Genomic DNA, 1,005,272 nt, shown 5'->3' on the forward strand with positions numbered 1-1,005,272 from the left:
AAAGAATTCTGGCACATGCAGAAATTAGGTGTTGCTACTTGGAACTGTGAGAAACAATTATCCAGGGGGATGCTTTTTATATTTTTGACTGTCTCTAAACGGCGTTTGCTAAAGGCGTTAGTTATGATTAGAACCAAAAAGCCCTGAGCGACCTGTATGAACACACTCAGGGTTGGGGTAACTCTCCTGGCCCAGTAGGACAGTAGCCCCGGTGCAACAGTGACTGAGCCCCAGCTCCTCACCATCCTGGCTGGGCAACAACTCCCTCCCCAGTTCTTTAGCACTGGCACCATCTTCAGATGACTCAGGTTTCACCATGACTACACCATAAAAGCAGAGAACTGCCAAAAACTGTTGGAAAACAGGCACATTCAGTCCTTGACAACTTAAAGTTTCTAATTCATGGAGAAAAGTTTTAGATGGTGACTTTTTAGTGCGGGGCAAAATGCAGGAGGAAAAGAGGTCAGCAAAGGGATGTCACATGACAGCTATGTGCTAAATAAAGGAGAAAGTAGCACCTAGACAAACTGTGGTTTTTGGAATCCAGGAACTTGCTTTCCTCCCTTTCCTGTTCCACCCTTTTTCACCCTGTTGAACTGCTTGCCGAGGTCCCTTCTGTCCCTATGTCTCCTACAGGCAGCCTATCTTTAGTGGCCAGCTTCCTGTGCAGGCAGGGTTGGAGGACAGTGAAAAAAGTGTCCAAGTGGATCCTTGGGTACGGATCCTGTCCCTGATGCAGCTATCACTACTGATCTGATCTCCTTACCTCTGCTGTTCAGAGAGTAGGACCAGGGTCATGTGTGAGCTCAGCCTGGAGGGCTACACCAGTGCTTCTCAAACTAAGGGGTATGAGAAGCACGTTAGGGTACAAACGCTATTTCTGGGATGGGGACCAAGATTCTACTTTACTTCAGTATACAGTGGGTCACAGAAGGTCTACAAGTTGAGACAATTTGGGGCACTTTGATTTAAAAGGGAAATTGGGAACATGGAGAAAATTCTTTTCAAGCTTCACATAGTGGATCAATAAATTCAGGCTTACTCTAGAAGCAAGCAAATGGAAACAGGACTTCAAATGTTACATTCCAAGAAGACCTATATAAAAGTTTAGGATCACCTAGTTATCTTATAAAATTAATGCTGTGCAGGTCTTAAATTAATATACCTCTCTGTTTCTTTCTTCTCACAATACACACTTACTGAAAAGCTTAACCATACAGAAATTTAGCCATGTAGTTTTGCACAGAGATGAAGCTACATGCCTACATTGAGTACATTATACTCAATAAAAATGTATTAAAAGGATTAGTAAAATATTTTGACTGACTTTCTCAATCTGTACTTTTTCCCATGTCATAGATCATGTTTTAATCCCTGGAATAGCTCCATACAGCACGGCCATACAAAAGTTCTTCAAGATCATTGTCAGCTATTATCTTCTCTGCTTTCTTCTCCTCCACCCACCACTGAAGGACTCACTGATGGAGTTAGGCTACTTCTTGGATGCAGATATTTGAAACAAGCTGTTAGTGGTGAAACATTGCTTAAAATCTACTAAAAACACTGCAATTGTAAATGCCAACATTTAATTGTACCCTCTACCGTCTCATAAATGAAGGTAAAATTTTAAAAAATTTTTTTAAAAGGATTAGTAAAAATGTTCAACTCAAAGGCTTTTATTTAAGGTTGTTTTGGTTTTTTTTTAATTTGTTTAAGTGATCTCTACACCCAACATGGGCTCGAACTTAGGATCACAAATTAAGAGTCAGATGCTCTATCAACTGAGCCAGCCAGGTACCCCTCAGAGTCTTTTTTTAATTAATTAAGAAAAATTGAAAGTAGTCTGAGATTAACAATAAAATTTGGTTAAATAAATTATGTATATCCATGCAACAGAATACTATAAAGTAATTAAAAATTATGTGAATCAGAGAATCTAATTATCTAGAAATAAATATTCATGATATGCTGTTGGGGGAGTAGATCATCTGTTTTATAAAATAAAATTTAAAAATTATTCTATGTTTATAAAAATAAAGTGTGTTTAAATGTACATATACAGGGGATCCCTGGGTGGCGCAGTGGTTTGGCACCTGCCTTTGGCCCAGGGTGTGATCCTGGAGACCTGGGATCGAATCCCACGTCGGGCTCCCGGTGCATGGAGCCTGCTTCTCCCTCTGCCTGTGTCTCTGCCTCTCTCTCTTTCTGTGTGACTATCATAAATAAATAAACATTTTTAAAAATAATAATAATAAAATAAATGTACATATACATTGTAGATATATGCATCGAAGAAATTGAAGGATGCTTACCAAAATGTTGTCTGTATCCTGGTGATTACTTATGTCTGCCAAGTTTTCTATAATAAATAAAAATATCATTTTCATTTAAAAAGAAAACAATGAAATGGTACTGTTCTACTAAGAGGTTTTTAAGGCAGCATCTTAGAAACTAACTATTTAAATAAAGTTCGTGAATTTTAATACTAAAAAAAATTATGTGTGTTCCTTCTATGAAAACTGAATGGCCCTTTGCATAAGAACTCCCCACAGTTCCTGTGTAACTCCTGACCTATCTTTAGGGTGTGGTTCAACGAGAAATTAGAACCAATATGAGACTGATCCTACCCAATCATGGCAACCAGTGGAGCAGCCATTGCCTCTGCATCTAGTGTTGAACCTAAATTCACTCCAGGTCAGCCAAGGAGAGTATAACTAAATGTGTACAAGAACAAGAAAACAGGGCAGGCTGGGTTGCTTAGTGGTTTTGCACCACCTTCAGCCCAGGACGTGATCCTGGAGACCCAGATCGAGTCCCACATTGGGCTCCCTGCCTGGAGCCTGCTTCTCCCTCTGCCTGTGTCTCTGCCTGTGTCTCTGCCTCTCTCTCTCTCTCTCTCTCTCTCAATCATGAATAAATAAATAACATCTTTAAAAAAAGAACAAGGAAACATGAGGGAGAACTGGAACCCATGTCTCTCTTACCACCTCCAACTTTGATGTCATGGGTAATCTGCAAGAGAAGCTAATAGCTTTCACCAAGGGCTGCATATGCACCTGGCCCAGAATTCAGAAAAGTTCAAGGAGGAGATCTTCTAAGAACTGGGGGAGCATGGGCCCCACTGTCACCCCACATCCACAAAGTGGGCTAGCAGATCAGTAACAATGAGGGCAAGTGGCTCACCTGCCTGGCATCTTACACTGATCTTCAGAGTAAACAATATGGCTTCTGCTTCACTGCTGGCTTCCCAGTTCACACAAAATGTCCCTTGTGACCAACACCAACTCAGAACCATACAAAGATGAGACTTCTGAGAAATTTAGCTCCATCTTAAATAAGTTGCCACAGTACAAAGCTACCAAAGGCTGTGCCTTATCAACTTGACATTTGTATATACCTGTTTTAACCATATTTAACTCCGGAAAAAAGCAATAGAAAAATCATGTTTTCACCTACATGATGCAACATTCCCTCATACAACCAAACACAACTTAACCCTCTCCCTAAAAGGGGATACAAAGTTCCTTTAACCATCTTCATACTTGGTTCATGCCTCTTCTAGCTGAATCACATTCTCCCTTTGAGATCCTATAACTTCAATACCAAGGTATAGGGATCCCTGGGTGGCACAGTGGTTTAGCACCTGCCTTTGGCCCAGGGCGCGATCCTGGAGACCCAGGATCGAATCCCATGTCGGGCTCCCTGCATGGAGCCTGCTTCTCCCTCTGCCTCTCTCTCTCTCTCTCTCTGTGACTATCATGAATAAATAAATAAAATCTTAAAAAAAAAAAAAACAAGGTATAGGTTAACTATTATTAACACATATGGTAAAGGAATGACAGGGAGAAAAAAATATTGGTTAATAATGTACACAAATGTATTTATATCAAGACAACAGGAAATGCAAATAACTGGTACAGTCCTCATTCCTACTGCTAGTCACATAGAGGTATATGGTATTTATAACTACCTTCTTCCATTACCTGTTTCTCTGCCCTCAGTTCTTTGCATGGTTCTTTGTATGATGAGGTGACCCAAATATTCATTCCTAAAGGACTTGGGCCATTAACAGTTCTCCCTATATTGTACTGTTTTCTATCAACTTTGATAAAGGAACCTGGGAGAACTAAGGGATAGATGCCCTAGGATATCTTCTGCATTCCAGAAATACTCCTTACTTTCACTATGTCGTGGCAACTCCTTGATAATCAGGATCATTCACTCACTCCTGCCAAAAGAGTGACCTTTTCTTTGGCTCTTGATTCACCGGCATGAGGAGCCCCAAGTAACCAAGGGGTAATCAATCTCAACTACCAATTTAGTGGAAGCATTGCAGTGTCCCCTACTGGAAGTACTGTTGTCTTGGAAACTGAGATGTCTGCACCAACAGAGCCCAATGCTGCTCTGGAATGGGAAGCAAAAATTTCAGTAGTGTGGATCACTAGAGGTAACAAAGGAACTGCTCTTATTCCACCCCTTTATTCTCTGACTAGTGAAGCTGGCTTTGGGATAAAACATGAGTTGATGATTTAGAGCATATACCATATCCAGAGTATGTTGTTCAATTTTTACACATTCAAGTTTGTAACATTTCAGAAATATTATATATATATGATTAATGTCAACTTAAATTCATCATCTATTTAAGAACTATTTTGATAGACTCCTGCACAGAACACCAGAATATTCCCTGAAAACCTTTTTTAATCCAAGATCAGGAGAAAGTCCCTGTCCACTGGAAAATAAGGAAGGATATTGAAATTAACAAGGAATAATAATAATGAGATTTATCCTTAACTTTCTATACAACAGTCCAGAATTTAAAATTAGAGTTCTATGTCTAAGCAAACATCAAACAAGAATGAAGATAGAATATAAATCTTTTCAGAAATGGAATGGTTCAGGAACTTTGTCTTCCGCAAACTCTTTTTAGGAAGTTACTTTAGGAGGACATATTTAGCAAACCAATGGGGAAAAAAGTCAAGACAAAAGAAGATGTAAGAATCAGGAAAAAGTATATATAACCCCAGAGAGCAATGAAGAAAAAAGTTTCAACAGGAAGAAGACTTCCAAGAATAAGGCCTCAAGGGGGAAAAGGGATCTTAATAGAATAGATAAACATGATGGAAAACTGGGGTTGGGGTTAGAAAATAGAGACTACAACAATGTAAAATAGTGCAAGTATAGAGAAGGGGAATTAGATGCTCAGGGAAAAAGAAAGCTGTACAAAAAAGTATAGCCGTAAAAGAAAAAAAAAAAAAAAAGTATAGCCGTAACTCATTAGTTGGCTCTGTAGTAAACAATAATTACATAATTATGTTGATGTAGGAGTCGTTTATTGATTTATAACTTGAAGAATCAAACTCATTAAAGAGAAAAAATTAAGCTTTATCCTGCTTTTCCTGTATGAACCATACCACAGGGTAACGAAATAGTACATATGAAAAAAATTCTCCTTGTAGAAGTTCTCCAGCTAATAAATGTAAAACGAGTGTCAGCATTAGAATAGCACCATATCACAGCCCTTAATGAATTAATAGATCTAGACCAGCATTGCCCAAGAGAACTTTCCGTGATGTTAGAAACGCTTTATATCTGCCCTAACACAGTAACCATGCAACATGAGGCTACAAACATTTGACTCATGGCTAGTGCAACTGGAAAACTGAATTTTTAATTTTGTTTAATTTGAATTAATTTAAATGTAAATAGTGGCATGTGACTAATAGCGACCACAATGGATCATGCAGACCTAAACAATCATCATAAATGACTACTAGTATCACAAAAGGAGATATCCAGATACCATGCCTCCCAGTAGAAGGACCCGGACCAGCTAAGAAGTCATCTTGCCTAAAAATTGAAAATGAATCAGATCATGCTTCTAGATTCAACTACCAATCTGCAAAGAAACATAGAGGGACATATTAAACACCACAAGGATGTATTAACAAAATCCAGATGACAGGAAACTATCAAACAATCTAATTTCTTCAACAAATAAATTGCAAGGAAAAATGAAAGAATGGAAAGAAACTATGGATTTGAGGATCCCTGGGTGGCACAGCAGTTTAGCACCTGCCTTTGGCCGAGGGCGCTATCCTGGAGACCCGGGATCGAGTCCCACATCAGGCTCCCGGTGCATGGAGCCTGCTTCTCCCTCTGCCTGTGTCTCTGCCCCTCTCTCTCTCTCTCTGTGACTATCATAAATAAGTAAAATTTTTTTAAAAAGCTTTAAAAAAAAAAAAACTATGGATTTAAAGGGACATACAAGTCAATTAATACCAATGTATAAGTATAATTTGTCTCCAGTTCCAAACCAAAAACCTAAAAAGAAATTATTACATTTCTTACCAATGTATAAGTATAATTTGTCTCCAGTTCCAAACCAAAAACCTAAAAAGAAATTATTGCATTTCTGAAATAGTTACTGACTGGATATTTGATGATCTTAAAGGATTTTTAGGGGCACCTTGGTGGCTCAGTCAGCTAAGCATCTCACTCTTGATTTCAGCTCAAGTCATGATCTCAGGGTGGTGAAATGGAGGCTCACACTGGGCTCTGCACTGGGCATGGAGCCTGTTTAAGATTCTCTCACTCCCTCTCCCTTTGCCCCCCCCTTCCCCCACCTCTCTCAAATAAATAAATCTTTTATAAAAAAGGATTTTTATCTATTGTTTACATTGGAATTCTATTTTCTGAAAGGGTCTTCATCTTGGAAATACATACTGAAATATTTATGGGTGAAATATTACATCTGGTATTTGCTTCAAAAATAAAACAGGAACCAATTCAGACCCCTTAGGATGACTATTGTAAAAAACAAAACCAAAATAAAACAGAAAATAACAAGTATTACAAAGGGGTGAAGAAACTTTTGTTGAAACCCTTGTACATTGCTGGTAGGCATGTTAAATGGTGCAGCCACTGTGGAACACAGTAAGGTAGTTCCTAAAAAAAATAAACACTGGGACTGGGCAGCCCAGGTGGCTCAGCAGTTTAGTGCCACCTTCAGCCCAGGGCGTGATCCTGGAGAACCGGGATCCAGTCCCACGTTAGGCTCCCTGCATGGAGCCTGCTTCTTCCTCTGCCTGTCTCTGCCTCTCTCTCTCTCTCCTTTCTGTGTATTCTCATGAATAAATAAATAAAATCTTTAAAAAAAATAAACACAGAATTACCATATGATCTAACAGTCCATTTCTGAGCATATGCCCAAAAGAGTTGAAAGCAAGGACTCAAAAGATATTTGTACATTCATTCATAGAATAATTTGCAATACCCAAAAGGTGAAAGCAACCCAAGATCCATTGGTGAATGGATAATAAAACATGGTGTACCCTTACAATGGAAAATTCATGCTACATATTGGGACCCTGAAAACATCATGCTAACCCAGGAAAGTAAGCAAATCACAAAAGAATGAATGTTGCATGATTCCATTTATACAAGGTACCTAGAGTAGTCAAGCTTATAGAGATAGAAAATACATTTCATTGGTGGTTGCCAAGGGCTGATGAGGAGGAGGAATGGAGAGTTATTGTTTAATGAGTAGGGAGATTCAGTGTGAGAAGATGAGAAAGTTCTAAAGATGGATGGTGGTGATGGTTGCACAATGTGAATGTACTTAATGACAAAGAACTTAACACTTCAAAATGGTTAAAATGGCAAATTTAATGTCATGTGTATTTTACTATGAAAAATGATTATACAGAAAGGACCAGGAAGGTGGGGAAAGGTGGAATTACATAGCTTGAGTTGATGACTATTGAAGCTAGATAATTGGGTACATGAGGATTCGTTATACTCTTCTCTCTACTTCTCTGTATGTTTGAAATTTTCCATAATGGAAATATTTTTTGTACCAAAACAATATATACAAAGAAATAAAAAATCAGTTTAAAAGAAAAAACTAAAACATAAAAATGCCTAATAAAACTCACCAGAAAAATATTATAACAGAAAAAATTAAAATTGTGACCAAAAATTGTGTCCCAAATTACCACAGCCTAAGGAAGATACTTAGGTAAGACTTCACTGAAGAGATAGCCAATGGAAAGAAAATTTGAGCTAGAATGCAAAGAAAGAAAATTCTTGGTTTAAAATAACTTTCTCTGGAAATAGTTGTAGGGGAAGGGGACTGCTGGTTTTTCTTTTCTTTTTATATTGTCTTATATTTTTTTTAATTTATTTTTTATTGGTGTTCAATTTACTAACATACAGAATAACCCCCAGTGCCCGTCACCCATTCACCCCCACCCCCCGCCCTCCTCCCCTTCTACCACCCCTAGTTCGTTTCCCAGAGTTAGCAGTCTTTACGTTCTGTCTCCCTTTCTGATATTTCCCACACATTTCTTCCCCCTTCCCTTATATTCCCTTTCACTATTATTTATATTCCCCAAATGAATGAGAACATATAATGTTTGTCCTTCTCCGACTGGCTTACTTCACTCAGCATAATACCCTCCAGTTCCATCCACGTTGAAGCAAATGGTGGGTATTTGTCATTTCTAATAGCTGAGTAATATTCCATTGTATACATAAACCACATCTTCTTTATCCATTCATCTTTCGATGGACACCGAGGCTCCTTCCACAGTTTGGCTATCGTGGCCATTGCTGCTATAAACATCGGGGTGCAGGTGTCCCGGCGTTTCATTGCATCTGTATCTTTGGGGTAAATCCCCAACAGTGCAATTGCTGGGTCGTAGGGCAGGTCTATTTTTAACTGTTTGAGGAACCTCCACACAGTTTTCCAGAGTGGCTGCACCAGTTCACATTCCCACCAACAGTGTAAGAGGGTTCCCTTTTCTCCGCATCCTCTCCAACATTTGTCGTTTCCTGCCTTGTTAATTTTCCCCATTCTCACTGGTGTGAGGTGGTATCTCATTGTGGTTTTGATTTGTATTTCCCTGATGGCAAGTGATGCAGAGCATTTTCTCATGTGCATGTTGGCCATGTCTATGTCTTCCTCTGTGAGATTTCTGTTCATGTCTTTTGCCCATTTCATGATTGGATTGTTTGTTTCTTTGGTGTTGAGTTTAATAAGTTCTTTATAGATCTTGGAAACTAGCCCTTGATCTGATATGTCATTTGCAAATATCTTCTCCCATTCTGTAGGTTGTCTTTTAGTTTTGTTGACTGTTTCTTTTGCTGTGCAGAAGCTTTTGATCTTGATGAAGTCCCAATTCATTTTTGCTTTTGTTTCTTTTGCCTTCGTGGATGTATCTTGCAAGAAGTTACTATGGCCGAGTTCAAAAAGGGTGTTGCCTGTGTTCTTCTCTAGGATTTTGATGGAATCTTGTCTCACATTTAGATCTTTCATCCATTTTGAGTTTATCTTTGTGTATGGTGAAAGAGAGTGGTCTAGTTTCATTCTTCTGCATGTGGATGTCCAATTTTCCCAGCACCATTTATTGAAGAGACTGTCTTTCTTCCAATGGATAGTCTTTCCTCCTTTATCGAATATTAGTTGCCCATAAAGTTCAGGGTCCACTTCTGGATTCTCTATTCTGTTCCACTGATCTATGTGTCTGTTTTTGTGCCAGTACCACACTGTCTTGAGGACCACAGCTTTGTAGTACAACCTGAAATCTGGGATTGTGATGCCCCCGGATATGGTTTTCTTTTTTAATATTCCCCTGGCTATTCAGGGTCTTTTCTGATTCCACAAAAATCTTCAAATAATCTGTTCCAACTCTCTGAAGAAAGTCCATGGTATTTTGATAGGGATTGCATTAAACGTGTAAATTGCCCTGGGTAACATTGACATTTTCAGAATATTAATTCTGCCAATCCATGAGCATGGAATATTTTTCCATCTCTTTGTGTCTTCCTCCATTTCTTTCAGAAGTGTTCTGTAGTTTTTAGGGTATAGATCCTTTACCTCTTTGGTTAGGTTTATTCCTAGGTATTTTATGCTTTTGGGTGCAATTGTAAATGGGATTGGATCCTTAATTTCTCTTTCTTCAGTCTCATTGTTAGTGTATAGAAATGCCACTGACTTCTGGGCATTGATTTTGTATCCTGCCACGCTACCGAATTGCTATATGAGTTCTAGCAATCTTGGGGTGGAGACTTTTGGGTTTTCTATGTAGAGTATCATGTCATCGGCGAAGAAGGAGAGTTTGACTTCTTCTTTGCCAATTTGAATGCCTTTAATGTCTTATAGAATTATTTGAACCTTTAAACTATGTGCATATGAAACTGTTAACACTGTGTCAGATTTTTAAACCTCGCCAATATATACACACCAAAGGTTAATTGTCACGTTGACCTATTACATCTGCTTTATTCTGTTATCAACATTTTAACTTCTTGGCTTCTCCTTCCTTTCCATCTTCATTGTTCACTTTTGGGTTTTGGATCTCTCCTGTGTAACCTTAGAAATGAACACTATAGATTGGCTACCAAAAAGTAATCCAATGCCTCCCTCTGTCATATATTCCTTTGTCCAAGTAGCTGCAAAAATAAAATATGCCTTTCTAGGTTCAATCCAGCTGTATGTGGCCATGTGACATAATTCTGCACAATGGGGATCCCTGGGTGGAGCAGCGGTTTGGCACCTGCCTTTGGCCCAGGGCGCGATCCTGGAGACCTGGGATCGAATCCCACGTCGGGCTCCCGGTGCATGGAGCCTGCTTCTCCCTCTGCCTGTGTCTCTGCCTCTCTCTCTCTCTCTCTCTCTGTGACTATCATAAATAAATAAATAAATAAATAAATAAATAAATAAATAAATTTTAAAAAATTCTGCACAATGGTGCGTAAAAAGAAGACTGCAGAGAATGCATTCTCTCCCTGAATAAAACCTCAGCTCAAAAAAAAAAAAAAAAAAAAAAAACCTCGGCTCATCCGCTTCCATCTTGCCCAGAACAGAGGCATCAGACCTTGCTACTCAGAGGTTGAAAGCCACCCGAGGAGAAGAAAAGAAAGGTAGAAGGCACCTGGATCTCAGAGTGCAATAGTAAGCAACTGTAGCAGCCCTGGACTACTCTAAATGCCTCCTTCCCCATCAGTTCATCTCCTTGTGGGAGGGAACTCCTGAGTCAGTGCCAGGCTGTCAAGCCTTTCCCTCCTGGGAGTCTCCCCTTGGGCAAGCTTGGCAAGCTATATGGCAAGCCTATTGTTGCCTCAAAGCTCTCACTGCCCTTTCCCTCTCATTGCCTTTTCAGAACTTTAAAAGTGATCGTTTGTATCCTGTCCTGCCCACACAAAACCAACACACCCTTGAGGTCAATGATTTTCACCAAGGTTAAGCCTTCTTGGAACAGAAGGCAAGTTCTCCACCCATTCTTCAATATTTTTTCTTTTGAGTATGCCATACCTTCCACTGTCTTATTTTAATCATAAGTTTCATCCAATCAAGCTTCAGGGGCTTTATAAGAGTATATTTACCTCCACGTGCTAGAATGTGTCTGCCTGTTGATCTTCTATCAAATCATAGATTTTTGCAAAAAGGAATTATATAACAGAAAGAGAATCAAAACTATATAAATAGTATTACATAAATCTGTTCCTAATATATTTAGAATATAAACCAAGTAGTCAATGTACAAAAATAAAAATGACTTGAAATGGAAACAAACAAAACAGAAATGACTCATGATTCCACCCATATCCTTGGGTTTGTGGTGCCCAGTTTTGCTCTCTTTGCTGATCTGCCACCAAATCTTAGACTCAATTCATCCATCATAGCTGGATTTGCTAGCCTCAAGACTCACCCTAAGCCTGTGTGCATTCATGCGTATTTAGCTCCTTATGCCTTCTGCTCCCAAGGTCAGCTTGCCCCAGGGCCGCACAGTTGCTTTCCTCAGTTCCTTGCTTTCACAGGCACCAAATACACACTGTGGTTCCTGGAGGGCCTGTCACCCCACCATCACCAAACTAGTCTTACATGTGGCCTCTCACAAAAGGATGATATTTTCATTTTCAATGTGTTAAGAAATCAGATATTAAGGAGGACTTCATTTCAGATGAATCTTTCAGTTACTGAAATAATTTATTGTGGCACAGTCTCTTTTTTTCTTTTTAATATTTTCCTTTTCTTTTTAAATTAGCTAGGCACAACCCATGGGTCAGGACCATTGGATACTTCATCAAGAATTCTTGGGCTTTAGCTGGGAGGACAGCCTGCTAAGAGAGAGAAAATACATTGACTCAGATATCCTAAATACCCAACAGGAGTCAGAGCTTAGCAGAAGTTTATTGAAGATGACAAGGAAAATGGCATGTTCTCCTTCTGCAGGATTATGGAATGAGCAGGGGTCTTCTTTAAAAGTCAAGATAGGATTCTCGCATTTCCCTTCATAGAGATATGGCAACGAAAAGAACTAAAGCTACAAGATGTTCGCACCAAGGATGGGCCACCCTCCTCAGCCATGACCTTGTAAAGGACCAGGACAAATGCAGGGAGGACTGTCCCTTCTACTCTGTTGTGCCGCACAGGGACCAATGGATAAGCAGACCTCAGCAGAGTAGGCAAGAGTAAGCAAAATAAAGTTAACAAAAACCCAACTGAGAGGGCTTGGTGATTTGACTTTGTTCCTTTCTTCTTTTTTTATCCTAAAGACTAGGAATTATGCCACAATGCCTGACAAGTTCAATCCCTCTTTGTTCTCCCCTCCATCCTTTTCCTCTCCCTCACTAGATATTTGACATTGTCCAGAAGCAACCATCATTGTCATTTAGAAAACATCCTCACTCAATACTTGTACTAGCAAGGCTAAGCACATTTTCACATGTTCATTGCCATTCTGTTTTCATCTTCTATAAATTGCTTCTGAGGTCTTTTGTCCAGTTTTTATTAGGTTGTCTTTCTCTCACAAATTTGTGGGAACTTTATATGTTCTAAATTGTAAAATGTTATCCCAACACATAAGTTACAAATATCTTCCTCAGTCTTTAGTTTTTGTTTGTTTATTCTCTCTTCGTGGTACAGAAGTTTTTAATCATGGTATGGGCAAATTTGTCAGACTTTTATTTCATGGGTTGTGCTTTCTGTTAAAAAAAAAATATCTTTCTATAGTGAAGTCAAAAAGATGTTCTATATTTTCTCCAAGTCATCTTAAAGTTTTTTCACATTTAGATTTTTAATCCACATAAATTTTTTCTTTATGTACAGTGTGAGCAAGATTTTACTTTTCCATATAAACCCACTGTCCCAATAAATGTGTTAAATAATGAATCTTTCTTCAACTTATTCCTATTGCTACCTGAGCAGAAACTTCTAGTTCTTCAACATTTTTTCTCCATTTCCTTCTCTAGTAACAAGAATTTTAACTGGAAACCTGGGCCCTCATAATTAACTACATCTCCCAGCTTTACTTGCAACAGAATATGGCCATGTTCTAGCTAATGAGTTGTTAGAGGAAGTAGTGTATGTAACGTCCCCAAGGGAAGGAGACATACCTTTTTCCTTCCTTAACCTCTTTCCTTCTAGTGGAATACAGACAAGTTGGCTGGAGCTAGAGAAGCCACCCGGAGCCATTAGTTGAATTGAACAATGGTATAAAAAGTTAGAAGGGAGCGCCTGGGTGCTTCCGTCGGTTAAGACTCCTATTCTTGATTTCTTTCCGCTTGGGTCATGATTTCAGGATCGTGAGATGAAGCCCTGAGTGGAACTCTGGGCTGAGCATGGATCCTGCTTGATATTCTCTCTCTCCTTCTCCTTTCCCCTCTACCCCTCCCCTGTTCATGTGTGCTCGCTCTCTCTCTAAAAAAAAAAAAGAAGAAGAAGAAGAAATCTAGGTCCCTGACTTGCTCTGCACTAACAGGTGAGAGAGAAATACACATCTATCCTGTCTAAGCCATTGCCATTTTGACCACTCTGTCACTCATAGAAAGGAATTCTAATGTATTTATATCAATTTGCCATAAATGTTTCAATCTATTTCTAAGTTCTCATTTCTTATATTGATTTATTTAACTATCATTGGACCAGATACCACATGCTTTAATAAATATAATTTTATATTAAGTTTTGATGTCTAATAAGTAAATCGCCTCTCCTAGCTCCTTTCTAGAATTGCTTTTGGCAGTTCTTTGATTATTCTTCCATATTAGCTTTAGAATCTGTCTAGTTCCATAGGAGAAAGTGTGATGGCATTTTTATTTGAATTTCCTTTAGCTTATAGATAAGGAGCATCAACACCTTTATGAAATTGAATATGAAAATTGAATATGAAATTGAATTGGCTTTCACACATTGCCATAGTATAGCTCGAAATTTATGTTTTTATGTTTTACAATAACATTTTTTACTTTTTTTCCATAAAGTTTTGCATATCTTTTGTCAGATTGATAGTCCTTGATATTATTGTAATGGTATTTTTATTGCATTACCTAATGAGTTACTGATAAAAGATACCATTAATTTTCATATGTCAATCTTATATTCAGCAACCCTGCCAAACTCTTATTTGTTCTAAAAATTTGTCTACAGAGTCTCTTGCATTTTCTATTAATCAGCTTCCATCAAGCAACCATGAGGAAGTGGGAAAGGTAGAGTTGAATGGACTCAATGGTGACAGCATCAAGAGTCTTCAAATAGAAGAGTAATATAGGGGCAGACCGGGTGGCTCAGTGGTTTAGCACTGCCTTCATCCCTCGGTGTGATCCCGGGGTCCTGGGATCGTGTCCCACATCAGGCTCCCTGCATAGAGCCTGCTTCTCCCTCTGCCTGTGTCTCTGCCTCTCTGACTCTCTGTGTCTCTCATGAATAAATAAATAAAATCTTAAAAAAAAAAAGAAGAAGAAGAAGAGTAGCATAGGCAAGAAGTTTGGACAAAGGCAGAGTTGGAATTCTGAGCAAAGATACAAGCAGCACACTTCAGGAGGATATGCTAGCAGTGGAGCCTGAGATAGGGTCGTGAAACACCAGAGCTGAGGGAGAAGAGAAGATTCAAGCATTAGAGGCAGTAACTGAAACAAACAAAAATCACTACCATGGAGATCATTTAAGGCACATCAGTTGGGGCCAATACGGACTTTGTCTAAACTGAGAAACATGGGAGCAAAAGTTGCTTTGTCTTAATTGAGGTACTGAATGCCCCTAGCAGAGTAAGCATCATTGCGATGCAAGAAGGAGTGTAGGGAGTGTGGTAAAAGAAAGAACTCGATTCCAACAAGAGATGGACCACTGGAAGCCACTTTAGACTGAAACCTTTTGACTTCTCATAAACACTGAAAAGAAAGGTAATTTTGTCAGAGCTGCAGTGTCTCTCCAGGGATTGTACTTAATAAACCCTTCCTTACAATACTCATCACTACTTCTGAATTCTGTGGTGTTTTTATATTTTCATTACAGGGTTATATGAGTTTTAATTAAAAATTCAGAATGTTACAACTGCAACCCATCTGAATTCTCGATGTCTATCTAAGGGACCCTGAAATCACATTAAGATAGTTAGGAAATAGGGGCAGTCGGTGGCTCAGTGATTGAGCGTCTGCCTTCGGCTCAGGTCATGGTCCTGCTATCCTGGGATGGAGTCCCACATCAGGGTACCCGCGGAGAGCTTGTTTCTCCCCCTGCCTATGTCTTTGTCTCTGTGTGTGTGTCTTTCATGAATAAATTAATAAAATCTTTAAAAAAAAAAAAAAGATAGTTAGGAAATAGCTCTATTCCCTGGAATAGGACTCTTAAATATCTAAAAGCAGAAATCAGGAAGAATGGTAATTGGGACTATAGGTCCATAAAGTGGCAGATGCCCGAATTCGTCTGATTTGCATTCTGAATCTAGGAAAAGCCTGCTGCAAATGTTCATCAATTATCATGCAAGCGGCCAGAAAAGTAGCCAGATTTTTAACCGTGTCCAGTTACCCAGGGTACCGCCATTCTGTACCAGCCTGCCACCTAGTGGTCATAGCAGTTAATGCAACATATTACTAGAGTCCTCTCGTGATCCTCATCCTTTTCCATGCCTCTGAGTCCATGCTTACTGGGCCCAAACATTCCTGTTACAATGTGACAAGGTAATGCAGTTAGTGATAAAATTATTACAAAAATATATTTCCAATAACAAAGAAATGTAATTCTTACATTTGTTATACAATTTGGAGTTTCCCTAAAACAATTGTTTCAATGTCACTCACTTAAACATCAATGAAATGGACCATCAATATCCTCAGCTTATGCCAGTTAGATGATTGGCTCAGCCATGTAGAATGCTGGAATGCATGAAAATGAAACCACAGGGATTTCAGGATTACCACCCTGATTTTGAGTGGCCTTGTATTCATCATTGTAGACATCACATAGACAAAAGAATTTCAATTTCCCTGGATAAAAATTGAAGATAACCTCAACTTAATGCCAAGCTCAATCTTAGGACAGATGCCATCTATCCTAAAAAATACTTTTCACTTGAACTTCTTGGAGAACGGTTTCTCCAGGACCTGAAAGTAAGACTAGCTATTTGTTCTAAAATATTTTCCACTGTATTTAGAACTTTGCTGTGAAAAGAGGTTACTCTGAACCAACACAAGGACTCTCCGGGTAGACTTGAATGATCTCCCAACTTCAAGTATCTGCAGAAATAGCAGCTGTGGAGGACAGCAAACCACCAGGCAGACTCTGGAGTAGAGCTGAGTAGCAATTTTAGGCCCAGGCCTAAATTTGGAGCCCTGTTCACACAAAGTCATCTATGGTAGGGACCATTCACAGCCCATTCATAGTTCTACCTCTAGTTTATATGCATTCAAAAGCATCATCAACCCAAAACTCCATGATGATGCTAATCTCAAATTTGGAATTAATCAGTACTATCCTCTCATATGTTGGGGTTTTATTTATTTTTACTTTTTGTTTTGGTTTTAGACCATTAAAATTTTTCACGTCTTGGTGACGAAATCATTTATTAAAATAAGCCCACTTTAGGATAATGCTCAGTAACAAACTGATCTTACATGTTTAAGTGCAAAAAAAGGGAGGCAAGGCGGCACCTGGGTGGCTCAGTGGTTGAACGTCTACTTTTGGCTGGGGTCATGATCCTGGGGTCCTGGGATCGAGTCCTGCTTCGGGCTCCCCATGGGGAGCCTGCTTCTTACTCTGCATATGTCTTTGCCTCTCTCTCTCTCTCTCTGACTCTTATGAATAAATAAGTTTTACTTTTATTTTTTTTTTTTTTATTGGTGTTCAATTTACTAACATACAGAATAACACCCAGTGCCCGTCACCCATTCACTCCCACCCCCCGCCCTCCTCCCCTTCTACCACCCCTAGTTCGTTTCCCAGAGTTAGCAGTCTTTATGTTCTGTCTCCCTTTCTGATATTTCCCACACATTTCTTCTCCCTTCCCTTATTTTCCCTTTCACTATTATTTATATTCCCCAAATGAATGAGAACATATAATGTTTGTCCTTCTCCGACTGACTTACTTCACTCAGCATAATACCCTCCAGTTCCATCCACGTTGAAGCAAATGGTGGGTATTTGTCATTTCTAATAGCTGAGTAATACTTTTAAAAGGAGGAGAGGCAAGGAAAATACACATGAAGAGGGCATCCCTCTGTATGATTTAGGGGGATAGGAAAGGAAACAAATCAGCATTCATGGGACACCACCCTGCTCCAAATATTTTGCCGTCTTGTATATTACTTAAGCCTTCAGACAAATTTATGAACTTGAGAGGATGGTACCTAGATTAAGATCCTTCCTCTACCACTTACCATCTGTGTCCATGAGGAAATTGTTTACCATCTTCAGGCTTCAAGGGCCTTGTCTGTCATATAGAAATAATACCTCAGAAGAGCCATAAAAGTTATATGAGAACCTAGCACAGAACAATCACATAACAAACTGTAGAAGCCATTAAACCGAAGCCAGGTATCAATTCCATTTTATGAATGATAAAAACGTCAATTCTTAATTGTTTTAAACTCACTGCAACTTAAAAAAAAAAAGAGGACTATCAAGAATCTACAACTAGAGCTGTATCTAGAAACCATAGAACTATGGTTCCACGGATTACTACAGAAAATCAAAAGAAATGCTAGTGCATTTCTTTCTTTCTACACAGATCTACTTATTTATTTTTTATTATCCATATACACAAGATTGGGCTTGAACTAACAACCCTGAGATCAGGAGTCACACATTCTCCCAACTGAACCAACAGTTCTAAAATCTACTTTCAGGAGACGCACATTTGTTTGTTGTTTTACACATACTGGGTTTATAATGAACTATCAGAAAGGAAAATATTTCTCTTTTCTCTACTTTTCCCCAGAGCCTGTCAGAAAGTTTTAAAGATTCCTAAAGTTTGAGGAAATAATTGCTAGTGCAATTTTGTTTCCTCAAGATAACTAAAACTATCTCTAGCAATTCCATTCATTCCCAAGGATCCAATTACAGGAATGCAGGATTTCCTTAGGCAACACTGAAGTCCCAAGTACATTTCTGTGAGATGCTTTGGTACTGCCTTTTTAATCCCTTTCAAACTTACACTGGGTCCAAATTATTACATTGTTCATTAATTAATTAATGTACATCAACCCTGGTCAGGAGGTAGCAGAACTAGTTCTATCACTTGCAGTGGGGTAAAGAATTAAAAGACCCCTTATGGGGATCCCTGGGTGGCGCAGCGGTTTGGCGCCTGCCTTTGGCCCAGGGCGCGATCCTGGAGACCCAGGATCGAATCCCACGTCGGGCTCCCGGTGCATGGAGCCTGCTTCTCCCTCTGCCTGTGTCTCTGCCTCTCTCTCTCTCTGTAACTATCATAAATAAATAAAAATTAAAAAAAAAATTTAAAAAAAAAAAAAAAAAAAAGACCCCTTATGTGTAGGAATTGATCTGAATGGCACCAGCAGGTTTGCCTAGACTGAGGGACAGTTTCCATAGTAATACCAGGCATCTTGGTAAAAATTTTCCAATCCCCAAAAATATGTATGACACGGGAAGTTTGGTGATAAAAATATGCATTAGATTTTATGGTTTTCACTAAATGAAATCTTTTCTAAAAGTAATTTGTTTCTTCCAAAAAAATTAAATGTGTACTGTTTAAAGCAGAGAAAGTTTGCTTCTTCATAATTTGTCAATCTATTAGGTGCATCAGGCCATAGATCACCAACAACACTGACAATTCTTGCACTGAGGGGGGCCCTGGACAGGATGAGCACTAGGTGTTATACTATATGTTGGCAAATCGAACTCCAATAAAAAAATATCCAAAAAAACCCACTGACAATTCTTTCCACATTGCCATTTAAAACACAGGAATTAAGAGGGTGATAAGCCATGGAGGAGGAGGAGATACTTTACTTAAAAAGGCTGTGCTGATCAAGAGAAATTATTGCCTCAAAGGACAGAAGCATCATGGCCAGGACATGAACCATAAACCAATAGGTAAAACACTCTAAGAGAACACCCTTAAATCTATTCTAAATCAGATATTTCACTTGAGTTCTCATTATTTCTGAACAGAGCTAGAACATAGCTTCTCCAAAACATATAATTAGCCTAAAGCAATTTTAGAAAATTATATTTTCAAAATGTTTGTTGTTGTACACTAAAAGTCCTAGAAATAGACATCATTGAGTAGAATTGAAAAGCATTAGCTCTGCATTGGCCAGGGATTTTTTTTATCCCATTAGTTAACATAAAATCAGACAGGTTCCACAAGAGGAAACCTATCACCTGAAATATGTGAGAGATCCCAAAGGATATTATGCCTGTCCATCTTACATAGGCAAAATATTTTAAAATATTAAATTTAAGTGTTATTATGTAAAATATAGTAGAATCTCAAGGTCTTTCTATCAAATAGGATTTTTTATGTGTGTTCTCTTTCAAACATGAAGATGATGGTACTAAACCTCTATCCAAAAGTCAGGTACCAGGGTACCTGGGTGGCTCAGTGGGTTAAGCATCTAGATGCCTTTGGCTCAGATCATGATCCCAGAGTCCTGGGATCTAGCCCCTTGTCAGGCTCCCTGTTCAGTGGGGAGCTTGCTTTTCCCTATCCCTCTCCCTTTACCTCTCCCACTTGTGCTTTCTCTCAAATAAATAAATAAAATCTTAAAAAAAAAAAAGGCAGGTGCCTTACAATCACAATTCTTTCAGAATGTGGAAAATTCTACAAAATAAATGGCTGGTTTCCTTAACAAAAAAATATCATGACAAGAGAAGAAAAGTATAAAACTATAGAGGAAAAAAAAAAAAAGAGAGAGACTTAGAATGCTCAACGTTACATGCCATTGAGGAATTGCAAATTTAAAAAACAGTGAGACAGCACTATAGACCTATTAGAATGGCTAAACTCCAAAACAGCAGCAATACCAAATGCTAGTGAAGATGTGGAGCAAAGAAATTTTCATTCTTTGCTGGTGGGAATGCAAAATGGTACAGCCACTTTAGAAGGAAATTCAGTGGAAACTAAACATACTCTTACTATGTGATCCAACAACGATTCTCTCAGGTATTTATCCAAATGAGCTGAAAACCTATGTCCACAGAAAAACCTCCTGGTGTGGGGTCGGGAACAAACATCAAGAAAGAATTCTTGAGACATTTTATAGCGCAACTTAGTAAATTTATTCAAGCAGCATGGAGACTGGACCTATGGGCAGAAAGAGCTGTCCTTATGCTATATGAAGCTCATGGTTTTATGCTTAGTGCACTAAGGGGAGAGGAGGTGGAGGAAGTATTAGATGATAAATGTGTTCTTCAAATTTCTACTTGTAAAACTACTTCTGCAAGATTTATCTGGTGCTTATCATTCAGCTCAATATTAACTTACAGTGAGATATACAAGCAGTCATAAGACCCTTTAAGAATGTAGCTGCCAGCACCTAATTGCTCATTATCAAAACTATGCAGAGTCAGCCTTCTGGGTAAAGGTGAAAATTTTTCTGCTTCTACCTGTCATCACTACAACACATATATATAACAACTTTATTCATAACTGCCAAAACTTGGAAGCAAACAGGATATCCTTCAATAGGTGAATAAACAAATTATGATACAACCAATACAATGGATTAGTATTCAACAATAAAAAGAAGTGTGTTATCAAGCCAAGAAAAGATCTAAAGGAATCTTAAGTACTTACTGCTAAGTAAAGGAAGCCTGCCTGAAAAGGCTTCTATATGACTCCAACTATATGTCATAGTCCAATGATGGTTTAGAGGAAGAGGGGATCAGAGAGATACAACTTGGGAGATGGGAAATAGATAAAACAAATTTGGCAAAATATTGATAATCATCAGAGTCATATAAATAGTCAATAGAGGTTTATTCTATTCTCTCGACTTCTGTGCGTGTTTGAAGTTTTTCGTAATGAATGATGCTTTTTGGCATGTACTTTGAAATGTTTTTAAGGATTGTGCTGATCTGTTTCCATCATAACTAAACGTCATGGAAGACTAGACTAGAATACAGTCTACGTTTTTAAATAGGACCATTTTCTGCACAGGGATGAAGGGGTCAGTATGGTGTGACTGAATGGTAACTGGAATTCCTACTGGAACTAGGTAGTTACTGGAATTCCTTTTCTTTCTTTTTTTTTAAAGATTTTATTTATTTATTTGACAGGGAGAGAGAGAGAAAAAACACAAGCAAGGGGGAGGGGCAACAGAAGAAGGAGAAGCAGATTCCCCATTGCTCAGGGACACCACCCCCCCCCCATGCCAGGCTTGATCCCAGGACCCTGGGCAGATATTTAACCAACTGAGCGACCCAGGCACCCCTGGAATTTCTTTTCAAATTTAATGTTTTACTTGCAATCTAATCCAAACGTAGGGGAATTTCCTTAAACCTGCATCATAGCATTCAATTTATTCATTCCTGTGCCTTAAGTAATCAGAAAATGTCGACAATAAAAACAATGACTCTGAGACACAATGAAAGCTATCGGAAGTAATGAGGCCAACAGACAGCAGCCTACCCCAGTCCAAACCTGTACAACCTTTGGACAATCCTCTATGCATAGACTGAGACTTTGTTTTTAAAAATATCTTTTACAGGCCAGTTGGTACTTTTTAGGACAAAGTTTCTTCAACACCTCAACAGTCCTTTTATCCTTGTTCTTTTCATATTTGTGTCTATCTGCCTTCTAACCCTCTGGCTGTTTCCAACCCTTGGACTTAGTAGAAATCTGGCCTCCTTAGCTCTAAGGCTGTGCTGTCTCTATCATAACAATAACCTCATTCTCAGATCCTTCTCTTTGGTGATAGGTTCAAAAGATGGGCCAACAAACTGCCCAACACCTAAGCCAGGCAAATTTTAGCACTCTGCAAATAAGGAGTTACATAGATGACCCATTGGCAGACCACATGGGATCTGGAGTAGGATGAACACACATTCTAATCCTGTGCTTAAGTAAGTTACTCTCTTGGAGTTCAGGTTTCCTTAGCTAAAATAGAATACTGATATCAAGACCTACAAATAGGTCTTGATAATTAAATAATATATGTATTACCATGGTGTCTGACACGCAACAGGTACTGAATATTAATTTCTTCTATTTCCTATCACATTAGACCATAGCGGTGGTGGGTTTATTTTTACCACAAGTTCTAGCTTGCAAGCACTGTTGGCACAGTTATTTTAAGAAGTTAATAACCTCGGGGTGACTGACTGGCTCAGTCACAAGAGCATGCAACTCTTGATCTCAGAGTCGTGAGTTCAAGCTCTACATTGGATGTAGAGTTTACTTAAAAATAAAATAAAATTTAACTTAATTTAATCTAAAAAGAAATTAATAACCTTAGTATTCTGGCTTTACCATCTCTTCTCCTTCAGGTAAAAGTTCCTCCCACAGTTCCACCTTGTAGTCCTCACAAAAAATATGTTTTTCTGTATCAATCACTGATGCCCTTCTCCATGAAAAGTGTCATATGGGGGGTCTGTCTCTGCTGACATCATTTTAGCTAAACTGACAGCTTGGTTACATGACAGGCAATATGTGACAGTAAAGCAAGAGACGATCGAGATTTTTCTTTTCAAATAAACACACATTAATGTAAAAGGAAAAATAAATTTTAGCAGATTAAAAATCTTTAAAAAAATCTTTTCTCCAGTTTTTCTATCCCTCAAAATACTTCTGGAACTTTCCCCCTAAAACTATAGTAAGAGCCTATTCTTAAATCTTTCTCCTTTGCACAATCTCATTATTTCATAGCCACATTTTGTAAGTTAAACTGAGACCTGGTGTAAGTGCTTTCTTCTATGTGTAAGGATGGCACTACATAGCTCATTTATTATATATCTTAGTGTTGCCTTTTATTTGGGGTTGGAGGAGTAAATCGATCACATTCTGTAGATATAGTTTTCTTTTTGCTGTTGGATTTCTATTCTTTGCTGTTTGTTTCCACAAAAAGGGTCTACTGATGGTATTGTAATCATCTCACCAATTCTAACAGAATTTTTTTTAAATAGGAAGGATTGAATGTTAGTATTCTGATTTATTAGCATTACTACTGATTTGCTGATTGCAATTTTTACTCCTGAGGAACTCAATTAGATAATTTAAATGTAACTGCTTTCCCCCTCCCCCACTTAAATTACTGGAAGAGAAAAAGCAGTTTAAGTGTGCCTTATTAGTAGAGTACATAAAAAATAAAAATTCAGCTATCCCTCAATGAAAGGATTCATCACTGTTTCCCTAAAAATAGCAAACTTACACTGGTCATCTTAAATATGGTTGACTTTCTATAAAATTTTAGAAACACATCCATTGAAAAAATAAGATATTGCTGTACTAATCAGCAGGTTATCATGATGCCCTAGCACTTTCCAGTATCAAGATTCCATTGATGTTAAAATTTCTTTTCTGTTATAAAACAAGTTATTGTTTAAGCCAGCATATCTTCCCTAGTCAGAAAATATGAATGTATGTGTGGACAGAATTCTGACCAAAAGGGTTACCAGGAAGGGCTGACTCAACAGAGCTGTGGTTTCACATTTAGTTAGAAGAACAGATTTGCACCTTAATCTTCTAATCCGACTGAGTCATTCGATTTTAAGTTGCTTTGCATGCAGTTTTAGCTTATTTCTGAAGGTCATTCTGTTTCTTGTGTTTCTTGTGTGTTTAGCCAGCTGATCTACTATCTGCTCCACTGGTATTTCACAACATTTGCAAAACTTGTTTTAATTTCCCTTAAGTTAAAGAGATAAAACTATGACATACCTTCATTTCCATGTGTTTAAATTTTTTTTTTTTTTTTTTTTTTTTTTTTTTTTTTTTTCATGTGTTTAAATTTTATCTATCAGCTTTTTCCAGGCTTTTCACAGAGGCAACATTACTTGTATCTTTTTTTAATAGGAAAAAAAAGCTCCCCTACAGCAAATAAATGAAAGAAGGTTGATAAAGAAAATGTCATATAATTTGTAATCAGCAGTTGACAACTTCACATATTATATACTTATCACTGAAATGACTTCTCAAGTAAGTGAAACTACTTAAAAGTTTTAAGATCCAAAGTTAACATATATGGTGTAGAAAATTAAGGAAAGTATGGAGATACACCATCCTAAGATTTAAATACCTGAAAAAGGAATAAATCAGAATTATAATAGTAAATCAATATTTCACTTATCATGAACAAATCACTTCTTCAGTTGCTATTCATTATTTCCTCTCTTTAAAAATGACTATAGGGGCAGCCTGGGTGGCTCGGCGGTTTCGGGCCACCTTCGGCCAGGGGCGCGATCCAGGGGTCCCGGAATCGGGGCCCACGTTGGGCTCCCTGCATGGGGCCTGCTTCTCCCTCTGCCTGTGTCTCTGCCTCTCTCTCTGTGTCTCTCATGAACAAATAAATAAAAAATATTTTATAAATAAATAAATAAATAAATAAATAAATAAATAAATAAATAAAATGACTATACTAATACCCACGTCTTTGTGGATATGTTCCAAGAATTACCCAGTTATTAGGTTATAAAGCACTATGGAAATTTTAACTCTGCTGTGAAAACAATTGAGTACATGTTGTGATATAAAGAGAAAGCTACACATCTACCTTTCTTACTTTGTTTATGTCTTGACCAAAGACATCTGACAGTACAGCTGCATAAAGTTAACAGGATATGGGAAAGTATGTCCAGACTATTCATTTTTTAAATTCTTTCCTAAAAATATTATTACTCTTCCTTTGGAATATATTAATCATATACCACTTGCTCTCTAGAAAATATAAATAAAAACTATGTCCTCTAACTTTCATAATGACTAGAGAAATATTTATACTTGTCTTGGAGGATAATTAAGAAATGTTTCCTTCTAGGTACATTCTACTTATTAACTCCTTGAAGGCAGAAACCATGTTTATACATCTTGTATACCCCCATAGCACCCAGGACAGGGCCTCTCACATAATATGAAGCTCCATAAATATTTTTTCCGTAAGTATTTCTTAGCCTGTTCTCTCTCCTTAGGTCTGGGAATGAAAAATAAATAAGTCAAGTTTCCTGTTTTCAAGAAATGACACACTCTATTAAACTTCTTAGATAACTCTAGGATGATTTACTATAATAAAAAATGGAAAAGGAAGAAATTGTCAAGAAATCTTTAAAGATGACATTTTAGTCTAAAGACAAATGAAAACTCATTATACACAAAAGAAGCAAACAGGTCAAGAGAACAACACAAGGAAAACATTTTATGCATAAGGTTCACTGAATAGCTCAACATGTAAAGCACAGAGCAGATGGTAGCAAGTGGTAGAAAATGAAACCAGAAACAGGAGCCAGTTTGTAAGGGTCTCATGTTCTATACCAAAGAATTTGGATTTTATCCTAGAGACAAATGGTCTCCAAAGTGCGGTGCACTCGCCCAAGAGCATATGCAAAATTATTCCAGGAAAATTTAGAACATCTATTTATATTTACCTTTTCTCATCCTTTAACATTTTGAGTGTTTGATGAGTGTAGTATGTGTGTGTGTCTGTGTGTGTGTGTGATTTATAAAGAAAAATACAGGTGTTCTTGGGTGGCTCAGTCAGTTAAGCGTCTAACTTTGGCTCAGGTCATGATCTCAGGGTCCTGGGATTGAGCCCCTTGTTGGACTCCCTGCTCAGTGAAGAGTCTGCTTCTCCCTCTCCCTCAGCCCTTCCCCACCCCATGCTTTCTCTCTCAAATAAATAAATAAATAAATAAATAAATAAATAAATAAATAAATAAAATCTTTTTTAAAAAGAAAAGAAAATGAAAAATACACATGTGGGGTGCATATTCACAATTTTTATTGATGGAGTACACAACCAAAAAATGTGAAGACCTAGGCAATAAGCTGCCATCGGAAGGGTTTTTTTAAAGGTAACAGTATCAGACCTATATTTTAGAGAGTTAACATTGAGGTACATACAGATGATACAGGGAAAAGGAGAAATCTTTTCAGCATTATTGAGATATTGACATATATGTAAGTTTAAGGTATTCAATTTTGATGATTTGATACATGTATATACTGTAAAATGAATACCACAGTACAGTTAGTTAACAGTTCTATCCCCTCACATAATTAACATTTGTATGCGTGTGTAGTGATAACATTTAAGATCTACTCTTAACAGCTTCTAATTATATAATACAGTATTGTTAACGATAGTCACCATGCTATACATCAGATCCCCAGGACTTATTCATCTTATAACTGGGAGTTTGTACCCTTTCACTGACATGTCCTCTGTTTTCCTTACTGCCCCAGCCCCTGGCAACCACCATTCTACTATTTCTAGGAGTTCAGCTTTTTTAGATCCTGCTTATATGTGAAACATACAGTATTTGTGTTTCTCTGTTTATTTCATTTAGCATAATGCTCTCAACATCTATCCATGTTGTTACAAAAGGCAGACTTCCCTTCTTTTCACAGCTAAATAATACTCCATATTCATCCATATTAATTTCCATATTCCATTATAAATAGTGTATCACATTTTCTTTATCCATTCATCAACAGATGATGTTTGATCATCAAACACTGATGTTTGATGTTAGGTTGTTTCTAGATCTTGGCTGTTGGGAATCACACTGCAAAAAAAAAAAAAAAAAGCTGCAATGAGCAATGAACATGAAGGTGCAGATATCTCTTTGAGATAATGTTTTCAGGGGCACCTGGATGGCTCAGTGGTTGAACGTCTGCCTTTGGCTCAGGTCATGATCCCAGGGTCCTGGGATTGAGTCCCACATCAGGATCCCTATAGGTAGCCTGCTTCTCCCTCTGCCTATGTCTCTACCTCTCTCTATGTGTCTCTCATGAATAAATAAAATATTTTTTAAAAAGAGAGAGATATAGTGTTTTCACTTCCTTCAGTTATATACCCAGCAGTGGTAAATTTGTTTTTAACTCTTTTTTAAAAGATTTTATTTTTATTTATTCATGAGAGACAGAGAGAGAGAGAGAGAAAGAGAGAGAGAGAGAGAGGCAGAGACACAGGCAGAGGGAGAAGCAGGCTCCATGCAGGGAGCCCAATGTGGGACTCAATCCCAGTCCCGGGACTCCAGGATCAGGCCCTAGGCTGAAGACGGCGCTAAACCGCTGAGCCACCCGGGCTGCCCTGTTTTTAACTTTTTAAGGAGTCCCCATACTGTTTTCCACAGTGGCTGTACCAGTTCACATTCCCACCACCAATGGTGCATGAGAGTTCCTTTTATCTCCAAACCTCACCAACACTATCTCTTCTCGATAATAACCATTCTGATAGATGTGAGGTGATGTCTAGTCGTAGTTTTGATTTAGATTTCCCTGATGATCAGTGATGTTGAGCATCTTTCATGTACTTGTTGGCAATTTACATGTCTTCTTTGGAAAATGTCTACTCCAGTCCTTTGTCCATTTTTTAATCCTATTGTTTGGTTTTAGTTTTGCTATTAAGTTGTGTAAGTTCCTTAAATATTTGGATATTCACCCCTTACCAGATAGTTGGCTTGCAAATATTCTCTCCAGTTTCAGAGGTTGCCTTTCTATTTTGTTGAGTGTTTCATTTGCTGTGCAGAGCTTTTTAGTTTGATATAGATCCACTTATTTAATTTTTTATTTTGTTGTTAAAATCTTTATTCCATGGTCCAAGTGTTCTATAAACTTCCTATTCAGAATTTGATCACCTGGACGCTTCTTAGCAATACAGAATCTCAGGCCCACCCCAGATGTATTGGTCAGGATTCTCCAGAGAAACAGCACCAGGGCAGCCCGGGTGGCTCAGCGGTTTAGCGCCGCCTTCAGCCCAGGGCGTGATCCTGGAGACCCGGGATCGAGTCACACGTGGGCTCCCTGCGTGGGGCCTGCTTCTCCCTCAGCCTGTGTCTCTGCCTCTCTCTCTCTCTCTCTCTCTGTGTGTGTGTCTCTCATGAATAAATAAAATCTTTAAAAAAAAAAAAAAAACAGCACCAATAGAAAGGGAGAGGGACAGAGAGTGTGTGTAAAAAGTTGTAAAAGAAATTGGCTCATGCAATTATGATGGCTGGAAAGTCAAATCCGCAGCGTGAGGCAGCAGTCTAGAGACCCCGAGGAGCCTGTGGTGCAAATAAAATCTAGTCTGCTGGACAACTCCCCCTTGGTTGGGGAGCGGGGTCTCGTGCTCTGTTCAGGCCTTAGTTTAAATAAACTTAATCCACATTATAGAGAACAATCTGATTTAGCCAGAGTTCACGGATTTAAATGTTAACCTCATCCGAAAAACCCCTTCAGGTAGACTCACAAAATTAACTGTCACACCAGACCTGATAGTTCTGAATCTGCATTTTAAAAAGATCTCCTGGGTCATTTTACACATATTCAAGTTAGAGTGCCACTGCTGTAGAAGATTCCTAAAGAGGGCCAGAATCCCCCCTTAAAGAGCTTAAAATATACATGGTAATTTCACAGGACTTGATTTGTTGTTGTTTTAACTTGACAACCTTCCTAGCATTTACTGATCCGGAAGTGGGGGGGGGATTCCTTCAGAAATCCCCACTCTGCGCCGGGTGAGGGTAACCCTCCCATTTTTCCCACGTGGACCTCACCGGGCTTCTGTCCTGGCTTTTTAAATTAACATCCTGTGTCTTCCCGACTACAGCGAGTTCCCCAAGGGCATCTAACATCTTATTTCCCCTCTCTCCGGGACTCTATTAGGATAGCAACCCAACCGAAGCCCAGGTCGGGACTGCAGGGCCACCCCCATCCCACGCCCACGGCCCATCCCCCAACACCCCCGCCCCCAAGGCCGACTGGTCCATTTTCCTCTTTCAGTCAGCAAATGTCAGAAGTTATTATTATTCGAACTAGACCTAGGGAGACGCTGCACACAGAGACATCACACAGATGAGAGGGCTCTGCAGGTGGAAGCATATGTAATTGACGGTATTGCCATTTTTGCCCCACAAAATCGGCGATTCCATAGGACTGAACAAGGTTTCCATGTGGTGATTTTCCTCCGCAAAAAACGACTTTAGGGACAATATGCTGTCACGGGTAGATGGTACCAGGGTTGCTAATATTCATGTCAACTTGCGACTGATAACGTCAAATACCATCCAGTTCCCCCATTTCGACGTAAGTCCTCCCCTCAATTATGCGCCGTTCCAGTCCTCGCGGCTGCCTCCAGGGGCCCCGGGCCCCGGAGGGTCAGCCCCTACGCTTTACCAGGGAGCCGCAAGAGGGGAGAGCGTCGCCCGGGGACCAACGGCGACCCGGCACGCCCAGAGCCCCAGGGGCGAGATGACCCCACCGCCACCGCGCCACCCGCCCGCGTGGCCCGCGTCGCCCGCACCCAAGATGGCGGCGGGGGCGGAGCCGGCGTCGGCGCGGCCGCCTGGGGGCGGGGCCGCGGTGACAGCGCGCGGCTGAGGGGCGGGGCCAGGCCCGGGGCGGAGCCAGCGCCGCCGCCCCGCCCCGCCAGCGCGGCCCCGGCCTTCTGCGGTCCGGTCCCGGATCTCCTTTCCGCCGGGATAGCGCTCCTGCTTCTCGGGGGGGCGTTATGAGGTCCCCGACTCGGGGCCTGGCCTCGAGCGATGGCGAGGAGGGCTCAGATAGGACGCCCCTCCTGCAGAGCACCCCGCGGGTGGAAGCCGGTGAGCAGCGGACCTGTCCCGGGGCGGGGGGGCCAGGATACTCCGCGCCCTTGGCCGAGGGGACCAGAGCTGCTTAGGTGTCAGGGGTCTTGAGGAAGGGAAGCCGAGGCGCGAGGGAACTGGGGGGGGGGCCGGCCGGGCCCCGCTTAGCCCCCGCCCACCTGGGTGCCCAGAAGCCGTTCTGGGGGTCGGGCGGGGACCGTGAGGCCGGGCCGGGCTGCAGGCTTGGGTGGGGCCTCGGCAGGTGCAGCCCCGCGGGGTCTGGGCGGGAGCTGCCGGGCGCCGCCGGTGCTGGGCTCCGGGCAGTTGTCGGTCATACCGAGCAGGGGACCCCATGGAGGAATGTATTGTAGGAGAACCTGTAAATCAGTGAGCAAAGGGCCGGGCGGAAGAGCCGGAGTAGAAGCGAGCCGGGAAAGAAAGCTGCACAGCGGTGGGCAAAGGGTTGGCCCGAGCTGGCCGCTCTTCCTCCCTGTCACCGCCAGGTTTCCGCAGCTGCTGTCAGCCGGCGGGCAATCTGGTAGCGCCCGGGGCGAGCAGCGAGACCCAGAAAGAGGACTGAGGTTCACATTTGCGTGCTTGTGGAGGAAAACTATTGCATAACCCAGCGAATATCTTGACTTTGTTTCCATATGGTAGTTTACGATTACATCGCAGCCCTCTATGATTTAAGTGAGGAAACAGCTTAGTTATCCTCAAGATCGAATACCTTTAAAACTCTGCTATAATTTGCCTGTGGTCTTGCAGCAAATAGAAAAGAAGGACTTCATAACATGTATCTTCCCTCGATTTGGGGAAATTACAATATATTGCTCTTTAATACGGATACCTACATTTACAAACATAAATGTAACTTCTTTAAAAGTAATTAAAACTAAGGAATAAATCCGTTTGCATGCATTCTGTAGTCTCAAAGATGTGTGCATGAGAAACAGAGTTGAATTAGAAATTTGACTTTTCCTGACCAGAAACAGGATCATCCTGTGGTATCTTTTTAAATTTGATTTTAATGTCACCAGATGGTGGCAGTAGATGTGGCAACGTAAGAGCTCCATCCACGGGTTGGAGCTTATTTTTGAGGACACTCAGTGTAAATACTGTACCAATGATGTTTTACCTGGGAGTGGACTTAGTTCCATAAACTGAGCTTTTTCTGTGGCATACACGGTTTCATTTCTATAATCTTCTGTAAAATAGTCTAGCATGGAAATACAGAAATATTCAAGATATTCCCTGGAGGCTACTATATTGTGTTGCAGTTGAGAAAATATACATAGCTGTACCTTATCTATGCCTAAGTGTATAGTTTTGATTTTCAGGAGAGAAAGGCTGATAAAATATACATCATAATTATTTTACAGTAATAAAAAGACCTTAGAAACTAACCACCATCTGGTGATGCATCATTTTATACATAGAGAACCAAGGGCCACAGAGGTTACATTCCCAAAAGTTGGATGTAGCCACTTGTGTTATATTTGAGAAATTCCTGTTTGAAAAATCCTTAATCATTTTTACTTGATCCATCACAAATTTGAGAGTTCCCCCCACTCCACCGTGTATATGTTGACGTGGTTTTAAATTATACATAGTGTTTCTTTATTAAGAAAGCTAAAATTAAGATATGTTTCTTGAGTGTTAAAAATTAATGCCCCTCAAGTTGATGTAATATGATGGATTCTTAATAACCCCACTATTATTTGCCCCTCAAGCATTTGCTTTTACTCAGCCTGGTGGATTTCAGACATGCACACTAAAATGATGGGGGGAGGCTGGCTCAACACTGAGAAACCAGAGGAAGTCTATAGATTTTTCTGCTAAATTTAGGTAGGAGGAAGGGAGGGAACTAAGCAAGGAAGAGCAAAGCTTCCCCTCCCACACATGAAAATTCTTCATTTCTCACACTTTATACCAGTTGGAGTTTTACTTTTTTATGAATGACATATGTCTTACATTTGATTAAGTGAATTTTCAAGATACTGTTGCACCAAAAATGTGCTCATTAGTCTTAGGGAAAATCAATTTTAGGGCTTCTAAGACATTTCTTTGTGTTTAAAGACAGAGCAGAGGGCACCTTGGGTGGCTCAGTGGTTGAGTGTCTGCCTTTGGCTCAGGTCCTGATCCCAGGATCCTGGGATTGAGTCCCTCACAGGGCTCCCCGCAGGGAGCCTGCTTCTCCCTCTATGTTTCTGTCTCTCTCTCTCTCTGTCTTTCATGAATAAATAAATAAAACCTTTAAATATGTTTTAAAAAGACAGAGCATAGATCTGGAGTCAGAATCCCTAACTGCCAAACCTAGCTCTGCTAACTAGCTGTGTGAGCTTTAGCAATTACCTAAACTCTCTATGCTTTCCTTATCAATAAATCAGGGAAAATACTATACCTAACTTATAGGGTTATTATGAGGAATAAATGAGTTAATAGGAAATTCTTAGAAGAGTTTGGTACATACTGAATATTAGTTACTATTATTATTATTATCAATAAAGACCGTTTAGATTTTGCATTCCTCAGAGAAGTTGGGCACAGCAAAATGAGGTCCCCATTCTTCATGGTATTGCTATATTGGAACTTGTGATTTCTAGCTTGTAATAGTTCATTCTGTGCCCAGAATTTTGTTTTCATTGATGGGAGAGGGATGTTTTATTTGTTTGGATTTCTGCCTCTACTATTCTGTTGAGGGGGTTACATTCAGGGTTCAGTTACACCAGCATTGAGTTTCACAAATATACTTCCTGTGTGAATACAGTCTTAAATATAAGATATGGAATGCTGGTAGAGAGCAACCATGTTACAGAATGAAGGCAAATGCCCTTGAGTCATTGGACCATTGGGTCATGATGTGATAACCAATAGTAACTGAATCCATTTTAATGAAATTTGGCATTTTCACATAAATGGGTATTAATATGGAAGCTAAGAATACATAAGGATTTAGCAGGAATTAATTACCCATAAGGCAGAATAAAACAGTTGAATATTACCCTTTTTAAACACAAAACATATTGTATTCATGTTAGATAGGAAATCTTTTTTCTTTTTAAGGTTTTTTTTACTTAATTAATTTATTTATTAAAGATTTTATTTATTTATTCATGAGAGACACACAGAGAGAGGCAGAGACCCAGGCAGAGGGAGAAGCAGGCTCCATGCAGGGAGCCTGATGTAGGACCCGATCCTAAGACTCCAGGATCACGCCCGGGACGAAGGCAGGAGCTAAACCGCTGAGCCATCTAGGGATCAGGAAATCTTTTTTAATGCAATTCCTGGGCCATGAGGGCTCATAATGTCCAGTGCCCACCTTCTTCTAGGAAAAATCATCATCTGTGTGGGCCAATACTCCTAACCATGGAGTTTCCACCTCAGTCTCAGCCCCTCACAATCAGTACCCTTGCTCGTCCCCACTGCCAAACCCTTGCACAAAAACTAAATGCCTGGTATTCTCAGGTATTCACCAGCCTTCACTCCACCCACATCCTTGCTTCAACAGAGACCTGGCCTTCTGGGCATATCATTCTCACTCCTCACTGCTGCCTCAAGGGGTTATTATTTTCTTTTGCCATGTACTAATTGATGGGATTGACTCTACCTTATTCCACATGGATGATGCTTCCAGACAATTACCCCTCCACTCTCAATGCCTCAAAGACTAAGTATAAATGTTCTTTCTCCAAGAGGCCTTCCCTGACACACCACACATGCACACACATGCGCACACATATGTGCGCTCAAGCAATTTAATGTGACTCCTTGGCCACTTGTTACACGCATATATTTTAGCGCTTAATCTTATTGGTATAACTTTCTTCAGGGTGAATAAGAAAGGAACTCACTTTTGCTGGGTGCTTATCATAACTGCTCTAGAGTATTTAATTTAATCCACACACAACCCAGTGAAATGGATGGTGGTTACCTCACTTTAAAGTCAAGAAACCTGAGAATGAAAACTTTTTTTTTTATTTATTTCATTTATTTGAGAGAGAAAGAGTGCAAGAGGTGGAGGAGCAGGGCTGGGGAGGGGGAGATCAGAGGGAGAGGAGAGAGAAGAACAAGCCGACTATCTGCACTGAACACCAAGCCCAATGCGGGGCTCAATCCCAGGACCCTGAGATCTTGACCTGAGCCAAAACCAAGAGTCAGATGTTCAACCAACTGAGCCACAAGAATGAAAACTATTAAGTAACTTCTTCCAAAGACACACAGCCAGTGAGATTCAGGACTGACATTCATTCTCAGATTTCCTTCTCTCTAAATTAGCCTGTGTTCTTTATTACACCCACTCCACGTTCCTAAATTTAAACCATATTTTAGAAGCTGATGTTTGTTTTGATGGGTGCTCTGTTCGTTATGCAAGCATGATTTTGCTTTGAACTTGATTTCAATGTGACGAATGCTTGATGGATGTTCTCTCTCTTCATGATACAAGCATTCTTTTGTTGGACCAATTTCAAACATTATCCAAATTCACAGGCACATTTTTTCTTGTCACCATGCTTTCTTGAAATAAAATTTTTCTGACTGATTTGTAAGCAACAGCCATTTTTATAAAGCCATTTTTATTTTTTAAAAAGATATATTTTTAATATCTCTTACAACCACATAGCCATAAACTTTATGACATTTGTGTTGGCTGTTTATTTTCTGATTATTGATTGTGCCCCCAAAAGTTAAAATTGCCTGATCCATAACTTCTAGACCAGTTTCTCAAGTAATATCAAGTTGCTAGCCCAACATCTTCATAGGATATTATAATCATAGTCCAAATCAAGCATCACATGGGGAGAAACTGATTACAATAAAATAAGGTAACTGCAAATAGGATAGAGAGGTGTAGTAACATTACGAGTCAGAGTGGCATAAAACAAAGTTGTCTAGACTAATTAGTAAATTGAATTACTAGTAACTTCATCCCTCCCTTTCACTTACTTCCACATCTAATACATAGGCATGGTTTGTCAGTTCTGCTTTTAAATTTATCTCACATCTGCCCATTTCTCTCCATTGCCTCTGCTTTATTCTAGTTTATGCCACCTTCATCTCTTCCCTAGAAAACTACCATTTTCTGTAAGTAAACTTAAGAGATCTTTTGAGTCTACATCTTCCACCGCCATTCATACTCCTCCCCCATTGTAATCTCCACACAACAACCAGAGAAGCTCTTGAAACCATAAATTACCTGCTGTCATTCCTCTGCTGAAAAACGAAATGAGCTTTGTAAATAGTACCTTGGCAAAGCAGATAGTACATATACCTGGAGTTTTCTTCCTCCAGATTACTTCAAGTAACATGCTTTGCTTGTCCAAAGCTGGCAAGATTATGAGTCCCCCCTCCAGACCTCTGTGTAGTACTGTCCAACACAGGAGGAAGACAAAACATGCCTTACACTCTCCAAAGTCTCTTAACTAGACAGCAGCCTGTTTGGTTGCAACAGAGAGCACGTGTGTCTGGATTCAGGTAAGAGAGACAGCATGAACAGAGCCTTAGAACTGCCAACGCAATTCTCACAGGTCAGGATCTATGGCAGTAGTGCCATAATTATAATAGCTATATTCCTGTATAGAGTCAAGAATGCCAAATGAAAAATGCTCTGGTCAATGATGTAATTCCTGAACAGAGGAAAAATCGATTGCAGTGGTTAAGTGTGTGAGGGCTTACAGAAAAGTGAGATGGATCATGATACATTAATATAACCCTAAGTAGAATTATGTCATATTCATGAATACTTCAGCCTGAATCAGCACTAAAACCTTTGTACTCTGAAAAAGGTAGTTGTTTGAGGTTGAGTCAGTGAAAGCACTAGGATTCCTGAGTAGGGGAAAAGACACATACAGGTACAGTGTTAATATGTCATTACCAAATAAAAGCATATGTATATTCATGTATATGTATTTAACTTTAGATTGTCATTACCACGTAAAATAGATGTTTATATATTCTGACAGCTATTTATCAAACACTCGGTATCTACCAAACTTAAAGGTGTACAATCCTGGATTAGCCACTCTCTGTCACTAAGGGATCAATCAACCTTAACTTCCTAAATTCCTGTCTCCTCTCCAGTTCGCAACTCAGCAAAAGAAGAAAAAGACCAAATAATGTGCATACGCCTGTAATTAAAGTAAAAAATAGATCAAAACTCCTCCTCTCACATGATCTTTCATTGGTTCCGCCGACCAATTCCACCTTCCTTTTTTTTTTTTTTTTTCCAATCCTTGCGGCACATTCACTTGCTTCCTTTTTTAATGTGGGCCCTTTAAGCACTTTCAACTGAGCAACTGTCACAGATGCTGCAACTGTCATAGATTCTGCAAGTTTGCTTCTGGATTCTTACATACATTTAGTTTAGGAGGGCCTTAAGTATTAATCATGGCTTCTGATTCAAACCCAGCCTCTGAGGATACTTTTCAAGGTAAGAAATTTATCAAGAGGGGTTTCATGCCCTAGCCTAGGCAGGAAACTTTTTGTGCCATGCTACAATTACAATGAGATGGCTACTAATCCATAAGTCCATAATATCAGTGCTTTGCTGTATTGAGTATTCTAGTACTGATTGGCCAGGTTTTACATTGTTTCTTAGAAATAATGATGCCATTAAAACCCTTATCTGTTTTTCTTGCATCTTTATCAACTGACCGGGATAGGGATTTAGGTTTGACTGTATAATTGAGATTTTTCTCTTTTTTTTAGAGAGAGCAAGAGAGCATGCATGCAAGGGGGGGTAGGGTGTGGGATGATGGGAGGGAGAGGGACAGAGGGAGAGGGAGAAAGAATCTAAAGCAGGCTCTGCACCCAGTGGAGAGCCGACCTGGGGCTCTATCTCACAATCCTGAGATCATGACCTGAGCCAAAATCAAGAGTCAACTGACTAAGCCACCCAGGCACTCCTGTAATAGACATTTTTCTGAGCAAAGCTGATAAAGCTATATTGCCTTCATGTCTTAAGAAACTATCTGATAGTCCAGGCTCTCATGTGTTAAATATTTATCAAAACTACAGCTACCGAAAACAAATTCTCTTTGATAAATGTTTTGAGATATGCTTAACCTGAAAATATTCTCAGAAAAATATTCATGATTTATTAATTTGTGTACTTCTAAAAAGTAACCTTTTTAGTAATTTAGACAATATCACCTCAGTTATTCCTCTAGTGAAAGTTGTCTCCCAATATTTATTTCAGCTCCAGTGTGCTGCTCTGCTCGTTACAACTTAGCAGTTTTGGCTTTTTTTGGTTTCTTCGTTCTCTATGCATTACGTGTGAATCTGAGTGTTGCATTAGTGGATATGGTAGATTCAAATACAACTTTAGCAGATAATAGAACTTCTAAGGAATGTGCAGAGCATTCTGCTCCCATAAAAGTTCTTCATAATCAAACGGTAAGTGCTACTTTTTTAAACAAGCAATCTTAATCCTAAAATATGTCCAAGTAAAAATACTGAAAGGTCTTTCTTCATCCTATAGAAACTGCAAACACTTTATTCCTGTAAGCTCTGAGTCTTTTTCTTTTGTGTTTTTTCAGGAACTGGTTGAATAGTAACGTAACTACAGCTACTGCTGCTTGGTGTAATGCACTTTGATCTGTTTGAAAAGTAGTTTCTCAGTTTCCTCTATAAACATACCAACCATCCTTGAAGATAATTTGGAAAACCTGTTTAGCATACCAGAAACTTTGGTTGTTTTTGATGTCACTATATGGTTTTTATGGGACTATTATTCAATAGCTGTTTTACTTAAAAGGCTATGGTTAAAAAAAAAAAGGCTATGGTTGCAGGAGAGTTTAGGTCATCTACAGGATGAAAAATAAGAACAGGTCAATTTCTTACGACATTCTTCTCCAAAATTATACATGCCTAACCTAAACTGCTTAAATCACTTTGCCTGCTTCATGTTATAGTGGAATTGATGTGTATGCTCACCATTTGTTCAGAACTGAATTTTGCATACTTAAAACATTTTATTTTGCTTATCACACGGGGAGATAGAAAAGGAAAAAAGGCTGGTGTCCTTTTTTATGAGTATATCTTCATCCCTTTTCAGTGCCCACAAAGGAGCTGGATCACACTTAGGTTAGTCTCCTGTGCCATTTACAAACAGGAGCATCCAAGCATGGAAGAGGGTTTCTGCCCAAACAAGCAAACATACAAAATAATGACTTACCAAAAAAATTTTAATTGATTATTAAAAAACTTTAATAATATTGCTGGATACATGTTTGAATACACATCACCCACTTTCCCTACCTCAACCTGTGACTTCTATAACTTCTGGATAGTTCATAAAATCCAAGAATTCTATAGATAAGTTACAAATTCATACTTCAAAAAAGGATACTTAGAGGGGTGCTTTGTATCTTTCCTTTTGGCAAATGCTTTTGTTGATCTAGCTAGTGATCTTCATCTGCTTTATATCGGCAGTAAAAAGAAATCCTGAAATGGTTCTTGACACATTGACTCAGTGATACAACTGTGAATTAATGATGTCAGATATTCAGATCTGTCACTGACTCTTCATTATGACCTTACTGTGTGCTGCTACTAATTAAAAGACATTTCCTACCCAGATGAAGTCTATGGCTTGGTTTAAATTCTTAACTCTTTTGTCTTGTTTCGTATGACTTCAAGTGCTTGTTCTGAATCAGGGAAATATTAATGATCTATATCTGTGCAGTTTGTACATACTAATAACCAACGGTAAGTGAACACTTAGTATGTGTGAGGCCTTTTTCATTTAATCTTCTGGATCACAAATCCAATAAGGAATAGAGTTAGGCTTGAACCCAGCCCTGGCTCCAAAGCCTAGCTCAGCCACCAGGGTAGAATTTCTGGATTAAATCTGTGCCTCTTTTTTGAGCCTTCTTGGTTATGGTCATTATAAAACCTCTACAACTGATCCTATAGTCTAGTTTCATAAAACAGCAGGCCTTCTTCAACTTTATGGCTTTCAATTATTGTCCATTCACTTCTAGAAATTGCATGCCTGTATTGTGTGACTCACCTACCTGGTAGAAAGTTTGCAAGTTCTTCAGTCTGAAACAGTGGTTCAAAATTACATTTATATGTACTAACATGCCAATTAGACAAAGAAGCTATTTAGTCAAGGTCTTAAGAAGTTGTTTTTTACCTCCTACTCTTTATAGGGTAAAAGGTACCAATGGGATGCAGAAACTCAAGGATGGATTCTCGGTTCTTTTTTTTACGGCTACATCATCACCCAGATTCCTGGAGGATATATTGCCAGCAAAGTCGGGGGGAAACTGCTGCTAGGATTTGGGATCCTTGGCACTGCTGTCTTTACCCTGTTCACTCCCATTGCTGCAGATTTTGGAGTTGGAGCCCTCATTGTACTCAGGGCACTAGAAGGATTAGGAGAGGTAATTTTTTTCTCTCTTTTGTTTTTCTTCTTACCCTGTATCACTTTCTTTTCTTCTTAAAGGTGTCATTCTTTGATATGAATATAAACCAAAAATTAACATCTGAAGATAATAGGGAGATAATAGGGATTTATTTTTTAATTAGAAAAATGATTAACTAGGGCACCTAGGTGGCTCACTGTTTGAGTGTCTGCCTTTGGCTCTGGTCGTGATTCCAGGGCCCTAGGATCGAGTCCCACATTGGGCTGCCTGTGGGGAGCCTGCTTCTCCCTCTTTCTATATCTCTGTCTCTCCCTCTGTGTCTCTCATGAGTAAATAAATAAAATCTTGAAGAAGAAGAAGGAGGAGGAGGAGGGCAGGGGAGGGGAGGAGAGAGGAGAGGAGAGGAGAAGAGAAGAGAGGGGAGGGGAGGGGAGGGGAGAGGAGAGGAGAGGAGAGGAGAGGAGAGGAGAGGAGAGGAGAGGGGAGGGGAGGGGAGGGGAGGGGAGGGGAGGGGAGGGGAGGAGAGGAGAGGAGAAGAGAAGAAAGAGAAAAATGATTAACTAGAAAATAACCTGAATAGATTTCATATCAGTGAGCTCAAAGAGTTCTCAAATGGAAGCATATGGAAAATGGAAGGTTTGCTAAAAGATCAGAGAAGATACTTTCCAGGGGATACCTCATAGCTCCTACTCACTGCTACTTCAGGAGAAAAGTATTATCTTAATATAAACCACTATTAAAACGGTTAAGATAGACAAACCATCCTTACCTTTTGAACTTTGGCCACAGATTATCTCTGCCTTATCATTGATTGCCCGGATCTAAAATACATTTTACACAATGAATTGTCAAATTGCCTTGTTTAATTTTAGGTGTGCTGTTATTCAAAGAGCTTCCTCTTTGTTCTTTTAGTTGTTGTTGTTCCCTAACTTAGATACAAATAATTTATCATTCATATATTTATCATTAGTTTTGTGATTCTTCTGACCTTTTTGCTGCTTTGAGAATTTTCAGTTTTTATCTCTTTTTTCTCTTCTAAGATTTTTACCATTTTTGAAAATTGTAATGCCTTATCTTTCTTTTCCTTTCCACTTCTTTTTTGCATTTCATAATACGTACTTCTATATGTATGTATATATGTATCTTACAGAGGAAAAGAAAGGGAGGCAGGGAGGAGGGATAGAGGGAAAGGGAGAGAGATTATCATTAAGTATGCTCCATGCCCAGCACAAAGCCCAACACGAGGCTTGATCTCATGATCCTGAGATCACGACCTGAGCAGAAATCAAGAGTCGGACATTTGGGATAGCCCGGGTGGCTCAGCAGCTTAAGTGCCTGCCTTCGGCCCAGGTTGTGATCCTGGAGACCCGGGATTGAGTCCCATGTCGGGCTCCCTGCGTGGAGCCTGCTTCTTCCTCTGCCTGTGTCTCTGTCTGTCTCTGTCTCTCTCTCTCTCTCTCTCTATCATGAATAAATAAATAAAATCTTGAAAAAAAAAAAAAGAGTCGGACATTTAACTGATTGAGGCACCCAGGCACCCCTGTACTTCTTTCTTTAAATAATAATCTCTTTTTGTTTCTAACTTTGAGCTTCTACCTGTGAAACTGAGGCATAGGTTTATTTTTCTCTTAACATTTCTTTAACCCAAGCGAAATAGTGTCCTCTGGGTTTGGTGTATAGCATAAAGCTTATGTTATGTTACATAGTGATGTATCGTGCTGTGTTGGAAAAACACTAGCTGGAGTCATAAGACCAGAGTTTGAATAATAACTCCACTGTATCTAATGGTGAAACCTTAGGTAAGTCTTAATCTGTAGACCTCAGTTCCATCATTTTTTAAATTTGGGACTAAAATACCTGCCCCATCCTCAATCATAGCTCAGATTAATAATGATTACTAGAATACTTTGGAAATTGCAAAGTACTTTTTAAATTAAAGCTTTGATCACTCATCTTTGCATTCTTATTTTGTCCTTATCAAATAAAGTTGTACTAAATAAACTCTTTTGACTATAAAATAAAAATCACCCCCTTATTTCCAGGTTCTTCTACTTACATAAGTAAAATATACATAATTGTAGGATATTTTCTCTGACCCAGATATTGAATCTCCTTGCTGAATGTATTTCCGTATCTTAGCTTCTTGTCTGTGGTGCCGCTAATTTAGCATCATAGTGTATTGATTATATTACGACTGCTTCTCAGGACTGTGTTACTTCTGAATAAAGTTAAGTTGTGTTTATTCTTCTTTTGTCTTTCTCTCCTCCTCCAGTATGTATCACATGTGTATTGCCTCATCCATAAGCTTAGGTCAGCATCTTTCATCTCCAGCATCTGATTCACCATAAATATACCTATATTGTCCTTAGTGTTTTATAAAAAAATTTTCCACAGCATAACCTCTGTGGATGTTTCCTGACACCTTATTCTTTACTCTGTAATGACTCATCCTGCAGATGCCCCATGATACAGATTCTAAATCATTTTTTAAGATTTTTTTTATTTGAGAGAGAGAAAGAGAGCATGAGCAGGAGGAGCAGAGAGAGAGGGAGAGAGAGAAAGAAAGAGAGAATCTCCAGCAGACTCCACACTGATCATGGTGCCCCATGCAGGGCTCCATCTCATGACCCTGAGATCAAGACCTGAGCCAAAATCAAGAGTCAGCCGCTTAACCAACTGGGCTACCCAGACTCCCCTGTCTAAATCATTTTTGCCCTCCTTTGGGATTTTTCTTTCTTTCTTTCTTTTTTTCTTTCTTTTTTTCTTTCTTTCTTTCTTTCTTTCTTTTTTTCTTTCTTTCTTTTTTTCTTTCTTTCTTTCTTTCTTTTTTTCTTTCTTTCTTTCTTTCTTTCTTTCTTTCAGAAAATCAGCAGAAAGTACAAAGTGTTAAAGCATTTATTCTTGTCTCCATTAATAATAGCACTAGCTACCCTTTAGTTTTATAACAGTCATGCAAGACAGGGACTATTATCTTTGATTTATATAGATAAACTGAAGTTCAAGGAGGTTAACTAATCTTTGTGAGGCTACAGTTAGTGAGTGGCCAAAGACAGCTGTGAATCCACTGCTTAGAATCTACCAAAATGTATTCCCTCCCATTCTCCCCCAGCATCTCCTCCTCTCCCAAGTCTCTGTGACCCTCCTCCCTCCTCTGTTCCATTGCCTCTTCATATCAGTAACTGGCATTTACTAGGCTAGTTATCACCAAGAAAGAAAAAAAAAAAAAAAAGACTATAAACACTCTAATTAAATTCATCAGGGTTTTCTGTAGGACAATTTTTCTTATTAATTAAGGTCAGTGTTCTTTGAATTTTCTTTTTACTCTAGTATCCCAAAGTATTAGCTCACCATTTTTAAAAGTTTTATGTTGGTAGTAATATTCCTGTTTTATTCAGGCCATTAATAAAGTCAATGAGTAAAATTGATCTTGAGAGGGATTCCTTTATGTCATCATGCAGTTTATTCTTTTAGATTTATTGTAACCCTTGTCTTATAATCCTCAAACCAGTTGACAGAATCCATAAATCTTTGTTCAGATTTTGGAAGTACTTCACTATTAGGTACTTTCACTCAACATTGTGAAAAAATTTCACTTCACAGAACCCAATTCTAGTTTAGTTCGTATCCAGAAATTTCTCTTACAACAAAAGACTCAACTGATTTAAAACATTAACCAAACCACCTTGTATTTCAGCCAAAATATCTTTTTCCCCTCTTCAGGGTGTTACATTTCCAGCTATGCATGCCATGTGGTCTTCATGGGCTCCCCCTCTTGAAAGGAGCAAGCTTCTTAGCATTTCATATGCAGGTGAGGTAACTATTCTTATAAAAATATTGCTAGAATTTGTTATGTGTTTATCAGCCTTGGGTTAAAAAAAAAACTCCTGCATACCAAAATGATGTCAGATGCCACCTTTGGGTAAAAATAAAGTTTTAGAGGTATAATTTTATTAATTTTTCTCTTTGGCTCAACAACACAACAATATGGCTTATTTGACAAATGTCATTTTCTCCATCTGCAACCATTTATTTCAAGACATGTTGCTCATTCAGATGTTTATATAGAGAATGCCATGGCTTTTTTTTTTTAAGGTCCAACAGCTGGAAAGTTGAACACTTTTGTCCTTAAGTTGTGATTTCTAATCTGATTGTCTAATAAGTGTATCATGACTCTCAGCCCCTGTCTTCATACATCTTTTTTCTCTGCATTTATTTGCCATCATTTTAAACTACAGGTGAGGTAGCATGAGCTTTTATATGTGAATTATAATTTTACCAGCTCACGCACCAAATGAAAACTTTTGGACCTGACTGCTTTTAAATACAGTGGTTGAGAAAGACCTCTCTGTGGTGATCTGTAAGCTAAAATCTGCAGGATGAGAATGAACCAGTCATGCAAAGAACAGAAGGAGGAGCATTCCAACCAACCAGAACAGCATGTACACGGGCTCTCAGGCAGGAAATAACATAAGAGTTCAAAGAAATGAAAAACCACTGTGGGTGGCTAGAACTTATTGAATAAAGGGGTTAATGGCATAAGATGAGAAATAGACAAGAACCCGATTATATCACCCTTATGGGCCACAGGAAGAAATGTAGTTATTATATGTTTTTTTTTCCTCCACAATACAATGAGACATCAGACATGTTTAATAAAGAGAGAGACATCACCCAATTTATATTTTAAGAAGATGATTCTTAAGCCATGTAGAGATTAACATAAGAAATCTGATGATAAGTTCATGAGCAAGTACTACCTATGATTCCTATTTATCTATGGAGTAAAGTCTGAGCTCAAACTGGAGGGTCAAGATTCTTTACAGTCTTTGCCACTTCATTTCAGCTAGGCTAGTCCCTGGCACATAGTGCCTGCAGTGGAGTAGATATTCAATAACTATCCAACCTATTTTCCTGCCTTCGTCTTCTGTTCCTTTCCTTCACCCTAAGAGAAGTTCCCAAGCCCACTCTGCTTCCCTACTTCCATTCCTTTGCTCATCCTATTACATCTGCCTCTATATCTTCTTTCTTACCTTGTTTCTATGGTACAAAAATCTTACTCATCATTCAAAGTCTACTGCTGCTTCATATATCTTTTCCTAACCTATGGAAGTCAGAGATAATCTGTCCTGTATTTGAACTTCCACATTGCTCTGTGACACTTAACACTAACTAACATGTAATAATTTTTGTTTATTTTTATCTCCTCTAAAACCTGACACTAGAAACAATATCTGATTATTTTAACTGCCACTATACCTACTAAATTGTCTTCTATTTGGTGATTAAAATGAATTTCATTATTTATTGATCTGAAACAATTGCTTGTAATATATTTTGGGCAAATTAGCTTACTAAAAGGTTCATTCTTTCTTCATCAAGTGTACTGCAATACGTTATGTTTATCAGCCTTAGAGACTATCTTAGAACCTTTCCCCAAGCACATTTCTAACACATTTACTAATAATATGGCATTTACTAGCTCATGTTACAATAAGTCCTATATTGATGATGTGTTCTAATTCATCAATAGCTACATAGTTGTAACTAATGTAATTACAAATTAATGTGTATGTTTCACATATTGTGGGTTTTCTAGTAAATGATTCCTTGAGAGAATCTGTTACCCATCTTCTGTAAGCAGTAGACCTGTCCCCTCCTAGTTTATCTGTCTACAAAGCTTACAAAGTCTTTGTTGTTGTTCTAGGAGCACAGCTTGGAACAGTAATTTCTCTTCCCCTTTCTGGAATAATTTGTTTCTATATGAACTGGACTTACGTCTTCTACCTTTTTGGTAAGTTTACTCAAAAATTTAACTTAAATCATAATGTAATAAATCCAAAATGTAATAGTCTAATAATTGGTTAAATATATATATTCCAACTAACTGAAGTTACCAACCCCTAAACCACAAAATTCCAAAATACTTACTGATAATCCGTTTTTTAACTTTTTTTGGGTAAAATGATCTAGTTGAGTTATGATGTGATGTTAATTTTGGAATACTTCTCAATAGAAACTGCTGTTGATTCCAAGACTTTAATGCTATACTCACTATCAAAAATTACAGGGTTGGTTATTATAAAAATTTTTATTTTGAAAAGATTTTTTTCTCAAGAAAAGTAGGGTGCCCTCACTTGGTAGCTTTAATCTTTTTCTCTTTTTATCCAGTCCCAGGGTCTTTCATTTCTCAATCTCATAAGCAGGATGATACATGTTTCTAATAAATTAGATTGCCACATAGACATTTCATCCAGAAATACATCTGTAATCTAAACAAAAAATAATGGGAATCCCTGGGTGGCTCAGCAGTTTAGTGCCTGCCTTCGGTCCAGAGAGTGATTGATTCTGGAGTCCCAGGATCAAGTTCCAGGATCGAGTCCCAGGATCAAGTCCCACATCGGGTTCCCTGCATTGCATGGAGCCTGCTTCTCCCTCTGCCTCTGTCTCTGCCTTTCTCTCTCTCCTTCTTTGTCTCTCATGAATAAATAAATAAAATATTTTTTAAAAATAAACCAAAAACAGATATCTGTGGAAATAATAGATTGTGGGGATTTATTTTTTTAAAATATTTGTCTGGTAAAAAAAAAAATATTTGTCTGGTAGACTCTGATAGAAAGAGTCATGTAGTTAAAGTTGTTCTATTCAAAACTTACAGGAAATAATACAGATAGCAAGTATCCTATTAGGAAAGTATGAGTGGAACTTGAAATCAACACTAAGCTGAAACCAATTTTACACTGAGTTTATAATTACATAATTTTTTCAAGACATGTAAAAATTGTTGTTGGTGCATTCTAATTTTATTTAATTTATTTTTCTATTTTAAGGTATAGTTGGCATCATTTGGTTTATTTTATGGATCTTTTTAGTTAGTGAAACTCCAGAGACTCACAAGACAATCTCCCGCCAGGAAAAAGAATATATTCTTTCATCATTAAAAAATCAGGTATGGACTTTGGCACATTTTTAAAGCAATTTCAGAATTTTTTTTTTCCTACAGAATTGAAATACCAGTTTTTTAAACAGATATCTCTATTTTGTATGCTCTGGGCAAAGCAGAGAGCAAGCAAATGAAATAAATGAAGTATTGATTTGTTTAATCTGAGAAATTCAACCCTTATGTCAACCTCTGAATTTGATTATAAAACTATTCTCTATTTTATTTTATATATGGAGAATTTAATAGTGCAGGTGAATTCTGACATTCATAAGTAATGTTTAGGGTTGGCATTATAGCTGTAAGATTACATTTCTATTTTTTCTTTTAACCCAAATCATGGACTCTTCTATTGCTGTTTAAGATTTTGAAAGAGTTGGTTTAAAACTCTGGAATTTATGGGGGCACTGGGTGACTCAGTTGGTTAAGTATCCAGCTTTGATTTCAGCCCAGATCATGATCTCAGGGTCATGAGATCCAGTCCTGCACTGGGCTCTGTGCTCAGCAGGGAGTCTTCTTCTCCTCTTCTCTTTCTCTCCTTCTTCCGTTGCTTGTGTTCTTTCTCTCTCTCTCTCTCTTAAGTAAATAAATAAGTCTTTACAAAAAAAAAATCTCTGGAATTTACTAATCAAGGCTGATAATGTGTTCTAGATTTTCTTTTATTTAAATGTTCTTTTTTTTAAAGATTTTATCTACTTATTCATCAGAGACACACAGAGAGAGACAGAGACATATAGGCAGAAGGAGAAGTAGGCTCCCTGTGGGGAGCCCATTGGAGGACTCTATTACAGGACCCCAGGATCATGACCTGAGCCAAAGACAGGCATCCAACCTCTGAGCCACCCAGGCATCCCGCATTTTATTTTACTTAAAGATTTCATGTATTTATTTGAGAAAGGGTGAAAGAGAGAGAGCACAAGATGGGGAGGGACAGAAGGGCAGCAAACTGCACCCCCCCCCCCCAGTGGGGAGCCCAATACAGGGCTTCATCCTGGTACTCCAGGATCATGACCTGAGCCAAAAGCAAGACACTTAACCCACTGATCCACCCAGGCTCCCCTCTGGATGGAGTTTCTGCTGAGCAGGTTTAGGTATAAACACAGCATATACTAATTGTGCCTGTTATCTTTTTCAGCTTTCATCACAGAAGTCAGTGCCATGGATACCCATGCTAAAATCACTGCCGCTTTGGGCTATTGTAGTAGCACATTTTTCTTACAACTGGACTTTTTACACTTTATTGACGTTATTGCCTACTTACATGAAGGAGATCCTAAGGTTCAATGTTCAAGAGGTAAGAAAAAATGATCATCTCCTTTTTATTTTTTTTAAAGATTTTATTTATTTATTCATGAGAGACACAGAGAGAGGCAGAGACACAGGCAGAGGGAGAAGCAGGCTCCATGCAGGGAGCCCGATGTGGGACTCGATCCCAAGACTCCAGGATCACGCCCTGGGCCGAAGGCAGGCGCTAAACCGCTGAGCCACCCAGGGATCCCCTCATCTCCTTTTTATATGAAGAGTACGTTTCTAAACTACACACAAAATTTGTTTTTATCTGTTAAAATTAATTTATTTTGGATCTTCCATTTTCCATTCATTTACCGAATTCTAGAGACTGCTCTTTTTGCCTCACAGTTTTTCCTCCTTTTTTTTTTCAGTGTATACTTGATTCAAGGTATCTTTTGGCTGGCATCCCCCTTAACCATAAAGGTCTTAGTAGTCCCCAGTAACATGCCAGGATGGCAGATGATGATATTCACTTCTCAAAGGGCTGGTTGCAGGACAATGCTGGCAGATGAGAGGGGGCTGTGCAGAGGACATGCTCTGCAGCATTATTTAGACACTGGCAGAGCTACCATTGCAGAGCTGCATGAGAAAGGCCTTCCTGAAACTGCCAATTCTTTTGAACCCACAGAATTGAGTCAGTTTCTATCACAATATCTGCGCTGATGGTTTTTGTCTTTAAAGAGATTGAGGAAAAGTCTGAGGTGAAAGAGGCAGTTTGTAAGGAAAATTAGTGGGGTTTTTGCCTTCAAAATAAAAGATCAAAGACCTAAATGTAAAGCTAAAACTATAAAACACTTAGAAGGTAGACATCACTGTGACCTTGGCAACAGTTTCTTATATATAACACCAAAAGCATAAGTGACTAAAGAAAAAATACATAAATTAGATCTTATCAAAATTAAAAACTTATGTGCCTCAAAGGATGCTATCAAGAATGAAAATACACACACACACACACACACACACAAGAATGAAAATCCACTAAATGGGAGAAAATTTTGCAAATCAGAACCAGAATCATTTATCTTGCATTTTTATACAAAAAGATGTTTTCTGGGGATCCCTGGGTGGTGCAGCGGTTTGGCGCCTGCCTTTGGCCCAGGGCACGATCCTGGCGGGATCGAATCCCACGTTGGGCTCCCGGTGCATGGAGCCTGCTTCTCCCTCTGCCTATGTCTCTGCCTCTCTCTCTCTCTCTCTGTGACTATCATAAATAAATAAAAATTTAAAAAAAAATGTTTTCTTTGAAAATTCCAAGAAATGTGAATGAAATGTAAAAGTAATTCTCTAGTTGTATAGAAGCCTCTTTTGAAAATGAATTCCTTTTTGACTTTTGTCCCAAATAAAGCTTGCTTGGCATATGATCTCATTAATTTAAAATTTTTTACATTTTTTTAAAGATTTTATTTATTTATTCATGAGAGACACAGAGACATAGGCAGAGGGAGAAGCAGGCTCCGTGCAGGAAGCCGGATGCGGGACTCAATCCCAGGACTCGATCCCGGGACTCCGGAATCATGCCTTGAGCCAAAGGCAGACATTCAACTGCTCTGCTCTACCACCCAGGTGTCCCCCATTAACTTAAAATTTTAAAGCTCTTGATCCTTTGTTATAACTTTGCTTTTTTCATAGAGGTTTAACTTCATTAATTATCCTCACTTTTCTTTTTTCCTAATTTTTCCCAATTCCAGTGTCCCTGTTTCTTATAGCTCAGTGAGAGTTGGGGCAAAATCCATTTTGGATATTAATATTTTAGGATCAATTTTTAAAATAAATGAGTACAAGAAATCATATCCTTGAACAGAAAACTTAACAACTGTGGAAGATGCCCACGGTTATGTGAATTTTGAAGATTTATAGTAGTTTGCAGAAGGTAGTTTTAGGTTGTTAGGAGAGTTTTTAACATTTGAACTTTAAGTGAAGAAATTCAATAACTGATGAATTACCAGTCTTATCGCAGCAGAGAACAAGACGAAGATCAGAAAATTCATTTCTCTATTTGCTTGGGTTTATTTGTGTGTAGGGTTCTGCCACAAATAATGATAGAAATGATCCTGCTCTGTAGAAATCTAAATAGAATAAAATTTAAAGAAGAAATTACTCAGTTTACTACAAGAAAGAAACAAAAATCTTAGCTACAGAAGTAGAACTGGAAGCATACAGCATCTGAATATAGAGGACCACAAACTATGATGAAAAAAACCAAACCTTTTCTTAAGCATAAATTTAAAATAGCAATAGATTTTTTTGGTTTGTACCATTCGTGATGCTTAATTGGAATTATTACCAGATTAAATATCACTGATAAAATATCTTTCTACCTTTTTTGTAAAACACTACATTAATTGTAAATACTAAAAGGTGTCCCCATTTTTCTCAAACTATAAAAACATTTGTTCTTATCAGACTTAGGCCATTTAATTTTGGCACCCCAGGTTTATGCTGGGGAAAAATGAATAGAGGAAAGAAATTTCTTTTCTTTCCCTGCTATGTTTTCTTCATTTTACAGAATTTGTGATTTCCTAAAAAACCAAATGTCAAATCATTTTGTACAAAGCAAATAGCACATTTCCATGATAAATTCTGTTTCATATCTCCTGCTGCTTTTATTTTTTTAGGTGGCAACTTAAAGGAAAAAAAAGAGGGAAAAATAGAGGTCTATCACCTCATTTACCTTTGTCCTCTGCTCAGAGCAATGTGGTAGTGCACTGGACAACTGACCTAGATGGTGTGCTTTAGAATAATCCATTAAACTATACATTTGACTTAGGTGGTTTTCTGTATCTATATATTATTTTATAATAAAAATATTTGTATAAAATTTTATATATATCACTATTTTACATAATAATTTATAAATATATTTTAATATTTTCTATCTTTCTATTTATATAAATATCTACATTTATATGAAACATAAATTATATCATTTAAAATATAAATAATATGAAGTTTAAAACATAATGATTTGTGTATGAATAGAAATATTTATAGTAATTTTACATATTATAATTTTGTATATAACTTAAGATATAAGTATATAACATATGTAATATACAATATGTGTTGTGTAAATGTAAATATAAATAAAGAAGTAAAAATTGACCAAAAACTGTTCCATAGGGAGAATCTATAGCTAATAGAGTTGTCTTCTTTTACTGAACCTGCACCCCAAGTCCGAAAATAACATGTAATATTACCTTGAGTAGACTGGACTGTGTAAATATCAACAGTATATTGCTATGAATTTCCTTTTTGAGTGGTGGTGGATGGGTGGAAGTAGATGTTGTTTTGGTTCTTTCTCTCCCCCATAATTAATTCTCTATCTTCTTATTCCTCCCAGAATGGGCTTCTATCTGCACTGCCTTACTTTGGCTGTTGGTTATGTATGATCTTGTCTGGTCAAGCTGCTGACAATTTAAGGGCAAAATGGAATTTTTCAACAATATGTGTCCGAAGAGTTTTTAGCCTAATAGGTAAGTGAAGTGAACCGGGGTTTGTTTTGGTTTAAAGTATTTACTGTAAAAAAATATATATATATTTACTGTGTATATAGTGCTAGGCAAAACAAAAATGATATTAGTCATTTATTTTGTTCACATATTAAAACACTATATTTTAATGCATGTAGTGCATTTCTGTACAAGATGATTTGTTCTTTATGAACCATGCATTTGAGGGTTAATATTAATAATGTCCTATTATCACCATCATAGTCTTATAACTATAAAAATATGGCTTGCTTTGCTAAATATCATTTCCAGAATTTTATAAATCACTGTTTTCCACTCTAAGTTTGCAGTGAAAATAATATATTTAAGGGGTGCCTGGGGGGCTCAGTCGGTTAAACATTTGCCTTTGGCTCAGGTCATGATCCTAGGGCCCTAGGATAGACCCCTGCATCTGCTGTTTCTCCCTCTCCCTCTCTGCTTGCCCTGCTTGTGCTCTCTCTCTCTCAGCCAAATAAATAAAATCTTTAATTAATAATAATAATATATTTAAGCCTGCATCCCTTTTCTAAGTGGGTACATTTTCAACTTCAAAAACAGTTACTGACATCATTACATTAAATGAGGAGCTATAAATCAAAGAACTCAAAGGAACCATAAATAATCATGTTTCAGACTGCTCTCATAAAGGTAAATTTTAAAACTATCTAGGACAATTATTTCATTTTTCTTTAAAGATCTTAAGTAAGTATAGACCCTAGAAGTCACTGATGGCTATACTTAGGAAATTATATTGTAACAGGGCCCTATTCAGGATGATCCTACAAACACCTGCTGTGCAGCTGCTGCTGGCCGATGCTGTCCTATTCTATTGCTTGCTTACCTCAACTCTCAAGAAATTTTCCACACCTGCAAATGAAACAGACCCCTTTAGATTCGATCCAATCTTCTCTTTTTTGGCTTCCTGTTCACCTGCTCCGTCCAATATGGTAGCCACTATCCATGTATGGCTTTTTGCACTTAATTGAAACTTAAAAATAAGTTCTTCAGCTGCGGTATATACAACATTTCCATCATCACAGAGAGTTATTGGATAGCACTTCTGTAGAACAGAGAAAAAATGGCAACCCACTCATGAAGTCCCTTACTGTTACTTGCATTTTGTGCTTCACTGCCTGTAATAAAATATGTATATTGTTATCAGTTGCTAAAACTGAGATGAATTGTTTTCTAATTTTATTCAATAGAGTTTATTTAATCTTCTTTGGTTATATGAATTTTACTTTATTTTTTTAAAGATTTTATTTATTCATGAGAGACACACACAGAAGCAGAGAGACATAGAGGGAAAAGTAGGCTCCATGCAGGGAGCGCGATGTGGGACTCAATCCCTGAACCCCAGGATCACGCTCTGAGCCAAAAGCAGAGCTCAAACACTGAGCCGTCCAGGCATCCTGGTTATATGAATTTTAAATCTCATTCTGAAAAAAAAAAAATAAATAAATAAATAAATAAATAAATCTCATTCTGTATCAACTACTGATTCTCTCTGGAACTGTATTTTTCAGTCATTCTCTTCTTGCTCTTTGTAGAACTTTGGCTGAGTCTTGGTCACAAGAATATTTAATAATATTGCATAATGATATTTTCCTTCTACTTTTAGATTAGTTGCATTATGTGTTTTCCAGCAGTTTTTGTTTTGTCATGAAAATGAGTCTTCTATGCAGTACAGTGTTTCTACAGTAGGTGGCAGTAATATCAAATCTCAGATTTATACTTTATTAAGGTAGCCCAACCAAACAGTAACACTGGGGCTTCTTTTTCTGTTCATAACTTTTTAACTCCAGGAATGATTGGACCTGCGGTATTCCTGGTAGCCGCTGGATTTATAGGTTGTGACTATTCATTGGCCGTTGTGTTCTTAACCATATCCACAACACTGGGAGGCTTTTGCTCTTCTGGATTTAGCATCAACCATCTGGATATTGCTCCTTCGTGAGTACTAATATAAAGATTGGCTATGATTGACTTTAAATGCATTGCTTTAAATTGTGACAAAATATATGTAACATGAAATATGCCATTTTAACCATTTTTAAGACACGTTAAATTTTAGATATTTGTGAATACATCTAGAAAATAGTAGTTATAGGCAGTTTGATTTATGGATCTGGAACTCAGAAGAGCATTCTGATTGTAAATGAAAATTAGGGAATAATAATAATACACATTTTGGGGACACCTGGATGGCTCAGTTATTTAAGCGTCTGCTTTTGGCTCAGGTCATGATCTCAGGGTCCTGGAATCAAACCCTGTGTCCAGGTCCCTGCTCCGTGGGGAGTCTGCCTCTCCCTCTGCCCCTAACCCCCACTCATTCTCTCTCTCTCTCTCTCTCTCTCTCTCTCTCAAATAAATAAAATCTTTTTTAAAAAATCCGCATTTTGAAGTTTTTAAAGATAAGGATTGCCTTGAGAGAGAGTGACAAGCAATCCCAGAACTGGGTCTTGGCAAACACTTAGCACCCAGAACGAGGGGAATAACCAAAACAGGAAACTAAAAAGGTGCAACAAAAGAAATAGAAGGAAAACTCAAGAATCTGATATCAAGGAAGTGAAGATTATCCAATCTCCAATTCAAAAATAGGTTCTGGAAAAGAGATAAAAATTTAGGAATCATCAACATATGAGTAGTGGAATTGGCCATGGAATTGGATAAAATTACTCAGAAAACAATGATGAAATGGGAATTCATCAAGAGAAGAATGTGATGCAAGTATAATTGAAAAGAAGCAGCACAAAAAGGAAAATAAGTAGAGATTGGGATCCCCAAAGGGAGAGATTGAATAACAATGTCAGATGCCACAGAGAAGTCATGTAAAGCAAGAATGAAAATGTTCCTCTCCAGATGGAAAAGTTCATTAAACATCTTGGTAAAAATGCTTCCGTAGAACAAGAAGGATGATAGGCTGCAGTGACTTAAAGAATGAATGGAAAGATAAGGAAGTGAAGATTGGTGACATAAAGCAGGGATTTCAAAAGTGTGATCCTTAGCCCGTCCACATCAAAATCATCAGGAGCACTTGTTAAAAATAAAGCAGAACAACTGGTCACACGGCTGGGGAAGGAATCTGTATTTTGTTGCTCCTTCAAGTTGTTTTCACAGATATTAAAATTTGAGAACCACTGCCAATAAACATCGATTTCAAAACTATAGACTATGAAGAGAGAAGAAGAAAAAGGTAAAGATGGACACATAGTGATGGAAGATGATTTGGGGCTTTTTTTTTAAGGCAAAAGAGACCCAGGTTGTTAATATACTGAGAAAAGTCCAATAAACAAGGGAAGGGTATAAGCTGAAAGAAAAGGGGATTCCTGGGTGGCTCAGCAGTTTGGTGCCTGCCTTCAGCCCAGGGCATGATCCTGGAGTCCCGGGATCGAGTCCCACATCAGGTTCCCTGCACGAAGCCTGCTTCTCCCTCTGCCTGTGTCTCTGCCTCTCTCTCTCTCTGTATCTCTTATGAATAAATAAATAAAATCTTAAAAAAAAAAAAAAGCTGAAAGAAAAAAGTGACAATTACTGATTGGTAGAGGTCACAAAGGAATGAGATTCAGAGCCCATATGGAGGGATTGGTTTTCAAATGAGAAGAAATGGAAGGTAGTGAAGTGGGCTCAGTTAAAGAAAAGTTTTGAAGTGAGTGAGATGAGAACTTGAGAACTGTAGTGGTTCATAATATATCCACAAATTCTTCAACTCTTCTCCCTTTGGAAGATGGAGCCTATTTCCCCCTTCCCTTGAGTGTGGGCTGGATTTAATTGATTTGTTTCTAATGAATATGGCAAAAGTAATGATATCTGACTAGGTCATAAAAGGCATCACAGCAGCTTCCTTGCTGTCTGTCTCAGATGACTCAACTGCCATGTAGGGAGGACACCTAGCAGCCTGGTGGCAAGGCCCACATGGAGGGAGCTGAGACCACTGTCAGCAGCCACACAAGTGAGCTTAGAAGCGAGGAGTCTTCTTCTTCTCCCCGTCTCCCTACTCATGTTTGCTCACTCCTGTGCTTTCTCTCTCTGAAGGAAGGAAGGAAGGAAGGAAGGAAGGAAGGAAGGAAGGAAATAAATAAATAAATAAATAAATAAATAAATTAAATCCTTCTTAGAATTTAAAAAGAATTTTAAAAACCTAAGTAGATACAAGAAGTAAAAATTGTAAGGAACATAAAATTGGCTCGCTAGCCAGCTAGCCAGAAAGAAGGTTTAATGGAGCTGAAATGTAGTTCAGGATTCATCAGATGCCTTCAGTCCTTCAGAAGCCCTGGAATCTAGCAAAAGCTTCTGGGAAGGGAAAAAAACAAATATACATGGTACCTGCCTCATAAGATTGTTGTGAGGATTAAATAGAACACTCATACAAAAAAAAAAAAAAAAAAAGAACACACATACACTTGCATATATACTTAGCTGATAATGTAATGCCTTTGCACATAATGCAATAAAGTATTTTTTTCTGGCAACTTTGAGCCAGGTGCCATGACCAGGGTTATTAATGAATCCAAGTAAAATATTAAAGGGATGATTGATGAACTCTTAGAAAAGAAAATACTGATTACTAAGGAGCAACCATTGGATCACTAGCAGCCAAAATAGCAAAGTGGTCTAATTTCTTAACATTTTTAGCCTTGTTCATAGAGGGAACACTGTATATTTGGCATATCAGGATTTCAACTAGATCTCCTATGATAATCCTTTTAGATAAGATGAAAAAGACGAATTGGATGTATAATTAGATGGATGTATAATTACTAAATTTCAGTGTCCTAGCATGTTGATTAATGGATCTAGTCATTTAACAAACACTGCCAGGCACTGTACCAAATGTTGAAGACACATGAAAGTAACATGGCCCCTGATTAGTATCTGTACAAGCTTCTGGTGGCTTGGAGGGGTTATAAGGTCATGTCCTGAAGCATATACTTGGATGATGTACAGGTAGGATCCTGGAACTGAGCTTCAAGCATCAGCTGAGTGGTTGAGCTTCACATCCTAAAGGCTCTGTTCTAGCCATAGTATTTTGTAAGTCATGAGTCAAAAAAGACATTTATTGGGGGATCCCTGGGTGGCGCAGCGGTTTGGCGCCTGCCTTTGGCCCAGGGTGCGATCCTGGAGACCCGGGATCAAATCCCACGTTGGGCTCCTGGTGCATGGAGCCTGCTTCTCCCTCTGCCTATGTCTCTGCCTCTCTCTCTCTCTCTGTGTGTGACTATCATAAATAAATAAAAATTTTAAAAAAGACATTTATCTAGATATGGCATGAAACTAAACAGTTTAATAACATAAATGATACCAAAAAATAATTTTAGAAGTTGGGAGAATGGTAAGTACACGTATGCACCAGATTTGTGATTGCAATTACCATATGCATGTATGTGAACAACTTTTCACAGTAACTTTTAAAAGTATATAGCTGTGGAGGATCCCTGGGTGGCTCAGCGGTTTGGCGCCTGCCTTTGGCCCAGGGCGCCATCCCGGAGACCCGGGATCGAGTCCCACGTCAGGCTCCCGACATGGAGCCTGCTTCTCCCACCTCCTGTGTCTCTGCCTCTCTCTCTCTGTCTATCATAAATAAATAAATAAATAAATAAATAAATAAATAAATAAATAAATAAATAAATAAATAATCTTTTTTAAAAAGTATATAGCTGTGCAAATGTAAGGTAAGCTCATCAAAGTGAAAATTATTTCCCTCCCTTATATTTTGATTCACCCTTTCAGATGAGCTTTCAGCTTTTATTATCCAGCTAAAATTTCTTGGTTCAAAGGATACTAGTTGTTTCTAGTTCTCGGTGTTTTGTTTACCTGGGAGATTACATATCTTATGACCATGTGGTTGTTCAGTTGCTTTTTGTTTGGTAACAACTGAGTGCCCGTACACTGGGTAACGCCCTGATAGTCAGAACAAGAACATTTGAGGACCACAGACTTTTAAGCATTCAGCACTGGAGCTTATGGGGAAAAAATAAGCTCAAGAAAACTGGTATTTCCTACAGATTGAGTTCAATGATAGCTATATTATTAATAAGGAAGCATTATAGATGATAACCTTGTAATATTAAATACTGATTTGGAATTATCAGACAAATTGGGTAACATTTTACAGTCTTTCTTCATTTTATAGTATGGGGATACCAATCCCTACCTCATGGAGTAGATTTTACTATTAAAATGGGATATATATGAAATACTTAGAGCCATGCTGACATAAGGTTTTTCAGTAAACAATCAGGATTCCTGTTAACATTATAGATGTGTTCATGGTATTTTCTAAGCCTTTTCTTCTCTAGATTAAACTAGAGAGTTTCTGTGGATAATTGTGTTGCCCTAATACAGGGGAATTGGAGAGATTTTTAACTATTAATCCCACAGCATTCTAGTACTCCACTGGCACAACATGCAGACTGACTGTACAACATGTTTTTTTCCAAGCAGTCATCCATCTCTCATGGCCCTTCCTGGCCATTGTAATATAAATACTTGAATGAATTTCTCGGTGCTGACATTTAGGATTTCACAGCATTCATCTGCACTTAATATCTGTCACTTAAAAGGCCTGGCAACATTGCATTGATTCCTCCTACTGCCAAGGTGTTAATGGTTTAAAAAAAAAAAAAGGTTCTGCCAAGCTTGGCTAATTTAAGATAAACTCCCTAAAGAGTATAAGGCAAAAAGACCTGTGCCATATTCTTTTGTTATTATATCCAATATGAATGAGTTTTGAACATAAAAATTTGTGATGTTTATAGATCATTGAATTAGGTTCAGCAGGATGTTTTATTTAGGCACTGTATTAGTAAACTCAGGCTGTACTCAAAATACCATAGACTGGGTAGCTTAAGAAAATAGTTTATTTTCTCACAGTTCTGGAAGCTGAAAGTCTGAGATCAGGGTATCAGTATGGTCAGGTACTGGTGATAGTTATTTTCCTTATTTACAGACAGCCTCCTTCTCCCTGTGTCCTCACATAGCCTTTCTTTGGTAAATATAGAAATAGAGCCATTTCTCTCTTTCCCTCTCCTTATAAAGCCACCAGTCCTATTGGGTTAAGACCCTACACTTATTTAACCTTAATTACCTCCTTAAAGCTGTATTTCCAAAAGCAGTCACAGTGAGGGTTAGGGCTTCAACATATGAATTTTGGGAGGACATAGTTCAGTCCACATTAGGCACTTGTCCATATCCAAAATAGGGAGAGAAACTTCAGATTAGTCATCTGCAACCATGATAATGAGGATCCTAAATACTAATAGAAAGAGTAATATCCCACAATATGACTGTATGGACTAATAAATATCAAGCTTTTTAAATTTGGACCAGAATTTTATTTTATTTTATGATAATACTGATAATTTTGTGAAAATTAAAAGTTTTTGGGACAGCTGGGTGGCTCAGTCAGTTAAGCCTCCAACTCTTGATTCTGGCTCAGGTCATAAGGGTCATGAGATCAAACCCCAAGGTAGGCTCTATGCTAGGTGTGGAGTCTGCTTAAGACCAGCTCTCTCTCTTGCTACTCCACCCTCCACCCTACCCACCCACCACCCCCTCACTGCTTACACTCGCTCACTCTCTCTCAAAAAAAGTTCCAATTGGACTTTATATATACCTAGATGATTTTTATGAAAAATAAATTATATGTGCCATTTACTTAACCAATTTTTAACTGCATCACTACCTTAAAATTTTCTTGCTAAAAATATCAGAGCTAAATCTAATGCACCCTTTGTGCATTTTTTGGTTACACACACACACACATACACATGCACACACAATGTATACCAAACTCATCTACTTTTGGGAAGTGTGTGAGGAGTTAGCTATAAGCACATACATAAGTAGAACATATAAGTTGTGAAATGGTTATGTTCAGTATTATCTCATTTGCATAATAATATTAGAAATATATACATATAAACAAAAATAGGATATTTACCAAAGTGTTAATCTTGATTATTTCTATATGGGAGGACTATGGGTAATTTTATTTTCTTTTTTTTTTTAATTTTTGGTAATTTTATTTTCTTCTTAGTTTTTTTGTTTGTTTTTTAGTTTTCAACAATGAAAAAGATTTTCTAATCAGGAAATAAATTCTTTTTTTTTTTTTTTTTTTTACTGAAAAACTGTAAGATACACCAAACTTCCTATCTAATACAGTCATATATGAAAATCAATCTCAATACTTTCTAAATCACTGTAAAAAGGATTTTCATTTCAGAGGCTATGTTCCCCTATATAATGATAGAATGCTAATTATTGAAATGGAAATTTTTCACTAGCTAAATATAATCTATCTTAGTAAGACATTTCATTTAGACATGAAATGTCATACAAATACAGAGTATTCTAGAAGTAGTATAGCTGTCTGTTGAAAGAAGCTACTTAAATGTGTAACACAATCATAAACGTCTATGAAAATGTTTCTGCAGGTATGCTGGTATCCTCCTGGGCATCACAAATACATTTGCCACTATTCCAGGAATGGTTGGGCCTGTCATTGCTAAAAGTCTGACCCCTGATGTAAGTAGATAATTTGCTTATGAATTGCAAAGGTCTATGCAGTTCACTTGAACTTGCACATCTATGTCAAAATTTAATATATTTTAATTAAGAGTAAAATTCTGAATGTTTATACTTATGCAATTCTTTATATCAACAAAAAACTAAATGCCATAATGGACAGGAAGGTATATTTTCAAAGAACACTCTTTGGTTTTTAGACAGAACAATAGAACTCAGTTCAGTGAAGTTCCATGTCATAGCTGACACCACACAAGTACTTAAAAGTGGTGCTATTATACAAGAGAAATAATTTATGTATTTGATTTCAACAAAGACAAACTGGCGATGTAAAGCTATTCAAGAATTAGATCCACAAAGGTGAGGTATCAGGAAATCATATGGCAAAGAATACAGAACAGGGGAAATGATCAACACTGAGAGGAGCAGAAGACTTGTAAAGACATGGTAGATGTCTTCACATATTGAAGGGCAACTACATGAAAGATGGTGACTTATCTTGGCAGTTCCATGAAGAGAAATAATGAGAACATAATGGGAAATTTTTCTGTTTCAAGCTGTCTACTATATGGAATGGGCTGCTTTATGAGTTAGTGAGCCCTGAAATAGTCAAACATTCTAGGGCATATCATGAGTGATTATTAATATGCCAGATACTGAGGATCCAAAGGCAAAATAACAAGCTTCTACACTCAAGAAACTCATCATTTAGAGATTGCATGTGATCAAATAAAGTACAGTATGATGAATGCTGCAGAAAATAATGTCTGCAGAGTGCTGTGGGCACAGGGGAGGGAACACACAATTTGTGGGGAAGGATCCCTGGAGGAGTGAGCAGGGTGTGGGAAGGGCACTGAACCTCCAAAATACCATGTGCCTAGGGTTGGTTCTGCCTCAAGCTGGAAGGTGGCATGGTGCCACATCAGTAAGCAGAGACTCAGTACTGTCAAAGTTGCCCACAATGTGTAGGAAATAAAAATAAATAACCTCCAACTCCAATTTCTACTGTTTAAAAAAATCTAAAGCTTGGTGAAATATATTTTTCAAGAAGCTGACTTAAACCTCTAAAAGAGACTTAATTTTCTTTTTGTCTCTGTGATCAAATTAACACCATCTAATCCTTAGGATTTCAGGATACGCTTACAAACTTTCTTATTACCAAATATACTGATTTCAGGCATATGTGTTCACCACAGTGAATGTTCTATTTCCTCTCTGTTCCCATCGTTTTTTATTTTTGAGATTTATTTATTTAAAAGAGAGATTGTGCACACAGGGGGAGGGGGAGAGGGAAACAAGCAAACTCCACACTGAGCAGGGAGCCTGACCAGGGCCTCGATCCCAGCACCGTGAGATCGTGACCTAAGCTGAAGTCAAGAGTCGGATGCTTAACTGACTCAGCCACCGAGGCACCCCTGCTCCCATTTTTTCTAATTCCTTACTTGAACAACCCCATGTCTTCTTGTTACTGTTTTCTCTGACTTAATAGAAAGGGATGTTGGGAAAGTTGTGTGTTGTTTTTTGTTTTCCCTAAAATTCTGTGTCTCAACATGGTCACATCAGAAATGTTTAACCCTATCTTTGTGAAGTGTTGTGGCCACATAGTAACCTAAGTCAACGTACTACCATGTATTAATTTCACTCATTATGGATAATTGTATTATTTCTGCAAGGGATATCTGGATTCCTCAGAGTCTTGAATGTTTGTCAAGTGGGAACTGAACTGGATTTTGGATTTGCTATCATAGCATTTGTTTAATGTTATTAAAAGACTATTATTTTTTAAATTGAAAAATGGGCACCTGAGTGGCTGAGTCAGCTGAGCATCAGACTCTTGATTTAGGCTCAAGTCATGATCTCCGGGGTAATGAGATAGAACCCTACATCTGGCTCTGCACTCAGTGTGGGGTCTGCTTGTGACTCTCCCCTCTGCCTCTGCCCCTACCGCTGCTCACACATGCACACACATTCTCTCTCTCAAATTAATTAAATCTTAAAAAAAAAAAGGAAAAGCACATATTTGTCTTTACAATTTTAACTGCTGACAATTAAAAATTACTTCACTGCCTCAAAAACTTTGTGGAATGAGCCTAGTACAAGTAAGTTATATTGTTAGCTTGTCTAAATAGTTACTAAAATTTAAGATGGATTTCTAAGATTTTTTTTTCACCAGAATACATGCATCTCAGATAAGCATAACATAACAACAGAGTGCTTACTTTCCCCATGATTTTCCTTTTTCCCTATGTGAATGACCTCATGCTAGCCTCCTAGTGCCTTTCCTTTTTCTTCCTCATTACCAATTCCCCTGCTTGTTTTTCTTTTCTAAATGCTGCAAATGTAGCATTCTAGTTAAATTGACATTGCAAAATGGGCAGCCCCGGTGGCGCAGCGGTTTAGCGCCACCTGCAGCCGGGGCGTGATCCTGGGGACCTAAGATCGAGTCTTGCGTCGGGCTCGCAGCATGGAACCTGCTTGTCCCTCTGCCTGTGTCTCTGCCTCTGTGTCTCTGCCTCTGTGTGTGTGTGTGTGTGTGTGTGTGTGTGTGTGTGTGTGTGTGTGTGTCTCTCAATAAATAAATAAAATCTTTAAAAAAAATCCAAAAAATGGTTGTTAGTCACATGACCCAGAAATTAGCTAACTGCCTGATGTTTTTATACCACTGTGTTATATGCTGAACAATTGTGTTCTGTTGATCTCCTAACTGGCAAATCCCATACACGTCCTGTTTTGTGAACCACTCGAGTTCTGTGTGCCAGGACTGAAAGTGGAAATTTCAAGTCCATCTTAACTCATCCTTACTTGATCTATCACTTTTATCTCCTATCTAAGAACTTGGAAGGTGATGGACAGCATATTACTTTCCTAGTAACACATGATTGAAAAACACGTGTTTTATTTTTAGTAAACTTGAGTAAACTGAGTAAATAGTATTTACTGCTGTAAAGCAGCCCCGGTGGCGCAGTGGTTTAGCGCCACCTGCAGCCCGGGGTGTGATCATGAGAGACCTGGGATCGAGTCCCATTGTAGGGCTCCCAGCATGGAGCCTGCTTCTCCCTCTGCCTGTGTCTCTGCCTCTCTCTCTCTCTCTCTCTAAATACATAAATAAATAATCTTTTTAAAAAATAAATAGTATTGTAAAAATACACAAATCCTAAGTATATGGCTGGATGAGTTTTCACAAAGTCAATACACTTGTGTAACCAACACCCAATCAAGAAACAGAATGTTACCTCTCTTGTAAAGCCTCTGGGTACTCCTTGCTCCCATTGCCCTTGCACCCCTGCCAAGAGGAACGTTTTAATGAAACTTTTAACACCATGGATTAGTTTTGTGTGGTTTTGAGCTCTTATATAATGGAATTTTCTATAATGCAGTCATTCAATACATACTCTTTTTGTCTGGCTTCTTCTGCTTAGCATTTTGTTTGTGAGATGCATCCATATTGTTGTAGCTAATTCATTTTAGTTACTATATAGTATTCAATTGAACAAATACACCACGATTTCACGGTTGATAGACATTTCGGTTGTTTTCACCATGAGGCCTTTATGTATAATGCTTCTGTTTTAACAGTCTTGTCGACCCCACCTTTTCCACAAAGTGAACTATAAACAAAACTTATTCTCATGTGCATGTTTTTCTTTCTTCCTATAGAACACTATTAGAGAATGGCAAACAGTTTTCTATATTGCTGCTGCTATAAATGTGTTTGGTGCCATTTTCTTCTCGCTATTCGCCAAAGGTGAAGTGCAAAACTGGGCTCTCGATGATCGACATGGACACAGAAACTGAAGGAACCAATAAATAATCCTGTCTCTATTAATGTATTTTTTGTTTATCATGTAACCTAAAAGTGCCTTTGATATTTTAAATGTATATGCAGTCTATGTATAAGAAAAAAAATTGTATGAAATTTTTAAGGCTTGTAATCATGAAATGTCACAAGTTGCCAGATTGGTAAAATGAGCTGTTTTTAATTATAATAACATGTATCCTGGAACTTACCCTTGAGGGTCACATATCTGGCTGTAAATCAGGCAATAGAAAGTATGGGAGTTCTATTTATTTTTAAGGACCATACTTGAAGGAATGAGCTGAAGTGAACACCTCTATACCTTTGCTTAATTAAACTAGATAATAATTCTCAGGTCTTGACAAACACCTGTTTTTGACCACTTTCCTCATAAAAATTATTTGTTGGCAGAAATCTGTAACACTTAGGTCTCAAACTGTACCCTCTCCACGGAGCTGCCAGCCACTGTATAATTTGGCCTGGCAGCCACACCAAGGGAAGCATGCCCAGGCAGCTGCCAAGCATTCCCTCCCTGACTTCAGGGACAGTGCCCAGCATTTACCAGAGCCGCATCCAAGACCAGGGTCAGTGCCAAGTCTTCAGATGGCGTTCTTCCTCTGGGGGCTGTTAATGTGTCGATAAGCCCTGAGGAGGCCCAGGCAGCAAGATCCACTGCCGTGGCTTCGATGCATCCTCACACCTTAACCTTGCCAGCACGCTGGAATATTGATGGGCATGTGACCTGCAAGACAACAGTGTGATGCCCAGTTAACCACAAATAATATCATCCTTGAGTTAAACTACTTTCATGTGGATAAGAATATAAATTTCCAAGTCCTGTGTTCAATGAGCTTCACCAGAGTAAGTAAAAAAATTTTTTTACAATTCTCACATTTTTTCCCATTTATCTACATGGAAGCTTCTAGTTGCAGTTTAAAGTTGAAGTGGCTTTCATTTGGCCACATCACCTACAACCAGTGGTGTAATCATCCTTACTTCCGGTTCTTGACATCATCTTTTCCAGTTTTTCCCTGAACCATCTTCCAGTGGTTTTTGAGCATGCTTCGAGGGCATCTATGTGATTTAGTACTCAATTTATGTTTTGTTATGTTTGTTTAACACCACTTGTAACATTTTAAGTAAAACTGATTAATGTAATATGATGTGGATACATTTCTGTAAATTTATTTTTAAACTTGTAAATAGCCTTAAGTTGCTAAGGTGATATTTCTTTTATAAATCATCAAAATAAACATTTTTGGATGGATTTTTGGATCTGACAGCCCTATGGGATTCTCTAGTGTCCTGAGTGGCTATTTTACGTCCCTGCCATCCTCGAGTCACCAGGCTACCTCCACGTGCCCCTGTGCCACCCCCAGCCCAAGGAGACTTAGGGCATCTAAGTGATAGAGCATTAGGAATCTCTGGCCAGGGGCACCTGGGTGGCTCAGTGGTTAAGCATCTGCTTTCGGCCCAGCATAATCCTGGGGTCCTGAGATCATATCCCACAGCGGGCTCCTCTCAGGAGGCCTGCTTCTCCCTCTCTCTATGTCTCTGCCTCTCTCTGTGTGTCTCTCATGAATAAATAAATAAAATGTTAAAAAAAAAAAAAAAAAAAAGAATCTCTGGCCATCAGCCTACCCTTCCTGGCTCTGCAAAGGGCCCACTCTTCTCCCTGAAGCATTTGACTACACCACAGATGATACCGTCTCTGACCTCCTCTAATTCCTTGCTTTCATAATTCCTCTATTTGCTTCTTCAATTTCTACCTCTCTTGTTCTTTTCCTTCTGTCCCAAAGACACTCAAGTCTTCTCTAGTCTTAAAAAACAAAAATACAAAACAAACAAACAAACAAACAAAATACAAAATTCTTCTGGGGACATTACACCCACAGGTACATAAAGACTATGTCTACAATGATATTCAAGAAACCAGAAACAGTGGTTACCTCTGGAGAGAATGAAAATAGGCAACCAGGAGTAGGAAAGAGAATTAACTTTCATCTTACCAAATGTGGCAGTGTAACCATTTAACTTAAAGAATCATTTAAAAAAAAAAAAAAAAAAAAAAAAAAACACCTGTTGCTCAAGCTACTGTGTAATCACCACCAGGTTTTCAGCTGCCAGTTGGACATCCCAACTGGCTATCTTCTCTGCGCTTGGGATTTCTTTAAGCCCAACCTCTCTCCCTCACCCCCACCCCACTAAAACCCTCTCTTCCCACCACTTTCCTTATGCTTGTTAGGAGCTCCATTTCCCTGGTCACCTCAGCTTGGGCTGGGAACCACTTTTTTATTCCCCCCCATCCTCCTCTGCCCCACCCCTAACATGGTGTATAATTATTAACCACCTGTCTTTTCCATTCCAGTTTTTCAAGTCTCTGGAACTTTTTCTTTCTGGTTTTTTTTTTTTTTTTTTTTTTGAACTTTTTTTTAAATCCCTCTCCCATCTTCTAAATAAGATCTGTGTGACTTTTGTTTCCACCTGGAATAGGAGTTAAATGTCATCACTGCCTTGAGTCTGATCTGTCCAACTGCCACACGTACTGCGTTATTGGTCCCAACACACCTCATCTCGCTGAATAGGATGCTCCCCCAAGCTGAACCCTACCCCCACTTCCCTTTACCCAGTAAACTACCCAGCAGCCTACCCTCCTCACTCCTAGGCCTCCTATCCCATCCTCATCTCCCACCACACTTGGTCGCAGTGACATCTGGCTACTTAACTCTTCCCCCACCTGCTTGCCATTGTCCCTCACCTCCACACCTTCACCAAATTCATTCTTTGGACCTGCAAAAGTCACTCTTCACCCCCACCTATTTCATGACCGTTGACTTTCTCCAACTCCTAGAGGTGGTCTCTTCTTCCCATCCACTGAAATATCATATTACTTATTTTCAGTTTTTTCTTTTTTTTAAATTCAAGGACTCAGTGTCAGGAAAAGATCATTCATTCATTCATTCAACAAACCAGAATATCTACTCTCTGCTAGGCACTAAGGATACAGATATGCATTTGACACAGTCCTTTCACTGTAGGCCTTCCTGGAGTTCAGTCAGACACCCAGGTCTCCTTGCTTTTCCATGGCCTTTTCCTTGTAACAGGTATGAATTTGTTTGTGTAATCTCCCTGTTAGATTCATTGAAAGCACCTCGAAGGCAAAGTACATTTAGTTCATCTCAGCACTGTCTCCCTCATAACAATATATGCTTTGTCTCAATATTTTACTTTCCTAAAAAATATTTTGCAAATCAACCTTTGGTTAAATGGACTATATCTTGAATTTTTCATCTCCTGTATTGTTCTTCTCAATATTTTTTTCCCATAAAAAAAATAAATAAATGTACCGACTGACATCTTTTAACGAAGAAATGACATGCTAGCCTTGAAATGGAGTATAAGTGGCAGTCATGGTAAATGGTTTTGAATATATTTAAGAATAGCTTAGTTCTAGATAAGCAAAATGCTGCTCCCAGTTATGCAACAAATATTTATTGAGCATTCATTACGAACCAGGCTTTGTTCTTTGCACCCAGGGTACAACAGTGAAGAAAAGCAAATCTCTTCTTTCATCGAGCTCACGTTCTAGTTTATTCCCCTTCATAGGCTCCAGTTTGAAACGTTCCATGTAAAAACATTATTATCCACCCAACAATCAAAGGCAGCGGGAGTGAGTATGCCGGCTGAACTTGAGAATCAGAGGTAGGAAAGAAATGGAGGCAAAGGCTGAAGTCAGCAGTCTGTATTAACCATCGCAATGTCCCTCTTGCCCTAGCCTATGTTTCATTTTCAAGAAATCAGAAATAGAGACGTTTGAATTTGGACCCTGGTGCAAAGTAAAGAATCTCCTCTCTAGGGGTAGTGTGTCACTGTTCTAAATAAAATTCCCTCAACAGGGAAATATCAATAAGAGTATTTAGAAGGCAGGAAGAGCACCAGAGGAAGTGGCCTGGTTCCCCTCTGGAAAAGCATGGGTTAGTGCCTCAGACAAATAGACCTGGGGTAAATGTCTAATTTCAGTTAAAGAATAAATTATCTCTTTCATAGAAATGTAAATTAAGATGGATCACAAAGACTTTTCAGATGCCTTTGCCTTTTAGAGTAACCCTAAGCAGAAAAGCCAAATATAAAAGTTGTGCTCTGAGTAATAAAGAAAGCACTTTCTAGAAGCTCCTGCGAGGGAAAGCTCTGAGTACACCCAATATTGAAAACAAATGACATGTAACAAATTTTCTGCCACCCTTTTTCATGTGCTCTGATGGGGAAAAACACTAGTAAATTTCCAAGCGCCTGTTTACTTTCACTTTATCTTGATGCGGGAGGAGGAGGAAACTTAGAAGTTCCCCGTCACTGGCGATCCTGTGCTGGTAAAGTGAGAAGCCACTAGTGCAACGGCTGAAAAGTCTTTCAACCACCACCTGTTTCCCTGCACAGGCCTTCACCCGCGAGAGGCCGCACTTTGGCCAGGGGGAGCCCTACCATCCTAAATAGCACATTAAGTCTCTTCTTCAAGTGCTCTTTTTGGCAGAAGCAACTGAAATGTGCCAGCCTTTCAAAAAAGGCACAGCCTCTCAGCATCCAGCGTGGATATTGACCCCTGCCTCCCGGTACAGCACCACCAGCAGCCCGTTCTCGGCCTCTTAACCACTTCACACACTCCACAGCCTGAAACTTGAGCTTGCCACGGAGTTTGGTTGAGATTGAAGGTGATCTGGATAGGATACAGTCTGGTCTTTCTAATGCTCAAGAACTGTTCAGTGTGAAGGATCCGGATGCTGTTGCAGGAAATTCAAGTGTGCATATCTGATAAATTACCTACATAAAATGTTATAGTGCACTTTTTTTTTTTTAACATCAATAAGCTATTTCAGATGCCTGCAGTGCTTTGGATTGTTCGATCATCAGTAGTAGGAAGTTGATCCCCAGGCATTCACAGGATTCTCTTTGTGATCACCTCCAGCTAGAGAGAAGCACAGAGAGACAAGAGCATTTGTGCAGCGCCCTCAATACAATCACCTTGCAAATCCAGGGCCAAGACTTATTTCAAGCTGGGATCAGAGATACATTCTCTGACTGTTAATGAAGAGAGATCTCTGGCTCGGCAGGGCCTCAGCCTTCCAAATGCCAACTAAAACCAAATAAGCCCAATGGCTTTACTTATTACATTAGGCCGAAGAAAAATTCTTCAATATCTATCTCTAGCACAGAACCAAATTATTATTTGAAGAACAAAATTGTTTCCTTTTTTTCTTTTAGAGAGTGAGAGCACAAGTGGAGGAGAGCAGAGGGAGAGAGAAGCCTAAGCAGGCTCCATGCTCAGCACAGAGCCCAACTTGGGGCTCCCTCTCACAACCCCGAGATCATGACCTGAACAGAAATCAAGAGTTAGTTGCCTCATAGATTGACCCATCCGGGTGCCCCCAAAATTGTTTCTTATTAGTTGAAAAGATGCCTACAAGAAAGAAGACTTGTGCATAAGGGCACACTGAAGATTTTTACCTTCTCCCTAGTTGTAAAATTAGCCCTGCTTCAGAATGACCCCAGCTGGGACTCCCTTGTATCATTGTCTCATGCATGAAATTAGGGAATATTTCATTTTCCCTAATAATAATAATAAATTATTCTATATTTGTTCTACAGGACTATGAATTTTTAAAATGTTTCCTATAAACCTAAGCATGCCAGGACATAATTCAGTTGCTTCTGTGAAAACTCCGAACTCATTATTTCTACTGACATACTAGGTTGAAACCTTCCATGATTGGGACACTGGTGTGGCGCAACAGACCAACCCTCCCACTCGGTGCCGTTACTGAGGAATAGATTCCCAGGAGAAGAGCTGTTGATATTCCAGTCTTAGTTCCATGAACCTTGTTACTTCAAATTATGGGATGGGAAGCAAGAATTTGGAAGGGGGCGGATCTTGGCTCCCGCTGGGAAGTGAAAGTTCAGAATGCAGGAGAGAAAAATACCTCACCTTGTGTTTTCTATACCTTCTTTCCTACATCTCTTCCTGACTCTGTGACAGGCTCCCCTCCCTGCCATGGCCTCTGTTCTTTCTGGGAGGGTCTCTCAGACACCAGACCTTCTTTTTGCCCTTGCATTTTGACCCACACAATAAAACAGAACTTAACTAGGCTGATGAAGAACAGTGGTGATTTTTGCTCACCAGGGTTAGACTGGCCAGAGGAGCAGGCAGGCATGAGGTGCACATTATTAAATCTTCTGAGTCCCCTTCTGCCACTGTAAGTCTGAAGAGATTGGAAAGAAGAAGGGGATGGAACATAAAAAATTACAACATTTTTGTAAAGTAATTTTTAAGCCAATATTAAAAAAATATATTCATTGAACTGGAGAGTCTATGTAGGGTAATCTAACCTAAAAAAAAATACTTGAACAAGCACTAAACATTTTTTAATACTATCAATTTTCCATCAATAAGTAAATTATTAAATAAGTTATGGTACATTCATAAAAGAGAATACTATGCAGCCATTGAAAAGTGAGAGTGATCTGAATATAAATATAGAAGAAAGTCCATACATTTTGTTAGAGGATGAAAAAGAGTTACCTAACAATATGCATTGTTTTATCCTATTACTTTTTTTTTTTTTTTTTTATGATAGTCACAGAGAGAGAGAGAGAGAGAGAGGCAGAGACATAGGCAGAGGGAGAAGCAGGCCCCATGCATCAGGAGCCCGACGTGGGATTCGATCCCGGGTCTCCAGGATCGCGCCCTGGGCCAAAGGCAGGCGCCAAACCGCTGCGCCACCCAGGGATCCCTCCTATTACTTTTATCCAAACAAATTGTGTGTGTGTTGATAAATACACAGAAAAAGATCTGTTAATAGCAGTAATGTAAATTAGGAGCTAAACAGAAAAAAATTTTGGAAAATATCTTCAGAGACTAGAAATAGGGACAAAATTAGATGGATTTCACAATATTAAGTATCTTCAGCAGAAGATACCAAAGTAAATGGATGACAGACCAGAGGAGAGATTGCAACATCTTGTCAGTACAAGAGATTCATATCTAGAATATTCAAAGAGCTCCTGCAGGTCAACCAGAAAAGGTCAGAAAACCCAAGAGAAAAATGAGCAAACTATGAATAGATGATTCACTTAACAGAGGACTAGATGTCAAACAAGTACATGGAGAGATGATCCAATTCCCTAGTAATTATAGAAACAAATAGAAATGTAAACTAAAACTATAATGAGATATCACTTTAGATCCACCAGATTGGCAAAAATTAGAAAGTTTGATGCTACCAGGTGTTAGCAAAGGATGGGGGGAGATGAAAATTCTTGTCCATAAGGAGAGCAGAGGGAATATAAACTGGCATATCTGTTCCAGAAAGTGCAATGTAGGTACTTACATAAGAATATGTCCTTTGGGGGATCCCTGGGTGGCTCAGCGGTTTAGCGCCTGCCTTCAGCAAGGGCGCCATCCTGGAGTCCCCGGATCGAGTCCCACGTCGGGCTCCCTGCATGGAGCCTGCTTCTCCCTCTGCCTGTGTCTCTGCCTCTCTCTCTCTCTCTCTCTCTCTCCCTCTCTCTCCCTATGTCTATCATAAATAAATAAATAAGTAAATCTTAAAAAAAAAAAAAAGAATATGTCCTTTGACCCTCTCAAAGAATGCCCCCCCACCTGGGTATAGTTGAAGAGTGATATTCGCTTAAGTACTTAAGGAAGTACACACATCACACTGTTTATTGTGACAAGAGTTGGAGGCAACCTAGGTGTCCCTCATTAGAGAAACGTTAAGTTAAATGTGGCAGACGTCTACTATGAAATAATATCACTCAGGAACATGCCAAGACCTCAAAAAGTGTTAAGAAGACTTACAGCACAATGCCGCTTCCAAACATTAAAAACCTATACCAAAAAATGTGATATTTTGCAAGAATATTTGCATAATTAAGAACATACAATAAATAATATTAGAGTGGGTGACGATGCAGGGAAGGAGTATGAGAGTAGAGATGGGGAAAGGAGAAAATTAAAAATAAAACAAGACAGTGGGCTTGCCCTGAACATAAACATCTATGAACAGAAGAGAATGAGACAAAAGTAATTTTTTTAAAAGAAAAAATTTATTTTTTATTTTATTTTTTTCTAAAAAACTAAATTTTTATTTATTTATTCGTGAGAGACACACAGAGAGAAACACAGACACAGGCAGAGGGAGAAGCAGGCTCCATGAAGGATCTCGATTCTGGGTCTCCAGATAATGCCCTGGGCTGAAGGCAGCGCTAAACTGCTGAGCCACCAGGGTTGCCCCAACAAAAGTAATTTTTAAGCAGTACTCCCAAAGTGTTGAAGCTGGGACAGAGGAAGAAATACGTCACTTTCTAATGCCCACTTTTCTGAATAATTCTTTTTTTTTTTTTTTTTTTACAATGAATGTGCATCACTTTGGTAATTAAAAATGTCAGGGGCACCTGGCTGGCTCAGTGAGAAGAGCGTGCAACTCTTGATCTCCGGGTTGTAAGTGTGAGCTCCACAATGGGTGTAGAGTTTACCCCCCCCCCCAAAAAGTCACAGAAGAGTAGTTATTGGGAATATTAGAGAAATATTCATAATATATTACCAGGTACAGCACAATTACATTTTATGTTAATTTTCAGGACTTTATTGACATAAAATCTGCCCTTTTTTTTTTAAAGATTTTATTTATTTATTCATTTATCAGAGACAGAGACAGAGGGAGGCCGAGACACAGGCAGAGGGAGAAGCAGGCTCCTCACAGGAAGCCCGACGTGGGACTTGATCCCAGGTCTCCAGGATCACACCCTGGGCCGAAGGTGGTGCCAAATCGCTGAGCCACCCGGGCTGCCCAAAATCCACCTTTTAAAAAGTGTACAATTCAGTTGTTCTTAGTGTATTCGCAGAGTTGTGCAACTGTTCCATATCCAATTCCAGAACATTTCATCACCTCACAATGAAACTCCATATACACACCAGCTGTCACTCTCCATTTCCCCTACCTTCCAACCCCTGCCAACCACTAACCTACTATCTATCTCTACAAATATGCCTGTTCTGGATATTTTATATAAATGGAATCACATAAATGTGGTCTGTGCACCTGGCTTCTTTCCATGTCCTAGTGTGTATCAGCACTTTATTCTTTTTATTCCCAAATAATATTCTATTAAATGGATATACCACTTCCGGTTTATCCACTCATCAGTTGATGAACATATTTTGGATCATTGCCATATTTTGGCAATTAGGAATAATGCTACTATGAACAGTCATATACAGGTGTTTTTATGTGGGCATATGTTTTCAATTCTCTTGAATATAGCGATTCCATTTTTGTTTAAATAAAATATGCACAGGAAAAGAAAAAAAAAAAACCTGAATACATACACCACAATGTTAACAGTAATTATTTCTGGATAGTGGGATAAGAGGTAACTTAAATTTCTTTTCTCTTTAGAGCTTTTTTATGTAAGTTTTTGAAAATAAAAAAAAAATTTTAAGTCAGAAAAAAAAACCTCACGTTGTTTAAACACACACACACACACACACAAAGAAACAAACCGAAAAACCACTCAGGAGTCAGCCTGAAATTGACAGTTGCCTTGGCTTTTCAACACCAAACCCAGGGTCTCTGGCACTGGCTGGAGTGCCCTGTCCCCAGCTTCATCACCCTTCAAACTTCACACCTCAGCCTGGGCATAAAGTGACTTCGGTGGCCTACAAAGTGGCCCTTGTTGATATGCACGGCGGGCCACGGGCCAAGCCAAATGACCCACATTTACTTGCCAAAAAACCAGCCGCTGTGGACAATCCCACTTAGTTCTGCTATGTTCTCCCTCCTTTACTCCAGGATAATGTCCACCATTTTCGGCATGAGGATTTTATATTTGGGTTTTTTTTGTTTTTTTGTTTTTAGGATTTTGTATTTTGAAGAAATACTTTTCAAAGACCCGATGATCAAAGTACACCTACCAGGGGCACCTGGACGGCTCAGCCGCCTAAGCGCCTGCCCCAGGTCACAATCCTGGGCTCCCGCTCGGCCTCCCTCCACCTGCTCCTGCTCTCGCGCTCTAATAATAAATACATGAAATCTTTTAAGAAAAAGTACACACACACTCATACTCCTTCAAAGGCCCGGAATCCATTGCAATTTCACTGGCCAGTCACAGCGCGAGGATCGAGGACCCTGACCCGGGTCGCCGGGGAAATCCTCCGGATTGGAGCCCCTCGGCGGCGAAACGGAGCGGCGGGCACCTCCCGGAGGGCGGGGCGGGGCGGGGCGGGTATTTATAGCGCTCAGGAAACTTGGGTTTGACTCCTATTTTAGCTGACTCGTGAATCAGAATTATCAAAGACTAGATTTCTTTTGTCTGAGCAAAGAAGATGACAATTAGAGCAACCATCTGCGCGCTCACGGAGAGAAAACACAAAGAGAAGAATTTACAATGACTCAGCCCCGGGCGCGCGGCGGGCGCGGGCCTCGCGAACAATGGAAAGTCCCCGCGGGGCCCCTCCCGGGTCCCCAGCGGGCGTCTACACCCGCGGCTGCCCGGGCTCGCGGCAGCGGGGACGCAAAAAAAAAAAAAAAAAAAAAAAAGTGATTGTTTCCTAACCCTCTTCAATTGCTTTTTAACCTAAAATGCAGAACTCGCACTTAAGATCACAGTATCAAGACGACGATTTTGTAAAATCCGCAGAAGCTCCGGGACCTGAAAGCAAAGGCTCTCCGGCTTCATTCCAGCGGGAGGGTCACTGCAGTGGCAAAGGGCAGACGCCAGGAGACCCCTAATGGGCAGTGCCCAGAACCTGGCACACCTTTTCTTAACTCGTCTGCAAAAAAGAAAAGACACGAGGGAAAAAAAAAAAAAAAAAAAGACACGTGGCGCCCCCGCAGAGCAGACTTGGCTTCCAGACCCGGAGAGAAGGGGTCGCCCGAGCTGGGGGAGGCCGCGTGCATCTCCCAAGACACAGATTGGCCCTTGCAGCGGGGAGCAGGGTCTGGCCGAAGAAGCTGGTCCGAGGCCTGTGGGGTAGGAGTTCATTCCTGAAAAATGCAGTTGTCCACTACAGGATGTGTGGAGTTTGGGGTTTCTTGTCCGAGACTCGGTTGCCCTCAAGGACTATAGCAGCTGCAGCCAAGACTAGAAAATCAACAGAATGCTCTGAATGCCGCAGTTTTTGGTGTCAAAGTGTTTGTCGGTGCGGGGGATGCGGCATGGTCCGGGCTGGGGCCGCCGGCCCTGATCATCCCCCCCTCCCAGGCCCCCCAGTACCCCCGGGACAGGCCAGAGCCTAGCCGCCGGCCTTCCCCGCAGTCCTGCGGCTGCAGGGCTCCGAGTGTGCGCTGCTGGATGAGGGAGTCGTCGTCTGGGTTGGGACCCACGCTGTTGGGCGCCCAGACCCCAGGGCCACCCTGCGCCCTGTCCAAGAGAGATTCCTGGCGGCCTGGAGGCCCAGGATGCTATCCAAACTCAAAAGCTGCGCGTCTAGGCCTCCCTCTCTGCCCCTCAGTAACCCTAAGCCCCATCCACGAATACTCTCAGTCCCAGATATACTAATACCTGCAAGTCTTCTTTTCCTATAGATGGGAGGACAGGGCAGTTTACCATCCCAAACAAGACTTTTGAGAGGGAAAGAGTGATTGCACCCAGACAACAGAGAAAGAAGAAAAAACACCTCTCTGAGGCAAACCGGATACCTTGGCATATAGTGGGGGTATAGTAGTAGTAGGCATATAGGGTCACCTTGGGGGATTTGAGCAATTTATCTAAATTTATCCAAATTCTGGAAACACTCTGCACCCCTTACACTTTCCTAGTGAAAGGGAAGGAGAGACAGTGAAGCACATGGAGGTGCAATTTTAAAAGAAAATAAAGCTCAATTCAGCACTGCATTTTGAAAAATATCTTATTTTGTTAAGAACACTCAGACCTCGTTAGTGTATTTCGCACTGCTTTTGTTTAATACTTGAAAATTTATTTGTAAACGCTGCAACAATTTCTGTGGACATCAGCAAAGCAGAGTTGCAGGGGATGTGGAACTAGCCTCACTGTGCCAGACTGACCTGGCAATGGTATTTCTTCCCACAGGATCCGCTCTGTACATTATCTTTATGGATACATATGCATAGTTCATATCTTCATATATATCTATATAGTTATGGTTATTACTTACATATATGCAGATTTTGAAAATAGATTTTTTCCCCTAGCAGTTGCATTCTTCTAGCTGCCTAGCTATGTGTGGCCAGCAATAGCCAACCAATTTTTTTAAACAAACTTTTAAAGCACATACTTTGTGCATGCACCATGTGTTCTAAGAACTTTACATATATTAACACATTTAATCCTCACAACAACCCTATGAAGTAAGTATATTGTTATCATCCCCATCCTACAGATAGAGAACCTGAGGCAGAAAGGTTAAGTAAATTGCCTAAAATAACCACCTCTAATAAATTGCACAGATGGGATAGGGACTCCTGGGTAGCTCAGTGGTTGAGCGGCTGCCTTTGGCTCAGGGCATGATCCCAAGGTCCTGGGATGGAATCCCGCATTGGGCTCCCCACAAGGAGCCTGCTTCTCTCTTTGCCTCTCTCTGTGTGTCTCTCATGAATAAATAAATAAAATCTTAAAATAATATAAAAATAATAAACCCCAGGACAGCATTAATGCACCCAAGCACTAAACTATCCTGAGCTGACCTGTGAATGCTTCATAGGGGCCATAGGAGAGAAGTGGACTGGATTAATTAAGCTTATTTGCTATGTTACTTAAGGATGTGTTTTATTCTTGCCCATACCTCTGTAATAAATGTTTATACCAGGCATCCCAGAATAAAGCTGCTGCTAGGATTTGCCCCAGTGGTGTAAGACTCTTAGCAGTGTGACTCTGTCTTCTTTTTCCCTAACCTTCGGCTTCAGCTAAACTAGAAAACCCTATGTATACTTTCCTGCCTCAACATTTTCTCTGTGCTTCTCCCTTTACCTAGAATGCCTCTTGAGCCAACTCTCATCACTTGACTCGTCTTATTAACACCCCACCTACCTTCAAGGTTCAGATCAAACTGGCATTCCATTGTCCCACAAGACAGAAACTCTCTCTCCAAAGCCTGAAATCCTACAGCCTTTATTATCTGCACCACTCACATGCCTACATATCTTATCTCCCCTACTCAGTCAGCAATTTCTTTCCCCCACAACACTGAGCACAGCACATTTTCACATAAATAGTTCTCAGCGAATGTATAGCCTCACATTGTTTGCCCTTCATCCATCCTCTCTGTTAAATATCTGCAAAGAAAAAATGATGTATTATTTCAGAAAGAAAAGACTTCTTCCTTCTATAAAAGAACCGTGATTTTATTCAGATATCTATCTGTCCCTTTCTAGTTCTAGAAGATGTAGACCCTGATCTGTCTGAGCCAGTGCTACTCAATAGAAATAGAAGACAAGTGGCATGTGTAATTTTAAAGCTTCTAGTGGCCAAATTTAAAAAGTAAAAATAAACAGGTAGATATAGACTTGTTGAATCACTATATTTATACCTGAAACTAATCTAACATTGTACATTAACTAGACTGGAATTAAATTTTTTTTAATTTAGTCAATGCAGTCCCACATTTAAATCAATCAATAGATAGATAGATAATAAGTGGAGTTAATTTCAATAATTTTTTAATTTTTTTAAAAGATTGTTTTTATTTATTTATTCATAGAGACACAGAGAGAGAGGCAGAGACATAGACAGAGGGAGAAGCGGGCTCCCTACAGCTCAACCACTGAGCCACCCAGGCATCCCGATTTCAATAAATTTTTTAACCAAGTATACCCAAAATGTTATTTCACTATGTAATCAATATAAAAAACATTAAAGAGGCATTTTACTTGTGAGAGAGACAGACACAGAACTTTTTGGAATCTCATGAGAATTTTACACTTAAAGCATATCTTAATTCAGACTAGACACATGTCCTTTTTTTGTTGTTGTTAAGATTTTACTCATTTACTTAACAGAGAGAGAACATAAGAAGGCGGAGTAGGAGGCTCCCTGCTGAGCAAGGAGCCTGATGTGGGGCTCTATCCCAGAACTCTGGGATCATGACCTGAACCAAAGGCAGATGCTTAACTAACTGAGACACCCAGGAGCCCCCAGACTAGACACATTTCAAGTGCCCAGTATCCACATGTTGCCAGTAGCTTCTATACTGGACAAGGCAGATCTGAGCCCATCAACATATCATTCCAATGGCAATAATATTGGTCCAGGAGTAGAAGGCTGGAGACCTCAGCTGAGTCTGAAGGCTGCGGCCATCAGACTGAAGCAGATTTACAGTTCCTGTTTGGGAGAATTGTCTGCCTGCTGGTAGTGACCAGGGAAGACTGTAGCTCTGACTCCCTGGCAGCTTTAGTGGGAATCATGTCAGAACCATGAAAGGGAAGTAATAGAATTGGTGTTAGGATGACACCAACATTGAAGATGTCAGGAATGGACAGACAGAAAAAATCCTGTCCTTAATGACATCAATGAGCCGCTGGTCACACAGGGCCTAGAGCCCACCCTACTTCTGGTTATGAAAAATAATAAATTTCTCTTTTGCTTAAGCCAGACCCAGTCAGTTTTCTGTAGTATCCAAGAACATCACAACATCAGAGCCAACCTTTGAATCCAGATCTGCAGGCTCTTCTAGGTCCAGGTTTCACTACCAAGATGCTCCTCAAGAAAGATTTGCAGCTGATTCTTTTGGCTCTTAGATCTTCCAGGCTCAGGGGTGGCAACTGCCAATGGGTTAGAGGTAAAGATCCCCAAAGACGCTGGTGCTTGTGCAAGGCCTCACTCACCAGGTGGATGAGTTCAGCGGCAGTCCTCATCTGGGGCACAGAAATCCCTTGTCAGGGCAGCTGCCACCGGCCTGCGCTCTCCCACCAGCCAGTGTTTGCTCCATCCGCCAGGCCAGGCATTTGTCACAGCCTTTCATCACCTCTCCTGGATCCCATAGACCCTGGGTCCGGCCCAAAGCTGGACAAGCAGGAGCCTTTTGCCAGGAGGCAGCTCTAGGAGCCACACTTTCCAGCACGATATGGCAGCTTTTTCTGGCAGGGTGCTGAGGACAGGATCAGGTGTCCTGGGTCCACTGCTAGTGCGAGGAATTTGGAGGAAAGGTCAGAGAGATTGACAGGAGCACTAACTACAAGGCCATAGGCCTAAGAGGATCGCCAATGAGGAAAATGGGCTGAAAACTGGCACCCCAGAAGGCTGACACGCTCATTAACTCAGATCACCACGTGTTGCGATCGGCAGCGGGGTGTGAATGAGCCTCCCTGAGGTCGACTTCACAGTTCCCTCCCAGGGCACGCGACCTACGGCCCCAAAACTGGAAGGGAAGCCTGAGCCACGCTTAGCAAGTCTCCTTCCCATCTGCCTTGGAAAATATACGTTGTGCACCAGGGGGTGAAAAAGTAAGGACACGGAATAGTGAGGAGGATGTAGCTTCAGGACCAGGTGCTGGCAGCAGTAGGCAAGCCACCAGGCCTCTGCAGGGCTCCGTTTCTCCAAAGTGACCCTTTGAAGGCTTACATTCTAAACTGCATGGGAAACCCCATGTGAGCTGTTAAGTGTTGTAAATGTTCACCATTACGATTTATTTTACTTAAAAAAAAAAAAACAAACCTGGTAATTTTTCATACCCAGAAGCTACTACGTACTCCTTAACGTTGCATCTGAAGAATAAATGACAAACAGAAGCATTTTAAATAAGTTACAGGTTCTTAGAGCACTTACGCTTATCATTTACTTTCTCTCTGTGCCTCTCATTCCTGACTGAGAAAATGAGACCTCAAATACTTGTCTTGCACACTGCTAGGGACTGTGGTGAAGGCCAAATGAGGTTACAGACCGAAAGGGCTTACTAAGATGTAAAGCTTATACATCAGGGGTGTTACCCCCAAGACATTAATAGCATCTAATTGCAAAGAGCTTGTCAGAGTGGAGGGCTGAACTCCTGTTTTATAAAACATTTCAAATATCGAAAAATGAAGAAAATAAGTTGGTAATCATATTACCATCTGTTAAATCTGGCTCATAATCATATGTGTGTCATTTCTATACTTTTCAACATTTGAAATATTTCATGAAACAACCTTTTTTGAAGATTTTATTTATTTATTCATGAAGACACACAGAGAGAGGTAGAGACATAGGCAGAGGGAGAAGCAGGATCCCTGGGGGGAGCCTGATGTGGGACTCAATCCCAGGACCCCAGGATCATGATCTGAGCCAAAGGCAGATGCTCAGCCACTGAGCCACTCAGGTGCCCCAAACATTTTTTTAAGTGATAATTTTTTAAAAGCTCTAGGTCATGTATCAACACCTCTTGGATGCACCTTTTGCCTCCAAACCCTCCATCCACTCCACCCCCAACATTGAATTAGATGTTCTTTCTCTGTGTCTCTGGGACACTCTGAGGTGACTTCTGCTAAATTATTTATTGCACTTCATTGTAACTTCTTGTTACCCTAGGTTTTGAGATCTCTGAGAGAAGGAGCCAAATCCTTATGTCTGCCTCCTCATCAAGCCTCATACCTGGCTTGTTGTGAGGCTTAATAAATGTTTCATAAATGTTCACTGTTAAATAAATTAATACGAACAAAAGACTGGTTTCTCTCTAAGCCTTCACCAGCAACCAGAACCTCCTCTCCTCTCCAAGACTGGTTCTTGTCACTCTTTCTCTTTTGTAATAGACAATAACTTTCTCTGAATGTTCCAATTCTACGTATGTAAGAAAAATCTGATAGCCACAGATCAGAGAAGAACTTTGCTTTGGTACATATTGCTATAGACTGAATGGTTGTGTTCCCCCCAAAATACACATGTGATGACACTTAGAGGGGGGCCCCTTGGAGGCTATTAGGTGTGAGGGAAGAGCCTAGGAATAATACTAGTGCCCTGATAAAAGAGATCCCAGAGTGCTCCTTTGCCCCTCTGCCATGTGAAGACATAACATGACATGAACCAGGAAGAGGACTCTCACCAGACACCAAATCTGCCAGCACCTGGATCTTGGACTTCCCAGCCTCCAGAACTGTGAGAAATAAATGTTTATAAGCCATCCAGTCTACGGTATTCTATTATATATAGCAACGCAAGGAGGCTAAAACACATATACTAAAAATGCAAAAGGCAAACAATCAGAACATCACTCTTTCTCTATATAATCAAGACTATATATACAAATTTGAAAAATATGGGAACTTTCTAATATTGATAATCCAGTGAATCAGTCCCATGGCGTGGTTCCTGTGCTGAGAGGACAAAGGTCAGCAGACTCAGGATTTATATTGTCTGGGCCATGAGAATAAACTCCTTTTGTTAAGATCCTTGTCTTTTTTCTTATTATGGTTATAACATCCATCCCAGTATGACTGAAATAAGATAGGAGAGTCTGTCCACGACCCTCCTACAGAATATTGAGCTTTCTTGATCCTCAAAACGGCCTTTCCTGATACCCATTTAGCTGAATAACTTGTTCTCAGTTTCATCACAAAGGCAATTGTTTTAAGATTAAAATTAATGTAAAAAACTCCACAATTAGTTTCTTCACACTTCCTGAAATTTCCTTGCTTTTATTTAACCAATCTATTCCAGATCACACTCTCCAGGACAGAAGCTAGTCCATCTGGTTATGGGTGCAACTGCTCTCTCAGAAGGCTTTGCTTACCTTCCCGGTCCCGCTGGCTCACTGCTGCTCCCTAGCCACACCCTGCAGGGCAGGCATGCCAAGTAAGTCATTCTCTTTCTGATCTTGTCTTTACATGTATTGTTCCCTTGGCCCAGATTAGAATGTCTCCACTCATCCCCCAAGACTCAGGTCCATTGTCACCTCCTCTGGGGGACTTCTCTGAGCACTCCTTACTCCATCAGCCATTGCACCTCCTTCCATTTCAATACTCACGTTTTGGGGGGAGCCTGGGTGGCTCAGTCAGTTGAGCAGGTAAGTGTCTGACTCTTGATTTCAACTCAGGTCCTGATCTCATGGTGCTGTCTAGCTCCATGCTGGGCATGGAGCCTGCTTAAGATTCTCTCTCTTCCTCTCCCTCTGCCCCTCTCTTCCCATCTCTTTCCCTCTCAAAAAAAAAAAAAAGAAAGAAAGAAAGAAAGACTCAATCTTCAGAATTACTGCTTCCGTGTCTTGTCTTCTCTAGCACCCTGAAAGCCCCTAGTGATCTAAAACTATAATGTACTCATCTTTGTGATTCTAATGCTGAGTTCAGCACCTTGACACTAAATCAGGTTTACCAAAGGAGTAGCTGAGACTGAACAAATGAATGAATGAATGTATATGACAGTACAAGGCTGTGTTTTGAGTCATTGCTCATGTGCCACTAGGAACTTACCGCCAAATGGTTGAGTAAAGTGCAAACACTCCAAGGAGAAGCACTTAAGCAAGTATCCATTTTGTTCAACAGGGAGACTACTGGTTATGTCTGCCCAACAGAGGTGGGCTGATGCGCTGGGGTTCTTGGTCCTCCTGGGTCCCTGGATTTGTGTGCTTCTAGAAGTTGGAGCAAGCTCAGTGCAGAGGTAGTAATTTTACAACAATGAAGGACTTTCTTTCTTAAAGATCTTGCTTATTTGACAGAAAGAGAGCCCACAAGCAGGGGGAGCAGCAGGCAGTGGGAGAGGGGAAAGCAGGCTCCCGGCTGAGCAGGGAGCCCAATGTGGAGCTCTATCCAGGACCCTGGGATCATAACCGGAGCCGAAGGCAGACACTTAACCAACTGAGCCACCCAGGCGCCCTGATGACGGACTTTCTTGATTGAAAGCCTGCTTGCTCATCGTACCTTGTTTGAATCCTGCTGTTCTGTTCCCACAAGCTTTCCAGCTACTGGAAGCCAGTATGTATATTAAATTGAGCCAAGGGGAAAACAGCAACACCCCAGAAAATAGTAGGTTACATAATGAGGAGGTATCAGCAAGATTAGTTACACCTGGAATTCTACTGGAGCCCGCAGGATTCAACCACCTGCTTTCAGACAGTAGTCCAATTAGGAGAACGGTCTAATATTCCACTTTATAAATATGAATTCCTTGAAATTATCCTACAATCTATGTAGTAGTATTCTTGGCTTATAAAGACATGATTATATCTAAAAACATACTTACTCATCGATTGCATTAAACATGCACATAAACTAAGTGGGAGACTTGTAATAGTACAGGATGACTGGGAAATAACCTCTTGTCAATGATTTTTTTTTTAAGAGCTCTAGACTTTTTCATTTCTTTTTTTTTTTTAATTTTTATTTATTTATGATAGTCACACAGAGAGAGAGAGAGAGAGGCAGAGACACAGGCAGAGGGAGAAGCAGGCTCCATGCACCGGGAGCCCGACGTGGGACTCGATCGCGGGTCTCCAGGATCGCGCCCTGGACCAAAGACAGGTGCTAAACCGCTGCGCCTCCCAGGGATCCCTTGTCAATGATTTTTTAAACCTGGCAGGATTCAGGGCAGGGAGAGGTTTGGGAGTCTATAGAACTGGCCCTGGAACATGCTGTGTGACTATTGGCAAGCTGCTAGGTTTCTAGGTCTGATCTCTCAGACAGATGATTTATTAAGAAAGTCATCAGGGCAGCCCCGGTGGTCCGAAGGTGGTTTAGTGCCACCTTCGGCCTGGGGTGTGATTCTGGAGTCCCGGGATCGAGTCCCATGTCAGACTTCCTGCATGGAGCCTGCTTCTCCCTCTGCCTGTGTCTCTGCCTTTCTTTCTCTCTCTGTGTCTCTCATGAATAAATAAATAAAATCTTTAAAAAAACAAAAGTCATCATATTCAGGCTGTGCCTGACTGGCTCAGTTGGTGGAGCATGTGACTCTTGATCTTGAGATTGTGAGTTCAAGCCCCATGTTGGGTGTAGAGATTACTTAAATTAATAAAACTTAAAAAAAGAAAAAAGAAAGTCATCATATTTAGGCAATGGTTCTCAAAGGGACCAATAGAATCAAAATCACTTGGAAACTCATAAAAATGCAAATTATCAAGCCCCACTGAGACCTACTGAATCTGAAACTCTGGGCCCCAGGATTCTGTGTTTTGACCTGGCCTCCAGGTAATGTGGACGCATCCTCAGGTATGAAAACTTCCATTCTGAAGTGCTGGGAAAGGGTGCCTAGCTGTCTCAGTTGGTAGAGCGAGCAATTCTTGATCTAGAGGTTGAGTTCAAGCCCCACGTTCAAGCCCCAAATTATCAAGCCCCACAGAGTAGAGATTACTTAAAGTACTGGAAGCTCCTATAGGAACTCCAAAATAAAAACCCTAAGCCTTTGGAACAAGGCATCCCCAGTTGGCCTGTTGCAAGAATCCACTTTTTACTTCAGTGCATGACTGTTGACGGTCTAAATGCTGCTGGCCCCACCACTTTTCCCCTCTGCTTGGCTTCCTCTCACTCATCTTCCAACTTATCCACACACCACCACCCTCTAAGCAATTTTTCCAGATATGTGTAATAGACCAAATAAATGCAAACTGAAGCATTACATGTGCACTTTGTACCCTTCTCTCTTACACAAACTCAGGTTGCCACAAAACTGGCTGAGCTCAGGAAGCCTGACTCCACCAACTGAGCCAGTCAGGCACAGCCTGAATATGATTACTTTTTTTTTTTTAAAGATTTTATTTATTTATTCATGAGAGACGCAGAGAGAGAGAGAAAGGCAGAGACACAGGCAGAGGGAGAAGCAGGCTCCATGCAGGGAGCCTGACATGGGACTCGATCCCGGGACTCCAGAATCACACCCCAGGCCAAAGGTGGCACTAAACCACTAGAAACTGGCCTGAAGCACTGCTGTAGGGAAGTTTCAAGTGATAGTAGCTCAGATATTACCCTGAGGTTAATGCTATGAAACCAGTTTTTAAAAATCAGAAAGTATGGGGCACCTGGGTGGGTCAGTGGTTGAATGGCTCCCTTTGGCTCAGGTCATGATCCCAGAGTCCTGGGATGGAGCCCCACATTGGGCTCTCTGCTCAGCAGGGAATCTGCTTGTCCCTCTCCCCTTGCCACTCTGCTTGTAGTCCCTCTGTCAAATAAATAAAATCTTCTTTAAAAAATTATATCTGAGGGGAGGAGGAAAAATGGTATCTATATAACTATCCTTTAGGTGAAAAGAAAATAGTTGTATCTGATGGATGCGTGCAAGGGAAGTAGGGGATGGGGAAAACTTATCCTCCCATTCTTTCTCCTTTTGCATGTTGAACTTTTCCATAATAAAAAGTTAAAAGTATAGATAGATACTTGAAAATAAAAAAGTTTCTCAAGTAAGTTTTCTGTATCTTTCTCAGCATTTCCATTCAGTCACTTGTTCCATTCTCTGTGCTGGTCCAAAATGTTGTTCTGTTATTTATTATTTGACTTGCCTGTCTTCCCTTTTGACTGCCAACTTCTTAAATTCAAACACTTTTGTTCTGTCTTATTTATCTACATATCTTGGGGTGTTGCACATTCTTCATTAGTTGAGCAAATGCAAAATTGTCCTTAAGTATATAGTTTGCTAATTTCTAGAAGTAAATTGGGACTGTAGTCTCAGAGATGGAAATATTGTGATGTTTAATGGCATGTAATAACAGGGTAGAGCTGTAAACTTCAGTGTGGTTTCAAATTAGAGAGCATTAAACTCTTTGAATTTAATCATTAAAAAGCCAATTAGAAAGTGGTCAGATACACATTTCCTTGCAGAGTATCTTTGAGGGGAGATTGCAGGCTGTACCAACTTCTTCCCTATTCTAGCATTTGCAAAAATGCTTTAGCAAAATATCTGAGCTACAGCAGTGCTTCAGGCCAGTTCCTAGTGGAATAGGCATGCCTGCTTGTCAGAAAGCCCTTTTTCCATCTGCAAATTACAAATGGAAACTGGAGATGGAAAGTTAGATTCTGGCTAATTCGATATCCCCCTGTTCAGCTTTTTGAAAATGCCATAGCAATACAGGCCTTATAATAAGTGTGCAGATTTGTATGTTAACTTGCATATGGCTTTCTATTCTCTGCATATTTATATGCAGGAATCCCAAAGGCCTGGGGCAGGAATGTGCAGCTGCCTGTGCACAGTGAAATGGCAAACATTCCTGAAGTGTCTGTGGACCCTGTCCCTTTCCCCTCTGTCTCCAAATCTCAAACCACTCACTGTCCTAGTTGCTATATTGCCCTTCTCCAGCCCTTCAGCAGAAATAGCACACTCGTATCACAATGCTTTTTATACTTGAATGTGCATACAAATCATTTGAATCTTGCTAAAATGCAGATTTAGATTCAGCAGGTTTGGGGTGGAACCTGAGACCGCCCTTTTAACAAACTCCCAGATAATATTCCTCGCTCCTGGTCTACAGACCATATTATGAGCAGCAAAGCTCTACAATAAGAGTCATCAGATTTCCTGCAAAGGGCCCAAGAATAAAATTTTAGGCTCTGTGGGTAATAGAGTCTCTGCTCAACTACTGGATTCTGCTCTTGTAGCATGAAATCAGACTAACAATGTGTAAATGTGTAGATGTGGCTATGTTCCAATAAAACTTTATTTAGGCCCTGAAATGTGAATTTCATAGAATGTTCATGTTAGGAAATTTCTTTTTTTTCCTTTTTTTCCCCTACTCTTTAAAAATATAAAAACCATTCTTACCTTGAGGGCTGTATAAAAATAAGCCATGGGCTGGATTTGGTTGGTGCACCATAGTTTTCAATCCCTGCTCTAAAGAGCAAATTTTGGAGGCACATGCCCCCAAGTGTAAGTACCAGTTCAGCCTTTTACTAACTTTCACTCAACTGCTCAACCAGTCACCTGACCTCTCAAAGTCTCATTTTACAATGCTGTTAAATGGGAGTGATAACTTTTTCTCTTAGGCAGTTAGCTAGGTGCCTAGCACACATCAGGCCCTCAATTAAGAAGGAAATCAATATTATTACTCGCATTTCCAGGCTAACTTCCTTATACATAATTTTCCTCAGGTTATTCACCTTATAAAATCATCAATGCCTCCCAGTTTGCTACTAGAACAAGTTTATACTTCTGTGTTTATACTTCCATGATCAGAGCCCACTCCCTTCCGCATTTTATTTCCTGAGATTTCCTACTCCTGGCTTAATCAAGCAGATCTCCCATTGATTCCGGCCTAATGTGACATTTCCCCTTCCCTGAAATAGTTTTGCTTCTCCACTTTGTTTATTATAACTAAGCATCTAGGACTCAGTTCAGTTCGGTCTCCTCCAAAAAATTGACCTGGGATTATTTTTATTTTCCACAGTCCATTTCCTGCACAGTCTCCCGTGCCATAACTTATGAACTTGTTGGCTAACAATTATTTGAATCGTATTTGCCTGGTCAAGGCAGCAAAGTATGTCTATGTTGGTACTTTTTAGAAGAATTATAAGATAGCTGTTAGTCATATTTGTCCATTGTAACTTGGGGACCAACCTTATCTCCAAAAAAGATCACCCATAAGAATATTGATTCATTTATTCAACAAGTATCTATTTTACATTTATTGTACAAATATATATTTGTTATTTAAGAGCATCCTTTAAGAATCAAACACTATTGGGGATTGTTGTGCCCAAGATTGTGAATCTGAGAAACTACCAAGGAGCCCACACTGATGCAAGCGCCCGAGGGTTTATTAGCAAGCTCGAGCTTGGGTCTAAGTGCAACCGACACAGCGGAGCAGGGACTTGGACCCCAAGGTGGGTTACAGCTGGCTTTTTTATAGGCTGGTCTAGGGGATTTTTCGGAAGGGGTGGAGGAATTTCTCAAGTTCTGTTTACATTCTGATGTGGGGTTTAAGGGCGTTGAGTTCTGTTCTCATTCTAATATGGGACTTTCTACCATGGTTGTGGGCTCTGTTGTCCTTCTGATATGGGATTCTCTGCCCGGGGCAATTCTGAGCTCTGTTGTCTTTCTGATATGGGATTACCTGCGAGGACCTTGAGGACATTCTGCAGTTTTTCCCATAAAGTTCAGCTCTTATTCACAGGGGCCTAAGATGGCTGTACTTGTGCTAATGCTAAACTTTAGGTGGGATGGCCTTAATTTTTCTCGGCCTCCACAGGGATCCCTGGGTGGCTCGGCGGTTTAGCTCCTGCCTTCCGCCCAGGGCATGATCCTGGAGTCCCAGGATGGAGTCCCACGTCGGACTCCCTGCAGAGGGAGCCTGCTTCTTTCTCCCTCTGCCTGTGTCTCTTCCTCTCTCTCTCTCTCTCTCTCTCTCTCTCTCTCTCTCTCTGTCTCTGTCTCTCATGAATAAATAAATAAAATCTTAAAACAAAACAAAACAAAAACCAAATGGATTAGGTTAACATAGGCTCCAAGAACTAGTGAATCAGTATCTTCAGGGTGGGGCCCCAAATCTACATTTCAATCAAATACCCCAGGGGGGTTTGATACCAAGATTTGAGATAATTACATCTACTCAGTAAATAAAGTGGATTTGATGTTAGTTATGCTTTGTCAAAAACTATCAGTTTTTAAATTATTTAAGTGATTTTCAACAAAGAAACTGCTTTGAAATTTGTCACATAATAGGTTTTTTTATTTTTATTATTTTATTTTATTTTTTAAGATTTATTTATTTATTTATTCATGAGAGACACACAAAGAGAGAGAGAGGCAGAGACACAGGCAGAGGGAGAAGCAGGCTCCACGCAGGGAGCCTGAGATAGGATTCCATCCCAGGTCTCCAGGATCAGGCCCCAGGCTGAAGGCGGCGCTAAACTGCTGAGCACCCAGGCTGCCCCATAATAGGTTTAAAAAAAAAAAAAAAAACAACACCTTTGTGTCCTAAGTGCCTAGAATAGTGGGGGGTTTGTTTGTTTGTTTTTAATTTTATTTATTTATTCATGAGAGACACACACAGGATCATGCCCTGAGCCAAAGGCATATGCTCAATCAGTGCATCACCCTGGTGTCCCAACCTAAACCTTTGGATGGGTCACAGAAGTAGAAACACTGAAAAATATTTTGCCCCTTTTAAAGGAAGAAGAAAGATGGTTTTACCTGTAATGATTGATTCAAACTCAGGATCTGAATCACACATTCTAAATGTCTGGTGGCACTTTTCTGTCTAATTTTTTTTTTTTTTTTTTAACACAAAAGCTCTAGGCCCAATATAGGGCTTGAATTCATGACACAAATCAAGAGTTGCACATTCTACCCACTGAGCCAGCCAGGCACCCCTCTATAGGCCTAATTTTGATACGACTCACTTTCTAACTTTAGGGGGGCATCTTCCCTTCTACTCTTACCATACTCAGATAATCATTGACATCAGTGAGTTTGACTATAAATCTTGACAAGATTTATAATGAATTATTAAAAGGGATAGATTGTAGGCACATAGAAAAAAAATAGTGATTACTTGGCCCTAGGAACTCAATAAAACATACTGCATTTCCTTCTGTGACTGGTTTGTCAATCAGGAAAACGCAAAGAGAGTGTATATCTAAAATTTGGTGATGTATGAGTGATGTATTTGTGGAAAGGAAAGTGATCATTTTCATGGTGAAGAATAATTTTATTTGTTGTAAAAAATCTTCCAAATACTGAATCAATGTTCTTGAAAAATGGGATGGAGTCCTCCAAGAGGGAATGGATTTCCTGTTAATGGATACATTCTAAAACCAGATGAACAATAATTTGTTCAGGATGTTGGAGGTGGGTGAATAGTATTAAAAAGGAAACAACAGATCCAAGATGGAGTCACTTGTGCTCAAACCCACATCAGCAAACCAAGACTTAACATCTAACCTAATTGTAGTTTCAGCCTCTCCTCCAGAATGTGACCTTTAACTAGTCAGCCTGGAATTACCTGGTTTGTACTAGTGAAGTAATCTGCCTGATAGAACCTCTGCCTTCCCCTAAAGGAAAGTGACCTTGCCTGAAACAATCCACTCTTTGCTAGAAACTCCCATTTTCTGCCCCACTTCTTCCTATAAAAGCTTTCTATTTTGTGCAGCTCCTCAGAGTTCCTTTCTATCTGCTAAGATGGAATGCTGCCTGACTTATAAAGCATTAAATAAAGCCAGTTAGATCTAATTTATTCAGGTGAATTTTGTTTATTAACAATAGTATTGGTTTAACTGAATAAGCTTATGTTCCCAATTGAGATTTGCTCATTCCATTCTTTGATAGTCATGCTCTGTGGACAAATAAAATATGAAAATACCTGATAATGTTTACATAATTATAAATATTAAATTCCCAAAACGATAGTGTGCAGAAGCAGGAATCTAAGTTCTTGCATTATAAATCTTCTCAAAAAAAAAAAAAAATCCTAGTGGGAATGAGATCATGCCCATTCTGTCTGGGGAAGTCACTAGGCCATAGCAGGGGACCAGGATTGAATCTCTGCTTGCCCATTCCCTACTCACCTTCTGATAAGATCACTTAAGTTACTGCCCTTGGAGTGTTCTTCAGGAGGCCCAAGTCGTTTCCTGGTAATACCAGGTATTTATGCACTATTAGATAAACTCAATCCCTCCAAAAATATTCAGTGACGGGTGACCAACATTGTGGACATGATTATTTTCTGAGTACCAATGATAATTTTACAATTACAAAGGGACATTTGTCAAATGTCTGGTGTCAATGGTTAAAATGTTAAAGACTGGGACACCTGGGTGGCTCAGCAGTTAAAGTGTCTGCCTTCAGCCCAGGGCGTGATCCTGGAGTCCTGGGATCAAGTCCCACGTCGGGCTCCCTGCATGGATCCTGCTTCTCCCTCTGCCTATGTCTCTGCCTCTCTCTCTCTGTTCTCTCATGAATAAATAAATAAAATCTCAAAAAAATAAATAAAAATAAATAAAATGTTAAAGGCTTCCATAATTTAGAAAATTCTAAACTTTAGAGAAAAACTTGAGCTATTAGCATCAACATTTAGTTGTTGTTCCCTCTGAAGTGCAACAAACAAGTATCATGAAGATTAAGGTAATGGAGTGATGGGATTAGGGTGTTTCCTGAGATTTTGATCCTTAGCTATTTGAAGTTGACTTTTTGTTTACTCTAAGCCATTTTTAATTTTGCACAGAAAATTATAGAACTATAATTATCATCTATCAAATTTGCCTCTGCCCATTCAAATGACAGAAAGAGGATTAGAAACTGGGTGACAGGAAGGAGGGCTACTCAATGATATGTATCCCAGGAACTGGATTTGAGAGGGAAATTTGAAGAATAAAGGCAAGGGTTTTTGGATTTTGCTTTTTTTTTTTTTTTTTAGTAACATCTCTCATTTCTATTATGGTTATAAGCAGTGATGATTAGCAATTCTTGAAGGAGAAAGGGTAGAAAATTCTGGAAATTGCTCACTCTCTCATTTCACCTTTGGGTGCCTGATTCTCTCTATCTGCTGATAAAGCACAAAGCACATTCTCACCTGAAATAGCCACTGAGTTTTCTTGTTAAAGAAAAATCTATCTGTCCCTAAGCCCTGCATTTGGGTGCTTAGATACAGACGTCACTCAATGAATGTAAGTATTCTCCCTCTTGAGGACAGGACGGTATGAAAACACAAAACAAAGGAAGGCAGGAAGTTGATTAATTCAAAGTTTAAGTAATTTAAGAAGAAAAGGAAACACAATTTTTGTCATGTGTACTGTTTGTTGAAAAACTTAGTGGTAAAAAAAAAAAAAAAAAAAAAAACCTTAGTGGTGACGGTGATGTGGGAATAGTCCAGGACTAATCATCAAAGACCTACATCGATTCTTGGTTCTGGTACTTTGGGTTGTGTAAATCTTAGACAATCACCCCAATCCTCTGGTCCTTATTTCCCTGGTATTTAAAATGAGGAACAACAGCACCTCCCTCATGGGATGTTTTAGGCCTCTTACCATGTAATGTTTTTAAAAGATTCTTCAAAGTTCAAATGATTCTTGGGGCAGCCTGGGTGGTTCAGCGGTTTAGTGCTGCCTTTGGCCCAGGGTGTGGTCCTGGAGACGCCGGCTCGAGTCCCACAGCAGGCTCCCTGCATGGAATAGAGCCTGCTTCTCCCTCTGCCTGTGTCTATGCCTCTCTCTCTCTCATGAATAAATTAAATCTTAAAAAAAAAAAAAAAGTTTGAATGATTCTTGTGGGCTTTTCCTGGATTTCTGTGATGATGGCACAGATCCTAGATCAATGGAATGAGTTTCTGTTCATTTCTTTAATGCCAGGAATCAACACGGAGAAAAATCAGGTTCCAGGTAAAGTCAGTAACAATTTTGAAAAGGATTTTGAAAAGAAAGAGAATTGAAAAAGATAGAATGTGGAAGCCTTGCCTTGTATTTTTCTGATCACAGAAAAACAAGACCAAGTGTAACCCTAGACTCTAGCGCCTTACAAACCAAGCCAATCACCTGCGGCACACTCCAGTTCAGGACTTAAGGCTTTGCACATGTATGTTTTTGTTTAGTGAGAAGATAGGAAGCAGTGAGGAGGGGAATGAGGATGGAAAAAAGAACAGCACTGTGTTCTGCAGAAGTCAAAATTAGTGAAGGAAAAAAAAAAAAAGAGAATAAATCAGCTCTTGTCTTCTGTGGAGGTGATTCCCGTGGCCCCCAGGGGCTGCTCTGTCTCCCCAGGGGGTTGTGGCTTTTCTTCCTGCACAGTGCCACTCTGCTGGGCAGAGCAAGATAATTGGGGGTTGACATCAGTCTAGGATGGATCCTAGACCCCGCATGACATCTCTTCCCTCAGCTGCCCAGAAATCACCTGCTTTGAGAAATGAAGAGGTAGTGAGCCTGTAATACCATCTTAAAATATTTAGCACTTCATACTCATCTCTTTCTGTGTCCTCAACGCACGACCACCAGCCCTCCAGAAAGTGAAGGACCTGTTCTTTGTATTCCTGAATTGCTAATGCTAAGGACACTGCTTGGGGATGTACTGCATGGATTCACGTGGGTGAATGACATCAGTAGTCATTCAAGTGTGTTAAAGTCCAAAAAATTCAACTGAGTAAATTTGAAGATCTAATTGGCTTTATTATTATTTTTTAATATCTTATTTAAATTCAATTTGCTGGGGTGACTCAGTGGTTGAGTGTCATCTACCCTTGGCTCAGGTCATACCAGGGTCCTAGAATGGAGTTCCCCATCAAGCTCTTGACAGGGAGCCTGCTTCTCCCTCTGCCTCTCTTTCTGTGTGTCTCATGAATAAATAAAATCTTTTTAAAAATAAATAAATAAATAAATAAATAAATAAATAAATAATAAATTCAATTTGCCAACATATAGTATAACATCCAGTTCTCATCAAGTACCCTCTTTGGTGTCTAATTGGCTTTATTAAACAACTTGTGAACTGGGCAACATCTCATCTAACAAGCAGAGGGACCTCTGAGGAGTAGTACAAAATGGAAGGTTTTTATAAGAAGGAGGGTGGGACAAGAATATTATTAGTGAAAGAAAAGAAAGAAATGTTCCAGGCAAGGTCACTTTCCCTTAAGGGAAAGGTCAGGGTGGGCATCTTATTAGGTGAATTCCCTCATCCTCCACTGAAGGATGCAGAAGGCCCATGGAACAGATTACTTTATTGGCACTGATCAGAAAATTCCTGACTGACTAGTTAAGACTACATTTCTGAGGAAGGTTGAAGCTGCAATTAGGTTAGGTGTTAAGCCCCAGTTTAGTGACTTGGCTTAAGTGACGCCATTTGGGGCTGTGGTTTTCTTTTTAAGAGTTGGAATACTGGAGTAGTCACTAGGCTACTTTTTTAGTTCTTTTTTTTTTTTTTTAAGATTTATTTATTTATTTGAGAGAGGGAAAGCACACAGGAGAGAAAGGTAGAGAGAAGCAGACTCCTTGCTGAGCAGGGAGCACCATAGGAGACTTGATCCAAGAACCCTGGGATCATGACCTGAGCCAAAGGCAGATGCTTAACCCACTGAGCCACCCAGGTGCCTCCTCTTTTTCTTTTATTTTTTTAAGTTGTTGTTGTTGTTCTTGTTTAGTTCTTTTAACTGGAAAAAGTCAGCATACAAGTTACTATTAATGAGAGCATGTGGTCTCAAATAGGTTTTTTCTTATGTATAAATGTAGTAAACAGCCAGGTTTCAAATCTATCTACTTTTGGTTTATAAGTATACTGGACAATTCTACTTAAAATATTCCTATCAACCTAAAACCCAGATTAAAATCAAAACTTATTTTCTGGGCCAGCCCGGGTGGTTCAGTGGTTAGCACCGCCTTCAGCCCAGGGCGTGATGGTGGAGCCCGGGATCGAGTCCCACGTCCGGCTCCCTGCATGGAGCCTGCTTCTCCCTCTGCCTGTGTCTCTGCCTCTCTCTGTGTGTGTGTGTGTGTGTGTGTGTGTGTCTCATGAATAAATAAAATCTTAAAAAAAAAAAAAACTTGTTTTCTGTGTTTTACTGAAATTTCTCACCAGCCTGCACTTAGCCTCTAACGTAAAAGAGTAACCCCAATTCAAAAGAAAGTTGAGAACAAGTGTGGTTAAAGTCTACCCTTAGTGGCTTGAGAGAGGGCAAGCCCTTTATAAACTGATAACAACTATAATGTAAATGTACCGCCCCAGCTGTGAGACGTAGTGAAAATGCCTAAAAGGATTTTCCCATTTTTCTGAAGAGAAAAATGCTGTTAGTGCTAGTTTAAATATTTCAGTGAGGTTTTCACACTTCTAAGAAAAATCTAGACTTGAGATAGCTGAAAGAATCCCCATATACTCAAAAATGAGCACTGCCTTTTGAGTTCAAATTCATTTCCCTATTAGAGAGAAAGGCACAGCCACGGCAGCTGCGGTGGTTTCAGTTCTTGGGTGTTAATTTTCTGCTCTCAAGAGCAGCTCAAGGGCAGCGGGAGCAGTCCTGGAAGCAGTCGTGGCAACCAGGCCAGCCCGGCCACCTCCTCCGGGGGCTGACTTAGCTTCTCCCTCTGCGCCCAGCAGACAATTAGAGCCCGGTTTCAAGTACTGACTGAAAAATTAACAGTCTCTAGAGTAATGAGGGAAATTATCCAGGCCACTTGGCCCGGGGATTGAGGATTGAGAGCCTGGAGTGCCTGGGCCTGCAGGGTTTTTTTTTTTTTTTTTGCCTCTGCCAGAAGTATTCCACTGTTCCTGCTCCGGGGCTTGCTTCATTCATACTCAGAGGATGAAGATGATTATAAGACCTTTCCCCCAAAACAAATCAATATACACGTATTTTCCTGCTTTTCCCAAGGCCTATTTCATAGCTAAGAGGTCTGGATTCTCTGGGAGTATAGAAAGAAATTATCTAAGACCACTTTCTAAACTGTCCACAGATGATATGTGTTATATGATGCAGGGGAAACCAGAGATTTAGAAAACTTGTGACTGGCTCAAAGATGCAGGGACTGGCTTTCTCCTTACCCTGTAGGGATGTTAAAAATAGCAGTGGAATTATAAAGAGGAATCTCAATCTTCCAGGAGAAAGAGGCTATACATAAATGCGGTGTGGTTTATACTTACAGAACAAGGCCAGACAGTGGGTCTTTCATTCTAGCAAAGTGTCATCCAGCTGCTTCCCTAACACAGAATGCACAGTTGGAAGGGGAGAAGATAGGACCAGCAAGAAAAAAAAGAGAAAAATAGGGCAGGAGAGGAAGAACTAAAGAAAGAGTTCTAATTTTTCTTTGAGGTTTAAAAAAAACAAAAAACAAAAAACACCTAACAGGTGAAGAAACATGAAGATATAACGTAGTTTTGCCCTGCTCTCCTTCTATTTTAAGTTAGTCAGTGATTCAGGGGTTCCTTCCACAGATATCTCCATTCTCATACACATGTGTTTAGTTTTGTTAAGATTTTATTTGAAAGAGAGAGAGTACACATGCATGTGCATGGGGTGGGGAGCAAAGGGAGAGGGACAAGCAGACTCCATGCTGAGCATGGAGCCCCCCCACACTGGGCTTGATCTCACAACCCTAAGATCATGCCCTCAGCAGAAACCAAGAGTCAGACACTTAACCAACTGAGCTACCCAGGGTGCCCTGTCATACACGGGTGTTTAAATTTACTGACTCAAAATTGGCAAACCTGAAAGTAGAAAGTAGGGAAAAAAGAAAGAAAATCCCCTATTCACAGCTCTATTAACTGGAGACAACCAATGTTAACATTTAGTGTATCACTCTCTGGGACTTTTATCCTAGAGAGGAAAAAGAGACCCGAAAGAGGGGGGAAAAAATGAAGGCAGATGAAAGGGGAAGGAGAGATGGAAAACATTTAAATCATGGATAGCATTAGTAAGTGTTGAAAGCTTCTTGCCTATCTAAGAAGACCAAATACATTCATCTATCCCAGCAGCCAACTGAAACAGTGGGAGGTAGAAGCTAAGGAACTGTGTCGGTTTGCATTTAAGAGTGATCTGTAATTCCTAACTCCTGTGACTGATATTTGCATTTCTAAACTGGAAACTCTTGCTTCCCTAACAACCTGGAGTTCAAGGCTGCCCACAAAATTCCACCAAAGTGAAGTGATCGATGGTGAGAGTTTTTGGCAATAGAGGAAGGAGAGCACGAGTTTACAAGTGTTGATGGAACATTGAAAAATACCAACTGTTTTTTCATGCTTGAATGTATATAGAATTACTCAGGGGAGCTAGTTGAATGGGCACATTTCCAGGCTCCTTCCCAGAGATTGTTATCCAATGCATATGAAGTTGGGCAGGGCCCCAAATTTTGCAATGGTAGCCTATATCCTGGTTAATATTAATGCATGTCAGTAATGGACCTCACTTTGAGAAATACTGCATGGCACTAAAATTTAGCAATCACTCAAGTGGGAGGAAGAATTTTTTTTAAGTAAACCTGAGCTCAATAGATTTTTGACTACAGGAATTTTCAGAGCCTTTACTAAGCTAATATCCACTACCAATATCCTAGTAGGGATAGGATGCCGAATTTCTCAAACTTATTTCACCAAGAAAGACTTTCTTTCCTCCCCCAAGGAACATCTTTGCATTAAGTTTCTGTGGGACATACTTAGCATTGCCAGTTTATTTGAGAATTACTTTCTTCCTGTTTTCTGTCTTATGTAACTGCTGGTTTGTTTGTTTTCTTTTTTTCTTCTTGGATACTCCAGTAATAAAATGTAAGAAGGATCAATAACTTTTTATTTAATTTTTTTCCATAAATATACCATTTTCTAACCTATCCAAAAAGTGCAGCATGGTACCAATACCAGTATATGGGAATCCCAATGTAGACATTGTAGGAAGAATATATTTTAGATAAAAGGGGGACAGGGTGTTATATTTCTGGCTAAACCTTCTAGGGTGGTGGCAAAAGGGTTTGGAATCCGTCAGGCTGGAGATCCAAACTTGTTACTAGTTGCAGATCTATAAAAGGTTAATGTCTCTGAATCCTTGTTCCCTTACAGCAAACTGGAAATAATAATACCTATCACACTGTCAGGCCCTTTTGTGAAGATGAAATGAGACAGCATTTGTTAAACGCTTGGGTCTTAGTAAATAAATGTTCATTTACCCTTAACAAAGGTTTATCTCTCTGTAAATCATTTACTGGAAAGAGTTGGATACTCTGTAAAGGCTTTAGTGACTAAGCTTTCATTTCTGTTAGGTTTGGATCTCAAAAGAAAAATCAGATGAGAGGATATACTTGGGTTTTACATATGTAAGTCATTAGAATATGGGGATAGAACCCCTATCCCTTTCCTTATAATTATTATCATAATGATTAAGTTGTTTAAAAATGTAAATAATGGAATTTTTAATAGTTTATATTTTACAAATAAGCTAGAAAAAGTTTACTACACTAACAATGTAGATAAAATTAAAACTAAAATTCATTCCCAAGTGAGAACAAATATTGATTATTTATGTATACACATAGGGTCATTTACTTTTTTAAGAATATTTTATTTATTTGACAGAGAGAGAGAGTACACAAGCAGAGGGAGGGACAGGCAGAGGCAGAGGGAGAGGGAGATGCAGCCTTCCCACTGAGCAGGGAGCTCCACCTGGAGCTTGACCTCAGCACCCACCCCTGCCCTCCCCACCCGCCTCCACCCCCATCATGACCTGAGCCAAAGGCAGACACTTAACTGAGGCTTAAACAACTGAGCCACCCAGGCACCCCAGGTGGTTTACTTCGGGGGTATTTTCCAGGTGTTTTTACTTCTAATGATACAAGGCTTACTAAAACAATTGTTGGGGCTCCTGGGTGGCTCAGTTGGTTGAGCCTCTGCCTTTGGCTCAGGTCATGATCTCATGGTCCTAGGATGGAGTCCCACATCGAGCTCCCTGCTGAGCAGGGAGCCTGCTTCTCTCTCTGACTCTACCCCTGGTTCATGCTCTCTCTCTCAAATAAATAAATAAAATATTTAAAAAAAAAACAATATTGTTGAGGAAGGGGGTTGCACCTCCCCCACCAAACAAAGTGAGAAGATGTCATTAAAAGATTTTTTTTAATTGCATTTTGGAATAATTTTAAATTTACAGAAAATTTGTCAAGATAGCTCAGAGTTTCCATATACTCTCACTCAGTAGAAGACTCATTTAAAAAAATAACCTAAGTACAGGGGCACCTAGCTGGCTCAGTCAGAAGAGCATGTGACTCTTGATCTCAGGGTCATGAGCTCAAGCCTCACATTAGGAGTAGAGATTACTAAAATAAACTTAAAAGAAAAATAACCTAAGTACTTCATTACATGTGAATATAAGTCACAACATTGTAGTAACATAATCTTGATGAGTGTTGTTTTGCTGGTCACCCTACGCTGGGTTCTCTTACTCTTTGCTCTATACCTAAGTTATTATTTTCTAACCTCACTATTTCTCTGGACAAACGTCTTCAGGGGATGGTCATCCTCTGTACCCTTCATTCTAGCTCCTAGAAGTTTGGGTATGTAGCATAGTACTAAGCAAGCTGGTTGAATACTTTGATGGCAGCTCGGCCGTGACCTATAGATGACACTATCAGTACTGACCAGCATGGACCTCAATGGAAGAGCCAACACTTTAAAAAAATCTAAGCGGGAGACATTCTGGTTTCTTTCCATTCTTCCGTAAACAAAACTTAGAGGCCTTTTGTCATGTCTTCTGGGAACTAATTTATATGATCTTTGCAAACATGACAGACATCAAATCACATGTCTACCTGCCTTCACGGATTCCAGCACTGTAGCCTTATTTTAAAATTGTAATTAAATTTAGATTAAAACATTTTAATCTAAGCTTATTTAAATTTATTTGTATTTATTTATTGAAATAATTTCTACACCTAAGATAGGGCTTAAACTCAGAACCCTGAGACCAAGAGTCGCATACTCTTCCAACTGAGCCAGTCAGCCAGGCAGCACTAGATAAAATGCTTTTAATTTTAATGTAAATATGTTTAGCTGTATATAGAATACATTCTTGTAGGTCAGGTTGCCTGGTATGAACTTCTTACATTAGAATGACCTTTTTTGCCTGAACTCATTATTCTCACTGAAACGAATCTAGCAATAGCCATTGTTCATAGATCGTTGAATGAGGAAATAAATAAGTTATTTTTCCCATGTTAACTCTTTTTTTCCTTAATGTAGTAGATTGGACTAGATAATCTGAATGGTGAAGGGGGAAAAGAATTTGCTTTGGAGTCAAGCAGTCACTTGTGAGTTGCCATTTTGAGTAATTTTTTAAATTTCTCTTTTTTTTATGTGTTCTCTGTGTCCTCACCTGTGAAATGGTTACAATATCTCATTTAATAGTTGCAAGTGACAGGGTTCAAAACATAGTAGCCCAAAACATGGCACCTTAGCATATTGAATATTTCAAATTGAAGAAGTTCCAGAAACAGCAGGTATAAGAAGGACTTTCTGACCAACCCTTTCTTCCCTGAAGCAAGTCACAAGACCCTCTAGTGAGAGGCACCCTCTCTGAACTTGAAGGAAAGGAATATCTTTATCTTCAAAGGCAGAGGAATGTGGAGAGGAATCTGAATGAACAGGCCTTGCTATGGTTTACCTTTAGCTCACGCTCTTTTGTCCTATGACCATTTTCCCACAACTTTCCACTCTTCATCAGATCTAGTATGAAAATGCTTCGATTTCACTGTTTCTTCAGGTCTTTCTTTATTTCCTTATGAGGGCTCCTGTGTCCCCTACAAATTAAGTTACATAAATCTGCCTACTTTCCTCCTATTGATCTGCCTTTTGTCAGTTCAATTTACTGGGCTCAAGCCTGAGAACCTAGGAGGGTAGTAGGAAAAAGAAATTAACCCCCTTCTACTTTAGGACCAAATGATATGATATATAATGCAGTTACTTGGCATATGGGAGTTCTCAATGAATTAATAATGAATTCATTACTGTTTCTTGTCCATTCATCTTGTCTTTCCCACTGAACTGTCAGCTCCCCAAAGGTACAGTTCTTTTCTGTCTCCACTGAGCCTAGGAAAGCACTCAACAGGGAGTGAACTTCAATGGACTATATACTTGTATTCTTATTCTCCAAATTACCAGCTGGTTTGAATTTTAATGAAAGCCACTCATGAGATGATATTGACTCACCAAACAGTTGCAACATAAACTACACAAATTGAGTAATGTTTCAGATTAAACACACACACACACACACACACACACACACCAACAAAAACCCTACCTATTTAAAAAGATTATTACAAAACTATCTTTCCTACACTGGAATAGTTCAATACTGATGAAAATAAAGTTAAAAAGTGTTTAAGTGGGTCAAAGTGTGAATGAATTTGGAGGGTACAGAGGATGAGATCATGCCGAATGTCTGACCAGCAGTGTGAGTAACTTCCAAAAGAGCTATTGGAAAAGTGTAATTAGTAAGGCTGTTCATTAAAGTACAGTGTATAGCTCTTTCTTAAAGAACAAAAACTTGAGTAAGATCCTGTTTTTTGATCAGTACTTTCACTGTTGAAACATGAGTGGGACTCAACATCCTAAAGAAATGTTAAGATGTTTCATCAATTGTGAAACTCAGTGGGTCTAAATAATCTATACAGATGTCAATGCCAAACAATGTATTAATAAAGAGCAGAGGTAGGGAAACTCTTGGGGCCCTCAGGCCATATCTGACTGCCTGTTTCATTGGGCCTACGAGATAAGAAAGATTTTAACATTTTTTTTAGATTTTATTTATTTATTTATTTATTTATTTATTTATTTATTTTTTATTTATGATAGTCACACACACAGAGAGAGAGAGAGGCAGAGACACAGGCAGAGGGAGAAGCAGGCTCCATGCACCGGGAGCCTGACGTGGGATTCGATCCCGGGTCTCCAGGATCGTGCCCTGGGCCAAAGGCAGGCGCTAAACCGCTGCACCACCCAGGGATCCCTATTTATTTATTTATTTTAAAGATTTTATTTATTTACTCATGAGAGACACAGAGAGAGAGAGAGAGGCAGAGACACAGGCAGAGGGAGAAGCAGGCTCCATGCAGGGAGCCTGACATGGGACTCGATCCCGGGCCTCTAGGATCACGCCCTGGGCTGAAGGCGGCAATAAACCACTGAGCCATCCGGGCTGCCCAAGATTCTATTTATTTGAGAGAGAGAGAAAGAGAGAGAGAGAGCGCGTGCACATGTGCAAGCATGGGTGAGAGGGAAAGAGAATCTGAAGCAGACTGCACTGAGCACAGAGCTCAAGGTGGGGCTTGATCCCACCAACTGCAAGATCAAAACCTGAGCTGAAACCAAGAGTCAGACATTTAACCCACTGAACCACCCAGGTGCCCCAGATTTAACATTTTGAAGTAGTTTAAAATGAATCAAAAGAAGAATAACTTTTTATGACATGAAAATTATATGAAATTTTACTTTCAGTGCCCTTAAGTAAACCCCTATTGGGACATGGCCATGCTCATCATTTAGGTATTGTCCTTGGCTGCTAGGGAACTACAGTGGCATGGTTGTGACGTTATAACAGAGGCCACATGGCCAGAAGAGCCAAAAATACCCTTTTGCCAAGTCTTGGTAGAGGTTACAAAAGAGGTTTAAACTGAGCTCAATAAATGCTTTAAGTAAAATATATTATTCTTTTTTTGTATGTGTGAGTAAAGTGATAGAAGTATATTAAGCAAAGATACAGAGAAATCTCTCAGAAGTGAGAGGGGACCCAAATATATATACAGGGTTGCCCAAAATATATTATTCTTAATATATTTGTTGTTAATATAATTGAATTTCATTAAATAAAATAAGATTCTGCTTTTTTCCGTGTGGCACCAAAGACGGGAAGGGCCTGTGGCTCATCCCTGGGCTCGTGGAGGTGTGATGGAGCCTGTGAGTTTTGAAGATATATGAAAGTTGTCATGAGGGCAGCCCTGGTGGCGCAGGGGTTTAGCACTGCCTGCAGCCCAGGGTGTGATCCTGGAGACCAGGGATCGAGTCCCACATCGGGCTCCCTGCATGGAGCCTGCTTCTCCCTCTGCCTGTGTCTCTGCCTCTCTCTCTCCTCTCTGGGTATTCTCATGAATAAATAAATAAAATCTTAAAAAAAAAAAAAAGAAAGAAAGAAAAAGAAAGTTGTCATGATAAAAGTTCCAAAAATTTCTCACAGAGGATGGCTGTGAAAAAATCGCTAGGAGCACAACTACATGGCACAAGCAGATGAACAGCAGATGAACGTTCAAGTCCTCAGCTGCTCTGGTTAAACATTCCTCATCACTTTACATGTGGCCTGCAACACGTTAGAAGGAAAATGAAGAACTGGTCAAGATGATATGAACAGAAGCAAATGATGAAAATTAGTATTTTACTTGGCATTGATCACCTCACAATAAATTATATAGGGAAAAAAGGATTCTATATAATATGTTGTTTGTTGTTTTCATGTTATTTGATGTCTAAGAACAAACTTCCAATTCTTCTCACTCTCATACTACATTTCCTTCACTCTGACACCAGATGTAGAGGTTCTCTCAACGCCAGCTGAGTGTCCTACAATTCAATTCAGTTCAATTCAGACACTAACTACCTGGAGTTAGCATCAGATCCCACAAGTTAAGTGCTCAGTCCCACAAGATGGCCCCCAACATCAGAGGCCAACCAGCCAGAGGGTTCCCATAACCACCTCCTTGTGTTTGATCATTTGTTAAAATGGTTCACAGAGGGGGCACCTGGGTGGCTCAGTCAGTTAAGCGTCTGCCTTCGGCTCAGGTCATGACCTCAGGGTCCTGGGAATGGAGCCTCATGTTGGGCTCCCTGCTCACTGAGGAGTCTGCTTCTCCCTCTCCTCCTGCCCTTCCCCCCCACTCATGTTCTTTCTCTTAAATAAATAATTTTTGGGATCCCTGGGTGGCGCAGCGGTTTAGCACCTGCCTTTGGCCCGGGGCGTGATCCTGGAGACCCGGGATCGAATCCCACGTTGGGCTCCCGGTGCATGGAGCCTGCTTCTCCCTCTGCCTATGTCTCTGCTTCTCTCTCTCTCTCTCTCTGTAACTATCATAAATAAATAATTTTTTTAAGAAAATGGCTCACAGAACTCAGAGAAACACTTAAGTCCACTGGTTTATTATAAAGGCTATGATAAAAAATACAGATGAACAGCCGATAGATTCATAGAGCAAGGTTTGGCAAAAGGGAGAGGAGCATCCATATCCTCTCCAGGTGTGCCATCCTCCCAGCACTTCCAATTGTTCAGCAGTCCAGAAGCTCTCCAAACCTCTTACTTTTTGGATTTTTATGAAGGCTTCATCATGACAATCAATGATCATTAACTCAATCTCCAGCCTCTCTCCCCTTCCCAGGTGGGGGTGGGGCTGAAAGTACCACCTACTAATCATGGTTTGGTTTTTCTGGTGACCAGACCCATCCTGGAGCTATCCAGGAGCCCACCACCTGTTGCCTCATTAGAACAGAAGACAGGGGACGCCTGGATGGCTCAGGGATGCCTGGGTGGCTCAGCAGTTGAGCATTTGCCTTCAGCTCAGGGCATTATCCCAGGGTCTGGGATTGAGTCTCATATCGGGCTCTTTGCAGGGAGCCTGCTTCTCCCTCTATGTCTCTCTCTTTCTTTCTCTCTCTCTCTCTCTCATGAATAAATAAATAAAATCTTAAAAAAAGAAAAAAAGAACAGAAGACAGTCCTATCACCCAGGAAATCCCAAGAGATTTAGGAGCTGTGTCAGGAACCAGGATTGAAGACCAAAGGCCAACTGCAGTATGTATGTCATGCACAGCCATTTTGCCAGTTCTGAGATCAGAATAAGGCTAGGTAAGTGTCAGATGTATCCCTAAGGATACGGCACATAAAAATGCTTTCCTGAACAGCTTTAAAACTTAAAATTTAAGAATCTAGTATTTAAGGGTCACCTGGCTGGCTCAGTTAGAGAAGCATGGGAGTCTTGATCTCAGGGTTAGTGGAAAGATTCTGGGCTCTTATGTAGAGACTCTAGTTGAAGATGCACCTTAGCCCCTTATCAGACATACTGCATTGTCATATAACTTTACCTCTCAGGGCTTTTTTGTCTCCCTTTGAAAAAGACAATGAATAAGTCATGGGGATAAAAGGCACAGCATAAAGAATGCAGTCAATGATATTGTAATAGCAATGTTTCAGGATAGATGGTAGTTACACTTGTGGTGACATAGCATAATGTGTAAACTTGTCAAATCACTAAGTTGTACACCTGGAACCAATGTAATATTATACGTCAACTATACTCAAATAAAAAAAAAAAAAAGAGAATGATTGGTTTTACCAAATGGGAATATTCTGAGAATCAAGAAAATGGATGAAAGAAACTCTTCATACAAATGTTGTGGCTTAGTTGTTGATGTTGTACAATTCTACGTAAAAACAAACATTTCATTAATCTTTTTAGAAGACATTTTATTTATTTGAGAGAGAGAGAGAGAGAGAGAGAAATAGCACCAGCAGAAGGAGAGGGAGAAGCAGACTCCCTAATCAGGGAGCTCAATGTAGGGCTCATTCCAGGAACTTGGGATCATGACCTGAGCTGAAGGCAGATGTTTAATTGACTGAGCCACCCAGGCGCCCCTCATTCATTCATCTTTCAAAACAAAATTAAGTGCCGACTATGCCTCATAGAATATGGGGCACAGAGGATACAGAAACAACTGTAATTAAGACTATATGTGTGCAAAATCACACTATCTAAACATATGGCCCCAGCTTTTGTAGATTTTATAATCATGGGGCACAGGAAAGTAAACTATTTTAAGGCATAAATAACTCTTTATTAACATTCAATTAAAGGGGCTCCATATAGTATTCAAAATATGAAATTCAGTAAGTTGCTGTACTAGTCAGGTCAGGCTGCTGTAACAGCATATCATAATTGGGTGACTTGTAAAAAAAAAAAAGAAATTGATTTCTCACAGGTCGTGAGGCTGGCAGTCCAAGATCAAAGTGCCAGTGGATTTGGTGTCTTGGAAGAGCTTGCTCCCTGGCTCATGGATGGCCATCTTCACATTACATCCTCACATGGCAGAAGGTGTGAGAAACTTTTTGGAGTCCACAGTAATTGTCAAACAATTCAGGCTTTCCTTGCCATGCATTTATCAATCTACAAGAAGAAATAAGTATGAATTGTATCACAGTGTGCCAAAAGTCATCATTATTACTGTAGAGAGCCATACCTTACATTTGCCTAACACTTTCAACACAGACCATGTCATTCCTCTGCTCAAAATCCTATCCTGTTTCTTTGCTTCATTTGGGATAAAAATCAAAGCCCTTACATTAGCCATCTGGCCTATATGATCTTCTTTTCCTCCCCTCCCTACTCCCCATCCGAGCCACCACAGCCCCCTTGCAATTTCTCAAAAACTCCAAGGGGCTCCCACTTTCGTTTGTCTGAGAGGAATGCTTTTGCTCTTCCCCACATAGCTTGTTTCTATAGGTCTCTGTTTATATGTCATTGTATCAAAGAAGACTTCACTGAACATCCTCTATGATCTACCCCAGTGGTTCTCAAAGTATAGTTCTCAGACCCACAGCATCAGCATTACCTGGGAACTTGTTAGTAATACAAATTTAAAAAAAAAAAAGAAAAGAAATACAAATTTTCATGCCCCCACCTGAGGCCTACTGAATCAGAAACTCTGGGATAGTGTACATCAATCTGTTTTGTTTTGAATCACTTTCTATTTTAACAAGTGTGTAATTCCCAGGTGATTCTGATATAAGTCACATCTGAGAGCCCCTCACCCTTTACCCCATTGCCACACTCCCCTATTCTCCACTGCCTTTGTCTGCATCTCCCAGACTCTACCTTAACTTCTTTATTGTTGGTATCCCCTCCACTGGAATGCCATCTTCAGGAGGACAGGGACTTGGTTTGGTTGCCTGCTGTATGCCTGGCACCTAGGACAGCACCTACCCACACACATGGTAAGCACTCAATAAATTTGTCAAATGAATGAGTGAACTTGTTTGTGGGAGACACTCCCAGGCCCCAGCTCTTTTTATTAGATTAAGATGTTTTATTTGTAAAAAACATGACTCCTGATCCCAGCAAGAATAAGGATTTTGCTGCAGTACTCATGAAGGCTTTGGACTTTGCCAAGGAGGGAGGCAGTGGTAGGAGAGAGATGAAAGATGTAAACTGGCAAGTGCATAGATTGTCAGCAGTGTGTGGAAAGTACTTTATCATTCCAAGTTTGTTTTTCTGAATTAATCAGCATCAGTCCTTCCTTTCAGGAAACAAAGACCAGCTGCAAAAGAACAGAAAACACAAAATCAATCTAGGTTAGCAGTTTGTTTTTGCTGTGTGTTACACTTAGGGCTCCCTGACCTTCAGAAAACATATAAGAAATGACCCAAACACATTCTCTCTTCCTTTTTTTTTTTTTTTCTTTTTCTTCACAGTCTCTCTTCCTGATCAAGAGTGAGTTACTCGGTATTGACTCTGAGAAGAAGCCTGTTTTCTTTGAATGGGGTGAAAACGATTTTTATTCTTCAGACCTCTAAATTGTGAGGCTCACATGAGAGAATCCTTCCCCTACCACCTTCCAAAGTCCTGTAGTTCTTCATGTCTGACTTGCTCATTTGGGTTTTCAGTCAAATTTTATATTTGTACTTTGTTTTCCCAGATTAATCCAGTGTCAACCCTTCGTCTCTGGGAACACACTGATAATTCAAAAGAACATAAAACTTGCCTTTCAATTTATAATCCTTCCAGCCTGTGTTTGTTTAGGATGGTAACACTAGGAGAATTTTATTAGAAACCATGGTACCAATCTCAAAAAGACTGAGCAAAACACATGGACCTTAGTTCATCCGGTCTAATGTCTTCATTTTACAGACAAGAGACAAGATACATAGGAGTGTGACAACTGCTTCCAGCCAGTCAGAGCACCCTATAACCTAACTCTTCAGATGACGGTTTCTCTCCTGATGCTACCTGCAGTGGTCCTGATAACCTGTGTCTCCATCATCAGGAATTTATCTAAATTCTTCTTAAGGTGCGCCTGCAAATGAGCCTTGTGCTTTCAGCTGATTGTGATCTAAGGGTCCTGGGATCAAGGCCCTCCCCCGCTCTGTGCTCAGCAGGGAGTCTGCTTCTCCTCTCCTTCTGCACACATGCTCTCTCTCTCTCTCTCTCAAATAAAAAAATTAAATCTTTCAAAAAAAATAAATAAAATAAATAAACTCTTCTCAAATGCATTCATAGTTTCACATCTTGGCCATGCTGCACTATCAGGATGTATATTTACAACTATGGCAAAAAAAAAAACTATCATTAGCCAAAATGGCACCAATGCTTTGTATATGACATGCATAAACTTTTTTTTAAATTTTAAAATGGAAATAACTTTATATTCTTATAGTTATGTGATAAAAAGTTGGTTACCATATGGTTGTATTTTTAAAAATCTTATTCCTGAAATGCCTGGCTGACTCAGCTAGTAGAGCATGTGACTCAAACTCAGAGTTGTGAGTTCAAGCCCCACTTTGGGCATAGAGCCTACTTTTAACAAAAATAAAAATTAAAAAATATTGAAAATCTAGGGAGTGCCTGGCTGGCTTAGTCAGTGTAATATGCAAATATTGATCTCAGGGTTGTAAGTTTGAGCCCCACATTGGGTATAGATGTTACTTTAGGGCAGCCCAGTGGCTCAGCGGTTTAGCGCCGCCTTTAGCCCAGGGCCTGATCCTGGAGACTAGGGATCAAGTCCCACGTCGGGCTCCCTGCGTGGAGCCTGCTTCTCCCTCTGCCTGTGTCTCTGCCTCTCTCTCTGTGTGTCTCTCATGAATAAATAAATAAAATCTTAAAAAAAAAAAAAAAGATGTTACTTTAAAGTAAAATCTTTTAAAAAATCTTATTCCTACTAATCATTGTTAAAATATTAGGGTATATCCTTCCAGACATTTTGAAGTACAAAAAGTGACACATGTTCTTTTCCCCCAAATTTAAACATTACAAATATGTATAAAGCACAAAATGAAAATACTCCTCCTTTTACCCCCACCCCTATGGAGGGCAAAATTCTTAGATGGCCCCAAGATTTCTTGGTGTACGCATGTTCCTGATATACAGGAATGGTAAATAGGAGGGATTTTATTCTCATAATAGTCAACCTCAACATAGATTATCTGAGTTGGACCTAATAACATGAGTCCTGTAAAATCAAAGTTTTCTCTGGCTGGTGGCAGAAGAAGAAATTAGAAGGATGAGGATTGGGCACACTTGAGGGAGGGACCACCTGACAAAGAACACAAGCAGCTCTCACTGACTGGCACTGAGGAAATGGAACCTCAGTTTTACAACTACAGGGAATGGAATTCTGCCAATAATGATTCTGGTTGCCAATTCCCATGGAGGAATGGGGTAGGGTGTAGTTTCCCCACATCACCAAGCAATTCTCAGACACCAGCTGGGGATCTGTCCTACAATTCACTTTTTTTATTCCTAAAATTTTAATTTTTTTTAGGTAATCTCTGCACCCAACAAGGAGCTTGGACACACAATCCTGAGATCAAGAGTCACATGCTATGGGGCACCTCAGTGGCTCAGCTGGTTAAGTGTCTGACTTTTGGTTTTGGCTCAGATGATGATCTTGAGGTAAGATCAGGCCCGTATTGGGCTCTGGGCTCAGTGTGGAGTCCGCTTCAGATCCTCTCTCCTTCTCCCTCTTACTCACTCTTCCTCTCAAAAAAAAAAAAAAAAAAAATGTCCAGTGTTCCACTAACTCAGCCAGCCAGGTGCCCCACCTACTTTTTTTTAATGTAAGCTCTACACCCAGTGTGGGGCTTGAATTCATAATCCTGAGATCAAGAGTTTTATGCTCTGCAGACTGAGCCACCCAAGCACCTCTCAACTCAATTCTAACACTATATATATATATATAGTATATATACTATACCCTAAGTAGCATCAGATTCCACAGGTTAGGGGCTCATTCCTCCAAGACTCTCCCCCTACCCCCTCCTTACCCCGCAACTTGAGATGCCAGTCCCAAGCCCAGGTTACCACCTCTGCTTCTGACCCACGGTTGTAGATTGGAGGGTCCAACAACCCCCACTCCCTCTTTGGGTTCGATCAATTTGCTAAAGTGGCTCACAAAACTCAGAGAAACATATTAAAGTATTGCCACTTTATTATAAAAGGATATAACACAGGAGGAAGAGTTAGACGAAAGAGATGCCCAGGGCAAGATATAAGGAAAAGGTGTGAAGCTTCCATATTTTCTCCAGGTGCACCCCTCTACCCAAATTTACATGAACTGGAAAACTCTGAAACGTGTCCTACATTTTACAGAGGCCTCATTACACAGGCACAACAGATTAAATCCTTGGCTATCAGTGATTGAATCAACCTCCAGCCCCTGTCCCTTCTCTGAAGGTCAGGGAGGTGGGAACAAAACTCAGGGCATCTGGGTGGCTCAGTCAGTTAAGCATCTGCTTTTGGCTCAGGTCACAATCCCAGGGTCCTGGTATCTAGTCGGGAGTGAGGTTCTCTGCTTACTGGGGAACCTGCTTCTCCCTCTCCCTCTGCCTGCCACTCTGCCTGCTGTGTGCTTGCTCTCTCTCTCTGTTAAAACAATAAACAAATCTTTGAAATATATATAAATAAATAAACAAATAAAAGTCCCAACCCTCAAAACACTTGGTAGGTTCTGTTGGCAACCAGCCCCCACCCAGAGGTGAGGTCCGAAAGTTACCTAATTAACATAACAAAAGACATTCTTACCACTCTCCACACTTAGGAAATTCCAAGGGTTTTAGGAACCCTGTGATAGACATGGTGATGGAGACCAAATATACATATGTTACTATAAATCATAGTATTGCAGACAGCTTGAATGAGCTTGGAAATGGATTCCACGTGAGAACTCTACCTGGCTGACTATTTGATTTCGGCCTTGTGATTCCCTGCCAGAGAACCAAGGCACCCTGTGCCTGACTTCTAACCTATTGAAACCATAAAATAAAATACTAGGTGTCAGTTTAAATCCCTGAATTTGGTAATTTGTTTCACAGTAATAGAAAACTAGTAAAACCCCAATCCCTCTTAGCAGGAGGTAATCACTTAACACATTTTGGAGAAACTTTTCCAGATATATTAATTTTATACTAGTCTATAAAGGGATCACTGCTATTATTTGCTAGTTGTTTTCTTCATTTAATATATTGTCAGCATCTTTCCATGTAGCACTTGTGTGTGTGTTTTTTTTTTAAGATTTTATTTATTTATTCATAAGAGACATGGGAGGTGGGGAGAGAGAGACACACAGGCTCCATGCAGGAGTCCGACAGGAGAAGCAGGCTCCATGCAGGGAGTCCGACACGGGACTCGATCCCGGACTCCAGGATCATGCCCTGGGCCGAAGGCAGGCACCCAACCCCTAAGCCACCCAGAGATCCCCTATTTTTTATAGGACAAATCTGTAGTAGCTTCGTCAAAGGGTATGGTACTTAAAATTTTAGAAAAGTCTTCCAAATTGCCTTCAAAAAAAGACTGCCTTGATTCCCAGTCCCACCAAAAGTATGAGTCTCTACTTCCCCATATTATCTCCATTACCATATATTCTGACTTTTAATAACTTTCCTTGCCCATTGGTATTTCCTTTCCTTTCCTTTTTTTTTTTTTTTTTTGGTATTTCTTTTATATTCAACAGATTTAGATTGAAGTAACAGCCTTCACCACTGCAGTCTCCTTTTGTTTATTAAGTATTATCAAAACAGTCTAGGAATGTAACTTAATACTGATCTTTGTACTTAAGTGCACACAAACGAGGGCAAAATTACTGAAGTTGGCTTACTTGCTGATTAAGCAAGTATTGTTTCTAGATTTAAATATCTATTTTGGAAGAGTCTCAAAATTCTCCTGAGTTTGGCAGAATATCTTTTCAAATCCACTTGTATTAACTTTTATTTTTTACCTTAGAGACTCAATTTTTTTTTTTAATCTCTAATGTTTCTTACTTGAATTACTTATTTTTTAGTTCAAAAAGTATGGTTAGCCAACACTTGGAAGCAACTAAGATGTCCTTCAGACAGTGAATGTATAAATAAACCATGTTACATCCAGACAATGAAATATAATTTGCCTAAAAAGAAATGAACTATCAAGCCATGAAAGAACACAGAAGAAACTTAAATTCATATTATTGAGTGAAAGAAACCAATCTGAAAAGACTACATACCGTATGATTCTAAACTATATGACATTCTGGAAAAGGCAAAACTATAGAGGCCGTTAAAAAAATCATAGCTTGCCAGAGGTTGAGAGGAAGGAAGAATAAATAAGCAAAGCATCTGAGAGGATTTTTAGGACAGGGAAACTATTCTGTATGATAGCATCACGGTAGATATATGTCATTATACATTTGTCCAAACCCATGGAATGTGTAACACCAAGAATGAACCCTAATTAAACTGTGAGCTTTGAGTGATAATGATATGTTGATGTAAGTTCATCAGTTGCAACAAATGTACCACTCTGGTGGGGGATGCTGATATTGGGGGAAGCTGTGCATGGGAAGGGATCATATGTGGGAAATCTCTGTAGCTTCTGCTCAATCTTACTGTTAACCTAAAAAACAAAGAAACAAAAACAACAATAACAGCTGCTCAAAAAAAAAAAAAAAAAAAAAGAAAAAGTCCTTAGAAATAAACATTTGGGGATCCCTGGGTGGCTCAGCAATTCAGGGCCTGCCTTTGGCCCAGGGCGTGATCCTGGAGACCTGGGATCGAGTCCTACATCGGGCTCCCAGCATGGAGCCTGCTTCTCCCTCTGCCTGTCTTTGCCTCTCCCTCTCTCTATGTCTATCATGAATAAATAAGTAAAATCTTTAAAAAGAAAAAAAAGAAATAAACATAGTCATATCACCAATGGAAGATGACACATATGTTGTGATGAACTGGGTGGGAACTTTGATGTAATCCAGGAGGGAGTCCAAATTAGTAAACCCTGTATTGTAGGACATAGCCCTTCTGGGCCTGTTGGTCAATGCTGGGTGAGTCAAGGACAGAGAGCATTCATAAAAAAAGCAAATCCTTTTATAATAGGAGAGCCTAGCTCTAAAAATAGCCACCTGTATAACTAATTATAGTATGTGTAGAGTAAAAGAAACCCAGGGTCCCTGAGGATGATGTGAGTGCTTTCCCATTCTCTGGAGGCTCTGCCTTCTTCTAGTCTCGGTAGACGATCACCATGCTGATTTGCTTTCAGCAGTAAAGCAGTCTTCTGTAGAAAAAATACTGTTTTGAGGGATCCCTGGGTGGCGCAGCGGTTTAGCGCCTGCCTTTGGCCCAGGGAGCGATCCTGGAGACCCGGGATCGAATCCCACGTCGGGCTCCCGGTGCATGGAGCCTGCTTCTCCCTCTGCCTATGTCTCTACCTCTCTCTCTCTCTGTGACTATCATAAATTAAAAAAGAAAAAAAAGAAAAAATATTGTTTCGAAAAAAAAATTGTTTCAATCTGTGCAGTGTCAAATGCTTTCATTTGCTCTCACTGAAATCTTTAAACAGTATTCAGGGTCCTTTATAAATCCCAAAGAGAACATGGGAGTAATCATAAGCCAGAACAAAGCAACCCATTATGCTGAGATCAGTTGTTTCATACATTCACATTTCAATAATCTTCATTTTACATAGTAAAGCTGTGCATTCTACCTGATGGAAATTCTTGTGATAAGACGGTGTTTGGATTCTCTACCAAACAGCTGTGTATGCTATCTAATGGAAATGTTTCCCCTTACTTCTAGTTGGGCATTATGGAAGAAGAAACTCTGTAGCTTTAAGACTTTAACCTTGGACTTCAAAAAATATTTTGAACAAATTAAGGCAAAAATTACCTTTATGTGGAAATTAGTGACTATAATTTAGTAGTGTTTTACAATCTCTAATCCTGTCCATTAGAAACTGGTGACAGGACCATAGTATGATACCCTACTTTTGTACCATGTTTGTGACTTTCAGCTTTGTATACTTTCCTACACTACTGTATGTATATTTTAGTTGTTTTTCAATTCAGTTATCTGTCCTTTTCTAAATTAGGGGTTTTTTTTTATTTTAAAGATTTAATTTATTTGAGAGAGAAAGAGTGAACAAGAAAAGGAGCAGGGGGAGAGGGAGAGGCAGAAGTAGAATTCCTCATTGACTGGGGATCTCAACGCGGGGCTTAATTCCGGGACTCTAGGATCATAACATAGGGGAAAGCAGACGCTTAACCAACTGAGCTAGGTGCCCTGCAAAAACTAAGAACAGTTAAATGTGCAAAGACTTGTGGGGGTTTGGGAGTTTTGGTTTGGGGGGTTGCTTTTTTAGAGAGACTGAGAGAGAGCAACCAGTCAGATTTAACTAGAAACAAGGGGTTCACCCAGGCAGGCCCTATTGGGAACAGGGGACTTCCCCAGATACTGTTGCCCTGAAGGAATTTATAATCTAAGGATGAGACGGTCATATCAAAAGTACTTTCAATGTGGTAAATGCTATGCAAGCATTGTAAAAGGTGATGGAGAAACACAGAGGAGGGCCCTTGGCCCAGTCTGGGGAACTCAGGAAAGACTGCTAGAGGCTTTGTTACTCTCCACGGGTCTAAAAACTCATGCTTGTGCACCCTGTCCACGATCACAGAGCTCAGGAGGAGTAGAGACCTGATTCAATCCCAAATCTCTCCAGACCCAATACCATACTCTTCACACTCCTCTAGCCTCCTCTCTGCAGCACAGCACTTTGCTCATTTTTCTTGTTTAGCACTGACTTTGTCCTAACATGTGTTATATGCAACACTTCCTCTAGTCCTAGGACAGTAGATGTAATTTTGCTTAAATATTGTTTCATCATGATGACATGTCAAAAATGATTTAGAAAATTATCATCTTTTTGTAACATTATCTGTGTGATTCTAAAAAGATTGTCCACTCCTTCTTAAAGACCATTGGGCAATAATGCTTGAGAAATGGTTATCAGTTTACTTATTTATAAACTGGGTATAATAACAGCATAAACCCTTAGGGTAACCATAAAGATTAATTTAGTTAACATGAATAAAACATTTAGAACAGTTTCTTTTTTTTTAATTTTTATTTACTTATGATAGTCATCACAGAGAGAGAGAGAGAGAGAGACGCAGAGACACAGGCAGAGAGAGAAGCAGGCTCCATGCACTGGGAGACGATGTGGGATTCGATCCCGGGTCTCCAGGATCGCGCCCTGGGCCAAAGGCAGGCGCCAAACCGCTGGGCCACCCAGGGATTCCCTAGAACAGTTTCTTATATAGATCTGAGCTTAGTAAATGCTATGATTGCTGAATGAAGGGATGATTGATGAATGGATTGGGTGGATAGATGAAGAAATAGGGACATTTTGTTTTCCAGGAGCTCCCTCAGCCCTTACTATCTCTACTTGTTTCTAAGCCAATCTCAGTTATGGGTGCAATCAACTCCTTTTTTTTTTTTTAGGTCACATGAAAATGACATTCTCTATTTGCCAAAGGGATATCAGGACAGCAATGTGTAAGGATATTCCCTGCCCTCACCAGGGCTGGGGTCAGCCTGTCACTCTGAGGCAAACCTAAAAAAATTAAGAAGAGGGGTACTTGGCTTTGTTGTGTCCAAGATGGCTAATCAGAGAAACCACGAAGGAGCCGACACCGATGCAAGCCCACGAGGGTTTATTAGCAAGCTCCAGCTTGGGTCCAAGTATACTCGACACAGCGGAGCAGGGATTTGAACCCCGAGACTAAGAGGCGTAGCAGCTTTACAGGGGCCAGTGGCCAATGGGATTGTAACATATGCAGAAAGTTGCAGTCATGTTGGTCCACGCAGGTGGCTGATTGAATTACATTTTACCCTATAGTATCCATTTGAACTGGCCTATTACTTTGGTCAGAATTGGCGCTCAGTTTTGGCAGGCACAAGGAGGGGTTACATAGTTATGAGCCGATTTCTGATTAGGGTGTGCCCAGCGGCTTGACTAGGGTGGGGGAGCGCCTTAAGCAATAAGCAGGTCATGTGGGGGTCATACAGGAGGTGGTGGGTGCAGCACAAAATGGAGTTAGTCCTGCTCTGCTTGTCCAGGGGTAGGGGATTTTTGTTAAATTTCCTGGGTCCCACAGCTTGTTCAATCTGTGGAGCATGTGACTCTTGATCTCAGGGTTGTGAGTTCAAGTCCTATGATGGTGTGGAGCCTATTTAAAAAAAAAATCAAGCAAGAAAACAGTGCAAGTCTGAGCTCAAGAAAGAAAAAGATCAAGGCACATTAGGTGGACTCCTGGAAAACACAAGAATTTTGGAATGATTGTAATAGGAAAAAAAAGTTTTTATGGGGCAGCCCGGGTGGCTCCGCAGTTTAGTGCCACCTTCAGCCTAGGGCGTGATCCTGGAGACCTGGGATGGAGTCCCACCTCAGGCTCCCTGCATGGAGCCTGCTTCTCCCCCTGCCTGTGTCTCTGCCCCACCCTGTGTCTCTCATAAATAAATAAAATATTAAGAAAAAAAAAGGAAAAGTTTTTATGGTTGAGTGGTTAATTCTCAAACTGGATATGACATACATTTGTCAGTGGAAGAGATTTACTTGAGGGGAAGCAGATTGCAGTCTCAGATTTCCTCTTCATTGATTCATTCATTCAACAAATGTTTATTGATCATCTACTAATGTGTCAGGCACCAGATACCATGGTAAAAAAAAAAAAATCAGACAAGACTCTTGTTCTCATGAAATTTACATTTTAGTAGAGGAGACAAGGCTGAAATAGTAGCCAAATGAATAGGATAATTACATGTTGTAATAAGCTCTGAGAAGGAAACAAAGAAGGGGTTATAACAGGGAACTTTTTTAGATATGATGGAGAGGATCCCTCTGAGAATGCAGTATATCAAATGACATCTGAGAAAGGAGGTGAGCCAGCTGTGCTGGAGTTCTCTCCTTTACTCATGAACTCCAATGGCCATTTGTGCCATACAAAAAGTTGTGTGAGCAAAATATTCCTGTACTATTACTTCATTTTATGATGATTAACCAAGACAAAATGTATTTTTTCCAGTTTCCTATAATCCTGTCTTCTAATTCCAGTTAAGCATTCTGACCCCGAAGACTTCCAGGTTCCATTCTGCACCTCCATGCTTTTTTATATTCTTCCACAACCTGTCACACAGTGGACGTGTGCACATCTAATGAGGGTTTCTGCAGATAACTTTTGCTTCAGGTTAGGAGTCTAATAATAGATTCCTTCTGCTGGCTTGTTCTCATTTGCTTCATTTGACTGCTTAAGTTTAGTGTCAGAATAAAATATTTTCAACCATAGAAGATGTAGAAGCCAACTTAATTTTGTAGGAAACATTACTCTTTTTCTTTGTTGACCATTTAAAGACTTAAGGGATTGTTATATAGTGAGGTATATTTTGCTTCCTTTGCATTATTGTAGAGTTTTTTTGCATTTATATCATTAAAATAATGAATGTTAATGTTAATGTTAATAATGAATCTGTTGAAAGTAGCAACAGAAGTAAAACTTTAAAAAATATTTTCTCAGGATCCCTGGGTGGCGGAGCGGTTTGGCGCCTGCCTTTGGCCCAGGGCGTGATCCTGGAGACCCAGGATCGAATCCCACATCAGGCTCCCGGTGCATGGAGCCTGCTTCTCCCTCTGCCTGTGTCTCTGCCTCTCTCTCTCTCTGTGACTATCATAAATAAATAAAAATTAAAAAAAATATTAAAAAATAAGTAAAAAAATAAATAAAAAATATTTTCTCAACAGTTTTTTATACAGTGTTTTGGGTTTGTTATTTGTTTTTTTTTTAAGAGGGACAGAAGGAGAGGGACAGAGAGACTCTCAAGCAGACTCTCACTGAGCACAGAGCTTGATCCCACAACCCTGGGATCACAAACTGAGCTGAGATCAAGAGTCAGAGGCTTAATTGACTGAGCCACCCAGGTGCCCCTATGATGTTTTTAAGAAGGTTTGTGAATTTACTCTTATCATCATCGATGATGATGATGATGATAATGATAACTATTGAGTTTTCACTATGTGCCAGACTCTGTGCTAAGCATTTCACATAATATTATTTTACTTAATCCATGAAGTACTATCTTAATGAACTGAAAGATGAAGGATGAAAGAACTGAAGCTCAATAATAAAATTAAGAAATTTGCCTGAGGACACCTAGTAAATGTCAAAGCCAAGAGCAATTCAGGGATATTTGACTCCAAAACCATGATTTCAATTATTCCCTACAGTAAAAATATATTATAAAACAGGAGTAAAGAAAATGTTTACATTTAACATTGGTGAGTTTGTTTCAAGTGGAACAACAGAATGTAGTAAAATATATAAACATTAAGTAATTATTATAAAGAAATGATAATGCCACCAAACAATATTTGCAAAGTCCATAATAACCATTTAATTATTTGTAACCACTACAATCTTGGACAGTATAATTATTCCTGTTTTATAGATATAGTGATTGGAACACACAAAGTTTAAGAGCCATTTCCAATGTGCCAAAATACATTAATTCTATTTGCATAATTTAAGTTTTTTTTTTTTTTTTAATATTCAAAATGTGTCTCTGGGTGCCTGGGTAGCCCAGTCAGTTAAGCATCTGCCTTGGGCTCAGGTAGGAATCCTGGAGTCCTGGGATCAAGTCCCATGTCAGGCTCCCTGCTCAGTGAGGAGTCTGTTTCTCCCCCTCTCTATATCCCTCCCACTTCCCATTCTCTCTCTTTCTCTCACTCACTCTCTCAAATAAATAAATAAATAAAATATTTAAAAAAAATATATAGGGCAGCCCTGGTGGCACAGTGGTTTAGTGCCGCCTGCAGCCTAGGGGTGATCCTGGAGACCCTGGATCGAGTCCCACATCAGGCTCTCTGCATGGTGCCTGCTTCTCCCTCCATCTGTGTCTCTGCCTCTCTCTCTCTCTCTATGAATAATAAATAAAAAATCTTTAATATATATATATATAAAATAAAATGTGTCTCTTGTCAACAGGATATAGTTAGGTCTTTTTTTTTTAATCAATTCTGACAAACTGCTTATTAATTGGAATAGTTAGTCCATTAACATTTATTGTGATTATAGAAAAAGTTGGATTTAGGTACATCATTTTACCATTTGTTTTCTTTTTTTCATCTGCTTTTTGTTCCTCTTCTTTTGGATTATTTAAAAATTATTTAAGAATTTCTCTTTATCTAATGGCTTTTTAGCACTATCTCTTTGCATTAAGTTTTTAATGTTTGTTATAAGGGTGACACACAGAATTAATATCAGCTTTTTGTACAGTGTAGAAGCTTTGCAACACCATAGGCCCAATCACCACTATAAGCTATAATTTTTACATGCACTCAATCACATACATTATGAACCTTGTAAGGCAATGTTAAAATTTTTGCTTTAAGTACTTTTATGCATTTTAAAGAAATTAGGAGAAAAGACAGTCTTTTATATGAATCATTTCCCTTTTATTTCTTTCTGAAGATCTGAGTTTCCATTTGGTATTATTTCTCTTCAGCCTGAAGAATATCCTATAACATTTCTCATAGTGCAAATCTGCTGGCAACAAATTCTCTTAGTTTTTATATATATTAGAATATATATTTACACACAAACATCCAAAAACATATCTCTTTTGTTTTCATTCTTTTTTTCTCTATTTTTTTCTGATTTTATTGAGGTATGATTGTCATCTGATAAATTGCATATATTTGAAGCATTCAATTTGATAACTTCACATATGTATATACCCATGAAGCCATCATCATAATCAAGAAAACAAATATATTCATCACCCCCTAAGGTTTCCTCACACCTCTTTGTAATCTCTCTTCTCTGTCCTTTGTCTCTGTTCCTATCCCCTAGCAACTATTAATGTGTTTTCTGTTGCTACAGATTAATTTGTATGTTCTAGAGTTTTATATCAATGAAGAATGATTCAGCATGTATTCTTTTTTGTATTGCTCCTTCAATCAGCACCATTATTTTGAATGTCATTCATGTTGTTTCATATATCAAGAGTTCAGGGATCCCTGGGTGGCGCAGCGGTTTAGCGCCTGCCTTTGGCCCAGAGCACGATCCTGGAGACCCGGGATCGAATCCCACGTTGGGCTTCCGGTGCATGGAGCCTGCTTCTCCCTCTGCCTGTGTTTCTGCCTCTCTCTCTCTCTCTCTCTCTCTCTCTGAGTGTGACTATCATAAATAAAAAAAAAAAAAAATTCATTCTTCTTTACTGCTAAGTAGTTTTCTATTGTATGGATTTATCATAATTTGTTTATTCAAATTGTGGATGGATATTTGGCTTGTTTTCAGTTTTTAGTAGTTATAAATGAAGCTGCTATGAGTGTCTGGCCCCAAGTGTGTGTATGGACATGTGCCTTCATTTCTCTTGGGTAAACACCTAGTTGTAGAAAGGACAGTCATATGATAAATACGTGTTTAACTTTTTAAGAGTTAAAAACAATTGCCAAACTGTTTTCCTAAGAGAATGTATACCATTTCACATGCTCATCAGCTGTGTGTGAGTCCCAAATGCCTGCCAAAAGTTGGTATTTTCAGTCTTTTAAATTTTAGCCATTTTGGTAGGTATGTAGTGGTGTCTCATTATGATTTTGTCACCTTCATTCATAAAGGATATTTTCACTAGATATAGAACTCTAGTTTGACAGCTTTGATTATTTTTTCTTTTCTTTTTAAGATTTTATTTATTAATGAGAGACACACAAAGAGAGACAGAGACCCAGGCAAATGAGAAGCAGGGTCCTTGCAGGGAGCCTGATGTGGGACTCCATCCCTGGACCCCGGGATGATGACCTGGGCCAGACAGATGCTCAACCACTGAGTCACCCAGGTGCCCCTGATTATTTTTTCTTTCAGAACTTTAAGATGGTGTTCCTCTACTTCCTTGCCTCCACCTTTCTGATGAGATGTCCACCATCATTCCAGTAGTTGCTCCCCCATATGTGTTCCCCTATCTTTCTCTGAGACATTCAGTGTTTGCGGTTTTTTTTTTTTCAAGATCTACTCATTTATTTATTTTGATGGGGGAGGGGCAGAAGGAGACAGCTATAGAATCACATGGAAACTCCCTGCTGAGCATGGCACTGAACTTGCAACTCAATCTCAGGCTCCAGAGATCATGACCTGAGCCGGAATCAAGAGTCAGAGGCCTAACCAACTGAGCTGCCCAGGTGCCCCTGTTTGTTTGCTTTTAATCTTTGGTCTCCAGCAGTTTGACTATGATGCATCTAAGAAAGGTGTTTTTTGTTTTTAAGGTATTTATTTATTTATTTATTTATTTAGGTTTTTATTTTTTAAGTAATCTTTATACACAACATCAGGCTTGAATTTACAACCCCGAGATCAAGAATTGTATGCTCCACTGACTGAGCCAGCCAGGCGTTCCTGAGAAAGGTCTTATTATCTTGCTCGGGTTTTACTGAGTGGATTGATCTGTCCTTCACCAAAATATTCACTCATTATTTCTCCATAACATACTAATTAATGTAGACAAAAATTTTTGTTAAGTAGTTCTACCTACAGGGACCTGCAGGGAGCCTGCTTCTCCCTCTGCCTATGTCTCTGCCTCTCTCTGTGTGTCTCTCATGAATAAATAAATAACATCTTTTTTAAAAAAAGTAGTTCTACCTACAGCTTTCACTTGCCTTCTGTAACTAAAATTAATCTGTTGATGCCTGACAGTGAAAACCATCCTTCCACAAAAATATTTTTAAAAACCTTTTTGAGTCAATTAATCAATGATAGCACATAGTGCATCATTCATTTTTTCTTGAAACAACAAATTTTATAAGAAACTTAAAAAGGACCAGAGTGAATATGTATTCACATATTCATTTAATAAATAAATAAGTAAATATTTATTTATTTATATATAGTGCAAAAAGGTTATTTTATTAAAGCACAAGAACAGGACCCATGGTCAGAAAGAGCTGCTGCCTTAAATATTTATTGTACAGATACCATTTTAGATTCTAAGGATAGAATAATGAACAAAACAGACAAAATAATAATAGAGAATTTAAGAAACATTAAAAATATAACTTAACTTTTTTATCTTTATAACAACTCTTTAAATAATATTTTTTCCATTATACAGATGAGGAAATTGAAACTCAAAGAGGTTGAGTAATAGGTCTAAGGTCACATTGCTAGTAAATATAAGAGCTAAGCTTTAAACCTAGCTAGTCTGGCCCTAGGATGTGCACTTTTAATTCCTACTACTTTTCCCCTGAAGGCAAAAAACAGGCCCATAGGATGGACAGCCTTTGTCTTTAGCCATAGGAGCACTGAACAAACCACTCAGTTATTTTGATACTTTTCATCATCTGTAAAATTTTTGGGACTCACTAGATGAAGACTAAACTCTCTTCCTAAATAAATAAATAAATAAATAAATAAATAAATAAATAAATAAATAAACTCTCTTCCAGCTTGGAGTGTTTATTATTGTAGATGTTTTTAGTAAAGACTGGTACAAGTTAACTGGAGTTGATGGAAATAATACAGTACTATTAAAAAAAAAAAAAAGAACTGTAGTAGTTATTCTGCAGTGGCAGATATACAATTCTTTGAGAGAATTGTCAGTAGTTTTTATTCACCTGATGGCTTCCACATTCTTTTTTCATTTTGAGTTAGTGTGTTTTAAAACAATAAAAAAAAGATAATCTAATCTCTTACTATCGTGGTTCCCCAGTGATTGAAACTGGTTTCTCTTTTCACTGATGATTGTGTAACTTGCTGTTTCTGTAATAATCAAGACATATTAAGTAGCTAAGTGTTTTTATTTTTTATTTTTTTAAGATTTTATTTATTTGACAGGAAGAGAGAGCATAAGCAGGGGAAGCGGCAGACAGGAGAGGGAGAAGCAGACTCCCCACTAAACAGGGAGCCCAAAGCCTGATGCGAGGCTCAATCCCAGGATTCCGGGATCATGACCTGAGCCGAAGGCAGACACTTAACCAACTGAGCCACCCAGGTGCCCAATAGTTAGGTGTTTTTTAAAAACAGGTCTGCAGGGACACCTGGGTGGCTCAGCATTTGAGCCTCTGCCTTTGGATCAGGACTTGATCCCAGGAGTCCAGGATTGAGTCATGCATTGGGCTCCCTGCAGGGAGCCTGCTTCTCCCTCTGCTTATGTCTCTGCCTCTGTGTGTGTGTGTGTGTCTCTCATGAATAAATACATAAAATATTTTTAAAAATAAATAAAATATAGGTCTGCAAAGTTCTTGCAGCAAAAGATATACCAAAAGCAGATGGTACTAAATTGATGCAGCCACTGTGAAAAACAGTATGGAGTTTCCTCAAAAAAGTGAAAATAGAACTACCCTATGATTTAGTAATTGTACTACTGGGTATTTACCTCCCCCCAAAAAAAACCCAAAGCACTAATTCAAAGGGATACAAGCACTTCTATGTTTATTGAAGTATTATTTACAATAGCCAAACTATGGAAGCAGCCCAAGTGTCCATCAATAGATGAATGGATAAAGAAGATGTGGTATATATATACAATTATATACAATGGAATATTACTCAGCCATAAAAAGAATGAAATATTGCCATTTGCAACAACATGGATGAAGCTAGAAAGTATGATGCTAAGTGAAGTAACTCAGTCAGAAAAAGACAAATACCACATGATCTCACTCATATATGGAATTTAAGAAACAAAACAAATGAGCAAAGGAAAGAAAGAGAGAGAGAAACCAAGAAACTGACTCTTAACTATTGACAACAAACTGATGGTTTCTAGAGGGGAGGTAGGTGAAGGGATGGGGGAAATAGGGGATGGGGATCAAAAGGGTACACTTAACATGATGCAAAAAATAAAATGATTAAAAAAATTTTTAAAGATTTGTATTTATTCATTTGAGAGAAGAGAGTGAGCAAGAGCACAAGCAAGGGGGAGGGTCAGAGAAAGAGGGAGAAGCACACTCCCTGCCAAGCAGGAAGCCTTACAACAGGCTTGATCCCAGAATTCTGGGATCATGACCTGGACCCTGGGATGATGACCCAAGCCAAAGGCAGATGTCTTAACCAACTGAGCCACCCAGGCACTCCTAAAGAAATTTTTTTTAAAGCAACAACACCAACCACAAAAAGCAGATGGTATTAGAAAAACAGAGATAACATAGCAATAATTTAAAAGACACTATAAAATTTTTTTAAAGCAGGCAGGACATTTAATCTTAGAAAGTATAAGGATGTGACAGGGCTTTAGAATTAGGTGATGATTTATGCTGCCTTTAGTTTTTAAAAAATCCTAAAGAAAAACTGTTTTCTTCAACATTTCTAATTTCCCAATTATTTAAAACATGGCATCTTTAAGATTCTGAAAAAAGGGCCTATGAGAAAAATTAATAAGCAAACCTAAAATGCAGGGATATTAAACACAGAGCTGAAAGCAAGGTAATTGTGGCATTTTCTTGGAAAAGAAACTTTATCCTATGACAAGATTCCAGTTAGCAAAGACTCTCAAATAAGAAAAAATAAAATAACAAGCAACAATTAAGATTTATTGAATGCTTACCAGGTGCCGAGGCACTGGGATAAGGAGTTTTACATTGATTGACTTATTTAATCTTCACCACAATCCTCTGGGGCAGATATTATTTATTATTGTCTGCACTTTATAGATATGAAATTTGAGGCTTAGAGAGGTTAGATCACTTGCCAAACATCCGCTTGCTAGCCATGGGAGAGCCAACAGGGATTTGAGTGAAGGCTTTCTGACTTCAGAGCTACCTCACTGAAAGTGCTATGCATTATAGACGATGGGTAAAAATGAACAAAAAGGAAAAAAACAAATAATTCCCTGACAATCACTGTTCTAACTTGGTGAAAAACAAACAAACAAACATTTTCTTATCTCATTTACATAGCAGTCTTATGGGGTGAGTGTTATCATCTTTATTTTTTTATGGATGAGAAAGACGAAACTTAAAGAATCCGAATAACTTGCCCAGAGCCACACATTCAGTTAGGATATATGCCAGACTGGAACTCACATCTTTCTGTTTCTGAAGCCCCAATTTTCTACACAGGTTCCTCAGGTGCCTCAGTGAATGCCGAATAGTTTTATCTTGCTCTCTGCTCCCATCTGTAGAGAAGCAAACTCTTTCTCCCACCTTGTTTTCTAAGGCAATCACCCAAAACACCCCTCTCCCCGAATAGCTTCTTCCTTCACTGGCTGATTCCTAACCAACCAGGGTGAGCAAGTTTTCCTGCTGATGCCTTCTTCTCCTCCCCAAGTCTGAGTCCCTCAGGAGTGCTCTAAAGCGCCTTAGGTTTTCCTGGTTCCAGCATTCATGCTTCCCTGGAGTCAACAGTGTTAGTCTTCCCTCTCCCTTCCTGTCCAGGGCTCTATCACACACATTATCCAAGCCCTATTGTTTTTATCTTCTTAGTGTCTAGCTAAGTGCCTGGCACACAGTTTACACTCAGTGAATGCTTGATGGATGGATGAATGAATAAAATCTGACCTCTGAAGTCCTCTAGAATTCCCAGCATATAAGGAATGCCATAATTCAAAAGTCCCTGCCACTTACAGAATATACATGGTGTGTGACATATGTAATTGGTGAATCTATATAGTTCTAATAATTCAATGAAATGGACCAAGTAGTACTCATTTTTTTTTTTAATTTTTATTTATTTATGATAGTCACACAGAGAGAGAGAGGGAGGCAGAGACACAGGCAGAGGGAGAAGCAGGCTCCATGCACCGGGAGCCTGATGTGGGATTCGATCCCGGGTCTCCAGGATCGCGCCCTGGGCCAAAGGCAGGCGCCAAACCGCTGCGCCACCCAGGGATCCCCCAAGTAGTACTCATTAAGATGAATAATGACACAGTTAAATTTCTCTACATTTTGAACAGATTTTTCTTGTTTTTTTTTTTTTGAAAGCGTTAAAGATTATTTTCTAATTATAATGAGCATTAACATTTGTAAAAGTAGTCTGCATCTTCAGATACATTATCTCATTTAATCCTTATAATCAGGGAAGCCTGAGTGGCTTAGCGGTTGAGCGCCTGCCTTCAGGCCAGGGCGTGATTCTGGGGTCGTGGGATAGAGTCCCACATCGGGCTCTCTGGGTGGAGCCTGCTTCTCCCTCTGCCTGTGTGTCTCTGCCTCTCTCTCTCTCTGTGTCTCTCATGAATAAATAAATAAAATCTTAAAAAAAAATCCTTACGATCCGTTCTGTGAAATAGGTATTCTTAGATATTTATAATCATAGCATAATGAGCCCAAGAGTGATGTGGTCAAGATCATACAACTAATAAATAAAATTGCTAGGAATAGACTCCAGCTCTTTAGTCCAGTGTTCTTGGCACTATGTTACCTATGAAGACAGAAGTCCTGAAAGTGAACATTGCCTATAAAATGCAGATTCATAAAAAATAGTGAGGGAGGGAAAATTATTCTTTCTTTTCTACTGAATAAGAGAGCATTTATTCTGTCAGGCACTGGTCTTAGAATCATGACAGGAGTTGTAGAAATATCTTTAGTTAATTTCCTGGCACAATCTTCACTTTCTTTAAACTGATTTAAAAAAAAGTAACATTTCTCTGCATAACATCTGTATAATGTCTCACTATGTACATGTATTAGCTATTTCAAAATTCTTACAAATAAAAATACTCTAATAAGTTTATTTTCTTTATGGAGTCAAGTTAGTCTCATAACGCATACGAACTGAGGGCAGGTATTCTCCAAAAAGCCTCTAGAAACACCATCTTTACTAGATAATTGAGTGCCCCCTTATCTTTTCACATTGTCGCATATTAGAATTGTGAGACAAGTACTAAATATAATGAACAGACTCATGGAGCACATGCACTGAGAAACCAAAAATTGCTGGCTATCACTCATCTGTAAGCAGCAGATCAAAGACTGAGTCCATCCTGGATTTTCTGAATCCAACGCTACTGCTATTTTCATTTTCCAGATTGCCTAGACCTGCCAGTGTAAAAGTTACTACCAGCACTCTAGTCAGATTACCTGGCGTCCAGTGTTGCTTTGGTGGGCCCTAAAGCACTCATAAAATCTCCAAGATGTACTAAGTGAAAGAAGCAATGTGATATATTGTATTTTATAATTTTGTGCAAAATGTTGAAACTTTTTTAAAAAGATTTTTATTTATGTACTTGAAAGAGAGGGCTAGAGTAAGAGAGAGAGGGCATGAGCAGGAGGGGGAAGGGTAGACGAAGAAGCAAATGCCCGGCTGAGCAGGGAGCCTAACGCAGGACTCCATCCCAGGACCCTGGGATCACCACCTGAGCTGAAGGCAGGCACTTAACTTACTGAGCCATCCAGGTGCCTAAGAAGTGAAACTTTTAAAAAGAATATATGTCTGCATTTGCTTATTATGCATCAACTATCAGCTGCCTACAGGTTCCCCATCTGTAAAATGTTGGTGATGGGATTTCGTTACATATTGCAAATACCAGAACACTGCCTGGCATACTGAAGAGCCATTTTACTTGGATTCTCAATCCAAATAATTCTTGACTTCATCATATTCTAAAATCCCTCTTTAAAGATCATTTTCAACGGTCATAGGCAAGATGAAAATGCGGCAGGCCACAGCAAAATGTAATTACCTAAAGCTGCTTGAAATTAGGCCCAATAGCAGAGTGATTAGCCAATACTGAAAGATGTTTGGTGAAACGCAATAATGGATACTAAAGAACCATTGCAGTTCACCCTTTTACTAATAACTAAAAACCTTTTTTTCCCCCTAAAAGGGGTCATGCAGATGTTTCCTACCATGTATTTTAACAGTTTGCTACTCTAAATAGTATGAACAACTTTAAGGAAAATCTTAAAATACGACCTTAGATTACAACCCAAAAATGCATCTACAAGTCTCAACAATGTTACTGTTAAAACCATTTTAAGTTACTAAAAGGCATGCCATATCTCCTAGAAAACCGTGGTGGGGGAAACTGCTGTAGGATTATGTTCAAAACACAGGTGGCTAGGGAATAGGGCTTTTTAAAAACAGAGTATTTCCTTCAGCGCCCTCTGAAAAGAGGCCACGCCGAGGTGACGACAGCAGACCCCCACCCTGAGCCACGTGGGGTTTTCCGTCTCCTACGCGCTTTCTTCCGCAGTCCGAGGACCCAAGAAAGTGACCTCAAGTTGGGGGCGTGTTCGGGGGCGGGCCGGGGTGGCCTCGGTGCCGCGGAGACGGAACCCGCGGGTCCCGGCCCGCCTACAGGTGTCCCCGCGCACCGGCCGCGCGGGGCGCCCGGTCCGGGAGCAGGCGCGGGCCCCGGGCCGCCCGGTGTCCGCCTCGCCGCCGGGGGCCCCGGAGAACCCGCAGCGCCGCCCGCGACCCCGCCTCCGAACCTGGGCGTGCCCGAGCCGCGCGACTCCCCGGGCCCGCATCCGCGTCGCGCCGGCCCGACCGGGACAAGAAGGGGACTTCTGCCCCGAGCCGAGGCTTGTGGCTAGGGCCTAAACTTAATTAACAGTATGACTCGAGATACCCCCACCCCTCAAAAGTCTGGGCCATTATCACGACACGAATAAGAGCACCTAGTCAGTGGGGCCAAGGAGGTTACTTATAGATCAAGGAGTTAGGTATAATTTTGCTTTTCCTTAATTTCTTTTTTTTTTCTTTTGTTAAGATTGTATATATTCATGAGGGGCACAGAGAGGCAAAGAAATAGGCAGAAGGAGAAGCAGGCTCCTTTCGGGGAGCCAGATGCGGGACTCGATCTGGGGACCCCTGGATCACGATCTGAGCCAAAGGCAGATGCTCAACCAATGAGCCACCCAGGCCTCCCAGTTTAGGTTCTATTTTTAAAAAGGATTCTCTATAAGATATTTATAAAGTGTATACTCACCTGCAATCCCAGACGTTGGGGAAAACTTGCTTACAGTCTGGGATGGCTTTGGAGGCACACTTCTTTAATTTTCCTTTCTTTCTTGGGCATAATAATGAAAGTCCCGCTGTCTTTATCTGCTCCTGGAACACTCTTGGACCATTCTGTTACTTTATGTGGAATGCTGGATTATTTTTTTCACCATTCAAAAGAGCTGTAAGGAGGAAGTACTAGAAAAATTAAAAGGTGAGATTTGAATCAGGAATTGTAGTTTTTATAAGCTCTGGAAATGTTTGTGCATATCTATTAAAGAATCCGAGTGTGCAACATAAAACATATCTATAAAAATTACTGTTAGAATTATATAGATCTATTTTCAAATAGAATAATTCAACTGAAAGTACACATTTCAATTATTGCAATTTTAGGATTGTATAAAAGTACATAAGTTTGCAATGTCACATTTTAATGAATTGTGCAGATTTCACAGAGGTTACTTTTTCCCTTTGATTTTATTAAATGGAAATCATCTTTGATACTTTTACTCTTACCAACAAACACTTTCATTTTGACTCTTCTTAGATTAGATATGAACTACAATTTTGGATGCCATGTAAAGCTTTCAAGTACTCAACTTTCAGTCTTAAGTCTTTGCTTCCTTCCCTCATGTCACTATTTCTTCACATTTTCAAAAATTTCCTATTCCTGTTGAAATATTTATATGACCTAGTATTATCTCCAATAATGTTCAAACCTAAACCATTTGAGATTTGCTTAAGAAAGTATGGAAAAAGGATGCCTTGGTGGCTCAGCAGTTGTTGAGTGTCTGCCTTTGGTTTGGGGCGTAATTCTAGAGTCCAGGGATGGAGTTCCTTTCTCCGGCTTCCTTCATGGAACCTGCTTCTCCCTCTGCCTCTGTCTCTGCCTCTCTTTCTCTGTCTTTTATGAATAAATAAAATCTTAAAAAGAAAAAAAGGTATGGAAAGTAATAAATCTAGTATGGCATCCTAATCTTAGTCTGACATAGCACACCATGCAGTTCATATTACTATGATTACAAATATGACAGACTATGGGAATCTAGTTCCAAGAGAATAGTCATTAATATCTCCAAGGAAATAAAAAAGAGCAGAGGTATCTGCATTGTTCTATTGGTAGTGAACAATCTTAATTGGTATTTCTCACATTTTTATTTTATTACAAATATTGACAAGCATATCAAGATGATTTTATTCCACACATATATGATTGGGTAAGGGCACTAGGAAAATACAACGTGAAAAAATAATTTATGAAAGGAAAGAAGCTAGAAAAATAGACATAGAGAATGCTTTTTTGCTGGAAAAAGATATATTAATTTCTAGGGAAACTTTATATGGCCTAAGTTCTTTCATGAAAACTCTCAAAATTAGAAAGAGAAGGCTAGAAACCTACTAATGAAGAAATTAAAAAACCTTATTTTTAGAAGCTTATATCTACAAAGAGTGGTAAAACAAGAAGATATAGGAAGGCTCGTTCAGAAGACTTTTTTTTAAAATGCTTTTTTTTTTTAAGATTTTATTTATTTATTCATGAGAGACAGAGAGAGAGGCCGAGACAGGCAGAGGGAGAAGCAGGCTCCATGCAGGGAGCCTGATGTGGGACTCGATCCTAGGTCCCCAGGATCACGCCCTGGGCTGAAGGCAGGGCTAAACCACTGAGCCACCCGGGCTGCCCAGAAGACTTATTTCATTTACAAAGTAAAAAAGGGATTTGGGGTTGTGAGAAGTAACTGAAAGCTAGGACTAGAACTATATTCTACAATGAAATAAAAAGTAAGCACCATACAAGTTTGCCTTTAACTGCTTCCCAGTTGTTTTATATATTAGTTTTCCCCTTCCAATTTGATCGTGGGTTCCTCTCCAAAGGAGAATTTATTTTGCACATGCCACAGAACTCGCTTAGCACTGGACACATAGTAGGTTTCAAGCATTTGTTAACAGATTGGCTGGAGGAGTTGCAGTGATGTTCCACACATGGAAGAGACATACTGATATAGTAACTAGCTCATTAAAAATAAAAGTTCCTTCTTGAAAGTATTTCTCAGTCTGCCCTGATTGCCAACCAAAAAGGCCTCATCCGGTTTCGCCCTAAATTTATGCTCAAATGGAGTTAAAATCCATTTAACAGAAAATGAACTAATTTATTTAAATGGGCTAGGCCACCTTTAAGAAGCAGTGATTCGCAGCAAGTGTTGGGGATAGGAAATTGGGTGGATAAGCTTGCTGAAGCCGTAGATCTTAGTTTCTACTTGAGATCATGCGGAAAGACTGAATTTGAAAAATTCTTTTTAGGTTGCTCATGCTAGCAATCAAATGAGTGTACACTGTAGAAAAAATGTACCACGAGAGTAGACACACATAGGGTCTTTCTATAACGTAATGAAACTAGAGTTAAAAGGCAGACTGGGATTGAAATCTATTCTGAACTGAAGAACTAGACGTCTGGAGTACCATATGGGGTGAACGTGTGACTCGGGCTTCGGTAAAAGCAGCGGGCTCGGACTGGAACAAGCCAAAAGGCTAGCCCAAGAGCACATTCGTCCGGGTCACGGCCACCGAGTTGAAACCCTTGCGGATTCTCCGGCTGTGAAGGCGGCCCCTCGGGTCCCTCGCTGCCCTGGGAGCCCGGGCCTTGTACTCTCCAGCCCCGAGAGGAAGAGAAGGCAGGGGCGAGGGAGGAGCCAGCCCAGGGCGGACCTGCGACGAGCGGAGGAAGCGGCTCAAAGGGGCAGTCCTGGACCTTGGAGAGGACCAGGTTAAGAACTGGAGGTATACTGCGGAGGGAAGGCGTACTCCAATCGCCACACCATCTTTGCAGTTAAACCAGGAACCGTAGAGGGCAGATTCAGTACTTCCCCGCAGGGCCGCCTCCTCGCCCCCCCGCCCGCCCCTTCAGCTGGAGCTGAGAGTAATTCATACAAAGGAGGACTCGCTTCAGCCTCGGGGAATCCCAGGGACCGTCGTTAAACTCTAACATAGAACGAGCGGAAAGCTCGTCCCCGCCTCCCCACCCACTCACTCTCGCCGTCATCGGGGTCAAGAGGAGCATGCGCGAGGAGATGTGCGCTCTTTAGTGGGCTGAGCGCACATCGCCCACGGTCCCCGAGCAGTAGGGGGAGGGGATGGCGACCGAACCGGTGCCTGATGGAGTTGGCGCGGGGTAAACTGGGAAAGTGGTGTCGTGTGCTGGCTCCGCCCTCTTCCCCGAGGGTGGGGGAGGACCGTATATAAGTGCCGTAGCCGCCTTGAACGTTCTTTTTCGCAACGGGTTTGCCGCCAGAACACAGGTGAGTGCCGGGTGTGGCTCCCGCGGGCCTGGCCTCTTTGAGCTGCCAGCGGCCCTCGCGTGCCTTTTACAACGGCCGCGCCACCGAGCCACTTTACGATGTTCTTGACCCCGAATTTCGGATTGTGAGTGGGTGGGAAGGTTCCAGGCCTTGCGCCTTTTTTTAGGACCCCTTTTGCCTCGTGGTTGGTTTGAGGCCTGGCTTGGGTGTTGTGGCGGCCGCGTGCGAATTCCGCCGCACCTTCTTGCCTGCCCTCGTACAGTGGTTTAAGTCTCCAGACGTTTGACCTACCAAAAGAAGGCCGCTATGGTTTTCTCCGTCGAGATGGTTGAGCGGAGGTTGGTCAGGACTTGAACGGGGTGGGCTTTTCCGCGGTCGTCGCGTTCTTGGGGTGTGGGGCCGCCGCGAGGCGCGGAGGGCGGCGACGAGGCCCGCTCGTCCCGGCGCACATGTCCGACGAGGCGGGGAAGGCCCACGAGCCGTGGGCGCCGCGTCGGACGCGGGAGAGTCCCGTGGAGTGGGCCGGGCGGCTCTGGTGCCGGGCCTCGCGCCGCGATGTACCGTCCTACGCCGGGCGGAGAGGCCGGCCCGCTCGGCACCAGTTGCGTGCGCGGAAAGATGGCCGCTCTCCGGCCCTGCTGCAGGCAGCTCAAAATGGAGGACGCGGCGGCCCGGGAGAGCGGGCGGGTGAGTCACCCACACAAAGGAAAAGGGCCTTTCCCTGTTAGGCCGCTGCTTCCTGTGACCCTACGGTGTACCGAACGCCGTCTTGGCACCTCCATTCCGCCTCAACGCCTTACAAGCAGGCCTTCCCCGGAGGGGGGAGGGGATTTTATGCGGTGGAGTTAACCCCACGCTTGGTGGGTGGAGACGAGAGTTGGGCCAGCTTGGCCCTGGTTGTAATTCTTGGAATTTGGTCTCTGCGAGTTTGGTCGTGGCTTATTTTCAAGCCTCCGGGACAGTAGTTAAAAGGGTTTGTTCCTACCCTAAAATTTAGGTGTCGTGAAAACCACCGCTAAACCTAAACCAAAATGGGAAAGGAGAAGACTCACATCAACATCGTCGTCATTGGACACGTAGATTCGGGCAAGTCTACCACTACTGGCCATCTGATCTACAAATGTGGTGGGATCGACAAAAGAACTATCGAAAAATTTGAGAAGGAGGCTGCTGAGGTTGGTATACTAACTTAATGAGAGATCGTTAAAAAAAAGTCGGCCAGTGTCAACTTCCCCAAAACTAGTTACTAGTCTATCAGAATCTGCTGCTTGTGGTAGATTGTTTGTGCTTGCTGAAGAGTTTTTTATCTATGTAACTTTGGGAGATAGAACTACCTAACTGTAAAGTGGAATCCGCATTTCTGCTTAAGCAGGAGTTAGGGATTTCAAGTTGGAAGTTTGTGTTTAAGTTACCAAGTAACCATTCTTAATCCTTACAGATGGGAAAAGGCTCCTTCAAGTATGCCTGGGTCTTGGATAAACTGAAAGCTGAACGTGAACGTGGTATCACCATTGATATCTCCCTGTGGAAATTCGAGACCAGCAAGTATTACGTGACCATCATTGATGCCCCAGGACACAGAGACTTTATCAAAAACATGATTACAGGCACATCTCAGGTTTGTAGGATTACTTGAAAATAACTGTAGGCTTGGGTTTTGTATGGGAAAAAAGGGGGAGTTCATCTTTTTGAGGAACATTTATTTAACAGGATGTCTTTTTGTCTTTTAAAGGCTGACTGTGCTGTCCTGATTGTTGCTGCTGGTGTTGGTGAATTTGAAGCAGGTATCTCCAAGAATGGGCAGACCCGTGAGCATGCCCTTCTGGCTTACACACTGGGTGTAAAACAACTAATTGTTGGTGTTAACAAAATGGATTCCACTGAACCACCCTACAGCCAGAAGAGATACGAGGAAATCGTTAAAGAAGTCAGCACCTACATTAAGAAAATTGGCTACAACCCCGACACAGTAGCATTTGTGCCAATTTCTGGTTGGAATGGTGACAACATGCTGGAGCCAAGTGCTAACGTAAGTGACTTCAAGGCTTTGAGGAAGTGATAGAAGAGGCATATGTTGACACTAAATGACAACAGTTTGGGGAATGCTAATGGACAATCTTGTTTTTTTAGATGCCTTGGTTCAAGGGATGGAAAGTCACCCGTAAAGATGGGAATGCCAGCGGAACCACACTGCTTGAAGCCCTGGATTGCATTCTGCCACCAACTCGTCCAACTGATAAGCCCTTGCGTCTGCCTCTCCAAGACGTCTACAAAATTGGTGGTAAGTTGAACATTGCCATTTAAAAATACGATTTATGGATTGTTCTTCACAGAAGGTATCTGACACGATGCTTCTAAATATTTTAGGTATTGGTACTGTCCCAGTGGGTCGAGTGGAGACTGGTGTTCTTAAGCCTGGTATGGTGGTCACCTTTGCTCCAGTCAATGTTACAACTGAAGTAAAGTCTGTTGAAATGCACCATGAAGCTTTGAGTGAGGCTCTTCCTGGGGACAATGTGGGCTTCAATGTCAAGAACGTATCTGTCAAAGATGTTCGTCGTGGCAATGTGGCTGGTGACAGCAAAAATGACCCACCAATGGAAGCAGCTGGCTTCACAGCTCAGGTAACACACTTAAGAGTGGCAATGTTCTCTTTGCTAGATCCTGTTTGAAATGTATTAAATGCAATTTTTTCCTCCAAGGTGATTATCCTGAACCATCCAGGCCAAATCAGTGCTGGATATGCACCTGTGCTGGATTGTCACACAGCTCACATTGCCTGCAAGTTTGCTGAGCTGAAGGAAAAGATAGATCGTCGTTCTGGAAAGAAGCTGGAAGATGGTCCCAAGTTCTTGAAATCTGGGGATGCTGCCATTGTTGATATGGTTCCTGGCAAACCTATGTGTGTTGAGAGCTTCTCTGACTATCCTCCTCTGGGTAAGAATGATTTAAGCATAATTAGAAAACTTACTGAAGCACTAGGACGTGCTATTTGTGTATAGTTTCTGATACAGTTTCTGATAGTGATCTAAAATTTGTTTTAATAGGCCGTTTTGCTGTTCGTGACATGAGACAGACGGTTGCTGTGGGTGTCATCAAAGCAGTGGACAAGAAGGCAGCTGGAGCTGGCAAAGTCACCAAGTCTGCCCAGAAAGCTCAGAAGGCTAAATGAATATTATCCCTAATACCTGCCACCCCAGTCTTAATCAGTGGTGGAAGAACGGTCTCAGAACTGTTTGTGTCAATTGGCCATTTAAGTTTAATAGTAAAAGACTGGTTAATGATAACAATGCATCGTAAAACCTTCAGAAGGAAAGGAGAATGTTTTGTGGACCATTTGTTTTTTTTTTTTTTTTTGTGCGTGTGTGGCAGTTTTAAGTTATTAGTTTTTAAAATCAGTACTTTTTAATGGAAACAACTTGACCAAAAATCTGTCACAGAATTTTGAGACCCATTAAAACAAAAGTTTAATGAGAAACCTGTGTCTTGTTTTGGTCAACACTGTAGCCTTTATAGTATTCAGGTAAAAGATTGGAGTTGCACAGAACCTTATTTCTAGTGTTTAAACTGAAATTTGGGTTAACTTTTCCTGGATAGGAAACTTGGAAGTTTTTTCATCTTGTTTAAGGGCAAGAAAGTTAAAATACATAGTAAAAACAAAGTAAAAGCAATGCTATAGGAAAAGGGTCTGTTGGCGCAACACACTTTCTCTTAGATAAGCAAAGTAACACCATATGATAGTTTATAGAAACAGGTTAAGTTCTGTAATACCAAAGTCCATGTGTTGCATATAAAATTTGTATTCTATCACTATGAAGTAAACTTGTTAATGGCATGTTTTTGTTTCCTTAGTTACTGGAATGCATTGTCATATAAATGTTGAAGCACCCTAAAATGTGAGGCATTTGATAGCATTTTACTTCATAGTGGGGTTAATTGTATCTAGATAGTAGAAAAACAGCTGGAGTTCAGTCACTTAAGAACTTAACAAATTCAAGGTTGGGTGAAGAGGGCACAAACCCAGTTTGAAGAGGTGCAGTGGGAAATGTAAGGAAGGACTCCTTTGGATTGGAGTGTAGGGTAAGCTTTATAATCTGAAAATGTCTTGGAGGTTTTGCTGTCATTCCAGTAACATCACCTAATGAAGGGAATACTAAAAGATGACAGTTTGAAGTTTATGATAAGATGAAAAACAAACCGCTCTTGAGAAGAGTGGTAACCTACAACAAATTGTGAATTTTAACAGTATTTGGGTGACAACTATCAAATTCTTGGCTTTGGAAAGCTGGCGAATGCTTCTTAATACTGGTATATTTGAGATACTGCTATGTGGATTTTGACCATTTGAGCATTCTTTAAAGACCCTATTTGATCCTAAAACTTATGCTTTATGAAAGGGAAGTCATTTCTTTAAGCTGCTTTGAAGTGTGGCAGAAAGCATACAGGACACTTTGTAATTAATGACAATGCTAAGTGGAATGTCTTACCAACTTCTGTAGAAAGTGACTGCAATGGAAAAATCTCCATTTAGTTCTAAACTAGGTAAAATGGTCTCAACAGTACCACCAGGGGCACTGATGAGGCCTATAAATTAGAAACTAATAAAAGAATTTCACAACTTAAAAGGAATTATTTTTCCTTTATTTGTATAAATACACTGCTTAATGTTGGTTAAAGTTAACACCTTGGTGTAGGGTTTTTAAAAACTGATCATTGAATGATAGCTGACCAAATTGGAACTGTAATGTTTACTGGAAGGGATTTGTTTCGCCCTCTAGAACTGAAACTTCGGAGAAAATCACGGAAGGATAGGAAGGACAATCGGCTAGTGTACAAAAAAGCTTCAGTTTGGCTAGCTGGGATGCTTAACTCTAGAACCCAGTATGGATATGCCATTGGTTTGAGCACCACCTACTGGTAGTAGCTACAAATTAGTTTTGAAGCCTGAATTTATAGGATCTAGCAATTTAGCTCCACTGAGTATTCTATACTAGCTGCATTTTCTTGTGTTTAAAATGGAGTGGATTTCGATTAGAACTTCCTCATACTGGTGCTTGACCTTCAACTATGTTTTAAATTGGTTACCTGTTGGAATTCCCCGTGGTTGTACAGAATCTCAGCAGTTTGAAATTTGTCCCAGGAATTCTGGTGTGCTCTCAAGAATATGAAACAGGAAAGTTCAGGAGTTAGATCAATAAGATCTGATTTCTTAAAAATTACTTTGGTGCCCAGGATAGGCAGTCCGAAATAAGTTCCCAGCCGGATGAGAGCTCAATTTTATACCATTTTTAATTAACTGGTCCTGTACCTCCCAGAGAATTCATCTGGTTACTTGGGTTCTGGCCAATAATGGCTATACAAATGGTGCAGAGCCCCTGATTTTTTTTTTTTTTCTTCAAATGATCTATTCATAGGGACAGGCAGAGAAGCAGGCATCATACAGATAGCCTGACTTGGGACTCGATTCAGGGTCTCCAGGATCATGCCCTGGGCTGCAGGCGGTGCTAAACCGCTGCGCTACCGAGGCTGCCCAGAGCCCTTGATTTTAAGTAGTTTATAGTAGGGGGTGTAAAAACTTCGAGTATTATTTTAATGTAATTTGTTGATTTACATTGATAACCTCTGCTGAATTGGAATACTGAGCTCAACCCAAAACCAGCTTCTTGGCTACAGTATTCACAGTAACTGAAATGGGTAACTTGAAGGGTGACCACTCATCTTGTGTTAATGTGGCTTTAGATTGGTAGTCCAATGTTGAATTCAGTCCACTGAGTTAGGGTTTCACCCTGGAGTTAGGACCTGTACCCCTGAGGGAGTGAACAATGAGTTCTAGTCCTACCAGGGAAGAGTTGTATGATGCTTTGGATGAGAGGAGGACTAAGACCTGTTCCCTTTTGTTTACCGTGACCTTTTCTGATCTGTTTTCTCAGGTCTTTTTTCACTCCCAAACACATAGGTTGTTTTTCATCCAGGTGCTATTAAAGTCCCCTCTCATTTCCAAGTCTGAGAGTTCCTTGTTTAAAAACCAGAATTGAAGCCCAACAGATATATTAAGTGATTTTTAGAAGAGGGAAAAAATTGAAACTGCCACTTGGCTCCTGAAAGGTAGTTAACCTCTGATCCAATGGAAATCTTTTGAGAGAACCCATATAATTTTGACCTTTTGTTTTCTAAATATGATCTAAGTAGGATGTCCATTAGTCACTAGCAGAAATAAGTGAAATTATGAAAAATGGTAGAGAACTCAGAGCTGTAGTTTCTGTAGGAGAGACTTCATGATAAAGATAATGCTAGGTTAGGGCAGCCCTGGTGGCGCAGCGGTTTGGCGCCGCCTGCAGCTTGGGGTGTGATCCTGGAGATCCGGATCGAGTCCCACATCGGGCTCCCTGCATGAGCCTGCTTCTCCCTCTGCCTGTGTCTGCCTCTCTCTGTGTCTATGAATAAATAAATAAAATCTTAAAAAAAAAAAAAAAGATAATACTAGGTTAATGTTACTTCCCAGGTAAGCAAAAAATATTAGAAAACTTATTAAGCAACTTAAAGGTTTTTCCTTTTTTAATGTATTTACAGTTAAGATACACCCTCTAAGATTTTTTTTTTTTTTTTTTGTAAGTTCTTTTGGTAAGATTTTGTTTGAGAGAGCATGGGCAGGGGGATAAGTAGACCTCCCCACTGAATGGGGAGCCCTGACCCAACATGGAGCTTGATCCCAGACCTGAAATCATGAACTGAGCCAAAATCAGATGCTTAACGGACAGCCACCCAGCGCCCTTAATTTTTAAGTGTTGACAGATGTATGGTTTACTGCAATCAAGGTATAGAATAGTTCCACCATCTCCCTCTTCTATCAGACCCCCACCAAAATTCACTGGTGCATTGTAGGTAAATGGACTCGAACTGTCTTTTACCTCCTAAGCCTTGGTAACCACTGATATATTTTCTGTCCCTTTTGTTTTGGCAGTAACGTCCTACCTGGGTCTGTAAAGTACATAGGCCTTTTGAATATGGGTTTTTTTCTTTTCCCACTTAGAGTGATGCATTTGATTCCCCTGTTTCATACTTTTTTTTTTTTTTTTTTGATTAAAGATTTGAGGGGTGACTGGGTAGGCTCAGTCAGGTTAAGTGTCTGCCTTCTGCTTTGGTTATGATCTCTGGGTCCTGGGATGGAACTCGCATCAAGCTCTGCTCTGCAGAGAGTCTGCTTCTCCCTCTCCCTCTGTGTGTACGCTCTTCCAAATAAAATCTTTAGAAACAAACTATTTGAGAGAGCCAGTGCGAGCGAGTTGGGGGAGGGGCAGAGAGAAAATCCCAAGCAGATTCCCCAGTGAGTGCTGACCCTCAGGACTCTACAAACTGAAATCAAGAGTTGGACACTTAACTGACCCACCCAGGTACCCTTGCGATCTGTTTAGTGGGACCATTTATCCATTCCCAGCTGAGGGAGATTTGGTGGTTTCCAGTTTGGGAAGGTTATGATTTAAGGCATGATAAACGGGTTCATGTGTGACTAGATTTTCATCTTGTGTAGATACCTAGCAGTGGGGTCACTGGATTGTATGGCAAATGTATGCTTTTTACAGGAAACTGCCAGACTTTTCCATTAGTGCATTGTAAACAATTTTCCAAATGAAGTTTTTAATTTCTTTTGCTGTGGCTAATTTTTTTTTAAGAAAAAGTGCTAGGTTCTATAAATCAGTGAATGATTTATTAAATTGTGCTTACTAAATCACACTATTCTAGGCACTGGGCATAGAACTGTGAACAAAATGGACAGGTCTTGCCCTTTTGAGTTTATAATCCATCAGGGTAGAGGTTAGCATAAATTAGGTAATTCTGAGTTGTGATGATGCTATGAAAGGATACTGTGAGGAAGAGTAAAAGCACACTATTTGGATTGGCTAAGGAAGGTACTTGTTCAGGAATAATGGAGATCTGAAGGACAAGTAGGAGTTACTGGAGAATATGAAAACATTACCTCCTAGACATTTCAATATTTGTCTTAGCCTCATAACAATTATATAGAATCAGAAAAATCTAAATCTAAAAGCCTTTTTAATCTATTCAAGTCAACTGAAGAATATTCATTGAAATCTTTGATTACCTCGTCAACTTGTGTGTTAACAATATTGGAGGGCAGAGACCTCACAACAGCTGTCTTAGGAGGGCAGGTATTACACATACCCTCATTACAGATGGCAGACAGGTATATAGAGTGGCTCCTAAGCCATCCTATTGCTGGTGATTTTTTTCTCAATTCATTATATTTCCTTAGTAGTAACTTTTAGTATATTTAGGCTCTTCTCTAGGATAATTGAACTATTTCATTCTATTTACAAGAATCACTAATTTAAGATGCCCTTTATAAAAATTTTTTTAAATCTCTACACCCAGTATGGGGCTCAAACTCAACGACCTTGAGATCAAAATTCATATGCTCCTCCAACTGAGCCAGCCAGGTGCCCCCCCCAACTTAGTCATATCTGAGCTAAACACTTCAGTTAACAGCTGTTGAACCTTAACAGCTGTCACATGGTTTCTAGATTCTTTCCATGCCATTCTCCTTTCTACTTTAAAGCTTTTTTTCTTCTTTTCCAGTTTATAGCTTTTAAAGTGCTTTCCCCAAAATTAAATTTGTTATAGCTGTGGATATAGATGTAATATAGTGTGCTTTTATTTGCCCAAGAGATAAGTCATCTTATTTGGACTGTAGTTTCCTAAATTGATGTATTTGGACTAGATGATCAGAATAGTTAAGTGGGGAAAAGCTGTGCCTTTCATCATCTGTCTAATGGGCATAATACTGCCCATCTCTTAGGATTGTTGCAAAGATGAAATGAGTTAGTGAGAATAGACTCTATACCCAGAGCCTGGCCTATTGTAAACAGCCAATAATAAAAGGTAACAAAGTGTAAATTATACTTCAGATCTCCTTTAAACTATGTGCATTATCAAGCACCTTTTTTTTTTTTTTTTTTTTTTTTTAAATAGCCTTTTGAGGGCACCTGGGTGGCTCAGTTGGTTAAAGGTCTGCCTTTGGCCCAAGTCACGATCCCACGATTCTGGGAGGGATGGAGTCCCCTTTTGGGCTCCCTGCTCAGTGAGAACCTGCTTCTCCCTCTCCCCCTGCTCATGCTCTCTCTCAAATAAATAAAAATAAAACAAGAAACAACACAAAAAACAACCTTGTGGGGCATCTGGATGGCTCAGTTGGTGGTCTGCCTTCCATTCAAGTATTGATCCGAGAGTCCTGGGACCGAGAGTCCTGGATCCGAGAGTCCTGGACCGAGTCCTGGATCCGAGAGTCCTGGGACCCTCATTGGGCTCCCTCTGCCTGTGCATTCGTGTTTGCTTGTTCTCTTTCTCTTTCTCTCTCTCTCTCAAATCTTTAAAAAAAATATTTTTCGAGCAATTAGACTTATAGAAAAATTGCAAAGATAGGATAGAGGTCTTGTAAACCTCTCACCTAGTTTGTTTCCCCTAATGTTATCTTGCACTACCATAGTACATTTGTCAAAACTAAGAAACCAACATTGATATGTTACTATTAATTTCCAGGCTTTATTCAGATTTCATCAATTTTTCTTTTTTTTTTTAAGATTTTATTTATTTATTCATGAGAATGCACAGAGAGGAGAGAGAGAGAGAGAGGCAGAGACGCAGGCAGAGGGAGAAGCAGGCTCCATGCACCGGGAGCCCGACATGGGATTTGATCCCGGGTCTCCAGGATCGCGCCCTGGGCCAAAGGCAGGAGCCAAACTGCTGCGCCACCCAGGGATCCCTCAATTTTTCAATTAATGGCCTTTTTCTGTTCCAGAGTCCAATCCCAGGCACCACTGTTTTGGTTACTTTTAAAAACTCATGTTGGGAGTTTACATTTATCTCTGCTGTATCTCCTCTTAAGCGAATTTTGAATCTGGAGCCTGCTATCTAGCATGTCAAATAAAAATGTGGACTTTGTGATATATACATCTGATATTTATAATTTTTACATTTCTGTAGTTACAAACTAGGTCCAGAAATAGACCTGAGGTTTTGCACTTAGACAACTGTTCTTTGATTATGATGATCCAGCCAATTGCAAATTCACCTAATATTTAATAATCCAGGTCCTGTTTCACCATTTTGATCACAAGATAATCACGGTGACAATTTTGGCAAATATTTGGTAAAAGCAAGGTAAAGTAGATAATGGCTTTAAACTTACTTTTCCCAAATAAATAAATAAATAAACTTACTTTTCCCTTTTTCAGCAGACAAAAATAATTTACTGTGCCACTTGCAGTTGGTTAATGTGGAAGTAAAATCTGTAATACGAATTTTTTTTTTTTTTAAGATTTTATTTATTCATGAGAGACACAGGCAGAGGGAGAAGCAGGCTCCATGCAGGGAGCCCGATGCAGTACTTGAACTCAGAACTCCAGGGTCACTCCCTGAGCCAAAGGCAGACGCTCAACTACCGAGCCACCTAAGTGTCCCATGTACTAGGATTTCAAATTTTGGTCTTAACCAATCATGATTTACCTAAATAAGTTAGAGTTCTAGCTTCTTTCAAAATTTATATCCAGAAGTAATCAAAATAGCAACATACGCAGTTTGGGTATTCCCTTTAACACAATCTCTCTTAAGACACTAAGATGTAGGTTATTGCTTGCATAAAGCAGAATAGATTTGAAAATGACATAAATCAAAAGTAGGTAGTTTCATTTATTCTAAAGAGAGTAATTGGCAGCAAAGATAAGACCGTGTGGTATGATCCTGCAAATGTTTCTAGAGGTTAAGTGATTTGGTTAAATTTTCAGTAAAATCATGTGATTAGGGGAATATTCTAGTTGGTTGTGTGATAAACTGTAGATTTGCCACGTAAGCAACTTGAGTTTTGAGTTCCAGGGCTGTCTGAGCCACCCAAACTGAGGAAGTGGTTCTCAGCCTTTTGACTAGGACACCTGCAACATTGTAAGCATTTAAGTGTAAGGGGTGCAGCTGTTTCATTGCAACAAAGGAAGGGTCTGACCCAGCCTTGACCTAAAGCCTTTCTCTTTATTGTCAATCCTTGATTGACCCTCTGGACATCTCTCTTGAGCTTCCTATGAGATTCCGTGTAGAGCTGGCAGCTCAGTAAACATGTAACAAATTTCAATAGGGTAGAGGTAACATTTTCTTGTAGCTAATTTTTTTTTTTTTAAGATTTTATTTATTTGGGCAGCCCCGGTGTTGCAGCGGTTTAGCGCCGCCTGCAGCCCAGGGCGTGATCCTGGAGACCTGGGATCGAGTCCCACGTCGGGCTCCCTGCATGGAGCCCGCTTCTCCCTCTGCCTGTGTCTCTGCCTCTCTCTCTCTCTGTCTATAAATAAATAAATAAAATCTTTTTTTAAAAGAGGAAAAAAGAGGGAAGGGAGGGGAGGAACAGAGGGGGAGAGAGAGAGCATCTCTAGCAGACTCCCTGCTGAGCCCAGAGCCTATGACCCTGAGATACTGACCTCAGCTAAAACCAAGAGCCAGACTCAACTGAATGAGCCACCCAGGGCCCCTGTAGCTAAATCTTTGTATTGAGGTTAGGGAATGCATCTCTTGGAACTCAATTTCTCATATTTTATATAACTGTGAATGTTTTCCTTCAAATCTCTGATGTCTGTCTCTGAAGTTTATTAAACTGCCCTCCTTCCCATCTTTAGATTGTTTTGTGTGAAGTTGGAAATATAGGAAAATTCAGTAAGTTTCCTTTTCATTGCTTGAAACATGGCATGAGTGCTGGTCTTGTATTACATACAATTAGAATGTTTCCTTTTAAATTTAGATAGTCGGGGCGCCTGGGTGGCTCCGTTAAGCATCTGATTCCTGGTTTCAGTTCAGATCATTGTTGGGTCAGCGGGATCAAGGGGGATCGGACCCTCTACCTTGTTGCCCTCACCTCAGAACTTTCCCACCACCAGGAGACCATCCTGAGGACCTGTCATTGGGGAGACAGGACCTATACAGGAAACCTGACCCGTACTTTACCCAGACCCCATATAAGGGCATGCACAGTTATCGCCCCATACCGATTCCACCAGTAATAAGCCCTAATACCTATCATTCCGTAGGACACACAGTCCCTTACCCCTCCCCCCTAAAAAGCCCGCTTGCCCTCCCCTGCGCGCCACTTCCCCCGCCCATGACTTCCCCGCTCTCTCCCTCCCCTGCGGGCCTCTGAACCTCGCCCCAGAGCCCAGAGCCCGTCCTATTAAAAGCCTGTTTCGACCAACTTTTGCCCGGCCTATTTCATTTCACTACCGGATTAAACCTGACAATCATGATCTTGGGGTTGTGAAATCGAGCTCTTCACGGGGCTCTGCACTGGGCGAAGAGCCTGCTGGAGATTCTGTCTTTCCTTCTCCGTCTGCGCCTCCCTTCTGCCTCTCTCTCCTTTGATAAATAAATGATAGATAGATAGATGATAGATAGATATAGATATAGTCCATTTTTTATGTTTTTAATTTTGATTGCCATATTCTAAATAGTGTAGATCAACTCTGAAAGAGAATTCAAAGCGCAACCAACATAACTAAATTTGAATTATGAGGCACTGGATTTGAAAAATAGCCTACCAAACATGAGAAAAGTATTATTGTCTTCAATATATGAAGAGCATTTTAAATCTGCAGAGAATGCTGTTCAAAGTGAAAATCACATTCTAAATTCCCCTTTAGCCTCTCAACTTAGATAACACTGAGATTGAGTGCTCTAATGGTTCATTAAGCATAGCAACTCCATAAATGCTTAGCATGAAATAGGCTACAAAGGGTGGGAGTGGGAGGGAATTGAAGGTTAAGCTGAGAGAAAGATTGTTTAGCAGAGCCAGAGAAAGTTTTCATCCAGTGGAGGACTTCTGGTTCTTAGGAGGAAAAAAAAATCACTGAAAGTGGCAGAAAGGTACTGTGAAATCAGAATACCTGAGATCTATGCTCAACAGCAATTTGCTATTATATTTTAGTCACATCACCTAACCAGGCTACAGCATAGGGAGAGATCGGTAAATTTTCCATACTTTGAGAAATTCACACGTTAATCCTAATGTATTGGGGTTTTCCCATTAGGGAGTAGTGCTATTCAAACAGATTTTTTTTTTTTTTCAAACTTTTGTGACTAGGATCCACAGTAAGAAATTTATTTTCTATTGCAACACAGTATAACAGTATTTTTAAAAAACATTCTTTTGATCTTTTATTTATTCATGAAAGACACAGAAAGAGGCAGAGACATAAGCAGAAGGAGAAGCAGGCTCCCTGAAAGGAGCCCGATGTGGAACTGGATCTCAGGACCCTGGATCACGACCTGAGTCAAAGGCAGACACTCAACCACTGAGTCACCCAGGTGTCCCATAACACAGTATTTGATTGCATCTAAGATGTTTTCAGCTGGAAGTCACAATTGCTGTCAGTCAGTTTTTTTTAGAAACTACTGATTATGGAACATACAATTTAGAGGTGATAGAAGGAAAAAATAAGTTAAAATTGGTGAAATATAATTTGTATATGAAGTACTGAAACAAAAGTGTCAGAGAATAGTACTTTCATTACCTAAGACAAAAATTTTCATGACTTGCTAATGAATTGCAGCCAGCAGTTTGAGAAGATTTAGATAGGGGTCAGTGACAGTCAAAATGAGGTTCTAGATCAAAATAAATGCATCCTTTCCCTAGGGCATAAGAGCATAGGCTGTCAACCTATACTTATCCAGAGATCCAGACATTCAAGGATGCCCAAAGCTTTTGCTTTTTTTTAAAAAAAGATTTTATTTTACTTATTTATTTACTTTTTTTGAGAAAGAGCCAGCACAGGCAGGCAGAACAGCAGGCTCCCCATTGAGCAGGAAGCCTCAATCATGCAGGCAGGACCCTGCATCATGACCTGAGCCAAAGGCAGACACTTAACTGACTGAGCCACCCAGGTGCCCCTCAAAGTTTACATTTGAAAAAAATGTGGTCTTGACCACAAATATAACCCACCATCCATTAGAAGGTGGAATGGCTTTCCTTTAGACTTGAATTTTTAAATAGAGCACAGGTTCAGTTTTCGGCACAACTGAACCACTCTAGTATTTAAATCAACAGTACAGGGGGATCCCTGGGTGGCTCAGTGGTTTAGCCCCTGCCTTCAGCTCAGGGCGTGATCCTGGAGACCCAGGATCGAGTCCCACCTTGGGCTCCCTGCATGGATCCTGCTTCTCCCTCTGCCTGTGTCTCTGCCTCTCTCTTTCTCTCTCTGTGTCTCTCATGAATGAATAAATAAAATCTTTAAAAAACAAGTTTAAAAAAATAAATCAACAGTACATATTATTTATATTCTACATCCTTGAGCTGGCACACACTGTAAAACTAATTGCAATCTAGTTTCTGCCAAAAGTGGCTAAGATGATATTTATGGAGGCAACCCAGTGGTTCCCATAGTTGGCTGGGCATTGGAATAACCTATAAAGCTTGTTAAACATAGATATCAAGACCAATTGAATCAGAATTGCTTATGTTATGGCTTGGCCTCCTACTTTTACAAGCTCTGTTGTGAATTTTTATTTTTAAGGTTTTACTTATTAGCGAGAGAGTGTGCCCAAGTGGGGGGAGGGGCAGAGGAAGAGGGGAAGCAGACTCCTCCCTGAGTAAAGGACCCCAACTTGGGGCTCCATTCCAGGACCCTAGGATCATGACCTGAGCTGACGGCACTTAATTGACTGAGTCACCCAGGTGCCCTCTGTTGCAAATTCTGATTATCAACCAGGTTTAAGAATCCTTGCTCAAAGGTTTGCCAATCATGTACTCCTTTAGAGGTTTTTATTTTTTAGTAACAGCTTTACGATACAAGTCATATATTATAAAATTCATCCTTTTAAAGTATACAACTCAGTGGTTCAGTGGTCTTTAGTATCTTCATAGAATTGTGCAACCATCATCACAGTCTAATTTCAGAACATTTACATCACCTTATAAAAGAGGTACCCTTTTTAAGGGCAAAGAAATCACCCCAGGAGATTCCTTTTACAATTTGTTGAGTCAATGTGCACACAAGTCTCAGGCCTACACCAAGCACTGGGGGAACTGCAATGACCAAGACTGGCTTAAATTAATGAAAATTTAGCTCCTGGGACTGTGAAGGAAAGAGTGAACAAAATCATGGTTCTTTTGGCAAGGGCAATGGACAAGACAGGGTTTTAGGAAGACGGTCCGGCAGTGTTTATCAAGGCAAATCAGTTAATATCTCCAAGTCTTGTGTCCTTTGTGTCCAGAACAGGGACAACTTTATCACGGGTTAAGGGCAACAAAGCACTCCCTATCTGACACATAGTAAACATTATTAGGTACTAGCTCCTTTTATTTTTTTATAAAATCACTAGCAAAAGCATTCTTTCTCTAAGGGATCATGCGACACTTTTAGATTTTTTTTTTTTTTTTTAATTCCTTAGAGAGAGAGAGAGAGAGAGAGAGAGATTGAGAGGCAGAGACACAGGCAGAGAGAGAAGCAGCTTCCATGTAGGAAGCCTGACGTGGGACTTGATCCTGCTGGCTCTCCAGGATCATGCCCTAGGCTGAAGGTGGCACTAAACCGCTGAGCCACCTGGGCTGCCCCTACTTTTAGATCTTAGTAATAGGAAAACGTTTTCTCTTGGTCCCTTTGATGAGACAGAACTATGCCACTAACAGGTAGCTCAGAGTTGGAATTTAGCATTTAAGTGTGATCTGCTTTTTCCTCAGCTGATCATTAATTTTCTTCTCTTTGAAATGTCTCAAGTATATTTTTAGAAATAAGAAGATAAATTATCAGTAAGTTTTAGAGCTGATATACATACACAAATTCATTTAGCTTTTTACAAACATTGTAAAATATACACCACAAAAATTCATGATCTTAACCATTAAGTATACAGTGGCATTAAGTACATTCACATTGTTGTGCAACCATTACCATCCTCCTCCAGAACTCCATCTTGAAAAAACAAGCTTTGTACTCATTGAAGAATAACTCCACATTCCTCCCTCCCCCCAACCACCATTATCCTTTGTCTCTAGGATAATGTGACCACCCTAGGCACCACAAAAAAATGGAATCCTAGAATACTGTGCCTTTTTGAATGTCCTCTAAGTTCATCTGTGTCAGAATTTCTTTTTAAGGCTGAAAAGTATTATACTGTATTTATTTTTTTTAATTTTTTATTTATTTATGATAGTCACAGAGAGAGAGAGAGAGAGAGAGAGGCAGAGACACAGGCAGAGGGAGAAGCAGTCTCCATGCACCAGGAGCCCGATGTGGGGCTCGATCCCGGGTCTCCAGGATCGCGCCCTAGGCCAAAGGCAGGCGCCAAACCGCTGCGCCACCCAGGGATCCCTATACTGTATTTACATATTCATTTTATCTATCCCATGCATCTGTTGATGGACACTTAGGTTGCTTCCACCTTTTAGCTACTGTGAATAATGCTACTATGAACATGACCCTTGAATAGGGTCTTTAAGGCTCTGCTTTCAGTTCTTCTGGGTATATACCTAGGAGTGGAATTGCTGGATCATACAGTAATTCTTTTAATTTTGGTGGAGGTAGTTGTCATACTGTCCCAGTTTCTCCACAGGTTTGCCAACACTAGTTTTGTTTATCTGATAATATCCATCCTGATAGGTGTGAGATGGCATCTCATTGTGGTTTTGATTGGCATTTTTTTGAAGGACTAGTAATGCTAAGCATCTTTTCATGTAGGTATTGGCCAGTTATATATCTTATGAGAGAAATATCTATTCAAGCCCTTTGACATTTTTAATTGGGTTGTTTGGGGCTTTTTGTTGATGCTGTTGTTGAGTTGTAGGAGTCTTTTATCTATTCTAGATATTAACCTGTTATTAGATACATGATTTTTTTCTTCCTTCCTGTGGGTTGCCTTTTCACTCTGTTGTGTCCTTCACCTAGCTCTTACATTAGGAAATACTAAAAATCTGTTTCATAAATAAAGCCCCAGGTGGCTCAGTGGTTTAGCGCCAGCCACCTTCAGCCCAGGGTGTGACCCTGGAGACTTGGGATCGAGTCCCACGTCAGGCTCCCTGCATGGAGCCTGCTTCTCCCGCTGCCTGTGTTTCTGCCTCTCTCTGTGTGTCTCTTGTGAATAAGTAAATAAAATCTTAAAAAAAAAATAAAGTGAATATCATAAAAATAAACCTCAATTTCATATTAGGATCAGGAAAAACAGATAGTACAGGAAGATAGGAAGTGAGGCTGAAGAGAATATGAAGACAGAAGAGTTATGGAGACAATGGCAAGCACAAAAGTATATAGTTCTTAATATTTGTCATACTTTTATCACATTTAATTATTCACTTAAGTTCTAGTTTTGTCATTTGTTGCCTTTAGTAATATTAATTCATTCAAAAAGCATGTCCCGAGTGTCTACAACTATGGCACTGCAAGCATTCAAGAGGTTTATATTTTTTTAAGAGGTTATGGTAAGACAAATATTAAAAACTAAGGTGAAAAAAAAAAGGTGGAATAAAGTGCAATAATAGAAGTATTGTAAAGAGGGAGCCTAAGAGGAACAGGTTATTTTTATTGTGCGCCCTCCAGTATCAGCAGCATTGCCAGATCAGAATGATCTAGTCTCTACTGGTGACTTCCTAGTATTGCACACCACTTCTGGACAGGGCATTCTTCTAGGAGTTCAAATTTCTGAGTGAAAAAGCCATGGCTATTCCGATCTAGGTTAAAATTGAAAGATGACCAAATATTTTTAAAAACAATAAAATTCAAACTCTGGCTATAGGAGGTAACTTCACAATTCAGGGTCATAATGGCTTAATTTAGCATAGATTCCTATCTTCATTCTCCCTCCTTCTCTCCCTTGAACCAATGATTTTACAAATGCTTCCTGTTACTTAGAGTTTCCTCTTTTTTATTTTGGTTTTCCTGTTGAAATGAATTTTAGTTCCTAGCTTTTCTATCACGCAGTGTGGTCTGTGATGGGTAGAGGAAATCACAAGTGTGGCCAACTTCTCTTGGAGGCTGACTATTGTCATTGTTGGTGAGATTTCTAGCAAGTACATTTTTAGCTGATTTTTCCCTAGATCATTGTGGTCTATAGCATTTCTGGCCAACAGCACCAGTAGATGAGTAAGCGGTTTTGGAACACTCTTTTAAGGTAATTTTATAAAAGTCAACACATTTTATTTATTTATTTTTAAGTTAACACATTTTAAATTATAAAGATCCTAAACCAAATGGTAGAACCTAAAACAAATGCTTCCCATCAAACATTTTTCAGTGAGACAGTTACTATTATTATGGAATCACACTGTAAAATTTATATTTACTATGTATAGTGTCATTAGGTCCAAATTACAGCTATCAAGAACCTTCTAGGGTCACCTGGGTGGCTCAGTTAAGTGTCTGCCTTGGGCTCGGGTCATGATCCCAGGGTCCTGGGATAGAGCCCCACATTGGGCTCCTTGCTCCTTGGGAAGTCTGCTTCTCCCTCTGCTTGCTGCTCCCCCTGCTTGTACTCTCTCTGTCAAATAAATAAAATCTAAAACAACAACAATAACAAAAACCTTTCAAAGCATTTAAGAGCTATTTCCTCAAAATAAGTTTTTGTTATATTCCATTTACTAAGCACCCCAAAAGCACGACTGCTTTTACTTCTGTATTTAACCAGAGTTTTAGAACAGTGATTTCCCTTCTGGTGCTAAACAGGTGGTGCAAAATGGCCTTTTTAAAATGTAATATAGTATTGTCATCAATATTGCATCTGTAGTAAGAATTCTGTCCAGGAATAGCCATAACTAAAGTAAAAGTTACCACTTTCTTGAAATTACTAAATCATAAAAAGAATTCATCATTGTTAAATGATCCAGCATTACAAATACTTTTTTTTTTTTTAAAGATTTTATTTATTTATTCATGATAGTCACAGAGAGAGAGAGAGAGGCAGAGACACAGGCAGAGCGAGAAGCAGGCTCCATGCAGGGAGGCCGATGTGGAACTCAATCCCAGGACTCCAGGATCACACCCTGGGTGGAAGGCAGGCACTAAACCGCTGAGCCACCCAGAGACCCCTACAAATACTTTTTCCTTGTTACTGGTATTGACTGCTTTAATGGAAAGACTAGTATTATATGAAACAAATCCATGAAAACTGAGCTACATCCAAGTAGCCACAACTGATTATAGCAACAAGATACTTGGCTGCCTCACACCCATAATCAGCCTTACCACATAGATCTGTAGCCTGAGTGACTTCAGGGCCCTTGGTACTGTCTTAAATATCTGCATTGGCCTGAAGCTGACGTCGGAGCTTCTCCTCTGATACCAGAGATCTGAGCTGGCATTTCCAGGGACAAGCAAGGCTCTCTGGCTCACTTGCCTGTATTCATCCTCTAGTCTATACAGAAAGGCTGAGGTATTTGAGGCAGCCAGCCAGAGTTGTCCAGGTGGTGACAAGAGAGAATCAAAGTACTGAAGAAGAAGAGGAGTGCCAGCACCTTTTTCAGTTTTTCTGTTACTTCTGACTTAAAAACAGGGAAATACTAGTCACCAGTTACTATGGATTTGTCTTTAGTGTTAAGAAATCATGGACTTAACAGTTTCATAAGAAATTACTGTATGATATAAAATAACTACCTTTATTCTCCCTTAACCAGGTTGCCCAAACATTTTCCATATTGTGGACCAAAGAAAGGTATGATAATTTCCAATCTATTTTACAGATTTTCATTAATGTTCAAAGATGATTACTGGTGAGGGGAAAAAAAGATAATTACTGGTGAGGATTTCCTGCAAGAGTACAGGAATCCTAGAAGTCAACTTTCACCCTACATACTACATTTTTTTTTTAAAGATTTATTTATTTATGATAGACATAGAGAGAGAGAGAGAGGCAGAGACACAGGAGGAGGGAGAAGCAGGCTCCATGCCGGGAGCCCGACATGGGACTTGATCCCGGGACTCCAGGATTGCGCCCTGGGCCAAAGGCAGGCGCCAAACGGCTGAGCCACCCAGGGATCCCCTACATACTACATTCTAATGCTGGAAATCAGCTGAATGATTCCAGGTGATTTAGTATAGTTTAAAATTTGTAACCCCAAGGATTTGAGAGCTTTGAATTTGCCTCATTAACCAAGCAAAAGACTATAAACTTTCAAAACAGGTTGGAACATAAGACTTTCACCTTTTTTTTTTTTTTTTTTTTTTTTTATGATAGTCACACATTGAGAGAGAGAGAGGCAGAGACACAGGCAGAGAGAGAAGCAGGCTCCATGCACCGGGAGCCCGATGTGGAATTCGATCCCGGGTCTCCAGGATCGCGCCCTGGGCCAAAGGCAGGCGCTAAACCGCTGCGCCACCCAGGGATCCCAGACTTTCACTTTGATAACATTTAATGGACAAGGTCTTTATAAGTAGGCAAATCTATAAACTGAGATGTTTTTTCAGGTTTAGTTTTAAGTCCACCATTATTTCTCTGATGAATACTGCAGTTATATTAATAGGTTCTCTGTGTCAGAGCACCTAAGAGAAAGAGTATAAATGTAGACTTTATAACTTTTTTCAGATACATAAAAAAGCACAGTTATAATCTCTGCCCTCTTTATAAATTAGTGACAAACCCATAATAACCTAATAAATTTATTATTTTAACAGATGCTAAATATAAATACTTTCTATATCCTATCTATACTCTTGTACTACTTAGAAGTCTTCTATGAATAAAAGCTATAACTGTCTCTCTTCAAGTTTATGTGTATCACATAAGCATTGATCAGTTTTGGGCAATTAATTTATAGCCATCTGTTTTTGCTGAGTGGTCTTCACAAATCGGAGCAGATTGATGATGGCAGCAGGTGTCACTCCAGGTATACGACTAGCAGCCCCAATCTAAGAATTAAAACCGTAAGAGGAACATAAGTGAGCTATGTCAAATCAAATCTATTTTGCTCTTTATAACAATCTGTATATAATAGTTTATAAAATATTCTCAAAATGTTATCTTAATGTATCTTCAAAATAATTATAAAGTAGATAAAGAGAATGTAAAAAAAGATAAAGAGAATGTAATAATTAATACCTTATTTATAAATAAGGCTCAGAGAGGTTAAAGCAACTTGTTAAAGATCACATAACTAACAGATGATAGACTACCTATTTTTCTTTTCATCAAACTAATGTAACCTGCTCAGCAATGTCTTGGGCAGTGCTCTATAATCTCATGAATACTTCTGTGGTGTATTTTGTGTGTGTGTGTGTGTGGTGTATTTATACAGTGAAATGTATGAATATTCACTTTAAGTGGTATGAAGACTAAATAATCTTTTTTTAAATATTTTATTTTTTATTTATTCATGAGACACACACACAGAGAGGCAGAGACATAGGCAGAGGGAGATGCAGGCTCCCCACAAGGAGCCCAATGTGGGACTCAATCCTGGACCCCAGGATCATGCCCTGAGCTGAAAGCAGATGCTCAACCACTGAGCTACCCAGGCATCTCAAGACTAAATAATCTTAGGTCAGGTCAGGTTTGCTACCAAAGGAGTCTATAACAAACACTTGTCAGAGCTTTTTGTATTCTAGAATTGTAGCTACTGAGTACCTGAAACAGCTAGTATGACTGAAGAGTTGAATTCGGAGTTTTGTTTGATTTTAATTAATATAAATGGTCACATTTAGCTATCATATTGTGCAGTGCAGCCTATGACTATCCATAAAAACATAAATGAACAGCATATACAGAGTTATAAAATATAAGTCCTATAAGCTTAGTTTCCATGATGATTATCACTAAGAGCATCATGTTTATATTGATGGAATCACTTCTCCCTTTAAAAATAATTTTTTTGGGGATCCCTGGGTGGCTCAGCGGTTTAGAGCCTGCCTTCGGCCCAGGGTGTGATCTGGAGTCCCAGGTTCGAGTCCCACATTGGGTTCCCTGCATGGAGCCTGTTTCTCCCTCTGCCTGTGTCTCTGCCTCTCTCTCTCTCTCTCTCTGTGTCTCTCATGAATAAATAAATAAATAAAATCTTAAAAAAAAAACACTCTTTTTTTTCAGTTTTTTTTACAGGTTATTTTTTTGTTAAGTGCCTTTTACCGTATGAATCACCACTAAAAAAAAGCCACTGCTCATTAAACTACGATACACCATCCATTTTTAAGATACAACTCAGTTGCATAAATATTAAATGTGCATCTCAGAATCAATAAATATAGCCTGTCTTTAAATATTTGTTATTAAAAGTCCAATACTATATATTATAAAATAAAAATTTTAATTTGTTTACAGATACTTACAGAGACACACACACACACACACACTTAGACTGAAGCATGGGGTTCAGGACCTTTTTTTGGTTCCCTTCTTCCTCCTAACAGCTTCTAAGCCAACACTATGGAACTCCTAGGGAGATATCCAAGTGGTGATTTGAAAACTACTCACATGTATTAACCTAATGTGTTTTCTTTTTTATCATGTATTATACTGGTTTGTTTGCACTGATGGTTTAGCATATAGTAGGAACTAGAGAATAATTTTAATCAACTCAATTCTTCTAGTTATTTATTTAGACTAAGTTTTTTGGTCTCTCAAAAACAAACCATCTGTCATACAAAGAGATATAAGAAAATACAAGGTTAGATTTTTTATGATGAAACAAAACATTAATTATGTGATCACTATAAATCAAAGTTTAAAAAATTAAAGCACTGGCTCTTTATTTATAACCCTCTCCTTTCCACTGCCTGGTTTCTTACCGTTTCTGGGCGAATGAAATGTAGCTTCTCTCGAACTTCATAAGACAAAGACACATCTCTGAGGGTTAAATAATCTAGGTCTTTTGGCAGTTGGAGAGCTTCATCCTGCTGAACTTCCTTTATTTGTTGTTGCTGATGGAACAACACTGATTCATAAGTGGCTGGTGAACAGAATTAATTAATTATTAATTAATTATGTTATGATACTCAGATGATATTAACAACTTGTGTTTTATAGTTTTTACTTACAAAAACTTCTGTATACGTTATCACTTTCAACACTTTTCCCAGCACCATGAAATAAGTGGCGTAAGTGTTCCCTTTTGTAGATGAGAAAATTGAAGCTAAATGAGGGCATATCTTGCACACCAACTGCAGCATTCCATCTGATAGTTTACTGCATGTCCTTTCATTTCAAAAATCTGGAAAATTGGGGTGCCTGGGTGGCTCAGCAGGTTAAGTGTCTCAGGTTCTGGGATGAAGCCCCAAATCAGACTCCCTGCTTGGTGGGGAGTCTGTTCTCTCTCTCTCCCCCTGCCATTCTCCCTGCTTGTGTTCTCTCACTCTCCCTCTCTGTCAAGTAAATAAATAAAATCTTAAAAAAAATAAAACGTGGAAAATTAAAAGGCTCCTTGCTGGCTCAGGCAGTAAAGCATGGGGCTCTTGATCTTAGGGTTGTAAGTTCAAGCCCCATGCTCATTGTAGAGATTACTTAGAAATTTTAAAAATCTGGAAAATTAGAAGATACTGCTTTTCCTCTCAGTACAAATTTTTCCCTCTCAGTGCTAACCCTCAATAGGCTGTGAGTTTGAATTTTAGGTCCTAAAGATAAGCTGTTTCTTTAAGAAAATGGTTTTCAGAATCATGTCCATTATAAAGCTATAATTTTTAATTAAAAATGGAGTTTTTTAGATGTAACAATTTAAATATTTTAAGGCTTTATTCAAGTGAAGTTAGAAGGATAATTTAGCAATTATTTTGTATAGCATTCTCTTCTTAGAAAAATAAACTCAAAACCTGTTTTAAAATCTAAATTGAGGGGTGCCTGAGTGGCTTAATTGGTTAAGCATCTGCCTTCAGCTCACGTTATGATCCCAGAGTCCTGGGATGGAGCCCCACATCGGGCTACCTGCTCAGCCGGGAGTCTGCTTCTCTTGCTGCCTGGCGCTCCATGTGCTTTTGCTCTATATCTCTCTGTGTCAAATAAATAAATAAAATATTTAAAAAATCAAATCAGATCAAGTCTAAATTGAGGTAGTCAATCTGTCCTGTTCAAGAAAGCCAGTCTTCCCTAAAGGTTTTGGTAATATCTGCTTCAGTTACTTGACTAGCAGTTAGAAAATCTCAGCTCTGGGCCTGGCTCTACCCTCTGAGTATGGGCCCATCATTATCCTTCTGGGCCTTAGCTTCTTACCTTTTTCTTTCTTTCCTTCATTCCTTCGTTCCTTCTTTTCTCTTTCTTTTTTAAAGTAGGTTTCAGGCCAGCATGCAGCCCAATGTGGGGCTTGAACTCACAACCCTGAGATCAAGATCTGAACTGAAATCAAGAGTCAGACACTTAACTGACTGAGCCACCCGGGTGCCCCATATCTAGAAATTGTAAGGGCTAACCCAGATGACTTATGATGGTCTTCATGGCAACAAAAGATAGTTGTTAAGTACACAGGCCTTGCTGTCAGACAAGCTAAGTTCAAATCCCAGCTCTGCCGCCCACCAATTTTGTGATCTTAGGCAAGTTACCACTTAATGTAAAATTAAGACAATAAGGCTAAGACCCATTCTTCACAGGACAGTTCTAAATGTCAAACAAAATACTGCATGTAAAGGGCTTAATACAAATTGTAATATGACAAATTAGCACAAAAAACTGTAATATAATTGTATGACTCATAAATAGACCCTATAGAAGTTCATGGGATACAAATGAGAGATAATATATATGTTAAAGGTATATTTATTTAAACTTTCAAATATATATATACACACATATACATATATATCAAAACAGAGATAATACAAAGAAGAATCCGAAGTTGATTTCTGCCATCAAGAAACTTCCTCCCTGGTGGGGGTGGGAGGCATATAGTGGTTTGACAGTCAATGATATATTTTAACCTAATGTTTCTTTTAAGCCATGGATATAAATTAGAGTCTATATATGCCAGAGTCTTTTTTTTTTTTTTTTTTTATGCCAGAGTCTTTAAAAAAACAAGGCAAAATAGTAGCTACTCTGTGGCTGAAGTTAGGGTTTTCTATGAACAAGTTAAATTATTCTGGATTATTCTAACACAAATCTGGTGATTTATGGATCAAAGTAAATTGCAAACCAAGTTTAAAATATAGAATTTAGGGGCACCTGGCTGGTTCAGTTGGAAGAACATGTGACTCTTGATCTCAGGGTTATGAGCTCAAGACCCACAGTGGGGTGTAGAGATGACTTAAATAAACTTTATATATATATATAAAATATAGAATTTAATCACCTGTTCTCAGGTGATAACAGCCTGAATGTTCAATAAAGTAATTTTTACTCAATAGAGAAATCATGATGTTGAAATAAAAGGTCAACATTATTTCTTAGACATTAGTGTAAGTGTAGTGTCTGGTCATTCAGAATAATGATTCTAGAGTTTTGGTGAGTTTCCCTTTGTTGCTGGACTTTTGGTAACTTGCATGGTGGGATGATAGGTAGCACTTGGGTCATCTGTATGTACAGCCAAAGCATAGCAAAGCGGTAGATCTCTATGGAGCTAAAAGAAACTGCCATTGCTAGAGGAAATGTAGCATTCTTACCACTTTGGCTGATCTCCAAGGAATTTAAAGTTATTTCATATTTGAACAGTACATCATTATCCAACTTCTCCTACCCTTCTTTCCAGCTCTTTCTATTCCCTTTTTCTCCAAATAATCTGCCACCTCAGGAAAAAACAGCTATCAAGATGCAGAAGGTGATATTATTCTCAGTATTTTTATGTCTGAAATTTTTCATAATGAAAAACTTGAAAAAATACAGTACAACTACAAAGTCATCTATAGCTTTAATGGTCAGTTCACTGTTGGAAAGTATGAGAGCATGATATATGTTATAATGTATAGGGGCAGGCTCTGATTTCTTTGCCTGATTCAAAGTAAGTATTTGTTAGTAGAGTACTCCAGTATATTATCAAAGCCAAAGACAGTATTATTTTTCTCATTGTTAGAACACCAGATGGGGAAGATGTAAAAGGAAGTTTAAGGAAAAAAAAAGTTTTGTTTTTGGCTTTTTTGGGTTATTTTTGGTAAACCTTATAGCATTTCCCAAACTTGAGATGTGCTCACAAACTACCCAGGGATCTTGTTAAAATGCAGATGCTAAAAAAAATAAAAATAAAAATAAAATAAAATGCAGATGCTTACTCAGTCTGAGGTAGACTGTGAGATTCCATATTTCTAACAAGTTCTGTGTGTTGCAATGCTGCTTGCCTGGGAACTCTACTGTAAGTAGCATAGAGCCTAAGACTATGCTGGTTCCATGGTAATGATGGCTCCTCTTAACATAGCACTCTTTCTTTTTTTTTTTTTTCATAGCACTCTTTCTTAATGAATCTGCTGTCCATTCATAATTTGCACAAATGGAAAAGCGAACATATAGGCATGTTAAGTAAAAAATTATCTTCTACCTTCTATTTTCAGTCTTTCAGCTAGCTCTCTACTTTCAACATACTTCTTCAAGGGCTCTGGAACAGCCTTGGCTAACAACTTCATGTCTACTTCCTCATACTTCAGAACATCTAGAGCTCTGCAAATACACAAAAGTTTCATTAGCACAGAGGTCCAAAAAACAAAACGAAAGATAGGGGTCCATATGATATAAGCCCAATCAAAAATAACATTCCTGGGGCACCTGGGTGGCTTAGTGGTTGTCTGCCTTTGGCTCAGGTCGTGATCCTGGGGTACTGGGATCAAGTCCCATATCGGGCTCCCTCTGGGGAGCCTGCCTCTCCCTCTTCCTATGTCTCTGCCTCTGTGTGTGTGTGTCTCTCATGAATAAATACATAAAATCTTAAAAAAAAAAAAAAAGAACTTGATTCCTTGGAAATAATGCCAAATCTCAGAATTTTTTTTTAAAGATTTATTTATTTATTTATGATAGGCATAGAGAGAAAGAGAGGCAGAGATTCAGAAGGAGGGAGAAGCAGGCTCCATGCCGGGAGCCTGACATGGGACTCGATTCCAGGACTCCAGGATTGCGCCCTGGGCCAAAGGCAGGCACCAAACCGCTGAGCCACCCAGGGATCCCCGCCAAATCTCAGAATACTAATATCAAAAGATACTCCTAATTCTTTCCAAGCACAGTCAGCAAAGCAGTAGATATACAACACAATAGAACCTCAATAAGACTAGTATGTAGCTCTCCCCAACTCCTTTCCTTTATCATGAGAAATAGGTTTTGGTAAAGGTTGCATTACTATAATCCTTTTTTCTTCCCTTTCTTGTAAGGATAAAATATCCTCTGATAACAAGGGTCTGATTGAATTCCCTGAGAATTTACTTCTAAGTCATGGTAAGCCCTATGTCCTGTGAAGGAGTCATCCTCTTGCTTGCTCAAAACCAGCTAAAGATCTCTTTCTTTCTTTTGCAGAACTTCCCAAGTAAGAACAAGGGGCCCCTGTAAGTATGTTTTAAAGTCTCTTCAAAACAAACTGATGAAAATGATGGTCAAACGCTTTTCTAAAAAGTAAGGGATCCTAAGTATTCTTCTAGTTGGATATTTTCTAACTTAGTATTATCTCCATTTCAATTTTTACTGATTGGAAACTTTAGGCAGCTAATTCTCAGTTCTACTTCTACTACTCTGGTTAGACTAAGGCTTCCTGGGCCAAAGCAAAGAGAGAGGAGAACAATCAATATATGCAGCTAATAAAGACAATTGCTGAAATTCTCAGGCAACTTACATGGCTCACCAAGAGAACATGCCTCAGTAAATGCTGACAGATCAGATAAGATTTGTAATAACTTGATTCATTGACATTTGTTAAGAAAGATCCAACAAGAGAGAGAAACTTCCGGTATGTTTCATCTCCAGAAGTTCTAGTGCTCCTTTGGCCAGTTTAATCCTTTCATACTGATCTCAGATTCCTTCTTGATATCTGACACCCCCACCTTCTAGCCCTTCCCAAAGGTGAAGTGAACTTGACCAGTTGTTGCTCTGTTAATTATAACTGACTTCATTTACATTTGGCTTTTTTGGTTATAATTCATTTAAAAAGTTATTGGCAGGCTAACGAAAAGTGGTACATAAGGAGTTCCATTGTTGCCAAGACCTTTGTACAACTTAGTTGAACTATGGTACTGCCCTTGGCTCACCTCATTCTTGTGGTCCCAACTATGAAATATTCTGCAGTTTCCTTCTCATTTTGTTTGGTTCTCACGAGACTCACCGATCTGTACAATTTCCTCACATTTACTGCCTTAGTTTACTAAATTTGGTATTTTCTTTCTTTCTTTTTTTTTTTGTTTTTTTTTTTTTGATATTTTCTCTAATAGATTAACGTTTCTGATAAATTCTGTCCATCCCAAATAAAATTAATTATCAAGTCAACAGAAAGTCAGATCTGTCCATCCAGGAGTGCCAGGTCTTCCCAGGTCTCCCAACCACCTTCTTTACTGTTTATTACCATAGTCATGCATTATCACCCTTTGCAGATGATTGGCTTATTTTTTCCTCAGACCACTGCTCTGAGAATGTACAGAAATTCTGGGCAGTTCTGCTGTGCTCCAAGAGACAAATTAGGTCAATTAATTACAGAGGCCTCATCTCATAAGCTACAGTGAAACCATATAACCCTAAGCTCCAAAAGGGAAATGGCTGGGTTGTCTTTTAAACTACAGAACTTACTGGAACCATCTAATGATTAACCAAAAAAAGCATTATCTTGGAATCTATGACTTCAAAGAAAAGTGCTTGACCATCCAACTTAAAATTAAAAAAATAATACTTTATTTATAAGCCTTGGAACTGTTCTTAGATCCAAACTTCAAGACTTGCTTTGAATTGAGCTTAAGCCTCAGAGTTCAGAGCTCAGGCACAGAGAGGACAAGTTAGTATACCTCAACAGAACATAAGAGACAATCTAACACATCAGTGTATTTCCCTCTAATCTGGACAGGAAATGTGTGTGCAGTTACTTGTATATCTCTTCTGTTAAAATGCCTGTTCAAAGTCTGGTTCAACTTGTGAGTGCTTAGCACAGAGCTTGGCATGTACACTATAAGTGCAATAAATGTATTTTGACCAATCTTCTACCTTTCTAGCTTTATATATCTAGGCATTGATAACGTGAGTTTATTTAGGGAGACTAAATGCTAGACTGTAAATATTCTGCTGAAATCAAATATGGTTTCTCCTGAAGAGAAAGATATTTGAATTATTAAAAAAAGCATTTGGCTAAATTGTTATTTTTTTAGTCACCTTAATAAAATGGCTACTCTTGTGATTTGGTAAAAAACCTGATAGCCTTTCATTTATATTTTTATTCATCAGTTAACATTTTAGACTGTGTTAAAAACTTACCCTACTAGCAATGTTACCTCACTATATATTAGTCACATTTAATACAATACAAATTTTAGTTATAAGAATTTGAAATAGTAAAAAAAAAATTTGAAATAGTACAATATCTGTCAAAACAAAGGATGACATTATAAATTCTTTGCACAAAGTCTGAAATAATCTGAACCTTCCTAAATTTAAGCAAATACTGGAATACTGAGTGGATTATAAACGATGTTTATACTACTGTCATCTCCCAGTGCCACTTAGCTGGTAAACATATCCAGTGTCCTCATTTATCAATCGGGCTGTCAATCTCGTGAATAAGATTCCCTGGTTTGGGTGACTACAATGCAGGTTCTTTAACACTTACTTTTACTATAATTAAAAATCTGCTTAATGTCTTCTAACAGTAGAGTCAGTGTTTTGGGAAATTCCTGTGAAAATGAAAACTTGGGGGGTTGCCGGGGTCGCTCAGCAGTTGAGCATCTATGCCTTTGGCTCAGGGCGTGATCCTGGAGTCCCAGGATCGAGTCCCACATTGGGCTCCCTGCATGGAGCCTGCTTCTCCCTCTCCCTATATCTCTGCCTCTCTCTCTCTCTTTGTGTCTCTCATGAATAAATAAAATAAGAAAAGATTAGAGATAAAGGGATCCCTGGGTGGCGCAGTGGTTTAGCGCCTGCTTTTGGCCCAGGGCGCGATCCTGGAGACCCGGGATCGAATCCCATGTCGGGCTCCCAGTGCATGGAGCCTGCTTCTCCCTCTGCCTGTGTCTCTGCCTCTCTCTCTCTCTCTCTCTGTGTGACTATCATAAATAAATAAAAATAAAAAAAATAAAAATAAAAAAAAAAGAAAAGATTAGAGATAATAAAAAGCAGCATTAAAATAGGTATGCCTTTAAGTCTACAAAATCCCTCACAAGAAAAACAGGGTTAAAAAAAAGGAAAAATAAAACAGAAAAATATATTGGAGACATAATTGCAAGATCAACACCACCATATTTGCTTCTAAGTTACAATAATTTTTTAAATTTAAAAAAATGTTTTTATTTTTATTTATTTTTTTTTTTTTTTTAATTTTTATTTATTTATGATAGTCACACACAGAGAGAGAGAGAGGCAGAGACACAGGCAGAGGGAGAAGCAGGCTCCATGCACTGGGAGCCTGACGTGGGATTCGATCCCGGGTCTCCAGGATCGCGCCCTGGGCCAAAGGCAGGCGCTAAACCACTGCGCCACCCAGGGATCCCTAAAAAAATGTTTTTAAAGATTTTATTTATTTACACAGAGGCAGAGACATAGGCAGAGGCAGGCTCCTCTTGGGGAGTCTGCTGAGGGACTCAGTCCTAGGACCTCAGGATCATGACCTGAACCAAAGGCAGATGCTCAAACACAGAGCTACCAGGGTGCCCCTAAGTTACAATGATTTTAGATTTATGCCTTCTGGGCACATCCCGACCCAAATTAGTTTACATTTTTTAAATGCGGAAAAATGAGTGCTGAAATATGCAGATTTTGAGCCATGCAAAGTCCTTAAGAATACATCTATGAAGCAAAAGCTCTATATTAATGTCCTTTAGGTTCAGAGTCCATATAACCAGAATAATAAAAACAAGGACAAAAAATCTAACATATAGCAAGGAACTCTTCATGGAAGTCCATAAAATTTAACATAGTCTGCTTAACCAAAGAGGTTTTTGGGGCACTTAGGTGGCTCAGTTGGTTGGGTGTCCCACTCTTTGTTTCAGCTCAGGTCATGATCTCAGGGTTGTTACACTGAGCCCTGCATTGGCTTCATGCTCAGCAGAGTCTGCTTGAGATTCTCTCCCTCTGCCCCTCATATGTGGGCACATTCTCTCTTTCTAAAATAATTAATTTTAAAAAAGAGGTTTCCAACTACTCCATACTTATAACAGAAGGCAGATTAACAGTATTTCTTGGTTTGACCCTCTAAATCTTAAGAAAGCTAGAAGAACTCAATGGGAGCCACAGAAATATTATATAAAAGATAAAGATAATTTAGAATCATATGTATATTTAATACTGAATAAGGAAATGGGTTGTATCTAAAGGATTTTGAAAAGAAGCCAAAAGTAAGCTAAATTCATTTAAAATACGGAATCCAAAAAATAAATTAAAAAAGGAATCCAGGGATCCCTGGGTGGCGCAGCGGTTTAGCGCCTGCCTTTGGCCCAGGGCGTGATCCTGGAGACCCGGGATCGAATCCCACGTCGGGCTCCCAGTGCATGGAGCCTGTTTCTCCCTCTGCCTATGTCTCTGCCTCTCTCTCTCACTGTGTGCCTATCATAAATAAAAAAAAAAAAAAAAAAAAAAAAAAAGGAATCCACAGGTAATGTCTCTCTGAAACAATCTCACTTTTTGTAAAAAGTGAGAAAAGTCTATATTAAAAGTGCATACCTGAGTGGCAGACTTTTAACAATACTTATAGAAGCCTCTGGAATTAACTTTTTCCATTTAGAACTTGAAAACTCAATGGATTTTAGCACAGAAATGCCTTCTTCCAAAGAAGACTTCATCCAAGAAGCTCTTTCATATCGTTGTTGGGATACACATCCAACTTCCTTATACCCTAGAAGAGGGGAGGAAAAAGAATATAATGAGAGAGGTTTTAAAGAGAAAACCTGGTTGCAAGACTCAGTGAAGAGTTACCTCGGAATGTGAGCCTGCTGTCGGCATTATCAGGGCGCAGTGACAAACGGAACTCTGCTCGGCTTGTAAACATGCGGTATGGTTCGTTGGTACCCAGTGTGGTGAGGTCATCAATCAAGACTCCTATGTAGCCTTCTGTTCGGCTGACAACAAAAGGAGGCTTGTGTTTGACCCGAAGACTTGCATTGATTCCAGCTATCACACCCTACAAGAGGACTGAAATGTTTAAAAGGCCATTATGAACAGAACAAAGAGCTACTCTAGTTAGAACACTACCTGGAAGAAACAGCATCAGGTAGTAAGAAAGCACACACTGCCCAGAAGAGTGAGAATAGACAGAAAATGTGGTACTTCTTCAAAAACAGAATACAGGTAATGTACCACTTTAGAAGGTTATGTTTCATTGTTTTCAAAAGTATTTAACGTTCCTGATAAGCCTTAGGTGGGCTAATATATTTGTAAAAATCCACTCATAAAACCCTTCTAGCCTTTTGCCACTTTTAAGTAAAAATAACATAACTTCTCACTTAAGAGGAATATGATAACTTGCAACAAAGTAATGTTGAAAGAACTTAATTTTCTTTTTCAAAAACTCTCAGGGATGTCTGGCTGGTTCAGCCAGTAAAGCATGTGACTTTTGATCTCGGGGTTGTTAAGTTTGAGCTCCAGGTTGGGTATAGAGATATTTGAAAATAAAATCTTTATGAAAGTATGTATTTATTTATTTTTATCTTCTTAAAGATTTTATTTATTCAGGAGACACAGAGAGAGGGAGAGAGGCAGAGACACAGGCAAAGGGAGAAGCAGGCTCCATGCAGGGAGCCTGATATAGGACTCGATCCCAGGTCTCCAGGATCACACCCTGGGCTGAAGGTGGCACTAAACCGCTGGGCCATCCAGGCTGCCCTATTTATTTATTTTTAAAGATTTATTTATTTATGCATGAGAGACAGAGAGAAAGAGAGAGAGACAGACATATAGGCAGGGGGAGATGCAGGATCCCCATAGGGAGCCCGATGCAGGCCTTGATCCCAGATCCCAGGATCATGCCCTGAGCCGAAGGCAGATGCTCAACCGCTGAGCCACCCAGGTGTCCCTAAAAATAAAATCTTTTTTAAAATTTCAAATGCAATAAATCTAATCAAATATGGTATCAGACCTAGGAGCTCAGAAGAGAGAATTAAAACCACAAGTGTTTGGCACAGCATAAGGTATACAGTCAATGATACTGTAATAGGGATATGACAGGACAGATGGTAGCTACACTTGTAGTGAACACAGCATAATGTATAAACTTGTCAAATCACTCGGTTGTATACCTGAAACTATTATAACATTGTGTGTCAACTGAACACAAATAAAACAAAATATAACCACAACAAAACCCACAAGTTTTTAAAAATTCTATTGTATATAGTAGCCACCCATGAAACAGAAATAAGTCTTCTATTACAATTTATGAGTTGTATATCTAAGATCTATATAGTTATCACAACAGAAATTAAGAGAAGGAACACCAGTGAAACAGTCTTTTTTTGTTTATAGTAACATTTGAACAACCTCTTACTTGAGCTGCAGCTTCCTCATAACCAGTAGTGCCATTTATCTGGCCAGCAAAGAAGAGCCGTTGCACCAAATGAGTCTCAAGAGAAGGAGTGATCTGACGGGGGTCTAAGTAATCATACTGAACACCATATCCTGACCAAAGAAGAAAAAATACAAAGTAAGTAAAAACAGAGCTGGATTTGTCTCAAAGTAGAGATGCAAACATTATCATTAAATGCTCTTGAAAAACAGGGCCACCTGAATGGCTCATTCGGTTAAGTGTCTGCCTTCAGCTCAGGTCAATGATCCCAGAGTCCTGGGATAGAGCCCCACATCATTGGGTACCCTGCTCAGCGGGGAGCCTGTTGCTTGCTCTCCCTCTGCCTGCTGCTCCCCCGCTTGTACGTACTCTCTCTCTGTCAAATAAGTAAATAAAATCTTTTAAAAAATGCTCTTGACAAAGAATATATCTAAATACATGGATGTTGGGCTTTGTCTTCTGAGGCTCTAAGGCAACTATGACTGTAGCTAAGACCTCCTCACTACCTGCTAAAGCAATGCTGAGCCAAATGGAGGGGCAGCTATGATTCTCTTTACCTGGTTGAATCATTTTAGCTTTCTCCAAGCCTTTGATGCATGTAATCATTTTCTCTTGTAATTCAGCTGGCAGTGTCACAGATAACCCTTGAGGGTAGATGAGCTCAGAATCCATTCCTTCAGGTTCCAACCAAACCTGATGTAGACGGTTTGGAAAACGCAAAACCTTTGATTCAATGGATGGACAGTACCTAGAATAGGACAATGAAATTTTAAAATTTAATGAAGCAAACAAAAGAGGGTTGACATCATTCTTTAATGTGATGTTTTGTCCTTACCGGGGTCCTCTTGTAGTTTCCTTAATATGACTATTAAGGTGAAGGTTCTCAAGGACAATCTCATCCACTCTAGGGTTCGTGTGAGTCAAGTAACACGGCAGCTGATCTTCTGGCTAAAATATAGGATTATTTATAACAATGTTTGCTTCTTTACTAGTTTATCTTTTACTCATATAAATTACACACATGACATACACGTACTTTATAAACATTAAACCCATGCATAATGCTGAGTACTAATGAAATATTCTTGCCAAAAGCAACCCAAAAGATGAACCTAAATTCAAACAAGCCTACCAGTTTGCAGAAAATATGGAAAATGGAAGAACATATTTAAGGCTCCAGAAGGATAAAATCAGAGAAATTTAGACTGTGGGAAATTCTAGAGAACAGATTACTCAGTTTCTTCCACATATAAATGTCAAAAAAAAAAAAAAAAGGAGAGGAACTGTTATTATGAGGCAAGTCATCCAACTCAATGTGTAGTCCTTATTTGGTCCTCATTTTCTGGGCATGATCATGCTATTGTGGTTGGTTTTTACAAAGTTCTTATCTGTTAAGGACATATATCAAAGTATTTGTAAGTGAAATGATGTGATATTTGGGACTGTAGCTTAAAACTTCCCAAAAAGAAAGTGTTAAAGAAAAATGAAACAAGAATGGCAAAAAATATTACTTATTGAAGCTGGGTGAGACAGATTCATTTTGCTATTTTTTTCTACTGTCCATAAACTTGAAATTTTATAATAGGCAGTTTACAAATAAACACATTAAGAAAGTAGCATCACAATTTACATTTTACCAATGCAAACATATAACCTGTTCAAGACAGCAGAATATTTGGGGCCACTTATCAGGATAACACTCATCAGAAACTAGGACCATTGGTTATCAATCCTCAATTCTAAACATACAATATACCTTTTAAAAATAATTTTATAATTTTTATATAATTTCTTATAATTCCAAAGGTAGGCAAAAGTATCCTGTATTTTTCAAAAATACCAGTATCACGAAAGATATCCATATCTGACTATGAACTATATTTATACTAGATAATAGCACTGTATCAATGTTAAATTCCCCAAATTTCATTATTGCAATGAGGTTATATAAGAGCATGTCTTTGTGCTTAGCTGAAATCCATGTTCAAATATTTAGAAATAAAGGGTCATGATCTCTGCAACTTACTCTCAAATATTCTGAAAAAAGAAAACAGTAAGAATGTCTATACTACTGTTTTATAGATTAAATATCATATAGCTATATATTTCTACATAGATAATACAGTAAAATATTAACAATGGGTAAATTTCAATGGTTTATAGAAGTTTGTTTTATGGTCTTGCAATGTTTATGTAAGTCGCAAATTGTTTCAAAAAAGTTTAAAAGGGCAAAATTATTGAAGTAATGAAACTTAAGAACTTATGGGGAAACACCCAATTATCTAAATTAGCTAATCCTTTTAAAAATCACTTTTTTGCACCCTAAGTAATAGTGATGTAAGGTGAATTGTGAAGGAAGGAAGGAAGGGAAGAAAAGAGAAAGAAGGGAAAAAAAGAAGGACAGAGGGGCTATATCCTGCTGTGAATAACCACTGTCAGCTGTAAGGTTAGGTTTTTGTAAATTATCTTACCTTAATCCACACTGTCTCACTGACAAAACTGAATGGTATGGATGGATTATCTGGTGTCTGTTTGTTTAGAATGCTAAAATTAACTGACTCTTTGGCAATTCGGGGTGGAGTCCCAGTCTTCAATCTTCCCACCACAAACCCCAACTTCTCCAGAGTCTGAGCCAACCCTACAGAAGGCTGATCCCCTAAACGTCCTGCTGGATGCATCTCTAATCCAATTACAATCACACCTCTCAGGAACGTCCCGGTAGTCAGAACCACACTCTCTGCATGTACTGTGCTTCCATCCGCTAAAGGATAAGAAAGAGCAAAAAATGTGTCCTGTTAACATGGATCAAATTGAAATGTTACTATTTTACATTAGAACTATAGAGAAACTGTCTTTAGAAGCTTGAGAAAAATAATTTTAAATGAGTAAGAAAGCTATATGTTATTAATACCAAGAATCCAAGACAGCTGTGAGAACATAGTAACATCTAAGAACTAATTCACATGTTCCTAAAGCCATGTCAGTACTGAAAAGTTAGTCTCAGTTAATTTTTAAAATTAATTTTAGACTCCTGGTTAAATATGAGAGACTACCTCACATGATTTCTTCTCCCTCCTGAAATAAAGGCGCAAAAAAGGTATAAACCCAAAAGGACAAGTAATGGGAAAGAACTTGCCAAAAGATGAGAACTTTCAAAATATTTTCAGACAGAAAGCAGATGGAAGAACAATAACTGATTTCACAGATGGGAAAAGGATATAACTCAAGAATCTGAGGAAAACATACTAATAAGAATGAAATCTCTCTCTCTGTCATGAATAAATTAATAAAATCTTAAAAACAAAGGGGGGTGGCCAGCCTCGGTGGCCCAGAGGTTTGGCGCTGCCTCAGCCCAGGGTGTGATCCTGGAGACCTGGGCTGGAGTCCCACGTCAGGGTCCCTGCACGGAGCCTGCTTCTCCCTCTGCCTGTCTCCCTCTCTGTCATTAATAAATAAAATCTTAAAAAAAAAAAAAAAGAATGAAATAATTTGCCCTGCACAGCTCACAAACTGGAGAACCAAGAATGAGAACTGAGGGATGTAATAATGAAGGCTGGAACTGAAATGAGAGAAATGGTTAAATCTATATATAAAGGTTTTGTGTGGAGAAAGACACAGACATGGCCAACAAGTGCATGAGAAAATGCTTCACATGACTTGCCATCAGGGAAATATAAATCAAAACCACAATGAGATACCACCTCACACCAGTGAGAATGGGGAAAATTAACAAGACAGGAAACAACAAATGTTGGAGAGGATGTGGAGAAAGGGGAACCCTCTTGCACTGTTGGTGGGAATGTGAACTGTTGCAGCCACTCTGGAAAACTGTGTGGAGGTTCCTCAAAGAGTTAAAAATAGACCTGCCCTACGACCCAGCAATTGCACTGCTGGGGATTTACCCCAAAGATACAGATGTAGTGAAATGGCAGGACACCTGCACCCCAATGTTTATAGCAGCAATGTCCACAATATCCAAACTGTGGAAGGAGCCTCGGTATCCATCCAAAGATGAATGGCGGGCAGCCCCGGTGGCGCAGCGGTTTAGCGCCGCCTGCGGCCCAGGGCGTGATCCTGGAGACCCTGGATCGAGTCCCACGTCGGGCTCTCTGTATGATGCCTGCTTCTCCCTCTGCCTGTGTCTCTGCCTCTCTCTGTCTCTATGAATAAATAAATAAAATCTTTAAAAAAAAAAAAAAAAACAAAGATGAATGGATAAAGAAGCTGTGGTCTATGTATACAATGGAATATTCCTCAGCCATTAGAAACGACAAATACCCACCATTTGCTTTGATGTGGATGGAACTGGAGGGTATTATGCTGAGTGAAGTAAGTCAATCGGAGAAGGACAAACATTATATGGTCTCATTTATTAGGGGAATATAAAAAATAGCGAAAGGGAATAAAGGGGAAATGAGAGAAAATAAGTGGGAAATATCAGTGAGGGTGACAGAACATGAGAGACTCCTAACTCTGGAAAACAAACATGGGGTAGTAGAAAGGGAGGTGGGCGGGGGATTGAGGTGACTGGGTGACGGGCACTGAGGGGGCACTTGACGGGATGTTGGCAAATCGAATTCAAGAAAAAAATAAATAGGGATCCCTGGGTGGCTCAACAGTTTAGCACCTGCGTTCGGCCCAAGGCATGATCCTGGAGACCTGGGATCGAGTCCCGCATCGGGCTTTCTGCATGGAGCCTGCTTCTCCCTCTGCCTGTGTCTCTGCTTCTCTCTCTCTCTCTCTCTCTCTCTGTCTCTCATGAATAGGTGAATAAAAGTCTTTAAAAAAAATTCTAATTAAAAAAAAAAAAAAGAAAAAAATAAATACAAAAAATTAAAAAAAAAAATAAAAGGTTTTGTGTGTAGACAGCCCTTTATAGGAAAATGTTAGATTTATTCTTTGGATAAGAGAGGGAGTTACCAGTTAGTCAGACAGAGTTTCAGTTTAGGATGATGAAGTAGTTCTAGAAATGGGTTGTGATAACAGCTGCACAATATTGTGTGTACTTACTAATACTGAATTGTACACTTAAAAATAGCAAAAAAAGTTAATTTTATGTTATGTACATTTTACCATAATAAAAAATTGTATTCTTGTGCCTGTAAAATATAGAAAAGGTCTAAAATAGTATTTAGAGTTACCAAATTAGAAAAAAAATAAAGTTACCAAATTAAGTAACAAGTATAAACAAGCTAAACATATAAAGGTCTGCACTAATAAAAACAATAATCATTAAATCTGGAGAAGAAAGGAAGAAGGGGAGAGAAAAGGAAATGAAAATAAAACTAATAACTATTCCGAGAGGAAAGTCAGTAAGCACTGACAGAAGAAAGAGAAGCTTAAGCATATTATATGAAATCATAGTTACTAAAATAATCATTAGAACAAAAACACAATCCTTTTTAAAAAAGAAATAGCTCCCAAAAGCAAAGACACAGATTAAGTGGTTAAAAAAACAAAGTACAGAACAGTGTGGATAAGATACTATTGCTATCTGATAAAATATATACATTTTGGGATGCCTGGGTGGCTCAGTGGTTGAGCGTCTACCTTCGGCTCAGGGCGTGATCCCAGAGTCCGGGGATCCAGGCCTGCATCAGGCTCCCTACATGGAGCCTGCTTCTCCCTCTGCCTATGTTTCTGCATCTCTCCACGTCCCCCTCCCGCCCCCACTCTCTCTCTATAAATATATATATATTTATATCCATACGCACTGAGATACACACACACACACACACACACACACAGATGGAGACTACACAAGAAACTAGAAGTGCTCCTGAGGGGAAAAACTGGTTGGCTGGGGAACAAGATGAGAAAGAGTCCATCTTTTCACTCTACATTCTTTTGTCCCCTTTAGGAACTGTTTACTATGTATATATATTCCCCACTTAAAAAAATTAATAAATCTATAATAAAAATTACTCTTAAAACAAGGGAATTAGGTCAAGATCTGTACTTTAAGTGATGACATTCTCTAGACACTTGAGGAAGGCCATGTACATGAAAGCAAGCAGCCAAAGAAACAGAATAAAGAATCTGAAGAAAACAACACAGATCAAAGGAAACTTCAAAAACCAATATAATCCTTATATGGATTAAACAAGATATTAAATTCAGAAACCAAAACAAGATGCTAAAAAAAAAATCAGAGAAAAGGACACCATTTATAAATGAAAATATGATAAAATTTTAAAATTCATTACAAGGATTTAGACAATAAATTTAAGGAAGTTTTCAAAGAAAGTATGTCAAAATGACAAAAAAATAAAACTAGAAGCATCCCAGAAGACCAATTCAGAAAGGGATAGGAGTTACAAGAAACAAGCATGGAAAAATAATAGAAGAAAACATACAGATCAAGGACAGATTTCCAGATTAAAAGGGAACACTTAGTATCTCACCATAATGAATGAACAAAGAGCAGACTAAGGGACACTACTTTAAAATTTCAGAACACCAAAGACAAATACAAGATCCCAGAAACTTGGGGATCCCTGAGTGGCTCAGCAGTTTAGTGCCTGCCTTTGGCCTGGGGCATGATCCTGGAATCCTGGGATGGAGTCCCATGTTGGGCTCCCCACAGGGAGCCTGGTTCTCCCTCTGCCTGTGTTTCTGCCTCTCTCTCTCTCTCTCTCTGTGTCTCTCATGAATAAATAAATAAAATCTTTAAAAAAAAAAAACCAAACAAATCCCAGAAACTTTTAGAAAGGAAAAAAACCTTCCACATACAAAAAAATATAAATATGTATTATGCTTTTTTATTATTATTGTTTTTGTTTATTTTTATTTATTTTTAAGGATTTTATTTATTTATTCATGAGAGACACAGGCAGAGGGAGAAGCAGGTTCCATGCAGGGAGCCGGACATGGGACTTGATCCCGGGTCTCCAGGATCACACCCTGGGCTGAAGGCAGCTAAACTGCTGAGCCACCCGGGCTGCCCTTGCTTTTTAGTAGGCTCCACACCCAGCAAAGAGTCCAATGTGGGGCTTGAACTCACAACACTGAAATCAAGATCTAAGCTAAGATCAAGAGTCAGACACTTACCTGAGAGCCACCCAGGCACCCCAAGTTTTTTTTTTAGATTTTCATTATTTTTTCTTCTAGTCCATACTGATTTTAAAAAATTTTTATTTAAATTTTAGTTAACATACAGTGCAATATTGGTTTCAGAAGTACAATTCACTAATATATCACTTGCATACACACCCCACAGTGCTCATTACAAGTGCCCTCTCACAGAAAGAGAGAGAGAGAGAGAGAGAGAGAGAGGCAAACATTAACCCAAGCAAAGAGGTATATGAAAGCAAACAAACATAACACACTACTCGGATCTGTTCATTACTACAGATCCAAGTAGTGAACAATATTCAAACATAATAATATAAATACTATCACCAAAATTTATAATATAATTACATTAGAAGGATAAGGGGAAGAAAGTAGTGGATTAAAGAGAGCTACTATAAGTTAATAGATAACATCTAATACTGATAATTTAGGGAGTACAAAAAAAAGCATATTATTTAGAAATTTATTAGTGCAGACCTTTATACGTTTAGCTTGCTTCTGTTAATTTGGTAACTTTATTTTTATTTATTTATTTTTTTAATTTGGTAACTTTATTTTTTTTTTTTTTAATTTTTTTTATTTATTTATGATAGTCACAGAGAGAGAGAGAGAGGCAGAGACACAGGCAGAGGGAGAAGCAGGCTCCATGCACTGGGAGCCCGACGTGGGATTCGATCCCGGGTCTCCAGGATAGCGCCCTAGGCCGAAGGCAGGCGCCCAACCGCTGCGCCACCTAGGGATCCCTAATTTGGTAACTTTAAATGCTATTTTAGACCTTTTCTATATTTTATAGGTACAAGAATACAATGTTTTATTGTTATGTAAAATATACATAACATAAAATTAACTTTTTTTTTTTTTGCCATTTTTAGGTGTACAATTCAGTATCATTACGTACATTCACAATATTGTGCAGCTGTTACCACAACCCATTTCTAGAACTACTTTTATCATCCTAAACCGAAAGTCAGAAATATGTAAGTACATATCAGAAGTGAAACTGAAGTGGTTAGGTCCGTAAAGACAGATAATTGTTTTTTCATATGACTTTATTTATTTATTTATTCTTAAAAGATTTTAGTTATTTTATTCATAAGAGACACAGGAAGAAGCAGAGACACAGGCAGAAGGAAGAGAAACAGGCTCTTTGTAGGAGCCCAACGTGGGACTCGATCCTGGAACTCCAGGATCATGCCCTTAGCCAAAGGCAGACGCCCAACCACTGAGCCACCCAGGCATCCCTCATATGAACTTTTCAATTCTATTTGATTTTTGTAAATATTATGTGCATTTTTTTTTTTTTTTAGATTTTATTTATTTATTTGAGAGAGAGAGAGCATGAGAGAGCACAAGCAGTAGAGAGAGAAAACTCCCACTGAGCAGGATTCCAGAACCCTGGGATCATGAACTCAGTCAAAGGCAGCCGCTTAACCGAATGAGCCACCCAGGTGCCCCTGCAGGTATTATTTTGATTCAAAAATTAATTCATGGGGCACCTGGTGGCTCAGCTGGTTAAGCATCTGACTCTTGATTCCAGCTCAGGTCATGATCTCAGAGTTGTAAGACTGGGCTCTGTACTGGGTGTAGAACCTGCTTAAGATTCTCTTTCTTCCTCTCCCTCTGCCCTTCTTCCTGCTCTAAAAAAATTAATTTGTAACTCTTAAAAAATATATATATATATATATATTTATATAAAACATTGTAGGGATCCCTGGGTGGCGCAGCGGTTTGGCGCCTGCCTTTGGCCCAGGGCACGATCCTGGAGACTCGGGATCGAATCCCACATCGGGCTCCCAGTGCATGGAGTCTGATTCTCCCTCCGCCTGTGTCTCTGCCTCTCTCTCTCTCTCTCTCTCTCTCTGTGACTATCATGAATAAAAAATTAAAAAAAAAAAATAAAAAAAAATAAAAATAAAACATTGTAAAATACAAATTAAAAAACTTAAAAGTCAGGAGAAGGAAAAATAAAAATTACAACAGAAGGACCAGGAGAAAAACACATTTATGTAGGCTATAAAGTATTACACTAAGATAGTATAAATGAGCCTAGAATTTGACTGTTGTTTTTTTTTTTTAAGATTTTATTTATTTATTCATGAGAGACACACAGAGAGAGAGAGGCAGAGACACAGGCAGAGAGAGAAGCAGGCTCCATGCAGGGAGCCTGATGTGCGACTTGATCCTGGGACTCCAAGATCATGCCCTGGGGCAAAGGCAGGCGCTAAACTGCCAAGTCACCCAGGGGTCCCCTTGACTGAACTTCATGACACTCAAGATGAAAGGAAGAACATGATTTTTTAATGTAGTCTTCCTCTTCTATGAAGAGACAGCACAACAATTTCCTAAAATAAGCAAAACATCTTCACGTTCTGTCTAAAATTAATTTTTCACAGAGTCTGACACTGTTATTATATCTATAATAAGTACATAATAAGTACACACCTAAAACCACACCACTGACACGACATTTCCCAGTATGCTCAGGCTCTGGTTCTGTAAGAATAAGATCTTCTACAGCTCCCTCCTGAACAGTAAGCAGCGGTGTATTTAGAATTTCTTTCTGTCAAAAGAGAACACAAGTTGAAACATAAAATTAAAATAATCACTACAGTCCCTCCTGTTTTCATGTCCCATCCTTACCTGCATGTTCCGCTTATAGAGTTTCCTATCAATTTGAGCTCTCAGACCCCAAACAGCTGGTCCCTTACGCCGGTTTAATACTTTGTAATGTACACCAGACTGGTCACAGATTCGAGAACACAGGCCATCCAAGGCATCAACTTCCCTCATTAAATGCCCCTTGCCAATGCCACCAAAGGAAGGATTACAGGACATCTGACCTAAACAGAACAGACATCAAATGAATAGATGAGCACCCTGCACATAGTGAGTGTTTAATAGGGAAATGTCTGTACAACGGACTAGAATCATCTCATACAATAAGAAAACTTGAAACAAATGCTAGAGAGAAAATTAGAAAATCTCAACGAGATACAGGAGTCACTCAGGGCATCCTGGATAACAAACCACTAACTGTAGTTTCTTTTGAATCTTTTCCTTGACGCATATTTTTACTGGTTCATTAGGTTGTCTTTTCCTTTAATATGTGATTTTGAAATTCTTACTTTATGAAACCTTCCCAAATCAAGATACTTTTAAGAAGTCCAATTTGCATTCCTAGTTTCTAATTCAACATATTATTTCACATACAAATGTTAAGCTATTTCTTCTTTAATGATTTGAGAGATAGAGAGGACATGTGAGCAGGGGGAAGGCCAGAGGAAGAGAATCTTCAAGCAGATTCCTCATTGAGCATGGAACCCCACGTGGGGCTTGATCCCATGACCCAATATATCATGACCTGAGCTGAAACCAAGAGTCAGACACTTAACTGACTGAGACATTCAGGGGCCTAATTTTAAGCTATTTTATTAAAGAATAAAAGAGAATAGTATAATGAATTCCCAGTTATAGACTCGGGTCCAATCTTACATATTTTATAGCTCTACATGCTTCCCTCTCTTTCAGACATTGTATCAACCAGGCCTTTTTTGTTTAGGGGAAAAAAAAAAACCCCACCACAATAACTTAAACACACTTGAAATACCTGAATTGTTACTTAGCAATCAAAATGGAAAAACTAGAAATGTGAAATGACATCACCAAGTATAATTTTTTCTATTATTCTGTATCACTCTTAAGTAATCCTTTTCCAGCCTTTAGAGAAGATAGATTTCAGATACTTAAAAAAAAAAAAAAAAAAAGGTCTTTATTCATGAGAGACACAGAGAGAGAGGTAGAGCCACAGGCAGAGGCAGAAGCAGGCTCCTTGCAGGGACCTGATGCAGGACTCAATCCCAGGACCCCAGGATCACGACCTGAGCCAAACACAGATACTCAACCGCTGAGCCACCCAAGTGCCCCTCAGATACTTTTAGTTTAGAGCTCATAACTCAGTGATTTGCTGGTCATATTTTGCTTGGTATACATGAAGCTTTTGTTAAAAACAAACAAAACAATGAAGCTCACCACTGTTCCCATTATTCCATGTTGTTTTACATCCACCTAGCTTTACACGTTTAAATTGTGTCTAACTTCTAGAGTATCTAAAGTTTCAATCCCTGTCTTAAAATATTGATACTCATAAAAATGACTGAGTTTTTAAAAAGATTTATTTATTTGAAAGAGAGAGAGAGGAGGCGGCAGAGGGGCAGGGACAGGGACAATGCACTGATCCTGGAGGCCAAGGCGGGGGTATGGGCTCAACCTCACCACCAGGAGACTGTGATGTGAGCCAAAACCACCACAAGTTAGATGCCAACCAAGCCACCCAGGTGCCCCAAAATGACTTAGTTTTTAACTCCCATTATAAATCAGTTAATGTTTCAAAAATTCTAATCCCACTAATTCCTGACATTTTTCTCAAACTTTCATTCCCAGAGATGAGTCTCTTTATACATTGGTGAGGGGAAAAAAACAAATACTGCAATTCTACCACTTCCTTATATCTCTAAACAATTTTTAGGCCCTTTATTGAATTACTGTATATTATATACATATCTTAAAACTTATATTTGTGAAAGTCACATGCAAAGAAATCCTTGTTTTTTTAAATTGCTGAAAACCTTTTCTCAAGGAGATATATTTATCAATGTTGAGCCCTTCTCCTTATGGACATAAAAGTTGAACATGCCACTTTTCTTTTGCTTAGCCCTCAAGATCGTTCTCTACATAGAATTCCAGGAAACTAGCATTCATTTCCAATCATTTGGAGTTGGAATAAGAAAGTCATCTGTATTCTTAGGTAGACTACTAACGTCCCAAGTGTGGTACCAGTACTCGGGGCTGGTAATGGTAATAAAAATGTATAAATCCGTCCATTTTTCCTTCTACTGAAGAATTTAGGTTGCCTATGTACCATAGAAAAGCTTATGGTAAAACAACAGTTTAACAGCTGACCACTTAACAGATCAGGCACTGTTTAAGATGATTTGCATATTTTCCGGCTTAAACTTTACAGCAAACTGAAGTTAGTACTGTTACTTCTATTTTATAGAGAAAGAAACTAGGGGTTAAAGAAATTGTCCCTTGTCCAAAGTCACACAGCTAGAACTCAGTGAAACCTGGATTAAAATTCAGAATGTCTAACAATCTCTTCAATGATGAGCATTCTTCATAAAGTGCATAGGTAATGTGACACAGAATAAACAGGCACACAGGGCTTTTCTCTTTCATTGTGAAATGCAAAAGTAGTTGGCCAAAAAATATTATTTTCCAGGTTAGTAGAAAAAAAGGCTGGGGCACCTAGGTGGCTCAGTCTGTTAAGCATCTGCTTTTGGCTCAGGTCATGATTCCAGGGTCCTGGGATCAAGCCCCACATCAGGCTCCTGGCTTAGAGGGGAGTCTGCTTCTCTCTCCTCCTTCTCTCTGCTTGTGATCTCTATCTCTCTCTCAAATAGATAAATGAAATCTTAAAAAAAGGAGAAAAGACTTTCTGCCTCTAACTTTATTATTGGCAGATGATAATGATTAAATCACAAGACAATTCTTGCCTTTTGCATTCTTAGGTCAGTTGAACTTTCTCGGTCAAAGCTATCTTTCTTAGGCCAAGAAGAAATATTTAAGATACTTCACTATATTAAATTACCTTCCAAATGAGATTTTGATTTAAAAACAAAATTGTCCGGTTGCCTGGGTGGCTCAGCAGTTGAGCGTCTGCCTTCCGCCTAGGGCGTCATCCTAGAGCCCTAGGGCTCCCTGTGAGGAGCCTGCTTCTCCCTCTCTTGTCTCTGCCTTCTCTCTGTGTCTCTCATGAATAAATAAAATCTTTTAAAAAAATTGTCATCCACTAAGTTCATCTATAAGAGTTACTGTCTCTGAAATGCATTTATTTAAAAAGAAAACAGGTTGTATTGTGTTGGTAGAATAATATGAATATGGGTTTTGATAAGAATCTCTTTATCCCTTACAGACCTACATTACTTATATCGTCTTAGTTCAGTATTTTTTTCATTAGGTTTTTAAATTATTATTGAAAGGTAGTATCCACTCTCTATTTTTTTTAAGTGTAAATAACGCTGAAATGTAAAATAAACAAACTGTAATCTTTTGGGTAATCACATCACTCCCCTCTAAAAGAATCATGGTTAACAATATATATCTCTCTACAGTTATGATTTGAATGGTAATTTTTAAAAAGTACTTGAGTATCAAATATGTGATTTAGTCACAATTTTTGCAAAACAGTTACTATTTCTACTGTCGATGGTTAAGCGAGATGCAGGAGGAAATAAACAGGCGTGCATGATTTACAAAGATGATGTTTTAGCTAGCATCTATTATGGTGCCAGAGAGAGATCTTGCTTTAAATTATAGACGTCCACTCATTGCCTATTAAGTGCGGAACAAAGCACTGTCGGTTCCTGAGCATAAAAATCAGGAAATAAACACCTGTAGAGATATAGAATGCAATAAAAAGTAGCACTGTTCTTCAAAAGAGCTTCACAAAATCTCGAGAGAACACAGCACTCTTTTAACAAATAATTCGTAACAGTTGTTAATTCACTTTTTCCCCAAAGCAACCAACTAGTAAAGCATAAATGACAACGAATAAGAAGCTATCAGCATGTATTCTTAGCTTCTTCCTTTCCCAAGGCACGGCCCCTAACTTCCCCAACTAATTACTTCTGTCAGCAGCAGCACAACCCACGGTCCACCGAATTGCCTAAACCAGGCAGGCCCACATGATCTGTGAAACTCAAATAAGGATAAAACCACAGGCACTAAGATTCTCACTAGCCTCGGGGGAGGGGAAAGGCTGCCCGCACCAGGTACTGGGAAGCGGTGAAGGGGCATATTGGCAGCTTGCGTCCTACGCCAAGCCCCAAGCTGCCCACACTCCTCACCGATCGTGTCCACGCGGTGGGTGAGCAGCAGGGTCCGGGAGCCGCACCGAGCAGCAGCGGCGGCTGCCTCGGTCCCGGCATGGCCTCCGCCAATGACTACCACGTCAAAGTTCGGAGCCGAGGGCGCCGCGCCGTCACCGATGAACCGGGCCAACGGAAGGTGTTTTTTGGTGAGGGAAGCCACGACCCAGAGACCACAACCTCGGACGGAAAACATGGCTGGAGAAAAGCAGAGTCTGACTCTGCATCTGACACGAGATGGGCGCAAAAACTTAGGGAACGAGGGAAAGGCTCCAGGGCACAGCCATCTTTGCTCTGACGTCACAGCGTAGCGGTCTACGTCCAGCGTCAGCGCTGATTGGGGCTTTGCCGGGAATTTACTGGAGAAGCGGGACTCCCAACTTTGCTTGTGGCCAAGCTGGTGTGAACCCTGTTTCAAGGTCTCGGTGGAGGCTTTTGATTTCTTATGGCTGTGGATTGGTGTTTTTTCTACTTGGTGATTTTCTGTCCTTTTCGGCAAGTGGCAGCCCTAATAGCCAGGTGGTCATCTACAAGCAACGATTTTGATCACTTTGCCTTAATAGATTCTTTGAATTTTCTGGTAAACTATCACCTGGATTTTTGTTTATGAAGACTAGCCTCTGAAAAAGAGGAGATTGGAAAGCAGTTAGAATATGTTTGTGGATGAAAGATTCATGATGAAAAAAAAAAAAAAAAAAAAAGAAAGATTCATGATGGCTAATTAGGGGAATCAAATGGTTGGAGGTTAAATGTCCAGCCTTTGGAAATTGACGTTTTTAAAGCCTTCCATAGAGAGGAAACCTTTAACTGGTTAGTGAAACAACGCATGTACAGTTTTATTCTTCTGCTTATTAAAATCTATTAAATAGAAATAGAAAACTTTGAGGCTTAAAGAAGTCATATCTTCTTCAGCTCTCCTAATCCCCACCTCTGTAATCATTGTCATCATTTTGTTGCTAATGCCTCCTTGTTCAGTCTGCTTTTATTTTTTTAAGATTTACTTATTTGAGAGAGAGAGAATGTGCATGCATTGGGGGAAGGGAAAGAGGGAGAAGGTGAAAATCCTCAAGCAGACTCCCTGCTGAGTGTGGAGCTGCACCTGGGAGCTGGATCTCACAACTCTGAATTATGTATGATCTGAACCAAACCGAGAGCCCCATGCTCAAGGGCCTGAGCCACCCAAGCCACCCCAGGTTGCTTCTTTTTTTTAACAATGTATTTTTCACTCCATGCCATGTATATACGAATCTATCACATTTTAACCATAGTTTATTTAATCAACTCCCAAAAAATCCAACAGCATTTGGATTATTTCTCATTTTTTTTAAAATTTTTATTTATTTATGATAGTCACAGAGAGAGAGAGAGAGAGGCAGAGACACAGGCAGAGGGAGAAGCAGGCTCCATGCACCGGGAGCCCGACGCGGGACTCGATCCCGGGTCTCCAGGATCGCGCCCCGGGGCCAAAGGCAGGCGCTAAACCACTGCGCCACCCAGGGATCCCTATTTCTCATTTTTTGATATTATCATCGCTCTTGTACATACATCTTTTTAAAATTTATGGGATTCTTGGAAATACTGGGTAAAAGGATTCTTCAATGCTTAAATTTTTGCTAATGGCTAACTTAGCCTTCTGAAAGCTTTGTGTCAGGTTGCATCAACAGTGTAAGACTATTTCATTATACTGTAATCAGGACTGGGTTTTAAATTAAGTTTAAAGTATAAAAGTCAAGAAGATGTACAATTTGTTTTTTTTAAGATTTTATTTATTTTTTTAGATTTTATTTTATTATTTACTCATGAGACACACACACACACAGAGGCAGAGACATAGGCAGAGGGAGAAGCAGGCTCCAAGTCTGATGTGGGACTCGATCCCGAGACTCCAGGATCACGCCCTGGGCCGAAGGCAGGCATTAAACTGCTGAGCCACCAGGGATCCCAAGATGTACAATTTGCATGTGAATTTCCCCCCTCTTCATAGCTATTTCTTGTTATACTTTCTTTACCTGTCTTCCAAGACATCAAGCTATTCTGGTTTTCATCCTATTTTCCTGGCTACTCCTTTTCAGTCATTTTTGTGGTTCCTCCTCCTTGAGCACTGTGCTCAAGCCCAACTACACACACACACACACACACACACACACACACAAACAATTCCCAAATCCCATCTTTAGGCCTCTATCTCCTGGGACCACTCCAAATATTAACTCTGTAGCAGTCTGGGTCCAATCAGGAGATAGAATAACTATATTGGAGTACCTGGCTGTCTGAGTTGGTATAGTATGCAATTCTTGATCTTGGGGTTGTGAGTTCATGCCCCATATTAGGGGCAGAGGTTACTTAAAAATAAACAAATATTTCACTCTAAGAAAAAGAACAAGTGTAATAAAAGAGTAACATATAAAGAAACTATATATGGTAACTTATGGCTGAGGGAGAGTACCTAAGTAAGAATAAATTCAAAAGGGGTTCAGATCTCAAATGCAGAAGGCTTTCAGAGAATATGGGCTACATAACATAGGGGGCTTGCAGAGAGAACAGCAGCTCTATGTGGACCTCCTGGGCCACAGGCAGGCTGCACACAAGACTTATAGAAGGATCAACTTCTTGGTGTGCAGACCTTCTGGCCCAGAGGCCAGGCAGGAATCTTGGTTTCCCTGTCTAGTAAGCTGTAGGTGGGTTATGGCTGAGCCAAGGTTGCAAGGTCCCAGAGGGATCACTTTCCAGGCTTATGGCTGGGGTAGGCTCTACCAGATGTTCTCATACCTACAAGCCTGACATTTTGCCTGCAACCCCCTTCTACTCCCTCCTCTATGTAGGAAATTGCCGGAAACCTCTCCCTCCTGCAATGTTCTCCTGCAACCTCTACTGAGAAAGGTTAACATAGTGAGCAATTTAAAAGAGAACTGTTTAAAGGAATTCTGTTGTTTCAGACAGCATATGTTGAAGGGTGAATTAAGTCCTGTCTGAGAAGCATTAAGCTGATAACTGACACAACATCTCAAACTTCACAAGCTCCAGCTCCACTTGCTGTTGTTTGAACAACTATGCATAGTCTCCCCTTAAGTCCTTTGTATTAACTTTTCCTTTGAATTTACTTATCCCGGAAATTCGTTTGCTTGAGAACAAGCCTGACTACACAATAGTCCTTCCATTTTACAAAAGAAAAATGCAGATTTCTCATCACATTTCAAACTATGGATCATTGCCCTGGAATGATCACACACACACACACACACACACACACACACACAAAACCTTTGTAGCAAAGAGGATGTATCAAAATATTGGTTTTAGGAAGACCTTTTGAAAGAGTAATCAAGGTATTTTTGTCCATTGACAGATGACTGGATATCAAAATGTGGTATATACTAATAGTAGAGATAGCCAGTCTTAAAAAGGAAGGCAGACAGGGGCCTGGGTAGCTCAGTCCGTTGAGCGTCTGACTCTTGATTATGTCTCAGGTCATGATCCCAGAGTCCTGGGATCCAGCCCCAAGATTGGCTGGGCACTTGGCAGGGAGTTGGCTTGAGGATTCTCTCTGTCCCTCTCCCTGTCCTTCTGCCCCCCAAGCCCCTGCTCTCTCTCAAATAAATGAATCCGAAAGAAAGAGAGAGAAAGGAAGGAAGGAAGGAAGGAAGGAAGGAAGGAAGGAAGGAAGGAAGGAAGGAAAGGCTGACATATGCTACAATATAGATAAACCTTGAGGATATTATCTTAAGTGAAATAAGCCAATCACAAAAGGACAAATATTACATCATTCCACTTACATGAGGTACCGGGAGTAGTCAAATTCACATAGACAGAGGGAGACTGGGTGGCTCAGTGGTTGGGGGTCTGCCTTCTGCTCAGGGGGTGATTCCAGTGTCCTGGGGTCCAGTCGTGCATCCGGCTCCCCATAGGGAGCCTGCTTCTCCCTCTGCCTATGTCTGCCTCCCTCTATGTGTCTCTCATGAATAGATAAATAAAATTTAAAAAAATAAAAATAAATAAAATGTTAAGTGCCGGGATCCCTGGGTGGCGCAGCGGTTTAGCGCCTGCCTTTGGCCCAGGGCGCGATCCTGGAGACCCGGGATCGAGTCCCACGTCCGGCTCCTGGTGCATGGAGCCTGCTTCTCCCTCTGCTTCTCCCTCTGCCTATGTCTCTGCCTCTCTCTCTCTCTCTCTCTGTGACTCTCATAAGTAAATAAAAATTTTTAAAAAATAGATAAAAAAATAAAATAAAATGTAAGTGCCATTTTTCGATGGGCTTTGGAGAACCAATGGATACAACTCAACGGATAAGAATTTCTACACATTTTTTTTAAGATTTTATTTATTTATTCATGAGAGACACACAGAGAGAGGCAGAGACACAGGCAGAGGCAGAAGCAGGCTCCATGCCGGGAGCCTGACATGGGATTCGATCCCAGGTCTCCAGGATCACGCCCTGGGCCGAAGGCAGGCGTTCAACCGCTGAGCCACCCAGGGATCCCCGAATTTCTACACAATTTTAAACTGAATGTGCTTTAACAAGGTCAAGTAAAACGAAATATTTATTTCAATTGCACTCAGCCCTCATTTCATTCCCACCTTGTAGGAACTGAACATTTTCAATTTCATTAATTTAAAAAGTATCCCGGGCAGCCCCGGGTAGCTCAGCGGTTTAGCGCCACCTTGGGGCCAGGGCGTGATCCTGGAGACCGGAGATCAAGTCCCACATCCGCTCTTCGCAGGGAGCCTGCTTCTCCCTCTGCCTGTGTCTCTGCCTCTCTCTCTCTCTCTGTGTCTCTCATGAATAAATAAATAATATTTTTTAAAAATATCCTTACGTAAACTTACACTTAAAAAGTTTCTCTGTCGGGACGCCTGGGTGGCTCAGCGGTTGAGCGCCTGCCTTCCGCCGGGGTGTGATCCTGGAGTCTGGGGATCAAGTCCCACATCGGGCTCCTTGCATGGAGGCTGCTTCTCCCTCTGCCTGTGTCTCTGCCTCTCTCTGTGTGTGTGTGTGTGTGTCTCACGAATAAATAAATATTTTTTTAAAATAAAATATTTTTAAAAACTAAAAATAAAATAAAAAGTTTCTCAGTCGACTTCCTTGTGCGAGAAAGGCCGCGGTTTCTCTCAAAATCCTTTCAGGTGGTGTCCCGGCGCATCCGTCACGCTTGCAAGCTCCGGAGAGGGTTTTCCGCGGCCCCCGGGTTGCGCCTAGCGCGCGCCCGCCGGCGACGTCGCGCGCACCGCAGGGTGAGAAAGTTAGCGGATCCCAAGGCCCCGCGGAGGGCCCGCCCCGCTGCGGCCGGGGGCGTGGCCGCTCGTGACCCGCCGGCTTGCGAGTCGGCTCCCACGCCGCCGTCCCTGCGGTCCCGCCACTTACTTAAGTTTCATTTTCCGCGGCGACTGCGGACTCCTCCTCCCGTAGCCTTTTCCCAAAACGAGTTTCCTTTCTGTACCACGAGCAGAGCGCGCCGGCCATGGACCCCCGGCGCAGAAAGGCCACGCGGAGCGCCTCGACGGTGGGTGCCGCCGCCCCCGAGGTTTTGGCGCACGCAGTGAAGGGGCCCCGGGCGGAGCTCAGCGAACCTTCCGCCGCCCCTCGGGCCGCCCGGCCCCCAACACAGAAGTGCGGCCCCGCGGGGGCAGCCGGATCCCGGCGGAAGAAGAGCGCCCTCGGTTCCCCGGGGAGACGGCAGGTGCGCGCGCCCCCGGCCGCTGACGAGGTGGAGGGGCAGCGGGTTTCGGCGGCGAAGCAGGAGCCCCCCGCGGCCCCGCGGCCGCCCCTTGCCAGGACTAGATCTCGCCGCGAGGGGGGCGAGCGCAGCTCTCGGGAGCCGAGAGCGGTGTCGGAGCTCGCGGGGGGCCTCGGCCTCGGCCTCGGCCCGCTGCTTCCAGCCTCGAGCTTCAGGCAGGAGAGGCCGGCGCCCGGCGCCTGGAAGCCCCGATTGGTGCTGGAAAAGTTGAGGCTGAGGCGCCAGGAAATCTCAGAGGCGGCGGAGGTTGTGAACAGGGTCGTGGACTACCTGTCGCGGAGGCTGCAGAGCTACGAGTCGGAATTCAGAGGCGTCTCGCTGCTGCGCACCGGGAGCTACTACGAGCACGTGAAGGTGAGCCGCCCAGGGCCCTCTCCCCGCGGCTCGCGCCGTCGGCCCCTCGCTTCCCTCGCCGAGGAACTCGGACTCCTGTTCTTTCGTGGCCTGTGACGTAGTACCCCCTGAAAAGAGAAACAGTCGTTCGTTTTCTCCATTTGTGCATCCAAAGAACACACAGCTAACCAGTAGCGGTTGCCAACGAATATCGAGACCCTACTATTGGGGGAATTCAAATGTGTGGATTCATTCGTGCAAGCCGATTTGTACTGAGTTTCTGTTAACGGTGCTATACTTGGTGTTCCCTAGTCAAATTCTGACTTGGATAATTAGTGCGAAAAGATTCGACAAAATTACTTTATCCAGAAACATTTTTAAAAAAAGATTTTATTTACTTATTTATTTTTTTATGAAAGACACACAGAGAGAAAGGCAGAGACAGGCAGAAGGAGAAGTAGGCTCCAGACAGGAAGCCTGACGTGGGACTCGAAACTGAGACTGCGGATCACGCCTTGAGCCAGGGTAGGTGCCCAACCGCTGAGCCACCCAGGCGTCCCCAGAAACATTTTTCCTATGGGAAAAACTCTAGAGGAAGAACATCTTCAATCGCTCCCCCCAGCCCCTGCAGGCTTTCTCTCTCCCCAGTTTCTTAGACAAATGTCATGAGAATCTCACAGTGAGTGATTTAAAAAAAAAAAATTAAGAAAAAAATCTACAGATCCTAAAAAGCGTACTTCCTAAATACGCACACAAAGTGATTGTTTTAGGGTATGTCTTCCACAGCTCCGTTTGTTTGGGTGCGGCTGAGTTAGTAAAGTCTTTATTCTAGGGATCCCTGGGTGGCTCAGTGGTGTGGCGCCTGCTTTCAGCCCGGGGCCTGATCCTGGAGTCCTGGGATCGAGTCCCACATCGGGCTCCCCGCATGGAGCCTGCGTCGCCCTCTGCCTCTTTGTGTGTGTGTCTCTCATGAATAAATAAAATCTAAAAAAAAAAAATGAAGTCTTTATTCCAGTGTGAATTGAAGATTTTCCTGACCAGTGGCAGTTTCTTGTGTTTGTTTTTTTAAGATTTTATTTATTCCTTTCAGAGAGAGGGAAAGCAAGCACACAATCAGGGGTAGCGGGGAGAAGGAGAAGCGGACAACCTGCGAGCAGGTCTCCAGGCTAGGGCCCTGAGATTACTACCTGAGATGAGGGGAGGGGCTTGACCATCTGAGCCATCCACTCCCTCCCACCCCCCACCAGTGGCAGATTTCGTTAGTTGTGTTTTCACCTAGTCTGTCAGTTTTTCTGTGCTGGGCTGTGCACCTCCAGTAGATCTGTGTAAAATCTTGGGTGTAGCATGAACAGAAACAGAGGCTGATAGCATTTAGGTAATCGTAATTTATTTTAGAGTTACATATTGGCTTTATTGAATTAACTGCTCTCCTTCAGAAATAAATGACTGTTAAACTCTAGATTTAGGGTTTTAGGATTATAAACTCTAAAGATAGCAGGCCAAATATTATGCATCTTTGTATCTCTAAGCCTTAACACATAGCAAGCCTTTGAATGAATGAATGAATTCAAGAAGAAAGGAAGAGTGACTTCTCTCAAGCCCTCTGCCTTTTTAGGGTAGTAGATTCAGATTTCATTCCCATGATAAGCATTTAACCTGGTAGCTTTCAGTGCAAATTAAACCTTTAAACCTTTCATATATTTTTTTGTCTTGGCTCGCTGCCTAGATTGTAAACTCCATTGTCAGCAGAATGTTTTACATAAATAGTAGCCTCAACAGCAGCCCATTTCATTGGTATAAACTCAGTAATTTTTGTTTATTGCCAAAGAGACCGTGTATCAGTGTTTGAATCTTAAACTCCTTTAGCACTGAAAACTGACTATACAGTTCCACCTGAAGTTTTTAAAAAGCCAAATGAGCAAAACTTTCATTAAATTGTCTTTTTTTAAAGGATTTTATTTTTTTTATTATTCATGAGAGAGGCAGAGACACAGGTAGCCCGATGTGGGACTTGATCCCAGGACCCCCAGATCACAACCTGAGCTAAAGGCAGATGCTTAACCACTAAGCCACCCAGGTGTCCCTAGATAATCTGTCTTAAGTATGATTCTTATTACATAAATACCAATCAGTTCAATTATATGGAAGAAACAATAAGATGTTTAAAGAAGTTTCCAATTAGAACCAGTCTCCTTTTTTTAAGTTCGCTCTACATCCAATGTGGGGCTTGAACTCAGGACCCTGAGATCAAGAGTGACATGCTCTACCAACTGATCCAGGCCATGTGCCCTGGAAACCGTCTCCTTTTCAATTTTATTTATTTTTTGAAGATTTTATTTATTTGTTCATGAGAGAGACAGACAGGTGGAGGGAGAAGCAGGCTCCATGCAGGAAGCCTGATGTGGGACTCGATCCTGGGTCTCCAGGATCAGGCCCTGGACTGAAGGCGGCGCTAAACCGCTGAGCTACTGGGGCTGCCCTTATTTTTTATTTTTAAAAAGGTTTTACTTATATAAGTAATCTCTATACCCAAAGTGGGGTTTGAATTACAACCCTGAGATCAAGAGTTGTGTGCTCTTTTGACTGAGACAGTCAGGTGCCCTCTTTTTAAAAATCATACGCTGATGGATGAAATTGAATGAAATTTGTTTTATCTAAAACAGGTATTGATTTTTAAAACTGATACATGTTCATTGTAGAGTTGATTCACTGTCTAGTTCCAGCAGTTAATCCTCTAGAAAGCTCCCACAGCTCCCCCCACCCTTTTCTCAGCCTTTCCCATATTCACCCCTCTTCCATGTTTGATGGCCCTGGAAAATTAGGGAAAGCATATAGATGAGCAATATTATTCCTGTTTATTTTATTCACTGTTGTCATTTTGGTATATTTTCTTCTATTATGCATACACATGGACTTCAAAATTAGATTCCAAAGTCTTTGTAAATGATAAAAAGGATAGACACAAAATACACCTCTCAGTTAATTTATTTACTTGGTTCCGTATTGACACATTTTTTATTCATATATTTTTTACCTTTACCTATTGTCAGGCTCTAGGTGAAAATTTGGAAGCTTTCTTATAGAAAATCTCTGTATAATTGCCATTCCATAATGTTCTCTTTGTCTCTTTGCAATTCACCAATTATATAGCTTGGGCTGATTGAAAGGTTATATAGGGAACCCTGGGTGACGCAGCGGTTTAGCGCCTGCCTTTGGCCCAGGGCGCGATCCTGGAGACCCGGGATCAAATCCCACGTCAGGTTCCCGGTGCTTGGAGCCTGCTTCTCCCTCTGCCTGTGTCTCTGCCTCTCTCTCTCTCTCTCTGTGTGACTATCATAAATAAATAAAAATTAAAAAAAAAAGGTTATATAGACATCAAGTAATTGTAGTGGTTTTAGCCAGTAGTACATTAACCAATAAAGAAAAATAAACTACAGCCACAGGCAACAACTTGAATGAATCTTACAAATGTAATGTTAAACAAAAACAAAGGAAATAAAGGAATACATAGAGCCAATGTAACAAGGCAGGAAAAAGAAACAAAATGCTTAAGATCAGAAAGGGATTAATAAAACTTACTTATGCAATTGACTTGATTTTTGTATAAACTATTGGAAATATGGTTGACCTTTGAACAACACAAAGACTGGGGCACCAGCCCTTCCCCACCCATACAGTAGAAAATCTGCATATAACTTTTGACTCCGCAAAACCTTAACTACTAAGAGCCTACTGTTGACTGGCTTTTTGATGAACAGTAAGTAGCACATACTTTGTCTCTTATATGTATTATATACTGCATTTTACAATAAAGTAAGAAGAGAAAAGAAAATATTATTAAGAAATTATAAGGAAGATACATTTATAATACTTTACTGTTTAAAAAAAAACAACCATAGATAAGTGGACCCGCCCAATTCAAATCTGTGTTCAACTGTTATCAGTGAATTTAGGAGGATTGCTGGATACAAAGTCAGTAAACAAAAATCAGAGTACTTTGGGATCCCTGGGTGGCTCAGCGGTTGAGTGCCTGCCTTCGGGCCCTGGACGTGATCCTGGAGTCCTGGGATCGAGTTCCGCATCAGCTCCCTGCTTGGAGCCTGCTTCTCCCTCTGTGTCTTTGCCTCTCTCTCTCTCTCTCTCTCTGTCTCTCATGAAGAAAGAAAAGAAAAGAACAGAACAGAAAAGAAAGAAACAGAAAAGAAAATAAAAAAAAGAAAAGAAAGAGGAAAGGAAGAAAGAAAGGCCACAAACTGGGAGAAGTTAATCTCCATAAGTATATTTGACAGAGGACTAGTACAAATCAATAAGAAAAAGACAAACCAATTTGAAACTGGGCAAAAGACTTGAATAGATGCTTTAGTATATAATCCAAATAACAAACATGTGTTCAACATCATTCATCACCAGGAAAATGTAAATTAAAATCATGATCAGATTCTGCCACACATCTGTCCAGTCGAATGGCTAAAATTTTAAAATTCCATCTTGGAGAAGATGTGAATCAACTGAAACTTGATGAAGAGAGGATAGGTTGGTATAACCTCTTTAGCAAATTGACACTTTCTTCTAAAGTTAAAGATATGCTTATCCGGTGGTCCAGCAGTTCTACTCATTTCTACTCAAATGCTCATGTCCACCAAAAGGCATATAGAAGAGTACTCAAAAAAAAAAAAAAAAAAAAAAAAAAAGAGGAGTACTCAGTACAGCTTTATAATAGTTAAAAACTGGAAGTGACCCAAATACTCAACAACAGAGTAAGTAAGTGTATTCTGATCTATTCTATTAATCCAGTAGAATACTGCATTAGATGAAAAAAAAACCAATATGCGTAACAATGTGGATGAGTCTCACAAACATTATATTAAAGTCAGATTTAATAGAGTATATTTTATATGATTTAGTTCGTATGGTGTTTCCAAACAGGTGAGCCTAATCTATGATGTTAGAAGTCAGAATAGGAGCAACTCTTGGTGAAAAGTGGGAGGGAGTGGGAATGAGAGAACCTTCTGTGTCCTAGGGATGAGAATAGGGCAGTACCCACTAAACTCACAGTTCCTATGGGGATTGAGCCATTTTTCTGGAATAAATCCTCCTTGGATTGTTGCAGCCTTTGGTTAATATACAGATCTGAAAAAGTTGGATTGACTATTCCTGCCCATGTGCTTGTTGGTTTTATGGGAGAGTGGATTTTCAGAGGTTCTTACTTCATTCCCGCTGATGTCACTCCCAAGTGTTTGACTCTCATAGTATGCCATAGTCAGCTCAGGCTGCCATAACAAAAACACTATAACTGGGTGGCATAAACAATACAAATCTATTTTCTGAGTTCTGGAGGCTGGAAGTCCAAGATCAGAGTGCCAGCATGGTTAGGTGTGGGTGAGGACTCTTCCTGGCTTGTAGACAGCTATCTTCTCCCTGTATCCTCACTTTATTCCTCAGTGTGTGGGCGAAGAGAAAGGGATCTCCCTTCTCATTCTCTTCCTCTCCCTCAATCTCCCATCCCACCAATCCTATCAGATTAGCACCCTACCCTCAGATCTCATTTAACTTTTTAAAAGCCCTGTCTCCAAGTACAGGGCTTTTTTTTTTTTTTAGACATAGAAAGCACAGGAACAAGGAACAAATTTTGAGGTTAGGACTTCCATATACGGATTTTAGGAGGACACAATTCAATATACAGCACAGTACATCTCAATTTGGACTAGCTACATTTTCTACCGTTGGTAGACATATATGGCTACTACGTACCCTGTTGAACAGTACAGTTCAGTAGCTGTACTTGAAGCATGCTCCTGACTAATGAAAGATTTTTGGTATTTTTAATATAGGAAAAGTAATCTTTTATTATAATTGCTGATTCATTTGTAAGGATGAAAATGATTCTTCGGAGCTCCTAAAATGCTGTGGCTCAAAGACACTAATGTAGTGCATGACTTGGGACTCGTACTTACTTGGGTGACCAGCAACTATAACAAGATAGCCTTTGCTCAACTAGCCAGCATGTGACTACACACATTTTTTTAGACTGCTGTGGCAGGAGGGTGGCTTCAGTGTGTATCTTGTGACATAAAATATAGCACCTTAAAGATTTTTAATTTTATTAAGCTTTAATTTTAAATTAAGAAAAAAAAACTGATACAGGTTTTAAAAGCTTGCATGATACCATTTTAAATTGTTCTAAATTATAAAAATAATGCTTACTTTTGGTTAAAAAAAAAAAGAGTGTGGAACCTATAAACCAAAACAAACAAGAATACTCTCCTAGTTCCATTCATCCCACTCCCAGAGGCTATAAATATTAGGAATCTTGCTTTTCAAAGTAGGATTTTGGGGATCCCTGGGTGGCGCAGCAGTTTAGCGCCTGCCTTTGGCCCAGGGCGCGATCCTGGAGATCCAGGATCGAATCCCACGTCAGGCTCCCGGTGCATGGAGCCTGCTTCTCTCTCTCTCTCTCTCTCTCTCTCTCTCTGTGTGTGTGTGACTATCATAAATAAATAAAAAATTAAAAAAAAAAACCAAAGTAGGATTTTAAGTGGAAATTTTTTTTAAAGATTTATTTATTTATTTATTCAGAGAGAGAGAGAGGCAGAGACACAGGCAGAGGAAGAAGCAGGCTCCATGCAGGAAGCCCGACGTGGGTTTCCATCCCAGGTCTCCAGGATCACACCCCAGGTTGCAGGCGGCACTAAACCGCTGCGCCACCAGGGCTGCCCTTAAGTGGAAATTTTAAGAAAAAAATGCACTTGCTTGGAAAATATTCACAAGCAAACATTCATCCTATTTTTACTATTTCTTAGATTTCTGCTCCTAATGAATTTGATATTATGTTCAAACTGGAGGTCCCCAGAATTCAGCTAGAAGAATATTGCAAGACTGGGGCTTATTACTTTGTGAAGTTCAAAAGAAATCCTAAAGGAAATCCTCTGAGTCAGTTTTTAGAAGATGAAAAATTATCAGCTTCTAAGATGCTGTCCAAGTTTAGGAAGATCATTAAGGAAGAAATTAAAAACATTCAAGGTAAGATTTTTGACTTTTGATTCTTAAAGTTTTAATCATACCTATTAATTGCTAATGTACACTCCTCTTATGGTTTGTAGTGGAGCATTTCAAACTCATGTTGTTCAAGGGTCACCTGTATTTAAAGTGTACAACATGCTGTTTTGATATACATAGTGAAGTGATCACCACAGTCAAGCAAATTAACATACCTTCTTACATAGTTGCCTTTTTTGTGTGTGTGGTGAGAGTACCTAAAATCTACTCTCTTAGCTCATTTCCAGTATTTAGTGTAGTAATGTTAATGACAGTCATCATACCATACATTGGATCTCTATACTTACTCATTCTACAGAACTGTAACTCTGTACCCTTTGACTCTCTCCCCATTTCCCTTACCTCCCCATCCCCTGAGAACCCACCATCCTACCCTCTGCTTCTTTGTAGTCTGCTTTTTTAGATTCCACATAAAAGTGATGTCATGCAGTATTTGCCTATGTCTAGCTTGTTTCACTTAGTATAATGTCCATGTTGTCACAAATGACAGGATTTTCTTTTTTGTTAAGAGTGAATGACACACCATTGTGTGTATGTACCACAATTTCTGTAACCATTCATCCATCCATTGATACTTTGGCTGTTGTGAATGCTATAGTGAAATAGTGAACGTGGATTGCTCCCTGTTTTCCTGCCCACTGCCTCTGTGGTGGCATAGGCACACGCCCTGTGTTGGACTATTGCTGTGGGCTTCTCAATTGCCTGTCTCCTCCCTGCCACTCATCTGGTCTTTCCTGCAGGCTTCCCTCCATACTGCCATCCATAAATTTAAGTGAAAATTTAATCACAATACTCCTGAAGCCCAGAGTCTTCAGGGGCTCCTCATCATTTATGCCAGACAGAATTTTGACAATGCTTCCCCATGGTAGGTATTGATAAATACTGGTTAAATAGAAATAGAAAAACACTTTCTACATTAGAACTCATTTTCACCTTACACTTAGGACTTTATAGATCTCCAATTACAGACATTATTTTTGCTATATTTTCAAAGAAAATTGGATTGATAAATGCTGTATTCTCTTTTATATGTTTAAACAGCTACAGACATCATTATGGAGAAGAAGAAGAGGGGGAGCCCTGCTATAACACTTCTTATTAGAAAACCTAAAGAAATATCGGTGGATATAATCCTGGCTTTGGAGTCAAAAAGCAGCTGGCCTGCTAGCACCCAGGAAGGACTGCCCATCAGTCATTGGCTTGGAACAAAAGTTAAAACCAATCTAAGACGACAGCCATTTTACCTGGTACCCAAGCATGCAAAGGAAGGAAATTATTTTCAAGGTATTTTTTTTTTCAAGGTATTTTGAATGTGAAGGTTAACTTACATAAGAGTTGTCTTTTTTTTTTTTTAGGTATGCTCTATGCCCATATGAGGCTTGAACTCACTACCCCAACATCAAGAGTCACATGCTCTAACCACTGAGCCAGCCAGGCACCCCAAGGGTGTTATGTACTAGGGCAATAATAAGTGCTATTGGCACTTGAAGAGCTATCAGGCAGAATAGACTATAAGATGGGAATTTGGTGAGGAATGGAATTAAAAAGTTGTAGTAGTAGTATCAAATACTCAGCTTTAGAATGTCTTCTAACCCACATTTTTTAAATGTTATTTTTTGGTTGTTTTCAAGAGAGCAAAGCAGTACTGGCCTTGGAGTCAGACTGCCTGGGATCTGAATCCTGAAGATTCTTCTTTTAAGAGATGTGCGATTTTAGGCTAGTTAACCAAGCCTCTCTAAACCTGTTTGCTCACCTCTCTACTGTTTTAATGAAAGTTTCTGGGGCAGGGAGGTTGCAGGGGAGAAGGAGGCACCTCAATGGCTCAGTCAGTTGAGTGGCTGACTTGGTTTGCCTCAGGGCTCAGGACATGATCTTGGGTCCTAGGATTGGACTCTGCGCTCAGTGGGGAGTCTTCTTGAGGATTCTCTCTCTCTCTCTTTCCTCCCTTTGTCCCTCTCCCCTGCACTTGCCACATGCACATGCGGTCTCTCCCTCCATCCCTCTCTCAAATGAATAAATTTTAAAAAGAAAATAGAAAAAAAGGTTTCCGGGAAAATAAAAATGAGACAGTGTATGTAAAATCCCTAGTTCGATACAAGGCAGTTACTATTAATGTTATCATTAGAGCCTAGAGTCTCATTCCTAGCCATACTCTTTTTTTTTTAATTTTTTTATTTATTTATGGTAGTCACAGAGAGAGAGAGAGAGAGGCAGAGACATAGGCAGAGGGAGAAGCAGGCTCCATGCACCGGGAGCCCGACATGGGATTCCATCCTGGGTCTCCAGGATCGCGCCCTGGGCCAAAGGCAGGCGCTAAACCGCTGCGCCACCCAGGGATCCCCATACTCTTTTTCTTTCCTTCTTCTTCCCCTTCCACTGCTCCCCACACAGCTAACAGACCTTTGCAGCCTCAGCTGCAGTTGGTCTTCTTAGTTGTGTACTTCGGCCTGATGGTAAGGACAGGTTTTCAGATGGTGCTCTTGGATAGCATTCAAGTTCTGAGTTAATCTACAGATAAAACAGTTAAAATCAGCTTAGCTGATTTTTTTTTTCTCTTATAAGTTAAGGACTTTTGGTACTTAGACAGTTGGATTCCAGAGATATTGGAAGAGACCACGAAATGTATGAACCGAGTTACAAATTAGTATTGCTGAGCAAATCCTGGAATTAGTCAATCATGCTTAGTTTGATGGCTTGTGTTTTGTAGACACATCATAACTTTTAAAACATTTTTTAAAATTTTTATTTATTTATGATAGTCACAGAGAGAGAGAGAGGCAGAGACACAGGCAGAGGGAGAAGCAGGCTCCATGCACCGAGAGCCCAATGTGGGATTCGATCCCGGGTCTCCAGGATCGCGCCCTGGGCCAAAGGCAGGTGCTAACCCACTGCGCCACCCAGGGATCCCCACATCATAACTTTTATATTGCACATATAGAGGAGTTCTTTTCTGCAAGAAAAGCAGTTTGTAAGAGGGAATTACATGTATCATTATTCATAATTTTAGAAAAGGAGCATAGCTTTCTGCAAAGAGGGGTTGCCACCCCTGAATAATTTCTGGAATGGCTGCCCCAAAGAAACTCTCTCTGTTTGTGATGCAGAAATCTTAACAGGACCTATACCACCCTCTGGCTGGTCTAGTACTGACTACCTTGCACAAGACTGGGAGGCACGTCAGATTAGAGATGCAGGAGTCCTTCAGAGGCCCTGTGGCTATACAAAGGCCAGTGTGATTGGGTCTTGAATTAAGATGAAAGTGAAGGCTGCTGATGGGTGCTCAGCTGACCTTTCTCCTCTGTTACCCTTGGCTGTTCTCCTATCATTCCAGGTTATATCTGTATTCAGGCAAGGGAACCCCCGCCCTGAATCTCTGTATCCAAATGACTGAAGAGAGGGGCATATCAGCAATAAAAACACCTGCACTGGATTGTGGACATGTATAACACCTATTTTAGTCTATTTCCAAACATTTTACTATGAATTTTCTGGTCTCACAAGCTATATTTTTAAAAATAGAATTCATTTGATTTTTTTTTTTAAAGGCTAAGGTTTATTCATAAGAGACGAGAGAGAGAGGAGAGAGAGAGAGAGAGAGAGAGGCAGAGAGACACAGGCAGAGGGAGAAGCAGGCTCCATGCAGTGAGCCCGACGTGGGACAGGGTCTCCAGGATCATGCTCTGGGCCAACGGCAGGGCTAAACCACTGAGCCACCAGGACTGCCCTCATTTGATCTTTAATTAAAAATTTAAAAAAGGGATCCCTGGGTGGCGCAGCGGTTTAGCGCCTGTCTTTGGCCCGGGGCGTGATCCTGGAGACCCAGGATCGAATCCCACGTCGGGCTCCCGGTGCATGGAGCCTGCTTCTCCCTCTGCCTGTGTCTCTGCCTCTCTCTCTCTCTCTCTCTCTCTCTCTGTGTGTGTGACTATCATAAATAAAAATTTAAAAAAATATATGTAAAAAAAATAAAAAAAAAATCAAAGTATCAAGCTTAAATCCACATTTCTACAGGTGGTTAAGCTACCCAACTCAAAATAGTTAGATTTGTTTCATTATGGTTTTAAATTTTAGATGTTGGATTTTCTTTTTTTGTTGTTAATGTTTTATTTATTTGAGAGAGAGTGAGGAAAGAGCGGAGAGGGAGAGGGAGAAGCAGGTCCCCACTGAGCAGGAAGCAGAACCCTGCACTTGATCCCAGAACCCAGGATCATGACCTGAGCTAAAGGCAGACACTTAACCAACTGAGCCACCCAGATGCCCCAGATCTTGCATTTTAAATTTTGATTTAATTCTGTCTTGTACATCTATAAGGCATTCACATGGTTCCAACGTCAAAGCTACAGAAAAAGGAATTCTTAGAGAAGCACAGCTTCCAATCACGTTCACTCTTCATTCTTCTCTCCTTCCCTGATCAGAAACTCTCCTAAATGTTTTTGGTTTACCTTTCTTATCAGTAAATGCATATATGCATATATTCATATGCTATCTCCTTTTTTTTTTAAGATTTTATTTATTTATTTATTTATTTATTTATTTATTCATGATAGTCACACAGAGTGAGACAGAGAGGCAGAGACACAGGCAGAGGGAGAAGCAGGCTCCATGCAGGGAGCCCGACGTGGGACTCGATCCTGGGTCTCCAGGATCTCGCCCCGGCCAAAGGCAGGCACCAAACCGCTGCGCCACCCAGGGATCCCGCTATCTCCTTTTAATATAAAAAGTACACCTTCCTTTTTTGAGCTTAGTAAGATATCTTGAATAAGGAACTATGATTCTATATAGAGGTAGCATCCATTCCTTTTTTCAGTCTGTCTTTACAGCCAGTCAAGGAGTAAACCCATGTGTAATTTTGCTAGAAATTACCCAAATTGCCTCCATAAGGATCACACAATTTTCAATCCCAGAGCAATATATAAGAGTACTTATTTCACCCTCAGCCTCATCAACAGTACTTGTTAAACTTTGGAATTTTTGCCAATAATCCAAAGAGTGAGAAATGATCATGTAGTTTTTTTAAAATAAACTTTTAACTTTGAAATAGTTTTAGATTTGCAGAAAAATTGAAAAGATACTACAGAGTTCCCATATACTTCATACCTATTTCCTTTTTTTTTTGGTAAAGATTTTATTTATTTGAGAGACAGGGAGCACAGGAGCAGGGAGGAGGGGCAGAAGGAGACTGAGAAGAAGGCTCTCCCAGCAGGGACGCAATGTGGGGCTCAATTCCAGGACCCTGGAATCATAACCTGAGTCAAAGGCAGATGCTTAACCAACTAAGCCACCCAGATGTTCCCTCTTTCCTTGTTATTAACATCTTACATTAATATGCTACATTGTCACAATTAATATCGATAATAGTATTGTTAACTAAAGTCCATATTTTTTAAAAATTTTATTTATTCATGAGAGACAGAGTGAGAGAGAGAGAGAAGCAGAGACATAGGCAGAGGGAGAAGCAGGCTCCAGGCAGGGAGCCTGATGCGGGACTCGATCCCAGGTCTTCAGGATCACACCCTGGGCCGAAGGCAAGCGCCAAACCGCTGAGCCACCCAGGGATCCCCTAAAGTCCATACTTGATTCAGATTTCCTTAGTTTTTACTGAATGTCCCTTTTCCCAATCCAGGATCCCATCCAGGATGCTACATTGCATTTAGTCATCATATCTCCTTAGGGTCTTCTTTACTGTAACAGTTTCTCAGTGTTTCCTTATTTTTGATGTCCTTAATAGTTTTGAGTAGTACCAATCAGGTCTTTTGTATAGAATGTCTGTCATGTGATATGTACCTGATGTCCTTCTTGTAATTAAATTGGAGTGCTGAGTTTGGAGGTTTCTGTACAGGTATATATAGCTCTATATTCTATATGAGATTTAATGCCATTCTCATCATATCCTATCAAGGGTACCTGCTATGAGAATGACTTAGCACTGGTATCATTGACGTTGATCACCTGACTGAGGTAACATTTGTCAGGTCTCTCCACTTGTAGTTTTTCTCCCCTTTTTCATACTGTTCTATTTGGAAGGAAGTCACTGTGACAGTTCACACTTAAGGATTGGAGAGTTTTGCTCCACCTTTTTAGAGCAGAACATCTACATAAGTTATTTGGAATTCTTCTGCCTGGAAGATTTGTCTCTTCTTTCTCCTTTGTTTATTTACTTAATCAGTCGTATCAGTAAGGACTTGTGGATATTTTTTACAATGAGCTGCAATCCAGTACCACTTTATTTTCCTGCTTAAATTGTTCCAGCCTTTAAAAAAAAAAAAGATTTTATTTATTTACTTGAGAGAGAGAAAAAAAAGAGGGAGAGGGAAAAGCAGACTCCCTGCTGACCAGGGAGCCTGACATGGTGCTAGATCCCAGGACTCGGGATCATGACCTGAGCTGAAGACAGATGGTTAATTGACTGAGCCACACAGATGCTCCTAAATTGTTCCAGCTTTTGCTTTTGGGAGCTCTTTCAGTTGGCTCCTGTATCCCTTGACATACCCCGCCCCCCATAGTTGGGGGTGGGGGGTGTTTTTTGTTTTCAGCACTATCTTATTTTCTGGCACTACAAGATGCTCCAGACTCATCTTGTATATTTCCAGCTACAGTCTTAGAATCAGCCATTTCTCCAAGAAGCCCTGGATCCTTTGATTGGGAAATGTACTAGAAACCAAGATCTGGGTACTATGTGTGCTTGGTACTGGGGTGTCATCACTCTCAGCTAATAGAGCAAGGAAATATGCATACATATAGTAATCCCAGGGTACACATATCTATAAATATTTCTATGTGTAATCACGTGTATTTATATTAAGTTATACATGAGTACATACTGATGTCTTTAATTATGACCCATTACCATATGGATCATTCTAAACTTCTCTTTGCTATCATTTACCTCTCATTCCAACAGTGGAAAATCTGGCTCCCAGCATTTGACACCTATTTACATCGGTTCCAGTATACGTGTGTAGTTGTTTCAGAACTGTAAACCCATTGTCCCATGGGAAGCAAAATCAACTGGAGTACAGTGTTTATGTACAGTTTCTTTTGTTTTCAGACTTAGAGGCCACATTTCCAAAGTAACTTAACACCTTTTGCTTCCCTCTTCAGGAAGGTTGTTTCGTACATTTGTAATACGTTAGAGTCCCTTTTACCAGTCTGCATTATTTCCTGGGCTTACTTGACCTCTCAAATGACTATTTAAAGTTTTCACCCCTTAAGGTTCATGGTGCTATAGAGTTCTTCTGGTTTTGATAGATGCATTATATCATGTATCTACCCTTCCCCAATATCTACACTGCTTTAAAAAAAACCCTTGTACTTCATTTTTCCAACCCTCCCCATCCCAAACCTCTGGCAATCACTAATCTGTTTACCATATCTCTACTTGTCCTTTTCTAGAATGACATAAATGGATTTCATAAATGAGTTTATACAGTAGCCATGAGCACACCTAGCTCAGTGCCATCATTTCCATATATTCATTGTCTATACATTGTGTAGCTATTACTAAATTCTTTATTCTGTCAACATTAAAACCTTTGTCTATCCTTGTGCTTTATCATATTGTCATACATAATGTAGCTTTATAAGTATTGATACCTAATAGGGCAATTCAAGAGTGTTTAAAATATTCTTGAGTCTTTGTATTATAAAAAGTTTGGTATCTCTTGTCAAGTCCCACAAAAACATTTTTTTTGAATTTTGATTGAGAGTATATTGCATCTATAGATAAATTTGGGGAGACTTGATATATTTACAATAATGAGTCTTCCAATCCATGTAGAGGTGCATATCTCATTTAGATTTCCTCTAAAACTTCTCAGTGAAGCTTTAGAGTTTTCCATAGAAGTTTTGTATATATTTTGGAGGCACCTGGGTGACTCAGTCAGTTGAAGAACTGCTTTTAAGAATTGCTATAGGGATGCCTGGGTGGCTCAGTGGTTGAGTGTCTGCCTTCAGCTCAGAGTGTGATCCTGGAGTCCCAGGATCGAGTCCCACATCAGACTCCCTGTGAGGAGCCTGCTTCTCCCTCTGCCTATGTCTCTGCCTCTCTGTGTGTGTCTCTCATGAATAAATAAGTCTTTTTATTTTTATAACTAAAATCTTTTTATTTACTTGTATAAATCTTTTTATTTATTCATGAGAGACACACACAGAGAGGCAGAGACATAGACAGAGGGAGAAACTCCCTGTGGAGAGACTGATGTGGGATTTGATCCCAGGACCCCAGGATCACTACCTGAGCCAAAGGCAGGTGCTCTACAACTGAGCCCCTCAGGTGCCCCCAAATCACTTGTTTTAATATGTAATTACATTATTTATCTATTTATTTCTTTTGGTCTGTCTCTCTCTAGAAATCTTCCAGAGTCATATTTAAATAAAGGGAATCAACTTCAGTATTTATTGTGTTGTTTTATCTGAATATTTTTGGTAAAGTGCTTTTCTATTTTTCTTTTGGAAATTAAGAAGAAACATGGCGGTTGTCCTTTTCTCACATTGAAAAGGACCTTTTAAAAAGTCATGGGCAGTCTAAAACTTGCTGTGAAAGTGATGGAGTAAAATGTTGCAGGTAACTTCCTTACTTTGTTATTCTTTTTTCCTTTCTTTGTTAAATGGTGGATTATCTATGGAACATTTAATTATTTTTTTAAGATTTTATTTATTAGAGAAAGAGCGTGCACACACAAGTGAGAGGAAGTACAGGGAGAGGTAGAGGCAGACTCCCCACTGAGCAGGGCACTGGATACTGGGTTCCATCCCAGGACCCTGGATCATGACCTGAGGCAGATGCTTAATTGACGAGCCACCCAGGTGCCCCTGGAATGTTCTTTATTGACTTCATAGCTCTTACCTGAAGATGATCATTGCTGAGTTGAGTCCTGGGGGCAGTGTGTGGCTGGACTGACCCTGGAGTATTATCTAGAGGGTGAGCATGAAATCAGGGAAGCCAGATCCGAGGGCCCAAGGAAGTAGTGTTGTTAGAAGGCAAGGCCAGAGAGCATATCCCTGAACCTAGATCAGATAGTTGTAAAATGTATGACAAAGCAAGAGAATAGGAACACTCACCGTGGCTAGCCACAACAATTGGATGTGTCTTGGTATTCTGGTTGCTTCAAGGTAATGACTACTAATGTCACAGAGTGGGAGGAGTCCAAAAGATCACTCTTATTGGATACTGGTGCCTTCTAGGTGGTTTGTTTGTGTTGAAGGCCAGGGACTGACTAGCTAAACTTGAAACAACACTAAGAGATGGGTAATTATTTTCCTTGTTAGCATACACACCATAAAGAATGGAGATTAAAAAGAAATCATTCATTTGAATTTCTAAAAGTTGTCCAGTAAGATGTTCACAGAAATTAAAAGTTCAAAACAAGAATTCCCAATATGTAGGCATGGAGGTTCTTCAAGGCTACATATGTAGGCTTTGAAACAAGCATTAAGAAAAATATATTTCTGGGATCCCTGGGTGGCGCAGCGGTTTGGCGCCTGCCTTTGGCCCAGGGCGCGATCCTGGAGACTCGGGATCGAATCCCACGTCGGGCTCCCGGTGCATGGGGCCTGCTTCTCCCTCTGCCTGTGTCTCTGCCTCTCTCTCTCTCTGTGACTATCATAAATAAATAAATAAAAAAAAAAAAGAAAAATATATTTCTGATAAGGCTAAGTAGTTTTATAAACGTTACATTTTGTCAACTATGAAATAACTGGGTGAATAATTAAATATTTGCAAAACCATTTTGTAAAAAGTAAAATGAGATTTCCTTAGGTGCTAAATGACTGAATGAATAATATGGATACCTGCCAGTTTCAAATAGTTGAATTCATCCTGATAGAATAAAATATTTAAGCTACAAATAGGGAAGAGGGAAGAATAAAATGTTCCTGAAACTTAAAGGCATATATTTGAAAACATAATCAAGTGTTAGGATGACCCTATAATTATATTTATGTGTCTTTATTGTGTTTTATATTTTTATATATAATATCTGTATTGTTAATTGTACCTTTATATGTTTTTCCTGTAAGATGCCTAAAGCTTTTTGTGGAATGAAGCAGGTATTAAATAAATAAAAATAAGTGGTTTTCTTTTTTATTCAACAGGAAAGATTGCTTAAAACTAATGAAGTATCTTTTAGAACAATTGAAAACAAAGTTTGGAAACCGAAAGGAACTGGATAAATTCTGCTCTTACCATGTAAAAACTGCTTTCTTTCATGTCTGTACCCAGGACCCACAAGATAGTCAATGGCAAGCCAAAGACCTAGAGCTCTGCTTTGATAACTGCGTGACATACTTTCTTCACTGCCTCAAGAAAGAACAACTCAATCATTATTTTATTCCCGAATTCAATCTATTTTCTCGGGACCAAATTGACAAAATAAGTAAAGAATTTCTATTACAGCAAATTGAATATGAAAGAAACAATGGATTTCCAGTTTTTCATGAATTTTGAAGTTATATTTTAAAAAGAATCAAGAATTAGAGTAACTTTATTATAATTGGAATGTTTGAAATTTGTCACATAGTGATCAATTACAATGAATGTAAATAATGATTTAGCTCTCAGTTGTCTTAATAAACTCTAATCAGTATAAAAGGATTGATCACCTTAGGAAAGAGATTAGTCAAGGAAGAAGGAGTATTTAAAATCTAAAAGCTTTACCAGTTTGGAATGAAAAGAAGGACAAGGGGTGCCTGGCTGGCTCAGTTGGTAGAGTATGTGACTCTTGATCTCAGGGTTGTAAGTTTGAGCCCCATGTTGGGTAGAGAGATTACTTACAAATAAGATTAAAGAAAAAGACAAAATACATATCACCTGAATTAAATTCATCAAGCACTTCTTGAACACCATTTCTCACCTAGCACAAAGTGTGGAAGGTTACAAGAGGCAATTTTAGAAATGATCTTTGCCTCCAAGAAACTGGTAGGCTTTGTTCAATGTTCAAATATATTTGGAACTAATATCCTGTCCTATATGTTAGAATAGGCAAGAAGGAAATGATAAATTCTACATCATCTCCACATATCTCAGGAAATCTATAATGTCATAGTAAAATATGGAATAATGCATGTGGCCAAATATGAACATATAACTTATTTTCTTTTATTATTTCTATTTTTAGTAACACTTTCATATGTATTCCTGAAAAGACAATACATGCATATGGTACAACACTTAAAGAAACAGGGATGGCATCACCCCGTCTCCTCTGCGCTCACCCAGCATTCAGCTTAGGGGCAGCTGCTGTTCGTTAACTTTTTCCTATTCATATTTTGTACAATTTCTTACTGGCTATTTTATTGTTTTCTCGTCTTTAGAAATTCTTCATATATTTTGGATATTTATGCCTTGTCTGCATAATGAATAAATTCTGTTTTGTGGAGTATCTTTACCATTTTTGGTGTCTTTTAGTAAACAAGGTTTTAAATTTTAATGTGGTTGGGCCCCTGGGTGGCTCAGTGGTTGAGCGTCTGCCTTTGGCTCAGGTCGTGATCGGGGGTTCTGGGATCCAGTCCTTCATCCAGCTCACCACAGGGGGGCTGCTTCTCTCTCTGCTCTCTCTCTCTGTGTCTCTCATGAATATATAAATAAAATCTGGGCAGCCCGGATGGCTCAGCGGTTTGGCACCGCCTTCGGCCTGGGGCCTGATCCTGGAGACCCCGGGATTGAGTTCCGCATCGGGCTCCCTGCATGGAGCCTGCCTCTCCCTCTGCTTGGGTCTCTGCCCCTTTCTCTCTGTGTCTCGCATGAATAAGTAAATAAAATCTTTAAAATAAATAAATAAGGGCAGCCCCCGTGGCTCAGCGGTTCAGCGCCACCTACAGCTCAGGGTGTGATTGTGGAGACCCCGGACCGAGTCCCACGTCGGGCTCCCTGCATGGAGCCTGCTTCTCCCTCTGCCTGTGTCTCTGCCTCTCTCTCTCTCTCTCTCTCTCTCTCTCTCCTCTCTGTGTATTCTCATGAATGAATAAATAAAATCTTAAAAAAATAAAATAAAATCTTTAAAAAAATTTTAGCGTGGTTAAATTTATCAGTCTTCTCCTTTGTGGTTTTTGCATTTTATATATCTTGTTTAACAACTTAAACATACTAAGAGAAAAGTTAGACATTTGGAGAAGAGTTTTGGGGGCCGTGAATGCTAAATAATAGAAAACTAGACAAAAACCAAACAACTCCAAACTTCTTTTAATTCCAGGAGGAAAACAAATGTGTGCAAGAAAAGTCTGATTTAAGAATATTGCTTAGCTGCATTTATATATGAAGTCAAAGTAATATAACCATTGACTAAGAGTTATTATTAAATTGGGGTGCCTGGGTGGCTCAATGGTTGAGTGTCTGCCTTTGGCTCAGGTCGTGATCCTGGGGTCCTGGATGGAGTCCCGCATTGGGTTTCCTGCAGAGAGCCTGCTTCTCCCTCTGCCTATGTCTCTGCCTCTCTCTGTGTCTCTCATGAATAAGTTAATAAAATCTCTAAAAAATTATGATTAAGTATTTTGGGGAGGGTAAGGAAACAGGCTAGGTGCTTATATGGTGACAGTTGGGTAGAGGGATTGGATTTTCTACGGTTTCCTATTGCTGCATAACAAGTTACCACAAACTTAGTGGCTTAAAACAACACACATTTATTTTCTTAGTGTGTATGGGTCAAGGTCCTGGGCATGGCTCTGCCCAGGGTCTCACAAGGCTACCATCAAGGTGGCAGCTGGTGCTGCAGTCTCATCTGACCGAGAAGGATCCCCATCTTTGTTGGCAGTATTTAGCTCCATATATTTGTAAGGCTGAGGACTTCAATTTCTTTCTGTCAGCCAGAGGTTGTCCTTAGCTGCTAGGAACTGCCTTGGGTTCCTTGCCCTGGAAGCCCACCCAACATGACAGGTTACCTTAGAGCTCAAGGGAGGGAGAGACTAGCAAGAGGCTGTGCCACAGTCTTATTTAACATAATTGCATACACATAATCATGTGTATTGCATCTCCTTTACCATATTTAATTGGTTGGAAGCGAGTCAGAGGTCCCATGCACATTCCAGGGGAGGGGAATCACTCAGGAGTGTTATGCCAGTTTAGCCAACTATACAGTTAAAGGAAAAATGGTTCTCATAAGACCAGCCTCACTTCTGACACCACTTGTAGCTTCAGGAGATTCCCAAAAGCACTCTTAGGTTTGATAATTCACTGGAAAGACTCAGAACTCACTGAAAGAGTTACACTGTTACAGGTTAAAATTAGCCAAGGGAAAAGCACACAGAGCAGAGTCCAGGAGGATACCAAACAGAGCTTCTGTTCTCCCTTCCCTGTGGAGTCATGGGTGCAGTATTCTCTTGGCATCAGTGTTTAACAACACACCTGGAATACTGCCAACCCGGGAAGTTCATCTGAGCCTCAGTGTCCAGAATTTTTATTGGAGCTCAGTGGTTGACTCCTCCATGTCTAACCTCAGAGTCTAATAACTCTGGCGTCATGATCCAAAGCTCCACCATAAATCACTTTGTTAGACTTTCTGGCATGTTCCAAGGGCGTAGTAGATTACCTGCCAGAAACCAATGGCAAAGGCAAGACTTCTCTTTCCCCCTCTCCCTGCTCATGTGTGTGTGCTCACTCGCGCTCTCGCTCTCTCTCTCTCTTTCTCTCAAATAAATAAATCTTCAGGGACACCTAGGTTGCTCAGTGGTTGGGCATCTGCCTTTGATTCAGGTCCTGATCTGGGGGTCTTGGGATCAAGTCCTGCATCTGGCTCCCTATGGGGAGCCTGCTTCTCTCTCTGCCTATGTCTCTGCCTCTCTTTCTGTGTCTCTCATGAATGAACAAATAAAATCTTTAAAAATCAATCTTTTAAAAAGGAAATGGCTAAAAGAAAAAGTCTTGGTGATGAAAAATAAAGGGGAGAAGGACTGAGGACTATTTTTCAAAAATAAGCCATGTAAGGTTTACATTGGCCTTCTGGGTTGGTGTGAGCCCCAGTAGTGGCAGAGATAGAGACCAAGGCTAATCCTTGAATGTGGGCCAGAGTGGCTGCCCAGTGCTCCAGGCCCAGGGCCCCATTCCTACTCAGTCTCTGTGGAGATCTCAGCAGAAATCAGGCTCTGATCAAGCCCCCTCTCTGAAATCTTGCCAAGGCACCCCATGTGGCTCCAAAGCCAAAGCCCATCATTTTAAGGTGTGTCTGGCTGGCTCAGTCAGAAGTGCATGTGACTCTTGGTCTTATGGTCATGAGTTCGAATCCCATGTTGGGTGTAAAAATTACTTGAATAAAAGAGACTTACAAAAAAGCCCACCGTTTTGAAGATTGTTCCCTGTACTGTAGAGATCCTGTCTGTCCACACACATCAAAGAAGCATAAGGATTGTTTTTCTCTTGGAGAAAGAAAACAACTGACTTAGCAAGGAGCCTGCTGGGGAGAACCTCTTCAAGATATGTAGTAGCATCCATGTCACCCCCACCACCACTCTTGTGCTGTACCCACTAAGTGTTGAGTCCAACTCTAGGGAAGAAGACCTGGACACCAGAAACTTAGAAATGTCTGAAAAAGTCAGGTGATGCTCCAGCCCAGCTGGAGACCCTTGGCTCTGCCTCCACCTTCACCCCAGTCTGTCTTGCTTTGGTTTTGAGGGGCTGCTGAGGTCAGAAGACTTGGCCAGACTCTCACCTGTGGTATGTTCAAAGTTAACTGAAGTCCTCAGGTCCCTTTGAAGCCCTGGCCCCAGGTACAAATCCCAAGAATCCCCCCACTAGCTGTGACAGAGAAACCAAAGAAGGTGCTGGAGATCCTGAAATCAGAGCTGGATGAATGGACTGTGGCCATGAATGCTGAATTTGAAGCTGCTGAGCAGCCTGATGTTGTGGTTAAATGAGATGGCATGGGGTGTACCTGGCTCTACTCTCCCCTACCCTGTACATAGCCCCTCCTCCCTGTGGAGAAGACACTCGGCATCCCCTCCCCTGGCCTTGTTACCTGTACAAGTGCCGTTGCTACAGGCCTGTCCTCCTCTGAGGGCTTGTGTAGCGGTAACAGCGATCTCAGGAAATGGGGCTCGCTGGGCTTGGCCACACACCGCCCTCCAGCGGCTAGTCTGCCCCCACAGCCTCTCCCAGAGGAGCCTCGCCGCTTTCCAGTTGGGCCTAGGGAGTAGCAGTTACTGGCACAGGCAGGGGAGGTGAAAGCGCTGGGATTGCAGGTGAGACAGGACTTAACGCAGCTGCTCTGCAGGTGCCACAGCTGGTCTCACGCAGTCCCCCCTGCATTGTCTTCTGTTGGTCCCAGTCATGATGAGCCCACCTGTATGTTAAGAGACTTGGGCTCCCTCTTAGATTCTCTAGATGGTCCATGAGAGAATTCATGGACTGGGAAGAGTTCGATCTGTGAGGAAGAAGCCAGACACTCTTTCTGTGCAGTCTTACATTTTGAAGGAGAGAGGGAAGGCTTGGTTGGGTCTCAGACCATAAGTGTTCACTAGGCGAAGCTGTGTGTGTGTGCGTGTGTGTGTGTGTGTGTGTGTGTGTACTTTTTGTTTGTTGTTAAGGAGAAGCTGTATCTTGGAGCTCTGTTGTGCTGTTGAGATGCCCGCTGAATGCCCGGCTGCGGAGCCCTGGCCGCCTGGGGCCGGGAGAGTGCGTCTCAGGGTGTGGCCGCCAGGGGCTTCCGACCCAGGCTCGGCCCTGGACGGACCCCTGCCCAGGGCAGGGAAGGAGGCTGTGGCGGGAGGGGCCCTGCTTGTCACTCGCTTCTATTTCTTTCAAAGTAAAGTGCACAGAGTCTACTCCGCTCTAGAGGGAAAAGAAGGTTGCATGGTCCTAGTCCCCCAAGTGTTCTGCAGCTACAGGGAGCAAGGGTCGGTAGCAGTTTTAACTTGCAGCTTCCTTAGGGTCCCCTCACAGCAGAACGCTGCCTGAGGAGATGTGAGGAGCAGACTTGGGCGGGGCCGGGAGTGTCGTTTCATTGTCTCTGGGGAACCCTGCTACCCTACCCCCTTTTTAAGTTTATATTCAATTTAGTTAATATATAGTGTTCTAATAGTTTCAGGGGTAGAATTTAGTGACTCATCAGTTGCATATAACACCCTCCTTAATGCCCATCACCCAATTACCCCATCCCCTCACCTCCCTCTCCTCCAGCAGCCCTCAGTTTGTTTCCCATAGTTAAGAGTCTCTTATTATTTGCCTCCCTCTCATTATCTTATTTTTCCTTCCCTTCCTCTATGTTCATCTGTTTTGTTTTTTAAATTCCACATGTGAATGAAATCATATGGTATTTGTCTTTCTCTGACTGACTTATTTCATAATTAGCATAATACCCTCTTGGCATAATACCCTCTAGTTCTTTTTATTTTTTTAAAAGATTTTATTTATTTATTCATGAGAGACACAGAGAGAGGCAGAGACATAGGCAGAGGGAGAAGCAAGCTCCCTGTGGGGAACCTGTTGTGGGACTCAATCCCAGGACCCCGGGATCATAACCTGAGCCAAAGGCAGATGCTCAAACACTGAGCCATCCAGGTGACCCAATACCCTCTAGTTCTATCCATATCATTGCAAATGGCAGGATTCCATTCTTTTTGATGGCGGAGTAATAGTCCATTATATATGTACATATAATGGAATATAAATATATATTATATATATAATGGAATATAAATATATACCACATCTTCTTTATCCATTCATCTGTCAGTGGACATTTGGGCTCTTTCCATAGTTTGGCTACTGTGGACATCGCTGCTATAAACATTGGGTGTATGTGCCCCTTCAAATCACTATACTTGTGTCCTTGGACAAATACCCAATAGTGCAGTTGCTGGGTCATAAGGTAGTTCTATTTTTAACTTTTTTAGGAACTCCATACTGTTCTCCAGAGTGGCTGCACCAGTTTGCATTCCCACCAACAGTGTAAGAGGCTTCCCCTTTCTCCACGTCCTCACCAACATCTGTTGTTTCCTTAGTTGTTAATTTTAGCCATTCTGACTGGTGTGAGATGCTATCTCATTGTGGTTTTGATTTGTATTTCTCTGATGATGAGGGACGTTGAGCATCTTTTCATGTATCTATTAGCCATTTGTATGTCTTCTTTGGAGAAATATCTGTTCATGTCTTCTGTCCATTTCTTGACCGGATTATCTGCTTTTTGGGTATTTTTTTTTTAATTTTTTTTAACTTTTATTTATTTATGATAGTCACAGAGAGAGAGAGAGGCAGAGACACAGGCAGAGGGAGAAGCAGGCTCCATGCACCGGGAGCCCGACGTGGGATTCGATCCCGGGTCTCCAGGATCGTGCCCCGGGCCAAAGGCAGGCGCCAAACCGCTGCGCCACCCAGGGATCCCTGCTTTTTGGGTATTGAGTTTGATAAGTTCTTTATAGATTTTGTATACTAGCCCTTTATCTGATATATCATTTGTGAATATCCTCTCCCATTCTGAAGGTTTGCATTTTAGTTTTGTTAATTATTTCATTTGCTTTGCAAAAGCTTTTTATCCTGATGAAGTCCCAATGGTCCTTTTTTGCTTTTGTTTCTCTTGCCTCTGAAGACCTGTCTAGCAAGTAGTTACTGCACCTGAGGTCAAAGAGGTTGCTACCTGTGTTCTCCTTTAGGATTTTGATGGATCTCTGTCTTACATTTAGGTCTTTCATCCATTTTGAATTTATTTATGTATGTAGTATAAAAAAGTGGTCCAGTTTCATTCTTCTGCATGTAGCTGTCCAGTTTTCCCAACACCATTTGTTTGAGATTGTCTTTTTTCCATTGGATATTCTTTCCTGCTTTGTTGAAGATTAGTTGACCCTAGAGTTGAGGGTCCATTTCTGGGTTCTCTATTCTGTTCCATTGATCTATGTGTCTGTTTTTGTGCCAGTATCATTTTGTCTTGATGACTACAGCCTTGTAATATAGCTTGAAGTCTGGAATTGTGATACCTTCAGCTTTGATTTTCTTTTTCAACATTCCTTTGGCTATTCAGGTTTTTTCTCATTCCCTACAAATTTTAGACTTGTTTGTCCCAGCTCTAAAAAATGCTGGTGGTATTTTGATAGGGATTGCATTGAATGTGTAGATTTCTTTGGGTAGTATAGACATTTTAGCATTGTTTGTTCTTCCAATCCATGAGCATGGAATGTTTTTCCATATCTTTGTGTCTTCCTCAATTTCTTTCATAAGTGTTCTATAGTTTTCAGAGTACAGATCTTTTGCCTCTTTGGTTAGGTTCATTCCTAGGTATCTTATGGTTTTTGGTGCAATTGTAAATGGAATTGTTGCTTTGATTTCTCTTTCTGCTGCTTCATGGTTACTGTATAGAAATACAACAGACTTCTGTGCATTGATTTTAAATCCTGTGACTTTGCCGAATTCCTGTATCAGTTCTAGTAATTTTTTGATGGAGTTTTTTAGGTTTTCTACGTAGAATATCATGTCACCTGTGAAGAATGAAAGTTTGACTTCTTTTTTTCTTATTTGGATGCCTTTTATTTCTTTTCTTTTTGTTGTCTGATTGCTGAAGCTAAGACTTCCAGTACTATATTCAACAGTGGTGAGAGTGGAAATCCCTGTCATGTTCCTGACCTTAGAGGGAAAGCTGTTTTTTCCTGTTAAGGATGATATTATCTGTCAGTCTTTCGTATATCGCCTTTATGATCTTAAGGTATCTTCCCTCCATTCCTACTTTCTTGAGGGTTTTTATCAAGAAAGGATGCTAGTTTGTCAAATGCCTTTTCTGCATCTATTGAGGATCATTTGGTTCTTTTCCTTTCTTTTATTAATGTGGGGTATCATGTTGATTGATTTGCAGATGTCTAACTACCCTTGTAGCCCAGGAATAAATCCCATTTGGTAATGGTGAATAATCCTTTTAATATACTGTTGGATCCAAATAGCTAGTATCTTATTGAGAGTTTTTGCAGCCATGTTCATCAGGAATATATATAATTCTTTTTTTAATGTGGTCTTTGGTTTTGGGATCAAGGTAATGTTTGAATGAGTTAATAACACAATGAGTTTAGAAGTTTTCCTTCTATTTCTATTTTTTGGAATAGTTACAGAATAATAGAAATTAGGGCAGCCCCTGTGGCGCAGCGGTTTGGCGCCTCCTGCAGCCTGGGGTGTGATCCTGGAGACCCGGGATCGAGTCCCATATCGGGCTCCCTGCATGGAGCCTGCTTCTCCCTCTGCCTGTGTCTCTGCCTTTCTCTCTCTCTCTGAATAAATAAATAAATCTTTAAAAAATTATAAAAAAAAATAGAAATTAATTCATCTTTAAATGTTTAGTAGAATTCCCTGGTAAGCCACCCAGCCCTGGACTCTTGTTTGTTGGGAGACTTTTACTAATTCAATTTCTTTACTGGTTATGGGTCTATTTAGATTTTCTGTTTCTTCCTATTTCAGTTTTGGTATTTTATGTTTCTAGAAATTTATCCATTTCTTCCACATTGCCTCATTTGTTGGCATATGATTTCTCATAATATTCTCTTATAATTGTATTTCTTCAGGGTTGGTTGTGGTCTCTCCTCTTTCATTCATGATTTTGTTTATTTGGGTCCTTTCTATTTTCTTTTTAGTATATCTGGCTAGGGTTTTATCAATTTTGTTAATTATTTCAAAGCTCCGGCTCCTAGTTTTGTTTATCTGCTCCACTGTGTTGTCTGTTTTGATTTCTATATCATTGATTTCTGCTCTCTTCTTTATTATTTCTCTTCTCCTGCTGGATTTAGGCTTTATTTGCTATTATTTTTCCAGCTCCTTTAGGTTTAAGGTTAGGCTGTATAATTGAGACTTTTCTTGCTTCTTTTTTTTTTTTTTAATTTTTTTTTAAATTTATTTATGATAGAGAGAGAGAGAGAGGGAGGCAGAGACATAGGCAGAGGGAGAAGCAGGCTCCATGCACCGGGAGCCCGACATGGGATTCGATCCCGGGTCTCCAGGATCGCGCCCTGGGCCAAAGGCAGGCGCCAAACCGCTGCGCCACCCAGGGATACCCCCCCTTTTCTTGCTTCTTGAAGAATGCTTATATTGCTATATAATTCCAACTTAGGACCACCTTTGCTGCATCCCAAAGGTTTTGAGATTTTTTTTTTTTACTTTTATTTATTTATGATAGTCACACACAGAGAGAGAGAGGCAGAGACACAGGCAGAGGGAGAAGCAGGCTCCATGCACCGGGAGCCCGATGTGGGATTCGATCCCGGGTCTCCAGGATCACGCCCTGGGCCAAAGGCAGGCGCTAAACCGCTGCGCCACCCAGGGATTCCCCCCACTGATGTTTTAGTAGGATGCTCTTTAACCTCTATTTTTGGTCCTTCCAAATTTTCTCTTAAGGTTGGCTTCTAGTTTCATACAATTGTGGTTTGAAAATATGCATGGCATCTCAATCTTTTTGTACTGGTTGAAGCCTGATTTGGGACCCACTGTGTGATCCATTCTGGAGAATGTTCCATGTGCACTCAAAAAGATTGTGTATTCTGCTACTTTAAAATAAAATGTTCTGATTATGTAAGTTAAGTCTATCTAGTCCAGTGTGTTGTTCAAAGCCCTTATTTCCTTGTTGATATTGGGCCTGGATAATCTGTCCATTGCTGTGAGTAGAGTGTTAAAATCCTGCACTATTATTGTATTACCAATTAAGTTTCTTTAAGTTTGTTATTAATTGATTTATATGTTTGGTTGCTCCCAAGTTAGGGGCATAAATATTTACAATTGTTATATCTTCTTGTTGGATAGACCCTTTATTATGATAGTGACCTTTCTCTCTTATGTTTAAAATCTAATTTGTCTGATATAAGGATGGCTATTCCAGCTTTCTTTTGATCTCCATTGGAATGATAAATGGATATCCACTCTATCACTTTCAATCTGGAGGTGTCTTTGGGGCTAAAATGAGTCTCTTGTAAGCAGCCTATTAATGGGTCTTATTTTTAAATCCATTCTGATATCCTGATTGGAGCATTTAGTGCATTTACATTCTGAGTAACTTAAAAGATATGAAGTTATTGCCATTTTATCACCTATAAATTTGCTGTTCCTGTATATTCTCCCTGTTCTAGTCTTTTTTACTTTTGATCCATCTTTCCATTCAAAGGGTCTCTAATATTTCTTGCAAGGCTGGTTTAGTGTCCACAAATTCCTCTAGTTTTTTTTTTTTTTTCTCAAAAACTATCACCCCTATTCTGAATGACAGCCTTGGTAGATAAAGTATTTTTGGCTGTATATTTTCCCTATTTAACACATTGAATATATTATGCCAGACCTTTTGGCCTGCCAGGTCTCTGTGGACAAGTCTGCTGCCAGCCTAATGCATCTACTCTTTTAAAGACCATTTGTCCTGAGCTGCTTTCAGAATTTTCTCTTTATCTTTGTAATTTGCAAGTTTGGCTCTAATATGTCATGGTGTTGACCCATTTTTGTTCATTGAGAGGAATTCTCTCCCCTCTGGACTTGAAGGCTTGTTTCCTTCCCTAGATTAGGGAAGTTCTCAGCTATAATTTGTTCAAATAAACCTTCTGTCCCTGTCTCCTGCTCTTCTGAGACTTCTGTAATCAGGATATTATTTTGCTTTATTGAACCACTGAGTTCCCTAAGTCTACCTTTGTGATGATAGTTTTCTTTTCCGGCTCAGTATTTCCCATAACTTTTCCTTCTCTATCACTGCTTCACTCTGCCACTTCATTCGCCCTCATCTTTATAGGCTTCACTTGGCACTGCATCTCAGTTATAGCAGTTTTAATTTTGGCCCTAGATTTTAGTTCTTATCTTGATAAGGGATTCTTTAGTGTCTTTTATGCTTATTCCAAGCCCAGCTAGTATTTATATTATATATAACGAATCTTATGGAAATACAATGAAAAGAAAGAAAAGTATAAAGTATATAAGAATTGTTAAGAGCAAAAGAATTGAAAAAATTGAAAAAACCCTGAAGAATAAAAGTACAAAGATGCTAGATACTATTTTCCTCTAGAGCTGAAGCTTTGCAGTCCTCTATGATCAGTAAACTTGGTGCAAGTGAGTTGTTTGTGCCAGTCTTCTGGAGGGTCTGTTGCACTGGTTCTTATAGGTGGACTTGCCCTGGCCTGGTAGAAATATGCCTCCAGTGCACAGGGAGGCAGGGCTTAGTGCAAGCGGCTCCAGATTTCACTAGGTGGTGCTGTTTTGCTCCCTGAAGGCTTTCAGTACTCATGAGGGTAAACTCGGCAGTATCCCCTCTAGCCCCAACTTCAGTGAGCCCTCACAGAAGAGCAATCACTCATGTCTCCCTGGTTTCTCTTAGAACTCTGTTCACCCTGCCTGCATCTGAGCTTTTTTTTCTTAGGCATAGGACTGAGTTTCAAAACTCCAAATTTTAGGGACTCCCAGTGCAGACCTTGACATTCTCCTGGGGGGGTGGGGGGTGGCTCACCACGTTTCTGCCTTCTGCTGAACCTGTCCCAGGAACGTGGTAGCACAACCACACATTGGTTCCCAGTCCATTGCAACACAGAACAGAAAGCCAGAACCTAGATTCACTGCTTTAAGCCAGCTTCCCCACTCTTAGGCTTGGTAACAGCACATCACTTGGGCATCACCCTTTCTTATTATGATCCAGGGCATACTCTGATCAAGGTGCCTATGCCAAGAAACTATCACACAAATATAAATTACCTGTATAAACACTAAGTGTTAATAAAAGCAACTATAACGTACAGAAAACTACAAAACTAAAGTAGGAAAATGATTTGTTGAAATAAAATTACTCCCTACGACCCAGCAATTGCACTGTTGGGGATTTACCCCAAAGATACAGATGCAGTGAAACGCCGGGACACCTGCACCCCGATGTTTCTAGCAGCAATGTCCACAATACCCAAACTGTGGAAGGAGCCTCGGTGTCCATCGAAAGATGTGGTTTATGTATACAATGGAATATTACTCAGCCATTAGAAACGACAAATACCCACCATTTGCTTTGACGTGGATGGAACTGGAGGGTATTATGCTAAGTGAAATAAGTCAATCGGAGAAGGACAAACAGTATATGGTCTCATTCATGTGGGGAATATAAAAAATAGCGAAAGGGAATAAAGGGGAAATGAGAGAAAATAAGTGGGAAATATCAGTGAGGGTGACAGAACATGAGAGACTCCTAACTCTGGAAAACAAACATGGGGTAGTAGAAAGGGAGGTGGGCGGGGGATTGAGGTGACTGGGTGACGGGCACTGAGGGGGCACTTGACGGGATGAGCACTGGGTGTTATACTGTATGTTGGCAAATCGAACTCCAATAAATTTATATAATAGAAATAAAATTACTTTGAGGATTTTAGCCAATAGGCTGAAACTTAAAAAAAGAGCTGTTGCGTATTTTCTCATGAAATCCTTTTATTGTTTCATTTAGGTGAAATGTAATCCCTTAAGAAAAGTACACCCCAAAAAATACTGTAAACAAAATGAAAGGATTCATTTTCATAAGACAGATCAGCTTATCTTTTTATCATATAAAAAAATTCGTTACCAGTATCTTTTCCACTGCATTGACATCAGAACAGGCTAAACTCTTTAAAGACTGACCTTAATACATTATGGAAGATTTACTTTTTAAATAAGGATAAGTGAAATATAATGCTACTTTCCTTAATATCCATGAAAAAAAATTTAACTCGTGTTTAAACGCTTTTGATTTTATTAAAGAAAAGTATAAAATGTCAAATTCTATTTTTAAACACTTATTCTTTTACGAATCCATTGTCTCTTCATAGTGCCAGCCAGCATTTTTCCAGTATTTCTGGATATTCTAAATAGTGTAGCTCTAAAAAAATCTTGATATCTGAAACAGAAAAATGTAAATTACTGTTCCCAAGCCTTTAAATTTTCAACCGATAAAATTCACATCACAAAAATATTCTAATCACTTAAATTCAGTTTAATGTTCAGTATACTCATTCTAAATATAACCAACCTCCAGAATTTCTTGTAAAACTAAAAACCTATACCCATTTAACATCTCCCCATTTCCCCTGTTGGCTCCTGAAAACCACCATTGTACTTTCTGTGGACAGACTACTCTAGGCACCTTAAAGTGAAACTATACAATATTTGTCCTTGACGAAGTTATTTCACATGGTATAGTGTCATTAAGGTTTACTCATTGTGCCAAAGGTCAGAATTCCGCTTGACAGGCCAACTTGTTCATCCATTCATTCATGCCTGGATTGCCCTCACATAGAGCACATGCAGAGAGTGGCAGGCAGAATAAAAGACTCCCCACCGGGCAGGGAGCCTGATGCCAGGACCCTAGGGTCATGACCCAAGAGGAAGGCAGATGCTTAAAAGCCAGAGCCACATATTCTGCACAGTGGATACACCTTACATTCCCATCGATAAAGGCAGAACAGTTCCAATTTCTCCACATCCTTGCCAAAACTGATGGCAGCTATTCAATAGTAGCTATTCTAAGTTGTGAGGTGATCCTTAGCACAATGATTAGTGAGGTTGAACATCTTCTCTTCATGTTTGTTGGCCATTTGTATATCGTATTTTGTAGAAATCAGGTTGCTCTTATTCGGTTTCAGCTCTATTATAGGTACTAATCCTTCATCAGATATGATTTGCATAAATCTATCCTCAAAGCTAGAGGAATTATGCTAAGCAAAGTCAGAAAAAGACAAATACCATGATTTTGCTCATGTGGAGTTTCAACAAGCAAAGGGAAAAAAACTCCAGGGCAGCCTGGGTGGCTCTGCAGTTTAGCGCCACCTTCAGCCCAGGGAGTGATCCTTGGGTCCTAGGATGGAGTCCCACATCAGGCTCCCTGCATGGAGCCTGCTTCTCCCTCGGCCTGTGTCTCTGCCCCTCTGTGTCTCTCATGAATAAGTGAATTAAATCTTTAAAAGACTCTATAGAGAACTGAGTTACCCAAGGGGAGGTGGGTGGGGGCATGGGTAAAAGTGACAGGGATTAAGGAGGACACTTGTGATGAGCCCAGAGTGATGTATTTTAAATCCTCTAGTCTTTTCCTAGCACAAATGTTGCTATAAATCTTAGTATGTGCAATTTCTATCTCCATCAACTCCATTATACTCTAAGATTTTTTTTAATGATTTTATTTATGAGACAGAGGCAGAGACAGAGGGAGAAGCTGGCTCCATGCAGGGAGCCCGACGTGGGACTTGATCCCAGGTCTCCAGGACCATGTCCTGGGACGAAAGCAGGGGCTCAACCACTGAGCCGCCCAGGTGTCCCAGTTTTCTGTACAACTTAAATTGTCAACTCTGGCAATACTTAATCTAAGATTAACTGGAATGTAGGTAACAGAGAATTACCCCTAATTTATTATGTTACTAACTCTTAGTGTATCTATTGCAATTATCTCTAACAGTGTAGTTAGTAAGGAAAGCAGTCATTTGAAAGCATTATTTAAATCTTACCTTTGAATAGGCTGGCACCACTTTTCAAGGAGACTAATAAAACTTCTTGGGTTTTCCTTGGGGTTTCCCCAACTTTCTTTCCGTTTCTTTTCTTAGTCTATGTGCCTCATACCTCTCGGCCATTGCCACAAGTTCCTCTGGGACGCTCTGAAATAAAACGTGTTACTGGGAATGAGGTTTCAGAGTAACAACTTTCATGCACCAGTTAATGCATGATAAGTGTACTGGGAAGCAACTGAAGGTTTACATGAGCAGGGAGTGGTGTAGCATCAGGGAAGCTTAGGGTCAATCTGGTTTTCTAGCTTGAAGATAGGTTGAGTTTAACATGCAAGGAGACATTTTCCATTGTTGGAAAAATGTCATGTCATGACTGGAAGGATTCTGTGACTGAAATGAAATTTAGAAGTCATATTAGATAGGGTTTTAAAAGAGTTCTTAGTTGTATAATCTCACCTGATGTGCTCTTTCCAGAATATTGATTAACTCGCCAGCAACTCTCCAGTCATTTCTGGTGATGAGCGTAATAGATATCCCTGTCCTCCTATAAAAGAGGTGGGGGGGGGGGTGACTCATGTTACTTGATTTTAATTTATACTCATGATTCAGTTAGCAAAACACTAAAAGTAATATCAAAACCTCAACTTTCACAAGCCCAAATGTGCATTATGCATTAAGTTAGCATCACTCAAACAGCAACTTGGAATCTCAACCTGAAGCTATTTAAACAGCATGTTTGTGGAGGATTTGACAGTTGTGCTTTTCGTGGGGAAGAGCCTCTTACTCAAGGACAATAGAGTAACCACTGGGGGAGAGTTCAATGTGACACTAGAAAGCAAAACAGTAAGAAAGCTGCAGCTAATCAGAGGGGTCTGGTTGAATCCAGGCCAACTAGACAGGGGTAAAGTAGCAAAGCGGGTGTCAGACGATTTACAGGCAAGATAAAAGTATTTTCTAGCTAAGAATACTCTGAAGGGAGCCCTGATAGTTGGCTTCTTTCATAGGTAGACTACTGACCCTGCTCTTCCAGTACGCCCCACTCTGTGTACATATTCTTCGATGTTCCGGGGGAAATCGTAATTATAGACATGTGTGATATCGTTGACGTCGAGACCTCTTGATGCCAAATCGGTGGCAATCAATATTCTTACTTTACCTAAAGAACAAAACCAAAAAGAATATACATTCTAACAAACCAACCCAAGATATAGCAGAAATGTATACTTTTCTCCCCAAATTTAATAGATTAAAACACTTAAGCATAAGAATGACAAAGAGGTATTTATAGTCTCTTAACTTGCTGGCGAGGGACGGCTGAGTGGCTCAGCAGTTAAGCTTCCGCCTTTGGCTCATGGCATGATCTTGTTCCCACATGGGGCTCCCCGCGAGGAGCCTGCTTCTCCCTCTGCCTGTGTCTCATTAATAAAATCCATTTAAAAACCATAAATAAACAATCCCTGAATCATCTGAACCACAAAGATATATGCCTTTCAGGTAAATTAGTGTAAATAACCCCACTACAAACTTCATATCCAATTCTAAATATTTGATCTTTGAGTGCTCACTTCAGCAGCAAACATTAATATTTGGTCTTTGAGTTTCGATAGTTCTAAAGATCTGATGAATAGAGCTCTAGCAAGTAGTTTTGGGATCTGCAAGCTGAGGATAGATCTTTCAAGCATGAAAAGGTGCTACCACTCAGCCAAACCCAGGCATTGTACCCTTAAGCTGCAAAAACTAATTGTATAAATGTACCTGTTTTAAAGTTTTCTAATGCTCTCTCTCGGTCACACTGCTCTCGATTGCCATGAAGAGATTCTACTGATACATGTTGCAGAATCAGGTCACTTGATAAATGGTCAGCACTGAAGCAAAAGATCAAGTCAGTGATCTCTACTTCAAATACCACTATCAATTCACTAGTTTTACTTCCATTAGCAAAAGACTGAAATAACATTATGTAAGACATGCATATCCCATTTGAGATTAGCATGGAAACAGAGCTAATGCTAAGCAAATTTGATTTAAGGATGTAAAAAAAATACCTACATGGCTTTTCGGCTGACAAACACTATGACTTTGTCCTGAGAAGATATGCTTTCCAGAAAACGTTGGATATGAGAGCGTTTCTCCTCTTCCGTGGTGACAATTATATTCTGTTTTACAGTACTTACAGCCTGAAGAGTAAAGATCACAGTATATCAAAACTGCCACGCGAGCCTTCTACATTGGTTCAGAACACATGTATTTCTATCACTGGTCAAGTTTTAATAAATTGCTAACAGGAAAGAGAAAGGTCCTGTCAAAATGATCTATATCTACTCAAGGATTTGTACACCTAAGGCTTTTGCTTCTTATTAACCCAAGTTGAGTTGGAAAAGAATGCTTGGCAGTGTTGAAAGCAATTGGTTACTATTGTTGTAAAAGAACCATGGAGTAAAGCCGAATTGTCATGACTTTGGGTACAGTCCTTACAAAGGAAGATGATTAGCTTAGGACAAAAGTTCTTATTTAATTTGGACAAATTATCATTGATATAATTTAACCCAGATAATATAGGTTTTTAATAGCATTTAGTGAATGTAAAGGACCTATCTAGCCTCACTTTCCATGAAATCTAATGAAATCAACCTAGGCAATGACCTATCACTGCTACTGGTAAGTAAAATGTCATTTCACTAATGAATTGAAAGGCCAATCTCGATTTAAGTGAAAAGCCAGATAGCTTTATAATGGAGGGGATACATAGAGACCTTTATAATTACCAACATCTGAACCCAATCATCATAACCTCACCAAGAGAACAGACTTACATGCACCGATGTTGACCTAGTTTATAACCTGATTAAGAAAATAAGAACAAGGAATAGATACTTATAGTATTAAGGGATCATTAAAATTTTAGATGTCACATAACAGTACAGGAATGTTAAGATTACCCTCAGATGTATATTGAAGTACTTATGAGTAAAATGATGTATCTAGGGTCTTCTCTAATTAGGGAGTGAGTAGACATGCCAAAACACAAGGTAAATTTTCATAATTAAAAAAAACAAGCTTACAACTAAATCCAAAGTGCCAACATATACAATCATTGGTGCTTTCAAATATGACTGTGCAAGTCGACGGACAGCATATGGCCAGGTTGCACTGGAAATAAAACATGTCAAGGTTATTATAAATCCATTAAGTTTCTCAAATACTATAAATCAGATTACCCATGAAAGACAAAGTTATTTTTGAATAAGGGAGATTTCACAGAAAATACTTCAGAGAATTGCTCAAGTATAGTGAAGATACTAGATGAAACCTTTAAGTTTAACAAATAGGTTTATAAGCCAAAGGTTAAGGAGATCTATACCTTAAATTCTAATCTGAATTCTAATCTAAAATGAATCATTGGCGTTGTAAAAAAAAAAAAAAAAAAAAGCCTAGTAGTTTTGTCACCATTGTCAGGCAAAGAACAAAGTGCTTAGGTAAAATAAAGGCATGGAAGGACATAAATTCAAATGTTTCTTCATCTACATATTATGAAATCACCTTTTATACTTTTACAGTAATAACAGTGGAAAGATAAGGAAACAAACGAGTGTATTAAAGAATGAGGAAACAATTTCCCCAATTATATGCTACTTTTTATATTAATGGCACAAAGGTTATAAGCCCAGGAGTATAGATTACACTGCATTTTAAGTATTGTTGGGGCACCTGGGTGGCACAGTCTGGTGGATGCCTTCCACTCGTCATGATTTTGGGGTCCTAGGACTGAGCCCTGCCTCAGGCTCCCTGCTCAGTTGAGAGTCCGCTTCTCCCTCTGCTTATACTCTCTGCTTATCCCTCTCACTTATACTCACTCATGCTCTTTCAAGTAAGATTTTAAAATCGTTTCTCAGTTTTATCTTGGGCAAAAAATGTACTCAGTAATCAAAGGTTTGGCTAAGCACAGGTGATCAAACGTGAGGCCCTCCACTATGAAACAAATCTCCCTCCAGGGAGAGGTCCTGGCAAACTTTTATAACAATGTCTGTAACTTAAAGAAATCTAATAGTTATTGTTACACCGTTACACTGAGCTACTATACTAAGTGATAACATGCCTTTCACCTAAAGATCTCAAATACTTTCAAGGCTCAAATCCTCTGGGGAAATCAGCAAAAATTGAGTCCAGTCCACTGATTTCTAATTTGCAGTGCAATTAGGCATATACCTACCTTGTCATAATGGTTTGCCTATCTGGGCGCACATCTAACAAAATCTTCATTATCTGGGGTTCAAATCCCATATCTAGCATCTTGTCAGCTTCATCTAATACCTGCATTAAAAATGATAGTGGCCACATTAGATAAGGATGTTCTGGCTGAACATGATACTATGATACAGTAATTCTCTCATTTCCCCTATTACTTAAGCCACAATTTTGTTTTCTTCAATACTAAATAAGTAGATCCAGAGTTTTAACAGATTGGTTTGATTTTTTAAGTTGGCTAATTTCTAGATCTAATGAAAAAAAATATAAATGTCTGAACTATCCACATGGAGGAGTGCCTGGGTGGCTCATTTGGTTACGTTTTACTCTTGGCTCAGGTCATGATCTTGGGGTCATGGAATCAAGCCCCATGAGGGGTTCTGTGCTCAGTGCCAGAGTCTGCTTGTTCTTCTCCCTCTGCCCCCACCCTGCTTATATGGGCTCTCTAAAATGTTTAAATAAAATCCATAGATTGTCTTTTCTACTTGTCTACATTTTCCAACTTTCAAACATTAAAATAGAATTCTTAAAACCCTTATTTTAACACACTAGAGGGAATGGAAATTCCTAGGATTTGAAACCATTATAAAATGGCCAATCATTCTAAAATACGTATTTTAATAGTTCAGTTCTGAGGTGCACTGCTGGCTCAGTCGGTAGAGCATATGACTTGATTTTAGGATTGTAAGTTTTAACACCACATTGGGTACAGAGATTACTTAATAAAATCATAATTCAGTAAGAGTTCAGTTCTTCCTCTTAGTTCTCCAAACCCTTACCAAGTAGGTTATACTTCTGAGGTTGACGAAGTTATTCATTTGTAGATCATTCAGCCTCCCAGGAGTTGCAATAATAATATCTACTCCTTTTTTCAGGTCTTGTATTTGTCCATTTCTATCTCCACCACCATATATACACACACTTAAAAAAAAATGAGGTTCAGGTAAGGAATGTTCCATCACAATGTAAAATCCCAACCAACGGAAACATTTGGGGTATAAAAGGTATGTAAGTCAGAAAGAGTATCAAATACCCTCTGGGTAGTGTTTGCCCCATTCTGATACCAAGCCACACCCATAACTCTCACTACCCCATGGTGATGTGTCCTAAAGAGCAATGTTTGCATCGCTGTTACTTGACTTCACAGCCCTGGCTACCATTGATTTGAACTGGGGTAATGCTTGACCCATGCTAAGCCATTCAGATTATCTCAATGTGTGAAAAATAATGGGGATGTATAAAACTATGAATTATTTTTTTTTTATTTTTTATTTTTTATTTTATTTATTTTATTTTTTTTTTTAAACTACGAATTATTAAAGTGCTGACACAAGGACGAAAAGATGACTTTACCTTTTAAGGCCTTTATACGAATACTTAGAACATTCAGCTTCTACCTGAAGCGCTAATTCCCTCGTGGGTGTGAGGACTAACATGCCGGGGCCGTTCCTTTTTTCTCTAATTCTTTGGAGAGAAAATAATTATTAAAGTACTTGTCTTAGACACATAGTACGTTCAGTGGTTTCAGAATTTGTAAGAACAGATGTTAAGTCACATGTACCAAAGGTGGAAAAATACTGAACGGCACACCCAAGGGCCCAAATACCAGCCTTTTCATTTAACATCACTAGTGCTTTCCTGTGTCAAGATTCTCATACAACTGTAATGGACATAATTGAAAAGTTTCCAGTATTTCACTCTTATGACTTTCACTATTAAGACTACCCATTACTTCCTAAAAATTGACAATTTCTACTCTCACCAGCATGCTGCAGGTGCAATTCCCAGAAGCTAGGCATTACTCTTTGACTAATGCAACACAAAGAAACTTGCATTTTTAGTATCTATATCTATGAACCCCCTATAAAAAACCCAGCTGTAGAAATTCTTACACAGGCTGTGAGTCAAGATGGATGAATCCTGGCATTAAATAAGACAACGTCTTCCCCGTTCCGGTTTGAGCTACTCCAATGAGATCTATTCCTTGTAGAACTATTGGCCATGCCTGTGACTAAAAAGATTCATGTTAAATTAAAAGTGCATTTTAAAAAAGTGCATTTTAGTCAAGTGCCCCTCCTCTTCCAAGCCCAACCTTTAAGATTTTATGACAGAAAGCAAGCACAAGCAGGGGGTGCAGCAGGAGAGGGAGAAGCAGAGTCCCTGCTGAGCAGGGAGCCCACCTCAGAGTTTGCTCTGAGGACCCAGGGCCCCCTAACCCCAAACTTCTTTTAAGACCTTTCTAGGCACTGGTGGTACAAGAGGGTACCAGGAGACTGTTCATAAGGGATATTTACTCTGGTGATTTAACTTCTAATAATCAGATATTGTTTGTGGGAGGGCATCAGTAAAATACTGGAATTAAAGCATACCTGGATTGGCGTTGGTTTTTGAAACCCTGCCCTTTTAAAGTTTTCCATAACTTCTGGATAATATTGAAAAGCATCCTCAAATTTACAAGTAGGATTGGGTATACGGCGCTTTTCGCCTTCTTTTAAGTCATCGCACATTATATTATTATTTTCTTTCCTTTAAGGAAAAATACAAATATTAGCATCTTTGGTCACCTTTATTCTCCACGCAAGAAATTTTACTAAAGAGTTTTTATTTGAGTTAAGAGAGATAGCAAGAGCTTGAGTGGGTAGGTGAGAGAAGCAGGCTTCCCACTGAGAAGTAAGACCACCTTGTGGCTCAATTCCAAGACCCTGGTATCATTACTTGAGCTGAAGGGGCATACACTTAACTGACCGAGGCGCCCAGACAAAATTTTTGCCAGCATTATTTCATCATATCTAGAAATTCAACTGCAACTGGAACTGTAAAGCTACAGTAAAATGTAGCTAAATAGAAGTGAGCCCATCTTTTTCTTATCAGATCAGTTAATAGAAAGGAAAAAAATTACATTGTATGAATGGGCCACTGAAATTTCATGGAAAGGTGAATAGAGCTGAAATCACACACTTTGTGATTCAACTCAGACTTGGCCTACACAAAACTACAATGTTCCACACATTTTCTTAATTTATCCTCAAAGATTCTGTCAAATAGGATTAATTCTCATGACAGTTGATCATTAGTTACTTGTCCAAGTCTGAGTACTACCCCAACTCTAGAATAACTGTTCTTTCTGCTATACCATATTTAGTTTTATAATACTTTGATAGAAATATTGCTCCTAGGACCTTTAATTCAAGAAATTAAGCATTAAAGAATAAGAAATGCATCAAACCAACTTAATGATTTTCAACAGTTGTAGAAATTCTCTAAAACTGCTGTCCAATACGGGCACTAACCACAAGTCTCTTATTTTTTAATTTTTTTTTTTTATTTATTTATGATAGTCACACAGAGAGAGAGAGAGAGAGGCAGAGACACAGGCAGAGAGAGAAGCAGGCTCCATGCACCGGGAGCCCGACGTGGGATTCGATCCCGGGTCTCCAGGATCGCGCCCTGGGCCAAAGGCAGGCGCCAAACCGCTGCGCCACCCAGGGATCCCTAACCACAAGTCTCTTAAACTTTAAATTGAAAACTCAGTTCCTTAATCATAACTAGCCATATATTAAGCATTCAATAGCTAGTAACTATACACAAATGTAGCCCTTTTTCATCTTTGCAGAAGGTTTCATTGATACTGATGCCCTAAAATACACATAGGATGCAACCCAAGTTTACGTGAATACCAGAGGTAGTCTTCAAATGCAATCACTTAGAATGTTTGCCTGAGTAACTATATAAATAAATAAAACTACCTACCTCCATGAGTCTACTTGCTCTTGTGACATTGAACTTGTTGTTTCTGATTGCCTATAAAAGTTTTTCTTAATTGGAGGTAAGTCTGAGACAAAGATGAAAATTAAAATTGATAAATTAGAATTTACAGTTCACTGAAACTTATTCTAAGTAAAGTAAATCAAACTAAAATATTAAACTCATCTTAGTATTAGTTTTTTGCCAGTCAGGCTTATGCTATGCTCTAAGATCTATTTTGCTTTGCCTTTTTACCCAAGAAAGAGATCCTTAATTTTAATATAAAAGTATGCTTTATAAGGCAATCATCCCAATTGATGGGTCTTCTATCCAACCCATTTCTGTTTAGGAATAGACTATTTCTTATTCCCCTTTCTTGAGACTATTCTTATATACCCAATATACTTCCTCCAAAATTTAATACCTTTTCTGGTCCCCCTATCCCGAACCTTTCCGCCACAAATACTGCCAAGGTGGTACTGGTAACATGTATATAGACCTACCACTGAATTTATCAATGTTAATACTTGTCACTGTTGGTGCATTAATTTTAAACTTTAAACTTAAATTTGCTGTATTGCTGCCTCACTTGATAGCCAATATCAGTTCCTGAATTTACCCCGAAATTTAGTGAATGACATGAAACATTACACTCCATATATTTCCAAGTAAGACTCATTTAAAATTAAAGCAACTGAAAAACCCCAATCTCTCCAACTATGTTTCCTGTTAAATGGTTTTCCTTTTATATGGTCTGTCAGCCAGGTCACTCCAGGTTCAATTTTTGCTCAACCAGTCCATTTTAAACTACTTATGGTTAGCATGTTCATTGCCTTCATTTTCCCCTTGGGCCCAATTTTCTATTTTATTAACTTTTTGCTGTGAGTTACCTCAAATAAGAAAATGTTAAATCTTATTCCCCACTTATAGCATAGATTACAGCAGACAACGTAGAAACAAATCTTGCCCTAGAGACTAACTGTGGCTCTTAATATTTTACTATCATTTTTATTACTAAAATAAGACACTAGAATAAAGAAACCTCAAGAGGTAAAAAAAAAAAAAGACACAAAACACCTCAAGAGGTACATCAACACTAAGTAAACAGTAGGATATAGCACTAACCTTCCCACTTTTTTCTCCCCCATTTCAAAGCATCTTCTCGAATTTGATCCCAATCAATCACTGGCTGATTCTCTGTAACATTACTATCTGTCCTTACATCTCTTCCAACAGAAGGTTGGAATTCAACAATATCTGTTAAAATATTTTTACCAAATTAGTTTGAATATACTAATTGTACAAATTCCCCCAAACCACTTTACTATTGTGTTTAAAAACCAGAGTAAAAAAAATTAATTAAAAATAAATTAAAAAAAAACAGAGTAAGCTTAAAACATAAAATGTGGGTTTTAGTACTACAGTGCTATAATACTAGTCATGGTCTGGCAGATTCATGAAATGGAAAACAAATTTATTGAAGGAAAATAGTATGAGAGCCTAGGTTTGCTAACAAATCACATACCAATCTTCAGAATAATCCTATGATGCAGATGTCACCCCAGGTTAACAGATGTTTTATTTTATTTTACTTTATTTTTACTGATTCATGACATCGGCAGAAGAAGCAGTATCCCTTTGGGGAGCCAGATGCAGGATTCATCCTACCCTGGGATCAGGACCTGAACCAAAGGCAGCCACTAAACCACCTAGCTACCCCAGGCTTCCCCAGATGAAGAGTTTTAAAGGCTTCCTAGAGTTCCTGTGCCAAGAAATACCAAGAGGCTGCCATCTGAACCAAAGATGTTGTTCTTCCACATTGTTTCTGGAAATGGCTCAATAATGGTTCTCTAGTCTAAGCAGATCCGAGATTTGTTTAAAATTAAATCTGTGATTTTTAAGTGAACTCTGCCCAATATGAGGCTTGGACTCATGACCCCAAAAATCAAGAATCACACTCTGAGGAAACGAGATGCCCTGAAGATTTTTAAATATCAAATTATTGTGCAGTTTTCAAAATCAGTCACATTCTAGGGGAGAGATAATAGAATCAAAAGGGCAGGACTAACCCTTCTACCAGTAATAGTGTATTATTATAATTTTTTTTCACTTATCTGTGTCTGAAAGTGAAACTGCTAGGCTTAACCACAGAAATAAAGTATTTTAATTTCAGGGAAACAATATTCTGAAATTTCAAAGACAGTAACAGACAAGAAATCTTGTCAGGAAAAGTAATTATAATGCCTTACCACGCTGAATGCAATTGTAAAAATTTTACAAAGCTCTAGTAGGCAGAAATTACTTACCAATTCTGGATTTCGAATTGTAATTTTCTTGTTTTTTAACAAGATTATCTATCGCTGTTTTGGCCTTTGCTTGCATCACCTTGTTCCCAAAAATTCTGACCTCTGCTTCTGGATAAGCTTTTATTATCTAGATGCAGGAGAAAAAATGAGACTGAAGTCCTCTTACCATGCCCTACTCAAAAAAACCACCACTCAACTACAAACAGTATTAAAATTTAAAGTATAGTATTGCTTCCAATCAGTATCATGTTCTAATTTTTGAAGGCATTCTACATTTAACAATTTTTTTTAATTTTTAATTTATTTATGATAGTCACACAGAGAGAGAGGCAGAGACATAGGCAGAGGGAGAAGCAGGCTCCATACACCAGGAGCCCGATGTGGGATTCGATCCCGGGTCTCCAGGATCACGCCCTGGGCCAAAGGCAGGCGCTAAACCGCTGCGCCACCCAGGGATCCCTACATTTAACAAATTTATCCTGAGATTTACCTCCTGGTTGGATGAAAAGGAGCTGGACAATCTAAATTTAAAAAGTACTGTGACCACTAGGGAATAAATTCAGCATCTACTTATTACAAAATTAAGGCATTCACCTGACATCTTAACTATTAAACGGTAATTTGGCAAATATTACATAACTGTAGGCATTAATCTATGTGCTTTATAAATAGCTGATTGAACTGTCAGGCTGCCTATGTAAACTTAACTTGAGGGAATGCTATACTTATACCACATCTATGGTAGTGGAAGCCATCATACTACAAGGCTAACATGACATTTGAAGCATAGGACATACAAATCACATCTTTAAATGTACATAATCTCAGATGCCCTCACTGATTCAAAAAAAATACACACTGCTGAACCAAATGCTATCTTAGGCTGGTGATTCAAACAAAGCTTGCCATTTGCACTGTTTATAGACACAACTCTAGAAATTCTTAAATGAGGCTGAAACAGATGCTGGGAAACTGGAAAAGAGACCTACATAGAATGGGAATGCAGGAGGTCTTAGATCTTCCCAGTGAGCAGGAGTTCTAAGCTAAGCTAGGAGAATGTGACTGGAGGCCAGCTGGAGATGTGAAGAGGGATTTCAGGGAGGGAGTGAAGAGAAAGGAGGCTGGAAGTCAAGAGTCAGATCAAGTGAATCATGCTAAGTCTAGACTTCTTAAGAGTCTGAGATATGAATAGTTTTTATACAGGAAAAACAATTTGTGTTTTAGAAGATTGCCCTGGTCGTAGTAGAGAATGGTTAGAGGTGGGGGGCAGGGGTGGGGGAGACCATAAGCAGGAGGAACAGTTAGAGAAAATCTGGCAAGTGATGTGATTCCCCTTGAGAAATACAGAAGTAGGAAGAACTCAGTGATGCACTGGTTGCAGGATAAGGAGAATGAGACTTCCAGCTTGGGAACTAGGTGAATGATGTTGCTATGGAACACAGCAGGGCAAGGTTTGAGGGTTGGGAGCCAGGAAGCACATAATGAGTATTCCCCAAAGATCTCATTTGTCAGGGAGATTATCTCTAAAGATTTTTACCTCCAAGAGTCACAAAACCTAGACCTAGAATGGACCATAGTATGACCATTCCTGGAATATAGCAGTCTAAAGAGCTTTGGCAACTTATCTAGATTACCACAGTGTGTTAATAACAGAATTAGAGTTATAAATGAATAATGCATTGGGGAATTAAGAACCCAGACCACTTACCTGTATTTTCGTGTTTGTTGTAGTTTGGAGGTCTTTTATTTTGGACCCCCCACGACCTGTTTTTTAAAAAAAAATTAAGTTGTAATAAAAACCACAACTGGGTATCACTTCATACATCTTAGAATGGCCATCAAAAATACAAAGACAGGAGTGCCTCAGATCATGATCCCAGGGAGCTGGGATGGAGCCCAGCAACTGGCCCCCTATTCTGTATATGTGCTGCCAAAGCGAGCACATAGCCCCCTATTCTGAAGGGAGTCTGCTTCTCCCTCTGCCTGCCCCCTACTCATGCTCTCGCTCTGCTCACAAATATTTAAAAAAATACAAGTGTTGAGAATGTGAAAAGGGAAGCCTTGTGCACTGTTGGTGGGAATGTATATTGGTACAGGTATGGAGTTTCCCCCAAAAAACTAAAAATATATCTACCATATCTGCCCAGCAACTCTGCTTATGGATATATACCTAAAGGAAAATCAATATCGCAGAGATATCTATACTCCTGTGTTCATTACATCATTTTTCACAAGTCATAAAGTGGGAACAATTTGCCTATCAGATCACTGGATGAAGAAACATGCTCAACATGCTAGAAATCTCAGCCTTAAAGGAAATCCTATTAAAAAAAAAAAAAAAAGGAAATCCTATCATTTGCAACATGAACCTTGATGTTATGCTAAATGAAATACCAATCACAAAAGACAAAGTGCATGACCACATAATCATAGAAACAAAGTAGAATGGCATTTGCCAGAGATGAGGAAACGGGGAATTCGTTGTTCAATGGATATTTGTCAACCAAATCGAAGACATTTTAGAGATCTCATACAACATTGTTCTTATAGTTAACAGTACTATATAGCACACTGCGCTTATAAACTTACATTTTTAATACAGTAAGAAAAATCATGGTTCCAGAACCAACATTAAGTGGGTGTTCTCTAGCACAGTGCCTACAGTCACAGGTGTTCAATGAGTGTTGAGAGGGTGTTTTAGTGCAAGCCTAGGGGCTTTCATTTATAGAGCAACACTCTTCAGATCTTTGAGCCTGAGCCTCCTTGAGGGAACAATAACTACCTGGTTGAGCAAACCAGTCTAATGTTCTATTGAGTAGCAGCCTAAAAAATGTGGTCATTGTTCTTCAAAAACAGGTATAAAAAGGGTAAAACAAAAATATTAGTTCCCATACCTAACAAGCAAAATATTGGAATTTACCCTCAGTCTTAATGTCCACAAATGGGGTAATCGTCCTATCGTTTCTAAGTGTTTTTCAAAAATGAATTGTAATGGGATCCCTGGGTGGTGCAGCGGTTTAGCGCCTGCCTTTGGCCCGGGGAGCGATCCTGGAGACCCGGGATCGAATCCCAGGTCGGGCTCCCGGTGCATGGAGCCTGCTTCTCCCTCTGCCTGTGTCTCTGCCTCTCTCTCTCTCTCACTGTGTCATAAAAAATTAAAAAAAAAAAATGAATTGTAAGACTCAAGACGTACTAAGATCCCGTTTTTTTTAAAGATTTATTTATTTATTCATGATAGAGAGTGAGGCAGAGACACAGGAGGAGGGAGAAGCAGGCTCCATGCCGGGAGTCCGACGTGGTACTCGATCCCGAGACTCCAGAATCGCATCCTGGGCCAAAGGCAGGCGCCAAACCGCTGAGCCACCCAGGGATCCCCAAGATCCCGTTTTTCAACAGATAAAGCATATTCAAGAGAAACTACCTGCAAGATAGAGCCAATGCTCTGAATAACCCTATAATATCCTACACTTTCTTTAATGGCTCTAAAACGGAGCTCAAAGATTGTACTCAGCATTGCTTTGTTGCTCATTTTGGGGTAAGCCAAGGAAAGGGCTGACCTTTCGTCCCAAAGATTTCATAAATGCATGACTTTGCTCTACCAAAAACATCGTCCCCACGAAATATCAAAAGATTCATTGAACGACATAGTTGTAGCATCACGAGCGATCATAAATGCCGCAGGGAACCAGCTGAATCCCCTAGGTGGCAGCTGATTGGAGGCGAGGGCAGCGGGGCGGGGAATGCCCTCCCCGGGTGCCCCCCGGCCGCACCCACCCCCGCCCCCGCCCCCGCCCCCGCCCCCGCCCCCGCCCCCGCCGGCACACTGGTCCTCCCTTCGCTCACCGATCACAGCGCCGACCCACACGTTCTTCAACCCAAAGCAGAGCGGCGGTTCCCGGGGACCGGCGGCCACAGGCTGCTGGAGGCCGGAGTTCTTCCAGACGCCGCCCCTGCCGCCCCTACTGGCCTCCCTACTTCTTCGATTCGGGTCCTCCGCCGGCCTCCTCTCTGGAGCCCGGGACACTGCCGAGCTTCGCCGAGAAGCAACGACCCATGAGGAGGCGTTGGCGCCTGCTTCTTGTCTCGACATGGTTCCGAAGGAAGATCCGGCGTGTCCGACGTCGCTCCGCTCCGGGCCCGCACCTCTCCACCGTGCCGTCGTGCCTTTCTACGAGGGCATCCACGCAGCCGCTACTTAAGGAGCCCGCTCGAGGCTCGCCCCGCCCCTCCCCGCCCTGGCCGCACATCCATTGGTCGACAAGATGTTCTGGGCGGGACCTTTACGGCTGGGCCAATCCACTCTCTTAATCGTGTGAGCGCTCCTTGAACTAGTCAAGGCGCCGGCTTTAAGTTCCTTTTCAGGCGTGGGACACCCTCGGGCTGTTTTCATGTCTTGCCCTACTGAAATCCCACCCCAAACACCCACCATCTCAGGGACTCGGAAACGTCAGTCCCTTTCACTACCTGATCCAGTACTACATTAAAAAAAATATGAAACAAAACGTTGACAAAACAGCATCTATTATTGTTATAAGAGCAGCACTATGATATATTTAAACCTATATTCATTTTTTAAATATTGGTTTTGATCCACAAAATATAATGACCCACAGTTTTAAAAACCCTGGGCTGAAAAATGCTACTTCAACGCTTCACACAACACTTGACCTGAATACTTGCTGTGGTGTTAGAGATAACGAAATAAATATAATAAATGTTTGAAGCACTCCCATTGTTGCACAGTGGCTGTGGCTGGACATATTTCAGGGATGCAAGCCAGCTAGGAGTGCCCCTGATTTGATTAAGATCTCTGAATTGCCTAAACAAACCCAGTTCATTCACCATCAAACAAGGTAGTTATTTATTACATTAGGATCTGTTGTCCCTGCTGAGGAAAGAAAGAAAAGAAAGAAAAGAAACAAAGAAAAGAAACTGTGACTAAACCTGGTCCATACAAATTGAATGGGATCAACTCATATAGGATTAATTGTAACTCTTTAATGTAATCTTCTCTGGAGAAATAGGATTACAGTGCTATTACAGCAGTCAGGAGCTAGATTTTCAATCCAATCTAGGCTAGACTAGTCTAATCTAATGCTAATATTCTGTTTGAGGATTTTTTTCTCATGAGAAAGAGATCTAGTTTTCTTGCAATGTCTTTGGTTTTGGTATTGGGTTAATGAGGAAATTTTGTTTATCTTCTATTTTCTGGAAGAGAGTATAGAAAACTGGTATGATTTCTTCTTAAAATGTTTTGTGCAAATCACTAGTGAATAAATCTGGGCCTGGTCCTTTCTGTTTTGTAAAATTAAGTGATTTAATTTCTTAATTTTTTTTCCTATTCAGTTTATTTCTTGTGAGTTTTGGCAGATTGTGTCTTTCAAGGAATTGATTCATTTCATCTATCAAATTTATGGACATAGAGTTGTTCATAGTATGCTTTCATTATCTCTTTAAAGTCCATGGGAAAAAATAAATAAATAAAGTCCATGGGATATGTAGTGATGTCCCCTTTTTCGTTTTTGATATTAGTAATTTGTGTCTTGTTTCTTTTTTTCTATGTTGGCCTGGCTAGAAGTTTCTGATTTGATTACTCTTTTCAAAGAACCAGCTTTTAGGTTGATCCATTTTCTCTATTGATTTCCTGCTTTCATTTTCATTGATATTTACTCTAATTTTTATTATTTCTTTTCTTCTGCTTACTTTGTAATTTGCTCTTATTTTTTTAGTTTCCTAAGATGTAAACTTAGATGTTTGATTTTAGATTTTTCTTCTTTTCTAATATATGCATTCAAGGCTATAAATTTCCCTCTAAGCTCTCTGAACCTGTGGCTTGTCTTTTCATTCTCATAACAGTGTCTTTCATAGAGCAGAAGTTTAAAATTTTAAGTGTAGTTCTATTTTCTTTGTTTGTTGGGGGGTTTTTTGTTTTAATTCTTTTTTGTTTTGTTTTTTATTTTTGAGTAATTTCTACATGCGTTGTGGGACTTGAACTCATAACCCTCAGATCAAGAGTTGCAAGCTCTATGGACAGCCAGCCAGGTGTCCCCAATATTGTTCTACTTTCTGAATATTTCACTTCATCCTGCCACATAAGGAATTCTACCAAATATAAGGAAGAAATTATACCAATTATCTACAATCTCTTCCAGAAGATAGAAGCAGAGGAAATACCTCCTAACTCATTGTATGAGGCCAAATAAACCCTAAGGTAAACTATGGACTTTGAGTGATAGTTATGTGTCTATGTGGGTTCATTATAGTAACAAATGTACCAGTGTGGTGATGGATGTTGATGGTGAGAAAGGCTGTGTAATAGGGGTTGGGAGAGAGGAGGTAGTAGAAGTTTATAGAAAATCTGTGGACTCATAGATCAACTGTGCTATGGACCTAAAACTGCTTTTTGGAAATAACACCTATTTTTGAAAAGAGGAATTTTGTGTCAACTTTTCATTTTAGTTTTGGTTTTAATTTGATCAGCTAATTTTTGCCCCTTGGGCAGTTGGCCAGCAAATAATTTAACATTCTTGGTGAGAGGTGCTGAGGAAAAGCATATTTAAAATGGAATTTACAGGTACTTTTCTGTATTTTAAATTACTCATAAGATAGAGCAAAATACATCTCGAAGATCTATGACATTAAGACTTTTGCAATTAAAAAAAAAAAGTGATACCTTTTACTCTAGACCCCAACTAGAACTTAGAATTTTCTCTAAAAAAGTAGAAAATCAGTATGATTGCGGGACTTTCAGTCCTGTCTACCATCTACTTTTCCCCTCCAGGCACGGATAAAGATAAAAAGGCAGAATTCCAGTGCGATTTTGACCGGAGGGCCCCTCGACCTTGCCCGCCCTTTTTGGGAGGTTTCCCCTCGCTCCCACCTTCAGCTCCAGGAGAGGTCTGACCAGGGCTGCGGAGGGGAGGGCGCCTGCTCCCGCCCTGCAGACCGCAACGGAATGGGCCCCAGGCCGCCGCTCTATTTCCTCTCGCTCCCTTAACCTCGGAAAGCGCGCGCGGGCCTTTCTCCGGGGCCAGCGGTTGCGGATGGTCCTCGAAGCTCCCGGGTCTGAAGCCGGGAAGGCGCTCCGTGTGGCCGCCCCAGTCCCGCGGCGCCCCTGCCCGGACAGGGCGAGGCTCTGGAGGCTGCCGGCCGGGTCCTCACTCGGGGAGATTAGGGGTCCCCTCAGCCCTCTGAGGAACGAATCCTGGTCCCCCCACCCCAGCAAGTTTCCCCATCAATGAGGCTAAGTTAACTTCAGCTTCAAGATGATTATACAACTAATATGTGTTCACACTATTTAAAAAAATTAAAATACAACCTAGATATAAATTTGTTCCAATTTTTTTTCCAGGCAAAATTCTGAGATCTGCCATGTATTGTTTTGTAATCTGAGTTCTACCCTCAAACTTTATAAAATAGGCATTTCTCCATGTCGTTAGACATGTATTTATTAGATACTGTATGTTCTTCTCTTTATAATTTGTCTTTTTACTTCACATTGGGAAGGAATTTTTTTCCATCAAAAGCAGCTTTAATGCTAATTCAGCAAAAAGCTATCATTGGTGACGCCTGGGTGGCTCAGTGATTGAGCATCTGCCTTCGCCTCAGATCATGATCCCTGGGTCCTGGGATCCAGTCCTGCATCAGGCTCCCCGGAGGGAGCCTGCTTCTCCGTTTGCTTCTGTCTGTGCTTCTCTCTGTGTGTGTCTCTCATGAATAAATAAATAAAATCTTAAAAAAAAAAAAAAACTATTCATTGTTCTTTTAGGTGATAGCATTTGGTCCCTTGATCTGGTTCTCTTTATCCTAAAATTATATAAACATCTATCTATATATTCTACAGCACTGCCTTTTGTTTATTTTTTAGGAAGATTTTATTTACTTATTTGATACAGAGTAAGCACAAGCAGGGGGAGCCACAGAGGGTGAAGGAGAAGCAGGCTCCCCATCAAGCAGGGAGTCTGAGGTTGGACTCTGTCCCAAGACCCTGGGATCCTGACACCAGCGGAAGGCAGACGCTTAACTGACTGAGCAACCCAACTGCCTCCAGCACTGCCTTTTAAAAGATGCAAAATTTGGGGGACACCTGGGTGGCTCAGTTGGTTAGGCATCTGACTCTTGGTTTCCGCTCATGTCATGATCTCATGGGTATGAGGTGGGCTCAGCACTCAGAAGGGAGTCTGCTTGAAGATTCTCTCCCTCTGCCCCTTCCTACACTTGCACCCTCATATGCATACCCTCTCTCTCAAATAAGTAAATCTTTTTTAAAAAAGCAAAATTTTTATTCTTTCTGGAAAAATTTTATGTGCTTGTCAGTTAGCCATCCAAATTTATTTTCAAAATACCCAGTGCCCCATCACTTTTGAAATGATTTTATTATATACCACACTATTTTTTTTGTGTGTGTATATATATATATATATATATATATATATTTGCTTATTCCTGGACTTCCACTTCTGTTCCACAGACAAGGAGACTGACATGAACTCAAATTTTCAAAAGGTCACTCCAGCCAGTAAATAGATGTTAAGGGGGAAATATTTTGATTTCATGGAGAAGTTGTAACTTAAGCAGCTATAAGACCATGTAGAAGATATTACAGGGATCCCTGGGTGGCATAGCGGTTTGGCGCCTGCCTTTGGCCCAGGGCGCGATCCTGGAGACCCGGGATCGAATCCCACGTCGGGCTCCCGGTGCATGGAGACTGCTTCTCCCTCTGCCTGTTGTCTCTGCCTCTCTCTCTCTGTGACTATCATAAATAAATAAATAAATAAATAAATAAATAAATAAATAAATAAATAAATAAATAAAAGAGTCTCTTAAAAAAAAAAAGAAGATATTACAGAGGCAAAGGATGGTGATGGCTTAGATTGGACTAGTTTCTGGTAGGCGGGGTGGCTCAGTAGTTTAGTGCTGCCTTCAGCCCAGGGCATGATCCTGGAGACCCAGGATTGAGTCCCATGTCAAGCTCCCTGCATGGATCCTGCTTCTTCTTCTGCCTCTCCACCCCCTGTGTATCTCTCATGAATAAATAAATAAAATCTAAAAAAAAAAAAAAAAAGATTGGACTAGTTTCTCAGCAGTGGAAGCCATAAGTAGTCTTATTTCAGATACATTTTGAAAGTAGAGCTCACAGGATTTGTTTACAGGTATCAAATGTGACACAAAGGGAGGAGTCAAGCAGGTGAATGGTGGTGGAAAGGAAGAATACTAAGGAAGGGGGAGATGTGGGGAGCAGGTTAAATGAGAGATACCTATTATAGTGCAGGTGTCAGGTAGGGAGTTGGATATATTAAATATCTTTCTTTGCTATGATTCGTTGTAGTTTGATACAAATAGGGCTGCAAAAGAAAAAAAAACAATCTCTAAGGAAAATAAAAGTTTGTGATCTTTGAAATAGTAATTCTACATCTGAGGTTCTTTTTTATTTTTTATTTTTTAAAGATTTACTTATTTTATTTATTCATGATAGACAGAGAGAGAGAGAGAGAGACAGAGGCAGAGGCAGAGACACACAGGCAGAGAAGCGGGACTCAATCCCGGGTCTCCAGGATCAGGCCCTGGGCCAAAGGCAGGCGCCAAACGGCTGAGCCACCCAGGGATCTTCTGAGGTTCTTTTTTTTTTTTTTTTTTTTTTTTTAAGATTTATTTATTTATTTATTCTTAGAGACACACAGAGAGAGAGAGGCAAAGACACAGGCAGAGGGAGAAGCAAGCTCCATGCAGGAAGCCTGACGTGGGACTCGATTCCGGGTCTCCAGGATTACGCCCTGGGCTGCAGGCGGCGCTAAACCGCAGCGCCACCAGAATGCCCCTGAGGTTCTTTTTTAATGGAAATATTTATAGCATGAAAAATTTCTGAGGTTCTTTTTGAATGGAAATATTTATAGCATGAAAAATTTATGCATGCAGATAGTAACAGCTGATACTGTTTTCCACTTGCTTGGCACAACTTAAGGACTTTACATGTATTAATTCATCTAAACGAGGCAGCCCCAGTGGCACAGCGGTTTAGCGCCGCCTGCAGCCCAGGGCATGATCTTGGAGACCCTGGATCAAGTCCCACGTGAGGCTCTCTGTATGATGCCTGCTTCTCCCTCTGCCTGTGTCTCTGTCTCTATGAATAAATAATTAAAATCTTTAAAAAATTAATAATTCATTTAAACGTCCCAGTTCTATTATTATCATATGTTATACAGATGAAAAGTGAGGGACTGAGAGGTTAGACGTCTTGCCCAAGGTCACATTCAGCTACTTAGTACTGGTGAGGAGGAAGTGTAGAAAGAGAAAAAAGGAAAGTGAGGCAGGATCCCGAATTCAGAGCAACTAGTTGTTGGCGGCAGAATGCCGCAGTCTAAACGTGCCAGTTGCAGCGTGGTGTATAATGCCAATTATACTTATTGAAAGTATATGGAAAATCCTATGAGCCAGAAATTGTCTTGAGTTCCTTGCATGCCTTCAATGTATTTTTTTAAAGATTTTATTTATTTATTCACGAGAGACACACACACACAGAGGCAGAGACATAGGCAAAGGGAGAAGCAGGTTCCCTGCAGGGAGCCCGAATGCGGGACTCGATCCGGGGACTGCGGGATCACGCCCTGGGCCGAAGGCAGGCGCTCAACCGCTGAGCCACCCAGGGGTCCCGCGTGCATTCAATATAATCTCTTGAGCGATCCTAGGAGTACTACTATTTTTATTGGTTCACATTTTACGGATGAGGAAATCGGGGAACAAAGAAGTTCGATAAACTGCTCCGAATCACAAAGCCAGGAGGTGGCAAAGCGGGAGCCGAAATCCGGGGTTCTGTGCTCCTTCCATAAACATTTTGTGCCAGGCGCAGGCCCGCGTGCTCGGAACGGCGAGAGAAAGCCTTGGTTCGCGCCTCCATGGATTCCAGCCCATCCGAGCAAGCAGAGGCAGGCGGGACCGTTCTCGCCCGCTTCGCCGTCTAGGTCTCAAACGCCGGCCTGTGCGCCTTGCCTGGGCCGGCTGCCTGCGGTGGACCCGGCGGCGCTGCTCCGGCGCGCGGGGGCGGGCGGAGGGGAACCGCCCGCGGGAAGCCCCCGCCCCGCCCCCCCGAGCCCCGACCCCCGGCCGCTCGGGCGGGTCCTCGCCGCCGCCCCCGGCGCGCCCGCGCGCTGAGCTGCCCTCCGGGGGGCCTCCCGGCACCGCGCGACCCAAGGTCGCGGCGCGCCCGGGACAGCCCCGGGCCGCGGGGGTGGGCGGCTCCCGAGCCCCGCCCCGGCCTGCCGCGCCCAAACGCCGGGGGCCGCACGCTGGGCTCCCCGGCGTCCCGCGGAAGGTGGCTTACAGCTTCCACCGAGACCCGGCGGCGGCTGCGCCCGGGAGGAGAGGATTGACCTGGAAGGCCCTGGACGCCTCGATCTGCGCCACTTTCCCCGACCGGCTTCTAGAGGGGCACGCCCGCCGCGGGCGGTGTTTGACCTCACCCCAGAGCAGGCGGCAGAGGTCTTTGAGGAGTGCTTGGGTGGGGTCGCCCCCACCAGGCCTCCGCAGGCGCGCTCCCTCCTGCCACCCCCGGCACAGTGGCTGGGCCAGCTCGGGCCTGTCCCTCGGTGCCCCCGCCTCGCGCGCACAGCCCACGCACCGAGTTCTACACTTCTAGCGGTGGACCGAGCTGCTGCAAGCGCCAATTCTGGACCCCAAGGACACGTCTAGGATCTCCCATCTTCCCACCGATCGCTAGAAGGAAAACGTTTACTCTGTTTTCCTCTGCAAAAGAAGGCAACTCCTCATGCGTGAGTCACCTGAGGATAGGAAGGACGGCTGTGGGCCCCAGGTGGCTGGGTGAGCCCAGGCTCGGGGGAGGGTGGGGATAAACCTAGGCACCCGCCTGGGTGAGGAGTGCGGTTAACCTTTCCGCAAGGCCTGGGGAGCTTCCTAGAGCCCACGCTGGAGAAAGCACAATCCTCTGGGTCCTGAAGAATTAGCGAGATTAGACGGAAGGGAGAAATCGGTGTCACCCTCTGTACCCCCTCTACCTGCCTAACCTCAAAGGGTTTCCGTCACATGCCCAACTTAGCACCCCCCCCCCAAAAAAAAAAAAGCAGAGCAGGCTCCCTCTGGTTCAATTTATAATGGGTGAGGGTTTTGCGACAAGCCAGCATTGTGGGTGGCCCTGTCAAGTGTGTGTGTGTGTGTGTGTGTGTGTGTGTGTTTCCTTTCAGAGGCAGAGAAGGAGAAGCTGGTGGAAACCACGAGGATTGTCTATATTAGCAGCTGGTGAGAAAACTCTAGGATGCCAGGGCTTTTCCTTAATCCCTTAATTTGAATGCTCACCTCAACACAAAGCAAACGTGGAACGTGGGTGGGCTGTGTGGATGCGCAGGTGTAGGCACCCAGAAGCCTAGACTATATTTGGAGTTTTGTCATAGAATGTGCTTGTCCTGCTTTGGGGAGAGGGGGTAATTTGCCCTATACTCTTCTGTGTTTTTGAGAAACAGGAGGAATATAAGCCCCTTAAGGGAGAGTAAGTTATTTTTAGGAAAGATGAATGGGCACTTTAAAGAATAGATGGGAGGTATGGTAGTTTGTGACAGTTTATCTACACGTCATGTCCATTTTTCTCAGTATTACCTGATTGAGGAACCGAGCAAGGAGGGGATTTATGCCAATTGAATTACTTTCAGATCTACCTTTAGGCAGGAAAGGTGAATTCCCTGCATTAGCTGTTTTTCAAGCACCTACAGCTCAAAAGGGTGTATCAAAGCAGCTTATTTGGGGATGGCATATCCTGAGCTTCTACAGCCATTTTGGGGTGTCATTCTGTTACCTTTCATTTGTTATTAATAGAAACTTATTTTAAAGATCACAGATGGCTCTGTTAAGAAAAATAAAATTTCACTTAATAATGAGTGAGAAGATGACTCTTACTTTGCCAACATACTTAGCACGGACATTTTGGACTGCAGTTCTTATGAAAGATATATAATGTAGTGACTTTAGAAATCACCACTGCAGGGCAGCCCTGGTGGTGCAGCGGTTTAGCGCCGCCTGCAGCCAGGGGTGTGATCCTGGAGACCTGGGATCGAGTCCCGCATCGGGTTCCCTGCATGGAGCCTGCTTCTCCCTCTGCCTGTGTCTCTGCCTCTCTCTCTCTCTCTCTATGTCTCTATGAACAAATAAATAAAATCTTAAAAAAAAAATTAAATCACCACTGCAGTATAATTTGAGAACATTTCCATTACCCCCCCAAAGAAACTTTGTGCCCTTTTACAGTCACCGGGCTCTATCCACAAGCAATCTTCTTTCCATCTCTATAAAGATTTTATATAAACAGAATCATGAAATATTTATCTTTCTGTATCTGGCTTCTTTCGTTTAGTATCATGTTTTCAGGGTTCATCCTGCTATGACACCCAACAGTATTTCCTTCCTGTTAATTGCCAACTAGTGCTTCATTGTATGGATATAGTACATTTTGTTTAAGTTTTTTTTTTAAATTTTTATTTATTTATGATAGTCACACAGAGAGAGAGAGAGGCAGAGGGAGAAGCAGGCTCCATGCACTGGGAGCCCGGCGGGGGATTCGATCCCGGATCTCCAGGATCGGGCCCTGGGCCAAAGGCAGGCGCCAAACCGCTGCGCCACCCAGGGATCCCGTACATTTTGTTTATATATTGACCAATTATTGGTCATTTGGGTTGTTATCCTTTAGGAGTCATGAAAAAATGCTACAAACGTTTGCTTATAAGATTTTATTTCATTTCTCTTGAGTAGATATCCAGGAATGATCATGAAGAAACAGGCAACCTTTCCCAAAGTGGCTTTTGACATTTCTACCAGAAGTGTATGAGGGTTCTAATTTCTCCACATCCTCAATCCTTGTAATTGTCTTTGATTTGGTGCTGTAGTGCTATTTTGTGCTTTTACTTTCCTTTTCTTAATAACCAATGATTTAGAGGATCCTTTTATGTGCTTATTGACCATTAATAAGATGAACTATTAATATCTTTTATCCATTTTTAATTGGTTGTCTTAATGTTATAAGATAGATCGTTTGTAGACTACATGATTTGCAAGTGATTTCTTCCAGTGTGTGGCCTGTCTCTTCACTTTGTTGATGGTGTCTTTTAAGGCACAAAGTTTTATGTTGATGAACTCCGACTTACCAACTTTATCACATTTGCTTTTGGTAGTAAATCTAAAAAAATCTTTGCCTAGGAGTGCCTGGCTGGCTCAGTGGAGCATGCGGCTCTTGATCTCAGAGTTGTGAGTTCAAGCCCCATGTTGGGCATAGAGCTTACTTAAAAAACAACAAAAAGGGGATCCCGGTGCATGGAGACTGCTTCTCCCTCTGCCTGTGTCTCTGCCTCAAAATGGCCTTTTTAAAATGTAATATAGTATTGTCATCAATATTGCGTCTCTGCCTTTCTCTCTCTCTCTCTGTGTGACTATCATAAATAAATAAATAAAAATTAAAAAAACAACAACAACAGGGGATCCCTGGGTGGCGCAGCGGTTTGGCGCCTGCCTTTGGCCCAGGGCGCGATTCTGGAGACCCGGGATCGAATCCCACGTCGGGCTCCCGGTGCATGGAGCCTGCTTCTCCCTCTGCCTATGTCTCTGCCTCTCTCTCTCTCTCTCTCTCTGTGAATATCATAAATAAATAAATTTAAAAACAACAACAACAACAACAACAAAAAAAACCTTTGCCTAAACCAATGTCATGAAAGTTTACTTTTATGTTCTTTAAGAGTTTTTGTAGTTTTAGCTGTTACATTCAAATCTGCAGTCTTTCTCCAAATTAATTTTGAGTATTAAGGTAAGGGTCTAAGTTCATATTTTGAGTTTTTTAAACCATGCACAAAATACTTTCATTTATTTAGATATTTAATTTCTTTAAGCAGTGTTTTTTAACTTTCAGTATACAAGTCTTGCACTTGCTAAATTTATTCCTAAGTATTTTTTAAAGATCTTACGACTAGAATTCTTTTTTTTTTTTTTTTTTTTTAAAGATTTTATTTATTTATTCATGATAGTCACACAGAGAGAGAGAGACAGAGAGGCAGAGACACAGGCAGAGGGAGAAGCAGGCTCCATGCAGGGAGCCCGACGTGGGATTCGATCCCGGGTCTCCAGGATCGTGCCCTGGGCCAAAGGCAGGCGCCAAACCGCTGCGCCACCCAGGGATCCCATAGAATTCTCTTAATTTCATTTTTAGGTTGTTTGTTGCTGGTATATAGAAACACAATGGATTTTTGTGTATATTGATCTATCATCTCATCCTGTAACCTTACTGAACTCATTTTTTATGGTAGTGTGTGTACTTCTTAGGATTGATTGCCTACTTACAAAATCTTTGTATTGGTGTGTAAAGACAGTCTTACTATCTTTTCCAGTATGCATGCCTTTTATTTTGTTGTTTTTGTTGCCTGATTGCACTGGCTAGAACCTCCAGTACAATGTTAAGTAAAAGAGCAGCCATCGTTACCTTGTTCCTGATCTCTGGGGGGCTGGAGAAGTGGTGGAATTCAGTCTTTCACCATTCCATACAATGTATGGTGCTAGCTGTGGGCTTTGTGATAATGGTTTTTATTAGGTTGAGGAAGTTCCTTTATATAACTAGTGAGTAGTGTTCTTAACATGAATGAATGTTGGATTTTGTCAAATACATTTCTGCATCTGTTGAGATGATCATGCGTTCTTTATTCTATTAACATTGTATATCACATTAATTGACTTTTGAAAAAAGTTTTTATTTAAGTAATATACTTCCAATATGGGGCTTGGACTCAAGATCCTGAGATCAGGAGCTTCACACTCCTCTGAGTCAGCCAATTGCCCCTACATTAATTGACTACCCTTGCATTTGTGGGATAAATTTCACTTGCTCATGGTATATACTTTTTTAGTGTTGCTGGATTTATTTGATTTGCTAGTTGAAGATATTTGCGTCTATATTCAAAGTATTTTGGTCTGTAATTTTCTTGTGAGGTCTTTGATTATGGTATCAGGGTAATGCTGGCCTCATGGAGTGAGTTGGGAAGTACTCCCATCTTTTTTTTTTTAAGTTTGTTAAATATTGGGTGGATTCTCTTTTAAACATTTGGTAGAATTCACTAGTAAAATCATCTGAAAAAATAAAAATAAAAATAAAATCATCTGAATTTGGTCTTTTCTTCAACTTAATTTGTTTTGTTGTTTAATATTTATTTATTCATGAGAGATACAGAGAGAGAGGCAGAGACATAGGCAGAGGGAGAAGCAAGCTTCCCGCATGGATCCCGACACAGGACTCAATCCTGGATCCAGGGATCACACTCTGAGCCGAAGGCAGACACTCAACTGCTGAGCCACCCAGGCATCCCTCTTCAACTTAATTTGTCGGTATATACTTGTTGATGTTTTTTCTTTTCAAAATATTATTTAATTTCTAGTTAATATACAGTGTAATATTGGTTTCAGGGGAAGAATTCAGTGATTCATCCAGTGCTCATCAAAACAAGTACCCTCCTTAGTACCCATCATTGATCTTATTCCATCCCCCACCTGATTTTAGTAATTTAAATTTTATTCCTTGTCAGTCTAGCAAAAGGTTTTGTCTTGTTTGTCTTTTCGAAGGACCCACTTTTTATTTTATTGACTTTTTCTGTTATCTGTTTCATAGATTTTTCACTCTAATCTTAAGTACTCCTGCTTGTGTTGCATTTATTCATTTTCTCTGTTGTCAGGCCTTCCACTCCTCACTGATAAGATCATGTCCTCCCTGGCTCTAGGTGATTTTACAAAGTACTGATCAGGAAAAGAGGCAGTTGATGCAATTCCCTTAACATTCCCACCCTTAAGAAATCTATTGGCCTATCGTTTTGTATAGATGGGTTTATTTACTTCACAATTGCAAGTGTCCTTCCAGGTTTTCTTTAGCACTAATTGAGCCACCTATTTCTGATCAACTTGACCAAAGTCCTTCTGTTACCTCTTGAGTGGTAGGCCAAAGAAAATCTTTTCCCTAAAAATGTAAAAACCTTCCCTGGTCTTAGGTGCTATTTGGCCTCTTTTTTTTTTTTTTTTTTTAAGATTTTATTTATTCACTCATGAGAGAAATAGAGAGGCAGAGGCACAGGCAGAGGGAGGAGAAGCAGGCGCAAGGCAGGGAGCCCAATGTGAGAATCGATCCCAGGACTCCAGGATCACGCCCTGGGCCAAAGGCAGGCACCAAACCACTGAGCCACCCAGGGATCCCTGGCCTATCTTTCCTTGAACATTCAGGCTGCCAAGAAGTCTGCAGTGGTAACCCCAAATTCCGCAGCCCAGGCTCACCATTAGCCATCTCCAAAGTAAATTTTGCTCCTGTTTTATTAGATCACTTTAGCCTTTGACAAAATAAGTTTCCTTTCTCGACCTTGCCTTCCTCCCCTAAGGCCCATTTTCTTCAATGATTTTCAGTGGCTAACGTGTGGTTTTGACCTTTGGCTCTTCCCACAGGCTAGCTTTTATTTATTTATTTATTATTTGTCTGTTTGTTTATTTATTTATGATAGTCACAGAGAGAGAGAGAGAGGCAGAGACATAGGCAGAGGGAGAAGCAGGCTCCATGCACCGGGAGCCCGATGTGGGATTCGATTCCGGGTCTCCAGGATCGCGCCCTGGGCCAAAGGTAGGCACTAAACCGCTGCGCCACCCAGGGATTCCCCCCCCCCCTTTTTTTTTTAAAGATTTTATTTTTTTATTCATCTGAGACACAGGCAGAGTAGGCTCCATGAGGAGAGCCCAATGTGGGACTCAATCCCAGGACTCCAGGATCATGACCCGAGCCTAAGGTAGACGCTTAACTCCTGAACCACCCAGGCATCCCAGATCTCTAAACTTTTTAGAAATTACGTTTAATTTACCTACTTATACATATAAATCATGAGGCTGAAGTAGCACTGCTGAAAACACTATCTAGATCAAATTAAAGCCTATTACCAGAGTCCTTTGGACCTTTCCTTATTACATGTTTCTGAACCTTATATAAATGGAATCATGCAATATTCTTTAACTTACTAATGTTGTTCTTAATTAATAATTAATAAAATGAGCAGGCACGTGGGTTGCATGAAGAAACTGCTTAGTGAGTCGAACTGCAATCAAACTGCATCTAGCCTTTTTATTTTATTTTTAAAAATATTATATTTATTCATGAGAGTCACACACAGGCAGAGATATAGGCAGAGGGAGAAACAGGCTCCATCCAGGGTCATGCCCTGGGCCAAAGGCAGATGCTCAACTCCTGAGACACTCAGGCATCCCACCCACATCTAGCCTTTTTAGATGAAAGGGTTCCCTTACAAGCCATCATCTGCTTTTGAAAGATTGCTAAGGGGCAGCCCTAGTGGCCCAGCGGTTTAGCGCCACCTTCAGCCCAGGGCGTGATCCTGGAGACCCGGGATTGAGTCCCACATCGGGCTCCCTGCATGGAGCCTGCTTCTTCCTCTGCTTGTGTCTCTGCATCTCTCTCTCTCTCTATCATGAATAAATAAATAAAATCTTAAAAAAAAAAGATTGCTTAGAATTCCCAGTTTGAGGTCTCCAGCTGATCCAATCTTCCAGTGATTTGAGGGTTGTAAATATATTTAAATTGAGAGATGTACATTCAAGGATCAAGTCTGGAGTTTCACTATTATGGTAGGTGTTAATGATATGTGGTAAGGTCTTTAGATCCCTGGTGTCTCTTTTAGAAGAGGTTTTAAACTGTGAAGTCGCTGTTTTAGAGGATGCTGTAGAAATCCTTCTGGTACCTATTGAGTGTAACAATGTATACTTGTAATATTTAGCTGTTAGGCTATATGTGGTAGACACTGAAATTAAGGGCAGTCTTTCCAGACATATAGGAAGGCCTGGTTATCAGTTCCTAGGGAGAACATCATTGAGCTCTGTTGGGAGTTGTCCTTATCATTAATTTACACCAAAGAAATTTAGAATTTTCTGCAAGTTTGGCTACTTTAGGTTCGAAGGTTCTCTTTATCCTTTCTATCATACCTGAAGAATAAAGGTGGGATGGACAGGGAGATAATGAGTAAGATGTATTAGCTTATAAAACCCCTTCATAAAGGTTCTAGTGTCTCTGTTACTGGAGATAGAACTCAGGATTTCTCAAGCAGGAAACGAAGTCTAGCATCTTCACACACATCCCTACTGTTTTTGGGAAAAGCTCTAGTATGTCCTAAAAATAGACATGTAATGACTAAACATTAAATCCTAGTGCTGGGGGGATGTCTGGATGGCTCAGCAGTAGTGTCTGCCTTCAGCCCAGGGTGTGATCCTGGAGTCCCAGGATCGAGTCCCACATTGGGCTCCCTGCATGGAGTCTGCTTTTCTTTCTCTGCCTGTCTCTGCCTCTCTTTCTCTGTGTCTCTCATGAATGAATAAATAAAATCTTAAAAAAATAAATCCTAGAGGCAGTCCGGGTGGCTCAGCGATTTGGCGCCTGCCTTCAGCCCAGGGCATGATCCTGGTGCCCCGGGATCGAGTCCCGCATTGGGCTCCCCGTGTGGAGCCTGCTTCTCCCTCTGCCTGTGTCTCTGCCTCTCTCTGTGTGTGTCTCTCATGAATAAATAAAAATATCAAAAAAAAAATCCTATTGCTGGGGGAAGCACAATAAAAACCATTTGGAGTTACTTAAAGGGGTCTTGAGATTTGGGCTCTAGGTTCTGTTTCATTTTTACAGTTTTTACTGGATTATATTGTCAGCAAGGATGACATCACTAGAAACTTCTTTGGATGTGTCTTTAAAACTTCCCACTAAGGCTGGTTTAATACCATAGTTGATCCTTTCTGCCCTACCTAAGAGAGGGTCCATACAGTGTTGTTCTGTGTTCCTGTCATAACTTAAAGGGAAACTTTCACAGTGTCTGGAGCCCTTGAAGTCCTGCAAATGAAGGAGAATCTCCTCTAAGTTCCTCCTTGCAGCAGGAACTCACTTAGATGGCACTAACCTTGACTTCCAAGTGGAACAGTACATCTGCAAAAGGAAAGTTGATGGTATCTGCATCATACATCTGAAGAGAACCTGGGAAGCTTCTGCTGGCAGCTTGTGCCATTGTTGCTGTTGAAAACCTAACTGGTAGCAGTGTCATATCATCTAGGAATCCAGAAAGTTGTGCTGATATTTGTTGCTGCTACTAGAGCCACTCCTATTGCTGGTTGCTTCACTCCTGAAACCTTCAGTAACCAGAGCCAGGCAGCCTTCTTTTTTAAAATTTATTTTTAAAGATTTTATTTTTTCATGAGAGAGAGTGAGAAAGGCAGAGACATGGGCAGAGGGAGAAGCAGGCTCCATGCAGGGAGTCCGATGTGGGACTTGATCCCAGGATTCCAGGATCACACCCTGGGCTGAAGGCAGGCGCTAAACAGCTAAGCCACCCAGGGATCCCCAGACAGCCTTCTGAGAGTCGAGACTTTCAGCGATTACTGCTCCCGGGGCTGCCTGCCAGCATCTTCTAGAGCATTTTATGTTAACCTGCCATCATTGTTCTGTGTTAACACAGACCATCCTCTGAGCTATGTGGACATTGCCATCCCTTGCAACAACAAGGGAGCTCACTCAATAGGTCTGATGTGGATGCTGGCCCCAGATGTTCTGAGCACGCATGGCACCATTTCCCGTGAACAGGAAGGTTCCGGTGACTAAGGAGGTCATGCCTGATCTCTACTTCTACAGAGCTCCTGAAGAGATTGCAAAGGAAGAGCAGGCTGCTGCTGCAAAGGCTGTGACCAGACGAGATTGGACACATTCAGGGTGGTATAGCTGTAGACAAGGCTGTGACCAAGGAGTTTCAAGGTGAATGGACAGCTCCAGCTCTGAGTTCATTTGCTCTTCCACCTGAAGTCACAGACTGGTCTGAAGGCATGCAGGCACCCCCTGTACCTACTCAGCAGTTCCCCACTGACGACCCAAGTACTTGGCTGGCTACTAAAGACTGGTCTGCAGCTCCCACTGCCCAGGCCTCTCAATGGGTAGGAACAACCACTGAGTGGTCTTACGCAGCTCTTCCACAAAGGCACACAAAATGGAAATAAGATTTATGGAAAATAAAGTTTTTTTTTAAAAAAAGCCTGTAGTCGATTTGGCTCTGCTATAAGAATAAGGCTAAAATACGTCTTAAAAAGTGCATTATGTTAATCAGCAATAGCAGAATGGAAGAAATGGAATTGTAATGGTAACACAATCATTTGAGATTTTAGTCAATATATTATGAACTGGGCAGCTGGGGTGGCTCAGCAGTTTAACGCAGCCTTCGGCCCAGGGCGTGATCCTGGAGTCCCGGGACGAGTCCCACGTCAGGCTCCCTGCAAGGAGCCTGCTTCTCCCTCTGCCTGTGTATCTGCCTCTCTCTCTCTTTCTGTCTCTCTCTCTCTCTCTCTGTCTCTCATGAATAAATAAATAATATCTTTAAAAAAATAAATAGAAATAAAACTTGCTTTGGATTATGGGTGTAAGATCAGCATCAGATCTTAACTGTGGAGTCCTTATTTCCTTGGAAACTACAAAATTGAGATACACCTAGAAAGTTGAATCCAGTAACGTTGTATCCAGTAACTCCTTAATTGAAACTCTCCAACTAAGTTGTAAATCAAAGCCACTTCTCTGTCAAAGTGACTGTAGGTTCTCCAGGCAAGAGTGGGATATTTCATTATTATTGATAGAATTTAAAATGGCAAAGTTTCTCATTTAGTAAGACTAGTATTTCAAAGGAGAGAGGGGAGATCGTTATGACAATTTATGAATTTATGTGTGTAGCATGCCTTTGGGGAGAAACCCTGTTTCTTATTAACTTTGCTGCTAGCTTTATCAGTGCCTGTCCTCTTGGCTCACTAATTGGCAGGGCAGACTTTTCTTTCTCACACTACAAAAATTTTTTCTTTTTTACTTTCTCTCCTCTGTTACCTAAAAAGAGGTTAATTCTGTCAGCAAAGAGATGGCTTGAAAGGGGACTTTAGAAATGCTGAGAGAGCTGAGCTTTAATATGCCAGAGCCACTTCAAGTCAGTATGCCAACAAGGAAAACCTATTTTAAAAAGAATGAAGCACAAGATAAGTTTCTCCTTCCCCATCAGTCAATCCAGAGTTTAAGAAATACGTTTTTTTGACGGTACCAATAAAAACTCCAGACTATAGTCACATAGGCAAATATAGGGGATAAAGTAAGATGGAAAAATGGGAGTGTGTTTGTCTACAATTTCAAGACCAGGACCAGGCCTGGAATTTGAGCTTCCTTTGACACCTCCACAACCATTAACTTTTGTATGTAGCTGGAAGGATTCTAGCTGGCTTTGGGTTTTGCATCTGTAGATCTGACCATCTTTGTGCCACATGAAGTAGAGTTCTAGACACACACCTGAGTTGGGTTCCCAAAAGGGCCCTAGTCCCTGTCCTTTGGCTTCTGGAGTTCCACATCACCAGAGGAAGGCAATTGTTTTTATGGGCTGGACCCTGGACACATGCCTTCTTGGGCCTTGACCCCATTAAAAAAAACAAAAAACAAAAAAAACTAAGTAAATAGATATTGTACTTTATTCCATTAAAAAAAACTAAGTAAATAAATATTGTCCCATGATTAAAATGTTTTTTAATTAAAATATTTTCATGGGAGGCGCCTGGGTGGCTCAGTGGGTTAAGTGTTGCCATCAGATCAGGGCGTGATCCCAGGGTCCTGGGATGAAGCCCTCCACCAGGCGCTCTGCTCAGCCCGGAGCTTGCTTCTAACTAAAAAGATTTGTATGTACAGCTTTGCGCAGAGGTAGTATCGTAGCCGATGAGGTTTATCCGAGACGCTATTATTGCTGATTTAAAAGATACGTATATTTATATGCACATAAATATACATATATTTTTTCATGGGTCACAGGCACTGTGCCTACTTGAGCCCTATTGGAAAAGTGGGCCCACGCCTAATCATTGTCCCCTCCCTGTCAGGCACCTTCAGCCTGACGTCTTTCCGAAGGAAACCGCTCCACCCCAGCGGGACCGGGTCACCAACCCGGCCCGGCCCAGCGCAGCGCACCTCGCACCGCAACCTCTTCAGGTCCTGGCGTTTAGAGCCTGAGCCGAATTGAATCCGGTCACCTTCTCGATTGTTAGAATTTGCTCAAGGTTGAAACCTGTGTGAGGGAAGAACCCAGGTCCAAAGGGGAACTTCGGGCAACCTGCGGGGTAATTGGGGTAGATCCGGGGAGGGACGCATCTCATCCTGCCGCCCCCCGCCCCACCCCCGCAGCTGCCTGGCCTGGGGAGGAGGGATAGGGCCTCCCGTGGGCATCACCTCTGTAATCAATGACCATAAACCGTTTTAGCCAGGCCTGCTTCCAGGGGAAGGGAACAGCAGCGTGTTCCCCAAGGTTTCCTGGTCCAGGGCAGGCCTGGATTAAAGTCAGACACAATCAGGCCGCAAGGAAGAGCCAAAGCCCAGCTCCCCTAGGATGAGCACAGGCACCACCAGAAAGTAGCCGGCGGCCCGACTTCCGAGGTCTCCACGAGCCGGGTCTTGGGTGGCTCCTTAGCCCGCAGGCGGGGCCGGGGCGCGGGCTGGACCCGGACGCCCTCCTTCTTGGGCGCGGCGGGGGCGGGGGCAGCGGGAGGCCGCGGGGCGGGGGCGGGGGCGGGGGTTGGGGCAGCGGGAGGCCGCGGGGCGGGGGCGGGGGTGGGGGCAGCGGGAGGCCGCGGGGCGGGGGCGGGGGCGGGGGTTGCGGCAGCGGGAGGCCGCGGGGCGGACCGCGCGGCTCCCTGCGAGCTTTCTTCGCAGCGCGGGGGTATCGGAGAGGCCGGCCGCGCAGCCCGGAGGGATTTTCTCTCCTTTCTGTTCTGGTTTTGTCCTTGCCTTCAGTCCTAAGTAGACCCGGTGGGTGGGTCTCTGGAGGCGCACGAACCGCCGCGATTGGGCCTCCGTCCCGGGCGCAGGTGCCACTGCCCGCGGGACCCGGGGCGGCGGGCGGCGGGCGGCGTGGCCCTGGGCTTCTCCGCCCCCGCAGCGCCCGTCCTGCGGCTCGCGGAACCGTGATTCTCGCTGGATCAGCCCCTCCGGCGCTCGCACCGTGGGCTTTGGCCTCATCGTCCCGCGGCCCTCGGGCGTCTCCAGTCTCCGCCGCTCTCGCTGTCCGGGGCCAGAGGCACTGGTCACAGCTCTTGAGCGCTTGATACAAAACTGAGGTCCCGCCTTTCGGATCTGTAACTTGCGCTTTTTACTGAACAGTACATCAAAGATATTCTGTTCATTCGATCCGTTACGTTATTCTTAACGTTTGCAATGCGCTGTATTTTGTCTATGTGGTTTAAGATAATTGGTTCCCAGATTTTAATCATTTTCGTTTTGGACGTTTGTTTGAAACTTTGGCACTATAGCAAACAACGCTGAAATGAAAAACTTTGTTCATGTTGCTTTATTTGTGAATTTCTGTAGGAGGGAGTCCTAGACATTGAACTACTAAATCATAAAGGCTACAAACTAAATTTTTGGTAGGTGATTGTCAAATTATCCTTTAAAATTTTTTAAAAAAATATTTTATTTGAGAGAGGGAGCATGAGCTGGGAGAAGGGCAGAGGGAAAGGGAGGAGCAGGCTCCCTGCTCAGCAGGCTGACCAGGATCACCACCGGAGCAGAAGGCAGGTGCTTAACCAACTAAGCCACCCAGGTGCCCCTCAAATTATCCTTTTAAGATGACATATCCTTTTTATTTGAAGTTGGTGAAGAGCAACCTCCTACAGAAATTTGCCTGGATGGCTCAGCAGTTGAGCATCTGTCTTTGGCTCAGAGTGATCCCCGCCCCAGATAGGGCTCCCTGCGAGGAGCCTGCTTTTCCCTCTGCCTCTCTCTCTGTGTCTCTCAAGAATAAATAAAATCTTTTTTTTTTTTTTTTAAGAAGTCTTCCAGGTGCCTCAAGGTTTAACTAGGTATGTGAGATTGGTAAAAGGGAGTTGATGAAGATGCTTCAGTGTTATTATTTTGGTCATCTATTCTGGAAAGCAGTTTAAACAGAATGAGACACAGAGTTGACACCAGGACCTGTAGAATTTCTGATATCCTGAGGACTTAATAGTCGGTGGATTTGGTAGCATCGGGAAAGAGCTACTGGATGGAGATCAGGGTTTAGAAACCTGGTCAAATTTGAGAATAAATAAGAATTCTTAGGAAGCAAGTGTGAAGAGAAAGAAGAGAACCAGAGAATGGGATCTTCAGGACACTAGGCTTTAAAGGGAATGTTTTAGAGAAGTCAGGACTGGTGACAGAGGATAGAGGAGAATCCATGACTTTAATGCCATTATCATGTTTAATAAAATTAATAGCAGTTCATTCATATATCATACCCAGACCCTGTTCAAATTTTAATTAATTTATTTGAATCCAGATGTTAAAGATCCACCTGTCACATTTGCTTGATTCTTTCAGTCTTTTCAAAATTTAGAACATGTGTATGACCTAGAAAACCATGGGCAGCCCTGGTGGCTCAGCGGTTTAGCCCCGCCTTCAGCCCAGGGCCTGATCCTGGAGGCCCTGGGGTAGAGTCCCACGTAGGGCCCCCTGCATGGAGCCTGCTTCTCCCTCTGCCTGTTTCTCTGCCTCTCTCTGTGTCTCATGAATAAATAAAAATAAAATCTTAAAAAAAAGAAAACCAAATTATTCTTCCATGCTTCTTGTGCTGATTGTATCCTCATTTCGCCTATCTCCAGGATTCCTAAAAACTGATAGAGCAAAAAATTCATAGTTTCAGTTTCAGGTTTACTTTTGAAAGCAAGACTTTCTATGTGAGCTCTTTACTTCCTCTTGCACATAGGAGGCATGTGATGTCTTGGCTGTGCACTTATAATATTAGAATTAATTAGTGAGTTCAAGTGTTATCCCGATTCACCTATTATGAATTTTTCCATCGGTCTTTCATCTAATGGTTTTTGTATTCATTGATGATCACTGCTTAGGTCTGTTATCTCATCGGTGATTGCAGAATGGTAATACTTTAATTCCATCTTTTATCTTTTTACTCCTTATTATTGGCTTGAGTTCTAAAGGTAGTACTTTCTGGGATGTCTGGGTGGCACAGTGATTAACTGACTGCCTTTGGCTCAAGTCATGATACTGGGATCCTGGGTTGGAGTCCTGCATTGGGCTCCCCATAGGAGCCTGCTTCTCCCTCTGCATATGTCTCTGCCTCTCTGTCTCTGTGTCTCTCATGAATAAATAAAGATATCTTTTTTTTTAAGATTTTATTTATTTATTCATGAGAGACACAGAGAGGCAGAGACACAGGCAGAGCGAGAAGCAGGCTCCACACAGGGAGACCGACGTGGGATTCAATCCTGAGTCTTCAGGATCACGCCATGGGCTGAAGGTGGTGCTAAACCGCTGAGCCACCTGGGCTGCCCAAGATAATATCTTAAAAAAAAAAAAAAAAAGGGATCCCTGGGTGGCGCAGCGGTTTGGTGCCCGCCTTTGGCCCAGGGCGCGATCCTGGAGACCCGGGATCGAATCCCACGTCCGGCTCCCGGTGCATGGGGCCTGCTTCTCCTTCTGCCTATGTCTCTGCCTCTCTCTCTCTCTCTCTGTGACTATCATAAATAAAAATAAAAATTAAAAAAAAAAAAGTACTTTCCTTGTCTTGATTATCCTGAAATAGAGTTTCTACAAGAAGGGTGGTATACATAGTTGGTTCTTTCCCTTTACATGCCAGTTTTCAGTGTAATGAGTTAATGCCCTGTCAGCTTCCAAAGTGACTAAATCTGTTGGAGTTTGGGAGAATTTGACTGTTTTTGTACAGGCATCATGTTCATGAATGGTATAGTTCTTTGTTTATTTAGGTCAGTTTTTTTATATCTTGAAGCGAACTTTTATCATTTTATTCATATAGGTCTAGATTTATTATGAGGTACTTTGTGTTTTTTATTATTTGAGATTTTCTTGGGATCCCTGGGTGGCGCAGCAGTTTGGAGCCTACCTTTGGCCCAGGGCATGATCCTGGAGACCCGGGATCGAATCCCATGTTGGGGTCCCGGGGCATGGAGGCTGCTTCTCCCTCTGCCTGTGTCTCTGCCTCTCTCTCTCTCTCTCTCTGTGTGACTATCATAAATAAATAAAAAATTATTATTTGAGATTTTCTTTAAATTGTATATTTTCTGTTTATTATTGTCCACTGGTATAGTATGCTATTGATTTTGTTATGTTGATCTTGTGTCTGAAACTTGATAAATTCTTTCATTAATTCCAACAGTTTTTTAAATTAATTAATTTATCTCAACAATCATATCATCTGGTAGTAATGACAGATTTTTCCCTTTATTGTCAGGATTTGACCTGACATCATTGTGGAAGCTGATTAAATAGTCTTTGTAAGGCAGTTATCTTTGGAGTGGATGCTGGAACTTGAAGACCTCAGGGCAGACAAAAAGGAAAGGGAAGATGATATAATGTAGGGAAAGCAGGGACAAAGTAGGACCAACAAGCATGAAGTGGAACCCACAAGGATGTAGACTAGAGCCCATGTCAGTCTTTCAGCATTGGTGATGGAGGTGCCCTGTAGGAGAAACTGGTGCTATTCTTCATGGAGTTAAACGTGCAGCAGTGCCCACAGAGCCAAGGTTACAAGTTGCAGCTCCAAATACAGGGTATCTGAAGAAATTCCCAGCTGAAGTTTGGCACTGCTCAGCCAGGTTAGTCTAGAGTCACCAAGAGGTCTCAGCATGAAGGTTCCACACCCTAGTGTCCTATACCCCAGACACACCTTAGAGTCTCTCAGGCACCCACCAGCTGCTGTGGGATGTTGCCGGGGAAGGTGAACATAGACTCAATCCAGGGCCAGGTGTGACACCTCCACCCCCAGCTGCATGAAGCCAGTGTTTAAAATGAGGAAGCCACACATACCAGAGTCCTGGTGACTGCAGGCCACTTCCACCATCTCTCCCACTCTCACTCTCAACCTCTTAGGGAAACCAAAGGCTCTCCTACCAGGCCATTAGCACAGAACTGCATATCTTTAACTCTTGTGGTGAGCCATGAAATAAATCTATTTGCATGGAAAAACAAGACAGCCAGGACACCTGGGTGGCTCAGTGGTTGAGTCTGCCTTCCACCCAGGGCACGATCCCAGAGTCCTGGATTTCACCTCAGACTCCCTGCATAGAGCCTGCTTCTCTCTCTGCCTCTCTCTCTCTATGTCTCTCATGAATGGATAAATAAAATCTTTAAGAAAAAAAAAGAAAAGAAAAACAAGATAGCTAAAAGCAAGGTGGAGCTCTGAGTATATTTGTGTTTTTTTGAACTTCCAGGGCCTGACTCCCCTCAGGAAGTAGAGCCAGATGCCTTCACTGTGGGCCAGCAACATGACTGTCCCAGAGCCATTCTCCGAGGGTTTTCTTGGCCTCCTCAGATCTGAGTTGCCCTGCATGAGAGAGAAGAGCAGCCACATTAGAATCAGAAGCATGTAGCATGAAATTTAAAATAGGCACTTGTCGGCCATTTCCATTCAACTCAAGCCTCCAGGCTCTTCCCACTTGCAAAACTCGGTCTCAGTCAATGCTCAGGATGTGATGAGGCTAAATGATTCACCTGAAAATTTAGAGGCTCAGGAGTCATGATTGTCAGATGGGAAGGGGATAGACAAACAAACCTCCCTTTTCACACATACCTCATAGCAGCACCAGGTACCCCCTCGTCTCCCCCACCCCCACCCTGCCCAGGTCTCTCACTTTGGGCTTAGTGGTGTAGGTGTTACTACACCAATGGCTGGATAATCCATTGTGTCCGTTCACTGAGTAGCATTGGCCGTAGATTGTGATCTTCCTGGTATCCTCAAAGCACAGGTCCACACGGATTAGAGTATTGAACCAAAGCTCTATTTTTGGGAGGCCTGCATGGGGTGAGGGGATGTTCAGATCCAGAGATCTGGGTCCCAGTCCCTGTGAGGCCAGGAAGAAGGAACTAGTGTTCACAGGAGGTCCCAGCAGCAGTCAGGGACTGCGCTCTGGAAGGTGCAATTGCCCCTCTGGGGTGGGCTCGCCCTGGGGCACCAGGTTCACCCACCAAATGCTGCATCCACCAGGCAGCCATGACCTGGACCAGTATCACGTTCTTAGAATCTTCCGGCTTTCCCATTTGAATCTCCTGCAGGCATTAAGATCGCACTTGAACCCTGCGATTTAGAGATACAACCTAGAGAGTAAGACGGGGGTTCTGCTACCCCCTCCCAGGCTGGGGTGATGGGGTGGGCATCTGCCTGCACCTGCTCTGTGTGTCTATCCATCTCCACCTCTGGAGTTTGCTTCTGAGCTCCAGGGAGAACTCCCCATCCTCCTCCCAGCCCTTAACTCAAGGGTGTCTGCATGTCACTCCCAGGTTTTCCCTAAGCACTGGCTGCCAGGGTTTGGGGAGAGGGGCAGGGAAGCGAGGACACAGACGATCTCCCCGCAGCCTGGAGACAAGCCCAGTCTTTCTGGATGTGATTCCAGTCTCCCACAGCCCAGAGGAAAGATCCCCTCAGGAGAACAGGGATCCACTCTGGAGAAAAATTGCTTAGGGAAGAAGTGACTGAATGAGGCCCTTTCAGATTATTTGTGAGGGAGACTATCTGCTGTGGTTTTCAACAAGCCCGAGATGTATGCGGAGCTCTATCGCTGAGAATCCCTGTAAGGTAACAGTGTGCCATCTTATCTAGGCCAGGTAACTGGGAGAAGTTATCGAACTTATTTGTGGTTCACAACCTACGTGAAGAATACATTAGAAGTATATAAATGCTGGGTAAAAATACTCCCTTGTCTTGCCTACAGCAGTGTGATAAAAATGTCTTGATTGGGTTAAAGTGTTAAATGTTTATTGCTTCAGAGATGTGGTTAAATCTTACTTTCCTGAAGGTATGTTCTACACAGCTGATGTTCAAGTTTTCTCAAAAGCAGTTTTTTTTTTTTTTTTTTTTTGAGGGGGGCGCTAAGAGGGAGTGGGCTGGAGGCAGAGAATTGACAGAGCATCTCTGTAAGCCCAGCGCTAGGGGACTCTTAAGAATTTTGTGACATGCCTATCACTATTTGGGCTTTTTCCCTATCTCTTGTTTAATTCTCATGCCCAGTATTCATTTTATATTATTTTTCCTCTTGGTGTAATACAAAATTTCATCCATTTAACATTTCATTTACTTAAGTTATCTATGCCCTATTTTACTTTGCCCTGAAGTTGGGGGTTTGCTTTTTTTCTAAAGGTGTGTGTTCACTTCAAGGTTCTTTATTTCCTCTTGTTGTGGAAGACTGAAAGCATTTAATATAGGACTCTAGAGTGCAAACCTGGACATGTGTCATTACCTTCATATAGAAAATAAAATTTAGCTATCATTTAAATTTAAATTCTATACCAAACTATTCATCAAGTATGAGGGAAGATTATGGGGCCCCTGGGTGGCTCCATGAGTTAAGTGTCTGATTTGATTTGGCCAGGTCATGATCTCATGGTTGTGAGTGAGATTGAGCCCTGAGTCAGGCTTTGTGCTGGGTGTGGATCCTGCTTAAGATTCTCTCTCTCGGGGATCCCTGGGTGGCGCAGCGGTTTGGTGCCTGCCTTTGGCCCAGGGCGCAATCCTGGAGACCCAGGATTGAATCCCACGTCGGGCTCCTGGTGCGTGGAGCCTGCTTCTCCCTCTGCCTGTGTCTCTGCCTCTCTCTCTCTCTCTCTATCATAAATGAATAAAAATTAAAAAAAAAAAAGATTCCTCCTCCCTCTCGTCCTCCTTCTCTCTCTAATAAAAAAAAAAGTATTTAATCTTCCCCTATGAGGGAAGATTAAAAATACTAATTATGAAAGACCTAAAAAATGATAGATTGAAACACACATCATTCATTATGCACCCTGCCAAAAAATCCCTTTAAAATGACAGTAAATAGATTATTAAAAGACATAAATACATAAAAATAAAGAATGGTCAGGATGAAGGATGGCTAAATATATATATATATATATATACTGGAAGCTAGAAAGCAGATGAAAGTGTGGTATTTGATTAAGACCAAAGAAAGCCATAAACTAAGCCTTGAAAAAGGCTGGCTTCTTCTGTAGAATCTCAGTCTGCCTCAGATGAGAGGTACAAAGTACCTCTCAAAGTGAGGATGAAAATTAAATTGAAAAATTAGTTGAAAGTACATATAAGAGGCAGAAGGATTGCCCCCCTTCTACCATTCTGTTCCTGTCATTGATTGAAGGCCTATTTGAAATTGGTATAGATTCAGAAAGGTTTTGGACTCTGGGCCAACAGATGCTACAAGAATAAAACGGTGCAAGAGCAAATAAGGAAGTTAATACAACTCCTCTGTCCCTGTTTGGCTCACATAACCCTTGGACACAGATTTACATCTTCCAGGCAGAAAGGTGGATAATTCCTCTCAGGTGAAACTGATTAGTTCAAGAAAACACAAAACCCTGATAATAAGGAGGAAGGGCTTGCCTACTGAGTTTCCTCTGTGTGAGAAATACTTAGAAACAATTCCCCACTCTGGAGATAGGCAGTGGTGATGGGGCAGTAATGTGTGTTTTAACTTGTCCTCCAGGTGATTTTGTTGTAGCTAAAGTTTACAAACTATTGAGATAGCTTATCTTACAATGAAGCCCTTGAGTAAACTCCTGTTCCCAAAGCTGTCAATCAAGCTTTCTTAAGAGGTGACTCTTAAACAGGAACAGCCATATATAATGAGCAATATTCCAAGAAAATCTCTAGCATAAAAGAGAAATCTGAAAACAGAAGCAATGTAGCAAATAGAAGAAAACTTGAAAAGGCATTCATATATTCTGAAGGATAAGAGAAGACATTAAATCCATAAACACATAAAAATATTCAAAGACTAGAAGAGCTTTATCAATAGGAAAGAAACTTTATGAAAAATATGTGAAAAGTCTAGAAGATCCACTAAAAAATGTAGCAGTCACCTAACAGATTTCAGAAAATAGAGAAAATGTTGAGGAAGATATTGTCAAAGAAATAGTTCAAAAAGGGACACCTGAATGGCTAAGTTAAGCATCTGACTTCAGCTTAGATCATCTTCTCAGAGTGGTGAGATGGATCCCAAGTAGGGTTCCATGCTCCCTGGGGAGTCTGCTTTTCCTTCTCCCTCTGCCTCTCCTCCTGTTCATTCTCTCTCTCCAAATAAATAAATTAATTAATTAATTTAAAAAATAGCTCAAAAAATTTCCTAGAACTGAAAGAGAAGGCATACTGAAGGCACAACAACTGATCAACACAACAGATAAAAGAAAATTACACAGGCACTTTATCAGGACATTAAAGGACAAGGACATTAAAGGTCCCAAACATGTACAGACAGAGACAGAACAAGAAAATGACAGGCAAAAAGAATGGGAACCTATTCTGTGTAATATCATAATGGTGAATATCATACATTTGTTAAAACCCATAGGATATACAAGAGTGAACATTAATATAAACTATGGACTTTGGGTGATACTGATGTGTCCTTGTAAGCTTACTGATTGTCAACAAATGTACCACTCTGGTATGAGACATTGCTAGTGGGGAGGCTGTGTTGTGTGAAAGTGGAATTAACAGCTCAATTTTGCTGTGGACCTAAGCCTGCTCTAAAAGACAGTCTTAAAAAAAGGAAGGGAAATCAGAATGCCATCTCAGTTATCTAGCAATGTTAGAGGCCAGAAGACAACAGAATTGCCTTAAAAATTGTAGAGGAAAAGTATTTAAAACTAAGAATATAGCCCAAATTATGGACAGGTGGAAAATTTTAAAACATTTTTGGGCATCCAAAGTGTTAAGATATTTATCTCCCGGGAAGAGAATATATTCCACCAAAAAAAGTCAACTGATAAAGGATTCCTTTTAGAGAATGTGCAGCCTGCGCATTGCAGTCTCTGCAGGGAATTGCTTTACATTCCTAGGTCTCTATTCAAGGCCTTTGTCAGAGGTCTTTTTCTGCAGCCTCTGCTGAGGCATCCTCATGGAGTTGAAGGGGAATAAGAGGCAGGAGGAAACCTTGAGGAAAGTTTTACTCACTGTTACTCTGTAGCTAGTACTTTCCTACTCGGAGCCCTTCCTCCTTTCCCTCCTCCTCTGCCCCCACCTACCTCGGGATCCATAAAACTACCAGAGTTTTTGTTTTCCCTCAACTGTGAGACAACTCCTATGTCCGTGCTTATTACCTGACCACATTCCGTGTGGGAAAATGGAACAGAGGGAGGCAGCACTTCCTCTGCTTTTAGCCTCTTGCTTATAAAATTACTGTAGGCGATTAAAGGTTTAACTTTCTTTTTTGGCTTGTAGCTTTAATTGGCTACTCTGACACCTGGCAGCTCAGTTCTGGCTCCCTGCTAATCAGAGCTCCTGACAGCCTCCTTCCCTAGGCATCACTAACTGCAAAAAATCATTTCATGTAATTTTGCATGAGCGATCCAGACAAGTTCATAGTTTACAGGATTCATTCTCTTGGCCTGGGTGGGACAATTAGGATTCCTGATTCCAACACATTTTATAGGGATTAATTGTTCTTGTTTTTATCATATGGTCCTGATGCAGATCTACTGCATTTTATTAAAGGAGGCCACAGTTTTAAACATACCTCTGGATCAAACACTCGTCATCACATAACCAAAACTATAAAACTATCCTGATTTCCCTGAAATTCTTACTCTGGCTTAAACAAAACCTAAGCTTTTCTCATGTCAGCATAACCTTGTAGCTTCCTAGCCATTCAGGTACAAACAGGTAAGCTTATGTAGTATTCTAAAAAAGAATGTCTGTTTCTAGCAGTCAATCACAACACAAAACAAGGTACTTCATTCATGCTTTATAACCTGAGCTTCAGGCTGATTTTGGTTTGGAAGTTTCCCTATTGTCCAAGTTTGTTTCCCACTCAGAATGGGAGTGGGAAATGGGTGGTTCGTTTCACATAAAGTTCTCTGAATTTTCTTTTGACACATTCTATCCAGGGTCCTGTGCTTCTACATAGTCATTCTCTCACCAGATGATCTCTAAGATGATCTATGAACAAAAAAAGCAACAAGATCTCGCAATGCAGTTGACCATGAAGACAATGGAATGCTCTCCAAACAGTGAGAATGTGGATTTCTAGTTTTCTCTGAGTTGGTCAACATCTCAAAATGAGAGAATGGCCAAAAGTGGGAAATGAGAGACTGAGTATATAAATAGATAAAAGCCAGATATACTTTTGTATATGTTTAGAATTTTCCACAATACAAAATTTAAAAAAAATTTTTTAAATGTATCATTAAAGATTAATTCAACAACAAGAGGAATGAGAGGGATCCCTGGGTGGCGCAGCGGTTTGGCGCCTGCCTTTGGCCCAGGGCGCGATCCTGGAGACCCGGGATCGAATCCCACATCGGGCTTCCGGTGCATGGAGCCTGCTTCTCCCTCTGCCTGTGTCTCTGCCTCTCTCTCTCTGTGTGACTATCATAAATAAGTTAAAAAAAAAAAAAAAAAAAGAAGAGACTAGAGACATGATAAGTCTCTAGTAAACGCAGTGTGAGCTCCTTGACTGGACTGTAGATTAAAAAAAATAGTTATAAAGTACATTATTGGAAAAATTGGTAAAATTGAAATTGGACTGTATATTAGACAACAGTATTGAATCAATGTTATATTTTTTGGATGAATAATTTATCTTCAAATTTAAATTTATTAAGATATTCAGCTATGTCTGTCAGTCTACATCCAAATTTGCTACTAAAAATAAAATAAACTCACATCCCACATTAGGAATATCAAGTCTGAAAAACACTTTTTGAGCCAAGCCTATTGTATAAATAAATGACTAGTTTCTTTTCTTTTCTTTCTTTTTTTTTTTTTTTTTATTCATGATAGGCACACAGTGAGAGAGAGAGAGGCAGAGACACAGGCAGAGGGAGAAGCAGGCTCCATGCACCGGGAGCCTGACGTGGGATTCGATCCCGGATCTCCAGGATCGCGCCCTGGGCCAAAGGCAGGCGCCAAACCGCTGCGCCACCCAGGGATCCCGACTAGTTTCTTTTCATATCAAAATTCCCATAAAAATTACATTCCCCCTCCCCAGTTCTACCTGTTGCCATGATGAATGTAAAAATTTAAATATGACACATCCTTGTCAAAGAAAAGGTGCAAAGTCTATTAACAGCTTTAAAAGTGGCATTTGCAGAGTGTGATCATACAGTTATGTACTCATTCCCAAAGTGCAAATATTGCCACAATTTAACACTGTTTTGATTCAGTTGCAAGAATTTAACATTACACAGGATAAAAAAGTACACTTATGGCCTTGGATGAATAATTTTATATGGTTATTTAGGAGAATTTCCTTGTTCTTAGGAGATAATGTTAAAATACTTGGGGTAGAGTGTCATGATGTTTGCCACTTACAAATAGTTCATTAAAGACTGTATGTAGGGATCCCTGGGTGGCGCAGCGGTTTGGCGCCTGCCTTTGGCCCAGGGCGCGATCCTGGAGACCTGGGATCGAATCCCACATCGGGCTCCCGGTGCATGGAGCCTGCTTCTCCCTCTGCCTATGTCTCTGCCTCTCTCTCTCTCTCTCACTGTGTGCTTATCATAAATAAAAAAAAAAAAAAAAAAAAAAAAGACTGTATGTAGGGAAAAATAAAATAAATGAAAGAAAATTTAATTAGTGAAACTGAAAAGTATAGAATATAAATTTAATGTTCTTAAAATTTCCCCATAGGTTTATGTTTTTTCAAAATAAAAAGTTGATGGGAAAAGAGTATAATACAATATATGTAATATTACAAAAAAAATAATAAAAGCAAAAATTCCCAGATACTTGTATATACATTTGTTGCAATGGAAAGATAATACAGAAATGAATAATAGTTAACTATATTGGGGAGGAGAAGACAGGAGAAACAAGAAGGGATTGAAAACTAGATTTTTCTGGGGTGCTGGGTGGCTCAGTCAGTTGGGCGACTGCCCTCAGCTCAGGTTGGGATCCCAGGGTCCTGGGATGGAGCCCCATACCACATCAGGCTCCTTGCTCAGCAAGGAGTCTGCTTCTCCTTCTCCCTCTGCCACTCTTCCTGCTTCTGCTTTCTCTCAAATAAATAAATCTTAAAAAATAAAAGAAAACTAGATTTTTCTGAATGTACATTTTCCATAATGTTTTTAAAATGTAGTTTGTTGGGATGCCTGGTGGCTCAGTGGTTGAGCGTCTGCCTTTGGCTCAGGGTATGACCACAGTCCCGGGATCCAGTCCCACACTGGGCTCCCTGAGAGGAGCCTGCTTCTCCTTCTGTCTATGCCTCTGCTTCTCTCTCTGTGTCTCTCCTGAATAAATATATAAAAATCTTTAAAATAAAATAAAAATAAAAATGTAGTTTGTTAAAATATTCTTATTTTTAAATATAAGAATGTAAGATGATTTTCATCTCTTACTTTATTTGAATATTATTTGGTAGTGTAGTATACCCTTTTGTAAATAATGAAAATTTTTCCATTACAAAGATTTTTATTTTATTATTTTTAAAAAATTTATTTATTATTCATGAGAGACACAGCAGAAGAGGCAGAGACATAGGCAGAGGGAGAAGCAGGCTCCCTGCAGGGAGCCTAATGTGGGACTAGATCCCAGGATCTCAGGATTAGGATGTGAGCCAAAGGCAGATGCTCAACCACTGAGCCACCCAGGCTTCCCCAAAAAGATTTTTTAAACAAACACATTGTGGCTAATTGTAAGAACAAAATAGTTTGTACAGCATATGCTATCTATTCTAGAACAAGTACTAAACAAGATTTCAAGCAGGTGCCTGGGTGGCTCAGCTCATGATCTGGTAGGCCCAGGATCAAGGCTCCCTGCTCATCAGGGAGTCTGCTTTTTCCTCTGCCTCCCACCCAGCTCATTCTCTCTCAAATAAATAAATAAAATCTTAACATAAAAAGATTTCTAGATATGCACTATAAAAAGTCTAAGAACATGCATGGGATTATGCACAACAGCTTCTGGACAATGTTTTCTTGTCGGGAGGGAAAGGAAAAATGCTTTATGTGGTGTATATTTTAAAGAAGAGAGAGGTGAGGCAAAGGTGGGAAAATGTTAGCTTCTTGTCAAATGGGGATGGTGGTGGGGATTGTTACATACGTATTTGTTATATAACTTTTTGAATGTGTGAAATCTGTCATAATTTAAATTTTTGACTAAAATTAAGAACACTGAGGGGCCCCTGGGTGGCTCAGTTGGTTAAGCGTCTGTCTTCAGCTCAGGTCACGGTTCCAGGGTCGTGGGATGGAGCCCCCAGCAGGCTCCCTGCTCAGTGGGGAGTCGGCTTCTCCCTTTCTCTTCTCCTCCCCCCTGCTCATGGTCTCTCTCTCTCTCACTTGCTCTCTATCTCAAATAAATAAAATATTTTTAAAAAATAAATAAAATTAAAAATACTGGGCAGAAATGTACATCAACACTAGCTGATTTAGGATGTTGAAGACAACGGAATCGGTCTATAGTTCCTACATGTTCCACCTCTGACATTTCTATTTCAAAACACGACACGTTTGCTTGAATGATTTTGAAGTAGTAACCAAACACATTGTTGGGAGACAACAGGGAGGAGAAGGGAGAAAATGTAGACCCGACGAGCCTGCCCTCCGCCTGATCCACCTGCCCACCCACCTCTGGAAGGTGAAGCAGAAGCCGTAAGGTAGGCACGAAAAGTGATTCCGGGTCACGAGGCCTCCGAGTCAAGCCGCGCTGTCAATCAGCTCTGCGCTGGGCAGGGCTCTTTGAGGCCAGGTGATGTCTCACTCACCTACCTGGAGACGACCCCAGGTAGCCTCTGAGGGACGGCTCAAGCTCACACGCACGCAGGTTCCAGAACCAGGAGGAAGCCCCGGGGCGGGGGTGGGGGCTGGCTCCCCGGCGCCCCGCCCGCCACTGCCGCGGAAGCGAACGGGGTTCCGTTCACCCGGAACCGCCCGCGGGGCCACAGGAAGAGGCGGGGCTGGCCGGAAACCGTAAAAGGGGGCACAGCTTTCGTGCCTCCCTGGTGTTCCGGCGGCGCTGTCTGGACCCTTCTCTTCCCGGGCTGCCGGACCTAGCATGGTCGACGACGCGGGTGCTGCTGAAGTTTTGGGGGACGAATGGAGGCCCGCCTGGTCCCTGGACAGGCTGCTCCGGGCACCACTTCCACCACCGCGGATTCGCACCCGGCCTTGGTGGTTTCCAGTGCAGGAGCTGAGAGACCCACTGGTGTTTTACCTGGAGGCGTGGCTGGCTGACGCCATCTTCGGTGAGAGACCCCGCGGAGCAACTCTACGGTCTCTGCCGGATTTGCAGGCCACGTTAGACTCCACGATGCCGACCTTCCTTCCCCGGCCAACATTCCCTTCAAACCTAGCTCCTACTCACCTTCGACCATGTTTCTTTTTTTTAAGATTTTATTTATTTATTCATGAGACACACACACACACACACACACACACACACACACACAGGCAGAGGGAGAAGCAGGCTCCATGCAGGGAGCCCGACGTGGGACTCGATCCCCGGATCGAGGATCACGCCCTGGGCCAAAGGCAGGCGCCAAACCGCTGAGCCACCCGGGCTGCCCCCCGACCATGTTTCCCTTCAGAGTCTCTCTTTTCCTGTTTAGGCCCAGACCGAGCCATAATTCCAGAAATAGAGTGGATGAGCCAAGTCCTGCTGACGGTGGACGTAGTTAACTCTGGAGACTTAGTTGAAATCAGTATCTTCGGATGGCCCCGTGTACAAAATCGGGTGAAGAGCGTGCTCCTGAGCCTGGCATCTTGGCACCGGAAACATCGTGCCAGAGGTGAGGGTCTCTAAAAGCCTGCATGTGGAGGGAGCCCCCGGTGAACCACCTGGCGGTACCAGGCTTTCTTCCAACCTTTATTACTTAACAAAACTTTTTGCAGTTTCCTAACTGCAGTGTTCTATATGCAACCCCTGGGCATCCCTTTGTAGAGAGGAGTCCAAGTAGGACCTTGGGAAAGTAAACGGAAATTGAATACATTCAGGCCTGTCGTCACTGCCCATGCCCCCTCAGCTTGGTTTCACCACTATTTCCAGATTGTTCAGAGCCCCCACCTGAGAAGTGATGCTGCTAGCATCTTCCCTCCTCCCCTACTCCTCTCAGTGATGGAGTAGTTTGGAACAGAAAGCATTTTTCCTTATCCAGCTGAGAAGATGAAACAACTTGAGGAGTTCTTGAAGACTGGTGGGACAGGTCCCCAAACTCCTGAGCATCCTGTTGCATAAGTATTTTCAGGAGCATTGTGAGAAGCAGCCCTACTTCTACTAAAGTTCAAGAGAAGCAAGTATCCATAAGTCTCTGCATTCTTTTTTTTTTCCTGTGTCTTGATGGGTAATGCTTTGATTATTTTGGTGCAAAAGTCTGTTTGTAGTGTCATTCTAGTAAAGAAGTGAATTTCCTTTTTGTCCAAGGGCATAAAGATCTTTACTCACTTAAAATTAAGCAAAAGATTGATTCTGTTCCTTCATGTCTTGATGTGAGGGGTGGGTAAAAGGCTGATAGGTAGTGGTTTTATTTTTGTCTTCTCTTCTACCATTTTTATAAAAAAGATTTTATTTATTTATTCATGAGAGACACACAGAGATACATATAGGCAGAGGGAGAAGCAGGCCCCCTGCACAGAGCCCAGTGTGGGACTGGATCCCAGGACCCCGGGCTCACTGCCTGAGCCAAAGGCAGACGCTCAACCACTGAGCCACCCAGGCATCCGTGCTTCTACCATTTTGAATCTGGTAACCCATATATGATTTTATGGCCAGAGTCAGGCCCTCAAGCACAGGCCCCTGAACTTGCATTTCCTTCTTTCTTTTTTTTAAGATTTTATTTATCGATTGGAGACACACAGAGGCAGAGACATAGGCGGAGGGAGAAGCAGGCTCCACAGAGGGAGCCCCATGCAGGACTCGATCCTAGAACTCTGGGATAATGACCTGAGCTGAACACAGATGCTTAACCGCTGAGCCACCCAGGCATCCCTGAATTGCACTTCTTTTCTTTCTTTCTTTGAAGATTTTATTTATTTGAGATACAGAGAGAGAGAAAGGCAGAGACGCAGAGGAAGGCTCCATGCAGGGAGCCGGACGGACGTGGGACTCGATCCTGGGAACTCCAGGATCATGCCCCGGGTGGAAGGCAGGCGCCAAACCACTAGGCCACCCAGGGATCCCCCTGAATTTGCATTTGTAATAAGCTTACGGTAGTGCCAGTGCTTCTCTGAGGCTCTCACTTTGAAGTTGGTGGTTTAGCCCCTGGATAGCACCTAGTGCTCATTTTCTTCTTAGAATCGAGCCTTCCTCCCTGCAGAGGGGTGGGTGTTTCAACACAAAAACTGAGGCAAATGATTATTCTGTTTACATTGTGATTCACCAAAGAACAGCCAGGATCTGTTGGAAGGTATCCTGCCACTAAACCAACTATCTCATTTTCCTCTGAGGCCAGCACAGGTGCCCTGCATGAGCTGGGTTGTTTTTCCATTACCCATTACCATGCTATGACCAGTTTGTGCAAAACAGCCCCAATCTCTTGCCACCTCCAATTTCAGGAAGCAGAATTCTTAGGGGAGAAGTTGTCAAGAGCTCTATGGCTTCAGCACAGAGTTGGAATTGATTTAACTCATGAGGTTTCTTCACCCCTAAGCAGTAGTGGATTCTGGCTGTTTGCAAGGGTTGTAAACACACACATACATATCTCTTTTATTTTTAAAGATGTCATTTATTTATTTAGAGTGTGTGTGGGTGGGGTGGGGTGGGGGGGAATCTAAGGGAAGGAGAGGATCCCAAGCTGAGTGCAGAAACAGACGTGGGACTGGATCCTACAACCATGAGATCATGACTCAAAATCAAATCAGGAGTCGGAGGCTTAACCAACTGAGCCACCCAGGTTCCCTGCACAAGTCTTTTAAAATGTGCTGCTTTGATTACAAGTGATAGTGAACATTTTCCTACTTTGCTTCACATTTTTATAAAATGCTTTTACATTTTTTCTTTATTCCTATATTCTTTAAACTCTGAAGATATGGATTTTAATTATCTGTACAAGCTTTTGTAACAAATAGTAGTCCATTATAACCATAATTTTCTACCCCTTCTCAAATTTTTTTGTATATGGAAAGTTTTCATTGTATATAAACTAATTACTGTTTTCTGTGTGATTTCCCTCTCATCCCAACCCCCCTCATTCTAACCTCCCTTTTTTCCCCCTAAATTTTATTTATTTGATAGATAAAGAGCCAGAGAGCACAAGCAGGGAGAGGGAGAAGCAGGCATCCCACTGAGCAGGGAGCCTGATATACGGCTCCATCACAGGATTCTGGGATCATGAGCCAAAGGCAGATGCCCAGCTGACTAAGCTGCTCAGGTGTCCCCTATCCCCTTACTTTTAAGTTTAGGTACTCCTGCTTTTTCTCCTTCTGCAGAAATTTGATAAAAATATTCCTACAGGTTGTTTCTAGTGGGAAATCTGCAAAATCATTGAACACTTTTTTTTTTTACTATTATTTGGAGGAAGACGGTTATGCTTAAAACATTTTAATTTTCTAAAAAAAAAATTTTTTTTAATTTTCTAAAAATAATCCAGAATTAAATTACCTAATGATCTTGCACATTTTTCATCCTTTATATACATTACCATGTTGAAGCCCTAACCCCTAGTACCTTGGAATGTGACTGTATTTGGAGAGGCCTTTAAAGAGGTAATGAAAGTGAAATGCGGTCCTGTGGGTAGGTCTTTATCTAATATGACTAGGATTTTATGGGAAGAGGAGATTATGCACATGGATAGGTGGGTGCATGGAGAAAAAGACCATGTGAGGAGACAGCAAGATGGTAGCCTTCTGCCGGCTAAGGAGAGAGGCCTCAGAAGAAACTAACGCCCGCTGACACCTCGATTTTGACCTTTGACACTCCAGATCTTAGAGGAAATAAATACCTGTCATTTAACTTCCCTGTCTGCTATTTTGTTGTGGTAGCCCTGCAGATTAAAACATTTGATATGGTTTTTCTCTGTGTTCCTTTTCACTGTGTGCTGATACAGTATTTTTACTATTTTCATAACTTTTAAATAAAAGGGTAGTTCTGTCATTCTGCTTTTCAGAATTTGGAGGAAATATTATCTAGTTATTAGAGTGTGTACCATATACCACGCCCTGTGCCAAGCATGTAAATAGGACATGATTAATTTGCTAAGGTTACAGAGCTAGGACATGGGGATGGATGGGTGAGATTTGAACCAAAACATTGGTTCCAGGATTCAAACCCTTTATATGTTCCCACGTGCTTTTATTTTTCTCCACATCTGAATTTAGATTCATTTCTCATAGTTTTTATTTATTTTTAAGAGGAATTAGAATAAACCTCTTAATTGTAAAGAATCAACCGTATTTGTTCTGCTGTTGAGGGACAAGACAATGTTTTTTCTAACAAGTTTATAGAACAGAGCTATTTATTATTTTTAAAAGATTTTATTTATTCATGAGAGACACATAGAGAGGCAGTCTTCCCCAATGTAGGACTCGATCCCCAAACTCCAGGATCACGCCCTGAGCTGAAAGCAGAGCTCAACCGCTGAACCATCCAGGCTCTGTCAACAGAAACTTTCTCCCAGTAGTATATGCAATTTGATCCTCATCTGGTAGGTACGTGTAAGTGCTCGAAGATCATGGCTCACCAGCACCTGGGTCCTCCCCTTTGACCATACCCATGTCTGCCTGTGCTGGGGCTCTGCCCTGGTCCTGTCACCTCTGAGGTGCCTTAGGCCAGGAATGCCAAGCAGGCTACATGTTGTATGACTGAATAAATACAAGTGCTACTCCAACCTTAGCATTAAGGGAAGTGAGGCAGGATGTGTCTGGGTTCCATTACAAAGACTGCTGTGCTTGATCAGTGGTGTTTGCCATAGCAACACCCTCTACACATGTCTGGAACAGAGGACACTAGGGGGGAAAGGCTGCATGCTGGCCACAGGTGCAGACAGGGACAAGGCATACATTCTAACCTGGCCGTAGGCAGTTGTTCAGCATCCCAGGGTGCAGTAGCTCACAGGCCCGGTGGCTGAGAAGGCATTCTGAAGTCCATGAAGGTACAAGTGGCTTCCCTAGGTCCTGGAAGGAACAACAGCATAAGCCCTAAGCAAGAGGAAGCTTGGAAGGATAACTCACTTGGGGCTCCATGGGGATCTGCAAGTTGCAGGTCATGCTGGCATTAGCTCCTGATTCTCTGGAGTCTTTTTTATCCAGGGAAAGATAGCTGACTGGCTGTCAGAGTTAGGTGCAACTTGTGATAAAAACAGTTTCTGTGACCCACAGAAATAAACTTGACCTTTGGATAAACTTTCAAAAATTTCTAGTCCAAACTAAAAAAGTTTGTCTTCTATATGCTACCCAGAAACCAAAATAGAGTAAAAGGACCATCTTTAATCAAGTTACAGAGAGAGGGCATACTGCTTTGGAAAGCACTGTCTCAGCAGAAAATACCAAAGGCCCAAACATAACCCCAATTTTGCCTTCCACTTCCCTTTGATGCTGCTCCATACGTTGGGTGGAGAGACCACTTCTTCCAGCTGATTTTAGGAATGTCATAGTGTTCTGTGAGTGTCCAGGGGTTAGTTGAAGTCCTTCACTCTCTCAGCTTGTGGGTTTTGGATGCTTTTTTCAGGATCCTTTCCATTTGCCACTTCTGCATCTTCTTGAAGGCTCCCCAGGCTGGAGTCCACTTGTCCAGGCCATGCTCCTTCTCCTTTGTGCTTGTTCCTTTAGCTTATTCCCATTGCTTCTAGGAATATTACTTCTGTCCATCTTTTTTTTCTCCTTGGTCATGCCAAGCTCCACTACACTTTTCAGTCTCAGGGGCCCTTTGGACCTGTTCTGTGCCTCCATGATGCCAGTCAGTTCTGTAAGGATAAATTTTTTTATGATTTGTCCCATATAACTGACCACCTGGACCTGCATATACACAGGCTAGATAATGTTGTTTGTGATACTCGTGCTGTGTGAATAACTTCGGGAACCTAATTGTTTAATATATATATATTATCTGCCTCCAGGTCAGAACTGGCCCTTCTGTTCTGGATGCGAAGAGCTACAATCTTGTCTCACATCCCTTCGCTCCAGGCTGGACTGGCCCCCCAGAATGGAATCCTGGGAAGGGAGGCAGACACACATAGCCTAGGTTCCCTGGAAATCTAGAAACATGATAACATGGAAATGCAACTCTCTCCAAACTGCACATAGGTGAACAAATGTTTAATTTCAAACCCTGTTATTTACCCTATAAATTTATATGGCCCTTATGGGGATGGTCTGTTGCCATGTCTTACCTGAGTGGAGGATGCTCTACCCAGGTCTCTCAGTCCAGACTCCAGCTGGATGTTTTCATGGGGCTTCCCCAGCTGATGAGGTTGGATGTTATAAGAACCTGATTTGATACAACTTTGCCTTATTCTCATTTATTGTACCTACTATTGCCATCATCTTGTGTTGATTTCTTTTCTCTCCTGTTTCTTTTTTTTTTTTTTAATATTTATTCATGAAAGACACAGAGAGAGGCATGTTCCATGCAGGGAGCCTGATGTGGGACTCAATCCCAGGTCCAGGATCACACCTTGAGCCAAAGGCTCAACCACTGAGCCACCCAGGCGTCCCTCTATTAGGTTTCTATAAAAAAATTTTCTTTCCTTTTCAAAACTGAAACATGGCTGTTATGAATTTTTTGTTCAGAACACCATCGCAGCATTATTGACTTTTCTGATGATAAATGTACTGACATGCTCAATATTTTAAAAAATAAGGCAATATATGAAGTATTTTTTTTTATTTTTATTTATTTATGATAGCCACAGAGAGAGAGAAAGAGAGAGAGGCAGAGACACAGGCAGAGGGAGAAGCAGGCTCCATGCACCGGGAGCCCAACATGGGATTCGATCCCGGGTCTCCAGGATCGCACCCTGGGCCAAAGGCAGGCGCCAAACCGCTGCGCCACCCAGGGATCCCCAATATATGAAGTATTAAAATAATTACTCAAAAATCCCACTGCCCATATGTTACCTTAAAGTAGCTTTCCATTACTCTAATTAATTTTCTATTATTTTGGTAATCATTTTATTGATGTACAGCATTCATACAAAAACACATACATTCAAAATGTGAAAAGATTCATCAAACAATATAAAGGGAACACATCAATTTAACCAGCACTCAGAGAAGAAACTACCAGTACTCCAGAAGCCTCCTTTTGCACCCTCCCCAAAGATAACTACTATTTTGACTTAAATATAAATGGAATTATTGTAAGATTTATGTTGAAAAAAAGTTTATATTGCAAGTATTGTATGAGTAAACCATGATTTTTTTTTTTAAGATTTTATTTATTTATTCATGATAGAGACAGAGAGAGAGAGGCAAAGACACAGGCAGAGGGAGAAGCAGGCTCCATGCAGGGAGCCCGATGTGGGACTCGATTCCGGGACTCCAGGATCATGTCCTGGGCTGAAGGCAGACGCTAAACCTCTGAGCCACCCAGGGATCCCTAAACCATGATTTAGTTTTCTATTCTGTTGATGTACATTTTGGTTGTTTGCTATTTGGCCTTATAATGAGTAGTGCTACTCTGAAAAAAAATTTTTTTTAATTTTTATTTATTATAGTCACAGAGAGAGAGAGAGAGAGATAGAGGGAGGCAGAGACATAGGCAGAGGGAGAAGCAGCCTCCATGCACCGGGAGCCTGATGTGGGATTCGATCCCGGGTCTCCAGGATCGTGCCCTGGGCCAAAGGCAGGCGCCAAACCGCTGCGCCACCCAGGGATCCCTACTCTGAAAATTTTTATACAGGACTTGGTGCATGCATCTATGCATTTCTATTGAGTATATATCTAGGATTGGAGTTGCTGGATTATAGGATGTAAGTTCAAATTGCCAAGGTGATTGAATCAACAATATACATTCCTTCTAGCAATATATGCCAGACTTCTGATTGCTCTACATCTTTGTCAACTGTCAGAATTTTCATTTTGGAGAACTTGTGTATTAGTGCATTTGTCCTCAATTAAAAAAAATGTAGTTGGTTAATTGGTTACAATTTACATAACTACAAAATCATGAATGAACAATTCCATTTTCTTTAGTAAATTTAGGAGTTGTTCCACTATCACCACAAAGCAGATTTTGGACATTTCTTTCTTTTTCTTTTCTTTTTAATTTTTTTTAAAGATTTTACTTATTCATGAGAGAGAGAGAGAGGCAGAGACACAGGCAGAGGGAGAAGCAGGCTCCGTGCAGGGAGCCCGACGTGGGACTTGACCCCAGGACTCCAGGATCACACCCTGACCAAAGGCAGGCGCTAAACCGCTGAGCCACCCAGGGATCCCTTTGGACTTTTCTTTCACTCCAAAACTTACCTTGTGCTCATTTGTAGTCAGTTACCTGTCTCTAACCTCAGACAGCCAATCTGCTTTCTGTCTCCACAGAGTTGCCATCTCTGAACATTTGGCATAAATAGAATAATATGAAATGTCACCTTTTGAGTCTGGCTTCTCTAGTTGGAATGTCTGAATTTTGATTGGAGGATTTAGTCCACTTTAATGTAAATATCAATGATTGGATATATGTCTGCCATTTTTAAAAAAGATTTTATTTATTCATGAGAGAAAGAGAGGCTAGGGACTCCATTCCGGTCTCCAGGATCACACCCTGGGCCGAAGGTGGCGCTAAACCTGTGAGACAGCCGGGCTGCCCTAAATAACTTTAAAAAAAAATTTTTTTTTAGTGTTGCCGCAGGGGTTATAAAAATCCTTAGGTTATAAATCCTAAGCATCTGCCTTTGGCTCTGGTCCAGGATTAAGTCCTGCATCAGGCTCCCTGCAGGGAGCCGACTTCTCCCTCTTCCTTTGTCTCTGCCTCTCTGAGTCTCTCATGAATAAATAAAATCTTTTTTAAAAATCCTAATTTAGGGATCCCTGGGTGGCGCAGCGGTTTGGCGCCTGCCTTTGGCCCAGGGCGCGATCCTGGAGACCCGGGATCGAATCCCACGTTGGGCTCCTGGTGCATGGAGCCTGCTTCTCCCTCTGCCTGTGTCTCTGCCTCTCTCTCTCTCTCTCTATGTGACTATCATAAATAAATAAAATTTAAAAAAAAATCTTTAAAAAAAAAATCCTAATTTACTCTACTTCAGGCTAATGAAAATTTCTTTAAAAATTTTTTTAAATGTATTTATTCATGAGAGATAGAAAGAGAGGGGCAGAGATGCAGATAGAGGGAGGAGCAAGTTCCATGCAGGGAACCTGTTGTGGGACTAGATCCCAGGACCGCAGGATCACGCCCTGAGCCAAAGGCAGACGCTCAACGGCTGAGCCACCCAGGTGTCCCTGAAAATTTGAGAAAATTAGCTTTATTCCTTTAACTGACATATCTATAGCTAAACATAAAAAGGACAAAGCCTAAAATCAGTGACAATACTTGAAGGAGGAGAGGGAAGGAAGGAGCAAGGAATAAACAACTCAATACATAGAGATGCTACCTTCTCATATAGCAAAGTCCAAGTGTTGATTGATGTGGTCACTTCTCAGATTAATCTAAAAACCTAATGCAGAGGCACCTGGTTGACTCAGTTGGTTAAGCGTCTGCTTTTAGCTCAGGTCATGATCCCAGAGTCCTGGGATCGAGCCCTGCATAGCACTTCCTGCTCAGTGGGGAGTTTGCTTCTCCCCCCCTCCTTTAGCCTCTCTCCCCTGCTTATTCTCTCTCTCTCTCTCTCTCTCTCTCTCTCTCTCTCTCTCGGGCTCTGGTCTGGGATTAAGTCCTGCATCAGGCTCTCTCATGCTCTCAAATATAGATCTTTTAAAAAATAAAATTAAAACCTAATGCAGTTCCAATTATAGTCACAACCACTTTTTTAGGGGGTGATAACTGTAAGGTAAGAGTTCTTTTTTTTTTTTTTTTTTTTTGAGTTCTTAAAGTCTGATTATACAGGTGCTCCAGAAGGACCTGGGAAGGCTGTAAATAAGGTTTTTCCTGGCTGTCTGGTGAAAAATTCTGATGAGGTAAATAGTGCAGATATGTATTAACTAAGTTTAAGGTACTAGCATAAGTATACAGGCAGACATAGAGATAGCCTGTTACATATGCTCCACAGCTAAGTTCTCAAGATTTTCCAGAGAATCCACGAAGAACTGAAGTTGTATTCTTTTATACCTTTAGTGAGTTCACTCAAAGATGCTATCCATGCTAAACTACTTGTTGTTGGGGCACCTGGGTGGCTTAGTGATTGAGCATCTGCCTTTGGTTCAGGGTGTGATCGCGGGGTCTCAGGAGTCCCACATTGGGCCCACACAGGGAGCCTGCTTCTCCCTCTGCTTGTGACTCTGTGTCTCTCATGAATAAAAAACAAAACAAAAACAATTTGTTGTCAACAAGTTTATCCTGCCCCCAAAATGTGTGAGCAGTATTCACTGTTCTCAGACTGTCTCTGCAGTTTTCTAATTCCCTTGCTTTTAAATCCTTCTTTTGTTTTTGATGTTTGCTCATGTGAGCTCTGGATTATGTATTTTTAGCAAAAATGCTAGATAAATCAGGAGGCACCTGTTTTGTTTGTCCCACTCTTAGTGATGTTTAAAAAGGCCTTGTTTTGATCAAGTTTGTGAATTTGAGAGATTCTGCTAAGTAGTGCCAACCTGGCTTAACTAACATGGAGCTGCAGGAAGATCCTATCAACAATTAACTTTTTCCTTTTTTTTTTTTTTTTTTTTAAAGATTTTATTTATTCATGAGAGACACACAGAGAGAGGCAGAGACACAGGCAGAGGGAGAAGCAGGCTCCATGCAGGGAGCCCCATGTGGGACTCAATCCCTGGTCTCCAGGATCAGGCCCTGGGCTGAAGGAGGCGCTAAACCGCTGAGCCACCGGGGCTGCCCGAACTTATTTCTTTGATGCCTCTAGCTAGCCTATTAAAAAATTGTACAGAATGGGGATCCCTGGGTGGCGCAGCGGTTTGGCGCCTGCCTTTGGCCCAGGGCGCGATCCTGGAGACCCGGGATCGAATCCCATGTCGGGCTCCCGGTGCATGGAGCCTGCTTCTCCCTCTGCCTTTGTCTCTGCGCCTCTCTCTCTCTCTCTCTCTCTGTGACTATCATAAATAAATAAAAATTAAAAAAAAATTGTACAGAATGATCTCTTTACTCTCAATAGGTTTACATGCAAAAATATCCAAACAAATGTCATTGTTTCCAAATTTCTGCAGTTTCACCTTTTTTTAAAAAAAATATTTATTCATGAGAGACAGAGAGAGAGAGAGAGACGCAGAGACATAGGCAGAGGGAGAAGCAGGCTTCATGCAGGAAGCCAGATGTGGGACTTGATCCCAGGACCCCAGAACCCCAGAACCCCAGAATCACGCCCCAACCAAAGGCAGATGCTTAACTGCTGAGCCACCCAGGCATCCCAACCTTTGTTTCTTGACAACCTTTCATTGAGTGCCTCGGGTCTCAGTTTCCAGTTTTCCCACCTAATTCACTACCTAAATTATACTCTTTCATGCAGATATAATGTACATGTAATTTAAAGAATGAAATAAGCACTCCAGTGTACCTTAATAGAACAAACTCAGTATTTTGGAAGTATACTCCTTTTCCCTTAACTAATTTTCTATGTTTTTGAGTAAGGTGCTTTATCTGCAGGAAAGAATATCCAATGGAAAAAAGACAGTCTCTTCAAAAAATGGTGTCGGGAAAACTGGACAGCAACATACAGAAGAATGAAACTGGACCATTTTCTTACACCATACACAAAAAATTCAAAATACATGAAAGACCTAAATGTGAGACAAGAAACCATCAAAATCCCAGAGGAGAATACAGGCAGTAACCTCTTTGACCTTGGCCATGGCAACTTTTTGGATTTATCACCAGAGACGAGGATAAAAGCAAAAATGAACTGTTGGGACTTCAAGATAAAAAGCTTCACAGAAAACCCGTTTCTTTCCAGAGAAGGAAATAATCAACAAAACTTAAAGGCTGACTATGGAATGGGAGATATTTGCAAATGACATTTGTAATAAAGGGTTAGTATCCAAAATCTATAAAGAACTTATCAAAACACTCAAAAACAAAACCAAAACAACCAAAAACAAAAAAATCAAGTTAAGAAATGGGCAGAAGACATGAATAGACATTTTTCCACAGAAAACATCCAGATGGCTAACAGACATGAAAAGATGCTCAACATCACTCATCATCAGGGAAATGAAAATTAGAACTACAATGAGGGCAGTTGTAAACTCAACTTGACATTTTATTTCCCTTGTAAGTGCTTATTTAAAATTGGAGTGATTGGATAGCCCAGGTGGCTCAATGGTTTAGCACCACCTTTGGCTTAGGGCGTGGTCCTGGACCCGGGATGCAGTCCTACGTCTGGCTCCCTGCGTGGAGCCTGCTTCTCCCTCTGCTTCTCTCACTCTCATGAGTAAATAAAATCTTTAAAAAACCTTTAAAATAAAAAAATTGGCATGATCATCTATTAGTGGTGACCAAAGGGTATATGATAGATATACCACTCCCTTGGTCTTTAAAGTTAGATTTCCTTGAAAAAAATTAATAGATTTTTGAGAAAGAGAAAGAGCAAGGGTGGGACGGAGAGGCGCAGAGGGAGAGGGAGAAACCGATCATTCTGCTTCTTTGCTGAGCAGTGAGCCATATGTGGAGCTGGATCCAAGGACCTGGAGATCCTGTCCTCAGTGGAAGGCAGACGCGTAACCGAGCCACCCAGGTGCCCCGGTTTCCTTGAATTTTGTAAATGAAAATTCTCGTTACACAAAGATTACTGCATGTTGTTTTTCTGTCCTAGCACCCAGCTGTTAACAGTTTGCTTCCTTCTGCTAGCTGGGCACTGGCGTCCCACCTGCCAATAGAGCAGGAAGCCAAACAGGATAAAGTGCTAATTATCACTACAAAGGCAATCATAATATATAAATATATTAACATGTGATTAACTTTACAGTGTTATCTGTCAAATACTTTCAGTTGAAAAAAAGTGGCGAAAGAGGGCTGGCCATCATCCTGCGCCAGGATTGCCTGCTGCTGCTGCAGTTACTAAGGGAAGAATCACCAGCACTGCTAGTGTCTCACTTGTGGCAAACCTCACTGAAGGTCGGATGACCTCTGCAAGACTTGAGGACAATAGGAGGGCAGTCCTGGCTCTTTCCTCCAATTTTTCCCTTCCTGGGTCAGGTGTACCAGCTGGGAAGTCGCTCACTGCTTCCAGTACTACGATCTAGCCAGCCGTGTGGATTGGATTGAATTGGAACCAAGTTTTCTCACCCTGTATCACCTAGAGTAGAAACACCACAGGCTTTAAGAAGTTTTCAAAAACAAAACAACAAAAAAAGTAGTTTTCCAGTGGGATGGACTCGAGGGGCTGGAGAACCCTCTTAACCAGCAAAACCAGATTCTTGTGGTTAAAGAGCACAGGGGAAGCACTAGCTAGTGGAGGGGAAGAGTGCTGCCTAAGGCAGCCAGAAATCCAAGAGGTTTCACCTGCCTCTGGGTGGAGAGGAGGGCAGATATTGGTTGCTGGAGGTAAGGCCTCTCCCTCTCCTTTTACCTGCCAATTAACAGACGCTAGAGAAATTCAATTCTTTATTAGAACTCTTTAGATCAGTGTTTGCAAACATTTAACATGGGGGCAGGGACCAAAATCACTAACAACCATTCCTTCCCCAGCTTCTGCCAGAAGCAGCAAGACTTAGATGAACAGAGCACTAGTAAGGTCTTCCACTTTATCCTTGCCTGGCTCCTGCTCCCGGGCCCGAAGTACTTTCATAACCCGGTAACCACACCCTGGGTAGCGTCCGGAGATCGTTGGGTCGCCGCTTCCCGGGCCACCGCGCCGGGGGACGCCTGGGTCGCCGCCTCCCGGGCCACCGCGCCGGGGGACCGCTGGGTCGCCGCCTCCCGGGCCACCGCGCCGGGGGACCGCTGGGTCGCCGCCTCCCGGGCCACCGCGCCGGGGGACCGCTGGGTCGCCGCCTCGCGGGTCGCCCTCGGGGACCGCTGGGTCGCCGCCTCGCGGGCAGCCTTCGGGGACCCCTGGGTCGCCGCCTCCCGGGTCGCCCTCGGGGACCCCTGGGTCGCCGCCTCGCGGGTCGCCCTCGGGGACCCCTGGGTCGCCGCCTCCCGGGTCGCCCTCGGGGACCCCTGGGTCGCCGCCTCGCGGGCAGCCTTCGGGGACCCCTGGGTCGCCGCCTCGCGGGCAGCCTTCGGGGACCCCTGGGTCGCCGCCTCGCGGGCAGCCTTCGGGGACCCCTGGGTCGCCGCCTCGCGGGTCGCCCTCGGGGACCCCTGGGTCGCCGCCTCGCGGGTCGCCCTCGGGGACCCCTGGGTCGCCGCCTCGCGGGCAGCCCTCGGGGACCCCTGGGTCGCCGCCTCGCGGGCAGCCCTCGGGGACCCCTGGGTCGCCGCCTCGCGGGCAGCCCTCGGGGACCCCTGGGTCGCCGCCTCACGGGCAGCCCTCGGGGACCCCTGGGTCGCCGCCTCGCGGGCAGCCTTCGGGGACCCCTGGGTCGACGCCTCGCGGGCAGCCTTCGGGGACCCCTGGGTCGCCGCCTCGCGGGGAGCGTCGAGGGTCTGCTGGGTCACTGCATCCTGGGCAGGGGCCTTCTCTGAGCCTGCAAGAACAGTGTGGAGACTACCTATGTCCCCATACTCTTCCCACAAAAGGATTCATCGGTATGGGCTGGGGGTTGGGGTCCGGAACATGAGAGTACGGATCAACGTGGCCTTGTAGATCCCTTTGCAAGAAGGAATCTTTCTCCTGGACGGACCAAGAGGATGATGAGACTGCTACCCAGTGACATCCAGGAAGCATCAAGATCCCTCCCAAGGAACCCCACGGCAAGCCCAAGGTGCCCCTAATTTACCCAGTTCCGTTCTTTGTGCCCGGAGTTGGCGATGATAGTCAGCCAAATTCATGATCATCTTGGATACATCTTTCTGGTAATCAGGCCGACCAAATATAAAGATCTCGGCCTCGCCCTCGGGGTCCCACTGATTAACGTGGAGTAGGGTCTGGGACACACACTCCACGTGCGGAATGTACTCTGCTCCTCGGCCTGGGAAGGAAGCAAAGAGGCTGTGAGGGGTGGGAGTTGGGAGGGGAAGGCGGCGGGAGGTGGCCGTGCTGGATTGCAGCGAGGGCCACCGGAGAGGCTTCCCTGGGGGGAGTGGGGACCTCTCTGGCCACCCCTCTCAGACCCACTTACCGAAGATCGCTTCAACTAGCCATGCCTCGAGATGAACTGTCTTCGGACTCTTTAGGTACTCAATGTGGAACCAGTAGGGCCGCTTGGTGAGGTTACCGAGCACCGTGAATAGCGTCCCCTCTCTCTGCTCCAAATGCACGAGCGTCGGAAACCGCCTGGGAGTGGCCATGCTGCTGCACGCCTAGCTGTGCGGCTGCCAACCCGAAGGCCACGGTTGGGACCAGCTGCAGCAAGTTGCGGCCTGGCCAGAGCCTTATTTCAAGGGCTTTTGGCAGGCCCCTCCCCCATCCACGCCCTTTTCATTAGATTCCAGCCCTTGCCTCCCAAACCCGGAGGCTGGGGCTTCTTCCGGAGATGACCGAGAGCACCTGGTCGAGCACCTGGTCGCTCTACGTGGGACCATTGCTCTGGACCCTCCCATTTCCCCAGGCGCTGGGAGCGCCCGATTGGAAGCTCTGTTTGGAGAGCTGGCCTCAGGGAGGGGAGGACGGCCCCAGAAAGGTACGGAAGATTCGACGTGGAGACCACACCTTTTAGAGAAGCGAAATGATATGCACGAAGGCACAAGTGCTTTCCAAAGGTTTTAATGCGACCAGCATTCCTGAGGCGTTGGAATGACTTTTTCATGGGAAACCTAATGAAATACATCGAAAAAGTAAAAGCTCAAGGAGTTAAAAAGGTCTTCAAGGGCTAAACTAAGTCCCACTTCCTCCTGAACCCTGACCACTGAGTTCCTTCCCCAGAGGCCATCACATTTCCGAATCTTCTATAACCTGTCCCAGACAGCTGAGCACACCACCCAGCACCAAATGGTCTATGTGGCTTGGACACCAGAGGGGAATCCATTGAAACTTTTTGGAAACTTTTTTGGATCCACTGAAACTTTTTAAAATTCTCTAACACAATTTCTGTGTCTTGTTTTTTATGGTCTACCTTAATGCATTATCCATTAACTGCTACTCAAGAAGGTAAAGCTATATTGCTCTTTTTTTTTTTTTTTTTTTTTTTTAAATTTTTATTTATTTATGATAGTCACAGAGAGAGAGAGAGGCAGATTCACAGGCAGAGGGAGAAGCAGGCTCCATGCACCGGGAGCCCGATGTGGGATTCGATCCCGGGTCTCCAGGATCGCGCCCTGGGCCAAAGGCAGGCGCTAAACCGCTGCGCCACCCAGGGATCCCTATATTGCTCTTGAATCAGTAGTTGAGGTGTTAGGCCCAGACCCAGCAGTGAGAGATCCCCAGAACTCAGGCTCATCCTTGTATCCTCCATAGGAGTTCTTTTTTTTTTTTTTTTTTCTTTCTCCATAGGAGTTCTGTAGGTCAAAGAAGTACGTGAAAAATTTATAGGTGTCTGTTAAGCCAAAAGTCTTGAGACCGGGGATCCCTGGATGGCTCAGCGGTTTGGCTCCTGCCTTTGGCCCGGGGCCTGATCCTGGTGTCCCGGGATCAGTCCCGTATTGGGCTCCCTGCGTGGAGCCTGCTTTTCCCTCTCCCTGTATCTCTGCCTCTGTGTGTGTGTGTGTCTCTCATGAATAAATAAATAAAATCTAAAAAAAAAAAAAAAGTCTTGAGACCTAAGCAGAATATGAATTGAGAGCAAAAGAAGGGCAAAATTCATTCAAAGGATCACAAGATGGTTATAAATTCCTGTGGGTAGGCAGAATGATTGTGTATGTAACTGACACTCAAGGATCTGGGCTTCAAAACTATCCCATCTGGAGGTTATAGACTCACTAACCTAGCAACTAGAAATTGAATTTTAAGGTCCCGTCAGTGTTGCCAAGAAGAATCCAATCCAGGAAGTATTTGCATGAAAATCTCTAGTCTGAAATCTCTCTCTTACACCAAATGATATGGGATAATACATTGTTTCTTAGTTGGTGTAAGGGGATACTCACAGTTCTATGCATGTTGTCATTTTTGCATATGTGTGTGGTGTGCATGTGTAGAGATCTTTTACTTCGTCGAAGCTTTAGAATTGGGTATAGAGATATTTAAGAGAATCAAAACCATAGTATTAATAATTTTGTTTAAAAGGGATCTATCATTTATATAAAATCCTAGAATATGCAGACTAATCTATTATGCCAGAAAGCAGGGAAATTGCCTGGGGATGGTAATGGAGGGAGGAAGAGATGGGAAAGAGGCATTTGGAAACTTGGGGATAATGGAAATGTGAATTATCTTGATTACAGTGATGGTTTCACTAGATGTGGTTTATATGTCAAAACTGGTCAATTGTATGAATTTTAATATAGTTTGTTGTGCTTCATTCTTCAAAGTGGTTAAAAAAGAAAGGAGGGGTGCCTGGGTGGTGCTATCAATTAATCCCCTAACTCTTGGTTTTGGCTCAGGTCATGATCTCAGGGTCCTAGGATGGAACCTGCAGAGCCTGTGTGGGGGTCCTGCTCAGTGGGGAGCCTGCTTCTTTCTCCCTCTGGACCTCCTCCCCCTTTGTTCTCTCTCTCTCTCTCTCTCTCAAATAAATTTTTAAGTCTTAAAAAAGAATCTAGGCTTATTAATAAGATAGTAAGTTTTGAAAGTAAAACTTGAAAGCTTAAGGAAGGACTGAAGGTTTGGTTTTTATGATTTTAGGAAATAAAATGTTAAATTGCAAAGAAATCTCTATAAGCACTCTTTTGTGTGCATAGAAATCACCTCCAGGGTTCTAAAATAAAATAAAATAAAATAAAATAAAATAAAATAAAATAAAATAATAATAATAATACCAACAGCTTTCACCCTCTTCTCGCTTACCTATATATGTATAACAGATTTGGTAGCCTCCTAGTTCAGTAATATGATTTTGTTAGATCAGTGTTCACATTTATGCTATTATGATCTTGTAAGTAATACCTGTAGCTGCAGTAGTTTACTACAATTTCCTTTTTTTTCTCTTTTTTTTTCTTTTTTAGTTTACTACAATTTCTTGCATAAAGTTTTATTTCTCTAGGGCGGCCCGGACAGCTCAGCAGTTTAGCACAGCCTTCGGCCCACGGCGTGACCCTGGAGACCCGGGATCAAGTCCCACGTTGGGCTTCCTGCGTGGAGCCCGCTTCTCCCTCTACCTGTGTCTCTGCCTCCCTCCCATTCTCTCTCTCTCTCTCTTTCTCTCTCTCTGTCTCTAATAAATAAATAAATAAAAAATATTTTTTAAAAAGTTTTCTTTTTCTTGATGTCATTAATCACTTTGTTGTTCAGGCGCTTTTCTTTTTAAAGTGCTTATTTTTCTATGTATTCCTTTATCTCCACACTCACCAACTGTGTAAATTTCTTCTCTGTACTTTCAAGCACTGCAGGGACTGTATCATTTCATCTTGACAGTATCGCCCCTTCAGTCTTAACTGCTCAAATCCAAGCTAGTTACTTTCAGGCCCACCCTGCTGTGTATTACTAAAGCCCTTCCTGGTGTTGGATCCTGGGCTCTTTGGATCCCATGACTTCCTTTCTTTTGTATGTGTGCATGTTTGGTTTTGTCCTTGTTTATTTTATTTGTTCAATAGATTTTACAGTAGTAGCAAGAGCATTTAGGCAGAAATTATTAAGTTGATATATAATCATCTCCAAGAGGATCCTCATGGTTTTTACCATACTGATCTTTCCAACTTTGTTTCTGGTTAGCTTCCAGGAATCTGAGGATGAGATAGGTGAATTGCAGGAAGGAAGAAGAAAATCAGAGGCGGAGTTGTGGGCACAATTAGTTCGGGCTAAACAAAGAAATAGAGATTGCAAGTTGATAACGAGACTGATGACACATGAACTAGAAGAATTTAAGGCAATTGTGGCAGTAGATGCTAATGTCTAATGTGCCAGGTTTATTATTATTATTCTTTTTTTTTCAAATCATAGATTCAAGAGGGTTTTTTTTTTTAAATTTTTTATTTATTTATGATAGGCACACACAGAGAGAGAGAGAGAGGCAGAGACAGAGGCAGAGGGAGAAGCAGGCTCCACGCACCAGGAGCCCGACCTGGGATTCGATCCCGGGCCTCCAGGATCCCGCCCTGGGCCAAAGGCAGGCGCTAAACCGCTGCGCCACCCAGGGATCCCGTGTGCCAGGTTTATTAAAATGAGAAATATTTTTTTTTTCGCTGGAACTTAAGAGCTGTAGGCAACAACAACAACAACAAAAATAAGCTTCAAGTGAATTTTTGAAATAAAATGTTTTCTTTCCTGGAACCAAGGGGAAAGGTGGTTTAGAGTTTTGAAGTTCACTTAGAAACTTCATAGCTATCTGTTTACTAGCTATGATGTTCCTATAATTTTCAAAGGCTGTCTAATTGTTTTGACAGATAGTCTCATTCTACAGGACTTTAAAATTATGTTTATGACATATACAGTTATTTCATTATTGTTTATTGCCTCTTCAGTTTTGGAGTCTCATTTAGATAAAAAAATTAGCTTTAAAAAGGAATCTTCAGTACTAAAAAGGTTAACCCTTTTCATTGCTCTTTACTACCTGCCTTAGCCATTTTTTTGTCTGTGTCTGGGGAGTGTATGGGTTGGGGAAGGTAGTAGGAGACTTCAGATAAGGGGTAAGGAATTTGGACTCTCAGTGATAGTTTACACTGGCCTTACTTACCCTGGGCTTCATTCAGCCTGAGAATCCAGAGGTTGTCTCACCAAGTTCGTGGTATTTGAGGCAATAGTTTCATTATTTTGCTTCTCTTCAGAAAGAGACTTCCTTTCATTCCAATGGAGCCAATCTATTTTATTTTTTTAAAATGTTATTTATATTTTTAAAAGATTTTATTTATTTATTCATGAGAGACACAGAGGGAGGCAGAGACACAGAGGGAGAAGGAGGCTCTCTCGGCAAGGAGTCCAATCAATGCAGGCCTCTATCCCAGACCCCAGGATCACGCCCTTGACAGATGCTCAACCACTGAGCCACCCAGGCGTCCCTTAAATTTTATTTAAATTTAATTAATTAACATATTACACATATGTGTATTATTGGTTTCAGAAGTAGAGGTCAGCGATTCATCAGTTTTATATTACACCCAGTGCTTGTTAAATCACATGCCTTCCTTAATGCCCATCACCCAGTTACCCCATCCCCCCCCCACCCTCCCTTCCAGTGACCCTCAGTTTGTTTCCTATGATTAAGAGTCTCTTATGGTTTGTCTTCTCTGATTTTGTCTTGTTTTATTTTTCCCTCTCTTCCCTTATGATCCTCTGTTTTGTTTCTTAAATTCCACATATAAATGAGATCATATAATAATTGTCTTTTTCTGCCAAACCTATTGTTTTCTGAGGAAGAATGAATATTTTGAGGCCTTGCATGTTGAAAAATATTTTTATTCTATCCACACAGTAAATTGGACTTTTGGCCTTAGAATTCTTGATTGAAATAATTTTTCCCTCAAAACTTCATGCTTTGGGGCACCTGGGTGGTTCAGTCAATTAAGCATCTACCTTTGGCTCAGGTCATGATATCGAAGTCCTGGGATTGAGCCCCATGTTGGGCTCCCTTCTTAGTGAGGAGCCTGCTTCTTCCTCTCCTTCTGCTGCTCCTGCTTGCTTGTTCTCTGTCAACTAAATAAAATCTTTTTTTTATAAGATTTTATTTATTTATGAGAGAGAGAGAGAGAGACAGAGAGAGAGGCAGAGACACAGGCAGAGACACAGGCAGAGGGAGAAGCAGGCTCCATGCAGGGAGCCTGACGTGGGACTCCATCTTGGGTGTCCAGGACCACACCCTGGGCTGAAGGCGGCGCTAAACCGATGAACCACCCAGGCTGCCCAAATAAATAAAATCTTAAAAAAATAAAGTTGTCAGCCAAAATTAACCCTGAGAGATTAAAATATCCAATTATTTCCCTACTTAATAGAGATACTCAATGCAAAAGGACATAAACATTCTCTAAAAAAGAAAAGCAAATGAATTAAACAATAAGGAAATAAAGCTGGAGTGACAATGTTTAAGTCATATCTAGTAGACTTTAATGTGAATGGCATTAAGCAGGAAAAGATCTTTATGTGAGAACATGTTAATCATGTTGTACCATAGTGTTCTCTTTAAGTGTCTTAGCTATCCAGCTTTCATTACCAATAGAATGCAATGGTGTATGGCTGCTAGAAAGGGGTCCCAAGATGGCAACTGAAATTCAGATAGATTTTGAAATTTTTAAATTCTGATTTCATTGTTTATTTAAAGATGTATTTATTTATTTGGGAGAGAGAATACAAGCAGAGAGGAGGGGAGAATATGAGCAGGGAGAGGGAGAAGCTAACCCCCCCCATGAGCAGGGGACCCAAACAACGCAGGGCTTGATCCCAGGACACTGGGATCATGACCTGAGCTAAAAAGATACTTAACCGACCGAATGAACCAGGCATCCCCCACTGATTTCATTTTTTAAATTAAACCTTTTTATTTTTGGATAATTGTAAATTCACATATAGTTGTAGAATTTTTTTTTTTTTTTAAGTAGGTGCCACACTCATGGAATCCAACATGGGGCTTGAACTGACAACCCTGAAATCAAGACCTGAGCGGAGATCAAGAGTAGGTCCCTCAATGGACTGAGCCACCCAGGTGCTCCCACATGCAGTTGTAATAAAAAAATACAGAGAGCTCCCATGTACTCTTACTCGGTTTCCTCCTATGGTAACATCTTGCAAACCTATAGTACAATATCGCAACCAGGATATCAACATTGATGCAGTCAAGACACAGAATGTTTCTATCATGAGAATCCCCCATCTTGCCCTTTGCTAGCCATACCCACTTCCTTTGAGTCCCCATCCCCTCTTTGATTCTAGCAACCACTTCTCTGTTCTTCCGTTTAATAATTATGTCATTTCAAGAATGTTATATAAATGGAATTATATAATATATAAACTTTTAAGATTGGCATTTTTCTCCCACTTACTATTATTCTGTGGAGATTCATCCAGGTTGTTTCTATTAACTGTTTTATTTTATTGTTGAGTAATATTCCATGGTAAGCTATATCACCGTTTGATTCACTTGTTAAAGGACATGTGTGTTGTTTCCAGCTTTTTGCTATTACAGGTAAAGTTGCTCTGAACCCTCTTGTGCAAGTTTTTGTGTAGACATATGTTTTCATTTCTCTTGGGCAAATATGTAGGAGAGTAATTGCTAGGTCATGTGTAACTCTATGTTTAGTTGTTTGAGGAACTGTGAGACTGTCTCTAGAGTTGCTGTACCATTTTACCTTCCCATCAGCAATGTATGAGTGATTTGGTTTCTCTGAAACCTCACTTTAGGGTTGTCCCTATTTTTAATTTTAGTTATTCTGATAGTTGTGTAGTGATATCGCATTTAGGTTTTAATTTACACTTCCCTAACAGCAAATGATGATGAACATCTTTTCATTATTAGGCATCTGTATATCCCATTTAGTGAAATATCTTTGTCTTTTATTTATTGTCTAATTGTATTATTATTTTTTTTAATTGTATTATTTTTTACTATTGAGTTTGAGAGTTCTTTATGTATTCTTGGTATTAGTTCTTTGTTATATATGTGGTTTGCAAATATTTTCTCCCAATCATAGTTTGCCTTTTCGTCTTCTCAACGGATTCTAAACAAACGTTTTTATTTTAGATGAGATCCAATTGATCAATATTTTTTTAATTAATTTATTTATTTATGACAGACACAGAGAGAGAAGAGAGAGAGAGAGAGAGAGGCAGAGACACGGGAGGAGGGAGAAGCAGGCTCCATGCAGGGAGCCCGACGCGGGATTCGATCCCGGGTCTCCAGGATCACGCCCTGGGCCAAAGGCAGGCGCTAAACCGCTGCGCCACCCAGGGATCCCTTTTTCTTTTTTTTTTTAAATCCAACTTTTTTTAAAGTTTTTTTTTTTTTTTTAAGATTTCATTTATTTATTCATGAGACACACATACACACACACACACACACACACACACAGAGAGAGAGGCAGAGACACAGGCAGAGGGAGGAAACAGGCTCCATGCAAGGAGCCTGATGTGGGACTCGATCCTGAGTCTCCAGGATCACACCCCAGGCTGCAGGCGGCGCTAAACCGCTGTGCCACCAGGGCTGCCCTGATCAATATTTTCTTTTATGGAACAAACTCTTGGTGATAAATGTAAAGACTCTTAGGTTAGCCCTAGTTCCAAAAGATTTACTCCTGTATTTTTCCCTAAAGGCTTTCTGCCTGTAAATTTTATATTTAATCTGCCAATACTACATAGTCCTTGATTACTATAGTTATATAATAATGGTTAAACTTAGGCAGACTGATCATTTTCCCCCCTAAAATTGTTTTAGCTATTGTGGTTCCTTTGCCTTTTTATATAAATTTATATAAATATAATAATTTATATAAATTTAAAAATAGTCCAGTATCTACAAAAAAATCTTGCTGGCATTTTGATAGGGATTGCATTAAGCCTGTATATCAATTTGGAGAGAACTGATAGAGATCAGGATGGAAGCAAAGGGGCTTACTCATCTGGGGAGGTATGGAAGCATCTGAGATGGAGAGAAAGTGGTTGGAGGTTAGACTTGAGGCTTCACAACCCCTTTGGAAACACACTACTTCCTGGAGGCTGAGAATGTAGGTGGATCCAGAAGGCACAACACTCTTTGGAAGTTGCTAATTGATTTCCACAGGCCTAGTGATACCCCACAGGTGTGTATTGTTTTACTCATACCATTTCTTCTTCTAACTTTTAAGTCAGGCTACATTATAGAAATGGGAGATTTCACATAAAAATCAGAATTGGGCAGATCTGGGGCTCAGAACCCTGTATGGCAATTGACCAATTGTAATTAATAGTCTCTTTTTTATTTGGGGACTGGGAGAAGGGATCTGGGGGAGTCAGGGATAAGGCAGGCTGTTTAAAGGATTCTCTTATATTGAAAAGGTATTGATTCCAAGATGTTAAAATGGCATGTATTGTTATACAGAGCTTGAAAGCACTCATTAGAAAACTTGCTAATTACATTTCACTTTTCTATTTACTGGTTTTTATCTTCTGGATGTGATTTTATTTTTATTTATTATTATTATTATTATTTTTATTTATGATAGTCACACACAGAGAGAGAGAGAGAGAGAGGCAGAGACATAGGCAGAGGGAGAAGCAGGCTCCATGCACCGGGAGCCCGACGTGGATGTGATTTTAAATAGATAGTTGAGGGATCCCTGGGTGGCGCAGCGGTTTGGCGCCTGCCTTTGGCCCAGGGCGCGATCCTGGAGACTCGGGATCGAATCCCACATCGGGCTCCCGGTGCATGGAGCCTGCTTCTCCCTCTGCCTGTGTCTCTGCCTCTCTCTCTCTCTCTCTCTCTCTGTGACTATCATAAATAAATAAATTAAAAAAAAAATAGATAGTTGAGGTATCCACAACCTTGCTACCCAGAATTGATCTGTTAACTAGCAGTATCAGCATTTCTTGGGAAACTGTTTAAATGAGGACTCTTAGGCCTGCCTCAGACTTAGTGAATCTGCATTTTAACAAGATTCCCAGGTAACTGTTTTATACATTTAAGCTTGAGATGCTCTCCTCTCTAATATTTCAGGGTGTATTACCTAAAAATCCAGGAAACAACAGATTCTAGTTGGCTGGAGTATACATTTTTTTAAATTTATTTTATAATTTTTTTATCATTTTATTTTTTTCATCATGATAAGTGTACTCTTTAACCCCCATCCCCTGCTTCTCTCACTGCACCCCAACTCCCCTCTGGTAACCATCAGTTTGTTCTCTACAGTTAATAGTCTCTCTCTTTTTAAAAAAAAAAAAAAAAAGTCTCTTTTTTTTTTTTCCCTTTTGCTTGCTTGTTTTGTTTCTTAAATTTCACATATGAGATCCTATGGTATTTGTCTTTCTCTGACTGACTTACTTTGGTCAGCATTATACTCTCCAGCTATATCCATGTTGTTGCAAGTGGCAACATTTCATTCTTTCTTATGGCTGAATAACATTCCATTTTGTGTGTGTGTATATATATCACATCTTCTTTATCCATTCATTTATTGGTGGTTATTTGGGCTGCTTCCATAGTTTTGCTGTTGCAAATAATGCTTCAATAAACATAGGTGTGCATATATCTCTTTAAATTAGTGTTTTTGTATTCTTTGGGTAAACACCCTGTAGTGCAATTACTAGATCATAGGGTAGTTCTGTTTTTTGTTTGTTTATTTGTTTTATTTTTTTTACTTTTTGAGGAACCTCCATACTGTTTGCCACAATGGCTGCACCAATTTGGATTCCTGCCAGCAGAGCAAGAGGGTTTCTTTTTCTCCAAATCCTTGCCAGCACTTGTTGTTTCTTATGTTTTTGATTTTAACCATTCTGACAAGTGGAAAGTAATATCTCATTGTAGTTTTGATTTGCATTTCCCTGATGAGTGATGTTGAGCTTCTATTCATGTGTCTGTTGGCCACCTGTATGTCTTCTGGGAGAAATGTCTGTTCATGTCTTCTGCCCATTCCAAATTGGATTATTTATTTTTTTGGGTGGTGAGTTGTATCAGTTCTTCATATATCTTGGATACTAAAATTTTCTTGGATATGTCATTTGCAAGTATCTTCTCCCATCAGGAAGGATGCCTTTTAGTTTTATCGATGGTTTCCTTTGCAGAAATTTTTATTTTGATGGAGTTCTAATAGTTTATTTTTGCTTTTATTTCCCTTGCCTCAGGAGACATACTAGAAAAACGTTGCTATAGGGACACCTGGGTGGCTCAGCGGTTGAGCGTCTGCCTTCTGCTCAGGGCATGATCCCAGAGTACCAGGATCAAGTCCCACATTGGGCTTCCTGCATGGAGCCTGCTTCTCCCTCTAATGTGTCTCTGCCTCTCTCTCTCTCTGTGTCTCTCATGAATAAATAAAATCTTAAAAAAAAAAAAAAAGAAAGAAAACTTGCTATCGCTGATGTCAGAGAGATTATTGCCTGTGCTCATCTCAAGGATTTTTATGGTTTCAGGTTTCACATTTAGGTCATGAATACATTTTGAGTTTATTTTTGTGTATAGGGTAAGAAGGTGGTCGTTTCATTCTTTTGCATATTACTGTCCAGTTTTCCCAACACTTTGTTGAAGAGACCATATTTTTCCCATTGGATATTGTTCCTGCTTTGTTGAAGATTTTTTTTAAAGATGTATTTATTTATTTATGATAGACATAGAGAGAGAGAGAGGCAGAGACACAGGAGGAGGGAGAAGCAGGCTCCATGCCAGGAGCCCGATGTGGGACTCGATCCCGGGACTCCAGGATCGCGCCCTGGGCCAAAGGTAGGCGCTAAACTGGTGAGCCACCCAGGGATCCCCTGCTTTGTTGAAGATTAACTGACCATACAGTTGTGGGTTTATTTTTGAGTTTTCTATTCTATTCCATTGATCTATGTTTCTATTTTTATGCCAGTATCATACCATTTTGATTACTACTGCTTTGTAATATAACTTGAAATCTGGAATTGTGATACCTCCTGTTTTTTCTTTTTCAAGATTGCTCTGGCCGTTCGAGGCCTTTTGTGTAGTTTTATACAAATGTTAATATTTTTTTGTTTTAGTTCTGTGAATAACGCTGTTGGTATTTTGATAGGGATTGTATTGAGGCATTTTATTTTTAAATATACTATTTTACAATAAAATAACTACTGAAGTCCAGCACAAAAATTCTTCCCAATTCCAGCACCCAATCAAGTGATTTTTTTTCTTTCTTTCTTTTTTCTTTTCTTTTTTTTTTTTATCTTCAATTAAGTATAAAGAGCTTCACATTACTTGGAGACCATTTTACCCACTGCACTGTTTGGCTGCCAGTCTCTTGTCTCTCTCTTCAGCAGTGGTGAGGTAGATACACTTTCTAAAGGGAAGAGAAATTCATGGTTTATTGCCTTTGCCAATAACAAAAGTGTTGGGGAGCTAGGTAGCAAAGATATTGCCACTGGCATCTTTCACATGAACTACATGAAAAAACAAAACAAAACAAAAAAGGATGTCTCTATTGTTGATCACACCAATTCTTCCCAGGTTAGCACCTCTGGTCACCATATAAAGATTACCAGTATTAAACTTGATGAAATCAGTAATCTTCCCAGTCTATAAGTCAATCTAAATGGTGTCATTCACCTTGATAATGGGATCAGGATAGCTGATACTGTGAGCATCATGGCTCACCAGATGAGGGATTCCTTTTGTTCTTACAAAGATCTTTCTCACTTTACACAATTTATACTTGGTCTCCTTAGGTGTAATCCAATGAACAGAAAAGCAACCCTTGCTGGAAGTTCTCCCCAATCTTATCAATGCTGATGACATCCATAAAACCAGCAGGATAGGTTACTATCAGTTTGGACCTTGCCATCATTCTTAATAAAATGTTGTATACAGATCTCCTTTAGTACATCTTCTGCTAGGGCATACTTAAGTTTGTTCCTTAGGAAAATGATGAGAGGAAGACATTTTCTCAGATTATGGGGACCGGTAGATGAATGAGGAGCAAACACACTGGTCAATTTATCCAGCATCCAGTGGTTTGGAGCTGCTACATGCTTCAGAAGCTTCTTAGGACCATAAGCCATGGTTGTGCTAGGCATGAAAAGAGTGTGGTTTTGTTTTTCAGATGTTCAAAGGACATTTTTGAAAAGCAATAGATCAATAAATAGCCAGAGTATTAAGAATTCTCCTGTCCTTTCACCGATAATTATTTCTGTGGGTCTCCATTTTATATAAATGAGATACTCTTAAATATGGTTAATGAGCCAAATGGTCTTCTGGTTTATTCAAGGCAGTATATAAATGGAAGCCAACAAAATCTAATAGTAAATTTGGATTGAATATTGTATATCAATTCAATATCATAATAGAAGCAACTTAAAATCTTTTGTAAATAAAATGTAAATAGGCAGAGTATCATCTAGTCTATTGAAGAGTTCTCAGTATACTTACTCTGTGTCCTAGCTTGGTTGTCCTTCCCCCCAAATTTGAAGGTGTGGATGCTTGGAGTCCCCTCCCCCATGGGTTAAAGTGAGAAGTCAGATATAGAGTATCTGCAAAAGTCAAGGAAGGATACTAAAAGCAGAAGTCCTCCTTCAGCAAAGTGTCAGTCAGTGATTGTCATTGCTCTGGGATCCGAAAGAAGCCTTGAGGTTAAGCTGTCTGAATAATCTAGGCCTCCAGGGATCCCTGGGTGGCGCAGCGGTTTGGCGCCTGCCTTTGGCCCAGGGTGCGATCCTGGAGACCCGGGATCGAATCCCACGTCGGGCTCCCGGTGCATGGAGCCTGCTTCTCCCTCTGCCTGTGTCTCTGCGCCTCTCTCTCTCTCTGTGACTATCATAAATAAATAAAAATTAAAAAAAAAAGAATAATCTAGCCCTCCAGGAAAGGGCAGCATTTGCTCTGAGATATAGAGTCTTTTTTTTTTTTTTTTAAGATTTTATTTATTTATTTGAGAGGGAGAGGGGCAGAAAGAGAGAGGGAGAGAGATCATGAGCAGGGAGAGGGGTAGAGAGAGAAGTAGACTCTCCACTGAGCAGGGAGCCAGATGAACGACTCCATTCCAGGACCCTGAGATCATGACCTGAGCTCAAGGCAAACACTTAACACTGAGCTACCCAGGCACCCTGAGTCTTGGTGGGTCACCAATCCCAGGTTTCCCCAGAGCCCCACGAAAAGAGCTTATCTTTTTTTTTTTAATTTTTATTTTATTTTATTTATGATAGGCACACAGTGAGAGAGAGAGAGAGGCGGAGACACAGGCAGAGGGAGAAGCAGGCTCCATGCACTGGGAGCCCGATGTGGGACTCGATCCCGGGTCTCCAGGATTGCGCCCTGGGCCAAAGGCAGGCGCTAAACCGCTGCGCCACCCAGGGATCCCGAAAAGAGCTTATCTTTCCTCGGACCACTGCCTGGGTAAAGCTGAGGCCGGGGCAAAAGTTGAAATGAAAGTGGATGGGGAAATGGAGGTGGATCCTCCTCCCAGGGTCCCCTTGCTGAAAATACTCTGCAAATGCCAGTTGCATCTGCAGCCCGCACACCCGTGGGTCTACAGGTGACACACCTCCAGGGGTTGCTGCTGGTACTCATCTTCCATGTAAGAAGTGGTCCAGGACCTTTCCCTGGGGGTGAACCTTACATCTGTGCCTCTCATTGCAGTCCTTCCTGAAGTATCAAACTGAGATTAGGGCCAGGCTCTGTGGGCTCCATTCTGCCGCCCTTTGGGACCCTGACCAGCAACCCTCCTCTTGTCAGCCGCCCTGTGGGGGATGCATGCGGGGCTGAGAACCTCTGCCCTCTCCCTCAGCATGCTCTCCTTGGGCTCTTTTGTACTTGAAAGTGGCAGACACGCTGGGGACAGAGACAACGCTGCCTGGGGCACAACAAGCTAGTCAAGGGGCTGCTGCAGATTGTGGCCGGCAGGCATCTCCGCAGCCACTTCCCATGTAAGGGCTTGCAATGTGAAGCTTCTCTCTGCTCCCCAACCCTGCTGCCCTGTGTTGGCACTAGGTCTGGCCGGACATTGTCTTCAGAAGCTGAGGAGCTGGAGACAGGAAGCAAATCCAAAGGCAGCTGCCTGAAAGGGGTCGTTGGGCCCCAGCTGGGGTGAGGGAAGCTGTCCTTATAGCGACAAAAAAAATGCCGGCCTGGGCCTGGAGCCAGCCAGGAGTGACGTCGGTGTACACCCAGAGACAAGCCAGGACTTCTTCACTGAAGCCAAGAAGCCAGGGAGAATTGCCTGGAGGCTGAGTTCTTCTGTGGATGTGTTTATAGCCCCCAAGCCAAAGTTCCTGAGGTTGGGCCATGCTTCCCCTGTGCAACCCTTGGAAAGGCTCCAGGAGATGGGCAAAAATCTTAGCCAAGGGGGCAGAGAGAGGGAGGAGAGGATGGACTGGTCAAGCTTATCTGGGCTGCGGTGACAACTCTGGGCTTGGGAAACCATTTCCTCCAAACTTGTGTAAAATCCCATGCTGAGGATCCCACAGAGATGCTGGCCTTCAACAGCCTTTTCCTGAGAAAGGCAGGGGTGGAATGAGTGTTAATGGGACTACATTTTCTGCTGCAGCAACCCTAGGATTCTTAAGCCAAGATGAGGGTCATCTTGGACAAAGTGGAGGGGCTTCCCAACAGTTCCTGGATGGTGACCACATAAAGGCCACTGTGTGTTTTTAGGTTGGAAGGGTGACCCTGTGAGGACTGGTTGCCAACATCTACTCTGGTGTCTCCTCCAGCCCATAGTGGCATGCCTAGCAGTGGGTGGCGAGAAGCCTTTGGATCCAGGTCCAGGTGTAGCTGACTAGAATGTGCTGCCAGTTTCCAGAAAGCTCAGAGAACAAGCCCTGGGTACCTCTGACACATCTGAATTTTGGCACTTGGCACTTACCAGCTTTGCCTCTGAGGTCCATGGTATGATACAGGACATTCATGAGCCCTCTGCAAATCTCTTTTCACTATGCCATCCAACAGTCTAAATACTCAAAAGTGGGAGAGAGAGAGGTGATGGCGGGTGTGATTGTGGTGATGGCCTCAGAGCCTCTGGATGGGGTTCCCACCTGATTAAAAGGAAAAGCTGCAAAGAGGTAATATTTGGAATTGAGTGAATTTTCTGTGTCTTCATTTCATGCATACTCAGAAAAGTTGTCTGGGCCAGGCTGGAATGCTAAAGGGAGACATGTAAACAATTGCATCCTGGGAGATAACAAAATTACAGTAGATATCCCTCAAGCAAGAAGGAGTTGGTAGTGGCACAATTTTGAGGAGGGGCTAAGGAGAGGGATCTAACTCCCCTTAGTAAATCACACTACTACTAGCCAATCAGACCCCCAAACCAGCAGTTTGTGAATCTACAATCAAAATGTGTAAATGAAAAAGCAGTGAGGCCTCCATAGTCACTTATCCCAGGGGCCAGGCCTGGGATTACTGGGGACTCATTGACAGGAGTGGGGAAACCAGTTCTTATAAGCTGCTGTTGTGACACCTGTGCTGATTTAATTATGCATGAGTTTTTTTTTTTTTTTAGAAGGGACATTAGTCATTACCATTTAATATTTTTTGATGGTCATACTTTCTGAACCAAAAATTTATTTTTTTTTTTATTTTATTTTTTTTTTTTAAATTTTTTTTTTATTTATTTATGATAGGCACACAGTGAGAGAGAGAGAGGCAGAGACACAGGCAGAGGGAGAAGCAGGCTCCATACACCGGGAGCCTGACGTGGGACTTGATCCTGGGTCTCCAGGATCGCGCCCTGGGCCAAAGGCAGGCGCTAAACCGCTGCGCCACACAGGGATCCCTGAACCAAAAATTTAAATCGTGGTTATCTTCTAAGTCTGTAAAGTTTTACAAGTTTGAAATAAGTTTGTATAGTTATGAAGGCTTATTTTTAATACCCCCCAAGTTGGATATAATTCCTGTGCCCCTCTGCTTTAAATACTATATTAAAAAAAAAAACTATATTGATGGGGTGCCTGGCTGGTTTAGTGGGTGTAGCATGCAACTCTTGACTTGGGGCCGTGAGTTCAAGTCCCATGTTGGGTGTGGAGACTGCTTAAAAATAGAATATTTAAAATATATACGTACTATATTGAATTTCCATTCAAAGAAATGGTGTGTAGGAGGAGGGGGGAGAGTGATTTAAAAAGCATAAGGAAATTCTCACTGAGGAGATAGGTTATACTTTTTTTCCCTCCAGTAAAGTTATTTTTTATTAGCTATCTGACACACAATTACTTCTTCTCCCTTCCTCTAAAATTCAAAACCACCGGGGTGGGAGTGGGGGTGGGGGGAGTGCTGGCTGGCTCAGTTGGTACAGCACAGGACTCTCCATCTCACAGCCATGAGTTCAGGCTCCACTTGGGACTTCAACTCAGGACCCTGAGATTATGACCTGAGCTGAAACCAAGAACTGGATGCTCAACTGACTGAACCACCTCGGCGCCCCAAGAACCCAGTTTTTTGCCTGAATGTGAAGAAGTTTGCCTCAAGAGATAGTCATAATAGCTGATGGGATTGTATATTACCAGAACATGGTCTTGGGAAAAGTCAGCTTCATTTCCACATCTATGAAGCCATAAAACATTGAAATCACACTCTCATTGTATGAATCTAGTGCATCACTTCAAGCAGTATGTTTTTTTTTTTTTTTTTTCAAGCAGTATGTTTTTTAAATGAATAAATTATTTGGAGGCTGAAGTCTGGTCTATACAGGAGTGCCGGGGTGACTCTTTTTCTGGCGTAGGTCATGTCTCAGAGTCCTGGAACTGAGACCCACTTTAGGCCCCATGCTCCACAGGAAGTCTGCTTGAGGATTCTCCTTCTCCCTCTGCCCTTACCCATGCTCCCTGGTATTCTCTCAAATAAAAAAAAATTAAAAAAAAAAAAAGAAAAAAAAAATCTACCATCTACAGTTTGGACCCAAGTGGCCAGGTGGGGCACACATGAGTTTTAAAATCAGGATAGATTTAAAGATTCCAGACTTAGCGGCTTCAAAGGAAGGGCAGTTTAGCGACCCTATCACGTTCCTTGCAGATAAGGAATTTCCAAATTTCCTTTTCACCTTTGTTAAATGGCAGTTATTACTCCTGCGTCCTCGGGGGTTGTAGGCGCTGGGCGAAGCGAAGCCTCGGGGTTTGGCCCCCCTCAGGCCCCCGGGAAGTGGAACCCTCCTCTGGAACGTGGAGGCAGGCCCTCGATTTGGCAGCTCCCTGGAGATGTCTCACCCTGCGGCCTTGCACTTTCGTCTTCCCGGGGTTCCGGCCCAGTCACTCGTTCCCAGGGCTAGAGCTGACGCTGCCCTCGTCCCAAGCACTCCCAAGGCCAAGAGCTTCCGGTGTGGAGAAACCTTTGTGAGGTGGGAGAGCGCGGCCCGCACCCGGCGGGAGGTCACGTGCGAGGGCCGCGCAGGCGGGCCAGGCGGGCGTTCAGCGAGCGACTCGGCGCGGGGGCGGGGCTTGCCGTGGGCGGCCCCGCCCAGCGCCCGACTCCCAGCGCCGTGGCCGGGCGACTCGGTCGGGCCTAGCCTCGTTGGCAGCGTGACTGGTTTTGAGGCACGCCGGATGGGGACGCTGCCAGGACGGAAAGATATTCCACCATGGGTGAAAGTTCCGGCAGACTTGAAAGACCCCGAGGTGTTGCAGGTCCAGACGCAGCTCTTGGAAGCTATGTTTGGTGAGTGAGCCCAATCCTGACCTGGGTGCCCTGACGCGGGCGTCTGGGTCTCCGCGGGCCTGAGCGCCCATGTTCTCTATCCCAAACAGGCCCAGCTGGATCTCGAATCCCGTACATCGAGCAAGTGAGCAAAGTCATGCTCGAGCTAAAGGTTCTGGAATCCTCGGGCCTCACCGAGGTCTTGGTTTATGGCTCTTACTTGTACAAGCTCAGGGCCAAGTGGATGCTCCAGTCCATGGCCGAGTGGCACCGCCAGCGACGGGAACGAGGTAAAAGGCCTGGCGACGTGCTTTTGGCATGGGGACTCGTGGGGGTCGTTTTATTTCTTCTCCTGCAGTCCTTCTCACCCCTGCTCTTCTCCCCACAAAAACCCCCACCCCAGGCATCACCCCAGGCTCTTTATAGCTGGGCTGCTGCTGAGACGACTTTAATGCGGTCTGTTGTTCCTAGAGACCGTGGGGTAAGACTAGGATGAGAGGTGGCCTGGCCTCCTAAGGAAAGGTTATCTGAGACCTGTTCCCAGTTCTCCCCCTCCCTCCCAACACTCCCCTCTAGCTTCTTAGGGTAGGTTGGAATGAGCTCACTGGCCCCACCTTCTGATGTTCCCAAGAATTCCAGGTGCAGAATGCCAAGCTGAGAAGTCCCAGAAACCGACCTTGAAAGAGGCTGAGAACTGTCCAGGCTCTTATCTTCTCCCCTTATGCACACTTTGTTGCTTTCTGGTGCAGGGATGCTCAAACTTGAGGATGCCATGAAAGCCCTACAGCTAGGTCCTTGGATGAAGTGAAGCCAGTTTGCCACCAACGTACCTGGAATCAGGATTGGAAGAGTAGATTGTTGTCTCCAGAGCTGGGATGTATATGGTCTGGTTGAAATTCTGCTCCAGCCTGACAGGGAAAAACCAGCTGATTTTGGGTCTCTGCCTTTGTCTGAGTCCTAATGTGGCTTCTCCCCTACCCCCCAAATTTGCTAATTAAAGGATAACATTTTAAATAAATAGTGCCTTGATGTTGTTGAAGTATTGGAGATAACATCACAGTCAAGTTGGCCCTTGAGCTTCACCCTTAATTAAAACCTTCAAAGCTAGAAAAAAAGTCCAAGAGCACCCATGGTTAGGGTTAAAAGGTATAGGAGTTGGGTTCTGAGATGGCAGCTTTGATCAAAACCCAGTCAATTTTAGGGGAAATGTAATAATGTCTGAGCTGACCTGGGTTCTTTTTAAAGATAATTATAAGGTAATGTGCAAAATGAAAAGCAAATATTCTCCAAAACAAAGATAGAAATGTTAGTATTTTCTCAGTGGAGTAGTTTTATATACTTGTAATCCTAATACAAGACCACTAGCTGATATGCAATATAATGAGACGGAACTATGGACTAAGTGGAGAATACTGGTTGTTGCTATATTGGAATAAACAGTATTTTCCTAAGTAACAGTAATATTTACATATAAATTTTGGATACTACATTCAAATGGATCAGAATCCAAAAAATGATAGAAAAGTCTCCTATCCATCCATTTATAAGATTATAAAAGTAGTCTGTATAATTATCCATTTATGCACTCATTTCTACTCCAAAAATAAAAAGCTTTATTTTCTTGTGTGCTCTGGAAGAGTGTTATTTTTTTTAATACAATCACAATCATAATGTAGATTATATAGTTGGGCATGATTCCATTTAATTGGTTCCCTACCAAAGGATTTTTAGGTTGTTCCCAATCTTTGGTTTTTACATAGCTGTGATGAATACCTTGAAGGTCATTGTTTTGCAAGTGTGCACGTATTCTATAGGCTAAGTTAGAGGGTAAATTGCTGGTCCAGAGAGGAAATTGTATATATGATTTTGCTAGATAGTACCAAATTGCCTTCCATGGGAGTTGAAATAATTTTACACCCAGCAGCAATAAATGAGATTGCCTGCTTCTCCACAAGCTTAGTCACAGGTGATTGGCAATCCTTTTTCTTTCTGACCTATTAGGTGCAGTCTTCCTGAGATTAGTACTTCTCGCTTGGGCCAGGAGTTGTGACTCCCTCAAATTACCCTCAGCTAGTGCCCCCTTCGGTCAGTTGGCAATGAATGTGTGTGAAAACGTAAACTGCAGATCTGGGACTTGAAACTCTGCAGTGCTGATGAAACACAGAACTGTCCTTGTCCTTAGAACAGTCTAGATGGGCAGCCTGGGTGGCTCAACGGTTTGGCGCCGACATCAGCCCAGGGCGTGATCCTGGAGTCCTGGAATCGAGTTTCCACATCGGGCTTCCTGCACGGAGCCTGCTTCTCCCTCAGCGTGTGTCTTTGCCTCTCTCTCTGTGTCTCTCATGAATAAATAAATAAAATCTTAAAAAAACAACGGTCTAGAAGTTCTGTTTTAAGGGGCAGTACTTGCCAGTGTAGAAAAATTAATCTGTGTAAAAGTAGCAAAATTTGGAAATTTAAGCATATGCCATAAATCCCATGCATGCTCTGCACTGAAGATTTTTCAGCCCTTCAAGACCACACAAAACTGCGAATTCATAGGGAAAGTTTTGGAATAAACTGTAGATTAAAAAAAAAAGGTCTTGGGGTGGCTGCCCTTTTTCCTCTTTGTTTTAAGCTTTTGGCTAGTTTTCCACCCAGGGTAGAGGATTAAGAGAAGCCAAACAGCTTTCATTGTAATGGAGATGAGGGTTCTGCCCTACGGAAAGGCTTCATTAGCTCTGAGGAGATTTAGAGGAGAGTCAGTCTAGGGCGTTGTCCAGGAAAGCATGGATTGCTTGCTTACAAAACAACTGATAAACGAGCAAATCCAATCTAGTGAAATCCTTTGGCCCAAACGTAGTTAACAATAGCCAACGCTGATGGAGAACCTCAGGCCTGCCGGGAACTTCACCGGGCTCTTGGCATTTAGTGACTCAATTCTTTCAATATTAACATTTTACAGGTTAGGAAAATCAAGGCTCATCCATCACACCGCCTCCTCATGATCCATATATTTACATTTGAATGTTACCCAAACTTTGAGGGTCACAAGAAACTGCGTGGAGTGGGGAAGGGGGAGATTCTGAGTGGGGTAGATGCTCCTGGCTGGGCCCAGCTTGGAGTGCGCACGCAGATCTCTGGAGCTCCCACCTTGGGCTCCCCCGGGGGTGGGTGGGGGGCGGCCAGGACTCCCACCACGGAGGGAGGGCGTTGTGGGGAGTGAGATTCCTGGGCCACCGAGTTGTTTGGAGGAGCTTGACGGTGCTTGAGACTGGACTGAGGCAAAGTCTCCCTGAGGAAGTCAATTCTGGGTGAAAGCCAGGTTATCTGTGAGCAGAGTCTGGCCGGGTGGAAGAGGCTGGAAGAGATGCACGCACAGCCTGGTAGAGAGACCCGGGGAAGCGGCTCTAGGGCCGGCTGTGGCCGGGAGGGTAGCTGAACAGATGTGGTCAGGGCCGGGAAAGAAGGAAGACAGGTTCCCCTGGGCCTCAGACACCAAGCTAAGAGCAGGAGAGTCACCCAGGGGTTTTAAGCTGGTGGTGAGTTGTCTACGATGCTCTCTAGTCCCTCAGAACCCCTGAGAAATTTAGTTCCTGTCTCCCCTCCAGCTAGAATCTGTTTACATCGTGATTTCTCTCTAACCCCTCTGCCTTGCCTCTCCACTGCTCCCATCAGTTTGTTAAAAACTGAAACTTTATTGAGGGTCTGCTTTGCCCCCTCCCAAGAACCTTGCTCTAGAGAGGAAAAAAATGAAGATATGGCCAGGGAGCATTTTCAGGATTTCAGGGAATCTTTCCAGAAAACAAATGTCTGGTATGTTTTTTACATGAACACAGACTCTGAAACATTAAATTGTCATAGTTAACTAATCAGGAATAAGAGGTTTTGTCTGTTTGGCACAGAGAATTTGGAAATTAGAGTTTGTCCAGGGAGAAGCGGCCCTACCAGGTCCATAGCCATGTTGTAATCTCTACAGCAGTTTTGGAAGCACCAGGTTATCCCAACTTGACTCCAGCCATCAGAAGCTGGACCTCATTTCATGGGATTGTCTTCCTAACTTTGACAGAAAGCACGGTTGTTGTCTTGCATGGTGGATATCTAGGATTTAGCTTTATTAAACTGGCAGACTGAATAGTGTTTAGTTGTATTGCTGAAAAAGAGAAATAAGAATATCTAAGTTTCAGAGGACTTCTAGTCGGAACTACCACAGCCATGGGACTTAAATGAGGGACAAGTATGACAAACGAGTGAATCAGGGCTTGAGTCTGAAGAAAGGAGCTAAAAGGGAAAACAGATGGATGATTCCTCTCTTTTTGAGGCTTTAGGAAAGTTTGAGGGAAAGGGGCCCAGGGTCATCTGTGGTGAAGGATAGAGGATAATCAAGTGCGTGTGCCCAGAGCCACCCACTGTGTAGAGGATGGTGGCTTTATGGGTGGGATGTGCCCATTGGAGCAGGAGATGTGCCCATGGAGTACATGTGGGTGGTGAGAGGATAAGAATTGCCCAGGATGGCTCCTCCTCACTCATGTAAACTGACTTTTCAAAATGATTACTTTGGATTAACTTTTTGGCTTTTTCACACCGGGTGATGTGTTTTGTAACTCTGTAGAAAACTTGTCTAGATTGATTTAATACATCATCTTACTCCATTCAACTGGATTATAGTACAATATAATTATTATGTAATGATTATGTAATGAAAAAGCACTTTCATATCTTTATTTACATGAATATAGAACATCACTATTGCTTACTTTACCAATGAGAAAATTCAGGTTGAAGGAGGTCCACTGGTCAGCAGTAGCAGCATCACCTGAGAACTTGTTAAAGCTACACATTTTCAGATCCACCTCAGGCCTACTCAATTTAAAATTCTGGTCTGGGGAACTAGCAACCTGTGGTTTAACAAGCCGCGAAGCTTGAGAGCCATTGGGTTAAAAGAAATTAATTTGGTTAATCTGACTCTTCCACCATTTCTAAATCAGTTGAGAGGGAATGAGTGTTCTCAATTCTTATTTATGTTAGGTTCCTGGACCCAATTGCAACAGGTTTATGTGTGTGTTTTGTGGGGGAGGGGTTCCCCCAACCTTCCAAGCAATTCTCAGGACACCAATTTCCAGACTTCTGTCTTTCAGCGTTCAGTACTCTTCTTACTCCATTCATTGTTCCCTCCCCCACCACATACACATGCCTTTTTTTAAAAGATTTATTTATTTATTTATTTATTCATTCATTCATTCATGATATACACAGAGACATTGGCCGAGGGAGAAGCAGTTCCCTGCAGGAGCCCGATGTGGAACTCGATATGGGATCTCAGAATCAGCCCTGAGCCAAAGGCAGATGCTCCACCCCTGAGCCACCCAGATATCCCTACACGTCATTCTTTTTTTTTTTTTTTTTAAGATTTTATTTATTCATGAGAGACACACACAGAGAGGCAGAGACACAGGCAGAGGGAGAAGCAGGCACCACGCAGGGAGCTGGATGCGGGACTCCATCCAGGGTCTCAAGGATCATGCCCTGGGCCAAGGAAGACGCTAAACCACCGAACCACCCAGGGATTCCCCTCCCCCCTTTTAAAGATTTTTACACATGTCATTGTGCAATTGGTACCTGTATTAAGCAACCTTAAGGAATTTAAAAACTGCCATTCTGGGCAGCCCTGGTGGCTTAGCGGTTTAGCACCGCCTTCTGCCTGGGGTGTGATTCTGGAGACCGGGGATCGAGTCCCACGTCAGGCTCCCTGCATGGAACCTGCTTCTCCCTCTGCCTGTGTCTCTGCCTCTCTCTCTGTGTCTCTCATGAATAAATAAATAAAATCTTTGAAAAAAAAAACCCTGCCATTCTAATATCAACTACCTCTATAAAAACTTAAGTAATCATAAAGTCAAATGGAATACTTATTTAATGCAGATTTTCATACTTACTCTCAGAGCTTTTAATTTCATAGTTCTAGGTGAAGAATTTTTATATTTCCTCTTTGACATTTCAGTTATTAAGTATTGTGGTGTGGACTTCTTTGGGTTCATCTTGTTTGAAGCTCTCTCTGTTTCCTGAACCTGCATGTCTGTTTCCTTCCCCAGGTTATGGAAGTTTTTGACTGTTCTTTTTTTTTTTTTAATTTTTTTTTAAATTTTTATTTATTTATGATAGTCACAGAGAGAGAGAGAGAGAGAGAGGCAGAGACATAGGCAGAGGGAGAAGCAGGCTCCATGCACCGGGAGCCCGATGTGGGATTCGATCCCGGGTCTCCAGGATCGCGCCCTGGGCCAAAGTTATTTCTTTAAATAAGTTTTCTGCTCCTTTCTCTCTCTTTTCTTCTGGGACTCCTAAAATGCAAATGACTGTTCACTTGATGTTGTCCAAGTCCTCCCTTAACCTATCTTTATTTTAATTTTTTTTTTTTTTTTTTAAATTAAGCTCCATGCCCAGCATGGAGCCCAACACCAGGCTTGAACTCAGGACCCTGAGATCAAGAGTCATTGGAGGTTTATCCAACTGAGCTGCCCAGGTGCCCCTCCTCATTTAAAAAAAATTCTTTCATTTTGCTGTTTAGCTTGGGTACTTTCCATTACTCTATCTTCTAGATTACTAAACCTCTAATTTACTATTGATTCCCTCTTGTGTATTTTTTATTTTAGTAAATGTATTCAATGCTGATTGGTCCTTTTTTATATTTTCAACCTCTTTGTTGAACTTCTTAAGTTCATTCACTCCTCTCTCCATTACTTTTAACTCTGTATCAGGTAGATTTTCTTTCTTTCTTTCTTTCTTTCTTTCTTTCTTTCTTTCTTTCTTTCTTTCTTTTCTGAGGTTTTGTCTTGCTTTTGTTTGGACCATATTCCTCTGTCTCATTTTGTTTGACTTTTGTGTTTGTTTCTATGCATTAGGCAGAACAGCTACTTCTCCTAAACTTAAAGGAATGATCTTGTGCATAGTCATCCCCTGTGTAGACTGTGCATGTGTGGTGACTTTGGCTGGCCAGCATGGGCTAGGAGTCCTGGGGCACTCTATTCTGAGGCTGCCCTGGTGGGATGAGTGGAGCTGATGAGTGCAGGCTGAGGTGTCCCTTGGCTCTCTGCACACAGTGTACCCTAGTAGGACAGCTGAAGCTGAAGTGGGTGCAAGCTGGGGTGTCTTAGGGTGCTCCACCTGGGGGCACCCTGGTAGGGGAGCTGGAGCTGAGGCAGGTGTGGGTTGGGGTGCCCTGGGGATTTTGCTCCTGGGGTGCCCTGGCAAGTTATCCGGAGCCAAAGTAGTATGGGCCCCCAGTGTTCCAGGGTGCTTTGCACCTGTGTCATCTAGTCAGAATGGCTGGAGCTGCGGTGAGCACTAACTAGGTGTGTTCTGGCATGCTCCATGCTCCAGCTGCCTTGGTGGGATGGCTGGGACTGGTGTGGGTTAAGAGCCTGGGGCTTGCTGAGGTGGCAGGCCGGCTATGGTGCCAGTACCCTGATTTTGTCTGTGCTATTAAGGTGAGGGGGGAACGTAAACTGTTGAGATCACCAGCCCCTCTACCTGGAGACAGTACCAGCAGCTCCCCGGACATTTGGCAAGGTTCTAGGGCTAGTTTCTTTATGTTATAGTTGCCCTTTTTAAACTGCAGCCTTTTTTTTTTTCTTTTTTTTTCTCTGTGCCCCAGGGCAGAGAAATATGCTCACAGTCCCTCAGTTCTATGCCTCTCTGGCTCCCTCTCTGGTGTAGTTCTCAGCACTGGAGGGGAGGGGTGTGTGTGTGTGTGTGTGTGTGTGTGTGTGTGTGTTCCATTTGTTACCATCTCTTGCCGTTCTCTATGGGTCTATTGTGGGTCTGTCTATTGTGCAGAAGCTGTTTAATCAGACCTTAGTTCGTTCTTTCTTTCTTTCTTTCTTTCTTTCTTTCTTTCTTTCTTTCTTTCTTTCTTTCCTTTTTAGGATTTTATTTATTTATTTACAAGAGACCCAGAGACACAGAGAGAGAGGCAGAGACACAGGCAGAGGGAGAAGCAGGCTCCATGCCAGGAGCCTGATGTGGGACTTGATCTTGTTACGATGCTGTCTTTTTAATTCTTGCTTACTTTTAGAATCCAATACCATGTCCTAAGATCATCTGGGCATATCTTTAGTTAGTTCTTTTTGACTTCTACTTTGTGTGCATTTACCACATTTTCTCATCTTTTACCCTAATGATAGACATTTAAATTACTCCTAATTCCTACTTCCACAAACAATGCTATTACAAACATCTTTGTACATGCCCCCTTGTGAATATGTGGGGAAACCTCTCAGGCAATTAACTGGTGGTGTGCTTTCTGTGCTGTAGGTTGTGTTCATACTTCTCATGCTTAACTTCACTAAAAGCTGGTAGGGTGTACATCAGAGTGGTTGCACTGGTCTTCATTTCCACCAAAAGTGCATATACGTTCCACTTTCTTCACAGTGTCACAAAAATTTTATATACTCAGTTTTTTGCTAATCTGACATGAATAAAATAGAATGTTACTGTTTTCTGAAATAAATTCCTTTTTTCTTTCACCACTAGAAAAAACATTCTTATCATTGTTTTGTTTTCTTTTTCTCTTGTCCTTATCTCCTGAATCTAGTCAGTCTTAAAGTTTAGTCAGGTTTTGCCTCTTCCTCAGATTTTGCCTGAATTGCTTCTTTTTTCATACTCCTTTTACTTTCCAAGGTCAGGCCCTTAGTACTCACTTTGAGCTTGCAATCGCTATTGTGATCTACCTCTTCTGTGGCCTCCACACTTGACTCCATTTGATCCATCCACATTGCCACCAAATCTGACCCACTTCCAACATCTTAAACCTTTCAGGATCAGTGGCATCCAGTTCCACGTTATAAAACCTAACCTTCTCAGCATTATATAGAAATTATTTGAATACTTATTTATCTTCTCTTGGCTCAAAAGCACAGACAGAAACCCTGTCTAATCATTTTTGGGTTGATACATAATACAGTTTCTCTCAAAAGCACTTAATTTACCTCTTGAACTGAACTTTTTCTTTTGTTCTTGCCTATCTTGCTTCCAGCACATTCACTGTGCTAGTTTGAGGCATTTTGCTCATGTCTTCAAGACAACTAAGGATGGTTCTGCTTCAAGGAACCCACAGGAAACAAGTCCCTTTGCTTCTCTTTCTATGAAAGTGTAGCCCTTTTTTTTTCCTGAAGATAGTTTCTTGCCCAGAGGAGCTCAAGTAACCAGCAAGCTTCTTGCCTCAAGACTACTTAGGCACAAGCCAGGTGCCACTCCATCACTGAATTCTGGCAACTACAGGTCAAGCTCTCTGCGTTGCACTTTTGAGGTTCTCTCATTTATCTGTATCAAATCTCTGCCAGTGATCAAGCTTCCTTTTATAACTTTAAGATAGGCAATGGGCTGAGGGTTGCCACACCTACTATTCTTTAAAAAGTAGTCTTTAATTTTTAGAGCAGTTTTAGGTCCATTGTGAAATTGAGCAGAAAGTACAGAGAATTTCCATAAACCTGTGCGTGTGTACACACACACACACACACACACACACACACACACAGTCTCCCTAACTATTAACATCCCTTGCCCGAGAGGTACATTTGTTACAACTGATGAACCTACACTGACACATTTTTATCACTGAGAAACTCCATTTGTTTTGACATAAATATAATGACATGTATCCGCCATTAATGTATCACATAGAATAGTTTTACTTCCCTAAAAATCTCTATGTTCTGCAAATTCATCCCTTCCCTCCCCTTAACTCTTGGCAACCACTTATCTTTCTACTGCCTCATAGTTTTGCGTTTTCCTGAATGTCATGTAATAAGAATCATCCACTATGTAGCCTTTTCAGATTGTCTTTTTTTCACACAGTAATATGCTTTTAAGTTTCTTCCATAAACTTGGGTTTGATAGCTCATTTCTTTTTAGCACCGAGTAATATTCCATTATCTGGATATACCACAGATTATCCATTCACCTACTGAAGGACATCTTGGTTGCTTTCAAGTTTTGGCAATTATGAATAAAGCTGCTGTAAATATCTGTGTGTAGGCTTTTATGTGGACATAAGTTTTCAGCTTCCTTGGATAGATAAAAAGAAGCATGATTGTTGGGTCATATGGTAAGAGTATGTTCACTTTTCAAAGAAACTGTCAAGTTGTCTTTCAAAGTGGCTGTATCACTTTTTGTTCCCATCAGCAGTGAATGAAAGTTCCTGTTGCTCTACATTTTTGCTAATGTTTGATTTTAGTGTTTTTGATTTTGGCCTTAATAGGTGTGTAGTGGTGTCTAATTTTAATTTTCAACTCCTTTAATGACAATGATCTGAACCATCTTTTCACATGTTTATTTGCCATCTGTATATCTTTTTTGGTGAGGTGTCTGTTCCGATGTTTTGCACCCCCCCTTTTTAAAAAAAGATTTTATTTATTTATTCATGAGAGAGGCAGAGACATAGGCAGAGGGTGAAGCAGGCTCCCCATGGGGAGCCTGATGTGGGGCTCAGTCCCAGGGCCCTGGGATCATGACCTGAGCCAAAGGCAGGCACTCAACCACTGAGCCACCCAGGCACCTCTGTTTTGCCCATTTTTAAAGCAGGGTAATTTTCTTGTTGAGTTCTAAGAGTTTTTATATATTTTGGATACAGCTCTTTATCAGATATGTCTTCTGCAAATATTTTCTTCTAGCATCTTTTGCAGAGCAGAGGTTTTAGTATATGTGCTGCCGAAGCGAGCACCAGAGCAGAGGTTTTAAATTTTAATGAAATCCAGCTTATCAATTATTTCTTTAATGGATTTTATCATTGATGTTGCATTTAAAAAGTCACCACCGATATACACAGTGGAATACTACTCAGCAATAAGAATGAAATCTTGCCATTTGTGACAACATGGATGGACCTTGGTATTATGCCAAGTGGAATAACTCAGAGAAAGACAAATACTGTATGATTTCACTTGTATGTGGAATCTAAAAAACAAAACAAAACAGAAACCAAACTCATAGATACAGAGAACAAATTGGTGGTCAACAAAGGTGAACTGTGGGGGTGAGCAAAATGGGTGAAGGTATCAAAAGGTACAAATTTCTAGTTATAAATAAGCTTTGGGGGTCTAATATATTGTATGGTGATTATAATTAATAGTACTGTATTTTTGAAAGTTAAGAAAGCTAAGAAAGTAGATCTTAAAGGTTCTCATTACAAAAAAAGGAAAAAAAATTTGTTGTGCTACGTGTGGTAACAGATGTTAACTAGACTTACTGCGGTGATCATTTTGCAATAAATAAATATGAATGTTGAATCATGTTATATACCTGAAATGAATATAATGTTATATGTCAATTATACCTGAATAAAAATAGTAAATAAAAAGTTATCATGGACCCAATGTCATCTAAATTTTCTCCTATGTTATCTACTAGGAGTTTTATAGTTTTACATTTTATTTAGCTGTATGATGTTTTTTTTTTGTATGTAGTTATCCAGTTTTTCCATAACTATTTGTTGAAAAATCTATCTTTTCTTCATTGTGTTCCTTTTACTTCTTTGTCAAAAATAAGTTGACACTACTTTATGTGGGTCTATTTCTGAACTCTCTATTCTGTTTTGTTGATCTCTTTGTCCATTTTTTTTTTTTTTTTGCCAATGCCACATTCTCTTGATTACTATAGCTTTATAGTAAGTCTTGAAGTCAAGTAGTATTAGTCCTCTGACTTTTTTTCCATCTTATTTTAATATGCACTTCTCAAGTTAGGTAGACCATCTCATATACTTGTAAGTCATTTATTTTCCTTTTCTGTGAATAGCCTAAATGTGTTCTATGTCCATTTTTCTATTGAGAGATCCCTATCCTGTTTTTGTTTATTTGGAATATATATATATATATATATATATATATATATATATATATATATATATATATATTTATTTATAGTTTTCAAGTATTTTCTTCAAATCTGTTATCAATTTGATAACACTGTGTTGTTACTTTTTATTTTTTAAAAAATTGAGATATAACAATATCATTTTTATATTGACATATAACATAATTGATGTATAACATAATAGCTTCAGGTGTACAACATGATTTAGTATTTGTATGTATGTATTGCAAAATGGTCACCATAATAAGTCTAGTTAACATCCATCACCACACATAGTTACAATATTTTTCTTTGTAATGAGAACTTTTAGGATCTACTCTCAGCAACTTTCAAATATACTATACAGTATTTTTAGCTATAGTCACCATACTGTATATTAGATCCCCAGTATTTATTTATTTCTGTAAGGTTTATTTATTTGAAAGACAGAGAGAGTACACTTGTGAGAGAGAGAGTAGGCGGAGAGGGAAAGAATCTCAAGCAGACTCCCTGGTGAGTATGGGCTTGATCCCATGACCCTGAGATTGTGACCTGAGGGGAAATCAACAGTCAGATGCTCAACCAACTGAGCCACCCAGGCACCGCCCTTATTTGTAATTAGAGGTTTTTACCTTTTGACACCCTCACCCATTTCTCCCATCTCCTATCCATGCCCCCTCTAGCAACCTCTCATTTGTTAAAAGAACTCCTTAAGTTTTAGGTATTTGAGACATATATAAAAAATTATTTGTTTATCTAAAATTAAAATAAAACTGGGCATCTTGTATTTTATCTGGCAATCCTGACTATGAGGATTTTCTGTTATTCCAGACCCTCTTCTTTGCAAGGGTTTCCTGTGAAGGACCATTTCTGTCAATATGCTTCTATATTGTAAATAGACAATTCTCTCTTTATATTTAGCTGGGAACCAATTCTACAGTACATGGATAATCAGTCAATTCTCCTTGGGCATCTTTTAAGAGCATAGCTAAAAAGCACAGGCCCTGCCATATTAAACATTTGACACTCTTGTTTTACCTACTGCCCTTTTAACCTAACATAGGGACATTCCCCCCTTTCTGTTAAGAACGGTCACATCTTTGTGAATTTGGGAAATTTCTAGTTTCAGGAGTTAATCCCATTTTTGGCCACTAGGTAGAGCTAAAATATTATTTATGCTGATTCTTACGTACCCTATTTCTAGATGACCCGTTTAAGAGGTAAATGGCCTTTGCCTTACAATGTTTTTATTTTGATTTATTTTTAAACTTTTATTAAATTATTATTTTTTAAGTAAACTATACCCTCTCAAATTGGGGCTCAAACAACCCTGAGATCAAGAGTCTTACGCTCTACTGACAGCCTCCCTGTCTTACAATTTTTAAGACACTTTTTCCAAGTAGGTGTCTTCTTAAAATTCCCAACAAATCATCAAGTACATAAAAGATAAAGAGGAAAGAGAGGAGCTTTCAAGTTCATCTACCAGTCATGTTTCAGTATAATAAGTATCACTTCTTTTTTTTTTTTTTTTAAGTATCACTTCTTGTGGGTAAGTCTCACAACTGTGCTCAGCATTTGGGGGAGTTCTGTGTTCAGTCAGCCTTCCTTTGCAATCGGTCTAAGATGGTTTAGGTGGCTTTAGCCAAAGATCAAGAACAGTTCCTTTTCTTTACCAGGAAGAAACTGATTGTTCCTTTTAAAGATTTATTTATTTAAGAGAGAGTGCACACCCCTGTGAGTGGAGGCAGGGGGAGAGGCAGAGGACAGACTCCCCAAGCAGACTTCCTGTTGAGTGCAGAGCCCCACCTGGGATTCAGTCCCAGGACTCTGGTCATGACCTGAGCCAAAACCAAGAGTTGGACGTTCAACTGACTAAGCCACCCTCCTGATTGTTTCTTTTAAAATAGCAGTGAGTGAGTATAAGATTGAGAACTTTATAGACTGATATTATTTAAAAAGTTTTTTTTTTTTGTGAAGATCCTTTTATTTGCTACTCAGGATATTATTATTATTATTATTATTATTATTATTATTATTTAAATATTTTGTTTATTTGACAGAGAGAGAGCACAAGCAGGGGGAGCAGCAGAGGGAGAGGGAGAAGTAGGCTCTCCGATGACCAGGGAGCCTGATGTGGGGCTCCATCCCAGGACCCTGGGACCATGACCTGAGCTGAAGGCAGATGCTTCACTGGCTGAGCCACCCAGGCATCCCTCAGGGGTATTATTTAGTAATAATTAGATATCTCAACCTGCTAAGTCTAGCTAGTTTAGGTACAATAGCTGCTGAGAACTGTGGCTCTGCAGTAGGGAAGCAGTTACCACAGTGTCTGTTTTAATTCCAAAACAAAAACAAATCAAGAGCAACATCAACTACTAGTGACAAAAAACATCCCAAACTCTGGCATTTTGATTATCTTGGACAGCTTTCTTCTCTGTAAATGTACTTTTGTTGGGCTTTTTCAGCTATTAGAATGTCTTCCAAGATTTCATTACCACCTTTATTTTTTTTTAATATATTTTTAAAAATTTTTATTTATTTATGATAGTCACACACACACACACAGAGAGAGAGAGAGAGGCAGAGACACAGGCAGAGAGAGAAGCAGGCTCCATGCACCGGGAGCCCGATGTGGGATTCGATCCCGGGTCTCCAGGATCGCGCCCTGGGCCAAAGGCAGGCGCTAAACCGCTGTGCCACCCAGGGATCCCTCATTACCACCTTTATGGATCCTAATTTATGAAGCAGTATGCTAGACTGGCAGATAGATTAATTTTCCCTCTGCATCAAAAAATGATGTATAGGGATCCCTGGGTGGCACAGCGGTTTGGCGCCTGCCTTTGGCCCAGAGCGCGATCCTGGAGACCCGGGATCGAGTCCCACCTCGGGCTCCCGGTGCATGGAGCCTGCTTCTCCCTCTGCCTATGTCTCTGCCTCTCTCTCTCTCTCTCTCTCTCTCTGTGTGACTATCATAAATAAATAAAAATAAATGATGTATTTTATTTAAAACAAAACTTTTTCTAAAACAAGATGTGATTGGGTTTTTGTTTGTTTTTTCATTCAGCAAGTCTGTATTACACACTGTTCCAGGCATGTACTAGTAAACCATAAGGCAGGAAACTCATGGGATTTATAGTCTGCTCATTACAAGGAAGACTGTTATTCTGGGTAAAAGATTTAAAAAGACATCTTGAGATTAGAGAATCGACTAAAATGTAATTATTGTCATTTTTAAATGGGCTTTTTTTCTTCTGTAGGAAGTGTGCCAAATTATCCAATTAATGTTGTATTTTTTTTAACACACACATACAAACATAAACAGTACAGAAGGATATAAGATGACAAGTAAATTCCTTTTCCTAACCCACTCTTCTTTTATTTTTTAAAATTTTTATTTATTTATTTTATTTTATTTTTCTAGCCCACTCTTCTTCATAACCTACTCTCAGACTTTTTTTTCTTTCCTATAACTAGGCATATAGATTTTTTTTTTTAATTTTTATTTATTTATGATAGTCACAGAGAGAGAGAGAGAGAGAGGCAGAGACACAGGCAGAGGGAGAAGCAGGCTCCATGCACCGGGAGCCCGACGTGGGATTCGATCCCGGGTCTCCAGGATCGCGCCCTGGGCCAAAGGCAGGCGCCAAACCGCTGCGCCACCCAGGGATCCCAGGCATATAGATTTAAGTCATTCTTTTTCTTAAACTTTTTATTATGAAAATTTTAAACAAATATATTTGTTGCAGTTAACCAAGAGTGACATGTTATTATTAGATAAAGTACATACTTTATTATATTTAGTTATTATTACTATTTTTTACCTATTATGCCTTTTCTGTTCCAGGATCCCATCCAGGGTAGTTTATATTTAATGATCAGTCCTTAGGCTCCTCTTGACTGTGACATTTTTGCAGATTTTTATTGGTTTAGATGACCTTGACACTTTTGAGGACTACTAGTCAGGTATATTGTAGGCTGCCCCTCTACTGGAATTTGTGTGATTTTTTTTTTTCACAATTAGACTGGAGTTGTAGGTTTTTGGAGGAAGATCACAGAGGTCAAGTGCCCTTTCATCACATCACGTCAAAGGTATATACTATTTTTTAAAAAAGATTTATTTGTCATTTATTCATGAGAAACAGAGAGAGAGAGAGAGAGGCAGAGACATAGGCAGAGGGAGAAGCAGGCTCTTCGCAGGAGCCCGGTGCGGGACTCAATCCCGGATCCTGGGATCAGGCCCTGAGCTGAAGGCAGATGCTCAACCACTGAGCCACCCAGACATCCCAAGGTATATACTATTAATATGATTTATGACTGTTGATGTTGACCTTGGTCACCTGGCTTAAGCAGTGTTTGTCAGGATTCTCTACTATAGAGGTATCTTCCCTGCTGTGCTTCCCCCCAACCCCCTTCATGCTAAACTCTTAGGAAGGGAGTAAGCAAGCATAGCCCAAACTTAAGGAGTGAGGAGTTATGTTTAGAGTGAAATATCCACATAATTGTTTTGAAATTCTGCATAGACTTGTCTGTTCTGTTATTTATTTTTTTTAAAGATTTTATTTATTTATTCATACACACACACACACACACACACACACACACACAGAGGCAGAGGCACAGGCAGAGGGAGAAGCAGGCTCCACGCAGGGAGCCCTACGTGGGACTTGATCCCAGGTCTCCAGGATCACACCCTGGACTGAAGGCGGCGCTAGACCACTGAGCCACCCGGGCTGCCCTGCGTTTATTATTTTATGCAATAATTTCTGTATATCTGTATAGACTCATGGGTATTTATTTTATACTTTGGGTTATCATCCAATATTTTTTTTATTTTGTTCAAATTATTCTAGCTTTGGCCATTGAGAACTCTTTCAGTTGGCTTTTGTGTTCCTTCAATGTCTGTCTATCTATTTATCTAAAACTTCTTTATTTTCTGGCACTTCAAGGTATTCCAGGCTTATTTTGTATATTTCCTGCCCACCCCTAGAATCAGCCAATTTTCCAGTGAGCCCTTTTAATGGAGAATGGTATTCTATTAGCACATGGGTGCTAATAGAATACCATTCTATTCTAATGTGCACTCCATTAGCACATGGGTGCTAGATGTGCTTGTTGCTACTGGAATGTTGTTTCTTTTAGGCGGTCTCAGTTGACAGAGCAAATAAATGTTTAAGAGTTTACTAATCCTTATGTATATATAAATATTTCTATATTAACCATCTGTATCTATTAAATTAAGCTTGAATTCTCACTGATGTCTTTGACTCTAATCCATTACTATATAGATCATTCTGTGTGGTATAGATCATTACTTATTTATAAATTCTTACTCCAACAATGAGAAGCCTGGTTCTCACCATCCACTATCCATTTACTTCATTGTTCCTGTCCAGTATGTATAGCAGTATCAGAACTGTTAATCTGTACCTTCATGGGAAACAACTTTATCAACTAGAGTACACTGCTTGTGTGCAGTTTCTTTTGCTTTTAGGTTTATAGATTTCATTCATTTTCAAAGTTACTTAGGTCAGCACCTTTCCTTCCCTTCCCTTTTCAATGACTTATTTCATACATTTGCAATACAGGTAGATTCTCATGTCACAGTCTGATTTATTTTCTGAGATTTCCCCAACCTCCTAAATTATTTCCTTCTCCTACTTCCTCCTCTCCCTCTTCCTCCCCTTCTTCCCCTCCCCTCTTCTTCTTCTTCTTCTTTTTTTTTTTTTTTTTTTTCATGCAAGCAGGGGTGGAGGGCGGGCAGAGAGACAGAGAGAGAGAATCAAGAGAATCTTAAGCAGGCTCCATACCCAGCTCTGAGGCCCATGCAAGGCTCCAATCTCACAGCCCCTGAGATCATGACCTGAACTGACTCTTCCAAGAGTCAGTTGCTTAAGCAACTGAGCAACCCAGGAGCCCCAGTGATTTCTTTTTAATTTGTATAAAGGTCCATTCTTTGTGCTATCAAGTTCTGTGGCTTGACAAATGAATACTGTCATACATCTAGCTTTATCATATCATACAGAATAGTTTCACTACCCTAATAATACCCTGTACTTAATCTATTCATCTCTTCCCCAAACCCCTTGCAATCACTGTCTCATAGATTTGCCTTTTCCAGAATGTTATATAGTTAAAATCATACAGTGTGTCACATTTTCAGACTCGTTTCTTTCACTTAGCAAAATGCATTTAAGGTTCCTCTGTAGCTTTCTGTGGCTTGATAGCACATTTCTTTTCATTGCCGAATAACAGTCCATTGTATGGAGGGACCACAGATTTTGTTGCTTTCTAATACATTGTATAGCTCTATTCACTCATTTTCTATGATGGACATGTAGGCTGCTTTCTTTGTTTCTTCCTTGGTTCTCCTTCCTGAAGGAGTATATATACTTCCTACTCTATTCATGTCACATGTCAAAGCCTAACGTCTTTTGGCCAACAAAATATGAAGATGTTTCCAGAGCTATTACATGTATCTGTCTTCTCATCTGCCATATGACCGGCATGTCTTACATGGAGGCTGTCCCTTTTGGTAGATCCAAGAGTGAAGACAACTTACAGATAAATATGAAAAAGAAAACTTTGTGGTTGTAAGTCACTGAGATTTTGTGGTTCTTTGCTACACATATAGCAAAAGGAAGCTGACAAACATATCTCCAACTTTGCTTTTCTATTCTAGTGTCCCCTCCCCTCATCTTAGATTTTATTATTCTTTTGGAAAGCTGTGTCTGTAATTCATTCAGTAGAGGAGACATTGAAAGGATATTTATTTATTTATTTATTTATTTATAAGATTTTATTTGTTCACGAGAGACACACAGAGAGAGGCAGAGACACAGGCAGAGGGAGAAGTAGGCTCCATAACAGGAAGTCCAATGTGGGACTTGATTCCAGGTCTCCAAGACCACGCTCTGGGCTGAAGGCGGTGCTAAACCACTGAGCCGCTGGGGCAGCCCAGGATTTCTATTTGATATCTTGTTATTTAATTTTGGATTATTACATGTTTATAAAAATTTTTCTAAAGTATAAATCTATGCTTTTTAATTTTTTGGGAAGGGGTGGGTAATGAATTGCTTAGAGTTGCACTAATATAGTAGCTACTAGTCACATGTGACTATTTAGATTAAATTAAAAACTTAATTCCTGGGGTGGTTGAGTGGCTTAGTTGGTTAGCATCTGACTCTTGATTTTGGCTCAAGTCATGATCTCAGGGTCATGGGATTAAGTCTGGCGTTTGGCTCTGCACTCAGTGGAGAGTCTGCTTGGGAATATCTCTTCTTCTGCCTCTGTCCCTCCCCTGCGCTCTCTTTCTCTCTCTCTTTCAAATAAATAAATCTTAAAAAAAAAAGAAGAAACTCAATTCCTTATAGCAATAGCCATATTTCAGGTGCTCAATAGCCATATGTGACTACTGGCTACCATATTGGATAACACAAATATATAATTCCATCGTTGCAAAAAGAGAAAGTTCTCTTGGACAGTGCTGCTTTAGTGAGTTTGTTTGAGTTAATATATGCAAATTTGAGACCTGCACAGATTCCATGTCTTTAGTATGGCTCTCAAGTAAATCCCTTGCTGTAGTTAGTATGATGTATTTTATTTTGGGGTAAGTGTCTGACCTTGAAATAACTGAAAAATTATAAGCCTACAAAATTATGTGATTGCCTTAATTAACTTTGACCTTGGGTCCTAGACCCATTAACCTATGCAATGTCAAGCAGCAATGCCAGGAGAGAAGATAATTTTTAAAAATATATTTTAGTGCCTTTGGCTCCGAAATGCTATATCTTAAAAGTAGCTATTGTAAATGCATGAAGGCAAGTACATTAAAGAAGAAGCTGCCTCTCTCTTTTCTTATTCACCAATGGATATGTATGGGGGTGGGTGGGTAGGAAGGTAGGGGGAGGCATTTTTCCATGAAACATTGACATATAAAGATAATTCCAGCAATAGTTTAGGCCTAGTAGTCCTCAAATACTTGAACTCTTTTTTTTTTTCTAATTCTTGCAAGGAAAAGATGATTATTTTCCTTTTTAGGATGGAAAACTCAATCTCATATAAGTAAGTTGCCCAAGATCAACCAAGTTGACCAATTAGGACTTTAAGATCAGCCTAGTCCTATCCCATATACCACTTTCCCAATTAGTTCTTACTTCCCTGCTCTTTAATAGTTCTGTGATGGGGATCCCTGGGTGGCGCAGCGGTTTGGCGCCTGCCTTTGGCCCAGGGCGCGATCCTGGAGACCCAGGATCGAATCCCACATCAGGCTCCCGGTGCATGGAGCCTGCTTCTCCCTCTGCCTGTGTCTCTGCCTCTCTCTCTCTCTCTCTCTCTGTGACTATCATAAATAAATAAAAATTAAAAAAAAAATAGTTCTGTGATGGACTGTGAAGGCTGTTTGGGCCCTTCTAGTAGTCCTGCAGGTGTGCCAGGAGCCATCCAAACCCAGACCTGCAAATCAGGGGCTGCAGTGTTTATCAATAGCTGTAGCTCAGGCTCTTGGGCCACAATATAAATGGTCATACCTAGACCTGAAAATTACAACATGGTTGCAAGGAAAGAGAAAAGGTAAGGTGAAGGCCCAAAGAAAGGAGTGAAAAAGTGTGCTGGTGATTGAAGAAGTATTTTGTCTAAGGTGAGGAGGCCTCTTGCCTTGCAAGGCAGAGGAGGAAACTCAGAAATATTTAGTTTTGTTTGAATGTAATAGGAAACATAATCAGTGCTAAGGAGAGTAGACCAGGTATTTGATAAAGACAAGGTCCAGGAAATTAAATACAGACTCTGCAAAAAACTTCAACACTTAACCCTGCCCATCAAAATAGTGTCACTTATGTGTGAATTACAGCAGTTACACAACCACAACACAAACACCGCATATGTGTGTTTCACAAAGTTGATTAGAGGTTTATTTTTTTTTATTTTATTTTATTTTTTTAAAGATTTTATTTATTTATTCATGATAGTCACACAGAGAGAGAGAGGCAGAGACACAGGCAGAGGGAGAAGCAGGCTCCATGCAGGGAGCCCGATGCGGGATTCGATCCTGGGTCTCCAGGATCGCGCCCTGGGCCAAAGGCAGGCGCCAAACCGCTGCGCCACCCAGGGATCCCGAGGTTTATTTTTTAAAAAGATTATTTATTGAAGGGTGAGGGGCAGATCCCCACGAGGGGCTCTATTCCATGCCCCATGAGATCATGACCTGAACCCAAACCAAGAGTTGGTGGCTTAACCAACTGAGCCACCCAGGCGCCCCATCCGCGGTTTAAAGGCAGATGAGAAATTTTACCCAAATCCACCAGGCTGGTGAACCTGGCACAACCTAACGCTGAGGTGGTTCCAAAGAGCCAGGAATGGGTTTCACTCACAGCTGGGCTCAGTCCCCATCCTGCTCTGAGTCTGGAGGTACCGATGATCGCCAGGGATTACCTGGCGCCTGGGTGAGAGAAGCGAAGGAGGCTAAACCTGCTGGGCACCCTCAATGTTGGGAGCTGCCCAGGCGCAGAGCACAGGAGGGCGCCTGGGGGTTGGGGGTTGGACGGGTTAAGTGGGCTCAGGGCGGAGCTCATCGGCCTCTGAGGTTCCAGCGGACCTGCCTTGTCCTGGCATCATCAGCCTTCTGTTCACCTCCCTCTGGTGGAAGTCTGAGTCTGTAGTAGAGAATGCCCAGGTGGGGAATGTGGGGTCCTGTGGACAGCCCAGACCTTCCAGCCACAGGGCCTTGGGCCCAAGTGCAAATTCCCCTCTTTGAGCTTCAGTTCACTCCTAGCTGGTCACGATTTCAGCCGACTGGCCTCTGTCAAACTGTCGCTCAGTCAAGTCGACGCTGCTCAAGTCCTGCCGCCAGGATCTGCCCCCCCGAGGCAGGTGTTCCTGTGGCTGCGGGAGAACGGGGACCGGGGAGGACGCTTTGAAGACGGCCGAGTTCTAAGAGGCGGCGTGGATGCCGAATCATTCTTAAGCCGCCTCCCTTCTCCCCCTGTCCCCGATTCCGGACTCCGGATTCCCCGCCGGACACCCCAACCAGCTGGCCCCTCGGTGCGCGCGGCGCTTTCGCCCTCGGTTCTCCAGTCGCAGCCGTGTCGGCCTCGCGCGGCTGCACAGCAGGCCAGAGACCCTCGCAGGCGCGCGGCCAGGCGGGCCCGGGGGCCGTTCGGGACCCCCAGACGGCCGAGGGGGCGGAGTCCCGGCGGGGCCGGCGGGGAGCGCTCGGGCGCGGGGCCGAAGGAACCCCGCGGGGCGGCCGGGCCCGCCGAGCCCGCCGCCGGGCTCGCGCGAGCAGGTGCGGGTCGGAGGCGCGGCGGCCGAAGGGCGGGGGGCGGGCCCGGGGCGCGGTGACCCGCCGCGCGGCTCCTGCTCCCCGGCGGCGGCCTGAGGCTCCCCGCTCCCCGCACCCCGCTCCCCGCCGCGCGCCCCGGTTCCGAGCCCGTTGCTGGGCGACGCTCAGAACGCGGACGGGATGTCCGTCGAGTCCGGGATGCTTCCCACGTTGCTCGGCGGGGGCGCGCGGAGCTCCTGCCCTTCCGAGTCCTGCCAATGCATCTTTTCGGGGTGCCTGCCCTCGTTACCGCCCTCACGGGCTGGGGGCCTTAATCCAGGGGCTCTCGAAATTTCCTGGAGCTCTAAGCTATACCGTGATGCAGCCTGGATGGATTCCGACCCCGAGTGCTCCTTTCCTTCGTCACCTAAAGCCCAGAGCTGGTCCTTTCCCGCCGCGGGCTGTGCACCCGGAGCCGTGGGTGCCGGGGCTTGGCGTCCCCTTCCCTTCACAGGCCTGGAGGGCGAAATGCTGACGGCGGCCCAGAGGTGGTTCGGGGTCTTAATCGTGGTACACGTCATCCCGGGATGCGGAGCGCCGGGCTTCATCATTGGGTGGCCCTTTTACCAGTACCTTGCGACGCTCCTGACTGCGACAATGGCTTGTCAGCTTCGGATCCGCCAAAACCGAGGTAAGCAGCTTCAGGGGCCCTGGCAGGGCGCCCCACTTGTCCAGGGATTTCGCTTCCCGCATCTTTCTGGCTCACTTAGCTCTTTAGTGTGAGGGTCTGGGACAGTTCTGAAAGCAATCGCTAAACCTAAAAATCCCTGGGTGCGGGTCCTGGCGCCTGAGCAGGAAGCAAGAGATGCAGCTGGGAAGGAGTCTGTAGCTGGACCCAAATGAGGAAAATCTAGGATATCTGTGCATTTGGGCGTTAGAAGTCCCCAGTGAGTTCTCTGGGCAGCTCCTTTAGGGGGCCATCTTTTACCAAATCTCTGTTGTGGTCCCGTCCCCAAAAGATATACTAGGGCAGCGGATTTTAAAACGTAGTCCACGGGACCCACACAGTCAGGGTCACCTGGAACTCGTTAAAAATGCAAACTCTGGCGCCCAACACATACCCACAGAATCAGGAACTCTAGAGGTGGGGCTCTGTAATTTGTTTTAACAAGCCCTTCAGGTGATTCCGATGCATGCCAATGTTTGAAAACCACTGCTCTAGGGTTATTTCCACAAAACAACACAACCAGGTGGTATTATTTATTTATTTTTTATTTTTTTAGCACGAGCTCGGACCAGTCGGCTGCTATTTTCTGCGTGCTGCTAATTTCTGTGCAGACCTCGGGGACACTCAGTTTAAAGCTGGGGCCTATCCAGAATTCCTTATCCATAAGACATGCTTGTGGCTGACCTCAGACAGGAATGGCATTGCTGGGAGAAGTGTGGCCTGGAGATAGGAGGCCAAGGCTCCATCCACTTTTTTGTACAAAAGACAAATGAAGATGGGTGTGGGGGCAACTGTTTTTAATTGTGTCACGTTCAAGTTTTTGCAAACTGGAATTTTTAAAGAGACATTTCAATGGTTTTATAATAAATTATTTTCATTGGCTTAGTGTTGATCTGTGCTCCTTCCAGATTGTGATGGGAAGAAAGACAAAGATGTTTTCAAAAAGTGGTTTCAGCTTCTCATAGTTTGAGGGGCCTGTGTGAAAATTTTTTTGGAGTAGTTCCCCAATCCCTCCTGCTCTAGAATCAATCTTTCATGGCTGGGTCCCTACCAGTAAGACTGGAGAGTTTAAAAAGAGGGACTTGTCTGTTGGGAATACTGCCCAGGAGTCTAGTCAGATGAGGGCAAAGAATTGCTCCTTGATAAATGTACACAGAGCTTTCTGATAGCTTTTGTAGAACAGTTCAGTTACTGCTGTGAGGTTCTTTCTTAGAAACTAGATTGGAATGGGTTGAAGAATTTAGAGATGCACATGAAGTATGTATAGTGGACTTTTTTGGTAAGCAGAACTGATTTTTTTTCTTTGTAAATAAAATAAATAGATTTATTCATTCATTCATTCATTCATTCATTCATTCATTCATTCATTCATTCATTCATTCTAGACATAGAGAGAGAGAGCCAGAGACACAGGCAGAGGGAGGAGCAGGCCCCATGCAGGGAGTCTGACGTGGGACTAGATCCTGGAACTCCAGGATCACGCCCTGGGTGGAAGGAGCCACCCAGGCTGCTCTGCTCTTCTCTTCTCTTTTCTTCTTTTTTCTTTTCTTTCTTTCGTTCTTTCTTTTATTTCTTTTTTTTTTTTTAAGATTTTTATTTATTTGAGAGAAAGAGCATGGGGGGAGGACGGGAGGGGAGGGAGGGACAAACAGACTCCCTACTGAGCAGGGAGCCCCACTCAGGCTTGGGGCTTAATCCCAGGACCCCAGGATGATGACCTGAGCAAAAGGCAGACGCTTAACTGACTGAGCCATCCAGGTGCACCAAAACTTGGATACTTTGTGTTGTTAGGGAACAAAGAAATAGTTGGCAATGCAGAGTGAGCTTGTCATTTGCTGTGGAAAAGGGTAGAATGTTAGGTGGGGGCAGGGATGATAATCTAGAGGCAGATGGAGATAATTGAGGCCTTCAAGCCTCTGTGAAAGCAAGAAGGATGTAACCCAGAGCCCTGATGGAGGGACTAGCTCTGGCAGATATAGGAGCATATGTAACAGGAGGCCGGAGGGTGAGGATTCAGGGGGCTTTGTGGAGATTCATTCTCCCTGAAGAGAAAATACTCATATATACCTGTTTGATATCTGATTACTTATTCTAACATTTCTCTAAGAAAACTAAATACTTATATACTACTTCATAACTAATAAGCCAAATGTATTTACAAATGTAATCTCAAATTTTATATTAGATATTTTGAATGAAACTTCTAAAATTTTATTAAGTTACAGATCTAATATTTTAGATTCTCTTATATGCTAAAAACTTTAAAAAGGAGCCAAAAGGTTTTCAAAATACATTGGCTAGCATTTGAAAGTTTAAGTGCTAGGTATGTTGTTTTAGATGTGTGATCTTATTCAATATTTAAAACCATCTCATAAGATGGGTCCTCTGATCAATCTCTTGAAACTTAGCAACAGAGAAACTCTCAAAGAAACTAAGCAACTTGCCCATGGTCACACAGCCAGTGAGTGGCAGAGCTGGAATTGGATGTAGGCTCGTATATTGTCTTGCCTTCTAATTACAGTAAATGCAAAATAGCTTATACTTGTTTCATTAAAACCAGTTAGAGGGATCCCTGGGTGGCGCAGCGGTTTAGCGCCTGCCTTTGGCTCAGGGCGCGATCTTGGAGACCCGGGATCGAATCCCATGTCGGGCTCCCGGTACATGGAGCCTGCTTGTGTCTCTGCCTCTCTCTCTCTCTCTCTCTCTCTCTCTCTCTCTCTCTGTGTGTGACAATCGTAAATAAAAAAAAAAGAGAAGTGCTAGTATCAGGACTTTAGTTTTTTGATTATCTCTATACTTATTTTATTTTTAAAGATTTATTTATTCATGAATGACACACAGAGAGAGGCAGAGACATAGGCAGAGGGAGAAGCAGGCTCTTTGCAGGGAGCCGATGCAGGACTGGATCCCAGATCCTGGGATCACGACCTGAATCGAAGGCAGCGGCCTAACCGCTGAGCCACCCAGGTACCCTTACATACTTATTTATTTATTTACTTTTAAAAAGATTTTATTTATTTATTCATTCATGAGAGATACAGAGAGAGTGAGGCAGAGACACAGGCAGAGGGAGAAGCAGGCTCCATGCAGGGAGCCCGACGTGGGACTCAACCTCGGGTCTCCAGGATCACGCCCTAGGCGGAAGGCGGTGCTAAACTGCTGAGCCACCGGGGCTGCCCTATACTTACTTTAATACCTGAATGGGGGACAATTGTTTTATATATAATATTATATATATTCTCAGAGTTGCCATAATAATTACCAGGAAATATGTTAATGCTCTCTTTGGGTTTCAGTAAATTTTTAAGATCCCAAAAAGAAAATAAAATCATCTGAGATCAGACATACTGGTAACTGATGGATTCTGGCAGAAAACTGGACCTTGTTTCATAGGGTAGTTCTGTGAAATCTGAACCCATCATTAGGCTCACTGTCTTTCTACAGTCAAATCTAGCAACCACTCATTATGTCTTTGACCTCACAAAGATTTTACTTAAAATTTTAGTTTCGAGGAGTGCCTGGCTGGCTCAGTTGGTAGAGCATGGGTTTGTTTGTTTGTTTATTTATTTTAGAGCATGGGATTCTTGATCTTGGGGTGTAAGTTTGAGTCCCATGTTCGTTGTAGAGTTTACTTAAAAATTAGTCTCAAGGGACACCTGGGTGGGCTCAGTGGCTGAGCATCTGCCTTTGGCTCAGGTCATGATCACAGGGTCCTGGGATTGATTCCCGCATCAGGTTCCCCCCAGGGAGCCTGCTTCTCCCTCTGCCTAGGTCTCTGCCCCCCCCCCCCCACTCCTGAGCCAAAGACAGACATCCAACTGTTGAGCCACCCAGATGTCTCCCTTAAAGATTTTTAATTTTGACGTAATCTCTACACCCAATGCGGGGGTTTGAATTTATAACCCTGAGATCAAGAGTCACATGCTCTACCGACTGAGCCAGCCAGACACCTCTCTGCTAATGTAGTTTTTCTGTCTGAAGATCCAATTTAGGATCCCACATCATATTTAGTTATCAAGTCTCCTTAGTTTTTTCCCATCTTTGAGAGTTCCCCAGGCTTCCCCTTTCATGACCTTGACACTTAGGAAGAATTGCAGTCATTTTGTAAAGTCTCCCTCGGTTTGGATTTGAATGTTTTTTCATGATTAGATAGTTGGACATTATTGGGAATGATACCACAGAGACAATGTGACTGTATTTCTGTCATATTACATCCTATCAGGGAATATATGATGTCAGGATGTGCTACTGGTAAGGTAAACCTATCATTTGGCTAACCAATCACTTGCCTAGCTTCTCTACTATAAAGAGCTTGCAAATGGAAAAATAGTGATTGCTAAATATTTGAGGGGAGATAACACAGACTATATAAATACCTTGTTTCTGATTAAACCTTCACTTTCTAAGTTTAGCATCTGTTGGTAAATCTTGTCTGAGGCAATGATTACTGTGGTGTTTTAGTGATTTCTTATTTCTCTCATTTTATCTACATTTATTAATTGGAATCTTTCTGAGGAGTTGTTTGCAATTTATATTTGTATAGACTGTGGATTAAAAAGTTTTTTTTTTTTGGGGGGGGGGGCAGCCCGAATGGCTCAGCGGTTTAGTGCCACCTTCAGCCCAGGGCGTGATCCTGGAGACCCGGGATCGAGTCCCACATCGGGCTTCCTGCATGGAGCCTGCTTCTTCCCCTGCTTGTGTCTCTGCCTCTCTCATGAATAAATAAATAAAATATTAAAAAAAAAAGTTTTGGGGGGTATAACTCAATTAACTCAATACTATCTTATTTTTGTTGCTTTAGTTATCTCCCAACTTTGGCCATTTATTTCAGGTTGGCCGTGTTTCAATATATATACATTTCAATATATTTCCTTTTTTTTTCACACTTCCTTACTTTTTTGGCACCACAAGATGTTAAAATATTCAAATGAGTATATTTTTGCATATGCATATTTTATATATGCACATATATCAATATGTGGCAACACATTTTATATATTGATCTATATATTTTATTGTTTTTAAATTATTTTATTTCAGAAGGAGAGAAAACATTCAGAAATGTGGGGGGGGGGGAACTGGGGAGAGGGAAAGGGAGAGAATCCCAAGCAGACTGTGCTGAGCACCAGCTTGAGGTGGAGCTTCATCTTATGATCTGAATCAAAACCAGGAACTGGACGCTTAACCAACTGAGCCACCCAGAAGCCCCAGGAATTCCCTTGTGTTGCCCTTTTTATAACCACACTCACCTCCCTTTCCCCTTCTCTAAATCGTTCTTTGTAAGGTTTGAAGTAGGATCACATTTCTTATTTCCTTTTTTATTCAGTTATTTAAAAGTTACATTTATTGGGGCACCTGGGTGGCTCAGTCTGTTAAGCATCTGTCTTCACCTCAGAACATGATCCCAGGGTCCTGGGATCGAGCCCTGCATTGGGGCTCCCTACACAGTAGGGAGTCTGCTTTTCCCTCTCCCTCTGCTTCCCCTGCTTGTGCTAATAAATAAGATCTTTTTTTTTTTTTTTTTAAAGTTGTTTTAAGTAATCTCTACACTCCACATGGGGCTCAAACTCACAACCCCGAGATCAATGCTCTTCCAATGGAGCCAGCCTGGTGAACCTTTTCATTTCCCTTATAAATGATATGTTCAACTGCCCTAGCACCATTTATGTAAGACTATCCTTTCCCCACTTCTTTGAAGTGCCTTTTCTGTTGTAAATCAAGTCTCCAAATGTGTTTTTTTTTTTTTTAGGGTTCTTTGTTTTATTGGTGCGCGCGCGCGTGTGTGTGTGTATATATTTAAGATTTTATTTATTTCTTCATGAGAGACACAGAGAGAAGGCAGAGATGTAGGCAGAGGGAGAAGCAGGGTCCCTGCAGAAAGCCCGATGTGGGACTTGATCCTGGAATTCTGGGATCACGCCCTGAACTGAAGGCAGACACTCAACTGCTGAGTCATGCAGGCATCCCATTGGTGTATATTCTTACACCAGAACCCACTGTCCAAATTATTGCAGTTTTTGAAATGTCTACAAGGGTCTAGATATATCGTAGAAAAGCTCTACATTCTTATTTTTCTTCTACAGGAGTGTCTTGCTATTCTTAGCTCCCTTTTATTTCTAAATACTTGTAGAATCAGCTTGCCATTTTCTACAAAAGGACCTACTGTGTTTTTGAATAATGTTGCATGATCGGCTCTCTCAAATGGCACTCCTAGTCTGAATTTTTCTGGTACTCTTTATTCTCTCAAAAACTAATTTTCACCTCTTTTACTTTTAATGCTTGGCCAATGTCCTTGCCTCATCCTCCTCAGAAGTCACCAATCTGCATTTCTCTTACCCTCCTTCCACCAACTCTTAAGATTTATGATACCTCATTCTATAAGAAATATAGTGAATTCACACTGAAATTATTTTTTCTAGCTCTATCACAAAAAGCAGCACCTGCAGTTTGGTCCCTATCGGTATTCCTATGAACACCTACCTCAGGTTTGGGTCTCTATTACTCTTCTGGAAGGGGCCAGGACACAAGGACACAAGGAGAGTGGCCTTTGACTCTGTTACATCCTGCATGAAATAAGGAGTGGAAATGCCTAGCAGACAATGTCCAGGTTTGATTTTTTTACCCTCTATTTCTGACTGGAAGTGTGCAACACCAACTTGGTAACTAGTGATCTCTGAAAGATCTGAGGCTGAGTGGCTGTTAATGAGAGTGCTGAGAACCCTGGGCTGTCTTGCCTCACCAAGAATTACAGTTTGGGTTCCTGGGAAGCAGACTCTGTGATGCCTATCCATGTGCAGGTGCTCATCAGGGATCAACATTTGGGGAGGGGAGGAAAAGGAGGCCAGATGGGGCAGATGGTACTCCCCCCTGCATCAGGCAGTGGATGTGGGATGCCTTGGGAAAGCATTCCTCTGTGAGGCAGCTCTCTTCACTGGAGGCTGGACCCATATTGTTGACAGCTGAGGGCTTTCTGCCTCAAGCTCTTCAGCCTGGGTTCATTCTTGAAGGATGATTGGATTGACATCATCCAGAGCTCATCACATTGAAGTTTCTTCCTTCATTATGAATAAACACAGGCTTTGTCTAATGCCACTAACTGAGCCTAGAAAAGCAAGATTTATGCTGGGCACTTCATGAAAGATTAGACAAGTTTAATACACAGGAGGAGGAATGTGGGAAGGTGAAAGCAACATATGGTTCTTCAAAATACTTATGTACTGCTTTTTGTCATGAAAAGTTCTGCATGCTTGTCTTTAAGATTTCTTTAGGGAATAGAAGAGACAGGACTCTAGGTACCTTAACTGATAAATAAAAAGTTGATCTTGTGAATGACTGTCATTTCAGGTATAAATGAGGGGAGAAGTTCATAGTTCTTCACAGTTCTGAATGTTTATATAGTTCAAGATAAGAAATCCTTAAGAGCAGAGAGTGAGAAGTCGGTGTGGGTAATATCTAATTATTACCACTATCTAAACTATGTAAGGGACCATTTTAGATATCCCCTTTGATATATTTGTCAGAGCTCTAAATTTTTCCTTTACTGCTCAAAGAAACAAATGAACAAACAACAGCAATAAGTAAACTAAACTAAGCAAGAAACAGGGTCTCTTACTCCCTGTGATGTTCTGGTATCATCTGGCTGCAGGGTGTCTGGGAGTAGGTACAGAATTCTCACTGGCTACTCAAATGGGTTGTAAGTCTGGCCTTTTTTGAGTAGGAGGTTTTGCCAAATTGTGTAGATACATAACCTTAATAGTTTTTCCCTTTCTCTTTTTAAGTATGGTTATCCACAGTAAATTAAAAAAAATTGGACAGCTTTGGAAACAGCCTAAACTCACTGAGCCAAAAGGCCTTTCATTTACCTTTAAAGAACTAGCCAGGAATGTGATTAAGATAAGACTTCATTCTGGGCACAGGAGGCTCAATGGTTGAGCACCTGCCTTTGGCTCAGGTCATGATCCCAGAGTCCTGGGATCAACTCCTCCATCAGGCTCCTCGGATGGAGCCTGCTTCTCCCTCTGCCCATGTCTCTGCCTCTCTTTCTGTGTCTCTCACAAATGAATGAATGAATAAATAAGTATCTTGGAGAGAGGGGTGGAGACTTCATTCCACCTGGTGGCTAACTTTGGGATCAGGTCCAGGAACTAAGAATTGACCAAGTTTGGAAATGTCATAATTATTTTTAAAATAATTTAAAAAATAATCAAATAATGACAGGAAAAAATTGTAATAAGCACACAAAAGGGCAGAGGCGCCAAACCATGAGAATCTGTGTACAGTCTTTGCCAGGGCTTGTGCGGTTCCTGCCAAGACTTTCAAAGGAGATCAGTAACATAGGTACAACATAGTTGTCTTTCTATGGCAAAATGAGCCCTGTGGAAATTTAGAGAGGGATACTTAAAATGCTGATCCTCATCTTTCATAAGCAGTCTTTGAAAAGAGGAAGGTTTCCAGTGGTGGTGGAGCCTAATATCTCAAGAGAAAGGGCAGCCAAGAGCAGATCTGAAGTCTGACATTTATGCCCTGTGGAGGAAGCCACTGCCACCCAGCAGTGGTTCTAGAGCTCCAGAGATCCTTGAGTGGGTGAACGAGGGGTGTGCGTGCATGTGTGTGTGTTTGGGGGAAGTTGTAGATCCCTTCTGTTCTGCAGTTATCAGAAAGAATGAAAACAAAGGAGATCAACATTCAACTCTAAAAATCAGAGAAAACAAAAAAAAAATAAAAAAAAAATCAGAGAAAACAGAATGGATAATCTTGAAACAAAGCAAATAAAATGGTTAAAGCAGAAACTAATGGAATATGAAACCAAAAGCTGGTTTTTAAAAAGACTGATAAGAGAATCTATATTGATGCAAATAAATGACTGAATAAGTAAATGAGGGAGAAGAGACAAATCTTTTTTTTTTTTTTTTTTTTAGAAGAGACAAATCTATGTAGAACTCCAAGTAGTTTATCCAGATACTGTGCCTGTGGGAAGGTGAACATAACTCCTTGCTCTGTAAGTGTGGACTGCACACAGTGACTTCCTTCCAAGCGTACAGTATGGGAAGGGGGATGTGTGAGCAGTGGAGAAGCCTGTCAAAGACAACCTCAGCTAGGTGATCAAGGCCAACATCGAAAGTGAAGTCATTTGATAGCATGTACATTTGAGACGATGTGACAAAGTGGCAGGTTACCTCTGTAGTCTTTCCCCAAACCTGTAACTCCAGTCTAATCTTGAGAAAAAAGAAAATCAGACAAATTACAATAAAGGGGCATCTAATAATATACCCGGCCAGTACTCCCTAAAATTGTCAATGTAATCAAAAGCAAGGAAAGTCTGAGAAACTGCAACAGACATGAGGAGCCTAAAGTGAAATGATAACTAAATGTAATGTGGAATTCTGGAACATAAAAAGGACATCTGGTAAAAAATAAGAACATCCAAATGAAGTATGGACTTCAGTTAATAATAATGCATCAATATTGACTCATCAATTGTGTTAAAAAATAAACTGAAGCATATTAAAATTTTAATAATAGTTTGAGTAAAAATTCGAATCAGGCAGCATCTAATCTAGCAGATAGAAAGGAGCTCTATGGAGCTCTACAAAATCAAAGACTCTGGGATGCCTGGGTGGTTCAGCGGTTTAGCGCCTGCCTTCCACCCAGGATGTGATCCCAGGATCGAGTCCCACATCGGACACCCTGCATGGAGCCTGCTTCTCTCTCTGCCTATCTGTGTCTCTCATGAATAAATAAAATCTTTAAAAAAAAAACAAAATCAAAGACTTTTATGGGGTGCCTGGGTGGCACAGTTGGTTAAGTGTCTGTCTTCAGCTCAAGTCATGATCCCATGGTTCTGGGATCCAGTCTTGTGTAGTGCTCCGGGTTCATCAAGGAGTCTGTTTCTCCCTCTGCCTTCCACCCACCCCTCCGCCCCTTTGCATGCTTGCGCTCTCTCTCAAATAAATAAAGTTTCAGTTTGGTGACATGGAACTTAGCATAAGCAACTTCATTTTGGACCTGCTGTCTTGTTTTTAACAACTACAATACATATATCATACTAATAGATGTTAATAGGGGAAACTAGGATAAATCATCTTTGATTTTTCTGTATGTCCAAAATTAGTCTAAAAATTATTAAAAAAAAAAAAAAGTAGGGCAGCCCAGGTGGCTCAGTGGTTTAGCGCCTGCCTTCCACCCAGGGCATGATCCTGGAGGCCTGGGATCGAGTTCTGTATTGGGCTCCCTTCATGGAGCCTGCTTCTCCCTTTGCCTCTCTCTCTCTCTTTCTCTCTGTGTCTCTCATGAATAAATAAATAAATCTTTAAAAAAATTAAAAAAAAGGAAAAATTCTGGCAAGCCTTACCAAAAAAGAGCAAAGATACAGATAAGACCTAGTATGAAGAGGGGTAAATATTGACAAACACCACAGGACTTAAAAAAAATTAGACTACCTTTCCAGGAAGCATGGGACTCTGTGCTACCCCATGGCTGCCATGGGCCTCAGGAAGGGATACAAGGTGACTGAGAACGTGAGCTAGCCGAGGCACAGCTGCTACTACCATGGGGGCCTCACCAAGCATATCGAGTTCCTGAGACAAGATCTGGGAGGTGTGTAGCTTTGCTATGCCACTGGAACTAAGGACAAGCCGGCCTGGGGATTCATCTAGAAAACAGTAAACACACAACTGCAGGAAGAGAGTGGAGCAGAGCACTGTCCTGGCTATGTGAGGAAAGCAGCTGCCAAGGACTAAGCCCTCTCCCACGTCTGTGCATAATAAAACCTTTTCAGGAGAAAAACAATAAGGCCAAGCAAAATTCATAATTAGCAGTGGCAACCAGACCCTCTAAAATCTTTAAAGGGCTAAGAGAGAATAAGTCAGTAGAAGACTGTTTATATAGGAAAACTCTCCTTTTAAGAACACAGGTGAGGGATCCCTGGGTGGCGCAGCGGTTTAGCACCTGCCTTTGGCCAGGGCACGATCCTGGAGACCCGGGATCGAATCCCATGTTGGGCTCCCGGTGCATAGAGCCTGCTTCTCCTTCTGCCTGTGTCTCTGCCTCTCCCTCTCTCTCTGTGTGACTATCATAAATAAATAAAAAAATTAAAAAAAAAAAAGAACACAGGTGGAATGAAGGTATTTTCCAGGGGAAAAATAAAGAGTTTGTCATCTAATAAGCCCTCATGAATGGAACTTTTAAAAGGATATACTTTAGGACAAAGAAAAATGTTCCCAAGCTGGAGGTTCCAAGCAAAGCGGCAGATGGAGCAGATTATCTAATTTTACATTTAAAACCCCATTAGATTCCAGTAGTAAAGAGATTAAAATAAAAAAAGACATGAAACCTAAGAACTAGGGAGCACATGATAGAAGAAAATGATATCTTGAAAGGTGAAGATGGATGGACTAATTGATTTAGGATTAGCTTTCTCAAATAGCTAAGCCAATTCAACTTGTGTTGGAGTTTTAAAATGTCCAGGACCTGGAGGTTGCTGGGGGTTGGAGATAGCAGCATTTAGAATTAAGTGAAAGGTTTTTGAGAGTTCACCTCTCTGATCCCTGCTGTTACACCAGGCAGCTGTCCATCTTCCACTCTGGGAGGGAACTACCTTTATTCTCTGGGGAAGGTAAAACAAAGGGAGAATTAGGGTGCAGACACCATACCTTAAACAAAAGGATTACGTGGGCAACTGCTTACTGATTACTCAAAGCTGAGATACTTAGCTTTCTTCCCTTAACTGGCTCCCAGAACTTTGGAGCTGAGCTTTTACTATCTAGGTAGGATACTTCAGGATTCCCCTCCAGGGAATCTGATGAGCTCACGATACTGACATGAGGGTTGTTCCTCAGCCAAGGGAACATTTTACAGTGGAGCTCAAAGTTGTCAAGTTGTACCCATGGGCTAAAGGCTTTTAATCTTGAGGGGGAGCAGAATATGCTACCCCAGAACATACCACTTTGACATAGAGTGCTTTAGGTTGGAGGTAACAGACCCCGCAGACTCATGAAGAGCTTTTCACCTCCCCTTAACTGTCTAAAAGAATTTCAGTAAGGTGCCCATACAGAAGAGAGCTTATTACCAGAGAGAACTTTTTATGCCAGAAAGACTTATCTATAACGCACGGCAAACATTTGTTTACCAAACATTTGCTCCTCTAGTTATTTTCCTATGAATTGTCTTCCAATCCTTTAAAGCCTGAGACCCCTTGGACAGCCCGGGTGGCTCAGTGGTTTAGTGCCGGCTTCAGCCCAGGGCGTGATTCTGAAGACCAGGGATTGAGTCCCACGTCGGGCTCCCTGCATGGAGCCTGCTTCTCCCTCCACAGAACGTTCTCTGTGGCAAGGGGCCAGTTTCAGACCCCAGGCTCTAGATGACAAGGTCTCAAGGAACCTGAATGCTGCCCTAGACTGAGACTACCTTAAATCTGATTTCCTAAGAGTCTGTCTGATGCTGGCCAAGCTGAGTAATACGGAGGATCATTAACTTTCCACATTCAAGCCTGGGTAGGTCTTTAAGGCCTTACCGGGTTCAAGTGGTAGCCCATTGCTGAGGCCCAATGTGAAGCCTGGCCTTTCTCCCCTAGGTCATGTGGCATGAACCAGAGCCAGAGGAGCTTCCCTAGAGCCTCACTTACTATGCTGAGAGGCTAGTGACTAATCCTGGCCACTCCTGACAGGGCTGCATGGGTGGGCCCTAAGCAGCTATTGCCAGAGGCATTTAAAAACGCAGCCAGTTGCTTCCTCAGATTTTAGGCTGAATCTGGAGTACCATGTTATTGTTAAGGGAAAGGGGAAAAAATGGTTCAATAAATTTTCCTGACTATATTATTATGAAACTTAAGCAAGGACTTTTCTTGACATTGTACAGAACGTACAGGGATTCATATATGGTCAAATGGCCACGTGGTAGACCTGGTTTTTACTCATTAACACCATTATTTGCATTAACCAGGGCCCAGTGGTTGGTAAACAAGACAATCACTGTTAACAGTCAATAACCCAGTGTTTAACTATGTGCCTAGGGTCTTGGGGTAAAAGAAAATTGAAACATCATGCCTAATGCCACAAGGAGGTTATAGTGTAGTGTGAAAATGTTATCAACATGAAAAGTGACAAAAAAGCAGGATACCCATTATTTGATGTCTCCACCCTGCCCCTTCCTCATCCACAAAATGGGCATAATCACATCTATTTTCAGAGACTGATTTCATAGAATTATTATGAAGATCAAGTCAAATAATGTATGTAAATACTTAACAAAACCTGGTCCTACACCAAATGCTCAATAAATGGATTCTTAGGATCTAACCCAGAAGTAATTGGTTAGTGAACCCAGGAAATGCAAATTCAGTTGGGCTGTGATAGAATCCGTTTTCTTTTATGTATGGTAATACTCTGAGAAAGCGAAATAACAAAATTATTTAAATAAGGAAATCTATTCTATTTGGAATTACAGGAATAATGAAGAAACATAGATGCTTTTGTTCCAGTCATAATAAATTTTGTACTCGCTAATGTGTTTTGACATTTAAGCTATTAAAAAAGATGCAACAAAGAAACATTAACCGACTTCTTTTTAACTAAAAGCCAAAGAGAATGGAATCAGCTTGTCATCAATGTTTCAATACTTACTGATTGGGTTTATAAAGCTTGTTTATTTTTTATTTTTTTTAAAGCTTGTTTAATATCAAACATTTTTTTTTTCAAAATTAGTATTAGTGAAAGAATAAACAGTAGTAAAGTTCTTCCTTATGGACAAAAGCTCCCTGGAACATTAAAGATCCCAGCCATACCCACCTCACACAAAACACTATGAAAAACCAGAACCAACCATTTGCTAATTCTTAGCATTTTCCCATCTTGGAGCATGCAAAAGCAAGATTGCCTTTCTTGACACTACTAATCTATATCTATGTATATATCTATGTTTTTTAAAGTTTATTTTTTATTGTAACTCACATTTGAATCTTTAAACAACTATCTATGAAGGAGGAAGGTGGATAGACCACCGACAATACTTGTTTCTCCTTAGCCACAGGAACAAAGGCAGAGTTCAGACCGGGCCTCTGAGGGTAAGGCTCCTGACCCAAACCGACCCCCCTGCACTGGGTTCCTAATCACAAAAATTACACTGTTTTGGTAACAGGTTCCTGGACAGTCTCCTGACCTATTTCCAGGGACTGCATGGCTTCATCCAGGCTACTCATCATAGCGGTGGAGAGGAAATCATCAGAATGAACATTTTCTCTTTCAAAAGACTTCATGGTTTCTAGGCTGAACATCATTGTGCCTGGAAGTAAAGCATGAAATTGAGCAAGTTTAGTGCCCAGGCGAACATACAGGATACACAGGGAAAGTGACTCCACAGAAAATACTGCTGAGTTTACCTTACTGGTCACCTTAGAGCAGACCGCCTGCATCAGAATCAGCTGAACAACCAATAAAATGATAGCTCATTTATCTAGTATTTTCTATGTATTCTAAGTGCATTATTGTCTTCATTCATTTAATCCTTGGAAAAAAATTTATACGGAGGCTACTATGACTAGACCCATTTTATAGGTAAGAAACAGAAAGGTTTTAGTTTGCCAATATGCCTAACTCCTGGCTGGAGTTAGAGGGAAGTCATCGTGAGCAATCTGCATTTTTACCGTGCTCTTGGATTCATTCTAAGTCTGAGAATCACTGAGTACAGGACGTCCTAGACTCGGTTTTATCTCAGGAAGTGGGATCCAGGCGGTTCCTTCCCAGCTTCTGAAAGGGGAGACCAGACAGGCGGGAAGGGCCTGGGGTGAGAGGTTCCTTATGGCTCTGGCTCTTCCTTCCTTGGGTTTGCCAGCTGTCTCCCACAGTGCTCTATTCCCGAGTTTCTGGGATTCTCCCGGAAACCCCGGAATCCCAGCATCCCAGGACACGAAGGAGCCCCAGGTTGCGGGAGGGGAGTGGCGGAAGTGAAAGCTCCCTCAGCACCGCGCAGGGCGGCGGCACTCGGAGCCCAGGCACTTGGCGCTCCTCACCTCCATAGCGTTTCCCTCGGGGCTTCGCCGCCAAGATGCGAATCAGCCTTTTGGCACGCTTCCGGTACCGGCGCCTCCCCATGATGAGGATCTCAACCTTGCCCTCGGAGTTGGGCTCTCTCATCTGGAGCAGGACCTTGAACTCCCGTTCGAACCCCGGGACGAGGGCTCTGCTTGGTCCTGTGGTGAATGGAAGGTTCCCGAGAGATTAGCGTGGGGGCGGGGCGAGGGGGGGATGGGACAAGACTTGTGGCGTTCTGGGGGGACAGGCGAAGGAGGTCCTGGGACACTGGCAGGACACCAGCCACTGCCTTGGGCCTGCGCTGGGACGCTCGGGGTGGTCACCGGAGACCAACGTGGGGCCGAGTGGTAAATATTCGAGCGAACTCACCGAAAATCTTCTCCAGCAGACGGGCATCCACATGAAGCACGGATGGCTTGAGAAAGTGCTTAAACCTACACCAGTACCGTTGAGTGTGGACAAGGAGCCAGTTCTTGGAGTGAGAATACTTCTTGCTGGCTCCTGAGCCGTGCGATCGGTGCAGGGTCTTCATCACGAAGGGCGCCATTGCCGTACCCTGGACGGAATCCGCAGGAAGAGACACCCCACGTGGCCGGGAGGCGGGACGAAACTGCTCGCCGTCAGCCCATCGGCCTGATTGGTCCCTTCTCAGGCCCCGCCCCCTCCAGGAGCCCTTGCTCATTGGCTCCCTCAAATCCGGGCAGGCCGGCGGGGTCCCAGCAGCGCCTAGCGCCTACCTCGGGCGGGCGGCTTGCTGTTGGCGCGGTCTAGGAGGGAGGAGCCCGGATTGAGCGCGGGCCCTCGAAGAGTTCCCTCGTTTCCCTGGTAATAAGTGCTACAAAACAGTGGGATGATAGAAGGCACGTTGCTCACCAACATTAGGTGGAGTTCAGAGAGATTCATGTTCCCCAGCACTGGACGTACCTGTGTGAGGATCGCTTCTGTAGTGCCAACCCGCTCGTGTGACTGAAATTGTGGCCTCAGTACCTTATAACATCCCCGTGAGGAAGATACAGTTGTTTTTTTCTTCCATTTTTTACATAGGAAGTGTAAGTGATGGGACTGGGACAAAAATGCATACATTATATAGTGACCGTAGATTCCAAACAGAATTTAGACTCCTTTATCCTTCATCAGGTTGCTAATCCTTGAGGAAAGGACAACTTAAAAACCGTGGTTCTGACTGAACAGGGCCCATCTCCCTCCCAGGTACTTTGAAGAGAATTCTGTTTTATTCAGAAGTTATTTATTTGGTTGGATTTCATTTCTAACAATACAGATATCGAATTATTACGTCATACGCCTGAAACTAATATGTTGAACATCAATTACATCTCAATATAAAATAACAGTCCCAGAGGCGACTGGGTGGCTTGTAGGTAGGTTAAGTGTCTGCCTTTGGCTCAGGACGTGATCCCGCAGTCCTGGGATCAGGAGCACGGTGCCTGCATCTGGCTCTGCTCTCAGCCGGGAGCCTGCTTCTCCCTCTGCCCCTCCCCACTCATGCTCTCTCTCACATAAATAAATAAAACTTTTTCAAAAAATGATGTCTCCAGATGCCTTTCAAGGTTATATGCTAGAGTGTGAGGTCCTTCAATTGCAGGAAACATCTGTGGGTTCCAAGGTTCTGCAAAGTGCCCTTACAGGACAGAATCAATAAATATCTATTGAATAACCAACAAAATCAAAATGTACAGTGAAATACATGCAACTTTTGTCAACTATGCTTCAATAAAGCTGCAGCGGAAACCCCATGATATGTAAATTTAAATGGGAAAGAAAATATTGCCAATAACAGTTAAGTCCAAGGATATCAGATCAGTGCTCAGATTCAGTTTCTGTGTATTCCTCTCCTCCCACTTCATATCATGTTGGCTTTATCTTCAGGCTGGTGGCAAGATGCTCATAGCACTTTTCCAAATCGTATACAGTCCCAACCACCAGGAGAAGAGGAGGGGCAAAATCTTTTTTGTGACCCTTCTCAGAAGTGAGAAAACCTATCCTGGAAGCCTCCTTAGGCTTTGCCTCATTTCAAAATTAGGTCACGTGCCATATTCTAAGTGGGTCACTGGTAAGGGAAATGAGATTATCATGCTTAGTCTGAACATACGGAGTTCAACTGATATTAGGAGCTGCTCGCAGCATCACTATGAGATTCTTTTTCTATATTTTGAAGTCATCTGGGAGTCGAAAATGTTTCTATTGTCCTCCATTGATTGGCAGAGCGATAGAGATACTGAATAAGAAATGAACTTACCTGTAAGTCAATCGGAGAAGGACAAATATATGGTCTCATTCATTTGGGGAATATAAAAAATAGTGAAAGGGAATAAGGGGGAAAGGAGAGAAAATGAGTGGGAAATATCAGTGAGGGTGACAGAACATGAGAGACATCTAACTCTGGGAAACAAACGGGGTGGTGGAAGGGGAGGGGGGCGGGGGGATGGGGTGACTGGGTGACAGGCACTGAGGGGGCACTTGACGGGATGAACACTGGGTGTTATGCTATATGTTGGCAAATCGAACTCCAATAAAAAAATATACAAAAAGAAAGAAAGAAAGAAAGAAAGAAAGAAAGAAAGAAAGAAAGAAAGAAAGAAATGGACTTCCCTGAATGATTTGGGAACCTGAGAAGTCATGTTAAATGAAACCTATAAATTGGAAGCTGTTTCTTATAGATTTTCTATTTGCCCAAGTATGAGGAACCTCCAGAACGCAATGTGGTAGAAAAAAATATTTCTTTTGAACGCATGTTTGTTAACATATTTTCTTATTTTTAAAAACTCTTCATGGGGATCCCTGGGTGGCTCAGCGGTTTAGCTTCTGCTTTCAGCCCAGGGCGTGATCCTGGGTCCCGGGATCGAGTTCCACATCCAGCTCCCTGCATGGAGCCTGCTTCTCCCTCTGCCTGTGTCTCTGCCTCACTCTCTCTCTCTCTCTCTGTGTCTCTCATGAATAAATAAATCAAATCTTAAAAAAAAAAAAAACAAAAAACTCTGCAATCAGAACATTGACACTTCTGGCTTCAGATATGGCTATCTTGCTGTGAGTCCACATCTATCAGGAGACAGGCAAACCCAGGAGCATTAGGGATCGTGTCCTTCTTGTTAGGCATACTCATATTAAATAAAAGTGACCACTTCTTGTTATACTTGCGACTTTTTTTTACTGCATAAAGATTGAGCATTATTGGCATTGGATAATCAACTGCACAGTGTCTGACTCCTGTTTCTGGTTGTATCCTGGTAACTTGGATAATATTTGTGTAATATTGCATGAACATATTAAAGTTTTTTTTTCAAAATGATATTTCTACATTGAGTCTGATCTTTTTTAATCCTCACCACGACAGTGAAGCAGTTGTTTTATTTCACCAAAGGGTGACATTTGGGAAAGTGAATATCAACATGTGTACCAAGTTAACTAGAAGGTTAATTTTCTCGAAGTAGAAACTGAAGCCTCCTGATAACACTGGCATCAGTGTTTTGTAAAATCTTTTGCCCTCCCTTCCCCAATAAAGGCCATACCAGGGAACCTCAGGAAAGCAATAATCTATTTTTAAAGAAACCCCTCAAAGCTCAGGCAGGAACACATCATTAACACTGGTGCAACACCAAGTAGGCTCACAGGACAGAAGCAAACAGGAGAAGTCAGATGTTTGGGACTTAAAAGCAACAGCAAACACTTGAAATTGGTTTGGATTGTTGGATTTTTTTTTTTAAGACTTTATTTATTCATGAGACACACACACACACGCACACACACACACGCACGCACACACACGCACGCACACACGCACACACAGAGAGGCAGAGACACAGGCAGAGGGAGAAGCAGGCTCCATGCAGGGAGCCCGACGTAGGACTCGATCCCGGGTCTCCAGGATCCCCCGGCGCTAAACCGCTGGGCCTCCCGGGCTGCACGATTGTTGGATTTTTGTTCCATTTGAGGGAATCAAGTGAGAGTTAAGTCTCTTGCAAGGAGATCACGTCAAACTTGAGGCTTCCCCTCCGAAGGCGGTGGCGAGCCGTGGTTCCCGTAACGACCCGACTTTCCTCAGAGGTTGTGTTCTAGCTTCTTTCTCTCCCCCACGCCTTTGCTCTGAGAAGAGGCTACCCCTCCAGGAGGAGCAGGAACCCCTGTGCGCGCTTAAGACGGGAGAAGGGGTGCAGCCCGGGGGGCCGGGGAGGGGGGGCTTAGCGGTGCAGCGCGGCCTTCAGCCCGGGGCGTGATCCTGGAGACCCGGGATCGAGTCCCACGTCGGGCTCCCTGCGGGGAGCCTGCTTCTCCCTCTGCCTGGGTCTCTGCCTCTGTGTGTGTGTGTCTCATGAATAAATAAATAAAATCTTTTTTTTTTAAATAAATAAAATCTTAAAAAAAAAAAAATACGGGAGAAGGGTGCAAGAGGTGGAGGCGGGGGAGGGGAGCTCGGGCTCGGGCACCCAGACAGAGGCGAAGAGGAAGGAAGGAGCCAGAAGACGCGGGACTCCCGGACGTTTGCGTCTGCGGCGCTGCGCAGCCTTGTGCGGGGGATTCGCAACAGGCCGCTGCCCCCCGCCCCAGGTTTCCTCCAGCTAAGGAAATAAACACAGGAAACCTCATTTCTAGCGGAGTGGGGGTGGCTAAGCAGGAGCTCACACCCTGGAAGCACCTTGCAGCCCACGGAAACGGCAGCGAGTAGGAAGAGAGTGGCTCTTTTCCAGGTTGGCACAGTGCACCCCAAGTGCGGCAAGAAGCAACCCCCGGGGGCGGGGGCGGGGGCGGGGGCGGACTCGGGGCGCAGGCTGGCCCGGGAGGTGGTGCGAGTCGTCTCCGCTGCCCCGCGGCCGCCCGCCTGCGCTCTAGGACTGGAGGCTGCGACGCCAAAAGGGGGGGCGGTATGGGAAGGTTTCCAGGGTCCCCAGCTGCTGCCAGCTGGCTATCTGCACCCTACACACAGCCCTTCAGGGTGCTGAGCCCCCGCCCCTTAGCCGAGCCCCACCCTGGAGGGGTGTGGGGTGCGGGCCGGGGGCAGACTCAAGTTGCCTCGGCTGCTGGAGTGGAAAAACGGGGTGTGTGTGTAGAGGCTCTGTCTCAAAAAATTTTTAAAAAGTATTTCTTTGACCCACTTGCCTAAAATCATAAAGTTAGAAAATCTATCTTCAAAATACACCTCAAATCCATACATTTCTGCTATTTCAATGACTAGCACTCTTGTTTAAGTACCTTTTTTCCCCTAACATGCTGGCCACAAATCTGAAATAATCAAACTTCTAAAATACCTTTTCTTTTCTTTTTGCTCTTTTGGTTTATAAAGGAAAGAACAGAAATACTCAGGTTTGCTTGACATTATTAAATTTTGAGTAACTCAAACATGAAATTTTTTTGGTTACCAAATTGGGATATAAAAAACTGACAGGGACGCCTGGGTGGCTCAGCGGTTGGGCGTCTGACTTGGGCCCGGGGCGTGATCCTGGGGTCTGAGGATCGAGTCCCGCATCGGGCTCCCTGCATGGAGCCTGCTTCTCCCTCTGCCTGTGTCTCTGCCTCTCTCTGTGTGTCTCTCATGAATAAATAAATAAAATCTTTTTTTTTTAAACTGACAAATCAAAATAAAACTTGAGTTTTTCTAGGTTAATTATCATAAAATGTGTACTTCTAAAGTGAGAAGAAAGAAGAACCGTTGTTCATTATATAGATTGACACAGTAACTGTCAACACATTGATTTTAAAAAAGAAAATTCTTGTAGATTGGGGGCTCTTTTAGAGTTCCTGGAGCCAATTCCAATCTTTGTGTGGGGGGTGGGTTCCCTCACATACAACACAATTCTTGGACACCAACAGGGTGTCTAATCAACCCAATTCTGACATATATACCAGGAGATAACTTCAGATCCGCCAAGTTAGGGATTCAGTCCCACAGGACTACCCCCTTCAGATGCCAGTAGTAAACCCCAGGCTGTTACCTGTGCTTCTGACAAGCCTGCTGCAGGTTGAAGGTTTCAACCACCTCTTCTTTAGGTTTGATTAATTTGCTAGAGTGGCTCACAGAACTCAGGGAAGCATTTACTCTTAGCAGTTTATTAAAGGATATGATAAAGAATACAAATCAACAACCAGCTGAAGAGATACATAGGGCGAGATCTTTAGCCAAGGAGATTCTGTTCTCATGGAACTTGAGGCCTGGCTCACTAGCATGTGGGAACTTTCTGGTTCCCCAAGTGTGGAAGCTGTCAGGGAAACAAAAAGGACCAAAATAGCTGTCCACTTGGGTTTTTATGGAGGCTTCATCACACAGTCATTATTGGCTAAGTCACTGACATTGGCTGATTCAACCCCTAGCCCTTCTTCCTTCTTCAGAGGTTGTCGATGGAGGGGGTGGGGCTGAACATTCCAATCCTTCAGTCTCCTGCTTGGTCTTCCTGGCAAGCAGTATCTGCTCTTGAATGGAGTCCAAAAGTCACCTTCATTAATAACAAGACACCCATTTCTCTTTTATAGTTCTGAAGTGTTTTCAGGAACTGTGGATGAAGATAAAATATATCTGGAAAATACATATTTGGTCATCTGAAGAAGGCTACTTCGGAGTGTGATGACCCAGAATTCCAAGGTAATACCTTAGCTTACCACTATGCTAAACAAGCTTTGACCAAAGCAGTTGCCCCAGTGGTGGTGTATATGCTGGCTGTTGTTTTTTTCAGGTTGGATTGAGGATATTCCTGATGCATAGCCCAAGTTCTGATGGTAAGTAGCTTGATTGTTATTTTGGATCTAAGGAAATTAACTGATTTCTTTGGTGATGTGGAGTACACATTTCACTGTGATTGTTACTAAAGAGCAGCTTCAACATGTGCTTTATGAAAAGGCCATACCAGGAACCCCAGAAAAGTAATAATCTAATACTTTATAACTGCAAGCTTGCAATTGTTAAGTATTACAAAGGATTCATTTGATGTGCCCAGTAAGTATAAGCATCTTTCCCCAAATATCCACCCCAGCAGCCTTTGCATGATGGGAAACTTGGAGATTTAGTTTTTTGAGAGAAACTAAACTTGCAAAAATCAAGGGAAGATTACTTGTGGCTTTAGTTGAAAGATTTCATTGGGAAACCATAAAGGATTCTTCTGTGTCCTCCAGGAATAACTGATCTTTGGAAGAAGACTACCAAACCAAGAACTTCAGATCAAGCCAATGAGGAGGTGGAGAGCTTCAACTGAAGGCAATAAAACAAGATTCATTTTTGATATCTCTGCCCTCCTTTTTCAATTTTGCTCTACTTCTCTTTGTACTTTGGTGCCCCCTAGAGGGAGACCAAAAAATTTCATAATTCTTTCAAGGAGCTATATTTTTTTCTTTTAAGGTAGAAACCATACCCAGCATGGAGCCCAACACAGTGCTTGAAGTTACCACCCTGATATCAAGACCTGAGCTGAGACCAAGAGTTGGATGCATAACTGACTGAGCCACCAGGCATCCTCACATATCTACATTTTTTTAAAAGATTTTATTTATTTATTCATGATAGTCACACAGAGAGAGACAGAGAGGCAGAGACACAGGCAGAGGGAGAAGCAGGCTCCATGCACCGGGAGCCCGATGTGGGATTCGATCCCGGGTCTCCAGGATCACGCCCCGGGCCAAAGGCAGGCGCCAAACCGCTGCGCCACCCAGGGATCCCCATATCTACATTTTTAATCTCAATCCTCTGTCATATTTCTTTGCCACTCGAGGAAAGGCAAAACTCTTGTGTATATATGTGTGGGTTTCCAGACTATAGCTATTGTTATAAATTTGATTAACGGATTTGTCATTCTCTACCTGATTTGACTAACAAAAATTTAATAGTTGTTCCCTTCACACTTCAAAAGATAGATTTTCTTCTGCTGGTCTCTTCTGGAATTTGAATCTTCCTCACAGTATTTTTTTTTAAAGATTTTATTTTATTTCTTCATGAGAGATAGAGATAGAGAGAGAGAGAGAGAGGCAGAGGCATAGGCAGAGGGAGAAGCAGGTGCCGTGCAGGGAGGCCGATGTGGGACTTGATCCCGGGACTCCAAGATCAGGTTCTGAGCCGGAGTCAGATGCTCAACTGCTGAGCCACCCAGGCATTCTCTTCCTCACAGTATTAATTCTGACCTTTGGTTCTATCAAAATTGGACACTGAACCCAAAATACTTATGCTTATTACAAAATATTTATGCTGACTCAAGAAGTAGACACAAATATTGAGGCTGTCCTTGGTTTATTAGTCTCTTATCTTCAGGGATTCCCCAGCCTCCACTCAAGGAATCTTTACATGTTAGAGGATTAATTATTGTCCTGATTTCATTGTGATCAATGATACTTGTACTCTCCATTCAATTTGTGTAACAGTAAGGTACTACTTTTTATGTGGACATTATTTTACACAAGCCTATCTTGTGTATATGGAGTAACTTTTAGAGAATTTGCAAAACTTATAACATCTACTTCTACAGGAAACTGTTTTTCTGAAAAAGATATTCAGAGACCTAAAATGAAGAAAGCATGGACGATTTGGGAGAGCTCCCAGGAGAGATAACTGACTCCCTCTTCATCTATACTCTGGGTGCTCCAGTTCCAGTAGTAAGAATAATACAACAAGAAAAGCTGGTGCAAAATTTGTCTTTGACCCTAACAGAAGTTGTAAATGACACTACCTCTGCTCTGGAGGCCCAATGAACTAGTTTAAATTAAAGTTTAATGGTGCTTATGCATGATTAAATAGACTTTGTTTTCTTCTTGGCTGGGTAAGAACTTTGTTTTATAGCAAACACTGCTTGCAGCATCTACCTAAAACACTATGGGTTAGATAGAACAGTTTGTAGTTAAATTAAAAGAAGGACTATCTGGCTCTCTAGAACAGATTCAGATGGGTTTGGGGACCTGATTTCATGGCCTGGTTTTGGCTCTTTCCTTGGCAACCTATTAATAGGACTAATGATCACTTTGTTTCTGGTAATTTCCTGTATTCTGGTTGACCCATGTATCCTGTCCAGTCTTAAATGAGACTGTGCAGTCATTATGTTTTTAAATGGTTCAACATCTCATCTTGCAACAAAAGGCTCATGTGAGACTAACTGCAGTGCAAATGCAGACAGTGTTCTCCAAATAGCCTGTGAACAATGGATTCTGATGATGGTATGGATCTGAATCATGCATATGAATGTCCTAAGGGCTGGCCAATGTTCTTTGGCCAAAAGGAAAGATTGACAAGTAAAAAAAAAAAACAAAAAAAAAAAAACAGACCTAGGAACTTGCAGCTGGAAGTTGACAGGTAAACTCTAATGTTCCCTACTACACATAAATAACTCTTTCAGAATTCTTTAACCAGTGAAGACCACTCAGCGATCGTGATGCAAGATGTAGCAAGGACATTTACTCTGTACATTTAAAATCAGACGGAGACAATGACATTCTTCAATCAAGACCACATTAATCTCCCTGCCTCCTACATAATCCCCAAATTGCCTCATTTTTACAAAACTGGCCTCTGCTTCTCTAAACAGTCCTTAGAATCACCCAGCCAAATCCTATAATAGGCTCCCCACAACTCTTCCCTATAAAGAGGCTTTATGTTCCTGGATTGTTGCTTCTCTCCTGAACCAGTACATCAAATAAACTCAACTTTGTCTAACTACACATGTGTAATCATTGGTTGGCTGATAGTAATTGCTATGGTCTGAATGTTTGCATGCCCCTCAAATTCACATATTGAATTCCTAACCCCCAAGGTGAGTCCTTTGGGAGGGTTCCTCCTCATTAATATGATTTGTGTCCTTGTAAAAGAGGCCCAGAAAGCTTAAGCACCCCTTCAGACATGCAGCCATGTAAGGACCGTGAAAAGAAGGCTGTCTATGAACCAGGAGGACCTCTCTAGATACCAAATCTGCCAGTGTCATGATCTTGGACTTCCCAGCCTCTAGAACTGTGAGGAATAAGTACTTGTTATTTTAAACCACCCCAGTCTATAATGTTTTGTAGTGTGAACAGACTAAAACTGCCTGTCCAAATCTAGGGAGCCATTTTGGAACCTACATGTTCTAGTATTTTCCATCCCTCAATCCCTGCCCTGGCTCATACCCAGTTGATCAGCTCCAAAATCTTTTGAAATTAGAATGAAGATAATTTTGGAATGGATTTTATTGAAAGGATCTGTAAGCAAAAGCCACCCCTCCTTAAGGCGGTCCAAGATGTGGAATTGTTCAGATGCCAATATTTAACACAGATCCCTGGGTCTACCCTGAGTTCTTCCAATTTCTTCTTTGACAGGGTGTTTGAGCTTGCTTCTATTCTGAATCAAGTAGGAGCAATTTAGGACATGGAAAGGAGGGCTTGCAGCAAGAGGCCATGGTGGATTGTATCTGAGAACTTTTACCTTCCATTAGTATTTTACATGGAAGAAGACCAGGAGGAGTGCATCTTTGGTAGGTGGCCCTTGCCCACATCTCCTCCCCAGTTTCCAGCCTTCCCCTACTTTTCCATCCCCATCTTGTCCTGGAGCAGCCCTCCCTGGCCTGCCCAAGAGGTAGAGGTTCATGAATCCCTCCTCCAGTTGCAGGCCACCTTGATGCATAGAGGTGCACAGTCATACCTTTATTCAGCTGCAGAGATGGTTCACAGCCACAGGCCAGACCCGAGTCATTGTAGTTGGACTGCCAGAGGCAAGGTGGTAGCTGTTTGATACGATCTGGAGCTTGGGGAGCTGGAACTCTGACCAGCAGGCCCAAGGTAGGTGTCCCTGGCTAAACTGTGGAGCTGCGTGGCATCTTGGTTTCTTCTGGGATTGTGGGATGGCTGGAAATCCAGGTGCTTCTGTGAGTCCCACAGAGAGTGCCCTTGAGCTACAGCCATGCTTTTGGTCCACCGTAATTACAGGAAGGTAGCCGGGAGGTGTGCGGATGGGGCAACTGGGAAGGCCTGGGTTGGATAACCCCTCTTAATGTCTCCTTGGGGGTTCTGGCCTGCCCTGGGATCCCAGTTGCGAACCCTCCCTCACCAGGGCATTGTCTTCACAGGCCTTGAGATGCTGCAGCTAGTCTGGAGCCAGCCCCTGACCAAGGAGGACCTGGCCACCACCCCCAGCATGCAGCTGTTCGCCAGGGCTGTCTGCCTGCCAGGGTGGGCGGGACTATCTCTGTGAGGTTTTCCCAGGCTTCCTATACTAAATGGTAGGTTGTCCTGGATTCCCTTAGATTTCACTCTATTAGTAATAAAGGACTGATCTCTCCTGGGCAGGTAGGAGGGGAGGGAAAGTTCTGGCTTTGGTGAGAAATGGCATTAATAGAAATTTGAATTTGTGACCTAGTCATGTTCCTCTTGGACCTTCTAGGCGTATGTCTGAGACATGTCTTCTATTTTTTTTTAAATTTTTATTTATTTATGATAGTCACAGAGAGAGAGAGAGAGAGAGAGGCGCAGAGACACAGGCAGAGGGAGAAGCAGGCTCCATGCACCGGGAGCCCGATGTGGGATTCGATCCCGGGTCTCCAGGATCGCGCCCTGGGCCAAAGGCAGGCGCCAAACCACTGCGCCACCCAGGGATCCCTGAGACATGTCTTTTAAATGTAAGAAAGTGTTCAATAGGTGAAGATATCCCACAAAATAAGGGACCCAGCGTGTAAAGCCTCTGACGTGCAGTCCTCTTTCTTTTGTTTTATTTTATTTTATTTTTTTTATTTTTATTTTTATTTTTTTTAGTCCTCTTTCTTTTGGATAGGCTTACCGGGCCCCAGAAGGGCCTCCAGCGGGCCCAGCACTGAGATCTGTGGAGCCAGGATGAGCTAGCTCTGCTGCAGCCCAGCACTGGAGGATGAAACAAAACAGCTCTTGCACAAGCTGCTTCTCTCACACCTGGAGCCTGTTCAGGCTGCTCTGGGTTGAATGAAGACAGGGGCTTCTAGAAAGAAGGGACCCTCTCTGGCATCTCCCTAGACCTAAAAGGTAGATAAATGAGAGGAGAAATGTGTGTGTGTGTGTGTTGGGGGGAGGTGGAGGGTCTAGATGGGGACAGAAACTGGATCTACTCCAACTGCCTGATGAGATGGGCATCCGGCAGCCCAGTAAACCTTAGGTCTTCGGGCATTGTTCCTGATTGCTAGAAGTTTGGGGGTGGTGACAGGGTGTTCTGGGAGCAAAAGATCCTGAAGTCCTGTGAACTATGAATAAATTGAGAGGAAGGCTTTCTAAATCCCCTTTCCAGAACCTTACTCAATGCCAAATCCACATTTGAATCTCTCTAGCCAAGAGTTTGGCAAGCTAAACATGTCCTCACTTGAACTCTTCCTGTTTAAGCTTCTCCTCTAGCAGCCTGTATCTCAACCGTGAGGGATTGCAGGTGAGAGAAGCCGGTACCCTGGACTACGGAGAAGTGGTGGAAGTGCTAGGAAGTGGTTGAATTTGGAATATAGTTTATTTTATCTATGTATTTTTTATCGGAGTTCGATTTGCCAACATATAGTATAACACCCAGTGCTCATCCCATCAAGTGCCCCCCTCAGTGCCTGTCAAAACCCAGCAAGATTTGTAATTTCATAGATTTCATTAATTTCACTCACAGAGGGGTTTTTCTGTGGTATTGAATGGTCGTGGGTGTGATTGTCATACTGGCTGGTGGATGGATGCTGTGGGCATGGAAATCCCTTATTTCTTTTCTAAGTATTTCAGTTCTAAAGGGAAGGTGAGATGTTGGGAAAAATAAAGTTCTCAATGATTGCTGGTAACGGGGAAGCCTACTCATGTTTATGAGGAGAAAGAGTGAGAGTCAGATGTGGCAGATATGGGGGAAAATAGGGGATGGGGATTACCCCACCCAACTGTGGAGCACCCTGAGCTGTAGCATGGGGATGAATGAGTACCCTGTTACTTGGGATCATGGTGACAGGCAGGGATTGGCACTCCAGAAAGGGAGTCATGCTAATGTAGGCAAAGGAAAAGAAAAAAAAAGCAAGTAATAGGAGGGATGAGCATCACTAAACATGAGAAAAAAGCCATATAATTGGAAAAGTAGGTGTAGGTATTGTGGCAGTGTGTCGAGAATGCCACTAGAGCACATTGGACTTAAAATAGTCACCAAAATTATGATAGACATATAGTGAATCATGTGAATGGGCAAAGAGAAGTCATACCAATGTACCTTTGGATTTTCTATATTTATTTGAACAAAAACATTTTGCCATTTACCAGTTTTGTTGTGCTCTAATTTCCAGGGTGGTGCCTAAATCTATAGTTTATACACAATATGTCTGATAAATTTCTGCTCTGAAATGTATGTAGTAAAATCTTCAATAGTTTGCAATTACATAGACTCAGGTGAAGTCTTGCCATAATTAAAATTTAATTAAACCCAATTTGCCCTTCCACCACATTTTTGAAGCAGTTAAATCCAGGCTAATAAAAGTTGCCACTTCAGGGTATGGGAACCTATTTTTATCAATGGTTAAAGTAGAATTGTTGTCCTAAGTATATTCTGTGTTTAAATAGTAGGGGTGAGAGGTTGGGCCATAAACTGGTTCAAAAGTGTTTGGAAGTGATTTACACTTCTAAGTTGGTCAAGAAGGCATGTTCCATACACAATTTTATTTTCATCATCTCTAGGCACATACCTGTTTGGTCTCAGGAGAGCTATGGTGGGAAGTCCTTGCACCGTATCCTGCCCAGGATAACCCTCCCTCACTACTTCCTCCTGTCTCAGGTGCCTCTCCTATGGTTTTGTTACTTTGTATTCCAGAGTCCTGACATCCAGTCTCCTTTAAAATAATTCCACTGGAATTAATCATGGATACTTCAGCACAAAATTACTATGAAAACAGAAGGAATGGGCTATCCTAGGGAAGAAGGGAAAGATCCCTTTTGGAGAAGTCCTCCCCTGGTAAGACAGAGCTGGTGAGGTGCTAAACATGGCAATTCTGAGTAGCCAGGGGTTGCAGGTTTGGGCACCTGCCTATCCCCCAGTGATTTCCAATTACTTGTTTAGCACCCCCTTTTATTATAGTTAATACAAAGCTCACATGTGCTGCTCTCTGAATTTTGATCTATATTGAATTTTTATGATACACACTCAAAAACATTTGCAAATTTCCCCCTACCCAAATTACAATGATTTCTTCACTAACACTGCAGGACGATCACTTTTATAATTCAGCCCCAAATCTGTACACAGCCAGTTTGGTTGACTGGGACCAGTCAGTTCAGAACCAACCAGTTAGTTCCAGATAAAAGCAGTCACACTGTTTATAGACATCTTTTTAATGTTTTACTTTAAAACAAATGAGCCCAGTAAAAGAGAGCAAAGGAAATTACATTTCAATGATAGCTTGAGATGGGTAATGATATTCCTGATTTATTTGTTTTCAGGAACAGACAACTGTATTGTCATACTTGACTTTTAGAACTGCTCACTTAAAATGCACATAGTTATATTAAGTTTCTCTTACAAAAACACAACCATGTCATTTAAGGCAAAAAATATCAGCTTCTGGGGAGATAAGTTAATGTTTCTGACATATTCTCAGGCTGGTTGAATGAAGTGATCCATTAATTTAGTTGCTCAGGTTTTCATCTTTTCTTGTAGTTTTGCTTTGCTAATGGGCATGAGAATTAGTCACTGTGCCTGGTTTCCTCCTCTCTGTTAGACTGGTTTCACCTGCAAATTAGGAACTTTCAGAGTCACTGAGTCAATGGGAGGTGAGAAAGGCACCTTTGAACAGGAGATAAAGACTTAAAAACTCAATAAAGTGTCTCTCACTTAAAACAACTTGCAACCTACAGATATTAATTTAATTGAACAAAATGCGAACATTTAGACCAGACACAGCAATATTTTTAGTCAACCTCATATAAGGGATGTTTGCTAGTAAGTGTTAGCTCGATCAACCCTACATATTGAAGAAGGCAGACAAACTTTGAACCGAGAAAGCATGTGGCTGCTCAGTGCTCAGCTAAATTGTGCTTCAAGACACCATTTGGCATTGACCAATGGGACTTTGCTAAGTGTTAATGGGAGACCCCTCTCAACTCCGTAGAGAGTCACACAATAGACAAAACCCTACAGCTTTCATACAATACAACTATCTTTTAACATCCAAGAGTTTTTGTGCTAGAGTGAGATAGACACAAAAATGGTCATGGCTTCAATATATAAAAGGTTTTCACATCATAGTTTATCACATTTTGCTCTGATTAAGACCTCAGTGATGCATTTAGGGTTTGTTTCTGAGTCTTCAGTCTTCAGCGATGCTGGATGAACGGTACTATGTCTGAGGCCTAAGAAGGGGTCCCCAATACATTCAGAATTCCTGCTGCCAGTGGGGTCGACCCAGGACAGGGTATGTCCAGGAATCAGTGCTACCTGAAAGTTGCTGCCTCCCTCCTCTTCCTCAACTGATAATTGGAGAGAGCCTGCCAAGTGCATGGCAGGTGTCTGGCTTTAGGTCAGTGGAATGATACTTTGCGCGTGCGCATCTGTGTGTGTGTGTTTGTACAACCTCCTTGGGAGGGTATATCACAAGTTCAGGTTGAGTGGAGACCTAGTAGGTGAAAAATTGCATTTCATAATTTACTAAAATTCTGTGCTTCAAAAATGAAAAGATTTGCTTCAAAAGCTTGATAAAATCATTTTTAGCTAGAGTGTAAAATTTAGACCCTAACATCCGTGTGTCTCCAGCAGCCAAGAAGATGCTGAATGGTACAACCCAGGGGAGTGGCCTGGAATCCAGGTGGGTTGAGAAGAGGAGGCTTTTAAAACTTCAGTGTTTATCAAAAGGGACAAGGGTTTTAAAAGGCAGAGAAGCCTATCTGAGGAAGGATGGAGAAGTGGTTGACTTGGGGATGGATACTGGGAAAAGTCTGGCGGAGATCAGGAACGAAATAGTGGCAGGGAATTGAGAAGTCATTGGAGAAGAAAGGTAGGAGGGGAGTCAGAGATGGAGCAAGCCGGCTGGGGGAGACAGTTGGGAAGGGTGGGTGGATTTCAGGGCCTCCTCCTGGCTTGGGACAACCAACCAGTTGCTATCCTTGCTTTGTCTTCCTGGCTGCTGAGGTGGTTTTTTTTTTTTTTTTTTTTTTTTTTTTTTTAATTCTTCCCTGCCAAGGAGAAAACTCTTCCTTTTGTAAGTCCATCTGCGGCTGGAGTTTAATTGAACCGAAGTGCTCTCTGGCTTCCCCTTGCCTCTTGAATGCTATCACCATGGCTGAAGTTCTGAGACAGCAAGCAAGGGTGCCAACAAGCAGTCAGCAGGGCGGGCTTTCTGGTAAACCCATCTTTCATTTTGCTTCCCTTGGGTCCTTGCTTTTGTGTTACATGATGAAGCGTTTTGATTTGCAGACCCTGCCGGGGTACCTGGCTTCTAACTGTAAATGTGTATACTGGGAAATGGGACCAATAATTATAGGTTTGGGGCAACATTCTGCGGGGGTGGAGGTGGGGGTTGGAGAATAGAAAACATCCGCTACAATATAAAAAAGTCAAGGAAGTTTAGTTACAGCCTTCCATATGCAAAATGTACGACGTAATAGCAAAACACATTCAGGGCATAGTAAAAAATAAATAACTTGCAAAATTCTCTGTTTCTATATAAGAAGGGCTGTTTAGGTAGTTGAATTCCCTAGCAGTATTCATTTTCTAAAAAGACAGAGTTCTTCTCTTTCGGTTTGTTATTTCTCACTCTCATTGCCCTCTGAGGGCGAAGCTCTTTTCACTAACTTCACCTACATCCTGGTGTTGTGTCTGGATTATTCTCAAGCCTTTCTCATCTCACTCTCACTCAAATGTCTAATTCCCCAGGGATCCTGCCTGTGTTACCGGTTTAGTGGGAATGGTTTCTCTCGCTGGCCCCTTCCTTGCCTGGCCGGGGGTGGCACTGCAGAGGGATCAGCACCACAGCGCTGGCCCTTCTACTCTTCAGTATCGTATCTGCTTGTGTAGAAGTAGAGCACGTATGAAGTTGATTCAGCCTTCAGGGACTATGTTCCCGGGAACTCACATGTGTCAAATGGTCTATTTGCCCCACTGGCCCTGAATTTCATGATTTGCACGCTTTCTAATTGAAGAACATTCTCGTCATAAAGAACAACATGAAAATGATGTGCAAAGTTGCTTGCCACAGCGCTGGATCACCAAAAGCACACAGATTGACATTCAAATCACATTAATAATAAAATGACTGAATAGGAATGGGTTGGCAAATAGATCTTGATATAAGCAGCCATTTCTATTATTCCCAAGTTCTGCTTTACTTGAAACCTTGTTAGCAGCGGTTGATGGTAGCCATCGTGTTTACATATACATTATGGCCTAATTTTGAAAATGTATTTTGTGTTTAATCACAAGCAGAAATGCCTGAAATTTGAAGTTGTTTACTCCCGTAATTTCAAAACACAGAGTCAAATCTTCTAAATGACCTAATCTTGACATTTTCACATACCCCGTAGCATTAGCAATATTTGGTTTCTCAGGATTTTTAACTCAAGGTACTTTACTAAGTGAGTGGGTTAATGTTGATGTACCTTGGAATTTCTGCCATCCCTAAACATGCATTTTCATGCAATTAAAAGATAACGGGCTTATAAACTGCCTTTCATGTTCTTCCTGATTCTCGTGATTTCATCTTTTTTAGAAGGGCTTTCAAAATAGTTCATGCAATGATATGTATGGCTAAAGGAACTGCTATGCTAGAAGGAGAATGAAGAACTTATTTCAGTTTGACATGAGGCAAGCTGAGGGCTTCTGTACTTTCTCCTGCCTTACAAATGCTCTGAGATGATCGTGATCTTCCAGTCCTTAGAGAGTCTGATGCAAAAGCAGTTTCCCTGGGAGGCTGTGGCACGGCATCAAATGTGTCTGTCTCAGTCTCTTCAGGACCCACCTCTTCATCAGTTATAAACAATTTGGATTCCCTCCATTTGGGGTAAAAATCTTGGCTGCCTCTGGAGCCACTTGACTCACTCCCAGAAAGCTGTATATTCAGTTCCTCCGTCGACCTGATCAGGTTTTGTACCGACAGAGATTTGCCCAAGTCCTTGGGTGCCACGGGGCGGACAGATAAGAGAGTTTCTCCTCCCATGTCAAAGCTTTTCCTTAGAGAACGGTCCTTGGTCAGGTTGGACTGTGCAACCTGAACATTTTCCTTGGAGGCAACAAGGCAGGTGGTGACATCAGAAATGCTTTCCTGTAAGCCTGCGGGGTTTGGGTGCAGGGTCTCTGGCCTGGGCAGATGCTTGATGGCTGGGAGAGGAGGTGGGATCTGTAAAGTTGTTGGGGCTGCTGGCTTAGGTGCCACATTTATTTGGTTTGCAATGTTGCTGGTGGCTGCCACCGCGGAGCCATCACTTTGACTCATTGGCACCTGTGTTGCTTGACTGTGCATAGTAGGGCTAAGCGCATAGAAAGTCTGAGCGCTGAACTCATTTGGCGTCAGAATGAACTGCAGGCCTCGAGAGATGTTGGCACTAGCTGATCTGGATAAGCAGCCACTGTTTTGTGCGGAACTGGACAGGTCTTTGCTATCCACAGGGCTTTGATAGTCAGATGTCTGTTCACATTCAAAGGGTGGGATCTGGAATGAGGCCAAGGTGAGGGCTGAGGCAGAGCCTTTCCGGAGGACCTGTTGATAGATATCTAGTAGGCAGTCCAGCTTGGACTCAATGGACTGTACCTGAAAGTGAGGAAAAGGGTCACATGTGAGTATAACCTAAGAATGGACTTCATTTCTAGAATTAAAAAAATGCAGTCTTGGTGTGCCCATACAGCTAAATATTCAGTATAAAGCATAATATAGTCGTGACCTTTCGTACCACCTCAGAATGTACCTCTAGCTGTGGTGGGGCCAAGGGATGATTTAGGAGGAGAGGTATGCTTTGGCCTCTACATAATCTCCACCAATACCCCTCCCCCTTAAGTCTTTAAAATAAACAGTTGATGATCTCAGAAAACAAAGGAGCACTGTAAGAAAGCAACTTCTAAGACTCCCAGCCCAATCAAGTTGCCTTTACTAAGCTTCCTCCAAGAAATCATTCTGGGGCTTTACTGCAGTCTAGTCAAGAACTCCTTCTCTAATGAAATCAAGACCTTAAATATCAATGTAGGTGGTTCTGAATTTAAAAATAAAGGTATGGAGGCATCTGGGTGGGCCAGGCGTTGAGCATCTGCCTTTGGCTCAGGTCATAATCCTGGGGTCCAGGATTGAGTCCCATATCGGACTCCTTGCAGGGAGCCTGCTTCTCCTTCTGTTTATGTCTCTGCCTCTCTGTGTCTCTCATGAATAAATAAATAAAATCTAAAAAAAAAAAATAATAAAGGTATGGGAGTGCCTGGGTGGCTCAGTTGGTTAAATGTCTGCCTTTGGCTCGGGTCATGATCTCAGGGTCCTGGGATCAAGCCCTGTGTCCCTGGGCTCCCTGCTCAGTGGGGAGTCTTCTCCCTCTTGCTCTGCTGCTCCCCCTGCTTGTGCTTACACAAGCACAAGCACTCTCTCTGTGTCAAGTAAGTAAGTAAGTAAGTAAATAAATAAATAAATAAATAAAATCTTTAAGAAAAGTATGAAATGCTTCAAAATTAATACTCAAGATAGTTTGATTAGGTTGGGGGAACAATTTGATTTCCGGATAATTGTCTTTTTTTATTAAGTTTTTAATTTTAATTCCAGTGTAGTTAACATACAGAGTTATATTAGTTTCAGGTGTACAATATAGTGATTCTGCAATTCCATATGGTACTCAGTGGTCATACAAGTGTGCTGTTTAATCCCCATCACCTATTTCACCCATCCCCCCACCTCCTCTCTGGTAACCATCAGTGTGTTCTCTATAGTTCAAAAAAAACTCTGTCTCTTCGTTTGGATAATTATTTTTGTATGAGAAGCTACAGCTTTAGAGTTAACAACTTTCAATGTACCATGACAGTTATAATGAGGTTTTAGTTTTTAAAAAAAGAGTGAAAAAAAGAGACAGTGACAATCACCAAAACACAAATGAAAAATAGATTTTTGTTATTTTACTGTGGAAAATCTATAGTTGCTTCTAGTTCTTGCATTGATTGATGAGATGAAATTGTTTATTCCTTGTATGGAAATCCAAGTGTTTTAGAGAACACTGTCTCTGCACAAAAAATGTAATTTCATTCATTCTTTCTTGATTTTACTCCTTTAAAACATATTAATCACTAAACTACATCCAAGGGGCCACACTTTTTATTTAAAAAATTCTGTTGGAAAAGTTAGCCACTACAGTTGAATCATACCTGCTTTTCCACTTTGACCACCCGGCCAAGCATACTGAGGTCATCGGGGGTCTCATGTTCTGCTGTTATTTTTTCTCGGCTCTTCTTATCTGATGTGATTTGCCCTTTTCCAAGAATTTGGTCAACACTATCAGAGAAAGAGGAGATAGGATTATAAATGCTGAAGATGGAGATTGCCCCAGGCCAGAATAAAGTGTTTTGAAAAGAAAAATTAAAGACAATTATCTTTAATTTATATAAGATGAGATAAAAATGAACTTATTCCAGTTGATGTGCTTATTTTCTTAACATGAGAATTACACATGAGATTAATTTTCTCATTATTCCGGTCTGTGATGAAGTCGCTCATGGGCAATCTTCTGCAGGCAAAATTGTCCTAAACTACAAAGTAATTTATCTGTTTCCATCTTTGACCAGGCATTTTCTGAATTTAACTGCTGAAAATATGATAAAATCATAATTATGATTATTTCATGTTAATAGAACAGATTATTCAGTGAACATTTATTGTACATCTGATAGGTGGGAGAAAGTGATTGCCTCTGTCTTCTGGAATTTCAGGTGGAAAATATACACTGTATGAGCTAGAAACTTGGATTAGTTCTATAGGGACACTTGGGTGGCTCAGTGGTTGTCTGCCTTCGGCTCAGGTCCTGATCCCAGGGTCCTTGGATTGACTACGCATCAGGCACCCCACAGGGAGCCTGTTTCTTCCTCTGCCTGTCTCTGCCTCTCTCTGTGTCTCTCATGAATAAATAAAATCTTAAAAAAAAAAAGATTAGTTCTACAACTTCTGTAGCAGTTCAACTTTATAAAAATCCATACTTTGTAATAGTTCTATTAAAGGACTTGGAAGACCATGGCCACATAGGCAGAGATTGTAACATAACTCAGGATGAGTTAAAACAATTTCCAAGGAGACTTGATCAACTGAAATGGGAATTACTTTCCTTTGTGTGTGTGTGTGTGTTGGTACTGAATTATTGGGAGTACCGACTCAACGTTCTGGTTTACTTAGTCTGCACAGAAATAAGGCAGTGCCTACCTTTCGTCATGACATCTAATCTGTTTTAACAAGCTCCACAAGGACTAAGTCATTATTTTATTAATCTCTGAATGTCCATAGTGCCTGGCACACATTAAGGGCTCAATAATTATCTGTTGGATGAATGAACAAATGCAGGAAGGAAGGAACGAATTGTGATTTCTATAATTGATCGACAAGTGGTTCACTAAGGGCCCAGTATATGCTTCCCTCTGGGCTGAGTGTGCTGTGGGCATATAAACAAATGTTTAAGACTCTCTCCTTGTGTTTTAAGAACTCTTCAAACACAAACAGCAGTAATTTGTGTCTGAGAGTGAAGCAAGACTCTTAAAAAATTGAGATGACTGAACATTCTGGCTTCAAGATAACACAATGAAATGTGGTTGGAGTAATGTATTGAACTCATTTCTTTTAATGACTCAGTAAGATGCTCACTGGAGAGACAGTGTGTATCTGGCACTGTACACGACACTAAGGAAGTGAAAGGCCCCAGTTTTAGTCACGAGTAAGGGAATAAACTTGCACCCAGGGAAACAATACAAGAGCCAACCATTCATTTTTGAGTCCAATTCTCTGGCACAGTAATACCAAGATTATGAGTGTCTCAGTGCTCTGTAGTAGCTCTAGATGCTGTAGGAGGTCAGAGAAGGAAAAGGTCTGTTTTTGTGGGCTAGACAGTTGGGTAAAGTTTCAGGAAGGACAAAGATGGCTCCTTGAAGGACAGTTGGGCTTTAGAGAATAAAAAAACAGCAATAGCACTAATCACTTGAATGACATCAGCGACAACCCTTAACAGTTACTAAGCACCCAGTTAACATGTTGTAACTCATTCAGTCCTCATGTGAACCCTACGAAGCAAGCACTAACATTATCCTCATTTTTACAGATGAGGAAATTGAGATACTGCATACTGTAGTTGGAGGATTTTAATGACTGATTTATATCCTTAAGTAAAAATCTATAAGGAGCACTTGGGTGGCTCAGTCGGTTAAGCATCTGCCTTTGGCTCAGGTCATGATCCTTGAGTCTAACTCCCTTGTAGGGCCCCCTGCTCAGCGGTGAGTCTCCCTCTCCCTTTCTGTCTCTCTGTGATCTCTCTCGCTCCTGGTCTATCTCAAATAAGTAAATAAAGTCTTTAAGGGGGAAGAAAATCTATATTAAAAGCAAAAGTTACCCATGAAAAATGAATGAGAAATATGAGATTCAAGAGTTTTCTGTACAACAGAAAAGTTACTCTCAGATAGTTTTTATGCCTATTCCTTCACAATAAATCACATTTCTATTGCTTACCGTGTTTGGAGACTTTTAATTCTACACAACATGTCTAGATGACCAGCAGAATATTGTTCAATGACATCTTTTACATCATATGGGCGTAATGTTTCCTTAAACTTCCGTTTTGCAACATGAAATTTCATAATCCTGTAAGAGCAACATATTCCATATTAATCTCCATAACTTTGCTAAAAGAAGTTACCCAAATAGCTTGCTAGTAAATATGAGAAACTCTGGGAGGAAAAAAAGTCATGCATCAAATTATTTTAGGCTCCTCTAGAAATGCGACATAAAAGCCCAAGATTATATTGGGCAATTTAAGAATATCTCATGGGAGGCACACATTGAGAGTAGAAAAACACACAAAAAGAGACTTAATATTAAGTGTTATACCTTTCCAGTGTTCACTGAAACCCTGAATCAAAATCAAAGTCAAATGCAATTCTGGGGACACCCAGGTGGCTCAGCGGTTGAGCATCTGCCTTTGGCCCAGGGCATGATTCTGGGGTTGGGGACCGAGTCCCACATCGGGGTTCCTGCAGGGAGCCTGCTTCTTCCTCTGCCTGTGTCTCTGCCTCTCTCTCTGTGTGTCTCTCATGAATAAATGAATAAAATCGTAAAAAAAACAAAACCCCAAAAAAACCCCATTGTTAAAATGGTCTTTTATGTAACTATGCAATTTATGCAGATGCAGGTGTGTCTGTAAAACTCTCTTATTCTCTCCAGAGAAACGTGTATTTCTGTAGGAATTTATGAAAATACTGTTTCATAAATTACTTCTGCCGAATACTGTGTGATTAGGTAGCCAGGTTTCTTCTATTTCAAAAGTAACACTCATCCACTAAGGTTGGGTATTTAAGACTTCAGAACCAGAGATCTTTTTTGTTACAGTGCTTCTCCTGACATCGACCTCATGTTTTAAAACAATAGTTCATCAATAAATCCCATGGTGCCATAAATGGCTAAGTTGCCTACAATAAACAGTTACTGCAATAACTTGATATTATTCCCAAAGAAAGCAAAGAAGCATAACATTTTAATGAGCCTGTGCAGCCTTACTGCAGGTAAATGTTAAGCCTGCCAGTGTTTTTTCAACTATGAAATGGCTCATAGTCTCCCGTTATCACACTCATGGATCCCAGGCTGAGAATCAGTCCATCGGGCTCTGCAAACCACACTTTGTTGTCCTTTGGTGGAAAGTGGGAAGATTAAGAATAAATAGAGGATTTAAACAGAAAATACTCATTACCTATCTTGAGGGCTGATTGCAAGGAATTGTTTTATTGGTTAAAAAGCCCCAAACTCTACCTTGTAATTGTATTATTAACTTCAAATTAATTGTATCCTATTTTTCTGGAATCATTTATCCATAACTGTCTTACTCCCTCTTTCTACCATATTTTCACCACCAATCTCTTCTTTGTTCAGGATAAAACTTTTTTTGGTCTGTTTTTTGTTTGCAAAAACATTTAAGAATTATTCAGAGGAAAACAAAGGAAATCTGTTTTAATTTAACCTCTTAGTACTTTGCTTTAGCTTCAAATTTGTTTATCAAGTTTGTTTGGAGCTCAAGTCTCCTATATTAAAAAATTGAGAAAACTAGTGAAATATGTATCCTGTGAAATTTTTGGCCCTGAGTAATTATTATTATTATTATTTTAAAAAGATTTTATGTATTAATTCATGAAAGACACAGAGAAGCAGAGACATAGGCAGAGGGAGAAGCAGGCTCCCTGCCAGGAGCCTGATGCAAGAGTTGGTCCCAGGACCCCAGGATCACGACCTGAGCCGAAGGCAGATGTTCAACCACTGAGCCACGCAGGCGTCCCAATCATTATTATTTTTTAAAGATTTTATTTATTCATAGAGACAGAGAGAGAGGCAGAGACACAGGCAGAGGGAGAAGCAGGCTCCATGCAGGGAGCCCCACGTGGGACCCGATCCCGAGTCTCTAGGATCACACCCCAGGCTGCAGGCGGCGCTAAACCGCTGCGCCACAGGGGCTGCCCCAGTCATTATTTTTTAAATATCTGTTTCCCCACAGTAAAATGTCAGTTACATGAAAGCAGGGCTGGACCTCTTTACTCAACAGGCAAAGGCTTCCTAAGTGTTAGCTATTGTTACTACCACTACCTCTACCATGACTGTTACTACTACCATTCTTCAACACTGTGTACTCAGGGCTTAGCACAGTTCCTTATACACAGTGGAAAGAAACATTTGTTGAATAAGAGAAGGAAGGAAAGAAAGAGAAAAAGAAAAGATCCACTCATCTGTGTAATATTAAGAATAAAACCAGAAAACCAGAAGAAAAGCTAATCTAACAGTCCAGACCCTTCTTTACTTAAGAGTAGCTAATGGTGCCTGGGTGGGTGAAGGGAAAAGGAAAAAAATCATCTTTATATATCCCTGGGTGGTTTTTAATTGTTGTTTGTGTTTTCATTAATATTATCATTTGTTTTTTTAAATATTTTATTTACTTATTCATGAGAGACACAGAGAGAGAGAGAGAGAGAGACAGAGACAGAGACAGACAGACACAGGCAGAGGGAGAAGCAGGCTCCGTGCAAGGAGCCCGATGCAGGACTCGATTCCAGATATCGGGATCATGCCCTGAGCCAAAGGCAGACGCTCAACCGCTGAGCCACTCAGGTGTCCAAATATTACCATTTGTTATGTGAAGTACATTAGATGTCTTATCTTCAACAGCACTTGAGATATTCTTATTTTCCTTTTATATTTAGGGAAACCAAGATTCAAAGAACCTATGTGACTTGCCCCCACACAAGCAACAAGTATGAAGCAAAGTCAGTATCTCACCCAGATCTGTCTGTTCTCCCCCTTATATCACCTTCTGATTTCCCATGGCATCAATTCTGCATATGTTGAAAAGATTGGCTGAGATCTTTGGCAATTTTTTTCTTGGCTACAGTGATAGAAAACACCCTACATGCAAAGGGACAAGCTTTGGCATGAGTTAGTGTGTTCCCATTGGCTGGAGCTCAGGCATTTGTGGTCTGTGGCAAGGTTGCCCAGGGGTGGACCCACATACCTCCAAACTGAATGACCTGTTTTGTCCTAATAGGAGCCTGTCCTTGTTTCTTGTAGGGAGTTGTGTGAATTCTCTATGGTAATTTGTCTCAAAGTTGCATGTTGCTTTTCTCTTTTCCTTTCACAAATACTTTAACAGAAGAACAATTTGAAAGCATTCAGTAGATAGTATTATACTCTAGTACTTAGTCATATTTTAAGCAGACCATAGATAGTTTCATTTTATTTACATAATTTCCCATTACGAGCTAGCCAAATTAAAGGAAAATCCGTTTTTTAATGATTTTGCTCAATATTTATAATTTTGATTTGTACTGTTTGCCAATTTCTTTTAAGATTTTTAAAAAAGACTTTATTTATTTATTCATGAGAGACACACACAGAGAGAGAGAGAGAGAGAGCGAGAGAGAGGCCGAGACACAGGCAGAGGGAGAAGCAGGCTCCATGCAGGGAGCCCAACGTGAGACTCGATTCCAGGTCTTCAAGATCAGGCCCTAGGCTGAAGGTGACACCAAACTTCCGAGTCACCCAGGCTGCCCTGTTTGCCAATTTCCATGATACAAATACTCCTACCATACTTCATTTTGAGCTATCAGTGTGGCATCACTGGGCAAGAAGTTGGGAAGAGATGTGCAAAATTATATCATTAGATAGTGTTTATTTATTTTATTTTTTAAAAAGATTTTATTTATTCATGAGAGACAGAGAGAGAGAGAGGCAGAGACACAGGCAGAGGGAGAAGTGGGCTCCATGCAGGGAGCCCGACGTGGGATTCGATCTTGGGACTCCAGGATCATGCCCTGGGCTGAAGGCAGGCGCTAAACTGCTGAGCCACCTAGGGATCCCATAGATAGTGTTTATACGATACATTTAGAATAGATGTGTATAACTCAAGAATATAGAGTAATATGTAGTAAAATTATTAGGAAATAGTGAATGTTGAATATGTATTGCCTTTGTTTTTAATGTAACTTATTTTATTATGAGTTTATACAATTTAACTTTTAATAATGGATGTATTTAACAAGCAGCAAAATTCCCAAAACTGTAACATTCAGCTCCTGAGAGTCAGTGTAAACTATCTCCAGCCCATCCCAGCTTATACTCTTCCTTTTCAAATAATTGAAATGGTATTATTATTTCAATTTTTAATTTCTACACATGAAAGTAAGAAAATCTGTAAGTAAAGCACTAGAAAGAAAGCAATACTCACAAGTAGTGATGCAATGTGTAAGAATCAATGACCCCCAAAGAATGATATGATGTTTAGGAATCAATGGTAAGCCGATTAAGAACTTTAATAGGGACATCTGGGTGGCTTAGTGGTTGAGCATCTGCCTTTGGCTCAGGTCATGATCCCTGGGGTCCTGGGATCAAGTCCTGCATCAGGATCCTCCTGGAGTCTGCTTCTCCCTCTGCCTATGTCTTTGTCTCTCTGTGTCTCATGAATAAATAAATAAAATATTAAAAAAAAGAACTTTAGTATTGACTCAGCTTTGCATACTTATCGTCATGGCCATACAGAAACACCATAGAAGATAATCAGTTTCCTGTCTAGGACTGCTGGTTGCTAAGCATTTACCAGGACATTACTGAGAGTAAAAAAATTCTGCCTATTAAGGATTATTAAGTTTTCTAAGATGAACAACAAATAGATTTTCTTTTTAAAAAAATATTTTATTTTATTTTTTTTAAATTTTTATTTATTTATGATAGGCACACAGTGAGAGAGAGAGAGAGAGAGAGAGAGAGAGGCAGAGACACAGGCAGAGGGAGAAGCAGGCTATATGCACCGGGAGCCCGACGTGGGAATCGATCCCGGGTCTCCAGGATCGCGCCCTGGGCCAAAGGCAGGCACCAAACCGCTGCGCCACCCAGGGATCCCTATTTTATTTTTTAAAGTAATCTCTACCCTCAACATGGGGCTCCAACCCCACAACCCTGAGATCAAGAGTCATGTGCTCTACTGACTGAGCCAGCCAGGTGTCCCTGGACAACAGATTTTCTTAACTATCTTTGTTGTTGGTTGAAAATGAAAACATTGAAAAGGTCTGAGGTGAGATATGAAAATTCTAAATCAGGCAATATGTTTTATAAACATGGAGGGAATTTTTAACAACATATGTATTTCTGAAACCAGTAATTTATATAAAGGATGATGACAGTCATTTTGCCTTTGCCTTTGTCTGCTTGAGATTCTTTTCCTCTGCTCTTCCCCTACTCTCTCTCTCTTTGTAAAATAAATAAATAAATTTAAAAAAGAAGACTTAATAGCAAAAAAAAAATAACAATTAAGGTGATAATAATGCTAAGTAATACTTTATAGAAATATCTTATGAAATGGGTATCATTGTCATCTGTGTTGTAGATAAGGAAACTGAGGCATAGAGAGGTTAAATAACTTGCCTGAGGTTAGATAGCTAGTAAATGTGGAATTGGGATTTTAACCAGTTTGGCGCCAGTGCTGAGCTGCCTTTTTTTTTTTTTTTTTTTTTAAGATTTTATTTATTTATTCATGAGAGACACAGAGAGAGAGAGAGAGAGAGAGAGGCAGAGACACAGGCAGAGGGAGAAGCAGGCTCCATGCAGGTAGCCCAACATGGGACACGATCCCAGGTCTCCAGGATCAGGTCCTGGGCCGAAGTCGGTGCTAAACCTCTGCATCAACCGTGTTGCCCCCAGTGCTGAGCTTTTAATAACAATGTTGTCTTAATAAATTGTCTTAATATTAAAATCATATTTATGTTATTTATTTATTATTATTTATTTATTTACAACTATATTTATTTGAAAAAGAGAGAGCAGGAGCAAGGGGGTGGAAGAGCAGAGGGAGAGGGCAACATAGACTCCCCCGCTGAGCAGGGAACCTGACATGGAGGCTCCATCCCAGGACTCTGGGATCTGGGATCATGACCTGAGCAGGAAGGCAGATGCTTAACCGACTGGGCACCACCCAGGTGCCCCGGATCTTATATTTTAACACAAAATAACAACAACAAAAAAGATGCTTTGATATAATACAAGCTCTTTTCACTTACACATGCCTGGCACATAGGTTCTCAATAAAGCTGCCAAGTGAATGGCCTGTTCTTACTGGTATATGTTGGAGGGTCCTTTGGAAGACCAAAGAAAGGCCGAGGAGTCAGGTTCTCACTGGCTTCTTTTTTTTCAAGAGCTTAAACTGCACCACTGGGATTAATGCAGCAACGAAGAGGAAAATCTCTTAAAGTTCATGTCTTCTGATGCTGCAGGGAACCCAGAGGCTAGCTAGGAGTGGGAGACATCCTACACAACGCTGACATGCCGCGCAGTGCCACTAGAGGGGGGAAAAGATTCATGACAAACCTAATAAGCTGGCACCTCCTGTTGAAACTGAAAGAAGTCTGCTCATAGAATTTTCTGAGCTCGGAGAAATAGCTAAAGCGAAGTTAAACTCTGGGTAGACTATGTCTATATATACACACAAACACATGTGCACTTATAAGGAAATGTAGGTGCATTTGTTGTGCTGCCATGAGTTATAAAATCTTGCAAGAGTCTTGTTCCAGCCCTCTAAATCAGGGTAACGGCATGACATATGAATATGCAGAGATAGGAGCGATTAGGAGACCACGGCGGTGACTGCGGCCGCCACCGAACAGATGGTGGAGCGCGGCCGGCAGCCGGAGCGCGGGCAGGGCGGCCAGGCTCAGCCGACCGCGACCCGAGGCGGCAGCGTGACTGACTGCGGGACACCGGGGCTTCCCAAGCCCCGCCGCTCCCGGGAGCTGCGCTAATCGCCCAGGATGCCCGGGGCCCACCTCGTGTTCACTGACCCGGGGGTGCGGCCCCCGAGATTTTTATGAAACTCCTCTGGTCGTTCTAACGTACAGTCCGGGTTGAGAGCTTCTGAAATGGAGGTGGGAAGGGGAGGAGCAGAATGATCTCCGTGCTCCCTGCCGCCAGGCAAAGAAGTGATGGGGTGCGTGCGTTTTGCTAAGTCTTCTCTTGTCACACCTGTCATACCCATAAGGCAGAGTGTCAGTGCGCTTAGGTGGCAGGCCTCCAATGAGAACCTGAATGTGTCCTGACCTCCTTCCCTGAGCAAGGGGTGAGGTTTCATGCAAGAAGTAGTTAAGAAGTTCCATTTGTTTTTTTAAAGGACCCCCTTGGAAGGGAAAAGGGAGTGCAGGGTGCAGGGTGCAGGGTGATTCATTCTTTCAGTAACTATTCTTGAGTGCCTGCCATGCTGTGCTGGGTTCTGTGCTAGGCGCTGAGGAGCACTGACTCCGCTGAAAAGAAGCTGGCAGAGTTGAAGGAGCCTCTAGTGATGATTTGTCTCCAGTTTCTTCTTCTCTCCAGTCCTTGTGGAAGGCAGCACTCACCGGGGCCAGGAGCTCTGACAGGATCCAAGAGCGTCATTTGTCCGGAGCCAGGAGCCCTTTAGATGAGCTCAGTGTGGCTGCTTCCCTAAGCAATGCCACAGGCGTGTCTGCCACGTGGGACTCAGGAATTCACTGGTGGATTTTTTCATTCACCTATCAGGCATTTATTGACTGCCCACCACATGCCGGACTCTGTGCGGGATGCGGCGATACATCGATGAAGAAGTAAACCCTGTTGCTTGAGCACTTGCTGTCTGGTAGGGCAGACTGTGTGTGAGTGGAAGGGGTAGGAAGCTCAGGCTCGTGGGAGTGCAGAAGAGAAGGGTTTAACCCAGACTGGTGTAAGTGATAGGAAACAATTTCTTTCTTTCTTTCTTTTTTTTTTTTTTTAGTATATGTGCTGCCGAAGCGAGCACAGGAAACAATTTCTGGAGAGGACAGTCTTTTACCCTCTGTGCCCCCACCTCTGGGGATTATATTACCAAATTTGTCCAAGCTGCACAAATGGTCCCTTATGCTCCCAGATCCTGTTTTGGTGTAATGTGTATTCTCCCTCTGACCCCTCTTCTTTGGCTACTTGGGTTGATTTACTCTACTGACTTGCGTTCCATAACCCCCCACCCCCTTTCCCAGGATGGATAATTCTACCCCTGACTTCTTTCTCTCTCCAAGAAACAGAGCATCTATCTGCCTTAAAAGCAAGGGTCCTAGGGCTCATTCTGGAAGGGGATCCAGGGCCTTCAGATTACCAAAACTTCCCCAAGGTAGCCCTCTTTTGCCTTTCAGAGATTAGTCAGGGAACGATAATGATCACAGAGCAAACTTGTCAGATAGCTAGGACTGTGGAACTTGATATTTTTGGGTCACTATTAAAGGCATATGTGTTCTTTATTTGGATAATTTGTTAATGTTACTTCTCTGTTAATACATAAATATGATTCAATAATGCACATTTGCATTTGTGTATACAGTGTTTAGACTCTGAAAACCCTTCAAAACTAATTATAGAATTATATATCCAAGACTTGTTTACCTTTCTTTCATCTTAGATTGGGCTACTAGCCAGTGACAAAGGAGCCCCAGGAGTTCCTGGATGCACTTACCAACCTTCTGGCTTTCAGTTCTTGATGGAGACATGTAAATTAGCACCACTTGTACACAGTCTATCTGATGTCCTTACCCCAGAAGGGTCCCAGTTGGCTGACTTATGGATCAGGACCAGTTTTGTGGCCACACTGTTGGCACACTGGGTGTAATAATGCTTGCTATTATTGTGCTTTATATTCAAGATTTGGTAGGCTCTCCTATACATTTTTTTTTTTTTTTTTAAGGGCATAAGAAGAGTAGAACGCAAGCAAGAACTTCTGGGTTCAGGCAGTCTGCAAATGGTTAACTCTCCTCTTAGGCTTTTGTGAGCACTGATCTGATAACTAAATTTGGGAATTTTGCTTTCCTAGGAGTATTAAAATTCTGCATAAACTTTAAAGTATGAAATGAAGAAGTAAATAAATAAAGTGCCCATACACATTGATTGCTCTTGAATATTTTTAGTCATAGCAATGAATAGGAGTTTCAGTTTAAATTATAACCAAATAAAAGGTTAGAAATTAGATGCTGCAAAGTGTGTCTTCAGTGAAAACACTAGTTTAATGCAGCCTTAGAGCAAAATGTGGCCACAAGCAATTATCTTCAAAACAGGAATAAACAAAAAGAATATTCCAGGGAATATATTAGCTGTTTTTAAAAATATGTGCTAAGTGATCCATAAAATGTTCTTCTTAGCAGCATCCTTTACTCTGTAACATGCCATAGACTTGGCTGTCAAGAATGTCTTAACGGTGACTTGCAAACAAAGACTCATCACCTCTGCTAAAATAGCAGAGATGCTATCAGCAAAATTAAGAACGGGTGATGATTAAACAGCTTGTAGATTTAACAAAAACCCACAACGGCAAACATGTGCCTCTGCTTCTCTATTTGTGGAGTATTCTTGTCTGAGTTATAGAGCGAGATTTAGGAAGGATTCAGCGTTGAAAATGCATTGTAGGGGACAGTTCAGGGAATGGTCCCGCATATGCCCTTCAGAATAGGCAGAAAACAAGAGTAAGAAAACTGGAAAATCTTGTCACCCCACCCAGGGTTATAGCAAGGCCTGATTTGCATACCTGCCTGAGAAACTCTGACAAGTCATCACCGTTCTTCTCTTTGCTGATCAGATGGGAACAATTTGAGAAGAGTTGATGAGTCTTTGCTAGTTGCAAAGAAATTTTTGACATTTTATCTATGTTCTTATTAGAGTGAAAGATTCTGGTAGATAATTTAGAAAAATGTTCTGTTTACCATCTGGCTTCGAATCCTTTTGCCTCTATTGAATTTTTCTCCAAAGTCACTGATCACCTTCTCTTTGCCAATTCCAAAGGACCTTCCCACACTTTATCTTCTTGACTTCTTAGCAGCACTGAACACAGTAGAGCTCTGGGGCTTGAAGCACTGTCTGCTGGCCCCTCCTCTGACACACTGCCCTGTTGCCGGGCAGTCTGGCTGCTGTGTTAGTCTTCACCAGAGCCTTCTTCCGTCTGCAGCTCCCTAAAGCTTTATGAGCCTTAAATTCTGTGGTGACCGTCTTCACTCCCACATTTTCCTTGGAGTGACACTTCCCCAAAGCATCTATGTCTGTGCCAATGACTACCAAGTTAGTCTCCATTCCAGATTTTTCTCCTGCGCTTCTGGTGCAGGGCCCCACCTGCCTGCTGGGCCCCTGCTGTGATCCTGCGAATCAACAGTTGCAACAATGCACACTCTTCCCACAAGCCAGACTCCGTGTGACCAACCCCCTTCCCATCCCTCCGGATGTACCATCCTGATTCCTTCTGTTCTCTTACTCTGTCTTCTCCAACCAGTAAATATCCAAATCCTATAATTTTCTCATGTCTGAAGAGCTCTGAAGTCTGTTCTTCGCGATTCTTTATCACGAATGGCTGGTCACCAGCAGATCCAGGTATTGTAACAACAGTGGTCCCTCTTTCAATTCGTTCCTTGCAGTTGGTCTTTGTTCTAAGTATTAGAATAAAGTACTGTCTTGACAGATTTATTTCTGTACTTAGCCTCCATGAGCCTTCCTGCTTGTTATAATGGCTCCTGCTCCTCCCTATGTTCTCCACCCTGTACCAGCACATATACTTTATAATGCTATCTTCAGATCTGGTTCTCAGCAACCGCAGTTCCCTCAGTCTAAACTCACACCCCTTATAATAACCTAGCTAGTACTTACAAAGCCACCAGATCTCTGCCTCAGATCCCCTTCTTCCAGAAAGCCTTCCTGGATGCCAGCCTCCCCATAAGTGACAACATTCTGTCTGTCCAAATATCTTGGACTTCTACTATTTTAGTGATCTGTTGCTCTGCATCATAACTGACTCTGTACTTTGCTGGTAGCCTTTCCAGACTCTTAGCAGGGATCCATCTTTCTTATTAATGTCCATCCTAGTGTCTAATGCAGAGTAGAAGCTCCACGTTTGTTTGTTTGTTTTAGAGTGAATGAATTGATCCTTTGGGAGGAGCTAAAGAGTTTATAGTCAGGCCTCTGTGTAGGTGGGGGGGGGGTGGTGGTGTGGAGGAAGAGGAGAGGTAACTTCTCCCTTTCACAGTCCTTTTCTTGGGATGGTGCCTGGGAAGGCAGCAAGCTCACCTGGAGGAAGAAGAGGGGAGAAGTCTACCTGGGACATTGCCTCATGGTTGGGTAGAAAAATTGCTCTTCCAGCCCTGAGTGGCGTTACTCTGAGTGATTCCCCAGCACAGGTGGTGAGGACATAGCTTCAGGCGGTAATAGGAAGTGCTTCCTGGGGAAGGGGGTGCAGGCAGGCTAGACCACAGACGTTTGTAAGTTGGGAGCACCCTTCAGAGGAGAGCAAGAAGCGCTCTTCTTCCATGACATACCATGGGAGGCAGTGGAGCTCAGAAAGGAGAGGGTCTGGCCTGAGCAGGCTGCATGCTGGGAAGGCAGGAAGGAGCCCAGACACCTGCAGGCTATACGAGCATTTATACAGTGCCCATCATGTGCCCAGCACTGTTCTACGTGCTCTGCAGATGTTAATTCAATTAATCCTCACCACCCTACAAGGTCAATACTACTGCCCTCCTCATTCCACTAATAAGGAAACAAGGCACAGAGAAGTGACATGGGTTGCCCAAGGTTGCACAGAGGCTATCATTTCTTGGATAACTTCTCTGAGCAGCTCCCAGGAGGGTGGGGGGCTGGGAGTAGAATTAGCTAATGGTTGGCTGCAGTTTATTATTATTATTTTTTTATAAAGATTTTATTTATTTATTATTTTTTTTGAGAGAGAGAGAGAGAGTGAGAGAGAGCGAAAGCGTACAAGCTGGAGGGGCAGAGAGAGAAGCAGGCTCCCTACCGAGCAGGGATTGCTGACACAGGGCTCAATCCCAGGGCCCCAAGACCATGACCAGAGCCAAAGGCAACTGCTTAACTGACTGAGCCATCCAGGCACCCCTGGCTGCAGTTTCAACTGAAGATTTCTTTGAGTTTTCATCCCAGACTTTATTTATTAATTTTATTTACTAGAAGGCTGGTTTGGTGTGGGAAATAAAAGGTTGTGAACATGTGAAACACAGCATACATGTGATTACTGCATAGATATATTAAGATAAATTAAGTATGTGATACAGTCAACAGTTTCTTGGTCATTTCTGTTCAGAATAATGAGTAATCTCCATTGGGTTGTTTGGTTATCTTTACAAGAACAACAGGTTGTATGATATTCTGATTCATTTCTTGACAACTGACAAAAATAGCTGTATAAAACAAGCTCACAAGAGAACAGTTGTTGAGGATCTCATTAAGAATGGCCTTGATCTTAGATAGAGTAATTCTATAAAAAAATGTGACTAAGAGGCAGGTAAGGTTTGCATTGCATCATTTTAAGACAGAGCTCATTCTTCAATTGCCTAATAAATTCTTCACATAGTACTTCTATGATGCCTTGATATGCATATCTAAGAATTTATCTAGTTAGTTCAGTATAGGAAAACAAATACAAACATTTCTTTTTATTTTTAAAGATGATTATTCTGAGAGCTAAAATAACAAAGACAAGAAATAATAAGTTGATGAGGATGTGAACAAAAAGGAACACTTGTGCACTCTTGGTGGAAATGTAAATTGGTGCAGCCACTGAGAAAGATAGTATGGATGTTTCTCAAAAAGTTTGAAATACCATACGATCTAGCAACTTTACTACTGGTTATTTATCCAAAGAAAATAAAACAGTAATTTGAAGAGCTATATGAACCTCTATGTTTATTGCAGCGTTATTCATAATAGCCAAAATATGGAAGTAAACCATGTGTCCATCCATAGACAAATAGATAAAGAAGATGTGGTATATATGTTCCAATACACAATGGAATATTATGCAGCCATGAAAGGGATAATATCTTGCTATTTGTGACACATAAATGAACTTAGAAGGTACAGTGTTAAGTGAAATAAGTCAGACTGAGAAAGGCAAATACGATATGATTTCACTCATATATGGAATCTAAAAAATGGAACAAATGAATAAACAAACAAAAAGCAGAATCACCTCTATAAATACAGAGCAAAATTGATGGTTGCTAGAGTTAAGTGGAGTGAGAGGCTGGGCTAAAAGAGTGAAGAGGAATGGGAGTATGGCTTCCAGTTATGGAATGAGTAAGTCATGTGAATAAATACAAAGTATGGAGAATATAGTCAATATACTGTAATAGTGTTATATGGTGTCAGATGGTAGCAACAGTTGGGGTGAGCACAGCATAATGTTCAGAGGAGTTGAATCACTATATCATGCACCTAAAAATAATGTAGCATTGTGTGTCAACTATACTCAAATAAAAAATTATTATAAAAATTATTATGTTGAAACTCTTATAAATATAGACTTGGATATAACTTTTAAAATTTATGTATTATTTATATTACTTATTATTTTGAATTAATAATTTTATGTTAATTTTTGTGAGAAATACTGTGCAAGATTCTCACTTATGTAGTATTTACACAGTGCCAAGTACAAGCTTGAAAGGTAACAGCCAACCTCTTTAGATATTCCCAAATATCCAGATGTTTGTTATTCTGAGGGAACATATCTGAAGTAATTGATGGGTTTATTTTTAATTTGAAAATTTTGATACTGTGCCTGAGAAAATATTTTTAAACAGTGACAGGAAAACTAGTATCTTGCCATGTGTTATTTGATTTGTGTACCCTCAAAGTTCATATAAGCCCTAGCCCCAGCACCTCAGATTGTAACTGTATTTGGAGGCAAGGGTTTAAAAGAAGTGATTAAGTTGAAATAAGACCATTAGGGTAGGGCTATTAGAAGATGCCATTCTTATAATGGTGTCAATATAAGAAGAGGAGATTTGGACACAGATATGTGAGAGCATAAAGGAAAGACTGTGTGAGGACACAGTGAGAAAGTGGCTATCTGCAAGCCAAAGAGAGAAGCCTGAGAAGAAATAACCCAATTGACACCTTGATCTTGGACTTCCAGGCTCCAGAACTGTGAGAAAGTAAATTTCTATTGTTTAAACCATATCGTCTGTGGTATTTTGTTGTGGTGGCCCTAGCAAATGAATACATCATGATACGATGAAATGTGAGTGTGTAGAATGTTCAAGAGTTTATCAATTTGCTTGTCAATCTGTTTTCTTCCCTGCTAATATCATGCTTCTATTTATTTATTTTTAAAAGATTTTATTTATTTATTTGGAGGAGAGAGAGTGAGAGAGAGCACGTGCACAGGAGCACAAGGAAGTGGAGGGGGAGAAGTCTACCTGGGACATTGCCTCATGGTTGGGTAGAAGAAGACTCCCTGCTCAGCAGGGAGTCAGAAGGCTCCTTCCCAAGACCCTAGGATCATGGCCTGAGCAGAAGGCAGATGCTTAACCGATGGAGCCACCGTGGACCTCCTCATCTTTCTATTTAGAAACTAATTTCTATGAGTGAATGAAAAGAAATTTAACGTTGTTTGTATTAAATAATTAACAAGATACAGAACTTTTGTTAAAAATAAGTACCATCTTCACTCCCAGAAATGAGTTTAAAACACATTTCCAGCAACTTTGTGTACTCCCACTAAATAATATTTTGAGAATGATCTGTGATAATCCTGGAGAAATTATACAAAACTAAGTATTCCTCTGACTTTTAAGACATATTTTGGAAATGTCTAAGAATAGCTGTTGTTCATTACTATAAAAAGTGATGTCAGTTATTAAAAAGAAAAAAAGGTCTCAAAGTGCTTTTGGGTAACATAATCCAGGCAAGTTCAGACAGTGGCCTTAGTCATCTCAGATAATTTTTACTCTCAAAAACAACTAGAAATTAGAAAATGGTAGATGCTTAATAAATATTAATAACCCAAATAAGAACATCAATTTTGCTCTCTGAGGATGCAGTGGTTTTGTTTTCCATGCTGTCATCTTTGCAGTGGAATGATTATTTTCTGTTAGACATCTTAATTTTTAATTTGGCTTTTAGGAGACTATTATTATTACTGTAAGAACTACTGGAGGACAAAAGGCATAGTCAACTATTCATATTAAGTGAGCAAACGACCAAAAAATAACAAGGAAAATGCCCAAACCAAGTTGCTGTTTTAGAGATGAATAATAGATGGTTCACGCTTGCAGTCGGTAACATATATATATATATGTTATATATATATACACACATATATATAAAATACCACTTTCGGTGAGCTGTTAGAAATGGGTATGTCTGGCAAGGGACATTCTTGCCACCTGCTATACAGCTTATTTATTTAACTGAACTCAAGAAAAGGACACTTTTGCATAAGATTTAGGGATTTATACAAGCAAACTCCTTTTCAGAACTGCCAGTTGTATTGGTTGGTCTTCTAATCATGTATTTTTAGAAATTAAGTAGTATCAAGAGTCAAAGATTTCCAATTAAGTTATTAACTATTGAGTGTAGCTCTTGTGTTTTTAGAGAATTCACAAATTTAAGGGGAACTTAGAAGTGATGTTTAAAAAACCCACTAAGTAGAATAAAGATATGGGGGAGGAAAACATCCCCCTCCAGTGTCACAAAGGAGCAAGCAAAAAGCTTCAGAGATTCACAAAAAGAACATACATGTAAATAATAAAGCCCTTTAAAAGTAAGAACCGTGAAATAATTCTGAAAAGCAAGGGAATTCTGCAAAGGACTTTACAAAAGTCAGGCAAGTTTCAAGAGGATGGTATAAAAGTAAATCTTAAGCTTCCGCTAAAGTGCTTAGCTAGCAGCATAAACCTATTTCATTTTCTTTCTTGCGGCTCACAATTCTTTTTATAGGTTGCGAGGCAAAAGCAGAAAGCTTCAGAAAGTCTTGGGAAATGAACAAATTGGGTTAAGTATGACTTTTAGGAAACCTAATCTGTTCCCATTAGATAAGACTTTATGGTACTTGTTGCAAGTCGGACCAATCTGTGGATGAATTGCCCCAACTTTGCTTTAGGGTCTTTGTGGGATATAATGAATGAATATAAAGAATTTCAAGGTGACTTCTTGACCAGCAATGTCCAATAGAACTTTCTGCAATGATGCAAATGCACTATATCTTCTGTGCCCAGTACAGTTGACACTAGTGGCTATTGAGCATGTTAAATGTGGGTAGTGCCTTTGATGAACTGGATTTTAAGTTAAATTTAATTTAAACTAATTCAAATTTAACTAGCCTCATGTGGCTGCTGGCCATAATATAATGGCGTTCTAGATCCTTTCTGTAACTGAAGGCTTCAAACATCATTTTACTACAAATCCTTGGGTTTTCTGGGCTTAAATATTACCTAAGGCTTCTAGGCTCCCCAGGGCTTGGTTGATCAAGCCAACTGTCTAAACTGGGATACTTTGAGAAAAACAGGTAGTATCAACAATGAACAATTATGATGAGACAAGAGGCATAATCTGGGATGGTCCAGGACACATAAGAAGGTATGGTCCTTCACTCATAGGGTTTGTTGCTCAAGGGTTCTATTGGGAAGTAACTGGGTTCCACTTCACTTCTTTTTTGGTTGTCATTACAGATAAGGTTTAAGTATCTTCTTGGGTACGCATTTTTACTAACCATGATTTTCTTTGCCTTAACAAACATTTATCAAAATCTTTATAATTAATTCCTGCTTTCCCGGTGATTCCCAAACATCAAGTAAAGCAATGTCTAATGATACAAAATGACCAACTAAAAATAGAAGTAAATAATCAGTCATGCTGATCTCAGAAATTAGACTAAGTATCTGGATAGCTAAGTTGGGTTGGATATTTTAAGTTTTCTTCCAGCTTTTTGGTAAGAGTAGAGACAGCCAAAAAGATCAGAGGTATTTCTTTGCAAATAAAGTCACTTGGAGTTCACTGACAGATTAAAATTCTCCCAAAGGGATTAAACTAGGCAGGCTGAGCTTGCAGCAGTTTATTTAGTCCAGATCCTAAATTTTGGAGGGAGTGGATCATGGAGATGCAAATGTAAGTTGCTTTGGGTACTCTTTTAGATTTTGCCATTGGAAGAGGAAACATATTAACATCAGCTTTTAAATTGAATATCTATTTAAAGAGTATTTAGAGCCCCAAATGCCCTCCTTGCCTCATCTCGGTGGATGGCTGCCAATTGTATTCTCATTCCAGCAGAAGTCTGGGGTTTTATTCTCTGGAGAGATCTCTAAACTGCAGGAGGCTGGGCGCATAACCTAACCCTAACCCCAACCCGAATCCTAACCCTACTCCCAAACTCTAACCCCTAACCCTTAACTATAAATAACCCTCTGGAGAGATCTCTGAAATGCAGGATACCAGACATACACCCTAAGCCTAAGCCTAATCCTAACCCTAACTCGAAATCTGAGAAAAAAAATAAGAGGTGGTATCTATCTATCTATCTATCTATCTATCTATCTATCTATCTACCTGCCTACAGTGGAATGTTACTCAGCATAAAAAGAATGAAATCTTGGCCATTTGCAACGACGTGGATGGAGCTAGAGAGTATTATGCTAAGTGAAATAAGTCAGTCAGGGGAAGACAAATACCAAATGATTTCACTCATAAATGGAACTTAAGAAACAAAACAAATGATCGTAGGAAAAATAGAGGCAAACCAAGAAACAGACTCTTAACTATAGAGAGAGAACACAATGATGGTTACTAGAGGGGAGGTGGGTAAGGGGATGGGTGGAATAGGTGATGGGGATTAAGGTGGGCACTTGTGATGAGCACCAGGTGTTGTATGGACATGCTGAATCACTATATTGTACACCTGAAACTAATATTACCCTGTATGATAACTAACTGGGATTTAAATAAAACAAAGGATCACCATTTAACATTACATTTCAGCCAGAAAGGAACAAGTCACTGCAGAGGACTTTAGGTTTCCCCTTTTTAGAACTGAACCTGTTTTGAAATAACCCAGTGGAATTTTTCTTTGATAAAAGAAACAGAACATGGAGCAGAGCATCAAATCATAAAAATAATTAAAAAAATCCAATTGCATCTATACATGAAATGTCTTGAAAGCCACAAATTCTCAGGACAAGCCAATTCTCATGGAATCTCGCTGGCATGGCCTGCCATTTCAAATCCTGCCTCCTTTTATAACACACTTTGGGCCAAACACAGTAGAGTTTTGTATTAAGAAAATATATTTCAGAATTTATTATTTATTTATTTATTATAGTCACAGAGAGAGAGAGAGAGAGAGAGAGAGAGGGAGAGAGAGAGAGAGAAAGAAAGAGAGAGGCAGAGAAACAGGCAGAGGGAGAAACAGGCTCCACGCACCGGGAGCCCAACGTAGGACTCGATTCCGGGTCTCCAGGATCGTGCCCCGGGCAAAAGGCAGGCGCTAAACCGCTGCGCCACCAAGGGTTCCCTATTTCAGAATTTAATAGGCATGTGAATGAATAGAAGCAGAGAAACTAATTATTTCAGGAAGTTTACCTGTAAGAAAAATAACTTAGCAATATAGTAATTCAAATAATCAGAGGTAGGTCTCTGACTCATTTTGTCAAAGGTTTTCCACTAACCTGATAGCCCGAATGACAGTTTTAAGTGGTGGGGTGAGGTCTTCTACTGATACATCACACTGGCATCCCTTCTCATCATATACATCATCAGTGCCAAGCGCTGTGTCAGCTGCAAGAGAAAATTGCCAGTTATATAATACCACTACCAGCAACTTAACACATGTTTGCTGAATCAGTCTCACATTGGAATAGGGGGGATCTCAGAGACTAAGCTTATAAATCAAGAGATGTATAAGGTCAGCCAGTTGTTTTTCTCAATATTGTTCCTTCTCCTGTTTTCTACAACCTTATTAATTTTATGTGATTTGACACAAATACCTTTCTGAGCTGTTTTCCATGGGGAAGATGGAGCTGTTGACACACTGTCTTTCCAGTAGTGGTGATGGATTTGTGTTGATCCACCCATGCTCTTTTGCCCAGTTCTTTTGAAACTAACTGCCAGCATTTAAATAACAGCTGTTTTGAGTTAGGCAAACAGTCTTTGGATACTTAACTAACTGGCCTGTAAATATAGAGCTTGAAGCCCATGACATTGACCCCATTAGCCCCATGCCCCAAACAAGTGTGTAAGCAGCCATGTCCAAGAACACTGACTACTTATCAGTTACTGGGCACAGGCAGCTCAGAAGAGAGATTGCTTAAGATAATACAGCCAAAGCTGAGGAGATTTTCAGACTGGAAAATAAAATCAGTTTCTAATAAATGGAGCAAATTAATTTTCGGGTTGATTGCAAAGTTTAGAAAAGGGGGGAAGGGTTATAATAAATACCAAATTAATAAAGATTTATAAAATTCATAAAGAATAAACTCATGTCATTGCAGCTTTGTTTTTGGAAATAGGATATTGAAAACAAGTAAAAAATTCTGGAATGGGTGAGTGGGTTAAATAAATATTGGTATGTTTATATAACGGAATATTAGGAAGCTGTTAAAAATGACGTTGAAGGCCAATGACTGAGAAATGTCACAAATTATTATTTTTTAACAATCTATATATCTATCTGGGATTAATAATGATTTTATTCTTTTTCCTTGGCTATATTTTCTAAAATTACTACAATGAACATGTATTACCTTGGTAATCAAGTAAATAAAGTAATAAAAACACACTCATGAGAGACAAGTTACATAGCTTCCAAATCCTATTTAAGCCTCTTTAAAGTTGAGATACACTAAAGCACTAATACTGCTTTCTGCTGCCTTTGGTCTGTGCAGTGTTCATTTCCTAAGTCATGAAAAGAAGAGAATTTGCCATGAGTTGTCTGGGTTGGGTTCAAAATCCTGAAAGGCTATTAGAAGCCCATTCACTGAAGCAGTGCTTATATTTGGACTGCAGCTGGTGTATCATTGAGTGAAGCTATTTACTGTGTCATTGCTCAGTTTACTGAGCGGCCAGACTGGAAGGATTGGCATGAGGAGAGATGTAGATGGGTCCTCACAGCCCTGCTTTATGGTCCTTTTGGTCCTTCTTATCCTCAACCTAGTAAGAGGAAGAGACAGAGCTACCACCTCACAATAATGAAGATAACAGCAACTACTCTTTGAAATTCATGCCAGGCACTGAAGGGAAGCTTCTGCAAATGTTAGTCTTCTTACTTAGAGCCACTCTACAAGTTAGTGGTGATATTATACCTGTTTTTTTTTGAAGCCAAGATGGAGGCTCAGAGAAGGTTAGTATCTTACCTTAGGCCACAAAGTGGTCAGTGGAGCGAGTGAGTTGCAGAGCATGTTACTAAAATCCAGTTCCCCGAGGCTCTTTACATTGCATCCCCCAGTGTTAGGATGCATTCAAGGTTCCAGCGTGGGCTCAGCAGTGGCATGCAATGTGTCAGGGAAGAGCAGGGGAAAGAGCTCCCTGCGTGTGCTGCCTTGTCAGTGCAGCCTATCCCAGCTTCTAACTTCTCTCCAGAGAAGCTTGCCAAAGTTTAAATGAGAGTACACATATTAACTCTATCTGACACTTGGTTTGACTCAGGGATGAGCTTGAGGGTAGCTGGCCCATTTCATTCGATTGACCACCTACACAACCCGGCCCTTTGAGTGCATAACAGGCTCAAAGTTAGATGACATTCTTCTAGGGACTGTTTGCAATTTCTTCCTCTGATTCAATTCTAACCTGCTCTCAGTTGGTATAGTAGGCTGCATAGTATGGCCCTCAAATTCACGTCCACTTGGAATATTAGAATATACTTTATTTGGAATAAGGGTCTTTACAGATATAATGAAGGTAAGATTCAAGATGAGATCACACTGGATTAGGGTGGGCCCTAAATCCAATGGAAGTGTCCTTATAAGAAAAGGAGAAGGTACAGGAACAAAGCGAAGATGGAAGCAGAGGCTGGACTGATGCATCTATAGGTCAAGAACACCAAGAATTTTGTGCAACCACCAGAAGCTAAGAGAGACATAGCATGGTTTCTTCCTCCAAGACTCCTGAAGGAACCAACCCTGATTTCAGTCACCCTGATTTCTTGAACTGTGAGAGAATAAATTTCTGTTGTTTCAAGATACCCAGTGTGTGGTCATTTGTTATGGCATCCCTAGGAAACTAACACAATGGGGAAATTTTTTCTTCATTGTTTCCAAACCTTCACTCAAGGACAGTAATGATGATGATAATAATAGTAGTAAGTGCTTTGAGGGAAATATAATTATGTGCCAAGAATGTTAATTGCTTCAAGCCCCCACAAGAGGTATGCATGATTATCCCCTATTTTACAGATTATGAAAGTAAGGCACAGAAAGTTAAGAAACTTGCTCAAGTACAAATGAAGAATAAGTGATAGAACCAGAATTTAAATCTAGGCAGTTGGGTTTTGGAGCTACACTGTTCAACGCTGCCTGACTTTGAGTCTCCCTTCTGCCTCCTTCCAGATTTGTCTTTCTTCTCTCTTATTGCCATTTGGATTCCCTTCTCTTGCATTACATTTGCATCCATGTGGCTGTGTGTAACTGGCTCTCATGGTCTCAGGTGAAGTGACCCCAAACACTGAGTGAGAATTGTATTCAGGGGAGCGTGCTTACCATGGCCATGTGCTAAGCCAGTGCATACGCTAAAGGAGACTTAGGAATACACCTACCCTGGGGTTGCAGGAAGGGTGTGTGTGGGGTGAGAGATGTAGAGGGCTCACATATAGGTTGGATGGTCACCAGGTGCCATTATGGAACCCTCTGCGATACCCAAATGTTAGCTCCTTAAAGGAAATATCAGGTAACACACTTACCTGAATTCCTGGTACAGGATTTACAGAAGCATTGTTTTAAAGATTTGTTTATTTTAGAGAGAGAGAGAGAAAGAGAGTGAGAGCATGGGGGAGGGGCAGAGGAAGAAGGAGAGAGAATCTGAAGCAGATTCCACACTGAGCACATGCCTGACATGGGGCTCGATCCCATGACCTTGAGATCATGACCTGAACCTAAATCAAAAGTCAGACACTTGACTATGTCATCCAGGTACCCCCTTTGCAAAAGTATTTTATGCTGCCTTTCAAAAAAGAGGCATGTGACTGCTTTCCCTCATCTGAACTCTAGTGAGAGGCACTTCTAATATAGTCCCATTTTTTATTTCAGAAAACTGGGGAACACTGGAGAGGCTACCAGGAAGGTGGATCCTGCAATGCCTGTACCTAAGACTTATCTACTTGAAAATACCATACAATCAACCATAACACAATTATGTGTGTCCAAAATAAGTAAACAACAAAAAATATAGGATCCTTTCATTATGAGGTTAATGGAAAACTTTATCAGCAAGTGTGTGCTATCACATTAAGCACAGATGTAAAGATAATAGAACCATAATGTTCACTCTGACTGTAAATGAAACTGGGAACTTCCAAAATTATCTCCTTCCAGCCTGATGCTGCTCTACCTCGCTCCTGTTCTGTACCCCAATAAGAGCCCCAGCCTAGCCATTCTGTTTAGGAACAGGCTGGAAGAAGATAGGAGTCAGTCACCAACTGCATCGTATCCAAATGTACCTTATTGTGGAATACTATTATACCATCAATAACTTGATTGTTCAAGACATAAATTCTTAGTCTTAAAAAATACTTTTTGTAGGTTTGGTCAGAACAAATGAATAGGAACTATATCTTTGCTAGCATATATTAATGCAAGGGCTTAGTTAGGAATTTTTTCTCCTTATTTCAAAGCCACAAAAATGGGGAAAATGCAGTCTTTCTCCTTCATAACTATCTTGAGATGTCTATTTTCTTTCCCGGGAAGTTAATAGCACGTTACATGTTTTCCACATGATTCCTAGAGGCTTAAAACCCTTAATGAATTTTAAGGCACCTGGGTGGGGCTACATTTTCAGCCAACATTGGCTCTCTGCTCTCCAACCACACATCTACCCCTCTGCCCTTGCATTTTGGGAGATGTAGGTTATGGGTGTCTAAGGTCATGTGAGCATTGGTCTGCACAAAACCTAATAATGAAAAGCAAGATGCCAATAGAGTGAGATGCTCCCCAAAGTTCTGCTCTCTGTAAACAATCCTCCCAGGTGGTGAGCCTGCCCCAGTGCAAGATCTGTGCCTGGAGAAAAAAGAAGTTTAAAATACAACCCTTTATCACTCTCAACCCTCTCCTGTTTTCTTTTAATTAGCAGTGTTCAAAATTTGCTTTCAAATATTTTGTTCTCCTACGTTTTGGAAAATATATTTCACAGAGTTTGGAAAAGACTATATGAGCCTTAGATGATGAAGAGAAAAGAAGTAAAGAACATTCTGGAATCTTCTGCTATATCCAAAGACCGTTTTTCTGTTCCCACTATGAAATTCTGCCATTAAGATTCAGGTAGTTATGAGAAAAGAAGTGGTTTCTAGTTCTTTCTCTTGATTATCTCCTCTTATAGATTAGATTTCTTTTTCTATTTTTTGACGAAATGATTACAGTGGTTTTCTACTTTGCCTGCATGTTAGAATCAGCTTAGGAGTGTTAAAAAAAAAAAAAAAAAGCCCTCAATACAAAGAAAGCCTTCAGGACCAATAACATGAGGAAACTGAGGGCTGGACCTTGGCCGAAAAATGATATTCCATTATTTCTCTCAGCCAGAGCTGAAGAGTGTGTTTGACTAATCTTCCATTGGTTTTGGACTAATTCTCCATGTTTCCCCTGACACCACTAGTATATTTTGCATGGGAACAATTTGAGACAATACAGGTTCTCCACAAGATTAAGAGGAAATGATTGCATCATAGAAAAACAAAAAAATTAAATTAAAAATAGCCCTTGACAAATTGGTAATATGGGAGCAATAATTCTTTTTTTTTTTTTAAAGATTTTATTTATTTATTCATGAGAGACACACACACACACACAGAGGCACAGAGACCCAGGCAGAGGGAGAAGCAGGCTCCGTGCAGGGAACCCCAATGTGGGACTCAATCCTGGGTCTCCAGGATCATGCCCTAGGCTAATGGCGGTGCTAAACCGCTGAGGCACCTGGGCTGCCCTGGGAGCAAGAGTTCATTTTACTGAGCTTTCAGAATCCCACTTCTTGCTTTGATTCTCAGTCATCTGAAAGCCCACTCTTTGAAAAAATATATTTTATTTATTTATTTGAGAGAGAGAATGCATGTGCTGAGGAAGGGGCAGAGGGAGAAGGGGAGTCAGAGAACTCAAGCAGACTCCCTGCTGAGCATCAAGCCCCACTTGGGGCTCAATCTCATGACCCTGAGATCATGACCTGAGCCGAATTCAAGAACCAGTTGCTGAACAGAGCCACCCAGGTGCCCTCACAACTTCACTCTTTATAAACCTTGGCACCGTTTTTTTGAAAGGAGTCACTACTGTTTTTATGCATAAGAAGCTTATATGTTCATAGATTAAAATAAAATCAAATTGTCAAAACATAGCAGAAAACATTTGTTCTATCTGCAGAGGAATGATAATGCCCTGATGTTTGGGTCAGTAGAAAAAATTATAAAGGGGACAGCTGACAGTTTGATCATGAATACAGAGAACGTTAGTACCTGAAATAACTAAATTACAATGCAAAATAAAATGCTTGATTGGGAAGAAAATGGAAGGATATAACAAAGGCTTAATATTTATAATACATAAGGAGCTTATTTGAATTGATCACAATCCAAACTATAAATCGGAAGAGACCACTGGTATCAAAAATGACAAAAAACTATTTAATTTAACTAGAATAAAAAAATATAAAGTTATGTGAAAGTATGGACTTAAATCAATTTAATTAGCAAAATAATAATAGTTAATATTAACAAAATTGAGATAAATCTGGTATACTCTGACATTGCTAGTGACAATGTAAATTGGACAAAATTTTATAATCAGCAATCTTATAACTTTATATCAGAGAAATTTTCTTGGGAAAATAATTTAAAAAAGGAAATAAAGGCAGCTTAATGCAATAATGTTAACTGCATTATTGCCCATTGTAGAGAAATAGTTGTAGAAATTTCAATGTCTCAAAGTAGGAAACTATAAATTATGGTAAATTACAGTATTTGACCATAATGGTGTACTACACAGCTATAAAAAAGATAATTATGAGTAGTATATAATAATAAGAAAGTATTTATTTTTAAATGTTCAGTAAGATTAAAATGTGAAATAAATATTCATGTTGATTATAACTATGTATGATAATATATAAAAAAGAAAACCAGCTAGAACAGAATATATAAAAATAAAATTAGCTGTACTGGGTTTGAAATTATAAATGATTTGTATTACTTTTGAAATTTCATAAGAAATTTAAAGATGTTTTTCTTTCTTTCTATTTTTTTAAGATTTTATTTATTTATTCATGAGGGACACAGAGAGAGAGGCAGAGACAAAGGCAGAGGGAGAATGCGGGAAACCCTATGCGGGACTCAATCCAAGGACCCTGGGATCACACCCTGGGCTGAAGGCACATACTGAACCACTGAGCCACCCAGGATCCCTAAAGATGTTTTTCTATCACAAAAAAATTATATGCTTTTTGAAATAGAGTATTTAGAAAATATAAAAACAACGAGAGTGAAGGAAAAAAATCTTCCCAAGTTCCCGAACTTAAAGGAAACCACTATTACAATGTAATTCTTACAGTAAAAGTGTGAGGGCTAGAAGTTCACAATATATTTTTATTTTGGGAATTTAAATGAAGCATATTATGATTCTATTTCCATTATGCTATAGGGCACACACTTAAAATGGTCACTATTCATGGTGATGATAGCTAATTTATTACTTTATGTTATGAATTATAATTTATTTTCCAAGGGTTCCTTCCTTCTGTGGCTGGTTGTATTTCAATTACCTTTCCCCATGAACATTTCCCAACACCTTAAATATCATCCTAAAATTAGAGATTCCATTTTAGCCATGTGCTAGTCCAAAGGCAATTCCTTTAATCCAGCTAGAGTTTAGAATAACTGCTTGGGCCCTGCTGTAGAGTGTGATTTCATTTTGCTATGTCCTTGGCTAGGGCCTTCTTTACTGTTCTCTGTCAGATGCTGCTAAGTCATCAACAAGATGTACTGGGTTCTCAAGGTACTAATAAGGAACCTAGAAAAATACTACTGATAATATACATTTTTTTTTAGTTTTTTTTTCTTTTCAAATACTTTTTTAAGTTTGTTTTTCTCGCATTATAATAGTAGTATATCCTCACTATAGAAACTTTGACTTTTCAATTACATCATAAAGAAGGAGAAGAGTATGTTTAGAGTTTTAACACTAAGGGAAATGCTATTAAATTTTGGCCTATTCCCTTCCACTCTCTTTTCCTCTGCATTATCTGATGTTTAATGTCAAAGTCAATTTGTCAACCCAGATTGCAAGTTGGACATCTCTGGTTGCAATGCCAGGGGAACTTTATTTGCACAGCTCAGAGGTCCTTGTTCAACCTCACCTCATAATAGTCTTTCCATTCCATGCTCCAGCTCCTAAAAGTTTCTCGAGGTACTGTCTACAACCCCCATCCACTCTCCTCTCCTTTTCTTGGGTTGGGGGAGGGTGATTAGCAACTCAACCTCTGTTGAGTTTTGCAGTTGATAGATTATATTACGTGTAGGACACCACAAAAGCAAGGTGGCCTTCTTCCCGCAGGGAGAACATCAGAATATTTAGGACAAACCATTTACATTTCAGCACGCATGTTAAGTTTTGTGCCATTTTGAAAACTAGAATTTTATTTTGAAGTTTAGCAATTACTCATATTTTGAGTTATCTAAAGCAAAGAGGATGAGCTATAGAGGGAAGCATGACAAAGCTGAGAGTCTCAGATCCAGCTCTGCAATTACAAGCCCTTCAAGAGTTTACCACCTCCATGAAATGCAGCCTGATCCCCGGCACTGACTCAGCCGTGTCTTTCTTTACTGTGAACACATATCTCCAAGACTGTTACTACATAGGATTATACTCAGTTGTTTACAAGCCCCTTTTTTTGCTAGATAGTAAACTCTGTGAGGGCAGGGACCATGTATTTCATTTATGTATCTGGCTACCATGATGTATCTTCTCATCCATGTATGTCTGCTAAAATACTCCGTGGTGCAGAGAAGACACTCAATGAATGTTTGCTTCACAAAATATTTCCCCCGGCTCCATGACAGTAGTCCCTGTTGAATAATATCTGGATTTAGGATTTTAAAACTTGGTGGTTGGGTAGACGGCTCTTCACTGTGTTCTTGTTTACTTGGTGAATCATCTCCCTAAATTGAGAGACAAGTGTTGTCACCAAAGAAGTTGTCAGCTGAGAGGTCATGATGGCTCCAGTCTCTCAACTTTGTGTTCAGAGATGGATGAGTTCAGGGCCTTTGCCTTGGGGCCTTTGTAGCCCGGAGGCATGGGCTCTTTATTTTATTAACGATAGCTGTAATTCACTCAGTCCTTGGATGTGAGGTGGTTGATACAAATCGAAATTTAAAATAGAATACAAATTGTAATTTAAAATAGAATATTGCCAGTTTGGAAATGTTAGGCTCATTTGACATATGAGGAAACTGTTAAATCACCTGCCTAAGAGATAAGATTTTTTTTTTAAGAGATAGGATTATTAAGTGCAGAACAATCATTTAAAAATTGAGATCATGTCTTTCTGTGTGCAAGTCTCCAATGGCTCCCTAATTTTTCCAGGATAAAAGCCTAAGTCTTTACTAGGGTTGCAAGGCCCTGAATGTCTGTCCCCCATTCCTCCTCGACCACCCCTTCTGGTCTGACCCATTTCCCCTCCATTTTTCCCTTGGCTCTTTTCCCTCCAGGCTTGCCTTCTCTGTCCCAGCCCTCCTAATTGCTCCTTAAAGGAGCCAGGCACCTCTCCTTAGGGCTAAGTTTGAGGAATCCTCTCCAGAAAGCCTGGAGGCTCTTTGGCTGCTTTGGGTCTCTGCTCAGTGTCAGTTCTTTAGAACTACCTGGACCACCCTATGTAAGGTTACTTACCTCTCTATTCCACTAATCTGTGTCCCTTACCTTTCCCTCCTTTTTCCTTTTTTCACAACACTCATCCTCTTATAAACAAACAATTTATTTGTTGGTGTTTATTATTTGTTTTCCCTACTAGGATGTAAAATCTACAAAGACCAGGATCTTGTTCTCTGATGTATCTCTAACATCTAGAGGAGGAGGGTGCTAATATTTAATAAGAGAACCAACAGGGTAAGAGAGGTTCCCTGTCTCTGGCCATCTATATTACTGATTACAAAGTATAACTTAATAACTAACCTCTGGATTTTGGCCTCCTTGTTTCCTCTTGTACTGTACTGTTCTTTTCTTTTTTTGTGTGTGTGATTTTTCATGACTAGGTATACTTTGAGATCCTACCATAAAAAAAAATCCATTCTCATAATATTTAATTTTTACAGGATTTTATTTTATTTTATTTATTTATTTTTAAAAATATTTATTTATTTATTCATGAGAGACACACAGAGAGAGGTAGAGACACAGGCAGAGGGAGAAGCAGGTTCCATGCAGGGAGCCCAATGCAGGACTCGATATTGGGTCTCCAGGATCAGGCCCTGGGCTGGAGGCAGGTGCTAAACCACTGTGCCACCCGGGGCCACCCTGTAATTTTTACAGGATTTTAAAATAAGATTTTTTTAGGCCATATATGAAAAACGCACAGCTAACATCATACTTGAAGATGAAAAATTGAGAGCTTTTTTAAATATCAGGAACAAGACAAGGGTATCCACTCTTAACCACTTTTATTCAACATAGTACTGGAAGTCCTTAGGCACAGCATTCAGACAAAAAAAAAAGTTGCACCAAAAATAATAAAATACTTAGGAATAAACTTAACCAAAGAGATGAAAGATCTGTACTCTGAAGACTATAAAATTGATGAAAGACATTGAAGATGACACAAACAAATGGAAAGATGCTCATGGATTGGAAGAACAAATATTGTGAAAATGTCTATACTACCCAAAGCAATGTACAGATATAATGTAGTTCCCATCAAAACACCAATAGGAATCACCATGTTGTACATCTGAAACTAATGTAACACTCTGTGTCAACTATAATTTTTATTTTTTAAAGATTTGTTTATTTGAAGGGTGGGGGAGAGAGAGAGAGAGAACAGGAGAGAGAGTGCATGCACATGAGAAGGAGGAGGAGAGAGGGAGAGAGAATCTCAAGCAGTCTCCACGCTGTGGGGCTCCACCTCAGGGGCTTTGACCTGAGCCAAAACTGAGTCAGATGCTTAACTGACTGTGCCACCCAGATCCCCCAGCTATACTTTAATTTAAAAAACAAAATAAAATAGGATTTTCTCCCAGTGGTCCATGAAAATATTTAAGAAGCAAATTAAGTTTCAAGTAAAAGAAGAAATAAGTTCTATGGTAAAACTCAGGTAATATTTGTTGAGTGAACATCACCCATTGCACTTTTTTTTTTTAGGTGGAATGCTGCCTAATTGTAGGTTCACTTTAAATTCTTGGGTCTATAAATTAATAATTAGTCAATAGTAGAAAAAATTTTAACATCAGTACAATAAGCAAGAGGGATCTCTCTCTAGCTATCTAAATCATCCATACTAATATAATAAAGAAGGCAATCCAGACTTATTTTTCTCTTCAGGAACAATGTAACATTAATGGAAATGTAATTATATTACAGTGAGACATAGTGTAACTTCATATGTCACTTTTGGATATTTACTCTTTTGTGCTTCTCCAAATGTGGCCTTTATCCCAGTATCTTATTTTGCTTATATTGTAGGGACACATTTTGAAATTTCAGTCATGTGGTCATTTTTACTCAATTCTGAATTTTAGGAGATTTGGAGTAAATAACTTAAAAATGAGTTTTTATTAAGGATTCAGAAACTGTCTCACTGAATTCCCATAGAAATAAAAAAATAATGTTACAAGGACATTTTTCATGTATCTGTGAATATATTCCCACTAATTTTTTCCTAAGTTGTAGAATTAAAATGATATAGTATTTGAAAAAAATTCTGAAAAACCAAAAATTTATTTTTATTGAAAAAAGTCCAAGTATACATATCTACAGCATACATTGATTTCAAAATAAAATATCCTCTTGAATTTTTAAGGCAATGTTCTAGTTAAAGATCTAACTTTAGGGCAGCCCCAATGGCCCAGCAGTTTGGCACTGCCTTCAGCCCGGGGTATGATCCTGGAGACCCGGGATCAAGTCCCATGTTGGCCTTGCTGCATGGGGCCTGCTTCTGCCTCTGCCTATGTCTCTGCCTCTCTCTCTGTGTCTCTCATGAATATATAAACAAAATCTAAAAAAAAAAAATCTAATTTTAATATATTTTTAAAGATTTTATTTATTTATTTGACAGAGAGAGCACAAGTAGGGGGAGTGGCAAGCACAGGGAGAGGCAGAAGCAGGCTTTCTGCCGAGCAGGGAGCCCAATGACTCAGGACCTTGGGATCATGACTTGAGCCAAAGGCAGATGCTTAACTAACTGAGCCACCCAGGCGCCCCTAACTTTAATATTTTGAACAAGTAATTGCATTTTTCTGTGTATTTTTTTAACTAGAGATGTAATTTATATAGCAAATCTTGCTAGCACAATTGAAGATTACATAATTTAGCTGTGCTTGCTGTGTATTTTATTTTTTGGTGTTATGACATTCTTGACATGGAACAGAAAATTTGGGACCCAGAATAGTCCTAGTACCCACATCAGAAATGAAGAGGTACATTCAAATACATTACCAGAGGAAGTGCAGCTTACTTTTTTCCCCCACTCCTAAACAGAGTTATATCTAGAGTATCCTGTGAATAGCACATTCTGAAAACATGGCCCTACCTGCCTTTAAAACTCCTTTAGCTCCATGGAAGACTTTCATAATAAAGAGAAATTATAGCTAATCTTTAACTGGACTTAACTACTGTGTTGTTGGCATTGCCTAGCAGCTTCCAATTTTTTTTTATTTCTAACCACAATAAGAAATACATTTAACATGACCCAGCACATGCATGCACACACACATGCACACACACATTCATACACACACACAATTAAGACAGAAATTCCCCTCAGGGTTAAGATGGTAGATTGAACATACAAGTTTAATTTTGATCCCTCAAAAACTCACTAAAGCTATAGTGATGAGCTTATTTTTAAAAAGACATAAGCCCATAAAAGGAACAGAAGAGGAGGCAGCAACAACATAATTTTGGAAGTGGGAAAGCAGATGGACAAGTTAGGTAACTGACTAGCTGATACCAGAGAGAAAACCCTATGCCAACACTGGGAAAAGCTGAGAAATAACAAAATTTACACTTCAGAAAACTCAAAAGGCTCAGGAATTGGCAGTGCTAGGTATCTCTGGGAATAACTAAGATAAGGAAGGTTGTGTGTGTAATCTACCCCATATCCTCAGGCATATGCTCTTCTCCTTTTCCAGCAGGAGACTGACTGGAAGCCTTTGGACAAGGGGTCATCAAGCACAGCTGAAGGAGTATTACCCCCAAACCAGGCTGTCCAGTGACCACATACAGCCTGAACTTTGAAAGCCCACTGGCGCCCCGTCACCATCATAACAATGGCAGCAGGACCTTTATCCTCCAGAGGGCAGTTTGGATAGGTGTTCTCTGCAGAATGTAATCAGCCCAAGAAAAGAGCTAAAGGTATTGACACTAGAAATGCCCCAAGAAATGGCAAACCCAGGCCAACCCATGATGAAGATCAAAGGTGATCAGCTCCAACCATATGTTTAGAAATTCCAGTCACCCTTGCCAAAAAAAACTAGAAGGAAACAAAGAAGAAAATGTCAATAATATTAATATCATCAATAATTTCAATAACATTAATATCATGTCATTAATATCTTTACAGACATAAGGTAAGAGACTATCTATGAAACAAAAGTAGGAAACTAGAACAAAGGGACACAGTAAACAACAACAGCCATAAAGAACCCTAGCGGTGACAGCCGAAATAAAAATCTCAGTAAGAGGTTGGGCCATAAACTCCTACAGTTGCCCAGAACCCCTAGAAAGTAGAGCTAAAAGATAAAGAGGTGGAAAATGAGAGAGGAAAGAACAAAAACAGAAGGCCAATCCACAGGCACAGCTTATGCATTTCCATAAGAGAAAACAGAAAGTGAAGGGAGAAGATTATTAAAAACAAACAATAAAATATTCTAGAATAGAAGATCATGAATCATCAGTTTAGAATGGCCTCCTGAGAATCTACTATAGTGGCTATATACCCATACCAAATATATTATTATCAAATTCAGAACAGTAAGGACAAAAAGTGGATTCTACAAGCTATACTGAAGATAAAGAACAACACACAACTGGTCACATACAAAAATCAGAGTGGTTTGGACTTAACAATACTGAAAAGAAGCACAGAAGGGTGCAAAGTTTTTAAAATTCTAAAGGGGCATTATTTCCAGCCTAAAATTCTATACCAAGCAAGCTATCAAATAGGATGGGGGATGGAAAAAAATCCATTTTCAGACATGCAAAGTCAAAATATTTTTTTGCTTTCCTTCCATTTTCTCAAGAATGTACTGTTGGATGTATCTCATCAAAACAGGAAAGTAAACCAAGAAAGAGGAAGACCCAGGCACAGAAAACACAAGAGGAGTCACAAGATGATGGTGAAGGAAAACTCCTGTGTGATCACAGTACACCAGGTTAAGACAGTCATCTGTCCAGGTAGGACAAGGGACAGGCATCCTGACAGCTGTCAGCATCATGCCTTCTGTCATCATACCATCTTTTTACCTGAAAAAGTATTAGAGTTCTACTATCTGAAATGACAGTGAATCAAGAAAGACACGAACGTGAGACTGCATAAACCAGGAATTCAATTTAGAAAAAGATCAAAAGAAATTCAAAAGATAATGGCTGCACAGCAGGAGGCTTAGAGAACAGTGAGCATAGCTAAAAGGAGGATGGAGGCTTGGAGGATTCCAGGATGAATTCTCCAAGTCACAATGGAATCCATCAGTTACCTGATGAGATTGATCCTGTGGGAAATTTTATTGATAGATTACTGGAAGATGTGGAAGAATTATAAAAGGGCATTTATTTACTACAGGGAAAGTAAAAAGTGAGAAACAACTGTAGTACAATGTAATGTATACACCTCATGTAGACACTGAATTTTGTTTGACTTATCAAAAAACTGCAAAACCAAAAAAAAAAAAAATTACAAAACCTTGATTAGAAGGATGGGAGGATCTGCAGAAGAGAAATATATATGTGTATATATATATATAATATATTTATTTATTAAATATATATTAGCTCATATATATATATATATGAGCTAAATCTTCATTTACTAGAATTGGAAGTAAACAGATAATGTTCAAAACTGATTAACCAGAAGTTAACTGATTAACCAGAAGTTAGTTACACACCCACGATCAAACCTATGGCAATTTATAAATCTCAGAAGAAACAGCCAGAAAATAGAAAGAATTGCTTCTGGAATGGAGGCCCCGGGGGTAGAGAGGAAGCTCTGAGCAGGGAGCCATCACAGTCTTTCATAAATGGTTGAGATTATTTGACAGTAGTTTATTTTAATTTTCCAATTTTATAAGTTGTAATCATAACTTTAAATTTGTAATTGTAGATTCACATGTAGTTGTAGGAAATAATACAGAGATCCTGTGTACCTTTGTTCAGATTCCCCCAAGGGTAATATTTTGCAAAGCTATAGTACCATATTGCAACGGTGATATTAACATTGATATAATGAAGATAGGGAACATTTTCATCACCACAAAGAATCCTCACATTGTCCTTTTACACCACACCCTCTCCCTCCTATTCCAGAGCTATTAGCGCTGGCAACCACTAATCTGATCTCCATTAATTTTATCATTTCAAGAATGTTATAAAAATCATATAGTGTGGGATCTTTTGGGGTTTTTTTTTTGTTTGTTTTGTTTTACTCAGTATAATTTCTTCAAGATTTATCCAAGTGGTTGTGCATACCAATAGTTTGTTCACCTTCATTTCTGAAGAGTATTCTACAGCTTGTTGAAGGATATCTAGGTTGTTTTCATTTTTTGGTTATTGTGAATAAAGTTGTAATGAACATTCATTGGAGGTTTTATATGAATATACGTTTTCATTTTTTGGGAAAAATGCCCAGAAGTACAGTTGCTTGGTCAATCCTCCCAGCAGTTTGTGCTGTGACTGGTTTTTTATTTTAGCCATTCTGATAGGTGTGTGGTGATATTTCCTAAAATTTTTTTTTATTTAAAAAATTTTTTTTGATATTTCCTAAAATTTTAGTGAGTGTTTCCCTAATGGCTAATGATATTAAATATCTTCTCATGACCTTATTTGCTAATTGTATATCCTCTTTGGTGAAATGTCTGTTCATGTCCTTTACCAACTTTCTAATTCATTTTCTAATTCAATTATTTTAACTATTGTTTTTTTTTTAAAGATTTTATTTATTTATTCATGAGAGACACACAGAGAGAGAGACAGAGACAGGCAGAAGGAGAAGCAGGCTTTATGCAGAAAGCCTGATGTGGGCCTCGATCTATGGACCCAGGGTCATGCCCTGAGCCAAAGGCAGATGCTCAACTGCTGAGCCACCCAGACGTCCCTAACTATTGGGTTTTAAGAGTTCTTTATATATTCTAGACACTAGTCTTGTAGACATGTGGTTTGCAAATATTTCCTCTCATTCTGCATCTTGTCTTTCATCCTCTTAAGAGAGTTCTCAGAGCAAAAGTTTTCAGTTTTGACAAAGTGCACTAGATCAATTTTCCTGTCATGAATAGTGCTTTTGGTGTCAAATCTAAGAACTTTTTGCTTGGTTCCAAATCCTAAAGATCTTCTCTTATGTTTTTTAAAAAAAGTTGTTTAGTTTCATGCTTTACATTAAGTCCATGATTCCTTTTGTGTTAATCTTTATTATTTCACTGTTAAAAGTAGGCATATGCATTACTATGGCAACACAGAATTTCTTTGAAAAAAACCTGAAAAGACACGACACAACACTGACCCTTACTCCTTGTGACACGTTCTAATTCCTATTCTGTCCTACCCTCTCCAGCCTATCTAACCCTCTACCTTCCCATCTCACCTTGTTTCATTTCATTAGAAAAATGCTAATCATAACCCATTAATTTGATTTCATGGCACTCTGCCATAGATTGAAAAGCACAGTCTTTCCTGCCTGGGGCACATCCTCATTTTTCACTCTTGTTCAATATTTATTTTTTTAACTTCTCCATCAATTCTATTTCAGATGTTTTTTTTTTTTTTTTTCTATTTCAGATGTTTAAAAAAATCACCCACTACTCTTTAGCATGAAGATAAAAAACTCTTTTTTTTTTGTCCTGAGGTCTTTCCCCTGCCTCCTTTTTATGTGCTTTCTTATGAAGTGGCACACGGTAATGCACACGGTCCACGACCTACTTCCTGTGAGTCCCTGAGTATAAGGGAGGGCACTGGCAGGTTCAGCGCCGGCTCAAATACCTAAAGGCTGGGAAAATGAGAGGTGCTCTTATTTATTTCTCTTTAAAGTTCTGTACCTTCTTATAGTCATCTCAGAAATAGAACACCATCTCCTTACTCTTTCCCAAACTACATTCTCGGTAGCTTCCTGAAATATTATTTATCTCAACTTTCAGTACATAGTTGATTGTTCCAAGGTAGGTAAAACACACTACACTCAGTGCCTGTCAAATATAGGAAACTTCATTGCTGGGAGATTTAATCAATATATTTATGTAACCATGCTTACCAACTACAGTAACCAGCACTCTTGTGCTTTGGTGAATTTGGTTTGTATTGTGTTTGTTTTGAGGCTTGTTAATTAGTAACATCCAGAAATACTAATTCACACTAATGAGGGATCTATTATGTAAGATACTACTGCACTTGAGCATTTTCTCTTTAAGATCGAAGATTCCACTTACACTGATTGAGTAGATAATTCATGCATTATCAGCATCTTAAATTATGTTAATTATGATATGAGTTTCTCTAAGGTTCTCTATTAAGGATTGTCAATTAATCTTAGTTACTGGCTAACAGAAATGCTGGCAAAATCTCATGGAGTAGTTCCTGACACTTAATTAAAAGGAATCTTTCTGTTTTGAGTAATGATAAGAAGCACCAGAGAGTTTTCAAAAACAAGTAATATGGTCTCTTTGGCTAAAATTGCTGATCACACTATAATAGTGGTTTAGTAACTGCCCATAAGTTAAAAAGGAAAAATATAAAAATACTTTTCTTCCTTTTAATTGCATATGTTGCTATATTGACTGTCCTTATTCAAAATGGAAACACTGGAGTATATGTTCTTTTAAAATTATTGCAACTATAAAGCAACCCAGGAATTTCATTATCTTCTTAAAAATCACTCAATACCCACTTTATTGAATACCTCAGTATTTAGTGATTCAGCAATAAACACTTTTAATAATATCACACTCTAGGCTTCAGTAATGCATCTCATTTGTATGGTGGCTTTTTGCAATCCTAAAGCAATTTTTATCAATGAGGTTTAATGAGTTGACTCCTGAATAACTAATATGAAATTATTTATTTGTTCATTATCTGATCACTATCATTCACTCACTAATAAATATTTTCTAAGCAACTATTACACTGTATTGTCATATAGTAAATCAGTGCCTCTCTTCCTGAACAAAATGAACTATTTCTGTCATCTTTAATAAACGCAATGACCCCTGGATGAATAGTAATAGTATGAGGTATAATAAAGATAACTTCATCTTTCTGTGATTATATAAATTATTCAGGAAGAGGACTCCTAAAATTCAGTCTGAGGTAGAAAGAAATAAAGTTCATATGAACATATAATTTTAAAACTTCCATTTACCATCAATAGGAATTGCCATCAAGTACTGGAAGAAAGGAAGATGAAAACATGCAAATTACTCAAGCCTAGGACTTCAACTGATTAAAATTAATGCAGAAATTGGTATTAATGAAATAATAAATAATAATATTCCATTAAATTTAATGAGTGCCTACTCTGTGGTGGACATTGTACAAGGATTTTAGACACATTATATCTCACTCTACTACGGAGGTACTATTTCTGCTACAGAGAGAGGTGGGGGAGGGGAGGGAGGAGACAATAAAGTGTGGTGAGGTTAAGTCACTTGCCTCATCTTATCCAACCTAGTGTGGAAACTAGGATTTGAAACAAGTTCTGTTTTAGTCCAAAACTTGTTTTTATTCCAAAAGTGGTTTTTCTAACCACTGTTGGATTAATTCAATTTTCATAAAAAATTTCCTCGAGAACTCACCATACTCAAGGCACCATGAGTTTTTCCAATTGAAAACAAGGACATAAAACTCCTGGTTTTGTGAGAACATTTTTTTTTTTTTTTAATTCATACACACAGAAATCTACTTCTGTAGACTTTTGTAGTTTTACTAGTAAATCATCAAAGTGTTTGTAATCAAAGCAATGTAAATCATAGTCTAGCAGGACTGCCTTCATTAGAACAAATGTTTGGAAAATCCTAGCAAAGGCAAGTGATTATAGCAAAGCAAAGGTCAACTACATACAGATAACTAGGATAGTGAATGGTATGCACCAGACAGCATCATCTCAGACAGTCTCCTCATTCAGGAAAATAACTGAACTAGGTCAAATCACAAGAGATTGAGACTAAGAGAGCGGGTACTTTACCATAGGGAGAAACAAGTCTGAATCAAAGACAAAGTGACTTAATGTATTTAATCCTATCTCCAAATGGATGAGATCTGTCTATTTTGAATCATATTCAAAGACACTTGACCTCAGTCAAGGTAGTCATGGTTTACAATGGCTTGACAAACTGCAGAACTACAAGTTTGCATTATTCATTAATCAAATCTTTTGGGGAATTCAAAATCCTGTAATTTTTTCCCTCAACTTTCAATTCTTATTAGGCTATCAGTAACGCTGTCATGAAATGCCAATATGCAAACCTTTTGGATACCACTTGGACTAGGTTGGCCAGAAATAGCAATGTTTAAGTGTTGCTTTCACAAAAAAAAAAAAAAAAAAAAAAAAAAAAGTAATTACTGGTGCATTATCTTAACTGACACTTGAAGGGATGGGGGAGAGTATATGTTGTATATACAGTGCCAAAGGGGCATAGCTTGAGAAGGTTTTCCATGTTAATTGAAATAGAGGATAATACATTATATGACTACCACTAAACTTATAACTGATTTATATCATATTTGATTCCTTCATTTATCAGTGATGTGACCTATGTGAAAGACAACATGCTAAGCAGTAAGGTAGAACATATGAAGAGCTTTGGAATTATATCTAAATGCAATTTCAAATCCTAGCTTCAGCATTTACACTGAACTACACAGGCAAGTTAATTGCAATTTCTAGATCTTGATTTCCTTATCTGCAAAATGGCTATGTGGGTATTGAATGAACCAACAGAAAATGCCTAGTCAATGCCTGGCATATCTTAGGTGCTAACAATGCTGTCTTCCTTCCCTTTCCTTCTTAGGCTCTAGACATGAGGGAAACTACAGGGAGGAATACAGAATGAATCATACACTAACACATTGGTTCGTAGAACCAATAGCATATTTCAAAGAATGAAACTGAATAAGCTACCAATGACTAGGGCATTAGATTGCCATACTGCTCACAACACTTATAGTTCCTCACCTTAAGAGGTGGAGCCTCTATCTCTACCCCTTGCATTTGGGCTGTCCTTGTGATTTGCTTTGGCCAGGATGCAGTGGACATTAATCTGTCAGAGTTTAGCCTGAGCCTCAATAGGCTTTGCAGGTTGGTCTTGTACTGCTCTTAGAAGCTCACCACATTGTTGTGAACCAGACCAACCGGCTGGAGGCTGAGAGACCACATGGAGCAGAGATAAGTCAGGCCAGCTGAGGCCTCCTTGGGACAGTCAACCCCCCCAGGCAACCCAATAGCTGATCACAGATGTACCAGTGAATCCAGCCAAGAACAGAAGAACTGCCCGACAGCACTGCAGGCTAAATACATGGTTGCTGTTTTGAGACACTAAATCTGGGGGGAAGGAAAAGTTTTGCTGTAACAGATAACTGATACAAATGTAAAAAGACATGAGGTCATGACATTTTTCAACCACAACACAAAATCATGGGAACACAGGTTCAAAACAATTTGGGAAAGATTAGTCACTGACTCCAACAGAATGATGTGGTACACTAGTTGCTACTGCATTAGATTAATGAAAAATGCAAATTTCTCACCAGCGGGAATTAAGGGTTTCATGTGCAAATGAATCTTTGTAACTGGAGATACAGAGGTTAATTTTCCCCAGGCAATATTCTTGTGAAGTTTCTCTATTTTCGGAGTCCAGGAACTGTTGTTACGCATTGTACATGGCAACAGTTGAAAAAGATGGCAAGAGAAGAAAAGCTGGGGAAAATTAGACATTGAAAATAAAATAAAAGGAATTTGGAACAATGTAGTGTGTTTCATACTGCAGACAGCAGAAAAGAAGCCTGACTGGCTTGTCTCTTTCCTGTGTTGGCTGTCCATTGCAAAGAAAGAAACCTGGCCTTCCTCTAACCTTTTATTTTCTTCTTTACCTACTGGAGCACCCCATGAAAGCGATTAAATATAATTTTAAAATTGTGTCATATTGGTTTCTCTTTGTGAAGCAGACAACTAAGTGTGCCTTTGAAGGAAATAATTTGAGATATACGAATGAAAAATCACCATGCAACTGAAAAGTGCTTCTCTTAAAAATGGGCTAAATCCTGTGATTTGTGTAATGGTCAACTTTGTGGTTATTCTGTGAGAATTTCAGAGGTCATCCACAGGTTATTTCTGAAAGGCATGAAGTCTGAAAAGTGAGGAGGATGCCTTTTGTGCCCTCCAGGTGCCAATCAATATTGTAAATGGTGGGGGCTGGGCAGTAAAATTTATAGGCAAATGGCAAGTTCTTTGAGGTAGCACTCATCATGTGTACTCATGTTGCCATTTTGGTGCCCAGGAAAATGCTAGCCCTGAGCAATGACCCCCAAATACCTCTTGACTTGAGTTGAAATCTGCCAGTTGAAGCATATCCAAATTCTGTGAATGCTCCACTATGGAGCACACACAGACATCTCATAGGATAGGTGGGGCACTCTTGACACATTTTTCAGGATATTAAGAGTTTGCAGCTGACAGTGAGAAGGGAAGTTAGGGAGTGGGACTGGTGAGAGGGAAGAAACAGTGGGAAGAGCTTCGAATCACTGAAAGATGAGACCAGGGTAAGGGCAGAAAATGAGTCCCTGGTGTGCCTCAACCAATCTACTCCACTCTCCCCACCCCTGTCTTCCACTTTTCAGTTTGGAATTGCCCGGGAGGATAGAAGGTAATGGATAAGGAAGGGCTATAGAAACCTAGATTTGGAAGAATGTTTCTTTGTGGTTGTCTGGCTCCATCTCCTGAAGAGCCTAGAAATCCCTGAATTTTGATCATCCAAGTTTGCTTTGAAGGTTTTTAGTGATGGACCCCCTTCTTTTGGTGTGAAGTCTCTAATTGCTAGCCTGTCATGATACTGAAGTAAAAATTGGTATTGCACACTTAGTTCTGGTTCTGCCCTTTGAAGTGACCAAGAACATCTCTTTAGCCTCTTGAAGCAGCTGATGATGCACTGAACATTCTAAAAGAAAATGTGCTGGAATAGACATTAGAACACTGTGGTTTTGCTACTGACTAGCTGGTTTCCTCCTCCCTCATTTTCTTTTTTTTTTTTTTTTGTCCCACTAATTGAATGCTCAATATTTTGTTAATATTACTTTTTGAAGGGTTGCACTAAGAATGGAATATAATAGTCTAGTTATAATGTGACCAAAGTTGAGGATCAGGATGTGATTGGTTGTGCGTATGTGTGTGTGTATTTGAAATATAATGCATAGGATACTGGACATGAAATGTTTAGTCTAGAGGTCACAAACCCAAATACCTTTGGAGTCAGGAAGGTAATGGAAACATTTGAAAGAGATGGGGAGCTGGTGGTTGGAATTCCTAGAAAGACAAGAGGGAGTGGTGGGTTCTGCGACTTGAAAGATATATCCAATTTAAAGACATTTATGGGAGCTGACCTCTAATAGAGTTGCCAATGACTTCTCCCTCCCCTGGTGTAGTCCCCTTCCACACTGTACCAGGGTTAGTCTGTATGACCATTAGTATATGGAAGAAGTGACGGTATGTCACTTCTGAGGTTAGGTTATAAAAGATTGCAGCTTCTGTCTTGGATACTCTCTCCCTCTTTTTTTAATTTTAATTTTATTTATTTATTTATTTATTTATTTATTTATTTATTCATTTATTTATTTTATTTTTTTCTCTCCCTCTCTTGAGCATGGACTCTGTTGAATTACTACTAGCTTTGGGAAAAGCCAGATGCATGTCACAAGGACATTTAGACAGCCTACATAATGGCTGATATGGCAAGGAAAGGAGGTCTACCAGCAAATGCTCAACTGAGCCTGGAAACAGATTCTTTCCCAGTTGAGCTTTAAGATGACTTTTGTGGCCAGCAAAAGCTTGACTGCAACCCTACAAGAGACTGAGCCAGAATGATCCATCCAAGCTGCTGGATTCTTGACCATGGAAACTGTGAGATTATGTGTCTCTTGTTTTTAACTGCCATGTATGGGGGCAAATTGTTATGTATTAATAGATAACTAATACAGCATTCCAATTCACTTTAAAGCACCAATGTACACATGTGCACACTTTGATGTGTTGGTGAAACAAAATTCAGAGCTCTGGTATACAACCCTGGGTTTCTCTGTAAGACCTGGATCTGTGGAAGTAAAAAAAAAAATGATTTAAGGTTTTACTCATAGGTCATTTGGCAGCTTAGTATCTGCTGGAAGGAAGGAGTTGGGATTCATTCATAGCTTATAACTTAAGCAGGAAGATATTTTCCTCACCAATAGGAACTAAATATGATTTTCCAACCATTATAGGGAGGGTGACAACAAACATTGGGGCAGAACCTAGAGAAATCTGGATGGAAATTCTGTTCTATAATACAAAGAGTACTTGGATTAGAACAGAAAGCCAGGGGGAACTCCAGTTCCATTTCTTCAGTAATTAAAAACTAGGAACAGGCATCTCACAAAAAGTATTGGAAAAAGCAACTCTTACCAGAAATATGATAAATATAGGAACACTTGCTTTATTGTCCTTTGCAGAATTTTTTTTTTTTTTTACTAGTTGAAGGTTCAAGACTTCCATGGAGGAAGTAGTGGAAGAGTGGTGGAAATAACAAGACAACTAGAATTCGAAGTGGAGCCTAAAGATGTGATCCAATTGCTATTCAAACTTGAACAGAAGAGGAACTGCTTCTTATGGATGAACAAAGAGAGTGGTTTCTTGAGAAGGAATCTACTCCTGGTGGAGATGCCGTGAAGATTGTGGAAATGACAACAAAGGATTTAGAACATGGCACAAACAAACATAGTGAATAAAACTAGCAGCAGAGTTTGAGAGGATTGACATGTACTAAAATGCTTCACGGTGGAGATGCCGTGAAGATTGTGGAAATGACAACAAAGGATTTAGAACATGGCACAAACAAACATAGTTAATAAAACTAGCAGCAGAGTTTGAGAGGATTGACTGAAAATTTTTTTTTGACTGAAATTTTGAAAAAAGTTTTGCTGTGGGTAAAATGCTATCAAACAGTATCTCACGCTACAGAAAAATAATTTGTGAAAGGAAGAGTCAATTGATGCAGTAAACTTCATTGCTGTCTTATTTAAGTATTTGCCAGAGCCCCCTCCTTCACTGTCAGTAACCATCACCCTGAACAGTCAGCAGCCATCAACATCGAGCAAGATCCTCTGCCAGAATGATTATAATTCACTGAAAGATAAGATGATGGTTCACATTTTTTAGCAATAAAGTATTTTTAATTGAGATATGTATACTGTTTTTTAAAGACATAATACTTTTGAACACTTAATAGATTGCAGTATAGTGTAAATGTAACTTTTATATGCACTGGAAAACGAAGAATTTCCTTTGACTCTCTTTATTGTGATATTTGCTTTGTTGGGTGGTCTAGAACCCAATCTGTAATGTCTCTGAGATATGCCTGGATTTATTATTATTTTTTATTTTTTAAATTTTTTAAATTATTTATTTATGATAGTCACAGAGAGAGAGAGAGAGAGAGAGAGAGAGGCAGAGACACAGGCAGAGGGAGAAGCAGGCTCCATGCACCGGGAGCCCGACGTGGGATTCGATCCCGGGTCTCCAGGATCGCGCCCTGGGCCAAAGGCAGGCGCTAAACCGCTGCACCACCCAGGGATCCTGATATGCCTGGATTTAGTCACTGAGAGTCTATAACCAGAGATTGAGAAGTCTCCCTCTGCTCTCCACTGCTCTCCCTCATAGTAATAGAAGCATTGGAATAAATAAGCAGATCTTAGGGGAACAGGAACAATATAGGACACACAAGAAAAGACTAGGATGTGTCTTTGAATGAAGAATAATGGACTGAATGGATAACGAACTAGGACAACTAAAGGAAAAAGAAAACCTATGGGCCAGAATTGAGAAAATTTCTCCAGGTACCGGTTTTCACCAACTTCTTTTTAAAAATTTTAAAAAGATTTTATTTACTTATTCACGAGACACACACACACACACACACACACACACACACAGAGGCAGAGACATAGGCAGAGGGAGAAGCAGGCTCCCTGCCAGGACTCTGATGTGGGACTCGATCCCAGGACCCCCGGATCATGACCTGAGCCAAAGGCAGATACTCAACCACCAAGCCACCCAGTCACCCCTTCACCAACTCCTTAGTGAAGAAGGACTGAAAGTGTGTTTCAGAATCCTACCGAATACCCTCGGTAGGCTTCTACATAGAAGGATGCTAACGATTAAGTTGGGTATACAGTGAACTATGTTCTACTGTGAAAGAAACCCCTCAGGTTTTGTTACAGACAGAGCTTGCAGAAGTGGGCACGCTTCTCAGTCAGGGATACCATGTCAGGGATGTGAACAAACCGGTTAAGTGGAAGCCCTAATAGAATCCCCTTTTGACAATAATTGTTTCTGTCAACACAAGGCAAGTCATTATCAGGTAATTTCAGAAAGTGCCAGGAAACATCATATTTTGTGAAAAATTATAATCAAAGTCTGGCTGAAGCTAGGCCATCAATATGGAAAATCAGGAAAAATGTTAAGTGCAGTGCAATGGTTGGCATTTTGTGGAAATACTGAAAATGTCAACTAGGGAGACTGAGAAAAATATGAGGGAAGAAGATGCCATTGGAAAATAAGTGTAAAAGAGGATATGGAGAAGATGAAAGGTTCATATGCATGAATTAGTCAAATATAAAAGCTTGATAGCCTGTGATTTCTACTGCTTGGAAAAAAAAAATCCCATTGTTGCAGAAGTCTGTTATGTTAGCTCAGTATACTGTCAAAACCACTGTACTAAAATGCTTCCTTTTTGCCAGTATTTTTGTCAATTTTTAAAAATATTTTATTTATTTATTCATGAGGGACACACAGAGAAAGGCAGAGACATAGGCAGAAGGAGAAGCAGGTTCCCTGCAGAGAGCCTGAGGCAGGTCTCCATCCCAAGACCCTGGGTTCACAACCTGAGCCAAAGGCAGTCACTGAACCCTGAGCCACTCAGGCACCCCTCTTGTTGATCTTATACTGATAATCTCCAGCAGGTTTTAGGACACTGTGGGCCTGGGACCTGGAAAATAGGAGTTAAAGAAGAGAGGAAGGGGATCGATGGGCTTACTCACTTTAAGAGGAGTTGAGGCTTCTATCACCTCATGCTTTGCATTTCTACTCTTTTGCTATCTTTAAGTGAGACCCCATTGGTTATTATGAGCCTGAAAGGGAAGAGGAGTCTCCAAGGAAGCCACTTGAGGAGGTGGTGAGGAAGGCAACTGCTTCAGTATACTGTCAAAACCACAGGAAGGAAATGTACTGGTTGATTGTGTGTGGGGAGGCTTTAAGTGATCTAAATGGGAATTCATTTATTTTTCCCCTAGATTTTCCTTTACCCATTTTGTGCTTCTTTTGAAATTTAAGGAGTTAGGCCAGTTTGTGTTCACAGCCTCATGGAAATTATGTGATAAAGGAGAAAAAAAAAAGATTTCTAAATCTGGCTTGTATGTTTAAAAAGCATAGATACTTGTGAGAACAGAAATGACATGTAGACAGAATGTTTGAGAGAAAACATCTTAAGGGCATTGTTCCTTTTCACCCTTACAAAGTAGAGATGATTTCTTGGCTGTGTCAGTTACTGCTAGAGGTTGCTTTCCCAATAGCCAGTTTCCCAACATAAATCCTCAAATCTATCCAGTTACAATCTCCCTTTCTCCTGCTTGGTCCAAGGGCTTCAGAGGAGTCTGGCCCCAGATCCAGGTGCTGGATCCTGACTACTGACTGCCAATGCTCATTCTCCTTACCAAGGTTCATTTCAGGCATAAGACCTACTTCCACTAACTAAGATTTGAATGGATAGTTTTCCTCACTGTAACAAGAGATACCAACATAAGATGGTCCCTTCTCTGCCTCTCAAAGTGTTGTGTCTACATAAGATGCCTGGAGCTGCTGCCATTGAGGAGGAGGTAGGCACAGAGATAGGCAGAGTCAAAAGAAGATCCAAGAGAAGCATAGAGAAGTCAAGTCAGGATCCCGATGTTTGTTGCCAGGAGTTGTCCTACCTCTGAATTTCTTTTTAGACGGTAAGATAAACTTACTGTTGAAGGTATCTGAATCTGTTTCTTTTGTGTCCTGCAGCCAAATGCATCCTAACTGGTATACTGGCTGGAGGAAAACAGGAATGTGTAAGAGAAGTGGAAAGAAGAGATACCAGCAGTGCCTGGAACAAAGAATTGGCCACAAGGTACACCCACCTCCACCCCCGTGCCACCATTGCAAATTATTCTACATCTTCAGCCCATCCAGCCTCTGCTCAGATGAACTCCATATATCTCCTGTACCCAGGGTCGTACCAGTCTTTCTCAAAAACATCTGGTGAGAATGTGCCTCCCATAGCAGCTAGCATGAGCCCTGAGGATTGTCCAGCAGAATCAATATGTTCCCCTGAAGCAGAAGCAATGTCAAACATGTTAAAACATGCAGCTTATACAAAGCACGTGGGGGCACCTCTCTGGCAAGATTATTGTATTCTCCCAGTCCCATTCTGAAAGGCATTCCCAAGTACAGCAGGTCCTAGCAAGTATAGCTCTCCTTGACTGCAGACTTGTCACCAGAAATCTGGACTTTCTCCTGTCTCTACATTAGTTTCATTCTTGTGGATGTTGGCTGCTTGGTATTCCTTGCAGTTGGCCACTTTCTATTCTCTCTATTTGCTTTTCTGTTGTTGATAGCTGTCCATCTCCTGACATTCAATTTTGCATCTTGAAACTGGCCTCAGATGACCTCACCATTTGCCTCCCTCCCTGGGTAAACAGACACACATCAGCATGGTTATTATCCTGAGGCTCTTCCCAGATTCGTGATCAAAACAGAGAGGGTCATCTAAAGGCCATTTCCTCAATTTGCCTAATCTTCCACCTCTGGCAGTCTTTGAAGATGTTATAGTTCAGAGGTTTGGCAGTGGGGATTAGGAGAGAGTCAGGATGGGACAGTGACAAAGGCAAATGTTTTCTACAAGAATGGGATCTAACCAACTGAAGATGGAAGGGTGAAAGTGCGTGGGGGGCAGGGGGGCAGGGAAAAAGAAGAAATGAAGAAATGAAAGAGGCCTAAAGGGGGATTGATATGATATTTGGGGGCACCTCTGTGAGTGCGTCTAAAGAGAAGGCTGTGAAATTAGGCTGCCTGTGTGTGTACTGTGGTGCCCTGACTTATATCTGTTAGTTCTGGGCAAGTTATTCAGCATTAAGTCTCAGTTTCCTCATCCATAAAATGGGAATAATAATGAACTTACTTTATAGGGGTACTGGAAAAATGTAATGAAATAAGAGAACTAAAGCATTGAGAACATTGTCTGCCACAGAGAAGATCCAATAAATGTTACTTTTAGTGTTATCTTATATGTTGAGATAAAAATATTATTTCTAACTTACCTAATTTTAAAAAATTTTACTTTAAAAATAAAAATTGCAGGGTGGCTCAGTTAGTCAGGCATCTTCCTTTGGCTCAGTCATGATCCCAAGATCCTGGGATTCCAGGTCTTGGAATTGGGCCCTGCATCAGGCTCCCTGCTAAGCAGGGAGCCTGCTTCTCCCTATTCCCTCTGCCCCTCCTCCTGCTTGTGTTCATGCTCTCTCTCCCAAATAAATAAATAAAATCTAAAAGAAATAATAAAATAAATAAAAATTGCATATATTTAAAGTGTACAATACGATGACTTGACATATATATACGGAGTGAAATGAAATTGTGGTATAATTATATAATGGAATATTATTCATCCTTAAAAAAGAACGACATCCTGCCATTTGCAACAAAATGAATAAACCTGGAGGACATTACGCTAAGTGAAATAAGCCAGACACAGAAAGAAAAAACTGCATGATTGCAGTTATATGTGGAATCTAAAAATGTCATATCCTACTTACTTTTAAAAATTATACAAAGAGGCTCAAATACTATTGGTTGGCCAATGGAAAATTTCTATTTCTTATTATTGGATTTATAAACTATAAATACTATAAATATCATATTGGTCAAAACAAATTTGCTATGGGGACGCCTGGGCGGCTCAGCGGTTGAGCGTCTGCCTTTGGTTCAGGACATGATCCCAGGGTCCTGGGATTGAATTCTGCATCAGGCTTCTTGTGGGATCCTGCTTCGCCCTCTGTCTATGTCTCTGCCTCTGTCTCTCATGAATAAATAAATAAAATCTTGAAAAAAAAAAAAGAAATTTGCTATGGCTATACCACACCAGTCCATTATAGTTTACTTTCTTCCTTTTGCCATTTGTTAATTTCTGGCTTCATCATCTGCCTATTACTTTCCACTTCTCTGGCATACATGAGTGTGCAATATTGGAAGACAATTATACCCTTCTTAAGTGTAATTATGTAAATTTCATAAAAAACTAAAGCAAAAAAGCCCAACATGCAATATTTAATAACTTTTATAAGAGTCATTAAATTATAAAAACAATACCATATGTAGTAAAGGGCATCACATTTGGCAGGAATTATTAAAACTTATGAATTAACCCTAAACTTCCTTTGTTTTTTTTTTATGATAGTATCATTTAGTTACAAGTCCATTTCAAATGTAATTTAGTTATTAACTTAAAGGCCAATTGGACTTCTCATTATTCTTTCTATTATTCATCCACTCTTCCTGAGCTGTTTATGAACAACGAAATGCCTAAAATATGTATAGGAAAGAGAGAAGTAGAAGAAAAGAGCCCCAGAAGTGAATGAGGAAATAGATCTGGAATAATTGGGAGTTGGCTGTGGTATTATATATTATTTTCTATGGGTAGCAAGTGGTTTTTAGATATACTTAAAATCAAAGAGGCAGTATAAATAAAAATGTATAATTGAAGTCTACATTTATTTGATAGCTACTTTAGTTTTTTTTCTATAAAAAGAATCTTCCATTTCCCCAAGTCCCAAGGTTGAGTTAAATCAGAGGGAAAGATTCTGAACTATTGGATAAAATGAGGAGTTAGGAGTTATGATCTTCTGCAGGTGGGCAGCCAACAAAGCTACTTCCACAGAACAGCAATCAGGCCCTCTGTCATCTGGGGAACTCAGAACCAATTGAGATGGGCATCAACTGGGAAAAGCAATTCCTTTTTAACCAAAAAGAACTATACCTATATGAAATGATGTAGAGAATGGATGGCAGGAGACCTTTCCAATTTGTTATTTGTTAAAGAATAGGACTTCTGTTTGTATCTGTCTGAGCTCTGAGACATCTTTGCAGTAACTGAAATACTGTGATGGATAGTGCTGACGCTAGGAGTCTTTGAAAAATGCTTTCCCTCTGGCCAAACATACAAGTAGAATTCATTTTCCATATTCAGAATCCAGATCCTTTTTTTACTTAGATGTGCTCAGCCAACCATAAGGACCTCATAGCACAAAGTCAAATATTTTTTGAAGCCCCCATTTGGAAGAGTATGGACCCACTGTGGGTCATGTATGCATTTCTAGCACAGTATGAATCCAAGGTTGGGTTTGGAGATATGGGCTCACCCCGGCTTGTCCAGGGATGCTATGATTCGGGTGAGCAGGAGTTCTGCTATGGGCTGAATTGTGTCCCTCCAAAATTCAGATGTTGAAGCCCTCACTCCTAGTACCTCAGAATGTGACTCTATTTGGAGATAGGGTCTTTAAAGATAAAATTGAGTTAAAATGAGCTCATTAGGGTATGCTGTCATGCAGTATCACTGGTGTCTTTATAAGAAGAAGAAAGCTGGGCACAAATGTGAATTGAGGGAAGATGAAGTGAAGCCACAGGGAGAAGGTGGCCATCTAGAAGCCAAGGAGATTCTCGGACTTCCAGCCTCCAGAACCATGAGAAAATAGATTTCTGTTGTTTAAGCTACCCCAGTTGTGCTACTTTGTTATGGCAACCCTAGAGCTGAATACAGCTCTATTTGCAGTATGTTAAACTTTGTCAGACAATCCACATCTACACTCAACAAGAACTGATCCCCGGAACTAAGACAAGGTGCTCCTTCCACCTCTTGGCAGAAGGGTGGGAATCAGCCTAAGGAGAGGTGTTAGACCAAGGCCCCTAGAGTCAGGAAAGGAGAGAGGATATTGTGAAAAGGCAGCCCAATTTTTTAATAGAAAATCATCATTTGTTTTCTTTTGCAAAAGCTTTACATGTTCATTCTAGAAATAGTAGGAAATACAGTGAACAAGATGAAGAAAGAAAATATAACTATGATCTTATTACTTGAGGTAATTGTTCATACATTATTGTAAATCTTTCCAGACTTTTTCCTGTAAGTACATGAATTTACACACACACACACACAGAGCAAAAGGGAATAATCTTTTTTTATGATCATCTTTCCATGTCAATAACTTTTGATTTATAGCATCATTTCTAATGTTTGATATTATTTCATTATACCGATTATATCCTAGAAATGGAATTTGGTGGGTAGGATGTATCCAAGCTTAGACATATGAACAGGCTTTTGATATATGTTGCCAAATTGCCTTCCAGAAATGATGCGTCCATTTATATTCAGAAAGTCTATTTTGAGTGCAACATAAAGCCCTGTAACGGGTAACTCTTGACTCAGCTGTTCATGGGCTTTCAGCCAAATTCCTAGGGAGGAGAGTGTGGAAACCAAAGGACACTGGAAATCTGTGCCTCCAGTGACTCAGGACACTAAGAGGCTTGATGGGGGAGTGTCCAGTGCTGGTGGAGAGGGCATTTCCTACCTTAGCAGAGTGACAGGTGGAGGGAAGCCTGGCAGGATCAGCATGTCCTGCAGCCAAGATTGGAGCTGCAAGCTCCACCAGGAGGGGCCGCATTGGGTCAGCAGCTAGGCATCTACTTGGAGAGCAAGGCACCCATGAAGTTGTGGAGAATGAAGAGGTGTAAAGAGGGGGCTCATGTAGCTCGAGAGTGGGAGTAATATCCCTGGGGATCTCTGAATGAGCTGGAAGGAACCCGTGGGCTGAGGTTCCAGGGATTTCACTGCAGGGAGCCTGAGATCACTGAGATTATGACCCCTGGTTGTTAATTTTATCCCTCAGGCTTTCAGAGCCTGGGAAAATACAGGTTATACTAGGGAATGAGAACAGAAGGACTGATCCCCTTTGCAGTTTTTATGCATTAATGGAAGATGCTATTTGACTTTGGTTCTTTGCCCAGTATAAAAGATCCCAGGGGGGCATACTTAAAAGGAAAACCAAGCTAATCTTAAATGAAAAAGAACTGTTTTATAAACATGAAAATTACATGGCACTCAATAAAATGTGTTGGCAAGTAAACTTCCGACACATTGTATGATAAATAGGTTAGCTTCTCTTGGGAGAATAACTTGAATTCTACTTATCATTAGATAAGAACTTTCAACAGGAAGCCCTCTAAGGAAGATAAGTAGTGGTCTCAGATTTACTGGTGAATAGAGCAAAGTAGAAAAGGGAATAGCACCTTCATTGTTGTCCAGAAAGGTATTGTTACCCTTCTTAGTGTGTCTCAAGACATTCACAGAGCACCTGGTCATCTTTGGGCCATGGACCTTTGCTGGTCAGACATAACCTACACATAAGAAGGACAGTCACGTTGATCTTGATACGGACTTTATCTGAGAAATAATACTGTGTTGTAGATAAGACTGAAGAAGCAACAACATTTTGTTTGATTTTTTTGAAATGTAGATTTAGCTGCCAAAGTTGCTCCCAAAAGCAAACTTATGTTCTGTACATTTGCCCAAGGCAATGAATAAATTTTCAATAAAACAAACAAACAATTCTTTCCTTGGGGTTGTTTTCTTCTATCTTCAAGTGGTACCATGGAGAATTAATTACTTCATAATCTTGTTCACGATAGCCTATCCAATTAAACATAGTTATGGAAAAACAGGGCTTACCGTCTATCACTGGTTTGGGTTGAGAACTTTTGAGGCGCAGCGAGGGCCGGAAGCGGGTTCGGTCATTGAAGCTCCAGCTCTTCTGCACTTTGGTGGGGCTGCCCTCGGCTGTGATGTCGGTGCTTGGGGACCTCCTGTCACCTACTGAAGCTTGTCTGCTCTTAATACTCTGGCCCCTCGGGCTAGCCATGCGTACCCGTTCCTTAAAACTTAGCTTCTGACTGTGGACAACAGAGGCATGATTATTCCATTTCAAGCAATTTCTTCCACTCCACTTGGGCAAATACTTTGATGAAACTGTTTATTATATTTCAATAGACAAAATGTTTTCAGCGAGTAGGAGCATAGCAATATATTCTTCACTTATTGAAAATATGAGCTTTATTTAATCTCTCTGTTTGCATTCATTTGAACTCAGTCTCACTGTACAGGTAGGCACACCCTCCCTGGATTCAGCACAGAAAGGATCGACAACAGGTATGGTAGTTTGTACACAATTACACTGCAAATAAGCAAGAACTGGTTCGGTGTTTACTTTATAAATAGAATTTAGTTTTAACCTCAATTTAAAACTTTTGAGACTTAAAAAAAGTAATTTTTTCTTTGGGAGCATATCTCTTTGTACTTTTCTAAGCATTTCTACAGGAATGACAGTTACATATACACATATATCTCCATTCTGCATGCATTTCATATTCCAGGCAAGATTATGATATCCATAAATTCATGCAATCTCATAGCAGTTGGTAGTAGTGCATACATAATATTAAACATACAACATTTAACACCCATTTCTTTTATGCTTGCATTCATTCTTGTGAGACAAAAACCACACAATGTAGAACAGCTCCAACATATAATGAATGTGATGACTGATTAACGGAATGAGATGTTATGTTCACTAACACAATTTCCTGCTATTAAACAGGTTATTGATTTGCTGTGGCAGCTACTGGTAAATTATATTTGTTCAGACATTCAGTTCTCAGATGCCAGTGAGGACTGAAATGCTGTGGGTTGATAAAGGAAACATTAACAACAACAACAAAACCCAAAGTGCATCTCCATGCTTTCCTAATCAAAAGATGTGGTGTGATGTGGTGGGAAGGGCAGGTTGGAATCAAAGAAAGTTGGGGTTTGGAGTCCTCATCTCTAATACACAGATGAAAATAGCAACATCGCTAAGGGATTTTTGTGGGAATCAAGTGAACTGCAAGAACTGTTGTGTCTTCATTTTGTTTGTGTTCTTGTTTCATCAGAAAATGACACTGGTAGCTAATGAGAGGCCCAGGACTCTTCAAGGTCAAGGTCTGAAGAAATAAAGGGTGAAGGGTCTGAGGGCAGTAACTTGGAGCAGCTCCTCTGAGATACTGAGACCTGCAGTCATGCTGTAGCCTGTGTGGGGCTTGATGGAAGCAGTGCTCTCATGGACACGGATTATCTGAGACCAAGTGGAGCCCCTGTTCTTTCCACTTACCGCAATGTCCACTGTCCCCAGCTGCAGCATGCCAACAGCAAATGTGTTTAGTGGTTATGTGTTTTGTAGCTAACAAGAAACAGTAACATTTATTTTTCCATGCCTAGTTACTTAACAAAAGATATTCTAAAAAGACACCACATTTTATGTGTTTACATGAAAACAAATCAAATAATGAGCTATGGTGATCAAAAAGTCCTGGTAACAATAAACAAGTTGACCATGCAACTGACAGCTCTCCTCTGAAATGCAGACATAGCTAAGTCCAGCATGACTAGCTGAAGGCACATGCAAAGAACAGGCTGGGCAGTTTTGTAATGGGGTCAGGTGGGTTCAAGAGTTCTTTAAAACAATCCCGTCAGTCAAAGGTTTTCTCCATACTTGACAAATGCATGATTAAATGGTAGATCACATCAAACAACAGCAACGATAACATAGAAAACTGTATCTTTTTATGCTGAAGCTAGGTTCTTCATGTCATTCCAAACCTTCAAATTATTTAAACAAATCCTCAAAGGGATAGGGCCCAAATTGTCTACTCTTCTCAAGCTTTGTTTTATTTAAATAGTAAAAATTTCACACCTCCCTTCAATTTCAGCACATCGGTTCCATCATTTAAATTTATGATGATCGGGTTCAGGAACATATGCTCAACTCTGCACCTTCATTTAGATTAATGGCTTAAGTTTACATAGCTAGCACTACAAGTGTTCTCACTATACTTGATCTCATTGATTACCTTTTCTGGAACTCATTGATGTTAATTACTACAGAGGATTGAGTTTAGTTCATATCAAATTATTTTCTCAAACTTTAAAGATATATCTCTTTCTTATACCAACTAAATGAAGAGAAAACTGATGAAACATCATCATAAAACCATTTAATATGAAATTTAAATTTAAATTGTTTTCCCTTTTAAAAATTTCAATAACCGAAAAAGTAAAAAAATCTGAAATAAGTATCAGTGTTAAAACCTTCATGGCGTATTTACAATAACAAAATATTTAAAAACAATTACTCCTATGAAAATATTTCAAAAAGTTGCCTCTATGAAACATTTTGATATTATCTTTAATAATTAATGGAAGTGGAAATAATATTATTCTCTGAATCTTAGTACTATTTAAAGCATTTAAAATTGATACAAATGAGTTCTAGTTACCATTTCCCTTTTGGTCCTTCTTAACTGCGTAAATATTTGCCAATGTCTAATATTAAAAGAATTACCAAAATCATTTTAAAGTGAATCCAACATATTACATATGAAATTGGGGGGAAAAAGGCGTAATACTTTCACTTTCTCTTTTGACAGAATTGTATGAAAGTTAAGAATAAGATCTTAACCCAGAACTTTTTAACCAGGCAAAATTTTGTTCTCCAAAGCAAAGACCTGTTCTTACAAAAATTCACTTTTATTAGTTTTTCTACTTCTTTTCCACTTTGGAAATCAACAGAGCATCTTGGTTAGACAACTATTAAACTGACTAGATGGCTGTTATTGAAAATGCACATTGATTAAAAATAGAGACTCTTTTCTGGTCCATTCAAGTTTTCATTATTTTCCTACTTTTAAAAAATCACATCTATAAACATGATTTTAAAAAATAATATGCTCCATGCCCAACGTGGGGCTTGAACTCATGACCCTGAGATAGAGAGGTCACATGCTCTGCCAGCCAGATGCCCCTATAAACATGAATTTTGAGGAAGATTTTGTAACAATGTTTTTAGGAAGATTGTCAAAGATTATTCCCAGGAGGCCAACAAGAAGATCTCTCTCTGGAAAAAAGTAATCAACAGGGCACTGTGTTCATTGACTGTGGCATCTTTGAGTATGCAGTCCCACCTCCCCAGCTGAGGACTCTACTAGAGGGCATTTGCACAACTATGGGGGATTGTGCAAGGGAATCCTTCCCTCTCTAGGAGCCAGACAAGTTACTCAAATGGCTCAGCATGCAGGCTACTGCTAAATGTTCCCTGCCAGGGAACTGTGTGGCATTACCGTAACCCCACAGTAATCCTCTTGGACTTGGAATGCTGTGGTTCTTGTTATACTTAATTAGGGTTTTAGTCCTTCATAGGATAAGCATTCTACAAATTCTCGCCTCAGGCACAATATGGGGACCGAGCCATAACAATCCAGTGCGTGCAGCAGCTTAGCAGTTGTCCCACCACAAGGAGGCGCCAAGGGGCTGACTGCCAGTGCTGTGTGGGACCCTGCCTAGTTATCCCTGGGGTGGAGTATCAAAGCAGGCAACAGGCACGGGGGAAAATTACAAGCGGGTTGAAAACCTCATTCAAGAAGTCCTTAGGAAGAGTGAGTCTCTGAGCAGGGCTCAGGTAGGATGGCAGTGTAACCTGGTCATGCACCTGAGGTTAGTTGGCATTCTCAAATTTCATGTCAATAGCCAGGATGCTGGGTACCTCTGCTTCCGTGAAGTGTACATTCTGAAGAGCTTCTGCTTATTACTACAGAACTTACTAGGAGTGAGGGAAATAGAGCAGCACATTACTAAGCATTTCACCACCACGAAAGTGCTTTGGGATTTCTTTTTCTTTTTAGAACAACGAAGTCATTTGGCCTTAATGTTTTTCAGATATAAGTATACAGATTACTTAAGCAGTAAGTACTATGTTGTTTAATTGTGCTGCTTGGAATATAATCAGTGCTCTTAATGGTGAGGTTGAAGTAACGGAATGTGAAATAGGCATTACAAATGATAGTAGTCTGTGTGTTAGCATGTGATTCATATGAAAGAGCATAAATATTTTAAAATATAGCAACCCTTGTAATAAATAGCAATGCAATACAGTATAAGTGAGGAACAAAATATTTCAGAACTTTAAGAATAAATATTTATAGGAATCAATGAAGTTGGTAACAGTAATTGCTTTTAAATATTAAAAACGTTCTTGATTTGTATAAAATACCTGCAGTTATAGTTAATATCAGTAATTGTCAGAATACATGCTCAGAAAGGTCAGAAGAAAAGATTTTAGGTTACTAGCTTGTTAAAGAAAGAATTTCTTATTGAAAATCTTTTGATGTGTTTTAAAAGACTAAATCCTTTCCCTCTAGCAATAAGTGTGAACAGAAGGAGAGACCATTTTCAAAAGATTGTTTTTGAAACAATCTAACATTTTGCCCATAAGGACACAAGTTGATTATGCTGAAAAAAAAAAAAAAGTCTAGTCTTACTCAGTTTAACAACACATGCAGATCATTCATTGCACACAGAAGAAATAAAATGTAAATAATGGAAAATAAACGCCTAAGAAATACAAGAACACACAGTCTTTTCTGTCAGCATTCTAGAGTTCTTTCCTAAGAACCACACATCTCAGAACCTAATAAACGTAGGAGCAGTTTGAATGAAGCACTCAGTGGATCACAGCACAAGATGATAACATAATAAAAGTATCATTTATGCTTTAACTTTTAAGACATGCATCTTTGTAACAGTCTCACAAGAACCTGTTAGAGCAACTATAGACAGTCTAATAAGAAGTTTGACAGGGTTCTATTTAAAGCCTATAGACTGATCAGCTTAACTATGAAACACAAACACAGCCAACAACTGATTATGGAGACAGGATAAGCAGAGGTAGCGAGATTTACAGATAATCCCTCAACTTCCATTAGCATGACCTATTCTTGTAGCAATCAAAACTTAATAGGTAGGAAGAAGTAAAAGTCTTTTTGTGGCAGTGTGTTCAAGATGGCTAACTGACCTCCTTGTCAAGGAAGAAGGAAGGAGGACATAAAATCTCAAGGTGAGAATACTGCCTTAATTTGGTTAGATGGGTTTGTAGGTAAATTCTGTCTTCTGAAAGTGACAATTTGTACCCAAACAGAGAAAAACTAACCAGTTTAAAAAATGAGTTGGAAAAATGACTTAATGGGATGATTAACGACAATAAAAGCAACAAAAAATATTCACTACATATGAGATTAGAACTGTTTTAATGGGAAGACAGAGGAAAACAAACGAATCATTAAATGATGCTAAAGAAGTTGCATTTATGGTCTAAGAAGGGGAAGAATAGAGCAGGCTCAATTGAGATGAATAGTAATTTGTACCTGATCCTGTACCAAAGACATTATTTTAATCTCTCAAAGAGACATTAGTTTAACTGTTGTTTGGTTGAGGTCTTCTTGGGACTGATGGTTTGTATTTTTAAAGAAAAATTTTGGACCTGTTGCAAACAATGCAAAAGCATCACAGTACTGGATGACTTTCCCTAGTCCAAATTTGTTTCAACATACCCTAACCTCAGTGTAGAAAAGTAAAAAATGTCTCTAACAGGAACATTCCAAAGCAGGGAACCTAGCTAGCTACAGGAGTATATGAATATGTGTGATGCGTCACTACATTCTGCAGAGAGAAAAGCCTCTCTGTATATGGCCTGGTCATTCAGAGGAAACAAATGCCTGGCACCAGGAGAGGGTTATTGGCTACTGTACTAAACCTGTCTATGCTTGAATTTCTCCCAATTCTTAACACAATGAAAAGCCATGAAGAAAGATTTAGGAGACTCCCGGCTCTGAGATATCTGGAAGATAACAGGGTTGGCTGAGGCTTATCTCTTCTGCTTATCTGAATCACCATCAATAATACAATGCCCCAAACACAGTAAAGCACTTTGCACTTGGGCGGTGTTAATCAGTCCATTTAAAATTGGGTCCAGGATTAATCAACAATAGTCTAGACCTAAATTTCCTCTCTTCCAAGAGACGGTTTGCATTACAAATGCATTTTCCTTTGTGCATATTTTGCTTGAGTGAGGGCAAATTTGTTTTTCTTAAGATGGTACTGTTGCTATTGTTAATAGAATAGTCTTTTGCATTCATTATGCAGTTTATAAATTCCATTGCCTATGGAACACAAGGTGAAAACTGAAGTCGTGTTAAAATGGGAGCTTCAGCTTGTTTCCTTCAGATTATTGAAATGTTTTTACTTTTTCATTTTCTTTCTTTCTATGTATTTCTTCTTTCTATTCTTGTTGGTGTTTTCTCTTTATACATGAACTATTTGAGGTCAGGGACATCTTATTACTCTATCCAAGAATTATTTATCGAGCACATCTTATGTCATTGCTTTGCACAGGGTTATATGATACATAACTGGAGGATAAAAGACCTAAGTGTATCAGGTATGAAACATCAAGTAGGCAGGCATGGTAAATGGTAATACAGGACATATTTTAAGGTGGTTTTGCCAAATGTTCAATGACCATAGAGAAGCAAGAAATCTCTGTGTAACACAGTGTTTCTATATATGTTCAAGACTACAGGTGAGTTATTTTTGACACCCTTAGTCACAAGCATGTAGAATAAAATTTGAAGTTTTACATATATGTGAGCATCATGAAATTTAAAAAATTTGGTTGGCAGTCCTTTTGAGTCGTAAGAGCTGATTAGAAGGTTCATTTCTGGAGTGAGGAACAGAAGCTTAATAGTTACACTCTAATTTTGTCTTTGCTTTCTGCCTTGGTAATATTTGGAAAAAGTACAATATCGTGTTAGCCCAAGGTGACCCCTCACTCAGGACTGCTGTACAGGGTCGCATTTTTGCAGACACCTTCACCTGATTCACAAACTTCCCCTTTAGGTGTCAATAGTTCTGTTTTGGAGGATGGAACCAAGACAGGTGACCTTGCTCTCAGGTAGTTATGGAGTTTGTACCAAAGATAGTCTCTGCCTTTAAGATTTGGAGACAAATTACCCTTTGACATAATTTGTATATGGATAGCTCCTGAAGCAAGGATAGCTCTTCATATAACACTAAATAGACTAAATGGTTTATAATGGCTACAATTTATTTTCTGTAACTCTTTGCAAATAAAATTGCCACATCAGAAGGACGGCAGGGTTTGTTTGCATGAAATATAGACAAAAGAGGACTAAATGGTGAGAACTGGGGAGACTGCCTCTTCTAGAGTCTATGCAAAGAATGTTCTGAGTCCAATGACCAGAACTTCTCTTTGGGCAGAAAAATCTCTAAAGTAAATAAGACCAAATCTTCAGGCTACTAAAACTTTTTGGAAATGTCACCCAGTAATATCTAGTGACTTTTGCTCTAGCTCTTTGTCTACCAGGTAAGAGAAGGGTCTTTAATGGCATCCCTGTGTAGGCTGACCTACCTTGAAGGAGTGTTGAGCATTCTACTACATCTATCTCTCATCACGGATGCATTTATGTTCTGACTTGTGAATCTTTTTAAGCGTTAATATAATGTAGAAAAGGATGACCCAGAACCTCATTATCCCAAGTGAACTTTCTCTAAAATAGTTTCAGTACTGTAAATTATAAATTAATGTCATTAACACGGCAATACAAAACTAAAGGAACAATCCCTGGACTCCCTTTGGATCTTCCACAGGGGCCAACTCTGTGCAGGTGGAATGCCTGTGTCTCCTCATTACTGAAACAAGTAGCAATGATAGGGAAAATTTTTTTTTCTTCTTCTCTTCCTGGCACCTGGAATGGTGGTTCTGCCTTTGCTACTCCTCACACCATCAGTGCTGAGATCCACCTGGCTCTGTCCTTCGGGGCTTTGCTCCCAAATCCACTCTTTCTGGCACTCACTCACACAGAATAAAATGTTCTCTTTCACCTCCCATTCCTCCTAGGTCTAACTCTCTGCTCTTTTATCTGATAAAGCATTTCCTTGAAAGGCATGAAAGAATGGTCATAAATTATTTGGTGAAGTTTCTGGGAGGATTATATTCTTCCTAAAGGATGGGGTGGTGGTGGAGGGGAGGCTCTTCTTCTGAATCACGTTACCCAAGTACACCAGTGTTTAACGAGCTGGAGATGTCACAGAGAGACTCTTCTTACCTTCTGTACACACTGTTCCTTTTGCCCAAAAAACCCATTTTCTTACTCTAAAAGGACCCTGATGAAGGGGAATATATCTTAGACTGCTTCCTGGAATTTAAATACTCAGGTAGGACTTCTGTCTGAGAAAATGGTAGCAAGGAATAACCAAAGGCCATAATAATTATTTTTCCTTAAGAATGTTCCATGCCCTCCCGATCATAAAAAGCAGTGAGTTAGGGAGACACTGATGCTTCCAAGGCGGGGGTGGTGGGGGTGGTGGAGGGAGTGGTGGAAATCAATGAAACAGCAATCTTTGCAGGCAATCTTGTGAAAGGTAACTTTTAATCATCTTGTATTTGTTGATCAATTTTACTCACATGAGACACATTTAAAACATCGGTTAGGCATCAGGTTTATAAACAAACATGTAGCAGAAGAGAAATCACAAACCTGCTTGATGTTTCCCCTTGTTCTTTCCTTCAGGTGCGTGCAGGCAGAAAAGAAATGATGATAAACTGGTGAATACATTTATAGCACTTGATAATGGCCAAAATGGAGGTCGGGGAATAAAGCACCTTAGGTAATTCTCTTCAAGTAAGATCCATAGAAGCAGTATTCCTTATAATAAATGCACCCAACTTTTAAAATGTATATTCTTTGTGGCATAGACCTGAGTTGGCACATATATTTAGCACAACTAATGGTACCCACATGTGACCCAAAACCGTAGACTCTACATTAGCTGAAGTTATCCATGGTTAAGAAAGTGGTTCTGATCTTACTGACATGAGCAAGGACTCTTAGAATGGTGCTGGTTACACTGTAGCTGTAATCTCTGTGCTTTAGACAGACTTTTGGGTTCCTAAATCTGGATTTATTAATGTTACTGTGGCCTTGTGCTTCAATCACTTGTTGAGGAAGATTTTGTTTTCATATTCTATACAGTATGAATGCTCTTGGAGTAAATTAGGCATATAGGAAAAATTTTTAAAAGATTTTATTTGAGTTCAATTTGCCAACATACAGTGGTAACACCTAGTACTCATCTAGGCATATAGAAAATTGATCACAACTCTCCTGGACTAGTGTTAGATGGTATTTTTAATAACTCAGTTTAGCAAATCCAGGTCTGTGCAACACAGTGTAGTGTCTCTACAAATGAGCTGTGTGTGTCCTTGGGCAAGCACCTAACATTCTTGTAGGTCTTGATTTTCTTACGAATAAGTTGAAGACCTTGGATTAGATAATGTTTACATTCTGACTTATTGCACTATCACACGGCCTCCTTGGAGCTTGATAATTTCCCACAGCTTCATAAAATACCGACTCACTCCCTAAAAGAGCACATTTACTTATGTTATACGCTTTGCATAGCCTTCATTTTCCCTGAGAAAAACATCAAGAAAAATACGTTCTCTCTGTAAATCCCTCTGTTACTAAAAAACAAAACTGTGAAACAGCAACTGCTAAGACTTTGAAAGTGTATGTGAGACCAGCCAGATCAGAAAGGAGAGAGACAGAAACTGCTCCGTATAGCCCTGGCAGGTCTGAGCAGGTATTGCATGCCCCCTCACTCTGCCCCTGTCTCCCCTCCCCTGTACACTTGTCACACCTCTCTTCCATCCTACTCCCTGGAATGAGGTTGAGGAGTCAAAGTATCTCATTTTATCTCTAAAATTGCTGAGAACAAGAGCATGAGTTCATGGTTTTTTTTTAATGATAGTGATATTATTGATGCTGCTGCTGCTATTAATATGATCTCTTCCCTGACGATCTATTTAAAATTGTAGTCCTTAATGTCTCCCAAATTCCTTCCCTACTTTGCTGTTCTCCTTGGCACAACTGCCATCTAATCTATTACATATTTTAAAATTTATTAACTAATTAATTAATTTTCTCTTCCCAATGTCCCTTAAATATATATCCCTAAAGCCTGAGATTCTAATCTATTTGTTTTTTTTTCTTTCACTGCTATACTTCTAGTGCCTGGAAGAGTGCCTTGCAAAACAATAGGTGCTCAATGAATAGTTATTTAATGAATGCACAAATGAATGAATGAATCATCTCTTCAGAAGTACTTAAATTCTAAATGTTATAGGAAATACATCATGGAAATAAAAAGAAGTTTCAGTCTGTTTCTTATTACATCACTCTACACTCAGTAAGCCAGTTAATTATAAGTATAAAAATATCTCTCTAAGTCATTGCAAATTATTCTCTTCACAGATCTACAAACTTGATTAAAGCAGGTTTGTTTTCTTTTAAGATATATTTTTTAAAGATTTTATTTATTTATTCATGAGCAACACACAGAGAGAGAACGAGAGAGAGAGGCAGAGACATAGGCAGAGGGAGAAGCAGGTTCCATGCAGGGAGCCCGACGTGGGACTCGATCCCGGGTCTCCAGGATCAGGCCCTGGACTGCAGGTGGCGCCAAACCGCTGAGCCACCAGGGCTGCCCTATCAGGTTTGTTTTCTAAAGCAAAGGTTCTGAACTTGGCTTCAGGGAGTCTGTAAATACATTAAAACTGTAGGCAAAATTTTGATTTTTTTTTGTGCATTGAATATTTTTTTTGTGGGAAAGTACCTCACAATTTCTAGAATCCCATAATATCACAGAGTCCATAATTATTATCATGTTCTCAATAGTTTAACAAAAGCCACAACAATAATAAAGAACCACACAATTTGGAACAATAACATGTCACTGGAGGGAGAGATGTTAGGATATTCAGGTTCCCATGACCATTGCAGTGATGGCTATGTCATTCAGAACAAGTATGTGTTATTCAGTAAATGGGCCTGAGACTCAGAGTTAATGGGGGGTGCAGGGAAAGGACAATGAGGCGATGGCTGACAGCCAGAGTGGAACAGGATGAATATAGGTGTTTGCATAAATTCTCCTCTCCTCTCTCCTCCTCCCATTTAAAATGGAAAATATCAGAGGGCAAAAGAGAAATTATGTGAGTAAAATCATAGTTTATGCACCAGGAGAATTTGACTTAATTCTTAAATATTTTTTCCTAGGCTTCAGAATGACTTTAATCCAAAAACTTTGGGAAGTGGAAAGCAAAATTATCACATGATAATAGACCACTCTCTTTTGTCACTTGAGAGTCTTCTTTTGTTTCTTTTTTTTAAATTTTTACTTATTTATGATAGTCAGAGAGAGAGAGAGAGAGAGGCAGGGAGAGCAGCAGGCTCCATGCACCAGGATCCCGACGTGGGATTCGATCCCGGGTCTCCAGGATCACGCCCTGGGCCAAAGGCAGGCGCCAAACCGCTGCACCACCCAGGGATCCCCTCTTTTGTTTCTTCTATATACCTCTTACATATATACCTAGAAGCCTTCATGAGTACAAGAAATGCAATTTCTATATAATTCCCATTTCTGATTCATACCCTCAAGGAAGAGATGTTTTGTTCTTATTACTGCAACTTTGAAAGAGTCTCATACTCAATAAAGGAAAGTCAACTAAATTTTAAGAGCTACATGAAAAGAGAATTCTCATCCATGCATTCATTCAACAGCACCCATGCTTCTCTCCTTGCTAAGTTTCCATCCCTTCTAAAGACCTGGGGTTCTGTGAATATCTCTGTCACAGGTGCTGACAAAGTTTTGACTCCAACTTTTAGGAGATGTGTCCTATCAGAGCTTAGAAGTTATCTTGCTCACCTCTTGTCCTTCATTTTGTGGATGGGGCCCAAGGAAGATCAGAGAAGCAACGTAACAGATCCTGACAGTGACAGATCTACGGCCTCCCAACAGTGTGCACTCTGAAGCATCACAAACCTCCTTTGAGACTGAAAATTCAGGCAATAAGTCATGAAGGTTTCCCCAGGTGATTTCTCTTCCACATCAGTAAGAAAGAGGTTTCTCTGATTGAATCAAAGTAGTAAGATACCTTGAAGCCCACGAAGTCGCTAGGATTAAGGTTTTGTCGGACTAAGAAGGGAAACAGCAGGTGCTCTAAGCTACGAAGTAAATAAGCACTTTGATAACGTCAGAACAACCTGAGGAACTGACTGTTGTAATCAAGCTGAGTGACCCTTTCCCTTGGCTTACTTGCTTTGGTTGTTTCAATGAATGAAGATTTCTTTAATTAGGTGGTAATTTTGATTTAGCATGTCCTGCTAGTTGAACTGGAGTCCAGGATTCCAGGACTAAGAATTTTTTTTTTTTAAATTAAAGGTGATTGTGGTAACTATCAGTGCTGTTCATAATTTTTCTGGTTCGCTTCTCTTTCCAGGCACTTGGTAGGACTGCACTTTCCTATCCCCTTTGAGTTGAGGCACGGCCAGGTGGTTTGTTTTGGCCAATCAAATGTGAACAGAAGCTACATTACTTCTAAATTTTGAATGCTAATTTCAAATTTTAATCTGATTGGTCCCATTGCTTCACTGTACACTGTAATCCTATTAGGACTTCAGCTCTTCTTTTGCTACGGTTACTAGCTTGATCAGCAAGTGAAAACTCAACGATCACCCTATAAGAGGACCCAGATGAGACATAACTTTGAGGGACTTTGTGCAAAGGTACACCGCTTTCAAAAAGTGCTCCCTGCTTGGGGTCAGGTGATGGAATCGTTTTTCAAGAATCATGGTGGTTACTTTTAGAATTTCCGTGGACTTTATGAAATGATTTATTAGAAACTAAGCATGAAATAGTAGAAATAAATGTCCGTACAAGTTTATATTCCTTGAATCTTTAAACTCTGTCTGTGAATGGTGAGGGACAATACTGATTCCATTTAGTTTTGTGCCTGAGTTGCTACTGAACAGGTCTAAATATCTCAAAGAGCAACAGAGAATAAGACAAGCCAAAAATCAACATGTGTGTGTGTGTGTGTGCAGTTTGTTTCACGAATGTGAAGAGGCTTGGTGACAGCACCAGCTGTCACATTGATACCTACTTGGTAGGGCTGCAGGTGTGCAAGGCCTTCAAGTGTGGCTTCCAGGTTGCAATGGAAACAGACTTCTCATCAGCTGCATAACTACGCCAAACACACTGCATGTGGCATACATGGGGACATAAAAAATAAAAACAAAAGAGAGGAGAAAAGAGAATAAAATGAAAAGGGAGATTATTAACTTAATATATATTAAGAATCTTTTCCTTGTCATACCTGGTCCCGACAAATGCCCAAAGAGTGAAGAAGACTATTTTGGCATTTTTAGCCAGCTATTAGACATATTCTGCACATATTCCACATTAGTGGAATTGGTTTTCAAAACAACTCACACCAGAGAGTAAAAGTACCAAAAAGTATAACACAAAGCAATTTCCAAATTGGTTAGGAAAAGAGATGACATTATTGAAGGTAAACTATCTTGAGCAAGAACATGCATTCTGGGAATCAACTGCACATCTTTAATCACTATTTATTAAGATGGCAAAGGACTACTGATAACCCAAATGCAACTAGCAAATTAATAGTAAACTAGCTAGTAAAATAATGACCACAGGGTCATTAATGTACGTGAATTAGTGTAATTCCCTGACATTGAACTGTATAGTATTTCTAATGCTAAAAATGGAGACAGTTATAACAAAAAGCAGGGCTAAAATAAGACAGGGAAAATGTACTCTCTAGGGATATAATTGGAAAGTTAAAAAGTTAACATCATGGTATAAGAATATGTTATGGCTTTTTTTTTTGTTATAGCTTTTTTTTTATTTTTATTTTTTTAGAACTTCTTTTATTTATTTATTTATTTATTTATTTTTTTAATTTATGATAGTCACAGAGAGAGAGAGAGAGAGAGAGGCAGAGACACAGGCAGAGGGAGAAGCAGGCTCCATGCACCGGGAGCCCGACGTGGGATTCAATCCCGGGTCTCCAGGATCACGCCCTGGGCCAAAGGCAGGCGCCAAACCGCTGCGCCACCCAGGGATCCCTGTTATAGCTTTTTGATGTAAAACATAAGCTATCTCTATATAATTATACCTGACATAAATAATACAATGTATTTTCATGTAGTCCTCACACTCAGAGTGTGGATTAAGACTCTTATTTTGTAAAAGAGAAAATAAAGGCTCAGATAAATTAAGAGTTTACCCAAGGTTGGTAGAGTTGAGACATTATCTCAGATTGTCTGGTTTGTGGTCTTAGAATGACTCTATTGTCTTTTGTTTACTATTTGATGATGATTGCTGGAAAAGTTTCCCTTCAAACTGTCCATTTAAGAGATTGGGAATCCCTGGGTGGCTCAGCAGTTTAGCACCTGCCTTCGGCCCAGGGCATGATCCTGGAGTCCTGGGATTGAGTCCCATATCGGGCTCCCTGCATGGAGCCTGCTTCTGCCTCTGCCTGTGTCTCTGCCTCCCTCTCTCTCTCTGTGTATCTCATGAATAAATAAATAAAATCTTAAAAAAAAAGAGATTGCCCAAAATTACTCTCTAGATTTTAGTGAATTTTTTCCCTACAAACATTTCTAATGACCAAATGTTTACTCCAATATCCCAAAGGAAATTTTTAAATTATAATTCATAAATTAAAGCATTCTACTTTATGTGGCAGATTAATTTAAATGGGTCATATCCCTACTAAATAACAAAATCATTTGTGATTTTGAAACTTATAATGAAAAAACAGTGATCTAATAATATGCCTTTTCTTGAGAATATCATTAAATAAATGTGCACTGAACAAAAAGAGTTACAAGTTGACCCAACAACTTTGGGAAACTGGCAGTATCTATTAAAGCTGAATGTATACATACCCTATGACACAGCTACACATTCTTACATACATACTCAGTAGATGTGTTATATATGTTCATCAAAAGATATGTACTATAAAGCCAAAAATTGCACTGCTCTTAATGAGCTAGAGCAAGAAATGCTGAAACATCTACCAATAGTAGAATAAATAGGTAAGTTGTGGTACATTAACATAGTGGAACAGTACAGAGTAATAGCATACTAGAATGATGCTCAATGATGGATGAACTTTATATGAATAATGTTGAGTGAAAGAAACGACACAAAAAAGTAAATGCTGCATGATTCTATTTAATCTATGCTATTAGAAGGCAGCATAGTGGTTACCCTTGGGGGACAGTGATTGAGAAAGGACAACAGGAGGTACTGGTCATGTTCTTATTCTTTATCTGGGTGCTGGTTATGTAAGAGTGCTCAGTTCTCTTTAGATATGTGCTCTATTCTGTATGCACGTTTTACTTCAGTAAAATGTTCAAGAAGTGATATAAAAAGCTAGAAAAATATGTAGTAAGACCTGAGGGTATTTTTAAAAATATTATTAAGGGAGGTTTAAATAATTGAAGCAGGGTTCATTGCCTGGAGCCTTGCTTACATGGCTCATATTGATTTAACCTAAAATCTGGGAAAATTTATGCTAAGCATCTTAGCATCTTAAAGAGAGTAAAACAATTATCAAATTATTTTGAAATGTTAGTCTTTGCAAATAATGTTTATTTTATTTTTAAAAAGGTTTTATTTATTTATTAATGAGAGACACACAGAGAGGCAGAGACATAGGCAGAGGGAGAAGCAGGCTCCCCACAAGAAGCCTGTGCCAAAGGTAGATGCTCAACCACTGAGCCACCCGGGTGCTCCACAAATAATGTTTAAACACAATTTACAGAGTGACGTAGGGTGACATATGGGTTTATTATTGCAGTTTCTTACATAGTGAGGTCCAGAGAACCTCCAATGCTCTGATGGCATTGATGGCTGCTTTAATTAAACAATTTTCATAGAAGGCATCAAATATGTGAACTCAGAAACTTTGAAAGGAAGACCTATGTAGAACTAGAAGCACCCAACAAGTCGGTGCATTATTAGATACCAGTGGAAAAAAAAAAGCCAAACAATACAACAAAAAATGGGACCAAGACATTATCTGCCAATGTGACAAAAACTAGGGATGAAAGGGGTCTCTTTTAGAAAATTGAAGATTTTCTTAAAAATAAGACCTGATTTCTTGCTCTTTTTTCTATCAAATCGATCTTAATAGCTAAGCTCTTTTCCCCTTCATTACTCTTCTAAAAATGTCTTGTAAATGGGAGGTACAGAAGGAGCAAGTGGCGTTTGTATTGAAGCTGATATTAGTTAACAGTAAAGATGGAAGTAAAGACTATAACTTCATTTGTCTTACAATCTTCATAACTTTGTCCTGTCCTTGGCTCATTTTCTTAACTAATTGCTTCAAGTACCTGAAACTCAAGGCCACAATTATATAATGAATAGCTGATATTCCTATATTTAAAGCCAAAATCACATGGTGGTTGGCAAGAGAAAAATAATGCCCCAGAGGGATTTAATTGACATGGCATATATATTCCAAAGGATAGGCCAACAAGAAACAAAATGAAAGCCAAATTTACCATTTATCAGATGACCCTGGTGTTTTAGGCAGCCAAACAAATTCAAACTTTGGTCTATGATTATAAGTACAATATCAGTATAATTAAGTTTTTTTTTTTTTTAAATTAAGTTCTTAAAGGAGTATTTAGCTTGTATTTTATGGAGCATTATAGCTATGGCACATTGACCCTTTCTGGAAATTTTAGTTTCAGGTCACCTTCCAAAGGTATAATTAACAGGGAACTGATTATTTTCAAGGTACGGGTTTTAAGAAGTTAGAGAACTAAAAAAGATTTAGGGTGAAAACCAACAATCCCTTCCCTACCTTGGTTCTCATTAATTTTTGTTCCTTAGAGGTAAACCCCCTTCAGCTCTTATAGAGGTTGCTTCTATTTTTAAGAATTCTTATTATTTTTTAAAGACTTTATTTATTTATTCATGAGAGACAGAGAGAGAGAGAAGCAGAGACACAGGCAGAGGGAGAAGCCGGCTCCGTGCAGGGAGCCTGATGTGGGACTCGCTTCTGGTCTCCAGGATCAGGCCCTGGGCCAAAGGCTGCGCTAAACTGCTGAGCCACCCAAGAATTCTTATTTTTAAGGATTGTTCTCACACTTATATTTCTTGATATTTTAATTTTAGGCATTATCAATTAGCTTCCTATCATGAAAAATAATGGCAGCTCACTCACACATTCTTTTTCTCTTACCCAAACAATTTTTAGTTAAGTTGCTATTTATCATTTGCATTATTATGACTATGTAACTGTTGTTCCTAGTTCAGCAATGTGGTGAAAAAAATATATTTGTTTTGTCTTAGAGTAATTATTGCCCTATTTTAATTTTCTGATTTGCTCTTATGTATCTATTGTGAATACATTTCTGAAATAGCAGAACTCTAAAATTCCACTAGTCAAATACATCATGAAATCTATCAATTTCATTTTTTATTTCCTTGAAGATCTTTTTTCTGGAGCTCTCCAGCCTCCTGCTTAACTCCGCTCTTTAGGCTGACTACAGCTTTTGTTCTGGGACTTCCCTTCAGATCATCCTGGAGATTCCCTTGACTCTTTCTTGGGTGAGATCTCTTCTTTCCTGGATCCCATTTCTCCTTCTTGGTTTATCTTCTTCTCTTAAAAGAATAATTATATCCAAGCAGCTTCCCCCCCCCCCAAATTCAGCTTTATTTAGGTATAAACATAAAATTGTAAGACAAGTGAAGTATACATCATGGTGATTTGATAAATGTATATATTACCCCATTGCCTTCATCTTTTTTTTTTGTGAAAATGTTTAAGTTCTATTAGCAAATTTCAATTATATAATACAGCGTTATCAACTATAGTCCTTATGTTGTATATTAGATCCTCAGACCTTATTCATCTTAGAGCTGAAAGTTTTTACCCTTTTATTCTATTTCCCCAACCCTCCAGTCCCTGGCAACCACTTTTTACTCTGTTTCTAGGAGTTTGACTTTTAAAAAATTTGGATTCCATATATAAATGATACCACACAGTATTTGTCTTTTTCTGTCTGGCTACTTCACTTAGCATAATGCCTTCAAAGTCTATTTTTATCGTCCAACTGAAGGATTTCCATGCTTCTCATGGTTGAAATAATATTCCATTGTATACATATACCAATATGGAAAACAGAATGGTGGTTCTTCGAAAAAATAAGAAGTAGAAATACCGTTGTGATTCAGCAACTTCACTTCTAGGTTTATATCCAAAGGAAGTGAAAGCAGGATATCAAAGAGATCTGCACTCCTATGTTCATTGCAGTACTGTTCACAACACCCAAAATGTGGAAACAATCCTATTAATAGTGTCCTATTAATGGATGAATGGACAAAGAGGATGCAATACATGTATATGACAAATAACTTCTTGAATAAAGGTAAATGGTAGGTAAAATTTTGAGATCTTGCCTGCTAAAAATGTCTTTATGCTACGCACAGTGAATAGTTTGGCTGAGTATAGAATTTTAAGTTGGAAATTTTTCCTCCCCAAATCTTGAAAGTGTTGTTACATTGTCTTTTAATTTTAGGGTTACTAATGAGAAACCTAATGGCATCTTAATTCTTGACCTTTTAGATACATACTACCCAGAAGTCATGTAAGGGTTCCTTTTTTTGCAAGTGTTCTTTTGTTTGTAGTGCTGGGCACTTGGGGGGCCCTAGTACTGTGGTCAGCCAATTCTGGAGAATCATAATGCAAAATTTCTTTGCTAAAATCCTCCCTTAATTTCTCTGTACTTTTTATAAGGTACTCCTATTAGTTGGATATTTGATCTCCTGGTAGGGTCATCCAACTTTCCTATTTTTTTGGTCTTATTTTCTTTTTCTTTTTTTAATTTTTTTTTTATTTATTTATGATAGTCACAGAGAGAGAGAGAGAGGCAGAGACACAGGCAGAGGGAGAAGCAGGCTCCATGCACCGGGAGCCCGATGTGGGACTCGATCCCGGGTCTCCAGGATCGTGCCCCGGGCCAAAGGCAGGCGCCAAACCGCTGCGCCACCCAGGGATCCCTGGTCTTATTTTCTATCTCTGTTCTTTTCCTTCTAATTTCTAGGAGGTTTTCACTACTTTAGCTCTGTTCCTCTTTCTTTTCTTTTCTTTCTTTCTTTCTTTCTTTCTTTCTTTCTTTCTTTCTTTCTAAGTGTTCAATTCATTTCTTTCTTTTTCTTTCTTTCTTTCTTTCTTTCTTTCTTTCTTTTTTTCTTTCTTTCTTTCATCTTTCTTTCTTTTCTCTTTCTTTCTTTCTTTCTTTCTTTCTTTCTCTCTCTCTCTCTCTCTTTCTTTTCTCTTTCTTTCTTTTTCTTTCTTTCTTTCTTTCTTTCTTTCTTTCTTTCTTTCTTTCCTTCCTTCCTTCCTTCCTTCCTTCCTTCCTTCCTTCCTTCCTCCCTCCCTCCCTCCCTCCCTCCCTCCCTCCCTCTCTCTTTCTTTCTTTCTTTCTTTCTTTCTTTCTTTCTTTCTTTCTTTCTTTCTTCTTTCTTTCTTTCTTTTCTTTCCTTCTTTCTTTTCTTTCTTTCTTCCTGCCATCGTTTTGCACATCTAGGAAACTTTTTCTCAGGCTGTTATTATTTATGAGTAAAGTGCTAAAAAAGATTATATACGCTCTGTATAAGGCTTGAACTATTGACTGGTGACCTTCAGGGTAACTGGGTGAAGACTCAGATATTTCACTGGTGGAAGCCAAAGTCTCAATATAAAATATATATATATTTCTTTTGGGCCACCTAGCTTCCCCATGGTGGTGTCTTCTAATCTCTTCCCTTCAGGAGAATAAGACTGTCAGCATTCCACTTTACAAACTTTCACTTAATCTTGTTTCTATTTCCAGCAAACATCTTGGCTACACCCTGAGCTGGTCCAATCTTTCTCAAAGTAAACCCCTATAACATGCCATTTTTTGAAGTATTTTAAACTCTAGCCTCAAGCCTTCAGTGATACATAAATAAGGATGCAACCGCTACTATTTGAAAGGAGTAATGGATTATGATTCAGAAGCTAGGGACTGAGTCCTAGCTCTTCCTAGGCTTGGCCTGGAGATCAAGTGACATCATGTATTAGAAACACCCTGCAAACTGAAAAATACTTTGCCATTCTTGGGCATTCTTAATGAAAGTTGTGACATTTGGGCAGGTATTCAAGCTGCTTTCTTTTCCCAGACCACTCCACTTGAAAAGAAAAGTTAATTTAAATGAATCATGCAAAGATATTGACACAGCTAAATTTGCTGAAAGCTGCTGGGGTTTTAAATTCTTCTCTAAGACCCAGAAAGGCTGGTTAATTTAATTGTCTCACCAACCAAATGACAAAGCAATTTGGGCATCTCAGTGCCTTTTAATTTTTTTATCTATGTTAATTTTTAATTGAAGTATAATTGACATATAACATTAGTTTCAGGTGTACAGCATAATGATTTGATATTTGCATGTAAATGATCACCACAGTAAGTCTAATCTTCAGTGCCCTTTGAGAAAGATAGTGGCTCTGGCTTAAAACAAATGACATTACTCTTGGTCTTGATGCTTTGTGTGTTGAGCAAATCAAGGCAGGTTTATTGGTTGAGAAAATAAATGGATTAGTAAGTGAGGATTGCTTTTCAATCTACTGCATCCTTAAAAATAAATTTCTGCAATATATATTATCAAAGCTTAAAGCTCTGAATTCTGGCTAAGGATTACAGCAAGGAAGAACAATGAAAACATTTAATAATTATATATTATTATTCCTATGTCTAATAAAAAATCAATTGCATTTGGGGAGGGGTAATAATTGCCTTATGGGTTTGTAGATTCTACTTTGACTAATGTAATTATGATTAGATTTTAAAGGTACTCTTGAAAATTTTAAGCCTTTAATTTTATATATTTTTTTATTTAGCATAACACATAATCTGGGATTTTAAGTAAAAGAAAAATTAATAATTTCACAAGTATTATCTACATTTGCATAAATTTAGTTATTTTTTATTGAAGCTTGGTTGACACACACTGTTACATTAGTTTCAGGTGTACAATATAGTGATTTGACAACTTTATACATTATGTTGTGCTCACCACAAGTCTAGCTACCATCTGTCACCATACAATGCTATTACAAAACCACTGATTATGTTCCCCATGCTGTATGTTTCATCCCCATGACTTATTCATTCTGTAACCGGAAGCATGTACCTCCCATTCCTCTTCACCCATTTTGCCCAACATATTATCCCTCTCCCCTTAATCATCAGTTTGTTCTCTGTATTTACAGGTCCGTTTCAGTTTTTTGCTTGTTTTTCATTTGTTTTATTTTTTAGAGTCTACATACAAGTGAAATCATATGGTATTGCCTTTGTCTGACTTATTTCACTTAGCATAATGTCTTCTAGGTCCAACCTTGTTGTCACAAATGGCAAGATCTCACTCTTTTTTATGGGTAATATTCTATTGTATAAATATATCTTCACATCTTCTTTATCAATTAATCTATTGATGGGCACTTGGGCTGCTTCCATATCTTGGCTATTGTAAATAGTGCTGCAATAAGCATAGGGGTGCATATATTTTTTCAAATTAGTGTTTTTGTTTTCTTTGGGTAAATACCCAGAAGTGGAATTATTGGATCATATGCTATTTCTATGTTTTATTTTTTGAGGAACCTCTATACTGTCTTCACAATGGCTGTACCAATTTACATCCCTACAAAAAGTACACAAGGATTCCTTTTTCTCCACATTCTTCCCATTTGTTATTTCTTGTCTTTTTTATTTTAGCCATTCTGACAGGTGTGAGGGAATTTCTCATTGTGATTTTGATTTGTATTCCCATGATGATGAGTGATGTTGAGCATATTTTCATGTGTCTGTTGGCCGTCTCTTTGTCCTCTTTGGAAAATTGTCTATTCAAGTCTTCTGCTGATTTTTATTTTATTTTATCTTATTTCTTCTGCTGATATTTAAATAGGATTGTTTGTTTTGGTGTTGAGTTGTATAAGTTCTTTATATATTTTGGATATTACCTCCTTAATGGATATACCATTTGTAAATACCTTCTTCCATTCCAAATAGGCTGCTTTTTCATTTTGTTGATGGTTTCTCTTACTGTGAAAGAGCTTCTTATTTGTGCAAATTTAATTATTGATCACAAAATATATTACATAACTCAGTTCCATAAAATGAAATTCTAGATCTCTAAGCAAAACAGTTCAGTCAGCCTCTCACCTTTTATGGATTATCTGAGAGGAAAGCCTTGTCTAGCTTTAGTTGTGTACATATTAGTACCTCTGGTCCAATGGTTTACTGCAAGAATAGCAATCTGTTTTCAAGTTCAACTGGAAATTGTTTTTGCACAATTTAGTAGTTGATATGTTAGATCAAGGAAGTTCCTCCAATATTCTCTAGATCTATCTTGTACAATATGGTAGCCAGTATCCATCATATTGCTACTCATATTTTGATATATGGCTAGTGCCATCGAGGACTTGAATTTATAAATTTAAATAGCCACATATAGCTATTGGCAACTGTACTGGACAGCAGAGCTCCATATCATCACAAGGGATACATGCATGAGAAATGCCTCAAAGGGCTCATTTTCTAATAAAACAGTTGATACTTTAAAATGTTTTTTGAACCTCACACCAGTGAGAATGGGGAAAATTAACAAGGCAGGAAACAACAAATGTTGGAGAGGATGCGGAGAAAAGGGAACCCTCTTACACTGTTGGTGGGAATGTGAACTGGTACAGCCACTCTGGAAAACTGTGTGGAGGTTCCTCAAACAGTTAAAAATATACCTGCCCTACGACCCAGCAATTGCACTGTTGGGGATTTACCCCAAAGATACAAATGCAATGAAACGCCGGGACACCTGCACCCCGATGTTTATAGCAGCAATGGCCACGATAGCCAAACTGTGGAAGGAGCCTCGGTGTCCAACGAAAGATGAATGGATAAAGAAGATGTGGTTTATGTATACAATGGAATATTACTCAGCTATTAGAAATGACAAATACCCACCATTTGCTTCAACGTGGATGGAACTGGAGGGTATTATGCTGAGTGAAGTAAGCCAGTCGGAGAAGGACAAACATTATATGTTCTCATTCATTTGGGGAATATAAATAATAGTGAAAGGGAATATAAGGGAAGGGGGAAGAAATGTGTGGGAAATATCAGAAAGGGAGACAGAACGTAAAGACTGCTAACTCTGGGAAACGAACTAGGGGTGGTAGAAGGGGAGGAGGGCGGGGGGTGGGAGTGAATGGGTGACGGGCACTGGGGGTTATTCTGTATGTTAGTAAATTGAACACCAATAAAAAATAAATTAAAAAAAATAAAATGTTTTTTGATACAGAGCCCTCCCCTTTTAAGATTTTATTTATTTATTTGAGAGAGAGGGGTGATCACATTTTGAGTATGTGTTGATTGGGAAAATATACAATAGAAAAGCTAAAGCTGGGCAGCGCAGGTGGCTCAGCGGTTTAGCTGGGCCTTCAGCCTGGGGTGTGATCCTGGAAACGGGGATCGAGTCCCACGTTGGGCTCCCTGCCTGGAGCCTGCTTCTCCCTCTGCCTGTGTCTCTGCCTCTTTCTCTCTGTGTCTCTCATGAATAAATAAAATATTTAAAAAAAGCTAAAACGAATAAATAATTTAGGAATAATTTTAAATAAATTTGAACTTTATTTGCGATAACAGTATCTCCATTCTCTTGAGAGCAAGGAGTCCTGATATGGGTAAGATATATAGACAGGGCTTGGTGGCTAGACAGATGTAAGGAACCCATAGAATAACTTTGGCATTCACAAGTTGAAAAACACTGCTCTAGAATTAAAAGATGAGAAGTAAAAATAATTAAAAGATAAAAATAGTGAGAAGAAAAATTCATTGAAAGTGTGGAAGCACCTTATAAACAGTTAAGAAGCACCAAAGGATGAAAGGCTAACAGTTTCAGGCCTCAGGTGTTTTGTGTGCACCCTAAAGTGTGTGGCATCTCTTTTCATTATGGCGATGATCACTGGGCCATAGTGATATGTTTCAGATCCTAAACTTCTACTACTTAGGAATCTTTTTCTTTAAGACAACAATACTTATCTTTAATGTTCTATGAAACCTAAAAATTAAAAAAATAAAGACCCTCAGTGGTTTGCACTAGAAGCCATGCCCAATGGTCTGTCAATAGTTGCAGAGTAGTTTGATTTGAAAATTAGTACTTATTTAGTCATTAGATACAAGAAGACAGCCTTCATGATATAATTGAACCACCCTCCCCTGCTTGTTTCCCCTGCTCCATGTCTGTTGGAGGTCCTGCATATTACAGACATAGACAAAGGCTAAAGATAGGGTTGTGCAGCAGTTATCCCTTATCAACGCACCCACTTAAACCTACAATCTAAATTAAAACAATGTGCTTGTTACTACAACATGAGGACAAATATCCTAACATCTCAGATTGCTACTCCAAACCCCTACAGTTTAGAAGTTCTGTGTCTCCCACTGCTTGGCAGGAAGGGAGGAAATTTCAGATTGCACAATCATTGTCTCCATAATTAAATACCAGTTTTACGGCATGGATTTAGAAAAGAATGTATTTTGTGATTCTTAAGGAACCTGGTTTTAGGATGGTTCTATTCTCAAAAGATATGAATGACAATAGTAGAGCATTCTTTTTTAATGCTGAAGCAAACCTTGAGTTATTGGAAAGAAAATGAAACATTAAACAGCCATATGTCATGAAGTAGTTTCAGATAATATCCCTATTATTTTATATTCTCAAACACTGACATATTCCATAATCCTACCAGCTCTTAAAATAGGATTAACTATTTCAAGTTATTGCTCTAGATGGCACTTCAAGCAATCCTATGAGCAGTAAACCTTGACATCCTAAACAAATATGCTGTTCTTCAGAACAGTGGCATACGCCTGCCTGGAGAAAGTAATTGCAATGCAGGGAACAATGCCATGCTCTGCTCCATCACTTAATGATCAATTATGTTTCATCAAGTCATCCATAAGACACGTTAGGTCATTCCAGGGCCAACACACCTGCTAACCTCTGTGTGTCCTCGCTGTCATGGTTAATAAACCTGAGCAACATATGGGCCATTTGCTGAAAACATATATCTTTTCTGTTTGGGAGTGGGGAATGTTTACCCAAATCCAAGACTGTACATTAAGTTCCAATTTCATTTTTACAAACAAAACAAATCAGTAGCTCTACTAAGCAATGAAGCACACAGACTGGAAAATGACCCGGCAAGCACTCAGAGACTGATGTTGCCATCAGCCTATTACATTGACATTTACCTGAATGAGGTTGGCAGCTGGGTTCCTTCTTTTCTCAAAGTGTTTCTGGCGGTGCTGTTCTTGTACTTTTAATGCAAAACCTGAGCCTAGAATGCCCTGGAACAAAATACAAAAATAGTACTTAAACTTTTTTTTTCAAAAGGACTATCAAGGTAATTCAAATATTCTGAAAAACCTTCTAAAATGAGTCTCAGAAAAGACAAACACTGTGCAATCCGTTTGTAAACATATTACTTATTAAAACAAACACTATTTACCTCTGTTATAACACCACTGGCAATGGCAAGTTCTGAGACAAGACTGTCAAAAAATGTAACAGCTTTTGTTCATTAGCAAATCAACCAGGCAATGCCATTTGTGATTTCTTTAAAAAATTTTATCTATTTATTCATGAGAGACACAAAGAGAGAGAGAGAGAGAGAGAGAGAGAGGCAGAGACACAGGCAGAGGGAGAAGCAGGCTCCATGCAGGGAGCCCAATGCGGGAATTGATCCTGGGACCCCAGGATCACACCCTGGGCTGAAGGCAGGTGCTAAACCACTGAGCCACCCAGGGATCCTCCCCATTTATGATTTCTTATACTATGGTAAGAGGCACCACAATTCTAATTAAAAACCACAATTCTTGAAAAGTGTTTTGTGTGTGTGTGTGTGTGTGTGTGTGTGGCCTTCCCTATGATACTTCTTAAAGCTTTAGTTAAAGTGAATGGTTGTATCTATTTGGAATTAGGGGACATGATGAAATTTAGAGGATAGGAATTCTGGTTTTGGAAAGAGGTGGGCTTAGAATTTGGGGCAGTTAATGTCTCACTACTGAGTACATGGCAGTTTTTCTAGCCCTCTGATGATATGATGAAATTTTATATTTTCCATTCTTGAAATGGTGGTGTATATTTAAAGTCCATCCCAACTCAATTCTCCTCGATGCTACAGTTCTCCACCTACTCAAGTAAAGTGAAAGGGGTGGGGGGAGACAGCTATCCACACACTCAATTTTGAAGACAGAAAGTTTCCCATTTGCCTGCTTATATAATAAAGACAAGAGCATGGGTTATTGCAAAGCACAGTCTTGCTTCTCTGAGTTTTAATCTCACACTTTAAGCATCCCTTGCCTTTTTGGTTTTAGTTCACCTATTGAGATTTTGGGGTTAGGAAGACGAGTTGTCTCTCTGTGTTTGTATTAGTACTTTTGGCTGGTTTGCTTCCTTCTGCTTGTCATTTTGATCTGCCAAAATCCTGGCTCTCTGAAATGCCTCCCTCTTTTCAGTTTGCTTTGGTCTAACATCCATGGAATCAAGATACTTTGTTTCAGCCTTGGGTGGGCTTTTGGAGCTAGCTAAATTTAGTCTCTGGGCTTTCCCGTAAGTCTCCACTTTATTAGCATGGCACACGGAGCTCCACTGCTTTCAGGTCTGTGGATTTTACTTGCGAGCTATAAATTATTACCTTTTTATTAAACTTCAAGGAGTCTGACCCTTAGGCTAGAGATGGATTTCTTATAAGCACTGAGTCAGTATTTGCTATAGATAGGGAATGGTTGTTTTTCTTTCCTCCTTTAAATTAAAGTAGCTCAAAGATGGCATAGGCTACGGGGGCGGGTGTTGGGGTTCTCATCATTAGGAGGTGTTAAGTCTTGGCTAGATGACAACTTGGGGAAGATATTTTTGGGTTCTAAGTCACCTTTAACCTTCCTTCTTATCTTAGATGTCACAATTCAGAGCATATCCGTGACAATAACCAGATAATCAGTAATGCAATTTTGTTTAAAATACAGTTATACGGTAATACTGTTTGCTATTAATGAGCAATAAGCTACTCCGTTATTAATTAGGATGAATGACTGTACCATGAAGTTAGAAATTATGTCATAGGTTCTGTTTTCCATCTGTCTTTTTCCATGATTGTCTCATGCTGTCTAAGATCTTCACTAGGTTGAGGTTGCACCAACCAAACTTTGTGCAAACATAAAAATCTGGTCTGTATGATCTCGTTTGTCGACTTAAACATTTTCCTTCATCTGGAGATTATAAAAATGGCCTTCCAACTCTAGTCATTCGTAACTCCTAAAGTTTTTCCAGCTATTTGAAATCATTTAGGAAAGATTTATTTATTTTCCTTTTAACATTATTTTTCATGAAGCATAGACATGTAAGAGAATATAAAACATGAGAGTTTATATTACATATTTGTTGTATGTATGTGTGTATGTACCTTATATGCATAGTGCATATAATTCACTCATGGAGCATAATTCAGATTTTGTAGACATTAAATTAATAGCAATAACTACCATTTTTGGGCACGTTATGTGAAAATGAGGTTTAGAGTTAAATCCCTTTTGGAAAATAAAGACAGGCTCTACATAACACAAACTCAGCATTTGCCAAACAAACTAAAATGTGCTAAAAATCACACTGGCATTGCCTAGAAACATATATTAGTAGTTGGCAAATGTTTACTACATATCTTTTGCGCCAGACTGTACATTATAACAGTTATTAAACCAGGTCTGCTCATTGTCTCATTATGGCTCTGTTCCAATTTTCTTCCACATTTTTAAGTACACAGCTCAGTGAACCTAACTAGAAGTGTGTTAAAATAAAATCCATTATGTTTTATATATATTTACATATATTAAAAATATATCTAACTTATGATATATATGATATGCATATAATCCATTTGCCATCCCTTCAAATATCAACATTAATAAGATGAAAATTCTTAGAAATTAAATTAAAAAAATTTAAAATCAATTAACCAAGATATAGAAATCAAATTTTCTTTTAATTCATTTCCTAAGGTCACATGACTTGAGTTTTTAGGTTTTATGTTTTAGTGCTATGTTGAGAAGAGCTACATAAACATTAAGTACAGAGAAAGTACATTCTGGTAAATGTTTTAAATACTTATCCCTTTCCCCCTCCGAGATTAAAGAAGCCTATTGTGCATCTCACACTGGCAGACAGGCTCAACTAAATGATGCTCTGAGCAGGAAGGAAGGGGGCATCCTGAAGAGGAGAGAGGCCTGTGCTAGGGGCAGCGCTGGGAAGCAGGGAGCTTCTTCCTGCGGGTTAGCTCTGGGATGCTGTGGGCCTCAAGGAAAGTGACCTCCCCATGGAGCTTGGGAACGGTGGCCGTGTGACTCGGTGATGTTCAAGAAAGTCCTTCTGTTTTGAAGAAAGATGGGGAAAGGCTCTTCTCTTTCTTGGTCCTTGGGTTTCCTGGGTGGGAGGAACCCCAAGCAAGGATGGCTCATGACTCATCTCTAACTTTCCTAGCAAAATGCACTCTCCCAAGTCTTACTCTTACAGCACTGTTGCGGACAGATACACAGACATAATGGCATTTCCAGCCGCCCTGTGTTTTCTTTTTTAAGGGTATATATGGACCATTTAATTTAGTCTTTCATTTAATAAGTAAGAGCTCAGCATCTAATGTGAGGTAGCAATAAAATATCCATGATAAAGTCCACTTTTCTTGGCATTGTTAGGGGATGTTCAGTTTTGCACAAGCAAGTTTTTCACATTTCCAACACATATTAATTTGGATATATGAGAATTGTAATCACTTTATTGGGAAACATATTCAAGCATGACTACTTAGTCTCTGACCTTTAACCTAACAGAATGACACAATTTAACTTTCCTGTGATAGTCCAGAGTTTCATTACAGGGACTGGTATTTTGCTGTGCTGGATGCAGCCAGCTTCCGAAGGTGGGTTGACACTAACACTAATTGGCCCCAGGTTCTTACATTTTGAACACTTGCATCTGTTTGCCCCTTACAGATGTCCCCCCCTCTTTGTTGTTAGTCTTCTATAGTCTCTTCTTGTTACAATGTTTGTTCAATCACCCTCTGCCTTTGCTGTTGATAATCTTCAGAGAATTATGAAGCTATGTAGCTCAGCTTATCAGAATTTTCTCTAAATTAAGAATAGGTTATGAATTAGTTCTCAAGAGACTCTCCTATGAGGACAGCACATACACTATTGTTGATTTTAATAGCTCAGAGGTTGCCTATGTCCCTGTTTGCAGCTTTTCACTGGATCACTGAAGTTGTTTTATATGTGGTCTCAGGATAAGCATAAACACAAAAGCAGCAATTATTTTGGTTAAATAAAAAGCCCAACAATGTATTTTATTGTTTCTAAAAGTATTTTCATGTAGGGAATTTGATTATTGAATGACTCTCTGCTCTGTTCTGGATTGTTAGGCTTGCCAGGTAAGTCAATTCTGGATAAGTGAGATTTTTTTGACTCTCCTTGATTTTGTCACTTCATGACAAGAAATAATATATCTAGATTCATACAGAAAATGGAAGAAACACTTCAGGAAAGTTTTCTTCATTACAAACATTTGACTTATTAATTACCACATTGGTCTTCATAAAATTTCTCTGGGCACAATAATTCTTTCTCTATTATATAGATGAGGAAACATACCCATGGTTATTCTTATTGGCTGAACTATACCCCTCTGAAATTCATATACTGGAGTCCTAATTCCCAGGTCCTTAGAATGTGTACCTTAGAATATGACCTTGGAGATAAGGTTTTTACAGAAGTAACCAAATTACAACAAGGTCATTAGGATGTGCCCTATAAATATGCCTGGTGTCCTTAGGGGAGAAAATTTGGACATAGACATATACAGAGGGAAGACAATGTGAAGATATAGGGAGAAGACTGCCATCCAAGAGCCAAGGAAAGAAGTCTGGTGCAGTTCCTTGTCTCATGGCCCTCAGAAAGAACCAATCCTGCCACCTCCTCAATTTTGGACTTCTAGACCCCAGAACTGTGAGACAATTGATTTCTGTCGTTTAAGCCACCCAGTCTGTGATACCTTTACAGTAGCCCTAGAAAACTAATACAGTCACATTGGTAGTATGTGACAAAGCCTTGTAGTATGTGGCTTTACATTCGAGCTTAAATCTAATGCTCAAGAGGATGCATAGTCTTTCCAGTGTCTTCTCTGTGGTCTTATATAGTCTGGGGCAGAACCAACTGGTCAATCCAGAGTTGAACTCTGGCCATGGGAACAAAATGAGCCTCTGCACTCATTCACAGCAGAGGAGGAGCCCTGTGAGCTGAAAGCTGGGAGTACTCTGGGGTCCCTACTCAGCAGACGCTGTGAGGCAACTCAGCTTCTGTCTGGAGCAAGAGTGAGGCTATTGTTCCTTGAGCATGACTCCTGCCACTACTGTCACACTCCTTTTTGTTGGCTTTCTTCCCCTGTAAGAGGTGGAATGAACAAAAGTGAGAGTTTAGGGATGGAGGCAAATTGTAATATTTTGATCAACTGCCTTTAATGAAACAAGAGGATAAAGTGATCAGAAAGAAAACTTCATCTATTAAGGAGAAAATAATCAGAAGCTTGGGGGAAAATAAATGTGCTTTTCATTCTGAAAAGATGCAGAAGCTGTTCGTTAGGAAAAATCAATGACGATGACAGAAAGAATAAATCATCTGACACACTGAATCCCTTTAAAGTCATAGGCTTTTCACTCAAATGCATCTGAAGAGGTAAATATTCCATTTGACACATTCATCTCTTCAGCAGCACATGTTCTAAGCCAAACTGGAGAGATCAGTTTAAAAAAGAAGATACCTTTAAATCATTACACATATTTTAAATGTACTAGTAGCACGTTGACTGAGAGGTGAGCCGTCTGAATGATTATTTGATCATGAAATCCTAGCAGGCATAAAACTCCCAGGTTAAGCATCTCCAAGGAAAGACCATTTTTCATAATTTTTTTCACTGGATGTATGTAGAGAAGTCAACATTATATCAATAAAATTATATTTGTTTTTTTTTTCAATAAAATTATATTTGTAAGTGATATAGATATGTTCTTGGGAATTCCAATGTGTGAAAGCTCATGCTAATAAACCTCTAAGATCTAATTTAAACCGCTTTATTTTTGCAAAGATACTTACAGCAGGAAGTGCAAAGAAAGAAATGCCAAGGAGTGCAAAGCCTGCAGAAAGCAATCTTCCCAGCCAAGTTAGGGGAGTTTTGTCTCCATAGCCAATTGTTGTCAATGTAATCTAAAAACAAAATAAATAGAACGTGCAGCTTAAGTACTTGAGAGGAAAGTTAGGACCTATGAACAGGAGGCAAAGCAACGTTTCCACTAAATCATTATTCAACAAGCCTTGTTGGCAAATTTTATTACCCTGCTTTAATTTTCCGTGACGCATAACAGAGCTTCTCTTTGTTTAAGGAAGGGAATAACCTACATACTTGTTCCTCCCTTATAACACAATTTTCCATCTTTTCTATGTGTATTCAAAGAAAGGTTATTTAAATAAGTGGATAACCATCAGTGATACAGAAATGATAGCACCATGGATTTAGGACTGAATCAGTACACAAAACAATAATTTATGTTAATTAAGGCTGTCTATTTATTACCTTGGCAGGCATTTCCTGGAGGTCTGGTGTGTACAAGGTACGTGTTATGATTTGTAGTGGAACAAAAATGAGAGGTACATAGTTCTTGTCCTAAGATATTTATGGTGTAAGAGGGGAGACACGTCACACACTAATCATTAAAACACAAAATAGGGCAAGACAGGTATTATGATGGATGTACATATAATCTACTCTGGGGATTCAAGGAGCGGATTGATTATCACCAGCTTACGGGGTCAAGGAGGCTTTACTTGGAGATGTCAACATCCCTGGTCTTTGAAGGAGAAGCAATATTTTGAGAGGCAGAAATAATGAAGAGGGTGATCTAGGGGGGTAAAATAGGTGATTAGCTGCACAGTTGTGAGGACAAATGGGGTAGGTTCTAAAAAGTATAAGTTGTTCAGTTGGGTTGGAGCATGGGGGGGTCTGAAGAGGATTAGTGGAAAAGGAGATTAACTAGATATACTACAGCTAGATCAGGGAGTGTCTTTTTTTTTAAGATTTTATTTATTCATTCATCACACACACACAGACACACACACACAGACACACACACACACACACACACACACACAGAGGCAGAGACATGGGCAGAGGGAGAAGCAGGCTCCTTGCAGGGAGCCCGATGTGGGACTCAATCCCAGGTCTCCAGGATCACGCCCTGGGCTGAAGGCGGTGCTAAACTGCTGAGCCTCCCAGGGATCCTCAGGGAATGTCTTTGAAAAATGAAATTTGCATCATGTTTCTGCCATGATCAGACTGCTCCAGGATTTTCCCATGCATCTTAGAACAAAGTCACAGCTCCTCTCCAGGGCCCACAAGGTTCTGCATGACCCGGCAGAATGATGGGGCAAGTGAATTGGAACAGTGGCAATGGGACTGCATGGGAGTGCAGAGTGAAGAGGTGTGTTATGAAGTTCAATAGAAATGCATTTGTTAATTGTCTGGGATGAAAAGGAAGACTAAGTCAACAAGGATTTAAAAATTTCAAGGGGAAGATGGTTGTACCATAAATAGAAATATGATAATGAGAAGTAGAAAATTTTGGAGCAAAGACAAAGAGTTTGGTTTTGCAAATAAGTGCTTTTTAAATGTTAGTATGGCTCTGATCTAGAAATGTCGAGCAGGGAATTGAGATAGAGAGCTTGAGGCTTGAAAGAAAGAGGTTGGGTTTGGCATGAGATTTGGGCTTTAGAATCAGGCACAGGATGATTGTTGAAGCTTTGTAAATAAGGGTTTCTCAAGAAACAGACATTAAAGAGATGGAAGGGAAAGGGAAGTCAGAGAAGAATAAATATTTTAAAAAGTAAGGGAACTAGAAGTGAGTCATATAAATGGAACCTCAATGGAGAAGAGAGAGTTTCAAAAAGGACTAGGTAATCATTGGTATCACAGTCTCATAGAAAACAAGGACAATGAGGACTGAGAAAAGATCCTGGATATGGAGATAGATGGTCTCTGGTTTCCACGAAAGAGGTTGTTTTGGTCTTATCATCCTACCTGGGTTTGAAGGAGGGGTTACATTTGAGAGGCAGAAATGATAGAAGGAGATGATGCTTCATGATGCCAGACCTTTCAGAAACTTTCAAGTTAGCCGATAAGTCCTTGCTAGCTTTCTTTTCTCCTTACTTCCATGATTTTTCTCTTCATATTTTTGGTGGCTCCTCTTATGTGGTGCCTCCTACTCTAGTCAACCTTTGACTATTGGATTCTTAAGGTTTGGTTCTAGGCTCTCGTTTTTAAAAAATTCTACTCTTCTCTCACTTTCTTTCCTCTTCTATCCCTCTTTTTTTTTCTCTTTTCCCAGGTGATCTTAATGGATTTAAACACCATTTTAATGGTGAACACACCAAATTTATACCGTCAAGCTCCAGATTCTTCTGGGCTCCAGATTCACATATGTGTAGCTGATATTTCTATTTGGATGGCACACAGTCATTTAAACTTAACATGTTTAAGACAGAAAACTTATTCCCCCCAAAGCATGTTCCCCAAATGTATCCCGTCATCCTAACAAGGGCACCGCCGTCCACCCAGTTGCTCATGTCAGAAGCCTCAGTTGTCCTCATTTCTTGTTTTCCTGCCTCCCTCCCTGAATCTATCAAGTACCATGGGTTCTAATTCCCAAAGATACTGCAAATTCATTCCCTGCTCACTGTCTTCCCTGCCATGGTGGCAGGCCAGGCTGTGGCAGCAATTTCTTAATTGGTTTCTCTGCTTTGCTCTTGATACCCTCAGTTCGTTTTCTCTACATCTGTGAGGGAAACTGATTTGTTATTCCCTTTTAAAAATCCTTCAACAGCTACTCACTGATTTCAGAATAAACTCTAGGCTCCTAACAGTGGCCTATCTGACCTGGTCTCCACCTACCTCTCCAAGATCGACCTGATTTCACCCTTGCTCACTGTACTTTGACCACAATGTCCTTTTAGCTCCTCAAACAGGCCAGGCTATTTCTGCCACAGGACCTTTGCATATCCTGTTTCTTCAGCCAGAACTGTTCCTCTCCCCACCCTTCCCAGGGCTTCTTCTCATTCTTCAAGTCTATCCAAAATACTCCATCATTGGAGAGGTCTTCCCTACTCACTCTGTCTACAATAGGGCCTCCAGTTACTTTCTGTTTCAGCCCCTTGTTTCTTAATAGCACTTACCATAAGTGGTAGATTTCTGTATGTTTCTTTGGTCTCTATTTCCTTTGTGAGAAGGAAAACCATGTCTTTATGATCTTTCTAACATCTAGCATAATGTTTGCCACAAAGTAGGAGGAATTCAGTAAATATTTAGAGGATAAATGAAGAATCCTTCCAAGAACACTGGCAACAAATGGAGTGAGAAAAATGGGGCATGAACTCCCAGAAGTCTAACTTGAAGGCAAGCTTTTTAGATGTGTTTGTGCATGTCTGCAGAGAGAATGAGCCTGAGGTGGGGAGGAAGAGTGGTAGCTTTATTACAGGTAAGGCAACCACGGAGGAAGGGAAATAGGATCAAGGTATAGTTGGAAGGGCTAGCCTTGGCAGTGTGGAAGGACATGTCTTTTACTAGGCAGAGACATGTGAACATAATGTGAATAAAGGGCAGCACTGGGAATGCTGGACTTGGTTCTCTTCAATTCCAGTAAAGGAGATGGTGGGATCAGCTTGGGGAGTGAAAGGCTTAAAGCTTGGGGTGGTGACAGTGTGAGAGGGTGTCAAGGACAAATTAACAAGAGGTCTACAGAACAGGGGAGGGTCATCCAAGGTTGGAGAAAGTGAATCTGTAGAAGAACCTAGTAGCCAAGTTAATCACACATCACTAACAGTATCAAAGGTGGGGCTCTGTAAGGAATTCCTTGAGATTGCAGAAAAAAATGCCCCTGGTTCAATTTTGTTATAGGTTCCTAATCCTACATATGTGGGGAAGATTTTAATCTATAATATTTCTGCAAAATAGCTTACTCTTTTTACAGCAGTTTAATAAGAAACTGAAGGAGATATTTCATGGTTTGGTAACAGCAAAAATGGTACATTTCATGGTTAACTTTACATTCTAATAATACAGTAGTCCCCCTTTATCTATGAGGGATGCATTCTAAAATGCTAATGGGTGGTTGAAGCTACAGATAGTACTGAACCCTATATATACTATGTTTCTTCCTATACACTCATACCTATGATAAACTTTAATACGTAAATTAGATACAGGAAGAAATCAACAATAACTAATAATAAGAACAATCATAACAGTATGCTGTAACAAAAGTTATGTGAATGTGGTCTCTTGTATTATACTGTACTCACCCTTCTTGTGATGAGATGAGCAGAGATGGTAAGATGCCTGTGTGATGAGATGGAGTGAGATAAATGACATAGTATGGTGATGTAGCGTTAGGCTACTACTGATCTTCTGACTAAACATCAGAAGGAGGACCATCTACTTACCAGATTGACTGCAGGTCACCGAAGCAGCAGAAAGAGAAACCACGGATAAAGGGGAACTACAGTGCATTTGAGTTATTCTCCTTGGCTCATTGCTCAGAGAAGTTTTTTTTTTTTTTTTTTTAAACCGTTGCCTCTAACTCCGAAGAATGAGACACAGCAAAGTGACTGTGTGCCCAGTGTTTCTTTCTGAGTAGAGAAGAAAGCCTGTTCTTTCTCATTTTGAATTTAGAATTGCCTGCTCTCTTACAGGTGTGCTTTGTCAGGGAGAAAAGAACCCCATGAACTCTGAGAGCTGCCCCCTGGAATCCCCTGGAGGATGGCAAAGACTCTGCCCACTTTCTTTCTGCACTGGGTCCAGGCTTCCAGCTGACCATGTTTCACTGCCTGCCGAGGCCTGGAATGGGTGGCAGCCATGCTCAGGTGCAACAACTTCCTCTACTCCAATTTCAAAGTCTCTCAGGATGTTACTTGGTTGAAAGCATAGAGGCCTTTTGTTAAGCCAGGCTGGGCTTGAGAAGGATCTGGCAACACGGTAGCAGTTTTGTCTGTCCATGCTGGGGAGTAGGCTGGCTGGGCTTTCTTTGTTTCATGCCTGCTGGGAGCATGTCACTTTTTGTGGCTGCGAAGGGGGCAACTGGACTCCCTGATGTGAACATACAGGTACGATCAGGGATGAAAGTGACATTTCTAAGATGCACCTACAATAAAATGATGTGAGCCTTCTTTACGAATTCACACTGACCCATCAGCTTGATCCGGCTGCTGACTTTCTGAGCAATGACTGGGTACATGTGACAAAACCATCCTCAGATGAGGCCTGCATGGATGTTCATTGATTTTCTGGACTTTTAGGTCAAGTTGTCCTTGAAATACCGGTGTGTCTCCTGGAACAGCACAATTACATTATGTTTCTTTTCCTAGCATCTGGAACGCCCTGCTAATGATTATCAGCTGGTCCTTTGTACATGAACTGAGTAGCAGAAGCCCTCTTGGTGCTTATTCTCCCACACTTGTGCCAAACAATAAACCCATTTCTATATTCTAGAAATCTTGTGAATCTTTGAGTGGCTGAACCTAGTCATGATTTTCATTTGGATCCAAAGTTAGAGAAAGGTAGGTTCACATGGAAGCCCAAAGACATCAGCTCTTCAGGAGAGCTCCTGGAATAGAAGCTTGTTTCAGAGAACTTGAGAGGCTGTATATGTGATCTTCGGGGGATGGAGGAAATCCACCATATTGGAAATAATTCCATTTTTGACCTACTTCTAGAGCTTAAAAGAGATAGGCTGATTAACATGTGCTGAATAGATGAAATTCTTAAAAATTTATTTCTGTATTTGTGTCCTTACATATTGCTTATTGATTCCTACATAGTGACTTTTGACTATGGTGTTTACAAAATCATTTGAAAGTCTGTGAAGTTTTGAATTTGCTTATAAAAATTAAAAGATAGACTAAAAAGATTTAAAATATCTCTTCCAGTGCAGTTTTAGGGAGATGACTACTTTCATTAAGTGAGAGGATGCCATTTATCATTATACTTTGTGACCAGAGGTAGAAAGTGGCAGATGCGTTCTCAGGTTGTAGCCTGACAAGACGGATCAGGATCTGAGGGAGAATGGCCCACTGCAGCCTGTTGCTCCACCTTAGTTGATCTCAGGAGTGCTGGTGGTTAGTGTTGTCTCTCCACTTGGGCAATTTACTTGAAGGTGATTTGGCAGATGGGAACAGTTCAGGTAAGTTTTTGCCCTTGGGGGACGCCTGGGTGGCTCAGTGGCTGGGCACCTGCCTTTGGCTCAGGTTGTGATCCCGTATCAGGCTCCCTGCGAAGAGCCTGCTTCTCCCTCTGCCTATGTCTCTGCCTCTCCTCTCAATCTGTGTCTCTCATGAATAAATAAATAAATCTTAAAAATTTTTTTTTGCCCTTGTATTTCATGTCCTTGGTTGCAGGCATGCAGGCGAGAAAAGATATCTTCTGAAAAATCTGTGGGTTGCAAATGTTGGTATAAATGTGTAATGTGGTAGCAAAGGTGGACTGGGGGCCCTTGGTGTGTTTAGTAACCGAGACATTTTCTTCAGGAATAATACTGTAAAACAAATGCAAATTCTGGCCCAAGCTCTCTTGATTTTTTTTTCTTTTCTTTTCTCTTCTTTTTTTGTGGGATGACAGTTGCTATAGTCAGATTATAATTTGGATGCTGATTAGGCTGTAGCTTTTTTTTCCCCCTCCCTTCAATAACAGAATTAATTCCAGACCAGTAGACATAAACCCACCCTTCCCTTCAGGTAGCAAATTAAGAAACATTTATTGGCCTAATTTTGAGAATACAGTTATGAATACCAGTTTATAGCTAATTCATTCATGTGAACAAGCTTAGAACATACTATTTGTAGATTCCCAAAGCACAGTATAATTTCGCCATAAGGCGGTCCTTTAAAGGAGGATGATTCACAGGAACAGTTTGTCAATAATCTCTTCCCTTACCCACTCCTCTCCTCTCCTCCCCTTGCCTTGCTTCTCTTCTCTTCTCTTTTCTTCCCTCCTTTTCTCTTCTCCCTAGCTACTTCCTGAACACCTATGTTCAGGGAGTGGGTAGTCTAGAACCTGCGCAAGAAATTTGTTCATTGTAAACTAGTAGACGTGAAAGGTTTTCAGTCTGCAAACACCAGACTCTCTCATGGTGGTGGCATCATATAATTTGGGTTCTGCAGTGGCAGGCAGCTCAGGGCAATAGCATCCTATGTTGTTCTTGCAGGTTCATTGTCAAATATGTAATAATAGTAGTGGCTAACATTTGTCCAATGCCTGATAAAGGCACTACATATCCTTATCTTCTTTAATACACATAGCAACTTTGTGTTTGGGTCATACTATTTTCTTAATTTTATAGATAGTAAATGATTGCTGAATATCACACCTCTGCTAAATCATAACGATGGGGCTGGAAGCCAAGATTCCTGACTTTAATTCTTCTGTTCTTTTCCATACAGTATGTGCTCAATGTTTATGGAATAAAACTGAGCAAAAGTATCCAGAGCCATGTGTGATTTGACATTCTTTTAGTAGGAACAGACTTCTTAGGAAACGCTTCTGTTAAAAGGCTTATGACCAATATATTTCATACATTTATGCCATCCAGGTAGGCAGAGGACTTATAGAGGCTCATAGAAGCTAAGATGTTTTGGTGGGTAGCAGCTTGGGTAAGTGTGTCTCAGTTCTTGCTTGGTACTTGATAATGTTCTTGGATAGTTAGGGGTTGGTATGGTGATAATCTCATGGCCAAGTAAAGCTTTGATACCATCAGGTAATGCGCTGGTAGTGAGAAATAACTGTTAACTTTTATTTAATGTTACCAACACTGAGTCAGGAAACAACAACTTATAAAAGTTGCAGAAAACATTTTGTGCTGGTGAACCTAATATAAGGAGGGTTGATTCTCAGTATCATCAGACACAAGGGTATTTTTAGTTATTCCATAAATTTACGCCATTTCTTATTCTTAGATTTGGCAGGGGGATGAAACTCATGACATATATTTGGGCTGTACAACCTGCTGAATGCACCGTATACAACACTATCCATAGATACTTCCATATTATTTGCTTTGAGAGAGGCTGTAAGGTTTTCAGCATGAATTCTAGGACTAATTGGCTAATATCAAATTCTCCTACATGCCTTATGTAATCACATCAAGCACATGGTCCCACATGGGGGCTGTATGCAGACACTTACTCAAGAATAGATTTATACTATTTGCTGCTGTATGCTTCTTAAAAAAAAAAAAAAGCCACCCATAACACTGTCTTTATCACAGAAATAGTAGTAAATAGAGAACAAGCTGGCCTTCAAGAACAGGTCATTATCAGGCAATATGACTTCAGGAAGACCTGATCTTAAGTTATTTCAGAATAAATCTAAAGCAAATCAAAAGGAGAAAAATATTAACAGGAAAGAAGGAGATAATAATAGGAAATAGCTCCAGGAAGACTTGTTCCTAAGTTATTTCAGAATAAACCTAAAGCAACCAAAAAGGAGGAAAATAATAATAGGAAATAACATCAAATGGAGCTCTGCCTAACTATCAGAAGATCCTCTTTTCCTGAGCTGTCACTGCCTAACCCTCTAGAGTTACTTCCCCTTGACCCGTGTCTACTTCCTTTGTCACGAACGTGCCTTTAGCTGCTACTTCAGAACCTAGAACATCTTTTCATTGTAACCCCCAATTCCCAAGGCCCTTCTGTGCTTAAGCTGTGAGTCTGCCATGAAGTATACAACTCTTTGTTCCTTTTGTTATAATGGTGCTTCCAAAAAAAAAAAAAAAAATAATGGTGCTTCCATCTAACATCCATAATGAGATATTTATACCAATGGCAGCCACCATCTTTGATTGGGCACTGGCTGTGGCCTTAGTCCCAGGTCCTTTATATTGATGATTTCACTTACTTAATGAGTTAAGTGTTGTTATTCATTAGTATGGAATTGTTTCCAGGGATCAGAGTTCTTTGAATTGTTACTAGTTTTGAGTAGTGCTGATCACATCATGAATCCCTCCAAAAGTTGGTTTTGGGGATAGCCCTCGCTATTTTCTTAATGAAAAGAGGTTAGTACTTAGTATTCAGTATTCAGAATTCACTGAAATATTGTATCCATAAACCACAAGTTGCCTTTTGATACTTAATGTCAAATAATTTAGGCTTTCTTAATGAAGAGAATTTCCTATTTTTTAACTGAATTCTAATATTTAGAAACACTCTAATTCAGGATGTTTTCATTTCTCTCTTTATTCTGGATACTTTCATAATTAGCAAGGTGTCTATTATGTGCGACATAGACAATTTTAACCAGAAAGTATCCAGCCATATATTTTATTAAGGTCTTTTTTTTTATTAAGGTCTTGATCAATATATAATAAAAGGTACAGTGTTCTAAATTTATTTTATTTCACATTGGAGACCCACTATATGTTCTTCTTATAAAGAATAGAAATAATAAGCACTCTTGTTTGCTTTTTAGTATATTTTTAGGCTTCAGACAATTTCATTAATGACTCAGTTAATATCAACAAACCCACTGTGGACCAACAAAGCCTTTTCCTAGAAGCCTGACATGTTAGAAGACTTTTACTTTTGTATTCAAGACCAGATTTTTTTTAATGGAGACATAATTAGGCCTTTGAAGGAACCTGTTAAGTACAGGTTAAGCTTCAGTCAAAATAGCACTACTGAAATGGGAATCAATGAAAATATGTTGCTTCCCCTCTGAAAGTCACAGATATGACCTTTGAAAACCTGTTACGTGGGTTATTCTGGCAAAAGAAATAAGCTGGTGACTAAGTGAGAAGTATATTAAGAACTTTCCCACACACTATTTAACACACAATACAGCAATTCTGATTAGTAAAAAGGAGAAAAGGAAGACTATTGGAAAGAAGGATAAAGAGCTGCCAGGCAAAACTCATCAACGACTGCATCTCAATGGGACAGGTGCACATGAATGTCTCAAGAATTTAAGTATGTTAGAATTATCAAAGAGAAACAAATACTAAACTTAAGCTCCAATTGTTGCTTTGAAGCCTGGAATAATAAATTATCTTCCCCTTGTTGGCTAGAAGAGGCTCCTGTTTTCTCAATTTACACAGTTTATCACACAACGAGTCATAGATTTTCATTTGCATTCTATATGTAAAAGGTATTTTATGAATGTCACATGACTGCTCTCTTTCAGGTTTTCTACTTTCGTCCTTTTAAAATGTCCATTATTGCTTGTGGGGTAGGAGGGAGGATCTGGGAACCAAATTGTTAAATTGCCAGATTGCCTTGTTATCAATGGCACAATCTTGCAGACACTGACTGATAATTTCAGAAAAAAATCTTAACCTTCAGGTCAATATATATCTGATTCTTATTCATTTTATTGCTGCTGTGTGGCCAGCAAACATACTGAGTTCTGCTTAATACAAGCCGGGGCAAATTTTCTTTGTCCTTGACCAGAGTTTTAGCTCTCACTGATGCACTTTTGATGAGTAGCAGAACAATGCAACAATTGGTAACCTAAATCTATATTCCACAAAACAAACAACCAACCTATAAATGTATATATTTATTTTCTAGTAGCCCATTGTGGGATTTGAACTCATAACCTTGAAATCAGATCTGAGCTGAAATCAAGAGTTGGACTCTTAACCTACTAAGCCACTCAGGTGCCCCTCCCAACTTATAAATATTTTGACCACAGTTTAAGAAAATGATATATTTTAATTTTGGCGACAATCTAGCACTCAAGAAATATTACTGATGATTTATTAGAGAACTTAACTTTGTTGGCCCAAAGAGATGGGAAGTTTTTTAGACAATTATAAAAGCTGTATATTTTCACAAAACACTCTTTTGGATTGTCTTAAGGAATAAAATAAAAAGAAATACAGTTTATGTATTGCAGAAAGCATTACCCTATCCTGTGACATTCTTATTAAGGCACATGTTTCAATGACTGTTTTATAAATTTTTTACAATGCAAACAAGATTTTTGCTTTAATGGAAAACTATGCCTTGCTTAAAGCACACCCTTCGAGGTTATTGACTTCTGATTTTATGGCCTCTGCATTTTTCATGGCTTTTGAGCTATTTTGCAACTCTGTAAGTTGTAGATAACTGGTAGCATTGCAAAATAATTCTTTTCTATAGACATGTAAATAAATTCTGTCTAGCAGAGGTTTAATTGACTTTGCTCTCACACTGTGGAAGAAGCCAGCTTTACCTCTACTGGAATTCATTTCAATATTCCTGATTTTTATACATTTCTGTTTTTTGGATAGTCCTTTGAACTGGATGTAACATTGTACTGGTTCCCTTGTTAAGAATGACAGATTTTCCAATGGATAGTCTTTCCTCCTTTATCGAATATTAGTTGACCATAAAGTTCAGGGTCCACTTCTGGGTTCTCTATTCTGTTCCATTGATCTATGTGTCTGTTTTTGTGCCAGTACCACACTGTCTTGATGACCACAGCTTTGTAGTACAACCTGAAATCTGGCATTGTGATGCCCCCAGATATGGTTTTCTTTTTTAAAATTCTCCTGGCTATTCGGGGTCTTTTCTGATTCCACCCAAATCTTAAAATAATTTGTTCTAACTCTCTGAAGAAAGTCCATGGTATTTTGATAGGGATTGCATTAAATGTGTATATTGCCCTGGGTAACATTGACATTTTCACAATATTAATTCTTCCAATCCATGAGCATGGAATATTTTTCCATCTCTTTGTGTCTTCCTCAATTTCTTTCAGAAGTGTTCTATAGTTTTTAGGGTATAGATCCTTTACCTCTTTGGCTAGGTTTATTCCTAGGTATCTTATGCTTTTGGGTGCAATTGTAAATGGGATTGACTCCTTAATTTCTCTTTCTTCAGTCTCATTGTTAGTGTATAGAAATGCCACTGATTTCTGGGCATTGATTTTGTATCCTGCCACGCTACCGAATTGCTGTATGAGTTCTAGCAATCTTGGGGTGGAGGCTTTTGGGTTTTCTATGTAGAGTATCATGTCATCGGCGAAGAGGGAGAGTTTGACTTCTTCTTTGCCAATTTGAATGCCTTTAATGTCTTTTTGTTGTCTGATTGCTGAGGCTAGGACTTCCAGTACTATGTTGAATAGCAGTGGTGAGAGTGGTGAGAGTGGACATCCCTGTCTTGTTCCTGATCTTAGGGTAAAGGCTCCCAGTGCTTCCCCATTGAGAATGATATTTGCTGTGGGCTTTTCATAGATGGCTTTTAAGATGTCGAGGAATGTTCCCTCTATCCCTACACTTTGAAGAGTTTTGATCAGGAATGGATGCTGTATTTTGTCAAATGCTTTCTCTGCATCTAATGAGAGGATCATATGGTTCTTGGTTTTTCTCTTGCTGATATGATGAATCACATTGATTGTTTTACGAGTGTTGAACCAGCCTTGGGTCCCAGGGATAAATCCTACTTGGTCATGGTGAATAATTTTCTTAATGTACTGTTGGATCCTATTGGCTAGTATCTTGTTGAGAATTTTTGCATCCATGTTCATCAGGGATATTGGTCTGTAATTCTCCTTTTTGGTGGGGTCTTTGTCTGGTTTTGGAATTAAGGTGATGCTGGCCTCATAGAACAAATTTGGAAGTACTCCATCTCTTTCTATCTTTTCAAACAGCTTTAGTAGGGTAGGTATGGTTTCTTCTTTACACGTTTGATAGAATTCCCCTGGGAAGCCATCTGGCCCTGGACTTTTGTGTCTTGGGAGGTTTTTGATGACTGCTCAATAAATGGTGCTGGGAAAATTGGACATCCACATGCAGAAGAATGAAACTAGACCACTCTCTTTCACCATACACAAAGATAAACTCAAAATGGATGAAAGATCTAAATGTGAGACAAGATTCCATCAAAATCCTAGAGGAGAACACAGGCAACACCCTTTTTGAACTCGGCCCCAGTAACTTCTTGCAAGATACATCCATGAAGGCAAAAGAAACAAAAGCAAAAATGAACTATTGGGACTTCATCAAGATAAGAAGCTTTTGCACAGCAAAGGATACAGTCAACAAAACTAAAAGAAAACCTACAGAATGGGAGAAGATATTTGCAAATGACGTATCAGATAAAGGGCTAGTTTCCAAGATCTATAAAGAACTTATTAAACTCAACACCAAAGAAACAAACAATCCAATCATGAAATGGGCAAAAGACATGAAGAGAAATCTCACAGAGGAAGACATAGACATGGCCAACATGCACATGAGAAAATGCTCTGCATCACTTGCCATCAGGGAAATACAAATCAAAACCACAATGAGATACCACCTCACATCAGTGAGAATGGGGAAAATTAACAAGGCAGGAAACAACAAATGTTGGAGAGGATGCGGAGAAAAGGGAACCCTCTTACACTGTTGGTGGGAATATGAACTGGTGCAGCCACTCTGGAAAACTGTGTGGAGGTTCCTCAAAGAGTTAAAAATAGACCTGCCCTACGACCCAGCAATTGCACTGCTGGGGATTTACCCCAAAGAAACAGATGCAATGAAACGCCGGGACACCTGCACCCGGATGTTTCTAGCAGCAATGTCCACAATAGCCAAACTGTGGAAGGAGCCTCGGTGTCCATCGAAAGATGAATGGATAAAGAAGATGTGGTTTATGTATACAATGGAATATTACTCAGCCATTAGAAATGACAAATATCCACCATTTGCTTCAATATTATGCTGAGTGAAGTAAGTCAATCGGAGAAGGACAAACATTATATGTTCTCATTCATTTGGGGAATATAAATAATAGTGAAAGGGAATATAAGGGAAGGGAGAGGAAATGTGTGGGAAATATCAGAAAGGGAGACAGAACATAAAGACTCCTAACTCTGGGAAACGAACTAGGGGTGGTGGAAGGGGAGGACGGCGGGGGGTGGGGGTGAATGGGTGATGGGCACTGAGGGTGGCACTTGATGGGATGAGCACTGGGTGTTATTCTGTATGTTGGTAAATTGAACACCAATAAAAAATAAATTTATTAAAAAAAAAGAATGAAAGATTTTAGAAAAAGAGTTAAATTCTTTAGCACGTGTCTGTATGAGGTCATGACCTTTTTATTTGCTTGGTGAACTATCCTTTAATAACAACTTAAATGGGGCAGCCCCGGTGGCTCAGCGGTTTAGTGCCGCCTTCAGCCCAGGGTGTGATCCTGGAGACCCGGGATCGAGTCCCACGTCAGGCTCCCTGCATGGAGCCTGCTTCTCCCTCTGCCTGTGTTTCTGCCTCTCTCTCTCTCTGTCTCTAATGAATGAATAAAATCTTTAAAAAAAAAAAATAACAACTTAAATGAAAAGTAAGTTTTTGAGTGGAAAATTTTGAAATTAGGTGTCTATAATCTCTGATCTCACAGATGGTTACCAGTTTTCTCTTTTTCACTTTTTGTGCCATAATTTTACTTTAGCTTTCATTCAGTTACTATTCCTTCTTTTAACCTCAGATAAACTTCTTGATGAATGGTAAGCCAGTGCAAAATTGGTAATTTAAATCTGTGCTCCACAAAGTTAAAACAAACAAACAACTTATCAAGATTTTAATCACAGTTTAAAAAAATAATGTATCCTTATTTTGGAAACAATCTAGCACTCAAGAAGTGCTTCTGATGATTTATAAGAGAACTTAATTTTGTTGAGCCATAGAGATGACAAAACTCTTTAGACAATTTTAGTGCTGTATATTGTCACATAACTCCCTTTTGGAAGTTAATGTTTTTATTGAGACCTTTCATAAATGATTCATAGAAATCATTACACTGTATTCAAAGGAAACATTTCACAATATCCAAAAAACAAAAACAGATTTTTATACTTACTGTGCCCCACCAGAGAGCATCTGCATATGTAGAAAACTCTTTATTGGCATCCTTTTCCACAAGATAGACAAGGAAAGATGAAAATATAAGAACCAAAAATCCTATGTACCAAGCTGTGATTAATTCCTAGATATAAAAAGAATAAAAAGCTGTTAGAGGTAAAAAAATCTGTGAAAAAGGAAAAAAAATCTATGTATTCATTTTTCTACTTTTCGGATATTTATGACAATGTATAAATATACATACATATATATTTATGGAATTTACTTTTTTATTCAGAGAATGTCCCAGTGAACAGAACCACTTCCTCAGTCTTTTATTTTTATGGTTGCACAGTATTCTAAATACATGGGTTTACTATAATTTATTTGAAGCATGAGGACTTGGAAAGCAGTATTTTTTTATTTGAGTAGAGTTGACACACAGTTACATTAGTTTCAGGTGTACAGCATCCTGATTCCATTTCTCTGTATGTTATGCTGTGCTCACCACAAGTGTTACTGCCATCTGTCACCACACATCACTATTACAGTATCACTGACTAGATGCCCTGTGCTGTGCCTTTCATTCCTGTGACTTAGTCATTCCATAACTGTAACGCTGTCTCTTTCTCTCCCCTTCACTGATTTTGCCTCTTCTCCCAATCTCCTTCCCTCTGGCAACCATATGGTGACTTTTAAGTAATCCATTATACATTGTGCTTTAACTAATTTCTGAAATGACTAAGTATGCTTGATGGGTTCATTAAATATTCCATGGCAATCAACGAAAAGGTTTCTAAAGTCTTATTCTATAATTCAGAAAGCAAGCCTTACTTTGCTGTGAGCATAGACCACTGAACCTAGTAATTTCCAAGTGCCTCCCCTTCGGTCCATGCGCACCATGCGGAGGATCTGTAGGAAACGGAGACTTCTGAGTGCGGACGTTGCAAAAATATTACCCTGAGTTTTTGCAGAAACAACTGCTATTGAAGCGATAAGGACAATGGTATCTGAAAGAAACAGGTTGAAATAACCGTAAGTAGCAGGACTTGGACGTTTTGTTGCTCAAAATAGTGTTTCAGAAAGGTTCGCTTTGACCTATCTGAGGCACAGATAAACAGATCCTGAACCCTAGCCTGGAGTAGTGGCTACCTGGGCTCTGTGACAATTGAAAAATGAAAGAACGGAGAACAGGATCTACTTATTACCTTGGTTCTGACTCTTTGGCCACTGTATGCTTTACCTATGCAATTCTGTATCATTTGCTACGTAACCTTGGACAAATTGGATGGACAATGGCCTTTGGAAAGTTGAGTGTTCCAGGGAGTTCTAAGGCTGTATTCTTAGTTCCAGGGAGTACTAAGGCTTGGTTTCATTTGCATTCCTGTCTGGCAGAAAGGAACTTCTGCCTCAGCCCTACCCTGGAGGCTTCCTTCTTAATGCCATAGAGAGATCCTACCCTGCATGGCTATGAAAGTTCTTCTTGGTATAACCATGTCTCTTGTTTTCTTTCCAAAGAAGCTCGTGGCTTCTTTCTGCAAAAAATTCCCTTGTGTTGTGGAGTCTGCAACTTCATATACTAACAAAGGCCTCAGCTAAGTTGGGCACTCTAAGCTCTCTGGATAGAGTACTCTTTATACCTGGTCAGTCAATTATGTGTAAGTTTGGTATACAAATTAAATAATTGTACATTTATTACAACAGAGTATTAATTATCTTCACTGTGCATTGCATGGGAATGGATATTTGATGTTTGGCGTATTGGCATTTGACGTAAAAAATATCTACCCTTTTGCAAGCTAAGAAAGAGAAACAGGGCAGCTAATGAAGGCATAGAAAAGATAAAAGGGGACTTAATTGCTCCAAGGGCAAATATCTGAGTGATGGGAAGTAGGCTTTGAAGTGGGAGAAGTAAAGTGGGAATGAATGGCCTCCTATGGCAATTTTAAAATAAGTTAGCTTGACCTTAACATCCTCAAATAAAATTTCTTTCCTGCTCCAAGTGGGCTGTGCATGACTGGGCATCCACACTCCAGAGAGGAGTTCCACTTCAAGGGCATTGGATTTATAATGTTTCTGTGATCCTCAGGATTAACTGCTGTATGAATGTGTATTCATCATCCAGCTCAATTCTTTTTCCTGTACTGAGAGAAGTCTCATCTCTGGATGTGGACTGAGTAGGTCTTTTGAATGACTCTCCTGGTGCCCCTTTTGGTCAGGATTTGGAGTGGCTGTCAGTACAAGGGTCAGCTGAAGGGCTTTTTCCAATCAGATCTAACCACTATATGACTTTGTGGGTAGGGGCACAGAGAGCCACAAGCAAATCCTTGAGTTATAGCTCTATGCAGCTATTAGAAATGGGAAGGAATTAAATGTGTTGACACAGACACCAAAGACATATTTTAAGTGAATAAGAAGGCACTTGCAAAGCTGTATGTACAATGTGATCTTATTTTAATAAAAAATAAATGACTAGGAAAATCATACATATATATGCATGCAAATATATACAATATATGTATGTAAACACATGCAAATATACACAATATATACAGATATATACAATAATATGTATATATGTATACAATAATCTGTATATCTGTATGTATATATACACAGATTCTTACCATTAATTCTCTCCAGAGGTAGAGAGTGGGGTGAGTATGTGGGTAAAGGGACTTTTTACTTTCTAAGTTATTAATTTCTGTAATACTGAATTTTATAATAATGAAAATGTCTTTTGAAATCAGAGAAAATCTTTAGGAAAGAGTTAAGTGTAAAAACATCTCTTGATTTGCATCATTTGGAGAGATTTACTCCTGAGACAAGTGGTTTATAGACAAAAAGACATTTCTTATATGGCCCTGCTAGATATGTATTTGCTTTTATTTCTCATTGTAATCCTGCTTCCTTCCAAGTGTACAAAGGAAAGAAAAAGGAACAATATCCGATTTACTGTGTTAAAATATTTGAGATAGTAGAAATAAGTAAATGACTTGCAGGGATGCAGAAAATACAGCACTTAAAACTTACTGCATGCCTGGCACTTTCTTTAGTTCTGTGTTTTTTACAAATGTTAATTATTTCATCCTTATAACAACTGTTTTGGTTAGGTCTTCTACAGATCCCATTTTACAGATGAGAAAAGTGAGGCACAAAAAGCACATATTGTATTAGTTTAGAAGAATCAGCTACTGAGCTGTTAAATTACTGCACAAAACTATGAAGTTAAAAAAAAAACAAACTATGAAGTTAGAATGAAGCTATGAAGTTAATTCATTAGAGAAAACCTAGACAAAGTAAAAGCAACACCGCCAGTTTGAGACTATTAAAAAAATTATGCACACAGTGAATCATAATCTAAGTGTTTGAAGTCACAAAATATGCAAAGGTAACTACAGATGTGATTTAACACCCTCATTGTAATTCAGATCAGATGAGAAAGTTGGAGTTCAGTAAAATGAAATCACAGATGAGCGACCAAATGGCAAACAATGAACACAGTCACAAAAATGTTTCTGGTTGGATTACAGTCCTCTACTGAATTTTGCTGTCAGTACCACCTAGAATATTTCCAAGGCCAATATTTTAGAAGTTATGACTACTCTTTATTTTTATGTGTGTATTTACTCTTTTTTGCAGTCTGCTATAGAATGGAGGCTCCACAAGGTTGGATACTTGTAGCCTAAGTACTTACAACAGTGCCTGAAACATGGTAATCACTTGATAAATATTTATAGAATGAAGTGAGATTAAACACTCAAGTTAGATTAGCTTGAGCTTTGTTCTGTTACCATATCAGTGTTTTAATAACTAGAATAAGAATCTGAAATACTCTTAAATTAATCAAGGGATCACTTCAAAATTCCATCTTGAATTCTATTACAACATAATAAATTATAGCTATCATTCTTTAAAGTGATAAATATCACTAAGATTTCCATTTTATAAAATTAGGTAGGGGCAGTCTTTAAAGATAGTGACATAGGAAGCTACTGAACTCCCTTCCTCCCACAGAGTCATCAAACAAACCATTGCACATGGACTAATTCCCTGTGAAGGAAATCCAGAAATTAGCCAAGGGACTCCTACACATTTGGTAAATAAGAAAATACCCATACTGGAATGAGTAGGAAAGGCTAAGACATAATCTTGCCTTAAACTTCACTCCTAGTCCAGTATCATACAAATGGGAGGTCACTCCCAAATTCCAGCTTCTCCCTGAGAGGCTTAGGGTTTGAACCCACATTTAGCCTCCTAATTTTAAAACTCCTACTTGAGGGACAGGACTTCCAAACGCCTTGCTCTGAAAGCCAATAGTCTTGAACTACAAGACTAGACTTGTAGTCTAGTCTACAAGACTAGAGCAAACAAAGAAGCAGCTATTAATGGGGGTGAGCATCATTGCGGCTACCACCCCAGGGCTCAGCGAAGAAGGAATAGGCAGAAAGGCCCATTTCAGTCTTTCTCTCAAAGGATTCTATTTGCATATTTTTAAAAAGTTTTAATTTAAATTCCAGTTAGTTAACATACAGTGTAATATTAATTTCAGGTGTACAATATAGTAATTCAACACTTCCATATATCACCTGGTGATGATCACAAGCGCTCTCCTTATAATCCCCATTACCTATTTTACCATATACGACAACCCCATAGCTAGCATCATAGTCAATGGTAAAAAAATAAGAGCTATCTCTCTAAAATAAGGAATAAAATAAGGATGCCCAATCTTGCCACTTTTATTCAGCATTGTATCTAAAGTCTCAGCCAGAGCACTCAGGCAAGAAAAAGAAATTAAAGATACCCAAATTGGAAAGGAAGAAATAAAACTGTTATTATTTGGAGATGATATGATATTATATATAGAAAGCACTAAAGATTCCACCAAAACATTATTGGAACTAATAAATGAATCAAGTAAAGTTGCGGCATTACAAAATCAATATACAAAAATAAGCTGTGTTTCTATACACTAACAATGATCTCTGAAAAAGAAAAATAAATCCTCCTTACTATAGCTTCAAAAAGAATAAAATACATAGGAATAAATTTAACCAAGGAGGTGAAAGATCTGTTTGATGACAACTATAAGACACTGATGAAAGAAACTAAAATAGACAAAAATAAATAAAGATATTCCATGCTCATGGACTGGAAGAATATTTTAAAATGCCTACACTACTCAAAGCAATCTATAGATTCAATGCAATCTTTCTCTAAATTCCAATGGCATTATATGTTCTCATTCATTTGGGGAATATAAATAATAGTGAAAGGGAATATAAGGGAAGGGAGAAGAAATGTGTGGGAAATATCAGAAAGGGAGACAGAACATAAAGACTCCTAACTCTGGGAAATGAACTAGGGGTGGTGGAAGGGGAGGACGGCGGGGGGTGGGGGTGAATGGGTGATGGGCACTGAGGGGGGCACTTGATGGGATGAGCACTGGGTGTTATTCTGTATGTTGGTAAATTGAACACCAATAAAAAATAAATTTATTATAAAAAAATAAATTCCAATGGCATTTTCCACAGAAATAGAACAAACAATGCTAAAATTTGTATAGAACCACAAAAGACATGGAATAGTCAAAGCAATCTTGAGGAAAAAAAGAACAAGCTGGAAGCATCATGCTCCCTGATTTCAAACTATATTACAAAGCTGTAATAATCAAAATCACAGAGTATCAGCATAAAAATAGACACACAGATCAATGGAACAGAATAGAGAGCCCAGAAACAAACCATGGATACATGATCAATTAATTAAAGACAAAGGAGCCAGAAATATACAATGGGGAAAGGATAATCTTGTCAATAAATGGTGTTGGGAAAACTTAATAGCCATATACAAAAGAATAAAACTGGGCCACTATCTCATACCATACACAAAAATCAACTAAAGATATATTAAAGACTTCAGTGTAACACCTGACTCCCTAAAAGTTCTAGAAGGAAACATAGAGAGTAAGCTTCTTGCATTGATCTTGACAATGAGTTTTTGGATTTGGCACCAAAAACAAAGGCAACAAAAGCAAAAATAAACAGGTGGGATCACATCAAACCAAAAAGCTTTTGTACATAAAAGGAAAGCAACAAAATGAAAAGGCAATGTACAATAGGAGAAAATATTTGCAAATCACTTATCCGATAAGGATTTAATATTCAAAATATATAAATAACTCATATAACTTAATAGTAAAATAATATAATTAAAAATGGGCAGAGGAAATGAATAGATGTTATTCCAAATAAGATACACAAATGGCTAACAGATATAATGAAAAGGTGCTCAACATCACTAATCATGAGATAATGCAAATCGAAACCATAGTGAGATATTACTTTACCCCTATTAAAATGACTATTATAAAAAAGACAAGGCATAAAAAATGCTTGTGAGGATGTAAAGGAAAGAGAACCCTTGGGCACTGTTGGTGGGAATGTAAATTGGTATGTTCATTATAGAAAACACTATGGAGGTTGTTCCAAAAATTACAAATAGTGGAATAGATGATAGAATATTTTTCAGCCATGAGAAAGAAGAGAATTGTAATGTTTACAACAACACGGATAGACCTTGAGGGCATTATGTTAACTGAAATGAGTCAGGCAGAGAAAGACAAATGCTGTATATCACTTATGTGAGGGATGTAAAAAAGTTGAACTTGTAGAAACAGAGACTAAAATTATGATTACCAGGAGCTGGGATTGGAGAAATGGGGAGATGCTGGTCAAAGACTAAAACTTCCAGCTATAAGATAAATAAATTTTGGGGAATTTATGCATAGCATGGTGATTATAATTAATGACGCTGTATTATATATTTGAAAGTTGCCAAGAGAGTAAATGTTAAATGTTTTCATCACTAAACATAAATGGTAATTAGATATGATGGAAGTGTTAGCTAACAATCAGTTTGCAATATATAAGTATATCAAATGAACAGGTTGCACACCTTAAACTTACACATTGTTTTGTATCAACTGTATCTCAATAAGGATGGAGAAAAATCAGGCAGAGTAGCTTAAGCTGTGCAATTAATCATTTAAAATGTTTTTTGAAAGAGAGGAGCCTTGTCTTAAGTGAATATACCACATTTTAGTATAAGGTAGAGACTATAGACAGCCCTCAAAGGTCATTGGCTCCATATTCATTTGTTTATTCATTCATGCATTAAGCAGTTAATTGAATGTCAAATATTATATTAGATGTTTGCATTAGAAATGAATATTCATTAATCCATTAGATCATCAATCTATCACAAATATAAATTAAATCCCTACCATGTACCATGCATGGTGCTAAATACTTTTTGTACACCAATGTTGTCAATGGGGATGATTTTGCATCCCAGGGGACATGCAGACATATTTGGTTGTCTTAATTGGGAAGGGGATTACTCCTGGTATCTAGTGGTAAAGGCCAAGGTTGCGGTAAAACAATCTACAATGCTCAGACTAGTCCCTAGGATAAACAATTACCTAGTGCCAAATGTTAATGGTGCCAACATCAGGAAACCCTGATGTACATGACTTCATTTAATCCTCCTATAAGCTAGACCTCCAGTGACCATCTCCTTCTTGCAAGTGAAGAACTAAACTAAGACTTGCAGTGGTCAACTAGCCAAGTCCCAATATCCTAAGTGGCTGAGCTGACCATTCCTTGACATCAAAGTTGTGTCCTTAAAAGTTATGGAATACCATTCCTTGGATAAACAAAATCCAATGTCACATGGGTGGGGTGGGATGGGGAATAGAGGATGGGCTGGGAAAGCAAGTGGATAATAAAGCAGGAAGAAATTGTTATCACATAACACATTCAGGGGAGAGCAGAATGCAGAGAGAAAAATAATACTAAAAGCTGATGACTTTTATGGATACATCAAGAGAAAATGGGGCTAGAGGAAGAAATGAACTGTTAATAAACAAGGAGGAACTCCAAATTGCATGAAAAGAAAAAAAAAGCATGTAATCCGGAGCTCTTAAAATCTACTTCTCCCAAAGGAAACAGCTGTGAACAAGATGGGAACTAGTGAAGATAGTTATTAATTACAAGCAGCCCATTAGAAATGTGAAATATAGGCTTATAAGGTAGTAGGAAGTAGGTTCACATACTTACTGAATCACTTAGAATGATTTACGGATGAGTTCTTGAGATTTGAGGAGACTGCAAAGATTTGAGTGGAGTAAATACTGTAATGATATTTAAGACACATAGGGACTATATAAGAGCATATTATTAGACTCTACTGGAACTTTGCTCCAGTATTATTTAGTCAGCAAAATCAATATAAATTGATCACCTTGGACTTTGTGGAAAAGGGATTAGTTACTGAAATACTTACGGTCCCTCATTTATGAGATGGATTCATATCTAAGGCCACCCTAACATGCACCCAAAGATTGGGTTAAAGCAAGATTAAATGCATGGATGGAGCTAAAGAGTATAATGCTAAGCGAAATAAGTCAGTCAGAGAAAGACAAATACCATGATTTCACTTATATGTGGAATTTAAGAAATGAAACAAATGAGTGAAGGGGAAGAGAGAGAGAGAGAGAGAAATCAAGAAACAGACTCTTAATTATAGAGAACACACTGATGGTTACCAGAGAGAAGGTGGGTGGGGGGATGGGTGAAATAGAGGATGGGGATTAAAGAGGGCACTTGTGTGAGGAGCACTGGGTGATGTATGGAAGTGTTGAATCACTATATTGTAAACTTGAAACTAATATAATGCTGTACTAATTAATTGGAATTAAAAGAAAAACTTTAAAAAAAGGCAAGATGAACTATACACCTGAACTTGATGGGATGTATTTTGCTGCTACAATTATATGACATAATATATCTATCAGAAAGTATATTTTTACCATACCTGGCTTAATTAAAATCATAATGGGAAGAACTAAATCATTTGGATTAAACAGATCATGGTTGAACACTTTTAAACTAGGAATTTTCAGGTTAGATCGATTCTAACCACAAAGGGGTTACATCTTGAATCCTAGAAACTGTGTGGAGACTTTAGGCTTTTTAAAATTTTTGTAAATAATGTTGGTCTCAGAAAATTTTCCCTGATAGCTAACACAAATTTCTGTCTTGGACTTTAAACTCATTTCATTTTGTTATCTCTGGGAAAAATAGAAGTGCAACAAATAAAATATTCTTCTACCACTTTTTAAAATTCTAAATCTTTGAGCTTTTGTTAGTGGCCTCACTATAAGCTAAACTTTGGATGATTTAAATGAAATATATATTTTAAAATAATAAAAATAGTAGCTGCCATAAAATATCAAAACACCAGATATAAGTAGTATAAGGTAGGAAGGAAATTTATTTAGTTAGCCAATTATCATTAATGAATTTCAGGTTACTTTAATTTTTGTTATTAAAATGATGCTGAAATGAACAGTTTAGTACACACATTTTTGTAGGTTAAGGATAAATTCCTAGAGATTAGATTGCTGGGTTGAATGTTAGCACATAAAATATTTTGATATTCAAAACATTTTGATGTTTTGATATTCAAATACCCTCCAAAAAGATAATACCAATTATTACTAACAATGCATGTAAGTAATTATTTTTCTGTCTCCTTGCTAATACAAAGTAATGCTAATAAAAATAACAATAGTAATAATAACAGCTAACACAGTAACAGTTTACTATGTGATAGATATTGTTCCAAACATTTTCAAGTATTACATGGATTATTATAATTGTAATCTTTGCCAACATGATAGGCAAAAACATCACGTATTTTTCTTTGCTCATTCTGTAACTCATGTTATTTAGAAGTCAAAGAAGTCAAGTCATCTAGAAGGACTTTGCCCAAGATTATAAAATATTTTCCTAGATTTTTTTTTTTTGGTGTATTTAGATGCTCATTTAGTTAACATGCTTACTTTTACTATTCGGGACTACTAACGATGTGGCAAAGTTACCTAGCTGTCTGCCACAAATGCATGCTTCTCTTCTGTGGTGTAGAACTATCCCTGGGAAGAGGCAGCCCATCCAGGGACACCATTTACCAGGTCTGCTTGCCTCTGGGTGGGATTATATGACTAGGTCTAGCTAATGGAAGGTGCGTAGAAATGATGTGTGCCACGTCTAATCTGAGGGGGGAAGCACAGAACCTTATGCCCTCTCTCTTTTCCTTTTTTGCCAGCTGTGTGTTGGTACTAAGCATGTTCTTAGGAGCCACATGCTAAAAATGGCAGGGCCTTTGTCAGCCTCGGTTCCCGAATAACTGCATGGAGCGGAGCCTTTACTGCACACCCCACACCCAACAAAGAATATCTTCATTGACTATTACACAAGTAAGAAGCATACTTTTTATTTTGAGAAGTAACTGAAATTTGAGGATTTGTATAACAACCAGCATCACTCTAACTTATATGATCTTTAACTTCTATGGAATTTGTCTCTGTGGTGAAATAAAGAACTAATCTTACTTATTATCATATACTATAGTCAGTTTTTCCAATATTACCTAAATAAAAATCTCTCCTTTTCCAAATGTTTCCATATACTTACTGAGAGGTCTATTTCTGGATTCTACCTTCCTTTATGGCCTATTCCTAAATCAGTGTGACACTAGACATTAGTGTGAGATCCCTCTACTGTTATTCCTTTTTATAAAAAAAATTATCAATTATTCTAAACCTAGCTATTTTCCCAGGTAAGTTTCAGGATAAATTTCAGTTAAAAAGAACTCAGAGTTCTTTTGCAATTTGATACAGATTGCATATTAAGTTTATAGATTCACATCTTCTTCTTTATTTCTTCCCTCATCTTATACCCACTGAATGGCTTAGCTCTGTTGATTCTACCTCCAGAATATGTCTCATCTCTATCTTCCTCTTTCCATTTATCCTGTCTCCTCCCTTGTTCAGGCCTACCTCTCTCCTGACCTGCCATCTCTGACCTGGTCTTTACTCTGTTTTTTCCTTTCTCTAAACCATTTTGCATTCTTTTTTTTTTTTTTGTTTAATATTTATTTATCTATTTTAGAGAGAGAGAGGGAAAGAGAGCACAAGCAGAAGGCGCAGAGGGAAAGGGAGAGAGATAATCCCAAGCAGACTCCCTGCTAAGTGTGGAGCTCAGGTGGGGCTCAATCCTATGACCCTAAGATCATAACCCAAGCCAAAACCAAGAGTAAGAGACCCTACTGACTTTTCCACCCAGGTGCCCCCAAACTATTTTGTATTCTAATGCAAGTTTAAAGTGTTCGGGCACTTGGGTGGCTCAGTCAGTTAAGTGTCTGCCTTTGGCTCAGGTCATGATCCCAGGGTCCTGGGATGGTGCTCCATGTTGGGCTCCCTGTTCATCAGGGAGTCTGCTTCTCCCTCTCCCTGATGCTCCCCCTGCTTGTTCTCTCTCTCTGTTAAATAAGAAAATAAAATATTAAAAAAAAGATTAAAATGTTAAAGTGATTATATTACTTCTCTGATCAAAATAATTTTTTTTCAATATCCAGAACAAAGATCAATTTCTGATGCCTGGCATTCATGGTGCTTCAGAAAATGCTCCTGTTCTTACTGGAAAGCCCCTCCCTGAAGCCTGCTTTCACACTACTAGTGCCCAGAGCTCTGATGTGTACTCCTATCAAAATGCTTACTAGCACTATCATAGTAGTGATCTGCTTACATGCTGGTCTTTTCCCAGTAACTTTAAGAAACTGAAACCATGCAGAAGCACTTATTTGTCTTTGTAACCTCAGCACCTAGCTTGGTACCTACCATAGTGTAGGTGTTCAATACTTAATTGATGGATGATTATTTGATCAGCTATTTGTTTATAGAAGAAATAGAATGACATTTTATTATTCAAGACTCTTAGAAATAATACAGTTAAATAGCCCATATTTTGCATTTGAGAATCTGAGGTACAAATATATGAAAGTTAAAAATTCCATATGTTAAAAAAAGCCCCACATAGACTTAACTGCAAAAACAAACCTGGAAAAAAGTATTCCTTAAAATATAAAAATAAATGAATAAAAAAACATCCTGGTAGAAAATCGGACAGAGGGCACATATGCAAATTTACCTTAGGAAGAAGTAAAAATGGACAATACATATATGGAAAGAAGTTTTTTTTTGTAATTTCTAGCTTTGAAATTTAAAATGGTAGCAGGTACCAGTTTATTAAACTGACAAAGTTTATAAGAGGAATAGTCAACACTGGCAAGGAGAAAGAGAAAAAGCATTTTCATAGACATTTTGTGTAAGAATAAAATGGTATAACTTTTGGGGGAAAATTTTGGCATTATTTGCCCAAAATCTGTTATTATTTCAGTAATTTTATTTCTAGGAATGTAATCTAATGAAAAAATTGTGGTTGTCAACACAGGTTTACACAAGAATGCTTATAATGCTATTATTAACAATGTAAAAATTAGATATAATCCAAATTTCTAATAAAAACAGACTTATGAAAAAGTATGCGGTCTATCTATTCCAAAGCAAGCTCTATGGAGCTTATCTGCCTGAGTTCCAATCCTGGCTCTGCCTCCTATCAGCTGGGTTACACAGGTGAAGTTACTGAACTCTCTGCCTCCATTTCTTTATCTGCAAAATGAGAATCATAAAATTACCTATGTCACAGAATTGTGAGAACTAAATAAGTCAATGCATTTTAAAGATCTTAGTACAGTGCTAATGCATAATAAATTTTATTATTAGTAGTAGTATTACCATGGATAACTATGTAACCACAAAACACCATTTTTTAGAAGAATATTTATTAGATTAAAAAATGTCTCCTCCAATATATCCTTATGTAAAGAATTGATTACATAGCAGGATACTTAGAGGATGCCAATTTTGCCTTCAAAGGATCTTGTGCTCTTACAGTACATATAAAAATAAATACTGTAAGTACCTATACCTGCATGCCAACAGGGATTATCTTGGGGCGGTAGGATTATGTATCAAATTTCTTTACACATCTCTCTTTTTTTCCACCCAAATAATCTACAATAAGCATGCATTATTTTTGTAATGAGAAAAAGGATAATTATTTACAAAAAGAAGCTATGGCTCAGGAAAGTTAGCACAACGGTCAAGTACTTACCAGTGCGGGGAAAGAGAAGGGTAAAGGGCAACATTTATAGACTATCCCTAATATATGGGGCTGTGTGCAGTGCGTAGTACACAGATTCTATTTCAATCCATCTCCAGAATGTCCCACCAGGGAGGCACAGAGGTTGTAAGTGTGAACCTTGTATGAGAGAGCTCAGGTATTCCTACTTCTGTCCTTTCCTGGCTGTGTAACCTCTAGCCTATTAATCTTGCTGCATCTTGGAGTCTTCACTTATAAACAAGGACGAGAACCATTTTCCTCACATGGATGTTATGAGGATTAAATGAAATAATATACATAAAACTCAGTCTGCCTTCATGTGCCTGGAATCATGTTAGCTCTTTATTCTAAAGAGGAATGTTATACACACTTTTATAGGTCATAAATTGTTACTAAGAAAGTTCAAGAATCTTATCCAAGATCATTTAGCTAGTAAATGGAACCAAGAATCAAATTCATATGTGTCTTATTATAAGCTGCTTACATTTTATTCTATGCTTCTCTTTTGATAACTTTTGCCTAGTAAAAACCAGTAAACAGAGATGTAGGCAGTCAATCCAGGCTTACATGTGCAACTTCAAGAATATTATTAAGAATAGGGAATAGAATGACTTGCAAACAGTTGGCATTCAGATAAAGTTAGCACAAATCTTATAATGAACAACTTTGTATGTTTTAGCTTGTTCCAACCAGACAGTAGATTATAACAGAATGGTCAGCCTGTCCTGTCTATGTGGGACCACTTCTGTATGAATTTGTAATTTTTTAGTGCCCTATGTATATCATGTACCAGATGTTTTATTGTCAATAAAGCAGCAAGATGAAGAGGGATTGAAATTTTGTGGTTCCATTACATTTGCCTATGCATTCAACATTTTAACTTCTCAAAAGGAACAGAGATGTGTGGAACAGAGTGTGAAAGCATAAGGACATTGAACTATAACTGGTTTAACTATTCAGTTCTGCCATGAACTAGTTTTGTCACCCCTTATCTCTTGGGGCTGGTTTCCACATCTTCAACAAGAGAAGTGGAAAGTTGCAAGGAAACTTTCTAATTCCAAGTTCCTATAATTCTAAGTGGTACATTCTTTGTTGGGACATTAAATGGTTGGATGATGATATATCTGTAGGACTGTTTTGGAAATGGTTTTTCCATATTAAGTGTTAACACAATTCATTCATCCACACACTAGTTTATTCAACAAATAATTTTTATTGCATGACTGCTATGAACCATGCTCTGGGGATAGAGCAATGAATAAAACAGAAAACTTTTCTGCCCTCAAGGAGCTTATGTTCTATTAGGGTAGACTGATACTAAACAAGTAAGTAAGTACAGATTACAAAGCTAGGTAGTAACAAAGTCTCTTGAGAAATTAAAAAAAAAGCAGGGCAGGTCATGGAGTCACAGAGGAGCAGGGAGTACTATCTCAGATGGAATGGCTAGGGAAGACTTCTCTGAGGGGATGACATTTGATCACTGATCTAAAAAAAGTGAAGGGCTGATCATGACCATTTCTAGGAAGAAGTATTCCAGACAGAAAATATAAACACCTTGAGGCAGAAGCATGGTCTGTGTATTAAAGGGGACGTAAAAAGGTCAATTTAGAGTGGAGTGAGGAAGGGAGTGGGTCCCGGCTAGATCATGGTAGCTTTGGTAAGAGCTTTAGACATCCTTAGAGTTGTGAGGGGTTTGGAGCAGAAGAGTGCAAGATCACATTTGTATTTTAAAAGATTGTTTTGGTTGCCTCTGGGAAACAGATTTGATGGCAAGAGTGAAAGGCCAGTAAACAAGCCATTTTATGGTCTAGACAAAGGGGAAGAAGGCAGCTTTAGAAAAGCAAGGTTAAGTGAGGAGTTGCTGAGAAGGAGTTGGATTTGGGACATGCTGTGGAGGCAAGGATGTCAAGACTTGCTGAAGGATTGATGGTGGGGTGTGATATTAGAGGGGGATGTTTGGGTTTTTGGCCTGAGTAAAACTGGGTGAAAGAAGTGTTATTTTTTTAAAAATTATTTATTTAATCATGACAGACACAGAGAGAGAGAGGCTGAGACACAGGCAGAGGGAGAAGCAGGCTCCATGCAGGGAGCCTGACATAAGACTCGATCCTGGCTCTCCAGGATCACACCCCAGGCCGAAGGCAGCGCTGAACCACTGAGCCACCGGGGCTGCCCATGAAGTGCTATTTACTGAGATGGGGAAATAATGCAGTTGGGTAGGAAAGCAGAAAGAAGGGCCATTTGAGTTGTAAAATGGACAGCTCAGTTTTGGCCTTGTTAATTTTGAGACACCCTCTAGACATCTGGAAGATAGTGGGTGAGGCTACAGTTCAGAGAGAGGTCAGGGCTGCTGGGTCAGGCAGTAGATGTGTGTGTGTGTGTGTGCACATGCACACATGCACACATGCACATATGTTTAATGCTATAGGACTAATCTCCAATATTAGTAATTTACTGAAACTACTGCTTCAGAGTATGATTGCAAATATTTAATTTCAGATATGGGGCATAGATTGGAGCATGTAACAAAGCTGTGTTTCTGTATTTATAAAAGAGAAAAGAAGCATTTGTCCTCTGAGAATCATTATAATGAGTAGGAGGCAAACATATACTATTTATTTATTTATTTATTTATTTATTTATTTATTTTAAACATATACTACTTAAGGCACACTAGTATGTTGAGTAAATTATCTAGGTGTAATCCTATCAGTCCTCGATAAATCAAGAGATTGAAAGTCATGTGTATCTCTGGATATTCAGAACATGTTTCAGGGCAATGACATGATGGCTTTATAATATGTTCCTTGATACAGAAAGTACACGAATAGCTTTTAGAAGCAGCAGTTTCCTACACTGATATCCTCAGATGTTTAAAACATTCTCCTAGAACCTATTTTCATACATACCAAATGGCAGACCTTCAGTCAGTTTCAATTCAACAGAACCCCATACCAGTATTTGACTACATATCTAAAAAAAGATTTGGATTCCCACTAGTGAATGATCAAAGTTGAAACTGCTACTGGAAACCCCCTAACATCCTATGATGAAATTCAATGCTTAGGTATCTCATTCAGTGTCATAACCTGAATGTTTATACATCAGTCAAACAACACCACTGCAGGTTTAAATTTACAGGGTAAAAACAAAACTTCTAATGAAAGTTGAAAGATACTCCCTTTTTGCACTTACTCTAAGCAGTTGAATGATATGGACTCTCTGAACCTTGGCAGCCAGTTCTGGTTAGTATTGGGATGTGTAATCTTTTCTTGAGAAACTTGATACCTATTTCCAGATGACATGCAGGTTATGATTAATCATCACCTACTACTAAAAGTTTTTGAAAGGATATCTTCAGGAAGTTCTTTGAATAGACTGTGTGTGCTATTTGGATTTTGCAGATGGAGCTGCCATTTCAGCTAAAATGTCACTAAGCAAAGGACACCTATGGATGGCAATTCATTCTAAGTATTATCTGGGGAAATTGAGAATTACCTGGCACACCTGGCTCCCTTAATCTTTTTCAATGCACAATCTCTTATTTTTAGAAATAAGAAATGGATAAAGTTTGGGCTTCTGGATAATCCTTAGGGATAAACACTGGGGTGTGAAAATGAACTTTTCCTTCTGTGAAGAATGAAAAGATAGTGCTTAAAAGGAGTGAATTTGAGTAGCTACATGCTACAAATAAACTCCTGATACTCATTATAATTTTGAAAATCCTACTTGGCGCCATGTGCAGATCCATTATATCCATGTATCTATACTTTTAGGGGGATTATTAACCAAATAGATCTTGTTTCATTGCATATCTAAGTTCCATCTTTAATTACAAAATCCTTGCCAAATTTGCCCTCATTGGCACCAGATAAGGAGCAGTTTTAAGAACTTCAAAATTCCTCGTTTGCTTTTATGTGTTACTGCTTACACCTTACAAAGTATATTGCAGTTCTTATCTGTGCTTAAAAGGAAAGAAATAGTGTTCCAGAGAGGCTCATAGAAGATAATACAATGTTACTTCCAGAGACAGGATAGAATTTGTGGTGACCACCTCTGGAAGCTGTCACTTAGACTGCAAAATATATTGTCTCCTAACAAATTCTGACAGGAAATATCCTACTTTGGACTCTCTTTTCATTATCAATTTCTTTCCTACCATCATGAACTTTTTGAATAAGACATGCTCTGTTTAAAGGAGAACAAAAACAAGGTTTATTGAAAACATGCAATGATATAACCTAGGAATCCTTTATAAAGAGGCCAGAGAGCACCTAATAGAGTTCGATACCATTCAGGAGCAGGATATTTTCCTAAAACTAACTATGGAGAAGTATCAAGAAAATGTAAGTCAAAAATAGTTTCAGATGTGCACATTTAAAAATTATAACTGGTAAGTACTCCAGAAAACCACAGAAACTTGATAAGAGATGGATTCTTAAGTCATATGATGGCAAATGTCCTGAGGATTAGCTATAGTACTTTGATATCCAAATTCCAAACACAGATCTGGAGTCTCTGGTAGGGGCTAAAATCAAATATTTTTTTTTTTTCATGATTTTTTTTTTTTATTGGTGTTCAATTTACTAACATACAGAATAACACCCAGTGCCCGTCACCCATTCACTCCCACACCCCGCCCTCCTCCCCTTCCACCACCCCTAGGTCGTTTCCCAGAGTTAGCAGTCTTTACGTTCTGTCTCCCTTTCTGATATTTCCCACACATTTCTTCTCCCTTCCCTTATTTTCCCTTTCACTATTATTTACATTCCCCAAATGAATGAGAACATATAATGTTTGTCCTTCTCCGACTGACTTACTTCACTCAGCATAATACCCTCCAGTTCCATCCACGTTGAAGCAAATGGTGGGTATTTGTCATTTCTAATAGCTGAGTAATATTCCATTGTATACATAAACCACATCTTCTTTATCCATTCATCTTTCGTTGGACACCGAGGCTCCTTCCACAGTTTGGCTATTTTAAAACATTTCGCAAAAGGCAGGAGCAAAAATATTGAGAAAAAGGCAGAATAGGAATAGAAGAGGGGCAGCCCTGGTGGTGCAGCGGTTTAGCGCCGCCTGCAGCCCGGGGTGTGATCCTGGAGACCGGGGATCGAGTCCCACGTCAGGCTTCCGCATGAAGCCTGCTTCTCCCTCTGCCTGTGTCTCTGCCTCTCTCTCTGAATAAATTAAAAAAAAAAAAAAAGGAATAGAAGAGGCATCTGTAAAGGAGCCTACAATTACAAGCAGGCGAAATAAGCACCTTATTAAAAAATGTCATCACATTCACATGACCAAATTAAAGTAGGGCACTGAAGCAATTAGACCAAAAAAAAAAAAAAAAAAAAGTAGGCAAAAGTTATTTTTCTGAAAACTACAGATAACTGAGGCAAAGGTGCTATTTTCTATCTTTCATTGCTTAGATATTTGCCACTCATTTTTTCTTTATTTCTTCATACTGTTTTTACATTGTGTGTGTGTAAGGTACAATAAGGTTTGAGGTTCTGCATATGAATGTCTACTAGCTGGAAATTTAAAAAATTTTTTACTCACTTAATGCACATTTATTGTGGCCAGAAACTGCTGGGACCTGGGTAATAGTAAAAGCAATGGATGGGGCATGGATGGAGGTGGTCAAGACACACAGGGGTGAAAAGACATTTGACATAGAAGACACTGAATGGAGCGACCATAATTGTTGGTGATGGATGTTATGATAGAAGAAGAATAAGGAGCATAGTGCAGTTAGTTAACCTAGTTTAGGGGACAGGATAGCCCTTTTGAGGAAACATAGGTTAAGCCATAATTAAGAACCTGTCAGAAACACAGCTACAAAACCTCCTCTTGTTAACCCAACATCCTTACGTACCATACACAACCATCTTTGCAGGTGACACACCTAAAGAGCTCTAGAGTCAAAAAGTTCCTGGTGTGGTTCCTTCCCTTCCTCTTTCAAAATGAAACTTATTCAAGATATGTAGACTCTCAAATTTTAAAAATTTAGTATTAAGGAAGATAATTGGAGAAAAATATTCAATAAAAACATAGAAAGAAGTCTTTGAATTGATATTTTATTTCCGATTATATTTATCAATACTAGGATTGATGAAAATATACTAAATCCATTACTAATATAATTCAGTTGAGTATGCATTACATGTCAGGCACTAAGCTAAGCACTCTGCATGTATTACTTCATTTAATCTTCTTGGGAAATCTTTGAGAAGATACAACTAAAATTCCAAGTTTAAAATTAAAGAAATATATGGAGAGCAAATTAAGGCAAATTGTAGATCATCTTTTAGAGTAGGGATTTAAAAAAATATTTTATTTATTTATTTGACAGAGATAGAGTGGCAGAAGTAGGCTCCTCACTGAACAGGGAACATGACCTGAGCTGAAGGCAGATACTTAACTGACTGAGCCACCCAGGTGCCCCTAGAATAGGGCTTTGTTAAGAGAGTTAGAAATGCTATTTTGTGTTATATCAGCCTAGACTTGTGTGGACATTCATGTGAAAATCCTATGGTAAGTTATATTTGGCATTGTCTTTTTTTGCAATGATAAAAGAGAGAAGAGAATTTACCCATTTCTGCATCCAGTATTTTGTATTTAGTTTAAATCATTGAGTTATATGTAGTTTATCTTGGGATATTATGAGATAAATATAGATCCAACCTGATCTTCTTCCCAATGAGTAATTAGTTGTTTCAACATTGCTTATGACCAGAGCTAGGATGAAGTTGAAATTCATGAATTTGGCTACATGGAGTTGTTACTAGCTTTTGACTTTTCTGTTAGGTTATGATGGAAGATCCACTGGGAGACATTAAGCAGAGTTTTGGAGAAAAAGTAGGGTCTTAGAGAATAATCTTAAGGATGAGGGATTTTTGGAAGGTTTGGGATGAAGGAGGGAGAATGACCTCTCTTTTAGATCACATCAGGACCATGACTATAGGGTCCAACTTGCTATAAGGCATCACTGGACATTGGTGGCAATTTTAAACATTTTATTCTTGAGAATCATTCTTCGAGGCTGCAGTGTAATTATATGCATCCTTTAGCAGGCAAGCATAACTAGTATTGGTCTCAGTGAAGTTTACTTGAGTAACAACTTTCTACAAAGTAAAGTTATATTTAAATAATGGGGCTTCAGGAATTTGTACAGTATTGACTTTATACATTAATTGCTCTCTCAACACTTCATCTGTGTAAACACCAAATTTACATTCGTTTGCCAGAGCATAAAGGACTCCTCCTTAATGGGCTATATTTTCATCATTTGTTTTTTGACCCAAATGGTTAAATATAAATTTCAGAAACTTCTGCTTATTAAAACAATTTTCACCTTTAACCGGTAAATGGACAAACTAGTATGTCCATATCATGGAATATTATTCAACAAGAAAAAGAAATGAACTATTGATACACACAATAATTTGGCTTGATCTCAAGAACATTATGCTGAGTGAAAAAAATGAGTCAATTTCAAAAGATCAAATATATGATTGTATGATTCCACTTACATAACATTCTAAAAATGACAAAGTTATAGTGATGGAGAACAGATTAGTGGTTCCCAGAGTTTAGGATTGCGGGGAAAGAGTGACTTTCAAAGGATAACACCCCAAATTTCTGTAGGAGGATGGGAAAATCTGTATCTTGATTGTAGAGGTGGTGAAATTAATTTATACATGTGATAAAATTTCATTTCAGTATATATAAAAAATTGAGTGAATGCAAAAATTGGTAAATAAGGATAAGGCCTGCAGTCTAATTAATAATATACATCAATATCAGCTTCCTGGTTTTGATAATTGCCCTATACTTATGTAAGATGTTATCATTGGGGGAGGCTGGGTGAAAGGTACATGGGTACATGGAAACTCTGGATTATTTTTGTAATTTCTAAGTAAGTCTAAAGTTATTTCAAAATAGAGTTGAAAAAAAGGCCAGATCTTGGGGAGATGACCATTGAGGGAAGGAACTGCACCTTTTATGATACTAGCATCTCTTTTCTCTTAGACTTTATATTAGTTAATGTCTCCTGTAGGGTGCGGGGAGATTTGGAGGTAGGAATCAGACCTCACCATATGGTTTATTTGTTCCTATGCCACATGGGGGCTATGTAGGGAGATAATCCTTCTTTTCTCGTTTTCTTTTTTGATCCTCTTGCTTATATGCTCTGTGACCCTTGATAAAGCCCCTATCCTAAGTTTCAGTTTTTTGATATATAAAATAGGGGTCATAATCTCTTCCAACTTCAGTAAGATTATTATGAGTTATGTAAGATAGTTCATAAGCATGATTTACAACCTAAACCATGAAATTAAAAAAAAAAAGAAATTTTATTCCTACTCATTTAACACCAGGTACCTCAACTCCTAATTTCCTGTCATTTTTAGCTTCAAAGAAAGATTTCTTATGTAAATACAGCTCTTAAACTATTGTCTCTTTTCTAATGTACATGCAGGAAATAGACAATGGGTGGACTAGATGGATACAGTCACAGTGAATTAGTGGAAAAATAATCAAAAGCAAAAAATGAAGCAAAGTCTCATTCATCATTTCCTTTTGTTTCAAGGAAGGCTGTAAATTGTGCATTTAACTCAATGTGGTTCTTGCTTTTAACCCAGAAGGAGCACAGAGGGGAATTATGCATGATTTTCTCTCTTATTATTAAAAAAATCCTTCTGTTTTATTTCTGACAAAAGAAGATGGTTCTGCAGCATTTTCAAGTGGAATCCTTACCTATGTTTCAGAGTAAGAAAATCAAGAAGTCCTTTGTTAATTGTGGCCAGTAGAATTAGGATCATCTTTCCTGGCATCAGACACCAACTAGAACATGCTGAAATTTGGATCCTCAAAAGAAAGTTGCTAATCTGTATAACATGGTCTCTTACCAACCTGCTGATGAATTCACTTTTCCTGTTCCTTCATTATTTTTCCATGTGTAGATTAAATGGATTATACTGTAATTAAATTTGACTCTTGCAAGAGGCGGTGCTTTGGAGCAATGAGCTATGGGGAGGCTGGCATTCTATTCCAAGCTTCACTGCTAACTTAAGGGCTGAGAACAAAGCACCCCCACTTCCTGGAGCCTCGGTTCTTTCTGTCTATGAAGGGAGATAAACAATGTCTCAGAGGAACATGGTGCTGCTTTATGAGTTCTATATTCTAATTGAGCTCCAAATTCCTTTATAGAAAGGTACTCTTTGAAGAATTAAAGGTGAATTTATATTGTTGTTGTGACTCTTAATAGGAATAAAGCTTTAAAATCTAATTTTAAATGCCTCCCACTGCACAGTACATTATCCATGTTCTTAAATACTGCAATCAGCTGTGCACTGAGCTTCTCTGTGGTATTTATTAAAAAAAAAAAGCAGCACCATGAATACATACTGTAGAACATTTTCAAAGCCATGTGCAGTGGTTTTAACTGCAGGACTTCCTCTGAAGTTAATGGGACTCATACTGGCAAATTCCAAGCACCACTTTGAAAATTTACCCCATAGTGATAGTTTAATGCTTCTTATTGATCATAAGTCTTCAGATAACATCTCAAGGCAAAAAGGGACAATGTCTCAAAGGAAATAAATAATCTTTAATGAAACAAATCTGCATTTCAACAATCATAACTAAGAGTATGCAGCAAAGTCCTTTAGTAAGCAGGCCCCTGGGAACTGCTCATTGGTGATAGTTACCAGTGGGGCTGGAACAGACTTTCCATGACATTCTCCTAATTCCAGTTTCTTATTGAAGATAATACATTTTCTTTTAATTTTGAAATTTCATGTTTCTAAGGGTAGATATGTATAGGTATATGTAAAAGTCAGAAGGAATAGATTTCTATCCTTCTGAATAAGTAATAATTTATAAAGGAATGATAGGAAGTTCAAACAGGTACAGATAACTAAAAAACTCCGAGCCTTATATAGCCATACTTTTCATTGCCTGACCCAAAATTTTTTCTTGTTTTTAAAACGCAGGTATTCACCATTTAGCAAGCTATTAGATGCTTGCTAGTGGCCCATCTCAAGAAGCTGTCCTGTATCAGGACAACTGCCTGTATCAGGCAACTATTTTATGTCCTCAAATGGCCTATATGGTCTCAGGGTGTGCTGGTTCCTCCAGCATTTCCTACTACTTTACCACTGCTCACAGGACTCCAGTCACAATAACCTTATGTCTCTTCCATATATATGCTGTTGGGTCATAAGAATATTTCCAGTTACTATACCCTGGCCTGGAAAAATCTGTGCTTAAATCCCATGAAAGGCTCCTTTTTGATATTCAGGTCAACTTGAGTGTCCACTCCTTAAAAAAATTCTCTTGGGCCACCTAGTATAAAGAAGCCCCTGCGATGCCTGGGTGGCTCAGTGGTTGAGCATCTGCCTTTGGCTCAGGGTGTGATCCCAGGGTCCCTGGATCAAGTCCCATATCAGGCTCCCTGCGTGGATCCTGTTTCTCCCTTTTGCCTATGTCTCTCTCTCTCTCTTTCTCTCTCTCTCTCTGTGTGTCTCTCATGAATAAATAAAATCTTTAAAAAAGATAAAATCTTGCATGTTAAAGAAAAGAAGCCCCTAATCTCTTTGTTTTATTTTTTTCATTGCAATTATCTCTAGTTGACACTACCTTGTTTAAAAAAAAAATTGCATATTATTTTTCTCCATCCACTGGAATAATGCTCTACAAGGAGGCCCTTGCCCATATGGCACAACACAGTCTCCCTAGCATATAGAATCATGCTTGGTCATGGGGGATGTTATATAAATGTTTACTGAATAATTAAGCTCAAAACCTTGGGTGTCTTTTGCTTCTCTGTCTTATATACTCAGTCATGATATTCTATGTCCTTCTTACTAAGACTGCTATCTCCATCACCTTTGTTCTATATCGGCATAATTAGTCTCCCTCCTACCAGTTTTGCCTTTCTCTAAGTAGGTACTATGTTTTATTCATCTTTGTGTCTTCTGCACCAAAGATCATGTTTGGCACATAATAAGTGTTCTGTGAATGAATTTTCTTACATAATACTAGTAGAATATATCACAGTGCTCTAGTGAAATTTATAGAAGGCATGGGGAATAATCTTTAGTTATTCATTTCCATCTAAGGGCATTATGTATATGGTCAAGTCATATCAGCTAATCAAGCTAGTTTATAAGTTCAAATTTTGTACTAACTCAACAATTATTTGTTTAGACAAATTTCTCCATAGTCTACTAACATTAACAAACAATAGAAAGCATTTCTGGAAGTAATATCTCTTCTCTGGAGATATCCCCAATTAGGAAATACCCAGAGAACTTTATGACAACATTGTTCAAGAAAGTAAGCAATCAAAAAAAAAAAAAAAAAAAGAAAGTAAAGAAAGTAAGCAATCTTATACAAGGCAAGTAGGCAAGTAAGTCTGTTTTAGAACCCCATTTCCCTTTTACGTTAGAAAGCTGAAATAGATAACCTGATTTAGTTGATATAATAAGGCTGATACATAGGACTAATACTACAATTAATATTTTGTAAAGTCTGGGCAGCCTTTGTGGCGCAGCGGTTTAGAGCCGCCTGCAGCCTGGGGTGTGATCCTGGAGACTCAGGCTCGAGTCCCACATTGGGCTTCCTGCAGGGAGCCTGCTTCTCCCTCTGCCTGTGTCTCTGCCTCTCTCTTCGCTCTCTCTGAATGAATAAATAAATAAATCTTTTAAAAAAATATTTTGTAAAGTCTGGCTTCTCATTCAAAGATCTTGGATTACTAATGATGAATGTGAAAGTATCAGATTCTTTGTAAGTTGATGACAGTGGGCAAGTTTTAATTAAATTTAATTTTAAAATACTAATAAACAATAAGGGCAATCATATTACAGTTGAGTAGTAAGCTACAGTAAGAAACAGATACCTGGTCATTGTCCTGGGTTTCCAGCCTACAGCTCCTAAAACCTTTGAAATCTCTAGAGTGGTAATTATCTTTTTATGCTAATGAGATGACTGGTAGCTGGAGGTCCCCAGACAATTTCAGGATGAGTGTTGGTTACTAGAAGGACCAAGGCATGATTAGAAAGTTGGAACTTTCAGCCCTATCCCCAGACATCTGGCAAGGGAACAGGGCCTAGAGACTGAATTCAGTAACCAATTTGCCAATGATTTGGTTAATGATGTTTATGTAATGGAATCTCTGTGAAAATCTCTAAACCATAAGCTTCAGACATCTTCCAGACTGGTGAATATGCCAAGGTACTGGGAGGATGGCATGCCTGGAGAAATTGTGAAAACTCTATGTTAGCCATTCCTTTGCCTCAAGTACCTTACCTTATGCATCTCTTCCACTTGACTGTTCTTGAACTGTATCATTTATAATAAACTGATAATAGTAACTAAAGAGCTTTCCTGAATTCTGGTAGTCATTCTAGTGAATTACTGAACCTGAGGTGTGGGAGGGTTATGGGAACTCCCAAATGTGTAGTCAGCCTGGCAGAAGTGTGTATAGCCTGGCATTTAAAGTAGGGGGTTAGAGAGTGTCTTGTGGGACTAGTCCTTTACCTGTGGGTTGTGCTAACTCCAGGTAGTTAGCATCAGAATTCTATTGAATGGCTGAACACAAACTTGGGTGAATCTTGGTTCTTTTACCTACTATATTTCTTTTTTTTTTAAGATTTTATTTATTTATTTGAGAGAGTGAGAGAGCACAAGCAGGGGGAGCAGCAGAGGGAGAGGGAGAAGCAAATTCCTCATTGACCAGGGAGCCTGTTGTGGGGTTCAATCCCAGGAAGCTTCATCCCAGGACCCTGGGATCATGACCTGAGCAGAAGGCAGACGCTTACCAGACAGAGCCACCCAGATGCCCCTCTATGTTTCTAACATTGAACAAGTTTCTTAAGCCCAATTTTACCTCATTATTTATGAAATATGATATTATTATATCTATGTAGGATTAAATAAGACAATATTTATAGAGTGCTTAGAGAAGCACCTAGCATATAGCCAAATCTCAATATATATCAGCTCTCAACTAGAAGGATTGAAATAACCTTAGTGTTCTGTGATCCATTAGTGCAACAGGGTTTAATCATTCTCAGATGGTCCAACCAATCATATGGAAGGAATCTATATGTACTGTGGGAATTTGAATGCTTAGAAGAGTAGTAGCAGAAGAGTAAATGACCCTCTGAAAATCATCTGAGGGGATAGAATTTCTACTAAAGGGAGTAGAGATTGGAAGATAAGGAAAATGATATGATTCAAGAGCAAAATATGGGGAAGGCAGAGAACTGGAAACATGATGTTTCAAATCTAGGAGCCAGGGGCAGTTTGGGGAGTCTTTGATATAATTTCTGAGCATATTAGTGGCCTCTTATTTTTATTTTTAATTTATGATAGTCACAGAGAGAGAGAGAGAGAGAGAGAGAGAGAGAGAGAGGCAGAGACATAGGCAGAGGGAGAAGCAGGCTCCATGCACCGGGAGCCCGATGTGGGATTCGATCCCGGGTCTCCAGGATCGCGCCCTGGGCCAAAGGCAGGCGCCAAACCGCTGCGCCACCCAGGGATCCCTTAGTGGCCTTTTAATAATATAAACTCACAGATGTGGCCTTGGCTGTATGGTTGATCTTAATAAGGGCTTTGATTTGGTTTTAGCCAAAGCAGAAGTTGGTTATTTTTCTCTCATTAAAAAAATACACTCATTGTCATTTTCCTGAGTGACTATCTCATGTCAAAAGCATATATGCTCAACTCATAGGGGAAACATCTGTGCTGTGCTTTGCCACTTTTGTCCTCTTGTGGATATATTACACTGAAGGAAAACTGTTAAAATAACAAGAAGAAATCAACTTATATTTATCTTCAAATACAGATACAAGATTAATAACAGACTGTTTTTTTCTGCTTCCCTGAGACACACTGCAAGACCGAGAAATATGGCTCTGTTATATCTGTCTTTAGAAAGAGTCACCAGGGAATCCAAAAAAGCCCTGTTAGAAGTAATTTGTTGGCTTCCTGACACCTCAGGCTCATTATTGTGATCTAAGTACCAGCCTTTGGTACTATTTGCAATTTTCAGGGAGGTCATTAACGAAAGCTAAGAAAAAGAATGACTACAAAATCAGTCTTGGAGGTTATTTCACACATTCTTGATACTGAGGTCTTTGAGTGAGTGTTTGGTGTTTGAATGTAGAGCAATAAACAAGCAGCCAGCCCAGATAAGTGAAGGGCAGACTGGGGAGTCACCCCAAAATGTACTTGACTCTCCAAATTGCTAATGCAGTGATTATTGCCCATGGCTATAGACATGTTACTTCAAAAGAGCCTTTGAGGAGAGATGTAAATTGAACACACAAAAGGAAGAATTCTGTAATTAAAGATAAGATTTTACCAGTTTGCAAAGCGAATTTCCAAAACCAAGCAGAGATAAATCAATATGGTAATGAAAGAAAGCGCCCAATTAAAAAAAAACAAACCTGAGAAAATATTTTCCCCCCTAGGTTAAAGTTGTTTAAAATATACTCTCCAAACACAAGTATATGGTGATATTTTAATTTAAAATGTTCCTCATTCTGGATAGAATGCAAGGCTAGAGAGGGTTCAGGAGGGAGCAGTTCTAGTCTTTGGGAATTAGCCCATGGGTCTCTAGCAGCTTGTTTCCAAATACTATCAGCTGGTCTGTTGGGCCCAATAATATATGAGGCTCACTAGCTGACCATTGCAGTAGTGTTAGTGTGTTTCTAGCTGGAAAGAACACTGATGTGCCCACAGAAAGCATTTCCCAAGTTGAAGAACAACTAGGCTACCACCATCTTTTCTATATTCTTTTCTTAAACACTCAAGATTGCTGAAAATATTTGGGTGTGTATTTGGCATGTTCAGAGTAATCAAATCTTACAAATACATAAAGCCTTGAGAGATTAGCTACATTTGCAAAACAGAACAGTTTTCAGAGATAGATAAGAGACACGTTCTTTCTTTCCTTTTTTTTTTTTCATTTTGCCACAATAAATTCGGTTGAACAAAGGAATCACAGGGTTCACTTCACATTGTACTTCATCATTTTACCACTAGTATCAATCATTTTTATAGACCTATTAAACAGGCCTAGAATGGGTTTCCACAGTCACCTGCTACAGCCTGCTGCCTTCAGGCAGGTAACATTTGGTTCCTCTATGTAGCTTAAATTTTACTGACATCACACTGAAGTGCCACATTTGAACATGCTCCACTATAATATCAGTTCACCATGATAGGTCCAAAGGTGACTAAGATTACAGATATCCTAACATCATTTTTAGAATCACATATTCTACCAAGGCCACAAGGATCTGAGACAGGAAGAGAACAATTAAAGAAAAGATGTGCTGAGGTATCTATAGCTGAAAACATCGGTCAAAAGGCAGCAGGCATCTGGGAAAGAACTTTCTTTTTAGCTTGGAGGCCAAAAATACATTGGCATTGCCACTGGAATTGAAACAAAGCCAATTTTTAATTGGCTTTTAAAATCTGGAATGGAACATTCCTGTAGTCATCCATGAACCGACCTCATCCTGTAGAAGCTGAGTGAATCTTGGCCAACCATCTGCCTTGTGAATTGTTTTGTTTGGGTCCCTCATAGGACAGAAAGTACTTGCAATAGTTTCACATGAAGTTAAAGTCCTTCAGGATGTCTCTTGAGCTGAGAATTCAAAAGAGAAACTGGTCTCTAGAGAGAAAAATCAAATGCCTTCACTGATATGCCTTGGGGCTGGCTAGACCCGCTGGGCTGGGAGTTACTACCTTCTCTCCTCCTAGCATGATGGCTTCTGAAAAGGAGTAAAGCCTATTCTTACAGAAGACAGACAGCTGGACAGGTAGATTACATTAGTGAAAGCCACATGAAGTATTTTAAGATAGGTTTAACTTAGAATTTTACTAGATTCACCAATGTAAATTCAGTGCTTCATGCACAGCCACACTTCCAAAGGGTTTGGTTGAATGAACAGTGACCCTTTCGAAATGTGCATACTCTGAAATTAACTCAGTAGGACAGTGTGTGGGGAGTCCATCTCTTCTCCCATCCCCAGGATGGTGCTCCACCTATCCACCTATGCAACAAGGATGGAATAAAGGAGTCTTCTCAGCAGTGGCCAGGGATGATGAGACAGTTTCTTCAAGTCCTTCTTTTTTTTTTTTTTTTTTTTTATGATAGTCACACAGAGAGAGAGAGAGGCAGAGACATAGGCAGAGGGAGAAGCAGGCTCCATGCACCGGGAGCCCGATGTGGGATTCGATCTCAGGTCTCCAGGATCGCGCCCTGGGCCAAAGGCAGGCACCAAACCGCTGCGCCACCCAGGGAGCCCTCTTCAAGTCCTTCTTAAGTCCACCCTGAGGTTATTGCAAGGAACAGCGGGGTGAAGGAGGAAACTGAGAAGATTAATCAGCAATACCTGACACCTCAAATGAAATGGAAAGCCGGTTGTTGATGAAGAAAATCTAAATAAGATCATGAATAAAAACATACTTCTGTAAATGGGAAGTAGCTGAAATAAGTAAGCCTCACCAAGAACTTTAAGTATTTGGATTTCAATGGCTGCCAAAGAAATGGGAAGAAAAAAAGAGCAAGAAAACCAAATGTAACTTTTATACAACAACAACAACAGCTTTTATATCAAGGTTTTTTTTTTCCCCCCTAAAGGAAGAACATTCTATTTTTTTTTTTTATTTTTTTATTTATGATAGTCACAGAGAGAGAGAGAGAGGCAGAGACACAGGCAGAGGGAGAAGCGGGCTCCACGCACCGGGAGCCCGACGTGGGATTCGATCCCGGGTCTCCAGGATCGTGCCCCGGGCCAAAGGCAGGCGCCAAACCGCTGCGCCACCCAGGGATCCCAGAACATTCTATTTTTTAAAAAATAGAGCTATATTCTTCAAAAATGAATGTCCTACAGACAAGGAAAGGCTTAGGAGCTGCTCTAGATGAAAACACACTAGAGGGACAGGGCAGCTAAGTGCAATATGTCATACTAGATTGGATCTGATACTGGAGAGGAAAGCATGCTATAAAGGACATTATTAGGTCAATTGATAAAACTAGAATACAATCAGCAGATTATGTATTGTATTAATGTTCAACTTCTGGAAGGAATATCCTTATTCTTAGGATATCCTATGTGAAAGAATATCCTTACTCTTAGGAAGTCTACGTTGAGATATTTAGGGATAAAAGACTATGAGGTAGGCAATTTACTTACAAAAATAATTGTTTAATTTCAAAATTGAGATATAGTTGAGTAGGTTTTCAATTTTATGGTAGACTTTTAAATATATTACTGGCAGATGCCAGATCTTAAGATGCTGTATGGCACTGTCATTAAAAAGTATAATTTCAGGCTGGTCCCCAGGTGATGGAATCCCTCTGAAACCACAACATCTAGAGAGCCTCAGAGAAGTGGTATTCATTTGAGGACTGCCAACAGTGACCTCTGCATAAAGTAAGCCATACTTGTAATCATTCTTGAGGCATGCTAGCTGATATACTTTATCAGGGCTAATACATCGCTATACACTCCAGTTGATCTAGAGCATAAAAGGAGTATTGCTTATATTGTAGAGCCAAAAGGGGCTTTTATACTTATTGAAATCGATGCTTCCCTAATTCAGGATACTGGAGAACCATACATTTCAGTATAACTTAATTTGATACAAGTGGATATTCTGAAGCCAGACCATCTGGCCCAAACTCCTGCTCCACTATTGACTACATGTATGTCTTTTAGAAACTTACTTCACCTCTCTTTGCCTCAGTTTCCTTATTCATAAAAATAAGGATTAAAAAAATACTTAAGTCCTAGTATTATGTAAGGATTAAATGAGTTGACACTTTGAAAACACAAGAGTGCCTGGCCCATGATAAATACTCCAGGAATGTTATTTTTTAATGTTGATTAAATATTGCAATAGAGGAGACAGAAGAAGAAAATATGCAGTGTCATAAATCCATATCTTGGACTGTGATATTCACCTATAACACAGAAGGGCTTTCGGGCAAATCTCAGTCTTCCTTGCCATCCTCTATATCGACAACAGCAACCTGCAGACCAGATCCGAATGATGAACTCCAAGCCAAAGACGACAATCATCACGAACTCCTAAAATATGAAATAAGACATGTTAAAGAGAGGCTTTACGGAGCAAACCAGAGGGAGAGGCTCCATGGGCATTTTTGGACATTTAGGCACTTCATCTAAAACCTATAGTCATTAATGCCTAGAGTTAGCATCCCCTCTTCTTTAAAGCAAACTAAACATGGAGCACATGTGAACCTCACATTGTCTGCATTTTCCATCATGGAATGCTATTCCTTTTCAAAGTCCCTCACACTTTGTAATTTAGGAGTTGTTTTTAATACTAAACATGCTGGTTGAATTACAGATCTGCCTTGTGTAGAATATACAGAGTAACTGACTTTAGCTACCCGGTAACATGTGAAATATCTGAGATGAAAGAGGGGACCCTGAAAACATAGCTTTATACTTTTACAAAAAACAGACCTTCATTCTGTTGCAAGAAGTGATATAATCCCTAAACACTTAAGAGTCATTCTTAGAGAAAAAGAAGTAAACATATTGAAGTATACTGAGTTCTTTTGTTAATGGTGTCAAAACCTTCTTATGAGTCAGAAAGTTTCAAAGGCATTATTGTGTGTGTGACACATATATTCTTTGTCTGAAGTACGACACTGAATCCTCAAAATCTTAAGTTTATTAATTCTTATGTTGTCTTTTGGTAAGAGATACCCAGAAAATAAGATCTACTTCAGCAAAATGACTGAGATTGTTTAGGAATAGCTTGAGTGAACCCTGGGGAAAGGTCAACTATAAAGGTCAACAACTCATTAAGTACCGGGTCATAAAATGAGAAACCAAATGAAATTTGTAAGAATAAAGCAGCTCTGGAGCAAGCTTGTCATAGTCCCCTTGTTGTCCCTTTATAGGGACAGGCAACTGAGTTTATTACCAAAATTTATTTTCCTTTAAAAAATAATTTCCTTTCTTGTTTTTAAATAAGGGTCGACTAGCATTTATAATGCAGAACAATGTTTATTAAATGATATTATTATAATTAATTAATTAATTATAAAAGTGATACATGGTCTTACTAAAACCTTAAAACATCACAGAAACCTAGAGCACAGAAAGTAAAGGACCTAATCTCCCACCCCACATACCAAGATAAAAACTGTTATCAAATTTAGAAAAATGGCATTTTTATTGCAAGTTTCAGGCAAATGTTTCTCTTTTCAGTCAGCACATATGATAATATTTTGCACTTTTGAAGAGCCTAGTAGAGACAGATCATTCTATCCTGTTATTTTGCATGAAGTAAGACAAATATTTTTCATGATGAAAAATTAATCTCCAATATCACTGCTGCTTACTTAACAGTGATTTAAAACTACCTATGGAATAAATCTCCAAAAATGACTTTATGCACAGATAACCAAAACTATGGTCAACATACACTCATTGATGATATGAGGGTTTTGTTTTATTTTGGCTTGGCTTTGCTTTTGAGTCTATATCTAGGTAGTTGAGTCTATTCATTCATTAAGGTGGCTAAAGTGCCAGAGCACCTATAGTCAATCCAGTACATCTTTCCACATAGAAAAAACATGCTGAGAGGTCTGAGATGCCCAGGTAGTTGTGTCTATGTTCAATCTAGCTTTCTGGCAGGTCCACTTTTTTATCTCTCCCTCTACCTCCTACTTGTGCCAAGAAGTTCAGCATGCCACTGGTGAGAGGCCCTGTTATAATGTATGCCCCAAAGCTTGAGCAACTAGGCACATCACACAGTGATTTTTTTTCATAGAAACAGATGACACCAACAGATGCACAGTCATTATTCTGAAGCAAGGTAGGTCACCACTGTACCATTTCTTTGTTGCACTGAGGCAGGCAGGGTAGATTCAACCTACAAATTCTGTACTCAGGGTCCCTTATTCAGGAATATTGCTTGCTGCTTTTTTTTTTTTTTTTTTTTAAGAGTTGGGGGAATGAGTGAAATAAGTCAATTGGAGAAAGAAAATTATCATATGGTTTCACTCATATGTGGAATATAAGAAATAGTGAAAGGGACTAGAAGGAAAGGAGTGAAATGGAGTGGGGAAAAATTAGAGAGAAAGACAAACCATGAGAAAATCCTAACTCTGGGAAACAAACAAAAGGTTGCAGAAGGGGAGGTGGGTGGAGGATGGGGTAACTAGGTGACAGGCACTAAGGAGGGCACATGATGAGATGAGCACTGGGTATTATACTATATGTTGGAAAATTGAATTTAAATAAAATATTAAAAAAAGAGTTGGGGGAAACACCCTTCATTTCCTAATAAAACAAGAGGAAGTTGCAATTGGATTTTGCCACAGGGTCACAATTTCTGCCATGGGGGAAGTATATGAGGGTCAGAGTTCTCTCCTTACTAGACCATTACTTGGTGTTCTCTATAAGGGCTAAATTTTTTAAAAAAGATTTATTTATTTATTTGTGTGAGAGAGAAATAGAAAGTGTGCACACACAAATTGGGGGGAGGGGCAGAGGGGGCAGGAGAGAATATCCTTGCTGAGCAAGGAACCTACCCCAGCTCTTTTTTCTATGTTTGCTTCTAGCAGTTTTATAGTTTCAGGCCTTGTATTTAAATATTTCATTCATTTTTGAGTTGATTTTTATATATGGTGTGAGAAAAGGGTCCAGTTTCATTCGCTGCATGTGAATATACAGTTTCCCATTCATGGTAAAAACTCTCAGCGAGTTAGGATCAGAGGTTTATTGTTTCAATTTGATAAATAGCATCTACAAAAAAAACTATAGCTAATGTCATAATTAATGGTGAAAGATTGAATACTTTCCCCTAAAATTAAGAACAAGGTAAGATGTTAGTTTCATCACTCTTATTCAACATAGTTAAATAATACAATCACTGCAGTAAGGGAAGTAAAAGAAATAAAAGGCATTCAAAGGTAGACATAAGACAGCCTCTATTTGCAGATGACATGATTGTTTCCAGAGAAAATTGCAAGGAATCTTTAAAAAAAATGCTTAGAACTAATAAGTGAGTTCAGTAAGGTTTCAAGATTTAAGATCAACATATAAAAATCATCACATTTCTGTATATTAACAATGAGTATGCGGAAACCAAAATTAAAAGCACAATATTATTTATAACCATTCCAAAGAAAATAAAATGTTTAGCTATGCACTTAACAAAACATGTAAAGGATATGCATGCTGAAAATTACAAAATTTTCATAAGAGAAATCAGAAAAGACCTAAATAAAGGGAAATATGTTCATGAATTGAAAAACTCAACACAATAAAGATGTCAACTTTTCATAAGTTGACATATAGGTTAATGAAATTTCTATCAAAATCTCAGCAAAATTGATTGATTGATTGATTTGAGAGAGAGAGCATGCATATATGTGAGTGGAGTGACATACAGACGGGGAGGGAGAAGGAGAGAGAATCTGAAGCAGACCCCACTGAGTGCAGAGCCTTATGCAGGGCTTGATCTCACTATCCAGAGATCATGACCTGAGCTGAAACAAGAGTTGGACTCTTCATTGACTGAACCATCCAGGTGCCCCTCAGGAAGCTTATTTTGTAGACACAAACAAACTTATTCTAAAATTTATATGGAAAGTCACAGGCCCTAGAAGAGCTTAAAAATATCCTGAAAAAGGAGAAAAAAACTGGGGAGAGTTAATTTATCTGATATTAAGGCCTACTATATACTTTTAGTAATCAAAACTGTGTGGTATTGGTGGAGAGTCAGACACATATAGAAAAATGGAACAGTACAAAGAACTTAGAAATATACCAGACAAATATAGATTTGGATAAAGGTACAAAAATATGGATTTTCTTGATAAAGGTACAAAAGCAATTCAATGGAGGAAGAAATAGCTTCTTTAAAAAATCATTCTAGGACAATTGGATATCCATATGCAAAAAAAAATGAACCTCAATCTATAGCTCATACCTTATACTGAGATCTATTCAAAATAGGCTGTAGGCTTAAATGTTAAAGCTACGAAACTTTTAGTAAAAAGCACAGGAAAAAATTTTTGGAATTTGTGTGAAGCAAAGAGTTTTTAGACCTGACACCAAAGCACAAAAAATAAAAGGAAAAAATTGATAAATTGGACTTCATCAAAAGAAGAGGATGAAAAGACACACTATAGACTGGGAGAAAATATTTGCAAACCACATATAAAAACTCTCAAACCTTAATAGTAATAAAATCCAATTGGAAAATGGGCAAAAGAAATGAATACACATTTCACTAAAGAGGATATAGGAATGGCAAATAAGCATATGAAAAGAAATTCAACATCATTACCACATGGGAAATACAAATTAAAACCACATGAAATAACACTACACACCTATCAAAATGGCAAAAGTAAAAAACTGTGCCCACACAAAATGCTGAGAAGAATGCAGAGAAACTAGATCACTTATGCATTGCTGGTTTCTAGAAGAAAACAATTTGATAGTTTCTTATAAAACTAAACATGTAGTTACTATAAGATTCAGCCATTGTACTCTTGGGCATTCATGCCAGTGAAATAAAAACTTATATTTATACAAAACTCAGTATATAAATGTTCACAGTGGATTTATTCATAGTGACCAAAACCTGAAAACAGTCCAGATGTCCTCACCATGTAAATGGTTAAACAAGCTGTGGTACATCTACACAATGGACTACGTACAAATCAACAGTAAAGATAAACGAAATATTGATACACACAGCAACTTGGGTGAATCTCTAGGGAATTATGTTGAATACATAACATTTTTGAAATGAAAAAGTTTTAGAAATGCAGACCAGATGAGTGGCTGCAAGAAGTCAGGGATGGGGGAGTGGTGGAAAGGAGGATGTGACTATAGTTATTAAAGGGCAACTTGACAGGTCCTTGTGGTGATGGAGCTGTTTGATGTCTTGACTGTTGTCTTGACATGACTCTCTACATGTGCAAAAATTATAGAACTGAATACCCACATACAAATACATACATGCCCACATAAAAATACTCTAAGAAAAACTGGGAAAATCTCAATAAGATCTGTGGATTGTATCAATACTATTCTTTTGCTTGTGATAAAGTTTTCCAAAATTTTATCATTTGGGGAAACTGGGTAAAATGTATATAGGATATTATTATTGTATTATTTCTTACAACTGAATGTGAATCAAGAATTATTTCAAAAAAATTTCAGTGAAAAAAAAAGCCATCGCCCATCATCTAGCCAATAGGTAGACTCAGAAATGTGTTGCTCTTCAAATTGAGATACTAGACATGCTCTCACTGTGTTTTGGTTTAATGGTACTCTTTAAATGACCCTTTGGATGGAGTCTCCTTATTTTATTTTCAAATGACTTAAAAATACAAACATCTGCTATGCTCAGTTGAAATGATTTAGATTAGGGATGGTTCTGATCTTTGTTGGATCAGCCATGTGACAGGTTCTGGTGCCTTTGCTGCTGTACTTCAGGATAAATCAGTTCATTTTCTCTCACTTGTTTTTAATTGAAATAAAATGTTCATTATTTACTCAAGTGGTTGCTAAAGAGATTAATGAATAATTATTGGAGTACTTGACCTACTTGGAGGAAAGCTGCAATGTAAGCTGGTGTTATTAACAAAGGTTCTGTCCTTTATTGAAGCTTCTAAAAGCTTGGCTTTGACAGCTCTCTATAGAACAAAAGGCAATGTTTATTATTTTTATCACCTGTCTTGAAGGAGTTATAGTGTTTCCTCATTTGTACTCACAGAATTTTGGTAAAACACAGAATACCTTTCCTATTCTTAAAGACTAAGAAATTGCATATAGAAATTAAGAAACCCAACAGGCAGTGGTAGAGCTAGTCCTAGGCTCTATCTAGAATACTTATTAAGAACACTAACCTAGCACTAACTCTCTTTTCTAGATATTAAGGAATAATCTTTATGTAACTCACGAGAGAACTGTGATGCTATTTCATTAATATAGGTGACTTTGCTGTACAATTCAAGATTTAAATTTTGTTCTTGCAGCTAATTTATTTTTGAGTTACTCAAAGTGGTTTTAGGTATAGACTGATTGATTTTTTGATACAAATTCACAACGCCTAACAGCTCATGTTCTAATTGTTTTCTCATTAATTAATTAATAGCCCTGTTCATTAAAACACAGTGACCTTTGTCTAATCTACAAGCTGTCTGCTGTGACCATTAGTTTTTTCTGGTTTTATGTCATCAAATGGCATTTTTGTGAAGATGAAATGCCAACATTATAAACCCCATGACATTTGCATCAATTCTTGAAGAGCTGTGGCTAATTAGACATAAAAAATTGGAAGTACTTACTTTATTCAGAATATCAACATAATCAATTTCTTGCTATTTTTGCTCCTTTGTGTGTATGTGTGTGTGTGTGTGTGTGTGTGTGTGTGTCAAAGTAACATAGGGCTAGCAGGCCAGCATGCCTCTTCACAGAATCCTTGGAGGGAAAGATCTGTGACGTAAACTGAGTCATAAATTTTAAAGAAAGGCAACAGTCAGAAGGGTTGCACTTATAATTCTTTGTAATTTGGAAAATTCTATGAGTATAATACACACTAAGGAAGTGAAATTAAGATCTAGAGATTGCTCCACATTTAAATCAGAATATGGAAATAAATACACAAAAGCAGGTCATCTTTTGGATATTTGTCTCCTCCAAGAACAGAAAAAGACCCTAAACACATGTTTACTGACCATCTCTTAGAGGCCATTATGTGCATCCATTGTCAATTTAACTTCCTTTCACATTTCTCCTTTCTTTTCAGGGTGGCATATTAACTATTAATATCCTAGAAGAGAATCTGAGAGAATGAATGTCTTCCAAAGGGACTGATTTGACTTGGGGTTGAAGATATGTCAATATCTTCAGGATTACACTTGCATCTAGGGAGGGGAGTGATGAGAATATGACAGAGCTTTACTAAGTTGCTTAGTAGACACTGAGTGGGCTTGTGCAGAGAAAGGGATATGGAACTAGGAATAGGGTAGGGATGGGGAGATCAGAACAAGGTGTGAAAGGGCATGGATGCTTCCTGCTTTTGGAAACAGTGATTGAGATGGTTTTGAAAACCAGTATCTGGGGATGGCCTTTTTTCCTGTGAGGCTTAGGAAGATACCGATAGATGAGTCCATTTCAGGAGCATGAGGGAAGCCCAGTGCCCCCTAAGGTCTTTCCTTTTCCTGATGGATGATTCCTGAAACTTGTCTAGAAATCATTTATCCTTTCAAGTTTTTCACTCCTATTAAAGTGCAAATCTCCCTCTGAAAAGTAATTCATTAACCATATTTATATGCAATGTTCATTTAAAAAAAAAGATTTTATTGTTTTTTAAAGTAATCTCTGGACCCAACATGGGGCTCAAACTCACGACTCTGAGATCAAGAGTCACCACCAACTGAGCCAGCCAGGCACTCCTGCAATGTTCATTTATCCCAGGAGATTTTCACTGGGGCTTAGGGAAGGGAGTAGTTTGAAAATGTGTCATCCCAAATGGCTGATTTACACTTATTACCAAAGAAGGCAGTTGTCTGCAAGCCAGGAAGAGGGGCCCTCATTGGGGAATAAAACCAATCATTACCTTGATCTTGAACTTCTAGCATCCAGAACTGTGAGATATAAACATCAGTTGCTTAAGCCACCCAGTCTATGTATTTCGTTGTAACAGCCCAAGCAGACTAAGACAAATGGCTTTGGTGCTACCAAGAGACTGAGAGTCACGTCAGGACTGGGCGTGTTTTTGGAGAACTTTCAGAACTTATTATTTTTCTTACTTGGGAGTTACATTTCTGCCCTGACAGCCACCCTTGCTTGGACCAAAGAAAGTGCTATAATACTGAGAGGTCTTCTGATTTTCAGAAAATCTGCACCTTCCCTCTTCTTTTAGGATATTTGCATAGTTTAGTATAACTATTCTGCACCATTTCTTTCATTTATAGCTTTTCTGCCTTTTATGAATTCCCTTTACAAATGCATACTGAGGGGCACCTCAGTGGTTCAGTCTGTTGAGCAACTGCCTTTGGGTCAGATCGTGATCCCAGTGTCCTGGGATTCAGCCCTGCATCAGCCTCCCTGCTCTGCAGGGAGCTTGCTTCTCTCTGTCTCTGTTTCCCTCTCTCTATCTCTCATGAATAAATAAATAAAATCTTAAAAAAATCCATAACTTTAAAAACAAAACAAAACAAACAAATAAAAAAACCCAAATGTATACTGAATACCATAACCATGCAGGATATAGAGATGGGCAATAAGTCTGTCACCCTTGAGTTTATAATCTGTTTGGGATGATGAGACACGCACACTAGAAAACTCACAAAATGATGTGCAGTTAGTGCTGTGCAAGGTGGTCCCTTGAGAAAGTCCTCACTCGTGGCAAGTCTTCTACGTAGGCAGTCCCTCACTAAATGTTTGTTGAAATTTCCTTCAGTTCAAAACTTCAGGTTCAGCAAAAACTAATTAGCATGCTGCTTTATCAATTCATTAAGATCAAAATTCTGAAAAAGGGCTAGCTAGAAGTAGAAAAATTAGAAAAAGTTAATTAGCCTATGATTTTTTCTAATCTGCCTATTCAGCACTATTGCACTAATTGTAATTGGAGAGTGAATGGTTTCTCACTGCAAGACGTCTTAGTGTCAGTGTGTGCTTACGTTGATTAATTGAAGCTACAGAAGAGTAACAGTAATTACCTATTTTAACTCCTATGATTTATAGCACTGCACCATTTTGTTTTCATTTGGGGTCACCTGATGATACCTCATTTCTTTTTACTATCTTACTAGAATGATAGGACTTTTTGCCTGCCATTGGTTACAAAAGGTTCTTTTAAAAATATTTTTATTATCATCAGAAACAAAATAGACCAGAAGTAACCATGTGTACTCCAATGTTTTTAAATGGGTTTTGCTTATAAAATATCAATATCACTCGACATAGCAAATATTCTGACTAAAGAAAGGACTACTAGGGCCATTATGAACTCAAGTACCATCTCCAGCCACCTGGTCCAGACAAGCAGTATAGGATTTTATTAAATTCCTGACAAAGAGTATCATTGATCTTATTAAGGTAGGATTATATCATGAATTTGCAATGACCTAAAACTTAATCATACATAAGAAAATAACTGCCACTGTAAGTCAGATTCCTGGTAGGAACACTAACAAATACATTAGGAGGGACAGAACAATGCATCTCTGTTACAATGACTTTAAGTAAGGCATTTGTACTCAAACTTCCTCAAACTCCTTCGATTGTTTATTTTTAAAGATTTTATTTTTTATTTATTCATGAGAGACAGAGAGAGAGTCAGAGACTTAGACAGAGGGAGAAGCAGGCTCCATGTAGGGAGCCTGATGTGGGACTCGATCCTGGGCCTCCAGGATCACGCCCTGGGTCGAAGGCAGACACTAAACCACTGAGACAACCAGGTATCCCTTTCCATTGTTTTTTGAAACCAATTTTAACTACTCTATGCCTGGTAAGTTGAAGTTGACCACACTGTTTCTGGTCAGTATGGACAAGAAAGGTTCTTAAGACAGGCTGGGAAAAGACAAAGAAACTGAGGAACAGTTTGTTCCTTTATCTGAGTATGCTTCTGGTGGAATCCTCAAATGTTTTAGTTTTTGGAGGAAGCATAACTTCAGGGAGGAGCCAGAGTGGCTACTGCTGCAGCCAGTGTTTTATTAACTCAGTAGTGAGGATGGCAGAGGCTGTGGTGATGGACAGATGGAACTCTGAACACCTCAACTGTTGAGGTGTCCAGGGGGGAAAATATTGCTTGTTGGGAGACTGTGAAAACAGGAGGCATAATCTGGAAGAAATAGAAAACTTTGGGACCACAGCTTTCAGAGGAGGAAAAGTGATGGGCAGGGGGATTTCAGAGTCCAGCACAAATCAGTTACTACCTTGTTTTCTTTCCATGTCCACAATCTATAGATTGCACTGCAGACCTCTATATGCTACTGGGAAAAATCACCACACTTTCTTGGGTCATCTAACCCATGTTTCTTCTAGGCTTCCTGATAGGACAGGTGTTATGTTTATTTTTAAATTTTTTAGAGAGAGAGAGAGAATGTGAGCAGTGGTGGTGAGGGACAGAGAGATAAGGAGAGAGAGACTCTTAAGCAGGCCCCACACCCAGCACAGAGCTCAACACAGGGCTCAATCTTAGGACCCTGAGATCATGACCTGAGCTGAAATCAAGAGTCGGACTCTTAACCAACTGAGTTGCCCAGATGCTCCTGAACAGGAGATATTTTGATTTGAAATGGTCTTGGTTTCCTCCTCTCTTACCCCTTACCCATAATTGTTTTCTTTTATAAGCATCAAAATGCATTTTGTTACCTAATGTGTACATTTTCCGCATTACCACAGTGTGTGTTATTGGTATTAGTGTACTCTGTGGTAACAAGAACAATATCCTTTGGTGAGTGTTGAGAGGTAAGAAAACACACCTCACTCTGTGTATATTGTATACCCGCTAACACACAGACTTGTATGTGCACTTGCACAGAAGCTTTCAGAATTGACATTGGGATTCAGTCAACAAGGCTCGTGTACAAGAAAAGGAGAGACAAAATTCTAAGTGTGAAAATCTACAAAAAACTATTAACAAGATCTACTACCACAAATTGAAAATGTGTATCAGTCCAGTACAATCCCTGATAAATATAAATTGTTAACTATCCCCAAAGTATGTAAATCGATGGCACTGTAATAATATTCCATTAATGAAACTTTCTAAATTGGAGGAAAGTTTGAAGTTATCTGACCTTTCTAACATTCAGATCATAAAGAAAAATAAAATCTATACAAGATCACTTATTTTGATAGCTTCAGTTTTATTAACCATGGGAATCTTCATGGGAATCTTTCATCCTTTATGAAATCTGTCATGATTCTGGGATATTTATTTATGTTCCTAATTGTTTCTAGTTATCCATCAATATCATTCAAGACTAGTCATGCTATAAATCAAGTGTACTCTTAAATTGAGTAATATCAAGGGCTTACTCATTGATAAATTTAAACAAATTTAATGAGCTCTGCTGCCAGTGAGCTCTGCTGCCAGTTGTTCATCTGAACCATTAAATAATAGATTAGGAATGAGTATGTCTTCTACACCTACTGGTTTAAAAAAAACTTAGATGAAGATAAAATGAGAAAGCTATTTGGGAAATTTCCAAGTATTTTAGAACACAATTTTTATGATCCCTAAGCATAAGACATAGCACATGGCAAATACTTATCAATTTGCTTTGATGGTGAGTTATCCTGACTGCTAAATCCAAGAAATATTGGAGGTATCCCTTGTTTCTATTGTAACCTATTTTTGTGTTATGTTATTCACCAAGTCATGTTCTGATCTTAATTTGTTTTTCTCAAGTTTCTCTGCTGGAGAGAAAATGACTTCTCTTGCTACCTCTAGCCGTTATCTCAGAGATGGTTTCTATTGCACATAAACCATTACTCTTTTCTGCCCATAATAGTATTTGGAATGCAATTTCTGCGAAATGTCTCTGCTCACATCATCAACATATGTTAATTAATACATCACTGACTTCTTGTCACCCATTACGCACACCTGCCAAACAACCTCTCATCAGTGATGGCCTCCTTCTGCAAGATGAATTGCCATCACTTGGACTGATTTGGAAAATTACTTAGTGTAGGAGGGAACTGATCTGTCACAGTCATTTGAAACCCTGTTTTGCTCTCCTGCTCTTTTATTTGGTTGTAGACTTATTCCTACCTGGCAACACGACACTTGATTTGGAGACCATGGTAGTAGTATAATGATATATGAGAGGATTGATTCACAATTTTAACTAATAAAGTATTCCATACACAATTTGTGACCAAAGTGGTGGAAATACAGACTTATGCATTGACTTTACAGGACATTAACAAAAAGTGGGCTCTGAGCAAAAATAAGTGTATATTAAGAAGTAAGGTTCTGCCTTAGAAAAGAATGCATTGGAGAAAGTGCACTCCTTACCATTTCTAAAGCAGCATGGGATGTCTGAATAGATGTAAAGTGATATAGCAGTGTCAAGTTGACCTTTTGTAGAATCTAGACAAAAGAAGTCTCGGAGCAAGGTGTGCTGAAAGTAAATTTACTCAGAGGGGGCTGGGGAGGTGTTGGGCTGAATGGAAAGGGAACAAGGAACCACAGAGGTGGATTCTCCTGTTGAAGCAATGAGGGCTCTGGGAAATTTTCTCAGCTGAAAGGAAAATGGCTCTCCTCGTCTGTGTTCCCTCTTATCACCCTTGCTTGACTTCCAGACTAGTCCATGAAGCCTCCTTGGAGGAAACGCTGTCAGGCTCACCTCAAGGCAGCCTGACTATGGAGGCGTGCACATCAAGGTGTGCACATCATAGCCTCTTGTCTTGGCCAAAACCATTTTTATAACTTCTTCCATTATTTTACTCTGCACGTCTGCATAGTAAATGCTGGCTCAGCACAATCTTATCTTTTTAAAGAGCACAAATACAATTCATTACTTCCATTTAGATATCCCTAATTTAGAATTTGTGATAATTCCACTGAAGTTTGGGCAACACTTATTTTGTGCCATTTATTAAAAGAGGATTTACCAGGCAAATTAAGAATAGAAATGAGAGGACAAGGGAAAAGGTTTAACATATTGAAAAGGAAACAGTTTTCAAGATCCTTAATAGTACTTATTTGCATTGAAACAATTAATGGAATAATTACAACTAAGCCATCTCATTAATTAAAGAAAACTCAGCAGGATCCTTACTTGGCAACACTTTGTTAGCAGAGATTCCCTAAGTATTGACTCAATGGAAAACTGGTAAGAAATATGCCTCCTCCCAAATTCTAATTACCCCCTTTCAATCATCTTAAATGTTTCCCAAACATTGAGGTAAACATTACAATAAGCTATAGCTAGCTGCATAAATTAGTGTACAGATACATGTCAGTCTGTGCTATTGGTATATCCAGGATCCTGTGATCACTGACAGCAGCCTCCAGCCTAGTAGAAGCATGGAATGCTGGATCCGAAGGAAGGGTATATAGCTCATCCCATGGGTTTGTGTGTTCTGTTCTGATCTTTTTTCTATCTTTCTTGTGACCTGATCTGGTAGAGAAGCCTACTTGCCTCTCCCTATCTGAAATGAGCCCCTAGATACCTAATAAATTGCAGGTGCTCCTTCCTAGGAAGCAGAGGGCCAGCACAATGACTTGATTTGGTCATTCTCAAACACTGGGATCATTAATTTAGTCATAGTAGGATGCTTAGGACAAAGTGCAGGAAGTGCAGATTCCACCATGTTTCATTAATTCACTTAGCAGAGAGCAGAGGTTTGGAGCAGAGGGGCTCTGGCACTTGCGAGTTCTGTGACTTTGGGCAATGTAACTTAACCTCACTGGGCCTCAGTGTTCTTTTCTATAAAATGGGAATAAAAATTCCTTCTTTATAAGGTTGTTATCAAGGTTTAAATGACCTAATATTTGTATAGTGCTTACAACAGCATCTGACACGCAGAAATCACTTTATAAGTGCTAACATGAAGTCATTCATCCGAAATTTATTAAGTGCTTACTGCATGTTAGGTCCATTTCTAGATGCTGAAGACACAGAAATGAGCAAAGAGTAAAAAATTCCTATACTCTGGATGCTTCTAGTAAGGGAGGTAGATGGTAACATAATCAACATATTTTTTTTAAAGATTACTATTTATTTATTTGGAGGAGTGACAGCAAGAGTGAGAGAGGGAGGAGGAACAGAGGGAGTGGGGAGCCCAACCTGGGGCTCGATCCCAGGATCCTGCAATCGTGATCTGAGCCAAAACCAAGAGCTGGATACTTAACTGCGTGAGCCACCCAGGCTGCCCAATAAATAAGTACATCTTGTAGACATTAGAAGATAAGTGCTATTAGGAGTGATAAAGGAGGGTAGAGGTGCTGAGGAGGGCCAGTGGATGTCCAGCCTTAAACAAGAGAATTGGGGTAGGCCTTTCTGAGCAGCAGGTTGTTAAAAGAGTAACAAGCCTGGTACAAAAACCCCCAAATGTGCATGAGGAATAAGGAGATAAGGTGGCTGAAATAGATGGAGTAAGTAGAGAAGAGTAGGAGATGAGAATGGAGGGGAATGGAGGGCCAGATTGTATTTAAGGGTCATTGTAAGAACTCTGGCTTTTCTTCTGAGAGAAATGGGAGTGTTCTCCAGGACAAATGCCTCAGGAAGAACCAGCTCGCTTTCTGTCTCCTCACTATAGCTGTTCTGGTCACTCACCAGGTTTTGGTTAAAGATGGGAAGTCTTTCTGAGAGGAGCTGGGTGCCCACTGACAATGCAAGAAGCAGGGCACGGAAACTGGGACAGGACCTATATGTCTGTCTTTTCTAGGCAAGAGGACGGGAATGAGGCTGTAAGTTGAGAACAAGGTTTTCCCTGATGTGCTAAAGTAGAAACTTGAGGCTGTAAATATATGATATCATATCCTCATTAGATGATTTCCATAATTATCAGAACCTTCAAGTAGATGCTTTTCTGCTCAGTACCAAGTGCCAACCCACAGTTCTTCATTCCTAGTCTTCAATGTGGCCCTGAACTGACAAGCTTCCAAGAGCTTCCACTCTGAGGACATGGGAAACAATGTTAGATTTGATATGATTTACTGGCAGTAAAGGAAAGAAGAACAGCAGATACAGAAGGAATAATTTTATATTTAATTTTTATATATTTTCTTTTTTTTAAAAGATTTTATTTATTTATTAATGATAGATACAGAGAGAAGCAGAGACATAGGCAGATGGAGAAGCAGGCTCCCCTTGGAGAGTCTGATGTGGGACTTGTTCCTAGGACCCTGGGATCACAACCTGAGCCAAAGGCAGATGCTCAACACTGAGCCCCCCAGCGCCCAATTTTTATGTATTTTCCAAGATAAAATTAAATGGAAATTTAGGACACTTAAAATGTTTTTATTTATAAGTTTATAGGACATAAGACCTTACAATGCTTGCTTATCCTGTTCTTCTGCTTAAATTCTTCTCCCTGGGGGGATCCCTGGGTGGCTCAGGGGTTTAGCGCCTGTCTTTGGCCCAGGGCGCAATCTTGGAGTCCCAGGATCGAGTCCCAGGATCGAGTCCCAGGATCGAGTCCCGGGATCGAGTTCCGCATCGGGCTCCCGGCATGGAGCCTGCTTCTCCCTCCTCCTGTGTCTCTGCCTCTCTCTCTCTCTCTCTCTCTCTCTCTCTCTATGTCTATCATAAATAAATAAAATAAATAAATCTTAAAAAAAAATCTTCTCCCTGGGAATCTAGAGCATCAATAATGTTGTAACAGTTTTGGTAAAATTGCCATTCTTTCCTTCAAATTTGATAAATACCTGGCTCAGAAGACTCAAGATAAGATGAAGATAGTGAGGATAGGATCATTCTTTACATTTCTGACAACTAAGCCAAAGTTGGGGAGAAGATACTTCAAATTTTCCTTATTTTTGACTTTAGGGTTACATGTAAAGGAGTGACCATAAAGTGAAAATATTATTAAAGAGGCTCGGGACAAAAGTATTGTCTTCCTCCATCTCTCAACCAAATGCTCAGGGTTCTTAAGATGTTAGGGAAAACATGGGACTTGCAACTGATACTATTACATAAATATTGAAATCTTTGAGCATTGAGGGGACTGTTTTCAGTGGTGCTGAGCTGTGGGTACCTACTGGGCATGCAGAGTATTCTTAGCATCTCAGTATCCTAAGGCTGGGACATGATTCACAGAAGTTGAGAGTGGTTATTTGCTTTGGTGATTTTTTTGTTTGTGTATCGGAAGGAGAACCTTCTTGAATAATGTTTTTGTTCATCCGAAATGTGAGTCTTATAAAAAGAGACTAGTCACCACAGTGGTTAGAAATTTCCATTTTATAATTAAAAATAAAAAGTTGTTGGCTGTCAACAGAAACATAAAAATGAATTCTGGCTCTGGCTAGGGTCAAATTATGTTGAGACTTTATTCCATCCTTCTATATTTCCGAATGTTACTGAGTCAAGAGAAAGAGGAATCTCTCATTTCAGATGGGTTTTTCTTGGAGATTTTCCCAAGCAATTAATTCCCCTCCTCTTTGGCTTTCCTGCTTTCATCTCCTAAAAATATCAAACTTTTATTTTTTTAATCTCCAGCTATCATTTGGTGACACATCAAGGGAAGCATACATATGTAGGTAATCTAAAGCTTTTTTAGATTTCCTTTGCAATAGTTCTGCCCTAATGATGCTGATGCTTGTGACAGTGATTGAATTTTTCTACTGATAATTTGTTGCTCAGGTCATTTGACCAGGATTATTTAAGTCAGAGGCTTAAGGCTAAGGACTAACTTTTTACTATTCATGACAGTTTAGCTGAATGGTTCTCAGGGATATTACCTATGATGTGTTAGGAGGCAATTTTGATTCACCCAATGATTGTTGGAAAGAGAACTGATTTTGGGAAAGATGCTAGATTCCTACAAAGTACTGATTCCCCACAACCTTGGACATTTATGTAGAGGAAAGGAATTAGGCTTTCTAAGGTGCTTCATGGCTTGGAAAACTCCATCCCTCTGTCCCCTTGGAAAATGAACAGCATCAGGTGACTGCAGTCTCCCTAAAGCTCCATGGATTTTTAGCTTATGTTAAGGTTTAAGAATGCTTCTTAGTGAGCCCTTTTAAAACTTTTTGTTTTTTAAAAAATAATTAATTTCCCTAGGTCTTCAGTGCAATATTGATCTGCATGTCTTTCAAAGGAAGAAGGCTCTGTCCATAATTTTGCTACCATCACTCAGGACCACCAAGACTTTGGATGAAGATTGCTATAAACTAACACTCTAACTGGTTAAATGTTAGCATTGAGGATGATGAAGGGGGTAAGCCATGTCCTGGGAATAAGGACATGGCTAATAAAATGCCTCAAGCCTTCCTTGCTCAGCGGGAGTTTGCTTCTCCCTCTCCCCCTGCCCCTTCCCCTGCTCATGTTCTCTCTTGTGCTCTCTCTCTCAAATAAATAAATAAATAAATAGCCTCAAGCCTATTTTTTTTTTTTTTTAATGGGAGGAGTGCTTGGCATTAAGATTTCTAGGGGTATGGACACCTCAGTCAGTTAAGTATCTGTCTTCCGCTCAGGTCATGATCCCAGGGTTGTGGGATTGAGTCCTGCCTCAGGCTCCCTGCTCAGTGGGGAGTCTGCTTCTCCTTCTGCCCCCTCCCCACTGCCTATGCCCCACCCCCACCGCTTGTGCTTGTGTGTGCGCACTCTCTCTGTCAGAAATAAATAAATAAAATTCTTTAAAAAAAGATTTCTAGGGGCATGACACAAAGAAGAGTGGTAATATTGAATCTGATCTCAGAGTGGTTTCTTCATTATAATGGTGGCTACTATTTCCTTGTATAATTTTCTCTTTCCACCTCTTGGGTTTCCTTCATTTCCCCATGATCTTCAAATCTAGACTGCTATATCTCCTGGACTATAAACAAGTATTTCTAATACTTCCCAATGGTCCCCAAATGAATGAAATGTAATATATTTAAAACCAGCCTATCTTTCTTCTGAAACTGACAAATGCTCTATGTTCTCAGTCTTGGGTAATAGCATCATTATCTAACCACAGCCCAAAGTCAGAAAGCACGGGCATCCTTACTTTCAGTCTCTCACATCAAATACCACCGTTTATTGGTATAGCTTCAGAAATGTCCCCTGAATTTAGCTTTTCCTTTCTATTCCTTCGTTTCTGTTTTAGTCCAGATATTCATTGTATGGCTCAGGGCAGTACGGCAATGTCCATTTATTCTTGTCCCCTGCTGCTCCTTCTCTGTTTCAGTCACCTTCCAAGGTATAGTCAGAATTATCTTTCTCAAACCCAATTTGATCAGGTCATTGTGTTGCTTATCAAAAGAAGATTTTCTCTTGATTCCATCACTTACAGAGTAAAATCCAAACCTTCCTCTGAGTCTCTTCATGCATCTGAACCCTGAAATCTAACCAGACTGACCCAGAACTTGTGATTCCAGACCCAACTTAAATGTCCCCCACCTCTGGAAGCCTTTTCCAACTGGCCGTAGAGAGTCAGTTACTTCCTCTGCTGTCACCAATTGTTCTTTTTACACATTTCTTTCCTCTTTTTTTTTTTTTTAATTTATTTATTCAGAGAGAGAGACTGAGAGGCAGAGACACAGGCAGAGGGAGAAGCGGGCTCCATGCAGGGAGCCTGCCGTGGGACTCGATCCTGGGTCTCCAGGATCAGACCCCGGGCTGCAGGCAGCGCTAAACCGCTGCACCACTGGGGGTGCCCTTTTTACACATTTCTATTATGCCATCATATTTATGGATCACCTAATCTCAAATTCTACATACCTTTGGTTCTCTGACTCACTTTTGCTTCTCTCTCAAGGTAAGCAATTGGATCTTTTAATTCAGGAAATGGCTTGGAATTTCACTTTCAAATTATTATTTTTTTAATTTATGAGATACACAGAGAGAGGAAGAGACATAGGCAGAGGGAGATGCAGGCTCTCTGTGGGGAGCCCGATGTGGGACTCAATCCCAGGACACTGGGATCATGACCTGAGCCAAAAGCAGACACTCAACCACTGAGCCACCCAGGTGCTGGGGAATTTCACTTTCGATTAAAAACAGGAGAAAAGGGGATCCCTGGGTGGCGCAGCGGTTTGGCGCCTGCCTTTGGCCCAGGGCGCGATCCTGGAGACTCGGGATCGAATCCCACGTCAGGCTCCCGGTGCATGGAGCCTGCTTCTCCCTCTGCCTGTGTCTCTGCCTCTCTCTCTCTCTCTCTCTCTGTGACTATCATAAAAAAAAAAAAAAAAGTCTAAAAAAAGAAAAAACAGGAGAAAATAGGATGATCTAAATGAGGCTGGGGAAGAAGCTAGAGCATAAAGCCTAGAACATAATAGGTACTAAAGAAATGCTTGTTTAATGCATGGTTTAAAGCAAAACATGTCAAAAGTGAAATATGAGTAATGTTATTATGTGATGTCTGAGGAAGGAGTGATAACTACCTCTTAGTCTGATTAGGCCCAGCTGATCTAAAATGCCATCACAGGAAGATGTTTGGGGACATCAGTCTCTATTCCTTTTGCCTCTAGACATCATTAGTGAATGACTTAGTCATTACTAAATGACTTTTTAATTAAAATATGTTACTGTTGAATAACTGACTAGGTCATTGCAGTAACTCTCTCTTGTTATATGATCCTATTCATTTTTTTTCCTATTCATTTTTAATGTTGGCTACAGACTCATTTTATACTATTATTCTTTAATGTTAAATGATCAGCCTGCTTTGATATTAGGTAAGAGTACTTGCTTTGATAACACAAATACTTGATTATTCTAGATTCAAAAGAGTAACTGAAACTCAGCAGGAAATGAGAATGAGTGAAGAAAAAAAGGCAAAAGTTAGCAAATAATCATTGTATTTTAGATTTTGAAACTTGTGTTCTATAGTACTTAATTATACTGGCCTTTATAGATCTTCCAAAGGAGTGAAAAATTGTTTTTGGAATTTCATACTGCTAAAACTAAAAGATTAATTGAAATCACAGTATTTTAATGTCTCCATGGAGACACTGAACTGATTTACTAATTATTGAAAAGCTTGGTACTAGTAGAAGAGAGTAAAATCTGGATCTAGTAATTTATTTTGCACAGTTAATAGTTTTACTTTGCATCTCTTTTCTTCTAGATATTGAGTACCTCTTTTGTCCCAGACATTGGGGGAAAATGATGAACAAAACGACAAGACCCACTCTTAATGGAGCTTGTATTCTGATGACAAAAACCAATAATGAATGAGTGACAAATAAGTAAGAAAATATCAAATAATGGAGTGTCTGGGTGGCTCAGAGGGTTGAGCATTTTACTCTTGGGTTTCAACTCAGGTCTCGATATCAGGGTGGTGAGATCAAGCCCCATTATCAGGCTGTCCGCTCAGTGCAGAGTCTGCTTGAGATCCTCTCCCACTCTTTTACCCTCTCCCCTCTTTTCCTCCCCCAGCTCATGCTTTCTCTCTCTCTCTAAAGTAAATAAATAAAATCTTAAAAAAAAAGAAAATATCAGATAATGGTAGATGCTATAAAGACAACAGAACGGCGATACATGTGGAGAATTACTGGTGCCTTCTTTAGATTGGATGGCCAGGATATTCAGTTTTCACACATTCATTGAATATCTCCTACATGCTAGGCACTGTGGCATATACTAGGAAATACAAAGATCGGTAACATACAGCCCCTATTTTAATGTAGTTTTCAGTCTCTCAGAAATAAAATATCTTTTTGTAAATCAACAATCATAGCAGAGCATGATGAACGCTGTTAAAGACTGTCGGCTGCTCTAGACCATTTTCTCTGAGTTGTGCTGGACCCCAAAACACAGAGGAGGGGAACAAAACAACTCTCAGAGAGTCAGAGAAAGCTTCCAGAAAGAGGGGATGTGAGTGGAGACTTGAAAATAAATAGGATTACCAAGGTGGTAAAAAGAAATGGGAGAATTGGGCTTTTCAAATGGAAGAAATAACATTTATAAAGGTGCAGAGGCAGTATGCGTCAGCAATATGAATGGTTGAGTACTGCTGGAGTATAGTATGTGGACAGGTATGCATACATGCACTGCTGCCCAGTGGGCCCTGTCAAGGGAAATTGGTGTAGGAATAAGCCCAGAGATATAGGAAAGATCAGAGATATTGAGAAACTTATGTGTGGCAAGGTAAAGAAGTGAGTCTTTTAATTCTTTTTTTTTTTTTTCAGTCTTTTAATTCTGAAAATTTGGAACTTTAGTTTTATTATTTTTTTAAAAAATTTATTTATTCAGTTTTTAATTTTTTAAAGTAGGCTCTACACCCAACATGAAGCTTAAACTCACAACCCCTAAACCAAGGGTGGAGTGCTCCGGCCAGGTACACTTTTACTTAAGTTTTAAAATAGGAAAAGATAGAATAATCCAAATATTAACAGGTTTTACATACTGAGAAGGCATTAAAATACTTAGAGTTAAATAAAGCAAAAAATAAAATTTCAAATTATTAAATTAACTTACAATTGTAAATAAAATATTCTCAATTTGCTCTATTCTAAGAGTGTCAAAATTTGTTTCTGTCTACAGTGCTATTATTTCTCTATCTAAACTCCATAAATGCTTCTTTTATTAAAATTTAGGCTAATTTTAAAAATTTGAGCTTTTGATAAATAAGTTTGTAAAGCTTAAAGATTTCTTTAACATAGCTTGAGAAAGGGGAAAGTAGAACAAGCCATGATCTGATACAGATTTCTATCCCTTTGATTTATTTGACCTAAGGATGACACTTCCCAACTTTGTGCCACTGGTGACTTTCACTTGAAAAGCCCATATTAGCATGTAGAATGTGACACGTGTTCTTGAACAGGCAGCGTGGAAAATCCTATACCCACTTTCCTGTCACAGTGCAATAAATGCATTGCCGAAGAGCCAGGTTGTAGGTAAGATTGCTCACTAAAAAGAACAGGCCTTATGATAAAGAGTAAGGGCAAACCAGTTTCAACCGATGTAACTTTAAAAAAGAGATCTAGCAAAAACAAAATTTTAATAAGACATTAGTGTACTTAAAAAGATTTGTCACAGTGGAACAAGGAAATGCTGCAGTAATCCTCGTCTTCACCCACACCAATGTGAAGATAGCTTGATGGAAAGGGATGTCTGGAAGGACACAGGCTGTGCCAGGTTATGGAGACAAAGGCCTCATGTCATATGATATAGGTAGAGAGAGAGGCATAGGCTTTGCACAGAATGTGGGGATGCTAAAGATGTCATTTCCTTTATCACCTTACATTTGTGTCTTTTGTTTAGATTAGGGAAAATTGACTTATAAGTGCTTCCAAGGGAGAGCAAGTGTCCAAATAAGTGTCCACAATAAGAAGGAGGATATGGACTTTGTTGTGCCTCTTCAGCATTGCTATTTTTAGCTAGGCTGGTATGCTTTATGCTCAGCTGCTGTTATTTGGGAATATCATCTTTAACTTCCACGTTACATTGACATCGTTACCCTATTTACAATTGCATATGAGGTGATTTGCATTATGGAAACGTGAGGAAAGAGAATAGACTGCATATGCATAATACTCAAAATTCTCCACCTGATTTAACTAGAAAAATAATCTTAAAGATGCATCACAGACAAGGATGGGGACTGGGACTGTATGAGTATCTCGGTGTACAGTTGGTGTGTGATGTATGCAGTGCCTCTGGCTCACAGCCTACCTGGTAGGTGCTTAGTGAATATTTGATGAGTGAATAAATGAATGAATGAATCAACAAGCAGCTCAAGATAAAAAAAACAAAAAACAAAAAAAACAAAAACAAAAACGTATCCTTCAGTCCGCAGAGGTGACTCAAGGAAACATTTGTCCTCATAGCCTCTGGCCTCTGACCTAGCTAGATGTTTCTCATTTCTGACCCCCAGCCCAGAACTCTCCAAACCTACCAGCAGACAAGCTTCACACAGTCCACTTGCCTCAATCAGTCCCTGCCTGGCTACAGTGACCCTGAGCATGCAATTCTCTAGTACTGTGGATTGCAGGACAGAACCAGAAAGTGACTCAGAAAGGAGCTTGTTGGAGAGAAGAAGATGGGTCAGCCAACTGGGACAGAAAACCATCTAAATTCATGGATGTGTAAACAACTCGCAAGTTCTTTAGTCATTATTAACAGGAATTTAGAGGCAGGGATGCTCGCCATCCCTTCACTTCTGCATAATATTATCTTCTTCTTTCTTCTTCTTCTTCTTCTGACTTATTTATTTATTTATTTATTTATTTATTTATTTATTTATTTATTTATTTTAGACATAGAGAGAGAGAGAGAGAGGCAGAGACACAGGAGGAGGGAGAAGCAGGCTCCATGTCGGGAGCCCGACGTGGTACTCGATCCCAGGACTCCAGGATCGCGCCCTGGGCCAAAGGCAGGCGCTAAACCGCTGAACCACCCAGGGATCCTCTGCATAATATCTTCAAATTATGTTGGGATTTCTCTTTGTTGTAAGGTTGCATTTGATGTTGAGTTGTCTTTGATTTTACCTGATTTAAAAAATACTGTTCAGGAGAGTCAGTGGCGGGGAGTGAGAGAGAGAGGGAGTCCTCACTGGCACACTGAATCTCCCTCCGTTAGTGTGCAGCCAGCTGAGGCTGGTGGGCCTGTCACACTCACAGCCTCTTTCCTGTTCTCCATCTTCCAGTAGTGTCCTGTGGATTCATTGTGATTTATAGCCCAGGAAGAAGCCACATCTGCAGCATTTTCACTGAATCCGGCCTGTAATGGTGTTTGTCAGGCTGCCATTTACAGCTTGGAAAATTTTTCTCTAATCCACTTTGCAGAAACATGATTGTTTCTCACCTTAATTGTGGTCCTTGATGTTTGCCTGTGTGGGAGAAGGGACCCAGCTTCCAGCTTTTGCCTTTGTACAGCACCAACCCAATGTTGAATATAGGAGAGTGATTTGTAGTAACCTATACTGGAAATAGTTTCTGGTAATCTTATTTGTGACTTTCATGAGAAATAGATGAGGTCTATTCTCTCATGTGCATATCTTAAAGTGGGAATTAAAGAAGTGACATATCAACCCATTTTTATTTCATCTCCTAATTTCACCATTTATTCTCTTTAAACCCATGGTTTCAAGGCTTTTAGTTTTTTTTCTAGACTCAGTCAGAGGTTATAGACAAGGATATTCTTTAAGATATGCCTTCTAGGGCAGGACAACATCTTACTCATATTTGAGACTCCGGTCCCTGGCACAGAAGCTGGAATGGAAGAAACATTTAATATATATTTGAGTTAAAACTGCAGTGAATTAAGGGACTGGTCCTGGAGAAATTAGGAGAGGGAGTAGTCAGGATCCAGGGAAATATTTGGAAGTCTATGGAGAGCAGACAACATCTGAAATGAGGCAGGAGGCAAACAAATTGGAGCTATGTAGCATATAAGGGGCAGAGTATCACATGTCTGAAAAGAGCCCTCCCCAGACTTTCTGTGAGGCACTGACCAATTATTCAGGATTTACATTTTTGATTGAACCTTTAAACTATCTATATTGCTCTTGCTCATCTCCTCTCCTTGGCTCACACTGCCTCTGTTTTCTTTAGGGCTCCATCATGTTTCATATGAATGACCTCAGTTGCTTTCTAAATGGCTCCAGTCCCATGACTCTCCTACTCCAGGGCTTTTTAAGGCCAGGTATTGCCTCTTGTTTTAATATTGGTGCCATATCTGTGATACTGTGAAATTTCAACAATAATGTGCAGTTAAACAATTTACCCTCTTCTTTCATAAAACACTTATTGATAATTTGTAACAGGTACCATTATATTAAATGATGCTAAATTGGCTTTGGATTCTTTCTTTCTTTCTTTCTTTCTTTCTTTCTTTCTTTCTTTCTTTCTTTCTTTCTTTCTTCTTTTTTTCTTTCCTTTCTTTCTTCTTTCTTTTTCTTTTTCTTTTTTTTCTTCTTCTTCAACATTTTATATGTTTATTTGAATGAGAGGGCAAGAGAGCACATTCATGGGGAGGGGTAAAGGGGGAGGGAGGAGCAGTCTTCCCACTGAGCAGGGAGCTGGGTGGGGGACTCCATCCTAGGACCCTGAGATCATGACCTGAGCTGAAGGCAGATGCCATACCGGCACCTCTGGATCCTCTTTCTAAGAAATCTAGAGCCCCACTGGTGCCTGATTTCACCCCGTACTCATCCCCTGTTTAGTCTCCTTTAGCTGTCACTGGTCTTCTTGCCCTTCCTTGGCTCAGTAGGTACACTCCTGCCCAGGGCTCTTACCCTTGAAGCTCCATCTGCCTGAAATGTTCTTTCCTCTAATCTCTGCATGGCTTGCTGCTTCACTACATTGTATAAGTCCCTTTCCAGTGGACTTCTCTAAATATACTGTCTATTCCTCTTTTCTGTTTTACCTGTATTTGTAACACTTAATATATTGATTTGCCAAATTGTTTACTGTGTATCTTCCCCATAAAAATGTGAGTTCCACGAGGACAGAAATTTTGCCTGTTTTGTTCATTGTTATCTCCTCAGTGCCCAACAGAATGCCTTGCTCGTTTGGGTGCTGCATAATTATTGCTAAGTAAATGATGAGGGAAGACATACAATGTCAAGTAGCCTATACCAAGGGAAATTAGAGGGAAGAAACAGTTTCCACCCAGCTTTGACCCAGGTTTCAAATGGGGGACATCACTTAAACCTGGAAAAGCAGTAAGGGAAGAGTGTTCTTTCTATTTTCAACCATCTGGGACTCTGTTATTTTTTTTAGCAACCCTCTGATGTTTATTATATCGCCTTGTTTCTCTCTTTCTCTCAGTTGAATACATTTTTGTGGAGCTCAGAAGGACACAGTCGATTAGCATCAGCGTGAACCTGGTGGAGTGTGGTTCATTCACAATGCTAAGGATGTCTGCTGCGCTGCTCCTGTGGTTTGGAAACAAAATTGCAGAGTGGTTCTCTGATAGACTGGCCACATGGTCAGACACCAGTGCTCACCACAGAAACCTGTCAAGTTCTTTCCTTCTTGATTATAGATAGAGACATGGTCTTTTTTTCAGGCACAATTTTATTATCTTAAACTCAAACAAGTCTTTCCTCTCATATGCGAAACACTTTTCACAGGATATTTTACTATATTATTATTCCTCAGTTAAGATTCAGCGTAGGTGTTAAACTACTCCTTCTTTTTCTTTTCAGTCATCAGCAGATTGATGAGGATTGTTGGTCTCCATGAATCATTTTAAAGTTTATTTGCATTTTCCTTGATGAAAGACAAGCAGAGGAAAATAATTGCAGTTTTCAATGTTCATTGGGGTATTCTGAGAGCTTTCTGCAGTAAATTACAGGGATGTGATAAACATAAAGAAGCATCGCTCATTTCTCATTTCTGATTGCTTAATATCTCATACTCTGTCACTTCCATTACAAACATAAGATTTAATATCCTCAAATAGATTCTTATCCTTATACTCTGTTATCCTCTCTTGCAATGCTGAATGCCAGAATGTTAAATGTAAAGACTTCATGTAATCTTCCCCATCAAACCCATATAATTTTATGCACAAACCTTTCTACTTTCAAGGACTGGCAGATGTGTTTGTGGCTGATTTCCCCCCATCACTCCCCCACTAATACTGATAGGTGGGAAATGGCCACATCTCTAATTCTTCAATGCCATGTGAGATAATGGATGCTCTTACAGCAATAAAAAAAACCCACATCCACTCATATTAGAAAAAGAAAACAAACATGCAACACGGATTAATTTTGCAGTTATTCGCTTTTCAAGGGGACTGTTCACTTTACAAAAGGATTCACTACAGATTTTCTTTAAATAGTAAGCGCCACTAGTGCACTTAAGATATAATTAGATCCGTCTAAATTGGATTCGTAGACATTTCAGGAACTGATTCATTGTGCAAAGAAACAGCAAATCCATGTTTGCTTTGCTACATGAAGCAAAACTAGCAAATATGCATATGCTCTGTTTAGAAGGTGCCAAACATCCAGATGTTTGGGAAAACCTGAATATTTGACCATGTGTTTGAGTATTCAACCAGATGCTTAGCACAATCCATTTGTGGTTTGGAGTATTTCTAACACAGCAGGCAGGTAGAGAGGCAAATATACTGAGACATTCTCTATCTTGCTAAAATGATAATGGCATTCCTTTTATTGCTTGTGGGTGGGCAATTTTATGAATTGATGAAAATGTGGCATATAACATATGCCACTTTCATTAAGTGGAGAGGTCATCTTTGTCAATGGGTTAACAATCTACATTTAAAGCCCTAAAATGAATACTTTAAGAGGAATGTGGAAGGCCAGATTATTCAGTGGAGATGAAATGCACTCTAAACAGCATTGTTCTTAGAAAGTGGGATAAGAAATGCTAAAACATACAACCTGAGGCTAATGAAATCAAATCAAATCAAAACAAAACAAAACTTTCCACGATAATTTCACCTGGAAACCGAGTTTCCTTTAACGTTGCTCAGCTGAGCAATCCAAGCTGAGACCAGAAGACACAACTTGAAGCTTGACTACCCCAAAGATCAGGGTTCTGGTTGTTTATAAAATAGTATTTAGAGGGATCCCTGGGTGGCGCAGCGGTTTAGCGCCTGCCTTTGGCCCAGGGCGCGATCCTGGAGACCCGGGATCGAATCCCACGTCAGGCTCCCGGTGCATGGAGCCTGCTTCTCCCTCTGCCTGTGTCTCTGCGCCTCTCTCTCTCTCTCTCTCTCTGTGTGTGTGTAACTATCATAAATAAATAAAAATTAAAAAAAAATAGTATTTAGAATTCTTGATACAAAGAACTATAGTGGTTCAAATTGACATACCCATTTGTGATAACTTAGTAAGTACATTTTCTATGAAAGAAAGAAATGTATTCTAAGTAAAAGGATTGTAGGTATCACCTGGCATAGATGGAGCCCAAAAGAAGCCTTAGACCTTTATGACTGCGTTGTTGAGCAGTGGCGAATGCACTATTGGTAGGACTTGTTAGTCCTTGACTAACAGGCAGGGAAATATGGGGTTGCTGGATGCTGTGAAGACAGCCCAGGCTTTTTGTCAGCCAGGCTTAGGATGGCATCTTAGCTCTGTCTTATACCCTGTGCACCATCTTGCACAACTTAATTAGCCATTTGGTAAATAAGAGAATTAAGACTTAAAATGAACATTTTTTTATGGTTTGTTTTTCTCTTAATAAGAAATCAATGAACCTGATAAATGAAAGGTACTTAAATAATACTAGCTCTCTTTCAGTTCTGAAGAATATGCAATACATAGGAAATTAACACCAGCTTTTAACTGTCCTCAGTATTTGGGTACACAGCTTCGTATTATATTCCTGAATTCATAAATTTTATCCTCAGAGTGAGGGCAGAGCAGGCAGTTCTGTTATCTCTTTCCAGCATTCCACCCAGCAGATGCAGACATTGGGAGAAGAATGTAGAAAGCCATGGGCATTTTCATCAGATGCATTTACCAAAGAACTACAACAATAAGAATCTGTTCATTAGGCACCAAAAATAAGTGGTTATTATGAACACATGCCTCTTGCTGAATGTATGCCATAGAGTCACTTTTAGTTAGATGAACATGTTTCTATAGAGAGCTGCCATTAAAAAAAAAAAAAGCTGCCATAATTAGCAGTGTTTGTGATGAGAAAATCCTAGCAAAGATACTTGTTTTCTATTATAAAAGTGTGATATTTTCTCAAATGCAGCATTTTCCAAGTATTCCACTGTTCTCTGTCCTTATTAGGCTTCATTATATATGGAATAACCAGTGATTATAATATTTGCCAACTTTCTCTGTGCTGAGCCCTCTTCTAAGCACTTGAACTCAGTGAATCCTCACAACCACTTTATGAAGTAGGCTGTATTATTGTCCACTTTTTAACAGATGAGAAAACTAAGACATAGAGAAGTGATTTCCCAAAGGCAAACACATAAACAGTGATAGAAGCAGAATCTGAACTCAGTGTACCCAGCTCTAGAGTCTACATTGCCTTCTTAAGTCTGTACACCATTGTTTCTGTGAAAATAAATAAGGGCACCTGGTATAATCATGAAGCTCCAGTCCACGCAACTGAGAAGAATAAAAGAGCAAATTTCTACAGAATTTGTATGTATCCATTTGCCTTATAACCAAGGCCAGTAAGTTACAAATATGTAAGTAGCATTGGGAGTGTGATTCTTGATGAGAATGACAAGGCCTCTTCCCTAGGGGTGAAGAAGGAGAGCTGAAGACTTCATGGGAACCCCAGGAGGTGAGCAAGATCAAGTCCAAGCAAAGGCCTGCCCTTGGTATGCTGGCTTCCTCAAGAAAACAGGTGGAAAGTATGAATGTCACAGAGGAGCCTGGAAAGTTTGTCCAGGAGCCATTTTGCCTGTTGTGTGCTCCCTATCAGAAGTGTGGGTGCCTGTTCCTTGCACAGAACTGGAATTACAGTTAGAATTTAGGGACATCTTTTAAAACGTTAAAAAAAAAACCCACACGGGACAGCACTATGGAAAAATATACAATTGTGATATATGATTCATATACAGTTCTTCTAAGTTTATTTCTCTGGTGTTTTATTTGTGGCCTGAAGTGTACAAAAGTGACTTTATTATAAATGTTTGCAGATATTTTAAAAATCATTCATATTCCTATTTGGATGGCAATTCTTTAGATATGCTTCATCCTGAGAGCTAAAAACACTGCTACTCAGAATTGTGTTCTATGAATTCTGTTTGATTAGATGTTTAGAAGACAGACTTTGAAATTAGATTAACTGTCTCAAACATACACATTAAAAAGATTCCCTAAAAATTAAAATAAGATTCATTAAAAATAAGATTAAAAATTCTCATTAAAAATAAGATTCCCTAAGCTATTAAGATATGTCTTAGTTTTTTCCAATATTCTATAACTGACTAAACATTTAACTAATTGTGAAAAAGAATTAAAATATGCATGCTTTTCCAATTTTTAATTACTGAATAAGAAAATAAAAACAAAGCCTAGACTTGAATTTTTTTTTTTTTTGTCTATATAAAGCATAATTTTTTTTTTTTTTTTTTTTTCAGCATTCTCCTGGCTGGCTCAGTCAGGAGAGGATGAGACTTTTAAATAAAACATACTTTTTGGAGAAACAATTGAAGAAAAATAACATCAGGGAAATCTTTGACCTGCAACAGAGCCTGCATATTTCTAGGTAGGTTTTAAGGATATATTTTGGTTTAAAACATACACCTTGACAATTTATCCCCATAGCACAACAGGAGGATAAGCAAGCAGTCTTCCTGTGGAAGCATAGCAACTTTTTTGAGAAGGAGGAAAGCAGTAATCACTGTATTGCTCAAAACAAAGGCCCTATTTGCATAATAAAGGTCTGATTTCTAGTTTGTTAAATCCAAAATCATTCAAGACTAAGGGAGGAAAGAAGACACACAAATATGGCCTACAGGTACATGAAAACATGATTAGTGGTCACTAATCATCAGTGAAATGTAAATCAAACCCACAATGAGATATCACCTTGCACCTGTTAGAATGGCTATTATAAAAAGATGAGAAGTAACAAATGCTGAGGAGAATGTGGAGAAAAGGGAACCCTTGTGCACTGCTGGTGGGAAAGCAAACTGATGCAGCTACTCTGGAAAAAGAGTACGGAAGTTTCTCAAAAAATAAAAAATAGAACTTCCCTTAGGGTCCAGCAACCTCATTTCTGGGTAAATACCTGAAGGAAATGGAATCATTGTATTTATAAATACACACAATGGAATATTATTCAGCCATAAAAAGAATGAAATATTGCCATTTGTGACCTCTCCTGATTGACCCTGAGGGCCTTAGGCTAAGTGAAATAAATCTAACATAGAAAGACAATACTGCATGGTCTCATTTATATGTAAAATCTAAAAAACAAAAACCCTGAACTCCTAGAAATGGAGTAGACTGATGGTTGCAGGGAGGGGGCACGGAGGTGGGTGAAGGGGGATCAAAGGGTACACACTCACTGTTATAAGACAAGTTCTGAGGGTCTAATGTACAACATGGTGACTATAGTTAGCAATACGGTAGCGTACACTTGAAAATTGCTACAAGAGTAGATCTTAGAAGTTCTCACCGCATACACACAAAATGGTAACTATGTGAGACAATGAAGTGTTAACTAACTTTATTATGGCAATCACTTTGCATACATATATATATAAAGTTATCTAATGATGCACCTTAAACTTACACAGTATTATATGACAATTATATCTCAATAAAGTTGGCAAAAAACCCCAACTGAGTAATATATGACCACATCTACATTATCTACTCAAATGCACCCTAGTTACTAAACTGTAATGAATTGTTCACTGCTCAGAAAGTTTTAAAAACCAGGATATGAATCAGCTTCGGGTTTCTTAATAACATATTTAGAAACTCATTAGTAATGTCTATTTAGACCATTCAGAAACTCACTAGCAATGGAGGAATTTATATTTCAGAAATTTGAAGGATGTAAACCTACCATTTTGAATTCTTGACCTGTTATGAAAAATTCCTTTTTATGGGATTCTTAATGCTAACTTAATTCATAATATATACCATTGGTCATGCAATAGATCCAGCTTTTCATGTTTCTGAGTCCAAAAATCAGGTTTACTTTTTTAATCTAAAATTCCTAGTTGTAATTCTGTATATGAACCTAAAAGCCAGCTGTGCCTTAGACCTTGGGCTCAGATCATTTGTTGTTATCAAAGGGGTACATGAGGCTAAAAGCTCACTTGCTACACAAATGGAAACCTTATAAATGGAACAAATCCCCAGTGTGCTTTTTGGTCTGTTTTCTATGTTGGGTTTCAAAATAGTAACCTTAACATTAACAATATACTGCTAAGCACAATTTGTATGGAAACAAATTGGGATAGATTTGTTCCAGGCTCAGAAGTGATTTCTCCCTGATGTAGGACAGAAACTTGATGAAATCTTGGTAACTTCAAGCACTAACTAGCCATCTGAAAGCATAGGTAGGAAGAATAGCTGTCCTCCACTCAGGTTATGTGAGTTGAAATCTTTCAGTTTCACCTTCAAGGTAAGAATAGTTTTCTTATATTAAATGCATATTGCTGCACATGACCAATATCTCTTTATTAGGGCCCATAAGCCAGCTTACCACATACCCTTTCTCTCTCCTCCTCTGTAGTCCACCAGGTTTTACAAAAGTGAGTTGTTCCAATTTATAGTACATTCAGAAAGTTCTGAGACTGTCAAATATGATATTTTTGCACTGAGTGGATCAAAATGGATGTAAATGAACTAAACTTTCAATCAGATGTGATTTGAGTATACAGTGATATAGTTTAGTTGTAATAGAAAGTAAAAGAGCTTAAAAGGCCCAGAATAATTCAGATTAAAATATCTTGGGGTCTTTTTCCATTTTAAAATGAATTGAGCAATTCTGTGTGGTTGAGGATTGACAGCATAATGGAAACAGAGCTAACTGCAGAATTTCTTACCAGGTAGGTAACTGCATTAGCAGCAAAACTCATAATGTAGTCTGTTGGTTGAAAAAAGTATGAAGGAGCCTTCTGTTTTCTTATGAGGTGCTATATTCTCATAGTTCTTGACTAATTTCACTTACCTACTGCCAAATTGCAGTTATTGGAAAATGTTCTCTATCCTATAACTTTTAGCAATATTATGAGAGACCTCATGGATATTGATTCTTCTTATAATTTGTTTACAACCATAGAAAAACATGAGTAAAACTGCTTCCAAGTCTCATCTTCTATTTTTGATGTAACTATAACACAAGATATTGCTATGTAATAGTAACACAATATATCTGTATATATTCCTGAGGATTGAGTAAAGGTTAAAATGGTGGGCCAGTATATCAGTGATCTTTGAAAGTTTTATATTTCACAGTAACTCTCTTCTTTTCTAGACAGACCTTTTTGTGGGATAAAATGCATAACATATATATTATAGGCAGCTTTTATACAAACTTTATGTATATTATTGCTCATGTGTATCACTTACCAGAATCAAGAGACAACTTGAGGCCAGTTTTGTGTGTTCAGGGATGGTGGAAAACACTGACAAAATCAAGCAACCAAAGACAAGGAGAAAACTGTAAAACAACAACAAAAAAGAGAAATATGATAAGAACCTTGCCTTATCATGACAGATTTCATTTCTTGTTTTTATAGTTTAAAGCACCAGACCCACTTGAATTGGTATTGATTAAATCATAAGAGCCTTGGAAGGGACTAGCTATTTTGAATATCAAAATATAATATGGGGGTGCATGGGTGGCTCAGTTAATTAATCATCTGACTCTTTATTTCAGCTCAGGTCATGATGTCAAGGTCATGAGATCAAGCCCTGAGTTGGGCTCCACGCTGGGCATAGACCCTGCTTAAGATTCTCTCCCTCTCCCTCTTCCCCCCAACTCCTGCTCCCTTTACCTCCCTCTCTCTCCCCCTCTCCCTACCTCCATATAAAGTATAATGTATGGTGAGCATGGAGTTCCTTTACAACATCATTGATGAAGACAGTGTTACATGGTGTGTGTTGCATGCTATATTTAAATGACTGCATCTGAAAATGTGTGAACTTCTCATTAATCCTCTTACAAGTGGGGATCCTGAGAAAGGTCCTGAAAGTATGTTTTTTCTTTCCTACCCCAGGAGCACATACCATAGCTATTCTCCTTTCAAAGAAGCAGAATCCACCTCACATTTGGCAGTTCTGGTGACCCATCAAATGTGGCTGTTACTAAGTCACTGGCTCATTTTCACAGTCTAATTTTGCTCATGGATACTTGTTTGTCATTCCTTTATAATATTAATGAGAACATAAAATGAAGGGAATGATTTCTTCTGCTACCCATGTACTTTTCTATTTCCCTGCAAACTGCTAAAGAGATGACCCCCTCAGCTCTGTCTATTCATAATACAGCACTAGGGAGCAGAAGTGAGGAGCAGCTTTTTCTACCAATCAATCTACAGACATTTTTAGTCCTCAAATTATGGTACTTTCAGGATCCAGGGATGGAGCTAAGTTCCCAAGGAAAATGTCTAATAAAAAGAGAAGGCTATTTTTAAAAAATATTTCATTTATTTATTCATGAGAGACACAGAGAGAGAGAGAGGCAGAGACATAGGCAGAGAGAGAAGCAGGCTCCATGCAGGGAGCCTGATGTGGGACTCGATCCTGGGACTCCAGGACTATGCCCTGGGCCAAAGGCAGATGCTTAACTGCTGGGTCATCCAGGGATCCCCGAGAAGGCTATGTTTTAAGTTGAAATTACTTATCCTGAAATGGAAGATTAAAAAACAAACAAACAAATAAATAGGGGCACCTGAGTGACTCAGTCAGTTAAATGACAGTTGGTATTTGCTTGGGTTGTGGTCTCAGGATCTCAGGCTGATCTCAGCCTCAGCCCTGCATCAGGCTCCATGCTCAGCACAGAGTCTGCTTATCCCTTTCCCTCTGCTCCCCTGCTGCCTCTCTCTCTTTCAAATAAAGAAATAAAATCTTAAAAAAAAACAAAAAACAAAAAAACAATACTTGAACTACTTGCTCTAGGACATACCTTTTACTTTTGTGTATCTCTGGGAAGCTCATACAGTAATCTCCCCTAAAATACTAGTTTCCACATTCTTATATATGGCACTGGAGTTAGTTTCTGCCTCCTTTTGGTTTACCCTGACATGCTGTCCAAGCCTTTGTATCGCACTTGACTGGGAGCTCTGAAGGACCTACTATAACCAGGGATTGGTAAATTATGGCCTAGGGAACATATATGGCCCCTAAGGCCTGTTTTTGTTAATAAAGTTTTATTATCACTTAGCTACACTCATTTGTTTATGTATTTGTCTATGGCTGCTTTCCTGCCACAAATGCAGAACTAAGTAGTCATGGCAAAGACAACTTGGCACACAAGACTAAAATATGTACTCACTGACCCTTTTAGAGGAGAAGTTTGGACCCATAACCAATACCATGTATTCCTTGTTTCTTTAAATCGCTGACAATACAGAACAAAGTCAAAGTTCATAATTGCTTATGTTCTGCTGTTGATGATTATTACTGACATTCATAGAGGGTTTTCTATAAGCCAGACATAGTGCTAAGCACTTCCACATGCATTATCCAAGTCATTCTCACAAATTTATGCAGTAGAAATATCACTATTCCCATTTTACAGATATGAACATTGAGAATGAAGAACATTTATAACTCATCCAAGGCTGTGTAGCAGAAAGAGGATTCAGGACTGTCTGTCGTTGAGCTGCTGTATAGTGTTGCTGAATGAGCATGGCTAGATGAGAATGGCGGTACCATTCTTGGTTCTGCAAGACTTTTGGGGATACTTCTCTACTTCTTCAAACTGAGAGGGAAGTCTTATCATTTCATTTTCTAAAAAGATTTTATTTATTTATTCATGAGATACAGAGAGAGATTGAGGCAGAGAGATAGAGGGGACTGATACGGGACTGGATCCCCGGACCAGGATCACGTCCTGAGCCAAAGGCAGACACTCAACTGCTAAGTCACCCAGGTGCGTCCCAGTACTTATCATTTCAAATAAAGAAGTCTCCAAGGAAAAGGAGTGAAGGTTTTTCCACTAGTGAAAAAAACCTAGTATATGTCGTTAATAACTACTCACTATACTTTTGACTCATGTATCTAAGAGTTCAGGATACTTTGGATTATACTTTAAATTGGCTTTAGTGGAATGGAAATTGTAAGCCAGAAGTGGAATTCAGTGCACTTGCAAACTCCCAAGCTACTAATGAGAAAATGAAATTCAGGGATCACAAAGACAGTTGGGAGGATGTGATGCGGCAACAAGTAAAGATGATGACAGATATTTCCCCTCTTGAGAGCAGCTGTATGCTTTCCTTGTCCAGGCTTAACAGAAATCATTAGAAAAAGGAAGCAGGGCATTATTTAATCTCTAAGACATCTTCTTCCCCCAAGAGCATCCCAGTGGTATCTTCATGGTCTCTGTGTTCAAAACAGATCTATATCATGAGTCCTTGGCTAATTCCTTCTTTATTAATATTTGGGTGTTGCTTAAACCTTTTCCTTCATGTCACTGCTTTGCCCCTTTCTTTCTTGAGCCAATTGTAGTACACTGTTTTCTAAGAGTAGTTTCTGTACTAGAATTCTGTTATGTCTATAGGGGGCCATCTGAAGACAGCAAGCCAAAGACCTTCACTGCTCAGACTGCACAAAGGGCTATAGAGAGAAAATACATTCATTAATTCATTAATTCCTTTGTCTCCCAACCATTTATCCATTTAGCCAATCAGCAAATATAGATTAAGTATGTAATACTAGCCTGAGTCATTCTTTGCCTTGACAGAGTTTAGGGTCTGTTGAGGCATTACAGAACAGTAAACAGAAAATTAAATAAATATGAAATTTATTAAATCAATTTAATTTAAATTAAATAAGTAAACATTTAACAGATGTAAACAGAATTAAGATTCTGAGTGATGATTGGGAAAACACAGGGGATGAAAGAGTATATAGTAGAGAAGGGGTTAGGCAGGATTGTTTACTCCATTTGAGGAGTTGAGTGCAAAGTAAAAAATGTTGTCCCTTTGTTAGAAAACTGAAGGAGTACCTGGGTGGCCCAGTTGGTCAAGCAGCTGACACTGGTTTTGGCTCAGGTCATGATCTCAGGATTGTGCGGTCAAGCCCTGCATTGGGCTCTGCTTGGGATTATCTCCCTCTGCTTATCTCTCTGCCCCTCCCCTCAGTCATACATGCCCTCTATCTCTCTCTCAAAAACAAAAACAAAAACAAAAACAAAAACAACCTAAAAAAAACTCTTACGAATTTCAAGATGGTGATAGCTAAGTATGGCACCAATTTTTGCACCCTTGTAAGCACTGGGCTCTGTGCAAAGCACAGATTGCATGCCCATGAAGCCAGACTTGGGGTTAGGAAGACTTCCTGGAGAAAGTGATGGTCAGACTGAGCCCTGAAAGCCCAGCAGGAGTAAGCACAATGGTTGGAATGGCTGGGGAGAAGGAGCATTCTAGTCCATGAGGGCATGTGGGTGAAGGCCAGGTAAAAGAACAGTATCACTAAAATTTACCAATTAATCAATAAATTAGAGTTAGTGAACACCTGCTTATCCTTCAGTGGTACATGAAAAGTGTAAGGCAGTTCATCCCTACAAATTCATTTTTTGCATAGGAATTGTTTCAGTTCAATAGAAAACATGTACTGAGAACCCATTGTAAAAAACAGTATACCAAACTCTACTGAGGTACAAGGGATAAATTAAAGCAGTCTTTTTTTTAAAGAATTAAAAATATAATGCGGCTGGAGTTTAAATAAAAAAAAAACTTTAAAAAAATCTAATGCGGTTGACTATATGATCATATAGTAGTCTGCCCTTATCCATGGTTTTACTTTTGTGGTTTCAGTTACCAGTGGTCAACTATAGTACAGAAGCAGATGATCCTACTTCTGATAGGTCAGTAGTTTCCTAGGGTTACATCACAATGCTTATGTCATTCATCTCACTTTACTTCATCATGTAGGCATTTTATCATCTTACATCATCACAAGAAGGATAAGGGTGAATATAGTACAATGAGGTGTTTTGAGAGGGAGAGACCACATTCACATAACTTTTATTACAGAATATTGTTATGATTGTTCTATTTTATTATTATTTATTGTTGTTAATCTCCTACTGTGCCTAATTTATACCTTAAACTTTATCATGGGCATATACAGGAACAAACAGTGTATATAGGCTTGATATTATCCACGGTTTCTTGGAGTGTGTCTCCTGCAGTTAAAGGAAGATTACTGTACTGGATCATAACGAAGGGCAGAGGCTGACAAATGCTAAGAAAAATACGTTAGAGGTTGAAAGCAGGGAGGGGTTCTCCTATTCAGTTGGGAATGCTGGAAGCACATCAAGAAAGTCTTATGGGTGATGCTTGAGATTGTCTTTGAAGGAAGAGTAGAGTTTCAACAAGAGAACTTTCTGGAGAGACACATCCCAGAAGGAGAGTCCAATGTGAGAATGGTGATAAGGTAGAAAATAAATGAGGTAAAATATCTGTTCCCTGTTTCATGAACAAAAAGTAATTAAGTTTGCAGCACAGGGTAAGACAGTTGTTGAATTGGGAGTCTGGGTCATGATGTGGAGAGGCTGGTATGGCAGGGTCTATCTTTAGTTCAGTAGATAATGGGGAGCCATTGATGATTTTTGAACAGGGAACTATCATCAGAATTGCACTCTGGGAAAATTGAATTGTCAGCAATGTGTGTTAGGACTTATCTGAGTAGTTAAGAAGTAGGGGCAAGAGTAATGGTGATCTAGGTTAGGTTGTAAACTAAGTGGTAGAAATTAGAGTGAAATAGAGAGGAAGACCACAGGGAAACTTGTAAACACAGGAGCTCCCTGACTTGGATAGTTATTAAATTGGGCAGTGGACATTAGGAAGGGGTGTAGTGACTGAAGGTCTGAGGTTTCCATTCATAGTTACTACAACACCCCTAAGAAGTCAGGAGGAGAAAAGTCAGGAAAATCAGGAGAAAAAATTGATTTTGAGAAGAGGATAAATCCAGTTTTAGACATCTACATGGAATTGTGGGTCTAAATCTTGGGCACAAAATCTGTTTAAAGTGATGGAAGTGCTTTTTCCCTAGAGAGAGTGAATATACAGAACATGTTATCCTTAAGAAAGTGCCGACCAAGCATATAACGTTTAGGTAAATAAGCATAAAAGCTATTTGAGGAACATTTCCTGATCTTGTAGAATGACATCATGGGGAACAATGAATACATTCTGCTATGAATTGGCTTTTAGTATCATTGCCAGAGAAAGGCTCACTGGCTTGAGAAAGCACTGAACTGACAGAATGATCCCTTTGAGGTGACAGTGTTTAGACCTTGGGCTCATTGGCAGTGACATGGTACACCACTGGGCTTTGAATGTGGTTCTGCTGACATCATTGCTTTTGAGGGTCCCACACAGATGTATGCTGGCAACTGACCACTACCCCACTCCACCTCTCTATTGATCGAATAAAAGTGGGAGCAGTGGCAAGAGTCATTGGATGCAGAGTGTCTTAATCTAGGGTCCACAGACTTCCAAGGGGTCTGTGCATAGAATTTAGGGGGGTAGTGAGCATGGATGGGAAAAAAAAATTACTGCTTTGTCACTAATCATGGCAACAAACCATGATGACATTAACAGTATTTGTGACTTTGTTACTTATAGAAATCACAGATATTGTCATATGCCATTTTATAGTAGTAGATAAAACCGTAATTGTTTCATCTTGCATACTTATTTTGCTCATCATTTCAAGATTATTTATGGTAGTTATTAGACCCGCTTCTGGGTTTTTAAAAAAATGTATTAATCAAGAAGCACAGGTATTACTATATCAGAAACTTGTTCAAAATTGTAACGACAGCATTTCAATATAACTTTTTTCTTTTGTAATCACATGTATTTTATACATTTAAAAATGTTATTCTGAGGGATGGTTCACCAGACTGCTGCAGAGTCTAAGGCACACATGAAAAATTAGGTTCCTGTGCAGGGGTGAGGATGGTAGATTAGGAAGGCAGGGGTGGGGACCTGGAAATGGCCTGTTTTGGCATGAGTCACCACCTTACTTAAGTAAGTTTTAAGATCAGTTTGAAAAAATATGGCCATTTTTTCTTTTATATATTAATCCCCAAATATCCATATTCTTTAAAATTATTCTGCAAGAGTCATTGGCCTTTATTTTGCCTAAAGAAGTCACTTATATTTTGTTTCTAAGGCAATTATCTTCAATTCAGACCTTTGTCTAAAACTCCTCTAGAAGGCAAAAATTATTGTATGAGGAGAAGAACACTTATAATACAAAAAAATTACCAGTTCAAAGGCCTCTATGTTTATTCAAGGAAATTACCATCAGCTTTTCTTATGGGTTAATTAAGAATCAATTTGTCAGAATTAATTTGGTAAAAAAAAAAAGGAAGTCTTACTTGGAAATATCACGGGTGCTTGTGGAACAGATGATGTCCAGCTTTCAAAGCTTGTGCTTCAAGCATGGGTTTGTTTAGCAAGAATTAAAGTGATGTGAAAATAAAGCATTCAGAAGAGCTCTGCTGATGCTTTGCCAAATGAACCATGGCAAGTTACACCATGTCATTCACACAAACACAGAACCCCCAGTCACTCACAAGCAATTATGAATAATGCAACGAAGACAGGAGAAACAGAACTGATGTTTAAAGTAGACATCTCAATGAACTTAGTTCATTGAGGATGCAAATTAACAGATTGAAACAACCACATTTCTACCTAGAAAGTGCTGTCTGCAAGTATTTTGGTGGACTATAAGCTTTCCATAGTATAACTTCCATGCAAGTCAACTACAAAGAAGACATTGGGGGAGGTAGATCTTAAATATTTGAAATGGAATGGAATCATGGAATGAAAGTAAAGAATGCTAACAGGAAGTAGACATAGAGATTTTTAAGGAAACAACTCTTTGGAAATATCTTCTGAAGGAAATTCAGCCCTGCCTCTGACTTTTCATAAATTTTTAAGTATTGCTTACCAGGGCAGCCCTGGTGGCCCAGCGATTGGGCAGCCCGGGTGGCTCAGTGGTTTAGTGCCACCTTCAGCCCAGGGCCTGATCCTGGGGACCAGGGATGGAGTCCCACTTCGGATTCCCTGTATGGAGCCTGCTTCTCCCTCTGTGTCTCTGCCTCCCTCTCTCTCTCTCTCTGTGTGTGTCTCTCATGAATAATTAAAATCTTAAAAAAAAAGTATTGCTTACCAATATATTTCAGTACATTTGATGGAAGGCTTTATGAGTGCATCATGAATTAGGATGACTGGAGTATACATGATGATATTAGTGACCAAAGATGACCCACTGGCTGACATGGCACTTGCCTGGAGGACATGCTGTCTGATGAAATCAAAGTCTCGTTATCAGAGGAATGACTGGAGCTCACTTTTCTCTTCCAGCTTCCTAAATTTACCCCTTCTTTTCTAAACTTGGCATTTTGCAAAATGTCCTTTCTGCATAATTTTTCTATAAAAGAAGGGCATTTTGCACACCCAGCGTCCATTGCAAAGCAATAAAAACTAAATACAACATTTTTGGTGTCTTTAAAGGTGATTTGGAATATTTGATTAAAAACACTGCATGTAAAAACTTGAAACTGGAAAAAAAACTCAACACTGCATGATTCTGCTTTTCAAGTGCAATGAAGCCTAAATATTAATAAAGACCCTAATTAATTAATACTATCACTGTAATCTCTGTGAAGTTGCAAAAATAGGGTCATCGGCTAACAGTTCTAAAAACGAATTGTTGCATTTTACACGTGTTGTTAAGAAGAAACCAGCTGGTATGGGAAATAGCTGTTTCTACTGGCATAGTGTGTTTCTGTAGAGGAATATGGCTAATGAAAATGAACTAAAACAAGGCAAGATAACCCATCAGCAGCCCTCAAAGCAGCCCCTGGAATTAACACAGACAGAGGGCCTGCTCAGCCTGATTCTCACCACAGGAACAGGAATCCAAGGATTTCTGACTGAGCACCCTCTCATGACAGGGATTATTTTTATATCACTGCTAGATGATCGTGCACCTCTCTGAACCTCTCCTGCATCCAGAACTCTCCCAGTCCTAAGCACAGTTCCTGTTATAGACCACTGTCCTGTGGGAAGACTACTTTCCCTTCTGGTCAAGTGTTTTTATTTTCACACCCTTTCCTTACGAGTTCTCGTTCAGGCTCTGACCACAAGGCCCTGTGCTCCCTCCCCAATGTGTTGGGTTTTCAGATATTTGAGGTCGGTTTTATCATCATGACTCTCCTGTCAGTCTTCAAATTATACTCAGCCCCATTCTTTGTCTACTTAGTATATGAAACAACATCCACATCGGTCACTCTCCCTGTCACTGTTCTTTAAACACACCCAGTTTCATCCTATCTTCCCTCAAGTTCAATGCAGGTTATCCCCCAAATCTAAGCAAAAGATTTAACATTTAGTTGTCAACATCAAGTATCTGCACTGTTGCTTCTTTCCAGGGTATCTAAATTAAAACTTTTCATGCCCATTCATTAGCGAAAGTTTGGTTTCTAAAAGGACTGTTCTGAAGATACGCACTTATTTTCCTGTTTCTTTCCTACTGCAACATAGGGGCTGGAGTAAATGTGACCATTGTCAACCTGTATATTTGGACCTAATATACCTTCAATAGTCATGGAACTACTTTCACTAAACTGTGTTTGATTTTTTTTTCTATTTTCTTGAAGAGCAAAAGGCACTCAAACAATTTACTATATTGTACTAGTTTCTTTTTGGTTTACATTGTATTTCCTCAATTGGGTATCATGTGAAAATTTTTCTTCAGGAGATTTTTCTTGCAATGTGGTGAGTAAACTTGGCTACTTTTAATGAGTCTCTGTTGCTGGGCCTCGATTTATTGTTAGAAGCCATCAAAAGATTTGTGGATGAAATTGAAGAACTATTACTAATAAACTTGAATAAATCTTGAAAAATGCTATAGTAACCAAATTACCAGACAGGACATCATATTCCAAGGGTCAAAAAAAAAAAAAAAAAAAAAAGAGTAAAGTAGGGACTTTGGATTTTGTATATTGATAAGCTCAATTATAATTCCTAGAAATACTCCAGGTAGAATATTAAGCAAATGATTTCTAATAAAGCCAAATGAATTACTATGATAACTGAAAAGAAACACCAGTTCACCAAGAGCAAGAAATTCTAAACTATGCTTATTTCCTATTTTGATAGGTTTGCCAGCTTGCTCTATCAGGGGAATAGAGTAGAGGAATTGTCTCGATTTCAGCAAAGCACTGGGAAGTGTTTTATAAAATCTTAGGAAAAAGGAGAAATTCAAGAGGGTTGATATGACTCTTGGGAGGATTTGTACCTGGTGTAAGAAGTCTCCAGAGATGAGCCACAGTTTTTTTGTAAGAAAACCCTGAAGACAAGTGTAGGACACTTGGAGATTCTTGGAGTAGGGAGTTGGTAGTTCATGTTAGGAATAAATCAATCAAGATTAACATCATAAAATGTAAAAATGACAAATGTAAAAAACTTTTCAGTATGAATTAAGTGAGAAAAATCTTTGTTTACATTCAGTTAAATTTGAGCCAATGTTGTCATTTGCTTCATTAAAAATACTGTAACTTTAGGTTGCATTAATAATGCTCCCATTTCAAGGAAAAAGTAGTGATAGACAAAAACCACATCTTTATTATTTTTGTAGTTAGCCAAGTATGTCTCAAATATCCTGTATCATTTAGAAAGAACTTGAGACTGCTAACGAAAATATATACAGTATAAATGGATAAACAAAAGTAATGTACTGTCTTCCCACTAAACTGAAAGCCTGGACACAGACCATTGTTAAGCACAGACCATTCCTGAGTTCCTAGTGCCTATAAATATTTGTGATTGAAATAATACAGTGAAGGTAATACAAAGAGATCAGGAATGAAGCTAATCCATAGATAGGTATACCAGAAAGATCTGTGTCATTTTTACCATGGGTCACAAATTTATCTCTGAGCTTGTTAAGCACAGACCATTCCTGAGTTCCTAGTGCCTATAAATATTTGTGATTGAAATAATACAGTGAAGGTAATACAAAGAGATCAGGAATGAAGCTAATCCATAGATAGGTATACCAGAAAGATCTGTGTCATTTTTACCATGGGTCACAAATTTATCTCTGAGCTTCCTAGAAGCCAATACAAGGAGACAAATATGTTCAAAGATCACTGTCTCCATAGAGTAAAATCCCATCATTTTTTTCCAGAAGCAACAGATGATGCATTGACTCGATGGATTATGGGATTTCAGAGTTTTCTTACAAAAAAAACTGTGGATTATCCTGCTTGAATTTCTTTTTCTTTTCCTTAAGGCTTTTATAAAACACTTCCCAGTGCTTTGCTGAAATCGAGACAGTTCCTCTACTCTATTCCCCTGATAGAGCAAGCTGGCAAACCTATCAAAATAGGAAATAAGCATAGTTTAGAATTTCTTGCTCTTGGTGAACTGATGTTTCTTTTCAGTTATCATAGTAATTCATTTGGCTTTATTAGAAATCATTTGCTTAATATTCTACCTGGAGTATTTCTAGGAATTATAATTGAGCTTATTAATATACAAAATCCAAAGTCCCTACTTTACTCTTTTTTTTTTTTTTTTTTGACCCTTGGAATATGATGTCCTGTCTGGTAATTTGGTTACTATAGCATTTTTCAAGATTTATTCAAGTTTATTAGTAAAAATTCTTCAATTTCATCTACAAATCTTTTGATGGCTTCTAACATAGTAAATCGAGACCCAGCACCAGAAACTCATTAAAAGTGGCCAATAATTTGCTCATTACATATTTTCATTGTCTCTGAATAATGTTTACAAAATTCTTTTTAGTTTAAAAATAATTTTTTTATGGCAAAGAAGGAATAAGTTAGGATTCAAATAGCTCTGCTTTTTCTGTGTTATAACACTATTGGTCCTCAACAGCAGGAATATATCTTCTATTCCTGTTTTTTTGTTTTGTTTTGTTTTTAAGAAAAAGACTTTTTATTTATTTATTTTCTGGCATGTTCTTGTTTATCTGTCTTTCAGCCCATCTGAAATTATTCTTAAAGACTGTGATTATTAAAAAAAAAATGTGTTCTTAGTTACATGCCTTCCATTTTCTTTATCTTTAAAAAAACAGACTAAGTACCTGAGTTCTTTGAAGACTTTCTGGGCAGACAAGATTGGTTGCTTTAGATGCTACTTCTTTTAGCTCCTCATTGGTCTGTGTCCAGGGTTTTAAAAATTTCTTGTTTTTACTGTTAGTAAGTAGTGGTTTCCTAACTTCTAACCATGTATCCTTATCTATATTCTGTCTGCTGTAGTCTGTTTCTTAAGAAGTGGCCTTGAGATGGGCAAGTTGAGAGTCTTCTCAATTGGTGCCTCATCTTTGGGTACCCATCACAAGTTTGCGTTCTGTGTAGACACTTACTCGATCTGGAATGAAATGAATGGATCGTGGCCTATCAAAATTAAATCAAAAATCTCTATTTTCGATAGCAGTAAAAAAAGCACATTTTTCATTCTAAAAGACCATGTAGGCAGCTGATGGATGAATGGAATGACTGGGAATGGTAGTGTTGAATAGAAAGAACAAGGCAATAGAACACTATTTCTTAAAGGGCTTGAGGTTTGCAATTCAGAAACCCATTAGTCTGGTTCTTGTCACTGCAAGCTCTGTTTCTTTGTCTGCTCCAGGAAACATAGCTGAGACTAGAAACCACCGGATATTGTTCAGAAACAATTTAAAGTAAAAAATAAAAACCAAAAACAATCTTTCCTACTGTCACATAGTCACTGCATACAATAAGGAGAATTCTATTTAACAATTTGTATTCTTTTAAAAAATTTTTATTTATCTAGAGAGAGTGCATGAACACATAAGTGAGGGGAGGGGTCACAGGAGGGGGAGATAGAATCTCAAGTGAACTGTGTTGAGCATGGAACAGACCTGGGGCTTGATCCCATGACCCTGAGCTCATGACTTGAGCTGAAAGCAAGAATCTGATGCTTAAGCTCAGCGGACTGAGCCATCCAGGTGCCCCTTAACATTTTGTATTCTTGTTATGCTGTGATATTTTCCTATGAGCAGAGTACCATCTGGAATTCTTATTTATTTTGTCTTCTCTCCTACAATATAAGCTCCACGAGAGCAAGAACCTCTCTCTCTTATTTGCCACTTAATGACCAGTAACCAGGAATCAGGCCTGGTACAGGTACAGGTTTCCTGCTATATGAAAGTCCAGTGTTACTATGATACCTTTCATAAGCCAAAATGGCATAAAGCGGAGTGTTCCCTGCTTTCTGAAAGGGCGCATTACATCACTTTGTTTTTAGGAAAGACCAACATTAGTATGGTAATGGCATTTTTTGTAAAAGTGATAGTCTTCTTCAGATTTCTTTTAGTTAGCAGACATAGGCACTAATAGAGGGCTTTTGTAAAAGCAAAGTAGTGTAAATGCCACCTTTCAGAAAGTGGGGATACTTGTACTAATTAATTCATTTATTCATGCGGCATGTATTCCTCAGGGCCTGTCCATGCATCATGCAGTGTTCTAGGTGGTGAAGGTATAGTCAGTGAAAACAGACAAAATTCCTTGCTCTTACAGAACTTACATTTGAGTTGGAGAGCTGGGTCATGAACAATGCAAATAAATAAAACACGGTGCCAGAGAGTGATAACTGCTAAAGAGGAAAAAACTTCACACACAGCACACGTGTGGGATTTGAAAGTTTGAATAGAGTGCCAGGGCAGGTCTTGCTAAAAAGGTGACATTTATTGAATTTCAACAGTAAATCCCATGACCCACAAAGCCACAGCAATAGTGCATTTGGAATTCAGATTGCCTAGGCATTCCGTCCCTGTTCCCTAAAGGACTGCTTTTATCATTGCCAATTCTTTGTTTTAAAACTATGGTTCTGTTCTCTTGCTGTCATACCCAAACTCATTTATCTGGATTTTAAAATCCCCACCAGAACATGAATTCCCCCATTCTTCCAGAGAGACCCTGTGGGCAGGCCCACCTGCCTCCTTCTTATTTTCTGCACAATATCATGCTGTAATATAATACTGTGATGGGATAGGGAACTTCAGCCTCTGTGTGCAGCTTCACTTGCCTTCAGCCACATGTCAACTGGGCCCCGAGCTCGAGCTTCTGTCCTGTTCAGCCTGCTTTCCAGATACTTCATTGCCTTTCCCCTTGGGCTGTTTTAGAGATTACATGAGATAGTGTTGAACTCAGAATTTGTGTTCTAACAGAAAAAAATATGTCTATAAATGCCAAATCGAGTTAAAAATGTCAATTTAGCATCTCATTGACATAACTGCTGTGTAATTTGTACAAGTTTTTATTAAACACAATAGCAACTATTTCAAATAATTAGAGGGGCATATTTAAAATCTCTGCTTAAAAAGCGAGATATTTGAAAATGGAAAATATAACACTGCACAAGAAGGTCGAGGTGCTCAAATGTGTGTGTCTGGGAACACCCACGTGAACGGTGATGTAATAGTTGGATCTGACCCCTTGTGATGATATTCTCAAGCTGACTAGTCATGGTATTTTCTTGACATACAGCAGCTTGGGTGAGTTGAACCTCTGTGTCTTGCTCCTCATTACTTTAGTTTCTGGGAAAGCACATGAGCCTGCCCTAAATAAATGGGTAATAGCATTGTGAAGCTGCTGGGCTGCAGTTGTACATGAAATGAGCCTTGGCTGAATTGACCAGAGATTAATCATAAAAATGATCACTAATGGGGCACCTGGGAGGTTCAGTTGGTTAAGTGTCTGTATTCAGCTCAGGTCATGATCCCAGGGTCCTGGGATGGAGCCACACTTCAGGCTCCTTGTTCAGTGGGGAGTCTGCTTCTCCCTTTCCCTCTGTTCCTAACCCCCCACTTGTGTGTGCACTCTCTCTCTCTCTCTCTCAGATAAGTAAAATCTCTAAAAGAAAAAAAATTAAAAAAAAGGTCACTAATTACTGCTGACCAAGGCCACTGTGCTAAAGAACAGGCAATCTGTGTGTGCCCACTGGGAAAGGGGCTGCGTCAGAATGTGCTGATAGTCATGAATGAAATAAAAGTTACCCATAAAGGGTGAGAGAGAGAAAACATTTGTAAAATCTATGTGAATGTTCCTTTTAAAGTCGTATTTTCAAGAGATAATTTTGGTGCTGACACCACGGAAAATAATTCAGTCTAATAGTTTTGATAATATGAGCCCATGTGGATTAAATTTTCCATGCTTTGTTTCAAAAAGTCTGTTTATGCAAGAAGCTATGGCAAAGGTTGAAAACATATGTTAAAAGATGTTTGACAATAGTTGTCTGACCTGAATCATTTTTTTCCACAAAAAAAGATTATAAATTTATCAGGCAAATAATGACTTAATCACTGTAATTTTGTATGAATATATGACAAAAACCATTAAATTATTGAAAATGAGAAATAGAAATTCTGAAGTACATTTATTTAAATATTATTATTGAGAACAAAAGAGGGGATAAAAATTGGCTTAAGGTTATTTTCCCTGCAAACAAAAGCTATTTTACAGTACTGTATTTGATAATAAAAAAAATCAATTATGAATTTAGTTCCTTTCAACTGATTAGACCCATGTGATTCACTTGCTTTAAAAGCAAATTTCCTTGAAAGGTTTTCTATAAGCATTCACACTTCATGGGACATCTCAGTGTAACTCTTTGTTATATATACGCACAAAGGGACCCATCACCTCTTATGCAGTGAGTTTTAAAGCTCTGACAAAATAAAAGCTTGCAACCAAATGGAGCCAGATTAAGCTATGGGGCTATGGGGTGGGGAATTGCTACCGATTTTCTCTACTCCATTTGGCCTACAGAAATAAAGTAGTAAAGTGCCTAAAACAACAGAAAACAAAATCTTCCTGAGTAGTTAAAGGACTCTTGGCAGTAGACTTTATGATGTGGTATAACATCAGGAAAAAATAAACCCAGCAGACAGATGTCTCCAGAGAGTAATAACCATAAACTCCAAAACTACATGTAAGTACCTGCCCAAGGGATATGGAAGATACACGTTTCCCTTGGGATGGGCCTACCATGGCACTTTTGTTCCTGATTTGAAAGGAAGCTGAAGCCAGCACCACACTATGTGGAGTCACTGAAGTATTTTATGGACTAGTAAAGTTGGCAAGTGGCGAATAGACCCTAGACAGCACGTACTTCCTGCCTCCAAAAATATATTTGCAGTCAGCTTTAGAGGCTGTAGACACTCCTCTGGGGCCTGCTAAGTAAGTAAAAGGTCTGCATTCTGTCACCACTGCTGTATAGATAGCCATCAAAATTTTTTGTTTGTTTGCTTGTTTTGTGACCAAAACATTGAAGTTGATGATTCCATGTGGATATAAACACAATGTGGAAAAAAAAGGGAGACAAAATGTGGCTGTCTCTAATGAATATAATACCCTTCGCTGAAAATTCTAGAGATGTTAACTTAAATTGTGTTGTTATTGTTTTAGGTGCATAGTTGAAACTAAAACAAAGTAAGTGGTGATGAAGGATGTAGAAGTCAAAAGTGGTTAGAAGTATAGATGCTTTGTCCTGAATCCTCAGTTTTCACAGGCACCCATCCTCTGTCTTAAAACAGAAACATACCTTAGCTTTCTCATCAGTAAGGTGACAGGAATGCACTAAACGAACCCTCACATTCCCATCAGCTCAAATTGTAGTTTTGGATAGTCCAATATTCTACTTCTGTTCAGAGGACAGTGGCAGGAAGGCCATACTACTTAAGAGCCAGAAATGACTTCTGATTCCTGGGCCCTTCAAAATACATGAGGCTGGTAGGGACCCAGTAATATCACTTGCATAGTTCAGGAAAAAAACGTATTATGTTCTGCTTCTTGCCATAAGAGATTTTAGGCTATATCTTTTCCCACTAGTTATTACCATCTGCAGGAGAGGAAAGGAGAAAGATTTACAGCAGGGGTTGGCAAACTTTTTCTGTAAAGGACCTGAGAGTAAATATTTTAGACTCTGGGAGCCAGATGGTCTCTCTTGCAGGTACTCAGCTCTGTAGTTGCAGCACAAAAGTAACAACGGACATTACATAAAGAAATGAATGTGGCTGTGTTCAAATAAAACTTTATTTAGAAAAACAGACAGCGGGCCAGATTTGCCCTTGATTTAGAGTTGAGGGGCAATAATATGACTTCCACTCTCAGCTGGCAAGACAATTGTAATCCTCCTGCTTTATAGTTAATCCTCTGAAAGGTTTTCTGTGTGTCTTTTCCTACTCAACTCCCTATGATAAACGGCCCATCACAAGTGTACTTTTACTTCAGAATTTGTTTCAGATTTAAAGGTTATCATTCAAAATAAATTTAAAACATAGGAAAAATTTTATGTATGGTATACTGAATGTCTTTTGTATCTCTAAGTACAGAGATAGCCAGAGGACAAATAGATGCAGACAAAGCAATGCCACATACTTTGAAATTCTAGGGGGTAGAATTAAATTCAATACTATTTTGCAATTGACAGAACCAGGAGAAAAGGAGTTTCCTTTCTTCATTATTCCTGTTTTTTCATTTGTATTAGATAAAATGGGTATCAGCTTATCAGAAGAGTATTTGGTCTTTCTCTTCTGTGTTTAATATTGCTTGGTGGAAAACCATAACTGAAAGAAAAGCAATAGGAGAGTAACCAGGTACTATTATCTGTAATGGATGTCAGGCAACTTCTCCATCACTGTAAAATTTTAAGAGCCTGAAAAGTTTCTAGAGCATCTCTCTTTGCCATGAAGCTTTGGGAAACAGAAAGACTTCAATGTTCTCAAATTTCAGAATGGTTTTCCGTAATAATCGTCTTTCCAAGGATTTCTACAAAACCTTTACCTCAGTAAAAAAAAGCAAGTGCCGTAATGTGCATACGTACACACATACATACACACATACATACATAATGGATCTGAGAAAAACTTCCCTACATTAAATGTTTGAAAAAACATCTATGGCATCTCAAAATTACAGCGGGCCCCAAGGTTTTAACATTTTCTTTCCACTGAGTAAAATAAATTTTTTTTTTAGAAATGGATTTTCTTTTTACTCACTAAAAAATTCATAATCCTACCAATATTATATGACTATGATAACCAATAATCTATCACAATAAACTATTAACTGAGGGCCATGTGTTATTGAAAGTGTTACACTGTTCGACTCATTTAGGGAATCAGTGAATGAATGAAAGGATATTGTTTTCTTCTGTTTGCCAATATGCTTCTTTTTCAGTTTGATTTAGAGAGACAGGGTAGTTTGGTTGAACTAGTGTTAGATCAGGCATTAGAAGGCCTTGATTTTAGTTTCGCTTCATTACACTGACTTGGAACCTGTGATGGTTAATTTTGTGTCAACTTGCCTGGCCATGATGTGCCTAGATTAAACATTATTATATCTGAGTGTGTCTGTGAAGTTATCTCCAGATGAGATTAGTATTTGTGCTGGTGGACTCTAAAGTAGATTGCCCTCCCAATGTAGGGGGAGGGGACTCTATCCAATCTATTGAGGGCCTGAATAGATTAAAAAACAGAGGAAGGATGAATTCATCCCTTTCTTCCTACCTCTCTGCTTGACCTGGGACATCTCATCTCATCTTCTCCTGCCCCTGGACTGAGTTTTACACCATCAGCACCCCTGGTTCTCAGGCCTTGGGACTGAATGACACTACCGGCCTCCACTTGCAGATGGCAGATCATGGGACTTTTCATCCTCCATAATTGCATGAGTTGATTCCTCACAATAAATATCCTTTGTATTTCTCTTCCTGTTGACTCTGGTTCTCTGGAGGACCTGACTAATAACAGAACTCTTGGCTAAATCTCTTATCTCTTCTGAGTTTTGGTTTCTACTTTTGTAAAATGAGAAGTCTAATACCTGTGTAGGGAGGATTTGATTACGTATGTGATGAAATGAAAACATTTTACAGACACATGGTACCCCTGTGAGAAGATTATAAAGTCCTTGAGAGCAGGCCTTTGTCTTACTTTTTTGACTACAATTTAAGAAAAATTCATTGAACACTTAGTAGGCCCCGATATTACCCATCAGGGCCTTACACAAAGAAGCAGCTTAAAAATTACTCATTGATTTGTACTAGTGAAATGCTATGTTTAATAGCAAATAGATATTCATTTATTCACTAGTAAATAGAAAATACAGGTCCTTTAAAATCTGTCTGCTTCTCCATCAGATTTCAGAAAGGAAGAATCTGAAAACTAGCTTTTTGACATGGTAGCTTGCATTCAGATTCATAGTAGCTTTTGGAGGTAGAGGCTGTGACAAATGCTGTTACGGTTACAGAATTTCTTTACCAATAGCTAAGAAGGCAGTGCAGCCTTTGATACTACGCAAAAGCCATAATGAACAACTGTATTTGTTTCTACTAAAAAAGTCTGTTACAAAACCCATTAGATCATTTTTAATATCTTCTATAAAGTCTAATTCTCAACTGGGTAATTTGATTCAGCATTACTGAAATGGCATGCAGAGAAAAACCACTACAATTTTCTATTTTCAGATCATTGTTTTGATCTTGTATACATGTGCATACCTAATACATGCATGGAGATAATCAAACTATTGAACAGTCACATCAAAATTTAAATACTTAATCCACAGAAGCTGATAGTTATTTTGATCTGTAATTATGGGGGTGGGGGCAAAGGAGAATGAAATATAGGGCTAATAAATAAGCATGCTTGAATTTGGGGGGAATATTTTCTCAACAGTGTTGGTCCCAGAGGCAGTCTTCAATACAGGCCTTTAGAACTTTGCCAACCAATTCAGAAGTGACATCCAACAATCAGAGGTTGACATTTGGATAGAGTCCTCTCAGGCACCCGAGTTTCTGGGGACCTTCTGGATGCCCTTAGACAACATTAAGAATAATAGAAATAGGATTAGCTACAGAGAAAGAGCAATTAGTAGTTGACAGATTCTGTATCTATGTACTGATCTCCACATACGGACTTCTTTTGACCTTTGAGGTCTGAGGTCTGAGAATTTGCCAACCAAGAAATGGATTAGCATATCAGGATTGCTATAAGTAATTGCCCTGTCTGATAATGTTTAGGAGACAACAAGAGACAGAATAAAATGACACAACTAGAGGAGGCCAGAAGAGAAGAATTCTAACCCAAATTGGGAAGGTGACTGGAACCAAAATATCTTCCCACACAATTGGCAAACTGTCTATACAAGTGAGGAGAGACCACTAATGAGAGAGCTACTACCATTATTAGATGTCAGGAACAGTCAAATTTCAGCAATTTTACATGGTCCAGCCTTACATGTTATCCCTGTATTATGCTTATACTTTGCTGCACATATATGTATATTCATATATTTATACACTCAACATGAAAGTTCATATGTATTTTTTCCTAGATTCAGAAAATTCCCTTAGCAATTTTGTTAGGGAGAGGAGGGAAAAATGGCTTTTCAAGCTGACGACAATATTTATAAAATATTTCCTCTGTCTAGAGGGTTTTGAGTTTAGTTACCTTCAAACTTGGTTATACCTCCAAATCAAAAACATATCCTGTGCCTTAGGCATAAGGGGCTTATTAAATATTAAGTAATAACTGAAATTGCCATTTTAAAAGTAAAATATACTTAAAAAATGAATACAGTGAAATAGAACACTATCAAGAAGTTTCTACAGAAGCTAAACTATAGTTAGGAAACACAAGTTGACTATTTTCAGGTTAGCCCCCAGCTCATTAGTTTCGGGTATAAATTCATCACATAGTGGTTGGATGACTAAGCAAAAGGGAAATTTAGTAAGAGACCACATTGTTCATTCTTATCCCTGAAGTCAGCCACACTTGAGAAATAAATAAACAACAGGTGCTGCCCACATTTGCAACACAGGTTGACCTTGGTGTCTCAACTTGTTTTTGACCAAGATATTATATTTGCCCACCTGTTTGTAAATATTGCATGCATGCATGCACATATAAAACACACATATGCACACAAAGTATGAGAAAAGATCTATACATATTCTTTGTTAATCTGATAGGTAAACCTTAGTGAGTTTTAGGGAAATATCATCTGATTATATGAACAAGCCAACATGTCATAGAATAAGTATTGTTGGGGAGCCTGGGTGGTTCAGTTGGTTAAGTGTCTGCCTTTGGCTCAGGTCATGATCCCAGAGTCCTAGGGTCAACCCAGGCATCAGGTTCCCTGCTCAGCAGGGAGCCTGCTTTTCCCTCTCCCTTTGCCTGCCTGCCTCTGCTCCCCGTTTGTGCATGTGCTTTCTCTCTGTCAAATAGATAAATAAAATCTTAAAAAAAGAAAATACAATATTAAAAAAAGAATAAGCATTGTAAAAAAAAGCACATAAATAATACAGAAATATATAAATTAGAAAACCAAAGTTCCTAGTGTTCATTGCCTGTAACTTTGCCCACCCCCTCAACCTCACCATTTTGGGAATTACAACGTGAGTTTCCCTTTCCTCACTTCAGTGTTCTGCTTTTTTATTCAATCACACTTTTATTTCTTTTAAAGTCCAATGTCCTCTGAGACTCTTTTCTTCACCAAACTGTATCATAATGATCTATCTCTTCTCAATATTTTCAGGGCTTTATGTCTACACTCAAACATTGATAATAAAATGTCCTGCGAGGCTCTTCAATCCATTAGTTAAACTTTTTCCATAGAACACCAGTATCCCAAGGGATTTTGATAGTTCTGATTAAAAAAACGTTTCTCTGTCAAATACATCCTAGGGAATGCTGAGTTCAATGGCAGTAATCAGGTTTCCTTATCACAAGACTTCTGAGACACTTTTTAACATCTAATGTGAATGTGAAGTTGTAGGGGAAGTTTGTAGTATATGATGTTTCTGAAACTTGGATCAAGGAACACCATTCTTAATCATTCTCTTATGGAATCTTTTATTTTTTTATTTTTTTTTATTCCAGAAATCTCTTATGGAATCTTAAGTTGCACTTGTATTTCTTAGAACCTCGTGTGGTAAATATTACATTGTTGAAAGCAGGGAATATGTTCTTAATTATTTTGAGACCCTTTCAGTGCATAGCATCATTCTGAAAACATCAAAGTATTCAATAATTATTTGTTGATTGCTTCATATGGTTGAAGAAAATAAGAAGAAAGGAATGGAAAATATACTGGAAGATATGCCAAAGGCTTTTACCATACGTTTGTTCATTATCTTTAACTAGATAAACTCAGACACATGAGAAGCTTCTCCACATCACTAATCAACAGTAAGATGTAAATCAAAACCACAATGAGATATAGTACCTTACATTTGTCAGAAAGGCTATAATCAAAAACATAAGAAATAACAAGTGTTGGTGATGATGCCAAAGAAAAGGAACCCTCATATACTATTTGTTGGTGGGAATGCAAACTGGTGCAGCCACTGTGAAAAACAGTATAGAGGTTTTTAAAAAATTAAAAATAGAACTACCATATGACCCAGTAATTCCACTACTGGATATTTGTCCAAATTAAATAAAAACACTTAATTTGAAAAGATATATGCATCTTTATGATTACTGCATCATTATTTACAGTGGCCAAAATATGGAAGCAACCCAAGTATCTATCCATAGATAGATAAAGCACATGTGTAAATAAAAATATAATGGAATATTACCCAGCCACAAAAAAAAAAAAAAAAAGAGAGATTTGCCATTTGCGATGACATGGATGGACCTAGAAGGTATAATGCTAATTGAAATTGGCAAAGACAAATGCCATATAATTTCATTCATATGTGGAATTTAAGAAACAAAACAAATGAACAAACAGAAAAAAAGAGACAAACAAAAAACCAGACACTTAAGTACAGAGAACAAACTGGTGGTTGCCAGAAGGGAGGTGGGTGGGAGGATGGTTGAAATCCATACAGGAGTTTAAGAGTATACTTATAGTAATGAGCACTGAGTAATGTATAGAATTGTTGGATCATTATATTGTATGCTTGAAACTAATATAGCACTGTATATTAACTTTATTTCAGTAAAAACTAATAAAAATGATAAAATAATTATTACACTAAATAAATAAATAAAAGGGATGCCTTTTGTTTTAGATGTATGTTAAAATGATATCATGTCCTTATCTTTCACTATGCTGATGAAAAGTAATCACAGAGGAAGGCTGCAGGCACTGATTATTAAATCACTGAGAGAACTTGAAAAATGTATTGACTAAAATTTTCACAGGGCAAGAAATGTGTTTCTATCCTAAAGAGGGTTATAAAAAGGAGGATATAAAACCCTGAAATTAATACCATTAGGTTTATGGCATTTCATTTCTTATGTGTGAATAGAGTCTAATGGAAAACTTCCTAACTCAATCTTCTCCTTTGTCACTGCCAAAGGAGCCAGTGTTGAAATTTTGCTCCATACAATAAAATGTACAGGAGAAGACAAATATAGTACCTTAAATGTATCTCTGTCCTTGTATGTCATTCTCTAACCATTACAAGATATAAGACAAATAATTTCTCATTCCTTAATTTCTCCAACTCCTTCCAAAAACAAGTCTTCAAGGCATAATTGAAAGAGTTTTATTGAACTCAGCTATTGGTAGAATCTGCCAATCACCTGTGCCAATTATTGAGTCATAGGGGAAGTGCTGGGCTCCCCAAAATAGTCTGTATGGAGTAAATTCTTCTCAAAGCATCTCCTTTGCAATGTTCCCCTGTTCACAGTGCCTCCCACCTTGACCTGTTCAAGATCCAGTTGTGAGTTTCAAACTGAACACAATCAAGTTTCTCTTTTCCTAATAGAAGTTGAGCTTTAATAAAATATTTGAGTGTCATCACAAATTAATAGAAGGATACCTTCCAAAATACTGCTTTCCTTTTTAAAATGAAAAGATAAAAATTCAGATTTTAAGTTAATTGGGAATATTTGTCTTCTATTTATAAATATGCTTACTAACAAGGAAGAAAAGTTTTATCTTTACGAGGTAGCAACAAGAAATTCCTGTTGGGCTTGGGATGACTTCTCAAAGTAGCAAAAACTATTTTGTCCTCTGGAGTTGGCATTAGGACTTCTCAGGATAATGTGATGGAAGGATGCACTCCTAGGACTGGAAGGCAGCACCTCTCCAGTGATGCCCTAGCAAGTGGCCTTGGCAGGCACCTTAACCTCTCTGGGCCTGGCATTTCCCTTCTGCAAAACTGAGAGGTTGATCTGCATAAACTCAAACATCATTTCCAGCTAAATCCAAATCGATGACACTATTATTTCATGTAAAAGCATGATCTAGATTCTCTCTTAGACACAAAGTAAGTTACTATTTATACAAGACACTTTGTTAGGTGTTGCTAGCTTTAAAGCAACATGGTTCTATTGTTCTTATCCCAGTTATGAGACTTTCCTAAAGATTTAAATGATAATGCCTAAACCTAATAAGTAAAACTTTAATGGCAGCCTGATTGTAGAAGTTTGGATTTAAAAACATTTGAGCATCCAATGGTTAACAATTCTGAAGACTACTGAGCCACTTTTCTCCTGCAAATTGTTTGATGCTGTGGGTCAATGGATAGTGCAATGAAAGTGGTCATAAAATCGACTGCTCAGATGACACATTTCACATTCATAATGAGGCCATAAAGGCTCATGATGAAATACTGGGAAAATGGCTTCTAGGAAAGAAAAAAAATAGATGACATAGTTGATTCTCGTTATTTGTGGTAGTTACATGTTCTGTAAAGTTGCTTGAACAATGAATTATCCACTACTGAAACACTGCTCCTAGGGAAAATACAGAAGTAGGTTCCTGTGAGCATCTGGTCACAACAGTTTTTTCAATTGTTCAATACATAGCGTTATTGTTTTACATGTATTTCTGTTTAAAGGCATCCCATTTAATATATATTGTTGATTCATTAGCAGTGAAATCCTGGCCAGTAGCCTGAAAGAAGCTTATCTAACACATATATTTTCTCTGTAAGGCATGTCACAGTTTGTTTGTTTGTTTTCTAAATATTTTTTTTTCAATTTTTATTTATTTATGATAGTCACAGAGAGAGAGAGAGAGAGAGAGAGAGAGAGGCAGAGAACAGGCCGAGGGAGAAGCAGGCTCCATGCACCGGGAGCCCGATGTGAGATTCGATCCCGGGTCCCCAGGATCGCGCCCTGGGCCAAAGGCAGGCGCCAAACCGCTGCGCCACCCAGGGATCCCTGTTTGTTTTCTTAAAGGAACAAATAATCAACAGAAAGCACAAAACTTAAAAAAATGTGGTATTAAGTAGACAGTGAAAAGGACACTTGTTCACAGTATGGGAGCTAAAACAAGAAGGCAGGGATGACCTTGTCCCACCCCAGTTGGAAACATGCATGTCAGGAGACTGAAATTTTTCACTGCTCTACCAATGGCCAGAAAAGTGGCCTGAGTATTGGTTTTCATGTCACAAAAAAGTTTTAGTGAATTAGCAAATTTGGAAATATGGAATCCATAAATAATGAGGATTGGCTATATGTATAAATTGCATAGAAATTTAAACTATGGGGATCCCTGGATGGCTCAGTGGTTCGGTGCCTACCTTCCGCCCAGGGTGTGATCCTGGAGACCCGGGATCGAGTCCCACATCAGGCTCCCTGCATGGAGCCTACTTCTCCCTCTGCCTGTATCTCTGCCTCTCTGTCTCTCTCTCTGTATGTCTCTCATGAATAAATAAATAAAATCTTAAAAAAAAAAAGAAATTCAAACTATGCAAACACCTACCTTTAACTTTATTTAATAAGAGTGCTATTACTAATACCGATTCATATAAAATATGGGTTTAAAAGAATACTTTCTTATAAATATAGAGTATATGAAATCAATAAAATATTTATAGTTCACATAAAAATAAGATAGTTCTGTACTGTAATGCATATTTTCACTGTGGTTTTAGAAGCAACAAATAAACAGGAGTTACAACAGAAAAAACCATGGCGGCTGTAAACCTTTCAGGAACTGGAGGGTAACTAAGGTTACTTCTTCTATTGATTAATATGAATCATTTTGCCATGTCTTTATAATAATCCACATATAATTGTAAGGGCCATAGAGAAAAGTAAAGTGAGCAACCTAGACAATGCTATCCTTCTTAATGTTTCACAGCTTACACTTAAAAGTCTATCAGGGCACAATTACAATTACGGAGTCCATTGACTGAGTACAAAGCTGCCAAGCCGTTCACTCTGTGACTTGAGAACTGATGTATAAGTGGCCAAGACAGCATCATTGTAATCTGTTTAAGTAGATATCCATTCTTTTTCATTTTCTCCAACAATGGATAATTGTGGGAACTCAAACAAGGCATTGAGACTCTTTATGATCAACTTGACAAGAAATATAAGCTTGCCATCTTTAACAATTAAGAGCTGTGATTAAAAGCCTTAGCAATCTAATTGAAGGTTTCAAACTCAGTCTTTAACATCAGTGTTTTCTACTCTCATTTTAGTAATGCATATCTGCTAAACAATACTTTTAGATTTTAGGCATTTTATGCTGTTAAAATGCAGATGTCAGCTCTTTTTTATGGTATTTAGTAGGAAGGGTCATATATTAAACTAAATAACAGATTAAATTAGAGTAAGACTAAGGTTTGTTCCATGAAAAACAGAAGTTAAAATACATAAGTTAAATCATATTTTCATGCAAGCTTTAAGGAGACTATTCACAAATATGAATTCCACATATGCATTCTACATTTTGCCTCATAGTGAAGAGGGTTTTTTTCTCCCCCATCTTCACCGGATAACTTTCTGCTTTGTCATAAACAAATATAAGGATTAGATCTGCAGTTTAAACCAATATCACTGTTTCCAAAAGAAATTGACTCCAAAATGTCTGAAAATAACCCAGTCACTTAAACTCAACGAGCTACAGAATGTTTTTCCTGTTCTAAGTAAGTCAAACCATTTTGTTTGTTTGTTTGTTTGTTTTGAATAACAGGTATAATGTTATAGCTTGTAAATATTAAAATTTGGGTGGGATTCTGTGTTTTTCTCAGAAAAATGTTAAGATATAAATCTTATCACCAATTAGAGGAAAAAAAGAATGATATGTAAAATGAATCTAAATCCTCAGGTAAAAACATTTGTAAATGCAAGATAGTTGTTGATTGCAGTTTGGCATATCAAAATTACAAGCTTAAAGGCCTTTGCAGAGGGATTTGTGTGGCCCCAAGAAGAAATAACATTGGCCTAGTCCAGGCTGTGAAAGCCTCACAACTAGATGCTGCCATTAGCTTCTACTTGCTCCTCCTTCTCCTCTTCTTCTGCACTTTTTAATATGTATTTATTTATTTACTTATGCCATTAGCTTCTTATTAGTCTCTCTGGCTTTGCTTTTTCTCTGCTGCCATATAGTCTACAAACTGCTCTTAATTCTCCTTTTATCAGTTTGCTTTCCCCTTCCAACAACCTTCAGTGGTTCGCTACCATCTCTTGACCTGAGCAAGGCTCTGCCTGCCTTCCAAGAACATCATGACCAGACCTGGTCTTTCTGTTTTCTGTCAACTGCTGTCCTGCATATGCACAAATCTCATACCAGAATTACTTTATCTCATCATCTCAACCCATCCAAAATTCCACCAACCCCACCTTGTCTGGTGTTCTGCCCTCCACTTTCTCCTGATACCATCTCCTATATAATGCCTATTGTCTTGCACAGTTTGACATATGATTATATGCAATCGTGTGTTGTTATCTAACTCATTTGTATTATTCTTATCCACAGTAGATGATGAAGATCAGCATCATATTTTACCCTTTTTCACTTTACAGAATTGTATCAGCTTTAGAAGTGAGTGGGTGGATGAAACCATTAATTTAATTAATGAAGACAATCATTTTTATGTTCAATGATAATATTTCTGTGTCAAAATAACACATCTGGGGGCACTGAAACTGGGTACTGAGGGAAACATTTAAATATTCATTAAAAAGTATGAAAATAAAAGAATAGAGAAATCTTTTTATTTTTTTTAGAAATCTTTTAAATAAATATTTTAATCAAATGACATTGGGTAGTTTAAATGTTTTCTTAATGGGCTACTATTCAATCTTGGTCATTTTTGCCAGTGATACTTCAGCTGAACGCCTGTAGGTTCATTTGGGTACTCCATCCACATCTCTCCTAGTTCTGAGTCCTATGTTGGTAATTCGAATTATGTGACAGCTCAGATGTCACAATGTCTGTGGAAACATTGTGTTGTCAAGCATCTCTCATTGTGATCCCAGTCTACTGCAGATGAAACTCAGCACACACAAAATAACATGCATCAAAGCATTCCTTTTCACTCTGGTCCATGGCTGGCAGGTTTTCAAAAATTCTTAGCAGTGCAAAATCACTCTATATTATGTTTGTTTGTTTTAGAGTGTTAGATGAAAAGAGCTAGTGCTGAAAGTTTAGTTAAAAATTAAACACACTCAAGACACTTCCCATACTTTTGTGTTCTGGGATGTCATTTCTGTAATTAGATTTGAATTGTATTGTGATTCTCCTAGATCCTCAAGTTTATAAATAAACTTTTATTCACCAGCAATTTCAGTCTGAGTTTTCCCCAAAGCAAACCTTTTTTAAAAAGATGAAACTATCATTTTGAATTATAAATTCAAATAAGAAATGAGAAAACATGATTTATTTATTCCCCCCATTTTTGGAGGGAAGTTCCTGTTTTCCTTAACATTGTTGAATCTCAGGGATACTCAATACATTATATATCCAAAATAATATTGGTTGCTGCTTTTTAGATTTGGACATACTGTACAAATTGTACTAAATGTCTCCTAAAATTTTCATGGTATCCTTAAATGATAGCATAATTCTAGAATTAAGGATGTGTGTTGAATATCTTTATAGATAATCCATATATATGCATGTATTCTAAAAATATAAAAACTTGAACCTTGTTTAGAAGCTATGTTCCTTGGAGAGTTTCTTGGAGTTCCTGAACTCCAGCAACTTGTAAGCATCTTTCTTTTCTTGCCCAAATATGAGTTAGTGTTAATTTGATGCATATAAATGAAGTAGCAAATATGAAACAGCAAAAATGACAGCCCAGAAGGCTCTGGGCAAGATTCCCAGGCAGAGAGCATCTAGCATCCTAGCTCTGATTTGCAGGATCATTACTGGCCAGACCTACTCTGAAAGCTAAATGTGTTTTATTGTGCTTATTGATGCAGGCTCTGCCTCATAACAAGACCACAGATTACTAAACTCATTTTCTCCTGCAAAAAAATCTGATTTACAGTTAACATTTTCAAAAGGGAAAGCAAAGAGTACTGGCTGGCTGGTACCATCATAGGTATTAAAATATAACTCAGAAGTATAGGAGAAAAGAAAAGGATAAATACTTTTCAAACTCTCCTGTTCACTTTTACTGCAGTAAACAGGGAGCACATAAAACAGGCTTCCTTGGAATTTTGTATTTGTTGCTGTAAATATGGATTCTAGCTGTGATATAGGAGCATTACTAGCTACCTACTGTGTACTAATAGATGGCCACCACATGTTTTCCTGTTCTCAGATAATGTATTGTACTTGGAAAATATAAGAAACCATGTTCCTATAGTGCCAGTTAGAACAATTCTTCCATTAATGTCAATAGAATTGTTACCTGATTCTTGACCTTAGTGTAAGGTCTGTTCAATGTCAATTGGACATATATTTATTATGTATCTCATGTGTGAGGACTCACATGGTTTTCATATTTTGGTATACCTTACTATATCAACATAAAATATCTAAATTCCTCTACCACACTATTCAATACAGAGGCAATGTCTGACTTTAATAGCCTACAGACAGTTAATTTAAAGTGAGAATCTAGAAAGTGAGCATGTTTTTGATAGAGGAGAGCATGTTTTTGATAGAGGAGAATGCTTTGTTTGTGCCTATGGATATGTTGGGAGGGAGCGGAGAACAATTTCTGGGGGCAGATGGGTAGAATATTATACCTGGATTCCAGCAACTTATAACTGAAACAGTGTTCATAAACTGAACATAACAACAATTTTGTGCTCCTACTGACTTTGTTATGAATAGGTTATTTGAGACAATCTCTACCAGCAATACTATGATTCCAACAAATCAACAACTGGTAAACTTGGGATATGAGTGAGGAGGCTATAACATTGAGTATCTCAACTGCCTCTTTCATAGTATTATCAAATTGTTTTCTTCCAGTAAGTAGTTACAAGCTTCACAAGGGAACCGTATCCATAGGACATTATTCAGCTTTTGTGATTCTATTCACTAAGCTGGATGCCCTTCATTTGTTAGGATAAAAAAATGGAGCACCTATTATGTACTAGGTACTTACTGTATTAGGCATTGGGTACACATCTCTTCATAAGGCACATAAAGCTCTAAGGAATCTTGTAAAATATTGTAGCCATTCTTGAAGAAGTTTCGGAATTTTTCTTTTTCACAATTTTTGAGACTGAGAATTCATGAATGTTTGATCCATGAAAACATGGAAGTGACTTGGAAAAGGAAGATGAGAACATGAATCAAATCTCTTCCTGGGGAACCCTTTAAGCTACCAGCCTTTTTCTCAGGTTTTCTGGGGAAATGCCAATCATGTGATTTACTCTAGCCCATGAGTAATATGGACACTCGGAGAGAGAAATGTATAAAAATGAACCTAAAACTTCTGATGTTATGCAGCAGAATAGCTGAGATATTTAAGAATGTCCTTATTAGCATCTCAATGATAGCAATCAGTTTAGAAATGGAAGGACACAAGGAGATCATCTAGACCAGTGGTTCTGCATTCTGGCTGCACATTAGAATCATCTGAGCAGCACTTGAGAAGTATTTCTGTTCGGGCTTCATCCAAAGATGTACGTAAATTAGATTCCTTGGGTGGTGGCACCCAGGTATTGGAAATTTAAAAAAGCTTCCTACATATGTAGAGCCACGGTTGAGCTCTACTGTTCTAGGTCAACCCTCATTTATTTCAAAGCTTAAAAAACCCAGACCTACAAGGCTAAGTTATGCACTCAAGATCATACTGTAAAGCAGGAGCAGAACTGAGCCTGCTCGCTAGTTTCTGACCTTGTAATGAAATGGGTCTGAACAGCAACTGTTCCAAATATCAGCTATTATCTGTGTCGACTTTTGAGGAATCTTTTGATCATCTACCAACAGTAACTCTATTAAACATTCAGAATGTCTGACATCACTAAAGCTTTGAGATGTCGAAAGCTCATTTTGGTGAGAGAGGGGGAAAGAGAGAGGGGGAAAGATAGAATTTTAGGAGTTTAGCCTGCTTGGCTCCTCCCCTCCTCAGATACACAGAGTATCTCAGTTTTTATCTGTTTAGTATGCAGGTTTTTCCTTAAGATTTCATGTCAAGAAAAAAGCTAAAAAGAAGCTTTAAAATATACTAGTTAAAGTCTTCTCCTCACCCTCAAGGAAAATGACTTGAGTTCTTATTTAGGTACTGTTTACTTTATATCTCCTATCCTTAAAAGAGCATACAAGCATGAAGGAAGTTTAGACACCAAAGGCAAGGTAATTATGAGACTGCCACACGATTTGGTCCTGGTTTGGATCTTTTCCCTGATAACTGACTTTGAACAACCTGAGTTTCAGTTTTTTTCATATGTAAAATAAAGATATCATCACTGTGTGATTGCCAAGTATTACACGAAATGATTAATGCAGTAAAGGATTTAGCACACAAAAAAAGAAAATGTAAAGCACTGGAGTATAGCATCCAACAAGAAAGCATGTGTTCTAAGTTTATTAGTTTCATTCCCTCTTTTCCTTTAGTTGACAGAAATGGAAAAATTTCTATTAAATGATGACAGTATTATAGGTTAAACAATTTAGCACTTAAAATATTTCACAGTTGGCCTTATTTTGGGAATTATTGTTTTTGCATAGTACCCTTAGGAAATATAACTTTGGAAGACCCATTTTAATGGTACTCTGGTGAATCACAGTGCTTCCAAAGTACAAAATGCAAAATAATTCAGTTTTAAGAATGTTAATATCTAAAACACAGTTCAAGAACCAGATCTTAATTCCTTCTATATCAACCTGCACCATTCCCCAAGTAATCCAACTGATATATGGTGGATTAAATCACCTACAATATACATCTTCTTTTATTAGAGGCACAAAATTCCTACTGGTAGTTATAATAGATTGGACTTAGCATGCATTTTGGCAAAACTCAAAGCGATTAAAAATGATTTAAAAGGCAAAAGGACAAAATTACCAGAGATGAAATACATTAAAGTAGTGTAGTTCAATTTCTTATTTAATTAAAGGCCTCAATTTGACTTTCTGCATTAACTATAAAGAAGTGTAAACCGAACAATTAAAGATGGCCTATGGATGATTTATTCATGTTCTGCCATAGTATTTATGTGTCCAATTTAAATTTAAATTTTTCTATCACTCAGACTACATAGTGATAGGAATGGACAAGTGGGTTCACTTTGGGAGTGATGGTTGTGAGTGATTATGCTAACTGCTACAATAAAGAGATGAAAAATCATGGAACAATTGTCTGTGAATATACGCTAAACTAATGTTTAGATCTGTCCTAGTCCTAAACTCAATGCCAAATTTCCATGATGCTACTGACTTAACTGCCTTTGAAGAACTCTGCCAAGAGACTTCTCCTATCTGTAGGAAGAAAACAAAGGAGACCTTTTCCATGAGTTAAGAACAAATCTCAAGTTAACAGAATCCAGATAAAAAGGTAGTAACAGCTGACAAGACTGGGAGAGTGTGTGAGCTTAGGAGCTAGTGCTCTCTCTCTCTCTCTCTCTCACACACACACACACACACACATACACACACACGCAGTGCTATGGCTCCCAGACTCCTTCACATTCAATACCAAGGTCTGCCCTTCTTTTCAAGCATCACGTGCTCATTAAACAGATGTCAAAAACAACTTTGCCACACATACGAAACCAACCATTTAAACCAACTTACTGTTCTAGGTCTATTTGGGGAAAGCGCACCTATCTAGAAAAGCGTGTTTTGTCACCATATCACCCTTTCAACTTAAATTTCTGTTACCCTTTACTATATACAGTGACATTTTCTATAACCTATGAGATAGATTAACAAGAAATAGCTTATTCTAAGTTTACTAGACGTGAAAGTTTTATTAGTAGCACCCTCCCCAGAAGAATTCATCTTAAAAGTTCATCTTTTGGAAACACAATTATACCCTAAGTTAATTCCTTCTCCATGGAAGTATAATTGCATTAATAGCCCTTTCTTGAATAGATACACTAAAATGCTATCTTAGTTACCTCAATTTGTTTTACTGCAGCATTATTTTGTACTTATTTTTTACTCATTCTTTATTGTCTCCATCCCTACCAGGCATCCTATTTACCCCCCATTCCCCCTCCCCTCCTTCCACTTTCTGCTTTAACACAGCAGGGAAGTCAGGCAGATCTGAACATTACACACTTGATTTTTCAGGTAAGCCTCCTAGTTGGAACCAGAAGCTTGGCATGCTCTTTGTGAATCTTGTTCTGTGCCACAGATAAGAAAGCTGAATAAAGTACCTGGAGATGAACCCAGAGACATTCTTACTTAGTTGTGCTGAGGTCTGCCAAAGAAGAACTTTGAAAGATTGCCAAGGAATTTGAACTTCAGTGGCTAAGGCCTTTTTTCGATTCAGTTTTGCTACTGTTCTTTGTTGGTAGATGGTCATTATGATGGGAGTCTCATAAATCACCCCAGGGAAACATGTAAGGTTAGAAAGATGATATAAAGAATAATGATTATGGACAAAATATTGGCTGTGTTGCGTCCTCCAGCCATTTGCTTTTTCTCACCATGCTGCCTCTATTTTCCTAATATTTTGTTGTTTTAAATTTTTGTTTGCTTTTGTTTTGAATAGATAATATTCTATTATCTCATGTCTTAAAAATCAAAACTCTGTTACTCTTGTAAATTGAGGAAGTCTCATGCCACTCATGACTTTGTCTATCCTGCTCCCACCTCCACAGATAACTACAAAAATGACAGTTCTTTCTTGAAGCAGGTACAAAACAGACCAAGATATCTTAGTGACAAAGAAGGGATAGACACAGAAAGATTTTAAGAAGGTAGAGGAGACAAAATATGTTACCTCAAAATATGCACTTTGGCATAAGGACTATTTTGAGCTGATTATTTTGAAAAGCAGCAGACACGGGAGAAGCTTGGAAAACAGAGTAGAAGTTGTTTTTTTGGTAAGGAATCTCCATTTGCGAGGGTGTCTCCTTCTCTATACCAGGAAAGAAAGATGACTCTAAATCACAAGAGACTCATCAATGGAGAAGGCATCCACTTAAATCCGTAAGATAAACATTACTCTTGTTAAGTCTTTTTCCTGGTTACCTTCCTGTAACTTGTCTTCTCCACATCCTTCTTTCTTTGTTTTAGCTAAAGAAGATATTTAAACCCCAAATCTAAGCCACATATTTGAGTTTATTCATTTTTGAATTTCTCCCATATATGAATATACATATTAATAAACTGGCGGCACCTGGGTGGCCCAGTGTTTGAGCGTCTGCCTTCGACTTGGTGTGAGGGGGGGTTGGTTCTGGGATTGAGTCCCGCATTAAGCTTCCTGCAGGGAGCCTGCTTCTCCCTCTGCCTATGTCTCTGCCTCTCTCTCTGTGTCTTTCATGGGTAAATAAATAAAATCTTAAAAAAACCCAAACAAACCGTTTTTCTTGTTAATCTGTCCCCATATAGGGGCCCCAGATGAGAATTTAGAAGGGCACATGGAGGGCAGCTCCGGTGGCTTAGCGGTTTAGCGCCGCCTTCAGCCCAGGGCGTGATTCTGGAGACCCAGGATTGAGTCCCACATCAGGCTCCCTGTGTGGAGCCTGCTTCTCCCTCTGCCTGTGTCTCTGCCTCTCTCTCTCTCTGTCTCTAATAAATAAATAAAATCTTAAAAAAAAAATAGAAGGGCACAAGGAAAAGGATTTTCTCCTTCCTTATCAGGGGCAGCAGGGATAGAGCTGTCTTAAGAGGACTCTTGCTTGGTGGGGAGGAAGAGGAGACAGACGACAGGTTAGTATGATTTACTGGATTTGAACGTGGATTTAAGTGTAATGGTTGTTTCAGTGTTATTAGATATTTTACAATTTGTTGATGTCATTTCCTACAGTATGAGAAAGATATTCTGCAACCAAAACACATGAGTCCAATACCAAATGTCTTGGTAACATTGAGTTAATAATCCCCCCTATTAGAACCAAAGAATAAATTACCAGCTCTTATTTTGAGGGCTGGCAGAGTCTTGTGATTCACAATTTGCCAATGGGAATTGTTATAGAAGAAATCTTGGTTTAAAACTAGCTGACTGCAACTTAGGCTGAAGTCCACTTGGGAAAATGTTAATTAATCAAACTTTTTATATAAATAAATGTGTTTGAATAAGATGCATGTCAGGAGAAGTTTTTATTTTATATGCTTCATCACCAGACTGTAAGATCTGTGAACTGGGGACCAAGTCTGTTTCACTTATCTAGTATATCTAGATCCTAATACTATGCCTGGAGCACACTAGGTACTCAAAAAAAAAAAAAATCAATGAATGAATGAATCATAGAATTGTATGGAACCAGCCTATTGGAAAGTTGTTAGCAAGTATTTAACATTCAGGAGCACATTACTGAGTCCTCAGAAGAAAAAGAAAAAGCAAGAAATAGAACAGATGACTGTTTCTGGACTTTACAATCTAGCTGTAGCATACAAATTCATGACCCTTGACTTAAACAAATAAAATTGGGCTATTTAAAGAAAAACAAAGCTTCAGCTAAGGAATGATTTTGGCAAGATGATAAAAGAGGGAATGAATGGCAGAGAAGATTCCTGATGAAGGTCTTCAAGAGCTTTACTAATCAGAAAATTACTAAGGAAGGAAGGAAGTATTATCAAAGTAGAAAAAGTAATTTCAAAGGCAGTAGAATCTGATATTTTGACTTTGAGTTTCACAATGTCTAAACTCAGTTCAAGCTGGAAAATAATTTATAAAATAGGTTTAGAATTCAGCATAGGTGTAGGAGGCTTCAAGGAGCAGAATTGTCACCCCCAAAATATGCCTCTTTGGCATAAGAATTATTCTCGGCTGATTATTTTTAAGAAACAGCAGACACAGGAAAAGTTCCAAAACCAAGTGGAAGTTACCTTTTGTAAAGGAAATGTACATTTATAAAGGAACTCTCTATTTGTAAGGGTGTCTCCCTCTCTGTATCAGGAAGAAAAGGATGCCTCTAAATCTCTAGAAACTATTTTCCTGGTGACCTTCTTTAACTGGCCTCCTCCTCTTCTAGAACATTTCTTTTGTCTTTAGCTGGAAATGGTATTCAGAGTGGTGGCTTGAGCATTTCAAGGAGTTAGTTTTCCTGGGTATCTGTTATGTATATGGGAGGTATACATGCTATTAAACTTCCATTTATTTTTCTCTTCTTAATCTGTCTTTTATTACAGGGAGTATCTTAGCCAAGAACTAAGATGGGTAGAGGGAAAATTATTTTCCTCCCTTACAAGGCAAAAATATTTTTGTCAAGTTTCCAATTTCACTAAAGTTTTTTCACACTACTATAAGACTATTTTCTCTCTAACATTTTGTAGTGCTTTTTGAAACAGTTTCAAGACACAGATTTTAGAGTACTGTGGTCTACAAGGAGAAGTTCTGAGCTATGTATGTTAAGAAATGTTCAATACAAGGTCCTAAACTGAAACTGACATCAATAAAATTTCTTTTCAATGGTGCAAATGATGAGGCAGCTCAATTAAAAAAGAAAGTCCTAGGCCAAATGAAGAGTAAAGTTGTTGGCATAAGTGGAAGAGAGTACTGGACTTTGTGTTTGCTTTGTGTGTATATGCATGTGTACATCTGTGTTTTTTTCCTGCAAAGTTTTCTTTGAAGTTGCAATTTGAAGTTAATTTATGTGATACAACAGTGTCCTCATTCAAAAATGCCTTAATAATGTCACTGAACCTTTTCCTTTTGCTTCCATTTCATCCTTCTAACTTATTTCAACTTGGCAAACTTACAATGGCCATTTTTCCCCCCACATGGACAAATCGTTCTTAAGTAATGACTTAAGTTGTCAGGCACAAACATTATCTTTTCATATCTAACCACAGTTATAAGCCAAACTATTTAATTTCAGAGACACCACCCCCATTTTATTTGGTGAAATGTTAACTACTTTTATACCCAGTTCCTTCAATCTCTCTTTTAATTTAATGTATTTGGATAGAATATGAAGTTCTAAAAGTATATTTCTCTACACTCTTCAGAAATAAGATCAGCTTTGTCATGTATTAAGAACTAAACTTTATCCTTTGTTCTAGGTACATTATTCTCATCCCTAAAATGTATTTGTTCTCTAGGATGTTCTATGGGAAATGGCTGTGAATTAGGATAAAATAAAAACACCATCATCAAATAAACAGTGAACACATATATATATTTTCATGATTACTGACAAGTTACATATCTTAGAGAAGGATATAGGTTTCTATGCTAGAAGTACAACTAAGGAGAAAATTAAGGAAGAATAATTTTGGGAAAACAGAATCTGGGAAGAAGATGGTTGAAAATTCTAAACAAACAAACAAAACACACACACACACACACACACACACACACACACACACAACCCAAGAAAATTCTGATCATGGGGAGAGTATCTCCACTCTTGCTCCATGTTCAAATGCTTCTTCTGCATATGAAAATATTCAAATTCTCAACATTGGTTTTTCAGGATTTGGGGAGCAGCAGAGGGAACCAGAAATCAGGCTCATAGTTTTCAGAGAACAGTTTACATTCTCAGATTTAAAAAGCTGCAGCAGAAAAGGTTGAAGATTATTTTAATGTGTTCAGATCGGACATTTAATCTAATCATTAGTAGAAACCTGATTTCACATGATCTTTTGTAGAGGCACAGAAACTTAAACTTAGCTGATTAATCCTTGTGATATCATCATACGCAAAGAGTCAATATTTGGGTTTCCCCCTTTCTTGATATGGCCTTCTTCCAAGTTATGAAAACATATCCTTAGAATTCAAGATTGGCCATGCAGACAAGATTGTTCTATTGCCCCAGCCCTTGGAATTTACCCCTCCTCCTAACACATACACAGCTGTGAACCAACTGCCCTCACTGGTGTGGCCACTGCTGCAGCAGCCATGAGCATCTTAATAATCATTGCCACTAGATGAATACAGGGCACGAGGCAGCAAGACAGCTGAGAGTGAGCAGTCTGTGGTTTCTGTGACCATGAATGCAGACCATGCATATAGTTAGTCTTACTAAGCAGGTGAGCTTTTCTTCCCTGCATCATACAAATTGGGAATAATCAGTGAGGATTTTCTGCCTGATTTTTGGACAATTTTAGTTTTCCTTTTTGTGAAGCAATAGCCTCATCGCCTCCCTTCAGTGACACTAGACTGTACCTTGACCCTGAACACATGAATTAGTGTAGAGGAAGAGGAAATTCTGGGTGACAGATAATCTTCTAATCAGTTTGTTTACCAAAACTGGCTGGTAGGGGCTGTTGTGAAAAAGTGACATTGGATACCCTACTACTTTTTTTAAAATACAAATGACTATCAGACAGACAAAAGTGACATTGGATACCCTACTAGTTTTTTTAAAATACAAATGACTATCAAGATCTTTAAAAAAAAAAAAAAGTAATAAAGGACCAAATTTTTATTGGTCCTTGAGAGCACAATTTTGTTTTCTTAGCTATTTGAGTTTTAGTGATCTGTCTTAACAGGAGAGTTGCTGAAAAAAATATTCATGAGACATTTCTGTGATATTCTTTTTTTTTTCTTTCTGTGATATTCTTATACTACTTCTGTTCCTGAAAGAACAAAAGCAAATTTCTTGCATCTCCTTTGGGAATATTAAAAAGATAGAAAGTTTTGAATAAAAAGATTATGCAAGACAGTTTTGTAAAAATGCAAGACAATTTTGAGTAAAAATTAATTTGAAAAAGTAGAGCATTTTGAAAAAAAAGTCTTGTTTTTTTCTTCATGATTAAATATAGCATTAAGTTGATAACCATTTTTCTAAATAAATTTAGTTTACTAGGGGAGGGGAAAGGGAAAGGCAAACATTATTTTTGCTTCCCAATTTAACTTTGGTGAGACTGGCAGCTAGACTTATTCCTATTATGATTTATGAAATACAATAGTAAGAATGGTTTATTAAGCATTGCAGAAAAGACTGGTCATAGTCTATCGAGCAAAACTGATGAAATTAAATGTGATAAAATATTTACTGAAGTACATGTGAAAATTAGTGCAATAAGAACACTTTTGGGGGATCCCTGGGTGGCTCAGTGGTTTAGCGTCTGCCTTCGGCCCAGGCGTGATCCTTGAGTCTGGGGTTGGAGTCCCACATCAGGCTCCCTGCATGGAGCCTGCTTCTCCCTCTGCCTATGTCTCCGCCTCTCTCTTTCTCTCTGTGTCTCTCATGAATAAATAAATAATAAATAAATAAAATCTTAAAAAAAAACACTTTTAAAGCTATACCAACGTAGTTAAAAAATTTCAGTACAGTTTGTAAAGTTGATATTATAATAAGCATGTAGCATATAAACTCAGGAAAGTCTCACACTGACTAATGTTGATGTTTCATAATCAATTTTAAAGCAATGGGTGAGACATAAAAGTACAAGGGTATTCACAGCTGTCTTTGCCCATCACTATACCAGGAGGCTCTGTTCCAACAGTGAACAGAGGATCCAAGTGTCCTGCTCCACTTTACATGGTTGGAAATGCTATTTGCCACATGTAATTCTATTCTGTGCCCTTGGACTCCAGTCCATGAAAAACAAGTGCCACAATATCTCCAAGAGAGGAAACAATACTTCTACTATTCCTATTTCCTATGGGACAGCACAGGCAGATGATTTGTATAATGTAGTAGAGAATAAATATTCAATGCAAGCCAGGGCTTAACTTTCCAACCTGGAGTGTCCATTTGAGAGGGCCAAGATTTTGTGTCACTGTTTTAATTTTAATGAATTGAAATGCTTTTTCCTGAGTCAACATAAGTAAATATGAACACCACCAATCAAAAGGCAATTTTGATCTAATAACAACACTAGGCAGAAGAGAGTGAAAAAAATTGTAAAAAAAAAAGTATTGAGGGGAGGTAGCAAGATTATATACTTGCACTTGTAAAACTTCCATTGGTCCACATATTTGCTATCACCCTCTCCTATGGAATTTCAAAAAGATAATGTTAACATTGATTATTAGAGTAATCATATACAGAATCTTCATCTTCTCTTTATAAAAGTCAAGCTGTTCAGGACTTCCTTTCTGAATCTATTTAAGGAAAACTAAAATGAACTGTTGGTCTGTGTTAATCTATTAATATGACAAGTAACCTAAAAACTGAAATACAGACAATAACTTAAGGGAATATTTTTCCTAAACATAGAAACATACATTACTTAGGGTAGGTTCAACCTCAAGATAAATGGCAACTTTAGTAACTGGCAAGGGTAAAGATAGCATAGAATCAATACCCACTTTTTTTTTCTCCTGATACATACTTTGAGGGGAAAAATTGGTACTGACTATAAATCTATGAAAAAGAATTATTCATTCCGTGTGAGAAAGGAAGCCAAACCTAATAAAACACTGTTTATATGTTAATCATAGAAGATGCTCGACGCTCACTGTGCATGGGGACTTGGCCAGAAGATTCAGAACAAGTTGTTCTCATGATTCTTAACTATAGTATGGTAACAACAGGTCAGTTGAATTTGTAAGCCAGCTGGTTTTAGAAAGGTCTCGGCTGTTTGTGAAGTCCAACCATTTTTTTTTTAATTTCATAAGAATGACCTCAAGGAACCTCTTACATGTTTCCTTCAAGTTTGTGGTATTGTAAATCAAAGTTCAGTCCAGCAATTATTTTAAATTAATAATCTGACCACTAAAAATTTTGACCCTGAGATAATGGCAAAAGCTGATTTCTTTTAAACTGATGTGGTGCTACATCAATTGATTTTTTTCCCCCTGTGTTCTGGGAAAACCCCAGCATTTGGTATCTCTTCATAACATTATATAATTGGACCCCTAGGTCTTATATGAAGCTCTTTGTTAAGTGGTTGTTTATAGTTTTACTGTATCTAAGTTGTACAGGAGCCAAAGTCCTAGTTAAAGTATTATCTTATAAAACAAAATTAACTAAAAGAATCTTCATATATAACTTATCTGTATAACTTTCCAAGTAGATCTGTCCTCTGTGGCTGTACTAATGTTTCATTATTTAATATTTGGCAGAATACATGTGGTCATTAAAGATAGACTTAGGTGACATATGTCATGGGGCCCCTTTATAAGATAAGATAAATCACATTTTTTGCTTTTTGAAGTACAGAAGGGTAAACAGACCATGTTTCTGGAAGTGGCACAATTATACCTATTAGGATTTTATACTAAAGTGAGACACCTTTAACACTTCTAGTGGTGTTTTGTTAGAGATACTCCACTGGCCTTGAGATATCCCAAGTCAGTACACAAGTGGCTCATGACCTATTAAGTACACAGAAAGTCTTATATCTCAGCTACATTTAATGGTCCAAACCTTGCCCTTCTTCAGCGTAATAAATATTATTTGATGATGATGATGATGATGATGATTTAGATGCTCTAAACTTTCCTTCCTGACTTAGAGTCAAAGAGTAAATAAAAACTGCCTGGCAGATTTGCAGTATAAAACAATGCTTATTTCATGTTCAGAACTCAGGAGAAATAACAGGTCAAGGAGTGTATTCATTAATTTCAATGTTAGAACAAAATTTTACCCTTTTTCTTTGAACCTTTCTTTTATTAATTATGATCCATGACAACCTACGTACAAGGCCCTGATAGCTCACTAATACAGTTGAAAGTTAGTATCGAGATTTAAAGGCCTTGTGGGTGTTAGTCATCGAGGGATGTGGGTAAAATAATCACTGGTGGAAGACTGGCTGCATAACCTAGGAATAGGAAGAATTGTGAAACTCTGCCTGACTGGAAGGCCATCAGACTCAAAGTCTTAGGGACTGGGCACGGCAACACTGCACATCACCATGTCCTGTTCATTTTCACATGGAGAAAATAAGAGAATTTTCTTCCTCATATGTTGCATGTGAGATAAATATTTTAAATACTTTAAAATTTCTGTATCCAAGTTTTTCTCTAGTCAAAATATAACTAGCAGCAAGATCAATCACTTTACCAATCAAAGTCCATATTTATTTCTTTTTTTCTTTGCTTTCCCAATTAGATTTAATAGATACTTAGATAAGGAAGAAATAAATGTGTTTGGTTTCCTGGAAGGCATAGTGTAATTGAAAGGCATACAAAATATAGGTGGGTTTTGATTTGTTTCCACTCTTTATACAAATGGATAAAAAAATACTTCAAATTAGTATATACATTTCTATTGTAGTTAAAATGTCTCATGAACTGTTAAATAAGCAATAAATCTTGCTTTGCCTGTATCTTAGTTATACAGTCCAAACCCTGGTCTTCTAGGTATTATAGTGTGTAGTATTATTTGATGATAATGATGAGTTTAAAAGGTATATCATAAAATAAATGGAAAAGGTGCTAATCTCATCTACTCCAATTACCTTATTTTTATTCCTTTCAATGGATCAAGTAATTTGTTAAAAATGTAGCACTTCATCTGTGAAGTATAATTGATTTACACTTATTGCAGATGGCTATTAATTCAATGGTTTTGGGATAAATTACATAAAAGCATTTTGAGAGGGTTCTTCATGCTTATGTTAATGTGATATATGTAGCAACAGAGTCCATAAAAGACTTTTTCTTTTTTAAACAGCAGTGATCTTATAATCACCTGCATGATCTCTGTTCAAGTCAAATGCTATGGTTTCAAAGAAAAAGACATGTCCATGAACTATGGACACAACTGGTCTAGTCCTGGCTCTGCCTGGACTCTGCCTTCAGGAACTTGGGCTTTTCAGAATCTCTATTTTCATGTGGTTAAATGAGAGTTAAATGTACTTGTTTTGAGAGTGTGAGAATTAAATGAGATAGTGTATATTAAATTTATGAGTGGCCCAAATATGTAAGTTTCCTTTCTCCTTCATATCTTAAGAATAGATCGCCAGAATTGCAGAAAAAAGAAATAAATGTTCTCTCCCCTTAAATTTCTAAGAGATTAACTTTTCTAGAAACTCAATAATTTCCTTTCAAATAATAAAATGACTGAAAAAAGTATCTTGAATAAATAGTGTTATAATAATGAGTTGTTTTTCTTTGTGTAGTCAAAGGACATAATCTGGTACAAAAAGCCTTCACTAATATAATTAATTATTTCAGACGATATTGATAGTGGCAGGGTATGGGAAAAATTTTTTAAAAAGGAGTAAGTGCAAGAGACAACAGAATAAGAAAATAAGATAAACAGTCAGATTCTGTATTCAGGAGTCTGAAATCCTCAGCTTCTATTTTGGAACTCTGATGGTTTTTCTCCATGCTGTTATGAGGGAGTGGGTTAACTTTTGAGACATCCAGTCATGTGCCAGTAGAGAAAAACATGGCCAGTGCATTCTTTCCCAATGGGCTTCGTTTATGATTGCAGTTCTCAGAGATCCTGGAATGCTTTCTCTTAAGTGCATGGGTGAAAAGCCAGTGACATAGAGTACTGTGGCCTGTGCAATGCATCACCCTCCTAATGTCCCAAGTGTTTAATGATGGAAGATTTCAATTTTAGTTGTGGCACTGTTTCCCAGGATTAAAGGCTCAAGTTGGAATTGAGTCAATGAAAAATGATTTACTAGGAGGTAAGCTCTGTGACAGCCAGGACTTTGTCTGTCTTGTTCTTTGGTGAATGCCCTAGAATATGTTCTGGAATAATGCCAGGCATGTAGTAGGTACTTTACTCTGCAAATAAGTATTTGTAGAAAAAAAATGAATGAACGATTTAAAAAAAATTGACCTTGATTGTTTCTATACTCTGCTGTATGAAGTAATAGAAATAAAATGTGTGATGTCTTTTAGTATATGTCGACCCCAAAATATCCTTGCCAAATCCTGCAAAACAGCTAAAGATGGTATAAAAAGAGAAAATTTTAGTGGAATGTTAAATATTTAATGCAAATAAAGAGATAACATATAATAAAATATGATTTATAACTTTTATAAACCAGTAATAGTAATTAATGCTCGTTGAATATTTACTAGAAACTTGCAATGGCCTAAGTGGTTTATGTATATAATCTCATTAATGGGTGCATCAGGCATTGTAGGGTAGGTTGAGGATAGACTTTGGGGCCAGACAGCCTGGTTTTCAATTCAGACTCTCATACTTAGCTGCCTCTGGGAAAATTGTTTTGTTTTTTTGGTGTCCTTACCTGTGAGAAGAGAAAATAACAGTGCCTACCCCATATGGTTGTTGTGAAGATTAAAGATATAATTGATTCAGGCATACAATATCTATTATGTCTCTATATCTCTGTCTCTGTCTGTCTGTCTCTCACCTGCTTAAACCAGCACTGGAAGAAAAGCAGGAGTAAATGTTAGTAACCATTGTGTATTATTATTATCATCCCCAGATCAGGAAACTGAGGCACACCGAAGTAATTTGCTTAGGATCATACAACCAGTAGGTATTGAAACAAAAGTTGGAATCCAGGTAGTTTAACTCTAGAGCTTGTGCTCTTAACCTCCGTGCCACCCTCTCTCCCCAAATGAATGTACTGAAAATGTAGTTAATTCACTCAGTAATAAACTACTCCCAGAATTTATTAAATATTTTTCAAATGATAATTTGACATTCTTTGACTAGCATATCATTTTGAAGACATTGGATGAATAAGTCCAGGTGTTTCTGTACTTCTGTTATTAATAAAAATATGCTATTATTAACCAAGTTGCCTGATTAATTTTAAGAATCAACACACTAGAAAATGATTGCTATTTTCTGTAATTTAGTCTTCAAAAACTGTTAGTAACTAAAAATAAACCTAATCGCTGAGAAACCAGCTTTGCATTCATTTGACACTAACAAATTCCTACTGTTCAATTCCCATTGGAGGGAACGGATCCTCAGTGATAGCTGCCCCCTAGGATCCCTCCATGCAGATTCTGTGCCATGTAAGGAAGGGCAAGATTATTTTTCAGTGACTGTCTAAGAGGCTGGTGCATTTGAAGAGCAGTTGAACCATATATTTAATTAAAAAAAATAATGTGGTACAATGACACGTATTACCAACAGTGCAGACTATATTTAAATAGTAAATGAGAAGAAATTATGTTGGTTTAAATGTCAAATAGACTCTTTAGGGGCTTCAATGGTAGGATCATGGAGGATAAAAAAGAAACCTAACTTCCAAATATCCCCTCAAATTATTTTAACTTAAAAAATTTAAATAGCCTATGAAACTTGGCCAAGTGTGTCAAATACACTATTTATAAAGTAAAAGACTGAAACTTCAGAAAGGTTATTTTCCATTAAAAATTACAACCATTTTCTTTCCTGAAATCAGTCAAATAGGTTTATACACATAGATCCTGGCCAAGGCTGAAGTTATTGACTTCTCGACTAATTTAATTTGTCATTTTAGCACTAGACACGGTCTCTACTGTAGCAATTCCATGTCACCTTAGAATCCCTATAGCACCACAGTGAACATTTGAAAAAGAGTAATTCAAAGAAACCTATATTGCTATTTTGGAAAATTCAGTTACACTTTTAAAGCTTCAAACTTCCCCCAATAATATTAAAAATTTCCCCAAATAATCTGAAAAGTTACAAGGCAAATAATGTATTGAAAGCAGAACTTTTCTGCAACTGAAATTATGATTTAATTCTTTTATCTGTCAATCTCTTTAATTTTTTATCTGTAAAATATATTTTCGAGCCTATTCTGGATGCCTACCTGAGAGTTACACAGTTGAGGTGTCAAGAATGATTCTACTTCTTGATTTGTATGGAGTAATCATAAAATCTTTGATGAATATTTAGTTACATGTGGGGCAATTATTGATAATTATGTTAACACAAATTTATGTAGAACAAGAGAAATAGGTTTAATTTTAATACTCCAGGTCAATGAATAATTATATATTTTAAAAATGCATGATAGTGTAAATGAAAAAGAAACTCTTTTTTAGGAATAAATCACAAGCTACTGTTTGGTTATCTGTAGGGCAGAGCAACTTTTTGTTAGATAATGCCATACTACCCCCAATCTCTCCAGTGCATCTCTCTTCTGCCTTGTTACCACAGTTGCCTCTCTCCTGGAGCCCCGGTCTTGTTCTAAAAATGGCCACCTGGTCTCTGTGTGAGCTACTGCTTCCACAGAGAATGCTATCCTTTCCTGTGGGTCTGGTGAAGTCCTTCACAGCCTTCAGATCTAGGTAATACTCCCATCATTCTCTTACAGGTCAAGTGCTTCTGACATATGCTCTTACAAAACAATGTTCTGTTGCTCAGGACACTTAGCTGAAGTTTGAAATTAGGCCTTCATTAGTGAGGTAATCTGATGAAAACCTTTCTCCTATAAGAGAACCAGACTCTAAGAGACTATAAGAGACTCTAAGAGACTATAAGAGTCTCTTAGAGAACCAGACTATAAGAGACTATAAGAGAACCAGAACCATGTTGATTCATTCCCCAATTTCATCCCCAGAGTCCCCAGACTGCCTGGCATGGAGGAGAAAACCAGTGATCATTAGTTGAAAGAGAAAGGACGAAATAGAAGGAGGAAGAGGAAGGAGTAGGAGGAGAAGGAGGAGGAGAAAGAGGAGGAGGAGAGAAGAAGGAGGAAAGGGGAGGAGAAAGAAGGAAAGAAGGAAGAGATAGAAGAGGAGACATAAAAAAAGGAAAATAAATACAGAAAGGAAAGTAAAAGGAAAGTAAAAGAACACTGGGAAGGGGAAGGGAGTAGCTATTGAGACTTACATCTTACTCTAGGTACTTTATAATCCTCTCATTTTGGCCTCATGACAATCTTATAGAATAGTTTTTTTAAAAAAGATTTTATTTATTTATTCATGAGACACACACACACACATACAAAAGCAGAGACACAGACAGAGGGAGAAGCAGGGTCCATGCAGGGACCCTGATGTGGGACTTGATCCTGGGTTTCCAGGATCACACCCTGGGACGAAGGCAGGCGCTAAACCACTGAGCCACCCAGGGATCCCCATAGAACAGAAATTTGTGAATCCATATTCCAGAAGACCCTACCCAACAACAATGCCCTTCATGTTATACCACATTTACCTTGCCCATCTAAATGTTTTCTTTCCTTGTGGCTGAATTTTAATTTTTTTCCACCTGGAGGTATAACATACCAAAAACTAATACAGAGTGTTTATTATGTGCCAAGTACTTTTCTAAATACCTTACATATACTATCATATAATCCATAAAATAGCCCTATCATTATTCCCATTTTACCAATAGGGAACACCAAAGCTACAAGTCACAGAGTAGACATGTGCCGAAGTCATGATCAGAACCCAGGTATTCCAGATTCAGAGCCCATGTGTTTGATCACTATTTTGTACTGTCTCTTTGTGTAGAATGAACAGATTGTGGAATACATAAGAGATTTTTCTGGCCAGAATGGTTTACCAGACATACACACTAATGCCATCTGTGCCCCTATCCAGCAGTGTTGACTAACAACAGGAAGCAGCACAGAGTCTGGTCACACGTGGCTTGTCTTCTCACTGGCCTAAGGAAGCTACCAGTCATTAGACATGAATACTGCAGTTCTAGCAGTGTGAAGAGGTATGAAGACACACTCTAATCAGACAAGACTCAGACCAGATTAGGTGATAGCCATTGTATGCATGTGAAGAAACAGACCAGAGCAAAAAGGTTTTTCCTGCTGAAACTTTAATAACTTGACTGAAATGATAGCCATTTCATTAATAATGTATAAATAATTCAGCTTGATAAATTATAACAATATATTATGTTTCCCCTGGTAGACATGCTCAAGTTATTAAGTCTTGTTTTGGGGAATAGTCAGTCCCATTTTGTTCTTTGTAAACCTTCACTTGCTCTGAAGCTATGGGCTGGATTTGGGTATTTTTTTTTTTTTTATAAGTTTTCTTTTTTCTTTTTTCTTTTTTTTTTTTAATTTTTTTATTTATTTATGATAGTCACAGAGAGAGAGAGAGAGAGAGAGAGAGAGGCAGAGACACAGGCAGAGGGAGAAGCAGGCTCCATGCACCGGGAGCCCGATGTGGGATTCGATCCCGGGTCTCCAGGATCGCGCCCTGGGCCAAAGGCAGGCGCCAAACCGCTGCGCCACCCAGGGATCCCTGGATTTGGGTATTGAAGAATGTTTAAGCTTAAAGAGTCTGTGGGGGTCAGGAATCCAACCCCCATATTTTATAATAGAAAAAATTAAGATTCAGAGAGACAATTTAAGAAGAATGAATATTTCTTTCAAACTTTAAAATGGCTTAGAGAGAAAGACACCATAGAGAATAAACATTTTTCATATGCTGCCCTTACATTTAGTTACAAAACTGAGAAAACCAGTAAATTATCATTGTTGCTAGTGACCTTTTTACTCATTTTCATAATTTATTCATCTTTCACAGAAGAGAATATAAAGCAAGGCTGACCTCTCTCTGCTAAGAGAATAAGGCCTATGAGGTTGTCAGGGGCCAGATACGGGTCTCAGTTAGGAAATGTCCACGTCAGTTACAGGGTTTGGTACCAGAGACATTACCTGATTTTATAGGCTTGGATAACTTTTAAATAGATAATAAGTCAAGTGAATGAAAGAATATATGAATTAATCAGTAAGCTTATGTGGGTCTCCTCTTATTTGAGGTGTACAGATAAAGCTGGAATAAAATAATATTCAGAACCCATTCAGGGAGGCAGACACTTTGTGGAGAGACATCTCTCTAAGGAGGACTTGTCTGTAAGTTAAAAAGTGGTTTGGGGTGTAGGATTTAAACTAGGACAGTTGCTGGAAATACAAGAAAACTTAGAAGAGTTGAGATCCAATTTCAAACCCAGAGAAAGGGAGTCCTTTATACTTTCCTAAAGCAGAAAAGTGTCTCTGGAAATAGAAAGCATGGACTGGAATCACAGACTCATTCCTTCCAAATGGAAACAGAGCTCCCAGCTGTGGAGGGTCTAAGGTCACCACTCTACCCACCCCCTTCCATTCTGCTAGTTCAGTGATGATCTGGGAGCCTTGCCAGGCAGCATCCCTGAGGGGCTGGGTTCAAGCAAACGGTGGGCCAGGGCTCGGCTGTTTCTCCTCAGCCTGGCTTCCACCAGCTCTCCAAACCACACTAAGGGTTCTGTTATGCTCAATGAACGTCAAATTGACAACATTGGCAACAGTTCCAGACATGTCAAGGCCTTGTTTCTTAAACTAAAATCTCATACATACCAAGTTCAGTACAAGGGTTAATGAGTTTTTCCAAATTTTAGATATTGTATGTCTCTCAATAAAGCATAAAATCTGTTCTGGGTTTGAACTGGCATTTCTAATCCTAGGATTATGATAAAACTTATTTTTAAATACTAAATCATTTAAAGTTTCAATTCTATACAACTGTAGGCCAACAGCATCCATGATTCTTCAGCATATTACAGTACTTTTTTGTTTATATGTAAGGTTTTCTCATTAGACTATAAGCTTCTTGAGGGTAGAGACTATGTCTTATTTATTTTTTAAAAGCTTTCCTGAGGTATAATACACATACCATAAAACTGACCCTTTTAAACTGTATCATTCTATGATGATTTGCTATCCCATCCCTTTGGGCAGATTCTTGCTGGTTCAAGCAAAGGATGACACAGGTCCTTTCCTGAAGTGACTTGGGCTTCAGCTGGCAGTTGAATTTGTTCTGGGCTTACAGAATATCACACAGGACCTTCAAGTCCTATTGCCCTTGATATCCAAATTTATAGAATTGTACAACCATTATCACATCTTATTTTAGATCATCTTTATTACTCCAAATAGAAATCTCATACTCATTTACCTTCATCCCTCCTCCACCACTGTTCTGGGCAACTACTAGTTCTTTCTGCTCTATTCATTTATGAAGCCTTATTCCCTCAGGACATGCTGGGCACCTAGTAGCCCAAAAAAATTTGTTCTTAATGTCTTAATTAATTAATTAATTGAGTACTAGAGACACAACATTTTCTGCTAACAAAATCTAACCTTTCGTTTGTATAGCACATACTTTAATGTGAAATCTCTGTTCATCAGAGCAAATTGTGAGGTAGTCAGGGCAAGATGATGCTTTTTGAAAATGATAAAATAGTTCTAGAGAAGACAAATGATATGCTCAAGTCACCCAACAGCCAGTGGCAGAGCTATGCTTTTTGACTACATAGCCAGAATTCTCTTCATTGTGGTTAAATAGAGATGACAGAAAATTGAGAAAACTTGTGGTCTACATAAATATATCTGGAACTTTACATATAACCTAATATCTCCCACTATATTTAATCCTGAATTCATTTGAGTATGACAAAAACCACAGTGTTACAAATATTTTACAAATGCAAAATAAATGAGAACTGAATAAATTATACTATTTCTAAAAACACACATTAATCCTGTTATTTGGCTAATTCAAGAGCATGCAAACCTCTGAGAACCCCTTTGTGTGGCTGGTTCCTCAATCTTGCCCTTGGTTTTGGGTAAGGAAGTATGATTTACCTACTTTAATATAACCAAAGTGGTAAGGGAAAGAATTATTAAAAGGTGTACAAAAGAAAAAGAAACTACTTTTTAAACTTAAATATATTTCAACTTGATCACAGTGATCCTTTTTTGATCACAATTATCTTAATTTTCCTTGTGCTATATTTTACAGATATATGATTCTGTGGTAGAAGAATAAATTTCCTTTAAAAGTGGTAGTGACTGGTACATGCCCTAGGAAATTTGTTATCCCATTCCTTTGTGCAGATTCTTGATGGTTCAAGCAAAAGATGACACAGGTCCTTGCCTGAAGTGACTTGGGCTTCAGTCTGCAGCTGAATTAGTCCTTGGCTTACAGAATATCACAAAGAACCTTCAGGTTCTGTTGCCCTTGAGTATCCAAAGAGTGAGGGATATAAGCTTCTCTGGGCAACTAATGCTGTAATTCCTTTTTATAGAGCATTATTATAAATTACTACAATAAAATTTTCCTTTACTTCTTTACAATTCCAACTTACATGTATAGTTTATCAGCATGAATAGTTTTTATGAGTAGTTTGTTTTGTTTATGCTCTCAACTCCCTGGGGACTCTTATAGCTCCACTTACTGTTACAGCTATGGTTCTGTCCTAATTATGCAAAATGCACAATCAAAATTGTGGGGTAATTACAGAGACATAAAAACACATGAACACATTTGTAAGATGTAATGTTAAGGTGGGGTCAGGGAATTTGAAAACTGGAAGTCACCAAGTCCAAGGATGAGAAAACTAAGGTCTAGAGAGATTAAACAATGTCTAGGAATTTAAGCTGAGGAAGAGAGAGGCAAGAAGAAGGTTTTGGCAAATGCCAAGAATTTACTGTAGAATTCAGATTTTAATAAGTAAATGCATTAATTTATAAAAATAGATTAATTTTAATTTACATGTAAAATTTGGACTGAAGTATAAAAATATATTTTATATTTTATGAAAATATTTGCTATGGTTGAAATTTCAGTTGTAGGAGGTTGAAAAAATGATAAATTTATTAGTTCAGAGCTTTGGATGTTACTCCTTTTAAGACAACATCTAATTCTATGCTACTTTCCCTCATTGTAGGAAAACCCTTCATGTAGATTGAGTTAAATTTAAGATTAAAGTTGAAGTGTTTAAGTTTTCATTCATTCATTCATTCATTCATTCATTCTACCCTAAATATCTACTGAATGTCTACTATGAACCAAATATTGTTCTGTGCTTCTGGACTAAAGCCAGAGTAAGTCAGATGACCTCCCTGCCCTCATGGAGTTCATATTCTAGTAGGCAGGCGTATCATACACAAGAAAATCAATAAATGAATAACAATTTCTTTCCTTCCTTCCTTCATTCCTTCTTTCCTTCCTTTCTCTCCCTCCCTTCCTCTCTTTCTCTATCTCTTTCTTTCGGTAGAGCTTTTATTTATTTATTTATTTATTTATTTATTTATTTATTTGCTTTTTTGAACTGTAATTGACAAATAAGGTTGTAGATATTTAAGTACAACATGATGATTGTAAACACTGTGAAAAAATTTCCCCCATCAAGTTATTAACACATCCATCACCTCATGTATCTACTTTTTTTTTTGTGAAGACATTTCAGTTCTATTCTTTTAGTAATTTTCAATTATACATTACAGCGTTATCAACTACAGTCAACATGTTATACATTACCTCTCCTGATCTTATTCATCTTATAACTATGAGTAAGAATTTCTGAGAGTGACATGTACAATGAAAAGAAAAAAAAAAAGGGCAGTGGGATAGTGAGTGACCGGAGAAGCTATTTTAGATAAAGGTGGCCAGGGAAGTCTTTTGTGTGGAGGGTACATCTGAGTTGAGAACTGAATGTAGAAGACTGTTCTAAGAAAAGCAAGGCATGGGAGGTGGGTAAACTGGGTGAAGGGGTCAAAAGGTACAAATTTCCAGCTTAAAATAAATAAATCTGAGAGATTTAATGTCAGTATGGTTGTTATTGTTAGTAATACAATACTGTACATTTGAAAGTTGCAAAGAGAGTAGATCTTAAAAGTACTCATGGCAAGAAAAAATTGTAATGATGTATAGTAATGATGTTAACTAGACTTATTGTGGTGATCATCTTGCAGCATATCAAATCATTATATTGTATACCTGAAATTAATATAATGTTATAGGTCAATTATATCTTAATAGTAAAAAAAGAATATTATAGAAGTGAGAAAAAAAGTGCAAGGTGTGAAAGGCCTTCTATGTGGAATTATCTTCAAGTACAAAGACCTTGAAGCAGAAACAAGCTTAATGAGTTTGAGGAATGAAAGGGTCTGGAAATGAGTGAAGGAGGGGGAAAGTGTAGAAGCACATGAAGAAATAGGGACCAGATCATACATTTTTTTGCAATCCATGATAAGGAGTTGGTGTTTTATTTTAAGAGTAAAAGAAAGTCAAGAGGATTTCAAGTAAAACAGAGTCATAATCTGATTTACACTTTTACAGGTTATCTTGGCGCTGTTTGGATACGGGGGCAATGTAGAAGCAAGGGGATAGTTAGTATGCTATTACGATAACCCAGGCAAAGAGAGAGATATGGACAGTTTCAAAATATTTTAGACACAGAATTGATAGGATTTGTTGATGGACTGGCTGTACAGCAAGGAGAAGGAAAGAATCAAGAATATTTGTAGTCAGTATAAACAACCAAGTGGAAGGTGCCAGTTACTGAGATGTGCATCATTAGAAAAGGAATAATATTTTGTGTGTATGTGACATTAAGAGTTCTTTTTTTGGCTGTGCTAAGTTTAAGATGACTCTCAGACAAATAAGTGGAAATGTCAAGGAGACTGCTAGTTGTGTGAGCCTGGAGTTCAGAAGAGAGATTAAGACAGCAAAGAAAAGAAGGGCATTATCAACCTAGAGATGAGATTTGAAGACACAACATCAAAGAAAAAATTCAAAATAAAGGAGGCTCAGTGCTGAGTCCTGGGACAATCCCAAGTATAGAGGTAGGTTAGAGAAGAGAAGCCATTAAAGAGGTAGAAACGGGTTCTTCCGGGAGAGAGGAGAAAACCAGAAGAGCATAGAGTCACAGAATGCAAAAGAGAGAAGTCTCTAGAAGGAAGCTGATCATCTGCAGGAATGCTGCTAGGAGGTAGAGTGAGAGGACAAAGGTGATGCCACTGAATTTGGCATCGTGATGATTTTGAATTTGGCAAAAGCAAAGATGGAAGCTCAATGGGAATGAATTAGAGTGACCAGGAAGTTAAGGAAATGGCCGTGAAGAGGAACAGTACAGGCAAAAACTGGATGGGAATCTGAGATCTGAGATGTTTGCTTTGTTCTACTTTTTCTGGTTTTAAATGAGAGATACTAAATCATGTTTAACAGCTGCTAAAAATGATGGAATTGAAAGGAAAAAACTAATGCAAAGGAGAGAAGGTTTGATGCAGCTATCCCTGAATGTTGAGATGTATACTTAGCAGTGGTGTGAGGACTCATTTAAGATAAATGGTCAAGAATTTGAGGGAGATCTGTGAGTATGGTGTGTAATTTTCTCAGATAAGGAGAGAAAGAGACTGAAACTTGAGTTTAGTCAAGGTTGGAGTTTTATTGAGAGAGGGGATTGCAAGGGAGAATCATAGTGAAGATATAGGGGATCTATACTAGGGAAAAGCAGGAAGCAGGCACATAAGGGTGGTGATGGGTAGTGCAAAGTGTTAGGATCACTGGATTGGATAAGCCAGTTCTCTAAGATCACCTCTGATATAACAGCTAAAAGGCCAAAGTTCAGGTCACCCAAAGAAAATGAAAATACTACTTTAAAAAGATATATGCACCCCTATACTTATTGCAGCATTATTTACAATAGCTAAGATATGGAAGCAACCCAAGTGTGCAATGACAGATGAATGAATAAAGAAGATATGGCATATATACACAATGGATTGATTAGTCACAAAAATGCAATCTTGCCATTTGCAGTAACATGGATAGACTACAGGGTATTATGCTAAGTGAAGTAAGTCAAACAGAGAAAGACAAATACCACATGCTTTCATTTATATGTGGAATCTAAAAAAAAAAAAAGAAAGAAAAAAGAATAAGTGAACAAATAAGCAAAGAAGCAAAGAAACAGAATCATAAATATGGAAAGCAAACTGGTGGTTGCCAGAGGGGGAGAGAATTGAGGGGATGCACAAAATAGGTGAAAGGGATTAAGAGATATAAATTTCCAATTATAAAATAATTAAGTCATAGGGTGCTTGTGTGGCTCAGTCAGTTAAGGGGCTGACTCTTGATTTCAGCTCAGGTCATGATCTCAGAGTTGTGAGATTGAGCCCTGTATCAGGCTCTGTGCTGGTTGTGAAGTCTGCTTAGGATTCTCTCTCTCTGCCCCTTTCCTGCTTGTGTGCACTCTCTCTTTCAGAAAAAAAAAAAAAAAAATAAATAAATAAAAAATAAAATAAAATAAAAAAGTCACAGGATGAAAAATACCATATGGGGAATATAGTCAATAATATAGAAATAACATTGTATGGTGACTGGTGACAGATGATAACTAGTAATATAATTATGAGGTATATTATAATATATAATACAATATAATATATGAATAATATATGAGATGTCAAATTTACCTTGATAAAAAACAAACAAACAAACATCACCTCCTCCGGGAAGCCCAATCACTCAAACTAAAGGAAGGCCCTCCCCTGCTTCTGACAGTCTCCATTCCTAAAACACCCTGTTTTATTCCTTATTGCACGTATGACTATCTGGAATTATCTTTTTTTTTTTTTTAAAGATTTTATTTATTTATTAGAGACAGAGAGAGAGAGAGAGAGAGGGAGAGAGAGAGACAGAGACACAGGCAGAGGGAGAAGCAGGCTCCATGCAGGGAGCCCGACGTGGAACTTGATCCTGGAACTCTGGAATCACGCCCTTAGCCCAAGGCAGCGCTAAACCACTGAGCTACCTGGGCTGCCCTGGAATTATCTTTTTAATGGGAAATGTTATACATTTATTTACATGCTTACTTATACTTATTTGCATACTTTATTGTTTGTATTGCCTCTTTCAAGAAAGAATTCTATGAGATCAGGGACCTTGTCTAAAGATTAGGACAAGGACTAGCTCATAGTAATGATGCATGAAAAGGTAAACTGTAAAATCCTTTATGGTTACTGTTGTTATTAGGAGATTACAATCATTCTAAATAGAGAATGCAGCAGTTTGTAATTTGAAGAGAATATACTTAATTTGTATGTTGTATTTTTCAAGCATGATTGTTATTTATTTTTAAAAACTCTCTAGACAGCCTTATTGGAATGGAAGACAAGCACTGGTCAGTTCACTAAAGCTGATTTGAAATAATTAGGTAGAATTAATTACTTGTGACAGATGACAGAAGATCATGAGTTGGTACTCATGGCAGAGACTGAGCTAATATGATGTGGTCAGAGGCAAGGTGCAAATTCCAGAAAGACATGGGGATAAATAAGTATGCTACCTGCCACGCCCACACCCATATTCTCAACACACAGAGACCGGGTGGGATGCTCATCCTGTAAGAATTATGGATGGGATCTGACTAGAAGCAAAGCCATCATCCTTCCGCAAGTGACAGAAACTAGCCTGATATGGAAAGGTGAAACATCTGTCCAGGAAAGAATAATTTAATAGCTTAATCTGCCTCTCATTTACTGCTTTCATAATACTTTTAAGGTAAATCTTAATTTAATGAAGACTCTTAATTTAAAATTTAAAAAATTTTAACATAATACCTTTTGTTCAGAATTCTCTCCAATCTGAGTGTCTAAAGGTGATTTTCATTTAACATGCTCCAAAATATATTGGCCTTTAAAAATTTAGATTTTTTTTCCCCTTCCTGCTGCTTTATTGAGAATTAATGACACTCAGGAGTGAGGACTGCTTTTGTTTTTTCATGCTTAAACCTGTTTTAGAGCAATATAATTAATTTGTGTTTCATATACAGCTTAGTGAATTGACAGACATATATTCTTCGTTACAAAAAACCTTATACATTAGTTCTTGAGAATTTTCAAGAAACGTCTTCCAGACATTTTAAGAACAGTTGTAGTGCAAAATAAAGTACAGAAAGGCTGGTATTGCTAACAAATAAATCACAAAGGAAATGGATTCCTTAAAGCAATAATAATATAAAAAACAAAAAATCCTATTAAATTTTTTACCACCTGTAATTTATATTTTATGCAGGATATAGACAGATGTGTTCTAAGCTATTTGATATGATGTAGGATGGGGGCATCCAAACAGGGTATAATTCCTATGTCTATATAGGTCTTAAGATGACAATCATGAGGCATACATGAAAATAAGTTATAAAAGTCAAACTGGGAAATTGGTAAAGAAAGAATACCAGCTTTCTCTTACTCTCTTTAAAATTTGTCTTTAAATGAGAACTATGTAAGCATCTATTATAGTTTTAAATGTAGTTTTTATTTTTATCAAAGTGATATGTGCATATAATTGAGTCAGTTTCTTCCTCCCAAGCCAACTGCTTTCAAATTTAACTGATTTAAAAAAATATCTAAATAAGATGTCTATTTGCCGCTTCTTGGTCATTTAGGCATTATCTATTGACTTCCACTTAGGAAGATAAAGACATGGCTTTCTTTCTCTTCATCTCTCTGCCATCCTCGCCACACACACACACACACACACACACACACACACACACACACTTTTTTCTGTGCCCAAGTTTTCACTCTCCCAAGTGAGTTGGTATATATTTTTGGTAGGATCCATGTTCAGTGTTTCTATTATTAAGACCATATAATCCCTATCCTCAGCTGATCTCAGTGAGGAAAGTAAAAACTGATGGAGTTCTGTTGAGCTGGGTAGGTTTTAGCTGGTGATCCAGCTGAGGCTTTTCAGGAGGAACTGCCCCCATCTTTGTCCCCCTCATTTCTAAGGGGTTCTTGGATATAGAAATTCCTTTGTTCTTGGCTATAGAAATTCCTCAGAGAATAGCTCTTCCAGTGCCTGAGGAGTGTAATCCTTTTGTCAATGTTTTACATGTCAGGTGGGAGACAGCTACTCATAATATGTTAATTTTCATTTTACCTGCCTGTTCTCAGTACAGTATTCCACCCTCAACTGTGCCTGGGGACAACAGTCTTGAGGCTCTCTGTTGCAGTGTCTCTAAAGAATACACCTCCTGTTTTTACCCGGGTTTGGGAGGGTTAATTCCCTGGTTGTGAGGAATTGGGGAGGAGTTCTGGGTTCTAACTGCCTCTTTGACAAACTTACAAGAAAAAGAAGCCTTGTTTTAGTCCTGATTTCACTTCTACTTCCAGATGTACCTAGTGCTGAGAGTCCTGAGCCTATTGTAGTATAAATCAGGTGCCTTCTTGGCTTTCCTAGCTGCTAACTTAGAATTTAACTTTCTAGGTTCTGCTAAATCAATTACCACTTGTCCATATGCTGTCCAGGGTTACTGTTTGTGTTCTTGATTTTATTTCCTGTGTCCTAGTGAGGTAGGATCCAAAAAACAAAAAACAAACAAACAAACAAAAAACCCAAAAAACCCCACAAAACTCTTTAAAGTCATTTTATTGGGATTTCAGAAAGGAATCTGTTGCTAATCTGTGCTACAATTCACCATCTTTATTCAGAGATTCTGAAATTTGACTCTTAACAAAAGTGATTTAAATGGCATTTAAGAAAAATAGTGTTTTTTAAAGGGAGATAGTGTAGTAGTAGCTCATTCTCACATTATATTCACCAACATGGTATAGATTTGGGAAACGAAGTGCTAAAATTCAAAAAGTAAACTTTTGTCTTAAAAAAAGTTATTTTGAGTTAAATTATTTAAAAAGTGTTATTTATCAATAAGATTCATCTCTCTAAGCACAAACATAAGTATTCAATTAAAAGTGGTCATAAAGGACATCAAGCATGACACAGTCTGTATGTTTCTGTATAAGGACCAGGTACATGTCTGATCATATGAAAGTATAGATTCTTTCACAGTAAAAATAAAGCACAGTCAATGATGACTCAATTAACTACACACGGTAGAAGATGGAAACAAACATAAAGGTTCACGACTCTATTACTTAACTGAGGATGACTCAAGAGTGATTAAAATGGAATTACACGAGCATCACTTCTCAAGTTCCTTTTCTAATGTATTAAGACACAGGACAGCTTGAGACAGCAAATTTGATTTAAACAAGTAAACCAATGGTCTATTCATTTATTGCCTTCAATCACTTCCACAGCTGGTGTGAACATTTGTTAAGTTTCCAATGAACAGAAGCCAAAGTGTGTTGCAATAATTAACTTATAAAAGCAATTAATGTAAGCAACATATGTATGAACACTACTATTACGTAGTAGTGCATATGGTTAATTAAAGTTTAACGTAAATTAGATCTATTTAACCTTATTTCAAGGATCATTGACAAAGGTTTTTTTTTGCAAAATGTCCATATGCCTTAACTAAGGTGATTAACAGCATTATATTAATGACCTAAAAAAATTAGTGGAAGCCTTGTGATTTATTACTTAGTTAATAGTAAACATGGCTTAAATGCCCTGTTTGTTTTCAAAATGATGTAGAAAGTCAAGACAGGCTAAGATACACTAAAGTCAAATCAAATATCAGTTTTTCTGTAAATAACTTACATATTCTATATTTTAAAAAAAACCTTCCCTTTGAAAATTTTAAGGTTATAAAACATACCATAGCTACTCCTCTCGGAACTTGAGTTGCCTTGAGCAAACTGATGTCTTTTTCTCTTTATTTACTTTGTTTATGAAAGACTCAATAAATTTATGCTCAATGTAGCAAATGTGTGTTTAGCTGCTACTTCTATTCAACTCTATGATAACAAGGAAATTTTTTTTCTTATTACATATCACCTCTTTGCAAAGATAACTTAAGATAGCTTGCTTATAAGAATGTTCATCTAAGGAGGTTAGCATAGAATAACAAAATCAAATGTAAGACCCGGAGGAAAGCCCAAGTAGTTACAGATTACTATAAATGTGCATCAAATCTACACCAAATTTTCTAACATTTGTGGGGGAAAAAACCCCCAAAACAAGTTAAATTATACAGACTTCATCTAAATAAAAATAAGTAAAATGTAGTCCCTGCTCTTGGTATTTCCTCTCACAGGGCTGTGTCTAATATTAACATCTACCAAATGATTTTCTTGATGTTCTATTTTAATTTTATTAACATTTATATTTGACAAATTGCACAGATTTCAAATTATCCTGGATAAATGAATGTTTTTAATGTTCTGGGTGGTGCATATTCTGGTCTTGGGCCATTTTCCTCTACTCTATTAAATATCTGTTACAATATATTGTATTTTTTTCAATCTACTGTATTCTATACATTCCATTCAGTACAACCAAAGGTTTGTAAATGGGCAACTTTGCAGTTTAAAATCTTGTAAAACATATGGAGTTGATTTTGTAATTCCAAAAGATAAGATTCTTAATTAATAGGTTTCAGAAAACAATAAATAAGAGACTATGCCACATATTTCCTTGTACCAGATAAGTGAAAGTGCATTTTCTGGCAGTCCCTTTATTTACCTGCTTAGGAGAAGTGGGTAGTTCACACTGCCCATTTGGTTTTACTCCACTTTATTTTCTCTTTCCTTTAGTCAACTGACACAACTTTCAGCCCTCTGCACCTCATCCGCATCAATGAGGCATTTGATTAATGATCACTCTCATCTCAATTTTATAAATACAGAAGAAATCTTAGGTTCAGCACAGTGTTTTACAATTCAAATACATCAATTCATTGGGAGGTTAAAGAACTTGTTTGTGGCTTTACAACTAGTTAATTAGCCTCAGTTATGAGTCAGCACTTATGAGGTGAGAGTTTTAAAATATCACTTGCATAACTGATTAATTATATAATCATAATGATCCTCCTAAACTCATACACATGATCTTCCTACACTCACATAAACATGATTCAGGATTGGGAGGTAGCCTTAGGATGTTTTGTGAGTCTTAGAATACAATGACCAAGTCTCATTTATGTTTATGTTTCCAACACATACAAAGCATTGGTTGATAGAATGAAGAAATTAATGGATGAGAAATCAAAAGCATATTAAATATTAACATTTGAAGAGTAGAGAACTGTGTTGGGGGAATTAGCAGTTTATTTTAATGTCTAATTTCCATACAGTTAGAATTATTTTTCTTCATAGACACATATGTAGACATATACTGGAGAATATTCTATATCTCTATCTATATCTGTATTATCTATCTATGAATTTCTTTTTTCTAAATTAAGGCTTATTTGAAAATAAAATGAAAATTTTTTATGCTACCACAGATCTGAAATATATGGGGCCTTTAGTTTACTTTCTCTTATAAAATTAAGGGAAGTTTTTTCCTAAATTTATGGAATGAAATAGTTAAAAGCTAATAGAAAATTAATACTAAGATTCTTCTTTTGTAGAAAGGATATTGATATAAATATAGCCCACAGAACAATTATGAAGCACACTATGTGAAATCTCCAAGATTTCTCACAGTTTTTTGGAATAGGTTCTTTCAGTTGCATATAGTTCTCACACCAATAGGTGTTCAGGCCTATTTTGGAACATCCTCTTTCCTAAATTCTAGGAAGCATCCAATAAAATCTTTGCCTATATAACATTCTAAAAGGGCAGTTATATTTCTTATTTATCCAGTTAAATTAAAATATCACAAACTGGGGGGCCCTGGGTGGCTCAGCGGTTTAGCGCCTGCCATGGGCCAGGGCATGATCCTGGAGTCCCGGGATCGAGTCCAACATCTGGCTCCCTGCATGGAGCCTGCTTCTCCCTCTGCCTGTGTCTCGGCCCCTCTCTCTTTCTCTCTGTCTCTCATGAATAAATAATAAAATAAAAAAAAATCACAAACTAAGAACTTTGCAATCTGTTGTATACCTAAGGATTTGACACGTTTAAGAGATTAACATGAAGGATTTGTTTTTTTAATAATAAATTTATTTTTTAATTGGTGTTCAATTTGCCAACATACAGAATAACACCCAGTGCTCATCCTGTCAAGTGTCCCCCTCAGTGCCCGTCACCCATTCACCCCCACTCCCTGCCCTCCTCCCTTTCCACCACCCCTAGTTCGTTTCCCAGAGTTAGGAGTCCTCATGTTCTGTCTCCCTTTCTGATATTTCCTAAGGATTTGTTTTCTTCTCAGGTAACCTTACCTGTTTGTATTTAATAGAAACAAAAAATTTGTTTTTTAAAGAGTTCTAAATGATATACATTTTTTTAACATGTAATTTTTCTATCCTTCCTTCTATTCATATATTTATTCTCTGGACTATATTTTTCAAAGGTCGTATTTTTTCTTCTTCCAACCTTGAAGTTCTCAGATACAGGAATGGGAACAAATGTTTGTTGAATACCTGTTGGGGCCAGGAACAGTCTCTAGAGAGTTGTAAACCCAGAACTACCATTTGCAAAAATAAATAGAAAAAAAAACCTCACTTGCATTGATCACCTATAAATAAATGTTGATATACTTAATTATAACAATACAAGTTGATAAATGTTGATATACTTAATTATAACAATACAAATTGATAAATGCAATGCAATCCTACATAGAAAATTCAGTTAATGGTAGCAATAAAATATGCAATGTTAAAGAAAAGTACAGAATATGACTGAGTTGGCATTCATTCTTTTAACACATGATCTTTAAATATTTTCTTTCCTGATAGAAATTACCCAGATTATCCTCCCTCTCTTCCTATTTTCTCACTTCTGAATATTGAAATGACACTGAATTTATTTGAAATTCTTACTGTGTTAGTTTCATTGTCACCTACATTGGGCTTAAAACCATCGTAGAAATCTCTAGGAGTTTGAGTCATAGGAGACACATGAAAACATAAGTTATAAAATATGAGATGACTTGCTTCTGACTTGTACTATAAACAAACAATTTTCCAAAATGAGATTTGAACAAGTCATATTTTCTGAAAAAAAATTAAGCTTGTCATAGCTGAAATATTTGAGAAGCTTGGTAGGACTTAGGCCAGGGACATTTGCCACATATTAAAACTACAGAATTCTAGGTTGTAAAAGTTTTAGCATTTCCACATGGCTAATAAAGAACCACTAAGTACTACTGAAACTACTATAAAATTTCCTGCTGTGAGACCAAAGTTAGCCAGTTTTGTCAAATTTAATTCCTTGTGTCAATGTTTTGTGAGGCTTCGATTTTTATTTTTTAAATGAAGCCTCTGAGTCTCGACTCTATCTAAACATTTACCAAGTAGTAAAAATGATTTGTTGAACTTAAAAGATAAGAAGTTGTTATGATAATGAGAAACTTGTTGGAGCATATCATTTGTCCCTACGTGTTTTTAATAAAAACACAAGGCTTATATTTCCCTTAAAAATGTAATATGAAGAGGATTTTGAATTTTTACAATTAGAGGCATTCCTCCCCTCTTCCCAAATAATTAAATTGAAAATTCTAAGGAACGTTAGGGTTGTTGGCACCTCTTAGATATTGCTTATTATCTTTTAATATAATTTGAGGCTTAGAGAGTCATTAGGTACCATTGCTTACATAACTAACTGACTATGTGATCAGTAGTAATAATTATAGTTAAAAATATACGGACTTTTAGAAACCAGAATATAATGCCAGAGAAAATAGAGCAAAGTGGAAAGAAATGATGCCTCAGCAGACACTAGGACCAGATGTTTCCCATAAACAAAGTAAGCATGTTAGTTTTTAACACAGTGCAGCTTTTCATGAGCTGATAATTTCTTGCAGCAGTAATATTAATTAATCTTTCTCTACCCAGTTTTGTCCCCCAAACCAATAAAATTCTGTGAGGCAGAGCTGTTTATCATCTTCCCTGGCAGTGAATGGAATGAATGAAGGTGGATCCCTGAAGGCAAAAGAGCAAGCAAGCAAACACTCTATCTCTGCTTTCAATCTTCATCTCCTGCCTGCAAAGGACCGTTCCCAGGTCCATCATGTTGCGAAGAAGCAGCCTTTTTGGGCTCTCTGCTATTTCTCTTGCCTTTCCATATCTGTTTTCACCAGGGGTAATAGAGTAATCTTGTTACAACATTAACTGGACCACGCATCTAAGTGTAAAACCCTTAGATGGCATCTCATTACATATCATATAAAATGCAAATCCTTTGCCTTAGCTGACAAGGTTATCAGGCAATCAGTGATTATCCTTTGGCAGTATCTCTCCTTTGCCTGCAAGGCTGCAGTTGGGGTGTCTCCCTCAGGTTCCTTGAACTACTAAGTGAGCTCCTCTCTCACACAAACTGTTCTGCTCCCCAGAATTCTCTTTTACCCCTGCTGGATGATGGCAACCTTCAGATTTCAAAAAGGTCACCTTGTTTTTTCTTCCTTCTGTTGTAACCATTTATTTTTCTTCCAAAGCCCATATCATGAGTTTTAATTATATACCTGTTGGAATCTTTTTTTTTTTTTTTTTGGTTCTATACCTTCCATGTATTATATAAGCTCCATGAGGCCAAGTACTGAGATTTGCCTGGACCATGCCTAGAAGAGCACCTGGCACATAGTAGATGCTCAATTTGAAAATGTCTAGATGCATAAATGAATGATTATTTGCAGATCTATTCTGATGATGTGGGTCTCTTAGGGATATAATTATAAGATACAAAAGAACTAGCTGTGTTAATAAAGCATTTAATTGATTGATTTAGATGCTAGATAGTTGTTTTGACTGATTTTTATAAATATCTTTACTGAGTTGACAGATTTTGGATTTAAGATCTCTACTTGGGAACTCATCTAGATTTCCAAAGCTTTATGTACACTGATATTTTGCCACTTTCCCATTATCCCTCATCCACAGGAAACTGCATGAGAACATCCTTATCCAGAATGTTGGACATACTTATTTATAAACCTTTCTGAAAGAAAATCATTAAAAGTATTCTTCTCTTTATTAAGGGTTGTTAACATTTTACTGAAAAACAATTTTCAATGGCAGGTTCTGTCACATATTATCAAATAAAAGCAAACATTTTCATTTCATTCATTCATGTTTATAAAATGGATCAAGAGGATTATGCTCTAAAATGATAAATTATGAGAAGAAATAATTGAATGAAAGTACCCTTTCTTTTTCAAATACTCTGAGGAACAAAAATAATTAAAACTTGGCTCTGATCATGAGCACAGGTGTGTGAGATTTGGAAGAAGAAGAAAGATGAGGGACTTCCAGAGACCTTTTACTACTTTTTTTTTATTTTTTTATTATTTTTATTTTTTTATTTTTATTTTTTTTTATCATTCTTCACCTATGGTACCAGCTGTCCTGAAGGGAGAAGGGAGAATGAGAGAAGAATTCTTCACAGCTCTGGGATGGGAAGGGAGGGATTTGCTACTTGAGGGAAAGCTTTGAGCTTGATTTCAAAATAACACAGTGAGCTCAACACAGAGCTGGTAAATGTGCTGTGGATGATAATCAGACTAGGGGGTCTGGAAGGACAAGATGGTATCCATAGCCAAAATGGGAAATGTGCTGTGGATGTTAATCAGACTAGGGGGTCTGGAAGGACAGGATGGTATCCATAGCCAAAATGGGAATGGGATTAACGGGGGTATAGACACAAAAATGCAAATATGGCACTGTGGCATATTGAATATTTTAAGCTGAAAGAGTCTAAGAAGAAGACAGAAGCAGGAAGGTCACTCTGCTCATCCTACCCCTTCGTCATAAAACCCTCATGTAAGAGGTGCCCTCCTTATACCTGGAAGAAAGGAGTATCTTTATGTTCAAAGACAAAGGGACCTAGGATTCTTCTGAATCCTAACAGGACTTGCTAAGTTTCTTTCAGCTTACTACAATTACCCATAAAAATATACAGGTTGAACTGTTTCTTTGAGAATTCATTCCTAATGAAGGATCTCATGTCACATAAAACTTACATTAAATAAATTAGTGGGCACCTGGGTGGTTTAGATGATTGAGCATCTGCCTTTGGCTCAGGTCATGATCCCGGGGTCCTGGGGTCAAGTCCTGCATTGGGCTTCTCACTCAGCAGGGGAGCCTACTTATCCCACCTTTTGCCTCAGCCCGTGCACTCTCTCTCTCAAATAAAAACATAAATAAAACTCTAAAAAAATAAATTATTATGTTTTTGTTTTGTTTAGCCCCAACATGGAGCTCCATTTCACAACCCTGAGATCATGACCTGAGCTGAAACCAAAAGTCAGATGCTTAACTGACTGAGCCACCTAGGCATTCCTTAACTTTTTATAGAACAGTAATTCTATAACTTGGTAGTTCTGATATTAATTAATTAATTAATTAATTTATGTTCAGAAAAGAATTGCTATTTCTGCTGTATAGTTTCAGGAAAATGTCATGAGTTCACCTTTCAGCTACACTGGAAGTTATTTTGAAAATGGCAAATTGCAGATGAGCATGTTATGGCATGTAATCATTAGAAGATGAACAGCAAGAAAACTTCTTTTCACATTAAAGGTTCTTTGGAAAAAGGAATTAAAATGGAAAATAGTATAAATATCTCCCAAGTTGAATGTTATTGATGTTATCCATGAAATATCAAGGAATGTTCTTTTTTTTTTTTTTTTTTGGAATGTTCTCATTTAGTAAAGCATGACTGAATTATTTTAATACCTTTTTCCAAACTCATCTTGACTGGCAAAGGAAACCACTATGTTTAAAATCGTCCCTGAAGACAAAAGCTGTGTTTATAGTTTTTTTTTTTTAATTTAAAGATCATAGAAAGAAGTAGAGTAACCAAAGCACAGGTAGAAGAATTTTTGTATGTTCTTCTATTAAATAATCCACTAGTATTGACTGAACATTTGCTATATGCTTAGAGTTGTTAGGAAGCTTATACATAAAACACAACCACAAACATGAAGTCAGTCTTTTTTTTTTTTTTATGTATGAAGTCAGTCTTAATACAGATCTGGGGCTGGTACCTCTGATATCTTTTGAGTGAGCTGCTAGTTATGCACTATTGTCATTGTTCAGTAGGCTATAAGTAGATGGATTTTTCTGTATTGTTTCCTGGCAAATCTCTCTTCCCCCACTTTTGGAGTGACAGCCTTTGACAATATCAAGATTTTCAAGCTGAGGGAGCCATGTCCTAAATTTTTCTTTACGTCCTTAACCGACAAAGTTACTATGTTAGGGTCACAAAGCCAACTTAGATTTGGGTTCAGTGATTCAATCAATAATGAATTATTGATACTCAGTTTTGATTTGGTCCATTGGAAAATTTACTGTCAAAATGTTCAAGTCTCTCTAGGATAAAAGATTAGCTAACAAATTTCAAGTCTTAGAGTTCTTACTAATAAGTATTTACTGAATACTTATTAAGAATTTAACATCTTAACATAAGATTTAGATCTTGTAATTATTACTATAACCTACTGAAATAGATCATTTTATTTTCCCCGTTTTACAGAGGAAGAAATTGAAGCTCAGAGAGTTTCTTATGTGCAAGTGAGGTCGTACAATAATCAGTAAATAGCAGAGCCAGGACACAAACTCCAATATTCCTGGCTCCACTATCTTGCTCTTTGCCACTCATGACATATCCAGGTTTTCCAAAAGTACCCTTGGTCAATTATTTTTGGCTCATCTCCTACTCTTCTCCCACACTTAATGTTCTATTGAGCCCAATGCACCTGCACACCATTCTCTGACCTTGCCATGTGCATTCTTATTCCCATGTCTTTGTTCATATATTTGACCACTGGCTAAGGAAGATGGCTAATTGATCCAAATCCTAGTGTGTAGCAAAACTACTATATTTGTAAAAAATCAGACTAAATATAAACATAAAAAGGACTGGCTAAGATTTAGTTAGGCAAGTATTTCTGAAACACAGACTGGAATTGGGCAAAGGACCGGAACTATTAACATTATTCTGCTAGAAAATGTAGAACATTGAAAAAGAAAAGGGCAATGAGCTTTTTCTTCACTGAAATTAATGTCAGGAAAATGTTAAAGGTTAGAGTTTCCTGATTCTGAAATAACATCTGAGTGGCAGAAGTCTTCAGGAAGTAACTCTAATGGCTACCCTATTAATAATAGAAGTTAGGGGGAGTATAAATGATCTGCATAAGGTCACAGATTTTCTTAGGTGTGGGTTCCCACACCCGGGTTCAGAATGCTTCATTATATTTAAAGGGATCACATTATTATTCTGGTTATCCAAGGAAGAAGAAAGACACAGATCATGATACAGGCAGACAGGCAGGCTGGAAGGAGAGGGGAGAGTCAGGATTCCCTCTCTCAGTGAGGTGGAGGTGGAGGTGGAGGTGGAGGTAATGCTGCTGCAAGACAGCTTCAGCGAGCAGCTGGGACTCAGCCGGGATTGTGGCGAACAGTCCCTGGGCTGGAGGCTTTTGGGCTCCAAGCAGTAGGCACACTCTAACGCTGGAAATTACTAGTGAGCTCACATAGAACACATCTATTTGGGCATGGAAATTCTGACACAAACTACATGACTGATCTATAACACAGGCAGGTTTCCTTTAATATCGGCTGATGCTTTTCCTGAAATACCTGTCCACCCCAGACAGTTTGCTGAAATCCAGGCATCCAATAGCCTAAAGTTATAATTTTTCTTTCTTATTTTTAAAAAATTAGTTATTTATTAGAGAGAGAGCAGGAGAGCGGCAGTGAGAGAGAGAATCTCAAGCAGACTCTATGCTGAGTGGGGAGCCAGATCCAAGGCTTGATCTCATGACTCTGAGATCAGGACCTGAGCCGAACCCAAGAGTCAGATGCTTAACTACCAAGGAGCCCCTCTTTCCATTTTGTATTGTTTTTTTTCTGAGAGAAGGAGTTCACCAGGGTAACAAAGCATAGACTGAACCAGATGCCTAGGTTTCAATCTTGGTTCCATTATTTATCAGCTGCCTGATTTAGGGAACTTAACTTCTCTGGTTCTGTGTTTCCTCATCTATAAAATAGGAAAAATAATTGTTTCTATCTTATAGGTTTGTTATGAGAAAACACGAGTGAACTACCAAAAAACATTTAGAAAAGCACCTGCCATACATACAGTTAGCACTTAACTGCACGACAAATGCTAGTTGTATTATTATTATTATGGTTTCTGTAAGTACATTGTTGTAAACTAAACAGAATAGTGTATCATAACAGCTGTGTTAGGTAGGGGTTTTTGTGTCATTTGTAACCTATTTAAGAACTGCCTTGGCCCTTATGGTCTGCTGAATGGGCAGGTCAGGACGACCCTATAAATAATTTGTGCCTGAACCCTCTTTCTTTGGCTGCAGATTACCAGACCAGAGGCAAACAGCTAGCTGATTAAGAACTAACCAGCCCATTGGATGGCCATGGACTCTCAAGTCATTTTTGAAAAGGTCATATAGAACCAGAGCCAAAGTCAGTCCCAGGACAGTATAAAGTCATGTGCCAAGTGAGGTTGCAAAGGCTGGGACATTGGGAAAGCAGAAGCCTGACCGAGAAAGGGAGGCTGGACTGGGAGAGAAGAAAAGCTATGAAGAGAACAAAATAAGAAAGAGAAAGGAAGGCAAGGCAAAGCAAGTAGAACAGGATGAGAGAGAGCTATTTGGCCCCTCAAATGTTTCCAGTTTCTAGCTGTGGTTTCTATGAATCCTTTCTGGACTTCATGCAGCTTTTCAACTTGTCATTTGTTCACTTGAGCTTACTTACATGAATTTTTGTTCTTTCATTATAATATATTACAATATCATAGATGTATGTAACTTTCCCTGGGTAGCTATTTAGACCAGCTACTGTTGTTAATCTTTCTCTCATTGTGTTATTCGGTTTGGTTTTGTCTGATATTCTAGAGGGGAAAGGAGGCATGCAATTTTCTTTGAAGTTCTGATTAGGACCTTTGCTCTCAGTTCCATCCTTGTGTCTCCTCTGTTGCTCTGACTTTTCCACAAATGTTCAAGGAAAAAACAAAATGTGTCTCTCCTTATAAAAAGACCCCTCTTTCATAACCTTGAAGCATGTTCACAAAAATGGTTATGTCTATGTTCAGAGATGTTTGATCACATGAAGTATTAAAATAATAAGATAAATTATTCACTACATGAGGCTCTATCAGCCAAAACCCAACCAAAGTGTATTTCAAGGACAAAGAGTTGCAAAATACTGATGGATGCTAGTGGAAAACAGGGATATTGTACTTACATATATTTGGTCTTGGTTTAAACGAAATTAGGCCAGACTTCTGAGAGATTTTAAAATGCTAATGTGCAGGAGGACATTAAGAAGAGACAGCACATACCAGTCCTGGAGACACCACTTTGTTACGGAACATAGTGAAATAGAGAACCCAGTTTGGTATATTTACTCTAGATGGATGGTTCTCAATCAGAGATGGTTTTGTCTATTCTCCTTCCCCAACCTTCCATGGGAATGCCTGGCAATGCTGGGAGACATTTTTGGTTGTCACAACTTGAGGGAGTGGGGAGCTGCTACTGGATCTAGTGGGCAGAGGCCAACATCCTATAATACATGGGATAGCTGCCTACGCAGACCATTATCTGGCCCCAAATGTCCTCAGTTCTGAGATTGAGAAATCCTGATGTAGATCGTAGCAGCTTGATTCAGTAATATTAACAGAAACTTGAGATATAGGGTGAGAAGGGGTGGGCGGCAGTCTTCCTGAGCTCAGCCTTACTTTTCAGGGCAAAAACACCTTGTGAAAATCTCTGAAATCTAGAATCTGTCCCAGAGTAAGTTCTCTGCAGGTCCCTGATGTTCCTAGTTCAACAAAAGCTTTTTCACATTTCTCAGCCCTATTATATTCATTCTTTTAAGAATATTTCAAATTTACAACATAAAAGGGAAAGTAAGGGTGAAATAAGTATTGGTATTTTTTTTTCTAGCCTCCTGCTTTCTCAAGATTTACTCAGGCTAATTTATTTCTACCACATGCCGTGGGAGATAAGCAGCAGCAGAGGTGTCCGTGGTTATGACAGCAAGGCAATTTTGAAGACTGTTGCTTCTCTACCTTCTTTCTGCATCAGCTCTTCCTTCAGTGCCCTGAGCAACTCCTCTGGAGTTGCCCTGACCCTCTTCTTGGACAGACAACTCACTCCTGTGAGTGTACAAGAACATTAATGCCTCACTCCTTCAGGGCCAGAGTATAAGTTCATGGTGTGAGAAGAGAACAAGGAAGTGAAAATTCTCAAAAAAGTATTAGGCATATGTGTATTTCAATGCAGGGTCTGCCTAGCACCTCTTAAAGGACAGCCTGCAGGTGACTGTGTAAGTTGCAACTTCTGACTGAGGGTACACCTCAGAGGCATTATCCATCTCATAGGAAACATCACTGCCAAAGGTAGAAATGGCCCAGAAAGCACAGGGATGTGGATTTTCTCCTTGTTCCCAGGGAGGCATATTCAGACACTCCTTATTGCCCCCTCCTCTAGATCACCAGTCCTCTCAACCTCCAGGGAGGTTCCCTGGTTTGTCATGGAATGGTAACACTCTTGGGAAAGGAACCCTTACCGGGGTGCAGCAGGCCCCTGCCCAATGTAACACTGCTGCCTGTCTCTCCCAGCCTCTGAGAGCCACTGATTGGTCACTAGAACGGGCCAATTGTCTATAGAAAAACTGTGTCCCCACAGACCAGACAACTATCGAGAGGTACTGAGAAGTTAGATATATTAAGTATTGAAAGGTTAGACTTTTTTCCTCCCATTTTTTTCAAGCTTAAATGAAATAAAGCTAGAATATTCTTTCAGTCTGCTCCTTAATATGTCACTGTTGATAAATCAAGATTAATCACTTTTTTGTTTATAAATAAAGGCAAAATCACTAAATCAAATATTGCAGAAGACTGCAGTTGTGTCAGAAAATCACAGATTTACTTAAGAGTTAGGTACAGAAGGGAAGAATTCACTTCCACCTCAAAGGAATTGACAACGGGGAAAATGTTTTCCCTTTCAGATCTGAGAAAGTTTACTATTAAGAACTATAGCTGGAAAAATCAAGCTAAACAAAGCAGTCTCCTGTCCTCCATTGCTCAGGAAGCAGTGGTCTCTGCACAACTATTCCTAAGGAGGAGTACCTTGACTGTGTGCACTGGCTCTTGTTATAGTAATCTTCTTCCTCCTTGTTATCAGTACAATTCCTATATTTTATTCCCCTTTGGCTCACTTAGATTTTCTCCCCTACCTATTTCCCTTGAAAGATCTAAGAGAGCATGCTAATATCAGTTTCATATTAAATATTTCCAGACAAGCACAATATCTGGAAATTATTGGGTTATGGCCATGTAATGCCGAGGTTAAACATGATGTTTTTATTTTGTTTAGGAATTAATACCCACTACTAATCCTGTAGAATAAAGTGACTGGGAAGAAGACATAAAATGAGAAATTGCTGCCATAGAAACTGCTGATGATTTTGCTCTGCCACTGTAGTTTTTGGGGTTATGTAAAAGAGCTCAATTTTAATAATTTAATATTTTTTTCAAAAGATTGATTCTAGAGGTATGTCTCAATTCTCCAAGATTATCTACCAGGGATAAAGCCAAAGCCACTTAATATCCATAGTCTAGGGAAGAATTCAACAAGCAAATTCAATGTGTGAGGCTCTGTTTGCACTTGAATTTCTGTGCAAATTCTGGTTTAGGTGATCATCTTGGTATTAATCATGATTTTTAGTAGTGTCTATGAATTTCAAATATTCTGTTTCCAGCCTGATTTGTTTTTGTGTGTTAATATTCAAGCAGGATCTTATGTAAATAATTACACAAAGTTAGATGTGTAAACAGAAGTACAGTGAATAAATTTGTCATTTTTCTAATGGTTGAAAATTTTTGACATCACTTAAAATTTAGTCACTGTGCCTGTGTGTGTGTGTGTGTGTGTGTATACACAAGTGAATCTCATTACACAGGAAAAAGTCTGTTGTCCTACAAAATTTTCAAGTTCTTAGTATAGACACATACATGTCTTATTTTAAAGAGATAATGTTTTCCAAAACTTTAAATACTTAAGATAGAATTTTCTATTTTCAGGGCGATTTAAGGAATGAATATTTGGGATGAATTAAAACAAATTACTTAATATGGAAGCCATTTGATTAATTTTTTTCTCATTCTTTGGGGTCATTTTTTCAGACAAGCAAAAGCAAAAAATGTGAACTTTTTATTTGGAAGCAAAGAACCCATAGTTATTTAATTTTAAAGATTTTATTTTATTTATTCATGAGAGACACAGAGAGAGGCAGAGACATAGGCAGAGGGAGAAGCAGGCTCCCTGCAAGGAGTCTGATGTGGGACTCGATTCCAGATCCCAGGATCACACCCTGAGCCAAAGGCAGACTCTCAACCGCTGAGCCACCCAGGCATCCCTATTTAATCTTTTAGAAAGAAAATGCAAAATATCTTTGAAGCCAAACTACATCATAAGCAGCAAAACCATACTCTCCTTATTTATAATAGACATCCCTTATAACCTAGAAGTCTTCAACATGTCTAGCCTAAATATACCTTGCTGCCATCTCTGGCTACTTCTTTTTTTACCTCAGTGGTTAAAAAAAATAATTTACATTTTCACTGCAACATATTTGTTTTTGCTAAAAGCCATTATTAAGTCTTTCCTCTGGCATTTCTTATGTTTAACTAAATAGCCCCAACTCCTTGACCTTTTTTTAAATTAATGGTTTCTATTTTCTGGTGCTTGTATTATTCTTTCTAATTTCTATAATCTTACCACAGGGTCTAGCTTGAGAGTTTCTCATGCTTGTTTAGTATCAAAATACCACTGATCTAACTTTTCTCTCCACATCTTTTTTGAAAATGCAGAGCCATAGAAAAAGCAACGTTTCTCTACTGAGTGGGGAGAACAAGCCAGAGACAGCTGAGTGTTTAGTTGGTTTACGTTTTGCATGTTTCCTTTGACCAGGAGACATGCTGAGCTTGCATTCTTCCAAAGGCTCTCTGCTACCACCTCCAACCCAGGTATATAAATACACAACTGCCTAAGTCCCTGGCTTGAGGCTTGAGTGTAGGGATTCAACCAATGACTCTCCTATGGCCACCACTGGCTGCAAAGCTACCTCATCCTCCTTGCCCCCCCCCACTCCCCACAACTTCTTATTTTCATAGAATGCCCTTTACGGTAAAGAAACCGAGATTCACTCCCTCAGCTCTTTAGGATCTCGGTGGTTCTTTTATCATAGCAACATAAGTTTTCCTGTTTTATTTTACTTTTTTAAAACCTGCTTTTACTGGGCTTTATATTCATGTTTTCACACTTAAAATGGGGGAAGAGAGAGCCCTGTGGAATGGCAGATGTGTCAGTGGGAAGCTGGGTCTCAAAATGTGTGACCAGCTCTCACATTCCCCCTCTAATCAGCGCTGAAGAAGGTTGAACTCACAGGGCAGCCTGTTCCTGAAAGACAGCCTCTCTGCTGACTTGATAATCCCACCCTTGAGGGACCTACATCTGGTATTAAAACAAATTTATAAATTTGCAGACTAAAAATTATCTTGCTTCCCTTTCCCTCATCAATAAACAAGCCCATGGCATCCTTCCTAGCTTTTCTGTGGTATCTTTAGTATTCTATTTTATGAAGTTCCCCATGACATTATTCCTCAGCTTGGACAGTTAGTAACCTCTCCAAATGCCATCTGGACATGCCATAATTTTTCTGTTCCAAGTTGCTATACTCCAAGTCCTTGACCTTCAATTCAAGCACAAGGACTCTGTTTAAAATGTTCAAAGGTTCCGCATGAGAGCAGTTGTACTTTATGCAACTATTAGTTGAGAAAGCACATAATGAAACACTACTCAAACTCAGTGAAGCCTTCGAATGAATTTTTCTAATCCAATTAGAATCTGTATACCTTTGTAAAACAGCTGTGCACATACATGGGATATGTAATGCTGATTTTCTGCAGACAATGCTTAACAGAACCCATGGACTCGCACACCTCTAGCCACAACTCTCTCAGTGGTCCTCAGGATACAAAATGGGAATCACTGTTCAAGAGGATATAGGGTGACACAGTCCCACTTATTATTCTAAACTCTCATGATTATCTGGTAGCCTTGATGATCAAATTTATTCAAATTTGTATAATCTTACTGTAAAGGCTAACTTGAGAGTTTCCCAAGCTTGTTTAGTATCACCAATACCACTGGTTAAAATCTGACTGACATCTACTGGTGCTAAGAAAAGAGATAGTGGAAAACACATCTGATTGCAGTTAACACTCCAAACACTTCAAGTTAGTATTTTTATCTAAATTAAATTAAGATTAATGCTTATATAATGAAAGAAGAATGCAGAGTGCATGCCATTTTTAAAGAATTTAATGAAATCTTCTGAATAGAAATATATAATTCAAATAACACCATTTATTTAAAATAAATAAATTTATTAAAAATATTTCTTCTTCTATTTAAAAATATTTTTAGCCCATCTAGTGTTTTAAATATGACAAAGATATCTTTGCAGAACTTTTTTATAGGTAGAATGGTCATAAAGGCATATATTATATAACTTTTATTAACTTCCTTTTATGTGCCTGGCAGCGTGGTAGACTTTTTAACATAATCTAAACTCCTCAAGCACTTATTTGAGTATCTGAGACTGTGATTATTATTGCTTATAAGACAGAGAAAAGGCTCAGAAAAGTTTGACAATTCCCACATGGCTGCCAAGTGAAGTGTCCCAAGACCTAAATCAATCTGATGACGAAGACTGAGCATTTTGCATTATATAAGGCTACAAACTTTGATTACTTCAGCAAAAAGGAAAACGGTTGTTGCCAGTCCTGAGAAATCACAAACAGGTCTGAAACTAAGCAAGGATCCTAGATTAAAAGGAGGTGGGAAGCTTTATTGTCTAGGGAAAGCACCCATAAGTTTAAGAAACATATCTAATTAATCCATTAGTGTTCATTATGGAAAACTTACAGATTAATAAACCCAGCAAATCTCTTCCATTTCCCTTCTATGTGCACGTCCCTGTGTTGCCAGCAACATATGATGATCCTCCATGAGTAATGAACTATTTTTGGTGAGTATTCTGAATTCTACCTAAGATTGATCTGTCAACATTCAGAATGATAATGCCATCAATTGATAGAGATTCTCTACAATAACGCACCAGATGTGCATCTGCTTACTCCCGAATGTTCTTCAATCTCTTCCTACCCTCTATGTTAATGATTAGAAAGCGTATGTGTTTGAACTTTGCTGTGAAGAAGAGAGAATTATGTACACGGCCAAACGAGAAAGAAAAAAATGTATGGGCAAGCCTTCCAAAGCATGGAGGTCATCAGCAAAACTGCCAGCTCAGAAGAACTGCAACTTAGTGGTAAAAGACAACATCTTTAAAGAAAGGAAACTGCTAAAAAGCAAATGCTATCTCGTCTAACAAAATTGAGAACTTTTTCTTTGGATCAAGGCACACAATATAAATACATAAGATGTCCTTAGCTTTGCAGACTTGTATTGAACACTTAATCCTAATGCACATTTGATGACAAGCTACCATGCTGGCCCAGTAAACCTCTCTCCTGCCTGGATTTCTGCAACAGCATCACAATTGGTCTCTCTGCTATCACACACACTCACCTATTGTTTATCAGTCCCTCTTATTTGCCAGGCACCATTCTAGGGATCTACGTGTCTCGGCATTCACCCCTCTGAGTGCTCTTTCTCCATTCTTCACATTAAAACCACAGGAGATTTCTAAAACAAATCTCATTATGTTATCTTCCTGGTATAAGCTCCTTATGGACTTCCCATTGCTCTTGGGATAAAGTCTGAAGCTTTTTAGTGCAGCTAACAAAGCTGTTCACAATCCAATATTGGCCCCAGCTGGAGTCATGGAGCCTTTGTGTGTGACCTTTCTTAGGTCCTTCTCACCCATCCTCCCTTGCAGATATCTAAGGAAATCTGTGTTTTCCATCACACATTTCCAATTTGCTGCCTGAGGTGATCAGCTGATGTAAAGTTGATGAATCTCTATACTTGCTCAGTGCAATTCATAACAGAGTACTAAGTCACATTTGTGTTTGCCACTTTTTATATATTCTTATTCATGTTCATTATTTTAAATAAGAAATTGTAATTTATTTAAATAATCCTGGGGCTGCCGGGTGGCTCAGATGGTTAAGCATCCAACTCTTGGTTTCCGCTCTGGTTGTGATCTCATGGGTCCTGTGACTGAGCCCCTATCGGGTTCTATGCTCATTAAGGAGTCCACTTGAAGATTCTCTCCCTCTGCCCTCCCCACCCCCCACTTATATGCATGCTCTCTCTCTCTCGAATAAGTTAATTTTTAAAAAAATAAATAATCCAGGAAGACATAAATTGGGGCTGAACTGTCCTATTTTCTTTTTTTAGAGAGGGAGGGAGGGAGGGGGAGAGAGAGAGAGAGAGAGAGAGAGAGAAGCAGAGGTAAAGAATCTTTCTCTCCACTTGGGGCTTGATCTCATAAACCTGGGGTCATGACCTGAGCCAAAATTAAGAGTCAGATGCTTAACCAACTGAGCCACCCAGCCACCTCATGTCCTTTTAAACTTTTACATTTTTAAAATTGTAGTTGGCACACAATATTGTATTAGTTTCAGGTGTAGAACATAGTGATTTGACAACTGATTACATTATGCTGTGCTCACCACAAGTATAGCTGCCTTCTGTCACCATACAACACTGTTACAATGAATTCATGTTCATTTTTATTCCCGTTCAGCTTCTCATTTACAAAGTAGTTCAGAGACTCCAATCAACCAAATTTAGAGTCCAAGGGTATTTGAGTAAGAAGAGTAGGAGATTCTGGCATGGGTTAAAGAAGTATGTGCAGGAGAATGGTACACTGGGCAATAATTTAGTGGCCTCAACACACAAAAAGTCCTTGCCATTCTCTAAGAATGATTATAAATGAAAAGGTTTAAAATTTATCGGTGTCTACATGGTAGTCAACTAATCAGGTGAAGAATGATAGCGAAGAGAATGCTTCACATGTGATAGTAATAAAAATGTAATTCTCATATTATTCAATATAAGCATTTATATAGACTGGTAGATGACTTATTTCTATCACTAAATGTGTGTAACAACAGACTTAACCTTTATAGTTTTAAAAGAAATGGACTTTAAGTTCATATCTAGCTCTAGATTCAATAGCTTTATTGGCATTTTATTAGAAACGTGTTATCAGGGATGCCTGGGTGGCTCAGTGGTTGAGCATCTGCCTTTGGCTCAGGTCATGATCCCAGGGTCCTGGGATCAAGTTCTGTATCAGGCTCCCTCTGCCCATGTCTCTGCCTCTCTCTCTGTGTCTCTCATGAATAAATAAATAAAATATTTTAAAAAGGAAAGAAACGTGTTATCAATAAAAACATAATGAATCCCACAGCTTAATGTAAGAAATAATGATCAGATTAGCAGTATAGTAAAATACTATTTCTGCAATTTGAATGTATCACCATTAGGTGGTAGTAATGTGCGTGTATCATGTGATTCCAGTAAAAAACTGAGTTGTATTTGATAAAGGATTACATCTATCTTCTTACATTTTATTATGGAAGATATAACTGCATTAAAGACATTGAGGAACATTTAACAGTAAGGAAAATTCTGCAATTGTTTTCACTGATAATCAACTTTTACTTTATCCACTGAACACGAGTTTGATGTCTGAAGTCCTGATGGGATGTCCTAAATCTTTGATTTTACTTCATGTAAAATTGTCCATGACTGATTATCCGTTTGGAACTTTTTCTTTTCTGCATTAGTCGCAGTCTATTTAGAAATTTCTAGGTTTTTTTTTTTTTTTTTTTTTTTTAGGTATCTTTGCTTGAAATTGCCTATATTTTATATTAAGGAAGCTAACTAAGTAAACTGCAAAAAGAAAAATGGTGATCTCCAAATAGGAGCACTGGCCCTCATCATGGCCCTATTTTCATTGCTATGGCATGAGTTCTGGACTCAAGCCATGGTGTACATTGATTGTTTTCCCAGTTAAGGGGCCACAATCATCACCTTTCCTTAGCTCCCATTCATAGAAACAGTCTGATGTTGACAAAGGTTATCATTCTTACTTTGGGAAAATTTATTCTTAGTGCTTTAAAGTTCTATCAGATTGACCAAGGAGTAAGTGCTGGGATTTCTTATGTACTATCTTCTGATTTAATCTTCTAATTCTTGTTCTTTTTCTGCTATTACTGTTTCTGTTTTATTTCTAAAACCTCACTCTGTATCACGCCCCAAAGCTATTTTCTCTAGAGAACACTATCTGTTTTTGTCTGATATTTCTCACAACTATTAAATCTTATTACCTGTAACTTTTTCCCTTACACTTACACTTTTCTTTCAAGTGATTTAAGATCTAACTATGCCTCTATAGCTTTACCTTTTGTTTGAAAGCTTTCCCATTGAAATGTTATTATTCCATTTTTGAAATATTTGAAGATTTAAAATATCACCAGGATGCTAAAATAGAAAGGTCTGTTGAGGATTTTTCTTTCTTATTTTTTAATTTCATAAGAATATTAAACTATGTGTTATTTTTTCATTGCAGAGAATGAGGAACATTTATGAAATGAAATGCATTTTCTCAATTTATATGAAGAAACTGTTGAACATGGAGTAAAGCAGAGATGGCATATTCAATTTAGCAGATATCTTTAATTAAAAAAAAGAAAGATTTATAAAAATTCCTTCAATTCATTTGATTTTCTTCCATGCCACCAAATTAAACAATCCTGAATATCATTACATATTAGTTTACAGAGTTTTGGTTCTATAGCACAAAATAGTTTTCTCTATTCCTTTGATATCCTGTTTTTGAATAATTCACTACAGCTTGTTGCATCCAACACTATTCAAAAGTCTCTTAAAGTTCCAAAAAGGTTTTCTTAATTTTAGAAAGTCCATATGTTTAGCTTCTGTTGATAAATGCTCTCTGGAGCCATAATTAAATGGATATAGAAAATCTGCTTGTGGGTAAAGTATATTCTTTCACATATTTTTAAATGTCTAGAGGAAAAATAAAGATAAGACATCTGAATTCTTGATGATAGAAATGTTGAACAAATGTATATAAGTAGGTAAAGGCACTTGAGGAAGAAAATGCCTTTTCCTGTCAACACTTTTCTATTAATATTACTGGTTCAGACTCAGCTATATTGTACATTGTTTTATAATGCAAGAAAATATGCATACCTCTCCTGGATGGGAATGATCTACTATGTCTCAATGAGGCAATGAAACAATGGCATGGAAAGATACGGAAGTTGTGAGGGCAAGGTTGAAAGAGTAATAAAATGGTGTTCAGGAGGGTGTGGACTCAAACTCTAGCTTAGTCAGTATTGGCTTTGTACATTTGACACCATTTCTCATTGGGATTCTTCTCAGTGAAGATGGAAATGGTGCAGCAGAGGACTTCATCCTACAGTGGTAAGATAAAAAGCTGGCATTTGGGCAGGTTTAGAACTAATTTGAAAGCTAAGCATTTTCAGGCTATGTTATTTAAAAGATTAAGCAGAAAACAATTTAGGGGATCTGTTTAAAAATAACACTGTGGCAATGTTCCTACATATTAGAATTTCAAGGGTCATGATAATTACTTGTCATGGTTCATTATGTGTACTAATCATTTAGGAAAAGAAAAAGCTTACATCTCCTTTGGTGTCACAGCTTGAAAGGTGGTTGGAAATAATTAACAGAAAAAGACACTACTAATCCTTTATTCTCTTAATGATGTGGGTTTGGAACTTTCCATCTCTTAAGTGACCTCCTGCTCTTGAAAGAAAGAAAAGTACCTAAAACTCAATTTTTATGAAAAGTTTTTACTCGATTACTTAGCATTCTGAACTAATCTATCTTACACATGATGGTTGGAACTCAGAATTTCTAGTCCAGATGAAGTAAAATTATCCTGACTTGCTATAAACTGTTTTGATAGTTTCTTTTTAATCAAAATATAAAGTATAATAGTTAAAATGGTATGCAATTTCATAAGAATAGATATATCAAAGAAGTAAAAGAGCCTAGAATGAAGTATACACAAAGTTCATTCTACTTATACTGAAAGAAATGCCACAGTTAGTGGAGAAGGAAAGGACTAATAAATTGTTGTAAGACAAGTATCTGGCTATTGATAAGAAAAGATCTGGAGTCTTTCTTTTATACCATTTACCAACAAGAAGAAAGGTGATATATACTGGGGATAGCTGTAAATAATAAAATCCCAAATAAACTTATTCTTAAACTTATTTAAATATAAATGCTTAATTAAAAAATCAATATAAGGGTATACTTTTAAAAGAATGTACAAAATAACAGAGTAAAAGTAATAAAAATTTAAATGTCTATGTGATCAAAAAGAATATACAGAAATCTTCAACAGGTAGATAACAATCTTGTTGGAAAAAATATAGTATTGTCAATAATATGATGATAACCATGGGCTATAAAATTCTTCGAAATCTTTAAGAAGAACATTATGACCACAAATAATAAGTAATACAAATAGAAAACTTACAACAAAGTAAAATTTATGAGTAAATAGATAGACTCAACCAGTAATCAAAGTGATTCAAATTAAGAAAAATAAACATAATTTATTATCAAAATAATAAAATGATAAATTTAACATACTGCAGAGTACAACTCTATTTTCAAAGTAATTTGGAAATATGTATCATTTATCTCAAAAATACTCATACTGCTTGACCCAATAATTTTACTATTATGAATGAATCCCCAGAAAATAATAGGAGATAAGGAAAAACATTATGTATAGAGAGATTCATTTCAATAATATATGTACAAGAAATGAATCTTCTTTTAAAAAAGATTTTATTTATTTATTTGAGAAAGAGCACAAGCAGGGATGAGGAAAGGAGACTCTCAGCTGAGCAGGGGGCTGATATGGGGCTCAATCCCAGGACTCTGAGATCATGACCCAAGCTGAGGGTAGACGTTTAACGAATTGAACCACCCAGGTGCCCTAAGAAAAAGAATCTTAAGTGTATCAAAGAAGAATGATGTTTGTTGAGAAATTTTGGTACTTGGGCAAGTTGGAATAGCATATGGTTATTAAAAATGACTTTTGAGAAGAATATGTAATATCAGGAAAAATGTTTTTGTTAAAATGTTTAACTGAAAAATTAGAACATGAAATTATTTTCTTGATAATATATACATAAGTAGACAGACATTTTCCCTCATGTGTCATTCATTACTCATTAATAAAAAATACTTTGCACACATATGATGCTAAATAGCAGATTGTTAGTACTTTTAAATTTATTGCTGAAGATAAACAAAATATTCAAGGAAAAAATTCCTTGGTCTATATTGGTAGTATGGACAGGAGAGACAGGTTTTTGGTAGACAGGAAAGACACAGCCTTGTTTTTTATAAAGGCATTGGGAATTGTCAGGTAAAAATATTTTTTGAAAGTTCTTTAATCTTGAAATTAGTCTTAGAAAAGTTTCTACTCCATTCTCCTCCACTACACCAACAGAGCCATGAATTTTAGTCTGTGGTCCTTAACCTCCTCACACTTCCAGGATGTCCTGATGTAGCCATGGCTTGCTCTCAACCATTTGGTACTTTCTTTCTTTTTTTCCCACTTTTCTTTCTCTGTCTATTCTCTTGGTTCTATATTTTTGAACCCCCAATGACCCTGATAATGGTTCGTAGCCTTTATTGTTTACCAGGTATTTTCATATATACCAAAAAAAAAAAAAAAAAGAAACAATTTCAGCTGACTGGCCCTCGTTATCTTTTTCTTTTTGTTTTCTGTTTTTTTTTAAAGATTTATTTATTAGAGAGAGAGAGAGAGAGAGAGAATGAATGATGAATGCAGAAGCAGGAGGGGCAGAGAGAGGGAGAGAGAATCCTAAGTAGACTTGATGCTGAGCATGGAGCCCATAGAGGGCTGGATCTCATGACTCTGAGACCATGACCTGAGCTGAAATCAAGAGTTGGTCATTTAACCACTTGTGCCACACCGGTGTCCCTTGGCCCTCATTTTCTTATAAAAAAATCTTCAATAATTGTCATCAGAGACAGTAAAACTCTCCATTATTTTGAGCCCCAAGTGGGCCAATCTACAGTTTCATCCTCTTCTGTTCCTGGAGTATTCTGTTCTCACCATTACCAAAATATGCTTTGCTTTCTACATATTTGTGTTTATTTTTTAATTCTTGTTATTCATTTTCCTCAGAATGACTATAATACTAGCATGTGGAAGTTAAGAACTTACTAGAAAAAGAAAGATTTCTGAGGATTCCCCAGGAAGAGAATAACAAAGGAGACTTCCTTTGGAGTAGTTTCTATAGTACTAGAGTTTTCTGTGAATTTTTGAGAGATAGCTCAGTGACCATCACACAGCTGAAGGCATCAGTGACTATGGTGTTTGTATGTGTGGGTGTCTAGGAATTCTAGGAGCATTACTTTCTACCACTTCAGAGACTTTGGGAAGTACCAGGGACTCGAAACTTCAGCTGACCATAATTTATCATTCAAATGAGTACACTGAGAATAGAAGTTGTTATTAAGAATTATACCAGGACAAAGAGTGAAAAGCAAAACATTTATGGACAAACTTTTACAGCCTCTTACTTTGTATTTGTTAAAAATATAGACTCCTAGATTTCTGATCTTCTGAATATGAATTTCTGTAATTCAAGCCTAAATCTGCACTTTAAATAGGCTCCTTGGTTGCTTAGTAATTGAAGTTTGAGAACTACTACTCTAAAATATCTTTTAAACATCCAGGTATATGTGATTTTCCTCCATAATCTTCCTCTAACATATAATGGAGATCATCATCAATACATTTTACTGAGTAAACAATTACAGAGGGTGCCTTTAGGGCACAGTATACATACAAAGTTAAAATTTGCTTTCTGTATGACATTTCCAATGATGCATTTATATTCACTATAGAAATCAACTTAAAGACTTGATTAAAATACTATAATTGTAGATGCATTGTTTTCTACTATTTTTCAGGGCAATTATATAACATTTCAATTACAATGGTGCAAACTCTTATTGGGCATTTTATTGTAATTTACAAATAATCTCATTATAATTTAATAGACTTCCTAAGAAACTTTTGGAACTCAAGTCATGTTTATATTGATAGTATTAAGTTTTGTGACTCAAGCATACTGTTTTAAAATGAAAGAAAATTTTCTGTAATGTCCAACTTCTGGAGTTTAGAATATGCCTAGTTCACCTAGTAAGGATCTCACTTGATTTTCTAGTAGATTTATTCTCTGGAATGGATATAAAAATCTTCTGAGCTGTACTTCTTTATAAATCTTTGATAATTAATATCAGATATTATCAATGTAAGAAAAATACGTCTTGGGAAAAGGTCATTTTTCCATTTTTTAAAAAGTTTCAATATATATCTAGGTAAATATTAAGTAAATGTTTAGAACTATTACAGGTAAGTTATGAATATATCACCAGTGGTTGAATAACATGTAAACTGACTATATTATATTGTAAATGGTAATGAATAATTTAAAGTATCAGTTAGTGTTCTTTTTTTTTCTTTTCTTTAGTTAATGTTCTTCTTAACCCTAATTTTCTTTGGTGCTATATCTCTTAAATAATCCTTTAAAACTGCATGCTTTTTTTTTTCTCTTCAAAGATCTTATTAAAAAAAATAATCGCACTCTTAATGGTATGCTTCTGAATTGTTCTTCATATCTATGGCCAGCAATTTTGTCATTTTGCACCTCAGCTGAAATTAAAGTAGCATGGTGTGGTGGTTTTCAACTGGGGATGAGCATCTATATCCTTGTAGAGCTTTTTAAAAATTACAAACTCCCAGACCCCACATTGAACCTGTATATGAGTGTATGGACCTGAGGCCTATGTATGTGTTCTCATGAGCATCTTCAAGTGAGAATCTTTTTCATTAAGAAGGAAACCACTGATGGCTAAGAGTCTACGTCCAGGACTTTAGTTTCCAGGGAAGGATCTAATTAAAATCCTTGTCTCACTACATGATACTTGTGTGACCATATTATTTACTCTCTCTGAGATTAATTTCTCCTCTTATCATACCAAATTAAAAACTCTATTTTTGATCATTAAAATAAGACAACCAAAGTAAAGTGCCTAAATTTCCCTCTATGTAAGACAAATGTTCTTCTTTAGCCTCCAAAAGAAACAGTTTTGTGTGAATAATATTCTTTATACAATCTCCTTCTGCTAGTTTTCACTTAATCACGCAGCTCTGACAGTTCCATGAGGAATCACGAAAATAATCAACCTTATCCCAAAGAATTGTCAACTGAGACAAAGCTGGAGGGAAATTCATTTTCACCATCTCTTAATATTTGATTTACAAAGAAATTTGTGGGGGTTTTTTTTTAGCCTTTCTTGCTTTCAGAATAAAAATTTGCAGCATAATCTTCTGGAACAATTTGTATATCATGTCTAACAAAGATGTTATGACCATCTATCAAAGCTCAATGCCACTCAAATTGCTATACAAAAGCCAAATCTCTACAGAGGTAACAGTGAGAGCTGCTGGGTTGAATACCAGAAAAGAAAAAGAAAAACTTCAAGGCACTGGGTAATTCTGTGTATTCATGGCTGTTTTCTAAATCACTTCCTCTTTAAATGTAATATTCCAATCCCATGGGAGAAGTAGGGCTGTATATAAGATATGTTTCCTAGGAAGCATCAAAAGTAAAATTTCAATTGTCAGAATAATTGCTTTAAGTAATTTGAGTCAATAGATGTGATAAATGTTAAAGGGACCCTGCTTCTGCCTGGAACACTTCCTTCAGATGTTTCCACAGCTTACTTCCTCACCACCTTCAAGTCTTAGTTCAGATATTTCCTTCTAGCAAGTTCTCCCTGTGAGCACTTACTTAAAATTTAATTCCTTGTTTGCTCAAGCACTATCTCTCTACCCTCTTTTATTTTTCTGTAATACTTGTCACTTTCTAACACTCCTTAACCACTTATAATTTACTTATATATTATGTTTATTGTCTCTATCTTTCTACACATACATACAGATACTCAGAATGTGGACTCAAGGAAGGCAGGGGATATTTTTCCCCTTTTGCTTGCTGCTGTACCCTTAATCCTATGAAAGGGTACTTTGTAATAGTAATTTGCTCAAAAAATATTGAATGAATAAATGAATAAATTGATGGGTGAATGAAGGACTATCCTGTAATGCAATGTGGTGGGAAAATAGGATATCCCTACATATGACCAAAGGATGGATATTCACCAAGGCTAGATGAAGCAGGAAACTCATTATCTTGGCACTCTAGAGAGAAGTTAAGACTCGCAAAATGTGGATTGACATAGTTGGTTTGGAGTTGCTGTCACTACTGCATCATCCCCTCATTCTGAGACCAGAAGGTTCCTCACAGACCCAGTCTGGACTCCATCTAAGTCACTAAGCCCAACACCACCAGAATTATTGGTCTCAAGTCAAAATTTGATCATGACGTTCATCTGCTTAACAGTCTTCACTGACTCTCCACGTCTTCAAGATGAAGTCTAACAAAATGTATAAAACTCCTACTTGTAGTTCATTTTTTCCTCTTCATTGCCTGCCCTCTATGTACAGAGTCATATCAAAGTACTTTCAGTTTTCCAGAAGTGCTATGTTCTCTGGGTCTGTGCACTTGTTTTCCTTTAGCAGTTCTATCCTGTTTATCTGGCTGACACCTGGGATCTTTTGAATCTTAGCCCTAGTATCATCTTCCTTCCCCAGCGCCTACCCTGGATTGCTGAGAATGCATTGTTGCCCTATACTTAGCATACTGGGTCTGTCTGTTTCTTCTTAAAGCTCTGCCAATTTTTAATGTTTTATTTTATGTATTAGCCCTCCTTATCTCTCATAATTTTTTTGTTTTAAAGTTTTATTTTTCTGCTTTTATGCTTATTTTTAAAAAGATTTTATTTATTTATTTGAGAGAGAGAGAAGAGCACAAGCAGGGGGAGGGGCAGCGGGAGAGGGAGAAGTAGACTCCCCATTGAGCAAGGAGTCTGATGCAAGGCTGATCCCAGGACCCTGAGATCATGACCTGAGCTGAAGGCAGACACTTAAATGAGCCACCCAGGCACCCCTATTTTTCTGCTTTTAATATAGCAATGCCAACTTCTTTTTGGTTACTTTTCTTGGTACATATTTTCTCATGATTTTATTTTTAATATTTTTGTGTTGTATTTTTAAGTGTGCTTCTTATAATCACAATATAGTTAGTTTTTAAAAAAAAATCTGTCAATCTTTGTCCTTTAATTCAAGCATTTAGTTTATTTTTACTTATTAGGTTAGCAGTATATTTAAGCTTTTTCTAATTTTTTTCCTTTTAGCCTTTTTGGATTAATTGGCTTATTTTTATAAGTTTTCCAGTTTACTAGTTTTGGAATTATACTCTTGAATTCTATTAATTTAGTGCTCACTCTAATTTCTAATATGCATATTTAGCTTAAAGTTTATATTTAATCAATATATTTACCCTTTACTGGAATAATACAAGAGCCTTTGAACATTTTAACCCTGATTACTACCCCACCAACTACATGCTGTTGCCTAGGTTTTAGTTGTTTTGTTTATTGTGAAAATGAAATACTATTTTTTAATTACTTATTGTCAGTGTTTACTTAGATTTATCTATGTGTTTACTTTTTTTATTTGCCCACCATTCTCCCCCCCCCCCCCCCACCATTCTTTCTTGCATCTCAGATCTTCCTTTGAGGAAAATTTTCCTTTCTTGGAATACTTCCATTCTGATAATCTCTTCCAAATCTATTTGCTATTGTTTTTCAGTGTTTTTTTTTTTTTTTAAACACTATGACAATTAGTTTTTAAGATTCATTTGTTTATATTTATATAATTTTGCTCACCATTATTTATTATCTTTCAGAAGAGATACCCTTTCTGGGATAATTTGATTTTTTAAATTTAAGTAAATCTTTCAGGGATCCGAGTGGCTCAGCGGTTCAGCACCTGCCTTTGGCCCGGGGTGTGATGGAGTTCCAGGATCGAGTCCCATATCAGGCTCCCTGCATGGAGCCTGCTTCTCCCTCTGCCTGTGTCTCTGCTTCTCTCTCTCTATCATAAATATCTTAAAAAAAATAAATCTTTCCAAAAAAAAATGTGAGAGTTTCTTCATAATAAATTCTTTAGTTTAGGTTTTTATATTTATTTTTTAAATAACTAAAAATAATTTTGTCTTTGTTCTTGAAAGACATACAATTTTACTTGCCAGTAATTTATTTATCTTTTGGAACTTTAAAATTATCCTACTATCTTCTTTATTACATTGTTGCTGCTGAGAAATCAGTGGTAGTCTAATTGTCACTCTTTCTTAGGTTATTTGCTTTTCCCTCTGGCTTTTTGTAAGAATCTTCTGTGTTCTATGGTTTGTATATGATGTGTATGGATTTCTTTGCATTAATCCACTTAAGATAAATTTGGTTGCTTGACTGATAGTTGGCATCTTTCTTCAATTCTAGAAATTTCTTACAATCATGTTCTGGAATGTTTCTCTTCCCCATATTCTTTATTCTCTCTGAATTCTAATTAAATGTTCCTCTTTCAAAAATTTTTATATTTTTCTTCTTTATATTGCATTCTAGGTAATTTCTTCACATTTAATTTCTACTTCACTAATTCTCTTTTCAGCTGTATCTACAATGCTAGCTAACATTTATTACACACATACACATACATCCTATATATATATCTAGAAGTTTTGCTCATTCCTTTTTTCAACTATGGTGCCTAGTTATTTCTAATGTTCCTTTGTTCCTTAGTCACACTTGTGGAATCCTTTTTATTTCCTTACACAATTTTAACATGTCTATTTTATATTCTGAAGTGGCAAAAATACAACATGTTCAATCTTTGAGGGTCTGATCCTGGCATTTGTTTCTTTTGCTGACCTTCACTCATATTAGCTCATGGGTATATAAAGTGAGAATTCTTGAAGTCCTGAGTTAAAGTGTATTCCTCCAGAGAATATTTTCTTTTATTTGTGTCTGGTGTAAACTTAGATTTTGGGAGAACACACAAGTTGTATAAACTAAAGTACAGACTTCATGTAAGAGTTGGTTTGTAGTTCTCAGTGGAAACTTTTTTCCTCCCTCTAGCAAGAGCTACTGTTGAGACAAATTAATTTCATTAGTCTCTTGCTTTGCAAAGTAGTTTTCCTACCCTTTTTTACTATTTCTCTGTGATAGTTACCCTTAAACAGATTTTGCTTTCCTTGAGACACTTCTGCAGCCCTCCTAGGCTTTTTCTCCTTTCCCCTGTTTATGTGTGATCAAGCATGAGGCCACTAGACACTGGGAGAAGCACATGGTAGATGCCAACTGCCTTCTATTTGGATTCATGATTTCTTCTTATTTGGCCTTTGAGGACCTTTCTTACTTTCCTGCCAATTCAGCTATGCATTTTTTAGGTGATGTTTTAAAAGGAATTTTCAGGATGTCTGCCCTATCATACAGTTAGAAAGGTAAGTCCTTCTTTCAGTATTCTCAGTTAACCATTTGATAGCATTTAATATATTCTTTTATAATTGTCAGTTAAATTTTCTATTTGTTCCAGTTGATTGTGTTCATTCTGGGGGCAGGAACTATTTCTTAATATGTATTAATTTAAGAAATATTAAAAATATTTATTCAGTTAATATTCAGTTTCTGTTACTTGCTATGCACCAATATGCTGAGTTCGCTGTTTATACAGAGGTGGTCTAAATTGAAATGGCCTCTATACTTAACATACTGACAATTAAAAATAATAAAAACTTACATTTGTTGATTCATTTCTAGTTATTAAGTGGTCAGCTATTCCGATAAATGCTTTATATTTTTTGTCTTATATAAATTTTCACAATTACCCTATGAGTTTGCCATTGTTATTATTTCACTTAAAGATGATGAGATTGAAGCTGAGAGAGGTGACTTATATGTGGCAAGAGAAGAGTGTGATAATTATTGTAAGCTAGCCATGGCTTAGTTTTAAAACATGTAAATAATCTCTTCCTATTGAATTCTCCTAATGTTGCCTATTGCTATAGACTCAACATTACACACAGTTTCAAAGATTCACTTGAACATACGTAAACGAATGTAGGAAAATATCCCTAAGAATGGACCCAGTCATAAACTCTAGGTTACATCCAGCATCAAGAGTATCTTCAGGCAAGAACACCATTGTAATCATAGCATGGAACCTTTTGCTAAAGGAATTCAAACCTTGGTTATTTTACATGTATCAGAATTTTTAACTGAGTCATATCTTTGAACACCTACTTGATGTGGCAGAGATTTAATTTATCATTTAGGTTCTAAGAAAATGAAGAAGACATATTGTATATGCCCTTAAAGTTACTGATTCCTAAAATATATCAAGCAATGACAATAGTCATCTGCTATGTAATATATAGTTGAATATTGTTTTATTAATGACATCCTTTCTGTGGAAACTTGTACTGTATTCAGCCTCACTTGTACTTGACATTGGAAGCCGCCCCCGCCCCAGCCCCTGGTCATTTTAATCTGCCTTATTGTAGGTTCTAGTCTCTGGCATTCTTTGTTCTCTCCACTTCCCTATCTTCTGTGGCAGCCCAGGCAGCTGCCTGATCTCTTATTCTCACTCATCGCCTGCTGTGTGATGAGTTGTAGCATGAGATTTTCCTGCAGGTAGCAATGGGAACTTTTCCTGTCAGTTTTCCTGTACCCCTGGCCTCCACGCAAATACAATGCTCTCTTTTTGATGTTATCTCTCCCCCTTGTTTGCAAATACTCTATTCTGATGGCTTCTTTTTTCTTCTGAGTCAGCTCCATTCAAAGTGTGTTTGTTTCATATTGGATTCCTCCTTCTTTTTTCTTTTTCTAAATCATTTAAAAGGTTTTGGCTCTGAATCTTCAAAAGGAGTCTATAAAATTCAACAGTGGGTACTTCAGGGATTTTTAATAGAGCATGAGCTCAGCAGGAAAAAAAAATCTTATCAGAATTTTTCACATTATAGTTTCAACTTTGTTTTATGAATGCGGTACATCCAGAAAAAAACCACATTGTTCATTTGAGTATGGGAAGCATCAACTGTTTTAGAAGTAACGGTGGTATAAGTAATCGATGAAAATATTGTCAGAGGAAAAATCAACTGTTTAACATTTCAAAAAGTGCAGACAGTATAGATGCTATTCTCATTTTCACCAGCTCTAATTAGACAATGATTATACTTGGTACACCTTAAGGGTAGAGAAAGAAGATTGGTGAGTCTAAGACTCAAGTGCTAGAAATCTCACAGAAGAGTGGGTTTTTAATGGATCTTAGGCCTGTAATTAATTACAGACCAACAACTGCTTGAGTCATAACTTGTTAGTCACATTAAAACTCTCTACCTAAAACAAGTTGAAAATAAAATATAGATCTATTTTTCCTACATAAAAAAAGAAAAGTGGCTCCCAACCTTAAAGACCATAACGCCCTTACAATTATGCATACACTGTTGTCAAACTTCCCTCAGTTCTTCAGGGAAACATCTCACAATCAACACAAACCCAACAGAATGCAGATAAATTAGTTAGACTATCCCTTGAATGTTTGTGAAGTGTACTAATAAGGAGTGAAGAATAATAGTAATATATCTGATATTCATAACAAAAAATTCTCAATAGTAAATTTAAAAAGTAATATTTAGAAAAATACGTTTCTGAAAGTTAAAGACAAGCCAACTAAAAGTATTAACATTTTTGATGTTCTCTGGTTCTCATAACAACTTTATGCAATGTCAATGCCTTTGCTTTCCTTAAAGACATTATTGATGGATTCTCTCATTTTATTCCACACATTTGGTGGCATTTTTCTTTATTTTTATGACATATTATGTATTTTGAAGAAGTTTACCAAGATTTGCTTGTGCAAATTCAGGCTTTTTAAAAAAGAGTATTTCCCAGTTGATGCCTGTACCCTGTTCTGCATTACTAACAATTATGCAAATGAATCTTAGAACCACCCACGTCCACTTGTAACATGAAGCTCCCTCTGTACAGTAGGACTAAAATTCAGAGATTAAATATATCCATAATTGTGCTGAACTTTAAAAATTTAAATTGGGATATTTTGGCTTTTGGAGTGGCAATCATATATTTTACAAAATTATTACCTACTGGAATGGTATATTGCTTTTTACCTCCTCTTCTATTCATTAAAATACTCATATGCATGAGCAAGGCTCCACAGAAGTCCATCTATCTCTTATCCTTTTATTTCTTTTATTGGTGAGTAAACTTTCAAAAAGTTGAAAAATAAAGACTGAATTGCAGGATTACCAGTTGGGAAGAGTCTCAAAAGGTAATTTAATCTATTCTTTGGCTTTTATCCCAAGTAGCATTTTGTTTATACTTTTACTTATAACATTTCTTTTATTCTGTCTGAAATTATGGTTGATCATATCCCCATTTGTTTGATTTAGTACATTGAAATCTCTTTAAAGACATCTTAGCTACCTTTCAATGCATCATCATGCTTATCACATAATAAGTGTTCAATAATTATTTAAGTGGAACCTAAGAAACATGAATTTTTATTCTTTTTTTTTTAAAACCTTCAGAGAAAATAATCAGAGATATATTTCAGAAAAAAGTTAACATGAGCTTAAAATGATTTAAGCTGGAGTTAAGGTCATTACTTCTATTTCTGTCCTTCACAGAACTAAAGAAATTAGCTAATGGTCTAATGTTGAGGCTTTTAAGGGAGATAGACTGGATTTGTGTCCTGTATGAACTAAGGATTCATAAATCCTTAGTTGTATGACCATGAGCAAGTCACTAAACTTCTCTAGAACTCATTTTCTCATTCCTAAGATAGTTATAACAGTTACCTTCCTCAGATGGTTTTCCTAAGGATTAAATATAATACAAACATAAAATATTTAGTATAATTTCTGAGATGTAGTGACACTAATTCATTAAATGTTAGCTATCATCATTATCATTATCACCATCATCCTGCTGGATTACCATAGTTAATAGTTTAAAATGTAATCTTTAATTCCTTCATTGCTATCTATTCCATAAACTTTGAAAAAATCCAACTGTCCATTTTTTTTTGCTTTTTCCATTTACTTTTTGAATGTTATTGGTTATTTGATTTTTAAAAAGATTTCAATATTTATTTAATGAGAGAGAATAAATGGGAAGAAGAAGGAGAGAGAATCTAATGCAGACTCCATGCTGAGTGCAGAATCCAATGTGGGGCTTGATCTCACAACTGCAAGATCATGACCTGATCCTAAACCAAAAGTCAGACGCTTAGTCAACTGAACCACCCAGATCCTCTCAGTACTACTCTCTAATATTACACTAGAGATCGTAGCCAAAGCAATAAGACAAAAACTGAGTTTGGAAGGTAGAAAGAATAGCTGGCATAATTGATGGACTGGATAATCCACATAACAAAATCTGAAAAAAAAAAAAAAAAAAAAAAAAAAAAAAAAAAAAAAAAAAAAAACAAAATCTGAGATAATAAAAAAGTATCTATTAAAACTAGTTAGGCAATTCAGCAAGGTAGAAACATAGAAATACCAGTAGTATCTCTGTACAACAGCAAGAGCAAAACAGAAAATGAAATAGAAAAAAAGATATTATTCATAATGATGACAACATCTTTAAGGTTCCTTGGCATAAAAATAACAAAGATGTACATGTTTCTGTGATATTTATCGTTATTTACAGAAGACCAGAATGAACTGCAAGCTAGGATGAATGAATACATAGAAAGATATTATATTATTCAGGTATCACTTCTTTCAAATTTTTTTGGTAAATTCTATCAAGCAAACTAGGATGTTTTTGGGAGAGGACAAACTAGCAGTAATTTTATTACCATATGTAAGAGTAAAGGTCCAACATTGGACAGAACAACTAGAAAAAAGAAAATAAGGAGGAAAAGACACTCTACAAAATGTTTTAAATATATCATAATTAAGAATATTAATGGGCACAGGTACAGACAAAAAGTAGATCTGTGCAAAAAACTTGAGAGCCCATAGCCTATTTAAGTATACATGGATTTTTTTTTTAAGATTTTATTTATTTATCCACGAGACACACACACACACACACAAACACAGAGCGGCAGACATAGGCAGAGGGAGAAGCAAGCTCCATGCAGGGAGCCCGACATGGGACTTGATCCCAGGTCTCCAGGATCATACCCTGGGCTAAAGATGGCGCTAAACAACTGAGCCACCCGGGCTGCCCAGTATACATAGATTTTGGTATGTCATGAGGAGACATTACAAATCAGAGAAAACAGGAAAATGGACTAATGGTAATATTGGAACAATTGCCTTTGGAAATGAAAACAAAAATCTTAGATTTGCTTTTTTATAGCATACATAAAAATAAACTCCAAATGGTTTAAAGACCTAAAAGTGAAGAACTTTTCTTTTTGAAAAAAGAACCTAAAAAAATCTTGACACTGTAGAATGCCCTTATTACAACAGAGCAAAAAAAATTATTATATAACACACAAGATGATTAAAAAATGGATTAATTCAATATATCAAAATACAAAACTTCTCTACAGTGAAAGACATAATGCTTAGAAGTAAAGTGCTTGAAAGATATATATGCTAACATATAAAACAACTGGTATTTAGAATATATAATATCATTTAGAAAAAGACATGAAAAAGAAATGGGCAAGGAAGAGGCTATGAAATTTACTAAATAGGAATCCCAAATGGCAGATAAATGTATGAAAAGATCCTCAAATCTCATTTGTAATAAGCAGTGAAAAGTAAAACAATGAAGAGATGTCATACCATGTTATTAGAAGTAGCAAAAATTAATCTTAATTTTAATTTTAAAATTAAGTACATATCTGACAACGTCAAGTATCGGTAAGATTAGGACAAATTGGAAGTCTTATATGCTCTTGAGTGAAAATTGTCAACCCAGTCTGAAGTACAATTTATCAATATTTAGTAAAGTTAAAAATGAGCAAAACCTATATCCTAATAATTATACTTCTAGATATATATCCTAAAGATACTCCCATACTTGGTGACAGAGATATATTTAAGGATATTTGCTTATAGCACATTTTTAATAGTCAAGAAGTTATACTCTAAATCTCATGGATCAATAATGATATAGTTATATGAAGGACTACTGTATACACATAAACATGGAAAGATCTTGAAAACATAATATATATCTAAAAAATAAATGCAAAATGGTGATTTATATGAGGTGAATACTCAGTTGTATCTGAAGTGAATATAGGGTCTAAGTGAATCACATCTAATTACATAAAGGTTAGACATTTTCATAATTTAACACATAATTTGATATATCTTATTCCATGACACAGTTAGACTGGTGAAAAGATGACCATCTGAAAGTAAAAAGTGACATAAAAACATTTTTATCAGATCAAGATTTTAAAATCAGAACTTGATAAAATTGAATTTAAAGATGTAATAAACTTCATGAAGTTCACATAAATTTCAAAATATATCTCTCCTTGCTCTGTTATGAAGTAGTCTCAAAAAATGCCACCATGTCTATCTTCAATTTTCAAGAACCATAATGGGACATGCACCCATGGTACCTAGATTTTGGTCTCTTTGTTCCATAAAAGGAGACAAGACTCCCTAAAAAGTAGTTGATTCCCTCTTACAAAGTAGAGAAAATAAAGTTGTACTTGAAACGTGTAGTGAGAAATGCTTTCAAAGCATTGAAAGTGAGAATGCTTTTAAAGATGTCTGAAGCCAATTTCTATTTGGAAAAAATATGTCTCCAGGGGTTGTGACAATCAGAGCACCATAAGAGAAAATAACAATCCTGTCAAAGGCCATGAGTTTATAATATTACTTAAAACAGGTAAATCATATGATTATAAAAAAACAATAGCATCTACCCATTTCCAGTACAGTCTATAGAAAATACATATATCAATGGAACTATGTAAGTATGTTGTATTTTATTTTCATCAGTTCTATTAGGAAAAATTCAGAAGGCAAAAATTTAAGGAGGAAGCTATGCTAAAAAGTTATGTATGAGATGCTAAAAGGAAAATGGGAAACCATTTCTTAGCAATAGACCAATTGACATCTAGTTGCAGGTGTATTACAAGAACCTGATCCCAATAATCACTGGCTCTGTGGTATCACTTAGGAAAGCACACTCAGGTCCTATGTTTTGGTCTCAAAACTCTGGCTAATAATCTAAATCTATAAACATATCAAAGTCCTAATGCTAACATATGTAAACTTGATCTCTAATTAAAAACAGCCATCTTGAGATGGTTATTTTATTTCCATGACAAATAATTTTGACATGAGATGGTCTGACAAATGATGGAACTGATACCACATTCTTAGTATTAATACTTTTGTGTTAAGAGCAAGTATAGTAATGATTTGTAATAACTTTGCTAATCTGTATTTGTGCTATCTGCTTTTTACAAAGTGTTTAAAGAAATCTGACATAAAGGATTTGAGATTCTAATTGAAATACTTAGAAAGATTTAACTTAACTTTGTGGTCAATGTTTAGATGCTCAAGGCAATCTAATTTCTTAGAACCATACATTTAGATTTATCAAATGTATAAGCAATGTTTGAGTGCTTAGTAAGATTTTTTTTTGTTTTCCTTGTATTTGAAAGTCTGCCTTCTGGCTGTTTGAAGTGCTTGAAAGAATCAGATCTATCAAATTTGTTTTATTTAAAAATGCTTAGGACAGTCTACTTAACTTTTCTTTAAATCTTTTTAAGCATTTGGAGGATTTTCATCTACTAAATGCACAAATAAATGAATATTAATTCAAGGACAAATAAAAATTAGTATTTTAATGTATTCACAAAATTGTTGTTTTAAAAAATAAGATTTGGGGTGGCTGGGTGGCTCAGTTGGTTAAGTGTCTGGCTCTTGATTTTGGCTCAGGTCATGATCTCAGGGTCCTGAGATTGAGACCTGCATGGGGCCCTGCTTAAGCTTCTCTCTCTCCCTCTGCCCCTCCCCCACCCTCTCTCTCAGGCTCACACTCTCTCTTAAAAAAATAAGATTAATAAATTTACTTTGAAATTTTATGAAAGCTGAGGTTTAAAATTAAATCTCTTTCAAAAACAACACAACTCCATATATTGTAGATGGAGTATCATAAAGATAGCAATAATAATATAAAAATGTGAACTGAGGAGGGCAATATAGCAGACATCAAATTTTGTATGAAATATTTAATTCATCAATAAATGTGAAATAATCACAACAAAATATTTGTTTATTGATGGCAGGTACATTGTCGATTATTATATTATCCATTGTGTTTTCAATTTTTCTCAATTAACATATCTGTATTGTGAAGACTCAAATAATAATACAGGAAGAACCCAAGGGACCAGTAAAAATGGTGAACTGGACATAAACTTGGGCTATTTAAATGAATAAATTGTGAGGATAATGACTAAGTAATTAAAATTAAATAACAAAACATTTTCATTTAAAACAAAGTAACTTAAGAATGAAAGAAGTAAAACTGGAAGAAAAAAGAATGAAAGAAATGTCAAGATGTAACACATTATGACTGATGAACCAACACAGTGACAATCTGAGATTTGCTGTGTTCTCTCAAGTGGACAAAATGATGTGTATTTGAGGAAAAATAGTAACTGGTGATGAAATATGTTCTTTTCCAATGAAACATGGAAGTAGGGCACCCCCGGTGGCGCAGCGGTTTAGCGCTGCCTGCAGCCCAGGGTCTGATCCTGCCAGGATCGAGTCCCGCGTCAGGCTCCCTGCATGGAGCCCGCTTCTCCCTCTGCCTGTGTCTCTGCTTCTCAGTCTCTCTCTCTGAATAAATAAATTAAAAAAAAAAAAAAAAAAAAAAAGAAACATGGAAGTAAAAGTCTGCAGTGGAAACTCCAAAATGGAGAAAATTTATTTGCTAAAATCTAAGTGAAATAAAAGATGATTTAGTTCTGTGATATTACAATGACACTATTCACAGAAAATTCATATTATTGGGTGAAATACTCAAATTTATCGTGAAGAAGTCATGATGCATTTGAGAGATTCCACATAAACAGAGCCAAGGGATTGAGGAGCCATGGCTGGACTTCATTAGGATGATGATGTCAGTGAATTCATAAAAGAGTTTTTGAGCAGGTATCATATTAATTGCCTTAATCACCCATTTAATGCATAAAACAAGGTTCTAAATATTTTCAGGCTACTTCTAAAAACAAGATCATCTCTAATGGGCAAAAATTTTCATTGGCAAAGACAGTTAAAGGGAATGTGCTATGGGATTTGCAGGCAATTCCAAATTTGCAGGAGTTTATTTTGTATAAATTGATTTTATGTTTCTTTCGTTACTTTCAAAAACAAGTATTTCAGGGGGGTATATAACTTAATGAAATACATGGATTATGAATTCAGCCAGGGCTTGAATTCATGTCTTTCCTATAAGTAGTACATTAGACTCGAATTTCTTTATCTGTAAAATGGGGCTGAGAGGGCTTCAGTGGGCTGAGGCATAACATGATGTGAAGTACCTGTCATAGTGTTCATGGCAGATACTCAATAATACGTAGCTACTGTGATTATGATTGTTATATTTTATGATATATTATGCATTTGACAAAGGCATGTGAACTTTTTTCTTCTCATTAAATTACTCCCATTGGACTTGAGAAATAATAAGTGTTTTTGTTTTAGTTATTTCAGTGATTAAAGTGAAAATAAATTTCCACGAAAAATCTCATTGTACAGCTGTTGAGCTATTTGCAATAAATGATTATGCTGACAGACCAGTTAAGTCTCAGAGCTGTATTTCCCACCACTTCTACAACTTTTCTGCCTTACTTGTTCTAAGATGTTCAGTGTGATGATTATATTTATTTCTTGCAGGTGAATGAATGTGTCCACTTCACAACATTTTTCCTAAAAATAACCACCACCAAGCCTGTACTTATCTGACAAATTTGATAAAATTATTGATAGAGTGTTTTCCAGAAAACTAAAACTATGATATTTGCTTATTTTTCCACTTTGAATATAGCCAAGGATGAATTATGTTTTATATTATTAAAATATTTGTCCTTTTAGGTTGAGAGAAGTTTTCTCATGTGGGTTAAATAACTGATTTTTAATGCTTAAATGATTATCATAATGAAGACATTAAATAGAATACCAGCTAGATTTAGGTTTACTCACATGTAAAATGAGAAGCATTAATCCAAAGATACATTTTCAGTCTATATATTATGGAGTGTCATGGTTTATACAGTCCTTTCTCAACTCATGCTATCAATATACTTGCTGACTGTCATTAAAGTTTTGTAAAGGGTATATACATAGATACACTGGGAAAGCACTTCAAAATATACATGTGTACTTAATAAAACAACTACCTTAGAATGTTTCTGGTTGATGAACCTTAGCTCATCTCAAGCTTCGAAGTAAAACTGGAGTTTTTCCTGAATAATTTTTAACGTAGTATTCACTACTTCTATTGAGATGCCTTGGAAATATAATTAAATACTGAGATGGCTACTAATACCATTAGGGAGAAAGTACAGCTAGGCTTTTCTAAGCCAGTTGAAGCTATTGTGCCAGCTGCCTCACTCAGTAATAAATCACATCTGATATCTGGAAGCAGAAATACCATGTAAGCATATTTTTTTTTTCTTTTCCCGTCCATAAAAGTTTGGAAGATTGGATTAGAATAGGATTTCTGATAGGGTCAAATGAAGTCTCTCTCAGGCTCTAAGTACCTGCTGAACTGCTTTTTTTAGTGGGGTTTGAGGTTGTTTTGCCAAATCAATGGTGTACTTCAAGAAGAGCATTATCATGTTTGCAGTGGATATAATACAGAACTGTAAACTTCAATGATTGTTTTTAAATTACTCAAACTGAGCATATATTACAAATTCCATTCTTTACAAACCACCCCCCCATAAATATGCATGTTACCTTCAATTGGTACATTTTATTTTAGCTTTAGTAATATTAATGCCAGAGAGAAAAGATGAAAAGATGCATAGGAAAATCTAAATATGAACAATCTACAGAGAATGAAAATCTGGTCTCATTGAAAATAAATTGAAAGCTATATTAATTCTAGAAGAGTTTAGGTTAAAAGGAAAGGAGATTCTTTCTGGAAGCATGTAAGGATCTCTAAGAAAAATGGGAGTACTCTCATTTCCGGAGAATTTTAGAGCAGAAAAATTATGCATATCTTTCAGAATGGTTCTAGCAGAAAAGCTATTTGTTAAGTCTACAAGGATTATACAGGTTTTTGAATACCTGTATAAACGAATGATTCTATATACAAATAATTGTAAAATATAAACACCAATTTCAAGATTTTGGGGGGAGAAAACAATAAAATAGAGTGAAAATTCACATAAATTTTTATCCTCCAGCCATACAATTGCTTTAAAAAATACTATAACAGGGATGCCTGGGTGGCTCAGCAGTTGAACATCTGCCTTCAGCTCAGGGCGTGATCCCCGGTTCTAGGATCGAGTTCTGCATTGGGCTCCCTGCAGGGGCCTGCTTCTCCCTGTGCCTGTGTCTCTGTCTCTCTCTCTCTGTGTCTCATGAATAAATAAATAAATCTTTAAAAATACTATAACAGATTAAGTAGTCAAATTTCCAATAAATTTGATCCAAAGAACTATCTTGTAAGCTATGGCTATTATATTTTTTCACACATAACACCTCTGAAGGCTTCAGCACTATTTAAATTCTCTCAAGATTTTTTTTTCTAAGCTTCGTCATAAGATAAACATGTTGAATACTGTCCACCGATGGCAGTAATGAAGAATATTTCATAAGGGCAGTTTTGAATATAGACACCCCCCTCCATGTTTCTACAAATTGGAAAAAGAATAAGTGTTCCTCTGTAGAGTAGCAAAGCAAAGGCTTTGGTGATAGACATCCTGGGTTCAAATCCTGAGCCTATCATTTACTAATTGTGTGCCCTTGGTTTAGTAATGTAACCACACTAGGCTGTAAAATAGGGATAACGATAACTGCCTAAAAGCATTCTTGAGAGTATTAAGTGAAAGAATATATGTGAAGCTCTTGGAAAAATGGCTGGCAAATAGAAATTATTCAATAAATATTAGCGATTATTGTGATTTCAGAGCAATAATCCCCAACATTTTGTTTTTGCTAAGACTCAAGACTCACAAGACAGATGTACACAGATGCAATATCCTGTTGGTCCAGTTCCTACAGAACAGCCTTCCATAATCTTTCATGAAAAAGATACTGGAATGCAAATTAGCAACAGTGACATTATTATAAAGATAACTCTGAATCTGTTCTAACTTAAAATAAGAAATAATTAAAAGCCTCAGTACTTAATTTTAGTAGCAGGTTAATAACAACACATGTCACAGTTTATTATGACACAGTCGAGCTGAGAAGAGTTCTTTTAGAAAGTAAAGGGAAGGGAGAGAGATACATGGTAAAACAGAGGTGAGAGTTTTGGATAAGGTTATTAAATTAAAATAAAATCAGTTCCTTTTCCATTCATCATCCATCCATCTGTTCAACAGCTCATTCACCTATCTATCCAACCATCCTTCTATTCATCAAATATTTATAGAAAGTCTATTTATGGTTGGTATAATACTGAAATACTTCCCTGGCACCCTAAGTTTGTTTGTTTTGGCGTTGTTCTTTATCTATTCTTTGGCTTTGGTTTTTGCTCTTTAGGGAAACTTCTCATCCTAGCAGAAGAGAGGAGGAAGTAAAATTTCTCTTACTACTCTCAGAATGAGCATTCATCTCTTCAATGCTCTGTTTGAGAAAAATCTGAGGTTGCAGATGAATACCTGTCCAATCCCAGATTCTTCTAGATGATGGTATCCTTGGACCATTATCCAAAGAGGGAGACATATCTTTAAGTACAGAATCAGAGTATGTTTCATGGAACTTGTGGCAGTTTCTCTGATTTTTCTCTGGCTTTTATTATTGTGTATTTAGTGAACCAGCAAGGTGGCTTTTAGATTAAATTTTGGTTAAATATTGTTCTTTTGGGGTTAATATGGTAAGTATAATTTAGAATATTTTTGTTTAATTTTGCTTATTCCTGCTACAGGGGAGTCATTATACTCAAAACAAACCTATAAATTTAGTGGATAGCTACTTCTTTAATGATTCTAGCACAGATTTGTTTATTTAGTTGATTAAATGATGATTTATCACAGTATTTAATAATATAAATATGTACCATTACATAGAATGAGATATAACAGAAAATGGAAATGCTAGCAGCATACTTCTATTTGTTTCCCAGAATTTCCTACTAGGTTTTATATAATCAGTAACAGTATGTTACATGCTCAAATAAAAAATTAGAAGCCAAATTATAGAATGTATATTTAATTACTTCTTGTTCCAAATTAAAAAAATAATAATTAAGAAATCCTCTTCTTGGTGTTGCAGTTTTCTTCTAAATGAGGATGCTAGTTCTTTTCTCAAAAATGTATGGTGATAATTAAGGATATAGTTAGTAGACTAATTAGGTCTCTGCACTTAGTCCTAATTAGTCCAGGGGACACTCACCAACAGTGCTTACTATTGTATGTAAAGCATTAGTCAGACCAAACTTGGGCCATTGTATATGAAGCCTTCGGGCATTTACTGGAAGCTGCAAAACCTGTTCTTTTCAACAGTATTGCTCTCAAATAGTTAAAACATTGAAGGAAAAATTAACAAGAGAAAACTGCAGCAGAGAAATAGCAACCAGCTTTTGAGTATTTGACTTAAAAATCTACATATTATACATAGAATAAATTATAGTCATTGTGATGCTATACATATGAAATCTACATCACTGTATTATTTTTTTAAAGATTTATTTGAGAGAGAGAAAGAGAGAGGGAACCAGCAGGAGGAGAGGCAGAGAGAGAGAGAGGGAAAGGGAAAGAATCCCTGGCAGACTCCCCTCTGAGTGTGGAGCCTGATGTGGGGCTCAATTCCATGACCTCACGAGATTATGACCCCAGCCAAAATCAAGAGTCCAATGCTCAACTGGCTGAGCCACCCAGGCGCCCCTGCATTACTGGCTTATTTGTACATTGTTACTTTTTTTTCTTTGGATGTAAAATTTCTATCTGGTTACATGTTGGATAACTTTAACATGAGCTAAATGAGTGATGTCTTTAAGTATTTGGATGCATTATAATAAAGATGAGGAATTTATTGTATTTTTTGCCAAGTTTATAGGGTGTATCAGCATGGAATATTAAGAGTCATAAAATATGTTACTGGAGTAGCATGGGTATCCTGATGTCACTGTAATCACAGCAAAAAAAAAAATCCAGTTATCTGATTACATAATGTAATAATTATACCATGATTCCACTCTTTAATATTTAAAAAGTAATCAAATAATATTATAACCAGAATGCCAGTAACTCAGCAATAGTTGTACCTTAAAGTATGAGCACAAGCAGGTGAAATTTTGATATGGCCATTTTGATGCTGTGGACTTTTCAATGCAGAAATTTTGGCAAAGGAACATTTTGATATGATCTAAAGAGCAAACAAACCATTACATTGTTAACTTCTTAAAAAATGTCAAGTTCTTTGCACAAAGCCATCCACATCCTCTCCCAGACATTCATCACACCCTGTGTGTGCAATGGTCCTGAAGTGGCACTGGAACACATGCCTGGCCTTGACCTGATGCTGGGTCTCACTTTGTGGAGGATATCATGAAGGATGGCACAGAATGGAGAACAACTCTTAAGCTCATTACTTGAAAACACTATCTCCATCAATATACTTAAAAAACATTTTACATCTTGAAGTGACTGAATTTCAACAAGGCTGTGTCAAAATGTTCTGCTCTTTACAAGTATTATGCTTGTAAAAGATGAGTAAGGAAACCTACAGAAGAAAAGGCATTTACCTCAAGTACATGTAAAAATGGAAAAACTAACTGCAAAAAAGTCCATATTTTATTATAGTACCAGAGATTTTAAGGACTGGAGAATACCTAAAAGAGCGTGTAGTCTAAACACTGAGCAGATACTTGAATTATCTGCACGTTTCCTCTCCCAGACATTCCTCTCCCTGCTCTCACTAGGCCACTCTCTAGGCAAGATACTTGACCTTCCCCTGTGATGTCAGCCTGCCCTGAGCTGAGCTTCCCAGATGGTGAGGATAAAAGCTTCAACACTGGTTCAACACTCAAGAAGACTTGGCCTCATCACCAATCCTGCTCTATAGGTGGGCACTACTTTGAACTGGGTATTTTTCTTTTATCTGAGACTAGTCTTGACCTGATCTTAGTTCTTAAAACTGCTTCTTGAGCATGCATCTCTATTTTTAACATCTTTCTTAGGAATGGGGGCTACCTCACTCTCCTCAGTTCCCTCAGAACACCACCTTTTTCAAAAAAAAATTTATTATTTTTAAAGATTTTATTTATTTATTCATGAGAGACACACAGAAAGAGGCAGAGACATAGGCAGAGGGAAAAGCAGGCTCCCTGCAGGAAGCCCTATGTGGGACTTCAACCCATGACCCTGGGATCACACCCTGAGCTGAAGGCAGATGCTCAACTGCTGACCCACCCAGGTGTCCCAAAACATTTTTATTTTACATTAATTTTTATATTTTATTTATTTAGTTAGCACATTCTTTGCCTAACATAATTACCATTTTGTTGTTGTTATAGTGATTTACTCTCTTACAACTTCCAAGTATACAATATGGTATCATTAACTATAGTCACAGTGCTGTACATCCCAACTTATTCTTCTCATAACTGGAAGTTTGTACCATTTGACCAATATTGTCCCAATTCCCTCAAACCCTAGCCCCTGGCAACCACTGTTCTACTCTGCTTCCAGCTTTTTTCAGATGCATGTGTAAGTGATATTATACAATATTTGTCTTTCTCTTTCTGACTTATTTCACATAGTATAATGTCCTCAAGTTTTATCCACATTGCAAATGGCAGGATTTACTTTTTTATGGATTTCCTTTTTATCACATATATATGATATATATATAATAGGACTGTGATATATCATATATATCATACTTTCTTTATACATTCATCTATAGATGGACACTTAGCTTGTTTCCATATCTTGATGATTGCAAATAATGCTGCAATGAACATGGGAATGTAGATGTTGCTTCAAGATCTTGATTTCATTTCCTTTGGATATATGCCCAGAAGTGAGATTCCTGGATCATATGGTAGTTCTATTTTTAATTTCTTGAGGAAACTCTATTGCATTACTGCCAACAGTACATAAGGGTTCCCTTTTCTCCACATCTTTGCCAGCATGAGAATATCCCCTTTTAATGGGAACCCTGTTACCTCCAGATGTTATCTTTCTGATGTAGACTACCATCCATTTGGCTTTATCTCTAGGCTTTCCTTGTTCCAGTCTTCCTCATGACCATACTCCAACTGTCTTGTTACTTTTTGCTGATCCTTCTTAATACTAGCTGCAACTGCTGCTTCTTTCAATACTCACTGAATGTGGCACCTGCCTGAGTCTGTTTTCTTTCATTCCAGTTAGGCCCACTCTCTCCAAAAGCCTCTGCCAGTGTTCGAATAGAGGCTCAAGTCCTGTCCTTCCCAGACTATCTCTGATTAATTTGCCTCTCTGTCATGATTAGGATGTAATTTCTATTAAGTGGTCATCTACTTCATTGCTTGAGATGTAGAAGTCCAAGGACCCACTAGTTTTTGAGGAAGTCTATTTTATCAATGAAAACTAATAGCTAATAGAAATATCTTTATTATGTGAATTTGACATCGGTGCCTACATAACACACAGTGCTTTTGAGCCTGGTTCTGCTCTACTGAGTCTCAAAAATAGGTCAAAATGGCTCTTTCACAAAAGAATTCTCCAATTATTTGGTAACAGCTACAGTATTCCCTCTGTAGTTTCTTTTCTTTGGGTTAAACATCCAGTTTCCTTCTATTATTCCTCATCACAAATGTTTTCAAATCCCTTCATCTCTTTGGTGGCTCTCTGGAACATGCTCCCATTTATATGTTTTTCTTTCAGCACACTCTAAACCAAACCCAGCAAAACTCCAGGTTGGTTTTACCAAGGTGGAGTAGGGTTCTAATTCCTCTTGTTCTACAACATTCTGTTCTTCTTTTAAGTTAATCTAAGACTGCAGAGAGTTGGAACAGGCTGGCAGGAGAGACTCTGAGCTTTAAATAGCAAGTATTCTAAATTAAATAACTATCAGAACAAAACCAAAGCTTTATTTTCTTAAGATCATTTTTTAAAAAGGACTATAGAGAAAGTTGTGAGTTACTCTGAGGAGGCAAAAGCTGAGCGGATTTTGTGTAATATATCTAATTAGATTAAGGTTCAGTAACTTATTTGCTTCCATAAAGCAGATGATGATTTACATGCATATTTTCAAAATATCTTCCTTCAAGTCTATGTACTCACATATATTTATCATTAAATTATTAAGATAATATGCAATCTGTGCCTTGTATCAGTTGTAGCAGTGTCAGAGCTTAATGGGTTAGAATAATCTCATAAAGGCTAGACAGAAAAACATTCATATATATTTTGGGCACAGATAATTTGAGCTCAGGCAGACAAGGGGGGATGGTAAAAATGAAGAAGTTTATACAGTTTTCCATATCAAGGAAGAATCTTCTAATTATGCTTTGAGTGGTATTGAAAATATTGATGATAGAGGTCATGAACTTCAAGGTCCTTAGGCGAGATGGTTAAATTATGGCCAGACTGAATTCCGAAAACTGTTTCTGTGCTTTTAAATTAATCAATTGTTTGATGATTTAGATGCATGGCAAGTACTGAATTGAACTAAAGGGCCTGACTAAAATGTGGTTTGGAGGCAGAACTAATATATCAGTATCACCTTTTTTGTTTTTGTTTTTGTTTTTGTTTTTTGGTAGATCAGACTAAGATCCTCATAAAGGAGAACAAAGAGGGAGATGGCTGAAATTAAAAGGGAGGGAATAAGAATCAGCACGATGATTGAAGTAGCATAATAAAATGATAAGCACAGAGACTCTAGACAGACATGGTTTCAGTCTTGACTCTGTCATTTTATGCTATGTGACATCTGGTCAAATTATCCAATTTATCTGAGTCTCAGTATTCCTACATCTGAAATGGGGTTAATGATAGCTATTTTGAAGTATTTTTGGAAGAATTAAGATTATATTATGTAAAGCTCTCTGGGTAGATATAGTATGTGTTCAATAAAATATTTGTTATTATCTGTTTATCAGTAAGGGCAATATGGTACTAAGAGTGATTAAAGGAGTGGATAGCTGGGTTTAGATCTTTAATTTGTAATTTTATTTGATTCCAATGCTGGTTAGAAACATCAACCTGCATTCTTTCACTTTAAATGGGTGTTCTTTGCAGTCTCCATTGACACAGAGTAGCTGTGTACACCAGCCCTCATCAGCAGAAAAACAATATTTCTCTTCTCATTGTCCCATATTAAGGAGTCTGGGGACTTAAAAGCTCCCCATAGTCAGAAAGTTAAAGGACTGCAACACATTGATATGATAACTTAGAGACCTTCTGGATGAGGGCACATATGCATAGAAGACATTATTAATAATCTCCAGTCGTCAGTTGTTAAGTATGTAGCCAGGAACTAAGTAAATGATATATCCCAATTTCAACACACTATTGGCTTTGGAATTGAGGCCAAATTTTCCTGACATTTCTCCAGCTGGCATCCCAGTAGTGCTGGTTTTCTGGATGGCAAAACATCCTGTTCAGGATCTCTTATGATCAAAAGAACTCAGCATGAGATTATCCTGTCAAAGAGATAATGCACGGAATCTTACAGAGAATAGGACTGTGACATGACCCTGAGTCAGGGTACTATGTAGTAAATTCACTAATTCCACTCAGTTCCTCTAATTATGGTGGATGAAGGAGATTATATCTATCAGATAGTTTATTAATTTTTGTATTTTGACCAAGACTGTCTTTGAGCATACATTTTCATAATAACTTTTAGACACATCCACACTTGAATGACAACAGTCTGTATGAATAACATCAAAAGAAGAATGGCAACACTATGTCATGAAGAGAAGTTGAGATTCAGTTCTAGAAGATTTGGGATTCAGGTCTCAGTTTTCACATTACAACATTTAAGTATCACGGTAAAGTCACTATCTCAGACTTCAGGTCCTCATCAACAAGATAAGGATGAAGATGTCTACCTCCAAAGATACTCTATGATTAAGTGAAAGAATATAAGTATATAAGTAATATAATATTATAGACTCTAAAGGTAGAAGGTTCTCAACAAGTGTTTCCTGAATCAAAGACATGAAATATTGCTTGTGGAGTGGTTCTCCAAATAGCAGAAACTTTATCAGCTGCTAATTAAAACCATGTTAAAATGTCGACTCAGATGTGAAAAGCTCTGTGTAATTCTTAGGACTCTAGCTTTTCCATTTCCATGAAGTACATATTAGTCCCTCTGAATGAAGGTATCAAATATCTAAAAAAAAAAATCAAAACTAAACCTTTATTATTAAAAAATTACAAAAATAGGTAAATAAAAAAGAAATCTAAACTTTCAAATGATGTTTTCTATAAGTTTGTTGGATTGTAGCATTTATATTTCTAAGTTATTTAAGCCTAAAACCTCGCTAAGACTTTTGGAACTTGGTGTGTGTGTGTGTGTGTGTGTGTGTGTGTGTGTGTGTGTTACAAAGAGAGAGAGAGAGGGAGGGGGAAATTATATTATATATTCATGGTAGTAATGATAGAAACTAGCATTTTCAAATAATTCCACATGGCCCATATGTCAAATTCATTCAGGCTTTGGCTACTGTTAACATTGTAATGCTTAATAAATATTACCTTATGAGAATATCAGGTTATTTTGCAAATTAAACCAAGCTAGTATTGCAGGAAAAAAACTTGATATAAAGAGACAAGCAGCTTAACTAAGGTCAGGTACTGACCCAGATTTTTTCAGTAAGCAAATAATTGCTTTTAAGGAAAGAGTTTGGTATCCTAGGATTGGCATTAAGTTATTAAGTCTACTAAGATAGTATTTAGTAATATATAACATATGCATACTAAGTAGCTTTGTGTTCTGAATAGTACTGATCATCCATTAATACTTTATTGATTATAAAAAGAAAAGCAGCAGCAGAGAGTCAGGTAGCATTGAAAGTAGCATTCATGGGACATAGACAAGGTCAGCACGTGTGTTGCATTTCTGAGACATGACTAGAGTACAGGGAAAGGAAATAGGAATAAGGAAAGTGTAAGTAAAAGAAAAGCATATAGGAGAATGATACATTGAGATACAAAAATTTATGACATGGACAGTAAGGTGTAGACACAATTTTGGGGTACTGAGCTTATGGGGGACTGCAATCCCTCTGCAATGCTGATTCTAGGTAGTTTGGCCATAAGCATCTTTGCTGCCAGTACTTTTGTCGCCAAAATTTTTGCCTCATAACTAATTGGGGGCAAGGTAATTTTGCCGTAAAAGATAAAATCACAAAAAAAGAGGGACATGCATTTAGAAAGACATAATGAAACATGAAAAATGAATAATAAAATTAAAAAGGCTTATTGCAAAACACAAAATATTTGAATACCTTATAAATGTGTGTGGATTCATGGTAGTACTTCATAAATATCTGATTCTATTTTGTGAATTGTACCTACTAAGCGCTTGTCTTCAAAGTCTTTTGTTCTCATATTGCACATTTTTAAACATTTTTTTTGTTTGTTAATTCATCAAGTTGTTTGGCATCACACTTGTTCTTTTTTCACTAACATTTTTTCCTTATTAAGAAAGTTATTAGTTTTTCATATTCTAGGATGTATATTTGTAATTAAGCTTTGTATTGTGTTGTGAAAGCCTTCTACTGTTGTTTGTTCTTGGCATATTGTCACATTGGAATGGTGACAGACATTCCAAAGTTCTCTGGGAAATATGGGTTCCAAACTCCAAGCCACTGAATAGACCATAATGAGAGCTAAGATTTATATAACATTAAAAATGGGAGTATCTCATCAGTGGAGAAATGACACCACACTGTCAACCAGCTGATGAAACCAACAAACTTCCAAACCAAACTGTCAACTATTTGTTTTTTAATCTTTTACAGCAAACTTGCCTTACAGCCAATTAGTTATATGGTGAAAATGCTTGTGGCAAAGATGCCTAAGGCAAAGCTACTTACAGTAAAAACACTGGGCCCCTGCAAGGCTATCAGAAGGGGATGAAGAGGCCTGAAACTCCCTGGGAAGAGACAGTGGAGGTCAAAAGAAAGTTCTTGCTTCTATTGTTTACTTATAACACACAACACTTACAGTCATTTGTGCAATATAAAGTGAAATATTTTGTATTTTCAGCTAAGTTTTCTTGTTACCCATATCCAACTGTAGTTTTATAGAAATTTATTTTTTTTGAATAAGCAAAACACCCTAAATTTTTTTAAAACGATATTCTAAAGAAGTATTTGTTGCAAAAATACCTATATCTGGAGGGAACTAATGACCTACTTTGTTGTCCAGGTAGAAATTGGCCAGTCTTCTTTGGGTCCACCTATTCCATTGAGTTATTTAAAAAATAGTTTAGCAGCTTATTAGCAGCTAAATTTGCCTTTCCTTAAGCCCTCTAGACTCTTCAATAAAATACATTGGGTTTAAATGAGAAAAATTTTGTGCAATCATATGCAAAACAGGAATCTAAAAATGTAAATTTTAGGAATGCATTAAGAGAAAAGACTGGATCAAAACAATATTTATTTCTACAGTGGGTACAATTGATCTATCTGTTAGAATGATATATCTTGCCTCTGAAAACAGACTTGTTTGGCCTTGTTTGTGTTGAGGTAAATGGTACTTGCTCATAAGAATTAACATGTAAGGGAGGGGCTGGAAAAAATGGTAGTCTTTTTGTGGCCATACAGTATGGGCATACAAACAAGATCAGAAAAAGGCTGATTTTCCTAGGAGTCTAGGATCAGGCCTTCCTGGATTCCCATCTAACCCATTTAAGAAATATTTGCTTGCTAAGAAATATATCCTCTACACATCACAGAGTATGTTTACACACACAAAATCAATGGAGTCAAATTAGTCTGCCATAAGCCACTTCCAGGTTTTTAGCCTGTGTTGGCCAGAAGATAACACCATTTCTCTTCTTTGGCTCTGTTCCTATGAATAACAATGCAAAAGTATTTAGCTTGGAGAAAAAAAATAAGTATTACTATCTTTAGATATAAAAAAGATACTGGTTAGGTTTTCTCCCTAGCCTAACAGAGTCACTGGATGGGTTCTTTTAAGGAAGAACACTAGACTGAACTTATAAGGTATTCTGGAAATTAGTAAAAATCTTTTCTGAAAGCTATTTGCTTAGAGATTTGAAAATCATAAAAAAATATAAGAAAGACTGCAGGAAAAGAGAGTTTCCAAGTACTATGTGAATCACAGTGAGAAAGCAAGCCATTTGCTATCGCCCTTCCTTGTTCAGTTATTAGTATATCTTAAGCAGATTAAAAACACTGAGTCAACTTCCTTTTTAAATACAGTAGACATGACATTCATGCTAACCCCCTCGCTCCTCCTTAGAGAATTTGACTTCCTACTCCCCTCAAAACAGTTCTAGCTCAGGACAGGACTTTCTCCAACTAGCCTAGTCATAGCTGATTGGATGGAGGAGATAGTTGACCTGAGCTAAGGAAGTGGGGACACTCTCTGAGAAATTTAGAATTGGAGCATAAGGACAAGAGTCAGTTCCTTGCTTGCAGGGGTTTGGTTTTGAAGTTCATGTAGGGTCGGAGCCAAACTTAGCACCACTGCAAGCCAAAACTCCACCCAATCCAGAGACCTCATAGGGCTGGGAAGTCACGAGCAGGGCAGCAAAACTGTTTTGCAGAGGGGAGGAGTGTGCAGTAGACAGAATGAGAGGAGCAGAAACAAGATATAAAGTCTCCATGAAAGAGGAATTCCTGGAGTTGTTAGTTTATATGAGTTTTATACCTGACAGCCGGGGGTGAATCCACATTTTATGGGGCCTGAAACATATGCCATTTTGGGGAGTCTTCTTTCAGAAGATGTCACAATTACAGGTGAGAATTTAGTATAGAGGCCCAGGAAGCTTAAGTGAGAGGCGCTGAAACTTAAGCTCAATTACTTTACCTTCATCTCTGCTCACAATCAGGTGATTTCTAAGGAAGATATCCAAAATCACATTAAGGGGGATTTTCTGCAGAAGGTCAGAAGTAATCAGGACTGATTTTTAAGGGAATCTTTCTAGAGGTCCCTAATTAGGGACCCCTAATTCTGTGAATCCTTTCTTCTGGCCATTCCATCTTAGAAAGCATATATGCTCCTGGGATTCTGAGGGCAACAACCACTAATTCATCCTCTAACTCCCCACACATCTCACTGGTCCTTCTACTATTTCAGTTTTGCCGTTGACCCTCTGGGAATTTACTTGTGTTTTAAATTATCCTTTAAAGGGATCTGTGATGCTTATTTTCTGTATTTGGAATTTTGCTGGTTGGTCTGCATAGTTAAAACCATCTGCTTTCTTCTTGAGTCATTATTAATAAAAAGAAAATTCATGAGGCACATGCTGTTTCCCTGTTTGGCTGGACTTCATTCTAGTCACATCCTAGAAGGATTTCAAATGGATTCATGGCCACTCTTGTAATTCTACAAGCCTGAGAATACTTTGGGAGACTGAGTAACAATACTCATGTTGCTATCTAAAAATGTGAGCTATTAACCTCAATCTACATAGGACATTTCTGCTAAACTTCTATTCCTGCCTATGTCAGTACTAACATCCATGAAATGGGCAAAAAATACAACCAAAGGGAAATACTTAGAGTGGAGGGTAACCTCTTTTCCCCTACTCTATTCCCCAAAACGCACACAGACACAGACACACACAGAGATTGGAGAGCCATAAAGTACAGTGAACCAGAAATACATTAACACTAAGACCCCAGCATCGGGTTTCCTGTAGGGAGTCTGCTGATCCTTCTGCCTATGTCTCTGCCTCTCTCTCTGTGTCTCTCATGAATAAATAAATAAAATCTTAAAAACAAAACAGAACAAAACACTAAGGCCCCTCCAAAAAGATCACAGGAATTACATTCATATCCCAATGTATGAAATACAATTCTTCCTTTTTGTATATGTGCTGCCGAAGCGAGCACAAATTCTTCCTTTTTGAAGGAAAAATTATACTTGAAATGAATGGATTTTTTCCAGGGAAAGTGGGTATTGCTTCATTAACATTGTGACAGTAGAAAATGAATAAACTGATTCTCTAAATTCCATTGATCCTGAAAATTAAAAATAAAAACAAAAAGTAATACACACAGGGATGTGTTAACTTTTTGGTATTAAGTGCTTTCCATGAATTGTTCCACATAATCCTCAGAACAGCTCTGTATTATTGTCTCCATTATTTGACAGATGAGGAAATTGAAGCTTAAAGAAGGTTAAGTGAGTAAGCCAAACTCACACTCTTCATAAAGGTAAAGCCAGGGCTCATGTCAGGGCTTTTAAAAAACATTTCCCCCCAATGAAGACTGAGTACTTTGTAAAGTTCCTGCTGAGATGATCAGATTAGACTATAGTTTAAACAGGATTAGGGTGCAGGTGTTTGTTATGTTCTGCTACCTTGCAGGTGAAATTCCAGAGGAAGACCATATCTGTTAGAGTAAACATGTGGTAGAGCTGGGGAAGTGTCACCACACATGTGACACTTACCATTATGAACCTCATTTCATTTATATTTGAGTACTTGTCTTTCTTATCTCTCCACTGGGCCTCAACTTTCAGAAAAGGGCACTGTCTTCCCTTTGGGGTCTTGTCCAGTATCTTACACAGAAAAGATTAACAGTTGAGTGCAGAGACAGCAAAAGGAAAATGAGATTTTCTGATCAATAAGACTACAAAATTACAAAGAAATAACAGAAGAGTAGGACAAATAAGCATTTAAAAATCATGAGTAAGTGAGGGAGGCAGGCCGAAAGATACAGAACAAAACAAAACAAAACAAAAAAACAAAAGAAAAAATAAAAACCAAACTAGTACAGAGCTTAAATATTTTTGGAGAAACAAAGATAAAATATTATTGGAAGATGTGATATACAATGTGGTCAATCTGAAAGAAAAACTGAAAAAATGTGGGGGGAACAATTACAAATTATTTGTCAGCCATTTCTATACACTGCTGTAGAGTTAATCAAACAAATGTTACCATGTTTTTAAAAAATGTATTATTACTATCCGTAGATTTTTAAAATGCCATTGATAAGAATTTTTTCTTACAGCACTATGTAATAGGAGGGCATATGCAGTTAAAAGGAAAACTTTATTATTATTATAGACTCTATTATAATAAAACTTTATTATCATAGGAAAGAGCCTTGGAATTTTTTAATGAGAGAGTTTATACACTCTTTTAGTATATAAACCTATTAAGTTTGTGTGGCATAAACATGCACAATTTAAAGAAAGATGGGAATTAGAGAACACCTTAGAAGGTTTTTTTTGAAATAAGTATAGACTGACAGAAATTGCAAAAACAGTATTGAGAGGTCCTATATACACTTTACCAAGCTTCTCCCAATGGTATCATCTTAAATAACTGTAATACTTTATCAAAGTCAAGAAACTGAAGTTGGTACAATATAATTAAACTACAGACGTTACTCATGTTTTTATGCTTGTTTGAATGTGTATGTACAATTTTATGATATTTTACTGCATTTAGAGATTTGTGCTACCACCAACACAATCAAGATACGGTACCCTTTAAAATGAGGGATACTAGGGGTGCCTGGGTGGCTCAGTTGGTTGAGTGTCTGCCTTTGGCTCAAGTCATGATCCCCAGGGCCCTGGGATCCAGCTCTGCATAGTCTCCCAGCTTAGCAGGGGAGTCTGCTTCTCCCTCTCCCCCTGCCCCTGCTTGTGTGTGCTCTCTCTCACTTTCTCTCTCAAATAAATAAATAAAATCTTAAAAAATATTTTTTAAATGAGGGATCCCAATAATAGAGAGATGTCATATATAAGAAAGCTATTTTAAGAAAGACAAGTAAATGTGGCACAAGGCCAGAAGGTTTAAAAGAAAAATTTAGAAAAATTAAATATAGGGCAGCCTGGGTGGCTCAGCGGTTTAGCGTTGCCTTTGGCCCAGGGCATGATCCTGGAGATCTGGGATCGAGTCCCATGTCGGGCTCCCTGCATGGAGCCTGCTTCTCCCTCTTCCTGTGTCTCTTCCTCTCTCTCTCTCTCTCTTTCTCTCTCTGGGTCTTTCATGAATAAATAAATAAAATCTTAAAAAAATTAAATATAAAGGAAAGAAATGTAATAAACTGAAAATATTTACACGAAGGTTGAAGAGCAATGATGTAAAAAGCACATTTTGAAGGTTACAACCTTAAGAAGACTTGAGAAATATAAATTTATATGTGACATGTTGTACAATGAGAGAATGTCCAAACCCAGTAAAAATTTACATGTGTCAGCAAAACAGCCTTTTTTTCCTAAAAAAATGGGTATGAAGTGATAGAAACAGAAATATCTGGTCTCACTGTAAAAATGTAAAAGAATTTTTGAAATAAATTTCTATGGACATAGAGCTATAGATATTAAGAAAAATGTTATAAATAAGGGCATTACTCAAATCAAAACAAATGGGTGATACAAAAACCTTATGGAATTATACATTTTCATAGTTGAGGAAAATGCTTATGCCAATGCTGCAAACAATATCCATTTTCCCACATTTCTTTCTTTTCAACTACCTACCTACCTCCTGCCACAGAGGTTGAACTTGATTTCTTAACCTCCTTTGCAATAGGGACATGGATATACTATCCAACTCTGGCTGATAGAAGTTTGAGGAAAGCATGCTAGAAACCATTCCAGGAAAGAATTTTATTCATGGATTAAAGGAAGAAAGTGAGAAAGAGATTAAGAAAGGGAAAAAAGAGACATATTCCTTGTCTCCTTTCCTGCTATTGATGCTCTGTGAGGACAAGCTGCTTGGATTTGCAGAGCCATCTTGTAACCGGGAGGTGAAGACAAGAGTCACAAAGAAGCTGAACCATAGTTCCATCCATTGAACTAATTTTGGATATATCTTGTGCCCTAGACTTCTTGTTATGTGATCAAATAAGATCCTATTATTCAGTCAAGTATGTCCAGACTCTGTTACTTGAGGCCAAAACAAGTGATTGATTCAAATAAAAATCATGTGCTACTGAAGTAGTCACTTACTAAGTACCTACCGGGTGCCAGGCATGACACTAGGCCCTTTACCTATCTCTTCCAATGAATTATCTATGATATATATAATAGAAATGACCAACAAGCCAAGAATAAGCCAAAGAATGAGTTTTATTTTGCAGATGGAAAAGAATCCATAAGCATTTTTTTCTTTCACATCAAGGAATTTAGGATTTTGGGGGGTGTTTTTGTTGAAGGCAGATATAAAAAGAGAACTAAAGTAATAAAGAAGAAAAAAAATAAAGTAATAAAGAAGAAAAATGTAAATGTGCATTTTAGGACTACTCCTTTGTAAGTATATTCAATAACTAAATATATTTTGTATCTCTAGAACCTGGGAAATCTTAGAGATTAGCTCTTTTTTGGCAAAAAAAGACTATTTTTTGGCTTTATGATTATGAATGATTCAGTCTGCATGCTGCATATATATCTATACACATACATACATATTATGTGGGTCTGCAATGTTTTCCCTCCCCTGAAAGGAGAAAAAGAGGACAAGAAATTCTGTAAATACAAGAAAATAACTAAGTTTGGATGAACGATGTTTGTTCTCTCTAGGAATACTATTCCCTTAGTTTTACCAAAAGTTTGGACTTACCTGGAGAAAGAAGTTGAGTGTTCAAATTGAGAAAGGGTGGCTTAAGGCCATTAAGTTTAGATTATGGCCTTTGAAGGGGAAGAACTTTTTAAAAAAAAATTAAATTCAATTTGCCAACATATAGTATAACATCCAGTGTTCATCCCATGAAGTGCTCTACCTAGTGCCTGTCACCTAGTCACCCCATCTCCCCATCCTCCTCCCCTTCTGGAACCCTTTATTTGTTTCCCAGAGTTAGGAGTCTCTTGTGGTTTGTCTTCCTCTTTATTTTTTCCCCCAATCAGTTTCCTTCCTTTCTCTTACAGTCCCTTTCACTATTTCTTATATTCCACATACTAGTGAAACCATGTGATGATTGTCTTTCTCCGATTGACTTATTTCACTCAGCATAATATGAAGGGAAAGAACTTAATGAATAGAAATTACTTTGTTCAATGGCTTTCATGCATTTAATAAGCACAAAGAACTTCATGATGGCTGTTTCCCTTGCAATGCTGCCATGTGTATATTTTAGTAGAAACCCAGAAACAATTTTAAAGCATAGATCAGTATCTGAAAACTTTTTCTCTATATTTACAAATTTTTCAGAGCAAAAAAAAAAAAAGATTTTAAAGCTAAATGCCATGAGAAAGTTTTTGAAAAATTTTATTCTGATGTATAATCCATATACAATTCTAGTGGTTGTGATACAGCTAAAATTCTACTATTCCAATGTTCCCACCCCTTACTATTTGTTCTCCTTTTTGATCCAAATAATTTTTCACTAAATTATACTTTCCTTATTTACTGCTGTGGAATAAGAATGCAAGTTCTCTGAGGCAGAGTTCTTTGTGCATTTTGTGCTCTTATTTAATTCCAAGAGACTGCCTGATGCCTGGCATGTGGTAGCCATTAAAATGTTTATTGAAAAATTAATAAATATATTTTTATTCTCTAATTAAATTATGAACTCTTTGAGAGTGGGATCTATGCCATGTAATTCTGTATCCTCTCCTATATACATAGTGGGCTACTAGTAAATAATTAAACAGATTGGAGAATATAATGCATACTGAGAGAATTCCATTATTTCAGGTCACAAGTGTCTTGAGTCAATAAGTTCACTAGTTGTTTCTCCTTTGACTTGTAAATATTCAATAACCAAAATTATTTCACTGGGCAAATGCTCATTTATACTCTAAGTCATTTAGAGCAGAGTCACACAGTGTGAGTGTGCTAGGCCCCATCAAGTCATTTAGTTTTATGCTTATCCAAAAGGCAGAATATGAAGGTCAATATGGAGACAACTGCAAAGGGTTCATCTAGCAAATCTGCTTGGTACTTAAATCTGTTTTTCCTGTGGAATGTGCCAACATTAGAAGTATACAGGCAGTCTTTGCTTTTCATAGTAGTGTGGGACTATGAAAATGACTGCAAACAGAAACCATGTAAAGTGATCTTAATAATCAATGCAAAACTTAAAATTTACTTTAAAATTCTTTGTCAAAATATTAAAGTCTCCTGTCAGTTATAAAGTTATAGGAAAATGAAGAGGGTCAAATACTTTTTTTGTTACTATACTGTAACTGAAACCTTAGAAACGCTGTGGATTAAAGTGCTTTACTTCTTTGTTAAAAAAAAAAAAACATTTATAGTTCGAATAGCATTTTCTTTCTTCTTGTCACGCAATTTACCATTGGGTAAGGCAGCCATGTATAGCTTCTTCCCCCACGCATGGTCTCAGGAGTGACCTTTCACCTCATATAGTTAACATGGGTAGCTTTTTATGCATGTATGTGGTGAGAATGCTTAAGATCTACTCAACAAAGCTAAAAAAGTCATTTTAAAAAAGGGTGGCTTTGGGCCCTAAACATTTTTTTTATGCGGAGATAAGTTTGTACTGGCTCATCTTTAGAGGGAGTATCTTTGTTCTGGGCTCGATGTAGACTCTTTAGTTCTTTTCTAAGCATGTGTATCAATGACCCTCAAGCACACACCCAGCTTTCTGTATTTCAGACCCACGGGGAGGGGTCATGGTCCTTCTACTCCAGCACGAAGTGTGCAGCTACATTGCCCCAGTTGGCTGTGGAGTGGTTCTGCTGTCTACGGAGGACTGCTGTGTTGGAAGGGGCTGGATCTTGGGCACTTTCTCTCTTCTGTTGCTGCAAGAAATGTCACATCACTTTCGCCTGTGTGTCTGTTGTTTGTTCTCAGCGACCTTGAATCATGCACTGGTCTTTCTGCTGGGTGGCACTTACCTGCCTTTTAACTGTAGCCGCACAGCCTGGCTACCCAGTGAAGAGTGCAACACTTACGATATAGGAAAACATCTTTTCTATGGCTTGGAAAATTGTCATACTCCTTTCTAGGTTTGGATTAGCTTCCAATATTTTGTCCTTTGCACTTTTATATATCTGAGAATTTCCTTAATGTGATTTTTTTTTTCCTGGCGTCACCTTATCTGGGACATTTTCAACCTTGTTATTGTCACCACGTTCCTCAGGTATACCAATAGGTTTGCCTTCACGAAATTCCTTTGGCAGATTATCTACTGTCTGTTGAATAGGGGCAGTGCCAGCATTCTTAGTCAGCTATTATTTCCATAACTCTATTTACATTTGATTTGAATTTCACTTCCAACATTATTACTTTTTCTTTGTTGCAGTTTCACTTTTGTTGGCATTTTATTTTCATTGTTCACTTTTTTTAAAAAAAGATTTTATTTATTTATTCATGAGAGTCACAGAGAGAGAGGGGCAGAGACACAGGCAGAAGGAGAAGCAGGCTCCATGCAGAGAGCCTGACGTCGGACTCAATCCCGGGTCTCCAGGATCACGCCCTGGGCCAAAGGCAGGCGCCCAACCACTGAGCCACCCAGGTATCCCTCATTGTTCACTTTTGTGTGTGTATATATTATACATACATACATATACATTATATATATTGTTATCTAGGATTTGGTAAGATTACAATTGGCCTACTTCTATTATCAAATTCTTATTAAATCATACATTTTCCAACTATGTAAAAACTGTTATCTAAGAGATTAAAATTCACATAGGGAATCTTTGAACCTTTTAAGAGAAGAGACTTGCTCCAAATGATGTCACTATCAACTACAAGTATTATTGTAATAAAAATATTCAGCAAGTAAATACATGTCAGTCAGGCTGATTTAAACCAGTTTCATGTGTATTGACATCTCAGAAGACTTCTTTTTAGAATGCTTGAAGAAGTTGAGGAAAACGGTCAATGACAGAAATGATTTAATTTCTAACAGAACGTAGCCAAAATAGAAACACTATTTGTATGTAGCTGTGTCTAATAAACATATTTATAAATGTTCATTCAAAATTTAAATAGTAAGAGTGTATGCTTTCCTCAATTCAAATGGAATAAAACCTCTCATTTAATGTATTTTTAAGAGAGATATGAATATGATTTACAATGATTTTATACAGGATCCCATATTCAACTTCTTGGTTAATTAAATCTCCAGATAAACTCAGATATACTGACAAATTCAAACCAACAGTTTTAGTTTAAGATTATCAGGAGACAGACCTTTAGCTATATTTAATTTAAAATCTCACCCCCCCAAAAAAAAAAATAAAATCTCACCCATAGCAGAGGGTGAAATTTTCCTGGTGAATTTTATATCTCAGTTGACAGCACTCATTAATTCTATGGCCTAATATATTCCTGACTCATAAACCACTTACTTCCAAGACTTTGGTTTCCGTAACAGTACTTTTTTCCCCCAGTGTAACAGCTAAAATTTTACCAGAGTGTCTTCCAAACTGCATTAAGTCATATGAGTATCATTCCTTGGTGTCTTGTCAGAATAACTGAAAATACTTAACCAAACTGAATGAAATATTTGTATTCTAGAATGTCTACCAATATAATGGGCAGTGGTATACAAAATTAAGACCTTTTGCTGAAATTATTGTTTTGTATGTATATGTGTGCATACTCACATAATCAGAAATAAAGTTTGCCTTTCTTCATTTGAATGGCTAGTTGTTTTAACAATTGCTTTTTTAAAAAAAATTATTTATTTATTCATGAGAAACAGAGAGAGAAAGAGGCAGAGATACAGGCAGAGGGAGAAGCAGGCTCCCTGCAGGAAGCCCTATGTGAGACTCAATCCCTGGGACTCCAGGACTCTGGGATCATGCCCTGAGCCAAAAGGCAGATGCAAAACTGCTGAGCCACCCAGGCATCCCTAATAATTGCTTTTTAAAAAGATGGGCGGAGGGATGGGGTAACTGGGTGACAGGCACTGAGGAGGGCACTTGATGGGATGAGCACTGGGTGTTATACTATATGTTGGCAAATTGAACTTCAATTAAAAAAAATAATAATTAAATCGTTTTGCTCTAACCCCCCCCCCCAAACTCTCCATTTAAGTAAAAAAAAAAAAAAAAATGAATTTACTTTAAGATTTGATGAGCATTTTTCTAGTTTCTAGTTAATTTTTATCAGCATGTTCATGTTACTTAAGGATAAACTTTTAAATTTCAAATAGTTTTAATTTATCTTATTTAAAATGCTAGACCTGATAAAAAATATTTTGGTCTATCACAGTATAGTTTCTTATCTTCCTATCGAAAGCACGCACTTAATTTGAATGTTTAACATTGGTGAAGCTTAGTGAGAACATAATAATTTGCACTGGGTGAGGCTTGGTGCTGTTTCATTTCTAATGTGTGATAATTGATGATAAAACAATGGCCATTGATGAGTGAGTGCTTATATAGCACTTCTTGTTCCTCTGAATGAAGGAAGAGTATCATTATCCATGGTACAAAATGTCAATATCAAGAGCCATTTGCTCAGAGAGGCCAGGGACACTGAAAATGATAATTATGTCTTTTCTTCGACAAGGCCATGTAATTACAATAGGGAAATTGTGAATCCATAAATGACACTTCTCATCTGGCATGATAAAATTAATATACTTTCCCTGATCACCCATGTAACATGGTATTGTATGTGTATGCAAGTGTGTGTGTATCTATAGATCTTGATATCTGTTTGGATTGATAAACTTTTTTTGGATTTCTTTTTTGTTTTATTTTATTTATTTATTCATGAAAGACACAGAGAGAGGCAGAGATATAGGCAGCTCCGCACAGTAAGCCTGCTGCTGTACTTGATCCCAGGACCCCGGGATCATGACCTGAGCCAAAGGCAGACACTCAACCACTGAGCCACCCAGGTATCCCTTTTTTTTTGGGGGGGGGGGGATTTCTTAAAAAACTATGACAAAGTTTTAGAATAATATTGGATTTTTTTAAGATAAATAAATAAAGTGAAAAAGAATTTTCATCAATTAAAGCTATATAATCTCCTAACAATTTTGCCACCATGGATAACACTCTGATCCTCCCATATTTAGTATTGTCTCAGTAAAGTGTGATTATAAGTGTTGTGTATGTAACATTAGTTAATTTGAAATTTAAATGCAGACAGATTGTATAGAGATGACTTATTGACATTCATATACCTTTTGCCCCTACTTCTTCTAACTTTACTAATTGGGACAAGCATGTTTTCCCAACAAGTTGTAAAGATCTATATTATATTTTAGGAGGAGGACTCACTTAAGAATCAAATTTCAACTCTGAATGTAATGCTGCATGCAGATTTTTTAAAAGTATTTTCATTGTATTTGCATTTATTAGGTCATTGTAACCTCGCTGCACAGACACTTCACTACAAAGTGGGCACTGGAATGATCTTATCTGCTACAATTCCTCTTAGAAATGGTTTACACAAACAGACAAATCGACTCCATCCAGAAACTGTACAGTAAGTAATAAAATTTCACTTTAAGGTTTCAATATATATATTAATATTGCAATTACCCATTCCTATAAACATTTGTAAGAAATATGATAATGATAATATACTATAAAATAAAAATGAATGGAAGCTGAATTGTCAGCTCTTGGGCCATTGTTGGGAAGGGTACTACTATGAATTATTTTCATAAGCCACATTTAGACTGAGAACCCCTACCTTTGCCTAACGTTGCTCTTTTCAGAGAATGTTAACTGAACTTCATTCCTGCTACTGGATGCAAGGTCAAGCTGTAAAACTTGGCTGCGCATTAAGCCAGGGCTGTGCTACAGACATGTGCAAAGATCATTTGCCAATCTACACTTGAAGTAAATTTTTCAACGTTGTCTAAGATCACCCATAATTTTCAAATTTAGAAAAAGGGCTTAGAATCATAAAATATCAAAGCACTTTTTACAGACTGTAATATATAATATTATCCTTTCCTCATTTTCATAAAAGCCCACGTGAAGAAGGATACATTGGCATAAAGAATCAGTAGATTTAGATATTTAGATGCAATAATTTAATTAGGATAGGTCAGTAGTATGTCAATAAATGTTTTAACAGCCAACTCTATAGTGAAAAAACCCCTCTCATCTATAGGATTTGCTGATTCCTGAGGTGTAAATTCTCCCAACATGGCCAATATCAAGCTACCGATGTGATAACACTGAATGTGAAGTTGGGAAGAGATGTCCAGTAGCTCATTATTATACAATATTTCTTCATTCAGATACAGTAAATGACTTCAAAAGCATAGATTAAAAAATGAGGGATTGATGAGTTTTGAGTGTTTATTTTGCTTTAAGTGTACTTTTATTATTTATAAATTTATATAATCAAAAATTTAATGAGGTGGGGTGCCTGGGTGGCTCACTCAGTTAAGTAACTAGCTCTTGATTTCAGCTCAGGTCATGATCACAGGGTCTTGAGACTGAGCCCCTCAGTGGGCTCTACACTCAGTGGGGAGTCTGCTTGAGATTCTTTCCCTCTGTCCTTCCCCCTGCTCGCTCACACGTACACTGTCTCTCTCAAATGAATCTTTAAAAAATTCTAATAATGTATATTTAGCAACTGGCTCACAAAATTCCTGAAAATGTAAAATTCAGCCTTCATAAGCTGGTGTAAACCACTTCCAACACACTGCTGAGCTAGGTAGATTAATGTTCCTATAAATACAAGAATATGTTCTACCTAAGCTTAAATTACTGTTTGTGTTTTCTTTAATATTGTTACAGAGTTCATTCTATATATTATTAGATATGCCATAGAGGAACTTGTTTAATAATTATTTTTTTCTGGAAGAAAAATGAGAAATGAAAAAGATAGTTTATTATACACTAAGGCTATGTACATGCGTATTTATATAGATAGTGAAATATCCCCATCTCTATCTATATTTATAGTTGGTCATCTATCTATCTATCTATCTATCTATCTATCTATCTATCTATCTAGATTAATATGGTAAAATCTATCTATATTGATCTACATGTGATATAAACCATATTTTGGAAAAGGCATCTCAATTATTTCCAGGAAAATTAGCTCTTCAAAATATAATCTCACAAATCTAATCATAACTATTCTTAACTTTATCAACTTGTATATAGATCATTTTTTAAAGTATTAATTTTCCCTTACAGTGTTTTCAGAATAATTTAGATTTTTAAAAAGATTTTATTTATTTATTCATGAGACACACACACACACACACACAGAGAGAGAGAGAGAGGCAAAGACACAGTCAGAGGGAGAAGCAGGCTCTATGCAGGGAGCCTGATGTGGGACTTGATCCCAGGACTCCAGGATTACACCCTGGGCCAAAGGCAGGCACTAAACAGCTGAGCCACCCAGGGATTCCCCAGAATAATTTAGATTTTATGCAAACAACTGTAGTGGGTAGAGAAAAGTTAGCTTCAATTTGATTGAATATTTAACAAAAATCTAAACAACCTGATTTTGTATTTTGCCATATATGTGCTAATTTCTTCAAAAAATAACTTTTTCAATAAATTGCAAGCAGTGACAATAAAGGTATAGGTAATAAAAAACTAAATGGGAATAAAGCTTTCCCCCAAAGCATGACATATTATGAACTGAAGGACCAGTAGCCAGACTTGTTTAGATCACAGGAGTCTTTGTTGAGTTGGTCCCAGATTAACAGCTGGAAATGAGCTCAGTTCCTGACTGCTGAGTGCTAATTAATGCTGCTAACTGTCGACACACATTACAAGAGGCACAAAATTGTATTTTTCAAAAAGTGTCATTGAACTAATAATTTCAGATGTATGTTGACAACTTTATGTAGTAGAGATTTTCGGCAACTTAGAAAATAAATTGCTAAATGTTCAGCAAGTCTACAAAAAAACCTTGCATATGAATTGCTTTCTAATGTTCGAACTACTTGAAAAGGTGGTAGCAATATGATCCTTAGTGTGATAATACATCATTTTAATGCGATAATTTAAATTGTTTTGGAATTCAATAGGACTTTAAAAATATTCACTTTGAGAAGACGAGAATATCCAATGAGGAAAAGACAGTCTCTTCAACAAATGGCTGGGAAAACTGGACTATTACATGCAAAAGAATGAAACTGGACCACTTTCTTACACCATATGTGAAAATAAACTCAAAATGGATTAAAGACCTAAATATGATACCTGAAATCATAGAAGTCCTAGAAAGAAATATAGGTAGTAATTTCTTCGACATTGCTGTAGAAACACTTTCCTAGATATGTCTCCTCAGGCAAGCACAATGAAAGCAAAATTAAACTATTGGAGCCACACTAAAATAAAAAGTTTTTGCATGGCAAAGGAACCCATCAACAAATCAGCAAAGGCAACCCACTGAATGGGAGAAAATATTTGCAAATGATGTACCCAATAAAGGGTTAGTATCCAAAATACACAAAGACTTCATACAACTTAACACCAAATAACTCTCAATAATCCAATTAAAAATGGTCAGAAGACCTGAATAGATATTTTTCCAAAGAAGACATACAGAAGGCCAACAGACACATGAAAATCTACTCAACATCACTCATCATCAGGAAATGTAAATTAAAACATAATGAGATATCACCTTACACAAGTGAGAATGGCTAAAATAAAAAAGACAAATAACACGTGTTCATAAGGATGTGGCAGAAAGGGAAGCCTTGTGCACTGTTTGATGAGAATGCAAACTTGTGCAGCCGTGGTGGAAAACCATATGGAGGTCCTCAAAAACATTAAGAATGGAAATATGATCCAGTTATTCTACTACTGGGTATTTATCCAAAGAAAAAAAAGCACCAATTCAAAAAGACACATGTGCCTCTAAGTTTATTGCAGCATTGTTTACAATATTACGGAAGTAACTCAAGGATCCACCAATAAATGAATGGATAAAGATTTGTGTACATAAACACACAAATTATATATATATACATATATATGAATATTACTTAGTCACACGTAAAAAAGAATGAAATCTTGCCATTTGCCACAATATGGATGAGCCTAGAGGATATTGGTGCTAAGTGAAATAAATCAGTCTGAGAAAGACAAATACCATGTGATTTCACTCATCTGTGGAATTTAAGAAACAAATAAACAAAGAAAAGAGAAAAACAAAAAATTGGACTCTTAAATACAGAGAAGAAACTGGTGGTTATCAGAGGGGAGGTGGATGGGGAGATGGATGAAAGAGATAAACGGACTAAGAGGTACAAACTTCCAGTTACAAAGTAAATAAGCCACAGTGATAAAAAGCACATATCAAGAATACAGTCAATAAGATGGTAATAACATTCGGTGACAGTTGGTGATCATTTATTGTGGTGAGTACTGAGTATTGTAATAGATTATTGAATCATTGTACACCTGAACCTAATATTACATTAAATGATAATTATACCTCAAAAAAAGAGAATCCAACTACTATCTTAAAGAACAACAACAAGAAATTAGTTTTGATTATATATGAACTGACTTCTTAGTTCTGGATTTTAAACATCTTTGAAGAATCTTCCTGAACACAAGGAATATTTGTTAGTTAAGAAGCAAGATTTTTTTTGCCTTTCTTTTTTTCCCTCTCTTTTTCTCCTTTGTATGTATAATGAACCAGGAAGACTTGAAGCAATCTACTTAAAAGAAATGAGAGATTAGGTGACATTCAGTCCATGTAAAATAGAATTTGATCTTTATAACCTTATCCTCAACTGTGCCATGAATCATGGCCACACATTAATATAAGGTACATCAGTTATTTCAGAATACCATAGCCCCAAGCAAATAGCATCCAATCAGGAAAAGCTAGTTTGTTAAAGAAGCTCTAGACACAGGCTGTGGCCTGGAAAGACAGCATTCTTCCATGTTTATATAACACGTTCATCTGAGGATTTCATGTACTTCACAAACATTCACTTGTCAATTTTCACAGCATCTCCAGGAACCAGATAGTGTGAAAGATTATTATTCTCACAGGGGAGTTGGGTAAGTGTCATACAGGAGGCGTGTTTTCCAGGAGTCATAATGAAATTGATAGAGTGCTTCTGCTGTGTGTATAGTAGGCTCTCAAAAAATACTATCGAATGGAGCTGCATCAGCCTGAGTTAAGTTGCCACAGCTCTGCTTCTTTGTCCTTCCTTTCTCTATCCCTTCCTCCCTCTCTGTTCTTTCCTTCTTATTTCATACCACCAGAGCCTAATTTTATTTGTTCAATGGCTCATATTGAAAGAATTAAACCAAAACTGGGCTTTGATTCTGTGATTCCAGATTCACATATTGAGAAAGATAAAAGTACTGTGATATGTGTACATGGATGAAAACTAAAGGCTCATGGTTAATCACATTGTAGTTTTTAAATGTCCACAGCCTAGAACTCAGAAGTCACAGATTTTTTAGGTCCTTCTGGATGTCCCATAGTGCAACTGCACTTTTCTTGAGTTAAACAACCTTATCATCCTTCAGCTTTCTCATTGATAACTTCTTTGCAATGGAAAGCAGATATGGAGCACTTCTGAAATAAATATCATTGTGGATCATGCCAGCTGTGCTGATCAACTCAAATAAGTTAACTTTTAGATCCAAAGTAAAGGCCAACACTGAATAATCTTCCATTGGACTGGACAGTAATTCTGTTCTCTCTATGAATGGTTGAAACAAGACTGAATGAGCTTTATATCTCTTACATGATAATAAACCTCACTAGAAATCAGAACTGTTCTTAATAAGTACTTTCTTCCTTGAAAAAACAAAAACCTGATGTCACAAAATCTCTTGCCTTTAAAAATATCATAGATTGATTATGTTTACATGGAAAACCAGCAAAAATGTGTATCTTCAAGATACATACTCAGTAGACCCATATATTAGGTAAGGAATATGTTTGTTTGCAGAAAAGTGTTTTTAAACATTCAAGTATTTAAGATTTACTTCTGAGTGCTTATTCTAAATTCTAAGGCTATTTGTGGATTACTGGAAATTATTATACCATGGAGTGGGGATGGAGAGCATTCAGGACTAGGGCGTGAAGAAAGGATAGGGTCAATGGTTCATGGACTCTCCCACTCTTGATGCAACACTCTTGAAGAAGACTCCTCTCTCTATAATCATGAAGGGTCAAGTAAAAAGAAACATGACCACACTATTTTTGTTTTAAATTGTTGGAATCTTTCAGTCTTTTCTTATCCCCTTCCCTCAGAATATGTTTGGTTGGGCATTTAGGGATAGTCCCTGCCACACTATTGATTTTTCACATGCCAATATGGAGCCTTATAGTAGCAGCTCATGACTTACCTATAATTCTCATAGACCTGCTTAAAACCAGTGCCTCTGGAGAATTCAGAAGTATCTGCTTCATCTTCTTATGTATTTTAACAGCACTGATACTGGTACATTGCTTTGGTTCTCCTCCATTTACTTGAATATTTAATGATTGCTTGGGAACACTTAGATTTAATAATTCAAATGTCAAATTCTGTTGGATCTGACTAGTTAAATTGCCTTATGCTTCTTTTTTCTTTCAACCAATACAGAGTTGACTGTCTTACAGTGAAGCAAATTTAGATAAATATGTTTAACCTCATCTATCAGCTATCAGAAGGCTGGAATGATGTTTTCAAAAGTTGCTTCCTAGCCACTTTCCTTTTGTGTTAGACAGAATTTTGGGGATGAGTAAAGAGTTATTGAGTTATAAAACCAGGTCAGAATACCCCTATCTTCATTCCAAATCCAACAAGAAAACTTTAATTTTAATTTTGCTGAGTACAGTTGTTATTAGTGAATCAGCCTTGACCACTATTAATATCTTGTGATATTAATATTATACTCTTGTGAACAGTAAGCCTTAGCAATACTAAAGGCTATCTGTAAAGTTTTCATAAAGATATCACACGAGGAGGCCACTACTGGCCCTTCAACTGCCCAGCAAATATCACAGCTCTAGTTATCCTTGCCTCTTCTGGGACATGGGCTAGACTAGTTTCAGATATTTCCTCTGAAACTAGATGGTTTTCATTGGGGGTTGTCAGTCCTAGCTTTATGAGATAGAAATACACCACCAGAAACTCAAGTTTCTCTTTAGGGATTTACCGCTTGTGTTATTTTATTCTGGTTATACAAACAAGTTAATTCAAATTTCTAAGCTATTTGGCTTTTTCTCTTTACGGAAGGGGCTGACATTCTTTTTGAGGTTGAGATGGTGTGCATGTCTCCTCACCCTCTAGTGAGGAGAAATGGGTGCAGAGAATAGAGGCACTCTTTTGTGGTAGAGTTAGACTGCTTTTTCTTTCTTTAAAAGTTTCTTTGCATAATGCAATTATTAGCTACTGGTCACAGAGCAAACTACCACTAGCTAGTGCTTTCCTGACATCCAGCATAAGACAGGAATTGAAAAGCCGGGGGGAGGAGGAGGAAGAAAAGATTAGAGAGTGAAATCGCATTAGGAGAGGAAATAGAGGCTAGGGGAAGGACATGAATAGGGGTTCAAAAAACAGAGTCTCTAAAACTGTTACTAAAAATCCTTTCCTCTTCTACTGTTAGTAAGTCATTGTTGACTACCATCACCATCTATTATCACCATCATAATTAAAAGACTCAGGTGGATGGCAAGGAATTTTTCCCAGGGACCTCAATCTTACTACCTTATCAGTAGATAATCCTCTTTATTCTCTACTCCATCCCTTATTTTCTAGAATGGAACAGAGAGCAAGGCTGAGGTTTTCACACTTGGATTTTAAAGGAACTGAGCTAGTTTTGGGTCTTTTGAATAATTCATTTAATCTAAATGAATAGGATCCCCACCTGAGCTTCCAACTTAGTAGACTTTATAGCAATGGCTTTATAACTCAAAACAATTTTGGAACTGATTAAAAAAACTGTGACAGATCTCTTTGAACACTTTAACACTTGGCACATTTTCACCCTCTGACGGTGGATTTGAGTCTTTTAACAGCCAAGTGTCATTCAGAGCCAACTCTAGAGAGGAATGTGCATAATCATGCAGGATAATCCTCTTTGGTTAAAAAAATGGGGTGACTACAAAGCCATTAGGTTAAGTTGTGTACATTTGCTTATTATAAATTGGCTTTAAAGTCAATTCTCAAGGATAGCTCCAGAAGCGTTTTGAGAAATGGTGGTACCATTAGTATAATAATGTGAGAATGTCTCAAGAGGCATACTCTGAAACTATCTACACATGAAACCAATGTGATGTATTTGTTTGAAAACAATCTTCATTACTTTACTATCATATTCTATTATAGCTTGATGTCTTCCTCTAAGTTGGAGTATCATTCATTTATTCATATGGTCAATTTAATAAGGATTTGCCTATCAACATAATATTCATATTAAGAGAAGGACCCTGAGTCATACTGCTGTGTTCAAATCCAGCTATGATGCTTTGTATTGCATCACCTTGAATGTGGTTACCTAACTTCTTTCTTAGTCTCCACATCTGAGTAAATGGGTATCACATTAGTGTTGTTGGGAGATTCAGTGAGTAAATGCATGAATTGTTTGATGCTCACAGTAAGTTTTTCACAAATGTCAGCTGTTACTAAAGTTTTACTGACAGCCCATTTTGTGCCACTCACTGTGCTGCCAAAATTCTTGGTTTGGGACTAAAATGAATCATCATAATAATTAATAATTTAAATAGATGCATATAAAGGCAATAATTAAATAAATAACATCATTTTCATAGATTATTTATTTCAAATTGCAAGGATTAAAATCTTCTAAAAATATCCACAGAAGATTTATCTAGGTAAATGCATGTGACCAAAACATGGCCTATTATGACAATAGGAGATAGATGAAATTATTTTAAATTCATATATATGCTAATATCCCTGAAAAATCCTCATTAAAAGCAACTGATATTTTAATCTGAAAGTTCTTAGCATTTAAACAATAAAAAAAGCATATTACCTTCATATAACAATAGTTGAAATATGAGCTGTATAGAAATACTCCTCATAAAACTCCACACCTATTCTTTGGTAAATGCTGCACATTTACAAAGATTAAATCACTTTTGGATCAAATTATAAGTGAGATGATGTTCTAATAAGACTTCTTCTGGTGATTCTGATGGGTGAACTTCAATAGCCAGAATCCACAGTTGACCCATGGGCATGTGATACTCTGCTTTAGAGTTCAGTAGGACAAGACTTGGGAACCTTCTATTTTAGTCACAAAAGGCTGATTTTTATAGTATTTTTTTCACTTGTACATGCTTACACATTTACTGTATGTATCCTCTGCATATAAAAAATGCACCTGAATGTCTCATAAAGTGGGCAGTATTAGAAGTAGACAATGTTGAGGAATAATAAAGCCTTTTCATGAGGTTTTCCAAACAATAGTTTTAGTTTAAGATTGATCCCACCAAAGGTATGATTTCCCAGTTATTTTGGCAGTTGCAATTATAGTTTCTTGGGCTTAAATGCTTAATTAGGATCCTTTGAAAAGTTTCATGTCAAGCTAAAAATATTTCTAATGTACACTCTGCTTACTCAAAGCTGCAAGGAGCTGTAATTTACAAAGGAAACTTGTTTCCTTAATTGTTGTGTCAGTCAGCAAAAGCACAGGGAGCAGGCACAGAATAATCTGTTTATATTTAGCTGTGCCAGTGGCCATGAAATGTCACAACCTTCATGTAATTTAGGGAAAGGTTAGGGATGTTATTGCTATAGAACCGATTGCTTTACAATGTGTTTTATTTTCTTTTTAAGTTGTGTACTTTGCAGGATTTTGATGTAGGACTTTCAGTTATGCCATTATAATTTTGCTTTTATACAATACTTTAAAGGGAAGGTTTGAGTAAAGTTTATTTGTTTGATTCCTGTATTTCTTGTATTATAGCTAGTTGTTACAAAAATTAGATTAATAGAAAATATACAGTAATGTATAGTTTGAGTTATGGCAGTTTATTCTATCTGAATTCCATTATTTTTACACTGTCTTCAGTTTTTGAAGAGTATGTTTTATTATGGAATAGATTTAGAGATGAATAAACTGAAGAGAAGCACACATTTTCAAGATGACTCATCTATTTACCAAAAGTGATGAGAGAAAAGGGTAAAAACAAAGAAAAATGAGCAAACAAGAAGGAACAATGCCTTGCATCTCTATAGCACTCTTTGGCTTTCAAAGCATTTTCACATCTATGATTGCAACCTTTCCAGAGAGAGCTTACAAGGTGTGTTCTTATTAGCTCTTTCCCTGTGTCATGTAGTGGTCACAAGTTCAGGCTTCAGAGTTAGATAGATGTAGGTTATAGTCCCCTTTTTGCCGTTTCCCTCAGTGTGACCTGAATAAACTACATAATGTCTTTGACTGTCAGGTTCCTCCTCGAAAAATGGGGATTATGGTCACTGCTTTACAGATTGTCTACATAATTGGTTGTATGCACATGGTACTCACTCAATGAATCACAGTCATCAATTCTTCTTGTTATCATTGCTACTGCTATCTAGCCATACAGGTAAATACTTTCCAGTTATTCCTTAAAGACAGAGCCAAAGTGGAACAGACATTGGAGGCTTGACACTGGACTTAATGAGAGAGAAAGGTGTTTCATTCTTTCCAGAAATCATTTTAACAAATGATGTCAATGTATTGGTATGCTTATTTCCTTATCCTGTTATTTTCCAAAAGTTATTTCTTGGAGTTGACCCTCTCTCACAAGGAGATTTTTTGGTCTGATCTCTAATGTTTTATGATTTGTGGGAATCTCTACTTAATGGGATCTTATAAGTTCTTACTTATTCTGTTCTTTAGGTAGTTTTGATTGAAATTATTTTTGTATTTTATGTACATTATTCAAAAGCCAATATGAATATAGCAATTAGAGACCCCTTGAGGTCCCAAACCAACTTTCTAAAAGTTATTTCACTTCATCATTTTTTCTACAGTTGTTTGATACTATATTTAACTTGAATTCAATATTCCTTAAAGGTTTCAAAATAATTGCGGTAATTTATAGAGTGAATCCGTTATTGATACAAGTAGACATATGAGTTCTACATCTTTTAAGAAATAAGTACTGGGATTCAATGTTTAATAGCCATTATGTTTTTAAATGAAAGAAGCAGCATATGGTTCCTAAGGAATAATCAGGTGTAATATTGGCAGGGAAAGAGCTAAGGGTTTATGGTGAATAAACACAGCATGTAAGAAATATGGGACTACAGTCTCTAACAATTACAGTTCTGGGAGGAATAAAAAGAAGAAAGAACGTAGAAGTCTAGAAGTATTTCTTCCAATATCCTAAACATTTTGTAACAAAGGTCTGGATAAGGAGTGCCTGACTTAGCCTATCCATGACAGAATATGGATGGCGGTATATATTCATAACCTAGTAGAAGAGAAAGTTGAAAGAATAGATAAGTTCAGGGATGCTCAGCAGTTTAGTGACTGCCTTCAGCTCAGGGTGTGATCCTGGAGACCTGGGATCGAGTTCCACATCAGGCTCCCTGTATGGAGCTTGCTTCTCCCTCTATGTCTCTGCCTCTCTCTCTCTCTCTCTCTCTTTCATGAATAAATAAATAAAATCTTTTAAAAAAATAATATATAACTTCAGTTTAAGAACTTCTTTTCAAGGTAGAAAGAAGTTCTTACTCAATTTAAGTAATAAATACTGGCCTGGTTTACAATAAAAAACAGCATTTTTACAAAACTAGAGAGAATTATGATAGTTTATTTTTAAACAGGCTTTTTTTAAAAAATTTTATTTATTTATGATAGTCACAGAGAGAGAGAGACAGGCAGAGACATAGAGGGAGAAGCAGGCTCCATGCACCGGGAGCCCGACGTGGGATTCGATCCCGGGTCTCCAGGATTGCGCCCTGGGCCAAAGGCAGGCGCCAAACCGCTGCGCCACCCAGGGATCCTGAATTATGATAGTTTTATAAAAAGCAACCAGTGAACAATATCCAGTATGACTGGAAAGAGGGAACACGAAGAGGTATGGAATCTAACTTGCAAGTTATGGCAGTGACAGGTGGTTGGCTAGATTTTAGTAAGATTTTTCTTGGCAATCCTGTATTAAGTATTAACAATAGATTACCCAAAAAGTAATGGAAAAATTCTCTCTAGATACTTGAGAGGATTAAATCTCAACAATCTGGATGCTTTAGGTGACTGTTTCAGTGAAGGTGAGGACAAGGGGCAAAAGTAAAACATGGCTTTACATTTTAAGAAAAATTATCACCTACAGGTTTAATGATGACTGTATCAAAGTAACTGTGTGTTTGCAACAAAATCTGCATAATATGTATACACTACCAGGGCTGCTGCATACACACAGAGAATTGTAAATTGCCTAACCCTCAAGGGAGCCATTAAAATCACAGGCTTCATAAATTTATATGTATTACAGTGTGGTTTTGGCAAATGATAGTAAAATGTTTTGTTCTATAAAATCAATACAGGAGTTTCCATTTCTGGTGTGGAAAACAAGCTCCTAACCAAACCTCTTGCAAAGTACTACAAATTTCAGTCAAAATACAAGAAGACTCTGGAGAGTGAACAAAAGTAGGAAAACTCGGAAGGGGAGTAAACATTTGCAGGAATCAACTAACAGAAGTTGAGTTTCAGATTTTTCCAGTTTTCCCTGACTTTAGCTGGGGCTACCAAAGAAAGGAGCCACAAGGAGGTGAGGGGTAAATTTCAGAAAGGAGAGGGTCTAGGAAGTGGAGATCCAAAGTCCCTGAAAATTCTACCCAAGTCCCTGAAGCACACTCCTGTGCAGGACACCTTCAAAGCAATCTGAATGGTGATCTAAGCTGCCAACTACTGCAGGTGAGATGGTTGACAGTTTGAGTCTAAGACAACTGCCTGTTAAAACAAACACATCAGTGCCTTTTTGAGTAATATAATAGAATCTAGAGTCTCTACAACATAACATTCACAATGTTCAGGATATAATTCCAAATTATTTGACAGAAAGTAAGGAAACCATGGCCCATTTTCAAGGGAAAAACAACCAACAGATGGCAACCCCAAGATGACCCTTAAATGTTGGAATTATAAGACAATGATTTTAAAGAGGCTATTATATAATAAGCTTAAATTGACAAAACAAAATGTACATGTAGAGAAGAAAATTATATAGAATCTCAGTAAAGAAAATTTAAAAATAAACTAATATATTACAACAATTTCTAAAGAATTGGGAAAAAAGTATCTGGAGAAAAGAGTGTCATTTTCTGATTTGCACAAAGGCACTGTATGGACTATCAGTCAAATACGCTATCCTGGAAAATACCTAAATCCTACTGCATTTGGAAGGCTAGAAAATAATTAAAATTAACCCAGGAAAAATTATTTTTAAATACTTGGAATCAAGCCTATATAAAAAGTGAGCTAAAACAAATTTAGCAATGCTATGTGAGAAGTAAAATATGCAAATTTCCCTTAAATTCTATATGTTAACAGGCTTCCAGGAAATATAATATATAAGAATATTTACAAAGAGAATACCATTCATATATATATATATATATATATACATACACACACATATATACATATATGCATATGATTCATATATATTATATATGAATCACAATACAAAGTTAAGTCCTCACAAATATTTGGTCTGTAAATTTTTCTTTCTTGTCTTTTTTTTGGAATTACTTTTAAAATGCTGGTGTTTCTTTTAGGTATGATACAAAATATATAAAAAACATAATTCATGAAAAATGAAAGTGATATTTTTGAGCAATGTTATAAGTAAATAATGGCGTGCATATATTAATCACAGCAAAGATGACAGAGAATATGTGTGAATGATCACTGAATTTCATTTACTGATTTCCTTTTACAAAGTAATATTTTGTTTATTTCTTCAAGGAATATAGAGGTCTATTTTGTAAACTACTTTGATTAGAATTTTCTAGGATACCACATAAGAAGCATAAAAAGCAAAGGAATTAATCGATTAGTGTTTGCAGAGGAGAGTTACTGAGGTATTGGATAGTGATACCTTATTTGGAGAGTTGTTTGAAGAAACTGCAAGAGCTATCAAAAAAGTTGGTGTCCATGAGATATATTACCAAGTTTCTCTTCAGCCCATTAATTCAACCTGTAGTGTATTCTCCAAATATTATGGGTAGCAACACACATTTATAATGATTTCTCAAATTTACTTTATCAGGATTGATGATATGAAGGTTTTAGACTGGCAAAAAGAGACTGCAGAGTGCGGAAATACAGTATTACAAACTGAGAGGCAAGCTGTTTATTTCTGCCTTTTATATTTGGTATTTTGCATGTGTGTGTATGTGGCTCAATGGAAATACACTGATCCTTTTTATGCAACTATTCCCATGTATCTTTTCTCCAATGAGGTTTAGAGTTCTTCAATATTCATAAATATGTTACATTCCCTGACATTTTGCATAGCATTAGCACAGGTGTTAAATTTAGAAACTCAGAAGTAGGAGACACTTATCTAGGATTACATTGGGACAAGTAACTTGAACTCTCCAAACAATAATTTCCTCACCTTTTAAATGGTAATAATAATAACAGCTACCTCAATGAGTTATTGCATGTTTTGTGTAAGTTAGAGCATAAAGTGCATATATTAGAACCTTGAACACATAATGTACTAAAAAAGTGCATATTGTGCTTATATTATTATTGCACTCGGTAAAAAAAATTCATTGAATGAACAAATGAGTGAGTAATGAAATTTTTACCTCATACTGCTGTTCTCCAAAGAGGTGCTAAATGCTCATTGAAGGTTCATATAAAAGTTAACTAAAACACTATTTGGCAATCCTAGGTGAGAACAGAAATATGCAAATTTTCCACTCAGTTCCAAATTCTAACAGGCTTCCAGGGAATACAATATATAATAACACTTGTAAAAAGAATACTGGCTATGAATCTTATGACCAGATGAATTCTACAATTATTTATCAGTACCTACAAACCGTATAACATATTATCCAAAGACAAAGGGTAGAATGAAGAATGGAAATACAAAGATAAAAAGACATAACACCGTTTTCAAAAACTCATAACTTTTGTTTAGAAATTGAAACAATAGATTATCTAGTATGGACAGTGGTTATAGACAGTGCAGGTAACTGGAGATTATAAAATCAATCATCTTGCTTATATAGAAATGGGTAAGTATAAATTACAAATTTGAAAATTTTTAGTTTTCCTCTAACAAGTACAATCTAAATTTCAGATACTTAACTGAGGTCACATAGTCATTAGTTTATGCCTAGAAGCACAATTTTTTACTTTCTTATTTATCATCTAATAAATATTCCTGTTCTTAAAATTCAGGCCTGTGTTGTTAGTAACCTAGAGCTTGGCTAGACAATCTAATGAGGCTCATCATTCTTTTCACTCTTTGATTAGACACATTCACCAAAATCTCAACTCACCCCAAATCATGTTAGTAGTGAAGAATCCAAAATGAAGGCCAAAACAACTATGAAAATAACAATAAACAAAAACAAGAACGCCACCACCAATACAGTCAGTGCTGTGCTGATACGTATTTAATAACTGTCTCTCAAACAAAACAAAACCCCGATGTGTAGCATTTGCCAATTACTGTGGCATACATTCTCCATTCATGGCTGATTTCAAGCTACCAGTGTGAGGCCACTAAATGTAGAGGTGGGAAGACAAGTGCAGTCATATCCTAGTTAATAGTCCTCCCACCCTAAAGACACAATGGATGCCAATAGCCTCAAGAGTTAAAATAGTAAAGTGTAGTAAATAATTAGGAAGTGATGGACTGAATATTATTTACTACCTTTTTTTAACCTTTGTTTTTTGGTTGGCTGTTGGGAGCCAGCACAAGCAGGCTCCAGCACACAAAGTGTAGTATAATGGTTAAAGGGCATGGCACATGGATTCAAAACTGATTGTAGCCACTTTTAGCTATTACTTGTCAAATAATCTACTTTCCTTATACCTCAGTGTTCTCATCTATAAAATTACAGTACCTACCTAATAGAGTTGTGGCAAAAACAAAATATTTGTATGATACTCAGCACAGTGTCTGAAACAATAATTTACTCAATGTATTATTATAAATTGTTACCACCATAATATATTGTTGATAAAATTACTCTCTGCTGAAAAAAAATGAGTGAAATTTTATTGATGAAAAATACATGTTTTGTGATCTACCAAGAGGAATTCAATCTTGCTACCTACACAACAAATAGTAATCTACTACCAGGAACTCAAAGGGGAAAAAGAGTCTTAAGCAATATGACTTGAAGCAATGTTTTTTATTAGCTGGATTGTAGCAGAAAATGATTCTATACATTCTGGATTATATCTGCAGTAAGAGTTTTCACCTTAGATATTAATTGTGATTGAGCATCAGACAGAAGTTGAATGCTAAAAAGGATTCTGAAGCTGCTTCTAGGCTTGGTGGTAAAAAGCACTTTAATATGTAAGCAATAGTCATTATGGTTAATAATGAGGAGGAAAGAAACCATGATATGCGTCTAACATCCTTGATCTAGGTCTATGCCTACAATGTTTGTAGATAATTTATGTTGTAGCTTGCCTGAAAAGAAAAAGAAATACTACTCAACATGTTCCTGAGTTTGGAGAGTACTGCACATTTGAAATGGAGGTGGACTAAAATATTGCGATGACCCTATAAAAATTTTACATAATTTATGGTCAGAGTTAGAGCAAGAAAATAAAAGTGGTTCAGTTCAGTACTTTTTTGGGGGGGAGGGATAGTTGGAAAATGATGTAAAGTAAATGGGACTTGGAATCAAAAGAACAATCAACATTCCTGGCTATTCTTCCATAGTCCATTTGAGAGCCATACAACAAAAATAGCGAGGCTAGAATATTATTTAGGATATGTGCTAATGGAAGTTACACGTGCATTTTAAGAAAAGATTACAGGCCCTGCAGGAAAAGGCCAGTTCTAAAGTTTCCTTAAGTGAACAGCATTCAATTTAATTGTCTTGGCCTTTTTATCAAGAGGAGCTTATGTTCTGTGGGATGATTTTGTGTAAAATCCTTGAAATGTATTATACTATCTAGAATCAGGTTTCTTAAATTATAAAAATCAATTTCTATATTTTTCAAGCCTCTTCTAGGGTATTATCCTCAGAGTCTTTACTCAAAGAACAAAATATTTATTCTACTTAGCTTCATACTTCAGGTCAGATGAATACCCGTAATATTCAATACTGAACCTCTTACAAGAATGGAAATAGGTATTACTTCTTTTGAACAGTATGGTCCTTTGTAAATTGTCCTAATTTAGGGGTAGTTACTTTGCAGTCAGTTTAATAATTTTTTCTATGCTTAATCTCCATTTAATGAAATATTTTTTCTTTCTTTTTTTAAAGCTTAAAAAATGCAGGAAAGTATAGAGAATAATGCAACAAACATCCATGTATCTAACCCCCAAATTTACAAATGTTCATATTTTGTCATTTTGCTTCTTATATATTCACTTTTTTTTTTTTTTCCTAGCAAAGTAAGTTTATTTGGGATAGCAGAGGAATCACAACTCGGGACATGCACAATATGGTGAACCATAGGAAAGTCCGAAAAGACAAAAAGAAGGTCAGCTTTCATTAGGTTTTAGGGGGAAATAAGGAAGGGTTATTTTGAACAAAAGTTCACCAGAACAAGACAAGTGTTTCAGATTGCGGTGGTTTCTCATTGGCCACAAGCAGTGCTTAGTGAGCTGTTGCTGAGACATGGAGGGATTTCCTTCTTTTTCTATTTTTTTTTTTGTATATTTTTTTATTGGAGTTCGAGTTGCCAACATATAGTATAACACCCAGTGCTCATCCTGTCAAGTGCCCCTCTCAGTGCCTGTCACCCAATCACCCCATCCGCCTCCCCTACCACTACCCCTTGTTTGTTTCCCAAAGTTAGGAGGTTTTATATAAGAACTGTAAAACTTTTCGTTCAGTTTCTCTTTTCTTCCTAGCCTATTCTTCATTTTTCCCTCACCAGATACAATTGCTATAGCAATTAGGTATGTATCTTGCCATCTATATTTTTATACCTTTACTATATCCAATAATCCATAATTCATTTACAGGTTTCCCTAGCTATTCAAAAGCAGAGTTTTCCTAATGAAAATTTTCATCAGCTAAATTGGCATTAAGTAGGGTGATATGTGTGTATACACATATGTAAGTTTATTTTGTGGGTTGTATTAAAAACAGAAATACTTTTTAAAAAATTTAGGATCATAGTAGGAACACATAGGAGATACACTTAGGAGATAGTGTATATGATAGTATATACAAATATGCTTATATTTAAGTGGACAGATTTGCAAGATTGATGAAATAATAGCCTTTTTTTTCAATTAGAAGCACAACATACCTCTTTTAATTCACTATTTCCTACAATGTTCTTATAGTTTGGGAAGTGAAAGGATTGATAGAGAGAAACTGACTTTCACTATTTCTAATCCACAAAAAAAATGACTGTTGTTTCTAAATTTAGCTCATTATAATTATCTTGTTTTTCCCAAGGCATTAATGAGGCTAATCAGAGGGTTTAATGACTAATCTCAGAGGAAGAATGACTAGTTGACTGAAGTATCTAAGTTTGACCCCATAAAGGCAGATGTAAATGGACAACTGAGTTGGCCTCAGACCCCAAATATTCCTCCTTTATTTTTTGACTTTTGTCCAATTGAGGCTTTCTCTATACAACCAAGAATAAAGCATTCCATAACATTAATTTACTTTAATATAAAATGATGGGTTTCATTTATCATTCATTCATTAATTCATTCAATAAATGCAGTGCTTACTATGTGCCAGTGTGGGTAGATAAACAGGAATGACCCTAACAACTACTTCCAGGTGTCCTAGGAATTGAGGTACCTGGACTGAGGGATTCATCTCCTCTAAGCAAGAGAGGGGAGCTTATCATGGGCCCTCAAGGTTCCACATGTTAGAAACTGGAGGCCCCATAAGCTTCCATAAAGGGCTAATCCCTAAGGTCAGATTGTTTGTTACTCTAATGTAAAGCTGTATTTGTCTTGCTTATAGGACTGTTCTCATCTTTGTCTCTGAAAAGAGAGAACTCCCCCAGTGGAGCAACAGCTGAACATTCTGGCCCTCAGTTCCAGTCTGCACCCAGTGCCTCATGTTGCCATCTGGTCATGGCCTTTGCCAGCATTATTTCAGGTGCTGGGGAGATATGTGCAAAATAGACAAAAGTCCTTACCCTCAAGAATCTTACATTCCAGTGGGGAGCCAGACAACAAATACATTAGGTAAACAAGTTAAATATATAGTAAGTCCAAAAGTAGTAAGTGTGATGGGAAAAACAGGAAGTAGGAAAAACAGAAGTGGGACTGTGGCAGATGTCATATTCTGTTTGCAGAGTACATTTGGAGGGATGATAAGGAAAAAGACTGTGTAACAGCATGGAACACTTCAAGGTGGAGGTGAACTTTATACTAGGGGAAATAGGGACAAAAAGTGTCAGGGAACACGGGAGGCACACCAGGCCGATGGGTTTGTTGTTGTTGTTGTTTTGCTTTTTGTTTCTCCCCAGGCTGCTCTTACAGCAAAGTTCACCTGGGAGTTATAGATGACAACATTGCCCAGGGGTCCTCAAACATGCTGAGGTTTGAAGACGTCTCTTCGTGTGTCAAAATGGGAATATTACTATCTCTCTTGCCCACATCTCAGAGTTGTGAGGATCAAAGGAGAGAATGGCTATAAAAGTGCTTTGAAAACAGTGAAAGCTCCCCACACTGGCAAGACATTATTATTGTGAAATTGTGTTAGAAATAGTGGGGCAACTGTTCTTGTATCTAAATATTATTAATTGTAACATAAAGATGAGAGAGAGAATGAGGGGAGATACTGAGAGAGAGGGAGAAAGAAGAAAAGATTTAATATGGGCTTAGTTTGTAAACATATACATCAAGCTATTAGCTGACTGTTTAATCCAGGTGAGGTGACATCTTTCTTTCCTCACCTACAAGTCACTGCTGTTGGCTGGCACAGCTTTATGCCTGATTCTGCCACACCACTGAGATTGTTCTCCTTACCATTAGACTCACAAAAAAAGCACAAGCTCAATTCTGGGGTAAAAAAATATTGGCTTTACCCTAATAAGTAAATGGGTAAATTAAAAGGCAGGCTAATTTTGCAGTGTCTTAAATTACTCTGGTAATAGCAAATAACAATAGTTGCCAAGTAGAAAAGGAGGAACAAAGATGAGAGAAATAAATCCTTTAAGAACACACAAGAAATGTCAAAATTAATGAATATCTTGATACAGGAAAGAAAATGAACAATTTCCTAATTTAGTTATCACATTTGTTCTGTTTTAAAAAATTTATTTTTTTCTTCATTATATCACAGAACCTACCCTCACTCCTAAATTTACTGGCGATCAAGAAATGAAGACTATTTGAAGACCATTTCTATGGCTTAATTACTTCTAAAATAGTAGGTAGGGAGCTTACTTATAGTTTATGATTTATAATTTTCAAATATTAGTAATTATTTAAAAAAGGAAACTAATTTTCTGAAACATAGGAGCCTAATCTCTCGTGTTTAATTTTTGTCTCACTGGAATACAGTGATCCTGTTTTAAACAAAAATTAGAGGGAAGAACATTCAAAATGGTACTTATTGATAGAAATGATTGGGAAAAATTAAAATGAATCTAACAAAAACACATGAAACTATTCTATATACTGTGTACTATGAGAAGTAATCAAAGACAAATATAGTGGATGAAATAGATCAAAATAATGATTGAAGTTGGCCAGACTTCACTATATGAAATATATTTGAATAAGTGTTGTCTTCACAATCCACAATCTACCCATGTATGTTTTACAAAGTTAATTAGATGTTTTTTTTTTTTTTTTCACTTCAATGTTCATTTTTGAATCCTTGAGCTAGCATATGGTTTGGCCCACAAAGAGCAACCTTAGTGGTGTGGCAGAAGAGGACGTGAGGAAACTGTGAAGCATCTGGCAAGCTCGGAACAGACTGGGGTCAGGGACCGAAGTGAGCCCTAGTGCCTGCCAACAACATGCAGGGTTTCCTTCTGCAGCTGTCATTGGCTCAAAGGTTGTTACAGGGGAAAGTGTTTGTGTCCAAAACAAATGCTGGAAAAAAACCTCAGTCAGGGTAAGAAAAAGTGTCAGTGGGAGAATTTTTCAGAAATGTGACATGTTCTTACATTTGAGAATTCTAGAAGATTCCTATAATACATGTACTTGTATTGAATGGAAGTCTGGAATTTTTTTAGGCCTTATTCACTTTCTTTTCCCTTCCTTCCTTCCTCCCTCCCTCCCTCCCTCCCTCCCTCCCTCCCTCCCTCCCTTCCTTCCTTCCTTCCTTCCTTCCTTCCTTCCTTCCTTCCTTCCTTCCTTCCTTTTTTCTTGTTTGTTTTTTGAGAGAGAGAGAGAGAGAGCTAGAGAGAATGCAAACATGGAGAGGGGCCGACGGAGAGGGAGAGAGAATCTTAAGCAGGTTCCAGGCCCAGCACAGAGCCTGATGCTGTGCTTGATCTCACAACCTTGAGATCACAACCTGAACTGAAATCAAGAGTTGGACACCTAACCTACTGTGCCATCCAGGCGCCCCATGGTTCTGTTCATTTTCAATGCTACATACTATGAATATGTGTATGCTGCATAAATATATAATGATACTTTGATATATAACCACCAACGGTATACCAAGAATATGTGACAAATATTCTTCCATTAAAAAAGCACAATATAATGCATGTGCTCACTATAATCTTAAAAACAACTTTGCTGTCTTCATTTGAATATTAATATGTTTATTTTCAGTTTAGTATGTGAAAAGAATTATATACAAGTTCAAACTGATAACTAAATAGAGTGGGGGAGGCAGAATAATGCCCTCTTAAAGATGTTCATATGTTAATCTCTAGAACTTATGGATATGTTACCTTTCATGGCAAAAGGACTTTGGAGATACGATTAAGTTAAGGACCTAGAGATGGGTAGATTATCCTGAATTATCAGAGTACACCCAATGTGATCATGAAGTTCCTTACAGAAGGGAGGCAGGTGGGTCAGAGTCAGAGAAGTGGCAATGGAAGTAGAGATCTGAGTGATTTGGGGTCATGAGCCAAGGAATGCAAGTGGCCCTGGAATTTGGAAAAGGGAAGGAAATGGATTCTTTCCTGGAGCCCCTGAAGGAATGCTGTTCTGCCTGTATCTTGATTTTAGTCCTAATCCATTTTGGACTTCTGACCTTCAGAATTGTCAAGTAATACATTTGTGGTGTTTCAAGCCACTAAATTTGTGGGAATTTATTGCAGCAGCATTAGGAAATTAATGCATAGGGTTTATAAATTGATTTGTCCTCCCATTCTCCAATAGATGCTAGAAGCTCAGTAAAAACAGAAAATAAAACTTATTTAAGAAAAAAAACCCCAAAGAAATAGAAGTAATTACCAAAATGTGTAGTTTAAGAAGCACACTTTATGGAGGAGCATCTGTGCACTCTCTCCAATTGTCACACTTTGCAATTTAACTCCTGGTCATCATGGTGCAGACTATTGTTATGAACAAAGCTCAGCACATACACAGGGAAAGGTGAATGGAGAAAGTTCTGAGGAAAACATGGTATGTAATTCTATGACTCTATCAAGCAGTAAATCCCTAAGTGGTTCTTACAAATATCCTTTGTGGCTAGTGGAGAGTTTGTGAAAATGTCATCACCCAAATCACCCTGCATACAAGCAGAAGCTGATGGGTATTATGGACTGAATGTTTGTGTTCCCTCAAATTCATATGTTGAAGCTCTGACTTCAAATGGTATGTTATTTGGAGATGGAGTCTGTGGATGGTAAGTGGGTTTAGATGAGATGATGAGAATGAGACCTCCATGATGGGATTAGTGTCCTTATAAGAAGAAGAAACCAGAGCTCTCTCTCTGCCAACAGAAGATACAATGAAAATGCAGCAGTCTGCAAGCCAGGAAGAGAGCTCTCAGGAACTGAGCCTGCTGGCACCTTGATCTTGGACTTCCCAGCTTGCAGAACTGTGAAAAATAAATAGCTGTTGCTTAAGTCCCTCAGTCTATGGCATTTTGTTACAGCAGCCTGAGCTGACTAAGATACTAGGCAATGACAATGTTTCCTAAGAGGACAGTTCAAATTGACCTTGTAGAGCAGACTTCACCTACTCAGTTCAGGAATGTGATAGTCTCTTGAAGTTGGTCAGGAAAGGGTACATACAAAGGATAGATTTTCCAAGATTCCCTGAAGGAAAAAGGAGGGTGGCGTGAAGCATGCTATGAGCCTAGGTTCTTGGGGATAAGACTGATTGTTCTGTGAGAGCAGTTTTGGCAGCAACTCTAAGGCGCTTTGGTGAGAGGGCACTAGGTTCCTGGACCCCAAAAAAACAGAATAAAAGAGAAGCATAATAGTCTAGATAGGAAATAACTGATTTTTAATAAAAGTGGAAGAAAAGGAGATGGGGAGGTGATTTAAGAGAAATGTCAGAAATTACAAACTGACTAGAGATGTGGAGAAAATTGTAATATATTTTTTAAAAAATCCCTTGAAACTTCACGAGTGGCCACTCTGTATAACAAACATTATTTGGAAGGAGAGATAAATGGCTGTGGCATTTCAGTTGTGATGGAATATTTAGTTCCAAATGTCTTCTACATTGACAGGACATAATATATGAAACTCAATGAAAGGCAATTTGGGAGGAAGACCAGTAAATTTGTCTCTCATTTATATACATGTTACAGTTGAGTTCAAGGAAAAGGATATGTCTATACATGTCCAAATGTTAGAGAGAAGAGAATTAGAATCCAGAACTAATCTTTGGTATTCCTTCCTTGGAGTGGCTCTTTCTTTTCTTTCTTTCTTTGTTTCTTTCTTTCTTTTCTTTTTTTTTTTTTTTTTTGAGTGACTCTTTACTGGGGGTGGGGTGGCTGGGAGGGTGTGTGGAACAAGAATTTTAGTAGAGTGCACTTTTCCTGAACAGATTTGAATTACTTAGAACACTGATGTTATTAGGTAACAGTGTGGAATATTCCACCACTTTTTACAGAATACAGTTACAACTCTTGTCACATCTGTAACATCGGTCCCACACAGTTATTAGAGGCCTTATCAGTCTTTTTATTTCAACATCCCCACATTATTATCTTCACTGTTCCATCAGTCTTCACACTGTGATACCTGTCACTTTTCTTTCTTTCTCTTTCCATTGCTGTCACAGCATGCATATTTATTGTCAATAGAGCAGCTTCTCTATCCTAGAAGTGCAGCTAAAAGTCCAGTGGGATCATTTAATGAAGCTTCTCCACATTTATTATAAATGTAGTAATAAAATAGCCCAGCAATCACAAGATGAATGCGTGCAAATCTACATTCATATGTGCATAGCTCCAAGGCTCCTCTAGTGCTCAGAGGCAGATCGTCATAGCGGAAGGCAATGACACATTTCATTGATACATCTAGGGTTGCCTATGTGTTTTTTCTAAGTCTGTCTTTGACTTGACGCCAGGGAGAGCAAAAAACTGCCATTTTTCTGAAGTTTCTCCCCAGGCCTACTCCATTGTTCTGTTTTTAATGCATTTTATTCTCCCTACTACAGGAAAGTGAAATATTTATATATATTCCTTATTAAAGAACACACCTACTTTTTGGAACTTATACATAAATTCACAACCTTTTAAACCTACTTACAAAAAAAAAGGAAGATTAAGGGCTTGCTGGTGACTTGTAATGGGTTAGCAGACTTGTTAGTAGAGTAGTCTCCTCTACTCTATTTGACCCCTCCCGCTGACCCTCATATTTCCTAGGTAAGTGTTTAAGAACACAAACTCAGGCACTCCAAGTCTCTGGGTGGGCATCCCAGCTATAATTCTCACCACCTGGGTGGTCTGTCCAAGTGACTTAACCTCTCTGTGTGTTGGTTCTCCCATCTACACAGTTTGCAATAATAGTATTTTAGCCGTCAAATGAGAACCACAAGGTCCTCTATTTGGTCGACCTGAACTTCCACACACTATGATAAGAGGAGCTGATAGGCGTCCTTTAAGAAAAATACAGACCAAAGCACAACTATTTCAGCAGAGAGTGGAAGTACCTGAGCCTAATGGGCTCATATTGGTAGAAGGAAGATGGGCTCTGATACCCTAGACAGGGAGAGTAAGGAAGGTGGATAGGTAGTACAATGCCTGGCTGGAGGAGAATCTGTTAAAGGGATCTGTAAAGCACCAGGCAGAGGAAGGAAGGGAGCAAAGATCAGAAAGGAAATACAGAAAGGATCCAAGACAGAAACCAAGTGTGAGGCTATCTTCTCAAGTCAAGCTGCCCAGGAAGTGGCAATCAGGTGCTATTCCAACAAGCAGACAAACAGGAGGCTTAGAGCACCTTCAGAGAAGCTCAAGAGGACTAGGCCAAAGCTGAGCTGGCAAAACATGATAGGTGAGAATTTACTCCACTGAGTGAGCCATGCCAACCTGCATGATGGCTCATCTCAGCTGAGTAACCACAGAATCCCCCAGACACCGGACTAGAAGGTGGGCAATGAAGAGAGGTGTCTTTCCTGGAACAAAACTACCCACCTACAAGGCCTTAAAAGTTTTACTGAGTATTAATCCTGAGTATTCAACTTAGGTTGCTTTTGGAATATTAGGTAATTCTTATTTTAGAATACTTTGGGAAGAAACCCCAAACAGCTTTGATTTTAGTGGTGATTTTGTAAAAAAGAACTTCAAATTATGAAGAAATGTGAATCAAGTTATGTGATATCATTTTTTAAAATTCTTGGTATTCTTATTCACAGATTTACTTTTTATTTCATAGCTTTATTCCTGGGTAAATATTGATTCCCTGTATCTATTATACATGTTACTAACTTCTCAAGTTTTCAAATCATGAAATAAAGGACAATAATAGCAGTAAGAGCTTTCTATTCCATAATGAATTAATGAACAGACATTAACACCTCCTTCAGAGTGTGTATCATGTCTAACAAACCATATACATGTATCTGAAATGGTACTGTGAAACTGGAAACTATGTAAGTCAACTAAATCTGTTATTAAAAATTCTAAAATATTTCTAAAATTATTTTTTAATATTTTATTTATTTATTCATGAGAGACACAGAGAGAGAGGCAGAGACACAGGCAGAGGGAGAAACAGGCTCCCCGTAAGGAGCCCGATGGGGAACCTGATCCCAGGACCTTGGGATCATGCCCTGAGCTGAAGGCAGACACTCTATCCCTAAGCCACCCAGGTCCCCCTCTCTAAAATACTTCTTAACACATAGGGGTCAAGAGAATCACACATATGATGTAATTATACTTTTTTAAAGTATAAGTCAAATACAACACATTCATTTTAAGTAAGTATAGATTTTAGTTAAATATTAATGGCAATGTTTATGTGAATTTCAAATTAGCTGAACTTAGCTTTCATTAAACCAGTAATTAAAATAGTCACATAGGCACTATGAATATAACTAAAACGTACAGTACTCAGAAAAATATCCTTCCTAGCTGTTTTCTCCTGCAATATGCTTCCTTTGTGTAATACACAAATGCCGATTCTTAAAATTATAAAAATCTCTTAATGGTATTCACAACAATGCAGTCTGTATTAATTAGTGTCCATAAAATTATTAAATTTGGAGATCTGTGGTTTTAATAAAGAGAAAACAGGTTAATTTTTTAAAACTATGCTGAAAGTAACATGAATTCTCGATGGAACTTTTTTACTAATCATCATTTTTTTGCACTCAATAATAGTTTAAATAAGTATGTGTGTGAATGCTTATTTACAAATTTTTCTAACTCCTGATATAAAAGGGCTAATTCTTGTAGGTTTAGCTTCATTCAAACTGAGCTTCAAGGGGTGCCTGGGTGGCTAAGTAGGTTAAGCATCTGCCTTCTGCTCAAGTCCTGGGATCAAACTCCATGTTGGGCTCCTTGCTCAGCGGGGAGTCTGCTTCTTCCTTCCCCCTCCTTCTCTCCCTCTCCCCCCTCCCTTCTGCTAGTGATCTCTCTCATATAAATAAAATCTTTAAAAAAAAATACTAAAAGAAACAAAAACTCCAAACTGAGCCTAGATATTTTTAAAAACCAACTGATGAATATACAAATAAAAAATCTGTCATAGTTTAATGTGCCCTACTGATTTATTGAAGGGGTTTTGTTTGATTTATCTTAGTATTCATTTAATGAATCTCTTGGATACCAAAGGCCTCAATTTCCTCAGTTCTAAAACCAGGAGGCTTCCAGAGGAACCTCTCAGGTCCTGCCCAGCTTTAATTCTGGTTTTACCACTGTGCTGAGTCATACTTCCTTAACTTTGTGCTCAATCTTAATGCTATTTTCCCTAGAATATAATCCCTATTTCTATGCTGTATTATTAGTGGCCTTTGCACTTGTGCTGTAGTAACATATTTGTTTCATATTTTGAATCTAATTTTGAATCTAATTTTGAGTAATGTATCTGAAATCAGTATTTGAATTTGGGGGTTTTGGGTATTTACAATGAACTTGCTATAATCATTTTTCTCATATAAACAGAATCATTGTTGAACAGGATAAATTGCACCTTATTCTTGCCATTTCTCAACTAGATATATAGTAGTAAGTGGGGAGATATATTTTCACCATTTCTATTAGTGCTGATAATAATATTAATAATAGTAATCACATTTTAGTATTTAAACTTAATTTAATCTGAAGCAATTTCTACTCAGCATTGACAGTAAGTGCATCTCAGTAGTTCCTAGACAATACCCCAAATATCTTTCCATATTTTAGGCCGTAAAATACTTGTCCTGATCCTGTCTTTCATATCCAAGGCAGGTTTTAGGAGGACTATTTCTCTCTACTCCTCCTGAATGCATTATTGAGAGTTTGGTTTCCTTTTCCATCTTGAGGAACTCTTTTGTGAAGAGTTTACTCAATCTATTTCACAGATATTACTATGGGATATGACAGTGGTAATGGTTTGTTTCTCTCCTATGGGAAGACAGGCTACATCTATAGGCAACTACATAGCTGGATCATGAAATGGCTCATCTATCACTGGGATTCTCCTCATGGCCAGTTCTGAGCTATCTGAGATACCACATTAGTTTTTACAATAACCTATATTCTTAATGTTATGGTAACTCACATGCATAATGGGTTTCACAAAATTGGAACATATTAACTATGTTCTTGGTCCCATATGTTACCACTTTCTTTGAGATCTTTCACATCTACTATTAGTTTTCACCATAAGTTTCCCTTACGGTGTATGTAGGGTGAGGGCGGGCTTCCTCTCAGTTTATAACTGGTTACCTCAAATTGCCAAGTGAAGTTGGTGACTTTTAAGAGAGTTCTAGAATTAAGATAATTACAAGATCTCTTTCCTTTTACTACCAAACATCTTGAAAAAAATCATCTCTACCTATTGCTTCCACTTTTTCACCACACATTCTTTCCTTAATCTTTGACACCATGGCCTTCAACTACTCTTTTGCTCTCATGAAAGGTCACGAGATTCCTCTTAGTCACCAAATTCAGCATCTCTTCTCAGGTTCCATATTTATTCGCAACACTAAAATTCTTGTTTGTCCTTTCCTTTCTGAAACTTTCTCCCTCTGTGACTTCCTGGACAGTCCAAGGTGTTCACTTCATTTTTTTGCCATTCCCTCTTGGGTGTGTTACTACTCTGTAAATGGGAGTATTCCTTAAGGATCTGTCCTTAGTCTTCTGTCCTCAGGGCTTTCTCACTTTGTAATTAATTCGAAGACTTCAATTATCTTCTGTATGTGAATGATCTTTCCACTGAAAATCTCTCTCATGAGTTCCGGTGTTGAATGTCCTGCCAGCAGCTTCAACTTAATGCGTCCCTAGTTAAACTCATCATCTCCCTGTCAAGCTAGCTCTTCCTTTTGGGCTGCCTAGCTCTGCTAATGACACCATCATCTGTCACTAGGAGGCTCAAAATGAGTCATATCAATTTCAACTTTTTTTTTTTTAAATCAATTTCAACGTCTAAGTGCCTCTTGCACTGGTCTCACACTTCTCTATACTTGTCAGATGGTTCAGTACTCATTCCCATTGTATTCATCATTGGAAATTTACTGATCCATTGAAATGATTCGTCCTCCTAAGCTCAACTCTGATCATGCTACTATCTTGCTCTAAAGTCTTCCATGGGTCCTCACTGCCTATGGAATCAAGTTCAAATACCAAGCCTATTGGAATTGGTCTGGATCCAATCAACTTTTCAAGCTCACTTCTCACTACTTCCTTAGTTGAACTAAACTACTCACAATCACTCCCACATCTCCCGAATTTTCTAACTTCACTACCTTTGCTTTTGTCCTCTCTACCCACAAAGCCACATATCTTGCATATCAATAGACCCGGCTCAAGTGCCTACAAATTTACATCTTTCCCTGTCTCTTCATGGAATTTTATATTCCTCACAGTGCATTTATAAAAACCTGCTTTTAACCTTTTACTGTATTTTCTCATTTTGCTGTTTTCTGAGGACAAAGAGTGAGCAATTCATAGTTCCTATGTATCAGGTATGTGTTAGGTCATGGGGAATGTAAAGTTCCTGTGTACATGCTGTATGTCATTTACCTGACTTTATAAGCTCCTTGAGAATAAAAAGACATGTCTGGCTCCGTTACATCTTCTAAAACAGCAAGCACGGGAACTCCACCCATACATACATAATTTAAAATGGAAGATCTGCATCCCACACTTCCAGACTGTGGTCCATTCCTCCACATGAAGTCCACTTCCTTCTCATGCTCTCCTCTGCTTGATATTTACCTCTGTTTTTGAATTCAGTTGACAAGATTCCATGTGAAAATTCATGGAAATTATGAATATTATACCAAATTGTTTCCTACTTAACTCTCTAAACAAGGGTTCTTTTCTGTTAAATTGTTTCCTACTTAAAATGCTAAACAAGGGCTCTATTCTGCTGAAAAAGAAATGTGTACAAAAGCAGCCAAGGAAAAGTTACTCTTCTTACTGTCACTGTGATCTGGATCAATAGCATCCCTAGTATCTTTGTCAATTAACAAGATGAAAAAGGAGAAACTGGAACTATGCTTCCACATGTAGGTGTTTCACATGAATAAACCTCAATGTGGATTTAATGTGAAACTCAATGTATTGCAAAGGATTTGATAAGGAAACAAATACTCTTGCAAGTACTACTGGTGAAAGAAAGCCATCCAGAAATTAAAGAGTTCAAAAGTATGCCTTTGGAGTTGTGACCCACTATAAAATGCAAAAATACTTAATTCCTCATGTTGCTCTTTATAGAAATGAGTCGGAGTATTTTATATTATCTAAGTAATCATCCCAGGAATCTATAAGGTTGGTAATGGTTTTATAGACTATTTTACAGATGAAGAAACAGGGGCAAGGAGAGCTTGAGTCATCTCCCTAAGGTGGCACAATTAGTAAGTAGCAGAGGAAGGATTTGAAGCCAGGCAGCCTGAATGCAGTCTGAGGAGTGAACTGCTATGTCACACTGCAGCGAAGGAGTACAATGGAAGGTAGATAATTCATCCTAGACTCAGAGGGTTCACGTTCCCCACAGGTACATTCTTTCTAGGGGACATGCTGGCTCTGCCACTCTCCATTAATTCAACCTATCTCTGTTCATTTTGCTGTACCATTCTTGGACTCTGTTCCCTGAAATTTCCTTCTACTCTGTTCCTCACCGCTAAGTGCTGTGCATTAATGACCTTGGGGCTGGCATTGTGCTGGGCCATGTTCTTTTTTATTTATTTATTTATTTTAATTAATTAATTTTTTTTTTATGATAGTCACAGAGAGAGAGAGAGAGGCAGAGACATAGGCAGAGGGAGAAGCAGGCTCCACGCACCGGGAGCCCGACGTGGGATTTGATCCTGGGTCTCCAGGATCGCGCCCTGGGCCAAAGGCAGGCGCCAAACCGCTGCGCCACCCAGGGATCCCTGGGCCATGTTCTTGTTCTGGTAGCAACCCTGCCTGTTCTCTTTCTTGCTCTTATCCAGCCTGGCCCAAAAGCATGGGGTGACATGGAATGAAGCAGGACTCAATACAGTTACTAAGCCCAGGATTACCCATGGATAACCCAGCAACTGCTACTGATTATCTGGTGTAAGGAATACAATACGGGGATTTAAATGAAAACTTTCACTTGAAAAGGTGGTACAATGAAGTGGGTGTGAGTTAAAGTAATATTAATTATGGGAAGTAGAGGAAGAGGCTCATTTGGATAAAAAGGTATTTCTTTATTCGTAAGTATGTGTCACATGCTAATAAACCACCAAAAAACCTGGTAAATTCCTATTACTGTTACCCAGCAATAGGCTATACCTAAGTAGGCTTAAAAATTAACTGTTTCCCCAGCTGGCCTAACATATTCTCAGGGTGAGACCTTCATGCTGGGAGAATCCTAGAAACAAGCTTTTGAAGAGAAGGGTATTTTAAAAGTTTTGTTAGGCTTAAATATATATTTCTCAGACTGTTCATGTTAATAGGTAGCTGATAAAAACAAATGCAGTGAATTGCAAATATCAAGCAGATGAAACACTATAGCTCCTTACAATGAATAAATAGCATCTCTAGATAAGGGATAAAAAAGAAAAAGAATGCTTGATTTCACCAGGAAAGCAATAACATTTATATTTCCCAAATAGTGAACATTATCCATAAGTAAGATATCCATACTATCTTATAAATAAATTCTCAATAGATTATAAATCATCCAGGGAAATTTGTATTTCAGTCCATTAAAAAAAAGTTTCTAATTAAAAATGCCCCTCCTTTAATTCAGTAATTCTCATGACAGTAGGTACTGAGGTAAACCCCAGCTTGCTGTTTATTTTTAAATTTGTTCTCAGTTGTTCCTAAAACTTTGCAATGTTTCTTTACAGATAGAGATGAAACTTGGCGGAGGTGGGGGGGTGCGCCTGGGTGGCTCAGTTGGTTAAGCCATTGGTTCATAAAACCTCTTCTCATATATGACATGTTCTGTTTTTTTTTTTTTTTTTTTTTTACAGTTTATTGAACAAAGTGAGTCACATAGGTGCTTTTAACTTTAAGGAGACTGAGAACTATTGCTTTACTATGGGCTTGAGAAGAGAATCAGAAATTTGCGGTGAACAATACTAATGGTTACTGCATAGCATCAGCCTTCAGTATTTGTTAGTTCTGGAAATGAAGAGTAGAGGAAAAAGATTTCGGATCATCTGTGGTATAAATTATGGGTCCATGATAATATTTTTATTTTCTAAACACTGTGCTACTCGTTCTCCCTCCATGCACACACCAGGAACAATCCCATCCCCTAATGACATAGAATTACATTTTTCAGAGGGTGCTTGAGTGGCTCAGTCAGTTAAGTATCTGACTCTTGATTTCAGCTCAGGTCATAATCAAGAATAAGGTAGCTTGGGTGCATATAATGTGCTACTCACTGACTGGCTTCTCATCAGATCTCACCTTTGAGGTCAGTCTAATCATCTTAGCTCCATCCTAGGAAGAGTTAATAAGTCGCCCTGCCTCCATTCTGTCCAGTAATATTCCTCATACAAAGCGGCTCTTTGGCTCTTTCTTCTTGATTTTTATCAGTTCCAAGTGGCTCTGTGTACACAATTTTAGCACTAAGTCCATGAAGAAGTACATAGAGGTTTTGCCATTAAATGAATTCTGACACCAAATGCTTTTCAGCATTGTATAAACAATGGCATTCCCTGTGGGCTCCTTTTCTATATGATTTCACTCAGTAAACAAAATTTTAGCACCCACTTTGGACAAAGTATTGCCTCTGCATTGTATGAAGAGTGGGCCTTGGAACTTCACACCCACAGGCTCACAATCCAGTGAGGCAGAAATAACTGTAATACATGCCGACCATGAGATGTGCTGTTACTGCTGCAGAGCTGTGGGAGTACAGAAGATTAATTCTGAGAGGAACCTGTCTTAAGAAAAGTGCTGGTGGAATAGAGTGTTCTTTTTTAGTAAGAAAGAGATGCTTACTTGTATCATTTATCCTCTATCCACAAATATAAGAATAATAAATTCTGATCTTTTACGAAGAGAAGTTGCATAGAACTCGACTAACTGATGATATTCAAATGTGCCTTCATGATCTTCTCTAGAATTCAGAGTTTATTAGACTTCTTTGGATTCAGGAAGCATAAGTAAAGGATTCTTCTGGGAAGAGGAGTAAAGAAAAAAAAATCTCCTCCCACCTTTCTTCCTTTCTACCAAAAGTATACTTTTCAGAACTGACCGTCAACAGAATTTTCCTCTGCTTCAAACTTAGCACAGGGAATCATTGTGGCAGTTCGATGCCAACCGTGGCAGCCTATTTTGCACAGAGGCTTTGACCCTGGCAACTCCCTGCTCCTCCTGGATTTTGAAGCCACCTGGCAAGGTCTGTGCTTGAGCAATGCCTCGTGCAGTGATGCCATGCCTACGCTTTAGGCAAGAAGACATTTTCTTGCCCTTGTGTAAACACATGGAAATGAACTTCACCATTTTAAAGAAGTGAATAAATACTCTGTACCAAGGATAACCAGACACATGATATTCTTAGCACCTCCAGGTTAGCCAGCATAAAAATATTACCATGTTGTTTTAGAAAATAGACGAAAAGATACTTACCCTTCATAGTTGTTGCTGTGGAAAATAATGTTAACTCTATATGTCAGAATGAAAAACACATGTTTGTTTCAGACTTTTTTCTCTGTCTTCAATCTTAACCCCAAAGTAATGACTAAGCATGCCCAAAGAGGCACTTTATTTTTATAGCCATACTTACAGAAAGCCAAAATGGCACCTGAATGACTTTTCCCCTTTAATTGCTTACAGTCATAATTTCTAACACTCACATTATAGTATCTGGGACTGTTTTCAATAGCAAGCAGTTCCTTTTTCATTTTCACACACAGCAAAAGAAATAGGTTTCCTGCAGAGCTGGAAGGCGAGAAAGTTAGATACTCTCACTACTTCTATGATGGGAAAGGAAAATAGATTTCTACTCTGGTCAGACCAGAAATCCTGGTTTTCCAATTCCCAAAGGGAAGCTACCCCCAACATATGAGAATATCATAGGATATGCATTTTATGCTGTAAATGTCATGCCAACTCTAGTATTTATATCTTTGGGCTGCACTTTTCACTCCCAGTTCTTTGAAAAGGATTCCTTTACTCAACAGGTCAGAGAATATTATTGGAAACAGGGATAGTGAGTGGCAAAGTCAGCCAAAGAATTCAGAAAGCTAAAATATTTCCCCGAGGAAGCATGCATAAATGATATGACATCATCGTTAAGAAGCATTTAGCTGTAAGAACCCAAAAGGAATTATTTGCTATTTCAGACACAGGGAAATGACAAACATGTTCAAGGGAGTAGCAGCTATGTACTGGGAGCTTATTTAATAGGAACACGGTTTAATGACATGTTAGTTTGAGCTCCAAGTGTAGTAAACATTTACTGCCCATAGTATATAATGAAGTGGTGGGGTAATGCCTTTTATCAGAGGCTGTTTCTTAATCATTCAGGGCCCATTAACAGTCACAACAGAGGCAAACAGAAACTGTGACATGTGTCTCTAAAAATACTGCTTATTGGCAACTGCTCTCTGGAAGAGGTATTTTGTGTTCATTGGAACCATTAGTGTGTGAGTGAAATTTTCCAGCAGTTCACAAAAATACTCAGACCACATCAAGAGCACATCTGTGAACTTTAGAAAAAAAGTGAAAGTAGAGAGCAGCATATATCTGTTATCGGAGCAGATTGGCTGTCACTAAGCACTCCTTTGTCTTGACATTATGAGAATCAAATTGTAGGGAAGTGCTCTATGTCCAAATTTCTACTGCATGTGGTCAGCATCTAGCCCACATGGATTATTACTTTTACATGTGTTCTTCTGTGTGCAAGGTTTTGCCTTGTCAACATGGATATGACTCAAAATTGTGGTGTCACTTTCTCAGTCATTTTCATTCACCACCTGGCTTGGGAAAGGCTCCTTTGTCAGTTCCAAGGCACAAGACATAAAAATAACAAATAAAATGAGCCTTTCATTTTTTTAAAGCTATAAATCAATTTGTTTTAAAAAGATACAGTGGATCATTAGGATGGTTAAACAAGGAGTAGAAGTGAAGTTATGGTTGATCTAAAGGTAACACAACTTTGCTAAGGTTACACCTCACCCAGAGAAATGGAGACTTAACTAAATATTCCAGAACAAACAAAAAGAAATAACTCAGTTGATGTTTCTTTATACTGCATCCCATTGCTTTCCCAACTCCATGGTGGATGCTCTTTCAGTTTCCTGTCTAAACTGGGCATTTGGTCATTTGAAGTTGAGAACTCAAATTCTATAGCTTCTTCCATAAAAATTCCTAATCATCGTTCAAATCAGCCCATTTCTCTCTATTTTCTTTGCCATTACCCTGGATAAGTCACCACTGACTCTTTCGATTTCTGTTCCCAATCAACTCTCCACACTGCTGCCAGAAGATTTTGTTTGTAAAACGACCATTTGATCAAACCTGTCTCCTGCTAATTCTTCTGTGGTACTTACTGCCTTTAGGATAAAGTCTAAATTATTAACACTACTTCCTTTTTTTAAAAAAATATTTTATTTATTTATTCATGAGAGACACACACACACACAGAGGGGCAGAGACACAGGCAGAGGGAGAAGCAGGTTCCATGCAGGGACCCCAACGTGGGACTTGATCCCAGGTCTCCAGGATCAGGCCCTGGGCTGAAGGCGGTGCTAAACCACTGCGCCACTGGGGCTGCCCCACTATTTCCTTTCTACTTCCCCTTCTACACAACAGCCTTAACAAACTTCTGCTAGTTACTCTAAAAAAAAAAAATGTGTTCTCTTATTCTGCAGGCCTTTCAACTTTCAGCTCTCTCTGCCTGCATTCTGTCCCAGCTTCTTTCATAGAACAAATCCTTCCTATTCAAATTCTACCTCAGATGTCACTTCTTCTAGGAGGCTGGTTTTGGTGGGGGCCAAAGAAGAGGTATATTGGACACATCTCTCACTAACCCTTGTAGGAGTGTTAAACAATAATGATTTACCTCCATGGTTTGTAAGCTCCAGTGAGCCTCACAATTGTCTGAGCCCCAGGCAATTCAATAGATTTGGGTGCATCCTGGACATCTATTTATTTGTCAAGCTCCCCCAAAATTTTGAGAACCAGTGATTCAGTTCAAAATTAATCAGGATAGAAGATCAGTAGAGAAATAATTTCCAAGTACAAAAGATATTGATCTTCAATGATAATTTATAATTTAATAGATTCAATCTCCTACTGAGAGAAAAGATGACTATTGTATAAATCAGTTATACCTTTGAAACATCTATGCCTTGCTATACACATAATAAATACTAAATAAACATGCTGAGTTAAAAATAAAAATTTATTGAGTACTTACTATAAGCCTCCTATGGTATGAATATTGTATGTATTAACAAGAGGTGGCTGGTACTTGAACCCAGATATTCTGATATCAAAACCTGCACTGTTTCAGTGCTGCTCTGTTGTTAGATTTAAATAATCCAACTATAGGATTTTCGGACATCAAAAATGAACAAATACAAAAATAAATAAATAATTGGAATAAAGCACTTAACTACACAGATTGAAGGAATTCTCATTGATAAATCTCCAAGAGAAATGATACATATAATAAATGAGAGACAAAGTCTGCTTATACTACTGGATGTTTGTTATGTATAGAAAAGAGATTTTTGGGATGCCTAGATGTCTCAGTTGGTTAAGCATCTGTCTTCTGTTCAGGTCATGATCCCAGGCTCCTGGGATCAAGCCTTGCTCTGGCTTCCTGCTCAGCGGGAAGTCTGCTTCTCCCTCTCCCTTTGCCCCTCCCCCGACTCATGCTTGCTCATGCTCTCCCTCTCCCTCTCTTTCTCTCTGTAATAATAAATAAAATCTTTTAAGAAAAGGGTTATTCATGAGAGAGTCAGAGACATAGACATAGGAGAGAAGAAGCAGGCCCCCCGTGGGATCCCAGGACCCCGGGATCATGACCAGAGCCAAAGTCAGATGCTCAACCACTGAGCCACTCAGATGCCCCAAATAAATCAATCTTTTAAAAAAAGAGATTTTCAAATTGTAAAGCCACCTATATATCTTATTCCCATACAGAAAAAAAAAGGAAAAAAATGATTAATCCTTAAAAAGATAAGGTAAGGCATTAGAATACTCAGCAAAAGCCCTAAGGACCAAAACTGGAAAGAAAAAAAAAATAGCAGCAGATAAAGTAAGGCGGAAAGAAGAAACTAAAAATACTTAGACAACCGCAAGAGGTCATTTTAGAATGGCTTGTATGAGGAATAGAACTTTGAAAAATTTAAGACTCCAAGTTGTTTGGCCAGTGTAGCTATAACTAGGGAATTAAATGTCCATTCTATATTCCCCATTCTATTTGGCCTATAAGTTTATTAATGGGCTCCCACTCCTACTTCCTCAAGCCAGTCCCACTTCCGCTCTTGCATTATAAACCACTGCACCGGAGTTCATAATCTTTCACCTGGTCCATTTGAAGCTTTTAAGAGGCAAAAGCAGCATGTGAAAAACAATTAAAAGCATGGATGAACATAAAAAGAGAAAAAAGACACATACTCTGGTTCTTTTCTTTAAGACCGTTAGAAAAAGCCATATAACCATAAAGCAACCAACAGGATAAAAGAGGATTGTTTTTCAGTAGCCTGTACTAAATTCCTTTAGATTCTGAGTGCTTATATCCATGAATATAATGATGTAATTCATTAATGATAATCAGTGGTACTTGGCAATTAAGTGCTTCTTTTAATATTAACATTTCCATATTTAATGTTATGTCACTCTGAAATGGCATGCCAGGTAAGTTTCACATCACCAAAGAGCTCTTATATAAAACTGTCTCGTTTTCAAAATTCATATTTATGTTACTTCAAAATCTACCCCTACCTTGCTGCATAGATAGGTTTTATAATAAAGACTTCCATAAAAGGGGTAGTGAAAGTGTAAACTATAAGTTGCTACAACACTTTGACAAATCAATTTTATATGTATATAGATAGACTTCTCAACCAGTAATTCCAACTCTCAAAATCTTTCCCACAGAAATAATCTGAGACACACACACACACACACACACACACACAGTTTTAGTACAAAGGTGTTCCCTATTTGTAATAGTGAAAAATTGGAAATAAACAAGATGTTAATCAATTGGGAAATTCCACATGATGGATTATTACTAAGTCATTACAGTAAGTTTCGTAAAGAATTCCCAAGAACACAGATTAAATGATGTTGCAAAGGTCAGTGAACATAAATGGAATATATATTATGATAAAAATGGTCAAAACACATATATTCTAAAAGGATCAGAAGGAAAAACAGCAACATATTAAAAGTACTGGTGCTTAAGTAGTGGGATTATTTGTAGAGTTTGTTCTTTTCATTTTTCTTAGTTTTCTAATTTTAGTAAATGTATATTACTTCAACTGGTAAGATAAAATAAAGCGGCAAACATTTTTAAGAGCATTTCTAGATGGTGACTAACCCTTTTCTTATGGTGTGCAAGTTTTGTCATCTTTTGCATTTTTGCCTGTCTTATTTCTTGTACCAATGGACTCTACCAATGTTGTTGGGAATGGAATGATGCCTCCATCCCCTCTTATGGTTCTAAACATACTTAGGAAATTAGCACTACTTGGCAAGGATCTCAATCTGTGTTAAGTAAGAGAGAAAACACTCTTGGAAGCTATAGTTTCTGTCTAGGTACATGAAACTAGTTTAGCATCATGGGAGTCAATAAAAGACGACCATGGGGGCAGCCCTGGTGGCTCAGTGGTTTAGTGCCGCCTTCAGCCCAGGGCATGATCCTGGAGACCCAGGATCGAGTCCCATGTCAGGCTCCCTGCATGGAGCCTGCTTCTCCCTCTGAGTCCCATGTCAGGCTCCCTGCATGGAGCCTGCTTCTCCCTCTGCCTCTGTCTCTGCCTCTCTCTCTCTGTGTCTCTCATGAATAAATAAAATCTTTTAAAAAAATAAATAAAAGACAACTGTGGTAGATCATCAAAAAAAAAAAAAGATATGTCCAAGTACAAGATATTAAGATATTTTTGGGCTCCACTTCTACCTTGCCTCTTTCTTAAGGTCTCTATCACCACCTGCCTTTCAGTACAGGTTAGCCATGAGGATGAAATAACATAGACTATGAAACACCTCTCACAAATCCAGAACAGTAAAATGTAAGGTCGTATAAATGTGGGTTACAAATGCTTTTGCTTGTATTTAAGACTCTAAGTTTTATACTATGTTATGCTTTACTCCTCCCCTAAAATGCATCTATTTGTAGATACGAAAGGGAAGATTACTGGGCTTATATTTCTCACAAACAAAACTATTATTTCTAAGAATAAAGAAGATTCTTTCATGAGGGTTCTTTGAAAAAAGACTTCAGGAAAATAAAAGGGATGAGAAAGACTCTAGAATTAAGCATTTAGTCAAAGAATCAAGTAGAAAGTATCTGATGACAAGTAGGACCCATACTTCCCAGTGACTACTGTGTGTGAACATACTAGGAATATATTTTCTCTTTTTAGCAAGAATATAAAACATTTAAAGCATTAGCACAATGCAGTCAAAGCTCCAGAATTCTGGGGGGGGAAATATAATACGTGATTAATATATAGGAAAGATCTAACGTTTATAGGGATATTCTGTTGTGGACACATTGGGCAGACCTAGCTGGTACAGATAGCAAACTCTACTTTTGGAAACTGAAACCATTAAGCATAAACTCTTGGAAAAGCCTATGAGAATTAAGATCCGTGGAGAAATGTATACGCTTGACAGGTTCCATACGAGACATAGAGGGGCATGGCTTTTAAGACTAAGCAAGGAGACAGTGTGGTAACTTTTTCTCCAGCAAGTGTCTGTTCCTGGCCCAGAGTTTATATTGAGTCATTACACAGATTTGTATGTGCAAAAACTAAAATGTTGAGAATGAACCTATACATGATGATATTCTACACCCCCTCCGCTCCTAAAATTAAATTTCTTTGAAAGAGGTGAGATCGGAGCACCTGGGTGGCTCAGTCAGTTGAGTCTGCCTTCAACTCAGGTCATGGTCCGGGGGTCCTGGGCTCGAGCCCCACATCAGGCTCCCTGCTCAGTGAGGAGTCTGTTTCTCCCTCTCCCTCTGCCCCTTCCCTGGCTCATGCTCTCTCTCTCTCATTCTCCTAAATAAATAAATAAATAAATAAATAAATAAATAAATAAGTAAATAAACATATTTAAAACCACTATCTTAAAACATAAAAAGAAAAGGGAAGATCAATGGGAGTATAATGATAGGAATAAAGATTATGTCCAAGACAAATATTGAGTGTGGTTGGCCTGAGATGTGACCTGCAGTTGCCTTGAGAATAAGGTCAGGTACTGCTCTTAGAGACCAGAACAATTGTCCTGTCGCAGTTTCTTAAAACAGTTCCCTAATTATCTCTGGAAACAACACTGGTGCAGCCTAGGTAGGGATGGATAGAGCTGTGGAAAAATCACAAGAAAATGGGATCATTCACTATAATATAATGATCATGTTATAATTCCTTAAGTTCAACACAGAGATGAAGGTTTATATGAGGAAGTAATTTATAAGGAGAAAGCAGTTAGATGAGAGTGAGCTCTAATAAGACCAGAATGTAGTGTAATTGACTGGGTTGCATTTGGGATAGTGGTGAAGGGTCTGGCCTCTGCTTTATTTTTAACTAGCTATAGACATGAGCTATTGGACCTTAAGATGATTACTTTATATACGGACTCTGAGGCTCTTTTGAAACCAAATGCTTTGATTCAGAAATACACAAAAAGCCCATTTAAAAAATATCTTGATCTTTGTTCCTGAAATGAGACTATAAACTAACAGAAATGGGATTTTTTGTAAGTTAAAACAATGATATGGAGTTGAGTTTTGCTTTTCTACATGAAGGAATAGAACTGAGTCAGTGGTTAATTTTATTAGCAGGATATGAAAAAGAAGATTTTGTTGGGGAGAAAATGTTTGGGTAAAGTTTCTATCACTGTTTTGGTGCATAAGGTCTTATAAGTTAAATAAGACTTAAAAAGTGTGTGGCTTTACTCCTTGTGACCCAAACTGTAACTTGGGGAGTGTGGCATGGTGGTGGGAATGAAGGTCAGCTAGCTTTCATACATGTATCAGAAAGTTCACGTTACATCACTTTGCTTTTGTGAAAGACCTATATTAGTACCTGCTTTTACTAACCAAAGGAAATATGAAGAGAATTTTCATTTTTATAAAGAAAAAGGTGAAAAGTGAAAATAGCGTTCAGCTTTTGTTTTGCGGAGAGCCTTTATAGAGGCAGTGTGAACCCTCAGCAGTGAGCATGGCCGCCCTCCCAAGCTCCTTCCCGGGGAACTACACTCAGCAGTTCAGCCTCAACCCTGCCACAGCTTTGAACAGTGTCTGTGAACATCTGTGTTTTATCTTGATTTATTTTGTGCATCCATTAGCAAGATGTGTCCTAAGGTATCAGAAAAGCCTAAGAGATTTTACTTTTTGGATCTGGGAACACTCAAAAAATTTCCATATAAATTAACGGTGATTGTTTCTTCACTTTATGCCACTCAGGCTTATAAAAGGTTTCACAGGAACACTCTACTTTCAGATAACAGGGGAAACCTGTGATTATTTATTAGTCTGGTTATTAAGATTATGTGATCTAAAGCACTGAATTTTAATGGCTAATAATCAAAGTAAACTGTTTTTCCCCTCACTGCTTTAATCTGAATTATTCTGAATAGCCCTAAAATGTGGTAATTAGGAAATTTTGATACGATAATTAAATAAAATTAGAAATGTATTTTTTTTTCAAAGTAGAATTGATATTATTCAGCATCGCCTAGAGAAACACGTGTTACGCTGTTTGGAAGAGTTCTAGAAGTTGTTGGGAGGAGCGTATTAAGGCCATGAAAAGTTCTGGGCTCAGGGTCTGGCACCTGGAATGTGCTCAATGAAGGCTAGCCTAGTTATCATTCTCATTCAAGAACAAGACACTGGGCCACTCCCAAAGTTAAGAGCTATTATGCCAATAGCTAGTTTCCATGTCTTCCTCATATCCATTTCACATTCTGGTGCTGGATTCTGCATGTTTGATCTCAAGGAATATGTTACTAGACTGGGCTGTGGAGAATACAGATTGTTTTCGTCATGAGTTGAAATGACGTGCGTAGCTCAGTTAAATTTACAAGTATGTTCCCTTTGTTGAAGCTATGCGTATAATTTTAGGCTAATAAAGTTACTTGATGGGAGTGAGGGAGATGTTCTTCAGCAGGACACCAGAACCCATGCATGATGGCTACCTTTATGTGTCAACTTGGTTAAGCAATAGTAATCAGTTATCAAACACAAAACAGATGCTGCCATGAGGGTATTCTGTTGATGTGTAACATCTACAATCAGTTAAGTGACACAAATTACCTTGATAAAATGTGGGTGGGCCTCATTCAATCAGTTGAAGGCCTCAAAAGAAAAACAGGTTTCCCAGAGAGAAAAGAAATTCTGCCTCAACTCAAGACTACAGTACCAGCTCTTGCACAATAATCTCCAGGCTACCAGCCTGCCCTTCAGATTTTAGATTTGCCAGTCCCCACAATTGCATAAGTCAATTCATTGAAACTAGTTTCTCTCTTGATATCCTCTTGGTTCTGTTTTTTTGGAGATTCCTGACTAATACATCATGCTTTTCCATTTATGTAAATAATTGTCTGCAAATTTAAAAACATATCTCACACACTATTACATGCTGTGTGGATGTGTGTGTACATATTATATATACAAACATAGATATGTGTATTATATATATATATATATATATATATATATAGGAGAGAGAGGAGGGTCTTATATTAAATATACATGAATAGGTACCTAAGTGGGAAAATGGGACTGAAAATAGGAAATGAAGTGGATGACAATTTTAAACATTAAATATTATATAAAAAGAAAGGCAATCTTTGGATTAATAATGTCTGTGTGCCTCAATCTGTGGGCTTGCTCAATTCCATCCTGTGCCCCTACCTGAGAATATTCATAGTTATAAATTATATTAAGTATTATAATTTGTCTTATGAAACCTCATGCTTGAAACAAAAATATCAGCTTAAAAGATATTTTAAAAAATGTAGACTGACACATCTAAAGAAATATTGGGATAAAGAAGGTATCTGGACATACTTGTGAACTTTCAATCACATTACATTAATATGAACCACAGTCATCTCTCAAGACCTGGCTCAATTCCCATAATAGTTTTGCTCTGTTTTTGAATTATTAGAGCATTCACTCTCCAAATCACTCACTGGGTATCACAAAATGCCTTATATATTGTTAACTGTTATTTTAGTATTTTATGTTTTGCATCCCATGTATGCTATAAACTCCTAGAGAAGATAAAAAAATTTTGTATTTATTTATTTCCCCACAGGGGCTGGCTTAATGTTTTACCTATGGTGACATTCTTATTTTAAGCACTCAATAATTGATTAACAGTAACTAATAATGAGGAAAGAAGGTATCATTCCAATAAAGAATTAATGAGAGTTTCAAAATTGTAAATAGAATCCTTATAACTTGATATTGATTTTTTCCTGCCAAAAATACTAGCCAAAATTTGATTTCTACTTTATTATTTATTCACACCATAATCTATGTTGTAGCTAATAAGTCACTATACTATAAAAGCCTAATACTATTTCTTAATATGTAATGTATCATATTCACACAATTAAAATGTCAATTAAACTAAGTAATATCACTACAATAACCTATTAAATATATCATTAACTTACTTGGCTGAGCTCTTGTAGCTTATTGGGAATGTAATTGCCAATGTAACTATGACAAACAGGACTTATGCTTAAAATTTTAATAGAGAAAGAAACTGACATAGTTTGAGTCATTATGAGTTTTTATGTTATATGCTGTTCTGACATGAATAGTTAATACATAGTTAATATAGGTAAATTTAAGATTAAATACAAACTTAGTTACTTCCATGAAGCCTTGCTGAGATACTAAAATAAATGTTTCTGTTTTCCAAAAAGAAATCAGGACTAGGGTATATTAACAAAGCACAAAAATGTAGTGAGTTTATAGAAGTTGCAATATTACATGTCTGCTCTGTACAGCTCATTTTCTTCTTTAAGCTAAGGAGTCATCTGCTTCAGAATAATCTCATTACAGTCAATGAAAAGAATCACCAATAGCTCTTCTTGTCTTTTAATCCTATTATAGTATCTATTTGTATTTCAATTTTGACCTTTGGAAATTTTAAAATCAGTATTTCCTACAAAATTTAATATCACTATCTTTAATATGACAAAGACATCTAATTATACTGAAACTTTAAACTTTCAAGGGTCAACAAAAAATCAGTTTAATACCTTCTTTATCATCTTATAATTCCCATTTATGACGTAAATGCCTCCGAAGAATCTGGCTACTAGTGCAGGACAACATGCTACGCAGATGTGCTTATAGGGTAGGGGAATGTTCCGCATTACTCTATCCATATCTTTCAGGTCTTATTCCCTCAAATGACAATAGCAGTGCTATGGTCTGAAGCCTCATATCCGGGCACTTGAGGCACTCCCAGATATCGGATCCCTGACCCTGGCCTACTTATCACCAGCTCTAATGAACTGAGGTAGCCAGATGCAGACATAAATGAGTTTCTTTGGCTCCTTGTGGTCTTGACTTGCTTTGAAATATGACACCTCCTTCACGTCACTGTCAGGGCTTCAGAATTTGTCCATTTGGGGTTCATTTTGCATTCCTTTTACAAGTGTATGTTTTCTGAAATGAATACATATACATTTATGGAAGGATTATATTCTGCTAGCAAATGACAGTGTATCAATTGTGCTTACCTACCATAATTAGGAATCAGAATTTCTTTTCAATAAACATCTTAGACTGAGTAACAAGTTACTCTAATAATAAAAACTTTAAAATGACAGCATAGCTGGAAAGGGAAAAAAAGATGGGATTTGGAAATCTTTTATGTAAACTTTTGGTAATAACCTCTGTTAAGTCCACTTTAAGAGTCATTTCTAAAATATCTTTGGGATATACAATGAATGTCTTTAATAAAATTCTAATTCATGTTTTATAATACTCTTCTTAAGTATTTTGTACTGCTGTAAGATAACCAGCTCCTGCAATTAGTGAGACTCAATTTAAAGATTAGTGAATTCTTGAAAGTTACTTAAATTGGTGGCTTTCAATGACATAATTTACAAAATCTCTTCCAGTTCTAAAATTCTGTCATTCCCTAACTATGCTTTCTTACATCTCAAGAGGAAGATGAACAAAATTAGGATTTATGTAACTATAATATAAGTAGATTTTGTCAATACCTGGCTATTCCCTCTGGGTTGGGCCACAAGCAGTTGGAGGATATACAATCTCATTTCCTACAATTTTAGTGCACTTGGCTCAGGTTCTGGTGGAACAGACATGCCTCCCCCTGTAAGGCACATGATCTTGGCCTGACCAATCGGCATCTTCTAACTGTTCCCTAGCCCACATTATTCGTTTCAGGGGCATGTGACCCAAGTTGGTTTAATAAAACATTTCCCAAAAGAAGAAATATAAATGGGCAACAGACACATGAAAAGATGCTCAACATCACTGATCATCAGGGAAATGCAAATCAGAATCGCAATGAAATTTCACCTCACACCTGTCAGAATGGCTAAAATAAAAAATGCAAGAAATAACAAGTGTTGGTGAGGATGTGGAGAAAAAGGAACCTTATACACTGTTGGTGGGGATGCAAACTGGTGCAGCCACTGTGGAAAACCGTATGGAGGTTCCTCAAAAACTTAAAAAGAGAAATAGCATATGAACCAGTAATTCCACTACTTGGTATTTATCTAAAGAAAATGAAAATACTGGGCAGCCCCGGGGGCGCAGCGGTTTAGCGCCGCCTGCAGCCCAGGGCGTGATCCTGAGATCCGGGATCTAGTCCCACGTCCCACGTTGGGCTCCCTGTCTCCGCCTCTCTCTCTCTCTCTCTCTCTCTCTCTCTCTCTCGCTCTCGCTCTCGCTCTGTATCTCTCATGAGTAAATAAAATAAAATCTTAAAAAAATGAAAATACTAATTCAAAAAGATAAATGTACCCCTATATTTATTGCAACATTATTTACAGCAGCCAAGTTATGGAAGGAACCCAAGTGTCTATTGACAGATAAATAGAAAAGAAAATGTACACACACACACACAAACACACACGAATATTACTCAGGCCTAAGAAAGGATGCAACCTTGCCATTTGAAACAATATGAATGAAACTAGAGAGTCTAATTCACATTCATATGTGAAATATAAGAAATGGGAAAAAAGCAAGGCAGACACTAATCTAATAACATCATTTGGATCCTTGTCTCTACCCATGCCTGAAGCAAGTATCTTTTGGACTTTCCAGTTAAGTGAGCTAGTACATTCTCTCTTTTTATTTAAACCAATTTTATTATCAATTTTATTTATCTACAACTTGCAACCAAAGGAAACTTAAGAAAAGAAGTTTATAAAGGTTGATTCTAGTCATCCTCAATTTTATTGCAGTGGTTGGAATATGTCACCTTTTCAGGATAGGTACCCTTTCTCCCAAACTGGCTCCTCCAACATTATTTTATTCCTTCTTAAGGCAATACTCAGGTCAATAAAAAAAAACGAGATATACAAATACTCTTGTTAAACACTAACCTTTGCCTTAACTGGGCATTTTATTATTTATTTATTCTTTTAAAAGATTTTTATTTATTTACTCATGAGATACACAGAGAGAGGGAGAGAGAAGCAGAGACACAGGCAGAGGGAGATCAGGCTCCATGCAGGGAGCCCGATGGGGACTCGATCCGGGGACTCCAGAATTACGCCCAGAGCCGAAGGCAGGTGTTAAACCGCTGAGCCACCCAGGGATCCCCCTCACCTGAGCACTTTAAAGGGAAAGAAATTTGTCCCTCACTCAAAATTATAACATGTGTAAATTAACAACTCTACAATGTTACACATATGTAGAAATTATCTTCCATGCTTTGAAATGTGTAGACAGTATCTATGTATCAGAAAGTTCTTCTTTTGTCACTCTTTAAAAACCAATATCAACCAGAAAAGGATTAATACTGAATTCTGATAAGATTTAATTTTCATACAGTACTTTTAAAAAATAATTTTGTGTCAGATTTATGATGGCCATTTCTCTCAGTCTGTTTTTCCTTAATTTTACTTTTTAGTTCATTTTAGAAATTTATAATTTTTTGTACTTTTTAAATGCCTGAGATTTGGCTCAGTGGAGATACACTTTTGAAACTCTTCCATAGCTAAAAGTGGATATAAACATATGTGTAGCATTTCAATGTTCATTTATCACTTGCGGATGTGTCCCGAAAGCTATAAATAGGAAGCACGAGCGCAGCAACGTGCAGTGACATTCATATGCATATGAATTCGTGTGTGTATCTATTATGATTTTTTTCAAACTTCATTATAATACTTCTTTGTGAAAATTTCATTAGCTACCATAAATCAGGCTCTGAGACTGTCACTTATTTAATACAACTTTTAAATAATTTTAACATTCCAGCAATGTCAAGAATATTCATCTACTCATTTCCTCTCACCCTTTGCTTTCCAAATGTCAAGCAGACAGCTCCGAATGTGGCACTCTGGGGCCAGGAGATCCAAAGCACACATGGCATTTCTCAGTACCATGCACAAAAAATGATATCATGCATTTGAAGGGCTGGGCACAGGGCCTGACACAGTAGGAGCTGAAATCAAGGCCAATTCTCTCATCCCCCTTTTCCTGTCTTTCCTTTCTTTTTACTAAAGTGCACATGTATGCACCTGTGCAGCATCCCCCTTTCTCCTTGGAGGAAAGATACATTTTAGAAGAATCATTCTTAAACTTATCTCACCTAGCTCTCCTTTAAAAACATAATTATTTTATAATGGCCCTCTAATACCTTGAAATGAAATTTTTAAATAAAATAATTGTCTAAACACATAATTCCCCAAAAATCTGTAATATAAAGGAAACACATACAAAAAGTAATACATAATAAAAATATATTTTAATAGGTAAATGTTTGGGCATGATACACTTGATGAGAAGATGTAATTAATTTGTTGGAGGGTGTCATCTAAACACAGAATCCCCATGATGGTAACTGCTGCCAATGTATAATACAGGCACAGTTTATTGGCAACTAGAATACCACAAGCTGTGCTGCCACCAATGGCATAATTTTTTTTGAAACGATAACCAAATCTTTGTAAAGTTCCAAATGAAACTAACTACAGTCATCTATTGATTTACGTAGTAGTTGCATTCCTGCAAAATTCAGTGAATATTAAAATTGTGCAAAGTTACTTTATGTTTATTTGCAAATTGGAGGTAGGTTTAAGTTCAATGACTATAAATAAGCTTTTTATGAACATAAATGTCCAGCAAGATTTCAAAATGCAAGATGTTTAGCATTTCTGACCTCCACACAGATATTGTGACAACCTGAAAACATCTCCCTCATTTAAAAAAACTCTCTCTGAAGGAGGTGATTCTATCTCAAAAGAGACTTTTTAGAGTGATACATTTTATTTCAAACTGCATCATTCGTTACAATAAAATATTTGCAATATATGGTAAAGTATTTCAAATTCTTTCCCAAATTCTTCTGGCATTGATGTCCTCTGCAATGAAGACATCACCAGTGTTTCTATGCATCTCTAAATATGTATGGATAGTCTCTGGATTTTGAATTTGCTGAAATGGCCTTGAAATAGAGACATTAATTACATGCTTAGTTGGAGACAATGTAATAAGGTTCTTTTGCCAGAGTAATTGGAACCCTGCAGTTATGCTTCCCCAGTTATTATACAGTAGCAACATGTTTTAAGGCACATAAAACAGTAAAAGCAGGTTGAATTGTAATAGCATCTCAGAGTCAATTGAGAAAATTCTAAATTAGGGGGAAAAAAAAGCCATGATCTGTCATTGAAATGATCTGATTTATGAGTTTGTGCTTACCAGAATATAACCATCTTAAGAGCCATTTTTACTTAAAAATAGATTTCATTAAGTCAATCGGAGAAGGACAAACATTATATTGTCTCATTCATTTGGGGAATATAAAAAATAGTGAAAGGGAATAAAGGGGAAAGGAGAAAAAATGAGTGGGAAATATAAAAAAGGGAGACAGAACATGAAAGACTCCTAACTCTGGGAAACTAGGGGTAGAAAGGGAGGTGGGCGGGGGGTGGGGGTGACTGGGTGATGGGCACTGAGGGGGGCACTTGATGGGATGAGCACTGGGTGTTATTCTATATGTTGGCAAATTGAACACCAATAAAAAATAAATTTATAAAAAAAAATCGATTTCATCCAAGAGCTGATGTACTTGTAAAACACCTAGAAAAACATTGATTCCAAAATATGGGTACGAGAGGATATCTCTAATGTCTGTTTCATAGTGCTTCAAAAGAACAACATGGCAAGATCTTCCCTTACACCAACCGAAGCAGAGACAACAGCAAAAGGAAGCTTGAGTTTAAAATGAGGTTTTGCAAAAGTTGTGTGGACAGTAATTTTGAGAAATAAATGGATGCAGTAAATGAAAAAGACTACAAAATGAGACATTAAAAAAAGAACGAAAGAAATATTTTAAGATTTTTAGAATTATAATATACTAGCTTTATCCAGAGTCACCAATGTGTTCAACAACTTGACTTCCACCATGAATAGGAAATGAAGGTCAAAACAAAGTTTTATACTCATGGTATCCAAAGAAGTTTATTCTCTGGGAGTCTCAATTTAGACAGTATTGTAACAGTTTTCTTTCCATGAAAACATAGGAGCCTTCTTTTTCTGCACACTAGTATTTGGAAACTAACAGTTTCCTAATAGTTGAATTTTCAAAAACCACCCAACAATCAAGCATAAGCAGGAGTCATTGGCTATGGCACTCTGAACTAGAGATTAGATGCACATTTCTGGAAGTCAGTATTTTAAATCTTTTCCTATATATGTGTGTGTTTGAGATGGGGGAAAAACATGGGGGAGGATAGAAGGGAGTTGAACATTTTAAAATATGAATCAAGGGAATTTTTCCATTCTGATATCTGGATGATGATTTCTTAGCTGATGTTGAGCTTTGTTATCATTCTCTGTGTGTGTGTCTGTGTGTGCATGTGTTTGTGCATAAGTGCACAGACATAGTGTGTGTGGCCTCCTTTTTATCTGTCATATGCAAAACAGCTATCATGAACATTTACATAAACCACTCTCTTTGCCTAACAAGCCCTGCCCCTAACTTGTCCTGTGGGTGGCTCTTTCTCAGTTTTCAGATCTCATCTCAAAAGTTATCTCTTCATACAAGCCCTTTCTGAGTCTCTATGGAAGGTACTGTTCTCACTCCCAGTCAGTTTCCAAGACCATGCTCTATTCATTTTCCTTTAGAGCATTTAATAAGCTTAAATGATCTTGTTTGTTTACTTAATGTTTACTGATGACTTCCCTCCACTAAAATGCAAGCTGGGGGGATCCCTGGGTGGCGCAGCGGTTTGGCGCCTGCCTTTGGCTCAGGGCGCAATCCTGGAGACCCGGGATCGAGTCCCACGTCGGGCTCCCGGTGCATGGAGCCTGCTTCTCCCTCTGCCTATGTCTCTGCCTCTCTCTCTCTCTGTGTGACTATCATAAATAAATAAAAAAATTAAAAAAAAATAAAATGCAAGTTGTTGGAGGGCAAGGTCCTTTTCTGTCTTGCTTATCATTCTTACTTCCAGACCCAGAACAATTTCTGGCACATAGAAGATAAACACATAGAAAAAGCAATCTTTGTTGAATAAGCAAAGAATATATAATTCTTAGGACCTAAAAATTCTGTTCTTTATCTACATATTTAATATTTTGTGCTTTATTCTCTTAATTTCCTTTCAAAACTTCTTTGGTATTCCCAAATAGCTTTTAACTCCCACAGAAAGAAACAAGTATACCAGTTCTTTTCTTGTACTTCAAATTGATGTTAAATTGCATTAGCTACTAAATCTACCTTTACTGCTTTCCAGTTTATGAGATACTGGCTGTGGCTTCCCTCATCTTCACTAACCCTTTCATTTACACAGAGGAACTCTCACTATTTTTGGAACCTCTCTTGTGATTAAAAGAATCTAGACTTTAAGGAAAAATTAAAAAAAAAACTTGGTAGTATATACATTTTTAGTTACTAAAGGTACTGCTTTAAGAAATTGTTAATATTTAAATCAACATTTTAGTGAATTCTGTAGAGACAAGTTATGTCAGCCATTTATCTTGACAAGCTGAGTCTAGTTTTGAGTCTATTTGGCCACTGCAGGATCCCCTCATCTCAATACTGTTCTTCTATTCTTTTGAACTGGGACCCATCCAAGTTCATTATAAAATGGCCCTTTGTGAAACATAAGTACATTCTGCTCACCACTCCCAATAGGTCTTTTCCACCTCGCCCAAAAAACAAAACCAAACAAAATGATATCCCCCATACTAAATTTATGAGAAATAGCCATGTAAAATCTTACTGAGATGTCTTAGATGATTTTTAATTATTGGGTATAACCTGTAAAACTTACAAGTTCACCCTTTCATGTATCTTTCTCTGGTTTTCTAACTAAAGAGAATTTTGCCAGAGTTAATTAAATTATTGGCCAAATCAATTGAGATAACGTCTGCAGGAAAAAAAATCACAAAAGATTAAGAATTGTACAAATGTAAGATTTTGTTTTTAGAGAGAGAAAAGAAAGTCAGGATTGTGTCTTATGATTTGGGTTCATTTCATGACTTTGCCACTCACTAGCCATGTGACCAAATGCAAATCTATTGATCTCTTTGTGTATCAAGTTCCTCATTTTATTTTATTTTAAGTATTTATTTATTTTTAGAAAGAGAGAGACAGAGAGAGAGAAAGTGGCAGAGGAGGAGAGAGAGAATCCCAAGCAGATTCCCCACTGAGTGCAGAGCCTGACATGGGGCTTGATCTTATGACCCTGAGATCACAACTTGAGTGGAAAACAAAAATCAGACACTTAACCAATTGAGCCACTCAGGCACCCCTCAATTTCCCCTTTGTAAAAATGAGAACTGTAATATTTACCCCATAAAACAAACTTAATGATGAAAGTCACCATACCTAATATATAAGATGTGCTTAATTGAATTTTAAAGAATGAATTAAACATACACACTTTAATTCTTCTACCACTGATACTCCCTTTATATCCATACATTTAAATTAAGCAATAGTCTCTACAGTGAGGCTTTTGTATGCATCAAGAAAATTGTGCATTCTAAAATTCTAGGTATAAGGTTAGCTTGAAACATTGGTCTGGAGGTAGAAAAACTGGGTTTTAATTCCAGCTCAGCTGAAAGTGGAGGGGTCAGTCATTTAATCTCTGGGTTTCATTTCCCCTCATACATTAAAGAGAGGGTGGGAGAGATTAGTGGATTCCAATCTTGAAGACTGAAAACAGATGATGTCCTTGTTCCACCCTTAGAAACTCTGGTCTAGAGTGGAGCTGAGCATTGGAATTTTAAAAGTATCTCCTCAGGTGATTATTGCATGAAGCCAGGGGTCATGAACTTTTGATTCTTCATTATCTTATGACTATTTTGGAACTAATAAATAGAAAAGGACTATATTTAAAGGACAGTCATGTTTTCCCGAAGTATATAAACTATGAGGTAATTTTCCATCACAAAGCTTAAGAAGAAAAAATTGTTATATAAAAACGAACAGGTCCTACAAGTGGTTTATGTGATGCTATGTGATGCTTATATCATGGAAAAAAATCTAACATTAGATCCATGGTATGGAACTAACTATAAGGTCAATCATAGAATTTTGTTATCTAGAATTATTTGGAAAATTGTATTATAAAATATTTATTCAAGTAATAAAAGAACTGTTACCAAGTTGCCTTTAATAACAGTGTTATCAGTTGCATAATTTAATAAATAAGACTGCAAACCCCTCAGGACCTTTTCATGCAAGAGGATGCATTAGCCATACAGAGGAAGGATGAGGGAGCTTTCTATTAAGAAGCTATTATGCATCAGGGATTATACTAAGAGCTACCATATTTGGTAAGTCATCCTCACACAACACTGTGAAGTAGGTATTATCTTCCCTTCTTACAGTATCCACAGACTTATTCTTAGACATTTGAAGTGATCCTCCCATGGGGCTCTCCAGGGAAAGTAGCAGAACCAGGATTCGAATGTGGACACTTTGATTTTAAACTCACATTTATACTACAACACATAGCTTGCAAAATTCCTGTGTATTTTTCCTAACCTTTCTTTCATTCTAACTTTTCATTCATTCATTCGACTACCAATGAACCTATCCACTAAACACTTAAATGACGTATCAGGCTAGAAATGCAAAGATACCCAAGAAAAGCAACAACTGGAATGTACATTGCCAAAGGCATTGGCGTTGAGGCAACCAAGAAATAACCTGGGGGGAGAAAAGAAGGAAAATAAGATCGGTCCTCAGAAAACTAGTAAAGCAGCATATGCATAGCGAATCAGAACAAACAAAATCATGTTGGAGAGACAGAATGGCCCCAGGCTGATAAGGCTGGATTAACTGGTGAATGCACAGGAAGAATGTGTCAATCAGCAGGGGCTGGTTAAGTTTGGAAGTGGAGGAACATCATAGTCACCAGAAGTGAATACTGGCGGGGCTGGATGAGCAGTGATTTGGAAGAATGTGCCTCGGCACGCTGACTCAAGTGATCTGTATGCTGACAGGTCTAGATTGACTGGAGATGGATACTCACGTTGCTTTCCTGACTTGAGTCTATGTTCTTCACACAAAACTTCCTGGTTATTTGGCTTCCTATATAGATTGGCTATAGTATTAGGATAACTTTTTTTAATGCCAATGCTTAGTCCTCATCAGAGGCTAATTAAATCAGAATTACTTGGGGCAGGGTGCAAGATATTTATACTTTGTTAAAAGCTCCTCAAGTAGTTCACATACACAACACAGGGTGAGAGCCACTGATCTATGGCAGAAGTTGGTCAACATTTTCTGTAATAATCCAGATAGTAAATATTTTAGGCTTTTTGGGCCATATGGTCTCTGTTGCAACTACAAACTCTGCTATTGTAGCATGAAAGCAGTCATAGATAATAAATGAATGTGTGGTTGTGTTCCAATAAAACATGTAGAGACACTGATAGTTGAATTTCATGCAGTTTTCATGTATCAGTAAATTTTATTCTTTTGATTTCCTATGAACTTTAAAGGATAAAAACAATTCTTAGCTAATGACTATACAAAAACAGGTAGGGGGCTAGATTGGGCACCTGCCAGGATTGCCAAATCCTGATGTATGGACATGACACAAATGTACGCATCTCCTGACACATTTCATTACAAATGGACTTGGATTCTCATTTTTATACAGTAGTCTCACAATCTTGTCACTTAGGAGCCAGGATTCTGAAGTAAATCAACTTTAGGACTTCAAATAAATCAAATCTTTCTAAATCTATGAGGTTGAGATCTAGATTCTGGGCCATACTAAAGTCGCTAGGATAAATGCCCACTTTTGGGGAGCTGACAAAAAGGGCAGTTGGCTTTCTTCACATGAAACTGCTTCCCTTACTTGCCACATGCCATGAACTCTGCGTATATTAGATATTTATTAGGCATAATTAACAAGTTTTGTAGTATATCATTATTTAAGGTCTGTAAGCTCTAGAATAGTGCAGTCTAATGTGGTAACCACTTGCCATGTCTGGCTACTGATCACCCGAAATGTGGCTAGTACTATAAATTAAGATGTACTATAAATATCAAGTACACACTGGATTTTGAGGATTTCATAGAAAAAAGTAAAATATCTTACTATTAATTTTTATATGTAATAATAACAATCATACCAGATAATGTTATTGTGGTATTATTTTGATATAATATTGATACTATAATAATAAATATTATTTAAACCATATTTTGGGTATATTAGTTTAAATAAATAAAATGTATTATTAAAATTAATGTCACTTGTTTCTTTTTATCCTTTTTAATGTGGATAACAGAAAGCTTTAAATTACCTATGCTGTTTGCATTATATTTCTATTGGGCAGTGCTGCTCTATACGGCAGGGGCTGAACTGCTCTCTAAACTCAGAGTTCTGGGTAGAGTGCAGAACACGGTGGGCTCTAAGTAATTTTTTGCTGAAGGGAATAATGTTACTCTGATAAAGGCCTACACCAGCTGTGGTGTGTGCACACAAGAGGAGAAATTCTGTTAGACCCCTGGAGAGGTATGAGATGCAAGTGGACTCCAAGGAAGAGGTTGGTTAAGCTTGGAAGGTTAAATTAATCAGGAGTCAAAGAGGAAGAGGGATAAGAAAAATACAAACATTCTGCCCTGCTCCTGTTTCTTTACTAACTCCCTAGCCTGTCATGTTTTCTAGTCACTATCTCAGCTCCCTGGCATCTTTAACCTTTGCTGCTGTGATCTTTGACCCAGAGCAAAGGAGCACTGGGTGCAGGGAAACTCCAAGGGGTCTTGTGCCCCTCCACATTCCTAGCAGAGAAAACTGCCTACATACATTATAACACATTGTTGTCCTGCTTTTTCTTCAATAGAGAACAAATAGGAGAAGAGAAACATTTTGTGAGATAGAAGAGTAAAGCAAAGAAAGTCGAAAACATTGTAGTATTGGTCAATGACCTTTGATTGTCATCTTTATGGGCTGTTGCGTGGCTCCTACCTGCGTGACCTTTGGTCGTGGTAACTCTTGCTCAGCTTTGCATATTTTGGCACCTTTATTATTTGATAATTTGGCCTTGATCTCTTGTGGTTCACTCAAAATCCTTACAGCCATCACTTTCTCTCTTGGTGCTGTCTTCCCCCACAGAGGCTGGAAAAGTAAATCCCTAAACTCTCAGTCTCTCTTACAGGCAAGGGTTGCCAGGAGACTCATTTCTGGCCAAAGGGACATGGGCAGAAATCTCTGGAAAAGGATCTTTTGTCATGAAAAGGCAAAACCTTGCCAGGGGCTGGTCTCTTTGCCTCTTGACTGGAATGCAATTGTGAGGTGGAGGCAGAGAAGCCACCTTGAGACCATAACAGGACAAACACAGCAATGACAAACTGAGAAGAGCAGGCAGAGAGAGCCCCAGTTCATACTGACATTGCGGAGGCTTGACTCCCTTCAGATTTCTTGTTGTGTGAGAAAAATAAATCCTGAATCTGTTAAGCTACTGTTAGTCTGTTTTCTATTACCTGTAGTGAATATAATCTTAATTAATAAGGTAACTAACTATTATATATAACAATATCATAATGAAAGTCTTTTCCCTCTTCCTGGAAATCTCTCAATGACTGTGCCTCTCCTACACTTTCCTTCTAGTTGTCTCACCCCCTGCTTCCTCCTTTCTTTCCTCCCTATCAGGGCTTGCCTCATCAGATTTAGAATTCCCAAGAAGGTTACATAAAGGAGAAGCACAGCGCCTGAACAGCAATGGTGGTTTAGAACTACGGTCAGGAATAAATACAGCCCCAGTGCCCTTGACCTCAGCCCTCCCTGACATCTTGGTCTTGTTCTTCCCAAGCAAAGAGTTATCCATCAGAGCACATTGCCAAATGTGTACCCAGAACCTTGGCCACAGAGACTTGGCATTCGAGGGAGTGGGAAATTGCCACCAGAGGTACAGAGGCAGGAGAGTGGTGGTGGCAACTCCTCATGTTGGTGTGTTCATCTTACTTCCCATTTGATGAACTCAGGCACTAAAGGGCATATTTCAGTCCCTTACAGGTTACAGTCTCTTTAGTGTTCTGTGGTAAACCCACACAAGCCATCCCAGCGAAGTCACCAGGCTCTAGTTAGAAAAGCATTCTTCCCCACAGATAAGAAAAAGAAGCCTCCAGTCCAAAAACAGCCAAGTCAACAAAGGAAAATTGAAAAGATGCCCAGACAACAGCACAGAGACATATTAACTCAGAAAAGGAAAATGTCTTTTTCCCCTTGAGCTGTTTATTCAGAACTTTTTAATGTAACTAGGTGACAAGGGGGTAATGTGGATATACCTACAGTTTTCTCTTTTCTTTCAACACAGGGATATCTCCTGCTTGCTTTCTGTATTTTCTTCATTTGGCAATACATACCTACGATATTTTGGGTGACATTCGCTTCTCTTGTTTCCTATATAAAGCCATGTGAGATCAGATATAGAAAAAGCAGGCAAAGGCACATCCTAGAGCTAGGTAACGTTACCTCAATATTTGCTTGAGTCTATTTTGCATACTTTAATTTATTATTTCATTTCAAAGTCTAAACCGTTTTTCCAGCATATTATTTCACAGCACACTACTGCTATGTTAGAATGCCATTACTATGGAGTATACACATAAACACAGGATTTCACAATGCATATTTTTGTTGTAAAGCCCTGGAAATGACACTTGGGAATTAATCAATTTTCTTTTCAGAGAGTCTGGTTTACCTGTCACATTTTATAGGCAAGCTTCAAAAATATTCAGCTTCATATACCATATAACCTCTCTCTACACCTGTCCAAAGGACATAACTTTAGGAATTAATTGCACTTTTGTCTCTGCACTATAGCTGCTTTGCGCTCATCCTTGGGATGCTTCCCTCCTTTATCTCTGCAGATTGTGACATCAACCTTTTTCTAACATTACCCAAGATTTTGCCTCAGGTTTCCACTAGAAACTATTCTGCTTCTATTCTGCTAAAGAACCTGTGTCTTCAGTGACCTATCACTTCTGTGATGGCTTTTTTCTCTCAATCCTCACTCCTTATGATTCCTGGGATATTTACTCTGCATGTATTGCTTAATTCATTGAATACACATTTGATTAGCAACTGGTGCAGTTCTAGGCTCTGTAGGGAATGAGTAAAGAAGACAAGTGTCTGCTAGTCTGGAAGGACAGATAATAGGTCAACCACCAAACTAATAAACAAGAAAACTCAGGTAAGTGTTATGATTAAAGAAACGGGAGATCTCTGAATAGGAAATAAATGCCAAGAATCTCATCACTGACCCTAAAGCCTGCATCCTGCCTCCTAACATTATTAATTCATCAAAACAACCACCAAAAAATCTTGCAGGAGTGAATTTTAAAAATAAAGTGGCAGCTGCTTTGTTATGGTGTGTTTGTGTTTCTGGGGAGTAAAGTAGTCATTTACTTGTGCACTTACCACTAAAATACTCTTGCTCGTTGGAAAGTATGAAATGATTTGCATTACCTAGGATAAGGGTAGCAGGTATGGAGAAAATGCTCTGAGCAGAACTGCTCTAGTCGCCAAGGCTCCCTCTTTCCATCAGGTTGCACTTCGAGCTCTTGGGGGAGTGTGTGTGTAGGTGTGTGTGTGTAGGTGTCTCTGTGACTGATGAGACTGAGCAAGCAACCCCAGAAAACCTCAATTATATTTGTGTCCAGTTTTTCTCTGAAAAATAAATGGTAAATGGAGCATTTGTAAAATGGGTAACAAATATAAGTGGTATGTCAATAAGAAAATGGTTTGCAGAGAAAAGAATAAATGATGTAGGGTTAAAGTTAAGTCAATGCCACTATGTCGGTAGAAATTAAAATGTTTTTAATTCCTTTTTGGTACAAAGGAGTTACATGTCTATTTTATCTGAATAGCTCTAAAATTCTACAATTATATCTTGTGGCAACTCTGAGTTTCCAATAAGATGTGAAAAGACTCCCTTTGTGTTGGATTGCTTTTGTTGCTTATCATACACTTTGCAAACAGTTCCTGATATTTCCCGTCTTAAATGAGGGGCTTTCAACTCCTGGGTCAGTGCAAAGCCAACCCTAAAGCAGGTTTGTGCACTTTTATAATCTTTTTTCAAACATAGAGGTTGGTGCTTTGATTGTAAAATAAGTCTTACCTTCATGGTACTTCCAGACTAGGGTACAAAGAGAATTCTTATTTTGCAACTCAATATATTTAAAGTATGGATAATAATATGAAGGTGAAAGCAAGACTAATAACCTCAGGGAATCCAAATAAGGTTAGTCTATTGGGCAAATAGCAGCGAAACGCAATAAAAATGGTAGGCTCATGAGCTCATCAACTGTGAATGATATTTCCTTCAAAAACTATACTTATTCATAAGCAATTATAAATGTATGAGAATATAACTTTACGTGGAGATTTAACTTGAGTAAAGAATGGTGTTGTATTAGTTTCCTAGGGCTTCTGTAGTAAGTTAGCATTAACTTTTGGGCTTAAAACAATAGCAGTGTAGTGTCCCACAGTCTGGAGGTCAGAAGTCTGAAATCAATGTGTCAGCAGGACTATGCTTACACTGAAGGTTATAAGAATGTATTCTTCCTAGCTTCTGGCAGGTCCTGGCAATCCATGGCTTTCTCTGGTTTATTGCTGCATCATTTCAATTTGTCTTTGTCTTTACTATGTGTCTTTCCTTTTCTCACAAGGACACCAGTCATTGGATTTAAGGCCCTATCTAATCTAGTATGATCTCAACTTAGTAACTAGTTATGTCTACAAAGGCCTATTTCCAAATAAGATCACATTCTAAGGTTCCGGACAGATGTGAATTTGGGGCGGGGGGGGGGGTGGGGAGGACACACCAAACCCACTACAGGTGTCATCTGATTTATGTTTAGATATAAACAGAAAAACTACCAAAAAAAAAAAAAAAAAAAAGAAAGAAAGGAAAAGAAAAGAAAACAATGGCAAGAACACTGATCTCAGACCTAGGAATCTGTGGTTGGTTCTTTCTTTCCACTGCTGTTGCCTTAGGCCTGATCCTCAGCATCTTTTATCCATAGTCATTGCAATAGGCTGCCAACCAAGATCCTTGCCTTAGCCAGTCTGCCTCTGTTCAGATTCTGCCTTTGCCACTTTTTAGCTTTGAGATCTTGGACAAGTAATTTAAACCATCAGTTCTTGGTTTCTTCACCTGTGAAATGGGAATAACTACACTTTCTTCATGGGGTTTCTATGATGATTAAATCACTGAATCTGTGTGAATAACTTATATAGTCTGTAATCCAGAGTACATAATAGTGTATAGTTTTCATAATTATTAGTATCCCTTTAGTATAATCCATTCTGCCTGTCATAGGCAGGGTTATGTTTGTAAACCTAAAATCTGATGTCATTCTCTTCTAGATATTTGCAAATGATTTACCCTACAAGGAGTTAATACTCAAAATATATAAAGAACTTATATGACTTAATACCAAAAAGCAAAAAATCCCACTGAAAAATCAGCAGAGGACCTAAATAGACATTTTTTCCAAAGAAGACATAAAGACGGCCAATAGACACATGAAAAAGATGTTCAACATCACTCATCAAATCAAGACCACAATGAGATACCACATCATATATCAAAAAGACAAATAATAAATGCTGAAGAGAATGTAGAGAAAAAGGAACAAGAAATGTAAAGTGGTGCAGCCACTGTAGAAAATTGTGTTGAAGTTCCTAAAAAATTTAAGAATAGAAATACCACATGATCCAGTAATTCCGCTACTGGGTATTTATCCACCAAAATGAAAACATTAACTTAAAAAGACATATGTGTCCCTGTGTTTATCGTTGCATTATTTACAATCACCAAGATATGGAAGCAACACAAATAACCACTGAGAGATGAATGGGTAAAGAAGGTGTGATGTATATATATTGGAATATTACTGAGTCATAAAAAAGAATGAAATCTTGCCATTGGCAACAACATGGATGAACCTACAGGGTATGCTGCTAAGTGAAGTAAGTCAGACAGAGAAAGATAAATACCATATGATTTCACTCATATACATGTGGAATATAAAAAACAAGACAAAACAAACAAAAAACAATACAGAGATCAAGTTGGTGGTTGCCAGAGAGGAGGTACGTGGTAATATGAGTGAAATAGATGAAGGGGATTCAGAGGTACAAAATCCCAGTTATAAAATATATAAGTCACAGAGATAACTACAGCATAGGTAATACAGTCAATATTCATGTAAAACATCGTATGATGACAGATGATGACTACACTTACTGTATGAACACTGGGTAACACATAGAATTATCTAACCAATATATCCCAAAACCAATATAACATTGTGTGTCAATTATATTTCAATAATAAAAAAAATCTGATGTCATTCTTTTTTTTTAAACATGTTCCATGTCAGCGAGCTGATTATCGGACACAGTGAACTCTCAGTAGTTACGATGCCCTTAATATTTGCTCATTATCTTGTCCATTTCCCCCACCTCTCAACCAATAGGTGCACTGAGCAAAAATGTGATGGCTTCTCATGCCTTCTTGCTTTTGCACACATAATCTCTGTATCTTGAATACCCCTGACTCCTTGTTCACCTGGTGAATACTGACCCAAATCTGCTCAGTGCTCAAGTGTCAGCTCCCTGAGAAGGCTTCTTTTTTTTTTTTTTTTTTTAAATTTTTTATTTATTTATGATAGTCACAGAGAGAGAGAGAGAGAGAGAGAGGCAGAGACACAGGCAGAGGGAGAAGCAGGCTCCATGCACCGGGAGCCCGATGTGGGATTCGATCCCGGGTCTCCAGGATCGCGCCCTGGGCCAAAGGCAGGCTCCAAACCGCTGTGCCACCCAGGGATCCCCCTGAGAAGGCTTCTTAAAAGCTCAGGGCAATGGGCTCCTCTTATTTGCTGTCTAAGCATATTGAACCTTCATATTCGCTTGTGATTATTTATTGTCATATCTTCTTTTGTGGATTAGGAGTTCCCTGAAGGTAAGCAAAATGTTCTATCAATTATTAAAGAGCTAACTCCTTGGGAGAAAATACAGCATATTAGCCAATAACACGTGGTTTGGAGTTGGACACACTTGCGTTCTGCCTTTTTACTAGCTGTGCAACCTTGGGGATGTTATTTAACTTGTAAATTGGGGTAATAAACATACTCACCTACTGGGGTTGAGGTAATGCTAGCAATGCACAATGCTAAGAATATATTAAGGGATATTTAATAAATGCCTTTAAAAATTGTTAGTTGAACATAACTGAAAAAAATCACACAAGCTTGCAGCTTGTTGCTGTCAAATATTAAGTCTCCCACTCTTAGGCTCAGTTTAATCTTTTTATTTTTATCCTTAGTAATTCCCTTGCCTACACTCCTTAAAATTCATCCAAACCCTCACTGTTCTCATAGGACCAAACTTCTTCATTCTCAGCAGATGACTCTACCTCCTACTAGAAAAAAATAAATATGAATAAATAAGTAAATAATAGTCAAAGTTTTCAAGCGTTATCTTCATCTCCCTACTGCCCCACTATCCCCTCTGGGACACACACACACACACACTCCTACAAATGTAACTATATGTTAATTTATGCTGGCTTCCTTCCTTCCAGAGAAGAGAATACTCCTTCAACTGTTGGATGGCAGTTCTTCTCACTGTATGTCATTTATCTTAGTCTCCTCTGCCTTCTCCAGGACCCTGCCTCACTACACCCTCCCTCAGTAACACCTGCCTTGCTAGTGCACATCTTCCTTGCAGTTTACAAATATGCCACACATCTCATCCCAAATAAAACAACAAAAGAGTCTCTACTGGCTCTGCCTTTAGATGTTTTCTTGCCTTTCTTCTTCCACTTTCATCCAAACCTCCAAAGAATAGTCTAGAAAAGCAATCTCCACACTTTCATCACCCACGTACTCATTAACCCACCTAACCGCAATTAATAACTACTCAACTGAAAGAACTCTCACTGAAGTCACCTATGTCCTCTGAATTGCCAATTTTTAAAAAAATATTTAATTAATTAATTAATTAATTAATTAATTTATAAAGAGACAGAGAGAAAGAGGCAGAGGGAGAAGCAGGCTCCCCAAGGGGAATCCGATGTGGGACTCGATCCCTAGAACCCTGGGATCTTGCCCTGACCCGAAGGCAGATGCTCAACTGCTCAATCACCCAGGCATCTTTGCATCGCCAAATTTCATGATACAACACTCTAGTTTTCCTGGTAGGTTTTGACTATTTTGTTGAACCTTTTATTGAAGACTTCACTTCTATTCCAAATGGTGACCTTATATCTTTGGTCTGCTATCCTTTACACTGTTCTTACCCTTGAGAAATGGCATCAACTTTCAGGATTTTTTTTTGTATTATAACCTTTGACTCTCAAATTGTTATGTCTTCCCCAGATTTCAGAATAGATTATCCTACTGCCTTTTAAATTTTTCTAACTGAATATTCCACAGGCATTTTTAAATTTAGCTTGTTTAAAGCTGAACTTGTTCTTTTTTGTCCTGATTCTCTTCCCATAATCTCTCTCTTTATAGGCAGCTCAATTATCCAAAGTCACCAAGCCTAATATGGGATGTATGAGGACAGGAATTCAAGGCGTGCCCTTTTGGGGATACACTTAAAATTTAGGGTGAGCTCTCTGTGGCCTAGGAGGGAAGACAAAAACCCTGGAAGCAAATCCTCTTTGCTCTGCAAAGAATCACCTCAGTAGTCTCTCTTGATTATGTGGATAAAAGGCAAGAAGGTACCTTTTGTCCTAGATGATTTTTATTGTCATTTACTTTCTTTTGAATGTTTATCAAAAACTGCTTCACTTTGGGTATTCAGAGCTATTTCCTAGAGTGGAGGAAAAATGGATAAATGCAGCCCAGGGCTTATGTGTACTCCATGAGATCTGAAATCCCCAAAACCTGTGCTGTAGACTAGGGTCGGTCAGCACCTTCATCCACCCACTCCCCTCACCTCAACCCATCCAATTAATCATCCAACATTTTTGGGTGCAATTGTAAATGGGATTGACTCCTTAATTTCTCTTTCTTCAGTCTCATTGTTAGTGTATAGAAATGCCACTGACTTCTGGGCATTGATTTTGTATCCTGCCACGCTACCGAATTGCTGTATGAGTTCTAGCAATCTTGGGGTGGAGACTTTTGGGTTTTCTATGTAGAGTATCATGTCATCGGCGAAGAGGGAGAGTTTGACTTCTTCTTTGCCAATTTGAATGCCTTTAATGTCTTTTTGTTGTCTGATTGCTGAGGCTAGGACTTCCAGTACTATGTTGAACAGCAGTGGTGAGAGTGGACATCCCTGTCTTGTTCCTGATCTTAGGGGAAAGGCTCCCAGTGCTTCCCCATTGAGAATGATATTTGCTGTGGGCTTTTCATAGATGGCTTTTAAGATGTCGAGGAATGTTCCCTCTATCCCTACACTCTGAAGAGTTTTGATCAGGAATGGATGCTGTATTTTGTCAAATGCTTTCTCTGCATCCAATGAGAGGATCATATGGTTCTTGGTTTTTCTCTTGCTGATATGATGAATCACATTGATTGTTTTACGGGTGTTGAACCAGCCTTGTGTCCCAGGGATAAATCCTACTTGGTCATGGTGAATAATTTTCTTAATGTAGTGTTGGATCCTATTGGCCAGTATCTTGTTGAGAATTTTTGCATCCATGTTCATCAGGGATATTGGTCTGTAATTCTCCTTTTTGGTGGGGTCTTTGTCTGGTTTTGGAATTAAGGTGATGCTGGCCTCATAGAACGAATTTGGAAGTACTCCATCTCTTTCTATCTTTCCAAACAGCTTTAGGAGAATAGGTATGGTTTCTTCTTTAAACGTTTGATAAAATTCCCCTGGGAAGCCATCTGGCCCTGGACTCTTGTGTCTTGGGAGGTTTTTGATGACTGCTTCAATTTCCTCCTGGTTATTGGCCTGTTCAGGTTTTCTATTTCTTCCTGTTCCAGTTTTGGTAGTTTGTGGCTTTCCAGGAATGCGTCCATTTCTTCTAGATTGCCTAATTTATTGGCGTATAGCTGTTCATAATATGTTTTTAAAATTGTTTGTATTTCCTTGGTGTTGGTAGTGATCTCTCCTTTCTCATTCATGATTTTATTAATTTGAGTCTTCTCTCTCTTCTTTTTAATAAGGCTGGCTAATGGTTTATCTATCTTATTAATTCTTTCAAAGAACCAACTCCTGGTTCTGTTGATCTGTTCCACAGTTCTTCTGGTCTCGATTTCGTTGAGTTCTGCTCGAATCTTTATTAACTCCCTTCTTCTCTTGGGTGTAGGATCTATTTGCTGTTTTTTCTCTAGCTCCTTTATGTGTAAGGTTAGCTTTTGTATTTGAGTTCTTTCCAGTTTTTGAATGGATGCTTGTATTGCGATGTATTTCCCCCTTAGGACTGCTTTTGCTGCATCCCAAAGATTTTGAACGGTTGTATCTTCATTCTCATTAGTTTCCATGAATCTTTTTAATTCTTCCTTAATTTCCTGGTTGACCCTTTTATCTTTTAGCAGGATGGTCCTTAACCTCCACGTGTTTGAGGTCCTTCCAAACTTCTTGTTGTGATTTAGTTCTAATTTCAAGGCATTATGGTCTGAGAATATGCAGGGGACAATCCCAATCTTTTGGTATCGGTTCAGACCCGATTTGTGACCCAATATGTGGTCTATTCTGGAGAAAGTTCCATGTGCGCTTGAGAAGAATGTATAATACCTAGGAATAAACCTAACCAAAGATGTAAAGGATCTATACCCTCAAAACTATAGAACACTTCTGAAAGAAATTGAGGAAGACACAAAGAGATGGAAAAATATTCCATGCTCATGGATTGGCAGAATTAATATAGTGAAAATGTCAATGTTACCCAGGGCAATATACACGTTTAATGCAATCCCTATCAAAATACCATGGACTTTCTTCAGAGAGTTAGAACAAATTATTTTAAGATTTGTGTGGAATCAGAAAAGACCCCGAATAGCCAGGGCAATTTTAAAAAAGAAAACCATAGCTGGGGGCATCACAATGCCAGATTTCAGGTTGTACTACAAAGCTGTGGTCATCAAGACAGTGTGGTACTGGCACAAAAACAGACACATAGATCAGTGGAACAGAATAGAGAATCCAGAAATGGACCCTGAACTTTATGGGCAACTAATATTCGATAAAGGAGGAAAGACTATCCATTGGAAGAAAGACAGTCTCTTCAATAAATGGTGCTGGGAAAATTGGACATCCACATGCAGAAGAATGAAACTAGACCACTCTCTTGCACCATACACAAAGATAAACTCAAAATGGATGAAAGATCTAAATGTGAGACAAGATTCCATCAAAATCCTAGAGAAGAACACAGGCAACACCCTTTTTGAACTCGGCCATAGTAACTTCTTGCAAGATACATCCACGAAGGCAAAAGAAACAAAAGCAAAAAGGAACTATTGGGACTTCATCAAGATAAGAAGCTTTTGCACAGCAAAGGATACAGTCAACAAAACTAAAAGACAACCTACAGAATGGGAGAAGATATTTGCAAATGACATATCAGATCAAGGGCTAGTTTCCAAGATCTATAAAGAACTTATTAAACTCAACACCAAAGAAACAAACAATCCAATCATGAAATGGGCAAAAGACATGAACAGAAATCTCACAGAGGAAGACCTAGACATGGCCAACATGCACATGAGAAAATGCTCTGCATCACTTGCCATCAGGGAAATACAAATCAAAACCACAATGAGATCCCACCTCACACCAGTGAGAATGGGGAAAATTAACAAGGCAGGAAACAACAAATGTTGGAGAGGATGCGGAGAAAAGGGAACCCTCATACACTGTTGGTAGGAATGTGAACTGGTGCAGCCACTCTGGAAAACTGTGTGGAGGTTCCTCAAAGAGTTAAAAATAGACCTGCCCTACGACCCAGCAATTGCACTGTTGGGGATTTACCCCAAAGATACAAATGCAATGAAACGCCGGGACACCTGCACCCCGATGTTTATAGCAGCAATGGCCACGATAGCCAAACTGTGGAAGGATCCTCGGTGTCCAACGAAAGAGGAATGGATAAAGAAGATGTGGTTTATGTATACAATGGAATATTACTCAGCTATTAGAAATGACAAATACCCACCATTTGCTTCAACGTGGATGGAACTGGAGGGTATTATGCTGAGTGAAGTAAGTCAGTCGGAGAAGGACAAACATTATATGTTCTCATTCATTTGGGGAATATAAATAATAGTCAAAGGGAATATAAGAGAAGGGAGAAGAAATGTGTGGGAAATATCAGAAAGGGAGACAGAACGTAAAGACTGCTAACTCTGGGAAACGAACTAGGGGTGGTAGAAGGGGAGGAGGGCGGGGGGTGGGAGTGAATGGGTGACGGGCACTGGGGGTTATTCTGTATGTTAGTAAATTGAACATCAATAAAAAAAATAAATTAAAAAAAAATCATCCAACATTTTTAAAGTATTTCTTAAATACACCTCCTTTTCATATTAGCCACCACCTTCCTAAACCAGACCTTTACCCTCTGTCATCTTTCAAGTAGTACAGTAACCTCTCTGGCAGAGTTCCCAGTAATTAGTCTTGTCTTCAGATCTGTCTTTCACAAAACCATCTGAGTTACCTAACTAATATTTAGAGTCTTTCAGTAACTTTTTCTTTCTTACAAGATCAAGACTTAGTTCATTAAATGGCACAAAACCTTCTCTATGATCCAGTATTTTCAGTTTAACTATTGCTGCTCCTTGCTTGCACTATTCTGTAACAGCAGACAGCATAATTTCCTACACAACACATTATTTTACCTTTTCTGCCTTTGGCTTAGGTGATCAGCTTTGCTTGGAATATCTGTTCTCAGCCTCCTCATCTGTATAAACTTGGCCTATCTCTGAAAGGCCCAAGTTATTCCTAGCTGTGTCAGGTGATCTGCTCCTTCATGTTCTTTTTTTTTTTTTTAAGTTTTTATTTTTTAATTAAAAAAAGATTTTATTTATTTATTTGAAAGTGAGAGAGAGACAGAGATAGCAACAGAGATAGCCAGAGAGAGCAGAAGGAGGGAAGAGAAGGAGAAGCAGGGTCTCTGCTGAGCAGGGAGCCTGACATGGAGCTCAATCCGAGGACCCTGGGATCATTCATGACTTTAGCCGAGGGCAGATGTTTAACCAACTGAACCCACCCAGGCACCCCTGCTCCTTCATTTTCATGGCACCCTATCCTATGTCTAGTGGCTCGCTTCCACATTGTACTGTTTTCATCCATTCATTTCCTTGCCTTTCCTCACCCCTACCTCCTCCTCCAGAAAGATAAAGTATTATTCATTTTTATATTTCTAGCACCTATTACAGTGTTTTAAACATAATAAATAATCAGTAAGTGCTTGTTCAACTGAATAAGTAAATTCTAACTCTTCCACTAATTTATTATTGACCTTGGGAAAGTCCCAGACTCTCTAGCACTCAGTTATTTCATATAAAGTTAAGGAGCTGAACTAATCTCTTAAATGTCCCTTTCAGTTCCAACATTCTATGATGCTTCTATTATGTTTGTTGAAAGAGTGTAATGGAGTGAAAATTTATTTTTAATAGTCTATAATTACTAACAAAAACATTCTCTATTTCATCACTCGGCTACTCTGCTTGAAATTTAATATAAAGAGTTTAACTTAAAATATCCAAGTTATAGTGCATAAAGCTCCCACCTTAATGTATTGAAGTAAACAAAAGTAATTCACATTCCTATAGTTTAATCACTAGATATACATTCAAATGTGTAGAGAAGGCATAGAATAATTACTGCATTATAACTGGCTGTTGAAATTAGCTATATTGAAATTATGAAACCAGTCATCGTTTCCTACTCTTGTATTTTCTTACTGTTAATAACTTGATTCTGCAGTTTAAGTTTAACCTAGTGTTTATTATGTGGGTTATTTTTTAAAATAAAATGTTTACCTTGAAATAATTTTAGATTTAAAGAAAAGTTGCATAGGTAATACACAGAGTTCCAGTAAATCTGGACTGTTTCTCCTGCTGTTAACAACTTACATTACTAGAGGAAATTTGTCGTAATTAATGAACTAATATGGACATATTATTATTAAAGTCCATATTACATGCAAAATTCTTTAATTTTTACTTAATATCATTTTTTCTTTTCCATTATCCCACTCAGGACACAACATTACATTTAGATGCTGTATCTCTTTAAGCTCTTCCTGGCTCTGACTATTCTGACTTGCCTGGTTTTTGATGGCCTTGATAGGTTTAAGGAGTACTGTCAGGTATTCTGTGGAATGTCCCTCAATTTGAGCTTGTCTGATTTTTTTTTTTTTTATGATTAAAGTAAGGTTCTAGGTTTTTGGAGGAAAACCATAGAGGTAAAGTATCATTCTTTGCATATCATATTGATGGTACATACTATCAGTATAACCTATCAGTGATGATGTTGACTTTGAACACTTGGCTAAGGTATTGTTTGTCATATTTCTATACTGTAAAGTTACTCTTTTCTTTCCTTTCCATACTGTACTCTTTGGAAGGAAGCCACCGTGCTTAGCCTTACCCTTAAGGGGCAGGGGGCATAGTCCACTTCCTTAAGGGTCAAGTATTTACATAAATTATTTGAATTCTTCTGCATGGGAGATTTGCCTTCTTTCTCCCATTTATTAATTTATTCAATCACTTATTTTTACCAGTATGGACCTATGGAATATGACTTATTTTTGCAACATCAATTATTAAGTAGAAGTTAAAGGAGAACAAAATAAACATGAAACAGAGAAGGGAACAGGGAACCAAAAAGCATTATGTTTATCCTGATGCTAATCTAATTTGCTTCAAATGATTTCAGCCCCTGTACTGTAAACAACAGTGGTATAAAATGTATATAGAACAGTGTACTTAAATGTAAGGTTTTTATTTTCACAAACTGAATGAACCTATAAAACCTGTAACTAGTTCAAGAATCAATACTGGCCCTCCAGGAACCTTCCCTCTCAATTCTGGTAACCATGATCTTTAATTCTAACAGATAAGTTTTGCCTGTTTTTGAACTTCATACAAATGGAATCATATCTGTATTCTATTTGTGTCTGGCTTCTTTCACTTAATATTTTTTGGAGGGTGGAATTGGGGAGAGATTCATCCATGTTATTGCATGTAGCTGTAGATTATTCTTATTGTTATATAATGTGAAAATATATTGTGTGAATATACAATGTACTTCCTCATGTGTAATTGTTAATCTTTCTTAATGCTATTCACAGTCTGACTATATCACCTGTATTTGTTTTTCTGTTGATGTGGACTGGGTCGTTTCTAGTTTGTGATAATTATGGATAGTGCCACTAGGGACATTCAGGTCTTTTAGTGAACATATGGACACATTCATGTTGACTTTATAACAAAAAATATTATTGTTGGATCATAGGATATACTTACGATTACCTCAAGTAGACATTTCAGTTTTCCAAAGGTGTTATACCCATTTATATATACTCTTGCTACCAGCATATGAAAATTCCATTTGTTCTACATCCTTGACAGTACGTAGAATTGCCCATCTTTTTCATTTGTGTTTACATATTAGGAAGTCATTAAAACCTTATTTTAAAAACTTCCCTGATAACTAATGTGCCTGAGAACTGTTCATATGTTTATTGGTCATTTAGATTTTATCTCTTGTGGAGTTTCTTTTGTAAAATTTTCATTCAAGAATTTCTTGCCCTTTGTTCTATTGGCTTGACTGTTTTTAAAAAGATCTATTTCTAGGGTGTGTGTGTGTATGTGTGCTTTTATATGTTTTGGATATAAATCCTTTGTTGAATATATGTATTTTGAATATTTTCTACTACTCTGTGTTATTATTTTCAAAATCATCTGTCATCTGTTGAACAAATTAAAAAATTTTAATGTAGTCTAATTTATCAAATTTTTATTTTTTGATACCCCTTTTTGTGTTCTCTTTCTTTCTTTCTTTCTTTCTTTCTTTCTTTCTTTCTTTCTTTCTTTCTTTCTTTCTTCTTTCTTTCTTTCTTTCTTTCTTTCTATATATATATATATTTTTTTTTTGTGTTCAGTTTAAGAAATCCTTGCTTACTGCAAGGTCAGAGAGATTCTAGAATAGGGGTTGGAAAACTATATATCCTGCAAGCTAAATCCAGACTGCTATCTGTTTTTGCAAATAAACATTTATTGGAACAAATAGAGGCTTATTCACTTACTTGTTGTCTATGACTGCTTTCATATGACAAAGGCAGAATTGAGTAGTTGCAAAAAAAGACTATTTGATCTGCAAGGCCTAAAATATTTACTATCTGGCTCTTTAAGAAAAGTTTGCCAAACCTTATTCTAGAAGGTTTTTTTTTTTTTAAACCTTTACTCTTAGAATTGCAATTCATCTAGAATTGATTTTTGTGTATGTTTTGATAAGGGAAGGTCAAGATTTGTTTTTACCATAAGATTATCCAATTGACCTTGCAGATGTCATTGGAAAAAAATCCTTTTTCTGTGCACCACAGTGTTATCTTTGTCATAAATTAGGGCACCTGTATGTGTGGGTCTGTTTCTGGACACTACTCTATTCCATTGATTTATTGCTGGTCGTCTTCACAATCAATACTGTACTATCTTAAATGTTATGATTTTATAATAGGTCTTATGTTTTTGTAATGCAAACCTACCAGATGATGTTAGCTATTCTTGGTCCTTTGCATTTCCATATGCTTCTTGTAGAAAGTTTGATGTTGATTTTGCCAAATATTTTGATTGTTTTCCCTTTAAAATATATATAACTCTCACCTCTAAAAGAAAGCTTCAAACAGAATCTTAATTTGAAATTTCAAAGTACTGAGATTTGCTAATGGCTATACATTGCTACTTTTGTTTATTGATATATTCAATACTGTGTTTTATAAAGTACAACACTGATTTACTAAATTAAATTATCTGTGACACTAAATAAAAGATACCCTTGACAATTACAGTTCTATTTTAAAATTTTGTTTGATATCTGTAAAGTAACCCACCACAATTCAGGTGTGTACAGATGTTATATTTTCAGTAAATATAGCTTCAGAGTTCCTAGGATAGCTCAATCTGAACATTTCTCAGTGGTGTTTCTCCAGGGGTGGGGCAGAGAGCACATCGTTGTTGTTTTTTCCGATTTCTGTAGCTCAGTAAAGTATGTTTTAAAAGTACTACTGTCTTTAGGGTGCCTGGGTGGCTTAGTCAGTTAAGTGTCCAACTCTTGATTTCAGCTCAGGTTGCGATCTCAGGGTCATGAGATGGAGTCTTGGGGTAAGTTTCTTGCTCAGTGGGGAGTCTGCTTGGGATTTTCTCTCTCCCCTTCCCTTTGCCCCTCACCTTGCTCATGCTCGCCCTCTCTCTCTCTCTAAAAAAAAGAAAAAAATAGTAATACTATCTTCTCACCCCATAAACAACAATTAATATGTTAGGAGTTTTCACTTCTACAAAGCCCATTTATTTTACTAAGATAAACAAGGAATTTCACTACTTAGTATGTAGAATCACTTAACAATTTACAATGAACAATGCACAAATGTTACAGACCGGTGTCTACTTTCCAAAATTTGTAAATTATTATCTTTTTCAACAATTAGCCTTAAGACTTTCCTCATTGCACTCTGTAATACAGTAGGCCACTGCAATGGCCAACCATAAATTAAGGTCTACATTGTAATTTTGTGTATAATCTTTACATCAATGTATTTTTTGCAGTAAGTATTCTAAAATATATACACCATTTTGAAAGAAATGTGTTTATCAAAGATAAACTATCTCAAGATATACAATTCATTAATTTAGGGCCAAATTTCATAGAGCAATTTTTCATAAACTCAGAATAAGAATACTGAATTGACAAAAAGTCTGTATCAGCAGATATATAAAAATTTTCTTATGTTAAAACAAAAGATCTTAAATTTTTTAGAGCTATGAATCATTTTATTTATTTATCTTTATTTATTTATTTTTATTTTTTATGAATCATTTTAGAATTTGTTGAAAACTACAGGTTATTCAGGAAACACACACACACACACACACACACACAGGTTTTACATACAAATAATTCAGGAATTCTCAAAGTCTTTGTTCCATATCCATAAATTCCCTTCCATAGATCTTATCCTCTGCTCCTTTATACCTGCCTCCCCAGCTTCTCAGATCACAGGAACTATTAAATAAATCTGTTATCAAAGTCATAGAACCCAGTTTTAATGAAGTCTGACAAAAAAATCCTTATGTATAAATTGTATTGCCATAAGCAGTCATTATTGAAACTAAATATTACTTAGGTTTCCTAATGGGTTAGATATTCCATTTTTCAAGGCCTTTATTTAAAAAAGTAAGTTTAATTCAAGTGAAAGTATATTAATTATTATTATTTTTTGAGTTAGAATAAATGAATACATGTCCATCTTGCCTGAGTCTTGAATCCTACTCACCTTTTGAGATCTGCTCCTGTCATGGTCCCCCCAATAATCCCTCCGTCGTGGCTACACATAAACCTGCATTCACTCAGGAAAGCTTTCTTCCACTTTTTTTTGTACTCTTTCAATCCCCACTCACCATTACAGAAAGGTTGCCCACTCCTTTATCTGCTTCTATTCTAGAAGTGCGAGAACCTCTTTCAGTGCATCTGATTTGATATAATCTCCCTTCCATATCCTACATCTACACTTAGGATCCTTTGAAAGCTATGAGGATTTCATATTTATTTATATGTCTGAATGTCCAATACAATATTTGGCACATTAGTAAGCAATAAAAGTTTGTGGATGAATAAATGAGTAAAGGAATATTTTCTGTAGTTCCACATTTACCTAAAAAGATTTGTAGTGTGGTAAGAACATTTAACATGACATCTACTCTCTCAATAAATTCTTCCACCACAATACAGTATTGTTAACTATAAGTGCAAAGATCCTTTAGGGGCTAATAATACTTATTTATGATTGCATGTACAAGGTAGTTCTAAGGTATCTATTTTTAGTTTTTCAAAGTCTATTCTATGATATTCACATGGAAGTACTAAATGAATCTCAATAATGGACAAGGAGTTGTAATATCTAAGTTCATATGCAATAAGAGTGCCCTAGAAGTATAAGAAAAGAGAACTGATCCACACATGTGAATAATGGTTCCTCTCTACTTGAAATAATTATTGACCTCGTACTAAAACTTCTTGATTTAAAAATAATTCAGGTCATCTTGGTTTTTAAAAACAAAACCAACCGTTCTGCAGATTATATGGAGTGTTATATTTTATTCCTTTCACAGAGTATAATACTTAGTCTCATATTTCATTCCTTTCAAATCCCTGAAGTAAATCTATTTGTCATTCTTCTTCCTCAGGCATCATAGAAACTTCTCACAATCATCTACTGATGTTTTAATGCTTAATACAAAAGCAGAAGAGTAGGTGAGAAGTCTCTGGGTGTCTTCTGTGGTAATACCTTTCAGCCATCTGGAGAATAGAACTACTCATCCTTCTGCCTCTTTCTCTGTTCCCATTGCTTCTATTTTTGGACTATTGATAATAGAATGATTTCACCCAATATAGCTACCAGTGTTTCCTAGAATTTGTTTCTCTTGAAAAGAAATTTCAGTCAAATGGGCCATTACAATCCATTTTTAAACCATACCTCCCGTTTAATCTTTCTCAAGCTCTTCTTTGAGATGGTATTGAAAGGATTTCCATGCTATTGGCTCTGTTTATAGAATTACAGGATTCTGTTTCTTTTATTGAACAAGGTTTTTAAAACTTGTGTCTACTCTAGGCAAGCTCTCTACAGGGGGGTGTGATAGAAGGTATCACCTATCAGCATAGTGCCTAAAAATAGTTTTTCAATAGTCCTGCTGAATTCCCACTTCAATTGAATTAACAGCTGTTGAGTCCTTTGCATCTTCTAGTCTGTTGAACTTTTTATTCTATATCACCATCTTGAGACAAATCAAGAAAAAGTCATCATTTTCACTTCTGGTCCTTTATATAAACTATTTTCAGTCCATGTTATGAACTAAAAATTTTCTAAAGGTGTAGCATTGCATTTTAGTGGAATTTTTTCCTTCTACATGACAGTATCAGGCAGTTCATAATGACCAGAACAGGAGTTTATGATACAGTTCAGTGCATTTTTACAAGACATTCCCAATGATCAGCCTAATGGTTCTAAACTTGATTGCACATGGAATCATCTAGAAAGTTTTAAAAATTAGTGCCTAGATATCTTTCCAGAGATTCTTATTTAATGATCTGAAGTGAAGCTTACACACTTTATTTAAAAGCTCCCCACATGATTCCAAGAACTGAAAAATACAGAGAAGTTTGTATATTTTGTGATTGCATGTATGATTTTGCATTTGATCATGCTTAGATTTATTTTGATACTTTATAATTCTATCAAACAACCCACACTGTTACCCTAAGGCTGTATTTTTATTATGTACATAGTATTAAACATTATGTCATTGATACGTATTTTCCCATCTTATTTTCAAAACTTCAAAATCACTTTTGAAAAGATGAACAAAATTGACAATACGTGCCTTTGATCTCTATCCATAAGTTGGCATGCCATAGTATCTCTGTCCTACTTTAAAATTATTTTATTCTCTTCTGCTCTTCTACTGGTAGCTTATTCTTTTCTGGTCACTGCATAAGTAGAAATAGGAAGATAAAAGCATTTGGGCAAAAAGGAGTATCTTGGGAGTTCCTGACTGGGGCCAAAGATAGGGAGGTGGGCTATTTGGGGAGTGACTCTTTTCATCATCCCTTCCATGATGAAATGCTTTCCTCTCCTCCACTGCAAGGATTTTTGGCTGAAGCCCAACACATTGCTCCAGCAGTGAAGCAGACAGTGAAATATTTATAAGTGTAAATCATACAGGATGGTCCCATATTGGGACATGATGAAAAGGAACCAAAAGTTGGCTTTTACAACTGAAAGAAATTACACGCACATGCACACACACATACACACACAACTTTTTTAAAAAAATAAGGCAGCTACAAAGAAGCCCACAAATTTCATGAACTAGATTGTGATATGATGACTGGGGCCACTCATTTGTACCCACTTTATCTTGTCTTCTAATTATTTTAGATGAAGAGTTCCAGCTCCTTTTCAACGTTCACTCCTTTTCCACATGGGTCACATATCTCATCTTCTCTAAGAGACTTTTCTCTAGTAATTATCCTCTCTCTTTTGTACATCAATTTTTCCTTCTGTACCAAAACCATCACATCAGAAAACAAAGTTGCTCTACAACCAAACAAAACTAAACAACAAATAAAGAACAACAAAAATCACACTACTTGAACCCAGCTCTTGTCCCATCTCACCTCCAAAGCAAAATTTCTCAAAGGAGCTATCAGTGGTTATCTTCCCTTTTCTATCCGTTCCAGTTGGCCTTCCCTACTAAATTCCTTCAAGAAGGCTCTTCCCCAACTGCTGCTGTGTGGCAAATTCAACAGTCAATTCCCTGGTCTCTTTGTATTCAATTTCTTTGCAGCATTCAACTCAGATGTCTTTCTCTGACTGACTTATTTTGCTTAGCATAATACATTCTACCTCCATCCATGACATTGCAAATGTCAAGATTTCATTCTTTTTGATGGCTGAATAATATCCCATTGTACATACACATTGCATCTTTATCCATTCATCAGTCAATGGACATTTGGGCTCCTTCCATAATTTGGCTATTGTTGATAATGCTGCTATAAACATGAGGGTACATGTGCCTCCTCAAATCAGTATTTTTGTATCCTTTGGGTAAATACTTAGTAGTACAATTGAATTTTCATAAAATTTAGAACAAAATCCAAAGTCCTTACCGTGTCTAGCTAATGCTGCATGATCTTGCCCTAGGTAGCCTCCAGACCAAAACTGTTGCCACGTGCCTCCTACCCAATTGTGCCAAGTCTCCAAGCACATTCCCATTCTAGGGCCTACCTTCTGCTTTGCCTGAGTCCTCCTTTCTCCAGACAATTGCAATGCTCGCTCCCTCTCTTCATTTATGTCTGATCAGAAGTCTTCATTGACTGACCTGTCTAAAATAGTCTCACTACCCATCATTCCCCTTGACTGTCTATATTCATCACTGAATATAAACTACATAAGGGAGGGCAGATTCTTTGCCTTTGCTGCAAGCCCAATGTCTAGAACAGGATTGGGCACATATAGACCATCAATAAATATTGTTGAATGAACAAATGAATAAAAAATGATTTTATTACTAGTTAATATACTAGTTTAAGTCATTATGATCAATCATTTTAAAAGAATTTATTTATTTATTTATTTATTTATTTATTTATTTATTTATTTATAGTAAGCACAAGAAGGGGGAGAGAGAGAGAGAGAGAGAATCTCAAGAAGACTCCATGCTGAGAATGGAGCCTGCTGTGAGGCTTCATCTCACGGTGCCAAGATTATGACCTGAGCTGAAATCAAGAGTTGGACGCTCAGCCAACTAAGCCTCCCAGGCACCCCAAGCCACTCTGATTTCTTACTGACAATTCAGTAATCTCCTAATGGGTTTTCAGGCTTCTATTTTTTTCCTTTTATAGTCTACTATCTGTAAAGTATATGTTTTTTATATGCTAATCATATCAAGTCATTATCCTGCTTGAAACTTTCCAGGGTAAGTCATATAATAGAATCCAAGTACAACACAATGCATACAATAAAATCATATAATACAACCTAAACTCCTTACAAGTGGTATGGGAAGGTAGATATGAGCTATCTCCTACTTATCAGTATCTTAGTCCACACTTCCACCTTGACCAGTACATTCCAGCTACACTGACCCTGAAGCACAACTATCTTACTCCAATTTTAAGAGCTTTTTTTATACTAACTGGTCCTTCTTCATGGAACACTCATTCTGAAGTCTTCATAGGACTGGCTTATTTTTGGTCATTGAGATTTCAGCTTAAATATCACTCATCAAGAAGGGACTTTCTTGACCACCTAGTGGAAAGCAGACACCAGTCATTCTCACTTATTGCTCTGTTTTTAGTTCTCTCCATAGTCCTTATCTTGACTTGATATTCTTGATGATTGTGTTCCTCTCCACCCCTCCAACTAGAATATGAACTCGAAGAAATGAGAAATTGTGTTTGTCTTGCTTACCATAGTATCCTTAACAACTAGAATAGTTGGCATATACTAGATGCTTCATATGTATTTATCACATCAAGTGGTTTATATTTTTTTCATCTCACCTGATACCAAACACTGATTTCTAGCTAGAAGAATATATCTTAACAAAGTGTCATACATTTTTTGTTCATTTTTATTTTTGTTTTGCCATTCCAAATGAGTGCAATTTTTAATTCATAGAAAATTTCCAACTAAACTAGCAATGTGTTTCCTCATGATTAGATGTCACATATTTACAACATTTGCTTAGTGCTCTGAGTATGACCTTGGCAAACACAGCCTTTCTAGTGACTTGGCTTACTTAGATTTTCTTTCGTCCTTCTAGTTAGCTATCATCAAAATAATGACCATTAGACCTTATATTTCTATAGTAACTTAGAGTTTACACAGTCATTTTACAAAAACAAAAAATTTTGATCTGCCCCCAGATCCTATATTCATTAGTGTTGTATATTGAGATGGAGATTAAAGTGTAAAGAGACATGATTTTCCCAAAGACACAGGACAAGAAAATGCTGGAGCCAGAACTCAGGTCAGGTTTCTTTTTTCTTCTCCAAATGTCCTGTTCTTGCCACAATAGCACATGATTACCCCTTAAGGGACTACTTAGAAACATGGATCACTAAAAATGTTCCCCCATGCATCTCCCTCCTCTTTAGGCTTTCTCTCTCTTTACTTCCCAAACCTTAAGTGGAATATCATGGAATTCAGAGAAAACACTAGCGAGAGCATTCTTTTTGTGACAGAAATTACAACAGAGGTCTCAGACCTGAAATGAACACCTTTCCTCTGATAACATAATTTGTTCTTTACTAAAGCATTAGAACTGTAAGAATTTATAAGATAAGCATACAGATATAAAGAATTCTTACGTAAGACAATAAAGGGCACCAAACATGACTTATAGTTGACATTTTATGCACTTATTTGAAGGAAAGGTTTACTAAGAAACACTGGAAATTTGCAAACTTTTAGGAAAGAATATGACAGAAGATGAGTATATGTGTGGGAGAAATATGAAAAATAGGTTTTGAACCTGTAATTTTAACTCCCACGCTGTTTCTTTCAAATGTCTACACAGATAGTGTTTATGATAACTCATCCCTTTAAGACCAATACATCCTGCCTCTGGGGCTATTACGTCTGTTTAAAAAATAATAAATGTAATGTTTGTTAATATAGTTCAATGTGCTGTGAAGTGACATACCTAGGGCCCTGGGCACTAGCACTTTTTCAGAAAAATAAATAAGATATATCTTTATATGAAAGATATCTATGTTTGTAATAAATAAGTGGTGTATGCATTATGTTATTTATAGTTCACAGATAACTAAAACCTACCATTTATTATTGTTATATAAAAATGAATCTGATTCTAGATATTAGCTTAATATAATTGTGTAGGGTTTTTTTTGTGTGTGTGTTTACTACAAGCACTACTAAAATGGTTTATATCTTGGGAAGATAAGATTAAATGTTTAAATCAGATTCAAATGACAATGATAGGCCAATTTAGCAGAAAGCTTAAAAAAGAAAATCTAACTGAAATGGATGAATGTAGTATTTACTTAATTCTTGAGACACAGCAGTAAATGTAACTTGTTCAAACAGTGGCAAATAATGTGTAGTATTACCTACTCATTTAATCATAAGCCAGCTTTTTATTATTTAGACAATACTTTGTGTCTATTCTAGTGCCTAGGAAAAGCTGTACAACTGTGGATATTAATCTAAATAAACTTTCTTATAGATTCCAATAGTATCACATTTTTGGCCAAACTACACTGCCTTTTCTTCTTGATATTTTCAAAATCCTTCAGTGTCAAGGGCTATTTGGCCACAGTGAAAGCTAATGTCTGATTAAAATGATAAATGATTTGATATCACATCATTAAATGTGTCATCTTTTCAGATGTGGAAGGTCCAAATCAAAAACATATTTTAAAAAATAACATTCTAAGATCACCCAGCAATTTAATGGTAAAGATGTGGGCTTATGGTTTTTACACTGTGCTCTCCTCACCTCCTAATGTGTTCTCATAAAATACAAACCATGCACTAAAAATTTTAAATCTGTAAAGTTATACACACACACACACACACACACACACCAGCATTCTTTCCTGACTGTGATATCCTATTCTATATTCCCCCCCCAAACATTTAATGTGATTTTATGAATTCTCTCTAAATAGAAAGCCAGCAGATATTTTTAATTGATTAGGCCCCTCTAATGGGGTTCTCTCTGGCTAATAGTGAATATCTCTGGGAGGTGGGGCTGGGAATAATGAAAATATTTTCTGCCCCACACCCACTCTAGTGATGAAAAAGGGTATGTGTAGAACCCACAGATTCCTCTGCACCAGCATCTGGACCACTGTGATAAGGGGAGGAAAAACCAGGCCTTTTTAGCACCTGGCCTTAGTCACTTCCAGATACTATCTAGAAATCTCAGTGACTTCTGCTTATTAAAGGTTTGCTTCCAACTGCCACTACTATTATTGGAGCTAATATTCTAAAATGAAACTTTACTGAATATTTAGGGATAATGAACTGTAATACTTTAGATTATTACATCCTTTTCCCCACCCTTATTTAAAGATATAAATACTAAGCAAAAAAATATGTGTATTGCTTACTGAAAAGATGTCTTTTAGAACTACAGGTCAAATTAACCACATAAAGAAATGAAATGACATATGATGAATATGTATATTATTTAATAATTCTGGAAGAAGTACGAAAAATTATGACTTTATAACCTTTTATGTTTATATTTGTGATGATTAAGTCTGATTTATATGGATATATTTTGGATAGTAAGAACTATGTACCTACATTAATTATTTTTTGTAATGTGGCTTAGAAAATATATCCTAGTAGGCTAAAGAGGAAAAGATGAAAGTATGAAGTTGTAGAATTTTTTAAATGACTGTCAATTAGTCATTAAATTCGTCATAATTTTTATTTATTAAACCTATGTGGAAAATACCTTTATAATTTTACTATACTCTTGTTTTTTGTAACCTTTAAAAATATTTAAGTTCTTTTGATCTTAGTATCTATAAATGATAGTGATTATAGCTGGTTATTTTGTTAAATTTCTTTTCCCAAAGGTGCTATACAATTCTAAGAGAAAAGAAACAGATAAATTGATCATTCCTGGCTTAATTTCTTAAAAATTTCTTAAATTTTTACCTTCTATCTGCAAATGAAGAAAATAAGTCTGCCCAAGGACAAACTTCACAATCAAATTCAGGCTTATTTTATATCCTTTTCTTCTTCTTAGTTTCTCAGAATTGACAAATACATCCAGAAATGAGACCCTTCCCCACCAAAATGAGAAAATGTAAAGGAGGGGTGAGTAATATAAAAAAATCCAGCCATGACCATGGACTCAAACTAGGAATTAGAAGCTAGTTGTTAAAACTAGAGCATAAAGAGAATGTGAACAAGGTAGCACGTGGTTTTTGTTTTTTTTTCTGTTTAGCTTTCCTTGTGAAAATTTTCTATCAAGCATAGTCACTGCTGTACTTTTTTTCTTCATTAGTTAAGAAGATCAGAAAAAGTAGGTACCTTTAGGATTTGGTCAATCAGTTTGGACAACAGATACAGTCCTACATTATGAGGAAGAGTGATGCATTAATGGACAGATGTATTCAACCAATAACTGGTGAAAAAATAATACTCCTCCCCTTCTAGCCCAGAGGGTTTCCATGGGAATCCTGTCTATATTAGCTTTGGCGGAGACATCAGGCTATTTTTAGAGGTTTTGAAAGCAACTAAGAATGCCTTTCACTTTTATTCCAAAGTTGATCTGGTGTCTATGATTATGAACCCTCTCACCCCATTCACATAACCACCTCCCCCGCCCACCCCCCCACTCCTAAAAAAACAATTGTATTCAGCTTTAACTTGGGTGAAGCTCAAAATCAAAAGCCAAGTCACTGGCTCTTTTTTCACCATTGTTCAGGTGGTAACAAGCCTGTCATTTTAATTAGCTCTAATTGCTCTTAAAACTTTACCCAAGAGACCTTGCTACATTGTGTATTAGACCCAAATCTGGAGGCTAATGCTCTTCTAACAAGAGCTTTCTTGGTACAGCGTAAATTACTGGACATGGTTTATCAATAAAAATTGCCAAGTATAGACAAAGTCCAACAGGAGCATACCCTCATTGTGAAGAGAGTCTGTCATCTGGAAAAAGACTCCTTTGCCTTTCTCATGAAATTATTTGCTGAGAGTTCTGTGTCATTCTGGGACAGGAATGCTGAGTATTCCAGTCGGCTCTGTTCAGTAACCGTTAGGCTTCTCCTTGCTCTTTCACTCTTTTTGTAATGGTTGTCTTATTTGCACATCTTATCTACTTCCTTCCCTTTTCATCTCACTGTATTTTTAAGTCCTATAGGCACTTCGATTTGAAAAAAAGATTGGAGTATATACATGTGAAGCTTTATCTCTTTACTTATATCACGCTTCTTTTGCATTAGTTTTTTTTAATGTGATTTAAAAACGTATGAAGCTTAATTTTCAGCAGTATTTAATACTATCTGTGGTATATTTAGCTAGTAGTTTCCCCTATCTCTTGAGGAGTGGCTCATTAGCAGGGTGACTGTGGCTTTATATTTTCATCCACACTATATTTTGAGAATGGAAGAGCTATAAATTGGCACTGTACCAGGTAAACTGGGAAGGCATAAGGAAGCAGTCTTCCACTTATGTGTAGGTAAAACTTGGACAATGCTTCTACTAGAAATAATTATTTCAAAATATTCAGCTGCATAATCATCATTCTATTGAGGAACTAAATAAAAATGTAAAAAGGCCAACTATTATTATATAAAGCTGAACTTAGATATGCTCCTCCTTTAACCTCAGCCATAGTCAGCTTGAACTGATGATTCTGTCTTCTTCTATAATTATGTTTTGCTTATAACTGGGATGAGAGACACAGATAGTATTGGAGTAAAGGAAATTTGTTTGCTAAGATTTATGTCTTTTGACTTCAGACTTACAAGTCCAAAATTTATGGATTGGTTTTGGGTTTAGACCCCATCTTTTCACATTCCTAGAGAGGAATCTCAATGAAGAGATCATTTATCTCCAAAGGATTTTATGCAGTTCTGATTGTTGTTGGTAGTGATTGTGTGCTGGACAGCCAGGCTTATTTGAGATGAGAAGCATCATGTAGAGCCCTTGACTTCTTAGAAAGTTCTTGAAAGCCAAAGATACCCCTTCCTCACTTATTAAACCTCTAGTTTCAATGGATTCTCTCTTCTAATTATTAATGTTGAAATTTCTGGACATTCTGGATGAGGTATTATTTTTAAAAATTTTTATTTGAGTTTAGTTGACATGCAATGTTACATTAGTGTCAGGTATACAATGTAGTGATTCAACTTCTCTACATTATGCTCTGTTCACCATAAGTATAACTACCATGTGTCACCATACAATGCTATTATAATTGGGTGACATACTTTAGTAAACTCTTCTTCCCAACATACTTTCATTCCTTTGGTTATATCTTTAGTCAACCTATTAGTAAGAACACTGGACAGGGCCTAGCTCTGACATGCCTCCTTATAGATGCATAATTTACTAATTTTTTTATAATGGTAAACCAATGGAGTAATAAAATATAAATAAAGTGCACAATCTAATTAAGTGAGTACATTAAAAAATGACTACAGGCATTAAATCAATATGTTGCAATTGCCTTGAATCATATTTTTATTCCTTTATTGTTTTTGTACTTCTTATACTTTTCCTAACTGGCAGCTGATAATGTCAAAGGTTTCCTGCTATATCCTGGCTCTCAGCTCAGGCTTCAGCTTTTTACTGTGGCTTGAATTCTGTTGTGACCCACGCTGTTTATAGTTAGGTTAACTGTTGAGGACACAAAGAGAAAGTTTACACTTGTTGCCTTGAACCCTCCCCTTGGTTATCTGTGGCTACAGATTTGATAAAGTTATGCTTTTTTCACAAAATTACTAAAATCTTCTAGGAAAAATGTCTTAAAAATAATATAAAACAAATACACAGCAAAATAAAATAATAATAGTTCTAATGCCATAATTTAAAAGCTTATTTATATGAGCAACAAAATAGAAAGGTAATATACCTGACACTAATGTAACTAATGGTGGAAAAATTTAAAAAGTAAAATAATAAAGATCTGTCCATAAAGAAAGCATATATTTTCCTTAAAAGTTGCTTGAATGCATACTGATTAGGTAGTGTTATGTGAATAGCATTTCCATGGAGTGGATTACTTGGTAAACCACACTTCATCACTCACAGTTGATAGGATTCAATATGATTCACATTTTTTTAAGGGCTAGCATATGAGCACACTACATGAAAAACTCAGTTTGAATGCTCTATCATGTCCCAGTTTCTTTTTGTATTAATCCATATACAGTATTGAATTTCTTTAAAACCTTCATCCTAGCACAAATGAAGATGACATTATTTTGTCAGCATTAACATTCTTTGTATTTGAATTGCTATATTACATTCCATATATCTGGAAGGCAGCTTTCATTATACAGAAGCTGACTTTAATTCTGATAAATAACATATACATATTTTAAAAGAATCTTGAAATTTTGGTTTGTGTTTATAGTCTGGGTTTGAAGGAATTAAAAATAATTATTGCTTTTTCTTAATGAATTTAAATTACTTCCATCAAGCATGTGTATTTAAATTATTTGAGTACATATGAACAGGGAATGATAAATTTGTTCTACAGATCATTTGGCTATTAATAAGATGTATAAAATTTATACAAATTAAAATATGCTACATTTTAGTACTTAGTTCTGTATTAAAGTACAATGTAATAGATAGGAATTTAGGCAAATCACAAGGTTAATCTCATCCCATGCTATCACCTCCAAACATCTCCTAATCTCTAGCCATGGAATTTATAGCACTTTCACAATCACTGCTTTTGGGAAATGATTCTAGAAATAAAATCTTATGTAGAAATAGACCCTTTGAAGTCATACTAAATAATCTCTAAAATAAAAAACTCCAAGGTACTGACAGTGACACATTTCTTTCTGAATAATAAGCAACTAAGATAATATAAGACACTAAAGAGCAATATTGGATCTGTCCTAAAACATACATAAAGTGGAGTTCCAAAATGCTTTGAGCCATTTCAAATCCAAAACTAGTTACCACCTTTATTTAAGAGGTGAAAAGAGGCTTCTCCCTCTGCCTGTGTCTCTGCCTCTCTCTCTCTCTCTCTGTGACTATCATAAATAAATAAAAAATTAAAAAAAAAAAAGAGGTGAAAAGAGGAGGTCCACGTCAACAGAGGAAGTAGTGGATGTAGAAAACCTCAAGAGTGTTGCTCTCCTCTATTAAGAAATAAATGCCAGATGATGTACAAAATTGCAACTTTCCTTGATGCAAGGGAGCAAAGTAAACTGAATTCCAAAGAATAACAGGTTCTTCTAAGAGGGACATACAAGTGTTTTATCTTGGGCAAAGCATGGCAGAAAGAAGGGGTCCTGGTACAAAGTAAGAAGAAATTAGCTAAAGTTCTAATGAATTTTTAGAAGACAAGCATGGACTAATAGAACTGCAGACACAGAGGAGTCCACATTTGCTCATAAACTTTTGTCCATGGGCCTCCATCAGGTGCTCATGAGAAAGACTGGGAGTAGAAACTGGAGAAAGGTCTCTGCTGTGGCAGGAGCATGCAGGAGGTGACCAGGTTCTGGGGGACAGCCAGGAAGCCAACAAACTTGTTGCAGAAGAAAAGTGAAAGGAAGTTCTTTAGACGGAATGCTTAAGATATGAAATAGAGTTTCGAGTTATACAAATAAATAAACAGCACTGGAAATGGAAAAAAAAGGTAAATATAAAATATTTTTTCCTTACTTTTAATTATTTATATATATTATATAGCTTCCTAAAGCAAAAATAGAAATAATGTATTGTGAGGCTATCTATAGAAGTAAAATGGATGATAACAATATCATAATAAATGGGAAGGAGTAAATACAATATGTGTGTAAGGTTCTTACACTATAGGAGAAATGGTATAAAAACACCTGAAGGTATATAATGTTAAGTTAAAGATCTAAACTTCAAATCCCAGAACAACTACTAAAAACAATTTAAAAGAACAATAATAACAGACCAATAATAGAGATAAAATAGAATCATAATTTTTAAAAATTAATCCAAAGATAGGAAAAGAAGAAAAAGAAATGAAGAACACATGCAATCAGCAGAAAACAATTATTAATACAGTAGGCTTAAATCTATCATAACAATATATTAAATGCCCTAAACATATTGATTAAGAAACAGAAATTGTCAACGTGAATTAAAGAAAGTCCCAACTAAGCTTCACACACTGTTGGTGGGAATGAAAGCCGGTGCAGCCACTCTGAAAACAGTATGGAGGTTCCCCAAAAAGTTGAAAATAGAGCTACCCTATGACTCAGCAATTGCACTACTGGGTATTTACTACAAAGATACAAATGTTGTGATCCAAAGCAGCACCTGCACCCCAATGTTTATAGCAGCAATGTCTACAATAGCAAAGCTATGTAAAGTGCCCCGATGTCCATCAACAGATGAATGGATAAAGAAGATGTGGTATATATATGTACACAATGGAATTCTACTCAACCATCAAAAAATGAAATCTTGCCATTTGCAACAATGTGGATGGAACTAGAGGATAGTATGCTAAGTGAAATAAGTCAATAAGAGAATGACAATTATCATATGATCTCATTCATATGTGGAATTTAAGGAACAAAACAGGATCATAGAGGAAGAGAGGAAATAATAAAACAAGATAAAATCATAGAGAAAGACAAACCATAAGAGACTCTTAATCATAGGAAACAAACTAAGGGTTGCTGGAGGGGAGGAGAGTGGGGGAATGGGGTAATTGGGTGACAGACATTAAGGAGGGCATGTGATGTAATAAGCTACCAATATTATATAAGACTGATGAATCACCTGAACTCTACCTCTGAAACCAATAATACAGTATATGTTAATTAATTGAATTTAAATAGGATTAAAAAAATAAAGTTCCAGCTATATAATATGTACACTTTAAATACAGAAACACAGATAGGTTAAAAATTCAAGGATGAAAAAATACACCACACAAACATCAATCGACAGAAAGCTGTAATAACTATATTAATATAAAAAAGAATAAACTTTAGAACAAGAAATATTGCAAGGAATAAGAGCAACATTAGTATGATAAAGAGGTCCATTGTTTAAGAATTTATAAAAACCTGAATGTACGTAACTATATAGTTTCATAATACATGAAGTAAAAACTGATAGAACTGAAAGGAGAAGCAAAAACTTCACAGTTAACTGATGGCTACACTCTTCTCTCAGCAATCTATAGAAAAAGTAGATAAAAATTCAATAGGGATATATAAGATGGAACAACACCAAAGTTACTTTACTGACATGTATACAACAGTCCTCCTTAATCAAGAGAATGTACTTTTTTTATTTGTACATTGAACATTACCAAGATAGTCATATTCTAGGCCATAAAACAAATGTGAGCAAATTTAAAAGATCTGAATTCCTATAAAGCAGAATTTCTTAATCTTGCCACTATTGACATTTGGAGCCATATAATTTCTTTTGTTGTGGGGAATATTTCCTATGCAGTTTAGCAGCCTTGTTAGTCTCTACCAAGTAGATGCCAGTAGCAAATCCTCTCTGCCCTCCTAGCTCTAACAACACGTCTTTAGACATTGCCAAATCTCTCCTGGGTAACAAAACTATCCCCAGCTAAGAATCACTGGTATAAAATATGTTCTCACATTACACAAAATTTTAGCAAATCAAGTTCAGTAGTATAGAAAAAATATAATACCTTAGGTCAAAGTGAGTCTTGAAGAAATGTAAAACTGATTCAGCAAGCTAACAATAATACTAATAAAAATATAATCATCTCAATAGATATGGAAACATTTGACAAAATTCAGGATCCATTCATAATAAAAATCCTCAGTGAACCAAGAATAGAAAGAAACTTCTTCAACTTGGTAAAGGACACTCAACAGCAAGCCTACAATTAACACACTTCACTTCATGGTGAAAGAATAAATGTTTTCACTTAAAGTCAAGAATCTCAGCAAGATTGTTGGCTCTCACTATTACGATGCCAATAGGAGTAGTGGGAACATTGTGGTAGTTGTCCTAGCCAGTGCAATAAAGTATAAAAAGAAAATAAAAGGTATACAGATTAGAAAGGAATAAATAAAACAATTTTTTTATCTTCAGATATGATTGCCTATGTAGGAAAGCTCAAAGAATCAACACAATTAGAAAATACTTTGCTAAGAAAATGAAAAGACAGATTTGGAGAAAATATTTGCAAAACACACACCTAATAAAAAAGTCTTTCATTCTAAATTTATAAGAACTATTACATTCAGTAGTGAAAACAAAGAACTAACTTTTTAAAATAGGTGATAACATGCAAAAATGTTTACCATCATTAGGTTAATGCATCTTTAGGTAAATGCAAATTAAAACTACAATAAGATACCATTATATAACAGTTAGAAAGGCTAAAAAACTTTAACCTTTGCTATCAGGTGCTGGTTTAGATTTTGAGCAACTATAACTCTCGTACATTGCTAATTAGAATACAAAATGATATAGTCATTTTAGAAAAGTAGTTGGCATTTTCTTATAAAGTTAAACATACTTACCATAGAACCCAGAGTTCCTCTCTTACCTCTTTTATCTAAGTAAAATACCCCACAAAGACCTATATGAGAATGCTTGATACAGTTTTATTTATATCACCAAAACCTTGAAGTACATTAGTACCTGACACAGTGTTTTGTAGGACATTAAGAGGGAAAAGACCCCTAAATGAAGCTAACTGCATATAGAGATGGTAAAATATAAGCTCTGCTCTATTCATGAATTCCATCCCAGAAAAAAGAAAGATTAAAAAGCAACCCAAAATTAGGTTTCTATCACTATTTCTTCCTCCAAATCTCAACGTTTTCTCCTATTATCCTACATATTTTAAATTAATGTTTGACATTGTTTGTTATAATAACAAAAAAATAGAATCTTTCTTAAATTAAAGCAATTTTTCTGTCTTCTTAGAAAGTAAGAAATTGAACTAAATTCTAATTATTAATTTATAAATAACATTCAAGCATTCACAATAGGTATACAGTTTTTCTGTCTTTTCAGAAAGTATTCTAGAATCTAGAAGAATCTAGATCAGTTGATTCTTTGTTCTTGCCCTTTGCCACTGCATGTGTTTGCTATATCATGTTTCTAATAAAGCCACATTTTCAAATAAGAGCAATATAAAAACTAGAAACATAATATTAGAGATTACTGAGTCAGAAATAGCTTTGAAATAGCCTAGGTTAACTTTCTATTTTACATGTACTGGCTGTCCCTGTTTGTCAGTTTAAACCAGTGCACCTTAGGATGTATCAATTCAGGAAGGTGTGGACATCCTTTACCTGTAATGGACTGTGGTTGTGAATGTGCAAGATACAATCTGGAGATTCAGAAATAAAGTGGAGTTGATTTTGAAGATGAGTGCCCATACCAATGGGTGGGGCAGAGCCGCAGAGAAACTAGTATGTTTTTTTAACACCTTGGTTTTTACTTCCAAGCTAATTTGCCTTGAGATATAGCTAATAAAAAAGGGGAAAAAATAAAGAAAGCTGCTTTTTTTTGCCCAAAATCCTCTTAGCTCTTTTACCTGTTAGCTCCTTTTCATCTTTATGTTTTAGCTTAAATGCCTGAGGCCATTAATCCTGCCCTGGGATCAGATTCTTCCTCTTATGTACTTCCTACTTACCCAGAACTGTCTTGTAGCACAAAGCTTGATTTTAGAGAAGCAATTAGTTTGTAATTAGTATTTTGTTTTGTTTTTAAAAACTATCTCCCAACTCAAATATAAGTTCAAATCAAAATCCAAACAAACTAAAAGCAAAAAAGATGTACCTTTGAATTACAGAATTCTTTACTTGTTAATGATTTGGGGGAAATTTATATAAATGTTCTGGCCATAATTTATCCTCAAAATGAGTCTAGTAACAATTAATGACTAGAGATATACAATGTGCCTCACAATGTACTTAGGTGGTCAGAAAAATTGTAGAATCAATCCATTGTTTTTGGCACTAAATCATAGTGATGCTTCTCTCAATCTTAATTATGTTACATGTTAATAATCTTTTTTCATAAAACAAGTCAAGGATGAATTTACCAAGGTGAACTATATGACACTGGTGACCTTTGACAGTTACTGGCCTTCAAAAATGGCAATTTTTAGTGATTCAAACTCTTTGATGATTTTGTATCCTAAATATGTATATTATCTTTACATTTCTCTTTTTAATAATCAATGTGAATGTGACTGGATGACAGAAAAACTCACCAAACTCAGCGAACATTCTTTCTTGGTCCTTTATGACTTGTAAGAATAGTCTTAATTCTATATAGCATGTCATTTAAACCTTCACATCTAGCTTCAACCAGTATTTTCATTTATATATCCTAATCTCTTTTTCCACTCTGAGCCCAAGTCATATCAGATGATTCATTACCTAAATGCACCCTGTTCTTTCATGAGGCCATGCCTTGGCTCACACTGTACCCTGCCCTTTGGAACTACCTTCCAACATTTCTATTAAAAGCATTGTCTTTCTCTTAAGACCTAGTTCAAATGTTTTTTTTCTTACTCTGCCTCTATGCCTCCCCCTGCCCAGGACTTTGGATAACCCTTCTTGTATTAAAGCTAATTTTAGACAGGCTTTTCTATTGAGCTAGTTGTATGCTTCTTAATGTTAAAAACCATATGTTAGCTTTTCTTTTCTTTCTTTTCTTTTCTTTTCTTTTCTTTTTTTTCTTTCTTTCTTTTTTTTTATCTCACTACTAAGCTGTATCCAAGCAAACATCTAAAATAATATCTTGGTCAAATGGAATACTGTGAAGATATATACTTTTTTGTAACACAAGCTGATGAAACCCACTAATTATATGTTGAAAGGTTAGAAGTGGAAGAACTGAACAGTAAAAAGTTATTTTTTAGGATGTTATAATCAGGTAAAAGGATTTGTCCTGGGCAAGATACAACCTTTTGGCATCATTGTAGTCTTGCTTTAAGATACAAAATCAGGGGCACCTGGGTGGCTCATTCAGTTAAGCATCTGACTTTGGCTCAGGTCATGATCCCAGGGTTCTGGGATGGAGCCCCATGTCCCATGTCTGGCTCCCTGTGCAGGGAACTGCTTGGTACTCTCCCTCAGCCCCTCTCCCTCTGCCCCTCTTCCCCACACATGCTCTCTTTCTCACTTAAATAAGTAAAAAATACAAAACCAGTATAAGTGTGACCTTTGGATCAGGTATTTTTATTATATATCTATTTAATTCAAAGCATTTTAACCTCAAATTCAGTGATTTTAATGTATTAGATTGAAGGATATTTGATCATATAGCACAACTTTGCATTCTGAAATGTGTTTTTTTTTTAATCAAATGGACTTAAAATGCATCATACTATGGCAACATGAAAAATCACTTCAACTTCAAAAAAAGGTCATGTTATCCCTTTTCTACAGCTCAGTCTATGACCAAAATCTACCATCATCTGATTTTATTTCTTATAAAATTAATAAATCACAAAATACATTGATAATTCATTGAGGGTTATCAGACCTGAGTAAACTCTAAGTAGTGCTGTGTTTCCAGACCTACTGTATTTAAATAGGTTATTTTCTGAAAATACAAAATGGCACTGAACTTGATTTCCAGTAAATCTTTATTACTAACTAATTAATATTTAATCATACCAGACTTCATAGATTATTTATTTCCAGGGCATTCTTTCACTCTACATATATAGAGGTTTTGTGCGTTTGAACTCCAAAAACTCTGTAATGAAATGCATTTGAAAGTCTTTTTCAAAGTTTGTGAATGACTCACACTGTATTCAGGTTATTTGCTTTTTTGTCACTTATGTTTCTCCATTTATAAAAAGTACATAAAATTTGCCATTTACTATTTTGGGTAGCAAAGATATACAGACCAAAATTTTACAGTATTTAAATCCATGTTCTTTGCATTTCAGTTTTGAAGTGATAAACAATGAGGTACTTAGAAGTTTCAAAAAAAGTTTTGCTTTTTTTGGAAGTGTTGTCAATTGTAATTATAATTGACCTTGAATGGTGAGTACTTCCTTGATAGGCTACATTAATTTACATGTATGCTTTTAATTAGATAACCCTTTCTGAAATAAATAAAAAATATTCTGTGAAAAGGAAAACCAAATGCCTCGATAGTGTGTCAAAAACAATCCTAAATTGATTATGGAAATGGAAATAAAAATATTAAAAAAATATTGTCAGTGACCATTCCCTATGTGGGTTTTTTTGCATTTTGTATTTTTCCATTCACCTACCTATGTTTGGACCATTTCCCTGCCCATTTTCCATGGAAAGCAGAGCATGGCAGGAGAAATAAAATGTAATGAAGTTCAAATCCTTCCTTCTGGCTACTTGTGAGCAATTGGAGAGAGTGATTTAGAATAAGTATTAATAGCAGGTATTAAAGTTTACAGAATATTGATGATTTTAATTTGACCACGTTATTCCATGAATAAGGGTAGCTGAGGATTAAGTGACTGACCAATGTAAAGTGTATTTCTGAATGAGAATAATTCCTACCCTCAACTAAAAAACTAGTAGTAAAAACAACTCAAAACCAGGTGGTTTTAAATTATAAACAAAAATCACTCTTTCTAATTGGCTGAATAACTCAGTATTCTGTTTGAGCTTTTGACAGAACCTCAATCTAAATATCAGAAACAAGAACTTGCCTTTAAATGAGCATGCTTTAGAGTGTTGAGAATTCTTTTAGTAGTTTATTCAAACTTCTCTGAATTGTAAGGTTCTGTCATGGCAATGAGCAGTGAGGAGAAATATGAGGAGAACGAAAATAAATATGTAATTTAGAATTTGTTCAAGATCCAAGAGTTAACTCCCTTTATTCAAGAAAGTTGAGTCATGGGGAAACCACAGGTGGTCAGGGAGTGGGTGAACCATGACACATCTGTTTCTCATAAAACTAGACTGTGCCATTCTAGAGACTTTACTTTTTCTGAATGAAATACATTCATGTGTGAACATGTCAGACCTGGTGCGGGAAAAACATTAATTTTCCCTGGCACACCATGCACTTATGACTTGCCTAAATGCAATAAATACTTGGGCCTTCTTGCTCCCTCTAAACATTTACCACTTACATTCATTGAGCTTTCCTGGCAAGTTTGTGGTCTCAGCAGTGCTGGTCTTTCTAATACACTGTACTCTCCATTATGAAAATCTGTTTACAAGCTCTTCAGGAACATTTGCCTGATTTAATGAGATTTTCACCCAAAGTAATTATTAAATGCATTCTTTATTAATATGGGTCTCGTATCTCTTTTTTTTTTTATTTTTTTTTCATTTATTTATGATAGTCACACAGAGAGAGAGAGAGAGAGAGAGAGAGAGGCAGAGACATAGGCAGAGGGAGAAGCAGGCTCCATGCACCGGGAGCCTGACGTGGGATTCGATCCCGGGTCTCCAGGATCGCGCCCTGGGCCAAAGGCAGGCGCTAAACCGCTGCGCCACCCAGGAATCCCGGGTCTCGTATCTCTTGAAGAAGACACAAACAACAGCTAAAAACTCAAACCATGAAAGAGTAAAGTGTAGGAATTTAATACTCTCTGTTATAGTTGAAGTTAAAGTCATCAGTGCTTCTCAAAATTTAATGTACATTCAAACCACTCAAGGATCTCATTAAAATGAAGATTCTGATTCAATAGGTCTGGGGTGAGGGCTCAAGATTCTCATTTATAACAGGTTGCCAAGTAATGCTCTAACAAGCTGTTAGTCTATAAAACAACTCTTGAGTAAAGAGAATTCTAGGACAGTTTCTATACAGGAAGGTTTTAATCAATGGGATGATGTGGAAGCCAGGCTGGGTTTATCTCAGCTCACCTCTATCTTTTTTCCTGGTTTTTGTGAGAATTTGCACTTAGAAAAATGTTGAAATGAAAACAACTCCACATCAACCATATCAAAGTTCATAGAGGCAACTACTTTCCTAAGTCCAACATCATTCCCCTTCTTCCTCTTTGCTTTTTCTGAGGTCCTCAAGCCCATTTTATTCCTAATAAGCTATTTTATACTTTAAAGAAATGTGTAGACTAGACACTGGAAAAGACTGAGGATTTTCTAATGTAGGATTTTTCCAAGGAAACATGAAATGGTAGTCCCACTGAATTGGAAGAGCTGACCCTTTTCTTACTCCATCTCTCTCTGCTTAAGGGAATGTCACTTCTTTCCTTATAAACTGGTATGATCTTACTCCACCAATTTAATAACCCTCATTGATGGTGTCCAATGAGTTCTTATTATGTAAGGCAGCATTTGGAAAATATTTTTAAAAGCTTTATATGTTATTATTTTAAGATATACAAAAATGGCAGTTCATGTGCTATGTAGCTAACTGGATTTATAATGTCACTGAGAATAGGATTTACGTTATACTTCCATTTTTATAACTTTGTATCTTAAGTCATGTAGTCCAGTGTTAGGTATCATGATATTCTAAAAAAAATTCAGATGATGAATAAATTGGTTGACTAAAAAAGAAATGAAGTTGTAGTATTTAATGTTCACATTTGAGCCTGCTGTTTAACAGCCCTTGTGAAATAGAAGGTACTAAAACCAGCATAGAGGTTCTGTTTTTGTGTCATGGGCCATTTTGGCAGTCCATGAAGCCTTAAAAGCCATTTTTAAAAATGCATAAAATAAAGCTATAATAATAAAAATATTATAAAAATAGTTAACAAGATATTAAAATAATTATTAATGCGTAAATAACAAGGTCTAGCATTATGTCTAGTAGCTAACATAATTTTGAAGTAGCAATGAGTACAAATTATATGAGATATTTTAAATAACTGTGATATGATTTAAAAATATTCTATGGGAGTGCCTGGATGTCTCAGTTGGTTAAGCATCTGATTCTTGATCTCAGCTCAGGTCTTGATCTCAAGGTCATGAGTTCAAGCCCTGGTAGGTGTAGAGACCATTTTAAAAAATAAATAAAATGAAATAAAAAAATCTATGATTTTTATTTGTAGTCAATAATACAATGGTTTATTGCTTATATTCACAATCAAGAAGGTATTAAACATCAGAGTTGGCGAAAATAAAGATGTGTCTTTTTCTATCCAAATTCTGGACCTTAGCTTATAAACTCTTGAACTAGGGATAGGTAAATATTAGAATTACAAAGTCATATCCTTAAGAGACCTCAAAATCCATATCCTTGTCTTCTTCTAGGCAAGGTTTACAATACAGCATATCATCTTTTGTTACTATAACTAAGAAGATTAGTATTTCTGTCAGGTAGAATCAACCCGTTTTATTACTTTGGACTACTACTACAAGTATATGTAACATATGGTATCTACTAGTTTGATAAAATGTAAAATAAAGGATGATGCATTGGATCTCAATTTATTATCCTAAATGGAAATTTCTTTTTCCCTATTCTTGCATTCAAAATTATATTAATATTACTTTGAAAGAAAAGATGGTGCTCTAAGATTCTGTTAAGATTTTCAAAAAGCCTTTAGCTAAATGTGTCCAATGTAGTTGCTGAAGATCAAGGAGAAACAATTCTAAGTGTCTCTATTAAAAGCAGTGCAGGGACGCCTGGGTAGCTCAGGGGTTGAGCACCTGCCTTCAGCCCAGCGCATGGTCCTGAAGTCCCGGTATCAAATCCTACATCGGGCTCCCCACATGCAGCCTGCTTTTCCCTCTGCCTATGTCTCTGCCTTTCTCTCTGTGTGTCTCTCATGAATAAATAAAATCTTAAAAAAAAAAAACCTTTGTTTTCTTTTACCATTGCTTCATATTTAGTTCAATGACAGCTACCATTAGTATCTGTCAGCAGATCCCTGACAGAGGGGGGAAACAGTGACTCACCCTTGATCACTGGCATGTCTACTCTGGTTCATCTGAACTGCCTCTCAATGCTTTTAGAAACAAGGTAGATGTTTGACAAGTCCCACTGAGAAAATCAAGAGGAAGAGAAGAGATGATATCAAGGAACCAGGACTTAGGGCAAGTAAACAATAATGCAGAATTTTAAATAAAGTGGCAATCAGAAGCAAAGGGAATGATCTTGGTGAAATTAGTATATGTCACGTATTTTGGGGTGGGGAGGGGAAGTATGCCACAGAATTTTGCCACAGATTTACAGAAAAGTTTATTAATGCCATTGTTGTAGGTTGAATTATATCCCCCCACTCCCAAAGATATATTGAAATCCTAACCTACTGTACCTGTGAATGTGGCTTTATTTAGAAATATTATTTGGAGATGTAATATAGTTAAGATGAGATCACAATGGATTACAGTTGGGCTCTGAATCCAATGACTGGTGTCCTTATAAGGAGAGAAAAACTAGAGACAGGAACACAGAGTTACACAGGGGAGACATAGGGGAAACAGCCATGTGATGAGAGGCAGATGGTAGTGGTGCACCTGTAAACCAAGGAATGCCAAAGGTTGCTGGGAATCACAGGAAGCTAGGTAGAGGCAAGAAAGGATTCTTCCTTGTAGTCATCAGGGGAAATGTGACCTTCTGACATTTTGAGTTCAGACTTCTGGCCTCCAGAACTATGAAAGAATAAACTTCTGTTGTTTTAAACCACCCAGTTTGTGGTAGTTATGGCAGCCCTAGGAAATGAACATAATCACTTTCTTTAAAAAGAGTTGGAAATTTGGGACACCTGGGTGGCTCAGCAGTTGAGTGTCTGCCTTTGCCTCTGGAATTCCAGGATCAAGCTCCTCATCCAGCTCCTGCATGGAAGCCTGGTTCTCCTATCTCTGCCTCTCTCTGTGTCTCTCATGAATAAATAAATAAAATCTTAAAAAAGAGTTGGAAATTCACTATGATTGGCATCAGGATGACACCTAATTTCTGTCTCAAAAAAGCTGCTTTAATTCCAAAGTAAAGCTTGGCTTGCAATATTCTCATTAATATATGGCTAAAATTTAGGAAAATGAAAAGTTACAAGTACCCTAGCCGTGGTTGTGCCATGATTGAATGACAATACTGAACCTTGGTGGTGGCTCCTACAAATTGCAATGAATTTGAAAGTTGCATACTTTTACTTGATTTAAGCATGTAACCTTTTATTGATCTGATACTACAATGAATTGCTAAGTCTAGAGAGCACAATTCAAGTAATTAAGTGATTAGAGGTAACAAAAGAAATATGGAGTATCCAATGATTTCCTAACTGATTTTTTCAGTTTTAAGGAGTGATTGAGCGCATGGAAATGCACATAGTTTTCAAAATTTCTCTCATTGTTGGACTTTAAAATGGCAAAGCAATAAGACAAAGTGCAAGAGAAACAGAGAAAAGCTGAGTCATTCGATTAAAAGGTCCTGATATTTTCACAAAAGCAATATAAATGTACTCAATAAGAACAGCCCCCAAATCAGAATTTCTGTGATGAAATTGTCTTCTCTGTTTTTTATAATTCATCACTTTCTCTCCATAAATCCTCGTCCTTCCCATTTTTCAATATCGTGTTTTTAACTCATGTTTCCCAAAAAATCTTCACCAGTGTAGCTGTAGGATTCCTCAGCAGGGGTGGTGTCTCTCTGTCTTTCTTCTTACTTCATATTATACAGATATAGATATAGATACAGATATAGATATAGATGTAGATATATTTGCGTTTCCTCTCTCGCCTGACTCTGAAGTTTGATGTGGACATATGATTTGCTCTGGCCAATGAAATGTGAGTAGAATTGGCATGTCATTTCTGGGAGAAAGTTTTAAGCGCCAGTGCATAATCTGCCTGCATCTTTCTCCTCACCTAGTGATAGTGGAAGCACGTATTAGCATAGAGCATGCCTTGCCTGATCTCACAGGGATTACAATGAGCCCAATCCCTGTAGATGTGAAGCATGAGAGGAAAATAAGCTTCCATGTTTCAAGCCACTGAGATTTGGAGCTTTGTTTTTCTTTTGTTATTGCAGCAAAACCTATTGTATCATGAGAGATACAATAATAAAAATTCACACTGTATCTGATAACTATTTCCATCTCAGCTAATACTTTCCCATAAAATAGGCAAGGTTTAAATTAGAATTACCAGCTCACCAAATAGAAAGCTAAGGCTTAGTGTTATAGACATCTGGGTAGGAATACAAACTAGAGAGTTGAATCCAGTCCAGCATTCTTCCCTTTATAAGTTGTGTGTGGTCCTAATAGCAAGACAGGATCTAGATTTTAAAAGGGCATATGTTTATTGCAGCATAATATTGATATGGTCACAAATACTGAATTTATGAAACTGCCATTATGTTCTGTTTTTATCCATTACATTGTATAATGAAAAATTAAAAATAAATGGGTTTGTATTTACTACACATTTTTTAAAAATTCAAATTATGAATCTGCATGGTAGTGTTAGATTAAATTCCATTAAAATTCTATCAACTTGATTAAATTACATTCGAACAGCTAAAATCATGAAAAATGTTTAATAAAATGCATTATTTATATTATTAAAGATTTCATAATTGGATTTAATAATATTTGGACTTATTACCAGTAGGGGAAAACTATAGCTTACTTATTAATGTTTTTATGTATACAGTTACACTTCTTTCCATACTTAGGTCTTTAAATCTTTTTTTTTTTTTAAGATTTTATTTATTTACTTAACAGAGAGAGAGAACGCGCACACAAGTGGGGGTGGGGGGATGCGCAGAGGGAAAGGGAGAAGCTGAGCAGGGAACCACACTCAGGGCTCAATCTCCTGACCCTAGGATCATAACCTGAACCAAAGGCAGACGCTTAACTGACTAAGCAACCCAGGCGCCCCTGGTCTTTAAATCTTCTAATGACTGCTGCAACATTACCTAAAAGTCAAGAACGCATTTCAGATCAAAATATAACTAAAATTGTTATAATGAACAAATTTTTTGAAGAATTCTGTGCAGAAGCCAGCCTTTAACATGAACAATTTCAAGATAAAAATATCATTGGTTGGTTTCACCCTAAAAAGAGTTTTATATTCCAGCTTTTGTTGACTGGTATTTTTCTCAAGAAGCAGGAATATTTCAGGTTTCTTTTAGTTACAGTTTAAGGGGCATGGAAATAAGCAGATGCCCACACTCCTTAGTTCTGAAAGATATCTGCAGACTTGGGGCAAATTGGACAGCTGCAATTCACTGAGTTCGATATGTTCATTTCTGCATTTGGATTTCACTTGAAGTCTCTCATGAAAATTCCATCTCAAGGCCATGGCCTCAAAAGACCACCACTGCTACTTGTTTCTAAATGTCCCTGAAGTGTCCAAACTCAGCTTACCTGCTCATTAGGAAGAGTAGTTTTTAAATAAAATCATTGAATTTAGGTATAAAAGCTACTGAATTTAAAGGAAAAGTTTTAATTTATATTAGTAACAAAAGCATATCACCACTAAATCATAAATATAAATAACCAGATATCAGTCCCTGAACTACCTGGAAATCTTGAGCAGATCATACTCAGAGAACTGTGGTTATTTATATCAGATACTGCAAAGAAAGCTGATCTGTAGGACAGCTGATATAAATAGCAGTAGAAAGAGGAGCAGGGAAAGTCACATTTGTATATGTGAACAGATCAAGTAGAACTTTTGCAACCCTTACGAACTTGAAAACTACTTCCAAGATTGCATTACAACAGCATCTATTTTACCAGGGAAGTTTTACTGCAGTGAGTTTTAAGAGAAATACAAATTCTCTGGTGATCCTTGAATTGTGTTGCATTAAATATTCAAATAACCCATTACAATGAAGGACACTGAAGCTGTCTGCTAATCAGCCTTGCACCATTACTCCACGCCTGGGGAGATTTCATTACTCACCTCCCACCCCCACCCAGATCACTCTGGATTATTTGACAACCAAGTCTAAAATTCACTCACAGGCCAGGAACCTCTAGTTCTTCCCTACTGTATAAAAGTAGCTGAGGGGCAGCCTGGGTGGCCCAGCGGTTTAGCACTGCCTTCAGCCCAGGGTGTGATCCTGGAGACCCAGGATTGAGTCCCACATCAGGCTCCCTGCATGGAGCCTGCTTCTCCCTTTGCCTGTGTCTCTGCCTCTCTCTCTGTATGTGTGTCTGTCATGAATAAATAAATTTAAAAAATCAAAAATAAATAAATAAAAGTAGCTGAGAGTCAGTGGCTGCTATGGGCTAAATGGCAGTGCATTAGCAGGTGGGGTGGGAGAAGGATGGGGTGTGAGGGCATGGCACAGCTCTTTAATCAGATGGTATTAAGTTGACCTTAAAACTTAAACAGAAGATCATATCCTTCAGAGTTAGAGAATAAAGGGGTTTGTCTGCTTCTCTAGCAACTGCCATTTTCCCCATTCTTTTCTGGTACTCTTTAAAGATTTGCTTCAGCAAACATATCTGTTTGGGTTTTGTTTTGTTTTTCTTTTTCCTCGCATCTGTAAGTCTTCCTGAAGAGTTCTTTAATTCCTACTTCAGCTGCATGGGATAAACAAAGTTTACTTTAATTTTGTGGCTTTATAATGTATGAAGAACATAATGACATCTTCAAAGGTATGTCTTCCTTATTCTAATGTTCCAAAGTTTTGCTACTTAATGTGAGGTTTGTGGGTCAGAAGCATTAGTATCACTTGGGAACTTGTTAGAAATCCAAATTCTCACCAACTCATCCTTTAACCTACTATAAGAGACCTACATTTTAAGATTCCCAGGTGATTCATATGATCACATATGTATGGGAAACAATACCCTAAGAGACACTTGGACTCTTGCTTCTGCAGCTGAGAGACTTAGTGTCATGTACCCTTGGGACTCTCTTTCTAGCAAGCTGCCTCCTGAGGGAGGTAAAAAGGTCAAGAAGCACCATCCTTTCAATTAAATCAGTATTCTTGGTTTTCTGTTATTATTAGAAAGGCCACAGTAAAGGAATTATTGTGTGCTCTCATGTAATTTTTGAGACTTTAACCACGAGCTCCCTTTGAGAACCCATTTACTGGACAATCTTACATCCAAGTTCAAGCCAGGCAAGGTTCAACTCATTGCCAACTCAACTTGCCTGTACATCCAGACTCCCATCTCCCACCCTCAGGGAGAAGACAAGTACATCAATGACTTCACTCAAACTCCCATCAGATTCTCTTCCCAAACTTACAGGTGACCAATGTTACCCTCACATTTTTAAGTCCTTCCAAAGAGAAAGCCCTTTGTGTAACTTCAGCTACAAGTTTCATTATATCGCAAGCCCTGAAACATGACCTCCATCGTCACCAAAAATCCTGAAACTATTCCTAGGTTTCCCTTCTGAAGATGCTCAGTTCCAGCATCAATCAAGTCACAATTAGAAGAAAGGAGAAAGGATTAGACAAGGACACAAGAACTGACAGGAGTTAGCGGCTAAAATCTCTGGGGTTCTACCTACAGTTCAAAGTATAAGATGGCACCAGGAGCTTGTTGAAGGTTTCAGCATACTTTTCTACCTCCTAGACTCTTTCCATTTGGATAATTGTGTTTGGGAAAGTCTTCATCTGCCCTTTGATCCTCTCTTAGAATTTCATCTCCCTTATGGGCTGGGTGAACATGGCTGTATCTCCCAACTACAAACACTGCCATAAAACTGCTGCTTATACTTGGTCTTTCACTCAGAATCTCATTTTAGCCTTTATGTCTGTAATAGTCTTCATCAACTCAGATGACCTCTGCAGACTGATTCATAGATTCTACTTCTTAGACGACAACAGCTGCCCATGACAAATCTATCATTTGCAGAGAATTTCCAGTTACTCACTAGTTGTAGGATCAAAACAATTGATCTTGGCAGTTACTCTGAATTTCTTTGCTCTTCTCAAAATGATTCAGGCTGGGTCTCCCTTAACATCCTACTCCCATCTACTAGATCATTCATTTCCTAAGATAAGGTCCTTTTCTTTATCTAGTATTTCTAGTGCCTTGAACTGGCAAATAAAATGTACTCAAAAAATACTTCTTAACTGAAGATAACTGGAATAAAAAAACTAGGTTGGCTCTCTATAGATGCTACTCTATCCAGGGAAGACATTGAAACTTACTGAGATGGCTATGGGAAGGCTATGGGATATATGTAATAAAACTTTAGAAAGACTATTTCTCTGGTAAGTACTGCAGTATTTCGGTGGCCCACACCTTGATTTCAACCAGATAAGCTGTGCTTACCACCTGACCTACACAAACTATGAGATAATATATTTAGGTGGTTTTGAGCCACTACATTTGTGGTAATTTGTTACACTGTAATAGATTACTAATACAATAGATTACTAACACAATAGTTTAGGTTTATAGTGCTGTAAATATTCTTAAAATACAAGAGTTAATTTTATTTTTCTCATTTTAAAGATTTATTGTGTATGAAGCAGACTCTGAATGACATCTATTCCGGGGATCATAAAATCGTTAGTAGAAGAGCTGCTGTGAGAATTAATGGCTTCTCAGCCTTAAGTTCTCGGCTCACTGAACATACCATCTGTAGCTCTGTTGCTTTCTCTGAGAGAGAAACAAATTATTTAGGGGACTATGATTTTCTTTAAATGTTGTGTTTGTAAGACTGGTGTCTATATTATTATTCCTAAGAATGAATAAGTTTAAAAATGAAATTTAGTAAAGCAGCAAAGACTCAGAGTTTCCGTTATGAAATCAAAGAAGTTCTGAAGCAGCACAGACTAAGCAGAGTAAAACCAACCAAAATGAGCAGTGGCAAGGCCACTCATAGAACAGGATGTGGTAAAGTTGACATTTTTTTCTCTTGTGTCTTATTTATTAGTCCCATATAACACCTCACAAATGGTGGCTTCAGTCCTTCAGATGGAGTAACTAGTGTCAGGCTTTTTTAGCAGTTACTCCATGGAATTATCTAATGGAGAACTGCTTTCTATAATTCTCGGCAATTATACACTTTTGCAGTTCTTGTATTAATCTCTAATTTCTTTTTAAAATGTTTAAATAGACTTTATTATTTTTTTAGAACACTTGTAGGTCTACAGCAATACTGAGCAGAAAGTAGAGATTTCCTATATAAGCTTTGTTCCACATATGTACAACCTCCCCACTATTAACATCACCCACCACAGTGGTACATTGGTTGCAATCGATGAAGCTATACTGACAAATCATTATCACCAGAAGTCCATAGTTTACATTAAAGTTCACTCTTGGTGTTGTACATTCAATAGGTTTTGATAAATGTATAATGCCATGTATCCACTCTTACAATAACATATAGAAGTTTCACTGTCCTAAAAATTTCTGCTCTACCTATTTGTCCTTCCCTGCCTGCAACCCCTAGTAACCACTGATTTCTTTAGTGTCTCTTTTTGCTTTCCCTTTTCCAAAATGTCATATGATTGGAATCATACAGTATGTAGCCTTTTCAGATTGGCTTCTTTCACCTAGTAATATGCACTTAACTTTCCTCCATGCCTTTTTATGGCTCAATAGCTCATTTCTTTTTAATAGTGAATAATATTCTGGTGTTTGCAATGTACACTACATTTATCTGAGGGATATTTTGGCTACCTACTCGACATCTTGGTTGCCTTAATTCCTTTAAAGACTTTTTTTCCCTGGGATCCCTGGGTGGCTCAGTGGTTTAGTGCCTGCCTTCGGCCCAGGGCATGATCCTGGAGACCCAGGATCGAGTCCCACATCGGGCTCCCTGCATGGAACCTGCTTCTCTCACTGCCTGTGTCTCTGCCTCTCTCTCTGTGTGCCTCTCATGAATAAATAAATAAAATCTTTAAAAAATATATTTCTTCCACCCTACCATGCAAGTTCTTAAAGTTTACCATGGAAAGTAACATAATAAATCTAATAAAAGGGCAAGAAGAAAAAAAGTGAAGGAAAATAAGATAGTCTACGAAATATGTGAATCGAAAGTCTTACCACTTTGTTTGCATACTGTTTGGGATATATTGAAAAATCTTAAATGGCTACAGTTGAGAACCTAACATTTAATGTAACATTTTGGTATATTTATAGTCAATTAAAGAATAAAATTATATTACACGCAAGAATTTCTGAATTCTATAATAGAAAAGCTTCCGAGAATTGAAAGCAGCCCCAGAATTCCTCCTCCAGGTGAGTGAGGCTTCAGGTGCCAGAGGCTGGTTTGAATTTGAAGGGCTTGGAGGGTCAGTGTCCTCAGTCCTCTTGCATTGATGGATTATATTTTCCCTCTAAGGTAATATTTCAAACTTTTTCCCCCAGATTGTAAATAATACATTTTATGTTCTCCATCTACCTCCTTCCTTTCTTGCATCTCATCTCTCTTATAGCCCTACTACAAGACCCATGGAATAAAAAAATACCCTCCAAAGCCTACCTACACTTTCTCTCAGGCCCCCTCAGAAAGCTGCTTCTAACTCTGATCAGTCTAGTAGCTTCCAAAAAGAAAAAAAAATGTCATCTATTATTTTCTGGAAGCCCTCTGAATCCAAAGGGAGAGACTATGTCTTAATCATCTTTGTGAGCCCTGTACAAACTGTGCCCTTTGGGGATTATATTTTAACTCCTTACTAAGGTTCCTCAAGTCTTAAAAAGAAAAAGACAACATGTGATCCAATTCCTCTTGAAAACATTTTAGAGGTGAAAAACTAAAAGACCAAAACAGTGATTTCCAGTTCAGACTTTGCTGAACACTAGGTTGTTTTTAAATGATCTTAAAATATAAAAAATAATCAAACTATGCTCACTTTTTTCATTTTCCTCCCCACTATTTTCCTCCTGGGATTTTCCTTCTCCTTTCTCACTGCACTTTGAGGAGAAAATGAAAAAATGCTCTCATTGTGGCAGGGACTGGAAGCTGCTTTCCTGAAATCCATTACCTCCTCTTCCTTAGCGGTAGAGTCTCTATATTCTTGGGAGTAGCCCCTTGTACAGATAAGGAGAGGGAAGTAAACAGAGTAAAGCTTTAAAAGAGGGCTGGCTTAGCTTGGTGGGGCACTATTTGTCCTGTTCCTCCTTCTTTGTCCTCATGCCTGAAATGTGCATTTTGGTGAGAGCTTCTTCAGCCATCTTGAACTGTGAGGCAAATGTGGAACATAGAAACCACACACTAAAGATAGTAGCAGAACAAAAAAAATAAACAGTTTGTATCACTGATGTTTATGAAATTACCACACTGAAGTTTGAGCGCCAACACTCAAAACTCATGTATAAGAGAGAAAAATAAATCTCTATTTAAGTTTAAAGTCACTGTTATTTGGAATAGCTATTATATGCAGCCAAGTCTATTTGATAAAAATTCTTAGATCCACTTCTAAATGACAACTGTTCTACCTTCTGTGGCCCTTCGAGGTACATTGTGATTTTCTCATGCTTTGTGTGCCAGACAAATCTGGTGGCTTTCATAGAATAGGATGACAGAGCTAGTTAGCACCAGGTAGGCTACATTTTCCCACCTGTCCCCTCATTTGGACTTGAAATTTTCATATGCCTTTTTACTTCATTATCTGTTTCTTGTAGTCCTGTAGGAATATGAATATAGAAATAGGATTAAAACAGCCAGCAAGTCCTTCCTTCTCAGCATCACATATGCTAAGCCATACATAGGATGAGAAAGAAAAGTACTTAATCAGAAATATACTGGGACCACAGGGACGTTTTTTGTTTTTTGTTTTTTCCACAGGGAGGTTTTAAAAATGTTTCTAAAGGACATAAAAGGCAACCTGAACAAATAGAAACACATACCATATTCTTGGATAGGAACCTTACCATAAAGAAATTCATCTTCTCAAAGCTAATTTGTAAATGTAGTGGTACTCCAAAAGAAATCAATATTTATTTTCCAGAATGAAATACAATTCTTATAAGGTTTATATAGAAAAATAAACAAAAACATCCAGGAAAATTCTGGAAAAAAGAATGATGAATATAAAATACCATAGGCCTCAGTAATGAAACCAATATGGAACTACATGAACAGAGATGTGAGCTTAAGGAAAAAATAAGCTTCAGTAATAGACTCTTTACCAGAATTGTGGTATATGATAAAAGTGGCATTTCATATTCATGGAGAAAAGATGGACTATACTGTAATTGGTAATGAGAAAACTGGATGGCCATAAAGATAAAAAGTTGGATCTCTATCTCACCTATACACCAAAAAAATTTTTTTAAAGATCAGACTAAATGTAATGAAACAAAATAGTAAAAGTACTAGAAAAAAAGTGTATGAGAATTCTTTTTTATAACCTTAAAGTAGAGAAAGGCTTTTCTGTTATATAAAATCTAGAAGCCACAAAAGAAAAATAGATAAATTAGGACATTTGTTAAAGAAAAACAAATAAAATCCTAAATAATTTTTAAAAACTATAAAGTCAATAAATATGAAAAATATTTACAATTCAAGTAACCCCAAAAGGACTAATCTTCTTGGTATGCATGCAGCTCCTACAAAATACTCATTTATCCAATATCTACTTAAGGCAATAAAGCAAAAATCCAGCAACCCAGTGAAACTTGGTCACAGTCTAAGAACAGTTAATATAAATTTAAAAAATATATAAATAGCTCCAAAATACATTAAATAGGTTCTTCCTGATTCATAATAAAAGAAACGCAACTTCATTTTTCACTTAGGAAATTGACCAAACTCCAAGAGTGTGCTAACACACTATTGACAGAGCTATAGAGAAAGAGATCCTCTCCATATTGTTACTGGGAGTAATAATGTTAGAAATTTCATCAAAGACAATTTGGTAGTTTCTTTCAAATTTAAATACTCATGAACCCTTGGACTCTACATTTCCACTTTTGGGTTTTTTTTCCTACAAATATACTAACCAATGTGCATAAAGACAGGCATACAAGATTATTTACTGCAACGTTATCTGTAATAGGAAAACATTTGACATGCTGTAACTGTACTTTGATGGAAAACTTATTAAAAACCGGTATATCCATTAAATGAAATAATATACATCTCTAAAAAATCATGAGGGAGTTCTTAGTGTACTGACATGGAAAAATCTGTAAGGTATGTTAAGTGAAAAAAAGAACATTGTACAATACTTATAGTATATTACAATTTTGTGTGAAAAAAAGAGGAAAAATGGGAATATACTGGGAGGTAGATGGTTTACTTTATACCTCACATATTTTTTGATGTTTGAGTCATTAAAATATATTATCTAGTCAAAAAATTAAATAATTTTTTTCATAAAGTAAAGGAAAGAATATGTATACATATCACTGGGACCTTTACAAATCTAGACACCTGTGTAATTATGTCCTAGAAGATATCATATTAAAGAAGTATAAAAAATCTCAAAAATAAATTAAAAAGGAAAGTTTATTTCCTTGTCTTAAAAATCTTGATGCTTCCGAATATATTTGCCAAGGCAAGAGTTGATACAGCCTCATTCCCTATTTAGCTAATTCCCAGGGAGCAGAATCAGTACCTAATCAAAGGATATCCCCTTCCTCCAGGGTAGAGACACCTGGCAATATTTATCCAGTGGGATTTCAGAATTATTATGGACCAGTGACTGTGATGTGCCTCTCATTGTCACCTTTTCTTTTTTTAATGGAGTGTTCACTGTGGCTACTCTGTCCCTATTTCATAATTATGTATTGAGAGATTGTTTGTAATGGGAAAAGATGAGACAACTTGTCTCTTAAATTCACAAGTCTTCAGATGAGGAGAGGCTGCATCTAGAACTGACATAAAAAAAATCCTGAACTTTGAAACTGATTCCATAAATTAATGATAATTCTGGGATGTCTGGGGGAAAGGAGATTATTAGAATTAAAGTATTTTTTGTGTGGAAGGCATTAATTGTTATCTAGAAAGTGAAGCATGGCAGATTGCATTATTGTTCCCAATTCCCCACCTTTTCCCATAGCTATGCCATATGCCAAGTGACTGCAGAACCCACCACTAGAATCAAAGGCATATTTTTTTTTCTTCATTGATGTCAGGCTTGGCCAAGTGATTTACTTTGGCCAGTAGAATGACAGCAGAAGTACATAAGCAGAGAGTTAAAAGGCTCTTGCCTGGTTAGGTTTTGGCACATTTACTCTGCCTTTTACCATGAGAAGACATAGCTTCTGGTCCAAGGAAGATGAAAGAAAGGTACAGGTGACTTAGATAAAACACACAACTTAGCTGAGGGCAGTCTAGATAATCAAAATTTCAAGTGGCTCCAAATGATATATGAAGAAGAAATAAATGCTTCCTGAATGCTCCTGCACATCAGGTAATCTGTTATCCAGTATTACTGTGGTAACAGCTAACAGCTAATCAATATCAATCCAGGAATCTGAAGAGTTATTGAGGGGATAATAGTTGCTAGATATTGATTCCAACTTATTTCAGGGGCAATTGTTGGGAAGTCATTGCTATTCAGTACATGTCTACAAATGTCCAAAAAGATCCAGAAAAATTGTGAAACCAGCTGACTGCTTCACAGAAAGTGATAGGGATATTCTCTGAGAGGGAGGGGGCACTGAGTACATAAATGCTATCATTAACTTTACATGTAAAAATATTTTCATTTAATATTAAGAACAAAGTTTGGATACAATGAAATGAAAATCTTAAACAAAAATTGGAAATGACTACTTCAGAAATAGGCTTGACATTTCCTGCACTTATTATTTCCCCATAAATCTTGATCAAGAGAAAAAGTAGAAATCTCCAACCCATGAGCTAAAAGTGATTCTATGTGACATGTTACTGCTCAGAACAGCTCATGGCTCATCCCTCCTGCCCCCATGGCAGGTCATACTGAGACCCTGCTGCGCAACATACAGAACGTGATCCGTCACAGTTAAATACTGATGGTTAAATCAGTCCCATTTCAAGAAAGCTTTTCCCTGTATAAGGACTGAATTGTTGTAGTAGCTAACCTGCTGGTTAATATTTTAAAAAGAAACTACTTTTCCTGCATGCCATGAGTTAGTATGATCTGAATAGCTTACCTTTAATCAACATGCCACAGAACTTAAGGCTTTTATTCTGTCTTTACTCTTTGAAAAAAAAATTATTTATTTATTTGAGGGAGAAAGAGAGAGAGAGCATGAGCAGAAGAGGAGGAGCAGAGGGAGAGGGAGAAGCAGACTTCCCACTGAGCAGGCTGCTGGATGCAGGACTTGGTCCTAGGACCATGAGATTATGACCTCTCTTTTCATATCCTATCTCTGTCTTAGCCAGGGCTGCTATAGCATCCTGACAAATTATCATAGTGTCAGTAGTTTACATAACAGACATTTATTTTTCACAGTTTCGGAGGCTAAGAAGTCCAAGATCAAGCTCCTGGCACATCTGGAGGGCCTGTTCATAGATGGCCATCTTCTCATTGTATCCTCATATGGTGGAGAGCAGAGAGCCAGAGTGAACTCTCATTGTTTTTATCTTAAGTACACTGATTCCATTCAAGAGTGTTCCATCTGGATAGCTGATTACCTCCCAAAGGCCCCACCTTCTAATATCACCACCTTCTAATATCTCCCATACATATTTTGGGAGAACACAGTCAGTCTATAACATTCTCTTAATTCTATTCCTCCTTAGTTTGTCTTTCCTTTAATCACAAAATAGAATTAAAGAGAGTATCTTATATATGTATATACATATATATTTAATAACATTTCATAATATTTCTCCATTACTTTTTAATCACCCTTTTATCTCCCCTTATTTGCAGCCCCTGCATTGGCCAGTCACCTTTGACAAGAATTTTAAAAGGTAGGGATCCCTGGGTGGCTCAGCAGTTTAGCACCTGCCTTCAGCCCGGGGTGTGATCCTGGAATCCCAGGATTGAGTCCCACATCAGGCTCCCTGCAGGGAGCCTGCTTCTCCCTCTGCCTGTGTCTCTGCCTCTCTCTCTCTGTCTCTCTGTCTGTGTCTCTCTTGAATGAATAAAATCTTTAAAAAAAAAAAAAAAAAAGAACTTTAAAAGGTGCTGTTTATTTTTAACAATGAAATTTATGAAAAGAAGTCATCTTTGTGACAAGATGACAATATTAAAAAACATTTTCATCCATAGTTTGTAAATACCTTTCCTCTGATAAATTTAAGGGATCATGTTATTAAGTAAAAAGTTTTTTACCAAATTTCATATTTTTTTAGATTATGTAACATGAAAACTTTTATATACAATAGATCCATGCATTCTGCATACAAATTACTTTGGAAATAGGGCATTTTTGGAAACTACTAAGTGATGACAGTGACATATTCACTTTTATTATATAGTAAACTGTCTAATAAATTAAATTGGATTTTATAAATTATTTTCATTGTAAAATTCAAATATTCTAATCTAAAATGGGATTCTTGCTAAGAATAAAAATAACTACGTTATTCTATCTTCTTTGGTAATTAAAAATGATTCTTACAGAGATTATTTTTTCTTACTATACTTATTAAAGAAAAGTCAAGCCCACCATATATACTACTTTTAAATTAATCAGTGAAATCCCCCCACACCAGCAATCAATATGATCAATTCATTTCTAGGAAATATAGGAAAAATGATTGCTACTTCAACTTCATTAAATATATTAAAAGTTTTACCTTTTGGAATATATATTTATATATAAAGAGTTGATTATAATTCAGTGTTGTGTTGTCACCAACTAGATTACAATATAATTTGATATTACATCAAAAAGACTATTTGAGAAGACACTGTTGTTCCTCTACTGAATGATTTTTTTTTTATAAATTTATTTTTTATTGGTGCTCAATTTGCCATACTGGATGATTTTTCAAAGATTTATTTATTTATTTATTTATTTATTTATTTATTTATTTATGAGAAAGAGAGAGAGTGAGAGAGAGCACATGCATGTGGGGGGTGGAGGGCAGAGGAGCAGAGGAGGAGAGAGAGAATCCCAAGCAAACTGTGCACTGAGCACAGAGCCAGAGGCAGGGCTTAATCCCCAACCCTGAGATATCAGCCTGAGCTGAAACCAAGAGTCTGACACTTAATAGTCTGTGCCCATCAGGTGATCCTCTGTTAGATGATTTTTTTAAAACAAATTATGCTTAGGGGAAAACCAGATAAATTTTTAAGTAAAAATTCATCCTTATTTTAGTATTTAAGAAATCAAATTTAACATATTTTTTAAAGTTAATTGTTAATTTCATAATGGATGAACTGATACATTAGGATTATATTGAGTTGTTTAAATTTGTTAAATATAACCATGTTATAAGGTAAAACAAAACTAGTATTTCTGCTCTGAAATCAATGGTAAATTAAACAAAATATTTTCTATTTGGCTTCAGATGCTTCTTTTTAATGAGAGAGAGAGCCACAATGAGAGGACACAGATGGACATTTTGCACAAGCACGAGCTGTTGCTTATTCATGAGTAAAATTACTCTCACCAAGTCTGTAAGTAGTGTGGTTTTCGTTCAGCACTGCCTCTCATTTCTTAGTCATGGCGCTCATGCATTGTGGCCAGGGAGAAAATGGGGCCATAAATCTCTCAACAGGGCAAACATTTTCTATTTTGTCAGATGAAGTCTCCATTTCTCACTTTAAATTCACTTGGTGCACCCATGTGCGTGTGTGTGCGTGTGTGTGTGTGTGTGTTTGTGTAATTCTAGAGTCAGAATATCTCCTTAAGGCAAAATGAACAATTTTCCAAGGCACTGGATAATTAAAAAAGGGTTGCCAGGGAAGGCCTGTAAGCACTGTGATGCCATTTTGTATTCTAGGAAGACTATACAAAGAATAGACTATCCCACAGGTCATGGGGGAAATTCCCAGTTACCTTTCAATTTGATCCCCTAAATTACAAAAGTAAATCTTTGAATAAAAGTGGCCAAAGGAATAAGAAGAAGAGGTAATCTTTCCTCACTTTAAAAATAATAAGTGACAAAGCATGAGTTCTGAGGCATCTATTTAGCACGTGTAAATATACTTATATTTTCTTTATAGGAATTAGTTTCATTTTCCCTTCTTGCTTTTAATGACAAAAACATTTACTAACAAATTTTCCTAGCTTTCTTGTATCATATTTGCTTAGTGATATGCAGCTATTTTATATGCTTAAATAAAAATCAGTAATTCCAAGTCTCTCTAAAATAATTAAATGGCAACCAGGGAGAAAATATCTATATAAAATATATAAACATGTATAGATAAAAAGACTTGCAAATAAGCCAGAGTTTCTAAATAAGAAATCATGTCAAAAGAAACCCAATTACTTAAAAATCATATTATAACATTAGCAGACAAAGGAAGTGCAGAAGATGTAATAGACCTTAATTTTAGCATAGTCACTTATGAACTCTCCTTTGAAAAATGAATTCAAATTAGCTGGGATAGGAGAGCTCTCATCTGCACTAAAATAGCATGAAGGGTTGTAAAGGGAAGGTAATGATGAATGGCAATGTATTGAATCACAGATTTTTTTTTTTTTTTTGCAAACGTGGTTCCAAAATCTAATGTATTCAAGTACTTAAAATACCAAACTATTCATACAATCACCTGAGATGAAGGAGAGGAAGGAAGGAGGAAAGGGAGAGAGGAAAGGAGGGAGGGAGGGAGGAAAGCAGCCAAGTTTTACATGTTTCCTACACACTTTTGCAGTTTGAGCACTGCTTCAACAGCAAGCCCTAAAAGCCTGTGGGACTCATGGTCTACAACACATCTGAGGGCAAAGCACAATATATTAGACATATGCCAATTTTCTTCCCGTCATTCTCATATTATTGCTATATATAAAGTAACAGGACTATCAAGATTAATTACAGAGTAAAGACAATTAACAAGAAAATTAAATACTGATTACCATTAGTAATGGTTAACAGGTACTCAACCCTCACTATATTCTAGGTGCTAAGATTTAAACTGATCATTTTACCTAAACCTGAAATCAATTTTAAGAGTTAAATACCATTATTATTCCCATTCTACAGATGAAGAAATTCAGTTTCTTTCCTTGTAAGACAGCCAGCCAGTAAACTGCAGAGCTAGTAAAACTGAAACAATGTCTTCTAAAACCAACTGGAGAGTATTATGCTGAGTGAAGTAAGTCAATCAGAGTAGGACAATCATCATATGGATTCACTCATATGGGGAATATAAGATATATACAGAGTATAAGAAATAGTGAAAGGGATTATAAGGGAAAGGAGGGAAAATGAGTGGGAATAATTAGAGAGGGTGACAAAACATGACCTAACCCTGGAAAATGAACAAAGGGTAGTGAAAAGGGAGGCGGGCAGGGGGATGGGGTAACTGGGTGACGGGCACTAAGGAGCGCACTCAATGGGATGAGCACTGGGTGTTAAACTATATGTTGGCAAATCGAACTTCAATTAAAAAATAATAAAAAGTGCTCCTTTCATTATATCACTTTGCTATTATTATTGTTATTTGTTGTTAAAATTATTATCATGCTTACTTTCATGGAGTTATCCGATAGGGGAACAAAAATACAAACACATTAAAATGTAAACAATATGGTTGAATAATAGCTCTTCAAGATAATAATCCGAGATATGCTGAACGACAATTCATATAATCACCGACACATATAGAGTCCTTACTCTGATTTAGTCATCATGCCAACTCATTTTTATGTGAAGCATCTCTAGACTTCACAATCATCTGAGGTTGGCAGAAATGAAGACAGAGACTTTGAGGGCTTAAGGAACTTTTCTGAGGTGGTTGTGGTAGAATCAGGATCCAAACCTAGGAATTCTGATTTGAAAGATTTTGTGCTTACCCATTCCCAGATGGGGATTTTCATAACTGGATGCACAATAAATTGCAGGTCTTGATTGCCTCTCAACTTCAGAAAAGGGAAAATAACTCCTGCCTGGGAGTGTCAAGGAAGGTTCTTATGCAAATAGGAGAAAGGATCTTTGAAAAAGTAGTTGAACTGACAGAAGGAGAACAACAACAAAAAGTGTATCCTTGGTGGGTGAAAAGTGAGCACAGTTCAGAGATGAGATAGCACAAGACCAGGTTGAGGGAGAGTGCAAGAACCAGTGAAAGAGGAGCCAAGGATCAGAAAAGATGAGCAGTTGTAGAAAACCAAGGTATTAGTTTTCTATTGCTGCTGCAACAAAATATGTTACATTAAAGGAGCACAGATCTAGTAATTCATGGTTCTAGAAATTGGAAGTCCAAAATTACTCTTGCTGGGCTAAAGTCAAGGTGTCAGCAGGGTTGGTTCCTTCTGGAGGCCGTGAGGGGAGAATTTGTTTCCTTTCCTTTCTCAGCTACTAGATGTTGCATGCATTGGCTCAGGACTCCTTCCTGTCATCATTCCAATCTCTTGCTTCTATCTTCACATTCTATCTGATCATCTTGTCTCTCTTACGAATACCATTCTGATTACATGGACTCACCTTGATAGCCAGGATAATGTACATCACATGATCCTTAATTTAAGTACTTCTGCAAAGTTCTTTTGCCATATTCTAAGGTACCTTATTTCCAAATTCTGGCTATTAGGACATGGACATCTTTTGGCAGACATTTTCACCTCATCACAAGACAACATAGACAAGTACACACAACCTGATAGTGGACATCCCTCCTTGCCAAACTGGAGATTAGCAAAAACAAGGAAATAGCATAATGAAGTAATATTTTAGGTTAAGTAATCTGACATTTAAGATGATTCATATGGGGGTGCCTGGGTGGTTTAGTTGGTTGGACATCTGACTCTTGGTTTCAGCTCAGGTAATGATCTCAGAGTAGTGGGATCGAGCCCCAAGTTGGGTTCTGTGCCAGCATGGAATCTGCTTGGGAATATCTCCCTTTCTCTCTGCCATTCTTCCTGCTCGTGCACTCTCTCTTTCTCTCTCAAAAAATAAATCTAAAAAAAAAAAAAAAACAAAACCCGATTCATCCATAGTGGTGGTTCTCAGTAATTAGAGTGTATGAAAATCAAATTTTGAGTTTGTCATAAAATAGAGATTCCTGGGCCTTTTCATAATTAGAGTTCTCATTCATCAGGTCTATAGTAAAGTCCAGAAATCTTCCTTTTTTTGAAACCCAGCCTCCCAAATGATTCTTTTTTTTTTCTCTCCCAAATGATTCTTATGCAAGTGATCTAAGACCATGCTTTAAGAAATGCTAGTCTATGACACTTAAATGCCTTTGTAAACACACACTCACTTCTCTGCAGCTTCATTCAGAGAATCAGATCCAGATTAAAAAACAAAAAGACTATGAAAATCAAATGCACACTTTAAACCTATTTATAAACTTATTTGTTTGTGGGACTTATCAAAAACCTAAAGTAATAGCCATATAACAAAAAGTCATTATTTTAAGTTTATAGGGAAAACAGGTAGCTGTTTTAGATAAAAGAGAAGACACCTGATAATTCTTGTGCATCTCTCTTATTGAATATCTACTATGGGCCAGGCACAGTTCTCAGCACTATATAGTAATCAATTCATTTAACTCTCACTCCATGGTTGTTATTATTATAAGCTCTGTTTTGCAGATGAGAAAACTAAAGTTTAGAGGATTAAACAGCTTGTCCAAATTCACAGCAGAAAATGACTGAACTGATATTTGGTCCCTGTATATCTGGGTTCTAAATTTATACACTTCCTACTTCGCTGCTTTATCCTCTGCAGGACACTAACCAACAGGATAGAAACCACTATACTCATAAATTTAAATATAAAGTCTATAATCGGGGGATCTCTGGGTGGCTCAGTGGTTTAGTGCCTGCCTTCGGCCCAGGGCGTGATCCTGGAGTCCCGGGATCGAGTCCCACATCAGGGTCCCTGCATGGAGCCTGCTTCTCCCTCTGCCTGTGTCTCTACCTCTCTGTGTGTGTGTGTGTGTGTGTGTGTGTGTGTGTGATGAATAAATAAAATCTTTTAAAAAATCTATAATCATTTAATAGATATACCTGATTCTAAGAAGAAGAAATAAGAATGGAGAGAGGGAGAACAATGAACTAAGAATCGGTGGTTGGGATTTTATCCTGGCTCTAGGCCCACTATCTCTGGAACCTTGAACACAGCCCTTCATCTTCATGGTCTACTACATTTTTCTGATTGGAAAATAAAAGGGCCAGACAAAATAATCTCTAAGATCCTCATTGTTTTATACTTCCAGGAGTTTTATGTTATAGCAATTAATGAAGCACATCAAACATCACAAATCACTCCACATTGATTTGATCATGCTTTCCTGAAAAAGGACTTCTTTATATCATCAGAAAGTTCTTTGGCTGAAAAATGGCTAAATAAGAAAGAAATGGAAGGAAATTACATGCTTATACCTTACCTAGAATCTGTGGGAATAAAGGGAAAAGAAAAAATCCTTTACCACTTATTCCAAGGGTACAGCAACACAACTAACATGATGTAACTGAGTCAAGGAGGAAGCAAAAAAAATTCTCAGAACAGGCAAGAATTTGATAGATTCAGAAACTTAGGTGAATGCACAGAAGTCCTTCCTTAGGAGCCTTTATCATCTCTCATTTTAGATAAAATGTGAAAAAGCATCCATTCCACGGCAGATTAAAAGCAGCAAACCTACCAGAAGGTTAAGTGAGCTGTGCACTCACTTTTATAGCAGTAAAAAGCAATTGATAGGATACTGAAACTATAAAAAGCTGATACAGTGACTAAAAAGTACAGGTTCTGAAGCTTCTTAGTATGGGACAAATGACACTTTAGAGGCCAAATGGAGGAATGATAGTGAGCACTGCCTCGGGTACCAGACAAATAGATGGCTTTGGATCATGTCTCTAACATTGACTCAACATTTACTGAGTCACCACCAGATTTTAGTTATGTATCAGGCATAGGAAGGATGGGAATTAAGAGGACTTTGAGATTCTTGCCACATCCTTCAGTGGTCTGAGACAATGAATGATAGATCCTGGCTGTATGCCATAAAGCCAGGAAGGCCTAAGTCAAGGGTGTCTATCCTTGAGGAAGTACCTTGGGAGAGGCCTAGGGAACTGCTGCCAGCACTAGAGGATTCCGGAGATGATAATGGCAGAGTAACACTGTGCTGTCCAATCTCTGAGGAATTGCTCAAGGAAGCAAAGAAGTCATCAGCGACACTAGAGAGGAACCTATGAGAACTACCCTTAAAGGGCCCACGGGGACACCACTGCCAAGAAAAAATGCCACCTTCAGAGAAGGACCTCTAAGCAGGATGCCACAAAGTTATAACACTAAAAAAAGTGAGTATGGGTTTGGAGTCACATAGACCTGGCTTTGAATCCTGACTTGGTTTGGGCATTCAGTACCCAGATTTTTTATCAGGAAAATATCTGCCTCATCTCACTGGTGTGAGAATTGAATGAAATATTGCTGGTATATAGCTGGAATTCAGTTACTTAAAATTTTTCATTCTTTTTTTTTTTCTTACTTAAGTTTTAGTATGTACACAGAAGAACCTACAAGAGGAGGGGCTTTGGAGCAGGGTTATTTTTGGAAGCAAAATAAGGTGGACTAGAACAGCAAGGGATGCCTAATGTCTAGAGGGGTCTCTACCTCTGTCTTCTACCTCAATGTCCTTCATCTTTGGGGAGAGAAGAGAGTATTAGCCTTCTCCAAGGGAAGAAAGAATAACACTTTCCATTAGAAAACCTAGCATAGTAGGGGTCTAAAAATCTGCGTGGAATTCAGATACCTGCTGGTACAGGGCAAGATTGCAATTTTTCCACGTAGATTGCATGTTTTAAGGGAGTACAATTATGTCTTGTTCATCTTTGCATGCCCCACAGACCCAACCAAATAGTAGATGCTCAATAGTTTTTGAATGAATGAATGAATAAATGAATGAATACATTTTCCCCTGATTCCAGTAGTATCTCTTTTTTTTCAACTAACTGTATTTTACATCCATGTTTGAATTATTTCTTAGAAGCTATTTTTAGAAAACAAAACTAGAATATTTTTACATCTCAATACAAAAAGAGCAACTGATGAGAAACACTACCAATTATAAAAGCAGGCCTAAAAATGGGACTTATATTGGGGAGTGGGAAAAACTGTCATGTTTTTGTCCTTTCTTGTCTGGGTGCCCCCACAAATATATGAAAGGATTTCAAATAAGACCGTAAGAAGAAGCAGAAGGGAACAATCTCAAGACCTGGCTTAGCTCCCAAATCTTCAAGTGAAAAGCAAGATAAAGATAAGGCAGCTGCTGCTGAATGCCACCAACTGCTGATGGAAAAGTGGCAAGCAGAGTAGGCAGACCAGCAAAGGATGAGGCCCACGTTCACAACATAACTATTCAAGCTCTCTTAGAGATCAGTTCAGAGGAGCTCTTTTATAAGATCATGGTTATCAAAAGGAATCTAGAAAAAAAAAAAAGTAAATGCTGGCTGCCAGGGCAACCTCAGTTTCTCAGGAAAGCTACTCAAGGGAAATTTTTAGCAATGTAAAGCAAGGAAGAGAGGGCTCTTCATTGCTGTTAGCCAAAGCAAATCAGTAAGAACATACAGGTACTTTATACATTTTGTGTGCTTGGGGGTGGCTGTAAGGTTTGGAAGGGGTGCACATGTGGAACATAGAGATTTATGGGAAGTGATTGGTAGTGTGATATTTGCAAGAAAGAGAGTCACGAGAGGTTATGCTAGGGAACATTCCAAGGCAGGACTCTAGCTACTGTTTTTAATACTGAACTATAAAAGCTAAGTGAATATCTACTAAACAAATGGTCTTCAAAAAACAATTTCTCAAACACCTCCTTAGTGCTAGGAGGATTTTTTTCATGTTTTTAGAGAAACTCATTTGTAAATGCATAAACAAAAGTATTCACTCAGTTTTTATTTCTGTGGTTTAAATGCACATTAAAATATCTAGCGGCAGCCTCATGGAGATGGATTCTAAGTTAAGGACTCAGGTGATGCTGTCATCACTCTTTAAGTATGTGGCCAACGCTAAGAAAAAGCCCAAAGCCTTAAAGATTGTGCCAAAAATAACTGTTCCTATACTAACATTTCACATGTGCTGTTTTCTAAAAGTATATGTCATCCAAGAATGATATCCCAGTGAAGACATTATTTGGTAACTCCTGGTGAGTTCAAAGTGGTCAACCATTCCTCTTAAGCAAATCATTACAGCACTGGTGAAAGAACACTAGGTGTTAGGCATCCAAATTGTCTAGATTGCTTAAACTGGGTAAGCAGCACTCTTTTTTGTGATACAGTTTATGAAGCTCACCAAGTTATGCCAGTGAGACCCCACAACATTGGGATCATTATTCATGTTTTGTCAATAATCAGAAAAATGCTCACAAATACAATATCTTCAAGAATCATCATTTGCCCCCATTAAAATGCAAACTCCATGGGAGGTCTATTTTGTTTATAGCTATTTTCCCAGTCCCTAGAATACTCTTAGGCTTATAGTAGCTGTTTAATAAACACTGTGTTGATGAAATGCATAAATGAATTTAAATTGCTGCTTTGAGATGGCACTGGGGAACAGTGGCTAAAGTAGAATAAGAGGTTTATGTTTTATATATAAGCATCCCTGCAAACTCTTCTCTAAAGGTTGCTTTGATTAAGATACAGTTTTCTCTCACCTCACCAAAGTTGAACATGTCTCTAAAATAACATTTTTAGGAGACCTAAAAATGACAAGGTGTGTGTCTGACATCCACTCAGCAGACAGTAATTGAACACCTTCTATATAATGGATATTTATGACAGCAATATATCAGCAAATCAAACAGATGTGGTCGTATTTATGTCATAAAAATGTGAAAATAAATTTAATCTTGTGGCTATAGACCCAGCCTTTACCAAATGTGGTGCCCAGAATTGATTTGCAAAAAGTAAAGCTTCTAATGAAATTAACAATTAAATTAATGTTAATTAACAATTAAAGCTTCTAATGAGATTAACAATTAATTAATATTAATTAATTAACCAAAGACCATGGAGAAGCCTCTAAAGCAGGGTTTCACCTGCTGCTTTTGCTATTGCAAAAAAGCCAAATGAATATTCAATTAAGAAAAAAAAAACAAACTTTGTAACAAAAAGAGAAACATTTTAAATGTCTTTTTGATGCTAAGAATAGTTTTTATGCTATTATGATAGTTCATTCATAAGTAATAAATGAATAAAAACATAGGACTGCACACACATACCATATCTTATACAGCCAATCAATTCCCTTTATAAAACAGTTACTTTGTGAGATTACACAATTATTTTCATGAGCAGTCTTTTAAATATTTCAAAAGTACTTTTTAATTTCCTTTGGAACTGTGTCCCATTCTTTTAAATATACTCAAAGAATGAATTTTATTTTAGGAGACTGTAAAAGGACATTTGGAGTCCCTTATGATAACAATACAAATAATCAAGGTGGGCAATGACATTTGGGTTAAGAACAAGATACAACTGTAACATATTAGAAATTTTTTTTTTAATTTTTTTTTCTTTTTTTAATTTTTACTTATTTATGATAGTCACACAGAGAGAGAGAGAGAGGCAGAGACACAGGCAGAGGGAGAAGCAGGCTCCATGCACCGGGAGCCCGACGTGGGACTCGATCCCGGGTCTCCAGGATCGCGCCCTGGGCCAAAGGCAGGCGCTAAACTGCTGCGCCACCCAGGGATCCCTATTAGAAATTTTTTTTATGTGTTTCATAACTTGGTTATAAAGGCAAATCCAAAGAAAAGCTCTGAAATAATTCTGAATAATAGTAATATCATTTGAGTAATTAGAAAATTTATTATGGTAACTATTGTTAAGATCAACTCTATTATGATATTGAAATGTATGTATTTTTAAATCTCAATATCTTATCGTTTAAAGGTGCATTCTTAAAAGAATATTATATTCTTTTTTGCACTAAAGAAATCAGACATAAGGCATGGCTGCAAACCTTTCAAAATTACATATTTAGAAGTGAAACATAATTTTAATAATAGAGATAAAATAATCTATAAACTAATACAATGTATTAAATGTATTATTTTTTTAGATTTTATTTATTTATTCATGAAAGACACAGAGAGAGAGAGAGAGGCAGAGACATAGGCAGAGGGAGAAGCAGGCTCCATGCAGGGAGCCCGACATGGGACTCGATCCCAGGTCTCCAGGATCAGACCCTGGGCTGAAGGCAGGTGCTAAACCGCTGAGCCACCCAGGGATCCCCTGTAGTAAATGTATTAAAATTTAAAATATTTAGGAACTATGTCCCCTAGAGGGTCTATAGAAAACAGAATTGACCCGTGTTCGATCTGATCTAGTTCTTTAAATTCAACTTGGAATTCTGCCTCCCTCACAACCAATTCTTTACATCACTTCCTTTAATTTTTAGGTCTTTCTTACAAATAGACATATGTAGTTTGCTATTTGTTTGTTTATGTCAAACCCCTGATAATAAGACTTCTTGATATTTAAATATAATTTAAGAATTTTTTAGAATAGAGGTTTCATTTATTAGGTGACATTCATAAAATTATTGTTTTAAGTTATTAAAATATGCTAATGTACTTTCTTTAAATATGTGTATTATGTTATAAAAATGTTTGCATTAAGTAAAAGAACAGGAAAGATATGTAAAGTTTAAGATAGCAACACTATGATACACATAATGTTTCTGGATGCGGACTCTAATGTTACAAGACAAATGTTCTCACTGTATTTCATCCTTAAACTGTACAAGAGTTCTTTTTTTTTTATACAAGAGTTCTTATTAACTTAAAATAGGTGCTCAATTACAATCTCAAATATGTTTTCATGATTTTACATGTAACAATATAAAAGTAATTATACCACAAATACCAATTGTGAACTTCTGAATTTGATATATGCTACAGTTATGATAGTTCATTCATAAGTAATAAATGAATAAAAACATATGACTGCACACACATACCATATCTTATATAGCTAATCAATTGATTGGCTACAATCAATATATGCTACAGAGGAAAATTATTTTTAGATACAAGATTTCTCAAGACTTGAAAAATTTCCATTCTATGAGGGTATTCAGATACTGTGAAAGAATTATTCTTTTTAAGAACTCAGTATGAGATATCACTAGAATTTCATACTATTGGATTATCTAATTGTCATTAAAATATGATTGCATAAAACCAAATATTATTTTAAAAATATTTCATAAATGTCATCTTATAATTGATTTCCCTTTTTTTAATTTGGGTGTGTCTATATTTCAAAGTAAGCAGTTCCACAGGATGAATAAGTACTAGAGATCTAATGTACAGTATGGTGCCTAAAATTAACAACACAGCATTGTATACTGGAAATTTGTAGGTGTTCTCACTACACACACAGAAAAGGTAACTATGTGAGGAGATGGATATATTAATTATCTTGATTATAGTATTCATTTCACTATGATATATGTATATCAAAACATCATGTTATACATCTTAAATATACACTTTTTAGTCTAAAACCAGAATTTGTTTAGCAATATTGTATTTTATGTAGATTATCTGAGAGGAGTAAGTTAGGTACTGTACTCTGAAATTATTTGGCTCAACTTCACAAAATCTGATTCACAATATCTTAAGGAAAGGAACTCTTGAACACCTGTTGTTCATGAGATCTCTTTTTTAAACTGAAGTGTAGTTGACATGATATATAATACTAGTTTCAGGTGTACAGCATAGTGATTCAAATTTGTATACATTACAAAATGATCACCAAGATAAATCTAGTTACCTTCTGTCATCATACAAAGTTGTTACATATCAACGATATTTCTTATAAAACTAAAGATTGCTTCACAAATTTGCATGTCAACCTTGTGCATGCTAACTTTTCTGTATCATTCTAATTTTAGTATGTATGCTGCTGAAATGAGCACAAAAACATACGATTTTTATTAAAAAAAAACCAAAAACACAAAAAATAAATTACATAGTCTATTAAGCCAGTACATGGCTTCAGTCAGGAGGAGGCTCTATCCTCTTTACATTTTAGTGAGGTACCTCTTTACATTTTAGTGAGGTACCAAAGAGGCTCACTACTATGTGAGGGCAGGAGTTGATCTCAGCAAAATTTAGAATTGGCTTCTTCCACTCATCACCCATTTCATCCCATGCTTCAGGTTATTATCTGAACCTCTGTATCAAGAAAGCCTTTGTAATAATCAAAAGGCAAACATTCATTGAAAGCCTGCAGTGTATAAGACCAGAACTGTGATCAACACCTGAAATCTGAAAGGTGAAAGAAAGCCAGAGCCTCAAGGAATCTAATGTGGAGACAGGTTGGGAGAACCTTATTGTACTGTGAATATACTCTTATACTGGCTAGTTCGTGTGCTACAAGCATCACACGTGTTCTTTAATGATCTCACTGGTAGGTACAGAGATGGGAGTTAATCTTCACACTCACCCTGCTTGAAATTGGCCACTTTAGGGATGAATCGCACTCTCACTCACTTCAGTCCAATTAAAGAAATATTTACTAGTAAATAATTTGGCAAACACTTCTCTGTCATAAAACATACTTAAATATCAATTTTGGCCCCAATAGAAAGACAACTATTTAATGATAGGAACAGATACTACATTATTTAGCTAAACTGTATAATTAAAAAAAATCTTGCCTACATTTAAAAAGTTCCATCTAATTTACAAAAGCAATTCATCTGCTCACAGAAGCTCTATTTTTCCTCAAAAACATTTCTTTTTGTTTGCCCATTTCCTTTATTATCTTCTGTAAGAAAACTGTTTGTAGCATTAATTTGTTTATTCTAAATATTATGGCAAGAATCCATCAGATTTATTGTCCAGACTCCCTGGTGCCCATGAATATGATTCTCAGGATATTAAGGGGAAATCAAGTTTTTGCTATTTTTGAACTGCCTTGACATTAGCAGTTATCATTTAGAAACTGACGGAAATTAGCCAGTATATGGCACTCTGGCATATATTAATTGACAATTAAGCTCTGAATTGATGGTCATTAGTGAAATCACAGTAGCTACCAAATAATACCCAAGGTTAACACTACTCATATTTATGAAAAAAAATGATTTTTATGTAATCACACAATATCAGGCATAAAGTACAAAGGCAACTGCTTCTGAGCTATGTCAGAGAAAAAAAGGAAAGTATTCAACTATATTGCATAGGACGTTATATGAGGGTCCTGTTCAGTTTAGTAGAGGATCCATTTCCATTTTGAACTTTGAAGTTGGTGTAAGCCTTCCTACCAAATGGGCTGTACAAAGCTCCTTGTGCTACAGCTCAAAGACTGAGAACTTTAGAGAAACAGAGCACAGCACTTACTCTAGCACTGTACAATTGTGGCTCGCATTTTATAGAACATATTGGAGGGAACCTAGGAACTCCTTAGGAATATAATTTCATATAAACTTGAAATATCAAATAAGTAGAGAAATTAAGGCTTAGTAATAAGAAGCTTTAAGTAAAAAGATGGACTCACCAAGAGCATGTGTCTTTAAGGTGCTCAGAACCTACTCCACAGCAGAAGTAAGTGCACTTACAGAGGAATAAATGAAGTCTCTGATCAAAAAGACTTAATTCTTCCTGTGGTAGTGGACAATGGTTCACAGGTGAACAGACATTTGAGTTAGGCATCTAAGAATGAATGGGATTTTATCACATGTGTAAGGGGAAAGAGGAAATCATTCCAGTTAGAGGGATGAGATGATGAAAGACAACTCAGGATGGAAGTGCATACCTCTTCTGGAAACAACAGAGGAAGCAGATAAAGTGTTTGTGTTTAGGAAGGATGTGAGATAAAACTAGAAAGGCAAGAAGAGGGTTTGGGAATATCATCTTAAGGGATTAAGTTTTACACACTATAAATGGTAAGTCTTTGAACATTTTTGAGAAGGACAGTGACATGAGTATATCTAGTCTTTACGACTTTCTATGAGATAAAGAGCCCCATTTGGCCTTAGACTATTTCTTGAGCCTAGAAAGAACACTAAAAAAAAAAACTTAATTAATTTTGTTTATTGATTAATTAATGTTCACATGACTTAGGTGTGGATTGTATGGAATATGGAATATTGTCTGGACAAAAAAGAGACTAGAGGCACCAGAAGTCCTTAGAAGGCATTGCAATTATCAGGAAACGGGAGTTAGTTATCCGATGAACCAGGACAGGGCCAAATGGTTTGGGAGGTGGATATAAAAAACATTGTAAAGGCAGAATTCATAGAATTTGGTGATTGGTTGGATATCTGAAGGAGAGAGAGGTGTTTTTGACTCAAAGGAACATGTAAAAGGTGATAAGAAAGGCCTTGAGGAGAAGTAGGTGTGAGTAGTAGGAGTAGAAAACAAAAAAGAGGGTTGTAGAAAACAAAAAAGGAGTTGTAGTGGGAGTAGAAAACAAAAAAGAAGGGTGTTTTGGATACCTTGAGTTCAAAGCACCTTTTGGATCTTCATGTGGAACCATCAGATGCAGGGCTGACACTTAGGAGAAGTCAGTTAAAGATGTTAACAAGCCAAAATGTTGCCTGGATTTCAAAAGGGTGACTTGATATCAGGAATTGCATTTCATACTAAATTGCAAACTCAATCAGCATTTTAGATCTATCTCCCACCAACAGGCTTTAGGCATCTACTTATTTATTCATTCTGTAAATACTACCGAGCTCCTACAATATGTTAGGCATAGTTTTGAGTGTGAGGATGCAACAAACACGAGAGAGACAATGTTTTTGTTCTCGTGTGGATTATCTTCCTTTGGAAGCCAAATAAAGTAATATACATATAATAAAATTTCAAGTAGGTTAAGTGTACTGAAGAAAAATAAAGCAGGGAGAAAGAAATATTCTTTACTAAATATTTACAATCTACAGTTGAGATCTAAACCAAGGACTAATTAATGACTTTTCTCTTTATTATATATTCTGTTACAGATAATAACATCTAATAGTCAAGTGGGTTATCTACCTCAAGGAAGATGCCATGCAGATGAAATGGAGAGGTAGGATTTTCTGCTGAATATTCTTGATCTCTAAATTGAGGTCTGTGACTCCAATTTAGCTATAAGAAAACTATGTTCATGAGATGAGAAATGTCCCCAGAGAGTTCCATATAGCTCTTCTGCAAGGCAGAGAATCTTTATGAGAATAATTAGGATTAGACAAATTATAGTCACAAAATTTAATTAATTAGTCTATCTTTTTGTGGATAGTACATAGGTGGCGAAATAAAATTATTTTTTATCATTTATTCAAATCTTAATTATGATTCATCATGTAGTTATGCATGAAGCTGGTAAAGTCTTTGTTATGCAGTATAGGGAAGCACAGAGTGAAATAAAAAGAGAGAGGGAAGGAGACAATAAGGCAATAAGTGGTTGAGCTTTCATCCAGAGAGAAGACTTCAAGTGAACTTGTCAAGAAAAGCTATTGGTATTCTATTACTTGAATATATTATGTGCAACTGTCGTTAAGATCATAATTTAATGCAAAGAATGGTGATGTAATTATATACACGCCCATGCTGAGAATGTGTCAGAGATGTGGTTCTAAGAGACTGTTATTATCTGCGGTAAATCTTGCACATAAGCAATCAAATTTTTGATTCAAAGATTGACAACAGTGATAAATAAATTCAAGTATTTTAAAGCCTTTTTAGCTGCTAGTATTCAGAAGTGTTTATTTCATAGGTAGACTTGCTGCTGCATGCCACCTCACTCCGGAGGATAAACTCACCTTTCTTCTTGAAACACTATTTCCCCCTGGCATCATGTACCTCAGACTTGACTGATTTTCTTCCTGTCTCTGAGTTTTCCTTTGCTGTTTCTCTGTATGTTCTACTCAACCTATGAATGTTGCCATTCTTCAAGGTTTCCTTCTAGACCCATTTCTCTTTTCCTGAAATGTTCTCCTTAGACCATTCATTCATTCATTCAAAAAATATGTACTGAATGCCTCCATTATCCGTCAGCATTTTTTCATGCACCTGAGATACATCAGTGAACAAAACAAATAAAATCTCTGTCTCTAGAGAATTAAAACTATAGCAGGTTTCAATTACTATATATATGCTGGTGAACCCCAAGCTTATATCTCCAGCTTCCATCTGTTCTCTGAGCTCCAGATTTATCCACTTACTCATTCTCCACTTAGATATTTTAGAAGCATCTCAAATTCAACATGTTCAAAATGGAACTGATTAGGTTTGGAAATAAAATTATGAATTCAGTGTTCCCCATCTCAAGAGTGGCATCATCTTCCTTCTATCTGCAAGACCCAGAGATGTGGGAGTAATCCTTGTCCTGTCAACTTTACCCACAAGTATCAATTCACTTTTCTCCATCTTTTTTGCCTACTTTCCAGTCCAGTCTACTTCATCTCTGAGACCTTTAGAGTGCTTCTCTCCACACTCACTCTTTCCCTACTCCAATCAATTTTTCATAGCCAGATGATGTTTAAAATGCCAAATGTTTTTTGATCATATCAGTCCCTTTATGATAAAGGCCAAAATCCTTCACAGAGCCTATCAGACTTTGTGTGATTTGGCTTCTCTCAACCTCTCTCATCTCTCTGTGTACGATTCTTCTTTGCTCTCAGAGCTTTGGCCAACAGGCTTTCAGAATCTCGAACACACTATATACTTTTCAAATGTAGGGCCCTTGCACATACTGCTGCCTTATGCTGCTTCAAGTAGTTAACTCCTACACATCCTTCAGTTTTCAGCCCAAAAGTCACCTACTTGGGGAAGTTCTATCAGTCTGCTATTGCTTCCATAACAAAACAATACAAACTGAGTGCTTTAAATAATATAAATTTATTTTCTCACAGTTCTGGAGGCTGGATGTCCAAATCAAGGTGTTGGCAGGTTTTGTTTTTCCTGAAGCATGTCTCTGTGGCCTGAAAATGGCCAGTCACCTTCTCACTAAATCCTAACATGGCCTTTTGTCTGTGTGCATGGAACCCTGGTATCTCTTTCTATTTTCATACGTCTTCCTATTCCTACTGGATTAGGTTCTCACTCCTCCACTTCATTTACCACCTAATTACTTCTTAAAATACATGAAATTATTTGGAATTTTACCCTATTGCAAAGGCAGAAAAAAATTAGATTTGAATTTATTAAACAAATACCCTTTTTTCAAACTTTCTGTTAGATGGAGGGACAAATCAAAATAGCAAAAGTATAGTTTCTCTTTTGGCTCATGTACTTTCCCATAAGTAATCGAGTTCCTACCAGGATATTTTGGAAGAGAAAGGATGCAATTCTCTAAGGTATTGAAAATACTGCATATATAGTTTTTATTATTGCATCTATTTTTGGCACATTCCAAAATAATACATTATCTAAATATAGTATTGATCAGTTTTCCTGCCTTTTAAAATTCTCTAAAAATAAAACAAGCATAGAGAAAATTACTTGGTTTAGAGTAGGAGTCATTCTAAATGTATGCTTTTACTGCCTTGTTTTTAGGACCTTTATTTCAAACCATACAAAACGTTCAAATAATTGAGTCCTGGAATTCCATTCATTGGCAAACTAAAAGACCATCCAAATAAATAATAATCTGGGATTACTCTTGGTCCTTGGAAAGGAAATATTTCTAGAAATAAAAATACTGTTCTTCTCTTTTTCCTGTAATTTTCATAGTACTCTGATGGCAGTTTTATGGCCACTAACAGAGATTTGGCCCAGAAAAGCATGTTTAAACTGAGGGTGCACCCCTGCTAAATCAAAATGAATTGTGAAATAGCTAGAAATGCCACAGCTTCTCTTCATATTCTGCAAATTGTTTCAAGATGTTTTTTATAAACTTGCACACTTTTGCTTTTATTTTTTTACCCGTTCATTCAGCAAATATTTACTAAGAACATACCATGTACCAGTCACTAGTCTTATGTACCCAATCACTGGTAAGCATAGCACACATTCTTCCTGTTTGGTGGGGATTACAGTCTCATAGGGCAAGTAGACTAAAATCAAATAATCATACAAATAAACTTTTTTTCATTCATTCAAAAAACATGTATTGAGTGCTTCTGCATTCTGAACCTATTCTAGACTTGGAAGATAACAGTGCCAAACCCTAGGAAGCTCACATTCTGGGAGGCAAAAAGACAACAAGCAAATAAAAGTAGATGATAGATAGATAGATAGATAGATAGATAGATAGATAGATAGATGACAGTAGATATCATGGCAGGTGGCACTAGGAGAAAAATTAAGTTTTAAGTTCTATAAGGGCATAGAAGATTTTGAGGCTAGGGTAATAAATTTATAGGCATAGTGGTCAGAAAATATTTTAACAGAAACCTGAATGAAGAGAGGGAATGAGTCATGAGAAGAGAATTCCAGTCAGGAATTGTCTGACATATTAGAGAATCAGCAAGGGAAATACAGTATGAGAAAGAGTGGTAGAAGATGAGATCAGAGAAATAGGAAGGGGCCAGATCTTTTACATGGCAAACAGCTTTGGTTATTACAAACTATGCAAAGTGCTTTGTAACAAATACACGTATTAAAAGAACAGATATCTGAGAGCCTAACCTAACATGGGGAATTAGAGGAGGCTTCTGTTGGGGACTGAACTGCATCCCCCAAATTCATATGTTGAAGCCTTAACCCCCAATGTGACCATAATTGAAGATAAGGCTTTGTGAATATACATAAAAATTTAAAAACCACTTATGAAATTGAATTGCCATTCCCTAGGTGGTATACATGTCTAAGTGGGTATACACATATGCACACACACTCATAGTTTACATGACCATTACATAGACATCTCTGTCCCTGATATGGACGCCAAGAAACAATTAATATATTTCTCCTAAAATATTTTAAGTATTATACAGGCAGAATGATTATGTTGGTGTGAGTGTCTTCGTGTTTATGAATATGAATGTACATAGAAAATTAATACATGTGGTTCTTTTGACAAGAAAGGAACAGATAAAGATGATACTTTATCATCACTAATAGTGTGGGTTACTATAGAATAACTATTCTGTACTTTTTATGAACATTTGCAATAGTTACATTCACCTTTTTGATTAAATTATGCCTTAGTTTTAATTTAGATATTTTTGGAAAGTACTATGATACTTTCAAGGCCATCATGAACCAATTTAGTGTGTCACAGTAGGAATTTGCTAGAATAAAGAATTTACTGCTTAATGGGAGTTGATGTGCTTTATTATTTGCTTAGTATAATATCTAGAAGTGATTTGGGCATGGGAAAAATATGAAAGAAACCATTTTAGTCTGATATTCATAATTGAAAATATGAATATGTACATATATACACATTAACACTTGTTCTCAAGTTTTTGCAATTATAAAGACATGCAAGTATATGACTATATTATAGCATATATAATGCATACTTTAGAACCCATCACAAGGCCATGGGCAAGTACAATCACTATCTTCGTGCTTTCACTATACCCCATACACATATCTACATCATATTATTTCTGCTATATTTATTTGGTTACAGATTTATTTATACTCCTTGTATTGCAAATCTCTAAGGAATGATAGTTATAATTCATGTCTCCATCCTGAGTGTCTATTACAGAGTCTGGCAAAGAGAAGAACCAGTACATGTCTAATGGATGAGTAAATAAATCTTTTTTTTGATTCTTTGAACAGACATCTTTTAAATTTGAGTCATAAACAAGATATTTTATAGAATATTAACTTTATCAGAATCTCTCAAACTTAAATGGAAAACACCTTTTCCATTTCATATTTTATACTCAGAATATCTTAATGCTCCTGCTTTAATAAAAGGAAAGATAATAATAGGCAGATTTACAGTGGCCAATAAGGTGCTTCTTTTCTGAACCACTCAGTAATTCATTCTAAAAAGAGAAAATATAACTATACTATCAGTGGCACTTTAACCAAGTTTAATTTTATAATGTTTAATTTCTGATTTCTGCTACCTCAGTAAATGAAAGTTTCAAAGTAAATTAACCAAGCTCTTTAAACAGTACTTATCAAATACCTTTTCAAAAGAATATATGCTAATGTAATACCTCATTTTAATAGTTTGTTATTTTTTCTTTAACTTTTCACACACAAAAATCCTTTTTTAAGACAACAGTATCAAGAAGAACAACATTTTTTATCTTTTTTTTTTTTTAATTTATTTATGATAGTCACAGAGAGAGAGAGAGAGGCAGAGACATAGGCAGAGGGTTCGAAGCAGGCTCCATGCACCGGGAGCCCGATGTGGGATTCGATCCCGGGTCTCCAGGATCGCGCCCTGGGCCAAAGGCAGGCGCCAAACCGCTGCGCCACCCAGGGATCCCAACATTTTTTATCTTATACTAAGCTTCTTCCTCTGATCATTTATTTCAGGGAATTTGAGGCTGTCAACGCTATAACAATACATTAGAAATGACGAATACCCACCATCTGCTTTGACATTGATGGAACTGGAGGGTATTATGCTGAGTGAAGTAAGTCAATCGGAAAAGGACAATCATCATATGGTTTCATTCATACGGGGTATATAAAAAATAGTGAAAGGGATCATAGGGGAAAGGAGAGAAAATGATTGGAAAAAATCAGAGAGGGTGACAAAACATGAGAGACTCCTAACTCTGGGAAATGAACAAGGGGTAGTGGAAGGGGAGGTGGGCTGGGGATGGGGTAACTGGGTGATGGGCATTGAGAGGGGCACTTGATGGGATGAGCACTGGGCATTATACTATATGTTGGCAAACTGAACAACAAAAAAAATACAAAAAAACCATTGTAACAATGTAACAAATGAGCTCTCAAAGGGAAGTAACTAAAGTAAAAAATCTGACAGCTCTTTTTGTGCCAATAATTAGGACTGAGAATTGCTTTGAAAATCTCCCCCTCCCTCCACTTAATTTTTTAAAGGGACACAAACTTCTACAGGAGGAGATATTAAGCTTTACAAATTTTCATTTATCTTATTGGCTATGCTTTATTTTTAAAATACTTTGACAGTAAAAAAATTAGGCATATTTTTAAGAATAGTTGCACAATTAAAGGCACTTCAACATTTCAACCTATTTCTACTTAAATTTTCTTAACTCATAAAATAATAGTGAAAGGGAATATAAGGGAAGGGAGAAGAAATGTGTGGGAAATATCAGAAAGGGAGACAGAACGTAAAGACTGCTAACTCTGGGAAACGAACTAGGGGTGGTAGAAGGGGAGGAGGGCGGGGGGTGGGAGTGAATGGGTGACGGGCACTGGGTATTATTCTGTATGTTAGTAAATTGAACACCAATAAAAAAATAAAAATAAAAATAAAAAAAAAAAAAAAAAAAAAAAAAAAAAAAAAAAATAAAATACAAAGTCTCTACAGAGAAGCAGCTAGTATTTCCTTTAATCTATGGAGGCTATTCTACCATCTATATCTTGGCAAAGGATGTCTTTTCATACTTACTAAACACTGACAAAAGTAGTAAATGGATTCACTATGAAGACATACTCTAGCTTTAGCTTCTGCTGTTTAACCTTACTGATGATAGGCATGCAGTGAATTCTACTGATCCAGGACATCTGTCTTCACAACTCAGTCATCTAAATTAAAGGTAGTAAGTAGTTTATTTAGGACACACGCAGGATGCAAGTATTAAGAAAGTCACCATGTATGTGGTGAAGGGAACTGGTGTGAATGGGATTTGGGCTCAAAAACAGGAAATCGTATCAGGTGGGAGAAATAGATTGAGCAAAGGCAGAGAGGCAGAAAACAACAGAAGTTACTGGATAAATGCTGACTAATTCAGTTTATTTGAAGCAAACACATCAAGAAAGACTTAAGTCAGAAATAACTTCAAGGCTGGGCTAGGCTACTATGTAGGCACTGGTCTCTCTGTTTCTGAACTGAGGAGACATAATAAAATCTTAAACTGTAATACCTTCCCTGTAAGTAATGTTTATATTTAATGAACCTAATGGGGTAGAGGGGAAAAAAAGAGAAGTAAATAGCACATTTCACAAATCAAGAGATACGTAACGGAATAGAGCCAGAAGTTAGAGATAGAAAAAGATCAAATAAGAGCATTCCAGGTTTGAAAAAACTCCTAATTACAGAAATTGTAATCCTAAGCAAATAATTTGTTTTAAATGAATGGAAATAAATTTTCCACCACATGCAACAATTATTTTCCAGAAAAACCAAGACGACCTTTTAAAAAAGCAAGCATAAAATGCATGGAAAACTTAAACACATATTTATGCACCCATCTTACTAGGAAAGAGTCCCTTATATCATAAAGTTGATATTGGCATATATCATTCTATATGTGATTTTTATGTTTTGGAAAAATACTAATATATCATATGAAGCAAAGAAAGTCATTATTGTAGTTGCCTAAAGGAATTTATTAAGCACCTCTTGCAGACATCCCTACAGGGTTCTCACTGGATAATCTCTGACAAATGAGAAACAGGGCAATTTACAAAGACATAAAAAGAACATGCATATTGTTAATGCATTTAAAGGCTTAAATAGGACTTGCAAATATTTCAGTTTGGTCTTTATGGATATTAAAAAGCAGTCTTTTTGATAAATTTAACAGGATTTCACTATCATTCCTAAATATAAAGAGAAATATTTTTTCTAGATTTGTGTTGCATACATTTAAAAAAAGGAAGAAAATAGGAAATGATCTTCCCCCAAACCTAATTATGATAATGAAGACATATCTAAAAATGTGAAGCTCAAGGCTAGAATAGAAGCTATTAATAAAATTTAAAAACACAACACCTTATGTGCAGCTATCAACATTCAGAGAGAAGTAAGGTAAGATTTAGCTTTATTTTTATAGAAAAGTATGGCTTAACCATATTTTCTAAGGCACACAAAAATGAAGTACAAAATATTGGTATTTAAAAGCAGCCACAAGTAAACCATTTATTGAATTTGCCCTATTGTAAAACTTTATTTTAAGAGAAAATCTCTTTGAATGAGTAGTTTTATAAGTTTCACAAGAACAGCAAATATATCAAATGTCCTCATCCTGGGTAATTACTTCCTTTGCAAGGCCATGTACATTCTTGCAATTTAGCTGAAAAAACACATATTACAAGCAGAAATGGATAAATACAGAAATGCTCTAAAAAATCAGACCAAATGAAAGAATATTTAAAAATGCTGACATATATCTAAACTGCCTGAACTTGCTAGTTTATAGACTGAACTGGCTTCTTTGCAAATGCTTCTTTGCAAGAATCTAAGTCTGTGTACCTTGGTTCTCGCCAAATAAAATATTTTTTAAGAAATAGTTTAACTAGACATTTTCAGCCCTTTGGTTTTGTTGGATTGTTATGACATTGTTCTTACCCCCAACAAGTTAATTTACTGGGGAAGGCAGACACTTAACAAATAATTACAAAGCAACATGGAAGTGAAGTAAAGGGGACAGGCCCAGGCCATGGGCTTACAAAGGCCACCCAACCCACATCTAGAGGAAGTGACTTAGCAGTGGAGTCTAAAGGAGAAATCAGAGTAAAGGTAAGAGGACGGGCTTTAAGGGGCAGAGTGGGCAAAGGCAGAGGATGCAAAGGGCAAGACACTGGAAGTAGTTCAGGTTTGCTGGAGTAGAGTCCAAAGTTTTAGGGGAGAGTAAATGGAGAAATGGCTGCTTCTGTGCAGAGGGAGTGTGATCTGCCCTGATTGGAGCTTGTTCTCTGACCACTGGGCTGCGGAGCCATTGCGGTGCTCTACCAAAGGGGTGACAGAAACAGATCTGCACTCTAACAGACTACTCTTGTGACTGTGCAGACAATGGTGTGGAGGAGAATACTCCAGTTAGGAGACTGTTTAAATAGGAGAGTTAACAGGCTTGGGACAGTTCAGGAATGACAGGAATGGAGAGGAGGAGAAAGATTAGTAAAATATTTTTTAAAATAATCAAGACTGATTCTAAAGAGATAATAAGGCTATTATTATTATTTATTAATAATAATAAATATAAATAATATTTTTCACTTGGATCTGACAAAAGTATAGCTTTATGAAATGGAGACTCATTGTAAAGTCATCATTTTTTTTAATTGCAACAAAGTCTAGGATAATGTATACTTCTTGACAATGAGAATCTGTTTGTCAATGTTCTACATTTTACAATGTTTTACAGTCACGTGCTGAGGACATGGGAGAACAACAGCCAAACTTATCTGATTGCTACACACAGACCTGGGGCTGAGTCTTAAAGTATTTCCACAGAGAGTGAAATAAAACAAAGAGTTTTTGTTCCTTGAAATTCAAAAACACATCTTTCTCTACGTGAACCTTAGCTATTTATTGCAACATTCCAAGAACTTAATATTTTTTTTATCACTTGCAAAAAATTGTTTCTTAAACCTTTTTATATACTCATTAAAAAAAGAAATCCATATTTCCTTGAGCTTGACCAATAATTCAGGAATGCCCACCTTTATTTCCCTTGAGCTGCATGAAACTGGTGACTGCAGTTGGCTCCTACATTTTATCTGAGAAACATGTCGCATTGCTACACAGATTTTAGTATTTTCTCCTTGATCTGCCTCACTCTCACCTTCATAATGCATGTCATCAAAAAGGCATTAGTTTGTGAATACTGGCTTTCCTCTGAAAGAACAATCTAGGACAATGCATACAAATTAAGAAGAGCACCCAAGAAAATAATATCACATTTATTATGAATTATTCTATAATTTTAATGTTTTAAATTATTCTTTAATTTCTAATATGGAAAGAATTTAACAACTTAGTTGAACATTCCCCTAATAGTGATGTACTATGATGTAATACAGAGCTTATTGACTACATCAAAAAACAGTCCACAATACTTTCCCTCCATATGTATGAAACACAAAATAATTCTTAGCTATAGAATTTATAATACTGCCTACTGGTAAAACTTTGAAATTTGTTATTAATTCTTGGAGAGTATTTTATTTGAAAAACTGGTATCACAATATTTGGTACTTGCTTTTTAGAAGTTTTTTTTTAAAAAAAGACCTAAAATAGCATTTTTTTTCTTTTTAGGTTAAACCAAGTGAAATTTTTTTCAGAGGGACTGAAGTTGGGATAAAAAAACCTCAAATATTATGTGAGTTTTGTATAAGAATGTAAAAAATTGGGCTGATTTTTTGGATTGTTGTTAACTTTTCATGAATTTAAAGCTTTCACTAAACATCTTCTTACCTTGAGCCTTCTACAAAGCGCACTAAAATACAATTTATCAATCTTCTCAGACAGTCATTTTAGTTAACTCAGCTACTGAAATTTTCCCCTATAAAGGTCTTGGTATTAAAATCCCACCTGAAATTTTCTGTTGATGTTGTACTTCTAAAATGAGCTGACACCATGAATGAGCCTGGTAAATAGCAATGCAGTCAGATGATAGAAGAGTTAAAATGTCATTTGATCCCAAACATACAGGATCTGATGATTCTCAGTATAGTCATACTTTTTCCTCAACTGGTCAGTTAAGAAGAGAACCTCTATGGAAGTTTAGAAGGGTGGTCTTCTCAGCCATTCTCCATCTTTTAACCCAGCAATCATGTTGGATGGCAAGGAAGACCTTCCCCAGACGTGTGCTGATTATAGATCTGCAGTTTGTATAAGATTCCTGGGAGGCTATTTTCCTTCTCAAGAAAGCACGGAAGTTTCTAATGGAGTGAACAGGATGTTGTTCTAGGGATAATCTTGTATCTGCTATAATTTATGTGTTTTTTTTAAAGATTTATTTATTTATTCATGAGAGACACACACACAGAGGTAGAGACATAGGCAGAGGGAGAAGCAGGCTCCATGCAGGGAGCTCGATGTGGGACTTGATCCCGGGTCTCCAGGATCAGGCCCTAGGCTGAAGGCGGCACTAAACTGCTGAGACACCCGGGCGGCCCAATTTATGTTTAAAGAGTCCTTTGTCAACATTAATTCTTTATTGTACTGTTTTGAATTAAATTACCTGTGACACACCTACCAACTGGCACTGTGGTTGAGAAGCTCAGAATTAGATATTATATTCTAAAGAGAAACTCACACTAACCCTAATAAATTTTTAAAGCAACAAAACCCCCCAAAACAAAAAAACCCAACCTGAATAAGAGAGAATTAATGGGCTTGGATAGAGCTAGGATAGTCATGATAGAGATGGGGTTGTTTATGTCAGGGTTTGTTTGAGGAATTTGTAATACGTTAAAGTAAAAGAAAAAAAATTAATTGCTATTTAGCTTTTTGAATGAGGTAGTGGACTGAACTCTAAAACCAAACATAACTGGGATTTTTTGCATCTCAGTGTTGTCAGTTCCCAGCTGTGTGAGCTACCTGTACATTAAAAATGGGAATAATAATAATGTCTACCTCATATGACTCTTTTGATTATCAAAATAGCTGATTTTAATATCTTGTATTTATTGAGTGTTTATACTGTTCAAAATGCTTTACAAATGATCTCATTTAATTCTCAAGCAAGGCTTTGAGATGGGTCTAATTATCTTCATTTTACAGATGAAGAAGTAGAAATAAGGAATAAGTATGTACGAAAAGTGAGGTGTGATGCATGGAAAGGATGATGTCTTAAACACTTGACATTCAAAAAAAGTTAACTATTTTGCTTACAGAAGTTCAATTAAATTTTTAAAGATGTATTTATTTTAGAGAGAGAGAGAGCAAGAGTGAATGGGAGGGATGGGGCAGAGGGAAAGAGAACTAGATCAGATTCTCCATTGAGCACAGAGCCTGATGTGGGGCTTGATCTCAAGACCCCAAGATCATGACTTCAGCTGAAATCAAATCAAGACCCTTAACTGACTGAGCCACCCAGGCCAGGCACTCCCAGAGAAGCTTAATTAAACCGTATAAGTAATAAGAGGCACTTTCAATAGGATAGTATTTAAACCTAATCTATATTACATTAAACTTTCAAATTAAGCAAAGTTCAAATTAGTCATTTCATCACAACATAAACTAAACTAAGTGACTAAGAATGAAAATTATGTGGTTAAAGGATTCTTATATTAAATAAAACTTCATATCCTCAAAATATAAATTCTTGAGAGTAAGAGACATTGTTCTTCAAACGTAATATTTATGTAGCTCACAGTGAAGTTGGGGGTTTGGCATTCTTCTAATGAACTTGATGATATAATCAGTCAAGTGATATAATTTAACTCTTATAGTAAAGAAAAGAATAGATCTAAATCATTAATTTTAGAGGTCAAGAGAGGAGCTAAGCAAGGTCTTAGCTGGCATGAATAAAAAAATTATTTAAATCCTTTTTTAGCCGGTGGAATAATTTGCAAATCTCTAAGTGGCAGTTTGTCAGCTTTTAGCCATTGATCTCATCTTCAGTCACTGTTAGTTTGAACTAACTGACCCTGTCATCTGATAAATACTATTTCATACCAGAAAGACTACAGCAAAACTTTCTGTTCCTCATATCTTCTAAATTTTCCAATTCTGAAATTAATCTTGGATTATAGTTTGTTTTGCTGCCCTCACCTGTTTCTTTGCATATAGTTGAGAGAAAAATGTTCTTCCAGGAATAAACCTAGAACTGGTATTCCAAATTTTAGCAGAAGAAGCCGCTGAAATAAACACAGCTGTGACCCATCATGAGTTACTTGATTCTATAACTATTCTACATGGTCCTTCCTTCCTCCTCCTGCATCCCACTTGCTCCCTCCTCATTTCAGATGGTGCCCAGAAATGCATAATTGGCAGGATCTAGGATATACATGAATAGTCTGAATGACTGGTGAAAACCATCCTAACAGAATCAATATTCTTTGAAAAATTGTTTCACAGTGAGAAGGTCACTCAATGATTCTTGAGTAGAATGAGGTCACAAAACTAAACCCTGCTTAATTTTAATGATCACCTGATTTATAACATTAATTTTACAGAATGAGTAATAAGAATATCATGTCAACTTCACAGTGATGAACATGGCAATATATGCAAATAAAGAATGATACTGTGATTGACTGCAACTATGAGACTTTGGAAGGGTGAATAGTAATAATCTGGTTATCCTCAATGATGACCTTAATAGGGTTTATCACTACAGTTATTAATATATGATACTTAAGTGTCAATAATTGTTTAGTGCTAAAATTACTACCTTTCAAATCATGGATGTACTTTTTCTCCCTATGCAATAGATACATTCCTAAAGCATTGAAAAAATAAATTTGGTATATTGAGTCATATTTAAGATATTTTGGATGTCCTTATCCAAAAGTGTAACCTTCCCTTTTAGGAAATGCTCAATTTACTGTTTATGTTTAAGCCCATGTTTTAATATGTCAGATTTTCTTAAAGTGGAGAAACCCTAAAAACCACTAATTTCAAGGATTTCTTTGATTGTGATTTACTGAGATAGTATAAGGAGTTGCTATGAAGCATTGCATAACAACTTTGAAATAAAATTGCAAAGTAGATCATGACTATTTCCTAACCTGAATCTCTTTTGGAGGTGTCTTATTTTTTTCCTGTAGTTAGCTCATTCAATCCCAATACATTGGTTTGGAACAAAAATAGATTATATAAAAATTATAATGAGTGAGGTACAAGAGAATATATTTTGCTTTATAAGGTTTCAAATTAAATAATTTTTCACAGATAGATTTTTCTCAAGTATTATTTGTATAGTTATACATTTTAATAGTTTGATCATTTTTCTAAGATTATCATAAACTGCTTTATTAAAATGCTATTTTAGCTGTTATATAGTATTCTACTATTTGTCCATTTCACTAGCTAGATTACTCCCACGTTTTCATTATTACTGCTACTGAAAAGTTATTCACATTCTTTGCACACGTGTGACAGTTTCTAAAGATTTTGTATGAAAGTGAATTTCTGGGTCATAGAATATACATTTTCTGAAATTTACTCAGTATTTCCAAATTGCTCTACTAAATATTGTCCAGATTTACCCTCTTACCTGTAATAATCTACATTCTCTTTTCAAGCTAAAATGAAATAGAACTACATGTGTAATATGGATGAATCTCCTAAAATATCATTTTTGAATGAATTTATGTACAAGTTTAAATCCTCCAAAACAACAGTATATATATATGTGTGTATATATCATATATATACATCTATATAGAATATACATTATAATATATATTTTGGAAAAATTGAAGTATAGTAAAAGGACAAAGACATGCATGTATGGGGTTGATAGATGTCAACTTAAAGATAGTAGCAACATTCAAAGAAGGGAAGAAACTGGGATGGGAAGATGGGGGCTTCAGCAATATCTGTAAACTTCATTTGTTTGCAAGAAAATCTGAAGGAAATGATGCAAAATGGCATGACCATTTTAGCTATGAGGAAGGTACAAAAATAGCTATGATTTTCTGTACATTACTGTAAGCTTAAAAGTTCATAATTAAAAATGAGAAATGAAAACATTATTTAGCTCAGGTTGAAATTACTGTCCTTTTGAAATGGATCTCAGTCATGAAATACAGAGACAAGGTGCTTTGTTTTATAACAATGATCATTGATTTTTACAAATACCTAGATGATACTTGTCCTCTAACAGAGAATGGTGTACTTCCAATGTATTGACAACAGCCCACATCTTCAGGTCATTTCTCCAGGTATTCTCTCCCTGGATCCTTATCACCATTCTGTGAGGTCATCAGGGTACATTATTTCTTTTATTTCAGAGACGAGGAAATTCAGCGAGCTTCAGTGACTTGTCCATAGAGAGTTACAGAGCTAATATGGGCCCAAGTCAGAACTAAACCCCAGTACTCCATCTTTCTGGGCCAGTGCCTATTCTCCTAACTGTGCCACATGACACTTCTGCATCTCTCAATCCTTAAGAATAAAGGACAGACACAAAGAAAGGATGTGTCTGCTACCATGCCAAGCATTCAGACCAAAACGGCAGAAACCCTCAGTCATGCAGCTAGTTTATCTGCAAACCAAGTCCTCCTCCCAGCCACAGGGGAACACCCCATGCAAGGCCTCTCAGAGGGCCAGAGACGTCGCATATTTCCTGTGTACTATTTCTCATGAAAATGATATCTTGTGAAATATCAAAGAGGGTAATTACCGAAAAAATGGTTCATGTTTACACAGTCAAAAATGTACAATTTCCCCCTACCCTCCGTGAGTTTGTTGCTTACAACAGGGTGGGCTAGAATGAGATTGCCCTAGAATTTAATGGGCAGAAGGCAGCTGGCATTCACATATAAGGGCCCAAAGGAAGAAATTAAATCTGAAAAGGTAGGCTAATCATGGAGTTCTGACACTTTCAGGAATTAAAACATCTGAAGCTATATATATATATATATATATATAATATATATATATATATATATATAATTATTATAGCAGTTCTACTCTCAAAATTGAGAACCAATTGTGAAATAACCATGGTTTTGAGAAAGGTTGAAAGAATAGTCTTAGAAACAGCTAATATAAATGTCTCTCTCCAAATTAAATCAGTGGGGTGCTAGTTTTAATATGTCTGCTTATTAGCTCAAAATTTGGATTCAATATAAGCAATTAAAATATTCACCTCTCTGAAACACTTTAGGTGGAGTCTTGGTCTATGATGGCACAATTTAAATGACCAGTAATAGTCTTGTAATTCTATGATTAGGGTTTCCTTTAGTGTCTTAAGAATAGTTTAATTTTCCTGTGATCCTTTTTCCCTCCAAAGAAAAATGTTTACTCCATTAGATTTCCTCTTTTGCCTCCCGAAAAGTTTCTTACCCCAATACGAACAGACTTTTCCCTTAACAAACAAGACCTTATGAAGTAAACCCAAATAGCACTAAAGTTCAAATGACCTTCTGATCACCAAATCCACTAGTACTTTTTAAATTTTCTTCCTACTTGACTCCTGGGACCCCTGGCACCCCTCCCAACTCCTCTGTCTTAAAATGTGCTCCTTAATTGGCTCCTAAACACACTTTCTTGGTTCTCTTCTTTCTAACCACTCCTTTGCAATCCTATTTACTTGTTCTACCTTCATTTATCTCCAATCACATACACTGCTAAAGACTCCTTCCTTCTTTCCTTGGTTCCTTCCATCCATGGCTTTAATTATTATGTATAAGTTAATAACTCATAAATTTATACTATATTTTCCATCTTGGCACTAGAATTATTATTTTTTAAAAAATGATCACTATTGGGACTTCATCAAGATAAGAAGCTTTTGCACAGCAAAGGATACAGTCAACAATACTAAAAGACAACCTACAGAATGGGAGAAGATATTTGCAAATGATGTATCAGATAAAGGGCTAGTTTCCAAGATCTATAAAGAACTTATTAAACTCAACACCAAAGAAACAAACAATCCAATCATGAAATGGGCAATAGACATGAACAGAAATCTCACAGACGAAGACATAGACATGGCCAACATGCACATGAGAAAATGCTCTGCATCACTTGCCATCAGGGAAATACAAATCAAAACCACAATGAGATACTACTTCACACCAGTGAGAATGGGGAAAATTAACAAGGCAGGAAGCCACAAATGTTGGAGAGGATGCGGAGAAAAGGGAACCCTCTTACACTGTTGGTGGGAATGTGAACTGGTGCAGCCACTCTGGAAAACTGTGTGGAGGTTCCTCAAACAGTTAAAAATAGACCTGCCCTACGACCCAGCAATTGCACTGTTGGGGATTTACCCCAAAGATTCAGATGCAATGAAACGCCGAGACACCTGCACCCCGATGTTTCTAGCAGCAATGTCCACAATAGCCAAACTGTGGAAGGAGCCTCGGTGTCCATCGAAAGATGAATGGATAAAGAAGATGTGGTTTATGTATACAATGGAATATTACTCAGCCATTAGAAACGACAAATACCCACCATTTGCTTCAACGTGGATGGAACTGGAGGGTATTATGCTGAGTGAAGTAAGTCAATCGGAGAAGGACAAACATTACATGTTCTCATTCATTTGGGGAATATACATGATAGTGAAAGGGAATATAAAGGAAGGGAGAAGAAATGTGTGGGAAATATCAGAAAGGGAGACAGAACATAAAGACTCCTAACTCTGGGAAACAAACTAGGGGTGGTGGAAGGGGAGGAGGGTGGGGGGGTGGGGGTGAATGAGTGACGGGCACTGAGGGGGGCACTTGACGGGATGAGCACTGGGTGTTATTCTGTATGTTGGTAAATTGAACACCAATAAAAAATAAATTTATTATAAAAAATGATCATAAATCTTTTTTTTGAAAAATTTGATGTCTTCTCTGCCTGGAGCACAAAGTCCAAACTTCTTACTATTGCATATAAAACCCTCTATAGTAAGTCCTTACAGGCCTAGTTTATAATGTTATTTCTTATTGCTCCTTATCATAAACCTTGCACCACAGCGCAGCAGTGCATCATAGGTCCTCTTCATTTTGTGCATTTTTGCTACATTTACCATATTTCCCAAATCAAGTGCATCAGGACATAAAATCTGATAAACAGGATCTTACCAGGGCAGGAGGACTCATTTGAAGTTAGGACTGTCTTGGGAAACAAGAAGAAACAGAAGCTGTTCCAAGTTGTGCATCTAGAGTTCTTTTTCCTCCTTCTCATCTTAGAAAATATCAAGGAAAAATAAAAATGAAAACAGAGAGGGAGGCAAATCATAAGACACTCTTAACTCTAGGAAACAAACTGAGGGGTGCTGGTGGGGGGGATAGGGTGACTGGGTAATGGGCATCAAGGAGGACACTTGAAGTAATGAGCATTGGGTGTTATCTGCAACTGATGAATCACTAAATTCCATCTCTGGAACTAATAATACACTAAATCTTAAGTACATTGAACTTAAATTAAAAATTAAAAATAAATTAGAAAGAAAGAAAATATCAAAAACATTCATTCTCATATAGGATATATTTGCAGAATCTTGGGTAGAGGAACCCATATTCCACCCTCTCTACTCTGGGAAGAAGAATCTTCCTTAGCTGAGTTATCTTCTTTAATCAACAAGTTAATTTCAGAAGTTGGGGGGAAGGAAAGAGACATGCAAAGAAACTAAGAGACTAGTTGGATGAACCTTGATAATCAAGGAAGTGACCTTGCTGCAGGCAGATGTTTCTCATACACATCCATCCACAGCTAAATCTGACAGCCAGTGAACATAGTTCTTCCTCTATGCTCCTATAACATCTAGTTGATGCCTTGACTGTAGCGCACAGTATATTAATCTGAATTACTTAATTTTATGTCCATTTTCCCAATCAGTGTGCAATTCCTGGCACAGAGCAGATGCCAATAAAAGAGTAATGAATTCACCATTCAAGAACAGCAATGCCTAAGATACAATTTAAGATTTTTGCAATCATAGCAAAGGCTATATTAAAATAGCATAATTTGGTCAAAGCAATTATGAATGCTGCTATAAACACTTTCTGTTGACTAGGAAAACCAGCATGTTCAAAAAACAATCTATTATCTCAACTGCAGTTAGAGATAACTGACCCTATCTGCTACAAATTTTCCGAACAGCATTAAGTAATTGTCATGGCAAAAGCTATCTGTACTTTGAAGATTCAAGACAAAAAGTTGACAAAAACCTTTCCTATGCAATTCCATCAGAATCTCACTTGCATTTTTTAAAAACCCACTAAGAACTAATGAAATATTTGTGCTACAAAAGAAAGTCTTGAGCCAGCAAATATTGCTAATTTTCTTGCTATGATGGGTGGAAATGCAGAATCTCCAGATTAGGATAGCTATCCAAAATATCAGGCATTACCAAAAACTGCTGGTAGCAATTCTCTTTTTGATTTTCACATCTCTAATATTTCTGTTTCTATTCCTTTCCTGATATTTCACATTTATACTACTTCTTTCTCTGCAATTTGGCTCTTTATTTAGCTCACAAAGTAGGCATTATACTAAGGAGGTAGAGTATTCATCTCTTGGCGTCAGTAGTAGTTACCCTTAGCAACCACCACTTGAAGGGAAACCTTATTTTCATCTGGTAACTCAAAATAGGACTAAGGGGTCAAACGCAGAGCAATTGTAAAAGGCAGGTCTCAAACTGGCAAATTGCTCAATACAAGACCCTCTTTCATCTACGGCATTCCAAAGACATTGGGAGTTTTGTTCACAAATATTTCATAAATCACAGAGTTTATAAGTTAGTTTCTAAACAATATTTGTAAAAATAGAACTATACATTCCAACTTGAAATGTCTATATTATCGAGGCTGTAGAGAGGAACCATATAATTGACACAAGTCTAATGCAAACACAGAGATAAAAGGAATAAATATTCATTTCAAACATATTAGGTCAAGTACTCTGAAACCTGTTGAATTTACTGATTTTCTCTCTTTCTTTCTTTCTTTCTCTTTCTTTTTCTTTCTTTCTTTCTTTCTTTCTTTCTTTCTTTCTTTCTTTCTTTCTCTTTCTTTCTTTCTTCTTTCTTTCTTTCTTTCTTCTTTATTTTTTTAATAATAAATTTATTTTTTATTGGTGTTCAATTTGCCAACATACAGAACAACACCTAGTGCTCATCCTGTCAAGTGCCCTTCTCAGTGCCCGTCACCCATTCACCCCTACCCCCCGCCCTCCTCCCCTTCCACCACCCCTAGTTTGTTTCCCAGAGTTAGGAGTCTTTATGTTCTGTCTCCCTTTCTGATATTTCCCACACATTTCTTCTCCCTTCCCTTATATTCCCTTTCACTATTATTTATATTCCCCAAATGAATGAGAACATATAATGTTTGTCCTTCTCCGATTGACTTATTTCACTCAGCATAATACCCTCCACTGCAGTTCAAGCTTTCAAGAACCTATACAAAGAAGAAAAGCCAATTTAAACTAATAAATTCAATGATTAAACAGTTAATGATTCTGGATGTTTCTGAATCATTATCTGATACATAATAATTGCTAATCTATTATTAAATAAAAAATAAGGGATGCATGTAGTTTTTATTCTTTTTTATGCTCTCTGAAGCCTGCTTATATATAACTCATGCATAGTACTCTACATGATATTTAGTATATACAATACATTAGCATCCTTCTTATGAGTCAAAGAATGGAAAAAAACTGGAAAAAACATTTCCACTATTGTGGCTTAAGAAATCTAAACTATTTGGCCCTTAGGCTTTTCTGGACTCAGATTGTAGAAGTCAAGGAGGTATTACCCTATATTAGCCTTCTAAGCATGTCTGGGAGGACAGATATGTTGACAACAGCACTGGCAGCAGCAGTGTTTGATACCGCATAGAAGATAAGTCAGTTACTGAATCAGACACTGTCAGCTTCCTATGGGATTTTGCTTTATTTTTCATTTTTCCTTCAGCACTGGGGTTGTATCAAAAATTGTTGTTTTCAACTAAAAAAACTATAATTATGCTACTTTAAAACTTCATGTAATGTTATCAAATTGCACTTCATTTTATATATGTAAATTTTACTGCAACAATAACAGTAACAAAAAATTTACTATAATGAGCACAGATAAACTATAGTTTGCTTAATACTTTGTAAGCATGAGTATATATGGTCTTTGAATTTTTATTTGAACTTTTCAGGTACTACAAAATCTGCCACCTCTGAAATTTATCTTTCCAAAGGGACCAAAATCTGGTGTCTATCAATCACAACTGTGTTTTACTCTGTGCATAAAGATGCTGCTCCAGACACTTCCTACCCCAGATGCACCTAGTTTTTGGAGGCAAGGCTCAGGGCTCTCTTCTCTAGTGTCCTTGTAACAAATGATTATGTTTGGGACGGGGTCTGGATGAGCTTGAGGATGCTGCCTGAGACTGCAGAATATCTTTTTGCTGGAGATTTTGTTTTGCTTTTCCTGTGTGGAGGCTAACTCCATTCACAGAGGAATTAGACTCCTGACTTTCTGGCCATTAGTACTGTGTCTCTGTCACAGCTCTCACTCATGCTTTTCTGACTTGTGATGGGAGAGATCTCCACACATTGAAGAACAGCTGCACTCTATTTGTATTCTAACTAGAGGACTCCGGAGGGTTGTCTCTGTGAAGTTTATTTTAAACTTTAAAATTAACTGTAGGTGGACCATCAGTAAATTAAGTTCCAAAATGCGAGAACTTTGAATGAACAAAAGTGTTTAATGGCTTCATGTGACATTTTTAATAGTCAAAATTCTGCAGGGGTGGTTCAATATTCACAAATCAATCAACATGACATATGAGATTAATAAAAGAAAGGACAGGAACCATATTATTCTATCAATAGATGCAGAAAAAAGCACTTGACAAAATATTACAGCATCCTTTCCTGATAAAAACCCTCAACAATGTAGGAATAGAGGGAACATATCTCAACATCATAATAGCCATATATGAAAGACCCACAGCTAATATCATCCTCAATGGGGAAAAACTGAGAGCCTTTCCCCTACAGTCAGGAACAAGACAAGGATGCCCACTTTGAACGTTACTATTTAACACAGTACTAGAAGTTTTAGCCTTAGCAATCAGAGAACAAAAAGAAATACTAGGCATCCAAATTGGCAAGGAGGAAGTCAAACTTCTACTATTTGCAGACAACATGATAGTCTATGTAGAAAATCCAAAAGACTCTACCAAAACATTGCTAGAACTCATATATGAATTCAGCAAAATCGCAGGATATCAAATCAATGCACAGAAATCTGTTGCATTTCTGTACACTAATAATGAAGCAGCAGTAAAAGACATCAAGGAATTGATTCCATTTGCAATTGCACCAAAGACAATATGATACCATAGAATAAATCTAACTAAAGAAGTAAAAGATCTGTACTTTGAAAACTATAGAACACTGATGAGAGAAACTGAAGTGGACACGAAGAAATGGAAAAGCATTCCATGCTCATGGATTGGAAGAACATTGTTAAAATGTCTATACTACCCAAAGCAATCTACACATATAATGCAATCCCTATTAAAATACTACCAGCATTTTTCACAGAGCTGGAACAAACAATCCTAAAATTTGCATGGAACCACAAAAGACCTCAAACAGCGAAAGTGATCCTGAAAAAGAAAAACAAAACTGGAGGCATCATGATTACATATTTCATGCTGTATTACAAAGCTGTGATCATCAAGACAGTATGGCACTGGCACAAAAACAGACACACAGATCATTGGAACACAATAGAGAACTCAGAAATGGACCCACAACTATATGGTCAATGTTTGACAAAGCAGGAAAGAATATCCAATGGAGAAAAGACAGTTTTTTCAACAAATGGTATTGGGAAAACTTGATCATTTTCTTACACCATACACAAAAATAATTCAAAATGGATCAAAGACCTTAATGTGAGACAAAAACTATCAAAATCCTAGAGGAGAACACAGGCAGAAGTCTCTTTGACCTTGGCTACAGCAACTTCTTACTTGACATGTCACTGCAGGCACGGGAAAACAAAAGCAGACATGAACTATTGGGACTTCATCAAGCTAAAAAGCTTCTGCACAGTGAAGGAAACAACAAAACTAAAAGGCATGGAAATGGGAGAAGATATTTGCAAAAGACGGACCTGATAAAGGGTTAGTATCCAAATCTACAAAGAACTTACTAAACTCAACACCCAAAAAACAAACAACCCAGTTAAGAAATAGGCAGAAGACATGAATAGGCACTTTTCCAAAGAAAACATCTAGATGGCTAACAGACACATGTAAAGATGCTCAACATCACTCATCATCAGAGAAATACAATTAAAAACCATGATGAGATACCACTTCATACCTGTCAGAATGGCTAAAATTAACAACATAAGAAAAACTCTAATTATTTTTATGGCTATAATATTTTTCTCACTCTAAAGAATTGTTTTTACTTTGCATGTGCTTTAGTTTGACATGAAATATTTCTGAAGGTGATAGCTATTTACTGAGATTTGAGTTTTTGGTAACTTGGTACAGTGAGAAAAGAACACACTAAGACTAAAATTTTCAAAAATCCTTTTTGCCATTGTAGAGGGTTTACATTATAAAATGTAAAATTATTAAATTTTTGTAAATTATTAAATGTAAAATTATTAAATCTTTACAATGCAGATATTTTACATTATTAAATTTATTTCCATTAAAACAAGTTAAATGGAAAAATATAATAAAAGGTCAATATATTCTACAGATAAACAGGGCATGATTTTAATAAAGGGTATCAAGAATGACATTAAATATTTTCTGGAAAATTTTTATATTTTATTTTTTATGTATGACCAAATCTCACCTATCCCCAGATAACCCCTCAACTGTATTGAATATTGTTGAAAAAAATTAACAATAATTTTAAAAGATGTGATGGCAGTCAGAGAGATTGCACAACTTCTAGTACTATACAGTGCATATGTTTATTTATTAGTAGGAACCTCAAACTATCACAGGGATCCTGGAAATTTTTTTAGGTATAATTCTGACTAGTCTCTTCATTTGCTTCTCAAACCACACATAAGATGTGGCAAATGAAAAGAGGTAGAGATAAAGAAATTCTCAGAGTGAACACTTGGATCCCAGTCTAGATTTAGACAAAGAAGGAGAGAGAAAAATTCTTAAAGGAGTGAACTTTAAGAACCTTGTCACCTAGGAGGTCCTGAATAGCCCTTGAAAGGTGTGTGCTGTACAAAAGCTATACTTGATAGTATTTCTGAAACCCTTTTTTATTGCCCCCTTGTCCCCCTTTTTCATTCTATGGCTTTATTTGTGCTTATTTGTTTTTGATTTGATGTATAAACAAACAGAACAAAAGAGGGACAATGTTTTATGCCAAGAATACAGCCCATAAAGAAATGTTTTTAAAGCATTATGTAGAGGAGGAAAACAGAGCAATGCCTGGGGCCTGACAGTAATGCCTGGTGGCAGGGGCAGGTCTGCCCAAAGAGACAGTGATACAAATCTTTTTAAAGCTTTTACTGCCTGTCAGAGTAGACAGACAAAATAATTAAGTAACACCTTGGGAAGAAAAATAGTTTGTCCATATAGCTCTCACCTACTATGTGGATGTGCTCTAAAATGGGCAAGTGGGTAGGGTCTTGTCTGTCAGTGACCTCAGGTGGTCAGGGGAGTGTGGGATGTGGTCTTCACTAGTGCAAAACAAGAGCATCTGGATCTGACTGAGGAATGACCTTGAATGACAGGAGTGGGATTACTCTCGTCCAGAATGAGGGGGAAGGGGAGGCTGGGAGAACCACCGTGGGCCTATTCAATGTATTTATTTAGTTTTTGCTTTAGAAACCAGGTAATCATACCATGTACATAACAGGTGATGGTGCCATACATATGTAAGAAGGGTTTACTTAAAGGAGTTGAAATCAGAAGACTTGTGTGTTGACACTGACTGTGCAGCTCAGTATAAACTCCCAGTCTTAGTTTCATTACTGGTAAAATGAAGGCACTAAAAGCTATCTCACAGGTAAGATTTTTCTGTGAGGATAGGCAACGATGATTCATGTGGATGTGCAAAAGGAAAACTAGTTGTTGACAATTATAAAACTAAGCTCCAGGCAATGTAAATCTGAATGTTTTGACATAATCACTCTGCTCATCATAATTAGGTAAGTTAACTGGTAAGGAGTTACACAAACAGCTGAGTTGGAGACAGTTAAGTGACAGTTACACGAAGTATGGCTAAGATTATCTGTGCAAGAGAAAAGGTATGTGTGCCTCACAAGAACTTGCTTTGATATCCCTCTGAAGACCAGAGTCCAGCAGTGGGTGAGAATGTTGTGTGGATTTCTTCCTCCTCTGACCACAAGTATCTGGAGATGGGGGATCCCAAGAACTTAAGAAAGTCTAGAGGCAAAGCCATGGCTTTGGGGTTCAGGTACACTTTAGTTCCAGGACCAGTTTCAGCACTTACTATCTGTGTGTCCTTGAATTAATTATCCTTAATTTCTCCACTTACAAAGCTGTGATAAAGACACCCTGCAGAACTGGCTGTAGAATTAAAAGCAAATCAAATCAAGCATGTGAAGAATCAAGCATGGCATTTTTCTATCCACTGCATGGAGGCTAAGACAGACACTGAGGTCCCAAACTGAGGTCCCAAGTCAGATCTGGTTAAAACCAGAGCAGTCCAAAAAAAAAAAAAAAAAAAAAAGACCAGAGCAGTCCTTAGAGGGGGTGCATATGCAGGGAAGAAGGAAGTGGGATATCTATATGTGGGGTAGCAACTAGTCCTTTTTATAACACTGAAAGAAGAGTGTCCTGGAAGCTGGGGGCCATAGCCTCTCCCTTCCCCTGCATTCCTTGGGAAGTGTTAAAAATAAGGGGAATTCTTCCACAATCCCTTCACCCTCACCACCCTGGCAATCCACCAACTAAAGAATCACTGAAGTTCATAAGTACTTCCTCATTCCACCCCACCCCCTTCCTAACAGTAAAGTAAGAAATAGTGGGCATTATTCATTCTTAGTGTGAATCAGTTTCAACAGCTTATTCTCATGGTCCCTATGGTAATAGAGAATTCAATCAAAAGAATAAAGCAGGAGTATATAAGCAGTGTTTTGGGCATTGGGGCATTGAGGGGGGCAAGGTACAAGTGAGGCACTTGCAGCAAGAATGGTGCAGCCAAGAGTGGGAGGAAGAACTGGATGTCTGGGCACTGAGGGGAAGGGAAGTAGGGGGAAGGAAAGCAAGGAAGATCCGAGTGCAGGACAAAGAAAAGAACCCAAGTCCTATTTTCTTAAAAACTGGAAATAATCAGAGAATTGGAGAACAGTAGAGCTGGAAGTTTAGAAGACCATCCCTTTTGGAGGCTTCAGAAACAAAAGGCTCCATGGTCAGGCAGAGAATATTCATTAGGGAAGCAGGATAGATGTGATATAACAGATAAGCAGAAAGGGGCTGTGGAGAACTTAAGCAAGTAGGTCTTTCCCAAAGACAATGTAATTGTCTGTGCTGTGCTGGCCAAAAGAACTTGACTGTGGGAGGAATTTGTTCGGTCTTTTCAATGTTATAAATGGGATTCCTAAGCATTAAAATACATAACAATATTTTATGATGTGACCTTATACAGAAATAGCTCAGGCAAGCTCTTTTCTCCAAGGACTGGAAAGTTGGGTCAGATTTGAAGATCTCACAAGAAATGGATTAGCTCCTGACATTCCAAGAAATCCTCAAATCCTGGAGAACTCCAGGAGATTCCCAGTTCCCTCTCAGGTAAGAAGGACTCCTTTCATCCTCCAAGGTAACCCAGGAGTCAGCAATGGGTACTGAAATTATTAAAAGGGATATTCACTCGTTAATTCCATTAAAACTCTATTATACCTTCTGAATAACTTAAGATACAGCATGAGGGAAGAGGAAGCCACAGGAATAAGCTTAAAGAGGCAACTATGAAGTTGCAAGATCCAGAATAAAAGCAGGCAAAATAGATTTACTTGAGGCAAGCATACCACATCTCATCTTTTGGGCCATATAAACCATATTATCCTCAATATTAAGGGTGTGTGACATATATAGTTTTGATATCAAATATTAACTGCCCATCTTCGAGTAGTTCAAAGAGAGGGACTCTTACATGTATTCAAGCCTGTGTTTGAATTCCAGCTCCATTACTTTTTAGTTGTGCAATGCAGGGAAAATCACTTCACTCTTCAGTGCCATACTTTCTCATCTATAAAATAGTGACGATGCAACTGATCTTGAGAGGTGATGAAGTTAAAAGGTAAAATATAGATGCAATGCGTCCTGCAGATTTAGTAAGTATTTGATGAATAACAGGTAGCTATTATCTCTTGTAATCTTTGTTGTTATCATCATAGTAGGAACAGACAAGAGCATCACACAGTAAGCCCTCACACCTGTTTCTCAGCCCCTCATGGGATTTCCCAAACATGCAGGGCCTGTGTGCTATCTAGGAGGCCTTTGATGACTGCATAGGTCCTGCAACGTGCATCATGGTTTATAGAAGCAAGTAACAGGATAAACAAAAACTTCATGACCTGTCCGTTCTTTTTTACTCACGCTCTTTGGTACACAATTAGTAAGCAGTATTTCTAGCAGCTTGTGATTTGCAGTAAGTAATTGCAGACTAGTGCTCTTTCTTCTATTGCTACTTGCTAAACACCCACATAAAGTATCAGATCACAAAATTCACTATAAATTGAAATATATGTTTCTCTTTGGATTATCTGGGAATAATATAACAAAGACGATGAGGAAAAAACAACCCTAATTTCTACTCTTCATAACATTACATTGATTATTTTCATACTTAATTTGGTGTACAATCATGAAAAGAGATATTTTTTCTTCTATTTTTGTTAACGTGGATTTTTTCTGGGTGCCAGCCAATGAATTTATACTGCCAAATGTCAGGCAAGGTAAGGAAAAACAAAATTAACTTGCTGAGGCATTTAAGTGAGAAAAAACATTCTCATGGTTCTCTAATTATCTGAATAATGGAAGTTTAGGCTTTCTTTCTAGTGGTATCTTCTTTTCATAAGCTGATGTTGTTAATACGAGAGAAAAGGCAAGTGTTATTTATTGTTCTCTAGATAGAAACTAGCATGGGGCTATATTCACGCTCCTACTCCAGATTTTAGTATAAAAGAAATACATGAAAAAAAAAAAAGAAATACATGACCCAGATATCCACCAACTGATTAATAAATAAAAATGTGACCTATCCACACAGTGGAATATTATTCAGCAACATAAAGGAATGAAATACTGAAACTTCCTACACCACGGAAGATTGAAAACATTATGTTAAGTAAAATAAGCCAGGCACCAAAGATCACATGATGTATAATTCCACTTAATGTAAATATCCAAAATAGGCAAATCCATAGGGAACAGAGAGTGGATTGGAGGCTGCCTGGAGCTGAAGTGGTGGTAGCAGGAGTGGGGAGTGTCTGCAATACAGATGAAGTTTCTTTTTGGAATGATAAAAATGTTTTGGAATTACATAGTGATAATGGTTGTACAACTCTGTGAATACACTAAAAACCACTGAATCTTATACTTAAAAGGGTGAATTGGATGGTATGTGAATTATATCTCAGTATTCAGTGTAGGAAATTCTTGCCTGTCATTATATTCCAAAACAAACATTCACTGCAAGCTTACCTTGTGAGGTTCAGTGAATTCTTGAGTGACACTGCATTAGCAAAACAAGTTTTGAAATCCTTGTATGTAAATTTCAAGTTGGTTTCCATAGTTTTATAAACAAAATTTCCTGCCAATTTTGAATAATAAAAAAAATGCCTTGGGTGATTCTTTCCTTTTATTGGCTTTTCTCATAGGATAAAATAAGTGTTTCACATTTCTTTTTTTGTTTCTTTTTGTTTTGGGGATGAAGTGGAGTCAAAATGGACTTAGGTAAAAATTATATTGTATGGCTTCTTGAAAGCCACAGAAGATCAATATGGAACATACCCAAAGTGGGAAAAATAATTTACTTATTTGATCACATTAATAAAAAAGATCTCACAAATGAAATGTGTTACAGGCATTTTAAGCATTTACTGGAGCATCATACACATTTATTAAAAAAATGCCAAGCTTTAGATTTTGGTTTTCTAGCAATTTAATGCAATAAAAATTTCCAGAGAAATGAAAATATTAACGTAGTTTTTATTAAAAATATACACATAACATGTTATTTTTTTCTTTATTATCTTTTTTTATTTTTAATTTTGTTTTGAGAGAGAGAGAGACCATACATGCAAGCAGGGGACGGGCAGAGGGAGAGGGAGACATTGTGTCTTTGGAGCTGCTATTATAGGATCCAATTTTATTAACTCTTAGAAAGACCTTCTGACTTTTGAGATTACTAACGGGAACTGACTAATTTTCTTTGAACTATTGTACATCTCACTCAGCATGGAGCTCAAAGTGGGGTTCAACCCCATGATTCTGAGATCATGACCTAAGCTGAAATCAAGAGTTGGACTCTCAACAGACTGAGCCACCCAGGAGCCCCTTTATATTTTTTAATGTAATGCATTTGGAAGTGCCACTAATGCAAAGTTTTATTTATAATATGTAACAATGTGGCATTAGGAGCATAAACCTGGGAGTCAGATTCATATGAATCCTGATTCTCCTATTAACGCCCTTGAGAAAGTTTCTTAATCTCTAGGTCTCAATTTCTCTAGGTCTGATGAAATGATAATAACATCATTGTGAGAATTCAATGATGAAATATTTAAAGTGCTTAGTATGATGCTGGGCATGTGATCAGCTGATACTACTGCTATCATCATCATCTCTTTAGCATTGCTTAGTGCCCTTTTATAGGGTTATGTCTTATTCCAGGGACACTTCTGATAGAATCCGCAGATTTCAGCTAGAGAAGCAATGACGCAAACCAATTCAGTGGCGAGACACTTTCCCATTTCTCTAAAAAGTTCAAATTATCATTCCAAGAAACCACACATCCTTTTTGCTAACAGGCTTCTAACCACAATTTCATAAAATGCCTTTTTTTTTCCATAAAGAAAGCCAAACATAATATCTTGTTCATCTGATTATAAGCAGAATAGCTGCTATCTGAGCACTGCCATATCACAGACAATAATGGCTATAATTACTAACCACCTGGAAAAAAAATTACCTAAGAGAGACATGTGGTATCCATCAATGCAATGAACAATGAAAAGAAGGAAACAATGCTGCTTGTTCAACCTTGTATGTTGATATTTGATTTACAGTTTAGTAGCATTACCTGTAGTCTATAAGTAATTCCTAGGTCCTCAGCTATGTTTTGAACATAGTTGGTACCCAGAATAAATTTCTCATTCAATTGAACTCCCTAGTATAATGCTAGGTGTAACAGACACACTCTAAAGCTAAAACATACTGTTACCTAAACTTTAAAGCCTTATTCTGAAACATGTTGTATTTGAAACAAAAAACAAGCAAGTTTGTCAATTACAAGATCTGGTTTAGTTAAAGGCAAGATAAGCATTGGTAAAATGTCCATGCTGGATATATTTATTCTCTGTGACATTACACACAGATTACATTTCAAGATAAATTTAAGTAGTTTAGAAAAGTTCATGGAATGGTAAACAGTGGCAATAATCTTTACAAGATTCCTTCCTTCCAAAAAAATTATTTTATGTCATCCAGATATAAACATTCCCATTCCTAAGGTTCCCAAATTGTCTGGGAACTATCCCATCTGCATCTCCATTCCTGGAGACAATCTCATCAGGTGATCTTAAATATAAAGTCTGGTACTGGTGTTTCCAGAGGTCATAACCTAACAGGCCCGAGTGCTCATCAGTTATTATGGATCTGATTTTAACCTCCAGCTGGCTTGTCACAGCAGTGGAACAGGGCTTCAGAGACTAGTGTGGCATGGTGTGCTTTTGATCTTATTAACCAGGTTTTAGCTGACCAGTCGTTGGGGATACAAAATGAATTGAGATCACATTACTGAACTAATTTGATTTGGTAGCTCAAGGAGGTAAGCCTTAAACATTTCAAAGCTTGTTATATAGAACACTGGATGTTATATGGAAATGATGAATCAGTACAATATTGAAACCAATATTGTACTATGTGATAGCTCACTAGAATTTAAATAAAATTTAAAACAAAAAAGAAACACAGACACATATACACATACAAATATCAAGTAAAAAAAACAACAACAAAAAACCCCCAAAAACCAAAAACCAAAAGAAGCTGGAGATACAAATACTACCAAACCTAAATGCTCACTGTTATCCAAAAAACAATGCTTTGGATTTAGGCCAGCAAATACCTCCTAAAATTTGGTTCTATATTATTCTGCATCAGGCTTTTGAAGAAAAATAAAGTGAAAGATCTAGACACATCAATTTCATCTCCACAGAAAGAGATTTTAAAAATTAGCATTTTATAAGGGATCAGAATAAAATGATTCTTTTTTTAAAAAGATTTTATTTATTTATTCATGAGAGACACAGAGAGAGAGGCAGAGACACAGTCAGAGGGAGAGGCAGACTCCTCAAGAAGGGCCCTATGTGGGACTCGATCCCAGGACCCTAGGATAACACCCTGAGCCGAAGGCAGACGCTCAACTACTGAGCCACCCAGGCATCCCAGGATAAAATTATTCTAACAAAGATTTCACCCATTTTTTTTAAATGTCAAATTTACAGGAAGAAGCAAAAATAAGATACTAACAAAAAGATAAATGATAGTATTTTAAAAATTGCTAGCATGTTTGTTAATCAATGCTACAACTGCAACATAAAGAAATTAATGGTAATTTTTAAAAATTACCAAAGTCTTATTTTCTGTCATTTCCATACAGAAATCTTTATGTTCTTTTTTTAATCTAGGGAAGTCTGAGATGTTTACTCCTAGAATTCACTTTGAAAACCAGGGGCATGAAAAGTAACCTGCCTCTTTTTAACAGAAATATTCTATCCCTCCTATATCATCTCTGAGTATGTTCTAACTCAGTATAATTGAATTTATAATAAAGTGAAATACCTTATAATGGGACTTTTATTCTATTCATAAGAAAAACAATATTTAAACAATCTAAGAAAAAAAGAGAAAATTTTCCATTCTTTTGGATGTATTGCATTCTCACATACTCCTCCTATTTGTAGCTCACATGCTAGGAGGTGTCTTTGTGTTCAAGAGAAGAGTAGAGAGTAACCAGTCTTTTTCATGGAGTGTTAAATGGGATGTACAGTAGTTCAAAACAAATTAGTCAGCTCCTGTTAGTAATCTCAAAAGTTAGAAGGTCTTCCTAAGAGTTAATAAAATTAGATCCTATAATAGCAGCTCCAAAGACACAATGTTCTGAATTTATTTAAACAGTTACATAGGGAGTGATACACAGTATTAAAATCAATAAGAGGCTCAGATTGGATATATTTTAAAAACAAAGGAAAGATTGTCCTAGTAAACTAGGTTAAAAGGTCCAGCAATTTATTCCCTCAATTCTAAAATGGATCGATTCTTCTAGCCATCGCTCTGGTCTCATAAACTATCACTCTACAAATTAATAGTGTAAGGCTCCAGGTATGTAACACCCTAAGGTTTAGTTTAAAAGAATCTATAGTGAAATAAGGGAGATGAATCCCCAAAAGGCAGAATTTCACTAGGGGTTATTCTGGAAAACTGTGACACATACCTTCAAGAAACATGCCAGGAAAGTTCGCAGTGATTATCTCACTGGCAGTTCTCACTATAGTCCAGTCATTCAATCTTAACCACTGACAGTTAATCTCAGATGGCTGTTGTTTGTGTAAGAAGCAAGACTGTAAGACAAAGTTGGAGCAGACACTAGGGCCAGCATTGAAAATTGAAATCAATAGCCCAGAGATAGACTGGCTTTCCACAAGAGAATTAAAACAAAAAAATTTTGTAACTTAAATACCACTTCAATTCCAAGATAAACTAATATACTTTAGATCTCTTTCTCTAATTCTCCCTGGGAGTTGAACTTTTAAACTTTTATTTGCAACAGATGACAATTTTATAATTTCTTGGAAAGCCGTTGGATAGAAAGTTAAATTAACTTGATAATTTAACAAATAAGTTCATGATTAAGCCTTATATGTCCTTAAGACAGTTCTGGATATTCAATTTAAAAGATCAAGTGGTCCCCTGATACCAAAATATAATGTCTTTAAGGAAATATAAACAGAGAAGATTTCTTTGGGTTTTTTCTTTTTGTTTTTGTCTCACAAAGACCTGAGCAAAGCAAAGAAATACTACTAGATTTTTAAAAGACTGAACTATAATGCCTTATGTAACGAAAATGTTATGTGCAACTCAGCAAAAAGCTTTCTACAAAAGTCTTTGTTTAATAATTATATTACTTAAAATAAGATCTAGTAGTATCCGTGCAGTTATGCTCACACACATATTTACTATATTTACTAATCAAACAATAAAATATAGTTATTCTGTGAAACAGAATATCAAAACTAGTTGATAGCAAAGCCTTCCTTAGATTATTGAAAGACAATTTGCCACATCTATTCCAAACTTTTTTTAAGGACCTCTATTTATCATCTACAATTGTAGTGGTAGCCTTAATGATCTCTGAATTGCCTAAGGGATCATTCTTCCCTTTCCTTGAAGAATAGCCTATGTTCACTGCCCAGTAGCTCCTTTATCTGGTCCTGTAGAATCCATGAAGTCTGACAACCTTCATTCTGTCCTGCTTTCTCTGTCCTTTCAAGTTCAAACTGGCGTGTCTCTGCTCATATAATCCATCTCTATTCCTGTCGCCTGCTGAGATGACTGATTAAATCTGTTAGTCCAACCCATGATTTTTTATCGAATTATTGTTGTTCAGCCACACTTCTAGTGTTCTCTTCAGGGCAAGCTTTCTCATTTATTTTATTTTTTATTTATTTTTTATTTTTATTTTTATTTTATTATTATTATTATTTTTTTTTGCAGTAGGGATAGGCTGAGAATTTTTCAAATCGCCAATTTTCAGCTCCTTTTTGCTTAACAATTCTTTCTTCATTTCTCTCCTCTCATATAAGCAATAAGTCACACCTTCAACACTTTGCTTAGAAATCTCTTCTGCTAAATATCTGCTTTCATTGATAATAAGTTCTACCTTCCACAAACTCTGGACCACAAGTCAGCCATGTTATTTGCCACTTTATAACAAAAATTGCCTTTTCTCCAGTTTCCAATAACATATTCCTCATTTTTGTCCAAAACCTCACCATGTTTCTACCAACATTCTGTTCGTGATTATTATGTATTCTCTCAGATGACGGAAGCTTTCTTTCCAGTATTCTCTTTTTTCTCTGAGATCTTACCAGAATTGCCTTAAATAGGCAGAATTGTATCAACAGTCCGTTGATAGTAAACTTGACATGACTCAGTCTTGACTCTGACATGTACCTCAGAACTCTCCTAGCCTCTACCCATTACACAGTTCCAAAGCCACTTCCACAGCTTTTAGGTATTTGTTACAGTAGCACCCCACTTCTGGATCCCATCTTAAATCTTAATTTATCATCTTTTGATTCTGTCCTCCAAACCATCAGGCTAAGAAATTTAACTCTAGTAATTACCAAGGCTTTAGGAGGTGAAAAATAATTTCTTCTAACAAAACAAAACAAAACAAAACAAAAACACTGGAGATGACAGACAGAGATAGAAATATTTTCCTCCCTCTGTTTCCAAAAAAGACTTGGAGTAACACTTATTATTCATTGCATAATTTCAATCTTCAAATCTCAAAAGTTAGTGTATGAGATAATGTTTTATTAGAATAAAATAAATAGTGTGCTAATGTTTGGAAGGTAATATATAAAAAAATAAAATAAAATGAGAAAGCTTGCCCTGAAGAGAACACTAGAAGTGTGGCTGAACAACAATAATTCGATAAAAAATCATGGGTTGGACTAACAGATTTAATCAGTCATCTCAGCAGGCGACAGGAATAGAGATGGATTATATCAGCAGAGACACGCCAGTTTGAACTTGAAAGGACAGAGAAAGCAGGACAGAATGAAGGTTGTCAGACTTCATGGATTCTACAGGACCAGATAAAAGAGCTACTGGGCAGTGAACATAGGCTATTCTTCAAGGAAAGGGAAGAATGATCCCTTAGGCAATTCAGAGATCATTAAGGCTACCACTACAATCTCAGGAACAAGGTTCCTTAGAGCAAACCTCCTTAGAGGTTTCAGAGGGCTGGGCACTTGCATAGAACCAAGGGGAAAAAGTCATTATCCTCAGCTGAAGGGGTGGGACCACTCTACCTAGTGATAAGGCTAATACTAATGACCCCTGGCGGGTGTGACATCCAACCAAACAGGATTATTTTCTAGACTTAAAATTTTAGGGAATTTGCCTTACTAGGTTTTGGACTGTCTTAGCATCTGTCATCTCTTCCTTCTTTCCAATTTCTCCTTTTGGAAAAAGAATATCTATTCTATGTCTATTCCACCGTCATATTTCAGAAGCACATAACTTGTCTGGATTCACAGATTTGTGACTGAAGACGAATTTTGCCTCAGGATAAATCATACTTTGAATCTTACCTATACGTGACTTAGATGATATATTGATGAGATTTTGGGCTTCTTTAGAATTGGTATTGGGCTTCTTTAGAATTGGTATTGAGTTAAGAACTTCTGAGGCTGGTGGGATGGAACAAATGTATTTCATATAAGAGAAGGGCATGAATTTTGGGGGACCAAGGGTGGAATGTTATGGACTGAATGGCTGTGTCCCTTCCAAACTCATATATTGAAATTCCAACACCAAATATGATTGTAATTGTAGATAGAGCTTTTATGGAAGTAAAGTTAAATGAGGTCATAAGGGTAGGGTCATGATCTGATAGATTAATGTCCTGATAAGACATGACCTGAAAAAGCCCCTGCTTTCTCCCTGAAAATATGAGGTCATAGTGAGAAAGCACCATCTCTAACCCAGGACGAGAGCTCTCACCAGGAATCAAATCAGCCAGCACCTTGCTCTGGGATTTCTAGCTCCCAAAATTGTAAGAAAATACATTTCCATTGTTTAGGCCGCCCAGTCTATGGTATTTTGTTATAGTAAGCCTGAGTTAAGGCATCATTAATCACCTGATGTAACACACAAGTAACAGTCTATGCTTTGGCAAACCACACCACCTACTAGTTCCAAATATCCTAACTTTTTTGCCTTATGCTGATCTCTGCCTGGAATCTTTCTTTTCTGTCTTCTGTCAAAATTCAATCTTCAAGTTATATCATGTCATACTCACAAAAAGCCTTTCTAAACCTGCTATGCCCAACAGACACACACAGAGACACACAGACACACAGCCCCAACAGGATGTCACCACTGCCTCATTTGTGTTACCTTTCATGTCACTGACTTAATTTATTTTATTCTTACTAAACTACAAATTCTTTGAGGAAAAAAAACTGTGTTTGCTCATCATAGTATCCTCTGCAGTGTTTAGCACATAGTGGGTACTCCATAATTATGTTTAGTCAATACAATTGATATATTTATTTGAACTGTCAAGTTCCCTTTTTAAAAAATAACTTTTTAAATTTTGAATTTCATTCTAGGCTTATAAAAAAGAGGAAAAAATAGTACAGAATGCCTACTACTCTTCACCAGTTTCCCCAGTGGCAACATCTTACACATCTATCAAAACCCAGAAATTAACATTACATTACTATAAACTAAACTGTAGGGGTTTTCTTTAGTTTCACCAGTTTTTCCAATAATGTCTTTATTTTTTTTCAGGATCCAGACTAAGATCCCACATTGCATTTACTTGTCATATGTCCTTAATCTCCTCCAATCTGTGACAATTTTTCCTTCCCTTTCATGACCTTGAAACTTTTGGAGATTACTAGTCAATTATTTAGTGGAATATTCCTCAAGTTGGTTTTTTATGATAGTTTCTTTCTCTCTAAAGATTTGTTTATATATTTTAGAGAAAGAGAGAGAGAGAGAGTACTTGCATGAGTGCAGTGGGGGATTGGCAGAGGGAGAGGGAGAACGAGAATCTCAAGTAGACTCCCCACTGAGCAGGGAGCCTGATGTGGGGCTTGATCTCATGATCCTGAGATCATAACCCCAGATGAAATCAAGAGCTGGATGCTTAACTGATTAAACCACCCACACGCCCTTATGGTAGTTTATTATTACTACCCTTATGGTAGTTTATTATTATTATGGTAGTTATTATTAGATTGAGATTATGTATTATTAACATGAATACCAGCATACAGATATATGTATTTTAATATGTCTATCATATTGAGATACATCATATATATATGTACATCATACATATATATATATATATATTTATATCTTATTACTAGAGATGTTAACCTTGATCATTTGGTTAAAGTGTTGTCTTCCAAATTTCTCCACTATAAAGTGACTAGTTTCTTCCTTGTAATTAGTAAATATCTTGGGTTGGGGGCATTTTGAGATTATGCAAATATCCTATTTTTCCTCCAACTTCCATCTATTTGTTCTAGCATCCCTTGGTAGATCTTGTTAGAAATAAATTTTTTTGTGGTGTTTACCTAATGGTGACTCCAAAGTTAATTATTCTTTTGAACTGCCAATTTTCAAAACAAACTGATCCACTGCAGTTTTCTGTGTAAGAATAAAAGGCAAAGTTCTGGACTTCCTTGCATATTGAGGTGGAAGGTGGGCTCTGAATAAGAGCCCAAAGGGTCAATACGATAGAAAGCTCATAGGCACCCATATCTAGAGCAGGGACACATTTCAGGCATAAGTAGCTCTGATGGCTGTTCATTTGATGTCCCATCATACTCCTTTTCTCTTCCTTTTATGGTGGGATCCAGTTTTTCAGCTTAAGGCTTGTTGGAAAGACAACTGAAAATACATGTAGGGGCGGAGGAGGGGAAGGAGAGCAATAGGCATTAGATATACTTCCTATCAGAAGCTATTTCTCATATCTTCTTTGAAAAAAAATTGTGTAATGTATATTTGCTAATGTTATAGTAGTACAGAAGTATCTTTTAAAAAGTTTACTAATTCTTTTATTTGGTGATTGATCTTGACCAATATTTTCAGAATGTTAATTATAATATATCTATAAACAATGGAATGTATAATTGTGGAAGATGAAAACAATAACCTACAAATTGTACATTTAGTTGGAACCATAAGTTAGTTAACCATTATAACTACACTTAGCAATTTTCATATTGTACTTTCTGCTATATTTCATTGTAATTATATAATAATGTACTTTAAAAGTTTTTAAGTATACATGTTCATAAAAATAATTATGAGAAAGTTATTATAAATAAAATATTTCTCATGTTTTCCTGTTAACATTTAATAAATCTATATTTCAGACCACCTTCTAGTATATTTTGTGTTTATATTCTTTTCATATGCACATGTACAATTTCAGTACTTCAAGTTATTAAAAAATTAAAAAAATTTTTAAAAAGTATAATTAAGATTCAAACTTATAGATCTAAATTGATAAAAATAGGAGTAAATCATTTATCTGTGTATTAAATTTGGTAAAAAATAACAGTCTTCCTTCAGTTTTAAGTGATTCTGTTTTATGAGATTGATACTGATTTGATAATAACAAGAATTTGAGATAAGGCTCAGCTTCCTCACAAATTAATATGTAAACTTATTTCATTTTTTATCATTTCATTTGTTATATATTTATAGGTGGCTAACGTGCATACAAGTTTACAGTTAGAGTTTTTTATAATGACATTAAAGGTCTTTATAATATCATGTTACATGGCTCTATAAATAATATTTCATTTTAATTTTTAAAGTGTGGAAATAACCTCACCAAATCTTTGAATATACAAGTTTTCTACTCTATAGATAAGGTGCAATCATATGGAAAATTATTCCTGTCATTCTCCATAGCTGAATCCATTTATGGAACTACTAGTTTGGAATTATTTCCTTTTACTTTGATTTTGGGGTTTTAGTCATGACTAGAAGGTAAATAATAACTAAAACTCTAATGTGGTTCATTAAGTGATTGAAGACAATTCTAACCAGATTGAGAAATAGGTCCTTCTGTAATGTACACCAGTGGTATGGCCTTTTGGGAATGTTAACCTCAGGGACAAATGGGTGTGGGCTACATGATCTCTGGCACACTGTAACCACTTTCACACAGGCAGCTCTTGATGATTTATACCAATAAGTGTAAACAAGCTATATGTTCTCATTCATTTGGGGAATATAAATAATAGTGAAAGGGAATATAAGGGAAGGGGGAAGAAATGTGTGGGAAATATCAGAAAGGGAGACAGAACGTAAAGACTGCTAACTCTGGGAAACGAACTAGGGGTGTTGGAAGGGGAGGTGGGCGGGGGGTGGGAGTGAATGGGTGACGGGCACTGGGGGTTATTCTGTATGTTAGTAAATTGAACACCAATAAAAAATAAATAAAAAAAATAAAAAATTAAAAAATTAAAAAAAAAAAGAAATTTGAAAAGGTGGAATATCCATGAAAAATACAGTTACATGTAAAGGAAATAGCTTGATTGCTTTGGGCAGAGTTACCATGTTTCTAATGGACTCATACAAGTCTTGATTCTGAAAGTGGTTTCTTATGTAATGGCCAAACTACAATGTGAATAATCTACACTGAGTTAATTAGGGCTTCATAAGGATGCTGCTGATTCTTTTGCCAGAAATTCATGGCAATTCTTGGGTAGATCTAAATGATGACAATAAGCTTTGAACTCTGGAAAATTTTAAATATTAAACTACACAAGTGGATTCTGTCCCCAAATTATAGTCTTAGAATTGAATTTTTTTAAGAATTGAAAATTTTAAATGTTAACAGGTAATCTATGAATATTAGTGAAAAGTGGAACATTTTTATTTATAAGCAAGAGTTAGTTGTATATATATAAGGCTATGTTCTACTTTCAAAAACAATGCTTTTATTCTAAAATATGTTTGCACATAGTAAGCCACAGTCTGTCTACCTATGTGCTAAAATGCATGTCACTAATCACTTCCTGTTTTTAGCAATTCAGGGCAGATTAATGACAAACAGATTTAATAGTAATAGTGACAATAACTAGTCTTAATCAAGCTTTTGAATAAAGCTTTATTTCTTTTTTATTTATTTAATTCACATTACTGAAATAAAGTTCTTAAGTCAGGGCCTTAAATCAAGCATTTGATCAGACAATTTTCTCAATAAGTCATTTCATGAGTTCAGTTTAATCTCCTTGCCTCTCATATAGCTTTCCAGATATTTACTAAAATTGTATTTTTATAGGACACATCTTGTCCTTTACCCCTCAAAATTTGTAAAAGATGTGCCTTTGAAAGAAAATCTTATTTTAGAACTGAAGTATGCATTTTAAAAGCAGGGCTCTTTTGTGAGAAAGTCCTAGACTTAGGTTACTTCTCAAAACCTTAATTTCTTCATTTGGGAATTTATATTTATCATTTTGACATGCTATGCCAATTTCAGATTTATTCCTGGCTTACATCCTCACAACTAAAATCGGAACATTACTGTAAGAAAATTTCATTTAATTTTAGAGCAGTGTGACATCCTAAGAACTTAACATTGGGCAGCATCTAAGGAAAAAGGGGTGTATTTTCAGAGTACTCATTCCTAGGCACCCTAGTTAGTCTTAGTCAACATTGTAGGTGGCCAAAGATACTGGAATAGAGGGTCAGAGGGTTCGATTTCCTAGGAAATATCTTCAAAGCAACATGGATTTAGATAACCCCAGTCCTCCTCACATTTCAGTACAATAATTATGAATGTTGTAGATAAAATTATACTATTCAGCAAATCATAGGGATTATTTCTTAAAGTTCCTTCACATTAGACTAGGGTCACATTAATGCTAGGCAAAATTTCTCACAGAACCACAGGGTTGATCTCTCTAAGAAAAAAAATGCAAAATTCCAAATATAAAATTGGGAAATTAAAATCAGAGCTTTGGAAGGAGCCATGCCAGTGAAGGGATAACAAAACTTAAGGTTCATTCACTTTGTGGAAAATTTGCCTCTACACACCCCTGGAAAATGTAGACATTTTGTCACTTTTTTTCTCCCACCTCAGAAATGGTCTGCTATGAATCCTGGAGTGTCAAGTACCAGACTAAAATATGTTGGGTTTTCTTATGCCAGCTACATATGGGATAATTTAAGTCAAGTTTAAAATTAATTGTATTGTGCTCTTAAGGCTTCCTCTTCTAGATTTCACATTACACCTCTAAGGAACAGTGTTACCTGAATAGCAGGTCTCACTGCCCTCTACAACCACAATGATATATTCCATATATCAGTCCCTTACTTGCCATTCTTACTCTATGTTAGGGATGCTGATAACTCTGAAGACTTCTTCTTATTCCAGTTTTGGGGTGTGATGAAAATAATTTAAGGCAGACCTCTGATGAAGTTGCTCTGAGTTTTACAAAACCGGGAGTATCCAAAGACTGAATTCTAGATCTGTTGTGAGATTCCTTAATGAAACTACACCATGTTTTGTCAGCGTTGAGAGGTCCTCCAATGACCTGACTGTAAATACTCCTTGAGGAAGCCAGGGCAATCCTGAAGAGAAGTGGGTGGGATAAGTGAAGCTTGAACTAAAGCTAGCAATGCTGTCTAGTCCTAAAAGTGCCATGGGCTTGCTATCCTAAGACTGTCTTTACTTCTCTACACTTTACTTTCTGTGTGGTAGTCAAAGTCACCTCCATGCCTGGAGCAGCCACTGTTGATGAGGGGACAGCCACAGGAGGTAGATCAGAAACCATGGAATGAGGAACAAGAATAGAGAAATGGGAAGGTGCCTCAGGGAGCCAGACCTCAGCACAGCACAGGTCCTCATTTATATGCAGAAGATAAAATATTTTGAAACCACTGACCAAAAAGGATATACCTGAAGAAGTGAATTATGTTAAATACCAAGGAAGATTATAATTGCAGTATGTTATGCTTCTCATCCTTAACAAATCTTAATGAAATGAAACTTTAGGCCTCAGAAACATCACTCTTTTAATGATCAGGTAACTACTATTGTACCATGCATGAGTTTTCTGGAAGACCTTTAAAACATTTCATCTTGGCTGGTTTTTAAAAGAGCAACACAAATCTCACCATTATTACTCTCTGTCTTTATAAGTATAGAGAAAGTTTGGCAATTATTCTAGGTCATCATATTTATAGGTTTTAGCTGTCAAAAGTAGCCTTTTTAATTTTTCTCTTATCAATAATTACGGTGGTTTAAACAAAACAAAGCAATGAAAACAAAAAAGCAATCTCCTAAAAGAATGATGAGTGACTCCATTATTTATTTTTTTAAAGATTTTATTTATTTATTCGTAAAAGAGACACAGAGAGAGGCAGAATCATAGGCGGAGGGAGAAGCAGGCTCCATGCAGGAAGCCCAATGTGGGACTCGACCCCAGGACTCCAGGATCACACCCTGAGCCAAAGGCAGATGTTCAACTGCTGAGCCACCCAGGCATCCCTAGAGTGACTCCATTCTTAAGTTGCCCAAAACACCGTATTTGCTAAATAACATAATGAACCTTTTCTAGGGGTAAAAAATATACATATCTCTTTAAGTATATAAAAAAAAATGTTCTTTCCCAGGAAATAACCGGAGTTTTTGATCACTTGTTTCAGTTTGATTATTTGTGAACATTATTTAATTTTTAATTTCTTTTTTGTCTTTCATGGGCATAGTGTAATGTTATCTACCTATAGCTGCTCCACACCTGCTTTTTAACCAATAAAAATATTCCAGACAAAAGTTATTTATATCACCACATCACCATCACACTTTTTGGGTGATTAAAAAGAATAAAATAGAAACTACAGATACTTGACTCTACAGGAAAAGGACAAAATTTTATTTATTTATTTATTTTCCTAGAATATAGAAATCTACTTGTCATGTGTAGTACTTTTAATCATTAAAAATGTTAAATAGCAATTGTGACTAAAACATTTAATCACTACACTCCAGTGATCCACAATGGTGCATGTGTCACTGGAAATACAGGATGGTATTAAAAACATTTCTGAGTCTAAAACAATACAAAAAAAGTAAAGCTAAATAAATGGAAAACATATGCAAGAAAAGAAATAATCTATATGCTTATGTGCTTTAACTATAGCAGAGTAATTTGAAAATATTATGGATGATGGGTTAACTTGTATTTTCCTAAGAGTAACTCTGAATTTAAGGAAAATACCCAGAAATAGGCATTCACTTTTTGTTATTTTTATTATGTAATTATGCAATAGTGATCACATTAAATAAGCTGATAAACTTGCAAGGTAAGACTAAAAAGAAATTAATCAAGTTTTAAAAATACTTTAAGATGAAAATCATGTCAATTTTATGTTGCACTTCATTTGGTACATTCACATTGTGTGACTACTATAATTTAAATAGAAGTAATAATCAATTATGTAGAATTTTACATTTCTAAAACAACAAAAACTACATAGAATATATTAGTGATTTAATTCTTGGCAAGAGGATTACATCTTACTTTGTACACTGAGTTTCCTTTGGACAGTTATTTAGATTTGAGTATCTTAAACATCAGGAAGAAGAAACATGTGAGCACTGGGTTTTATTATATAAAATATGTAAATTTATACTTGTTTAAACTTCATTGAAAAATTCACATGATTTTAAAAATTTTGCTGCTTACAAAAAGAAGTCTTCCATACATTTTCAGCACTTTTTTTTACTCATATGGTGATATTTAGGTTCTAATGATCTTGGTTCCAGTCACCATGATTGGTTTGATAAAATACAGTTACATGAATACTTCCCAACTGAACTAAAATTCTTTTCTCTCCCTTTCTTTCTTTCTTTCTTTCTTTCTTTCTTTCTTTCTTTCTTTCTTTCTTTCTTTCTTTCTTTCTTTCTTTCTTCTTTCTTTCTCCTTTCTTTCTTCTTTCTTTCTTTCTTTCTTTCTTTCTTTCTTTCTTTCTTTCTTTCTTTCTTTCTTTCTCCTTTCTTTCTCTTTCTTTCTTTCTTTCTTTCTTTCTTTCTCTTTCTTTCTTTCTTCTTTCTTTCTTTCTTTCTTTCTTTCTTTCTTTCTTTCTTTCTTTCTTTCTTTCTTTCTTTCTGATGCAGAGAGATAGGGAGAGAGAGAGAGAGAGAAGCAGGCTCCATGCTGGGAGCCTGACATAGGACTCATTCCCGGGTCTCCAGGATCACACCCTGGGCTGAAGGCGGCGCTAAACTGCTAAGCCACCAGGGCTGCCCTAAAATTCTTCTTTATCTACAGTTACATTCCTTTTAATTCATACTCATTCTAAAGAAGAATAGAACTTAACGCATTTTTCTGGGAACAGCACTTATCACTTATACTCACTTATCACCTTAATGAACAATGATTTTAAAAATACAGTGATGGTGAAAAATAAGACACAACAGCAGGATTTCAATGAGGACTACAATGCAGATAAGCAGTAAAACTTAGCAATGGTAGTTCCAGCAGGACTAAAAACACTACTGGGGCCAGTATTTGGTGATTACTCAGTATACTGCTAACTACTTCTTACACAAACAAAATGCTAATAAACTTTTTCATAAAGTTACCTTTCAAAATGTATTACTTGCTATTCCTGCCTTTTTTCATTGATAAAAATGGATTTATCAGATAGATCTTTATAACAATATGCTACCTGAAGAGGTTAAACAGTTACCAAGAAAGGAGAGAAAACTGAACATAGCTCTTTGGTGCCCTTGCTCTGGACTCTGCTTAAGTTCAAAGCATAGTTCTACCATCTTACTATCTGAATGATCTTCAGAGGGTTGTTTAATCTTGTTTTAAGCTCAATTTTTCACAAATGCCAGATAGCAATGATAAAAAGAGATGCAGTGAGGATGAAATGAGAATGGGCCTCCTGTATGCTTTCAACATAGGCTCTGCTACATAGTAAGCAATCAACACAAATTAGCTTATCATTCATAATGTTCATAACATTTCAGGGGTATCCCTAGAGAGTTTTCTTTTCTTTTTTAAAAAATTTTTATTTAATTAATTTATTTTATTTTATTTTTCTATTTTTGAAAAAGATTTTATTTATTCATGAGAGACACAGAGAGGCAGAGACATATGCAGAGGGAGAAGCAGATTCCATGCAGGAAGCCTGATGCATGGACTCGATCCCGGGACTCTGGGATCAAGCCCTTAGGCAAAGGAAGATGCTCAACCGCTGAGCCACCCAGGCATCCCCCTAGAGAGTTTTCAACAGAGAAAAGATATGACCTAAACTTAGGCTTTCAAAGGTCCACTCAAGCTTTAGTATGGAGAACAGACTAGAGGGGACAAGAACAGAAGCAGGGAAAGTACATAAACAGCAATAGCTACCAATTTGAGAGGGGAGAAGGTAGTGCAGAGTGAGAAGATTACAGGGATATCATGAAGGATTATTACTTTATCGACTGGACATGGGGCTTGAGAGAAAGAGTCAAGATAATTAATTTGTGTATGTCTGTGGAAGGGGCTGTTTATTTGCTTGTTTATGTGTGTGGGGCTAGTGTGTAACTGAATTACTAGAAGACGAATTTGAAGTGGCAAGATTCCTAGATTGGGATGATAAAACAGGTGTAGGTTTGGGATAAGAAGATGAGGACAACCAGGAATTTGGTTCTGTACATTCAGAAAGAGATGCCTATGAGACACCCATGTAGAAATGTCGAGAAGGCATTCAGATAAACAAGAGGAGAGGTCCGGGTTGAAGATTTAAAGGTGGATTCACCATTGGTTAAATTTTATTGTAAGGAATGATACTTAAATGTGATATAACAAGTTGAAAGAAGGCAATCTTAAGTGGACAGTTAACTTTCAGGTAAACTAATTTTTCTCTCAATAAGGATTATTTTAAAACCCTTAAAATATCTGAATAATTGCTGAGCTGTATGCCTAGCACATTTTGGCATTACCCGGATATTATTAAATATGTTTGGAATCTCACACTCTTTAAAGTCACAGATCACTATGAAAAAATTCACAATTCTAAGAAATGTCTATCATGAAATGTGCATATCTGAGTAAGAACACAGGAAGTGGCCAATACTCAGGAAGGAGAGAAGTTTAGTCAACAGATCTCAACTGTCAATCCAAGAAACACTAATCATTGCTTAGTTTCAAGATTCAAACAATAAACTGTCTATAATTCAACTTGGCAGTGGGCTATAGTCTCTAATAACTTAGCATTTATTCCTCCAGTCAGTAGGACGAAGATAAAAAGTCAAAGCCAGAGCCTAGAGAAGCCCAGTAAGGGATACACAATTGTTGAGGAAAACTTCCCACATGTTCTACTAAAGGCTCTAAAGGTGCTGAGAACACACAGGTATGGAGCCACTCACTGGAGCCATGGAGTCTCAGGACAGACTTCTATGAGGAGCTGGCTTTTTAAAGGATCTGAGGAAGCTAAGAACTTGCAGAGACTGAGATTATGGAATGGAAGAAGCATGCTAGAAGGAGTGCAAAATGAAATACACTTCTTCAAGGGCCTGACCTTGCTCTGGATAGCTGTTCTATTCTTATTTTTTAAATTGAACTGTCTTTATTTACATCACTAAAAATTAAGTAACCAACTTTATAAGTTGACAAAAATAAAAGTAACTGATTCACAGACAAAATCCTCTTTATTTTCAAAGGGCACTTGAGCATCTATTCTTTCAATATAGACATATGGAATGTAGACTGAATTTTCATTGATGATCTATGCATAGAAGGTAAGGATTTCAGAAATTCCAAGAAAACTTCTTGGACTGCCCATCATATCCTGGCCTATAGATGCTCTAACTACCATAAATGGCTATGAATCATTCAAATCTAAGTCGTGGATTAAAATGTAAACATTATGACAAATTTGATATTTACATCTTAATGTCACTCAAATATCAGATTCTGAAGACCTTCCCCAAAAAAAGTGATGTTGGAAAAATTGCAAGGTAAGAGTAATGACTTGGAATGGATGGATTTGAGAATATCAGAGATAAACTAATGTTGCTTATAGGCTGCATTAAATTCTCTTATAGGGATCCCTGGGGGGCGCAGTGGTTTGGCGCCTGCCTTTGGCCGAGGGCGCGATCCTGGAGACCCGGGATCGAATCCCACGTCAGGCTCCCGGTGCATGGAGCCTGCTTCTCCCTCTGCCTGTGTCTCTGCCTTTCTCTCTCTGTGTGACTATCATAAATAAATAAATTAATTAATTAAAAAAATAAATTCTCTTATAAAATCATAACAATTATAAAAGGTTCCCAAATACAAAAGTTGTGACTATGTCACAACATCATTTGCAAATAAGAATTTCATAGCCTTGGCATATTCTGCAACTCTGAATAAACTTATTAAGCACCTCCTAGGAACTGTGGGTGAACAAGACCTTGTTTCTTTCCTATGGCTCTAACAGTCCACGAGGTAAACTCTCAAAACCCTTAAAAGTAAAATAAATAATCTCTTTTGCTCTGAGAAAGTATAATACTTAAATCTATTTCATTGAAAAAGCCCCAGTTATCAACTGAGGCTGAGTTAATGAAGAGAGAGATTTTGAAAGAGGATGAGAAAAAAAAATCACAAGTGACTCTTTTAAACACGGAAAATCATACCACACTTCTAAGACTTCTTTCAATTCAAAAATATGACTTGATTACTTGCTATACTTTAGCAGAGGCTAAAAAAAAATTGTGAGTGAATTTTTAAAAGCAAAGTATTTTTTTAATCCATCACTTTATTAGCCTTTAAACTGTACCTTGATTCATAAGATTTTGGTTAAAAAAAATTGGTTTTATGGTGTGGTGTAATTATGTCCTAAAGCACCCAATGACAGAGCCAAATGCATTCTGGATGCAATGATCAATGGAAATAATTAGGTCCAGGCCAAAAGTGTCAAGAGTCAGAGATAAGGGGTTTACAGTGGACATACAGGTATGCGGTGAAAAAAACCTGCAATGGAGCATAAATATCAGGAGTTTGAGTCTATAATTTTTATTTGATTCACAAATGAAGTAAACTAAATTTACCTTTCATTAGGTGAAAGGGAGATGAATGCAAGGCCAAGAATAATTAATTGATCTTTGATTTTTCTTTTATAGTTATTTGTGTTAGAAGTTTTATTATAATTAAATGCATTTTATTATTGCAAAGATGTAATAGATGAATAGATAATATGATATCACTATCGTAAATGCTCTTTGCTCTGAGATAATTCTCTTGACGGATATTCATGAAAAAGAAATAAAGCAATAAATTTTCAATCTACCAATTACTTCAGAAGGAATACGAGGGGGAGATGCATTCTAGAACTGAACCCACAGGGCAAACATGCAATGCCCAAGTGAGAGTGGGTAAGAAGAGTGGTTAGATGTCTTTGTAAAGTAATTAAGAAGTGTCTCTAAAATTTCTGGGGCAAAAGTTTGTTACATCATACTGTTTTACATGGTCCTGAATCCCCAGTGAGATCTGCCTGTGTGACTGGCTAGGATGAGCAGACTAGAAGTAGCAACTGACTTTACTTATATATCTGCTTTTGTGGTCCTGAGAAGATGAGAAGGTCCCATTATCCCACAATAAAAGTGGTCCTCTATAGCTGAGATTCACCTGTATAAAATCAGAGCACAGTTAGTTCAGTATGTGCCAAACATCTGAGGGCACAGTGGAAAATTAAAACAACTATCCAGACATGTGCTCTATGGAATTCCACATGAAATGTTCCCGAATATTTGCATTTTGGAAAACCCACATATGGAGTTTTTCCTTTTTGTTTCATCCTGGTTGACACTTTCATGAACAGCTGGGCTATGACAATAGCTTCCCAGCCAATTTCTCCATCTCCCATTTGTCTCCGCTGCAGACCATACTATGAACTGCTGTCATACCAGTGTTTCAAATTGCTGCTCTAGTAATATCATTCCCCAACTCAAAACGCACTAATGGCTCAGCATTTCCTCACATTAACGCCCACAGTATGCCCTCAGACTTCCTCTCTACTCAAATCTATAACTCCCCCACTTCCATGTTACTTTTCCTCTTAGTCAACAGGACTATCATTCCTCAGGAACATCATGCACCAAACCTGTCTGAATGTCTCTGTTCATGTTGTTCTTGCTGTTGGGAACATGGCATCACTTTCTATTCCTACTCCTCATTTCTCTCTAATTCTACCTTTTCCACAAACCTCTCACAACCAGATGACTTCCTTGACCTTAGAATCTTCAGAGTCCTTTAGAAATGTCTCGCAGTGATCAACATACCCTCCTTTGTGTCATGGAGACTTATATAATTGTCTCCTTACACTTGAAGATTGTGAGCCTGTGGTTTGCAGGGCCTAACACATTGCTAAAAAATGGGCAATAAGTACATATTTGTTGATCTGAAGCTAGCCGTTTTTGATGTCTCCTTTGGTGTCAGGGGGTTGGATTATAAACATTATAGGTCCATCACTGTTGATTCTGAAGGCCTTTTCCCCATTTCTTCCCTTTTGTTTGCACACAGCTACTGAGATAAAACATCCATGGTTTTCTTCTTAAAAAATAAAATTCTTACTAAACATAACAAAAGAAGGTTAACATTATTTATGATAAATATGTCTGGTTTACTACAATTATGCAGAAAATTTTAGTACTAAGCATTTTCAAACATTTGAGCAATGCATATTCAGGATTAGGCAAAACATTTTTCAATGAATAACTATTCCAATACCTTTATTTCTATGAAAACATTGATTTCATATTAGGATAAGTAGATACAGATGATCATTTTCATATGTAAATGTAGTAGATATAAGCCAAAAATAATCTACCTTTATCTTCATTTTCTATCACTGTAACTTATGATAAAATCCTAAACTTGAAAAAACACATTAAATGCCTTTTGTTAAAAAAGATTTTATTTATTTATTCATGAGAGACACAGAGAAAGAGGCAGAAACATAGGCAGAGGGAAAGTAGGCTCCATGCAGGGGTCCCACGCGGGACCTGATGGCGGGACCAGATCCCAGGACTCGGGGCTCACTCCCCGAACCAAAGGAAGATGCTCAACCACTGAGCCACCCAGGGTCCCCATTCAATGCTTTTAAAAGTGATTCTTCTCAAAATCCATAATTTTTTTTGAAGCTCTCTTCTCCCCTAGTTCAGTACTCTCTTGATATGCCATCAGCCTCTTGTGCTGGTTCCTTAGAGATTTCCTGCTTTTCTCTCCTCTCCTATTTGTAATCATTGATCAACTCTTCATGCCTATCACATCATTATTCATTCCCATATTTCCCTCACAAAACAGACTCAAATGTACATACTTCTGGAAATTTTAGGTTTTTCAACGAAGCACAGCATTTAGTACACAGCTGGCCCACAATAAATATCTCTTGAAAAAAATATGTAAACAACAACCTAAAATTTCTAGTGCAATCCATGAGATAGCAACAGTGCATCTGCACTACCTGACCTTCTATCACTCTAAATTCAGTGTATCCCAAACAACTCAGTATTTCCCCTTCTCCCCAGCCCCCAAACACTCCCAATTCCCTCCCTCAGAGTCCCAAATTCCTTCTATTCCTATTCTTACATTACATGGAAGTCATTTGTGTATTTCCTTTTTGTCTTTCCCTATCTAAAGGTTAATTGTTCCTATTGTTATGTCCCTGATTATTCTTATTATTATGTTCCTATCTTTTATCCTTGGCTGTATTTATAGCATGAACTTAATCATAATATCTAGCATTTACTAAGTCCTTGCTAGACACTCAATTCTGTATGTACTATTTTTATTAATTTTCAAAGTAACTCAATGAGAAGATGCTATTATTCCTATTTTACAGATGAGAGTCTTTAAAATATTTATTGAGCCAGGGTATGTAATTTTATGTGAAATTATCTGATATCCAGATGTGTATAAGTTTCCAACACAGTCAATTATGTAATATCTATAATTTAAATTTTTCTAGAACATTTTCTCTAGTAAACATTCAGAAATAGTTTTCTCTTAAAAATATTAAGATAGGGATGCCTGGGTGGCTCAGCGGTTGAGCATTTGCCTTTGGCTCAGGGCATGATCCTGGAGTCCTGGGATCGAGTCCCACATCAGGATCCCTGCGAGGAGCCTGCTTCTCCCTCTGTCTATGTCTCTGCCTCTCTCTCTGTGTCTCTGTGAGAGCCACCCAGGAATAAACAATAAAATCTTTAAAAAAATTAAGATAAAATCATTTTACTTGTATAAATAATTATATTTAGCAAGAGATTTAATTTTTTATATCCACATTTAACAACAGGAATTGTGTTAAGATTTTATTTATTTATTTATTTATTTATTTATTTATTTATTTATTTATGAGAGAGCGAGGGGAGGAGCAGACAGAGAGGAATAAGCCTACTTTGCACTGAGCATGGAGCCTGACACCAAGCTCAATCCCATGACCCTGAGATTATGACTGAGCTGAAATCAAAAATAGGATGCTTAAACAACTGAGCCATCGAGGCACCTCAACGGGAATTGTTATTTGGTACCTATTTGCACTGGCAAAATAAAATGCCACATTTGCAAATACGTTATTCAGAGATTGACATTAATGCACTAATTCCAATAACTATGTATAATGACCACAATTAAAAAATAATGTAGCTGATAAAAACCATCAAAGTACAGTAAAAATACACACAAAAAAGATGTTTTTAGCTTTTTTGTACCAACCATTATATTCTCCTCTAGTATTGAAGGAAAATAACATCCATGAAACAAATTTCACAATTAAAGTTGGAGATAAAATTACTAGACACTAATAAAAAAAATGTATTCAAACCAAAGGGGATCCTTAAAGCAAAAATTGAAGCATGAGGGGGAGACTCATTGAGTGTATCTAAGATATGCAGGAAACGGCATGCTCTGTTGATTCCAAAAACCTGCAGGCTGGTTACTAAACATCAGTACAAAGCCTTCAAGATATGGAAAAGTCAGAAAATGTGGCAGTTGAAAACTGTTGTAATAAAAACCCAAGGGAGATGGCTCTCCTTTAAAATACATTAAAACTACTCCTGTGGAATAAACTACAGTAAGCAATTGTTACTATGATTCTTATAATCTGCAAATACCTGCAATTATCTGTGAGCAAATGGTGCTGACTGAATGGGGAGTAAGTCCAGGATGCTGTGAACAACAGCACAGAGGAAGGAAAGATGTGCTCGGCCCCAGTTGGGTGCATGGCTTTTTACTTATTTCATATAATTTTCATGATACTTCAGTGAGGTAGTTTTGTTTTTTTTTTTTAAGGATTTTATTTATTTGAAAAAGAGAGAGAATAAGTGGAGGGAGGGATAGAGGAGGAACAGACTTCCCGCTGAGCAGAGAGCCTGACTGGGATTCAATTCCAGGACCCTGGGATCATGATCTGAGCTGAAGGCAGATGCTTAATCACTGAGCCACCCAGGCACCCTTAGTGAGGTAGTTCTAACCATTCTCATTTTAGAGATGGGGGAAACTGGAATCTGGAGGTTTCTTTATTTAATTAAGATCACACTCAGAGTAATTTGTGAAGCTAACTGAATTTTGTCTTCTGACTACAATTGAGTGTTCTTTCTGGCTAGTATAGAGTCTCTTTTTTAGGGTTAAAACAGAATACAGCAATTCTAAAATTAATAAATGTTCCTTCCTCCTTTCCAAAGGTCTCTGAGAAATTCCTGTGATTGGGGTGAGGGGAGAGGTGGACTGTGATCAGAAAACACCTAAAGGATCCAAGGATATGTAGGTCTTCCTGTCCCTCAATGCACTTGGGACAAGTTAGGGAACAGGAGGAAGTGAGATTTACTCCCAATTGCATTTTGATCAATTTCACAGAATCACCACCAAGCTCTTTGGGTTTTTTGTGGGAGGAGAGAGATGAGAGACAGGAAAAGGCGTAAGCTAGGGAAAAAAAGAAGAGAGTGAAAATGCGAGTGGGACTCCCAAGTTGGAGAGAATGATTCAGAGGAGTTAATATCCCACTCTGCTAGGGAAGCACATAATTAAAACTTCTTCATCTTCTGAAACATCTAACTAAAAAAGACACGAGACTGTAAAGCCTTTTCCTCTTTTTTTTGTTTTTGTCTCAAGCACTTTTATTTTTTCAAAGATTTTACTTATTTATTCATGAGAAACACAGAGAGAGAGGCAGAGACACAGGCAGAGAAGCAGGCTCCATTGAGGAAGCCTGATTTGGGATTCGATCCCAGGACCCCAGGATCAAGCATTGGGTGGAAGGCAGGTGCTAAATCCCTGAGCCACCCAGGTGTCCCTATCTCAAGTCCTTTTAAAGTTGCCTACACATTACAGAATATTTATGTTTGAATTAAAAGGAATTTTAATGTCCTAGTGATATTTGGAGTGTTTCTTAATTTATATATGGTGTGCCGTGGTTTACACATAGGTCCCATGGAAAAAAAAAAAAGGTATGTTAGTGTGTGCACTAAGACAGGAGGAGGAGGTAATTAAAGTAGATGGAAGAAGCTTATAAAAACCTGTTTCTTACCCTTTCCACTCCAACAGCAAAAACAAAAACAAAAACAAAAACAAAACCCCAAAAACTATAATTCATGAAAAACATATATGAGTTTTATATCAGCATTATGAAGATTATTATTGAGCATAAGTTTTTTAAGTGTTATTATGTTATAAAATTTAATGGAAAATTTTTCTTTCCCTTAAAAATAAACCCAAATACCACAGACATTTCCCAAAAATTCCAGCTGTCTGCTTGCTCTCCTTGTGTCTCCAGAGCTATTTTATTTTTCCTCCATTGGTAGTTTAAAGGTGTACTCTTTGATATGCAATACCATTTTAAAGAGTTTAACAGAATTAATGTTTTTTCCTGTATACTAAGTTTATTTTCACATAATACAGGTACATACTGAAAAATTAGCGTATTTTAATTGGAAGGCTTTCTCTTCAAGTTAAAAACTGTCATCTCAATGAGAAAATATACTTCTAAATCAAAGGGCAATTTAGTCCAACAATTTAACAAGTATACTAGTGTATGCATGAGTGTGAAATTTTGGAAGAGCCAGGCATAGGAAGAAATAATTTCTAATTTGTAATAAAGTCCAAGGGCATTTCTAGTAAAAATATTTTTACATACTACCACACCCAATGTATTGCATTTTTTTCTTCTATGTTGTTTTTTCCACTGAAGCAATCATAGACCAACCAAGTACATTTCTTTCTAAATACAGAGCATCCATCCATCCATCCATCTATCCATCCATCCTTTCTTTCATTCTGTCCAAATAAAAGAGCATTCATTTCACACCTACCAGGTGTCTGGCCCTATGCTAGGCACTAGGGAACAGTAATGAATAAAGTACTGTTTTTAAAGGTTAACTGAGTGGGGTGCCTGGGTGGTTCAGTTGATTGTGTGTCCGACTCTTGGTTTCGGCTCAGGTCGTAATCTCAAGGGTTTTGAGATTGAGCCCCATGGTGGGTTCTGCACTCAGCATGGAGTCTGCTTGCCTCTCTCCCTCTGCTCCTTCCTGTGCTCCTCCCCTGCTCTCTCTCTTTCTCTCAATCTCTGTCTCTCTCATAAATAAATATAATCTTTAAAGGGTAATCAGGCAATTACAATATAATGAAGGGGCAGTTACATTAACTATCTGGACAAATGGTAGGAGAACAAGTCTATAAGAACACAGAAATCATACCTCTTAGCTCACCTCCACACAGGTAGAATCTACCGCTCACAAAAGCAGTTCACAAAATATTCTCTTCTGCATTTGGCCTCTGTTCCTGCTCCTTCTATGTGTCCCCTCAGACAGGCTGACCCTTCACATCCTTCATCCACCAAACAAGCATCACCTCCCCTGACTGTCCTCTCCCTTGAGCCCCACAGGGTTAGTCATTGCTTATTTCATTCTCATAGCATACTGTGTTGTTTCTTCAGGTTTCTCCCTTAAAACCGGAACTACTTAAAGGCAGGGACCTTTTCTTTCATCTTCATATCAACAGTGCTTATCTTGTCAGTGTGTGATGAATGAAAAATGAATAATTACAAGACTATCTAAATACATCTTACTGTGCCCTCCCATACACATATATCCCCCCACCCAAAACTACTAGCTTTTTTTTTTCCTTCCATCACGGTTAAGAATTTAAAATATTTTCTCTTTTAAATGCATTTTTCTCCCAGAGGGCAAACCATTCATTTACTCCCCTGGCAAAGAAAAATAGTAAAGTGTCAAAATGTCTAAGCCAGTTTGAAAATATTCTGGAATTTCTGGTTTCTTTTCCTTGCTTTTTATACAGCTATATAAATGTAGACCTGTTCTGAAAGTCAGCTTGAAACACACATTTTAAGGTATTTGCAGTACTTTTTTTTTCCTTTTGCATTTTATTTGGCTGGACAGTTGTTTAAAATGTGGTATAACCAGACTGCACCTATTTATATTGGTTATTTCAAAATAGATGTGCATGAGTCACTGTTTTTATATACTTTAGCTAGTCAGCCAATTCTGAGGGAAAAAATGGTTGGGATAAATTATCAGAACAACAATTACTAACAATTACTAGATGAATGATCTAATAAGATTAAATTATAAGAAAGAAGACAAGAAAAAGAAACAGTTTATATCTCACATAAGAGCATTTTATGAGTCTGATCAAATCAATAATGATGTAAATGTCATTACAGAAGAATGGAAAATGGAGTTTCATATTATAAAACGGCCACTAAGTATTTAAATAATGAATAATAATGCAGAACAGTCAGAAAAAAAAACATAACACTTGCAATGAGAAAGTGTCTGATTAAGTATATTTGGATATGTCAGTCACTGCAATATTTATTCAGTGAACCAAGCTTCTGGGATTTCATTTCTATTTGCCACCTGGTGAATAAAAATGTGTTAAGTTCATGTTGTCTCTGACCTTTTACTAAAAGTTTCATTCCTTAGTCATATTCTGCATTGGTGGTCGGACTTTGATGCCAAGAATTTGCTTGTCATCTGAATTTCCTTTCACATGTAATCCTTAAACTGGACTACACCATCCTAGTGATTGCACTTGAAGTGAGAGAACTAGCTAAAGAATTTTTATGTCCAGGAGCTTCCTTCTTTAAAGAACCATTAAAAAACATTTAAAGCAAGGGCAGATTCTATATATTTTGGTCATTTGTGCTCTAGAGGTTGATGGCAGTTAACTGGGTATCTAAGTCAATGCACCTAGAAGTCTTATTGAGTGGCACAAACTCTTTACTGAGTCTATAGTTCTGTCTCCAGGGTCCTGTAAATAGAGAAACTGCATCATTAGTTGTCTTCACTGTAGGATTTGACCATATTTATTTAAGGCGGTAAGTCTATACATTAGGTCCTTAAGGTTTTCAGATCTCATGGTCTATGAATTTCTAGAAATGTATGTAATCATGTATGGCCACACACATGTGCATGTTTGTTTAAAGAGATGGTTTATAATTTTTTCATATTCTGAAAAGAGCTGTGGCCCCAAAACGTTTGGAACCATAGCCTTTGTAACAGAAGTGCCGGCCAAGAATTCCTGACATTATTTGCCAGTTTTCAGAACCCCTCTGCTGCCATCCACATAGGCACAGCTGCACACCTGTGGCCCAGACAAAGCCTCTGCTGAAACACAACCTTTTCCAGGCTCCATTTATTAGTTTGACCACATGAAGTAGTGCCTTGACTCTACCACAAAGTGAATTTCACTTGGTTGACTAATCGGATTAAGCACACAATAAAACTGAGAAGCTGAGAGCTAAAACTGGGCCCTAATCCATATCATCTGGCCTGGGAAATTGAGTGTGACCATCCACATTTCCAGTCTTTGGTATGTGTCTCCATATAAACACACTTAGGCTTTTCTTTTCTTTTCTTTTCTTTCTTTTCTTTTTTCTTTTTTTCTGTTCTATTTCAAACAGAAAAGCTCTGAGAATGATATAATGAATGTCCATGTACCCATCACCCATTTTTCAGTATTACTTTCAGAGGTAGGCCTTAAAAAAAAGAATTAAAATATTCAGATACATTTGAGACCCAGCATATCCTCCTCAATCTCAGTTATCTCCTTCCTTCCTTAGATTTAAAAGCAATCCTTTGAGGTGCCTGGGTGGCTCAGTTGATTAAACGGCTGCCTTCAGCTCAGGTCATGATCTTAGGGTCATAGGAGAGAGCCCTGTATCGGGCTCCCTGCTCAACAGGGAACCCGTTTCTCCCTTTCCTCTCCATTTGTACTCTCTCTGTCGCTATTTTTGTCTCTCTCTCAAATAAATAAATAAAATCTTTTAAAATAAATAAATAAAAGCAATCCTTTTATCTATCTTTTCTAAGCAATTAAAAAATATTTATACCACATATGTATACTAGTCTGAGCAATACAGAAGCATTGGTTTCCATGTTTTAAAATATTATATAGTTGGTTTCATAGTGTAAGAATTAAGAATGTTTTTGCACCTTCTTTTTGGCTCAGTGTTAGGTTTCAGATTTATCAATATTGATTCATTGTAGCTCCAGTTCACTTCTTTCAACTATTGGATGGTATTTTATTATATTATGACACTGCCAGTTATTTACCTATAATTCTCCTTATGAGTATATTAATATGTATTTCTACTACCAATAATTCTAGTCATATCTCATGTGCCCAACTGCACAAGACCTCATGATGCCTTCCCTGGTTTCTGCAGCAGGAAGCAATTCTCCTTTTTCCTTGTGAATAGCACTACTGTTGTTCCAAGGTCAAAGTCTCAGCTTTATCCATATTGGTATCCACAGTTCCTGGCACTATGCTTAGTATACAATTAGTCTGTTATAAATATTTACTAAATTTAATTACTGCTGGTTTCTTTGTCTGGTAATTGTTGGTGTATTTGGCTCAACTTTTTACAAGATTGCTTATGTTCCCCAGGAGTAGGTCTGGCTTTTGTACATGTTCTTACCTATCATGTGCTCTTGTAAAAGTTCTTTGTATTTAGTAGGTCTTCAATATTTACTGAATGACTGAACAAATGAAATAAAAGAGGGATATTTTCAAACTGAGGTCGACATTGCATTTAAGTTTTCTATCAACATGGCCCTTGTCCACTGTATCAAGTGACTTTTCTACCCAAGTTATTTTATTAGTGCTTATCGTCAATACTGAGATCTAAAAAGAGAATTATATCCAGAGGGACTTAGAAATTCCCATAAAGAATTAAATTTGCCCCATCATGGCTAAACACATAATAGTTCCTTTTAGTCCCTTTCTTTTAATTGCAAGAAGAGCTCCTTGCCTTATATGAACAATGGGAGGTTTATGTGCATAGACCTGTGGATTGGACAACTGTCAGGAACCCTGGGGGCTTGAAGAACAAGCTAATCTCTGTCTGAGGACTATATGGTTTTTCTCTCTCTCATTTTAGGGCATTTATGCTTTTCTCTGACTCTGTTCTGATCCCTCTGATCTCCTGACTAGGTTCCTCACTTAACACATGGCATCTGCTCCCACTGAACTTCACCTTACACTCTCTCTCACTGGCCATGACCTGAACTCCAACTAATTGCATCCTTTCAATTTTAACTCTACTGACAATTGACTCACCATGTTTATGTTTTCACCCCATGTCTCCCTAAGTCATCTGCCAGTATGGCAAGGACACAGTGTAGAAAATAGTGTTTTTTAGCCTATGCTAGATAGTAAACATTCCCAATTTTGTGGGCCATATGATTAAATCTAACAATGTAGTATGAAACCAGTGATGGACAATACATAAATGAATGTGCATGATGGTGTTTCAATAAAACTTTATTTATGAAACCAGGTAGCAGGATAAATATGGCGTCTGGGCCACAGCATGGTAGCCCCTGGCCTAGACAATGGTGACCTCAGAAAGGAGAGTTAATGAGAGGCAACCTATTGACATTCCTTATATAGAATAAAAATGGAAATGTGCAATGGACTCCGATCTACAATACTTGACCAGAATCTAATTTTTTCTGTGCTTATATTTATCAAGGCACCTTCTGATGATTTTGTTTTGCAACTGGCTTTGTCTAGAGGAAGATAATTGGACAGTTACATGCATCTGGGAATTCTAACTCATTAAAGAGTTTTACAAAGGCTAGTATGCAAAAAGAACTCCCTCAAATGTGATTATTGTGCACAATGTAATGGTGACTCATATCTCAGGGTTCACAGACATGGCTGGATGGTGATTTATAATTAGGACAATGCACTTAGATTGTGCACTTGCCCATGGGTAGCAGAACTACTTTCCAACGTAGTCATGGAACAAATGACACTAAAGTAATCACAGAGAACTTGATGCCAACTAGTTACTAGCCAGAAGTCATCCTCAATAATTCAAGAAAGCCTTGACCAGTCAAGCAAACTCACTATACACCACTTCTGATCCAAAAAGGTCCCTTTCGGTTTCACTGAAGGCTGCTGTATACAGATGCAACTGTAAACCATGAAGACCAATAGATATCCATATGCTTCTTCCTAAAACCCTTGTGGTTTTGTAGGATTGGCAATAACTACAATCTGTTCCACTGTGGATAACTATCATATTTGGTAAGGAAAATAAACGTTTGAGAAATCTTACTATTTTTATTTTTAGAGGTCCATACATTTATGAAGTTTATTCTTAAAATAAACTCATCATTTGTTGCTAAAGTTATTCTTTACAAGCCTGTTATTTTTTTCAAGTGAAGAAGTGTTTTCACACATTTTGATTATATATGTGTATATGCATACAAACATATTTAAAAGACAATATTCTCAATGTTTGAGACGAGATACAGTGATGGATGGAATACTTCTGGCAGAAATCCAATTATACAGAAGTTTGAATTATTTTAGATTACAAACTAACAATGGGCACAGGGTGACAGTCCATGGGAAGCCGTTAATACCAATGAATTCCAGCTATAATTAGATATGAGCATGCCTTATACATCCTTTTTCTTTTTTTTTAACCCACTGCCAGCTTAGCTTCAGCTTGCTTTTAACCAAGACTATACTACATCACAGGAAGTGCCTGTCAGAAGGGAAATCTCTAGATTAATTAAGAAGGAAGACTTTGAGGAAGGTTACTTTTTATTTAGGCTTTTCATAGATGGCAAAAGTATGACATATGCAAGTAAGGAAACAGACAAAATTAAAACTTCCCCTCTTTTCTAAAGTTACAAGTTATGGATGACAAGACTTCAAAGTAACCCAAGAAACAAGCGTCAAGCTGGGGACAAACCAGAAATGGATGCTCTTGAGTTCTAGATGTCCAACAGAAAGGGGTACTTGGGAACTCTGAGCCCAACATGAAGCCAGGGGGACCAAACCTGGGAATTCATCACCTCCTCTGATCCACAAGGGAGTTAAGGGAGGCCAGAAACCTGGAATTCTATCTGAAGAAAACTTCCACACACACATATGTCAGATACCCACTTGACAGTTGTCATTATATCATTAATATTATTTAAGTAGTTTTCTACTTATTAAGCCTCATTCTGATATACTGTGCTAAGAATTTTGTGCAAGAGTATTTGGAAGACTTAAAGTACTCTGAAGTCTAGGCCTTCTCAGAGTGCTGGGAGATAGGGTAATATTCTGTAACACAAATTACCCGAGAACTCATGTTCTGAGTGTCATACTTCACACTGTAAAACACTCTTCATTTGCAAAATTATATTGGCCAACTTTACCAAGAGTCTGATTCAGTGGATATTCACTCTGATAAGTTTAGCTCAAATAAAATCTCATCCCTAGAGCTCCTCAGAAAATGCACATGGCTTATTGAAGAATAAAGATGGTGGTGATGGTAGGGGACAATGAGAGAGGACAGAGAAGAAGGTATATATTATGTACACAGTAAAAAAAAAAGAAAAAGAAAAAGAAAAAAGGTCACACAGGACAGAGAGACTTACAATAAAAGGTGCACCTTGTCTCACTTCTGCCTTACAGTCCTATTCTCTATCACTTCCATCACGCAGTTTCCTCTAGTCCTTCCAGAAACTTTCCATTTGTATATATGAGTAGGTGTGTGTATGTGTGAGCATACATATATTGTGATCCTCATTACTTGCAGATTCCATATTTGCAAATTTTCCTACTCCCAAAATTTATTTGTAACTCCAAATCAGTACTCCCTGGGCACTAACGGTCATTTGTGGACATGAAAATGTGGCCCCAAATCTGTCTCCTGATGTCGCATTCCCAACTGACACTTAAGAAGGCAATTCTTTCCCTTCTTGTATCATCTCTCATTGTAAACAAGTGTCCTTTTCAAGGTCTATTTAATGTCATGTTTTTCACGTTTTCATGTGTTTTTTTTGGGGGGGGGCTGATTTCCTGTTTAAAAAGGCCCCTATTATAGTGCTGAAGCACTCTCTAGTGTTCTTAAGTACAAGAAAGTGATGGTGTGCCTTCCAGAGAAAATACATGTAAGATAAGCTTCATTCAGATATACTATGAGTTCAATATTAATTAATCAATTATATATTAAATAATATTTACATAATATATACATATAATAATAAATAAAACTATTTTTTTAAATAAAACTATTTAAACAGAAACACACACATAAAGTCGGGTACTGATCAGTTAATGAAAATGTGACTAAGGCTTCAAGGAACCTAACCTTTTATTCTGCTAGGAGCAATGATTCAGTGTATACTAACTCAGTGTTTATGGTGACTTTATAGACCATAACCACCAGGGATAATAAGAATCTACTATGTGTGTGCATTTTTTAATTTACAAAAGTGGATACTTGTGTACACTATATACACTATATCATACCTTGATTTTTTCACTACTAATTCATTTTAGAAACTGTGACATACCATGTCATACATATTTATTTCCTACTTTTCTTTTTACTTTTTAAGATTTTATTTCTTTATTCATGAGAGACACACAGAGAGGCAGAGACATAGGCAGAGGGAAAAGCAGGCTCCCTGCAGGGAGCCTGATGCTGGACTCCATCCCAGGACCTGTGGTCATGCCTAAGCATAAGGCAGATGCTCAACCACTGAGCCACCCAGGTGTCCCTACTTCCTACTCTTCAAAGAATGCACAGTCTTCCCTTGGACAATTTTGCCATTGTTGATTTAACGAGTTGATAATGATAGAGTTTTATGTTGTTTCTGTATTTTTTTAATGATAAAACAATGCTTCAGGAAACATTTGTATACTTACATCTTTGCAAACCACATATCTCTGAATGAAAGAAAATTCTGGCTTCTGTAACAAATACATAACAGCTGCAGCTGTCTTAGAAGCCATCAAAAACTTTTAATAGATTGGTATTATTACATGGAGTGTGGATTTGGCTTGTGAGTTTTATGTAGCTGAGCAACAGCTATCACATTGATGATGTTTAACAAATGTCACATAATCAAACCTTCTTCCATAGGTGAGGATACCTATAGGTTTAATACCTATAGGATTCCTTTATTTAAGTGCCAATTTAAGTGCTCTGCGTTTGTGTACAAATCTGCTCCCTGATCAACATGAGGCCTCTGTAAAGTGCTCTTTATCTTGTGGCACCAAACCAATCCTCTTCTCAAGAAAAAATGCAAGAGCCACGTGTAAAAGAAAATCAAGCCTCTCCTTCTTTATCTGCCCCCCACTCTCACCCCTGTGTTTGGGTAATGAACGAAGCTCTGAGTAGTGAATGAAGTAGCTCTAAATCAGGACCATGGTGAGGGGACTATGATGACTGAGAAGAGTACTCTCGGTCTTAAAAACCACGGGGATAACTTAGAACACAAAGAATTGTTGATAAAAATAAATCAGAGACATTCATTTTCTCTAAGTCACTTCTCTGCCTCAAAATTTTCCTACCTACAAAGAAGAGCATATATGGTACACATCAACCTCTCAAGGTACATATACAAGATTCATGCAAAAAAAGGCCATTTATAGACCAACAATTTTAAACAACCACTAAAATTCCTTTGTTCTCATAGTTCATTAATGAAACCATTAATTTTCTAATGATAATATTAACCACAAAAAGTATATTAGATATAAACAAAAAAAATACCAGGAGAGTGGAAATTAAATTTAAGTTAATTTTAGGCATTCACACTTAAAAGGGACGCCTGGGTGGCTCAGTAGGTTAAGCATCTTCCTTTGGCCTCAGGTCATTACCCAGAATCCTGGGATCAAGCCCTACATTGGGCTCTCTGCTTTGCAGGAGTCTGCTTCTCCCTCTCCCTCCGTGCTCTCTCTCTCAGATAAATAAATAAAATCTTTAGAAATAAATAAATAAAATTAAAATACCTACAAATTAAAAAAAATATTGTACTGGCAAAGATGGAGAGGTACCTCATCTCTCATGAAGTAGGGCAAGGAGTTTTCAGAAGTTAGGGTCATCTCATCTTGCTGGTTCCCATCTATGCCTGACTGTCAGGCCCAGGCTCTCTTGGGTATATAAGCAGAGTACTAGGCCTGTTTGTCATGGCACATTTAAATACAGGTGTTTGAACTCATTTGAATTTATGGATGAATATATTTGCTTTCCCCTAATGAATTTGTCTAGTGAGATTGTGTGTGTGTGTGTGTGTGTGTGTGTGTGTGTGTGTGTGAGAGAGAGAGAGAGAGAGAGAGAGCGAGAGAGTGAGAGAGAGCAAGAGAGAGAGTGAGGGAGGCTTTTGGAATCCTCATATAATGTTTGTATGTGCTCTTTCCCACTCCCCCTTGCTCAAATTCTGGAGATATTTCTCCCCCAATTTTGATATCTGAAAGAAACCACAGTGCTGCAACTGAAAGTACTAAGTATTAGTGTCTTACTTGATCTATTTATTTATTAGAACCTTTAAAGAATAAGACAATATATGTTTTAATCACCAAAGAGACCTCTTCTTAGAATTTAACTTCCTGGCTTCCAGCCATCCTTAGTTGCTTGGGATCTGTCTCACACACATAAGGTATGTGTGTGTGCCTGGTGTCTTTCCTGGGTATGCACATTTCCTCTTCATTTATTCATGAGAGATACACAGAGAGAGAGAAGAGGCAGAGACATAGGCAGAGGGAAAGCAGGTTCCTTACAGGGGTCAGTGAAGTAAGAGCCAGATAAACTTCTAGACTGAAGTCATGAAGATAAAACTACACTTAATATTCAGATATAAAAAGGGAATTGTTTAATGCAAAAATGGTACAGCTGCTATGGAAAACAGTATGGAGATTCCTTAAAACACTTAAAAGTAGAACCACCATATAATCCAGCAGTCCTATTTCTGGGAGATTCCTTCAGGAGAACCTCTTTAGGAGGTTATAAAAATTAATACCTTTTTCAGCATTTAGCAATGTATAAAAGAGATAAATATTTTCTCTGTTAAATAATAGTGAAAGAGTGAAAATGCTTTTTAAAGATTTTATTTTTAGGGGGAACCTGGGTGGCTCAGTTAGGCATCTGCTTTTGGCTCAGGTCATGATTCCTGTGTCCTGGGATCGAGTCCCAAGTTGGGCTCCCTGCTCAGCTAGGTGTCTGCTTCTCCCCTCTCCCTACATTGCCCCTCCCCCATTCTTCTGTTCTTGCTTGCTTGTTCTTTCTCTAAAAATAAACAAATTAATTAATTTAAAAATAAAGAAATACTTTACTTTAAAATTTTTTTAAAATGTAATCTGTATTCCCAATGTGAGGCTTGAACTCACAACCCCAAGATCAAGCATTGCACACTCCACTGACTGAACCAGCCAGGAGCCCCTGAAAAAACTTTTTAAAAGATTATTCTTCATATGATAGTTGAACAAACAATAGTATTTGTAATGAACGTCCATTCATTTTTTAAAAATCAGAGCTACTCTTCACTGTAGAAAGGTTAGGGCAAATTATAAGACCTGAAATTGAAGTCATTTCTGTAGAGGCAACAGGAAGGCCTGACCATCCGTACTGCTTCTGTGTTTTATCTTGTGCAAGTTATTTAACATTTCTGCAGTCTCAGTTTTCCCATCCTAAAAAAAAGGACAGTGCTAGAGTAGTCCTGCCCACAGTCCCTCCAGCTCTATATTCTTATTACTTAAATGTTTCAAATCAGTAGTTCCTGACAGTGTTTTCAAATTTATATTTTAAGAACATGCTTTTAGGGGTATCTGGGTGGCTCAGTCAGTTAAACATCTGCATTTGGCTCAGGTCATGATCCCAGAGTTCTAGGATGGATCCCTGTATGTGACTATCTGCTCAGCAGGGAGCCTGCTTCTCCCTCTCCCTCTGCCTGCTGCTCTGCCTTCTTGTAGGCTCTCTGTCAAATAAATAAATAAAATCTTAAAACAAAAAGAACATGCTTTTATCCATGTATTCAAAAATAAAGAGATTATAAAATATTTCTTGATTTCTGAGATAAATCCTTTTGTTAAAGCTAAGAGAGCTTATACAGACAAAGGGAAATTTCTGGCTGTCTAATCTTGGCACTAAATACAATGCTGTTGTAAAATAAGTAATATATTATGGTAATTCATTTATTCACTCATTTATTCATTAAACACATGTTTTTACATGTACTTATTATTGCAGTATCTCCTCCTCTGAAGAGGCTAAAAGACTATCTTTGGTTAGGAAGTATAAAAACTACTGTTGTGTGTGTGTGTGTGTGTGAGAGTGTATGTGTGTCTGCGTGTACACATGCCAGTAATTATATAATGAACTTTCCATAACTTGCTCATTTCCACTTTTTTCAGATGGTTGATGCTTAGAGAGGTTAGTGATTGGCCCAAGGTCACACTCATTCAGTGTGTGACTCCTAGAGCATTTCTCATTCCCTGAACACAGTTGCCAGCTCTGGGTTATGGCTCCATCTGCTTTTCAAATTTCCTCTGCACACCACTGTTAGAGAGATTCTCAGAATCATACACACTGAGTCTTCCACTTGGTCATGCCAAACTCCATCAGAGCCCTGCTGTTGTTAAGAAATCATGTTATTCACCTCTGGTTGCTGCCTTATCACAACCCAAACTAGCCATCTCAAACTTTTACTTACCATAAATCCGTATCTTTCTTCTTCCAGGATCTACTCCTCTTAATTATGCTAATCTTTCCTCTTGGTGGGGGGGGGGGGACTTTCCCTAGGTTTTTATATTTGTGCAGACCTCCCACTGCTTGGGGAAATATAAAAAGGTTTAGTTTTGCCCTGTTGCTCCCTAATCTACCATTCTCCCTCTCTCTTTACTCATTTAATTGTCAATTATGCAGCCTAATCTGTCTCCTCCTTTTTCCTTCCAAGCACGGTTTGGTGCCTTATCTCAAACTCTTTAGAACTGCTTTGCACTTATCAGCATCTCTCTCAGGGACTGCAAGATTGCTTTCAAACCAGATTTCCCTGCTTTCACAGGAGGCTCTCTGAGTACCACCCTCTCTTCTGGAGTCCCCATTTCATACCTTCAAGAACACCCCTCACTTTGTGAATGCCTTTTGAGATGCTGATTGCTGTGCCTGAACCATAACTGGTTCTTTGGCCCTTTTTCCAGGATATGATTTTTTTCCTCCCTGTGATACTGGATGTCCTCCTAGCACATAGTGCTGAAAATGCTGATCACTCCTAGATCACTGAGTTTTCTTCTAGGTTCTGGCCCCTCCTCCTTTATCCTGGTTTTCCACATCACCGCTTTTTTTATATTCACATTTTCATTTCTCTTTTTGATAATCCTTTCCCTCCACCACAGTCCTTCTTTGAACCTTGGGTCTCCTATGGATGGTATACTGCACTAGTCTTCTTCTCTATTCCTTTCACAAACCCCTCTTTCTCCTCTCTCTCTCTACATTCTTCTCCCAATACCTTTATTATTTCTACATCCATCACCTCCACATTGGTAACTAATTATCCTCAGTCTTTCTCTCTGAAAGCCCAAGCAAGTTATGTGTCTGCTCATGCATTTTGTCTGTCTCTAAAACAGAATTAAGCAACTTCTGCTTGGTCATAATCACAGTTGCTTGAAATCTTTGATTCTTTCATCTCTTTTGCCTACAAAAAAACTAATCAAGGACCAAGAACTCCAGCTCTCCTTTTGAATTATCCTATTCTCCCCTTCTTCACACTCTCAGAGCAAACACTCCAGGCCAGGTCCTTGTCATGCTGGACCTACATTGCTGTACCACTTCCACACACTTATTCTGGAGTAACCACTGGCTTTACAAGTGGCTCTTGAGGCAAAACAAAAACAAAAACAAAAACAAAACACATAACAGATTTACTGTGAATAGGTCTTTTAAATGGATTATCATGTGATTTGCAAATTTATATTAAGATCTCAATGTGAAAAGGAAATTTGGACCAGCAACTAACAAAAAAAAAAAATTCAGGTAATTGCCTTTAACTTCTTTTGGAGGAAAAACATATTATCTCTCACTGACAACACTTGTGAATTATGATACCTACCTTTGAATGAGAGAAATACTATGTTTTCTCCAGCACAATGTGATAGTTTCTTGACTATTCTTGTTTAAGGTTGTCTAGGCTACCTCACTAAGGGCCATCTATAAACTTATTATTATCTACTTTTGCCCCAAAGCCTGGAATAAAAACTCCCTATCCATGAGCTCTGGAAACTAGCTCTCGGCAGCATGATCCAACTAGTTTGGGAACAGTAATTTGTAGAGTAATTCTCATCTAGTTCAACACTGGAAGCGAAAGCTCTGGAACCATGTAAGGGAATCTTTCCTGCTAAAGGGAAGTTCCACTTTCTGTGATGACTACTATTCTTTCTACTTAGAGAAGAGAATAATGGGCCACTGAAGCATGATAGTCAAACCAAACTGGTGGGCTGAATGACTGTCTAGAACTCAACATGATTGGCACAAATATGATGACTGGATACTTTTTTCTTTCCATTTGTCTCTCGTGGCCTACCTTTGGAAGGTCTGCAGGACCATCTCAGTTTAAGATTAAAGCAAGACAGCATAATTAGGGTAGCTCATTTCTTTGGGTTGATTCTGAAACATCACATTGTGTTTATCCCTTGATTGATCTAAAGGAATTTATCTGGCTTTCTTCTAAAGGAAAAAACAAAAACAAAAACATGATGCCAATTTGTGTAAGTAAGCTTGGTAAAATGTTGCCCTAAACAAAGTGACTGTCAAGGTGTTTCTTCTACGTGTCAAGGACACTCTGTAAGAGTAAATGCTCCTTGATTTGAGATCTTATCTTAAAGTTTATAAATGGGCTTCCTCAAAATCTTATGTATTGCCACTCAGTCTCTTTGCCTTCTCCACTTGATGAAGCAAAACAGAACTATAGGATTTTGTCATCTGGAATGGCAAATTTAAAACTAATTTACTCTTGCCATGTAATTCCTTAACCTGATTGCCTATCTAATTAAGAAAACATTTGAAGATTGAGTATTGGTCTTAAGGAGATGAGTGAAGAGTACCTACCTTAGAGTTCACAATGAATACACATTCTTCCACTTAATGATCTTACTTTCACTCTGAAGTGCTACTCTCTAAGTTGAAGAAAAGAGCCATTTCCCACATGCCTGGAGAAAGTCAGTAAAATGGGAAGCAGTATTTCCAAAGTGTTCCAGGGACATGATATGCCATGAACTCTCAAATTCTGAATGAATGAATACAAGAATGAATGAATGAATGAATGAATTCTAGGCTCCATGGAAGACTGGTATAATATTTTCCTTCCATGTACCAGGATAAAGAAGTTAACAATATTAGAAACTTCAGAGTATACACTGAAGATAGGCATTTCATTTTTTTTTTAAACAAACTTTTAATTTACATTATTGTTCTTCAGCCATTTTGGGGAGAAAAAAAATAACGTTCCTAAACAGAGTGTTATGAAGCAGCGTTGATTTCTTTTCTATTTTTAAAAATACTTTGGAGCAAATTAAACATACTCAGAATGTTTTATTAACTAGAACATTCAGTTTAACTAGTTTAATTACTACTCTTTGGAAATTACTATGATCAGTGGGAACTCCTATGTTTGGTCTTTGTGTGGGAATGCCCTGAGCAGAACGCCCACCTGCACAGGCAATTGAACACCCAGCTCTGAAGTTTCCCAAGAGGTCAAGAGAACTGGCAATCAGCAGTTCTTTATATGGTGATCCTGGAGTTTACCTTGTAAATCCCTTCAATAGCAGCTAGCTAAAAGCCGCTGGAAAAGGGCCAACCTTTGCTTTTATCCTAAGTCAATCCAGAGAAATGGTTTTTGTACCTCAGTAAATAGTAAACTAATATCCTTCTGGAGCAAAAATTCCTTGAGAGAACAGGTTGTGTTTTATTTCCATTTAGCCCTCATAGTTCTTATTCAGGCTCATACACATGGCATGAAGTCAGGTTATTGAACAAATATTGAAGAATTATGTCCTAACTTTACAAACCAGAAAGCTGACAAATATATCCACCAACTCAACACATGAGGAGAAGAATCCAAATTCTCAATTCCATCCAGTCCTAGATTCATTCAGGTGTGAGAAAAAAACAGGTTTAGAGAAATGGGACCCCTAAAAGGTTCCCATTCTACAAAAAGTTGTGGAAATAGCTTTCACATGGTCTATACTTCAGGAAAATTTCCAAGTCGGAAAAAATACATACATACATATATATATATATATATATATATATATATATATATATGTATTTCTATCATATATATATGATAGAAAACCACCTGTATTTATATATATATATATAAAACAAATATGTACACACTATATATATTCCTATGATACTTGCATTTTGAGTCCATGCTTTAGTCTCCCAATTAAAGAGGAAAACTATAGCTCTCTGTTGCCAAATTATAAATCTATTTCTTGGCTCAATGAGTAAGGAAACCCCTAATGACTGTAACAGTCTATGTATGAAATAATTTTATGTTAACAAGTTATTTATTTCTCAACTATATACAGTGGTCAGTTTCCAAAATGGAAAGTATGATTTTTTAAAAATTTTATTTATTCATGAGAGACACAGAGAGAGAGACAGAGAGAGAGAGAGGGGCAGAAACACAGGCAGCGGGAGAAGCAGGCTCCACACAAGGAGCCGGACATGGGACTTAATCCTGAGGCTCCAGGATCACACCCTGGGCTGAAGGCGCACTAAACCACTGAGCCACCCAGGCTGCGGAAAATATGATTTTTAAAAAACTATTTATTGCATATCTATCTGAATATATCCAGATTTCAGAAATTATAAATAGATATTAGAAAACCTCAGGGCAATTTTAAGACTTCACTCCCTTATTTTTTAAGAAACTTGAGCTTAACTAAAACTCCAAGAAAAGTAGAGTTCTCTAACCTTCCCATCTTTATGGAGGCCTCTGTTAATTACTAAAGTACAATGTGTAAATTACGTAGACCAGTCCACTTATGTAGTGCACTCTTGGAGCTTGTAAGCAATTACAGGGTCAATGCATCTCCTGATTAAGAGCCCACAGCTTTAAGAAGAAGAGAATTAAGTTTTACAACATAGCATAAAAAGAAATGCAAAACACTATTCCAGAAAGATAGATCCATTGAGAGGAAGGAAAAAACAAACTAAATACTAGGAGTAGTTTAACTGGGGGTGTGGGGGAGGGGGGCAATAGGGAAAACAATGGGACAAATGGGAGAGAGAAGGGAAGAAATATCCAGAAAAAAATGTATATATAAAACAAGAGAGAGGGAAGCATGGAGGAGAAATGAAATGTATTTATTTCAGTGTGAAGAATATAAGCATATTTTATTTATTAAAGAAAGAAAATTCTATAAAATCAGTTTGGAGGAAATGGTTTCTATGTTCAGCCATTACAAAACTTAAAAGAAGCAATTTCTGTTATTTTAAAATGAACCTTAGGTATTCTGCAGTGAAGGTACAAATTAGATATTTAATATTCATAGGAAATGGTATTAAGAAGTTATAACAACAATGTGGTCTTCAATACAAGTTGCTGTACAATTTAAACTAGGAGAACTAAAAAAAAATTGTGTTTGGAAAAAAATAGATTATAAGATTCAAACAGTCCTATTGGTAGCATGGGCGGGGTGAATTTCAATTAAAAATAAAGGATGAGGGACTCCTGGGTGTCTCAGCGGTTGGGCTCCTGCCTTCGCCTCAGATCATAATCCCAGAATTCAGGATGGAGACCTGCACCCCTTAGCCTATGTCTCTGCCTCTCTCTCTCTCTTTGTGTCTCTCATGAATAAATAAATACATCTTTAAAAAGAAAGTAAAGGATGAAAATCTGGGAGATACAAAAGAAGGTATTTTTGTTTCTTTAGACAGAAATTATTTGTGAAGAATTTGATAAATGATCCAATTTGAATACAATGCAAAAATGTAATTAAGGGCTTAAAGTATATGGTCCAAATAATAAAAGCTACAGGAGGTTAATAAAGATAAGGAATTAAGCCAGAGCTATCAGGAAAAACTTTATGGAAAAATTGCAACTTGATCTGATTAGAATTTGAAGACAGAGAAACAAACATTCCTAGTACTATTAAATTATGTAATTCTCTGATACTAGGTCATAAGGGATTTTAACTTTTGTTCATTTTTTTAAAAAAAATATTTATTGTGCATATACTGTATCACTAGGAGTGATCTATATGAGACTCAAAAGCAGTTTTTGTAATTATGTTATCTGACAGGAGGAGCCCTGGGTTCCACAGGTACCAATCACAATCAAGATACAGTGGCCAAGAACATTGGCTCTCAGCCCATCTGCCTTGGCATAAAGCCCTATCCTGCCGCTAATTCAGTGGCTGGCCTCAGATTGCTGAGCCTCTCCCTACCTCAGTATTCTGATTTTCTTTAAAAAGATTTTATTTATTTATTCATGAGAGACACATAGAAAGAGAGGCAGAGACATAGGCAGAGGGAGAAGCAGGCTCCATGCAGGGAGCCTGATATGGGACTTGATCCAGGATCATGCCCTGAGTCAAGGCAGATGCTCAACTGCTGAGCCACCCAGGCATCCCAGTACTTTTATTTGTTAGAGGAAGGTGATAATACTAACTTTTGGGGCTGTTTTGAGGATTAAAAGAGTTGATGCGCATAAAGCATGTAGAACAATATCCAGCACATAATCAATAATTAAAATGAATATTGGTAGTGGTAAACAATATTTCCTCTAACTTATTCTCTCTTGCTTTCTCCCTTAGTCTTATATTTTCTTCTAGCTAGTGCTCCCATCTCTTTTCTTATATTATTGCTAAACTAACTGAATATACGGCTTACATTTGCTGCTTCCTCTCTTCATTTCTGACTCATTTCTGAATTAAGAGCATTGTGACTTCTGCCCTAATCACTTCACTGAAAGTGAACAATTGATGAGTTTACAAAATCACTGAGGACTTCCACACGGCCACATCTAATGGTAACTCCATGGTCCTTATCTTACTAAATCACTGTCTACATTTCATAGTTGACTCTTTTTTTGGAATATATCCTTGGTTTCCATGATCACTTGACCATCTTTTTGTCTAGCGTTTCCTTATACCTCACTGTCTATGCCATTTAATGCTCCCTTCTTCCTCTGCTTACCCTTTACATATTGGTATTCTTCAGGTTTCCATCCTTTAGCTACTGCCTTCTCTCTTTACATGCATTCCTTGTATTTTTAACTCTTGTCTATGATTTTATGTGTTTTAAATCTTTATTAACAGCTGCTGGAAATATATAGTTGGAAGCGCTAGTCACAAAAAGCTCAACATCTCCAAAGCTAAGTTCATTTTATCACCCCCTAACATTCCACTCACCCTGATGTTCCATCTGTTTTTGCGATCTCAGTTAATGGCCCCACCATCTAGCCAACCACCCAAACCAGGAATCCAGAAAAAATAAATCTGTCTCTCTTCTTCATTTTCCATAATTCACTACATGATTAATATATTTCAAGTCCATCATTATGTTTTTTCTCCATCTTTACTACCATTGTCCCAATCCAAGTCCAAATTATCTCTTGCCTAAGTTGAAATAACAGTTTCAAAAGATCTCCTACCTCCAATTTGTTTCCTTTAAGATGGCATTAATAAAGCTCATAGAGTGATGGATCTAAAAATGGAAATTCAGTAATATTATTACCTGCCCGAATCCCATCTACTCTAAAGACTGCCTATTACTTACAGGATAAAATTCTGGGCCTCTAACATAGCAGTACAGCCCCTCACTACACTATTTCTATTTTTCTCTTTAGTTTCAAAAACAAGCTACCATACTAAGTATGATAATACACACATATATATAAGACGTTGTAATACCTTGATGGAATGTTATTATGTCTGTTTTATAGGTTTAGTAGATAGTGTTGGAAATAACTTGTTCATAGTCATCAAATCAGTAACACTACTGATAATTGAATCCAAATGTAATCCTATTCCCTAATGGAATTTCCTTGAGGTCAAGGGCCACATCATTCCCTTTTTTGAACCACCAGCACACAGCCCATTAGCTGATTCATGTAATGGCTATTAATTAAATATTATACTAAATTGACAATTAAAAAAAGAAAAGAGAAATAATAACATGATTATAAAAGATCATCCTGCTACTGACTAAAGGAGTAGATATTCTAGAATTATCTCACTGGTAAATGGAAGTAACAAACACTATGACTGAGTTTGTAAAAAGTGTTTGTATGTATTGAAATACATTCCAAATTATCATACAATCTCTATATTACCAAAAATAACTTTAAGATTTTTATCTTTAAACTTCATTTTACTCAAATGTATTATTTATTTTTAGAGAAGCAAAAAAATGTAAATGTTTGCATTAACAAGTTCTCTGCTAAATGATCTTGTGTGTGTACATATATTGTGTGTGTATTTGTATGTGTGGAATATATGTGTGCATATACATACACATATAAACATTCAAACTATTTTCAAATTTAGAGTTATATGACTTCAATAACATTTAGTAAATTCATTCTTTAGACAAACTGGTAACAAAAGATCAAAAGGATCAGGTGAAACTCTGAGACTCCTCAAAGAATTTCAGAAATTATGAAAAAATGATGTTGTTGTGTCCATTTCTGTCTCCCAGATTGCAACAAAATAAAACTTCAAATAGCATACTTGTATATAGTTGAAGAAAACAAAATTAAAATGGAAACATCTACAGATCATTAAACTTAACTATGAACTGCGGCTATTCAAACAATTGGACTTTAAGTAGTTTCACACCACTGGGCTAAGATAAAACATGCTCTGCTGGCATTTTCATCTGCCAAAATAGCCATTTGCAATTAAAAATTAAAACTGGCACCATTTCTTTGCAAGCAATTATCAAAAGGCTGCTGGCAATCTTCCTTGTTTATAGTGTTTCTTATATCAAGACTTCATTCCATATTGAAATATTCTTTTCTTAGATTTTATTTCTTTTAGGCCATAATATTCCCAATACTAATATTTTAACACTTTCAACATTTCTAATTGTAATATGATCCTCAAATACTGCAGCACTGTTTAAGTTTCTGAAAACAGACTGATTTGAGGAATATCTGTAGCATTTTGTATTACCATATTCGCAGTATAACTGGTATAAGACCTCTCTACATTTAAGGGAAGTGATTTTTAAGGAATGCAGGAGTAAAAATAGCATCAATTTCTATGGACATAACCTTAATTCCAAATAGAATATATATATATATATATACACATTATATATAATGTGTATATATATATATAAAGTCATTCATTGGGTTTAATTGAGTCCTGATGCAAGGAGTTACCAATAGTGTAAAATCTCCTTTTCCTCAGGAAACCAGTGGTATATTTTGGAGATTATGGGTAACAGTAACAGAATCAATCTGTATGTATGAGCATCTTCAATGTGGCAGACACTGTTCCGGGTACTGGTGTTATGGCAGAGGACAAGATGGAAAGAGTCTCTGCATTTAAGGAATTGGGTAGACAGGCAACAAACTATTCCACCTCCAAGCTTAAGAGGGATGTGTTCTGTTAATTCTCTGGAAAGATCACTTTGGTTACCACATGACACACAGGCCCCACCAGGAGTTAGAAGTAAAGTTAAAGTGACCATTTAGGAGGTGATCCTTCAGCTCAAAAATGAAGGGAAATGATAAAAAGATCAGATCCATTCTCCTTACAAATACACCCTCTCTTTATGGTAGAATGTTAGACTATCTGTAGTATCCTCCACCATCTTGGCTGAATCACAGACATTGGACACTGATGTGCCCATTTCACAGATAAAGATTTGGAGACCCGGGGCAGCCCGGGTGGCTCAGCGGTTTAGCGCTGCTTTCCGCCTAGGGCATGACCGTGGAGTCCTGGGATCGAGTCCCACGTCGGGCTCCCTTCATGGAGCCTGCTTCTCTTCTGCCTGTGTCTCTGCCTGTGTCTCTGCCTCTCTCTCTCATAAATAAATAAATAAAATCTTAAAAAAATATTTTGAGACCCAAAAGAGTGAAATGGCTTATTCCAAGTCCAAAGATAACTAGTGGGAAAGCTGGAAGTGAAGTAATGGTCTCCTACTTCTAGCTCCCATGCCTTTTGCCTCAAAATGTATCATCAGTATCTTCTAAAAAAATAAAAAATATTTAGTGGTTCCATCAGCCTTAGTTCACTCGGAAACTCCTCTCTGAAAGGCTTCTAAGAAAATTTATTTACTTATTAAGCAAGCATTTATTGAGGGTCTACTAGACACAAGGCATCGTGCTAGGTGATTGGGATTCAGGGATAAGTAGGAGGTTTTCTGTGTGGGAAGTTTGCCCTCCTGTGGGAGAGCCAGACCAAGTAGCTCACAGTGAAAACAGTGGGGCAAGCACCATTATAATGACATCCTGACATGCCATGGAACCTAAGACAGGAGGCATCTAAATTATTCTGACAGTGATCTAAGAGGAAGCGATCCTTAATTGTGTTTTGAAGGAACAGTGGGAATGGACCAGAGTGCACAGAGTGGCAAGAACTAAAGGAAATGGCATGAGTGAAAGCACAGCAGTGAGACACAGGATGGAGTAACTGGAGCTCAGCATGTACCTGAAAGGTGAAGAAAGAAATATGGACAGAAGCTATGTCATAAAGTGTCTTGTGTACTGTTCCAAGAAATTTGGTTAACTTACACTCTTGTCTCCACTTTCCCAACTCTTGACTATCCTCAATCTATTTAATTCACATTTATGACCCTCACCACAAAGATTATAGGCAAGGGAATGATTCATTAAGATTTACATTTTAGGAAAAACACTATGGTGCCAGGGTGGAAAGCTGGAAGGCTGAGAACAGAAGCTGGGTGATTAAGCAGGAGAATATTACAAATAATCCAATGGAGCGATACTGAGAAACAGAGAAGGATAGTAGCAACAGCAAAGGAGAGAAAGGGATAGATATGAAAAATATTTATAAAGTGTATACACAGAATTTAATGATCCTTTGGAAAGCCAGCAGGAGCAAGTATGATAAAAATAAAGGCATTGAGAATGACTTGCAAGTTCTTAGCTTGGGTGACTGGACTATTTCTTCTAGTTTAAAATATCTATAAATTATGATTCATGGCATTACACCAGGCAAAGATATACTGGACAAAGTGAGGAGCTACATATATCTGCCACCCTGTTTCCTCTGCCAGAGCCACATTTGTTACATCAATGCAAATTTATATATGAAGCCCCATCATGTGTTCTACTACCACCATTATTCTTCTAAACTTTTCTTAAAAAGAAGATGAATTTAAAAGGGATGAATGACATTCAAAGGAATATATCACCTCACATTTGAATAGCTCATCTATTAAACTGAAGAACAGCTAAAGACAGAAAAGTAGGAATCACAGCTGTCTGGTAAATCCTAAGGAATAGTAAGGGAACAGACTCTCCTAATCCCCTCTAATTTACAAAGATTGGAAGAAAGTATTTGAAGTAGGTCATCTGTTATTCTTGACAGACATCTCATCAGTAGATTAGAATATATACACTTGAAAATACATTTTACACTATTAATATACCATTATATTAATGATTTTTACATATTTAGTAGAAACTTTTCTTTACCTGAAACACAACTTTAAACATACTTTTCTTGCTTCTTGGCAGTGGAAACACTGGACAACCATGTAAATCCATCCCTGAAATACCTCATTAATCACAGTGCACTTGCTCTTGGCAAGAACCCTAATGTGCTACAAAAATTGTTATTAAAGTAAGATTTAGGGATTCCCAGGCTGGCAGGGAATTAGTTAGTTACACTGCTTTAGAAATTGTTTTCATAGAATTTCTTTTATTATCAATGGTCTTGTTAGACTTACAGCTCAAAGTAACTTTCCTTTATTGACTTAATGTGTAAAGACTAGCTTTCTAAATAAACTATAAGCAGCAATTGCAAAGATGGCTTGTCCCTCAGGGTGGGCTATAGTTGTGCAGAATCCTCCCAAAAGATGATGCTGTCCAATCCCTCTTCCTGCTAATGTGGATCTAGCACCCCTATCTAATTGCTCAAACATTGCAATTTCAGGCTCCAGAAATGTATAAAGCAAAACTTTGTATCAGCACATGGTATTGATAAGTACATATCACATTGATAGGCTGATAGATTCTGGTGAGCAGAGAATTATCCAAACTTGAGTCCCTTGAAAAATAATTTGTTACAAATTTTAAATTCTGTAAGGCCATAGAAATCTGTTAAACACTATCATACTGAAAAGAAATGTTGTATTACATTTCAATAAGTCCTCATTCATGTTCAAGGGCAAAACTTGGGAGATGCAAAGCATGAGCATTAGCCAAAGTTGTCTCTCTCTCTCTAAATATAGAGTGCATAATTTACCAAAAATTAAAACTCACAAATGGCATCATATTATAAATTCAAATCTACAAATATTCTGAGCATATTCTTGTAAGAAATAGTCATTTTCCTTACAGTATATATTTTGCTGCCAAATTCAGCAATAGATCATTATTGCTAAATGTTTTAGTAGATCCTGACAAGTTAAAATAATTGATCAGACTCAATAGGTAACAGGATTAATTACATATCAACTCAGAAAGGACAAACATGAAAAGCATCTGTAGTATTTCTCTATGTCTATCATTTATTACAGTAATCACATCTAAATCGATGTGAATCTTACATTAAGTGAATAGTAAAAGTTAAGTTATACCTTTTGATGTAATAATGATGCTACACAACGTTCTCCTTATATGCACTGTAGGATGGAAAGTTGGCTGGAATATTCTACCTAATGCTACATATTCACATCAATCTGAGACTGTAAAATTTTCCAGACACCAGAGCCCACGGATTGTAGACTCCACCAATTTCCTGACTCCTACATGGTCAGATTCCAGGTTTACCTATTTACAAAACCAGCCCCTTCTTCGATGTTATTTCAAAAATTGCTTCTAGTGTTGTCGCCAATCCTCCATCCCAGGTGAGAGCTATGTTTGGATGACATGCCTCATTTCTAAAAGAAACCCAGTTCGTGTGTTCAAAACCTATTAATTTACTAGGAAACAAGAAATGGAACAGTGAGTGCCTGCAACTTTCTCTACAGGTCTCCCTCAGGCTGATGTCTTTATATTGAACTGTAATATAAAGAAGCATGAAAAGGAAAACTAAGAAAAGATTTGCAAAAATAAGAAAAAAAATAAGAGTCTAATGCCATAAAAATTACCTTAAAACGTGCAGATAAACCTAAGTCTAACAGGAGACTGAATGAATGGACCTTGTGGGAAAAACAGTAGTAAACTTTAAAGCCACTGAAAGGTTTTAAATGCCTAAGGGAAAAATAAACATTTGCTTCCAATCATTTTCTCATTAAGCATTCTCTGCTAGATGGTGAAGGCTTACACACACACACACACACACACACACACACACACACACTTTGACTCAGCAGCACAAATGCCTACTTAACCCACTGCCTGATCCCCGTCCCAGGTGGCCCGTTTGCGCGTTTGCTATTGCACTCTGGTCGGGGTTCCTGAGCCCCCCGGGCTCAGCACTGGCTTCTGCCCCCGCGCAGGAGCATCACCTCGCCCCGCCCAGCTCGCCTTTTCGAGACCCTGGCCACCTCTGGCAGGAAGGGCTACACGCACTGACAGATTTTCCGTTAGTGGTGGAGGTGGTGGCGAGGCGTGTTTCCGGGCGCACTTAAAACCTAGCTGTTCTCCCCACCAAGTAACAGCTTCCCCAGCTCCGCCCCGGGGCTGAGGACCTAGCCCTCCGTTTCTCCTCTCACCACCCAGTCCGACCCTGCCATCCCCTGCTAACCTCTCCAATACACTCTCACAAGCCTCACACCGGCGCACGTCTTCCCCACGCCTTTCCCAGCTCCCGGGCGCCCCTCGCGGTTGAAACAGACGTGTCGGGGGACCTAATAGCTCCCAATTATCCGCGCAGCCTAAGTCCCAGGTCAGCCGGCCTCTCGCCTTCGGTGCCTAAAACCGCGGGGGCAGCTCATTGGGTGTGTTCCGGGAGACGCTGGAGTCTGTAGGGGTGGAGGAGGTGGGGCTGAGGGAGGTGGAAGGCTCTAGGAGGAAGACCATAAACACGTGCAAAGAAATAAAAGCCACCACGTGTGCGCGCGAGTGTGTGTGAGAGTGTGTGTGTGTGTGTGTGTGTGTGTGCACGCGCGCGCCGGCCCAGGGCGTGGACGCGGAGCGCGTCCCAGGGGGCCAGGCATACAGACCCCCCAGAGCGGGCGTGGCGGGGGGCGCGCGGGGGACGCGGGTACTCACACGAAAGCGTGGTAGATGAACGCCCAGCCGCGGGGTCTCTCCAGCACGTTGTACAGATAGTTCTGCACCCGCCGGTACTTGACGTTGCGCCGGCAGCTCTGGCTACTGGTGTACGAGAGCGGCTTCCCCAGTAGGCTCATCCGGGCCCCCTGCTTGCCCCGGCGGCTCTCCCTCAGGCCGCCGCCGCCGCCGCCGCCGCCGCCGCCGAGCGCGGCCGCGCGGGTGCCCAGCAGCAGCAGGCCGTCGCCCCTGGCGGCGGCTGAGTTCAGCAGCACCCTGCCCCGGCCCGACTCCACATCCTTCATGCCGCTGCCCAGGCGCCCCCCGCCCGCCGCCGCCGCCGCCGCCGCCGCGCCGCTCTTCACCCACAGCCCGGCGGCGCCGCCCTCCTCTCCTCCCGCGTGGTGGCGGGGCATGGCATCACCACGGGCACCGCGAGGGGGGCGCCAGCGCCTGTGGCGGGGGCAGCGGCCTCATGCGCGCGGGCGGGTTTCGAGGAGGAAGCCGCGGCCGACGGAGCGCCCGCCGGCCGGCGACCTCCGAGCCAGGGGCGGGGAAGCAAGCAGCCAGCGAACCGCCCGGGCTTCGGGGTGGGGGCGGAGAGGGGTGTGCGGAGGAGGCCCGATTTCTAGCAGTCTTAGCTTCAAATTCGAAATCAGGACCTGTTTGGGGGCGTCACTTTGAGAGGGTTCCTCGGCTCTCTCTAATTCCGGGAGCTCTCCCTCCCTCCCTCCTCCCTCCCTCGCAAATGCCCCCAGGGCTGGACGGGCGGCGTGCGGGGCGCTCCGAGGCGCGCTCCCACGCGCGCACACCCAGCCCCCAGGCTCCCCCCTTTCTTCTCGCACTCGCTTCCCCACGCCCAGACTGCGTTCGTCTCCTCCCCCGGAGGGGCCGGGGCTCGGAAGCCCCTCTCCGAGGCGCGACTTGGGTTTAGTTCCCTCAGGGGCTGAGGAGCTGTCCGTGAGGTACGTCGGCCTCGTGCCCTGAGGAGAAACTGGAGACGCCGGTCTCTGCTCTCTCCCGCCGCTACGATGCCGCGCCGGGTCCTGCCAGCCTTTGCGCGAGGAGTGTGAGCGGGAACGGCCCCGACCTGCCCCTCAGGTACCAGCTGGTCCCCCCGGGCGCGTGGGGCGACCCCCCCTCCCCCCCCGCAGCGGCGGGCGGCTTCCCGCACGGCTGCGGGATCCCTGCCTAGTCAGTGTGCGGACTCGCAGGACACGACTCCCAGGCCGGAGAGGCGGGGGACAGGCATGTCCCCAGGGCTCACTCCAGCGTTCGGGCAGCGACTTTCCGTCCCCGCATCAGGTAGCAAGCTCTGGAGTAACTTGACATCCTTCCTAGCCCTGCGGCGGGGGAGGGGTGGGGGTGGGGGTGGGGGGTGGGGGGTGGGGAGGGCATAAAAACTACAAAGTGTCTCCTCCTCGGCGGTTAACGAGTTGCCGCGGGGCTCCGCCTGACAGCGGCGCGAAGCCTGGGAGAGCGAACTGGGTTCCCTTAGTCAATAAATTTCCATTTAAGTCCGAAAAAGTCATAAAACTGTTAAGCGTCGGCAATGGCAGCGGCGGCCCCGGCGTCTGAGAGAAAAAGCCCGGGCGTCAGGCAGGGAGCCCGGGACAGCAGCTTCTCAGGGTCGTCACCCCACCCCTGTAGGCTGTACCTTACGCGGTGAGAGACGTGTGGCGAGCTAGGACTGGCTGAGTCTCCCGCCACCTCTGACACTCTGGCGACCCAAAGCGTGCGCGCCCTTGGCGACGACGGAGGCCACGGTGCCTCGGGCTTCGGCCTCTGGCCTTCAGCAGCACTGCATTGTGAAGCGTAAGCCGTTAAACCTCACAGCCCATGTGGGGACACTGAACCGAAGCCGGGCTTGGGAACCTCTTCCAATAGAGTGGATTCCCCCCTCCCCCCACTCCACCAAAATACGAAAGAAAACCACCACCAAATTAAACTGAGGAAAGAACTAAGGTTCCACCGCAGAGCCCGAGCAGATGAGCTCCAGGTAGTGAGTGATTCCGTTTGCCTTTTCCTTCTAGAAGCCTGAAACCGAGGCAATACTAAAGCAAAAGTCTGATTTCAGCCGTCTCCGCCCCTCAGAGATTCTCTTTCAACTCCCTCCAGTAAGTACACACACCCACGCCTGCGGCAGCTCCTTTCTGCCTCTGGCAGTAGCTCCACTTAAATGCTTTACTTTTACTTTCTTTTGCTTTGTATTGTTAAGCTCTCATTTGCGTGAAGCCCTCTCTCTCGGCGCTGGGTCACCCGTAGTACCCTGCTTCCCTCCCTTCCTTTTCCCCAAGCCTCTCCTCTTCGGGCACTAGCTCGGAGCCCCTCGGTGCAGCTGGCAGCGGGGCCACGTGACTGTGCGCCAAGCGCCAATACCCAGAGTCACTCTCTCTTTCTCCTAATACACTTCACACCCCCGCACTGTGGAGGTGCGAGAGATTGCTCCGTGCCCTGCTATTCGAGGCAGATGCAGAGAGCGCCTTGGAGCAAGCTCTCCAATCCTAGAACAGCACGATACCCCAGCTGAGGGTGTGTGTGTGAGGGGGGTAGGGGGGTGGGGGGGAGTTTGCTGTTGCTATATTTAGACTCCCCGCGGAGTTTCTGTGCAGGGACTTTCAGGGTGAAAGATCTAGAGACTTAAAATGACTTGTGTGCAGGCTCTAAACTTAAATATCTTGGCTGTTCTGCAGGCAACAAAATGAAAACCATTTCCTCTTAACCGATTGGTTTTCCTTCTTGCAGACTTTGACCACCACCACTGAGTAGGTCAGGGTCACTTCCATCTTACTGGTGCGGCTGGTCCCAGAGTGCAGGCAGGACATTTTAGGAAGGCCAACGCAGACATGGTTCTCCGAAAGAGAACCTGCTACTTAATTTCCCAGTGACATTTTCCTGGAAGTACAGCAATAATATCATCAGAGAAACAGTGATGTTGATTAAGCAAATGCCATGAAACTTAAAAAAAAAAAAAAAAGAATCATATCTGGGGACTCCTGGGTAGCTCAGTGGTTAAGTGTCTGCCTTAGCCCAGGGCGTGATCCTGGAGTCTCAGTATGGGGTCCCACATCGGGCTCCCTGCATGGAGACTGCTTCTCTCTCTGCCTGTGACTCTGCCTCTCTTTCTCTGTCTCTCATAAATAAATAAATAAATAAATAAATAAATAAATAAATAAATAAATAAATAAATAAAATCTTTTAAAAAATCAGATCTGATGATCAATAGCTGTTTAGAGCTGGTGTCTTAGTGGTTTACAGCTTTGGGATCTTCTGGGGTCACCTCCATTTAGAGAGCTAGTCCAGGAAAAAGACCTGCCCCATGATTCATAGCAGGTTAGTATGACGGTTGCTGGGAACTCAGAAATCTCACCTCCCAGTTCAGTATCTAGTCAAGTGGTCGGTTTTTATCTCCAACTGAGTTTGTACATAAGAGCACATGGTTTTATTTCAATGTGTCTGAAACTACCATTCAGAAAGAGGCATTTAGGTGCAAGCCCTAATCATTCTGCCTTAGCATACCTGGAAGGAAAAGCCAAGTGAGGCTGCATGGCCTCTTCTACCAGAGTCTCTCTGCATGTACCTTGCTTTCTTTACTACCTGCTAACTTCTCCAGAAGGCAGGAATTAACTGTGAGGAAAACAAAGTATTGTCATCAAGCTTTTTCTGTTGTTGTACCTTTGAATACAGATGTTGCTAGGAAACTGCCTTTTATTTTGGTGAAATATTAAAATCCAGAGATCAGAAGAGAGGATGGGATGTTGTGCAGAGTAAAACAATATAGGGTATATTCTGTGTATAAGAATTACATTAGAGCACTATAAAGAGATATAAAAGGCAAAAGACAACTACTTTTTCCTAAGGCAAATGTTTATTGCTAGTGTAAAGTGTGAGTTGATTAGCCTTTCCTATCCTTTGTAGATGAGTTTGCTTTTAACCATTCATTCTCTACATGTTGTAAGATTCCTGCCTGAAATTTGTGACCTTGGCAACTCATGTTCTCTGAAGTCTACATGGAGATTGTTTCAACTAAAAATAGTTACCAGAAATATTTTATTTCAGTGTGTTTTCTATCCCATTATATTTTTCTTCTGAAGGGTACTCTAAAATAATAGTATTGAAAATTCCATACAAGAGTTAGGAGATAGATGCCTAGGAAAGACTTTTCAGTCAGAACAACTAGATATGAGCTGGTTTCACAAAATATCAGTGATTCCATTACTTTTCCCCCTTTCATTTTTCTTTATGACTTTCCATTTTCCCATTAGCTTCAGCCTTACTCCCCTCTACATACCTTCCCATCAAGTTATGTTCATGGTTCATATTAGCTAGTGAGTGATACAAATGCCACTTTTTAGTGATGTGGATATACTTTGATCGAGTGTGAGATTCCTGGGTCAACCAGAGTAGTAATGATAAGAAGAATCCTCAAACCTTAGAGCAAAAGGCAATTTACTGATGAAGAAATGGAAATCCATTTTTTTGGCAGCTGTTCAGTGACTTGCTCAAGGCTTAGCTATTTGTCTTAGAGGCCTAGAGGTACAAGTGAAATATAACTCTTGAATAGAATGCCCTTTCAGCTCTACCAACATTTTCTTTAACTTTTATTTCCCTTCTATCAGATCATAACCAAACCAATAAGCGTAGCTACTATAATTACATTTGTTAGGTATCTTATAACCACTGGTTACCTCCTCTTATTATTTTTAACGCATTAGTATTATGTACCACAGCACCATTTTTAGTCAATCAAGAATTCTTATCTGTAAGAGGTATGACATTAAGCTTCTCAAAACGTTTCTCGAAAAAGCAGAAATTAATCAAAGAATCAGAGATCATCTGGAGCCGGCCAGAATACATGAAGATTCTAACACAGTAGGGAGGGATCCCAGCTCTGCCCCGCACAATGAATGGAGACATGGCCCTTTCAGAAAGCCTCTGCCCCAGGGATGCAGAAAGGGTATAGGTGGAGTGTATGTGGGTGTGAAGAGAGGCTGGTAGGGGAATAGACAAAGAGTAGAGGAAAGGCTCAAAAGGTCCATCCGTTTTCATTATAGCAACTAATCAAAATTTATTTTCCTTGGAATTACTAAATTAATGTGCTAAAAACCATTGTCAAAGAAAATAATATTTAGCATGTATTACTGGGCACTGTGATTTGTAAGAATTATTTTATTTGATTCTGACAACAGCCTCACAAGTAGGCACTACAATCATTGCCAATTTATAGGGGAAGAAACTGAGGTGTCGATAACTTAATAATTTTTATAACTAATAATAGTTGAGCCAGGACTCAAATTTATGAGTATTTAATACAAAAATAAAATAAAACCCACTGAAACAAAAACAAAAAGCTAGATCTTATGCTAGCTTTAATACAAAGCTTAGCCTATTAATGTGTGTGATAATTTTGATGGTTTCTCTTTCCAAAAGAAAAGTATTGGGAAGTATCTATTACTTATTTTGAAACAGGATTCGGGGTTTTATTCTAAACATACAAATAGCCTCAGTATTCTTCTTTACTATACCTGCAGAAGGAAGAATACTTTTATAGATACTTTTTTTCTACTGAAAATTTTAAAACAGTTCCACATCTTGTAGTATCAGCTTCTTGAAATTGTATTTACATTGTGATCTTTCACTTTTATTCATAAAACTCTGCTGTATATGTCTGAGTGATACAAGTGCCTGATTTCATTTTTTTCTGACACATTAGTATGGCAGCAATACTCTTTTTCTTTCAGCCACCGACTTAGGCTCTTCTTTCTGAAAGTAAATTGAATATAGCTATTTGATTTTTTAAATATATGGATATATATATTTAGAAACTGTTAAGAGACTGATGCAGAAGGAAAACACCTTTGAGCTAGTGTACTGGAAAATTCTGTTATAATTCTGTGCCCCCTAGTGGTACTCACGTTTTACCAAAACTTTTTTTCAAAGAGAAATTAAGAAGGTAACCTTTATTAAGCTCCCAAAACTTACTCGTTTTTTCAACAAGCAATCATTAATTTCAGGTGCTGTGCTAGCTGAAGTGGGTACAGAGATGAAAAACAGTCCTGAATCTTATGACATTCATCATCTAGTCAGGGAGATGGATAAATGGGCAAGTAACTATAACGTGGTGATGAGTTCACAGAGGAACATCCATTACAAAGGATGTTATGTGAAACTACAGAAGGTTTCCTGAAGAACGCAATAGCTGATCAAAGTCTTAAGGAGTACCTGCACCTTGGTGAGACATGAAAGCACAAAAGTAAGGCAATAAGGCACTATATATAAACATACATGTATACATTACATATGTGTGTGTGTGTGTGTGTGTGTGTGTGTGTGTGTGTGTGTGTGTGTAATGGTTGAAAGTTATAGGTTGGGATCGATTACCTGGAAAAACAAAGATTGGCTTAAATGGAAGAGGCCTGAAGGCCCAATGCTGTGAACATGAGCATTTAGGGCAGTTTGGGTATGGATAAAGGAAGAAGACGAAGAAGATAGAAACAGAAAAAAACAGAGTGACCGCAGATAATCCGTGCCACCTTAGCCAAAAAGGAAGCTTTAACAGAGAAATGTTGGAAAGAGATCAAATGGGACAAGGATTTTGGATTTGGCAATAAGGAACTCATTTGAAGAAGTACTTGTTTCTGTTTTTTGTTTCCTTGCAGAACTGTAGAAATAGGAATTGGGTCAGAGTGGGCAAAGAAAGAATTCGGAGATGAGGGAGTGGAGATAATGGTTCTGAGGGGTAAGAAAGAGGCAGCAGCAAACAGAGGATTTGGGTTTGAGGGAGCTTCTAAACAAAACACAATGTCAACTCATGTAAGACTTGAATGGCCATCATGCCACTCCCACGGGTCCAAATGGCTGAGTCTGAACTTTGATGGGATGACTGAGCTGCAATTTTGACTGGCAATATTTCACTGCCAATTGTGAGGTCTGAGGCAACTTGGACAATTTCTATTGACTCTTCCTACTTTTATAGCATTTTAAATAAAAACTATCATTTTTTATTTCTAACATTTACCAAAGAGGTCCAATTTAATAAATAAGCATTTTTCATGTTTAGTTTTACTTGGAAGGAAGATGCATGTTGGATAAATAATATATTTTTGGGGCAGCCCCAGTGGCGCAGCGGTTTGGCGCCGCCTGCAGCCTGGGGTGTGATCCTGGAGACCTGGGATCGAGTCCCACATCGGGTTCCCTGCATGGAGCCTGCTTCTCCCTCTGCCTGTGTCTCTGCCTCTCTCTCTCAGTGTCTATGAATAAATAAATAAAATATTTTAAAAAAAATAATAATATATTTTTGTTTGATTTTATCTATAAGGAAAGGCTGAGGAACTAACCAGATCATTTAAGAAAATCTATCTATTCCTTTATCCATCCATCTAGTTACATAATTATATATGTTTAAAGGCTGATATCTCTTAAATATTCAACACAGTTTTCAAACAGTGCCAGTCAGAACTATAGGGGAACAACTGGAGTCCTTCAGATAGGTCAGGAATTGGCAGGAGTGGAGCATCCAAGTTCCTAGCATTTTAACTAGGGTTTTGTTTCTCTCTATTATTATGAGACTTCTGAATATAATTATATTAAAAAGGCTGTTAAAATTATGTTTGAAAACTAATAACTTGAAGATTAGTCCTGTTTTCTGAGCTCTTAAGAGTAACAATACTTTATGCTTTTTGAGTCATGGCTACAAAATCATAAGACTTGTGGCTCACTTGGAGAAAAAGGAGGCCAATGAAAGCCAGAGTTCACAGGCCTGAGGGTATAGTCATCCTGAGGTCTCCAGCTCTGTGGCTGGGATGCTCTGGATCATAGAAGGTTGAGATCAAAATAGTACAAAGAAACATTGGACCTAAAAAACAACAACAAAAAATTAGAGCTTGTGTAGAAATCTTGAAAGTAAAGTCTTAGTTCGCATGAAAGATAGGTGTCCTGAAAAACGGGGAAAGTGGGATTGCAACTAAATTGCTTCCTTTTTTCATTTTTTGCTGCTATGGTATAAAATTTTGTTGAGATATGATATAAGGTCAATACAATAGAGGGAATGTTGCTTGTTTTCAAAGTTTTTGCTTTTTTGTGTGTGTTATTTTGTATGTAAGACTGAAGCATATTGAGAAAAAGAGGAATAGAATTGAAAACTGTTTTAAGAAAGAAGATAGTTCATGATATGAATAGGAAGATTAAAAACAAGGAAGAAAAAGGGGGCAACAAGACCTGATATTGTTTTGGGTGGTGAGAATCAAACATGGAAAAATAATTGCTAATAAGTGTGCTGATAAATTGCTAATAAGTTGCTTTTTAAAAAAGATTTTTAAAATTTACTTATGAGAGACACACAGAGAGAGGCAGAGACACAGGGAGAGGGAGAAGCAGGCTCCCTGTGGGGAGCCCAATGGGGAACCCTGCGATCAGACCCTGAGCAGAAGGCAGACGCTCAACTGCTAGACCACCCAGGCATCCCGGCTTTTATTTTTTAAAGATTTTATTTGTTTATTTGAAAGAGAGTGAAAGAGAGAGAGAGAGAGCAGAAGCAGAAGGAGAGACAGAGAAGCAGACTCTTGGTTTAGCAGGGAGCCTGATGTGGGACTTGATCCCAGGACATGGGATCATGACCTGAGCTGAAGGTAGATGCTTAACCATCTGAGCCACCCAGGTGCCCACTAATAAACTACTTTTTAAACTTCTCAGGGCTTACAGTCAGAAAAAAACTTTTTTTTTCTTTTCTTTTCTTTTCTTATCTTTTCTTTTCTTTTTTTTTTTTTAGGGAGTGAGAGAGCACAAGGAAGGCAGAGGGAGATGGAAAGAGAGAATACTAGGCAGGCTCCATGCTGAGCATAGAGCCCAACATGCGGTCCATCTCATGACCCTGAGACCCTGACTTGAGCTGAAATCAAGAGTCAGATGCTTAACTAACTGAACCACCCAGGTACCCCCAGGAAAAATTTCTGAGGTGTTGGATCCTGGCTCCGGCTGAGTTCCTGAATTTCTCTGTCTTCATTTCTTTCACCTTTAAAGTAGGGATAATAACTATTTCACAAGGCTTTGGTGATGATTAAATGGAATAGTTTACGTAATGGAATAGTTTACGTAAAGGCCTTAGCATAGTATTCAATAAATACTAACTACTGTTACTACTAACGTTCATGCACATCAAGATTTACTTTAGGTTCGATTTTTTATTTAGACTGCAATTTGAAAATAATAGCTGATTAATTTTCTGAAATATTAGCTTCTGTAATTTTTAACATTTAACTGAAATTCAGCAGGCACTTAGAAATTCTAGATATATGAACTTGGGATGTTCAAGGCAATCCCTGTAAGACTTCAAGCTGATTTTTCAGGAGAAGCTATGCAGAATAGAAGGGAGTGGCATGATATATTCAAAGTGCTGAAAGAAAAAAATTCCAACCAAGAGTATTCTACCAGGGAAAATTATCATTCAGAATTGGAGAAGAGATAAAGAGTTTTCCTGACAAGCAAAAGCTAGAGTTCATCACCATCAGCCTTACAAGAAATGTTAAAGGGACTCCTTTAAGCTGAAAAGAAAGGGTGCTAATTAGTAACAAGAAAACATATGAAATAATAAATCTCAGTGGAAAGATAAATATGTAGTAAAGGTACTGGATTAATCAATTATACAGCTACTATGAAGATTAAAAGACAAAAGTCTTAGAAGTAACTATGATTACAATAAGTAGTTAAGGCATCCACAGGATAAAGAGATGTAAAATACGATATCAAAAACATAAAATTTAAGAGGTGGAAAGTAAAAATGTTGAGCTTTAGAATGAGATCAAACTTAAGTGGTTATCAACATAAATTAGGTTATTATGAATATAAGATTTTATATGTAGACCTTATGGTAACCACAAAGAAAAAACTTATAGTAAAACCACTAAAGATAAGCAGAAAAGAATATAAGTACACCACTAAATAAAGTCATCAAACCAGAAGGAAAGAGCATAATATATAATAAAAAAAAGAATAGAGAGGAATTACTGGGATGCCTGGTTGACTCAGCAGTTGAGCGTCTGCCTTCGGCTCAGGGCATCATTCCGGAGTGCCAGGATCGAATCCCACATTGGGTTCCCTGCATGGAGCCTGCTTCTCCCTCTACCTATGTCTCTGCCTCTCTCTCTGTGTGTCTCTCATAAATAAATAAATAAACAAATAAATAAAATCTTAAAAAAAAGAATAGGGAGGAATTACAAAAACAGCGAGTAAACAATGAACAAAATGGCAGTAAGTATATTTAAGTGTAAATGGACTAAATTCTCCAATTCAGACACAGAATAGCTGAATGCTGTCTACAACAGACTTACTTTAGATGTGAGGGCACATATAGACTGAAAGTGAAAGGATGGAAAAAGACATTCCATGCAAAAGGAAACCAAAGAAAGTTGGAGTAGCTATAATTATATCAGACAAAATAGACTTTAAAACAAAAGCAGCAAAGAGGGACAAAGATGGGTATTACAAAATGATAAAAGGGTCATTCCAACAAGAGGACATAATTTTATAAATATTTATGCACCCAACATAAGAATACTTAAATATATAAGAAAACATTAACAGAACTAAAGGGAGAAATATACAGCAATACAATAATACCTCATTTATATCAATGGATAGATTATCCAGGCAGAAAATCAATAAGAAAACATTGGCCTTAAACAGCAGATGGACTTAAAAATATATACAGAACATTCCATTCAAAAGCAACAGAATAGGGATCCCTAAGGGCCTCAGTGGTTTAGTTCCTGCCTTCAGCCTAGGGCGTGCTCCTGGAGTCCCGGGATCGAGTCCCACATCGGGGTCCCTGCACGGAGCCTGCTTCTTCTGCCTGTGTCTCTGCTTCTCTCTCTCTCTGTGTCTCTCATGAATAAATAAATAAAATCTTTAAAAAAAAAAGCAACAGAACAAATATTCTTCTCAAGTTCACATGCAACATTTTCTAGGATATATCATATGTTAGGCCACAAAACAAGTCTTAATAAATTTAAGAGAATTGAAATCATATCAAGCATCTTTTCCAACCACAATGGTATCAAACTAGAGATTAATAATGTGAAGAAAACTGGAAAATTCACAAATATATGGAGATTAAACAACATGCTACTGAATAAACAATCAAAGAAGAAATAAAAGAAATACAAAAATATCTTGAGAAAAATTAAAATGGAACTATAACACACCAAAATTTGTGGGATGCAGCAAAAGCGGTTATAAGAGGGAAGTTCATAATGATAAAAACCTACTTCGAAAACAAGAAAAGTCTCAAATAAACAACCTAACTTCACTCCTCAAGGATCTAGAAAAAGAACAAAGCCCAAGTTACTAGAAGAAAGGAAATAACAAAGAGCAAGGCAGAAATAAATGAAATAGAGACTAAAAAGACAACAGAGAAGATCAGTGAAACTAAAAGCTGGTTCTTTGAAAAGATAAAGTTGACAAGCTTTTAAGCTAGATTCACCAGGAAAAAAAGAAAGAAGACTCAAATAAATAAAATGAGAAATGAAAGAGGAGATGTTACAATGAACACCACAGAAATACAAAGGATCATAACAGACTACTATGAATAATTACATGCCAACAAACTGAACAACCTAGAAAAAATGAATAAATTCCTAGAAACATACAATCTATTAAGCCTGAATCATGATAAACTAGAAAATCTGAACAGACTGATCAAGTGATCTAAAAGGGAGAATAAATCAGTAATCAAAAACTTCCCTGATACACAAATGTCCAGGACAGGATTTCTTCACTGGTGAATTCTAGTAAAATTTCAAAGAATTAATACCAATCCTTCTCAAACTCTTCCAAAAAATATAAAAGAAGGGAACTCTTCATTTTATAAGGCCAGTATTACTCTGATACCAAAACTACACAAAGATGACACAAGAAAATTACAGGCCAATATCCCTGATGAACATAGATGAAAAAAAGATTCTCAACAAAATATTAACAAGTCAAATTCAACAATACGTTAAAAATATCAAATACCAAGATCAAGTGGTGTTTGATCCACAGATGCAAGGATGGCTCAACATCTGCAAATCAATCAATGTGAAAAACCACATTAACAAAACGAAGGACAAAAGGACTAAATAGAAGCAGAAAACTCATTTGACAAAATTCAATATCCATTTAAAATAAAAAACTCTCAAAAAAAGTGGGTACAGAGGAAATGTTACTCAACATAATAAAGGCCATATCTGACAAGCCCACAGCTTACATCATACTCAATTGTGAAAAGCTGAAAGCCTTTCTTATAAGATCAGGAACAAGACAAGGATGTCTATTCTAACCGTTTTTATTCGACATAGTATTAATTTGGAAAGAAAAACAAATAAGCATCCAAATTGAAAAGGGGATAAGTAAAACGCTATTTGCAGATGTCATGATCTTAGAAAACCCTAAATACTCCATCAAAAACTGTTAGAACTGATCAATAAACAAATTCAGTTAAGTTGCAGGATACAGAATCAATACACAAAAATATGTTGCTTCTATATACCAATAAATTATAAGAAAGAATAATAAACAATTATTATTTACAATCCCATTTACAATTACAAATAATAAAATAGCTAAAAATAAATTTAACCAAGGAGGTAAAAGACCTGTATATTGAAAACAGATATTAATGAAAGAAATTGAAGAAGACACAAAAAAGTGGAAAAATATTCTACATTCATGGATTAAAGAATCAATATTAAAATGCCCATACTACCCTAAACAATCTATAGGTCCTTTGGAGTCCCCATCAAAATTCCAATGCCACTTTTCAAAGAAATAGAATAAATAATCCTAAAATTTGTATGGAACCATAGAAAATCCTGAACAGCCAAAACAATCTTTTAAAAAAATGTTTAAATTTAAATTTGATTAATTGACATGTAATGTATTATTAGTTTCAGAGGTAGAGGTCAGTGATTCAGCCATAAAAAATAAATTTTGTCACGTGTGACAACATGGATAAACTTGATAAGCGTTATGCTAATTGAAATATGTTAGAGAAAGACAAGAACCACATGATCGCTCTTACATGTGGAATCTAAAAGAAGAAAACAAATTTATAGCTGCAGAGAACAGATTGGTGGCTTCCAGAAGCACAGGGGTTGGGAGTAGGAGAAATGGATGAAAGGAGTCAAAAGGTTAAAAAAAGGAGAGAAAAGAAAAAAAAACAAAGCCATCTTCCCGATTTAAAAATATATACATATATTTGTTCTATTATCCAAGGTCAATTTTTAAAAAAATTTTTAAAAAGAAATAGGAACTTGTAAAAAAATATATATGGTTTTAATAGGTAGACCTTAAGAAAACCCAGAAATAACACTTCAAGAAATTTTGTAGATGATAGCTTTCAGGGGAACTATTTGTGGAACAATTGAAAGCAACCATATCTGATACTATACCAGGCTATGCATTCATTTGTTATTTAATAATACTTTATTAAAGGTTATAGATATAATTAAATTAAAGAAACCTTAACATATATATTGCTAGATACTATTGTACTTCTAACAGCAATATTCAAGTGCTAATGGGTTTTTAATTCTTTGACTCTAAAATATATGTGATATTTTAGATGTTTGATGATAGGTGTTGAATTCATCATCCTAGAATACCTATGAATTTATCATTCTGAAGTTTGTCTGGATGACAGAAGTTTCAGAATTTGTTAAAGCCTTAGAATAAGTCTGAAAAGCATATCTATAATTTGCATAAAACCTCTAGGGTTCATAGAAACTCTGAAACAATTTATAAAATCTGAAGTTTATGGATCCCAGAATGTGGATTCTTGGACTGTATTCTTAAAGGAATGAATTTTACAATGATTCTCTGGAATGTACTGGACATATGGGAATATTTGGAGAAGCAGAAACTTCCTTGATCTCCCTGGAATAGCCCATGCTGTTTCTCAAGCTGAAGTTATGAATACCCTGATGACATTTATCGAGACAGGAAGACCTATGGTCACCATAAAGCCATTGAATTGGCAAAACTGATATTCTGGATCACTGCCTAACCAGAGATGCTGTTAACTATCCTACAATGCACAGATAGTTCCAACAGAGTTAACCTACCCCAAATCCCAAGGTTGAGAAAACCTGCTTTTGACATACTTTTAAAGCCAGTCTTTGAAGATATTGAGCTGGGGTGTTTTGCTATTTTTTGGTAATATACACTGGTATATATACCATTTGCTTCTATATTTAGAATTTTAGGTTTTTGTATATGCCTGGAGAAATGATGCTAGTTATTCCTAAGAAAAATATTTTCCCATTTTATTTTTTTATTTTTTTTAAAGATCTATTTTTTTTAATTTTTATTTATTTATGATAGTCACAGAGAGAGAGAGAGAGGCAGAGACACAGGCAGAGGGAGAAGCAGGCTTCATGCACTGAGAGCCCGACGTGGGATTCGATCCCGGATCTCCAGGATCGCGCCCTGGCCCAAAGGCAGGCGCTAAACCTTTGTGCCACCCAGGGATCCCTATTTTCCCATTTTAAAGTAAAATCTTTAAATGTATGTAATACCAAGGAATGTCAACAAGTAAGTTTGGCAATTTCAGCAATATTCTAAAAGGTTAAAGCAGCATTAGAATTTATTTATACCTAAAAATTAACATATTTTCCTGCTTCTACCACAGGACCCACATGAAAGAGGTAGTAAAAGAGAGAATAAATGAATCCCCAGTTGATACAGGGCTCTTTGTGACATTTTCTCTTGACTGTATTAGAATATAGATCCTTTAAATAACAATGTAGATTCATTCAAGCTTTATCTAATTCCAAATAAGTTTATACAAGAACTCCAAATTTCTTACTTCATTTGGGACACTGAAATGCTTGTTTGTATCCATTATTTCATAGAAACATAAACTGCAAGCAAGTGTAATTTCAAAAATAAACACAAAAACAAAAAGAAAGAAAGACTTAACAGGGGGTTTGTTTGATAACATCATATGTTCTTTGCCTTCTGAGAGAGGTTACAAGAAACTGAATTTTATTTCATCTCATTTCCGGGAAAAGGAAAACTCACTGCATGGTGCTGTCAGGGGTCACGGACTCTAGGTAGAACAAATTCTCGAGGGGTTCCCATGGATTCAAATGCAAGTTAAACTGAAACAACACAAATCAACAATGTAGGTGTTCAAAAATGTTAGTTAAAGAAACACAAAAATTTTAATGTTATCCTCAGTCATAGGCATTATATGTAATTCAGATAGTAATTGACTTTTCAATTTCAGTAGAAAGTAGATATTTTTCATACACACACACACACACCACAAACAACCTGAAGTAATAAAGGAACACAGTATTGGTATTCTGTTTCTGTCATTGTGGGTCCAGCATCCCTTACAAGCCAAAAACTAATGAAAATGAGAATTCTGACAGGTAAGTGGAGCTATCACCCTAAAAATAATTGCCAAATTCAAGCAAACTTGAGATTCAATTTTCATAGAGTGTTGGCGTTGAGGATAGACAATGGCAGGAGGCAAAACTACTCAAGGTAGGAGATTTAATAGATGATTCTTCCAGCATAGAATCTCAATGGACTAAATCTCCAATTAAAAGACTAACAGGAAGAAGACAAAAATAAAAATTACCTGTCTTTAAAAGGAATATAAGGGAAGGGAGAAGAAATGTGTGGGAAATATCAGAAAGGGAAACAGAACATAAAGACTCCTAACTCTGGGAAACGAACTAGGGGTGGTGGAAGGGGAGGAGGGCGGGGGGTGGGGGTGAATGGGTGACGGGCACTGAGGGGGGCACTTGACGGGATGAGCGCTGGGTGTTATTCTGTATGTTGGTAAATTGAACACCAATAAAAAATAAATTTATTAAAAAAAAACTTGGCAATGGGTTTATAAAGGAAGCTTTCCCAATGATTTTGACAAATGAGTTCAGAAGCATTTGCAAACTAAGTCATATCTGGGTAATTTTAAAAGGCTATTACTTTCATTTAAAGATGTCCTCGGTTGTTAGTTTCTTCAGGAACTTACAAGAAACAAATATAAAAATGCTATCCACGGGGATCCCTGGGTGGCTCAATGGTTTAGCGCCTGCCTTCAGCACAGGGTGTAATCCTGGAGTCCCGGGATCTAGTCCCACATCAGGCTCCCTGCATGGAGCCTGCTTCTCTCTCTGCCTGTGTCTCTGCCTCTCTCTCTCTCTCTCTCTCTCTGTGTGTGTCTCTCATGAATAAATAAATAAAATATTTTAAAAAATGCTATCCACTATCAAGTGAGGTTTCAATGAATACTGCAGATGACATTCCAAAGAATGGGAGCTTACTGCCAAAATCACAAATACAGGAGGAAACAGTACAATATGAATGAGCACCATAGAGTAAAAAAAAAAAAAAAAAAAAAAAACCAAAATCAAAAAACAAGTGAAACAACTAGCAAAACTTTTAGATATTGGATTTATCAAACATAATAAATGGCAATTTAGCTTTTAAAAAATACCTTAAAAAAAGAACAGGTTAAGGGGCACCCGGGTGGTGCAGTTGTTGAGTGTCCAACTATTGGTTTCAGCTCAGGTTGTGATCTCAGGGCCATGAGATTGAACCCTGAGTCAGGCTCTGTGCTCAGAGTGGAGTCTGTTTGAGATTCTCTTTCTCTCTGCCCCTCCTGCTAGTGCTCTCTCTCTCTTCTTTAATAAATCAATAAATCTTAAAAAAAGAAAAGGTTAAAATATAAAGTGCAAAGAAATTAAACAAGTGGACTTAAAAAATAAAATAGAACTTTCAGAAATGAAAAAATATTGAAATAAAAACAGTGATTATGTTTAATGGATAGATACTTCATGAGAAGATAGTGAACTAGATGATGGATCTGAAGAATTTATCCAGAATGCAGCACAGTGAGAGGAAGAGAAAATATAACAGAAAAGAGACAAGAAGAACAGACTGAAAAAAATATAATACAATTCAAATAATTGGAGTTCTAGGGATAGAGAAGAAAAAATGAGGTAGAGGCAATATTTGAAGAGAAAAGAAGGAGAAATTCTCTGATCTGATGAAAAATATCAATTACAGATTCATGAATCCAAGGTAGAATAAATATAAAATAAATTACCCCCTACATTACTTCCCTTAAAGTACAGAATGCCACAAACTACCAGAAAAAATCTTAAAAGCTACCAGAAGGAAAGGAAGGCAGACAATTGACTTCTCAGGAACAACAATGGAAGCCAGAAAATAGCAGGATATTTCAGTGGGGTGAGAGAATATACCTACCAATCTAGATATTATATACTTATCAAAAATAACTTTGAAGAATGAAAAAATAAAAACAATATTATCAGATGAGGAAAAGTAAGAGAGTTTATATCAAAAGATACTCTTCTAAAAACATTCATCAGATGTACTCCAGGCAAAAGGAAACCAGTTCCACATGGAGGATGCAAAAGGGATTAAAGAAAAAAGAAAGTGGTAAATATGTAGGTAAATAAAAACAACTTTGAATGCACGAAACAATGCTTCTTTTGTTGATTTAAAACATGGTAGAACATTGACTTCCAATAAAAATTACATATAAGTCAGGCAATTCATGATCAGATTTAAAGATTTAATAAGATCATTGTTTAAAAGGAGTGAAATTGTAATTTAATATTTTGATAAGCAGGCATCTGGAAACGTTAAGGTAACCAGTGAAAGAAAAGATATAGAATATTTAACTTTCAAATCTATAAAGAAAATGAGTGAGGAAAAAGCATCCAATCAATATTTTAAAAAGGTAAACAAACAAGAAACAGATAAGGTGGGACAAATAGAAAGCACACAGAGACAGGATAGTAGAAATTATTCCACATAGAGATATCCTTCACTTCTGAGCTCTCAATATTTAGATATTTGCAATAATGGCTTGCATATGTTTTATAAAAAATTATTGTCTGAAATGAAAATCAGTTATGATATATCCACATGATGGACCAGCAACAATGTTAAGTTCTGTGCGTGTTCAGGAAAGAGATTTTACAGTTCTTGCAGAAGTGTCTCAGCTGTTTCCCTGACAATGTCTTACCTCTTGCTAATGCTATTTTTCTGAGAGTTTAGTTACTATGTTTGCCTCTGCCAGGTACTTAGGGGCTCTAACAACTAGATCCAATTTAGATAGTCTCTATGCCATTTAACAAATGATTTCTTTAGTTATATAACAGTACATATTTGATATCAAACATACAAGACAAGTTGCACTCAATACTGCACAGAATAAATACATACTACACACAATATACCCAAAAACATCCATTAAGCACTAAATAATTTCGTAAGTTGGGCTTGAAATATGCTATATAATGCAGAAATCTTTGTGCTTTGTCACATGAATTTTAGTGTTTTAGTGTTGTCTGAGGCAACTGATTTCAACTTTTTATTATTGTTTGCAAAATTTTATTTGCAGGGATATAAAAGATTAAAAATACAAAGAAAGATCCATTTATAAGAAGGATTTTTAGTATTTATTAAAAAATAAAAGTCTCATCTAAAAACACCTCAGGATACAGCTTGAAAATGGAAGTTTGGAACAAAGATACATTGGAAAGTGGCAATTAAGAGAAAAATGTGATAATTATGTAAACATCAAACAAAATATATTTCAGGACAACAACATTAAGATAAATAATAGAGATAAAAAGCAAGCGGCATTATGGCGGCCTACGAGCAGATTCCAGAAGGGGCCCCTGAAACTAAAAGGTGTTGGAGAGCTCGGTGTGACCAAGCGGAAGAAGAAAAAGAAGGACAAGGACAAGGCAAAACTCCTGGAAGCGATGGGAACGAGCAAAAAAGAAGGAGGAGGAGAAGCGGTGCGGCCTGAACAAGCGAACCCCGGCCCAGGCAGCCTTCGACAAGATGCAGGAGAAGCAGCAAATGGAAAGGATCCTAAAGAAAGCATCCACAAGCAGAGAGTGGAGGACTTCAACAGACACTTGGACACCCTTACGGAGCACTGTGACATTCCCAAAGTCAGCGGGAGAAGTAGCCTCCCCACCCAGGGTATGCAGTGGCATCGAGGGGAATTGGAAGGCAAAGTTAATGTTCTGTTTGGTGCCTTTGGTATTTTCTAGAAACATTCTTTTACACACACCCTTGCGTTTTCTGCTGAGACAGATGCTTTCCAAAGCAGTGTGCCCTCTTGCTGGAACTTGATTAAAGTAAGACTCTTCTTTTACTCAAAAAACAAAAACAAAAACAAAACAAAACAAAAAAAAAAAAGGAGAGAGAGATAAAAAGGATAATTACAAAGTAGAGAAAAGTTTCCATTTACAAGCATATTTAAGAATTTTAATTTGTATACATCTATTTAATAATATAGTCTGTAGATAGATGTATGAAATGAAATGGATGAAAACACACATCAGAGTTTAAACATTTTAACATATTTGTCTCATGACAAAGAGATCATGAGAATCAAATCTGTGATAGCATAGATCTGAATAACACAAGTAACAAGCCTAACTCAATGATTGGTTGCAAAATGCTCATTCTGTTCAAAGGTACTTAGAACTTTTACAAAATTAACCACATATTGTTGTCATAAAGCAAGGCTTACCAAACTTAGAATAACTAGTGTCACACATAACGTGTTCTGACCACAATGAAATTAAGTTAGAAATAATTAATACAAAGATAAGACAAAACTCATGCTTCTGGAAATAAACATTGCTAAAAGGACACATAGGTCAAAGAAGAAATCATAATAAAATTAGAAAGTGCTGAGAACTGAATGACAATGAAAATGCTCCATATCAAACTGAGGTGACAAAGGTAATATGGTTCTTAAAAAAAAATAGAGAGAGCTTTACGTCAATATGTTAGAAAATAAAACGTCTCAAAGTGAATGAGTTTAAGAAATTAGACAAACAAAAATCTAAATTCACTCCCCCAGAGCAGAGGGCAGGAAATAATAGAGAAGCAATGGAAAGAAAGCAGACATACAGGAGAGATAATCAACAAGGTTAAAAATATATCATTTGAAATGAATAGCAAACCCAACAAATTCTGGTAAAAGCAAGAAAAAAAAATAATATGAGCAATGAAAGGTGGGCAAAACTAGACAGTATGTGTAGTTTATTGTTTAAAGATTTTCTTTATTTATTTTAAAGAATGAGAGAGAGAGGTAGAGAATCTCAAGCAGATTCTGTGCTGAGCGTGATTCAATGCAGGGTTCAATCTCAAAACCCATGAGATTATGACCTGAGTTAAATCCAAGAGTAGGATGCTTAATAGCCTGAGCCACCCAGGTGCCCCAGCATTAGGTATAGTTTAAACGATAAAAAGATAATGTTCAAATATTATGCCAGCAAATTAAAAATATTGGATAAAATGATCTAATTCTTAGAAAAATACAAATCTAACTAAAGGAGAAATGGGGAAAATAATAAAATTTTCACTATTAAGAAATATAACCAGTAGTTTAAAATCTTTCTCATTATGTTCCCCGAAAGGCTCAATACCTTATTCCTATTTTCTTTTTTTCTTTTCTTTTCTTTTATTTATTTATTTTTATTTTCTTTTTAAAAAAATATTTTATTTATTTATTCATGAGAGACACAGAGAAGAGAGAGAGGCAGAGACACAAGCAGGCTCCATCCAAGGAACCCGATGCAGGAGTTGATCCTGGGACTCCAGGATTACGCCCTGGGCCGAAGGCAGTGCTAATCCGCTGAGCCATCGAGGGATCCCCTACCTTACTCCTATTTTCCAGCAAACATCTAATAGATTAATTAATTCCAATCCTACACAAACTATTCTTAAGTATAGAAATAAAGGAAATAATCCCAGTTCATTTTATGCAGCTCTCTTTACCTTGATTTCAAAATCTAAAAGGACAGTATAAGGAAATTATGGGCCAACCTAACTTGTGAACAAAGATGTTAAAATGTTAACATCTGACAAATTTATGTTTATTCAGGAATATAAGGTGACTTAACAGAAAATGAATTGCAATAATATACCATATTTAAAAATTAAGGAGAAATATACTATCATCTGAATGGATACAGATAAAGGATTTGATAAAATTAAATTTCTCTTTGTGTTAAAATGCTTATCAAACTAAGAAGTGAAAGCAAAACATTTTCTTAAATTAAAGTATTGTCAAAAGCCTGAGAGCATACCTAATAATAAAATTTTGAAAACATTCCTTTCAAGATAAGATAGAGACAAGGGTTCCTGCTATCACCGTAGTTGCATTTTACTTACGCAGCAAGGGAAGAAAAGGTATGACGTTTAAAAAGGAAAAATGAGTTTCTTATTTTTTACAGATGGCACAATTTTTTAAATGAAAAAACCTTTAAAGAATCACTTGGAAAATTTAGTAAGGCTGCTAGACACAATCAATGAAAACCTTCAATCGTATTTCTATACATTAGCAAAAAGAGTTAGAAAATGGAATTGAACAGAAATCCTTATATGAAATTTTAAAAATTAAGACCTAAGAATAAATTATCAAAATTTGCAAGACAGGGTGTTGTATGGAAGTGTAGAATCGCTATATTGTGCACTTGAAACGGATAGTGCACTGTATGTTAACTGGAATTCAAATAAAAACTTAAAAAAAATTAACAAAAAGTATGCAAGACATTCATGTGGAAAATTATAAAACTTAAACAAATGGCAATAAGACCTAAATGAATGGAGATAAATGCCACTCTTATGGGTGGGAAAATATAATTTAAAAAGCATTAACTTTCCCTTTAGTTGATCTCTATATTCAATACAATTCTAATAAAAATTCTGATGGAACTTGTTTTTTGTTTGTGTGCTTTTTATTCTGTTATGGAACTTAATAAACCAACTTATTTTAAAATTTGTACTGAAGAGCAAAGAGTCCAAAAACAGCCAAGGCACTTCTGAAAAGAATAAACTTACCTTGCTGAAATAAATTGTAAAGAATAATTGTAAAACTATAATCAAGAGATTCAAGAAGAGAGCCCAGAAACAGAATTGCAACATATAAATCATTGACTGATGATGCATTAGCATTTCATATTAATGGTGATAAAGGGAATTCTAAATAAAAGGCATTGGGATAATTATGGGGAAAAATGAAATTGGGCCTAAACACAAACATAAAAATAATTTCCAAATGATGTAATGATGGAGAATGTCTTTATGCCCACAGCATAGAGATAGCTTCCTAAAATAAGACCCAAAGAATTTACTAATGGGGCATTGAAATAGAAAACTTCTGTTCAGAATATCCACAAGTTAAAAAAAAAAGACAAACCAATTTGGAAGATATTTGCAATGTATATCACTAACAAACAACTAGAATTTAGGATATATAAACAAATCACAGAAATCAACAGGAAAAAGACAATCCAATAAAATGGGCTAAAAGGAAAAAAAATAGCATAGAGTCATTTCACTTGAGAAAAACAGAAAGTCAGAAAATATGTAGGATGTTCAATCTCATTAAATATCAGAGGAATGGTTAAGACCATTATGAGAAGTTAATTCATACCGACTACATTGGGAAACAAATTTAAATATGAGAACATGGTATCTTTGCCTAATGTATGAAGTCACAGACCAGTATATACTTTTGGTGGAAGTGCAAATTAGAGTACTTTTCAAAAATATTTGACATTTCCCAATTGAATTGAAGATATACCAACCCTACAACCTACAAATTCCACCCTTGTCTACCTTCCTGAAACCTCATGCACAAGGACACCAGGAAATACGTATAAGAATATTATTAGAAGCATTGTTTGTTAATAGCAAAAAACTGGAAACAACCCACTAGCAGGCTGGAAAATAAATCATGGAATATTCATAAAGAGAAGAGTAAACAATTGGAAAATAAGTGAATTATTACCACATACAACATGGATGGATCTCAGGAGCAAAAAAGGCAAATTCAAGGAGACACTTGATAATTCCATTTATATAAAGTACTAAACTACACAGAAAAGAACAATATATTGATTGCATATATAAATATACTTGGTAACAATTTTTAAAAACAAAGGAATGATACAGATAGATAGAGAAGGGGATAGAGAGGGAGAAGGCTGGGAAATCGGAGATTGGGGAATACATTTAGGAGATATATAAAATGATAGTAATTATGGGTTTCTGAAACCAGGGTGTAGGTAAGTGTGTGTTTGTTGAAGTGTTGCACTGCTATTTTTGTATTTTATACATATTTTATTTGTGCCTTTTTTATGTGTCTACACAATTTTTAATGAATATAATCTTTAAAACCTATTTTCAATAAGTGCTGTGGGGAAAACACATATTCATAATGTGTCACCCGAGAAACTTTTTTTTTAGAGAGTTATTTATTTATTTGAGAGAGAGAGAGAACACAAGCAGGAGGGGCAAGGGAGAGGGACAGAGAATCTGAGGCAGATATGCCTTAGACCACGGAGCCCTTGCAGGGCCTGCTCCTAGAACCCAGAGATCACGACCTGAGCCCAAACCAAGAGTCAGATGCTTAACCAATGGGTGCCACCCAGGTGCCCCAACCTGAGAAACTTCTAATAGTTCACTTTTGGTAGGAAAAACAGATGAAGAGCAGGATAATGATAGCTCACAAATCTTTACTATTCTTGACCTTCTTAAGATTGCTCTAGGTAGAGGGATGAAATATCTTGAGATACAGGACAACATGATCTTTGAGTGAATTTGTTGTCTGAGGGTACTTTAAGGTTAAGTAGGGTGTACTTAAAGACAATGCTAAGTAGGATTTATCTACAGACATTCCACATGATCTTTTGTCTTACTTTAAATTATAGTTCTTTTATGTGAAAATATCTTAACTGTTTTAGTCAACACTATGAAGTACCAACTATTGCTGCTTTATTTTACAGGATTTTAAATAGGAACATCTATTCCAAGTATATACTCTTGAAAGTTTTTTCCCTCAATTATATGTGGGTCTTTATATCTTTCCTCATTAGTGTTATCTGAATAGTTCCCCACTTGAAAGAGTTTATAATCTGTAACTCTTTGCTTAAGGCATGATTACTGACCAAGAAGCCACGTGTGGAAGCACTTAGTTATTCCTTTTCTGTAGTTGCTGTTGTGTTACAAGATGTGCCCTCAATCAATTGTAGATTGAGCCATGAACTTTCTTGTGCAGGATTCCCCTCTTACTCTCTTATCTTCATAGACTGGTTTAGTGACTTTCCCAGAACTTCAGTAGCCGATAGACTGGTTTAGTGACTTTCCCAGAACTTCTTCGGCTACTGAAGACAAACTGAATGTAACAGTCAATTATCATCTTTCTTTCTAGCTAATGTAGTTTTTAAAACTAAAAGATGAAAACAAAACAAACTAAATCCCAACTGATACATTATTTTAAATTCAGCTGCCTTAAAAATTTTCAGTAGTAAACGAATTTATGTGATTAATATGGAAAATAAGTCTGCTCTCCTTCACACCCACACTTCATTCTGTGTTTTAGTTGTATTTGTGCCAAGGAGTTTTGGCAATCTGTACATTTTTTTTTAAAACCTCAAAAGTAAATAACAAAACACAGACCCCATGGTTGTATGGTTGATTTTACGAAGTATTATGGCATGGATAGCTGTGATAAAATTCTCCCAAATTTTTCTACTCCCACAAGTGCATCTTTGGAATCCTTCCATAACATGTGTTTTGTGTGTGTGTGTGCGAGTGTGTGATGTGTGTGTATGTGTAATTTTTTTTTAAGATTTTATTTATTTATTCATGAAAGAGAAAGAGGAGAGAGAGGCAGAGACAGAGGCAGAGGGAGAAGCAGGCTCCCTGCAAGGCTCCCTGCAAGGAGCCCGATGCGGGACTTGATCCCTGGTCTCCAGGATCACGCCCAGGGCCGAAGGCAGGCGCTAAACCGTTGAGCCACCCAGGGATCCCCCTGTGTGTGTAATTTTTAAATTGATACTAAATTTATTTGATTCAAACTTTCAAAAAGTGTAGAATGATATTTAGTTGGTCTTTAGCATCCTGAAATAACTGAAAAAGCCAGAAAAAGTTTAGTTTTTTGATAACTAAAAAAGTTTTCAAAAATTTCCAAAAGCATATATGAGATAATAAAATATAGTGAAGAGTTACCTGGCCAAAATCTAGGATAAATGGGAAATTCAGACCAAGCCCAACACTAAAAGCTCTTTTTGCCTAGAGGGTATTTGTCTATTCAAAGAAATAGCTGTGGAACTGAGCTGTGGTTTTGGCAACCTCCTGGGGCAAAAGGACAGACTTCAAAAATCATTTCCTACCCACTGCAGAGTCTGAAAAAGCGCTATACCCTGAGAGAAAGGGTGAGCCAGAAGCAAAGAGGCCCTTTCTTAAGCCTATAGCCTCAGCTGATGATACTTTTATAGTGTCCTCCAACTCCAGCAAAAGAAATGAAAATTGTCTTTTGAGGCCTCAAATTATTCTTGCAATTAATTTTTTCAAATACAATGATCAGAAAAGAAAATACAATAAATTAGAACCAGCAGAAAAAACTAGATGGTAGAAAGAGATCATAAAGCATTCAAATATTTAAATTCAAAGACATGTATTACAAGACAAATTATATTTAAAAGCCAAAAAAATTTAAAAATAACTGCTTAAGATACAGAAAATTATTTTTAAAATGATACCGATTTTAAAAAAATCAATCTTCTTATCCTAAAACTATAACTAAAATTAAGAACTCAGTGGAAAGATTTAATGATTTACTAGAAATAGCTGAAAAGAAAATTAATGAGCTAGAGAATACGTTAGAATAAATTTTCCACAATCCAGCATGAAGAGACAAAAAGATGGCAAATGCAAGTGATGTGCTAAGAGACACAGAGGTTAGATTGAAAAGACCTAAAATAACACAGGTAGGAATTGATTTTGCTAGAGTTTGTTCATCTAGACCCAAGGGGCTGCAGAGCAAGATGAACGTGGTTATAAAAAGTCAACATGAAGGATCCTTGTGGTATTGGAAGTATTTTATCTCAATTGGGGTAAGGGACACACAAACCAGCATATGATATAAAATCGTACAAAACTGAACACACACACAAATAAGTACAAGTAAAACTGGAGAGATCTGAATAAGATCTGAGAATTGTCTAAGAGTCAATCTCCTGGTTCTGATACATATTACAGCTTCACAAAATTTTAACATCGGGCAGAACTAGAAAAAGTATATATGAGATTTCTGCATTTTTTTCTTACAATTTCACGTGAATCTACAATTATTTCAACAAAATTTGAATTAAAAAAAGCCCAGATCTTGACACATAATAATGAAAATGTAGGATACCTAAGGCAAAGAGAAAATTTGAAACACAACAGGAGAAAGAAATGGTAAATTACCTCAAAAGGTACAGCAGCCGGACAGCTTGCCCCATAACAGCAAAGATGCTAGGAGTCAGTAGAATAATATCAGTGTTTAAAGATAGACAGCTAGTGGATTTATCCTCTAAAATTAAGGTAAAATAAAGATATCTTCAGTTTGAAAAAAAATGAGAGTGTTCAACATCTATAAAACTGTATTAAAAAAACTGTATTAAAAATAAATTCTAAAGGATAGGTTTAATAAGAATAAAAATGACTTCAGATGAAAGATTTAAGATGCATAAAAAGATTTAAGATGCATAAGGGAATAAACAGCAAACAGAGTGGTAAATATGTTAGTGTGTGAAATATGACAAGTTATCAGATATCTCAACCAGATATTAAGACCTAGTAATATTAAGACAGTGTGGAATAAATAAGACAGTTCAGTGGGGCAGAAGAGAGACCCTACAAGTAGAGTCATACATGTACAGACATTGGATTAAGCAGTGGAGAGCAGTAGAAAAGTATGCCTTTAAACAGTACAGTAATAGTTAAGTATATATGTGAAAAAAATTAATGTGGATCTCTATCTTACACTGTTCACATGTGGATGAGGCACCAAAATGGAATAGGCACAATGATAAAGCTTTTGGAGATAAATTTGCATAATATATTCATAATATTGGGAAGGGAAATATTTCTCAGATAAGACACAAAAAACATAAATCATAAAGGAAAAGATCAGTAAATATGACTACATTCAAATTATAAATTTTGTTCATCAAAAGGTACTATAAATAATGATTAAAAGATAAGCCAGAGTGAGAGAAGATATTTGCTAACAGATAAAGGACTCATATCCATAAGTATACAATGAGCTCATATAAATCAATAAAAAGCAGGAAAATCCAATAGAAAAGAGTAGACAAAATAGGTAAATAGGCATTTCCCCCAAAAAGGAGCCCAAAAGACCAATAAACCTTTGTAAAAGGGCTTGACTTCATTTATAATCAAGGAAATGCCAGTTAAAATCATTATGAGATAACATTACTACCCGCCCCCCACCCCCATTGCTTACCACCAGACAGGCAACATTTGAATTCTCAAAACACAATAATAAGAAACAACTCAATTTTAATATCAGTAGAATCTTTTGACAGATACTTCACTAAAGATATTTTGACAGCCAATAAGCATGCAAAGGTGTTTACTGATCACTGATCATTAGGTAAATACAAATTAAGGTCACAACAAAACACAACCATGTACCTAATCAAAATGGCTAACATTAAAAAGACTGACCATACCATGTGTTAGTGAAAAAGTGGATGAAGTAGAACTCCCATACACTGCTGGTGATAATGTAAAAAATAAAAAGATTTTTTCTTTTGTAGGCTTAATGGATTTTGAGTCAGGAAAATATCTGTCTCCCAGTTTTACTAAAAATATAGATTTTAGGTTTTTGTTGCTTTTCTATGTTTCCCAGATAGGAGAAGGGGCGGAATGCTGACTTTCATAGCCACGTTCATCTGAAAGCATTCCTCATAATTTTTAGGCATTATCAATTAGTAATTTTAAAAAGCTGATTACAGGCTCCTTTTTAATACTAAGCCTTCGATAGTTATATTGTTTTGTATAGTTGACCCTTGAACGATATAGGTCTGAACTGCGCAGGTCCACTTCTATGTGGATTTTTTATAGTGAAGTACCATAAATGCATTTCTCTTATGATTTTCTTGATAATGTTTTATTTTCTTTATCTTACTTTATCTTACAGTATGTAATTCATATAACAAATATATGTTTTAATATACTGCTTACATATACAAGCTTGGTAAGGCTTCTGGTCAACAACAGGCTATATTAGTAGTTCAGTTTTGGGGCAGTCATGTTATAGTTGGATTTTTGATTGCCCCTAATCCCAGCATTGCTGAAGGGTCAACTATGTTATCAGGTAACAAATCAAAAAGAATATTTTCCTACACTATACCACTTCTTATACCATGAAAATTAATCTGGTCCAATTTATTCAGTAAAACAGAAAGTGACTATTACAATCAGAAAAATGAATGGTAAAGAAAATCAAAGCAGTTATAGCATACTAAACTAATATTCACTATAATAAATAGATTTTAAAAATATGCAGGCGGTCTCACCCAAGGCACATGACTATTTAAACGTCTTTCGGTGGGCAGAGAATGTTTACCCCACTGCAGACTCACAGAGAAATTTGAGATTACCCACTTGTCTCCTGAGGGCTAGCCTCATTCCTAAAAATCCCCAGGGGAGAGCTGAGTGTATAGATGAGGGATAGAACTGAAGTTTAATGTTTAGGCTTTAAACAAAGCATGACTCTGAGAGGGCCTTAGGAGTGACTTTTCACATTTCTCCTGAAAGATATTAAACATTTTGTGCTTGATAAAACCCTAAAAAATGCTGTCTCAGAAGCAAACTGATTCTGTACACAAGTGTTGGTTTTCAAGAGGCTTTTTGTTTTGTTGAGCCACTATTAACTAGAAAAGGCCTATGCCATTCTTCCATCACAGTAAATCCCCAATTTTTTTCTGTTTTATTATTCCAACCTATTCCTGCAAATTTCCTTATATTCGCCCCATTTGTTTTGCTAAATTCATTTCCAGACCTTTTTTTATTTTTTTATTTTTATTTTTTTCCGTTTTCTCTGGAATATTTTGAGAAATCCCCCTCCCAAGAGGCAGGAAAGAAAGGAGTTGGTGTAGTGGAGAATGTGGTCACTCCAAAAGGGAAGTCAAATGGGGAAGGAGCAGGCAAGAAAGACTGAACTTAGTATGAGAACTGGGCCTAGAGAGAGATGACAAAAAATGTTTTTGGATAATAGATTCTATGAGTTAGACTAAATGTTAAATATGCCAGGATAGGGGCAGGTGATTGAGGTAAGGTATATCTTTAAAGAACTAAATCAAACTACAGGAGGAAAAATAAGACTAAGTGTTGGATTTTCATTCTTGGCCAAGTCTCTGAACAGCATAGGCTAGATTACTGGCAAAAATCCATGAGATGTCCTGTGTATAATCTTGCTTTTTATATGGCCCTTTTGATATATGTTGGTGTAGTTCTCTGAAAAAAAAATGAACATAGGCTCAAATGCCAGTTTCACTACTACTTTCTCTTGAGAAATGATGGAATGTCAAGTGAAAAGATTTGAATAAATAGGGTGCAGTACACACTTTCCAACCATAACAGGTAAGCACAACTGGCCCATGATATAGCTATGGTAAGGTTTGCTTGGACATGCGGGTGTTTTGAAGGCATTATTTTGCTCACAGGGTTGTTTCTTATGGATGTATAATCTCCCATGTCATTATAGTGTGCAGAAAACGGGTTTTATCAGATTACTTGAATCTAGGAGAAGGGGGATCAAGAAAGCATAAAAACTTGGGTACTAGATAGAACATGAAAAAGGAGACTAAGGACAGATAGTTACAGATAGATACAGTAGTTATTTCATAGTTTTATTAACTAACCCCAAATAGGGTGTCTTAGAAATAAAACAGATATTCTAGGCATTCAGGGCAAACAAGTACTCTTTTTCTAATCACCTCAGAGCGTATGTGACAAAAATTCCTAAGGAGTACATTTAAGCTTACATTAGACACTATAAACTTCTGCCTCTTTGTACACAAAATAACATTTATTTTAGTGATTACAGAAGAAAATCTAAAATTATTTTCATTGTGATTAAGAAAGCTTTTGATCAATTCCAGTTAATTGGCTTTTAGAAATAATAACTGACACTTTCTTTCAAGAGTCCTGACAATCTTAGTATTTTTGTAATATATTTGTTATTAGCTTGCAGGGCCTCTGATCATATTTGTCCATGCAGTCTTTCATTCTAATACTTCTAAATTGTTCATCATTTTGCAACTGTGATTTGTTTTATACGTAATTAAACACCTCTTGCATTACTACAGATTCTGCTTCATTTCTAATATTGAGAAAGTGGCTTGTGTATTTTTTTAGGAGGCTAACATCTTAAAACATTATAGGGGATAGGATTCTTGAATTAATTATCTGCTAGATGAGGATGCTTGTTACAGCAAGTGTGAAATAATAATAAATAATGGAGTCACTTCAGGCAGCATACTTCCTTGAACCTTAAGGACATTCAAGACCCTCAGAATTAGGACAAAGGGACAAATCAGAACCAGAATAGACTCAAGAGCTTGGTCTTCACTGGTAGCCACTCTAACATACACCAGGTCTGACATATTAATGAATTTTGTTTTAGAAAAAAATGTAAGTCAGGAAATAAAAATATTAACAGGATATAGTTATATGATATGTACCAGTCTTCAGAATAGTTACAGACTATGTTTCCAAATGTCATAGAGTTGCATATTTGGATATTTATCGATTCTGCAAAATAACATAATCACAGGCAAATTTTTCTCTACACTTAGATAGTAATAGCTATCAACATGTATCTTTGAAGTGCTCTTCAGAATAATGGGATCATTTTTTAAAATGTCTTTCTATATCTCTATTTTTAGCTCGAAAATAAGCCCTTAATAATAAAAAAAAGAATATATCCAATAAACGTTATTAGTGCCAGCAAATTGCTTTTGCTGCTTGCAAATATAATAGATTCATTTCTTTACTAGGGAGCAAGCTGAAATATATTAATATCCTCACTTTAGAAGAGTTGAATTTGATGCTACTGATAGGTAACAGATGAAATTATTACACATAGACTTTCAAATAGGGGAAATAGGGTGCATTAAATAAATATTCAATGTAAGAATCACAAAGCAAATTATTATTGTTAACTATTTCTAAGGTAGTTTCAAAAGTTTTCTATATAAGAATATTACTCTAGTGTGTTTTCTTCTCACTCCTGGATTGCAAATTGATAAATATGATGCCAGCTCATCCTAAGATTCATAAACTCCTATTAACTGGAGTAGTTTCCCTTACAGTAGCCGGAAGCATGCAGCAGATGGCACTAAGAACATTTAGCAAAGCAGCCAGGAAGAGGTCTTTCTTAATTGCTCCTCAGGGTCAGAAAATTGCTTGAAAAATGAGATGTAGTAACTAACTGGATACAGCCTTCTCAAGATAAGTTACGCAGCAGAAACTTCAAGTTGCCATACATTGTCCTCTCCATTGAGAGGAAGAATTTACAATATTCAAAATATAAAGAGATAATACCATGTTGAGCCTCTCCAAGAATTGGAATTATCTGATACTTTCTGAAATGTAAGCTATCACAGCCACTACCTTTTCATTCTCAGATTAAACACATTCATTTGTTTTAATTTTGTTTTTTTTTAATATTTTATTTATTTATTCATGAAAGACACAGAGACATGGGCAGAGGGAGAAGCAGGCTCCCCAGGTAGGGAGCCCAATGAGGGACTCGATCCCAGAACTCCAGGATCATGCCCTGAGCCAAGGGCAGAGACTCAACCTGTAAGCCACCTAGGCATCCCTTGTTTTAATTTTAGAAATGTGTAGTTTTTTAATACAATATGTGTAGTTTTTATATTTCAAAAAAAGAGGATGATTCATACAATAGATAGCACAGAAAATATCTGTTTCCACAGTATGTTGTTTCTGCTTTCACTTTATTACTTCTTTATATTTCCACTGACTGTGGTGCTGTAGAATTTTTTGTCACAGTTATGCTCTTATTCTCTATCTTGTGCTTTTCTTTGGTACACTGGTATTTGTTGCAGGATTGTAAAGTTATGATATTTTTAGATATCCAATAATATATGATTAAACCACAGGAAGAAACTGAACTAAACTAATGTCTGCAATGGAAAGTAAAAATCAAGGAAATTTCAGTTAGTGTTCTACTTTAAAAAATAACCTCTATTAGATTATTTTCTTTTGTATGCAAATTTACAACCTTTTTTTCTTTGTCCACAGGTAATTTTTTTTTCCCCACAGGTAATTTTTTAAAAAGATTTTATTTACTCATTTGAGAGAGAGAAAGAGTGCACAAGTGGGAGAGGGGCAAGGGAGAGGGAAAAGCAGGCTCCTGGCGGAGCTGGACATGGAAGACATGGGGTTTGATACCAGGACCCTGAAATCATGACCTGAGCTGAAGTCAGAGTGCTTAACCAACTGAGCTACCCAGGCACCCCTGTACACAGGTAATTTTTACACAAATTTTTTATTGTATCATTAGCACCATGTTTATATAGCAAAACCATAAGGTGTAATGAACGTTGAAATACACAATGGAAAAACTGCTTTTTAGTCCTTCTCTCAGTAACTGAACATCCACTAAAAGAAAATCAATGCACTAGAAGACATGGATATACAAAGTCTAGATTGTGGTGAATGTGCATCACTCAATGACATTCTGTCTCCATGAATGATCTGTGGTCACAATACTCTTTTTGTTCCACTTGGACTCTGTTATCTAACACTACAATTACAAGAATGTTTTGTGCTTTTTGCTGTTATTAATTGAAAAATTTAATCAAATTAATCCTACATACAATACATATGATACCTGCTGAAAGTAGACGTATGAAGTAGGTCTTATCTCATTTCTTTATGTGGAAAATATTCTCTCCAGGATGGTTGAATAGAGGGAGAAAGGAAATCACTGATAGATCACGTTAGAGATCCTGAGAACTCCATATATCAAACTAAACCACAAATGGAATACTTCTTGTGAATTTCATATTTATCATTTCTTGAAGAGTTTATCTGGTTTTCAAGGTTTTTAATCATTTCTGCCAGACCTAACATACTCAGCATACATATGTATATCAAGAGACTACAAGCTTTTGAAGGAATAAAGTGTCTCTTAAGAGAAAAAAATGACACTATAGCTCAGCAAATTCGCTGTTAAGATTCTTGTCAGTGTTTGACATGATGAAAGAAAATACTGTTTGTTTACCTGGGGTCCTCTAACAGAACATTCCTCTTTTATTCTGAAGGGATTTCATCTCCTAGTGCAGAATTTTCCAAATCCTGTTCCAGAATGTATTTCTCAAGATGTCAGTAAGTGTTCTGTTAAAAAAATACTAACAATTCCTTTCCTTCTAGATGTACCTTTTTAATGTAAGAAAAAGTTTAAGATATGCATATGTTTTTATTATTATGTTAGGATCTAAGAAAAATTTCCAAGAATATTAGGAAGTGAAAAAAAGGAGCATATGATATATGTCATTTGATCAGTATGCTAAAGCAGCTGCAGCAGCATTTGCCAATACCTGGTGCTGGAAGACTGAAGTTGCCCATCTGCCCATTTGCACCATCTTTTAGCACACAATAGTGATATTTTCAATGTTTAAGGTGTAAAAAACACTTGTAGATTAATGAGTTCCTGTTTGAGTTCTGCCAATATCATAATTTAAAAACTTTTGGGATCAAATAAGTTTAAGACAATGCACCTCCAGAGAGCAATTTTAAAGTTGGCAATGGCCCATGAATAACAAAGTCTTTAAATTAATTAGAATAAGAAGATTAATAATTTTTTTCACATCTTATACAAGTAGTAGTTGTGTATACATGTACTAAATTCATTATTTTCAATTCTGCTGCAGTTGATTTGATACCATCTCCAATTCTTAAGTACTGGTCTATAGAGAATAAATGTCATTGTTACTTAAACCTTTTTTTAAATAACAGACATTATTTTTAGATAAGTTTTAGAGTCCTAAAAAAATACAGAGGAAGTACAGAGAGCTCCCTTGAGCCCTCTGCCCCCATACATGCAGAAGCTCCTCCACAACTGACACCCTCAACCACAGTGGTACACTTGTTACAACTGATGAATACACTGACACCTTATTATCACCTAAAGTCCATAGTATATATTAGGTTCACTCTTGGTGTTGTGCATTCCATGGGTTTTGACAAATGTATAATGACATGTATCAACACTGTAGTATCATACAGAGTTGTTTAACTGCCCTGAAAACCCTCTGTGCTATACCTATCCATTTCTCTCTCCCTCATAACCCCTGAGAATTACTCTGACATAACCTCTGAAAATGATGCTATCTCCATAATTTTGCCTTTTCCAGAATGTCATATAGCTGGAATCATAAGTAACCTTTTCAGACTGGCTTCTTTAACTTAGTAAGTTTCCTTCGTGTATTTTCATGACTTGATAACTCATTTCTTTTTAGAGCTAAATAATATTGCATTGTTTGGATATACCACAATTTATTTAGTAACCTATTGAAGGATGTCTTGGTTTTTATTTGGTTTAAATTTTAATGAGGTAGAACTTATCAGTTCTTTATTGCATGAATTACTACCCTGGTGCTCTAAAAACCACACTCAGATCACCTACATTTTCTCCTACGTTATTTTCTAGAAATGTTTATTGTTTTGCATTTATATTTCAGTCTACAACCCAATTCTGAGTTTATTTTTGTGAGAGGTTTTAGGTCTGTCTAGATTCTTTTTTTTTTTTTTTTTTGCATGTGAATGTCTAGCTGTTCCAGCACCATTTGTGGAAAAGGAAAAGACTATCTTTGCTCTATTGAACTGTCTTTGCTCCTTTGTCAAGGATCAGTTGGCTATATTTATGGGGATGTATTTCTGGGCTCTCTAACCTGTTCCATTAATCTATTTGTCTCTTCTTTTGCCAATACCACATTGTCTTCATTATTGTAGCTTTATAGTAAGTCTGCAAATTGATTAGTGTTAGCCCTTCAACTTTGTTCTTCTACTTCAATACTGAGTTGGCTACTGTGTGTCTTTTTTCTCTCCATATGAACTATAGAAACAGTCTATCAATATCCACAAAATAACTTGTTGGGATTTTGATTGGAATTATGATGAATCTACAGATCAAGCTGAGAAGAACTTGACATCTTGACAATATTATCTTTCTTTCCAAGAGCATCATTATCCATTTATTTTGTTCTTCCTTAATAGCTTTCTTCTGAGCTTTGTAGTTTTCCTCATAAATATTTTGTATATATTTTGTTAGAAATATACTTGGGGTTTTTTTAGTGCTAATGTAAATGGTAATGTATTTTTAATTTCAAATCTACTTGTTCATTGCTGGTATACAGGAAAGTGACTGACTTTTGCATATTAACTTCATATCCTACAACCTTGCCATAATTTCATTAGTTCCAGGATTTTTTTCTTGTTGATTCTTTCAGATTTTCTATGTAGATGATCCTGTCACCTGTGAATAGCTTTATTTCCTTCTTCCCTATCTATATTACTTTTGTTTCATTTTCTTGTATGTCTACATTACTTTGATTTCTAGTACAATGTTGAAAAGCAACGATAAGAGGGAACATCCTTGCCTTATTCCTGATCTTAGTGGGAAAGCTTTGAGTTTCTCACCATTAAAGTATGATGTTAGCTGTGTGTTTTTTTTTGTTTTGTTTTGTTTTTGTTTATGTTTTTGTAGTATGCTTTATCAAGTTGTAGAAGTTCTTTTCTAATCCCTAATTTGCTGAGAGTTTTTCTCAGGAGTCAGTGTTGAATTTTGTTAAATGTTTTTCTGCATCCATTAAGATAATCATGTAATTTTTCTTATTTAGCCTATTCATGTAATGAATTACATCAACTGATTTTTGATTGAACTAACCTTGCAGGGATCCCTGGGTGGCGCAGCGGTTTAGGGCCTGCCTTTGGCCCAGGGCGCGATCCTGGAGATACGGGATCGAATCCCACGTCGGGCTCCCGGTGCATGGAGCCTGCTTCTTCCTCTGCCTATGTCTCTGCCTCTCTCTCTCTCTCTCTCTCTGTGTGTGACTATCATAAATAAATTAAAAAAATGAACTAACCTTGCATACCTGATATAAATCCCACTTGATTATGGTGCATAATCCTTTTTAAATATTCTTAAATTGGATTTTCTAATAGTTGCTAAAGATTTTTACATATATGATGATGAAAGAGATTTATCTCTAGTTTCCTTTTCTTGTAAAGTCTTTAGTCTTGGTATTAGGGTTATGTAGGCCTTATGGAATGAATTAGGAAGTATCCTTTCTGTTTCCATCTTCTGGAAGAGACTGTAGAAAACTGGTACAATTTTTTCCTGAAATGTTTGGTAGAATTCACCAATGAGCTCATCTGGGACTGCTCCTTTCTGTTTTGAAAGGTTATTAACTAGTAATTCTATTTCTTTAATATATATAGGCATATTCAGATTTTCTATTTCTTCTTGTATGTTTTAAGAGAATATGTCATTTAAGGAACTGACACAATTCACCTAGGCTATCAAATTTGTAGGCATAGAGCTGTTCACATGTTTCTTTATTATCCTTTTAAAGTCCATGGGATCTGTACTGATGTCCTCTTTCACTTGTGGTATCAGTAATTTATGCTTTTTTTCTTCTTTTCTTAGATAGTGTGGCTAGAGGCATATTAATTTTATTGATCTTTTTGAAGAACTAACTTTTGTTTTGGTGATTTTCAATACTGATTTCTTATTTTATTGATTTCTGCTCTAATTTTATTGACTTCTGCTCTAATTTCTCTTATTTCATTTCTTCTTCTTATTTTCAATTAAAAATTTTAAACTTTTTATTTAAATTCCAATTAGTGGGGGTCCCTGGGTGGCTCAGTGGTTTGGCGCCTGCCTTTGGCTCAGGGCGCGATCCTGGAGTCCCGCACCCGGCTCCCGGCATGGAGCCTGCTTCTCCCTCTGCCTGTGTCTCTGCCTTTCTCTCTCTCTCTCTGTGTTTAACATGAATGAATAAATAAATAAAATCTTTAAACAAAAAAAATTCAATTAGTTAACATATAGTGTATTATTAGTTTCACGTGTATTGTTAGTTTCATTACACTATAGTGACCCAACACTTCCATAGAACACTCAGTGCTCATCACAAGTGCCCTCCTTAATTCCCATCACCTATTTTACACATCCCCTCATCCTCTGGTAACCATCAGTTTGTTCTCTATATTTAAGAGTCTTCTTCTTGATTCATCTCTCTCTCTTTTTATTTTTTCCTTTGTTCATTTGTTTCTTAAATTCTAAATATGTGTGATATAATATGATATTTGTCTTTCTCTGACTGGATTATTTTGCTTAGCATTATACTCTCTAGCTCCATCCATGACATTACAAATGGCAAGATTTCAATTTTTTTTACGGCTACCTAATATTCTATCATGTGTATGTACCACATCTTCTTTATTCATTCATCTATCCATGGACACTTGAACTGCTTCCATAATCTGGCTATTATAAATAATGCTTTTATAAATATACGGGTGCATTTATCTCTTTGAATTAGTGCTTTTGTATTTTGGGGGTAAATAGTAGGGCGATTACTGGATCATAGGGTAGTTCTATTTTTAACTTTTTTGAGTAATTTCCACACTGTTTTCCAGAGTGGCTGCACCACTTTGCATTCCTAGCAACAGTGCATATCCTCCACATCCTCACCAACACTTGTTTTTTGTTTGTTTGTTTTATTTAGCCATTCTGACTGGTGTGAGATAATATCTAATTATAGTTTTGATTTGCATTTCCCTGATGATCAGTGATGTTGAGTATCTTTTCATGTGTCTGTTGGCTGTCTGTATGTGCTCTTTGGAAAAATATCTATTCATGACTTCTGCCCATTTAAAAATTGGATTATTTGTTTTTTGGGTGTTAAGTTTTATAAGGTTTTTTTTAAATAGATTTTAGACCCTTTATAAGATATGACATTTGCAAATATCTTCTCCCATTCACTAGGTTGCCTTTTAGTCTGTTGATTGTTTCTTTGGCCTTTATTTTGATCAAGTCCCAATACTTTATTTTTGCTTTTGTTTCCCTTGCCTCAAGAGATATATCTAGAAAGAAGTTGCTATGGCTGAAGTCAAAGAGGTTACTGCCTGTGTTCTCCTCTAGGATATTTATGGTTTCAGGTCTCATATTTAGGTCTTTAATCCATTTTGAATATATTTTTTTGTATGGGGTAAGAAAGTGGTCAAGTTTCATTCTTTTGCATGTTGCTGTCCAGTTTTCCTAATACTATTTGTTGAAGAGACTTCTTCCCATTGGATATTCTTTTCTGCTTTGTTGAAGATCAGTTGACCACATAGTTGTGGGTTCCTTTCTGGATTTCCTATTCTGTTCCATTGATCTGTGTGTCTATTTTTGGGTCAGTATCATACTATTTTGATCACTACAGCTTTGTAATATAACTTGAAGTCCAGAAGTGGATGCCTCCAACTTTGCTTTTCTTTTTCAACATTACTTGGGCTATGTGTGATCCTTTGTGGTTCCATACAAATTTTAGGATTGTTTGTTCTGGGTCTTTGAAAAATGCTGTTGATATTTTGATAGGGATTGCATTAAATGTGTAGGTTACTTTGGTAGTAAAGACATTTTAACAATTTCTTCCAATCTATAAGTATGGAATGTCTTTCCATTTCTTTCTGTCATCTTCAATTTCTTTAATCACTATTTTATGATCCTCAGAGTACAGGTCTTTTACCTCTTTGGTTAAGTTTACTCCTAGGTATCTTACTGGTTTTGGTGCAATTATAAATGGTATTAATTACTTGATTTCTCTTTCTGCTGCTTCATTATTGGTGTATAGAATGCAACAGATTTCTTTTTTTTTTTCAGATTTCTTTACTTTGATTTTATGACTTTGTATTAGTTCTAGAAGTTTTTTTGGTGGAGTCTTTAGGGTTTCCTGTATAAAATATTATGTCATCTGCAAATAGTGAGAGTTTTACTTCTTCCTTGCTGATTTAGATGCCTTTTATTTCTTTTTGTTGTCTGATTGCTGTGGCCAAGACTTTCAGAATATGATAAATAATAGTGGTGAGAATTGAAATTCCTGTCTTGTTCCTACTGTAAAGGAAAACCTCCCAGTTTTCCCCCATTGAGGATAATACTAGCTGTGGGTTTTTCATAGATGGCCTTTATTGTGTTGAGGTATGTTTCTTCTAACCCTACTTTGTTGAGGGGTTTTATCATGAATGGATGTTATACTTTGTCAAATGTTTTTTCTGTATCTGTTGAAATGATCATATAATTTTTATCCTTTCTCTTATTAATGAGGTGTATCATGTTGATTGATTTGCAAATATCAAACCACCCTTGCAACCCAGGAATAAATCCCACTTGGTTGTGGTGAATAATTCTTTTAATGTATTTTTGGGTTTGGTTTGCTAGTATTTTATTAAGAGTTTTTGCATCCTTGTTCATTAGGGATATTGGACTATAGTTCCTAAGGGGAGTCTTTATCTGGTTTTGTATCAGGGTAATGGTGCCCTCACAGAATGAACTTGAAAGTTTTCCTTTATTTTCTGTTTTCTGGAATAGTTTTAGAAGAATAGGTATGAACTCTTCTTTAAATGTTTGGTAGAATTCACCTGTGAAGCCATCTGGCCTTGGACTTTCATTTTTTTGGGAATTTTTTTTTAAGATTTATTTATTTATTTATTTATTTATTTATTTATTTATTTATTTTAGACAGAGAGAGAGAGAGAGAGAGGCAGAGACACAGGAGGAGGGAGGAGCAGGCTCCATGCTGGGAGGCCGATGCGGGACTCGATCCCGGGACTCCAGGATCACGCCCTGGGCCAAAGGCAAGCGCTAAACTGCTGAGCCACCCAGGGATCCCCTTTTTGGGAAATTTTTGATTACTGATTCAATTTCTTTGCTGGTTATTGGTCTGTTCAAGTCTTCTGTTTCTTCCTATTTCAATATTGGCAGTTTTACTTTTCTAGGAATTCATCCATTTCTTCTAGGTTGTCCAATCTGTTGGCATACAGTTTTTCATAATATTATCTTATAATTGTATTCTGTGGTGTTAGTTGTTATTTCTCTTGTCTTGTTTGTTTTTAATTTTATTTATTTGAGTCTTTTTGCTTTTTGGAAAGTCTGGGTAGGAGTCTCTCAATTTCATAAATTTTTTCACAGTACCAGCTCCTGGTTTTTATTGATCTGTTCTATTACTTATTTAGTTTCTATATCCTTTATTTCCACTCTAATCTTTATTATTTCCTTCCTCCTTCTGGCTTTAGGCTTTATTTGTTCTTTTTCTAGCTCCTTTAGGTGTCAGGTTAGGTTGTTTGAGATTTTTCTTGTTTCTTAATGTAAGCCTGTATTGCTGTATACTACTTTCATAGCACTAGTTTGCTGCATCCCAAAGATTTTGGACCACTGTGTTTTCATTTTCACTTGCTTCCATATATTTTTAAAATTTCTTCTTTGACTTCCTGGTTTACCTATTTATTGTCCAGTAGCATGTTGTTTTACCTTCATGTACCTGTAGTCTTTCCAAATTTTTCCTTGTGGTTGACTTCTAGTTTCATAATGTTGAAATCAGAAAGGGTGCATGGTAAGATTTCAGTCTTTTTGTATTTATTGAGGCCTGATTTGTGACCTAATAAGTGATTTATTCTAGAGAATATCCCAATGGCACTCGAAAAGAATGTGCATTCTGCTGTTTTAGGATGGAATGTTCTGAATATGTTAAGTCCATCTGGCTCAGTGTGTCATTCAAAGTCATTGTTTCCTTGTTTGTTTTCTGTTTGGATGATCTGTTCATGTAAGTGGCGTGTTAGGGTCCCCTACTATTATTGTATTATTATTAATTAGTTCATTTATGTTTGTTATTGTTTTATATATTTAGGTGCTCCCATTTAGGGGGCATAAGTATTTACAATTTTTATACTTCTTGTTGGATTGCCTCTTTATTATGATTTAGTGCACTTCTTTGTCTCTTGTTATGGTCTTTGTTTTATTTATTTTTTAAAAGATTTTATTTATTTATTCAAGAGAGACAGAGAATGAGAGAGAGAGAGGCAGAGATACAGGCAGAGGGAGAAGCAGGCTCCATGCAGAGAGCCTGACGTGGGACTCAATCCTGGGTCTCCAGGATCAGGCCCTGGGCCGAAGGTGGTGCTAAACTGCTGCTAAACCCAGACTCCCCTGGTCTTTGTTTTAAAGTCTAGTTTGTCTGATATAAATATTGCTACTTGGACTTTCTTTTGTTATCCAGTTGCATAATAAATTTTGTCTCCATCTCCTCACTTTCTTTTTTTTCTCTTTACTATTGCATTTCTTAATTTACTATATAGAGAGAGACAGAGAGAGAGAGAGAGAGAACAAGCAGGGGGAGCAGGCGAGGGAGAAACAGGCTTCCTGCTGAGCAGGGAGTCCAGTGGGGGCTCAATCTTATTTAGGACCCTGGGATCATGACCTGAGCTGAAGGCAGATGCTTAATTGACTGTGCCACTCAGGCATTCCATCCATCCCCTTACTTTCAATCTGCAGGTGTCTTCAGTCTAAAATGAGTCTCTTATAGGCAGCATATAGTTGGGTCTTGTTTTTTAATTCATTCTGACATCCTATGTCTTTTGATTGGGGCATTTAGTCCATTTACATCCGAAGTAATTATTGATAGATATGCATTTAGTGTCATTTTATTATTTGTTTTTTCATTGTTTCTTGAGATTTTCTCTGATCCTCTCTTGTCTTTGTCACTTTGGGTCTCTCTTTTGCACTCAAAGAATCCCCTTTAATATTTCTTGCAGATCTGGTTTAGTGTCACAAATTCCTTTAGTGTTTGTTTGTTTGTTTGTTTGTTTGTTTGTTTGGGAAAGGTTTATCTCTCTTTCTATTCTGAATGATAGCTTTGCTGGATAGAGTATTCTTGGCTGCATATTTTTCCCATTCAACATTTTGAATGCATCATGCCATTCCCTTCTTGCTTGTCAAGTTATTGCTGAGGAAACTTCAGCCAGCCTTATGGGTCTTCCCTTGTAAGTTAAAGACTACTTTTCCCTGCTGTTTTTAAGATATTTTTATCACTATATTTTGCAGATTTAATTACAATATGTCTCAGTGTTGGCCTATTTTTGTTAATTTTGATGGGAGTTCTCTGTGACTTGTGGACCTGCATGTTAGTTTTCTTTCCCAGATTTGGGAAGTAGTCTATCATTATTTCTTTAAATAAATTTTCTGCCCCTTTTTTTCTCTCTTCTACTTCTAGGACTCCTGTAATACAAATATTATTATGTTTGATGGAGTCACTGAATTCCCTAACTCTATTCTTGTGATGTAAAATTCTTCTCTCTTTCTTTTGTTCAGCTTAATTATTCTATTATTTTGTCTTCTAGATCACTAATTCATTCCTCTGCTTCTTCTAGCATGCTGTTCATTGCATCAAGCCTGTTTCTAATCTTGTTTATTGCATTCCTCATCTGTGATTGATTCATTTTTAACCTTTTATCTCTGTGGTAAGGGTCTCACTGATGTCTTCTATTCTTCTCTCACACCCAGTGAGTACCCTCATGATTCTTTCTTTAAAAAAAAATTATTCATGAGAGACAGAGAGAGAGAGAGAGAGAGAAAGAGAGAGAGAGAGAGAGAGGCAGAGACACAGGCAGAGGGAGAAGTAGGCTCCATGCAAGGAACCCGATGTGGAACTCGATCCCGGGTCTCTAGGATCACACCTGAAGATGGTGCTAAACCGCTGAGCCACCCAGGCTGCCCCATGGTCAATCTCTTGATTTCTGAGAGAGGGATGTAAAATTCTCCAACTATAATAGTGGATTCATCTATTTCTCCTTGCACTCCTATCAATTTTTGCCTTATGTATTTTGATGCTTTGTTGTTAGGCACATATACATTAAGGATTATTATGTTTCCTTTAACCAATAACACTTATCATTATACAATGTCCTTTTTATTTCTAATAACATTCCTTGCTCTGAAGTCTGCTTTGTCTGAAATTAATATAGTTTACTTTTGCTTTCTTTTGATGAATATTAGCATGGTATATCTTTCTCCATCTCTTTCCTTTTAATCTTATATGTATCATTGTACTTAAAGTGAATTTCTTTTAGACATTGTTAATTGGGTCTTTTTTTATTAATTTATTTCTTTTGAGAAAGAGAGAGCACAAGTAGGGTGAGGAACAGAGGGAGAGGGACAAACAGACTGCATCAAGCAAAGAGCCTGATATAGGGCCTGATCCCATGATCATGAGATCATGACCTGAGCTGAAACCGAGATCAGATGCTCAACCAACTGAGCCACCCAGGAGTCCCTAGCTGAGTCTTATTTTTTGATTTACTCTGAGAATTTCTGCCTTTTAATTAGTATATTTAAATCACTGACTTTAAAGTGATTATTGATAAAGTTGGTTTAATGTCTCCCATATTTGCCACTATCTATTCATTGCCCTTGGTCTTTGCTTCTCTTAAAGACTTTTTCAATTACCAAGGCACTTTTTCTTTTTTTCTTTCTTCTTTCTCTTTCTTTCTTTCTTTCTTTCTTTCTTTCTTTCTTTCTTTTCTTTTCTTTCTCTCTTTCTTTTCTTTCTTTCTTCTTTCTTCTATCTTCTTCTTCTTTTTTTTTTTTTTTTAGATTTTATTTGTTTATTCATGAAAGCACAGAGAGAGAGAGAGGCAGAGACCCAGGCAGAGGGAGAAGCAGGCTCCATGTAGGAAGCCCGATGTGGAACTTGATTCCGGAACTCTGGGATCACGCCCTGAGCCAAAGGCAGACATTCAACCACTGAGCCACCCAAGCATCCCACCAAAGCACTTTTTCTATAATGGTATGCTTCTGAAATGTTGTTGAAAGCATTATGATATAAACTTTTTTGGAATATTTCTTCATGGTTAAATTTTAAATGCCATGGCAATACTTAATTGTGCTATTTTATTTTTCCAAAGTCAGTTTTTGTTTTCAAGAAGAAAAAGCAGACTGATAAATATGTAGTTTACCATAATAAGTTTGAAAAATATCACAGGTCCAAGAATTGCAGGTAAGAATATTTTCTCTGAAATGGGTATCAATTTCCTCTCTAGATATTCCAACAGATAAAATATTTTACACAGCAAAATGAAGTTACCTTTTAAAGGCTCCATCTTTTAGCAGCTCCATCTCTTTTTACCATGAGGCTTGGTTAGGTCTTTCTAAATACAATAAAATGCATGATAATTAAACTTTAGAAATTTTATTTCCACTAAAATTCACCAAAAATCATTATCTACTTGGAGGTCATTAGTCTTCAGAATGATGGATAATACATTTTGCTCTACCTCTGTCATGTATATTTTGGTTAAAATTCAAAACTAGCTTTTATTTTAATTTGGAATGTGCTTTGTAGGTCCATTTAAATTTTAGTATAAAGGTTGTAATTGGAGAAGATGGAGGAATTAGTGGCTCTCCTAACTTTTTCTATTTTTTCAACCATTTACTTGTTTTATTAGTCTGTATTGTTTTGTATTGATAAGAATCTGAATTTTAGAATAGAGTTAACTTTTCTTTTTAAATCTGAACAGATGAGATATGCCTTTCTTGTGATATTTGATTTGCTTCATTGGGTTTTATTTTCTCAACATTTTTTCTAAAAAATCTCATTTTTTTGAACAAAGTACTTATTAGATTAAATGGCAAGATCACCAACAGTTTAAAAAAAAACAAGAAAAGATAATTAAAGTTTGTTATATTTCTCATGCCCAGCAAGTGTGAATTAATACTCAAATTGCTATCACTAATGGCATTGACTTCATATGACTATAATTATCATGAATTATTCAGTTTTCATCTTTCTTACATTTTAGATATATAAGCTGAATTTTGATTTAACTTATATCTGTATCTTAAGAATTTAAAAAGTGAAACAAAACCACATTATCATTATTGTTGAAGTCTTGAATATTTAATGATCTTTAAAGACTGAAGGCAATCTTTCTCTTATTTTTTAGGAGAAAAAAAGGGACAATATGAAGGACTAAAAGACCATTTACTGATATTTTATATTCTGCTGTTCAGTCTTTGAACAACAAAATATCAAGGGCAGATATGTGTCCTAAAACAACATTCAAAACCTGCTGCTTCAAAATGTGACACTCCAGGGGGCTTCTTAAATGCTCAGTTACTTTTCACTGTGGCATTTGCCATAGAAAATCAAACAGAATGTCTGATTGTACTTTTCCATCCCTGGTGGCTTTCCAAAGGCCAAATGACATTGCTGGCCAGAACGATTCTCAGTATTTGTTTTCCCAAAGCATGTATTTTGAAGCGGTTTTTCACACTATTAAGTCCAATACAGACAAGTAAGCCATGATCTCTGCCCTCAAGGAGCTTACATGTTATCAAGCGACAGAGATCAGCAGACAACTAACCAAAGATAGTCAAGTAAATATTATGCTTTTTGGTGGAACACTAGGGAGAAAGCTAGTAATGCTGAAAGGATGAAAAATTTTTATAGATGAAGTGAGATTAGAGTTTTTCCTTGACTGTTGAATTTATTCCACAGAAAATATATCAGAGGGAAATGGGGAGAAGTTAAAGAAGTAACTCACATAAATCTTTGAATTTACAAGATCATATATTTAGTTATCAGAAAATGAAGAAAGATGCTTAGCACTAGAAGAAAAGAAGCTACAACTTAGGACATTAAGGTAGAAACACTCATTTCTTCTCTCCTAACTCTATTACTTTCTGATGTGTAAGAAAATCATGAAAGAGTATTAAAATGCTTGGACTCTAGGTATTATCTGTGTATTTATTACATGGAAGGCATAGTGCTAATGTCTTTGTACATGATACTTCAGTTGATTCTGTCAACAACTCTTACAGTTAGGTGTTATTATTTCCATCTTCAAGCTTGAAAAAAACCCATAAGATTAGGAAAGGTTAAATAAACTTCCTAAGGTCACTTGGCTAGTAGTAGTATAAGAGGGATTCAAATCCATGCTTTCTGATTTCAAAGTTCATTCATACTGTTAGCCACTACATCACACTATCTCCACTGTACAAGAGACGTGCTGAAAAGAACATCAAGAAACCTAGACATACCTGATCCCTAACTTCCAGAGGATGCAAGGCCTGGACAGAATCTGCAGAGACTGAGTTCAGAGTGCTCACTCTGTCAGTATTTTTAAATTCACAGAGACCACCAAATACCTCTTTTCTGTCAGAGAAAACTACCACTTTTGCAATCACAGTATTCGGTTTCATAATGCAGTAGTATGTTACTCCTCACATCTTTTCTTAGAGCTATAGGATAGTCTTCTGACATTTCAATTCCTTGGCACATGACTACAAAATCCTATTCTACACACACCGAAACCAATATTCCTTGTCTCTATCTTTATGATCCCATTGATTTGTTATTTTCTTCTCTTTTTAATGTGTGGGCTCTATTTCAAACTAAGAATTCTCTACTGTTAATAACTCTGGATTGCACTGTTGGGAGAATGTAAGAAGGAGGTTGAAGATGGGAGATTGTTAATTTTGGCTAAGTATTCCTGCCAGATAACCAAAAAGAGAAGTTGTGCTGGCAGTGAAGGGCATTTCTGTCTCAATTTGCATTTCTGTGGCCCACAGGCTGCAGGAAAAGATGTCTGTCAGACTCCCTGATAGTCAATGCAGATGTCTGTGGGTCATACAGGGCCAGGTGGGCAGTGGCCAAATGCCTGACTTTTTCGTACTGGCCAAAATTAGTCTATAAGAGGCAATTCTTATTCCTTCCTAAAACTATTACTCAGAAATACATGTCAGTCACATTTCTCATGAAGCTTTTTATTTTATAGAGTAGACAGTGCTTCCATGTTGGAAGAACAAGTGAAATCCATCATTAATTCACCTATTTCATACTTAACTGAATATCATAAAGATATCATAATTCTTAATGATGAATTATTTATGAAAACTGAGTTTTTCTCCCTATTAATTATCTATAAAAAGATCTGTATTGCTTTTGCATAGTAGATTCCAACTCAATTCAAAATTTTCTATTATAAATTAGACTATAAACCATCTTATCTCAATTTTTCAGTTTAGGAACATGCTTGAAGTAGTAAATAAAAATTTAAAATAGATTGGAGAATCTCTATTCATAGGCAAGTTTCAGCAAGTCCTATGTGGAGTACAGTGAAAATGATTTATTTTTATATTATAACTCATGAAGCTAAAAGGAGAACCCACTGAAGGTTTTGTATCCTGTATGCACTGTATGTATATTAACTTATAAGCAAAAGGAAATTATGACAGATACTTTAAAGATATAACACTGGAAAGATTATTTTAATATGACAAAGTTAATATATTCAGTCATAGAATGATTACATTTGCAAATCTTCTAATTGGATTTTTGTCTTTATATAAATTGCAAAGCAAAGGTGCTTTTGATAAATGAAATGGCGCATCCACCCAGATAATTATCACTTGATAATGAGCAAACACCTCTGGGCTTATAACTCATATGGATCTGTACTTCAATTACTGAGCCAGGTGCTTAATTTATATATCTTTAAACTATTACTCATTCATAACTCTAGTAAAACAAACAAAAGGATATTACAATATTCTTCTGATACATTAGAAATAAAAATTTAAGATGAACACTCTAGTAATAGGCATTATAAACTATAAACAAGTTTCACCACATAAAACAGCTTACTTGTTATTATCACTATGTCACCAGAACCGTGACCATTAAGAATAATACTATACAATTTGAAAGCAGTAATAAAGTTATTTCTTTCATTACCTTACAGAGTAAACTTAATGAACATTAATTTATCAAAAATAGGCATATAAATAATAATTTGTCTTTTTTGAAGGTAACATGTTTTAACAAATGTGATTTCAAAAATGAGAAAAAAGCAGAAAAATATATCAACTGTATAAAAGTGATTGGGAAATAAATTATATTTCTTTACCTATATATTTGAAGTGGAAATAAAAGATAAAAATACAAATAAACTAGTTCTAGTTAGCAGCATAAAGAGTTAGAATAAAGAAATTTGAGAAATAGCAAATCAGCCATGATAATGAGCAATTAATTTCTCCTTTGGTTTGTGTTCTGATAGAAAATCTGTATAGAAACTGGAAATATGTAAAGACATAACAGACTATATTTATCCTTATTTCTGTTTCCTTAAAATTCTATTAAAACAATATCCTTGATAATCTTTTTATTGCCATCAGCAGTACAAAAGTTCACTAAGGCTAAACAGGTGGGTGTGGAAGGCATTGGTGGGTTTACTTTTCCCTTAGAAGCAGAGGAGTAAGTGGCCACCCTGCCACACACAATGCATAAAACAATAAATATTGCATAAAATGAGAGATTCTGGGCTCTGGCTGTAACTCCCCCCAGGTTCAGCACCCTTGGTTTGCAAAGAAGTAGGTACATACATTTGGAATATGCAGCTAGATGTGTGGAACTGAGGCCCAGGAGGGAGACTGGGTTGGAGATAGTAAAGGAGAATTTGTTTTTCTTAGAGGGTACTTGATAATGTGGGAGTTGGTGAGATACTCTGCAGGAAATGCAAATGTGTTGAGTGAGAAAGGTGGAGAGTGAAACTGGAATCCCAAAAAATTATAAAGATGAGACATGAAAGAAAATTCGTTTGGAATAGCAGGACAGTTAGATAGCGTATTTTACAAAATGGGGAAGAAGTATAGTTTCAAGAATGGTGTTTTAGTCATTGTGTCAAATGATGCAGAAAGATCAAGTATAATAAGGACTGTGGATTTGTCAGATAGAAGTTAGTTGGTAGCTTTACCACATGCAGTCTAAGAGTATGGTGAAGGTGGAGGCCAGTTGCTACATTCTTAGGTGAATTAGAGGTGAGGACATGATGAAAAACCAGCTTTGTCTCTGCTGGTATTGATTTATGCTATTATTTCTACCACAGAAGGGATAAGAAGAGAAACAGAATAGCTTAGTGCCATAGTACACAACATTACAGTCACCTTGAGAAGGGTTTACTTAATTTTAGTTTTTAAAAATATTAATGTCAGGGCCTCACCCCAAACCAATTAAACCTAAATCTTTGATTATGGGGCCCAGATACAGATATTTTTAAATAGCACTCTAGGTGATTGTAATGTTTGGCTGGAATTAAAGATCACTGGGTTGATGAGCTAAGAATACGGGTTCTAGAATCAGCTTTAGTTTAAGTGTCAACCTCATCCTTTGCTGGCTGCATGACTTCTCTCTCAGCTTCTTTTTCAAAGATGTAGGAATAATAAATACTAGTATCTTCCTCATTGGATTGAAGAAGAATTAAATGACATAAGGTATGTAAAATACTTGGCATAGTACTATGTATTATTGGCTGTCATTACTGTTTATATCATTAAAACATACGATATAAATTTAATGATATAAACAGTAACAAAAACAACCGATGTTTTACATACCTTATGTGATACATATGTGTGGGTGTATGTGTGTGTGTGGAGGTGTATATATATATATATAGAGAGAGAGAGAGACAGAGAGAGAGAGACAGAGAGACAGAGAGAAAGAGAGAGAGAAATGGAAGGAGGGAAGGTGAGAGGGAAAGAGAGAAAGAATACAAGTCCTCACTTGGTGACCATATACTAATCAAGAGATGAGAGGAGGTGGACTCTGCTATCCTTTCCACCAACTTATACTTCATATCACCTATTCAACAACTCTGCTCTTACCTTTGCCTGGTACCTGCTCCTGACCTTAGTATTAGCTGTGTCAAAAATTTCTTGCTTTATTTTTGTTGTTTCTGGAGTTTTACACATGAATCTTGTGCCTTTCATCTCTAACACAACCACAGAAATTTATGATTCTCTCAATGAACTTTATAGGATATCTCAAGTCACTTGGATCATTTTCTATTCTGCATTAAAGTCATTTGTGGCCTTGTCTTATTATGCCAGTATCTATAAATACTATATTTCTTGCTATTATATAGAGCTGATAGGCATTTGAAAATGTTCATTGGATGGCAGCACTTGCATAGCCTCTGGTTTCTTGCATGGCTTTCTACCCTGGGGTCTTACCTTGGCTGCCATTGTCAAAACTAAAACTGCACTGGGGAAATTTAAACAAGTAAGGAAATAAACAAATTTTATTCAAGGCTATTAAAATATGAGAGACCTCAGTCTGAACTAAATTCTCCTGACACAAAAGAGGGAGGGCTTTTAAAAGTGCTGGGGTGAGCTAGTAGAAGGTACTGAAGCACTTGAGGGGAGAGGTTGAACAGTGAGGTGTGTTGTAACATGGTGTTATTCTTGAGTTAGCAAATGTTTTTGTCTGTATTAGACTATCTGTGTTTGCTAATTGGTACCCATCAAGGTAGGCTCCTACCTTTCCACGGAGACTGAGAAATGGGGGACGCTATCTTCTTTGATGATTTCACTTTAAAGGAATGATTCCTAGGTACTTGAGAAAGACATCCTTTACTCAGGCAAGATCAGACAAGAGGCTAGGAGAAGATTCACATCTCAAAGGGGCAAAGAAATCATTTCAGGAAACAATTATGTTTTATAAAGTAAATGCTCTAAGAAAAGGGAATTCAGGACATAAAGGAAATACTGTCTAAAATTTAGTCAAACTGAGGGGAAAGTTAAAGCTGTCTTAGTCACCATATTTGAATTTCTTTGTTTCAATCTTAATATTAGCACTTCTAGATGCTATTGATTCTGGTTTTTGCTCTGCCTTTACACTTTTGTTGAAATCAAAATTTTATTGAGCTAATACGTTTTTAAAAATCTTAAAAAATGGGCAGCCCGGGTGGCTCAGCGGTTTAGTGCCGCCTTCAACCCAGGGGCTGATTCTGGGGACCCGGGATGGAGTCCCATTTTGGGCTCCCTGCATGGAGCCTGCTTCTCCTTCTGCCCATGTCTCTGCCTTTCTCTCTCTCTCTTTCATGAATAAATAAATAAAATATTTAAAAAATAAATAAAATCTTAAAAAATTGTCATTGGGAAAAAGTACATAAATTTGAAATTTCACACACATACACACACTTTACATTTGGAAGTAGTCTTAAAATTAATCTAATATAATCCTGAGTCAAATATTTGAGTCTCCTTTTTGACATTCTAATAATTAAAATTATCTCCAGGATAATTTAGATAATTTTTCCTTTCTTTAGCCATGTCTTCCCTTCTTTAGTTTAGATGTCCACTATTCCATATGTGATGTTGATTCAAGGAAGCTTATTATCATGGTCGTTTTCTTCAACATCTCCTTTAAGATGTAGCACTTAAAAATGAATGGAAATTTTCCTGAGTGGAGATTGAACAGTTCAGAGTAGAGAATGATTGCCTCAGTTTTCTGGGCACTCTACTTCTATTTATGCAGACAGAAATCAAATTCACTTTTAGTAGCTTTTTTTTTTCCCACAAAAATTGTCTTACTATATATATTTAAAACTAAGTATTGCACTTTACATATACTCAGATTAAATGTATTTTGTTGGATTTGGTTAATCATTGTAGCTTGTGAAAAACACTGGGATATTGCTTATTGCTTACATTTTGTTAGCTTATTTTCCCACTTTTGTGCATTCTGCTACACCTGATAAAGATTACTTCTACTTCATCACTGAGGTTAAAAGCCCTGTTGTCCACCACTTACCAATGAGTCAGTACTCTTAGTGCATGGTCATTTAACAAGTTCTAAATTTACCTCACTGTTGCCCAATCTCCATTTATTTATCTCATTTATCTCCATATCCTCAGATACTTACATATGTTGGTAAAGCACATCTTCAACAAGTCTTTATAATTTTCTACTTTTTTTCATGTACCTAGCTTTTAAAAATCAAAAGATTTTTTTTAAAGGAGTATAGTAGATCCTTCAACACTCTTGTGACATTTATCCAAACTAAAATACATAGTACTCTAGTATTTAAGGAAAACATTGCATCTTAAAAATCATCACAGCTTATCAGTAAAACTTGTAGCTAGTTGTTCTGAGAAAAATTGGTTGGAGTTATTCTTGGAAAAAAAGTAAAATTGTCATTCTTACATTCAAGAACAACCAAGAAACAGAAGGGCCAGGTGTCCTTCCCTTGACTTCTCTGGCAGAGTGATGGTGATGTGTTCTCTGTTTTAAACTCAAATGAGAAAAATATTTCAAGGCATAAACCTTCTTTAATCCTCACACATAACTGGTGTTCAAACTTGTGAATTTTCATAACTCCATTTTTTTCTGAATTAGCATTTATGGATTGGTAGAATAATAAAATGGAAGATTTTTAAAAATGATTATTATATAATATTTTATGGATTTAAAGACATGTAATATATAAGACATGATGGTTAATAATAACATTAACATTCATTTCCCAATTTAGTACTAATTTTGCTGATGTTAATAGATTAGAAAATGAACTCATACCAAATTAAAATTTTGATATAACAATGATTTTGGCCATTCTACCTGCAGGTATAGTCAACTACATTCACAACTAAGAGTAATTTTGCTATTTAATGTATAAAATGGTTAAGTTGGCTATAAGTATACATGCTAAATTTCACATACCTCGACCATGATTAGTTGAGAGTCTTTTGTCTGGATCTTGTAAAATCCTGTGGTCCTTTTTAAAGGGTCTTTATTCTCCTTTATTGGCTATCTAGGTGCTTATGCATTTATTGACTCATTTCTCTTCTATTTGAATTTTGCCCCCCCCCCGACCTCTGTTTTTCCTTAATCCTCTATTGTGTTTGGCATCTGTCTTCATGTTATGTCTATCTCTACAAGTCTTTTATTCCTGCTTTGTCCGGGTTGCAGAATGAATTTAAATTCTGCTGTTAGGAGTCCAGATTGAAACCTTCTAAAGAAACCCTGGCCAGTTCTAAAATAAGTTGTGTGATCACAAGGAGAGAGATGCAAAAACTTCAAAGATAGGGTGGCAGATACAGAGATAGACAAGGGGGAAGTGAGATGTGGAGACAGGTGGGGGTAAATTTTTAGTACAAGATGAAATATAGGAAGGAAATTAATTTTAAAGTTGAAGGGAATCTATATTAACCATTTGTGGAAAACTGAGATGTTTAACTGCTTGATTTGTCTGCAATCTGTACTGAAGATCCATGGTTCAATAAGACAATTGAAACTCAAGTTTAGTTTTCTTATTTCATCATGGATTGTTTGCTGGGGCTTGATCATAAATAGAGAGACCACATTCTGTTTCAACAGAGCTTCCACCCAGCTTGTAATATAATTGGTGATTTTGTTTTCAACTTCTTGTTTTGTCTATGTTATCTTTCTAAAATTTATGCACCCATGGCATCCCTTCAAGTAGACTATATACCTTTGTTTGGCAGGATAAGACTCTGGCACTAGGCACTTAATCAAAATTAATTTCTTAAATATTAAATTAACATTTAGGGAAAGGTGATTGCTGAGCAGCCAGGAATAAAGGGAAGGAATGGGAGGCAGGAGTGATGTTTCTGTATCACAAGTCTGTCACTAAGCTTTCACTGTCAGCTGCCATTATTTCCACCATCTTACATTGATCTGAATTCTATGTAGTTTTCCAGTTTCAGCTTGGATTTCTTTTACGCAGTGAAGCACATCACAGAGATAAGGAAAGCTATGATGGGTCTGATCTAAAGGGGAAGCTTTTGTGTCACTAATCTCATTGGGCATCTGAGAAGAACTAAGGCTCCGAGGAAAACATTTTACAATTTATAATTCTATGAAGAAGAGCCATTTTCAAGTGTGGCTACAACTATCACCTACTATCTCCAGCTAGGGAAATCTCTGGTCAGCTGAGACTGAGAGTGGCTGCTCTAGGTCCTGGGGTCCTGGAAGACTTCCCTGATATATAATAATGGATCTTCTAAATGTGAGGAAAAGTGATGGCTTCAGGAAGTCCCCTAAGTTGATATTTCTCCAACTTTAATGTACATGCAAATCACCTGGACATTTTGGTAAAATACAAATCCCAAAGGTACTGATATGGTAAATCTGGGTGGTAGGACCCAAGAAGCTGCCTTCTGAGCAAGCTCCCGGGTGTTGCTGCTCTGCTATTTTGAAGACCATACTCTGAATTGAGCTGCCCTCAGCATTTGCTTCACTAATTCCATTAGAAAAGAGAATGGCTTCTTTAAATATCCACAACCAAAGAGTGGGCCTTTGGAGGGCTGCCCACAGACTGAAGGGAGAGGAAGAGCACACCTTTCTAGTCAATAAGATCACAGAATCAACTAGTGGCAGTAGATGACACCACCTTCCCACTTAGGGACCAGTATCATGAGTGATGAGATGAGCCATGGTTGTTGTGACCCGGGACAGGAAGGCTTGTCTACAGAAGCCAAATGCAAACAACATCCATTAATGAAGGCTACATTAGCTCTTGACTGAGATAGTGAGTGACCAACTGGCTGGGCATACATAAAACCCTTTAATATATAGTAGTGATCAAGACCCAGGCTCTCAAGGGGGGGCAGCTGCAATAGAGGACCTGCACTGTCACTTCTCAGCTGTGTCCCTTAGACAGTTAGTTAACCTTTCTGGGCCTCATTTTTTCATATATAAATAGGAATATTAAGAATATCACCTTTCTAGGGTTGTTGTGGAACATACAAAAGCACTTACCAGCATGCCTGACATTTAAAAAAGCACTCAATAAAGATTAGACACTATGCTTCCAGCAAGATAAATTTTGCCTTTGATGATATCTAATGACATCATCAGAAACAAAAATTTCCTTATATATTTTAATGTAACAAATGGAAAATATACAGGAGTTGGAGATTTTTTTAAAGAGTTAATTTAATCAGAGTATATAAAAATCTCCTGTTAAGATTAATTCAGTTACTGCCTTTGTGATAATAACTATGCCTGGCTAAACTATCTTGGGACATTTCTTATAAATTCACATTCTAATTTGGAGACTTTTATCTCACAAATTAGCAAAGTTAGAACATTGGTCATTTCTGGTATCATGACTCCTGGGTAACTTTTCTGGCACCCTCTCAACCATCAGCTTGATTTTGAGTTCTTTCAGAATATGTATTGTATTTATTCATTTATTTCTTTTTACTCTGTATTGTACACAATCTATTCCTATTGCCATGGAGATAGCTATTCAATGACAATAACCTCTTTACTTCATTTCAGTCATATATACAATTACTGTTGTGTCAGGTTGATTCTGGCTTTGATGCTGATGAAAAAGGAAAAAGAAACATTTAATAAAGTGATTCTTTTTCCACTCAATTTGCTTTTGCATCTCTTTATCTGTGCCTCAAATTTAGCAAGTGCAACATTTGTTCCATTGGATTTATCTGAAATACACTGTTGGCTGTCACATGCATGATTGATTTTAAAAGTATGCCTGAATCCTTTCTACCAGACTAAACTCTTAGGACAGAAAAACACACTGTAAAAAAAGGCCTTCCTGTCATCATCAGGTACACCCATCATCTTTGACCTAACCCTTGTAGTGTAAACAAGTAGTTGCTGGCAAGATATCATAAACAAAACCAATCTCTGCATCTCTATTTTCCACATGTCTCGCCAGGAAAGATATCTCTAAGATATCACTCCATTTCATCCTTTCTTGGTCCTTGACTCTTTTCATCCCTCTTCTTGCATGCCATATTCACTTTCCCTATCCATTTTGAATCAGTCTGCACTTCTCTGGTTACTGTGGCTCAGCAATGAGTCATGGAAACTGCTCAAGACTTGTCTCTCTCAATTTATCCTCACAGCCATATCCTGTTATTTTTCTGCCTTTCAGCTGCCCTTGTGTATAAAGATCCTTTTTCATTTGCTTGTGCAGTGTTACTTCTCTTGTTTAAAATTTCTATGTTCTTTGAAATGTTAGCCTCCACCTTCATTTTTAATTTTAAGTATATCCATTAATTTCTTTTTTTAAAAGTAGTAATTTGGCTAAATGACAGTGTCTTTTCAAATTATGAACTAGGTAATAGTGTAATGTGCTAAATTTCATTAATTCTAATTAGTGCTGCAAACCTAATTGATTGTATGATCATTCTCTTCTCCCTTCAATAGCAGAGGGATATAGTACAATTTCAGTATATGTGCAAAGGCTTGATTTCCATCTTACTGATCATGCTATTTTCTATGATTTTTAGAAGTCCAGCTTTATCCAATTGACTGGACTGGTTTTCCAACAAGTTAAATTTAATATTGGAATACTGGCTACATGACATGAATTGGATAAGTACAGCCTGCAGACCAAATCTTGCTGGACACCTGTTTTCCTAAATAAAGTTTTATTGGAGTGCAGCCATACTCATTTATTTATGTATTGTCTATGGCTGCTTTTGTACTATGAGAGAAGAGTTATGACAGAGACTGTGTGACCTGCAAAGCCTAAAATATTTGCTATCTGAGCCTTTAAGGAAATGTCTGCCTATTTATGGGCTACCCAGTAAACCAAGTCTGCCAAATTTCTCTAGGTAGGTCTAGAAGCAAAGTTCATAAAATATTCGCTTGTTGAGTATCCCTTTCTCCCATATTTGTGAATATCACATATTAACTCAAAGGAAAAGCCAGATTATCTTCAGAGGTAGCTTAGGTATTTGCACACAAACAGGACTGTCTGATAAAATATACAGGACTCACAGTTAAATCTTAATTTCAGATGAACTACAAATAATTTTTGGTGTGAGTGTGTTCCAAATATTGCATGGAACATACTTATACCAGAAAATTTATTTGCTGTTTATCTGAATTTAAAACTTAACTGCCATCTTGTGCTTTCATTTGCTCAATCTGGCAAGCCTCTATATAGAGGGATGAAAAGAAGGAAAACTGAAAAGAATTTGAAGCGACATCTACAGGACACTGTGAAGTTGAGTTTATTAGCACCTTCTGATGTATTGTCTGGTAACGTTCCAGAGTTCTCCAATTTATATTCATGTTCTGAATCAATAATGAGAGGCTTCATTCTTTATACCCAGGTGTTTGGCACACAGATGGTCAGCTTTCTGACCGAGGAATCCATGCTGTTTATTAGCAGTTTGAAATTTTCGATTGTACATCAGATTGCAGGAGGAAGAACACTTTTCAATACAAGATGAAGGGGAATTACGCAATAGGACTTCATAGGTTTGATTTAGTCCCAGGAGGAGAGCAAAAAATAGAAAGTTTACAAAACGAGTGACTAGGAAATTGGCAAGACTCCATTTGTTCTCATACTGCTCTATCTGAAAGGAACAGTGTTAGGAATTTAATTACAATTGGGAAGTACGGGACAATGCAGGAATTAACTGAGAGAAAGCATGGTTTGTTAAACAGAAAAACAGTATATTAAAAAATTCCATATTAGAGGCAAGCTTTTGCTTAGGTATACCTTACAATATTTAATGAACTCATGTGATGCTTTCTTTCTTATACCCATTTTACTCTTCTAACTTGGTTGCATGTAAGAAAACACGTTTATATATGTTGATCAGTACCTGTTTAGTAATTTAAGTCATTACTAACTTGCTGAATGATTTTAAGTCAATAATTTTACCTTTTTGTTCTCAATTTCTTGTTTGAAGAAACTGAATTAGAAGATTTTGAAGGTTCTTACCAGATATAAAACTCTACTTCTACTTATGCCTATGCACATTATATTAGAATGTGATATCTATAGTATGTACAAAATATCAAAATTATCAAAATGTAAATGTGAACACTGGCCCCAAGTTTAGTAAACATTATAGCTTCAGAAGTTAGCTTCTATAAATGAGACTGATTCCCATCAAGGTACAACCAACCTGTAAACATAGATGGAGTTCTGGGTTACTATCTTAGGTATGTATATTTCTAACATATTTTCATGAAATATTTCAATGTCTGAAATTCTATTCCAGTCTTTATAAATATTTTGGTTTCCTGGGATCTTGTAAATTTTTAAGAGAAAATTTTAATTGATAGTAACTTCTATTGTACGATACCAGGTTTGGTAGTAGGTGCCATAGAAAGAAAATCTGTCTTTTGTGGAGTTTGTGATAGAGTGACTTATCAATTAGAACAAATACACAAGGTTATGGTAAAAACTGGAAAAGAAAGAACTGACCCTTGATATGCTTATTCAGAAATGGTTGCGATAATACAACTAGAATTGGGAAGATGATAGTATGTGTTTTCTGTTTTAAACAATTTTAAAAATATAAATATGAAAAAGCAAATATGTAAATATGTATGAAAATGCTAAGATTAACTTGTGTATCTTCTAAAACACTATTTTTTAAATTGATTTTTTATTTACACAAAGGATATATGAAGCCATTCTCTCTGTCCAAAATTAGAACATTATAGATAAGGCTAAAATTACCTTTGATCACCACCCTAGTTTTTTCCCATGTACTCTCTTTTTGGAGGTAAGTGCTATTGTTGGTTTTGTGTATACTCTTTCAGATAATTTTTCCATGCATTTTCTCACTGATATTTGATTCTTTGCTGTATTACATTTGTGTCAGCAAGCCTAGATATCTCTGTCTGTTAATGTTGAATGAGAAAATAGTGCTGCTTATAAAAGAGCTTTAGAACTGGGCTTGATTACCAAAGTGAAGAAAATTACATTGGTAGAGAGTAAGTCATATTAGGAGCAGTGTGTGTGTGTATGTGTGTGCATGTGTATACACACAAATGTGTATAATACACACACATACACAAATTTGGTTCCCAAGGTACTCTGTATCTCCGTTTCCATAGCTGCAATCCATAATGAGATGATCCAAAGCAAAGGTTTTGTTCAACTCTTACTTTCTTTTGGTGTATTATTTCTAATGCTAATATAGCTGAAAAAAATGACTATGTGATAGGACTTCTGCTTTTCTCCCATGATATTTAGTTTTAGTTTCTGTTATGCAACCTAATATTGTTTGCAAAAGCTGGATGTATACTTCTTTGCTAAAAATGGATTCAACTCAAACCTGGTTCCCACAGACCAGGAGGGAAGATGCAGTAATGTTAGTTATCCTTTCATCTCATTTTATGGTTATTCCTCATGAGTTTTGTTCAACTTACTTGGAGTCAATCCCACTAAATTTACCCTCTCATAATTGTTCTGGGTACCATGGGACCCCTCAATCACATCAAAATTGGTGAGAAATGCTGATACCTCATATATAATATTCTGTAATCTCTCACTTCAGAGCCTCACATTAAGCTTACCTTCTTTATCCTTTTCTCTGATGTCTCATGTTTTCCTTCTCCAAATCACTGCTACCCATACTAAAGCACCAAAAAAAGTAGGTGTTTTTTTAACCTCCTTTAAGTTTGTTATCTCTATACTTATGTAAAAGTAAATCTTAATAAGCTGGGCAGCCCCAGTGGCTCAGCGGTTTAGCATCGCCTTCAGTATGGGGTGTGATCCTGGAGACCCGAGATTGAGTCCCAAGTCAGGGTCCCTGTGTGGAGCCTGCTTCTCCCTCTGCCTGTGTCTCTGCCTCTCTCTCTCTGTCATGAATAAATAAATAGAATCTTAAAAAAATCTTAATAAGCTGATTTTCCTTCTCTATAAAATAGATGGCTATATTATCTGCATACTGGTATTCATTTATAAGCTCTGCATTCTGGCCTGGCATGTATGGCATTACAATTTTTTGCTGTTTTTCTAACATTCTTTAGGTTTCCTTCCTCAGCCAGATTTGCTACGACTCTTCACATCAAATGAAGCAAAAGATTGCTGTAGAGAGCTGAACACAGGGAACAAACAATGCATTAAAAAGTTCTTTGTTGCAAGAAAAATGCAAGACAAACAATAAAGTTCATAAAAACATATACATTTATAATTGTGTCTTCATTACTAACAGTCCTGAGCAGTTGAATTGCCAGTTAGTATGAGGTTTTCAAAACAGGCCTAAATAACATTCCACCATAAAAATAACATTCATATGTAACCACTGACAAATTGCCACTTGGCTAAGTTATCTTGTTTCTAATTTTACAGGTGTTAGATCTGGCTTGCTTCAGTCAGCTTCTTTGTCAGTCTCATCACCTGTGATTTCCAGTTAAAACTTTATCACACTTAGATGATTGGAAAACAGTATAGACATGTGAGGAAATGATTCAACTTCTGTGACACGAGCATTCCTTAATAATTACTAGAAAAATCTCCTGAGGGAACATATTCACAAACATCCAATAAAATATTTCAAGCCATGGGAATTTAATGTATCCATCTTGGATTTAATTTGACATAATTGACATTCTTATGGTATGTTAAAAGACAAAGTTAATGTGGTATTCTTAGGAGTCATGAAATACATTGCTTTTTATAGATGATTTGAGTCTTGTGCTAAAGAAGTTTTGTTTTAATTAAATCAACAATTCATTCAAGATTAAGAAAGACAATAAAAAGCATATGAGTTTATGCCTTTTTATGAGCCAGCAATGCTCCTAGAAGTTGGTGATAATATATAGTTCCGATATTTTTATGGTAATTACTTTCAGATTTTAAGGAAGCAAGTTCAAACATTTTCTAGAGAATTGTTCACTACTGGTCTTAGTTCTCTAGGGCACAAAGAAATTATATTTATTTTTAATCTTTGTGCCAAAGGCAAAACAAACAAACAAAACCCTGTGATTAGGGGTATGCTAAAGAGAGTTGCAATTCAGACATTTTTATGGCACTAATTTTCTTAGATTTTTAGGTCCTACTTTTGCACCAGGACTATTATAATACCCACATCTTCTTACTGATACACAAAACTATTCCTCCCTCTAGTACACTGTGTTAAGTGAAAAATAAGTCTGAAATTCTTTTCTTTCTTGAGGTCAGCAAGATAATTCTCATCAGTTTCCTTGTGTCTCTGGGTGAACTTACTTGCTTTTAAGATTTAGTGCATCAGGGATCCCTAGGTGGCTCAGTGGTTTAGTGCCTACCTTCAGCCCGGGGTGTGATTCTGGGGTCCCGGGATCAAGTCCCATGTCGGGCTCCTTGCATGGAACCTGCTTCTCCCTCTGCCTGTGTCTCTGCCCCCCGCCCTCTGTGTGTGTGTGTGTGTGTCTCTCATGAATAAATAAATAAAATCTTAAAAAAAAAAAAGATTTAGTACATCAGTCAATGTCTAGTCTGGTGCCAAGTGGCTATACTTCTAAAATAATCATCATGAAATTGCATATATCATTCTTTGGCTTAATACATACACATCCTCTTCATTTAAGGCTAAGCCTAATACTGTAAATTTGGAGCCATAAATCTTCTCTTGTGCTGCATAATTTTAGAGTCATGCTACTGTCTAAAATCAGGCCATAATTTTCAGTGCAGCCATAATTTTTCACTTGTATAGAAAGTTTAATAATAGAGTGATGCAAAAATTACATTGAAGATCTTAGACTTGGAGTGCCTAGGTGGCTCAGTTGGTTAAGCATCCATCTCTTGATTATGGCTCAGGTCATGATCTCAAGGTTGAGAGATGGAGCCCCAGCATTTGGCTCTGCACTCAGCATGGAGTCTGCTTGAGATTCTCTCTCTCCTCACTCTCCTTCTGTTCCTCCCCCTACTCACATGCTCTCTCTTTCTCTAAATAAATAAATAAAATATTAAAATAAAAATCTTAGACTCATGCACAAAAAATAAACTGTTGCAGTTTATTGGTTAAATGGAATTAGTTAATTAGCTAACTGAAAAATAGATTTACCAATATTTTCTTTGTGGCATTTTCCTTTTATATTGAGAAATTTCTTTTTTTTTTCTTTTCTTTTCTTTTTTTATATTGAGAAATTTCTGGGGCATCTAGGTGGCTCAGTCAGTTAAGCATCTGATTCAAGTCATGACCTCATGGTTCTGTGATTGAGCCCCATATTGGGCTCCCTGCTCAGCAGGGAGTCTGCTAATCTCCCTCTCCCTTTGCCTCTTCTCGGGGTAAGCTTTTTCTCTCTCTCAAATAAATAAATCTTTTTTTAAAAAGACATTTCTTTGCCACACTGAAATCAAATAAGTATCTTTTAGTAATTAATTGTGCTTTTCTAGTATATTTGAAATATAATGTAATCATTACATGTACACATCCTTGCATGGCATAGGGGCCCTGTCCTTTTTTTTCCTTCTCAAAACTCAGTATTCAGTATTAATGCCTTAGTTCAGGAGTCTGTAGATGTTTTCTGTAAAAGGTCAAATAGTAAATATTTTCAGCTTTGTTGGAACCAGTCAAGTCTGCTATTACACCACAAAAACAATCACAGTCAATATATAAAGGAATGGGTGTGGTTGCACTCCAACAAATATTTACAAAAGTAGGTGCTAGCCCATGGGTCCTAGTAGTTGACCTGGTAGTTTTGGTATCTTATATGGGCTCAGAAACATATAAACCTCTGAGACAAGATTCCAGGCTGTCTTGTTTATGGTTATATCTGCCTTTTTAGGATAGGTTTGAGCATATAGTATCTCCCAGTACATGTCGATTAAACTTGTACTTTAAATTGTTAAAAAAAAAACAATTTATGTTCTGTTTTCAATCAAATATATTTTATATGTGTAATAAAAATAGACATATATAACAGGAGTGACATCAGCAAAAATGGTGGAGTAGGTAACTCAAAGAGCATGCCTCACTACAGAAACATAGAAAACTTGGCAAAAACTGTCAGAATCAACTTTGTCAGAACTCTGGAAAATAGTCAAAAGTTTACAGCAATCAACTGACCTTTGAATCAATAGAAAGGCAACTGAACACTGGCAGAAGAACTTTCCAGCAATTTAAATCACCCATGATTTCACTACCCCAACTTGGCAGCAGTCTTGAAGATAAAAGTCCACATCCCTGGTGTGGGCTCGTAGGGCTGGAAGGAACAGAGCAAACTTTGTTTGCAAAGAATTGTGGCTGCCTCTTTTGACCTATCTTGGAGCTCCCTAAAGCCTAATGCAAAGAGCTTGCTTTTATTTTTCTAACTCAGAACTCTTTCAGAAAAGAGAAGCAATGACATGGATGCAGAAGGCAGTGGTTGAAATATTCAAAGGAAAATGAACAACTTGCTGCCACATAGGCAGATAATATCAGTTGTGACAGACAACAGACACATCAAAAACATGAGAAGAAAGGTTGGAAAGGATATGCTTTTGAGGAATAAGGGATTTGAAAAGTTTTCATGTATACCAGGGAATCTACAAGGCCATACTCATGACCAGTGTTAGAGGCATGCTCCGAAAAAAACTTGAGAAGATCCTAAGCTCTTATTTGTCACAGGCATTTAAGACCATGAAAATCGAAAAATAAGGCCAAGCTAGAATTGCTAAGAACTTGAACACTGAAGACATGTCCCAACAAACACACAGAGACCTGCTACAAAGACTTGGGATTTTTTTCCGGGTTCCAGAATCTAGAGAGTGGCCACAAAGTCTTTAGTCTCCCCAATGTGGTTTATAAAAGTCACTAAAAAAACAAGTAAAAACCACAACAAGCAGCAACAACAAGCTTTGAGGAAGGTGGAGAATTTGAATTCTAGAGTTACTTTATTATGATATTTAAAATATCAAGTTGTCAACAAAAATTATGAGGAATGCAAAGAGTGTATGATCTCTTTATACACACACACACACACACAAAGATATGAATAGAAACTGGTCCTCAGGGAAGCCCTTTGGATTAATGAAAAAAAGATTTTATTTTATTCTTTAAAGATTTTATTTATTCATGAGAGACACAGAGAGAGAGAGGCAGAGACACAGGCAGAGGGAGAAGCAGGCTCCTCACTGGGAGCCTAATGCGGAACTTGATCCCAGGATTCCAGGATCACGACAGGAGTCCAGGGCAGATGCTTAATCACTGAGCAACCCAGATATCCTGAGAAAAAGATTTTAAATCAACTTTCTTTTTTTTTAAATTTTTATTTATTATTTATGATAGTCACACACAGAGAGAGAGAGAGGCAGAGACACAGGCAGAGGGAGAAGCAGGCTCAATGCACCGGGAGCCCAACGTGGGATTCGATCCCAGGTCTCCAGGATCACACCCTGGGCCAAAGGCAGGTGCCAAACCGCTGTGCCACCCAGGGATCCCTAAATCAACTTTCTTAAATGTGCTCAAAGATCTAAATGTAACAATGAACAGCAACAACAACAACAACAACAACAACAACAACAAAAAACCCTAAAGGATACCAGGAGAGGAATGTATCATCAAATGGAGAATATCAATAGAGAAATTATAAAAAGAAACCAAAAATAAATTTAGGCACTGAAAAGTATAATAGTTAAAATGAAAAATTCACTGAAAGATATCAACATCATATTTGAGCAGGAAGAAGAATAAGTGAACTTGAAAATAGGATGATTGAAATGATCCAGTCTGATGAACAGAAAGAAAAAAGAATAATGAAAACTCCATCAAAAAATACAAGAGGGAAAACTTCCTAAATCACTCTGTGAGATCAGCATTACAAGTCAAAGCCAGATAAAGACATTATAAGAAGAGGAAACTATAGATCAGTATCTCTAATAAATATAGATGCAAAAATTCTCAGTTGAATTCTAGTAACCCAAATTCAGCAACCTACTAAAAAGATTATACATGATGGCCTTGTAAGATTTATCCCAGGAATGCAAGGTATGGACACCAATCAATATGATAGACCACATAAATAGAATGAAGGAAAAAAATCCCACATGATCACACCAATTATTATAGAAAAGCACTTGACAAAATCCAATAATCTTTCGTGGGTAAAACACTCCACAAACTAGGAACAAAAAGAAACTGATGAAAAATTAAAGACATTTTCTATAAGATAAGGAACAAGACAAGAATGTCTATTCAACATTTTACTGTAAGTTTTAGCCAAAACAATTAGGCAATAAAAAGAAGTAAGAGTTATCCAGGTTGGAATAGAAGTAAAACTCTTTTCATAGGTGACATAGTCTTACACCGACCTTGCGATGCTAAAGTATTAACAACAACACTATTAGGACTTATAAATTTCCCAAAGTTGCAGGATACAGTATCGCCACACAAAAATCAGTTATATTTTAACACTAAAAATGAACAACCCAAAAAGGAAATTAAGAAAAAAAATACCTCTTACAAAAGCATCAGAATAAACTTAGCCAAAGAAGTACAAAGTTTATACAGTGAAAACTATTTTTTTTCAGTGAAAACTATTAAAACAATGCTGAAAAATGTAAAGAAATAGCCAAAAGGAGACATCATTTGTTCATAGATTGAAAAATGTAATATTGTTAAAATGGCAATACTCTCCAAGGTGACCTACAAATTCAAGGCATTCCCTATCAAAATCTCAATGGATTTGTTTTTTGCAGAAATGGGAAAAATACTAAAATTCATATGAAATTGCAAATTACCCCTAGTAGTCAAAACAATCTTGAAAATGAAAAAGAAGAAAGTAGAAGATTCACACCTACCAATGTCAAAATTTACTACAAACTACAGTGATCAAAACAGTTTGGTGCTAGCATAAAGATAAACATATGGCTCAATGGAATAGAAATGAGAGTTCAGAAATCAGCCCTTACATTTTTGGACAATTGATTTTTGACAAGAGCCCCAAGATCTTTTGGTGGTGGGGAGAATAGGTTCTTCAACAAATTATTCTGTAGAAACTGGATATACACATGCAAAAGAATAAAGGCATGGGTGCCAGGGTGGCTCAGTCTGTTAAGCATCCAACTCTTGATTTCAGCTCAGGTCATGATCTCGAGGTTATGAGATCAAGCCCTGGGTTGGGCTCTGCACTGAGTGTGGAGTCTGCATAAGATTCTCTCTTGCACTCTCTCTATCCCTCCCTCACTCCCTCTTATAAAAAAAGAGGTGAATGCCTAACCCACATAATATAAAAATTAACTCAAAATGGATCAAAAATATAAATATAAGATCCAAGACTATAACATTCTTAGAATAAAAAATAGGAGTAAATCAGGATGATGGATTTGGCAATGAATGCTGAAATATGACAACAAAAGCATGAGTAATAATAACAACAACAAAATGGATACATTGGACTTCACCAAAATTAAAATTTTTTGTGCATCAAAGGACACTATCAAGAGAATGATAAGACAACTCACAGTATAGGAGAAAATACTTGCAAATAATATATCTGATAAGTGTCTAGTGTCTGGTATGTGTAAAGAACTCTTACGACTTAACAACAAAAGGAAAACAACACAATTTTAAAATAGGACAAGGCATCAGGGAAATACAAACAAAAACTACAATGCGATACCACCTTACACCAGTCAGAAAGGCTAAAATTAACAAGACAGGAAACAACAAATGTGGGTAAAGTTGTAGAGAAATGGGAACTCTCTTATACTATTGGTGGAAATGCAAGCTGGTACAGCCACTCTGGAAAACGGTATGGAGGTTCCTCAAAAAGTTAAAAAATAGAGCTACCCTATAACCCAGCAACTGCACCACTGGGTATTTGCCCAAAGAATACAAACGTAGTGATCTGAAGGGGGAACTGCACCCCAATATTCATAGCAGCAATGTCCACAATAGCCAATTTATGGAAAGAGACTAGATGTCCATTGACAGATGAATGGATAAAAAAAGATGGTACATATATGTATATATACATACAATGGAGTATTGTATATACATATACACAATTGTATATATATATATACACACACACACACACACAATTTGAGTTAATTTGTATATATACGCTATTATATACACACACACACACACAATGGAGTATTACTCAGCCATCAAAAAATGAAATCCTACCATTTGCAACAATGTGGATGGAACTAGAGGGTATTATGCTGAGTGAAGTAAGTCAATCAGAGAAAGATAATTATCATATGATTTCAATCATAGGTAGAAATCAAGAAACAAAATAGAGGATCATAGAGGAAAGAAGGAAAAATGAAATAAGATGAAATCAGAGAGGAAGGCAAACCATAAGATACTCCCAACTATAGGAAACAAACTACGGGTTGCTGAAGAGGCAAAGGGGTGGGCAGGGTGGAGTCACTGGGTAATGGGCATTAAGGAGGGAACGTGATGTAATTTATATGCAACTGATGAATAACTGAACTCTACCTTAATTAATTGAATTTAAATAAAATTTAAAAATATTTAAAAAGTGGACCAAGGACTTAAATAGACATTCCTCCAAAGATGATATACAAATGGCCAATAAGTACAGGAAAAGATGATCAGCATCATTTGTCATTAGGAAAATGCAAACCCAAACCATAATGGGAGAGTATTTTATGTCTACTAAGATAGCTATAATTTAGAAATGGAAAATAAGAAGCATTGATGCAAATGTGGACAAATTGGAACCCTAATACATTGCTGGTAGGAACTATAAAGTGGTACAGCTGCTATGGAAAATGGTTTGGCAGTTCCTCAATAACTTAAACATAGAATTGTCATATAACCTGGCAATTCCCAAAAGAACTATAATTTGTGAACATGTGGTCAAGCAAGCACCTGTACAACAATGTTCATAGTAACACTATTCACAATAACCAAAAAATGGGAAAAAACCCCAAATCTCCATCAACTAATGAAATGATGAAAAATATCTTATATTTATACAGTGGAATATTATTCAGTCATAAGAAAAATGAAATTCTGATACATTCTACAACCTAGATAAAGCTTGAAAACATTATGCTGAGTGAAAGAAACCAGATACAAAAGACTATAGATTCAGATTATGTACATGTGATTTCACTTAGATCAGATATCCAGAAGTGGCAAATTCAATTCATAGAGACAGAAAGCACATTAATAGTAGCCAGGGGCTGAGACAAAGGGAAATAGGGAATAAATGTGTACCAGATTTCCTTTTGGGGTGATAAAAATGTCTGGAACTATATAGTGGTAATGGTTGAACAACACTTTTAATGTACTAAATGCCACTGATTTGTACTCTTAAAACAGTTAAACTGCTAAATTTTATGCTGTGTGCATTAACCACCAAAAGTATGAGTTAAAAAGAAAAAAGACATGTTAGTATTGTCTTAAGCATGAATGTCAGTGTCAAAAAGTCAGAAAGTCTATGTTAATTGCTCAACACTAAGGAACATTCATAAATATGCAAGTGAACCTAGAATTAAAAGGCCTAGCAATGCCAGTCCACATGAACTGAAATGTTTCCATGCAGGGCTATGTGTGTGTGTGTGTGTGTGTGTGTGTGTGTGTGTGTGTGTGTGTGTGCATATATGTATGTCTCTGTGTGTAATTTCTTGAGATGGAAAGGGACAATGATGATGACTGATCTTGATGAGCACAAGGATCATAGACAGACTTGAAGAGATTTCAGGGGAAAACTGCTGATATTATTAAAAGACAAGAAAATTGAATTTTTGAGGAGAGATGAAAAGAATTAAGGATCAACTTGACAATGGAGAATAAACTAAAGATTGGTTGAATAGCTAGATCCAAGTACTGTATTAAACATAACTACTGGGGGGATAAAATAATGCTGTGTTTTTTAAAGGCTAGAGAAAATTATGTATTGTTATGATTATCTTGTTTTCATTCCTAGAGATATTTTAGTTAGCTACTTCAAAAATATGGAAGGCCAGTTGGGGCAGGTGTGGTGGTTATAGTAAGCTCTCTAAGAATGGGAGATATCAAAAGATATGTGCCATCTTTACCTCATAAAGTTACAGTGATTTTGATTGTTTAATGGTCAAAGAGAGAGGAAATTATTCTTTTTCCTAAATATTTACAAATACCTTTGGCATTTATCTTCCAATAGGTCAGAAAACTTTGACAACTAAGAGGTAATACCCAAGGGTGGACAGATAGGATTGAGGCCGTGTTTGTAAAATAAAGTTTTGGGCAGCCCTGGTGGCACAGCGGTCTAGCGCTGCCTGCAGCCCCGGTTGTGATCCTGGACACCCGGGATCAAGTCCCACGTCGGGCTCTCAGCATGGAGCCTGCTTCTCCCTCTGCCTGTGTCTCTGCCTGTGTCTCTATGAGTAAATAAATAAAATCTTAAAAAAAATAAATAAAGAAGTTCTTCTAGAGTCAGATAATAAATATGAAAACTAGATTTTTAAAAATGTGGTTTTCTTTGGAAATTCTTAAATAGACTCCACTCTAATCTATAAAAAACTATGTCATTACCATTTTGCTTGAGAGGAATGAAATGATTAGATGACCACTCAAATTTCATTTAAGTGAAGTAGAATCATATTTTTCTGATCATAACTCTATAAATTCATAAATTATTAAAAGCAATTTCACTGAGACATAATTTAATCACTTAACAGTCTTATTTAATTTTATCCATTTTTGTAGACAGGTAGTATCACTGGAATAGTTCCCAAGAATGTCAGTATATGATTATAGATGACAAATACATTTTATCACTTCATATAGCAACATAAAATCTAGCATCTTCCTGGGAAACTATAGAAATATTATCAATAGTGCAAAATTTCTTCTATATGCAGTGTATAAAACACTAGACTGAAGAAAGTCCCCAAAGAACATTCCTGCTGAGCAGAATAAATTGTTCTCCCATAACATTGTCAACACTTGGATTAAATATAAAAGTAAATAAATTAAACATAATAAAAATTCAAAAGTAACATTTAGTTAAAACTAGAATAAAAATTTTCTTTTTTGACAACATCATATATTAGATATTCTGAGAAACCCTTCAGCTACCAAACATGTAAAATGCTGGATTAAAAAAAATCTTTCTAAATGCTCAACTGAGCTACTAAGAAAGTAAGGGAAAAGTCAAAAGTCAACAACTGTGGTAAAGCAGAAGTCTAATGAAGTAAGCAATCACTGAAGCCGTGGCTGCTCTGAGCATCTTTTAATATTCAATAACTTAGGAATGAACCTCAGATATGGTGCTGGTGGTAGGAGGGAGCTGAATTCAGGAGAAAATGCTCAGTTCCCATACATAAAAAATTTGGATTAGACATCTTATTACAAAGCCAGATACCCTGAAGGACAATACTCGTGCTTAAAGGGTGAACTACATAAAGAAACTTGCCTCCCACAGATCTGGCTCTAGGAAGAGAGGGGGGAAATTCCTCATGTGGGTTTGAAGCCAGAATTTTCACTATATAGTTCTTCCAAAAAAATAAGAATTTGGTTCAAAGTGATCCTGAATTGGAGGATCCTTTTCCATGTCTAACAAAAAGAAACAGACCAAAAACTGAAAGAAAAGCAAAAGTAAACTGACATTTTCCAGGAAAGAGCATTAAATGCAGACCTCCAAGTATAAAAAAGTATATAAAAAAAAGTATCAACAAATATGAACCCATGATTAGGAAAGAAATTCACAAATAAATAAAGAAAAAATGCCAATACATGATAAAGAGGAAATAATGATCCTGTAAGATATTCAATAATCAGAATGTCAGATGCAAAATATAAAGTGAGCTTAATATGCTTAAGGAAGCGAAAGAGAAAAGATATTATCAAAAATGACTTCTGGTAATAGTGGATTATCTTGATTTGGGCCAATACTATTATAAATCACAATTATAAGTACAAAATACTACTTAGAAAGGCATTTATGACTGAAACTTTATGGGGATGTTGAAAAAGAGGGATCTACAGAGTGGATAATAGTATCTAATAATAATCTATAAAAAAACATATTCAAATCTTGGAACCCTGAATTATGCATGTGTGAGAGAAGCTACAAGAGCTAAAAGATGAAGAGAACTGAGCTGCAAATTGAACTGCTGCCAAGTGCAAGTTTTAGGTCCAGCCAAATGAGCTCCCACCTAAAACAAAAATGAATGGTAGTCAGAACCAATATTAAGTTCAATCTCTACAATGGGTTGTCCACAAAGTATAAATTTAAAAATTACTAGATATGTAAACATACAGAGAAATGTGCTTATAATTAAGGGAGAGATGGGTCAATAGAAACAGACTCTAATATGATGCAGATGTGAAAATTAGTAGATGTGCACTTCAATGAAGTTATAATAAACATTCAAGAACTAAAAGAAAAAAATAGTCATAATGCATGAACAGACAATTTCCACAGAGACTTGGAAACTAACCAACAAAGGAGAAACAACCAAATGGAAACTCATTAACTGAAAAGTTCAATATCTGAAAAAAAAAATTTCACCAATGGGCTTAACAACAAACTGGAAAAGGCAGCAGTAGGGTGAGTAAACTTGAAGTTAGAGCAATAAAAATGATAATCTTAAAAATAGAAAATTATGGGGGGAAAATGATCCGTAGAACAGTATCATGGTCTTTTAATGTAGGTAGGGTCCCCAAAAACAGGGAGATAAAAGAGGAAAAAATTTTTTTGAAAAAATAATGAGTAAAATGTTCTGTATTTTCCAAAAATATAAATTTTTAGATTTAAAAGTTCAGTGAATTCTAAGTAAAGAAAATGACACCTACACATATCATTGCAACATTACTGAAAATCAAAGATTAAAAAGAAAATCTTAAAAGCAATCAGATACTAACTCTTCATTAAATATGTCATTTGCAAATATCTTCTCCCATTCAGTAGATTGTCTTTAGGTCTTATTAATTGTTTCCTTTGCTGTGCAGAAGCTTTTCATTTTGATGTAGTCTCAATAGTTTATTTTTGCTTTTGTTTTCCTTTGTCTCAAGGAGACATACCTAGAAAAATGTTGCTATGGCTGATGTCAGAGAAATTACTACCTGTGCTCTCTCTTCTAGGATTTTTAAGGTTTCAGGTCTCATAATCCATTTTGATCTTTAATCCATTTTGAATATATTTTTGTGTATGGTGCATGAAAGTGGTCCAATTTCATTCTTCTGCATGTAGCTGTCCAGTTTTCTCCATTTGTTGAATGCCTTCTTCCCATTGCATATTCTTGCCTTCTTTGTCAAAGATTAATTGATCATATACTTGTGGGTTTACTTCTGGGTTTTCTAGTCTGTTCTAATGATCTATGTGTCTATTTTTGTGCCAGTAGCATACTGTTCAGTTACTACAGCTTTGTAGTTTACCTTGAAGCCTGAAATTGTGATCCCTCCAATTTTGTTTTTCTTTTTCAAGATTTCTTTGGTTATTCTGAGTTTTTGTGGTACCATAAAAATTTTAGGATTGTTTCTTCTGGTTCTGTGAAAAATGCTACTGGCATTTTGATAGGGACTGCATTAAGTCTGTATATTGCTCTGGATAATATAAACATTTTAGCAATATTTGTTCTTTCAATCCATGAGCATGGAATGTCTTTCCATTTCTGTGTGTCTTCTTCAATTTCTTTCATCAATGTTTTATAGTTTCCAGAATATAGGTCTTTCACCTCTTTGGTTAAGTTTATTCCTAGATGTCTTATTATTTTTAGTATAATTATAAGTGGAATTGTTTTCTTAATTTCTCTTTTTGCTGCTTCATTATTGATATATATAAATACAATCAATTTCTGTACATTGATTTTGTATTCTGTGACTTTAGTGAATTCATTTATCAGTTCTAGTAGTTTTTTGGTGGAGTCTTTAAGGTGTCTTTATATATAGTATCATTTCATCTACAAACAGTGAAAGTTTTACTGCTTCCCCGCTATTTGGATGCCTTTTATTTCTTTTTGTTGTCCAATTGCTGTGGCTAAGACTTCTAGTACTAAGTAGAATAAAATTGGTGAGAGTGGACATCCTTGTCTTTTTTGCTGTGCGTTTTTTATATATGACCTTTATTATGTTGAGATATGTTCCCTCTAAACCTACTTTGTTGAGAGTTTCAATCATGAACGATGCTGTACTTTATCAGGTGCTATTTCTATTGAAATGATCATAAGGGTTAGTATCAAAATATATCAACAGCTTATACAATACAACACCCTGAAATCAAATAATATGATTAAAAATGAGCAGAAGACACGAACAGGCATTGTTCCAAAGAAAACATACAAATGGCCAACAGACACATGAAAAGATGCTCAACATCTCTAATGATCAAAGGAAGTATACATCATAACTATAAAGAGATATTACCTAACACCAGTCAGAATGGCTAAAATCAAAAACACATGAAACTAGCGTTGGTGAGAATGTGGAAAAAAAAGGAACCCTCTTGTACTATTGGTAGGAAAGCAAACTGGTACATCCACTGGAAAAACAATATAGAGACTCCTCAAAATGTTAAAAATATGACTACCCTATAATCCAGTAATCATATTACTGGGTATCTACCCCCAAAATACAGAAGCACTAATTCCAAAGGATACACTCACTGTATGTTTCTGGCAGCATTATTTATAATAGTCAAATTATGGAAGCAGCCCAAGTATCCAAGTTTATGTGAATGGATAAAGAAGATGTGGTATATATACACAATGGAATATTAGCCATTAAAGAGAATGAAATCACACCATTTGTAATGACATGGATAGAGCCAGGGAGTATAATGCTAAGCAAAATAAGTCAGCTAGAGAAAGAGAATTTCATTCGTGTGGAATTTAGGAAACAAAACAAATGAGCAAAGAAAAAAAAATAAAAGAGAGAGACAAACCAAGAAACAGACTCAACTACACAGAAGAAACTGATGGTTACCAGAAGTGAGATGGGTGGGGGGATGGGTGAAATAGAGGATGGGGATTAAGGAGCACACTTGCTGTGATGAGCACTGGGTGATGTATGGAATGGTTTAATCACTATATTATATACCTAAAGCTAATATAATACCATATGTTAACTATACTGGAATTAAAATTAAAACTTAATAAAAAGTAAAACAAAAACATAGACTCAAAAACATGTATGCACCTTTATGTTCATTGCAGCATTATTTTAATATCCAAGATATGGAAGCAACCTAAATGCCCATTGAAGGGTGTGAATAGATAAAGAAGCTGTGGTATGTATATACAATGGAATTCTTTTTGGCCATAAAAAAGCAATTTTGTCATATACCACAACATGGATAAGTCTTGAGGGTATTATATTAAGTGAAATAAGTAAAAAAAAAAAAACCAAACCCCAAACAAATATTGTATGACAAAATGAAAAAACCCCAAATATTGTATGAATTTATTTATATGCAGAATTTGAAAACAAACAAAAATGAGCTTTAGATACAGAGAACAGACTTACCAGATTGGTGGTTGCCAGGTGGGGAGGAGGGATGAAATGTGTGGAGGGGACCAAAGTTACAAACTTCTAAAAAAGGAAAAAGAAAAAAGTTACAAACTTCTGATTATAAAAGAAGTCATAAGGATGTAGTGTTCAGTATGGTGACTATAGTTAATAATACTGCATTACATATTTGAAAGTTGCTAAGAGAGTAGATCTTAAAAGTTCTCACACCAAAAAAATTTATTAACTATGTATGGCAATGAATGTTAACTAGTTTTATATGGCAATCATTTTGCAAAATATACAAACATTAAATCATATTGTATACCAGAGACTAACAATGTTGTGCTAGTTATATTTCAATTAAAAAACCAAGGGACCAGAAATAATAACATACAGTGAAACAGTGGTTCAACCGACAACTAATCTCTTAAAAATAATGCAATCTGGAAGAAAATGAGACTTCTTTAATGTCTGGAAGAAAAACTGGTCAACATATATTTCTATATCCAGCAAAAATATCTTTTAAAAGTGAAGTAAAAATAAATATATTTTTCAGATAAAAGAGCTTTTATTAGTAGGTTTTGATATTACATTACACTTAGTCGTTATGGTTTCTTATGCTCCTATTGACTGTGACTGTTTCTCAGAATCAGAATCAGATCTGCAAACACTATTTCCAAATAAGGCCACATTCTTAGGTTCTGTATGAATATGAATTTTGGAAGGACACTCATTACCCCATCATCATTGTGAGATTTTCTTTGAGGATTTCCTAGCATTCTGATATTACATGATACCTCAGGATCATGTTGTATATTCCATATTCCCCAGTCCAAGAATCATTTATTTCTCCATGGAGTCTTCTAAACTTCATTGGAGAATGTACTAGAAATCAAGATATGGATGCTAGGTGTCATTGTTGTTACTGGGGTGATGTTATTTCTAGCTGGCAGGACAAGGAAATATGTGTGGGTATATTAACCAGTGTGTATACATCTATTAATATTTCTATACATAACAATTTACAAGTATATTAAGCTTAAAATGAATTAATACTGCTTCCAATTCTGATTCATTACCAAATGGATCATTCTAGTCTTCTTCTCTTGTTTATATGTAACATCCCGTTCTAACAGTGACTCCAACCTTCCACCATTCATTTACTTAATTATTTAATTCCAGAGTACATCTATAAAGTATCAGAATTGTTAACCCATACCCTCAAGGAAAACAACTTTAGCAACTCAAGTAAAACATCTTCCTCTCCCTCCCTTCTCTTTCCTTAAAGTTGTTTCATATATTTGTAATACAATGAGATTGTTTTGTCACTTTTGAATTCCATTTTAGGTTCTCTGGACTCAAAAATGTTTTTTTAATTTGCATAAATTTTGTATTTTGACAAATGCATAGTGTCATATATACGCTATTAGAGTTTCCTACAGAATAGTTTTGCTTCCCTAAAAAAATTGCCTGTGCTTTATCTGTTTAACCTTCCTGCCCTCCTCTGAACTCCTGGTAACCACTGATCTTCTGCCCTCATAACTTTGCCTTTTTCAGAATGTCATATAGTTAGAACCATATAGTGTATAGCCTTTTCAGACTGGCTTCTTTTTAGCAATATGCATTCAATATTAATCCATGTCTTTTTTTGTGACTTGACTTTTTAGTAATTTAAAAAACTCTCTGAATAGTATTCCATTTTATGGATATACCAGTTTATTTATCTATTCACCTATTGAAGGACATCTTGGTTGCTTCCAGGTTTTTGGTAATTATTAATAAAGCTGTTATAGATACTTGCATCCAGGTTTTGGTTGGACATAAGTTTAAAATAGTTTGAGATGACGTATCAGATAAAGGGCTAGTTTCCAAGATCTATAAAGAACTTAAACTCAACACCAAAGAAACAAACAATCTAATCATGAAATGGGCAAAAGACATGAACAGAAATCTCACAGAGGAAGACATAGACATGGCCAACACGCACATGAGAAAATGCTCTGCATCACTTGCCATCAGGGAAATACAAATCAAAACCGCAATGAGATACCACCTCACACCAGTGAGAATGGGGAAAATTAACAAGGCAGGAAACAACAAATGTTGGGGAGGATGCGGAGAAAAGGGAACCCTCTTACACTGTTGGTGGGAATGTGAACTGGTGCAGCCACTCTGGAAAACTGTGTGGAGGTTCCTCAAAGAGGTAAAAATGGACTTGCCCTACGACCCAGCAATTGCACTGTTGGGGATTTACCCCAAAGATTCAGATGCAATGAAACACCGGGACACCTGCACCCGGATGTTTATAGCAGCAATGGCCACGATAGCCAAACTGTGGAAGGAGTCTCGGTGTTCATTGAAAGATGAATGGATAAACAAGATGTGGTTTATGTATACAATGGAATATTACTCAGCCATTAGAAACGACAAATACCCACCATTTGCTTCAACGTGGATGGAACTGGAGGGTATTATGCTGAGTGAAATGAGTCAATCGGAGAAGGACAAACATTATATGTTCTCATTCATTTGGGGAATATAAATAATAGTGAAAGGGAATATAAGGGAAGGGAGAAGAAATGTGTGGGAAATATCAGTAAGGGAGACAGAACGTAAAGACTGCTAACTCTGGGAAACGAACTAGGGGTGGTGGAAGGGGAGGAGGGCCGGGGGTGGGGGTGACTGGGTCGCGGGCACTGAGGGGGGCACTTGACTGGATGAGCACTGGGTGTTATTCTGTATGTTGGCAAGTTGAACACCAATAAAAAATAAATTTATTATTAAAAAAATAAAATAAAATAGTTTGAGATGAATGAAAATGAAACCACAATATATCAAAACTTAAGAGATGCAGGAAAAAAAGTGTTCAGAGGTAATTTTTGGCTATAAATCCCCATATTAAAAGGAAGATAAAACTCAAATTAATAGAACTCTGTCTTCAAAGAACCTAGAAAAAGAAGAGCAAATTAAACCCAGGCAAACAGAAGAAAGGAAGTAATAAAGATAAAAGTGGATATAAATGAGACAGAGAATAAAATATATCTATGAAAATTGGTATTTTAAAAATATAGGGAAAAAAATCTCTCCTTTTGTTAGGATAACAAAGAAAAAATAGAAATTAAATTACTAAAAATCAGAAATAGGGGACTTTACTACCAATCTTCCAAACATAAAAGTATGACAAGGGAATATTTTTCTATGAAAAGCCCTATGCCAGAAAATTAGATATCCTAGATGAAATGGACAAATCCCTAGGAAGACACAAACTATCACTGACTGAAAAAAAATAGAAAAACTGAATAAATCTATAAAAAGTAAAGAGATTGAATTAATTATCAAAAAACTTCCCACAAAGAAAACTCCAAGCCTAGCTGATTGCATTAGCAGACCTCCAGTCTTGCATGATTTTTGGCTCTTGTTAGATTACACTTCCTCCCATGCCTACTTTAAATACCACCATACTATCTCAGATCTTCATGCTCATCTGCATTGCCAGTGTCTGGAAGCCAGCATTCCCCACTCCACAGCCTTCTGCCTCTCTGAAGTGCCTTTCCAGCTGTCAAAGTTGTATCTGAAAGTATCAATTAATGTTTCTCTCAGGGTTATGATACATTGTGCTATGATACATAAGTTTTAACAGTCCTAATTCTGTTTTTCCAATAAACTCTGTGAGTTTTAGTATGTAATTTTGGAAAGTATGAGTTTCGTTGGTTTCTCTAGGACTATATGAATGCCTATGTCTATTTCCTAGTATTTTTGTGAAAGTTAAGTAAATTGATAAATGTTCAGTGCCTAGAATACCCCTGCACATAATAAGCTTTATTTAAGTACTTACTTGCTATTAAGGATGACTTTATTTCTAATGTGCTTGTTTGGAGTTTCCTACATTCCACAATTGAGTATGTGTTACCCCAAAATTACAGAAACATGCCATTTTAGAAGCAATTGCCTTCATGAAACTGATGAGTGTTCAAAATTTTAAGTTTAATTTAATCACAAATAAGCTATACATAAGCCAAGATAGAGATTGGAGACTAATTAATAAAAGAGACCTATATGAAAATAGTAGGTTGCAAAATGTGAAGTGATCATTATCCTAAACCCAACTCTGACATCTAGGCCTGAAATTGGCAAGTTGGGGACAGCATAAATTTTAGACACCATCACAAAAAGAAGATTTTTTTCATCATAAGAGAAGGTAGTTTTAAAAATATAAAAATCAGCAAAACAATTGATGTCCTGTTAACAAACATGTCAGGCCTAATCTGGTGGTTATGAAGAAACTTTCCATAACCTTTGGAAAACTTAATAAAATTTTCAGGAGTAAAGAGAATGTGATTTCTAGGTATCTTCATAGACTTTTATTTGACATTAGAAATTATAAAGAGATATCAAAGGATTTAAAATCTGCCACACTGAAGAGCAAAGCAAGCCTAGTTACAGTTATTGAAGTTCAAATGTATTGGTCTCAAAGGAAAGATTTTCAACTCCAAAGTGTTCTGTGATCATCAAAAATTCTTGAAGCAAACATTTACAAGTCTTTTATGTTAAGCTCTTGAAACACATGTACACGTGCACATTCAGAGCATACAATCAAAGGTACAGAAAATTGTGCCACTTTCAAATTCAAGTTAGGGCAAGATAGGGAGAAAGATCAGATTTTGCCCTAGTCTACACTTTTACCAAAAATCCAGGCAGTGAAAATCGAATGCTGGATTTAGATTATCCATAAATAGCTTACATAATCATGTTGAAAACTATGCTAAGAAAGTTTATCTAGCCACAGTGAGAGAAATGTAATGGTTACTAAAGAAATTATGCAACTCATACTTTCAAAGATAAAGGAACTGTGATGGGTTCCAATAGTTCTTAATTCAAGGACCTAGAGCCAAAAAATTCAAGATCTTTCTTGTTTACAATCCCAGGTGTAAGATGGAGAACTATTAGCCATACTTCATTTATTAGCATAATCCACTTGGTTACACTAGTCTTCTGAGTAATTTTGCTTGTGCCTCTCTCTCACCATCTTTTCCCATTCTGCATTACCTAACTTTGAAGAAACTGGTTGTCTTGTTAGGAGAAAAATTCTGAAACCAGTCTTGCTTTTTCAGTCTACCTGCAAAAGGAAGGTTTGGCTTCATCCATTTAGTTCAATTTCTGAGAAATTATCTGAAGATGACCAACTAGCATTTTGAAATCATGTGATAAAAAGCAAAGATAACAAGGAGAAGAAGACAGAACCAGAGAAATAAGAAATAGAGTTATAAAGATCAAGGAGTAGACCAGGGCTGGGAAAAGAGAGGTACAGGAAAGGGATTTGGGTGAATTGGAAGAAATACTAGAGCAGTGCAACAAGGTATAAGGGAAGAGGGCAGGAGACATGGGATTTTAGAAAATGCTACTTTGACTCTATCTAGATCTTCATGTTTTAGAAAAAGGTGAGTAAAGATTAAGTAAACGTCAATTAAAGAAATTTTTGCTAGCTGTTCTTGATCTTTCTTTGATTTAAACATTGCTCTGAGATTTAACCACATGGATCTCCAGCTTCTTAAGCCGGTTATGAAGACAGATAACAAAGACCTGAATGTTAGCATCGTGAAAGCAATTTAGGCCCATATCCAGATGTCTCTTCAATGTCTCTCCATTTCCATAGCCTCAGTCTTCATTTACATCTTGCTTCACTTCAAACATGGCAAAATCCTCCTTTATTCTATATTCTTATCAATCCATCCTCTTTCTTTTTCCATAATATAATCTTACCAGAGACTGCAGTGAAATGTCCAGCTTTTTTTTACTTAGCATCTCAACAGACCTAAAGATTTACTTAGCATCTCAACAAACCTAAAGACCTAACAACACTCTTTCCAGCAGGTCTCCTGAGCTATCTTTGTGTCTTTCTTAATATCTCTATTGGGAGAAACTGTGGACTATAATTTGGCTGAGTAGCAGGCAGCAGGGTTTGTAAGCATTCAGGCATGGGACTACCAGTCTTTTCCCAAAGATGCCCTTTAAGTTCAAAGGGATATCTGGAATTCTGACCAAATAGGCAAAATAAAAAGTTGATAGCGTATTAGAAAGGAAATCTGTTAGAGTTAACCTACTTGTTAGAGTTAACAACAAACAAACAAACAAAACAAACCTATTCCTATTGAAACTTTGCTTTGAGAACTTCATTAAGGAATACAAAGTTGCTTCTACCAGAACATATATTGGGAAGGACTACTCAGAGTAAGGGAGACATCCTATTCAGGTTTCGTACTGGAGAAAAGCTTTCTGAGGGATGGTGAAGGCCGTCATTGAAGAGGTTTCTTTGTTCTATATCTCTCTTGACAGAACCTTATATCTCACAGATTGAAGCTGGGAAGTTACCCCTGAGATACAACCCCAATAGTCTGGGAAATACAAATTCAATTCCTCTGCTCAAGGCAGTTCTCTTTCCTGTTCCCTCTTCTCTCACCACATAAAAACAGATATGCTCAACTTCATTTCTCACTGTTTTAGAGATGATATAAAGAATTTCAAACTACTAGAAAGTAGATATTTTTCCTAGAATATTTTTGTTTGAATGTGATTTTTTTTAAAGATTTTATTTATTTATTCATGATAAAGAGAGAGAGAGAGAGAGAGAAAGAGAGGCAGAGACACAGGCAGAGGGAGAAGCAGGCTCCATGCCTGGAGCCCGACACCGGACTCAATCCTAGGACTCCAGGATCATGCCCTGAACCAAAGGCAGGCGCTAAACTGCTGAGCCACCCAGGGATCCCCGCTAAGCCACCCAGGGATCCCCTGAATGTGATTTTGGCTGATCTCTTTCAGTTTAAAGTAAAAAGGTCAAGAAAATAAAATGGGGGCTAAAACCCTGAAAGACTATCAGTTAATCAAGCACTCATTTGGTCATTCAACAAGTATTAATTGAGAACCTACTAGATGTTAGGCCATTAGGCATTTGTTGGGTGCTACAGATAGAGCTACAAGAGGATATCCTGCACTCAAATAGGATACATACTAGTTAAGGATTCACAGTAAACAAATAGGTGAATATCATATGTACCATTTACTAAAAGCCTTAAGAACAGGCTGAATGAGCATAAGGGTGTCTAACTGAGCCATGATAGGGGAACACAATGGTGTTCAGGGATGGACTAACTTTCAAGAGCAAAATACGACTCAGGAATGTATCAGCGTTGGGGAAGCATGAAAATTTATCTGTTGTTACTGCATAGTTGGATCTTAGCATAGTTTATTATTGAAGTATGTTTTATATATTTTTGTATTTATTATATTTTATATTATTTTTCCATCCCTTTCTTTATCTGCACACACAGTTTTTCATATAAAAGATTTAATTCAATCATTTATCATTCCTTACTTACTGAGTACTTCTTATGTGCTAGGCATTATCCTAACATTCTAGTGATTCTGTAGTAAAAAAGACCATTGAGATTTTCATGGGGCATAGTCTATAGGGGCTCAAAACTCAGATTATGCAAATAAGCGAAGCCAGCAAAATATACTGTAATAGAAAATGGCAAAGACTTATTAAACCTGACAAAAACTTCTCTGTCTATTGGAATTAAAATTCAGATTATGAAGCAACACTGAGTTACTCACAGGATGCCAATTAGAGACTTCTGCTAGATCAAGAGAAGTAGTTGCTTCATACTAAAATACAAAGGGGAATGATCTGACCCCCTAACCCTCCTACCTGACTCTCTGGTGGCCAACAGGTTGGCTCCCTATGTATCCTGCCGCGCTGCACTTTCCTACCTCTTTCTCGAATGTAGGGTTAGCCTTTCCCTGAAACAAGGCACAAAGCGCCTGGAAAGCTGCAGCTGCTGAGTTGTAGACAGGTACTGGATCCCAGATATTAAGGCTAAAGCACTCCACAGGTGTAACACCAAAGAAAAATGTTGCAGCCTTAAGACGTGAAACTGGATTTTATTAAAAAGCAGATGGAAGAGTTCAACATAGGAAAGAGATATTTAGCCAACATGATGGGAAAAGATCCAGAAACTTTTATGCAAGAGGATATTGACAAAGCTATTGCTTGCCTTTTTCCAAGTGGTTTGTTTGAGAAGCAAGCCAGGCCAATAATGAAGCATCCTGAACAGATTTATCCAAAATAAAGAGCGATCCAGTGGGGAGAAGATGGCCATCCATTTCATTTTCTTTTATACTGGCAAACAGGCGTATTATTATTTATTAATGCATGAAGCATATGGAAAGCTACTAGAAGTAGAAAAACGTCAGAATCAGTTGCAAGCCAAAGGTCTAATTTCAGAAAAAAACTAAAACCAAAGACCTGATTGGCAGCAGATGGCTGATTTAGGAAGAGCTAGAAGAAATGTTAGTGGAAAAACTGTCAGATCAAGATTATGCACAGTTCATTCGGCTGCTAGAAGGGTTATTGACACTGCACTGTGGTTCCGAAGAAGAATTTGTGCAGAGATTTCGTAGGAGTGTAACTATCAATCAAAAAAACAACTGATCGAACCTGTGCAATATGATGAGTAAGGAATGGCCTTCAGCACCAGCGAAGGTAAAAGAAAGAGTGTAAAAACAGAAGCAATCATTTATGGGCATGGAAGTGGAAGAATAAAAGTAAATGGAATTGACTATCTTCTTTACTTCCCAGTGACACAAGACAAAGAACAGTTGATATTCCCCTTCCACTTCCTCGACCGGCTTGGAAAACACGACACAACCTGTACTGTCTCCGGGGCGAGCAGTCATTGCAGGCTGGAGCCATACACTTGGCAGTGGTGAGAGCCTTGTGCAATTTCGTCACAGAGGAAGAGGTCAAGTGGATGAGAGTAGCTGGACTGCTGACTGCTGATCCACACATCAAAGAATGGAAGAAGCCAGGCCAAGAGGGAGCCTGAAGAAAGTTTACTTGGAAGAAGCGCTGAGTGTTCTTTCATAGGCAAGGAAAGGAAAAGCAGTGTATATGTGCCTGGCATGCAGAAGGTATACAATAAATATTTGCTGGCCAGTGTGACGGCAGCACCATCAGGCAAAACAAAAACAAAGATGAAACAAAAACAAAAACAAAAAACAAAGGGGGATAATCTGTAATACAGTTTCTGGAGGACACCTGAGTCATACAGCAAATCACTGGAGTAGAGGGAAGAAAGATAGATTTTGGGACCCAAACAGATTATGAGCCAGGACTACTATGCCTGGCTGTGAGTCTTAGTTGTCAACTGTAAAGAAAGCATCACTGTACCACCTCTTTTCCTATTTCTCACACCTTTCCACTTATTTGCTAATATTATATTCCTAGAGAGCTGAATCAACTTCACTTTGTCTCTAAGTTTCCAATGAAAGAAATTGTAAGAAAAACACAAAGACCTATTGGGATCATGATACTGATGAGCTGCAGGAAGAAATCATAAGTAATGGAAAATATTTTCCAGGTAGAAGTATGACAACTAGCCACTTTGTATTTTGAGGGTAATGGGGAAAGGGACTTCTGCCTATGAACAGAAGAGGAATACCTCCCAAAATGTGAGGGAAGGAATAGTATATGAATCTAAAAGGGTACAAATTCACTTTAGAACAATAGCAAGAGAAGCAGTCTTTCAGTGAGGCAGCTACAGGGCAAAGCCCACGCTCTAGCCCAGAGCAATGGATCAGACAGTGGGACACAGAAGAGCTGACAGTTACCTGAAAAAGCTTGACATCCAATGCAACCAGGGATCAGCAGTGTGACATGGAGAGAGGGAAGCACAGGGGAGAGGCAGAGCTCTGCACTTTGGGCATAAGATGGCTCCACTGTGCCACTTATATTGGCCACTGTGAGTCAGAAATGGACTGAAAAGAGCTGAAAGAAGGCAAGGAGCAGAGATGGAGATCTTTCCTAGATTTTGATTTTAGTAGCAGAGGTTAGCAGGGTCAACAAGGTAGGGTGCCTACCCCTTGTGAGCTACTATGGGATAATATAAGTGAGGGAGGGATGGCATGACACTAATTTGTGCTGTTGGTGTGGCATGACTGCCACCCTTTGCTTAGGGGTAGTAATCTGGAAAATATGGCTTACATATGGTGTCCTCTATAAGATATATATAGCCTGCACTAGGTGAGGTTGGTGTCAGAGCTTCCTACCCATCATCTGGCTCCACTCCTGGGCTGGCTCCCCCGAGCTCCTTCTCTTGGTCTTTGGCAGGGGCATCTCCATGTTGAGGTTTCCCTTGGTTCTGAGGATTTTGATCCTTAGCCAAGCTGCAAAGCAGAATTTTGGGAGTGAGTGATTTTGATCCTTTCTGGCGGCTTTTGGTAACCTCTCACCTGGAGCCATAGTTTACAGCTTTGAATTTTTTAAACAATAAAATATAATTCCTGGTTCATTGTAGGTACTTAATAAGTGTTACATACATACATACATAGAACAACAAAAAAACAGTCTTTACTCTGCTTGGTTTGTTCTGTGTTTTATAAAAACAGAGTAAGCAGAGTAAACATTTTTCTCTACTTTAAGAGAGTCTTCTGGAAACTCTTCTATCCCTTGATGTCAGAGTAGCATTACCCAGGCTGGGCATTTCCCACTCCATCTGGTAGTGATATACTTCACTTGTAAAGAGGAAAGAGTCAATAAAGGCTTTAATGAGTAATTGGTTTAATAGAGCATCTTGAAAAGTGGCCACACATTCTATTAGAATGATTACAATACAATTTCACAAGACCAACATTTTGGGTGAATACATAGAGCTTAAAAGCAACTAAATAATCACTCCATAAGTATTGGCAAAGGATTTCTTTTTCTAAAAGTATCTAGGCATATAGTGAAACTTTATATAATAATGCTTTGACTAGATGGGGTGGTTGCTAGTGTGTGCTTATATTTGCATTTGAAAACCAAACTCTTGGGTAGCTTACAGTCCAAATGCAGACTTTCAAAGGAAGCACATTCCTTACGTCAGTTACAATACCATCTCTCTGTTAAATAAAGGTAATATTAAGTAAACATATGTCAACTTTTCCTCTCTCCCAAAAGTTCCAAATGACTCTTAACATTTCCTTCTATATGTTATTTATTGTTTCTAATGCACTCATTGCTTTTTCCATTTCTTTGTAAAACTGTTCACAGTGCACAGAATATTTGGAAATTAGCATCAAAATTCATCAGGAAGCATTTCTCATAAGAAATAAGAACATCACCTCTCCCTTATACCTTGTTGACTAAAACAATTTATATCCGTGTTTTTTTTTCCATGACTGAACAAGAAAACTAAACACTGAGTTAGAAGAACATCTTTCTCCATACATTTTAATAGTTTCTATTATTAGATACTAGCATATTCAGTTTTACTGGACTTCTCTTAGCTGATCCCTCAGATGCAACACTTATAAGTTGAGTAATTACCCAGTATATATATTGACAGAACAACAGTCTCAAACAAGCAATGAAAAAACTTGCTGCATATGTTCATCTCACCACAGATGCTTTCCCCCTCACTCTGTTTTGTTAAGTGCATCAAATATTAATAAATCCGCTTGTGAACATTCTTACATATGTCTCTATGATGATCTTATTTTGTATGAAAATTCGTCTTTACTAGGTTTATAAAATCTTTATATAGGCAAATCTTTTGTAATAAAAAATTCTGAGGGTGGCATAGTACTGTAAACACAGATTGCTAAAGGCAGAGAAGCAAGAAGATTGATTAGCATGGTTTAGACTCAACAAACCACAATGAAAGGCAGATAGCCAAACAGTTACTACTTAGAAAATTCATAATCAGGACCAAGACTGCAGTAATATGGGGTGCTGATGAAATTATGCCGGGGCTACATATCCGGTGAAAATCCATTGTGATCAACAGTTAAGGCCAATGTTAATAGAGTTAATTTAGGACCTGCTAAAAAAACTCTTGGGTAATGTAATAATCTAAAGCCTTTTGTTAATTTTGAATGGGGAAGTAATTTCTGACCAGTAATGTTCTACGTGTATGCTGGTTTTCTCTGAGAAACATAATAAACCCATTTTACTGAGCATATTTAGCAGCTCAGTGACGTAGGCAAACATTTATCTTCTCAGAATTTGTGTTCAGAGATGGTATTACCAGCCATGTCTGATGTATAGGTTATTGTGAAGGTCAGATTAGAAGTCCCATTACTGGAGATTTTAGGTTTTCCTCCCATGTGGCTGATGAGATGATAACTTGTCAACTTAATACTATAATGACTTAACTAGACCATGTTGGTTTTTGATGAGTGGTTCTTCTCACTTACTTGTTTAAGGGTTCTTAAGTGATACCTGATTTATTTTATCTTCTGTTCTTTCTCAATGTAGTGCAAGGTTATATAATAATGGAGACACCATAATATAGAAAAAAGCCTGGAGATTAGAGTCAGAGGATCTTGCTTAAATCCTTATTCTATAATACAGGGTAAGCTACTTAATTAAACTATAAAGATGGAGAGGAGGAGCAAGATGGCGGAAGAGGAGGGTCTCCAAATCACCTGTCTCCACCAAATTACATAGAAAACCTTCAAATTATCCTGAAAATCTATCAATTCGGCCTGAGATTTAAAGAGAGACCAGCTGGAATGCTACAGTGAGAAGAGTTGGCGCATCTATCAAGGTAGGAAGACGGGGAAAAAGAAATAAAGAAACAAAGGCCTCCAAGGGGGAGGGGCCCGCGAGGAGCCGGGCTGAGGCCGGGGCGAGTGTCCCCAGGACAGGAGAGCCCCGTCCCGGAGGAGCAGGAGCTGCACCGACCTTCCCGGGCGGAAAGGGGCCCGCAGGGAGTTGGAGCAGGACCCAGGAGGGCGAGGATGCCCTCGGGCTCCCGGGGACACTAACAGACACCTGCGCCCCGGGAGAGTGCGCCGAGCTCCCTAAGGGCTGCAGCGCGCACGGCGGGACCCGGAGCAGCTCGGAGGGGCTCGGGCGGCGGCTCCGCGGAGGGGGGGTGGGGCGGGAGCAGCTCCGGGGGCTGGGGCGGAGGAAGAGGCTCCGTGCGGAGGGGGCTGCGCGGTTCCAGGAGCAGCTCGGAGGGGCTCAGGCGGCAGCTCCGCGGAGGGGGTTGCGCGGACCGGGAGCGCGAATCCACCAGCTCAGGCTCCGGAGCACAGGGCGCCGGGACACAGCCCAGGATCCCGCCTCCCCCGGGACAGGCAGAGGCCGGGAGGGCCCAGGACAGCAAGGACGCTCCTGCCCCAGCTGAGCACATCAGCGGCCCCGCCCCGGAGCCTCCAGGCCCTGCAGACAGAGAGCTCCGGAGTTCCTGCAGGAGCTGAATCCAGGTTTCCAGAGCTGGCCCCGCCACTGGGGCTGTTCCTCCTGCGGCCTCACGGGGTAAACAACCCCCACCGAGCCCTGCACCAGGCAGGGGCAGAGCAGCTCCCCCAAGTGCTAACACCTGAAAATCAGCACAGCAGGCCCCTCCCCCAGAACACCAGCTAGACTGACAACTTCCAGGAGAAGCCAAGGGACTTAAAGTACACAGAATCAGAAGATACTCCCCCGTGGTTCTTTTTTTTTTTTTTTTTTTTTTTTTTTGCTTTTTGATTTGTTTCCTTCCCCCACCCCCCTTTTTTTCTCCTTTCTTTTTCTATCTCTTTTTCTTCTTTTTTTTTTTTTCGTTTTTTTTCTTCCCTTTTTTTTCTCTTTCTCTTTTCTTTCCTTCTTTCTCTCCTCTCTTTTTCTCTTTTTCCCAATACAACTTGCTTTTGGCCACTCTGCACTGAGCAAAATGACTAGAAGGAAAACCTCACCTCAAAAGAAAGAATCAGAAACAGTCCTCTCTCCCACAGAGTTACAAAATCTGGATTACAATTCAATGTCAGAAAGCCAATTCAGAAGCACTATTATACAGCTACTGGTGGCTCTAGAAAAAAGTATAAAGGACTCAAGAGACTTCATGACTGCAGAATTTAGAGCTAATCAGGCAGAAATTAAAAATCAATTGAATGAGATGCAATCCAAACTAGAAGTCCTAACGACGAGGGTTAACGAGGTGGAAGAACGAGTGAGTGACATAGAAGACAAGTTGATAGCAAAGAGGGAAACTGAGGAAAAAAGAGACAAACAATTAAAAGACCATGAAGATAGATTAAGGGAAATAAACGACAGCCTGAGAAAGAAAAACCTACGTTTAATTGGGGTTCCCGAGGGCGCCGAAAGGGACAGAGGGCCAGAATATGTATTTGAACAAATTCTAGCTGAAAACTTTCCTAATCTGGGAAGGGAAACAGGCATTCAGATCCAGGAAATAGAGAGATCCCCCCCTAAAATCAATAAAAACCGTTCAACACCTCGACATTTAATAGTGAAGCTTGCAAATTCCAAAGATAAAGAGAAGATCCTTAAAGCAGCAAGAGACAAGAAATCCCTGACTTTTATGGGGAGGAGTATTAGGGTAACAGCAGACCTCTCCACAGAGACCTGGCAGGCCAGAAAGGGCTGGCAGGATATATTCAGGGTCCTAAATGAGAAGAACATGCAACCAAGAATACTTTATCCAGCAAGGCTCTCATTCAAAATGGAAGGAGAGATAAAGAGCTTCCAAGACAGGCAGCAACTAAAAGAATATGTGACCTCCAAACCAGCTCTGCAAGAAATTTTAAGGGGGACTCTTAAAATTCCCCTTTAAGAAGAAGTTCAGTGGAACAGTCCACAAAAACAAGGACTGAATAGATATCATGATGACACTAAACTCATATCTCTTAATAGTAACTCTGAATGTGAACCGGCTTAATGACTCCATCAAAAGGCGCAGGGTTTCAGACTGGATAAAAAAGCAGGACCCATCTATTTGCTGTCTACAAGAGACTCATTTTAGACAGAAGGACACCTACAGCCTGAAAATAAAAGGTTGGAGAACCATTTACCATTCGAATGGTCCTCAAAAGAAAGCAGGGGTAGCCATCCTTATATCAGATAAACTAAAATTTACCCCAAAGACTGTAGTGAGAGATGAAGAGGGACACTATATCATACTTAAAGGATCTATTCAACAAGAGGACTTAACAATCCTCAATATATATGCCCCGAATGTGGGAGCTGCCAAATATATAAATCAATTATTAACCAAAGTGAAGAAATACTTAGATAATAATACACTTGGTGACTTCAATCTAGCTCTTTCTATACTCAATAGGTCTTCTAAGCACAACATCTCCAAAGAAACGAGAGCTTTAAATGATACACTGGACCAGATGGATTTCACAGATATCTACAGAACTTTACATCCAAACTCAACTGAATACACATTCTTCTCAAGCGCACATGGAACTTTCTCCAGAATAGACCACATTTTGGGTCACAAATCGGGTCTGAACCGATACCAAAAGATTGGGATTGTCCCCTGCATATTCTCAGACCATAATGCCTTGAAATTAGAACTAAATCACAACAAGAAGTTTGGAAGGACCTCAAACACGTGGAGGTTAAGGACCATCCTGCTAAAAGATAAAAGGGTCAACCAGGAAATTAAGGAAGAATTAAAAAGATTCATGGAAACTAATGAGAATGAAGATACAACCATTCAAAATCTTTGGGATGCAGCAAAAGCAGTCCTAAGGGGGAAATACATCGCAATACAAGCATCCATTCAAAAACTGGAAAGAACTCAAATACAAAAGCTAACCTTACACATAAAGGAGCTAGAGAAAAAACAGCAAATAGATCCTACACCCAAGAGAAGAAGGGAGTTAATAAAGATTCGAGCAGAACTCAACGAAATCGAGACCAGAAGAACTGTGGAACAGATCAACAGAACCAGGAGTTGGTTCTTTGAAAGAATTAATAAGATAGATAAACCATTAGCCAGCCTTATTAAAAAGAAGAGAGAGAAGACTCAAATTAATAAAATCATGAATGAGAAAGGAGAGATCACTACCAACACCAAGGAAATACAAACGATTTTAAAAACATATTATGAACAGCTATACGCCAATAAATTAGGCAATCTAGAAGAAATGGACGCATTCCTGGAAAGCCACAAACTACCAAAACTGGAACAGGAAGAAATAGAAAACCTGAACAGGCCAATAACCAGGGAGGAAATTGAAGCAGTCATCAAAAACCTCCCAAGACACAAGAGTCCAGGGCCAGATGGCTTCCCAGGGGAATTTTATCAAACGTTTAAAGAAGAAACCATACCTATTCTCCTAAAGCTGTTTGGAAAGATAGAAAGAGATGGAGTGCTTCCAAATTCGTTCTATGAGGCCAGCATCACCTTAATTCCAAAACCAGACAAAGACCCCACCAAAAAGGAGAATTACAGACCAATATCCCTGATGAACATGGATGCAAAAATTCTCAACAAGATACTGGCCAATAGGATCCAACAGTACATTAAGAAAATTATTCACCATGACCAAGTAGGATTTATCCCTGGGACACAAGGCTGGTTCAACACCCGTAAAACAATCAATGTGATTCATCATATCAGCAAGAGAAAAACCAAGAACCATATGATCCTCTCATTGGATGCAGAGAAAGCATTTGACAAAATACAGCATCCATTCCTGATCAAAACTCTTCAGAGTGTAGGGATAGAGGGAACATTCCTCGACATCTTAAAAGCCATCTATGAAAAGCCCACAGCAAATATCATTCTCAATGGGGAAGCACTGGGAGCCTTTCCCCTAAGATCAGGAACAAGACAGGGATGTCCACTCTCACCACTGCTGTTCAACATAGTACTGGAAGTCCTAGCCTCAGCAATCAGACAACAAAAAGACATTAAAAGCATTCAAATTGGCAAAGAAGAAGTCAAACTCTCCCTCTTCGCCGATGACATGATACTCTACATAGAAAACCCAAAAGTCTCCACCCCAGGATTGCTAGAACTCATACAGCAATTCGGTAGCGTGGCAGGATACAAAATCAATGCCCAGAAGTCAGTGGCATTTCTATACACTAACAATGAGACTGAAGAAAGAGAAATTAAGGAGTCAATCCCATTTACAATTGCACCCAAAAGCATAAGATACCTAGGAATAAACCTCACCAAAGATGTAAAGGATCTATACCCTCAAAACTATAGAACACTTCTGAAAGAAATTGAGGAAGACACAAAGAGATGGAAAAATATTCCATGCTCATGGATTGGCAGAATTAATATTGTGAAAATGTCAATGTTACCCAGGGCAATATACACGTTTAATGCAATCCCTATCAAAATACCATGGACTTTCTTCAGAGAGTTAGAACAAATTATTTTAAGATTTGTGTGGAATCAGAAAAGACCCCGAATAGCCAGGGGAATTTTAAAAAAGAAAACCATATCTGGGGGCATCACAATGCCAGATTTCAGGTTGTACTACAAAGCTGTGGTCATCAAGACAGTGTGGTACTGGCACAAAAACAGACACATAGATCAGTGGAACAGAATAGAGAATCCAGAAGTGGACCCTGAACTTTATGGGCAACTAATATTCGATAAAGGAGGAAAGACTATCCATTGGAAGAAAGACAGTCTCTTCAATAAATGGTGCTGGGAAAATTGGACATCCACATGCAGAAGAATGAAACTAGACCACTCTCTTTCACCATACACAAAGATAAACTCAAAATGGATGAAAGATCTAAACGTGAGACAAGATTCCATCAAAATCCTAGAGAAGAACACAGGCAACACCCTTTTTGAACTCGGCCATAGTAACTTCTTGCAAGATACATCCACGAAGGCAAAAGAAACAAAAGCAGAGATGAACTATTGGGACTTCATCAAGATAAGAAGCTTTTGCACAGCAAAGGATACAGTCAACAAAACTCAAAGAGAAGATGTGGTTTATGTATACAATGGAATATTACTCAGCTATTAGAAATGACAAATACCCACCATTTGCTTCAACGTGGATGGAACTGGAGGGTATTATGCTGAGTGAAGTAAGTCAGTCGGAGAAGCACAAACATTATATGTTCTCATTCATTTGGGAAATATAAATAATAGTGAAAGGGAAAATAAGGGAAGGGAGAAGAAATGTGTGGGAAATATCAGAAAGGGAGACAGAACGTAAAGACTGCTAACTCTGGGAAACGAACTAGGGGTGGTAGAAGGGGAGGAGGGCGGGGGGTGGGAGTGAATGGGTGACGGGCACTGGGTGTTATTCTGTATGTTAGTAAATTGAACACCAATAAAAAAAAAAAAACTCAAAGACAACCTACAGAATGGGAGAAGATATTTACAAATGACGTATCAGATAAAGGGCTAGTTTCCAAGATCTATAAAGAACTTATTAAACTCAACACCAAAGAAACAAACAATCCAATCATGAAATGGGCAAAAGACATGAACAGAAATCTCACAGAGGAAGACATAGACATGGCCAACATGCATATGAGAAAATGCTCTGCATCACTTGCCATCAGGGAAATACAAATCAAAACCACAATGAGATACCACCTCACACCAGTGAGAATGGGGAAAATTAACAAGGCAGGAAACAACAAATGTTGGAGAGGATGCGGAGAAAAGGGAACCCTCTTACACTGTTGGTGGGAATGTGAACTGGTGCAGCCACTCTGGAAAACTGTGTGGAGGTTCCTCAAACAGTTAAAAATAGACCTGCCCTATGACCCAGCAATTGCACTGTTGGGGATTTATCCCAAAGATACAAATGCAATGAAACGCCGGGACACCTGCACCCCGATGTTTCTAGCAGCAATGGCCACGATAGCCAAACTGTGGAAGGAGCCTCGGTGTCCAACGAAAGATGAATGGATAAAGAAGATGTGGTTTATGTATACAATGGAATATTACTCAGCTATTAGAAATGACAAATACCCACCATTTGCTTCAACGTGGATGGAACTGGAGGGTAATATGCTGAGTGAAGTAAGTCAGTCGGAGAAGCACAAACATTATATGTTCTCATTCATTTGGGGAATATAAATAGTAGTGAAAGGGAATATAAGGGAAGGGAGAAGAAATGTGTGGGAAATATCAGAAAGGGAGACAGAACGTAAAGACTGCTAACTCTGGGAAACGAACTAGGGGTGGTAGAAGGGGAGGAGGGCGGGGGGTGGGAGTGAATGGGTGACGGGCACTGGGGGTTATTCTGTATGTTAGTAAATTGAACACCAATAAAAAATAAATTAAAAAAAATAAACTATAAAGATGATGATGATGATGATGATGATGATGATGGTGATGGAAGAGGAGGAAGAATAAAAGGAGGAGGAGAAGGATAGCTTACACTTGCTCAGGACTAAGTCTCATACAACATCTTGTTATTAATTCCTCACATCAACCTTATTATCATCCTTATTTTATGAATGAGGAAATCAAACTTAAAAAGTTTATTATAAACTTCTTTAAAAAAAGGTTTATATGACTTCCCAAATTAACCAGTATTGTAAAAAATAATTTGAACCCACGAAATCTGATTCTAGGGGCACCTGGGTGGCTTAGTCAGTTAAGCACTTGCCTTGGGCTCAGGTAATGATCCCAGGGTCCTGGATTGAGCCTGCACCGGGCTCCCTGCTTGGTCCCTGCTCTGCTTCTCCCTCTGCTCCTCCCCCTGCTCATGCTCTCTCTCTCTAAGTAAATAAAATCTTTAAGAAAAAATTCTGATTCTATAATCCTTGCTGTTTTCTGCTGCCCTCCCATCCAAAGGGGATAGTGACCTACTTGGAGTGGCTGTGAAAGTGAAAACTGGCCACATTACTATACAGTATATTCAATGCTTAATCTGAGACTTGATAGCAAACTTTTTGGGTGATAAAAAATTTCTTCTCTATCTTTCTCTGGGATCCCCATTGATTTTGAGCTTGAGAAAAAAAAAAAAAACAGTTCATGATAACCTGAGAAGGGATTCAAGTACATTACGCATTTAGGAGAGAGGGGGCTGTTGTTTCCCACTCCACCAACACAGAACAACCAAAAAATGGAGTTTCATAAAGTAAGGGCTGTTATGATCTTGGTCAGTAACTAGGATTTTTTTTTATAAATAACCAGGATGGCAACATACTATGGAAGTTCTTAGTTATGAAATCTTTTCTGTAAGTGTCCACAAAAAAGAATTGCTACTCATCTCTCTGAGTTTAGCTTTGACTTAAACCTACAGAACTAGTAGTTTAAGTTGACTTTTCAAAATCCCTTCTAAATCCTAAACTGTGACGCTATACATTTTTCATGATAATTTCTAACAAAATTGATGCAAACCCTTGAAAACAAGCCTTTTTATTGGTAGGCTTGCTGGGACTGCCATAAAATTTTTAGAGACTAATAAAGTTTTGGCTAAAATTTCTATAAGCACTCAAACAGTATACATTCGTGTTTACATGCATATGAGGTAGTTTAATTTCAATTAAATTGGGTAAAATTTATCATAAAATACTGGAGATCTGGTAAATTGTTTTTTTGGGAACAGATGTTGTTATGATAGTTTTTAAAGCTTGGTTACATTTTAATGTGAAGAGAGATGAAGCTTCAGCAATGGTGTTTAATATCTTTTATAATGAAGCTGACATACCAGACTGGCTGCAACAATGCTTTGGTGATAATCGGTGTTATTACTATTGCTTTTGTGGATAATTGCTTTTTAGGTATTGCTTTTGAAATCTAACTTTTTCCCCCTTGATTGGTATGTTTTAAATATATAAAACAACTGAACTTTGCAGTAAAATCTCCTTATTAATAAGGCATGTTGTAAAATAAAATCATCTAATTCTGAACAAGGGAAGGTTAACAGAGTTGATCATTAATACATAAAATAAAAAGAAAGATAGTAACCAATTCTACTTCAGAAAAGTATCTATACATAGGTCAGCTTTTTCCAGGCCTACCTGGATGGTAATGGTTTAAGGGCTTGTTTGTAGGTCAGTGGAGGAATATAGCTGCTTTTTGGAAATAGATGTCAAGAATCCACAATATATGCAATCTATACTACTTTGGTTCCAGACAATGACAGCTTTCATTATAATGCAAATATTAATAATAATATTTAATTATTGTCAACATTAACACCTTAACTCAAATGCATAAAAAGGGTAATTTAGGAACATACACACCTTTTAAAAAAACATCCAACATGGGCTGTATGCTCTCAGTTTGGATGCCTATAAGACAGAGAAAAATGTGAAGTATGAGGAAGTTCCTAGTGTTGAAGGATTCAGGTTGGATACCATGGCAGAAGGATGGTGGTTGGGATGAAGACACCTGCTCATTTTCTTAGACATGGGGTAGATGGAGTGATACAATACAGATGGGAAATGCAATGAGACTAAATTGTGTCTCCTTTTCCTGGGCTAATTAAAGTATTTTATATATGAACACATCAATAACCACTCCATCCAGGAAATTGCCTCCACTTTATCCACAATCATTCCTCATAGATAGCCACTATTTATCTTCCTAAAACTTGGGTTCATTGATTTTAACTTTGTACTCTTATATCACACAACATTTGGTGAACATACAGAATTTAACTTAGAGTCAAATATGTGGTGCATGTGTATTTTTGTGCAGAATATAGGGTAGCTGGGATGATATACATACAAGATCTGCTATGCAAACCCTGGAATAAAAAAGAATCCCCGATATGCATTCTTATACTACTCATGATTAATAATAATCTTAATTGCATTCAATTGAGAGGTCAGCATGGCTTTGAGTACCCTGGAAAAAGTGATGGAATGTCTATAAAAACTTGATAGTATTGACAGACTTTGTTATTTATTCCCACATGTACAGGAAATAGAAGAGAGGGATGGCCATTTCTGAAGGTCAGACTAGAGTGTTGGGCCACAGTAGCTATGCCAAAAAGAAAATGGAAAGGGTTATTGAATTGATGTCAGTCTAGGTGTATTTCTGTAGGAACAAGAAAGAAGACTCTATATTTCATCCTGTTCTATTCAAGAGTGTAAACAAAGAGACTTAGAAAAATGTATTGACATATAGTACTCAAATCCAAAGATAAAAAATTTAGAAAGAAAATTAGTATGTTGGATAAAGAAATAGGAATCAAAAATAACTTTGAAAGCTAGGATCATAAAGTAAATATTATATAAAGAAATGTAAGATGTCTAAAAGCAAAGTTATATGTTCAGAAATCAAATCGTACAATTCTAGGATGGAGGATAATTGGGTTTAGCTAACTGTGAGTTCAATGAATAAAGAGCAGATGTGTTGGCTCAGAAAGCTCCTGAGGTTTAGGCTAGGTTTATAGAAAGTGTCTAAGTGGTCTTGCTGGGTTTTACGTTGATTAGACCTCACTAGGAATCATCTATTCAAGGATAGTTAAAGAGGTTCCTGAAGGGCATCCAGAGGGAGGTGTTTGGAATAGCTAGTGGTCTAGAAACTATATCACATGGTTGTAGGAGAATGGGATGTTTAATTTATGGGAATGATGACTTGAGGGAGGGCACATGATGGGTGGTCTTTGAGTACAGTATTTTTACACAGAAGATGGATTAGATTTCTTCTGTGTGGTATAAGAGGGCAAAGCTAGAACCAATGGGTCCAAGTTTTAGAAACAAAAATATTGGCTCATGAGGAATGATTATAGATGACAAGGAAGCAGCTTCCTGGGTGGGGGCAGTGGTTACTTGAAGTGTTTATACTTAAAGGCACTATGTTATTCCAGGAAAGCCAGAGATTCAGGGTAAAAGACATCTTTGGAAATGGTATTTTCCATTACTAGAGATGATTAGGAATAGGCTGAAAGATCATTTTGGAGGGATGTAGTTACTTCTGGGGGCCATTTAAGCTCTCCCATCCTAAATTTCTGTGAGATTTTTCAAAGGGAGAGTCTGAAAAAAGGTAATCGCTAAACTCTGTTTAAAAAGAGTAAATGTCCTTTTCATATATTTTTTTCATGATTGTTCTAATTTTGATCTAATTATTTATCATAATTCTTCTGTGTAAATGAACGCCTTTGACATTTGCAATGCACAATTATATTTCTCTGAATACATGTAGATATGTTAGCATTTGAAAAACTGCAGTTTTCTGTGCCAGAGTGCTGAGATTCTCTCCATTATCCAAATATTATTTGACTCTTGCTAGCTCTGCTCAACGTGGAACAGTCTTAAAAGGTATGATAGGAATAAGTTAACTTTACAAATGAGGAAAGTCTGTAAAGAATACCTTTTGTGAAGATGTCTTTAGTTCAGGGAAGAGCATTTCATTAGAGGTTGAAAAGACCTCACCACCTGGCATAATAAAATAATTTTAGAACAATCTACTCTCACAGAAAAGAAGACAACAACTGTGGAAGTGACATTTCTTTCTGACCAGGGGGAAAAAAAAAGAAGGGAGAAAAAAAACAAAATGCTTTTAGGGAATTAAGAAAGCTGAATAAGTGAGAAATACTCAGTGGTGCAAAGTGAAATAATAGAAAATCATTCCAGGAGCTGAAAAGCACTTAAGCCAGGAGATAGAGCTTTCTTGGCATAGCCTTTCAAGGCTCCCTTCCAAGAGATGGATATATTTTGAGGCAAAGCTTATCTGGTTCTTAAGAAGTATGACTGCTTAGGTGAACAAAGTGATCATTAGATCTCATATATATAAAGTGGAAGAGAAACTTTGGTTTTAGGAATCTTATCTGAAATGTATTGGACTTAAAGGCTATTAGTAGCCAATTCCTCCAAGAAGTAATATTTCAGAATGTTTTCTCTCAAATATCCTGGTTACTCATAGCTTCCTCTTCATAATTGCCTTTATAACTTTTTCAAGAGGCTAAAGAAAATGCAAGGAAAGGTATGTGGGATCTCTAGATTCTTTTTCATAAATATTTTCTAACTGCTATTAATCACAGTCACTTCCTTCTCCTTGCCTAGCACTTTCTTCAGTTCTCAGCATATATGAACACTTATGCAATGCTTTTGTTGACCAATTCCTAGGAAGATAAAAGCCTATTGCCGGGACAAATGGTTCACATTTAGTGTTTTGCCTCAAAATAAAGTCTTTGATTAAACTCAGTGGGAAGAATGTGTGTAGCAGGCAGTCCACCCAAAAATAAAAGTAACTTTGTGTTGAGTGAGCTCTGTTCAACATTGAGCTAAGAAGCTCCTTAGGACTAGTGACTCCTTTAGAACTGTCTCCCCACAGACAGTCAAGCTCAGTGGTTAGAAAAAGCTGGAGGTGGGGAGAGAAATGCATCTTTGGGGTTTTAAGAAGTTGATGCCTTATGTGGCAGCAAGAGCAGGTGAACAGTAGCCAACTAAAGCCCAAAGGGCATATAATTCGATTTGCCAACATGTAGTATAACACCCAGTGCTCATCCTGTCAAGTGCCCCCCTCAGTGCCTGTCACTGAGTCACTCCATCCCCCTCGCCCACCTCCCCTTTCACTATCCCTTGTTCGTTTCCCAAAGTTAGGAGTCTCTCATGTTTTGTCACCCTCTCTAATTTTCCCCACTCATTTTCTCTCCTTTCCCCTCTAGTCCCTTTTGCTATTTTTAAAATTATCCTCTTGAGTAAGAGTTAGAAAAGGGTATTGGACAGACTTCCCTCTGGATCTGCATAAGCCCTTAGATTTGGGGATAGTTCAGGGAGTAGGAGTCATTGGCTCAGACTAGACCGATATTGGACTTACAGTCAAATTTAGGAAGGGGACAGTTGTTCTGGTGTACATCTACTTGGAAGCTATCAAAAAGGTGTGATGGTACTGGCTCCCCAGATGCTCTGTAGCTTCTAAATCCTACATATATTTTTTTGTGCAGGATGGAGAATTGAAGAAAAAATATAAACTGAAGATAACAGATGGTTTTACTAATTTCCACCAGATGGGATATGGAGGGAAAAGGTTATTGTTGTTTTTTTCAAAAGGCCTTAATTTTATTTATTAATTCTTCACTAATTCTATACCCTCCACCCCACTCCATGTCTTTATGGGATACTCACTGAGTTCAATAGGTGTTGAAGCATCTCAAAGGTTTCTCCTGGTCCTCTAGGTCCTTCTATGCCTTCTTGTATATCTGGAAGACAGATAGTCCTGGCTAGTGTAGATTTCATTCTCTCTGGCAGCACTGGACACTAGGTTCAGAGGTTACAGAAATATTTGCTGGGGTGTTCAGGTGGGATAACTCCTCTTTATATACATCAAACTCCTGATTTCTAGTCTCCCTGAAGTTGCTCATGGCTCCCTAGTGGCTGAGCACAGTGAGGCACGTGGCTGGTCCCAGGAAGAGTTGCAGCATTCAGGCAAGCAGAAGGCTGCCCATGCACTTGTGATCACTGTTTTGCAGCAGGAGAGTCCCCATTCCCTCCATAGAAGCATAGTAGCATGGCCCTCACCCAAACTATGGGCTTCAAGATGTGCAGAAATGATGTGGCTACATGCTACACCACATAGCGCTGTGTGCAGATAGCAGGCTGTCTCTTGCTGAACGAATGGATGAATATTCTGTTCTTCATGTGGTGGGTCAAGCCTTTGGTGGGACAGCTGATCCCACAGGGGACATGGTGGCCCAGACTGGGCACACCTCCTCTCCCCTCCTCAGGGTCCTGTTTTCTCTCCACTTGTTCCAGGTGGGCCTGCTTGTAGGCATTGTTCTTGCTGTTGCTGTTTATTTTGTTTTCAAACATATGAAATTTATTTTATTTTTTTTTAATTTTTATTTATTTTTTTAATTTTCATTTATTTATGATAGTCACAGAGAGAGAGAGAGAGAGAGAGAGAGAGGCAGAGACACAGGCAGAGGGAGAAGCAGGCTCCGTGCACTGGGAGCCCGACGTGGGATTCGATCCCGGTTCGCCAGGATCGCGCCCTGGGCCAAAGGCAGGCGCTAAATCGCTGCGCCACCCAGGGATCCCTGAAATTTATTTATACATCACCATTTGAAAGACAGAACATAACGAATTTCACTTTCTGGAAAGTCACCTTATTAAAAATACATGATATTCCCTCAATATAAGAAGATAGGTCAAGGTTCTCTGACCACCAGTGAGATGGAAAAGCTTTAATCACTTCCTTCAAATTTGTCAAATTTCTTCCCAAATTTCTACAGAGATGATTTCAACTCACAGAATTTTGAGAGAACTTTTTCCAGAAATTAGAGTGAAGAAAATAACCTTAATGTTTGGGTTAGAAAAAGTTATTGCCCCCAATATGCCCCATCTTCTATGGGGAGAAGTCCATAGCAACAGGGTAGCTGTCACCTGCAACTCTGTCAGCTGACTAAAAACATTTATGTATTTAGACTAGAGATGTTTCCATTGACCCAGTTCCATATTCTTTGTGATCTATATTCAATTTAATGAGTTGGAGATAGGATTCTGTCCCAGTTCTTCAAGGCTCTAGGTTCCAGAGCCCTCTCAGTTCACCTCCAGAATTCTTTCCTTCTGAGGTGGCATGCAAGCTTGGGTTGCTCAGAAAGCAGAGCCTCAGGGCAAGGGCTGAGGGCTACTATTCAAGCCCTAGAGAGTGTAATCCTAAGGAACTGGAGGAAGGGACAAGAGGAACAAAGCTAGGAAAAAAGGACCAATATGAAAATACACTATTGATCTGACCACAGGTACAAGTGATTGATTGCTCCCTCTTTTGGAACCGTCCTCTGGTTTAGGGCATGTATAAATAGTGATTCAGCACTATCCATCTGGGCAGGGTAGAGATAGGCAGAAGAATTTATCCCCCCTTTCTTGTCTCCTGTTGATTAAAGAATTGCTCCCCTGACATAGCTTTCTCCAGACCTAGCTCCCCCAACTTAACATTCCTGCTGTTTGGGTTGTGTGTGTATGGGCAACAAGCAATGTCTCATAGCACCATACATCACTGTGTCAAGAGAGAAGCCCTAGAGGAGTATCTGAGAAACATGCTTTGGCATAAGATGATTATACTCAGCTGAAGTTGGTCAGAGCTCACAAAGACTTGGTTATTATTCAGTGGCTGGAACAAGAAGACAGTGAAGCTCAGAGAAAATGAAAGATAGCAAAAGGTATCTGATAATGGTGGAAGAGAATAGGGGCCACATGGCAGTTATTTAGCACTTTCATCCTTGTCAACCCTCTTCCCACACCTGCTTTCTGAAGACACAAGCTTTCCTGATTCCTGACACTTTCTAGAATTCTGCTAAGAAACTTGGCTTGCTTCTCACATGGCCCCCACTACAGCAATCTGGGTTTGACCAAACTCCTCATTCTTAAGCCATTCTTTTTTTTTTTAAAGAGTATGTATGTATGTACGTACTTATTTATTCATTTATTTGAGAGAGAAAGAGAGAGAGAGAGAATGAATGTGTGGGGCGGGGAAGGGAGGGGCAGAGAGAGAGGCATAAGCAGACTCCATGCTTAGTGTATATGTGCTGCAGAAGCGAGCCACCCATGCTTTGTGTAGAGCCCAACACATGGGGTCATGGGGCTTGGTCCCATGACCCCAAGATCATGAACTGAACCAAAATCAAGAGTCAGAGGCTCAACAGACTGAACCACCCAGGCGCCTCTCTTAAGCCACTCTTATTTTTACCTCCCTTTCTCCTGTTGCACAGTGGGAGTAAGGGTTAGAGTTGTTTCTTACTTTCATTGGAGATAGAATTTCTCTTGTTCTTCTAGGATAAACAACCATTCTGGTTTGTCCTGACTGTCCCATGTTCAAAAAAGATAGATTCAAAACATTTTTATGAATCAAATTATCCTTTAGGTATAATGATGTTATCAAATAACCTTAAAGATAAATGTTCCATATTAATAGCTATCATTAATAATCATTATTAATTCTTTGTAAACTCTATTTTTTGTATTAGTCAGTGTTTTCCAGAGAATCAAGAGGAAATAGAAATCTATAGAAATCTATATCTAGAGCTATACTGAGAAAGAGAGAGCTTTGTTGATTCACTATAACAAATTGGCTTATAGCTTATGGAGGCTGAGAAGTCCCAACAGCATAACTGTTGTCTGCGATCTACAGACCCAGGAAATCTGGTTCTTTGTCCCATTCTGAATCTGAAGGCCTAAAAGAACCAGGAGAACCAATGGCATAAGTTCTAGTCCAAGTCTGAAGGTGTGATTACTGAGAGACCCAATGGTCTAAGTTCCAGTTCAAGGACAGAAGAGTGATGCCTTGGCTCCTGCAGTTAGGCAGAGAGAGAATTCTCTCTTCTTTTACTTTTTTGTTCTATTCAGGTCTTCAACAGAGAGGAAGATGCCCACCCTCACTGCAGAGGGCAATCTGTTTTATTAATCTATCAATTCAAATGCTAATCTTATCTGGGAACACCCTTATAAACACACACAGAAATAATAACTAGGGGGATCCCTGGATGGCTCAGCGGTTTAGTGCCTGCCCTTGGCCCAGGGTGTGGTCCCGGAGTCCCGGGATGGAGTCCCACATCAGGCTGCCTGCATGGAGCCTGCTTCTTCTCTCTCTGCCTGTGTCTCTGCCTCTCTCTCTCTGTGTGTGTGTGTGTCTCTCATGAATAAATAAAATAAGAGCTTTAAAAAAAAGAAATAATAACTAACCAGATATCTGGGTACCCTGTGGCCAAGTCAAGTTGATACACAAAGTTAGCCATTAAACTTTCAGTCTTTTTTGTCTTCAAAGATTTCTCCTTTTTTGAATTGGTTCTGGCACAGTGGCATTGGCTCAAAGAAGAAAGACAATGATGGTGATAGCTCCTAGGCTCCAACCATATGTCCATCAATGGATGAATGGATAAAGAAGATATGCTTATTATATTGGAATATTACTGAGCCATCAAAAATAACAAAATCTTGCCATTTTCAACAATGTAGATACAAAGTTACAAATTTAGTGATCCAAAGGGGCACCTGCACCCCAATGTTTATAGCAGAAATGTCCACAATAACCAAACTATGGAAAGAGCCTAGATGCCCATGGACAGATGAATGAATAAAGAAGTAGTGAGCATGTAGTGAGCATAACATAGCATATAGAATAGTCAAATCACTATGTTGTACACCTGAAACTAATGTAACGTATGTCAACTATACCTCAATGAAAAAATTCTAAGGATTGTCATTGTATATGTGAATAGATACAGTGTATTTTAGTGAATCTATGTGCTCACTGCACTGTGCTGTATTAAAAACACTCAGTAAAAGTACATGTATAAAAGATGTTTCTGAGATTGCTAGTCGTATATTTGAAGTTGTGTAGTATATTTCATTGAAAAATGTGTTAAATATACTATGATTCTGGAATACAGTAGTACATAAATTCACAAGCACAAAAATGCTCTTAAGAATTATTATTTTTGAAAATCTGGAAAACATGGAGAGAGAAACAATTATTCTCCCTATAGGCAAAAAACAATTCAAAGGACAGTGAATTTCTCATCAGAAACCATGAGGCCTGAAGGAAGTGAGATAAATATTTTTCAACTGCTAAAAGAAAGAACTGTTGGGATACCTGGGTGACTCAGTGGTTGAGCCTTTCCCTTGGGCTCAGGGTGTGATCCTGGAGTTCTGGGATAGAGTCCCCACAGGGAGGCTTCTTCCTCTGCTTATGTCTCTGCCTCTGTCTGTCTTTCATGAATAAATAAATAAAATATTTAAAAAAGAGAAAGAACTATCAAAAGAGAATCTTATATCCAGTGAAAATAACCGTCAGGAATGAAGGTAAATCAAGATATTCTCAGATGAATAAAATCTAAGAGAATTTGTTGCCAGCAGACCTTAACTAAAAGAATGCCCAAATGTTAATTTTTCTAAACAGAAAATAAATGATAAAAGAAGGAATCTTGTATAAAGGAAAAAAGAAAAACTGAGTATGAATCCAGAATGAGTATAGACTTCTTTTGCTCTCCAAAGTTTTCTAAATTTTATTTTATGGTTGAAACAAAAATTTTAATGTTGTATGCATATAGTTTATGTAGGGAAAATATTTAAGACAAATATATTATAAATGAGAGAAGATAAAGAGACATAAAAAGTAAGTTTTCTATACTTTTTTAGAACTGGTAAAATCATAACACTAATTGGTAGGTCATCTAGGCATAATATAATGCTTATAGAAATCACTACAAATACTATAAAATAAATACACTCAAATATGGTACAGATAAATCATAATGAAATTCTAAAGAATATTCAAAATAACCAAATATTCAAATTATAATATTATAATAAATAATATTCAAGGAAGGCAGCAAAAAGAAAACACAGAAATTAAAAACTGAGAGAAAAAAATGCCAGAATTAGGTCCTAAAGTATCAAGAGTTACATTAAAGGTAAATGACATTAGTGCACCAAAGACAGAGATTGGTGAGCAGATTAAAGTTAGGATATGAACTTTCTACTTAAGTGAGAAGCTAGACATAATCTATTTAGAGGAATAGATAATATCCATAGCTAATAATCATCAAACACACAGTACATGTGAGGCACTCCATTATTAGCTATACATTTGTTCCTTATATAATACTTAAATTTATGAGATAGGTAGTATTTTACTCCATTTTTGAGATGACAAAATAGAAGCTCAGAGTATAGTTTCTCATGTTTTCACAGTTAATACAGTAACACATTCCACAGAGCAAGATAGAGCCTCAAACGCTTTCAGGATAGTAGGATAACCTGTCTGCGTGTGTTAATATCTCTTGCTCTTGTCATTAAAGCCTACACTTCCTATGTCAGGCATAGGACCTTTCAATTTCTGATTAGAAATGTATCTGATTCATAATATAAAGAAAATAGATACCATATGAAATGGAGATGACACAAAGTATCTGAGATATACTGTATCCACTTTGTGATTTTGTTCAAGAAATATTCTAGTATCATCTGAGGTTAAGAATTTCCTGAAGCAAATTTTGCATATTGCTTGCATGTAATCTTCCTTTTAAGAATGGCCTTGATCTTGATACTTAAATTTCAAGTGCAGCAGATTTGATCAAAATCAGTCAACTGATTTGAAAGTTAGTGGGAAACACACAAACATATGTAAAACACTAAAAGGTCCAATTGATTTCACTATGTTCAATCAATATTTTTTTCATTTCCAATTCGGCGGGTAACCAATCTTCTTTTAAACATCCACATAAGCCAAGAATGACTGAAAAAGTGTTTGATTTTACCACATACTATTAACGGAAAATTAACCATAGGGAGATAGAACACAGAATATTCAACAGCAAATCTACTTCTCTCTTCCATGTGAAAAAATATGCTCATACAGATTGTGTAAAAACGAAAACAAACCATATTCTGTAATACATATATTGAGAGCTTATGTGTATTTTTGTTTGATTTTCATTGTGTCCCATATTTCAATTGATGATTTCTTTCTTGAGTTAGAGACATTTTGTGATTGAGTTTCAGAAACAGTAGCATAGCTGAAATCATTAATTTAACAACATACTTTGCTGATTTAAATGATGATGGTTTAGTTTTCTGATCATATTTGATCTTATACTGCAACAATGAAACTTTTATTTTTTATTCTAAAACTGTAAGGACCCAGATTACAAAAGTAATTCTTCTCCACCAATATTGGTAATAATTTTATTCTTCTTTCAATAAAACATTAAGCTTAACATTCATTAAGATTCAGGTATTACATTAAGTGCTGGAGTATATCAAGTAAAATTACATGAAATTCTTTTTTTTTTAATTTTTTTTTTTATTTATTTACGCTAGTCACAGAGAGAGAGAGAGAGGCAGAGACACAGGCAGAGGGAGAAGCAGGCTCCATGCACCGGGAGCCCGATGTGGGATTCGATCCCGGGTCTCCGGAATCGCGCCCTGGGCCAAAGGCAGGCGCCAAACCGCTGCGCCACCCAGGGATCCCTACATGAAATTCTTTATAAATAACCTAGGGAATATAAGATCTAAAGTCAGCAATTTTAAACTGTTTAATCTAATAGAAATGAAAAAAATGCAGTTCCTACCATTAATACTTCACAATTTAATAGAAGAAACTTATGAATTAACAAAATTACGTGTTGGGGGAATTCTGGAAAACTTCCATGAGGAATTGTTGAACCTAATTCTAGAAGTAAGAGATGCCAGGTGAAGAAGACACATGGGAAAGAAGGTCTTTTCTGGAAGAGAAGTATTCAGAGTCCAGAGTCTAGGAGACAATGGGAAAAATTATGAGTCTTGACTGGAAGGAAAGGATCAAACCACAAAGCCTCTTATGTGAAAAGATTTTTATTTAGAGCAATTGGTAAAAATTAATGATTATGAACAGGAGAATAGAAGGGTTGGTTTGCATTTTAGGGAGATCACTCTAGCTGTAGTGTTATATGTTGATTCTCCCATACTTCTGTTTTCTCTTGCCTCTTCAGCCTTTGTTGTTGTTGTTTTGTTTGGGGGAGTTGTTTGTTGTTTTTTCCCTGTATATTCTGGAAGAATTCTTTATCTTTATTTTTCAGTTCACCTATAACATTTTTGGCAGTAATATATTTGATAGACAAGAGCTCATTTTAATTCTCTGGTTATTACTTTTGTAGCTTCCTATTCTTGTTTTGTGGATGCAAGTTCCCCATGAGACTCTAATGATGACAATTAGAAGTATTTTGTTGTTTACCTTTTTTTTTTTCTAACTTGGTTTTTATGTTAGTTTATTTTGGCCATTCTTTCATATTGAAGGCTTTCTTCAGACTTCTAGTACATCTTAGTTGTTTATTTTTTACAAACAAGACGGCAAAAAAGCTGATTGGTACCTATACTATATTGGTACCTCTATTGCTAATTCACTGGCAAGCATTTTTTTTAGAATAATGATGGGGGTTGGGGCAGGGGCCCAGGAACCCTACATTTAAATTTCTAATGCTGGGAGAGCTTTAAGTTATTTTCTCCAGGACTATTCAATTTCTTTAAGAAGTACCCTACTGCCTGGTGGATAGAAGCTTGCTTTCAAATGAACTTCACTTGGAGGTTGGGAAGATGTATGTGTGTGGGATAGCAAAACATTCCATAGACAGATATTTTATTTATACTCCCATTTTTAGCCTCATATCTAACTTTGCCTTCAACTGAGTGTAGCATTTTTTAGTCCGAAGTATCGCCTAGATTTTGCATTACAGATGAGTTTAGACTACAAACCTCTCTGTGTAGTCTAGGCTAGAGATTTCCTCTGATCTAATTTACCAGTTACCACTTCTCCACTTCTTTTATGTATTACATAAATTTGCTAAAATCAGTCATCTGTTTATGACCCAACTCCTCTTCTTTTTCTAAATAGTGGCTTCATAAAATTTTAATGGGAGTGTTTGGTTGGAGATGAGATATAATGCATCTTTAACCAAATGTTCCCTTAAGTACAGCTTTAATTCTCTGTCCTTTTAGTTCATAAACTCTGTGAAGGTAGAGACTACAGATGCTCTCACTGCTGTATTCCTAGTCCCCCTTGTAATGCCTAATAATGTTTTAAAATATTCTTGCTGAAAGAGCAAATAGGACTTTTGAAAATATCATGAGGGAATATGCAAATAAAAAAACATTAAATTTTAACCTAGTTGGATCAAGTTTTAAAACATTAAGGAGAATATCAACTGCTTTACATAAAGCTAACATAATAATTTATCATAGATTCATTAAGAGCTCACCTTAACTACTCGCTTTTGAATAATAAAAGGTGATACTGGAGCAAGCAAGAATGACAAAGAATTTGGCTTTTTCTGGCACTGTCTGGCACTTATAATTTATATCTATTCATGTATCCATGTGCGTGAATGTGTGTGTGTATGCACATGCACACATATGATGCATATAAATAAAGTCCCTTTATTCACTAGGCATTAAATTTGTCAATTATAATTTTTCAACTAAAGTGCTTAAGTAAGCAATGCTTATTATTGCCGAGAAATAACTATATCAAAGACGTTAAGATATCATAGCAGCCAAATGCCTGGCCTCCAAGTGTTTACATACTATAAGACACATTAGAAGCTCAGTTAATTTAATCATGACTTTCTGAGTGTTGAAAAATCTAGTACCTACTGCTCATTCTCATCAGTCCACTCGTCCATTCATGAAATAATCTACTTTTTAAAAAGCAAAAGAGTTAGGATTTGTGTATATTTAACCAGGTAAACAGCTATATAAAAACAGCATAGGTGAAGTAATACACACTTTTGTAACAGAGAATATAACCTCTACAGGTACTTAGCAGCTATGGTATAATGACAGCCATCAAGAAAAAGGAAAGGGAGAAACGTGGTTTTCAGCTATATAATCACTTGGGCATCAGTCCTGGAGAACAGAGATTTGGACACAGGGGAGCTTCAGGCCCCCAGAATACATGGCCAAGCAGGTCTGGAGAGAGCAAGTTAACTGTATGCACCATACAGGGTTGCCAAGAGGATCCCAATATACTTGACCAAGCCAGAATTGGTTGTGATCCTGCCTTTCCTGGAAGTGATGGTACCGGTGGACCAAACTGCAAAGAAATGGGGAAAGCAGAACAAAGAAAATAATACAATGGCTCACACAGAAGGTTGCAGAATGTATTGAATTTAAAAACTGGCCTTTTTGGTCTATGTTATTAATTTAAAAGGTAGGTTAAGCCTATTTCTTATTATTTCTGATGCTTAGAGTTCCCTCTTAGTAATCTTGGTTTTAGATCACTAGAGAAATGAGCAGAGGACAAATTCAAGAATGGTTTGAAGATTCCTAGGATTAACTGTGGGGTTTCAATGGGGAAGATAGAAATAGGACAGCTCAAGCTTAGGCTGGAGGAATAAACTTTGGCAAGGACACCTTCTATAAGTTAAATGTTGCTTCTCATTATGAGACTCTGAATTGGATGACAAATGGAAGGCTAGCATGCAAAATTTAAGGGGGAACTTACTCCCAAAGTTGTGCAAGGCTGTCCTTACAAGATCCTGAGTGCCTCCTCAAATTTTCATCTTTGGCCACTTATTTGCCTTAGACTAGTTTTAGCCCTGCCACATTAAAATATGTTTTATGGCAACCACCCATTCCATACATCATTCCAGCTTCAGAACAACCTATACCTCAAAATAAGTAGTGAAGAGATTATCAAGAGAAATGGTAGATACATGACTGAACATGAGATCTTACTCCCAATCTAAAATTATTTGTTCGTGGATATCTCATTTGGCAAACTTTAATCTTCTCATCTGATTTTTATCTTTTCTCATATCTTGAAATTTTTATCTGTCTTGTTTGATTACCTTATTGCAGCTATTAGAATCCTGTCACAAAATAGCACATGCCTATTAGTCATTTTTGGTGGCTTATGAGAGAATAGAGAACACACTTAAGCAAGTGCATTGACATGAAGTTGGCAGGGATAGTGTATATATTGCACTTCAGGATCAAAATTCTGAAAGATCTTGACATGCTGAGATGACGGGCCAAACATAATAAGATGAAACTTATCAGGGATGAATGTCTGTACTTTTGTTAAAATTCCAAATAAACAAGTGCCAAATGACAGAGATGCAGTTGAAAGACAACTCTTATGAAAGACTTAAAGATTTCAGTCTAAACAGTTTCAATCACTCAATTATGCAGTATGTTTAATCTAAAGCTAAATGTAATTTTAGGCATTGTTGACAGAAGTTTAGACAATTATCTAATGTGAGGGAGATGATAATTCTGCTCTGTTCAAATAGAATGACTCTCCCATTAAGGGAAGTAGATAGACCATTTGCTTAGGAAAACCTATTAGTGACCTCCTTGTGATGAGATATGTGGACTTATTCAGGAGAGAAAGAGTGGCTATGAGGGAAGCTAAATTTTCTGGGTATTAGAATAATGGGAATTTTCTGAGAGAATGATCTCTGTAGGTGGAGGTAGTATCTAGCAATATAGTGGCAGGCAGAGGACTAAGGAAAATACTGTTAGTAAGGGCTTTTTTGTTGGAGAAAAGAGCCTTTGGAACTGTTAATAGTGGACTCTTCTCTATTCTAATTTATAATTTACCCCTAAGTCCCCAAATTTTCATTACATGTCAATTATATACAACAAGTTTGTGTTTGGTGGAATAGAAGAAGGAAATTCTTTTGTGGGGGGATAGTGGACAATAGCTGAAGGAAATAAGATGAAGACATCAAGAATAAAGTTTAGGGCAAGGATGTGGAGCAAGAGGTGACAAACAGCTTCTGAAACTAATTAATCCCATCCCCTGATGAATTCTTAGTAATATCAGTAAGGGTGCTAGATTTTACTTGGCATGGGGTTTTGAATTTTTTTATATTGTGTGATCAAATTAAAGGCTGATTCTGGAAGGCTGGACAACTTCCAAGTTTCCAACTTTGGAAAAATTGAACTATATTTGCATATAAGGTGGACTATATGTTTTTGTCACTATATTGTGTTTCTACCACTCTATTGTGGTAGAAACATTGTGGTAGAAAATAACATTGTGATCTACCACACAGTGCCTATGACATAAAAATACTAGGCAGAGATATGACATAAAAATAAAAGGCAGAGATTACTGCCTTTGATATGGCAAGAATGATGCCATGTAAATAGAGAGTATTCAAATACAGTTTGTCCTCCAGAAGCCTGTAGTCTTATGAGGGAGTTGTTCATTCAACTAATTAATTATTTATTGAGGCATTTTTATTGGCATTTGGGATATATAAAGAAAATAGTAGACAAGGTCTGTGTTCTCATGGAGTTTTACCTTCTGGCCGGGGACACATAGATGAGAAATAAACAAATTAATAATTAAGAAAAATATTCAGTCAGGATGTGCATTATCCAGAGAACTGAAATGGTGTACAGTGACAGATTGTAAAGAGGGGCTGCAGTAGATTGAGTGGTCAGGGAAGTCTTTCTGTTGAGATGATATTTAAGGTAAGGTATGAATGACAAGAAGGAGCCAGCTATGAAAAGACCAGGAGTTGCAAGCAAGCCTCCATATGAGCATGGTGAGTCTGATGACCAAACAGAAGTACAGCAACATTGGAGAACACTGGGGAAGATAAAAAGTAGTGTTAGATGAGGTGGGAGACTTAGTAAGGAGTCAGATAACATAAAGTTATGTGAAGCAGAGTGAAAAATTAGGTCTTATTCTGAGAGTTATGAAAAGCTTTTGAAGGGCTTTGATGATGGTTATGAGGATAGAGACAAAAAATAGTAATACAGTATGATAAGTGCTCTGATACAAATAAGACCACACAGGATTCTGAAGAAGCAACCGGTGCTGAGGGGCTATTAAGGAAGACTCCCTGTAAGACATGGTATCTCTTATTTATGCCCAATAGTGAACAAGGTGAAGAAAGAGAAAGGAAATGAGGCATAAAGTGTGTTCCAGTCTGGAAGCTGGATAAAATATTACTTTGTCACAGAACTGCAAGGAGCACAGTATTGATAAGAAAGAATGAGAAGAGATGAAACTAAGGAGGTGAGTGGTGACCAAATTGGGAAAGATCATTTACATCTTGCTAACAAGTTTGCTTTGTGCCCAAAGGCAATAGGGGGACAACACAAAATTTTGATCAGAGAATTTTCATAGTCAGATTTATGTGTAGGCATGAATGCCCTATCACCATGAAGACAAATTGGAAATGGGCAAAGCTTCTGTCTGGGACACCAACTATGAGGCTGTAATCCAAAGAAAAGAAAATGGGGATCTGAATAAGACAGTGGAGGGGAGAGAAAGAAATGTATGGATTTGATAAATAAAGAGGAAATTTAAAACCACCTTGTTGGCCATTAGGTAGATGACAAAGTGATTCACTAAGAGGAATAGAAAAGAGCACCAAGCCTGCTGGAGTGGATTTAAGGAAGAATAGGAGAATAGGCGATAGCAATGAATTTGGTTATGTACTTACTCAAGGGATAGAAATACGGATGTGTTTGTAGGCAGTGGGTTATTCAGGTCCATGTTTCAAAGTAATGTCTGGCTACAAGAGAAATTTGAGGCCATCAGCAAATAGGTGGCCATTAAGCCTTTGAAGAGATGACTCAGGAGGAGTGTACAAGATGAGACAGAACAGAACTTAGAGAAGCACCAATATCTTAGGGACTATCAGAGGGAAAAGAATCTTCGAATGCCACTAAGAAGGAATTCCTGGAGAAGCAAGAGGAGTGTAATTTCTTACTCCTTGAGAGTTTCAAGGCCAAGAATATGAAATGTTTCAGAGACATCAAGACTGATAACTGTCCTCGGAATTTAAAAATTAAGAAAGAGGGGATAACAATTGTTTTTTTTAATTTATTTTTTATTGGTGTTCAATTTACTAACATACAGAATAACCCCCAGTGCCCGTCACCCATTCACTCCCACCCCCCGCCCTTCTTCCCTTCTACCACCCCTAGTTCGTTTCCCAGAGTTAGCAGTCTTTACGTTCTGTCTCCCTTTCTGATATTTCCCACACATTTCTTCTCCCTTCCCTTATATTCCCTTTCACTATTATTTATATTCCCCAAATGAATGAGAACATATAATGTTTGTCCTTCTCCGACTGACTTACTTCACTCAGCATAATACCCTCCAGTTCCATCCACGTTGAAGCAAATGGTGGGTATTTGTCCAAAGCAATTTCATTGAAATGGCAGGGAGCATCACCATTCTAGGAAAGTTCCTAAAAGAGAGAGAGAGGGCAAGAGAGATGTGTATCCATGGAGGAAATGTGAGAATGTACTTCCTGTGACTAAATATATTCAAGTACCACTATTTGACATGGTTTTTGCATAAGGAAAATCCAAATGTCAGTAATTTTTTAAGATGTAAAAAGTCCTACATAGTAATTTATAAGATTAGGGGTATAGTAATTATTGTCTTTTCACACGAGGGTAAACAGATATAATAGTTAAGGGAATATAGCAAAAGAGTTGTATTCTCAAGGAAACAAGTGATATCTCAGACTGCTAATGAAATAAAATGTTCCATAATATTTATTTATTTATTTATTTATTTATTTATTTATTTATTATTTTGAAACAATTTCAAACATGGAGAAAAGTTGCAAGAACAAAACAAAGAACTTTTCTCCCCTTGAATTTGAGAGTAAATTGATAATTGGATGCTGCTCACCTCGAAAACTTCAGTGACTATCTCTTACTAAATGAAGACATTATTTTAGATCACTACAAGCCATCAACATCAGGAAATTAACATCACTCCTATATAATCTGGTATCCATTTACATTTATGAGTTATTAAAATAATGCCTGTTACAACAGAAGGATACAGCTCAGAATCACATGTTGCAATTAGTTGTCACATATATCTTTCCCCCTCTAATTTGTAAAGGACCTTTAGTCTTTCCTTGACTTAGGACTTAACATTTTTGAAGATAAAGGTCAGCTATATTGTATAATGTTCCTCAATTTGAGTTTGTCTTTTGTTTTCTCATAGATTCAGAATATGCAGTTTATTTCCTACTGGAATACCACTGAAGTGATATTACATTTGTCTCACTGCATCCTATAAATCAATACACAATTTGACTTGTCTTATTACTATTTTTGTTGTTATTGTTGTTTTGCTTTTTCATTTTTTAGTTTTCATTAAATTCTAGTTTCATACTGTATAATATTAATTTACAGTATACAATTTAGTGATTCAGTACTTACATACAGCAACACTCAGTGCTCATCATAAGGGTACTCCGTAATCCCCATCACTGATTTTATCCATCTCTCTGCCTCCCTAATGGTAACCCCATCAGTTTGTTCTCCCTAGTTAAGAGTCTGTTTCTTAGTTTTCCTATCTTTTTTTTCCTTTATGATCATTTGTTTTGTTTCTTAAATTTCACATGTAAGTGAATCACATAGTATTTGTTTCTCTGACTTATTTCACTTAGCATAATATTATCTTGCTGCACCCACATCATTGGAAATGGCAAGATTCATTCTTTTTTATGGCTGAGTATATTCCTCTGTGTGTGTGTGTGTGTGTGTGTGTGTGTGTCTGTGTTTGTGTGTATATACCATATATTTAACCACACATCACTGGATGGACATTTGCACTCTTTCCATAAATGGCTATTGTTGATAACACTGCTATAAACATCAGGGTGCATGCATTCCTTTTCATTAGTATTTTTGTATTTTTTGGGTAAAATCTAGTAGTGCCAGTGCTGGATAATAGGGTATTTCTATTTTTAACTTTTTTCTATTTATTTTTAAGATTTTATTTATTCATTAGAGAGAGAGAAAGAGAGAGAGAGAGGCAGAGACATAGGCAGATGGAGAAGCAGGCTCCATGCAGAGAGCCTGATGTGGGACTCGATCCTGGGACTCTAGAATCATGCCCTGGGCTGAAGGCAGGTGCTAAACCGTTCAGCCACCCAGGTGTCACTTTTTTTCTATTTTTAACTTTTGAGAAATATCCATACTGATTTCCAGAGTGGCTATACCAGTTTGCATAACTATTTGCAGACGACATGATATTCTATATAGAAAACCCCAAAGACTCAACCGAAAGATTTTTAGAACTGACATATGAATTTAGTCAAGTTGCAGGATATGAAATCAATGTACAGAAATATGTGGCATTTTTATACATCAATAATGAAGCTGCAGAAAGAGAAATCAAGGAATTAATACCATATACACTTGCACCAAACCCCATAAGCTATCTAAGAATAAACCTAACCAAAGAGGTAAAAGATTTGTACTCTGAAAACTATAAAACACTGATGAAAGAAATTGAAGAGGACACAAAGAAGTGGAAAAACACTCCATGCTCAAGGACTGGAAGAACAAATATTGTTAAAATGTCTATATTATCCAAAGCAATCTAAATATTTAATGCAATCCCTATCAAAATACCAACAGCATTTTTCACAGAGCTAGAAGAAAATTCTAAAATTTGTATGGAATCACAAAAGACACTGAATAGCCAAAGCAACCTTGAAAAAAAAAATCAAAGCTAGAGGCATTACAGGTTTTGTATTTTAAGTTATATTACAAAGCTATAGTAATCAAAACAGTATGGTGTATTGTATTGGCACAAAAATAGACACATAGATCAATAGAACAGAATAAAAATCCCAGAAACAAATCCACAATTATATGACCAACTAATCTTCAACAAAAGAGGCAAGAATATGCAATGAAAAAAAAAGACAGTGTCTTTAACAAATGGTGTTGGGAAAAGTGGACAACACTATGCAAAAAAAAATGAAACTGGACCACTTTCATACCCCATACGTAAAAAATAAATTCAAAATGTATTAAAGAGCTAAATGTGAGACAGGAAACCATTAAAATTCTAGAGAATACAGCCACTAATCTCTTTGACATCAGTCATAGCAACTTCTTACTTCTTAGATCTCCTGAGGCAAAAGAAACAAAAGCAAAAATAAGCCATCAGGACTTCGTCAAAATAAAAAGCTTCTACACAGCAAAGGAAACAAAAAACAAAAGGCATAAGATAATTGCAAATGGTATATCTGATAAAGGGTTAGTATCCAAAATATATAAAGAACTTATAAAACTTAACACCCAAAACATGAATAATCTAGTTAAGAAATGGGCAGAAAACATGAATAGACATTTTTCCAAAGAAGACATACAGATGTACTATTACTGTTTATGTTAATGTTGACCATTTGTTTAAAGTAGCATCTACCAGGATACTCCACTGAAAAACTATTATTATTATTTTCCTTTGTAATACATATTTAGTGTGTCCAAGATTATATAAATATGAGAGACGGTTTCATCAAATATTATGGGGTCATGGGTTCTTATTTTATTCGATGTTACAATCTATTGTTATTATTATTTATTTTGATGCTCCAGTTGTCCTGACTTTGGCCAGCAGAAGCCTTTTCAAGGTGGTTCTTATGTCCTTTAACACATCATCATCATTCTTTGAGCACTCTTTAATGGTACAACACGATGTTCTAGGAAAATGTTATACTTTCCCTGCCACGCCTTGGATTTAGCCATTTCTCTAAGGAATCCTACTAAGGGAGAATAGCATTTAGTAACCAAGATCTGGAAGCTAGCTATTTGAAACAGAGACATATAAGCACACACATTGTGATGCTTAATTTTATGTGTAAATTTGGGTCACAGGGTGATCAGACATTTGGTCAAATATTACTCTGGGTGTGTCTGTGAGGGTGTTGGGTGTTTTGGGATAAGATTAACATTTGAAACAATAAACTGAGTAAAGCAGATTGCTTCCTCAGTGTAGAGGACTGCACCCAACCCACTGAAGGCCTGAACAGAACAAGACTGACCTTCCCTCAAGTAAGGGAAAGCTCCTTCTGCCTGCCTTTGAACTAGGATGTCAATTTTTTTTCCTGCTTTTGGACTCAAATGTAAACATTGGCTCTTCCTGGGTCTTGAGCCTGCTGGCCTGGCTTTCCTAGATCTCTAGCTTGCTAACTGAAGATCTTAAGATTTTTCAGCCTTCATAATCAGGCAAGCCAAATCCCTATAATAAATCATATACATACACACTCATACACACAGTGGTATATTATTGGTTCTATTTCTATGGAGAATCCTATGGAGAATGAACACTTATTTAATTCTGCATCTATTCTATGTCGTCTAAGTAAGTGGTAAAACATGAGTTCATACTAATATCTCCAATTTGATACAATACTGCAGGATATATCCTAGTTTTCTACCTTTCCATACTTGTACCACCCTTCTCAACCACAGGAAACTTGGCTACTATTATCCTTAATACATTTTCATATTTGATCAGACCTCCTATCTATAACCAATAATCAGCCTCTGTTGCTACTCCTTGTCTCACTTCACTGGCATTCCCTTAACTGCTCAGGTTTCGACACCACTGGCTAGGCTACTATAACAACTATCCCCTAAGCAGTCTGTTATATTTACCCCTGTAGCTGCAATACTTCATGTTACCCTCACTTCAGATATGCTCCACACTCTACTCAAGGACTGACACCTCTACTGGGCTACCTCTGCAGATCCTTCCCACCCTGCCCCCATGTGGATGCCCTAATCACTCTACTTGTTCTCCCACAACTCGTGTAGTGTTGCCCTTTTATGAGAAAAATAAAAATCCTCACCTGGTTTTTTTGTTTTATGTTAGTCCACCGTGCAATATGGGATATTTCCAATAAAATTTTGACACTTTCTGGTATAAATAATTCTCCAATTCATAAAATACATTCAGAAAAACACCAAAATTAATATGGATATCACATAGCTTCCCTCCTCTACAATACCACCTTCCAGTCTTCTCTGTCAGTATCATGACCAGATGTAGTAAGGAAACTCACAGTCTTGAGACATATCAAGAGGACCCCATATTGTATTTGAGAAATAGCATCTTATCCCACTTATAAAAGTTGTGTATTCATATTTAGGATTCATGGAAGCTATGCTACTATACTTAGCAAGAGTGTAGATATAGAAATGTAATTTTGACAGATTTATCAACACAGCTTAAATCTTGTCTTGAAATATAAATTATTTTAAAACAAAACACTTTTTTTACACAAGTGTGCTTTTCAAAGTCTCAATTTAAAATATTCACCACTCTAGTCATGGAAGCATATATAACATGATAAATATCCCCATTTCTAGGACAGTTTTTATAGAAGATTTTTTTTAAGAAAAATGTTTCTACAGAAAACACTGGCAAAAATCTCTTTATCTTTCTTAATTTCTTACTCTTTCATTTAGAAAAACAATAAACACTCTTTCTTTTACCAGGCACTGGTATTCTGGCATATGAAGTGTAATATTTATTACTTTTCACGAGAAACATAAAAGTTGGCAGATATGTGCTTAAGATTAAAGAAAAAACACAACAATTTTCCTTGCCAGACACCGTGGTGATAGAACTATATGTGATTTATACACAGTAATGGAATTGTCTAGAAATCAGAAAAAAAGAATATTCTAAAATGATTTCTTCATATATATGTCAAATTGATTCCTTATTGCTAGCTTTATTTCAACAAAACTACTTCATAATTGTATTTTATATTAAAGCATTTTATTAAAAAAACAAATAAGGAAAGCACACCTAATAGGAATGGGGCACCATTGGAGTACTTTAACTCTTTCACAATAGGAAATATGGATTCAATGTTTAGACTCAACAGAGAAGATTGAAAATGGGGACCTTCCAATCCAGGGATGGCAAATCCTGCTTCAGATAACTTAGCTTGTTTCCAATGATTTAAATGTGCATGAAATAGGTCCAAAAAATTCTCATAACAAGCTATTTGTTGTCATTAAATAGTAGTGGTGGTATGGGTAGTGAGGATTACATATTTAAAAAAAAACAAGGAGTTTTAGAGTAGCTCTAACAATTAGAGATATTGCTTATTTACTTTTTATATATAGCCTTAATTATCTATAGAAATTGTATGAGTGAAAACCTTTATAAGTCAAATATAGTAAAAATACCAAAGCAGTATTTTCTAAAACAAGTCATAACATAAATTTAGTACTTTACAGCCAACAATTAAAAAATAAAATGGTTACAGAAAAAATATCAAAAGGCATCATAGTATAGTAAGGGCATCATATTTGTAAAATGTTTCATTTCCATTATTATATGTTTTTGAAATGGAGGATTTGTGACATACTTTTAGTGTTGGTTGTAAAAAACAAACAAAAAACAAAAACAAAAAACTTGGAAGTCATCCTGTTCCAGGAATCCCATACTGAGTTTTTTTTTTTTTTTTACATTTACTTATTCACTCACTGAAATTTTAATCCAATTTCCATAATGTGTCTGTGTGTGTATTTCTCCCAGATTTGCTAAAACATTTAGCACATACAAAGCATTTAATAATTTTTAAGTATTATAGTTTTTAGTACTAGTTCAGCAAATGTTTGTTGGCCACTTAATTTCATTTCATTTCCTATGGGGAGATGCTAGGGAATAAGAGATCTGCGCTCCAGAAAGTTGGTTTGAGTGAGATTTGAGCAAAAGATTAGAGTGGGCTGTGATCTGAGTGTCAATAAATAGGTGGACAAAGTAGAACGGCAGGGGCACATATGGGCCTGATGTTGAAAATACTGTGCAGAGAAGTAATATTTGAAATGAATCTTGAAGATAAAGAGTTATAGTAGAGGGAGACAGAAAGAAGAGCAAAGGCATAGCCATTAGCATAGTATATATCAGCAGAACAAGAAATCATTTGCAACTACAGTCTCCGGGTGTGGGATGATGGTGTTAAAATATAGCTAAAGTGTTAAAGAGCACATTCCTAAGGGTTCTATTTGCTGTGCTGAGATGCTAGTATTTTATCCCAAAGGTGATGAGGAAATATCACCATAGAGCTTTCCATGCACAGAAGTGACATGATTAGATCAGTTTTTATAATAGATGGCTTGGATTGGAAAGAATGATTGGTAAGGGGAACCCAACTGGAGGAAGGGAAACAATGTGTAAGCTTATAATATTGGAGGTGACAAGAGGTACAAATTAAGGCCCTAAAATTGAAAAAAGGCAGAGAAAAAAGGCGAATCTGAATGAGGTCTAAAAGGAAGAGCCATAGGACTTGTGACTGGAGTGGAAGGAAGGGAGAGATAGCGGCGGGTGTTGAGTAAAAAAGCAAGTGGGTTATGTTGACCTTCACTGAAATGATGAACACGAGAGTAATGGATAGATTTGGGGGGTTTGACGTTTATTTAGTTTCAGGTATGTGATTAGAGTTATTGGAGGACTCTCTCATGAAGGCAGTTAATAAGAGGTGGGATAGAATAGGCTCTCAAAAATATTTGTTAACTGAATGAATGAATATACAAGCAGTTGGACATGAAGGTGGATGGCTCAGGAGCAGCATTGGTGATTTGGTTATATCTGATTTGGAATAAAAACCAGTGGCCTACAATGAGATTCTGGGGAACACTAATACTGTAGGAAGCAGGGAGGGAAAGGGGAAAGTAGAAGCAAAAGGTAAGGTTTGCAGAGCGTATAATCATACAAACATTTTGGTCTGAATGTGAAATTTTAACTTCAGAATATAGCTTTTGTCTAAGGAAGTATATCCATATAGTGCGCTATATCAGGTCTGCTATCTTTACTGACTTGTACAGTTCTCCAGATCATGTTACTGTAAGGATTTAAGGAATTGATATCTATAAACTATAATATGACTCAAAATATTTTCAGAAATATAGATGCCTTAGATTGTTGTATGCTTTTTCATTTCATGAAGGGGTCCATGCGTTAGTTCAAAAAGACTTAAGGTGAGAAATGGAGACTATAGTTAAAAGGCATTTTCATTAATTGGAAAGCTATAGGACATGGGTATCACTATTCCTACAGGTATTGCTATATCATGATAAACTAAAGGAATATGACTATCATAGAATGATAGGAAAACTGAGATTGGTTATTGAAACCCTGAGAAAGTACTGAAAAAAAATTGCTGACATTCAATTACTCTTAAAATTTGTAAGAACCAATGTGTCTTTTTATTTTATATTTAAAATCTTTCTCAAATTTCTCAAATCTTTCCAACAGTGCCACTCTAAGACATACCACCATAATGTCTTCTTTCACCTGGACTACTCTACTAGCTTCCTAATATACTTATAACAACTTCTGCATGTATTCTCTACAGCTTAGTCACAGTGATTTTTCTTTTTTTCTTATTTTAAAGATTTTATTTATTTATTCATGAGAGAGAGAGAGAAAGAGAGAGGCAGAGACACAGGCAGAGGGAGAAGCAGGCTCCCTGCAAGGAGCCTAACGTGGGAATTGATCCCGAACCTAAGCCTCTAGACTGGGCCAGATGGGTGGAGACCATATAAGAGAACACTGACATTTTTCTTCATAAAACAAATTATAACTTGCACTGAGGAATGTATTTGGTAAATATAGCTGATCCTTGAACAATATGGGTTTGAACTGTCAGGTCCACATATATGCAGATTTTTTTACAGTATGATACTGCTAAATATATTTTCTCTCCTTATGATTTTCTTTTTTAAAAAGATTTTATTTATTTGAGGGTGAGAGAGCTCATGAAAGAGCACAAGTGGTCGAGAGGGAGAAGAAGGCTGCCCAATGAGCAGGAAGCCCCAGGCAGGGCTCAATCTCAGGACCCCAGGATTATGACCTGAGGGGAAGGCTCCCACTTAACCAACTGAGCCACCTAGGCACCCCCTCCTTGTGATTTTCTTAACATTTTCTTTTCTCTAGCTTACTTTACTGTAAGAACACAGTACATAATACATATAATATACAATATATATGTTTATAGACTTTATATTACAGGTAAGGCTTTGGTCAACAATAGGCTACTAGTCAAGTTTTGGGGGAGTCAAAAGTTATACACAGATTTTTGACTGTGTGGGGAGTTTGGTACTCCCAACCCTTACATTGTTCAAGAGCCAATTGTAACATGATTAAGTCTGTTGCCTTCACTGAACTAGAAGCATCATGTGATCAGGGGCCACATTTATCTTATTCATCACTTAGCACAGTGCCAGGAACATAGAGAGGCTCGATGACACTTGGAATGATTGAAGCCCTGGAAAGGAATCAGCTGAATTGGGGTGCAGTCGTGTCCTCTTGGAAGAGCAGCAAGTTCTTTATGGAATCAGCCCAAATTAATCTATTTCATAGTGATATATTAATGTAAATGTGTTTTTCTGGCCATCCTATCTTATGGAGAAAATAATGACAAATAGCTTACAAAGAAAATATCTTTATTATGAAGTTTTAGGATTGAATTATCTCTATGGTCCCTTCCAGCCATAAAAATTTAGTACTTAATATGATATTAAATATGACAGTATCTTTATACTTTACTTGGAGTGTCTGTACATAGTGATATGTTTTTTTCTTTATTCCTTCCTATTTGTGGGTCATATTACTTTTAACCAATCTTTGGTTTTCCTATTTTTGAGGGTCTTTAATAATGTAAATTAGAGGTAGTATCATTTAATGCCTTCCTGGCAGGGAGGAAAGAGTTTAATGACTTTGTTTACCTCTGTGCAATTATAAATTATCCTAATGTTAACCTTTGCCTCAAATTGACTAAAACAGAATTTAAATTGTACATCCTACATTAAAATACCAAGTATTTGTGGATGTTAATATAAAGAACACATGAAGGAATTACTAGTATTGAGTTGAATATAATTAATAATTGTATTAAAATTTTAAATATTATATTAGAGAGTATAAGTTATTAAGCCTATAGAATTATACCTCTGTTTATGAATTTTTAAATATCCTTGACACATAAGGTATCTGATGAGGCTGTGTCTGATGAGCTGACAGGAAAGGGTTTCAGAATGACAAAACAGCAAATTTCATGGTTTGTGAACCCAGCAGCCATCCCCTTTGGGCAAAAGGCCGCAATTTTAGTTTAAGGTCCATTATTCTCCATTATGGCCTCCTTTCCATGCCAGCCTCCATCCTCAACTCTAGGAGTGGAATATGTGCCTAAAATGCAAGTCTAACAACACATTGTATTGTTGCATTCTCCTGATCACAGTAATTGGTTGAGAGATGGGCAGGCAATGAAATCAAAGCCAAAGAGATATAATAACACTTTCAATTGGGAATATTGAGAGGCAGGTCCTCTCTCCAGTAGACTTGAAGTTGGAAGGATGCGAGGATGCAGATGCTGCAAGCATTTTGCTTTCATGAAAGAAACTACATGAGGCACAGATCCAGAGGAAGAGTCTTATGGACTACCATACTCTATATCATGACACTGCTGAAACCATCCCTGTTGCTCTGACCTTTACAGTTATGTAAACTATCCCTTTTTATCTTTTTAATATTTTTTGAGGTTTTTTTTTTTTTTTTTTTTTTTTTGTCGTATGTAACCCAGAATGCTAATACTGGTGCCTTCAAGAGTTCCTAGAAGGTGCTGAATTTATGCCATGAAAACAGGGAATATTCACTGATTCAGTAGACCCTTGATTTGTAAGGTGTTTCTCAAATTGTTCACATCTTCACTTTGGAGGATCTCTGTAACTTTAGGCGTAGCTTCTTTGGAAAATTATTTTTCCAAGAAGTGACTTTTTTTTTTTTTATCACTTCATGAGAGATACTGTACTGTATAACATGAGTCAATTTTAATTACAGCATTCTTCACCCCAGGTCATTCAACTTGACCAAATGAATTGTTCCTATATATTAGCCTTTAAAATGGAACAGTTTGGGGATCCCTGGGTGGCTCAGCGGTTGAGTGCCTGCCTTTGGCCCAAGGCTTGATCCTGGAGACCTGGGATTGAGTCCTACGTTGGGCTCCCTGCATGGAGCCTGCTTCTTCCTCTGCCTGTGTCTCTGCCACTCTCTCTCTCTCGGTGTCTCTCATGAATAAATAAAATCTTTTAAAAAAATAATAAAATAAAATAGCACAGTTCAATATTGTGTTTAGACAAATTCTAAATTACAATGCCATGAATCTGCATGGTTGTTTTAAAGGCCTTAAATTCCTCAAATGCTAAGAAGGATTTGAATTTATTTGAGAGTGATCTATGCTTGCTTATGTTCCTTTAGAAAACAGAAGTAAAGCATTGCCATTCTTGCTATGTTTGATGCTTAATCAAATCTATGATGAACAAGTTGATGATATATTCTTAAAATATAAGCAAAATTTGAATATGTAAAAAGATAGACCCTCTCCCTTTGGGGGAAAGATAAATTTAATCTAGTAGATGAAAGACCATAAAATTAACTCTAGGTAGGTATCAAGTAGCTGAGGGGGTCTTGTTGCAGTGTGGAATCAATGTAGAAGTGTTGGGAGGGAAAGAAGATTTCCATTGTCCTCTCATGAGACATAATTATTCTTTTGGAACTGTCTGCTTTAAAGGACATTGTGTCTTTCTAAATAAATGAACTTTGCAGTAGTTACTTTTAAGATGCAGGTCCAGGCTTTTGCGAGGAGTCTGACTTTGTAAATGTCCCCTGCTTATTACTAGATAGGGTTTGCCAAGGACTCCAAACATTTCCACAAAGGCCACCCTCATTCTCGAAATGCAGCAGCAAACACTATCTCTCATTTGTTAAGTGTCTGCACAGGAAATTTTCTTTTCCAATGGGAAGAGAAAAGTTTCTACTGGAGAACAGAAGCAAGGAATAATGGTGTTAAAAGAGTTACAAATTTAAATGTTCTTATATGGCTGTTCATCTGTATGAATACTACAGTATCTGTATTTTTACATCTGTGCACATAGCAAATACGAAGGACAAACTATCCTGCACATAATCTCTGTGCATCAACTCACACCACAGAACCCTTCAGCCAGGCTACCAGGACTGATTCCAGGAGTTACTTCTAATCTTACCTTATCCTGGTGCCAAGACACTGTTTACACAAACTCCCTCAAGCATGTTATTTATTGAATGACCCTTGGGTGGGGTGGGAGGGGGAACATAAACAAGGGTAGGGGCTTCATGGATCATCTAATTAAGAATTTTTCTTAAGTTTACTGTTTTCTTGGTATGTTTGCTTCACTTCGTTTTTCATTTTAACTCTCTCCCCTAAGCATCACTAGGGGAGAAGATATAACCCCATATGGGACATTAGATACCAATTGTTTTATAAATTTAAAAGAAAATCTATTTCGATGATTAACACATTTTATTCAGTTAAGCTCTCATCTCATATTTTTCCTAAGTATAAACATTTAGACATCAATATTTTCATTATTAGCAGTAATGAAAATACTGTCATTTATATTTTGTTCTATATATGAAAACACTGTCAGAAGCCAGTTTAGTGATTTTTCCCTAACAGTTCTCTGAGGGGTGTTAGCAAGAAAAACCTTTATCTGAGTCTTAGCAATATGAGGAATCATTCTTGTTATTTTTATTTTCTTTGAAGAGTTCAATTATAAAATGAATTTATAATAAGGAGGTGTTATTTTTAAACTATTTTTAAAAGATCAGTCTTTTCCACTCAAGGAAATTTTGCTCAAAAGAGAAAATAAATGCAGCCACATGTATATTCAAGGCTGCTAAAAATTACTTTCTGGTTTGGAAGAAATTGTGTGTTTTTAGGTAAGAAAACTGAATTGGCAAGAAAAAAATGAACCTTAATTTTTCAAAACCTGGACAATAAATAAGAGAAGATACTACAATTTAATTTTGCTTCATCATATTTTCTGATTCATCTTTAATAAATTCAGTTTTTTTATCCTCTCCCTATTAAGTATTCAGTGGTTTATAAATAATGTTTACAAAGATGCAACTAAGAGGGACCCTATGTTCCTTCTGCAATGTGAGAAATCTTGTTGAATAATGGTGTTCTCTAATTTATCTGTTTACAAATAAGATGTTCAAGTACAAATGTTAAGTACTCTTTAATAATTTAAAATATTGTCTCAGAGAGAATTAGAAAGTATATCTCTACAGAATTTTTTTTCCTTAACATCTTACTATCTTTCTGGTCATACCGATTTTCATAAAATGTATCTAGAAATAATGTATGTGCATGTTTGCATGTACACACATAACACACAATGTTAGAGGTATAGATATGTACACAGCTATTCTCAAACTTTTAGATCTCAGAAATACTTACTATCAAAAATTTCTTCTCACCTCCATGATAATAGCTGAAATCTATATCTCTATTGAGTAAGAGGATTTAAAAACTATATAGGATTAACCTATGGTGTTAAATAAATTTTTTCATTACTCATCACAGCATTATGTACATACACTTGAATAGCTGCTCTTCCCTAGTGCAGGAAATGCACTGTACCATTTATTTAGCCCATTGACAATGTTATTTGCACACATGGAGCTAATGTCTACTTGGAATAGCTCTCAGTACTTAATGAAGTCTGTGACATATAGGCTGGGAACAACTCCTGAAGAGGGACATTCGTGCAGTTCTTTTTGAAGACCATGTGGAATGATTTCTAAGAGATTTCATAATGAAAAAAAGCATAAACTCATAAAACAAATATGAACTCTGTATTGTCTTTTATATTTCTAAGAATATATTCCTTAGGATATCAAGAAATTTTACCTAGAAAATTCTGAGCTATTTTCCCTTCTGCACTGTGACTCCCTTGGAGTTTCATTAAGAGATGAACAGAGTTATTCCTGGAACTGGTAAGTACTGAGCTGGAAGAGATCAAAGTGGTGGGGATGGAGTGGGTAGAAGGGACAATGAGGTGTGGGTGAGAACTGGTGAGGCAAACTCAATATAGATTCTTTATTTGGGGCTCCCAATTTATAAACTTACATTCATTGTAGAATGTACAAGACGTTGGTCATCTTTAGGAGGTTGAAGTAACATAAATAATTATTAATAGAGAAAAGAAACAAGATTTATCTATCTTTCTAAATTATTTTTCTAGAAATGGAGTGGTCTCCTGTATTCTTCATTTATCTGCTCTTATGCTTTTTCTTTTTTTTAATTTATAATTATGGTGTTTATTTTATAAAAAGGGAAATCACTTGGTTACTTATGTCAAAATTTGAGAATAGAAATTATAATTGTCTCAAATTTTCATTTTCATTTTATTTATTTTGTTTTTTATTTTTAAATTAAAATTATTTTTAGTTTGTTCATTTAGTTCATGTTTTTATTTGAAGTCCAGTTAGTTAATGGAGTGTAATATTAGTCTCAGGTATAGGATTTAGTAATTTATCACTTACATACAATACCTAGTGCTCATCAAAGTGCCCTTCTTAACACTCATCTCCCATCTAGCCCATTCCTCACCCACCTCCCTCCAGCAACCCTCAGTTTTTTCTCTGTAGTTAAGAGCCTGTTTTATGGTTTGCCTCTTTCTTTTTTTTTCTCCCTATGTTCATGTTTTGTTTCTTAAATTCCACGTATGAGTGAAATCATACGGTATTTGTCTTTCTCTGACATAATGCTTAGCACTATACTCTCTGGCTCCATCGAAGTCAATGCACATGCCTATGTTGTTTTTCTTGTGTTTCCTATGAAATTGACAATATTTCCTTATTTCAGTAGCCCAACTCAGGGTAATGCTCTGCTCTACTACTAGGCCTTTCTAACATCTTGGTTAGCCAGATTTTACAACTCAACAAGTGACTTTTTTCATGGTCCAGAATATTAAATGTTTATAAAACATTAATTAATTTTTTAAGATTTTATTTATTTATTCATGAGAGACACAGGGAGAGAGGCAGAGACATAGGCAGAGGGAGAAGCAGGCTCCCCGAGGGGAGCCTGACGTGGGACTCGATCCTGGAACTCTGGGATCCCACCCTGAGCTGAAGGCAGACGTTCAACCACTGAGCCACCCAGGCGCCCCCATAGATTAATTAATATTCTAAAAACTATCAGTTAAACCAAACTGCCTTAGTGGAGCTGGGAAATGCATACCCTAAGATCCAACAATCTTTCTCTCATGTATAAATCCTAGAGGAACTTCCATATATGTACCAGGAAACAGATAAATGGATCTTTATAGTTTGTAATAGCAAAAACAAAAACAAAACAAAAACTGAAATAGACTACAGATCCATTAATAATAGAATGGATGACCTATGTTATAGTCAATAACATGGAATACTATTATCACTAATAAACAAAACCAGCAGCTACACCTTACATAGATGACTCTAAAAGGAATAATAGAGAATGAAAACAACAATTCATAGAAGAATGCATATAGTATGATTATTTCATTTATATAAAGTTCAAAACTAGGCAAAACTAAACATAACATCATTGGTATACACACAAATGGTAAAATTATAACGAAAAGCAAAGCAATGATTAACACAAAACACAGGTTAGAAGTTAACTCAGGAGGATGGTTGGGGGATGTAATCTGAGAGAGGCACACGGGAATTCTAAGGTGCTAATTTATTTCTTAAGATGGCTGATATGTACACATTGCACATTAAGGACAATGTTCCCATGTATATATTTCACATTTTTTAAGAAGAATGCACAAGAGGAAACAGGCAAAAGTACAGTTTGTGAATTTTACTACCAACCAACAGCATTGGTGATTACAATAGATAGAGACTTTTCCTTCCTATCCAATTTTTTTTATGTGGGGAAAAAATCCTATGGGTTTGATATAGATTCTTCCATTTTACCCTGCTTTTTAAGAAGTAATAATTTTAAAAGATCCTTTTTCTTTTTTAAAAAAGACTTTATTTATTTATTAATGAGAGATACAGAGAGAGAGAGAGAGGCAGAGAAACAGGCAGAGGGAGAAGCAGGCTCCATGCAGGGAGCCCAACATGGGACTCAATCCCAGGTCTCCAGGATCACGCCCTGGGCTGAAGGCAGTGCTAAACTCCTGAGTCACCTGGGCTGTCCATAAGAGATCCTTTTTCTAAAAACCATTACACTCTCATACCGATTTAAATGAGCCCAGTTAAGAATTTTACCAGTATTTATTTCATAGGCAATGTAAAAATAATGGCACTTTCCAGATCAAAACTTGACATGGGGCTCAAGTTCAGAGATTTCAGGAGAAGTCGTTTTTTTTTTTTTTTTTTTTTTTTTATGTAAGAATAAAGTCAGTTGGAAGAAGTCTGGAGAGCTTGATCTGTGTAGATTTAAGAATTGCCTCAGGCCATGGAAACTCATAGTATCCTAAAAAGAGAAAGAAATCCTTACAATGTTTTCATTCTACCTCCTAATTTTAAAGAGGTGAAAACCAAACCAAAAGAGGTAAAATTAGTTATACAAGTTACTCCAAAAGCTAACAAAAAACCAGCACAGAACTCAGCTCTCATTTTATTTTAATCTAGTGCCTGGTATTAGGGTACAATGATTAGGCATGGGCCTTTGAATCAGGAAGACCTGGGTTCAGATTCCATTTCTTTCATTTACTTACCATGCATTTGGCCAAATTAAATTACCTAACCTACCAGAATTGTAAAATGTAAATCTATGAAATAGTGATAATTATAGTTCTTATCAAGCACGGTTTGTATAAAGATTAAATAAGGTAATACACATATAGTATTTTGTATAGTATTTTGGCTCTCAGTGAGTGCTTGGCAACTATTTATTACTATGGGTAAAAAAAAATAAGTGTATTTGTGATCAATGTTGAAGCTGGTATTAGTTCTTAAATGGTTTTTTCAAAAGATTTTACTTACTTATTTGACACAGAGAGAACTAGAGAGCACAAGCAGGAGGAGCATCAGAAGGAGAGGGAGAAGCAGGCTCCCCACAGAGCAGGGAGCCAGAAGTGGCACTTCATCTCTGGGCCTGGATCATGACTTGAGCTGAAGGCAGACACTTAACTGACTGAGCCACCTAGGTGCCCCAGTTATTAAATGTTTTAATGAAACATATAACAAACTGTTCATACTTTCCCAATTATAAGGAAAGGCCTGTTTAACATTTCCTTCTAGAATCTTATATATTGTAGACAATAAGTCAGACACACCTGGAGTTCAATTCTTGCTCTCCCATTTATTGGCCTGTAATCTTTTCTGAGTTTCGGATTCTTTCACAATACAATAATACACATGGGAAGACTATATGAAAATTACATGAGGTGATTGATAAGGGAATGCCTGGGTCATTACACATGAATAAATATTTTATTTTTTTATATATTTCTTCATAAATCACTCTTCAATGATAGTCAAAAAAAGGAGAGAAATTAAACTGATTCCTGAGATAAAATTTTCATGGCACAGTTGTAATATTAGTAATAGAAGAAACAACTTGAAATCTATGGAGCACAATAGAAATATTCACATTACAGTGATTTCTGATGTGAGCATGAGCAGAGTGAGGGGCAGAAGAAGAAGCAGACTCCCCACTGAGCGGGCAGTCTGATGTGGGGCTCAATCCCAGGACCCTGGGATCATGACCTGAGCTGAAGGCAGACATTTAACTAACTGAGCCACCCAGGTGCCCCATAGGTCAAAATCTTTATATTAAAATGGCAGTCCATAGGAAAAGATTTCTTTTCCAGTCAAAATTGTTTTACTATAATGTACATGATAACTATGTTTATCTATTCAAGCAGTGTTTTTGATTTCACACAAAAAAAAATGAAAGAAAGTTAGACATCACAACAGAGTGCTTGGCCTACATTTAGATCTATACCGTTATATCTGGAAACTTGTCTTAGTTCTAATATTTAAGATACACAAATTACAATCAGAGATACATGCTATCAGACTATAGTCTTAAACTATATGTTTTAAGATCAAAAATCAATACCATAACCTATCTACAAATACTATTGTGCTATTACTGACACACAACCAAATTCATTTTGATGAAACTTCTTTGATTGCAAAGATACATGAAATCATAGCATGGCAGTGATGGAAGAAATCTTAGAAAATATCTGACTAAAATTCTGATTTTTCAAGTGAGGCAGTTGAAAACCCCAAAACAAAATTACTTATGCAAGTTGCACAATAAGTTGAAACCTGACGTTCTGTTCCTGTGGCTTCCAATAGCCTCTGAGGCCCAAGGAGGGGATTATGCCATGGAAGATCTTTACAGAGGTTGCTCTCAATAATAGGCCATTTCTATCTTTTTAAGGTACAAGTGCAATAAGGATTGGGTGAAAAAAAGTAAGATAGATAACAAACATCAAATAAGTGGCAAATCTTGAACTGGCCCTGGATACATAATCTTTCCTTCCTAATCTAATCTCAGTAAACTAGTATCATAGTGAACTTGGTGGGAGAACTACCATCTTGGACCGTGTTTCCAATGAAGATTCAAGCATTTGTGGTTTGGGAAAATAGGAGAAAATGAATGAAATGGATTTATTGTTGAGTGCTAAAGTTTTGAGATAGGAAAGACATATGTAACTATGAGGAAACTGTAAAATGAACAATACCTATCACATTAACAAACACCTATTGAGTATATGTTATGTGCAAGCCAGGTGGTATACCATGTACGTATAATAGAAAGATGAATAAGAAAATAGTGTACCTATCATAGCATAATGTTGTATTTAACTAAAGGAATTTAACAACTCATGTGATGCACAGAAAGACTAGGAGCTGGCTTTAGGCATTAATCTCTTTCTCTAGAAACTTAGACGGTACTTTCAGGACATTCGCTATTTCCCATCATCTCTTATCCCAGCCTTCCTTGGTAAGCCTGCCTCATTATCTCAAGCTTTCCCATACACAGGGACCATCCAAGTCACATTCTTATACTATCTGACTTGAGGAAAGAAAGCACTTCTTTCTCATCAGATTCATATATAAAAGTCCTAGCAAAATGTTCTGATTGGCTCTGATCAATCATATACCCAAAGTGTGAACCAATAAGAGAGCCCAAGAGAACAGCATATTATGATTTATGCATACCCAACATGAATGCGCAGAAAATACAGAAAAGACTAGCCCTGTTAGAGGCAAATAATTTGAGAGGGAGAAGTAGTTTTCCAACGGGGTCAAAGAAGAATATATTTTAATGTAAGAGAGGGTGATGGGAATGTAAAAACACAAAGTTGAGCAAATTATCCCTACATTTTAAGTCTATATTCAAAGAACTGAATACTTTGGTATTGAGTAAGGACAAATGGATAATGGCAATACAATGATATAGCTGTCATTGTAGCTAGCATAAAATGTGTAATGCTTGCAAGGATAAACAGGGCCACTAATTTTGCCAGGAGTAGAGGAAATTTTAGTAAGATCTAATATGGGTCTTAAGAGATGAGTATATTTTGTCCCCCTCAAAAAAGATAGAAGAGGAGAATACTCCAGGTGAAGGCAAAAAGTAATGATGAACTTATCAATAATGAGCTGCTTAATAGGAAAATCAAAAGAGAAAGAAAAAAGATTAATGATTGCTAAGAAAAGTGACTGCTAATGGGCACAGGGTTTTTTTCTGGGGTGCTAAAAATATTCTGGAATTATATAGCTCCTGATGGTCAACTTTGTGAATATATTAAAATCTGATTTACACTTTTAAGAATGAATTTTATGATATATTAATTATTTATAAGTAGAAGTAAATTTATAAAAAGGATAACTGTTCAGTTTCAGTGGGGTTTTGAAAGATTAAGAAAGAGTCAAGAAAGGGTGTACAAAAAAGATAAATTTGAGCCAACTTTTAAAAGCCTAGCAACTTATGGCAGGGAGTCTGGATTTTACCCCTTTGGCTAGGGCCAGGATTAAAGTGGTATAAAATTTAGGGGGTACCAAAAATTCCTTAGTCAAGATAAATAATATTTTCATGCAATTTTTTTACATTTTAAAAAAAGATTTATGTATTTATTTTAAGGAGAGAGCACATGGGGCAGGGGCAGAGGGAGAGGAAGAGAATCCTGAGCAGACTCCCCACTGAGTGCAGAGCCTGATGCAGAGCATGACGCCAGGACCCTGAGATCACAAACTGAGCCGAAACAAAGAGTTGGGTTCATAAAAGACTAAGCCACCTAGGTACCCCCATTTTCATACATTTTTAAAAATTAAAATAATGCAAACATATATGGTAAACAATAATTGGCATTTTAAATGAAGACAGGATCATTGGCAATGAGGAATCAAAGCCTTTGGCAGAGATGCGACTAGCCATAGTAAGGCTTTGGAAAGATAACATTTGGTTATAACAGGCAGTGGATTTAGAGGGAAAAGACTAAGGCAGAGTCACCTTAGCAGGCTATGACAATGTCCTACTAAGAGACAGAGGTAGACAGACCTGGCTCAGATACTCTGAGGCTAATCTCTGTCCTCCATTTCTTGCCCTGCCTGAGGACCTGCTGTCATTGCCTGCTTGTTTGTTTACTTCAGTATTTTTTATCACCTTGAAGAAGGCACCATGTCTCTATATTCCTTAGTCCTATGGTAGGACATTTTGTATTCATTCAATAAATATTTGTTGAATAAGTGAATAATGAATGAAAGAATAGTTAAAAACTGATTACCAGTAGAATGTGTACATGCTTATGGAAGAGAGCTCTGAAGAACGACCTGCCAAACATGACAATCAAGTGTTTGTTAAAGAGATGGTTAGCAGTATGAGGGTAATGACATTAAATGAGAAGAAATTTAGGTGGGCATCCAATGAATTTGCTGTCATACACAGTAAGTGGCTGAAGAATGGTATGATGAATGCAGGCTGAAAAAGACTACGCCCCAAGAATTTATACAGTCAATTGTCACTGATATGTGTATGGATCTGAAGAGCATATTCAGATATACTACAGACCAGAAAGAGCACTGGTGATCTCTCCTTAGCCCCAAAAAACTTAAATATGTACTCCAATCAACTAGACACCATCTAAGCTCAAATTGAGAAATTCATGGACCATACAAATAAGCTAAGAACATTTCCCTTCCCCTACCAAAACTTGTAAAAATACAGAAAAGGAAGGAAGGAAAATCTGTTTAAAAGTAAATGTAAATGTTAAAGAGAATTTATAAATGTAAAATAGTAGTAATAAAAAATGGTAATATTCTATATTCAAAATAATGGCATTAATAAAGACTGAAATTTCAAAATATAGGGAGAAGAAATAAAAAATATTTTAAACATATTTGTTTCAAGTTTTCAAAAGATATTTCATTTTTGTCTTTAAGCAATCAGAGAAAAAAGGTTAAAGTTACTTTTAAAAAATGCAGTGTTAAATATCAGCAAAATGAAAAATAAAGTATATAGCTTTCAAAATTGTAGGAAAGCCCGAAACAAAGGAGCAAAAGAGAATAATCCATGTATCAAAAGAGCAAAAATAAATAACTCTCTAGAAGAAAAAAAACACAGAAAACTCAACCAAGATAGCTTAGAAACCAAATGATAGAAAGAAGCTTTAATATTTGTATTTTTAAAAATATTTGTTTCTTAAAAATATAACTAGCTTAAATATTGCTAATAAAGACACAAAGAAACAAAAATAAACTGTTCATACTGAGTCAAAAACAACATCCACTGGTAGACTAAGCCTGAAATATGCCAAAAAGTGATAACAAGAAATAAAATGTAAGGATAGTAGGTAAAGGAAGAGAAAGAAAACAACAGCTAATTCAGGATAAAAAGTGTTAACTGTGGGACAAGTGACTGTATTATCTCAACAGAGTTCAAATCATTATGTAGATATAATTTTAACGAACATTAATAAATTGAGTATGTCCCATTAAGATACATAAAGGAAGAAAAAACACTAATCAATAAAAGGATACATTTATACAAATATATAACTGGAGAGATTTTTAACATATTTATTGTAATCTTTGACTAATATGGCAAAAAATAAGCACTTAAGAGATATATAATCTGAATAGTACAATTAGTAAAGTATATTTAAGATACCTATTCTGAACTTTTACCATTGAGAATGCATTTTATTTTCCAGTGTCTTCAGAACATTTAAAAATCCTTAGTCCAGAAAAAATCTTAGTAAATTCCAAAGCAGAAAATGTACATTCCAAATTTTTAGCATGATGAAATGAAAGTGAAATTTTTTTAAAGATTTAACTATGGCAAAAATAATCACTTGGAATTTTTTTTTAAAAAGAATTCTCCTGAACAGTTATAGAATGGTGAAAAAATTAAAATGACAGAGTTTTTAGAAATCACCAAAGAAAATACCATATACAAAAACATGCAGCTGAAGCAAAAATCAGAAGAAAATATATCATTTAAATTATTTCATTATTAAGGTATAAAGAATAAAAATAAACGAACTAAATATTCAATCCAAGAAACTGTCTTTATAAAAGCAAAGGAAACTGGGAGAAAATGATAATATAGAAAAAAGGAATAAAAATTAGTTAAAAATTAGGTAGATTTGATTAATAAACCTAAAGATCTCACTGGAAAGGATGATTAAAATAATCAACTCTCTAGCATAGCATATCCAGAAGAGAATGAAGACCATATGAACATTAAGAATGAAAAGTATTAAACAACCACAGATTAAAGCAGATAAAAGTTTTAGGAATATATGATATATAAGTCTTGGCTGATAAATGTAAAGAAATTGGTAAAATGGACAACTTTTCTAGGAAAATTGGCTTACATCAAAGAAGAAACATGACAGACTAGTACACCAGAAAGAAGTAAAAAAAGTTGCTCAAGAATGCTCTCTTCCTCAAACATTTGGGTTCAAATGATATAAATAGTTTTTTAAAAACGATTTATTTATTTGGGAGAGAAAAAACAGGTGTGCAGGGGAGAGGGGCAGAGAGAGAAGGAGAGAGCCTCAAGCAGACTCTATGTTGAGCCTGGAGCCCTCTGCGGGGCTCAGTCCCACCACCCTGAGATCACAACCTGAGCCAAAACCAGGAGTCAAACACTTAACAGACTATACCACCAAGCATCCCAGATAGGTTTTAAATGGAAGAAGAGATGACTCCACAACATTTAATTAGTTCCCAAACCTGAAATAGAAGGAAAATTCCCTATTCTTTGTATCAAAGTATTATAATGCCAATGTCAAAGCATAGTAACACAGGGGCACGTGGGTGGCTCAGTGGTTAAGTGTCTGCCTTTGGCTCAGGTCATGATCCTGGGGTCCTGGGATTGAGTCCCACATCCAGCTCCCCAAAGGGAACATCCTTCTCCCTCTGCTTACATCTCTGCCTCTCTCTATGTCTTTCATGAATAAATAAATAAAATCTTAAAAAAAAAAACCCGTAACATCTTAATTTTAAAAATACAAAGAAAGATCTCTCTCATTTATGAACATAGTTATAGAAACTCATCATCTAAAAAGTAAAGTATATAAAGGCTGGCTTACCTACTATGCATAGCAGGCACAATGTCTAGGGCCCACCCAGGCATTTAAGTGCTCTCAAAAAGTCTTCATTTATTTTAAAATCAGAAGGAAAATTAACTTTTAGGTCAAATAAGATGTTTCAATATATAATATAAATATATTCATCTTTATATGAACACTTAAAATATAATTTTCAATACATATTTTTAAAATTTTTATTTTTTTTTATGGAGGAAGGGGCCCACAAAGCCAAAAGTAGATAAGAGCCACGAATGTCATAATGAGCCCCACTTGCTAAATGATGGCTTGACAACCATTCAGAGAAATATTTAGGCTTAGCATAACTGTGCCAGAGAAATTTCTCTGTAATTTATCAGTGTGGAAATAAGAGCCCCTATTTGGGATTCATTTTCTCATTCCCAAATTTACTTTTTCCCACACATGTCATTGTGTCTCTTTGAAAACTGACATTTATTATTTGAAATTTATTATTTTTCGTAAGAATACCACAAGACACAGGGGTTTTATAATCTGAAGCACAATATGCTTTGACATCATTCCATAACAAAGCCTGCATGAGGTGGAGACTAAGGTGAGCACACCCTGGAGCCAGTACCAAATCAAAGACTGTGAGCCAAAACCAGGCCTGGAAGTTGTGTCCTCAACTCTACCTGGGCACCACAACAGGAGATATTTTACTGCCTCCTGTTCTTTTCACTAAATACCTTCACTGTCCTTCATCAAGATGTCTCTTTCACCTAGAAAATTATAAATCTGCAACACATGGAAGGAAACAATTGCTCTCACAACTCTAAAAACTATAGAAAATACAGTGGAAGGAGTAAATTTTTAAAGGAACTTTTTCCCCCATAAAAAATACTATCATTAACATCTTTTAGCCCATGACCCACAATTCTAATTTTATCTTTGAAATCTTTGCCCAAAACACTGCTTTTTTTGGTCATATATGTTAAATCAGAAGAATTCCTTTCTCCCTCTTCCCCCGAATTCCTTACATATCTTATTTTACAACATTTATTTGTGAGACTGTCTAAACTCTCACCAGAAGGTAAGAACTGCCACTAAAGAAGCAAAGAAGATGGGTCCTAGGCCCAGTGTAGGGGGGTATGGGTGAAGCTGAAGCCAATTTTTTAAAAAGATTTTATTTATTTATTCATGTGTGTGTGTGTGTGTGTGTGTGTGTGAGAGAGAGAGAGAGAGAGAGAGAGAGAGAGAGAGGCAGAGACACAGGCAGAGGGAGAAGCAGGCTCCCCACAAGGAGCCTGATGCAGGATTCCATCCTGGCCCCCAGGATCATGCTCTGAGCCTAAGGCAGACGCCCAATGGCTGAGGCCCCCAAGCATCCCCTGAAACCAGTTTCTAAAGGATAAGTAAGAGATAGTCCAGTATGCAGGTCTTTATTTACAAAACAGCTCGTAAAGAAGTTGTGCACATATAACAAATAGGAACTAAATTCCCAGGAGTGTGTCATTATATAGAGTTGTAATAATAATACCTAACTTTTCAGGATTGTCATAAAGGTTAGAGAAACTATGCTACAAGACCTTTGTCAAGGACCTACAATATACCAGGTGCTCCAGAAACAATTATCATCAATATCATTAGTACTGACATTGGATAGAAAGTCTGTTGAATCAAAATCACTTTCATATAGTTGTTTTTCAATCTACAAATTGATTTTAAGGACCCTGAACATATTTATCTCATTTCTTCAAACTCTGTGGGGGCCAATATTTCCACCCCCACCCCATCCCCCTTTTAAAGGCAAGAAAATTAAGATTTGGGAAATTTAAGTGACTTGTCCTAAATCACGCAGTACTTTTTATTCTAAATCCTGTGTGTCCTTGCTTATAACAAGTTAAAGTCCTGCATAGCATGCATTGTAATTGCTTTTACATTTGTTGGAACATTTACCACTAGCACTTTCAAATGATTAGTTGAAGTGATTTTGTAATGACTCTTTTTGAATATCTTGCATTTCCTCTTTCCAAAAAGGAGTGATTGAATTCTTAGCCATCAACATAGTATTGTACATTTTGCTAAAATGGAGGAGTCTAGATTAAGTGTGGTTTTAGAGTTTAGGATGCAATAAGAAGGGCAGCTCTTTTTTTAAATCTCTACTTTTTTGTATAATGTTTCTAAAAATAAAATTGATACATCTTCTAATACTCTGTACTTTTACATTCCATACATACAATGCTCCTAATAGAATAGAACCTTCCTCTCTATTCTTTGGCCTTCAGACTTTACTTTTGCAAGTGTTACATATAAACTGCAGGATACAGTTAGATCACTGATGTTCTCAGTATTTTTCATTGATTATCAACCTCTAGCACTTGTTTCATATTCCATTATTAAATGCTTTCTTTCTCATCTTCATTACATTTCAGGTGATGGCTGTCAATTTTCTAATATTGTTAAAAATATTACTGGTTCACACAATGAAATTCTGACTTTAAGTGAAGTCCTTAACTTCACTTTTCATAAAAACTAAAAACTCTGTCATTTTAATTTTTTCACCATTCCATAACTGTTCAGGAGAATTCTTTTTTAAAAAAAGTTCCAAGTGATTATTTTTGCCATAGTTAAATCTTCATAGTTAAAATTTCACTTTTTCAATTTTCACTTTTCATAGCAGTGAAAAATGAAGACTTTGAGGGATTACAGTTGGAGAAAAGTTAAACAGCTGAAGTCAAATTGCTAAATTATAGTATGTTGCTTGTTCAATTACTGGAAACTGCAGCAAAACTACAGAAAGACCTTAGAGTAATTGTAGAATCATCCCAGAGAGTGCAGATGTAAGAATCAGATCTACTAGCTTAAACCCACCGTTAGGAACAATTTACTTGTTTTAGCAAAAGGAAAATACTTCTTTTTTCTATACTTAGAAATAAGGAGCTGTATGCAAGGATGGATGAGAGCAAGAAAAGGTTGAGTGAATCTTGGAGCAGCTGCTCAGATTCAATGAACTGAGGAATAAATTAGGACAATCAAATCAAAACCAGATAAAGCCACAAAGCTAAGGTAGTGAAACAGCCAACAGCTATGCCAATAAAGCAATATGACGCTGGCCCTGAAGCAACAGTTGTCCCTGAAAGTGGCATGTTCTGATTCTGTAATGCCAGTTGCATTCCGCGGAGGCATTGTTCAGACATCTGGGGTTTGAGTCCTGATGCCCAGAGCTGGTCCTTTGATTTAAAAGGAACAGATTAATCTTAGTGATGTATATTCAAATATGCTCAAATCGGTACATCCTCAGAATTCTAGAAGCCCAAGCAAGGCTCTGGATCATGTTAGAGGGCTGTAGATGGCTCCCTCTGAGCTCTGAGTCTCTTTCGTAGCAGCAGCAGTTTGATCTGTTCATTTGATTTATACTGTGATGCCACTAAATGCCACAGGCTGTCACAGAAGCCTGAAACATTTAGACTGGTTCTATTTTCTTGATCTATAGGGAATAGAGAATAAATACAGACACCTCAATAGATTGTTTATTTCTCCTCTTCTGTTTTGCATGGGGGCCCCTGAAACCAGGAGCTATGTGTGTTGGGATGGGTTTAAGCTAACAGCTTAGAGGACAGAACCTGCACAAATTCTGTGGCTGTGCCAGTTGTACTGTAGAGGGACAGTGAAGTCCTCAGAGTTGGTTAAAAAAGCAGAATTTTCAAGGCAGAGTGCTAGCCATGCTCTCTCATGTTTTCAAGCATGTATCACATTTTTTTTCTCTTCACTGGCTTTTTTTTTTTTTTTTTTTTTTAAGAAAAGTTGGCCTTTTTTCTCCCTCTCACCCAAAGAACTGTTCCTGTTATTTTCTAAGGTAGTTCTTTAGCTTAAGTGCATTTAGCCATTGCCTGACTCACTATAAATAGTTCAGTTTTACATGCCTGCCAGAAAGAAATGCAAACAGGCACACGTTCTGTAATTCACTATATTTTCTCAGGCCTTGCAGGCAGTTCAGGTCTACAGTATGTCTTTTCATGTATTATTTTAATGGCTCACCCATATTTTCCCACATGGTTCAAAATCATAGACTTTTAGGTACCCGAGTGAGAATTCTGGCATTACTGTCACACAAACTGAAACCTTGTAAAGGAAACTTTTCCTTTTTTACTAGATAGCTATATATATATTTTAAAAACACCTTGGCTTAAAAAACAAAAAGTAACTCTTAGTTTCTTATATGATTCCTTGTTACATGAATGCTGTAAACCAGATTTTGGGTAACTTTTTCTCTATAAAGGACAGATAGTAAATATTTTTTTGCCTTTGTGGGTCAGAGGCTCTGTATTCCAACTTCTTGACTCTGCCATTGTAGCTTAAAAGCAGCCACATAAATGAATGGGCAAGATTATTTTCCAATAATACTTTTTTATGGACATGAAATTTGAATTTCATATTATTTTTACATATCATGAAATACTATTCTTCTTTTGATTTTAATCAGCCATAATTAAAATGGAAAAATCATTCTTAGTTGATAGGCCTTTCATAAACAGGTGGCTTGCTAAATTTGGTCCATGGGTTGTAGTGTACTGACCTCTGCTATACATGTGGGGGGTTTTGTATTTGTTTTTTTTTTTTTTTTTAATTAGAGAAAGCCTGTACTCCACACAAGCATTACACTAATACAGCATCGTAGCTATATGGAGAAAGTACTTATTTCCTATGAAAAAGCTATAAGAATAGCAATAAAACCCTATAGATAAGAGCAAAATATCAAGAAACCATTTAATTCTTTCAACCTCTTGAACTATATGAATGCCTAGTATACATTGCTTGGATAAATCATTATGGAACATTTATGGATTATAACCAGTGAAGATCTATTATGGTGAAGAAATTTTGTAATTAAACTTTCTGAAGTTATGCATAGCCCTAATAATTCAGTAAGAAGGTAAAACTTTCCCTATGAATAAATCAGTTACTTCTACCTTACTGCATCCCCACTTTCAGGCTTTTGGTTTTGGTGGAAGGGATTCTTCATTTTACTGGCAGTATCCTCTTTCTGACTTAACTATATAATGAAGCCATAAGGGACAGCAAGCAACTCAATGTAGGATTGATAGCTTGATTATAGCATGACTAGCCTAATTTTTCCTATGAATAATAAAGTGCATTTCATTTTCAATTTTTTCAGCTAGTTTCACAGTTCATGGTCAACAGGCATATTTCTGGATTCCAAGGGGCAACAATTTTGAAAACATTTCCAGACTGCTGCAATATGGTTCAATATAATAGTATGTAAAGACAAATTCATACTGAATCCTACAAGCACAATTCATGATTGTTACTATTATATAAACAATGAGACCATTTGGAGAAAACAGACTGGATCATGTTAGAGGGCTGTAGATGGCTCCCTCTGAGCTCTGGCAATTTATTTCTGGATGGGGTTCATTTAACCTTAGATAATTAAGGCAATTTATTTATGGATGGGGTTCATTTAACCTTAGATAATTCAATACAACATTCATCTTTGTTTTCTTCCCAAGAAGCAAAGAAGTTGATATTTGATCTTGAGCTAAGCAGGGACAAGTACACATTTCCTATTAGTGTCATTATTATTGGGTGTCATTTGGCAATCCTAATAAGTTGTGTGTCTTTGGTACGTATCACTTGCTTTTAACATTGAAATAAACTGTTATACATTTCTCCTCTCCCATTTTCTCTACTTTAAGGTTATCTATTACTTTTTAAGCGGACGTGCTTTATATTTTCCTTAAAACCTGAATCTGATCATACTTTTCCTCTACTCCAAAAATTCAATGCCTATTCACTTAAAGGAGAATTAAGGTCAAACATTTAGCCAGCTGCCCAAGTGTCTCAATAATTTTATTATTTCAGTTAACCACCTTCAATTACCACAATATTCCTTCCTCACCATCCTCTCACAACTCACTGCAGCCATGCCTTTGTCCAGGTGATTAGCTCAGAACTGCCTGCAACACCCTTCTCCTTCACAACTGCCTGTCAACGTACCATTCCTCTTTCAACATCTAAGTCAAATCTCAACTCTTCTAAGAATTTGTAAAAACTCAAGCCAAAGATACACTCTTCTTCACTTAGATAATCATAGCTATTCACAGACTGTCTGGAAATAAGTTTTACACATAGATAGATTCCTTTTCTTCTAGGCTATAAGCCATGGAGAACAGGTATCTTTACATGTTACATGTTACATGTTACATCATGTTACATGATGCTTTACATAGATAAGAGCAAAGGGCCATGATTTCTAGAGTAGGGCTTTGCAAGGATGCTCATTTGAGAATCCATTGTCATCATTACAACATTTATGTTTTCATTTAAGACCATGTGTTGGCAGAGCCTACTGAGGCAAGAAATATACAATGCCTTTGTAAGTAGCTTTAAGTAAGCCAAAAAGTTTCTTGGGGGTAGGGTGGGTGGTAGAAAATGAAAAAAATTATACAAAACAGAACAAAAATAAAACCTTATAATTTCAAAACTCCCAGTTATTTTATATCTACAAGAACTAGAGACTGGAAATCTCTTTTGTTTCAGATGCTTTATTTTAAGTAAAAGATTGCAATTAAAATATATGTATTTGGTGTGGGAGGGGTTGTATTGTTTGTTTTGTTTAGGCATAAGTAGAGGAAAGCCCATAGCTAACATGGAGGTTGAAGGGACTTTGTGGCTCTTTTCCCTTTGGGAAAAGAATGACATCAGAGAGAAACCGATTTTGAGGGAGCTATATAAGCTAAGTCTGAGCTGATGGGAAAGAGACAGCAGGAGGAGAGTACATTATTCTCCTCACAGAATCCAGATTATTCTGACAATCCAAAGACTGGCAGCTTTGGAAACTTTGAGAGACAGGACTTTGATGTTTATGTGTTCTCACAATGGGCGCAGTCAACAACGTCTGTGGATCTCTGTGGAGATTCATGGCCAGTGATAATGGACAAGTGGGAGCTGGAGCTAAAGAAAAAGATGAAAGACACTGAACAGGGGCTGCAGCTGACAGACCAGTTGCTATTTTGTGTCCAGCCTCCTTTTGGAGACTCTAACAATTAACTGTTGAACCCTCTGAAGAGGATGACAGTATGCCATCATGAGAGAGACATTTGGATCTTAAAAACTGATGTGACATCATTTTGTAGACACAGGCCAGAATATACTGTTACTTAAGAAGTTTTATTTAATAAAATTATGCCAATTTTTATTTGAATTCTGGATGACCAGAATTGTCATTTGAGTATAATTGCCTCATTAAGAAACTCTTCACCCATCCTCCTAACACAGGCTATAGACATCCATAGTCCACTATCTTTTTTTTAAGATTTTATTTATTTATTCATGAGACACAGAAAGAGAGGCAGAGACATAGGCAGAGGGAAAAGCAGGCTCCCTGCAGGGATCCTGAGGTGGGACTCAATCCCAGGACCCTGGGATCATGACCTGAGTGGTACACAGACGCTCAACTACTGAACCACCCAGGTGCCCTGATAGTCCACTATTTTTAAGCCAAACAGATATATACAGGCCTAGTTGAGTCTGTGAACTTTGATAATTTTGATATTTTAAAGTAAACATTATGCCTAATCACTTAATCTTCAAGTTTGCACAAACTGTTCTGAGGAATAAATAAGAGGAAAAGCGCTATCATGACTACTCACAGTATGTGAATTTATACTCTTCCCCCATAACTGCCCATGAGCACAACTGTTTTGTATACCTACTTAAATCTGTGAGTAAATGTGCCTGGCATGGAGTGCAGCTACCTCTCATCTGCTACCTCAAATCAGACCTGTAGTTCTGAGGAATAAAGCATTCATGTAGCTCATAGTATAGGTTAGACTGGGTGGCGATACGCTTTACCATTCCACCACAGAAATACTCCAGAGTTGCTAATGAGAGGATGCAAAAGCCTAGTTTCCCACTTTCAACACCGTTTTTGTTTTTTGAAATTTTGGTCACATTAGATAAATTAGAATTTTAATTCCAGTTATATATCCCATACATAAATATATAAATATATAGGCATACACATACACACATACATGCATGCACACAAACATGCAGATGCACACAACACACTTCTGAGAAAAATATGTTGACAGTATAGAATTTTGTCTTATATGAAAAAAGACATTTAAGAAATACAGCTAATTTCCAAGGCTTCCAAAGCCTTTCACTTCCATTTCCCTGCTACTATGCATTTAATAAAAACAAAAAGAGATCTATCAATCAGACATACCAGTGTATTCCAATATGATTTTGATTTTAATTTTAATCAGAGTCAGCATAGGCTATCTATATGTCTTTCCTTTAATTTTCTTTCCTTGATTTTATTTTAATCATGCTTCTTAGGGAAAATTTCTTTTCTTTTTGCAGGAATATTCTCTAACTACAAGTATTCTCTTCATGTATTAAAACACATTTTTAATCCAGTTACATTTACGTATTCTCACTGTCCATTAAAAAAAGACTGGTTTGGGGGGAAGGCAGAAAAGAAGCATATGGACAATGTTGAGTTTTATGACTTTTCAGTCTGTTTTTTTTTTTTTTTTCCCTATACGCCCCAAATAGCATTTTTGCTTTAAGGGGTAAGTAAGAAGAAAGGAAACTCTGTATTTTTCCTAATGGGATGCTTGCTTAATAAGTACTTCTTTCCAGCATAGGAAAAAGCGGCTTTAGAACCGCAATGGTGGATCAAGGTGTCTAAATTATCTTCCTTAGGAGGACCCTGCAGCGTTTGCTGCTCTGGGTGGGGGTTGCCTCCCTACCAAGATGTGGCACATTGCTAGTGTTAGAGCAGCCATGTTCCTTCTTCCTTATTGCTTCCTTCACCAGATATTTCTGGATGAGATCATTAAGTAAGCAGGATTCACTGATTGAGTGTTGGGTTTGACCACGTTCCAAATGCTAATTTAGATGACAGGCTATGATGAGCACAGTGGCATTTTCAGTGTGGGTCACTTTTGTACCCTAAGTCTCAAGCTGACTTTAGAAATGTTGTGCTCACATGGAGTGCTGACACATGAGGGATGGAGAGAAATGCCAGCAAATCCTTTGACTTTCTCCCGCAGGAGCATGAGTCACAGTGGTTCAAAGGAGAGACTTCATAGCCTGTATTCTCATTGTCTTCTTGTTGCACTCTTCCTGTGCTCTTGCTGTGGACCAACAGCTTCCAAAGGCCCAGGGCTGAGGAGCTTTTCACCATTCTGAGCTTGGCTCCCACAAATCAATTTGAAGGCACAATCAAGATTGATGTTAGAACTAATAAAACACAATAAATAAAGACAGACAAGATAAATAAGATTTCCCCAATGTCTAGTTATATGTCAGTGCATGTGCTTGTTAAGTAGAGCCATGCATGCAAGCAGAGGCTTTCACAGAGGATTTGATCTATGATTGTAATTTGAATTTAGACAGAAGAATAAACAGAAAAAATGTTGGTAGAGGGGACAGTTTATGTATAAAAGATGGAAAAAGAACATGAGGACTTCAAGGTCAAAATGGGAGAGAGAAAATTGTAGGAGAAAAATCATCTTGTTAACAACAAGATAGGGTAAGTATTTGGTGGGAAGGATACAGAAACACTCCTAGGAGATGCAATAAAGTGTGAATTAAACTCTGAAAGTTGTAATTCACAGGGAAAGAGAAGATCTTCTTTATACCTCACCAAATGTTTTATCCAGAGTGACACTACTAAGTAATAAAAGATTACTTACGAGTGACATTAGGGATCAATATTAACCATTGTTTTGCCACCTCTGTTGGACATCACCTTGGACAACGTGGGTGGCTCTTTTGGAGATTCAGATTTCATGTTTATTTGTAAATCCAAAGGGTTATTGCTGTGTTGTGAAAGTCCAACACACTAATAACCAGTATCACAAATAAGTGAGTTTCATGCTTTTGACAGAACCAGATTTTTCATTTCATCATGTTACCAGATTAGTGTTTGATAGGGAAAGAGGTTATCAACAAGCCTAGCACGGACACATTGCCTGAAGAGGATTATTGTTTTCATGGGAAAGTTTTTGAGTTTTGATGGACTATTCTAGGATAAAGGGGAAAGGAAAAAATAATATGTGTAATGTAGATAAACTGTACTGCAAGTAGAAATCTAATCCTTTTATTTGTGAAGAAGGAGCGTGTGAGAGAAATTTCATGGTTTTCCATGGGGATCAAAAATAAACATATGCACATTCATTAGGACAATTATCTGGGGATACTGGTAATAATGTTTATTTAGCAAATGAAAATAGTTTCAGACCTGCAGATATAAGAGAATTCCAGAGCATTAGAGTTAAAAGAGAACTTTGGGACAATTTAACCACAGTGAAGCCCAGGGAAGTCAACTGGCACTCAAGGTTACACATCGAGTAGAGAAATAGCTGGACTCAATGAAGATGTGATTAGAGCCAGTAGTTCAGAAATAGGGTATGCATACTATGAATTGCGAAGCCCTTTTTCTCTTCTTCTTTTCCACTGATTTCATCCCACGTAAAGGGAGTGATATGGAAACACTGAGAAAATAAAGAAAGTGAAGAACTGTGCATATTTCTAGATCTATTAGTGGCACTTATGAATGGCTTGACATGTAAAGAGGCTAAAACTGGCATCTAAACTGAAATCTTTAATTCTCTATCCATTTGTAAAGAATCAGCATTTGATTACATAACTATTTATGGAAGACTGTATCTTTTAGTTAACAATATTTCTCATTCCACTTGTTATTGCCACTCTCCTCATGCAGAGGTGGATTGAATTCCCCATGTGATCTACTCCTCACCCTCTACCCCCCACCCCTTGCTCTACTTACACCTGGGTGTTCCTTTGTGACTGGTGAAATGATGCTATGTAACTTCAGAAGCTAGGCCACATAGGGCAGTACAGCCTCTACATCTATGTTGAGATATTTGCCCTGCGACCAAGCTGCCATGCTGTGAGGGAAGCCCAAGCTACCTAGAAAGGCCACTTATACATGTTTTGGCGAGAAGCCCCAGGTGAGGTTCTCACAGCCACCTGTGTGAGAAAGCCTTTAAAGCCACTCTGGTGGCCAATACCATCTGATTGCAGCTGTATAAGGGACCATTCACAAAAACTGCCCAGCTGATCCCAGTTTTCCTGCCAAACAACGACAAATAAAAACAAATGACTGTTATTTTAAATGATTAGGTTCTGAGATGATTTGTTGTAATAGGGAAAATGCTACTCTTGAAAATGGGACGAAAATATTTTTTTAAAGCTATTATTATTCTTTATAAGATAAAACAAATTTAGAATCAATCAGACTCATATTCTACCACAAAGATATAAACTGATTTTAAAGAAAAATGTGAATAGCAAAGCTCATATAGTTTTAGCAAAACCCATAGATAAGAAAGTATTTAATGGAAGAGGGGGTGTCAACAATATTTTCTAAGCTTAAAATGCTAAGTTCTATAGATTCAAATATTATTGTGCACACGTCTCTGTATTTGTTAAAAAAAAAATAAGGCAAGGTGACCTTATGCATCTTTTCCACCTCTAACTTCTGTCATTCTCTTCATTGTGTGGGTGTTCAGTTTGCTGAAAAAGCCAGATTTAAGAACAGCTTTCTTTCAGAAATGATGTTTTTAAAGTTAAGAAAAAAAGCTTGCCACATTGAAGAAGTGGCAGTTATAAAAACAGATATAAAAATAAATCAAAAATTCATAACAATTGTGCTGCAAAAGATGAATTGAGAACTGAATTACAAAGTAAAATTAACAAAGTGGGTTTTTGAATAATTGAGTAAGTCAAATAACTTACAGTATGATAATATATTGAAAACAGCTAGAGATGTTGCAAAATAAATGAAGAAAACATTATGTGCACAGTGCTAGGAGTGAGCCGGCATAAGATAAGAATTTCAGAAAGTATGATCTTATAGTATAAGGCAGGGGTTAGAGAACTCTAGGGTTAATTTCTAGATCTAACAGAACACTCAAAACTGTGCTTAGAAGATGCAGAGAAATGTAAATCATGATATGACAAAAAAGTTTTATACTGATAAAAGATACAAGGTAGAAAACCAAGGGATTTGGAGGGGGTTGTATAAGATGAAAGTAGTTCCTTCTTTCTTCTTGTATCCCACCCCCGCTGTCCTCAGACATGTCAACACCATACTTTTTAAAGAGCAAAAGTAACTCCATGTTCCCCACTTACATCTGCACAGATGGCAACAATAATTCATTAGTTTCCTAACAACTCATCATCACTTTCTAAGCAAAGGTTGGAGACCTTTTGTGAATTAAAGTTTTAATAAGGCAGAGGATTTCATTGGAGTTCCTCTATTAATAAGTAGTTTTTGCTCATTTAGCATCTATTCAGCATGATGTTAAGCACTTCAGAAGGATACAGAGGCCTAAAGTCTATGAGAAGCTAGTTCTTGCCTAATTGAAGGACAGAATTAAATTGATAAAGAATAATGAGTCCTGGAAAAGTCCAAGCATGTGCTTTTTTGTTTTTGTTTTTTTTCAGGCATGTTTTTTTTTTAAATAAGATTTTATTTCAGAGAGAGATAGGGAGACCATGAGTGGGGGGTAAGGGGTAGAGGGAGAGAGAGAATCCCAAGTAGACGCCACACTGAGTGCAGAGCCTGACAGAGGTCTCCATCCCAGGACCTCAACATCATGAACTGAGCCAAAACCAAGAGTCAGACGCTTAACCAACTGAGCCACCAGGGCGCCACCTCCCCCGACCCGCCACCCAAAGCAAAAGTGTTTATGAGAAGAATGGAGTAAGTGGCGTTTGAAATATAAGTGAGTAACACTGACAAAGTCATCCTTGAAAAGCGCCTGCTCTAAACCTGGTACACAGTAGGTGTCCAAACACTTTTATCAATGAACCAGAATGCAAAAATCCAAAAAAGTGGCCTAAAAGTGTTAAGCAGTGTTCCAGTCAACTAAAGATGCAAGGGCATGAGTGGATATCAGGGCATGACTCGGTCATGGAGGCCTGGGAAGGAAGGTGATACATTCATTTTTCTGTGGGAGGAAAATGAAAATCAATAAAGCTGCCTGCCTGATGCTCAAGAGAGATTACTCTGACAGCAGAATGTGAGATGGAACAGAAAGAGAAACTCAAGTGAGGTAGCATCAATTTCAATTCTTCCCTGACTTGGCAGGTTTCTTTGTACTTTGTGCTCAACTGAAGTCAAACCACCTCAAGCAAAATATGTGTATTGTGGGGAGGGGAGGTTGCTGCATGAATATTATGAAGCACAGATGGAACTGACTTTGTGGCGATTCTAAGTGCGTGGATGCAGAATATTGAGATGTAGGCAAGTCAGTTTGAACCAAGATTTCCAGAAGGAAAAAAAAAAAAAAGCTTCTGAGAAAGTATGTAAAATAAAGCCTTAGAACTCAAAGGATGGACCACAGTGAAGTTATCGTAGAATGACTGTAAGAAGTATATCCTCTGTATGTCATAATGTTCAAAAAGAACCAGATTTTCTTGTCACAAGAGAAAGGTAATCACGTGCTTACCTTTAGCTAAGACATGAGGGGCATACTTTATTTAAAACAAACAAGTAAAGCTTAATAAAGTAATTACAACACTGATCTCTGCTGATCCACTAAATGTTTGGTATTGAGAATGAGAACTTACATCTGTCATTTCACTGGAAAAGGTTTTTTTCATGGGCTCTAGAAACAGGTTGCTTGGGTTTGAATATATTACTTATCAGTCCTGTGACTTTAGACAAGTTATTTATAACCTCGATGTACCTCCATTTCCTCATCTGAAAAAGGGGATAATTCCAAAAGCTTCTATATAGCCTTATAATGAGGATTACAACATTCTTAATTAATTAAGTGCTTGGATGAGTACCTGCCTCATAGGTAGTGATCAATAACTATCAGCTACTATTATTACTGTATTAACTTTGTCTTTTGTCTCTTTTTGCCTAAAGAAGAAACAAATTATTACTGCCCATTTTTCTATGGTAGGAAGTCAGAGAGAAAACTCGGTGGCTTACCCTAAGTAACATAATGAATTTTCTGATGGCATTCAGAAAGCACACCCTTCTCAAATCCTTCTGGTAAAGAGAATCATATTTTTATTTTTCTGAAACAAAGCTCAAAAAAAGTATACTTACTGAGCTGAACAAAACAGAATCATAAATAAATTAGTTGCATTTTGTTTCTCCTGTCTGAGAAAACCTGAAAAATCACTTTCCTTTCTATCTGAAAGGACATCTAAAATGAACCAGACCACACAATGACACCAAGATGGCTATACCCGAAGTATAAATAAATCACAGTGGAAAAGGATGATGTCTGACAGGAGGCTTTGGATATTGTTTTCATTACCCAGTTATTTTCTATGTAAAAGCCATTTGTGTCTTAGAGTGAACCTTGTCATCTGAAAAGCACTTCATCTTGTTGTATTTCCAAAGATTTAAATGGAATTTGTTGCTTTTGGGAAATAGCCATAAGGAGAGACGTAGCTGCATTTAAAAGCCTCAATCCATTTGCCTCCTAATACCAGTAACTCCCTCCCTCATGTTACAGGTTCTGCTTCTTCCAGAAGCTAATGCTAATTTAATAACCATAGAAATAATCAAATCTTCAAAGCATTGTACACACTCAACATGTGTGTATATTGTGCAGTCACATATAGGGCTGCTCATATAATTCTAAACGACAACCTTACAATGTTCATATGATTCTTCTAATTTCACAAATAAGAAAACCAAGGCTATTTAAGTCCCTTGTTCAAGGTTCCACAGCCACCAATGGATAGGATAAGAAGTCATTGCCACTCAGTTTCTTTGTTTCCACCCCTCAATTATTACCACCATCCTCAGTGGATATTGCTCAAGCCCTTTAATTCAAAGTAATAGAAAACTTAATAAAAAATGGAGCCACAGCTTTCCAGGATTCCTACCTGAACTTAGACAACTTAAAACAAGATGCAAGAGAAGACATGTTCTATCACTCTATTTTGTGCTATCTGGACATGGATCACTGTCATGTGAACTGGTCTTAATCCATTTCTAGTTACATAATTTCACTGAAAATTCAGTATTTGGGGGGCTGGTATCCCATTTTAGGCTTTTCTGCATGGTGCCCCACTGTTTTGACATTACTGTGTTTTAGATATGCTATTGATACAAAATGAAATGATTTTTCCTGTGAAAGATTCTTTAGAATGTTAGACAGGTGAAACATAAAATTGACTCTATTTGCAATAGTGTTAAGCTAAAATTGAATGCCCGGGTTAAAAAAATAATTATTTCAAGTATTATCCTTTGATATTCCTTCTAAGGAACAGTAAATAATTTATAGTTATTCATTATAGATTAGTGGATATGTGTTACTAACAGCAAATTTTTCTTTCCCAGATGCATTAAATATTTATTGACATTTTCTAAAAATATGCTATCTCTTGACTTATGGGGGGAAAACACAAAAATTGGACATGACCACGTTGCTGTGAACCCCTCAGATGAACAAAACTGGAAAACTCATATGCAGACACAAGTGGCCCTTTCTTTTCTATCTCACCAACTGCTCCTTTAAAAAATTCTAGGAACATATAGAGCACAGGAAGAGCAAGAGAGATTTCTTTTTTTTTAAAGTATTTTATTTATTTATTCATGAGAGACAGAGAGAGAGAGACATAGACAGAGGGAGAAGCTGGGTCCATGCAGGGAGCCTGATGTGGGACTCGATCCCGAGACTCTAGGATCACTCCCCGAGCCAGAAGGCAGATGCTTAACCTCTGAGTCACTCAGGTATCCCACAAGAGAGATTTATAATCCTGTTTGGGTGACTTTTTTTTTTTGGTTTGATACTATTACATAACACCAGGATGTATTTGTTCTTTCATTTTTTAAAAAAATATTTTACTTTTTATTCATGAGAGACAAAGATAGGCAGAGACAGAGGCAGGGGGAGAAGCAGGCTCCTTCAGGAGCCCAATACAGGACTCTATCCTGCTCCAGATCATGCCCTGAGCTAAAGGTAGACGCTCAACCACTGAGCTACCCAGGCGTCCCAACTTTCTTTCTTTCTTTTTTTTTAAATTCATACAACTAACTGCAGAATTCACAGCCTTTTCAAGCACAGACTGATTTCTTTTTTAATTGGCCATATATTGGCCATAAAACATGGCTCAACACATTTAAAGGATCAAAATATTATAGGCTATACTTTTTAATCATAAGGCAATTATATTAAAAATGAAAAACAACCATAATACTAGGAAATACCCAGGTATTTGTAAATGTAAAAAAAATCATATAAATAATGTATAGGTTCAGAGAAAAAATAATAATGAATTAGTATTTCCAACTGAATAATAAAAATATAGGATTTCATAACTAGGGCAGCCCCGGTGGCACAGCGGTTTAGCGCCGCCTACAGCCCAAGGTGTGATCCTGGAGACCCGGAATCGAGTCCCACGTCAGGCTCCCTGAATGAAGCCTGCTTCTCCCTCTGCCTGTGTCTCTGCCTCTCTCTCTCTCTCTCTCTCTCTGTGTGTGTTGCTCATGAATAAATAAATAAAATCTTTAAAAAAATGTTTTCATAACTGCTGCTAAATCATTACTTAGAGAATATTTTTATTTAAAAATATTTATTGGAAAAAAAGAAATGTTGGGGCACCTGGGTGTCACAGTCAGTAAGTAACTAATTCTTGGTTTCAGCTTAGGTTGTGATCTCAGGGTCCTGATAACAAGCCCCATGTCAGGCTCTGGGCTCAGCATGAAGTCTACTTAAGGGCTCTCTCCATCTCCCTCTGCCTCTCCCCTCACTCACATACGTGCACTAAAGCTCTCTCTCTCTCTGTCTCTCAAATAAAATCTTAAAAAAAAAAAATAAAAGAAATGTTGGAAATAGGTGAAGCAAGTAACCATATCAAGAAGTTATAGAAAGAATAAACACTAACCAAAGGAAAGTAAAAAGAAGGAAAAAAAATCAAGGTAAGAGCAGAAATAAGTTAAAAGAGCTGAAGTTGGTTCTGTTAAAGAAAATAAAATTGATACAACTTGCCAAAACTGACATAAGAAGCCTAAAGAAAAAAAAGAAAGAAAGAAAAGCCCTCAAAAATTAATCTACAACTATTAAATAGTAACAAAAAATCTTACCAAAAAGAAACCAAGCTCAAATGGCTCTAATATTACCAAAACTCTTTCAAGTAGTAGAATGAGAGAGTAGGCTTCCCAAATCATTTTATGAAGATAACATTAATACTAGAATTAGGGAAGCAAAATTACATACATAAGCCATTCTCACCGATGAACATACATGCAAAATCCTTTGAAAATTAATAAATATAGAAATTTATAAAAAAGTAGTATATATGACCAAACTGACTTAATACCAGAAAACTCAATATTGGTTTGACATTCAAAAATCAATATAATTTTCCATTATTAGGACATTGGAGGAAGAAAATTATAGTATTATTTTAATAGTTACAGAAAACGCATTTGACAAAATTCAACATTCATTCACTGTTAAAAACTTTAAAAATGAGAAAAAAAAAAGAAAAGTTCTTCAAATTGAAAAAAGGACAGTTGACCTTTGAACAACACAGGGTTTAGCAGCACTGACTCCCTGTGCAGGTGAAAATCTGCGTACAACTTTTGACTCCCTCAAGCCTTAGCTACTAATAGCCTACTGCTGATCAGAAGTCTTGATGATAACATAAATAGCCAATTAACAGATCTTCTGTGTGTTCTATGTATTATATACCATACTCTTACAATAAAGTAAGCTACAGAAAAGAAAATGTTATTAATAAAATCATAAGAAAGAGAAAATACAGGGTTCCTGGGTGGCTCAGTGGGTTAGGCATCTGTCTTTGGTTCAGGTCATAATCTCAGGGTCCTGGGATTGAGCCCGGTGTTGGGCTCCCTGCTCAGCAGGGAGTCTGCTTCTCCCTCTCCCTCTGCTCCTCTCTACAGCTCCTGCTTTCTCTCACTTTCTCTCTCAAATAAATAAATCTTAAAAAAAAAAGAAAATACATTTACAATACTATACCATATTTACCGGAAAAAAATCCACATGTAAGTGGACTGATGCAGTTCAAATCCATGCTGTTCAAGGGTCAACTATATGTACAAAAAAATCTAAAAGAAACATTGCACTTATTGGTATAGTTTGACACAGAAACTAAGGATGCCACAATTACCACTTCCATTCAACCCTATAATGATGGTTTTAGCAACTGTGGTAAAGCAAGGAAAAAGAAACATAAAAATCAATAAGGAAATGTCATGTTACAAAAATTAAAAAAAAAATTTTGAAAGAAAATATTCAAATGAACCCACAGATAAAATTTTAGTTTTAAGAGAATTTAGCAAAGTTATTAAATAGAAATCATAGTATATCTCTATATCAGCCATAAATATTAGAAAATTAAATTTATAAAATACATAGTTTATTCTAACAAAAATATTAAGGACTATTGATAAAATTAAAAAGATGCATTCCTTTTGTAGGAATTCATACACATATAATGAGATAAATTTTAAACAACTGAAATAAATGGAGATAAACTTTGTACATAAATCAGAGAACTTAATATTGTAAAGATGTCAGTTCTTCCAACATTGATTTATAAATTCAGTGCAAGCTCTGTCTAAATCCTTACACAGATCTTTGTGGCACAAGACAAGCTGAATTTAAATTATATAGAAATAGAGAGACCAAGAGTAACATAGACATTCTGAAGAACAGCAAATTGGGAGAAGAGATTCTAATGGCTACTAAATCATATTATAAAGGTATAATCAGAGGCAGATTTGCCATGGAACTTGTACTGTTCACTTTTAGGATCCTTGGAAGTGCCTAATGTGGTGTTTTCATGACCGTTTTTCTGTAAAATATGTTAAATAAACACAGCCAGTTAGGACTGCTGTGCCTTTCCTCTTTAAATTCAACTTCATCATATACCTACTGATTTCAGTTGACTTTGGAATAGCTGTGGGCATCTGAGGGATTTGAATGAGAAAAAATAAGTTGAGGAATATATTTAATATTAGCCTAGTGTGGCATATTTATGTGCATCTCAGTTACTTCCATATTTAGTTACTTTATTGCTTTAATTATAAAAATGGCTTCCAAAAATGTCCCAAAACTTCTGTGCTAACTCATCCAATGTTGTGACCTGAAGATATGGGACCAGAAACTACATCCCTATGTGAATTTGTCTTATGATACCTATAGCCAGAAGTATGTTGTAGGGGAGAAACCAGGTGTGAAAAGTGGTGCCTGAAGCTACGTTGTGGAAAAGTTTTCCAATCATCAGACATGTAAAATACTAAGTGAAGTATTTGTCATTGATGATTAAGTCAAAACAGAAGTTCTCTTGTTTTAGGCATGTACTTGACAATACCGGATACACAATCATAAGTTCACTCTACATTTTTTTATAGGAGCCACGCAAAGTAGAAATTATCAGGATTCCTCTATTTGTAGGGCACAAATTTACAGCAATATACAAATGGTGAGTATATCTATAACTCAGATATGAACGATTTTGGTGGTTGTTTTTCTAAATTTAACATTCTAAAATGTACACATCATTATGAACAATGATGAGTGGAAGAGTTCCTAAACTCACAAAAATAAATTTTGATTAGCTGTGTTGAGGAAAGACTGAATTTTCTTTTCATTTTTTTAATAAAAAATTATATTACAAAATCATCATTATATGAAAAGCAATCAAAGAATACATAGCCAAAAATTATAGAAAAAAAGCTCTTATGGGGTATGTTCAGCACATAATTAATAATGTATGTTATTTTTCTGGATTTTATGATACATAAGGTCTTTGTCAACTTCTTAAAATTTGTAATTTACTGTGGTTTATTTTCTCATTTTTTTAAATTTTCTCACTTTTTAAATCTCATTTTAGATTCATTAGGGTTTTTTTTCTTTTTTTTTTTTTTCTTTTTTTTTCTTCTTATAGAAGAGCACATATTTGTTTAAGCTTTGGGCTCCTCAAAGCTTAGATCTTCCCCCAGGTTTAAGAGCTAAGAACTAAGCAATTTATGGCAATTAAGAAAGTGCAGACTGATACAGGAAAGACGTTAGAGTTCGAAGCCAATAGGCAGGAGAGAATTCTTGAGATGTCTTTGGTGCAAAAAGGTAGTTTTATTAAAGCACAGGGACAGGACCATGAGCAGAAAGAGCTGCACTGGGGTCACGAGGAGTGGCCCCTTATATACTTTCAAGTTGGGAGTTAGGAATAATAAGCCTCGCAGGTATTTTGGAAATAAGGTTTCCAGGATCCTGAGGGGGCCAGCTATTGTTAGGAAAGGTAATTTATTACTGTTTAGTAAAAACTCAGTCATGAGACCCTTAGGATGTATATCGATGGGTTATATACTTGGAGGATGATTGCCAACATGTATCTTGGGGATTAAAGATAAAGGAAGCCTCCAAAGGAATTTTTATATTTTAAAGTAGACTTACAGGATCCCGGGGTCGGGGGTCGGGGGGGGGGTGTGGTGAGAGAGTTCGAATAGAGTTAAGCTAAGATTGCCTTTTGCCCTTAGCCAAGTGTCAACACTGAGGCAGCAAAGTTCTTAGAGGAAGGTCACTTTGTTTCAAGGACTTGTCAATGGCCTATAGGCAGTAAAGAAATTTAATTTTTTCTTTTGCCTCTGTTTCCCACATCACTATTTTACTAATTTTTAATAGAGTTTTGCATGTTTAATGTCCTAAAGAAAAAAAATTCATTGAATACATACAGCCTGGCTTTACTGAATGTCTTCTTTTTGGTGATAGATTATCTATCCCTGCTAAATACTTGAGTGGAATAAAATACTAGCTTTATATGAATTTTTATATGAACTTGTATTTTGATAGTAAGGATTTAGATAGCGTAGTGCCTAGACAAATAACTAGAGAAAAAAGCAACCAAAATAAAAAAAACTATTAAACACTTAAGATTTTAAGAGAGTATTTTACATAATAAAAATAACTTTTAAGTGTTTATTAAAATTTACTTAATAACTCAGGGTGCCATAAAAGTTGAATCACTTCAGCTAGCAGTCTATTCTAGATGTATAGCAAAGAGGAAAAGGGACAATTCTCTAGTGGAATTTGTCAAAATTTATCCAAAAAGTGTTTACTGAGTGACTTTTATGTATCCTGAACTATATACTGTTTGGGTTAAAACAGAGGACAAAATTGTCAAAAATCCATGTTCTCTTAGAATTGCATTCTCATTGGAAGACAGGTAATAAATAAATAGTTTAAGCTGTATGAGGCCATGGTTAAGTGCTCTGAAGACAAATAAAGCAGGATAAAGGGACAGAGTGAGGATACAAACTCAGGTAAGATGGAATACTGAATACTGGTCTTTGTATACTTGGTTTGCTGGTTTGTGAAGTGGATGGGGAAAATTTGTCAGAAAGCAGATGTATTTCTCAATGCTGGGAATGTCTCTAGGAGCATAGATGCCTGGTATTCTTCAGGTGTGGGAAAGCTACAAAATCTGCAAATAGGGAAAATTTCTATGAGATTTTTAAACAAACCTTGAAATAACTTGGTAGTTCATCTGTCTTTCAAATTTAGGCTTTCCATAAACTAGTTTCAAATCAGAGCTTGTGGGTCTCATTTCTATATTTACATAATATCATGAGATTTTTAATTTTCCAGGAAAATAGCCTGTTAGTAATATGTAGCTCAAGACTGTGCTAAAAATATTTTTGTTCTCTTACTATTGAGGTCCAAATCATGTACTTTTCCTATTTCTGTTTGAAATGGGATGGTTAAATTGAAACAATTAAATGGTTTGTAGATGTTCAAGACCCTCATATAACTATAACATCATTGTTTTCAACAGCATTCAGTCATGTTTATCTTTTGATGTGCTGGGAAGTTAACTCAATGTGTACTAGCCCCAGAACCTCTCCGAAGTGTCAATATGATCTCTTTGATAATGTGTCCCTTTCTCCTAAAACTGAAACACAGCATATAGAAACAAACAAATAAACAAAAGTATTTTCTTTTGAAAACACTGACTGAACAAACATTATTTATAAATTTAGCTTTTCGGGACACCTGCGTGGCTCAGCGGTTTAACGTCTGCCTTCAGCCCAGGGCATGATTCTGGAGTCCCAGGATCGAGTCCCACATCGGGCTCCCTGCATGGAGCCTGCTTCTCCCTCTGCTTGTGTCTCTGCCTCTCTCTGTGTGTCTCTCATGAATAAATAAATAAAATATTTAAAAAATAATAAATTTAGCTTTTCATGTGGGACCCGGAAGTAATGCACTTAACAGTTTAAAATTTTTTTTTAGCCCCAACATGGGGCTCCATCTCACGACCCTGAGATCACTATCCTGAGATCATGACCAAAGCAGAAACCAAGAGTCAGACACTTAACCAACTGGGTCAACCAGGCACCCCTGTTGTGTGATTTCTGGAAGACAAGTTTCCTTACTTAGAAACAGATTTCTGAACGTTTGTTAGAGTCTAAGTAGTGCTGGATTGAGCAAAGCTACAAGTGGTAACCAACAATAGTTCTCCTGAGCCAAATTATAAGAAACAGTCCATAAGGCAACTATTTACATTTGTACAGGCTGTGCACTGCACATCTTTAGCACACAGTTAACCTTGCACATGACTGCTTTGACTTGATGAGAAAACATCATAATCCTGGACCTTGAGATAGAAAGGAACTAAGGGGCTGCAGTTATTAGCATAAGAACAGATGTACTTATGCTGTACTGGCAATATACACTGGGGAATGAAAGATTGGAAATTACGTAGGCTTAGGGAATTTACAGGATCTTCCTATGCAAAGCAGTTCTGTTAGAGCACAGGTGAGCAGGTGATTCTTGCATGAACTCCTCTGATGTCTGGGTAGTTTGTCCACTTTGGCCCCATGGATGCCTCTATGAGACCATCTCACACTCCATTCCCTCAAAATAGTTTTTTAATCCTTGGACAGAGATACCTACAGAGGAGGCTATTTTTTTACTCATGGCTTCTGCCAAGTGATTGGGAGGTGAGTGGATTAATTTGTAACCAAGAACTTGAAAATGCATCAGCATGGAACTGGAGATTGTACTGTGAACTGAATTTAAGTCTTGCATTCTGCTCACACCTACAAATTGAAATTCTCCAAGTAAGGCATTTGAGGATAATAGAGAACAAAATCCATTTGAAAGGAAAGAGATGCTTTTCTCAGCCACAGAGTTTGGCATATTACAACATTTGGACAATGTTTTTGGCTCTAAGTTTTCTTATAGCCAGGAAA

General features: G+C 38.0%; 12 protein-coding genes, 4 long non-coding RNA genes and 6 pseudogenes across 42 annotated transcripts; 11 read left to right on the forward strand and 11 right to left on the reverse strand.

Moving 5' to 3' along the window:
• The first annotated feature begins 29,776 nt into the window (after positions 1–29,776).
• On the forward strand, positions 29,777–72,800 carry SLC17A5 (solute carrier family 17 member 5). Of its 6 annotated transcripts, none has more exons than XM_072832335.1 (11): positions 29,779–29,977; positions 37,155–37,351; positions 39,112–39,345; positions 43,048–43,135; positions 45,032–45,118; positions 46,155–46,273; positions 47,400–47,558; positions 50,898–51,030; positions 52,851–52,998; positions 59,481–59,571; positions 63,229–64,634. In XM_072832335.1, the coding sequence occupies exons 1-11, from the start codon at positions 29,884–29,886 to the stop codon at positions 63,364–63,366; spliced, it is 1,488 nt and encodes a 495-aa protein (XP_072688436.1). In that variant the 5' UTR covers positions 29,779–29,883; the 3' UTR covers positions 63,367–64,634. The 6 variants fall into 6 exon arrangements, with proteins under 6 accessions (XP_072688439.1, XP_072688441.1, XP_072688440.1 ...); XM_072832336.1 differs by lacking the exon at positions 29,779–29,977 and adding an exon at positions 36,209–36,386; XM_072832338.1 differs by lacking the exons at positions 59,481–59,571; positions 63,229–64,634 and adding an exon at positions 72,064–72,800 and having other exon boundaries at positions 29,777–29,977.
• A 31,361-nt stretch (positions 72,801–104,161) lies between these two features.
• On the reverse strand, positions 104,162–131,380 carry LOC140636771 (uncharacterized). Of its 7 annotated transcripts, none has more exons than XR_012033989.1 (5): positions 130,643–130,964; positions 130,075–130,320; positions 127,604–127,812; positions 105,555–105,996; positions 104,162–104,846 (listed from the first exon to the last, which is right to left on the reverse strand). It is a non-coding gene; the product is annotated as an uncharacterized lncRNA (long non-coding RNA). The 7 variants fall into 7 exon arrangements; XR_012033991.1 differs by having other exon boundaries at positions 127,604–127,796; positions 130,643–130,963; XR_012033988.1 differs by lacking the exons at positions 130,075–130,320; positions 130,643–130,964 and adding an exon at positions 131,202–131,380.
• EEF1A1 (eukaryotic translation elongation factor 1 alpha 1) lies at positions 130,646–135,535 on the forward strand. 2 transcript variants are annotated; one of them, XM_072832349.1, is made up of 8 exons: positions 130,646–130,910; positions 131,908–132,085; positions 132,349–132,528; positions 132,643–132,939; positions 133,041–133,191; positions 133,278–133,534; positions 133,613–133,847; positions 133,958–135,535. In XM_072832349.1, exons 2-8 carry the CDS (start codon positions 131,942–131,944, stop codon positions 134,080–134,082), a joined length of 1,389 nt encoding a protein of 462 aa, XP_072688450.1. In that variant the 5' UTR covers positions 130,646–130,910; positions 131,908–131,941; the 3' UTR covers positions 134,083–135,535. The 2 variants fall into 2 exon arrangements, with proteins under 2 accessions (XP_072688450.1, XP_072688449.1); XM_072832348.1 differs by having other exon boundaries at positions 130,884–131,248.
• Positions 135,536–149,047: 13,512 nt separating this feature from the next.
• On the reverse strand, positions 149,048–178,757 carry MTO1 (mitochondrial tRNA translation optimization 1). The gene is made up of 12 exons (XM_072832342.1): positions 178,419–178,757; positions 174,154–174,353; positions 173,956–174,073; positions 166,911–167,200; positions 165,275–165,387; positions 164,997–165,187; positions 164,422–164,552; positions 162,855–163,059; positions 162,603–162,774; positions 157,312–157,430; positions 153,653–153,813; positions 149,048–151,783 (listed from the first exon to the last, which is right to left on the reverse strand). Exons 1-12 carry the CDS (start codon positions 178,633–178,635, stop codon positions 151,682–151,684), a joined length of 2,019 nt encoding a protein of 672 aa, XP_072688443.1. The 5' UTR covers positions 178,636–178,757; the 3' UTR covers positions 149,048–151,681.
• Positions 178,758–183,743: 4,986 nt separating this feature from the next.
• CGAS (cyclic GMP-AMP synthase) lies at positions 183,744–202,935 on the forward strand. Of its 6 annotated transcripts, XM_072832344.1 has the most exons (6): positions 183,745–184,525; positions 191,305–191,524; positions 192,602–192,844; positions 200,018–200,120; positions 201,650–201,743; positions 202,672–202,935. In XM_072832344.1, exons 1-6 carry the CDS (start codon positions 183,896–183,898, stop codon positions 202,672–202,674), a joined length of 1,293 nt encoding a protein of 430 aa, XP_072688445.1. In that variant the 5' UTR covers positions 183,745–183,895; the 3' UTR covers positions 202,675–202,935. The 6 variants fall into 6 exon arrangements, 5 of the variants coding, with proteins under 5 accessions (XP_072688446.1, XP_072688448.1, XP_072688447.1 ...); XR_012033986.1 differs by lacking the exon at positions 200,018–200,120 and having other exon boundaries at positions 183,744–184,525; XM_072832343.1 differs by having other exon boundaries at positions 183,748–184,525; positions 201,650–202,935.
• Positions 202,936–204,851: 1,916 nt separating this feature from the next.
• LOC140636398 (sororin pseudogene) lies at positions 204,852–206,398 on the forward strand (annotated as a pseudogene).
• An 8,487-nt stretch (positions 206,399–214,885) lies between these two features.
• DDX43 (DEAD-box helicase 43) lies at positions 214,886–231,424 on the reverse strand. Its single transcript, XM_072832351.1, has 17 exons — positions 231,058–231,424; positions 228,923–228,978; positions 227,215–227,341; positions 226,034–226,165; positions 224,915–224,996; positions 223,534–223,690; positions 223,057–223,175; positions 222,518–222,628; positions 221,944–222,085; positions 221,130–221,230; positions 219,982–220,069; positions 218,969–219,096; positions 218,675–218,784; positions 217,937–218,075; positions 217,376–217,463; positions 216,923–217,069; positions 214,886–215,322 (listed from the first exon to the last, which is right to left on the reverse strand). The coding sequence occupies exons 1-16, from the start codon at positions 231,302–231,304 to the stop codon at positions 216,956–216,958; spliced, it is 1,941 nt and encodes a 646-aa protein (XP_072688452.1). The 5' UTR covers positions 231,305–231,424; the 3' UTR covers positions 214,886–215,322; positions 216,923–216,955.
• Positions 231,425–249,950: 18,526 nt separating this feature from the next.
• Positions 249,951–250,075, forward strand: LOC140637463 (U4 spliceosomal RNA; annotated as a pseudogene).
• Positions 250,014–255,104, reverse strand: LOC140636399 (uncharacterized). The gene is made up of 4 exons (XM_072831626.1): positions 255,018–255,104; positions 251,042–251,428; positions 250,487–250,583; positions 250,014–250,325 (listed from the first exon to the last, which is right to left on the reverse strand). The coding sequence occupies exons 1-4, from the start codon at positions 255,102–255,104 to the stop codon at positions 250,246–250,248; spliced, it is 651 nt and encodes a 216-aa protein (XP_072687727.1). The 3' UTR covers positions 250,014–250,245.
• A 320-nt stretch (positions 255,105–255,424) lies between these two features.
• On the reverse strand, positions 255,425–265,065 carry LOC140636775 (uncharacterized). Its single transcript, XR_012033996.1, has 2 exons — positions 264,813–265,065; positions 255,425–255,587 (listed from the first exon to the last, which is right to left on the reverse strand). It is a non-coding gene; the product is annotated as an uncharacterized lncRNA (long non-coding RNA).
• A 58-nt stretch (positions 265,066–265,123) lies between these two features.
• On the forward strand, positions 265,124–283,594 carry OOEP (oocyte expressed protein). 3 transcript variants are annotated; one of them, XR_012033994.1, is made up of 4 exons: positions 265,124–265,428; positions 265,792–265,971; positions 266,338–266,472; positions 283,350–283,594. XR_012033994.1 is itself a non-coding variant. In XM_072832352.1 (3 exons), exons 1-3 carry the CDS (start codon positions 265,239–265,241, stop codon positions 266,415–266,417), a joined length of 450 nt encoding a protein of 149 aa, XP_072688453.1. In that variant the 5' UTR covers positions 265,124–265,238; the 3' UTR covers positions 266,418–266,630. The 3 variants fall into 3 exon arrangements, 1 of the variants encoding a protein (XP_072688453.1); XR_012033995.1 differs by having other exon boundaries at positions 283,388–283,594; XM_072832352.1 differs by lacking the exon at positions 283,350–283,594 and having other exon boundaries at positions 266,338–266,630.
• KHDC3L (KH domain containing 3 like, subcortical maternal complex member) lies at positions 279,906–280,712 on the reverse strand. The gene is made up of 2 exons (XM_072832353.1): positions 280,433–280,712; positions 279,906–280,282 (listed from the first exon to the last, which is right to left on the reverse strand). The coding sequence occupies exons 1-2, from the start codon at positions 280,599–280,601 to the stop codon at positions 280,038–280,040; spliced, it is 414 nt and encodes a 137-aa protein (XP_072688454.1). The 5' UTR covers positions 280,602–280,712; the 3' UTR covers positions 279,906–280,037.
• A 7,990-nt stretch (positions 283,595–291,584) lies between the features above and the next one.
• Positions 291,585–298,277, reverse strand: LOC140636777 (small ribosomal subunit protein eS4-like; annotated as a pseudogene).
• LOC140636778 (developmental pluripotency-associated 5 protein-like) lies at positions 298,274–343,573 on the forward strand. Of its 4 annotated transcripts, XR_012033997.1 has the most exons (5): positions 298,275–298,543; positions 298,633–298,812; positions 342,831–342,939; positions 343,031–343,073; positions 343,467–343,573. XR_012033997.1 is itself a non-coding variant. In XM_072832355.1 (3 exons), the coding sequence occupies exons 1-3, from the start codon at positions 298,432–298,434 to the stop codon at positions 300,658–300,660; spliced, it is 429 nt and encodes a 142-aa protein (XP_072688456.1). In that variant the 5' UTR covers positions 298,274–298,431; the 3' UTR covers positions 300,661–300,851. The 4 variants fall into 4 exon arrangements, 3 of the variants coding, with proteins under 3 accessions (XP_072688456.1, XP_072688458.1, XP_072688457.1); XM_072832355.1 differs by lacking the exons at positions 342,831–342,939; positions 343,031–343,073; positions 343,467–343,573 and adding an exon at positions 300,524–300,851 and having other exon boundaries at positions 298,274–298,543; XM_072832357.1 differs by lacking the exons at positions 342,831–342,939; positions 343,031–343,073; positions 343,467–343,573 and adding an exon at positions 299,154–299,294 and having other exon boundaries at positions 298,277–298,543.
• LOC140636776 (oocyte-expressed protein homolog) lies at positions 334,575–337,100 on the reverse strand. The gene is made up of 3 exons (XM_072832354.1): positions 336,720–337,100; positions 336,329–336,508; positions 334,575–335,601 (listed from the first exon to the last, which is right to left on the reverse strand). The coding sequence occupies exons 1-3, from the start codon at positions 337,030–337,032 to the stop codon at positions 335,438–335,440; spliced, it is 657 nt and encodes a 218-aa protein (XP_072688455.1). The 5' UTR covers positions 337,033–337,100; the 3' UTR covers positions 334,575–335,437.
• A 3,051-nt stretch (positions 343,574–346,624) lies between the features above and the next one.
• KHDC1L (KH domain containing 1 like) lies at positions 346,625–348,744 on the forward strand. Its single transcript, XM_072831627.1, is given in 4 exon segments — positions 346,625–346,778; positions 346,909–347,011; positions 347,350–347,468; positions 348,642–348,744. Coding segments are annotated over 4 exon segments (435 nt in total). The 5' UTR covers positions 346,625–346,668.
• Positions 348,745–350,578: 1,834 nt separating this feature from the next.
• On the reverse strand, positions 350,579–847,267 carry KCNQ5 (potassium voltage-gated channel subfamily Q member 5). Of its 3 annotated transcripts, none has more exons than XM_072832358.1 (14): positions 846,837–847,267; positions 520,175–520,265; positions 487,534–487,660; positions 457,294–457,469; positions 456,479–456,604; positions 441,722–441,832; positions 435,782–435,877; positions 423,571–423,665; positions 414,259–414,315; positions 410,355–410,575; positions 377,395–377,503; positions 358,919–359,050; positions 356,584–356,710; positions 350,579–355,000 (listed from the first exon to the last, which is right to left on the reverse strand). In XM_072832358.1, the coding sequence occupies exons 1-14, from the start codon at positions 847,250–847,252 to the stop codon at positions 354,038–354,040; spliced, it is 2,847 nt and encodes a 948-aa protein (XP_072688459.1). In that variant the 5' UTR covers positions 847,253–847,267; the 3' UTR covers positions 350,579–354,037. The 3 variants fall into 3 exon arrangements, with proteins under 3 accessions (XP_072688459.1, XP_072688460.1, XP_072688461.1); XM_072832359.1 differs by lacking the exon at positions 414,259–414,315 and adding an exon at positions 419,108–419,134; XM_072832360.1 differs by lacking the exon at positions 414,259–414,315.
• On the reverse strand, positions 712,941–724,137 carry LOC140636283 (uncharacterized). Its single transcript, XR_012033574.1, has 2 exons — positions 724,003–724,137; positions 712,941–714,027 (listed from the first exon to the last, which is right to left on the reverse strand). It is a non-coding gene; the product is annotated as an uncharacterized lncRNA (long non-coding RNA).
• LOC140637428 (U6 spliceosomal RNA) lies at positions 764,662–764,760 on the reverse strand (annotated as a pseudogene).
• Positions 847,268–847,398: 131 nt separating the features above from the next.
• Positions 847,399–906,529, forward strand: LOC140636780 (uncharacterized). 3 transcript variants are annotated; one of them, XR_012033999.1, is made up of 7 exons: positions 847,399–847,937; positions 848,870–848,953; positions 879,018–879,244; positions 880,043–880,106; positions 881,135–881,189; positions 890,410–890,602; positions 906,377–906,529. It is a non-coding gene; the product is annotated as an uncharacterized lncRNA (long non-coding RNA). The 3 variants fall into 3 exon arrangements; XR_012033998.1 differs by lacking the exon at positions 890,410–890,602 and having other exon boundaries at positions 847,417–847,937; XR_012034000.1 differs by lacking the exons at positions 881,135–881,189; positions 890,410–890,602 and having other exon boundaries at positions 847,418–847,937.
• On the forward strand, positions 865,504–868,588 carry LOC140636284 (protein FAM32A-like; annotated as a pseudogene).
• An 18,756-nt stretch (positions 906,530–925,285) lies between the features above and the next one.
• Positions 925,286–929,630, forward strand: LOC140636401 (small ribosomal subunit protein uS9m pseudogene; annotated as a pseudogene).
• The last annotated feature ends 75,642 nt before the right edge of the window (positions 929,631–1,005,272 follow it).

The sequence above is a fragment of the Canis lupus genome, chromosome 7 (assembly GCF_048164855.1).
Source record: "Canis lupus baileyi chromosome 7, mCanLup2.hap1, whole genome shotgun sequence".
Taxonomy (NCBI): Eukaryota; Metazoa; Chordata; class Mammalia; order Carnivora; family Canidae; genus Canis; species Canis lupus.

Excerpts from the sequence above, each read along its gene's own strand:
- MTO1 (XM_072832342.1), bottom strand. The coding sequence starts at position 178,635 with ATGTTTTCCGTCCGAGGTTGTGGTCTCTGGGTCGTGGCTTCCCTCACC. Across the intron at positions 174,074-174,153 it reads TCTATAAGCGGAACATGCAG|AAAGAAATTCTAAATACACC; the intron begins GTAAGGATGGGA and ends CTCTTTTGACAG. Across the intron at positions 167,201-173,955 it reads TGTCAGTGGTGTGGTTTTAG|CGGATGGAAGCACAGTACAT; the intron begins GTGTGTACTTAT and ends CTTATCCTTTAG.
- EEF1A1 (XM_072832349.1), top strand. The coding sequence starts at position 131,942 with ATGGGAAAGGAGAAGACTCACATCAACATCGTCGTCATTGGACACGTA. Across the intron at positions 133,192-133,277 it reads AGACGTCTACAAAATTGGTG|GTATTGGTACTGTCCCAGTG; the intron begins GTAAGTTGAACA and ends TAAATATTTTAG. Across the intron at positions 133,535-133,612 it reads CAGCTGGCTTCACAGCTCAG|GTGATTATCCTGAACCATCC; the intron begins GTAACACACTTA and ends TTTTCCTCCAAG.
- DDX43 (XM_072832351.1), bottom strand. The coding sequence starts at position 231,304 with ATGTCGAGACAAGAAGCAGGCGCCAACGCCTCCTCATGGGTCGTTGCT. Across the intron at positions 226,166-227,214 it reads CAATTCGAAATCCAGAATTG|ATATTGTTGAATTCCAACCT; the intron begins GTAAGTAATTTC and ends ATATTTTAACAG. Across the intron at positions 220,070-221,129 it reads AGGCAAACCATTATGACAAG|TGCAACCTGGCCATATGCTG; the intron begins GTAGGTATATGC and ends TTTTATTTCCAG.
- LOC140636399 (XM_072831626.1), bottom strand. The coding sequence starts at position 255,104 with ATGGTGGAAGTGGCCTGCAGTCACCAGGACTCTGGTATGTGTGGCTTC. Across the intron at positions 250,584-251,041 it reads GGGTCTACTTAGGACTGAAG|GCCTGCCCTGGACCAGGAAA; the intron begins GCAAGGACAAAA and ends ACTTTAATCCAG. Across the intron at positions 250,326-250,486 it reads TATGGTCATTGATTACAGAG|GTTTCAACCTTGAGCAAATT; the intron begins GTGATGCCCACG and ends TCCCTCACACAG.
- LOC140636776 (XM_072832354.1), bottom strand. The coding sequence starts at position 337,032 with ATGAGCAAGGGCTCCTGGAGGGGGCGGGGCCTGAGAAGGGACCAATCA. Across the intron at positions 336,509-336,719 it reads TCTGCTGGAGAAGATTTTCG|GACCAAGCAGAGCCCTCGTC; the intron begins GTGAGTTCGCTC and ends CATTCACCACAG. Across the intron at positions 335,602-336,328 it reads CCGAGGGAAACGCTATGGAG|GCACAATGATGTTCAGCCTA; the intron begins GTGAGGAGCGCC and ends CTTTACTTCCAG.
- KHDC3L (XM_072832353.1), bottom strand. The coding sequence starts at position 280,601 with ATGGCCACTCCCAGGCGGTTTCCGACGCTCGTGCATTTGGAGCAGAGA. Across the intron at positions 280,283-280,432 it reads GCTAGTTGAAGCGATCTTCG|GCCGAGGAGCAGAGTACATT; the intron begins GTAAGTGGGTCT and ends CTTCCTTCCCAG.
- KCNQ5 (XM_072832358.1), bottom strand. The coding sequence starts at position 847,252 with ATGCCCCGCCACCACGCGGGAGGAGAGGAGGGCGGCGCCGCCGGGCTG. Across the intron at positions 520,266-846,836 it reads TTCATCTACCACGCTTTCGT|TTTTCTCCTTGTCTTTGGTT; the intron begins GTGAGTACCCGC and ends GTTGTTTTACAG. Across the intron at positions 487,661-520,174 it reads CAAGTTGTCTCTTGATTCTG|GAGTTCGTGATGATTGTCGT; the intron begins GTAAGTGATACA and ends TTCATATTTTAG.
- SLC17A5 (XM_072832335.1), top strand. The coding sequence starts at position 29,884 with ATGAGGTCCCCGACTCGGGGCCTGGCCTCGAGCGATGGCGAGGAGGGC. Across the intron at positions 37,352-39,111 it reads AAGTTCTTCATAATCAAACG|GGTAAAAGGTACCAATGGGA; the intron begins GTAAGTGCTACT and ends TACTCTTTATAG. Across the intron at positions 43,136-45,031 it reads TCTTAGCATTTCATATGCAG|GAGCACAGCTTGGAACAGTA; the intron begins GTGAGGTAACTA and ends TTGTTGTTCTAG.
- CGAS (XM_072832343.1), top strand. The coding sequence starts at position 183,896 with ATGGACCCCCGGCGCAGAAAGGCCACGCGGAGCGCCTCGACGGTGGGT. Across the intron at positions 191,525-192,601 it reads AGAAATTAAAAACATTCAAG|CTACAGACATCATTATGGAG; the intron begins GTAAGATTTTTG and ends ATGTTTAAACAG. Across the intron at positions 200,121-201,649 it reads GATGGAGTAAAATGTTGCAG|GAAAGATTGCTTAAAACTAA; the intron begins GTAACTTCCTTA and ends TTTATTCAACAG.
- LOC140636778 (XM_072832355.1), top strand. The coding sequence starts at position 298,432 with ATGGGGACGCTGCCAGGACGGAAAGATATTCCACCATGGGTGAAAGTT. Across the intron at positions 298,544-298,632 it reads GCTCTTGGAAGCTATGTTTG|GCCCAGCTGGATCTCGAATC; the intron begins GTGAGTGAGCCC and ends TATCCCAAACAG. Across the intron at positions 298,813-300,523 it reads CCGCCAGCGACGGGAACGAG|GTGCAGTCTTCCTGAGATTA; the intron begins GTAAAAGGCCTG and ends CTGACCTATTAG.
- OOEP (XM_072832352.1), top strand. The coding sequence starts at position 265,239 with ATGGTCGACGACGCGGGTGCTGCTGAAGTTTTGGGGGACGAATGGAGG. Across the intron at positions 265,429-265,791 it reads GCTGGCTGACGCCATCTTCG|GCCCAGACCGAGCCATAATT; the intron begins GTGAGAGACCCC and ends TTTCCTGTTTAG. Across the intron at positions 265,972-266,337 it reads CCGGAAACATCGTGCCAGAG|CTGAGAAGATGAAACAACTT; the intron begins GTGAGGGTCTCT and ends TTCCTTATCCAG.